This window comes from Numenius arquata, chromosome 2 (assembly GCF_964106895.1).
Source record: "Numenius arquata chromosome 2, bNumArq3.hap1.1, whole genome shotgun sequence".
NCBI lineage: Eukaryota > Metazoa > Chordata > Aves > Charadriiformes > Scolopacidae > Numenius > Numenius arquata.
This window is the reverse complement of record NC_133577.1, coordinates 80,354,427-81,318,366: the sequence shown is the minus strand read 5'-3', so window position 1 is coordinate 81,318,366 and position 963,940 is coordinate 80,354,427. Positions and strand designations below refer to the sequence as shown.

At 38.4% G+C, this 963,940-nt stretch overlaps 12 protein-coding genes, 1 long non-coding RNA gene and 4 other non-coding genes across 31 annotated transcripts; 11 read left to right on the top strand and 6 right to left on the bottom strand.

Moving 5' to 3' along the window:
- Window positions 1-100,558: 100,558 nt before the first annotated feature.
- Window positions 100,559-109,440, bottom strand: LOC141462409 (uncharacterized). The gene is made up of 4 exons (XR_012463199.1): window positions 109,337-109,440; window positions 105,491-106,098; window positions 102,806-102,899; window positions 100,559-102,225 (listed from the first exon to the last, which is right to left on the bottom strand). It is a non-coding gene; the product is annotated as an uncharacterized lncRNA (long non-coding RNA).
- An 11,494-nt stretch (window positions 109,441-120,934) lies between these two features.
- Window positions 120,935-121,006, top strand: TRNAD-GUC (transfer RNA aspartic acid (anticodon GUC)). The gene has a single exon. It is a non-coding gene; the product is annotated as a tRNA-Asp (tRNA).
- A 154-nt stretch (window positions 121,007-121,160) lies between these two features.
- TRNAD-GUC (transfer RNA aspartic acid (anticodon GUC)) lies at window positions 121,161-121,232 on the bottom strand. The gene has a single exon. It is a non-coding gene; the product is annotated as a tRNA-Asp (tRNA).
- Window positions 121,233-121,700: 468 nt separating this feature from the next.
- Window positions 121,701-121,772, top strand: TRNAW-CCA (transfer RNA tryptophan (anticodon CCA)). Its single transcript has one exon. It is a non-coding gene; the product is annotated as a tRNA-Trp (tRNA).
- A 6,391-nt stretch (window positions 121,773-128,163) lies between these two features.
- Window positions 128,164-152,174, top strand: TMPO (thymopoietin). 6 transcript variants are annotated; one of them, XM_074165782.1, is made up of 10 exons: window positions 128,337-128,586; window positions 129,006-129,022; window positions 137,774-137,900; window positions 139,396-139,554; window positions 141,352-141,452; window positions 146,272-146,391; window positions 146,496-146,591; window positions 147,148-147,258; window positions 148,556-148,650; window positions 149,938-151,808. In XM_074165782.1, the coding sequence occupies exons 1-10, from the start codon at window positions 128,337-128,339 to the stop codon at window positions 150,227-150,229; spliced, it is 1,368 nt and encodes a 455-aa protein (XP_074021883.1). In that variant the 3' UTR covers window positions 150,230-151,808. The 6 variants fall into 6 exon arrangements, with proteins under 6 accessions (XP_074021909.1, XP_074021892.1, XP_074021927.1 ...); XM_074165791.1 differs by lacking the exon at window positions 129,006-129,022 and having other exon boundaries at window positions 128,167-128,582; XM_074165801.1 differs by lacking the exon at window positions 146,272-146,391.
- A 4,267-nt stretch (window positions 152,175-156,441) lies between these two features.
- On the top strand, window positions 156,442-169,423 carry SLC25A3 (solute carrier family 25 member 3). 2 transcript variants are annotated; one of them, XM_074168901.1, is made up of 8 exons: window positions 156,442-157,003; window positions 157,163-157,316; window positions 160,856-160,977; window positions 163,884-164,063; window positions 164,181-164,362; window positions 165,098-165,270; window positions 165,903-166,013; window positions 166,127-169,423. In XM_074168901.1, exons 2-8 carry the CDS (start codon window positions 157,169-157,171, stop codon window positions 166,285-166,287), a joined length of 1,077 nt encoding a protein of 358 aa, XP_074025002.1. In that variant the 5' UTR covers window positions 156,442-157,003; window positions 157,163-157,168; the 3' UTR covers window positions 166,288-169,423. The 2 variants fall into 2 exon arrangements, with proteins under 2 accessions (XP_074025002.1, XP_074025003.1); XM_074168902.1 differs by lacking the exon at window positions 160,856-160,977 and adding an exon at window positions 161,142-161,263 and having other exon boundaries at window positions 156,905-157,003.
- Window positions 164,547-164,786, top strand: LOC141462704 (small nucleolar RNA SNORA53). The gene has a single exon (XR_012463218.1). It is a non-coding gene; the product is annotated as a small nucleolar RNA SNORA53 (small nucleolar RNA).
- Window positions 169,424-172,826: 3,403 nt separating the features above from the next.
- Window positions 172,827-182,197, bottom strand: IKBIP (IKBKB interacting protein). Of its 2 annotated transcripts, XM_074144362.1 has the most exons (4): window positions 182,011-182,197; window positions 180,177-180,405; window positions 178,407-178,524; window positions 172,827-173,883 (listed from the first exon to the last, which is right to left on the bottom strand). In XM_074144362.1, the coding sequence occupies exons 2-4, from the start codon at window positions 180,368-180,370 to the stop codon at window positions 173,128-173,130; spliced, it is 1,068 nt and encodes a 355-aa protein (XP_074000463.1). In that variant the 5' UTR covers window positions 180,371-180,405; window positions 182,011-182,197; the 3' UTR covers window positions 172,827-173,127. The 2 variants fall into 2 exon arrangements, with proteins under 2 accessions (XP_074000463.1, XP_074000462.1); XM_074144361.1 differs by lacking the exons at window positions 172,827-173,883; window positions 182,011-182,197 and adding an exon at window positions 176,643-177,473 and having other exon boundaries at window positions 180,177-180,370.
- Window positions 182,198-184,277: 2,080 nt separating this feature from the next.
- APAF1 (apoptotic peptidase activating factor 1) lies at window positions 184,278-218,773 on the top strand. 4 transcript variants are annotated; one of them, XM_074144357.1, is made up of 26 exons: window positions 184,278-184,415; window positions 184,693-184,843; window positions 186,150-186,347; window positions 187,324-187,507; window positions 191,274-191,386; window positions 191,919-192,050; window positions 192,477-192,715; window positions 193,249-193,416; window positions 194,228-194,359; window positions 196,150-196,263; window positions 196,849-197,027; window positions 198,921-199,047; window positions 201,109-201,234; window positions 201,855-201,986; window positions 203,295-203,420; window positions 204,637-204,798; window positions 205,105-205,233; window positions 205,980-206,105; window positions 207,326-207,445; window positions 209,433-209,558; window positions 210,253-210,378; window positions 212,067-212,186; window positions 212,519-212,644; window positions 213,432-213,557; window positions 213,999-214,145; window positions 217,158-218,773. In XM_074144357.1, the coding sequence occupies exons 1-26, from the start codon at window positions 184,278-184,280 to the stop codon at window positions 217,299-217,301; spliced, it is 3,711 nt and encodes a 1,236-aa protein (XP_074000458.1). In that variant the 3' UTR covers window positions 217,302-218,773. The 4 variants fall into 4 exon arrangements, with proteins under 4 accessions (XP_074000458.1, XP_074000457.1, XP_074000461.1 ...); XM_074144356.1 differs by having other exon boundaries at window positions 184,693-184,882; XM_074144360.1 differs by lacking the exon at window positions 205,105-205,233.
- A 20,301-nt stretch (window positions 218,774-239,074) lies between these two features.
- Window positions 239,075-680,670, bottom strand: ANKS1B (ankyrin repeat and sterile alpha motif domain containing 1B). Of its 2 annotated transcripts, none has more exons than XM_074144245.1 (26): window positions 680,537-680,670; window positions 631,514-631,594; window positions 627,261-627,417; window positions 615,777-616,073; window positions 608,052-608,127; window positions 605,709-605,810; window positions 597,221-597,331; window positions 593,957-594,132; window positions 572,189-572,329; window positions 549,629-549,794; window positions 522,828-522,964; window positions 507,922-508,102; window positions 462,610-463,193; window positions 460,735-460,807; window positions 436,198-436,304; window positions 411,808-411,906; window positions 398,294-398,446; window positions 293,669-293,776; window positions 287,928-288,107; window positions 274,830-274,904; window positions 269,367-269,495; window positions 265,121-265,192; window positions 255,074-255,160; window positions 249,787-249,924; window positions 242,187-242,354; window positions 239,075-240,993 (listed from the first exon to the last, which is right to left on the bottom strand). In XM_074144245.1, exons 1-26 carry the CDS (start codon window positions 680,668-680,670, stop codon window positions 240,883-240,885), a joined length of 3,843 nt encoding a protein of 1,280 aa, XP_074000346.1. In that variant the 3' UTR covers window positions 239,075-240,882. The 2 variants fall into 2 exon arrangements, with proteins under 2 accessions (XP_074000346.1, XP_074000347.1); XM_074144246.1 differs by having other exon boundaries at window positions 274,830-274,901.
- Window positions 680,671-695,344: 14,674 nt separating this feature from the next.
- On the bottom strand, window positions 695,345-737,386 carry BLTP3B (bridge-like lipid transfer protein family member 3B). The gene is made up of 21 exons (XM_074167969.1): window positions 737,319-737,386; window positions 736,295-736,457; window positions 734,980-735,018; window positions 731,857-731,948; window positions 730,147-730,336; window positions 727,708-727,848; window positions 726,952-727,134; window positions 725,502-725,682; window positions 724,019-724,102; window positions 719,098-719,280; window positions 718,877-718,995; window positions 716,859-717,000; window positions 715,939-716,132; window positions 712,689-714,187; window positions 712,099-712,274; window positions 710,541-710,677; window positions 708,805-708,955; window positions 703,646-703,902; window positions 701,008-701,116; window positions 698,153-698,322; window positions 695,345-697,405 (listed from the first exon to the last, which is right to left on the bottom strand). The coding sequence occupies exons 1-21, from the start codon at window positions 737,384-737,386 to the stop codon at window positions 697,280-697,282; spliced, it is 4,404 nt and encodes a 1,467-aa protein (XP_074024070.1). The 3' UTR covers window positions 695,345-697,279.
- A 21,833-nt stretch (window positions 737,387-759,219) lies between these two features.
- ACTR6 (actin related protein 6) lies at window positions 759,220-768,700 on the top strand. The gene is made up of 11 exons (XM_074168167.1): window positions 759,220-759,444; window positions 759,953-760,070; window positions 761,782-761,850; window positions 763,174-763,297; window positions 764,116-764,251; window positions 764,342-764,398; window positions 765,102-765,200; window positions 765,380-765,458; window positions 766,161-766,332; window positions 767,253-767,391; window positions 768,171-768,700. Exons 1-11 carry the CDS (start codon window positions 759,377-759,379, stop codon window positions 768,298-768,300), a joined length of 1,191 nt encoding a protein of 396 aa, XP_074024268.1. The 5' UTR covers window positions 759,220-759,376; the 3' UTR covers window positions 768,301-768,700.
- Window positions 768,701-771,913: 3,213 nt separating this feature from the next.
- DEPDC4 (DEP domain containing 4) lies at window positions 771,914-786,145 on the bottom strand. The gene is made up of 9 exons (XM_074168663.1): window positions 786,064-786,145; window positions 784,757-785,183; window positions 784,084-784,238; window positions 783,347-783,530; window positions 780,831-781,057; window positions 778,024-778,166; window positions 777,676-777,801; window positions 775,603-775,681; window positions 771,914-773,208 (listed from the first exon to the last, which is right to left on the bottom strand). Exons 1-9 carry the CDS (start codon window positions 786,140-786,142, stop codon window positions 772,991-772,993), a joined length of 1,638 nt encoding a protein of 545 aa, XP_074024764.1. The 5' UTR covers window positions 786,143-786,145; the 3' UTR covers window positions 771,914-772,990.
- An 82-nt stretch (window positions 786,146-786,227) lies between these two features.
- Window positions 786,228-823,502, top strand: SCYL2 (SCY1 like pseudokinase 2). Of its 2 annotated transcripts, none has more exons than XM_074168204.1 (18): window positions 786,228-786,431; window positions 791,363-791,567; window positions 799,029-799,186; window positions 803,414-803,558; window positions 804,130-804,279; window positions 804,896-805,117; window positions 805,985-806,101; window positions 808,303-808,428; window positions 809,882-810,058; window positions 813,825-813,947; window positions 814,557-814,670; window positions 815,166-815,298; window positions 817,114-817,232; window positions 817,871-817,971; window positions 818,725-818,791; window positions 818,915-819,004; window positions 820,052-820,171; window positions 820,771-823,502. In XM_074168204.1, the coding sequence occupies exons 2-18, from the start codon at window positions 791,391-791,393 to the stop codon at window positions 821,419-821,421; spliced, it is 2,790 nt and encodes a 929-aa protein (XP_074024305.1). In that variant the 5' UTR covers window positions 786,228-786,431; window positions 791,363-791,390; the 3' UTR covers window positions 821,422-823,502. The 2 variants fall into 2 exon arrangements, with proteins under 2 accessions (XP_074024305.1, XP_074024304.1); XM_074168203.1 differs by lacking the exon at window positions 786,228-786,431 and adding an exon at window positions 813,680-813,691 and having other exon boundaries at window positions 791,391-791,567; window positions 820,771-822,727.
- Window positions 823,503-839,212: 15,710 nt separating this feature from the next.
- Window positions 839,213-867,556, top strand: SLC17A8 (solute carrier family 17 member 8). The gene is made up of 12 exons (XM_074167033.1): window positions 839,213-839,355; window positions 846,599-846,851; window positions 849,529-849,647; window positions 854,838-854,952; window positions 855,425-855,512; window positions 858,211-858,297; window positions 859,205-859,344; window positions 860,947-861,096; window positions 863,362-863,494; window positions 864,783-864,893; window positions 866,471-866,598; window positions 867,218-867,556. Exons 1-12 carry the CDS (start codon window positions 839,213-839,215, stop codon window positions 867,554-867,556), a joined length of 1,806 nt encoding a protein of 601 aa, XP_074023134.1.
- Window positions 867,557-893,729: 26,173 nt separating this feature from the next.
- NR1H4 (nuclear receptor subfamily 1 group H member 4) lies at window positions 893,730-928,975 on the top strand. Of its 3 annotated transcripts, none has more exons than XM_074168541.1 (9): window positions 893,730-893,814; window positions 904,758-905,120; window positions 910,519-910,659; window positions 914,242-914,375; window positions 914,898-914,996; window positions 916,066-916,165; window positions 917,957-918,103; window positions 927,274-927,387; window positions 928,737-928,975. In XM_074168541.1, the coding sequence occupies exons 1-9, from the start codon at window positions 893,730-893,732 to the stop codon at window positions 928,973-928,975; spliced, it is 1,422 nt and encodes a 473-aa protein (XP_074024642.1). The 3 variants fall into 3 exon arrangements, with proteins under 3 accessions (XP_074024642.1, XP_074024641.1, XP_074024643.1); XM_074168540.1 differs by having other exon boundaries at window positions 910,519-910,671; XM_074168542.1 differs by lacking the exons at window positions 893,730-893,814; window positions 910,519-910,659 and having other exon boundaries at window positions 904,766-905,120.
- A 7,400-nt stretch (window positions 928,976-936,375) lies between these two features.
- GAS2L3 (growth arrest specific 2 like 3) lies at window positions 936,376-946,916 on the top strand. Its single transcript, XM_074168960.1, has 8 exons — window positions 936,376-936,405; window positions 937,377-937,545; window positions 937,927-938,045; window positions 938,962-939,103; window positions 942,664-942,727; window positions 943,418-943,556; window positions 944,810-944,917; window positions 945,528-946,916. The coding sequence occupies exons 1-8, from the start codon at window positions 936,376-936,378 to the stop codon at window positions 946,914-946,916; spliced, it is 2,160 nt and encodes a 719-aa protein (XP_074025061.1).
- The last annotated feature ends 17,024 nt before the right edge of the window (window positions 946,917-963,940 follow it).

Sequence of the window (963,940 nt, the reverse complement as noted above, 5' to 3'; positions counted from 1 at the left end):
TGACCAGCATTTACCTCATTTTTAAAATACAATTTTCATTACGTGTTAAAGCTCATACAATATTCATAAACACAAGTGTCTGCATTGCTTTCTCTCTGACCTAGCCTTCATGCTGCTGAAGTAGAAATAAGGTTTTGTTCTTGTTGCTGTTTTTAACTTGCTATAATGTTTGCAAATAATACTTGCTGACTTTGTAGAGGTGTAGGAGACTGGTTCTTCAGATCACACCTTCATTCCAGAATGGAAAGAATGGGACAGACAAAAGGGAAGAGTGGAGGGGGGGGAACCTTTGTTTCTTTGACAGAGATAATTGTCACGCCAACATGAAATTTTGGCTCATCCTGTGTTTTGAACAGGTGGACAGATTCTTTGAATCCCTACTGAGAAAAAAACTTACATGATTCTATCTCCTTACCTTGAATTAATTAAGAAGTTTTAAAAATGTTGGAACATAAGGCTTGAAATATTACACTTTTCTGCTTTGCAAATATATCTGAAAGGTTACGACCCAGTGAAACACGCAGAGTCATCTTATAAAAATCTGAAGCGCATCCATATTTTTGGCCAAATTAAGACCTGATGTTTAAGCAGGTGCAGCTTCTCCATTGTGTGGATAGAGTTTGCCATAAACTGCAGCCTAGAGTTATTGACATTAAAAAGCAGGTGGAATAAGTTTATCCTGTTTTAATTGGACTATAATAGCCTCTCATTAGAAAGCAAAGCAGTCACCTTGGCATCACAGGCACAGAAATCATAATGACTCTCTGCTGTCCAGAAAGGCTAGAAAGCTGCTGCTCTTTTCTTTTCTTGTCTTTTGATCAGGTGTTTAGAACAGAAAGCTCACATTATGCTTCTTTCTCTCACAGACCTGATGATTTTTAATATAATTTTTCCATGAGCTATGTATGAAGTCTGAGCTCTTTTCTGGAAGAAAAGAGTAACCATTGTCCCTTGGTGACTATTCAGTCATGTCTCTAGCTTCTGTTGCTCTACCCAAATTAGCTTGACCTCAGATACTGGGCAAACTCTTGAAATACCATACACTCTTTCTCTGAATTAAAAATCCACTGGTGGCATTTAATTTATGTAGGGTTTTTTCATGTACAGATATTTATACCTTTTTTATACTGATGATATCTGAAAGGTAAGAAATGGTTTGAGTGTGAAGAAGCAACTGAGACTCAGCAGATCAGTGTCCTCCTCCTCCCCCCCACCACTCATTTCTCATCTGACTTTTGAGCAAGTCATTTACATCTCTTTGCATCAATTTCCCAGTGCACATAAAGGAGATTTTACTGCTACTTCAGAATAATTCATTGATAACACTAATATTATTTCCTATCTTCACCTGTATTGTTCCGTTGGGATACAGACTCTGTGCCTAGACAGTAACTGGCAGGAGAAACCCTGTTATAATTTGGGCTCTTTAAATGTTTGTAAGTATTCAGCTAGTAAAAGCTTGTTTGTCTAAACTATCCTGCCACACACACAGATGTGGCACATGATCTGGCAATGAGACACTTCAGATAGAGGGTGATTCTCCAGCTGTCACCCATCATGTGTCTGCCTCTGTTCCACTTTCAACCTCCCTTCCAGTGGTAAGAAGACAACCACTCCCATTTATAGCAAGTACAGGCTACAGACACAGAGTGCGTAGGTTTCCAGTTTCCATGCTACAAGTGTAATGAACAACCACTTCTCCTGACCTCCTACGGTGCTGTGTGTTCTCCATTCCACATAAGGACAGAGAAAACTCAGTGTTTCTTTGGAGTCCTTCAACACCTTTCAAGTTCAGCCCCTTGGCAATTAATGGATGGCTTGAAAGCTTGCTAGAAAATGTGGTTCTTTAGCACTGCAGCACTTCTTCATTTAGTACTTTGCAAGTGAGTTGTAAAAATTTGCCCTGGAGACAGGGAAATGCAAATATAAATTAGATGGAGCACTAATAACATTACATTACAGAACAATACAAACCGTTTTGGACACCCCACAGAGAAGAAATCCATGCATGCCTTTCTGAATCATCTTTATGGAAATTTCTGTAAACGTGCTGTTATTAAAAGAGAGTAGCAATTATTTCCTTCTTTGGTTCATCAGTTGCAGGGAGGGGGAGAATCAGCAAGGGAATTAATATTGTTTTCTTCCCTCTTCTCTTTTTCTTCCATGTGCTTGTTGGAGAGCTCTCACACGACAGGAACCGACAGCGTGGAAGCCTCCGCTGCTAGAAGAGAGCAAGAAGGACAGGAGAAGTGGTCAACATCGTTACAGATGGGGCTCCGTAGGTGGAAGTAGTTAAGAGAGTAGCAGAAGCAGACAAGGTTGCAGCTAACAAGGCTACTCAGGAAGCCAAAGCTATTAAGATATGTTGACATAACATTTGCAAGCTTCACAGGGGCCATCATTATAAATTAGATTTAGTATTGATCAGACAGTTCAGCATCGGGGCTGGAGGAAAACTGGACACAGAGTTCTTTACAAAATTGGCACTTCAGATTCTGCCTTCTGATTAACACAGAAGAGCAGAAAACCCCCATCTCCGCACTGACCTCAAATGGTGTGTCTGCTGTCCTCTTCCTGGGGGCAGGCAGAAAGTTGCAGTCATTTGGAGCTGGTACAATCTTTCAAAATTGCAGTTGCAGTCATAACAAGGACATTAAAAACGTGCCTGCCTGTAAGATACAAGTTAAATCCAACACGACTGCAAATGCTAGCAACTCCTTGCTAATGAGGCCTACTGGAGATTTTGCAAGCGTATCATTCAGGATGAAAACCGGCTGGCTGCCTGTTACAAGGTGTAGCAGGGAAGGGGTCTAGTGATTTAACACACAGGGAGAAAGCAGCTTGTGAGGCTCGTGACATCAATGGGGATTCCAGCCTTATACCTCAAATTATATGCCCTCTCTTCTAATATTCACCTTTCACTGTGCAATGCCCACGCCTTCCTCCTTTTTTCTCTTTTCTCTCTCTTTTTTTTTTATTCCTTTTGTTCCAGCAGTGTATTTTCATGCCTTTCCAGTAAGCACCACCAGAGCAGAAAATACCCAAGGTTTATAAGGAAGCCACTGCAGCTGAAAGTTTCTTTGTCCAAAATGAAGCTTTCGCTGCACTATCACTGGCCAGTGTTTAAATTCCCAAAGAAAATTGCTGCCAACAGGTTGACAACCTGCTCTGCAGCAGCCTCCCACCTGGGCTCCACAGCACACAGGGACCAGGTGCTCTCACCATGCTGAACCCTACACAGAAGGGGGAGATGGTGGTGACCCACCTTACCCTGCTCCTATCACCCGGTAGCCAAATACCCCTCCTGTGGTGCTTGGGACTGGTTCAGACTTTTTCCCTTGCCCAACTGACTTGCGTTCAAGCCCTGAATCTCCACGGCGTGTGCAGGAGTGTGATGGTGCTCCCTCTGCTCGCTTCTTGCTCATGCAAGAGAACAGCAGCGTTGTCCCAGGTGTGAGCTCTGCGCTGCTTCCTTGCCCATGGCCTTTCTGGGTGGTTGGCCTTGGCGTCTCACCACATGGACTGTACGTCTTGCTGGTCCCATGTCTAACACTTCTAAAAGCACGGTTTGCTTGGGGATCCTGAACACCACACTGGCCGTGTAGGGGTTGCATGCCGTCTCCACGGTGTGCCCCTGTGTGTCCAGCCCTCTGTGGCTTGCTCTTCCCACCTCTTCCCATTCTCAGAGGTGGCACAGGTCCTCCCTGTGGTCCCCCCGGCAGGACTGGTGCTGGCCTTTCCTTCCGCCTGTCCCTTCTCTCTTCTGGACTGCTGCCTCCAAACAAACATCCCATGTTTCAAAACACTTCATGTCCACTGGCAACCAAGAGTCAATCATTGCTCTTGGGCGACTGTGAGCTGCTACCAGGTCTCTGGAAGCAGCGGCTGTTAAAATGGAGAAACCCCAGATGCCGTGTCAGCATTTAGAAATTAATACTTAATGAAGTATAACCTCCCTTTTCCTTGCCAGTGAGGAGAGATGAAGCTCCATGGACATTGTGACCCTGCAGGGCTTAGCTCTGGTTCCTGAGGATCTTGCCAGTCTATTGCCACTGCCTTCATCTGCTCCTCCAACCTCTGCCTGCAGGAGAAGCATCTTCCTGGGGTCGCTTCCCACCTCTCGGGTCTCTGATGGGGTCAGGAAAGTGGTAAATGCCCTTTGGAAGGCACACAGAGGAAACCAGGGCTGCTCCGGGGACCTAAGGGGTAGCTCGAAAGGAAATTAAACATTTTAATTAGGAGGGACTGACTCTCTGCTGATCCCTACAGCATCAGGCTTTAATAACCCTTATGGGGTATTTTTAAACATCCCCTTGGAGATCACCTCCCTCCACTGGCGAGCCGTGGTGATGAATTATTGTGGAAAGGGGTAGGGAAGCAGCAGGCGAGTGGGGGACAAAGGCTGGCAGGGGGGAGAGGGGCAGCTGGCGTCCTCCCACTGCCACATTGTGGTGGGGCGAAGGGGGGTGCTCGAGTGCCCGACCGCAGAGAGGGCCGGGAGAAAGAGGCTCTTTGAGGGAGACTATTCAAGCCTTTATGTCTCGTCTCTTCACCTGCAGTGCCCCAGTAAGGAGCGGAGACTGCCCATAAATTGCAGTTTAAATCCATAACACCCCTGCACTAAACTGTCATCAAATGTTTACAGGTAAAATAACAAGACAAAAATGAAGGCTGGAGAAGGATTTTTATTGCTTTTAAAAGGTCTCTCTTGCAAGATGCTTGCCTTTTTTTTTCAAAGATGGTGCTGAAGAGTATTAAGAAGGCGGAGGGAAATAGAGCCCCCACATTTGAAGTGGGGGAAAAAACAATACTTTAATCACCACTCCTATTTATAACGTAATCTTTCTTACATTTTGTCTCAGGGTGTTTTATTCAGTACATCTTTCACAACCGTTTCTCTTTTGACTTTCTGGAAGATTATGCTAAATGTCAAAATGTCTCTATGGGCTCATAAAATAATGCCATAATAAAGCATCATTTTAACTTAGAATGGGTAAAACAACCTATAAAATAAAATGGAACATTTTGACATTAATTGAAAAAGTTACCTGCTTTTCTAGTTTCAGCAGATTCATGTCAGCATTAAAAAAAATAAATTAGGTTACAGTTTATTACAACATGCGATGACCTTTAAGTAATTTTATAGCACTTTATGGTTCTGTTGCAGTCTTCTAATCAGCATTGTGTCTGAAGGAAATGATAAGCAGACTTTCTCCTTCCACCAAAGTTCTGTTAATTTTAGTCCTTATGCACAGAGCAGGATTCCTGCTGCAGCCAGGTGAGTCAGTTTCTTTTAGTTATTTGAGTCTTGTAATGTCCTCCTGATTATTCTTTACATTTATTAACATTTGAGAGATTCATAGCTGTTTTATTGCCAACTAAATGTGAATAAAAACTAAATGTGGCCACTGCAGCATTCAGACCTGTCCCTCTAACTTTGAACACCAGTTAGTTCTGCAAGAAACTGTGCATAATTTTCCATCAGAAGACTTTCCTGTACTAGCTGCCTTTTATACAATGAATGTACCCTCAAGGTAAATTTATACTGACACATTTACAAAATGCACAACACTGCACAAGCACTTACACGGAAACACACACTAGGAGGGTGTTTTAATAAGGCTACAAAATTATTTTAGAAAGTGTCTGCAGAAAGACACCCTGCAAGTTTTCCTAAGTGGGTTTTGCAAATTATTTTTTAGAAAAAAGGAGAGAAAAATACATTAACCAAATGCTTCTAGCTGAAATTAAAATGTCCATGATACATTGCTTGAGGATAATAAATTTACCCCTTCTGTTTTTCCTGTGATCTAGTTATAACTGTCTTAGAATATAACAGAAGATAAGTGATTTAAATTGAAAAGGTCAGAACTGAACATTTTGGATAGTTCAATAAAAAGGAAAAGAAAAAGGTGACAAAAAACAGCAAAGCAAAGAACCAAGGAACCAAAAAGCCAGCAAGGGACTGGTGCTGCTGCCTTCTTGATATGGGCTGGTAACAGTTCATAAGCCAGGGGAAACTTCAGCTGACTGCTTAGATCAGTTTTCTTCCCAGCATATATCTCACCATTTCTGTTCAGGTGTTAGATCTATTATTATAAAGCATTGTAATATCCACTGTCATACAACTAAGAGAAAATATGTCTAAAGCTTAGCAGTAAGAACACGTAATAGTTTAGATTCTATTGTCATCTTTAATCTGCTGAAGAATTTAATTCCTTTTGTTATACTGAAAATACTATATTTCTGTTATCGTGTCCAGAGAATTCTGGTGGAAATTATAAGTTTTCTCAGACAAAGTTGTGTTTGACTATTTCTCTGATGAGGTGAAAGGTCAATTTGCTTATAGTTTCCATGCTTCATTAAAATTCAGCTTCTGTGCTGTGTAATGTGGGTAATATTAATTTTCTAAACATTGATGTACAGCAGCTGCTAACTAATTTCCATAATGGTTGTTCTATTCTAAGGGCATTAAACCTGAAACAAGGTGGATCCAAATGGAAAAAAATGTAGATGATTACTGGCCATCTGCCAAAAAGACGCTTGGGGACGTGAAATTTCTGGAATCACTGAAGGTTCATTTTGATCAAATATTCATATTCTGAGCCATGTGTCAACAATTTTACTGTTTAAAGACAAGGAGGTTGTGGAGGGGAATATTGACACCATCCTTCATGTGGGAGTTTGCTTTCAGACTTCTTATATAAAGAAGAATATGTTGTTAAAGAAGAATGGAGTTAACATTAAGAACATTAAGATGTGTTCAAAGGAAGGTGCAAAAGTAATGGAGACACGAATTTCTTCCTTTGGGAAAAAAGAGTGTGAGGGAAGAGAGGTCATAGTAATGCACTCAGCTTTGAAGTCAAGCATAACCATATGCATGACCATTTGGGAAATGCTTCATGTATTTTCATTTCCACAGATTCATTATACTAATGCCAGTAGACAGGACTATGTTTTTTAACTAAGGGAGCCACAGTCCTACATTAATAGATTCACAAGCCCAGGTGGAGTCCCAGACTCGAGGACCTGAATTGGTAAACCAGGCAACACCTTCTGATTGCATCCACTCCATGACCCCTTGCTGCTCTGCTCCTGAAAGACACCTCCTTCTGGTAGAAATTGCCTGCTGCATACCGTTTGGTCCCATTTTGCTTATTGCCAAATAGTTCACCAGGATCCATCTGCGATCAGCAATGAGTCTCACTAGCAGACTATTTTTCTATTCCTGAGCACTTCACAAACCGCCCATCATTTTCTCCAGTGGATTTGATAAGCGATGTTACTCAAATACACATCAGTTCACGAGCTGTGCAGAGTGCGGTTGTGCGATTTGTCTTCATTACTGCTCCAGTTTGACTGCACGTCTTGGTTACGTGGCACCGCACATGACGGAGCGTTTTCTTCCTGGTAAGCTGAGCCAAAATGTGATAAAACAGGGAAGCTCTGTGCACAAACAAAACGGTGATGAGGGCTGTTTTGCCAGTGGAGGATTGATTAGTGCTCCACCTATGCTAGCACTGCTTTCTTATCACTTCCATTTCCTCAATGTATGTGCTATGAATATAAAAGCGTGGAAAAAAAAATTAATAAAAAGACAGTTACAGATGAAGGAATTCCTAGCGCTGGGAGGTCCCTCTGGGCTTACTAAATGCCACTCTAAGTGCTGTTTTACTCAGTAAGAGCAACAAGAAGGGAACCGAGACAGGATCGGGCATTTGGGGGCTGTCCCTAGAAGAAGGCAATATCATTCCCAGGGCTTATTAGCTTGTATTCATCCAGAGATAACTCACCTTCTGCATGAGACCATGGGCAGAAATGAGGTTTTATACCTACCTGCTCCTGACTGTGCAGAGCCATTCTAAAATGCCAGGGGTTTACATGTGGGAAATGTCAAATACAGCCTGCCAGTGGTCTAATCTATTTTTCACCTTTAATTTCCCTCCTGTCTAGGCTTCCCTGATTTCAGCCTTGTTCCCCCTCCTTTATCACTATCTCATCAATGATTAGGTCAGCCATTGGTAGAATTTGGCTGTGTATAACCCATGATGAGAAAGTTTTAATGAATATCAGGAACAACTACCCAGCCTGCCTGGGAACTGCACTTCTGAATATTTCTGTGGCCTTCTAACTCATTTGTCAAGGCCTTTCCTTGCGCATGTGCAGACCTAATTGAGAAGTTTCTCCATTGCCCATCTTTTTCTCTAACCTAGACAGAGTTGTGTGTTGCAGTGTGAAACATAGGCTTCATACTCTCTGCCCTTAACAGTGTGTCTAGCAGCAACAATCTGGCTCTTCTGATGCAATACATGCCAATGCAATCCCCATGACATACCTTAAAAAGCCTTTGTGTTCTGGTTTTATAACATTAAAATGCCAAGCTGATTGCAATGGCGCATCTAGACCAGCTCTGTCTGGTCTAAAACAAGATTAAATCAAGGTGAGAACCAACTGATATTTCAGTTTCCAGTTGTCTTAGTGACTTAGCTCAGTGGTTTCCTGAGCCAAAAACTGAGTTTGCACCTTTGTGATTAATAGTCCTTGATGGATGTTTCTTTTGTTAATTTATCTAACTGCCTTTTCAACTCTTTATACTTGAGCCCCAGTGAAATGAAATGGGAAATGAAGACTGTCTTTACTAATGAGAATCCTCAGTCTCTGATTATTTTTTAATATTGATATCATTTAAACACAAGTGTAACACTTTTTTTCTTAAGCTTTCAGAGAGCTCATTTCTGAAATTAGGAGAAACATTACAATTCCCAGCCAAAAATGTAGTATTTTAGGAAATGTAGACGTTGCTGTAAATAAGGGCTTTGAACAAGAGGAAGCTTTAAATATAGTGCTGTACTGAAAGATTATCACGTAGAAAATTAATGACTGTGTTTTAGCTAGCTGAACTGACTCTCTCCTTCTGCCCTCGGAGTGGTCACTTGATTTTAGCCCTGCTAAGAGCACCACATAAAAAATTAAAGCTACCTGTTGGGATGAGCCTGAGGAAAGGACAATGGACAGGCAGGGCTGGGGACACTGCTCCAGCCCGGCAGGGCTACATCCCCATTGCTCTCTCCAGATGCAGAAGACTTGGGGACCACTCCCCATCAGCCCTTAATCCACCTCCTCTCCCCCCAGGGCAAGACAGATCCAGAAATAATGTCGCTGTTTTATAGGTAGGCAAAACTGAGTTTTCGATGTTTATCACAGGAAAATAAGAACGAGCCATGCAGGCATTATTTCGACAGAGAATTGATGATCTTGGAATGACAGCACCCGTTGCGAAAGTTGTGCTCATGATCTACTCAAAACAGAGGTGTTATGAAAGGAGAGGGAGAACATGGTTTTGTGTTCTCCATTAAAACTGTTGTTATGGTGCTCTCTGTTCTGTTACACATTTTATTAGGATAATAATTTCAGTAAACTACATCTGGCTTTCCTGAGGGCTGTCCCCTCAGGTTAAACAGGCTGTCTAAAAATATCTCCCTGTTTTTTCAAATGTTCCTCCTTTTTATCTTCCTTTTGATGGCTTTTCATTTGAATTATTTCTCTCTTTTTTTTTAAGATTACATTAGCACGTTTTCCCCCTTAATTCTATAATCTTTTCAACTCTAGGCTCCTTTGTACTTTGTGCTTTTGTACCCTTTTCTTCTCAAGTCCTTTTCATGTTTCCTCCCTTTTGTTTTTCCCTGGGAGCCTTTATTGTCATTTTATCCTTTATTTTTAGTCTTGAGCTATACAGTAGGAAGTAATGCTAAGAAAATTGAAAAGGAAAAAGCTGCATAAGCCAATGTAGTAAAGAACAGTCATATACTGAGCCATAGGAGAACTTACAAATGAAGGCACAGTGGTGAAGCCCATATACTTTTGGTCTCTGTGGTGCAATACCCATGAAAAATAAAACAGTGACATTTCCTTTAAAAAAACAAAAAGGCAAGCCAATAAACAAATAAAAGCCCCACACCTGTGTGTGTCTATGACTTTGCTATAAAAATGGCCTGGAAATGGACCTCTTTGCAATGAGAATCTGAGCTAAATCCCTCATGCATTGAGATAAATCTATTTTTAAGGCACAGATGTGAGAGAATTTGCCCGGAGACTCCTACCAAGTGAGCAGAACCTGACAGTGACTGATTTTGGCTTGTGCTGGAAGCTGACTTACTATTTTATGAGTTAACTTATTGTTTAAATGCTTTAATGCTGATTTATGCCAAGATTGTCTGCTTTGTATAAAGAGGTATAAAACCAGCTATCTTTTATATAAATCACATTCCTGATAAAGTCTCTTTTCAACTGAGGAGACAAACATGGCCAATTAATATTGGGAATTTGACAGATTGTTGCCACCATTAAACTGAACTATCTCTGCGTGCATCAAATCCCTTCCTCCTATTTTACTTTTCTATGCTGCAACTTACATTGAAGAAAAATAGAAGTTTAAAAGGGGGAGCTCCAAGCATCAGCTCTCAGGGACGAGAGCTGCATGGTGCTGAGTGCTTGCCCAGGCTCCCAATTTCACCCACTGCACAGGTGTGAAGGCGAGCTGAGGACACCCAACACCTCCCAACATCTGAGGACACCCAACATCTAAAGCAATAGACAGGGGGCCTGGACTGGAATTCAGGTTCCAGTGTCGAGAGTGACTCACCAGCCCCAGTACCAGCGCTTGCAGGCAGCAGGGCAATGTCGAGGTAGAGCTAGTGTCCCATCCACAGGCTTGAGCTGGAGCTCAGGCTCAGGCTTGTAACCACTCCACTGCACATCCTTTTTTGCACCAGGTCACTGTGGGAGGCAGGAGGCACAAAATGTCCAAAAGAATGTCCTGTCCAAAATGTCTGCTGCTATGGATGTGGGGCTGATATGATTAGCAAGCTGCATCCAACTGTTCTACAAATATGTGCCCCCCACTCAAAAATCATAAATAACCATCTAAGTTAAATTCTTCTGTCAGAAACACTGGCAGAATTATGCTGTCATAAATTTTATGGAGACATAACCAGGGATGATGAGTTCTTGGGTTGTGATGTTTATTAAAGTGTTTATTGGAACTTCGCAGTACAGTAATAAATGATATTATAAAACAAATTGGGCTGTTTCTAATCAGCAAAACAACACAAAACTGAGATGCAGATGTATTTCTTTTTTTCTTTCAATTTCCATTCCATGAAAAATTAGGGATATCTTTCTGAAATTTTTTCAATCATGCTGAATTTAGAGCAGTGTACTAGTAAGAATGTCCTTTCTCCTGCCCTATATATTTCGCCACCTGTTCTGTAATTATTTTGGTCTGCTTCAGAGGTGACACACTGATCACTGTAGTGACTGATCACTGTAGTCAATCATTCTGTCTTTGTTCTGAAAGTCTAAAATTTTCAATAGTCATGGCTTATAAACTCAGAGGGGACCACTGTGGATATTTAATATGTCTTCGTGTTCTATTCAGACTGTAATATCCTAATTTATTTTTCATTTGAGCTAGGTGTTTAGAGGGTTAAACTCAACTTTTTGAGGACCAGATGGTCGATCATAGAATCTTGGTAACCCTGCTTTCTGTGAGTGGTGGTCCTCTTGCCTGTTCTTTGTCTCAGTGGCTTTTATGGCCAGAGCTTTTGTCAGTTTTGTACGGCTGGCATCTTGGTGCTGTGTGGCTGGTGCACAGCTGACGGCTCCAGTTTGCTCCCCATGGCCTCCCAGCAAGAGCTGGGCTTGGCAGCAGCCATGCCAGGACACTGGCAGAGATAAGACGTCAGGAGTGGGAAAAAAGGAGTACTTTGCTCAGAGGTCAGGGATGTTTATGTCAAGTGCACAGGTAGGGGCATGCAAACCCAGAGTGAAAAGGGACAACCAGGTACAGCGTAGAGATTGTTGGGAAAGATGCATTGCTTGGGGAAGAGAGGTGTCGGGGATCAGGAATGGGAAATTCCTGTGGCGAAGGGAGAGAAGGAAGAGGGCTGAGTGGTGCAAAGGGCTGGAAAGTTTCAGTGGTTTAGGGAGGTTTGGGAAGACTATGGAACACTTTTGGTAGTGCTGGGTGATGATATAGGTCTGCTCCCTCCTCTCTTCTCCCCGTGAATCTGTGCCCTCGCACAAATGGCATGGGAAAGTGAGGGAAGGCAAAGGCATGGAGATCAGCAGTGCAATGAGCCTGTCCCGCTCTTCCCACCCTGGAGAAATTTACCCCCCCCAGCACCACACCCTGACCCCAACCACAGGGCAGTGGCACATCCAGCCATGTAGGGAGAGACAGATGCCCCCTCTGAGGGTAGCTCAGATGGCTTGGGCAGCCAGTTGCCATCCCTCCCTGGAGAAAGGGCAGGCGAAGGCAGGCAAAATAGCCAAAGATGTGGCAGCCAGGACCAATCATAATTTTACAGCACTGACAGTTATCCATCCAAGGCAGCTACCTGCTCTGCCTGTGCCTCAACTTTGCCCCAGCTGATCTCAAGGTGAAAGGATGATTCTAAATGATAAACTCTGTGTGTGTATCTGCTTGTAATAAGGGATATCTTTGAGCTTTGGGGACTGGCAGGTGAGCTGTGGAAAATCACTTTAAATAACACAAGACGTGGAAGCATATTTTACCTGTTTATCACAATTTAATCTAAACCCATTTATATCTATTTCTGAATAGCTACAGATGCAGAATTGGGGATTGGAATGAGTGGTGGTTTAGGCTGAGCGTATTTGTCCTCATCTTCCCCACAAACAACCCCTTCAAAATGCAAATCTGTGGAAAGAAGGTTCATGCTCACCCCAGCATGAACAAATGTTGAAGCCGCTGTCACATGCACTGTCACATCCCCAGCCACAGTTTTGCATGGGTACACAATGCTCATTTTTCAGCCACAACTTTTACAATTTCCTACCTGACACAAGCTGTGAAAAGGAATATTCTCCTTTGGCATGCAGATTTTCTGTTTACATGGGCAACTTTTATCTGGGAGACCAGGGGGGATCCGTCCTCATCAGAATTTTATAAATCTTGCTAAGATTTTTTCATTACCATCTTAATAGTAATATGAATAATGCAATGGAGGTAACTACAAGTTTCCTTCAAACTTGTTGCAACACGTAACAGTTTACAGCACATAATAACAAATGTAACACTTAGCAAAACTTCCATAGTTTTTTCTTTTCTCTTTTTATTTTTGAGAGGCTGGAAGGCGATACGGAGTTCTTATGAGTTTGTGCACTGGCATGGTAGTCTTCAGTGGGGATTTCACTGATTAATCCTTGCAGAGATCGACATGTTGTGACAGGTGCTGAGCATGAAAAGGAGCACATTGGAGAAAGTTAAGATGCTAAGGGACTTTTTTTTTTTTTTCCCTGACATATAACAATTTAGTGTACTCATTTTGATAGTATTATCTTCACAATGAGTAACCTACAGAGAATGCCTTTTCTTGCCCTCTGTGACAGAGCTCTCTTGAACCTCCCTTGTGTCCAATATGCACACACACAAAGACACCAAATATTTTCTGTTGCAATCCCCACGAGCTAAACATTGTCCATGAGTCAGCTTTAGTGTGAATTGGAGATTTGCAAAACTCGGGCTGAAACTTGGCGGGAGGGCAGCACCTTTTAACCAAGCAGAGGTGCCAATGCCAGCAACCTCTGTGTGGAGAGAGATGTTGGATTTTTAACTTGAACAAGGTAGTCAACCAGGAGGCTCAGCTCTGGCCCAGAGATATCATGCGATTATGTCATTAAAAGGCAAACTTTTGATAATACTTATTTTTACCATTTCAGATAGAAAGACCTAGGGAATTATAGCAATATTTGAACATGATTCCCCAAATATTTTCTCTCTACCACAATACAGTCATACCCGTAATTTATTGCCCTCTCCAACAAAAGACAAAACTGGCCTTTTCTTATGAAATGAGGTCAGGGAATGGAAGGCAGGGGCATAACTGACAAAAACAGAGAGAGGACAAAGTTGTACACTGACTCTGAGATACAAGGCAAGGCCAGAGCTTGCAGAGGCAACAGAGAGCTGGGGGATGCAGCAAGGGGGCTCCCCGCGGAGGTGTGTGGGGAGAGGCATGGGTAAGCCAGACAGGACTAAACAGCTACATTTGAGATGGTCCGGAGGGGAGGGAGTGTAATCAGTGTTAATTAATTACGCTGTGTTTATTTTTACTCTGTTATTCAGTGCCCCAGGTGCTTTACTGGTGGAGAGGGAGGGCACACTAATAAATTGGTATTGCTGCTTATTATTATGTACTAATTTGTAGCAGCAGTCTGCGGGCTTTTTTTTTTAAGGCAAGTCAATAAAGATAATATTCCTCAAAGGTGATTTCCAGATAAGAAGGCAGTTTATCAGTACTCCCAAATTTCAGCCAGCTGTCATTAAGTGTGTCTCCTCGGCTTGTGAAGGGCTTTGTAGCTGGGTCAGGGCTGCTGGAGCCGGCTGCAAGGTTGCTAAGGGAACCGCTCTGTCCTGAGATTCTTCTTATGCATCAAACTTTCATCTTGCAAAATATCTGTAGGCAAATCACCGTGAGATGAATGCTAATATGCTGCACAACTGGGACAAGTGGGCTGAGGTAGCTAGAAGGACTGAGTCACATTTATTTGATTTCATTTTCGTATTAGGTGTGTGCACAAATGCATAGCTAAGAGGACATAAATATATGGTATTACACAGGCATTTGTGCTTCTGAATTGCTGTACTACAGGGACTGTCATTAATAATATTTGAGGTTTTGGGAGTGTGCTAGGTTGCTTTGGAAGGTGCTGAGAAAAAAAATCAATATACATGTTACTAGAAGGGCCTTAATTTTGATGGGCTTTGGATCAGGCTGAAGTGCAGGCAGTGTCACTGGAGCATTTCTGTCTAAAATGGGAGGCAACAGTCACTCAGACAAGTGATAGAGATTGAACTGCAGAACTCTTGGAGCTGAAAAATTTTGGCCAAGAGTTTGAAACAAACTTACCCTTAAGAAAAAGGCGATAAGCCCTTTAATGTGTGCAGAGAGTAGATCACATGTCTCTTTTTCAGGTCTCACCTTACCAGAAAGGTCCAAAGATAGTCTAGCACACTGCACACCATTTATCTACCTCAAAAAGTGGAAGGGTTGAGTCAACCCTGCTGGGATTTAAACCTTTGTTTCCAGGGTGTCTGGATATTTCAAAGCTGATACTTAGACTACTAAGACAACCCCTCTGGCTTAGTTCATTATACAGTGGAGCAGCTTATAGTGAACTCTGACCTATAGTGAAACTGATGAAAGTGAAAATCTGTAATAGTTCCAATCATGGTGCTGGCTTCCAGCAAGAGTATAATCGGTTTACAAACAACTGCAAAAGTTGTAGTTTAGTATACTTTCTTTATTGCTTGGTGCAATTCTCTTGAATGGAATATTTAAATTTTACACAAACCTTCACCTTAAATTAGTCTTACATTGAAATGGCATGTCTATGACAAGGGATACAGTCCATCAAGAGAGGACTGTGATTCCTTTTTTGGCCCAGAAGTTCCCTTGTATTTCCAGCAACTAGCTAATGGGGTGATTTAAGATCAGTAAAAAATTAAAAATTAAATGCTTGAAAAGATTCCTTGTCAACCAAGATCACTAGCCCTAAAGACTACAGGCTTGAAAGACCGTCTGACTATTATAAATTGCTCAGATTTGCAATTTCCAGGAGCACAGAAGTCTGCTACAACATAGTCTTGTTTGTGTTTGTACTGACGAGTCTGAGATTGATGCAGTTCATAAAGACAAACAGATAACTTTCAATGGCTGACTCACATGAGCCTTCAGCAGACTGTAAAAAGTAAGTTTTGACCTGTATCAGGATTAAAACCTGCAGCATTTCAAATTAGGGTAAATTAAGCTTTTGTCATATTATCTGGCCCCAGTGGAAAATTCAGTTTACAGGCAGAGTCTGGGCATGCTCATCCATGTAGGGAAATGGGTGATAGTGGAAGAGGGGATTATGCATTTTTCTTTGAAAACATGGTTCTTTGAAATGATGTAATTCAGAAAAGTGGCATTATTGTTATAGCATGATAATCTATGGATATAAATGAGGCAAGATTTGTAGGGGGAGATAATATCTTTTATTAGACCTAGCAGATTGTTGCAAAAAACCAGACAGCCTTTCAGCTATAAGAGCCATTTTTCAAGGCTGAAATAAAAGCAGCATCTTTGGTGTTAAAGGCAATTGAACAGTTGGTCTGACTTTAACTTGATTACATTAAATAGTTAGACTATTTGGGTTAGAAAGTGGTTGGTACTTGTGGAGCAGAAGAGCGGAGTGGGCAAGGAAAAAGTTGATAAGGTCATTGGCTCCGATTGGGTAAAAAGGTAAAAAGACAGGTAACTCATTGTCTGTGAAAGATGAAGGGGCTTGGGGAGGGAATTACAGTTTGCCATAAAGCCAGTCTCTCTATTTAGTCGATGATTTTTAGTTTCCAGCAGGGTTGTGTGTTTTAGTTCCCACACTCCTCTTCTAAAGGTGCTTTGTATATCTCCCTGGAGGCTTAGGCCTGAGCTGTCGCAGATGGAGTGGCTATTTTGTGAAAAAAAGACCTTCTGCTAACTGGGAGCTTCTGTCCTTTACTGACGATCTCTGTGAGTTTTTCCAGTGTGAGGTTATTGCTATTTTACTGCCATGGAAACTGCGTGGGTATCTGTCTCACTGGCCAGTGCATAGTGTGTTCTGGGATGTGCTTGTGCAGGAGCCAGAGGTTTTGATGCTTCTGGAGTGGTACGTTTACCATGGTGATCATGGAGGCCTGTTGGCAAGTCTCGCATGTGTAGCTCAGATGCAGTAAGGTGCCCAGAGCCATTGAAATTTTGATTGGAAGAGTGCTCACTTAGTCCACACTCCTGCTTAAGCAGGTCTGCTGCAAACACTAAATCAGACTTTGTGGCTCTGTCTAGCCAAGCAAGTACTGAAAACTTGCAAAGACAGAGAGTCATCACCTCTTTGGGAAGCCTGTTCCACTGTTGCCCTATTCTCCTAGTGAATAAGTCATTCATGCTGAACTTCCAAAGCTGTGATTTGCTGTCATTGCATGTTTTTGTACCATCTGCTGTCTACTAGAAGACTTGGGCTCTGTTGTCTTTGTAACTCCCCTTTCAAGCTCTTGTAGACTGCTCCTAGATTCTCCCCTTATGATTCCTCTTTAATCAGACTAAACCAACCCAGTTCCTTCAGTCCCTCTTCACTGGCCATGTGCCCCAAGCTCAAGACTTGGGGGTCATAAGTGTACTCACCAAACCTTCCACAGCTTTTTGAAGGTTCATTCTGTGTCATCACCCATGTTGCTGATGAAGATATTGGACAGCATTAGCTTGTTGTCAAACCCTTGGGCACTCTGCTGCTGGCTGCTGCCTTGACCTTGAGCCATTGATTACTATCTTTTCGGCCTGGTGGCCCAGACAATTTTCAGTTCATCTAGGAGTCCATTTGTCAAGCCCATAATTCTCCAGTTTCTAGATGAAAATGATATAACCTCACATTCACCATTCTCCCTGCATCCATGCCATCAGTCCTTTCACCACAGAAAGGAATCAGGGTTTCTGAACACAGAATCATAAAAACATTGGAGGGTTTCAGTTGGAAGTGAACTCAAGGTCACACAGTCCAAACGCCTGCTCAAAGCATGGCTAACTTCAAAACAGAGATCAGATTGGTCGGGGGCTTGTCCAACTGAGCTTTGATATTTCTGGTCATTCCATTGACCTAAATTGCCCTTGCTATATGTCTGTCTCTGCCTTCTTTATACTTTCCCATTAGGCAGTAGCTTCCCACAGTCATTCTGGGGATGCTCCCCAAGACTCACTTTAATATGTTAGCATTTTCTCTATAGGGGAGAAATGGCAGGGTCAAACTGGTGTTCCAGATGTGACCTCACAAGTGTCAAAAAGAGGGAAACAATCACCAGTCCACCTCAACCTGCTGGCTGTCATCTTGTAATGCAGCCCAGGACTCAGTCCAACTTCATCTCCATAAATACGATTTGCTTTGATAAATCTGTTGACTGCTCTGGACTAATACCTGTCCTTCACATGTTCAGAAATGGATGTGCTCTACTATTTTTCTAAGGACTGAAGTGGGACAGATCAGCTTACAGTTCCCTAAATCCTCCTGGCCTTTCTTAAAGTTGGGCATAACATCAGCCCAGTTATCAGGGACCTCCCCCAAACATGATTTTATTTTTCATGTGATTTTTCGCCTCACAAGCGTACTAGCCATATCTTTCAGCACCTGCTGAGGAGTCCCATCCAGCCCTATGGATTTCAATACACTGTTGGCTCTCCTCCTTCCCTTACAGCGCTGGTATGCGCAGAGAACTGGAAGCAGGTTTTTCCTGACACAAAAAGATATTGAGTACGTCAGCCTTTTCTGTACTGCCCATCACCAGATTTTCTCCCATTCAGAAATGGATGCACATTTTCTCTGAGCTTCTTTTCACTTCTGTCATGCCTGTAAAATCACATGTTGTTAGCTTTTATATTCCTCTCCAGTTTTAGCTCCAACTGAGCTTTGGTCTTTCTGGTTTTGTCCCAGCAAGTCTGAGCAGTACTTTTATACTTTTCCTTTGCTGTCTGCCCTTGTTTCCACTTCTTATGTGCTTTGCATTTCAGTTCATTAAGAAGCTCCTCGCTTAGCCAAGTGGGCCTCCTGCCAAAAGTCTCAGTCTTCCTGAACAATGGCCTGAACAAGTGGTGCATGTTGATCTCCAGGAAACTTGCTTTGGGCAATGAACTTGGTGAGACTGGAGGGGGATGAGGGTAGTGGTGGGAGGGAATGTGCTACCAATTTGTTTTCCAAAGAAGGAAATAAATTCCAACTTTCTTCAAGTATGGATGATAATTCTGTATTATTTTCAAGGCTGGGGTGTTAGCCAGGCAGCTGCATACAAATGATGTGACTTTTTGAATGAGGAGATTTTGTATATGGTGGTGTGGTGGTTTGATTAAAGATAGGGTCTGTTTTCACAGAATTGCCTCACAGGTGACAATACTTTTTTGGTAGCCCTGGAGAACATTTGGGCAGATGTTGTAAGATTTTCTCAAAGCTAATACACTGGTGTTTCAGGATTTGAGTGTATACCCCAAACTCTTTGTTTTGTTTTAAATAATTGATTGGTGATTAAATGATTCCAGAGCTAGGTGCACTGGTCTTTGTTCCGGATGTATTTTATCTATTCTTTATGCTGCTGGTTGTGACTAAGAAATTAGTGTTTGTACAGAAAGTGATTAATGAAGCTGTGGTAGAAATCAATAGGGATGCTAGGTTTTCAGTCCAGACAATGAAGCTTTCTTAGGTTTGATGGTAGTTATTTAGAATCTCTTTTTCATAGTGACTCCTACAGCATATTATGGGGGCACATTGTTCTTCTAGCTATGAAACTGTCTGAAGAACGTGTTTGCTATTGAAGGCAAAGTTTGGAGGACTAAGGGTAAAATGCATGAGCTGGTCTTGGTGTTGAGGTGCTCTTTCTATCCTACAGATGTTTCTCTTTTCTAGTCTGTGATTCTTCATTGGTCTGAAAATACCTGCTACCTTTTTTCACTGCTAAATATAAACATAACATTTAGAGCAATTGTTCTCTACTTGTTTTCAGCTTTGAAGAGCACCGCTTCTTTTTCAAACCTAATAAAAGATATATCTGTTTTTCTCTTCCAACTTTATCAGTTGAACTAGTAAAATGTATTACTTCTCTCTACAATCCTCTTCCTCTGTCTCAAAAAACATAGTGGAATGGATTTGAATAGCTGTTCCAATCTGTTCCTTCGTTTGTGTCTCCTCTCCTTTAGTCAAGTGCAGGGCAAGAATAATAAAATCACAGAATCACAGCATAATTTAGGTTGGGGGATTTATTGAGGTCATCTATTGCAATCAGTTACTCAAAGCAGATCTAACTCAGGTTACCTAAAGACTTTGTCCAGTTGTTTTAAATATCTCCAATTTTCTCCATTTTCCACAACTTCCTGAGCTACCTGTCCCATGTTCTGTTACTCTCACTGTAGATCTTTTTTCCTTAATATCCAGTCAGAATTTGCATCATTGCAACTTCTGTCTATTGCTTCTCTCCTGCCACCTAGCAACTCTGAGAAATCCAATCTGTCTTCTCTGTACACTTTCCCTAGGCAGATGAAGGCTGCATTAAGATCACCAGGTAGTCTTCTTGTCTTCAGACTTGACAAATGCATTTCTCTTAGCCCCTCATACATCGTGTGCTTCAGTACCCAATCATCTTGGCAGTCCTTCTCTGTCAGCATCTTTCTCATACTGGAGACTCCTAAACTGGATCCAGTAATGCAGATATGGCCTCACTTGTGCTAAGTATGGGGAGACAAGAGCTTCCCTTTCTAGTCTTGAAAGCTACACCCTTGCTAGTACAGCCTGTATGTGGTTGATCTTTGAGGGCTCACTGCTGACTCATGTTCAACTTCTGGTTCACCAAAGCCCATGAGTCCTTTCCTGCAAAGCTGCTTTCTGACCATTTGGTCCCCAGCCTGTACTGGACTTGTGCAAGGGATTATTCACTCCTAGATACATGACTTCACATTTATCTATTTTGAATTTCATGAGGTTCCCCTCAGTCCATTTCTCCGGCTTTTCCAGGTCTCTGAGAGACAAGCCCTGCTTTCTGGCATATCAACCACCTACCTGCTCCCCATTTAGTGTCACGTATATACTTTCTAAGGGTGCACTCCATCCTAGTGATCAGGTTGTTACTGAAGACTTTAAACAGTCTTGGCGTTGGTGTCAACCTCTGTGGGGTTCCGCCAGTAAGACATCATCATTTGGATTTTGTATTGTTGATCACAACTCTGTAAGCCCAGCAGTCTAGTCAAATTTTTATTCACCTTATTGTGCACTTATCCCGTTTGTCTTTCACCAGTTTGGCTGTAAGGACAATGTAAACAGCCTCCAATGCTTTCAGCTCATCCACAGATCTACTCATATCCTCATAGAAAAGAATCGGGTTCGTTAGGCACAGTTTTCCTTTGGTCAGTCTATGCTGTTCTCGGTCACCTTCTCATCTTGCCCACGCTTAGAAATGACACAATTCTTCCAGGCGAATTTGCTTCATAATCTTCCCAGGGACTGAGATAAGGCTGTATGGCGTTTAGTTACATGGATCCTCCTTGGTCTTCTTGAAGACAGGTGTGACATTGGCTTTTTTCCAGTCATTAAGAACCTCCTTTGATCACAGTCTTTTAAGGGTGATGGAGGCCTTGGAATGATATCAGACAAACCTCTTGGCACCTTCACATGCATCCCATCTGGCCACATGGGTTTGTGTGTCCAGTTAGCTGAAGTGGTCCCTGACTCGATCTTTTTCTACTGTGAGTAATGATTTGTCCACAAAGACTCTACTAGTAAGCTCAGGAACTTAGGAGGGCAAATCTTTCTGATAAAAAAATGGGTCAAAAAAAAGGAATTTAACACTTCAGTCTTTACCATGTCCTCAGTCACTAGGTTTCCTGTCCCACTGAGCCATGGGGCTCACATTTTCCTTTGCCTTTTTTTTTTTGCCACCGGTATACATTTTACTGCCCTTCACATCCCTTGCTAATTTCATCTCAATTGGACTTTCTTAACTCCATCCCTGCAGGCTCAGGCAGCATCTCCATATCACTCCTGTGTAGCTGTTCCCACTTCATCCTTCCATGCCCTAATCTGCTGCACTTGAGCTCAGTCAGGATGTCCCCGCTCATCCATGCTGGCTGCCTTCTTCATTTGCTTGACTTCCTGCACGTATAAGTGGTGATTCCTGTGCTCTAAGGATGTTGTCCTTGGAGATCAACCAGCTCCAGGTGGCCCTCCAGGACAAATAAGTAGTATTTATAAGAGCAAGTCAAATTCCTTTGTTGTAGTTTCAGTTGATTAGCATGCAAATGTAGAAAAAAAAATCAGGTCAGTAAGGCTAGAGTCAAGACAAAATGTTGGAGGGGACTTGTGTTCAAAAGAAATCTTTCTCTTGGCTTCTAAATCTGAGAACCCCAGGCATCAAGCAAGAAAAAAAATTGTATTATTTTCTTTTCAATTTACTTTGATCAAAATACTATTAATTATCTCTGCTAAAAGAAACCCTCTTTCTATAAAAATGTGCAGTAAGGAACTGACCATCAACTAAGAAGCCAAAAATGATTCTTCCAGGAGAATATTTTCCAGTTAAGACATCCTAACTTGGAAAACATCTTCTATAAAACTTTAAAAAATTGATGTGGGAGAGACAGCTATGCTAAGGTCTCTTACTTAGGCAGGCTGGTTCTGAAAAGTCTGCTGGGACCCTTTTTATTTGCCCTTGCAGTTTTCTTTCCCTTACGTTTACACATAAGTTTTACATTTTGAGTCTCAGTGACTTGTGAAGATGTTTAAAACATATTCTAGTTTCACATCTAAAATAATATTCATCCCACTATATGTAAGGCTTGATTTGGCACAGCAAAGGTCCTACAAATTAAGTAATAATATTGAAAAATTTTAAAATACCTGGAAAATCACTTCTGAGCATGTTTGTATCTTGAGCTAAATATAAGCAGAATTGAGTCAAGTCAATGAAAACAGTCCCTGAGACAATTCACAAGATGACAATGTAGGTGTCTCATTGCAGGCACACATGAAACATTGTTTTGTCTTAAAGAAGTGAGAACGGTTCTCTGTTATAAACCAAACTGCTTTTATTTATATACGTAAGCAATTTGTAAACTCTAACTGTGGCACTGGGATTTGGAGGGAGAGGGAGAAGGGGTGGTGTTGGGTTTTTTAAAAGTTAATAATTCGGTGTCTCTTCTATTTTAAAGAAAACCCTAGAGGGGAATTTCAGCTTAGGCTAAAAAAGCTAACGGCCAAACGGAGAAACCTGTGACATGGGTCTGAGGGTGACTGTAGCTCATGTTAGCATATAGAGGCCCCTGGTATAGCGAGAGCCTGGATTTTATTTAAGTCTGCATTATCAACATGTTTCTACCTCTACTGCTTTTCTGTCCTCTTGACTTGGCGATGTCCTTTCCTTACTACTAACCATCTCCTCCAGTTTGAGGGCTGCATGAATGTGCTCAGTCCAGATAGAAATGAATGTTCTCTCACTCTGTGTTAAACCACAAAGCTGCTTTCCCCCCATTGCACCTACACTGCTTAGGAATAGAGTAGAAACCTTTCATCACGCATTTCAAGGTTAAGCAAGATGTGGTCTGCTGGCAAGAAAATTAAGCTCAGATTTCAATGACCGTTTCTTGTTTGGGTTGGCTGCCAAAACTATAACAAAGCCAAAAACTTTGAAGAGAGCAGGCCAGATGGCATATCGGCTTGCAGACCTCTGTTATGATGCTGGTCATAGCTGATGCCAAACTGTTGTGCCTTAATTGTCTAATGTGGCTACCTTGCAGAGAGCATATATGCCCAGCTCCAAACCTTGATGGAAACCAGAAATTAAGGCAATATAATGTATCTCCTGAACCAGAAGCCATCTGGCTTCATTTTGCAGTCTGCAACTAACACCACAGTGTCCATCATCCCAAGTCTGGATGATGACTTGGTCCCATTAAAGGGTCTTCAAGCAGCTAGTGGCAAGATACGGCTTGCACCAGTTGAAAATTCATGGAATCAACTAATTGCTTGACTCAATGAAACATTGACCCCCTTGCTGTGAGCTCTATGGATTGTCCTGCTTCCCATCATGCATCCGCCTTTGGTCTTGCAAGCCTCAGCCTATTTATCTGCACTGACGCAGAGAGGTCAGTGTGGACACTGACAACCTCATTCAGCACCCAGCCATTCATTAAAGGCTGCATGAGAGTGTTAGAGGTGGTCATGTTGCAGACCATTTACAGAACATCCTTGCTAGCAGTGGTGTAAGAGCTTCTGGGACAGATATCAGGCTTGTTGGCAGCCCAGATGACTTACAGCAGGAATACAATGTGCCTGTAGGAAGGACATGAATGATCATCTCCAGTGCGCTGTGGTGGCCATCAAAAGCAATCTCACAGGTGCCTTGGTACCCACACACCAAAATGCCTGCCTGAAAACATCACCACCTACCCAAGTGTGCCGAAAATCTGCCAATGCCTCCATTTTAAGTCAGTTATCAGAGTGCCTAAGCAAAGACTTCCAAATGTACTAAAAAACTTCATGTGTCAAGAGAAATAAACCAGGTCCACTGGACTTCAGGTCCACTGCACTTCTGAAATAGCTCAGCCTTACTCCTCAAGAAGGCCCCAGCAGGTTAGCTGTGGTCTGAGCACTCTTGGTTCACTTGGAGTGTGATGAGCTCAATTAAATTGACAGCTGTGTTCACCTTTGGCATAGTGGTTGGTGCTGGGCAATTCCCCATCCAGAGCATGGGAATGTTCCCAGGCAAGAGCCTGGGCTGTGCACTGCTCCCCTGGAGAGATATTCTAATATCCCTTTTGGAGGATATTAGAAGCCACCTCTGTTCTCATTCAGCCCAGAAGTGCTCTCTGATAGCTTCTGTTGGGACTGGGCACTCAAGAGTTTGGTGATGCTTCTCTCTCCTTCATCCTTCTCCAACTGTCACTGCTTCTCTTTTCTTCTGCTGCTTCTCATTTGGAGACTCTCATTTAGAGACTCTCATTTAGAGACTCCTGCAGCACAGTAGGCTGCAAATACCTGTCAACGTAGACACAAAGCACATGCTTTTCTTTTGGCTGATGCCATGTGCCGGTGTTTGCAGCAGAGGCCGATGGCATTTTCAGGCCCTGGTTCTGCAGGACAGCTTAGCTATTTCTTGCAACTATCCTCCACGTCAGGACTTTCTCCGACTGTCTTTCATTGTTTGCCATGACTGACACATTACATATTGATAGAACAGTATCTCCTGGAAAATCCTACCAATTGTTCCACAGATAATGTAAACACATGCCAGATTTTGAGATCTTTTACTTGGTTTTCACTAATTTGCTTTCTTTTAAATCGGATTTTTAAGACATTCTGATGTGGGTTTTAATGAAAGAAACCCAAAACTGCTTCTCAAGCTTGTATGCTGTTCTGGGCAAGAGATAATTGCTTTCTACATATATTTTAAAGATCACTGCAAAGTGACAGTGACTGGAAGTTCAGAAAAACTGTCATCTTAAACACACATATGAAGAATCAACAAGACACCAGTGGCACTTGTAGGGACTGGGTAGTTCCTTAGTGTCCTCCAGGCCGAGCTCTCTCGGATGCTCTCAGAGAACGATGGGGAAAACACTGAACCAAAAAAGTGATTTGCAACCTCATTCTCATAAAAAGATTGCCATTGTTCTGATAGGCTAAAAAGCTGGAGCAAGCACAATGGGCCACTGAGCTAAATAAAAATGCAGTACAAATGGATTTCCACAATCACAGCCAGAAAAATCCTGCAGCTGGGAATACCTAACTTAGTCCTGCAAGGTATTAGGCTACTTTTGATATAAGTATCATGTCTCTGTTGAATGAAATGGTACTTCAAAAATATCTTTTTAATGTGGCAGGACTTGGAGATAAGAAAAAATGTTAGAATTAATTTTGTGTTCTTTCACCTTCATTTCATTTGCACCTTCTCTGCCATTCTTCTCCTTCTCAATTAGTGGGGCACTACAAGCCAGTGTAGTAATTAACACTATTTTGGTGTGGTTTGTGTAGATTACTTTTCTCCCCTCTATAATCTGCATGTCTCATAGACAGTGCCCGAATCCCAAGTATTTCCTCTCAACCGCTTAGCTTAAAAAAAACCAAAAAACCAAAAAAACCAGAACAATTTCAGTATTGCTTTATTGTATATGTCAATAGGGTTTAACCCACTTCCATCCATTGAACTGCAGAATTTGGGCTTGGAAAAAAAAATTATAAGATTATTTGGTCTAAAACATAGAAGCCAAATAGTAATGATAACAACAAAAGAGGACCAAAAAAAACCCCAAATCAAATATTTCCCTATGGTCCCTATGGAGCATCTGCTCCTCAAACTTCACCAGGTACTTTTTCTTTGAGTCATTCCTGCATCCTGCCCCAGTTTACAGATTCAGTTCTTTCCTATAACACAGCTATTCTTGTTGCTTCAAATCCTGCTGATTCCTTATTAGTGCACCTGCAGATCTTTAAATCTGCCATCACAGAGGCCCAACAAGCAACTGATTGCTTCACAGATTTGAAGATAGATTTTTATTTTAGGTACCTAAAAATGTAGGTGAGTATCTAGTGAGATTTTTCAAATGCCCATCATCACCTAGCTCCCATAGTTTTTATTTCTTCTGCGTTTTCAGAAGGTAGTTTTATCTCTTTGGCAGGCCTTCTAGGTCAAGCTGCTACAAAATTAAAAACACAGGGGGAAATTAAAATCCATTTCTGCAAAGCCGAACTTTGGAGCTTCTGTTTAGGCACAGCTAAAAATGGAAATGCCCTAATTCTATTAAGACATATTGTTTACCTAATAAATAATCTGCAACTTCTGGTTTTAGAAGAAGTTGCAATCCTCTTACCGTTTCTCATAACATCTGAGTTCCTGCAGAGCTGATGCATTGTTATTCCAAACTCAAAACCCACATAAAGCAATGAAAGAAAATATAAGTACATGACCAATCAGAACTATGCTTATTAAATCACTAGAAATTGTCCATCTGCAGATGACAAACAGTTCATGTAACTTGGAGGTCTGCACTTTGGCATATATATTATGAGAAGCCAGGATGACAGCCTACGTTCTCCAAATGCCTATATATGTAACTGGAACTTCTCACAACAATAAAAACAAATCTATGAATAATTTGTGCAAATTAGGATCATATAAAATGCACAGGTTTTTGTTAAATCTTACAAAGGGACACAACTCTACCGTGTACCACAGTGTGTCAGCAGAAGGTTGAACATGCTTTGGACCATCAGACCTTTGCAAGAAGAATCTTTTTGTAGTATGTCAGGGTGGTACCTGGCAAACCCTAGTATTTAACTAATGAATAGCAACCATCCCATTTAATTCAGTATAAAATCCTTGAAATGTTGCATTAGGTCCTGGGCATGGTTTCAGCTGACAAGTTTTTCCTTTCACATTTCTCTGTGCCAGCTCCCTTTTCCTCTCCAGCCCATCAGTGAGGAAACTCTGTTGATCTTGGTAGTAATTGAGCACTGAAGGAAAGAGATTAGTACAATTAAGCACAAAATATCAATGCAATCGAACAGAGTGGTCTAATTTCAAACATACCCAGTATATGCAGTATTTACGTCTGAAATTCTTCTTTTTAGCTTGGGTTTCTCAAGAAATGAAGCTTCTGAGAACACACTACATTTTCAGACACATTTCTTCCTCTTTCTCAACAATGAGAGAATTTATTGAATAAATATTATTATTTAATAATAATCATAATTAATAGAAAGACAATGATCGCAAAATATTCAGCTTTGATAAGAAGACTCCACTATGGACTCTTTGGGGAAGGACTGCAGTGAACTTCCTTCTTCCCATAGAGAGGCGCATTCCAATGCTTGTGACTCCTTCCCTGACCCTCTACTAGCATGCCACTGGACCAGAGCTGCTCTGGAAACTTCCCCCTTCCAATGGTCTTGGATCACCAATAGATAAGAGAAAGATTATCCTTAGACCTACCGTGGGAGTTTTCTTTTCTACTGGCAATTTCATTTTCTGGAAATTTTGAACAAGTGAAAAGATCAGTATTGGATTATTTTCTGCCAAAAGAATGCAGAGGATGTAGCAAAACAATTCAGACAGGGTAGACAATACTGCTATGTTTGGCATATTACTCTCAGCCCTCCAGGAGCATGATTTTATTTTAAACATACTATTGCAAAATAAGTATACAGGACCTCATCCCTAACGTTTCTTTTGCTTCTTGGCTTGACTGCTCCTTGCATTGTCCTTCAGTTTCCTCGCACCATCACAAGATGGAGTGCAGCAAATTACATCCACCAACAGACAGTCAACTCCAGATGCTAACAGCTACTAATTAGTAAGGGAGAAAGGGAAAACGCTGTTTTGCTACCTGTTGCCATAGCATTTAATAGACTCTGCTCCCTCAAACCCCACAGTTTTCCATCCCTTCTGCTCCCCAGGTGCCATTAGTAGAGAATAATGGTTCCCAAGCTGAGGTCTGCAGATCGCAGATGGGCTGCAAAGCCACACTTTGAAAGGTTTCCTAATTGGTAGTGCACACGTGTTTTCCTGGCTGCAGCAGAGTATTAATGCTCCCTCCCTGGCTGGGTTAAAGCCGGTGTATTCTCCAGCATGTGAAAGGCCCATGTTAAGTCCAGCTGCTACTTATTGGTCTGGGGAACCAATAGCAGAGGAGTTCAATAGATGAATTTCTTGTTGAGCAGGAATATGTTGCTTCAAAAAAAAGTATCTAGAGGCAGTACTTCAAAACTTTCCCTGTTCCTGTTATAAACTTTCGATACTATCAAACCAGGACAAAATTTTTGTGTTCTCACATACTTTTAAAACACACTCACAGTGTTTGTAAAACATACAACTACTGTTTGTTTGTGCAATTGGGTTTTGACTTTGTGTCTGTGTTTACTGAATGTCCATTTCTACCCAGGGAAAGTGATATTTATTTGCAAGAAGCTTATTGCTGAAAGTCAAGGTAAACCTGCCAGATGTTGAGACTTCAAGACAGAGGGGAAAGAGGTAGCTATTACTGCTGTGCCAGCAACACCATGAAATCTTTCTTCTACAGAATTTGTTTACATGGAAAAGATTTATTCAGTTATGTATTAGGAAATTCAAAGGCTGACCTGTTTTCTAAATTTATTCACCAACATTGGTCCCTGATACTGTTTTCTGTCCAGAAGATGGAACATACCTTTTTCAGAATGCTTATCTTAGTTGCATTTGCACAGTAGCAAGAATTTTGTGAGAAGTACCAGTCACAAAGAAATACTAAAAAAGACCAGGAAATCCTTAACAACTTTTATCACCAGCAAAAAACAGCTTGTAACTTTACCTAATAAACCTGTTTTATTATTTGGAAGACATATCTATTATAAACATAACTGCTATAAACAGAGTGCATTATATTCATCACTCTGCGTGAAGCGATTTCCTCCTCTAATTTTTCAGTGCATCAAACACCTATTTTTTCAAACTAAATTTTTATATTCCTGTGACCAGGTAAAATGTTGCACCACTTAAAAAGAACACTTTAAAGAAAAGTTGTTGAATGAAACAGTATCATCCTCTAAAATCCTGCACAAATTTTCCTTCTACATTAAATGGGAATTAGGGCAAGAAATAACCTTCTTCCTCTAGTCCCTACAACATAGTTTGGGTGAGTAGCTGCAGCTTTTTCTGTCACTGTAGACACTGCAGTGTTCTTGTAGCCCTCTGTGGCTTCTCCAGTCTCTCGGCATGTGTCCATGCAACATTGAGGGGACAAATAGTCATCACATGTTATGGGAAGCTGACGTACAAAAAGACACGAATTAACTTCGTGACATTGATCTTAAGAGTCAGCTGATAGTAACCCCTGCTTCCCTTCCCCAAATCTCAGATCCAAGTGTCAGCTATGATAAATCTGGGGTTTGAGCAGCTAATTTTGCTGAAAAGGTCAGCTGGGACCGAGACAGTTGCTCAGGAGGAAAAGACATCGATGTTACCTACCTTAATGTCTGAGCCAACAAGAAAACACTGGAGTTTCAGAAGATGCCTGAGCTATTACAAGTGAAAATAAGCCCCACTCATCACAGCAGTGAAATCCATAAAAGAAAATCTTATCCCATGGCTTTTTTCTGTGCTGAAAATCTCTTATAAACACTATGGGGTAGGCTGATGAGCTGTCAAGAAGAAGGAAACAGTGTCAAATTCAGATCATTTCTCCAAATTCCTGTCTGCCAGGAAGCTTTTCAAGATGATGACAAATGGCCACTCTGCACGGAAAACTATCCTCAGTTGGTATCCCAGACCTGAGTTTGGGACCAGGCACAAGAAGACAGGAAAGAGATCACCTCCATAAAGTTCAAAAGCCCTCTTTTACCTATCAAATGCCTGCAGTCCTGCTGAAGAGCATGGCTACAAAATGATGCTTTGGGCGTCAAAGCCCTGTGGGTTTTCATTCCTAGTGAGAAGCAATACAACACAGCTGGAAACATCTACCATTTCAGAAGACAATAGCTTTTTACCAAATCTTTTCATGTAGGTACCAGGAAGTTGATCTCTTGGAGTGTTTCCTCTCAGTGAAGCAATGCCTGCTCCCCCTCCCACCTGACGGGGCACTTCAGAAGGCCATCTCCTAAAGCCACGCTTGAACAATCGTTAGTCACCCAGTCTCACATGGCTGTGTTTCAATCAGTATAATTACCCTTCTCACGCCAGGAGCTCCCACTGCATCAAGTAGTTTAAATCCAGGGGCCAATCTCCTGCATCACAGGTGTTGTACTGCCATCCCATACCCTGTGGGTCTCTTTAATAAGAAGGTAAACATCCAAAGTTGAGAAAAAAAATTATTTCTGGATCGTTGTGACTGGATGTAATACACTGACACCAAGGAATGAAAATCAAGTCACGTTCCAACAGAAGAGGAGATAACTTTTCATCATCTGCTAATGCAAAGGAAATATCTCCTGCTCCCTATCTTTTTCTTTTTTTTTTTTTTTGTTATGCTGAATATACAGGCTCTGTTGTCAATTAAAATGTTTCACTTATTCCTGCTCACTGCTTAGAAATAAAAGCAATGCATTGTATCGATTTAAAGGGAAAAAACCCAACGCTTGACAAGCACAGGACTCGAAATTAGTTCATTAGTCTCCATTCAAATGATGTTTCTTGCTATGCTAAGCAACTAAAGTGGTTTAAGGCTTTTGAAATAAAATTGTTAATTGTTTGCTTTTTTTTTTTTCTGATACATTTTTGCTTTGATAGTTTGGGAACACGGTGCTAATTGAAAACCTTTCAGAGGAACTCAATCCTACTCTATAGTCTGTGGAGCTGAGACAGACATTTAAACAAAGTGAAATGGAACACATCCAGTTGGGGAAAGGCTGTTATTCATTACAGCAGGGATTTCAAGCACCACATGACCACCCATCTCCAAAATCCTCATTATCTGCCTGAAGTATCTGTCAAACTATGTTTTCTCTATACAAGTTACTAGGAAAGGAAATAACAGGGGCTAATCAGATACTGTTGTTGTTGCAAAATACTTGATGGAAGAAATAGAAAGGAGAAATGATCCAAGAAAGGGGTAAAAAGAAAAAAAAAGCAAAGGAATAAGTAGCGGGAGACTATTGTTTAGGAGTTATAGAAAAAGGCAGAGCAGAACACCAAAGCTGAAAGGCATAACCAGAATGGTGGTGCTGGCAACAAGGCCATGCACACAGAAAGTATAAAACATTCAGGGTTTTGTTGGGGGAGCAAAAGAGGAGAGATAATGTTTGGAAGACCATTTAAAAGTGTGATTCATAAAAAGTATCATGCATTCTTAGAGTTAAGGACTACTGACCCTTTACAGGGGCTAAAAAGTTGAGCTGTTTTTCTGCAGTGTAGGTCCAACAGTTAGATCTGGGGTACGTAAGAGACTTTCAAAGGCGAAAATTTGGAGCAATACTGAAAACTGAAAACAATACTGAAAACACAGAAAAACACTTGATTTTTTAAACTGTGTGCACCCATCATAGCACTGTGCATCTGCCTGGTATATAAAATAACTGAGTGTGTAAGGGCAGAGAGTGTCTGTGCATAATGAGGGAGCAGAGAGGGCATAGAGACAGAATATCCGTGATTCCTTCCCAGCTCTAGAAGCACAAAAATATTCTCTCCATTGCACAGCATCAGAAGCACCAAGTCTGACTATTCTGACTCTATAAGCATCTGGAATAAAAAGAAAATAAGAACACAAGAAAAAAGTAAACTACATATAGATAGGAAATTTTTAAGTTGTTTCAGTTTTAATTATTTCCAGTTGCTGTGACTAACCCAAGCAAATGCAATTTAGAAACATTTTCCCCTTTAACACAATGTTTAATGTTCATCTGCTATTCTCGTCACTATATGGTGTTAATGGATCCACCATCTAGTGTGTTTTATGGTACATTTAAACCAGACATCTGGAGAAATAGCCATCAGAGTACTTATCTCTAACACCTATTGTAAAAACAGACTTAATAAAATGAGAACAAATAACAGTGCTGGCAATTACCCTTATTGTGTGCATTCTGGCAAGAAAGGTCAAAAGGTTGTTCGTCTGTATATATATGAACTGATTTTCTCTAATACAGTTTCTCACCTGATTTCCCATAGGTTTTCAGTGGCTTTTTGTTTGAGGGGAAAGGGGGAGGGAAAGTTGAGTTAAGCTACAATATGCTAGACAATAATTATGTAACTAATATGAGAATCTGGTCCCCCTACCAAGTAGTCATTTATGTTAACAAAGAGAGAAAGAACCTGTCAGAGTCTCAGAAGATAAAAGGTTCAGCAATTTCACAGATTTTACAGATACGTACAGATGTGGACAGGGAAGTCACAAACTCAGCTGCTATGCATTACTGTCACACTAAACTTCAGCTATCATTTTAATACTTTTTGTTATAGATCAGTTCCAGGGAGCATAATTTTATTTTTTTCAGTTCTTTTTTTTTTTTTTCCAGATAGATTCAGTGAAGAGCTTATATCTGTTATATGCAGCTCCAAGCATCCTGATGCTCAATAACTCCAGAAGTATAACCAGATAGAAACTGAAGCAGTAAATACAAGGAAATAAGTGTAAATCATTACCCAGGTAATTCTTCTTTTCTCACTGTTCAGACCCAAGTTTAGAGGAACTGCTATGAAGTCCTTTTCCTAAAACTAAAAAGAATTATTTTTTTTTCCAGGATGCCTGTAAGGAAATGAATCTGGATAAAATTCAAACATGAACAGAATGTGGAACAAGTTTGCAAGACTATTTCCCTTATGTATATACTCTGATTCTGGAATGAGAATGCCCTTTTCCTGTTTGATATTAACCCAGCATCTGTGTGGAGAACTAATCCAGAATAGCTATCATAGTTAATTTCCCCTGGTAGACATGCCCCAAACAAAAGAAATTATCTTTTCTTGTAAATTCCAGGTAAAGAGATAAAGAACAGGTGCTTTTTAGATATATTTTATTTTAGAAAACTTAAGTCCTCCAACTAATTCAAGTTTATTTCTCTCTAGAAGCCATCTAGAATACAAATACTTGCCTGCATTCATGCTCATACTTTCTTACCTTTGTTTTTAAAACAATACTACAAACATCACAGGGCATCCTCATGTTGCATGGGCTAAGAAATATCTTATGGCCCCAGGAAAATAGAAACTAGTTCTTAAATATATATTCCAGCTGACTAGCCTACAGGTACACAAGGTTTAATTGCAAGTTTAATGAATACTTTGAGGAATTAAAAAACAAAACAAAGCAAAAAGCCCTTCTCAGATGAACCTTTCTACACTACTCTGCACCTAATGCCTAAAATGGTACGGAATTTCACTAATGGATTTTTGAAAGTTATAGTCTATTTTAATATCCCTTTATTCAAACCAAGCAAAACCAGGTTGTTATTACACAGCAGCCTTATTCAGATCATGTTCGTGTTTCTTGAAATAACTTTTTTATTTTCCTTGATTTTACAGAAAAGAACTAGATTAAATTTGGGGAGTATTCTCATTGTTGCGAGGAAACATCCTGGAGGACGAATGAGCTATTGACATTCTCTCCTCAAGCAAGAAGCTGTCCCAGGAGATCCATAGGAAACAAGAAATAACAACAAAGACTGAAAAACAAATTGATGAAACCAGAGATGGTTGCAGACCTGTAAATAGCTTTTCACACTGTCGCAGTTACTGTTTGAATTGAATAGTTTAGATTTGCAAATTGATGGAGAAATCCACTCATTTCTTAAAAAAAATCCTTGTGAAGAACAGATTTCACATTAAATCCAATTTTAAAATAAATACCAATGTTTATATTTAGACTGAAAAATCATACCTGGTGTAATATTAAGGAGTGTTGAGGGGAGAAACTATGGCAGAATTTGAAACATTACTTTTAATGCTTCAGCCGGAATCCTTTGTTTCAGTGCTCACAAGTTTGGTTTCCAATGTTTTGTATAGGATTAGACTGTAAATCACTCAAGCATGTTAATTAGCCTCTCCTCTAACCTGCTTTACATCAATTCCATGTATCAATACTCTTTGGCTTGGTTTATTAATCTCACATCAGTCTTATTTACAACAGTGAAAAGTCTAATTCATTACACAGAGGATCAGCGACGCTAAAGATCATTATACATACAGGTGTATTTAAACATACACACCATTATAGCAAATTTGGGAAATCAAAGAGCTTGTAACTATCGAAGCCTTTAGCAGACATAAAAATGCAAATATTTCATGAACGTTATTTAGAACTGAGTGGTGATTAAACCATATTGGGATTTGTCCTTGGTGAAAGCTGCTGTCGCAAGCACCTCCCTTTAATTCTTTCATGCTCTCTTCACTGCAGGCTGCTGTCAATGTGCAGGTTTGAGTCATAAGCTTCAGCATCACTATGAATATTTCCCTCCTCACAAAGGGCACCCTCATGTAAGAAATCTTCTCAACATCCCAAAATATTACAAAGAAACAATAATTATAGCTAATTACTCACTCCCAGTACACTTATTTGTGGTCTACAATTTCAAAAGAGTGAATAGAAGACAGGTGCATAAAATAGGCTTAATGAGAACACCAGAAAATAGTTGCTTTAGCTGTAAATTACTACTTTTACATGCTGTATTGTATTTTTAAAAGTGAATGTGTTGCTCATAAAAGATATAAAATTAGTAGGGCTAGAAACTGAGCTCTTTTATTTCACCCCAGAAAAGACATAACATACTGCCAGTGGTACTGAAAGCTTGCTAACGACATAATATTAATATTCACTAATACCTGGTGGGGTAAATTAATATTGCTTGGCATTAGCTGTAACAAGCACTGAGTCCCACTGCCTCTCTTAAAAAGTTTCGTTTACCTTCTATATTTAGTGCTTGCTGTTATGGTGCAAACTACATCATTTCTCCCACTGTGATTATTTTTCTCTCTCTAACTGAACAACTTTTTTTTTTGTCCATCTTTCCTTTTGGTCTTATCTTCTAAGCAGGGATACCACCCTCTCCTGCTTTTTCCTTCCAAGGAAATCCTTCATTCAAGAGTCATTTATGCCTTGCTCCTGGCTCAAACAGGGGGTCCCTTCATTCACTATTTCTAATTTCCCTTCCTGTTCTGTGGCACCTATAAATATTGGACTTTTTCTCAAGGCTCCCACCTTCAGGCTCTTCCTCTTTCACCTAGCAAGGGACAAAGCCTTCAGACCGCATGCCCATGACTTCCTCTCCTCCCTGGCATGAGTCACCAATGTAGAGGGAAGCGATTCCCCTCTGTCTCCTGGCTTTGTTATGACTCATTTTGCAGAGTGTCTCTGGCTGTCAGCTAGATGCCAGATCAGACAACAGAGATGAGAGACAGCAGCTGAAAGCAAAAGAGCTTTAACCTGTATTGAGAGGTTTGCCTTTTAGCTGCAGATAATTCCACCTTGCTTTCCTCATTCTCCTGTTTGAGCACTTCTGCAGCCTCAGGTCAGATCTGTAGATGCAAAAACCTAACCTTTGTCTTCAAGCAAAGGCCTGAGACAAAAGCATTCTCTTGCCTTCTGAGGATAAAAATGTATTTTGATCACTGTTAATCTGAGCCAGACTCAAAAACTCTTCCCAAAAGACAGAAGAGTCTTCAATTTTATCAGCTATACTGAAACTCCCTTAACATTTTTTTTTTTTCCTGATATAGTTACCAATAAAATAGATTAACTTTGTTTCCCTTTGGGGGAAAGTGCTAACATCTGAAATCATTGGGAAATCATTGCATAGCTGAGTGCCTAGTTAGTTTGCTGGAGGCTCTAAGGATATCCCCTGCTCTAAATTAAGGATAAAGGATCCTAAGATCTAGGAAGTACTGCCTGAAATTCCCTGCTTTATGTACTGCTGTTGGCCTGGGTGACCCGAAAAACACTAAGCTGGTCCCCAGGTTTCTGCAGGTACGCAACAGTCCTGGATGAAAAAGAAGCAATGAATTACCAGGAGAATTATGAAAGCTGCAGCCCTGGTTTAGTACCTCCAGCTGTGTCCCGTGCACTCCTGGTTACTTAGTGTGGCTGCAAGTTTCCCACATTAATGTTCAGGCTGGATTATCTTTAAATCTTCCTGTGTTTTGTGTATATATGTATACATGCACGTGTGTGTGTGTGTGTGTGTTCTTTTTTACTCTCTTCCGACTATCTGCAATCACATAACGCCTCTGAACTTCATTAGGTAACCAGTTAGACTTAAGATTCACTTTTCTCAGTCTGCCATACAGACCTGGCATTGTTTCTTCAACATTTCCATCCCTCGGCATAAGTAGCAATGAAAGATGTCCTCTTAACTATAGGTAACCTTTTATACATAATTGAAAATTCTACTCTCTTTTAAATTGTAGTCTGTCTGGATATTTAATTGGTCCTAGATTTTAAAGAGCCTACCTTCAACATCGGATATTTGATAGATCCCAAGAGTCTTGTTGCTGGCAGCAAGAACTGTCTCTTTGCCTTGTATATACTCAGGCTTAAATAATACCTTTCTAATTGCTTTTTTCCTTCAACTTAACTTTGATTGAGGAAAAAGTCTGTACCATAATTTGGAAAATAATTTCCTGTCCTAATTTCTTACAGCCAGCCTCTTACGGTTACAGAATAGTGGTTGACCAATAGGTTGAATGTGTTGGAAATTCTCAATTCAACGAATGAGACAGAAATGAATACTGTGTTCCCAGCTGTTTCCTAGATTAATCTGGAAAAAAAAGTATAATTTCAATACGTTTTACAGTCGTTGTATGAGTCTATCTGAAACAGATCATAGAGGATGAAATGCATTAGGTAGGTGCAATTACCAATAACAGTTCAGCAAAATTGTCTTACCTCAGGTACGATATAGCTGTTCTCGACCTCTAATACAATCCTTGCCATGATATCTTCTTACTAAACATATATTCTCTATCAGTTTCCTTGCAAAAGCAAGCCAAATGCAAATTCTTCTGGACATCATTTCAGGATTCATTTTCTAGATGTCATTGTCACATGCTCCTGGTTTCTTCCATCAGCTGTCACAGGTAAGGGGGAAGTCTTTCTTGCCCTGAACGTTTCTGCACACCTGGAAAAGGATATCAGTGGCCCCTGAGCTTAAAAAGGTACATATGACTAGTCTGAAGCATGGGAATTGTCCCAGTACATTCCAGAGGACCACTTCACACAGACATAAGTACTCGGGAGGGTGTATCAGGATCTCAGCCCAAGTGGCATCGCGCTTGTGCAGGGCATACTCAGATGCCCGGCAGAAGGGCGAGCCAGGTTTTGGCTTCTCTTCACACTGCTGAGGAGCAGCCAGTCAGGGCCCGATTATCTGGAACATCGTCTTTCATGGCATCCTGTTTACTGTCCAATTTACTTTACTGTGCTTAGGACATTCTTATTTCTCTCTATTTTTGGAACCGGTGTGACCATCCGTAGGGAGATTTTCCTTTATGGAAGGATAAAGGTTATAGGTTCAATAAAAATTAACACCAAATGATGCACAAGGCTCTCTGATCTGTCCTTCTGTATGTTGTAACCTATTAAATGTAACTCTAGTAGCTTGTAAAAAGCTCATAGACTCTAGCTTTACATATCCCACGGAAAGCCATACTGTGGGTCGCAGAGAGAAGTGGTTGAGATCTCCCAGCTACCCAGGACCAACAAGAGCAAGGATGGATTCAGAGAAAAGCCCTCATAGCTGTCACTGAGCCAAGCCCCAGGCTGTAAAGGGGGGTCCCCTGCTCCTCTAGCCTCCCCAAAATTCTCTTTCCCGGGTATGATCTGGCCATTGGAGCCACCAGACGAATAGGTGGGTGTCCAGAAGGAGAGTGTGCGACCCTCCATTCGAGTCCTGTCTCCGGTGCGGCAGGGTGAATAATGAGCCATGCTTCACTGCAAAAGCACACCAGAAACCAAAGAACAAAAATATTTAAAGAAATCAAATGTAGCCCAAGAGGAAAATTTCCTTATTTACCCTGCAGGTGTGCATCTGAACTCAAGCTTTTGAAAATTATTTCTGCCTGCATGTGGAGCTGTAAGCATCAGTGCCCCAGAGAGAGGTGGGAAGCAGAGGGTCATGCATCCACAGGTCCCAAGGCCAGGAATAAATACCCCAGCCCACCTCTGTTCTTTCACACACGAAAAAAATCAGAGCCAGGCACTTTAAAATTTGGGATTTTATCTGATGGTCAATTTTAAACAGCAGCTTGAGCCCGAGGTAGTCATGTACAGGAAAAAAGGGAATTAATTTCTTTCTTTCTCCTCCATGTGCCACTCAGGAGTTGTTTCAAATAGGATTATTTTGTCATTCAAGTTTCAAGGTTAAGATTTGCTCCTATTTATGACTGCAACTCTAAAATCCTTCAAACCAGTAAACTATCAGAGTAATTCCAGAAACAAAGGATGCATAATGAAAAAACTGAGCTGAGAATTGAGAATCCTGTGGGCCATGAGGAGTGGAATATATTAACATTCACCTCTAAACGCTTTCCTCAGTTGTTTATATATTAAAAATATAATAATAAAAAAAAAATCCTTGAAGCTTCTATGAGATTGCGTGTTGGTCTCCTTTTGAGAAACACAAATTACTCTTTATATTTCTTCTCTGCGAGGGTTTGCAGCAGAACAAAGGCCCAGTAAACAGTGATGAATGCCTCTTCCTTCTCACTGGGGGAGCAGCTTTAGAGAGCCCACATGCTAATCCTGCCCTTACCTGGCTGAAAGATAAATCGCGGGGTGAAATTCTCTGACTTTCAACCCTACCAACCTCCTCTGGCTGAATGAGCCACTTCTGTTCACATGTGAGTTGTTAAAGCATTTTGTTTTCCTCTTTCATTTTTTGCCTTTGAAGAGGGAGTAAATTGCAACTACCCATGCCTATTATTAAGACCTGAAGAGAAAATGTTTAAATTAAAGATTGTACAAACATTCAAGCAGCAGTGTAATAAGCTCCATTTGGGAGGCAATGTAGCAAGTTCTGTATTTTTTATTTGGTTCATTACTTAAAACTAAATAACAATTGCTAGGTTTATTGCTGCCATTTAACAATGCTGGGATTTTCTCTGCTGGTGTTGAAATGTAGTATGATTTCAATTTTTTTCTCCTTGACATTTTACTCTACTAGTTTAATATTGATCAGCAGATACATATTGTAATCCCTGCTTTCTGCAAGCTGTAACAAAGCAAGAAAACACAAAAAAAAATACCCTCTGGAGAAAGCCTAACCACACTGTTCTTTATTGTAAAATAAGGCTTACATCTGAGACTTCTATATCCCTCAGGCTTCATCTCACTTGTTACCTTGAGTGAATTACTTAATGATGGGAGGCAAACCTTTGCTAAAAGGTAATACGGTGATTAAATAGTTAGACCAAAATTCTAGCAAACTACACTTATTATTTCTGAAAAGGACTGTAAAAGGAAGTGCCATCTTCTAAAGCTGCTATTTTGAAATCTGTTAGAAACAGATCGGAGTAAAAGACCAATTTTATCATTGGCCAGTTTGTCTGTCTATACCTTTCTTTCTGCCTGTTTACTTCTCAGAGGCTCATTTCATTCTAGTCCTCAGAAAGCAAATAGTATTTGTTCACTTAGAAATGTTTTTTTGCATCAAAAAAACCATTTGCATCAAACACTTGCCATGATACCAAACTTTTAAACAGAGCTGTAGGATTACCTTAGCTCAGGTTATGAAATGGAGAGACAGAGTGCCATGATCAGCTGCCTGGAATAGCCCCTCTTTCATGCAAGACGCTGCAGGTGACCCAAGGACAATTTTTGCCTGCAGTGACTCTCTGAGACCTCCAGAGTCAGCAACAATTTTATTACTTCCATGGATGTTGTATAGACAGAAAAGTGAAACTTCAGCATGACCCGAGTTAGCTAGGGGACTGGGACAGATGAAAATATTCCTGGATCTCTTTATTGCCTTCTTTTTGGCTGGGACCACAGGCAAGACACTAGGTATGTGCAGCAAAACTGGGGAATGCTTGGGTGCAGCGCCTGGCAGGGGAGTCGGGAGGAGGGATGGTACCAGGAGGTGTGGACTGGGTGCCCAGAAGTAGTACCCATTTAAAGTAAATTACTTAGCAAGAAGGAGATGGCTCTCTCGGGGTAGTTTGTTCAGAAGTCAGACTTCCTGAAACCTTGCAACTTTGGACAAATATTCTACTAGGTTTGTGAGGTCCCTCTTACCATTTTTATCTGCTTGTCAAAATCTCACTGCTGGTAATACCAGAAATCTTGTGGAAGAGACAAAGTCGGTTTATGGTTCCAAAACTTTTGTTCAAATATAGCAGTACAAAAATTTCCCAGAACGCATTTCCTTCCTGAAGCCTTCAGTGGAAAGCACCCTAGAAAGCAGTGTTTGATGTGGTACAAGAGACTGTGGTTTGGGAACTACTAGAATATGTGATTTAATTTTAGGCAAAGAAAGAATGAATGAACAATGGCTGTAACTAAGAACTTGTTGTTCAAGTTAAAAAGAAGGCAGGCTGAGAGAAAGACCTAGTGCTCCTCTGCCATAGGAACAGCAAAATCATTCCTCACAGGACTTCTCTGGACTGTAAATCACTTTATAAATGCAAAATGCCTTGGCACAGTCCCAGAACAGAACAATTCTTGCTGTGAGGAGCTATCAACTTGCTTTGCAAAGAAGAACTTGACATCTGGGATAGTCTATAAACACCAAGAAGAACAAGCTGGGAGTGCAACCAAAAGCACAAACCCATTCTTGCAAAGTACAGATGGGGCCTACAGAAATATCAAACCAGAAGGATTGAATAAGTAAGTTACTCCACTCTCTCACCCTCTCCCCCTCTATCTGTCTCTGTTTTTAACAATCCTGAGCTTTAGAAATGCCAGCTTTTTTAATCTATAAAACCATCTGTGTAGCTTTTCTCAGTGGTATCCTTTCACTTACATCCTGTGTCATTGGTGTGTCTGTCTCTCTCGATGTTGATAATGTTGTTGGCAGCTTTGCTTGAAGTTTCCTATGAGCATACTTTGAATGACAAAGAGGTGTGTGGGGAAGGACAGGCAATGCAAAGTGAGTACAGAGCTGATTTTTACAGCCTTGTACTTATAGAATAGATTTAGTTCTGTCTTGGTCCATTTTTCTTCAGCAGCAAAATTTTTAAACCATGGAAAATTTTGCAAGAATGGGCGACCTTCCCCAAGCCACTTCCCCTCTGCCCTGCAGCAGGCTCCTCGGGGAGGACCTCAAAGGGCTGCAGAAGTCTGGCTATTGTGATACCATTGTCAGTTGTGTGATGATTTGACAAATAATCCTCATGATGCTGTCACAGGCTTCTTAAGAAGAGGGCCCTTTGGCTGACCACCTGAGGCAGGGGATGCTCTTAAAATCAGGGTGGGTTTTTTTTAAATAACAAATTAACTGTTTAGCTGTCATGTAATCCTGACATATAAATAATACTTCCTGAACTGCCCATTTATGTGAACAGTCTTTCTTTTTCCACAGCCCCAGAGGCCCAAAGCCACTTAGCTGTAGCCCAAAGTCCAAAGGACTAAAATCCCTTTATTTCCCCTGCCCTGCCAGGAATCCACACTAGCACTTTTCCTTGAAAATCACTCATTTTGCTGTTTATGTCTCTCTGGTGTAGAAACTGTACTGGTTGTATGAGGAGTGGTTAATTCCACAGTTAACCTCTCTTGCTCTTTCTGCCACAGCAGAGAAGGTTGCCTTAAGATCAGGAGGCCAGGGAATAGGATGGTGAAGCAGCTATTGGCTTTAAAAATATATTGTGTCCTGTTCTGCTCTGTTCTGTTCATGTCATGCCATTTTTATGCCATCCAGTCTGTATCATCAGCTCGGTGACTTAACTCTTCCTAATCAACCTTGCTTTAGCCCTTGTCAGGGCTGGGCAGCCTTCTCTGCAGAGAGGCAATCAAGCAGTAATAGTGAAGCTGCCCAGACAAATAGCTGTGCGCCTTCGGTACTGAGAATCCCTGCTCCAAAGGAAAATAGAGGACAAGACCCCTTTGTGGTCTCTCATCCTGGCACTGGGAGGTCTGTGCACCCCTGGAGAGGGATTGGGCTGCCGGGATCATGGCACATGTCCTGCCCAGCACCGAGCCGTCAGGCAGACCCTCCACTTACCTCCTGTCTCTGCAGCACCAGCGGCTAGGACAGATGTTCGCTGCTGGACGTGCACATTGCTCCAAGCCCATCTCCTCGCCGCTCCTGGCATGTGTGGAGTGTATCTTACTGTGTATCAGCCTGCATTTTCCCTGCCAAGAAACAGACACTTATTTGAAGAAATAGTGAACTGGCTGCTTTTTATGTCTTCAGCTGGCTACACACAGATGAAAATGTAGACAAGAAAAAATTTGGCCAATGTTTTCTCTGTCTTGGGTATATCTCCCAGTGTCCTGAGACGTCCTTGCTGGCTGCAAGGGGTCTGGGACTGGATGAATAAGCAGAAGGACTCCTCCCTCTTTCTGGATCTCTATGGCTCTCTCCCCATTTTTCCCCCGAGATTTATAATAGACTTAAGAAACCCTTTCTATCTCATTGCTAGGAAATAAGAACATTCTCATGGAAATGACCTACCACAAGATCTTCAAACTCAGCAACCCAGAGAAGTCAGGATTGGTTTTCAACAGCAGATACTCAAAAAGGGTTTCTGAGTTTCCTTCTGCAATGGCAGAAACTTGGGAAGTCACTCAGGAAGTGACTCAGAATGTGACTTGGGGGTCATCTTCCATCCCCCTGCACAACTGCTGGTGGCCAAGAGCCATAAGGAAAGGAATATCTCCCTGGGGTACCTACAATTTACAGAGAAAGTCACTTTGCTTGTCCCACATCCACAAATTCAGGAAGCTCAAGAACTCTTCTTCAGCACTCACAATGACAATGGCACTGGTGAAGGTTATTGAAAGCCACTGCACTGTCCTGAAGGATACCACAGAGATGAGTCTCCTGTTGGACAACTGCACGCTAGCCTACACCATGACAAGCAGACTGGCGGGATATGTTGTGCATATCTAAACAATGCATTGCCAAATGATCTACAAAAAGAGATGTTTAAAGTTGCAAATATTGCACACGGGCTGATGCTGTGTCTCCACAGTATTCCATAATGGGAACAAACCCTCTTTTTCTAAACCAAGGGACAAAGCTGAGACCCTGAGACCTTGCTGTCCTGGCATATTTAGAGCCTTTGCAACCCTCCACCATGAGAAGTCCATGGCCTTCTTTATCACTTCCCATCCACCCCCATACTTTACGTTATTGGAGCAAAAAGATCCAGCTCTCCTCAGAGACATCACAGAGTGCAGAATTTCAACCCTCAAGTTGCCTTCGCACTGTGTCTTCAAACACCTGTCTGATCTTTCCTGACAATGCCACTGTTACAAGTCTCCAGTTGTGTAGTTATCAGCCGTGTATTTAATTGGAACATGCTGGTTCAAATCCAGCTTCTAGCTGCATGCCTGCCATTGTACTTCCCCAACTAATTTTGAACACAAATACTGTTGCTCAGCAGTTAACAAAACTGATTGCACCGCACAAATTCATTTTAAAATTCATTAAAAATCAGAATCATTAATGCGCTACATATTTTTGCACAGCCTGGAAACCTTCTGCTGGCACAGTGTTGTGCTGGGCAAAACAAACCCCTGCAACAGCTTCTGTAACTTTGCTGTCTGGCCTTTCCCTCCCTCTGCAAAATTGTCCTCCTAGCTTTGATGTGATGTCCCTTGGCAAGAAGAGCGGACAAGATATCTTGTATTTGTGGGTGCAGAAGGGAGGGAGATGGAGCATTTTTCTGTAAAAGGTAGATATTTGCAGTTGGTTTTTGACAATTATTTCAGCAATATATTTCTGGCAATAATTTTTCTAGTCAAAAAAAGCTGAAAAATACAAGCACAGAAAAGCAAAAGGCTCTGGCCTGCCCATCTGTAGATAAGCAGCAAAACTCGTCCTGGTTTCAGCGTTGCAAACTCACCCTAATATTACTGATTGTGGGATACAGGCTCTCCTCCACTGACTGAGTCCAAACTCAGAGCACTTGCTTTCCCAAAACTGTGTTTTATCTGCTAAATTGAAATTCCTCCCATTTGAGAGAATTTCTCCAACTTAATGTGACATCGCGTGTTACTCCCACAATGCTGATAAAACCAGTTAATTCCCTTCTTCTGTGGAGCAGGATGGAGGCAGATGGACAATGAAATCCAAGGAAGCAGGGTAGGGCTGAGGTTTTCCAAAACCTGTGTTGTACCTTTTTGCTTCATGATAATCTGAGAAACAAGATGTTACACGTCATAGCAGAGGATAAATACCCTGTTCTTCAGGCAAGTAACCAAAAAGTAAAAAAGGGGGTGGAGAGATCCCCCCTTGGGCACAGTGACAGTACAGGGGATAGCCTCAGAAGCACAGGACAGAGTTAAACACAGGCCAGAGGCAACAGCTGAAAATATCTTCGACTCATCTTCTCATCATCCCCGTTTTGACCTTTCCAGAAGCCAGGGGGACTTGCCCGGGATGCTCTGGTGACACCCCAGCATGATGCCCTGACTGCTGCAGCCCCACACACCGCATCCAGACCGGACACTTCACCCCCAAGCAACCTGGTGCCTGCCGCGTCCGTCACACTTTGGTCATCTCAAGTGCAACGTCAGCCACTTGGCTGAACAAAACCCAGCTCCTTGAGCCCAGCTGGGCTCACACAGCAGAGGTGATGGCAGACACTGTGCAAACACAGGTGGCCATAAAGGAGCTGTTGGGACCCCAGAGCACTCTAAGTCCAAAGAGGTTTTTGAGGTCAGTGTTTGTGACCAAATGCCACTGTCACACTTATCAGTTAATACACTGCATGAAGGGCAAAAACGGTTAAACATTCTGCAAAAGTAAGTCTCCTAAAAAGCAACGATCACACTAGGAAGATAAGGGGATGTATTTTGTCAGGATCTGATCTTTCTGTCTTGTGTTTGCAGCCTGTGTTTCTCACCATCTTCAGACCAAAGGGTCTAGTCTGCCTTTTTAACTTGTAATTCCCAAATATACATACAGCTCATTGAATATTTGAGATCTCCTACCAGAATTTAGTAATGTTATCCTACTGATGTCTAAACGTTGCTATAACTTGTATATGTTCATCTGCAGGAGATAAAAGCATACAGGCACCTAGCAGTGAGAGACACTTGGATTTGAGAGAATCTCAACGGTTCTCTGCATTGAAATCTCAGAGCTGCAATCTGAACTAAGGTTTTAAAATACTGAACAACTTTATTATTCTTTGGTTTGTTTCATTAGCAGGAAAATGCAAGTTCTTTCATGTAGAGTTACTGATAACAAAAGCTGGCTAGTACCAAATGCCCCGCTGAATTCACAGTGGGGCTTGTGGAATGGGATTGTATAGCAACAAATGCCAACTGCTTAATGTCTCACTGAATTATAGATTTTGGAAGACTGTTTAATAAGAAGGAAAACAGTTAGGATGGTTTCCACTGAATTTTTCATGTGTATAAAAAAGATGGGACTGGCATTGACAACATATCTCAGGAGGATTAAATTATTGTTTCACACTTCTTGTAAATTCTTCTTACTGGTACATGCATTACACACACACCCACCCCTTAGATTATGTATAAAGATATAATTAATATACAAAACTTCTGGCAGGTCACTTTTTTGAAAGGCCTACCACCTTTTTTTTTTTTTTCCACAGGCAAATAATATTTTTTTCCTCCATGTCTCATGATTTTTCCTCTGAAGGTGTTACCACAATTCCAAAAGAGGAATGATGGCAGTAGGTTCCTTTGCTTTGTACTTCAGTTGTTTGCATGATTCTGTGTTTACCACTTAAATTCAATTAATTTGAATTAGGCCAGAACATGAAGCTTTAAGCAATTCTGCATTGGTGAAACATGAGGAGGTCCTAGCTCATTCAGGATCCCATCCATCAATGGGGTGGGAGTCACCTTCTGCCGCAGTAGGTATGCGCAGCACGGTGCACAATTAATGCCATGGTATTCTTCTGGATTTATTCAGCATTGCCTTCTGATGGGTTCTGCTCTCAGTGGCTGAAAACTTACACCAATTTTATACAAACTCCTGCCGTTTCCATCCACTCAGGATTAAAGCGAACTGTCTGCAAGATTAAGCTCTACAGAACAGAACAAGTAAAATATATGAGAGGGCATCCAGCGTCCTGCTAATTATTGTGCTTGTGTATGCGCATGTAGCCTGTGTGTGTGCATACGTGCGTGTATATGCCTCCTTATTAGCAGCAAGGCCACTACAAGAACTACTCAACAGTAAAGTCATCCAGGATTTCCCTGCTTCATCTGCTAACAATTTTGCTAGACTTTAACCTGTTAGGCTGAAGTCTTCCAGGCAGATTTCCCTGTATACTATATACTTAGGGAAATATCCAACTCCAGGCTGTTCATTTTTTTCTAAAAGCAAGTTTAAGGAAAATTATATACCCTGGTCTCGTTTTCTTGAAAGGTTAACAGGTCGTTTACTACTCCTGTGCAAAACAACCCAAATTTGACCATGTTACATGCCTTCCTAAGATCACAGTCTGAGCACGCTTAGCACAGAAAAGCAGTTAAATTCCTCAAATTGCCTATGCTTTCTGGGCACAGTCCCTGCTGGGGTGCCTCAGTGTCCACCCAGCAGCTGCTCCCCAAGCCTGCTGCCTCTCAGCTGGGGACAGTCACCAGGGCTGGCAGCAGACCCCCGGTTGGCTTGCTCTCAGTGGCACAGGGACAAAACTGCCCTCTGCAGCTGGGGGCAAGGACAGGGAGAGGGGGAACCTGCTGCCCACGGATCATGTGTCGTGGAGGGGATGAGCAGGCGAGCCTGTGTCTGTCTACAGTACATTTGCCTCAAAGAGTCTGGGAGGTGCTTGGGGCTCCGGTGCCTCCCCCATCAGCGACAGCCACTGGCGAGGCTTTGTTAGAACTGGGCCACATAAAGGCTATTGCTAACACTATCAGCTTTCCACAAGGGTAATTAGCAGAGATCTTTGGTGGCTGAAATTAGTGGGACCTCTGGACTTTAATCTTCCTGTGTCTTTTCATTCCACCTGAAAAATGAAGATAACAATGTCCTCTCATCTCAGACAGGCAAAACAGAATTCACAGCTATTCGCAAGCCACTTGAAAACAATAGCAGTGACTGTCACCCAAAAGCTGCTGATGAAATTAATAATTATGTATCCAGAGCACAGCTTGAATAGAGTGCAATACCCGAGACATGGGGCCACGTGCTGAACTATGAAGATAAAACAGAATATTGAAAAGCTGCCCAGAAAGTGATCCTAATCCATCCCTGGCACCTGTGGGTAAAAAACATGTAGCCGTACAATCAAGCACTCATCGTAATGCAAAAACAGAACAGACCTCAATTAAACGTGCAGAGGAAAACTTGATTCTGGCATTTCCTAAGTTTTAAGAGCTTGATTTTGTAAACAATCGTAAATCGTACCGTTTCAACATGTATTTCTGAGCATGATATATGTATAGGTTTTGTGGTTTGTACAAGTACTGGTATGTATGCACACACACTTACCTGCTTTGGCTTTCACCTCTTTCTGGAAAAAAATATTGCCTACAAGTTATTGCTACAAGACACAAACAGACAGGCAGAGAGGAAGAAAGGAAGGAAGGAAGGAAGGAAGGAAGGAAGGAAGGAAGGAAGGAAGGAAGGAAGGAAGGAAGGAAGGAAGGAAGGAAGGAAGGAAGGAAGGAAGGAAGGAAGGAAGGAAGGAAGGAGTAGAAGGTACTACTCGACCTATTAAAGTGAACAGTACAGCTAGTGATCTCCAGTGCTTTAAACAAAGTAAGGTATTAACAAGAGTGCTTATTTGCATGTTCAGCCTACTTCCAAAGCCAGACATATTACGTGCCTGAGCATATACTTACCGATCTGATTATCATAGCAATCTCAAAATCTTGATCACACACTAAATTGGTGCAACTGTCATGAATGTCCTTGGGTGTACCGTTGCTTATGCCAGTAATTTCAAAGTTCAGTAGATCTTTAATTTCAGTACACTGAATACCACCGGGACAGTCACTTTCAGCTGTAGAGACAGTACATTCTGTGCAACTGAAACAATCCCAATAGATCGTGTTTGCAACCCTCCTGAAAATTCCCCAATTTGGGGTGCTTGTTTTAGCTACTTGGAAAATCATCCTTGGGAGAAATTCAGCTCTTCTCTGGGTTTTGCTGCAGGGCAGCAGTGGCAGATTAGCCAGCTGCATCAGAAAATTGCCGGCCATTGTAGCTAAGGCAGCAGTAACACGAAGGGGGACAGTCTGAAGGAAGAGTCTAAGTGTGCCTGCAGGGGTCCTGAAATACGTAGATCCACTGATTAAAAATCAGTAAAGTATTCGCTGTTCACAGTCACTGCCACAGTGGCTTTGCTGGGTTTCACAAGTTGCAGAGGAGGGATTTATTCTTGACTTGACTCCACTTCTGTCAACTCTGCAACATCCTGGTTAGCGTCCTGCTAAACATCTCATTAGCGATCACCCCAAACACTACGGGGACATCCTTGGTCTGCTGCCCGTGGAAAACACTGCATATTCGTGGAAGAGGACACCTACAGACATACACTAACCTAAAGTACCACACCTGTGGTACTTTAACTGAGAAAATACTATCCCAACACAATTTTTTCCTCACCAGAATTCTCCAGCTGGCCGTAAATGAAATGGTATTAATGAAAATGGCCCAGAATAAAAATTCAAAGTCATTATTTTGAACATTTCAGTGATTTAGGATTACTAAGCAATTTGCACAAGTTAATTGGAGGCAGTAAGTTAAACGCAGTTTTCTACTATTAAATCAAGCCAAGCCTTTTGGTCAGGAAGAATTCACAAATACCTGTAGCAAGCACATACCTGCCTTGCAATCCTGATGTTCTCTCCAGTACTGAAATATCTAGCACTTGAAGCGGAAGTAACATGGCAGTGCTGTACTTACTGAAAATTACTGCCTAGGTAGGTTTGTCCGAAGTTTGCCAGTGAAACTGCTGATCATCCCATAATCCAAAAATGTTTGCATTAAATCCTAAAGCCGCCTTCATTATTGGAAAAAGAAGAAATCCTTCCTTTTTCTTTTGGATAGGAATTAAATCTTACCTTGTAAACACCAGCGAGGATTTATTATCTAAATTAGTCCTTCCTGTGGTGAACTTCTCAATGACCTGCCTGTCAATACTAATGAAATCAAGCCATCTTTCTAGTTTTGAGCAGTGGCTTTAAATTCCTAATTGAGTCCTTACGGCCATGTACCATGCCTGACCAGTCAAAGCTCCTATCTCTAATGAGTTTAGACCATCTCAAACTTTGAAAAAGGGTGCAGTAGCTACCTCCAAACTTGGTGAAGGCAATAAAGTTTAAAAAAAATCTAAAATAAATCTGCTTACTTTATCTGCCTGAAACAATTCTTGATATTCCTAACATGAATGTCACAGGTTTTTCAAAGGTAGAATATAGACAACTCACTGAAGATTCCATATCAGAAAGCTAATCCTCCACGCTAAAGCAACGGAGGAATTTTTACACCTGAGTAATGAAAGTGGGCAGTGAGAACACCCACAAATCAAGAATATTTTCTTAAACAGACATCTTCTGATTAAGGTAGAGATTATACTAGTTTCTGCCTTCACTTACTATACCTAAGTATAAATGTAATGTGAGGGCATCTGATTTGCAGTTATTTGGGTCTATTATTGGTACCCCCTCCAGTGAAGGGTTAATATATCAGAAGAAAATGAAAATACTCTGTTGGTGATGTAGGTTGTTTGATATATAATGATTTTTCTGAGTTGCCAAACTCCTTATTCCATATGTTGCTGCTACAAAAGCATGTATAATGTGAATTAGAGAAAGAAAACGAGGGTTGTATTCACATCCGGACTTCTAACTGTTACCATTTAAAAGGGCCATGAGGTATCTGTAGGTACACCTCATTCTTTTTCTACCAGTGCATTTAGCAGTTTATTCATCTTGGGGAGAGTTTATTTGTTATTTTTCAGGCTGGACTGCGCTGGAACTTTGCGGGTTACTGTTCTGAGCGGAGTTTGATTTCCTGCTGTCTCTCTTCATCACCTCTCTCCTTTTGTAGATTCCCCTGCCATTCTCCCGCTTGTATCTCTGAACAGTGGGCATGCTTTTCATTTTAAAAATTACTCCTGCTGTGAGCTCACTTAACGGGATTGAACGTTCGTGATTTTGCTCTTCAGCAGGTCTTTCCGCTTTTGAAGAAAGGGTTCAGGGCTAGCCACTGTGTTCTGGCCATTGCTGTTTTGCTGCAAAATGAACTTCGTTGACAGGTTTTTTCCCTGCTGCCTCCTTGTCTTATCGGTTTTGAGAAGTGCCAAAGTTTCTGGTAGGCTGGACACACATTTGTTTTGCCTTTTAATTCTGACTCTCCACCCAAAAGAGCCCCCAGTTCATGGCAGATACCTGCTGGGCCTGGCAGCCAGCAGCACTGGGGCATGACATCAGAGGTCCTGTGCTGTGGAGTCTTTCCAGGCTTAGGACTCCCATGGAGACAACCATGTCACTAGTTTTGGGTTTTCCCACCACAGTACCTAGGTGCTCCCTCGCCTGCTTCTGACAGTCCCTGTGGTGGCACTTTCTTGCCAGATGTTGCATTGTAGCCCTGCTGTACAAATGTACTTTGATGCCCTAAAAAATACAGGCACTGCTGGTCTTAAGAAGCAGTATCACTTCTCAAACGACAGTTTGTGGTCATTCCTTATTGCATTATAACAGGCAGCGAGAGCAGGCAAAATTGCTATTGTTTGCTCTACCTACTGGACTACCACTCAGTGTCATACTGGTGGTAACTACAGACTGGTAAAGCACCTTAGTCCTCAGTGACTAACTTTTCTCTTGGTCTTTTGGTCTTCCTTCGTTCACTGTAAAGTCTAGCACGTTCCATAGGGAATGCTCATATGTCCTCCTCATCTTAACATGCTTATATAGGATAAAGTGGTTTATGTGCTGCATCTCTTGAAAGAAATCTGCCTTGAAGCAGAGATATTATCCTTTCACCCGACGTTTTTGCTTATTACATGGCAATGCTATTTTCATGGGGGAATTGCAGTGTTCTTTAAAATGCAGAAATGTAAGTTTCCTTTCAGACCTTTCATAGTCAGGAACATGTTCCTGGGAAAGCAGAGTTCTCACAGGGAGTGCAAAGCACAGGGAGGACTGTGATTAGTCCAATTTCAATCCCAGGTATCAAGAGCTCTAACCTGTTATGCCCAAATCCTGAATAGGAAATTAAAATTATGGAAGCACAATGCCAAGTGGAACACTTTAATTCTCTTAAATATCCTCCTACTGTACCAGTGCACTTCCTTTCTTCAAAAAACAGAAAGCTTTTCTAACAATTAGGAAGGTGAATAAAAATTAGAATGTGGAAGATTAAGGATAACAGAAGCGATCTCAAATAGTAGTTTATCCCTTTTCATCCTCATGGAGTGATGTGTTCCCTCACGATGAACATGAGGATTTGTTAATGCCCTCATTTGCATGAACATGGGTGAAATAGCGTGGGTAAAGTCCTTTTCCACAGCCATGAGTTCAGGGCTTTCTGAACTATGCTTAAACAATACGGTTTATGGTTTCTTTATGGGAAGAGAGTTGTCAGCTACGTTACCAAGTACCACAGAGTACAGTGGAAAGAAATAAACTGGGAACTGTGAATTATATGTTACTTGCCACCTCCATGCCATGTAGTTCTTCACCTGATCCATTGGTTTCTGAAAGGTCAAAATTAAGCTGGATGTTTCCACCCCCTTTAAAGAAATATTACAAATTTTGCTGTTATTTAAGGGGATCTAGACCTGCACTCTGCAGGCTTAGGGTGCAAAATTACAGTATTTTGTCTTTTATATGCCAATTACATTAAAAGTAACATTGGTGTAGCTGCACTATTCTTGAAACCTTCTACCAGAAGGTCTCAGGACTACAGACTCAGTTATCAGTCTTCTACATTACCCAGGAGAAAGTAAGAACAAATGTAGAGGTATGAGTTGTATTAGGGACAAGATTGGAAGAAGAAAAGCCTCCACTCTCCATTGCATTCTCAGCTGCTGACTTTAAGCAGCACCCATACTAAGGGATCACTCCATGAGGCTCCACGGCGTGTGGGAGCAAGAAAGATATCTGAGGACACACACTTCAGAGAAAGAGCAAGGAGGGGTTTGGGACCACAAATATAATGAGCTGAGCTCACCTTTGTTACACCAGCACAACTTCCTTGGATCTCAACGGGTTACACAAGTGTAACAGGAAGCTGAGGTTGCACTTGGCAGATTAGCACTGAAATTTCTTACTCTGAAAGGAATCTGTAGGAAGTGACAATTAGAAGTGGTATAAAGCTTATTTTGAAAAGAGAGGGATTTTTGAAAGATAGGCTAGAGGTTATGACAAACAAGAGTGGTATTGAGATGCAACAGCTACAGAAAAATAAAGAAAAACTGAAGATGTGATAAAAGAAGATAGATGTAGAGTAGAAAGCTGGCTCCTAGCATAGTACCACATGAGGAGGCTAAGAATACTTTACTGCACAATTAAAGTTACAAAGGATAAGGCACAAGTTGCTTAGTGTGCTTCAAACTAAATCTAAAGCTGGTGTCCCTAATCACAAATGCTATAACTCCTCAATGGAAATAAGATTATGTAGAGTTTTTTAATAGGTCTGCTCTGGAGCTTTCTGCTAAAATAAGCACAGAAAAATCAGGTTGTCCTGGTTTTTTCAGAGGTGCTCTTGTCTTTTTACAGAAAAGTGCTCCTTGTCCTTCCTCAAATTGTTATTGTCTGTCATTGGCCATTGCCATTTAAAAAGCAGGGTGTTTCTCTTAAGTGCTTTTTGTTCCCAGAGCACCTTGAACCTAAAAGAAATGGAGGCCTTTAGAAAGCTAATGGAAGTTTCAGGTGCTCAACACCTGGGAAGAGAAGACTGTGGTTTTCTAGTTTCTCTCAACTCCCCTTTAAGCTATCTTTAATGAAAACATAATGTTGAATTGTTCACACTAATGTACACATACAGCACCCTGGTTCAGCCATGAACCGTCTTTTGTTTCTGACATTTGTGACACAGCCCTTTGCTTCTGTTTCAGAAAGCTTAGAGGCAAGAGCGAGACTTTCTGTAACAACACAGAAAAGACAGGAATGTTAAAAGCTGTACAACAGATTCAAAATAGACAGTCACCTGATGCCTGTTCCATTCCTGGATTTATGCTGAAATATGGGGGAGAGTGCCTATGCATTTGTTGAATGCATAAATTCTGTGAGGCTGTCTGTCAGGTGGGAATCAGTCAGGAAGCCTGGAGCAAGGATACCCATAATTATGCCGTCAAAAGGCTTGCAATAAGCAGCAGAATATTTTATTTGCCGTCAATCCTACAAAAAGCCTTTTGTAACATCTGTGTCAGCAGATTCCAGGTCCCAAGAGGTGCCACTTTTTGAAAGCAGCAGAGAACTCAGTACAGCTTTATGGTGTGTTTGCCAAGTGCATTCAGTGGAAAAAGTCACGGGTTTAATGAAGTTATAGGTGGCAGAGGACATCTCAGTTTTGCCTGCATTTGAGGCACTAATTGTTTCTCAAGGTGAGTTGGACTTTTACATTGACTGATGCTCATTAATTAATTGATTAATTAATTATTTGATTTTCATTGTTAGTGACTCCTTTTATCTATTACTTGTGCTTCAATAGCAGCTAAACCCTTTGGTCAACCCCCTCTTACCCCAATGCTCTGCAGTGTGCAAAAGCCTAAGTAAAACCACCGCCCAGCTGACACACAAAGCCTGGGAAAGGACGTGCTGGTGGGGCACTGCACCACATGGCCATTTCCCCCAGCTAGCAGAGACCCAAGTCAAAACCTCCACGCTGTAGGGATGCTGTAGGTATTTACCAGCTAAGGTTGTTCCCATGAGCTGCAGAACCATGGTGTACCTACATCACCTCCGGGTGTAAGCTGGCTCACATCTGATGAGCATGCATCCCTCTGTACATGACATACTTCTGCATGTCCAGTGGTGGAACTAGCTCAAAGAAAGCCAGTATTTCCAAATAAGTCGTGTCTCCTGAGGTGCTTTACCAGAGTGGAGCACTCTAACATAGTCACCATGAAATAGCCAGAAAGTCTAGGTATCAGCACTCTTTACTGGAACATTGCTTATGGTGCAGAAGAGAATTTGGTGGCCTTTCTTTGTCTGATGCAAGGAACATTCACATTAGTAAAAAAGGATCATTCTCTGGCTGTGAGGTCCCCTGGCACAGCACAGCCCTCATCCATATGGCTAAACTCCTTTTCAAAACAGGGGGCCACGTCTGGCCTGCAGTCAGGCAGGTCCTTAGCCTGTGCTCACACTTGGGCTGTGTCTGAAACCTGGGCTGGGGCTGGGGGGGAGGCACTAACTGCCCAAAACCATGTCAGGAACCTTGTTATGCAGCTTCCAGTACAGATGATCTCAGGCCAAGACACAGACTCATGCCCTGGCCCGGTCTACTAGTGTAGACAATGCCATATAATGTCACTTTGTGAACCTTCTGACTCTGCTGCTCTCATGCATGACAGTAGTTTGAAAGCTGGACCTTTCAATTTGGTTACTGTAAATTAAAGCATCCCACCTGATCTTGAAGATGTTGAAAAGATGGTGAAAAGCACAGTTTCCTGTTTGCATTCAGAGTACTCGTATCTCTCTTAATTTATTTCTCCTGCCTTGATAAACCACTCTGAGGTCAATAGTATCAAATTCAGCTAAACTGTGTCATAAAACGTCTCTTGTGACAGTTTGTAGTTACGATGCAATTATCATAATTTTGTCGCTGATGAGTCTGTTTCATTGATCAAGGGTTTGAGTGACTATATCTTTGCCTAAAAAAAAAATAAAAAATTGCGGCCATGCCTTGCTGAAGCTTTTTTTCACTGGCTGTTTCATATGGTGCCTGCTCAGTGGAGCTCTGTAAGTGATATGTGAAGCAAAAGATTCTGCTTGTCAGCCTGCTTCACAGATCCACTGAAAATAAACACATCAGACACCGAGCTGAGCTAATGGCACACTTGCTTCTGGTTGCTCATTTTTGTTTCGGGTTAATGTCGTGCCCCTGCATGTACCATCCGGAGAAGGGAAAGAAAGATTTAATCAAAAATAAAAATAGCCGGTTTAGGTTTAAGTTTTTCTTTTGTACTATGAAGTGCAGGAAGGGAAAATGAAAGGGTGTCATTTGCTGTGACCGTTGAATAGAATAAGAGCTGTGAATGCCAGCAGGTCTGCTTCTCACCCATGAATCCAGAGCTTCATTTGTTTGGGGGGAAAAAGCTCCGCACACCTTTCCACTGAACCTCAGCAGTGCTTCTTGGTATAAACAATAGCTCATATTGTTGAGGAGGCTTATTGAGAAAGTTATGTCAGTAATGATGGGGATTTTCAGCCGGCGTTCCCTGGGATTTGTGAAGCATTTGCTGCCCATAAGTGTGCTGATAAACTGCTCGCTGATTAGAATATTCTATCTGCAGTGCAATCGGGCTCCTGTTTCTCTGACATGTCTCCTCTGTGTCTTAAAAATACCACTAGCACATGAACAGCTTATCACAAGAAGCTATACGAATTCAGAACATGATTCTTTCGCAAGATCATTCAGGTTAGGTGTCAGCATAGACTGAAAAAAACAAGGCGCTGGCAAAAGGTGAACATAACAAGTATATCTCATAATCTTTCAGTGTTATAGGCCTCATTCTCTCATTCCTGCACTTTTTGAATATTTGTAGCCTTCACTATCCTGGTGTCTGCTTTTGACTGTAGGCTCCTCAGGGCAAGCCTGTCTTTGTGTCAGTAACAGACTCTGCCCACTAATGGCACTGCATGGACAGTTATGAGTGAGCCTGTTACAAGCAGCTGCAAATGCAAATAACAGCCATAGCCTGGATGTTCTGCTCCGTATCTAGATGCTTAAAACAAGAAATGAATCACCTGATTGCTCATCTGAATAATCACACGGGGGACCTGTATTTTTAACGAGTTTAACACAAAACCACCAGCAGTCTTGCAGGAGACTTTCCCATCCTGATGATGTGTCTAATGACAGAAGAGCCATGAGTGACTGCAGTGGTGATTCCTGGATGGAAAGCTGCCATGCCTAAAATAAGCAGCACTGCCTGGGTTCACTTGGACATTGTGGTGGACATTGCCAGGCTCTTGAAATCCTAACTGCTCCTTCTCTTAGTAAGCCTGGAGAAAGCCAAGGAGAAAAAGGGTGTGCACACCAACACACCCTCTGCACTTGTTGATGTTGTTTTCAGTTGCAAAGATAAAACATTGCCAGTGTTGAAGTCCTCATCTCAGGAGCTAATAGCTGCTTTCTATTAAGGCTTTCATTTCCTTTTTAAAAGCTTTTAAAATTGGTAGTATTTTGCTTTAGAATTGAAACAGTCATAATATCTTTGTTAAGCGACGGGCAGTGTCTAGCAACAGAGCTTTCCTGTGTTCTCTTAACAGCAAATGTCTTCTTGTACAATTTTAGTTAAAATACATTGAAAACACTCATTTTAACCACATGTATGTTTAAAAACTCTGCATCTGCTGTGTGTGTGTGCAGAAAAACAGATTGGCCCAGCCAGACATCTATGGTTCTATTCTATCTGCTGTATTTTTATTTTATATAATTCATGCAATTTTAGATATATCCAAATTCTCTGGAGCCTGGAAGGTGACGATTTACCCACCTCAGAGGGAACTGAAGTGCTAACTCTGGTATGTGGAATAGCCATGGGGTCATATTTTGACTCGGATAACTTCCGTTCAGTTCCTTCTTTGTCTTTTGCTTCAAGCAGAGAGACCTTGGGCCAGTCCTGGAAGCTGTGAAGAGGATTTCCCTTGTCAGACCAGCAGGGATAGTCACCATGTAGCAGCAATCTGGAGCAAATTCCCTTTTCTTCCTGGCCCTGATGCAGAGCTCTGATGAGTAAGCTGCCCTACCTCCCTCCTCCAGCCAGTGATATGAGGAACCCACAGAGGAAGAGACACCCTGCTACAAGGGGCCCACACAACAGAGGAAGAGAAACCCTTTTTTTTCTCCGTATAAGCTAAAATTCCTTCAATATTTTTTTTTCCTCAGACCACTCAGCACAAAGATTAAGGGCCTGTGCCATCACTATTTGTATGTCCATTAAAGTACTTACGCAGGAAAAACATTTAACGTGACATCTCAAAAACATTTTTCAATTATTGGTTCTGTTTTTGAAACACTTTTAAATAGGCTCTGTTTTAGTGTCATGAAGATAAAAACCTTTGAAGAAGTTTTTTTTCTGTGAAAAGTTTGTTTCATTTCTGCTAAGAAAACCTGAGAGCTTCATGTATTTACTAATGTATCTATTAATAGCGAGCACCCATAACCACAGCAGAGCTATCATGAACAACAGCATCGATATACCCTAAAGCAATTTAGTTCAGCCAAAGTGGGATGGGGAAGGACAAGTCATCTCTGACTGATATGGAGACTTCTTTTGTGGGAATAAAACTAGGACGCCTTGACTGCACGAGGAACTTTATGCACTCAGAGTAGCTCCCTCTGTTAAACCTTTTCACCTACTCAGTGGTGGTAAGAAGAGCTTAGGCTGTTCTCTGTGCTCTCTTCTCATCTTGCCTGAGGGTGGGAACTTCTGCTCAGAGTGGGAGTGGCCCGGGTACAAGACCCCTAACCACCAAACCCTTTCTTCTTCTCTTTGTTTTTAGTTGTAAGATCGAGGTCATCTTTCCATTAATGTTACCTCTGCATTTGAACAAAAAAATCCTTTTGTTTTCCAGAAAGCAGAGGTCTAGTTCCACACAAGCATTGAAATGCTGCTTCCAAAACTCAGGTCTTTGTAAGTACCATTCCATCTACTCCGAAAGAACCTGAAGGCTGTAGCTTCTCTGGTTTGAACAGCATCTTTTTCTAGTTCAGTATCTGACTCTGCCTCTTCCCAGAGAAGCTTCTCTTCCAGCCCTGGTGAGTGGCTCACCTCCATCTCTGACAGGGGGACAGTGGGAACACCCAGACTAGGGGCTGCGCTGTTCTGCAGGGCTTGCCATAACAGAGGTTCCCAGGGGTGCTTTTTCTACCAGCACCAGCACCCCTTTTCAGGGGTTCAGCTGGGATGTTGCCCTCACTCACCTGTATCAGCAGGGATTAACCCATCACACTGCCTGACAGCCCTGAGGCTGCCCTAACCACAGGCATTTTGATCTCCCAGGCTGGGTTTAGACTAATTCTGCTCTGGGCAAATTTTTCTCTGCACAGAATTATCAAATACTTGTTGGAAATGGGAGAGGGAAAGGCAGCACTTGATGCTCTCTTGGTGTGCTTCAGCTCTGCTTTGAAAGCAGAAAAGATGTAGTCTGAGGTCCCAGTTACTCGTGAAGTATTTAATAGTCGTTATCCAGGAAGAGCTTGGGAACAAGCTACCCAGAGCATCCTGATATTCAGAAGCCTGAATGTGGCTTTCATGAACAAGGGAGACTCAACAGCCCGTCTCCTGAAAGGAAAAGCCTTCCTGAATGCTCAGGTCCAAGGGAGGAGCAGGATTTAGACACATGCACTATTTGCTAGTGCATGCTGTTGCCTATCTGCATCTTCTCACAGCAGAGCAGCTCCTTGGACTCCCTCTCGAGGCAAGTACTTCTCTGCACGTGCTGTACAGGGAGTCTAAAGCAGATGTTGAGGATGCTACAAGGTGACTAGGAACAGGGCCAGGCTGGATGGGGCTTTGAGCAACCTGGTCTAGTGGGAGGTGTCCCTGCCTATGGCAGGACTCGATGGAACTTGCATGGAGCATGGAACTCAATGATCTTTAAGGTCCCTTCCAACTCTAACCATTCTATGATTCTAAGGCCGTGATTCTATGATTCTGCACGCTTTTTGGCACCAGAAGTACTTCCAGTGTTTTGAAAGCTTGTCAATGTTACATCCATTTTCACAGTTTTCTCAACTCCAGTAACTTCTGGATGACATTTTTGTATTTCATTTTTCCTGTCTATATGAGAAGGTGATAATTTCTAGGCCCACATGACCATCAGTATATATTGTTAGATTAATATTCATGCAATATGCATTCAACAAAGCAGTTATCTGAGCGCTGCAACATTACCATTCACACAGCAATCATTTTTAAAAGAATAGAGGGCTTTTAGCTTGAATCTCATTGAATCAAAATTACTTATCTGCAAAAATAGACACTATGTTTCAGAAAATGTAATTGCAATTGCAAAACTATTTACAAAAAATTAGAACTGGATTTATTTTTCACAATGACTACATGACTTCAGCTCTTGTTTTGTGAATTGCTGGCAAATAATACAGAAGTTTTTCACCTCAATGTAATTCACTGCTGGAATTTGTCATATAATTTAAACATACATTCTTGATTTATAGTTTTTTCAAGAGAAATTTACAGCAGCATTCAACATTCTTTTTTGAGCTGTTGGTTAATATTGATTGATAGCACATATCAGATGATAGTTTTCTGTTCCCTGATTAGATGACATTCTTATAGTAAGAGTTTTCCAATGCCAACTCTAATGTTTTTTTAATTCCAAAATTACTTTCCATGAGAATTCTCTTGTAATCATTCAAAATGCCACTTGTTTCACCTATCACTCTCGCTAGCTGATATATATCATAGAGTATTCAAACAAGGGAAATAAAAAGGGAGAAGGCACATCTGAAAGAAATGTACACTAATGGAATTTGATTAATTTTTTGCCTCTACTAACAAAACCAACATCTTTGTACACACTCATAAAGTTTCAGAATTCTGGATTTAATAAGCCTCAAAAAAATCCCTATATGGAGAGGAACAATTTCCTTTTTAACCCTTTAAGAAAGGAGTATTTATAAGGGGAGTTTTTCAAGAGCGTAAAGATAATATAAACCAGACCTACTAGCTTTCACCCAAGAGGGCAAAGAGTTAGGTGTGAAGAGTCCCTGTATTTTAAATGCCCGATCAAACCCTAAACTAGGAGGGGGAGAGAATTCTGGCTCTGGTCTGGACATAGCTGAAATACCAATAAAACGAGGGCGTTTGCGAAGTTCTAGTCCAACTTGGCAGTAATCGCAGGAGAGATGCTGATCCAACTGCAAGCTGATGCGAAGTGAAACGTCTTGCAAACCAGCCCTGTAAAAAAAAAAAAAAACAAACCTGCTTCCTAAATCCCACGCAGATCCCACCTGAGCTTCTTCCCCCCCACCTCTCCCCAGCGCCGGAGGGAGACCACGGACGCGCTAGCTTCCCCGGCCAGGATTGGGAAGGCAGCTGGGTTTCACGGGGATGCGGGCTGCCGCGTTACATTGGCATGATGTCTCATTTATGTGGGGGTTTTACTTTATTGGGTTTTTTTTTCCCTCCGTTCCGCGGGTACCGCAGGGCCGGGCAGGGCCGGGCCGGGCGGGCAGCGCCCCCTGGCGCCCGAGCGGCCCCACCGCGCCCGGCGGCGGCCACCGCCGCTCCCTCCCTCCCTCCCCGCCGCCGCCGGCTCCGGTGGTCACGACACCCGTACGGCTCAGGGACATATCGCGACCGGCTCCCTTTTTCCTTACAAACGCCCCTTCCTCGCAGGCAGGTGAGGAGGGTTGAGCTCCCACAGCTCTAGCCGAGGCTTCTCGGCTCCTCTGGGCTTTTCTTCCACTGCACAGGAACAAATTGTCTCGGATTTTTTAGGCTTCGTAGTTTTGCTTGCATTGCTGCTTCTGCTTTCTCATAATGAATGGGGTTTCAACTGCCAGCTGTGCACAGTCCCACATCGATCTCTTCTCAATGTGAGCCTCATATGGCCATCATAAACTTGCCACCAAAAGGTGATTTAATAACTAACCTGGTTTGCATGTTTGCTGGACCAGAAGGTATTTTTAAACACACAGAGTCTTTACACACAGAGTGGAGACGGTTTTGGGAAACTGTGGTCCTGTCATGCAACCTAATAACCTGATCCTATTGAGTCCTGAGCAGCTCATCCCACCTCTGGAGCTGGGATGGAAACAGATTCATAGAATCATAGAATGGTTAGAGTTGGAAGGGACCTTAAAGATCATCGAGTTCCAATCATAGATTCATAGATTCATAGATTGGTCCAGGCCAGAAGGGACCTCCAAAGGTCATCTAGTCTGACCTCCCTGCAGTCAGCAGGGACACCCCCAACTAGACAAGGTTGCCCAGGGCCTCGTCGAGCTTCACCTTGAATATCTCAAGGGAAGGGGCCTCAACCACCTCCCTGGGCAATCTGTTCCAGTGCTCCACCATCCTCAGGGGCACCTCCCACTAGACCAGGTTGCTCAAATGATGCCCATCCGGCCTGGTCTTGAACACTTCCAGGGATGGGGCATCCACAACTTCTCTGGGCAACCTGTTCCAGTGCTTCACCACCCTCACAGTAAAGAATTTCTTTCTAGCATCTAATCTAAATCTCCCCTCTTTCAATTTAAAACCATTACCCTTCATCCTATTGCTACACTTCCTGGTAAAGGGTCCCTCCCCATCTCTCCTGTAGGTCCTCCTCAGGTACTGGAGATTCAGGGCTGATGAGGGCTGTGAAGCTGCAGAAGGCAGCACTACCCTGCAGAACTGCTGTGTTTTTTTACCCTTTTTTACACCCTATGTATTGCAATCCCCATTGCTACAGGCAGCACTTGGTGTGGACCAGACTGTCAGAGGGTGGCTTCTGCAGTGACAGTCGCCTGGAAAACCACCATTCAGTCATAGGAGCCCTGTCAGAGAAACAAATATCATTTCTCCTCAGAGCTGGAGATGAGCCTGCTAAAGTCCAGATGTTGGATTTTGTCAGCTAAATGCTAGACTGAGAGTGGGGCATCAAAAAGCAAAGTGTGGGAGGAAAGCAGCCTGTGAAAGGGCAGTCATTTGTTGGTCAATCAGGCAGTTGAGAAGAGGGAGACGAAAGACTGCTGGAGGTTAGTGTGTAGGCAGATGTTTCACATGTTATTTGTAAGGCTGAACCATTGATTTGCTGCTGCTGTTGGTTTTTTTCCCCTAAATTAATGTTTCTTTCCTCCTCCTGTTACAATTGTTTTTGTTTCAAACACAGGCTCATCATCTGCAAAGGGGAAAGCATAGTTCCTCAAGGGACACCAAAGAAGATACTTCCTGTTCCCAGTGTCAGAATTTGGATGTGAGGCTGAAGGAAACTGTTAACTTTTTGAGGCCACTGCTGCTGCATGGGTTACCCTTGTCATTCAGCCAGGTCATCCTCCTAGAGGATGGACTTCTGCAGCAGATCCCTCTGAAAGGCCTGATGGGCTGTAGAAAAATTGCCAATATCCAAGGACATCCATGTGCTATGCTAGAAGCCATATGCTGTGATTGTCTCCATGCAACAGTTCACTGCCCCTTTATAGCCCTTTGTGCTTAAGAAACCTGTTGTCAGGGGCTTCCTCTCTCAACAGTCCTGCGCTTTCTGCCAAAGTTGTCCTTGTTCTTGACTCTAGGCCATGGCTTTTTGCCCATCTAGCAAACTTCTTAAACAGCTCCTGATTTTCAGACATTTTTTCCTGTCTTTTATCTACCATCTGGTCAAACTCTCTTAATATTCCTTAATGATGAGAAGTTCCATTCTGTGAAGCTCCAAATATAAATATTACTAGTTAGGAGTGTCCTTTGTTTGTTCATAATGAATGTAGCCAGACCCTATAAGCCTTAGGCAATCAACAACTTGTAGTCCTAAAATTAACCTATTATTATCAGTTAGAATGAGCCTTCAAATAGATAGCTGTCAAGTGCAATCTCCTTTTGTGGAAAAAAAAAAAAAAAGAAAAAAAAAAAGATTTAAATCGCTGAAACTCATAACGTTTTACTACCAGCTGCATGAGATCTTCCAAACTTAAGTTCCCTATAATAATGCAATTTTCACTCTACAGTGCAGACACTTTAGGTGTAGTTTATCCTACTTTCTGGTTTGATTCAGTGTTTTGTAGCAGACATCATCTCTTCATTCCCCCTCACTCCGCCAGCATCCCTTCTGGAGTTTATCGTTTGCATGTTTTCACACTCCTACAGCTACTGATCACTTTAAAGGGGGTAGTGCAGGGTGCCATCCCTCCCCCTCAGTCCTACCTATAAGAACTATACCCTGAGATTAGAAGATTTCGCTCACATGAATCACCCTGTTAATGATCTGCAATAACAGTTACATCAGACCTCCTCTCATCAACGAGAATTTCCAAGTCCTTTGCACAATAACTATCCAGCTCGTATTAACGCATGAGCTACTCAATTTCTTCCCTTCCCAGCCAGCTCCAGCACTGTTCAATACAAACGTGACTTCCTGAGTCTGAACTACATTTTCCTTCCCAGTATCCTTCATCTTTCACACCCTCCTTGTTGCTTCCCTGATTAGACTATCCCTTTCCCCTTTCTTGCTATATTTTCTTGTCCGGGGGGAAAGTAGCACTGCAGCCCTGAGGCATGATAGCTACTGAGGGAGAGCAGATCTACAGCTGGCAGGGAAGGGTTGCCCATATCCCCACTTGCAGATTTTGGGAGGTTACCTGACAGCACAGCTAGTGAAGACTCTGTTCGTCAGCGCAGGGCGAAGCCAATAGTTGTGTTTTCCTGCTGAGGCTGAATGCTGTGCATGGCACACATGGTACCCTGGGCCACTCCACTGAGAGTAAAGCAGTGGGCAGTGTGGCTGTCTATAACCTCAGGAGAGGCTCCAGTCTCAGAGGTCAGACTCGTTCCTTTCGTTAGGCAGTGCATGGGAAGAACGGGAATGTCTCAGTCAGCTGCAGCATCGTGCCTCAGGACCCTGAGTCCTGCTCTGCCACTCCGGGCTGTCAGGAGCTCCCTCTGAAACCGCCGACACCAGCTCTCTGCTCTACTTCCAGGCTTTGTAGTTTCTGCTCAGGAGACCATGGGGGAATTAATGCCATTCCTAATACAGCACTGCCTAGGGCTAGGCAGCTTCTTGCAACATGATGCAAAATTATCAATTTGCAAATATACATTCAACTATAAACCACCTGTGGTTAGAGGGGTCCCCTGAGAAACTGTGGAAAGTGTGTAATGCCTTATATCCTGCATAAGCAGGAGATGGGGGAGCTTGTAGGGACCCTCCAGGCAGCCGTGTAGAGAAGGATCAGGGCCTAATCATGAGAAGGGAAAGATGGTGGGAAGACCATGGGATTCAGCCCACCAGCCCCCTTTTGGGAGAAAAGGGCTTTCCTTTCCTCCCCTGTTTGCCACCTCTGCTGCTCCCTGTGCAGAGGAGAGAAGAAAGACTGCCTCCTAAGCAGGGGCACATTGCACCAAAGGCAGTTGGATCTTCCAGCTGGTGGATCCCAAAGGGGGAGAGACGACTCCTAAGATTTCTGAATGGATGAAAGCATGGCTTTGTATCAACAGAGACTGAGAGATGGGACTCCTGAGCTCCACTGCTTCCTGATGGAGGCAAAGCATAGGGGTTGAACAGGGAATCAACATTACGCTTTATTTTTACGGCTGACAACAGTCTGAATCTGTTGATCTGAGTGACTTTGTAGCTGGTCACCTTCCCTTTCTGGGTATCAGATAATGGCAATAATAAAGAAAATTCAGAGGACATGTTAATTAGGACCAACACATCTTCCAGCAAAGTAGCATCTTATGACTTCTGTTTTGGATGCCAAATTCTGCCCCACATCTTCATGAGATGCGGCAGCTCTCAGGATGGTCCACTTAAGCATCTGGATTTCACATTGCTTTCAGAAGTTGGCTGTTAACAGGCTACTCTCAGACTTAAGTGTGGAGCTGTTTGTTACTGCCCCGCTGCAGGACTAAAGCTTTAAATAATGAATGTACAACAAAACACACACATATCTTTGGGTATATGCAAAATAAATACAGAAAATATCTGACATTTTCACGGTAATAGGATGTATGTGAATATCGCTCCACAATAAGATGATTGCTGCTAGTTAAAACATGCATTTTTCCCCATAATATTATCCCAGTGTTTGATAATTCATTTTAAGAGAAAAATATGTCAAGTGAATTTGGATATGTTAGAAATTTGCATTTGAGCACCATTCTACATAAAAGTCCTTCCAAAGCCCTTGAATATAAATGAATCTAAGTTATTTCCATAACATGTTGAACCATTATGCCAATGAATGAAAAGCTCCTCCTAATGCTGTCAATTTATGTTCCAGGTTGTGTAACAGGAGAGTAATCATATTGCAAAGTTTCTGCATCAGGAATACTCATATACACAGTGCTGTATGTTAGCCTAGTTTAAAATGGATTTTACTTATTCTTGTGCTGAAAAAACTGCAGCTAACTGTAAATATTTCTGCAGTGATGGAGAATTTCTGTTAACCACTTTATGATCAGTCATATAAGATTCGGAAGATAGACTATTCCTGATTTTTCTCATCCAAGCCAATAATCCTATCAGACTTATCAGTAAATATTCTGAAATTTTTTTTCAGAAATTACCTGTGACACCTGCAGTATGTTCTCACACATAAGGAGCAATAACATTGTCACTAGAAGCAACTTATAAATAGTGCTTCATGTAATGTAGTTATATTTATTACAATTTTGTGATATCCTTCTATCTATTAGTCTAAAAATAAAATCAGGAAAGCTATTTAAAATACATCTCTAGCTGAAATCATCTGCATCCTGAATTATTAAATGCGGTTTTCTGAATAACAATGCTAAATCCAAGCTTGTTTTATAGCCTCTGGGGCTATTCTGTCAGAAGTTCAGCTCTGATAAATCAGCTTAGCCTACCTGTAGGTCCCAGGGATGAAGAAAATATAGAGAACTTTGTTTAAGTCTGCCAGCACAAGACCAGATATATTATCTTGTCCTGCAACCTCAGCTGTGCTATACAGCTTAAGAAGCTGGGATTAGGACTTTGTGAGTGTTAGGAGACCTGGGGAAATGGCAACTTTCTAAATGTTTATTGATCAGTTCACTTTAACCTTCCTTCCTCCAGATTCTGTTTAAGTTCCCGATAAATTTCTTTTCTCCATTAAATCTGTTTCTCTGCTGAGACATCATTTCTCTTCAAAGATTTAATTCACTTATTTTACTGTCATTTACTTTGTTATTCATTCACTTTATTACACTGTTTTCCATTTTTCTCTACTACCATTAGGTCTGCAAAGCCTAGCACTCCAAACCCATCTTCAAAGACTCATTCCTGAAGAAAATGAGAAATCCTATGGTCTGGAAAGTCATTTGATCAGGACACCACGAGCCATTCCAAACTTACCACTTGAACAAGATGTGATAAACTCTTCCACCAAGTGACTAAGGAAATATTTACCTCCATTTTGGGGGATCTGGTAGCATGGTCCAGGTTAAACATCTACCATTTACCTATTTTTTTAATTACCATAACAGGTGAGGTTATTAACTTTTTAAATAATCACTGCTGGGAGCCCAAGAGGACTTCTTGGGCAAAGCGAGGAGAGTGAGAGGCTGAAGGCTAATGAATCCAGCAAGGATTCTGCAACAGAACTTTCCCATACCAGTTTTGGAGGCAGCTGCCCATCAGCCAAAAGGCCAGTTCTTGTCTCTCATTTCTGGATGCAGGGTCAGCTGTCTCAGCAATGCTGCCCTCAGGGTTTGACCATGATTCCACTCTTCGCTGCCAGAGTGCAAGTGGGAGGCTCTGTTCAATCTCTCTCCTCACCATTCTCCAATTCCTGCCTGACCAGGAAGACACCCATCCCCAAATCTCACCTCTTTTCCCTTTAGAACAACACCAATGAATCAAGACTACAACCAGCCTGTATTCCAAAAGGGAATATGAGGAAATTCAGTTCTGCTGTCACAATAAAACCTCCAGTAGTCAATATTTTACCAAGAGTCTTCGCCGTCAGTCTCAACAATCTTCTTACTTATCTTTGTATACATAAATCTTTTGGCATAAATCTATTTGTATGGAAACTATCTTCCATGGGCCAGATGGCCTTTGTGTGTATTTTAGCACTACTGACAACAATCTGGGGGACTGGACAGAAATGAAACTCCTTTTCACAGCTACTACCGGTGCATTTTAATGATGTAAAGCTTCTAAAAAATATCTACAATCAGATGGAACAAGGCTGGCCGGAGTTTTCTGAAGAAAAAAAGAACATATTCATGAAGAGGAGAAAGGTACATGACACCCAAACTGTGCACCATCTATCATTGCTTCTGGTACGCTTTCAGAAAGGAAATTGAAAATGGCTTTACTTTTGCATAAAGATTTTTCAGCCCACATCATGCATTAGTCCCCAGGCTAGATCATCATCAAAAAGCCTGACTCTCAAGCACTATAAATGTCTTAAATTAGGACAAAAATATTGTGAAAAATATTTAGTTTTCCTAAGCTGTAACATGTCTGAAAGGGGCAAGTAGCAACTCTGACAGGTGCAGAAAAAATGATGAAATCAGAGAACAAAAGTGAATTAAATCCCTGACTACCTGAAAACCAACCCTACAGTACCCCAGGGTCTGATTTGTTAAAACCATTTCATTTTAATGCTAAATTATCTAGATTTTAAAAAGGCAATACAAATAAGATATGATCAAGAATAACAGGAAGAATATATTTGTGTAGGATATTAATGTAGACATTTCCTGCAATTCAGCAATTTGTGAGCAACAAAATAGGTCCCATTTGCATTGAGCTTCTGACCTGCAATATAGCTATAAAGGTACCTCTGAGATTTGTCTGTTCTTCTGGAGCTAATCTGCTGGCTTGGTTCCTGGAGTTTGTTGAGGAACATGATATGTATTGCATGATAAACACCACATAGAGGGTTTCCTGAGAAAGCTCTGTTTCAAAAATAAAATAGTGACATTTTAAATGCCAAGGATTATCAACAGGTGGAAAATAATATGTTAAGATACCACTCTGTTTGGATTTCTTTAATGCCTTTAATCCAGCAATGAAAATTCAGGACAGATATATATGGTTGTGTAAAAAAGGAGAAGCCTGATTCTTTAACAAAAAATCTAGGTGAATCCTTTCCACATGCCATTCTCCTTGAAGAACGTTTAATATCCATTTATTTGATGTGCACAGAAATCCTAAAGGACCTGGAAAAAAAAAAAAAAGGTTCTTATTTCTAACCTGATTGGAATTGGAATTACTAGGAATGCTATGAGAGAGCTTGTACTCGGGAGATCCGTGGACTAATGTCTTAACTGAAGAGGTCCAGAGAAAAGAATTAGTATTAGCCACGGACCTTCTTAACACCTGGCCAAATCAACCTCCAAACCTTTGGAGATTTGTCTTTTCCTATTTAAATATGACAAGATCTGCAATGGAAAGACGTGTATTAAGGAAAAGAAAAAAAAAAAAGCCCACAATTAATACTAATAAACATCATATTTAGTTATCTGAGCAGATTTATTAGAATCTGACTAATCTTGGAGAATAAATTAACTTTTCACACCAAGCAAGGCTGTCCAGTGTGGAGAAGCCCTCAGGCCCCTGCACTTCACCCATTCTTAATTTGGACTAAAGGACTTCAGAATTCAGTCTCATTCCACCAAAACTGGTGGCAAAGCTCTCACTGACTTCTGTGGAGCCAGAATTTCAGACTGGGGATCTCTATCACCATTTATGCTCAGCATAGTGCTGATAACTTACATTTACACACAATCACACATGCACGCACACATGCACACACAACTGCACTGACTTTGTACAAAGCCATACTACAAATTGGAATGTTACTGGACAGAGAGAAAAATCCTTGAGTTTCTAAGGCAGCAAATTTCCTGAAGTCCAGCAAAAACAAAACGTTGGCATCCTGAAAGTGTTGCTTTTGATTTGTGTTTCAGCCAAAGCAAGTAGCTGCCTTGTTTCCTGGTTAGTTTTTTAAATAGGAAGCTTGAAGGGCAATAGCACGTCTGCATAAGAACCCAGGGCAGGGCTTGTCACAGTAAGGATGGGAGTCCTTCTGCCCTGCGACAGTTTCCCGCATCAGTCAGTGCTCTGACTTCAGAGACCAGCCCCATTAGCATGCATACCACCTGTACAGGGTTTATTTGTAGAAGTAATGTAGAAGCAGAAAATGCATAGGTTCTCTGCTTGGGGAAAGAAGAGGGAGTGCTGTTCAATGCATTCAGATTAGACTGCCTTTATGGACAGAGTCCTACTTGTGTGATAAAAGGCAGGGCATTTATCAATGTTCCTCTTTCCTATTGCTATTCAATCCTTTATGAAACTCAGCCTGAAAACATCTGCTGAAACTTTCTTCCTCTTACAATTTACCTGTTCTAAATAAAAAGGACTTTGGATAGAGCTAAGCCATTTTCTTCTTTCATTGTTAATACTGACTTTGCTTTCCAATTGCTGAAATCTGTCTGCAGCTCACTGCTTTCCTTTCTGAACATGTAGTTCCAAGACCTCCTTTTTTAACCAAAGAAGATTCACCTGGGGACTGTCTCCTAGGAGACTTAGATGAAGATTTAAGCAGAACATCACATTTTAATCAGATTTATGCATTTCACATACAAATAAATTGTCATGTAACAATGAAGGTCTTTCTATTAATAAGAAAATGTTAAAACCAGAAAATACTAGCATAAGAGGCTGGCAGACATTTAAATCTTATTAAAAATTAATGCAATCAACAAGTTCATAGTTATTCCAGAGTAAGAATCTGATTTAAATAGAGTTTTGATCTAATGCGATACCACTAACGTCATTATCTGCAAAATTATCCAATGAGTAGTATTTATGTTATACGACAGTCCTGTATGCAACACTTTGGCCAAGTAAATACAAAATAAATTAATTGGACTAAACCTAAAATTTCTGGTTATTTAGCGGGTTTATTGCATTTGCTGGGTTTTATTTCATTTCTATTTGACAAAAATTTCTGTTAGTTAAGTACAAAGACCCTGCTGATGGAAAAAATATTAAAATAGTATATATCTGTGAAAAGAGTTTTAAAAGACACCAGAGTTTTTTGTTAGTGCAAAGGTAGTGAAGTTGCCTTATAGCTTTTACCTGGGTTTTTTTATGATGTTTGTAGTTACAACTGGATTAAAAAGGGATTTGCTTTGAATTGCCTGTTTTCCCTGTCCAAAATTGCCTCCCTATGCCTGCTGCAGTTTGAAACAAAACGCCTTCTGAACAGGAATTCCAAATCTTCCAAATCACATTAGGAAGGAAGAACTTGGTATCAAAAGGCCAAGCTGCTACTATTTCTTCCTGATGACTCTCATTTAACAGCCATTAAAATGCAAATAGAACTATGATTTTCAGATCACAAAATTAACATTAACAGCTGGAATGATTGATTAAAGGTCATGGCAACTGTATAACTTAATTTCTTATATAATTGTGTTCAGTTTTCTGCAGATTGTTTGGATTTGTGAATTAATTTTAGCTGTTGCTGAACAATGACAGGTGCATTTATTGGTCTCTCATTTTTGTTAATATCTTCCTGTGTGAATGATTCCCTTCTTTCCAGGAACCAGAAGAGTACCCAGAGGGGACACTCCAGAATTACTATCTTCAACTAACAGGTTTTGCAGCATATTAGCAGCTCTCTCAGAAGTTTTTTATTGACCCAGACAAGACCAAAATGGCAATTCATGTGTAGCTAACAAGTTAGTCCTCCAGGAGCTTTCTTATGCATGTGTTTACAGAACAGAATAAAAATGGCATATAAGTTCCCAAGAGGTTTTGAGCTAACAGCTCAGATCCTATCTGAGCGGACCATCTTAGATCTGGCTTGCTTTAATGGATGAAATAAGCCACAGGTAGACGAACTTTCATATTACTTTTGAGTCAAGACATCGATAGGATGAGAAAGGAAAGATTTCAGGCAGCACCCGCCTGTACTGTTCCTTAGATGTGCAAAAATGAAACTCAGCTGTAATTCTTATTCTACAGCAACAGTCAGAGTCATTTTTCAAAAGCTCTCAGAGCAAGATCTGCAAATGCTCACCACCCACAAATGCGGCCAGAATTCCAGAATAATTCAGCTCAAGAGTTCCAAGTTTTTTGAAATCTACCTGCTTGTTTCAGTGCTCAATTGGAGCACTGGTTCCCAGTGACAGGTGCTAAGCATTCCCAAAAATATGACCCTCGTAAATATGACTTGAGGCCAGAGAGAGTCTAAGCTGGCATGACTTGTACCTGATCTCACTCCCACACCCCAGCAAGAACACGGTATCAGCTCCAACGCCCACACCTCTCCCCAGTGAGAGCTCCATTCACCGTCTTCAGTTGCTCAGTCCTGAGTCTGCCTGCTAAGACGTGCAGTTGTTGTGTCTATTGGGAGCCAGGTGAGATTACCAAAATATTTCAGCATTTGAAAAGATCAGGGGAGTGTGTCAGTCTCAGATCAGGGTGAGACAAAGTGGTGCAGAGATAAAACATGACATATTTTATTTTTCACTTCCCTTGGTACCGCTGGGGACAGACCTCTTTCAGGACTATTGAGACATTCTCGCCTGATAAACTCCTTGGTTTTGGAAAAATCCAAGGCAGTGCTGATGCACCCACTCCTTTCCTGGGGCAAAGAGTAGCTTCTGAGGCTTCTGCTCTTTCAAACTGAAGTTTGCTCTAGAGTATTGGAGAAGGTTTTCGGAGTGCAGGGGAGGCAAAGGGCCCGGCCTGTGTGTGCCTGCAGGTGACTTCTGATCCCGTACTGGGTTCAACGTTTTCCTGACAAACTCCCTCTCACACCCTGCTCTTTCAGAAAGAGAAACAGCAGATCCAGAACAGGTGCATCAGTGCAGGCAGTGTTGTAACAGCAGTAAGATAAGCAATTCCCCACGCAGGGGAAGATGCTGGATAATTTTTATTTTTGTAGGCTTCCGCAACTCTTCAAGTATGACGGTTTAGCTGTAAAAATCCAAACCGCTTCAGGAATGCCCAAAGGTCTAATTGTTGTTAAAATCAGGAAATGGAGAGCCTGAAATTACCCTGTTCAGGCAAATGAGAGCAAACAGGAATTAGAACGGTTAGTTTTCTACAGGCAGACAAAAGAACTGAAATGAAATTAGCCTTTAAAGTTTTGTCACAGACAGCAGGATAATGAGTCCTTTTCTGTTTAAATGAACTGAGTGTTCTCACAGCAAAAGTCTCATCTCAAAGCCACATCACAGCTCTCGTAGTCATTATTCTCTGCTACCCACCTTCTGAGATGGCTCATACATGAGGGAGAACAGAGTATCTTGACACGTATGAGAAGAGGATTTTACCTTGTGGGTTTACATCTAGCACTTGTAAAAACCTGAACTTTTGCCCTTGAAATTCTTTGTTTGTCAGTCAAATACAGATTGCATGAGGAGCATGACAAAAGCAGTCCCATAGCCATTGTCCACATAGCATTATCCCAGTACAGAAGGACTATCTCTAGTGAGGAGAAGGTAATTATTTTCAGGTGCACTAAGTCTTGATTTCTATAGTAAAATTGCCAAAGGGGGGCATCAATATAGGTTATAATGGACTTGACTGCTCCCACATCCCATCTTTTACGTATGCTATTCAACAGCTGTCAGATGTGATCCTTTTGGGTTATACAACATTATCATGGATAAACCAGCCTTTCTTCACACGAAATTCAAATAAATCAGTCACATTTTTCAGGAGCTCATTAACATATAGAGAATTCAACCCATTTAAAAAATTCAGTGTTATTGTTGTATATACTTTTCATTATGTAGCTGTCAGAGAATGTTAATAAAGTACCACAGTGGCTTTTTCTCTCATCAGTATAGTTTTATAGACCTATCTCCCATTACTTTTTATATCTATATAAAAACTGTAATTTTAAAATTAAATTTAAATTAATTTTAAATATCAATTATTAATATACAGGGCAAATTGTTCTGTATTAAAAAAGCTTTGAATTTTTACAGTACTGCAGATAGTGGACAAAGGACATGTACTTGTGCCTCCATGGAAATACTTGGCAAAAATAGTCTTGTAAAAAATGTGCTTACTGGCCCAAGAATATTTTTTGTGTAGCAAACAAAAGACAGTGAGAACACCTAAAAACATGGCTAAAAAGAGATGGTTCAGGAACACAGAAAAACTTAAAGAAAACTGTTATTTCAGGATATGAGATCACTACTGGGTAACACAGAGTTTTCTCTAAGTGCAGAGAAATGTTTTTCCCAATATCAGTACGACTGGAAAATATAGTTTTAAGAATCATCCCAATTCAATGAAAATGTCCTTTTGTCTTAATTCATCTGAGTAAATGATTCCTCATTTGCAAAAATGGTAAGGCTAAAATTATGCAAAAAGGTGCACTTAGATATACATATATTTGAACAACCAGAAGGATTAATTAGATGTTAGTAGAGCACTCTTGTGGAGCCAGAAATATGGATGATTCAGACTCAGAAAGGGAAATTTTTAATATCCTAATAGTAAATCCAATAACCTTTTGATATGCATGTTGACAATGCTCCTTTTTCTTCAGTCACAATTTTGCTAAGTTGCACTAGTACTGAGCCCTTGGCAAAAATGTTTCCTTCATTATGTAAGTGATAAGTAGTCATATTATTATTCATCAAGATTCCCTGAATGGCTTTATTTTTGCAAGGACCTGCTTGCTTTGAAATACGCTTCTCCCTTTGTTTAGCCAATATATTCAGTACCTGTGGGTTTTCTGCGTATGTGGGGGAAAGTTTTCATATGGCAGGCATTTGGGTGGTTTGGATGCTTTATTGCTTTTCTTCGGTACTCTTACATATTTCATCAATTCTCCTGCAATATCCCTCTTTCTAATTTAATCTGTAAGTCCAAAGCATAAGTGCATTTATAGTACATTTTATACATATCATCATCTTGCTGCCACTTGCTTTCAATTAAGATAAAAAGCCCATATTTTTGTGTTGTTGGTATTGGTTCATATTTCTGGAATTGCTCATATTTTCATTTAAGGTTTTGACACTCTTCTGAAACACTAGCTGAAGCCTCACAACCATTCCAGAAAGAAATGAACGCTATAAAGTAGAAATAACTTGCCCAAAAGTACAGACAAAGTGAGGATCAGATTTGAGATTAGATGCCCTGGTTTCAATCCCACCACGCTGAAGCCTGCAGATGATCTGCCATTGATTTCCTTTGGCTTTTGACCAGGCTCTGGATCATCTGTCTCTTCTCACTCTGATTTCATATGGTTCACTACTGTAATCTTACTAGGGGTTATGAACTTCACTCTTTTCTAACACTGCAGTTAGTGCATGCCTGTGAGAGTCTTCAACTATGAGCTAGGGAAAAACAAAAACAAAACCAAAAAACAAACCAAAAGAATTAAAAAAAATTTAAACTGATCCTTGCATGGATAGAAACAACCCTGGCTTAAATGGAGGGTACTGCGACCACATCAGGTAATGTAGGAGCATGCATTTTACTAGCCACTGCTAGAGAAGGCTGTTGAAGCTTTCCTTCACTTCACTGGTAATTCTGAGGCTGATCCCTCCTCCGAGTGCCAAACAATTCTTGCAAGTGGAGAAGATATATGCATTTTTTTCCCTTGTCATTATTTGACTATGGATTTATTGAATGTACGCATCATTTCAAACACTATATTGAATACTTCCTCAAAAATAATTCTGTGTCTGCAGTTTGTGCTTGAGTAATCCGTAGAAGGGATTCATTGTTTGAAATGTCATGTTCTAACTCTTTGGATTGAGCACATAGTTTTCTTGGCATGTTTTTATTCCCTGATTACATATTACAACTTTTAGATTAGCATTTGTACTTTAAAGGCTCACATTTTTTAAATCCAGTATTTTTTTTTACTTATTAACTTATTAGTCAGTTTATGAAAATTGACTTAAAATACAAGGTTTCAATAAGCAATCTTGCCAGAAAGTTCAGTGGCCAGTTTCAATTTTGAATGATGATTCCAGCTGGAAGATTTTAAACCGTCTAAAGAGTTGAACTGTAAGGTTGTTAATATACATAGAAAACTTTTAAGGATATTTACCCAACCCTCTTAGCTATATAAAGTACCAAAACTACTATTAGAGATGATAGATTTCCATACTGGCTGTAAGAGAAAGGACTTTTTTTTTTCAGCAGATCGCTCTGCACAATGAATTATAGAAGCATATCAGAATTATAACTTAATCTTTTGACATCACAGTAATGTGATCAGTGTGATTTGATTCCTCTCTTCTATCTAAAACAAAGCACTTGTAGAAGCTAGAGAAACTAAAAGCTTTATGCAGCCCTATCTTGGGGAATATAAAGTGGTAACATTAAATCAATTTTTTCATAGTAGTTCTTATAATTGGGAAAAGAGTGTATTTTTGTGTGTGAGAGACAGGAGTTGGGGACAAAAGAGGGAAATTCTGCAAACATTTGTTCCAAAGCCAGTAAAGCCCCTGTGTTTTATGCTTATATTGTAATATTTTTGAAGTTCAGTCTATCACTTAGTTGTATGCTTTCACTATATTTTGAACACTGAAAGTGTGTTAAGTAATACTGTCACATAACCAGTTATTATTAACAATAAGAACAAGCAATCCCAAATTTGATTCATATGACTTGCCAATCTGACATCTTTGCTGTCAGTAAATATTCATGCAGTCAAGCTTCACTTCCACCAATGTTCAAAACATTGATTTTCACCTTTGAATTCTGAGATATTCAGGAAAAAAGAAACACATTTAAGTTTGATTGTTATAATTTTCATTGACATGGTAGATTACCTAAGTCACTCAATCAGAGAGCAGAAACAATGCATGCGACTTACATAATTAACACCAGGCTGGAAAGTAGTAAATGTTTGTGACACTTCTTTGTGACTAGTTCAATGCAGAAAAGATTTTGGGAAAAAATTCTTAACTATTAAAAACATATGAAAAGTAGACCCCACTTACTCTTTTTTGTTCACTGATCTTTCTCTGGATTAACAGAAACGCTGGTAGAGCTAGCCATGAAGCAGTCAATCACCCTTCTAATTTGCTTCAAATTTTTAAAACAACAGGGCTTCTCCATGTTGCTTAATAAAGACTCAGCTCCCAAAGGACCCTGTGTCTCAACCTTGCAATTGGCAGGGGCCAGGAGGCACGAAAGCTGTTTGAAAAGAGGCAGCTGCCGACATCACATAACCTGCCATGACCAGCTGGTCCCATTATGCAAACAAGAGTGTCCCTTGGCAAAGCAATCCAACAGGCTCCAAAGTGTATGGCAGTATTTGAGCTGGTAGCTTTGAATGAAAAAAAAAAAAAAAAAAAAAAAGTTGCTGAAAGGAAAAGGTCCTGTGATGAGTAGTTTTCACCTATCCTCACTCCAGTGTTGACGGGTGAATGTGGCTCCAACATTTTGCTGGAAAAGAGAGCTATTAATTACAGGCATCAAAGGGTTGTCCTGCAAAGCCAGCACGGACCACATGCTGGTCTGAGGAGTGAACTGTCTTTGGAGCGCCTTAGCTGTGACTATAGTCACAGTGATCTGTTAATTTTCACATGAGAAATACTTTAAAACCATTTCTCTCTCCTGTGAGGCTCTTAGGGAACTGCTAACAAGAAGTGCAAACGTGTGATGATCAACCTTCCCCAGACCCACCAAACTCCAGACAAGCTGATATAAAGGCAACATTTTAGTGGGGCAATGAGACACCCTCTGATCCCCTTTTCAGTTTCCAGAATACAAACTAAGCAAATACTAAAAGTAATGGTGGCAATAAACAGTGTAGCTTGAATGGAAAACTCAGAAATGTAGGAAAAGGAAAAGCAAGATGTAGTAGAGGTCTGGACTCACTGAACAAGATTGTCTTTTTTTTCTACCCAGAATAATCTAATTTTTTTAATGATATTTCCCTAACAATCCCATAACTCCACAAGTATGATTACCAGAGCTGCCCTAGAGAGTTATCCAGGCAATCCTCAGTGGCTCAACAGACCTGTTGGCAAATCCATCAGCAGCATAATTTTGTACAAAAAGATTGAATTGCTATCAAGAAGCAAGATGCAAATTCCTTACACGAAGTAGAACTAATCAGTAGAAGCTTTTGCCTCTTGATGCTTTGCCTCAGACCACTCCTCAGACAGGCTAATGCTGGTAATGCAAAAGAAAAATCATTCTAGCATTTCAATGTTATCAACGTGCATTTTTACCTCTCGCTGTCCTGATCAGTGAAGGCAGTTGGTTTTTTGTTTATGCACACAACTGGCACGTGGCACCTTACAGAAAAGAAAAATGGAATCTAAAGATCGAGATTGCTGCTGATGGAGCTTTCAGGAACCACTGGAACACTATTCTCTGTCTCTCACAAGGCATCAATTCAAATTCCATTTCCACTTAAGCATCCAAAACCAGGCTGTGATTGTGTACACAGTGAGTATGTCTAACACTAGGTTCTCCAAAGAGTGTATCCTTTTTGGTTTAAGAAAAAAAATTACTGACTATTCTGTTATGAAAATAACTGGGCATATTACAACAAACACATTTCTTGAACAATATACAGTAATTTTCCCTTCTTTCATATGAGAAATAGTTCCTCAGATCCAAAATAAGGCCTTCCTAAATTTATGCTTGTTCTTTCTTTTCTTATCATCATTCATAAGTCATAATGTAGCAGATGCTGTTCCCTGTAGTTCCAGACTGAGAGATGATTTTCACTTTCACAACAATTTTTTAGATTCTGAAAATGCTGAAGCTGGTGATTTTAAACCTCCTACTTACTTTCAAAGTTGCTGAGGCTGCAGAATCACTCTCTGCAATGGTTACCTTCTTTAAGTCTCTCCCATATATCAATAAAACAGGTATACGGTCTTCTCTTTATTCTGTTGAGTCTGGAATTAAGGTGGAAATTAGGCTTACTTTACAGATTTACAGCTAAAGGTTTTTTTCAAACAAAGCTAAGAAACAGTACAATTCCACTGGGTATTTAAGAGAAGCCATTTATTGGATTAAAATTTAAGGGATTGCTTTAAAAAGTATGAACTGCTATAGTATCACAGCTAGAGATTATGCCGCTGCTGGAGATATACTGTAGCAAAATAAGACAGCAACCAGTAATCTTGCCTATTCTGAAAACTGGATGCGAATCCAAAATCACAGGTATAAGGAGGAGACCAGCAGTGAGAGAGGGGACACAACCATTTAGCCATTTAGCATCTGATTCTCTCATACGTTAGAGAGAAACTGCTACAGCCACCTACTCTTTATAAACCTGACAGAGGTTTTCTGCCAAAAAAAACATTTCTGTAGGTCCATTTTGAAAAGTTGTGTGTGGACCAAAATAATGACAGCAGAAAATGGCAAAATAAAGCAGAGTTTAATGGAGATTGTTGCAAGGATCTGAAAAGAAATGGGTGAAAACATTTTGCTAGAAAATGAAGGTGCATAGAATAGCTGTGAAGGCTTTTGTTTTCTAGTAAAACACAGGTTTGCTGCTGACAAAATAACCAAATCCAAAAATATTCCCTTTCAGCCTTCAAGACACTTCGTCTTTAGCTTACAAAAACAAAAAACATCCTCTCCATTTTAAAAGTTTTCTAAGGAATCCTTCTCTTTTCTTTCTCATGGGAAAAAAAAAGCTTCTGCCAAGGCATAAAATATTTGATGTTTCCCAGGTTTAATTTGCAGTGCAACTGAGAAAACAAAAAGCCAACTTCCTTGTGAACACTTTCAAGATTCTGGCTCTCTGCCTTCCTTTCTTGGTGGAGAAGGACTGGCCTCATGGGATTTCCTGGGAAATTTGCCTCTGACCTCAGTGGGCACATAGTTTCACATTCCACCTCTTTTGCTCCTCTGTACACAAGGAGGATCCTCTGTACACAAGGAGGATCCCCATCTTCTTGCAAGGTTGTCTTTTTGTTCCAGGCAGGGAAGGGATGTATTTCTGACATGCTCTCAGTGCCTACAGCCTCCCTTTCTGGTCAAAAAGAATAAAAGCTGCAGAAACACTTATCTCTCTAAATCAGTTTGGCACTGAGTGGCGGATGGGACAGAGTGCCTCGTAGTGGGTGGCATCATGTATGGGAAGAAGGTGTGGGGCAGGCCAGGGGGGCCAGTGGAGCTGCTGCCCAGCTTTGAAGGACCATGTCTGGAGTCCTGCTGATGTGTTCCAGCCCTTGCTCAACCTCAGAACAAGGGGGCTGTGTTGGAATTTGCCAGTGACACTTCCCTTCTGTCAGCTCTTCCATTAAAATGTCTTTCTAGAAGATACTGGTGTCAACATCCCTGACACCCAGAGGTGTCACACTTTGAGGAGAGAAGTACCATTTTCCTAAAGCAGCCTGGAGGGGAAACAGCAGTCCTGCATTAAAGAGGATAGCTGTCTTCTAATCTCAATCTTTGTGCAGAGCTGATGAGCCAAAAGCTGATGAAGCAAAGGAAGACATTTGTCTAGAAGGTCAATCATTCCCCGATTATCACATTATTGAAGCTTCCCTCAAAGCCTCAGGCATGGAGTAACTGTCAGGTCCTGGAATAGTTGAGTCTCCATCCTGGCAGTCCTTCTGTCCACCCAGCTCTACAAGCACACAGCACTAAACAGTATCCTAGGTCTTATGTGTCCTCCCATTCAGCCTTGTCCTTCCTTCTCCTTTTCCCATTATTTGATGAACTCTTAGATTTGACAACTGTTATCTCTAAACAGATGTCAGTACACAGAAAATTAACAAATCCAATGTGGAGAAAGTATCAGGATATTGTCATATTCGATGTCACTCGAGTCACTTTGATGTCATTAATGTTGGCAAAAATTGTTTATAGTGTATTTTATTTTCAAATCAGTCTGTTTCCCTCACATCTAGTTGACTTCATAGCACAATAAATGTTACCACACTGAAAAATTCCAGTCTCATTTTACGTACTGTTTCACAGTGTCTCTGGACCACTTCAGTGTTTGGTGATGATGTATTACAGAAGGTTTCCCTCTAAGAAACTCTGACTTTCATTTTCTTGGTGAGACCTGATTGTGTGCTTCTGCCAGGAGGACATTTTAGAAATGTATTCTTTGATGACAGGAGAAAACTACAAGTTTGTTTGCCTTAGCAAAAATAGTGGGGAAAATCTTATATTCTTTATTCAGGAAAATTCCTGATGACTTCAGTATGAGGTTTACTAAAATGTAAAATTTAAGGTACTGTATTTTTTGAAGTCTGCCTACCCTGAGCCCACCACAATATACTGAAAAAACTCCAGTGTTGACATATAAGCTCAATGCTGAAGACTTAAATCTTCATGATTACCTTCAAGCATATGAATAGTTAATTCAGGAACTATTCAATACTTGAAAGGATACACCAGGACAACTCTCATTGTGATTTGTACCCACGTGTGTCAATATGCAGTCTGTCCTGATTTAAGGTCCCAAAATAAAATATTCCATTTTGATCCAGAGAGGCAAACTCTAATGTTTTTGAAAAAGAAAACAAGGTTCTTAAATCTTTTGTTATTTCAGTAGCACAGAGTATTCCCTTGTCCCTGCCAAAGAGGTCCTATCTGGTTTTGGGCACGGCATTTAGACTATATTGTTAATAGGTGATCACTATGCTCATGTTCCACGTATACAGAATGTGTACAGTGCATTCCTGGGGCCAGGTCTGCAGGCATAGCTGGAGCTGTATACTAGACCTATGGCTTGAACTCGCTCATTTCAATAAAATCATACACTTAAAAAAGTCAGACCCTGGGTATTATGAGCAGGTCGTGCAAACGGCTGCTGAATGCTGTTGAGACTTACCCTTTCTGTATGACTGACCTACTGCATCAGCCAAGAACTTGAGCTACTAGGCCGTCAACAGATGCTTGTTAACAAATACTCCTGTATGATATACCCTGTAAAAATATATTTAGGTAAAGTGTTCAGGGGTTTAATAATCTGCTCTAATTGCATGAACACTTGTAATTATTTTTAAAATATTTCCCCTTTTAAATAATTTACTTAAATATATGCAAACTGATGAAAGTCCTGTCAAAACAAATATTTACACTCAGATTACTAACACCTGAAGCAATAGTTCCTTAGAGAAATGGTGACCTTATAAATGAATTTCAGTGAAGCAAATGGTATCACTATGCTACTGCCAGGACTAGGTTACATCATTTTCTCAGCAAGGTCTAGGCAATTCAAGTCTAATTTATATTCTGCCTTACTGCCTGGCCGTACCTCAGTTTTGTGTTATAACAATTTCTTTACTTTTGTGGCACGTCATCGTTCATGATCAAAAAAGGTGGAAGTGCCAAGTTTGAAATGGCTTGATCAAATACAGAATTCACTTTCTGAATTCAGCTCTACACAGCAGCAAAGAAAAAGAAGTGATGTACTTCCCAGGTACAAGCTTGTGTACAGCGTGAGAGTGCCTGTCAGTATCAGAGAAGTAAAATATAAGAGCACTTTAATTCTCTAAGAGAGCCATTACAAAGTTAGGGAACACATTGTAAGACTAAACTGAGAATGCTTGAAAGTGGAAATGATCTTCAGGTGTAGTTCTAACCCTAGCTCTCTTCCACAGCAATACCAGGCTTTCAGGCTCTGTGTACCTTTTTATCTGTTACACAAAATCTGCTAGGAGCATTCTCTATGATCTTTAGAAGTAAAGCAGAGGGTTCAAAGGCTGTGCCAATATAGAAATGAGATTGAATTTTTCCCATACACAGCAATTCCGATTTCTCTGAGGGCAGATATGAAAAGCTTGTTGCTCAAAACCAGTGGCGGAATAGAAAGCGTATGCATTCCTGGATGACTGCAGCATGAAGAAATATCTCAAGAGAAAATTCTCCTCCAAAGGAGTCGGTTTCCTCAGACCCAGTAAACACCATATTACATTGGCCCAGACAGGAAGGCGTGTACTGTGAACATGATTCCCACAATTACTACCAAAACCTCCACTGAAGCAAGAAACCAAGATTTGTGAATAATTTCCTTTGAATAGTGATTTTCTGTTTTCTTGCCTGGCATATGGCATACCTGTCAGGTATGTGCTGGTCAGCAATAGATAACAAGAGCAGTTGTATGGAGAGAAAGGAGGCTTTTGGTAAGTGAAGTAAAGTAACAAATATCATCAGTGATTTTTAGTGTTTGCCTTTTTCACAATAAATACTTCTAACGATCAGGATTCTTCAACTTTCTTATTTGATATTTTCTCCCAAAGTGTTACATTCTTCTTTTTAAAAGAGAAAAAAAAAAAAAGTGGGTGGATATGCCACCTTAGTTCTCTAAACATTCTGCATTTTCTTTTTGAGCCATGTTGGTCAGCTGTAATTTGCCAACCAAGTCACCCTATTTGCGCTGTGCTTGTTTCCTAGCTGAATCCAGGTGTGAGTGCTCCCAGCATGAATACTGACAGATGAGTGGAAAAAATTGCTTCCTGAGAATACCTGCACCTGTCACTGTGTTACTTGTCACTAGGTTTTCATTTTCTGAAAATGTTCAGAAATGTTTGGTGAATTTCCACTGCAGGCAAGCATAACGAAAGAAGGGTGAATTCAGCTGGAGGAACTTCATTTCCCATTTCACCCGGTGAGCCTTTCAGCCCCAGCACATGATGTCCTTGGGGTCTTGAATTTCATCAGAAATTTCATAGAGGAGACACTGAAAAGTGTGGCAAAAAAAGTTAAAACATATTTTAACACTTGGGTGTCTGTAGACCTGAATCAACTGGATACCTTGCCTGACTTATCTGAAATGTGAACAAAACACCTCTCTTTGCTACTCATTGTGGGCCCAATATGTGAAAGAGGAATGGTCTTTATTGAGAATTTCAGAGGTGAGGCCAAGATTGAGTTTATAATGGAAAACAAGTTTCGACCTTAGCTATGCAGAGCCAGTAGCCTCTCCATAATACAACTGTCAGTTCAATTTTTGTCAGCGATATAAACATGGAATTGAAATAAGTGTTAGACTAGGATCTGGTTGAAAGTTTTAATCAGATGAGCACCTGCACTCCAAGTCTTATTAAACCGTTGAGACTGAAATTATGTGTGAAACATTGCCATCCAGTGGCTGCTTGTACAATTTCCAACCCTACCACGAAAACATTTGTGGAAGCAAAAAACATTACAGACTAGGGCATTCCTCCTCTTTTATGAAACCACAGTGGTCTCTGCATTAGCACCACAAGTCTAGACAGAAAGTTCATATACCAAGGGTCTGCGGTTCTTTCAAGCTGTGCACTTTTTAAATTTCACTTCTACTTTAAATTTCACTTCTGCACCTATGGTATATCCCTCAAAAGAGGATTTTGCAGCTGAGGGGTGAAAGCCCAAAGGAGTGAAGCGGCCAGCCAAAGGCCGTGCAGACCAGATCCTGAAATCACAATGAAACGTGATTTTTCTGGCTCAATGTCATTGCTCACTCCCCTTTACCCCATCCTGCCAGTCCTGTGCCTTGGGTGCCCTGGAGTTTCCTCCTTCCTGAAAGCTCCACCACTGTTTTTACCCTCTTATAGGGGATTGAAACTTTTGAAAACTGTACATGCTGCCCCTGGGAACTAACTCTTCTGCTTTACCAAAGGACATCTAGAGCAGGGACAGATAGTGACTTCCTTCTGCCACTTTGTAGTCCACACTCAGAACTGATCTGGAGGGACTACAGTTGGTCTTTGTTAGTACTGTCCTCTGTCCCTCTCTGGAGCTATACTGGGACTTTCAGTTGGCCAGAGGGAGTTAGAGGCACAGCTGCAGAAATTCAACCGAGGGCTTAATTTCTGTGGAGAACACTGCTGGTTGTTAATAAAAGCATCAGCAGCAGCAGTCACATCTTTGCAATGGAACTGCTAATCCACAGGAAATGAGATTGAGAATAGCTGTATTAGTTATTACTATGAGTCAGCTCCTTTGAGTCACGGCCCACACTGGGTGGAAATTAAGAAGCTCTGCTCCTCTCCCAGGTCCATAAACCACCTGGTTCTACTTTCTTCTTATCACCACATTCATCTGATCTCCACCAGGTTGTGCAGATCTGTTTTCTCATCCTATGCAGACAGTCTTCATGTTGCTATACCTGGAATCCCATGACAATGAAGTCCTGATCCCCATTAAGAGAAACTGATGCCCACAAGTACAGCCATCATCTAACCGAGCTGCAAAGCAGCCCTTGTAGCATAAGATTAAAGCTTGTTCCTCAGCTCTATAGAGTTGCAGCATTTGGACTGAATGCCACATATCCCAAAGGACACAAGACCTTTGAGGGTAAATATTTGCTCTGTCTGTGGTATCAGACTGTATATGGCACCTAAATTAAAGGTCACACATTACTAAAGATAAAAGGGTTAGTATAAAAATGTAATTTATTTTGTTAAAAATAAAAGTAACTATAGGATTGCAGTACTCAGGCAAGTAAAACAAAGAAATTAAAAGCTTTGAAATAAGCCTGTACTCCCAAATTGTTCCAAGTTTTTCCTTTCGGAGATCTGTCCTGGCTAGCCAAACTCAGGAGCAGTCTGGCAGTCCTATTAAATGTTATCTTCATGGAATAAATCAAAAGGACACTAAATAACATGTAGCTCTGGGACTGATTCATGAAGCATTATCCTGTCTTATAAGTATGCCTTATAGATTATACAGCTATGCATCTAAAGAGTCAAATTCACCAAGCAGTAACCCCCAACCATAAAGAAGAGGAATACATGAGTCTCGCTGTAAACCTGCAGAACGTCAGAGGATTATAGTATTTAAAGAAATCATCAGAGCCTTTGTAGGCCCTCTGCTTTCTTTGCTTTGCTAATTAACTTTTATGTAACTCATTGTATTACCTAGCTGCAACAGGGAGCTGGCACACTAATCCGTTTGCAAGGTGACCCCTGTTGTGTGCTATGCAGATTGGGATATTGATATGCTGTTGTGGACTGCAAGACGTATCTGTTTCTGTCCCTTGTCTGTCATTTGTAGATACAAAGGGAGGAATGGCTGAGAGTCTAACAAGAGAGCTTGATCCTACCGTATCTCAAGACTAATGCAGGGAACAATGAGACTGGGATAACCATCCTCACTTAGACATTATGGTGATTGGCTTCGTTACCCTGCCTATGATTGATCTGTGCTTTGAGAGACTTAGTCAAATCAAAGCTCTAAATAGACACAGCTTTTGTGATTGTTAATTTTAAGGCAGGATTCAGTGCTTTTTAGCTCCTGGGCTTATCTTTGCTCTCTCTGCATTTGAATCTATATAATCAAAGCCCCTTTGGGAGCTGTGACTTACTGCAGTCAGACTCACTGCAGTTATGGAGGCCCACAGAAAAGATCAACACTTTTTCTTAAGTCCTCTGGACTTACTGTAAAGGCATCTGAAATGATGATCACTATAAATATTTTTCAGCGGGATTTACTCTGCTGTGAAAAAAGGCAGGTGTTAAAGTTATTAGAAGTACGTCAAAAGTTTGCCACTTAATACCAGACCAGAGGTATGTTTACCAATGATAACACCAAAAATGAGAAAACAAGTTCTACAGGAATTAGGATTTGTCAGGTTATTTCAGAAAGTTTGGGATCATTTTGGGAAAACCAATTTTTAGAAGAGAAGGCTGTATGAAAGCAGCATTTCAGCAATCAGACTCTCTAAATCCAAAATGCAGGAAACCTTTCTTGCATGAAATAGTGTGTTTCAGTTTCTAGCATTATCTTTTAAAGAGTGAGTCAAAGATTATAGAGTTTACTTGCCCTGGGATTCCAGGTGACAGCAGAAGTGTGGACACTGACTTTTAAAAGGTCATCTTTCACTTGCACAGAGCCCCTGCAACACCAAGACCTTCCTGCCATTTCCAACACACAATTTAGAATGTGCATCTGAACCTCTTCTTTGCTTGTACAACACCCCACATGCTTTTATGCCTGTCAAAGAAACAGGAGTAATAACAGATTTGAGAGCCTGTTTGTCATTACATACAAATTATTCCCACAGAAACGATGTCCCATCAAAACAATAATGCATATTCTTCTATCCCCAGCCACAAAAAAAAAGAAAAAGAAGAAAAAGAAAAAGAAAAAGAAAAAGAAAAAGAAAAAGAAAAAGAAAAAGAAAAAGAAAAAGAAAAAGAAAAAGAAAAAGAAAAAGAAAAAGAAAAAGAAAAAGAAAAAGAAAAAGAAAAAAAGAAAAAGAAAAAAAAGAAAAAGAAAAAGAAAAAGGAGTGTATTAATTCAAAAGAGCTATGCACAGATTTCTAGTGGTGTTGAGTTTTCCTGCTGCGATTGCTACAGAAGTCTTTTGAGCAGCCCAAATTTTGTAACCACTTGCGGGGGGAGGAGGTTAAAAGCCAGAGAGATGTAAATTAATTGTCTGGAAAGTTCCTAAGTGGGTTTTTGAGTGTAGATTTCCAAGAATGTGCTCTTTTAGAGAAATAAGTGATTTTTGCTGAGAGCAGTGAGTGTTACTGATTTACTAAAGTTGATATTGGCTAGCTGCCTGGTTACAGTCCCAGGCACAGAATTATTTGCCTCCCAGGCTGCCAGCATTAAGTCCTTCAGCTCATCTCTATTTACTTCAGACACAGCCCAGGAGGTAGGAAAATAGATGCAGGCTTTCAAAAAGGAGTCAGGCCGCAGACAAACTGTGGAAACAACGGTTACATTCACTGGCAGTCCCAATTTTCACAGGTTTATTCCAGATTCCACAAGTCCATGTCCTGATCCTGTGAAAGAGGATACAGGGAATATTGCTCTGTCTCAGAGAGGAGGGAGATGTCATGCAAGCAGCTCTTTGTGCTTATCATGGGAAACTGACCCGGTAGTTTGAATAACCTTCACAACCACCAAGGTTATTAAAACTTCATAGCATGAAGGTATGCCTGCATATAGTGCAGTGGCCCATACCAAGATGAGGACTGGGTAACACCATGCACCGATACAGCTTCACAGTTTGAAGAGGCTTTTGTAGCAGAGGTAACCCTGCAGTTCTTACTGGCATTCCTACTGTAGGCTTGGAAAGGACCTGGTAACATTCAGTACAGCCTCCTGTTATGAAGAGGCATGCATTCATACAGCCTACTGTGAAAAATTTTGGTGGAAGACATAACATCGCTCCAGAGTCTATTCCAGAACATTAATACCTTTATAGCTAGATTTTTTTCCTAATACTTAGCCGCAGTAGTGTTTGCTGAAACTTGAGCTGCTAACTTCATTGGTCTCTGCTGTTAAGCAGAAGGAACGATTGATCACTATCCTCTTTATAATAATCTTTTAAATTTTACAGGGTTGAAAGGTTATCAGCATTACATCTCCTCAATCACAGTTACCTCTTTCCTGAAAGCAAAAAATCCTTTCTTCTTTCATTTTTCACAGATAATGCTTTTTACACATCTCTGACTACTCTCATTGTTCTTTTTGGGTATGTCTTCCTTTTAATGTGTGGTGCTTTGACCTCTCCAAACGATGTCACACCAGCACTGGAAAGAGTAAATTCTGCTCAGTTCAATGACACTCTAGCTAATACATCCCAGAGGGAGACTGATTTTCTATGCAACAGTATCTTACTGATTTTTTGTCAGTTTATGACCCAGTATAAGCCCGACACCCTCTTCTGCAGCTCTGCTATCTTGCCAAGCATTGGCCATTTTGTGCTTGATTTTGCCTATTATAATCTTCTGCATTTACTTCTACTATACTGCATTTTGTTGACTTTAGATCCTGAGTTTCTCCACTCAGGCTAGTTCTCCAGTTGGTGCAAAGCCACCAATTACAATTGCAGGCACTGTTTTAACCTGTAGAGACTCTGCTGGTCAGCAAGCTTCCCAGCAAAGTAGGACCAAGACTGGAGTAGAGCTTTCCAGGATTAGGGTCTCTCATTATGGAAGGCCCCCCAGAAGCGTGCAGAGGAGAAATAGCAGTAATGTTAGAGATGCAACACTTTCTATCACTGTATTAGTTTCCTTTTATTGTACCTCTAATAGCAAAAAAAGAAAAAAAACCACAAACTCCTCCTTTTTTCTGCTAGTAATGTCCCTCAAGTGCTTTGGTCTTTCAGATATTGGCATCTGCCCTCAAACAAAGGGCTGGATCCCCTGCATGCTCAGTGGGTCACAACTGAACTTGATCCCTTTCAACTGACAGCCCCCTGAAAGCAGTTCACACGCTAATGCAAGAGAATGTCATAGTCCAGGAAAGTCTTTGTAACTCAATGCACCTATCAGCTCTTGAAAGCACACTTCATTGTACTCATGAGTAGAACAGGTTGCTTTTAAAATACAATTGTTGTTAAGAAACGTAGCTACCAAATTAGAGTTAATGTACAATGCCTTTTAAAAGAAATATTAACCAGTAGATGCATAAATTAAAAATAATACCAACACCTGTATTCAGCAGATCTTTGGATTTTAGGAGAATGGAGTTTCCATCAAAGAGCAACAACAGAGAAAAGATATCCTTGGACTTTGTGAAAAGACTCAAGTTGATTAATGTTACAGTAATAGGCAGGAATCAGCCTAGATTACTGTCCCAGTAGCCAAGTGATGCTGCTTAATAAAATGCCCGCACAGATACCATCTCACAGCAGATGACACAAACATTTCACAGTGCTGAAAGGAATGTTCTCTTTCTCTACCCCATAGCATAAAAAGATACTGTATACTTAGATACTTATAATATTTGAACTATGCTCACTCTAAAGAGAAGCCTTTTTCCTCTTCTGACTCATCCTAACCTCCTTGTATTGTCTTTAATAATAGCTACCTTCAGGCATGTCCCGTACATACGTACTTGAGCCAAGTGTGTTTGACCAAGTAGGTAGAGTATTCATTTTATGACAACAATTTATAAATAAAAAGTTATACATAAGTTTCCTTTCATTTATAAAATATGCCACAATTTCGTCTTTTTTGGACTGTGTTGCACTGGCCTAAGATCCTACAGCTGAAAAACTATCCAGAACTGCATCTTACTTTGTCACAGAGAAAACTCCTGGTCTAAGTTGGGGATTTCCAACACTATCTCTGTTCCTCGTGACTTCCTTTCATTCACTGTCTAGGATAGACAGTAAAGGATCCACAGATAATACGGTTCTACTTTTAATTTTCTGTAACATGCTTTGGAGCCTGACTCTTGTTTGGATCATAGACTGAAATCTCTGCAGCTAATAGCAACTGAAATTCCAGTGCAGCCAAAGGAGAATACCTACTTTTGCACCAGCCAGGGGCTTGATATGCCCCATGAAACCAGGAATCAAACACTTGATATGCATGCTCTGCACACACACCATCATCACTGCTTCTAGTTAGAATGTGTATTAAGAATGGTATGAATTTTATTTTATGGATCAACCGTTATTAAAAATAATTACACAGCATTAGGCAGCAGCCACTTTCAAAAATGTCATTATCACAACTGCTGGATTCATCTAAAAAGGAGTACCAAAGTGATTCATTTACATTATGGGGGAATAGGCTGCAAGCTTTGATTTCAAAAATCAATTTTTTTTATACAGAGAAATAAAACAAATGTATTAAAGTGCAGTGGCTTGTTACAAAACAGTCTCAGTTCTGATGACACATCATTAACACCACCAATGGATGAGAAGAGCCTGGACAGTGGTCCACTACAGCCATCAGTACCCATGCAGGCAGTACTATGGGAACAGCAGCAGTGGCAAACATTTTCTGAAAAATCATTGTGCAGATTAAAATATATCAAAGGGCTCTGATTCACAATTTATGGGGTGTCTCAGACTCAGAGACCTCTGTCCCATAACTCTGGGAGACTCTTGCCCACAGTTGAGTGCTGGCTCTCAGCCATTGCACTTCAGACTCTGGTATAGCAGCTTAAAGTATTCCTACCATTTCACCAAAACTGTGCAAACTGATGCATCAGGTGACGAACCATGTCAGCTGGGAAACCATACCATATCCTGAGCTACACAGCGCCTACTCATGCTATGGGTACAGCAGCTCCCCCATCGGAGGGGCAAGGCAGACAGCCCCAGGTGATGCTTCTGAATCAACTGCAACAGCTACATCTACCATGGCACAGACATCACTTCATGCTTTAGACTCTTGTGCTTGGCGGTAAAGGGTGGCAAAAGCTGCAGGGTGGATATAATGAAAGTCAGATTAAAGGTGAGCTAAATTGGTCTAGTTATTTCCCTACTAGGGGGATTAGCAGTGTAGTATGAAACACTATTTTTCCTGTGAAAGCACATAGACTCAGACTACATACAATTGTACACTGCAGACATTTGAGCACTGTCTAGTTTTGATTCACAGGTTGTATATATTACAAAATACACAGAATCTGTGATACCATACTTGTGACTGAACTGTCAAATTTCACACATTCCTTTTAGTGTAAACGTGCAAGATGCAAAGAAAGCCATTCCTGAACTTAGCGGGATATCAGATGTACCTAAAGATACATTTGGGCCATGACTGTGTAAAATAAGTCTATTTTCTGTTGCAAATGTAATTAGATATGTGTTAAATACGTGGATATTGATAGATATGCTCTGTATGTTAGTAAATCGGCAATAATAGACTACCAGAGAAACTACTGTTCTCTGCAAGGGGAAAATGTTTGTTTCCTTGCAGTTTGGTTCTGCTTTCACATTTGCTTTTCTAGTTCCTACGGATTGCTCTTCTTGCCTTGGCAAAAGATCACTTGTGGATTACTCTTATTTTGTTTCATAGTGAAATATATAATATCTCACTCTGAAGAAAGTAAAGTATACAACTTGTTCTAGAAGAAAAAAAAAGCTGTGCAGGCTGAAACAAAATGGTTTAAAATAGAGACACCAGAAGAAGAAACTAAAAACAGTCCCAGGATTTAATTTTTTTCTGATCATGGAGAAAAACATGTTTTTTGGGAGCCTACTGAGTGATAAACACAGAGGACTAGAACTGAAATAAGGCCAAAGGGCTTGTTAGTGGGATAGTCCTTTTACCTGCAAAATAAGCAAAAAGACTCTAATTTTAAAAACCCAACTCAAAACTTAGTATTCAAATATCAAAGACAAACCAAGAAAATGTTGCATTTCAGTGTCATACAAGGAGTTCCAGCGATAGAAAATGGGTATAATACAAAAAAGAACTGAAACAGGAAATAGAAGAAAATGCAGCCATAAAAAAAAATTGCCCACGTTCCTGTTGGCATACTGGTATCAGAGGTAAATCTTGTTTGTCTTCCATAAGTTGGTTCTATTTACTGAAACTGAATCCTGGATAGAAGTAGGCTGAGCAAAAATTTTCTTTTCATTGGTATTATTGTGTATACTTTTCCAGACAAATTAATAACAGCTCCTACTTCTTCAGCAGCTGAGCTACATCTGTATAGAATTCTAAAGAAATGTTCAAGTTATTTTAAGCTGCAAGGATACAGATTTCAAGGTGGTCTCTTAGGCAGCAGGAATCTCCATCAGAAGACTGGCTTCCTATTTCTGCCCACAATTCTCAGCTGCACAATGCAGCAGGAGCTGGATGTGCTGCTAAGAGTACATCATGTCAGCAAAATCCATGGCTAGTGAGTATATTACTGGTGTTACTGTAAGTACTTCTGTCCTACTGTGGTAGTGCCTGTAGCCTTGGGACCTCACTGTGTTAGGTATTGCATGAGAATATGAAAATTAGATGGTCGGGTGTTTACATCATGTTAATACAGGCGGTGGCACAGGGGAGTGCAAGGAAACGGTTAGATGGTAGTGCTCACTGAAATAAAAGGTGCATACAGTACAATGGACAACTGTCCACTCTTGGGATTTGCCAACTTCAGACAGGATTGTGGTGTACAAGTTTAAACAAAATACTTTTGGACTACAAATGACCTAATGTAGCATCATCCCAACAGATTTACCTCTATTATAGTGAGCTGATATATCAAAATAAATGTTTGATCACAGTGGTTAAAACAGTAAAGTGTGCATCTGCTTATCCCATATACAGAATTAAATTGAGATAAATCACAAGGCTCTACATTTTTTCCATCTTTGTTTTTGTCAGATCCATAAAAAGCAGTCTTTATCAAATTAAGTCAGCCATGTCCTTCACGTACATGGCTGATCTCACCTTTCTACACTAGAGTGTCAAAATATGACAGCTGATCATTCTTAATCTATTTTTAGAAACAGATATAAAATAGATAAAAATCAGCCTTATTGTGGTAAACTTTGTACAAACACAGTGCAGATAGTCCTTGACCCAAAAGGGCATATGACGAATGGGGAGAAAATATACAAACAGCTAAGTGCAGGTTTGGCTAATACCTTTCGAAGAACAGAACAGGACTTTCTATTACCTGCTCCCAGAAAAGCCCAGCATACTTTTCACTGCTGTCTCTCAATTTTGCTCTTTCCCTCCATCCTTCTGTAGCCCTGATTATAACTGACAGACACCTGTGTTTCCCTAGATTCTCCTTTTCCTTCTGGACATGTTTGCCTGGTGGATTTTGAGGAACTGCAGGGATTTCCATGTGTCTGGGTAGACAGAATTGGTGGCACACTGTTGCACATGGTCCAAAAGGAAAGCTCTGAGTAGAAATCTTGGTGATTTCCCATAGTATGAGTGTACTGTGCCAGTCCCCGTGCAATGTCTGTGCAGCACAAGTTCAGCATGTCTGACATGAGCAGCAACAGTACCTGCAAACCTTTTTCTGCAGAGGACATCCCAGGCAGACACATGACAGTCCCATCCCTGATAAATTATTGCTTTTTTCTTCCTGTTGCTGCCAAGTGCCCAATGCAGGTTGGTGTGAGGACAGCAGGATGAGCGCAGAAGATTGGTGACACCACTAGCTCCGATCCCGCTTTGCAGGCAGGCAACCCTGGGGCCTCGCCGCTCAGCCCTCCTTGGGCACGCTGCATTAGCATTAGCATTAGCGTGGCCAGCAGGTGGAGGGAGGTGATTCTGCCCCTCTACGCTGCTGAGACTCCATCCGAGTACTGCGTCCAGCTCTGGAGCCCCCAACATAAGAAGGACATCGACCTGTTAGGGAGAGTCCAGAGGAGGGCCAGGAAGATGGTCAGAGGGCTGGAGCACCTCTCCTGTGAAGACAGGCTTGAGAGAGCTGGGGTTGTTCAGCCTGGAGAATAGAAGGCTCCAGGGAGACATTATAGCAGCCTTTCCATACTTAAAGGGGGCCTCCAGAAAAGGTGGAGAGGGACTCTTTAACATGCAGTGTAGCGACAGGACAAGGGGTAGCAGTTTTAAACTGAGAATTTAAACAAACTTCGGCCTGGTCCCCTGTCGGCCTGATCCCCTGTCGGCCTGGCCCACCCCATTCGGCTCAGTGCCCCGCAAGGTGCAAGGCTGGCCTGGGTAAGGCCCAGAGAACCATGCTGCTGCAGGCCCCACGCTTGGTTCAGAGTCATAATCCTGCTAATCAGACTCTGATTAACGAGTGCTAAGAGCGTCCAGCTTCAGAGGCTTTGTTGCACTCCCTGCGCTCGGTTACATTTTCAAGGCAGGTTTTTATCCCCATGTCCCGATGCGAGCTGCAGGACTGTCTGCTTCCCTGCTGACACAAAACGCCCCCCCTCCAGGACAGAGAGACTTTGTCCAGGCTGATGGCTGCGGCTCCCAAGTGTATGTTAAAAAGAGAATAAATCCCTGGCAACGATTTTCAGAAGCCCTGGGCGCCCTGCAGCTCCCCAACCTCAGCGGGGAACAGGGATTCCCAGCTTACTCCCCTGCCAGCCTTGCTTCACCAAGCGGACGCACCACCAGGTCACAGGTGGCCGCCTCTCTCCATCAAACGCGGCTGAGCACATTTGGGGGGTTCAAAAGGGCCAGGCAGGGCCCCGGAGAGTGTCCCTGGTTTCCCGGAGGCAGCTGAGGGCCGCCAGCCTGCTGGGAGAGGGCGAGTTTTCCAGGCTGACCACAAGATGTCCTCCCTACCCCGACACATGCCCTGCAATGCCACCACAAAGCGCCAGCCTGAGCTGTGGCTTTCACGCAGAGGCGGGGAGCCCTCAAAATTGTCTTACAGCTAAGCTAACTCTTCAGTTTAATATTCGTGATGACTTTTTTTCCCTCCATTGTGGTCCAGTTTGGGCTTTTGTATGCTGAAAACACGGGCAGCCTTGAGCTGCCCGGCTGCAGGCCCAGTTGCACTCCCCGGCTACCTCAGGTGCTCACCTAAACTGTGCGGCGTGGCTTTGAACATAGACTCAGATAAGAGAAAGACTTTATACTAAAAATCGTAAACAGATAGAGAGCAAATAGTGTATTTGCAGTACTAACATTTTGGCAAAATGTTCAACGTCCAATTAATGGACTCTGATTTCTATTCCATACACAGAGCTCACCAGTTGGCACCATGAGCCCCGTCTCCCCTCTCCTCCATGCTGACCGACAGCGCCGGTCCTAGCCAGAGAGATGAAAATTTCAGTATAAAACCAGAGACAGCATGTGATGGACAGGGAGGACAGCATGAAACAAAGAAATGCAGACGTTCTGTACATTGGGTCATATCACAACCACCGCGTAAGGGTGACAAGAAAAGTAATGAGAGCCTGCTGAAGGTCAGTGTCAACATAGGCCACCATCTGTTTTAAATTCCAGTTTTAAGTTAACACTGCTTGGCTTCTGTACTCAGCAACCAGACTTTTCTGTCCCCGCAGGCAGATACAAGTAGGTGGAGGAAAGTACGTCAGTTATTTTTGGATATGGTCCAGTGAGTCCAAGCCCAAAAGGGGTGACGTCCACTGACTGTGAACAGATCAATTTTATGTATTCAAATAAAAAAAAAAAGGTAGTTCTGCCTAACCTTTTTAGATGATTCTCCCACAACTGTGGAAATGCTGCCATATTAGATTTAGCTCCAGTGCAAAATTCATGTGTCTTTACATGACATTCACAGTGTTGGCTTTCTTTAAAAAATGTATTTGCATTCAAGGATAGAAAAGGGAATAGAGGCGATAGTAAAATATGAAAATATGCCCAACTGTTTTATAATTTGGGAGTCAAATATCTTTCACTATTGAGGAAAATGCAGAAACATGTGGTTTCATTTTCCCAAATTTGACACAATATTCACACAAATTTGAATATAACTGACTATATTTCAGCTGTAGAAGCCCAGTGGTAACAACACTTACATAGATGTAAGAGTATCTTGGGCAATATGAAAATGAATCATTTACTTACTAGAAAGATAGAAATGGAAGTTATAAAGTCTAAAATTCACCTTTGAACTTTAAAGAGGTTCATTCCAGCTCCTGCTATGCCAGTATTAAATTCCATATATAATTAACCTTTAAGGACCATAAGATGTTTCCTGAATAAGTGCTTCCCAAAATCCTGCTTGAGAGAAGAACCTTATGGCCTGACACAGACTATGGAAATTTTAATTCCTATTAAAGAAGCAAAATCTAGACCAAAGGTGAGGAACCCCTATATATTCTTCCACTTCTCCAAACAGGCTTCTAGGTTCATAAAAAGACAGCAATACTGCTAATTTCAAACACCAATACCACATATATATATATACCTCTGTCTTTAAACATTTACAAACTGCAGATTATCAGAAGCCAGGAGCATGTGCTGGGAACTACAGTTCTTCATGTGCACTTTTATCACATTCCTTCCCAATTTGCCACTGTACAAACCAGCATATTTTGGCCAACTGAGAATGAAAATGTGTATGTTATTTCCCAGCATACTTCAAGGAATGGCTGATAATCATGGCAGGCTTTTCAGTATGACTGTGTGGTGACTGGGAAAGCAATATGAGGTTAGAGTAAAACAATGGCCAGCAGCCTCAGGAAAGTGAGCAGCCCCCTTCTGGTACGTGTTGCTCCTCTCCTGAGGTTACTCAATGCAGTTTTCCTCCTGGCACTTTATAGGATGTTTTAGATAAACTGGAGCCAGGTCCTGAGACCTCTTGAGTATAGACACCAAGACAGAAGTCTGGGCTGAACACTATGGAAAGTACTTGTAGAGACAGGAAGACAAGTCTGAGAGGAGGCACTGATCCATCCTATATCAATCAAATTTTCATTTTTTTATGGATTAGAGTACTTAAATACTGAAAGTTTCAAGTCCTAGCAAACACAATACTGTAATCTACCCCAGACTTACATCGTCATATTGCTTTAAAAGAGATGTAGAGCTGCAGGGGAAAAAAAAGACACTCATCCTGGGTGAGTTATACAGGTATTATCTTAGCAGTATAATTATAGTAGTGTAATTATGTAGACAAGTACTTAGTTTGTCTTTGTCAGTGTCTCTTTTCTTTTATATAAATCCTCACTATAAAACACTATTCAAACCAATGCTTTATAGTTTCAGAGTACGTTGAATAGTAGGAGGTTGTGGTTTGGCTGCCAAGGAAATTAGAGAGATGAGTACTCTCCCTGGGTAAGAACAAAGGAGTCAGTTCAATAGCAAGCTTGTTCAGGGAATTGAGAGTAGTTATTTCACAGCTTCTAACCCTAGATCTTTAGACTCACTGTTGAGGGAAACAGAGCAGATGCTCTGTTTGTGCTTTGTCCAAAGGCAAATACAATGAGGTGCAACAGCAAGTCTTAAATGCAGCAACCCAGAGCTGGAGAGAGTGGGGTGTGTATCTACCCCAAAATTCCTGAGAATGGCATCTACTAATGCATGCATTCTTAGACTTGTTTCATGAAGTGGTGTAACTGCAATGTGGGATTTCTATTTGGCTAGTTCATACCATGCTGCTGTCTTAGCATTTTCCCTTGGTGACTGCTGCTGTATGTCTCAGAACCTGTATTTCTATGTTTGAAATAGGTAGGGTTTAAGAAGCCCTGTGGAGACAGCTTAGGAAATGGGAAGCTAATGCTGTATACATACATTTGCGGATATACAAATGTCTGTCTAGAGACAGGATTTTTTTCCACTGAGCGAATGTAGAAAAGCTTCTTCTCTTGCAGACTAAAAACTCAAGTTGTCACAGCAAAGAAATTTTGAAATCACAGTTTTCAAAAGTCCAGATCTCTTTGAGATTTTACCTTTCCACAAAGCTCCCTCATCTTCCCCAGGCCTTGCTACACCAACCTTTAGGGTAGCTGGGCAGTTCAGGGCTGAACACAGAGGATTTCCCCATTGCTGGCTCCTGGCAGCCCTGAAGTGAGACACTTAAAAACTGAGAACAGAGAAGCTGAGCTTGCAAGGAGCCACACGCCTGGCTCTCAACTTGCCGTTGCCCCTTGCTTAGTCAAACTAGCAGGTTCTCTCTCACACATGCCTCCTCAGCGGACAGCTCTATTCAATTTTTTCTAAAACATCTTCCCATAAAACACTTCAGTTTTGATAAATCAGCGCTTTCAGATGAAAAATAGTTCTACCTAAAAATAAACAACTAGCTTCAGCTTTGAGAGATGTAGATTAGTTAATTGTATCAGTGAGTGCTGACTTTGAAGCTTAGATATAAACACATCCTTAATACCCAACCAAGCTCTGCTAAGAAGAGAGGATGATTTATAGAGTAATGCAGAAGCTGGCAGAGCCTGGGGCTTGAGATTAAGCCCTAGCTTAATACTTGTTGATATTACTGCATCCTGTGCTTCCCGGAAGGGATGATACAATACAGCAGAGAGGGACCAGCTTTTGGCCATGCTGTTTTCCATTCCTGTTAATTATGTCCCAGGCCGAGGTGTTCATATTAGCACATGTGTTTGCTAATGTCAAAGGATCTGTTACAGTCACACTAAAAACATTTAGCAATCTGTCCTGAGTAGTAAGTTAGAACAGTGTTTTTTCTTGTTTCCCAAAGAATGTGCTTTGGCTTGGGTTCACTTCACAAATTACTTTCTAAATGCTTTTATCACAATATTTTGACCCCTAAAAGTGAACTCCAAAATTCAAAGCTGTCTTCCTCACCTGTTTCAACTAAAAAGGTTTCTTTGTATGCCTTCTTTGAGCAGTTTTCATGGGAAACAGTGACAAGCTATTTGACTTAGAAACAGTTAAAAGGACACCTGGAAGGTTTAAAGTTCATGCCACCTGACCACCATGTGGATTATATTCTTGTCATCATGAATGTAAGGCAGGGAAAATGCATCAAGAGCAGCTGAATATCTGATCCTGATTCCCCCCAGTTTTACACAGCCCTGCACAGGACAGGGAGCACAGTCAAAGCCACTGCAGCCCTTGGCTCCAACAGACACTGTTGCTGAGAGTATGTGAAACTGCACTGGCATCATATTGGCTCAAAAAGTGTAGGTTAGACTTGTATGGTCCTGTGACTGAACATAGAGAGAGCGCTACCAGGGCAGTGGCTGGAATATGGATTTATAAACTCTGACAGATTTCTGTGAACTGCTCTGATCCCATATCTGCGAGTTGTGCAGCTAATTGGCTACATGTCCAAGTGCTGGCATTTTCTGTTTGGATAATATGCAAAAGTCTACTCTTACAAAGTGCATCCTAATCATCCAACATTTTCAATTGCTTTTAATTTCAAAATAAACTCAAAGAAAATTGAATTTGGCAATATCATGAGGGGGTTTTAATCGAATGCAACACCTATTATATTCATTATTCAATGTGCATGATCTTTCAGAGCCTACAAGCAGCATACCAAAATCTCCATATTGCAGAGAGCAATCCCCATGACAGCTGAAGAGAAGGGACATCCAGCACTGGTCCACAGACGGGTGGTTACAGTAGATCCACAAGACCCCACCGCCTCCTTCTCCAGTTGAGGCTGGGTGAGAAAGACAGCTGAATCCTTCTGTGGCCCAGGATTGTCTGTCCCCACCACATTGCTCTGGTGGCTGAGGGTTTGGATCACCACACAGACTCATTGCCAGTGCCACCCCATAACTCACCACATGACATAGTACCAGCAGAGCAGCTTCACTCCAATAGCTCATGTGCTGCCCAAGGCTCAAAAATCATGTTTGGACGTTCTGGACAGAGGATATGATTTATGAGAAGTTCGGGAGCTTAAGCCACTCACTAATCAGCAATTTCCCAACTGGACACTAGGGAAAGGATGGAAGGAGAAATTTTCTGTCCCAAAGCATCCTGTAGTTTAGACAGTCCACATGCATTTGTCTAAAGGCTAAAATAGTCACTTTGGTGACATTACTTCTTTAGAAAATTCTCAAGGGCATTTGATAAGCCTCTGTGGCCCCCATCCTCAAGTTTGTCACAAAACAATCTTCTTCCAGTCCCTGTAAGCTGTGGCAAGGCAGTGTGTGCTGCTTAGGTAAGACTCATACGCCAAGACCCTTTGGGACTCGGTGCACAGTAGCCTACCTTATCCTCATTGCACAGCAAAGCTACATTACTTGCTGTACCTGCTGGAATGATAAAGAACAGATTGCCCAAAGCATACTTTGATTTCTGTTGCTATTTTTTCTTTCTTTATTCAGGGCTTTTTGTTTTGCTTTCTCCCAGCTTGCAAATCTCTCCTAAGTACTGTCTGCAAGTGTAACTACTGCATAATTTAACTATCCCTCTGCAACATTTTTGAAGCTATTAAAGCATGCAGAGATTCAAAAAAAGGGAAGAAAATCTAGTCCAAGAAATGGGAGGACTGTTGGAATTACAGTGTAATATTTTGAAATTCTCCTTGGAGAAAATACATCGTTGAGAACAGCAAATATATGTGCTAGTTATTTAAGAACTCCCCTCTTACATATCTTTGCCCTTGCCAGTTAATACACTGAAGTTTAATTAGATACTTATTAAACATTGCTACTTTCTTGCCCAAATAAACTTAAATGGGCAATGCTTCTTTCCTATATATTTTTATTCATTCTGTTTTTCTCTTCCCCCAGGCCAGCTGGGTTTAGCTATAGAGCCCTATTCCCTTAACCTTACAAGCAACCAATTCCTTTTTGCATCTTCATTTTTTCCCTGTTATCATGCATTTCTGTCCTGTTGTGTTTTTATTCCTCTCCAGCTAGTGTGTAATTTTTCCTGAGCAACAGCCTTACACAGGCTTAATTCTTGACATAAAGTAGTAACTGCACAGTTTGTACATGCAGATCTGTGTTCCGAGGCTTTAATCTAGAAATGAACACCAAATTTAGAACAAATCTCTTACACAAATCAGCCATTCATATAACTTTTTCCTAGCATTCTGAGACAGCGCTGCCATACGCAATCAAAAAAAGCCAGTTATCTCTCTGACGCTCGCTGCAGGTGAATAAAATGCAGAAGAAACACACTGAGATCTCATTTTCTCCTCCTCATCATCTATGTCAGTGGTGAAGAACTGGTTATAATTAGAACCCTTAGATCTTCTGAATGTAGGTTGGAAGGAGTTGCCTGGAAGGATTTGAGAAAGAGCTGGGGAATAGTCCTCCATCACAATAGCTTGTTAACTAGTACCACTATGGAGGGAATGTATTCCATGCCGGTAAAAATCTATATGTACCTTCTGTTCTCCCTAGACACATGGGTGAATACTGAAAACTTGACTCAGCCACACAAGGGAATGGTGAAATTCTTAAAATGTGTCTGAATCCATGGGCAGCTGATGAGTTAAAGGCTTTTTCCAAAAGGTATATAAAAATGTAATATATAAAAATATAATATAAAAAAAAATTAATTGCAAAACCTTAAAACACATTTATGATAGAAAGCAGGGACCCACATGCCTATACATATTAAGTTTCCTTGTTAAAATGCTGCAGTTTAGTTCAATCTGAGTTATTTGGGTCTTTCAGTTTACAAATCTTGACTACAAAGAGCTTTTCACCAAATAATGCTTGACAATGCTTTATCATTTATTTGCCTTCCAATAAACTTCAAGGTCAAATGAAGAGCTGTTTCCCTAAGTTAAAAAACAAAATTGTTCAGTCTTGGCTCTGAGTAGAATATTATTGATCTGTCACATCTCAAGAAAGATGCTGCATGATCTCCACCCCCTCAAACTTGGATCAGGTGAAAGGGTTTTGGAAGTTGACCACAGATCAACCAGTAAGTATTTGTAGGCTGATCATGTACTTGGATTTGTAATGGCTGAACATGGGTTGGCTTCCTTATAATTTGTCTTTCTGTCTATTGCCATACCTGTTTTTCAGGTACAGCATTAGCATATAGTGCCCTGTAACACATTTGCAACCTAATGAGGCTAATGAACACAGAAGTATTTTAGTAACTTCAGCTATTGTGCTTTCACCCTTTGATAGATAATTGCCATAATGGAGCACTTTACTATTTTGATCTTGTAAAGCATGAAGTTCCATTACAATTGTACACTAATCAGGGCAGTCCTTGCTCACATGAATAACTGTTTACAGACTCTGCTCCAAAATACTTTGCCCCATGCTTTCTCTTCCTGTAGTTTCTGCTACTTCCACTTCCCTTTTCCTAATCATAAGATCTTAATGTAATTAACGGAAGTAAAACATTAGTATGCCATACCTCTCTTCTCACCCCCATTAAACCCTCTTCAAGTCACCCAAGGAGGGAAGCGGATAGGAAAGTTTTCAGAAATAATTTCATATGGTCCGAGGATAATGCAGGATAGAAGGGACATTCAGAAGCTGTCTAGTCCAACCTCTTGATCAAACAAGGGTCAGCTATGCGATCAGACCAGGTTGTTCAGGTGTTTATTCAGTAATATCTTGAAAACCTTCAAGGATGATGATGACTACACAGCCTCTCTGGGCTCCTGTCCCACTTCTTCACTGTCTTCATGGGGAAAATGGCTTTCCTTACAACCAGTCTGAACCTCTCTTGTTTCAACTGACATCCCTTATCTCCTAGCTTCCCACCATCCACTGTTATGAAGATCCTGGCTCCACCTCCTCAATCACCTCCTTGTAGGTATAGGAAGCCTGCTTTTCGGTCCCCTGAAGCCATCTCTTCTCCAGGCTGAACAAGCCCCATTCCTTCAGCTTCCACTCACAGGGCAGGTGCTCCAGCCTCCCTACCATGGTGACATTTTGCTCAACTTGCTTGAGTTTATTGATGTCTTTTGTTTTGAGAAGCCCAAAACGTACTATCTAGGTGTGACTTAACAAATGCTGGTAGAGGGAGATAAATACTTACTTCAGTCTACAAGCTGTGCTCCTGTTAATACAACTCAGGATGCTTTCTCTGCTGCCAGGGCACACTGGCTCATGTTCAGCTTTGTGACTGCCAGTACCTTCAGGTTCTTCTGCACAGAGCTCCTCCCAGTCTGTGAGTCCCCCAGCTTGTATCATTGCCAGTGGTTTGTCCTTCCTAGGTGTAGGACTTACTACTTTTCCTTGTTGAGGTTCATAAGATTCATAAGGTTCCAGTTGGTCCGTCCCTTCAGCCTGTCAGAGGAGCAGCCCAAACCTCCAGTGTATTGAACAGTCCCCTTGATCTGGTGTGATCCACAAACTTGATGGGGAAGCTGTCTGTCTCCTCTACAACTCTAGAAACAAAATCTCAGGATGTAGCTGGAAAAAGAGTATGGAAAGATACTGCTGGAAAAGGTGTGAAGAAAAGCCATGGGACTGAGAGAAGATTTTAGACTTGCAGATATTCATATCTAATTATTACCTCTGGGACTCCTAATGCTATATTCTTCTACAGACTTAGAGCATGATACATAGGTGGAGTCCTGCACCAAGACCTACTTTGTCTCAAGAAATGAGTAAAATCACTTAAGGAAACACTGAGCTCATTGTTCTTAAGGAAACAAGCAAGACTCTGTATTTTCTGATCACTTCAGTCTTGTGATGTTTATTTCAGTATCATGGACAAGCACCAACTTTGCAGTGACCCCTGAGGAGCTCTGACTAGAGACCACTTGTCAATTATTTTTGTCAATACTCTGGTTTATACACTTCTTTCTTCTCATTAACCATCAGCTTAGCCTCTCCCAAGTATGTCAGGAAGATGATGCAAAGGTGTGGGGAGCTGAAATTCATATTTGCAAAGAACTATCTCCCTAATGTTTTCATTTCAGAAGTACTGTGGAAATACAATTAAAAATCAATGACGACCAACAGAATAAATTTCACAAAATGTACTTACCAATATTTCAGTCATGGAGAATTTTCTTATGAGGCCTCAAGGTGTCATGGTTTGTAATGAGAGATAACATCTTTTATTTTTGCAATTCATATAGCTGGAAAAAAATGAGACATTTTCTGACAATGTAAGCCTTTCATTTGGTCTAAAAGGGTCTTGGCAGAAGACCCCCTGTTATTGCCTGATGGAGGTATTCACATTTAGTATTTCATTCACATCTTTGACTTCTGGCACTTGGGCCTCAGATCTCCTCAGTCTCTGTCTCAAGTTAATATTCTGCAATAAAGCTGCTTAGAAATAATTTAAGCTTACTGACATGTTCTTAAATCATTCCTTTCTTAATCGTTCTCTCTCTCCTATGAAAAGAATGTCATCAGTTATACTTGAAGACCAAGAATCTACATCAGCAAATCATATAATCATTCAGATCCTCTGAGCAATCTGATCTAGTTAAAGATGTCCCTGCTTACTGCAGGGGGGGGTGGACTAGGTGACCTTTAAAGGTCCCTTGCAGCCAACACATTCTATGATTCTATGATCCTACAGTATTCACCAAGGGGAGTGACTGGATAGTTTAACTAGCAGCATGTGTTATTCCCCGTCCTGACGTCCTTGGTTTCTCTGAACTTTTTGCGCACTGTTAGCCATTGACTAACCCTGTCCTAGTTTCAGCAGATCTAATGATGCTGCTTCTTTTCAGTCTTGGTGTTTTCTCCTTCAGTGGCTGAAACAGGGTGTCATGGTTTCAATTGGCCTATGACGATGACAGATGGTCTCCCCCCACTTTCTCGCTCCAGGAGAAAAAAGGGGAGAGAAAAAGAGATTTACGAGTTTAGAATAAGCTAAACTACTTTAATGAAATATTAATATTAAAATTAAAAAGGAATTAATGAAATAGATACAACAGATATGAAACCATATCAAAATCCCAGGATGATGTCACTGGCAGGCACTGGGGAAGTCCCAGACGGGACTCCACGACGGATGGGAACTGGATTCCAGCTCTGGAGTCAGGAACATACGGATTGGGATCAAAGGCAGATGAACAGACAGGGTCCTCTTTGGACACTGGCCATTGAAGAAAGAGGGCTGACCCTTTCATCCCTCAGCTGTTATACTGAGCATGGGGCAGATGGGATGGAATACCCCTGTTGGTCAGGTTTGGGTCACTTGTCCTGTCAACTCCTCCCTGCAGGTGGGACCCCTCTATGCTTTTCCATTTCCAACCCTCCAATGGGGCAGAGGACAAAATTAGCTGACCCTGGCTGTTATAGCAATAAGTATAAGCAAGAGCCTCTCTGCATACCATTCCTTGGCATGAAGTACAAACATTGGTCTTATCACTCTGAGAATGAAGTTTTCTCCACAATATGCTGTTAATTTCAGAGAGTTAGAAGAGGCCTAGCTAAGATGTCAAATTACTGAACAGAACGTTGGTTCTATTTTACCTCAAAATGGGACACAGGGGTAACAGAAACTCTCCAGTTCAGATGCCTTTGCTGCAGAGAGGGAGGGAGGAGTTAGAGAGACATGCTCATGACCTGGAAGCATGTCTTTACGTTGTGCTAGAGCAATGGGCCCAGCTGTCTCCTCACCTGCTCTACAGCTCTCATACACCCTGCCAATTATTACAAATCCTGTGATAAACTGTGTGTTCCCTGCTGACACTATGTTTCCCCATTTGTTTTGTAGTGCCTTTATTGAATATATCTCTAAGGCTCCTGAGTGCATCCTCCCCTGTCCTGGGGATCTATCTGGCAGTGGGGCTCAGGGCCAAGACAGAGCCAGTGCAGCCCCTTCCCACTGGTGTCCATGGGCAGATGCCGCCAGACATGGAGAGGTCCTGGCTGGCCATCCCAGGGGTATGTCTAACCCCAGAGCTCCTCATGAAGCCTGATATTGACCCACATCAGTTGGCTGATGTCCCAGCACAGCCTTGATCCATCCCCACAGAGATGTCCAGTGCCCAGGGCTGGGGCTGTTCTAATCCCCCCCGGCTGCCCTGCTCCTGGCTGGGGTGGTGGGAGAGGCCTAGGCTGCCAAGCCCTGTCCTGCCACTCCCCCACTGCAACCCCTACAGGAACCCCTCCCCAGCCCCAGGGAGCCACCTGCCCTTGTGGAGTAAGGACAATATCCAGTGAAACACAGCTTCTTATCTATATGATCTATGTATAGATCCAGTAAATGACAGGTGCTTATCTATATTGCAGGGATGTCTTTTCCATGGAATCCACAGTCCTTCTGACTGAATGACTGAGTTCTTGTTCTGCACATTAAGTATTTGGATACAAATTTCATATTTGATGGAAGTTTCAGGTTCAATATAAGCATATATGTTCTCAGTGACTGCACACACCATGAAAAATAGTAAAATGTATTTACTGTCATCTTCTCATCTTAATTCTCCATGACAATCTCCAAATACAAAGTCAACTGCTGCTCATGCCACAGGCTACTGTAAATCCAACACTGCTGATGATCTGAGACACACCACACTCCTCTCCTGCTTTGCTCTGTTAGTAAATACTGCTTTACTGTTCTCCTTGCTGCTGGCTTCACAAGACTGAGTTCAGTCCCAGTGGTTGATGCCCTCTGTGTAAGCTAATAGTGAGGGGGGGTTGTGTCTTAAAATTAAAGGCTCTTAAAACTGAACTTATTTTTATAACTTGCTTATTTGGTAGATCTTACCTTAGCTCCTGGATTTCACTGGCAATAGAGCACTACAATTTCTTTCACCTTCTGTAGTCATGTAGGCAAATACACTTCCTTGGTCATTACAGCAATAATCTGGAGAGAGCAATAAACTAGAGAGAGTCCAGCATAGGGCAACAAAGATGATTAAGGGATTAGAGTATCTCCCTTATGAGGAAAGGCTGAGAGAGCTGGGACTCTTTATCCTGGAGAAGAGAAGGCTGAGGGGAGACCTTATTAATGCTTATAAGTATCTAAAGGGTGGGTTGAGGGAAGATGGAGCCAGACTCTTTTCAGTGGTTCCCAGCGATAGGATGAGGGGTAACAGGCACAAGTTGGAACATAGGAAGTTCCATTCAAATATGAGGAAAAACTTCTTTACGGTGAGGGTGACAGAGCACTGGAACAGGCTGCCCAGGGAGACTGTGGAGTCCCCTTCTCTGTAGATCTTCAAGACCCGCCTGGATGCAGTCCTGAGTAATGTGCTCTGGGCAATCCTGCTTTGGCAGGGGAGTTGGACTAGGTGATCTCTAGAGGTCCCTTCCAGCTCTGACAATTCCGTGATTCCGTGATCTCTGTATGAGCTGTATTTCAGGCCTGGGGTCCTGGAAAAAAAAGGATGCAATGGTCTTGAATTGTAGCCCTTTTTTGTCCCTTCATTCAAATTAGGCCCTGAAAATCAGTGGCAACTGCAGCACCTCAGATCTTCTCTGTAACATGACCAATATACCAAGCACGTGCCCCATGTGCTTACATCAGAGAGCTCTCCATCACATGCCACCTTCTGTATCCCATCCTACCCCAACATGGAGTTTAACACATTGGGTCTCCAGGAAAATGAGAAATGGTTTATAGGACAACTTAAAGAAAAGTTCTAAATGGGGTACTCTTGCAGCTGCCTGACTTTTCCATACTTTCTCCAAATCCCTCCTGCCGTAAGATGTGCTCTGAGTTCCTCATAAATGGCTATATCTAGGAAAAAATAGTGCTGTTTGCAGAACAACAGAAAAAATCTCTCCCATTGCAGGCTGTAGAAAAGCAAATAGTGGGTATATAAAAGGTCAACTATTTTAAGGCACTTCAAAAGAGGATGAAAAATCTCTCCCCTTCAAAAAAATCCAGGAGCCACAGCTATGTCAACTAAATGCATGACAGAAGAACTCTTTGCAATACAAATACTTCCAAAACCTTTTAGAATCTTTCTTATGTTATCTTCTGCTGCAAACTTTTTCTCTATTCCAATTCATCTGCATTTAGAAAGCAAGGAGTAACTAGACATGTAATGAAATTAAATCATATCACATCTTTAGTTACTTGAAAGCAGTCTCATCTATGAAAAGCAGTCTCATCTATGAAAATGTATTTGTACTCTATACGTTTATTTTTATGATTTGCAAAGATGGTACGATGCATACATCTTTCTGAGCACAATGCAGTTCAGTGACTCTTCAGTGGCTATTAGGCACCTGCTGTACAAATGACACTATCACTTGCATAAAACAATCAGTCCAGCAAGCCAGTTCATATGTCCTTTGGATAAGGCCTTTGATGAATAGAGCCTCTTATCCTTCATTTCCAATCTATTATTAATAATGTTCTCTGTGATCATCCAGACAAAAAGAATTAAGACAATAACTACTCAGTAAGTGAATACCAGAGCCTTTGCTTGCCCAGTGGAATAACAGTCATTAAGATTCTGCCAAAAGACCATTGCTTCAGACATAATGCTGAGCAATTACCATACAGGCTTGGAAGGTGTTTGTACATAGTATATTAAGTTAAAATACTCCCTTTTCTTGGGAATTGTCTTGTGGTACCACCAAAACTATCAATTACATAACCTAATGAAATACATTTCAATATAACACAATTTTCATTCCCAGTGTAACTATCTCTTTAGTAACAAAATACCAAGAATATAAATTAAAACTTTTGCGTATGACCAGCTTCCTGTAGACAAACTTAATGAAAGAAAAAAATGGATCAGGGTAGATAATATTTCTGTGTTGCTGAAATCATGAAAAGCTTTAGGAAGTAACTTCTTGCAACAAGGAGGGGTGTATGAAACAAGCAGAAATAGCAATTTCCTAGTCAAACAAGCTTACCTTTATCCCACCTGACTTCAGACATTGTAGGCAGCCCAGAATAACACTCTACTGGCCTAACACTGAAATTCTGCCTTCTGTCTCTACTGACTGTATAGGCAGGGAGTGTTCACAGTGTGCTCATTAAGAATTGCAGTTAGGAGCTAGGAGGTAAGTGATCACAATTTGGGCATCACCATTATGTGCACACAGAGTGAGAAGATGAATGTAGGCACAAGAGCCTGCCGAGCTGCTCAGATCTCTGACCAGTAAACTTTTGACAATGTGCATGGCACTCCAGCTGCTGTTGGACTGCCCTGATACCATCACCCGTGCCCATCCTTTCTTTGTACCATATCCAAGCATTTAGGATTAGCCATGAAACCGCGCTTCTTGATGAGTAACTTCAGGCTGCTTTCCCTTTCAGAAAGTGACCGGCACAGGAAGAGAGCACGCTGCACAATGACTGTCTCTTGGCCGTATCATTTGAACACATGCAGGAAATGTTGTGGTTTATGGGCTGCAGAAACTGTAGTCACAGCTTTCCAAAATGCATATCCTCTTTCCACGAGTTCTGTGCATATTTTTCTCTCTATAAACATAGCTTTCACTACCTTGTCTTTTTCAAAAGCCAGGAATTCTCTTTATTTCGCTCACCAAAATCTCAAACTAAGTTATTGTTTTACCACAGAGGAAGTTTAAATATGGAACTAGCACAAGGCAACACCCAAATTCTGAATGCATCCTGAAACACAAAGGTATTCGAATCTGAGATATGTATCTATCCACAACATCCTTCTCCCAAATATCTCAGCTGAAGTTCTGCATCCGGTCTGCAGAACTGCAGTGCTCTTCTGTCCTTCCCTAAATTGTAGGTAAACTCAGATCTAGATCTAAACTTTACACACAAGCACATCTCTATTTAGGGATATTATTAATTGGCCCTGTAGTGCCAATTTTTGAATACAGTTGTTCTTTCACTTTCAAATGTAAGTAAAACAGATTGCTACACTCTGCAGTTACAGGAGGTAGCATATGATAAGAATGCATGCTGTAACAGGATATCCACAATCCATTTACCTAAAAAAACCTGTATCGTTTTGGTTTCTTAATCTTTCATGCTAAGAAAATACACTGTTATTCTACAGGGATGGTCAGAAATTAAGAACTCTCTGCATACTGAGGATTTTTTTCTGAATAAAAGTGATGACCAGAAGATTGATCGAATGATCCATTGAGCTATCTTCTGATATATCTTCAGCCCTGAACACACATCTTTTTGGTCAGATTCCCAGACTGATCTAAATAGTCTTGTAAAGATGCATCCCATCCAGATGATTCTGAATCACAAAGTGATTCTGCACCCAGCTTTAAGGATTCACACAACCCTAAGAGTCGAATGCCTTGGTGCTTGCCAGTTATGCTGAAATTATCCTTAATATAGGACAGATTAAGACAGAAGCAAACCTAAAAAGCTTGGTTTCAGCATTTTATTGGAACTGAGCCCCTCTGAAAAGTATTTGCTTTCTTGCCTTTGTTTAAAAAAATGCCTTCAGAAAAATATACACTCTAAATGTATTCATAATTTTTTACTTAACAGGGGTTTTATTTATTATTAGTAATTATTTACTATTATAAAATACTAATTATAATTATTTGTTAGAAGTCAATTTTTAAAGCACTATGAGTCTACATTTTTACGTCTCTACAGAAAGCAGAGTTGCTTTACAAATAGCTAGAAAGCGAAAATTTTACCTACTTTAGCTCCTTTTGCCTTCGATTTTATATTTTGTGCAAGCAATTTAAACATGTTTTCCAGCTTCTAAATATTATCTTCACTCTTCATCCATTTTCTTGCACTGTACAGGCCTCGTTAACATGCACCTAATCTAGAAATGTACTAACAGTCAGGTTCTCTCATCAACACATATTGCTCTTGACAGTGCTTAGCTATAAATAGTCAAGCTCAGCTTTTAATCATATGATGCAGAGTTATGAATGACTTTACATTCTTAATGCACAGTTCAATCACTTTTGCCTTTTAAACACTGCTGAAATTTCTTATATTCTTTCTTGGCTCACAAGCTAGCTTTATTTAAAAATGGGTAACTTATTACTGGTTCAATTGATTTTAAAAACAAAAAAGCATTGTCCAAAACTAGTGGGTTTTGTAGAGGTAAACCAAACACATATTGTGGAAATGCCAGGTAAAGAACTTGCTGAATAATACAGGACTTTCTCACATGAAGGAACAAGATTTAGAAATACTAAAGTTCATATTAAATATTTTAGAATAACATGCTGACAAACGCAATATATTGCTTATCCGATGGTGTGTGTCTTACAGGTTAAAGAAATGTTCCAAGAACCTGCAGGTGTGCAGAATTATGTAAATAGACCTCAAGATTACCAAGCTATTATGCTTAAATGTACTAGTAAGTGAATCATAGAGAAGTCTTCATTCTGTGGTATACAAATAAATATATATACTATTCACAGATGTACAGTTCTTACTCATAGTATTGTTGGCTGTGGGTTTTTTGAAAACCTGAAATAACCTGTCTGAAACAATTCTAAAAAGCTGATGTTTCAGACTCAGTAGCCCAATAAGTTCATTAAAAAGTTATCTAATAAGTTTGTTTAACGTCTTTTGCTTAAGCAGAAGAGTTTGTAGGATCAGGATTTTGCCCATGTCAAACTTGGCAAAAATTTGATATCTTCAGCTGAATATTGTCAGAAATGCAAAATATTATTGGTATTTAGCACTGAAGTACTTTGAAAAAGCTGACTCTTCATGCCATTTAGAAAATAATGGTTCTAAAAAATACCTTTAAAATTTCCTTTTTCACTTTTCCTAAACTAAATCAGAAAAAATTGTGCCCCCTCATCCATTTAAACAGAAAACCTACACCGTTTTTTCCAATATGAGTAGTTAATCTACCAAAAAATTTGACTTTTTCCAGTCGTCTTCTTTTCATAGTTTCTAAAGTGATACAGTTAAAAGTATATCAGTGTACCAACCTGAGAATGTTCAGACAGGGGAGTAAAATTGACCAAAAAATATTCTCCCTCTCTGGTTCCAGGCAATAGTCCTTGAACTCTCAGTTATTATTAGCTAAAAGAAGGGGCAGGAGCATTCATTCATTTGGGAAGCCTACCAAGTTCAGTAATGAGGCCTTAATGCTGCAGAGATAGGGAACTGGGATGCAGTGATGATGCAACTTTAATAATTTTCTTCCTCTCGGTCAGTCTTGTTACACCAAGAATGGGCAACTGCAGAGTTATCCAACTCCAGGCAAAAGGATTAGGGACATCTCTTGCAAAATCCCCAAAATGTCAGTCCTTCCCACATGCATAAATAGGGGAAATTCCGTGATTCCGTGATCTAACTGCTTTCCCATTTCCTGCTCCTCTTTATCCTTTCTTTCTTCTCATTTCTGTATTTATTATTAATAACAAACGGACAAAAATGGGCCTTAGCTGCACATCTGGTTCAGCTCTGGCAAGAACTCTCAGGATGCAAGTGGCAACAGCTGCCAAGTGCCTGAATCTCAAAATGGAAATTCTCCTATTAAATCTTTCTGTAAGAGACTAATTGATTTTTGCTGCCAAGTGAAACAGGCCAGTCCCATAGTTAAGACATTGTTGTAACTCCTTTCCAAACACATACTAGCAAAATGCTGTCCATGAATTCAGTTAAGAGAATGTGAGGGAGGGGAATGATGAATGATGTTTTTCTCCAGCCATTTTGACCCAGATTACTGGAATTTCATTTTATGAGCTGATTTTGTATAAGCTGTTAAGAGAGATGATATTTTTTTCTCTTATTTTTAATATAACCGTTACATAAAGCAGTAACCTCAAATTTCTGCTGTCAAGCCAATTTTGAAACAGTGGTTTTACTGTACTATAAAGTAGAGCTTTTTAGAATGCCACCAGAGGGAGCCAATGCAATTGCAATTGCAAACTTCAAACTAGTTCTTTTATGAGAACAGAAATATCATTGTCCTGCAAAACAGCAGACAGCAAAGAAATAAAGATAATTGTTATAAAGCACAGTGTTTTGGTCTTTTGATGTAAAAATCACACATAATGAGGAACACTAATGTAAGTGGAAAAAAACCTTGCTTATATTTTTTTTCCAGGAATAGATGCATTATTCTGCATTGTGCTGCACTTAAAGAATCCTTTATTTTAATTGTTTATTGTCAGCTTGACAATATGTCCCTTCACATTTTGCCCCACACCAATTCCTCAGCCTTTTCTTCATCTCTTTCAACTGACATGTCCAAACCAGTGATTGCAGATCACCATCTCCCATCCTTACTAGCTGTGAGAAAGCTGTAAAATGTCCTGTGTTCTTTGAATCTGACTCTACCTAGCAATGCATCTGGTATTTTTACTCTTGCTGCTTTTTCTTTGATTTTACTAGAATGAAGAGTAATTTGGTGATTGCCAGGCAATGTATTGCAGATACACAGGAGTGTTAAGCTCGCTCTTCAAGCAGCTGTGCCCTAAGCACACCATTCTCAGCAGTTCCTCATTTGTGGTTTCAGCTATACAACCGACTTTAAATATTCATCTCTTGTTTCAAATTTAAAGGCACTGCGATTCATTTCTGAAGCTTTTTTTAAGTGTCAGGCTTTTACAATTGAGCAAGATGGTTAACCATCCATCACATCTTGAACAATCTCTGGTGAATGTGCACATTTGCTTTTCTCTATCATGAATAACATTGGAAATGGCAATTAATTTCTGGAAGGGCTTTTTAATGTTTTATTTTATACCATCTTCCTTCTTCCATCTGCTATATCTAAAAACCTATCCACTTCCCTTCTATTGCTTGTCCACCCACTGAAAATTGTGTCAGAGGCAAAAGAACCCAATCCCATGATCTTCTCCTGGCACACTGAACAGGACCAGCAGTTTCCTCCAGTCTTCAGGTCACTCTTTTGCACTTCTGTGACTTGGACAAGACATGGGGCATCCTGGGTTTTTTTAAGGAGAAAGAGTAAAACAAAAAAAGGGGGGAGGGAGAATAGTGAAAAGGAAGACAAAAAGAATGCAGAGTGGAGAAGCCAGAAGTAGGATTAATAGTACAACCCATGGCAAAGATAAAAATCAACTATTGAAATAAGAATTAAGCTTTACTGGTTTTTGCTAGTCATGAGGACCACTTGGGGTTTCTCAAGGTTTCCCTGTGCACGTGGACTACGGCAATCAGTGGAGTGCACCTCTGAGTAAGGAAAAGAAGAATGTGGTTTCCATGCCATGTGGCCCTTGTATCATAAGAAAAGGAGAAGGGAAGAAACTATTACCCCATCAAGCTATAGTTTTGTCTACAAAGGGAGCTATTCTTCTGTTCCCCGTGCACAACACAGTGAAGTAGTAAATGGTGGTGACTGGAGGACCAGGAAAGCGGTGAAGCCAGCACTACAACAACTTGCTAGAGCGCTGGTAGCTTTGATCTAGTGCTTGTCGATGAAAATAAATGAGTTCTCAACTTTGTCTTTTGCTGAGACTATTCTTAGCACTTTAGGTTTTTTAACATTTATCATAATTTTTTTTCAAAATATTCATCAAGCTCTGAAAGTCTTCTCTAATAGAAGTCTTAGAGAAAGATTACTAACAGAGATTATATTGTTCATATAAGCTCCATTAACTCAGATGCCATTTAGAAGATTCTAAACTGTCATTTGTTATGCTTTCTGCTTAATACCAAATGCTTTCACAGACAAAATGTACCTTGATGATGCACTATGATGTTTCAATATCTGCTCACAATGCTGCTTTATCTCTCAGCTACAGTGTTTTCTAAACTCTGGATTTTGTGACTTGTCAGTACATTTCTCAGTGATGCATATCTGTCTGTCATGCTGAAACTTCTCAAAACCTTCACAAAAGCAGCAAAACATACATAAATTTCCCTTTATACTTCCGTGACACATTCTGATAATGTTTTCAAGGTGAGTTTCCCTTGTGTTAACTACTAGATAAAAACTAAACTGACTTCTATTCATTCTTGGCTCAGCACACTGACTTTTTCTTTTTTTTACCCACTGATTTTTCAGTACTACAGCAGTACAACCTGTCAAAGTTAAAGAACAGCAAGCACTATTCAAGGTCTGGGGCTTTAGCAAGTTCTGATGTGGGAGCATACAATTTTTTTTTTCAAGTCTTCTGCGGGATCTTTTGTGTATTTCCAATTTCATACCTTAAACAAGAACAGAGGTTTTGGTTTTAATAGCACCTCTTCCCTATGCTCATCTCTGGTTTTGATGTCCAGTTTCCGCATCATAATTATTTGGCCTGCACTTATCAATGATGTCTATATTGAGTGAGCATCAGAATGCATAAAAGAAGTTTGTGATGATCAGCTTTCTAAGATAAAGTTAAATTCATCGCATTCCCTCATTTATAGTTTTGTAAAACCAATATCTTTAAATATCTCCCCATGCTCTGTACAGTATAATTAATTTCTTTGTGTGATGCCTCTAGCTCACAACATCTTTCTTTTGGATATGTAACTTCAGTCTATGTGCTTTTTCCTGTATTATTTTCTGGAGGTTTTGCTATCCCATGTTTTTCCTGTCTCTACACTTCATTTTGCTTTTTTAGGTTCATGATTCCTTTTTTTTTTTCTTTTGAATGACAGGTGTTCACTCCTAGAACTGATATCATGCGAGAGTCAGACCTGATAGTTGTATTATAGCTGTATATGGCAGTATTTGATTTTTTTCATGTTTGTCTCTAGAATTTTCCTTCTTAAGCACTACGTGATTTGTCTATTTTGAAGCTAATTATTGACAATTCCAAGACTCTAAGAAATGCCATATTTCAGACCAAGTCAGACCAATGGTGAAATTGTTTTGCAATCTTTCATCACAGCTAGAGAGTTATTACTATTCTTGTAGTCATACGGTGGGCACATTCTAGTATCCAGAACTGCATTACACAGGAATATTTACATTAGTACACAATCTGTTCGGGTTTTGCAGTGTCCTGATATGTCTCTAAAGGCTTTGCTGCATAAAAACTCCTTTGAAATTACTCTGAAACAATATATCTCATACACCAAAAGAGGTGTATTTTGCATACAAACTTGATCAGTCTTCTTCCTTTTAATTACTGAGTCCTATCCTCTGATTTCTAAGCAGGACTTCTCTCAGTTTTTGCTATTCTACAGTTGAAATTATTAATTAAAACCAGCCAGCCTCCACTTTTCCTGCTTTGAATTTTCCATTTTTTTTATGGTATCTCTTCAGTACATTTGCTTGGCAATCCCTTTTGAGGGGAAAAGTGATCAGAATGCAGATTCCCTCTGAGAAGAAGCTTATTCTTATTGGGAGTATCCATTGGATTTAAACCATGCTATAGGAATAGAAATGGCTAGATTCAACTATTCAACTTTTCTTTCAGAGTGCTTTTTACCTAAACAGAAAATGCAGTTCTGCATGGGCACTTGTTCTATTTTATTTCACAATTCTTAGGACATAAATTTTCAAGCCCTGAGAGTCCTCCAATGAGTTTTTAAAAGGCTCCATTTATTAGACAGTTCACATGATGCAACAAGGAGAGGAAGCTGCCCAGCTGTGTGGCTGCATTTAGTACTGTATAAACTATACTGGGCATGCTAATAGGGGAAAGCCCCTTAAGTCCCTCCTCCCACTAATCCAGCAGGCACTGACATGCAATGTCACAGTCCCCTTTACCTTGAATTTCTTCAGCTCTTCAGCTGTTGATTTTACATGAGATGTCTGATCACTCATTCCCTTAAGTGATGTAAATGGATTTTTCTAATAACTTTTAAAACTTCATTTTAGCTTGATGAAAATACATTAGCACGGAAATAGATCACTAAGTCCACCCAATAAAAAGATACAGACCCAACCAAAAGATACAGACCACCCAACAAACCCCTTGCACTGGACAGAAATTTTATAAGGCCAAAAACTGTACAGAAAGAGGGCCTATAATTTAATATGCTATTTGAAAACTAATGTATTCTTACTGTCCTGTGCTGTGAACTTCACAGGGTGAGGGTACAGACCAAAAATAAGTGGAAAATAGAACACAAAGAGCAGACAGAGTGTTGGGTATGTGTGAATGGGCAGCAATAAGAGCATATAAAATAGCTATGAAGAGTACTCAGAATCAAATGTATTCAATTTGCAGCAGCTCTTCTGGACTGGGGCATCCTAAAGACCACATCAGTGAAGGGCTTCACTTCTCACCTAGGGTTTGTGGTTTTGCATTGATTTAGAACCGTTAATTTCTGCAGGTATAGAAGGCTTTTCCTTTCCCCTTCCACCACCCTTACCCCCTGAATATAAAATTACACTCATTGGGCTGAAATTACTTGTGCCATTTTACAGTCTGGCAAGGAGATGAGGGCCTGACTTAATGCTCACAAAACTTAGCTGTCAGCAACTGCTGGTTCTGAGGACTGTCCTCATTTCTTTCAGGCCACCCAGATCATTGTGGCAACTACAGTGAGGAGGGAACTGCTGGTGCAAGGAGCTGCCCTAACAATATTTTGTGCTACACTTAGCACATTCCCCATGATGACACTTTCCAGATCACTCCATGAACTGCAGAAGAGGCAACAGAAGTGATTTTCTGTAGCTTTTTTTATTTTTCTCAGTTTGGACCTCTAACATTTTTCTCATGGGGTTATAGACCCCTGTACAACAAATCTAAACCAAATGACTATTAGCTTGCTTTTCCCAGCTTCCTTCATGGACTCTGGTTTGAAAAACCTGGAAGATAACTCATGTGTATCAGGGCAGTTCTCCAGAAGGCTGTAGTGCGTTAGAGGTGACACAAAGCAGCCATCACTCAGTACTCACCTTGACTAATCTGAAGCAGATATATTTTAAAGTATTAATATATTTTAAGCTAACCAAAAGGTATCTCAAGAAAATAGAAAGTAATTACAATATCAAACAGCTTCCTATTTGTATAAAATGTGGTCATCAGTCCAGTTGTTTATGTGAAAAACAAAGCTTAACATATTTAATAAGGAAGCATCATTTTCTGAGCGTGGTTCAACAAGCAGATTATACTGAGAGATGCCCTGGTGGAACAGGCTTGACCACTACATGGCCAAATTTTAAGCAGCTACTTGAAATTAGAGATAGCACCTTGACTTGGTACCAGTGTTACCCATGAGCGTGCACTGTGTCAAATCCATTGCTTCTGGACTCTGGGATGCCAGCGCAGCTGCACTATGAGGATATTTTGTGAGGATCACTTTGCAGTTTGTGTCTCAGATCTGCAAAAGGAAACTGTGGTCTCAGCGTCGCACCAGGGCAACCATAGTGCCAGAAGCAGGGGCAGTTCTATGTGGCATAAGTACAAGCAGCTGCAACAGCATGGATCCATCCCACATCACACCGCCAAGGATTGTATCAGCTGTGCTGAACCTCAGCATGCCACTAACAATATATGTTCCTTGTCAAGGCAAATAAATGCCAGCTGGTGACAGAGATGGATGACATCAAATTGAGAGGAGTGACTGACACACTCAAGGGCAGGGCTGTCATTCAGCAGGACTTTGACAGCTGGAGAAATGGGCCAACACAAATGTCTTCAAATTCAACAAAGGCAAATGTAAAGTCCTGCGTCTTGGATAGAACAACCTCACACAACAGCCAGGACTTGACTGGGTAAACAGCACCTTTGCAAAAAGTCCTGGAGATCCCAGTGAACACCAAGGATGGACATGAGTGAGCAACTGCTCTTGTGGCTATGAAAGCTAATCATATACAGGGCTGCATTAGTAACAGCACAGCCAGCAGATAAAGGGAAGTGATGCCTGCTCTCACCCCTACGTGGCACTTGCAAGACTGCCTGTGGAGTACTGTGCAGTCTGGGGCACTGCAACACAAGAAAGGTATTGAGAGACTGCAATGAGCTCAACAGAAGGTCACCAAATGAACAGGGAGCTGGAGCATGTGACAGGCAAGGAGACACTGAGAGAGCTGGGTTTGTTCAGCCTGAAGAAGAGAAAGCTACTGGATGATGTAATTGTCTTCAGCTACCCAGTGGGAGGGAATAGAGAAGATGGAGCCAGACTCTTTCTGTATGTACACAACAAAATGACAAGAGGCAACTGATCAAGTTGCAACATGGCAAATTCCAAATAGACATAAGAGGGGGGGGATACTTGTTCACAATGAGGGTGGGCAATCTGTTGTGTTCTATGTTGTGGAAACTCCCATCCATGATGGTATTCAAAACTCAACTGGACAAGTTGCAAGCTGAGCAAGCTGAAGGGGAGGTAACTAGCTTCCAGTTACAATGGGGGACTAGATCCCAGCCCTACTCCTTCCTGCTTATGGCCACAAAGGGCCTCTTGCAGATGGCTGTTGCTCCAGGGAACGGGTCTCTAGTTACTGCCAAGCACAAACCTGGTGTAATGATGAGGAAAGCATGGAATGAGCTTGTTGGACATGTAGAAGAGCTGTATTCAGGTCCTGAGGAGAAGGCAGATGCTTCACAGACCTTGGAATATCGATACTAGTTTCTAGTACCTGTTCTGCTTTGCACTTACATGTCTCTGTGACAAATCAATAGGGAATGCATTTGCTTCGTAACTGCAAGTCATTGTAGCATTGTAATAGTTCATCCACTTCAAAATAGCACTCTTGCTTTGCTGACTCATACCTCAATGGCTCTTCTTGCGCCCCTGCTTAGACAGCTGCAGACAAGTCATCTTGGTTGGAGCATGCCTTTGAAAGTCTGGTTTCAGAAGTGCATATAATGGCTTCACTGAGAAAACAAAGGTGGTTACTGTTTTCACCGTAGCTGGAGAGTTGGTTAACCCTTTTTAGGGCTATTTAATAATTGCCACCACCAGCTCAGGTCATAGTAGGTATTTTTAGGAGATATGCTTGCTCTGCCTGCCAAATGGGAGTGGTAGGAGGTTGTACAAGAGCATAAACCAGCATATTGACCAGCACTTTTGGTTCAGGGTTGCCCTGGTTGGAAGGTGTGGAGAATGTGCAAGATGGCTGATGCTGTCAGCGGTAGCTGTCCCAAAACTGGAGTGGGTGTGCAGAAGCAGAGCAGTCAGCATGACCAAGGAATCTCATTACTAATCTACATGCTTTCTGATAAAAACATCCTTAGCAATGTACTGAGCTATTGAAAAGGTGGGAAAAACATAAAAGATATATACCTGTTGGAGCGGTTCCAGTGGAGGGCCATGAGAATGATCTGAGGGATGGAGTACCTCTCCTGTGAAGACAGGCTGAGAGAGTTGGGGTTGTTCAGCCTGGAGAAGAGGAGGCTCCAGAGAGACCTTATTGCAGCCTTTCAATATATAAAAGGGGCTTATAAGAAAGATGGGGAGAGACCTTTACCAAGGCCCATAGTGACAGGACAAGAGGCAAGAGTTTAAACTGAAAGAGAGTAGATTTAAATTGGATATGGTGAGACACTGGAACAGGCTTTCCAGAGAAACTGCGGATGCCCCATCTCTGGAGGTGTTCAAAGGCAGGCTGGATGGGTCTTTGAGCAACTTCATCTAGTGGAAGATGTCCCTGCCCATGGCAAGGGGGGTGGATTAGATTATTTTCCCAAACCATTTTATGATTCCATGATTCAGAGCCTTAGCTTTGGCTCTGCAGAGTCCTCCTGTACCTTTGCTGAAGTAACTACACCGTGCTTCATGAGATTGTCACGCTATAGCCTTTCCCCATATTTCCAGCAGATCCAGAACTCCCAGTCAGATCTGGTTTTGCCCTCATTGACAAATTGAAGAACACAACAAAATGTCTACACAACTTGCTGTGAGCCTGGCTTTGGTACTCTAAAAGTGCTTAGCAATGCCAAAAATTTGCAAGAGATATTATGGAGATAGCAGAAGTCCTGTTCTAGGAGAAGACAGCCCGAGGAGAGGTCTGTGCAGGAACCTGAGGCAAAACCAGCTCTGAGGCAAAGAGCAGGAGCTAAGGAAGGTCTGACTGCAGCAAGCACGACCGTTTAAATGAGTGGTCACATCTCAGCCACCTGACCACAGGGATCAAGGAACAGAAGGAACTGAGAAGTGACTGGCAAAAAGGTCTAAACAAGTTAAGTGTGAGTGGTCCCACAAAATGCAACCAGGCACCGTTTGATCCACCGGAAAGTCTCTCACTTAAAGTTAACCATGAGCATCTTTTGAATAAAATTTGAACCCGCACAGCAAGTTCAGACCAGCCGAGCAACACTGGGAGGTGTTGATCCTGCTCTGGGAGGTTTAAAGCCTATCACCCGATCACAGCCCTACCAGTTCATCTCATTGTTATGCTACCTCTGAAGTAATGAAATTATTACGAGACTTTGGTGGTTGTTATTCACTTGTCAGGACAGAATTTGAATCTGTTGCATCCACTGAGAAACACATGTTTATATTCAAGTGCTTAAATGAGTAGGCCAATATTTAGAAATGCTTCGTTTATAGGTCAAGTATTTATATGCCTACCTATAGATTGCTGTTTGCTCTTTAGCTATGCATGTTTGACAAAGCTCAGCTGGGGTGCTTTTATCCAAAGAAAGACCTCAAAAAGAGAACACCAGTTGTTTCAATTGCCCATTTACGTCTGGTGTTAATTCTTCATCTAACAAGCCGGCAAATTAAATATAGGTTCCTGCCTAATGCCCCTGTGATGCGGACCGACAACCACGTTACTGCTGACCGAGTCAGCACCGAGCCATATGGTCCGTGCATGTCCTTCTGCCTTTTACTCTCAAATCTCAAAGTAACCGGTTTCCATTTCTCTCCTTCCCTTTTTAGGCGGGCGAGAAGCAGGTGCCGGAGTCCCCTCGCCCCGAGGACTGCTGACTCCGGGGCTTCTCGGGTTCCCGGAAAAAGAAACTGCCTGCGTGAACGAGACGCAAAGATCCCAAGACACCCGAGCTGCCGCTTTGCTCCGAGCCGGGCGCTCGCCGCGCACCGCGGTTTTTCACGCGTCGCCGCACCCGCGTCCCCAGATCGCCCCGCCGTGGGGCGGGCCGCAAAACGCTGAGCCACACGGGTCGGGGGGCCCCACGGCGCCCCTCCCTCCCCACGCCGGCACCCCAGGGCCGGAAGAATCCAGGCAAACAAGACCCCCCCGGAGGCCTCTCTCCTCCCTCCGCCCTCTCCCCCTGCTGCGGGGCGCCGGCAGCGGCCGGCACAGCCCCTTCCCCTCCGCGGGCCTGGAGCTCGCCAGGCACGGCGTTGGGCTCTTACTGGGTTCGCCCCAGCGCTCCTGCCCATCCGCAGCCTTCCCGAGGCCAGCGGGAGGCAGGGAAGGAGGGGGTGGGGGCCGCACTGCCCCCCGACGGCCTCCGGGCACCGGCTGGCGGGGGGGCCGAGACGCCCCGCGTCTCCTCGTTAGTATAGTGGTGAGTATCCCCGCCTGTCACGCGGGAGACCGGGGTTCGATTCCCCGACGGGGAGAGGCGCGCTCGCGCCGTGTTTTTTTTTGTTGTTCTTTCCTTGGCGGGGGCAGCGCGAGACCCGGCCGTTGGCCCCCGCGGCGACAAAAGGCTGCAAGGAGCGCCGCGCCCTTCCGCCGCCTTCCTGGCGGAAGTGAAAAAAACACGCTGACGGCCTCCCCGTCGGGGAATCGAACCCCGGTCTCCCGCGTGACAGGCGGGGATACTTACCACTATACTAACGAGGAGCTGCCTTAACAACGGTTTGCGCGGGCTCCCTTTATCAGGAAAATCAGGCCTCGTCGGTGGGCAGTGCTAACGGAAGACCCTCGGTAGAGGGGCAGGAGGGGCAATCTCCGGGCAGCGGGGACTGGAACGCACGGGCCTGCGTGCGGCGGCAGTGCCGGGGGAGGCGACCTTGGCACCCCCGAGGGGGGCGCGGAAGACCCCCGCTGCTGGGGACCGGTAGTGGGGATGTGGGCGGGTGAGTGTGGGAGGGAGTTAACGCAAGTACTTGCGCAGGAAGGCGGGAAAGGAAGCAGTGGCGGCGGAGAGGGGCCGCCGCGGAGGGCTGCGGTTGCCGTAGCGGGTGAGAAGGGTCCTGGCCCTGCCGGCCCCCGAGACCCAGCCGGTCTCCACCCTGGTGGACGGGGGCGGCTCGGGGCGGCGGCCAGTGGTGGGCGAGTTCTAATACCGTGCAGGGAGAGGCTTCCGAGGACCTCGTGGCGCAACGGTAGCGCGTCTGACTCCAGATCAGAAGGCTGCGTGTTCGAATCACGTCGGGGTCATTTCGGTTTTGTCTTCCAGTTCTCCCTTATTTGCCGAGGCGCTTTTTGGCGGCTTCATCTCGGAGGAAACGGAGGGACGTGAAGTTTATTTATTTATTTATTTTCCCTAAAGCTTATGACACGTAATGAAATTTCACTAGGAGGGAAACAGAACAGTTTGTCAAGGGCCCGAGTTCCTGAATTTGAGGGACAGCGAGGAGAAACATGCCAGAGATAAGATTCTAAGTTTGTGAGTATTGATTATTGTCTTGTAAACCATGGCAGAAAATGAAGAGAAAACACAAGTCTTAGAAACCAGACTCAGCAAAGTCATCAAAATATGTGGGGTTTTTTAAGATAAATACTTTTGTTTTTATGGGCTAATATTTGTTCCATATACCCTTAAAACCTTTCAAATACAGAAATTCTGCATCTTCCTTAAATGCTCTGTTCCAGTGCTTTGCTATCCTTACTGTTACAAAGTGACCATACGTAGTTTAACCCTGATGTCTCTTTTGCTGTAACTTAAATCCAGCCCTCGTTCTTCTGCACCAGAGAACAGTTTATTCCCTTCCTTTTTATAGCTACATCTTACGTATTTGAAATTCGTTATGCCTCTCCACAGCCGCTATAGAGTAATAGACTGTGTTTGCTGGGCCTCTGATTATTTGTGTCGCTTGCCTCTGGAGGCTTTCCAAATGAGTTGCGTTCTTAAGTGTCCAGAACTGGTCACAGTATTTCAGCTGACATGGATTTTACCAGGTCTGAATAGAAGGGGAGGGTGGTCTCACACGCTGTGCTGACTGAGTTTCCATTTATGTGGTTAGTCCTTTTTTTTTTCTTTTTGATGCATAATCTGTTAGATGGATACATTATTTTTTTTATTGGATGCATAAACTGTTAGATGTTTCCCTGCTCCCACAAAGTACCCTAGGTCTCTGCTTTACCATCCGTCAGAGAGCTGGATGAAGAAGTGGTGGCAATCTGCTTGCACTCCTGTCCCGCTGCCAGAGCAGGTGCGCTGCTCTAAGCATTCCGAATTGTTGCCAGATAATATCTCCGGCTGCAGTTAAACTAATGGCAAGACAAAAGATCTATTAATAGGAGTTGAAGTTTTCAGGGTGTGGTTTCACACATGACCTACTGTACTGGGATTATGGGGTGTCATACTCTGCCTTGTCCATCCCTCTCCTGTGCCTGCCTAGTTCCCCCGTTCCACTTGGATCACGTCTCGCAATTGTGCAGCAGCAGCTGCTGGCTCTGCGTGCAGACCTGGCACCACAATCCCAAGATCCAACACAAGGAAAGCGGCAGGAGCGCATGGCCTGGGATGGGATAGAGAGCAGGGTCTTCCCTTTCCAGCAACAACCACAACTACCAATGATTCGGTTAAATTTTTTGTCACTTGTGCTTTGGAGGGAGAGCCTAGATCAAGATAATCTAATGATGTTTCAAAATTTAATGAAATAATTAAACGCGCCACAAACTCGCCCTCACAATTTCCTATCAGTAAAATGGGGATAATAATTCTCTTTAATCTTGCGGATCTTTTGTTGAGTTGACTCCATTAATTGTGAGGTGCTCAAGTACGCTGGTGGGTGTTTGTTTCTCACCAGCATCTCTACAGCACGTGTGCTTCTGAGCTTTTGTCCCTTTCTAAATTCTCAGTACTTCATTTTGTAACCCGACTGATGTGTTAACACGGATTATTTTTTTTCTTGTTAAGTTATTACTAGCTAAATATAGACAATAACTTAAATCCACATAAGGTTCAAAAAATCTTGGAGCTGAAGTAATAGCTTACATATGGTAAATAGAGCTTCTGCACTATCTCTGTTCATATGTGATAAAAATAGATATCCGAATAATGCTTGTTTGGAAATGATTCAGTGCAGGAAACTGCCCTCCAAACTGTCCTTTTCGCTTCATTCCTGTCAGTGTACTTAACTAGGAGCGGATACTTCTGTTTTCAGTCCTTGTTGGTCCAGGCCTTTGTCTATGACAATGTCAGCGGTAAGAAGTTCTAAGGCAGTGACACCACTTGTCCGTACACATTTCTTTCCCTGCCTGGGGACAGTGGTACAGGCCACCCGCAGCGCTGGGCGCCCCTGTCGTCACAGCAAGGGTGACTGCCCATCCCTCCCTTTGCCACCGCGGGTGGCACCGACCTGGCAGCGTTCCCCGTTCACCTGGCCTGTCCCCCGGTAAAACTACATCCACTGGCAAATTCAGCAGGAGGTGTGACTTTTTCTACAAGAGAATCGCTCTAGAAGCGATATGCTCCAGTATAGTAAGGCATGCTTTTTTCTTATCGTTTTGCTATTTCTCCTTGGATTATGTTTAAAAAGACATTTCTGATAAGAAAGCTAGAGCTTGTTAAAAAGCCACCTAGTTTTTCTAAATTAATCAAGAACATGGAGAAAAAATGAGTGATTCTAGAAAGTATAGTTACACTGTGCCATACTGATTAGACAACTACTTATTTTATTTATAGTAACGCTTTCCAGTTTCTGTTGCCTTCCTCAGAGGGGGTATTATTTTCATTGTGAAACTTGCTGTGCACCAAGACTGAACTAATATTTCATATGGGTTTTTTACATTTCCTTTAGCTAACAAGATTTCCATATCAGCTCAGTCTAAGACAAGGGCATGTCTGTAGCACTTCCTTAAATGCCTTTGCCATGAACCACTTTATAGCCTTCACGATTTTATTATGTATTATGAGGCAAATGTTACAAGGGAATGCAAATTATACATCTATGCCTCGTTATGGATTAAATGTTATCCAAACCCTCCACTGAATTTAGGATACTTTTCTGAACACACAGATATAGAAAATTCATTTTTTCCATTAGTGCAACATAAACTACCTGTCTCATTTTTATGGGTGGCATTAGAAATTAGGGAAAGTTGGGGAAACTCAAAGCCGGAAATTTGAGATGATTTAGAAGGCATTCAGTGTTTTCATGTCAAAGACAACTATATGACTGAAAATCTCTTTCTCACACTCAGGAAAGCTAACAAATTCCAGGCATTTGGGAGGGTCCTACAAAGGAAGGATTTTTGGCTTCTACTTTCAGCATATTTCACATTTTTAGGCAAGCTGACAGCAGTTTTTCAACCACTGAAAATGGTCATATTCTCACACCATTTGCACTTTTTTCCAAAACTTCCTTTCTGTCACCATTTATACTGACAAGAGGTAAAATGTGACTACCCGTTTCTCTGGAAGAGGCAGGTATTCTGGTCTTTGAAAACCAGAACTTGCTGTTAGGGATAAATATTTAAGTACTGGAATGCTACACAAAAGGTACGGCAAAAAAATAGTTTTGTACGCCAACCTTTAAGATGCAAGTTGTCTAACAGGCATATGGACCGCGTCAAGGGTTTTTTTTCCCCTGTAAAAACATCAGAAAGATCTTTTGAGCCCATTCATAATGAACTTGTTCCCTTATCCCCTTCGACTGCTGCGTTAGGCTACAAAATGCAAGCTTGCTTTCCTTCAAACAAAACAAACAATGAAGATGCAGATCCTCAGCTGTATTAAGATCTAATTGTGGTGACAGTTGCAGGTTCCAGTGTTAATCATTATATATGTGCACATTTTGGTGCTTCCTCATACTACTTTCCTTGTGTTTACCTTGCCTAGAGAACGCCTGTTCCTCCCAAGGAGCAACCAGGAAGAGTGTAGAGCCAGGGAATAAAGGACAGTTGTGTGCCAAGGACTTTTTTATGGACTTCGCTTCCCAGGGAGGTCCACTGCCCTGAAACAGGGTGACACTAAAGTGTTATACAATGCTTTTTTAGCTCTTGTCACTTTGTAAGCAGCTAAAGGTAAGACAATAAGAGAGTCCAGTGTCCGTGCAAGGAAGTTATGTCAGTGTATGTTAATCTGAGGCTGTGGTTCCACAACCACTGTATTGGATTTTGAACAATTAGCCAAAACACACAATGCTGAGTTTCTGCTGTCTTTATGCTTCAACAACAGTTTTGCCTGACAGTAAAAAGACAAAATACACAGATCCAACATAAAGCCAATTAGCCCAACCGTTTGTTATAACCAAAGCCAAACTGAGAGTGTAACTTTGCAGTGATTTACTACCTCATACCATATTACTGTTGCATTTTTTATGCTACGCTTAATGCATTAAAACCAGATTTACCGTCAACGTACTTAGACTGAAAGGTGTAAACTGACTTCAAGCTCAACAGTTCTTGTTCCTTCCACTCCTAAGGGTCACTCACAAGAACAGTGAGGCCCAACTGTATTGCATATTCCGAACAGTACAATGAGTTGCAAATGGTGGCTGCACCCCTCTAAGAAGCAGTGTCAGAAGACAAGCTTCAGGCCTGAAGTATAGTATCATTATCGTCCATGAGGATGTTAGATCGTGTCTGCACCATTTTTTTTCATATTGCATTTCCACTGTTAACTTTGGTTAAAATTTCCCAGACCCAGTTCCCCCTTACAGTGCTCTAAAACATTTTTTACTTGATACAAATGGAGGTTGTTAGTTTTTACAGTAGTACGGCAACTGAAGCATCTCCCTGCTGCTGCCTTTCTGAAGTATGCTGTGTCTGCCTGCGACTGGCTTCATATCTGAATAAGATGCAAATTCTTAAACATGGGGGAAGGATCTATTTTCCAAGGCTCCTCCAGGCTTTTCAAGGTGAAACATCCTATCTACACTTGAAGTTATTACTATCAAATTTGGAGAGGATTCAATTTCCTTTAAGCATTTCCAAAACACTTGTCACGTGATACCCATGTTCCAGGAAGAACTTTGGGTAAGATATGCTGAAAACCAAACAGAACCATCAAATTTGTTCTGCTGGGGTTTACTAGTGGTAGTCAATCCACATTGATATATAAATAGTTGCTCTGTATGCATGTGGTATCAATGGAAGGAAGATGTTTCTACCCGCCGTCCAGCCTGTCAGGTAAACTTTAACTAAACATGTAAAATATATACAACACCAAAACCCACATACTTTCAGATATAAATTATAATGAACTGCAGATAATGACCACCTCATATCACTGCTTGCACTACAAGGTAAATTAAATTCCCCAAGCTAAGCTTCTCCCTTGTATTAATTGCTTTGTTACACCACACCAATTCCTCAGTTGGACGCATCAGGCTTCTTGTGGGTGGTTCCTTAAATTGCCTTGAAATTACCTTCCACAAAAACAACCCTCAGCACCTTCATCTAGCTGATACTGTGGTAATGGCAAGGTAAACAGGAATGACAGTCACCATATTTAGTGATGGAGCAAATCAAAACGGGGGAAATTCTTTTCCTTAACAGCAACTGAAAACTCTTTTTGGAAGGTAAAGAGGAGTGGGTGCAAACACTAACAGTCCTGTTTCATCTTTATGATTGATTGGCAAATTAAAATATTGACATTTCAGTTCTTACCTCTGATCCTGCAATATATCAAAAGCATAGGATATATGGTCAGAGCTGTATATTAAACTGTTCCCATCATAAACTACAGGAAAATTTATAGCAGTGCGTGTTCCCAGCAAGCAGTGTGTAAACAGAAAGATTTAACTTGCTTGTTTAAAGACCATGCAGTATTAAACTCAGTCCTGCTTCCCCACCAGGAATACACTTGTGAAACCTCAATAAAATAACTACACGCCCTTCAAATTTTGCAATGCTACAGAAGCTATTCAATTTTTTATTATTATTTCTTTGACGTATAAGTCATCACAACGGCAACAGTCACGCTAACAGAATCGCTACGAGTTTCCCGATGGGGTTTGTTCTCAAGCCTGTCAACGTCTTCCGTGAAGTTTAGCCCCTGGCCGGCGACAGCAGCAGGTTCGGGTACCCTGTGAGAAAACCCTCGTCTTTGGGCGGCAGCCGCCTCAGCAAACCGAAGGGAAGCCGGCGGCAAGCTCTGCCACCCGATCGCGCCAGGGCAACCGGTGCCTGAGGCTGGCAGATGTCACACCAGGTCACCGGGATCACAGCAGGTTACCGGGAGCTCCTGAACCGCCCCTCAACTCACAGGCGCGACGCCGGGCCCGAACCGCCACCCCAGCGAGGCGCTCCCGCTGCTTCTCGCCCGCCCGAGGAAAACAGCCTGCCGCTTCCTTATCGCCGGGAAGGGCGGCGGGGAGACCCCGGCGGTACCGTAACAAGGTGACGCGCTGTTGCGAGGGTGCCGCCTCACCGGGCGGGGGAGGGGGCGGCTGCCACCGCCTGAGGCAGCTCGCGCTCCCGCTCGCGAGCCCCGCCCCCCGCGCCTCTCCCGCCTGAGCCGAATTTAAACTGCGTTACTATCCCCCGCGCAAAGCACTAACGTTGCTGGGTCTCGCGCGCCTCTCTCTTCTCCTGCCCGGTAGCCAATAGTAGGGCCGCGTCGTTCCCTTCTCTGCCAATCGGGGAGCGGTTTATTGCCGGTTGGGCGAAGCGCTCGGTGTGTGCGTCCGCCCGCTGTGGAGCTGGGTCCCTGGCGCGGGGCAGGCGAGTCTTCTCCTCCTCCTCCTCCTTCCTCTCCTCCTCTCCCCCGCCCCTTCTCCCCGCGCTTTGTTGGTGCCTCTCCCGGGAGGGCGGCGGCGGCGGCCGGCGGCGATGCCCGAGTTCCTGGCCGATCCGTCGGTGCTGACCAAGGAGAAGCTGAAGAGCGAGCTGATCGCGAACAATGTGAGCCTGCCGGGCGGCGAGCAGCGCAAGGACGTGTACGTGCAGCTCTACCTGCAGCACCTCACCGCCCGCAACCCGCCCTCCGCCGCTGCCGCGCAGCCCGACTTCTCCAGCGACGAGGAGCGGGAGCCCACGCCTCTGGGCGCCAGGAACCGCGGCGCTGCCGCCGGGCGGGTGAGTACCGCCGCCCCTCTCCCGGCCGCCGCCCGCGCTCCCTCAGCTTCCCGCCGGCCTCGGGCCCGCTTTCCCGCCCGAATAGTTCCGGCCGCCCCCGCCCGCTGCTTGGAGACCGGCGTGAGGTGCCGCGGCTTCTCGCGCGTCCCCTCCCGCCTTACGTGAGCCGCGACCCGACTCGGCTGAGGGCGCGATCGTGCCCGGCGGGGACGGTCCTTCCCGCCTGGGGCGGAGGGGCCGGGGCGTGCTGCCAGGCGGCCGCCCCGCGGCGACAGGCGGACCAGGAACCGCCGGGTCGGTGGCTGGGGAGCCGCCGGCTTCGCCTTCGGGTCCCGTCCCGCGTGTGCGCTTCTCGGTGGCGGCGGCTCTCGGGCGGGTTGGCCGCCGGGCGCCCCGGGCGGGGGGGTCTTTCCAGCCGACGAGGGGCAGCGCGATCGCGCGTGGAGCGTGAGACAGCCCCCCCCACCCCCCCCGACTGTAAACTGGGAAGCCTTTTCTCTGATTTGGCGGGCGTAAGTAAAATACTTGTCTGTTGGAGGAGTAAAGCAAGTGAAACTTTGCACGAGGCTGCAACTTTGGAAAGACGACTCCTATCAGCTGTCTCGGTTGTATTGAAGCTACACTGCTCTGTGCAGATACCTCCAGATGAAAGGATGAAGCTGTGAAGGAACAGCTTGTTTTGTTAATTGAAGTGAACTGTTTAGTGTAAAGAGGGTCTGCTTAATGTAGCTGCCTTTCTCGTACCGCTGAGCGTATGTTTTATAGCAAAGTGCCTCTGCTACGTGTTCCCTTGGTCCGCTGTTACACCCTTTCTTAGATATACTTTGTTTTATCATGTGTTCTAAAAAGGGAGGAGCAGATTTGGAATTTTTCCCTTTCAGAAAATGTGATTTCCTTTTTAATTTTTAATAAGTGGTCTGTAAATTTGCATATATTGAGAAAGCAATCTTTTCATTTTTAATTTTTAGCTGTCTGGTCTCATGTAAAGGCTTGTATAATGATTGCCAGCTACTGGAGTTGTAATATGTATGACACTACAGGTATTTAATGATAGTATCTGAAAGACTGTCTTTTAAAGGTCACTTGTAGCGAGAGTGCAGAGAAACTGACTCCTTTAAAAGTCTTTCATGCTTTAAAAACCCCCAACAAAAAGTTCTTGAATTAAGAAACTGAAAGCTACAACTAAAAGAGGGAAAGATTTCTAACCAAATTATTTACCTCTTTTTAAAGTCTAATTCAAATACTTAATTAGCATTCACTGGAGAAATGTTACAGTGAACTAGACGCTTCTGTGACTTATAGTGGTCTTGCCTGTAGCATTTGTAAAGTGCTTTTGAGTAAAATAGGATAAGCTTGAATCTGATGTTTCACACTTGTAGGAGAAGGAAGGTCTTGTAACTGCTGAAGTTCCTAGGTCTCTTTTTCCTTTCCCAGTGCTTAAACAATTATGGGTGACTTTTTTTTTTAATGTTTACAGAAGGGGTGGTACTCTTATGCTTTTGTTAACAATGTCTGGAAGGCTCTGTGCTATTTCTGCTAGTCTTGTGTGTTAATATCAGAACATAACTTCTAAAACTTCAGCAAATGTTCTAGTGACAGCTGCTTGGATTTGGGTCTGTTGCACTCTTTCTCCACCCCCAAAAAAAAGCTGGGTTGATGTTTGCTTGTTTTCTGATTAGTACAACTGAGGTAGTTCTGAAAGTGCTTGTAGCTTGAGTATGTTGTCCCCGTTAATGCTTTCTGGCATAAGGGTTCTTCTCTGATCTGCTCTCCTTCCAAAAGAGTGACGTAGAGGTCTCTGGACTGACTTGACCCCAAAACAGCTGGAAGGAAGAGGCAGAGTGAAGGAAGTCTGATATCCAGGGGAGTGGGATTCTGGTGTGGAAACTAGGTGAAATATCTTGATAAGGCTAAGAGAGGACAGGAGGGAAAGCACAAAAGCCTAGAAAACTAGAAATAAGGGGCAAAGGGAGGAATTTGGGACTGCAAGGCATTATGGAAAGGAGGAACAAAATAAAGGAATCCTATATTTCCTGTAAGTTACTTTGTAGGTACTGGAAACAAAGGTGGATTCAACATCCTCTGTCTTTTACTCCTCTGTGTAACTTTACTGTTTTAAATATTCCTTTTAAGTGTATGTTTAAAAGGACTAGAAAACAATCTGCACTGGGTGCATAAAAGTACTTTATAATTTGTACTGGTATAATAACATGGTTCTTCTCTGTTTTTAGGTGGAGATCTGAGTAACAATGCTTTATTAGTTCCATTTTTATGCATATTACTGGTCTTAGAAATTGTAGTATTGGTTTATGTGCATTGGTGGGGGAATGTAAACCAGCTGTTCAAAACTTTTAGGCAATCAATTAAATACATTTCTAGAATACCAAAATGCTTTACTATATTACAAAGGTCTCTCATGTGGGATTAAAAAGTTTGGACTGCTCTATTCTGTGTTTCTTGTATCAGTCTAAAAATTTGAATACTCCTTAACTTGAAAATTGCAAAAGTCTCTTCAATCTAGATGACTCAGGCAAGGCTAGCATTAACTTGTAAAAACCTGTGGAAGAGCACTTACATAGGTTTGCATTTGGGAGGGTTCTGTGCTTTCTGGTGTTCTTTATTTTCTGGCATTTCTTTGGGTATAGCTTAATATTATACAACCCTTAAAAAAAAAAACAACAACAAAACCCCCAAACCCACCCCAAAAAAAAGTCAAAAACCCAAACAAACTGATTTGGGAGTGAAAACTCACTCCCACTGCTAGGATGGGTGAATTGAATGCTGGATGCATAGGGGGAGAGATAGAAAATGGCCAGGATTGTTCTTGTAGCAAAGAAATGGGTAGCTTTGAATAGGGAAGAGCAACACAAGTGAGAGATGTAATCTTTGTCGTCTTAAGTTGTGCTTATTCAGTAGTAATACCAACATAACAGTTGTGAGTACTGAACTTTTTGTGTGCCTGCCTGCTGAAATCCAAGTGCCTTGAGTAAGCAATCGTCTTGGATCCCAAATCTTTCAGATGACTTGAGCAACCGAGTCAGAAAGGCTATGCCTGTAAACTAGGGGCAGGCTGCTATCAAAGATGTGTAAAATATATTGTTTAATACGGCTTTTAGTGTGAAAAATTGATCGTAATTGGTATTCCATACTGGCCTGAGTAAGGGTGGTCCCGACTTGTCAGTCGCTGGAGGGATTTACTGGCCGCTGAGCCTTCCCTCCTCCTGTCCTGGGACCGAGTGCCTGGAGCTGTAACCCTCTCCCCCCGCAGCCGGTGGGAATTACGGCGATCTCCCCCGTCCGGCGGCGGCCGGGGCTCCGGGGGAGAGCGGGCAGGGCCGGCCGCCAGGGAGCGCTGCTGCCGCGGCACCCTCCGAGTGTCCGGCGTAAAGGGGGGGAGCTCCCTTTGAGGGGGAAGGAGCGGGTTCTCCTCTTCTGTTTGGATCAATACTTTAGTTGATCTGTTAGCTGACTTACGGATGCTGAAGAAGGGACTGCAGTGTTTTTCTTAAAATGGATATGAGAAGTTCAAAGGCATATATATACCCTGAATATCCATGTTGCAGTCATTGAAAAGACAGAAAAGCTAAATCAGGTCTCTTGATACTGACTGTTAATGTTTTGACATTGCTGTAGTCATTAGTAATTTTAAACTGTCTACACTGTCATTTTAGTGTTCCTTTTTCTAAGTTCTGGGCATTTGATAATAATGTTCAGGAGCACATTTCTTATGGATAAAAGCTGTGCAGCAATGAGGAAAAACCCCATAGTTTTAATTCTACTATGAATTCTGTCTTTTAAATCCATCAGTCTTCCAGCACTGCTCCAACAACACTATATTCAACCTGTACTTCTCTTGAACAAATAAAAACGTTAATATGCTAGTGATGTAAAGTTGATGTGAAACAAATGTTATGCATCCCTAGTGATTCTGCTGCCATTTCATCTGAGTTTATTTTGACCTGTTTTTTATTCTGATATAGTAGTGAACATGCAGATGATTGAATTGCATGTATGAGCAGATTGAAACTTACAGAGGTTTTGTTCTGACTGCATTGTTTTCAGACCCTGAAATCATTGCTTTGGAACAGCAAACTTTTTAGGCAGTTAGCATTTTTTTTTGGCACTTAAAGTTAAAAATTAAGCTACTTTACTGTAGTAAGATCTGACTTCCCATCAGTGAAACTCAGACAGCATTTCTATGCTTTGCAGTGTCATACACCAAACCCCCTCCTATTGCATAAAGTTCAGCCTGCTTTGTAGAAGATGACTTCAAATGCTGTCAAATACATAAAATTCACTAAAAGTAAGATTAAATGTTAGCTCAAACTTTTTTTTTTTTAAAAAGAGCTTTCCTGTGAAATATTTGAAAGTATAATTTTAAATATGGTGACTTCTCTATATGTAATACTTCTCCTATTTTGGAGCAGGAGGGAAATGGGTTCACTTTAGCTGTATACTCTTACCAGCAGAGGAAAAGCTTTTAAAATTGTGCTTATTTTGACTACAGCCTGATAATAACGTCTGGAGGAGCCAGCTTCTCCAGCTCTACTAATGTTTTTGCACAACATTTTTTTCCTAAACCTATTTAGCATAGTGGTGTGTGAGGACAGTGGCTGGTATGTGAGACACCTTTTTGCTGCAGGGGGAACCATCTGCATTTGAATGCTGCTGGTCCTGATTAGATATGGACTGAATATCAGGACAGATAGCTCAAAGGAAAAATAACTATGAAATGGCATTTTTGTCTCTTCAGGACCATTGTTTTAAAGTACATTCCAAAAATACCATCTTGACACTGTTGCCAAACTGGAGCTGTGCAGAGCTCACAATATATAGGTTTTTGACTTAACTTATTGGTGCATTTCATGTCCTGGACAAATCTCTTCTAAAACACCGAGTGATATTTTTGACCAAGTAAATTAAGAGCTAGCTTTAACTCTTTATCATCAGAATGGTGTGGTAGTGATAATGTATGTAGCTATGGTAACTGTACAGTTTCAACCCCTCTCCTATTGAAAAAGAGAAGATAATAGTAAAGCTGGTAGTTTATGAAGGTTAGGAGTGTGGAAGGTGAACCTGCACACCTGAATAGGTGAGAGAATGTAAAGCATATATGCTACCCATTGAAGGAAGAAAATCTATTCAGTGTTTCCTGTGTGGCTGTGTCTCTTAATTATGATGTGCTATACAAATATGTCCCAGAATACAGATTAACACCTTTATGGCCTTTTTAAGTGGCAGTCATCTGCTGTTTGAGTGACAGCTGTGGGCAGTAGGGGTGAGGTGACTGAGTAATTCCCGCTGCAGTGAGAAGTCCTGCCATGCTGTTCTTTCTGTAGTTCTAGACTCATGAACTAGGGAGACATGCTTGTAACAGTGGTGGTGTAATACCTGCAGTTATACTTAAATAAAATAATCCTATTGAAGTAATTTTTGTCTGGCAATACATATCAGTTGTTCAGCAGGGACCCATACACAAGCCAGGTCTCCAGGTTGGTGTTCAGTTGCTGGAGCCATGAGACCATCTGTTGGTTTGGTTCTTGATTTGTTTTTTGTTGTGAATTTTTACTCTTCCACTTAGGTTCTCTGGAAACAACTCTTCATTATGCAGCATTCATCTGTTTTCAGAGAGGATCCATTCCCTTCACTGAGTAACATGGAATTTAGTGTCTGGGGGGGGAAGAGAGACTGGAAAGGTTAAGTAGTCCCTAATCTTATAATTTAGGACTGTTACCATACATAGGCTTGGAAATTCTAAGCCTAGCACTTAATTTCCTTTCCATTGTTTATTTTGACTGTCCTGTAGCTTTTGGTAAACACTGTCTCAAGGTGTTGGAGGTTAAAAAGTTCAGTAGGACTTGATTGAAAAAAAAAATCATACTGCAGGAAATGTTTGTGTGTGATAGAATAAAAAGTGCAAGGGGAATAGAGACCTCTGTATTTCACAGTATAAGTCTATGACTGAGACTTGGCATGTACAGTCTCTTGTCTTCCCTTGCCCTAAGAGAAACACCACTATTTGTTACCAGAGAGAACACTGTACAAACTGGAAAATTAAAGAGCGTTCTGTTAGTGTGATTTGGGATTTCTTAGCCTGTCTTAACCTCATTCAGAGAAATAGTAAAGAAGCCCTGAGCCTTTCTGCTTCTAGTGATGAAGCTGCACCTGTTTGGGATTAAAGTCCTTCAATATCCTAATGTAGGTGCCATTTAACTTGAGATTTGAAAATGCTTCTTTTGGTGATGTCCAGTAGTTGTCTGCTATATGATTTAGTGGCTTCATCAGGATGTTACTTAAGCTTGTGTTTGGTGGGGTAGTGCTAGAACTAGTAAAGGTAGCTGTAAATTTTGTCTGAAACTGGTCTGTGGCTGTTGGATTTCTATTCAGCGGGAATGCCAAAGATGAGGTAAGGGATGAGAATTCAGATCTGAAAGCTATCACTTGTATTTTCTGCTCCTCTCGTCAGTGAAAGAAGGTGAAAGCTTTTTGCTGTGGAGAGATGACACTCTGAGAAGATGAACTTCTCTTATGCTCTTGCTTTCCTGTGGCTGTAGAACTGAGAATGCTGTGGAGCCTCATGCTTATAACTCATTCAGTACTTGTTTGAAGGGTTGGGTCCTAGTTAATCTGAAACTGAGTCTGATGGATAGGACTACCAAATTGGTGTCTCTTTGGTGTGAACAAATCTCCCAAATGAAATGTGCATATCCTCTTCCATCTTCCGTTTTCTAGAAAACATCAGTGACTAGAGGTATTTTTTTTTTTAATGCTGCTAGCTCTGGATGGAATTAGATCTTTAGATAAGGATTTATTGGTCTGGGTATAGCGTTGCAAGAATGCTTACATTATGTGCAAAGTGGTCAGCTGCACTGCTTTACTTTGGTAAATCCTGGTGTTCATCACAATTATATTTTAAGCACTTCATCTGTGCACCACAGCAAGACAGCTTTAATTTTACTAATGGTCACCAGATCAGGAAAATGTGGGTGTGAGCTTTTTGTTTAGTTTTAATTTGCAATGATAAATTTTAAAGCTAGCTCTCTTGATTTGTCTCACATGATAGTCCCATGAATAAGTTGAGATGATGCACAGAAAATGTAGTGGTGCTTTATAGTATAATAGTAGTAGTAATTAAAGCTAATGTAATTAAAGCTTTCTACTTGTACAAGTGAAGTCATTTGCTTCTGCTTTAAGGAGAATAGATATTGAAAAAATAAAAGTTGAAGACTGTACAGAACACAAGGTAATCAGTGCATCTGGCCATATTATTGAAGAACATAGTTTACCTGCAACTCTTCATCTCCCTGCCTGCCCTTTTTCTCTGCTGAAACTGACTGTTCTGATGATCTCCATGTGTGGTAATACTGCAGTAAAAAGTGAAATGATACTTGGAAGAAGAAAAAAATACCAAAGATACTATGAGATACATGAGTTCACTTGTGTTAGAGGACTGTATTACTCATTGGATGCAGATAGATTTCTGGTAGGTAAGATTTCTGTAAAATGTCTAGTAGAATACTGCGTAGTTCTTCTCGTGTATATTGTTCTAGTCTCTTCTGTGGCTTCAGAATGATACAAGGGCAGAGATACATTAAATTAGGTTTCTGGCTTCTTTAAAGTGCCATTGGAATGCCGATTTCCTATACCATGGTGGTAGTTTACTTCTGAAATATGGATGTAACATCTTAGTTAATTTGCTTGGTGATGTGTGCAAACACCAGAGCTGTCAAGTCTAAACAGATCCCAACAAGAAAAGGCAGCATGTGTTTTGGGACTTTTTCTGCTGTTTGGACAGTTCAGTAGTCCAGAAAAAAAATGCACTGAATAAGAAATCTTTGTTAATGTGATACTTAACTTCAGATAGTGTTGTGACCAACACATTCAAAAGTAAATACAAGTCTCCTATAGCTGAAAGCTGGTTGTTTTTTGTGTAGTAGAAAAGTAGGCTTAGTTGCTTCAAAAACTATCATTTTTTTTGTCACATAAAAATCTAAAGTGAGTTGTAAATCTGTCATTAGTCAAATCTGGCTCTATCTAATCAGGTCACTGTAGTGACCCTGTATAACAAGAAAAAAAACCTGTTAATTGTGACTGAGTGTTAGAACACATTTGTATTTGGAATTTTAGTCTTTGATAAGTACCAGAGAACTCAGGTCCTCTCAGGTCCTCAGGCAACCAAATTGAGAAAAACGTCAAGTGTAGAAGTTGTATATGTTTATATCCTACAACTTTGAGATACAAATATGTCTTATTTCAAAGCAGTATCAAGATCTTTCTTAGTTGAGAGCAAGCAGATCCTAAGCGTATTTTTTCTGTCTTACCTCCTTGCTCTCTTGCAGATCTTGGGAAGCCTTTGTTACTACAATAGTCATTTCAAACTCCAAGTTGAACAAATGTTATGATCACTCTGTTTGGATATAGTGGAAACTGCTAATTTAGGAGTAGCATCTTGGCAGATTATTTTGATAACCATCTGTATGTGGTAGTAGCATATTGCCAACTGTTCAAGTAGTGTTGCCAGAGTTGGGTTTAGGATTTGTTAGAGCTACAGTACCAGTGGCCTGAGCAAACAGGCAGGATTTTGAAAATGTAAGGATGTCTCTCTGGTTTTGCCTTTCCTGCACTCACTTTGTTACATCATGTAATTTTACAGAGAGCACCAGGGTAAGTGGGAATGGGGATTTTGGGAACTTGGTTCAGAGGGTGTAAGTACCGAAGTCCTCATTCCATATCATTAGAGGAAGAAGTATTGACCTACTGGGTAGAAGAATAATGTGAAGAAATGCCAATGGAACATCATACTTGTAGCTTAGAGTACTGATGGTGAAATGGCTAGAAGCTTACCTTTCCGGTCATAGGAAAGAAATCCTCCTCTGTTGTATACTTGACCTTCAAATTAAAACAAAGGACCAGAATAATGAGCAAGACTTTTTTTTACTATAGAGGAGGCTTGTGATGGGTATTTCCTTATAGAAGTAGGAAACTTGTGCATGTTTGTTTAGTTTAGTAGGTGTAAATGTTTGAAGTGTTCCACATAGGCTTTACTGTGGGAGGGATGGGGAGAATATAATTACTTTTCTGGTTTTGTATATTTCAAACTCTCATATCTTCTTGTTCCCTTAGAAGAAAAAGATGTGTTCTGTATTAGTGGGAAATGCTCTGTCTCTTGTTTCTCCCTTGCGCACTCACAGAAAGCCACAAAGAAAACTGACAAACCCAGACCAGAGGAGAAGGATGACCTAGATGTAACAGAGATGAGTAATGAAGATCTTCAAGACCAGCTTCTGAAGTATGGAGTAAATCCTGGCCCAATTGTAGGTAGGTCAACTGAACTAGCAAATATTCATCCATTCAACATACTTCTCACTAAACCTCAGTTCCGAGTGCTCTAAGTTTCTCTGATACAGTTGCTTATTAAGTTTAGTACCAATACTGTTGAAATCCTACTTCCCGCTTAAGATGTTTTCATTGAACCATTTACATTGAGAAGACCTGAAGCACTGCAGTGTAGGCAAGTCCACTATTTGTTCCTCTTGTGTTCTAGGCCAGCTGGAGATGTTCCAACTTCTGTTCTGAAGCTGTGCAACTATTACTTAATGTTCAGGACTGATACAGAGGTTGAGGTCTGGGGCCCGCTTAAATAGAAAATACATCTTACATAATAAGCTGATAGCACTGAGAGCAGAATGAGAACATGGAACTTCCCCTTCCCTAGAGTATTTCCTACTCACTGCATTGTGCAGTAACATTTTCCTTTGCTGTTTGGTTGCTGTTTTTTTTAATGGCAAGGGGGTTTGATTTTACAATTCTTCCAAAAAAAATTTTAAAAAATAGTTATCCATTCTATGGAATGTTCTTGAAATCCTAGGGGGGTGGAAGTGTCAGTGATGGAGCCTGGAGTCCTGTTTGTATTCAAAGTCTTATGCATAATATTTTCTGTTAGCTGTTTCTGTATGTCTTCCCATTCAAACTATTCCTCTTGGATAGCACTCAAGTCTTCTGAAAAATTCAAGTTCACTGGAAAGATGTTCAGATTTGGCCTAAGTAAAAGCCTCATTTTTTACAGGGTATGGAGTCTATTTCTTTTGAGAGTCTGCCCCTTCCTTTTAAGGGCGGTGTCCTCTTACCTGAAATCTTCTAAGGTTAAATTTTTCTGCAGCTAACAGCTTAGGCACTGGTCACCTCTATAGATTTTTGCCAACACAGTCTTGACATGGATGTGCTAAACTTAATACCTATTAGTTTTAAACAGCTGTCCTCTTAAATCAAGCAAGCCAACCTGATGGCTAGATGCAGCAAACAGGAAGTTCTGTTGTTGCTGCTTACTTGTACCACCTCTGATGCTTATTGGACTGAATTTGCCAACATGGCAAAGGTCAAACTAAAGGGGAAGGGGCATTAATTCCAGGGTAAAGGGATTAAGAGGATAATAGTGGCATCTGCATGGAAACTGTTGCCCTTGCAATATCAATTTCAATAATTTTTTTGTGAGGGTGTAAAAACTTGTGTATTTCAGCCCGTGAAACAAGACATCTGAGAAGCAGGTAAGTTCCCTTTCCATAGGTAAATGCTTGTAACTTTCAGCATACTAAGAGGTCCAAGTTAATCTTAAAAATTCTCTTAAACCAAAATTTAGAAGCTTTAGAGGTAGAGTTATAAACCTAGAGGTATATGCTTTGGGCCATAGAGATGGATTAAAAAATAAAAAACACATGTTCAGAGATTCCCAAGGAATATATATCAGCCAAGTTCTAGCAGTCAGGTCAGGGAAGATGAAAACTGTATCTTTAGCATGTATCCTTCCTTGTTATAGCTACTACTAGGAAACTTTATGAGAAAAAACTGTTGAAACTGATGGAGCAAGGTCCAGAACTGAAGGCACCGGTTCCTCTCCCAGTGATTTCTTCAACTGCTGAGAATACCAGACAGAACGGCAATAATGATTCTGACCAGTACAGTGACAATGAAGAAGGTAAGATTTAAGTGGAACTTGCGTGTGAACTTTTCTAATTATGCATCAGCATCTTCTACTTGCAGTAGAAGAAATACCTAAAGAGGGTATGATCTTGCTGTTAGGTGAGGCTTTAAGATACTGTTGTAGACCATGTGAGTCATGTACTTGATCATGCAGTACTAGCAGTGATCCAGGTGCCTGTTCTGGGAAAGGAAACTTTTTGCTACTCAACTGTTCCCTTTTGTCCATTTTCCCCAGACTGGAGCCTGTAAATCTGTTAGGAAGAGCTGTGTATGAAATGTTCCAATGTTCTTTGCACTTCACCTTTAAGTGCAAGTGTAATTTTGTCTTACGGTGCTTACAGTAGTTATTTTTTTTATGGGATAGTGTATGAATGTTTGTTAAACTTCTGTACTGTTGAAATGTTGCTTAAAGTCTCTCATGTATGACTCAATCCCTTTTATGCTCTGTTCCTTATGAACTTAGTTTGGGACAGGTTGATTGATTGGTCTTGGGTGTGGTTTTTGTGGTTTTAATAGCAAGTTTATATCAAAAAGCATAGGAGTGGGAGAAGTTTAACCTAAAACGCACCATGATACATCTTAAACTAAAAACAGCGTAGGCGTTAAAGAGTGTCTTGAATGGAATGTTAGAAAGTGTTTGATTTGTGTGGTTTGGTTTTGGGGTGGGTTTTTGTTTGTTTTTACAGGAACTTCTACGGATATAGGACAGAAAGGGTTGAAATACAATTAGAATTTCACTGAATTTTTAGAGTTGGAAGGGACCATAGAGATAATCTAGTCCAACTTGATGGATCTGCCTTGCATATTTGGGCTTAGTTTTGAACTTTAATCTTTTGCACTTTCAGGGAGAGAAGGCATGTTAGTGATTTATTTTTAGGGCAGCCAAGAGCTCAGTCACAGCTAACAACTATCTCCTTATACTTATGTATGCTTTGTCGAATTACCAAACTGTTCAAACACTGAAGTGTGGGGGGAAGCAACTAGCCAAACACTCCCCCTGGAAGAAAAAAAAAAATTCAACATATTTAGAGTGTATTTATGGGTGTAATGCTAGTAGAATTTTAGAATCTTATTAGTAAGATAACCACTAACAGAATCACAGAATCACAGAGGTTGGAAGGGACCTTTTAAGATCATCTAGTCCAACCAATGAAAAAAAAAAAACAAAACAAAAAAAACCAAAAAAAAAACCAAAAAAAAACCAAAAACCACCACACACGCAACCCACACACACACCACCACACCACCCAACACTAATCCATATTCCCAAGCACTATGTCAACTCCTCTCTTGAATACCTCCAGGGATGGTGCCTCAACCACCTCCCTGGGCAGCCCATTCCAATGCCTGATAACCACTCACCCTTCTGCAGCAAAAAGGAGTTTTGTATAAAAGGACCTTTTTTAAAGCAAGCAAAACTAACAGCCTAAGCAATGTTGAAAAGCTTTATTACCTTTTCCATAATGAGTAGTATAATGGTGCTTTGGATAAAGTAACTGCAACTTGATACCAGTTTCTAAATGAAACTGTTGGACTGGTCAAAGCTTATCTGAAACGTTGGATTTTTAGGACAAAACAGAAATCAGTGTTTTGAAATAATTTTTAAAGTTATTCTTCAACAGTCTTTATTCTTCTACATTCAGTGGAGAAATTTACCAGTATCTCACAACTTTTTAAGGAAATGGTAACTCAGAGTTATGTTGCCTCTTAAAATTATTAAAATACGATTGGTTTAAACTAGTACAATAACCAATAGTATTATAGAAACCTGTTATATTAAAACTGGTTACAGATCCGAAGACTGAGCTGAGGCTTGAGAAGAGAGAACCATTGAAAGCCAGGATGAAGACTCCAGTAGCGCTCAAACAAAGAAGAGTTGTTGAACACAACCAGGTATGTTAGTGGCATCTGGAATGGCTACTAACTGCAGGTGATGTGCTTACTAAACACCATACTACTTTTAACGTAATCACATTTGACTAAGTGAGCTATGCTGGTTTTGAAAAGTTATTTCAGAAGCCTGTTCTAATACAGCATGAAAATCTTGTGAATTAACTATAGCTGCTGTTTTTAGCCTGTCTGATAACATTCAAAATTGCGATCTGCTAAAAGCTGTTTGTCTGACTTGTCAGCTGTTTTAGCACCTCATAGAGAAAAATAATAGGCAGCCTTAACATACTTAGTTTTGGAAGTGTGACAGGTTTTTAAGTCAGATGGGTTGATGTCATCCTGTTGGATGTTTATAAACAACTTGATTCAATTAAAGGAGCTGTTTTGGTTTTTTTTTTTTAAAAAAGTTTGGAAAAAGTTTGGGGTTTGTTTTTGTTTTTTGGTTTTTTTTTTAGAAATATTTTTAAATACATAGAAGTACAATGTATGTATATCTGTTTTGATATAGATGTGTATGCATTTTAAATACATCTTTTTAATGAATGTGATTTAGATGTAATACATCAAGTAATGTACTTCTGTATATGCCTATATAGAGAGAGAAGTGTGTATATGTGTGTACACACATGCACTAGCTATCTATATAACATTTTTTCCTCAACTGTGCTTGTAGTAGCAGTAGACATTAATTTGCTGGAAAGCTTCTCCCAGGAAGAAAAAATAATAAGTAACAAGTTTAAATCTTGCTGTATGTACCACTTGTCCTTTACTTATAAATAATATTAGTTCTATTGTCATGGTGGAAGAGGGATTTTACAGAAGCACCTCAGGTTTTCAAACTGCTGACCAAATACTGGATTTGGTAATTGGTGGCTGATCTGTCCTTGGGATGTGACAGTGTCATTAAATACTCTGCTCTATATCCTAGAGTACTTAGGATCTTTACAGTGTTATTCATCTGACCAGTCAGTAGTGGAGTTGTGCTCCAGTAAAGGACTTGTATAGGAAACATGCAGTGACTCAAAATCTGACTTGTTAAAAGCTTAATGCATTTTAGCAGGTCAGTGACTTGTCTCACTGCTGTATAGTATGGTAAATGCCAGATACTTCCTATTTAGGTAGTGTGTATGTATGCATAAACATGCTTTTTCTGTGGGTATCTCTTAAAGCAGGTAACATGGCTGCTATATGAGCTTGCGTAATACAACACAGTTATGGAGATCCATAACTGGTTCTGCTTATTTTTAATTGGATTTTTAGGGTACTAAAAGGGTACCCTAAGTACCAGGGTACTAGACTGAACAGATTTCACTTCTACAAATCAGAACGTACACGTAGTTCAACACACAAAATATTTCTTCATTTATTCAGGCATCTTCTACTCATGATGGTCTTCATAATGGGAATCTGAATCTTAAGGTTCTTGTACTCTAAGGATTACTTTTTCCTAAATTGCAATTCACGCAGAAATCCTTGCTAACCTCAGTGTAACAGAGGTATATAATTCAGCTGTCAACAAACAAAGCTTCTTAGTCTTCGGGAACCCACTTACAGAATAAAAGGGAAGAGATACAGTGATGCATTTTTGTGGCATTTTCAAGTGATGAGTACTTACTCAATTTTTTTTAATCCAATTTCAGTGTAATAGCACTAAGTTATTACTGTGTTTTGTCTTGCAATCTTTTACGTGTGCAGTATAGATGCAATATTTTAGCGACTTGCATATTTTAATTAGTTAATCAAAGGAATACCACTTGATTAATCAAAAAATTATGCCCAATTTTTCAGGTACTCTAACTCTCTAGCTTGTTAAACATCTTACCTTTCAACTCCAGAATGTTGTGTTTAAAAAACAAACAAAAAACAACAACTGAAACAACCAAACAAAAAAAGAAACACTAAAAAACTTTGAAGCTGCTTGAAGCCAAGAACAGCTCAATGTTTTAGGCTAGCAAATGTGTGTAGTCATATATTTTGCTGAGAATAAAAGTAGAAGATGGAGAAGTTATCTTTTTTTTTCTTTCCTGTGAAATTGGATCTTAAGTTTGCAGGTAATGTGTCAAGTGACCATACTCATTCTGCAGAATTATATGCAACTGTCATATGCTGTGTGGTATTGGCTCAAAGATTATAAGGCTCTTAAGAGTACTGGGGCTGAATTAGTTGGTAGTGTGGGGTGAGCAGGCTTGTTAGTCGCTTCTGGTTCTGTCCAGGCATATGCAGCTGAAAGGATTGTCTGTCATTTGGCATGGATGGATGTTGCTGTTCTCTTAAGAGTGCAAATAAACGGTCTTTAAGCAGGGTGGTGCAAAAGAAACTGGGTGGGGAGGTTGAACAGGCTTGTGGATCTTACCAGTCAGTTAGCAGTGGAGGGCTAGATGAATTTGAGCTCAGCTGCTTGTGCTTAATTACCTCCTGGTAGTGAAGTGGAAAAGCTGGAAGAAAACCCTAATTTGAATGCCCCCTTCCAATTGGGTAGGTGAATATAGACTTAGAGTTCAAAATGGAGCCTGAGGCCTTGTGGTAGATGACACTGGACAGAGGCAGGCTAAGCAACTTAAATCTTAAGGAATTCTAGCAATGTAAAACTACTCTCTTTCCTTGAGACTTTATATAGTGACATTCCGTGTGTGTTCTGTTCCCCTAGTCCTCCCTGCATTTTTTTTTTACTATCTATATAGCTGGGCTTCTTAAAACATGCAGCATTGCAGCTGCTGGCATACAAATTTCATGTGACATACACCCAATAAAAACTTGGTAAGTGGTAGCTGAGGTAAACTAATAATCTGTAGCTTCACTGCTTGTGAGTAACGATGGTTAAAAGCACATGCTGAATAATACGTGTGTACCACACCACACCATTGTGACTTTCTCTGGTTATATGCAGAGTGGTGCTGCACCTAAACGTGAGTATTACAGTCTAATAGGGTTTATTTAGTTCAGATATTTGCAGGACAGACAAGCAGACAAGGCCTGCTCAATTGACAGTGAGGAATAACTACCATTTTAGACAATAATATTCTTTTTTTTTTTAAATTTTGTTTGTTGAATGTGCTCTGCTGAAGTCTGGATGGGTCTTATGCAGTAGATTTGGGTTTTTTCCTAGACTTCTTGTGCAAGAAAAAACTTGAAACTTGGTACTTAAAACACATGACTGACAAGCATCTGAAGAACTAAGGAGAAAGAAGTACTGCAATAAATAACTGCCTGACTTTTCATTAGAAGAAAACTAGTTCCTAGTCAAACAGCCTGGGCCAGGGCAGCTCTCCACTAGAGGGATGAGGGAATTGCCTTACTGCTTTCTTGAGTGGAATATGTTTGAGCAGAACCACTCTGAAATTAGTGTTCTTCTCTAAGGTTCTAAAGTAATGCCTCTCAAATAGAAAGTGTATGGGAATGAAGTGGGGAGCCATGACTGAAGGTTGCAGGTTAAACGTTTTCTTAACAGGGAAGGGAAACCAGTGTCTGGTGAATATATAAAGAGAGGTTGGGAGATCTTTCATCAGAAGTCTGTTTAAATTGAAAAGAATATTGGAGACCTAGGCTGGGATCTACAATTCTATATGAAACATCCGATTCTGTGTGGACTTGAGGTCTGTGCATAAGCATATATCATTTTGCTTTCAAAGTAGTTTGGTGACTTTGGAGTAAAGCTAAACACTTGTGCTCCCTCTGCTGGACATGTAGCAGCTGTAATACAGAGCCTACCTTAAGAATCATAAAGCTCAGCTGCTTTCCAGTTTCACTGGAGTAACTTTGAAGATACAAGTGGGAAATGGATATGGGCATTGGTAGACTTTTTTTTCCCCTTTTGATGAATAAATACTTTCTGTCCTGCTCTCTTAACACACTTTTGGGGGCTATTATTGTTCCAGTCAAGTTATTTCTGCTGTTAGACCTGTAATTGACAGTTGCACCAGTCTGTGTAACATCTGTCATCACTGAGTATAACTTCCAAAAATTTGGTAGTAAATCCATGCATGATTTGTTACTGTGCAAAGATTTCAGTATTAACAAAGTGATTATTTTTATTTTTAAACTTAACCAAATAAAAAGGAAAATCTTGTATATAATCTAGAAGAAGCAGACCCTCAAGTCCCTTTCCCTCCAGGGCTATGTTTGGAATTAGTTTTGAGGAGGATTTTTTCTTTGAGTGTAGAACTTGCAGTAAGTCATAGGGAATGATCTGTATTTGTTAATGGCAATAAAGCTTCATGTTGTTACTTAGATTTGTAAAGATCTGTCAGGCTTGATCATTTAAACCCACTGTTATGTGAAAATTTTGTGAGTTTCATATCTGTATTTGGAAGCTTTTTAGATTATAAAATATCTCCCCTTGCCCCCTGTGGCTGGAGATTAGTTCCTGTTGAAATGTAGGTGACTCTACCTAAACCATTCCCATCTTTGCTTGAGAGAGTAGATCCCTAGTTGGGTAGAGAACAAGACGATGCTTTCTGCTTATGTGCATAGATTAATTTTTTTTGTGTAGGCAGGTAATGTTATGGGCCTGAAAGCTGCTGCCTGTGACTTGATGTAAGTACTTGTAGTGTTAGTTATTTCAGTGAGCAGGGTATCAGTTTTTACTGTTGAGCATTATCTAGTTAGTTCTGTATTTGAAAAATAATGTGCTTTAATTTAAGTATTGTGGTCAACACTACTTAATCTAGCTATTCATTAATGACTGTATTAGGATCCAAAATTTTTTTTGGATTGTAGACACACTGTTTCTGGAGTATGCATGCTATTCTGGCTTTTGGTTGTGGGTATCCAATGTTGAGAGCTGGCTTTCATGTATTTGATCATGTGTTTGATGCTTGAATAGACCTATTCTCAAGATGGAGTTACTGAGACTGTCTGGACAAGTGGATCTTCAAAAAGTGGACCTCTGCAGGCATTTTCTAGGGAGTCTACAAGAGTGTCAAGAAGAACACCAAGGAAAAGGGTGATGAGAGGCTTATTATAATAGACAAGCTTTTTTTTCTCACTCTTAGGGTCCCAGTGGCTATTTTATTCAATTGTTTTCTTTTGTTTGTTTTAAACAAACAGGTGGAAGCTACAGCACAGTTGCCTGTAGATGATGCTGTAATAACAGAGAGTACTCCCATAGCTGAAACTATATTGACTGCAAGCAACGAGACCCTAGTAAATATGCTTAGTAAATATATTTAATAAATCATGCAAGTAGTATTCTTCTGTAATATATCTTTATTCAAAGAATCACTGTTTTGAACAGGTAGTCATACTTTCCTTAAAACAGTCTTCTATTCAGTAGTCTTTGAAACCACATACTCAGTATATCTATTAGTATCTAATGCTGTTCACTTTGAAACGGGACTAGGTGGACACCTAGGTCCCATCTAATGTATTTTTTGTGGGCGGGTTGAGAAGAACCACTTTAACAACTCAGATCTTTTCTTAATTAAAGTACATGCAGAATATCTGCTTTTAAGTTTGGCTTTTCTTGAAAACTAAATCGCCTTTGTGTTTCTAACTGGCTTAATAGAAACTACTTGGAATGATAAGCAATGTGTTTCTTATGCTTATTTCAGAGTATCTGTTACGTAACCTTCTTGAGTTAACTCCTCACATGCATATATGCAATGCACGTAAAGGTTTCCTTGTTTGGTTCTGCCCCCTTCTCCCTTTTATTTTTATGTTTTGGCTGATTCTGAGTTTGAACAATTTTGAATCTCGGCAGGTTGTCAATAGGGTGCCTGGAAATTTCAAGCATGCAGCTCCTACACTGTCAATCAGTGAACTCTCAGACATGCCCAGAAGAACACCAAAGAAACCATTGATGACAGCTGAAGTAAATAAATTAAAACTTAGATTGCTACTGCTTACTCTCTCTGAACAAGATTCTTGTGTGCATGTTCTTACTTATTAGTACAGAAGGGGTGGAGGATGTCACTGCCCAGGTGGCACTAGTCAAAACAGACTAGTAAAAAAAAAAGAGAATATAAACTTATTTTTATCTTCCCCTTTCAGATTTGTGTGTGTGTGGAGATACTGCTTTGCCTTAGGATTTAAAAAAAAAAAAAAAGAAAATAAGTTTTGGGTTGTTATTTCTCCTTGTGCTGCTATTTTTCTGTAACAAATGTAGATTTTTTTTTTTGAGTTCTTTGAATAACTCAAAGATGGAGCAAAATTGGGTTATCTACCCTTTATCTTGTGAATCAGCCTATCCTGAAAAACCACAATGTGCCTTAATTTAGGGAATCAAAGTATAGGATTACTTTTAGACAAAAAGTCTGAATTTAAAAAGCATCTGTAGATTCCTGTCTGTTACAAAGAAGGAAAATAATTCTTTTACTCTCAACCTATTCAAGCTGTCTAAATTATATACCTCTTGGAGAACTGTCTAAAGCACTTGCAAGTGTATGTAATGTATTAATGTAGTACTGTATTAATATAGTACTGTAATATTGTAGAAATTTACATTACAAGATAATGCTTGGCTGAATTTAAAGGGAATTCATTGCTTCATGTAGTTACTGTAGATAAAACTTGTATTAATGCTGGTGTAGCCTACTGCACCAATGGGTTTGAGATTTAACGAATGGGCTGCTTTTTTTGTTTATGATATGACTGCAGTGTAGACTTAGTTGTCAAATAGAAGGTTGAAGGAGAACTTGATGTTCTATTTCAAACTGCCTAAGCTTTTTTAAGTTAGTATTCTACTGTACTGTGGCATTGTTTATTACAGCAAGAAGAGACAGATTGCCCACATAAGTGCTTTTTTAATCATGTTGGCCACAACCAATCCTGTGATCTGCTCAACACAGCCATGATAGAGGTGATGGTTTAAGTTTTTTGTGATCATCTACATCATTGGCTGGCAGGGGTGTTGTATTTATAGAATGTATTCTTTATCTTAAAGGAAACTGAGGAGAACACTGAATGTTTTAAGACACCAAAAGTGACCAGACAGCTACCACTAACAAAGGTTCAACTAACTTCTAAAACCCAAAAAGTAAACTTCTTGAATGTCACTGGGTGACTTGTTCATTCTTACAAATTGCACATGGTTATGGTCACCGAGATAGCTATGCAGGAGCTTTTCAGTTTGTGGTCTGGTAGGCCTATAACTCTTTTTTATTTCCTAGGTGCTGGAAAGAACTCACACAGAAGAACGAAGAGTAGAAAGGGATATTCTTAAGGAAATGTTCCCTCATGAAGTATCAACGCCTACAGGAATTAGGTATTTCTAAGTTTTATTTCTAAATTTCTTTCTCAGTTCTTGTAAACCTATTTAAGCTAAGAGATATCTTTTGATTATATTGGTAGATTCTGAGGAACAGTTTTTGCACTCTATCTCAATGATAGTTGAGATGACCACCTAGTTTTTCTCTTCTATATATGTAGTTTTGTTAGCCAAAACAGCCTCTACTTAAATTGGGGGTGGGAGGAGAGGGTAGTACTATAGTAGGAATTATTACTGGAACTTCTGGATGCTGGAAGTTAAATGGGAAGGGCTTCTCTGTGGTAATGGCTCACAATATTTATGGTTTTGGCTAGATGCAACTGCTTTAGCCTACTATTAAATTAAGGAAAGATCTCCCAGCATAGATTTGAGCTTTCTTTTTGAAAGCCAAAAAGAATTTTCAAATACCTTATTTTTTCCTTTAAGTAGCAGTCCTGTTGTAGTCAAAGATTACTCTTAGCATGAATAAGGATGGCATCTAGGATGGGCTATTAATTTTTTTTTTGCAACTTTATATTTAAACAAAAATTAAAACAACCCTCTTGATAACTAAGCAGTTCACAAAATTTGTCCTCTTTAGAGAATATGAGAAAAAGTTTCCCTATGGTTAAGATATGAAATCAACTCTTATGTTTCCAACATGTTAATTACAGCTTCAATTTAACCTGCAATTGTGTAAAGCCTTACCATAAGGAGAATATATGGTACCAGTTACTACTGTGGTATATATTCTCACCACTCAGCTTTGTTCTCTCTTGTTTTGAAGTCTGTCAGTCTAGTTAAACATCTATGCTACTTTTTTTTTAAATAATGATCATGCGTGTGTACTCCTTGTATATAAAGACTTGGCAATGTGTGTAGGTTTCTTAACCCTTACTGCTTTGTCTTCTGGCTCTGTGTATTGGCTTAGCCATCAGTAGATATTTTGATGGCCAGGGACAATCTTAAGTCTAGAAATCCATTTGGGGCTGCATAAGTGATCATTAAAGATGCAGATAGAGACACTTCCTAGAGTTTTATTGACAGTTATGATCCATTGATTATGTGGGTAGGGTGAAGTAAATTGGCATTTGAGATTTTTTTAAGGTGTGCTTGTTTAAGCACTGAGTGACTAACTTTAAAAATAGTAATGATAAGACATGTTGGGGTTTGAGACAGATATTTCAGGTACTGCATTCACTAGAAATAATTTTTAGTTCTTTAATTACACTAAAATTTTCCTGTATACCTTAGATTGCTCTTTTAAATATGCAATATTTTAATTAATTTTTTTTTAATTAACAGTGCTAGCTGCCGTAGGCCAATCAAAGGAGCTGCTAGCCGGCCTATAGAGCACAGTGACTTCAGAATGGAGGAAAGTTTCGCTAAGTATGCTGCAAAATATGATACCTCAACTAACATCAAGTCAGAGAAACCACCAACAAAAAAAGAACGCTCCATTCCCCTGTGGATAAAAATTCTTTTCTTTGTTGTTGTTTTGGTCTTCTTGTTTTTGGTTTATCAGTCTATGGAAACTAATCAAGGAAATCCTTTCTCTAAATATATGAAAATTGTCTCTCCGGGTGGTGCCAAATGAGTATCTTTTTGAAAGGCACACCCGATTTGATCTCCTGTTTTTAATTGTAGAGAACTCTTCTGCCCTCTCATCGGCTCAAGGACTTCTTACAAATAATGTGATTGGAACCTGATAAATTGGATAAATGAAGCAAGATAATATTAAATGGACATTGGTAACTTTCTGGACTTTTGGACTAGTAGGAGATCACTTTGCCATAGGAGTAACATTTTTTTAGATCTTTGAACTTTTTGTAGGCTTTATTTTTTTAATGTGGACATCCTTTAAATTGATTTTTTGAGAAACTGTATATTTGTTTTTGCAAGAACTTGGAAGTAGAGAAGGGCAAAAATGTAGTAAAATGTGAAGCTGTGTTTTTAAAGCTTTTCCTTTGTACAGAAAAGAAGTTGTACTTCTGTCTCTATTGTGGAGGAGGATTTTAACACTGGTGATAAAGGGAAATGCATTTTTATATGCATTTTTTTCAGTAAATGTAATTGAATTTGATCTCTTAGGATATAGGGGGAGTACAACAACAACCTTTTCTGTAGATTACTGTAACTTTTTAGTAAATGTAACTGTAAACCTGTTTGCGTTTCTGTAAGTCTTAGTATCATATTAGTAACTGTTTAAGCGTAACATCATTTAAATGTATCTCTTCATTTTAGTGCTTACAGTGTTGTAGGAGCTGAATACAAATCTAATTGGCAAGAGATGTCTTAGAGGAACTTATTTATTAGTAATATGCGTGGAAAATAAAAATTGCATCAGTATAATTTGCTACTAAAATACTTTTTTTGGGTCAAGGTTGTTATCTGAAGTAGTCTAAATTCTGACTTTACCAGTGGTCTTTTTTCTTTTTTAAAAAAGCGAGGTCTTTCCAACACAGCTTTGTGATTATCTTGAGTACTCATTTAGAGAACTATTCTCAAAGTGTGAAAATTCCATATGAAGTTTTATTCTTGTATGAAGAGGGCATTGCTGCATTTTCTGCTACAGTTTCATCTTCTAAGGTGAGATTTACTACTTTCATGCAGTTGAATATTTTTCTCAGTGAAAGCATGCTGAAACACTCTATATTGTGTAACTTAGTTGAGCAGGCAGCTGACTTCACTACTACCAATGAAGAGTGATAAGCAACAATTTTTAAAGTGAATGTATACATTTTGGTGTGCTTTAATCTGCAGCATACAGATGTTCAGTCTCATTGCTTGGTACAAAATTGCAATAAATCATACTACTTATTCTTAAAGTGCTACTTATAAAAAGCTCAGAACATAGTTAATAGTCAATATCTTTTTACTCTAGGTACAATTATTGTGTAGACTATAGTTATGGGGAAGCTTTACTTTCTGTGAACTTTGGGACAAACATGGTAATTTGTAGCAAAGCAATAGCGGGAGGGGGTTCTGTTAAGACTAACGTTTTTTTTTCCTTTTAATCTGCTTTTTTGAGTAATCCAAATAGCTAAACTTGTGTCCATCCTATAGAGAATTGTAACATAAGACATTCACTTGGTGTCAAAATGCAGAAAAATAAAAATAATTTTAATGTGTGTGAATTTTCTGTATCAAAATAAAATGCATTGCTGAAAAGCAGCAAAAACAAGACAACTGATGTATCAGTGGTATCATTTTGTGCTGCTGCAGTCTTCCATGTTTTAAAAATTAATAATAATGTGATAGTAGACCCAGAGCAGTTCATGTCAACACTTGGTGCGAGGAATATTCATCATATTTGCACTATTATTATAGTTTTGCACATAATCCTTTAGCCTATATTAGCCCTTTTAATTTGGATGGGGGAGAAGCTAGTCTTTGCTTTTCAATGCTTAAGGAACTTCCTTTTCACTTTAAATTATCTTTCACCCTACTTTGCTATGCGTTTTAACATTAAATATATCTTTCTCTTCTAGTTACATGAAATACTTTCAGTTGACCTCCTTCAGGGATACTGTTAGCATCATAAAAAAAAACAAAAACCCAAACTGAACTGCAATGCAATTAAGTGTCGTCATTCTTTCATTTTTGCACTGTTTTGGAGAATCCTCTCAACTTCAGTGTTACTTCACAGAAGGTAAAGACTTTTCTACATAAGTCCTCGAAGTAATCTACCTGTAACTCAGTTGTAGTTGGAAGGAAGACAATGCATCTTCAAGAAATGAATAAGCTTCTTACACTTGAGGCATTTAATGGTGTGAGAGAGAGTCCTGAGAGTAATATCTTCTTTCTTTATTCCCTTTTTTCCTCCCCCAAATGTGGATTTTCCAGTGTTCCTAAGGCTATTCATGTTATTCTAAGGGTAACACATGTAGTAAGTGCTACTACCTGAAGAGTTGCATGTGCTTAAAGCCTTCTAAATATTGCTATAGAAGTTACACTGAAGTATAGTAAAGTCTTTGTATTGAAGTGCTGAAGCAATAGGAATAGGTGTTCCTCTTTTTTTTTTAAATCTTACTTTTGTTCCATTAGTTTGTCTTGGCTTCTGGACAGAGCCAGGTTAAACTTTCAGAACCGATCACGAAATAGAGCAATTTTATGGACTAGTATTAGTATCCAAATTCCAGTTGCAAAAATTAGATGAGTTCTGACGTAGTAAATATTGCCTAAGTCCCTTTTAGAGCAAGGACTACGAAAAGTCTGGAAAAAAACCTGTGTAAGTTAACAGGCATGAAAATGGAGGGGTGTGTGTTTTGGTGGGTTTTGTTCTCATGATTGGTAATACTGCTTAGAATGCTGGGCTGAAAACATGACGTATCTTGATTTGCTTGTCTGAATTAGAGCTTTGTAACATAGAGCTTGCGCTTTTCCCTTTAAACTGTGTGTTAATATTTTAACATGCATCCAGTCTCCCGGGCCTGGTATCAGGCTGCGAATTGCTAGAGGGTATCAGTTGCAGTGTCAAGACTTAATTTTATGGAGCTTGATCCATGATAAGGCAGTGAGAGCTTACCTAGTGTCTGAGAGAAGAAACTCAAGGAGGATCTTATATTTAAATTCTGTGTGTGTTTTGAAACCTTAATTTATATTTAAGTAGGAAACAGTGTGAAAGAACTTTCTCTTTTCCAAGTTTACTTGCTAGCAGTATGCTCACTACTGCCCTACGGGATGCTTTCAGGTCTCCTAGGCTTGATCTCTGTGTGTTTTGGTTGACTTCTTGTGGCACAACTAATGAAAGCCTTCATGGTATTAAAGTCCTCAGTTTCTGCTATTTACCTTCTCAGATGGTTCTGGGGACAAAATACCTCTTTAAAAAAGCATTAATTACTTTGTGTAGAGTTAAATCAGAAAAGCTGAGTACAAAAAGAATAGAGCTCTTACCTTAGAGCTATTACCTTTAAATAATAGAGCTCCAAAAGGAGGCTTTTCAGCAGAAAAAAACGTGTAATTGCAAATGAAGCTTGTAAAATTGTGTGGTATGTCTTGTGTGTGGTATTGGCTGGTTTTGATATGGCTGAAGTTGCATATTGGGCTGAAAAGCTTTTGAGAAAAATTTTTAAAACTTCATCTGACTGATCAAAATAGATACAGGGGTGGGTTGTGATGTATAATTTTAAATCTTGTTTTTACAAACTTAGGCATTTCAGCATACCTTACATTGTCTGTAATATAGCTTGTACTTTGGTAAATCTTACCTATGTTTGTCTAAAACTTTCCTATGACTTTTGCTTTTCTTTTTCCATAGGGAGTATACCAGGCTGCTTTGCACTAGTGCAACAGCAAGTTACGACAGATGTATACATATATGCATGTGTTCATACAGCATAGGGTCTACAAGTTAATTCAACTTGTAAAATAGTCCTCAGGTGGCATACACCCCTGTAAGTACTATGCATATATTGATATCTAAAAGAATAATTCCTCAGGTTTTCTGTCCCACCTAATTTTGAAATTTTGTCAGCATTGGTAGTTTGTGGCTAAAAAGTGTATCTGTACTGCCTTCTTTCTTAGGAAGAAAAGGTAGTGTTTTATGGAGGAAAAACCTGTAATGTCCGGGGGGAATTTAGATTAGAAAAGATTTTTAGATGAGGACATGTATGGCAGTGACTAGTAAGAATAGGAGAGGTTTCACTACTACCCGCTTTCAGAGGATGCGACTGCTGTAGTTCAACCTAGGTGATTTGGATCCTGTTGAAGGAGATGCTTCAGTGTTAAGGCTTCCCTTGGGCTTTGAAACCTACTTGCAGCTTGAATTGGTCTGTTACCAGAACTACTAGACCCTGATTCTAGAGAATCAGTATTGATACAATGAATCAGGGTCTAGTAGTTCTGGTATTGATGCAATGAATGAGCATGTAAAATACATGCTTACATCAGGAGCAGGTAGTACTTGTGCTGACCTGTTTAACAAAGATGTGGATGGTTGTTTTGCTATCTTGTATATTTTTGAAAATAATAAGTTGCTTGGAGAACCACCTTCTGAGAGCTTTGATTTTACTTACAGGCTTCACCAAAATGTTAGAATTGTGAAAAGTTATTGTAAAAGAGAAACTAGTCTAGAATTTTTTGATTGTATTCTGCTTGGGTCAAGGGGTGGGGAGAGGGAGTGGAAACGGAGTGTGGTGGGTTTTAATAAGAGAAGAAGAGATATAATTAGGAAAACTTTGGAGCTGCCAAGCTCAAATTTTGCTAAATTCCCCAAATCTGAAAAGCTACTGATTAAAAAGATGGATTTAACTTACAATAGCTCTTTTTATTGTGAATCTGACAGGTGGATACCAAAATATAATGCCTTTCTAGTCTTCATCTATTACTGCCTTCAGTGTCTATCAGAAATCAGATTCATTGAGATGGTTTGAATTACAGGCTATTGCTATTTTGTTCTTTCACATCTGAGAAAGGTTGAAGAAATTTTGTATGTAAAACAATATGCATTCAGCAGGAACATAAGTTACACCTGTATTTTCATGGGGATATGTTAGACTCCGCTGTTTAATAGATCTTGTTAATAGTCTAGCTGTTAGAAGTTAATTATCGGCGAAAACCAAAGAAACTGACTGTTACACAGACTGTAGCTGACCGTTGGGCACACTAATTGCCATTAGATGTATATAAATATAGTCACATGTTCATCCTTCATAATTGGAAGGAGCAGAGCTTTTCTGTATGTTAAAAACCAGTAAAGTCTGCAAGAATCGCAATCATTTATATGTAATTTCAAGGTAAGACCCAAAGTGTCAGTGATGCTTAGATGTTATTAGCTAAATTAAAAATAAGTATCAGTGTTCAGCTTTTAGATAAAACATTGCTACCAACAATTGTTTCAATGCAAGTGAATAGAGCAGAACAAGTACTGGCAAAATGAACAATTCTGACCTTTCTTCACTGCTGCCAGTGGCTGTGAAGTGAACAGCACTTCAGGCCCTCAGCTGGTTGCTAAATGAAAGTATTTAAAGAATGCAAGTTTCAGTTGATCTTTTCCTACTCGGCAGCTGGAGTCTACTCTACTCAAGAGGGACTTGGCCAAGCTAGGCTTTTGTGGCAGCGCTGTTAGGCATGTGTCATTTTTGCCTGTGTATGACAGTCTGCCTGGATAAACTTTGTTGTGAAATACAGCAAGTAGAGCCAAGTCCTAAGGTTGGTGTCGCAGGTCACCCTCTGGCGAAGTTTGACAGGAGCTGCTGAGCTGACCTAAGGAAGGGGTGTTTCTTCAGAGTGTCAGTGCCAGGGGTGCTATCGGTTGCATTATGGCTCTGTGCCTAGAAGTGACAGCTGGGACATCCAGTGCATGCTTCCTGCTTTACTGTCTTGTGTGCTTACGTTGTTACGGAGCACTATTATGGAAGGGATGTGGTCAAGATGGTGGAAGCTTGGAGTTCTTACCTCTTCAGTAACTGCAGAGCTGAACTGTGCTGTGCCAGTTTTGTACTATGGAAATCCAGGTAGTTAAGCATGGGTGCTCTGTTAAATAACATTCAACAAACCAGTAACTAGCAATTCTTCTGTAAGTGGCTGCAGCTGGTGTAGCATAGGCTGTGTCATGGTGCCGGCCTGTCTTGTGACCATGTGTGGTCTCACACCGCTCTGTGGTGGACCTTTCATTAAAGTGAGCTGTGTCTTGCAGCTTTAGCGGAGTCTGCTTAGAAAGTATTGGTAGATGCTATGGTTCAGGGTAATACCTCGGCAATACTGAGGACTTCTTTAGGCTAATCTTAGAAACTGGCTGCTGTTCAAAGTACAGCTGCTGCAGAGCACGAACTGAGGCTTGCCTGCTGGTGCCTGAGGCCGGCTGCTGCCGCGGGCGGGGGTGATGTAAGTGTAGAGCTGGTGGTGTTCGGGAGCGTCTCCGGTCTGACTCGGCCCCGGGCCCTCGCACAGGTGCCCAAAGGCTTCGGCAGCACGAAGGGAAGCCCCCGAGTTCAGGCATAGGGTGCATGCGCCCCTGACAACCGGCGGGCCCTCAGCCAGAAGCCACCGCCTTTCCCGGGCCTGTCGCAGCCGCGGGGGCAGCCTGACCTCGGCGAAGGCAGCCGACGGCCGGGCCGTGAGCCGACGGGCACTCGCGGAGGATAGACGGCCCCCTCTGGGCCTCTGCCGGCCGCGCTCCAGCCTCGCCGCCCCCCGGGACGGGCGGTAATCACCGCCCCCCGCCCCTGCCAAGGGCGTAGGCCTCGGCTGCGCGTGCGCCGTAAGTGCCGTTTCGCCGAGCGCCTCCGCCAATCGCCCGGCGCCTTCTTGGTCTGCGGCCCCGCCCCGCGCGTCGGCGAAGGACAAAGTGACGGAGCGGGGCGCGCGGTCAGCCTCTGCGCCGAGCCGCCGCCCGAGCAGCGGGTCTGCGCTGCCGCCATCTTAGGAGGTGAGTCGGGGCGGCGCGGCGGCGACCGGTCGGCGGGGGCCCGCTGCTCGCCCCGGGGGCGACGGGCCGTCTTGGCGGGTGCGGGTCTATCCCACCCGGCCCGGTTCCGCAGTGGGGCTTCCCCGTCCCACCCCGCTCTGCTTTTCTCGCCCGCCTCAGGTCGCCATGTTCTCGTCCATCGCGCCGCTCGCCCGGCTCAACCCCTTCTACGCGCCGCACTTCCAGCTGGTCCAGGATGGGGCGAGAAAGCGCGCGGGGCCGGCGGAGGCGCCCACCACGCGGCGGAGCTTGGCGGCCGCGGCCGCCGCTGAAGGTGAGAGGGGTCGTGGCGGAGGCGAGGCCTGCGGGCGGCGGTGCCCGTGCTACCGCGGGCCTGCGCCCCTCGGGGCAGCGGATGGAGGGTTAGCGCTCGGCGGGGCTCGGCCGGGCTAGGGAGGAGCCGGCGCTGGGCCTACGCGCCCGCTTGGAGGACGAGGAAGGGCACGGGTGGGGGAGGCGCTGGCAGCCTCTTCCGCTCCCCGCGCGGTGTGTGCTGAGTGGCAGCAAGGATCCGGTGTTACCGGGAAAGGACACAGGAAGGTTCTGGCTCAGGGTGATTGCAGAGATCCCCGATGGGAGTCTGTCCTGGGGATAAGAGGATGCTTTTTCTGGCTCTTCTGGGCCTGCAGCCTCGGGGTCAGGTCCAGCTTCAGGCCTGTACTTCTCTCTTCCTTGGAGAAGAACAGTATGTAAAATGTAAATCTGGATGGATTTCAAAGACCATTTTCCATCTTTTTTATTTTATTTTTTTTTATTTTACTTGTTCCCTTCCCCCTCTGTTTATTCACAGCTGGACATCTGAGTATCCAGACATATTAGAGTGCCTGTAGCTGTTCTGTTTTTTTGTGGTTTGTTTTGGTTTTTTTTTTCCCTCCTTTGTAGTTGTGGGGCATACAGCAGATAGCTGTGCTGCCTAATATACAGTGATGCATTTTAGATTTAAGTGTGATTTGTTTGTGTTTCTTGGTCACTTCTGTGACTTGCAAGGTCAGACATTGATACACCTAACAGTGGAGGTAGATGTTAAAATTCTAATTCTTTTAAGCTGTTAGTAACTTAAAAGCATCTCTGCCTTTATTTAAGAAAAAAAAAAGTGCTTTCAGCAAGATTCCTCTTCTGAACTCTTATGATAACTGAAATATGTTAGTGCCCTTGCATTAACATTCATGTAATATGTGAAAGAGAGACAGAACTGGGTGTTGGATTTTATTAAGCTTTCAAGAAAGTACTTCTGGTTTTCAGTGTAGTAATCTTGTTGCTAGCTAACTAAAGCCCTAAATAGCTCTTCAGTATCCTAAATATATTCAGTAAGTGTACTTATTTCTTGAAAGCTTTATGCTTGATCTTCATCTTCTTTGTAGGCAGATGCAGTCAAAGGTGACCAGTTTCTTAGCCTTTGTAGTCTTTTCTGCTGTGTGTGTTATTTTACATACCAGTTGGTTCTCTGGTCTTTGTATTGGGAGAGTAACATGTTGCAGAAGGTATGTGAGCTTACGCAAGGTCACACAAAGTCAGTACAAAACACAAGACCTTGTGAGTTCAGCTCAGGGCATCAGCCATAATGCAGCTCAGGGACAGTGTTTTATGATCAGCTCTTGGAATTTGTCCTTGTTAATGTATCAGATCAGAAGCAAAGAAATGAAGTAGGCGTATTTTTGTGCTGTATAATTATATTTAAGTAGCTTCAGGGTGTTTGTCCTAAGTCAGTGTCTAGGTATGTTAAAATAACTTTCTTGCCCTCTACTACATGTTTAGCCAGTTCTTTTGTCAGATAACAGTTTTTAGGAAATTTGACTCTGCTTGTAATAAGAAGTCTGGGATCTACTATGATTTTTCTTAAAACTGCTGTACCATTGCAAATTTAGGTATCCGTAAAGAGCTCAAGCCTAGTTGATACTGGCTTTGCTTTTCTTAGTTACTCTTTTTGAACACCTAGCTGACAGGTCAGCCTGAATACTATTGTAATCGAGCAGATACACGAAGCTCTACTCTTCTGTGGCTTCTATAAATATCCGTTTCTGTCAGTTGAGGAGTATGACTCCTAACAGAAATTGTTGTGAAAAAGAGTGTGAACAAACACTTCAGGTGTCTGGGCAGCACGGTAACTGCTGCAGTACAGTTATGCTGCAGGCCAAAGATAGAGCTAGGCAGAGCTGCCCCATAACGCAGACCCAGTGTCTGTTCTTTGATTACACCTGCATAGAAAGCCTTGTTTGTATTTGTTTAACCAGTCATTCTGGCAGAGTTGTAAACAGAGTATTACTTTTGTCTGCAGGTGTCCTAGTGTAATCAAGCTATTTTAGAGGAATGTGTAAGTCCCAGACCAGCATATTTACATTCTTGAACAGTATCCCAGTTACAGAAATTCTCATAAGTTTTATGCATTATTCTGACTGTTAACTGATTCCTTGCTTTAAGTGTAGTCTTAATACAGTGTCTGTGATTTGGTATTTGCTATTTTAGAATAAAGAAAAAAAAATGTTATTTTTGTTATCTTGGTGATTAATTTTGAAGAGTAAGGTAAGAAATGTGAATGTAAACTAATGTAAAATCTGGAACATTTTTGGAAAGAAGTTCCATTATAATAGCAAAGTTATAAGCTGGATAAGACTGCTAGTGTTAACTGGTGCCCTGTTGATGATGTTGAATGTAAATGTAAATTTTTGTTGATGTTCATAACAGATTTTATTTCAGAAGCAAAAAGACAGGGCAAGGAAGCTCTCAAGGTCTATTCCATTATACAGGAGTAACACCACTAGATCTAATAGCAAAAAAACACTTGATTATCCTTTTCTTCTCTGGGGAATATTTTCTGCACAGTGTATTTTTTCTATATGCTTATTCAGTATATTAATTTTGGTTTTACTTATATACTTAAAATGGTAGCCGTAGTAGGTGAACTGTGCTGCTACCTTTTTTCATACTGTTCATTGTAAACTTAAGTGTTCTGTGGTTGCACATAATCATATCCCCTGTAGCCTCTTCAAAAATGGAAGAAGGAAACTGATTCTTGTTTTTCAGCTCCAGTAACTTTGCTCTGTTGGAATTTGTGAAAATAACTTGCTCTTATAAGACTGGATGGTTTTCCACACAGTACTGTATGGAACAGTGCAAATGAAATATCCCTTGATTAAATGTGATCTGAAAGATTCTTTATGAGCATTGAATGTGATGATTAATTGAATAAAATTCTGCAATTTCATTAGACAGAAGCTGTATAAATCTGAGATTCTGTATTTGAAAGAAAATAAGAAGTAAATCTGTATAAAGAATCTGAAAAATACCTGAAAATATATCTGTATAAGGAAAAATAGAGCACTGATCTTGTAGATCTCTATGGTCACTACTGAAATACAGAAGTTGTACTATCACAGAATATTTAACAAGAGAAGCTTTGTATTGTATTTGTATTCTCCAGAATACTAGAGAAACACTCTTCTTGCTTAATTTCTTGGTGTAAGAAAATGTTGGATATTTAAACTTTACCTCATAATTTCTACTAGCAGCTTTTGGGATTAATTTCTATGATTTAAATGTGCTGTGACCTAAAACTTAACTTTCTTCCATTGCTTTTTTTAAAGAAACAAACTCAATTTGGAGGGCCTAGAATCAAATCTTGTCAGTCCCAAAGGTGTTAATTTAAAGCAAGGGAATTATTTTTGAGTATAACACTACAGTTGAAAAACATAGCATGGGAAATTATTTCAGTTTAATACTTTTAAAAAGGTTGCACTCAGTTTTGTTTCTTTTCTGATCTTTGTTACCATTTGTGATTGATCATATATATGTAATTTTTTTTTCCCAATAAACTAGAATACAGCTGTGCATATGGCTCAGGGAGATTCTTTATGCTTTGTGGCCTTGGTGGGATTATTAGCTGTGGAACAACACATACAGCACTGGTTCCTCTAGACCTGGTTAAATGCAGAATGCAGGTTGGTTCTGCACGTTGGTATGTGTTGACATTGACAAAGCATGTTTAGTGTGGTATAATTAATCTACTAATGAGTTGGAGGTATAAACTATCCCCTGGATGTCATTGTCCAACACTGCATGGAGTTTATGTAAAAGCATGGTGTGTCTTTATTTTTTGCTGCAGAATACAGTTGTGAATATGGCTCGCTCAAGTTTTACGCTCTCTGTGGCGTTGGTGGGGTCCTAAGTTGTGGCCTGACACACACTGCTGTTGTACCTCTGGATTTAGTGAAATGTCGTATGCAGGTTTGTATTAACGTTTCTTAAACTTTTTCTCTAATGTAGCCAGCCTATTAAGAGTTTACAGTAGGGACACAAGTCTCTTCTGGATGACGGGAAGTGAGTAAACTTGAATGCTACTTTTATCAAGTCTACTGCTGTAAGACTAACAAAATACCATTTTCAAGAGAAGCAGAGGCATTTAGGGTAATCTGTATTAATTGTTTTTGACTACATTTAAGGCACATATAACTGACTATATTGGCTAAAAGACACCCCCCCACAATGTTACTCTTCACTGTCCAGTAGGCTGTCTAGCGCTATTCCTGTGCTTTTGGAGGAAGGAAGTACTATCTTTGGTGTTTTGAAGATCTGGTTTTAAGCCTGGAGTGACATGCATGTATAATTTGATCCATTAACATTGTGGATATCAATGCATGGCTTATGGATTGGATACTTTCTAACAACACCACTTCGAATTGGATGAGTAAAACTTGATATGGTATTGGTAAGGCCATCAGTGCTTTCCTTGAAGTGGTTCTTGATTGGACTGAAAGGAGTTTTGTCACATTGCACTTAATTTGTAATACCAGATTAAAATCACCTAGTGAACAGCCATGGATAAAACATATTAATGGATTTATTCACGCAAATGTGTGCCTCAAGAATGAAGCAAATTAAAGCACACTTCTAAATTCCTGGAAATGAAGTAGTTAACTTACCTGTTGTCTAGGCTGATTGATTATAAAAGTGGTGATTTTTGTAATGACAGAACTTCTGAAGTTAGGAGGGAGCTACTAATTAGTCAGACCTACTAGTCATACTAGGAGTACTGCATGTGATATTCTTTAAAATTTTGTTCTTCCAGGAGGCCTTTATTTAGCATTCTTTTACATGAGCGGCTTTTTTGCGTACTTGAGAACACCTGAAATTCTGGTCTCAAACTAGTAATTCTTTAACACATCAGACAAACACAGGGTGCATCAAACGAAGGCAACATGCTGCTTTCTACAAAATTTGCATTGAGACCAGCTTAACTGTTTAGGAATTCCCTATTTCTACTACTAAGGAATATCTGTAGCTGAGTATGTGTTTTATTTCTGAAAATGTAGCTTAAGTGCGCTTTTCTGTTATGGACTTAAAAAATCCAAGATCAGTATCTTGACTACCCACACCTAAGGATAAGTTTCCTGGGAAGAGGAAATTGATGATGGGTAAAGAAGATGTAGCATCTCAAACAGTTCTTGATCTGATTGCAAATTGGGTTAATGGGCAGAAAGTCTGAGAGCTATACAGTGCTGCACCTGTAATGCTGCATATACAGCTGGGAGCAAATCCTCATACTTCCCAGGCTTCAGCTGCTTGGTAGGTATGTCAAGCTTGGGCTACCAGTTCTTGGCTTCCTTCCTGGTGATACTTCCCCTTCCTTCTCCAGCACTTAGAGGAAGGCACAAGTGGAGGGTTCTGTGTGGATTCCAGGTGTGACCTTGTAAAACCTGTCAGCATTTATCTCTTTACAGACCCAGTACAGAGCACGTTACTAATCCTTCCTAGATTCTCCAGGAAGAAACCCATTGCCTGTCCCCTCATGTCTCTTTAAGAAGAGGTCACCTTCTATGTAGAAGATAATTAAGCATGGTTCTGACATGAACATAGTCTCATTTTACAGTGACCAATTAAATACCCAATTTTCTGAAATTCTGAATCTTCTAAAATTGACACGTTTTGATGAATTAGTTCTCAAGTAGGTTGTTGCAGACTGCAAGGCAAAATATCAGTCATTGCAGGTCCCGTAGCTCTTTCTGAAAGCTTTGATTGACTAATAATTTGGTACCTTTCTTCTTATTCCTCTGAGGAAGTGTTGGATGATGTCAAATATGAAAAACAACTATGTGATGTGACTTAAAATTTGTCATAATGACCCTTTTAAGAATTTGTTAAATGGCTTCCTTTCACATGAAAAAAAAAATTCAAGTTGATCTTTTTTTATTTCTGATAAGTTATTAATGAAATCTCACTCAGTGTTTTTTGTGCAGAGAATATTTTCTATATAACCTTTATTATGAAGTCAAAGTACAAGTGTTAGAAGTTCTTGAGTACACTTTGATCTGCTTATCTGCTTTGCTCCATCTGACTATGTGGAGGAATCAAACTAACAGTGGACAAATAACCTTTTCTGATTAAGAATCAGGTGAATCGTCAGGCTTGGTTTGTGGCAAGTGTACATAAGTGTGACATAGAGAGGATGAGAATGCTGACAGAAGCTATCAAATTTATAAAGAATCTGATCTAAACATGAGTACAACAGTATACTACTGTCAGTGTTAGAATAGTGATTTTAGTAAATCTTTTTGATAGAGAAAATAATATTGTTAATTTGGAGAATGAATGTAAAGCAAAATTCAGATAGTTTTGTGGCTCCTGAGTATTGAGGAACATACTGCCTGTTAAAATAAGTTAGGGTTTGAGCCTAGCAAGTAACTATTAACAGTTATGTTAGTGTAACTTTGTGTTGAGTATAGGCTGCTGTCCAGGGAACCTTAGGAAGCCAGCTGTATGAGGAATTTAAGAATTTTATATTTTGGATGGGCAAGTGAGAAGGGAAATAGTAAGCCGTGTCAAGCAATTAACTGCCTATTCTCTTTAGGTTGATCCACAAAAATACAAGAGCATCTTCAATGGATTTTCAGTGACAGTCAAAGAAGATGGTGTTCGTGGCTTGGCTAAGGGATGGGCTCCAACTTTTATTGGATATTCCATGCAAGGGCTTTGTAAATTTGGTTTCTATGAAGTTTTCAAAATCCTATATGGCAACATGCTGGGAGAGGTAAGCCTTAAGTGGTTTATATGAGGCTATATATCTGCAAAGTAATAGTAGTAGTAATGTGGAGTAATCGCAAAAGCACGGTTCATTAATAAAAATGTGTTTTTAAATTCACTTCAGGAAAATGCATATTTGTGGCGTACTTCGCTATATTTAGCTGCATCTGCCAGTGCGGAGTTTTTTGCTGACATTGCTCTGGCTCCAATGGAAGCTGCTAAAGTTCGTATTCAGACACAGCCTGGATACGCCAACACTCTGCGGCAGGCTGTACCTAAAATGTTTGGAGAAGAAGGCATCTGGGCGTAAGTATCTTCTTGACTTTAATTTTTATTTTTATTTAGGTTCTTGATGTTGAGTATTTTTTCCCAATGAAAGACTGTTGCTAAAACTGTTGTGCCTTTAGTGTATAATATTTTTTGATCTTTGTATTTCAAGATAACAACTTAACATACTTCAGGGAATCTGTGCTGAACTGGCTGTTACTTCCACATGCTCCTTAGATCCATCTTTGTGAGTATCTTTGTGCTGAGTTCTGCTGGATAACTTCAGTTTCTAGCAGTTCCAGTCAGAGATATTCAGCAACTTTTTGGTTGTACAGTCAAAGATGCTTGAGTCATTGGCATGTAAGAGTATTATAACTGCATGCTAGCTTTCTGTTCTGATAGAAGTGGCTGTAAATATACAAGTCATTTATCGCTATCGGGACTTGGCTGGTATGCAGACATACGCCTTAACTGCACTTATAGTATGAGTACCACATTACTACAATGTGTTGTAATCTGAAAAGTGACTGCAAAAACAGCTGTGCAGTGTTCAGGCATTGGGTAAATTCTTATTTGTGCTGCTGTTTTAAGTTAGTACTCAGGAACTAATAAAACTTCCGGTTCTGTAGGTATTGAGACACTTAAGTCTTACAGTACCAGTATTTAGAAGTTATGTTTCTGATAGCAACAATAATCTAACTCTTTTTTTTAAGTTAAAAATGTACCTTAAATACTGGAGAAAATGAAACTAAGTTTTTCTCTTCTCCTGCTAAGTTTCTATAAAGGTGTTGCTCCACTATGGATGAGACAGATTCCATACACAATGATGAAATTTGCCTGCTTTGAACGTACTGTTGAAGCTCTCTACAAGTACGTTGTTCCTAAGCCACGAAGTGAATGTTCAAAAGGAGAACAGCTGGTCGTCACATTTATTGCAGGCTATATTGGTAAGGAATCTTTAAGTCCTACACCTCATTAATGGACTGCCACAACTCAAGAAGCCTTTTCAGACTATTAGATAGATGTAACTAGAATGGTAGATTTCACTTGTAACTTTAAAATGTGCAGGGGAAAAAAAACTATATTCAGTCTGTAGGTGGAAAATGAGTCTATAGTAGGACAATACTCTTAGTTGCTCCTGTGTGTTACCAATGTTGATGTCCAAGTTTAGAAACTGCAGCTGATTTAGGTGAAAAAAAACTTGCATGTTGCTAGGCTGGGAAAGGTTGAAGGAAGGGGAGGGAAATCTGGATGAAAGGGGGATTTTCAGTATACAAAGATTTAGGAGTTTTATTTTAGCAGAAGAGGTGTTGCAAGATCCGGAGGCTAGGCTCTCCAGTGGCAATGGGTAGGAGGAAGGGTTGTAGGTCAGTCCTAACTGCATGTAGGTCAGCAAAGAGCCTGTGCCGAGGGCATCCTTCTAGGCCTAGTGCAATGAAGACTCCTCAGGGCTTGACATAACTGCTGTGCAATTCATTAGCAATTTATTAGAAGGTGTGGTTGCAGTTCGTTGTGCTTAGTGTGCACAGTAATGTTACAGCTAAAACACCAGAGACCTAATGTCAAATTATTCTTTCAGCTGGTGTGTTCTGTGCAATCGTTTCCCATCCTGCTGACTCCGTGGTATCTGTGTTGAACAAAGAAAAAGGCAGTTCTGCTTCACAGGTTCTTCAGAGACTTGGATTCAAAGGTACCTTCTTACTTTCATGTATTTTGGATCAAGTGCTTGTGGTGTTTTGGGGAAGATTTTTTTTTTTTTCCTGGTTTCTGACGCTATTCCTGCTTTATGTTTTTGCTCCACAGGTGTATGGAAAGGTCTGTTTGCTCGTATCATTATGATTGGTACGCTGACTGCACTACAGTGGTTCATCTATGATTCTGTGAAGGTTTATTTCAGACTTCCTCGTCCACCTCCACCTGAAATGCCAGAATCGCTGAAGAAGAAACTTGGTCTAACTGAATAGACAGCTCATGGACTGACTATGCTGGCTGTCTCAGTGATGAGTTTCATGAAACTTTTATATATTTGACTATGTAGAAAACAAACTCTATATGATGTCATTATTGGCTCTGCCCTCATGCCACATGAGGGTTTAAATTCTGCCACTGTCATTGCCTGAAATAAATGAGAAACAGAGTGCTTAGTGTCTGTTTACTACTGCGTATGTAAGCTTCATTTCATAGCAGCAAATACCTCAAATACTCCTCCCCCCCAAAAAAAAAATAATAAATTAACCTATTCTACGCTTAAAAAATGAGAGAATATTGAAATGATTATAACAAAAATAGGCTTTCACTGTTTCCAGAGAAGTGCCAAGAACCTATCCTTGTACAACTGCAGAAACTAACTGCAATTCAGTGCACTTTGAGTCCACTGTTTTATTTGCCTTTAATAAGCTGTTACCGTAGAATAGCTCAACTCCCGAGTGGCTGAGGTGCAACTGCAGTCTAGTAGGGCATCCTGATCCTAATATTGGTGTTTTCCATGGAGATAAAAGGAACCTTATACATAATAGAGCCATTTCTGCTTTGGGGTGGTCATCCCAATGTAACTAACTGATGCTTACTTGACTAATTTCTGCTTTGACTAATTTCTGGCTTTGAACTGCACCAAAGAACTCGGTCCTTCTGATTGTACTGTGGAATTAAACAGTAGCTGCTACCATAACAAAAGAAAAGCTGGTGTTTATTATAAAGATTCTTGAGGATATCTGACCACTAAAAGCTTACTATAGCTTTACAGTAAAATAAAGATGGCTTGCCTCTTATTGTAAAGTTTGACGAACTTGTGAGCTTTTCCCTGCACTTGGTACTCCTGTAGTTAGGGGGTTGGGGTTTTTTTTCTGAATTAGTTCAGTTTTAATGCTGAGTTTTGGTTGAATCATGCAATTCTGCAGTGCAAGAAGCCATACCAATATTTTTGGACCTGGATGCGAAGAAATCTAGACTCCTAGGCATGCAAGAGGAGACATTCACAGCAATCTTTTGTTAAGGCAATGAAAGTGCTTTTTCTAGTCCTTTACAGAAAGATGAGCATGCTGCCTTCTGTGTTTTGCCTGTTCAGGAACCCACAGTTGATAAGTCTCATTGAGAAAAAGCCCGAAAATGCCTAATAGGGGAAAAGGGTTCACCGTATCCAGTACTTTGTTCACTTAGTAGAGCTGGAGCTTAAGTGTCTTTTTGTGCAAAGCTGTTTGGATACGCTGCCTTTCAGCATTGAAGCTGATGATATTGAACATAGCTTGGCATTTGCGTATGTTGTACTGCTCCTTCCTCTTTACTTATGTCCCTCAGAGTCAAAAGGACAATTAAAGCAGGCGCCCGTGGAGTGGCATAAATACACTGACGGCTGCATCTCACTCTGGAGCCTAATGTTCCTGCTAACTTTTACACAGTGTTGAGCTTCCCACGCCCCGAGAAAACCTTCTGACTTCCAAGATTCTGGATGGTTATGCCAAACAACCAAGCTGAGCCTTATTTTGAATTGTTGCCTTTCAAAATGTGGAGTAAAATCTAAATCTGCTCTATTTCCCTGTCAGCATGACACTAAACACACTCCTAGAGTGGCTGATACCAACTGCATTATACAGCGAAGTCAAATTCCCTAGATCTAAATAAAACATCTGCACGAGTACTTTGGTGTTGAATTAAATATATTTCATGATATAAGTATGTACATCTGGTTGCCCCATTGAGAGTAGGAAGCTTTGAAATTATATAACGAATCATTAAATGCTCCTAAGAGCTTCCTTGGAGAAGAGCATTAACTATGACTTGATCTTGCATCAAAACGATTGGTGTTAAATCAGCTTTTGAAGTTAACTTTTGTATGTGGTTCAACTTGTTAAAAAAAACAGTATCACTTTTCTGTACTGAATATCATAAGTTTCTTTAAAGGTGTGTTTTAACTTGGTAGACTTCTTTGCTTGCTGGAAAAACATCTCAAGTTCCTTCTAATCCTGAGAGAGGGAAGCAATTTTGTCAGCTTTTAAGGCTGGCAGAAGAGTGTGACAAACTTGGTTTATGTTGTGAGATAGTCTGATTGTCAAGTAATCCAATGATAAGCTCGATTTCTCGAGACTCTTACTTATCATTCTACATCCGGAGCAAAATCACACATTATTTTTTTTTCTCTGGAATTGGGTCATCTTTGTGTATTTGTTTTAAGTATGTGCACTAATAAGAGCATCTCAAATACATTTTCTTACTGCTCAAGGGTAGACCTGAAACTATCTTTTTACAGATGGTCAGATAATTTTATCGAGGTAAATCTGAGGTAGGACTACAAGGGGCAGCTTAGCGGTTCCCCTTTGCTTCTGTAACAGAGAAAGGGAAAATATCTCGGTGCTGCTTCAGTGTTGTATTTCAGTGGAAAACCCGAGAGGGGGGGAGAGAATTGCCTGGGAGCTGCTGCCTCCATCAGCGTTCAGCCATAGGCTCGCTCAGCTGCTTGAGGTGAAGGGGTTTAATGTATATAAAATGCTAATTGCTTAAAGGGTCACCCACTCGTATTTTAAATAAGCTTATGTGGGGAAAACCGCAGTATTGAAATGCGTTATAAAAGATCAACTTTGCCATTGATAACTGCTTTATAGCATAATGTGTGGTACGTTTTTGGAAAGTGGAGAAGATGGAGCAGGGGAGCAGTGGTGCTTTTGATGGATTTGCGCTTTCGTTGCAAGAACGGTCCTGTATCAAAAAGGAGCGCTCCCTTTTGAACCAATATAACTCGGGTAACTCCCGACCGGTCACTAAACCCAAAAGTGCTTTGTAAAACATGGATTATGTATATGCTGCTCGTGTATATTGTTTCATGAAGGAGGTAAACATCCTTTCCTGCTGTTAACTGGAGCTGAGATTGGCTTTCTGATTTAAAGCGTGCTGTCTGTATGACTCTGGAACAACCACTCCATCCACACCCTGTGTTTGTATCAGGTTGTACTACAGATCCAATGTGCTGGTACTTGCTGAAATGCTTGTTGCATATAGTTTTAAAATGGGCTGTAAGAATACAAATAGTTGTAATTTCATTGACACTTCTACAGAGAAATGATGTAGTTCACAGTGAAAACAATAAACATCCTGCTTTTTTTTATAGCGAATACGAGTACCTTGGATAGCTGAGCTTAATAGCCATGTGCCCTTGTTACAGAATGTGATTTTTGTAACTCCAAGTGATGTGGGAGGAGGATGTCGCAAGCAGAAACTCCTTGGCTGAACTGATGTTTCAGTGTGTAAAAGTAGATTTTGGCATGTTGGGGTACTTGTGTCATTTTTCAGCACTAATCACTTAATGCTGCTGCTGGTTTTTGGGGGGGGGGGGGGTTTGGTGTGGTTTTTTTTTTTCCTTGTGAGTTGCTGGCAGGAATACAATCAGCCAGTTCTATGCCTGGATTTCCTGAGTATTGCTACCAGTTGGGGTGCAGGGGATGATACAGAATCATAGAAACAAATGGAAAAGACCCTTAAAATCATTGAGTCCAACCGTAAACCTAACCTTGCCAAGCCCACCACTATACCATGTCCCTAAACGCCTTTGTCTTAAGTAGCATAGTTGCAATTTTCATTATTGCCTGAATCTCTCAATCACGTAATAAAATATTTATAGAGTATCGTTGAGTGCCCCTAGAAATCAACTAACAAAGGGGTTGTAGTTTTACTGAGCCAGTTTTACTGGTGGATTGTACTAAACTTAGGTTAGTAATGTGCTTTAAATTTATGAAAAGTACCTCACTCTGCCTCAATTTTTCCCCTGTAGAAAGAGCTTTGCCTCTGTCCTTAGGCCACTGTAATTACAAAGCAACTCTAAAAACTTTCATTTAATTTTTTAGTACAGTGGAGGTGTGTGCTTGAAGGGCACATGAAGATTTGTAATACCTGTGCAGATTATGGGAGAATTACTGATCGCTCACCTTAATTGTGAAGACAATACAGTGGGTGTGTAAATTTTAGATCCAGATTTATTTGTTTTTTAAAAGTCAATTTTACTTTTGTGACTTAAACTTTTTCTTTCTTGCTTGTAGCAACAAAGTTTCTGAAAGGATCGTAATGGTTTGGACCTGCACGTCCTGGGAAGGAAGGGCGGGTGGTCAGCATATGGATAGATAAATTGAAACTAACTGGTTCTGTAACATTTTTTGCATATTTAACTTCCCATGGAGACCGTGGAAAGGACTGTATACTCTGCTCTTCACTGGTAGATGTGTTCTGAGGTTTGGAGGTTAGTCATTTGGGGCTCAAAAGTGAATCAACAGTTGTTTATCCTGGCTTATTATCTGGTTACTCTTCCAAAAATAGCGTGTGCTCTTTTCATCCAGAAAGAACTCTTTGCTGTGTCAAGATGTCTCTGATTTAACTGCAGCTGGACCGTATTTTCCACTTCACAGAATCACAGAATGATATGGGATTGGAAGGGACCTCCGGAGATCATCTAGTCCAACCCCCCTGCCAAAGCAGGTCCACCCAGAGCAGGTTGCACAGGAACATGTGCACGCAAGTTTTGAATGTCTCCAGAGAAGGAGACTCCACCACCCCCCTGGGCAGCCTGTTCCAGTGCTCTGCCACCCTCAAAGTAAAGAAGTTCCTCCTCGTGTTTAGGTGGAACTTCTTATATTCAAGTTTGTGCCCATTTCCTCTTGTCCTATCCCTGGGCACCACTGAAAAAAAGACCGGCCCTGTCCTCTTGACACCCACCCTTTAAGTATTTATGAGCATTGATCAGATTCCCCCTCAGCCTTCTCTTCTCTAGACTAAATAGACCCAAGTCCCTCAGCCTCTCCTCGTAAGGGAGATGCTCCAGGCCCCTAATCATCTTTGTAGCCCTCTGCTGTACCCTCTCCAGCAGTTGCTTGTCCTTCTTGAACTGGGGAGCCCAGAACTGGACTAATACTTGCGTAAGTAAAATGCGTGTGGAGATTTTGCCGAAATCAAGTAAACATCACATTAGTCAGATTCTGTTATCCTTATGGTAAACTCGGATTACCTTCACTCATCTTTTCATAACTTGTGGTGATGGTTGTGTAGCTCCTTGTTTTAAATTCGAAGTCTCAGTTTCTTTCTACAGCGGAAGGCAGATTTATTTGTTGTAGGCAGTCTGTGTTTGCATGAGAAAAGCCGAGCTATTAGCACGTTTTGGGGCAAAAATATTTAGTGCTCTCCTTGATGGGACTAACATGAGCTTGCACGCATCTCAATCCCCCCCAGGATTGGTGGATTCAGTGAAATCTAGGCTTTCATATATAAATGAGAGATTATGTAATCCTCAAACTCTTAGGGAGTATGTATGTGCATGTACATATACATTTTTTCAGGTATGATACAAAACCCCTGCTTTAGCATGGGCTGATCATTCTGGACGTTCTTTAATTTTTCTGTCTCCTTCAAATGCCATTTGGTTCTTTTCAGGGGCTTGCTTAAGAATTGTGTGAAAGAGCAAAGGCCTTGTGGTCTGTCAGGTGGACTGGAAGGGGGTAGAAGAAAATTGGAGGTAGGAATGGAACCATACCAAAAAGAGAAAAACTTAAGGAAACAAAGCATTTGATGTTGACTGAGGGCAACAAAGCAAGCAAGGTATGCAGGGCCAGGAACGTGAAGCAGGCCAGAAGATAGGGAATGCTGCATGAAGATGAGAATAGTGAGGGAGGGGAATGGTTATATCTTCCGTACAATCAAGAGTCTAGTAGCTGTGAGATGTTCAGGTATGACCAACTAAACTGAAAGTTATAAACACCTTACTGTATGCTTACACTTCTTGATATAATTTCACTTACAGGGATTTTCTTAACTGCTGTATCTCTCCAAATGGGTTTTTATAGTCATTTTTATTCCTATTTAATGCACTTTTCCCTCTTTCCTCTGCCAAGCCCGTTCCTGTTATCTTGTTACTTCAGTCTACTGCCTACCACATTTTCAAATGTCTCGAATCTCTTAAACTCTTGCTCTTCACCACAGAAGTAGAGCCAGTGGCTCCTATCAGTCAAACCGTTTGCAGCCTAAATAGCTTCTCTCTGCTAATTCTGCTGCAGAATTCTATAGCGTTTTACAGGCTAAGAAACAATGAACGGATAAAGCTGTTAGGATTCCTGAACAGATACTGTGACATTGGGAGAAAGGCATCAGTAGGGTTAGTAGGTCTTTCAAAGCTTTCAGACCATAGAGTTCAGTGTTTTAAAGACTTAACACAATTACAAAGCCCCAAAGAAAACCTTTTTGCAAGGCATCAGCGCTATTTCTGAGCATTGCTTGCTTCACTGCACTTACCTCTGTAAATACTGATTACTCACAAAAAGAAAAAAAGGAGTGTGCCGTAGTTTAAAAAAATCATACAGTTAATATATTGAGACAGTATTAAATTGCTCCTGCAGTTTGATTAACCCTTGTTTAACTATCTGGAAACTACAATTTTATTCCGTCCTTTGGAGCAGGAAAGGAAAGCTGGAAATCTGTCTGTCTTGGGCCCTACTTTCTTCATAAAAGCAAGCTCCAAAGGTAAGAACAACATTTTATGCTTTAACACTTTTATTGTACAAAACAAGCAATTTATTAAATACAGCATCTGTCATCCTTCGGAAAAAACCCACACATACACAGAGACACGTTTTTTGCTCACGTTACAGCTTGTCCCTTGAAATCAGTATGACTTTTTTTTTCTGTGCTTTACAAAGGCAGAGGACAAATCTCTAGTTAAGTTTCGGTGTGCTTCTAAATGAAGCCTTTAAATGTTGTCTGTCTTCTTAGTACTACACGTGACGGAGTTAACGCTCCTCAAACACTACTGTTCTTTAGGCAGTGACTTTTCACAGCGATCAATTCATGTCCGAAATCTTGGTTATTTCATCTTTCATATCTTTGATCTCAGTTTGAACTCTTGTTAGATTGGCCAATTTCTCATTCAGTAAAGCAATTTCCTTCTCCCGTCGTAATACATCCTCCACTAATCTTCCTATTCTTAGTGTCAGGTCACTTATTAATGGCTCAAAGATGGCAAAATCCTTTTTAAGTTTGTACATCTTGGGTTTTAAATCATTTGCAAATGTAACCGTCTTCAGAACTTTTGCCCTGTCACTTTCGAGATTCAAAAGTCTATCCGAGTGCTTGTTTAAATCGCTTCTTAACTCAGACAATGCTGTCTTAATTTGTTCAATTTTTTTTGCGTTACTGGATGCCAAGCTTTGTAGGTCTGTACTTCGGTCGATGCTACTGGTAAGCAGGTCGCCTATATTTTTCACTGTCTTCTTTTCACCTTTTTCTACTTTATCTTCTAGCGTTTGCAAAGAATCTGTCAGCGCAGTCATATCTGAGACGAGGCCTGAAATGCGCCTTATGTCAGTTTTTACTGTCACAATCGTCAAAGTTACATTTTTTGCTACAGAAGCTGCATTCTCTTCCACACTTGAAACTGCATGGAAAAGAGCTGTTAAATTCTTCTGCAGTTCTTCTTGGTTTTTAATTATGCTGCTAGACCTTGTTTTCATTGTATAAAAATCTTCCTGCAGATGTTTAATGTGAGGAATTATTTGAAGATCTTCAACCTGTTCCATCAAATTCCAAGTCTTTTCACACTATAGGGATACAAATAAAAATATTTGACAAGATTTCTAGTTTATTAACTCACAACAAAATTAAAGCTATACTCTAATAAAATATCTTACTATTCTGATATTGAAATTGCAGAAATATACTTCTGTTGCAACACAACCAAAAATTTCTTTTTTTTTTTTCCCCCTTCAGAATATATAAAAAATTCAGATGTTACTACTTTTTCTATTCTGACAAAAATTACAGGAAGGTGCTATATGACTTTCCAGCATGACCTCTGAAAACACAAGTCATCAAATTCAATTTTCTTCTGATATATGGAAATTTTTGTATTAAGCATACAAAGTGCGTGATCCTGAAAGACACATCATAGAAGACACATGTTGAAGGGCATTCAGAAACATTTTAGAAAGATGCCTACTTTAAAATTCTCTTATCTAACATCATGGACCATAATTGCCTGATGTGATTTTGGTAACCAAAATATATATTTTGAACATGACATTCACAGAAGAAAAAGCCAAAGGAATTAGGCTCGGTTCTCTTTTGTATAAACAGCCACCAAAATACTTTATAAGAAAAATATTACTTAAACAGCCTGCCTCCGTAACAGCTACGTTAGTGAGGGAACCCTCATGCTACTGTTCGATTTTTTAGTAAATTTGCTATTCACTTTTTTTTTTTTTCAATGATTGGTTCTTGGTTTTCAAGTTTGAGAGGAAGAAATGAAAATACCCAAGTGATACGATCCTGTTCAATCCCCAGTCAGTGTAGAACTCGGAGAGAGAAAAACCCCACCAAATGGGCAAACACATTCTAAGAGGCTATAATAAGTTTCAAGTTACTAATCCTTTTCTTAACACTAGTAGTAAAAATATCACCAAAGAAACAAATATTTTTAACTTTGTGATAATGTTGGTCATGCCTCATCAGCACAGAACTGTTTGCTTAAAAACAGAACACTAACATTTAGGTTGTGGAGAGCTGTGCCGGTTTCCTAGTTGTTGCCCTCTAAGGACAAGGGTTTCCTGCTCAATCTCACGTACATTCAGCTTTCAATGGGGTTGGGGTTGATGAAAGACATAATGAAAGACATTAAGAAGCCACCCTTCACTGCATGAAGTAAAAACACACTTGGAAAAAGTATTTAAAACACATTTCCATACAGAATAGTATTTCTTAATGGACAACTGAACACTAAAGTATTTAATCCATACTCTCTTCTGGAAGAGCAATTTATTTTGAATTAGATTTATGCACCAGGACAGGGCAATCTACTGCAATACATCTTTATTGATCTGACTGTAAACAGCTACATAATATATGAAACTGACAGACTTCCTAACAGTAAGAAGTGCTGGTTTAATAGGCTCTTGAATGGGCAGCACTAACTGTTTACTGAAGAGTTCAGTAGAGTTCTAGATAAATGAATGTACAAACCCAGAAAAATTTAACTTAAGCCTGATTAAGTCATAAATGTTGTGGATTCATACTGTTCTCTAAGGTGTCTCCTTTCCTGAGTTCCGAAATCGGGAACCAGGAATTACCAAGACATAAGTCTGTAGACACAAATTTATGGTGGTCCTGAGATCCAAATTTCAATGAACAGCTCTCAGGCCTATGAGGTAGTGCCACATCTGCTGTAAGTAGATCCATTACATCCATAGATAAATCAGATATTCCCTGCCCCTAACTACATAACTCCATGGCTTTCGTTAATTGCTTTTGGAGCTCTTGGTTCACCAAACTTTGGGAAACAATGTCAGTAACACTGTTAAGTATTTTTTTTCCCTTTGGAATGCAAAGCAATACCAGACATATCACGTAGTGTCTAATAGAGAACATTCTACAGAAGAAAAGGTTAATACCGTTTCTAATAGCACCAAAACAAATAAAGAAACAAACAACGCCCACCTGACCAAACTAATAGTGACTGATCACACCAAACTTGCAAATTAAATGATGGAAGAGGAATCTAACAGGAATATCTGTGCATAAGAACTTCAGTCTATATGTAGTCCAAAGACTACAGTGGCAGAACAAAACTATGCCAGTGATTTTAGGAAGTTTGAAAAGGCTGGAAATAGGGTCAAAGGAGCTATTTGCATGGGGTCAAAGAAACAAAAGATAACACCAGCTGCTATGTAAGCCCCTGTCTGTATCTGACAACGTTCTCAGTAAGGGCTACTTTACTCATGTTTTCTGTAATGCTGTTATATCTAAGCTTCAGCTGTTAAAAATCTGCTTAGTGCTTTCCTGCATGTAATAAAATATGTAGATCTCAGATAACAACTCTGACATTGAGAAGTCTGTACCGTAAGCACAAAAACATTACGGTATATAACACATTAAAAGCAAGATACATGTATATCTGCCTAGAGATAACTTAATTGTTTACTGTATTACAAGTCCATGGAATATAATACAAAAAGTAAAAATAGAAAAAAACCAAAGTAGTGAGAATTAAATATAAATTTTAATCTGATAGCTCCATTTTTGACTTTTTTTTCTTAAATCTAAATACTTTGCTTCAAAATCCATTTTAATAAAAATGATCTTTTAAGAAATAAGCTGAAAATAATCCTTAATTTATTTAAGAAAATACTCCTTGCCTCCTCCAATGCAGTATTTCTCGCTCTCTATCCTCTATAAGTTTGCCTTTCAGTCTGATCCAATGCCAATTTAAATTGATGACAATACTTCAGCTACCTTTAACATATGTTAAGAGTCACATTACTTATAATAAAGTGCTCTTTTATCAATGAAAACCCTAAATCCAAATTCACTTATCCCCATTCTGATCATTTTCTAAGTTACAACTTTCTAAAGTTATTTCTTTTGCTTTTGAAGATACTTTTATGTCATGCACTACTTTCTCTAAAACCACTATTTTATTTTGGACTTTGAATGTGCTGTCATTGTACTGTATGTTTTCAAGAACCTTTTGCATTGCCATTGTATCAGAGACAGTTTTCAACATAACATTTTCCACAGTATGTAGCTGTGTCGTCAAGTCCTCTATCTTTTTCTCCATACTTAGCAATTCACTTGATAATCTAAGAATAGAGTGAACAGCATTTTCTATTGTTGGCAAATGGGTCTTGCACTCCTCAATTTTAGGTTCATAGTTCGCAAGTTTCTGATTCAGGTCTGTGTCCTTGGCTACCAGACTATTCTGTTGTTCTTCTAGTTTTTCAACTGCCTTTGCATGTAAGTCCAACTTCTGTTGAATTCTAGAGAATTCATCATCTTCTTGCCTTTTTAGTGTTTTAACATTTCTGGCTGTACTGTCTTCCAAATCTTTTACTTTTTCTGAAAGGGACTTAATTCTTTGGTCAACTTCATTAATTTGGGAAGTAACTTCTGTATGTATGAACTTCGCTTCAGATTTTAAACTACTAGTGTTTGTGTTCATTTCATCCAAGTTTCTTCTCCAGGAATTTGTAACATTTTGGAACTTCTCATTAATGCTCTGCATCTTTATAGAGAGAGTCTGTTCATTGTTCTGAATATCATTTATGGTGTTATGAAGAGAAGGTATTTCCTGCTCAAACTCAGTCATCAGAGAGACAGATGAAGCAGCTTCTCGTAGGATGCTTTCAGAAGACTCAAGCTGCATTAATAACACAAAACAATGTCCATGTCTGCTTAACGAAAACAAGACTAGAAAACCACTTGTTTTTATTTAACAGAGAATAAAGACCCTTAGAAGCTACTTTACTTGTTACAAAGCTCCTATATTTTGTCTTTTAAACATTGTTGATTAACCTAGTATGAAAAAGTCACAGAAAAGGGTATGTTTGTTGTTGAATTTCTATAGAATACATGCCGTTTTCTTTGTTGTCAATCCCTTATTTTCCACAGTGGTTTGGGGGGTTGTTTTGGTTTTAGGTTTTGGGTGTTTTTTGTAAAATATATCACACTACCTAAATCCCATGCAACGTTTTGCAATCTGGAGTAGTATATAAATATCCGAATTACATCATGTATAAATGACATCATTATGAGATCAGTGCTAAAACAACATCACTAGCATAAACCATACTGTACTCCCATCATTATCTGTAAAATATAGGGGATAATTCAGCAGCCACCCCAAGTTTTTCTACTTCAGAATGTCATGCATAGATAAGAAAATAAAATGCAATGAAAAAATATTACTATCACTTAATTATGTCTTTCATATTATTAGAAAAGGTCTACTAAATAAAAATGCCTGTAAATTTTCTTCACATCAATGTATATTAGAATTGTACACAGAGCAATAATGGTAGAATGAAGTATGTACATAAATTTAAGTTTTTAAAAATAGTTTAATATCTAAAAAATAATACTGAGATACAACCACTCTATTCACATACTTCAACAATGGCATGGATTGGCTCATTGTCGCATGAAATGTTCTCCAAAGGCCTATTCTCAGGCAAGTAGAACACATTATGAAAATTTATTTTAAAACAGTGAGTTAAATTTAACTAAATGACAACAAAGTAAAACAATTGGATAATCTCTGGTGAACATTTGACATTAAGATGTTAATTATTACCTTTTTAGAAATTAAGTTAACTTTATTTTCCACATCCAGGAATTTTTCAGCTTCTTGCTGTAAGAAATTGTACTTTTCTTCCATATTAGCAAATTGTTTTGACTGCTGAAATAAGAACCTGTAAATTGCAAGTAAATAAATAGTAAACATAACTACATAATTAGCATATATTAACTATTCCTGGACCTGATACACTGCAATCTGCAACTGTATGAATTTGTCTTCACAGAATTTGCTAGATCAATACATGAGAGAAAAAAAATAATTAGGGTTTAATGAAGGCGATCTGTCTTCATACTGGAGTTATCTTCCCATAGAAGTGGAAAAATAAGGAAACATCCATAGATGTGCTTTGTTTTTACATTGTATGCCATTCAAACAGGAAAAACATCTGATAAGACTGCTGACGTAGGGAGGCCATTATATGCTTGTAATGCACTGCCTCACAATATATTTTATTGATAAAGTATTATTTAACTGGTGGAAATAAAACACAAAAAAAATAATTTTTACTTCCTTGCAAAGCATCACAAAATCATGTATCGAAGCCTTTGGATTTAGAAAGGCTGGTTAACTCTAACGTTGTTTAACTGTAATCACCCAAGAACATATGATGCATTGTGGCAAAGCTTGTATAGCTACTGTTAGGATGATGCCAGCTTTGAACAGACCACAGAGATCTCAATCCTGTACTTCAAACACATACGAGATACATCTGCTGTGAACTTGGGAGGTTTCTGAACTGTAAGCACTTCATAAAGTTAAAAAGAAAATAAGACAACCAAGCAAGAACCCTGGATTTTGCGGATGTTTATGAATCCCTAAACAAAGTTTATTGTAGACTATGGAAGCATCCTCTCAGGAGTAAGAACAATTTTATCTAGAACTATAGATTTTATTTAAAATACTTGTGCTTTCATAAATTGGTATTTATTAGTATATTGAATAGTGATTAGAAGTTTCAAAAGATCTAAAATAGTCTATACAGATAAAGTTAGACAATAAAAGCTAAAATGCTAGCTATAGATAGATACATGCAAACAGACATAAACAGATATACTTAAAACATTAAGCAGAAGCATCAAAGTATTTTATTCTACTATGTCATTCGGTTTCTCAAAGATTTAGATAATGAGATCTGAGTGACGTTAAGAAGAAGTTTTACCTCAATTTTCAGAGTGATGCCTAGAGCGTAATAATCTGGACTAGTTTCTTGCACTAGAGTTCTGAGAATTGCATCATATAATTTCTGCAAGAAGCTCAGTTTCTGATGGAACTAAGGTATCGATGCTGCTAAGATATTCTAAAACATCTTTTACAAAGATATTTGACCTTTACTTGAAGACTCCACCTGATGAACACTTTACCACACTGCTGAGCAAATTATTTACAGAAAAGTCTACATCACTTCTACTGTTAAATTATTTATTACCTGCCAAATGAGCCTTGTTGTACTTAATTGTCAGATTAAGTTGCTCTTCACACTTAGAATGTAGTCTCCAAAGCAGGTATTTACAATTCATGAGCAAGATACCTTTTAAACTTTCAACATGATAGAAAAGATCGAGCTTCTATAATCCCCTCACTCTATACCAGTTTCCACACTTGTGAATACTGCTATTCTTTTCTTGATCCTTCTAGCTTTAACAAATTTCTACAGTCACTTAACCCAAACATTTTATTCAAATGTAACTGATCACATTGCCCGTCACTGAATATGGTATCGAATGCAAAAGAAAATAATAAAATCCACTTTAGAGGGTTACCTACCAGGTCAGCACCAAGCAAAGAGCAAGGAAAAATATGCTTAAGGTTGTCCGTGAGTCCATCCAAAAGGAACTCCGATTATTGCTGGTCCTGGAACTTGCCAGCTTCCCACAATTACTGTGCTTCTCAACTTTTTGTGAACCCTCATTGGTCTTGGATGAAGAAATATCTTTCTTCCTCTGCTTAACTTCAGGCATTTTGTGCTCTTAAAAAGTAGAAGCAAAGGAGAGAGCTAGGGGAAAAAAAAAAACACAAAACCGAAAAGTAGTTACTTCTAAGCACCCCCAAATATAACCTTTTGCCCTTTAGTTACACAAACAAAGCCCCACAAATGTTTCCTTCGGTGATTACTATGTTTGCTAGTTATGTGAACTTTTGTAAAGTGTCATAATACTTTCATAAGGCTTTGTGAACATTTCTGTTTTCTATACTATAGAGCACTGCTTTTTTTTCTCAAACTGAACTGAGTTTTTGGGCATCAGCCAATTTCACCTTTCCAGAAATATTTCATCTGTTGTACAATAAGCCATTTTGAAGATATATTTTAAATCACGAATGAAAGCACGATATTTATTTATAGAGTTGATTACTGTTGCAATTTCATCAGGAATTTCATTATGATGTTTTACTTGTAGATTTTAAAAAAATAAATACCTACTCCACATTAAAGTGGAAAATGAATTTTCTTTCTTAGAAATGGGACTGCAAATCAAGCTTTAATTTAGTAATAGTTCTGTTGTAATGATTTCATGTCATTTGTAAAACCACAGACATCAGTTAATAGAAAGCCATGAATATAAAAATACAGAAGATTAATGAAATAATGCATCTAGAGAAAAGAAAAGGTATACTTTCCTCTTTGTTAAAATGAAGGTCGGAATAGATTCGGGCAATATGAATCTCCAGTGTCGAGGAATACAAAAGCTCATGTTCTAACCAAGTGGAAGTACAGAGTGGCATTTTCAAGTCTAAGATCTTCCCCACGCTGCTCAAAATAATAGACTAGACCCTTGGTGGATTCGGTTTAGCACAATTTAAGACAAAAATGTGCTTCCTTCTGGACCATTTCCAGGATTGCTGCTTAGTCCCATGTCAAAATATAAATATTTAAATATTAAAGATACTTACATAGTCGCATACATGTGACAGATTTAGATTTTAAACAGTGCCTTTTACACAAGAGTATGAAGCTGTTTGTGAGTCACGCTACTAGGAAGTATGCTCAGAGTTTGAAGTAAAAACATCTCTTGCTCTCAAAAAAAAAAAAAAGCAATAAATGCCATTTTGTAACTTTTAAAACACCTTTGGGATTAAGAGCACGTATTATGAAGTTAAAAAAAAAAAACTGAATGGTAGTTAATGACATAGCTTAATATAGGACCAACAACTCAGCTTTAACTCCAAAGCGCAGCCCCGCGTAGGGCAGAGGAACGACCCGCAGCTCCCCACAGAGACCCTCCCAGGTCCTTCCTCGCCCCCCTTTCTCCCCACCCCAGCCCTGCCTGCGCTCGGCCCGGGGCACTGAAAGTGACCGACTGCCCCCTCCCTTCCAGCGCGCTTCCACATCCCCTCTGCCCTCGGGAAACTCCCCCAGCCCAGGAGCCCCCCGGCCGCCCCGGGAACAGGCCTGCGGGCCACCACCCGCCTTCCCCGGACACCTCCCGCGGCCCTGTCGTTCCAACGGCCACACGCGGTGCCACCGACCCGCCAGCACTTCGGGCCGCCTTTCCCCCGCCTTCAGCACCCGCTCCGGCCGCTGTCTCGCTCCTCCACCGGGGCACCCTTAGCGGCAAGGCGGGGAGGGCCGTTACCACGCTGACACGTCCCGGGGCCCCACCTCTGGCTGGGGCCAGCGCCTAGCGCCGCGCTCCGTTGGCAGCTGCTCCCTCAACCTCCGCCGCGCCGTTGCAGCCGTTGGCCGCCGCTCCCTCAGCCCCCACCGCGCCACGTCAGGCGCGCTACCGCCGCTCCGCCGAGGCGGCTGAGCCTCCGCGCCGGCGCGGGAGCGCCGGGCTTTGTTCCGCGGGGGGTCGGGCTGCCGGCGGCGGCCGGGGCGGGCAGCGGGCCGGGCCGGCCCTTCTCCCAGCCCCGGGGGCCGGAAGGAGGAAGTGCTGGCGCCGCGCTGCTTCCCCGGTGACAGGGTAGAGGCTTCTCCTCAGGGCAAGGCGAAAACTTGTTGCCGGCGGCTCCTGACGGCCCCGCGCTGCCCGGCAGGTGAGCGGCGGTGGCGGAGAGGGAGGGAGGGAGGCGGGACGGGACGGGACGGGGCGAGGAAGGACCATGCCCGGGCAGTTTCCCTGCGTGGCCCCTGAGGCTGGCTCCAGCCCGCGGCTCCGGGTCTGCCTGCTGCGGGGGCCGCTCGCCGCCCCCGCCTCGCGGGGTAATGGAGGAGGTGGCCGAGCAGAGCCCCGGCGGGGTGGGGGCGGCGGCGGCGGCGGGCGGCTGGTCTGACCGAGCGCTCCGGTTTCTGTTTCGTTCTCCCTGCGGCTGGTAGCGGCGGCTGCGGTGAGGCGTGTCTGGGTGTGAGGTAACCTTTTGTTTTGTGTGTTTGTAGGGTGCTTTCTTTTTGTACGTGCTTCACGCGTGGACTGATTATTACTGTTTTTTTCTTAACCTGGACGTTTTTCGACTGGGGAGCTTTCATGCGGTGCGGTGGGGTGAAGGAGGGGTGAAAGACTTTCCTAACCGTGTAATTTCCAGTGAAAATAGGAAATTCTGTCGGTACGGCGGAAGAGGCACTCCCATCACGGGCTTATCCATAGGTAGCTCTTCTGCATCTACCCGGCTCCTGAAGGAGGGAGTGAAGGAAAAGGTGAGAGCACTTGTGCAGGCTGCCCTGTGGAGGAGCTTGAAATTGCCTACGGAGCCTTCGGTCCTTGCGCGGGAGTGTGATCATTTTGATCATTAGGGACTCTCAGGGGCAGCTGATCAGTACTGGGAAACCTTTACATGGTGGACAATGGTTTTCACCTTCTTTTATCTTCAAGCATTTTTTTTTTTTTAATGACATACACAACTATAAATTTGCATTCTTCGTTTATCAGATGCTGATAGAGGAAGATACAGATCAGTTATTGACAGCGTGAAGCGCTTCATTTTTCATCATGTCTTAAGGTCTGGCTGTACTTGTATGGAGTCTTGGTCTTGGAGACAGCATCGAGTTTATCTCATGGGATTTGGTACACAGGGAATTTATTTTCTATTGTAGTTCTGCCCAGTGCTGTCAGCCATGAGACCAGTCCTCTTTCTTATCCTGTTGTCTCAGTCACATGATCCAAGGACTTAAAAAATTTGAGTGATGCAGTGGTAGGGGAAAAGACTTTTTCATAGAGACACTTAGCAAGTTCCTAGTGTGTGAGAAGCTTGCACAGACTGTGGTTCGTTGGTTCTGCAACTGTTCATGAACATAAATTCGTAGAAAAGTGGAAAAGGACTCAGGATTTTTTTTTCTCCACAAATTAGCAGTACATGTCTGGGTTTTTTAATGAAAACTTCCATTCGTGTAGTGGCCACAAGAGTTTTACTGTGAGTCTAGTTGTTAAAGATTGAAATTATTTTTATATCTGTTTTATATGCCTCCAATGGAGCAGTTGGAGAAATACTGTAGTCAGATTAATTCTAATAATGCCCAGCTGGATGTCTTTATTAAACATAATAGCATATGGTATCTAAATAATATTCCAAGAATACTATTCATATTCACAGTAGCTTGTGATCTATTACAACTTAAATATTAATATGCCTTTTTTTACTCTGTTGAAAAGGAATTATATTAGATTTTTCTCAGTGTTTTCTTGCTGCTACTGTACTGTCTAGCCAAGCTGGACTAGTGAGTCAAACAGTGTAATTAAATCCATATAACAATAGAATGAAAGTCTCTTATCAAGGCAGAAAATGAAAAGAAAACAAAAAACAAGCTAATTTTTTTAACTTTCTGCAGTTTGTAGTATAAGCTTGCCTGAAACTTCACTGTATTTTCTGCTAATGCAGCTGCTCTGCTTTTTCTGACTTTAAAATTCGTAAACTATTTTAAAACTCTCTTCCTTGTACTTGTAAGTTATGTTTTGATTCTGCCTTGACTTTTTTCTTAAATGCTGAAGAAATATGGATGTGAAGAGTAGAAATTATTTACTTATGAATCGCCAGGCATTGGAAAAAGACATCAAGACCTCTTATATCATGGATCGTATGATTTCTGATGAAGTACTGACATTACAGGAGGAGGAGAAAGTGAAACAACAGGTAGAATTGTCTCTCACTGTTTTTTATCTTCCTAGTCTGTTCATATGTTTTATCGTTCTTTTAAAAAATAATACTTTCTGTCTATCTCATTGCTGGATTCAGCAAATTTGTAAGCATATGCTTAACATGCAGTTTTTGTCATATTTCATAAGGTAGAGTTACGTGCTTGGTCAAGTTGAAGGCGATAAACGGTCTGTATTTGACAGAGTGATAGATAACATGATTTCTGAGGTCTCTTAGTTTTTTATAACATCTCTTTTAATGTTTTTTTTTCTAGAGTACACGGAAGGAGCGAGCAGCTATGCTAATAAACATTATTCTTACAAAAGATAATAATTCATATAGATCCTTTTATAATGCACTACTTCATGAAGGGTACAGAGATCTTGCTGCGCTTCTTCAGGATGGCATCCCTTCCATCTCCTCTGGTAATGGAAAGAGTTCAATGGATGGAATGACTTCATATGGTCAGTATAACTACAGCTATCTCTGTGCTTGAAAGTAGAGACAAGTTGTATTTTTTATTCCTTACTAATTGACTATCTATAATACCTCTTCCAATGAAAATGGAGTAGTTGGTGCATTCGCTTATTTTAGTAGTGTAGGCAGTATTTCTGTATTTCATAATTTAATACGGCAGGAGAGTTACAACAGTACTACTTTCATAGGTCATCCTGAAAATGTTCATATTTAGTAATGTTTATTTTAAAGAACAGGACACCTGAAGCTCTCACATTTTTCTCTACATTGTAACATTTTTCTTGTATGTGAAAGAAAGACTCTTATTTGTATGTATTAAAGAAGCTGTATCTAACATAAAAAAAGTTGTAGCCTCCAAAATCCTGACACTTCTTTTGAAGAGTAATCTGTAATCTCTCATCCTACATTCCAATAGTTGATCTAGTTAATAGATTTTAATTCTCTACACCAGATCTTTTAATTACCCTAAATAAGTTTCTAACTTTTACCTACATTGTCACCAGTATCGTCTTTGATTGCCATGAAATAAACTGGTAGTTTCTAATGGGAAGAACCTTTGAACTGCATATGGCTAAATGCCATATTTACTGTTACTCTGTATTTTAAGAAGTGTCATAGACATGGAATTTGATTACCTGTTCCTAGAGCTTATCAGTATAATATGGCACTGCATATGGCCACTTTGTGGCCAGCAGTGGACAGATAAAGTGCACATTTCCTTTCCTGCTATGCTTTACCTGCTCTATTGGAGGTTGTGCTATGTAAGCTCAAATCAAAGGAAGTCTTGCTTGGATCACAATGCTGTGCTGTTAACTACAAAGTAAGCGCCTTACACAGCATGTTTTTTTTTCCTGCTGTATCCGTGGGGTGGTAACTTCTGGTTGGAAAAGTGACTTGTCAGTTGGGTATAGTAATGTTGAGTACCTATGTCTGCTTGCCACAGTTTCTACTGGAGCTGTTATCTTTTCCCTTCTAGGGATTGATGTAACTAGCTTGCATGAAATGTAGTTACTAATTGTGACACTATTGCAGGTGGCAGGCTAGTTACCAGCTAAGTAACTTATTTCTAAAAAACAATATTTTTTCAGTATTTGATGTTGTGAGTCCAGTAGTTTTTAGAGCATTTGTATGGGACACAAGTTGGGGGAGGGAGGCCACTAGTTATTTGGGGTGGGGAGTTGTTTGGTTTGGTTAGAAGAAGCATCACATATATAAATTACTTCTTACTTTCATATATCTTGTTTTTAACTTTAGTTAAGACAATTCTCTGCGAAGGAGGTGTGCCACAGAGACCGGTTGTGTTTGTCACTCGGCCAAAACTGGTAGATGCTATTAAACAGAAACTGTGCTGCTTGGGAAGTGATCCAGGCTGGGTCACAGTTTATGGAATGGCAGGTTGTGGGAAGACTGTTTTAACAGCAGAAGCTTTAAGGGATCATCAGCTCTTGGAAGGTACTTTTAGAAAAAAATAAATTGATATTTTTATAAAAATTACTACAGGTGTATGCATATTGGACATATATGGCAAAGTATATAATTTGAAAGTAATTTAAGATTTAGGTTTCTAAGTTCCTTAGGTGCTTCTGAAGTATTTGCTTGCATCTTACAGCTTTCATAACCGTTTAGTGCTCTAGGACCAATAAATATTTTACTAATTAATAGAAAAAGATTCTGAATAGCTTTTCATCTTGCAATCTGCTTTGGTTTATGAGAGTAGATACATCCTTAATTAACTTGAAATTGTTATTTCTGTTTGTGCAAAATGATCATATTTAGTGTTTATTCCTTTTGGGCATTGCTTGTTAAGTCCTCAGACTCTTCCCCTTGCTATGTGAGTTAAAAAAATCTTCTTTTACATATATTTTAATAATGGCAAGCATTTGTGGAGTGTTTACACTAGTATCACTTTTAAGTTAAAGGATATCATAAATGAAACCATAAAATTATTATTTTTTTTTTCCCAGCATAGGACTTGGAGGAGAAAGTGGGACGCAGGCATTAGAAAACATGATGTAGAGATAGATACAGGATCCTCTGCTGCAGCTGACTTTTCTAGATGCTTTCATGTTCACTGTTTTGGGATAATTTTCACATTCCAGACTCTGAACTCCTGCAGTAGTACAGGGTGGAAGAAAGTAAATGCTAAGTCAGACTGTCAGGAAGATGGATGCAGAAGGCGTTGTCAAGGGACAGGCAGGACGGCATGCAGAGAGAAGGGATGACAGCATCAGTGATAGTGTGAATTCTCTGTGGGAACTTGCCCTACAGAGCCTGTTCCTTTAAAACTAAAACGTAGTGGTATTGTAGAACCATCTTTCTGTGTTAATGGTAGAGTTGCAATGGGTTAGCTTGCAATAGACTTTAAAGTTTTATATTTTAATTGAAATTGAAATTTAATTGAATTGATTAACACTGCATTTCTTGTTAGATTACTTCCCAGGAGGAGTTCACTGGATCTCTGTTGGAAAACAGGACAAAGCAGGGCTCCTAATAAAACTTCAGAATCTATGTAGCAGATTGGAACACGACTCTACTCTTTCACAAAGGCCACCACTTAACATTGAAGAGGCTAAAGATCGTCTTCGTTTGCTGATGCTACGCAAATATCCCAGGTGATGTCAGTAAAATGAAACACCATTCTTTAACTGATAAAACTTTGCAGAGTAACTTTGGTCTAATCGTCTAAGGTGTCTGTGTTGTGGTTACATGTCTCCGTGATGTGGGTTTTTGGTTTTGTTTTTTGAAAAACACAACTTCATAACTCTTCCACTTTTTGCTTTCCCTTTTTCTGTTTTACTGTAGCTAATTAGGAAGTGTTATTCAAGGTGAAACTGACAATACTTCTAGAATTTTAGTTCTCGTGTAGGGGTTCCTGTTAAAATTTTCTAAATTACTGACTTGCATGTGATAAAAGAATAAGTAAGTTCAGATAAGTGTACAAAAGCTGAAAGGTAAATAAATGCTAGTGGCAGATGTATAATATACTTAGTATAACTGTCCCTGTTTAGATGTTGGTTTGTTGTTTTTTTTTTTCAATGGGGTAACAGAAGGGTTACATTGTAGGCTTGACCTGGATATGAATATGTTTAGTAGGCTAATAAGACTTCTGCTAACAAAATATGTTAATCAGCTGTGCAGGAGTCACACTTGCTTGAAAAATTATTAGTCATTGAATAATGAAGGTTGGGAACAAACAGTTGGAAATAAGAATTGCTCTAACTTTCAGTGTTCTCATTGTGTATGTAGAGTGCTTCGCTGATGTGTGAGTATCATACAGCAGTAAAAGGGTGTGTATCACTGCCAAAAATTTTTCCTTTCCAGAACAGCTGATGTCTTTTTAAAGTGTTTGCTCTAGAGTTATCACAATGAAAGCAGGTTTTCATGATATGATCAATTATTGCCAAGAAACCAGTTGCTTTCAAACTTAAGGAAAAATGACTTAATTTAATCAAGCAGCGTCTCAGTCACTGCACAGCTTTTTTCATCTTTGAGCAGTAGTTTTTGTTATTTCTTGAGGATTTCATTACTCTCTGGGAAAATTTGCATTAAGCTAAACAAGCCTGCACCTGAGTGAGATATCTCAGTAATAATACTCCAATCTTGTGACATAAAGTAGAAGAATACTGGCATTTTTGTACAGGAAAAAAAATCTTGTGAAGAAAAGATTTGAAAAACACTGCCAGGTCCTCCACAAGGAAATCTTTCATTTTTTTGTAGGAGTCTTATATGAAAAGTACAAACAAGACACTTTCAAGGGTAGTTGTCTCCATTGACACAATTCTTGTTATTTTTTGTTCATTAACAAACCCAAAATCTTCAATGCAAAAGAATTTGGATGTTTAACTCATGCACAATATTACAGTCTCTTCTGAGTAGAAGGGAGAACTGTGTGCTGTTTTCTTTTAAGATGTATTCCTACGGCATCGTGAAATGTTCCAGAAGTTGGCAGCCACTGTACAGCCAAATAACATGACAGCCTAACATGGTTGATACTCTTTGTAGTGCACAAAGTGACTCATTTGAGAGGTACTTACTGTGTTTTGTCAAAAGAGTTCCTGTATGCTAAGGAAACTTAAGTGGAAAAGAGAAAACGCCAGCTTTGGAAACAATTAGGCAATTGGTTTTATTTGCGGGCATTTCAGTGCCAGCTGTGGCAGTGTCTTCTTTATAGACTGCCAGATATCTCATGTAGGATGCTGTTGACCTGACAATGTTCATTATCTGTTTCAAGATAGAGTAACAGATGTTAGATAGGAGTATTGCAGAGAATGACTGCACCTCAAGGAAAAAGTACAAGAGTTGATTAATAAACTTTTCTAGTCTGTCTGCTTTTCACCATTATGAAACCATGTTAATGTGATCACACTGTTCATCTTAGTCCTTTTTATCCTTTCCTTTCTCTGCCTCTATCCTAAACACTTTGATGATATTGCCAAAAATGACTCTAAAGGTAGGAACTTTGTATCTTTAAAAATTCTGTAAGTTTATGAAAAGCTGACAGTCGGATAAAGAAGAGAAATCTAAGAAGGTGCTTTCAGTGGTGAAAAGGAGTATACAGAATGAATTGATAGGAAACATATTTTGTTGCCTTGCTAACTGGCCAGCATGGATACATGAGCTGGGAACAGGCTACAACCTGTGCTGCATCTTGCCCAGTTAGGTATATGTGAGAACGCTGTAGAACAAACTGAAAGTCTTGTTGATGATGGGTTATCTGGGAAATCAGTGGGCATGGGAGGAGGCAGAGGGGAATGTAGTGGAGAGCGAGGTTCGTAGGGTGCAAATGTATTTGAAACTAAGCTTCACTAGTTCTGCGGCTTGCGGAACTTGCTCTGCACTGGATTTTTCTTTGGTGACAAAAAGTCACTTCAGCTATTCTAGATTCAGATTGTGAGTCCAGTACATTTCTTGGGATTAAAGTATTAGTCAAATGAAAACTTTCTGAGCAAAGTATCGTTATGTATTTTGTTGGATTATGGTTGAAGAGATTGAAGCTATGATATTCTTTAAAGAAAGAAATTTCAGAATTAAATCTCCTGTGATTGTTATCACAGTGTTTTGGGTGGTTTTTTTTTTTTGTTCTTTTTTGGTTTGTTTTGATTTTTTTACAATCTTAATTAGGCTTTAAGATTTGTTTGTGTGGTTGGGGAAGAAAGTCACAGATACCAAAAGACTGAGAGGATTTTGAAGTTCTCAGATTAATTAAAAGCATAAAATCAGTCTGTAATTCATGCTGCTCAGCATATTTTCAAGTGTGAAAATATCACAAAATTAGTCATTTATGGCTATGATAGCATTCTTGTCAACCCTCTGATTTATCAAAAGGGTGTTAATAGAGCAGTTGTATAAAAATGAGACATAGGTATCCGAGACTTACACACAACTTTGGAAATGTGGTATAGTGTGTGTGCACGTGTTAAGAAGGACAAAATCCTTATTTATAAGCATTGATGGCATAAGTGTCATTTAGCTAAAGAAAAATGTGGAAGTCTTGGAATGCTTCAGTGGGAATTGGGCAATTTAACCAATGACTAGTGTAGCTGAAATCTCCATCCCTTTAAAAAAAAAAAGGCAATAAATACAAACAATATGCAGGATTTGGTTTCAATAACTTTATTTCCTCCACAAAACACACAGAATATAAATAACTGGTATTTCTTTACATTAATCTACTTGCCAGCTAATCTTTTTGACTTCTTACTCCCTTGGAACCAACCTTTTAAAAACAACTTTCAGTAACTTCTTTGTCAGATATAGGCAGGTGTAGGGAAGTCTACTTTACGTCATTCTGATGAGATTCCACGTGGTAACCTACAAACGTGACTAGCCATAGGATTTGAATATGTAGTCACTATAAAATGTTGTTTATGTAAAAAGAACCTTATCATCCAAAACAATTCCTTCATGAGAGGAATTGTATCTGAAGATACAAGAACAAAACAGAAAACTCTTGAGTCAAAAGGAAACTGAAATGGTTTCTCCCACAAAGCTTATCGCTAACCTGTGTCAAGCAGAGTTTTTATCTACTCCTATAGAACTTTTTTCTTCGCTTATGGTATCTGACAACATGAAAAGCAGAGTAAACATTTCTGTTTTTACTGGCATCTACTAATGGAAATATTTCTCAAAACTTTATTGTTTACGCTTCAATTGTAGCTATAAAGCAGTAAATGGTAAAAATTCATTTTTTTAGAGAGATTTGCATTCAGCTTTCTTGCACAGTGTTTAATGCCTTCTTAAGATTTTCTGCATATTAATATAAAAGTTATGCAATGATACATTGGAAATTCTGTAAATGTCGTTTCATTATTAAAATGAAATGCTGCATTTCAGCACTAATAGTTGATCTGACATCTGCAATATTTCTTCTTGCACTAGATCTCTTTTGATCCTGGATGACATTTGGGATTCCTGGGTATTAAAAGCATTTGATAATCAATGTCAGGTTCTTATCACCAGCAGGGACAGGAGCGTAACAGATGCTGTGGCTGGTAAGGAACAGTTTCCTCTCCTGCATTACATACTGTGTGTGTATATGTATGCAATTTGTTCTTGTGAACTTTTAAAAGAATCTAATAGCATCTGTGATTATCAACTTCTGCGCAAGTAGCAAAGTTTTAGAATTCTGCTCTGTAAGACTTTGTGCTCTTTGTGAAATAAATGTTATATGTTATTCTGAAAGTTATACGTATACTTTGAAGAGTGCAATGATTCTCAACAGGATAAATTAACCTGTGTGACACTGCTGCTGTTAGACTGATTATCTCTGTGGTATTAAGCAGTCATCACAACGATGTGCCCATAATGTATTTGTAATCATTAGATTATAGTCTAATTTTTTGTCTCTCTAATGCGAACTTGATTCTGATAAGTAGAATTGATACTCTTAGTATTCAGCATTTAAAATACTATGCATAAAATTATGAGCCGGGTCCTTTGCTTCAGGTTTTGCTTGGAAAATACTCTCAATTTCCATAGGATTTGTTACATTCTTTTAATTTTTTTCCATGTTTCTATGTCTAGGCAATAAATATGAGGTTCATGTGGAAAGTGGACTAGCACATGAGAAAGGACTGGAGATTTTATCCCTATTTGTGAATACAAAAATATCAGAACTGCCAGAACAAGCTAACTGTCTTGTAAGGGAATGCAAAGGTATGCTTTTATGTAAGGGAATGCTTGCTGCCCTTTAACATACCATTTACCACTGAATGTATTTTTTTTTTCTTCTAGGTTTTGACTTACAGATAAAGGAAGGAACGTTCTTTAATATTATATGCCTTAAGTAAAACACAAGTGTTTGTTAAATGCTTTTTGTTTTGTTTTTTTTTTTTAAACTAAATAGAAGAACATCATGTTGATTTTTGAGTTTTCTTCAGCATGTCTTCCTCCCGCCCCCTGTTACACTTAAATTTGTTGAGTTTGCAAATGTCTATATGGATGACATGTTTTGTCTGTTTTCCACGCCTCAAGAATTTAATGAATGTATTGGGAAATTTACCTGATTTATTCAACCACTTGATGAAATTATTGGATTGTGTTCCTTAAAACCTCTAAGATTAAATTAATCTTTTTCTTCAGGTTCTCCTCTTGTGATATCCTTGATAGGTGCATTATTACGAGACTTCCCTAGTCGCTGGGAATACTATCTCAAACAGCTGCAGAATAAGCAGTTTAAAAGAATAAGAAAATCATCTTCTTATGATTATGAAGCCCTTGATGAAGCAATGTCCATAAGTGTTGAGCAACTGAATGACAATTATAAAGACTACTATAAAGACCTCTCTATCCTCCCAAAAGATGTTAAAGTACCTACTAAGGTAATAACAGCGATGCAGAAATCTCATCATTTTTCAGTGAGATATAAACAATAAAGAATTCATAAAATTTATAATTGTTGGATATAACTTATGCTGCATGTAACTTAATAGTAATTGCTAGATTGGGTAGGTCAGGTCCATTATTGTATAATGACTTTTATTGTCAGTAGTGAAACTAAAAAATTCTGACTATTCATAATGTTAGTTTAATGTGCATTCTGTATATAGCGCTTTAATTAGATTGTAATTGAGCTCTCTGAAAGCTTAAGAACTGTTATGTGAAATTTGTCTCCTTAAAGGAAAAGATACGATCACCATAAATCAGCACAAATAGACAAAAGATGGGCTAACTTACATTATCTGTCCTGATGTGGAAGAATCGGTAACTTACTGAATTTATTACCATTTGTAATAATTTCTATATTTGTTGGCATGTGTTTTGTTGTCAGTTAATTGGTAGCCTTTTATGATATTCATACAATTCATATTACCCCTTAGTTTTGATTCTTTTCTGTCTTAATATGCTTTTTTAGGTTCTCTGTATTCTTTGGGATATGGAAACTGAAGAAGTTGAAGATATACTACAGGAATTTGTTAACAAATCACTACTGTTCTGTGATCGTAATGGGAAGTCATTCCATTATTATTTACATGATCTTCAACTTGACTTTCTTACAGAGAAGAATCGCAACCAGCTTCAGGTAGGGTATTGACTAATCTATTTACTTTTAACTTTACTCTCCAAAGCTGAGCATTCTTCAGAAAATGTTCCTTTGTTAAATGGTATCCAGAGTAGCTTCATAGAGTAGGTCCGCAATGCAGTTAAACTTAATGCTGACTAATTAAAAATGTGTATTTTCAACTTGAAACTATGGAGTGATTTCATGATGATTCCATTTGAAGGTAAGAAACTAAACTGAGTGAAGACTCAATATCCATTATTTCTCTGTCAAAGACATTTCCAGCAGGAGATGGAATGTTCTATTGATGATTCCAAAGGTATCAAGGCCCTACTAGAATAGGAAGAGAAAGTGCTTTTTACACCTTTTTTTTTTTCCAATTTAAAGCAATACTTGAAGGGAGAGTACCTATAAGTTGCGCCCAATAAATTTATCAGTTCTGAAGGACAGGGCAGAATGAGTAAATATGAATAAAAGGCAATTTTTTAGCCATATAAAGGTCTTTTTTTTTTTTGCTACCCACACTTAATGTGAAGACTGATTTGATAGCTGTTCTCAACCTAAGAAGGAAGGTTAACAGCTTACTTTTGTGTCTTTTAATATCCAGATAATGTTTCTGGAGAAGTCTTAAGCAATAAATTAGGTTAAGTGTACAATTTTGGAAGGTAAGCTTTTCTTAATTCATTTGTTGATGTATTATGATTGAGAAATAGTAATACTTCTCAATACTATATACAATATAATATTAATAATAATTATAATTCCTCAATACTGAAACCAATCAATACTTTGGTATATATTAACTGAAAATGTATTTTGATTCACATTGCAGGAGCTACATAAAAACATAGTAAATCAGTACAAGAAATATTACAAACTTAATACGCCTGTTCCATCTCAAGAGGATTGCATGTACTGGTATAACTTTCTAGCGTATCACATGGCTGGTGCCAACATGCAGAAGGTGAGTTCTGACCAGTGTTTTGTGTTTCCCTTCTTGGTCCTCCCTTATCGCTGCCTTTCCCCCCCGGCTTTTTCCCACTCGAACCTCTCTTCTCCCAGGCTTTTGTGCAGATAGGTAAACACTCGATATAGAGTCCTTTAGGGACTCCACTGGTAATCACTGTCTGTTATGAAAACTACTTAATTTCTACCTTTTGCGTTTCGTCTTTTCAACCAATTACTGAGAAGATTTCTTTTATATCATAATGGCTTTTGTTATTCTTTTCCTTTTGAAGAAGCTTTGATAGGAAATCTTTTCTAAACCTTTTTGAAAAACCAAGCTTGTTTTATTATATAATACAAGTAAATTGATTTCCTCAGAGATTTCGATTAGATTAGTTACTTTTTTCTACAAAAAAAAAAGTCTTTTTAGTTTCTTCCTCTTATGTCCTACTGATTTGTGTGTAAGAGTCCATTCTCTGTGTTACCAGATTTCAACAGGCATAAAAAAATCTAGTAAGATTTAGATGGGCAAATCTTTTGTTCCCAGGATTGCCTTAGCACCTTAAAACAACTGCTGTTATTTTTTCCACCTACTGTTCTTTAGGCATTGAGCTAGCATAAGATGCAAATCATGCAGCGAGATTAATACTTCAGTAGTTTCAGTTTAACGTCTTTAGAATTCTTGCCTTGAATAGCGTTTGGTCCCGGTTGCTAGTTGCTTTATTTCACATGTACTCAAACCTTTTCAGTTGAACCTTTTTTGAGATGGTTCATCCATCGCATCATATAAAATACACTTTGTGTATTTTACATCCCTCACTTTGGGTACTGTGTGCAATTCTGAGCCCCACAATTTCAGAAGTATGTGGAGGTCCTTGAATGTGTCCAGGGCAGCAAAGCTGGTGAAAGGGCTGGAAGGCATGTCCTGTGAGGAGCGGCTGAGGACTTTGGGTTTTGTCTAGTTTGGAGAAAAGGAGGCTAAGGGGCGACCTCATTTGCTCTCTACAGCTTCCTGAGGAGGGGCAGTGGAGAGAGAGGTGCTGATCTCTTCTCCCTAGGATCTAGTGATAGGATGAGTGGGAATGGTGCAAAGCTGCACCAGGGGAGGTTTAGACCGGACATTAGGGAGCATGTCTTTACCGAGAGGGTCGTCAAACATTGGAACAGGCTTCTTATAGAGGTAATTGATGCCCCAAGCCTGTCAGTGTTTGAGGCATTTGAACAATGCCCTTAATGACGTGTTTTCTCTTTTGTTCAGCCCTGGAGTGGTCAGTTAGGCAGTTGGACTAGATGATTGTTGTAGGTCTCTTCCAACTGAAATACTCTAATAATTGTTTGCTGTTTCTGATTGCCTTTTAAGTAGCTTTCTCATTTTTAAGTTAAATTCAACTGTAATATTTTTTGCTTTTTTCAAATTCAGTATCTGTTAAGAAGAGCAACAGATCACTATTAGCAGAATGATCTTTGGTAAACTGGATTAGAAGGAGATTTATGAGAGTTGTATCTTAAACCAGGTCTTGCATGCTACAAAAGTCAAGATTTGCTTTGTACTCCCATCTCTTTTCTGACTAGCTGTATCAAAGAGCAGACCTTTGCATTAAAATAACAAGCTTAACCTTCTATACCCAGAACTTTCATACCTGATCAAGTAAGATGCAGGAAGCAGGAAACTACTTAAGTTTTTGACTGGAAACAATTTTACTGAAGCATATTGAACACCTAATGTATTTCCTGTGCTTTTCTTTTTTCCCCTTAAGTAGATTCTGTTGTGGAACTCACACTCTGAACTTAATTTTTTATTTCTTTTAGGAACTCTGTGACCTTATGTTTTCTCTAGATTGGATTAAAGCTAAAACAGAATTGGTAGGGCCTGCTCATCTGATTCATGAATATGTGGAATATAGTTCAATCCTGGATCAAAAGGTATGATACTAAAATATAAATAATCAGTCTGTTCCAAATATATTTTTCCATGTTTAATTGCATTTTGTTGGATGTATGTATATGTGGGAGTTATATAGAAGGCTTAAAAAATTGAAACATAAAACCGGGAGTAAGTTAAACTTTAATTTGGAGAAGAGGAAAATGAAGAAAACTAAGTTTCCAGTTTTAGTTGTAACTTCAGTGTGTGCCCAAGTAATTGACCATGGAACTCAAAAACTAAGGTGAATAACAATAATGGTGAGTATATATGGCACTCTGCTTTTGAGGAGCTGCAGAATTTTGTTGAGCACTTGGACTAGTCTTTCTGATATTTCATATTGACTGCTTATTGAGTAAATCAACTGTTGCCAATATCCTTTATTTGAAAAATAAGGGTAATATGCTTTCCTGAATAGGATAGTGAAGTATTTCAGTCTATCATGTGTACTTGCTAGTAGAACTAAATAGAAAAGTAGAACTAAGTGCTTCTGTAAGAATATTAGCTGTATAGAAAATTAAAAAAGCAAAGGACATTTAGGAAATTAATCCACATTGTATTTTATAAAATATCTGCTCTGTACAAAGGATAGCACAGTACGTGAGAACTTCCAGGAATTTCTGTCTTTAAATGGGCACCTTCTTGGACGGCAACCGTTTCCTGACATTGTGCAGTTGGGTCTTTGCCAGCCAGAGACATCAGAGGTGTATCAACAAGCAAAGCTACACGCTCAAAGAGAAAGAGGAGTATTTTATTTGGAATGGATGTAAGTAGCTGCAGTCCATCTGCTGATCCCCTGATCCAAGAAAATAATTTAATGTACAACTAAATACAATGTATGGCTAATATAAGGACCTTTTTAAGAACTGCAATTTTTTCTAGGTAAAATAAGTGAAATAATTTTCAGGAACTTGTGGGAGGAGGGCAACTCTGGATATGTAAGGCCACAAATTAGTAATAATTACATAGAAATAAATAGAGGAATATATTTACTTCTATACTCAATGATTGCTCCTTTTAAATAGCTATACAAAGATGAAAATAAGATACTTTGAAACTTTGCTAAATAATTCTTTTTTTTAAAAAAAAAAAGTTAGAATTGTAGTGCAAGTATTGGGTATGGTACAGTATGTTTTTAGGTTTTCTAGTAAAATGTACACTTTAAAAAGGACAGCATTTGTGTCAACTTGCAAAGTTTCTGAAAGTAGGAAATGGAAAATACTGAAAGGCTATATAATCTCTACCCAATCTTGAAATTTCTCCTATTTAAATAATTTTTTGCTGTTTCCATATTTTTGGAAGTTGTTTAAGGAAAAAGTATACGTGTCTAAATGTTTTTCCAGTATAGTCCAGTAGTCATCTGACCATGTAGCTCTCTCTATTAGAACAGAAACATCAAACAGAAGAATCTGATATTTGCAGTATTTGGTGGCTAAAAATCAGAATGACTTTATGTCAGGTTATTATGGTAATAACCAGGCAGGTTAATCCAGGCATACTGGAATTCAGGTCTTCTCTTTGAATACTAGGTTATTTCATTTTGCTAACAGAATTCTAACAAAAACGCTTGAAAGTTGCACAATTCAAAAGAGTCAATCTCCTGTTAGTTCAGGGCTTTCACCTTGGATGTGGGAGACATGCTGAAGAACAGGACTGAAATCAACAGAACAGAGACTGATGTTTTTGTGTCCCATCCTAGGGCAAGGTTTAAAAATGATTTGTAGGCTATGTAGGTAAATGCGCTGCTCTCTTGACCAGCAATTTTCGCTTTATTACAATATGCAAAAAAAAGAATAAAAATGTTGGCTTCGATGAGTCAGTATTTTGCAGTGAAAAATTGCTTTCATTCTGAAGTACACCTACTTTGAGATGTTTTACCCATTATTTAAATGCTAAGCTTGGAGACTGAAGCTCGTAATGATAAAAACTTAAAGTGCGTTGATTCATTTAGACTCTAGAAGAAAAATTAACCTTGTGACAATGTATTCATCACCAAAAAAACTTCTTATTACTGTGACAGCTTCCTGTATTAAGATCTGGCTAAAGAGGATGATCATGATTGCTACTAATGCTAACTTTTTGTTAAAGTGAGGCAAGAATCATTTAAGGTGTGTTAGATTCTGTACTTAATCTCTGATTGAAATGCAGTGATAATCACAGATTTTATTTAAATATTTAGTGGTAAGAGTTGAGTCATTTCTAGGAAGACTAAGTAAATTTACTAAGATCTAAACAAATTCACAAACTTTTTTTGAGTAAGCATGAAAAGGAACCTGCAGCAGGACAGGAATTCTCAGGAAGAAATTTGTATTTGGAAATGGCATGTACCGCATCATAAAAATGCTGCATCTTGCAGTGCACCACCTTTGCCCGTAAAGTAGCATGTTAATTTCTCGTGCACATATTACCTTTCTTGATCTCTAAGCTGTAACTATTGGAAGGCAGTAAAAACTCTGAGTGAATGTTGGAATTTGCGTTTCCTTTATTACTTCAGCATAAAGGCTGAGAGGTAAGGTATAGTGGGTTGGTTGGTTGGTTTGGTATAAAGCTTGCCGCTCAAGATCCATGGAAAAACCGTTGTCTTTTTATAGAGGACTTTGAACAATAAAAATGCGTTAGGAAAATCTACTCATCTAAAATCAACTATTTTACCCTGTAGAAATAAAAAATCATTGAAAAACCTCTACCGTCTGGTTGTTCGTCCACATAGAGATGCAGTTTACCATGCCTGCTTTTCTAAGGATAGACAAAGAATAGCATCATGTGGAGCTGATAAAACACTTCAGGTAAGATACCTATGCATGAGTGAAAAGATATGCGGTGTACCATTTTGATAACATTTGTTAACAGTCCTGTTGCTTTCCTTTTGCTGTTATGTGGAGATATTAGGTATCTAGAACTTATTGGAGACAAATGATTAAAAAGGACACATTATTACATAAGCGTCAAGTTGCATGTTTAGAATAGTAAGTATTATTCTCTAGTTCAAAAGCTTAACTGTGTGATTTCAGGGTTTATACCATCATGGTGTAATACGTGAACATGAGATGCCTTTAATTGATACGGAAAAGCTCACAGCCTAAGTAATGCACCCCAGCATATTTAAAATTTGCTTGCAAAAATGGTATTTCTAGTCACAGTAGATCTTCTACAGAACTTAGTAAGGCGTTTTAGTTACAGATTTACTATTTCTATGGGATGATAATGGATATTATGCTACTTGGTGCTTAATTAGTAAACTGTCTTATGCAAAAGAAATAAATCTGGGGAGAAAAATGAACCCCTGAAGTTGAGGACAGTATTAGATTGGAAATGGGCTCAAAGTGCTTAGGAAGTGGACTAGGGGAGACAGAGAGGAAAGTGACTAATATAAATTTGCCAGCAGTCTGCCGGGAGGGGAACAAGCCAGCTCTCCAGAAAACTAGCAATCAGCCAGACAATAACCTGGTAAAGTATCCATATTCCAGACAGCCAAAGGTAAGGGAAAAGAATGTTTCTGCAAGCCTTTGGTATTTTTTTGGATGCTTGATAAGTTGAGTACTAAAGTAATAACATTAGTTGTGCTTAGTTGCTGTTCATTTGGCTACTTAATGTGTTGTCACTGTGTTTTTATTTAATTATTTTATTTGCTGGCTTCTACAGTATTATGACTGTAGCATCCACTTAAGGAGATTCCTGGTGGATGTACTCATTTTATGCTGTGCTGAAGTTACTGTGCTGGGCTTCTGTACTAAATGGCGTCATTACTGAGACTGCAGATTGCTTATTTTCCTCTTCATTTTCTACCCAAAAAAGTAAAATCTGTGATTTGCGATTGCATTTAAACTAAACTTTTGTTGAAGAAGTAATAGGAAAATCAGCAATAATCCTTTTTTTTGTTAACTCTGAAATTATTAATGTTTTTTTCTAATAGTGGCCTAAGCTTTTCTGTTTTCAAGGCTACTTCTACTGTTTCTGTAAAATAAAAAAAATATTAGATTAAGAACAGATATTCTGCAGAATTTACTGCAAATGTAAATTTCCTGTTACTTCAGTAGTTATACTCTTATTTGAACAAATACCAACCATTTCATTGTCATTGATATTCCCATTCAATGAAAAAATAAAGGAAAAAAATAGGGACTTCACAACTGTAGTATCCTGAGTGCTGCTGTAAAGAGTACAATATGATTTGTTTTAATAATTAAGAATATGTAACCTAAAGAGGAAAAGGAGACCTGATCAGCCGTGCCCCCCCTTGTAAAGTTAAATCCCAGAATTTTGAGAAATTATTAATGTGTGACACTTTTCCCTAACTATCCTTTTATTGCCTATGACTAGCTCAAGACTGAGACTTGTGGCATTCTGTACAACTTTTTACTGCTACTTTTTTCTTGTTTGTTCCCCAAATGATCAATTGCTGCTGGAATTCTTACTTTCCACAGAAGGATATTATATATATTTAAACCTGGAATTTGTAGTTTTAAGAATGGTTTAGTTTTTATTGAGAGACAGTGTTTTGCAGTTACTATTTAAAAGTACTGAGAAAGGATGTGTATTTAAGCTTAAAGAATGCGAGTACAAAAAGGCATTAATGAAACGCACATTGCATACAGAAACGTTTTTTAAAATCAGTTTTTACTATTTCTCTCCCTAACAATTTCTATCATCCTTACAAAATTGAAGCTCAAATTGAATATTTTCATAATTATTATGTTAATTTCCCTGAAATTATAAAGGTTTTTTTTCAAAAGTAAACCAACTCTATGAAGAGCTTATATAAAGAGAGATCTTTGAGAGAAAACAAACTTACATTTGTGTTTTAAAATTGTATGCGAGTTAAAAGATTTTATTGTTCATTGTTTTAGGTGTTTAAAACAGAAAGTGGAGAGAGACTCCTGGAGATAAGTGCCCATGATGATGAAATACTTTGTTGCACTTTCTCTGCAGATGGTGAATTTGTAGCAACTTGTTCAGCTGATAAAAAAGTGAAGGTAAGGAAATGGAGAGCAGAGAATTTCTTTTTCAAATTAAAAATTCTAATTTCAGTCTTAACCAACTCAGGCAGAGCAGATTCTTAAGACTAAATGTTTTTTTAACTGTCTGAAATCTGATGGGGATAATTCACTACTTAACAAAGAGAAAAGCCCTACTTATTACATAATGTAAAAGATGCTTAATGTTAATGTCATACTTACGGAACGACCACTTATGATACTTGTATTATCAGATGATTCTTTTTAAGTAGAACGTAATGTGTGAGTCCAGTCCTATCCATAATACGCAATGAATGTATCGATAATTCTTTCTTTCATAGGCTTTTTTCTCTTAACGTGAATAATTTGGAGTATTAAATTCCTCAATACTGTAGCAAAACCTTGGTGAAATTCCAGTATTTATCAGATTCTAATCTGAATTATGACCTTTCCCTCATAACCTCTTGTTTCTAATTGTGTATGTATATATATATGCTTTCCCTCTATCTTAAAAAATATTTTTGAGGTGTTATAAAGAATGTTTTAGGGCTTTATCTATATTTCAGTGAAATTTACAGATTTTTTAAAATTAAGTACTTTATATTTAAAAGTTTTTTTCATCCTTCCATTCTGTCTAGGTTTGGAATTCAAGAACAGGCCAGTGTAAGTGTGTATATGAAGAACACTTGGAGCAGGTCAATTGCTGCCAGTTCAATAACGGAAGTGGTCAGTATCTTTTAGCCACCTGCTCAAATGACACTTTCATCAAAGTAAGTAGAAAAGGTTGAGATTGTTCTCATGCTGCTTATCATAACAGGATAATTATTGATGTATATTTAAATACTGTAAATTACATTTTTTTAATGACCGTAGTAGAAGAGAGATGGCAACAGATTAAGAGTACTAACTACAGCTCTGTAATCGGATTTCAACAGAGCAGAACAGTAAGAGTGTTTATGCTCAGCAAAGGAGAATAAGCAAAGTCCTATTGGCAGGGCATGAAGGTGAGGGGTTTGGCAAGACTTTTGAAAGGTGGGATGGGAATGGGAAGAGCACAGGAGTGAAATACCCGATTAAAAACAGCATAAGAAAAATGAAGGCAAAAATTTAGGATTTAAAAAGTCTGTAATGCAAAAAACTGGATGCTGAAAGGTTGAGAGGGGGAGAAAGCATTATGGAAGTGTAGTAGGTACAGTTTCTGATTAAATTGATTGGGCATGGTAAAGAAATGAAGGTGGAAGCCAAGAAAACAATAGTAATTAAAGCAAGAGGTTTGTCAGGTTAACCAGCTGGCATTGTTCACATTGGGAGGCAGTACATATACCCAGAAAGAGCAGAAACCGGGCAACTGAAGTCTGCATCTGAGGGAAAGGGGAAAATGGAAGAATCAAGTAAGACCTAGACTGTGGCAACTAAGAGTGCAATTTCATAGAATCATAGAATGGTTTAGGTTGGAACGGACATTAAAGATCATCTAGTTCAAATCCTCCTGCCATGGACAGGAACACCTCTCACTAAACCAGGTTGCTCAAAGCCCCATCCAGGTTGACCTACAGATAAGCAAATCATATAGTTAACTGGCACTGAAGATGATGGTCCTACTACCCTGGGTGTATATTCTTGCCTTTGTTGCAGTGCTTATGCTGATGTTATTCTGCAGTGGTATGGATATTCAGACTGTCCAAGACAAACAGGAGAGATTTCATTTCTTAATTATGTGTAAGGTACATAATTCTGAACTTCAAAGTTGAAAGGGAAAGAGGCAGGAGGAAGCTTCTTCCTCAGTCTGAGGAAACTTTCAGTAACTTTGTGCTGTTCAAGGGCCTTGTCTGCAGGAAAGTTTAACTAGTTTTATGTAATTCTGATGCCAATAGTTTTCATGCAAGTTAGCAGATGGAGGTAAATCGTGGGGTAGTCTGAGGCATAGCATCAAGTCCATGAGCATGGGGGCAAAAGTAAGAAAAAAAAAAAAAAAAGAGTTTTTGGTTGTCGGTGCATGATTTTGAGAAGAACATGAATAATCTGTCTTTGAACAGGTCATGAATGTGATGATATTTATATGTTTGTTTCTCATGCAGCTTTGGGATTTGAACAAAAAGTATTGTAGAAATACGATGATTGGTCATGTAAATTCCGTCAGTCACTGTAGATTTTCACCAAATGATGAATATGTTGCTAGCTGCTCAACAGATGGAACAGTAAAGGTACACAGTGTATTTTTAAATCAACTGTTTGTTTTGATGATGGATTATTTTTCTTTTGTTATAAATTGCAAAATATGTATAAAGAAGCCTTGTGTCTGTATGGTCAACTTTAATTAATTAAATCCTGAAGCGGTTGATTATTCATCCCAATTCTAATACAGGATTTTGAAATAGCTTGTCCAGTACCTGGGAAAAAAAGTTGGGTGCCTGTAATTGTAAATAAATCCTAGCTAGCCTCATTTTGAATCCTTTACTTTTGACCATCTTTTTTTTTTCTTTTTTTTTTTTGCCTAATGTACTTTAAGAAAACTTGGGGGAGTGGAGTGAAACTTGTTTAAAAAAAAATTAATAAATATTTAGACTAATTGAAAGTTCTGTCATGTCTGAAAAAGAATATCATAAAAGTTAAAAGCAATTTCTATGTGCCATTTTTCATGTAGACATAAAAGTTAAAAGCAATTTCTATGTGCCGTTTTTCATGTATGTGCTAGAAGAGAATTGAGAGATTTGTGTTTTGTTTTACCACAGAATGTAAATATTCTTTTTATTGCCTTTGGCTGCAACAGAACCATGCTATTTCAGAATTGCAGTTCTTATAACACTGTTGCCTTTCTGTAAAGTTGCTAAATCAGGAAAGAAGGGTTGCTGTAGCTGTTGTCATTCAGAAAGAAAGTTGTGGTGGAAGGAACAGAAGTATTCAATAGATTTTTGTCAGGTGCCTCAATGGCATTAGGGTGCAAAGTTAGATGTATACTAGATTTCTCAGGGTGAGTGGACTTAAATGGAGTTGCAGAGCAGGTATTAATTTTATTTTTGTTCTTCTGTTAACAGTGAGTGTTGCAGCTAGAATGATATGAGGGCGGGAAAAACCTAGGGAGTGGGTTCTGCTACAGTGTAATCCTGTCTTTTGGGTCTTTGTTTTGGGGTTTTTTCTTTGCTTTATTTTTGTTTATTTTTCTTTGTTGTTTCTGGCTTTGTGGTTTTGGGTTTTTTGTTTGGTTTTGTTTTTTTTCTTTTGGTGTAAGTTGTCTGGGCTTGTGAATATTCTAATGCTGTTTCTTGGCCTGGGAAAGTTAGCAAAGGCTTTTTTTGTATTCTATCCCCACTTCGCCTCCCTTCTTTCCTAGAAATGATTGGGAGTTAGCTCTCCCCTGTTTTATTCTGTATTGCATCAGTAAAAAGAGGTTTTGTCTGTTCCCTTTACTTTTTATTGCAGCTTTGGGAAACACGCTCAGCAAATGAACTGAAAAGTATTGAGATAAGAGATTTCTTCACAAATGCAGATGAGCAACCAGATGATGTGGAGGTCTTAGTAAAATGTTGTTCATGGTCCAAAAATGGTGACATGATTTTGGTGGTAGCCAAAAATAAGGTTTTGGTAAGTACCTCACTTTAATAATTTTCTTGAAGAATCATAGAATGGTTTGGGTTGGAAAGGATCTGAAAGATCATGTAGTTAGAAATTATGATAAAAGCTAAAATTCCAGGCCATTAAGATGTTTCAGATATAAGGTGCATGGTTTTATGTGTGTGTAAAGTAAAAATCTGTGGGCAAGAAACCTGTTAACTGAGAGAAATACCCTCTTAAATTCAAGAATATATGCTGTTGACTGAGCTTATAAGCTATTTTTCTATAGTGAAGTCATACTATTGGATGCTAACTATTGTAATTATGTGTTTGCAGCTTTTTGATGTTAAAACGTGTGATTTGTTAACACAAGTCATCATAAGTCATCACAGCACAATCCAATACTGTGACTTTTGTCCTGGTGATGAGTTAGTAGCAGTTGCTTTGTCTCACTGTTCTGTTGAGGTAAGTGATTGCTTTTGCTACAGTATGCCAGGAAGGAATATTTATAGTATAAAATATAATAGTTTGTCTTAATAGTTTCTTGTATGCAGAGATAAAACAATTGTAGCTATTTTAGCAGGCTTTCAGTGTGCTTCATTCTTTTTAATCTTCGTTCACTTCTGAAATGTAAAATATTAATTGGGAAATAACATTTTAAATGTTCACTTTGGACAACAGAGGTCTCATTTATATAAAAAGACTAGGCTACTAAATTTCTTTAAAGTTACTGTTGTCACTCTCGAGCATAGGCCTTCCCATTGCTTAACTCAACCAAAACCCTCTCTCCTTCTATATGCTGCTATGGAACGTGGCAACTCACTAAACAGGAATAAACCACCTGGCATGACTCTGGGAGTAGCACAGCTAGAGTAAGCCTGTACAAGTATCAGTTTTGGGGTTGTGGTTGTTTTTTTTTTTATTTGGGTTTGGGTTTGTTTTTGCAATCTACATGGTCAGTTGAACTTGTATTTTTCTTTTTTTTGTCCCCTCATCTTTTAAAATTATAGCAGTCAAAGAGGCTGCTGATTTGATTTTCCTGACCTTCGAAAGTGATAAGCAGGCACAATTCTTGTTACATCTGATTTCAGAATGAGAAGTAAGAAAATACTAGAAGAAATATTAATTAAGTATACTACTTGTTTTGCACTGTTTTCTCTGTAAATGCAGTCTAAATCCATTTGAGTTCTTCTTTCATATTTTTGTTGTAGTTATGGAATATTAAGTCTTTATCAAAAGTAGCGTATTGCAGGGGACACATGAGCTGGGTTCACTGTGTGACGTTTTCGCCAGATGGATCTTTATTTCTGACATCATCTGATGACCAGACAGTACGCGTAAGATGACATCTTTCTTTTTTGAAAAATGTGAATTTCATAGAACCATAGCACAGTTTGGGTTGGAAGGGACCTTTAAAGGTCCTGTCTAGTCCAACCTCCATGCAATGAGCAGGGACATCAACTAGATCAGGTTGCTCAGAGCCCAGTCCAGCCTGACCCTCAATGGTTCCAGGAATGGGGCATCTACCACCTCTCTGGGCAACCTGCTCCAGTGTTTCACCACCCTCATTGTAAAAAATGTCTTCCTTATATCTAGTCTGGATCTAACCTGTTTTGGTTTAAAACTGTTACCCCTTGTCCTACCGCTACAGGCCCTGCTAAAAAGTCTGTCCCCATCCTTCTTATAAGCCACCTTTAAATACTGATAGACCACAGTAAGATCTCTCTGGAGCCTTCTCAAATTTATATATATATTATTAAATTACTCATTTAAGGAATTTTTAATTAAAAAATTACATAATATATTCTGATTGTTATATAAGATATATATTTAGTATTTATATGTGTTGATAGCCAATATAAATTTACATATTTATTATAAAATTATTTAGCTAAACAGTAAAATGAGCGGGCTTTTTTACTTTATTTACTGTATTATCTAAGTTTACTGTATATTGATATGATTTTTTAAAGTCCACTAGCTGTTCAAGAGTGATTGTAACCTTTTTTATCTGAATCAGGAATTGTGAATTTTTTTGAGGATCCTAGCAGTCTTGATATTACTTTCGTTGTTAGATATATTTCCATGTTAATATTTAGGATAGATTTCTATAATTGTAATGCCTCATCAAAACCTGTGAAAGTAGAACTATTGTTCACTGAAGTAACCTTTCCTTTTCTCCCAAGTTAATACTTATATTATTGGAATTTTGAAAGCAGTTGAAGTATAGAAATCTGTACTTGGTATTTTTTGTAATTGGATTTTAAGAATCTTCTTTGGATGAGAAAATTGTCAACGTCATAGCTATGACTCTAAACACAGGGGAGTCTACTGGTCAGCCTGGAAAAAATTAGTTCTGTTTCATCTGTTGGAATCACTACAGTAATTTCGCAACCTTCCCTATTAGATAAAAATAGCAGAAGCATAATTTTCACTGATCTGAAAAAATCAGTGTTACTTGCAAGTTTATAAGACTTCAGTTTAATTAAAGGACAAGTTATGGCACTTGCTGAGTAAGAGTATCTGTAAACCAATGAAATGCTGTGTTCTTCAACAGATTTGGGAAACAAAGAAAGTGTGCAAGTCTTCTGATGCTGTGCTGAAAAGTGAACTGGATGTTGTATTTCACAATGGTGAAGTGATGATTTTAGCAATTTACAATCAGAAGCATTTACAGGTAAGCTGTATTTCTCAGTATGACAGTAAATTTGAATGTTATCTGCAGATCTCAGTAGAAAATGGAGGAAACACTGAAAGAATTTCTTGTTCATGGCTTTCAACAGTAGTATCATAGTAGTTGATTCTTCATGTATGATAACATTTTTGTATCTAGAAACTCTGCCTAGTTTAGTGAGCAAAAACGAAGCTTGCGGGGAAACTTCTACACTGACGTCAAAACTGAAGCTTGATGTATGGGAACAAAACTGTTTTCTCTTCATGACTGGGGAGGCTATGGGCCCTCCAAGGGGCTTAGCTATGCACAGCAATGTGTAATGTGTGCAGCACGTATAGACCAGGTGTTACACAGCACATGTATGTAATGCATCATGACTACTGAAGGAATTGTCTCAAATTGGGAGAATGAAAGGTGTAAGCCCAGGTCAGCCTATAGCTTTAGGAAAGCATGGGGTCTTTTATGTCCTAAAGAAAATATTAATACTGGATACACTCTTATTACTGTGAACACCTCCACCAAGTAGAAAGTACACCAACATCCAAAATATGTTTTTCCATTCCATGATAACAAATGCATGCGCATCTTTTTTTAATCATGATTCTCTAATACGTCAAATAAAGTCAGTCGATAGGATTTTCTTTGAAGTGAAGGCAATACAGTTCGTTCAGATTATGCTTCTACTTGATTGTAGCTGTTTAAAAGTGGAAACATTTTCATACTTGTTGCAGAATGCTGCTTACACAAACTGATTGCATTTTAACCCACAAAATGGGCTGTTGTGGTTTAACCCCAGCCTGCATCTAAGCACCACACAGCTGCTCACTCACTCTCCTCCAGTGGGATGGGGGGGAGAATGGGAAGAGTAAAAGTGAGAAAACTCATGGGATAAAGACAGTTTAATAGGTTGAGCAAAAGCCGCGCACGCAAGCAAAACAAAACAAGGAATTCATTCACTGCTTCCCATCGGCAGGGCAGGTATTTAGCCTTCTCCTGGAAAGCAGGGCTCCATCATGCCTAATGGTTACTTGGGAAGACAAATGCCATCACTCTAAACTTTTCCCCCTTCCTTCTTCTTCCCCCAGCTTTATATACTAAGTGTATGTAGATGTCATGTGGTATGGAATGTTCCTTTGGTCAGCTGGAGTCAGCTGTCCCAGGTGTGCCCCCTGCCAACTTCTTGAGTACCCCCAGCCTACTTGGTGGTGGAGAGGTGTCTTCTCATGAGAGAAGACTCCATTGTAGACAAAGAATAGTTTTTTCACCTTTGCACAAGAAGAGAAATTGACTGAAAAGACAGTTAAGCATTTGTGCTGTAATTTAACAGTATATCTATCTCTGCTGTCACATCCCTAAAAGTAGTTTTTCTGCAACCGCGATGTTTTACCCTTTGTAATTTGTGATATCTCAGAACTGGGGTTCTGGTCATCTTTTGATGTGCAGTGTTTAATTTATAAACATGTCACACTGGTAGCTTTCTAAACATAAACTTTGTTTGTAAATCATTGTATTCTAAAGATTTTTTTTTTTCCTAGGGAATTGATTTGAGGGCAAAACTGAGTTGAGATTTGGTGTATTGTGTGTGCTAATAAGTTTAAAGTCACGCTTACAGGATGCACTTAAAGTATTTTATGCTCCATTTAGCATGAGCTGTAGAATCTGTCTGGCAAGGTAAATTTGGTCATGGAGCTCCTATGTGGCTTTTGAAATTTGGGAGCGGCATTTTGAGTTACTGGTTTTTGTAGCCAGATAAACTTTAAAAAACCTTCTAATACTGAGATATGCTTCCTTCTGCAAACTTGTCCTGTTCAGAAAGCATTCTATGAAGACAGTTAGATTGGCCTTCAAAGTAATTGGTTTATAAAAGTAACTGATCTTTGTAACTGAAAGTTTGAAACTGGTACACTGTTCTCTTTAGTATTTGTAACTCTGTATTGTAATTTATTTTAAATTTTAAAACATTGCAATAACTTAACTTCCTATCTTGCAGCTTATCAATGGAAATACAGACAGTGTTATTATGCAGACAGCAGCTCAAGAATCCCCTATTTCCTGCTGTTGCTTAAGTGAAGATCTTAAATTTGCAGCTTTTGGACAGGAGAGTGGAACAATAAAGGTATTAAATACTAAATTGATTTTTAAAGCACCATTCTTGGTGCTTTTTTCTTTTTAAAGAAATGTTATTTGAATAACTTTGTACAATAATATTCTTCAAAGTTTTTACATGTGAGTGGTACCTAAATGACGATAATTTAAAGGTAGTGCTAGTAATCACAGAATCACGGAACGGTAGGGGTTGGAATGGACCTCTAGAGATCATTTAGTCCAACCCTGGTACTAAAGCAGGTTCACCTAGAGCAGGTTGGACAGGAATGCATCCAGGAGGGTTTTGAGTATCTCCAGAGAAGGAGACTCCACAACCTCTTTAGGCAGCCTGTTCAGTGCTCTGTAACCCTAAAAGTGAAGAAGTTTTTCCTCATGTTCAGATGGAACTTTCTGCATTCCAGTTTGTGCCCATTTCCCCTTATCCTGTCACTGGGCATCACTGAAAAGAGGCTGGCCCATCCTCTTGACACCTGCCCTCTAGATATTGATAAGCATCGATAAGATCCCCTCTCAGTCTTCTGAGATAATGTAGCTCTGAATTTCATTTTTCCAAGGAGTAAGCTAAGACAAATTTTCAGTTGTTGCAGTCCATTGACTGAGAATCATGTATTTACAATCTTGTATTATTTAAAAAAGAATGTGCATGTTCTTTTCTTTCTTTTTCTCAAGTGTGTAATATAATTATTGCATTCTTCATTGTAAAGGTATTGCAGGTGTTGGATGGGAAAGTTCTGAACTTCCGGGAGGCCTTCAGGACATCCGTGCAGCATTGTCGATTTACCTCTGACTGTCAGACTCTCATTTCAAGTGCTCATGATTCAGTTATACAGGTTTGGAAAACAGTTAAAAAGATTATGTTGTAACTTATTTACAATTTATTTAAAAAGATCTTTTATACTATAGATAATGTGAACTCAGTAAATGACTACTGTGTTCTGTATTGCTCCATCTTAGGGCAAAGGACTGTAGAAACTGTAGCCTCTATTTATACCTTATGTGATAATGAATATTACACAGTCTGTATTATTAATGCTGTGGATGATAGAAAGGCACCAAACCTTTACGATGGGTGAAAGGAACATTAATTTTCAAACAAGATAACTCAACAGTTCTGATTGCCTAAGTGAAGGGTTTGGTATGTGATCCAGAACTGGCTATTTACGGTAGGTCTGTCAGTGGGCTTGCTTACGCTGTGTGAAGGAATGAGGTTAAAAGTCCTGTCTCTGAGCAGGCTGATCTGTTCACCTAGTCCAGTACAGCGCTGAATACAGATGCTAGCTAGAAATAGAATGGCTGCACTAATGTAGTCTCAAATTAATAAGCTCTGCCTCTCAGCAAGGTTAGATTGCCTCCGGAGAAGCATTCTGGTGTGTGTATATTAGAATTTTAGCTCACCTCAGGGATGCGCTTTTGAAGTGAATGTCCTGGTCATTTATGCACTCTGTGCCTTAGTTTGCACTGCAGAGCAGTTGCAGGCATGCTGGCAGGATTCCTAAACATGCTCCAGCTACTAATAAGCATTCAGTCCACACAACCAAGCTTGAGCTGGTTTGAAGTAAAACCTCCAAAAAACATGTAGGTGCTGGTCCTTACGATGTTTTTGCTTGTCAGATCTGTTCCAACTTCAGTGTTCTACCTACTTGCTGAAATATACATGTACCTTATCCTACACAACGCTTTGGTGTTTGTTTTGCTCTAATCTGTACTGAACTTGTGGATCTGAAGCTAGTTTGAGTGCCATCACTGTGGCAGTAAGGACAGCTCACCACTTCAGCGGCTTTTGGATCCTTCTTTCAGGTCTAACATGGGTAGTTTTTCTTCTGGGTCCTCGGCTCCCTCTAGTGGATAGTGCCTCAGTGAAGCCACCAGGATTGTCTGTCATTTGAACGCCTCTGCTTTTTGTTCTTTCTTTGATGCTGAAAACCTATTAATTTGAAAACTATTAAATCATTGTCATTTAAATTGATGCTTAATATCTCCTGTAAAATAAAATGACCTTTTTTTAAGTTTTCAGTGATTATTTGAATTAAAAATAGAAGTGTCATTTTGTTATAAAAATGCAAACCAAAATGGCATTTCATTAAAAATACACTTTAAAAATATAAAAGAAAGTTAATTTAACTGTGGAAAATACTAGGTCTGCCAGATGACGGAAGTCTATTTGTTGCAATAATCAAAGGTTTAAAACCCCAAACTTCTGGGGTACCTAGAAAATTACTGGGTTTGCTTTTTCTTTTTAAATCACCAGGGAATTTTAAGCATCAAATTCACTTTGAAAATCAGATTATGTGTGTATTATAGGGAACTCTCTCACAGGTTGACTATTACATACTATAGCATCCTCAATCTTCAGCGTGTCTACTATGGATATCTTCATTATCTAGCCTTTTAATTAGTTGCCACCTCCACAAGAACTTTTTATTATCCCTGTGACTTAAAAATCAGTCAGTTAGTTCATTCTTCTTAACTTACGTTTGCCATTAATTTTTTTTTAAAAGTATTCCATCTTTATCATTAGGTATGGAATTGGCAGTTGAGTGAATGTGTGTTTCTAAGAGGACACAAAGAAGCAATCAAGGATTTCAGACTTATGGAAAATTCAAAACTTCTTTCTTGGTCATTTGATGGAACTGTTAAGGTAAATAAAAGGCTGTCTATTGACAAATTGCATAAAATGCATTTAATCTCTTCTAAGATTTAGTATTTCCTGCACTTTGTATTGACAAATATTTTATTGAATTGATCCTAAAGTGTAAGCTGATGTTAAAAACACAATTTTGCATTTTCTGTGTCTAGTGAGATTTACACTTTTGTTGTATTTTAACTATACCAGTAAATATAGCAAAATGTTGGCCATATGTGAAACATGTAACTGGGTTTTATCTCCTATATATCGTTCTGTAAGATGCAGGTTTTTTAACCTTTTTACAGTGTTACAAAAGTAACCTGTTTTTCCTGTATATTTGATAGGTTTGGAATGTCACTACTGGGAACACAGAAAAAGATTTTGCTTGTCATGGAGGTGCTGTTCTTTCCTGTGCTGTTTCACCTGATGGTAGTAAATTTTCATCTGCTTCTGCTGACAAAACTGCAAAGGTTGGTTACTTTTTGTACAAAGATAAAAATGATGCCTTATCTGTCCAGAAATGTATGCTGTATTTTTTTATTATGAGGTAACTAGTGATTATTTAAGTTATCCTGTTGTATTTCTAGTATTAAATTTCCTGTATTTATGAGCGTGTTTCTGAAGCTGTTATAGTCATGCATAGATGATCTTGGATATAACTTCAGGCTGTCTGGTGGCTTCTGTACAAATAAAATGCATGTTTAATGCACAAGTTTGTGCAGAACACTTTGTTTAGTTCTCTGTATTGATTTGTTAATCACCTGACATTCTTAATTTGGAAATCTAAGTTAAGAAAAATTTCTGGAACTTCAGTGAAAGTGCTGTCCATAGTTTCTGCTATTCCTGTTCAGAAGCAAGGTGCAAAAAGAAGGGAGCTCTTTAATTTTCTGGGGCTGCCCCATTAGATTTTTAAAGTGTCCCATTAGATTTTTAAAATAAGGATTAATCAATTTAAAGCTTTTTTCTGTGACGAGCTTTAAACTTAATTGTAAATTAATCAGTTTCATTAAAGAGTATATTCCAAGGAAAAAAATTTACTCTTAGTTGGTTCAGTAATTTGTAGCAAATGCATTCTTTTGTGATTCAGATAATAAAAAGAAAAACTGACTACAGTATAATACATACATAAATGCACACAAATATATGCATATATACAAAAAGCCTTACATACTTTTGAATGCTAATGCCTTTTTAGGAAGAAGTCATAATTGTTTTTGAACTTATCTTTTTCACTCTTCTATAACATTTTCCATTTAGATATGGAGCTTTGAAAGTTCATCTGTTCTTCGTGAGCTGAGAGGTCATGAAGCCTGTGTGCGATGCTGTACTTTCTCTCCTAATAACAAATTATTGGCAACTGGAGACGACAAAGGAGAAATAAGGGTACTGCTTTAACGTTGCTTTTTATTTTATAATTCAGTTGATAGTCAGTTCACAGACACGAGTTCTCGTAGTTTGTGTTCTGCATGTCTAATTCGTTAGCATTGTGGTGAACACGGGGAGTTGAAAATATCAAGGTTTGCCACATGAGACAGTAGTTTGTAACTGTATTGATAGATTTATGTTCCATGAATACTGAGGAACTGATTCACATGATTTACTAATAATTCTACTGAGAATTGCATGTGTGATTAAATCCTCCATATATGATATGGTTCTAAGAGGAGAATTCATTTTTTGGATTATTCTGTCACTTCAAGTAGAATGCTTATTTACAAGGGGGGTTTTTTCTCTAATATAGAAAAATACATTTCAGCTTTCCTTACTGGAGATTTTTTTCCCCCAATAAGTTTACTTATATACATAATCTTCTCTCTTTTTTAGATTTGGGACATTTTAACAGGTGCATTGCTTCACTTCTGCTCCCCAGTTACTGTAGACGAAGGAGAACCAACACATGGTGGCTGGGTAACAGACCTCTCATTTTCTCCTGACAGTAAGATGCTTGTGTCATCTGGAGGCTATCTTAAGGTAAGCCTTGAAATAATAAAATATCCTAACATACCTAATTAAATGGCAATACTCTGATAATTCTAAAGGAAAATGCACACTAATTGAAAGATACAAATCTGAAATGTTTTACTTAATACAAAGCCACTCCATTTTCAGGACTGTCTAGCACTTTTCACTTCTTTTCTCGAATCTGAAAGGCCCCTGGAAAGGTCTCTTAAGAATTTAATTTTGTTTTCAAACTCTATATATTCCATTTTCATTAGCTTCAGATTTTTATTAGCAACGTCCTTCATTAACATCTTTAAATATCCCAATTTTGGTAATTTTTGTCTGTTGTCATATCCACTCAATTTCAAGAGCAATTGTGTTCTTTATAATGGGCAGAAAAATGGTCTGTCAGGCTTTTTTTGTAATACTGAGTTTTAAAATTTGTCATAAATAGAAATTCAGAAGGAATTGCAAATGATAATTTTCTGCCTTGAAAGACATTCTGTAAGTAATCTTTGGAAGGGGGCATATTGAAAGTGAGGAAATCAGTCTTTTCATCAGTCTTTCCTTGGTTCAGACTGGGCATATGTTTTTTGGGAAGGGGAAGAGGTGGTCTTTCAGTCTGTGAATTGGTTCTTCATAATTGTAAATTTCTCCTGAGTTTGTTTTTTCCCTCATGCAATAGGTAATACCTGTTGGTAGAAACTGTGTGTGTGTATGTGAAATGCCAAGTTGTTGAGTTCTCATCTCACAGAGTTCTGGAGGTTAGTTGATTGCTGGTCAGTGTTTAGCTGTTGGACATGCTACCAGGCTAATTCTTTAAAGTCAGTTAGTAGCTATTTAACACAGACCATTGAATTTTCTAATTTAGCATTGAAAACATCTTCTGATGTTCATTTCTTATTAAAGAACAAGACATGCATCCTGTCTCTAGCTTCCTTCCATTTTGTCTTGCGGTTGCACAGCATGGTGTTCTGATGCTTCTTAGAGTCATAGAATGGTTTAGGATATTAGGGACTTTCGGAGCTCATCTAGTCCAACCTGTTGTTAGAGGTAGCTTGCAGAGTTAGGTGACGTTGCTTAGGGCCTTGCACCATCGAGCTGTGTCCCCGACTCCAACAGGGATGCCTCTGGGCCCTGAGAGGAGAGCGAGACTGTCACCTGTAATGCTCTTTTTGGTAGCTGAAGACAGCAGTTAGCCACCTTCTCTTCAGGCTAAACAAATTCAGTGCTTTGTCTCTTTTCTATGACATCTGTTCTAGGTGTCCAGCCATCTGGATGACTGCATGCTGGACTTGCTCCAGTTTGTCAGTGTCTTTCTTGTAGTAGAGTGAGGCTCAACACACAGTGACTGAACTGCCGACTATTACGTTTTGGATCTAGCAGTCCACCCAGTTTGTCACCTGCCTTGTATTCCGCCCATCCAGTCTTTACCTCTCCAGTTTTACTATAGGGACACTATGGGAGAACATGTTGAAGGTCTGGCTAAAGTCAAGGTTAATCCCATCCCCTGCTCTTGCCATGCTGTTCGCAGAGCCACTATAATTGTCAACAGAAGTCAATTGGGGGGTTCAGCATGATTTACCTTTGGTAAATCCATGCTAGTTGTTCATGATCACCTTCTTGTTCTTCATATGATTTAGAATGACTTCCAGGAAAGTCATCCCAGACACTAGAGTGAAGATTACTGGCCTGCAGTTTGCAGCATCTTCACCCTTTGTGAAAATGGGTTTGGCATTTGCCTTTCTCCAGCCATTGGGACAAGATTCAATCACCACGTTAAGCATCATATTTCTACTTTTCTTTCAAGATCTACAGATGGATGTGTATAATGTGCATGAAAGCACACCCACCCACCCTTTTTGGAGGGAGATATTAGTCAGTGAGAGTCTAAAACACTTAAGAAATTTGGACCTCTGTAAACTGGACTGAGTTGGATTTTGTGGAGTTACATGGAAGATACCTTTAAACAAATGAATCATCTTATTCATAGATGCATCCAGCTATGTACTGTTGAACTTGCTGTGTGAGTGGTACCTGCTGGCCCAGCACCTGATCATTTATCCACCAACAAAGGTGCAAGAGCTAATTAAGAGCCATTTTGTTGTTTGTTTGTTTTTTTCCCCGGGTTGCTATCAAATAACAGACACTTTAGGAAAGGTGTTTTTAGTCAGAACGTTATAGCTGTCTAGCGGCAAATCTGTATTATGCACACAACTATAATGTTACATATTTCATGAGATGAGTAAGCTAAAAAGTAGTAATACCACCTGCTTTTATGGATGACCAAAGCTGAAGGTAATCTGTTTCCACATTTTGTTACTGCACTCAAATGTTGCAAGAATGGAGGGTAGACTTCTTACTGGAACAATCAAGTAACAGCTTTGTGCTGGATTGCATTTGGTTCAATTTTGCATTGGTCTACAGTTTTTCTGAGAAATGTGAAATTTCAGTCTACATTCATGGAATAAACTGATGGTTGAAGGTTTCTCTGTATCTTTGTTATTAGTGTGTACCATATATTCTAAAAAAAAAAAAAATAAAATCCAATCTCACTGAAAAAAAGTGTGTCCTGCTAAGAATACTGCAAATTGTTTCAAATGTGTACATGGTTGATCCTCTTGTGAGTCCAGCTAAGTTTTCAAATACAGCAATAGTTTCAATTATACTGTCTGGCAATGCATTTCATGTGCTCATTTGGTTATATAAAAATACATCATCTTTTAAATTTTGGATATGTCACTGTTTATGTCTATTGATCACGTTTTGTGATGGGGTAAGAGGCAGTGCCTGAATTTATTATTTTGTATGTTTTCCTGACATTGAACAGCTCCAGTCTTTTTGAAGTTTTTTTTCTTCTGAAAGTCTTCCACCTCTACTAACTGGTCCTAAACATTTTCTGCTTAAGATTGCTTGTATTTTTATTTTTAATCCTACCTCTTCGGGGGCAGCAGTCAACTGGCCTTGCCATGCTACGCCTGTTTATCAAATTTATTCTAAGCTTCCTTCGACTAACTGAAAGTGTGTTGTTATTTTTTATAGTGGTGGAATGTAACTACTGGAGAATCCTTACAAACCTTCTACACAAACGGAACAAACCTCAAGTCAATACATGTGTCCCCTAATTTCAAAGTGTATGTGACTGTTGATAATCTTGGCATTCTTTATGTACTACAGAAGTTGTGATTAATGTGCTGAACACGGCAAAGACAGTTCATTTTTTTTAAGCTGGAAACAAAATTATGTTAAATATTTGTCTGACACTCATTAAGCTGTGAATTATATTTCATTGTTGTGTTCATGATGTTTTCATGTATATTTATGTACATTTATGCATGTTTTTTCAAATGAACTTGCACTTAATCTTGTTTTTAATAAGCATTATTATAATCCTTAAGTCTTGATTTGCATCTTAAGTATGTTGCTTCCAGTTTTGTAAGGCAATTATATTAAGATTTATTCAAATTAGTTGAAATCGATATTAATAGGAGTGAAGAAATAATAGGAATATAATGCTTTGAAATTGTATTTTGTGCTAAGGCTGACAGCTAAATGCTCTCTAGCCATCAACATAACTGTGAGATGCAAAAAATTCTTTTTTTACTGTGATACAAGGATTTTCATTTACTACAGAGTGGAAAAAATCAGGGACATCCTTCATTTGAAAAATGAAACTAGCTGTCTTGGTGCCTGATGTTCAAAACAAATCAAGTCGCTGTTCAGTTTACAGCAGCGCCACTTCCCACTTGTGGTAAGAACCTTCTAGCCTTGTGGAGGTTACGTGCATTGTAACACAGAGGAGCTGTTCCTTTTGAGGGGAGCATAGAATCATAGAGTCTTCAGTCTTGTTTTATCAAGGCAAAATCTGAAAGGATATCACAATTGACGTGGAAGAGACTGTGCCACGTTTCCAGTCAAAGGATGAATAGAGCTAACTAGCTAAACAGAGAGTGGAAATGCTTTAAAGAGTCTTATATTTTGCAATATATAATGTGTGAATTTTAGTTATTTTTCCTTTTGGAATTAGCATTCAGATTATACTATGGAGACATTTTGCTGTAGTCAGATTTGTTTACATGGGATTCTATGCACAGGGATCTCTTGCCTGGTAATATGTGATTCTCTTTTTTTTTTTTTTTAAATTTTTACAGTCTATTTATAGATTCAGTATAGGGTAGAAATGTCAACGTTTTGTACTAATTATACTTGACATATTTTTTGTGAATAATTAAATAACAATTTTTCTTAGGTACCTAGTAAGCCTTGTTCTAGTAAACTGCCTCTCAACTGCTCTGAGCAACAGCACAAGCATTAATATCATGGTTTTCATATTTTTGTAGTTGGCAATAGAACACTTTAAGTACTCGATTGTAAAAAGTACGTTAACAAGTGTCTCAACTAATACTGAATAATGAAAGTCTCAGTTTCAGTATTTTTTGTGTGCATTTCAGAAGATGTAATATAGATTCTGTTTTGGACAATCACCAGTTTTCCCTCTTGTTTTAACTTGAAATTCTACCATTTCTAAGGTGCTATTGAATACGGGTCAGTATAATAAAAGTACTGCTGGCAGAAATGTAAAGCGAAGAAATTCAATAGAAAAAATGTGATGTTTTGTATTCTAAGTATGTACAGCATTCAATAAAGATAATCCAGGCAATACTGGCCAAAGTTGTAATGAATTTGATTCTTGAGTGGTTTTTTTTGGTTGTTGGTTTTTTGTTTTTTTTTTTAACAAGGTAGGAGGGAGGGGGAGTACTGCCTCTTTTATTGTGGTTTTGTTTTCAATCTAGACATAGTACTGCTTTACAAACTACATCAAAAACAATTTGACAGGTAAGCAACAGTGCTAAATATGAGGATGGAGGAAAAAGTGAACAACGGGAAACTGAAGTCTTGGGACATGTCCTGAAATGTTCAGGACAGAGATGCTCCTACTGCCCAGTTTGTACAGAGCTCCGCAGTTCTCTCCCTGAAGAGATGAAGCTTCGAGGAGCGGTAAGCTTGATGGCATAGGCTGTGCTGTCCCCACTGCACAGGACCGTGCTGCTCTGAACTTAGAGACCCAACCTTGTCTTTTGTGGCAAGGCTACTGAAACTCTGTTGATAGGAAAAACAGATCATGGTTTAATGAAGAAAGTGACCTGTGAATGAGTGGAGTTCATAGACAATTTCAATTTTGGAGCAAGTAGCACAGAAGCTTGAAGAAATAGGAGATACATAGTACATTCTTGAATTATTCTGCAAGAATGACAACGCAGCAGCATTATACTTGTTGCTGGAGCTGCAGAAGCTGTGCTTCGTGGAAGGTGGTGTCAATAAAGTCAGGATGGTTGTGTTCATGTGCAAATGTATGGAGCTGGCTGTAAGTCTTTGTAGCTGAGGTGAAAGAGGAGAAATAGCGATGGAAAAGTCTGAAGAGCTAACTAATAGTTGTGATTCGCAGGAAGAGGATGACAAAATTTAAATGAAAAAGTGTTAAAATAGGGGCCAAGACAGAAACTTCAATTTAAAATATTTAAGAAGGTTAAAGCAGTTTACTGTAATAGAAAATAAAATCCTGCTGTGTCATCATATTTAGATGTTCCTTTGATGTTAGATGTATTTTAAAGGAAACAAAGTTTGGCCAGAAGCAATTTTTATGTAGATTGAACATTAGTGCTCCTGTTATCTCTTGTAATACCAGATCAAATTGAATCAGTCCGCATTCAAATTTAACTAATGAGCATTGCCAGTTTTATCTAGTTCTTTAACTGAAATTATAATACGCTCTTATGTAAACAGTTTTTAGATACATTTCCTATTAATGATGCCTATCAGCTTCTGTAGAAAGTTTGGGTCTCTTCATTTTGGCAATTCGACCTACAGCTCCTTCACAAATCTTTTTTCTCTTTCCTTTATTAACAAGGAGTTGTACCCACATGCGATACAGCTGCTCAAAAGGATGCTTTATATTGCCTTGACCTGTACCATTCCTTTAACTACAGCATTCCCCTTCCCCCTCTCTTATCTTAGTCATTTGAAATGGAACTTTGCAGTTGTTGCCTGAGGTTTTTCCATGTAAAGATTTATAGATCTCTTGTAGTGCTGGAGTGTGTGGGTAGAGCTGGAACTGGTAAACTCTTGCCAGCAGAGAAGCATCCTCCACCCCCAAAATTATTCTGCCTCTCCTAAAAAATGATGCAGTTATACTCCCTATTACAGGACGCTGTGCAAATTGCTGGGGTTTTTTCCCCAATTTTTTATTTAGTGAAGTCTCTGTAGAGGAGCCAGTTCCCCAGGTTGTATCTAGCTAGGACAGAGTGTGTGTCCTTGTCTTTGCTCTCCTGAGGTGTTATACAGGTGCTGATGCCTTTGCAGGTTTCAGGGGAATGCCCTCCTGGAACAGAACGTTGCAGTGAGGCGACTCTGCCCCGTCTTCAAGAAGCTGGTAAATCCAGAATACCAGTAGGACGCAGATTTCAGGTATGTTCTTCCAATGGCTAGTAGAACATGAACCCCTCACTGAACCATTCGGTTGCCCTTTCTCCTTCATAACAAGTACAGATGCTGTGTCAATGCCAAGGAGTGCAGAAATCAGCCTCATGGTGCTTTCTGGTGTTCCCTTCTGATAGAATCATAGAATGGTTAGAGGTGGAAGGGACCTTAAAGATCATATAGTTCCAACCCCCCTGCCCTGGGCAGGGACACCTCCCACTAGACCAGGTTGCTCAAAGCCCCATCCAGCCTGGTCTTGAGCACTTCCAGGGATGGGGCATCCACAACTTCCCTGGGAAAGCACACACTCAGATGCATTTGTCGACATGGTGCTTTCTTGCTTCTGCCTACTACAAGGACACAAATTTATTTAGGCTCACAGATGGTGATGGTGATGCCCAAGAGCTCTGAGGACTTGGGACGCTTTATTTCTGTTGTGATTTCATGAACAGCAGAAGCCAAACAAACCTTAATGTTTGGAGAGCAGGGAGTGTACCAGCTACTGAAAACACTTTCAGTGTGATTTTGGTGCCCAATTTCACTTTGCTCTTTCAAGCTGGGAATGGGACACAATCGGCTGATGTGTGATACCATGTTAAGCTGAGACCAGGCTTGTTGGTGGTATGAACTCTGCAGTAGGTTGACCTGTACTTTTCAGCACTTCCAAAGCGTGCTGCTATCTACATCTTTGCGTGTTGGCGTGAGGTTTGGGAGTGGTTGGGAGAGGTGGGTTTGGAGGAGGTGGTTTGGGTTTTGTTGGGTTTTAAGTTTTTTTTTTCCAAATTAACTTACTGCACACCTTTCTTCTAAGAGTTTTGTCCTGGTCTGAGGTAAAATAGAACCAACTTTCTGTTCAGTAATTTGACATCTTAGCTAGGCCTCTTCTAACTCTCAGAAATTAACAGCATATTGTGGAGAAAACTGTTCTTTCTCAGAGTGATAAGACCAATGTTTGTACTTCATGCCAAGGAATGGTATGCAGGGAGGCCCTTGCTTATACTTATTGCTATAGCAACCAAGGTCAGCTAATTTTGTTATTTGCCCCGTTGCAGGGTCGGAAACGGAAAAGCATAGAGGGGTCCCACCTGCAGGGAGGAGTGGACAGGACAGGTGACCCAAACCTGACCAACAGGGATATTCCATCCCATCTGCCCCATGCTCAGTAGAAAAGCTGAGGGATCAAAGGGTCAGCCCTCTTTCTTCAATGGCCGACGTCCAAGGAGGACCCTGTCTGTTCATCTGCCTTTGATCCCGATTCATGTGTTCCTGACTCCAGAGCTGGAATCCAGTTCCCATCCGTCGCGGAGTCCAGTCTGGGACTTCCCCAGTGCCTGCCAGTGACATCGTCCTGGGAGCTTGATACGGTTTTGTATTTATTGTATCTATTTCATTATTTCCTTTTTAATTTTAATATTAATATTTCTTTAGTTCATTCTGAACTCATAACTCTCTTTATCTCTCCTCCTTTTCTCCTGCACTGGAGAAGTAGGGGGGGGGGGGGGAGCATCTGTTGCTGTCGTAAGCCAGTTCAGCCTAAACCACAACAGATTTATTGGCTCCCAACGTGGGGCTCAAACAGAGCTCAACCAAAGCTCTGGTAGATTGCCTGAATAGTTTGAATTCCAGCTTGCTCAGGGAGAACAGACAGCTCACATCATGTCGTTCTTATGCAAAATGTTATATCATGCCTTTAGAGAGCCTTTTATGAAGTTAATTGATGCAGTGGTGCTTAATTTGCCATATGTGTTGTATGGTTTACTTGCTCTTTGTGTTTGGATGCGGTGGTCTAAGCGTGCTATTTTGGTGTGGATTTGCCTTCAGATGTATAATGTGATTACTTGGATAACGGTTCTACCTGCGTATCTCGGGCATCACGTGATGGATTCTGTTGCTAATTGCACTTTCGGTTTTACTTGGGGAAAGTTTACTTTGCCTTTTAATGATTATACCAAAGTGACACCAACGGAACTAGGGGATGGAAAACCTTTGGGCGGTGTAGAGAATGGTTGTTACTATCTTTCCGTCGTGATTTTGTTTTCGGTTTTCCTGAGTGTGTTGCAGGGGTGGCTTATTGTTAAAGTTCGGTGCCGGAGCGAGTGTTCTGTGACGTGTGATATTGCAACTCAGACCCCACGGGCGAAATCAAAGACAGCAGAAACTCAGACAACTGCCCGAGCCACACCGGCCCCGGCCCCTGCCCCGGCAAAAGCCCCGGCACAGACACAAACGATTGCCCCCCCACCGGCCCCGGCACCAGCCCCAGAGGCACCAGCTGCTCCCCCCCAGGCTCCGGCACAAGCCGCGCCCCGGCCCTTCCCGGCACCGGTCGCTCGGCAGCCTGCCGTAGAACTTACTCTGCCTCCTGCACCCCCCCCGCCTCTATGGCCAGCCCCCCCCCCGCCCGTAGCGACACCGGCTGCTCCGGCCCCGGCAGCGGGCGCTGCCGCTGCTCCGGCTGCCCCGACAAGGAGCGCTGCCGCCACTCCAGCGCCAGCAGAACCCCCACGAGTCGTCCCGGTGACCGGGAAGCAGAAAAGAAACTCAACTCGTTCCCCTGCCCCTTACCACAAAGACCTGCCCGAGCCAGACGGCATGGGAGAGGGTTCCTCTGACGAAGATCCGGGAGAGGGTCCTTCTCAGGCAGATCCAGGGGAGGGTCCTGCTCGGGTAGATCGAGGAGAGGGCCCTTCTCAGGCAGCGTCAACACAGGATGAGGACTCAGATGTAGAGACAGTTGTTAAATCTTTCTCTGTGGAGGATTTGCGAAATATAAGGAAGGACTTCAGTCGTCGCGACGGGGAGTCACTTCTGTCCTGGTTGCTCCGATGTTGGGACAATGGGGCTGATTGCATAGACTTAGATGGTAGAGAGGCCAAGCAGCTGGGAAAGCTGGCCAAAGAGGGAGGTATTGATAAAGCCATTGGGAGAAAGGCAGACACTCTCAGTCTCTGGAGGCGACTGCTGTCAGCTGTAAAGGGCAGGTATCCCTTTAAGGATGATATCGAATGCTGCCCAAGCAAATGGACCAGCATAGAGAAAGGTATTAAGTACCTGAGAGAACTGGCTGTGCAAGAGGTGATTTATGGCAACTGGCAAGTGATTACAGACCCCGATGAAATGCCGTGCAAACCATCTTTGTTGAAAAAGTTTGTACGGAGTGCACCGTCAGTGTATTCCCACACTTTGTCAACAATGGTCTGGGGAGGATCTGGTACGGATACACCAACTGTAAATGAGGTGGCTAACAAGGTACGGCAGTATGAAGACTGTCTCATCCCCTCAGTGTAGCAGCTGTAGAAAAACTGACTGAGAAAAGTGATAAAACAACTGAGAAAATAACTGAAAAAATAACTGAGGAAATGGCTGAACAAACTAAGACAATGAGTGAGGCAATAGAGAAAATGACCAAGACAATAGCAGAGCAAAATGAGAAAAAAGATAATTTTTCAGAAACTGCTTGAAAAACTGCAATGGGGAAAGAACCCCACTCTTCCCCTGAACAGACCCAAGTCACAGCCATTAAGAAAAAATGCCCTCCTATGAGACCAACCAAAGGGAAACAGGACTTGATCCGAGATTTCCTGTGGCTTTGCCTCTGCCATAATGGAGAGGACATGAGGAGATGGGATAAAAAACCTACTTCAGCCCTACAGGCACGGGTGCTTGAGTTGCAAGGTAAAGCAGACAGAAGAAAGGATTGTTACATGAACATGGCTGCTCCAGTTCAGAGCATGCACTACCCTGGTCCAGACAGGAACTCACCTTGCAATTGGAGATGCTGTCCTCAGCATTAGGGTTGCCCTGTCTCCAGCCAGGAGGAGGAGAGGGATAACCAAGTTTATTGGACTGTGTGGATTTGATGGCCTGGCACATCAGAGCCACGAAAATATAAAGCCCTGGTGGACACTGGTGCACTAATGCCATTGAATCATAAAGGGACAGAATCAGTCACTATTTCTAGAGTGACAGGATGACCTCAAGGACTGACTGTACTGGAGGCCGAAGTGAGCCTGAATGGGAATTAATGGAAGAAGCATCCTATTGTGACTGCCCCAGATGCTCCATGCATCCTTGGCATAGACTAACTACCTCAAGAGAGGATATTTCAAAGACCCAAAAGGGTATCCGTGGGCTTTTGGTATAGCAGCCGTAGAGACTGAGGATATTACACAGCTGTCTACCTTACCTGGTCTTTCAGATGACCCTTCTGTGGTGGGACTGCTGAAGGTTAAAGAACAGCAGGTGCCAATTGCTACTTCCATGGTGCATCTGCGATAGTATTGCACTAACCAAGATTCTTTGATTCCCATCCAGAACCTGATTCATTGGCTGGAGACCAAGGAGTGATCAGCAAGACTCGCTCACCCTTTAACAGCCCGATATGGCCAGTGCGAAAGTCTGATGGTGACTGGCGTCTAACAGTAGACTATCATGGCCTGAATGAAGTCACACCACCACCGAGTGCGGCTGTGCCAGACATGCTAGAACTGCAATATGAACTGGAGTCCAAGGCAACCAAATGGCATGCTACAAATGACATTGCTAATGCCTTTCTCTCTATTCCTTTAGCAGCAGAGTGCAGGCCACAGTTTGTTTTCACCTGGAGAGGCATCCAGTACACCTGGAATCGACTGCCCCAGGGGTGGAAACACAGTCCTACTAGTTGCCATGGACTGATCCAGACTGCACTGGAGAAGGGTGGAGCTCCAGAACACCTGCAATACATTGATGACGTCATTGTGTGGGGTAATACAGTAGAAGAAGTTTTCAAGAAAGGTAAGAAAATAATCAAGATTCTTCTGAAAGCAGGTTTTGCCATGTCAAGAGGTAAGGTCAAGGGACCTGCACGAGACATCCAGTTCTTGGGAATTAAATGGCAAGATAGTCGTTGCCAGACCCCAATGGATGTGATTAACAAAATAACATCAATGTCCCCACCAACTAACAGAAAGGAAACACAAGCCTTTTTAGGTGTTGTGGTTTTCTGGAGAATGCATGTTCCAGGTTATAGTCAGATTGTGAAACCTCTCTGTGAGGTTTTCTTTCACGTGAAAGAAAAATGATTTTACACGGGGTCCTGAGCAACGACAGGCCTTCGAGAAAATTAAACAAGAGATTGTGCATGCAGTAGCCCTTGGACCAGTCCGAACAGGATGAGATATTAAAAATGTGCTCTACACCGCAGCTGGGGACAACGGCCCTACCTTGGAGCCTATGGCAGAAAGCACCAGGGGAGACTTGAGGTCGACCCCTAGGATTCTGGAGTCAAGGCTATACCCCAACCAAGAAAGAAATCTTGGCAGCATATGAAAGAGTTAGAGCTGCTTCAGAAGTAGTTGGTACTGAAGTACAGCTCCTCCTGGCACCCCGAGTACCAGTGCTGGGCTGGATGTTCAAGGGTAAAATTCCTTCTACTTATCATGCCACTGATGCTACCTGGAGTATGAGGGTTGCACTAATCATACATTGAGCTTGAATAGGAAACCCAAATCGTCCGGGGATCATAGAAGTGATCACAAACTGGCCTGAAGGCAAAGATTCCAGAATGCCACCAGAGGAGGTGGTGACTGAGGTGCTGAGGAAGCCCCACCATATAATGAACTCTCAGATAATGAGAAACAGTATGCTCTGTTCACTGATGGATCTTGTCGTATTGTAGGAAAACATCAAAGGTGGAAAGCTGTTATATGGAATCCTACACGACAAGTCACAGAAGCTACTGAAGGACAAGGTGAATCGAGTCAATTTGCTGAGGTAAAAGCCATTCAGCTGGCTCTAGACGTTGCTGAATGAGAAAGTGGCCAGTGCTTTATCTGTACACTGACTCATGGATGGTGGCAAATGCTCTGTGGGGATGGTTAAAACAGTGGAAGCAGAGCAATTGGCAGTGCAAAGGTAAACCCATCTGGGCTGCTGAATTATGGTAAGATATTGACATAGAACTAGTCGTGAAAGTGCGTCCTGTAGATGCCCATGTACCCATGATTTGGACCACTCAGGAACATCAAAACAATCAGCAAGTGGATCGAGCTGCTAAGATTATCCAGACAGATTTAGACGGGGAACATAGAGGTGAACAGTTTTTAGCTCAGTGCGCCCATGACACTTCAGGTCATCAAGAAAGAGATGCAACATACTAATGGGCTCATGACTGAGGTGGATTTAATCATGGACGCTATTGTGCAGGTTATCCACAATTGTGAAACATGCGCCGAAATCAAGCAGCAAGATAAAAGGTTAAAACATTTGTGTCACGGAGGATGACAGTTAAAATATTAGTATGGGGAGGCTTGGCAAATTGACTACATCATAGTCCCTCAAACCCACCAGGGTAAGCGTTATGTGTTCACAATGGTGGAAAGGAGCAACGGATGTTTGGAAACCTATGCCGTACCCCATGCTACCACCCAATATACCATCCTGGGCCTTAAAAAGCAAGTCTTGTGGTGACATGGTACTCCAGAAAGAATTGAGTCAGACAATGGGACTCATTTCAAAAACAATCTTACAAGTAACTGGGCAAAAGAACATGGCATTGAGTGGGTATATCATATCCCCTATCATACACCAGCTTCTGGGAAAATTGAATGATACAATGGATTGTTAAAAACTACCCTGAAAGCAATGGGTGGTGGATCCTTTAAAAATTGGGACAAACATTTAGCACAAGCTACCTGGTTAGTTAACACCAGGGGATCCATTAATCGAGCTGGTCCTGATCAGTCAGACCTTTTACATACTGTAGAAGGGGATAAAGTCCCTGTGGTGCATGAAAGGAATATGTTGGGGAAAACTGTTTGGGTTTTTCCTGACTCAGGCAAAGGCAAACCCACTCATGGGACTGGGACTGTTTTTGCTCAAGGACCTGTATGTACTTGGGTGGTAATGCTGAAGAATGGAGAAGTTCAATGTGTACCTCAAGGAAATTTGACCCTGGGTGAGAATACCGAATTCTGAGTATGATGTTAATTGTTATATAGTACTAACCATGTCCTGTAAGTGTTTTTTAGAATAACACAGAAATGATGAAACCTCAGCCAGATTCATCAAGTGGCGTCCAGCAAAACTCCCTGAGATGGACATGCTACCCATGGGCACGAACCACAATGAATTTCACATCATCTTGCCTACCTTGAGAATCTGCTATGAAATGGACTTAACGAACTTTTGTATATAAAGATAAATCATAATTGAGTGACCTGCACGTATCTATCTATCCATATATATGTGTGTGTGTAGATTTCATAGATAAAAGTATTAGTGATCTGAGCATGATGCAAATGGTATTGAATACGGGGTGGAATGTCCCAGTTTGAGGTAAAATAGAACCAACTTTCTGTTCAGTAATTTGACATCTTAGCTAGGCCTCTTCTAACTCAGAAATTAACAGCATATTGTGGAGAAAACTGTTCTTTCTCAGAGTGATAAGACCAATGTTTGTACTTCATGCCAAGGAATGGTATGCAGGGAGGCCCTTGCTTATACTTATTGCTATAACAACTAGGGTCAGCTAATTTTGTTATTTGCCCCGTTGGAGGGTCGGAAACGGAAAAGCATAGAGGGGTCCCACCTGCAGGGAAAAGCAGCCAGGACAAGTGACCCAAACCTGACCAACAGGGGTATTCCATCCCATCTGCCCCATGCTCAGTAGAAAAGCTGAGGGATGAAAGGGTCAGCCCTCTTTCTTCAATGGCCGACGTCCAAGGAGGACCCTGTCTGTTCATCTGCCTTTGATCCCGATCCGTGTGTTCCTGACTCCAGAGCTGGAATCCAGTTCCCATCCGTCGCGGAGTCCGGTCTGGGACTTCCCCAGTGCCTGCCAGTGACATCATCCTGGGAGCTTGATACGGTTTTGTATCTATTGTATCTATTTCATTATTTCCTTTTTAATATCAATATTTCATTAAAGTAGTTTAGTTCATTCTAAACTTGTAAATCTCTTTATCTCTCCTCCTTTTCTCCTGCACCGGAGAAGTGGGGGGAGAGCATCTGTTGCCGTCGCAGGCCAATTCAGCCTAAACCACAACAGGTTTTATGAGAAACCTTGCAACTAGATCTAACAGAGGCTAAGCTGAGGCTGTTAGGGTGCATCCTAAAAGATCTGGTGAGTATAAAGGAGTAAGATTTTCTGTCAGCATGTGTTATTGACAACTTCAGCACTTCTCATCTTCTACAGTTACACTTGTAGGATATAGTACAACCATGTCAGAGTTGGACCAGTTGAACTATTTAAGTGGCGTGACTGTGTTTATTCAGAAGGATGAGAAAAATAAAGGATCTTACGAGTGTTTAATAGGCAGTTTCTCTCGTGGGGCCCGACTGTTTACAGAACAAATTAGCTTCCTGTGCTTGTTTCCATTTAAGAAACCATACATTGTACGCATAACAAGTGCTCTGAGAATGCTTAAATTCAAGTCCTTCAGGCTAGAGAGGATTCTTCTTCTGAACTCAAGAGGGATCATCTGAGTACTTACTTAGGATGCCACAATTAGACTCTGTGTGTTTATGTGTGTGGTATTTTTCATTTCTTCTATTTACTTCTTTCTGTTTATTTGTGTCCCTCTGTGGTTGGTTTTTGTTTTTTAGCTTTGTCCAGTTTCTCTAATAACATATGAACTCAGATGAATTTTGACAATCATGATGTTTAAAATGACTCAAAATGAGGCAAAGACAAACTTATGTAATCCAGCTGTGTAAAAGTAAATATGATGCTGTTTAGATAAGCATGTGTTATTTCTAATGTATAAATGCACATGAAGTATGCTTAATATTTAAAATAACTTTTAGAAAATAGTATTTTACATTACTCACATTTCTAAAGTAATAGCCTCTTTTAATTGTTCTCTACTAATTGTATAGCAAATTTAATTTCTATAGATAGCTGGTACTTTCCAGCAAATGAGAGCAGGGATTTCCTGTAGTTCTAAAAATCACATTGTTTGTCTGTAATATTCTCCAAAGACAGTAATAACTGATCCATACTCCTCGCTAGAGTCAATGTTCAGGTTTATGTGCATAAAGACTCTGTAGCCTGCTGGTTCAAACTCTTTTTCCAGAGCTATGAAGTCTTAGTCTCCTTGTGTTCTGAGAGCAAGTTTTCTGGTCCCAAAGACACAATGGCAGGGACATTTCTTTCTGCACTTGCCAGTTAGAACCATTTAATTTCATCTTTTAATACTATGATCAGGTTATACGTTCCTTGGCAGAAGTTGTGTAGAAGAAAAAGATTAAGGAAATACTGAAAAATATACTTTTGGTTTATTAGCACTGCAATAATGCATGAGAGGAATGGCATATTTTTAATGCAAGATTTGGAAATGCATAGAGTTTTGTCTTTTTAACAGTTTTTGTTTTGTGATGTGCTTTTGGGCATTTTTGTGTTTTTCTTTGGGAGGAAATCTGTCTCTAAATACAGATCAAACATTTTGCTTTAAAGAATCCAATCTGAAGCTGATAGTCACGTCTTGATGGTTGAGAACGTGGCACCTGGACAGTCATGTAAGTTATGCAAGTTGGTAGCTCCTAAATTTCTCAATGTATTTGCATAATTTCTTAAAATATGCTGTGAAGTTTATTTATATTCAGTACAGGATAGCAATTATGCATTTTATGTTTCCAGCTGTACAAATGAGATTGAAGGACGTGTGTGGAAGGGGTCTTAGCAATATGTGGCTTTAACTTCAGAACTGGGAAATGTGAGGAGGAACAGTTTCGAGGAGTTTGAACAGATTAAATGTTGGTTAAATTTTATCTCTATTTGAGTACAAGTTTAATAATAGCAAAAAATAGTGCCACCTGAGGGCATCTGAATTTTCGAAGCATTTAAAGAAAGATTTTAAATGTCTTGCAGATGTTGCATTCTCAATTTCAGTTGTGGGTTTATCCCCTCTAAATATTATAGAGCAGATAGTATATTTTTTTTTCCTTTCTACAGCATCAAGGATTCAGCTATTAAATTGCTGCTTTGACTCAGCAGCTGGGTTTTCATAGTCTGCAGCACTGGTTTGAGATAGATCTTCTGGGTACACACTCATTCAAGAAGAAGAATGGTAAGTGGCCAAACTGAACCTGTGGGAGAATAGTTTGTTTTTCACTGGAAGATTGTACCAGCGAATACCTGAGACAGGTACAATTCAATTGAACTACATGTGACCTGAAATTTTCTTCATAGCATGTCTTGAGCATTTAAATTTGGTTTAAAATATATTAAATGCATTAGATGGCAGTAAGTTAAAAGTCTACCAATTTGATTGTTTTATCTCCATTTTCCAGAAATATCTTTGCTCTGAGGGTTAAACTTTTGCTTATGGTAGACATGGAAGAAAAGTCTATTCCTTGTAGTCATAGTCTATTTTTCCTCTTAAACTTCTACTAGCTGTGGAGCTCTTTACACTTTGCAGTTTTTCAAGCTGCTTTATCCACATTACATCTCATACTTAGTCCTTAGTTACTATTGTCAACCTGCTTTCAAATGGAGGGTTCCACTGTTCAGGGTTCCCTTATTGGTAACGTTAGGGGAAGATTTGCTGGCAAAGCTGTACTTCACTACTATTTCTTTTATCACAAAATATGGAATGGAGCTTTTTCTCACTGCATGTTCTGATCTCACTGGTTCCCTCAGTGTGTATTAGTGAAAAGAAGAATGATCTTTAACAAGTTGTTAGATAAGTGTATCATGCATCATATTGCTTTTTTTGCTAAAACGTTAATCTATGAAATTAAGATCACCTTCTCCAAAAGTGATAATTCTTCCTTTTTTTTTAATTTATTTTTAGTTTGCATACAAATTACATCTCCTGCTTTTCAAAAATGAGACTACAGTGCCTCCACCTCATGCAGCTTGTACCTCCATTTTGTGTTACTTATTTTGTTCCTTATTTGAGTTCTGTTATGGGTTAGTAATTACTTTAGGATATCTATCTGTCCATATGTTTGTTTTGTTAAGCAGGAAACTATGCGGAAAATGAGAATTTGATCACAGTGAAGACTTGGAGCAGTTAGCAGCAAATACAAGAACTCTTAAATTTGATATATTATTCTTTCTCACAAAAGCAAGGTTTGGATGTCTAAATCGGGATTGATCACTATGACAAGTAGTGAGGAGCTTTGAGCTTGGGTGCATTCTACCTTGAATGTGTTTTTTGTAGTGTTTGAGTTCTAACAAAGTGGTTTTCCCTACTGAAACGACCGCATTGAGATATTTTTTGCTATTTCTAAGGTGACTGTCCGTTCATGGCTGATGAGGTTCCTTGAAGGAAAAAACTGGAAGCTCCTAAACACAGTCAAAACTTCAAAGTGAGAACAGCTGAATTAGGTATCATAACCCAAGAACTTGACCCAAACTGGAGGACTGCAAAAATTCTTTCCCAGAGGAAGTAGAGACAAAATTATAAGTGACTGCAGTCAGAGATCAGCAGCACAGATAATCCAGTGGCAGTGCCATGTTAAAGGAAAAGGTGTCACTATAATGGTGGTGTTTGTACAGCGAATGACAGAAACAGCATTTTTTTAACAGTTAAGTGCTTTTTGCTATCCGTTTGAAACACAAGTTTTGCTCTTGCAGATTCTTGGACTTTGCGTTTTCTTCCTCTAAGCCAGTTTTAGAGGCTATTTTGAATAGGATATTCAAATAATTCTGGCATTTTTCCTTAAGATCTGAGTTTGAAAACTGGTACCCAGTTTAATCTATCCTTCCCTTCTTCCCTTTCAGAGTTGTTTTTTTGCCAACAGATTCTTGCTACGTTAAACAAGTGAAGCCATATAACAAACATTTTGGTAATCAGGCCAACATAAAGTACTCATAAATTATCACCAGGCAGCTCTAAATCTGTCTTAAATTCTTACTGACTTGTTCACAGGAATGTTTATGTAATTGATAGAAAATATAGAGAGGAAGTTAAGTCTCCTTTTTGCAAGTTAAATCAACTATAGCAAGATGAAAAACACCCACACACTTGGCTTCGGAGCAGCAGAGACATTCTTGAAAAGCAAACCTTTATGAAATCTTTATTACGAAATAAAATTATGAAATCAAATTCAAGGTGTAAAAACTAGCAGTTTTCCAGGTGTCACCGATTGTACTCTGCTTGCATATTCCTTGTGTAACAGGGTATCAGCTCGGTCAGAGAGGTACAGATTTGGAATCATTCCAGCAAAAGAATTTTTGGCACAGCTGGGAACATAGATATAATGTAGGATGTGTTAAAGCTGGGAATCATTGAAAGGAGTCCAAGGAGTCACAGTTCTGCAGATGTGAAAAAAACTCAAAACCACCACAAAACCTGCTGAACGAGATGTTATCTTACTTGACATCCCTTAAAAAGAGGTGTAGAAGCTGCAGTGAAACACAGATAAATATATTCGGAGATGTTTATACTATTTTACAGTGTAAATTACAAAGAAGGGTGTGAGCAACTGATAGGGGTTTGTATACCAACGAGTGAAATACCAATAATCAAAGTAAACGAGATGTCATTAAGCCTATGCAATTAACAAAAAGCAGCTTATTCCATTGATCACAGCGACAGAGTTGTGAAGGATGATGTTGGAAAGACAATATATTTAGATTATATTAATCACAGGGATAGGAAATTTATAATCTTAACAGAACAGGTGGCAAGGATGCATTTGTTTGAACTAAAGAATTTTGAATCAGCAAGTCCAAACAATAAATAGCCAAATGTCTGAGATGGGTAAGATGAAGCATCCTTTGAATCATGCCTGGTAAAATTTATCATGTCTTGAAAAAATGAGAAACTTCAAAAGGGTTGTGAATTGTGATGATTCTGGTATTTTGAAAGAGGGGACCAAGGCAGTTATTGACCTGAAGTCAGTCCTGAGTAAAACAGCAGAATGGCAGATTTAAGGTTATGTGGAAAAGTAGAGTCTACTCTGAACATCATAGTATTTTTCTGGGTGTTGCTGATTGTTGTGCTTTTACGAGAGACTGCTTCAGCAAACTTTGCTGACAGATTTCTAGTTGTTTTTCTTGTGATTTTTTTAACCCATCAGTGTCAATACATGAACTTTGGTTTTCTTTAGGGAATTTGATTTGCTATAACACAGCATTTTGACTTAAAAGAGCTTCCATTCCATAGCACTGGTAGAGAATATGTTAGATGAATTAAAATATTGGTCCTGTCATTTTGTACAATGTTATTTAATGTTTTGGTCCATGATCTATAAAACCTTTGGTGATAAAGCTGCAGATGATATAAATTGGCTAACGAGTGAATTGCAAGAGTAAGTAGTTATCCCAATAAGATGCATGTCTGCTTTCAACATCCAACAGCATGTTTTCGTTACCTTGTGGACAAAGTATAGCTTTGTCATTCATAAAGGACTTAAGAATGCCAGTGAGACCATCTTGGAAATGGTGGTGTGGAAATGAAAGTGGATGGTATCATCCATACAAACTCTGAAGTGTCTGCAGTGATATGGCAACAGGGCCTGTGGGTACCTATAGAGGATCTACCTTGAAGGAGTGAGAAAGTGATCTATGTGCTTTGTTAATAAGACATCAGCAGTAGTGCATATAGCTCTGGTATTCACATTTCAGGGACAAAATAGATTCAACCAAAATTTAGAAGACGACTACAAAAAGTGATCCAAGGACTGGAGAAAAGGTCTTGCAGTGTAAAGTTTGAGTTGAATTTGTTTTGCTGAATTGGAGAGAAGGCTGCGGAGTCACGTTTTTGTGAGGTGCAGGAGAGAGACAGGACATTTCAGCTTTGCTGATTAAAGAATAACAAGTTCTATTGGCTGGAAGAAAAAAAAATATGTAAAAAACCCATGTAGAATCATGTAAAACAAGGGAATTAGTTCTTAATTTCTACTTCTCTATGCAAAACTGAGTCTAAACAACTCTCATTCAGTTCATACTTAAATGCTCCCAGCTGTTCTGTATGCTTCAAATGTTATGGATTATTATAAAGCTAAGATCTTTATTCCCTTCTGTTGCATGTCTCATCTAATAACAGGTACAGAAAGGAACTTAAGAGACCTGATGATAAAGTTTCTTTTCTTAGGTCTGCATCATCTGTGCTAGGAAACTGATCGTAATGAAATACTAAGATTCTGGATTTTTGTTGGTCATTTGTGGATCCATAAGAACTTCGTTCTTGCACTGCATTATTTGACCTTTAAATCCTTTCACCTTCCTTTGAGACTGGCCGCATTAGGAAGTGCAGTATTGAACAGAGGTGAGCTGTGCTTTGAGGTGTGACAGGTACTCATCTTTTTGTTTTCCTGGTGCAGTTCCCTTGCAGACTGCATCATCTGGCTGGGAAACAGGTTTCCCCAAAGTCAGATTGGCGGAGATATTCTTTTCCCATCTTTTTTCTGCAGTATAGGGGGCAGGCTGGGTGTACCACCAGGTGGAATTACTTAGGTACTTCTCACGTAAGGGCTTTCCTGCCACATCAGGGGCTGGGGATAATGATGGCACCTTAGTAGTCTCTTATTGTGGCAATCAGTTTAATTTTATAGGTTTGAGGTATTTGGCCAAGGTAGTTCTTGAAGCTTTACAAAAGTATAGCTGAGTAAAACGTAATGGCTGTGACAGAGAGGTGGCCATGGTGAATGATCTAACATCTTTTCATATTAATCCCCTCTCATGCACAGCATTCCCAGATACTTGGAGGTTTCATTACAGTCATTCAATTCTAGTGCAGAATTGTTCACCTAATCTGTCACTGATACGTTCCAGACAGTATGTAACAGTATAAGTATATAAAGGTAATTTAAAGAAAAAAATATTAATCCTTGCAACATAAACTCAAGAAATAAGTACCGCTAGCATCAATTATATACATTAGGATATTTTTGCTTAGGACATGCCCAAGCCCCTTATTCTGCAGCCTAGCAATTATCACTATCCAATAATCACAAGCGCAAGAATGAAGACTGCACTGCGTCTAACGCATCTTAAAAATTAGTGTACTCTATTTCTTTTTTCCTCATGGTGTCACTATAGGATAAAGTTAATGTTCTTTGGGTATTCTCTATACTGAAGCATATTTCTATTTCCTTTGTCTCACTCTGACTTTCTGGGTTTTCTGTTACATGTTTAGAAAAGATGAAAGCAAATATACTGCCTTCAAATTTGGACATGTTCTCTGAAGCATTGACCCATCCTCAACATTGTGTGTGAATTTTTCATTTTGTTTCTTAAAAGGATTTAATATTAGAATAAATTTAGCTTTGGATAAGGATCTGGAGAATTTGAACAGTTCTAATGACTTGAAGGTAGGAATTAGGAATTGCTGTGTTTAAAAAAATGACAAAAAGGCATGTATCTTACAATTACATCATCTTATGATGCTAAATCTGTGATATATTTTCTATGCGTGAGGAAGAAGTCTAAGGTTCTCAGTTTCTGTCTTAGCTTCACTTTTTCTCCTGTGGTTGTAAAGTGTTTTGAATTCAGCTTTCTTGATTGATAGAAAAGTAAGTTTTCTTTTCCAAGCTCTTGCTGCCAAGAGTGGAGAGATATAATCGTGTTTTGTTTACATATAGATAGCATTTTTGTCTGTCTAGTTGTTACCACTTTACCCAGACCCACATGCTCAAAGACATGTAGGTACCTGACTCCCATAGTGGAAGGGTGAAAGATGTGGCACTAGCGAATGCATATATACATGTTAAGTAGGACTGAAAAGAAATTTGCATGTACAAGAGTGGGAGCCAGGAAATGGAGAAGCCATTTCCCATTCCTGCATTTGGAGCGTATCCTTCCTGAAAGACAAGGACCATTTCCCTGATTTCCCTTTTCTGCCTCTTCAGTGAAACAGTGGTGTTTGGCTGGACGCACTTAGGATTGTAATGAGGATGAGTGTGACTGTTTAGTCAGTAGGAAGGAAACCATCCGCCAGTTCCACAAAATCTATGTCCTAGTGTAAACCCTGGCTGCAAGTGAATCTTGCATGTTTGTTTCAGTGAGCTGAGCTTGTGATCAACCTCTGTCTTGCTTGAGTTATCAGCTCACCGGTGTGAAGGTTAACTAGAACCAGTGCATTCAACGGTGGACTTGATATGGTCAGTTTGCTAGTTTAGCAAAGAAGTTGGTTCACCTAAAGAAGTTACAGAGCACTAAAGTTACAGAGCTCTTCAGTAGAAGCCTAAGTATTATCCCCCCATGCTTGCCTGTTAATATTTCCAGCAAGTTAAGAGTCCTTTTTTCTTCCACTCTGTTCAGCCGGTCTTGTCACATGAATTAATGGATACCCCTCTTCAGTGCCGACACCTAAATATTGTCTCTGATCCTTATGCCATGTCTTTCACTCACATGCTTGTTGCTGCTGCACAGTTCCTCCATAGAGTCAATTGTTCTTGGGACTGCAATTTTGGAGACAGTTGAAGCTACTATTTCTAGACTGTTGTCTTGATGATGTCTTAGACATCATCCTCCAGTGAAGTGTGAAGCAGGACAGCTGAACAGCACACATTGAAAGAAATCTAGGGCAAAATTAAATCAGAGTTCTGCACATGGCACAAGCTGCCTGTTTTAATCTAGAATGGAAGCTATAAACTATTTCACAGTTGGATGTGAAAGTTTATTAGCTGTCTAGCATACTGCTTTCTTTTCCAAAGGCCTGACAAAACCTTCTTCCTGACCTGCTACTTCTCTTCCCAATGCTCATGCCAGTTTTAGATGCTGAGATGTTGGCTTTGAACTGCAAGACTTGCGTAACACTGTGGTTCTGCAGGAGAAGCAACCTCTCATAAACTTACTGGCAGAACATCAGAACCAGAGATGCTGAGCATCTCCTCCTACCAGCTGTGAGCAGCAGCTCCTCTGGCTTTTAATAAACAGCAGTCCAGGTTGGAGGAGTCACCATGTCCAGTCTGAAATCCAACATCTGCTTTAGGAAACCCTCCCCACAACACAGAATTTCCCTGTTGTTTTCTTAGGAGTTTCTGCAGTCTTTAACCCTTCTCCCAGCAGCAGCTTTTTTACCTTGCATATTAGAGACCTCACTGCCCAAATAATTCTCAAAATACTTTGTCACCCACACTTACCTCACTTTGTTTCCAGTTTCCTTATCTTCTGTCAAATGCAATCTACTTCCATATCATCTGTCTTCTTTTGCCTGTTCTCCACCCTCCCACTGTAAGGCAGTTGTTGCAATTAACTGGTTTCGCAACATCCAAATGTTCCAGTTTCTTCACATACTCTCCTTGACTGCCTCTGCTTCCCTTGTTTCTCAAGTAGAGGTCAAGAATAGCAATTTTCCTCACTTTCTTATCTTTTGGAGGCGTCTCCCTTTTTCCCTACCTTCACTTTTAAGACTGACCATTGTCCCCTTACTGCCTATACACTTCCAGCTTACTAAGAACTTTAATGGAAAGTCACCTTGACCAGAAAGGACTAGAGATCACGTGGTAACTGCTTGGGGTTAGTGCAGGTTTGTAGAAGGCTCTCCAGGTCTGAAAAAAAGAATGCTGAACCACTGTCCCATGCCAGAGGGGACCCCATGGACTTCTCTCCAACTGGCATATGCAATTATCGGTTAGTGAGGGAAATGTTTCCTTCTAAAATGTCAGGTTCCTGCAAACGCAGAAGTGCCTTATGCCTGTTAACGCTTCTCTCTCCTTCCAGTTTCAATTGATGTCTGCTGTGGGGGCTCCAATCGTTCACTGACTCGCTGCATCCCAAAACTTTTCACACTCCCTCCCTGCCCCACCAGTCTTTCATCTGCCTCATCTTTCATTAGTCTTGCTTCCCATCATCAGTGTCTTTTGCCCCAATTATCTCTCCCAAACAAGTTCAGCAGCTTACTGTGACACCTTACCTGCTTGACATCTCTTTGATCAACCTAGATCAAATTCTTCCTGCAAGTTTTTCCCTTATGTCTGATGGGAGTTGCATTGTAGCTCCTCTCTCATCCTTATCATTTTAGGGGTCACTCAGCTACATAAGAGGTGCCCCAGTTTCATAGCCTGAAAATCTGGCCACTTTGTACTTTTGGTGCCTGAAGTGAATGTGCTTTAACATAACTCCCTGTGTGACTCTTTATGGGGTGTGATTAAATATGAGAAGTCAGCAGTTGAGTAGTGCACCGAAGAACCAGTTAATTAAGGACTTTGAAGTACGAAGTATTTACCATCTGTAAACAAAATCTATATTCTAAACAAAAACTGTCTCCACAGCAATGCCTGGATTTTTGCGGGACAAAATCGAAAGCCCAGTGAAATTGGGAAAAGGGGAAGGGAGGACATTTCACTGATTTCAGTGTCCTTTGGAACAGGAGGGTCTGCTGAGGGTCAAAAAAAAGAAAAAAAAAAAAGGTAAGAAAAGAAGTTGCTTGATGTGACAAGATAATTGTAAATTGATTTGGATTTGTAATTTGATTAGGATACATATGCAGTGATTGAGTATCAAACAAACTTGGTGCAGATTTTGTTTCTCGATTCAAGATCAAGAAAGTCCATGGAACCGCACATTATCATTTATGCAATGATAAAATGATGCACAAAGCACTGAGACTGTACAACTTCATTTTATTTTGTGTGCTTTTATAGGATATAAATAAATGACAAAATTACAAAATTTATAACTGGAAGCCCAAGCATATTTACATAAGTATTTGTTGCAGTGAGGCTACTATTTACTGTTCTCCTATACAATTTTCCTTTTGGTACCATATTTTTAGTGTTTTTTTTTTCCTGTCAGTTGACTACGTACATATCAACAGTGAATAGGCAAAATATGTACAAGGAACTATTCTGTTCAAGTAAATTGAATACTGTATTAAAAGTATGTCATCACTCAGCGCTATGATTAGGTTTAACTAAACCATATACAATTATCAGGTTTAAACCAAGTTCAATTATCCATTTTTTGGAATTTACCAACTGATGACTCTAACTGAAAACCTCAGCTGGATATGAAATAATAATTAAAAAAACATTAAGACAACCACACAATTTATCAATATCTCTATAATGAACTTCAAAATGATTCACAAGTTGACTGGATAGAACAATATACGTTAAAATGTCATTTTTCTCCTATAGTGATATTTTTACTGTTATAATTTCAGTTCTACATAAATATACATCATGGTATTATACAAATACTCCACAGACATTAAAAAAATTAAAACACTTCAAAGAAAATGTAAGTAAATCTTATTTAATCAAATATTAAGCAAATGCTTAACTATTTTGTTACATGAAAACATTTTTATTACTTTGGAATTTTTTTCTTTTTCTCACTATTTTTATTTAGAAAATGTTTTGCAGTAGAATTTTATCAATGCTCTTCCAAACAAGCTTTCTGTGAGAGAAATTTTGATAGCAAAATCCATGGTTTTGACTTTTTTTTTCAGAACCACTGAGATTATTCTTTAAAAATACTAGTAGAATTCATGGCTATAGCAATGTTGAACTGCATAATCTATATGTAGGTGTAGTACGATGACCATTCCACTTTCATTCCAGACTGATCACACGGAACATCCAGTGCACTGATGCTACAACTCTTATAATTTTCATAATGCTGCAATAGCAGTGGTTTACTTAACTTTAAAATAAACAATATTTGTCATAATTAATCTGGCTTCCTTCCATAAATATTCATATGTTTTCCTATAGTACTTCTCTTCCATAAAAATATCTAATAAATGTTTTCTGTGCATTATTAATACCTTTTTCTAACCATTCATAAAACTCTGATCCTTTGTTACAATGCAAGAGGTTCCTATTTCTGTAGAGGATCAAAGGACACCAATGATTACATATAAAACCAGCGCACACAGAAATCAGGGTGCCTAATTTCTTGTCACTTTAATGAGTTCTTTATTCAACACAGTAATTATTAATGAATTCAGTGGTTTCACAAATACTCTATTTATTAATTCTGGTTCTATTTCAATTAAAAACTGCCAAGATTTAAATAAAAAACCAATCAAATATTCTACTCATAGGCAGCAATAGTGTTAGTTTAGAGACCTTTTGTGGTTTTTTTAAAAAGTAGAATTCGAAAATAAGAAATCAAAGAAAGCACTGTGGCAGAGTCACAAGGGAGAACTGTGTGAAAAATAAGATATCTCACTCCTCTTGTGGACTGTAACTTTAAAAGTCTTCGTATAGTGTCATTCTTCTGTCAGTGCTGCAGGAAGAAGAAATCACCAGAAATGACTGTCAGCCTTTTTTTTTGTTAGTTACAAGGCCACTCATACAGTGCAGTCTTCCTCTCTGCTGGATTGAAACGTTGCCATAAAGGAAAGGCTGTGCTGTGACTGCTTGGCGTGCAAGGCACAACAAGGAACAGGGGGACAGTTTTGTATCAGAAAATTGTAGTTTCATACTTGGTATTAATGCCTCTTTTGGCTTCTTGTCCAGGTTCAACAATCCATGGTAGATTCGCAAGAGTCTTTTGTTCAGACGGATCTATCTGCTTTAAGACAAATGCAAACATACAGACGGGTTACCATCTCTGTGCAGAGCATTTCTAGCATTTTCTTTAATTAAGAGAACACAGAACAAATCCTGTGCTGACAAAGTCCTACAGCAGCGAGTGCAGTGTTCTACACTCCCACGTACCCACAGTTGCCCTCTTTATCCTGTTTAGGTCAAAGCTGTGTCTATTCCCAAGCTACAAGAGTTTGACAAAGCTATGCTTGATCCCGAAAAGTCCTTTTGCTACTGACACTGATGATGGCATCAGGAAATGTTCTTAAAATTTTGTGGATGAAGATTCTGTGGCAAGGGATGACAAAGTGTACAGTCATACGTTTTTTTCCCCCCTTCCTCTCATGTGGTAATTAAATATCACGGAGTATGGCTCTCACTTTATAGCGAGTATGATACAGTGTGCAGTCATTTTTCCTCTTTCTCTCCCAAGTCACGCTGTGCCTGTATTTTCATGTGATTTAAAATAGTTTTCATAATTTTTTTGTAAAGCTCTACCATAAAAGAATATTTGTGTGTCATCTATGCACTTCAGAAGGCACTTTAAAGACAATCAATATGTAGACTCCAATGAGCTTGGATTCCTAAGTTTGGGATTCCAAAGAAAATATTGAAAAGGTACATTGAATCCTGGTTTTGGAACAGGAGGTTGTGCCGAGGGTAAAAAAAAAAAAGAAAAAAAGGTAAGAAAAGAAGTTGCTTGCTGTGATGAGATAATTGTAAATTGATTTGGATTTGTAATTCGATTAGGATACATATGCAGTGATCGAGTACCAAACAAGGTTGGTGTGGATTTTATTTCTCAATTCAAGATCAGGAAAGTCCATGGAACCGCACAGTTTAAAGAGGTATGCATTGCCTGTGATCCTCAGCTCAATACATTAGAATTTGACCGAATCAATTAAAGGTCTGGAATTGCTATAAAAGATACATGCACAACACTGGCCAAGCAACCTCTTAAACTGGCGGAAGCTAAAACGAGCAGTTGTTCCACACGGCTGCCTGTGCTGCAGTGACACAACCCCACCAGCTGATGAGCAGAGGCGGCACGACCGAGACACGGAGCATTTCTGACCCAACAGGTACATTTACTTGTACAGTTTCTACATATATCAACTCTTAACTGTATAGATGGGGTTCGTTTTTTTTTTTTTCCATGCATGACTACTTTCTACTTACCACTGACTTCCGAATACTAACACGTGGTTTGGGAATAGGCTTGGAGGGTTTATTTTCAAAGCTTTCTGGGAGGGTTGAAGAATGGCCCCCTTTTCGTGCTTGTAGTGCAAGCTGATAGGCCACCTCAAACGCTTGTCCTAGTGTAAGAATGATTTCGTAAGCTAAATTCTGGAACAAAACAAAAACAGTTAAAATTGGAGTGAGGTTGAGTTATCATCAGATACATGAAGTGGGGTACTACTGTCTGCAGAAGTTATTTGTAATGTAAATAATTAAAATCACAGTGGTAATAGCCTCCTAAGTCTCTGCAATATTTACGCCTATCAATGACTTCTCATTGATTAAAGACAATCTAAATGTAATTACTTCCAAAAACCTTGAAAACATTGTCTCGCTAAACATGAAAACAGGAGTGGGTGAACGTGTGTCATCTCTTTACAGCACGGGAAAAGGATACAGCGCTGGTGTGATGCTTCCAAAAGGATAAAAAAGCAAATGTTGAAAGTGCCTGCTCTGCTTCACAGACACAGTGTCCCCCTATGCCTGCATGAAAGTCAGCACTCTGCTTTGGATGAGTGTTTCAAGTGCTGGGGCGACCTTCTCATGGTTTTGTTTTCTATAAGTAAAAATGTTTGAGCTTGACGGGGCATGTCAGAATACCCCTACAAGCGTGGGGGGGTTAGCGTGTATCACCAAAGAAGTCAGGCTCTTAAGACTAAGACCAGTCTGGTGGTATAGCTAGAATACTTTAAGTTCTCGTTGCTGATGTGGAAGAAAACCTGTTGAAAGGTTTATAAAGCATGAATGAGGAACCAGAGGATCAGTATAAATAATTTTTCAGTACAGTTTTACATCAACAAAAAAGCAGCTGTGAGTTTCAAATTTGAGCTTAATCTAAAAAGCAAGTAAATTTTTATGGTATTTTTTTCAGGTTTGTGGGTTTGTTTTGGTATATTTATTTCTAGGCTCTTACTAGAGCCTATTTCTAGACTACTAACTTCCCAATAATGTTTCGATCCCCTGCAGAACCAATGCAAGCCTGCAGGTTTGCATCCTTATGTCCTGCAGTCTCCTTAGAGTAATTCATAAATCTTTGATATAGTTCAGAAGTTACCCTCTCCTTCCTCAGCCTCTGTAGCTCAGAGTTGGAAGCATTGCTTTGAAACTGGGTGACCCCTTAAAATTCCCACGTTTCTGATGTAATTTTAAATGAGATATCTCTTCAGCTAGTCAAGTCTAACTGTTGAGCTTGCAATAAGCCAGAAAGCAATGCAAAAGACTTGGAAATACACTGTCTGCCCTTTAATTGTTAAAACACAATTAAAAAGTTAAACATTTTATTTCATGCCCTACACTGTAATTTCACTGTAGTCATGAAGAAATTCCACCCCTTTGTTATCACATGTGTATACTGAGATAGCATAGGCTAAATTCAGTATATTTAGCTCATTGTAAGAGCTTCTTATAAAGGTGCCAGCTCTGGTCTTTGTTAGGTCAGACAGAAAACAATTATACTCCTCCACTGGGATATGCTCTCAGCTGTTAGGACTGCAGTCACAACAGCAAGCAAGCCAAATTTTCACAGCTTCCCAAATAAAAATGTCTGCCTGATTTGATAGCAGGAGTTTCCCAGTTGTCTCCCCTTTAACTTAAGGAAACTGGCTGGGACTGAGAAACACTGAGGATGCAGTTTGCCAGTGAAGTAATAAATGAAAGACTAAAGAGACTATTATCAAGCACCCTGCCTTTTAGCAGAATGCTGGCTATGGAATTAAGACCAACAGAGTATAATTGTTAAAAATGTACAGAATAGTATTATTTGAAATGGAGTGTACCTATTAACAGGACGAGAATATTATTCTAAAGACATCTTAATCTGCTGTTGTGACAGTAAGATAGTGTACTATATCATCATGGGATTGTCTACAGCAGATAGATATTATTATTGCTGAGGAATACATCAACAGGACAGGGTGTAGTAATGGCCTGGAGAAAAAGCAGACTATAATACTAGAGGGACTGAGAAAATGCCCCATCCAGTGTGGCATACAAAAAGGTCACTGAGAGACAGGCCTGGAAAGCTCCGAGATAAGAGCAGAGACAAGCCACGAGTTTGCCATGCAGAGACATAAATCTAGTCAGGTCCTGCACCTCGTCAGAAGCCACCACGATTTGCTTTCTTTTGTAGTCTGTAAAATGAAAAAATAGGCCTGCCTGGAGCCTGAAAGCCATTGGACACATGTAACTGTTTCTATGGTTAATAAATATTTGAAATATAGCTAATAAAACAGAACATTCACTGTTCTGTTCTATATTTGAAATGTAAACTGAACTGTAGCTTGTACATACATTTCATACTGCAGTAGAGCCTCGATGAAGAGAATTCTGCAAATGGAGGCAAGGAGGGCTTTGTACCTTGTAAAATTTAAAAAAAGGTATCTGCAAAATTGTATTTGGAAAAAAAGAAAAGAAGTAAGTTTGGTTTCAGGAATTTCTCACCTCTAGTACTGGGAGAGGACTATGAGGATTAGAGTTGGTATGGATTCTCCCGTGGGTTATACTGGAGAGGTAAGAGCAGGATTGCCTTGGGGACAGGGGTGGAAAACAAAACCACAAAAGCCATCGTGGAAAATCTTCTCATGGAGTAAGGAGACTATTTGACTTTTCTTTTACATGTGGCACAAAAGGAAAGAAACAGGTCTGCCTCCCCAAAAGACGCTTAGCACAAAAGTTGTAGACCCCCTGGTCGCTGTAGAAGACATTGACCCTTACAGCACCCCATCAAGCTCATTGGAAAGAGGGCAGAACTTTTAGAACCATGGTGGTTCTGAGGCTGCTACAAGCCTGTTCTTTGCTCAGCAGAGAGCAAAGAGTAAGCTAACACCTTTAAGCAACAGTTTCTGGGAGATGAGACATTGAGGTCAGTTGCCTCGTTTGCCACGTAATGTTACAATTCAATGCCCCAGTGCCAGTCTGAGTCAGGATTCTTCAGCTGCTTTAATTCAGCCAACCTATTACAATGGCTAATTGTTCTGTTACATTTTAATTGACTTTTTTTTTTTTTAACTGCAGAAGTTGCAGCAGGCACTGCTGCTTCATTGTGTTTTCATGCTTCTACAAAGCTGTGTTGTGGCTTCAGGAATATTTTAAGAAAGAGAGTAAGATTTCTGTCTTTTGAGCTATAAAACTTAAAATGCGAAGGAATTTTTGGAAATGCTAGCATTCTGCCTTTTTGGAAAAGCACTTTTAATATAATGAGAATTTTATGGGTTTTTGCTTTTAGGTAATTTTTTTTTTTTTTCCTTCTTTAAGATCAATGTCAAATCTTGTCCTTTTTGAAGACTGAATTTATTGAAGAAGTTTCCTTTGGAGCCTCTCAGATGATTAGTGTGAGCTACCCATCACATTGAATGTGTAGGAATGTCAATTAGAACACCCTGTTTCCAAGGTACTGAACTTGAAATCGCAGCTAGCAAAAATCGAACAGAATTGGAAACTTATTTGAAAAAAAAAATAAATTGAAACAGTATATGGAAACTTGACTTAAAAAATCTGAAAAATCCCAACCCAATTTAAAATATCCATCCCCTGAGATGAAATCAGTTGCTGCCTCCTTTGTTATAAAAAAATCTCAAGGCCAAATGTTGAGGATTTCTACTATAAGAGCCTGACAACAAGAGGTTACTTGCTAGTAATGGGAGTTCTTTCAGATGCAGAGCTGACATATGTACATGTTTATACTGTTAAGCATACATATGCTTTATCCCTTCAGACCTCAAAACTTTCACTTTTGGGGGGATCAAGAAAGGACAAGGATTTGTCTGCACTTTCCAATGTGTCAGCCTCTGTGCATTCAAGGGGAAGAAAGCTGTGCTTGCTAAAGATGGTGTGATGGGACCAACATGGCTGGCACTGGCTTGTAACATCTGTGGACTCCTGGGCTGCACAAGGTTTTCATGTTCAGGCATTCCTGCAACTTAAATTCTTGATCCTGTCTCATTCTGGATTTAAAGCAGTCGTGGAAGGCAAACTCTTCTGAATCCATCCCTCTATTCTTATGTAGTACAGAAAGATATCTTGCATGCAATGGGAGGATGGTAACAAGCCTTCAAAGTGGTACTTTCAGGCTGTTGGAAAAACCATCGATATAGACAAGAGAGGAGAGACTCATTTGCTCGTGAGCTGAAAGCTCCTCGTACCTGAGTGTGCTCCATTTGCCAGGAGCAACTGAAATGATTTGACACATTCCGCCTAATATTCCCCAGAGAGGGGACTGTCTGGGAATCCTGTCTCTGGGTACTGCAAAAGGAAGAAGTTTTCTGTTCTGGAGACATGGGGATGCCACACTGATTGTACCTGGATGATCATATGAACAGAGAAAAATTTTATGAAGTCCACTAATCCCCTGGCAATGAATAGAACTTTGAGACCTGAATGTATGCTTGTTCTTCTCTGCTAAGTATGTATACTAGCAGTTTCCAATTCTTATCCAGCTTAAGTCTGTGCAATGAAGGACAAAAGAATACAGAAAAGAAGAAAAACGTCTTAGTATTATGCAGAGCATAAGTCGAATCCTTGGCACGAGAAAGAGCAGAAATTGCTCCAATTTATGACGGTTGTCTTCTATTCACAGGTGCATTGGGCAATGAAGGAATATCTAATGGAAATTACTTTGGATGTCTCCCATACATGAACCTGAATTTGGTATCGGAATTGTTACGATTCTTTGTTTCTCCAGAGAGAATCCTCCACCAGTACTTTTAGGGCAGCTTTATATGTGAATGAGAATGAAGTGGATTTCAAATATTGAGCAATAAATCCTCTTCTTCCCCTAAACCTTGTCCCCCTTCTTTAATCAAATCTGATGTTTTTGCAATTTTGATTATAGGATTTTAACTCTGAGTACAACAGTTGTATGTACAATCACTTCTAAATAGTAAGTACCAATAATGTTGGTAGTGAACATGTCACTACTCTAAAATGCTTTCCTATCTGCCAAAAAAATTGTTCTTGCCTACATTTTCTGAGGAACTGCACGACCTAAGAGAGTGAAATTTTTTTCATATCATGGCATATATTTTATTACCATATTATATATGATTTAAGATGCATCTTTTTTACACCTTATTGTGGATTTCTACCATTTTAAGCCTTATTTTTGTTAATATGATTTGACTTCTATCCATTGACAAATGAGTAAGACTGTTTCTATTAGCAAACTGGAAGTGTTAGACTTTCAGTAGAAAATGTAATTTACTGTATGCTTGTGTTCTGAATATCTAGCTATTTTTTATAGAGCTTGTAATTGCATCAGAAATCCTAGATCCTGAGAAATAAAGCAACACAAAAAGAGAATATTTCAGTAGGTAACACCCTGCTGAGGATTATGTTGCAGGAGAAAACTAAGACAGTTAGACATTAAAGTTTCCATATTGCTTAAAATAGTAATTTAAAGTGCTTGGGGTATTACATGCTCCTCCTAAGGTATGAAAAGTGAGCAAAATGTTGTAATTATTCCTGGATCACTATTCTTTCCTTGCCAAGCAAGGAGAACATGTATTTCATCTGCTGTACCTGGATCTATGTTTGTGCTTGATTGTTAAACCTATAAATGAAACTGCAGTACTTTGAAACCATTAAGAAGTATTTAAATGGATCAGAAGAAAGAATAACCTCACTCAATCAGTCTAATTTCAGCTGATTCACTTATCACTAAAATCTATATAATGTAACATCTTGTTGACCGTGGTCTATCTATTTTTAACAGAATTTGGAAGTTTTTTCTACTCCCTGTGGACACTAAAATAGCAGCAGAGAAGTTAACAAAAGGACTGAACCAAAATGCTAAAATTCTTTCTAACCTACCTTCCCGTACATCTTGTTATTTAAACTCTTCTACATGCCATCGATCTGCAATGTTGACTACTTCCCCAGTCACAAATAAAATGTCTCAGTTCAGACATTTTTTTATTTAACTTATTTATAATAGTGTAAGCGTGTTTCAAGAATTCATACACATTATACTATATTAAAATATTTTTTCTGGAATGATTTAACATTTTAATAGCATTTTAAATTTCTTTTCTGCTTAACTCAAACGGCAAGCATTCCTTAACTTTTTGGACAATAAGCCCTCTTAGTCCTGAAATTAAAGCCACTACTCATTTCATCAAATTTAGCTGAAAACAACATGACTGATTAATTCATATGCATTCATGATTTCTTGAAACACCAGTAGTCTGTGCATTACCATCTGAGAAGCATAAATATAGGAAGAACTTAGTCATTTTCCACCAAAATAACAGGAGCTGTGAGGACTTTTGCTGAAATAGTATTTTTGAGAAATTTTTTTAGGCAAGAAGGTTGGAACAATTAAGTAAGAATTAAAGTATTAATTTGTTATTTTCAAAATAAATGCATCTTTTTTGAAAAGGAAAAGGTGCTGCTAAAGTAAAATTTCCCCAAATTCCATATCTGCATTACTTGTCAAGCTAAAACTCCCACTGACATGTCAGAGAGCAGAGAACAACAGAGGAGCCATCTGATAATAACTGTTGACAATTACAGGGGCAACCTCTTACACTGGAACACAGCAAGGACAATGCTCTGCACAGACCTCTGTTATCACAGATGTTTCAAGTCTTTCAGATTCAGTGTGGTAGCCAAATATTCCTAGGACCTCTTGAGATACGTAATTAGCTATCTGTGTGGTCTCTTCTTTGTCAGTTTTATAAGTATTTTGGTTCTCTGGTTAAATGCAGAACTTTTCATACATTCTCTACACATTTGCAGAGGAAGCTTCAGTTTTTCCAGTTTAATCAATATAATGTCAAGAAGTCTAAACAATATTTAGAGAGATGTTTGAGTTATTGGGACTGATCCAGCTTAACACTGAAACATGACAAGTCATGGAACAGCAGGGTAAGAAATAAGAAGAAATCACTTACAGTGGTAACGGCTGACCTCTGGTCCAAAAAGCAGCCCACATCTGCTTCATGAAGGTGGGATGTGTCCAGGCTCAAAGGGCCCCACAAGAAAGTGTCCAACCCTCTCACCCCTTGTTGGCTGGCAAGGGACGGACCCATGAGGGTAAAAGATGTCACCAAACCTGTCCTTCCCTGACTACACAGGCAGTACAACACAGTCAAAAATGCAGGACACCCTGCAAACTTAGTTTACGGTAGTTCCTGAGCCTATCTCTTAGCAGGTCTGAGCACTGTATATAACCCACAGTGACCAGTTCTGATTTATTTGGTGTGTGCTGAGATTTCAGAATGGGTGGCCAAACCTGCTTGTTAGAAACTTCTTGGAAGGCTATAGCTTAGGTGACAAGAACTACATGTCAAGACTTGTATGAAAAGCTACTTGCTAAGTTTACGGTCAACAGCTGAGATCACAGAAGTGAGTTATTTCAGATGGGAAATGAGATAATATCCAAGAAAATCTTTGCTCTCCTCCAGAAATGTTCTTTTACTATCCCCCAGCAGATTAGCCTTTTCATGTGGTAAATGAATAATACCTTCCATTAATCACCATATACCCTGAAAATGTTTTAATTGAATTAAAGAACTATTATATGAAGTATCTTCTATAAACTGACCACATCAAACGCAGTGAATACATGGCAGTAGTGGTGATTAGTCTTCAAGTCTTTTGTGATGTACGCAAATGTAGAAAGGTCTTCAGGGTCTTGTGCAGCACAGGAAATGTTACGGATTTCATGTTCAGCAATAATATTCTGTTTAAAAAAAAAATATTTTCAATCAATTTAGGAATTAAATGTAAAAGAGCCATAAAAGGCATGTTTTTTAGATTTGCATTTATGTTCACTTGCTGTGCTGAAGTCATTCAGAAGTTTCTTAATAAGAAGAGATTTAATACACATCATGTGTGATCTTACACAGGTCATTGGAATTTTGACCCTTTCCAATGATATTTAAATCAGTAGGAAACAATTACATTCTATAGTCTTCCCTATAAGTCCACTTGGGTTTTGTAAAGTTTATTCAGTAACCTATGACAAAGAAACATCTTTCCTGGCATACAGGTGTAAATACAGTTTCAAAGCACTACATGAGCATCTTATGATGCTGCTGGTTTTCTGTATCATGATCACTACATCACGCTGTTTCAGTCTGCTGATAGACAGGAGCTGGTGAAACCCAACACGCTCAATATCCAGTTTTTGCATGTTGTTTGACACATTTCAGCTATACTTTTTCAAGAGCAAAAACCAACAAACCACTTATAATTGAAACCCTGAGCTCTTGAAATGCTTCTGTTTTGTAAAAACATAACTACAGAGGGATCTGGCAAGTTTTCTCCACTTACTGACAAGAGCATCCTGTAAGAGAGATGTAGAAAAATTAAACCATTCATGCACCGAGCAACACTACTTGCAACAGCCAATGTAAGCTATAGCATACTATTGAGACAGAGGTGGGGCATGTCTGTCCGATGAAATAAAAAAAAAAGCTGTCTTAAAGCTTTGGAGAAAAATATGAATATTCATTACATAAATTGCTGATATGTAATCATTGTGTTCAGGCCAAAGGAACCATGAAGCCAGAGAAGAAGACACTGCAGAGTGGCTTATGATTAGGCCTTGTTTCAGCAACACACGTATTTCAAATGGTTTATTTAAACAGAAGAACGATTAATTGAATATGAATTTACTTAGCGCTTAGTTTATACGCTTTTCTGAATTGTGGCCCTGCTGCCTGTAGCTCTGGATTTTCCACAGAAATACCCAAAGAGGACAAGCCTGCTGCAGCATGACATTGCTATTGCACCACAGAACATGTGACATCTGTCACCTCCCAGTCCCTCGCAGAGCCATCGTTTACTGCTGCCTCAGTGGCATCCATCCAAGTAAAAACAATCTCTGAGCATCTCTGGTTTTCTCTCACCCCTCTCCTTTCCTTTCCACCTCCTCCCCCTCTTTTTTTTTTTTTTTTTTTTTTTTTTTTTTAGAATGGCAAATATATGTAACTAAGTCACTTAAGATGCTTTGCCATATCTTCTTTCATTCGCTAAGTGGCAGCTTTCCCCTTTGCATGCAGGTGTCAAGTTTTCAAAAAGACATATTAGTATATCTAATTGAAGAGATCACGGCTTAGGAAAAATCTTAATAAAAAGCATTCTGAATTTCAAATTATGGAAAACCCAAGATAAGAAAATTGTTACTGAAGAAATGAAATAATCCTCTTAATCTTAAATTGTTGCAACATACTTGATTATTTCTGTTTAATGCATTATTCATAAAAATGACAAAACCAGTACTTATGTTTCAATATATGCCAATTTATAATGACACGTCTAATCTCGGCTTAACAATCATTGACTTTTTAGGTTACTTTAAGCATTTTACTGGCTTTGTTCTCAAATTGATAACTTTTACCCTCAATAAAGATTTTGATGAGAATTACAATTATACCAAAACCAGGGATTTAGATATCCACAGATAAAGCTGTAATATACTGTCATTGATGTTGTATTGGCAACATTGTAATTTAGAAGGCAGAAAGAATTAAAGCTTGGAAGGTCTTCAAATCATGTGAAATATTTATGCCAAATCATGAGCCACAAAGTAATCACCTGAAGTTATGCACTATATGTGAAGAGAGCTGAAACTTTTCTGAGGTGACCTGGGGTTGACGTAGGGCTTTGCACTTGAGTTAAAACTCATGCAGATTATTTTAATGTTTTACTATTCATAGAATCATAGAATGGTTAGAGGTGGAAGGGACCTTAAAGATCATCGAGTTCCAACCCCCTGCCATGGGCAGGGACACCGTCCACTAGACCAGGTTGCTCAAAGCCCCATCCAACCTGGCCTTGAACACTTCCAGGGATGGGGCTTCCACAACTTCCCTGTGCAACCTGGTCCAGTGTCTCACCACCCTCACAGTAAAGAATTTCTCCCAAATATCTAATTCAAATCTCCCCTCTTTCAACTTAAAGCCATTATCCTTCGTCCTATCGCTACACTCCCTGCTAAAGAGTCCTTCCTCATCTCTCCTGTAGGCCCCCTTTAAGTACTGGAAGGCTGCTATAAGGTCTCCCTGGAGCCTTCTCTTCTCCAGACTGAACAACCCCAACTTTCTCAGCCTATCTTCACAGGAGAGGTGCTCCAGCTCTCTGACCATCTTGTGGCCCTCCTCTGGACTCTCTCCAAAAGGTCCATGTCCATTTTATGTTGGGCGCCCCAGAGCTGGACACAGTACTCCAGGTGGGATCTCTTTAAACTAAGTGAAGATTGGAAATATCCATATCAAGTTTGTTTTGAATAAAATGAGCTACACCTTAAATAAATATTATGGATGAAAATTGGTAGTGAAATTGAGCCTCTTCCCTAGTTTCTATAGGATATCCTCTCTGATCATCTGATCACCTTTCAAAATTAAGCATGTTTTCAGTGCACAGGTTTACTGTTTCCTAGGATCACTACTCCAGTAGACCCATAGTCTTACTCTGTGGAAATGACAAGCGTAGAAAGAACCAGCTTGCTGTTCTGGGCACACTCCTCAGGTATTGACTGACACTGTTCAGTCGTCGTTCTAAAATTTGTCACTCTGTCAAGAGAAACTTCCGGTGCTTCCGAAAAAGCAGGGAAGCTGAAAATCAGTTCTGGTTCTGCCAAAGAAAGACCTTTGAGAGATCAGGTTTTTGCTAAGCAGCCTTCCTTTTGCTTGCCTACCTCGTGTCAGACAATCCCCCTCCTGGCAGAAATCATCCAGAAGTGAGGGCTAGCTGTGACCCATGAGAAAATTCTGCAAGTCTGCTTTATCCTAAGCAGCTATTTCTTTCTGGCCTCACTTGCAAAGAAATGGTGTCATGTCAAAGTGGTGTCATGCCAAGCTTCAAGGCGCCACTGAAATAGCTGTCATGGAACGAGGTCAGGGCTCCTTTGTCACCTGAAGCTTTGCTGGCTACGACTCGGAATACAAATTCTTAGCTTGGTGGCATAAAGGAAAAGGATGAACAGCCATGAGAGCTGAGTTTTCAAGCACATAACTGCTAGCTATTTTTGTCATTTAAAAGTATGCATTTATTGCTAAGTGGTGCCCAGCGCTGTCAACTAGAAGCTCATACGGAAGCAGTACAAGTCTGAATAGGATCTCACCTTAGCGCTAATCTGTTTTGGGTCTCGAAGGAATTGGGTACAGCACACTGTGGACAAGGATGATAACAACGCTCCTGGGAGAGTTGCAGGCTATTACCTGGTTTTTACAGAAGGGAAAGGCAGTGCAGATTTTGAACTGGAGAGAAAGCAATCTACCACTTGAGAAAAAACACAGGACTGTGGCATTATTTACCTCAATCAAATACATCTATTGCACTACTAGGCATAAGATTTCAGTGGGACCGGTCTACAACCACCTAATGCAATTTGCCAAACTTCTTTCAAGTTTCCTTCTTACATGAGATTACATGCACTGTGCAAAGAGATACTGGAAGCTCCTTTTGTTCTCCTGATTTTTTTTTTAAGCCTAAGGACATTGCAGTTACATCCTTTACACTGCAGAGAAGATTTAAGAGCTGAAAACAGTCTTATCCAAGTTAGAATTAATAGCGTTGCAATGTCCTGATTTATGCCCTGCACATCAGAGAACATAAAGGAAACGAGGGTTGTAGACGCTCAATTTTGAATCAATGGAAGAAAAAGGAGCTGACAGGAATCCCTGGCCTCCCTGCTCTGGCAAATATGCCAGACTTGACATAACAGTAATTTCACCTCTGTTTTTCTTTCCTGCCATCTTCTAATCCTAGATACGGCTTCCAAACTCTAGCAGAAGTTCACAAACCTGCTTTTGTTCCTTCACTTAAAACCCATTTCTAGTTAAGCACCTTTAAAAACTGACTGCTTTGGCAAGTTCGATGGATACTGTGTTAGATGTATTGTGTAGTCTGAATGTTCAGCAACACAAAGCAGTTATATACATTTTTAACCTGGTCAGGTAGCTGGGTTGTCAGATTTATTTTTTATGTTGCTTAGTGAATTTTATATAATATATTGCTTAGTGAATTTTATATAACATAACAGAAAAGATAATTTCCTTTCTATCCATGTACAAGTATCAGCATGGACTGCATTTTCTTGCTCTTTTAGACATCTGAAGAACAGAAATCCATGCATTACTTTCCTCCTGCTTACAGAGCATTTTACTTTGGCTAAGCAATAACCCATTGCTCTATCCATCACTGGGTTCTCTGATCTCTCAATTTCTGCTTTTAGTTTTGTTTTGTTTTTTAAAAGACACTGGATGTTTTTTGAAATGTAAGAAACAAAGCACAGGGGCACTGCCACGCAGGAAGATGAAAAAAATATGGAATAACAACTGTTAAGAAGCTGCTGCAGTTTAGGGAGTCAAATGGCTAGTGCCAGGAAAACAGCTCTCAGAGAGGCTCTGACATTTGAAAAGGTCATTCAAGGCTCATGTTTCTTATTCTTACAATGGCTGGCCCTGCATAAAACCTTGCATCTTTATTGTTAATTAAGACATCTTTAATTTTTTTTCCCCAAAGTTATATTAATGAACATATATATATACTGCATATTTAAGGAACTGTATAGGGAACAATATGGTAAAGAATTCCACAGAGGCTCCCTGCCAAATGTCTTTTGTGATAAGATTGCCTTTTAATGGCAGAAGGTTGGACACAATGTTCTCTAAATGAGCCATTAAAGCTGCTTCACTTGTCCTCCAGACTGAGTTTCTGGAGAATGACAATAAGATTACATCCATTTTGGAGAGAAGAGAAAAAAGAGAGGAAAACACAAAGTGCAACTCTGTCCCCTCCCTGGCCCGTGCTCTTACAGAGCCAGCCTCACAGGTATTCCTATTTGTGAGAAATAAAAGCTAATATTGAACAATTGCACATACCTTATTTGTTGCATCAATAAATTTGACTCCCTTGTAAGAGACAGACAGGACAATGGTTGGTACTTTCTTCATTTGTTCTGTAGACTTCTGAAATCAAAATGAAGATGTTGTTAGAGTTGTGTTGCATTGCAAGAAGAGCGCTCTCTCTCTTCTTCTGACAAAAAACCTTAAGTTAAATAAAAGGTACTTATCCAAATATTTGACTTTTTCTTGAGTTGACTACGCTTTGGGCTTTTGAAACAGCTGCTTTGTAGTTACAAAACTAAAAAGAGCTTTACGGTTTGCTATGAGGATGGTAAAAATTCTTCTTTTTCCTAGCACAATGGGAAGAGAATAATGTAAGTTTGCAAGGCTTAAAAAGGCCAGACATGCAATCAAGAGTTTCCCAAAACACACGTGTTTAAAACATCTATCTGATATGCCCCATTGATCTCTGCCTTGTCTCCTCTCTTCCTGCCCTTCCCAGCAGCGCGGTACTTCTCATACTATTGTTTCTTTGCTGCAATTAGTTGCTATTTAGAAATATTTCACTCTGTTGCCTTCTTGCAGTTGTGTTTGTGACATAAGGTATGGCTGCAGCCCTCTAGGCCTGCCAGTCAATCTGTCAGTCCAACGTTCTACCTTGTCACGTCTGACCGTCTGCACTTCCTCGAGTACAGCTGCCGCTGGAAGCTGCTTTACACATGAATTAGCACGGAGGCGTATTCTGCATTCCCTCAGTGCCAAGTTCTCCTGCCTACTGTTCATGTCTTCTTATAGGGCTATTTTTTCTTTTATGCTAGTCTACTTCTGCGTGCATTCAACACGATGCACACAGCAGATATTTCACGCCGGACAGACTGGGCAAATATTTGGGATAGATTTAAGTTCTCTGCAGAAAACCTGTTTATTAGTTTACACATTAAATTTACTAAAAAAGCAAAACCCCTCAAAAATATGGCACAATAGTTTATAGCTGATTTGAATTCTTTTAAGGTGGAAGGCAATGATGGACAAGACTCTTCTATACAAAGCTACTTTAGAAAAATAACGTAGGTAAAGTTCAGAGAACAGGCACTCATGGTAGTATCTGGAAACAAACATAGAGATCAAGCAAACATTTTCTTGAGAGGAAAGAGTAAGTTCAGCTACAGTTAAAAATGAAGAAATATCAGCACATGGAATGAGAGTGTAAACACATTGAAAGGTCTAGAATTGGCACCTAGAAAGATCATTAGAGCAGCTGAACAAAAATAGCAGTGGCAGATTTGTGTTCTTGAAGAAAAATAAAATAGCACAGATATAAGCTTGAAAACAGACTGTATCTGAAAAAAAAAAAAGTGTTTGAAAAATAGGTGATGGCAACACTAGAGAGCAAAACAAAGAAAAGCTGAAAAGAAAAAAACCCTGTAGTCAAGTCCCCTTATCAGATCTCCTTCCTTCCAGAATCAAATGAGACTCCATTTTTACCAGCATAAAATTCAAATCTACAGATCCAGCTATGTTCTGCAATTAGCGTCTCATGCCATGAAGACTAAAACCTCTAGATAAAGTCCCAAGGAGAGCCCCATCCATCCACGTAAGGAGAGGACTGGTGCATCTCTCCGTATCAAATGACAAGAGACTCAAGATGACAATCAAGTGTCAGTTTATCCTGGAGAAAGCTTCTTTCACCCAGAAGGTTAGGCACTTTTAAAAAATGAAAGCCTAAGTGGTAAAACATCTTGAAGAATCTTAACAAAATCTGAAGGAAGACACTAATCTGATTTGCGTGTCTCTCAACTGAGTGGAGAAACACTATCCCCGCCAAAAGCAGAGCAAGTACATACCTCTGTGTGTGTGTCTCTTTAATAGATTTCAAATGAGCCTTTTCATAAAATTCAATTTCAATGCACAGAAAGCATGACAGTGACTGTACGGAAGCAGCAGTACATACATCTATCAGAATAACAAGCAATATACCCCGCATACGCTCATATCCAGACAAAATATTCACAATATGACAACATCACTTTAATCATCCGGCAACCCAGCAATCATACAACTTTTGTCCTTTCTTTCTATCCCGTCAGCTACTCTCAGGAGCTCTTTGTCTCCCATTTTGATTATTGTAATTATCTCCTTCCTCGCCTCCTTAGCAGCAAAACTCCTCTTCTCCTCCAGCACGCTATACAAACACGGCTACTAAGTTAATTTATTTTAGCTTTTTGGTCTAATTTGCACTATCTTCCTTTTGCCATAAAGATGAAGCTTCCTGTTGGCAAGGCCACGTTGCACTAACCAACTGGGAGTCCTCTTTCTTCTAGAGCAGTAGTTTGTAATTTAATCATCATCCTTATCTGCTCCACATTCACCTGGGTTTGTCTAAAGCAGACTTGATCTTCAGTATTTAATCGAGGTCATGAACTGCCAGAGGACTGTATCTGAGTGAAATAGCTCATGAAGATACTATTAAATTATATCTGGCAAATTAGGAAATGAATCAGAGACTGATGGACATTTGTAATTTATTAAGCCAAACTGTCTCAGCTGGTAAGGAGCAGTAGATGTCCCTTATCAGCTTGCAAACCATATAAACCCTGGGATTAGTGCAAAGGCGTTCTGGAAGACTGCAGTCCAGTGTAGAAACATGATTTTGGGAAACAATTCTGCACTCGTACCCCCATTGCAACAAACAGCTGGGCAGTGTAATAACATCCTTGGTTATTCTGACAGTGCTATCATGAAAAACACACCTCTACTCCCCCCCGTGCTCGACTCCCAGTGATAGAGTAACTGAAGTCCACCATATAATTATTACTTACAAGCAATTTTCAGACTTCAACAGTTTTGAGTTGTCATGGTGAGCTCATACTATTTGCTTATTGTTCCTTTCTTTTTAATGGAGTAGGTGGCTGCCAGGATGTGTAACGTGAGTTGTCAGAGGTACAATATCAATACCACTTGCTCACACACAGTAACTGCTTTGGCTCTAAATTCAAGGATGTCAAGATGAAGTCCTGCAGCTTTCACGGTCAGACATTTCACATCTCTTTGCAGGCCAAATGGGCATCTCTGCCTATGCCTGTGACCAGAATCTGAGAAGGTGAGACACAGGAATCTGTATTCTCTTTCCTTGGGCTTTTCGGGTTCTAGCTACCGTATCCACTCTGTAAGGATATGATGAGATGACAAAATATTCTTGTCCATCTGGTGCCTCTATCGGAAGCATATGGACCTGAGCCCAAAGCTATAGGAGTCACAGCTGAAGGCTGGCATTGGATGTCATGTGCATGCTGACATACGGTCTAATGCTCCAAGACATGTTCATACCATGGTAGCAGGATTAGATTTCATCTCATGTAGAAGCAATCATAGTGACAGGACCCTGTCTTTGGGCAAGCACTCACTAGCCTGGAACTGGTCATAGTTCCTACAAACTCCATTGTTTGTGACTGCAACTTTGTTTTTTTTTTTTTTAATACACTTCTTTAGGAGAATCATCTGGATGCACAGCAAGCATATTCCAGGCTCGTTGCCACTGCCTGTCTCTGATCATCTACATAAGGACAGATGTGCATGCCCTGTCTCCTCAGGTGTGCTGCTCCTGCAGCGAGGAGTCTTAATGCTGCAGAGTCTGTGTGCCAGCGAGACTGACCTTTGGTCCCACTTCTGAAATACTTCCTACGGGACAGGTAGGTGACTACGTGGAAGTAAGCCGTATGTAGCTCAAGAACCATAAAGCAGGTTTGACTGCAGACACAGGAAGATGAATGAAAGCATCACCATCCTAAATCTTATGTGACATTTGTTCAGCTTCCCCAGACGATCCAAAAGACCCACAGCCTCTTTTTCTTCAGAATAACAGGAAGAGCAGCCTCTCCTGTATTTTGAAGCTGCTTCATCCCCCCAGCACCCAGAATGGAGATGCATGAGGTGGAAGGCATCTTCTGCATAATTGCTTAGTTATTGATGTGCTTGCTTATACAGTAAAGATCTGGATTTAAGACCCTTCTGAGTTTGCATCTGAACCCACTGCTGCCGTTAATGCAGCACAGCAACAAAACACTGAATAGCCTTGGACAGGGCTGCTCCCAATTCCTCCTTTTGAAAGGGGTGCAAGAGCAGTGGTTGCCAGAGGGAGAGAGTGAGGGAGCAAGCTTCCCTCTGATCTTGTTTATGAATTTTCTTTAATTTCACTGAAAAAACCACCATACCCACAAGCAGACTAAACAGATTTCCATAGTATAGTACTATAAATTGTCTTAAGTGGGTAAAGCATTTCCACCTGTATTTTGATTTTGAGCTAAAAGTTGTGCAGAACTGCTAGACATTGATTTAGAATATAAACTAAAATCCAACTAATTTGAGATCCACCCAGCCAGTGTACTTAACAAATCAAGATAATTAACGATGGCTTAAGAGGCAGATGACTTTGTTCTGTGAATAAAGCAATATAAACTAGCTGTTTATTTTTAAAAAGTAAATACAAAACGTATAGCCCTGAAGGGCCTTTAAAGCTTTCAAGACAGGATTGTACTGCAATACATTGTTCCGTGCAGAACAGAGAGCACTAATCCAACACTTTTGAATACTCCTGCAGCACACAAAACATGGTATCCCTGTGCACATACACACACACAAAGCAGCTGAATAAGAAATTCAGGAGCACATGTAGAATGGTCTCTGAGTAAGATGCTCCCACATTCACTTGATATACTGTAGCACATGGTGTAATCCAGCCCACTCTCAAAATGCTTTCATCTTATCTATTTATTTCCTGCCAAGAGGAAACGGGATACACTGGTACTTCTACTTTGCCACGTTGACCACTTTCATGTACTTATACATACATTTATAACTGGATTACTCATCTTTCATACAGTGGCCAAAATGAAACCATGTTCATTTTTAGGTTTTACTGCATATGTAATTATACTCCATCTTGCAAATACACAGTAAAAAGATATTATTCAACTATGCCAAGTCACTAACAATTCCATAAATAAATTTCAAGTACAAGTTTATGAGCCTGTAAAAATCTTAAGATTTCATCTTGGCTTTTTACTTCTGCAAATGAATCTGCTAATTCTGTCCTATATTGTTTTTTAATAGCTACCTGAGGACTGTAGCTGGCAATTTTACTATTCAATTAGGTACTGGAATCCAATTCACTAAGACAATCTGAACATTTTCCCATACTGGTAGCAACTATTAATTCCAAATGGCATCAAGCTGCACATTTCAAAATATGTATTGATACCACCTACTATCATACCCATAAGACTGTTACTTATTTAAGGCTTATGAAGACTTATTAAACAGTTCCTTTTGAGTTAATCACTTTGACAATATCATGCATGAGATGAAACTGAAATAAAAAGTAAAAGTTCACATTTGACCAGTTAGATCTGAAGCTAATTTTGAAACTTCAATCTGCCTTTTAACAAATATTTACTGACTTCTCTCAATCCAAAAGGCTTAAAAACGCATCACTGACATAATTTAATACCTCTTGGAATAAGATAGCATCTGTAATCCCCGTGGTACAAGGCTATTTACTTCTCTACAATTAGTGGATGCCTCCAAGCTACATCATTAATACGAACATTGCACTGGGGATGCACCTGCAACTCATCTACTTGACAATGAGAGTTTTTTGCTTTTGCAATATCTGTACACACTCATCTGCTGCTGAAAGGGCAGTACATCCCTCCTCCACCTTGGATTCCTTTCAGCCACAGAATTCAAGGACATACAATCCTCTGAAGAACATGGGATGGCATAATGTGGATTTGCATAAGGACTGAACATCTTTAAGACCTCTCACCACTTCTTTTTTCCTTTTTGAGTAATATCCGCGTGCCTGTTGCACTGCAGGCCCTCCCAAAGCAGTGGCCACATGAGAGAGACAGAGCTACAAGTCCCAAGGAACAGAGACTGAAGAAACTAAATTCTCAAATATAGTATTTGACCCTGACATGGTATTTGCCTGGCTAGTTTCACTAGGAGGCCTATGGGGGACACTTCTGCTTTTGGGGGAGAAATGACATGGAGACCGAAAAGTAGAAAGGGATTAGCAGAAATAAGGAGACTGCCATCTATATCCAGGTCCTCCGTCTTTATGTAAGAATAAATCAGGAAGGAATGCCCTGGACCCTGCCTATTTTCAGTGAAAGAGTCAACTCTGCTTCATCTTCACCTTCCTCTGCAGAGATAAGAGCTTTTGTAACAATTCTCATTTTGACATTTTGGTCTTAAGTCATCAAGACATTTAAACACCTGCTTTGTGAATAGAATTATGTTGCTGGTTCCCCAGAACTTTGACTTGAAATGTAAGAACCTCTTTTCTAACAAGAAAACTTTTAAGCAAGACACATAATATTCAGGAAGGTGGCAGGATCCAAGAACAAAATCTAAGTTCCCTACTGCTGCAGTAAATATCTGACGGGTTCAGACTGTGCAACTGGTGTATGCAACGTTAGTGATTTAACATTACTGCAAGAAAAGAGCATATCTTGTTGCTGTGCTCATGCCAGTAAGTATAAAACTGTCCCCTCCCTACCAGGTCAAGGCATTCAGAGGGGTAAATGCCAGACAGAGTCTACTGTAGAGAATAAGTCTCTTCCTAGCTCCAATTAAACTTTATTCCTTTTCGTTATTTTGATGTAAACACATGTTATTCTTGCTTCCTGTTCCTATGGTGATTTGAAGTGAAGGCAGTAATCTGATTGAAAACACAACTTGTAGTGTTTCCTATTCCACATTGAGAAAGATGAAAGCTCTTAAGTTCTTGAAGGCATCTCTCAAATATAATTAATAAATCTATTCTGGCCAGGACAGCAAGATTTAATCTTCAAGTAGCAAAGGTCAGTTTACAGCAGGTGGGGAATGGAGATAAGGAGACAGTGCTGTTGACTGCAGAGGGAGTTTGCAAGAGAAAATAGCTGGAAACAAATAGGAAACTATAAAATATAAATCCATCCTTGGAATGCAAATATGTGATGGAAAAATAAAGCATAATCCCTCTAACAGGCACAGTTCTTGCCAAATATCCATAATTTTGGATGGCTGCAAGAGTCTGCAATTTGGGTGGGAACAAAGAGCATGTATAACCTTGACCCCCGTGCTGAGCTCAGTCTAGCGCATCTGCATGATTTTCCCCAAACAAATCCATCATCTGCCCTGCTGGAGCACACTGCTGCACAATGCTGAGAAACACAGTGGATAGTCAAGAAGAGTTATTAAGACAGAGGTTCCCAGTTTTGGGTTGGGTTTTTTTTGTTTGTTTGTTTGTTTGGGGTTTTTTTGTTTTGTTTTAGTTTGGTTTTTTTTTTGTTTTTTTTTTTTTTTTTTTTTTTTACATTAGAAGAGATTTAGGATGTCCGTTCGCTCTTAAGCTACAAGAGAGAGAGGCTGCTGTAAGCCCCTCTGTGGAGAGGGGCGAGGGATATCTGCATGACACTTCCCTTGAGAACCAGAACCATCAATTGCCATAACTGAAAGCACAGGAAGCATCTACAACTAACAGGGAGGGATCTGCGGTCAGCAAACATGTCATTTTTGTTGTTTCTCTGTGTCTGTGAATGATTAAGGAAGATCAAGACATTTTTTTTCACTGATAGGCTTCTTTCATCCTTGTGCATCTGCTGACTGGAAGACATCCAGTAGATAACAACGCTTTTTTGAGCAGCATTAGGTTAAAGATGGAGAAGCTAAAACCACATTGACAGAAAAATTAGGTACCTAATTTTCAGACATTCTCCTTAAAAACCACTATGTGGCTGACTCTAGAAAGATGAAAAAATTGCGGGGAAGGACCTCCACACGGTACACGGTTATATGTGATGTACGTCTCCCCAACATATTTCAGATTACAGCACGGTATAGATTTGAAATCTATAAATGGAAAAAAATCCTTAAAATTAAAAAATGTTGCTCTATCATGTCAGTACAACCCTATGCTTACCCTGTGTAAAAATCTTAGTGACTTCGAACACACTGGACAAGTGGACAGAATTCAGTACCTGAGAAGCAGTCAAATAATAGATCTGCTTTTCACTTATTTTTTGTAAGTGAAAATGTCCCTTTCAGTACATTTAAAGTAAAATGTAACTATAAAAGAAGCAACATTTCCAATGACAACCCTGTGGTGCTTAATACAATAATGAACATCACAGCAAAACTTCAGGATGACTTAGGACAACCTGGACTCTCGAATTCATAGACACCAACTTTCAGAACAAAACCAGAGGGAGAAAATTTTGGAAAAAGATACGTTTTTCTCACTGAGAAACTTACACTAAAATAATAATCTGTTCCTATTAAGTCAATATTTTTTACTTCTGACTTGAATAGGAATATGATTAAAAGGACTACATAGAAAGAATAGATGGAATCCTGATTAAAAACTGTTTTATTCAAACCTCTTTGCAACAAAACCCCCTCAAACCAGAAAAAAAACCCCAAAACATTTTCACAGCACAATGGTTTCAAAACAGAATATAAAAAATAAATGTATATAAATCCCATCACTGTAATATATATGCCCTGTATGGCACTATAAACTACTAGTACAACTCAACTATTTTTATAGAAAACATTGTATTTTAAATTAAATTTGTTTTCAAACACTTATTTTTTCAGGTATATAATTTAAATTTGCCCAATTTATTACTTAAAAAAAATATCTTAAAATGGCTATAAATTATTTAGAGTGACTTTTTTGATGTTTCCAAGTTCAGTCAAATAACTTACTGAAGTTGTCATATGTTACTACAGTGTCAAATTCTGCCCTAAGATCTGCACAGGCATATGCCTAAAAAATTGAACTGCTAAGTCTGACAGTTTGAAAACTGGATTGGAAGATGGTATGCTTGCAGCCTCAATTAACTCCCCAGAACACGTGTGTGCGACTGTAGATCCTTCTGTGTCAAGTTGCTGGAGTTTTTTTTAGAGGAGGTTTAAGCCCAGGTAGGGACTGATTAGCATGTAATTAGCTGAAAAGCCACAGATCTTCAGGCAATCTAGTAAGCGTGAATTACTGCCAGCCCTCAGCTAAAACAGCTTGTACAAAAGTCTGTGTGCTGCAGATACGTAACCAATAGGAAATGGTTGTCTGATTGCATGAATTTTACACATATTCCAGCTTTCTAATTGATCCAAATGCTACGTCTAGTCCTCAGAGGCATCTTGCATAAAAGACGATCCACAGAATTAAGGATTTCACTCGTTCATTTATGTAATTTTACACCTTCGGTAGATCATCAATTACATTCATCATTAATTAACCATGCCAGACCACGGTATGTTTGTCATCTCTATGAACAGGTGCATTCTTATTATAACAACAATTGGGAATAAATCATGTAGCTGGCCTGTGGCTTGTTATGAGTTTCCAGCAGCGGTGTGTTTGTTGGAGATAGACTGAGCCTCATTGTAATTTTCTACAAACCAATATCAGGGCAAAGAGCCACAGGAAAACATATTCTTACCAGTTTAAAGGAAACCTAACTGCTTTTCCACCATCAGGTGAAACTGAATTAGTTTCTTTTTCATCCTTCAATCAATAAGCATGTAACTAACAATAAATGGGAATATTCATGTGAGTAAAGGCATCCATAGGATTATGTGTCAGTAGGATTAGACCATACATAAAAAACAATGGCTTTGGTAACACGTTAATATATTTACTAGTACATATTTGCAGGTAGTAAATTCAATCTAGATTATGATATATGATCTATAAATTCTGTTTATAAAAGCAAAGTGATATTGGCACATTTAAAGTGTGTGGAAAGTACTTTGAAACAGATTTGAAGATTCAAGAGAAAACATAATGCATACATTTGCTTTTTTTTTCTTAGATACAACATGCGAAATAAAATATACCTTTAAATTCTGGTATTACTTGAAATTAAAATAAAAGGTAGAACAGAATTCCTACTGAATGCCAATGTAAATGCAAGGGCAACAGAAAACATGGGTAACAGAACATTATAAAAGCAAAAAGGACACAGTAAAAGTAATCACTAGCTAATATAATTTATTATTACAATGACAGAGAAAGGAGTAGGTTTACTAACTTACCCTCATTTTTGCACATGCATCCTGTGTTGACTCTGTGCCTCTTAGCTCTTTTACCAGCATAGAACCTAAATACTAAAGTAAAAATCCATTAAACTCCATTTAACTAAAATTCCAGAACAAACATCTGCAGAAATGCACTAAAAATGCCTAAAAAAGCATAGTAGTAACAGTCAACTTAATATATGGCTTTTGAGGTTTTTTTACTCTGCAGTTCTCTGATAAATCATTTAAACCAGTGTGTTAATCAACGTATAAAACAGGAATGCACAGCAACAAGGGTAATGAAGCCCTTGAAACGGTATCTGAAAGCCTTCCAGCTTATCACCTTAGTTACTCGAACAACAAGCAAATACTACAGATTCCATCTTAAAAATGCCATTTGATAACAAAAAAATGGAGACTCTGCTATTTTTTTTTAGCTGCCATCTGCCAAACTCATATTGCTATGTGTGCAGTCACGTGGACGTGGAGGCCAGCAGCGATGTTAACCTCTGTGTACTCAATCTGTAACTAATTTACGTGCAAATAACAGAGCCCAATGTCAGCAAACAGACAAAATAAAACTGAACTGAAAACTAGTTTAAACCATTATTTCTTCCTAAGAAAAGGCTGACCCTGTACTATTATTTTGAAGCCTTTACTGATCTGGAGGAGGGCTGGGTGAGAGAAAGCAGCAGGGTGCTGGTGCTGGGTCCTGGCTCAGCTGGCTGAAAGCCACCATGCTCTCAGAGGAACCTGCTCATCTCCGAGGGTCCAGAAGGCAGCAAGTGCTCACTGACACGTCCCCTTTCCTACCCACCTCTTCCTCACTATGTCACTTGCTGGCATGTGCAATTCGAGCACTCCTGCACCCTGGCAGCATGCTCTGTTCCTCTGGATTTGTTCCTCTGGGGTCTCGGGACCTCTCTACACCATGTCTGAATGGTGCTGCTCCTCCAGAGATGGAGCTGGCAGCATCATCCCTGCTGTTCTGGCCTAGCAGCGAGCCGTCTTGTTACTGCTAACAGGACCGTGTGATAAACACTCTGCATTTCTCCTATAGATGCTACAGGTATGTGCATTTGTGGATGTGCACGTTTGTATAGCTCTCTGCAAACAGGATGTTTCTGTATTTCTATATGGTGTCACATGCAAGTCTGGCTTAACGGGGGAAAGAGGACAGCAAGCCACCCCTTGTCTTCTCCTCCCCAGGCACAGAGATGTCTCTCTTTGCATTCTCACTGCAGCACAATGCCATGCCTTCTGTTAAGTCTTCAGTCCTACGTGAGCAACACGGGAGCTGAAGAGAAGTCATGCCACCAGTGAGAATGGGGTAGGTGAGATGCAGGAGGAGAGAAAGCTCCGTGGGCAGGAGCCTCTTCCCAGAGGATGCTGCAGCAGCCCACCACCACTGCCTGACCCCTTTCATTCTACCACACTGACCCCACCTTGAAACAGCCTAAGAGACCAAAACCAGAGTGTGAACCAGCTTCATCTTACACAAGAACCTATCAAAAATAACTTCAGTTACAGCTGAACACAAGCTGGAACTGAACGGAAAGTGTACTGGTTCAACTATCTGGTTTGCTGACTGAAACAGGTATTTTCTTTAAAGCCTTCACTTCACACTGTGTACCACAGGGGCCTCTGACCTGCAAGAAAATGCATAAATATTTCAACGTAGGCAGTAGCCAACATGGTAGTTAGTGAGAAGCATTTTACAGGGCATTATAAATGGAAGGGTGAGCAACACTGACACTACCAGATAAACACAAGCAGAAAAGAACGGATGAAGGGCATTCCTGGAGGACTGCAGATGTGAAAGATTCATAAACTAAGCAGCTGTGAGTCCAGCTGGGGGTTCGATGGTGACATGAATAGGGCTTTGGGCATTAATTTGATGGGACGGGTTGATATCGCCCTTGCAGAAGAACAAATTTAAAGCAAGCTCTGAAATTAGAAAATTAAGCAAAAGTGTATTGAGTTGAACTGTATCTTTCTCTGGATTCTGCTGCCTGACACCTTTGGCATCCTTAGCCTTCTCTGGAAAGGATGTAACTCATTTCTTCATTTTTTTTTTTTATTTTATTATCTCTTTATAGACTACAGCACAACAAATTGGCATTTCCTTGAAAGCTACCAGTTGTTCAGGCATCAGGGAAAAAAAAAAGAAGTGCTTTTGAGTTCATGGCAGAACAAGAGGAAGAAAGAGACAGGCAGCTCCTGACCCAACTGCACAGCAGCAAAAAGCCTCAGCTGCAGGCATTCAGAAATGCTTCCCAGGGTGGAATCAACAAACAAATCACAGAGGTACTGTCCAATTCAGTTGTCAAAAAAATCTGAAATTCTAGAAGGGAATTTTGCTTTGACTTGCTGTACTTTTGGAAATGTTCCTTCTCATAGACCCAGAGCATGTGGGAGCAATGCAGAGGACATCCCACAGTTCAACTGTGTGACGTGGCATACAATGAAAGCTGCCCCTGTTCTAAGTTCCAAGCCACGGTTCTACTCCATAAGGCTGAGGTCATTGCAGCTCAGGAAGCTGAGACAGTGCAGTGATACATGATCCTTAGGAAGGGAAGATGCTTCCTTAATCAACAGTAACTTGGATATTTTGATTTGGTGACTCCTTAATCACCAGTAATTTGGATATTCTTGGTCATCCCAACTTCATTTCTTTAATGATCCACATGCCTTCCAATCTACTGCAAAAAATACATCTGATTATGAATTACTGCTGGATCAAGTAATGAGATGAGGCACTCTTGAGAGAAACCTGTTCGTTTTACTGAAAACTATGAAAGTATTTAAAGAACAAGAAGTCACTAAACTTCCTTTTCAATTTGAGGTGCTGCATAGGAGGAGAGCAAGACTGAGAGCAGGCGAGCTGGACCTTGACTGTGACTTGCTGAGAAAGGCAGAGGTTCTAATTACTGACAAAGGACAATCACTGCCTTCATGGCAATTTCTACCCCATGAAGGTCTGATGGAAGATACGGATGTGCTCCAGTGAGACAGGCCTGTAACACCCCTTCTGCCTCTCTTCATGGGAGCCAGGCTCTGTCTCGCCTGCATGTAGTCTCTAATTCCTGCCTTTCTGGATATGCTTTAAATCAAGTCCAGCAGCCCCCAGCTCTCCCTCAAATGCTCCAGTGTTTGGTGAACAGAGCATTATCCTAAAAAGCACTAAGCATCCAAGCTCCTTCAGGTGAAGAGGATCTAAAACCCATGTCCTGGATAAGTGCTTAACCCCCAGCTATTATGCTAAAGGCACTACAACTACTGACCCCCTTTCCTTTGTAAAATGTCAGCCTTGCCCTATTAAGTGGCCACCTTCAAGGAGGACACAGTGGTCTGGGAAGCACCTTTAGCAACTTTAACAGTGCTTTCCAGCAAAGTCAGAAGGGGAAATGTAAGAGTTTAAACAGGTGGGCTGAGGGACCTCTTCAGCTCCCCAGAAACATCAGCTCCCCTGCCCTGTTGACAGGGAACTCACAGCTTTAGAAAGGTTTTTTTCATTTAAAAAACATTTCTTCCAATATGACTTCTGTACTTCAGGAGATCTTTCTCTACTTCACAAGCATTTATAACAGCCAGAGAACACTAATTGTCTTTAGCTGTAGGGGGAAGATCCTTTTCTCCAGGGATGGGAAGTGGGAATCGGCTACAGCTATTGGGAGGTAAAAATAAATACTCCCTTCCCTGGAGGAACTGACTGCTACCAGTACCTTCAATTAGTCATCAGTTTGGGAGAGGTTTGAACGAGCTCTTGTCCCATGGACAGAAAACACGGCTTCAGGACCCTGATCTCCATCTTCCCTAGCTCCCTTCCCCAAAACCAGGTGTATAAAATTCAGGTAAGGTAATACTTGCTTTAACTACTGTGCATGCAGCATTAAGACAGGCATGAGGATCCCATATTATGTTTTATTATTTTTCTGTAAGTAGTAAACAGAGATTTGTGACAAATGCGAAGTAGGGGTGTTTGCTCTCACTGTCACTTCTACAACACTTAGCCACTTATTCATACTGTCATTTCTCTAACACTGTTGCTACATGGACTGCAATATATCACAAAATTCATAGCAAAAAGTACTGTGCATCCTTGTGTCTCAGTTATTACAATTACAGTATTTCAGAGGAAGTGGCCTGTCTCATTAAGAGTGACTGAAAATATTATAAATGAAAAAAAAACCCCAACAGTCTATCAGACTCTAAGATTAATGTATCTACCCCAAATCAAACCACTAAATTTATCAACACTTACAAATGCTTTATAATCACATGACTGGAAGATGAGTTTCTCCGGATGATGTTGCCAATATTGTACAGGTGTTGATGCTGTGGCTTCATTTGGAGGTCGCAAGGTAATTGAAGGCTCTCCCCAGTCTCCTGTCTGAAAATCACAGTTTGAGATATAAGAGAAGTTGCAGGCAAACTCACTATAAAGTAGCCCTCCATTGTTGTGCTCAATTAACAATAATTTATTTTCTACACATAGAGCCATGTTACTAAAATAAAGGAATACAACTCCTACAACATTTTTCATGATTTAATTTATAATTCAAAGTCATCTTCTGTAGTGTTTAATGAGGCCTTAATTAAATCATTTGGTTTGAGAATAAAGTCATTAGGCAGCGGAAATGTTCCTTAAAAATAACTGTTTACAATACATATATGAGGATGAGAGCACTTGAAAAAAAATCATGAGATGCACAAAAATGCCATTCACAAATTCCGCTATGTGTTTTACAAGCTTTTCTACACAGTTAATAAGTCTTCCATTATCCAGCACATATAACCTATAACTAACTTTCCTAAATGGCTAAATAACTGAGACTTGGCTTTGATCTGAAGACTTCTTATACATTCTTCAAATATGCGAGGCATTCTTTAATCTCTTTATGAATATTTACTTTGATCACCTCCTCTTGATGTCTCATTGTAGAGTTACTAACATTGCCCTTCCACATTCATCATTCTCATTGATATAGGTGATTGCTTTCCTGAGCTGTCATCTCCTCTCTTTCTTCAAAGCCCTCAGAAAACATGGATAAGACTGCAGTTTGCTGCCAAATCCCATTGCAGGATACTCTTCTCCCTTCCAAAAACAGCTAATGCAGGCATGGGTACAGGAATGCCCCCAGCACGGCAGTGCTGGTCTGGGTCTCACCTGCCATTGCATATTTTAAGACATGGCTTTATTGGACCTGGGCTGACCTCTGGGCACTTGAGGGGTCCTTCCACCTTTCAGGCCCATGCAAAAAAATCATTATTTTGAGGTTAGTTATTTTGTTAACTGTGATTTCTCCTACTTTTGGTTCACACGTGACCATGCTGCCCATCTCCACAACACCTGGGATGCTGCCAAACCAGTGTCAGCTCACTTTAACTGAAAATGACCCCATGGATGGAGTTCTCCTCTTCACAAGCTCCCTTCACTCTGTCACCAGCTCTGCTTCTCCCTTTCCCTGCCTAGTCTGGTCTGTCTCTGAATTCCCTTCTCCTGCCCACTCTGTCTTTTGGGGATCAGATTTCTCCTTCCTGATCGTCCTTCCTCCCCTATTCCCACCTTCCTCCTTCCTCCCACTATTTTACCCTCTCCTACATGATTACTTCAATTTGGATTATGCTACTTCTTTCTTTACCTACACTTCTCTCTATGTATTTTCTATGCATGTCATATTGTTAAAATATGTGTTGAAGCTGGCAAGGAATTGTCATCAGCATTTCACACAGAATATGGCTAGAAGTTAAGACTTTTAAAGCAAAAAGAAGTTAAGCATCAAAAACACATGAAAAAATTGTTATCGAAGACATTCAAAAGTCTGGCAAACTATCACATCCTACTAATTAAATCAGGACAGAGTAAACAAAACAAGTACATCATTTTCATGTGTCACAAAATAATGAAACGACACACATTTGCACAACTCTGCAATGAAAAGCAAGAGATAAAACTGGAAACATCACATTACCCTGCCAATGTGGTAACTTCAAGCAAGTGAACATCATAAAACAAGTCGAACCTAGTTGATCTTGGCACTATTAGCACATCTACAAATTTATACAGTATTGTAATTTCTTTTTTGCCTGGTTAAGTTGCCTATATGCTATGGATACGACTTCACCCTCAAAATTGGAAAGGAAAGCAGCAGGAGCAGTTGCTCCAAGTTTTGCCATTCTGTATCCACAGAAATGAATCCCTCTGACCACTAATGTGTAAAAACCTTCCATCATACTTAATCTGAAATGGGAATTCGATTTAAGAAGCAGTTCTCCTTGTGAAATAAGGCTTAAATATTACAAGGGGTGAGGATATGCATCCTTATTAGTGGAGTCTGTATTTGACTATGAGAGAAGATGGATCGCATCCATCACAAATTCTCAGTGTGCGCAGCTGGCTCTTATGAACTGTTCAAGGCCACAGCTAACAGGCTATTTGAAATAGTCTTTTTTTTTTCCAAATAAGGATACACTCCTGCATGTTCTGTGTAAAGAAGTGGTTCTCGGAAGGTACGCCCTATCCATTTAGCAAAAGGTTATTATGGTGAAACAGGAGTAAATCCAGGATAGAAAAGCTATAAAAGTACATCTTTTGACCATGGGTCTTTCCACCAAGGAAGCACAGGGATGCCCATGAGGTAGGAACAGAATTTCTATGGAATAAGTAACCCTGGGTAGTGCACCAAACCCTTCTGTTGCTCTGGTCTGCAGGTGACTTTCCTCGCACACAGAAAATGGACAGTACTGACAAATAAAACAGGGTACATAGTGAGTAAAATGAGTACGCCATTTTACAGTTTCACTCCCTTTTGCTTGAAAGATATTAAAAGCATTGTTTCTGTATGTAAATGGGGGGTGGTAACAAGAGGAACAGTGATTACCTCTCACGCTAGTTCAATTTTATCAAGCAAGAAAAAGATCTCGGAAGCAATAATCACAAGGCAATGAGAAATAATCTTCAACCAGGCTAATAAAACTAGTGTATGAGACACTTAGAGAGGGACTATGTGGAGATCATTCGTGTCCACTAATTGCTCTATAAATATATACAATTGTCCAAATACGTCCTCCTTCTAAATTAGACAAAACAGAATTGACATGATTGCTGTACATGTCTCTAGGATGATCTAAACACACAATACAGCTGTGGTTAAGGGCACACAGATACAGGATTTCTGCTGTTTCTAGCAGACCACTGCACCTGAAGGACCTTTCATGTCTTTCAGTGTGTCTTGTAGAGGGAACAGCTACTAAGAAAAGCTGCATAAAATTAAACATCGTAGGTATAGATTATTATGATGGATGAAGAAGACGTGTTATACACATTCATAAAATTTGCTTTTGTAACTGTTTCACGTTTTCTAATATTCAGCAGGAGAGGTTTCTGGTCTCCTTTTTCTTACTGAACTCCTTAGATTTTTAAACCATACTATCACTAGTACTCATTACCTATTTAGACTGAGTTATAACAGGGTAGTCTCCAAAGCCTCCAAAGCCCAGATCCATGAAGATGCTTAGAAGTGTAATTACTATTACATATTCCCCATGCAATTTTTTATTTATTTTTTTTTTTAAAGGGAACAAAGGCTTTTAAGCAAGATTTAGACAGCTCAATACTTTCATAAATCTGGGCCTAAAATCCTCCCACAGGAAAAAAAAAAGGAGCTCCTCAGTTGACTGACTAGTCAGATACTGAAATTCTGAAATTTAGGATTTGGCGATGGCAAATTACTTCAGGTAAAATACAAAGCAAGAACATCTTTGACCTAGAGAAGACTTGAAATTACATGTCTCAAGTCTGGGGTAGAAAAATATGAATTACTAGTAGTCCTAAATCTGAGGAATTGGTGTGGAACAACTCATGGATGATGTATTGAGATTCAGGACCTTCATAAGCACCTAAAACTCTTTCAAGCAGTATAGAAACGTTCGTAAATTGCTGTTCAGGACCAACTATGATGTTTGATTTAATTTTTAAAAATAGATATGATAGGATAAGGATTTTCTGGTTTGAATATTTAATTTGCAATTATAAGAAATAATCAAACATTTAAGCTTATGTATTTTTTATGACACAATATACGCATGGAGATTTTTCTCTCTCTGATGAAGTAGAAAGGCAAGAGATAATTTATTCCTCATCTAACTTTACAGCTCATCAGACAGCTGTGCAATTTATCACGTGTTCTTTGCTGTACTGCCTGTGTTTTAGTATTCTAACCTTCCCATGCCTTTAACCAGTGCCTTTCCTCTCTCTGGCCTCAGTCACCTTGAGAGAGAGGACTTTTTTACTCCACATTTTGCACATAAAGAATTTACAATCAAAAAACGGTCCCAAGTCAGGTGCCAGAGTGGTAAAAATTCAATCCTTTTACAGTGACAACTTTTAACTATAAAGGTCGTAGCCTTGAAGACCAGTATCTCATGCTCTTGCCGTGCTTCATAACCCTGAAAATGGCCAGATGTGCACTTCTCAGTGCTCTAAAAAGGGTCAGATGCTTGATGTCAAATGAGCTACGGAAGCAGATTACTGCTATTAGGTAATTTTTTACAATTGTTGCACATTTTTCTATCTCATCCCATTCTCTGAGAACTGCATTTGACTCACATTAAAGCCACCTGGAAGTAGTCATGGGTAAGAAGTAATCTCAATACAACCTCTATAAAATCTAACACCTGCCTCATCTTTTTATAAAATGTCATGTTAAAAACCCTTCACAATACAGGGAAAAAAAAAAAAAAAAGGCCTGGTTTTGAGTGGCCTAATTGTATTCATTTTTAACAAGGACCACCTCTTACAACTTTTTACCTGTTAAAGCCTCATGCCTGGTTACGGTAACATGCATTAGTCACCATGGCAACAATAAATTGGAGCACAGATAGATACAACACTTCTGGCTGAAAAATTAATAATTTTCTCCCTGTAAGAATTTTAAATGTTCTGTGGACCAGCCATTATTTACTTACATTTTAATTCCTAGAGCGAGAGAAATTTTTTTAGCTCCTTTTATCTTTGGCTTTTGAAATCATGGAAACAGGTCCACGGCACACTTACATTTGAAAAGCTTCTCAAAGCTTGGTGGCCAAAACAGCCCCTCTTTGGCAGAAATGCTCCAAGCAGGCAGTTGTATGACAGAAATTAGGAGAAATCTACAGATCCTCCGAAATACTATCCTGAACGACTGGCTGTCGTCCTTATTACGCAGCAATACGGATCACCAGGTTTGCTCTCATGTGCACAGCACATGTGACTGTCACAGAAGTGATGAAAATTCAGAGCATCATCAACGTTACCTCCAATGCCCCAAAAGAGCCTCTGCAAACACTGTGTGCTTCGCAGCGAGGCAAAGCCTATAGATTAACACAGAAAGGGCAGCACAACACATTGTGGGGGTGAAACTGTGCAAACCGAGACGTTTACACGGTTTCTCGCTTTGAAAAAGTGAGCAATGAAAACATCAGGAACAGAAGTCAAAGCTCCCCCTGAGCGAGCGAGACTGCTGCTGGCAACCCCCCCATGTCCTGTATGTACACCATACAGCCAACAGATGCCAACCACACGGCATGATACACGAATGCGCGCACACATAATCCCAAAAAGGGGGCGGACAAGTTACAAACTTTTTTTTTGTCATTTCAGTGACGTGACACCCGCAGATAACACCACGGCAACAGACTGTACATCCATAGAGTGACAACATAGCCATTTATCACTGTATCTTACATTATGAACCTGATGAATCGATGAGAAAGGATATCCTGCATTCTGGTTGGTCCAGATCTCACAGACAGAGGACTGCTAATATAAACAGAAAACTACATCTCATCTTGTAAATATTAATGCATCGCAACTGCCAAAAGGCAAGAATAATTAAGAAAAGGCTTGCAATAACATTAAAAGAAGGAAGTAAAACAGCTGTTAAAAGTAATTTTTTATTTATTCGCTGACAAAATATTTTTGGACTGACTGGAAGGAAACATAGCTTATTCAGAGACCTTAGAAGAGGTTTCAAACTGTGAGTACAAGAAAACAATTTAGTCAGAAGTGCTGGTGATGTAGAGATAAAGTTATGCAGGCATAAACAGATAATGCAGAGAGCAGAAAGAAATACTGGTTACTTTCAGTTTTTGGCAGAGAAGAAGTTTGAAGTCAACATCGCAATTAAGTTTTCAGATTTGAATCTCTCTCTGTTGGAGACTTTCACAGGGAGAGAGGAAGGGAAAAATCTGGCAATACAGTCAACAGGAAAAATCATTTTTCTTTGTAACAATTACCAGAAAAGAATGCATTGCAATTAAGTGAAGCGGTTGCCCACCATCTCCTTCCAACAGTTCCTTTGCATATGAAGATACAGATAATATTACCTTTGGTATTGACCATGACCCCGCTGTGTAAGTGAAAGGTTTCAGTCTACCTTCTATGTTATTGTACAGATACTCTGTAGTTGCAAAGCAAAGTAAGCATACTGTAGCATCTCTAGCAAAAGCAACAGAACCAGGCAAGCACAGCATTCACCAGCATCTTTTACATATTTCCTTGTTTGGACACTCATCAAGAAAGCATCTGTGACACCTCAGCAAAAGCTAAGATAACATTTTACAGTAGCCAGGCAACTAAAACAAAGCATCAGATGTAGGATCTGCCCACAGTATCTTCGGCAGGCAGCAACAAAAGGCAATAAACACGCATGAAAAATGCAACTGCAGCATCCAGAAGAGATAGCAATTAATAGATCAGTAATTCAACAACACCAACAATGTGCATTTCTGGCTCGTCAGCAGAGCAGCAGGAATTTAGCACCGATGCTCAACACAACCCAAAGAAGTGCAACTCTTCTTAGAAATATGGCTCTTGTTCTTACCTTTTGTAGCCTGAAACCTGGCTGCCTGGCTGGTGACAAACTAGGTTATCACTTCTGGTTACTGTCAGGGCAAGCTGGCATCCTCTGGACTGACTACCGAGAGCTGCCAGACAGGCTGGTGGCTGCCTAGTGTTGTTAATTGTCTCTTATTTCCTTCATGATCTGAAATGCATGCACACACAACCCTTGCCCCAGCTTCAGTAATTCTTAAACTTTCCTCTATCCAGTTAGTTTCTTCTCCCTTATCTCGTTTTCAAAGTTATTCACTTCTCCTTCTTGATGCGCAGGGCTCTACATTTTGATAGCATTAGCTAGTAAAAACTTGTTCACCGTCTTCTACCTCACCCTCTGCAACTTGCTAGAAAACAGTCTTCCTCCATGTGATGGATGCATACTCTCAGTGCAAAGCCAGTAGCAAACACTGCTCCAGCTACTTCTGTTGGACACTAGAATTAGGACATTTAACTAGTTGGCATTTGGCACTTATTGCCTTTTTTTTTTCCCTCTGTGTCAAGCAAACTGACTTCTAAATGCTCTGGCCATGCCCATCATCACTCAGGAACAGGTAATGACACCCTGCAGTAACTGTGTCTGCAAGCTTTACATAGCTCCATTTTAAAAAAGAGCAGGGAACCAATCCTTTCTTATACATCTTGATGGTACCCACCCTGCCCCTCCCTCATCTTCTCCACACAAAGACTTGAGGGGTGAGCGCACTCCCCCCAAGAGTCAGGAGCTCTTAACATGATGCCCTTCTCCGACAGAGGGAATTCACACCTGTGCATTTCACTTTCCTCTTTCACAGATTAAAGCTGCAGAAGATAGGCTGTCTTCAACTCCTTTTATGAATGAAGGGAAGCCCTTATTATTTTTAATTCTTTGGAGAAAGAAGAGCGCATAAAAGGGATGTTTGTAGCACTCACCTGTGAGAAGCAAGTTCTGGGTGCAGGTCTCTGCTCCAAGGACTGCTCAAGTGAACTGCCCCCGTCACACAGACCTACTTCCAGAATTACAGGTTTGGAAGACCTAGGATTAAGCTAAATCATCTTTAAATACAGGTGACTTGATTTATTAAGTCAATAATAAATCAAGTGGACCAGCAAAAACTGAGAATTACCCGTGACTGTATGAATGCCCAGTCAGAAGGGCAGCAGTGCAAAACTCATTACTCAGTTCTGCACTCATTAATGTTTGAATGACTAAGGTCCTGAAACGCAGTACAGAAGGAAAATTAATTTTATGGGAGGTAATGAACTCAAATTCAGAAACCAACCTTTTCCTTGCACCACTGTAAAAATATTTAGCATTTACTATATACATATTTTATGTCTTCAAAGTGCTGAAATTTTTTAATGAATTATGAAATCCCCAGGAGAAGTACTTAAAGTTGCATACCCCTGTACTGAAGAGGAAGGAACCACGGAGAGGAAAAAGGTTAAGTGAGTATCTGAGGCCAGAAAACAGGCAGTAGGAGGGAGAATTGGGATTAGGCTTCAAACACTTGTAATTTTTAGCTCCCAAAGCATATGCCCTCAAAAAGATGGAAAAGAATTCAATCTGTGCATGCACTTCCACGATAACAAACACAAATACACTTGGGCACTTAATACCACTGACACAGAGGTTCTGTGAAAAAGAGAGTTTAACGAAGAACATTTTCCTAAGTAATATGGTAAAGAAGAGCAAAAAAATAGCATCAGCTATTGCCTGATTAGTATCAAACATGTGCTTATCTTATTCTTCCAAAAAAGATAAATGCTTACGAGTAACATCGCAACAAGACTCTGCTATCGTGATACCATTTTTATGATTGCTGTAGAAGTTCCATGCATAAAAGATTTTCCCATCTAGTCACCATGGGACACAACTCTGATGGGCAGGGGGGGCAAAGGAAGGGGGAAAGGGAATGGCCTGCTCTGCACAGTTCCTGCCATCTGCTACCCATGATACAGGTGGCTGGTTCATGGTGTGAGAGGGATGGAGGGAGGTGAGGCTCCACATCACCTGCTCTCCACTCATCCATCTCCCTTCCCTTCACAGCAATAGCAGTTCTGACATGGTCTCCTAATCACTTTATGACTGTGTTTTAAAAGAACTAAGGACATTTTCACATCTCTCTTTTTTTTTTTTTTTTTTTTACCTTAACCTGCTTGATTTCAAGAAAACACATTCAAGTAAGAAATAATATTTCTTATTCTTCTTGCTACCATCATCTGTGACAGAAGACAACAGGGCATAATTACTTCAGACACCTGTTCTAAAGTCAGTAGCCAATCATGTTACAAAGTGTTTGCACACTTCCATCTGCTTCAAGTCTTTCTAATTACTCACATATTTACTGGAAAAGCTGTAGGACAGTACATATACAGGTCTTCAAAGTCATGGGCTGTGTCTGAGACAACTTTGTGTTTCATAAGGTGAACAAAATTATCTAAGGAGAACTTACTTTAGGCTTCACCCCTATAGACATGGAAGACCTGGTTGATAATCTGAAGACAGAAAGCAACTGTACTGAAAATGATCACAAACCAGTAAGATTGACCATGGAAATGATGTACTTTCTAAGGAAAGGAAAGGAAGAAAGCAACAGAAAAGAATACCTGGACAGCATACACAGAAGGAACCAGGAGCTGGGTGGAAGGCAGAACTGATATATTCAGCACAGCTCAATAAACTTCACTGGATGACACTTTAGGAGATGCCAAAGATTTACCTAAACTAGGAGCAATTATCCTCGGAAAGTCATAGAAGATACTGAAAGTACCAAAATAGTGCTAAAAGAATATTTAAGATGGGCGAAAAGGAGATTTGGAAAGTTACAGCCAGCCTAACTGCAGGGATAATCAAGTTATTAGAAATGTTGTTTACAAATCCAGTCACCATCCCCTGGTCCTCGTGGCCTATGAGACCTTCTGACATTGCTCCTGGCCGCCTGAAATAAACACCTAGGAATCTGTGAATGTATGTATGTATATCTATATCTACGTATATATTATTGAGGATAACAAAGAAAAAGCATAATATTGCCTGCCATGTGTTACGCGAGAGAGCTTCTATGAGCCAAGAAAAATTCAAGATGTTTATAATGAGGTTGTTCAGTATGAATCATCTCAGATCAAATTTCCTTCCTTTGTTGGAAAACTGGCCGACTAAATCAGCAGCAGCAAGGAGAAGCACAGCAGGACTTGGACACTGACTATGAGACTCCTGATGCGGTGACACATGATGTGCCCCATACACAAACCAGCTTAAGTCAAATTGCAGTGGTTGCACAAGAAGTTGAAATGCACAGTTAGAGAATAATTATTGGTATTTAAGCACAACTGAACCAGAACACACTACAGCAATCTGCAATGACCTGCTCCATGCAGCGGCTTGGAGGAGAGCTCAGGCTTTTTGGGAGAATCCAGGAGTCAAAGACTTTCCAGAATGGGGTAAGAACTGAAAATGGATTTGATGAACTACAGACATCTGTCAGATGAAATTCAGTAAGACGAGTATTCCTTGGGAATGCAAGATAAAATACATAAATAAAATAGCAACTAAATTAGGTGATTAATTAAGGATGGTGGGGAGAGGACACAAAAAGATCTGGAAGTTTTAGTATACTTCAAATTAAATACAGAGCTCTTGCAAAAGAACAAGCAAATAAATCACTGGATAATTCAGGGTGGAAGGGAGCTCAGGAAGTTTCCATTCCAAGCCCTGCTCAAAGCAGGAGCAGCTGTGAGATGAGACCAGGTTGCTTCATCCAGCCAGGTCTTAAAAACCTCCAAGGACAGAGACTGCACAGCCTCTCTGAGCAACCTGTCCCCTGTCTTGCCTGTCCTCTGGGCACGAAGTTTCTCTTTCCGTCCAGTCAGCACCTCTCCTCTTTCATTTCTTGAATCTAAAGTCACCCCTTTTCCAGCCAGCCCATCACCTAGCCTCTCCCCAGAGGGCAAGTGCTCCAGCCCCCAACCATCTGGTGGCCCTTTCCTCAGCTCTCCTCTCCTAAATAAAAAAATAGGAGGCATTTAATAAAAGCAGCATATTGTAACATATGGGAAGGGACTTTTGTGCCATAAGCAGCCAGCAGCGAGGTCTTATATGGGGCAGCATCCAGTTTTAGCCACTGCACTTCAAGGAGGATGGAGGCACACTGAGGGAATCCAGGAGAGAGTAACAACAAATAGAAATCTAGAAAACACCAGGGCATGGTCCTGGTTAGGTAAACGTGGGTCCCCAACAGTCTGTTCACCCCGAGCTGGTCCAAGAAGTTTGTGGTCACTGCTGATCTTCTGCTGCCTGCTCCACCTCTCCCCAGCAAGGTTCTCCCTCTCACAGTTCCATGTCACAGAGCCAGAGCATGAGGAGAAGACGAGCTGCTGAACATAAGCCTCTGGGCTTAGTCCCCCACCATATCTCTCTTTGTTTCTCACCACAGGGCCGAGCCTCAGGAAATTGCTCCCATCCCCTGGCACTACAGCCCCAGCAAGGGGCAGAGGGAAGGAGAGGAACAGCAGCAAACCCCATTCCCTCTGATGCCTGTTATCTAACTCGCTAACTGTAATTCAGCCTAGCTCCAGAAATGAGGAGAATTTTGGATCAAATCCCAGAAAAATCACTCTTGGCATGGCAAACAATCTTTAAAGGTGCAACAGCTGAAGGAAACAAATGAAAATCAGATGAATGGGGCTGTCTGGCCCCTTTTGTAATCGTCACACCAAATGTTTTAGGACCGTGGGAGAGCAGTTGTGCTGCCTCAATAGATGCTGCTTCCCCAAATGTTCCCAGAGCTCCAGGGAGAGCTTGTCTTACTGGCAGGAATAATCACAGATCCTCCTTCAAAAACAAGATCTTCAGAGATGGAGAGTGAAATTTGAAATTATTATTTCTTTTAGAGAAGCAGAAATTAGAAATAACACTTCGTATTAGAACAAGTATATATGTTTTGTACGGGTATATTTCTTTTACTTCTCCTGAAAATACTTTGCATGAAGATTTCCAGAAAATCACTGGCCATTTTGGAATGGCTTTCTTGCAGGCAGTAGGTGACGGATGTGAGCAGTGACACCATGCTCCAGGTCAGTGCACCCTGTCAGCAGCTCCCAGCAAGGTTTCACAAGAAGGTGCATGCCACGGCCAGCACATCCCAGGAAGGAAGATGGCTGGCCCAGGACCATAGGGAGCCTGCAAAGACTGCCCCCTCCACTCAGTAGCAGGACGAGAAGGAAAGCCAACCTCCCATGTCAGCATTATAGAATCATAGAACGGTTAGAGTTGGAAGCGATCTTAAAGATTATCTAGTTCCAACCTCCCTGCCATGGGCAGGGACACCTTCCACTAGAGCAGGTTCCTTAAAGCCTCATCCAACCTGGCCTTGAACACTTTCAGGGATGGGGCTTCCACAACTTCTTTGGGCAACCTGGTCCAGTGTCTCACCACCCTCACAGTGAAGAATTTCTTCCTAACATCTAATCTAAATCTACCTGCTTTCAGTTTAAAAACATTGATGGTCTAGGTCCTGTGCACCTCCACCACTTCCTCCATGCAGAGCCATACTTTGCACATTTTCCTCTGATGAGGAAAGACTAATAACACAGCTGTGCTTCTCTCTCACCTCCTTCATGCAATGGAGATCTTCTCTGATAGGTAGCCAGCTTTCATTTGATTTCGATCCCATAACCCAGGAGCTGGGTTCCTGCTGGGGAGGACTGACCGAGGGTCTTCCCAGTGGTTTGCTATGGCCGTGGTTGCCCTGCCCAGCTCCTGGAGGTGCAGCTTTACAGACACAGCTCTGGCCACGGGACCTGGGACAAGTAGCCAAGCCTCTTCTGATTGACGACACCCCTTCTGCTGGTGCTGCCAGCCACAAGTGTACCCTAGTCTTTTAGCATTGCATAGAGGATAAAAACTTCTGAATAAATACCACCAATAACGATTATGAGACTCTGGTCCCTGAACATTAGGTACAGGTATCTACATTTTAGACAACAACAACAAACCCAACAAGAAAACAGTGGGCTCTTTCAGAAAAGCACCCCAAACTCTAAGTACAACAGTATAACTTTTCTCCAGCAGGTCAAAAATGTAAATGCTAGATATTAAAATTCAGCTTTGACTCTGAAATGTTCAAGTTTTCAATAAGAATAGTTTACTTGTCACTAGAAACTACCTGTCTTCTCCATTTTTCATACAATCCTCCTCCATTTTTCATACAATCTTTCCAATATAGAGCTTCTAGCTCAGAAGACTGAGTGTGAAAAACAGTAAATTAATAAAGAACATCTGTTTCCATCTTGAAAGAACATCTGTCCCCATCTTGGTGTAGTATTTATGGCACAATATGGATCATTAATACCAAATATAGAAGCAGCTTCCTTAATTCCATATGCTGAAGCAGCATGTAGGTATGATCCACATCCCACGGCTTTATTTCTAAAATGCTAGCTTCTGTAACACTCTTGGAAAAAAATTGTATCTTTTATTCAGACAGAAATTACTTAGATTTTTCATAATGTCTTTATCAGTTTACTTGTCCATTAAATACACAATACCACAGGGATTTACAGATGAAAGTTTGTTGAAATATACAGTTCAAGATACAACCCTCTATGGCATTAATATCTGAATTAAAAAGACAACCATCGGTAACTTCTATACTATGCAACAATAATAGATCCAGTTAAGCATTTTTCTTTTGATGTTAAATTGAAGGTCTTCATAGTACAGTCATCTTTTCATATTAAAAGTAAAACGCACCTGAAAATATGAACCTTAGAGCATTTTGTTTGGATTTTGCATACTTGTCTTTAAAACGGCTGTCTGTTCGCCCCCCCATCATACACTATTTTAACCTTATGAAAAATGGAAGAAAACTTAGAAATAACAACAGAATGAAATAATCTATACAACTCTATTTTTGTACTTATTGCTTCTTAAATCCACTGGCAAAGAATTCTGATATTTCACCAGTAATTTCAACCATTCATAAAACTGATTCTTCATTGCTTCTTAGATAATCTCATTTTACACACCAATATTCTCCTGGGCATATTTTCCTTCATTCACTGTAAATCTTTAAATCCTTCCAAAGCAGAGAAGGAGACAGGAAAACAAACAGGAAACAAGCAAATAAAAAAGACGTCATACTGTGGTTAAAAGTTAAAGAACTGAAAGCTGGTCCTCTAAAACAAGAGTTCTATATTTGTCTCCTTCAAACTTTCAGTGTCATTTTAGCCATCTTGCAACATCCCTGTACCTCAATTTTCTCAGCTGTAAAATGGAAAACATAATTTTAAACCACATAGCCCCACAGTGCACTGGAAATATGAATGCATTGGTATCTGTGAAGTATTTGGAAGATATTATTGAGCTGAAGGTTTATTTCAGCAGAAATATTTTTCACGATTTTCCTATAAACTCACCTTTGCTAATTCTGTCTCTTGTTTTTATTACTTTTCCTCTATTATAGATAAAGGATCTCAGATACTAATTCCATTGAAATTACTATCTCCTGCATACCAGTGCTAGTCCTTCAATGAATTATTATATCTCACAAAATGATGTTACAACGCAGAATCCCAACAATCAGGATAGCTTTTCTTCAAGATTACTAAGCAGTCATTACAATAACCTTACATTTAAGTTACCTTGTGTTTTAGGGAAAAAAAAAAAGAAAAAAAAGAGCCCTCAGACCATGGGACCAAAGAACCCAGAAAGGCTTTCAAAATTTAGTCTGGGTTCAGCATCTCTAGGAAAGAACTCCTCCTGCCAGCCTTTGTGAATAATTTTCCCAACTCCGTAAGATCTGAAAGGATTCTCTTCCTGCCATCACAGCCCACTGGGATGCTCCCCATATGGGCCATGACTAGGTGTATCCTACCAGATAGCTTAATCTGACTCATTACCTGTTTTTTCTCCCGGAGGCAGACACAGCCTAGAGCTTTCCCGAGAGCCCTAAAGAGACACCTTCCTGCCCACCTCCTCCCACAATGGCAGATCTCTCCCATCTCCGAGTGCTCCACAGGCTCAGCCCTATGAGGAGAGTGTCCCTCATCACTGTGGCGATGCCCGACCCTCCTGCATGACCCAGCTCTGCTTCTGCAAGGAGCAGAGTGGGCAGAAGTCCTCCAGCCACAAGGAAGATGTTTTTGGCCCCTGGTCCCAACTCAGGGCAGGGTGCATCGCTCTGAACACCATGGCAAGAGGCTTTAGGGACCACTGTGGCTAAAAGTACTGTATGTCACAGGCTGGAGCAATAAATAGCAATAGCCTTAGGGCTGGCAAGTCTGGGATATGCTTGCAGCTAGAACCTAAAGCTTCTCTGCTGCCTGGAGAATTATGAATCCTAAAGACCTGACATTTTAATTGGTGTATTTTAATGAACTTAGCTATGCTTCTTTTTAACCCCCAAAGCTCTTCCCTGCAAATGTCTTTCTCCCCTTCCCCTGCCCTCCACAATTTCAGGGTTGAATGAAGAGCCTGATCCCTTTAACAGGACTCCTCCTATTGATTTTGGTTCCAAAGTCCTTAGGCTTTGCCTCTGTGATTTCAGTTCTGTTTTAAAGGATTAGGCAATCTTGAAAGCAATCTCAGCTATTTTAAACTGCATTAATTTGATCATATTAATCTACAGTTTGCAGGCTCAGAATTCAACATGCACATTTAAAGATGACTCAGACTACTCAATCCTTCCTGGATTTTTTCCCCCCCCTATTTTTTGGAAAACAAACCACCTCTCAAGTCTTCTATATTACCTTTTTGGCAGTTGTGAATTATCCAGCCAGACGTCAAAGCCTTTCAAAGTTGGACAACCAACTGGAGAGTTGGATGACCACATATATTCCAGTGGAGAACCTAAATTAGTTAGACTCATTGTTTATATTAGGATTTTCCCCTCTTAGGTCACGAACAGTCTGCTGGGGAACCGTGAATGAAGGTACATGCTGGCCTTGAGACAAAACCACCCACATTAAGTAAATTTAAATCAGTGCTTCCTCCAGGAAGCAAAGTGTTGTATTACTTACAAGCAGATTTGATTATGGTTTAGAGAATTGTTTAAACCCATTTAGCAGATCAAAAGAAAACAGATTTCAACTGATGTGCTCATTGTTTTAACAAACACCAGTTGATATCTGATGCTAAGATCAACATGCTTGATGACTCCCATGCAAAAGTTCAGTGAAAACATGAGCCATAGTAAAGATGAAAACATCAGACCTCACCATTTTCTCAAAATATCTTCCGATTTTAGATTTTAAATTGCAGCTAAAAATAGTCTTATCCTAACATTTCTGAAACAAAATCAAGTTCATGAAAGCAATACCATGAATAAGTTCTCAATACCATATTGGTTTGTCTTTTCAAGGCCATAAAAATACCCATTAATATCATCGTCAAGAACACATTGTCAAAACCCTTTCAAAGAATCACACCATCAAAGATGATTATGCACTTCTGCCTACTATAGCATCCAGTAAACATGCAGATTCATACAGCAGCATGCAAACAGCCTAGCAAAGAAAGGGTTAAGACAAAGAATCTCCTCAAAGCAATTCCAATAATCGCTCTAGATTATTCTGTTTGTGAGAAGTATTCTAGCTGGCAAGCAGGACTGGTATCAGCTCAGAAGTTGTTGTTGATCTGACAAAAGCCAAAGGAACCTGCAAACTGCAAGGAGGAAGTTGCTGGATAAAAAAAAAAAACCAACAAAAAAAACCAACATGGAGCAGAAGGCTCATGTTAAGAATCAGTTGGATTTCCTTTATTTTCAGAAACAATTATTTTACCTTTAATTTCAAAAGGGCTTTGGGGGAAAAGATTGAAGGAAATATAGTTCATTTTAGCAAAGCGCATATTGCACAAAATAAATTTAAAAATCTATTTTTGGGCTAGAATGGTGGAAGAAATCCCTGATTAGCCTCTTAATGGGGTGAGTCCAATTTAGTGAGAATGATCACCAGAGGGAGTCATTGACTTTCCCATTGAAGTCAAAGGGAATTTTACATACATCAGGAGTGCAGAATTTGGGGGCAGAGTGAGAAAGACTCCAAACAGATTGGAGTTCAGGGACTAACATAAAACACTGTTTTACAGATTTCATCTCAATCCATTTTCTCCTTTGGAGTCCCAAAGGATGACTGCTATATTTCATGGTGAAAGTTAAACAGAAGGCATTGAAGTCATTCATTCAGTGGGTGCCCACTCCCACAAAAAATAATAAAAAAGTAATCTCAGCACTTAATAGGTTTTAAAGTGGTTTGGAGTGATGTAAGTACTAACTGCTCAGTTCTCTCTTTGGATACACAACATATCACAGTCCTTCTGGAAAGGCAATTTTTAACAGCCTAAAGAAAATCTGCAGGTGCCATATATGAGAGTGTGTCATACCTCCTGGGAATATCAGGACTTCAGACAGGAAAAGAAAAGAGTGAAATGGAGAGAGGAAGAATTGCTAGCATTTTTTTTTTGTCCCTTTTTTTTTTTTTTCCTTCAATGTTAACGACCAAAAGAGGAAGTGGGAATAGGGATTTGTGAACCAAGTGATAAAATAAACTATATAGACGAACCAGTCCACTCAGCCATGAGAAAGTGGGCATTTCATGCTCAGACACCTAAATTTCATGACCGTCAAAGAAATATTTTCACATTAGGAACTGGGCTTTTTTGTACTGGACTTTAGCTCAATCCTGTTCTTGCCACAAAAGCCCAGCAGACTGGGGTTTGAAAACAAGCCCATTCACTAGGCAACTTTCCCCTTAATTCTGTGCAATAAGATTATACAGCAGAAAATTAGGAGATTAAAAAAAGGCAAGGAAACAGCCCCACCTAACCAAATGCAATTTCACTTCCCTAGAAATGTCCTCTGAACAAATGGAATTCAATTTGTTTCTGTGTTCCCAGGTAACAGCAGCACCTTGTTTGCTTGTTTATTTAATTACTCATCCTTGTTCATGCAATTAGCTGAGAGACTGCAGCCTTTTGTTCATTATATTAACTATAACACAGTTGTTTGCATAGCTGTTTCCATTTTGAGGCTGAATTTTGGATAGAGGCTCTATTTTGGGCGGTGGCAGGCAGAGAACCACTGGGAAGCCTCACACAGGGTGGCGTGCAGCAACCTGCTCCTTCGTGGAGAGAGTCGCTCCAGGAACCGCGGTGGCTGCCCATCTGCTTCTGATGGCAAATCAAAGCCCCATTGCCAACATGCGCTGCAAAGCACCACATGCTTAAGACCTGGCTGTCTTTCATCATGTATACCACCAAAAAAACAGCTGAGTTCATCTCAAGGCATTTTTGCCAAGGGGCTGTCGAAGCTTAACTTTGCTGCCCTTTAGAATGGTACTAGGCATCACTCCGGTCCATGCATGCTTGATTTAAAATTACCATATTGTGGTTGGGTGAAGAAATTTAGAAGTAGAGACTTCCTTCATGAACAGATCGATTTAACATCCAGTCAAATCTAGGGCTGCTGTGAAGCTCAAACGAGTTGCTGCACAGTTAAATCTTTTTTTTAAACACTCAAGATTTATTCCCCCAGATCAAAGTTTAGCAGAATGCTGACCCTCTCCATTAATAAATGCAGCAATCACCACCTCCCAAAGATTCCAAGTTTCTGGCAGTAAACTGATGTCAGCTTATTTTTATCTAGGTTCTCAAATTGAGGAACCTGCACCTTCTTACAGAAACAAGAGGCAGAGGCAGTGTCAGGGGGACCCTGCGTGCTCTGGTGCGCAGGAGGCATCTTCATCTCAGCCTCCAGGCACCTAAACACCCCCGAAACTCTACCTCTGGAGAAACTGCACACCAACTTACACTATTTGAAATATAGAGAGCTGCAGTAGACAGCTTGGAAAAATTGTCAGTCTCTAGTTTACTATTCAGCCTTCATGTATGACCCACAGCTATGGTTAGGATTAGTTCTGTAACCAATTGCAGCAAGGCATAGCCTTTCAATGGCATCGTTTTAACCCTACCTGTGCCATCTGCCTCTCCAGCTTTGACCGGGGAATATCATCAAAATAGTTTTCATTTCTTCTTCTCCTTGCATCGCCCTGCATGATAATGTGGGGAACGTCCAGGGAGCCACCAGTAGTGAAAGTGCTTTGGCTAAGTGATGGAGACAACTGAGGAGGAGTGTGGTTACCACTGGGTTCCTGGACAGGGAGGAGAAAAATAGAGCATAATAAGAACAGCATATTGCTGACTTCAAATCACACATTTCAAAGTGTATTTGAATTAGTCATACTTAAAAATTAAGAAACAATTCCTGAAGTAGAGGTTACTGTGGATGAACTTTTGAGATTTGCTACCTAAGGTGCAGAGCCCATGTGGAAGGAAAAACAATTCACTATTTACATGAATTAGTGGCAAATTCCCTCTCCAAAATCTCGTGTAATATATACTTCCTTCTAGGACTGCTAGGGAGATAAAACAGTGAGTTACTTCTTGCCAAGGCCCAAATAAAGACATGATTTAGGACTAGCTATTTGTAAGATGAAATACGTTCTCACCACTTCTGAGCAGCCACTCTGAACAGTGAAAGTGATTTGAAAGTGATGTGAACTCTAGCAACATCTCTTGCTGGAAAGAAGAAATGCACGAACATTTACAAAATATAGACAGTTTGTTTGCAATTTGTATAGGTCTTGCAGATCATCCGTTTAACTGGAAGTATTGGATGTCAGAAACAAGCTAAATAACAATTCCTAGAATGCATGAAAGGATCACAGAACAAATATTTTACCAGCCTTTTCTTGTAATCTGTGCTGAACTGTGACCTTGTATCAGCCAGTGTGCAAATACCACAGCGAATTGATACGTGAACTCTATCTAATTAACAGCTAAACATGTCCTCTTGATCATACATTTTACCAGGATCAGCCACCACATCGCTCACAGCCAGCCACCCTGTATATGTTTGGAAACACCTATCTATTCTCATGCACATCGCATCACTTGTTCAAACACCAGTTGCAAACATTGGTGCCCAGCTCCACTGCTCAACACTCTCTTGGAGACTGCAATCAGTGGGAGCAGAGCTAGCATGCAGTGGCCAGCCAGTCTGCACACATACCACCCCAGGGTGGACTGTAAAACACCGCCACAGGAACTGGGGAAACGTGTTCCTCTCTCATGATGTAGGTTACTGGGCTCAATTTATCCGACACAGGAGATTTCTGTGATAGTAAGCTCTTTGGAGGCAGAACTTACCCAGGAGCATGTTTGCACAGTGCAGACTTTGTCTAACTTACCTATTGCTGTAATACTGTATTTCACGGAAATCACAGAATCGTCAGAGTTGGAAGGGACCTCTAGAGATCATCTAGTCCAACTCCCCTGCTACAGAAGGATTGCCAGAGCACATTCCTCGGGACTGCATCCAGGCAGGTCTTGAAAATCTCCAGAGAAGGGGACTCCACAGCCTCCCTGGGCAGCCTGTTCCAGTGCTCTGTCACCCTCACCATAATGAAGTTTTTCCTCATATTTGAATGGAACATCCTAACTTCCAGCTTGCGCCCGTTGCCCCTCGTCCTGTCACCGGGAACCACTGAAAAGAGTCCGGCTCCATCATCCTTCAACCCACCCTTTAGATACTTGTAAGCATTAATAAGGTCTCCCCTCAGCCTTTTCAATACTGAACAACAAGAAGGGACCTGAAGATATTAGGGGAAGGAAAGACCTGCTCCAGTGTGCATGGAGGGTAAAAAACCCCGCCTTTTTATTTAAAGAAAGAATTAAAGTGGGTATGTAATGCACGATTACATTGAAGCAAACGTAATTCTGAAAAGCATCAAGGTACTTTACTCCATGCTGTTAAGAAACAAGACACTGTGTAAGAAATCAGAGCGCTGTAATCTCTTCCAAATGGAAAGCTGTGATTCTCTGTATGCATTCAAGTGATAGTAACATCTGACGTTAATATTTGAAGTGTAAGAGTCTATGCGACATTATTCCTTGCAATCACAGTAATGGATTAGTATTTTTCATGTTGGTTGACTAAAATCAGGGATATGTAGTTGTTTAGCAACTTTTAATTAACTGGATTTTTTTGTTTGTTTGTTTTTTAATTCTCTAGCTTTCCTACGATCTGAGACGAGCACTTGACATTTCCCAGGGCAAAGAAGAGAGTGTTTTCCTCTTAGGAATAGTCTTTTTTCCTCCTTCACATAAATCCACCTACATTTGGCCCAGTTAAAAGCTTCTGAAAAGCTAAAGTCTGCACATGCTCAGAAGGTTTGGTGAGGCGTCATCTCTAAAATCTACCCTCCACGGGCCCAACCCTGACTAGATGGTGCAGAGGACTCTGCCCTGAAAATAACCTGAGTACAGGGGCACTTTCTAATGACTGCTACTTGCTGCTCCAGGCAGCTAGGTAACCTCTCTCTGCTCCAAATCACGATTCACCCCCTGTTCAGTAGCCTGATAGGGCCATCAGCGCATCAAGGTGACAGATGACCACACAACGGACATACAGATTCCAGCTCTCATCGAGTTTTTCATATTTTACCAAACTGCATATAAAGAGGAAATTCACTCAAAAATCGCTATCAGAAGATTGCTGGCAAGGCAATACAGACAAGAATTACAAAGTCAAGAAATAAAAGAATTACGGTGCTTCTGCATTATGGAACAGGAGTTAATCGTATGATTTTATGCTATTTTCTCAAAGTCGTCCTTCACAGCACAGATGGATCCTCAACTGTGCAGCATGTTGTCATATACTCAGCACTGTGTTATCGTTAGTTATCGTGTAGTCAGTATTTTATTGTCACCTTGTTTCGTGGCCCCAAACCCCTCCCCTAACATCTATTCAAATCCCGCTCTGAAGATAGGATGACTAATATTGTCATTTTCATGATGCTCCTAAGTGCTTTACAAACGTCAATCAATTTATTTTCACCACACCCTTTGACTTCTGGCATTTTCTAATCACCACTTTGGTGTGTAGGACCTGAGACACCCAGACAAAGGTGAAAAAGTATCAGTCACTTTGGATGCCCAATTAAAATATCTATTGCCTGATTTTCCAAGTGCTTGTATTCAAAACTCCACTTTTACTGATCTAATTTGCAGCAGTGTGTGCTCAGCACTTGTATAAATCAGACTCCAGACTCCAGTCTGTAGAATGTCGGTAACATACAATCAGTGACTGTTTATGAGGCAATTACCTAAATAACTTACCAGGCATTATCCAAGGGCTTTGTGGCAAAAGCAGGTGTAATTCTTTATTTTCATAGCTACAGCTATTCCTTTAATCCAGAGTTTCTCTCCCATTCTTCCTTCATTCCTCTCTCTCGCTCCATACCCACTTTCCCACCTCCTTAACAAATCTGCAGACCAGGCACGGTTGCCCGTGCAGGTGCTATCATGTCCTCAGTACCATGTTGCTCTTAGTCACACAGTTCATATCATGTTACCATGCTGTTGTGAATGTATGGATACATGCCCTGCAGGGGTGCCTGGTCATATACATTTCACTATCGAACTCTGCTTCATCCCCAGCTCTCAGTCTTGCTGGTCACAAAATGCTGGAACCACACAGGTCAGGGCTGGAAGGGAGCTTAAGAGATCCTTCCCCAGGCTGCCGAGGCGCACCTCGTGCCCCAAGGATGTTTGTCAAACCAGTTCCTAAATCCAGGAATCCTCTCTAATGAATTCATTCTTGTCTTAAAACTATCATTACTGTTGTAACACCTTTTCATCAAATTTTCAGTCTAAATAGTTATTCCCTCAGTTTAAATTCTACCTTCCAGTGCCAGCTGGGAGAGGATGGGGTTCTATGAATAACATGGAAACTGGTCCTGAAATTAAAGACTATGATGCGCTCAAGAAAGGAAAGCCAGATTGCACAGGTAACTTGAGATCCAGCATTTTCTAGCTTTCAAGTATATGACTTTGAAATCAAAATAAATTTGCCTTAGTACACAGTTATTGTGGCAATAATATATTTTGTGGATATTTTTGTTTGTTGCTTTTCCTCAATATTTAACCATTTTTGAAATATTTTAAAAGCTAATAAAAAGAGAGATGAAAAAGATGCTAGCCATGCTTAGGTTGACCTTGAGACCTTAAAGGCAGACTCTTTAAACCATCTTTTCTAAAAGATATAAATTAATCTCCTAGTAGCCACAGATACTTTATTTAAATCAATTTTCAAGCTACAAATTATTGCAAACTACAGACTAAATACTATGTCCTCATTTTGTGTGAAATGGCATAGTAGGATTTGATGGGAAAGAAAACCTTAATTCAAACTCATGTCCTCCTCCTTAGGATTCCCTGTGAAGACTCCAATACCATGAGGTGATGAATGACATTTAGCACTTGCTCGCATCAGCAGCTCTAGCTGTGGAGCAGCAGACTACTTTTTATCATTTTGACTACACATGGAGGACATCCAGTTTTCTCTTCGCTATTAACTGAGAATAGACAGTCCTAACCAATAACATGGGCTGTGGAAACTTTCCCACCTGCTGAAGAGAAACTAATTCCCCAGTCCAGAGCACTGAAAATATTGAGCAAGAATGTGCGACTTTCAAAAGATTTCTCTTTCCTGGGAGTGTTTTAACACCTGACATGCATCAAGAATCATCCACATAATACATAAAAAATAAAATACAAGAAAAATATCCACACATTTCTGCAATGTGCCTTAGAGCAGGATGTTATACGCTTGTGAGACTTTTTTCAACATGGCATTAGGAATAGGCTGAATTGGGGTGGGGAGGATCTAAAATGTCTCTATGTGGCATCTGAGAACAAGCAGGGTCAAATCAGGCTGGTCACAGAGATTGTAAGTGTATGTTAAAATAAGTCCTAATTCTGTCTTTCTCTATTTCTCTTTACACCAGGAAATTCAACTTGGGAGCACGGACACCCTCTGACATTTGGAAATTTAGTCCCAAATGAGATTCGAGTCAGAAATGCAGCCCCATGAAAATAATCAGATCCAATCAAATGCAAAAGGTGTGACCTAAAATATCAAAATAAGAAGTGTTGATATGAACTCCCTTGGAGAGAACACAGTAGGAAAGGGTCATCAGACCACAACTCGATAAGGATAACAGACAGCAAGGAAGCAAAGGCATTGGATTGGTGGTGCAAGGAAAGGAGATTAAATGTGGTGAAGTGTGGAAAAACCCCAGGGACATTGCAACAAGGTTTCTAAAAGTGGGAATACAAATGAAAATTAAAAACATAAGGTAACTTTTGATACACAGAAATATCCTACTGGCATTTGTATCTCAACAATTTCAATAGGGTCTCCTTAAAGAAAGCATAAAGAATATGTCTGAAAAGTAAGTGAAAGCATCTTGAAAACATGAAAAGAAAATGGTAACTCTCCTTCTGCAGTATCGATCGGCTGGGCTGGGATTCCTGTGGGCAAATGCAGATGTGCAGCTTGTACGCACTCGCTCCTGAGCCAGTTTCTTGAGCAAAGAAGATAAGCTGGTACTTCTAAGACACTACTTATCTCATCCTAAAGTAGATGTCTGAAACAGGTCAGATGAATCACCCTGTAAAAATGTCAATTTATCTCTGCTGGCTCTATGGAGAGGAGTGACTGAGGAGGTCAGCCTAAGACATCTACACCGTAAACTTCTGAAGCCAGGTAAGCTGAATCCCACTCCAAGTGGCCCTTGTTTTCATGTGAATGTTATGAAATACTTGCTGACTTTTTGAGAAATGCAAACAAATTTTCATGGGGACTCACCCTGAGGGTTATTGACCGGGGTGGTTTCTGAGGAGGATCTTCGTGAAGCCTGTCTCCCAAAGATGCCAGAACACGCTTCCGGTGGCCAATCAAGCTAATTTTTAAGACCTGAAATAATACCGAAAATACCTCATTAAAAAGAACTCATTGCAATCATTAAATGAAGATCCATTCAGAGCGAAATCATATTCTCTTTAAACCGTTTAACACGTTAGTCTACTATACAGGCTAAGCAGACACAGCAGTGCGAGGCAAACAAGCAGAGAAAATGAGAGGCGAGATCAGCAGAAAAACCCTGTAAAATGAGGGAAGAAACCAAAGCAGGTACACATGTGGAAAACCGAAAAAAAATAGGCTCAATAATGAGTAAGGACAAAAGCAAAATGAAACAGGAAGAGAAGGCAGCGGAGAAGGAGGGAAACCAACAGAAAGAGAGGAAGAGACTGGAGAAGGAAATGTGGACGTGTGGGCAGTGAGTGATGAGGGTTAAAGGGATTCACTGGGAATAGGAGGGATGAGGAAGAGAGTGAGGAACAGCCAGCAAATGCTTAGAGAAGGCAAGAAGGGAGAAAAGGAACCACACAATGAATAGATATTATCACTTTTAAATTTATTCACCATGCCTTTCACAGGCGATCTTCAAATGACACGTACAGTTTGCATTATCGTGTAGAATCACCCTTGTGTAAGAAACACAGGACGGACAAGTTTTGTCCCGGAGGTCTATTATCAGATGCAATGAAAAAAAATCTCTATTGCACATAAACATGACCATCAGTGGATAGGTTTAAATACCTTGTGCTTGTCCAAACTCCAAGAACACTGCCAAAAAAGTGTTCCAAACTTACTGCAACTACTCCCCACTCGTACCTCTCCGTGTCCCTGTCACATACAAAACCACCACTGCTCTCAGGAAAACAGAGAGGGCAGAAGCAGCAAGTTGGAAACTTAAGCATTAGTGGAAAAAAAACAACCCACATTTCAATGCTATTCTTTAATGCTTACAATGGTTTCAAAGCGTAAAGCAGCCCTAATTGTAGAAGGAAGCCTCTGCTCTGCAAAGAGCAGTGTCCTCACGTAACTCTTCCAGACTGTATATATGGTTTCATACACCAGAGCTGCCTCCATTCCCTCTCAGAAGACAGTACTTCCCACTATATTTAGGATTGCCGTGTTTCAACACCCTTCAGTCGAGAGGAATTTCTCACTCAACCTAGAAAAAGTAATAGTCCCCAAAAAAACCTGAAAATGAGTGAACAACTACCTCAGTTTAAGCAGCACCACTAAGGGCTACCATCCACAAGAGCAAACAAAACCCAAACTCCAGCAACTCCCCTACGACACCTCTTAGATCCAGTATATCAGGAACACACCGTCATTATTCCAGTGTGTGAATTCCTGCCTATCCATGGGCATGTGAATTCTTCCACATGTCCTCTGTTGGATGTCTCTGTGCTATCTGCTATAGTTGAACCTCCAGAACACCTTGTTTGCCCACATCTACAAAGCGATGGGCTAGGACATGAAACAGATCCAGGCCTTTCTCCGAGAGGCAGCTTACAGGGTCGTTGCAGACCCCACAGCTCAACAGCAGACCCAAGCTGCAGAGTCCCACAAGCCTGCTATGTGCTCTCCTGTTAGTCTAAATCTGAAGAAGCACGCGAGAAGCTGAGATAGCACAGCACACACAAAAATGCCGGAGGCATGCAGGAGACTTAGTTAAGTATTCAGTTTACATTGAATGTTAAACAGAAGAGTGCACAGTTTATCTCCATATTTAACTATATGAAACACATGAATGAACCACAGCTGCTTTAAGCATTACTCAGGTAACGCACTTCAGTGAACTTCCTTCTTTCATAATGCTTTCCCATCATCAAGAGCGTTTACCCAGAGATTTTTAAGTCAAGCTACAGTTTTTGGGTTGTTTGGAGGTCCTCCGAGCTCTGACTCATTAGCTGTATCAAACCACACAAAGCAATTCTCTTTGACTTCACAGAGCTGTTGAACAACAGGAGAGAAAGGGACATGAGTCTTGAGGGACTTTGCACGTAAGAGATCAGTAGACAGGTCTAAATAGTTATATTATTTCAAAAACTGTGCTCAATTTGAAAGCTTTACAGATCTTTAAACACCAAAGGTGCTGCTAAGCTTATTCCGTGTTTTGTTTTTCCATTAAAATGGCGATCACCCCAACTCTGAAGTGGTAGGAATTTAAAAGATGCGACCTACAGAAACATATGGTCCTCAGCCAACAGGCAGCTGTAGCCCAGTCTCATCTGGGCATGTACTCTGTTAACTGAAGACGGCTGTATTCTTCTGGAAATGGACTCCCTAGTAATTTTCTTACTTGGAAAACCTGTTACTCAACTTACAAATATAAAATGTTGTATTCTGAAACATTTCTATATAATTTATGAGAGTTTTAACAAATGCCCTGAAACTCTGAAAACTTGTTCTGAAACTTGTTCTGTGATGGATTTTCCTTGACAGTATTTATCAAAAGTGTCAAATATCACAAATATAGGTCAACAGTGTGCAATGGTAAAGTTGCCTAAAGCAGTATCTTAGAAATATCTTAATGCTGTATATTAGATAACTACTAAAAGTCTTGCAGTTATTTAGCGCACAAGTTAGTTCTCCATGAATATTTTTTATATACCAGGTAACAGTGAACACAGTAACACTGAACTATAGGGAAAGTCAATATAATACATTTAAGCGCTATGCAGTGAAACATTTTGTCAAATGGATTGCAGCCTACATAATATACGAGAGTGAAATGAGCTTTGCAATGTAGCTGCAGGAATTAGCTACAACATGTCACAAAACTGTTCAGAGTAGCTTAAGGCCCTCCACAGCCCATTATTCCATTACTGGGACAAAAAAAAAAAAAAAAAAAAAAAGCATGTACATGACATGCCATGCCTCTTTCCACACTGACAGTAGCATACCTGGGAAAAAATAATGCAACGTGCTACACCATCTCATATATTTACTTATATTTGATCCTTTAATACAATTAAAGAATAACAAAACAGTAATTTGTCCAAAGCAATGATACATGCACACAAATTTAATCCTATTTTTACCTCCATATTCTCCAGTGATTAGCATACAAAATGAAATTCCACTAGGAGATGTAAGAAATCCACAAATGTAACCAATGCAACACTTTGCATTTAGATTTCTGACTTAGCTGACAGATGTTTTAAAAAACAAACACATGTAGCCCAGTAACTCCCCAATGACTGTATATGTGCAGATGCTCGAATTAACAAGTTATTCCATCTAAAACTGAGCATTATTTCTGCAACATTCTTCTGCTTGATCTTTTATTCTGATGGAATAATATGATCCAATAGTGTATTTTTATAGTTATTCTACATTTTTTAAAAAAGGTATTATAAAGATTACTGAAATTGAAAACATCAATCCCCTTTCTTTTGGAATAATTTGAAAAGTTACCATATGGGATAAAATTAGTAGCACAATGGCACAAATGATCTGGACTAAGCACGTAGCAGCAATCGGACACTAGGAACTAGCTACAAAGTGGAAAATTAGAGAGTGATGTGAATAGCAGTAGTGATTCTCCAGTGGCAGCATCAGACACTTCAGAATTTAAGAATCAAAAATGGTAAATACAAGGCAACAAGGTGTGATCTTCCTACTTCTGCAAGTTAACAGACCAAAATACTAGCTAAATTCAACATTATTAATTATTTTACTGCTGGTCATATTGGAATAAACTCCAGGCTATCCTGGAATCATGGCTGAACAATACATTTACTATTACCACTTTCCTGCTACAATGCTGCCCCACAGGACTGATCCTAAAACACGGCAGTGCCCAGAATATCCAGGAAGCAAGCCTAGACCAACCAGTACAGCTCACCAGTACAGCTCATGACTTGTTTAACTGAAAATTTGAGAATGGATGACATACCCTTGCTAAATTTTCAGCATGGACAACTGTTCAAAATTTTACAGAACCTATCCATAGAACTGCTGTCAGTGATTAACAGTTAAAACAACAAAACAAAAATCAAGAAACCCAAAGAACAATAACAAAAAAAAAAAAAAAAGGAAAAAAATCCATACCCCATATACTGACCAAGATTACATGGTATAATAACTGGCATATTTTGAGAGATAAATATGCCTGACTCAGCTGTGATATTGAATGCCCAGTGGCTTACCAATACCAATCACAGCCAAATCCAGTCCAAACCATATCAAACTTCTGTTGAATTTTTCACACAGGGATATTTTACGCTCCTTCTCATCCTGACTGCAACTGCTGATTCCTTCCAACCCTAAATTATCACAAACCCTTGAGATTTTTAACAGTGCATGGATTTTCCTGTAGAGCCCTGACCAGCCAGAAAAGCACAGGCATGTGAAAACAGAAAGGCTCCAAAGCAGCTGGAGATCCGAGACTTGCTGCAACTCAGCTAGAAGCAAGACTTCTCTGGCTCCCACAGTTGCAATGGAACCCATCATTTATTATGCCTATGAAGAGGCTTGCAAGAGACTTATGATTTCATATCATAATGATATGAAGTATGTGCCATTATCACCCTGAATTAATTACCCAACTGGAAACAGATGTCAGTTGTCTTGGTGACAGAATCACAAAGACAGATGGCTGCCTAGTAAGTCCCCTTTCTATATGATATCATGAAGAACTGACATTTGGGTTTTTTTGGTTTTGTTTTGTTTTTTGTTTGTTTTGTTTTTTTTCTACACCCCTTCAAAAACATAATTTAGTTGCAGGTCTCCAGTTTAATGGTACTGAGAAGTCAGAGGCCAAAAGTCTTTCCCAAGTCAAGGCAATTTTGAATCCCGGGTTGTCACATTCCTCCGAGCTGCACTGTTGCAGACGAGCTTGCTGCCAGAGCAGCAGTGGTACACCACTGTTCAGCCATTGCCATCTCAGCTCACATTCAGGCACATGAGAATTTATTATTTTTGCAGAAGTTCTGAGGACAGCCTGTGGTATGACCCAGGCCACTGGAATTTTTGTCCTGACTTGACCAGAGAAGCCATTTTTGCCATTAAACTGTTTTCCAGCTTCTCATTAGTTTAAGAACTGGCTGACTGAAAATATCAGGTGCTAGTACTTTTGGCTCCACTAAAGATAAAAAAAAAAAAGAATTGTAATTTTGTGCTTGTAATCTATAACCCTTAATATTTAAGTGGGAAATTATTAATGTAATTTTTCATTAGTAAAATTCAGGAAAATACAACGGAACAAGACCCGGCCAATACTGAGACCCAGTCACTTTACCTCCTGACAATGTATCTCAGGCTACGTGCTGAGATTTTAAAAAAATCTTTTTTAAAAATTTTTTTTAAAAATCTTGCTTTTTAAAAACAATTTTTTAATAAAACAGAAGTTAAATCCATGGCCTTTAAAAAAATAAATCACAGTTTAATGATTTTGCAAGCCTCAGATGTAATGGGAAATATTACATATGTGCATTTTTATTACATGAGGCTCAAAAACCTGTAAATCAGAAATCCTAAGTCTATTATACATACAAACACAAAGATCATTACAATAATGATTACCTATTCTATGAGACAAGGCTGAAAATAATATTATTTATGTGAAAAATAGCAAGCACTAAGCAGATCTGTACATAAAGTAAAAATGTTCCTTCTGTTTTCACATGCAGTAAGTGGAAAAAATATTGGACAGTTTGAAAGGTGGAATACATTCCCAAACTGAGTCCTAGAGGACAGATTTCTTAGACTGTTCCCTCCACTAGTGACTTGCATTTCCACCTGTTGTTGAGCTAATGACAGGTCCGGTCACTGGTTCAGATCCCATTTGGAAAATATGTGGTCACAGAGACCAGGAATATTATTCCTGGTCAACCTTCCTGAGGTTTTCAACATTAGTCATATAGCACTACAAGACAGCAATTGCAATACCAATATGTTATCCCACAATATTGTGCAGGATTACTTATGTAGCAGATAAATTATAATTAAAGTTACTGGTACTACAACACATTTCATAATTAGCTAATCATTTATTTATCTATTTTTAATATGCAATTATCAGCAAAGCACATTAATCTGTACACAAGCATGAAATACAGCAAATGTAACAAGAAATAGGAGCTAAAATACAAATCTCCATAGAAAATTTTAACAGCTTTAAAATTGATCCTTTTTCTGATCTTGATTCAATTTCATCATGGACTTAATTCCAAGCAAAAGGGGAAAAAAACCCAACAACATTCAAGCTCTTTCAAAGAATGGGCCATTTGTCTACTAAATAAATAGCTTTTTTTTAAAGCCTTCTAATAACACACAGTAATGAATGCGTTCGTAATACCAGAAGCAGCAAACAGCCAGTCATTGCTTGGAGTAAAAATGCAGATTACTCTAGCTCAGTTATAACCAACACAGTCATTAAAAGGTAAGCTCTGTAATATCAGAATAATATCCATTAATTATACAGATATTAATATATTAGAATTGAAAATTGTTTATTTCTATATCATGCATATGATAAAAATGGCAATGAAAATAATGAAAAACCTAAGACGGTGTTAAGTATCTCCTTCTAATATCAGATTTTAATGGAGGTCCTCCTATGCATTATTTTTTTTTAAAGCATCAGCATCTTTTAGATATACAACAACTGCAGAAAGAATGCCTTCAACATACAGAAAGAAAAGCCAAATACTGGACAGAAGAATCTGAACCAAGGATCAGAACAAATGCTGTTAAGATACATTATTCAGAACCCATTCAGTTTCCTAGTCTATTTGCAAGTTACCAGCCGTATGCACAAAGACCTAATTATTATTGTATTAGTATTTTCAGTTTAGTAAAATTATTTTTCTGTATTGTAAAACACTCACATTAAAAGCATAGGCTCCACCCTCGAGTATCTAGTTCATGCCAAATCGATGCACAGATGCTACCTATGGCTTGCGTTCAGGCTGTGCTATGGAGCGCAGAACACCACACACAGCAATCCAAAATACACTTATCCCCTACAGCATTAAATATCCCAGAGTTACAAACTTGATCATGCATTACTGTCCTACTACTAGCATTAATACTTATCCACTTTTTTAAGGGAAGAGCTGCAAAAGAATTGTACAGATAAACATGAGAAAAGTGTTTGTAGTCTTCGATACAAGAGCCATCACCAGCAATGTCAATACTCAACTATTACGAACTGATGGCATGACGCAAAGGACACAACCCACCCCAATTCACTGCCAAAGTACAGGTGAATTGTCCTCTAAGGCTTGTGAAAACTGCATGGAATTCACACAATCATAGAATCATTATGGTTGGAAGAGACCTTTGTGATCATTACGTCCAACTGCTAACCTAGCAGTACCAAATCCACCACCAAACCATGTCCCTCAGCACTACATCTACATGTCTTTTAAATACCTCCAGGGATGGCGACTCACGCACTTCCCTGGGCAGCCTGTTCCAGTGCTTGAAAACGCTTGAAATGCATCCTTAGAAGAAAGATCTGCAGAAGAAAATACCAGGGTTCGGTCCATGAGAAGAAGTGCTGGGCAGCAGAGCAGGAGCAGAGGCAGCAGAGTGACTTCCCAGGGATCTCACTTCAGGGATCCCATCCACCGTAAAAACGGACCCGGGAGGCAGGCAGGGAGCAGTTCTCTGTACACTCAGCTCCTCATCTGCTTCCTTACTTGACCACAGAAGAGCTAACATTGGCACAAGTAAACAGGCAGGAAAGTACAACCAAGGATGGGGAAAAGAGGAAGGGGTGGAAATCTCATTTTCAGCAGCTGCTTGTGCTTACAGTGGTGCAAGGCAAACATGAGATGTGTCCACCACCATGAAATTGCAGCTTCTTTCACAGTGGACCACCCAAAAGAAGAGGGCAGTTGGCACAATCAGTAAAGAACCCTAAAACCAATGTTTTAAGAGAAACAATGGTCTATGAGCCTATGCCTTTTAGTATTCAGCACTTACTAAGTTTAGTTTCCTAGTTTGTCTGTCAGGTGTCTGCCATTTTCTCCCTGATGACTGGGACAAACCTGTCAGAGGCAGGGTAGCCATTTCATCAAAAATTTTTTCCTTCTTATAACCATTTCTGTCCTACCAGTAATCAGTGTGGATTCACCCTACTGCGCAGTGGCTGTGTAGCCTCAGCCACACCACTTTCTTTGACAGCATTTGGCACACTGGATTAAGTAAAACACATTTTGTGATGTGCTAGTATAGGCGCCGTTGGCTCTATTTTGGGTACCACGTGTTATGCTGTCCAGGGATGTCACCTCTATCAAGATCTTCATTTCATTACTTTGCAGGAAAGATGCACCTACATATACGATGTGATGTAAAGAGGGTCCTCAGTTATTACTCTACCTGCTCTGAAAAAACAGCCACCTGACCAATTTAATCACTTTTCTTTCAGCAAGGACGCTCCCCAAAAGAATGAACTCTGAATGACCGATAACCTCAGTATAGGTTATGGCATGACATAAACCTTAGCATAAAAATAATTAAAAAATCCTCCATCAACTTATTTTTCCAATTGTCTTATACTATTCTAGTTTGCAATCTTTGCTCATTAAACAACTATTTAATTAAACTCATTAAAACAATTACTACAGGTTCTGGAAGAAAATCACGGCTTGATAAATAAATGATAAATAAATGATACCAGCCCCTCTCCCCAGGTTTCACACCTCACTTCACCTTCAGCAGTCTCATCCTTTATCACCAAATGGAAGAAGCTACTATGTATGTAGAAGCGACCAATTCATCTCAACTGCAGATACAGTAATCTACCATTTTCTTTCAGGTAGTTTAACTGATTAGCACAGTTAAATTAAGAACAATTTTGTCTAATCTACATTTGGTTTGGATTGTGATGTTGCTTGTCAGATTCTGAACCCCAAATCTCGTCCATTTTCCAACCACATGATATGGCTTCAAAAAAAACTCTTAGTTCTCCCTTATATTCTTGCATCGTTTATACCCTTTATGCTATCACAACTGTAGCAACATTACTACTATCTTAAAAAAAGGCAATGGCCACCATGGCAGAGCAGAATCACACATCATAGGCAGAGCCAGCGTCACGCTGTACTTTGACTCTTAATCTGTGAGGAGGAAGAACCGTGGGTGGGAGAGAACAGGCTCTATGAGCACAGCAGGATGGCTGGATTAACTCTGCCAGGGGCAGCAAAGGGACAGTGAAAGCATTTCTCAAAATATCTTTTTCTTTCATGCCTTGAGGTAAGAGCAGGAAGGAACACCATCAAAAAGTGGGGTTACAAAAGGATACAAATAAAGTGCAAAAATATTCATCCGTCAATAGCTCAAGTAAGTTCTTCCCTTGTGGCTCTGAGCAACACGACAAATTTCAACATAAAAGATTATTGTCTGCATGACTTGAGATAAATTGAAACCACAAGGCCGCTCAGATCATACACATCTTCTTATGCAGATTCCTTCATTAAACATTCAACATTAGTCTGGCTTAAGGAAGAAACATTTTTGTACATAACCAAATTAGAACAAAGCAAGCTGTACTGAAGAGCTCTCCAAACAGGAGGCTGATTTTGTACCACAGTTAAAAAAAAGATAAACTGAACTTCAGATGAACAGTGAAAACCAACAAAGCTTTGGTCATCTCAAAGTTGTTGTCCTTCAAGTTATTTTATAAATTAAAAAGAATATAGATATGTGTATCTTTTTGAATTCCACAGTTCAGGCAGATACATTATTAACGAAGTATTCTGGCAAAACCCACCAGTGAATGGGTTATCATGGGAAAGGCTTTCTTGCTATAAATTCTATTTGAATTTTCTCAGCAAGAAGTGCTGCACAGGACTCCTAGTACAGGGTGGTGTAGTATGTTTTCTTCACCTCTGCTCTTTCTCTCTTTTTTTCTTCGTCCTGATCAAAAGTTCCTGAAAAAGGAAAGTTCTCTTCAAAGGGACTGTCAAAAAGAGGATAAACCTCATCTCCACGGCTCAGGCTTTGCTTTCTTTACCTTGGGCCCATCCAACCCATGCAATAAAGTCAAAAGAAGGAAAGACAGTGACACGGAGTTCATTCTCTGCTCTTCCCATCAGTAGTAGTAACACCAGCAGTCCTGATTTTGCAGAGAATGTTACAAGAGGGGATTTTTGGACCTGCGTGAAACCAAAATGCCTTAGCAGACCTGTGCATGCAGCTAACGGCAGGACAGCGGCCCCACGTTGCAAGAAGTCAGAGGCCCCGTGTCACATCTATAATGATTCCCAAACTACTCTTAATGTTGCCAAGGATCTCCCCAATGTCTAGTCATGCCTTTTAATAATTCTAAATGTTGTAATTTAGCAAATCTCCTTGATCCAAGAATTAACCATTCTGATTCTTGAATTATGTTTTGGTTAATATTTAACCTAAATAGTCTCTTCTCTAGCTCTTGGTCTGTCCTCCCTGATTTATGAAAATAATTCATCATTATCTCCTTTATAACAACCCCTTACATGTTGGCAGAATGTTACATTGACCCTCAACCTCATTCCTCCTAGAAGGAACATGTTCATTACACTAGGCATCTGGTTACAAGTTTTCCAATTGAGATACAACTGTGATTTCTAACGGACAACATGAGCAGAAAAAACCCAACAATCCCTCTTCCCCTCATCAAAAATAAACCAGAAAAAAAGAAAGAACAGTTTTCCTTTCTCTTGCAAGCAATTTATCATAATATACATGCAATTTTGCAAAACTCTTCTACCAAGAATAACTCTTGCTCCGAAATTTGTTTTAACTGGACATAAAGAATCCTACTTATAAGCACACTATCAGAATTGAAACAAAGGCAACCACACCAGGGGACAGAATTCTCTACGTTTTCATACACATTCCTCTTGTTAGTATGTACTGCATTCATATATCACTGTCCTTTTTTGTGCTACGAAGTTGACTGATCAATCAAATCTCCACTAGCTTTACTCCTCCTGCCCAGATTATTCCCCCAGTACTGCTGTTCAGTAATATACTCAGAGCTCTTTATATTCTCTCATGTGATCTGTACTTCCAAAATAAATCATATTTCTTCAATTAAAACTTAACTGATTCAGCCCATTTATGTGTTAGGAAGATCATAGTCTATTTTAATCCTATTTCAGAAATGTTATTACAACATTAAATAATCATCTCTCAGATCAGAAATAATGCCATGAAAATCCACATTTGTTTGGAATGACAAGTTTGCAGGCCCTTAACTTTGCTGGAACTTGAAATGTTAAACCTGAAAGAAAAGAGATTAGTTCATATATGTATTTATGTATTAATTTATAGTATTAGGTATAATAATCAGCTGTATTATTGTGAAGCCAAGGAAGTTTCTACTTCATCTTGTCACAAAAGTACATGACAGTACCGATCACATTAACTCACTATAACGTAAGAAATCCTGTCATGAACGTTTTATACCAAATCACCACACGAACTATGATTAATAATGAATCAGAAGAGTAGATTTATATGAAAAACAAGCAAAGAGAAAAAAACCCTCTTATTATTGATAATTAGAGGATAATATAACGTATATATTTGTTATGTACTAGTATGTAGTCATTTGGGATATCTTCACATGACTGACTTAGAATTAAATGTACTTCCGAGTTGTATTACAGAATTAAGTAACATTTTCGGTTTTTCAAATGAATAAGTAAGCCTAAATTTACTCACTGTTAAGTATAGTTCTAGAAACTCTACTATTCAAGTACACATCTCATTTATGTGGGTTTTTTTTAATTCCTCCTGTATTTGTGATCTAGATCTGGATCCAGAAAAGTGCAGAGTCTCTTCTCATTTAAGAACCCACACCAGTTCAAAACCGGCACACTGGGAGTCTGCTGGATGGAGGAGTTTGAAGCTCAGCAGAATGCTTTAATGTGGATATCTCCCTGCCACCACCCTGGTGTATCCTGCTCAGGGTGACGCCAAATGCGTTGCTGTGTGCTTCATCGCCAGGACACACAGGCAGCAATGAACACCTTCAGAGAGAGCTACAACTATATAATATTACAAGTGCTACAGACTAACGTGAGTGAGACCTCACACAGGCCAGGGATTCCTCTGCATCAGTGGCCAGGGAGCAAAGGGGAAGACAAATAAATGACAAAACACCACGTGCAAATCATAAAGCAAAAGATGGCGAGAAATGGCATGAGCTACAACGAAGTCCTAACTGTACAAGGAATTGCATCTGTTGAGAACTTAAAATGCAAATGTTAAATTTTAGTAATCCACTTCTTAACTGCAGATACAACTAATGCAAGCTCCTGAAATAGTAAGGTAAAATGGGAATTTGGAACCTATGAGAGATAAAATGAGTGCCAGAAATTTTAAGAGGATGAATAACACAGGAGAAGAATAGGAAGACCAAAAAATGGGTCATTATAGTAATCAGATGAGAAATAGCTAATGGAAGGATTTACATTTTACAATGAAATTAAATGGTAACTATCTGAAGGATACCAGTAGGTGACATCTACAAGGCATTTGTGATAAACCAGAGTACATTATTTTATTTGTCTATTCTGGCTTTTCAGATAACTTTCCTATTTTCTTCTTTGCAAATTCAACTTCCTTCTCTCTCATCTGTCACTACTCCCTCTCTCTTCACAGCTTATTTTCAGCTCAACAGACCTGAAATTCCTTTTGCCCTTGCAGATTTGCTCCAGGTCCCCTTTATTTCTTTACAGCCCCCCACCCAGCTCAGCAATTTAATCTGAATATGCAGCCATATTCCCACCTTGTCCAGCTGACCACTACAGAGGTGACAGGGAGAAATGACAACAAAAGAACGAGCAAAAACTGCTGACCAATGAGTAAGGTAAAAAGCGCAGAGAAAAATGGAAAGGAAGCTGTTGGATTAATAATAAAATCAGATTTGACTTAACAGCATCTTCTCTCCTCCATAAGCAGTGAGATAACCATGTAATAAACATTTTTAATTTATGTTTAATGTCTATTATATATGTCATTTATGGGATAATCACCCAAGCTTGCAGAAAGACACCACCTCATTCTTCAGCAATCTCTGTCCTTATTTTGCACCTCTAGGATACCGTTGAAACGAAGAGAACAAACACCCACATACATTTCTATTCTTTCGTAGTCTGTACAGTAAGTCTTCTGTACAAGTGGTGCTGCTTGGAGCACTGCAAGCAGCTCCCCTTATCAGCTGTGACCTAGGACAACTTAGGATACTATCAGGCGTAGTATGATTGTTTAATTCTTTATTGAGATAAAGTGTATAAGAGAAAACAATGCTTTACCAATAGGAAGCATTTTGCAGAATGGTTATTCAATAATGTTTTAAAGAAAGATTTGATTTTGTGACCTTGGGGTCATGCTTTGGATTTTTTTTGTTTTTAAATTGTGCATCTAATTTTTAGCTATTTGAAATCTTATGAAATTTCTTCACTAGAATACATTGTCTTGCTGTCTAAACCAAAAATGATTACAGTGTTGTGATGCAAGAAGTACTTAGAAAATGTCAAATTTTTCTTCTGTGAGTTAGCATTGTATTATTTTGCTAATAAATTTTGTAAGCCCCCAGGAATTGGCATATATGTTAAAATCATGTAGGGTCAGCTTTAGCAATGTATAAGCTTCAGTGGTTCAGAATTTCATATTTTTAAGAAAACATGGCATGTGTTTGTATCAGCAAGTTTCATCCGTCATTATCCATCTCCCTCCTACACCTTTCTAGTATAAAAATCCCTTCTGCTTGCTGACAGAATACTAATTTGGCTTCATTTAAATGCTAAAGCAGCATAGTCCAGCTACCTCATTTAAAATACGTGTAAAGCCGTGAAACAATTGACAAGCACAATGAAGTGTGTCTACCATAAGATCTGCATGGAATTATTTTTCAATAGACACTAAAAAGCCAAGAGCCTACACTAGTGAATTTTTTTTCCATGTATATGTCTTAACATCAGGGAAGGGAATAGGGAAGTATTTACCTAGCAGCTCAACACTTCATATTACCTGTTAAGATTAAAGGTCAGGTGACATATAGCTGAAACATATACATATATATATATAGGCTTCTATTTGTGCAAGGGCAGTCACTCATTGTTGTAACTACAACCACATTTTTATTCTGTGTCTGTAATAAGAAAATTTGCATTAACAAAGCATCGAATGTAAATGAAGGGCAAGCGGCATTTCCATATACGAATAGTACAAAAACCTAAATATAGAGAGCTCTACAGACAAGACCTGGGCTGGTATCCCTCAGTGGTACCTTCCAGTGATCTGCGTTGACAGATGTCCCAGACTACCCTCCTCGTAAATGCATAGTTTTATGGCATAAAATGAAACTTGAAACAATTAAACTTGAATAAGCATGATTGATTCTGAATGAGTTGATTCTAAATACTTCGTGTGCGAATACGTGGAAGTGTGTAAGTGGGGTTTAAATCAACACACCTTCATGTATGATGCATGATGTGTGTACCACCTTCATATACACATATGAGAATAGAAAGAAGGAAAGAAAAATGTGCAAGCGACCCCTCCTACCACTGCAGAAGAGCTAGCCACAAAACACCTGAGAAAACAGCTGACCACCAAAGTCTGGATGTGATTAGCATCAAACTGATCCACGTCAGAGCAATCTGGGAGGTAAGCCTCTTATTTCTGGGGTGGGCAACTGATGAATGTGCTCACAGAGCCCCACACAGTCCATCTCAAGTTAAAAATCAAGGCAGTTTTGCTTCCCCCCACCCCCAAGCAAAAATGCAGACACAAGCTAGTGTGCTAAAATGTTAATTCCAAGAGTGGAGAAGGTACGTGGGCAAAACCCGATAAACTTTACAACTGAGATTAAAATGAGAAGAAAGTAACCATCTTTTCTCTTTAAACTTGCTAATTCCTGAAAGGTTAAAGAAACGCAGAGATTTATCAGCAGAAGAGTCACTAGTAAAAACAACTTGTTTCAGAGAGTAAACATAACTTTTGTTGTGTAGATTGCAAGAAGACAATAATTGTCATTGGACACATCTATATTTCTGGGTATAAACATCTCATTTACAGTTCAGTATTTTAAAGAAACAAAAACATGGAAGACTTGATCATAGTTCTAAACCTGCATTGTGCAACAAGACTAACGCAGGACTGAGCTAAGGAGCTGACCCATATACTGAAAAATAGGATCTAAAATTAAATGGGAAAATGTACATCATTATTTTAACTTAGCTCAAAGTTGCACAGCTAAATCTCTGTGCAGCAAACTGAAAACTTATCTATACACTGCAGATTATTATGCACTCAGTGAACACACAATGTTTAAATCATTTTTGCTATGTTAGTAGTATTGAATTTTTCATGCATTTTAAAGTTGGATAAATGGTTAGGAAAATAATTCAATAGGTCAGACATTTCATTAACTTAAATATTAACAACAAAATCCTCCAAGTAGAATAAAAATGCTTTTTTTTTTTTTTTTTGGCCTTGCCTGTGGACCTATGTACTTGTCCAGAACAGCAGAACCCACTGTGAATCCTTCTAAGCTTGCCAGAAGTACCAGAGTGCTAGACATCTGGGGCTGCACAACCTAAATTCCCTGTTGAAATTGTTTCTGTTGCTTCCTAGCTAAAACTTTGCCTTTTGTCTAGATTTACATGTTATTGGTCAAAGGTGCCTTGTTCCCAAAGGAACCTTTGCTTTAATTTCTGAATGTACACTGAATATCAGTTTAACACAGTATAATAACTTAACCAAGCATGCATACATTAGAACTTTGAAAGTATCTAAAATATTTTCCATAAGTTTATAAATTACCTGCCTGCAATGATCTAATGCCAGTGAAAGAGTCTCTTTCAAACACCACTTATTGTTAACAAGGATGAGATCATGGTTTTCTTGATGTCAATGGCAAAACAGCATTGACTGCAATGAAACCAGTGTCTCACTTGGACATGCTGTATTCCAATAAAATAGGGATTACACTGCATTGCAGAACTGAAAAGGATGGGTGAATGCTAGAATGAAAGCTGGCTGTGTAAAAATAGTATTTTCTTATACAGCAGACCTATGCTACAAATATATTCAATCTCATAGCTGCTTATTCTCATGGCTAGAAAAACCCCCTAAGATTACTTTTTTATTTCTACTTCACAGATGACACATTTATGGTGAGAGCAAGCAGACCCTGTTTATATTGTCTCTCGCTCTTGTGATTTCATCATGAGTGTCACCAAAGTCTATCCTCCTCCCCAAACCACAAACTTTTGAGTCTCAGTTTTCATTAGGAAGAAAAACATACAAGTCCCATGACTGTATAGAAAGCTTTGAATTATCATATCGGGGGGGCGGGAGGGGTGGGGCAGGGGAAGGCAGGAAAAGGGGGAACCCCCACATCCTAATTTTCCTATATTTGAAGTCCTGAGGTTGACTCGCTTTTCATCATCTATATAATCACTAACTAAAGGACAACTGAACTTCCAAATTCTACACACAGGAACAGCCTGCACAAGCTGGAGCAGCTCTACTGTCAATACTGCCTGCAGAATTCTTATTACCATGTAAAAGCAGAAAAGACAGCTTTTCAGACACCAAATTAGACTTAGGCAACATACATACTGTATTTAGGAGAAACCTTTTACTTCCAAATTTGACAATTTTTACCTTGTGGTCCCTAAGACAAAGTGAACATGGCACTTTGTTACCCTTCAATATAACTTCAGCTGTTGCCCTTCAATAAATCTTCTTTTCACAGCGCTGGGTTATGAAAGGTCCTAACTTTCACTTAGGTAAAATGAATTTATAATCTCTCAGGGATGCAAAGAAAAGCCTGGACACAATCCAAACATAATCAAACTACTTAAACCAAAAAACACATGCAACGACAATGAGAGAAGTTTATAGCAGTATTTCTCTCTGGCTGTGCTCTGTAAAGGACTCTGCTGAGACTCAGGTGTAATGGACACTGTTGTCAGTGTTAATCCTCTCCTTTCAACCCACTGACACAGCCTGAGGCAGATCTGAGACAAGCTGGGGACAACCTGCAGTTTTGACATGTCTCTCCTTCCTCTTGACCCTACAGGAGCCTCTCCCAGGCTGTTGGTGTCGGTGGCAAGCAAGAGCCTCAGATCAGCTCATCCCAGTCACAATGTTAGTGATACATAAGTGATATATAAGATGCAGATGATAGCATCTTTCACTAATAGCTGCTCTTGATCCTATATTGTCAACTCTCAACCTTTCTAGCCTGCTTCATAAACACCCATGCTTCACTACAGAAGAAGCTTACAAGGAGCTAAAGCAGCCCAGGACTTGAGAAGAACGATGCCCACGGTGGGACGAAAGGAACTGGATGCATCTAATTTGGTAGGATTTGTCCTCGCATCTCAGGGATCTGGGATTTCTATCATTCTATGGCAAAGTACAAGAGAAGACACAGCTCAGCACGATGAAATGAAAGAGGGCTGTAAACTGAACATCAAATGAGTTTGCTCCCTGCTCTCTCCAGTTCCCAAGTACATGTGCTCAGACATGGCCTCCTGCATCACTATACAAATAAGAATAGGGTTGAGCAATGTGATTTAAGAAGAAAATTATATGACACAGTATGTTTTACTTCACAGCATGCTAAAAAATGATTAAAGAAATGTGAAGAAGAGTGAAAGACTTTCTCTTTTAGCTTTACTTTCAAATACAGCAATATAACGCAGAACCATTCTGATATGCTGCTGCATGCATCACTTTATGCCTATTATCCAGATTCTTAGAAAAATGAAATCCAAACCTACACATTTTATCTTAGAGCAGCAGCACAGGTTTTGTAGAGCGAGAGCTTATGAATGGTAAAACAGGAATTTAGTGCAGTGAAAACACAGTCCAAGCTCAGGGGTCTATTCTCCTCTTACTGCTTTTATATACTTCCAGTATTCAGGAAAATTACGTAGAAGCATTAACAGCAGAATAGACTCCTGTGAAATGAGCTCACAAATGAAATTTAGAGAGGGAGAGAGCAGTGAATAACTGAATCCCCCAAGCTAGAAGAACGCCATGCTGGAGTGTCACAGTAGGATACACATGTGCTACTGTGCACCCACTTTTCAGTGGACCTGTGTAATTTATGAACTTGACAGCAATGCCATACGTACCCACAGGCTCTTCCTAACCTCCCTCCCGCCCATCAGCATGCTTCCACAGAGAACTGCCAAGGAGACTGACACAATGAAAATGCAGTGGTTTGGCTGCCTTTCAACCTTCTATATACCCTGGAGACAGGAGGATTACTTATTATTAGCAATTATGAAATTTAATCCGCTATACTACATTGTATATGATCAAGCTTTATTGTACTCTAGTGAGTCTTACCATAGTATAAACATCAGATTATAAACCTATTTTTTAATGCATTGACTTTAATTTTATATAGTCAGCTTTCCCTGTTGCAATGTGGTCACTTCATTCTGTACTGCTGATAGAGTGTGGCCCTTGAGTCATTGAACAATATAAGTGTATGCTTCTATTGGTGCAGAGGAGAAAAAAAAAAATCAACTTGATTTGTCTTTCCTATTTTCTTTTTAACAAATGAAAACCTGAAGCACATGTGGATTAACTGATAAACTTAAGACTGCAGATAAAACTTGGCACACTAATAGGAATGAAAACCACATCTCCTAAATCCTAATGCCATGTTTTATTCACAAAATCATCCTGGCCTTACTTGCTGTATCCACACAATCAGAATGGGTCAAATAAGAGCCATAAAAAACATCCACCCTGTGTGCAGTCTGGCCAGGCACTAAAAGAAGTGGTTCACTGTCTTCATTCTCTGCAAGCCTAAAATCAGATGTTCCACGCTGTTTTCTTATACTGCTCTTTGTTCTCATAAACTAATGATATTTATGAAAAATCACAACACACTTTCACACAGACTGCCAGCTTAAGTGAAAAATGACTACGATTACATAAGTGACATTGCATTTACTGATCACAAATATAAAAGAAAAAAAATAATAAAAATACGTACCCTTTGACCAATCAAGGATTAGCAAACAATAACCCTTGTAAAACAGCAAAATATCTGATGAACAGGAGATGAGAAAGCCGAAGTGAATTTTTAATGTAGCCATCTATCATGCCACTCCGCCACCTTCCATTCTGAGTGGAAGGCGTATTTATCTGCCTTTGCTTTCCCCACCCACTACATAGCAACATGTACAGTGAGGAATTCTTTCCCACAAACCGTAACGTTCTGCTAAATCCAGCTACTCTGTGGCACACGCTTTCCCCCTGGGCAGAAGCCGCGAGTGCTAGGTGCTGGTGGCCCTTGTTAGCCACATTGTGCTATCGGAGGGCACTTAGCACAGTGAGGAGAGTGGTACGAGAAGCTACACGCAACCCAATGAGTGCTTTTACTTAAGCCAATATGCCACTCATCACACAGTGACTTATTTTAAAGAGGCATCTCATGATTGACACGTGCCACCAGGAGCATAAGTAATGGTGCAGTTTGCTATGGATTTGCACTTCTGTCTCCATAATCCTTCCCTTGCCCCAGACCACAGCTCCTCCTTCCTCTGTACCTCCTTCTCCGTAGTGTCTCCAGCTTCCCCAATCCTCATAGTAATTTCAGCTTCCCACCGTGGCTCTACTACTCCTTATTTGCAGTTTTTCCTAGCCTTAGCACAACATTCCCACCACAATGAGGATATTAAAAGGGCTCCCTCTACTCACTTTCATGAAAGTTGTGGGAACTTAATACCTCTGAAATAAACTGTTCTTCCAGCTCAAATGCCCAATCGGTTCAAAAGTTCAAAAGACTGACAGCATAACAGCAAAAACATACTTCTTTAGGTTAAAAAGTATTCCTCAAAAGGAAAAGTTAATGGAATAAATCAGTGACCAAAAATTCTAAAACCCATGTCTTTTAAAAATAATTACAGCTCAGAGCAAGAACTTCAAATCTTGTTTCTTATGTAATTTCATAACTGCAGTTAACTGCAGTTATTTAATCATCGTTCACTTCATAAAAGGAGCGTGATACTCTTAATACTCTTTTGCTGCAAACAGAAAGTTAAAGCACCCCAAATTCATACTCAATTCTACCCTTCAGCAGCAATAAACACAACTTGGTGAAACAAACCTAGGCTGTACATTCGCATCTACATAAATGACATGACGTTCATGAAGAGTGAATGTCATTCCACACTCACGCCAGAACAGTGATTAATTAAGCAACTGTCTTCAGTGATTTCTCTCACCTGAGCATGCACATCCAGAATTTCTACTCAGAATTCTTTTGACTGAGACTGGAAAAAGAGGTTTGCTGCTTAGGACAAGCGAGCACCAGATGGATTTCTATGCTTATAACACACCAATATAACCATATTAAAGCATTTTGAAATTAGAAACAATCCAATTCTTTGATGATTTATCCACTAAGGAAGGCATTTTTATCACAATACCCATACAGATAATCTTCTGTTCAGGAAAGAACCAAGTTGTGAACCTGACTGTTCAAATCACGAAAACAGCAAGCAGACAAATGTTATCCTCTGTCAGAGTTTGATTATTACGACTGGGGAATTTTAAACAGCAGTGAAATGAATTACACAAAGCTCACTAAATCTAGGGAGGTAAGGTAGCCCTATAGTCCAGGTTAGTTGCCTCTGTGTGATGAGAATGATCCAAGGACTCTCTAGATGCTCCCACTGCCAAGATGAAGCACCCAGGGCAGCTGCGCTCCGAGCACCATGGAGCTGCAGCCACGCGCTGTTGTAAGGGGTGAAACTTCTGAAAGTGAAGGTGAGGATCAGCAGACAGGTAGTGACTGACCCTGAAACCATAAGCTTCCTTAATGCACAGCTTTCACTTGATAGCACATGAAAACATAAAAAAAAAAATTTCCCCTAACTTCAAGACAATAGAATTGTATATTCTGAAGGCCTTATCCTGCACTGGCTCCAAATACCTTCCTTTTGATGATTCACAGAAGAGTACCATTCTCATGTGTCCTTTTGACTCATGCTGAAGCATAATTGCTGCTCTTTTTTTCTTGCTGCACCATTTTCTCTCATCTGTCCTTTCTGTTTTCCTTTCATTTCTTTTAATCTCCTAAATTAGATATACAAATAGCTTTCTAACTTTTATTCTTTTTAACTCTCTTGCGCTTTGGCTCTTCTTTCTTTTCTGCGACTTTTCAGGAAGCCAGATACTGTGAGAGTGGCATTTTATCTCTTTTTATTTAATCTGCTCATTTCTTTTGCTGACATGAAAAGCCAAAGGATCAGGAATACTTTAGTTGTTAAGACACTGCCCAAGCCTGCAGCTATTTACTTATGAACCGATTATGTGAATGACTGTGTTAGAAGTCATTAGAGGTCTAACGGATAATGTCAGGTATGATTGAATATAAAAGCTACAAATAGGTTTCCAAGCAGCAACATAGTATGTTACCCACAGCTGCAAACACTTGTTAGCACAGGTGAGGCACATTGAGATCAACTTTGATATCTATACTATGCCATTTTTGCCTGCCCATCAGCTGTCACTTGTAGACTAATCTTGCTCTCCCATCACAGACTGATAAACACCACTTTAATTCTGCTTAAATAAAGCAGGATCTTGCTTTGTAAAAAACAAACAAACTGAATGACCAGCACAATAGATAATAGCCTTTCGAAAGATGAATCCACCAGGATGAGAAAATCAGTATGAGGAGTAACTCCTGAGTGGAGGTGAACTGTGGCTTTCTGGAGCAATGTGTGAATGCCTGAGAACGAACCAAGTCCAGAGTCCAACAGGTGAGCTTGCGGGTTAAAAAGATTTGAAACTGCTAAAAACTGATTGATGTGGGGAAAAGGTCAATGTTTGCTCTGAAAATAGCTGAAATACATATGCAATGTATTATTAAATTTCAGTCATTGCAAAGAGGAAAGTTGTAAAAAATTTAGGCAAGGGTGACGAATCATACGGAGAAAAATGCTCAGCAATAGCACACTCACTAATTCGGCTAATGCCGAAGACAACTTTCTTCTAAGTCAATATGGCTTCCATCATCCTGAAAGAACAACTGTTCAGCTTCAGTGCGACCACAGAAATCCTACTCCATGCACTCAAACGTAGTCTTCCTGGATCCATGAGCAGCAGAGAAATCTGGTTAATACATCTCACGTAACAGAGAGTTTCCTGGCTAAGAGCAACCTGACTTAAGAGGAGCAGCAAGACGATGTGGAACACACGCGGGCTGTATATGCTTCCCTCTCCCAAATAACCGCAAAACTGAACAAGATGAATGGTAGTGCCATTTTTGGTCATGGATACAGCATCCAGCACCACCTCCCCAGGCGTGTGCCAGGAGTGGAAGCAGGTGGCATTAGCATTTGCCCTGAAGGCAACTCTGACCATTCTGAATTTCCAGATTTGTGTGAGAAAGGAGGCGGTGGAGTGGCCTGCAGACCACCTGCTGGTCTTCTTGGAGGCAGAACTGAGATGGCAGCCTGCCACCAGGAACGAGCCAACTTCTGCCCTGGTGACTGACAGGTTTGGTCTTGATTCCTGGAGGTAAGCGTATTGCTGCTGGAAAAGCAAGCCCGTCTGTGAAAGGCCAAAAAAAAGGTATGAATGGACAATTTAGGGAAATAACTACTCCTTACAAATCCCATATTTTTCGTTAACACTTCTTGTTTTGTTTTTGAAATAACTCATTTTAAGACACTAAATAAATGATACAGATTCTGCTGCTTCACTAAATAACTGGACACTCTCAGTAATTTAGCAGTTTTTCTACACACAGCAGAAGGAATTATCCTAATGAACTGATTATATTTTTTCCACTGCATGGAGTACATGAAAATAAGCAATTTCAATAATCATTATTACTGCCATAGTATATATTAATACATTTCAGATAAATCATTGCCTCTACTATTAACTCAGCTACTGTTCCTGCAAATAAAGCAATACCTTGTTACCTAGCAACTGAGCAAGTCCCTGCTACACTAAAAAAAAAAAAAAAAAAAAAGGAAATATATGTATTTATATATCCCCTTGGTTTCACGTTGAGAGAACATCCATAAAGAACAAAGAATAATCCACTCAAATGCTCCGAAATTCAATATTTAAATAAAGTGTTTGATCCTCCACGTTTCATGAGTATCTTCAGAAGCTAGGTCTAGATTAAACATGCATTACCTCTTACTGACAATATAATGTTCTTGCTATGCGTTTCTTGGAATATTTTATTAATGTATATATAAATACACAGACATTACACATACAAGTCATGACAGGCTCTTAATGCTACATCTGATCTGTATTAGAATAGGAATAGCTATCACAGGGCTTTTTTAAAGTCCGTTTGCTTATGCTAAATCAGTTCCCTTCCCATTTAACACAGCAATGCACAGTATCACCTCTTACTGATGCAATGTCTTTTTTTAAGGTTCTGTCATTTGTACAAATTATTCCTTGTGTTGCATAAAAAAAAAAAAAAAAGAAAAAAAAGCATGTACTACAAAACCCACCACTTCGTTTATAGTTCATATAGTTCTGTAGTTCTGTTCCTGACAAATTGGCAACATTGTGAGGGTCAAAAATGAACAAGGGTAACTTAGGAGTCCTACTTGCCCTGGGCAACACACAAATTCGGCAGCAGCCTCTGAACCCTCTGGCTACCAGTGTGTGCCTGGTCCACGATCTACCCCAGTTTGGAAAAGGCAGCAGAAGGATTCATGGCTCCGTGACCACACAGTATGAAGGCATACCCTTCACTGCAACAAGGACTGCCAATAAGCCTGTGCAACAGAGAGAATATGAAGTCATGAAAAACGCTGTCCTGAAGGTCCACAGTTTCTTCTGTAGGTAACCGTTCTCATATTTGATATTGTCTAGGTCATCACTTTGCCCTCAGATCCAACATGAAATACATCTGGAAACAATGCAAATTTCACTTCAAATTTAGGGGCTAATCATAAACCACTACTGTTAATCACAAATTAGATGATCACTATACACCATGCAAAAATTTTGAAAGCTGCTCCCAGTAGCAACATCTGCAGTGAAAGTATTCCAGAAACATGCTGTTCATGTTCTCTTGAAACTTTTTAGTCACCTATCTCTTAGAATGCAGGGATATTGGCTCAGTTAATCTTAACACAAAAGCATACACAATCTATATCATGCTGCCTCAAACATCTGTTGCTGCTGTAATCCTTGACAATTCATAGCAAAAAATATTCAGAAAATGATATGCTTCCACCAAAGGCACCTCATTTCATGCAGCTCTTACCATTATCTCTTAGTGCTATATACTAGTTTGAAATCTTTTGCAGCCTGGTTTTGCCCATTTTTTCACATTCATACAGTCTTTAACAACTAGGTACCAGAGTTCACCTCCCAGAGGAATGTGTGGAGTTCAGTAAAATGCATAATGCATACAGATGGGCGAGGATGAAGTATCGGCTACTGTGGCATTCAGAAGTCTCTTGCAATAAAAATTTTAGAAGCGAGTGAAACACTACAACCTATACATCTTACAAGGATAAAGCAAACATCAGAGACCATACCCTACAGGCTTTGCATGACGAAGTCTGTGCATATTGTTTCTCCCTCTGGAACACAGTCTTCAGTGACAGATGGCACAACCACTACCTACAGATGGCTCAAATGGGGGCTCCATAGCTTTGATAAATACTGCAATCAACTCCTAGGATAGGTACAGTTCAGGCAGCACAGCAAACACAGGGAATAAATCCCTCAAAAACTTCTTAACTGTAGAATAATCACACACATAGTATTATCCTAAACAGACAGATGAAAGTCCTGGGCTCTTCCTGAGCTGACAGAAATTCAGGACTACTTAAAAGGAGGTCAGTAGTTTAGGATAAAAGTGTTTGAAATGAGCATCAGTCAATTTTTATCTACTTCATCCAGAAAACCATTTCCACTTTCATCATGGACCAAGTGCTCCTGGTGAAAGTATTCTTGCTTTCCAGTGGGATTTGTTATACTTTGGAGGAGCAATCAACCCTATCACTGACAGAGCCTTCATTTGGTTGGTAGAAAACATCCTTGCTTCAGACGGATGATTCACTACAGTGAGCAGAAGTATTTGATTCACTACTGTAAGAAAATCAAAACTCATGGACCGATACTGGGGCTATTTGTAGCAGACTAGCATAATCTTTTCTAATCTTCTATAGAAAGCTGGGAATAAGAGCAACTGGAGTGATTTCATAAAGGAGCATTTGCTTTAGCCGAGCATACATTTCGGAGACCCTGCTCTCTCCCTCACTACTGCTGAAAAAGAACATATGATTTTGCAACGTCTTTTGTGGCAACACAGGACTAGTGATGGGCCGTGTTTGTTACCTGCCTTCAGCCATTCATGCTTCGTACTATATGAACAAGAGTTTCCTACCAAATGGCATCTATCAGAACGTTCTATGCAATACAAAATACACCAGTTCAGAAATTTGTGGCCATTCAGCTAAATAATAGGAATATTGCATTTTCAAGTTGATGTCAGGACACAGAAGGGATGCTCTCTGAAAAAAACTAACATGCCCTTTGCTCTAATATGCATACTCCCTGTTACACAGAAGTATCTTACATACCAAAGATAACCATACATAGGTATAAAAATATCTCCCAGGTACATTAGGGAGGGTGGACTAAGGCTCCATTCAGAGTCCTTGCATTACACAACAAGTTCCCCAGCCCACACCCGTAGTATAATAGAAAATATCTTTGCAGAATCTTCACAAATGTAGCTCAGTAAGTCTTGTATCCCAAAAAGTAAAACAACCCCATCCCACCATAAAAAGGTAATATGATGTTTCAAGGCAGCCCTACCAAAATCTAAATTAGAATATGCCTATTTGATTCTAGTCTGTGGAAGAAGACATCAGAATACAAACAAAAACTGTAATAATTTGAATCTTGATTACAGTCCAATTACTACAGTATCTAGAATCTCTCCTGCAGACCTGAAGTTTCTATTCCCTTCTGCCATCACCACATTTTCCAGAATATGAACAGACAACACTAAAATTGCCTGTTTTCAATTACTCCTATACACAATTTAATAAGTTTACTGTCCCTAACTTCCAAATTGAAAATGTACTGTAGAGTTAGGGGGTAGTACACTTTGTAACAGCTTCAAGAAACAGAAAAAACTGTGTCAAAATTTTTTATTTAAGACAAACTACCTCAACTTTTATCCCTTTTCAGATTATAGAAAACCATGACTGACATTCTTTTCTTTGAGGAACTGCCGTGTAGAAAAGGGAGACAGAGATTGCTATAGTGTCAGTGTAATTTCTGAATGCCTCACAATCTTTTGTAATATGTCAAAAGTATAAACAAAAACACTCCATGTGTCATAGTCTACAAAAGGTATCAGGTTTTATAGCATAATAACGTATGACAGCTCTCTTAATACTTCTGATAATTCAGTAATTATGTAAATATCTTCAAATTTGATTACACAGACACACACACCATTAAAGTTTGAGCCAAATTCAGACTGCTTTATGTGTAAAAGGTGAAAACCTTTAGACTAAACTCAGTTATTTCAGTTTTCATACTGCTGGACTTGATCATCTGCTCACTGCAGCGATGTGTGATGAAATGTGACTCGAAGTTATACTTACGATTCCCTAATCGTCAGCTTGAACCTGTAGGATGTGGGGATGCCCCAAGGCTGAGCTAAATTTCAACAACCCACTCCCTCCATGGGCAGGAGATTCTGACCATATTCAGCAGGGCCCCGCATTGAGGTGGGACAGCAGGAAGGACAGGGAGCTGGATGGTGAGGTCCACCTTGGAGACCATCAGTCAAAGGGATTCTCCACACACTCTCAGTAAGACAGCTCCACCTCTGCTTTGCCCACGGAGAAGCACTAAGGCATCAGGGCAAAAGGTTAGGATTTGGGTATTGGGAATGGTAGATGTGAATAATGAAGTAGGAGATGCATAATATTAAAGTATCAATTTCAGACCAAAGAACCAAGAGGGAGGTGAGTGGCAGAAAAATGTAAGATAAACCAAACGTGCTAAATTCCACTTAATTTACATGTTTGAATCGACTGTTTTCTTGCTATTACCACCTCATTAGGAGCACCTGACTTGTAAGGATTTCCTACATTCCTAGTAAATTAAAGTAATACTTCAGGGATATTACTAGTTTTTAACTGCCCCCCTCACCCTCTTAGTTATGTCACCACTGCATTAGGATCAACACAACAGAGTTTTAACCAGAACAGGTTGTGGTGGCTGAAATAAGATATTCTAAAAATAAGATTTATTAAAATGTGACACATCAGCCCCTAGCAATAGCAACAATACCAGATATAGCTTCTGTATAATGCATGAACACAGGATTACTTCCATGAATCAACAGTTTTGCATAGAAGTATAAAATCATCATCACATAAAGATAACTAGAAGTGAAGACTGGTTAGAAAAGAAGAGATTTTATTTTACATGAGTATTTGTACCTCCAGTGATATAATGAGATTATGAAGGTCAAATAACAATCCTATTACTTAAGTTACATAACTCAAAATAGGGTCCATGACAATGTAAGAACACAGAAGACAACTGCTGTTTTGTATTTATTCACTGCTTTCAATTCGGACTGTTTCTTTTACTGTATTTCTAGTCTAAACGGCTTTTACAAAAGGAATTTTCTTAACACAAAGTCTTTAAGTTCTTATACCATAGGGCAAGAAAGACATTTTTTAAAACAAATTCTATGCTATGCTCTGCAGATAAAAAGGGATTATTCTTTTGCATAGTTCCAGCGTAGATTACCAACATCAGACACCAGAGTGCAGCAAGCTGGGGAATCTGACCAAGCTACTGTTCTCCACTGGTATGGTCTGGCTGCTACCGGACATTACCAAGTCCTCAGGTACCACACATGTACAATGCTGCACCACCCCAAGAGTCAGCAGAATTAAGTGGTAGCTTTGCTTTACTTGTGAAAATAATTATGAAATTGATTGATCAAAAACAAAGAAGCTTCTCAACTTTCTGCTGACTAGAGTGGTCTTTGGTAAACATAATAACAAAGAAAATATAATCTCGATACAGTCAATTATTTAAACAGGAAAAAATGTTATTTTGGGGATATGACTTGCTTTTTAGCTTATGCTTTAAATTGCTTTTATTTTTTAATGAACATTACCAGTAGAAGTATAGTCCTGCAGTACTATCCTTCAATACCAAGACCGAAGGATTTCAACAAAACTTTAGACCTAGGAAGGTCACTTGCTTGTATACATAGTAGAACTATATTTCATATTTAAATGAAATGTAGTTCAAAGTGAAACTTAACATTCTATAGCCAACCTTTCCAGATTAGGACTGCCTAATGTCAGCTTCCTATTTCCACAACTGGGCATTTACAGAGACTATCAACCACACTAATGCTTCCTCTAAAGGCACCTTTCCCTTTGAAAACCTAATTTTTAGGCCCCAAAGATGGAAAATATTGGTCTCGAGCTTTCCTGTTCAACATTTCGTTTTGTCTGACATTTGAGCCAATTAATCAGTCAATGCAAATGAATCAAGAAGTAAATAAAAACACATTACAAGATGGCATCTTTAGCAAGAGTCCATGAGGCTTCTATCGCTGTTAGGGCTCTTATGACAGTGATGGCAATAAGGGGAAGCTTACTACCTTCAGAGAGTTATGTCAGGAGCTGCCTGACTGTCAAATGCTGCCTCACTGCATTTATAACTGGATGTACTCTATTCCTTGTCCTTCTTTCCAGTATCCAGGAATATTACTCCTGACAAAGTACGCTGGACACGACCTTCAGCCTGTGCAGTCAATGAAATCAATGGTGCTATGACAATTTATACCAGCTGAGAACCTTGTTCTAAATCTCCGAGTGCAACCCCTCGGGGCACGTGATCCAACTCTAACCATTCTATGATTCTATGATTCTCCTGCCCTATGCTTCCTTGTGCGTATCATCACTGCAGAGCTACTGCTTAGTCCCAGACAGCCCTGTAAAGGACAACAACGGTGACAGCAAGCCTTAGAGTGGGAGCAGGAGTGGGCACAGACCAGTGCTAGAGGTGGAAAGGGCATATTTCATCCAGGTCAACCCCAAAGCTTATCCTGCGCTGGCTGGTGGATGCTTATGAAATGAACACAATACAGACAGCACTAAACAAATACTTGTTATTACTGTGCTGTGATGGCGACTAACATACACAAAGTATTTAAAGGAGAAGTGTGGAGCTGTTTGGTGATGAGCAGAGGTGGTTGGGTGCAGGCAGAGGTTTGGAAACGTTCAAGACAGCACCACATGATGACCCCCAAATCAGTATCTTGTGCTAAGGCAAAGGGCCTGTTAATTTCTCACACTGGTCATAAAGATACTCTTTCAAACAATAGAAATTAGAATCAACAGAATCCACATAGAAAATAATATTAGTGCTCTTCCCACACTTTCACGCTTAAAGAAGTGCAACTTTGCAGTATTTGGACAATATGAAAGATTTATTGCTATTTTGCATGAATACCTAAAAATCACATGGACAGTCAACCAAATAACTTAATAAGCAGTGGGGAAACACCTAGGAAAAGATTAGTGCAACAGATTTTTAAACTTGTGAACACCTGTTAAAATAAATAATTTTACTGTGAGTTTTTAAATGAAGTTTGGAAATCTTTTTGTAACATGTCTCCTGTAGACCCAATCTTTGCTTCCGAGATACCTGAGCTGGGCATAAAATGGATTAGGATTGAGAAATTCTCACAAAGGTCTATGAAAGTCCTTGAATTCTCGTTTCTTGCTACTACTAAGAGTAGGAACACCACCACATTCTGATTTTAAAGAAAAATAATAACTTGCATTTAGTTTTGTAATGGCTGCAGTAAAAATACAAATGAGTCATACAATACTTCCCTTAGGTTTTGCTCAAGTATTTTCCTGTGTGACAATTCATTCGAATATCCACTTACCTCTGTGGTGGCTTATAAATATTAGTACAGAGTGTTGAAGTTCTATGTATTTTTATCATATAATAACAATGCAGGTGTTTCACAAACCAATTGGGTACTCATTTAATAATGAGCCTTCCAGGTGACTGCACTATTAACAAAGTAACACTTTCCCTAGATTTTAGAATTACCTCTGAAAACATACCTGGAAAATAAAAGCATTAGCAAAGCACGACAATGGTACAAAACCTCTTTGATTACGGGATCCTGATGGAGATAATTAGACAGTTTTCAGTTACTTTAAATTTTAAGTGTTTTAACGATTTGCAAACTGACATTTACCCAGCATATTTATTTATGCAATAAGTGACATTATCTAAGACTTCATAAAACATTAAGAAGTTGCTAATTATTTCTACAAGCACCTTTTATGAATCTATTTAAAAAGATGAGAACCTTAATATCAATTCCAACAGGATAAAATGAAGCCTAAAACCAGTCAGATGATCACGCACTACAGCAGTAGAACTTTTATAATTAAAGTTATTCCTATTATACGTGTATAGACACATACATATACACACATTTTAGTATTATATAATAAATCTTGATGAATACTGGAATTGACTTCGCATTTTCCTACATTAGGAATAATTACATCCAACCATTTTTGTGGCTTACCAATTTACCAGTGGCTTTTACCGTCATTCACAATACTTAGAAATAAAAAGATATGTGTAATAGTGTTCTTCACTAACAAATACATGAAGAAGAAAGAAATTATCTTCAGTATACCCTTGATAAGAGAGACATATATTCTCACTGATATCTTTGCAAAAGCTAAGGCAGCATACATGCAAACACCCAGAAGCGCTGAAGGTCTGAGTCCACTCTGCAGTCTGGAAGACCAGTCAACTAAATAAAGAGTTTAGATGACCATCCACAGTCAGGCAAGCAAAACAAGTGTTTATCACCTTCATGTTTCACCATGTTTAAATGTACTGAAAATTTAAATGCTTATTCTCCACTGTAGAGAAGCATTTTCCAGAAAAAAAGTAGTTCAGAAATTAAACAATGGGCTAAAATCTGCTGTCAAACAGGCAAAACTCCCTGCTGACTTCACCTGCTATTACTGCAGCTACTATTAAAATTACCCTTTTTATAGCATCAGAACTTAAAATATTCTCAACAACAGAAAAACCTCTTTGGATATTTGCTGACTGCAGGAACCAGGGACAGAATGAACAAACCAATTACATTTAACAAAGCTCATACAAATCACTTTGGATTTCCTACATCAAAAAGCAGCAAAAACATGAAGACATGTATCTTCCCTTAACGCCTCCCAGTTTCATGTTTCCAGAAAGAGCAAACTCCAAAGGCAAAGGCCTGGGAGAAAGAACTTCCATCTCAAGCTTCCTAAGGCCTTTTTTCCCCCACTAGACACTTACTTTGGGCACTGCTAATAAGCATATAGCATGTGTGGTACATTTAGTAAAAATAGGATGGTTACAATTACTTAGTTCTGGACCAGCTGGAATTTCCAATTGGTTTTTCCAAAGGAAAACTGCCCTTCTTTTTGGCAGTCCAGGAAGGGACCATGCAAGTGTTGTAAACAAGTCAAGATATGAATATCTACAAGGGGAAAAAAAGTACAAATCCTAACTATCTGTAGAGCGAGTATGTCCCAGTGTCGAAGACCACTTTATAATGTTGAGCAAATGCTATCAAGTGATAGAACAGCCAGAGATTTTACAAGATCCTCAGATACACTGTCCTTCCTCATCACCCCTTCTCTTGACAAAGCTGCGTTTCAGCCATTTGACTTTAACCCAATCTCAGTTCCCAATGCAGAGATGTATTGGGATTTGAGACCTATCAATAAAGAGACAAATGCTGGGTATCATCAGTACACTGGTAACGCAGCAGCGTATACGTTCCTGTGGTTTCTCTATCCAACTCCACAGGAATGGGCCAAGCAAGGACTATGCAAATATCATCTGTCTTTAAGAAAGGCACTAAAAAACTTAGAGATGCTCCTCAGTCAACTAAGTTAGAAATATCCCTCTAGCAGGAGGCTGAAGGCAGTACATAACAAATGGAGGAAGACCAGAGATGGTCCTGGATTTTCTCTTTTGTGCTTCAACATTTCCACGACAATAGGAACCTGTTTCACTCTGTGATCCAAGGACAGAGATGGGTCTCCAAGAGGTCTGCCAATACTTCTTAACCCAGAATCATTATTCTTTTACCAAGAAAGAAAGGCTATGTCCCTGATGATTTTCCTTTGGTTAAGGTTTGTGCAACACTAGTATCATCCCTCCCTTATGCTGGGGATTGCTATCTGAAGCTAACATGAAGTTGGGCACAAATGCCATTTGCAATGTTTAAGATAATTCACAGAAATTCATTGGGGGGGGTGTGACAATATCAACAAGATCCTTTCATTTCTTTAACACTATGCTCAAGCTTGTTAGAGTGAATCCAGCCCAAATTTGAAGGTTTTAAAAATGAAGAATCTTTGGAGAGAGGAAGAAATGTTTCCTGGTTGACTGAAGGACCTTTAGAAAAATTCTATTGCTCCAGAGTACCTAAACAGAAAGGCAGCAAAAAACCTCCAACATCAGGCATCTCCTCCTATTTTCTCAGACTACTGAGTAGTATATAACTCCATGTCAAAAGCCATATGACCACTGAAACTCACCCCAAAATGACCCACTGGCTTTCCATGCAATCCGCAAACCAAGACTATCTCTGAGAGCAATTCAAACAAGGGAGCAGACTGATAACGTATAGAGCTAAACTGTTGGGAATAAGGCATGTGAAGACTGTACCTTTGAATCTCAGTGCTCAAAACACTCAATTTAACACGCTAAAACACTGTATTGAAATTATCACATTTCAAAGCTTTTCTCCTCAAAGGCAAAAAACACAGAAAGGCTATGGATACAGACAGCAACCAAATTATGACAACAAAATGCTTTCGCTGGCTTGATTACCTTGTCAAAGCCAGGTTTATCTAAAGCATAACCCTTTGATACTTGGAACCAAGACTACTGTCTTGTAGACAAGCTGGCATAGTTGGCACATGGACTAAAAGATCAAGTACAAGCAGCCCTCTGTTATTGCCTACACAAAGAGAAAAATTACATTGGATTGTGAAGAGTGCCAGGCTGGTACAATTTTCTGAAGGTGTTTTTCTCCAGAATTTGACTGTGATTTCTTAAAAATAAGCTTGTAGCTCATATAACTGTGAAGAAAACATTGAAAATGTGAACTAGTATAAATGAACATGTTCCCAAATGTAAAAACAATCCCAAATCATATCTCTCAGAGTAAAAACTGGCCAGTTCATCGTGACGACTGTTGATTTGGAAGACTAATATAAATTTTCAACATTTAATAAGCAAAGCATTGCGATAATAGGATCATCAGGGAAAAGGTCCAGTCTTGTAAATGTAATATAGTCGTGCTTGGTATCTGGCAAATGAATAAGATTGGACCCAGAATGATACCATTCACTCTCATCTCTGCTTTAACTTCCAGTCTGCATGCTGAGCAGGTCTCTCAGGACCAAGAGCCAAGAGAGCTTAAGTCCAAGGCTTGGCAGTTTCTCAGTCTGCCCAAAGCAAGGTGGAATTTTACTATTTGTGAAGAATATTATTCATTATGCCAATCACTAACATTTAACAAATAAATACCAAGATCCTTACCAAAATGCCAATTGTTCAATGTTAAAACAAAGCAAAATCTGCATCCTCCCAACTCATGGAAATAAATTAAAATGAGCATTTCCAACACAGAAGTCTGACTCCTCCGACATTAAAATGTCTTGCTCTTGGAATGTAAGTGAAATCATGACTGACCTGGGTCACAGATCCCTCCTCAAGTTCCTCAGTAGCAAAACTCTTACCTAGAGCTGATCTGCTTTAGTTTCTTGATTCAGCGCAGCCTTCTTTGATGTCAGCTTCATTGACAGCTCTGTTCCTAATTTTCACATCCTCTACCCTCCCTTTTTAACTCCACGTGTCCACTTCCAGTTAGAGGTGTCATTTTCTCTCCCCTCTCCCCCCCCAAGAAAAATGCTAAGAGGAAAAGCATTAGGCCCCCAGCTTTCCAAATCAATTTTGGGGTACTGCATTTAAATGCCTTCTAAGTAGAATGAATACGTATAGTATATTTTAATTAGTCTTCTTATTGGATAAAGTTACCCGTTCCTGACTATCACATCTCCTTTCTCTGGGGAAAAAAAAAAAGGTATAAAGGAGCTCACCAATATTACAGAAAGCAGAGCTTACTTTGAATACATCAGTGAGTTCTTCCGATTTTCATCTATCAACCATTTGCACAAATTCTTGAAATGGAACTTCTCAGGTGTGTAAGGTTAAGAGAGTCTGGGAGCAACTGCATGACCACAGCTTGTATGAATTATATACATGTATCAAAAAGAACAGATGTCTTAGTGAACAAGTGCCGCCAGACTAAAATTCATCAGTTAAAATCACTTACTCTCCACCCTTTCCAGAGTATCACTGAAATTTTTAGGATGCCATCAGAACAGAGTTTTAACTCATTATGGTAATTACACACAGTAAGGTCAAGGTTTTGTACCTGGCAAAAAAGCATCAACTTTACATGAATGCCTACAATCTGTATTCATATTTATCCAGGGAAAAAAGTCCCCATTATAATGCGAAAACCTTCCACTGAGGTTTGTTTTTTTTTTTATTTTGGCACATACAGAACATGACACAAATTGGTTTTTAGTGCACATTCAAATGAGAAGTTACTATCCATTACGTCAGGGTCTACTTTAACGCTAGTTTGTCTCTCATTAACAGAGTAAGTTAAAATGTTCTTTAAGGAACCATTGCGATACGTTATATCAGTAACCCTGCCATAGATGGACACTAGTTTTGCTCATTAATGCCGCTGCTGACAAGAACGGTAAGGAGCACACCTTGATTTTGTGCATGTGGGCATGCATTGCCACTGCTCACAGAAGAGAAGGAATTTTGCAAGGCACATGGCGACATGCAGCAGTCCACATGCTAAAAATCCTCAGGAAAAGCATTACTGCACGTGTGCAGCAAATCGAGTTCCAAATGAAATTCTCAGGTATCATTTTTTTTCTCTCCCAATACCAGCACTACCTTCTCGCTATAAAGGAAAATAGCTGTGCGTTAAGACGTATTTTTCAAACACGAGCCTCTTCTGAGAAACTGAAGCATAAAATCATCATTCTGGTCTCCACACACACTTCTGCTTTTCATCCCCCCCCTTTTTTTTTTCTTTTCTTTTTTTAAACAACCGTAGCACTCAGCTCAACCAGCCTTCCTTAAATAACGGAAAGGACAAACAGCGGTGCCTTGAAGCCCAGACCTCGCTCGACAAGTTTTAGACCGAGGCGCACACACCGCGGCCAAGTTCAGAGACCGAAGCAAACCGAGGGTCCGCAACGCCAGCGCTGACACGGCCCCCCCCGAAACCAGCGGCCGCAACCTCCGAGCCGCCGCTCCCCCGGCTGCAGCACAGGCGGTGGATCCCCACTTTCTCCCCCATCCCCGAGATTCATCACTGCTCGCAAACGCAGGGACACCGGGCCGGGCAGGCGGGGATGCTCGGGCCGCCTTCCTTCCCCCCTACCCCACGCCGGCCCGGTGAAAACTCACCGGCCGAGAGCACCGACTCCGTCAGGCGGCTGAAACTCCGGCCGCCCCGCTGCCCACCGCTCCACCGCCTCCCCGCCGACCCCCGCCCGCCCCGGGAGCGCGGCGCCCCGCAGCGCCGCCGGGCGGGAGACGCCGCCGCCGCCCGCCCCAGCGCCGGCGGAGGGAGCACCGGCGAGGCAAGGGCTGACATAATCCTGCGAAAGCGGCAACCGCAGGCGCCGCCGGCTCCCTCCCGCCCGCCCCCCCGGGGTCCGCTACCGGCGCTTCCCCTCATCTTGGGGGGGGGCCCACGTCCTCTCCCCGTCCCCCGCCCCCCGCTCCGGGCTGCACGGCGGGGCGGGGGCGGCGCCCGGTGGCCCCGTGCCCGGCCCCCCGTGCGCGCCCAGGGCTCGCCCAGCCCTCCCCTGCCCCCCGGTCTCACCTAGGAGCGGCGGCGGCGGCGGGCTGAGCTGCCGAGCCCGGCGGGGGCGGGGAGGGAGGGGAAGAGGGTGCAGGGGGTGGGGGGAGCCCCGGCGTCTGCTCCGCAGCCGCTACCCCTCCGCGCTGAGCATCTTCCCCGCGCCCCGCGGTGAGTCAGGCAGGGAGAGCGCCGCGGAGCCGCGCACACCGGAGCCCCCGCCGCCCTCCCCGTCCAGCCGTCGCCAAGCGCGCCCCCGGCTCCCCCCCACTCCACCTCCCCCTTCCGCGGGAGCGCGCGCGCGGCCGCGCGTCCCGCGGGGGATGGAGGGGGGGGGGGGGATGGTGAGGGGGGCGGGGAAGCGCGGAGCGGGGGCGCGCGCGCTCACCGCGGCTCGGTGCGGTGCCGGCGCCGCGCGGGCTGCGGCGGGCGGGGAGCTGCTGCGGCGCCTCCCCTCTGCCCCCGCCGTTACTATGGATATGGGGATGTGGGGATACGGGCCCGGCCTTTCTCCTCCGCGCCCACCCGCGCAGGCAGCCCGGCGCGGTGGGAGGGCCCTCCCGCAGGGCGCCGCTTGGCCCCCGGGCCTGGCGGGGGCCGCCGTGCGGGGCCGGGGCGTCTCGGGGGGCCGTGGGAGCCGCCAGCGAAACTCTGTCCCCGCAGGCGGCTGGCGAACACCTTCGCTGGCTCCCTCGGCAAAAGCACTTTTCTTTTTTCTCTTTTTTTTTTTTTAACACGAGTGTCTACATAAATCTTAGCAGAGCTCGAATTCCTGCGTTAATACGAGCAAATAAGCATCCCACGGGATTGTTTACTTCAGTAACTGCATCCCATTAAGCAGCACCCGCGCTGTCTAATAAGGGAAATAAAATACAAAAGATAACGCCCCTGTAATTTAACTTTACAAAATGTCAGAGGACAGAGTTGCACTTTCGGTCCCCCATGGCGGCTCTTATCTCTTACTCTGCTTCCCCGAGGAAGTTATACGCTTGATGGCTGAGCACATTATCTGACAAGCGCAGCCAGCGGAGGCTAGAAGAAACGTTTTACCAAGTCAAAAAATTTTTACTGTCTTACGGCAGGTAAAGTGATGGGGAGTATGCGGTTTCTAACGCAGGCTGCAACTCTCTGGCCTGCTCCCAGCAGACCTATCCAAGATACCGGCTGGTGAGGTGCCCCAGGCCCCCTGGTCCTGCCTTTGGAGCTACCAAGCCTCAAGGAGAACCGGCTTTTCCGTCTTCTGTGGAATAAAAGGCTTAATAAAAAGGGAAAGAAAAATTAAGAGTGTCACTCTCTGGGCACGGTTTTACACAGCCAATTTACAGTGCTGAAATGCACAGGGATTTTCAGCCTCTGCAAGGGGAAGAACACGGACGAATAATGCAGAAGCTGCAGACCCGGTACACTGGCAAGGCAAACTTTCCAAGCGCACATACAAGTCCATAGTCTAAATTTCTCAGAAGCCTCACAATGACTAAATGTAGAAACCTAATTCACTAGCCCTTTTGTTTGGCATGTCCTACCTCATGTGCTTACATAGAACTTCAAGCATAGATGGCTTTGTTCACCGAAATAAATCCTATTTGACGCTCTTTTGAGTGTATGCCCCTCAGAGCTTTAATTAAGCCTTAAACTAGTGCTAAGCTGCATTTTTTCAAAAGCAGATCTTTCAAGAAGTAACCAATCATAGTAATAAATGGCTCTCTTGGTTGTAAACAGGGGTTGCTAACACCCCTTCTCTCCAGCCAGCACTGATGGGGACATGCACAGGGCCACTGAGCTCAGCGATGTGTAATGGCTCAGCTGGATTGAGTCAACTCAACCCCAGTATAGCACTGGCTTTGAGCACGGTGAAACCAGTGTGAGTAAAGGCAGCGGATTAAGTTTTCCTGTGAATCACTAAGAGCAACCGTTGATTGTTTAAGAGTTGAAAGGAATGCTTAAAGTAGTGATGCCAGCTCACACAGATACAGTTTTCTATATCATAACTGATTTTAGTTAATTAGTCCTGCCAAATTAATGTCAGGGAACTCTAAGCATTAATTCAAGAGCACATCTTAGGATGAGGTTTGGATAGTTACTTTGATTTGAACCGAATACTCTCTGCTCCTTCCTACAGCTCCAGCTTTTCAATAAAATCTTACAGACGCAGTCTGGTGTTTATATAGATTTGATGTAGCCCATATGGAGAAGGACTGAACAGAATACAAAAGTTTGGTTTCATCCTGAATCAGGAGAAAACATAAACATTTTGCAGTTTTTCCTGAATAGAATTCCAAAGATTTAGACTGGAAATATGAAAATGACCATTTCAAAACATTTCCCTTGCATCTATTCGAAACATGGTAACGCAATATAAAATACTACATCTAAACTATCAGTGTCATTTTTGTTCTGACATGAACAGGTCTTTTCAAAGCAGGCTTTTTGGCAGTATTTCCTTAAAATGTCTAATGATGGTTATGGATTTGCCTACACTTTTCCAATACCTTCAATCTCCACGTCTCTATCCCTTCAGCTAAAAAGACTTTCTGTGCAATTCCAACTCACTTTGTCCTGGATTTTGTGATCTGCATTTGTAAATTGGAATCAGATCTTTACTATAGGTGGGATGTGATCCATTAACAGCTTTCTGAGTTAGGAGCAATACTTTAATGGAATTGCTAAGCCAGAGGAGGAACTAAGTTAAGGGTGTCAGCGTGAGCCCGATGAGATGATGGCAGAGCATGGTAGAAGTGCCAGCCGGTTTCTATACCTGCCATAAACTTCATTACTTCCATTGATTGTAACATATTGCAGACTATAGCAGCTCTGCATGAAGGAAGCAACCATGTAACAACCAGCAGTACCTAGGAAAGGATGACGGTTTCTAGCAAGATGGTGAAAGAAAGGGCATTTTTAGAAATTTGGAAGTTCGGTGAGGAGGCAAACATGAACCCAGATTGTTGTACTGTTTTGACAGGGAAGATCTGCATGATTTCAGCACAAGGCACATCTCCCATTCAGTCACTCTCACCTTCATCTTGCCTGGATGCCTTTCCAGCCAGCAGCTCTTTCTCTAAGGTCTGACCGCCTGTAGCTGAGTGGGTGTCACGGCTGTGTCAGCAGTGAGTGAGACATATCTGCACCTGCATGCTGTCATCAACCGAGACAGTTGTACCTGACGCTCTCACCCTGCTCTTGTTTTGGAACGGAAGGTTGGTTGCCCTGCATCCTGACAGGACCAGATAAGTAAAGATAAAAATGAATGAAGTGCTGGACCATTCACCTCTGTCATAGCAGGAATGCACATTAGGATATTTCACAGTCTGTTCTGTCAGGGAGATTTGTTACTATAAAGAGAAAAGAAATTGCCTCCCTTATGGCCATGAATGGGCATTTCATCTGTTAACTTTCTTGTGGATGTTACAGGTTGGGCAGCAATGGGATGTGAGAAGTGGCGATTGTTAACAGGCTGCAGTCCTGATTTGAGGGCTGTGTGGGCCCCTGTGTGTTTCAACCAGTGTGGTCAATGTCTTTTCCTAAAGGCAGATTAACAACTTATTTTAGTACTGGGGATCTTGTTAGCAGGGCCAGGGACCCATTTAATGAGTTCTAGCAAATATTTTTCAAAGCCTCAAAATCTTAGATGTGCATGTTGAGCCCAAACTCCATCAGTGATGGTACGGGTGGATCAGATCAGATCAGAAATAGAATTTTCTTTTCTGAAAAAATCCCTGTGGTTTTCATTGAACTGATCAGCAAAGTATGCTGATGTGCTGATCACAGTGATCAGAGCTCGGTCCAACACTTCGCTTATTTGTAGATCTGCAGTTCACTATCAGGAGCTGCTTTGATGACCGTGATTCTTCTTGTAATTAGGCAGCTTGCTTTCTCTTTTACAGCAATGGGACAACTCTGTCAAATTGTTTGTTCTTGTGAATAGCTTTAGAATTTTTTGGGTGCCATTATACATTCCTGCAAGCTTCATCCATTGCAGTTGACTTGTGGACCTGGTTCTTTTAGCTGATGTGGTGCTAGAGGGAAACTCCTAAGTCCTAAAAGCTGGGGAAGAGTAGATTCTCCTAACCTGGCAGCGGCTTAGGCTGACCAACAGTGATTCAATGAGGGTGCGCTCAGTAATTTCAGATGAGCAGGGCTAGTTGTTAAGGAGCCTCATGGGAAAAGGCTACCATTATCATATTTGTCTGAATCAAAAAAATATCCGACCAGTAGGGTAGTAAGATGAGGAAGTCCCCATTCCTAGCGAATAGCTAGGACTGGATCGGGTTTCCTATACATGTATTCATATGTACCTTAAAATCAGGCACTTTGGGGCATTTCTCATTATTGTGGAAACCACTTGTAGGCAGAAACATTCATGACCACAGACTCTAGACCTGAGTCACCTCCATGTGAAAGTAATAGAAACGTCTTATACGAATGAAATTCCAGAAATCAGAAGGTTAGATTATTTCTGTAAAAGGATCATCTTAATCTATAGCAAAAAAACCCCAACAGTTTTAAATAAAGAAACCAGTTATCACATCCACAGAGTTAATTACATCCCAGATTTCGCAGGCTCAAACCACGGGTAAGTATCACCACACTGTTCTTCGATAAACAAGTCAATATAGACAAAAAGACCCCTAACAGTTATTTTTCCTACTGACAAACTATGTTAAACATATTTTTGGGAAAAAAGAAATCTGTTGGAACAAAGGGAGGACATGTGTTTTCTACTTAAAATTCATTTTTAATAAACATTTAGTTAGCTTCATACTGGGAATTTTTAGTTGCAAAAAATTATTGTCCTTTAGCAATAAAGTTTATTTCTGAAAATAAGTGGAAGCAGCTTATTTTTAGTAAAATTTAAAAATATTATATCCTGATAATTCAAATAACTTCTGAAAAAGTTTGTGCTAATTTTTTCTTCTTTCAACAGAGCTGAAAAGCTCTGTGTTATAATTACTTGACTCTTTGCTAGAGTTAAGTATTTGCTAATTTGAACTGCTTTGCTGATATCCATTCCCTTACTGGTTGGTACTCTATCATGGGATCTAGAAAGTCAGAGCAAGATAAAATTAATTCTTGTTTGCAAGAAGGGAAGTGATCTGTAATAAAAAGCAAGATAAAATGATTTAAAATATTTAACAGGACTGCTTTTACAATCCTTTCTCAGAGCCAAATACATTGATTCTGAATCTACTGAGTAGGGACTGAGCGGGGACTGAGCAGATTGACCGTAGGTTAAGTACACATAAATATAATAACATTCAGATATTGAAGTAAAATAATTGTTTAGATATGTATACTGAGCAAGCAAAATCATATTTTGAATCCAATAGGTAAACAAATAACGTATTAGAAAGTTTTACTAGTAAATTATACTTGCTGAAATGAGATGCCAAAAGACCCTGCAGCTGGCTAAAGGTGAGTGTAGAGGTGAGATGGGACGTAGGGGACAGGGAGAGCTGCAAACAAGAGTCACAGATGTCTGTTATTGGAATTATGTGCTATGCATGGTCCTTAAAGAAAGTTAAGCATGCAATGAAGACTATGCACTTGGTAAAATATATGTACATAATTCTCATGATATGTAACTTGACAGAGACTGCAACACTTCCAACAGTGCTGTAACAAATCAAGAAAAAAGGAATACACTAACTGAAAATAGACAAAGAAGCTGTGTTGGCTTGGGTAAGAAGCAGGGACTTAAGTTTAAAGTGCGGAAGAGAAAGGAAGTTGTCATCTTTTGAACACAGAAAGCTAACAGAATGCTGTTTTAAGCAGGGAAGTCTCATGGGGAATTTACTGCCAGTCCTGCAAGCTGGCTTTATTTTCAGCTCTGGGTCAGCACTCAGAGGATGGGATCTTGCTGTATAGGACAAACACTTCTGATAGCTTAAATATCCTAGAGGAGAAAACTTAAGAACTAGAAAGAAAACTAGCTATTATACTAAAACCAGAGTTGTCTTTATAAAATTCTTTTAATTCTGATCTCAGAAGCTCAAGTGCCTATGTTTCAGAATAATTCAGAATTAGTTTTGAATTTTATTCTTAAAATTGTCCAATGTTAGAGAGAAGTCCAAAGAAGCTGATAAATTTGGGCTATACAGTCTCTTTGGAAATAGCAAGTTCAAATAAAGTTGTGTGGGCATGCTGTTATTGTGGTACCCATACCCAAAGAGATAACTGGGGCTATCATCTGAAACCACCGGAGTCTCTGCAGGGGCTAGAGCTGCAGTGTGCTGGGGTTTGGGGAAGAATTCTCAGAGTCTGGCAAACACAGACTATGCTCTTTTTTTTTTTTTTTTTTTACCCAACCTCATGGGTAAAAGAAACTAAACATCAATCAAAGAAGAGATTTAATATTTGAAGATCACCTGAATGGGCAAATAGAGATGTCTCGTTCATACAGGCTCACACAACATCTGGTTCACGCTTGCTGAGAAATAGCTAGTGCCTGATCGCCAAAGGAACAGAGTAACTACAAACCGCCTTAACCTGCCTTTGAATAAGGTGTCAGGAAATGAGCTGGGTGGGTTTACTGATGGTGGTTGGTGGTTATAAACATGGAACATTTGTAAAGACAGTTTATCTGAGAGCAGAAGATAGCACAATGGAGTTCCTGAGGTAGTACAGATTTGAGGCTTTTCGGTTTAATTTCACTAAAGGGACCCAGGAAGTGAGGAGACATTGCAACCCAAATTGATGCAAGAGAGATACAAAAATAGTTTCTAAAAGACCGTATAGAATCTAGTTTGCAGCATTTTTCATTTTCTATATAGAATATCCATATGAGTATAAAGTATAATCTGGTTTCAAGTACGTTAATGATTCTTGAAATCTTTAAAAGAAACAAAGAAATTTAGGATAAGTACATAGATACATTTTATTCTTGTGGCCACAATGGTTATTCTACCTTTGACTAACTAGAAAAGAAAATAGAGAGATGAGTGAACAGATACAATCTAATGTGTGATCAGAAAGCAAAGCAACGAAAAAGACTGAAAATCTAGTGTTAATCATAAGAAATGTATAAAGTGGAATATTACCTCAGAATTGTTGAACAGAATACTTGCTTCTTAGTAAACAGATGACTAAACAGGAACCCATGTATGTGAATGTTACTGTGCATGTTTTTATTGGGAAAAGGGAACAATAATGGAGTATTGAACTGAAGGAAGGAGATACTTGGCTCGGCTGGTTGGCAGTCTTTGTGTAGAAAAAGAAAACATAAAATTATAAAAATTGTTTTGTTCTATTTTTTTCCCTGTAAATCTCCTATTTAAAAAATATGTAAGTCACAGAGGAAGGAATAAATGGTTCACAAAGAGTTAGAGAGAGAAGGCTAGTTGAGAAAATTAATTTTGTGCTGGACAGTATAGTTAGTCTGAAAATACCATGAGATGATCAGCTTTGAAGAGAAGGAAAACTTTTCTTGACTTTAGAAATGCATGTGTGTGCATGCAGAATGTATATGAACACTAAATATATGGCTTCAAATGCATATTTAATGGCTCTGTAAGATTTTAAAAAACCTAAATACTGAATATTGGTATTGGAATCAAAGACCATGCTGCAAATAATTACTGTATTGCAATGATGGCCATAATATATTGGCGCTATTCAAATATTAGATACAAACTGTCTATTTATGAGACTCTGCAGTGTAAAATTTGTCAATATATTATTAACAGATTGATGGATTATAAAGTAGAGTGATTGGAAAAAAGTCAAAAGAGAATCAAAAGATAGACAGTATCATTACTAGGTAGCCTATTTGGATATCCTAATTTACTGATAGATGTAATTTCTTTATAATTTACATGTTCTATTAAAAATACTGACTTTTTGTTTGGAAAATCAAGTCAAAGCACTTCTTCCTGGAATGGTGTGTTTTGAGCAAGTAAAACAAAAAAAATAGTCCAATTTGACTTTTTCCAAGTCAAAAAAACCCATTCACTACCTTTCCAAATCAGTGACTTTCTCACAGGATCTATAATTAAGATTTCTATGTTTTCCCAGAAGGGTAGAGTCCCTCAAGGTCTGTCTTTCACTACAGTGAAAGATGAGATTCCTCCTGAACAAGTATCATGGTGAATCAGAGGAGTCACTAGACTACTATTATGAAATATGTCTATGAAGACTGATCCCACATGGCAATGAATGCAGTAGGCTTTTAAACTACAGCGCTACTATTTTGTTTTGACTGAAATTCAAAACAAACATCTGGCTATGTCCAAATTAATCTTTTTCAGAATATTTTCTCCATTACGTATTTTGTGATTTGCCATGAATCGGAGTTAAAAGAAATTTTAATATTATAGAATATTCACTGGATAAAAAGTCTTCATTTTTGTCATTTTAAGAAAAAAACCTATTCGAATATTAGGAAGTAATCAAAGATAAAACATAGATTGTAAAAATACAAAACCACATTAATGATGAAGAAAATGCCCGTCTTCTAGGGCCAGAAGGGATTGCTACATAATAAATGCAAAGCAAAGGTACAATGACCTTTAATTCTCTTCCCAGGATCAGATATAGATTGATCCTATGCTAATATTTCACACTGCTGCAGAAGAGAGAAACGTGTTATTTTTCTGTATTAAGATACTGGAATGTCATACCGTAAGACAATTTATGGCAAAGGGAATGATCTAAGGAACCTGCCTCCGATCATGGGAACACTTGTAGGCAAGAAGGGTGATAATATACACACTCCTCCTGGGCTCATCAGAACAACATCAGCTCTTGCTGTTCTGTGATTACACCTGACTGACATGAATAAACCAGGGGAGAGAATTTCAGGACTCCCCCGGCTGCTGCCCCTCTTAATTTTCCCCTTAAATTGGCCTTTTCCTCCTCCTTGTTTGTAGGGTTCCCTTTAGGCTCAGATGTTATTTTTCCTTCACTCTGGAAAAACACAACCCAAATACTGAGGAAGATGGCTATGCAGTGCTTGACAGTGATTAAAGATCAGAGAATTGTCTAGGGACACAGTATTTAAAAAGATGCGATTTGGCCAAGGAAGCTGGGTAGACTGCAACTGAATAGGGATGTTTGGGAAACAAGATCTGTGTGGGATTATAAAGTTAAGCAGGTGCCATCCGGCAGAAAATGACATAATAGGAACTGTCTACAAATAATTAAAGGCATGTCATAAAGTAGGCCATTTTTTTTTTTTTTTTTGATTAATCAAAGAAGACCGAGGAACTTATTTAACGCATAGAAGGGAAAATTTAGGCTACACACTAGGAAAGACTGTATGGTATCTGAACAAAAGAGAGTTCATATACAAAACAGACTGTGCCATCACTATCTTAAAGTGAAAAAGTGTTCAAGAAGCCTTTTATTTCTTGGAGTGATTTAGAAATAATTAAATAAACCATGTGCTTTATAAGAGAAAGTATCAGGTGACCCCTAGAGGTCATCTCAAGCCCAAGCAACCCCGTAGCTACAATAACCTATGGCTTTTGTTAAAAGGTAACAAAAATGTGAGACTGATTTACACCTTTGTATTGTATACAAATATACTGTATTTTAACCACCCTCCAGGTGCTTTAGACTTTTACCACTATGTATGCAAACCATTCATTTTCATAAATGTTTTGTTTCAAATAGTTACATTAAGGATGTTAGTGTAACCTTATAATATAAACAGAAGATGGTCACTTATGGGCATGAATGAATGAAAAGCAGACTGAAAAGCCGGATTATGAAAGAATATATTTGGTTTTGTAAAGAACAACTTTTTCAAGGCTGTACGAATAGAATATAAATTGCTATAATGTTGAATTGTGCATGACAGTGACCACTCAGTCCTCAGTCTTTTAATATGCAATGTGGTGAGACAATCATCCCCAGCACGCTGCAAAGTCCAGCCCTTGGCAACTGGCATTGGATGTTGCATATTTTCATCCATTAAAGCAGATTTCTAAGAAATAACTTTTTTCCCCTCTTCCATTTCACACTCTCTTCTTCGGAGAGCTTACGAATTTCTTTCCCATTTCTAATGAACTTTTGTGGACAATGGGAATACACTTTTTTCATTTTAAGTGCTGCCTGTTCCTCCCAAATATGTATTAGTCAGTGACAATTTTAGCAATCACATTTTTGTCAAGGTAGAATCTTGTAGATGCTTCAACTCATTATTTTTAAATAACATTCATAATTACCTATCCAAATTATTTCTTGAATTTGGCATAGTATTAACTACAAAGGCCAGAAGGGCTGTTAATTAGCTGTTAATTAAATCTAAGGTCTGATAGTTCTTATGAATATGGTTCCAGCATTACATCAGCATTCCACAGTGCACACAGCCATAGGAATGCAGAAAGGGCCTCAAAGACAAAAATCTATCAGGAGATGAAGATGTGACATAATTCTCTATCCATTCCTTTGTGATGGGGCGAATGGACAGATCAGAAGGTAGAGTTTTTAGAAAATGGATTTCACTGCCTGGAAGGAGACAAAAGCAAGGCAGCCAGGTCAATTCAGATTTTTGTTACCAAAATTCAGCCAGGCGATAAAGTATCCTGCCCACACTTTTAAAGAAAACAGGATTTTAGCTGGTTGCACGACTTACCTTGATTTGCCTGTTTTATGCAAGTTTTTGATGGTACTAGTATCTATATTGATATACAAGTACATAACAAACTACAAATTCCAAGTATAAGCACGGAAAAATGTAACTCTTTGGTAACCCATCTTTCTGGGCAGTTTAGTTTGAAAGATTTTTGGCCCAACAGCCTGACATCTACCCATACCTTTGCAGTCCAATCCAGTCTCACCTACAGCACTCAAAGGGGTTTAAGTTCCTTTATGTACAAGTTTTTCCCTGCCATTCTGTTGCTTTTGTGTTGTTTCAGGCAGAATGGGGCAAAATACCAGAAAGCTTGAGCCCATTCCTGAATGGATACTGTTTTTGTTGTACTCAGCTGAATCTAGATGTGCTAGAAAGAAACCCTGCTTATTTTTTTTGTTTTTCCTTCATGAGTGCATAATTTTGATAGTTATTTTTTCATTAGAATATGGGAAGATTCACTGGTTACAATTTTCAGCTTCACCTACAAATCTATAATAGCAATGGCACATGGTGATAATGAAACAAGAGCTCTCAGGGTGTCAGAAAAGGTAGCTCTGGGATAATCATAGTTTTGAAGTTCTTTTCCAATCTGGAGCATGAAACCAAGCTGCTTCTGTTTACCACTGATACAGGCAGTTTTGTTGTTGATAAATAAATACAATGCATATAACCTTTTGCAGCATTTAAATAATGGATATATCAACTGGTATTTACTCAAGTAAAGCACTGTGTCTTATCAAGTAAATGACCTCTTTTAGAGGCCAGATCACTAAAGCCAACTATAACACGAAATCAATTTTAACAATATATATAATTCTGCTAAAATAACCTAACAAAATACAACCTTAAATAGCCGTACTGAGATCAAATAGAAAATCTTAATGACATTTGTAACACTTTCAAATTTTAAACTATTTTATTCTCTTTCTTTTTTCATAATACCTTGAATTTTTGCCACTTGCACACCACTACAGATCTCCGCAAAGAAAGAATAATGTAATTACAGAACAGAATAAAATTACCCTTTACCAATCTGGAATGTAGTATAGTGATTAAAGTGGGCCATGCCACTGGAGCAACCTACCACAACTATAAAGTTATCCAAAAGCAAAACACTTCTTAAGTCTGAGCCTAGAGAGGAACCGAGCCTTCATGGATAAAAATAGAGGGGGAAATATGCTAATAGCTCAGTAAAGATGCTCAATCTGGTTTTGGTAGACAAGGTGAAGAAAACTACTTATTTTCTTTTTAGCTTCTCTTATAGAAGTTACTGCTCTCTTGGGATTTATGTAGAAATTAATTCAGCTTTACTATTTTAGTATACCATTTTATAGAAACACAAACTGTTGCATTATTTGTAATTATTTTTTTCTACCTGCTGTTGTGTAACCCATAGTGAATAAATCAACATCTCTAAATTTTCTCTCCCCTGTGTTTGCAACAGCTGAAATAGTGATTAGTGAAATTAAATATCATATATATTATTGGGTGAAAACTTACATTAAATTCTGCCACCAATATGCTCAGACCTAACTATAATAGCTGGTTTCCAGAATTACAGTTCTTATGTGAAAAACTAACTTTTGCTGATATTTTTGAAATATAAAATAAAGTATATTTCCTTACCTCTTTTAGCAGAATGGAAGCCCAGTAATCTCTCAAACTTGAAAAACTGATTTGCTGCTCCATATTTTTCATATTCCAGGACAAAAATTATGTTCCTTTTCCACCTTTCCCTGGATTCATTGTTACGTGCATTACACAACTGTCTAGTGGAGGACTTCACATATTTCTCTAGCTAGGCCTATTGCCATACATGAAAAAAAACCCCAAACCTGTAACCAAATAAAGTAGCCTTCTGGATTTCAGTGACACTACAAGCATATTTACAGTTACATGCTTATCTAATGTATTGGGTAAAAAAGAAAGAGAAAAAAGAATGGCAGCATCAGGATAAGAGTTTGTCTTAAAAATATGTGGCCAGCAAGGGATACTTTAAATTAGGTCTTAAGCAATGAAAGCAGCAGCAGCAGCGGCTAATAACATTGCCTGACTCTAAGATCTGAGCAAAGAGCTGCCAAGAGCGAGAGGTCCAGGCTGGGGCCAGGGTGGTCTTCGTGAAGCAGAAGATTGCCTTTCCAGGAAGAAAATAATTCAGTTAGAGAGAGACAGAAATTGGATTATTTTCATGGAAATACTTTGGTTTATCAGGTTTGGATAAACGAAGGCAATCACAAGAAATATTTACTTTCTCATTCTTGAGGCAAGACAGCTAAGTAAAAAATACTTCCTATCAGTTAAATAATTGCTGTTATGGTTCTCCAATGAAGGACAATTTTGAGATAAGAAAGGAAGAAAATATTCCAGCAAAAAGGAACTTGCAGTAAGAACTTTCCCTGAAATAAAAGTTCCTGATCCTGATGGAAAGACTGGATCAATAAGATAGCTTAAATGCTACTGTAAGACATTTTGGATGTGTTAAAGGACAAGGAACTCCTTACCACATCTAAATGAGTGTTGATTGAGCATCGTTTTCTTACAGTCAAGTCAGCTGTTCAACCTTTTTTTCTGCTTATGGTGAAAATATCACTTGGCTTGTAAGTATCTGAACATGGTTGGTCCTGGAAATGGTGACTCAGTCTGAGGTCACAGTCACATATTTCTTAAGGCTATGGAGCAGAGATTTAATGACACAAACCCCCACCAAAATCATGAGTGTCAAAGTAGTTAGGAAACAGCTAATGCTAACTTGATACACAACAGATTTTTTTCAATATCCTTCCCCCAATTTTTACAGGATCTTTTCTTCTGAATATCAGGGAAAAGGGTGCTAAGACTGTCCAAGCTGACAGTCTGCACACTGCTGCAGCATGCATAAGGAGATTTCACAGTTCAGAACAAAAATTTTCTTTTTTTCTTTTTTTTTTTTTTATATTATATTCCCCCCCACCACCACCACCTCAGGTCCCCTCCCTTACAGAGCAGCCATCCCTTGCTGTGCTCTGACAAAAACAAGAATCTGAGAAATGTACCGCATGTTTTCTGAGTAATATTTACCTTCTGATAGGCCTCTGAAAGCTTCTGAGGATCCACATGCATTCAAAACTGACCATACAGGATGAAAATGTTGAAGTGTTTTGTATTTTCAGAGATTATTGCAGGTTACAGTCTGCTGGAATCATAGTTAAACAGCTTTTAAATTTATCACTTGTGTGTGTAGTTGTCAGATCTTAATAATTGCAGTCCTCTTTATTGTGATAGATCTCCTGTTAGGAAAACCCATAACACTGCACAAAATGCTTTTGGTGGTTTAATGAATGGTGCTCTTTCTTGTAAGTAAATAACAAATTAGTGAACAAACCACAGGCCATATTATATAAGCATTATACCTAATTACTTGCAGTTGTAAGGGGGAAAATACTTTTTAAAAGTTTCCAAGAGAAAAGATAAATTTTGCTGACTGACTCTTATTTTGAATAATTTGCTCTGCTTTATTCAATTAATTACCTAAATTGTGTAATTCTCATACTTTTTTCATTTGATACATCACTAACTCTTTGATCATTATAAATTTTTTTCTGCTGCTTTCCCTTCTTTTTCTGCCTTTTCTCCACATTTTTTTTTGCACCTTGTATTCTCTGATCTGCCGTTAAAATTTTTTTTAAAAAGCAATTTTAATGAAAAAAATCTCTTTGGAGTGATATTAAAATACATAAGAAGTGAGTATATTCCAGATAACCAAATAGAACACTTGATCTTAATTACAAGTTAGAATTTATGAAATTTCCTAATGAGATATCAAGGAGTTTGGTGAAAATGTACTAATATTTTAGCACTTCTAATTTACTAAAATTTTAATTATTACATTTATCTAAAAGCATTTTAGTTAAGGAATGTGTACACTCACAGACAGTTATTCTATCATGTTAAAGGGTTTGAGATTAAATTTCAGTACTGCTAAAATACAAAAATACTGCTAAAAAGATCAGAGCATCTAAATAAGAAGGGTTAGAGAAGAATCAGCACCAAGAACCTACTCTACAGTTTTTCTTGGAATAACCACTGAAGTAAACAGGACTAATTCTGTGCATGGTTGTGGGACAGAAGCTTAAGGTGGTGAAAAAGTACCAACAGTAAAGGGCAAACTGGATACGTATGAAACATTGTTGGGAACTCTGTATTAGTCTGAAATGAGATTTTATGACATCTTCCAAACTATTAGAAAGTTTAACCTCTTGGGAAGTTTTCATTAGTTGTACAAAAAAATGCCATCAGCTTCTCTTTTCCAGTCAGGGATTCCTCTCAAGAAACTCTGTGTAGCTCCTGGCTTTGATCTTTGTCCCATTATTTCAGTCTCATGCTTCCTCTCAAAGAGTCTGATAATATGCACTTTATGATAAAAATAATTTAACTGCCAAATGAAAACTCCCCTGATAAATGTAGAGTATCTGGATGTTATTAAAAACATGACAGAATACAGTAAAAATTACAATAAAACACACCCTTTTAACATCTGAAATAAGCAAGACAAATTGTATTACAAAATAAAGGATTAAAAAGGGGGTCTGGGAAAAAAAGAGCAATATTGGTAAATATGAATAAGAGTTATAGTAATATCACCTTTGGAACAGTATCTCAAGATCTGGTATAAACTGGAAATGTGAAAAGGAGTTTGTTAACAGTGAGGAAGTCTGGCATCCAAGATGCTTCTACATCCAAGTTACAACCATTTTCTGTTCTAAATTTCATGGTAGGAACCATAATAAAGTGATGGTCATGGAAGCCCAAACAGCAGATATTTGAGGTGCATAAATGAGTGTCCCAAAGGAAGACTAGACTTTCAAATTAAGACATTTAAGAGACAAATTTTGCAAACTGGAATTGAACTTACTTACTTTTTTAGTATAAAAATCTCATAATAGGGAATCTTACTAATTTTTTTTTGCTAAAGAACATCAGCATAATGGTACATCCCCATAGGTAAGATTTGCTCATCTTCACAATCCTAATTTGTGTCTGTATTATAGTGCCACTGGCCAAGCAAAGTACTTTAGGGTTGTCTTACAGGATCTCTGTGTGGTAGTTTCTTCTGGTTAGTGCTCTTGTGCTCTGTTGACACATCCCTGAAATTTGTTTAATTTCCTAACCACTATGAGATATTTCATCAATGCCTTTTAGTTTCTATCTAACAGGAACTTCAGAATATTTTTTTTTTTAATCATCAGTGTCCATATATGTGACCATTTGAAGCTTAATTTCTTTTGTCATTTTCTGCCTTTGACATCAACGTTTTGGACTTTCCTCCATTAAATTGATTCACGGAAGTTAGAGCTGGAGAAAATCTTTATTAATGTCCCATTAACTCTCTGCAAATACAAAGCTATTCCCTATATTTTCTATTTTTTTTCCAGTCTGAATTAAAAAGTGCCCTAGGTTTCGTCTACTTCCACAATAGACTTATACTCAGTATCTCAATGACACTTTACCTCACTGATACTGAAATCTTGTTGGTTTTTTTTTTCTTTCACTAATCTTATGCCTTCACTGCCATATATTCTTTAGTGAATAAAATTCTTCTCCTTTGGTATTTCAATCATTTGCAGACTATTATGTTACTGCTCATGTATCAAAAGTTACAAAAATATTCCCAAAATCTGTGCCCTTAGTTGAACCAGATCTATAATCTATCTGCTTTATAATTTTTGTATTTAGTTTCTCAAGCCCAAGGTTTATTTGCTCCACTGTAGTTTTTGTTTTTTCCCTGACAATGTTGTTCTCGTAATAAAGCTTGATATTATTTTTGCATCCCATTTCCACAGAGGTGATTTAAAGTAAGACAGCGGCCATCCTAGAGTCTAATAAAATTTTCAATTTGGTTTAAATAAAGCATTTACAAAGTTGAGTGAAACCACTGTTTTATCAGATAGACTGATAAATACAACAAAGTCAGGAACAAAAGACAAAACCTAACACCTAGCCAACCACTAGAGCCATTGGGAATTACCACTGAACAAATTACAAAAGAACTATGGCAGATGATAGACTATAAAGTGAATATAACCTGACCCTTCCAATGCAAATAGGTATGTTAGATCTGGAGCAGAAAGAAAGAAAAAAAGTAGACAAGAGTCCCTAATAAGTTTGCTACACACACTAGGATCCTATAAATTCCTGATACTAATCTCTACAGTAGGAAAAGCAGACATTAGTGACTATTTGTTGAGGGTTTCTTGAACACAGAAGGCTGAACCCTGTCATGGCTGTTCTCCTCAAAGTCCCATATTCATGTTTGTGTTCCCTTCCCCGTTCTGTTCCTGTTTTCTCTTCCCTCTTTTCCTTCCCCTTCCCCACAAACATTTTGCTCTCTTTGCCCAAGTAAACTCTGGCTGCACAAAGGAAAAAGAAGAATATTTATGTCACTCTGAAATGGGGTGATCTAGTGTTTTGAAAAAGAAGGCAAAGAAGAGAATTGGCACAAATTAGCTAGCTTGGTTGATAATAATAATGAAGTTTAACAGACTAGTCCAAAACTGACAGTCATTTTTGACACGTAGTGGACAGTTGAGGAAAAGCAAATGAGGAAAGAAGTGCAGACCCAGCAATTTGCTACTTTGTGGTGCTTAATTACTATTCCCAGCTTCCTTCCTGCCAGAACAGGGAGGAATCATGCTGCTACATATAGCAGAGGCTGTTGTTTGACAACACCAAATGAAGACGCTATTGCTATCTTCATAAACCTAAAGGGAGGGTATAGAGCAGATGTTGTCTGGTCTTTTTGGAGGTACACAGTGACAGCATGAGGGGCCAACAGACACAGGTCACAGCACTGGAAATATTAGGTAACGGAAAAAGAAAATGTTCACAAGGAGAGTAGAGAAATACTGGAATGGTTACCCAGAGAAGCTGTTGAATCTCCATCCTTGGAGATATTTATACTTGACTGGAAAAAGCAAGGAGCAAGCTGATCTAACTTGGCTCTGCTTTGAGCAGGCGTTTGGCCCAGATGACTTCCAGAGCCCCCTTCCAACTTAAATTACTTGTGATCCTATGAAAGAGTCAGGGCAGCACAGGAAAACACATAAAACTTGCAGATATTTTGTTGTTAACTATACAACCAAAAATAAACTCTGGCTTCAGTGTTCACAGCTGGCATTTAGAAAAATGTCTGTATTTGAATGATGAATTTATATAAGCCAAGTTCTGCCCTCAGTTTCCCAGGTACCTTCCCACTGACTCCCTCGGACACTGGAACTTGTTTAAGCAGGATATAAATTACTTTGGTAAACATGGAGTGCCACCAGGGTATTCTGGGGTATTTATATAGTGTCTTTTAATAGGTAAATGATTTGGGGTCAGATATTGATACCTTTACTTAGAAGGATTTCAGTGACATTATTGTTTAAAGGGAAACTCAGCTCACCATAACCAAGAAAGGCAGAAGACAACTTTGAAAGTTTTTTCAAAACAGAAAAAATATGATTCAAGAAAGTAGTCGTGTTTTTAACTTCATGAAAAAATCCTATTTAACAACTAGCAATCATATTATTCTCAAATTGCTGTTCTTTGTAATATGTAGATGTGAGCATTATACAATATCTTTTTGTTTATTAAATTCTTATAATTTCTATATGAATATGTGAAGGTTTGCCTGTCAATAAGCTATACAAAATCTCAAGAAAACTGTAATGTGCAGTAACAACTATGCCAGTTAAATGACAAAATATTTGCCACATTGAATTTTTATTGCACAATAATTACCAGAAATTAATGTAACATTTAAAATATTATTCTTTCACTATAAATCACTCTTAGAATGGCTACAGCACATTTCTAATCCACTCACTTCATCTTGTGAAAAGCGTGAAATGTGTTACTTGGCCTAAGGCATTAAGGCAGGTATGCCTCAAGGACTCATGCCCAGATGGCAGGCAGGGTATCTGGATCTAAGCAGGGACCATGTCCAGGTCTGTTACAGAATGAAAACTGCCCGCATTCAACACAACAAACCCCACAAATCCAAAGGATTTGCCTTTGTTGGTGACCTTTTGCCAAATACTGGATATGTCAGAATAAATTATTAAAGGCCAAATGCTCCTATCTGAACAGATAACTATTTTTTTTTCCTCATTTCAGTAATGTATAGATTTCATATAAAATTTACTGTGATAATTCCACAGGTATGTATAATTCAAAATACTTTCATGGCAGTAAAGATATTTGGGGAAAACACCTTGACTCTTCCAGTCTCTATCGACGTGGAAATAAAGTAATATGACACTTTCAGGACAAGGTACTCTTACTTAAATTTTGATCATGCATGTTTGCTGCCCTCTGCAAATTAGCACTGGTCTACCTTTTCCCCAGTAAGGCTCAGAGGTTTGCTGGACGTTACTACATTCCTCTTGAGTGACAGTAAGAAGCAGAAGTAATTCCTAAGTCCAAATACCTGTAACCAACAATGAGCTGCCATTCAAATAAGATTTGTAACCTCCATATTGTACTACTTCGCTTCACTTTTTCTTCATCTGATGGACTTAAATACTGAGGTAAACTGCTATTCATAATTCCTAAACTTTAAAATCCAACTTGGAACTTCTTTTAAGTTCTTTGTGCAAGAGTCTATGTAGACTTCCTGCATAATTTTCCTTCTATTTGATGTATTAATTTTTTTTCCACGCAGCTTTTAGGGCTATAGCTTTTGTGAAATACAATTCAAGTTCTGGAATAGAAGAGCTGTTCAGAAGAAATACTAATTTAGCCAATGACCACAAATACCTTAAAAATAAAGCTGAAAATATCAATATATCCAGTGGCACAAACTGATAAGTTATGTGAAATGCAAATTTAAAGGAGGCTAGAAGTTATTTCTGACGTGTCCACTAGCATGCCACAATGACGGTATTTTTTAAACTACTATATGTAAAGTATTACTATTTTATCCTTCAGTGAATATAGTAGTCAATGATAACCTACATATATTCAGAAGCATCTGTCAGTTATGCTTCCAAATGCATAGGGAGTAACCAATGGCCTTTATAGCCCAAATGCATCCCATAAAAGGGAAGCAGTTGGACACATACTAAATATAAAAGGTACTAAGTAAATCAGGTTATTTCCTACAGCAGAAAGCATTATGAGTTCCTCTCCACAATCTAGCAATCACTTTTTCTTATTATCTTTTACAATCCCAGCTTCAGCAGGGGCACAGTCTCTCTCTCTGGGTTTATGCCTCTGAATATGGTGACCCAAAGCAAGACAGTGGGAGCCACAGGTACTTGGGAAATTGCTTAGCACTTTGCAGAATTGAAATCATTAAAGAGTTCCCAAGCAAGCACTCTGACAGTGTGAAGTACGGGCGATCATCCCTACAGAGCATCTCTGCGCTGTCAACAATGATACCTGGCATCGTTAGTTGAAATCAATCTGGTTTTGATCATTTGGTTTTTTGTTGTAGCTGGGTTCTGAATTGCTGCCACATTCTCTCTCTTTACTATAGGAATGTTTATTCTTACATAACTGTCAAAGGAAAACAGCAATATTTTGTGGGAAAACAGTGACTTAAAAGCCTAGGGGATCCACCTCCCATCAGGCTAGAAAACAAGGTCTGGTCCCTCTCCATCAATGTCCATGGAGAAGCCACTGACCCTGGATTCCTCCCTTTTGGACCAAATTCTAATCAGCTTAGTTTAATTGATGTACTGCTTTTAAAAAGATGGTCAGTGAGCTCTAATTCATTATGTTTTAATGGCACTTGCTCATACCTGGATTGGACATCCCAAGAGCAAGTCTCTTAGCTCTAAAATATCTTAAATTGAGCATCAGCTTTCTAAAATATAAGATCAATGGCTTTAGTTTGGTTACATTTTTGAACAAATGAAGATTTCCAAGCTACTATTTGCTTTTACTGGAAACCATGCACATGCCATTAAAAAAAGAAAAAAAGGTGACAGTTGCTCCCATGGCCCACTGATAATTACTTTCCTTGCCTTATTATGAAGAAGATTTAGCATCAACCTCATGCCCAGGTTTCTCAATTTACAGATGAATGGACCTGCGGATGCCAAATGCTTAATCCCTACAGGTGAGGAGGTGTCCATGTTGCCCAGCACTAATTCTTCCTGGTAACTACATGGTGTTAATGGGTTCTCAAGAGAATCCTGTTTTCCTAGACCAGGAGTCAGTGATCAACGTTAAAATGTTATTTAGGGTCTTATCCACAACAGCAGAAAGAGCAAAGAAAGAGTTTTAAATAGGGAACCTAAGAAGCTCTTCTGAGGCACATTTTATTACCCATATATTCTGAAAAATACTCTGCTCAAGGTTTCCTTGAACTTCAGGGGATTACAACTAAATCATGAGGAGAACACAAATGTTGCTTTAGCATTTTCAAAGAAATAAAGCATAAAAGTTCTGTCACTGGGGGAGGAGAGGAAGGGGAAGGGATGACTAAGCCCTGCAGTTCTGGCACATTAAGGGGAGGGGAGGACTGTCCTGAAGCAGGAAAACAATAACCTAAAAAATAAGAAGAAAAGAAAAGTTATTAAAGCAGGCAGAAGATTTCTTCTTTACTTGACTGTTAGTTCAGTTCATAATCATATTTTTTTTCCTATTGAATACTGATTTTTAATAAGAACTGTGTGGTTTATGGATTTAGAATAACAGTAATATTTCAGTGGGTCTTTCTCTAATTTCAAAAAGAGCTCCAGGGCACGTACTGGGCAGAATGTCACCGGAAAGGACTTCAATAGTTTCATCTGTTAGCTCAAGGTCTGGGCATGGCAGCCTTTCATAATAAAATATACACTACCATCCCTTCTTGCAAAAATTTCAGCGATAAGGAATGTCTTGAAAAAGAAACATTCAGCTGCTAGCATGGCAAGAGTTAGTTAAGAAACTAGACAGAGCATGCTAGCAGAGACTAATTTGCAAAAAAATGGATGATGTACAAAGAATAAACAGACCTTTTTTCTTCAGAATAGCTTTTCTAATTAAAAGCAAACAAACTTGCATTTGATAGAGCAGATCAGTTTCTTTAACAGCTATATTTATTATCACCCTTACTTCATGCTTGCAATAGAAAACTCGGTAGAAAGAGGTTCAGATGTCATCTCCAAGGAGACTAATTCCATAATGAGTTGATGGGTTTCAGGAAGATATCATTACTTTTCCTTCCTGTTGCCATGGGCTTTGGATGATGCTCATACTGAATTATAAAAAAAACACAACAGTGATACTTATTGCTGAAAATTTTCATATTATTTGATTAACTGTTGGAATAAAGAACTCTACTGTTCACAGTTTTGTGCTAATCAGATAGTATACCCAGTGTGAGAAAGGAGGAACTATTTTTAAGTGCTGTACAATGAAATATTATTTTCTATTTGGAGCATGGTTTGAGTTGACAGTATTATGTTTAGTGCTTTGGCTGATACTCTTTGAAAGCCAGTTCCTCCAGATTTAAGAGAGGCTTTTGAAGTTGTTGTGGAAGTGGTTTTGCTGGCTTCTGCTGAATGATTATACCAAAATGTAAAGTTTTAATGAAAACGGAAAGTCTGCTATACACAAAAATTAAATGTATATATTTGATTACATGAAACAGAGATTTTGGGTTTGTTTTCTTTTTTTTTTTCCTGAAAGTTAAAACTAAGTCTTTTGTCAAATGGAGTCTTTTCTATCAAAACACAGGTCTTGTCTATACACTGAGGATTTTCATAAAACAAAGTGTTCATTTTCACTTTATGTAAATTTATGTCCTACATGAGTCTATTTCATCCCGAGTGAGGTTGTTATAACTATTTTAATTATCTGTTCAAGTAGTCTTCACCACTATGATCACAAACTGCTTTTCTGCACACCTGGTCTGCTCTGCTAGAGAACTATGTATTCTCTTCCATTCTACAATCCCCTTCATCCTATGTCACACCCCATTTATTTAAATGTAGACGTATTCAAAACTTGGCACTTGGTAACTCCAGCTCATGACAAGGTCACCAACAGTGAATCAGCTACATGCAGGCATCCTGTGCTTCTGAACAGCCATGACACAAGATCTTGGTGTTTCATGCTTTTAAGAAGAGGCACATTTTTAACTCTGTTTCATGTTTGTCTTAGCACATTACAGCTAACGGAGCAAACATGGAAATCCAGCTTCCAAGGGGCAAATTCCTCGTTAAAGTGCTCACGGTGAATTACCAAACAGCAAAGATAAAATAACCTTTCTCAGTGTGCTAATTTATTTCCATGTGTACTGCATGAGAAGCCGGACCAGATTTTTACCTGGCAGTCACCACAGCACCGTGACGTGTGTTGAATATTTTGGGTCTGACTTGCAATACATCAAACATTTCTCTGAGACCACATAAGTCATCAGAGAATCCAGCCAAGAGAAATATCTGCTTTCATCTGTCTTCAGCCTATTATCTATCCAGTAAGAGTCCCAACATCAGATAGCCTATGAGAAAGTCAAGTAACAATACTGCAGAAAGTCTCTAATCCAATAGGTACAAAGTGATTTCAAATAATTAGATCTCCCATTAGTGCTTGTTGAGTAGGATTTGAAAACTTCTCTGTTACCCTCATGTTTTGTGAGTAATGACAGGACAGAAGACATATATTCAAGACTCCAATGCCCTTAAGTCCTCCAGCTGCTTAGTTTTTTTTTTAATGATGTAGCACATTCAGAGTATTACTCAAGCAAGAAAACAGAGCAGTAAAAATGGTGACACTTTTTCCCCCACTACATATTTTAATCCCTTATCTGTAGATCAAAATTTAGTTTTTCCTTTCCTTTTCTGATTTCCTTGACTATTTCCTATCTTATAACTGCTTCTGATCTTCATTTTTTCACTTGGCAATGGAACACGTTCAGAAATAAATATTAATGTCCTTGAATTTTCCATGACCATATATTAAAGCAAAAGAAAAAAGTCCAAGAAGTATACCAGTAGGAAATTAACATAAGGTCACAATTTGGTGCTGTCCTGAACTTTTAGAGATAATAAGATTTTCTTATACATAAAATAAAATTAAACTGCACACAAAGTTAAATTATTTTAAGCTTTCTTTTAAAAACCATATAAATGCTGTAAGATATAGCAAGGATTAGAAATGTTTTTTCAACAAACATTCATCTTTAATAACACTTAAATTTGTGCCAGGATATATACATCACGGTAGCTAAATAATTACTACAGATATTACTATTTTGCTTTGCTTTGCTTTGCAGCGGGGTTTATAAAAGAAAAGTCCAAGCAAAGAGATCTAGAGGCTTGGCTGCATGCTACATAGGTAGTATTTCCCCTACTTTATCACCATCTTGTGAAAATGGAGGTTGCTTCTGCAGTGTTAAATCAGAGTTAAGAGAAAGGCCAAAGCTTCATACCCAAGAGAACAGCTGTTGTCCGGACTCCCTTTTAACAGGCTGTGTGCCCCTATTAGCTCTTCCTTCCTAATTCATGCCTATCTTGAAAGCCAGGCCACTAAAGGAAGGCCATAGTATTTCCAATGCCTCATCTGCCAACTTGTGGACCTCTTTTGACCTTAATAACATTCTGGCCAGAATCCTTTTCTCTCCCACCCAAAAAAAGATAAGGTGAGTGGAACCTGAAAGTACACGAATATGTAACATCCATTCCTTCTTTAGGTGTCCTATTCATACACTGCCAGTCACAGTATATTTGAATCACTGTTGAACGGGTATTGAAATATGGTTCTGCCAAACTAAGCAGCTGACCTAGAAGCCAGATCTAATTAATATCATTTTGTATAGTATGAATAGAGATCCTTCAAGAACAGGAATATGTCAGAGACATGCTAACTATATGTCCACTTCTGCCGTCATCAATTTAATCCAAAGTCTCAGAGAAGGATGAAGCGATGCTGCCTTACATCCCTTTTCTATATTCTGACTAATCCACCTATATAATGACTGAGAAATAACATTTTTCTGCTGCTGTCATAAAGATAGGAGATACAACATAATCATAAGAAATACAAATCTTGCTGTTTTAGAAACTTCTCTTATTCATATTGTAAATTAACTGTTGATTAACCTGAAATGTGTATTTATATTCTCCTTTATGAATAGGTAGTCTTAGAAAGATAAATCACAAATAAATTCCTAATACTAATATGATAGTCAGAGCCTGCCTTATAGAAAGGATTCTAGGGTAGGTTAACTTTTTCAAAAAGAGCTGCTGCCACCATGGCTAGCAAATTCCTCTAGCCTTGCAGATGTCATGAGTCTTACAAAAGCTGCTGAAAAATAGATAAATGAAATAAAAAACAACCCACCATGTTTTCAAATGGATCCAGGCTATATCCTTGCCAAATTAAGTTCCCATGACAGAACTTCATCTTTTACTGGTGAGTATAAATTAACAAGACCTTTCATAAATTTTTAAACTATATCATGTGCAAAAGCAAATTTACTGTCTGCAGGGATATAATGTGCTGCAGCTGCTCAGTGATATTCTGACAGAAGACAGAAATTTGTCTAGACCTTTAAAATAGCGTAAATATGCAGAAATTCATTGTACTGGCACTCACATGGGATCAAGATGCTGGTCAGGGTCTAGTTTAAACATTTAGCTCCCATGGTATCTTCCTGGAATTAATCATCCTACATCTCAAAGAGAAAGGTTTTTCAAGGAACATTTAAATCCTTTATCCCCTGTATAATAAGAGGGCCTGGTGATAAATTTTCTTGTTCTGTTTATGAACTGCATCTGGTATCACTGGCACAACAATTCTGGAGAAATGAAGAAACTTCACGTATCTGTTTATCTTGTTTGTAGAGAATCAATTAGTAATACTTTAAGTTATATCTTAATCATGTGTTGTCTAAAAGAAAAGAGCATGTCTCCAGTGTAATGTATTTTTTCCCCAGTTCAGAAAAATCTGATAATGGCAGCTTATCTTTGGCAGTTTGGGGCTGGAGAAAAGGTTAAATATATCTCATTGAACTAGATCTCTTTGATTCTAGAAATTCAATGCCTATTAATGCATATGCGCTGTTCCCTGCTGACTTGATCCTCTGTGTCATTATCCTTGCATACAAAACCAGGAAAATATTGTTTAACACTTATTGGTCACTCTCAAGTTTTATGCCATTTGTTAAATCCTTGTTCTCAGGACACTGAGGAACTTCAAAGGAAGAGCTGGAAAGGATTCACAGGAACTAAGAGAGTAATTTTCTGATGGTGCATCCCATGATCATTATTGTGCAGAGGACACTCAAACAATACGGATGCTGTGCATCTTCCCATTTTTAGCTTTTTTGATTAAGAACATACTTCAGTTCTGGAGGTACACTGGCAGGTACTATCTTCAATATAAGAATAGTTTGTTTTGGATGGGTTAAAATGAATTTCCTAGTCTTACTACTTTTGAATCCTCTGCCTCTGCTTAGGAAGACCTGTGGTAGTCATTGAAAGGCTATTGTTAGACTGTATTGCAGGGAAAACATACTAGAATAAAAAAAACACCACCAAACCCAAACTTTAAAATCTTACTCCTCTTCCTGGAAAATACACCACAGAAAGGGAATCAAAAATGTTTCTTTTTTTTTAGCACCAATCACAGCACAACACGAAGGGAAAAAACCCTGGTATCGTAGTTAATACCTTGCTACATCTCTGAGGGATGAGAAAGGGAATAAAGGAAAAGAATTGTGTTGCTTTAACAGAACTCGGCTATGCCTCCAAGTCAGCAGTTGAACAACAGCAGAAGACTTATATTAGAAAAGAAGAACAAGGGAGAAGAACTAGAAAAATACCAGAAATAGTCAAGAAAAGGAAGACTGGACAGAAAAAGGTGTGTTCAGGAATGGATGCTGGATGTGATGCAGAAAAGGTGAGGTCACTGAAGAACAGTGATGGACAATGCATAAGTGTATTGGCCTATCTAACCCTGTCCTGAAGCCTACTGAGAACACAGATCACTGAAAGCCTTTTCATTCTTAGAGTTGCATGGGACAGAGCAACCCTCTCCATGTTAAGAATCACAAGAAGAACAGCTATGGTCCCCCCTACAAATTGTTGTGGTCCACAGTTGTACGAATATGCATTCATTCTGCACATTGACTATTTCTACGTTACTTTTCTAGTCTACTATGTTATTATACATAAAAGCTATAGTTTTATTACTTTAGAATTGCATTTAACTGAAAAATGCCATTGAGTTGCCTGTGTCTCTAATAATGTATTTTACTAAGATATCAAAGTAGATATTGTAGTGTGTAATCATTTAATACACAACATTAACCATTCACAACATAAAGTCTGCTTTACAAAAAAAGCACAGTGTTTACTTGGTTATGACTCCAAAGTCCAAGAGGACATCTGAAGAAACAGCTTCACAGCCTACTGAGAGCATTCTGAAATACTCTCTGTATCTGGTCCCCATCCATCATCTCTGTGTAAACATCTTTCTGATGTGCAAACACTACAAACATCTACCATACAAAATGAATATCACTCTGTAATTTGGATACAAGTAATGTGTTTCAGCATACTTTTTGTGAAACAGGGAAGCATGAGACCAGGTGGATCTTTTAGCATAAAGTCTGGAATTGTAGCACCATTAACATCTATATCAGGCAAGAGTTTCATTTTTCGTTGTGTGGAGGAGGGTGAAATTTCAAAATGTCATGGTACAATGGACCTTTTCAGATATTTATTAATGTTAATGGATCAATCATGCCTAATCAACTGGAACTTGCAGTGTCTTTTGCCCAGTGGCGAAAGGGCAAATATTAGCTATGTATGACTATATAATTTAGGGACTGAAACCTGTAATTCATCTTTTTTACTCCAAGTTTTATGGCTGGTGCAGACATATTTTGACTTATCATAGTACCTGCCCTTATTAAAACACTTCCGGTCATTGATTTACCAATATTAAAAAACCTGACTATAGGCTGGCAACTGGAAAAGAAGCAAGTTCCCAGATGGCAATGGCTAAACACTTTTCACACCTAAGATGACACAAAATGCACTGCTATTACAGCTCAAGCTACAGCTTCCTTTAGGTTGCCAGGCCCATGTTCTATGTTCAGCCTTCTATGTTCTGAAGTGGCCAAAAAATAGCCCTGTCCCACCAGCTGAACTGGTTCAGAAAAATATCCTGTAGAAGTAATGCCTGGTCTCACTTCCATTCTCTTCTTGATGCATGAAGGTTCTGGTGATCTTCCATGCTTTCCAAAGCCATTAGTCATCACGATTGCTAATCTATTCAGAACAACCTATTCATATGAATTGTGCTGTTAATCACCATGTTCCCACCTGCTGTTTAACATCATTTTGAAATAATGTTTTGAAATAATTTGAAAATATTGCTAGCTAGGAGGAAAAGAATGAAGGAATCAGTGAAGTTCAATTGTAATTTCAGGAATTTTATTCAGCTGATATCTCAAGATTCACCATGGCAAAATCCCTTCATGTGTCAATATCTGTCCAGAATATTATGTAATTATGTAACTTTCAAGAGATATCAGTTTCCTGACATCATAATTTCCAAAGAGAGAAGGAGAAAAACCTGCAAAAGTTGAAACCTTGTAAAATTAGTTCATTTGAAAAACAGGTAATTTTGCTGGATATCCCCTAAATAATCTATTGACGATTTAAAGTGTGAATTTCTGTACATGTGAAAATGTTTTTTTAAAATCTGAAACTTGAATGATCTTTAATAATGGAAAAAGTAATGTCCCATACTGAGATCTTATCACTACCTATCACTTCATCACTATCGCCTTATCATTAACTTCAAAAACATGTAATCAGGCTTTTGTGGCCAGAAAAGATACTTTTTTTTTTTTTTTTTTTAATTTTTGGCTGTTGAATAATAAGTGGAAACTGAAAAAACGAGCTTTGGTAGTTAAAATATACTTGAAATGGTTTTTTCCAGATACCATAAAAATGCAAAAAAGATGATCCAGGTATACTGGATGACTAGGTATAGAGTACCTCTCAGTAACTAGCTTTGAGAAAAAAATAGAGTTAAAATTTATCTTCTCTTAAGGGTGTAAAGAGCAACTAATTATATAGTAATTTTGAGATTTTCCCCTGTTTGATCCTATCATTATTCATTGTCCTGTAAATTGTTCTTTCTAATTTTCCCTATAGTGATTATTATTCAGTTTATTATTATATTTTCTTTTTTTTGTTCATGTTCACACTTAACTTAGCTTTTCTCTTTTAACTGCTTCCAACTGTCTATGTATTTCTTCAAACCTTTTTTGGTCATTTTGCTCATTCTTTCAAAATCACATTCCCCCACTGGATAAGTATATCAGTTCCCATTGCACACTTCACCACAGCCCTGCCAGCACTCTTCAAACCATTTTTGGAAGCATCAGATCCATGGACATGTGAATAATTTTGCGTTTAAGTACATATAGTCTTTAACCAACAACACTGGCGATTTGTGACAGATATAGAAGCTAGAATGGCAGCCATGAAGTACATTTCACATAGTCCACTCCAGAGTCATCAAATGGCAATATTGACAACTCGGTATTAACAGCTTGTGTCAGCTTTTAAGGACTTCAGATCCAGAAAGAAAGAACAGGCTCTGCATGATGCTCCTAATTCCCCAGCTTATCTAGCTGCAAGAAAATGTGAATGCATATATATAACCTGAAGGGAGTGCACTTTTCCTTCCTACTCAAAAAAACAATACCCTCATCAGTGTAGACATAATATCACCATATTTTACCATACTACACAACTAAAAACACTGAGATTTTAAAAGAAAGAAATACTAAACTGTACCAGAATTATTAGGCACTGATATTACTGTAGCATCATGGTCACGGCAACATAAATCTTGTTCTTGGTGCTGTACAGAACTCCCTGGTCCAATACTGTTCATCTGCTTTTGCTCCCTTGACCTCTTAATATAATTTCTCCTGAAAGCCAGGGAGATGCTACCTCCATAGTTACTCTACAGACGGGGTTGTAAAATGCCTGAAACATATCATTCTCCACAGCCTGCAATGTTCCTCCCTCTCACTCACAAGTGCTGAAGCAGATAATAGCTGTGAGCTGGTGTCATAAAGCCCCAGAAGAGAGTCAGTGAAAAACAGCTAGGAGCCCATATGCCAGGAAAGGAATCTAGAAAGACAATAAAATGACAGGATACAAACATCACTAACTTCAGCCTTCACCATATGGTGAAGTTTCCCCATGATCTTACTCCACTGAGATTGGCTGGACAGTAGAAGGAGAGAGAAAAATCCCACCTATGGCCCCTGGAGCCTTGGTGACTCTCTGTCACCAACTTAACTTAAGGCTACCATGATTCATTTTTGTTATCATCTTTATCAAGACAGCATCAAGTTATAGAGCTCATTACTAATCCAATGATGCTCTTTTAAGATATTAACGCTTATCTACTGTGCTGTTCTCCATGAACCATTTTCCACAATTGTATATCGTACCAGAATATCTTGCAACAAGTCCTAAGCATTAAAAAAGGAATGGAAACAGGAATAACATTCAAATATTAAGCAACGCTCTTTTACAAGTAGATGCAGTGTCAATGCCTCAGCAAAGGGAGAGACAGAGGTTTCACTAAGGATGTTTTGTTAGACTTCATGTTGGTTCTTACTGCCACTTCTTTCTCTCTTGAAATCTTTTTTTGCTTATCTTTATGTCTATTTTCACTTTTCACTCTAATTTCTCAGATGTTCAGCATACCACCGTTCTTCCTACAGCTTCTAGAGTCACAGGGAAAAGTAAGGCCATTTGGGCTGTGCTCCTGTACAACAGCACTTTCCCCTTGGCAAAGAGACAGCAATAAAGAAAGGCTCTTGTCAGTGTTACAGCATTGGTACTGTTTGATCAAGTGCACCTTTAAAAGTCTGAGGTGGATTATCTTACCCAAGAGAAAAAAACATGTGCCCCACTGTGTACCTGGCAGTATTTATGCTCATTTAACTGCTTCTTGGTTATTTTTTTTCCTGGTGAAATTTTACACCCCTGAAAGACAGAGAGTGATGTGATTTCTCCCATAAATGCAAAAAAGAAAAAGCCCTCTCTCCTTCCTTTCTAATGAACATTTTTAGTAAGCTTGGAGTTTTATTGAAATTTTTTTCTTTTCTTGTATGCCCCTACAATTATGCAATAGTGATTTATGATTTCTTTTCTTGCTAGTCCAGTCTCTAAGGAACAATGCCTTTCAAACTTCTCATTTTCAAAACTTTACTGTTTTCTATCAGTGTAAGGAAGTCTAAAATGTAACCTTGCAATGTGAATCCATCAAAATTACTGCCACCTCAAATAAAAGGAAATGACAGAACATTCAGAGTACTTATAAAATAATTTCAGATATATTTTTGGAGTCATCTGGGAAAAATGGCACTACGATATCTAAAAATACCAATTTTTACCCTGAGGCAGAACACCTATTGCAGATTTTACTTTGAGAATTATTTTGAATTTTTACAGTAACTGTATTGACTAATTCTGGGTCTTATTTGAAGAGAAATGGAGGGAAAAACAGGAAGGAATAACATAAACAGTCTAACTGAGTAGAAGAAATCCTAAGATGAGAAAAGGAAACGTGCACCATCTGGAAGAGAAGTTTCTAAACATAGACTATTAGGTTATATGGTTCATGATTAAGATCTGGCAAAAGCCTTCTTTCCTCTGGAAGAACAGACAGTATCTTGACTCTTGAATAATATTCATGATACTGCTGCAGAACAGAGAAGAATATTAGCTTCTAGGGATATGAAGTTCTGGATCCCCTGGGAAGAGGCCAATCTCTTGTTTGAGTTGAATACATTTCACAGATGAAGAGGAGGAAGAAGAAAGAAAAAGATCTTGCCCATTTACCCTGGATGTTATCAGTTTGGCATAGCTCCCGCAGTGAGCTGACATCTCTGGGCTAGCAAATATCAGTGATAGTTTTATTTCTTTGGTTGAAAGGACATGACTATCTGAGTCTGTCCCAGAAATTATTTGAATTTTTAATTAATCAATATCTATAGTCCAAACTGGAGCAATGAAAAGACTGCTTGAAACATATTAAAAAATATATAAACTTAGGACTAAGTTTTATAGTTGTTTTCTGTAGGCAGCTGTCCCTTATTAGTGAAATTATGCAAGATAATCTTGAAAAATCTTTTGGGTATGACAGGGGATTTGGGAGTGACGACACCTGACAAATCATTTTCCTGGGCACTACACCAGAATTTCCTCTATGCAAGGGAAAAAGGAGACTAGAATGAGGAACACATAATATCACTCAGAATAACGTATGAAAGAAGAAAATCTTTTATAATTGCCTATCTTTACCTTTTTATCCAAGAAGAAACCTTTTCGACTATGGCTATGCAACACAATTCAGCACACAGCAGATCAGTGACTAGCAGCAGCATAGTCACACCAGAGTGGGAATGTGCCTTGTCCACCACACACAACTTCTTGGCAGAACAAATTAAAGCAAGCAGAGTGCAATAATGCAGCGATATTGCTTCTTGCCAGGTAAGTTGCCACTGTCTCTTGTAAATACCCTAAAGGCTAGGGCTTCACAAAGCCATCTACATTGGGGACTGCAGCTCCCTGTAAGATTATGTTCCGTATTTAACTATTACCTTGATTAATCAAGAAACAGAAGTATTGAAGTTAGGAAAATGCACATATTTTCCTATCTAGTTATTTTAATTTTATAGACGTTTTTGCAATAATAGTGTCAATTATTTTCTTCTAGTTTTGAGATCATTTTAGTTCACAACTCTAAAGTATCAAAGATAAGATATCAACGATATCTTATCAAAGATAAGTTTTGCTAAGTTTTACATTCTTATTCTCAAATTCTAAACAAGTTAATTATGGTGGTAATATTAATTTAATATCTCATCTTCCTGAGTCAGTCTCCATATGCACAATAGAATATGAGCATAAAGTGGATAGAAAAGGTGCATATGGGATAGTTTATTCACCTTGGAGTCATTTGGACAAGATCTCTTTTAATACTTTATTTCTTTAGATTTCTCAGAGCCTGCAGGGTATTCAGGGTCACCTTGTCTTTACAAGCAGGCTAGAATCCCCTCATGTCAGGAACTATCACAAATGAAGAATCTTTTTCTAAAACTGATGTGAAAAAAAGATAAACCACAACTAATGCAACAGTGTGGTAGTTTAAAGTTCCCTCCATGCAGGAATTTTCAGATTATGTACTTGATTAAGAATTAGAGGAATTAGTTCCATGAATTATTGGATAGATTAGATAGCATAACTGTTAAGTAAAATGTGATGAAAATAATTTAGGAAGATTTTATGAAAAGATCAGTGTCAAGAATGTCAGCAATGTTTTCTTCAGACAGAGTACAGAAGCTTTTGCACATTCGAGAAGAAATGTCGGAGGATTCTGATTTACTGCAGACCAGCTGGGTGCAGGAGGCACCTTCCTCTGGAAGACTGAAAAAAACATTTTTCACTGCAGGCCTTGAGCAGCAGATTTAGCAGGGAAGTGAAGAGAAGGAAGGTAAAATAAGCTAAAATAGCTAGGAAAGTAGCTTCTAGTGTTTGAATGCAGAAATACACATACTGCAGCTGTGGCATTACAGAGGCAATTAAATGGGTGTTCCATAATCTTCGCTTGACTCACAAGCCGAATGGGACGTACCATTTTAAAAATCTGCCTTCATGCACCACACACGTGAATAAGTGCTGTACAATAATGTTTTATCTCCAGATTAGTGGATACAACATGACTAAGCGTGCTATTTTAATCACCTTTGCAATGATGATTACTCTACTGTAAGACACTTCTGAGAATCTTTAATCTAAGACTAGTCATTCATCTCCATTTCTTCCTTGTCACAATCCACCCAGATGCTGTCTAATGTGACCTTTCTGCTCTTATTTCACCATGCTGTTTGCCAGAAGATTGTTCTTAATCTGTATGGTCCTTCATAACAAATATGCCTTCTTTCTCTCTTTATATAGACTGAAAAAGAGAGCAGTTACCTTGGTATCTATGATAATTTGTTTAAAGTAGTACAGTGAAAGGGACTGCACAGGAAATACTTTTATGTCATTTAATTCTGCCTCTTCTAACTGTTCCATCTTTGTTTTTAGAAAGGGAGAAAAGAAGCAGACACAGGGTATTTTTGTGGAAGGCCAGGAATATTGGATAAAGCTGCTCTATTCATTAAAGGTTTGTCAGTGAATACTATCTCTGCAAAGCCATTCACTGAGAAAATAACCTTTATATTCCTTTTGTGCTACTGAATTTGTATAATGATAAATAACAAAGATCTTTAGCTATTGTCTGAGGATATGAAGCTCATACATGAAAAAAAATTTGCAAAATCTGCATTCATTTGGTGCCAGTCTGCTACATCTTCACTACTTCATTTTTACTTAATGTAATAAAATAACGATGATCACAAACTGGTGATCTCAGAGGGCCTCAGGTAAGCCAGCAACATCCTTGTATAAGAATTATGTTAAAGGGGCTTACCCAAAATTCAAATGGAGGGCTGTGTGTTATCTTCTGTTCTTTACAGAAAGTGTAGAAGAGATGATGGACCAAAACCTCCTATATATCTGAGAGCTCCCATTCTGCTATGCTCCAACAGATGGCAGGGCTTCCAGGAATTTCTAGGGTTTTTCCTGCTGGGATCCTATGTAAGGTATGGTTGTCCCTCTGCGTGAAAAAAAGGCAGAAGAACAAGCCATCATAAAACATAAGGGATATCCTTGTGTTTATTTTGCTAAATGAATTTACATAGTTAGAGAAGGAGAAAGCTATAATTACTCTTTTTGGTCGCTAGATAGAGTTGCTAATTTTTTAAGCATATCTATACAAAGGGCAAAATATAAAAGTTCATCTTGTTCTAAAGATAGTGTTTGTTGTCAGAGCATTACCTGTTCTAAGTGGTGGAATAGCTCTGGAAAAATAACATGCATTTAATTGTGTCTATAAGATATTCAAGACAATAATTTATTTACTGGGAACAGCTTCATAGTTTTGTGCAAGATTGCCAGAAGAAGCATCTGCTAACTACTTGAAATGAAAAACAGGTAATTAAGATATACAAATAGGAAAGGGATAGCACTTTGTGGAAACTGGCCATATTCTGCCTTCAGCTACCTCCCTGTAGTTCCAGAATAGGTCTTCAGAAAATTAACAGTTACTTTGAAATGAGAACACATAACTGAAAACAGTATTTTCTATATGTCATGGAAACACTGGTAATTTCTACCTGAGACTATAGGTGTGAATGAAAATGGAGGTTAAAGCATACCAACTTCAGTAAACCTGACTGATAGTATTTAAGATATCACTTTACTAATTGTCTTACTAATAACAAGTTGCCCTAGAAATGCTACTTTAAAAGAGTCTTTAAGATTATTAGTAATTACGATGTATGAATAAATGTTTCTGATGCAGCAAACTTACAGAATCTTGGATTGGGTTGAATGAACTCTGTGTAACACTTAAAGCTTGCCGTAAAATATGTCATTTCCTCTGGTTAGACAAGTATATGCTTGTTTTTAGTTACCACAGAGCAGGAAGAGCCATAGTGGAAATCACAGAATATTTGCAATTCTTATACGTTTCAAGTCTACAAAGAATTTAAGCGTATTCTGAATTTTTAATTAGTCCCACTGAAGTCTTTTTTATAAATTTAATTACTTACGGTTAAAGTGCATGATATCAAATGCCATTTCGGATGTGACCCTAATGACCTCAGGTGTATAAGTCTACACTAATGAATATATTCTCATGCATAACTTTCTTTTTAAATTCTAACCACTACACAACTGTGGAGCATGTAATCAATAGATTTTGTTTGTTTCTATCTCTTCCACAAATTATTAGAGGTAAAGGCAGGTCAACCAAAACGTAATGAAGTATTTCATTCCATTAGGGAGTGTGTGAATTAGGTGAGCAGGCCAAAAGTGACCGGCTTAATTCAGCATGATGTATCAGCAAAACAGAACAGCTGCCTTGGGATATTAGTGGCTCAGAGATTTAATTTTTAATCACTGCATATAATTACTCATATGTCAGGAAAACACTTTTGATTTACTTATAGACTCAGAGTAAGAGAAACATATATGGCTCTTAACCCTAGATTCAAGTATTAGTTCAAGGGCTAGTTCCCTTAGTGGTATTGGAGTAGGAAAACTGTGAATACAAAAATGAGTGTGTAGTTACATCCAGGTATTTTGGGCTAGTATTCAGTGTTGATTATATGAACTCAGACACTAAAGAACACCAATGTCTTTCCTTAACCACAGCACAAAATAGCTAAGAATTGCAAATGACCTTTTCTATCCTCCCTCCTCCCCCTAGTTTTCAAGATCTAAATACTCCAGTCATAAAGTCACTTCAAACAAAATATGTCAAAGCACATTTGAAACGGGCAGTTTATGAGAGAGATAGAGTAGAATTTCCAAAGATATTTACTCGGAAAAATGCTGACTCTACTGTGGTTGTGTTCGGACTCATTTTGAGTATAATTTTTGTGCCTATTCAGGCAAAGGAGTCAAACAGCAGAATAGTTCACGGAAAAGGACCTTTTAAAATGAGTATTAGAGAATAAGAACTTGTAAATGTGACTAGTCATAAAAATTTATAAGTTTCTTTAAACCAGTCCTGGAACAGAAAAATACTATATGACTCATACATCCAATCAAAGCTCTTTAAAACATCTTAGATGTTGAATTTCAAATATTTGCAGTTGTGAACAATATATACACTAAAACTTACTCAGAGAAGTGATCTCATGAATACATTTGAGAAAATTATAAGATGTTCATGACAAAATCACATGCAGAAACAGAACTAAAACTAATTAAATCCATTATTCACCATGGATTATTTGAAACTTCTAGTCATCACCAATATAAGATACCAAGCTTTTGAAGCAAGAGTAAAAATACTTTAAAGCTAGAATAGTATCATTCATAGTAGCCAACGTTCACACTCTTTCTCACAATTATATTATTTTTATATATATATTTCATATGACAGAATACAATCAGTCATTTTTACATAGTCTTCAATTTTTATTAAAACTTTTTTGGAAAGAGCTCAGCATTGTTACAACTGCTGGAAGCATGCTGCATGACTTACAGTACAAAAAGAAAATAATTAACTTTCTGCCTATGAGTTAATTGGAGGAATGTTTTTGCTTTAGCTTCCTGGCATTTTTTTTGTAAAAAAACCCACCCGAACCCCCAGAGTTATTGATTATTTGCATATAATCAATGTGCACTATATATTTGGATAAACAATAGGGTCACAGACTTCTATGCAAACAGATCATGAAGCAGCACAATAAAAACTTCAGTTGTTGAATTTGGTAATGTGCGGAAAAATTACTTGTAGTCTTTAAAACTGTTAATTTAGCATGAAGCCTTAAATCATAGCATAACCCCAAGCAGGTATGCTTTATCAACCCAATGGTATGGGTTTTGACCTACAATCAGTGAAGTGGTCTGGGCATGGATCACTTAACCTCCACTAAAACTGTTTCGTACTGCTGGGTAGTCACTAGAGACAGAAAGAAACCTGAGTGAGAAAAGCAACCTTTAAATTGGAGACGTTGCTTATATTTCTCCACCTCTTCAATAACAAATGGCTAATGTGATAGTGCTTTGAGAAGGAGCTGCGAATTCCCTTAAAAGAAATCTATTTAAGATGTGCTCCAGAGGAAGGAGGAAAGTTGTTCTGAGAGCCAGGACCTCAGTTTGAACTTTGGGGATGATGGCCCACAGTAGGCTTTTTGAATGTTTTCTCTCTCTACTCAAGAAACTGTGAGGAGATTGCTCTTCCTCAAGTCTACAAAACACAATTGCATACACTTGCAAGGTGGAACAGCTGGATTAGTAGTCATTAAAAACAATTTATTTGAGTAATCTTTACTTCATTGTTTGCAACTTTTAAATTCACATTCATAATTCAAGTAGTTGACTCTGAGGATGGCCTGAGAGACACAGTAATGCAGAAAGGAGACATGATATCTCATACAGGCGGAACCTTCTTGAAGTAAAAGGTAAAGAGAGAGACAGAGAGAGCAGTGCAATGTACTGCAAAGATGACACTTATTAATGGACTAAATTATTAAAATGGATGTTAATTGTTGCAAAATGTGACAACTGATTATTTCTATAATTCAGTGCTATCCTGTAACTCAGTCTCATTATTCACCTTTGGACATAAACAATAACATGAAAATTTACCAATAGGTTACTTCTTCTCATTCACCCTTAATTCTTCAAGAGAAGAGCACAAGATAATGTGAAGGGCAATCAGTCCATGGAAATAAAGAAATGGTTTCAGAGAAAAACTAGCCTTCAATCATTAGCAGCAAAACTATGATTCCCTCTTCATGTTTGTTACAGACCTGGCATAACTCAGACAAAAAGAGTGAGTCTGTGCTTACCTTTCCTATTGTCATAGGTGAATGACGTTATCAAGAACAAAAAGTTCAGGATATTCTGAAAGACTTACTTTTATTCGCTGAAGAAAGGCCAGCCACACTATGCTGGATAGATGGCAAACAGACAGGCATATGCCACTTCAGACTGGCATGTTGGCAGAAAAGCTCAGCGTGGAGAGAAACATAGATACCATTCTCTAAAGGGCAAAAAGCTAGATATAATACAGCAACTTTAATTTCTTAAAATATGGACACCTATATTTGTATGACAACAGGAAAGAAAGAAGAAATTTGTTGCTTGCATTTTTGTTTCTAATGAGAGAAGCCAATAAGGAAGTGTTATAGGAGCTTGGAGGACTTTGCCTTCTGGAGGGTACAGATTCCTCCAGAAAGTTCTCAGAGATTTTTATTCTCAAAAAGCAGAACTAGGATACTCATGGAATATCACACACTGTAGAAGAAAGGACTGTCATGCATGTCATTTCTGCTTATCTTGTTGGATAACAGGCACTTTGGTTTTAAAGAAATTTTTTGTCCACCTTTACTATTTTTTTTCCTCCTGCTTTTACAGGGGACAGAAGTGTTCTGCTTCTGTGCTAATTCAGATTTGATACACAACACACTTGACCAGGGACATTGACAATACAAGAAAATTGACAACTTGGCTAAATATTTTGCTAAGTGTCTTCATTCTTCAAACAACCAATCCTAGGAGATTATTTCCTCTTTCTACCGTATTTTCTTCTGCAGTATTTCTTTTCATTGTTATTGACCCCCCTTTTTTTCAGTACTTTTTTGATATGCTGAGCATGTATTCTCTATGGAAAGTCAAAGGGGCTCACATCCTATTTCTTCTTACTCTTTTCCCTTTCCTTACTCTCCTGGGTTTTCGCAATTCAGGCTATCTTCATGATTCCTTGCGTAAAAGGAGGAAGACATGGTCCCTCGGTCTTCTGTTCTTCCAAAAGTTCAGTTGCTATGCAGCTCACCTCTTTTTTTGCCTCTTCATGTTTTTATATGACCACATGTAATGTCTTCTCAATTTCAACTGCAACATCTTGAAAAAAAAATTAAAGGTATGAGGGGGTTAGCAGTGATATTGTGTACTGCATTTCTCATCAAGTTTTAAGGTATGTGATACGTGAAAGATAAGTTGGCAGTGGAGCAGCACTGATTCAGATCCTCTGAGGATCTCAACCTTAATATTGATAAATCACCTCTATGGAAAATCTCCCTTTTAGAGGACCAAATGCTAAATCAGAGTACAGCACTAGATACTGCAAACGTGCACACTCAGTCCTAATGCAGAAGGTCCTGTTTGCATTGGTTAGCATCAGTTATAGAAGATGTGGAAGACCTCTTGGCCTTGCAAGCTTTAGTTTTTAGTATTAGTAAATTCAGTAAACAAAAATCAAACTTACTAAACCAGCACAGTGAAAAAAGTCTTGATAATGTGAAGCAGCCAGGCAAGAAATTATAGTTTGAAAACTGGATAAGCAGCTATTCCAGTGCCATCATCTAAGCATGTTGGTCAATTCATTAATAGTAAATAGTATATAGGCCACCAATAACTAAGTAGGCTAGTTACTTTCTAGTAAATGGATTTAATGTTTTCTATTTCTTCTCTGGAATATTCACATTCTGCAATTCATGTATCTTTTACAGCAACAATGAGATTCAATTTTCACTTTGGGGGCCAGCATACTTCTTACATCAGAAGAGCATATTAAAAACCCAGCATCTTCTTAAAGTGAAATGTAAAACTAAGAAATGGTGTATAAAGGATACTGTGATTGACTTATGCAGGTAGTTGGTAGAGACAATAATGAAAAAATATATCATGTCCTGGATGCTGTCTGCTGAAGCTATAAAATATGGCATCTATTCCCACAAAAAACATACATTCATAAGAGCTGTGACATTAAAAAGCAAAATACCTTGTCTGGTGGCTTCGTTTTTTTCAATGGCTCTCTGTTTCACTTCTTATAGTAAGCTCTCCTGCAGGTCCAGAGAAGTGCTTTCCCTTCCAGAACAGGTGTGCTCTTTTTCTTGATCACCTTTTTGAATGTTTTCTGTAATACCTCCCCTCCCCTCATTATACAGTAGATTGTTCTTTGGTGCTGTTCAATAACATGGTAGGCTCTGCAAATGCAAAAAACTTCACAATCTATTCCAAGTCATTTAGGAAGAAGCAGATGTATCACCCTACCACAGAGACCCATTTATTTTCAGGACAGGGCTCAGTATCTGCTCCCATCACTCCTTGTTGCTGTGACCAACTTCTGAATGTTACCTGATAAATGCTTGGAATAATCAAAATGAGAAGTTGCAAGTGTTTCTTAATGTTTCTCCAAGATGTGAAAGCCGGTGCATCTTCTGGTTGGTTGAGGGTGTCAGTAAAACCAGCTTATATAGTCATTACTGACATGTAAATAGGTCTTTTGGTCAAAATGAAGAAATCTCACCAAAAATACTAATAATACAGGTTGCAGAAACCAGCTAAGTAATTGGAATGAATTCATTAAGCCTCAAGGGGTAAGCATTTGCCTTGTCCTGGCTCAGGAAGGACTTGTTGCTGTAAGCCATCCAGATGGAAGAATATTGTCTTGGAACTACTACTATGGCACAGGAGTATGAACTTGGACAGAGTCTGAACAAAAGCTGAAGTCTAGAACTACGGTTTCATATTTTCCTGATGTTTTCCTTTAACCTCTTCTGGGAAAATTGTCCTTCTTGTGCAGTAGGGAAAGAAAGAATTATAGTTCTCATAAAAACAAATACAGACTGCTGCAAATCTAATTCACCCATTGCACCCAAGGGAAAAAGATCAGAGATCTGGATTTGATAAGCTGCTGTATATATATTCAAAAATTTAATATTTTTTTGTTGTTGTTCCTGTAGAATGTGACTCGCAACTGTGTGCCAGGGCATTTTTTCTGTACACACAGAACCAGATTACTTGGCAAGATTGCTCAGAAGTTGTCTTTATCCTATAACAAAAATGCAGTAAGACTGCATGAAGGAGAATGAAGTATAAACTGGTCTTTTACTTGCAATCTCAGGCACAAAGTTCTGCCCGTGCTCCAACAGAGGGGCTCCTATCACTTTGTGTTACAAAGCAAAGCAAGAGAAGCAGACAAACAACCCACTGAATGAGACTAAATCACAACTTGCCTTTGGATCAATCAGCAATGCCCATTAGCGAGCCTGAAGCCTGCAGAGAAAAGCTGCTTGCTCCAGAAAGGATATCTCTCTTTATGGATAAACTGCTCAGTGGAATGGAGCCAGGGAGTGAGCCCAGGCACCACACTGCTGATCATCCACATTAATCAACTGATAGCCTTCTCCCTGGGGTGGCCAATTAGCACTCTCTGAGGCATAGTTCACAGGACAGCCTGCTCCGGGGACCTTTCTCACTAGCTATTTGAGACATGATCACCTGTTTTTTTTGGGGGTAACAATGAGATTTTTGCTGAACAGATACAAGTCAGCTCATGCCACTTCATTTCAGAGCCCACAAACATTCCCCAACCATGTTTCGTTATCAATCTAACTTCTGTATTGCTAGCCCTCTCAAAAATCTTCCTTTAAATAATCTCTAACCTTAGCAGTACCTACCTTACCCTAAGTCCATCAGCCAAGAATGGCCTTGATTGCTTTCAAATATCTATATGCTGCTGCTTCACACACAGGACCTAATTGCTATCCCTAAATCCTTAAACAGCTCATATGCTCTGACAGTTTGTCAGAGTTCGCAAGGCAGCTGAAAATAGGAAGGAAGAAAATTCAAGCTTCAAAGTTGTAAATACTACTTGATAGCAAGAAATGTCAATCAGATGATTTCCACAAACCAGTTATGTACTGTTGGCATGAAAGTTGCAGAAATATCAAGCCGTAATAAATTTTTTGGAGTATGTATCAATTTTCAAAATCAGAAATATCTCCACAACTATAGTACATATGACCTTTTCCTGACTGGATGTATTTTGCTTCAGAAATAAGATAAGTTGTTTTCAAATCTTTTTAGAAGAAACTTCCTGCCCTCTGAATTAACCCCCAAATCAAAATTCCTGGAAAACTCAACCTCAAAAAGCATACAGATTCTGACTTCTCTGGCTGTTGCCTGCTTCTGTTAGTGAGTAAGAACATTTCTTTGCTCAACACATATGATGTATTTGATGTAGTAGAAACTTGATTACAAGAAGCTCCTGGGTCACTTCAAGATGATTACAGGAATGATCAGAAACATTCTGAAATGTTTTCTGTGCTCTGGTCCAAATCAGCCCAGAGAATCTCCGCACCAGTCAGGTTTGGTGACTCACAAAGCTCAGAAGTTTTCTGGCCTATTACTCAACACTCAGTCACTGCTACGATGCAAACATTGCTCTCATCCCCAACCACTGCAGAAGAGATCACTATCCAGAGGTAATAAGGTAATTTTTCATCTGGACAGAACTCAGTAATGCAGAATCTGGATATTTTCTTAGTAAAATTTTTTAGGTCCCATCATATGGACCCTTTGAAATGTGGAGGTCAAAAGCACCATCACAAAATAAACCAACAGTTTAGCACAGGACAATTAGTCAGAGAAGGTACCTATTTCCTTCCACTGACCTTGGAGAATGCCTACAAAGTAGCAAGGATAATAAACTAATGCACTTATATCAAAGAGGGAAATTACCAAATCATCTATCTATATTTTCATGAACCTAAATATTACAACAGCTAACAAATACCTTGCTTTGTTAATAATAAACACAAAATTTCATCTAACATATCTTATTTTCTCATTCTTGAAACTGAGAAAGACTAAGGGATGTGATATTTTGTGAAGTGTCAGCAAGCATAGTCTGATCAACTTAATGTCTATAAACCTATGAGTAATTCTGAAACTAATTCAACTAATTAATTGAAATATAGACAAAACAAACAACAATGAAATCACCATGCTTCATATACATCTCAATTAAAAGAGCTAGGCTATTACACACAAAGAAAAGACAAGTCAGGTATCCTAGAAATGACTGTTGAGTAGAAACACTTAAAATTTTCCTGTATTACCTATATTGAGAATAGGAGATTCTCAATAGAAAATGGTAGCCTGCTACATCTATGTACCAGTGATCCTCAGTAAAGTGATCACAATTAGACCCAGGTTTTGTCAGGAAGGATGTAAGCAAGAACTCCACTGCATCCAAATCTATGAACTTGTAGAAAAGTCTAAACAGTCTGGAATCACCAATACAAAATGGGGTACAGAAAATTATCAATATAGTGTAAACTATGTAAACAGCAAGGTTATTATATTCCAGAGGATTTTAACTGCAGCGAGAAAAGTAGTCACCATGCCATCGTCATGTGGCATTCAGCTATCTCTGTGCTTCTAGTAATGGCCCAGAGCACATCCTCTGGTGTCTGTGGGCTCATGGAGGTCCCCAGACAGCACTGCAGAGAGGCCCTACACAACCATCCCAGAGCCATGTCTGATCCCAATCCCCCCACAACACCTGACCCCGACACCCACCTGTGGGCTGACATCCCAGCCCAGCCTCAGCCTGTCCCTGTCTCCAGGGGGGTGCCTGATGCCCTGGGCTGATCCAGTCCCCACCAGCCGCCCTGCTCCTGACTGGAGTGGTGGGATGGCCTGGGCTGCCAAGCCCTGTCCTACTGCCCTGGGGAGCCCCTGGCCTTGTGGGACAAGACCCTGACACTTCTAGACTCTTGCTAAATCCTGTTGTTCCTCTGTCTATTCTCAAAACCCATTCTTTCCTTTTCATCACTGATGCTAAAATGTTGCTTTAAATCTTCTGCAAAGTGACTCCATAAAACAGACCATGGGTCTCTGCGTCATGTATTACACGTTGGCTTAGTTCAGCTTTGAAATACTACGACTTTAAGTAACAGTGCTCAAGACTTCGGTCGGTGTCTTATAGAAAAGTTGAGTCATTTCTGGCTCAGACGCTGCCAGCAGTAGGGAAAGAGGATGCAGCCACAATGGGGGGTGCTGTCTGCACCCACACCACCCCTCCTGTGGGGCATGCATGGCTGCTGATGCAGTTGTGGCATAGTCGATGTGGCGTCAGGCTCCCCCTGCGCCGTCTCTGCCATACCACGAGATGGGCAAAGGATTCCCAACGGAAGGGAGCCACCAGCCGAGACGTACGTAAGCACCAACTGAACAGCTGCCCAGATGTGTGACCTCAGCCCGTGCTGGCATACCTGGGTAGCGCAGCTACTGACAGCGCTGCACCTGTGATACCACAGATTTGAGCAGATATCCCCCTGGATAAAACTTGGGATTGAATGATTCAGCTGTAAAGGATAAACCAGCTTCCACAGAGTAAACCAGGATGTACAAGACCTCTGAAATCACACCTTCACACTGCCATGCAGACAATCAGAGCTACCCTGTTGATGCAGGACAACAGGGAGAGTCCAGTTCACTTGCTTTTTACCTGATCAAATGGAAATAAAATTAAAATTCCACATAATAAAATACAGATATTTTTAATTTTTCTTCTACTAGAGCAGATAAAAACACTGAGCATGAGTCAGGAAGTTACTGTGCTAAATACTGCACAGACAATAGGAGATCCCTGCTCTGAGGAGTTTATAATATTAGTGTAGGAATATCTACAGAATGAGCAACAGAAGAAGTAGCAGACTAATTTATGGTTGATAGCAAGTCGAAAGCAATCCAAAAACCTGGGTATCATAGAAAGTGAACTTGCTGCAAAACAGAGCAAAAATGTTGGAAAGAAACAAGATGATAATTGAAGATGTATCACAGCCAATACCTAGATCATTCTTGTCCATATTTTTTATCAACTTTTAAAGTAATTTTTTTTAAAGTTATGTATGGTAATAAAGTAAAACACAGTAATAAGAGCAGGCTGCCAAAAAGTATTTACAACACAAATCAAAGGGGTATGCTGGAATGCACATTAAAATTTAAACCTTTCATCTGCTGCTTGTATGACAGTATTGTGAGAAAGACAGAAACGGAATACTTCTAGCACTAATTAAAACACCCCGTTGAGATACAAGTCGTTAGAATTTCATATAAAGTGTTGTTATAGCAAGACAGTAATCAAGATTAGTTTTGGTATAACTGAGACAAAGAGGACTGGGAGTTAAATATACGTTTGACATTGCAGATAGTACAGGAGATTTTTAAGGTGGTTTAATGCATGTATATACCTTATGATACCAGGGTAAAAATCATAGAATCATAGAATCATTGAATTGTCATGGTGAGGACAAAAATGCTCCTGCCTTTTCTGGAATACTAGGATAGAATGCAATGAACTGAAAAATAGAGGAAGAAGCAAAAAAGAACTTTCATTTCTTCAAGCAGCTCTTCTTAAAAAATATTCTAAGAACTGGGCTTGAGAGGACTGTAAAGAGGAAAAGTGTAATGGCTAGGTATCATTGTTGACCTTTCCTAATAAATTACTGGTACTTAGTTGTTTTTAAATGCCTACTTTATGTTAGCAATTTTATAGCTTCTCTATGTTGGTCTAAAAACATTTAGCAAACTGTTAAAAAATGAGATAGCATGAAAAAACAAAAATTACAGTCAAATTAACTAGATATTTAAAATATGTCTAAAAAAGATAGTTGAAAAATAGAATTTTCAAGTTGACAGTGTCCATGTAAGTTCATAGCAGTATCAGGGTTGAGATACTCTCCGAGTCTGAAGTGCTTATCTATAGCCATAGAAATAAATTAAACATTCCCAAGAACATTCTTGGGCATCAAGGTGAAATGGTATGATGTAGGAAATGGTCTGTACCTGTGTTAGTCAACTCTGACACTGCAAAGCCAAGAGGACAGCATGACTGCTGGAAATGGCCTCTAAAATATCCTAGCTCCGGATCCATGTCTGGGAATTGTTGGAGAGAATGCTAGTTGGTATATGCCAAAAGGGTACCTGGGTCTTTCTGAATGTGTGCTCTAGTGCCTGGAGACACTTTCTGAACACTGTTCAATTTACTAATATGGACATAGCTGGGGAGTTCATTGCCTTAAAGTCACAACTAATTTGGTAATGTACCATAAGCTAGACAGGCTATATCAGTTGCTTGCTTATTATTGCAGCTAGTACAAATCCATCAGGAATAGCAGAAGCTTACATGGAATTTAAGAAGTAATATCCTAGGTGGTCCTGATGGAAATGCATGCAATAATGGCTTTGAAAAATATGTGTGAAATCAGAATTCTAATCAAAACCATTCTTCAAAGTTTTCTGGCTCTAAGGAGTCTTGGTGTATTAAGAACCACCAAGAAAATTTAAAACCTGCCAGGCTGATCTGTGCCATTTTATGTGTTCTCCTGAGAAACAACATAAGAAGTTACTCTAGAAATAAAGTGCACCATGACAAACGCTCTTTAAGATATAATATAAATATTCTTTTGAAATACCAAGACAAAAGAAATATACTTTCAGGTTTCTGAGTTTGAGGTCAATTCTGGTAATATCAATTATGAACCATATCAAAAAGTTGTTCATGCCAACATAACTCACCTCTGTGTTCTTTATCTCGAGGAGTAAGACAAGCTTTAAATGTCCAAATGTTGGCAGAAAATTATTTTGTTTTCACACAACACATAAATTTTGTAGATCATGAATAATGGCATTCTAAAAGTATGTACTACTCCTTTGTTTAAGGTAGGGTTTGTGGACAGAACTGAAGCACAGTAGTAATGCTTCACCTGTTGTACTGCTTAGAAAAAAAATAAAAATAAAAATAATAAAAAAAAGAATGCTCCTTGCTAGTTCCTCACCCCCACAAATGCTGTAGTATTGGTTACAATGATAGTCCCTGGATAGGTCAAGCAACAGTAGTCAAAATATTTGAGAAGTAAACTTCCACTAGCTGTTAACTCGTGAGATTTTGGGGTTTAGTCAAAGATTGAGTAAGTTTCTGTATTTCAAAGGTATCTCTGTTCCAACTTCACTAACAAACCATGGCAGAAATAAACGTTGCAAATCGACGCATTCCTGCACCCAGAATTGGCTACTGAGTGCTTAATTACATTACACTAAATGCTCGGCTACAAAAAGAATTAATTCCTCTCCATATACACATTTCTGTGTTGTAGTATCTAGTTCTTAGTTGTCTTATGTCTTTCTAGAATAATAGAGGTCACAAAAGTATTTCACACATAAATCACAATCCATTGCACATTTCATCTATTTACATGGCATTTTTAGATAAGCTTTCTAGAGCTTAGAAAGCATTTACATCACAGCTTTACAATACTTCTGATATGGATGGTTGGCTATGGCAAGATGAAAGAATGAGTGTGAGTTCTAGAAAAAGTGAACCACTTTTTCTGATAAGCATTTTCCTAAGGTGCCTTCTCCCTTTGAATAGAAAGATGGAGTTTTCTATATCTGCCAGCCAAATCACAGCAATTTTAAATGTTATAACGTTTTTCAGACTGGTTTACTCTTCTCAATGAGTGTTTTTTGGATGTGTTTGCTGTTGCAATCTTTTGAGATCCTTGTGTACAGGGAAAAACCTCTAGCTCTAGTCTTGTTCAATGACTGAAGTAGATCTCCATTTTACACCTACCATGAAAAGAAGTAAGAAGGTTATTCTAGTAAAGTAGGGTACCAATCCAGTTTAAATTCCCTGCCTAGGTTGTGTGGCACAGCATCAGATCAACATGTCTGATGAGTAGAAGTTCTGCAATTTTAATAGCAAATGCACAGCCTGATTTACAGGCTTTATTAACAGCAGTTAAAGAAATAAAAACATCACCTGTAGAAAGCATCCACAAGTTTTGGAGATGGTGATCATATTAATTACAGAAGTGCTACTAAAACCCTAGATACAAGGCAGCACAAATATGAGCTCTGAAAAGCATGGCCCAAGCATGAATTAGCAGCGATTGCATAATACAAACTGTTGGTAAAACATACAATCTCTTCCAAAAGGTAGGTTCAAGAATCAGGAAGGGCAGCAAAAATGGAAGTCCTTATAAAATGTGCTTGCCTTTTGCTTCCTACTTTTTGAGAAATTTGATTCAGGGGCTTTTCAAAAGATTTATTTTTGTGAGTAGTTGTGTTTTGGGCTGGACAGGCTACTGAAATGAATGACAGACTTTCTCTGACCACTCTCCCTTTAGAGAAGGGAGAGTATCTCCCTTCCAGGAGAGGAGGAAGAGAGAGAAAGAGACTTACGAGTTTAAAAGAAACTAAGCTACTTTAATGAAAATAAAAATGAAATAATAAAAAGAAAATAAATATATACGATATATACAAAACCAGTATCAAGCTCCAAGAATGATGATCATGTCACCAGCAGGCACTGGGAAAGTCCCAGATTGGACTCAGTGCTGCATGGGAACTGGGTTCCAGATCTGAATTCAGAAGTGCACGGATTGGGATCACAGGCAGAAGAAAAGATAGAGTCCTCCTTGGACATCAGCCATTGAAGAAAGAGGGCTGACCCTTTGATCCCTCAGCTTTTATACTGATCATGATGCAGACAGGGTGGAATACCCTGTTGGTCAGTTTTGGGTCACCTTTCCTGTCTGCTCCTCTCCACAGGTGCGACCCCTATACACTTCCAACCCTTCAATGGGGAAAATTACAAAGTTAGCTGGCCTTGGTTGTTACAGCAGTAAGTATAAGCAACCCCCTCTCTGCATACCACTCCTTGGCATAAATTAGAAACAATCAGGTCTTATCAGTCTCTGGAAGCAGACAGTGTCTGAAAAATATGCTGTTAATTTCAGAGAGTTCAGTTAGTTAGAAGAGGCTTACCTGGAAAGTAAAGTTAGTGAACAGAAACCTGGTTCTGCTTTACCTCAAACCAGGACAGTAGTCAATATTTAAATTGGAAAACTAATGGCAGATGAATTGTAATTGTTGCTAGTACATTATACGAGCTCTCATTTGTGGTCTGATGGGAGTCTGTGTTATATTGTGGAGCTCTGTGGATTTATCAATTCTTTCTAATGGATCAACAGCGTTATTGTCAATAGGCTTACATTTGCTACATATGAGCCTACGCCTTAACCAGAAAAAATGCAAAGCACAAACACTGAAGTGGTTTAAAAAAAAGAAAAAAAAGATTATCAGAATCAGTTCTCTGATGTGCAGACTTGGAATTTATCATATCTGTTCTGTAGTATTCTCTGTAATATTCTTCATGAAATTCTGTAAATTTTTCCCATGAACACTCCTCACTCATTCATTAGCGCATTAGGAAAATGCAAACACAGCTGAAGCAAACTGAATTCTGTAGTCTGTTTATGGAAATATTTGGAGTAGTTACCTAGCATTAATAACATGTACTATGGTAGCAAAAATAATAAACTGTGTAACACCAGAAATGACAAAAAAGACGAAAAAATTTTCATACTTTTTTAAAGAAAAAAAACCACCACAAACTCAAACCCGTCCTTTTGTAGAACTGACACCACACTCTAGACCTACTCAATAGGGCAAGTTTTGTAGTAATGAATAATACCTTTTACTAGACCATACTGACACATTTGGGAGATACAGGTGTTTGGGCACTTTCTTCAAGTCTAAAATAGCAACAGCAGTCCTTAAAGGTGAATACAAGCCGGGAATACACAAGCTGAGTATCTCAAGTTGCATATCTCAGTCCTGAGAGAAAAAGTTGTTGGTATTTGTGAAACAGAGGAAGTGCAAAGAGAAAAGGTGATAAGTATAACCCGATTTTAATAAAAATGAGAGTGGCTGCACTGGACCATAGGAGAGCTCTAGAGCAGAGATATGTTTAAATCAGTATCCTGCCTTAAACAATGGCCCATATAAAGAGAAAGTTCCCATGATTGCACAGTTGTTCATGTTTTGCTATCACATACCACCTTAGATAATAACAACGTTTTATGTGCATTAAGCATACTAATTTAAAGTTCTACTAGACTGATGATACCTCACATAAAAAACCTAATTACAAGTCCATTGTGATTACACTTCAAGTTTACATATTCAAGAAGGTAATTTTGAAGGCTAAAGTAAAACATAGCTCTAGCAGTGTAACTGATAAATGCTAACTACCTACAAATGGAATTTCACCACATTAAAGTCTCATACCTTGATCTTATTTGACCAAAGGTATTTTATCCTTAATCAAGAAATATATTATTAATACCACAATTTAGAAAGTAACTAAAATGTTTGGATTCTGACATACTCCAAATAGTTAGGAAAACAATACAGAAAAAAACGTGAACATAGAACTGCCGTGCACTAACATTCTCAATTCTTGTTAGAAGAGCACCAGAACCACCTAGTGGAATTTTCATTTATTACAATGACTCTAAAATGACATAAGCAGGATAGCAATATATACTGCTTTATGGGAAAGTTAATACGTGCTGTCACCACTGAATCACAGAAGTTAGGGCTGGGGAGACTCCTACTAGGTTTCCAACCTGTATTCCTGTCATGCAGGGCTATTACTCTATTGTACAGTCTTTTTCACCCACTTTAAATGTATCAAAAGTTCATGTTCGCACTGCTCATTCTGACAGTTTTCTAACTTTTCATATGTCAAGAACAATTTTTTCCTTTAATTAATTTAAGACTGTCTTTTAAATGTAATCTTTTTTAAAATTTGAATACATTATTCTGACACCTGTCTGGCTTTATACTTCAAACCTATAAAGTTCCATCATGTCCCTTCTGTACTCCATAGCAGTATTGGTAACAGTATTAAATTCTTTTCTTGATATCTTCTAAACTGGCTTTTTCAACTATCTGGTGAACTTTTTATTTCTTCTCTTAATTCCAAGAAGCACATCTCAGCAACTTTCTGGTGATGTGTGCAAAACTGTGTGAAAACAATGCAAAGAAATATCAAGGACAATTTAAAATGTGTTTTGATAACATGTCTTTTTATAACTGTAACACATATTCAAAATTTTTTGTATTCTAAAGTAATCTCAGGAATACGGGCAGGAGTTGGTGATTCTGCATATCTGGCTCCTCTGTTTACAGTGAGTAGGAAAGCAAAGTCAAATTTCTTTGTGTCTTTGCCATACATGTACCCATTTTCTAAGAAACCACTAGAAATATGTTTGTAAAAGTTTTCTATGTCTCAAATATAAATCAGATATATTAGTTGAACCTGGGAGACATACAGAGCTATACTTTCAGCAAATGCTTGCTATAACAGCCAAACACAGACTTAATTTTTGTTATACTGCAATGAAGTTTACAAAGTATCATCATATATAAAACTTATCAGTAGGAAGTGCACATAGGTTCAAATCTGTAGGCACAGCTGTAAAGAGCAAAACCCTTAGAAAATCAGGATCTGTGCTGCTTGAATGGGACTTATCTTCCCTGAATAAGAAACACAGGTAGTGTTTCTGCTTTATCAGGGATTATTCAAGACTTTTTCACAAAAACGTCATGTCAGAAAAATGAGACTAAAGATGAAGTACTATTTACTTTGGCCACTCTTGAATACTACCAATGTGGGTTTAAAAATATATCGCACAAGTTGTTCTGTTTTGTGATATAACTGCCATAGAAGTAAATGAAGCCCATAGTTGCAGGACTAAAAACCCCAGATGTATGATATACAATTATGCTAAGGAGTAGGCAGAAATCAGCAGTCGGTACATCCAGTGGTTGCTAATGATAAAATGTGTTGGTATGTGATGGCGTTCTACAATAACTCTCAGAACATACCAAGACTTTCCAGTAAGTTTCCACAAATGAGAAACGGGTTTCCAGGGGAAACAGTATTCATTTCATCTCAGAATTTTTGATACTGGGACTTTTTGTTTCCCCCACTCTGCCCCCAACTATAGCTTATTATTTTTCCTGGATATCACATTTTTAGTCAATAATTTCTATTGTATTTTCTCATGTATGAAGCCACATTCAGGTTTAAAGTGAAGTTCATTTTATAGAATGCAAAATATCCAAAATAGAGAGCTCAATACTCACATAAGGGTTCCTTTAAGTTAGCAGAGAGAAATAGACATCTTTAAGACATGACTCATCTGATGTAATTTAAGCATTTGCTTTAGGATGGGATGAATCATATAAAAGAAATGACTGTATATCTTCAATGATTATAGCAAGAATCTAGACATGTATCTCCTATGACTATGTCTGAGTCGTAAGTATGAATTTCACTGATATAGCTAGCAACTGAAATTTTATCCCTTGGTAGGTCCCTCTTTTGCTAAAGTAGAATATGATCTAGCATGTTCAATACAGGCCAAAGAAAACACTAATGACTTCTTTTAATTGCCTGAAATTTCAAGTGATCACCTAGCTACATGAAATACAGTTTCAAGATTACAATTTTGTATATGTTATTTTTTACATGTAATTTTAAAAATTTTGTACATTTTCAATTTTTTAATTAAAAAAAATAGAAAAAAAGTTGAATTTCTTTTCAAAACCATGATACTGTTATGAAAAATAGTTTCTTAAGCCAATTTGTTCCTTTGCTTTAGTAGAAATAATCTGGAAAGTTTCCAGTATATCTATGATTGAGTATGTAGCACGAATTGTTGCAAGGAACTTAAAAATTAACACAGGTATATAAAAGCATAGGCTTTTCCAATGATACAATGCCTTGCTACACTTCCACTCACTAATGACTGCACTATGTAAAAAGACTAATTAATATAATGCACAGATGAAAGACACAGTTGTGAATTGTGCCCAACATTGACCTTTTTTGTCATGATTTAGTAAAGATGTGCCTTAAAACCCCTTTTGGATACTTGAAGCATTTTGGGAGTGGCTGGTTAGATGATGAACTCTAAAATACCAAACAATGTAACTGAGGTTCCATCTGTTTTTCCATGAGAAGAAGAGATTGATTGGGTTAAAACACTGTCTTGTTTTTTATTGCTAATGCTGTAATACCATATGCAGGCTGGCAAAGGAAAAGACTTAAAAAATAAGAGCCAGGGGAGGGAGGACATCAGCAAGTTAAACATAACATAAGAAGCAGATTGGGTAAGTATATATTAAATTACATTACCCTATTCAATGACTGTGTAATGTTTCTTTTTTATGTTACTATGTATACAGCTTTACTTATCACCTATAAACCTCAAGGTACCTTTAATGCAACAGTCACTTCAGTTCGTACGTTTAAAACATTCTCGAGAGCCTAATGGCAAACAATACACTGAATAAGCATTCTGGGTTACTAAAATATCAATAAAATTTATGAGGAGATACAGAAGATCTCCAGAACTTTACACACTCACATGCACACACACTGATATCTGTATTACCAAGCCAAGTTTTCAGCTGCTTGCAAGACTTCTTTGGTGAGAACACTGAAGATACAAAACTTCTGGAAAGGTCCTAGAATGTACATTGTACTGACCAGGGTTTGTTTTTTTATGAACCATTACAACTTACTTTCAGCATGTCAGGTAAACAGGATTAGGAACTCGGGAAACTCACAGTGAGAGCAAACAGACCTCTGAAACATTTTCACGGAAACTGCTTTTGACATAAAAAGGATGAAACAGAAAACAAAATTAACAATAAAAAGAATTGATTCCACATGATATTTCTCAAAACGAAGTGTCACCTAGCTTCTGAAATAAATAAAGCATGCTACATTCCTATTGTTATTTTACTAGTTCCATGTAAAAACTAACCATGGGTATTATTGGTAATACTAATGTCTTTTACAATTCAGTAAAAGGATTTGTTGTACAGAGATATGTCCTTTACCACATCATCCTACACTCACTTTGACAGATAACAGGGACAAGTATTTGGGCTTTTTGTTTTTGTCTTTTTAAAAATAATTTTCTCATTTTCAAGACATCTGTAGGATGTGACAAAGATTGAATCCGAGTACAAGATTTCAGATATTCAGGATTATGTCTGCTGTGATTCTGATGACAGATTTCTGCAGTATCAGTAAACACATTTCTGACTCTTATTCATTTAAACTTACCTTGACATTTTCCTATCAGAGGTTTTAAATTTCAGACCCTCTAAGTATGCTTACTGTCTTGATAACTGCTTCATGCACAGTCAAACCAAATAAGTGAGTTTCAGGACCAAATAAAATTCTTCACTGCCCTATTAATGGGTCTGTACTGAATTACAAGCAGTATCTTATTTGATTCTCATAAAAAAAAATAAAGTAGCTCATTGCACACTTAACAGAAAAAAACACTTATGAGAACAAACCCAAATTGAATGCTAAAATGCTGTTGCTTATGGAAATATAACAAATTGTCAGCAATAAACACAAAATCTCAGCCATTTTGCTTAACAGCACCTCCCGCAAAACAGTGAGGGGGTTTTATCCTTGACACATTGGAATAATCTGTGTTAAATCCCTGGGGAAATGCAGAGAAAATAGCAGCCAGTTTGCTTCTCTTCCTTATCTGAATTCCAGAGACCATTAGAAAGCTGATGGTGAAAAGCTGAAGTACAATATAGCAAAATCCCCAGGAAAATATTTTGCCCAGAACCTAAGCATAAATGAAACATCTTCAAAGAATCTTTTTTAAACACTTTGTCACATCAAGGTATTCTCGACACAAATCTCCTTACCTGAAACACTAGCAAATGTTTTATTTCTTCTATAATATATGTCATGTGGTCATCTTTCACATTTTCTGTAAATCATCATTTTGATATCCTGTAATTGTTTATTAATAACAGCAGTAAAAATACCAAGAGAAACTGTAATTTTAGATCACATTTTAGAGAGCATTCTAGGAGCTCTCTATCAATCCATGAAGATGATACCCTGCCGCAAAGAGCCAGCAAGCTAATTTGAAGACTAAAGGAAAACAGAGAAAAGCTAATTGTGAAAATAATTTTGAATACTTGAAATGCTCTGTATAGCTCTGTAGTCATTTTTTTACATTTTGGAGAGACATAAAATAAGGACTTCGAGTCAACCTTTTTCTGTTTTATATGATACTTATATACTCTGTGTATGTTAATTCATTGTATATTTCTAGTCTTTCTTACTAAGCCCATTAGCATCTAATGGCAGTTGTTTCCCACTCTTGACATCTCATCCTTGCATATAACTCCCTCATTTACTACTAACTCTCCTCAGTTCTCAGTTTCCTCTTTCCCACGCTTCAGTTCTAGCGCATTTCCAAAGCCAACCACTCCATATGCTTAGAGGCATATTAAACTTCTGTCATTTTTTTTCCCTCTCACATTGTCACATCTTATGCTTCTGTTTCTCAGGGAGCCACAAATTAACAAAAAAAAATGTTCACAGATCAGAGCAGATAACCCAAAATAAGAACTTACTTTCTGGATGGCATATACTAGTGCTACTGTATACTTTGCTATTAAAAGCAGGTAAGAAGAATTACTTCTGCCTGCAAATTGCTGCTCAGCTTCAACAAAAGCAGCAGTGCAGATCTATCACTACTCTTTAATAATGTAAATTTATGAACTAGCCCAGTGTTTTGCCATCCATCCTCCTCAGCTATGGCTTTGATGTTTATCTATTGCTTATATAAATCTTACATAAAATTAACTCATAAGACAGGAAGCACAAACTACCTTGTGTTTGATTATGTTCACTGAAAACACAGTAGAACCATATTGCATGCGGGAACACAAATGTTTAAAATACTTAGCTCCGCATAATTCTTGTTCTATTGCTTTATGTGTGCATGTGAGTTCATATGCATTTCTCTGTGGCTTACTGGAGGAATAAGTATTTTAAAAGAAGACACTATGACTGTGTTTTCCTTCTTTAAGTAGATCATGCATGTGGAAGAGGGGATGATGAGAAAACTTTTTTGATGATAGAGATTACCAGACAGTCATTAGCAGCTCACCTGCAACTACCCAATATGTTTCTTATTCAATTTGTTGTTTTAAATGGTAGCATGGAGTCTAGACCCTGAAAAAATCAGGATGGCTGGGAGCTTGAGCTGACTCCTCCAGAATGATAAAAATTGCTAACTGGAAAATAGTTGTATGTCCTTTCCTGATAAGTGTGTTCGTGTAACCTGATTCTGGCTCAGACAAGTTCTCATTCAGCTTTCAATACCTAACAAAAATAAAGGTCTAACTATATTTTTTCCAGTAGCTTTCATCATTACAGCATCTGATTCAGGTGTGATGAAAAAACACAGATAAAACCCTGTAAGAGACTTTGAAACTGACTTTCTGTTTTGAACCCCATAAAACTAGAAAGATCTCTCAGCAAAAGCTACATTCTAATTCATTATCTGAATACCATTTTGAATATCACTGCACAGAGAAATGTCTAACTTCATTTTTGCAATTTTTTTTTTTTTTTTTAAAATTATGGTAGTGAATTAAAATCCATACAACATACTACTTTGGGATGAATACTGCATTTTTAAGATATCTACATGATATGGAGAACATTCTTTAAAATAAACAATGAATAAGAAAAAGTACAAACTGAGGTAGGAATATCAATAAGGAATTAAAGGTACATAACCTTGCAATGACTTGATCATTATGAAAGGGATCACAAATACCTGCCAATAACTATTTGGGGCTGCCAACGTGTTATTTACACCCGTAGAAAATTGATAACGGGAGATAATGGTATGTAATTTTGAAATAATACAGACTGAATATGAAAGGTCTCTTGGCACCACCAGCTATTAGATTTTTTGAATTGCCCTTTATGGAAACTGATTGAAACCTTATTCCTTTAAAAGTTAAAAACAACGAAGGACAAAATCCTTGAAGATGGCTTTAAGGACTCAAGCCCTGATGGCTGTAGGTTGCAATAGAGCCTTTTATAGCTAAGTGAATACTTCCCTTCCCTTCATCTTTATTGTGTTGAAAAATTCTGACCTCTCAGTATACTTTTCACTCCTTTTTGAAATTGTATCATGTGTTTGAAATTGTATCACTGCGTCTGTAAGATAGAAATGCAGTGGATTGCAGGAATATCTGAGCTAGCTCTGAACAACGTGAGAGGGGAGAATCAGGTAGAAGACCCAGGACAATGCTGCTGTCCTATTTCTGGCACATTAATCACTCTGATAGGTCTATATGGCACAGCACTGCATTTCCTCTTACACCTGAGAATGGTAACAAAATCTGCTGTACAAGAAAAATGTTTCTAAAACGTTTCTGATTTTCAACATCCTTATACCTAAAATGACTGCTGTTCAAACCTCTTTACCTTTAACTATTAAAACCAGTCATGAATAGAATACAAATTATGCTAGTCAAGATCTGATACGCTCTTGGGAATTTTTATTGGAAATATCAACTCCTTACCATATCCTATAAAGCAATGAAGAAGCAGGAAAAAAAAGAGATTTTAAAACATTTTAAAGAGGAATGATTTCTCCTTTGCACACTGCTGAATGGGAGAGTTAGTTGAAAACCACAGTATTCTTTTAAATGCATCAAAATAGTACTGCAGTCCTTGAAAACGTTATGTAATAAACTCTGCAGCTTTATTTCTTTGCAAACAGGGGACACTCCTTTATGATTTTTATTACTACAAATTTTCTCCAAAGCAAAGGCAGAAGTATTGCTTTACAACATTAACATCACTGTTCGTTTGCTTCTATCTACCATGAATTTCAAGTATTTTACGTTGACCTTTAATTAACATAATCTGTTTTAAAATGCCATAAGCTAGATCTATGGGAGGTAGGGTTTGGGGACAGCAAATGCAAATATTCAAAAAGATCCATTTGTTCCAGCAAACCAAGCACAAATATTTTCTAGAAAGCAAAATTTAAATACTCATAATGAAATTATTTTAGAGGAACTACCTTTACTACAAACTATAATTTTATCGCAATGAAGGATGCTATCCTAAGATTGCATGTTTAGGAGGCCAAATTCAAAATAGGATGTGTCTAAAATTTATAAATGAATATAAAATTAAAGGATCTGAAAAAGGACATTATTTTAAAATAGAAATCCAGTCATCTTGCAGGCTCACCAACACTGTAAAGGTTGAACTGGAAAAATATATCTCTTTCTCTTCTAAGCTGCTGAATGCAGAACAAGCTGTTGCCTAGGACAACAAAATATTTGGTGACTATTTATTTTGTCTGGTTTTGCAGAGAGCTTGTGGGTTGGTAAGAGAGGTTATTCTTTTAGCTTTTTTAAAGAGAATAAGAAGTCTTGGGTTGGGCTGCTTCTGCTCTACTCCCTGAAAAGGAGATCACATTCTGAAACTTGAAATATGAACCTTTTTATAGAACACTAAGATTTTAGACAGAAAATCAGATGATAAGGCAATTTATTTGCTGCCTGAATGGAGGGAGATTTTGTTAGGCTACTTCAGAGACAATACCCGCTCTGGCACTAGGCAGAGTAGGTTGCTTTAATAAAAAAATTATCTTGCATTATAAATCAATCATTTGTGCTACCTAGTGTGTTACAGGACAAGAAAATGATCCTGCAGGTGGAATACAATAGGTGCTAAAATCACTCAGCTTTGATTATTAGTGCTAAAAATTGCTGCCAATCACTATCTGATTATAATTTGTTTTGAAGAGAGCGTGGGGCAGAGGGAAAGAAAAAAGAGAAAAAGAGAGAGGGGGGAAAAAACTCTGGTTTTAAGAATTCTAATATAAGAACAAAGATTTACCTCAGAAAAGAGGTAAAAGTGATTGTTAAAAAATTATATCATTTTGATATGACTAAAATCCTAACATTTAAAAATAAATGCAGGCAATGGGAAACATTAAAAGAAATCTGCGTGTTTCAATGGCTAGATTTACTGATCAAATATGATTATTTTACTATCACTTTTTAATCAAAAAACAATATTTTTTTTAATTATTTCCACAATATAAGGAAATATAAATATAGAATTAGGGAAATGATTTCAAAGTACTTACATAATCTCTTCTATTTAAATAACCTCTAGTGCAAAACCACACCAGATGGATTACAAAAGTATCGTTATACTACCAAAAAATAAATGCTGTGAAAATGTCCACAGTGCAAATACTTTCTCTTTCTTTCTTTACCATGTTGTATTGCAAACTGAATAAAGCAATGTATTTGAACTAAAAGAAGTGTTTTTCCTCCCACTTCTCCTGAGTCTGAGCACTGCCATGATCCAGTGTGGGAGTAGGAAGAGGTAAACAGTAGATGGTTTGCAGAAATTGCCATGGCTTATGTCATCTCCTGATCTTTTGCAAGCAGCAATATAGAGGAAAGAGGATGATGTATTTAAAAGGTATTTTGCATTACCGTGAGGAACAGATGGAATTTTGCACATCAAATCACTCAAAGGCTAGGAGATCGCTACCTATGCGAAATGTTATATGCAGAAACTGTACACGAGTTAAACATTCTATGAATTTAAAATACCGGCACATGGATTTGTTGAGAATAAAGAGCTTCCAATAAGGTTTCTAGAAACATCCACTGCAATACTACAACATAATAACAGTTTCTAAATGATCAGTAACACCCACAATCATTTGTGAACTGAGTGACTGATGGGGATGCTACCAGCACTCAAAGCAGGAAGAATCGTTTTCAAATGACAGATCCAATGGAACAAATTTACTGTATGATTGCAACTGGTAAGTATTTCATTCTTGCAAAAGAAACAAAGATGTGCATTATTAAAACCCTTTTAAGACCTCTGTGGGCACCCTGGATGAACAAAATCTACACAATTATTGTGTATGGGAAAAAAAAATTCACTATTTGTATTATAGATCATAACTTTTTTTTGTACGTGCAATGAACCTACTGATCGCCTTTCAAAGGGAAATAGAGTACTTTAGAGAGTTATCCTTTCTATTTATGACTGTAGCAGCTAACACATATTAATGTAATCTCATTTGCAGCATTGTTCTACTAATGTAGAAGCAACTGAGCAAATCCATATACACATCTTACCTCATGAAGAAATAATAGATCATGATGAAAACTATTCAATTCCAGACCCATCTTCAGAGTATTTGATTTGAAAAATATAAATAACTATCCTGTTGTCAAAAAACTGCTTAGTATGTGGTCCTATTATTTATGTTAATTAGGATAATTTTGCAAACAGATGAACCAGAGAATTTGGATGGATATTGAAAGTTTCCTTCATATTTCCCCAAACCAATCAAGGTTGTGCATTAACCATTTCAAAATTGTAGTTATTTAACATAAAAAACCCACCACAAATGTAGTAGAAATGATTTTGTTAAATAGCTTAATGAATCCTATACATAGATTACTATTTTACTAATGAATAAGAAGACCTAAAGTACATTTTGCCTGGCAGAGGACTTTAAAGATTCCCATAAAACTTTAAAAGGCCAGAAATAACTGTTCCTCAGTAAAACAGGCACGTTTGTGTTCGTAGAATGTCAGGCATTTTATGCTACCTAGAAACTTTGAAACACAAGACTTCTGGTCTTGCACCAGTACATTTCCACAGAAGTGGCATTTGCATTTGAAGTGTGATAGTCTGTCATTTAGTGTGCTGGAGAATTCTTTACTTTCAATTATATACATTAATATATAAATACATACATACGCACATATGTGCATGTGTACATGTTTATATATGTAGCTGTTTTAAAAGCATTGGTTCACAAAATTAACTTCAAGTACTTTCTTAATCAAGTACATTAGTTATAAGCTCCTCAATGTTTGGAAAGAGTGAACAAAGAAAAAGTCTCTGTATGAGTTTTCTAAACTCAACAACTATAGAAGCTATTTTTAATAACGTAATACCTAATAAGTTGAGATCCCACAGCCTGTTGCTAGTGCAGACTCACACTCTTGAAAGCTCTTCTGATTATCAAAATTGTTGGAGCCATTTAGAAAGCAACTACAGGAAGAGTGATGGGCATCATTATTAGTCAGCAATCTCTGGGAGATCAGAAGGGCCTGTAGCTCCAAGCACTCTTAAATCTTTTCAGTGATCTGAACTCTAGCACAGGGCTCTGAGGCAGCAAGGAAAAGGAACAGGAATTGTAGATCTGCAGTCGCAATCATAGAATCATAGAATGGTTAGAGTTGGAAGGGACCTTAAAGATCATTGAATTCCAACCCCCGATAGGCAGGGACAACTCCCACTAGGCCAGGTTGCAATGTTTGAGAAAATATTTTTGAGAGGTAATGTTTCGTTCCTCTTGAAAACCTGCCTCTGCAGAGTGGCACACTTGGGAAATTAAGTTAACAACAAGAGAAGAGTCGTCACAGAGTAACTTGTCAAACAGAATCTGAAGGACAGCCTTCCTAAGAAAAAGGTATATTTTCATGCTATAGGGCATGGGAAATTCAGCTGTCAAGTGAACACTGGACAAAATCCATCCATTTGGTGTGTATCACCCAATCAAGCTGTGGAGTTGCTATCTTGTTTTGCTGGAGTAGATGGGGAGGCTGCTAAGTGAGAGACTAACCTGGTCAAGGAATCTGAATGCTGTATGTGGTCCATTTTAAAGTTCTTTAAGCAGAGACTATAAGTTATACTGAGATTGTAGGTGCATTAGTTGACTGAGGCCTCATGAGAGCTTTGAGAGAAAAGTTCAATACAGTGGTTGCTATTACTTAGAGCTATAGGCTCAAACTAAATATGTATAAAGCAATTCTGACTTTGAAATTAAACATGTATAGCTGACACTCTGTGTATTGGAGCTGTACAGGGAAGGACTAGAAAGATAGAGAGTAAGGATTTCTGGAAGTATGGAATGGCTAAATGGACTAAGATTCTTCAGTTTGCAAATGAGATGACTGAATGGAGATAGAAATGTGCAAAATGAACCACAGCATAGAAAAGATAAAGAGAGAAGGAATTCAAGGATCAACTTGCTGATTGCTAGCAATGATGTGTAACTTTCCCCTTAAAACCTTAGGGTTTTCTGAGGACTGCAGGGTAAAAAAATTGATGACAATTTTTGAAAAAAGTTCATGGAAGATTCATGGAAATATCAGCCTTTAAGCCTGTCCCGGGAAAATTAGTAGGAATTCAATAATGCGTGCTAGTAGTGGACACAGATAAATACAACCAGGAAGAGTTAAAGTGAATGCATGTAAAGACACTTCATATCTCAAAAGCCTACTGGAGTTCTTTGAAGCAGTTAAAAAATATGTTGATGGTCTGTTGATCTGCTTCTTTGTCTGGATTTCTAAAGTCTTTTGATGAAGCCACCCTTGAAAGGCTTTTAAGAAAAAAACACCGTCATGGCATTAAGCTATAAGAAGAGGTTCTTTCATGGTTAAACAGCTGGTTAAACCAGGAAACTGTGGGAGAAAATGCAGTTTTCACAGTGGAAGAAGGTTCTTAGTGAATTTCTGAAGAGATGTGTGGATGGACCTCTTCTGTTCAATATGTTTATAAACTCCATAGGAAAGAGGACTAACAGTAAGATCACAAAACTTGATTATGATAATAACTCATTCAAGGTAAGAAAGACAAGAACCACTTGGGAAGAATTTGCCCAATTCCAGAAGCCCCTGAGCTGAAAATTATTAATGACTAGAAGAATGCTATGCAGATAGTTCATAATATGCTTGTCCTGTCTATGTAACCTTCTGTGGTCATCTGTTTAAGGCCATTTTTATAGACAGCACAGTGGGTTAGGTAGAGCCTCTGATCTGTTTCAGTATGGCCATTTTCATGATCTTTCATTCCTACAATTTGTGAGAGACAGTATCAAGAGCTTCCCCAAAAACTCAAAATCTGGACAGTAATTGAGTTTAAGAAACCATTTGGTAAACATGGATTTTGCAAGACACAAAGACTGAATCATACATGTGAAAGATGGATGTATAAAAATAGAAGAAGCTCACAGTGCAGGATGAACTAATTGAGAAGAAATATAAACCAGGCCACTTAACATGTAACCCTCCTCCTAGGAGTTCAGCTATCTGCGATTCGAGGCCTACTTTCAGTTCAGAGCAGCTGTGCAACCGTTCCCAGCTTTCTTCTAAGAAAAGTGCTAGGGTGTGAGCAGGAGCTGTGAGAGAGTGCACAGGCTGGAAGCATGTGAGATAAGAAAGGTAAAGTTGCAGACGTAAGTAAGGTTGTTGAGACAGGGGAAACTGGCACCTCGAGGATTCAAGGATAACAACAATCCCATGAAAAGGTATAAAATGCCAAGGAAAACAAAGGAAATGAGAAGACAGCAACTCAGCAACATCATAGATCAGCCTGTTCCAGAGAGCAACAAAGGCCAGCCCTCCCCTACCTGAGTGATGACTACTTGCCCAGTAGACTTAATGACTCATTTGGTGGGGGTTGATTTAATGCCTAGTTCATTAGTCCTACAATGTACTGTGTGTGTTAGAGGATAAATAACTTGCTTTGTGCTTTTAAGCTGTTTATATCTTGCCTGAAGAATCTTTTTGGTAAAAGTTCCCTGAAGAGAGAGACTTCCCGAGGGGGAGGGTTACGTAAGTAATCCAGAATAACAGACAAGAATAATATGATTAGTCATGTAGAAGAGCATTTATACTTTAAAGCACAGGTGCACACTTTAGATGGGTTAGGGGATTTCAGAACATAGTGGACTTTTTTCCAGCAGATGATATATATTTCAGAAAAGTTCCACGTAGCTACAGCATTATATAAATGGTGTCTGATTCTGGGTACAGAATCTGACCTCTCTAATGAGCCAAGAAACTGGGAGACAAACCCAGAAGTGCTAGGAGAAGGCATTCTGAATACTTAGAATCCCAGGGTAAGGAAATTAGAATGATACTTTCCAGGAAGAACATACCTGAGAAAATAATGAAGAAAATAGACCTGGGAAAATTTGTGATCTAAATGACAAATGAATTAGTGAAACAGAATTTAAATTTCAAAGTCCAGCTTGTTGAAAAAGACTGAGAATGCTGGTGGTAGCTTGTAAGAAATAGAAATGAATAACTTAAAATGACTCTTCTGATTCAAATGCTTTAAGTAAATGCTGCTTGATAGTGCTTGAAGAAACACACACACACTATATACGTACACATAAAAGTCTGAAAGAAACCAGCATGTAAGTTAGAGCAGACATTACCTTGTGGAACAATTTGCAATAAATTGCAGGAAGCTGCATATTAAATTTGTTTCTTAATGCCAGTGAGGCAGCTGGAGGACCAGAGAAGCTGAGGGAAGATGGCATTTACCACAAATGTCTCAGACCTTCTCCCTCTCTCATATGCCTGGTATTCTCCTTGCAGTTTTTTTGAAAATGTCTTGCCTAGATAGTAACTTCCAAGGATGATAAAACAATGTTGGAAACAGAGTAAGAACTGTTCTTTTTAGGAAGATTAGAAGATTCAAAGCTCTGATAATGGGAGTAAGGGGTAACTCACAAAGGTTAACTTTAATCATAGAATGATTTAGGTTGGAAAAGACCTTTAAGATCATTAAATCCAACCCCAAACCTAACATCACAAAGTCTACCACTAAACCATATCCCTAAGCACAACATCTACATATCTTCTAAATCCCACCAGTGATGGTGACCCAACCACTTCCCTGGGCAGCCTGTTCCAATGCTTGACAACCCTTTCAGTGGAGAAATATTTCCCAATATCCAATCTGAACCTCCCCTGGCACAACTTGAGGCCATTTCCTCTTGTCCTATCACGTGCTACTTGGGAAAAGAGACAGACACTCACCTCGCTACAACCTCCTTTCAGGTAGTTGCAGAGAGCAATAAGGTCTCCCCTCAGCCTCCTTTTCTCCAGATTAAACAACCCCACTTCCCTCAACTGGTCCTTATAAGACATGTTCTCCAAACAGCTCACCAGTTTTGTTATTCTTCTTTGGATGTGCTCCGGTACCTCAACGTCGCTCCTGTAGTGAGGGGTCCAAAACTAGACAGAGTACTCGAGGTTTGGCCTCACCAGTGCCACGTACAGGGGGACCATCACTTCCCTAGTCCTGCTGGCCACACTATTTCTGCTAAAAGCCAGGATGCTGTTGGCCTTCTTGGCCACCTGGGCACACTGCTGGCTCATCTTCAGCTGGCTGTTGACACCCCCAGGTCCTTTTCCACCCAGCAGCTTTCTAGCCACTTTTCCCCAAGCTTGTAATGCTGCATGGGGTTGTTGTGACCCAGGTGCAGGACCCAGCACTTGGCCTTGTTGAACCTCATACCACTGGCCTCAGCCCATTAATCCAGCCTGTCCAGGTCCCTCTGCAGAGCCTTCCTACTCTGAAGCAGATCAACATTCATACTAAACAGGCTGAGAGAGCTGGGGTTGTTCAGCCTGGAGAAGAGAAGGCTCTGGGGAGACCTTATAGCAGCCTACCAATATCTGAAGGGAGCCTACAGGAGAGCCGGAGAGGGACTCTCTGTCAGGAAGTATAGTGACAGGACAAGGGGTAATGGTTTTAAATTGGAAGAGGGGAGATTTAGATTAGATACCAGAAAGAAATTCTTCACTGTGAGGGTGGTGAGACATTGGAACAGGTTGCCCAGGGAAGTTGTGCATGCCCCATCCCTGGAAGTGTTTAAGGCCAGGCTGGATGGGGCTTTGAGCAACCTGCTCTAATGGAGGTGTCCCTGCCTATGGCAGGGGCGTTGAAACTCAATGATCTTTAAGGTCCCTTCCAACTCTAACCATTCTATGGTTCTAAAGCTAATCTTAGTATCTATCTATGTCAGTGGGAGAGAAAAATAAACAATCCAGATAATTAACCATAATTTAACAAGCCTGAATCAACAAGCCTCTAGATGATCCTTTCTTTCGCCATCCTTTATAGTTTATAAAGGGAATTTAGGGAGGCCAGCTTCATTCAGCTGCAGGGAGACTTTCAGAATATCCTTTCTTATTTCTGTCTTTCAAAAAAAAAATGATCTGTTTGCTTTAAAAACTTAATTGAATAGATTTATGCCCTGAAGTAGAAGAAATGTATCTTGGTCAGCATCACACATGGAAATTCAGAGCCATGTGATAAGTAAAACTCACATTAGTATATTGAGATGCATTATGATAAAGCATTACCTTATTACTAGTTTAGATCTAGGAAAAAAATAAATCTAAAACTTCACAAACTTCATCCACAGACATATAAGTTGATGATCACAGAAAGTGTAGAAAGGTAATAAAAAAATTTCATTTTTTAAGATATAAAGAAGGGCTTGTGAAAAATTAAATGTCCCCTTCTCTTCCCTGTCCTTTTAGCTATGCTAGTTTACCTAATGGAAGATAGTATTTCTATTCAAATCTGTTTCTACCCCTCAGAAGCCATGGAAGATTTGATTTCCCAATGCCTTAATGAAAAGAAACACCAAATAGGAACTATGGGATTCCTTGCACCAAAGCAGGAATGGCTTTTATGTTGAATTCAATGGCTGCAACTGTTTAAACTAATGGCTAAAATGAAAAAGTTATTATCTCTATAGCTCTTGATACATTTTTATTGCATATTTGGTATAAGTGCAAATGAAACTTCTTGCTCCATCTACAACTTAAGCAACAAGAACCACCAAACTGAGGGTACTCTGAATTCTTTTCAGGGTGTTGAGTCCGTTTTTTTTCTCTCATTTTTCAAGTGCCTGGATTCTGACCTACTCAAGTCAGAAGTCCTATTCCAGAGTTAGTGGTTTTGACCTTTATGCATTCCTTTATGAAAAACTTTCTGTAATAAGCTCTTGTTTGCCATCGCCTGAATGGGAAGTGAGACCTTTGAAATCAATTTCAGACAGCAGCCTGCTCGTGAGAGATAAGTATCTTGTTCTGTCAGACTGCACAATGCTTCAAACCAATTTCTGGTCCATTTCTGAAAGATTCTGCTCAATTGAAACAGAAAAATAACAGTAAATGCTTTTCTAAGCTACAGATTTACTCAGTGAACGTTATTTCATTACACTTAGCTACTATCAATTGGTGGGAATTAAATATATACTGACTGAACTAAAATAGAAATTCTGATAATGTAGAACTTTTTATTTACTATGCTCTTGAACAACATAATTCAATAATATATCAGGTGTGAGAAATATTTATCTCTATAGGTATCTATGTCTATACAAATATTTGAACAACTGTTTAACAGCTTCCTTCTGCAGCTCATGGCAAAAGGGAGTGTGTTCCCAAGAAATACAGACCTTAAAGGGGAAAATTATGTAAGCTGTAAAGTTAGAGGGATATATACTGGTCTGGTTTATACTAATTTTACAGAAGTGTATTCCTGTTAACTTCAGTGCAGATACTTCCCTTTTCATAAGCTTTAGCAACTCTGGAATCAAACCACAACCCTTTAATGAGGTTTTAATGATCCACTTGGGGGAGCTAAAGGGTAATTTGTTTCTGAATTGATTATGGCAAAATGTTTGGGATGCAAAATTAAGTTACAGAAGACTGTGTGAGCAGAGACTTCCACTTTTTTCAACTCAGTGCTGGTTGTTAATTTATATTACCTTCTGGAGGAAAGGGTCCCCAGTTCTTATGAAAATTCCAGCAACTTATAGAAAAAAGACTCACAGTTATTAATAGCTTAACAGCAGACATCTATGACAGCATCAAACATATCGTTACTTCAATTATACACCTGCAACACACGTTGAAGGCAACACACCTAAGACAAAAGGCACAGTTTGGTTCTTACTCTACATTATTGTGCTAGTTAACATTACCTGTAATGTGATAGCAAGAAAAGAAATACTAACATGCAATGGTTTTGTCTTTCAGTTAATATGAAATACCTTCTTTTTTTTCTTTTCTTTAGATGCTCACCTTGAGCTATACCTCATGCACCAGTTACTACATTGAAACACAGCTTCACACCATCATTATGTTCACCATTTCTCTAGCTGGGGACACACCAGGAACTGTTTCCCAGTATAAAGCCATATCAGCTGCTTTATCTTATGCTTGATTGGCCGTGGTTACTGGTAGCCTTTTGTTCTGGGAGTTAGGCTCTAATTAGAGGCAATATTTCCTCTGCCTCTCATCTATGAAGAGCCAATAAAATATGACATTGGGGTTTTCTCCATGTAGGGATTGTCCTAAAGTTCAGATAAACTGGCAATACAGTAGATTTCAAAAGCCATAGTAGATCTAAAGCTATAATCATCTATCTTTTATAAAAGGAAACAACTCAGTTTCAGACACATAACCTACATGAAAATTCCATTGGCAAAGCTGTACTGTCAATGTCTTCAATGTAACAGTACAAAATTAATCTCATTCCAAATTACTCTGCAGTGCAGTCCACACTAAAGCTTATGGTTGCCCATATGTGGGCATCTGATTTAACTGACTCATGTAAATAAAGTTTGAAGCAAAAGTGATAATTTAATAAAATATATTGTTCCTTTAACATAACTCATTAACTATATTTAAGGTTCCCCTATTTTATGCTTGATTTAGCCAAAGCATGTGGAAAAAGAAAAATGTAAGTATCTTTACAAGAAGTACTGTTGTTAGGCACTTTAAAAGCAAAGACTTATTCTTTGTAGCTATAAGCTATGAAAATATATTTTTAAATGTCATTCAGCATCCTGAAGTGGTGTTACAATCATGCTGATTAAATACCATGCTAAAGACAATGGTAAAGCAAATGAAAGCAAAGGGTACAGTCAACCAGGTATAGGCATGAGAGCTGTAATCATTAGCAGTACTTGATGACAGTATTTGTAGTGCAATTTGCTTTTGTGCTTTCTCTTTGATATGTAAGGGCAAGTACTATAATGTATTTAGGAGAAACTACAGCTATAAATTGCTCAACTTACATTAATTAATTCAATCTCCCAGATTTTTTTCACAAGGTCCATCGATGTATAGCCATTAATTAGAAAGGATTTGGTATAGTCACCCAGTTCTATGGAATCCAGCCATTCAGCTACAGAGGTGGGGTTGTAGCCATCGTGACCGATTTGCTTCATCTGAAAAACAAGAGTAAGAATTACTGATAATATTAATTTAATATCTTTCAGAACAGCAGTTATTTGTATTATTTTCTTTGGATCGGAGTTATGTTATTCTCTGATCAACATTCTTTTATTGATTAGCACAACATGAAACAGTTTTGTGAGCAAAAGCACTAAAAAAACTTAGTTTTCAATGGATCTTTTTCTTACGTCTGCTTGCTTTTTAAACCAGGGTATACTAAGACTGCAGCATGAGTTCAATTCTTACTAGATATCAGAGAATCTGTAAGTGAGGGAAGGCAAAAGAGTGAGAAAGAGACATTATTAATATCCTGACTGTACAGAAATGTCAGATTTGCACCTAAGATTTCATAGAAGGGGAAGAAATTAGACTGAGGAATGGATCTTTTTATATCAAACTGCAAGTGAAACATACTGCCTTGGTTATATTATTCCTAATATATCTCTCCTAGTAGGTTATCTGATATTTTATAATGGTTGAAGATATATTTTTTTACCTATATTGCACTATATTTTTCTACCCCTAGTGGAGGCTTAAAAAAGTCTCTTTCCTCTACCCGGTCACATTTTTCAAGGAACTCCTACAAATTTAATATAATTTAGATTCCTCTCTGTCTGTAAAGTTGCTTAAGATTGGACAATCGAACCAAATAGTTTTGGAATAGAATTGACAGAATGACGTACACAGAAGCACTCCACCTGCATTCATATAGCAACACAGGCACAGAAAGCATATTCACATACATCTCGTTTTCAGAATAAACTAAGAAACACCACTGGCAACTTATTTTTCTGAATTTTGTTAAGCTACTAAGAAGTAAAGAGCTGCAATTTCTCTTTCACAATTGCCTCTCAGTGACACAAGTGAAAATTTTCAAGCTAGCCATTAAAGATAAAAATGTATAAAGCCTGTACCTGTGCAGCTTGATACGCCATACTGGTTTTATGAATTTTAAAGTAATTTACAATAGTGGCAGAAGTAGAAATATAACGAAGTAGAAAAAATTATGCAATAGCCTCAATTTTCAACAGTATTATATGCATATCATCTTTCTATAGAAGTGTAGCTATTGCTAACTTAATACACTGAACTGGTAAACTCTTAAGAAGATTTAGACGTTTAGAAACCTTATGTTTTGCATAGGATCTCCCAACTGTGCAAGAGTGACACTGCGCATGGTGAAAGCCAGTCTCCCATTTCTGCCTGCTTATGTACATTCTTACTTTCTGAGAAACAAGGGAAGTGTGACAGTAACATAATGCTTTGAGCTTAAGTTTGAAGTAGAGTCACAAAGTAATTTAAGGAGAGAATTCTGATCTTAATATCTTGCCTGAACCAATTTATTTTTCACAGTTTATTTGAAACACAATTTGAATTCAAAGCAGAGAAAAAAATTAAAGTCTGCATTTGAAAGCCGCAGTAGTGTTCGTTGATCTGTTTGTTCAAATGCAGAAAGCCAGCATGTCATGATGTTGATCTTGGTTTCCTGCACTATCAGAGAGGACTGATGCAGGAACACTGCATCATTGATATGACAGTTTACGCTTTGGTCTTTTGCTGCAAATGTTGGACATAAAATGTTAATGGAAATATTTAAATGATGTAGTGAAATCATTATCTTAAATCATAAAAGAGACATGAAAAATCACATAAATAACAATGGGAATTGTAGCCTTTCAGGTCACTTCTGTAACAAAGGAGCCATATTAGAAAGTGATAATTCAGTTTTGTTGTCGAACTTGACATTTTAGAATTTAGTTTCATCCTAATTTAGAATGAAATTCTTAGATGTAAAATGCATGGCAAAGTCTTCTTTCATTGTTGTTCAAACTTACTTCAAATCCCAGACTGACAGTAGCCTGTCCAGCAGACCGCAAAAGTGTTGGAGGACCCTGGTAGCTCTGACTCCTGGGAAGCTTATTTCAAGAGCTGATTTGAAATGAGGTATGCTTAAACAACTGACACTTGAAAAGATAGGACCCGATAAACTGAAGAAGAAAAATATAATACAGAAAAAACATGAAGATGTACAGGGCCCACAGGGAGCGCATGACTTTTGAAAAATATAAGGCATTTTTGTTTTATTTCTCTAACAAAGAAAAGTGAAGCACCTTTGAAACAATTTTCAACTTATCCATATGGGGCATGTTATGCAAATTATTTTTGTTTATTACTATTTGATCTTTATGTTTAATAAAACCTGATTTTAACATGATTTTTTTTTGGACTTGCTGATCGAGAAATCTCATGCATTCTGGTCCACAATTCTGGTAACCCATCAGCCTCTATAAAAAGCAAACACAGTATGGAATGTTTCTGAATTCTCAATTCCCACTGGAGATTTCCATCAGAAAGGTTGTTAAATTAGATACACACTCTACTACAGTGTGTTGCAAAGGGCTGCAGGCAAGCAAACACAGGCAAACAATCCAATAAGCAAAAGACCAGGCACAACTGAAGTGTATGTGACAATTTTATTCTTTGGATTTGCTGCCAATAGTCAAAATTGTCACTGGGTCACTCAATAGCCTGCGCGAAAATACACTGCTCTGTTGTTGGGCAGCAGCAGGCTCTGCAAGCATCTTCCCTCTCCCTGCCCCAGAAATTTGGCTGCGTGTGTTCAAGGCTATGTCAGGGATGGCGCAGCTGCATGGCCCTGGATCAGACCCGTGTGAACAAGAGCAGTGAGAAGCCAGGTTGAGGCCACCCCAACTTCTGCAGGAGCTGCATGTGAGTTCAGGTCCATGTCCCTGACACTCACCTGAGTGATGCTGCCTGTGCCCAGACATGCACCTTGCTGATCCTCACCCACCAACTCGCCCTACTGAATCAACCTTGTCCCATGCTTGTCCCTGTGGATCTGGCCTGGGATGTGGCTGTCTGCAGTCACTGCCACTGTCCCTGACCCGCTTGTCTTGGGTGGGTGCTCACTGCCTGCCCCACTGTCCACCCTCTCCTCCCAGTCTACCTGCCCTGACAGGGCAGCCCTCTCTGGCTGCTCCTATTGCAGAAAATTAATCTCAGAACTAGAATATTTGCCAACGGTTTCAACACAAAAGCAGTATTTTGTTTTGTCATGAACCAAGAACCAATCTCTTATCCAAAACAGATTTTCTAAAATGTGTCTAATATGTGAAAATTAATAAACTTTCAGTACCCATCCTCTTGTGTGGAAAGTTTTGTTCTGTCTGTTAGTAACATCAGCTAGCTTATTAACTGTCATTCATAGCTGGCTGAATGATTTCCTTTCAAATATTTATTGATGGACAGATTGGTTGTCTAGGTGTGACAGTACTGTTACTAGTATCTCTTTTTCATATAAAATGTTATGGAGTTTTTAAATTAAAAAAAACCAACTCTTTGAAATATCTGTCTCGAAGTGCTGCCCCTTTACTGTAGTAGAGCTCCAGTTTAGTTGCATCTTATCCCAGTCCTCATTAATAGGTCATGGCTTTTGGACCGTTAGTATTTTTTTTCATACTGCACCACGATCTTAGACTCTGCTCACAGATCATTTACACCCTGTAGGCTCCCTTGCTGATGTTAGCTGCTGTTTGATTTTTTTTTTTCTGAAAGAAAAAATCCTCCTATCTACTGACTGCATTTCCATGTATAATATTTCAATCATTTTGCACCAGCTACAACACATGCACCAGTGGTGTCAAACATCTGAGCAGCTACGTGCATACTCTTTGACTCAGAGCAGTATAAAATCTCTAAGCTTCAACTCATGACAGCCTTTCAAATATTAACTGCTTATAAATAGGGGCAGTATTGTTCTTCTGCAGAGACTGCTACTAGTTCATTTGGTTGTTATCTTTGAACAACAGTATCAGTGTGAGCTGTTTCATTGCAGATTATTTTAGCATGCCAACTATGGAAAAGGTTAGGAATGAAGCCCATGGGATTTAGAGAAAAATAAATATTTAAGAAAATATGATAGAAACAAAGCATGGAAGAAGACACAAAGCATAGGAGATTTCTCTCCTAGGTCCTATTGATCTATCACTAGTATCGTTTCCTTTGAAATGAATAGAAAGCAGAAGCCAGAAAGAGCTATTTCTCATAATAAGATAGTAATGTCAAGTAGCATCCTAATGGGTTGAGAAATCCTTTACAAGAAGGTGTCTGTACATCAGTCTCTTTACAGCTGCATCACTACTATACCTATATAGCTTTTTACATTAGGATAGAAGGTACTTGAGTTTTTGTCTCTGAAAGCTAGCCAAACAAATACGAATGGAGCTTCAAAGTAATCACATATGCACCAGAAGCATCAAGGTGAATTCAGTAACGTGGACTATTACCAGTTTTCTCTGATCTTCTCAGACAGATGGGGAACTAATGCTATTTTCTCCACAGGTAATATCACTATCTGGTGGATCTCAGCACTGTGTGTATTAAAATCAAGCTTTTTATCAGCGGTATAAGGAGAAAGAGACGACTTGACTTTTACAGCTTTTAAAATGATGGCTATGACCACAGTGAATTTAAGCTTTGTTGGTTTGCAAGAAAAATCTTTTTAGCAAGCCCAGAAGACTTTCTTTTAAACTGCTGGTGTAGCTGAGAGATGTAAGAGGCACTTTTGGGAACTTGTATCAAACTACCAACTACCAATCTGGATGACTGTAATCGGGGAGGTATCAGTTCTTTTTTTCCTGTCTTTGTGAGTTATATATTATGTGCTATAACATAATATATGTTGTATATTATGTACTTTACAAATGTGATCAGTTTGACTCATGTTGTTGGAAGAGGAGACCATTCCTCCTCTGGATCGGTGAAAGAAAAGGCTCAGAAGAGTGATACTTCCGAAGACCACAGGGCCTGGCTGGCTCGGGGCACCAGGTGGAGCTGCTGCCTGTAGCGCCTGCAGAGAAATTGAGCCTTTGGTCAGGGGCAGAGAGGCAGCTGTCATGGGCACAGCTCCCTAAGGACCTGAGAAGTCTTTGCATTTGCTGCTGTTGAGAAAGCCACTGAGTGAAACCAGGGACCTGCCTGCAATTACACAGTGGGTGAGGAAGAGCTGTATATAAACCTTTTGGTTTTCTATTCTGTCTACCTTGTCACATATTTAAAAAGTTAACTATTCTAGCTCGTGTTCTAATAATGTTTGACTTTTCTTTCTGCTAATCAAAATCCTTCTGTCTTTTTCCATGATTCCATGATTTTTGCGGAGCTTACTATAAAAAGATAGTATAGGCACACTGACTTCACAATACCACCTGGTTCAGGATCCTGCCTCAATGGTAAATCCAGAATACCATGAACCGAGTTCAGAGTTTCTTACCTAAGATTGCAGCATTGCAATAGGTGTCCTTTCTATGATTTTTGCAATTGGAATTGGAAAGAAATTGGAAATTGAAGGAAAATAGATGCACACAATTTTTTATTTTTTTTTTTTTTTTTTTCTGGAAAAATTTAAACAACCACATCCAGAAGACTGAAAAGATCTCCTAGTTCATCATCAGACACAATGTCTGGGACAAGGGAAGAACAGGTTTCATTCATTATTACTGAGGATGATGTATGCAACACCTCAGGACAATTCAATTGCATATAATGTAATCGTAAGAAGACCTAAATCTGGAATTTTCGGACTAAGTGAAAGCTATGCCCTTTGATCTCAAGAATTTCTATGAGTATCATTTCTAAAAGCAGTCTTGTGGATATTTGTTGGTACTTCAAGGCAAAAAGCTAGAGCTTTACAGGCACGCTTTCAAAAAATTAGCACAGACTGATATCTCCAAAGTAAATTTTTCATCCTTTGCTGGATCCTGAACAGCTCTGCCTGTTTTACTTTAGATAGTATGCTATCAACTGCATCTTTAGTTTTTTTATCCCACTCAGGGGTTGAACTAGTGGTGATCTTTTTGGCCCAACAGGACTATGGTTTGGTGTCACAGTATGATTTAAAAGTAACCTACTTTGCATTTGTTTTCTTTGCAGAATAGACTGGGTATACACTATCCAGCTTTCTTTTTGGAGCAAAGTGAAGATCATCACCAGTCATGCACCAAATGCATTTCAACCCCTAATAGGAACATAAAGATCTGAAGCAAGTGGTTGAAAGGTTGAAAGGTTGAAAACCTTATCACCTTCAATGGGAGAAAACACACATGCACACATGGACCAAATGGGGGACATACCTTCATATTTGCTGTCAACTGCCTTTAACTCTTTATGACTCATACAATTTCCTTCCTTGATGCTTTTTCTGATTTAATTGCCTCACTTTCTCTTGCCTAGCTCAGAACTGTTCACTGAATTTATTTTTGCTTCTGTAACGATTATATTATCATCCACCTATTTTTTGTGATGTCAGAAAATCCATCAATCTCCCCAGCTTCACAGAAGATCCCACAGGGTACTAACTAGAACCCCAAGGAAATGATGCTGTTCATCAACCTGCACTGTAAGAAAGTTGAAAGCTTCCTGATAGTAGTATAACTTGGTGTCAGTACGAGGAGGGTGCTGACCTTGTTACTGCTGTGAAGAGTCTAGAGATGTCTAATTATGCTTCTGTGCAGTGACCAGTGGGCCAGCTGCAGAAGCAATGAGAGACATGAAAAAGGAGGCAGGGCCAGTCCTGAGGAAGAAACACTGCTCCCATGGATAGGCATTGTTATGTATCTCATTCTTGCAGACCCTTTCTAGGTGTTCAAGTTGCAACAGACTGTCGTGACTGCTGGAACCTCTTCTGTTTTTCCCACAACTGGAAGTGCTGCTCCTGCCTGTTTTCTTAGGCCACACTGGCCAGTTTCTGTCATTGCTAGTCCACTGTGGGCTGTGCCAGCCCTCAGGAAAATGTTTGTGTCACTACGACTTTTAGGTTTTTTTTTTAATGCTGGATGTCTTCCTAGCAAGTGTGTTTCTAGGGCACTCTGGAGACCTTTGAACCTCTGCATGTGAGACAGCTACAGAGAACTTGGCATCTTGCCATGCTGTGCAGGCAAAGATCATTTGTGAGACTAAAGAGGTACAGCTGGGGATGCTCTGGGGCACAATGCCTTGAATACAATGTACTAACAGACCATCATAAGACTGAAAGGGGAGAGTCATTCTCTGAATGGAGTGTTTCAACCAAAGGCATAGGCACAGGGGAGATGAATCATTTCTCTTGATGAAAAGTGGGAGGGGATGGGACAAAAGCTCTTATCATGCTGGAGGAGGGGGAGGACGACATAGACAAGGGTTTCTTGGTGAGAGGGAACATAGAAAAGTACCCTCTGACCTAGTTAGCCCTGAATCTCTAGTTGTCTTCAAGTCTTACTCCTCCTCCCTCCCCAAGTCATGGCAGTTGCTCACATAGGCCTTGTTAGCTGTTCATTCCTCCCACCTGAACATTTCCTAGCAGCCACTTCTCTATAGTGAAATGGGCTGCATAGTTTCCAGATGGCACTGGAGACATAATTTAACAGCCACACACCAGTGGGTAGGCAAAGGCAGAATAAACATATACATAAAAAATAAACATATACATCAGCCCAGTGCTATTGAGGAGGGAACGGATGAAGCAAGTAAGCCTCAGAGGCCATAAAGACATCTCTGTTCCCTTTGTGTGGAGGTGGGAGTGAGTATACAAATTTGTTGACACAAGGAGAGACAGATCAATTTCTTTGTAATCTACCCCTTATATTTGAAACACTGCAAAAGACATTTAGTGTTAATCGCATTTTCCTTGTCTTACTCTAGTCAATTCTGGTTGGTCTTTCCATCGCCTGGGAGGGTGCAGCAGCCTGGACACAAATGCCATCCTTGATGCTCTGAGCAGATTCAAAGAGAACGAGAGGGCCGTGCTTATGGATATTGAACAAACTTGCCTTTGCTTTTTCAGTCTGTTAAAAAGTTTAAAAGTCTTAACTGTGTTCTTGCAGGGGCTGCGCAGAACACAGCCCAGACCTATAACTTGGGAAACATTGGAAATGTTTGTGTCCAGTCTGTCATGCAGCCTGCTATCTTGCATGTAGATGGCCAAAGCCATAGCCTACTTTCTCACAGTATGTGATAGAGCCACGGTGAAACTGGGTACTTGCTCCATTTCTGCGTATGTATGGTCTCATGCCCTGCTGATGCAGAGGGTGGATAGCATTTCCCATGAGGCAGACACTATCCAGATGCTGCTAACACTATTGCTGCCCATAGAGAAAATGCTAGTGTTCCCTCTGTATCCAGCACTGGAATTATGGACCATATGGGTATCAGAAGTCCTTTTGGTGACCTGAAAATGTGTTCATAAATATGCCTCAATGAGTAAAGGTGTGGGACAACTGAGTGGTATTCTTTGTGGTTTATAGGTGCCTGAGGACAGGTTGCAGATTGGAATGTGGATCCCATCAGTAGCCCTTATGGAGCTCATGAACACGAGGGGTGAAGACCTGGGACAAGACAGCCACACCAGCAAAGACTCTCAGAAAACAACTATCCATGTCTTCTTTCTTGGACAAAGGATGTAAAGAAAGTCCAAGTCAGCTCAGTCAGGTTGTCATCCTAGTCTTGTTGTCATAGAAAGAGAATAGCACTTCCTCTCATATAGCATATTTCCTCGCTTGCTGACTATTCTCAGAGTAGGCAGTAGGCAATACAGAGCCAACCACAAATAAGAAAGTATAAAAGAAGCAGGAAGAAAAGACTTACTGTATGGGCAATGGTGGCAGGACCAGTGACCTACTACTGTAATCTACATGATACAGATAAGTGACAGCATGTCATGTCTAGAGTGGCTCATAGATAGGCAGATAGGCTCAGTTAAGAAGGAAAATGGTTGTGCAACAGCACTCATCAGACAGTCTTAAAGCACACACATGGAGGGGACATTTGGTCTATGGGATCAGTCTAAAACCAGTCTGAAGTAAACACTCTGAACTATAACGTGGATGTAGCCAACTGCAATGTTTTACTGATCCACTCCTTTTGTGCTGCTTTACTTAAACAATGTAGACTACACATTAGTGTTTCAGAGTTGAACAATTCGTGTGTTATGCTGGATTCTAAGACTTATTCTATCCTTATGGTTAAAGGTCTTATAAGCAGTGTAATGAGGAGGTAAGTGGCCACCTTCCAAACCAGGAAAGTAATTATCAGAGGCATTAAAAGGAAGAAAAACAGGAGGGTAGAAAGCACTTCCTTTGAATTCTGTTTTTCACCTTCTCTTCCAGCAGACCAGAACCAAGGAGTTGTATCCAGAAAGGGTCACAAATGTTATGATACCAGTTTGCAGCATCTCCTAGTTTGAACACTGTCTTTAGGAATGCAGGTTGGAATGATATAATTTTTAGCAGTGCTGAACGGGAGAGGATTAAACACCAGGATTCAAATCAGCTTGCTAAGCTCTGGGATGTCTAAGCCAATAGCAATATAGCAATAGCAAACATATGACGTGGTCTTTCTCTGTTATACATACACAGCATAGTTAATGTGCACACGCACAGTAGTTCTGTTTTCCTAAATGCCAGACTTACTGTGCTTGTACAACAGAGTGTTACATCTGAGTAATAGATCCAGCACTTTTTGGAAGCACAGCTTTCCTGCTCATATAACACTGCTCACAGAGAGCATGTGCTCATATCCTACTCCGTGTCTGGTTCTGAAAAGCACCCAGGAAAGAGGCTGGCTGCCTGCACACCACTGCTACAAGATTCCCAAATTTGCTTTATGCTGAGACCTGTCTGTGCAGGAAGGAACAAGCTGCATACTTTAAGAATAGCTCTGAAGCCAAGAGAAAGCTGCTTTCAGCTAACATCTTTCTTCCATCTGTCAAATGAGAGAATGTGTTCCCATTATGCGCTGTGAGAAGGAGCCATACACTGAGCATCCCACACAAAAACAATCCTTTTTCTTATCTAAGTTCTCATATAAACTGGGATAATTCTTATTTTAAAAAAAATTTAGCTTTTGAGAAACTCATTGAGAAGTCACTTGCACAGAGGTTTGGGATGCCAAAAAAGCTTGTCAATGTTCCTTAGGATTCCTATGTCACTTAAATGTGGCTAAAATGTTAGGTCATGACTGCTATTACTTTTTCAGTCAATTACACACACCCTGCACACAATTCCTTTCTCAATATTTTTTTTTTCTCAAGTCCTTGTACTTGCAACGCCAGTATCTTTTTTTGACATTGTCTCTGGTCTCGACACATCTGAACTTCCTTTTAATAAAATATATAAAATCCTTCTCCAAACATTTATTGATTTCATTCTTTTCACACAAAAAATCTTAAATGCAATATCAAACTCTGCTAAGAAATTTGCTGTAAGACTGATGTCATGTATAAAATATTTCCATTCCAAAAATTAACTTCACAAATTATATTTCTACTGGAGTGTCTTAACCTTATCTAATAATAATAAGCCATAAAGTGGTCGAGTTAATATTAATGTGAAACTTGAATAACTTAAATTACATTAGTGTGAGATAAGAATTTGGACTACTAGCTCTAATCCAACAAAAAGAAAGGGTATTTTGAAAAGCAGAAATCTAACTGAAAGATTCCAACACTATCTCTTACAAACAGACCAGTTTACCCTCTCATGAAATGTTCTCAAATAGAGAATCATTGGGGAAAAATATTTTGAGAAATCTGGGTAAACATACCTTTTCATACTGGTTAAACACTGCATAAGAAACTACAGTGATCAGTTCATCTACATTTTGACAGCTATGTGAAGTTTTTTTCCTATTTAAAACTACTTTAAGCTCTGGAAAGTGGTTCCTTAAAGATGCTATTGGTGTTCGAAATACAGAAATTCATCACTCTTAAGGAAGCCAGCAATTATGAGTGAAAAAAGACAGTCTTTCTTTTCAGCCACTAAATGCCTGTTGCATTTTCAGGCTGCAGAGATGAATATTGATGAGATTAACAAAAAGAGCTTTTAAAAAAGAGTATTTTAAAACCTTGACAATAGATACTTTGCCTGATTTTTACCCTGGAAGCTTATTCAATGCTGCCTAAGTATTTGGCTCTAAGGATGTGTTGTTGCATAGATGTTTTTTAAAGTACTAAACTTCCACCTCAAAATGTGAGTTTAAAAGTATCACAAGACAGGAAACATTAATAGTAAAACTAAAAATAACATCATCAGCAATGTTATTAAGCACTAAAACACAAGGAGTCATCAAGTTTTAAATTAAATGAGGCACAGAAAAGAGGTACATATTCAAAACAAACAAATGAAAAGAATTTTTATCTAATGAGATTCAAATTAGTGAGACTCCAATTATGGTTTGAGATCTTAAAATATTTAGACGATATGCACTATTTTGAATGCATGATGACAGAGCTGAACTTATCAACAAACAAATAGATATACAGAAATGTTTCATGGTTCCTTGCAGGATGTAAAAGGTTTTTAGATTTTCAGCAAGCGGTTATGAATACAGCAAGGATGCATTACATTAGGTAAAACCTACTATGATCCCAATTTGTGGGCCCTGTAACTATTCTGACAGCAGTGCCTTCAAAAGATCTGGGTTTGAATAGGAATTATGTATGTTTACTACGCAAGCTCTCTTGTGTTGCTGAGCCATTTAAGTGAAGAAATGTGATGTGCAGCTTCAGCTTTTGACTGCCTTTGATTTGATGCATTCTTACATCAAAGACACGTAAAGAACTTGCTCCTTAAACACTTTTTCCTAGCTCAACAGGAAAATGCTAAAGACTACCTCAGTGTTATTCAGCCCATGCTTCAAGCCATTCTGTGTTACTTTATTATCTTTGGTTCAGAAGATGTTGATTCTTCCAAGTAACTGCAAAACCAGCTTGTTCTCAACTGGTTTCAAGAGTATCTGTAGATCTTAGTTATGCCCTCCTTTCTCATAGTAAGCACATTTTAAAAAGGCCTCAGTTGGAGTTTTATGACAGAACCTTGCTCTCAGCATTAGTATACTCTCCAAAAGCAGATTTTATTAACAAGGTTTTCATAAACACCAGTTACTGAGTGCAAATAGCACTAAAATTATGATATAGTAAAAATCCATTCATTAATTTTGAACAATTTAAACAAGAATACAAAAAAAGCTGATCTTTAAGAAGTATGAAAAACAGAAAAAATATTTCATCAGCTAAGAGCAGGGACTAAGATTACAAAATTTTGTTTGAATTACAGCATTGCTGGAAAAGTATAAATTCACAGTTAAACCCAAAACATCTACTGTAATTCATCACATGCTACTTTTATATACCCTACTACTTGTACCATTTATCTCTCTTGTCTAAATAGTATGTGGAATATTATTGTCTTCAATAATTTTTCGTGTTTCAGTGCAGATATATTGTAGTATATTGGGACTGGTTAGCACATCCACATGCAGAAATTGTTCACAACTACTTATTTTTCACAAAATAAATCCTTGTTCTCTCTTAGAAGTGACTCAGAGAACTTATCTGGTAATCCATGATGCATCAAAAAGCCTCTTCAAGCAATATCAGCCTCATACTCTGGACTGAAAAGTCCTTTAATAACTCTTCTCATTCTCCAGTATTATCAAATGCAAGCAGACTAATCTCTATTTACATCAATTATTCCACACATACTTCCCCCAGATCACTCCACGCACGTTACACCAGGTTTTATTCCTGCCTTAGTACCTTGCACTAAATATCTGCAGCCTTCTGGGCCTTACTGGTGTCTACTTCTCCTCATTCACTCTCCTTACACAGCTTCCCAAAACCACATAGTAAGTTTTCATGCTAGGCCTACTATCTCGTTTGGAATGCCAGTAGAAGCCTTTACTGATATATTCTGGTATACAAAATACAAGAACTATCCTTTTCTGTCACTGATTTTAAAATCTATGGTTTAATCAGCTAGCACAAAAAGTGATTGGAAAAATGACTGCAAGTTATTCTGCCCACAGCTGAGAAGCAAAATTCATGTACAAGGCAGCAAATCAAATATGAAGCCTGCAGGAGATCTCCACATCTTACATGAAAGGAAGGTATTAGGAAAATAATGTTTCATCCAAGGCTTTTAAGAATACTTATATAAGGGGCAAAGGATTTCCAGGCCAACTGCTATATAAAGACAAACATCTGGGATTCATTGACAGCCTAATTTATACTTATGTAACAACAGTCTATAAAAAGGTTGAAAAGCCAAAAATAATTAAAATAAATTCTAAAAAGCCATCACGTTAAATTGCAGATTTATTCTCCTTTACTTTGTTTGTCAATTACACCTATACAAAGTGGGTCCAATGCAATGATACTACTTTATGCCACATATGCATATGCAAAAAAAACCATGTCTAGAAAAACATTAGAGAGTTATGTTTATCTCCATTCAAAAAAGTATCTTAAACAATGTGAAAGCTGTAGGTGTTGGTTCCCTCACTTTGATAATAACAGAAACTATACCTTTGGGAGAAGCTGGATTGCTTGGAGTATTCTCTGTCTGTGTCCAGAGTTAAGGATTCCTATTTCCAAGAGGTCCTGGTCCTCCATTACGTTGCTTCCCTAAAAATGGGGAAAAAAAAGGTAGAATAAAAATGAAAAAATAGCAGATGCCTTCAATAGCCTGAAACAAACCCTTCTATTGTGTTTAAAAGAGAACACTTAACTTATAGTGTCTGACAAGAATCATAAAATACTGATGATTGCATTCATTTTCATGATGACAAAATACAGTGGAAGGTGCCTAAGCTCATGGGCAATTACTACACTGCTGGCAGCACTGCCAGTGGAGAAAGTGTAGCTCCCACTGAAGCCAAATACCAGATGTGAACCTTCTTTCATTTGGCTGGAACCAAGGACATGACTACAGAAATGTTCAGAAACTCTTCATTTTTTTCATTCCCCTCCTACCTCACCCAGTTCTACATTATGTTCATTTTTTTCCAGACTGGAAATTACTTACCACAGAATAAGATGAGAGGAGTAAACGAGGATAAAATTAGTTTGTTCCTTATTAGTAAAATGGTGAAGAAACTAAAGAGGGGGCGTCATATCAATAACCCCCATACAGTCCCCATCCCCCTGAAATTAACCATAACCAGCCCAGTCCTAACTTTACCCATCACTGAGCTCTTATTTCCCTTCTTGCAGGCAGGTCAAGTAACTCCTAGCATGCAAAAAGCTGAAAAAAGACCATCTGTTCAAACAATACATGAAATAAGTTCCCACAAAAGTCCATAAAATAAGCCTCCACAATTCAATTCCTCTATTATTAGGAGTTGCCAGGAGTAGGACAGGACCGATAGCTACACAAATAAGAGGATAATATGACAACTAAAAGATGATCCTAGAATTCATCAAAAGAGTGGGCAATACAGGGTGAAGTTGAAGGAGTTTGACACCACCTACATAGTTATGTTCAGCAGTTGAAGGTTAAGGCACTTGATTAACTGGCAGTGACTATTGGGAATCACAGGAGGCACAACGGTAGCTTAAAAAGGGAATTGCAGCCAGGGATCAAATCAAGATGGTTCTAAGTAGCCTGGCAATCTTGCATTGCTTTTTCAGACTACTTCATTTCAGACAAAAACTCAGCACTATTTTTTTTTTTTTTTAAAAAAGCTTCTAACTATTACAGTTGCGAACAAAACTTGGAAAAAACAGATGACCTTTCTTGAACTCTTACCCTGTTAGAGTCTCATGACACTAATTTCCTAGATGCAAGAATTCTTATTTTTTGTACTCATTTAACACCATAATGAAATAGGTTTTTATGTGAGCAAATCCATGAAAAGCTGCATCTCCACCTTTCAATTTAGTTTGTTGCTTCTGACTCAGTAGAGCTCTTAAGCAGCAAAAAATCAAATGCTAATAGGTGCATAAAGGAACATGCTTAAATACTTTGCTGAATCAGGGCTTAATAATGGATATGAATTATTTCTGAATATCAAATCTCCTGTCCCACAGCAACATAGCTTTCTTTCAAAAAACACACTGGAATAAGCAATACTTCACCCTGTTCAGCTGCTAAATCTTCAGTCTTTTCAGATGGCCTGATTAGTTTACAGATGTACTCTTGAGGACTCCCAAGTGCTACTCTGCAAGTATCCTGCAAAATCTAGGGGAGGTCTTTTTAAGGCAATCATGGAAACTTTGCAGAGCTATTACATTTAAAATTATATTTCACAGTAAGTGGTATGATTTAAGACTACAAGTCTGCAAATCATATCCTGAAAGAATTTGTGTGCAGCATTCAGAACAGAAGCAGGCAGAGACCTGCTCTAAAGGGAGAAGCTGTGCAATCACGCCAATTTAAGCAGATCGCAGGGTGTAAGAATGAATGCAGCACAGGCTGTGCAAACAGCGATAGTGATGATGTGGGGTTAATGCCCCCTTCATCTCCCTGGTAAACACATACAAAATATTATTTCCCATTCTTCCTTTCTCCTTTAAATAACCTAAAGGAGGCTGGAAACTTACAGGAAGGACTGGGGAAAAAAAAACCTTCCATTTTTGGGCTGGATTCTCCAGCTGCTGGAAATAGCTAGCATAAATGGATTTAAGGAAACTGAGCCAACTGAAGTTCCAGTCCAAAACAAAGGCTATACATTTTCATTCATTTTGATAAATGCAGCTATTTTGTTTACAGCTATTGCTTTCAGTTCATTTCACTGTTTTTCAGATTTCACCTTTCATCGCTGCATGATGTTTATGCATAATCATGGTATACTCATCATTGAGTTACTACACAATGTTTACTGGTGACAGTAACCTTGGCATCCAGCTTCAAATATTACAATGTTTAAAAACCAATTCAACTAACACTTCGGCACAGGAAAAATCCTGTCTATTTGCACATAGTTGCAGCATAAAAGTTGCAGAGAAAGCACTATTTTATTAATTCTTCACTATTGTTTTTTCCTTATATATAACTTCATATATTTCGTTTCTTTGCAGTTAGTATTACATATTCTTTAAAGTGTGTCAAGGCTACAAAATCAAATATTTAAAATTCAGGAAACCCTGGAATTCATGTTGCCTCCTTGCCCCCAGTCTAAGAAGGCAGCAACCTGGTCTTTCAAAGTGCTCAGGTTTTGGAGCTTTTGGTGTGTGTTACCATCAGTGTCAACAGTAGCAGACAATTCTCTCTCCTGTAAAACAGACTTCTTTGTCTCCTGCCATGGAGCTAAACCAGCTCTTCCACAAGAGCAAGTCAGGAAACTTTAGATATTCAGTATAATCCACGACTGCTTAACATAGAGGAGTAAACTGGTAGTAGTAGAAAGCTGCTATCTGCTTTGCAGACATACATAAAGAGAACGAAACAGTCCCCTGTATTCTTATCTCTCTGGTGTCTGTTCCCATTCTCCCCTTAATCCCAGTCCTCGATTCTTTTTTTACCTGATTACTCTTCTTGTGCTCCTCCGGTATCCTTCCATACGCTCCTACATTGAGAGTGAGGAAAACCTAACTTCCTTCTGTGGCAGATCAGAGACAAGAGGAGAAATTCTCTCCCTGCTCTTAGCTGCCATGCAAACATTTATTATAAGCTGGGCCAAATTTAACCTCAATAAACTTTACAGAGGTGACATGATAAATGTAATTAAAATGAATATGAATGCAAGATTGTCTTTTCACATTATTTCAGCCTTAGAAATAGCTGAGCTATACTAGCTGAAACATCCACCAAGAAGAAATTATTCTAGTACACACCTAGAGAATTTGAGTCAAAAGATATAACTTTGATATGCTTATACACAAAACAGGTTCTTATAAGAGGAAATATGGAACAGCAATCTCTAGTGGGGTCTTATTATGGTCTTATTATGTAATAAAAACATAAGAGACTGTGATAGTGTAGTTTCTTAAGTCTATAGGAAAACTTAGTTGAAAGGAAAACTTACTTCTCAAAATTTAAAGCAGTAAGGAATTTATCAAAATTGCTTATACTAGGACAGATTCAGATCTTGCTCACTTCAGCTTACACTGTTGAAATTCCTGTCTTGCTAATGAATAAGAAATAGTCTTACTTATGAATTAGAAAGATCCTGCTTCTGAGATTCCAGTTAGGAAAGAGTGTAGCTGACCCTCGCCCCCCAGGATTTGTGGTTCTGCACAGCTCTCAGGAATATCATCTTTTTCCCTGTAAGAAACGCACAGGAAGCCAATCTCCTGAGTAAGAAGGCAGTAGTTTCACAGAACAGTTGGGCTCAAGAAGGAAGGAAAAACGACTCTGCATGTGGGAGACTGGAGGCATATGAAAAACAACATAATTTAAAACCCCAGAAATTTTGCCAAAATGTGAGATAGTTCCTATAAATAAGTTCAGAACATAATGCATAATGGTACACTATGAGATAAAGATTTTACTGGCATTTGTTCTGGTTCCTCCACACAAAATCACCACTGGCACTCTCCACCTGAAGTTAATACAGTCTTTCCCAAAAATGCTGGATTAGACCTTTATACCAGATTCCAAGCTTATGTAAGTACAGATATATGTATATGGAATCTTTAGAAAACAATTCAGTCTGGAATATCTCAGATTTATAGAAAAAAAGTGACTCTATTAAAAATAGCCTAATTTTAACACATTAAACAGCTCAAAGAACCTCTACAATCCAATCAAAGCAAAAGATTCATAAACTTGTAGACAACTTCATTTACTATGAAAAGAGAAAAACTTTCAAGATTCTTAAAATTAAAAAGACCAATATGCATTCTACATCCTGCAGGAACAAAAGTACTTTGAAAATTTGTCCCCGAAGATAAAAAAATATAGTGATTAGAAAAACATTTTAGAATTTAGATTAGATATTAGGAAGAAACTCTTTACTGTGAGGGTGGTGAGGCATTGGAACAGGTTGCCCAAAAAAGTTGTGGATGCCCCATCCCTGGAAGTGTTCAAGGCCAGGCTGGATGGGGCTTTGAGCAACATGATCTAGTGGGAGGTGTTCCTGCCCATGGCAGGGGAGGGTGGAACTAGATGATTTTAAGGTCCCTTCCGACTCTGACCATTCCATGATTCTACGGTATGATTCTATGGCAGGAAGGACCGTATGTTTCTCATTGCCCCAATTTTGTACCTATGTTTTTAATCTTCCTTCATATATTTTCTGTGCTGAAAACCTATGGTGAAAAATTCCAGTGTCTGGTTCTGTCACTGAAGTAAAATAGTGCAGAAGCTTTAAAACAGCTGGCAGATACATCACTAGTCTTATCCAAAAACTCAACCACTGAAGTTGGAAGAGATGGCTTGTGGGGAACAAACCACCTGCATATGCTTTTGATCTTATTCCTGTTCTTCACTTTGGCTGATGAATTGAAAACCTGATAGAGGTCGGAGAGAGGTTTCAGAGATTTTCATTGCAAAGTTCTGAGAAAAGAAACCTCAATGGGGAGGTAAATGCATATGCATCACTTCATGTAAACAGAGCAAAAACTGACTGAAAGAGAAAGAAAAATTACTTTTGCATTTAAAGCTTTTTTCTCCCTTACAAAAGAAAAGACAGTTATGTAAGAAATTGAAGATTTGGGAGAGTTCTGGCTACAGGCTGGCAATGGCAGCTAAACCAGCTTTTTCTATGCTCAGCTTTATCAGCTAGCAGAGGAGAAGTAGTAAATCTGGTGCCTAAAGCTGTGTAAGAGCTGCTACTCACCAGGTTGAGTTGAATTCATTTGCTGTGCAGCCATTCCTGACACCAAGTTTAGCTGGAGATGCCAAGTGCTACTGGAAGTGGCAACAACTTCGGGTAACTTTTTTATGCTTCTGGTGTATTGGAAATTGGTTTGCCCAAGAGCAGGGTTGGTGTGGGCAAGGGAAGGATGACTTCTGAGGTGAGTACAGTGATGATGTGGCAGCACTGGTGATTGTATCACTGTCATTGCATGGGGAGTGCTTTATGCTCTTCTTTGCCCTCTTCTAGCCACCCATATAGTGGGTGATGCACCATCAACATAATGAGATCAGTAGGGACTCTAAAAAGCTGGTACAGGTGGCACCTAACACATAGCAATAAGTAGGATCATGGTGTATGCATATCACAGACAAAGCCTGATAGGTGTTCAAAGTGCCTTGCCAATGTCTCTATCAATGTGTATTGCACTGAATTTCACCGACTGACTGAAACTGGACACCGCAGGAGCACAGCTGGGGGGGCTTGAATGGAGTTCGGGCAACAGACGTCATACTTGGGCTTACAGGGCTGCTGGAAATATGACCTGACACAGATAGGAAAAAAGAGAATATAAAGGTGGTACACTTAGCTGGAGTACCTGAGAACACCATCGTTCCTGCGACTCAGATAAGAGAGGTGGGACCAGGGAAGGAGCAGATGGGACTGTTCTTCCATTATGCATGCTTGGAGACTGAAGTGAGACCTACAGCACCAAAGAGCTTATTCTTTCTTATCCCTTTCACTCCAAATGTATAACTAGGAAGGGAGCAGGCATCTGGTACCAGTGGGAACAAGGACTGTTATAAAGCAGATCCTCAACAGCTCACTTAAAACTGCCTCCTCCTCAGTCTGAATTGCTTTGCTTCTCACCCACCTAATCCTAATATCCTTCCAAACCGCATCCCCTGGAAAAAGTTGACATCTAGACTGTCCTCTGGCTGGGAAAAAATTAGAGACATCTCACAATGTGGTTAAAGACCCATTGAATAACCAGGACTTTTCATTTTCATTATCTAAATAATATGCCAGAAGGTTTACAAATTTTCACCACAACATAGCTTTTCCACAAGGTAAAAGAGAATATTTCTTAGAGACTTGCAAGAAATGACTAGAGAAATGTAGCTTTCAATAATGAACACTGCCTCTTATTACTGCAAAAATTTCAGGCAGTGTCACGTGTTTCATTTCCAAACAAGAACTGGCAAACGACCAGAATTTAGCAAGCTTCAGTATGAGTGAAAAGGTTGCCTCTCACTAGTATTGCCACTGTTAACATGAAAACAAGATCTGTAAGAATCATTATTGAGTGAAATGCCTAACTTGTACTTTCAGGTCAGAAAGATTTATCGGATTCCTGGAGATACTGCAGAAATTGTTATTTCACCTACAAATCTGACAAGAGTATCTCAGAAAAATCCCCTGCAGAAGCATGAAATTTGCCTTAAGGGAAAGAGATTGATTATAAAATATGTTTGGAAAAAAGAAGCGAGCATGTTGCAAAATAATCATTTGATAACATTCTTCTAAAACTATTTTGCTTTTAAACTACTAATACTGATACTCATTCTCAATTCTCACCTTGCTCTCTTGTCAGTCTTTACATTTATGTCTTTCTTAGCAATTAAAAACCCCACAAAACCGAAGAGAAAACTGGAAGAAAGTTTTGCATGTTACTGTCATTTCATCAGGAAGTAATAATAAACTACTATTGAAATGTTAACTAAAAAAGGCCATTTAACTCATAGATAAGAGAGGGGTGATAGCAATTCAGAGCCCTAATTTTCGAACTATGCATAAAGACAGAAGGTGATGTAAGTAGGATCAGTTTAAAAAGGAGTCCAAGAGACCCCGAGTCCTGATCTACGTACGATCATTTTAACAATCTCTCTCTGGTTCATATTCGGCTCTTCCAGAAGTGATCCTGAAGTACCCAGTGCCATCAAAAGCTTTTCAAGTATTAATATTCAAATGAACATATATTCTCAGACCTTTCACACAACAGTAATAGTTAATTAAAATATAGTGATAATTAAACAATGCTGATAGCTGGGACAAGGATCATTGTAGGAAGAATTTCTGCTATTTTTATCCCCTCTCCCTTGTAGCACTGATTCATTACAACTAACACAATTGTCACATGCAAATTAGCTGTACAGATAAGGTGGCAATTGAAAAAATTACCTCTGATGTCGCACTTGGCCCACTTAATTACTAATGCTGTTGACCCAACTCTGTCTGCCTATTTAGTCATAACAATTCAATATAATAATTATTAATACTTACCTAAATTACATCTTAATGTCTTGAATGTATATTGTGAAGATAATTTCACTTCATTTGAGTTATGAAAATTCCAGAGAGTCTATATTGTACCGTTATTCAGATTACTTGAGATAAATGCTAGTTAGCCTAGATGCTAAATTTCTCAAAGGACCCACTTTAAAATCAATATTATTGTGAGCTAATTAACAGACTTCTAAATTCTCAGAAAAATATTCCTTTCTCCAGTAAGCGTTTAAGTTTGGGAAGTGCAGAAGGAGCAAACATGGTATTTTCAGACATAACAGAAATGCTGAATACCTGCTCTGCACGTAACATGGAGATCTGTTTAACCTTGGAGTTAACGCTGGTGGTTTTGTAATAAATGTGAAAACTCTATTCACCTTCCAGAATGTCTCACAGAATTATTGCCTTCCTCACATTTTTATAAACCCTAGCCATGCTGTTTTGAATGTGAGCCACCCAAATCAGCCCGGAGAGTACAAAATGCAGAGTCAAAGACTGTAAAATTCTGGGCACGATCCATGTCTTAAAAGCAGATTATTTACAGAAAGGGTCTGTGAAATAGAAGCAAGGAAAACGTATGCTCAAGAAAATACTTAAGTCTTCACACATATGGCCTAAAGTTACAACTGAGGTCTTGGAAGCGCTTGTTCATCTCCTGCCTGCAGCTGAACCCCGGTCAAACTGGCAGCTTTACCTTTGGGCTGCTCGGTGTTTGAGTCCTCTGTTCTGAGCAGACAGAGCAGCTTGGAAACCACATGAGACCTTGGAGTGAGTTTAGAAAGTAGGCCCTCTTCTTAGATGCCATCAGAGCTTGATCTGGTAGGAAGTCTCAGAGCATGCCCAAGGCAGAAACACAGGAGCAAGGCATGAACTGGCACCTGCTCTCGCAAAAATGTGATGGAAGGAGAAAGAACGGCTTTATCTTTCTTCCTCATAGCACAACCCAGCTGTTAGAGGATTCATGCAGAAGGCAGGAGATCAGGTTCATGTCTTTCTCAAACTCTTATTTCCTAAAAAGAGAGCAAGCTATGCAACAACTGATATGAAAGTGCACTCTGGGGTTGAGGACGAATTGTTCACTGGTCCTGCTGAAACTTAATTGCTGTGAAGTTTAGTCAGTAAGCCAGAAAGGAATATTATCCTTTTCACCAGTGACAGCTGGCTGTGGTAAATCAATCTTCTTGTGCTAGAAACGTTTCTGGTTTACATCCAGTGACTGCCAAATACCAAAAGCAGAGAAAAAGCTAAAAATTCAGGACTTTCTATTTCTTTCAACCAAGTATCCTAACTTTTGAGATACAGACGCGTGCTTATGGTGCATACTGTAACTTGAAAGAAAACAGTGAGCCAGCTGTCTTCATCAAAAGGGACCACTTCTATGTCAAGACCCAGGAAACAGCACAGGAAATCCGGCCTCCAAATGGCATTGCATGCAGGGCTGCAAGGGGAGGCAAAACTTTCAGATATAACTCCTGCTCTGGAGCATCTTATGGCTTCCTCTGCTTAGCATTGCAAACCTCTTTCTTAATCGCTTTTCTCTTCCGATTAAGTTATGCAGGGTCTTGTGTGCCTAATTCAGTTGTAGGGATCCTGCTCCCAGAGACAAGAACTGTAGAGGCAAGTGTGGCAATGCTCACTATTGCTGCAGCTAACAGTGTTTTTAATATGGTCTTGGAGGCCTCACCTTGCTGTTTGGAGTCCACTCCGTGCACTGCAAAATGAAGGCACTGTCTTACTTGCGGATGTCCAAATAATTTTCAGACCTAGCTGCTAGTAATTGGAGGCTGCTAGGTGAACTGAACTTGCTGCTATGTTCAATATTACTAAATGTAATAAAATATGAAGCAGCTCCCAAAAATGAGAAAGAGTGGAAAATTAATGGTGTTTCCTATGAGTCACTGATTTGCTATGTTTAAATGTGTTTCATGTTCCACCATTTTGCTTTTAATCTGCAGTGGTGAAGCAAGGGTAAAAGGTAAGAGAGCTGGTAAGCTAATAAGGAACTGGAATATACTAACTTTCTCTAGGTGAAAATTAAAAGGGTGCAGGGAAAGCATGCAGTCAGGCTTGCCTGTGAAATGCAGTCGTTATGTTGAGACCCACTTTGACATATTCCTACAGGTTTTGCTTGCTAAGGCAGGCACAATGAATAGCAGGATTGAATAAGGTATTGTCATCTCCCACTGCACACAGATGAGATTTCTGTTACACGTGATTTTTCTTATACAAACCGTTGTGATTTATTTCTATGGTATGTAGAAGATATTACTAGCCAGGTCCCTGAAGCCCAATAGGTATGCGGAGATGGCCTCCATTTTCTTCAAACCCTTTCTAAAAATAAGAGAACATTTGATTAAGGGTTGACAATTTTCTTTTCTTCCTTTGCTTGTTCTTGTAATTCATTTCACATGGGAAGTGGGCTGTGTTTTTCTTATCCCTTCCAATTCAGCAGCCGGGCGGCTGGCTTTGTGGGCCCACTCCCGTCACCACGGCAACCAGTAGATCGCTGTGATGTGATCCCATGCGCTTTATGTCACTACACGGTACTATTGTTCTCCAGCAACAATTTGGGAGATGCATTTCCCTATTCTCATGCAGGAGGATTAATTATCATTCCACTGGTCATCTTGCATGTCACGCATGGACTACAGCATCATATTAGGATGCGATTTTCTTCACATGTAGTGACTTCAAGAATGATTGCTTTGCACCATGTAGCCTATGTTCAGCAACAAGCAGACACTGGTCCTCAGAAACATGCTAGAGGATCTGAATCGAGGCTGTAGTTCTCAAGAATCATCAGTATGACCATACTAGCTGAGATCAAAAGTCTCTCTAACTCATTGGCTCAGTGTCTCTGCTAGTGGCCAAAACTGCCCAGAAAAGCAAAATATATAAATAATTTGTCTTATATAATGTTTTTTTTCCCACTCTCATCTTTGGGCTAATTTAAAGTTAAGCATATGGGCATTTAGCTACACTAAAGACTGAGTGCTGATACATAGCAGGCAGAAAACCTGATTTTGCTAAATACAAATCCACCATAGATTTCAACAGATACATAAGACTCAGCTACTCTTTCGCATTTGGAGGAAGCTGATTTACCATCCCTTTTCTAGATCACAGCAAATCACCCAGTGCAAAGCACTGCAAAGCTTATTTCTTTTTATGTGTTGCAGAGATGGCAGCAGCCCTGGACTAGTCTTCTTACAAATTAACTTTGGGATGATTTTTTCCACAACAATCAAAATAAGAGCAGCCTCTTCAAAACTGTGTTATAATGACAGGCCCAAACTTGTACAGTACATGGAAGAAAGGATACTTAGAATCAGAATTAGAAGGGTCAGAAAGGATCTTCAAAGATCATCTAGTTGCCCTGCCATAGGTAGGGACATCTTTCGTGTTGCTCAAAACCCCATCCAACCTGATCTTGAATACTTGCAGGGATGAGTCATACACCACTTCTCTGGGCAATCTGTTCCAGTGTCCCATGACCCTCACTGTAAAAAAAGTTCTTCCTTATGTCTAATCTGAATCTACCCTCTTTCAGTTTAAAGCCATTGCCCCTTGTCCTGTCACAACAGGCCTCGGTAAAACGTCTGTCTCCATTTTTCCTATAAGCCTTTTTATATATTGGAAGGCTACAAAAAGGTATCCTTGCAGCCTTCTTTTCTCCAGGTTGAACAGCCCCAACTCTCAGCCTGTCCTCAGAGAAGAGGTGTTCCAGCCCTCTGATCATTTTCATGGCCCTCCTCTGGACCTGCTCTAACAGGTTCATGTCTTTCCTGTGCTGAGGACCCCAGAACTGGATGTACTACTCCAGGTGGGGTCCTACCAGAGTGGAGTAGAGGGGGAGAATCACCTTCCTTGACCTGCTGGCCACACTTCTTTTGATGCAGCCCAGGGTACGATTGGCTTTCTGGCCTGCAAGCACACATTGCCAGTTCATATCCAATTTTTCATCCACCAGTATCCCCAAGTCCTTCTCTGCAGTGCTGCTCTTAATCAATCCCTCCCCTGGTCTGTACTGATATTGGGGATTGCCCTTACCCAGGTGCAGGAACCTGCACTTGGCTTTGTTGAACTGCATCAGGTTCACATTGGCCTACCTCTCAAGCCTGTCAAGGTCCTTCTGGATGGCATCCCTTCTATGCATAAAGGAGATATTTCACTCTCTGCCCTTTACTGATCCCTAAAACACTTGAACAAGGTGTAAGTGGACAACGAGTCCAATGAATGAGGGAAAGACATTACATTTATGCTAACTTTATCTAAAAATTAAAGGTTCCATTTTTGAAAACAACTGGGGAGCCACTGATACATATGAAGTGAACTCTGGAGTGACTCACTGATCATTGCATTTCTTAATATTTCTGTGTCACTGATCACTGCATTTCTTAATGTTTTTGTGTCAACCCATGACAATGTATTTTTAATATTAAACAGTAGCATTTCATGTAGCATGGTCTGGCTATGTCAACAATAATACAGCAACTGTCACCCAGGACCTATTAAAAAACCTGTGTAGCTATTGACTGGATTTGATATAAAATATTAATTACCACAGGCATCAAAATAGTTTGCCCACAATTGTTAAGTATTTTGCCATTGAACAATAACATTTATAATTCTGAAATGTAAAAAAACCCAAACACACTGAATAAATAAACAAACAAATGCAAAATCAGATTTCAGGCTTTGTGAGCCAGACACTAAACTGTCTACTTTCTGCTCCCTTCCTCCCTTCTTAGCTCTTTCTTCTCCCTGTGTAACTTATTCCCAGTCCACATATTGTATTCAGACATAGTTCTAATAGTGTGACCTTTTTTCTGTTCACATTCTCTGCTTTACTTACACATTTTTCACTCTTTTGCAAGTATTCTTGTATTGTTTATATCAGATACAACACTAAAGCAGTAATTAGAACACCATAGTTCTGTGTTTTCTGCCCATAACTGAGCAGTTACATGGTACAAATACTCACACAACATGACATTTTTATACCTATCCATAAATTACTTGCATATATAATGCCAGGCATAATCTTTTATTACCAGTGAATGTAAGAAAAAAATCCACACATTTGAAGAAGTATGTTCTCAGAAATAGAGCTATGTAACTTGTCTCCAGCCAAAGCAATTACTAGCTATGAAACTTATAGTCACATATTGGTCTTATACAGACAGTCCTACCATGTTGATATAGCGCTTTGAACTATCCCTCCTGTCTAGCAAATAGTATTTGGTTTCAAGAATCATCTATATAAAGGTAAACTTGTTCATTTTTTTTGTCTGAGGAGCTGATTATTCTTCCCATAGACATGCTGTGTTTTCTTAAAAATATGAATTAACATGTTCAAAACCAATGAGAAGACAGCTTGGTATATTCTTACGGTAGTATTACATTTATGCACACTGATCCAGTCCCAAAACACTATGGAAGGTTTCTGCAATGTTGCTACACATCTGATTTTCCAAGTATGCATGCTAGGATATCTACTGTCAGAGTCAGTAACCTGATTCTCTAATATTTTATTTCCCTCAGTCATAAGGAAACCTTCATGAAAGTCAGTCCACTCTTCTTCCTGATGCTACTGTGATGAGTGTCTCCACCAATCCCTTCTCTGTCAAAGGGCACTGCATTCGACAACTAACATTTGAGAGTCTTTGGGGCCTCCCTGTATCCAAATTCAGGCAGTTCTTTTATTGAAGCTTTGAAGATTTCTTTGTAGGCAACTTTCTTCTAATTTAACTTTTCTTTGTGATAAAAAAATGCTACCAATGGTCCTGGTGAACACTTGGGAGTCTCACTGACCCCTTCTGCATCTAATATTGGGTCCAAAACAGACCAGCACTACCAACAAACAGGTTAATAAACTGTAGGCTCCTGATCTAGTAACACAAGATTGTGGGAGAGTGTAACTTCACTTGATATAATTTCTGTATTTCAGTAAAACTTCTTAAATGGAAAGGTTACTTCAATGAATAAAATGGACAAAATAAGAACTGCTGATCCCCATTACACATTAAAGGAATGTCGCAAAGTCTCAAAGCTACAAAACACCAGAATGAAGACTGTTCAACACTGGCTTACCACCCTTAGCCCCTATATGGCACCGTGCACATAGTGTAATTATATTTCTGAATTATCTGTTAATTCAGTGCAGGGAGATGCATGGTACTTAGTAAATAAGACAGCTACTATTTCTTTTTTTAGCCTTTATCCTTCTCTGTGTGGGTCTATGTCTTATATATAGTCTTCCATTGAAGACTTCACCAGTAGAGAATGACTCACTTCTGACTTTTTTTAGACATTCATTGAAATAATATTAGACAGCTCCAAAAGAGGAGCTAATACATTTTATAAGACTCCTTCAAGGCAAGGTGGCATTTTAATACACATTATACAGAGAAAGAATGAAAGTAGAAATAATTAGGGCCAGATTTTATTTAAAAAAAAGAAATCTATTAGTTGTCAGTACCTAAATGCAGGGATTGTTTTCTTCCATTTCAATGAGTACTTAGTTAGTATCTACATATGTATTCAAAGGACAACTGTAGTCAAATGCAGTTTTAGTTGTGAGCACTCACATTTCAGCAAATCCAAATTCCGCTCCTTCCTTTCCACTTGTATACCAAAGGATTTGCAGTGCAACAGCTTTATCAGAAAAGCTTGTCACAATTTGTAGCTAGCTGTCCAGATAAATCAGAAGGCTGAGACACCTTGGAAAACAGAAAAATCTGAATAATAAGGTACTACAAGTCATGCTGGAGAGCATGGTCAACTTTCTGCAAGGAGTCAGCTTAAGCCCAGCCAAGAAAACTAGCTCTCACTCAGCATCAGCTCTATTGGACCAGAGCTGCATCCCAAAGAGTGACAAGAATGTCTCTCTGAGAAACATCCAGGTAAATGTCCTTCTGCTTTTGTTCAAGGCTCCTTAAAATGTTTTAAGTCAGTAAAAGAATGTAGATGTGAAGCAGATTACCTCTGTTCCCCTCTGTTTTCTTTTATTCCTCCCCTTCCTTCCTCCCTCCCTCTCTTCCTTCTTCCCTTCCTTCCTCCCTCCCTCCCCCCTCCCTTCCTTCCTTCTTTCCACTCTTCCTTCCTTCCTTCCTTCCATTTGGACACAAAAAAGACACACAGAAATTTCTACTGAAGAAAGAGGAAATGGAGACAAGGAGTCCAGCCCACAGGGGTAGTGTGGGAGGGAGAGAACTCAGAAACACAGACCCTCTCCTCTTTTTGGGAGAGGGTCAGATACAATCTCAGAAATAAAAAGAAAGGAAGAGTGGTACCCAAAGAGCTTCAGGAGAGACAAGAGGAATGCTAAGAAACAGTTTCTTCCATGAGTTTGGGCTACAGAAGCAATAAAATGCAGGAATTCAAGATTAAAGTAATGACAAATTACATATAACTAGCTCATACACAGAAAGTATTCCTGATTAATTTTGTTTGGGGCATAAAAATATTAATAAGTATTAAATACTTGTTTTGTTTCCCTGCATTATTTTTAGCTTGAGTCCAATCATTGATGCTGAATTTATTCAGAACTTAACTGAAAGTACTCAGTGAGATTCCTCAGGCGATCTGGTTACCTCTGAGAAACTGTGCTTTCCAACTGCAGGTAGTTAGAAACCTGTACTATCAAAGGACAGACATAAGCAGATAACTGGCCACAAGATAGCTCTTAATATACAGGTATTTATGTATCAGGATCCTCTCTTGATTTCTTGTATTTGGGCCAGCAATATTACATAATTTCCTAGCCAGATAATTAAGGAAATAGAGGAGCATCTTCCCCAAACTCATAATCCAAATCAAAGGCTGATCTCAGAAAAGACCCTTAGATATAGTGTCCTATGCATTCTCCATGGACCAGGCTTCTTCTGCATGTGCTAGCAAGTGTTGTCTTTATTCTCTTTCCCTTGAGTTTCTCTTTCCCCTTACTGTTCAAGAAGGATGGAAATCAGCATGCATTTTAAACAAATGCATATATGAAGCTATTATACGCACAGCAGAGCTAGGAGACAGAAAGAAATCAAACCATACAAGCAGGGACAGCAGAATTTGCTGACAAAAAGCCTGATATTACAAGGAATCAAAGATTTGTCTGTATCTGGGTTCTTTGGCATAAAATTCCACTCTTGCTGCATAAAGTTATTTTTCTGGGCAGATCTACTATTTCTACAGGCAATAAAACAAGTACTTAAAAAATCAGAACGTCAGGAAATAAAAAGTTCATGGACAGAATAGACACATTTCCAAATTCCAAGAGAAATGGAAAATGAAATAAAATAACTTGCATTGTCAATTTATAATTCCTTTCTGGCAACAAGAGGGATGTCTAGGGAATTCAGAGAAGCTAACAGAACTATAATATTCATACTATATTTAAAAATGGATCAAGGCTAAAAACCAACTCAGTATTGTGCAATCTTTTATCCTAATGCAGCATAGCAGCCAAGAACTATTATTGCTTTATAAACGCCATCTTAACTTACTTCAAGAAGTGGGCTTTCTATGTGATTTAAAGGGGAGCTGTTTGGAGAGAGCATACCTGAAGCAGTGAAAAAGCTGTTAAATAGTGTGGCTACTGAAGAATAAAAGTTGTCAATCATTTCAGATGATGCAGATATATTTATTTTTAGTGTAAGCTGTAAGATTCCAGTGAATAAGATGCAGATATTTATCCCCTTCTGGAACAGGTTGCCCAGGGAAGTTGTGGATGCCCCATCCCTGGAAGTGTTTAAGGCCAGGCTGGATGGGGTTTTGAGCAACCTGCTCTAGTGGGAGGTGTCCCTGCCCATGGAGGGGTGTTGGAACTAGATGATCTTTATGGTCCCTTCCAACTCTAAAAATTCAGTGAAATTCAGTGAAAACAGGAATATACACAACTGTGTGCTGTGTTCCTTTTAAATTCCTTTTATTCTATTTTTTTTTTAAATAATTTTATTAAGAAGTATTCCTGTATGAAAGAAATAAGAATAAGCTGTAAATTTCTATAACATATAGGCCACTGTTTTTATTCTATTAAGTCTATTATTGCCTTCCACTGCAAAGCTTTCCATGATTTACCTACATTGCAAATACATTTATAAACTGATTGTCCTTTGAATCTTTAGTTTTTCACTCTTAAGAGTAAAAATTTTTAGACTTTCCGTCTCTCTTAACCTTTAAACTTTCTGTTGCTTTTTATGAACTTTACATGTTGTCATGTTTTCCATATTTTTCATTAGTTATGAAGAATAGCGTTATAGACATCATTCTATACACAAACATTTCCAATGCTTGAAGATTTATCATTGCTCTGTTTGGTAAAAAAGTCATCTAGAAGGTTTTGGCCTTAAATAAATACATAGCAAGAACATTGTATCAGTGTTACATCCCTTATGAGTTATTAAAATGTCACGCTTTATTCTGATTATTAGAAATTTCATCTACTTTATCAATCTAACTTCCAGATGAAATAATTGCTACTAGTTTCTCATAAACTTGTATTTAGGAATAGACAACTCCTTACATATGTAGTCTCAGAATACAGTTCACCGGTGCTTGTACACCAAGATGAAGGCCAGTGTCTGCACTAGGCAGGCTTTTAGCTCAAGCACAACATTTCATATTAACATTTAACATATTGCTAGAACAGATGGGACTAATTCCAGTCCTCAAGTACCGTACTCACAAATATGTACCATGAAAAAGTTTCACTTTTAGTGGTGACTGTACATGCAATGGCTCTCAATGGCTGGATTCGGTGCTTTGGGTAAGACTGAGCCCAAGAAACCGATATGTACATTGGACAAGCTCTTTTCTCTCAGACTGCCGTAGAATGAACTTCCCAAAGGGGCACATATACACCAGATGTCACTAACCTGAATGGCAGAGGTGAGTGGAAGGACATTCCAAGGCATATATGGGTGTGTGGATTGTTTACCAAGTATACAGCCTGAAGTCCTGTCTGTGTGCCTTGTATGCACAACCTTATGTGGAATAACATTTAAATACAGACAGCCAAATATTCCAGAATAACCAGAGAAACCCTCACCTTAACTTAGCAGAACCTAGCAGACAGGCAAATGGACCCATCCCTGATTATAACTTCAAGATAGAACTGTTGAGATAATTTTAGATGAAAACATACTTCCGACTCTCAAGGTATCCACCATACCCAGGATATCGTAATGAAGTCAATAGTCTGTTTGGAGATGGCTTCTTTATGAATCAATTGTTCAAGTGATATACACAAAAATTGTCTTGTTTTTTTTTTTTTTTTTTTTCCCCTCTGTTGGGCAATCATTACTGCCAAAATTCTCATAAAGTCCTTTGTCAAGTACAGGATCACACATTACATATATAGATACATAAACATGAAGCAGATTTCTCTAAAATCCCTTTCCACTGGGGAATAAGCATTGCCTCTCTGGACCTGCATGCGCTCACACAGGATGATGAAGAATGGTCTGAGACTTCAAGATAGAAGGACAGTGAAAACTATTATTTACACATGTGATATTGAGGAGTACATTAATAAGTCCTTCTGTCTCTCAACCAGCTTGAGAAACACCATGACAGAAGTATTAACTGGAGCATGTGGAATGGGATTATTTTTTAGACCTGCTGCTGTTGCAGGATGACAGGCACAATCTTCATTTCTGGCACCCACCTGAGCTCTACTTTGCAGGTTTTATAGTAAGAATCCCTACCAGCATGAAAAAGAAGATCTTGAAGCTTCAGGGCTGGATATCCTGAGAGAGGAGAAAAAGCTTTAATAAAAAAACCTGTGTGTTTCATTTTCGGTGAACCCTGGATGGATTTTAGCCCAAATTGAGCCATTTAAATTTTTGTGTCTACATGATAGTTTACAGAAATCTAGTAAACAAAACAATACTGCCTAGACAGTGATTCAGCTGACCAGATGAATCTGCTTTAATTTATTCTAAAATAAATACCGTAATATTTAGTCAGCCAGTAAGCTAAATTGCATTCTATGTTCCATTAGCTTTAATGGCTGATTAGGTGCTTCACCTAGTTGTCCACAGGAGTCATTTGAGGTGCTGCAAATGTGCATTGCCCAGAATCCAACTGAAGATCCAGATGGGTATGGGTTTTCCATAGATCCTGTATCATATATTCCAGGCCTACACAGATGTCTTAGACATCTCAAGTGATTTCAATACCTGGTCAACTGAACTGAGTCCTAAACAGCTGCTGACTAGTACACATGTAGATGACTATATTTCAACTTTAACTATGCCCCACTCTATGTTTGGCTAACAGGTTGGACTAAGGGAAGAGTTGTAAGGAGCCACAGTTGTAAAGGGTCACTGAAGTGGAGAAGAAGACTCAGAAGAGAGCAGACTGACAAAGAGCTACATTGCTCAGGGAAGAAGCCAGGGCCACACTCACACTGAGAGCAGCTCCACAGTTTTAGTGTCAAGTTCTGTAGATCTGCCATGAAACTAAAAGCAAGTCATGTGGTTTGCAAGTGAGGTCCAGACGAGGGGATTGAAACTCATGGTTCTAGGCATATATTCTAAGATTTTACTAGATAAACAGAAAATCTTAAACTGCAGCTTATTTCAGCATCAGTGGGACTCATATTCCTTCTACTCTGCTAAAAATGTGGTTTGCTGCATATCACTGACTTCCAGTTTTAAGGATGCCTTAAACAGTTCCTCATTTCTGGGCAAACTACACACAGACGATGCTCTCTAAATCTTCATACGCTTCAGACGATGCATGAGGGCCCTGATGAGTCCCTGCAGTGGTCATTATGGGCCTAGAGAGCTCAGAGCCTGGGTGTTACAAAGGCTGATCTGCTCTCCTGAGCATGTTAGGAGTTGGCTTCTGAAAGTCACTGAAGTCCCTACACGCTAGAACCTTTGTCAAAGATTGGCCTCTTTTTCATCATCTGCAGCATGGCTAATTTAAGAAAGGTGTTGGCAGACTGACTCACTCTTTCAAGCTTTCATCTAATGCCCAAATCATCAATCTCAGTACCAGATATTTTTGGATAAAAGCTGTGGTGGTCTCTACAACTGTAGGACTTGGAGCCAATGCACATAGAAAATTTCTTTCAAGTGCATTTCATTCTATAGAAATAAGATTACTTCTGTCCTTTATACTTGATACAGAGTTTAACATCCTCCAGAGAGATTAAAGGCAAGAAGAATTACTGAGTATTCCAGAACAGCAAATCCCAGGAATGACACCTGAGAGACGATAGTCTCCAGATAACTTCAGCTGACTAATAAACCTCCAGACCTAGTAAAAAAATGAAAGAAAAGAAACAAAGAAAGAAAGAGAGAGGAAGGGAGAAAGAAAAGTCTTAACTCAAAACTAAATCCAAAACAGGCAACTAAGGGGAATTGAGAAGGTAGACCATGCCTAGCACTGTGAAACCAGTTAAATACTTGTGCAAGTAAGTTCACAGGATGAATACAAATACAGAAAATTATTCAAAGGAAAAGAAATGCATATGCAACTAAGATACCAGGTGGAAACTCAAGACATCTATATTCAGTTCCTAGACGTGTCACAAGCTCTGTGTGACCTACAACATTTAAGATTCATTTCAGCTTCATAAGTATCAAGACTCTAGAGTCATCTGAGATACTCGGTGGTATCCCACCTGGACTCCGGCTGCTAATCATGAAGGGTCTGGCTGTCTCTGGTCCTCAGTAATACCTGTCAGCCCTGTCTGGATCTCCTGGATTCCCTACAGTATCTCAGTTGGTACCAGATATCTATGTTTAAGCAACTGAATTAATCTGCTAAACATTATGTCAGTAGCTATTTTAAGAACTAGTGCCTCTTATCTCAAATGTATAAGCAGTTTTAAATTCCACCCTTCAGTTGCCCTATGCCTCAGTTTCCCAACAGTGAAAAAGAGAGAATAAAAAAAACATAGTTAGGCAATACTTAGATCTTCAGGCACTGCAAGCCACTTAAGTACTTGAAGGGGTAGAGGTGCATGTCTGTAAGTTCACAACAGCAATGAAAGTCTAATGTCAATTCAGGTCATTAACTCTTACCAATGAACAATATTTTGGAATGTCAAAAACCATAATAAAATGCTTCCTATTTTTCTGTTAACTCATTTTGGCTGCCTGGTGTCCCTATTTCTCTCATATAGTGTTTTATAAATCTTTTAAAGAGACATCATCTTCATCAATTTGCAATATTAAGCAAGTGATAAAATTTCAGAGTATCTTAAATGATTAGAACAACCTATAAATAGATAGTCATATGCAGTCCTTAATCAGAACTAGTCCCCACTGGGCAGTGATTTGATTGAACTGCTTTTATCTTTGTGAATCCAGAATGGAATCTTTGATGAGCTCCAGAGTTGTAGAAAGCTGCATGCAAGGATCTAGTGACCTCGCACAGTTGTGTATTTTCATCTGTTTCTCTGCAATTTAACTTTTCTTTCTCAGCATACTGAGTTACGTAGGCCTGCAAGATTATAGCTTGTCCCAGGGATATCCATGGGACCTATGCCTCAAAAAGATGTTCACCGGTTCATTAGATTTCCCTATTGATAATATATGGTTTATATGCTGCAATTTATGACAGATCTAATTGGGTTTTTGTGCTTTAGAATTGCTTTAACTGCAAAACAGCCTTCACATTATGAAGCTGTAGTATCATCTGCATCTTCAAATATAGAGTATCTCTGCACAAAGTCACTACAAATTTTTATAGCTGAACGACACCGCAGCCCATTACACAACAAATTATAAAAATTAATAGTGATTGCATATAAATATATATATACACACACATATTCAGGTATAATTCTACTCCTACAAGCACACATGAATCAAATCTTGGGACTGATTCTGCCTTGGGCCTACTAAATAATATCCAAGTGGCATTCCTGCATGACACTAATAGTAAGTAGGAATTGCACTTGCTACGTGCGCAAATACACTGGAAGTAGAAATAAAGAAGTTCATGAAAACACAACTAATTTTTTAACACTATGTTTCAACTTATTTTTAAAACATATATTGATGAACTATGAAAAAATATCCATACTGTGAAGTTAATAGGAAACAGGCTGTTTCTTACTATAAAGTCCACACACTTCAGGTAACATGAACAAATATTCCTAATTATAAGCACAGTCTATTGAATAACTTTCCTAATTCCCAAGGGGGACTAAACACAAGGAGTTAATTTCTATGATTTAATGAATGATTAACCATGAAATCTTTTTATCTGAAAAACACCTTTTTATTAGAATGTTAATTTAATTAATAGAATTTTGCTGTTGACAATAGTATAAATAGAATATATTTGTTCTCAGATGTATATTATTCCATGGACATTAGTTATATCATTGTGATACTCCCTCTCCTGTTCTGAACAGCTAGTAAGACCTGTACTACTAAATCATACTTAATAAGAGTGTGATGGTTGTTGCTTAGGCAACAGAATGAATAAATGCAGGTCAGAATGTGCTTCCAGAAAAACAAAAGCAGGAATATGGTACAGAATAAAGAACAAATATGTCTAACTGATTTTTACTGCATTGAAGTATTAGAGTTCTTCAATGTAAAGTAGCTAACCTATCTGAAACACTTAATTTAGTAAGATTGTAAAATATAGCTTAATATGTAAACCACTTTAATAAAGGTAAAGCAGTTCTCTCATCTTAAAGGAAGATTACAACATATTTAAGTTTGGAATAATTTGAATTATTTTTGTAGCAAAGCAGGTCTTTCTTCTCGCATTTTCCTATATAGTTTCCAAGTTTAATTTTCTTTTTTTAGCATTTTGGCTAGAATGGAAAATATTTTAAAAAACACTCATTTAAATTTTCAGGAGAGGTTTTCTTTACATAATGTTGATATATTCAAAAGAATAATATATAAAGAAATTGATGTTTTCTGATCATTTTTGTTTCAGTACAATATGGGAACTATTCAGTTTCTGGTACAAATAAAAAGTGAAATATGTAACAGCATGATGAACAGTGTGAAATCAACAAATTAGGAATTATTAAATTACTGAAATGATACATTTTTTATTACTAGGCAATTTTCCATCTTTTTGCTTAATCACTGGATTTAAGAGTCTAATCTTCCATTCACATATGCATGCTACCCCAATTAATATTATGAGTAATTATGTATTTTACCTGCGATATATTTTTAAAACCAAACCACTTCAGAAAAGGCTTAAATTAAAATGACCAGAAAACATTAGGTAACACACAAGTATGCAGGCATAACTTAATCTTCCCTATACCTGAAAAGTTTGATTTGTGTATTGAATAATAGAATCTTGTATACAATTTGTATGCTTACATAAGTATACTAATAAGAGACGTGGGAAATGAAAGTCTTATACATTCCCCCAGAATGTGGTTCAGGCCCCTCCACAGCCAGGGGACGAGTGGAAAGCCCTCCAGGGCAGTTTCTGAGGCTGCTCTTGTGCTCATCATTTACCTGTGGTAGGTGTACCCCTCTGCATTTGTTATGCCACCTACAGCCTCTTGTGAACAATTTCCTTCTGTAATCTCTTTAAGACTAAAACATCATCTACTTATGTAACTAACACTACAACATATATAAGAATATGTAGTTACATTCTGGGGAACTGTAGCCTGAAATCCATTTTGAATTTTTTTTGCTGGGCTGACAGCACACCCTTACAGCTTTGTTTTCAAGAATATTTAAAGGTAAAGATTCTAATGATTTTTTTTTACTTATATAAGCAAAAGATCACATGGCAGCCATGTAAAAACAGAAAGAAATCCCTACACTATTATAATGTGGAAATGGCACAGATCTGTGCCTTAATTTTCTGATCAGTAACCCAAAAGCATATAATGATGTTAGCAAAAGGAATTAAATAGGAAAAACACGACTCGTGATGATTTTACAGTCATAATATTCATGCTGTTCCACTTCTGTTTCTTATATGCCATGTGTAAGTTATGAAAAGTTAGAACTGGTCCGAGATATTCATGGTTACTATGAATATCTTAAAAAGGGGTGATTAATAGTATTTTAAGCTCTGATATTTTATAAGAAATGTAGTCAGGATTTTTGTAAGAGGTTCAAGTAACGGGAATAGTGAAGCAGGTAGAAAAGTGATTATATAAAAAGCTTACAAATAAGCTTCTCTCTTTACTGTCAATATTCATTTCCACAGAAAGTTTGTGCATGACAGGTCTCTGTTACTTTACACCACATGGTAATACTGTAAATCCTGAAGTACATAAAATATTATTTCATTCATACATCCCTGATAAATGCCTAGAGTTAAAACATAAAAATGGAACTATTAAAAGGAATGTGTTACTTTTCGACACAGGGCATAAGATTCAACAAGTGAATCCCACAGCCTGGCTATCTAAGATGCAAAAATGTTTAACTGAGACAGCCAGAATCACTCGCATAGAGAGCACATTTCATTAACAAATTTTCTGTTATTAAAATACCTCTCAATGCAAGAATGGCATTTCATGTTATTTAAGTATAATTACAATGATGTTAATGTTTAAATAAAAGTAATAATGTAATGTATTACAGATAGGGATGTTTACAGCTTTTACATACTGTGAAAATCCTGCAATGGATTAAAAGAACTGTGCATTTTTCTTTTTAAATCTGAAGATTGATGAGGGGGAGAAAGAACCTTAATATTCAGTTTTTCTCTTACTATATTTCTGGCTAGAATATTTTGTAATGTGTTCAGCTTGGAAGTTTATACAAGGACAGCTTACATATTAATCTAGCTAGACATAGAAAAGTGAAACACTAAACAGATCTTCCTAGTGCAATGCAGAACAGCTTTAAGGTTTTTATGAGCACACAAGAGACAGACAAAAAAGGCAGCTACAGTGTATATACACAGCTATACGCAGAAGATTTCTTACCATAAATTGCACATTGTCAAATCCATTAGCCAGCAAGTGGTTTTCATACTGAGGTAGCCCAATATTTTCCAACCATTGTCCCACTGTCTGGACAGGGCATCGGGGTCCTGTAGGAGGGTGAAGAGGGAGGCGTTTAAGCAACGAATAACCATCCACTGGATAATAACGGTAGTCCTGGGCTGAGAGGTGGCATTGCCACATCGTGTTCCTGGGAAAGTTGGTATCAAAGGAGCCCGCCAGCTTGACAGATTAATGTTTTCAGCAAGCAGAAAAGTCAGAAGTAAAACATAGTTTACAGGGCAGTATATAGCGTAAGATCTGATCCTAGCTCTACATTTCTTAGTTATTAATCTTTACTACAGACCAGTACGTCATACAGCAGGAAAAAAAAAAAAAAAGCATATCAAGCTGTCAGCTAAGCTGTTCTCCGTTATATGTGATTGTTGGAATACTCCACAATGAGCAATGCACTGCCAGCAGCAAGAATTCTTTTTATCAAGTACTCCTACACTCATCAGTATGCAGCTCCATGCTTCTTGCTCCCCCTCGCTCGCTCCCCTTCATTACCCAGCCTAGGCTACACCTCGCATTTTCAATAATAGCCATCAGATAAGGCAGATTTTTTTTTTGTCTGCAAGCTGTAAGCCTGCTGCTGCTGCTTCCTCCTACACACCCATCCAAGCGTCAATCTTGAATGATGAGAGCAGTCAAAACAAATGCAGAAAATAGCAAGATTCAAAAGCAACCTAGAGCACTTAAATCTGAATAGAATCTTCAGACCAGTTATGCTTTACATATCTGTTTGTTGTAGATTTTTACGTTTCACAAGACATTAAGACATGCAATACATAATCCATAGCCTATGGCATGGTTTACTATGCCCACCCCTTTCCCCTTTTAATACAAGATAGGTAGTGGTCTGCATCTCTGCTTATATAATAGCAAAACCCTTTAATGAATCGATAATGAATACATTTCACAGTTTCTTTCCTGTAGTACAGCAAAAGACATAAACGGCACAACAATTTTAGTCAAAGTAATTAGATTATCTGCATGATTTCTTCAACCGTAAAATATTATAAGACACAAGAAAACCTTCATGCCAACATATAATAATTCAACTTGAAAAGGTCACCGTTTCAAATGAATAATTAAAAGAATATTTTTATGAAGTAAAATTTGAAGTTTATATTCTTTTCTTACAAAAATGTGAATGATAGCTGGCAGACATATAAGATTTCCATGATTTCTGAAGAGGATGTAGATTTTATCAACTATAATTGGAAAAAAATAATAAAATATGATTAATTTAAAATGAAAGCAAAGTTCATTTTCTGCACAAAAAACTAAATAGCTTACGATGTATTTTCCATCAGTGTTCCATTTTTTGAGACAGTTTCCCTCAAGATGGACATATTTTACACCCTTGTTCTGAGAGAAATGTTTACTAAACTTTTTGCTTTTTATAACAGGATCAAAGGACTTAGCAAAAAAGGGGTATATTCAGGGTACAATCCTAAGAAAAATCCAGTCCAGCAGAACTTCATTTACTGAACACATTAATTACTTCTCTTTGGTTTTTCGTCCACTGTGAATTTTCAGCAATGTACGTCTCTAAGGAGGAATTTCTTTCCAAGCATAAGGAAATTATAGATATCTGTCAAGGGCATCATTTGAGATTGATGATACTATGGCAGAAAACTGTTTCATAGAAATCCAAACCTACAGTCTGACCAACATGTTATAATACAAAGTCTCTGCAAGTGACATGCAGAAGGTCCTTGTGCAGTCACAGAACAGACTCTAAACTTAGCTGTATATTTAAAATTAACAATACTGTAAGAGTTTCAGCTCCAACCTGACTAGTCCTTGAACTAAACCAGGATGACCTATCACTCTGATATTGCTGCTTGGATTTGTGGAACACCTCATGCAAACTGAAGTCCATAATGATTTTGTAGAATAATTTTAGTTGAGCCATAGAAGATATTTCACGAGGTTGGAAAGTTGCCTAAGACAGCTCTGTTATGAGATCTTACATTACTCAGCTCTTACTGATTTGATACACTACTACAGAAAGCATAAAAGGTTCATTAGGGCTCTCAAAAAAGTACTGAAGGCTTAGCAGGCAATGGTAAATCTGTAATTGCTGAAGAAACTTTTAGGAGTTTTCTCAAGTGTTTAATAACAATAGCATGTGAATATATGCAATATAGAGCATATGTTTTTGGGAAGAGCACAGTGTGCACAAATAGATAAATGTACTTCAAGCAGATTAATGGATAATTTATTTTTTCTCAGAGAAAGTAGATATATCAAACTGATAGGAATATAGGTCTCATGAGATACAAGTGCATTTGTTCACACCTGTCTGTAAATCTTCCCTATTTTCCAGAGTTTTTCTACTGTGAATCAACATCTTTGTACATAGAGCATAATCCCTTCAGGGTTGGGCCCAGCCAGTAGCAAGGTTGTAAGGAGGAGGGTAAGCTATGTTGAGTTGAAATATAGTGGACTTCCCTTGGGTAAGGAAATTTAAAAGGCTGGGCAAGCTCTTCAAAGAACAAATTCACAACAAAATTATCTTAAACAAGATAAGAATGAAATCCTTGCTGAGTTTTTCTTATTTGACTGAGAAATCATGAATTCCTTAGAAAAGGATTCCTGACTTTGTCTTCTTTCCCCCATAAGCAGAAAAATTTATATCAGAAAGAGACCTAGTGAAGCGCAATCCCACTCTTTGAAAGGATTATGCATGATTGACTACTGTTTTTCCCATAAACACATAGACACAAATGTCTCCGCATCTGGTGTCCCCCACCAAAGAAATGTTCTGCCCACAATAAGGCACAGCCAGTAATCAATATACCAGTTTCATGGTCAAACTGCTTCTTCCTTACCTTACTATAAACAGCATGGAAGTTAAGCTGCCAGTGATGAGAAGTGCTTGGCTCAATGCCTAGCAACAGTGTAGGCAAAATTCAGTTTTTGAGTGGCTCCCTAGACACATTTCCTCATGTAGTTGTTGGTACTGTGTCTAACTATCTCCATGGCCCCGGCACTGGATGATTATAGCACTGCTGGTCCCACTGCACACTCTCCTCCAACTCTGTCCCCTGCCAGCATAACTACGTGTCTGAGCCCACCACCACAATATAAGGTTGCTCAGCAAGGGAAAAGAAAATAAGGAGAAACAAAGTCAGCTTGCTGCCTTGTCCTCATCCCTGATTATTGTCTCATGGCTAAAGTATCTTTTTATCTGCAAGGATTTTTTCCCCTCCTTCTTCTGCCAAAGGTAGTGGTAAGGCAAAGGCAGGCACAGAGCAGAGCCAGGATTGTGGGGGTGAAGCCTTTCGTAATGGGAACTTGCAGCTCTTTAGATCTCCTTGTTCTTTGCAAGCCCAGGAGACTTATCTTGGGGGGGCAGCTTGGAATGTTTTTCCGAGCCAGTGCAAGTGGGACCTGGAGCAGGTGCTATTGTTTTGAGACTAGACGGCTATCTCTTCATTTTGCTTGTCTATGATTCAGTGCCAGCCCCACCAGTGTGCTGCAGCAGGCAGTGCCTACTTTGCCTATGCCTAAAGCCGGTCCAGATCTTGAAAGATGTCATGCAGACTGTATGAGATGGTCTCACCTGCAACAAGTTTACATACTACTGTGCTTTCCTATGATTTCAAAGAACATAAATCCCATGATAATCCTTCTGTGTTACCACAATCAAGAAAGATGTACCTATTCCTGAATGGGAAAATCGATGCATTAGTCTCTTACAGGGATAGCAATACTTGGTTCTTTCTTCTCCAAGGCAAGAGAAGCAGCACACTGAAGTGATGTCTGTAAGAAAGATACCATCTGGTATGCTATACGATAATTTCTACAAGACGTCTCGTTCCCAATGAGACTCAGAATATCTTTATTGTGGGGTTTGGAATTGACTGAATGTGATATCAGAGTGCACATGATTTCAAACATGTTGTAAGGCAGATTTGCTCTAAATACAAAGGAATTTAAGGTCTCCTCTATTTAATTGTCGTTACTGTTAACAATGTGGATTTTTCTTTCTTCATTTTTCTTTCTTTATTTTTCCAATGAGGAAAAGAAAGAAATGCAGTGCTTATTTGTAGAGGAAGTGCTCCCCCAGTTATCACAAATAGATTATTATAAAACATTTTCTTTAGTAGGTTGATAGCTGTCAAATATTGATAAACACTTCTAGTGTTAAGGAATCAAAATCTGGAGAATTTTAGTAGCTACTGACCAAGAAATTTCTAAGCACAGGCTATATCACCATATGAAAGGACAAATCTTTTAAGTAAGCTGGCAGCCAGTTTAGCAGAACTGGGGAACAAATTGATGTTAAAGTACTGTAAACTTTTTTCTTTAATAAAAGCTTTCAGCCTTTTCCAACACTAAATGGGATATCATTTTCCCATTTGTATTTAAGATTTCAGCTGGATAAAAAAGTTCTCTCTCGACATTGCAACTTGTGCTAGAGCAAAGTTACTGTAACTGGGTGTTCTAGTGAATAAACTAAACTAATGGCATGTATTCCTGGAGACGAGATAAGAATAGCTAGGAACAGAATATTGTATGGGAAAGACTATGCCTAACATCGAGCAGACCAATATAACTAAAGAGTTTATTATGGGAGAAGTATAGCAGGTTCCTAGAAGTGTATGCAAGGTTCTGCTTTATTTTATGCATTTCGGTTATGTTATTAGGCTACTCAAAATTCATAGATTTTAAATGATCTTTTTCATAAAACTGAAAAACCTGGATGCCCTACATAAAATCTGTAACTTCTGCCAGCAGCCTACCTCTTTGGATGATGATGCCACTTTGGATGATCATGTTTGGTGATGCTGAATATTTTCCTGAAAGTACTTTTAGAGATATTTTTCATGGCATATACAGAAACAAAACAAAATCAGTAGAAACAGCTTGATTTTAAATAACACTATCTAGTATTTATAATCTAAAGGTTACCTTCCATCGCTTATGCTTGTGCTCAGAATGCACAAAAATAATTCTCAAACCACAGCTAATGCAAGCTACTGGAACAACCCTCATTGACTAGCAAAATCATCCTCACAGTCCTTTTCTGATTTTTATACCAATATTTATTATAACTCTACATTACCACTACATAAGTACAATAACTGTATCTATAATAACTATAACTACAAAGTCAGCAAAGACAATTCATTTTACTTGACAGATGATTTGTCAACTGTACTTTGTGAACTGTACTTTGTGAACCTCAATGGCCTTTCTACGAGTTTGTGTTTCTGACTGTTGATGTATTATCAGCAACAGCTCCGTTGAAGTACTCCACTCCATCATGAAACATATATTTCTTACAGACACTTCAATGTTAGGATATTTTTCATGTTCAGTTGATTGCTTTGGCAACTTCAATTTAGTCTCCTTCAGAACCCATCCTGTTCAGTGAATGAGGGACAGAACTTATTGGAAAATTAAAAGATCTGTTTTCTAGAGCACGGCCACTGGACTAGGACTCAGGGCAGCTTGATCTATTGAAGACTGTCATGACTATGATGCTGAGCAATATATATATATGGTATATGGCAACATATGGATGCTTCACTGTGATACCACAGGATCAACTGCATTGGATCACACCACAGCTTCATCTAGCTTCAGCCATTCACCAGCTTCATTCACAGCCACTACTATTAGATGTCTACAGAAAAACATAAGAATAAGATGGACATGCAGCGATCCTTTCCCAGCACTGTCCCGGTTCCAGCAATCTACAGCTAAAAGCTTTCCTCAAAGAGAAATGCCATTATGCTTGAAAGTCCTTCATGGATTTTTTTGGCCATAGTTTTGTCTAATTTAGAGAAAACCTACACATTTTGGTGGTTGATGAAATATGCTGGAAGAAAGTGGACTGCAGGGAAAGCTGGATTCATCTTCCACCCTTCCTCTGTTGAATGGGACATGGAGAAGATAGAAGGAATGTGATTCTGCCTTTTGGATGCCACCACAAGGGTAATAGGTTACTGTAACCTTGTACTGCTCTTATTAAAGACATAGTTAAGATGCAGTTAGAATTTAGCTGCTTTTTTTCCCGCTTCATGAGCACTGAAGGAGCTCCTACTGCTGGAGGCAGTGGTGATCAAGTGATATGAAGCCAAATTTCAGTGAATCCCCACTATACTATGAAATTATTCTATCTAATACAAACTCCTTTGGCAGGACAACGTGCTTTCAATTGCCTGTCATTTTTTAAGGAATCGTATTTATAACCAAGGTGTAAATGTACATCCTTATGCTGGCTTCAATGAAAGTTAAGAGCATTTTCTGAAAAAAGGAGTTAGTTTCTTCGAGCAATTTCTGTGCTTGCCTGAGGAACTTTTACACGATAGTAGTAACACTACATTCACCACCTATGAGTAATCATTTTCACTGTTTTTGTCTAGCAAGAAAAAAAAACTTGAAAATTTGCATGATACCATGACCAATCAAAATATTTTGTTTAGTTCAGTAAAGATTTTAGACTAACATTAAAAACTAGTACACGGACTGTATATATATAAATGTATACTACGTAGTCTTGCTAAAAATACCTTACATGCCCAACCTTTTATGCTATAATTCCTGGCACCATAAAAACAAATTTATGTAATTTCAAATTTGAGCAAATCTTTGTACAGCTCTGTGCTAAGCAACACTGGACTAGCAAAAAAGCAGAATTGGTTAACAGCGAAATATTTGAAGAAACTGTTCAAAAAAGGTTTGACAGAACACACTACACAGAGATATCTCAAGAAGTTAAATACAGCCATGAAATAAATGGCAGCCATAGTTTCATAGATTTGGTAACAGCTGCAAGGTCCTGTGGAGAGCTGTGGAAACAAGAGACCTGTACTGACACTTCAGTAAACTATCATATCTTTGAAATTATGAATCTTGAAAGTATACAAGATGGAAAGTTAAGGATCTCTCCTGGAGTTATTTTACAAATCAGATTCTACCTGAGACAGTGTGGCACTTTGTCTTCTGTTTTCTTTTGTCTACTTGGGCTCAGAGGTTCCCTTGCCCCCGATGCACCGTATTTTAGAGTGACCGCCTCTGAACTGATCAGGTGAATTCCCTTTTCTCCTTCCTGTTCTTTCTAGCTTCACTTTATAATTCCTTTTCTACACTCCCTATTTATCTTACTTCTACTTAGTCTCCTTGTAAGTTATGATCATTTGCTCTTTTGTCATCCTTCATGTGCAGCAGCAACATGTTGTTTTGTTTCACATCTACCTCTTTCCTTTTACTTATTTTTCTCCCACTTTCCCTGTCAAGCCTTTTAGAACAGGTAAAACATATTCCTTTTAAAATTAAATTACTTATCTGAGATTAAATTATCCCCTGAGATTTGTCTAGAGTTGACACTAAGTTGGATTTAGATATTTGAAATAATTCAAACTTCAACAGTTTTCTAGATTACATACAAGACAACATCTGCTACATGCATTAGCTCTTCAACATTAACCAGCAGCTAATTGTAAAGACAATACTCTAAATCTGTACTGGAAAAAATATGTTTAAATGGGAGCCAACTTAACTTGAAGCTCTTTAGTAAAGAATAGCACTGAACTACCCCTTACCTATTTCTTTCCTAGAACATTCAAAATCTCAGAAAATAATACATAAATCAGACACAATTTACCACATTTCACTGACACGATAAGACAAAATCATAAAATGAGTAAAAACCAGAGGAGTCAGGGCCTTAAGGGCACCAATGGGGCCTTGCTGTCCATGCCCAACATCTTCTCAGATCTTCCCCCACCCTGCCTAAGGCCCAGGACCCCATTTCAGTTCAGCCTGAGTTCATCAGTCCCTATCCCAGCTATGCCACAGCAGTGCCAGTCTCTGGTCCTACCTAATGGATGGATGCTGGACCTGCACTGTAGGTAGTTCGTTTCCTGAACGGACCTCTCAGACATACACAGTGGTTTTTTTCCAGTCCTATCTTCAGCCCTGACTCCTGCATGGACTATGAACCCTTGTTACAGCCTTGTCTCCATTTCTGTCTCTGACCCAATCTCCTTTTACTCCTGGCTGGGCTCCCTTAATGGACCCTGAACCTAAGTCATCTCTCAGGGGCCTGTTACCAGTACCTGGCTCTGCTCACTGGCCCCCATGGGACTGCACCCCATGTGTGAGGGCACAGGTCACTGCCATTAGGGAATATCTGGTCCTCTCTGTTCCCTGACAAAAAGTCAGGTTCTCAATAGGAACTTGCTTTATTACGTAAAAACTCTAAATCTAACCACCTTCTGTATATATTTCTCCCCTGCTAACACAGGCTCTGCAACACCAGAAGAAAACTGCAGCATCTTTCAATGAATAATAAAGATGTTACTTGAGTGGGTGGCATGCTGGCACAGCTCTGGCAACTCACTGGACTGTTTGCATATGGATGAGGTTATATAAACCCTGTTCATCCTCTCTGTGAGCTCCCTCGTGCCGACTGCTTGACTCTCACTTTCCCACCTATGGAGCAGGAACTCTGAACTGGCCTCCCTTACCCACAGACAGAGACTACAATCCTGTTTCAGGAATCTGTGTTGATGCCTCTAGACAGTGCAAGCACGTCCCATGGCATTGTACTTAGTCTTACATGGCTTTTTGTCTTAAAATTGGAAAGATAGAAATGCAACCTTCCAGACAAGTTTAAGAAACTGTACTTCAGGCATTATTCCTTCCATCATTCTTTTGTCAAGGCTAATGGATCTCAGCAAGAGCTCAAGTGGTCCTACAGGTACAGGTTATCTGAAAATGTACTCGTCAGACTGGTTTCGCTAATGTTTTGTAACATCTTACTGATCATTTCCTCTGCTACAAACAAGTTCAAAAACTAGAGGTGGTTTAATAATCAAAATCAACACCTACGGTTATTCTCTTAAATGCTGGTCTAGAGCTGTTTAGCTACATTCCCTGCTATTCGCTGTTTGAAAACTTCCATGAACACAGATTTTTGCTTGCATAAATTTGAGAAGAATGGCTGGTCTCTATATGAGTGCCATATTCATATGCAAATAGGGGGATTTGTGTACTGACAAGATAATTTATTCTTTGGAATTATGCTCTATAAAATATCTCAAATAGTCTACCAGAAAACAAAAGTAGCACTAGCTAACTGAGCTGGTCCATCATATCCCATAAATAGAAAACCAGTCAAATCGCACAATTCATAAAAAATATTTATCTAAACTCATATGTGGAGTCATGAATAGTAAATATACTTTAGAAATAGATACCAGAACAATTCGTCACCTTACACTAAATGCTATTATTAGCATTTAATGCAAATTCATGTTAGCAATCAATATTTTAACCGCAAACATCTTAGATTTGTAATAATGCAATAACCTAAAATAAAGAGCTAAAGGCAGCATTGAATAAAAGTAGAAAAATAATTTTGGGAAGTTCCTGGTATCATGGATTATGAAGTAGGGGTGGTAAGTAGTAAATAGCAAATAATTTTTGAAGGATTTGAAGGCATTCAAATACAACATCTTCCTGAATAGAGGGCAATGAAAATAAAATACTGATTCTAGTGTTACAATCATGAACTCAGGTTAACAGTCTAGCTTAGAAAGCAAGTGAATACACTTTAGTTAGTTCAATATTCTAAATTATTTAATTTTCTGTAGGTGGAACTAAAACTAGAAACAATTCTGTGCACTGCAAATTCTATAATAAGCCAAAGATTTTTAACTAGCACGTGAAGTTCTTGTGATTACTAGAAATGTGAGCTTCCAAGGATTCATATCTATTTAAATCTAAAGACTACTAGATTAAGAAGGAAACATGAGTGAATCAACTGAACTTTCAAGAAACCATTATTAATTCAGTTTTAGTAGACATAGATCACTATATAATTTATAAAAGACAAATTTCATTACATTCTCACTTGCCACAACATCTCTAACCCTAACACAATTGTGAGAGTAATACCTGTATCTCATACAAAAGACCATCAAAGATGTTGAACAAAGTTTTAGATACCTGCCCTCAGTAATCACTTTATAGTTTTCATACAGTCTATATTAGAAGTAAGGAATATTCTGTTCTCTTTAAAGTATTTCCTGGCCACAGGTTGTGAAAGCCTCATTTTTCATCAGATACTTTGAACTCCACTGAGGTGTTAATTCTTATTCTGCATATATTTTTTAACTTAGTGTTGAACTTGATTCTGCTTTAAGGAATAAATGCTGTTCAATTTAGTGACACCAATTGAATTAAATATTGATATACATGGATGTAAATGATTACATAGTTGCAAGGTTCAGATTAAACTGCAAGGAAAAAACTGAACCAAAGCAAGTGACTTCTAAAACTCTCAAGTAATCTGATCATTACTTTCATGTCATTTATTATGGCTTGAAAAAAATATTTCTTAACCTCTGGATTACAGTAGAATGATTACGAGAGCATTATAGACTGAGGGCACCATTAGCCTGTCACTTTTTAGGCACACAGACAAACTCTCTGGCATTAACTTTGTGAAATCCAGCCAAACTGTCCTTGTGGAGGTGACATAGATTATTAGTGCTCCCCTGGACTGTCATGGTTCAGTGGAGAAACAGGCAAGATCTCAGTCCTACTGGAAATAACTTTGGAAAATGTTGTAATCCATTTCTTCAAGTTCTGCGGTCTGCAATCTAGCTTTGTTGATCCTTTTATCTCCTATCTAGATGGGCATAGCTCAGCAATATTCAACCCTATGGTGCAAAAAGATACAGTATGTACAGCTCAGTGACTTCAGGGATAGGTCTGACAGAGGAGAGAATTGACCAGGAAGAGGAGATTGGAGCATTAACATTATCATCCTCAGAAATGTTTTCAAATCCTCTTAAGAGTTAGAGACCAATTTACTACCAATAGAATCCAGGAAGTAATGTGAGTAATATTATTTTTAAGCAGTTTCACAACCAATTAATTTGACATCTGACTGGTTTTGTTTGTATCAGTGCAATTTTGTAAGGCCAGGCCATAGACAGGTATATCCAAACTTTTAAAGTGAGAAAAATTTTTATTCACTTAAGAGTGATTTCCTCAGTAATACAGTAATGTATACAGTTCTTAGCATTGTCCCTAAACGTGCTTAAATATCATACTACTTCACTCTCCATTTTACTATTATTTGACAATATTTCTGAACTTCACATACTTGGAAGTCAATGAAAATGATTTTCTGAGATTTGCACTCTGTGTGTTTATGAATATGATATAGGTCTACCTCATGCCATATGTACTTATTAACATGCATGTCTTCTTTATAAATCAATATCTCTCACTCCTTCTAATGGGAAATTATTTAATGTGAGAGTATTTAAAAAATACTAAAACAAGGCTCTAAAAAACAGTCATTAAGTATACTATTTGAATTTTCATAGATTTAACTAGCATATTCAATTGCACTGAAATCATGTCTGTGGTCATATAGATTTCTATTCTAACTGTATTTAACAGTAGGATGTAAGGATCAGATATCAGGTTAATAACTAAATGAAAGAAGAGATTGTGAGATTCAGTATGCATTACCCCTATTTCTGAGATTTTTTTCTGAGATTTCTTTCTACAAAATAAGCAAAAAGTATCTTTAGGTCTGACAAACATTTTACTATATGCTCTCTAGGGAAGAATACATCTTTTGTATTAATTCTCTGATTAAAAAATACAGTTTGGTTACTCAGAAATAACAGTACAACTGACCAGACTGACAAGGATTAAACTTTTTCCAAAGAAGAAAATTTCAGTACCAGAATGGGGTCTGAATCTCCTATGCTATTTCACTAGAACGTTACATCTTATGTGACATTACCTCTAAAAAGTCTCAGTGTATTAAATCAGTCAAAATTATATGTTAATCCTCCAATTAAAACAGAGTTTGTAGAAGATTCCTTTGCTCAAGCAATCCTATTGCAGAGTATCTAAATTTAGCATGACAAGATCTGATGGTCACAAGTAGCCTACATAAAAAATTGACAAGAATTAGGTTATACATTTGCTCACTGATGAATGTCAATATTTATAATATTATAGTTCCATTTTCTTAAGTTTCTCTGTTTGCTGTCAATCTTCTCTATTCCTTCTAGAAGACATATGCCAGAAATCATTTATTTAAATCTGTGAATATAATGATTGAATTGCTTTGCAAACAATTTTGGAAAAAGAAGCCTAACTTTGAACAGGAAAACCAGGGACAGAGATAAAACGTATATGTTTATAGGCACTTACAGGAGAGTGGAAATGTAAAAAGAAAATGCATCAGAGTTGGAGACTACATGGGTAAATATGGTCTGATGAATTACATTTTTATTGTATTTTCAGTTTAGCCTGTGTCTTCATTTGTAGTAGGCTGTTTCAAAAACAGCTCTGATTAATTGGTGTATGAAGAGTGTATAGCTGAATATTACATTTATGACACTACAGGGTAAAATTTCCCATATAATAGGAACACATGAATAACAGAAAATAAAAGAAATGCTTGCAGCTTTTTGCATCCAACTCACATTGCGTTTATTATAAAATATAGCTAAAAGCTCTACAATTATCCTGCAGTTTGCCCAGTCTTCTGTAAAGTTTGTTTTGGGACTCAATGGATCATTAAAACTAACATATCCTTATGTCTTATTTAGGTTTTTACAATGTAGAAGTCAACAAAACATTAATCCAATTATTTGTGATTTTTTCTGTAGAATTAATATGATCTTTGGGTAAGTTCAGTAGCATGCAATGCATTATGACTATCATGTTCTCAGCAAATAAATGCCCCAAATATTTCTTCTACGTAGTTTACAGCTATATGGCTTCTGTTGTCCACTATTTTATAATCTAGTCGCTTACATACACTTACATTACCATTCAAATAACTCAAGATGTTGAGATTTGTAAAAGAAATATGAAGATTGGTATGAATATTGCATGAATAGAAAACGCATGTGCGAAAATACCAGAAGAAACAGGCTACAAAGGGTTAAAGATATGGTCTGTATTGATAACCAAGGACACAGCTGACAGTGCTACAACTCTAAGGAATGTGTTTCTGTCAAGACAAGGAGGAGTGTGCTCTGATAAAACAACAGCACAGATGATTTATTGGCAGCAGACCCTACACTATTCAGGAGGACAGCAGCAACATTACCTCATGTGATACTCATCTACCTGTTATTCCAAAAGGAAGACAGACTTTAGCCCTAAAAGATCCGAGATAAGGAAACAAAGCACCACTGAAGTAAACAAAAATTTGGATCAAAAGGACCATACCATAGCAACTGCTGATTCCTAAAGATCTATCCCAAACCAAGTTTGCTATTGCTAAGCAAAAGGACCCAAACAGATGCAAATGAAAATGCAATAGTCAGCCTTCCATGTCACACACAAATCACCACGGACAAGCAACTTGTGTCCACAAATGCCTGGATACCTTGGTGCTTTTGGGTATTGAGTGTGAGAGTGAGTGACATGCATAAGAGAACATCAGTGACTGAAAACAGTTTTGCGAAACAAGAATCACCTTCGCCTTCTGTAACATCTCATGTCGACTTCTGTTGCACGAATCCCCCCCCCAGCAATTCTGCTATTGCAGCCTAAAAGTCCATGTTCACTTTGCAGTTGTTAATAATATACAAGGAAGTGCAGAATCAAACCCAAATATAAGGCTGTGTTCCCTACTCTGCAGTCCTATAATTGATGGTAGAGTTCATAGACTTGCAGTTTAAAAATTTCAAACTGCACATGCATTTCCAATTGAGGAGGCATCAAACAACACTGGGAGCAGAGACCAGCTGCTGGAGCTGTCTCCTCTCATCAGGTCCCTCTTCTATCAGCTATAGAGTCAGGTTCCCTCTGCCTTTTCTTTTTTTTCCTCTTTATGATGCTACAGATACTTTGGTCTTTCTGCACAGCATATCAGCTTCAATGGGAAGGTGGGAGTTGTGAGGGAAGTGATGTTGTCTTTATTTTACAGTCTGGCTGTTGTGGTTGGCTATCGCAAAATTAGAGTTGTGGGTTCAAATTGTAAACTTAAGAGGTCTCCCACCTTGTGAGAGAATACACAGCTCATTTTATTAAAGCCTATGAATTAAATCCACTTTATCAAAGTGCTCAGTTTAATCACGTGGAGATTTAAAAAGGGGAAGTAACTGCTGCAAAACAGACACTAAATTACAATTAAAAGATATACTTTCAAGTATATAACTTGCCGCTGAAAACTGCCTTATGCCAACATGCCTACACATATCTAATTAAAATTCTGCCTTAATTAAGTACTTATATTTTATCTGTTTTCTGCCCTTGGAGAGGCAGGATATTAGCAGCTTTGGAGGAAGACCACTTTGCCAAAACTGCAACCATATGGCAGCAAACAGAAAAGGGCCAGCCTAACAAGGCTTCATTTGTTAAAAGAAAGTTTGACTTCTGAGTGAAATTTTAGCTTTTATAGACAGAATCATACCAGGGAAGATGAAGGCTTCATGTCTGAGTTGTGGCAGTGGAACAGACGGAAGAAAGAGAGGAAACCGAGCATGTCACCTCTGGCAGTCAAGGGTCTGCACAATTTCCTTTACATGTTACAGTTGAACAGGGCATAACATGAACCCTTACTCCTCTCATTCAGCTTTTCTGGATGTGGCACCACCTGACTCCATCTTTTCTTAGTCTGCTGAAGTTGTATCTGTTTTACTTTCCCATTCTTTATGTTCAAACTCACGTCCTTCACAAATCTGAACAGTAAAATTTCTTGCAATTTTCCTCACACTGTGAAGGAGTCATTGATAACAATAACCTTGGTCATATCAGTGGAGAAGACAAAATAAACAAATAAAATAACTTTTGCATGATGATTGACTACAACTTTCATCCTAATATGAAAGCACTACAAAATGTGTCCTAATACAGTGCTCCATGACTTACTGTTGATCCCTGGCATTAAATATCTACCACATGACACAGAAACACGCATATGTAGTGGGCACATCCAGAAGCAATAATGTCTTGTTTGTGGAAAAACTTGATGTAAATGGAGTTGTAGGGCTTATTCTGAATACAGCAATACCCACTGCAACTCTGCTACTTTCAAATGAGATATGCCTCATGTGGAGGCTAGTCAGGCATAGCTGTCATCATTCCAGAGTCCTGGTTTCAAAGTAGCTATAGAAGAGCCAATTCATGGGTCTCTCTGAAGTTGTAGACATGATAATACATACTGCTAACATAAATATTTCAGAAGATTGCTAGCTCCCTTGAAAGGGATTTTTTATTTAATACGGTATAATTCTGTCGCATACACCTCTACCAGCAATAAGTAGTTTTAATCTTTGAAAGGCACTCACTTAGGTACCCTCAGTGAGCAAAGTTTGGAGCCTTGATATTGATATTTAGACATAGATGCTGATTATCACCAAGCATAGGAAAAGGCACTGTTCCCACAAAAGGGCAATAAATAAAATTTGTAAAACCCAAACTTGCTAAATGTAATAAGAAATTTCCTTATTTCAGCTGTAAGAAAAAGGCTTGCCAGTATATTACATACCATGCCAAAAATGGAGATAAAGAAAGTGAAGGATAATTCAGGAAGCTGTACCCTGTATTCCTCTAGGTGGAACAGTGAAGGCACACTGTAGAGAATAGGTACATGCTCAGCTGACCAAAGAAATCCTGGCTGTACACCTATATACACACAGCAACTGAATAGCGCTTTTATGGACAGCATCAAAAAAGAATTAATGATTAGCAGAATTATAAAATTGTAAACCACCCTTCATGTGCTAGAACATATTTGACACAAGTGGTTCTCTCAAAAGGCCAGCATAGTCCTAAACTGATTGTAGATCAGTAGGTTAATATTAAAACAAAGGTTTTAGATTTTAGAAGAGCAACCTTCAGCTCACTCAGAGCTCAGCTGGGAAGGATTCCATGGGAAGGATAAAGGAGGATAAAGGAGGCAGCAAGTGCTGGGAGCTTTTCAAGAATGCTGTCCTGGAAGCACAAAAACAGGTAAGGGAAGTAGGTGGAGCAAGAGACTCCCTTGGCTTAACTATGAGAAGTGTACCAGAGATGGAAAAGCAGACGCATACCCATTGAGAATTCCAAGGGCATTGCCAGGGTGTGCAGAGATGCGGTTAGAAAAGCAAAAGATCAGCTTGAATTGAAATTGGCCGGAGATGTCAAAAAATACAAGAAAAGGTTCTTTAGGTAATTAATGACAGAACGAGAGGGAATGGCTTCAAGCTCCAGCAGGGTAGGTTTAGACTCAACATTAGGAAAGAATTTTTCGCAGAAAGAGTGGTCGGGCATTGGAATAGGCTGCCCAGGGAGGTGGTTGAGTCACCATCCCTGGATGTGTTTAAGAGCCGTTTAGATGTGGTGTTGGGGGATATGGTGTAGGGGAGAACTTTGTAGAGTAGGGTAGATGGTTGGACTCGATGATCCCAAGGGTCTCTTCCAACCTGGATGATTCTATGATTCTATGATAGGTACATAACAAGCAGAAACAGAAGGAAAATACTAGTCCACTGTTAAAATGGAGAGATGAATTAGTCACCAACAACACTGAAAAGGCAGAGGTTCTCAACACTTTCTTCACTTCTGTCTATACCAGCACAGTTGGGCCTCAGGCCTTGGGAATAAAAATCCAGGTTGAAGCAAACACAGATCCACTGTCAGTGAAAGAAGAGTTGGTATGTGAACCCTTACAGGACCTTGACCCCTACAAATCAATAGAACCTGACAATATTCACCTGAGCGTGTTAAGAGAGCTGGCTGACATTGTTGCGAGGCCACTCTCCATAATCTTTGAGAAGTCATGGAGATCGGGGGATGTCCCAAAATATTGGAAGAAGACTAATGTCACCCCCATCTACAAGAAGGGCTTAAAGGAGGATCCAGGAAATTATAGGCCTGTCTGTCTTACTTTAGTCCCTGGGGAAGTTATGGAATGAATCTTCTCAGGGGTCATCACAAGTCCAATGAATCATGTGATTGGGAAAAGCCAGCACGGATTCACTAAGGGCAAACCATGCTTGACAAATCGCCTTCTACAACAAAGGAAGCTACTAGGTTGATGGAGCGAGTGGTGGGCATTGTCTACCTGGATTTCTCCAAAGTTTTCAGTAAGACTCCTCACAGCCTCCTCCTAGAGAAACCGATGTGTTACAGTCTAGACAAGTCATCTGTGTGATGGGTGGGGAACTGGCTGACAGGCTGCACCCAGAGGGTGGTGGTAAATAGCTCCTTTTCAAACTGGCAACCTGTCACAAGTGGCGTCCCCCAGGGATAGATATTGGGGCCACTGCTGTTTAATATCTTTGTAAGTGATCTGGATGATGGGATCAAATGTACCCTGATGAAGTTTGCTGATGACACCAAACTGACTGGCGAACTGGACACTTCAGAAGGGAGAGCCACCGTGCAGGAAGACCTGGATAGGCTGGAAGAGTGGGCTAAGAACCTTATGAAGTTCAACAAGGACAAGTGTAAGGTCTTGCACCTGGGGAAACATAATCTAGGAGTGCAGCACAGGCTGGTATCTACCCGGCTGGGGAGCAGCTCTGTGGAAAGGGACCTGTCCTGGTGGACAACAAGCTCAACATGAGCGAACAGTGTGCTGCTGTGGCAAAGAAAGCCAACAGGATGCTGGGTTGCATCAACAAGGGCATCACCAGCAGAGATAAAGAAGTCATTATGCCATTCTACTCGGCGCTTGTCAGGCCGCACCTGCAATAGAGTGTTCAGTATTTGTCCATGTCATACAAAAAAGACGTGGACAGACTGGAGAGGGTCCAAAGAAAGGCCACAAAGATGATCAAAGGACTAGGAAGGCTGCCGTATGAGGAAAGGGTAAGAGAACTGGGTTTGTTCAGCCTTGAGAAAAGAAGGCTTAGGGGAGACCTTATCACCATGTTCCTATATTAAAAGGGTGGCTACAAAGAAGACGGAGACTCTCTTTTTACAAGGAGTCAAATGGAAAAGATAAGAGGTAATGGGTACAAGTACTCCAGGGAAGATTCCAATTGGACACAAAAAGAACATATTTCACAATGAGAATAATCAGCCATTGGAATAGTCTCCCCAGTGAATTGATGGCTTCCCCAACATTGGACGCTTTTAAGATTCAGCTGGACAGGGTGCTGGGCCATCTTGTCTAGACTGTGCTTTTGCCAAGAAAGTTTGGACCAGATGATCCTTGACATCCCTTCCAACCTGGTATTCTATGATTCTATGATAGATTATTTTGATATGGAATGACCTTCAACAATTATTTTCCTTGTCATTATTTTAATTGCTCTGACTTGAAACAATTCTTGCTTTAATCTTGATGATGATATGATACCCATTACCCATGTTAAAAAAAAATTCTCTCTGAAGTAGATTATTTCTTGATTATTCCCTTTCAAGTGACTTGCAAGTGTAAGTAAACTCTGAATCACACATCTCTGAACAGCTACTCGGCTCCAACTAACACAGAAATTCTGCTATGCGTGCCTTGAAAGACTTTTTTATTGTAGAAAAAATTGTTTATAATTAGGCAAAGAAAATATGAAATTGAAGTGTTTCTTCTTTTTACCAGAGAAGTGCAGATGGCTGATATTTAAACATATTAGCTTTTCTAAGTCCTTTGCAAAATGTATGTTACTAATCAGGGTAAGTATCTACTATGCCAAAAAAAAGACAGCTGTTCCATTTATTAAACTCTACCTTGTAGACAGGTTCCATCTAAATCATGTTATTACAGTAATCACAGAATCATTACAAAATAGACTTAAAGTGACTTAAAACAGTGACCTAATCCATTCCAACTGTTTCAAGCCAAGGTCATTTATACCCCAACCATTATTTTTTTAATTTTGCCAAATATCCAAAAGTCTATAAGACGCTGCTGAATGTAACAGAGTTTATAATCTCCCTAATAGTCTGTTGGAATGCTTCACTCTATTGCCTTAATAATTTTGTCCTGGGGAGAAGAGGGTGAGTTTTAGCTAGTTTTAGACAGGTACATCTGAAGAGCTACTCTAGTCCTCTTTATTGATACTTTTAGCGCCATTTGCCATGCTTCAGACATTCAGGTATGACGAATGATACTAAAGAAACACCTGCTTATCTAACTTGGTATTAGTGGCTCAGAGGTACTCAATGCAGTCTATGCTGTGGAAGTCTGAAATTAGACATTAGGAATAAGATTCAGCTGTCTGACCTACCATTATTTTCATCAAGCCCATGTTTCCTTAATTTGCTTACAAGAAAAACACACGAGACAATGTTAAAACCTTAACTGAATTCCATCAACTGCTCTTTCCTTACCTACAAAATCTAGTATCTGCTCCTAGCAGGAATTAGATTGCTTTAATAGGTTTGCTTTTGGAAAATCTATGTTGTCTCTTACTGATTTCTTTGCTATTTTCTAGCTACTTTAAGTAGTTTATCTGCTCAGCAACTTTCAGCAAATTTAAAAGAATTCCCCACATTCTCCTTCCTTTCCCCTTTTAAAGATAAGCTCTACATCATTCCCTTTTAGTCTATTGGTGCCTTAGCTATCCTCCAAAAATTCTCACAGAAACCCACTAACAGGTCTAAGTTTATTTCAGACAGTTATGTAACACAAAATGAAGTTCATTAAATCAATTTTAAGATACCTAGCCTATATAACCTGTTCTTTCCTTATCTACAATTGAGGTTCTAGCCCTAGGATTAGCTGTGCATGTCATATGCTCACCGATGACCTTTTCAGTAAACATGTGTGATAAAAAGTCATTGCACGTTTTTGCCTTCTCTGCACCTACTATGAGCAGCTTTTCCTTTCCTGTAGTTCCTCTTTTAGGTGACAAAGATTTCTTCATTCTTCTTCTCCCTATTAACATACTAATAATTCTGTTATATTAAATCTTCATTTCTTTTGCTAGTTGCATCTCACTGAGTGCTTTGGCACTGCTTACTTGCCTGGACATGCGTGCGTTATTCTACCGTGCTTAGTAAATAGACAAATTTTCCTCATTATGTCTAAGGTGAAAGAAAATATGACAATTTACCCAAGCTGGTCTTTTACACTTTCTTTTCTTCATATTGCTGAAGCATGTATTATGGTTTTTAGTAGCGTTCTGTTGAAGAACCCACAGATTTTTTAACTTGCACACTAGATATTTTTAAATAAATTCTCTGAATTTATTGACGTTTACCTTTCTTGAGACCTTTTTTCCTGGCCAGTCCGCCAATGTAATTTATTTTCCAAGTGCTGTGGTAGCTAAAATCTTCCATTACTATCAAGTCCAATGGCTTTGGATATGTACCAATAACAAACATGTTCTTGTTTGCTTTCATGGATACCAACCGACATTTAACAGCTCTAACTAATCCTATTTTTGAGATTTCAAAGCAACCATCATAATTTTGAAATGCAAGCCAACATTTCCTCTCTTCTCTTTCCCCTTCTTACTGAAGAAGTTATATCCTCTACAAGACTGGACTACTAGTGTAACACTTACGATAAATTCTCTACAGTGCCAACTTTATCATAATATTCAATTAAGTCTATTCCTCATTAATTCTTCTCTGTTCCTCTTTCTTCTACCATTAGTATACAAACAGCTAAGATACCTGGCAAACTGACCCATCACTCTTTGTTTAGTCACTTCTTTAATCTTGTCTTTCTCAGGGGTTAGACCTATGTCTGATTTGCATTATTTAAGATGAAAATTTTTGTCCTTGCCACATGATTTTTAATTGAAATTTTTCTTATCTCAGAATAGAAGCAATGTAGTTACATTTAGGGTGTATCTGAGGCTTAACTTGGACGTGAAAGGGGAGACAATAATATCTCCTGAATCTTCAACCTCTTTATCCGTTGCAACAGAACCTTATAAGAACTTTTGATTTGCTTAGGATCGATCTTGGCAGTATCATTAGTATTCTTTATCATGTGCTAGTGATTGGTAGAACCCTTTGCAACTTGGGAGATTTGGACTTTTGTGAAGAAACACACCAGCCATAATGAAAGTGCCAGGTGGTGCAGATGTCTCCACATCACCTTGAGTAGAAGGTTACTAGCCAGCACCATCTTTTATTTCCTCTTGGTAATAGAGGCTTTTTATTCCTTGGGGTAGTGGGTTTTTTTGTCTTTTATTGTTGAGATTAGTTCTTACTTGCTCCCTGGTCAGCACCCCTGCTTTGGATTTGGTAAGCTACTCAGATGTTGAACACTACATGCCCTCAGAGGACATCAGCAGCCATCTTCCTCTCTGTAGTTTCAATTTTACTCCTCCAGTACCCTGTACTGCTGTGAAACTGAAAGCTCTGCTTTAAATTTTTTTTTATTTCTGAATGCATGCTGTGGATGAAGTCCTCATGACCATACTCAGCAACTTTTGATTCTACCCTTTCACTGCTCTTCTAATCACTTCTTAAGAGATTCTCCTGGAGACCTAAAAGAAGTCGTTCCAGATTTCACCAGTAGGAAAATATAGGCTAAAGTTCCTGTAAATCCATTTAAGGATTTAATCACAAGATGTCATCATTGTCTAATTTTAAATATAGCTATTGAATTATCAGTGTATGACATATTTCCTCTCAAATGTTTTTCACTGAGAATGAGATACTATGTAGTACAGAGAGCTCTTCATGCCTGGTAGATTAAGAATAGTTGTACATTAATTGAATATATTTTTGTTTTTACTAAGAGTCCATAAAAACCCTGAAGTATAATATGGAGTACAGGACTAAGTGAATATTAAAATGAAGGATTCCATATCAAGCTACATTTGCTCTTCAGTATTACCAGAAATTGCACTGTTTGCTAAAATATTATTAGACAAGAAAAGTGAAGTTTCCTGAATATAGTGCTCAGTAACATAGATGCTTTCAGTTCAGCACTAAGAGAAATCTCTATGTACATTCTGAACATTTAATACATTATTTTTAATCTCTACTGGATAATCTTTTTACACATATATTCAAGTAAAATTAACAAAACTCATATATTTATATATAAACTGATGAAGTATTTCAAAATTCTATTACCTGATACCATACCACTTAATTTTTATTCTTAAGCAGAGGCCAGATCTTTATATTTGGCTGTATTATACTTAGCAGAGAGCCAGGAAGGAGAAGAGAGACGGCGAAAGAGAAGTTCTGAGATGGAATTTAGGTCCTCAGTACTACAATACTTGGGCAGATAAAACTGTAACTAAAACACATAGGGATCTAGGCAGTGCCAGCTTCTGTAAGTAATTAGACAGGGGCTATGTGAGGCACCTCTGAGGAACACTGAGGCACCCGAGACATCTCTTGACAATGAATTATAGGAGCTTAAATAGAAGTAGCACACTCAAAAACCCATTGATTTGCTGCAGAAAACTTTTAACAACCCCTTCACTGGGGCCAAAGACCTATGAAAAAATCTCTTAGGTTGTATTACCAGCAAGAAAAACCTGTATATTGCCTTGTTGTAGTTAATAAATGGTAAATAACACAACCTAAAACCTTAAGTAAATCACAAGTAAAATCTGTTGTTAAATATAAAAATGTCACTGTAATAAGGCTCAACTTGATTGGTTACTCCAGTCTACTAACTGTGAGAAATAGACTCCTAATTTTCTGCCAGATAACCCTATTATTTTAATAAAAAATAAGAACGTACTTGACGTATAACACGTTTGATATAATGCATTTGATATTACAATAGTTCCCTTTGCTTTGGTGCCTAAACTGTGACCAGACCTGGTAAAGGCATGAATTCCTGGAAAAGGAATGAAAGAAAAGTGAAAAACATACCTGTGAAGCTGCATATAGCCAGCTCCATAGCAGAAAAAAATGTCTTTATTTCAGTCTGCATGTACAGCAAAATTAATTAAATGTAAAGAAAAGTAGTTTTATTTTGATTGAGTACATTTCTTCCTTAACAGCAAAATCAGATCATTGTTCTAAACTAGCTAAAGAACATTGAAGAGTTGATAGAAAAGAAAAAAAGTTGGTTTGCAGGAAGCTGCACATTGAACAGAAAAGTTGGGACTCAGAGTCCCCTCTGGGAGAAGAAGAAGCAAAGAAAGAGTAGATCTCCTGCCAACCAAAAGAGCTGAAGAACCAAATGCCACATTTGAATGCCAAGAAAAATAATGCATGCAGTAAAAGCCACAAAATGACAAGATTTGTGAGATATTTTCTGATCTTAAAAGAAAAAAGAAGAAAAAGAAAAGCAGTGGTCAGTCATAGGAAGGGGCAGAGTAGTATTTACACATCACTAAGTTATGTGGATTTGCATATGCATACTGTTGCTCTAATCTCCGTTTCATAGCTCTTACTTGCTGTGCAACTGCTTAATGGTACCCTGATTTAGCATTTGATGCCTATGTACTACCATGATAAAAAATAAGCAGGAAATTCTGAATTACTTATAATATCTTCAGAAATTACCAAATATCTCCTAACATAGAGTTTCCCTATGAATAATTCTCCCTTTCAACACTGCAAGTTTCAGAAACAAAAGATAGCCTGCCAGGCCAACATGTCTAGAACTTGTCATGATATTGCCACCCCTTACTCTTTCAGAAAAGAATAATCTGAATCTGCTCTTTTTATCTGCAATTATATTTGGATTCAAACCAGTTATTTTCTCTTTTTCCTAGATTCCCTTCTCACTGTCCAGCTACTGTTAAAATAGCTCTATGCCAAGTCTATTTAATTGATAAGACACAGTTTTGTCTTATACAGATATAATACTCCATGAAATGGACGGTTGTTAAAATGGTTTAAAAAAAAAAAAAGTGAGCAATAAGGTATGTAGTCTCCTGCCTAATACATAAACCCAAATAATTGCATGCAATTGCTAGCAGGGATATACCAGTACAGGTGAGTTAACATAGCTTTGCCTCAAGACCAAATTATTCAGACATACAAGTCAGTTTTCTTTCCATGAGGTAGGAACAAGACATAGTAAAATATTTTCAAAATTCTTATCAGCACAGTTGCACCGGTTTATGCTGACACAACAGACAGACTAGTCATGACTTAGAGTTCTTAGAATTCACTGTGGTAGGGAAGGTTTGCAAATTTTTCTGTCATTGCTAACACCAGTCACTGGCTGTCAGCAACATTTTCAGCCCTGTGCCAAATATTTGCTCAAAGCAGCATTAGATAATATAATGCTATAAAAAGTGTCAGCAGCTATTGGATTATATATACTCAGGGTCCCATCATTCCAAACAAAAACTCAGCTGAAAAAGATTGGAAAATATCCCCCTAGTAGAAAGGCTTCAGGATGAAGACATTAATGGAATATTTTTTCTGGTAAGATTTCAAAACAACATTAATGACTCCAATATGCTATTTAAAGTAACAGCTCCAGGATACTGGGCCTAATGCATCTCTAGCAGTAAACAACATTGATTCTGTTCATGGTTATTCAAATACCTACAAATTATTTCAACACAGTGGGTTACTTAGCAATATCTTATCCACAGTTTTTCTGTGGACAGTTAAATCAAAATTAAACAATAGTTACTTGTTTTTACTTACTTGCAGTGTGATCATTCATCTCCCCCAGTCCAGTATTAATTCCTGCATCTATTGAACTCATGATTTTATCAATCTACAAGAGAGAGAGCAGTGAAACAATTGATTGGCCCTATCTTTCTTATTTTATTTTAGTTTTCATGCATAAATTTATGGCATTATTACTCTTATGAGGAAGAAACCAAACAAGATTTCAAAATGCAAAAATCAAAGGTAGACACCTAATTTCTCCACTTTTATTTTTATTTTGCAACACTTGTACACTAGCAAAAGCTAAAGCTTGAGACTAGTATTCCTTTTTCTACAGTACAGTTCCTTTCATACTGACAACTGGTCATCTAGGCATATCTCATTCTTTGGAACTACTTTGTCATATTTCAGTATATAAATAGAAAGGAGAAAAAAATACATATATTAAAATATATGACAATGGATTTTAATTTTATAGGTTTGTGCCATTTGATGATAACTGTGAACCACTTGAGATCTATTTGAGCAGTAATATTAATGCGTAAGAATATTGTTTTGTGTGTTATAAAGTACTAAAGCTATCGTTCAATTACGATTTCCAGAGAATTTCCTAGCTCCCTTCTTTCCATCTGCCCCAAGGCCACTGAATTTGTATGAAACGTAGCTGTGTCCCCACATACCACAGAATGATATTGTTTATGAAACAGCACTACATTGATCCCAAAACTCATTTGCACATTTCTAAATTACATTGAACTTGCTATCTCAAAACTATTATACCTATTTTCTTTTCTGTTAGAACAGGACAAACAAAAAATGAATCAAAAGGGTGAATCAAAAGGCTGATGTTGTCTAAAAAGGCAGACACACAGAACCAGTTCTACTGAGCTTAATAATAGGACTATTAGGAAAACTGTCTCCTTTCCAAAAACTATGTATTAGTCACCAGTGACAGAAGAAAAACTGGGAATTATGTCAGAATCTGCAGATTCAGACTTCATTCCTAATTTTTTTTATAAACTACATTTTTCATAGCATTTTCATCCCCATAGCAGTCATTTTAAAGAGAAATGCTTGCTTCTCTGTAATATCAGTAAAAATCTAAACATTTCCCACTTTTAATTTACCTCAGTAAGATGGGAACTTTTCTGTCTATGAAAAATTATTTACATTCTTGAAATTTAGCACAGGACAAAAAAACCCCAAAAAAACAACAACAACAACAACAACAAAAAACCAAAATAACCCAATGTGTCTAAAAATTATTTTAAATCTAACTCCAAAAATTAAAATAAAGTCTCTTTATGAGCAGACGTGCACTACAAATTCATTGTGGAAATTTCTTTTAATAGTCCTGAATTCATTGTAGCTATAAGTGTATTCCCACTTCACATAAGAGTCAGGTGTCTTGTGTACAGAGGCTATATACCAGTTAGAGCATATGTTACATAGGGAGGGTTTGTGGAATCCATAATCAACCTAAAAAACTTAGACTCTCCATTCCTGTCATTTTCTCTTGCCTTTTGCTGGCGGGCATTGCCATGTTAGGAAATAATTAGCAAATAAGTAAATAATGGGCATAAGCTACAATGAATTTTACCAATTTTATTAGTGTCAGTGGTGAGGGCTTTAGTAGAAAATAATTTCAATGTCACAACAAATTGTTGAATTACTTCTAGTTAACTTCATTCACTATGGAAACAATAGACTTAATTAAGTGTGCAGCGTTTTGAACAGAAGTGCATTGCATTTTGCGCCAGCTGTCAAACTACAATGCTCCGTGACACACTCTCCGAGGATTTGCAATGTGGACAATGCACTTTTTACTTCATCTCTGAAACTGCAAACAGTAACAGCATTTTCACAATACCATATAGTTGCTTGTACTTAAAAATAAACAAAACTTACTTCTTCCCATTCTGATGTGAATGAAGGTGTCCTCTCTGAATTCCCTTTGGAGCACTGTTGGTTTGGTGTGGGTTCACTCCAGTTGCTTCTTGCTTTTTTGTCATTTGGTGGATGGGTGATAAGATTAGAATCGGATTTTGAAACATTTTTGCACAAATGCATTTCAAGCAAAGTCTTTGGCAAAGATCGTATTCTTCCAAGTGTGCATGCTCGCTCCACAAATCCCCCAGTGGTAATAACCCATTGTTCACTTATCCTTGTTGATGTGCCAACCAACGTATGATTTTCTACTGGTTTAGTTTTAGTATGAAATATGGTTCTGTTTACAACTGGTGGTTTTTTTTTCTTCACAGGAGGATCAGTGTTGCTCTCTTTCCGTAGCTGTATCTGCTGCACTGTGCTCTTGCTCAAAATGCTTTTCTCTAGCGGACCACTGCACTGGTTGACTTTGCTGTACAGCTGGAGTGGATTATCAGGTGGCTCACATGCAGGTGATGATCCATGAAGTAAACCTGCAAACTGTTCAGCGGGGTGTCCTTCAGGAGGCTCACTTTCAGTGGATGTTTCTCCCTGGCAAAGACGCTCTGAAATGAGAAAGTACCTTGTGAGAAACCAGGATGATAAAATACTGCAAAGAACAAACCCCTTACTCTCTGCAAAATGACTTTTGTGTGCTGCTTGGTTCTTCCTTATGTACAGAAACAAAGGATACTTATGCCATGAATTAATTTAGTTGTCTCTTAAAAAACAATTCTCTCCTTAAACTTGACAATTTTATCCTGACTGGTTGAAAAACAGCCAAAACCACTCAGTGCTACACATAAATTCCAGGAAAAAACAAATTTATAAAATAGGTCATTTCTATTCCATCAACTTGATGGTGTCTCTTTTAATTTGTTATTGAGTTGAAATGTGCTCAAATTATACAGTTTATTAAGATGAATTAGATAGTTTGCAGGTAGCAAAACACATGAAGAACCGGTATTGTCAGGAGTATTGTTAGTGATTTTTATTTTTATAGTCATTACAATAATCGTGAATTTACACTATGATGCCTTTTTACTGATAGCCTCTAAAGAATAGATCTGAGTGTTTTATTTCTGGGAACTTGTGAGAATAGATTCAGAGTAATAGTAATAATTGAAAAAAAAAGAATAGGAAATCAAGTCCTTCTGAAACAAGTTTTATATGCAATTTAGCGCACACAAAAAAAGGAACTAAAGAAAAACACACTTTTGGCACAGTTCAGAGCGGATTATTAAAAATGTATAGGTCTTTTTATGTCTATTGTTGTAAGGACTAGGAGAAAAAAATAAGAGACTTTTTTCTACCTGTGCTGTCTCATTTAAAGTGTTGGTGTTGGTAACATCACTCTATCCATGTGGCATTAAGTTAGCATATTCTAGTCAAAATAACTGTGTCCCTACTAACAGTCGCATCTTTATAACTAATTCATTATTCATTAAAGATAAATACATTCATCTCATTCCTGCTAGAATTTTTATGTTCATGTGTAGAAGGTAACTGTAGGACTGTATGCACAGTGATAGCTACTAGAAGGAATTAAACACAGCATCATGTAATATTTTGCAAAGAAATTGAGCATTTTCCTCTTATTTGCTAAAATATCTGCTTGTAAAAAAACCCACAAATCTCAAAAGATCACTTCTAAAATAAGGCAGTATTTGATTACATAAATGTTAGAAGAAACATTTTGGTGTGTATTTAAAAACACCGTCAGCTCCTTTACTAGTCAGCAGTTTAAAAGTGTAAAGTTACATGTTTTTCTTATTTGTTAAAATATCACGATAAAATTCTCATCAAGAATAGAAATGCAACCTAAGAAAATCTACTTCTTTGGGAAACAACTGACTAGAATATACACTTAAGACATTTTGCAACTAAAAAGATGTGGGGTGTTATGGCAAAAGGTTGAATGTGGGGCATGGCAGAGTTTAAGGAATCAATAACACCAGAAAAGTTGGTTTGGGGTAAAAAAGCAGAGGAAAAGGAGGACATGGAACATTTACACTTTCTTTGATTTCTGAAAGTTGCTGAATTAATTGTATGTCTGTAATTTTGAAGGTGACTTAAAATGAAAAATAAGTGATGTAAATACTGATTGACTTCGGTGTTTTCCCCCTATACGAAAAACTAAGTAGCTGGGATTCTGCTCCAGATTAAGGCATCTCATTTTACATTTCTACATGAGTAAGAAGTATGTAATCTCCCATCACAGTCAGAGGTCAGGTTGATAAAGTCAGTGGATCCTAAAGAGTGATGCCATTTACTGTATGTTGTGGCTGCTCAGCTGAATCACTTCTTGTACTCTGTTAACGGTATTGACTAGACTACCAATGACTATAATGGGAGACAACACCCAGTTTGCGTTCAGATACCTACATTTAGATGTCTTAATCATGAACTGAGTCCTATTCTGCTGTTCCAGAGATGAATCTTACAGCTGTCTATGGAACTTATTTAAGAGATAAATGTTTTTGTCAGGACAAAGTAAGAAAGAAGAATAAATCATGAAAAAGAAATGCTTAGAGACACCTGGATTGCAAGGATTTCACTAATATCCACATTATCTTCACTAATACCTTTGCTACATCTATACTATTAAATAAAGTTGTCCAACAACTGTTAGGACCTAAAGGAATTACTAGGCTAATGTCCCTTAAACTAAACTCTCCTCCTTCTCAAGACAGAGCTGGCCCATCCAAACAATTACTGGGAATGGTCTCTAGCCTCAGCTAAAACTTGTGCTATGTCTGGATACTGTCTGGGTGACTAGTATTTGGTATTGGCAAAACCTTGCTGAAACTCACACAACAGTTTAACCGTACAGACTGCCAAGCACCAATGTCGTCTCAGGCCCTAATTTTGTTCAGTTTACTACAGTAGACAAAAGATGTTGTTTCTGAGAATTCCCATATGTCTGTGATCAGTAAATATACGTAATGACCACTAGAAAGTGTATTTGTGTGTGTGTGTCACTTTCTAGCAGTGGAGCAGTGACAGAACATCAAAACACTGGTTTTGGTTATATTGTTAGTTGAAGTAGCAGAAGTTTGCAAGGGATTCAAAGATTCAAGGTATATTGTATGAACCTTTTCAGCTTGATCTTTCAGTACAGTTATTGTATTGTGCATATATAACCTTCCTCTTTAAAATACCCAGGGCATCAAGACGTGCACATAAACAATTTGAGGAAGCCAGGGAAGATGAAAATGAGGGTTGCCTGTGTAACCTCTAGTCTTCTTACGTGTTAGCAGTGCTATATTTCACTTTTTATATGACCAACTACTATTTTTCAAAAAACCCCTTCCTGTTTTATTTAGTGTTCAGAATGAAGTTTGCTCAGTGAAGGAGAAGCTCTTCAACATTTTATCTTCCCCTTGTTGAAAGAGTGGTCCTATTACGTACTTGCTGCACAGCATTCAAATTCTTGTTTGAATATCAAATTTTTCAGAATCTCTGCAGGCTTTTTATGACTTATCTAAGGGGTTCACAAATATATATTCATTTATCTTTACAAGGTGAGGCTGTAATGTTATAACATCCTAATTAGATAAATGGAACATAAGACACAAGGAGATAACGCCGAAAATGTTCACAAATTTTGAGCATCTGATTTGAAATTCTTTAAGATTTGCTTTCCTTTTTTTTTTCTTCTGTCATATAACACAGAATATTTTCAAGGCACAGCACTATTGACTTCTATAAGCTAGGCCCCTAACGTCTCAAATTCAGCATTCAAAAAAAAAAAAAAAAGAACGCTCTTAATGACTACTTGGATAAAGTTTTGTCTGTCTTGATGAGCATAACAAAAGCTCTGGCAGAGATAGACTGTTCTCTGTGTGGTGTTCAGCTGCCTCAGCTGTCAGTTCTTTTCTTTGATACTTTTTGCTTTAACTAAGAGCTTTGTTAATTATATGACAAAGGAAGCAAAGATATCACAGCTATGCCTTCTTCACGCCATGATCCTGAGCAATGTAAACCACATCTATATTGGGCAATGCAAAAGACTGGGGTTGTCAGGATAAAGTAGTATATGGCCATGATAAAGGTTAAGAAGCAAGCAGCATTGCAACCTACAATGCCAAGCCCTAGAACAGGTTATCCAGAGAGGTGGCATCTCCACCCTTGGAAGTTTTCAAGACCTGTCTAGGAAAAGTCATGTCTGATCTGATAGTCCTGCTCCAAACAGGAGGATGGACTAGATGACCTCCAGACATCCCTTCCAACCAACACTTTAATAATCCAATTATAATTCTGAATATTTTGACTTTTAGATTGATAACTGTTAAGTCTAATGTTCTTTTAATACAGATATATATTATTATTTTAGTTTCCTAATGCAGTTAATGCTTAATACTTTTGTGTTCAGAGATTAATGAGAGTACAGAGATGGACTTTACCACTGCTCTAAACAGTATAGTAGCCTACCACTCACTGTATTGTTCTAAAGAAATCATAGAAGGAAAAAAATAATCCCTGCAATAGATATTAATAAACTAATTTGCCAGAGTATGCTTTTCTTTCTTATTCCATGGCAGTATTTTTTGGCGTAAGACCTGAAGCATGAGATATTAAATAACTTCTTCAAACTGCACCATATCTAAAACTGCAACTACCTGTCTTCATTGCTCATGTCAATGATCAAGATCTCAGTCTCAAGAATTTAAAGTATGAAAACTTCTAAACAGGATAATATAATGCTTCTTCTGTATCCTTGTTAAAATAAGCAACTTTACTTAAAAATATAAAATCCTTCCTTAGTTTTCAATAACTTTCAATAACTACCCCTATGTCAGATTGGTCTCTTTTTATTGTTGTATATTCCTGCCATAAATTTTAAGACAACTGATACTGAAATGGATATTTCTTCTGAGGCACATCTTATTCTAGTGATGCACAAAACGTGATTTTTTATGTATTACCTTCTGTCTGTTTTATAACATATCAAAATTGTTCTTTTGAATATTGCTGTGCATTGAAAAAAATTCTTTCATTAAGTTGTCTACACTGATGATCAATGTGTGTAGACAGTCAATGTGTGGTTAGAATGAATCTTAAATCTACTGATACATCATTAGAGGCTTTGTTTTTATTTGTTTCAATGAGCTGCCACTAAGAAATTATATGTATGCAATTATATTACATAGGTCTATACTCAGTGAACAGTAAGATAATGATACTAGTTTTGCTTTCTCATGGGTTTTGCATAAGTCTTCTGAGAATGGACTTGACAAAGAGCGTGGAGACACCAGCGAGAGACAATAGATGGAGAAGTTCAAGCTCTTGGATTGAATTACAACAGAGAGAAGCTTTGTGGTTATGATTTTTTTTTTTTTTTTTTAACTTTTGCAAGAACATTTAGTTTTGTAATCCTAAAAAAAAGCCAACAGAAAGTGACCTTGCTCCCTCACCAAATACTGCTTTTCTTGCCACCTTATTTTTTCACTTGTAAATAGTATCCCAAATATCAAAACATAAACAGATGTAATTTCTACAGATCTTTAGTGTTATTACAAGTGCATGTACAGCTTATCCATCTAAGTGGATTACTTCTGAAAATCACTGTGATATTGCCATATCTGCATTGCATGGAAAACATTTACACTCGGAACTACAAATAAATTCAGTTCTGCCATAATCTCAAAGTCACAGATACATATTGCTATTATCACCAGTTGAGATACAACCAAACTGGCATTAGGAAGCAGAAAGTAACTCAGTCAGCTATTTATTTACACACTGGTGCACCCCAGCACAGTTGCTTGTGGTACTTATATAGAACTCTGTGGAATACCATTTCTCACTTTCAGTATTTGAGAGTTACAATTCACAGATGCTTCATCAAACTCATATATCTATTTTCTGGATCTGACTCCAAGACTGCAGAACACATTAAGAAAATCAGGGGCATACTAAATACTGTGAATTTTACATTCATGTAAAGTTGGAAATCAGCTTATTCACATTTGTATCTCAAGAGATTCCATGTTCAAAACTAAAGTACATTCAGGAGAATAACAGTTGTTAATAATAGTAATGAAAAGAGCTGTAATAAATTATAATGACAGAATTACATCTTTAATAGGCATTGCTGTTGCCATGGCACAAGTTTCTAATGTAAAATAAAAATCCACTAGAAAGTTTTTCTATAGCTATGGTAACAACTGTATTGTGACACCTGCACTATTAATCTATTCAAGTTCTGTTTTCATTTGATCCAGAAATATGTTTTTAGCAGCACAATCTGCACATGTGTAATATATGCCCAAAAATGTATTTTCAACTCCCTTTTCCACGCACACAGTTGATTGATAAAACTAACAGCCACAGCTGAGTAATATCTGGAGAGCATCCTTTCACAGAAGGATGGTAAGCAAAGAAATCATCTTATTTGCATGTCAAAGATTGCTTTGCACACACTAGAATACCTCCAGTAGTGATAATATTGGTTGTATTGTCAAAGTGATATCATAAGATGGCATAATCAGCAAGAAAAGGTCCTTTAACCATTCATTCTCTGAATCAAGTGTAAGACAAAATTAGAAGTATTTCAGAACTGAAGGAGCAATATTCAGGAAGGCATCATTTCACACAGCAAACAATATAGTGCTTTAACCAAGCTCCAGCTCTTTGATGGCAGTATGTTGGCTGCAGATATCTTTGATGAGGCAGTGCAATGTTTTCTCACTCTAGTAAATGTTACAGCAAGGTATCATGGACCTGTGTGGGAGATATAACAACACAATTACTAAGCAACTAATGGAGAATGCGGGCTTCTACTGTCACCAGCAACAACACAGAAAGGAGCAACAGTGTCCAGCCAGATTGCTGTTTCTCCTTCTGCTTCCTCCTAAATCTAAAGAAACCACCAGAAGGTGGTTTGCAAGGTTGGTGTTGGCGGTCTCCAGGCTCTGTGCCCAGGTTCCGACATTACCAGCTTCTCAAAGCCATGCAGTCTCTTAGAAATCACCATAAAATTCTCTGTGGATTATATGTTTATTCTTACTAGCTTCATAACTGCCAATTCAATCCCTTAACCCCGCAGTCTGTTCTTGACTGTGTTCCGAAGGATTTTACTGCCGCCTTATCAGCTACCTTTGTGGTAGTTTCACCGTCCACATTTTGCTTATCTGTTTCACAATGACCCATCAGGAACTGCAAAAAACAAGAGAGACTTCAGGGTAAAGATAGTTCTATATGGAGTTTTCTGAACATTGCTTGCCAACCTCTAATGAAGAAAAAAGCTTTCAGTGAGGAAGGATATTAGTTAGTAATTACTGCTAATTCTAAGCACATTATAATATCCAAATACAGTTCTTGCCCAAAATCTCAGCAATAGGATTGTAATTTGGTGCAAATAGGGTTAATTTTAACTTTCATAGAGATGTATTGACTCTCCTGTACATTTTCAGAAATTTTTTTTGATACTTGTAGAGTATATTCTGTATTTGAGGGGGACACAATGTTATTTTTACATAGATCACATAAAGGGTTAATTTTTAAGTGCAAAATTCAACCTAGACAAAAATATAGAGCTGCAGCTGCCACCTCCATAATGCCGTTTCCATGAGAATTACTTTCTATGTGACTATATAAGGCATGATTCCTAGACGTCTTAATGACAGAGAGCCTCTCATGAACTATCACATTTTACAGCACAAGAATTTGCCTAATACCTGCTCATCAAAATAAGAATGCTTCAGAAAACCAGCATGTTAACATGTTTATGGACTAAAAATTTCAGGCAGATAAAATAACATGAAACACTGGACATTTAATTCAACATCTGCGTTCAAGCTAAAATTCTACATGAATATTTCAACTCTACCATGCAGCAAAAAGGAAAAAAACCAAACAAACCAGTATTTCTTTGTAACACTCAAGTAATCTTTCACAAGAAATTCTGAGAAATAAATGGAAATTGATGCAAAATGTAATTTTGCAGAAAGATCACATATAATTGCACTGAGAAATTCTGTGGCAATCTCTTCTTGCAAGAGAAAGCTAGCAGTTGAGTGGGCTGTGGCTGTGCTCAGAAAGTACATGTTAATTCGACAATGAAGTACAGCAGGGAAGAGTAACAGAAGAGGAAAATTTGGTTACTCTTAATAACCAAAATAAGTGCAAAGCAATATGAATGTGACAGATGAGCTCTTGAAGGCATATCCTTCTGTTGAAGACTCTAATGAAACCTCATTAATTGTCCCGCTCCTGATATTTCACACATCAAATACAAAGAAGGAGTGACAAAGTCCACCAACTGGGAACAAGACTTACTAACTGTCAAGGCAAAAGAGACTGGAAAAACAATGAATGATTTTTAGAATGCCTTTTCTAAAAGGAGATATTGCTCAACAATTTCATCACTTGTATTTGGAAGGAAGAATTTGCCATGTAACAATTCCATTTCCCCAAGCATGAGACAGAAGTAGAAAGAATACAAAATACATGTTCTGGCACTTGAACTGATCATACACTTCTGTCTCTCCTAACCTTGATAAAGAATGTATTTCTGATCTGAGCAGTATTTTCAAGATACTTAACGTGATAGAAAGTAGTTTGTCTCTCATGTCCTTATTCCCCACACAAGCTCATCTATACTCTGTTCCATCTTATAATTATGTTTCAAAGCCAGCAAGAATGAAATCAGTGCTTTCATAAGAAATAATGTTAAATAAAGACACACACACACACACCTCAAATGGCCTCATTAAATTTTTGCAAAATTTCCTGTTAGGCAGTAAAACAAAGCTGTAAGGACAGACAGTGTATAAATATTAAAACTGTCTAGAAAGTATCTCTGCCTCTAGAATTACAGTCCAATTTTAGATATAGATACATGCAGTCATGGAAGATTACATTCAAAACTGCAAAGTTTTTCAACTCTACGTGGAACATTTACTGAAATTTTATATAATTACTTACATGTAACTGTTTTGAAACTAATCACTAAAAATCATGGTCTTTTAGCAAGCTTGCAACTTACTACATCTTTTTTGCTATTAATACTGAGTGGGAAAAGTGAAGGAATAAAAAATGGATTCTCTATATTAATTTTCCCCTAGTGATTTATTTAGGGGTTGCAAATATGAAAGGATAACCATATAAATGCTTTTGAAAAGTATTCACAAATCACAAACGGTCTTAAAACAAAATAAATCTAAATTATTATGTGCAAAAGAATTTAGCTAAGATTTTTAACTTTCTAGGCAGATTGGCAATATCTAAAAGATATTTGCTTTTCACAAATAACTGTAGTTACTTTAAAAATAATGGCACACCCAGGGTGCTTAAAGGCAGATTCTGTGAAAAGAAGGGAAGAGATTCAGGTGACACATATGGCCATTTTAGACACAGTAGACTATCCAAGGTGACTGCAAGAGCTGACAGATATGATACACAACTTACTGGAATCCTGTGTCTTTCTGGGAGAGTAGCAAGAGGTCAGAAAGGGTATTTAGAGTGTTCAAATTGGTCTAGACATCTCTGTTTAGGCACTTGAATTGTTTCTTAGAGGTCAAATGGTAGCAGGCAAGGAGTACTGATAGTGATACCCATGTAGACAATACATCTAAAAGAATCCATTACTGTAGAATAAATGCTTGAAGCGATTCTGTGCATACACCCCACTTTAGGTGACTCAGATACCTTTGATAGGAACTGAAAACTTGTCATCATTTTAAGTAATGATTGTTGAATACTTCTACCAAACTAGTCGTCAAGTTAAGAAGGCAGATCACCTAAGTGGCACAGAGAATGAAACGCTGGCTGAACACAGATATCAGCTCAGGACATTTTGGAAACATATATGCATTTGGAACATGGAATTAATGTGCTATGAATTGGCAATGACTGCTAGGAAATTCAACAAGTAGCTTTTTTAAGCTACTAGGATGCAGAAAAGCACTAGTTTAATTTCAGATTTAGTTATAGGAAAAACAAGCATTAGACTACAACAGTTCAGACATGGAAGAGCAGCGGATGAACTTGGAAGACAATTATCAACTTTCAGGGTCCATCACAAATGACAGTTTACTAAGCTCTCTTACTAACATGGAGCAAAAAGCTCCTAAGGAGCTAAAAGGACAAGTTGAGAAAAGGAAAGAGAAATGATGCATCTGCAGTTGCTTGAAGCAAAAGTTGCAAACCAGTCTCTTTCAGGCTATTTGTAGGAGTATCTAAGTTAACTGGATTTTACCAAAACTTAAAGAAACTTTCTCCTCGCCTTAAAAGAGCAGATATAAGTAAGAAATTTTTAATACTTTTCTCTGATTGCTTTGCATACTTATGAGAATAAAAATACGATCATGAAAAACTGTACAAATCAACAACTAGTTGCCGGTCAGAAGCTCCCACACAGATATTACCTTGATATTTCCAAATATAGGTCAGTTCTCCGGGTTAGAAACCAAGGGTCTGCCATCAGTATTTCTGAACTACAGAGTTTGATACAGAGAGGCAGAGTTTAATTCAGTCAAAACCCCACTTTCATAACTGATTGAAAAGTTACACAATGTAAGTGCTACACATAGAAATCCTGAATGATTTATATTTTGTTAGCATCACCTGAAAGTTAGAGGACAGAATTTCACTTAGTGAATAGTGTGGCAACAGAAAACATTACCACCCACCTTGCTGCTCTTCAGCCAGAAGGTATCATTCAACAGCTCCACTGCCAGAGCTGTTTGTAAGAATGACCTCTGATCTGCTTAGGGAAATCAGCTGTGCCAGTTTGGGTAGAGTAGTTGAGTTTATCTGGTTTATGTTGCTTGAGATCAATTTGAAAGTTCTCACAGAAAGTCTTCTGCTGAAGCCAGATCTGGGGGTAGCCACCTATGAAAGGTGTGCAATGACAAGGAGGTGCTGGCAACATCTTCAGTTGCTTCCACAGAATTCTGCTATTCACAAAAGGATGATACTTCCCTGCAACGTAAGCGTCACCTTCCACTCTGAAACACACCAGGTGGATACTCCCCTAAGGCACCAAATAACTCTGCTTTTCAAATGTGTTATACTACTGAGAATAACATTTTCTTAGGCAGGTGGAATAATGTGCATAATGACAATAAACATTAGCGTGGTCTAAACAATTTTTAATTTTACTTAATCTCTTGTTTCTGTTTTGGAAAGGGACTTACTCTCAGCAGGTATATATTAATCTTGGTGTGAGTGGCCTGCTTCAAAATGTCCCTTCTGGAATACTTGTTTTCAGCCACTACAGAAAAATGGTCTGAGCTCTCGGGCTCAGCTTCCTTGCACACACTTCCTCTCCACTCTCTCCTCCTTTCCCCCTCTTGCCCCCAAAGAAAAGTGATTAAAAACGACAGAGTAGGTAAGTTCATCAGTCAGACATATGAACACAGTAGGAAAGAACAGACCTACTGTTTTCTCACATGCACTGTTCTGTAATTTGGGTGCTAAATTGTCTGGTACTCCCATAGATTAACACATTTGTACTGTATTTAAGCCTCAACACACCTTCCTGCAGAGCATTTCTAAAATGTGGCCCCTAAGAATTGCTAATTGACCCAGCTAAGAATTGCTACCCAAACCACTGTCTTGTATCTATTAAACTTCAGGGCCCCTGATCTTGACCCATTCAAGAATTCTTCTACAAAAGTCACCTTCTTGGTCCATTGCACTGAGCATGTTATGTGCTTTGGCTCTCATTGGCAATTTGTGGCATACAAATTCTTTCTTAATAAATCTGCAAAGTCACCAAATAATCGATCTCTGTCTTTAATCTGCTGGCAATACCCCATTATTACTGTTTTGCTATTTTTAATTCTGCTAAGAAGTCATGTAGCAGAATTGAATTGTTTCAATATTTCATGAAGGGATTGTAAAATAACTGTATATTTCAACTAAATTGAGAGCTGTAGAAAAATTAACATTGGTATACATTATTTTGCTGAAAAAGACAATTCCTTTCATTTTCTCAAGCCCACTGTTGCTGCTATACAGATCTGTGAAGGTTCAGGATCAACTTGCTTTGAAGTAACATTGATTCTTCCAGTGTCGTCTTTGATGAAGTTCTGCTCCGGCAAATTGTGTAAGCTACCAAACACACTCAGGAGAGCTAAGTATGCAGAAGTAGTTCATTAACTCAATCATAATTAACAAATAATTGCACAAACAATATTACAATTGTTTTAATTAGTATGTTCTTCATTTGGAATAAATTGGAAATCAAACGATCCCAGTCTCCTGAGAAAATTACACAAGTCACTTTTCCTTCTCTTTAAAAAAGCAAACAAGCATCACTAGCAGCTCAACATACCAGACAGCACCATAACAGATACCAGACCAAAACCTGGCAGGTGTTTACTTTTTTTTTTCTTTTTAATTTTTTTAAAGGCTTTTATTGTTAAAATAACGAGAAATTACTATGAAAACATTTTAATCAGTTTTCTGATTAAAAGTGGGAAAATGTCATATTGCTTTCCTTTTGTCATACGAAAAAATGTAAAGAATGTAAAGAAGCAGTCAAAAAAAGTTGAGGTGGTCACTCCCAGAATAGGTTACCTTGAAAATTATAGTATTATTAGGACTTCAGCTTGTGTTATTTAATTATCCTGCCTATCTGCACCAACATAAATGAAAGAAGGCCAATGAGGGTGGTGGGAATAAGTGACACGCATTAGGTATTTCCAAGGAGAGTGACAGGAGTTGTTAAATGAACAAGGAATGAACTACCAACTGGGACATGTATAGTGGCCTCTTTCTAGCCCAGTTAACAGGTAATTGAATTTTCTTCAAGTCTTTAGATGGAAAATAAGATATTAAGCTATTAAAATCTTCTCTGCTCAGAGAATAAAGGGTAAACCAACATTTAAAGTAATTGGGATAGCTACAGTACTGGTAAACAAAGGACAAATCTGCAGAGAGAAAAGAGGCATATAGACTTTTTTTTGAAAGCAACTTCCTTTCTTTCAACCTCCTCTGTGGATATTTATTATAAGTTAGACAAGATTTAAAAAAACCCCACACATCTACAAATATATGAGGAAATATGCCATGTGTTTCCAAACCAAAATTAACTCCACAGATATGACAATTGATAGTGAAGCTTAAAAGCAAATTTTAAGTGAAACTTAAGTTCACCTAACCTCGCAGTTTGTTTGCATAAAGTCTAAAAGCCTGTAATTTGCAAGTGCCTTCAAAATATCTCTAATCAATCTGAACTTTAATTTTTTTTATCATTTTATAGCAGTTCAAGACATGCAGTAATCACCATAGAGAAGTACAGAAGTCTGAATCAAAGTGACTGCCTGCTTCTTAAAATTGGCATCTTTCTTCTACTTCAACTAAACCATACTTTCTAACAAAGCAAATGCAGCAATGTTTTTAACGCATAAAAGACAAAGACTCAGCCTAAGTCAGTCGTTTCCAAGGTCTGATACTTTTTGCCAGTTTTTGAAGTCAATTAATTGATAACGCCTATTAAAAGAGAAAGACCATCACATTTGTAGAAATTTACTTCGCAGCTCTCAGGTGAAGAGTTGCGGAGCAATATGATTTTTTCCCTACATGGCTAACCCTCCAAGAATTCCTGTTGAAAAGTAAGAACTCTAAGCCTTTTTGTGGTATGAGTTCTCCTCAATTTGTCTTAACACTTAGAGAGCCTGACTCAGACTGACTCTTCATTGTGGGTGTGGAAGTAACACTACACACCAAGACGTGAGAAGTGTATAGTGAGGAGGTGATTTTGTCCCCTCTACTCCACTCTGCTGAGACCCCACTTAGAATATTGTGCCCCACTCTGGAGCCCTCAGCTCTGGAAAGACATGGTCTTCTCGCAGTGTGCCCAGAGGAGAGCCACAAAAATGGTCAGAGGGCTAGGACACCTCTCCCATAAGGACAGGCTGAGAGAGAGAAGGCCTGGAGAAGCCTCATCCTGGAGAAGAGAAGGCTCCAGGGAGACCTTATTGCAGCCTTTCAGGACTTAAAGGAGGCTTACAAGAAAGATGGGAACAAACTTTTTAGCAGGGCCTGTTGCCAAGAAGACAAGGGTTAATGGATTTAAACTAAAAGAAGGTAGATTTAAACTAAATATAAGGAAGAAATTTTTTACAATAAGGGTGATGAAACGCTGGAACAGGTTTCCCAGAGAGGCTGTAGATGACCTATGCCTGGAAACATTCAAGGTCAGGTTAGATGGGCCTTTGAGCAACCTGATCTAGTTGACGATACTCATTGGAGGGGGATTGGGACCTTTAAAGGTCCCTTCCAACCCAAACCATTCTATGATTCTATGAATTTTAAAGGTAGGCATCAGACAAAGGCTCTCAGCTGGTTAAATTGGACTAGAGCTTAAGGCAATGCTAGCCTGTCTTCTACTGAAGCTGGCATGTATGGTGCCTTTAAAAAGAATACACACACAACAGCTGGTAACTCAAATTCACAAAATTAAGGTCAGAAAGTGTCATTTGTACCTGTCCTGCATATAAGTGCATCCAATGATATTTGTCTCCCTGAGCAATAGCAGACCCAAAGGAGTTAAAAAAGAAGATGAACTGAGTTCTTAGGCATAATACAGATCAGGTAGTGTTCCCACTCAAAGGACACTAAATATGAAAATCAGTTTTCAGTTTTAATCACGGGATCGTTCTTTCATGAAATAATGTTTATTGAAGTATTTGTAAAAGGCAAAGACCCTATGACCTCGCTTAATTTCCATTTCACACTGCATTCTAAATGGAATATACCAAAAAGCTGCTTGAAGGTTTGAGAAAAAAAGAAAAAAGAAAGAAAAAAAAGAGAGCACTTTAAAGAAGAACTAAAATGCCTGAGAAATAAAAAGGATTCAAGAATAGTGAAGTAGAAAAGGAGAGTGGGAAAACACAGAAGCCAAAGCTAAGGGGGAATCTGAGTTCTACACCCAGGGGGTGTAGAACATGTATAGCATGTTACCAGAAATGTGCTGCTCAACAAGTGCCTTCAGTCTTCTTGCTACATCTGTATCTCCTGTTGAGAACCTCATTTGATCAAGATACTGAAATTAGATGTCTCCGACTTTCATTTCTGCCATGTTCCTCTCCCATATTATCACAGCCGCTTCAAATCAAAATTACTCTCCAGGTGCAAGCTGAGGTTTTCAAATACTTGCTGAATGAACACTGCTCAGTTTATTGTCTCTCTATAGCTGAAGTGAACTGAATGGAGTTTTTAGTTTTACTGTGTACCTTGCCTGAGGTCAATCATGTTTAAATGCAATTTTTCTTACACAAATAACAATGACATTATTTTTGGTATTACGTTTGATTTTGATGCTTTAATTAGACTTAAAGAGTTGTCATAGGCAATTTCTGGAATAAGTCATAATAATGTTGTCAGTATCACAATCATGATAGTCATGGGAAAACTTATGAAAAAAATCAATGACAAGTTTACAGTAGCTGACTCAATTAAAAATAATAGAATAACCCCAAATACTTTTTAGTTGTTCTATGGTAGGTAGTTTTTCTTTGCTATCAAAATTACATGACAGATGTCTTTTTATGTTAAAGCTTTATCTTTCACAGATGTTTAAATGTGTCAACAATGAGTTTTCTTAACCTGTTCCATATTCATTCACTAATCCTTTCAGCTATGCTATGTGGGAAGCCCAGCCAATCTGTTCTGAGTTGTAAATCAGGTTGTAAAGACAACTGATATTTAAGCCAAGATAACCTTCAGTCATGAAGCCAGAATTTTTTCACAGTCATCAGAGACACCTTCTCAGTCCTTATACACTTATTCCTTTGCTAGGCAACCTTACATACAGCCTGAACAAAGATTACTGTACTCATGGGCCTCAGACCAAAATCCTCAGTCCCAAGTGCTTTCTTCTCTTTCAGTCATTGTAAGTCTCCAGAACCATATGAAAACAAAGAAAGAAACAACATCTCAAATTCAAAGCTCAGGTAGTAAAAGTCTGGAAGCCAAGCTTCCAGCATCACTGGAAGTGGACACTAAGACCATAGCTGATCTCTCCTAAAAGAAGGAAAAGTCACCACTTTAGGGACTTGAAGACATATCTTCAAGAATTCTAATAATATCTGAAAAACTGAGGCCAAGAGAGGCAAAGCTCAAGCAAGCAATAGTTTGAAAAGAAGCCAGAAGGGTCAAGGTGAAGGAACAGAATACCAAAGGTATTTTTGACCTGTTTCATGAACTCTTGCCTTTCTTGTGAATTGGAAGATAATCATGCGTACATTTACAGAATCTACTTTTCCTTATGCTAACTTTACAGAGAGAACTTAAACCTTAAAATGTAAAGTTTCTTTCTACATCCTCACAAGACTCCAAAAGAATTCATGGAGGTTACACCAAAGAAACAGATGGGGTTGGAGGAAAAAAGGGAAAATAGTTTAAACAGGTAAAGAAGTCATTGGGTTGTACCACTCTAAAGACTATTACAACATGTAAGGATTCATTTTAGCCTTCTCACAATGCCCTTCAGCCTTTTGGCAAGAAGGTTATTTGATGAGCTACAAAATTACACACCCTATCTGCTGCATTCTTCAGAAAACGGAAACATTGACAATACGCAGATCAAATGTTTGTGATGGAGTACAAGAAATTTCCCTGAAATTGTTATCTTTCTGCTTCCTCTACAACTTCAAAGACTGTTAATACAATTAGGCTCCCACATATTCTTAAAATAAACTGTTGAATTAGGCAGACTTCTTTTTTAATTTCATGTACAATTGTATGATTGATTTGAAAGCATCAGCTCTAACTGAGTGCTAGAGGTAGCGATCATCCCTTGCACACCCTCTATGTGACTAAACAACGCTAACACAGGGACATCATGTAGAGCCTTTAGCGTAGCAAAAGTACGAAGAGCACTTATTTGACAGCTGGGATCTCAGAGACACCAACAATCATTTTTTAGATGTAGTTCACCTTCTCTCATAACCCACTTCAATGACACATCTGGCATAAAAGGCAAAACTCTCTACAGTGGCCTCCAAGCAGTTGGTTCTAATAATCCTGTCTTCAGCTTGAAGATTTCTATCTTCTTACAAAAAAATTCCCTTCCTGTAATTTCAGTGGGAATACTGCAAATCTGTCAGTAAGTACATTTTAAATGTTTCTCTCATAAATCTGTCATCATGTCAAATCTCCACTATCCTAATTTAAGAATATTTTCAAGGTAGCAAGTGCTTTTGATTGAGAATTTGGGAATGCAAAATTGCTTTTGTGGAAGATATGCACATGTGACACAGATTAGCTGAATAATAATAATGATTCAACTACATTCGCCAATACGAAGCCATTTTGCATTGGAATAAAAATGTAATTCAGTTGACTTTTTCAGAGTAGAACATTCAAAACCTACCAAATCAATACCTGAATGTTTAGAAAGGCACATAGTTTTTACGTATTCCACTGGAGAGAAATCAATCGTCTTGAAAGAGAGCAATTATTTATTAGAATTTTACACATTGTCAAGAATTATGTAAATCAAGAGATTAAGATATAGGTCATTTATTTCTGAAGAAAACCTTTTTTGAAGTATGAAGGGAGAAAAATTGAATATAATTTAAGCTTCTAGTCTTGGTATCAAACTAAGACTGAGTCATAAAATCACTCTGAAGACAGCTGTAATGATGAAAAATGTTACTGTGTACCAGCTGTTCACTGAGAGTATTCTGTTAAGAGATTGCCCCTTCCAAATATAAATTGTGGTATCCAGTGAAAAATCTGAACTACTTGAAGTGGTAATTTCCCTTCCACTAAGGGAAAATAAGGTTTTACATGACCCCTTCTAGATACAAAAAGGATACATAGACCTTGTTTATGAAACATAGACAATGTTTTCATTACTTAGTTTAATGGCAAATTTTCTTCTTGTCAGGAAGACTCTAGATGACGGAAAAAGTGTAAGAAATGAGAACTAATTTGACTGAAAATAAGAGTATGTATTGAAATTCTGTAAAATATTCCTCTGCTCTAAGTATTAATACAAGTGCACACTACAAATAATCTCTGCAGGCACAAATACTTCAACACTATCTTGTTTAATGGCTGCATATCTGCATGCCTACAGAAAATCCACACAAATCACTTTATATTGTAACTTAAAACATATAAAATACTTTTGTTTGCATCAAGTTCTCTCATTAGTATTTAACACTGCAGATGAATCATGACAAGAGGAGAAAAGGAACAGGTGATCTGAACGGTCAGCAGAAAGGAATAAAAAAAATATTTAAAAAGACATGACGTGACCACAGTGAAGCTACAGTACAGACCACAATAGCTTTAAAAAAACACTACAGTTACAGAAATCTTGCAATATCATTGCATTGCATAGAATAGGCTGTGAAACTTGCTCCAAACCCCAGAGTGAATCAGCCCATGCTATGCTGTATTTTAATACCAGTTTTCAAGCAAGAGGCAATTTAAATATGGCACAATTGCCAGTTTTGTAGAAACATTCTCTGCAATTTAAGTAAAATACTAGGGTTTCCAAGAAAGACTAAGAGAGTTAGTTTTTGCCTCAACTTGCCTAGCTTGCTCAGATACCTTTAAAAATACCAACTATTATATTTTTTAATTTAAAAATCTACAATAATAATGTTACAAATCATTAAAAGCAACCTATTTCTCATAATGGAAGACTGACTGTCACACTAAAGCAAATCAGAATGCCGAAACTGTAGTCTGAAGTAAAAGCTGCTATACTGTGACTCATGAGTTACTCCTAGCCTTTTCAGTAGTTTACTAGGAGACTTTGGAAAATCAGTGTAGCATTAGTTTGCCTGAATTACCTTGGCTGCGATAATACCAATCCTGCCAATGAAAACAGCAATATATGAGAGCTAAGTATTATCAGCACCTTTTAAGATGCTTATCAGACTTCACCATAAATCCTGAATTTTTCAGAAGTCCTTTAAAAATGCTTACATTGTGCTTTTATACTTGTCTGCTAATGTTTGTAGGAATCTTTTTAACATGAAAGGAACTGTTTGCAGGAATATTTTTAACATGAGAAAACAAATTAAACTACAGAGTATAAAAAGTGTAATTATATATATAGTAAATTGAAAAATTAGAGAATGCTTTATAAAGCCCTTTGGCTATAATAATAATGCGTTACTTCTAGGCACTTCTATACTTCAAAAGAAAATATGAAGCTTCATGATTATAGTTTAACTCTAATGGAATGAATTTAAAAGATTTAAAAGATTTAAATGATTAAATATTATTTTGCAAGACATGACTTCTCACACAGTATGATACAATGTATTTAAATCAGAGGCAGATGGTACCTAGTATTCTTACAACTGAGAAGACTGGTATGTCAGACAATCTACTGTTTTGTTCTGTTTAAGATGAATGGGCTCTCTAGGGTCCTTGAAAGCCATTTTATACTGGAAGGGCAGCTAGAAATAAAGTAAAATTCATGTAAAAGTTTATTTATTGTGCTTGCAGCAGCCGCACATAAAAAAGCATTGAGAAAAATTATATCAGGAGTCTGCAATGTTGTCATGATTGCCAAGTTCAGTTAAATACCTGACCCTTTTATCTTTCCCACAGCAACCCGTTTAGCTCTTAGACATCTATTCATCATGAAATTTTTGTAATAAAATCTGTATTCATCTTCTTAAATGCTGGCAACCAACTCTTCCTGAAAATCCTCAAATTACCTCAGTAGATATGACCTTATTTCAGAAGCTGTGGCTGGCTTGGTAACGAGCTATGACAAAGCTGACCACTGACAAAACAGCTTTCTAAAAAACAAAGCAGTATTTATTTAGATGAGGCATTTTGATGAAACTATCTTATAACATTACAGATTCCTTATATACATGCCTAGATAACTAGGCAGTCAATGAGCTTATTGCCTAGAGCCCAATATGATTTAAGGTCACCTGAGTGACCTAAAGAATTAAATCCCATGCGAAAAGTCACATCACTTGAGATTTTATACCTGCCTCTATTACGAGAGCTAACCTTAGAAAATTTGAGTCACGACACTACCAATGCTTCTGTGAAGCTTCCATCTAAAACCCTGTGTGTATCAACCCTGTGCCATGCAGTCTTCCCTCATCACTTCAAATCATGATCCTGATCCATATCATAGAATCATAGAATCATAGAATCATAGAATCATCCAGGTTGGAAGAGACCCTTGGGATCATCAAGTCCAACTATCTACCCTACACTACAAAGTTGTTCCCTATATCATATCCCCCAACACCACATCTAAACGTCTCTTAAACACATCCAGGGATGGTGACTCAACCACCTCCCTGGGCAGCCTATTCCAATGCCCGACCACTCTTTCTGTGAAAAATTCTTTCCTAATGTTGAGTCTAAACCTACCCTGTTGGAGCTTGAAGCCATTCCCTCTCGTTCTGTCATTAGTTACCTGTGCGAAGAGACCAGCACCAACCTCTCTACAGTGTCCTTTCAAGTAGTTGTAGAGAGTGATGAGGTCTCCCCTCAGCCTTCTCTTCCTCATACTAAACAGTCCCAGCTCCTTCCACTGTTCTTTATATGATTTGTTTTCCAGGCCCTTCACCAGCTTCGTTGCCCTCCTCTGCACTCGCTCCAGCACCTCGATATCTCTCTTGTATTGAGGTGCCCAAAACTGGACACAATACTTGAGGTGTGGCCTCACCAGTGCTGAGTACAGGGGCACAATCACCTCTACCTCACCTGGTAGAGTAATATCATCTGCCTCCTCCTCCTCTCTCCTACACATTTCATCTTCCCAGAAAATAACTCAATCCCTATGCTTCTATGCTTTCTAACACTTCTTATCTAACATCCCCACCAATGAAAGCACACTAAGCACCAATGCTGCACAGCTGTGTAATGTGCTTCACCTAACCCTGAATGCAATTGTAAGCCTAATATCACAGTGCAATGTCATGCAAAACTAGAAGTTCAGGTCTGAGATACAGTCTTGTCAATATAACTTTTTGTCTATTTAGTGCATTTTGTCTATTTAGCGTGCTCTCTCAAGACAAACTAATCCTCACACAGGTCTACAGATTAATTGCTTCTAGTTCCTGGTTTTATCTTCACATGTTCATTGTACAGTACAGAAATATTGTAAAATGGGCACAATACTGACCTTCATGTCACATACAAATACATGTTTAAGAACTATATATTGTTATGCTACCACTACCACTATCATTAGTGTTAAACAATACCAAACTATCTTACAAGCTCTTTCTTTACTGAGCACCATCTGTTTGTGTTTGGATTGAAAGAAAAAGGACATTTATATTAACTCAGAAGCATTACTTTTTTATTTCCATGTCTTTGTCTTCTGGGTTTCCTGGATATATTTTTTCTTATTCCAATAGTGGCTAAAACTTCACAGAGAAGATGCTTGTGTTGTACCGAAACATGTCATTTGTATTAACTACCCTCATTAACTTCAGTTCCAAGAGGAGAACGTGACACAGATGGAGGAACACCATTATTAAAGGCTGCACAAAGGAACCCAGGATGGGGTCACTGCATCTAGTCCTTCACAGGTACAGGCACTAGTGTTGCAGAACATCAGTACTGAAGAGTTCAGAGACCACACGCAGACATGCCATGAACTGCAGGTCCCAAAACAGCTCCTCAAAACAATTTAAGACACACAGCACAAAACCCAGAGCTTATGCTGCAGTAAATTGGCAAGAGAGATCAAGAGTACTTCAGATGTCTTTGGTTCTTTCATCCCCACAAAATTCTTTGGTTGAAAATAGCCAGAGGATCCTCTGTTATACCTAACATTCATGAAGCTGTTACAATAGTTCCTGGCTACTCCATATGGTGCTAACATCTGCCACTTTTCAATATCATATTCATTACTTCCAGAGTGTCACGTTTCTCACAGATAGCATGAATGACAACAAAAAACTGATTTTGTTATAATTCTGCTTCTGAGAAAATATAAAATGGTGATAAACTGCCATTAACTTTGGCATGTGAAGCCTTGTGCAAAGCCTATCGAAGCCAATGAATATATGATACTGCCTCAGAACAAATTTCAGGAGTGTATTTCTTAACATGACAATTTGCTTTACGGGTTTTTTTTTATGTTTTAGTGTTAATATTTTTTATTACAATTAAAATTTGTGGCTTTAATGAGCAGCTAGTAAATAAAATAGATTGTCAAAGTATTTTTAGAGGCAACTCTTTTTTCCTAGCAATACACAATTATAACTGCCAGAATTCTCTGGCATTTTTCAGCAACAGATATGTAGTAGTTTAACTCTTTATTTTCTAAGCCTAGTATTATATTAAGCTACATTTTTTTATTCTGTTCACACTACTAATTTGTGGAGTTTTAACAGGATGCAATGCCTTCTGTTGTTTTATTATATTTACTTGTGTCACATTTGAAGACACATAAGTCTTGAAAAAGCAAACTGTATAATGAAACTGTTCAGAAACAGAATGCATACCTATACATGGTTTAAATACAGTTACTTAAGCTTTCAAATATTGAAAACTAAATAAAGCCATAAATCCAATTTTATTTGGTATTTACATTTAAGTACAGATCTTTTTTCGCTGTGGTCTGCAGGTGATTAGTCAGTGTTTTCCCCAGCAGTAAGTGTATTAATATTTCTCATTAGCAATCAGGAGCATAAACCAGATTTGTTCAGAAGGGGCTAATAATATGAAAAAAAATGAAGAGCACTAATTTTACTGTCAATTCTACATCCTGGCAATTACCTCTTAAATACCTCTGGACTTTTCTTCTGTTAATTAGCGGTGTTTAAAAAAACTTAAATTGAGAAACTTTTTTTCTTTTTTTTTTCAAAAAAAAGCAATGTATTTTGACATTTTTTTCTATAAAAAGACCACATTTATACCTAATTATGTATATGGGTAACTTAATTCATTTGAGCTGACCAGTTAATTTCAGTTTAAGCGTGCGTAATCAAAGCCACCAGTATATGGACTTGTTACATGGATTGGTATCTCTCTAAAGACTGTCTTCTCCTGATACTAAAATCGCCACAGGTCTGGATTATCAGTTTAGCTTTAAGTATTTTAGAAGACACATGATTGGCGCCCCAACTCCCATAAAGAAGAGTCAATTTATTCAAGCAAGAAGCAAAAAGGTCACTTTCAAATAATAAATTGCCTCTGTACACAGTTCTTTGGTAGCAGAGACATGTTGAACAGAGACATGGCTTTTTCGTACTCCCACCCAGCCTGGCTATGTAAGAAAAACTTGTAGAGAGCCCCTGTCACAGTGTTTTAATGTTTTGGGGACTGCAAAATGCTCTCTGTTACACCACGGACCACTGGAGTTCAAAGCTGATAGAAGACAAGGAAAGGAAAAATGGAACCCTCAAGCCCATCATCTCTCCCTGCAGGTACCAGAACTGTGCACTCAAACAAGTGAGCTAAAAGCTGTGCACTTAAACAACTGAGCGAAGAGCTCCTGCACATGTGCAAGAAAGTTATGCTCCACTAATTTATGCTAAATTCACATTTTATTTTCTTCTCCACTAAAAAGAATAAAAGTTTCCATTTTTCCTTTCACCGTATGTATCTTCTTAAAACACCTTCTTATTGCCTCAATTTTCACGGAAATGAAGTAAATAAGATGTGCCATTACAGCCCTGTGGAAAATATTCGTAAAAAAATTAAAAAACAGAATTGCATGACAAAAATTGCTTCAAAAATTAATGTGAGATATCAAGTACATAAAGCCAGGAAAGGCAATGTTAGTGTAAGAATTTCAACTTTTCTCATTGTATAAACTCCAAAAAACCAAATCTTTTTACTATATAATTTTTCTGTTTTTCATATTATAGCATCTGAAGAGTATTTAATCTAATTAACACATTTAAGAACAAGTTAAGAATGTAACATGGTTATTTCTGATCTTCCACATATTTCAACATACTCTACCATTGGAATTTCACTGTAGATTAAACAGAGGTAGGAGATTTACTTCAACAATTCGATATTTTCGAGTTGCAGTAAAAAAAAATTAGACCAATAAATTTTGTTGACTTATTTGGCCTACCACCCACTTTCTGTTTTAATTAAAAAGGAGGAGCAGTTAAATACCTCTTTGTCTAACAATAGTTGAAATACAAAAACCACCAACAGGTCTCCTGAAAAATATCCTGCCCAGGAGCAGTGCTTCACAGAGCTACAGATCTTTGGGCAACACTTGATTTTCACGCAGAGAAAGTGAAGCTCTAACAAGAATCTGTGATTGTCTGCACATCTCTACATTATGCATATTCTATGTGTGTCCCCCACCAAGTCACACCACTTCTCGGTGCTTCAGCTTTCTCCCTGATAAGCCCCTCCATGATAACAGAGCTACTGAAGACCCACATCCTCAGACATGAACTCTTGGTTCTCTGACCTAATCCAATGCAACAGCTCCAGATCCATATTTCCTGGGAGACCCCTCAACACGAAACAGGACAGGTTTTGTCTAGTCCAGGAGAGTTTATTCACTTTATGCTTTGTAAAGTGGGATGGGCAATGCTCTTCGTACATGGGCACTTGAGATTGGGAGCTCTGTACAGAACTGATTGCATTCAGGCTAGAGGAAAGAGAGGAAGAGAGCAGCAGCAACATACCAGTCCTGGAATTTTACTGGTTGCTTAGGCAACCCAGCTCCACTGCAATGAAACAAAACATGGAAAAAGAAATCTCACTGAATGGGAATCCACTTAATTCAGAATCAGCAACCAGCTTATGAAATAGTACATTTTTACATAAGATCAGAAAAATTGACTAGTTTTGATGTGTATTTTACACCAACAAAATCAGAAAGAACTGATATCAATAACTTCTATTATTTCCAAAATGCATTGAATAATTAAGGAAGTTGAATTTTAAATTCATTGTTCAGATAAAAATACTCATTGATATGTCACATCTTCATAATAAGCAAAGTATTAAAATATTTTGGACTAATTTCTGTGATACATATGCAAGATCTATGGAAGCCATTCTCTTATTAATTTCACAGGAAGTTTTATGCCAGTAAAACATAATGGAAAAGCTGTTCTTGAGCTGAATTACTCAACTGATGCCCTGAGCAGCAAAGCACAGGCTTTATAAAATCTCTGCAATCTAAACACTAGTAGTATTGTACCAAAACAATGTAGTCATAGCACAGTTCTGGTACAAACTTTCATTTTGCTGATGTGGTTCTGGTGATGTCTCACCAAAAAAAAATAATCCATTACTCTATTCCTGCACATTTAAATATGCATTAGTAATGGAATAGAGAATATTAATGGTACCATTGGTACCATTAATACCATTAATATTATTTCCCCCATAGTATTTTAAAAGTAGTATTTACAGTAAAACTAGCTGTAATTTTAGCAATCATTCTATGGCAGTATTTTAAAGAGTGGAGTCTTCCTAGACACTCTGAATTTCATTTGAACAAATGAATATCATTTGATTGATAGAGAAGGAAATATAGTCAGTGTATGTTAAGCTAGAAGGACAACACAAGCAATTGAAGAATCAACATGGGTTCTCAGCCATGAGCTCAGTATTTAGCATATTCAACTGAATTAGAAAAAGAGCAGATGTATGGTCATTCCTTGTGTTTTTGAAAGGGAGGGGCTCCATCTAAAGACCAGAAGATTAGTGATAAAGACGTTAGGAAAACAGTGACTAATTCCCAGCAACTATTTCTTAGAATAAGTCATTTTCAAAACATCAAACACAGAAGAATAATCTAAATCACAGCAATGAGGCAAACATTAAAGTATATACTGAAGCTGCTAACACCTCTTCTTTATATAGCTTAGTTTAAATGTAAAAGTCTAAGAATCGGCATTTAACCCAATTTCTCAACTACATGCTAAAAATACATACTTGATTTTTTAAGTATGATTTCCACTAATAAGAAATCTGAAAATAAACGTCACCTACTATAGTGGCTGAATTTTATATTTTATGCTTAATGTCTCATTAAAGATAAAACAATTACTAGTTTACTGGTGTGACAAAGGTTAGCCTACAGTCAGACATATTCCTTTACTGTTGGATTATGCCTTTCTTGCTCTCCTTATTTGATATAAATGCTCAAGAAGTCTGGATCCATATTTCAGCTTTTAAGAGAAATGGAAATTAATAGTTCTGTATTATATTTTTTATTTTAAAATATGGTTGCTGTGAGATCGTCATCGTTGGCTGCTTTATAAAATGAATTGGGATTCATCTCAATTTTTCAGGTTTTCCTCAAGTATTTTACTCTCAGCTTTAAAAAAACAAAACCAGAACAATCATCATCTTTAAACAACACCTTCATTTATCAGTATCACAAACCAAAAGGCTTATATTGCTTGTTTTCACAGTGCTGTATACCTGTATACAGAAATGTACGCAATAATTCTCCTTGCAAAAGGCACATAATAAATTAATAATTAGAAGCACAGTCATTCATACAACTGCTTTGATCTAAATATCATGAAAAGCATTTTAACTACCACTAATGGGCAGCTACCTCTGAAAAGCACAATGGAAACTATTCAGCAGACTATGAGCAGCATTACATATGCATATATGCATATGTGCATATATATTTCTGGCACGGAAATTAAACAATATACTTCCCTTGTTTAGCATTTTAGATAGACAAACTATAGTGACCTATATGGGTCAAACTGTGACCAGCTTCTGAATGATGCATGAGCAAGGAGAGAATTAGGCTCAGTCACAGCTGAAGTCCTTTTGCTCTTGTTTGTTTTTCATAAAACACTGAAGTTCTGTGTTGGAAATCCTGGGGAAATGGGGCATGTCTATGCAGGAACTTGTACAAGTACTCGCTTAACTAAGAAAAATCTTTCTCTGCGTTGAATTTATAGTTCTTTTAATTATGGAGGTACTTAATTTTTTTTTTTTAAATGTAAGTCACATTTGACAAAGAATCTGCTATTTATTATATTAATTATTTCTGATTATTGTGCTGATAATACCAAACTAAATCTGTATGTTTCTGTTCATTAATCAAGTAAGCATTACTTGCACTGCCTCAGTTTGCATAAAGCACATATCAAATGTTAGATAACAAAATGTCATGGAAAATTTGGGGAAAAAAAAGTCCAGTGGTAACCCTCAATTGAGTACTTTAGACAGCAAAAAATTTAAGCCAGTAAATTTATTGCAATGTTAAGAAATTTAAAGCAAGATTTATATTAGATTGTTATCCTAAATGGACTCAAATATTTCAAATACAATAATGAATCCTTTGATTAAAAATATTTTTTAGAAACTAATACTTAACATCAAGAGACTATAAGAGATCTTGCTTACACTGAAAGAAATGTCTCTGTAACTAAATTAACACTGACAGTTGTTTCGTAAGGGCATGATGTTTCACTGATATTTCCCTGAAGAAAGCTCAGTTTCATGATAATATAGCAGAAATAGGTCAAAACTCAAAAGATGAGGATATTATACTGCAAGTTTTTAATGCAGGCAGAGATCAAATTTCCACTTGCAATTTTTGTGTTCATTTAATCTTCCCTGTAATAAATTACAGTACAATTGGCAGTGATTAGAATACATTGCAATTTTCTTTTTAAAGATGCAAAAGAAGCTTCATGAACACAGCAACATTTTGAGTATCAATTTAAATTCCTTGGAGTGAATTTTTACCATCTGGGAAATGCTTCACACTTAACTTATTTTCAGTAGCTCTTTGCAAAATACCAGGGCAGCACAGTTTTCACCGAATCTTTCTTTATCACAATTCTAGAATTCCAATATGCTATCTAATTATAAAAAAAATATGCAGAATCACACTTGAACCATAACTGGGACAACTTTTGCGTCTGTTTTGCTTATTCAGGCTTTGAGCTTCAAACAGCTTTAGTAAATACCTCGTTGGAAAGGCAAATTTCTATTGTTAACCACATTTTTCAAAAGAGCCTTCACATTTACTGTGCACTTCTGGGTTCAGACAGAGGTTCAAAGTCACCAAAAGATAATCTCATAAGTGAATATTCTATATCCTTTCATTTCCCAAGCATTACACCACATACAATTAAATGATGCAAACATATTTCAATTTTGGATAAGCATCTTCTAGTCTATTATACTTTCTCATACACGGTATTCTAAAGCATTTATCAGTACATCCCCTTTACTCACTACAGAGATCTGGATGCTCAGAAAAGAATGTCGGATTAATTTCTGCATGTTTAATATATTCTCAGCTGTACTTCAGATTTTGTATCATCAACCAAATTCACTAATGTTTTATGCAGACAAAAGCTCCAATGGTGGGTCATTAAAAGCACATTGAAGGTGTCCTCCCACCTTCAAAACAGGAAGGGATTGTGGGATTTGTACTAAATCTGGGAAGGTTGTGAACAAAAGGGTGGCAAAGCAAATAGCTTTAAAGATCCACTTTAGCCACTGATGAAACACTTTTTGTATCCTGGACAACTCTAAAACTGTTTCCAGCATGATCCAGAGATCCCATCTTTAGTGATAACATGTCCTGCCTTAACTTTATATGAAATCTCCTTATAATCTGTACTAACATAGGAAGATGCAATTGACCCTCAGTGCATCAGTGATAAAGATGGTGACATAATGCTTCATTGCAATGATCTGATATTATTTCAGAATTCAGAGTTATGCAGAAAACTGGTAATAAATTGTTCTGAAAACCAGATAGTAGTAATGTGACTATAGCTGTGATGGTCTGAACTAAATGTCTCTTTCAAATACAAACATAATTTTACATTTTCTATTTATATACTGCTCTGAATCTACACAGGGCCAGACTGTGTACTGCTCCTGATCACTGTGTATTTGTGAAAGCCTGCCACAAGACCTTACACCAGCTAGCAAGACAGCTGTTCAAGAACAGAAGACAGCAACTCTCCCTGAACTCTTTTCATGCTAGGGACTGAAGCATAGATAAACTAATCCTCTTTTCTTTTGGCATGTTATACATTACATATCTGAGAATACCAGGCAAGGAGGTAACAAGCTCAAATTATTTTGCATGAATTTGCACTATTAAGAAAGGGTACAAAAATACTGGAAATAGAACAAAGTTTTCAAACACCCCCATGCATTTCTAATAACCACCTATCCAGCAGGATTCAAGTAAACTTCTTCATTGGCATAACAAACAATGGTCAATAGACCCTCCTCTTTCTCCTGTTTCCAAGAGCAGATTGTGCCCAACTGAGACAGACTGACCATCTTTGATGTGCCTCTGTCAGAAGAGCTTGTGACTATGTGCCACATTTTAGCCCATGATGTTTCCTGAATGCTAAGTGCTAAACTTAAAATTAGGAGTTTTATATTATTCTATTTTTAAAAATGTTATTTTTCCTGAGCAGAGATTGACTCCACATCTAAGGAAGCCAGAGAATGAGTTATTTCATCTATGGGCAGAAATAATTTTGCTTCTGGCACATACTTCAAAGCAATTTTTAGAATCTGAAACAGAAATAAGTGATGTACTGTGCTAAAATGCCCCAAATTGATCTCTAGCCCTACAAAAACAGGAAGCATGCAGATTTAAATGTTTTTTAGAACACAGAATAATCCCAAGTCTTGTCAGTTAAGTGTGCCAGTCCAATTGAAATCTGTTTTAAATCACTGTTAAGACCTATCATGCACATGTTCTACTCTAGAATTATAGATTTAGTTCAGAATGATATCCCACTGGTTTTCAGCTAATGTATTTGCCTCCAGTGTTTTTAGCAAGAAAAAGCTCTTCTACACTAGTAATTTTTAATGTGTTGAAGTCTGATTCTATCTGAAATCTGCTAAACTCAGGATGAATATTTCCACTGATACCAGTAAGCTTTGGATCAGGGCCCTAGAGAATTTTAACTGGTAATCAGCATTTTAAACACATTTTCTTACTGAATTGTATATATTGTCAGTATTAAGTGTTCTACGAAGTGTTCTGTCTTCTTCTGAAGACAGTCATAACCATAGATATCTTACCAAATATTTTATTTTGCAAAATATATTTGCAAATTTTGGTCTATACAGCGACTTCAAAAAAATAATATAGAATATGTAACTAAAGCATGCAATTAAAATTCCTTTATAAAAAGGCTAATTAATTTTTCAGATTATGAATGAATGAGTGGTAGCATGTAGAACAATTTACTATATCCTTTAAAAACCAGTAGCAATTTATTTTACCTCTTGTGAGATATTGTAACTGCATTTAGTGGATTTTAAAGAAAAGGATAATTTAGGACCTTTTCACATAATTTTCTGCCCTTTTTGGTGGAAAATGTTAATTCATCTAACAAAAGATTCATGAGATATAGTTGTTGGTTTCTGTAACGCTTTAGTATATTATCTCCAGAAAAGAATTTATGGATGAAACTAGAGAACATGTGAACCTAAAAGACTAGTTGAGATATTCATTGGTGATGTGGAAAAACAAAGGTTTAAATCCCTGTTCATCCCAGGTGCTTTAAAGAAGTATTTTATAGCATAGATAAGTATCCTAACCACCAAGCTGTTGACTATTTGTTTTCGCTTTCTCTTCTCTCCTGGTTTTGACCTATTTATCTCATTTTTCTTCTCTTTCTCACACAGTTTTGACAAGTGACAGTATACAAAATACTTTTAAATTTCTCATCAGATTCAGTGTAATCATATCTTTGACATTTACTTACAAAATACACTGGACCTACTGCCATATCTTTATTTCAAACTTAGTTCTCACATTTCCAGGGAATAAATGAGGGAGGAGTATAATGAGTGCTAAGAAATACATTTCTATTAGATAAAAACTTGTTTGCTCAGCAACTTTTTTTTTTTTCCCTGTATCATCAGTGTTGTTATCTTTGGGTTATCAGATTCAGGACTAAAACCACTAATAGCTGTGAAATGTAGTTAACATCCTTTTACTATTTTGTGTATTTCTTTCCTAAAACTACTTTAATGACAGTACTTACTTAGTAATCAATTCTTTAAGCTTAATTTTCTTACAAATAGGATGCTAATCATAGAAGATCTGTTGTCTGTGGTGTTGAAGCAGAACTTAATTATACCCAGACAGATGGGTGAGGTTTTTTTTAGTTGAAATTTTTGTAGCTCAGTATCAGTATATGAATATGGTGTTTAGTAGCATGAGTGGTCTTATTTGTTGCGACGCAAAAGAACAGAACAGAAGGAAAACGCGTATCCAATAACCAAGCTGGGTTTGTAAAGTCCTAAAAGAGCACATATAGCTCCCATAAAAATAAACTGTCATAAGGAAAACACGATACAATATCTAATTATAAGAAGTTAAAAAAATGAATCAAGATATAATAATCTGTGATTATTTAAATCCCAATAGGTGAAGAAAGGAAACAACCATATGATACAAATGATATGATACTTTTCTAAAGTAATTTTGCTGATTATTTACGTAGCTGATAAAAGTATTTAAAGCAACCCAATATCATCCATGGAGTAATAAGAGGCAGAATAGTCTAGACCAAAATATATGACATAAATAAACTCAAAAAGTGTCATTTAAAAATCTAAAACCCTAAAATATTCATTAAGAGATTCCAGATAAACACCTTCATGAGATATTTTTGCTTTGATATAACGGTATGTACTACATTTTGTGATGGTGGTTTGCTTTCACTGCTGGAGAAAAAACATTTCCCCATGGCTACTGTTGCTATAGGTGATGTTTCCATTGCTGCTATACTGTGGAAGAATGTTCTTGAGAGAAAGAATATATCCGTTCAGAATTTTCTGAAATCCTGAAATAATCATAAGTCTGATTATTTCCTGAAATAATCATAAGCGTGATTATGACACTTGATTGGAACTTGAAAACAGTCTGTTCCAAAATTTTTATTCAAAATTAAGCAAGTCACTTAGAACTTTGGTGCTGCTCACCTTATCTTTAAGTGAGATTAGTGATATTTCCATTAGCCCATCCTTTTTCAAAGTATACCTACATGATAAGGGTCAACATGTCGCTTGAGCATCAATGCTTTTATAGTAACTGGCCATGAGTATACTCTTAGTACTTATACATGGATGGTAAGGAACAGTACTCCAGCTCTATTTCACTGTGAAGCAGATTAATTCAACATTTGCTGTAGAGTAAAATCATGAACATACAGCAGATGAGGTCAGGACCAGCTACACCAAAACGTAGCTGCTTGGCTAAATTCTCTGAGTACTTCTGAGTAAATCTAAGGACAACTTCCCCTGACAACATGTAGACACACCATGTAGGCAGGTATGGGCTGTCAGTTCCACTGACTTGGAATGACATCACCAGGGTTTTTTAGCCTATAAGAATTATTAGAGCACAGTAAACTCTGAAGGTGAATACATCACTCAGAAGGGGAAAGAAAAGATGGACAGTCCATATATCATTTTACAATATGAAAAAAAAATTGATGAATGTTTATTATTCAGTGGTCATGCTATAAAACTACCACCTAAACTACAAAAAAGCTTGGGCTAGTATAGTCCAGGCAGTCCATGTTGCTCAAGAGAAATAACGTATGCTTTTACCTTTGTGAAAAATGCCCAGTAATAAAGGGGAAAACAGTCCTCCCTGTTCCCCAATCCTGTATTTTTAACAGTATTTTTCTTTTTTGTTATCCAATTTCTTTCTTTTTCAGTGTCATCTTTCTTTTGCTTATGAAGATGGCATAGGAGGCATTTCACAGGAGAAAAGAGGACAATTATGAGTATCATCTCACTTTTTCAGAGAGATTGCAGTGAGCTAGCAAGCAGGTAGAGTTATCCTAACTGCTTGAATAAACAGCAAGCGATTCAAATAATTGAATATTTATGGTTTTAACTGGCTTTCCTGGAATTTATCTCAAAAAAGAAAAGCAAAACAATGAGCTTGGTTTTCACAAAACCTGTATCTCATAGTCACGCTTTCTGATATTTGACATGGTAAAAGGGACAAATAGAGCTTTTTCTATACCTGAAATATTCAGAATCTCTCCTTTCTCATTGTTTTCATTCTTCTGATTCTTTTGTGGTACTGATAAGAATTGATTTATACTGAAGGCTTACAGGTGCATCTACATGAATGTTTTAGTTTGAATGGGAAATCTCCTGACAGTTCCCATTTATTGTGCTTTGGTTCACATCCTGGAGCAATCTCAGAGTGCATGAACTGTATTCCTTCTGGGTGAAATTAAATGGGAAGATGGGCACTTCAATGTGAGCACTGTACCTTTGTTGACTCTTTTTTGCAGAAATACACATGATTTGTTCTTCCACATCAAACATTCTAAGACACTATTTTAAGATACAGCAAGTATACGGTATATAGGATTCATTTGAAGGATACCTGGTTTTTACTTTTGCCTTAGTAATTACAATATTAAACTGCCTCTTAGTGGCCTGTTGCATAGGTAAATATAGAATTTGCATCATTTAAACCCATTTATCGGAAACAAAAATCCCCAACAACCACCCCACTGTCCTGCTATGGGAAAAACTAGTAACAAAAAAGTGAATTAACTTTTATTCATTTTTTGTTGAATTATTTGTCCTGAAATATTGAATTGTTATTGAATTATAGTATTGCTTTATACTATTCTATGAAATCCAGTGAATAGTGAATATTAAAACTGAATAATTCTACATCTACCTTTCTCCTGATTATAGCTCATGTAAACTAAGCATAACAGCAACAAGACAGCTCTCAAGCATGAAAATATATATATATATATATGATACCTTGATAGCTTCATAAACGAAAAGCTGCTAGGGGAGCATTATATTTGAAGAAAAACTTAAATTTAAATTTGAAAAAGCAAGCATAGTGGGCCCCAGAGAATTCAACTAAGTTGAATTTAAACTAAACTAGATTTTAATTAAAGTGGTACTCAAAACGCTATGAGGAAATTATTTTTTGTATGTGTTTGGGTTTTCACATATTTTGCATGGAGATTCTTCTTTCTTGACAAATAAGCATCTTGCAAACATTTGTGCAAGGATGTACTTCTCTGCAGCCACTTAAAGCCTGACCGATACCAGAAGTACAGATCTTATTATCAAAGCTACAAGCTATCTGATACATTAAAAAAGAGACTGCAGATAGCATTACAAATTATTGATCATCAGAAGTGTAACACGAACTCCTTGGTAAAACTTTGTAGAAGTCTATGTTTGATTTTTTCGATGACACGAGATGTGTGTTGCCTCTACTGTTGCCAATGGATTCTGGGGAGGGAGGGCTATAGAGAATCCTGACATGCCTATGAGATACGTCTGGAGACAGTAATTCTTAAATATTTTCTTAAAAAAAATATAAAATCCTTAATAGATGAGTAATACTATTCCTTGTGATCTGTACAAGATTGACCCAGACTTCATTCTTAACAGGGTACTTCAGCATAACTTAAATATTAAGAAATAACACACATAAATAATGTTGCTACAGAGTAAGTCTTCAATATTTTCATTCTTGTACATATACAAACAGTAAATAGCCACTAATGAGCTCTACAAAACATCAACAAAAGTGGGAATGAGACTTTTCTTTCAAATGATTTAACAAAAGGCTTCTCTTGATACAAGAAAAATATTCATAACTAGGAAAAAAAGCCTCACGATCCAAAAGAAAATGTTCTATATCTCAGGAATTAAGAATCTTGGTTCTATGAACAGTGCTGCTGAAATGCAGAAAATTGGCATCAGCTGGTGACACAATCTGCTAGGTGCAGGTGACACAAATGAAAACAGTAGAACATAAACAATGAACCCACTTTTCAGTCTTCTGAATTTTTAAATGATTGGAGACAAAAGGTGCAAATCCTTCATGGGGATTAGATGGTTAAGTGGGGAACTCCTTGCAATAATATCTGGTGGGTACAAAAATTATACATGGGTTCAATGGAGAATGGATAAATCCATAGAACACAAATCTACTAAGGTTACATAATACACAGGAAACATCCAGAAGGACCTTGGGCTTGGGAGGACCATGGGCTGCAAACAGTTGAAGGCTGTAACGATGTTCTTAAGTGTCAGTATGCAACTTTTTTGCAATTACGCATTTCCCAAAGGCATTCATATTTGGTCATTGTCAAATATGATACAGGGTAGATAAGTCTTTACTCTTACTCGGGCCAACCTTTCTAATGCTTTTTATTTTATGTCCTTCTGGTTTTGTCAAACTTATGAGAATTTATTCATTCAGGGCTCTGATAGTTCTGACATATTTTCAGAGTATAGCTTTGTATCTTTCCCAGACATGGCCACCTGCCCCTAATCTTATTCATCTGAATCAGTTCAAACTCTCAGTGAGATTTATTACAGCACATGATAGGAGCATTAAAATTGGATAGCAAACAGAAAAAGATGTAGTTGAGTTAGATGCACAGAGAGTAAGAAAGAGAAATAAAAATTGTCTTTTATTTCAGAATGGTCTTAGGAGGAAAGAAAACATAAAATTCTTTTTTAGTGGTTGATATGTAATACAGAGAGTTGTGTGGGTTTTTTTAAACAGGAGGTCACTAAATATGCTCAGAAGGTTAAAAGTTATTTTAAAAAAACAGGCACATTTTTGCCATTTTCCTCAGTTCCAAACATCTTACATAGGCCTCAGAAATACAGCTGATGAGCAGAAAGCTTTCTAAAAGATATAAACATTCTGGTAAGGAGAAAGAAGTAGAAAAGCAATTAAATATGAATAAGAGGATGTGATAATAAGAAAAGAAAAATAGATTGAAATGTAAGATAGAATATTCTAAATAACGCCATAATCAGTTTAAATGCATTCACAGAGTGAAAGAAAACTGTATCACAAACAATACTGTGGGGAACCAAAGACTAAAGCATCCTAGTCCTGTTTTCTCATAGCCTTCATCTTGCAATGGCAATTCTTCTGACTGATGAAGTTTTCATGAGCATGCCTCCAGAGCTTGGTCAAGCTTATTTACAAAATGTCCAAAGGAAAGACAAGGGAACAATACAAGACATGCTGACAGCCTAAAGACTAAAATGATCTATCTCTGCAAATGGTCCCACTACAAGTTAAGGAGTTATTTTGCTTCAAGCTTAGTAAAAATATCCAAAACAACAAAGCAAAGAGTTGACTAAGATGACAATCAGATAAATATGAGCATTGTCCATAGTTACCGGGCTTCTAGAAATGGCTAAGAATTGTAAATGAAACACTACATAAAATATTTTTTCTTTGACCATATATGTCAGGATAATTATTATAACTGGAAAAATGCACATCAGATATATATAATCAAAAATGTAAAATATATTGCTTCTAATAATTGCATTCTTAACATGTTCCTCCAAAGAAGCTCTTTAAAAATTCTTTACAGGATTACTGTTGTAAAATCTGATGTTCTTTCAGGAAAACATTTTATGATGTGATGAACCACTGTTACATGTCTGTTCTGTCGTTTCACAAGACGAGGATGCGTGCAACTAAATGAAGTGTAATAGATTTTAATAGTGAAAATAGACATGTACACAAACACGCATACATTACTTTATGTTTACTTTAGGAGCAAAAAAAGAGTTGAAGAAATAGCTAATACCTGAAACCAACAGTAGTGTAACATCCTTAGTGTTCCTAAGGATCCTGAAGGAAACCTCCAATTTCAGGACATTCTCTAAGAAATTCTCATCTCCAGCATCATCACAGCATTGCTCTATTTCCTACCTTCCTGCTTGCCAGACTGAGGCCTAACAATTTAGGTTTTCAAAATTAGTAAACGTATTTTACATATTACATGGGATTTCCCCCCCCCTGTATTGTCAACAAATGTTAATTGGCCTTATTCATAGTAAGCAAATAACGTGGGGGAAAAGAGCTAATCCTCAGAAGAGTAGCCATTTGAATGAAAGATAGGCAAGCACATTGCTCAACACGTGCCTATCCACATGTGGTCAGATGGTTCAGAATTTAATTTGAAAAGAGATTAGCTGTTCGTGTCATTTCTTGTTTTATTAGCACATCCAATGCTATATCTGACAACAGGACTTAGAGACTCATCTGCAGTTTTATTCCTTCAATATGCCTGCTTCAAACTGTTTTATTTTCATATTAGTTTACTTATGACTTTGGAATCAGAATATTCACATACTTAGTGACACGTGAGACAGTATGTTTGGAAAGCAGGTTCACATTATGTGGGTTTAGCCCAGATAATTTATTTAAGCCTGAGAAAAGACAGAAGGATAACACTGCACAGGCATGACTGAAGAGCTAGGTAACATTGTCATGAAGTTTAAGGTGGAAAAATATAACTATCTCCAATAAGACTGCTTTTAAGTTCAAGGGGCATGGGATTTAGGGGCTTATTGAATGTAACATTTCTCGGAAGCGCTAGTACAGAAGATCAGCGTCTTACACAAAAAAATAAATTGCTTTTGAATGGAACTATAGGAGTTAGTTTCAGCTACAGCTTTCCAGGCATTGCCTTACTTGATTTTTCTGCTATCAGATTTTTGGACATTATACAGCTCATGTTGACATATTGTTAACAGTGAGATATAATTACAATGAGCTTCATGAAGTATGTTGTTTTGAAACTGGAAGGTGTAAAGGCAATAACAGTTGACAAATAGAAGTTTATAATATTAATTAACTCTACAGTCTGTTCCTGTGGGACAGACTGTATCTTTGCCTTGGATAACTGTGCAAAGGCTGAAATTAGAAGCAGCAAAAAGAAGGGCAACATAAGGAGACCCTAACATGCTATATCTGCCGGACAACTTAATTAGAACAAAAAAGAAATTGTTTGAGACAGTACCAAGTATGATTCCCAGCAGCAGTTCCTGGAATAGCTCTACTACATCTTACTAACTGCACTCAGTTGAACTTGGCTATAAAACAGATAATCTTCACAGACAAAAAGGCTCAAATCGACCTGGTTTGAAGAATACCTTGGCAAATTTTGGTGTATTGTAACCAAGAAGACGATAAAGAAAATGAAAAACCAGAGAAAAGAGGGCTTGAATTTGACCTTCTCAGACATTTCATTGGGAAGAGCATTCTCAGTCAATGATAGGTTGGTACAGGTGCATAATACCACTTTTTTTGAGATGTTCCCTCACAGGAGGAGGAGGTGTCCATATACAGGATACGGGAATGTTTTATTTACCAGCATTTGTTGATTATGCTTATTTCACTACATGCCAATATTTTCCCCTTCTTCTGTCACTGGAAAACCATGTGTTATCTTGATAATTAGTAAAGTATAGTAAGGTATAGACAAACACAGTGTACTGGGAACTTACTTATAGCACACCTAAAAATACGCTCCAGCAATAAAAGGTATTTTCTTTTTTCTTTGCATTTCTTTCATCTTGTATTTCACTTCTAGTAATTCCAAAACTTTTTATAATTGAAGAAACAAGGCTTGAAGAGTCTACATAAACATTACAGTTTGATCTTTTCATATCAGATCTTAATATATGAGATATTTGAACAAGAAAGTAATGTTGACAAATATGTGACCTACTTCAAATAGCAGCTTTGCTAATGTCACATAAAGGAACATTCCTGCAGCAGTTTTGACTGTAAGTTTTGACTGTATCTAGGAATGCAGTATAGCCAGGAATTTTAGATCAGACCTCTGAACCAAGTTTCTAATACTTTCTAACAGCCACATTTATATGTAGAATATCTTGATTCTCTCAAAAGAGAAAGATAAACCTGCCAGCTTATCTTTAGGCATAGGGCTGCCTTTTCTTTAGAAAAAACAGGCTATGAGACAAAACAATGTGATCAGCTATTTTCTTTAAAAAAGATCTGAAGGCACTTCTAGAAAAAAACCTAAGGTGTGACTCAAATACTACTTTTTCATTGTAGAAGAGAAAAAAAATTATAGTCCACTTATTAAAGACTGAATTCTTGAATTGTACATTCTGGATTGTTCTAAGGACCAATGTAGCCTTCTTAGATGAACGAAATAACATTACTCATAGTCAGAAAACAAGACATAGAAAAAGTGAGAGTTACATTAGGGTCCTACAGCAGAGACAGACTTTGAAACTAAGAGATAAACTCAGTAAATACGTTTAGGTGCCACAACAAGATGAGAGAAAAACTGTATCCTCTTTTACAATGAATTGTATACAGAATTTATTGAAAATTTGAAGATTTTCATGGACTGAAAATAAAGATTGCAATGAGACAACTGCTGACATTTTTGCTGCACACATGCATCTGAGTACAGATCTATTTTCGGATCTGAAACAGAACAAGAATATCTGCAGAAATGTCTTTTTAATTTCACAGCCCAATTATACTGAGTACAAGAAGACATAATGAAGTTAATATGGGTTAGAGAAAAATCCATAATTCTAACTGATAAAGCAGAAATGAAAAATAAAATAATCCAGAGCGACAGTTTCAGCTGCAAACGCTGATTGTGCCAAGCTGATGTTACCAAGATGGCCACGATTTTGTTGCCTTCTATCTTTAAGATTTACAGTTTCAAAAGAATTTCAGGAATGTATAGAACTAGGCATAGAGCTAAATTAGAGAGGCATCTCCCTGAAAGCCCAGACTGCCCTCTCCTGGAGTGAATGATCTTGCACATCTAGTGGTTTGACACAGCCAAAATTATACGAGGAACATCTCACAAAAACCTCCTCACCTGATTATCAGGTCTTTAATTTTTCATGTGTGTTGTTGCACATAACCTACTAAACATGTATTCAGATGATCAAAAAAATGACTAGCATCTTGCCATAACAGAGTTACATACAATCATGACTTCCTTGTGCAATGGAATAGACTCACTTTTTATATAGAAAGTTTAATGATAGCAGCTGACATTATTTGGATCCACTGATCTCCAATTTGAGGTGGAATGCAATGCTATGAAAGCAAGATCATTCACTCTGAATTCAAGAACACTTCTATGAAGTCAGTGTTCTTGCTGCAAATAAAGTTGTCAAAATAGGCCACAGCAAAACTGCATTCACAGACTGCCCTACGTATACTGGAGTGAGAGAAGAGTTTCCATCAACTTGTTGCAGCTTCTTGCACAAGTTAAAGTTCAAAACAAATAACAGAATCTTAATCCTTGCATTTTAGTTGCAGGCAACCTCATATTAAGATATCTTCTGCCATCCATGCAGGCAACATACAGGATTTAGTTTATAGCCAAGGCCATCTGATCCCAAAGCTAAAGCACATACTTACCATTATATGTGGACTGATCTCCAGCTAATTAATCAGAAAATGTTTTCATACGCTGTCAGTCAGATAATATAGTGCAGTAGAGTTCAGTGGTTTTCTACTTGGTAGAAATACATTTCTTGAAAATCAGGATCCCTGTTTCAAATCAGGGGATGTAGGGAATTAGCAAACACCAAGGGTAAAACTGATATCCCCAAATACAAAAAGGATTTTTTTCTAATCCACCAGAAGTTACAAGAGATTGGTTCTTCTCTGGTAACAGACTATTGAGTAGAGGTAAAGTGTTGAAGATTTTAGAATTAGAATAATTATTTTTTTGTGTTCGTCTCCTGCTCTCATCTGAATGATAATGAATCATTGCAAGTTTCCTGAAGAAAACATGAAAAGCACTGAAATTGAGTAGGGAAATACTAATGCCTTATTTAGATGGTAGTTCCTAATTTAGAAATCCTGCAAAAAGCATTTTGATTGTTTCAAGGAAGGCAACAGAAAACTACTAGCTGCAGTTACTATGAAAATGGGTTCCTTCCTTATATTATTTCTTTCTGGTCAGCCAGAAGACACTTGAACTTGATAAGCCTGAAAAAGTAATTTGTTGCTTTTTGCTGATGAGGATTTTTAAAAAAACATGAGAGACGTAAATGCCCAAGAATATAATATAGAAGGAAACACTCAAATGCACATAAATCCTCAGTTATTATTGAACTAAACATTCTTTTAAGGTGCAGATCTTCCATGAATTTTCAGAACAAATTGGCAATTCAGAGGATTATAATCAAGACATACGATGAATTATAATTGTTGTCACTGTAGATCTGGAAAAGGAACAAGGAGCCTTTCAGTGAAATAACAGCTAGCTAAAGCAGACAAAAAGCTGTAGGAGAACACTGCTTCTGCTGCTCCTTGCTGACAATTATTATTCAAGGTTCAGCTTTTAACAATCTAGGTAAGAGACAAGCCTCAGAGACTTCTTCAAGAAAGACAACTTTGATGTGTTCTTTCTGGATTTTGGTATTCTCTTTACACATTAGTACTCCTTGTCTCTTGTATAATTACAGCGCACACAGTCTAGGAGGTTCCTGGAGTGTGTGGAAGATAACTTCCTGACACAGCTGGTGATTGAACTAACTAGAGAAGGTGCCCCGCTGGACCTGTTGTTTGTGAACAGAGAAGGTTGTGGATGAAGTGATGTTTGGAGGCCATCTTGGGAACAGCAATCACAAAATGATAGTTTTCAGCTCTTGGAGAAGTAAGAAGAGGGGTTGGCAGAACCGTTCCTGGAACTTCTGGAGGGCAGACTTTGGCCTGTTTAGGAGCCTGGCTGACAGAGTCCCTTGGGAGGAAGCCCTGAAGGGCAAAGGAGTCCAGGAAGTCTGGACATTCTTCAAAATGGAAATCTTAAATGTGCAGGAGCAGGCCGTCCCCATGTGCCAAAAGACAAGCCGGCAGGGAAGAAGACTGGCCTGGCAGCACAGAGAGCTCTGGTTGGAACTCAGGAAAAAAAAAAAGAGAGTTTATGACCTTTCGAAGAAGGGGCAGGCAACTCAGGAGAACTACAAGGAGGTCATGAGGTTATGCAGGTAGAAAATTAGAAGGGCCAAAGCCCAACTGATGCTGGTTACTGCCGTAGAAGACAATAAAAATAGTTCTATAACTACATTAGCAACAAAAAGAGGGCTAAGGAGAATCTCCATCCTCTAGTGGATGCAGGGGGGTAACAAAGGGTAAGGAAAAGGCTGATGAACTTAATGCCTTTTTTGCCTCAGTCTTTAATAGTAAGACCAGTTGTTCTCTGGCTTCCCAGCCCTCCGAGCTGGAAGACAGGAATAGGGAGTAGAATGAACCCCCTCTAATCCAAGAGGAAATGGTTAGCGACCTGCTACACCGCTTAGACATACACAATTCTATGGGGCCAGGTGGCATCCACCCAAGGGTACTGAAAGAACTGGCAGAAGTGCTCACCAAGCCACTTTCCATCATTTACCAGCAATCCTGGCTAACCAGGAGGTCCCAGTTGACTGGAGGTTAGCAAATGTGATGCTGATCTACAAGAATGGCCAGAAGGAGGGGCTGAAGAACTACAAGCCTGCCAGTCTGACATTGGTGCCAGGGAAGGTTAGGGACCAGATCATATTGATCGTATTGAGTGCCATCACAAAGCACATACAAGACAACCCAGTGATCAGGCCCAGTCAGCATGGGTTTATGAAAGGCAGGTACTGCTTGACTAACCTGATCTCCTTCTATGACAAGGTGACCCACTTAGTGGACATAGGAAAGGCTGTGGATGTTGTCTACCTAAACTTTAGTAAAGCCTTTGACACCACAGCATTTCCCACAGCATTCTCCTGGAGAAAATGGCTGCTCATGGCTTGGAGGGGGGCACGCTTGGCTGAGTGAAAAACTGGCTGGGTGGCCAGCCCAAAAAGTTGTGAATGGAGTTAAATCCAGTTGGTCGCTGGTCATGAGTGGTGTTCCCCAGGGCTCAGTTTTGGGGCTGGTTCTCTTTAATATCTTTACCAAATAATCTGGACAAGGGGATCGAGTAACTTTCAGTTACCTTCAGTAACTTTGCAGATGACACCAAGCTGGGTGGGAGTGTTGATCTGTTTGAGGGTAGGAAGGCTCTACAGAAGCATCTGGACAGGCTGGATCAATGGGCTGAGGCCAATGGTATGAGGTTCATCATGGCCAAGTGCTGGGTCCTGCACTTGGGTCACACCAACCATGCAGTGCTACAGGCTTAGGGAAGAGTGGTTGGAAAGCTGACTTGCAGAAAGGAATCTGGGGGCACTGGTTGACAGGTGGCTGAATACAAACCAGCATTGTGCCCAGGTAGCCAAGAAGGCCAATAGCATCCTGGTTTATATCAGGAATAGTGTGGCCAGCAGGACTAGGGAAGTGATTGTCCCCCTGTACTCAGCACTGGTGAGGCCGCACCTCCAGTACTGTGTTCAGTTTTGGGCCCCTCATGACAAAAGAAAAAGACTCTGAGGTGCTAGAGCATGTTCAAAGAGCAACAAAACTGGTGAGGAATCTGGAGAACAAGTCTTATGAGGAGCAGCTAAGGAAACAGGGCTTGTTTAGTCTAGAGAAAAGGAGGCTGAGGGGAGACCTTATTGCTCTCTACAACTACCTGAAAGGAGGTTATAGCAAGGTGGGTGTGGGTCTTTTCTCCCAAATAACAAGTGGTAGGACAAGAGGAAAGGGCCTGAAGTTGCGAGGGGAGGTTTGGATTGGATATTAGGAAAGATTTCTTCACCAAAAGGGTTGTCAAGCATTGGAACAGCCTGCCCAAGGAAGTGGTGGAATCACCATCCCTGGAGGTATTTAAAAGATGTGTAGGAGTGGTGCTTAGGGACATGGTTTAGTGGTGGACTTGGCAGTGCTAGGCTAATGGTTTTCATTCAGACTGAGATTGTCTGTCTAATCTGTGACCTTATATATTACTTAATTCTAGGATAGAAACCATCTGAGAAGGGGTGAGATAATCACACTTTTACTATAATTATTTCATTTACTGATGGTAAATTAATTATTTACTTATGGTAAAATGTACTCTTGAAAAACTTGCAGAAGATGCCCAGAACTTCAGAACCAGTCATTTTACTTTTGCTGGTTTTGCTTAGCTTTCTAGGCAGAGGCAAGACAAAAATTCGGCTTCCACTCAATCCATAAATCAAATAATCCACAAATTAGAAATGTAGAGTTCTAATTTCAGACCAAATGAAATTCAGTGATTAAAAGTTACCGAGCGCAGTCTATTGTAAATTTAACCAAAGACAAAAGTAAAGCAAATCCAGATATTATGAACTTAACCAGAACTGTGCAACAGCAGAAATCAGAAGTTAATTATCTAACTCCAATAAATGTTGTTTTCTTATTTTTGCTTTTAAACATCAAGACATATTTAATATCATTCAATTACCAGAATAAAGTTATGATCACTGAAGAGAATTTACAGTAGAAAAAACAGTAACAAGAATAAGCCACCCCAAAACCTAAAGAATCAAATGACCCCAGACCTAGGAATGAAAGATACCATTCAAATTCATTATGTCCAGTTAGGCTTGAGAAGATTTGCCATATCCATGAATACAAGCACATTCTTTTAGTTTCAAAGATAATGACACAGTCAGTCCAAGAAAACCAATATGAATAATTTCTGATAATTTTAACTCTTCTTTCATCACAACAGATAGAATTTCTCACTCATTTCATGACAAGTCTTTAACAATATAGTTTTTCTTTGATCTAACTATGAATTTTTTATTTTTTTTTTATCATTTAAAAGCAACAGTTTTCAGAATTTTCAAACCCTACCAACCAGAAATGTACAGGATTCATCTCATTTGCATACTAATGCTACAGAAGCCAGTTGATAAGTTTGTACTGAATTTCAACATTTGTATTATTTTTTTATAGTAATCTTCATCTATTTAGATCTTAAATACAGTATCCCTTTAAAAGAAATAACTCCATCTGCAGATGCGTTTCAACACATCAGCTTTCCCAAATATTATACCTTTCTGTTACATGTTTAGCCTAAATAAGGCCCCTTGCATGTGACATTTGAAGGGACAGAAGTAGCTAAATGCATGGTTTAGTGAGACTTCCGTGCTCCTGAAGTTTTGATCCCTGAAGAAGAAAACATTTTAATCCTTTTTAAAACATTTCCATTATGTAAACTTCTATATAGACATAAAACTTTCACAGCTACAATCACACTATCACTCTATTCAATACTTACCATCAGAGAAAATATATTGAAGTTTTGCTTTAATGAATGCCATTACTGCTGCAGAAACAGTATCAGGTTACTTAGAAATCTTCCCTTCCTTGTCTTTACTGACGGTCATATTAGAGTCTGCTGACCACACAATGATGCAAGTACATGTGTACCTGAATCAGTCATTTCAAAAACTACAATATCTAAATTCTAGGCATTTCTGTAAAATAAAGCTCACTTTACTCAAAATATAATACTCAGGAAAAAGTATATTTTAATATTAGTGATGAAATATGAGAAACCTTTTTTGAGCAGCAGAAAAAAAAAATCAGGAATAATTTTGTGTATTTATGATAAATGTATTTCACTTCCAAAGACCGTAGTAATTCCAGCTTAACCCACAGACACATAGTTTTATAAAATTTGTTGATAGGCAAAGTAAGCTTTTTTTCTATACCTGGAAGTTCTCTCTCTTCAACACTGTATTCCAGAGATCCAAAGGAATAATTGGCTGGACTAATTGCAGGAGTAGAAATAAAACTTGCACAGCCAATGGATGAGTTGATTTCAAAATAATTGTGGCTGTGATTCATTCGGTGAAATTCCAGAGAAGACACTATTGATGTGCGCTGCTTGGGCTACAAGAAAAATAGAAGTTTGGAGTGAAAAATACAGACTTTTTGTATAGTTTTCATTACTTGACATTTCATGAATTTACCTAGGGTTTCTCTCTTTTTACTGTTTTTATTTGGCTCAAAAGTTATACTAGTAAAAATCATTTCATATGACAAGCTGTGGTGATGTAGAGATAATTTCCTTCCAAAATCTGGATTAATGTTTATTAGAAAAAATGCATGTCTTCATTCTAATCAATTTAATTCAAAATAAAATATGGTTTTACAGCCTTGTGTATAATAATTGCAATCATCTTTTGATAAGAAATGGAGCTCTCCAACAGCTGCATTGCAGGGTACATCTTGCAAAACAATTAGACCGCTGATGCTTGTATAATGAAATTTACAAAATAATACCAAGCACTCATCACTCGAAAGCAACCCTCTGCTGTTTATTCAATTTATTAAGGGCTCCCTTAAATATTCAAAGACTGAAATGTCTAAAAGCTTCAAGGAAAAGTGTCAGCTTAAAAAACCTACATGAAAAATAAACTTTCTTCATGAGTTTTCACGGAATAGTGAAAAACTTGATACTGGTTGGTATCAAACATTTTCTTTTGAAGTGAACCTCTGCATTGACCCCACTTAATGGTTGTGCTTTGGATTGCAGAGCAGCTTCAGAGCATGAGAATGTCATTCCTTTTGGGTGGATCTACACCATAAGGTACATTGCAGGACTGTACAAAACGTGCTCCAATTCCTTATGGCCTTTTGACCATAGAATCACACTAAAGCTAGCCTAAATTAAAACCACTGAAATCTGTATTAGTGTGATCATCAGGTCAGCAACAACTTTTTCACTACGCAGATCTGTTCCCATTGCACTAAACTACTTATTAGTATAGACATAAACGTAGTGCTCGATGTCATGGACAATAAGCCATGGACCGCTGACGGTTTGCAATGTCATGCTAAATAGTCTGTTGCAGCACTTATCTGGCTCCATACTCAAAATACCCTAACCCCATGATGCTCCTTGATGCTTCAAGCACAATGACCTGAAACATTAAATGCCTCCTCCAAAACAGATGAGGTCCTGCATCCAGGTGCATAGCTGCCTCTATATTTGTTTCAGAACAGTGAAAAACATCTCAGGAACAGTTTTCTTGGATAACTAAAGCTGGGAAAAGTAAATAGAGAAAGAGAGTAAAGGGTGCTTTAATTCTTCTTGTTTTAGCAAGTCAGGCTTAAGAGGTCAGAATATTTGTAAAGGTCAAGAATTCGCTACTTATTAGTGTCAAGACCAAACTATTGCCTTGGGAGCAATAAGATCTTCCTCAGACCATGAAACTATTTACCATCCCTCACTTAGAACTACCTGTTAAAATACAATCTATCCCAGTGGAGTAATTTTCAATTTTGTTTGTGGTCTATTTCATTTTTAGGTTACAAGCCCTGCAATGTTTGTGTTACAAATACAGAACTACACTGTTTTCACCAAAAATTCACTCTTTCCATTGGAATGTCAGATAAAAACTTAAAAATAGACTTAGGTTTGCATAACGTTGGTTGTTTGTTAAAGTTGTGTTGAGCACCATGGGAATTAACAGTGTCCTGTTAAAACTGAGAAAAATAGCAAAGGGTAAATTTGGGCATTCATCTGGAACTCATGTGCAGTCGATTGAGGTGATTTACTTTCTTTAATAATTAAAAACAGCTTCTGTTTTGAAAGGCTGACTCCTAGGGCTAATAATTTCGTAGGAGAGTTCAATGAACAGGGACAGACTCTAACATCAGTCTGCTTAAAAGTCATTTTTTGGGACCTGAGCCGAAATTAGTCTCTGATCAGACCAAAAATATTCATGTGTACTAATTAAACATAAAATGCACACTTTTGCTAGACAACAAATTCATCAATGACCTAATTATTTCTAAAACTGAAAAATATCTCTGGTCATTTAGAAATATGTTCCTGGCCCTTTCCCAAGCAATGGTGTGTTTGTGGTTTTGCAGGAATTCAGCTTCTGAGTTGAAAAGATGACATGTCAAGTAACACGATGTGCAGGAACTATGATTATTCAAAACCTGAGAGAGTTCCTACATAAAAAGGCAGCTGGGATGATCTAGTTCAGTCTTCCTCAGCAGCCTCAAAAAACTGCCCTGACTTTGTCCAGTCAGGTCTCCAGCCACTGCTTCAACTGTGTACCCTTTTCTTGGGGTTAGAATAGCAGCATCTGATTCATCATATGGCCTTTTACTAACTTATGGATGATCAGCTGTTTCATTTCATCTTAGTGTAGTATTACAAGCTACTGTAACACCTTTTAAAAGTGTCACAAGACCACCTGCGAGGTCTTGGGGAGATAGAGGGTGGAAACAAACCAAACACCTATCCCCCATCCCCACCCCACCCCCCAAAAACTGTTCTGAAACATTTTTAAAGATCAGATTAATTTGCAAATGATTGCAGATCCTGAAAACGTGTCCATCAATAAATGGCTATGATTTGCTCTGGAGACATGAGTTAATGATATAAAATAAGTCTAGAGTGATTTTCAAAGGTGGTTATGGAAGTTATAAACATGTTTTCTGTTTGTTCATGCTAACATGCAACCATCTGCTGACCTGGGTGATACAAAATATCTCCAATACTATTTTGGGCTTTGACATTATTATTTTTATTAATTCAGACAAACATATCTCAGTTTAATGCGTCTTCCATTCTAAGGATTCTGTACAGAACCTCACACAGCCTCTAGTGCTCTACAGCATAACACTTCTGCTATATTGTCTGGAGTTAACAAGGTCCATCTGTCAACATGCCAATAATTTTTCTACATAATTGCATAAGAATTTAGCATCTGAGCTTCTGTAGCTAACTAGAGGAGCCTTTTGCACCTTTTCTGCCACCTTTAAAATGTTATGTTGTTAAAGTATGCTAATTGTTCATTAATATATGAAAACACACATGCAGTAAACCAGTCTGTGTTTATTGCATCTCTCTAAAGTACAGTTTGCACAAAAACTGTAGAAAAAAAAAATGTTGTTTTTTTTTTTCTACAGTTAGGATTAAATTCAGTTCCAGATTTAGGTAACTAAATTTCTAGCATAGCTATTTACATCTACACTGGGTATCTAAGCTCCCATTACAGTCAATTGAGATCTAGTCAATAAAATCAATAGAGTCCAGAGAACAATTCATTTGACTGTCACCTTGGTATTAGTTCACTTGCCTTAACACAGGCATCCGCCATCACTGAAGATTCCCTGGGGCATCCCACATGGCCCCCAAGCTGCCATCCAGAAGAGTGCAAGTCTCCCCTACATTTTTCCTATATCTTACCTGAAAGCCTCCATGTTCATGTCAAAGACACAATTATGGCACTTCAAATGATATTGGATGCCTGTTTTTAGGCAACTGAATTGAATCCTACATCTCTACTGATCACGATGGGAGATTAGATATCCAAACCAGACAGCGATTCTTATATACAGAGATGAAAGTATAGGTGTTTTAGTTCCAAACTGAATCCCACCTCTAGCTCACATGTATACACTCTGCAGACCTTACTTCATTTGCTGGAATCTGAAGCCAAATTCCAGCCTCACTGGCAGAATATGTGGCCAGTGATAAACAAGTCACTTACTGGAGTCCTGTACCTTGGTTTCCTGGACTGCATCTTTCAAAGCTACTCCTTGAGATCTCTCCAGATAGGTTCTGAATAATTCTAAGAATACTATTTGCTATATGCAATACCATAATATCTAGGAAATGTACTGAGGTGTCCAGGTTTTATAGCTGTGGAGATTGTACAAACATAAAACTGTCCCAAAGAGATGATGCTTCCTTCATTCTTTGTACTAAAGCCAGCTTTGTCAGTCATTAAATTACAGGTCTACCTCATACTACTCAGAAGCTCTGCACACACTTCAGTAAACCTTGTGAAAGCATTAACTTCACCCTGGTATGTATACTACATAACCACATGCAGATTTGTCCTTAAATAGATTTTATTTATCCATTACATTCATGTATTTAATTTACTTGTTATGTGTATGTAATCTCTTTAATGACTGTTTACTTTAAAATGTTTCTTCTTGACTATAATTTCAGTTATCGTAATACAGACCTAGAAAACCTTAGACTATCCTGAAACAGCATACCAAATCAGGCTAATAAAGAAACCTTATCATCAGTGTAAAAGCAAAAATATATCAATGAAAATATTTAAAGATAATGCAGTAAGAAGATTTAAATAACTTTCAAAACAGATCTAATAATAAGTATGTTATGCCAGTAGTGAACATATATCAATGAAAGATTCCACTTTGAACACTGCAAACAGGAAGGGCAACAAAACACACATACTGAATTGCCTTTCTGTTAAAAAGACAAGGAAGGACTTACTTAATGCTCCTATGAATGGAAGTTGCATGCAAATTCTGTAATGCAATCATGACTTGCATGTAACACTAAGAGCATGCAAAGGATCATTCAAATATTTTGCACACTTAGCAGAGGGATTAGGGCAAAATTCCTTTCTCAATTTAATGTCGAAATATTTCTCCAGCATTGAAGTGCTCTGCAATATAAGCTTGTGACTCTGCCTCCTTTTATCTTTGGGATTTGTGTACATAGCACCATCACAGTTTGTAAAGAAGTAATTCTCACAACACTACTCTGCACTATGGCAGAGCTATTAGCCCTATTTTAGAGATGCTGAACTAAGGTATAGAGCTCTCCCAAGGGAGAGATGTGTGGTTCATTAAATCACTGAGCACCAATGAGCCGGAGGAAATTCTGTATTTGGCAGATTCTGCCAAATTCCAGCTGCCCTACATAACGTAAAAACTGGTTTCAGTTGTGTAATACCATGCAGAAAATGTATGATAGAATAAAGACTTGAACTCACTTTCTCAAATTCTGGCTAGCAGACAAAATACAGACTTAGCAAAGAAAGTAAGAGGCTGTACCCCCTTCGCCCTCGCACATCTCACATACATATCACAGTATGAGTGTAGCCATGTGGCTCCATAAATCCCTCATTTTGGTACCTGCTCAGACGATTTCATTCTTCTCATTCTCTGATCATCTCACTCCCACTTCAGAAATTTTCCTTTCTCCAACTTCCTTCTTTCTTAAGATCCCAATCTCTTTCTACTCACTCATCTTCCATTTCACCCCTTTCTTCTTCGCAGTTTTCTTCTATCTATTGCTATATTCCCTCCAAAACTACTTATTTTACTCTAAAACACCCTTCATGGTATCCTAGATGATTCCAGTTCTTCCTAGCTGGTTCTTCTTGGTGTTCCAAAACTTGCTTCTCTGCTTTCACTGTGGTTTTGTCATCAAGGTCTCTCAAACAACCTCCCTAATGGTCCTATCTCCCACTGACTTTATCAGTCACAACCATTCTTCTCATTGTCCTTCAATGCAACTTTCACATCACTTTTACGGTTTCTTAGTCTCTGTCCTCTGCTTCAACATTCCAACATACCATCTCTGTTTCTATCTTTGTCTCTCTTGCTCATGTACGCTTACATAAAATCCCGTAACATTCATCATTTTCTTGGTAAAATACAGCCTATGAGAGGACAGGCTTCTTCACTTACTGCTGTCCGCAGTACCTCAGTTTTGATTTGTGGAAATCAACAGGCCTGACACATTCTCATCAGTCAATGCTGCTGCCAAGAGTGATTTATAGGATCTGAACTAAGGTGATCAAGTAGCCATGAAATTGCAAAAACTGGAGGTTAAAAATGTCCTGGTTTGCTGTAGAAAAGAACTAATTTTGGTTTCAGTAATTTCACTTCCTTCTTTTCTGGGAAGGGAGGGAGAGAGATTAAGAGAGATCATCTGTCTCTTTAGTTTAGTGTTTACCACAACAACGATGGATCTAGGTTTGATTCATTTATGTCACCTAGAAGTGAAAGACTGCACTGAATTATTACTAGACTCCTGAATCAATTATCCTGTCAAGCCTCAAAATACCATGTTAAACAAGCTAAAGACATTAATAGGGTAATATAATTTCCTCTTTTTTCATTTCATAGAACCTTAACTTAAATTATAACTACAATTAAAAATAAAACATAGTCGGTTTCAGCAACCATCTTGACATTCTTGATTTTACTTCTCAGCATCTCAATTTATTTTAAGAGCAGAACGTAGAAATTACATAGTGGCTGGCAACAAATATATCCCAAGCAGCCACAACAGGGAGCTTACAAGCTCATGGGAATTTGAAAAAGAAAAAAAAAATAAAGAGATAAATGGTTTCACTCGTTCCTTTTCATTACTAAAAGTATAACGCATTTTAAAACTAAATACATTTTTAATGGCATCATAGTGCCAAAGTCCCAGAAATTTCTGTTTGACTGATTTTTAATTTAGAGAAAGGCACCTCTCGCATCCTGCATCAGCAGCAAGTGCATACTTTTTTACAGTAATCTCACAGCCCATCAGCATACTTTGATCATTTCACCGTAGTGACACACTCAAGGATGGCACAGACACATAGCTCTTTCGTGTAGCCTGTGCTTAGGAAGTCGTGCAATGTTACTCTAGGTACCAAATATCCACAGCGCTTTCTGCTCTTGTGGTTCTGTTCTCCTCTGTGCATGTTACAGTATCTCCTCCTTTAGGAGTCTTCCACTGGAGCATGTAACCAATGGTCCGAGGGTTGCTGCCCCCTTCCATCTTCCACCTCTGCTCTTACCTCAGATGACAAATCAGACTGGGAATAAATAAAGGAAAGAATGGATCTTCTCCCAGTTTCTATTTTCCTTGGCTTCTACTTTTATTTTAATTGCAATCATGTTGCAGCTGTGGGTTGTGAGGTGTAGCAGTCCTGAATGCTAAAATCTGTAATGCTTTTGGAGTGGTTTCCCTATTTGGTAGATGTGATCAGATTTTGAAGACACACCATTATCCTACCCTGAGAAAACATTGTTTGAAATGAGACCCAAATTGTGGGAGACAAATTTGGTAAATAAGAGGAACGTCTTATTCGTCAGCTATAAAAGTTTCCAACTTTCAAAGATTTAAAAAAAAAAAAAAAAAGTGTTATTTTCACGGAAAAAAGTTGAAAAATGTACATAAGGCCATTTTCTTCCAAAAAAAAAAAAAAAGCGCAGCTTCCAGTTCCAGCTGTTAGCAGCTTCCCATTTTGACCTACAGATTGTGAAAATTGCTTAAATCATTACACTTGGGTATTAAAAAGGGTCAATGTGATGGCTTATTTTTAAAGTTTAAAGTTATTTTTAAAGTTGTTTGCTACAGTTGTTTGCATGAGTGAAGATATGATGCATTTTCAGATGATGATAAAGGATTACTCAATAACTAAGGTGCTCAAACCTGCCCAGTACTACACAGAAACAAAGGAAAATGCTATGAATCTGGTGAGATACCCATCAAAGCACAATAGATAATGCTTTAATCTTCCAGATTTTGAGTGTGTTACTGTTTCCAAGAATTACACATACTAGGGCAGGGTCACTGGCATGAATTGGTTCACGTCCCTACTATCAAACTTCATTTTCTTTCAGAATAGAGTCTTCAAAGCAGAACCGCCTACCAGGAATAGTCCTTGGCCCATTCAAATTCCTAGTCAGGCCTGACAGTGGATACTTTTGGACAGAGAGAATTGTACAGAACCAAACCTATATCCAGGACTGTGTTAACAATTCAACAGCATAGATGACAACCTTCCAGAGCTCAGAAGCTTATTTTACTAGTGTAGATGTACATACCTATCTTTCAGTATCTGAATTATCTTTATGCTCAGTATTTCACCAATTTGGTCCCTCACAAGTTCAGATATGAAAAATTTTCGATACTTCTGTGTGATTTATGTTTGTATTGAATCAGGAAACACAACGTAGAAAATGTCTCCAGGTAAGAAACAATTTCAACCAGGAAAATATATGCATGTAGAAGTGATATTCTAAAAACATAAAACCTCCTGACAATAGAGAATGTTCTGCTGCTTTAATTTACACTTATGTTTTAGTATCCTGTTGAACTGCAATTAAATGCACTCACACATACTGTTTGCTATTTTCATTAGTACTGTGTATTGGGTAGATGTGTTTATGTTTTCACATTATGTCAGCTCTAATTAAAATAATCTAAATAGAATTATGTTTTATAGCTACTTGTCAAAGGAGATGTTTTACAGTGCATCTCTTTAATAATATTTTGGTTAATGTTGCTATTAAATAGTCACAGAATATCCATTATGCTCTAAGGAATTTAAAAAAAAAAATCCTCCTCTGGAGCTGTTGCATGTCTTCTACCCATTAATTCTGCAGTAATATAGGGGGGAAAAAATCAGTCCTGTGAGAAAATTCCAATCATAAACTTTTTTTTATAATTGATGGTCAGTATTTCAGAAAAGCAGAATTTCATGTCTGTCCTATTTTTAGTCACACATAGATGAATTGCTAACCACATCTTAATGACATCGACAGTATATTTTTCACTTCTTTGTTTTCTTTTCTTTTTTTTTCTTTCACTTCTTTTTCTTTTTTTTTTTTATTTTTAAGGGCTATTTAGAAGCCTTATTTATCTATTGGTTGGTTGTTTATTCATTTCAAAATCATTAGAATGAGAAGGTATCAAACTGTGCAGTAGATTTGCATAGACACTTTATAGGTGTCTATGCAAACAAACAAAAATATGTAGAGAGAGAATTTTCTGAAATGTATCTCCATACCTAAAATCAATGTCACTGACTGCGTCAAATACCTTAAAGTGCTTGCAGCCTTAATGGATATAGGCAACCTTGGAAAGACTACACAATGTAGGAAAAATCTCCAGACCAGGCACACTAACAACAAGAGCTAAATCTGCCCATCTGTGGACCATAGAATACATTTTTATTTTAGTGGGTTTTGGGAATGCTCAGTACCTTTAAGAACTTCATAAAATCATGTACACAGGGGTGGCTTTTACCTTGGAGATGATGGGTTTGATCCCCCACAAAATCACAACTCTCAGTAAAGTCTTTTTAAGTCTTATTTGCCTTTTCTGCTAAGCATGGACACTGCACGTCATTGCACAAAAGTCCAGCACCAAAATATACCAGAAAAAGAAGTGTGCATGAAGCAGAGCATGCATGCACAGTATTTCTCCACGGTGATTTTCCCGGTTATTCCCTGCGTGGCTGAGCATGCCGTAACTTGGGCTGAGCACAGAAAGCAGCTCATAGGAAAAAGAAAGTCCTTACACCCCAGCTGTCCTGTGATCTCATTACAGAAGTGAGTGGTGAGAACTTATTACATAAGTGCGTTCTCCAGCCCTTCTTTCATAATGAAACGTAACAAAGCAGATTTTCTTCTGTGTTGCAAACCAAGCGCAATAGAGGCATCACAGCGTTCTTATGCATTTGTGCACTGGTGCAACAGCCTGCAGTGGGGATTTCACTGGTGTTCCCTAAGTTTGCAGACACAAGCATGTGCCAACTCAAGTGAAGTGTGACGAGGGATGCATTTCATTTGGGAAGAACAAAGGGTACTGCAGTAGGGTGCTGGCATAGGGGAGGAACCAGGGTTATTTCACCATGGGGAAACAGCACTACTAATCCACTTGAAAATGAATTTACAGAACTAATAGGATTTTCTGGAACTGTGATCTTCCAGAGCTGCCTCTAAGATCGTTTTTGTTTGTTTGCTTTCGTTCGAAGTAATTCCTGCACCTAACTGCAAAAAGTATGAGATATAATTTCCTTGAATGTAAATTACTGTCACATTTTAGGTCAACCAGACAGGTTCTGGAGCAGGTATCTCGTATGGCTGGTCTGTCCATTCATGTCCAGACTGCTACAGGGGGTGGAACATCATGGTCCCTGTCTTTCCCTGTGCCTAGATGAACTACATCTACATAGTTACGCCAGGCTCGCTGTGCATGCACTAAACGGTGGTACATTAGGCAAGGCAAACCTGGTAGCCCAAGCAAGTGGGGTAGGTCTGTCAGAGGCTACAGGATCCTGCAGGATTCTATTATTGTTTGCAGAAAAATTAGACAATTTCCTTTGTCTAACTTTTTCTTTTGTCTCTAACTTTTAAACTACTGTCTTATATTGCTAAATATCTTAGACAAAGGAATGATGAACCATAGATGGAATGGTAACTTTGTTTAAAGGGGTTAAAAAAGACAGATAGAAAAAATAATGACTAATGTAAAGACAGCACATCCAAACCCACAAGAAAAAAACTCCATATTATAACGGATAGATTATTGCAGATCTTAGCAGTAAAACCAGCAAGAATGAGATGATGAAATTCCATTACACCAGAAACACTGAAATTCTCTGTTCCTTTGTCTTTCTACCAGAAGCCCTCTTTAAATCACTGAAGCAACAGTCTTAGGGAGTTTGCTTATTCACATAAAATGGGGAAAATACTAATTTATGATAGTTAAAATCCAAGATACTTTTAAAAAAATCCACATCTAGACATCAAAAGCTATAGCTACATTTAGCCATTTGAAACATATCTTAGAAAGACAAGAAGAGAGCATGTGAATTCTGGATTACATTTAATAAGAAATGTAAAAGGTGAGAAATTCATTTTTATGTGAATTGGCCAATGATCCACTGGCAAAAGAAACAGTCTCTTAGGAAAAAAGGTGCCCTTTATCTCTCTGTGTTTATAGTTTATTTGTTCAAATAGAGCTGGAAAAATAAAGAAAGTAAGGAAAATCTTCTTAAATTGAGTGGCTAATATGAAAAATACATGAAACATCACACACAGCCCAACTTTGTTCATGCTTCAACCAGTCCAAGAGCTATAGGAATTGTGGTAGAGCAAGCTCAATTTTTCTATCACTTTCTAAAATTCCAGTCTGATAAGGTAAGCTATATTTTATTATACACACTAATGTAACTAAGTTAAAATTGGAAGAGAGCCTAAAATTTCAGAGGACTTTAGTTAACATATTAACCTACTTGGTCTCCTACCACATGTCATTTTTTCCTCCCACGTGCTGTTAGTATACCTCACAGAGGCCTATATCTTTAACTTGAAACTGTATTACTTTCTCAAAGTCATCACCAATCAGCAATTCATGAGCTAAAAATTTAATAAGACTTGTCTAGACGATCTGGAAAAAAATAATCAAATGATTCAAAATCTGAACTAAATTCTCTTTCTTATCTGCATATATGTAACTTTTCAACATATCTTCTTTTTCAGATTCTGACCCTGTGAAAATCTGAAAACAAGACATGTATTTGCAGAATGCTAGATCACAGGTACAAGCAATAGCTAAGGTGCACAGATAAAAGAGCACACAGATCCCTGAATTACTGTTAAGTGTGCTAGCATCAGGACTGGAAGCAGTAAAGGTGGGTGGCACTGAACTTAATACTGCTTCTGACATCTGAGTTAGTATCTCTTCAGAGTGCTGCACTGTGCCAGGGAGATAGATACACCATTTCAGTTAAAACAAGCTTCAGCTGTAGTAATAGTACACTGAGTTGAATAGTTGAGACATATCCAGTGAGAGTTTTAAATAGGTTTTAGAGAGCAATGGGATCTCATAAGGGACGAGTGGTAGGGTGACAACAAACTGCAGGTTTCTCACCTCAAAGTTCATCATAATTAATTGAAGATAGGATAAATTTCCAGAAAATTTCCAAAACAATTTTGAGGGAAAATAGAAATTCACAGCCAGGTTTTATGATGGGATATTTTTAATAGAAGAAGAGGAATAATTAGGGCCAGATCAAGAGACAACTAGAAGGAAAAAGACAAGTTCTGAATGCGCTCTGAGGAATTCCTTAACTGTCCATGACCCATACCCCTCGGATTTATACTTTCTGTATGAGATTGTTCCTGTCTCACACTTCCCAGATGTGGTACTTTCACCCCATGGGCTGCCAGTGCAGCATCACAGCCTCCCTCCTCTTCAGGGACCCCACATAGCAGGTGCAGCTGACAGGGTTCCCCACCAGCTGCATCTGGAACAGGAGAGAAGAGAGGCCACTATGCTGTGCTAAACCTCACATTCACACAAATATCTTCCAAATCTGTCATGTGCTGAGGCATCCATATGCACTGCCATCACGTGACCTGACACATAGTCTTAGAAAGAAAAGGCCAAAGAAAACAGGAGGCAGAATGACCCCCACCTCTGCCTTCAAACCCAGCTCACTAGGTTTCTCTTCTTCCACTCTCTGCCACCACTTGCCCTCACCAGATCGGTGGGAGGAAGGAATCTTTGGTCCCCTCTGCTGCTGCTTACGCAGAAACACAGTATTTTTCTTCACTGTGGGTAAACTGTCATATGCACAACCCTCCAGGAAAGATAAGGAAGTCTATAAATGAAAATAAAAATATGAGTTGAAAGGCCAGACTTCCCTGGCAGCTTATTCCATGCTACCAAAGCCTGCCTAGTGCAAAACTAGCTGCTGAAGAACTTCGCATTCTCCCTTTCACTGGCACTTTCCTGTGCGGGACGCCCAAGACATATAAAAAGGGGAAAGGAGTGAAAGTTGTTTTGGAAATTTATATGATCTCTGTTTTAGATCTGTTTAAAATCTGTTTATTTGTTAGAAAAGTGCAAAGGGGCCCGGCAGGTGACAGAAAATTAATTATTTTTCATGCATTGTGTAACACTAGTCATTAGTTTTACATGAGTGGTGAGAGGTCAGTCAAGAATAGAATCCCATTGTGTTAACCTTCAAAGAGCTTGCCGTGTAATTGAATGCAGCAGGCATGGAATAAAGGAATTAAATATGCAGGCAGAACTAACACTAATGGTTTGCAAACATCACATTGCAAATATCTAAAACTTCTTTGTCTAAATTCTTGGGTTGAGATCTTGGGGGAAAGTGATTATGTAAGCAACAAAAACAAAGAAAAGGAAGAATACTGAAGAAATGTGCATAAAACACATGGAGAAAGGAGAAGCATATTGGGATCTGAATGCTATAGTGTAACGAACTTCTTGTGTATTAGCACACAGATTTACAACATACGTTAAGCACAAGCCTACATGTGCCTTTCTGCTGTTGTTTTCTGTGTAGGAAGTATGCCACATGTAGGGCCACGTGAGAGACATTTTAGCAAACGTGGTAAAGTTCTGACTATATACGTTGCACAGCTAACTTTTGTTCTACAGAATGATGAGAGTACTGGGAGTCAGTAAATGGTATGATTTAAATTTGAAAATAGCTCCCCAGAATCTGCTGAATCCATTCAGAGCTAACTAGCAGGAGAACACCACCATTCAGTGTTCTGGGTCCATCTGTTGGCAATATCATGATGGAAACAGCTCTTTAAATGCTATTTGCAATAAGCTATCACACAACAGCTTGTTCCAACAATATTCCAATACCTTTCTGTTTGCTTGCCGCCTACTATAAAAAACAGCTTAGAGGGAAGGAGGCATTTCAGTACTATACCGATGTAAGGTGGGAGGGACAGAGAGACTACAGGAACAAGAAAAAAAGAAAAATAACTATAAAAAGAGAAAAGGAGAAGAAGCTGTTATTTTAGACCCCCTGCAATCTAGATTTAAACCAGGACGTGGAACCCAAATTACTGTAGTGTCAAAAAGAGATGGTCTGCACCAGCTAGTCATTAGAATTTTTGTACATGACAGTGTCAGCCATAGGAAACCAATGGCTCCTAAAGAGAAATGGCATGTGCTCCTAGTAATTACCTTTAATTCTGCAAGGCCTTCTGTACTGTGTGCTGCAATGAGTACTGAAAGGAAGATCCACCTCCATCACTGTAACACGCTCACTTGTGTGACACCAAAACGACCTGTTCTATATAATTCTTACCAAAATATAATATATCCATCAGCTTACTTCTCAAGTAAAACAAATACCAGCAACATACAAATGATACAAAGCCTGCATCCACTAGCATCAAAGTGCTCACTTTGATGAGATCAGCTCAGCAGAGAAGAACAGATGGCTGCATTTGAACCCAATAATTGGCAGGGGAGGAAGAGAAGTTCTTTTGGTTCACACCAAAAAAGTTTCACAATTTGTCAATTCAGTGTGTAGTGTCACAGCTAGCTTTGACACACCTAATGTCACACCTTTTTAAGCGGGGAACTAGATAATCCCTTGAGGTATCTTCTGACCTATGTTATACTATGATCCTATGATTCTAAATAAACTCCTCTATACTGATTACCTCTATACTACAAGATTTATTTAGTTAAAATATTTTATTTTAAAGGGCCACACTCCTTAAAGAATTTATAAGGGGCACTCAAGTTTTCCACATGTTAAGCATCTTGTTTACCAAACACTATTAGAAATACATTTCGTTAGGAAGGATGAAAGTCAAGATGCAGTACTATATGAGAAGGTAAACTAAAGGAGGTGTGACACATTATGGGACCATGTAAATGGAGATACAGAAAGAGGAAGGAAAAGCTGAAAAAAGCAACAAGGAATTAATACTGATAAAAGCAGAACATAAACCAGAAAAAAAGTAGCAGTAAATAAAATTTTAAAATATTACATTCATCATTAAAATCATTAATGCTATAAGAAAAATGTACTGATATCTCTCTGTACATTGTTGGGTTCTTTCATAAAATATTCTTTCTTCTCCTGCTACCAAGATTGCTTCCTAAGTACAGGAAATACTTTATGTTCTGTTTATCTGTCTTTGACCTATTCATATGTGTATAGTGACACATACCCTTAGAATAAATGCATCATAGCCTTCTTTTAAAATGAAAAGTACAATTAACAAGAGGATGCTTATAGTGATCACCTACCTGAGGTCGTATAACTTTCACTATGTTTTTAAGTGCAGTGTCTGGTGATGGAGGAGAACAGTCAGGTGTTGGGCCTGTAGAACTGTTTCTATGGTTACCAGATCCTGGTGCGGTAATTGCTACCTGAGGTGCATTATCTGTGAATAAAAATAGCGTTTATGTGAACTTACAAATACTTCATACATTTTAAAATTAAAAAAAATTATTTTGAAAACAGAATGCTGCTCAGAACACTATTTCAATTTACAAAACCTGTTATAATTTAAATGTATTTGGTAAGGAACATATTGCATATCTACACTTATTTTGTCAGCTCATACATTCATTCTAAGTCAAGGAAGGATACAGCACTCTCTTAATACCTAAATAAAATAAGGCACAAATCAAACACAAATATTTTACTTTTGCTCCCATCAATTACCAATTGTGAATTCACGTACTATCACTATAACAGAGGTGACTTAAAAGGGAGCTTTCCAATGCAATTCATATCATCCTAGAAAATTCTAGCACGTAAACCCCAGTTCAACTAGATATATAAACAGATACTCGATTTAGAGCACGCTATTATGCACCAGTGACAACTCTCCTGGACACTGTGAGCGATGTAATGGATCAGTGAGGATTAATTGCATGAAAAGGTACTCAGTTCCTCTGATGAAATTTCCATCCTCCATAGAGCCCTCCACTGCAGTAGCTACCCTTCCAGCAGTATCTCACCTAGATAACCTACAGCTGGCTTAAAAATGTCTCCATACCTGAAGGTACATGGGAAACTGCTGTTTGGACATATTTTGTGATGCTGTTACCATTTTATGGCACTGTGAAGGACCATCAAAGAGACTTAAAATATCATTCTTACCTTCTATAAATGCTCTTAACGCTGTTTGAACAATGCGGAGTAAAGTCAGTGAAAATCAGGTCAGAGGATAGAGAGGACTATGAAATAAGGCACAGCTTCCCAGCTGTGATGGTAATCAAGCACCAGAATGACTTAGCAGGAGGCCAAAAGCTCCACATTATTTCATGTCTTTAGAACTGTATTATTAAAGAAACGCTTTAGTTCAGATTCTGGGGAAAATGGCATTGCCTGTGCATGGTTATGATGGTCTTTACAGTGTCTGCAAATTTACAGAGTACCTTTCTTTGTGGATCACAAAGATGTGTGCTCCATGTTCCTAAATGTGCTATAACACCTGCAGCTCTGCATTAAGACAATGATTACATTCAAATCTCATGTCTGTGGGCCTCAACTGACAGCCTGCAGAGTTCACAGGAGAAAGCCTATTTGTTTGTAATTGAGGTAGATCTCCAATATGTGCTTTCATTCTGTGGGGAAATTCACTCCAGAAAACAACCAAACTCCAAATAAATAAAAACAGCTCCAGCGCTGTAAGATGGAGAATTTTTGCCTAACCAGCTTCTGCAGGAACACGCATAAGCTCCTCCATCTGCAAAAGTGGCAAATGCCTCGGTGAAAGCAATAACAGAAGCTTCTCCCTCTCAGTCCTACTGACCTGAAAGAATTCTTGGAAGTGTAACAGAGATATCAAAGGGAAAGAAATACCCGGTTACATTAACATAGGTAACATAGGATAAATAGGAACAGTTGCAAGAATGTAAACTTCATGGCCTTTCCGATTTACAGATACTTTCACAGCATGGATGTTTCTAAGAGATACTCCCTGCAGAAACACTACATATCTGGATGAGGACTTAAAGTTTCTAGTCAAATATAGACCAAAACCTGTCCTTCTACAGCAAACAGGAAAAGCCTGGAACGTTTCAGCAATACTGTTGCATTTAATGAAAATGTAAACAAAAGCTCATGTGTCAGTTTGACAGACATCCAAAATGGAGACCACCTGTAGGTAACCTCAGATGTTACCTGACGTCTGACAGAGTGAACCCTGCCTGTCACAGAAACAGACAATTCCGACTTTGTTGAAAAGTATCTCATCAGAACTCTGTTAGGAGCATCTTAATTGACCTGAAAGTCTCATCCTCTTTTGCTCCAGAATATCATCTTCTTTCACTCTATGGATAGACTCACCAATAAATAATTATCAATGAACCTCCCTGCGTGAGGAATTGGAGACTCGCCTTGAAAGAGCCCTGCTCTGTGTTTGTGGAGATACCAAACAGGGGACTATACTGCTGCCAGGACATGTGGCACCAGCTAGGAAGGTAAGAAGTACCTTCTAGAGTGAGAAATGTTCCACATGAGTCTAGTTAAGTGTACTTAGTGCACTCATTTACTTACTGGTGTGAGAAACACAGAATCACAGAATCTTCATGGCTGGAAAGAACCTCTGAGATCACTGAGTCCAACCATACACACACAAAAGACCCCCACAATCTCGGCCACTAGAGCATGTCCTGAAGTGCCAGATCTACATCTAAGTGCCGCATCTACACATATGTCTCTGACAAACAGGTAAACCTATAAAGAACACAAACTCCAATACTTCAGCAGTCCCTGAGTTTCTGTCACACTTCTTTTGCTGTGAAGCCTGTGTGGCTGTGCTTAAGCACAGCTGCCCTTTAGCTCTTCAGAACACAAAAGCCTTACAAGTGAAATCAGGAAGTCTTGCAGATGTGGAAGTATCTCAAAGATGCATGACTCAAAGGACAGATAATTAGAAATACAGATTGGTGCTGATGGTAATGAATACAGCTTTCTGCCCACCTTTTCATCCTGTTTCAAGGCCTTGTCGTAACATACATAATAGGCAGCAATCTCAAAAAAGAGTAGTTACAGTCTTTCTTTCCCAGCAAAATAAAGTGGTAACACAAAAAAGGATCATGCTTTTAGAATCTAAAAATAAAGCTTTGCAATAAAAATCAAAATAATTTTCTTTGAAACAAACATCCCAGAAAAAAATCCACTGCTCAATATTTCATGCCTTCACTGCTTTCTCAAGCAAATGAAGTGTCTGACATGTAATGGTTTCTTGTAAACAATTTCTTTATTGTGGACAGCTGTTTATTTTCACAGTAGGATCTTTCCATTAGGCAACCAATAATGATTTACTACCTGGGTCTGCTCCATCAGAGAGAGAATATCACCATCAAATTAGTTCCTGCAAGCAATTTGGGCAACTTCTCTGTTTATATATACAGTATTTGTAGTTTCATGAAGAACAGATGTGAATATATTTTCTTTTGTAATTAAATGATATAATAATTATGTTTTCATTTTCTTTTCTCTCTCTTTGTTAACAAACCTAAAGCAAAAATTATTTTTTTTCCCATATAGGTAACCATAATGGTAATATTGTAAGTTTCAATTAAACATTTCATAGCAAAAATAGCTTGGAAATTTAAGAACCCACCAAATTCACCTACAAAAATTAGTTCCTGTGCTGAGTTTCTGATAGGTGCTATAGACGGGGCCAACAGGGGAGTATTTACAGCTGTCATTCTCTTCTAGATCCTGGCTTAGGTTGCAATAAGCTAAGAGATGCTTCTCTACAATTCAGATAACATGGGGCTCCTGGGATTTTGTGTGTGTGTGTGTAATTTTCAGTAAAAATTACTGAACTGCAGCATGCTTTAATAACATTTCTTCCTGTCTCCATCATACATGAGAAACTGTCACAAGGATTATGTAACTGAAGCTTATTCTGATTCTTAAAACTGGTTACAGAGGACTTACCATCCCCCATTTCCTCTGTTTCAGGGCAAATGAAATAGAATAGGACAGGATAAATAAAATATACTATGTTATGTCTTCTATGTCCAGAATAACCAAAATGATGTTTTTAAAGGTTAGATAAACTCAGGTTTTGGATTAACTGAATTCTTCTAGTGTGGGCTATAAAAATAGCTATGCTGATTTACCTCCTGGCAAATCTTACTAGTTTACTTTGTTGGTTGGTTGATTGATTGACTTAGCATACAAGGTTTTAAAGGACAGAAAGTGTTATGATGCCATCATGATCACACTTATCATTAACTATCTTATGGACACATGAAAAAAGATGGTGATCCTTAAATTTCTCACAGGATTAGACAGGTTTCCCCATCTCAAATCTTAATACCTCTTAAAATTCTATTTGTTACTTTTCCCAGTTTTTGAAGTATTTACAGAATCAGTATTTACAGCAATGGTTACACTAGTGCTTCATAAAGCTTGCCTCTGCCTATTAGTCTTCCTTATGCATCAAAAGACTGTAATTACAAATGATTACATCATTGCTTGGAAGTTGAAGCTCAGGTTGTTCCTACCACCATTTAAAAACATCTTTTTACTCTCAAGTCACACAAGCATTGTTTGAATTAGAGCTACAGGCTTTGATTATGGACAGGTAGCTTGATTTCAGTTACACTAAAACTATTGGTATTGAATCAAATCCAGAAATCCAGATTAGCTTTTTACTGGGCTATTCCAATTATTCCATATTTCACCAACAGTTATTTCATATATCCCTACAAGAAAATGATAAAAAGAAAGTTGAATGCCATTAAACAAGAACTAATTCACGTAATTGCTTTTTTGAAATTTATGAATTTAAAAGTTTTAAGTCATTTAATATGCAGGATGTTTAATTTTTACAGCACCTTTTTATAAGAAGATTAATGGAGGAAAGAAGAAGCAAGATAAACATCTCAAAATTTATTTTTCGCCACATTGTCATATATAATACAATTGTGATAAAAGATGCGCTTGGTGTTCAGCTTTATTTATTATCCAGTTCAATATCACTGAAGCCTAATTAATATAAGCATGCAATTACCTTGTTCATAAAAATGTTTAACTATGAATGTAGACTAACCTCATGTTTCACACAAAAGATATTACATAAAAATTAACATCATAACCAAACCTTTCACAGGAAGAAAAGTTGGTCTACTATCACTGACATTATAAGTACTCAGTGATTCATTTGCAATGCAGTCTTTCAGTACAAAAAATTTCTGAATAAAATGGAAACTGCACTAGGTAATGTGTTATATATGCCTATCTAACAGGATCGATTTTTGGAACCAAAATTCAGGGCCTAAAGTTAAACTTCTGTATTCATATGCTAGTAACTAAATTGCCTTCCAAAGAAATGGGATTAATTTGTTCTCAATGTCTTGGGTGATTCAGAAACTGATCTTCAGACTTGCAAGCTAGGTTTCTTGAAATATAGCTACATTTCAGTGAGCATGTTAAACTCTTCTTTGAGTCAATGAAAGCCAGTAAAAACAGTATTAATTAGAATTTATAAGATATTCTATATTTAGATGTATTATATTGAAGAAATAGTAGGCCAGAGGAACAAGCCCTAAACTTAATCGATTATACTAACATATGCATTACCTTTAAACAAAATCTATATAGCTAGTTCAGACACTTCTATTGCAGACAAATAGGGCAAGATTCAACTGCCAAAGCATGGATACCTAATGCCATCTCAGGGGTCTCAGGGAATTCAAGGCATCTGCAAGAGGTTTGCAGGAACTGTGGAATTTCAATGTCCGAACATCAGCTTGGGACACCCAAAAGCATTTCAAATGTCAATAGACATCTATGTATGGGCAACTGAATCAAGGTCCTAAAATTATAAGGAACAAATGCTGCTCTTAAAACCTGTAACCCTTGTTTCCTAAAAATCTTTGTGAAAATGCTACTTAATTTGTTTCTACCATTATGGTAAAAAAATATAGTAAGCTTTTTTCCTGAAGTTTACAGGATAACAGGAGGTCAACAAAAGAGGGGAGTGCAAGGAGCTCCTATTCATGCATACGGTGACTGCTTTACACTTCTAAGGATCACTCAGATTTGAGTCTGGAGAGAGCAAAATGAAAGTGAATATTGCCTTCTTTTTGTATATTATAAGAGCAAATTATGATGTTACTTTGCTGTTATCATATACTAAGATGTCAAACAAAAACATAAAAATGTTAACTGTTTAACTGGAACTATAAAAAAAAAATCATGCACTGGGAACTCTGCCTTTTACTGTGCTGTGTGACATCAGTGGTCAGTTAGTGGATGATTGTCTTCTTTCATATGGTACATTGCATAGAGAAAAATGCCCTTGTGGATAGTAATACACCATATGACCACATACCACATCTAATGGTATGTATAAATATATATACTAAATTCTAAAACTTCTGAAAATATAATACTAGACATGAACAAAATACTTAAAGCACAAAGCCTACTCATTATTACCTTGTAGAGCTTTGTACTATAACCTCAGGGGCTGGATAGATTTCTACACTGCAACTCTGGGAGAAAGAAAAAGGGTGGAAAATGAATGTGCACATAGATACATATGCATAAATATATACAGATACACCTGCATACATATATAGACAACAACTTCAAAGGCACCCTGTTAGGGGTAAATAACTTCCTTTTATTCCTTAAGCTCTGCTCAGCATGGAAGATTTCTTGCAGTTTCAAACTACTTGAAGGTAAGCCCAAAACCTGCATCTGTTTTGGACACTGCAGCATCAGGATAATGCAAAATGTGAACAGAGCTCCAGATGGTTTGGGGTTGTCTGGTATCAAATGCTTTCTAGTGTGGTATCAAGACAGACCTGAGTTTGATCGGTTACAGCAGACTCAATTTGCTAGACTAGTAGAAAACTACTACAGAAACATGGATCCAGGCTGGCCATTTCTATGGGTTTGGATCTGTGTGATAAAAATGTGGTGTGTCCTGTAAGTGGTGGACCCATTGCAAACATTCACAGCAATTGCATACAGTAAATTGTCAGGCTGCAGTTCATTCAGAAATCCAGGTAAAAATTATAAAATCTCCTATTTTGTCAGGCAGATAACAAAAACATTCATGTTATATAGTAGCCCCAGTTGAGAGACTAGAAAATTTCCCATAGTATAGAACTCAGCTTTAAAATTGTTCTAACTTGACTAAATCCCCAAAGCAAATCTTCTCTCCTACATGACTATTCAACATGGTACAAATCTAGGAACTACAGACAAGGACAATCAAGTATTTCAGGATTTCAAGGAATGAATATTGCAACAGATATTTCAAAAGAGCAGATGGAATAGTGAATAATGGAATCAGTAGGTAGCTACACTGGATACATAGAGAGAACGGTTGGACTAAACTGTTTGAATTTGCTCTTTTGAATTTGTTTTGTTTCCCACACACTTAAACCTGAATAACCATTGTTCTGAGTAGGATTGTAAATATATATCTGCAACTGTCTTGTTGAAAGCACTTGAAGCTGTAACTGGCCCAATCTTGGATGTGGCAGCTATTTCAGGATTGTGTTTGGAATTAATTACCAGTGAAGTGCATTCCAGTAGCAGCAGGGGGTCTGCTTAGTTGTTTCTGCATCATCCACGAGAGTTGGGTATGACTATTATCAACTTTTTATTTCCTCTAATCACCCACCTGCACAAATAGACTTTGGAACTGCTTCAAGCTTGCATAACCCTTGTAATACCAGGCAACTGTCTGCAAAAACATCTCTCATTAAGTACTAATGAGAGATGATGGGTGATTTCCACCATTTCCTGAGTAACCTTTTGAGACTGCTTCTGCAAGCTGTTGATGTCTAATTGAGCATTCAAAAACAATGCCATATAGTTATTTTTTGTGAAATGGGCTTTTTGTTGGCTTTTCCATGTTTAAAGGGTTTGTAGTGAAATCACTGTACTTGCTTATGACAGATATTTCATAGATTTCAACATCTGCGTTGTCTCAGCATGTAGTCATCATGTTTCTGGGAGTGCAATGAAAAGCACAGGGTGTAGTTACAGGTGCCAAAATATTTTTGTTTATTTCAGTCATTCACTAAAAACTGAAATGCCTAGTAATCTTATGAAACAAAACATTCTCCAAAAAAAATGATACATATTGGGGGTGTTTGTGCTTATTTTTAAATTTAATTCATCAGTGAGAGGCTACTGAATGCTATCATATGCGTGCCTCAGTATTTCACAAGGCTTCTCCTGTAATCCAAGAGAATAACCAAACTGCTGGGCAGAGAAAATATTGCAAATGAAATAGATGATTAGGTTACATTTTCAAATTATCTCAGAATATAAACTGCAAAAGGTGATGACAGTAAGTGCTCTCAAACCATTTAAATAATACTGATGATAGCCAGACTCCCTGGGGTTCAAACTCAGTGAATAAATAATTTACGCAGCCTTGAACCTCCAAAGATACATCTATCTTTAGTTGCAATGAATGCAATTTATGGACAAAAACTATATTTTCATGAGCTTCAGTTCTTCTGAAGTATCAATTAGTTAAGGAAGCTGTTTTATCAGAACACTGCAGTCAAAAAGCTAGCCAAAACATTTTAAGGCCAGAGAGCTAGAAAATGTCTCAATAGCCAGTTATTTTTATTTAAGGTAATGTTTGAGCAACTTCAGAGAGCTCAACTGTTACTCTGAAAATTGACATTTTTGTATGTAACATATCTTCATGGAAAAAAATATTTTGTTCCAAACTAGAAATGTATATTTTTTACAGTGTAACAGTATACTCATTAAGCATAACTTGTCTAGCAGATAGTGTGCACTACTAATACAAAGGCAGAATTCAGGGAATCTTAAAAGTCTCTGCTGTTAATTTTGAAAGCAATATGGAAACATCTGTACCAGAGTAGACCAGCTATCTTGTCTAATATATTGCCCTGATAACGTCCAAATGATTCAAGAAAGATAAAGGAAATACTGTGGATAATTTTGGAACAACACAATCCAGTTTGCACCCATTAATAGCTAAGTTGTGGCACTACACCACTAGAGCCTTTAGTAACTAAAACAAAATAACTTGATTGTATTTTTTCAATTCTGAAAAATCTCATTTGATAATTAACACCCCATATATTGCTTTGCATGTTTTTATTTAAACTTTGTATTTTCTTCTGAAAATACTCAAATTCTACCCTTTTTATTAATATTCCTGCATTAATTTATTTTCTATCTGCTGAAATTTAGATGAAATTATATGTTACAACAGTATTATGTATTTATGCATTATTAAGCTTACCTTCTGACTGACAAAGCAGGATTTACATTACTTCTGCTATGAGTGTTTAGAATCTTCTATACACTTCAGCATATTTTATTTAGTTACTGTCAAAGTGTGCAGCTTGCCTCAGTGGTTTTCTCTTCTTCTTTGAGTTTTAGATTCCCTAAGATCCACAAGCTAGCTTTGCAGATTTCTTAAAATTCTTCCTATTAAATGTTCCCACTAAAGCAATGTGCTACATTTCTTATAGAATCCACAGATACAGAGTTCAGATAGATCCTTGGAGTTTTTGAGAGCCGCAGTTAACTATCTAAAGGAATGATAAAGAGTGCACAAAACTTTACATATGTTAAAGAGGTATGCTATTTGTATTTGCTACTGATAGCAAACGAATAAATCAAAATTTCTAGACCATGCAGCTTTGGCCCGTTTGTTTGATGTAGAGCCAAATCAGTACATTCAGACAAGAAGGGATGTTGCAACACTGGGGCAGAAATGAAGTAGCTGATCCCACCCAACCACTAATACCAAAAGAGAGATCGTAATTAAGTGAAAGTATGCATTTTTGCCAAGTTTTATGGCTTAAAACTATTCAACATTCCTTAACTTCAACTCTTAAACTGCATTAAAGAATTACAATTAAATTACAATGGAATACAGGTAAGTATTTAGCCAAAACAAAAGGCAGGATCCACAGAATTTCTGTCACACTTACTGCTAGAACTCCTAACCACCAACAACTTTGTATTGCAAATGTCATTATTCCATTAGAATATGAGTCACAAATTTATTCCACATTGTGTTTATCAGGCTGATATCTAGTGTTGGACAAGCAATTTTTACAATATATTGTTTTTTGTTTGCAATGGCTTCACAAGATATTTAACACTTCTATTAAATTTATCACGGGCAAATCCTTGTTTAAGTTATTACAGGTTGCATAAGAAAAACTCTGAAAGACAACCTATATAACTGATCAGAAAAGAATATTTTTTTGCAAATGTTACTTACATGATATTCACAGAAAGCTTTTGTATTTTTTCATCATGATGTAAGACAGAAATAGATATCAAAATAATGGAAATGTTCTCAGAGAAAAATTTAGTTTCAATACTAGCACTATTGATAAGAAACTGGTATTAATTGTGCTATACTATTTAAGTGTCTTGCAGCAGGGAGGAAACAATATCTGAAAGAAAAAGGGCATGGAGTGAACAGCTGGAGCAAGAGTGGAAAGAATATTTTTACTAACAGCTGTTTTTAATATCCTTATCCAGAACAGATACTACTGCATGCAATGATATTTTAGAAAGATATTATAGAAAGAATATAGAAAGAATAATATACCCTGCCCTAGAGCAAAAAATATGAAGTGGTCCTTCTGAAGACTTTTCTTGCTTTCTGAAAACAATAAAACAACTGAGTGTGAAAATATTCTTTCATATGGGTTTTTCCAAATCTGCAGTATTTGAAGGCATATCAGAAAAAAAGGAAACAACTAGTCTGATATCCTGTCGCAGTAGAAAATTATTCTATCATTAGCTGCTAGTAAGAATGTGCTGCATCTATTTGTTTGTGGATTGGCAATACAAACCCATTCCCATCCTATTTTGGCATATAGCAACATCCTACATCTCTTGCACACTTCAAATTTCCTTTTGAGGTGGCATAAAAATGAAAATGGTATAAAAAGAACAAAACCGAAATCTCTGTAAAGTAATAGAAGGAAATTTTTTTGGCAGCAAGCTACATACTGCCATCAGGACTAGCAGATGCAGAAAGGGAGACAGAAGCAGAGAAAATGGAAGTAAAAGAGTGTCTTTTATTTAACTTAAAATAGAACAGGAGGGAAAAATCTTTTTTTTTTTACAGAATGCAACACTGATTACCTTCACTAGGAATCAATGTTTTTGTATTTTTTAATCATCTCTGATACTGAACAAAACAAATAAATCTGTTCATTATGTACAAAAATGTTTTATTTTAGCAATTGCTTAATATTTTCACAAATATTTTGATTTTAGCAAAATTTAGCAAGCCGTGCCAAGATCTCTGCTTTCCAAATGTACTAAAGTAGAAAAGTTTATTTTAAAAACCCATACAAAATATCATATTCTCATGAAAAATTTCTCAAAATTAGAAAACACAGTAGAACACAAATAAAAGTATTGAAATATTGAATACAATAACTTAAATTTTTCACAAAATTACCACATTTAAGTTGTTACTTACTCGAGAAGTAAAGACAGTAGAAATAGAATATTATTTCTTTTTATCCTAAAAGATAAAAAAAATCAGATCTGATTCAGGTCAATGCTGAAGTAAAATTATTAGTATACATATTGAGTTGATTTTGATATAAGCTAAATCATAGCCAAATTTTGATGCAGTCAGCCACAAAAAACCCTTCTGAAGACTGTCAGTCAGAAGGACCAGCAAAAATTTTTCAGTTTGTTTGGGAGTGGGTAGCTGGGTCTACTAGAAATGTAGAAAAGAGAGCAATGTTACTAATTGTATTCATATCAAAGCCAGTGACTTTTCACTACAATATCTGAAAAAGCACAGTAACTGTGTGGCAGTAGATGATCCCTACAGAGAAGAAACAATTGAGCAGGGAGAGGGGAGCAGGTAAAGCTATAATCCAGAGACCTCAGCATCTGCCTGTTAGCAGAGCCACCAAATCAACGTATAAATGCAGTGTATAGCTGGTCGTGAATCTTTTGACAAATTATTTTCTATGTATAAAAACCAATTTAAGTTAAATTAAAACTGATTTAAGTTTAATTAAAACTGATTAAGCCAAACTGATTTTCTTAGGGAAATGTATCATTTTCAGGATATTTCAATCAGAAATAATTCTTGGAGCAGGTTGGAAGTCCTGGTGTGTGTTTGCAAGAAAGACTAATGGGAAAAAAAAAAAGACAAAGGCTGCAGGGCAGGTATCCCACAAAGCTGATCTTTTGATCACTTACTTCATGGGTTTCTGCTGGAGCTTAATGGAGCAGCGCAGGGATTAAGTTCATATTTCTTGATCTGACATGGAACTAGGATGTAGATAGGATGTGAAACATGGTACCAGCACCAAATAGCATTCTCATGTCCTGTGATACAGATATAGCCAGTCACTCACATTATAGCCTGGTCCTTAGGTTCTCAGCTTGATCCCTCACATCCCCGATAAGTGCCCTGATATGAGATGCAGAAATAGAAGGGATTGCCCAAGTCATCAAAACTAATACCTAAATCAAAGGCAACCACATAATAATAACAACTGTGCTACAAGGCACCTGTAGACTACGCATGTATTCACCATCTTCAGCAAGTCAAAAAACACTCCCTAATAAACTGTATTAAACTTGCAATCTTTAATAAAAAATATCCAACAAACCCTGAAAAACTACACAAGGAGCAGGAGAAATCAGGAGCATTGTTAATGTCATAACTTTCTGGAACAGCTGAGAATGCCCAGATGACCCTAAGATACATATATTGCAGTGTCTAATGATTAATCATTCAGGGTCAAGCCGCTTTATCATCTGAAAGAGATAAAGAGAGACCAAACAATGGAGAAATTCATCTTCTACAAAAGACAGCTGAGTTTGTGATTCAAGACTTATCTCTATTGCATTTCCAGTGTTTCTGAAAACCGGTTTAGCTTTTTTTACAGTACTTGTTGTATAGACATAAGTCAAGTGAAGCACTAACTCCTGAGCACTCGATCTCTCAAGTTTTAGGACTCCGTTTCATCTTAATGCAAAATAGCACAATATGCAAAATCTTGAGTATAAGAGAATAAAAAGTATGAAGTCAAGACAACTGGTTCCTCCCAACTTCTAACATGGAGTAAGATTCAACCTGAAAAGCTTTGTAGAAGATTCAATTTAAGGTTTGTAGAAAATTCACAGGTGCATCAGGAGACATATAATATTAACTAAATGACTACTGAAGATTTCCATGCAGTGCTATACCCATTACACAAGCTTATGTTCCTCTAGAACATACCAGATGCAGGTAAAATGTAAACAAATTTATGGTAAGATGAAGCATTACTACTACCACTAATAGCAGCAATTTGACAGGCTTTACAGCAATATTATTCCTCATATATCTAGTAAATTATTGCCACTTATAAAAGATACTATAACTTGCATCTGCTCAATTATAAAACAATCTCAGCAGCATTTTGAAGTGTAGGATTACCTACTGAAATGGAATATGTTGTCTATGGTCTATGTATATTTCATCCCTGTCTCAAAAGTACCTGCAAAGGGTGCTGCAACTAATAGTCATTTAACAAAGAAAAACTCAAATCCTGCTAAATAATATTTGCATATGGACTTTAAAATGCAAAATACCTCAAAATAATTATCTTCCATTGAATTATTGTCTTGATTTGAAAAAGGGGTTTTGTCTGACAGCATGCAGTCAAGTGTATAATGAGATGATTCTAGATGGTAATCACACCGGGATGGATGAAACTGTGTGTTGGTCAGAATGCATGCACTTTGATGAGCACTCATTTGCAAAAATTGCCCCAAACTCCTGTGAAAGCTAATTTTTTTCAACATTCTTTAATGAATAATAATAATAAAAAGTAATGAATCATCAGAAAGTGTTTAAAATATGTCAAGGAATTTCACTGAATTTTTTTAGAGTTGGAAGGGACCATATAGATCATCTAGTCCAACTCCCCTGCTGAAGCAGGATTGCTTAGAGAATGCTACTCAGGACTGCATCCAGGCGGGTCTTGAAAATCTCCAAAGAAGGGGACTCCACAACCTCCCTGGGCAGCCTGTTCCAGGGCTCTGTCACCCTCACCGTGAAGAAATTCTTTCTCATATTCGAGTGGAACCTCCTATGTTCCAACTTGTGCCCGTTGCCCCTTATCCTGTCACTGGGAACCACTGAAAAGAGTCTGGCTCCCTCCTCCTTCAACCCACCCTTGAGATACTTATAGGCATTAATAAGGTCTCCCCTCAGCCTTCTCTTCTCCAGACTAAAGAGTCCCAGCTCTCTTAGCCTTTCTTCATAAGGGAGATGCTCCAATCCCTTAATCATCAAGGAACAGCCTTTTTCTCTCATTTTTGCAGAGAAAATGTAAGCTACTCCTTTGGAAAGTGGAATTACTTGAACAACATAAACAAATTTACTGGAACATACTGGATGGGTAGAGACCTGCATGTATTTTGATAACGAATTGGTGACGTGGTATCAGTCATTCCCATGTGCTTTAACTTCAGAAATGACAGAGTATTTTTAAGAATAACATTTCATTGTTAAGGATGTTATCAGGGATGTTATCCAGAGGAGCAAATGATGGGGAGTAATTATCTTAATTATATACTAAAAACCTCTTAGAGGAATGATAAGGTTGTAAAGGAAAGTACATTAGAGCTGTGATATGTAAGAACTGACGTGGCTTTTGCAACCTCAATTCAGCCTTCTGTGCATATGCATTCTGAAGACTTTAATTATGATTAAAATGCCTTTTCTCCACAAGACCTCTACTGCATCAAGGACATAAAGGAGTGGGGGAAATGGACATTGGAACAAACCAAATCACAGCACATTACTCTAGAAAAGTGGCAGGAGAAAAAAACCTTATAAAACAACATAGATGTGAAATATTTTCCCTAAATATCAAACAGAAACTCATATGAAAATATGCTCATATGAAAATATCCAAAAAGAATGTTAAATGTTAGTTACTAAAACTAGAAATTTTTAAGTAACAGGTATATCTAATTTATATCCAAGAGTTTAAAAAGATCTGTCAAGAAGTTATCTCAAAAAATATTGTTGTTTCTTAATAGCCCTTGGAATATTGATAAGATTTGAGAAGACTAAAAGGAAGCTAATGGAATAACCTTAGTAGTTATAGGGTTTCAGCCTGACTTCAGGAATAATGGAATAGATGATATGAATCACCATTAATAATAAATAAAAGGGGCATAGGTCATGCAAATTAGCATTGCTTCAGAGAAACTGGATGTTATTATTTAACTTGGTTTTTAAGTTAAAAGTTTGTTCAGTACAAGTAGGTAATTTGACATTCACTTTTATAATACATTTGGGTTTATATTACAAATGCATTAATACAATTTATTAAAGTGATCTATGTTTGCAACTGAGGTAATTTTAAAAAGTTAATAATGAATGGTTCCAGATGTATGTGCATGAGAAGTATCCTCTGTATATATCACTCACTTGCTCTTTACAGACTACCCAAATGAAAAAGAAGGTAACAGTTTTATCCATCTTTTCCTAAAAATGCCATTGGGGGTGGGAAGAGGGTCAAAAAGCCTGTATAAACCTTGTTTCTCTAAATTCCAAATGCTCTAAATTCTCTAAATGCACTTTGTTGGGATTCTGAAAGGTCCCAGTTAAATGGGCAAGAATCACTCAAGAAAGCACAGCAATAGAAACAGTGATCACTGAATACTTCTGCCTGCTTCTCAGTTTGTGATACTGAAGTTATGTTTTCTGCTTTGCTGGATAAATTCTGGTTTTGTCAAAAGGCAAGAAATGAAATGAAACAAAAAAGCAGGACTTTTCTTGTTCCCAACACAGCAAAGAATCCATTTTTAACATAGTGTTTGCAAGGTAGGGTCTGCCACTCAAGTGATGGCAAAATTTGAGGATTTCAATTTTCTAGTTATTGTTTAATATGAGAATTTTATGATAACAGAAGTTTCTCCAAATACAAACTTGTTCTGTTTAAAATATAGAATAAGTAAGGGAACAGCTGTGTTAGGGCAACCTATGCCTTTATTTCACATTGCGCAGGACTGCTTGAGTGGATGAACTATTATTGAAATTTTTTATCATTCACCTTCTCTAATTTATTCATTTGTTCTGTTATCACATTTATAATTTGAGTGACACCCTAATGAAAATGGTGCTTATTTTGCACAACAGGAGTTAAATTTTATTTTTTATCTCCCTTTGTAACTTCTATCAAAAAAAGCTTATTCCCTCATTGTACAAGGAACTGAAATAAAGAGTGAATATATTTTCTTCTTTAAGCATTAGATAGGGGATATATGCACTGTTGGCATAACTCTGCTGATAGCAGGCTACAGCCATATCAAGAAAGAGTATGGAACAGAACCTGTATACATAAAGTGCATATTGATCACTTGGATCTGTTTCTTAGGTGATAGCAGAAACCTGTCTTACCTGAACTACTTAGGAATGGACTTCACTGTAGAAAAATCTGAAATTTCTGTCTGAAATTTACCCAAGATTATTTTCACTTTCTGAAATGTACCCAACATAATTAAAATGGGTCATATCTTTCACATGCTGTCAGAATGTGATTCTAGGGAGGTAGCTAATTGGGCAGAAATCAGAGATGCACACTGCACTGACCCACCCACAGCCACTTCCAACTACAACACTGTTATAGTAACTTAAAAGGTATCCTCTCCTGATTTCAGATGAAATCAGAGAAAAAAAAAGAAAAAATATTCTCACAGACAGTACCTCATTTTTCATCTTACACTACAAGACACACATTTTTCCTGATCTCATATCAATACTTAATTGACTAATTTCTAATTTTAGTAAAGAACGCTCTTTTTGAAGAAGATATATATGGTGAAAATCTAACCCAACTGAAATTAACAGCCAAACATGCCCTAACATCAGTGAGGTTAGGAATATATGCCAGCCTCTGAGATTCAGATCACTTGAAGACCTACTGGTCAAAACCAGTAGGTTAATAATACCTGCCAACAAAATAGTAATCAACATAGGACCAGAAACACAGTTGAGCTGTGCTCCTCTATGATATATAGTACTAAATAAGGTAATATAAAGCATCCTAATTGTACTCCAAGAACTATGATAATAACATCAGAAATACAGAAATGGGTATGAAAATGTCATTATGATAAAATAGAACTCCCAAGCTGCCCATATTTTGGAGATTTGTACTTAGATAAAATACAAAGAACTATAAAATTCCAGAAAATACTTCAAAGTAGAAAATAAATTATAAATTTATAATTCATACTATAGGAACAACTATATCAACAAACAATCTCCAGGCATAATTTTCAGAAATCTATTCTTTTACATTTTTGAAAGGCGCTCAAAACAAGTACTAGCTGTACTAAAGAAAAAAACAACAAATGCATGATAGAAGAGCTATTGTATATTTTATTCTTCCATCAGCACTCCCTTCACCTTTATTAAAATGCCATGTGAAATTAAAAAATCCAAACCGCAACCATATGCTAGTGCATTAGACAAAATTGCTTCTGATAAGAAGTGTGCACTCTATACTGTGGCAGTAGGAATGACAAATATGAAATGCGTCATCACTGAAACTCAGTCAGAAGGTTAGTTTGGTTTCCAATACCTCGTGTTCTGGCTAAGATTTGTATCCTGAAGCTCTGAATGTGATCCTTACATCTTTATAAATTAACCTGTTAAAACAAGTAAATTGAGAAATACTGTACCATAGCCAAATTCTCTCCATATGGCTCAGACACAGGTTAAAGGAAGACAGAGCAGAGAAGAAGTATGTATAGGTCTTACAGCTAAGGCTAGACATCATATTTCACTATAATTTATTGACTGAAAAATACAGTTGAAAATTGTTTGATAATTTTCTATTTTCACTTTAGAGTAAATTTCGCTAAAAAGCAGGTAAATACCCAGCAAAACCAAAAATATCTTCACCTGTACTAAATAACATTTAATTGAAAAAATATATCTTACTATAATCCTCATAACTTCACTTTCTCTTCTTACACAGAAAAAGGGAAGGATATTAGGGCACAGTATGCAGATAGTATCATCCAGATTTCTATAGAGGCCAATACCTTAAATGAATGCATACGTACAGAAATAAGACAAAATAACTTGAAGATACTATGATAAAGAATAAACACTTTTGGAAGACTTTTGTGCAACACTTTACCACTCTTTGGAGTCATCTAGCCACGATGACAAGGCAGTACATATAGACATGCTTAAGGGCAATAAGTGATTTGCAGAATCACGCAGGAGCTGCCCAGAATTGCTTTTTGAAGAGTTGCTGGAGAGCTCTGACTTAGCCAAAGACAGTATGTTAGACTCCTCTGTGTTGACTTCAGTTGGCCATGAAGACACTGAGGTTGGAAATTAGAAGCTTCTTAATCACTGGCACAGAACTCAGTGGTTCTGAAATAGAATTCTATTCAGAGTAACAGCCATAAAACCCCAGCTATTTTTAAGATGTATCTTAAGATGTTTATTAAAAGAACTACACAAAGGCTAGAGCCTAAGTTTTCTCCCTTGAAGGGGAGTGTCCTCATCATGTCAGGGCACTGTGATTCTTCTCATGGCTTAGGAGTCTTTTTCTGTGCTAAAGGTAAAGGGGAATTAGACTGTATAAAACACTCTGAGAACTGGGAAGCTTTACTTAATACCAGGAGTATTTCTCTAAGGCCAAAAATCGCTTAAAAGAGAAACCACTTGCTGCCTAAGAAAGACTTCAGCTATTAGGTTGTTATGGAAACACAAGCCTCTTTTGTCAGTTATCTACTCCACCAAACTGATGCATGGCTCACATTATGATACACACCTATGCTTTATGTTCCTTATTGACAAGCTCTGAGTGGCTCTTCACTTCTCACTCAACATACAGATAAATTATACTCTTTGGAGATAGTCTCCTTGACTGACAGACGGAAGAATAAAGGACACTGATTATCATTCATACATCACATCACGCTGCGAGGCACTAAAAAGCTCTAATGGCCCTGACCAGCCTTGTAAGGTTCTCAGTTCACATCCCACCTCCTGGAGACACCATTTCAGCTCAGTCTGGGGCCTTTAGTTCCTGTCTGAGCTATGCTGAATGAGTGCCCACCTTGTGCTGATGCCTGTGCCCTGTGCATCCAGACCCCAACTCATGGGCTGGCTTCCCATCTTGACCTCAGACCTGCTCTTGTCATGAACCCTCCTGCCCATCACTGGACCTGATCCCGACCTACATATTGATTTGAAGACTACAAAGACGTTGTAAGGCTATGTAGGGAGAAAATTAGAAGGGCCAAAGCCCAGCTAGAATTTAATCTGGCTTTGTTGTTAAGAACAATAAAAAGAGTTTCTATAAATATATTAGTAACAAAAGGAGGACTAAGGAGAATCACCATCCTTTATCAGATGAAGGCGGTAAAATAGTGACAAAGGATGAGGACAAGGATGAGGAGAAGGATGAGGTACTTAATGCCTCCTTTGCCTCAGTCTTTAGTAGTAGAGACGGTTGTTCCTGAGTATGCAGAACCCTGAGCTAGTACATAGGGGTGGGGAGCAGAGTAACGCCCCTGTAATACAAAGGAAGATGGTGAGGGACCTGCTCCAACATCTGGACATACACAAGTCTATGGGATTGGACGGGATCCACCCAAGGGTACTGAGGGAGATGGCAGAAGTGCTCACTGAGCCACTTTCCATCATTTACCAGCAGTCCTGGCTAACCAGGAGGTCCCAGTTGACTGGAATCTAGCAAATGTGATGCTCATCCACAAGAAGAGCTGGAAGGATGACCCAGGGAACTAAAGACCTGTCTGTCTCACCTCAGTGCCTGGAAAGGTCATGGAGCAGATCATCCTGAGTGCCATTATGTGGCACATGAAGGACAACCAGGCAATCAGGCCCGGTCAGCATGGGTTCATGAAAGGCAGGTCCTGCTTGACTAACCTGATCTCCTTTTGTGACAAAGTGACCCGCTTGGTGGATGAGGCAAAGGCAATGGATATTGTTTACCTGGACTTTAGAAAGGCCTTTGACACTGTTTCACGCACCATTCTCCTGGAGAAACTGCTGCTGATGGCCTGGATGGGTGCATTCTTCACTGGGTAAGACTGGGTGTACCCTTCACTGGAGGGCTGGGCCCAGAGAGTGGTGGTGAATGGAGTTAAATCCAGTTGGAGGCTGGTCTTGAGTGGTGTTCCCCAGGGCTTGGTATTGGGGCCAGTTCTCTTTAATATCTTTATCAATGATCTGGACGAGGGGATCAAGTGCACACTCAGGAACTTTGCAGGTGACACCAAGTTAGGTGGGAATGTCAACCTGCTTGAGGGTAGGAAGGCTCTGCAGAGGGACCTGGACAGGCTGGATCAATGGGCCAAGGCCAATGGTATGAGGTTCAACAAGGCCAAGTGCTGGGCCCTGCACTTGGGTCACACCAGCCCCATGCAGCATTACAAGCTTGGGGAAGAGTGGCTGGAAAGCTGTCCAGCAGAAAAGGACCTGGGGGTGTTGGTCAACAACCAGCTGAATATGAGCCAGCATTGTGCCCAGGTGGCCAAGAAGGCCAACAGCATCCTGGCCTGTATCAGGAACAGCATGGTGAGTAGGACTAGGGAAGTATTGTCCCCCTGTACTTGGCACTGGTGTGGCCCCACCTTGAGTACTGTGTCTACTTTTGGGCCCTTCACTACAAAAAAGACTCTGAGGTGTTGGAGCATGTCCAGAGAAGGCCAACGAAGCCGGTGAGGGGTCTGGAGCACAAGTCTTATGAGGAGCAGCTGAGGAACCTGGGGTTGTTTAGTCTGGAGAAAAGGAGGCTGAGAGGAGACCTTATCTCCCTCTACGACTACCTGAGAGGAGGTTGTAAAGAGGTGGGGGTCAGTCTCTTCTCCCGAGTAACAGACAATAGGACAAGAGGAAACAGCCTCAAGTTGCACCAGAGGAGGTTTAGACTGGATATTGGGAAAAATTTTTACGCTAAAAGGGTTACCAAGCACTGGAAGAGGCTGCCCAGGGAAGTGGTTGAGTCACTATCCCTGGCAGTACGTAAAAGACAGGTAGACATAATGCTTAGAGGTATGGTTTAGTGACGGTTTTTGTCAGTGTTAGGTTGATGGTTGGACTAGATGATCTGAAAGGTCCCTTCCATCCTAGGCAATTCTATGACTTTCTAGCTTGACTTTAGATCTACTTCATCAGCACAAACTTGCTTGATGATCTGGGCTCTTGAATCTGCCCACAATCTCTAGCTCTGTCCTGCTCACAGGTGGTGAGACAGGGCCCTGACTTGCGAGGCCCCAGCCCTGTAAGCCATGGTAGTCCCCTTCACTCCTGCCTCCCCACCCCTGAAGGAGCAGCTTGCCCTTGCTGCTCCCTGACACAACAGGCCTGTGACTTAGTACGTAGGAAATTCAACACTCATGGCAGCTAGGTAGTAATGATTTTGAATATGCACCACAATATCAAACACTTTCACGGACAAAGAGTTGCTTCAGAAACATTGGTGTCAAATTAGGCTAAATTTCATAGACTTTAGCTATTTTCAGATTATTCTAGACCAACTGTTATATATTGCAATCACTCCACTTGATAACAGACTCTCTCCTTTATTATGATCTTTTCTCTACACAGCTAAAATGATCTTTCTTGATCACTGAAAGTATTTAATCCTGGGGAATTAGACTGTAGGTCATGTGTTTAAGTGCACTATATCCTGCTATCTCTGGTTTAAAAGGCATGCTTAAATGAAATACAGCTCTACTAGCAGTCCTTCTGTTTGAAGCAATTTGGGTGAGTGGACTTCAGAAAGGTTAGTGCATGATCCTTCAGATCAATTATAGTTTCATAATGATGAAGCATGGGTGACTAAGGCAAGGCTCTTGAATTTCCATTCATCCATGCAATTTTGTATATCTGGCAGTGTGATGGTTCCTTCTTGTGGTCACTTTGCACTGGTTTGCTTATACCTAGAAAATAACTGCACATAAGTGAAGGTATAAATTCATTAAACATGAAAAGATGTATTTGTTACCTTAGCCTCAATCTGGAGAATTGAAATGTCCAAATATTCACGATAAGTGCTGTGAAGATTTGTTGCTGAAGTCAATCAGAAACTGATGACCTGACAAATAGCACTTTATTTACCAAGCTAAGTATTTAATGGCTTCGGAAACTATGTAGAAGATTCATACTTTAATTTTGATAAAAATGTTATCACACCTAGGCCATTTTTCAATTCAGGTTTCTAAAGAACTGTCTCCAAGATATCTGTATGAGACTGCTGACATAGTGTTATACAGTAGACACAAGAATGCAAGCAGAGGTGAGCTGACACACTGACTACAAATTTTCAGCTTTATTTTCACTATAATAACAGGAGAGGGATGCCAGACTGAGAAAGCAAAAAAAAAAACCAAACCCTAATGTTGCAGTAGATAGGCCAGCTTGGGGGCAGTTTGATATGTTGTAATAATGCAGCGACAAACATTTTTGTTAGTTTCCCTGCTGTGATTATGAAGCTATAAGAAAAAGGTATCATTAATTACAGATTTATTATCTTGTATGGTCCTCCTTAGAAGTTACTGGCATTTAAGTGCAAATTGAGTAATTATTCTAAATGACAAAAACATCATGACTGACAACAGCAAGATTTCTCCAAAGTACATTTAGCTGGGTAGATGACCAGAACAGCTGCTAAGATATCTCTTCCTTTATGTTTCAATTCCTTGCCTTGTGTTTGGCTGCTACAGGCTAGTGGCAACACATAGCTAAGGACATTTTTATCGCCTTGACAGAAGCCATATCTTACATGTAACTGGGTACAGCAGTTGTACCAGAGCTATCTTTAAAATTGCTGACTTGGGAATTGCTGACTGTGTGGTGACTGAGAGCTCAGCATAAGTAAAGCCCTTAAGTATTTGCCTTATTTCTGAGCTGGATTTTGCAGCCCACACTGAGTTCTGCATTGCTACACTTGAGCTGTTTCCAGAGTTGAAGGTGGCTCACTAAGGTCTTCTCAACCTGCAGCCACAGTACAGCAGCATAACTGGAAAAAATAGATCCTTGAACCAGAAATCCCTTACTCGAGGATGATTTTCATGCAGTTTACAGATGGCAATCTCTCTTCTTGTTATTGAGATGCTGTATTAAAACCTTCGTTAATCTACATGGACAGATCAACTTTGCCAAAAGAGGATTTTTTTTTTTCTACCAAGTAATTAATGAAAAATAACGTTTGAAAAGTCCCCTTTAATTCCTAATGATACTCAACAAGACCTAAAAATATTTTAAGTAGTACTGGTCATCATTCACTATTATTAAAAATTTAGCATGTAAACTGCCACCTGGTCTCACTTCTAGGGAGTTCTGCAGTAGAAACTATAGGGGCATACCGAAAGAGATATGATCTCTGTATTGGTTGTGGACACACACAACACCAATGAAAAAAATGTATTTATTAACATTTCTTCTGTAATGTAGCTCAGATTTCATTCGGTATTTCTGCCAAGTAAAGGGTATGACATTATCAGGTGCAAGGATAGAGTATGGTACAAAATGTCCAAGCTATTAAGGATGCAAGTTACATCTGTAAGGGTCTCCAAAAGCACAGGCCAAAATGCACCATGGTGCTTGCACCTAAACTTCTGCTGCCGGTATTCTAGACAATAGATAACTGATCAAAAACCCACTAACTTCATAAAGATACTTGACAATGCCTACTTTAGCATTAGAATTATCCAGTGCCTTGAGCTTTAGCCATTTATTAAAACTTTACACCTTTATCGAGATGATTTGCTGCTATAGTTCAAAAAATTTAATTATATTCTTAAGATTAAAAGGGCAATACTAATGCGTGCATTATGAACGAATAAAATTTTATGGTTATTTTTCAAGGTTAAATATGTCATGTGATTTCTTTCTTTAGTGGAGGGGCAGTCTAAAAATTAAAATGACTAGTAGAAATGTCTAGTTTGAGGAATAAAGATACTGTTTTGGAATAGCTCAACAGAAAGATTAGGAAGATTGATTCATGAATCAATCTTCTATTACAAAATTAATTTTATGAGATTGATTTATGAAATTTTAAATCCAAATTTATATTTTAATTAGTAGAAAAAATTGTCTCAAAGAGTGCAGTATTTCAGAATATTCCTATCAAGTCTTAGCTGTTAGTTTAAAAGCAGAGATTACTGAGACAGAGATGGTAACACACTCTGCCAACATTGTTCTGTCAATCTACTGCAGAAACAAAATGCAGCTTAACTTGAACTCAGACACACATACAGTCTTTTTAAATCTTAGGTCAGTCGTAATTAGGAGCAATTGTTTTAATTGCCAAGAAAAACCAATAATGTAACTGTTCTTCTTCCTATATAAACGTAATTTCTTGCAAACAGACATAAAACACACAACATAGGATTTCAGAAGTGGAAGTAACAAACTTTATGACTACTTTTGTTTCCTTTCTGTTCAGGTTTTCTCTCTTATATCTAGCAATCCTTTACCATTTGGTGCATGCAGTTCTCATCCTCTGCTATTCCCTACCAGTTCAAGAATAAGATTCGGGAAATTAAAAATAGCATGGAGAACTACAGAGCAGTCTGGATTTTACCCCAGTAGATCAGAGAATTATGTCTGACAAGGTGACCATTCCCAACCTGTTAGTTTACTGGCAGGGCAGATAATAGTTACATGCAGCTCTAAAGCATGAAAGGCCGGCCAGAATGACCTTTCCTCTCAATATAGGAAAGGAGAATTTTCCATCACTGAGTACAGTCAGTCTCACTTCTACTACCAAGAAGCAGTAATGTCAAGACAGTCAGGAGAGTTATCAATGTCCTACCACCTAGGGAAAGGAGACTGACAGATGCAATTTTATGTTCAAAGTGCTGCCTCCTGCTCTAAAATGAACTCTACACATGGCATAGTACAGAACTTTGAAATAGTATTCCCCAAATCATCATGTCTCAGTGATACAAAAACAGTGAAATTCAGGAAAAAAGGCATGCAAGTTAGATATCTGTTTTAAATAAATTATTTCTGTAATCATACATAGCTTATTCAAGCAATAAATCTGTATGAACTGAAGTGACAGGCTGACATACACATACAATTATGCATAGTGTTAAGTACCTTAAAACTGGGAGTGACACGGTTGATTTCATTTGGGCCATTTGTAGTATAAGATAACAGCCAACATGATTACAGATATGGCTTACAAACCAGGCCAAGTTAGATAACAACTACATTTATAGCTAAAAATAAAATCACATTTTGGAATCCGCTTATCTATACAGCCAAATGTTCTTCCCATTAAAATGTCAAGGAAAAGATCATAGTGGTATATGGAAAACTAAGACAGAAGAAATTACAGCACATTTGTATTTTCAACTCATTGACCTTGTTAGATCTTATAAAGATGATGGGTGCCCTCATGAATGTCCTGCAGCTTCCTTTGTTCTCTGGGCCTCTGATACACACCATATTTAACTACACACAAAACATATTTCCAGATTAAGACCTAAAAATGTCCCTTTTTTTCTGTTTTTCGTACTGATCTTAATGGACTTACTACAACTAAGAAAAATGCCTATGTTCAGCAGACAACACTCTTCCAAAACCTGGTATTTTAACTAGTGAAAAGTCTATCCCTTTTTTTAAATACTAATTACAATGGAAAGCTTTGTAGTCGAGTCCCATTACTACGGAGGCAGATAATGAACTCCCTCAGCCAATTTATGGGGTAGGGATATGGCAGTTTTCCCATTGCAATAAGTATGTTTATGGTGATTAACCAAGTAGAAGTCTGAAAAACAAGGATAATTTGGCATTTTCTTCCTTTACTGAAGGACAACCCATAATATTGTCCTTCACAGTCTGCTAATTTTCTAGATTATCAGAGCCAAAAAACCATCAACAAGGCAAACAACCTGTTACGCAAGTAGTCATGCTGATGTTCAAGTCAGACTCTGGTCCACTCTGTGCAACAATGCTATGAAGATACTATCTAATTTTGTGCCACCTCTTAGACCACTGCTCATAATGCAGGTTTCCTCAAGCCTTCGTTAGTCCAAAATTTATGGAAAGGTAAGAATTATGATCCACTCCACCTCACCCTGCAGACTCTAAAGCTGTATCTTGCTATCTGTCCCTCATATACTATGCTTGATATAGCTCTGGCACTCTTCCAATACTAGTTCAGCTGCGAAATCGAGAAGGTGCTTCCTTTTACATAGACTAGATAGGTAACATGATGTTAGTCAACAATCATCTATCATTCTTGTGCATTTCCCAAATCATGATTCATAATCAAGATAGCACAGGTCGAAAAGTCAATTGCCTGTTTCAAATAGGTCTGTGCCGCTGAGAACTGTCATTTGTCAAAGAAGACTCTCAGTCCAATTACTTATTGCAAAATGATTTTATTCTGAAATTCCTGTACCAGGTGGTGACTAATGAAGAGTTCAAACAAGGGTAATGGAATAGAGCATATAAATTTGGAGAACATAAACAGAGTCCTTACAGTCATCTGACTCAGCATAATACTATTGTTTTTTAACTATTGTAACTCATTGCTGTTCAAACCTGTATACCACAAACAACAGTCTGCCAAACTGTCATTTAATAATTCTGTCAATTCTCATTCACTGTTTCATTTTAAAAAATGGAACAGATCTTCCTTTACATAACATTTAAATACAGAGTACTTTAAATTTTGAATTAGTTGTATAATGTTCTTGCTAAGCACTTCATTGAAAAACAGAAACAGGTTGTTAAATAGATTACTGCAAAAGGCTGGGCTTAAAGAAATTCAATTTCTAATTTTTTGTATATTTTTTGTTTCAATCCTATATTTATCTAGGAAATTATTTAAACCTCTGGTTTGTTTTCCCTTCTACAACATTTTGCTATTAATCTTCATTCTGATATTAAGCTCTTATGGTAGCCAACAGAAGACTATAATGACTCTGTGATAAGTAAACAGAGCACTGTATTCTTAAAAATACAAACCTATACTTTCTATATAAAATTCTGTACCTTCTGTAACATTACTCTTACACCAAAGACTATATAAAGGATTATTTGGTGATTTACCTGGTCTTGAGGAAGGAACTCTTGCTATCTCTAGGGAACAAGGTTTTTTGGTCACTGCTACATCTATGGAATCGCAAAGACTGCTGTCATTTTCTGAAGGAACTGCATCCAGAGGTACAGAGGGTATTGCTTCCAATGCATAACCTCTCTTCTTTGAATAAGATTCCTGAAATGCAAAAATTTAAGTAGGTAAGAGAGATATTTCTCAGATGACAGAGGAGAAGAACAACGTTCACTAACTGTGGCTAGCAGGGTTTAAAACTCAGGAAATTAAATACCACATTCAGCTGAAATCCAAATTGTATCAGACTGCAAGCATGCTAGAAGATAACATTTCTTGTTTCTTTAAATTTTTTGTGTAATATAGTTCTTGTTTAGTTACAGAAATGTCTCTATTCATCAAACTTTGTATTTAGCAAAAGCTCCAACATAACTGGTCTTGCCATACCTGCTTTGCTAGATTCTAATTCAGGGGATGTCTCTTATTCAGTTTTTTAAATTATATCTCATGAAAGTGATAATTACATTAACTACTGCAATTACTTTCTCTTTGTGGATGGTTTTACAATATGTTTATATTATATATAAGAAAGCTAAAGATATGCCATTTACATCTTGATGGCAGAATCCCAGTTTATGAATGAAGATGAATTGCTGCTCTGTATTTGAGTGAACAGCAACAATGGGGCAACGTCCCTTAAGAGTGATACATACAGTGAATTCCCGTCATTAGCAAATGTGGAGGGAGGAAAAAAACAAATTAGTCAAAAGTTTTGCTGGTACACTAAAATGTCCAGTCAAACAGACTGTCTCTGCTTTAGAACATGAATAAGAAGACATCATACAGTTTCACCACAGTTTCTTGATTTGTGATTTATTTTTTTAATCCCGGCAGAAAGGAATTGAATGGACAAAGACACATTTCCACATCTTTCTTACATTGGACATACGGATGCCTGGGAAAGTCAAGCACTCCACATAAATCAAATAAGATATAATAAAATGCAAAGGGCCAGAAAGCACTCTGACAGATATTATCACAGCACTACTCAGAAAATGATTGAAGAACGGGATGACCAGAATAGGTTATGGAATAACAATTTCTTCAACAAGAAGAACTCATACTGCCTAAGGTAAACTATGGCTGTAGACAACAGTCCCTTTTTTAGGTAAATGATTTATACTGTTAGTGGATCATTATGCTACCGAACTTTTTGCAGTTTTTCCTGCTCATTGTGTCGTGACCTTATTTTTATGAGAGTTCATAATCTGGTAATAATTCAAGGCCTCTCAAAGCAGAGGGCTGAGATGGCAGCAACAGGAGCTCCACTTCAAAATTCTACCTGATGACTTCAACAAAATTGAGTTTTAAATCCTAGGTTAAACAACCAGTGAATAAAGAACTTGAAAATGAATACTGGAAACAGGTAATGGGAAAAAAATATACAAAATAAAATAAACAGAATACTAACAAGAATTAGTAACAAAAAAATGAGTATGTACTAGCAAACAATACAAGATTAGTGGTTATTGTTCAAAATATATGCCTAAAAGAGGAATGTGATTGTGTCTCTACCTCTTTTACCCTTTCCTGTTTATGTCTAGTCAGAGAACAAGCCGTCTGCATTAGCAATCTTGCCCATATATACTAACTACTCTTAGCTAGTGGTCTCTAAAGACATAACAAGGAATTGGAGTTTGTAAGTGGGCTTGCTGCAGCTCCAAATACAATTTTCAAATTTAAACCATCTCATTTCTTAAATGAAGTTAATAGAAAATTATTCCTGCAGCCAACATCCTGTAGGAGAAAAAAAAAAAAAAAGGGTTGGGTTTTTTTTTTAAATTCTGCAAATCACACTTGCATAAGTGTGCATGCATGAAGCATGGATATTAGGAAGAGTACAACAAAAACAAGCTTACAAATACACAGTTTTATTACTGGAATAAATGTGTATAAGTTGAAAGCCTAGGTTTAAATTAAAGAAGACTTTAAATATAATGTAATTTAGAAATAACAGCACTTTTAACTCTGTATTATATTCCTGCCTTTTTATCACAATAGAGACAGAAAATATTCCTCCCCAAAATACACTGTGTAATGTGGAGGCATCAATGCAGCTGAAGTGCAATTGCAGGACAAGCGGATTCCTTCCTATCTTGAAAAAAAAAGGAATTTCTACCTTGTGCGTTTAACTCTGCTGTTAAAAGACAGAGGCAAAAATTTATTTACCAAAGCAATGACTGAAATAGCAGACTTCAATTTAACTCTTGTAAATGCAAGTTTCTATAAGAGTAAGTCAGAATGCCAAAACCTTAGTAATAGTAAATCTGCATAGAGAAGCCCATGAATCACAGAATCACCTAGGTTGGAAGGGACCCTTTAAGATCATCTAGTCCAACCAAAAAAAAAAAAACCAAACCACAAACAAACAAACAAACAAAACAAAAAACAAACAAACAAACAAAAAAACCACACACACACAACACACCACGCACAACCCACACACACACCACCACACCACCCAACACTAATCCATATCCCCGAGCACCATGTCAACTCTTCTCTTGAATACCTCCAGGGATGGTGCCTCAACCATCTCCCTGGGCAGCCCATTCCAATGCCTGATAACCCTTTCAGTAAAGAAATATTTCCTAATATCTAACCTGAACTTCCCCTGGTGTAACTTGAGGCCATTACCCCTTGTCCTGTCATCTGTAACTTGGGAGAAGAGACCGACCCCCACCTCTCTACAGCCTCCTTTCAGGTAGTTGTAGAGAGCGATAAGGTCTCCCCTCAGTCTCCTCTTCCCCAGACTGAACAACCCCAGCTCCCTCAGCCTCTCTTTGTAAGACTTGTGCTCCAGCCCCCTCATCAGCTTCGTTGCCCTTCTCTGGACCTGCTCCAGCACCTCAATGTCTTTCCTGTGGTAGGGGACCCAAAACTGGACACAGTACTCGAGGTGGGGTCTCACCAGTGCCGAGTACAGGGGGCCGATCACCTCTTGGGTCCTACTCACCACACTGTTCTTGATACAGGCCAGGATGCTGTTGGCCTTTTTGGCCACCTGGGCACACTGCTGGCTCATGTTCAGCCGACAGTCGACCAACACCCCCAGGTCCTTTTCTGCCAGGCAGCTCTCCAGCCACTCTGCCCCAAGCCTGTAGCGCTGCCTGGGGTTGTTGTGACCCAAGTGCAGGACCCGGCACTTGGCCTTATTGAACCTCATCCCGTTGGTCTCAGCCCATCCAGCCAGCCTGTCTAGATCCCTCTGCAAAGCCTCTCTACCCTCCAGCAGATCAACACTCCCACCCACCCTTGCTGAGGGTGCATTCGATCCCCTCGTCCAGATCATTGATAAAGATGTTGAAGAGAACCGGCCCCAGTACCGAGCCCTGTGGGACACCACTCGTGACCGGTCACCAACTGGACTTCACTCCATTCACCACCACTCTCTGGGCCTGGCCCTCCAGCCAGTTTTTAACCCAGTGGAGAGTATACCCATCTAAGCCATGAGCATCCAGTTTCTCCAGGAGAATACAGTGGGACACTGTATCAGTATTCTTCTGGAGAAAGAAGAAATACTGCAGCCTTAAAACTGTCACCAACCACCAAAACGAACCCCTGCTCAGCTCTTGAATTCAGCTACAGAAAAAAAACCCCACATTAAAAATTGATATATGAAATATAAGAATAGACATTGGATCAGAATTTATGTCTACGTCACCCAATATTCTGTCTACAAAGGCAGCCAACAGCGCGGGCCTAGAGAACAGTGAGACCAGCACAAGGCCAGGACAAACATGTAGCAGTACATTGTCTCTTACTACCCTTTGAGGATCCTACACTTCATAATCAAAAGGTGTTGACTTTGTTTTGCATTTCCACCAATCAAACTTTCGAAAATTACCTTCTCAAGTTGCCTTGGGAGCACGTCACTTTTTACAGTTTGCACCACATTTTGTTTCCTCTGTCTCACCAAGTCTGACATCCCTAATTCTTGTACTTCAGAAGGCAATGAATACTTGTTCTTTACATATCCTCTGCTTGTGATTTCACAGAACCTCTATCACATTTCCCTTGTCCTCTCCTTTAAGGAATAAGTTCTAATCTACTCACCCAACTGTTCTGGGCTTTTGACCATGCCTGACACACCTCACACCCTCAGTCTTCAGTGATGTGACAGGGATTAGATTATCACATGGCATTCAAGATGAGGGCTCACCAAGTATTCACACTGACATAACGATGCTCCCTCTTTTGTACTCTACTCCTTTCCTAATTGCTCTTAACATTCAATTTGATTTACTGAATGTTATTCAACATTCTGTAATTAACATCGCAACAATATAAATGTCAGAGAAGAATAAATAAAAATGACGGGGTTACTGAGAAAATGGTTGGAATGTAAATTACTGACAAGTAAATTCTTCCTAAACTTCTCCCTAATAAAGCAAATATGATAATAGCATGCCAAGCAGAACTCAAATAACTTAGAGTCAAAAAAGAATTGTTAATACTTTAAAAAGTCTGGAACTCTATCAACTGATTAACTGACGATGATAAATCTGAATTTAAAAAGTGCATATGTAGCAAAAAAAAAAAAAAAGGACAAACTTCACATTGCTGGAGGAAAGCAATGTAAAGTCTTCTGGTTGCTGCAATATGTTCTCCATTTTGCAGGTACTGAGCATATTGTAGACATTTTTGAGCTCTAAACTAATTCAAGTGAGATGTAAGCAGATGACATAAAATTGTCTTCAAGTATCAGGCATCAAGCTGTGTGGTTCTGTTTTTCACTAAGACTAAAAGCTCTTCAGCATTCTTCCCTACAATATCTGTTCTGTTGTCTCACCTCACCCACTGCAACGAGCAGTGCAATGAGCACTGCAATCTACAATAATACTGTGTCCTAGATATTTTCATCTATATAATAAAACCTTCTAAAGAAATGCTCTTCCATTATAACTGAATAATTTTTAGTCCTGAAATCAAAATAATAAGTTTAATGTTTTTCAGTTATAGATTATTCAACCTTGAATGTCTGTAAACTGTTCCAAGATGTTGAAGATGACACATGTAACTGACCACCACTATCAAGTCAGAGTTAGTTCTTATTTGAAATCGCAACTTCATAGAAGTAATGTGCTGGGCTGCAAGTACATTAAAATAAGAATTTTTGTGGAAAGGATAAAAATACATACACAATAGAAGTGAGAGAAAAAGAGAAAAACGAGAGTGGGTGAGTCACTGCGAAAGCATTAGAGAGCAGTTGCCTGTACTGATAAAATACAAATTAGATTTTTGCCTTGTAGAAAGAAACAGCAACGTGAGATTGAAGTTGCAGAGCACATGCCAGTGATGTATCATGGCCCTTACTCAGCAGCCTTCGGCCAGTTGGATCTCTTCTGAGTATATGTTTGATGGTATAATACCTATCATATGTAATCTGAAACCTGAACAGGACTAGAAAATAGAAAGGGGAGGGTGGAAGACTGTTCATCAGTGGGCATGAGTTTGCTTCTAAAATTCTATACGGCAATTGCACATGGTTATATACAAGTGTGAAACAATGTTTTGTAACATGAGTAAATCTTCAAAACCTACATGCTGTTGAGTTAGGCCTTTTTCCCATGTTCCTGCAAAGCTTCTACTACTCTTGCTTCTTCTGCCTTCTAGATACTCTTGCATTCCTTATAAGAATCAATCTGAACAATGTATGCTCAAGTACTAACATATAAACAGTATATATAAATTTGTGTTTTTATGACCTAAAAATAAAATGATAGAGGCTCAGTAGGCATCAAACCTGAACTGACATTCTGACAAGACAGAATTTGTATTTAACTGAAAATGTATCCTACCATCCACCTCCTTTCCTATAGAAATCAAGTCAGTTGAAGTTTTTTTTACTTCCCTGGAACATTGGACAAGGCATCAGTCAGACATGACCTCCAGATGAGCAACAGCAGAAAAACTGTTCTTGAAAGATGCACTGTTACATCTCATTCATCACACTGATAATTCATGTAGGTATGTTGTGTCTCACCAGGAAATTACTAATTTATCTATAAATCCTAAATTTATGAACAGTTGCCATGACCTCCTAGAGTCTAGGCTATTCACAGTTGAAGGCCGCACCATATCCCATTATTAGAAAACTTACCAGATCTGGATTTGCTTAAGTCTCTCTTTTGATATATGACTGTCTTGTCATTAAAAACTAACTGTCCTCACAATTTATCTAAGACACCTAAAAACAATCAAAAAGGTTATAAGAAATAGTTATTTTAGTTCTAAGGCACTTTTTTAGAAAGTATGCAGAGAAAGAACGCCCCTATGCATATTCATGCTTGAAAATATAAGTTAAGGGCACTGGTTTAGAAAGAGAATTATTAGGGGGCAGTTTCAATTATATTTTCAGATAATTAAGACTTTTAAAGAAAAACTTATGGCTCTAAATATTATCTACAAACATATAAGAACAAGAAGTGGAACTAAAACCAGAGTTTTTCTTCTGAATAATAAACCTTAAAGGAAGAATGCAATATGTCTGCCATCTTTAGAAAATTTCTTTTTCATTGTATAGATAATGAAGAACTGCTATTAAACTCTGACATATCCCTTGAGATCCACCAGGGTATTGTATCTTCTTCCCTGGCTTGCTGCATGCCAGAGGACCAGCATGAAGAATCCAGGTGGCTCCTCTTCCATCACAGCAGGATAAATCCTGCTTGTTTGTTTTTTAGGAGACTCCAATGATACTTTAATTAATAAAACTTTGGAGAGTTATTGATCCTAAACACTCCATAGACCCAAAGCTGATAATTACAAGACTGAGCAATGACTATTGCATTTATGCCATTTGTGCAACAGAATCATAGAATTACAGAATAGTTTGGGTTGGAAGATACCTTTAAATGTCATCTAGTGCAAGATAAATGCAATTAGCAGGGACATCTTCAACTAGATCAGGCTGCTCAGAGCCCTGTCCAACCTGAACTTGAATGTTTCCAAGGATGGGGCATCTACCACCTCTCTATGCAACCTGTGCCAGTGTCTCACCACCCTAATTGTAAAAAACTTTTTCCTTATATCTAGTCCAAAAGTGTTTGCATCTTTTCTAATGTTTGTAAACAGACTGATGTATAACATTGTTGGATTGGGACACTTCACACTGAAATGTTCATGATAAGTAATCAAAGGTTGCAAGAGGAATCAAGAATTCAAGCAAGAAGCCCTGACCAGTTACTGAAGATAATTAAGATAGGTTTTTGACACACAACAAGGTAGTGAGGAGAATGCCTGAACTTGAAGCATATTGTGTGTTTGTCACAAGAAGGCACTGAGCAAACCAATTGAAAGTATTTCCTATTTCATCATAACCCGAAACCACAAATTAGATGGTGAAATATTTATTTTGACTGCCTCTCCATTGAAAGAAATCAGGAACATTACTATAATGTTATGGCTAGTAAAAACACTTTTATCTATTGTTAATAACTTAACAAAAGTAATTTTTGTAGTATCATGTAATTAGAATCATTTTCATGAGTCAAACGAGGATAAATGTTCATTGTTATGACAGCTAGAGACATTTGAATATGTAATTTGCCATAGAACAGGTAATAAGGTTCACTTCATGATATTACAAAATCTGGAAAATCCCCAGTAATCTCATTTAAGGTTAATGACACTGGAGGATCTTCCCTGGTCTCCACAAAGTATTTATAACATGTATTTTAAAAGGGTATTCTCTTTTACCCTCTTACCAAGCATCTGAAACATCGGGTTTCCTCTTGTAGGAATAATACATGTACAGAGTTATCCAACATAATTCTTTCCCTCAACCACCTGAAATAGCCTTTGTGAGGAAGTTTCAGTAAGCCTTCCACAGAGCCGAGAAAAATGTTCATTTTAAAAAACATGCTAGATTTGTTGTCCTATATATTTATATTGTTAGAAACATAAAGGTGATGCATAATTTTTCAGAAACCATTCAAAAAAGTTAGATTTGCTTTCAAACTTTGTGTTTTAGGAAAAATGAGCATTATTTACATAGCACCCCAAATTTAGATTTATCCTCTGCTTTTCACATGCATATTTTCACATACCTTGTTTAGAATCTAAAATTTCACATGAAAACTCTACAGATGTCAGTCCCTGAAAGCTAAAGGTTCCTACAGAGCTTTACAATACAGAAGTCACTAATGTAGCCTAAACTATAAATGTCTGAAAATATGGGTAAATTGTGAGCATAATGAATGCAGTGTTAACCTCAGCAGAAGAAACATATCACTGTATTTTATGCAGAGTTTTCATAATCCTATCTGGCAGATATTCAGAATTTCAAATGAAGTTAGGTTGTTGTAGTCATGTTACAGGCTTTCCCAGGCATACGACATTCAGGCCATGAAAAAGAGCAGATGCTTCCTCTAATAAATAACTGACTGTGACAAAGAATATACTGCAAGTCTACATAATCTGGTTTATGCAAATGCTAATGGTTGTGTGGGGCAATGTAGCAAAATACAGTAACTATTTTAATAAATGATTCTTAGTTTAGCTGAACAAAATGTAATTACAAACTAGAAAGTAATTTCCAGGTTAAATATCCTCCCATATTTCCACTGTTTCATGAACAACATTAAACAAAAAAAAATATGTCTTGTTTGAATATCAAGCTATAGGAAAATGCCTATTTAAAATAAAGGCTATTATATTAAAAAAAAAAAAAAAAAAGAGCTGAAACCTTAGCTCCATGGAAACAATACTTCTTTGCAAGTTGTTTATGCTCTAATGCCTAGGTTTTAAACACACACGCACACAAAAGCAGTTAGTTCAATGCATGGGGCAAATTTTGGTAAACTAAAAAAACCACAACGAAAAAATTAAGAATACAATATTATGCATTACTAAGTATCATAATAAACCCACTAATTAATCTTTGTCAAAGTACTCAGATATCATTTCATAGCCAGAACTTCAAACATGAAGGAGGGCCCATACAAACATTTATTTTCATACAACACTTTCTCTAGTACGAGATAAAATAACTCATTGGGAAGTGAGAAGTTTGGACCAGAAGATGTCTCAGAAGGTGAATGAGGAGGCTCAGAACAGTGTCACAGTTTCAAGGGTGTCAGCTTCAAAGTTCAAAGCACAAAGAACAACAAGAGAAAGGCTCTTCTGATACATACTGTGGTCAGAAGAAAGAAACTGCTTTCCACTTTCCCAGAGACCAATAAATACATGTGTACTTTGTCAGGCTCTGGACTTTATTTGGTAACAGCCCAAAGACTTGAAGGTAGTTATGAAGGGACATTTTACACAGTATCAGTTTGTTACATGATCAGACCTCTTCACTAGAAAACGAGAGGGTTTTCTTATTTGTAAGAAAATGATCACAACAGTTTAATAGAATGAGTAGATCTCCTGATTTACAGGGATCCCAATCGTATGTGACCAACAAGTGACAGATTCATTTTGAGCATCACAAAAAAATTTTTTAAAGTCTGCACTAAATCAGTTTCCCCTAAGCCAATAAAAAAATATTTTCTTCTTTGGGCTAATGTTTTTGTATGTGCCTGAGAGAGGTGTGAAACATGCACAGAAAGAGTGAATGAGAACTTATAGTTCTGCCTTTGGGCCATAAGGTGATGAACCATTCATGCTGCTTCTCCCCAGCTGAAAGAACGGTAGGTTTGGTCCAGCTCTTAAATGAGTTTTGTCTCCTACTGTACTAAAACTTACCATCTTAGGTTTCCAATAGAAGCAGTGAACATGAAGTAAAAATAATCCCTCATATTATGAGGGCCAAAACCATAGAAAATGTTAGATATTGAGAAACCTTGAAGTGGAGTCAGTATTTACTAGACAGCAAAGGCAGAAAAAAATGAACACATTACTCTATGTTAAGCAGACAGGCTGAAATTTTCTCACATTTTATAGCTTCATTCCTATCAATTACTGTGCCAGTAAGTGGAAAATATAGGGGTTGCTATGGAGGGGAGAGAGAAATTGAATATACCTAAGTAGATCTGGAAGCAAAACACATCATCTGTGTGAACAGTAATTTTTACTATTAACATAAAGCAGAAAAAAAACCCCTAGAACTGCAAACTGACTTGATTGGAGGACAAAATGTCTCACTAAAATGAGACATTTACTTTGAAAAGAAAGCTTTACTTTTAGTTATTACTTAACAGATAATGTTAAGTATAAAATATATACATGGAAATATATAATGCTATAAATAATCTGTGCATTTTATAAAATATTCTGTATCTGCCCATGCATCTTGTTCCGAAGTCATGTAAATCCTTTCACAAATTTGCACAATAGAAACCAATTACTTGATGCCATACACAATGGATTTAATAGAAGCTACAAACAAACATTTGCTATTTCAGGAAATGGAATCTCCCATGTTTAAAAGTTTTCCGGATTGATACCGAAGAAATAAATATTTAATTACGTTTGGTAAAAAAGTTATTATTGCAACAGTGTAAGCCAAGACTCTCTTAAAAGAAACCCCTCCTACACATGCTCCCACAGTAAAACATAAAGAACAAGAAAATGTTTTTCCAAATATTAAAGTTATGGAAAGCCATATTATCAAAAATGAACAACTTTGTTGTGACTCATACCTTTATCTGTTACACAACTGAAGTGAAAATGAGATACAAAATCAACAGAAGAAGAACATTCTGAAATTGTCTTTAAGGCCCCAGGATTCATGCAAAGTTTGAAAAAGTTAGTACTTTCTAATTAAATAGGACAAAATAACCTTTGTTTACATTAAGCATGGTATTTCAGCAATGTGAAAACTGATCCTAACAGTAAGAGAAAATCAGAGGGAAAGTAATTTCATACTGTAAGTTAGAATCAGTATTTAAAAATGGTAAAGCAAATTATTCCATTATAACAAGAGAAATATGCACAATAGTAGTAGAAAAATGTTAACACAATTTTCTCCTGATCTCCTATGATCTTCAAGAACCCAGTAATTTCCTATTTCAAACCATAGTTCAGAAACACAGGTCTGAACTGGACCCTATGAACTCTGTGGTTTCCTGGCCAACAATGTGCCAAACCCCAGTAACATTCATAATACGGATATTTAGTTTTACGGATACAAAAAGTTCCATTACCCAGTGCTATCTTACCATACTGCCTACATACTCAGCAATTTTTTGAGGACTGACTTGGCCATGTTGAACTCAATTAGCTAAGGACATGTAAGGACAATACATCAGCATAGTTACCTAATTCACTACTCATCACTGAAGGAGAAACATTCCATTAATAATGTAATTATATGTAATAATAAATAAATTTGATTTATTTATCAAATATCAAATCAAATTTGATAAATTTGATTTTATAATAATAAATAAATAAAAAAAATATGTAATAATAATAAACATGCTACTTCCTTATGGCTCTTTAAATAAGGAATCCCACTATTTTATGTCTAAGCTCTAATGTTTTAATTGTTACTACAATGATTTCTGTGGTAAAATAATCTACTTATTTATTGCTTGTACTCAGCCTTAGTTATTGCATAATGGAAACTGAAAATGTGGAGATTACATAAAATGAAGCGAATAAGGATTATAAATGAAACAAAGTCACATTTTCAATGAAATTTGAACTTAGAAAACTTTTTATAGGTTCACTACAAGATTCCAGTTTCAGAACGGCTACCATAGTCATATGTCTATTTGGCCAGAATTCAGGTAGCTTGCCCCAGATTTGAAGTCACGTTAGCTGTATGTAATACTTTTAATACAGATATTCTCTATTAATGCTCTGTGACCTTCCTTCCTATGCAAACAAACTACTATGTCAGTGTTTCACACAAACAAGATGGTAAAAAGTACACAGAACTCTTTTTGACTACTGATTCTATTGCTCTGGGTTCCTATTCAACTAATTTCTTACATTTCAACAAATGAGTAGCTCAGCTTCAAAATAGCAATGTAAATGCTTAGTTAGCATACACTCAAGTAATTTGCAAACTCAAGATCCTTTCACAATTTCACGAAGAGGAAAAATAGTTGATCAGAAAAAGAAATCTGCTACTCAAGAAAGCCTGCATGTCATGTGGCACCAACTAAAGCTGGACAAAAGGAGACACTTGGCAGTGGATCTTTCTTTCTGGGTCGAAAATGGGATTCTAGCTACTTACAATCCAAACTGTGAACTGTCAGCAGTTCTTTGGTCATACAGTCCTGATGAGAAATAATTGTCCTTAGGAGAAAGACGTTAAGATAGCTATCCTTAAGAGGCAGCTCAGAAATTGTTCATGCACTTTACAATAGAACATTATTACACTCAAAAGAAACAAAAAAAGATACACTCAATCTGTCCACTTTGGAAGTGAGCAGAAAGGAGTGAAGGAAAACCTTCTGCTTTGTCAGTTGTATACCCTCTGTAAGTGCCCTGGTGTTTAATTTACAACAAATTCAGCTCAGAAGCTAGGCATGTAGTCAAACACATCCCTCTACTTCATGTCTCATGCTGGCTGCCTTCCAATGGTTTTCTGTTCAACATAAAAGACCAGCCAATTGAACATCAGAGATGTCCACTCTTTCTCATTGATACAGGGAACCCAGATGGGTTTCTGAATGAACTTTCTGCTGTCCGTATTTATTCCACACAATGCAAAAACAGTAACTCTATAAAACCAACCTGAATAAGGCAGAATTTACGCACCTGTCCACGTACAAATGGATTACAACAGTTTGCTCAAAAAGCTTTATGTGTATGTAGAACTTGAGTCTCTGCTAAATATAAAGTCTGATTACGGAGGAAGCTAGTGGGTTGTAAGTACTTAGACAATTAGGTAGGTTAAAACACTGTCTGAGAGTTAACGACAATTTTGCTAAATTCAAAATTAGGTAGTATTAAATGGGACTTAATATTGCCTAAAGATTTCATTTTCTCTCTTCTTTTTCACAGTCTAAAATGATGTGAATAAAAACTTAGGATGCTATAAAGTTATAGCACCTTCAAAAATAATATAGTCAACTTGATACTGTGAATTTATTAATTTATCTCAGTGTCTTCACGCTTACAACCTTTACGTTGCAAAACTCTGCAAAATGCCTGGTGGACTGTTCTGGTTACACAGAGAGACATTTATAACATGTTTTTGAAAAAGCTATCTCACTCTTTTTCCAAAGTAACACAACTATTTGCTATATCATTAGTAGTATTACTGTTATTTCTATTTATTACAGTAAGATTTCATGGATCAGGACTGCTTATTGCTTCTGGAAAGTGAATAGAGCATTTGCATTTTACAGTAATACAGATGATTAATACCATTCTAGGTAGAAAAACATAAACCACAATGTTGCTCATTTCCTAGCTGAATTGCCTTTCTGAGAGGCCTTAAAGGGAAAAGAGTATGTAGTCTTACACATTTCCCTTCAATATCTCAAATATGGACTCTCCTTAACTTCAGTTTCATTTTATTTGACTTCCAATTCATGAGTTAATCTTAATTATGAATTATTAATACTGTAAAAGACATAACAATCAATTTCAGATTTTAAGAAACTCAGCCTTAGACTGGGTTTGGATTTTTGTGAACATATAAGTGTCTTGTAATAAAGTTTGTATGTATGGAAGCCCAAATGGGATTAAGCACATTAATGCCTATGCTTAAGTAGGCTTAAGTAATTTGTTGAATCAGGGTTTATTTCATTTTCAGACTCAGTATAATGGGCACTGTTAATAAAAGTTTTCAGTGAAATACAACAGCCAGACATGACATTAAACCCAAGGCACACAATTTCTTTTGTACAGCAAGAGAGGATTCACAGTTACAGACTACAAAGTTGTTCTTTTTAAATGCTCAGTTGTCAGGTCTTTTCTTCAGAAAGAAATCAGATTCTATCAATTTTACAGACTTCTCCAGGGACTTACTCTATGAAGCCATGAATTTCCCTACTACTAAAAACTGAAGTAAAAAGAAAAAAAAAAAAATCCCTCACAGCTTCAAGTATTGGCTTGTCAGTGGTTCTCAAATACATTTCTACCACCATCAAAAAAAAAAAAAAAAAAGGATCCCAAACCTAAAACAGAAAAAAAGTTTCTAGGCTCAAAAAATGTCCCAAAATGTCAAGTGCCTTTAAACAGTCCTTCATAGAACTGCAACCTACCACAGCATGTCTTAACAACTAATCTGTGTAGTAAATCCATGTAGTAATCACTGCCCAGGTATCACCACGCAAAAGATCTCTTAACTCCAGACACCCCAAATACCTGTTTTTGTGTCTATAAACTCTTTTCCTCCTGTTACTATTATAGAAACAACAAATATAAAGTATCTTATGATGGATTTTTTCCCACAAAATATAATATTGAACAATAAACCAAATTTGGTCAGACTAAACAGGAACTTCATATGTTTTCAAGTTTCAACATAATGCTTTAATATTCCTGCTATGAAGCAGCTAAGATTCAAACATGAAGTTTTCAATACAAAGTTGAAATTCTTTAATGTACAAACTATTTGCTATGCATTATTGCTATCCATTTGCTATGCGATTCAATTTTTTTATTTATTTATTTTTTTCCATTTTCCCATAATTCATCAGGCAGTACTGAAAGCACAGACACTCCCTGAAAGCATGTCTTCTGGTTACCACTAAATTGCAAACCACAAAATAATAAAACCTAACAATACTTACACTATTTAAGATCTTCCTAGTTGACACTGCCATATTTCAGTTAGGAATGTGACAGTGTTCAATTCAACATTAATTTCTACATAAATTTGAGTATCTTTAGTAGTAATTAAAGTCCATCTTGAAAACCGGTATGGTCATCAATACTTCAGATAATTTCTGACACATATCAACAATTCCAGTGTTGTTTGATGCCTCTCTTCTTTCTCTATCTTATCCGATTTAATTTTGCTGTTTCATGATCACACCAAGAGACAACACAGACCAGTGGTACCCAGATTTACACAGTGCTGGACAGGGACAGCCATACTTTCACAAACAGTAATTTACAAATTTAAGAAAATGGAGTCAGACCAAATTTCTTAAAGAAATTAGCTCATCTGAGGTCACATATCTATAATTATAGAATGTAGACATTTGTAATTATATGAAAGAGATCTCTGGAAGTCATCTCATCCAAACTTTCAGTCAAAGAAAAGCTATCTTAACCACTAGGTTACTCTAGGCCTTGTCCAGTCAATTCTGAAAATACCCGAAGATAAATAGATTACAACATCTCTGGTTACATGACATACCTGTGTAGTGGTGTCTGGATTGTACAACTAGTACAGTAAAAATGCATTTGCCACAAGCCATCTGAAGTCATGGGCAACTGGAAATTTACATTGGAAATTAAGAAGCTACATACTATACACAAGAACAAAACACTCAGCTTCTTTCCTTAAAACACAATCAGAAAATGTAGCATAGCACTAAAATAAGCCACAATTTTTTTTTTCGAATATACTTATTTCCCATCGCTGTTCAGCAGGGTATAATCATCACCTGCTGATTCTTTCTAGGCAGAATACATATTGCACTTTTCAGTAGCCGCTTCAGTGTGTGGGTAGCATGTTCCTGAAATTACCAATAAAATTTCAGCTTACTGCAGAAGAGGCAACACTGCAAATCAAGAGTTTAACAGAAATATGTCAACTTCATTTAAATAAACTCATCATTTAATCCACGAAATTAGGAAGAGGAAAAAAAATCATATTTTTCACTGAAGATTAGAAATTATAGGAAAATATTATAGATAATATAACAATCCTACTCTGGCTATTCATGTTCCAGGTATACTGTATGACATAGTTTTCCTGCTTAATAGTGGTTCTCCCTGAAAAATAATTCTGTGTCTACCATGTCTATATCATAGAATCATACAATCGTCTAGGCTGGAAGGGACCTTTAAGATCACCACCTATCAAATTAGCACATCACCAAACAAGATAGCAGGTTTCCTTCCCTGTAACATATAAATTAGATAATGTCACAAGGCTTTCTGTTTCTAATTTCGGTGAACTTCAACACCAAGCAATATTAGCCATATTTGTTTATTTACCAGTCTAATTTGAAATGTACTTCCACTGAATGCCCTGAGAGGTAAAGCTGTTAGTGAAGGATGACACCACTTCTTGGGTCCAAGATGTTAAAATACTTTAGCCAATAGTATTTAGTTAAAAATAGACTCCTTGTTTTTCTCTGTTTTTATTAAAGAGCAAAGAAGAAATACTCCCTCTTTTATACTCCCTCTTCTGCACCTCAGGAGTTCAAAAAAATTACTTTAACACTCACATTAAGCTTAAAATCTAAGAAAATATTGAGAAGCAACTGAAAATAGAAAGAGTTCAAACTAGAAGAATATGTTAAAATGAAAATAGACAATGGCCAATAAATTTCCCAGTATTAAAATTCTCCAGAAAGAGACAACATAGGGTCATGCTGTCTCTCTCCAGAGAGTAACAGTACAGAGATTTTTTAGGAATAGACTTTATGTCTATGTGAAAACGAGTTAGCTCCTTACTTAATTTCCTCATTTGTCTCTAATGTATCAAGAGCTATCTTTGCAATTGTAAACATAATTGCAACATAATAATTTTCAATGTCAGGCTTTGTATAGAATAACCTTAACCTGCTTCTACAATACAAACACAATACAAAATTCCTTCCCATTAAAAATCACTTCTTAAAAATATATAAAAAGAAGTACAGACAGACATGATGATTTTCAGGAAGTCATACATGAAATACATAACACTATTAACTGACACATCCAACTCCAAACTTTAAATATTCCTATCACAGCCTATACCGCTAAAGAAACAGTGTTGTATACAGTTTATCTCCTAAAAAATGTAGTCAGGAATCCACTTTCTATTCCCTCCCTCTAAATAAAAGACTTCTTTTTTGCAAAATTCTCTTCCACAGGAGAACCTGTGACAAAATTTCTACAGTTCCTACCTCTAGGAATCCTGGAGATGTATACACAGAATATAGATCAGTCTTAAAAGTAAATGTGAAGGTCTCCCAGAAGTTCTTTGTTTCTTAAAAGATGAAAATTTGACATTAAGCTAGAAACGTAGTGCTTCTTTAAATATTTAAGTAAACTTTCCACATCTGTCTATATTTTTGCAAATACCCATGCTTCCTGGCAACTGGCAATATGAAGATGTATACTTAAAGCTTTTAAATCGAAGTTCAGTTTTTCCATAACAAGTGAACTGTTCTCTTTACAGATATTACTTTCATTTTGTAACAGACAAATGTGGTGTTCCTGGTCGACCATCATATCAAACAGAGGGAATAACTGTCAGGATTTTTAAGTTATGCATATAACACAAGAGACAGTGCAGTCAAGCTGCTCCAGCAACTTCCTAAATGGGACATAGCTAAATCTACCTTATCTCACAAATATTTTTAATCACAATTAGGAAAATATGCTGGCATGGCTGTCAAGATTAAGGTGTGCAGGCTGCTTGCTTTAAACTGATAATATTGCTATGATCGCACAGGAGTCTGCACCCATCTCTCTGACATCGCAGACAGCCCTGAATTTATTTCTGTACATCAGGCCCTGTTTGCCCCTTATCAGAGACATATTCAAAGCACACTATGCATGAAAAAGAAAATGGAATTAAAACTACAGTTTCGTACATTTGGACTATGCTGCTTTATTCCAAAGAAAATGTGAGTATGTACCTATGTGGGTACTGATAAACTTTGTAAAATAAATACATTTGGAGCTGAATAGTAAATTAACCTACACTGCAAAAGATTAAGACCAAGAAACAATTCTATTACTCATATACAAAAGCACTCTACACTTACTTATCATATTCCTTATCCCTTCATTTCCTATCCTCCTTTCTACCCTTTTTAAAAATGGGTGCAATGTTTCCCTTTTTCTGGTCACCAGGGACTTTGCCTGACTGCCATGACTTCTCAAATATCATGGAACGTGGCTTGACAACTACATCAGCCAACTCCCTCAGGACTCTGTCTCATCAGGTCCCATAGACCTCTGTATGTTCAGGTTCCTCAGGTGGTCATGAACCTGATCTTCTCTTACAGTGGGAGGGACTTTGCTCCCCCAGTCCCCGTGGTCGATCCATTTGAGAGGTGTGGGAAGAGAGATCACCTATACATATACAAGAAATCGCAGGCTACTTGCTTGTGCTAGGGGAACTTGAGATCGGCGTTTTCCATCTCACCACCTCCCTAAGTTGTCTTAATGACTTTGTCTCAATGTTGTTTGCATTAAAACAAGATAGACCAAAATGTCCTTGAACCTTTGTGAGATCTCTCCAGCTAAATGTTATACTTTGTCACTTAATTCCTATTTTTGTGGCTAATCTAAGAAACAACTATATATGAAATATCATATTCTTTTATTCCAGCTCTTGGACAGGAATAATGTTCCTTAGTTTCATATTTTTATGATGGCCAGAAATGCAACCATTGATAGTTACTGTAGGAAGAGTTTATAAGAACAAGATCCACGGAAGAGGGTCTAATGCTATCATATCATTTATAAATGCTTTGTTTCAGTTTAACAGAGATACCATTGCAGAGTAAACTGTTTCCAATTAAGCTTGCAATGCCAGAATTTGAGACTGCTGCAGAAGCACTTTTGGTGTTTTACATCTTTGAGAGTTTTCAAAACTGTTTTTACTGTGCTGATATTTAAAATTATTAAAAATTTTGGAATCTGTAGAAGAGAGTTATTCAGTTATACATGTTAAAAAGGGGGCTTTTCTTTTGTACTGACTGGCAGCCAGAAAATATAGAATCTGGAATTTCCTAAGAAAGGTTTTTTCAGATATAAAATACTCATTTGCAGAAGTCAGCATTTTTCACAAAAACGTGCATGTTTTACAAAGGGTTGAATTTCTGCCCCAAAGAAAGATTAACTTCAGAAAAAAGCAATAGCCCCACGTTAACCATAAACCATAACCTACAAATGGAATTCACTCTCTGCCAAAATAAGAAGAGGTATTTAAATCCCTGTCTTCCAAAATCCAGCTGAGTATCCTTGCTCTCTGGCTTTTAAAATTTATTTTGGGAGCGGATGAAGCTGGTTGTTAGCTCCATTCTAATGTAGAATTGGGCACTTGCTAAAATCCTGAAATTTTTACAAGACTCGTAAAGCTCTTCCAGGACTTCACCAATTGTGAGACTGTAAAACACAGTTACTTATTTGAGAATAGCTGTATTACTGCTATGTTAGGTTTTAAATGATATCTGCAGAACAATTTACACAGAACTTTCTATAACAGTCCTTTCTAAAATAACACTTCCCAGTACAGTACAGGCAGAAATGCCATCCTGCACGTCAGAAGTATCTCCAGTCAAGCCTTTCCCCATAACTGCAATCAAGAAATCAAGTTTGTCAAGGAAATAACTGCTCTTTACTTTGGCATATTGAAAACTTAGCTCATTAGGTCACAGATGGACACTGTTATAATCTCACCTAAAATTCACTCTCATTTTACCTTTGTACCTCTGACTGTGTGTATAAACCAAGAATCAATCTTTATGTTTGTTCTCCTTTGATGTGTAAACACAGTATATTTATATAACTGTAAAATCTATTTTTCACTAGATGAGAACTGGAAAAATGAACTTGTCATTTGTGTTTAAGAGTATTGATAGACCCTTTTCCCTATTTTGGGGAGTTTTTAGTAGAGTATGAGTTTTAAGACGTGTCAAGTACCCTTATCTCATTGTTTCCTCACGATGAAGTCTGGATTTTCTGATATGTTAGTGAACTGATGTATCAGAAACACTTTTTTCTACTTTTACATAAAACATGCTGTTGAAGATTATATCTATCATAATTTTTAGAGCAATTCAAGACATTGGTTTTGCTCTAAAAATTGAAATAAATAATTTATGTTCTCGATTCCCTAGTACAAGATGTTCTCTGCTGCATTCTGAAGTAAATGTGAAAGATCCAACAGATTAGCTAACAGCTTGAAAGATTGATACAGTGATGGCAACACTTTATAAATTGAATTCACTGGTTTGTAATTTGGCGATTTTTCACTAACTTCTTTCCTTTCTTCCATAAAAACAAAACCAACAACAAACCAAAACTATCTCTGTCTTCAATTTTTATGGAGACAAACAATGTAGAAAGGTGATCTTTCACTTCATGAATGAAAACACAATAAATATACTCTTTTTTGTACCCATAATTAAAAATCTTATGTCCCGGTTTGAAGTAAAACCGAATCAATTTTCTGTTCTGTAACTTTACATCCTAGCTAGGCCTCCTCTAACTGTCTGAAATTAACGGCATATTCTTATCATTCTCAGAATGATAAGACCAATGTTTGTGCTCCATGCCAAGGAATGGTATGCAGGGAGGCCCTTGCTTATACTTACTGCCATAACAACCAAGGTCAGCCAATTTCATTATTTGCCCCCTTAGGGGGTCGGAAACGGAAAAAACGTAGAGGGGTCACATCAGTGGGGAGGAGTGGACAGGACAGGTGACCCAAACCTGACCAACTGGAGTATTCCATCCCATCTGCCCCACGCTCAGTATAACAGCTGAGGGATCAAAGGGTCAACCCCCTTCCTGCGATGGCCAACGTCCAGAGAGGACTCTGTCTGTTCATCTGCCTTTGATCCCGATCCGTGTGTTCCTGACTCCAGAGCTGGAATCCAGTTCCTATTCATCGCTGAGTCCAGTCTGGGACTTCCCCAGTGCCTGCCGGTGATGTGACTGTCATCCTGGGAGCTTGATACGGTTTTGTACATATTGTATCTATTTCATTATTTTCTTCTTTATTTTTATTTTAATATTAATTCTTCATTAAAGTAGTTTAGTTCATTCTAAACTTCTAAATCTCCTTATCTCTTTCTCCTCCTCTCTCCTCTTTTGGGGGGGGAGAGGGAGGGAAGGGCCATCTGTCGGTCTGGTTTTAGTAAATTTGGCTGAAACCACGACATCTTATTAGTTCTCAGAGCAAGAAAGATGAGATATTATAAGGCTGAGTTTAAAATACAAGTACAAAAAATAAAACTAATTCAGGAGTCATTATCTTAAAACTTAACATCATTCTTGAAACAGATCTCTCTTTTTAAAAAGGAAAGAGATACCAACCAACAAAGCTAACTTTATTCTATTTTTCAAATGCATTCCTCAGTATGATAACACACTTTACATATACCTTACATTAAAAATAAACAAGGAAAACAGAAATGTTTTTTAAAATTAGGAAATCACTCCAAAATGGCATATGTGTTCATCATAGGAAAGCTTAACAATTATTAACTCATAGGTGATGCATATTTAGATAAGAAAAGTTCCATTGAAGAAATATTTTTTGAAATAAATTCTTAAAAAGGAGGAATTAGTAACTACAGCGCTCCCACTGGAAAACGGGATAATTCCGACAGCTCTGCATCTTGCCAAGCGTCTAAAATGATAGATAGTATGAAGTAGAAAACAGCTACTGAAAGGGGAAAGGAATATAAAAGCTCCTTATAAAAAGATAGGGCAGTGCTCATTGTTATTCAAGCACATTAGTTGCCATATCCTGTTTCCATTGACTGCAGTGGAAGCTTTAGCATTGACTTCAAACAGGTGCAAGTCCCATGAGACTCAATGGAATAAAACGTACAGTCACGGTATGAAAGCAACAGTGTATAAAGTGTGGTGAGACAGGATATGTAATTCCAATCTGGTACACAAAATCTGACAAAGCTATTTAAACGCAGTGCCAAGTGAGGATGTAACTGAAAAAACAGACATTTCTAAACAGAAATTTGGCAGGCCTACATTCAACGCTACAAGAAAAGTACAGGAAAAATGTTACAGAAATGAGAGTGCTAAACTATAGCGGGGGGAGAGAACAAGGGAGACCCAGAAGCAGCAATAAACATCATCCTGTTCTGTAGCAATACAATATCACTTGTTCAGGACACAGCTGTTGGCATGCCTTGATGGATACTGCAGACTGGGCTTCTCTGAGAATTGTTGGGACTTAGACCCAAGTATATTATCCATTTTTATTTATTCTCCTCTGTATTATCATCAGCATTTGAAAATGTTTGGGGACTTTTTTTTTTTAAACTTACATAATCTTCAAAGGGAAGTCTTAGGCTATATTCTTACATCAGTTGACTTATGCATGATGTCCTCAATTAATTCTATAAAGAAAATAGCTGAGATATCATTATATTAATTAGAAGCTGGTCAAAAATAGAGTACTTATCCCAAAGGAAACTATGTGACTTCAAAATTTCTTTCCAGACGGAATCAGAAGAGAAAACTATGCAACATAAAAACTATCTCTCTAAAATGGGGGGAATAAATATCAAACAGTCTCAATATTAAACTCATCTGGATGAGTGTTACAGCAGGATGACCAAATCTTGATATTTAATTTTAGAACAAGATTTTGAGGTTAAAATGAAGGCTGAAGGTAACAATTATGAAGGGAATAAGGCAAAACTAGAAATTACTGTAAGAGGCAAGACAGAGAAGCTCTTCTATAGTTAACATTTTATGATGAAAAGGTGAACACATACCTGTGCAAGCATGGGAAATCCGAGGTTCCTGCATCCATTACAAGGTGTCAACGCTTCCCATAAACCTGAAGGACCACAAGTATTTTCACCTGCATCATCATCTTCTTCCTCCCTTGGTGATAGACACATTGAAGAAGGCCTCTGTGCATAAAGAAACAGTACTTTCAAATTAAACACAGTGATATATTTTAAAGAAACATTTTACTTATTGAAAAGTAAAACTTAAAACATTCCCATTTATAAATTCCAAAAGATAAACTGCTATTTTAATACAAAGTAACTACTCAACTGTCAATCTGCTGCATGAAAATCACACTTTCTAAGGAAGATACATCTTGACCTATCTGCAATTCTACTTTAAATATGAGGGAATATAATATCATACATTAAAAATATGTATTATTTTCTTCATTATCGGGTAATTGGCAATTTCTATTTTGTTTTACTTTAAATTTTGCTTTAATATCCTTAAGTTTAGGATTACCTACAAAGAATAAAAACTAAAATTTATATCTAAAAAAATACTATCCCCAAGAAGGAAATTATATAAGCTAAGGGGATTTTGCTTCAATAGTCATCTAGGTGTGTTCAGAAAAAAAAGTACAGCTGTACTACGTTTGACTGATCAGTCCTAGATTTTTGCAGAAAAAAAGATAAATTTAATCAAAATACGAGGTTTCAGTTTTTATTTTATATTTACCAATAATAAACTTCTTAGCTTATTTTGTAGGCAAAAAAAAAAATATTTAAAAATGACCTGTCTTTGTTTCATCAGCTAGAACAGAAGAAAGATATGGGAAAAAGTAGTTCAATTGTGAGCTTTAAGGCCTCCGTATCGGTCTCAGTGACAAGGGAATAATGCTGATTTTTGCTTAAACCATGATCCTAATTTTTTATGGCATCCAGAAACAGGAAGAGTGGACAGTTCTAGTTTATTGATGTTATTTTGCTACAGAGGATAGTCCATCCTGACTGAATGAATTGCAGCGGCAACTTTTACTGATTTCAGGAGAAAGAGGAAAGTTAAGCCAGTAATGAATGTTTTTTAAAATCTTATGTTAAAAAACATTATGACAACAAAAAAATGTAAATTTTATGCACATCTTAATCCTTTCTCTGTATTTAAATTGGAATATGTAATAGCTGTTCTGGTCTGCTTGACATTTGTTTGTGCAGCATACCGTATATTCAGATACTAAATGCTGTCTTTAGGACTGCTTGTTTATTTTAAACAATCTTTCAGAAGTTGCTGGATTTTTGCCTGACCAACATAATGCCGTTTGAGAAATGGCTGACAACATCTATTAATCTGGTGGTAACATTAGCTCTAAAAAAATGCTATGAGGCCTATATAAAAATAATAATGAAAAAAATCCACTTAACTGCAAATTATTTTAGCCAATACAATAAAGAAATGTGTGGAATCTGCTGTAAGAAAGGGAATGCAGAGGTGAAGGAAAATTAGGTGGGGGAAAGAAGTGAAGAAACGGTCGCAGTTCTGAAGATGAACACAAGCTCATGGAAACTGTAAGAGAAGCAAAGGCACTGCACAGACAGGTACTAACTCAAATTGTGTAACATCTGAGGATCATTTAACCTTTTGCCCTTGTGCTAATTTCTTATACATAGATGTGGTTGGTATACCATTAATTTAAGCAGAAAAAATATTTCTAAATTCTATGTCAGCTCACTCACCAAAGAGGAGAAACACGATATATCCATCACTACTAGTCCGATTCCCCTCAGTTAGAAAATGGTTGTTCCCTCGTTGTAGACTTCATGAATCTAGCCATATCCTATAATGTTAGGTGGATTTATTTACTTTTTATTTTAAAAGTCAATTTCTAAAACATTCTTAGCATGATATTTCATGAGGTTATTGTGACAGTCAAGTGGTACCACAGAATGTGTTGCCATAGCAACCAATATTTCTACACAGATTATTATAAAGATTAAGTTAACTCTGCAGAGTGTGGGTCGTGAAGGACTATTATTGTTATGCATTTGCATAGACAAAGGAAGCGACTACAGGACTTTCCCTTCTATATATGATGCCATCTTCCATGGTGGTTGCCCTAAGTTTGTATTTTAAATCTCAGAATTGTTGTGCCAGAGAATAAAGTGCTTCTTGCCCCCTGGAGCAAAAAGGAAAGAATTGCAGCAGTGCTAAGTACAGGAAAGCAGGTAACACATGAGCTGTCACCTTACAAGCCAATGTAAATGAATGAAGACAAAAGTCACCCAAAAAAGTATAGTCAATGCTCCTTCTAAAGGTTAAAAATACACACACATAATATCAGAGAGAATTTTTTAACTACAGGAAGATAAATAATGAAATTCAATACATTTGAATCATTCAAGGGAGAACATGTGAGTATTAGCCATTACAGGAACAGAGTAGAAAAAAATCAGAGCAAAAATATTATTGAACAATAGAAAAATACACAAATAGAATGAGAGTTGTATTATTTCCATGAGATTTATTTTATACAAATAGCCTAAGATAGTGTGGGGATCACACAAATTTAAAGTAATGCTGTCAATATGAATGAGAAGAAGTGGGGGATATTATGTAGGCATCATTCTATATAGGCATCATGCCTATATTATATAGGCATCGTTCAAAAAGGACCAGTTGATGTCACAGTTCATTAGACACACTGTTGGAGTAAATTGACTAGTACTCTTATGCAACTAGACAATCCAGGTATGAATTACATGATACAGGCTAATTTACAGACTACTGCAGATTGGGGTTGGCTCTTTTTATACTTAATGACCAACTTCCGTCTTCTTGCCCAGATTTCTGCTACTGATAAAGCACTAAAAAGGAAGCATTAGGAGAAATGTACATGAAGGGTCAAGAAACAGTTATCACTACTGCCTTTTTCAATAATTTCTGCTGCCAGAAGCCCAGTTCTTCCCTGACAACCGGTGGAAAGGGGTAAGTGGGAGTTGCTGCAGGGACAGAGCTGCATTTGCAAAGAGGAATGAGAGAGTTAATAGTTGCATGAGAGAAAGGGGAGTCAGAAGTCCCCTAAATGGGGTAAACCGGGTTTGCATACCCTGGGGAGAGGGATGCACCTGGAAGAGACAGGTGAGATACAGAAAGATCTACCATCAATCCACAGACCTCAGACACACAAGCCCATAAAACTCCTGACCCAGACCACCCAGTTTCCTGCTATTCTCTCCCTGCCTTCATTCCTTTTCCAGAACTCCCTAATTTTTCTGTTCTGTTGGATAATTTAATTTTGCCTCCTCAGAGATCCTTTGGACATGAAAATCTAATTCTGTGTATGCTGCTGGGAAGCCTTGAAATAGCCCCGTGGGAAGAGTTTTAGTGAAACCAAAGTTATTTATGCCCAATTCTCAGAAAAAAAAAAATAAAATAAAGAGAGAGGAAGAGATTTCTGTCACATAAAGAAAAACAGACACAATTGAGAACCTTTTATTCATGCCTGTTTTGACTCCAAAAAGAAAATGTAGTTAGGAAATGCCACCTAGCTCATAACTAATTGAATTTGACATTATGAAATGGTGAAGTCAACATAAACTGTAATATTAAGCTTCAAAAAGGCCAACTCTGCTAAGCTTGAAGAGGCATGAGCATAAGCATCATACATCCTCAAACAAAACAGACAGAAAACCTTTAACGATATTAGATACAATATATAAAAAGGAAAAATTGGTAGGGAAACCACAAGACATTGATACAGAATAAAAGATTTAATAAAAGCTCTGTTTTTTACCGGAACACTGAATTAAGTACTAAAAATTGCTTATAGCAGTGAGACTAAATATAATTTCTCTATACATAAAAAAAAAAAGATAATAATAATATAGCAGTAAGGGAGTAGTAAGATCCAGCATAAGGGCATTGGACCATTACAATTAGTGGTGGGTTTTCCTTGGACTCTATTGGGCCTGACACATCAGCTCTGATTGTGATATCTGATGAGCATTTAGATTATGCCTTCAAAAATTTAGGTATATAAGTCTTCCACTTCATGTCTCCATCTACACAAAAGGCAAAATTTGCCCAGTAGGATATGTTAGACTGAAGGATACTTTATTCCGTAAATAAGCTATTTGTTCTCCTGGTACATGTATGTACAACAGACTGGCTATCACAATAACTTGACATCTCTCTCCTGATCTAAGAGATCAAGCCAATATTTAGCAACAGACAGAATGATAAGTCTAGACAAAAAAAAAAAGCAGAGAAAGTCTGTTCCACTCTTAAAAGTCAACAGGAAAAGAAAAAGAGAGCACCTTTACTCTTAACTATTACTTAAAGCTACCAAGTTCACAGCTCAAGAAGCTTTATGCCATGTATAAAACATACATAAAGTTTGGGCTTTCCTTTTTACAGATGTTAATGATTTCCTGACCACCATATGACCTCATTATCTAGTCAAGTTTTCTCTATGAATACAGTAAGTCATACAAAACCTCTTATTTCCTTTTATTCCCTCTTTTTCTCAGTTTTTAAACGAAAACTGGTCTGCTTTCTGCTTTGACATTTGTAAGCAGCCATTGCTAGGCAAAAATGTGATCTAATTCCTTGTTTCAGGATACAAAGGAGAGTTTCCTGTAGTAGTCCAGTGAAATTTAAACCCAAAAATAAAAATCTTTCTTTACTTCTCGTATCTCTGTTTTTGCATAACTATAATCCATTTGCAGAAGCATTGCAAATACCCTTTCAGACAGTATCCACGAGAGCAAGATAGCACCAGAAAAACTGTAAAAGATACGAAATAATAGGACCTTTACCATTTGCTATTGCATCATATTTCTGGACAGTGATGTTAACTATTCGTTTATCTTGCAGCATATCACATATTAAGAAAATAAGCTTTTTGAAATGGAGCAGCAAAGACGAAATCCGGAAGGCAATCTCCTGATCATGGAAGGCAGAAAGCAACCAGACATTTAATAAGCTAAATGCTACCACTCAGTCTGGAACAATGAAGTCAGTAGGAGCTTTCTTCTGAAGAAACAGTTTGTCAGACATTGAACCATGCAAATATTTCATATGATCTGAACCACTGGATTACAAAGTCATGCCTCTACCTCTCCTTTGTCTGGCCCAAAGGATATGTAATTATGTTATGAAATACAAGTGAAAAAATACAGTTCTATATTCTAATAACTCTAATTCTATTTTATACTAAGAACTAATAAAGATGGAAACTATTCCTGAATATCCTCTATAGATTAGGCTGAGCAGGTTGTTCTCTACTGCTGCTGTTGCCAGCAGCTGTGGCAGCCAAGCCAGTGAGAGCAGAGCTGGGATAGTGTTCCTGTGCTCTCAGTGCTCCCCCTGCTGCTGCCCAGGCTGCTCCCAGGGGAAAATGCCTGATGGATGCAGAGGAGAAAAAAAAGCAGCATTTGGGCTTGAAATGTAACACCATCAGTTACTATTTTTCCACAGCAGGATCCCTACATTAACCAAACGTACCCTTCTGGGATTCAGTAAGGACCCTGACAAGGAAGAGCCTCCTTTACAAGACGCATGCTATCTCTTACAGATGAAATGTTTTGGTGGCTTGTGCACCTTTCCCACATCCCTCAAGGTGGCCTTCTCCCTCCTTGCTGTTTTTCCATTTCTTATCCTTGTTACCTCATCCTTCACCTTACACTGCACATCTACAGCTATTCTTTCACAAATACGTTGCCAGTTTACATTTCTTTTATCATTTCATTCACTATAAGTCTGGTTAGAGTTCATTTGCACCTCCTGTATTCAGTAAGGGAATACCAGGAGAACAAGGATGGTCTTGTACCTAATGCAGCTGAAGGGTGGAGAAGTGCACTCTGTACCTGCCTCTGCTGTAATCCCAGTGAGATGCTGGGAACATCATTTGAATTTTCTCTGAGTAGGTCACTTAAGTTTGTGTGCCTTATTTCCTGCTTATGTTGAAATTGTGAAGGCAAGTTTGTAGAAGTGCAGGGCTACACCAGGAATCAGCATGAGATATTCTGTGACCATTTTCAGTGGTATGTGAGACTAAGTGCTCTGAAAATCCAAACTCTAGCAGACCCAGACAGGGACAATCTTGACCACTACACCACCGCACATCAGCCCAGCTGCATGTGATAGTATTTTCTGACTGGGGCTCCATAAAAACCCCGCTTTGTCTGAAGCAGTCACATGTTTTGAACTCAAGAACAGTAATGTCTGAAGCCAGGAAGAAATTCTTGTAACTTGAAGTCAGCAGAGTCCTGGTAACTGACGACATGTGACAACAGTAAAACATATTAACTTTAGGCAAACATGATTAATTTACATACATAATGAAGAGTACATGAATGTGTAGTTACTGCCCCTCAGTGGGCAAGTGCCATTGACACCTGTCATGATGCACACCCCAGAAATTAATCATTCTGTCTTCAGAGAAGGATTTGCCAGTAAGTAGGAAATACACCCTGGAATACACCTAGTTGGCAAGTACAATGCACACTGAATAAGGTCAAAATTATAAGTAAAAATGAGATTATAAAATTAATTAGTACCTCAATGTGTATTGAAAGTAGAGTCATACATTTCAATTTTTTAAGTCATCCTTGCATGTAACCTAAATAATGGCAATCAAGACAATTCTGAATCTTTGCACTACTCTCATAAAAGGACACATACATATATGATATGACAAAAGCTTTAGGATTTAAAACCTAAGAAGCTATTAATTAATCAGAAAATACCAGATATAAATTAAACAAGATACCTTCCATTGATAAACTAATTTGTATTTTTCAAGACTTAAGATAGCTTTTCATTTGCTAAAAAATAACCATTAAAGAAAAAAATAGCCCATCAACAGACTGTCATTTATTAATAAAAAGGTTGATCTTGACTAATTGATTTTTCACTAAGTATAAAACTTTTGAACTGAGTGTGGTAATCTTCATATGAACAGTATTTCATCTATATATAAAAATCAGTACTAGGATGCTCATATTTAGTGATCTGATATTTTGTGTGTATATCTCAAATCCAAAGCAAAAGACACTTCAATGTATTTCAATAAGAATCTTCACTCTTCTCTAACTCCTGTTTAATTTTGCCATGTCGGTGAAGATTTTCAAATGACAGAAAATTCAAGAATTCAATAAATCAAAAAATTACGGAGAATAGAACACACTAAGTGCTTTTTGTAATTATAATCTAACCATAATAAGAAGGTATTTTTAAAGAATGATGCAGCCTATAGAATTTTCATTTTGAAGTATCTTGGGAAGTATATACTGCATTTGTTTTTCAGTGTGAAATAAACGGGATGAAGTATTAGGTACCTGAAGCTGCAATGTGCACTGTGCTGATTGAAAAAAAAAAAAAAAAAAACAAAAAACTTAGAACATCATTCTCTTAAACTAGTTTGAATTGTTTGAAAGCTAAGCATTTAATATGAACTATTTTTTTAATCTATTGATTAAACTAACTTTGGGATCGTTTAATCTATGGATTAAACTAGTTGTCTTTAAAGCATGGGAATAAAGGCACTTCCACAACTTATTTACTCCATCCTATTATACATGTTTGCGACAGGACTGAATTGCCTTCTAAATTAATTTCTCCCTCTTAACATTAGATAAAATAAAGTGAACCTGTGCTTTAAGCACTTGCCTAACTTTGAGCATGTACCTAATACTCATAAATTAGACTATTTGCACATTTAGTATCAATTTCAAATACTTAATATCAAAGCACTTCAAGTGCTATTCTTGACCAAGGAAGAAGAACTTCAGCACATTGAAGCATAAAGCCCCAAGACAGAATTCAAACCAACAAGCCATGTAGACTGCAAGGACACTTTATGCTACAGAAATGTATTTCTAAGGGTGCTTTTCCATCCCACAGGCATAGTAGATTTGACCAAGGAAGGGTATACACAAATGCAGGCTGTGCAAAAATGCAGGAATAGGGTAACTTCTTTTTGAGCCTTGAAGTTTAAGCACATGAATAGTTCCAATTAAGTTAATGGGATTTCTCATGTTAATGACAGGCTTATGTGTCTCCCTGAATCAATATGCACATGACTCATTCCAAAATGTGACTCACTGTGAAAAACTCATGTACCAGTTGAAAAAGAGGAGACTGATAATGAAGGGTATAGTGGCCTGCAGAAAAGCAAAATCAAGTGTTAATATTTTTAGAAAGATTAAATAGAATTAAAAGATTAAGCATATTTACCTTTGCATAAAGGAAAAAAAATATAATTCAAAGTCAAGACCAGCAATTTTGGCTTTAAATGTCACAGAAAGAAAATACTGCTTGGAGAATAACTACAGAGGCATCTCTGTATTTAAGATCCCTATACTATCTGAATGTTATCATATAACACTTTAAAATCTCAGTGCAATGTAATTGCAAAGCAAATCAGCTGTAAAACATGTATTTTTCTTTTTTTAAAGTTGTGAAAGAGAGGGTGGATAAGTGGGAGGCAGAATGATTAAACTTATAGAAAATGCATTATTTGTCATGAAATAGAGCAGAAGGAACAGAAATTAAAGTAGGGAAAAAATCAGGTGGTGAGTGAGTAGGAAGAAGTCACCACTTTATTACTCCTCCAGTGCACAGTTTTTCATTTAGCATACATAATCTCAGTAAAAGTGTGTTACTGAAAATGCAGTTATTATCCCATTAAGATGCTGTTGGCTTAATGAAGGACATAAGAGAAAAATCATACCTGAATAGACAAAGCCAACCTAAAGAGGAACTAAATACAGCACTGAGTTAGTCATCTGAAGATGAATGCTGGTTAAGAGTGGATAATCACAAAGGCCTTGAAGAACGTTTGTACTAGATTATCTACAGATCCATCAGCAACACGTCACCACTAGTTTACCATATTGTCACCTAGGCACTAAATATTAAAAAAACAAAACAAAACAAAACAAAACCCACAGTGCAGTAGAATAGCTGACAATCAGTTGAAAAGTCTTGACAGCCAAGACAGCGTGCTATAGAAGCTAAAGGCCTAACTGGAAAAGATCAGTCAAATAGTAATCTACCTTTTGATCTCAGTAAAACATGCAAGAGTTCAGACTCTTCTAGAGGTATTAGAAAGAAGGATCACACACACACACTCTGTAAGAGATACAGAATACTATCAACTGGACAACAGCTCTCAATGCAGCCTGATTTACACGGCAAGTGGAAATAAAATTCAAAATAATCTTCACTAGGAAGGCAAAGATTTTGCTATGGCTGGTAGGAAAACCCACCAGTCTGAAGCTCACATACTGCAAGCTACTGGTTTTTTCTGTCTTATACAATTAAAATAGTGATTTCACTGCAGTCATCTCAATAACCAGTACTACCAAAAGATGTAGGACAGTGCTTGCTCTTTTGTGCTAGCTCATCTGTACTGTTCTTTTTGCTTGTGGTAGATTCAACATAGTAGGTCAAGCACATGTTTATGTTGTTTTCCAGACATACTCATAGCTGAAGAGCTAATAAACTCTTTCTTCAGCCAGTCATTCTATAATGTTTTAAAGGTCCTGTAAAATACAGACAAACAAGTGTGTAACATGCCTTTATCTGTAACTCCTGTGTAACACTCTATTACTTACAAAGTATCTATGGCTAAATAAGTCATCTGTTAAAAGTATTTAGATTCATGAAAGCAAACATCGTTTTCAACAGAGACAAGGGCCAGGTAGTAAATATTCCAATACCCATAAGGAATCAACTATTAATAATTAAAAGAAAGATTAGCATAGAAATAAAACGTTTTTATATTTGAGTATTATTTTTGTCTAAGATTGACAGGCAGTGCTGAGGCTGCTTCTTTGCAGGCTGTGAACAGTTCATATTCTAGATATATTGGGCAGAGCACCAATATCCACAGAAATAATAGAAGTAGTATTAATAGAAACTGCTCAATCTCAAATAACTACTGAAGCAATTAAAATTGAAGAGCTTCTGAGGTTTTCCCTCATGGCACTAAACTGAAACTTTTAAGTTTACGAAGGACAGATGCCAAGAGAAAAGAAAATAGATGATCAAAAATGGTGTATATCATTCAACTCTTACATCCCTCTGGAAAAGAAAAGAAAGCGGTATAAAAACAGATACATGCATGGTCAAGTAACCGTGGCTTCTGCTTCTAATTTCAATTTAAAAACTTCTACCACTGAACTCAGTCAAGTGTTTCAGTATACTTTGAAATTACAGAAAAACTAAAGGGTGCATTTACAGCACACTGTTGAACTTTATTAATTCCTTGGGCAAACATTTCTAATGCACACTAAATATTAGGCAGTTGTCCCTTAATTCTGAGTTACTCCTGATCTTATATTTTATAGAGGTATAAGAATCTGGTCCAATATATTTTCTACTTGCTGAGCTTATACACAGGAACTGAAAAAATCTGCCAAAAGAATGCAATGAAACTCTATGTCATGAGTGGTCAACTATTTCAAGACTTACGGACAAAAATACTTAATCTTTTTTATATGTTAATTATAAAAGAAACGTGCCTGTTGCCATTAGGATAGAATAAAAATGCAATTAAGGAAGTTGTCCATACAACTTGCCCAATGTCCTAATTTCAGCTACTAAACAATTTTTAAGAAAAGCATTCTTTTGTATTAGCTTATCATGGGTGGTCATTTTTCCCTGTGAAACACAGCAGAATATTTACCACTAGCATTACTTGTATACCTCTTATTAAGAAGCAGCAAAGAAGGGAAACTGGGATTACTGCTGCTAAGAGAGTACCTACTTACTAAACTTCAAAAGAATCATAGAATATGATACAGTGAAACCATACCTTTACACTTATTTCCACACCGTAATGGATCCTGTAAGGGTTCACATAGATCTAATGGATTAGTAGGCTCCATCTTCTCTTTACACCATAGGGACAAAACTATGCTGTTCCCCTCACTGCAGAAAAAAACTGAGAGCCATACCCACATGGCTCTCACTCTTCTCATGCATTTCCTATCAGATGGTGATCACCAGGCCTTACTGTCAACTCCAAGCTTAATGATTTTATTCTTATACTAATAGAGTAGACATGAAATCAGTGCCGACTTCAGGTATATACAAAAGATATTTGGGTTTTTTTCCTCTACTGTTTATATCCTGTTGGCTAGGTAGAACACTCATTTACTCTATGGTCACTATGTATTAAAAAACACAATCAAACCTGCATTGGTACCTGCTGACAACAGTGATAGAGTTCTAGAAATATTACAGAAATACCTGCCTCTGTCACATGCAGAAGCATCAAGAGCTAAAAAGTTCTAGAATTATGTATTCCTTATTTAAGATTGAGGGATAGAAAAGAGTACATTTTAAAGCATTCTTTCTCCTTCTTTCCTTACTAACTCAGTTACACTTCCCCTAGGGTAAACATCTGCATATGACTGTGAAAAATAAATCTCCCACATATTCAAGCTCAGGCTTTTTACCAACTATCAAAACTAATTTTTCAAGAAAGTAAAAATATGTTTTCAGAAATTCAAATCTAACTGTACTTAAATGTTAGAGAAGTGCTTTGTATTCCTTGTAGATCTCATACACTGTTACATATTCTATTGCTCAAATGCGATAAATCAAATAGATCACTAAAAATTCACAAACATTTCTCAATCCTTAATGTTAACACTGCCAACCTACTGGAGGGAGATTGGATCTTGATTAAGTTACGTCTACACTGAGGTCCAGTGTCTATCTTCAGGCACTCTGCCACTCCAGAACATTGTGACTTTCCAAGTCCTTTGTCACATTTGCCAGCCCCATATCTCAGCTACTGACCAGAACAGCACTAGATGCCTATGTTTGTGCAACTGACTTAAGGGCTTATGGTGGGATTTAGCTGCTCAGCAAAGGCATCCAGTGTCATTTTAGATACTACAAGGTAGCTGATGACACTTAGTCACTGCTCTTGAAGGCGTGACTGAGCCCATGTTAGCCCCATGCAAAAGGCACCTTGCACATCCACAGAGATATTTAACATTAAGGCAGCTGGATCCCACCTTTGGAATTTCAGCATCCACTCGTGATACTCTGATCAAATAGGGAAAAAGTGAATTTTAAGAGAATCAAGGAAGATCATAATGAAAAGAACTTGTTCTTTTGCAAGGGAGAAGTTGAAAACCTGATTCTGGTTGAAACACTGGAGAAAAGTGTAAGGAGAGGAGAAACCAGAGGGAAATGCAGGGCAGGAATCCATGACAGATTTTTGGTAGACCTCTAGGGAAGGTCAGGGCTTGAGGGAAACATCTGTGCTCACTGATAACCTAGTAATATCAAAAGTCATCAGTCTTCCTGATGATTTGGTTTTGTAATAATATGACAGACTAATATTGACAGTTAATATTGCAAAATAACCTGTCTGGGTGGTAATCTCATGGTACCATCTTCTCTTTCCATTCTTCAGAAGTGACTGAAATTCTCTCAGAAGATCCCAAATGAAGTTGAAGACTATAGCTTAGAAATGGACAACATGTTGTACACTATTGCATACTCATGGGATGATGGACACTGAGGGTATGGAAGAAATGGAAGAGAAGTGTTCTGCTATGCAAGCCTGGCAACAGTGTCCACAATGGCACAGGCAGCTCAGGGATGTTTAAAAAAAAAAAAAAAAAAAAAGGCACAAACAGGAATGAAAAAGAAAGTTCTCTAAAGCACTGAATAACACACAAGAAAAGATATTTAATTAAAGCAGATATACTTCATATTGGGAAGATGATCTCAAGATCAGAGTAGAGTCCTCAGATCCTGGCTAATCCTGTTGAGATTAGTAGATTTCTTTGGTATTCATCTAAGTATAATGAAACAGAGGTTAGTCTTCAAATTACATATGTGCTCAGTACTACAACATATGACAGTCTCTGAACTAATGTGGTCCCCGTAAAAAAAGATATAAATATGCAAAAATCTACTGTTGTTAATTTAATAAAATATAGCTGTCCAACAGGATTCTTGACTAGATAAACTATTACTAATCATTTCAAGAGCACTCCAAATTTACATACAGCTTCGTAGCCATAACGACAAATGAGCTCTTTGATCTGCAAAGCTTATATTATAATGACTTTATATGGAAGAAATGTTACACCCATATCTGAGATCCTTATGTAAAAGAGATTTAGCTAAGATGAAAGGGTCCACAGCATGGCAAGTGAAGTGGTTGGTAGCATGGCAAGATTTACATACAAAATAAACTTGAAAATGCTAGGATTACTTAGTCGGGAAAAAGCAAGCTTTAAGAACAATCCTGTGGTATGACAAGTTATGGTGCATGTGCACAAATTATTTTATATTTGCTCTTTTCTACTCTGTCAGGCTGTGCTATGTAAGAATAAATAGAAGCATATATTCAACATACAAAAGAAAACGCCTGTACATACAGCACATGTTTCTGCAAAACAGTAATACAGGGTCATTGCAGTAAACAATGTGACAGATTGGAGCAAAAGGATTAAATACATTTAGGATTCACCAGTGCAAGCTAAACACATAACAGCATACAGAAAGATTCATTTGTCTGTAAGCAATTTTCCTGCAAGTATCTGATAGTCAAGGAATTTACCACACTCATATATCATTGGACAGACTGGTTAAATATTCCAGAAAAAAAAAAAAAAAAAAAAAAATCAATCATTCTAGTGGAAAAGGAGTAGGTACTTTTTAATTCAGATTAGATGAACTGGTGACTTTGACAGTTATACTTTACTCCGTGTAGTTTAAATCATGCTAAGTGTTGTCATGTTTTGGGATTTTATATTCTTAAATAAGTGCTGACTATCTCACAGGGTATGTCTATGCAGCACACTGGAGGATTGTCTAGCAATACTTCTACCAGAAATCGCAGCAGCAGGGAGCTGCAGGCTAATTTAGCTGGCTGTGAAGCATGCCACCGGGCAAGTTATTCCATGTAGAGTTCCACACAGCTGCTGTTAGGATCCCTCTAACACAGAAATTTTTACAACACTGTACTGATGCATAGCATAACCTATAGATACAAAAAAAAAAGAACCTATTTTAATAACTACAGAACACAGGCTAGGAAAGCATACATTAAAAATGTCTGAACTTCCCTTGGCTAGGTAAACTACCTAACAGAAGGGACAAAATTTTGTATGAAGTTAGTATGTTTCACTCTGCTTCTTTGAAATGACCAGCTCATGTTTAAATAGAACTTAGAAATCTTTTTGTAAAGTAGCTTATAGCAAGTATATCATTCTATATTGACCAAGTGGATGCTTGGTACTGAATGTCACATTAAAAACATCTAATGAAAAAAATACCAGCTACAACAGTTCTTCTCAGTGGGAAATACCACCATGTGCATTAGAAACTGGGACTAACAGATGGGTTTTAGTTGGGTGGTAGCTTTTAAAAACAATTTTTAAAGTTATATAATCTTATCTTCAGAGAGTGGGTAGACCTTCGCAACAAGGGAATCTTAAAAAGTAAGGTTTACATATTCTAGGAGAGATGGTCTTCATATTTTTATTTCCCACAGAAATAAGAGTCAGTATATGCTTGTAAAATGAGATTCATAACTGAATTAGGTCTAAGAGTTAAAGAGCAATTTAATACAAAATTCTTACAATGCCAAAATTTGGTAATACATAAGTTACCTATCACTATTGTAAAAAGGGAATTGAGTAAATCAACAATATTCCAAACACTGACACTGAGTACAATTCTTTTCTTTTTTTAAAAAGCATCATAAATACCTGCAAAATACAGTGAAGCTGTATTACCAAATTCAATTTAAAATTTATCTGCTTCTCTCCATGGAGTCCCAAACAATCAGACCTGATTGTCTTACTATTCCCTAATGAACAAGTAGCCAAAATTGTTCTTGAATGTGTTTTTAATCTAGCCTCATTAGTTAGTTGTTGTACATAGTTATGGCTTGCTCATCAGCATTGACATGTAGAATTTTGTCTCGCTCTCAATAATGCCTATATGCAAGTGTATATTTTTAAAGGCTACCACTTTTGATCCAAGACAGTCATAATTTTTTTTCTAGCATATTTGGTCACTCTTAACCATTATAATATTTCACCCCTGCCATTATTTATTTAAATGTTATGTTAAAAAACATAAATCAGATTTACTGAATGATGCCACTAAATTGTTTACCTCAATATTCTTCAACAAATTCCAGTGAATATTACTTTGTAAAATAATAATAAAAAAATTTTATGTGTGTTTTTAATGAAGAATACTTGTTCTTTGACTTGGAGAAAAAAATTAATAACTGACTTCTAAGGTATCATGAATAAATTTTATTACCTCTAATATATTCATTCTTAGCCATCTTCTTTCAAAAACACATAATTCTATCCTTTCACATCTCCCCTTAAATACAAACCAAACATGATCATAGTTTTATTGCCTTTATATACACTAATCTTTTTTTATTTTCTGACATGAGTGAGTAAAAAGTGAATCTTCCCCTTGAATATGTATCACCATTGTTTTCAACAGCATTAATATAAGATGTTTTTAAGTATATTTTTTTCCCCCTCTTTCTTTATGTACATTAGTATCAGCTTTCCCTTCTGGATGACAGAAGTAAGCAGAAGTTGACATTTATATGGCTGTGATGAAATCCAAATCTTTTTCTTGAGACTACACAGAACATTTCTCCATGTTTAAATTTAAATTACTGCTGCCAGCCTTTATTATCTATTCCATAACCACATTAAATTTAATCAGATATACTGCTGCCACTTCTGTGAAATCCCTCTGTAGTGCAGTCACTATAATCCTACGTGTTTTCACTATCTTCAGTTTTATTCTGTAAGCAAAAAAATCAGGGGCACGTTATAACTTAATTACCTGGAATACATACTGAGAAACATAGGTAAAATCCTTTAACATAACTCTGCTGTTAAGAGCACAAAAGCACTTTCTGGAACTGTGTCTTCTTTAATATAAATTCATGTCACATATCCAAAGACATTAAGACACTGGATTTGCACTTGCAAATCAATAATGTAAGTTTATGGATTATGCTTCTGAACACAATAGCATAAATGTGAAAGTAAACATTGCAAGAAACCACCTACCTCACAAGGTTAAAGGGACTGATCTGAAGAAAATACTTCAATTTGGACCTTCAGTTTTATTAAGTGTATATGGCAGATTTTTATTATTTTAAAAGTAGTTTTAGTTCAAAATTTCTCATGACCTCAAAAAATGTGGAGAATAGTCATTGTTACTAAGTGAAAGGAAAGGAACACTCTTCAAACTCATTCTTAAGTCAGGACTGGAAATATAAACTTTACGGCACAGAATAAGAGGAACCTCTTTTAAAAGTCAATTTTAGGAAAAAAAAAATCATTAAAATAAAATATCAAATTTATGAAATGAAAAAAAAATTGATATGTATTGTATCCAACATGTACATCTTGCAAATATGTATATTCTCATACACACACAATTATGGAAGTGTAGAAGCTCTTAATATCCTATTTGTTATTTTGCGACCACAGGCTGTCCAAAGCAAATAAAAAGTAATATATCATTCTCTGGTATCCCCAGGAATTTTTTCTTACATGGACATAAATCCTATACTTCTCTTTTCTGATTTCTTTTAAATTAAGAAAAACATTGAGCAAATACTTTGCAATTTATTATTGCAATAAGTACAGTGTATTTCTGTTTTTAATATGACATTTAGAATAATTTGTTCTCACATGAATACATACACAGGAGCCTCAAACCTGACAAGAAACTGTTAATGATGTTAGTACTCCAAGGACAGAGTATTCTAAATTAAAGCAATTTACTTGGAGGAGCTCAGACAGATTCCTTACAATATACACTTTGAGGTTCTTCTATTCATTTTTCTGACACAGTTTTTCAGGATCTCAACTTTGCAAGTTATACCTATTTAAATTTTCTTACTTGCTCTTGAATTCACAGAGATTGTTTGAATACACGTGATGCGTAACCTCTGCGTTATAATACACTTCTAAATTTAGCCCTGATATTTTAGTTTGTAGTTTAAATGTATACCATGATGTCCATCAAATTATCCTCTTATAAGAATTACAGGTGTTTGTTTTTAAACAGTCTGTATTATCAACTGTGTAAAAAATGCATGATTTTAACATAGAAATGAAAAAAGTTTGAAAACTCATATAAGATGGCTGCTTTTGTTCTTGAAATTACTGAGCCAGACTGCCATCTATTGGAAAATATTTTTTAAATTATACTCTTTTTAAAAAAAAAAAACCCTGAAAATACTATAAGCTATTGTCAAAAGCTGAATTTGCTAGCAATCATACTTAAGACAGCTTAATTTTTTAAACGAAAATGCCAAAGTTAACTAAACTGTGATACAACCAAGGATTTTCCTACATATTTTTCCACCTCATGTTTTCTGGAACATGTTTTGAAGCACAGCACCTTTCCTGACTTGCTGAACAATCAAATCCTAGTTATTTGGAGTGAAAGTTTTGTATTTAGCAAACATAGAAAATCTGTAGTATGCCAGTACTGAACAATGCACAAGTATAAAGCTTTCCTGTGCAGCAGCTATCAGGGCTTTCCATGTCTGCATACACAGGGGAACTAAAGAATGTATTCAAGTCACAATGACCAAAATGGGAAAAAAAGGCAGAAAGGAACTGGGAGTAAAAAAAAAAAAAAAAATAATCCATGAATTCCCCATCAACCCCACGCAGTGTACAAGCCTTTGAGAAAAATGGGCAGTTCCAACTGAAATGATGCCTAAGTATATGAATGCCTTTTTGGATCTCTCTCTGAAGTAGCATAATACCCCATATTTCCAGTTGCAAAATTATGTTCAATCTGGCCTTTAATTTTGTGGAGACAATGAACAGGGAGCTGCTGTCCAATATCTCGTAATATACACATTTTAATGACTGGTGAGGACAGACTAAGAAACTTAGAAATAATATTTTACATGACAGGACATCAAAAGCACTGAAACACAGCCAGAGTTGCAAAATCAAGCACTGAAATGATATAGTTTCCAGTGTAGCTTTAATTAGTCTTTCTTTAGTTTATTCTATATATATAAATACACAAACAAAAAATCACGTTAACTTATTCTCATCTGACTTTGTACTATTCAGCAAACAAGAAACACTGTTTTCATCCTCTTCATTAATTGCTCTCCTCATTCAGGAAGCTAACACAGTCTGCTTTTCCAGAACCCCAAACTTTTTACAGCTTCCCTTTAAGCTTTTGGAACGCAAGTGTCCTGTGCGGACATTTTTACTCATCTCCAGATCTGTTCCTATTCACATCTACACTGTGGTGTCTATTCTTATTCTCCTTACTTTTACTTACTGCTCCATTTTACCCTTCCTCTCCCAGATGTTCATTCACACCTTTCAGTTCTCAAGATCCTGCCTTTCAGTTTTGCTATTCAGCTCTTCCAAGTCTTGAGGAAACTTAAGTCAATACAGAGATGACTAGTAATTTGGAATTAATGTCTCAACACCCAAAATTTTCATCCAGAAAGCTCTTTTTCAGTTTCACCTAACCTCGAAGTTGTGCAAACTCTGCTTCCTATTTGACTTTAAAATACTATAAGCACATAAAACTCTGGTTTTGTTAATGCCTTACATCACATGCCTGGTCAACATAAACATATTAAATAATAAGATGTGTAGTGTCTTCAATGCAAAATTTTATGAAAAGAAGTAGATCAGTTAGCCTGAACATACCAGAACAACTTGCTAACTGGCTGGATGACTAATTGTCCAATAATTCAGCAAACAGAATGGATTCAATTCTGTCCTTGGCCTAAGAGAGTTCCAACCCACAACTTCTTCAAAAGAAAATGTAGTATTCTACAAGTGCTGTATCAATCAGCAACAAACAATGCAAGACATCTGAGGCCAGAAAAGGAACATAATTTGCTCGTTAATAGGGAGTCCTAAGTCCTACTCTCAGGATTCCACTGGTATTTTTCCAGTGGTTATAAAATCTAGAAAGAATACTGGAGGGGATCAACAGGCTGATGCTCAGTCTTTTTATTTGGGAAACTATAAATATGACGTTAAAACCCACCCTTATGCCATAGAGAGAACTGAATGCCTCTCTTCCCCTTTCCAGATGAAGTCTTTTATTGTTAAGTTATTGCATTAAAAAGCAAGCACCCCCACTACCCTGACACTAAACAAAAACAGTGACCCCTGCTCTTTCAAATAAAAGAGGTTGGCACTTAGATTCAGGAGAGAATTCCAGGATGTGGATCGTAGATAGACAGACACTCCTTTCTGCAGTCCTGAATCAATCTAAACCTTATTTAGCTAGAGCAGTACCACAGGTGATTTGACTCTCTTCAAAAGAGCCAGTTGTTAAAAAAAAAAATAAAAAAAAATGCACTTTGAAACACACTCTGCTTCCTGATGCTTTCTCTTTCACATGCCCATGTTAGCCTCCGAAGGTGGCTCCTGCTACTTGCTCCTGGAGCTACTTGCTCCAGCTTACTAAGTTTTTGACCCACAAGCTACTGTTCCAAAATAGTAACTTCCCAGTCTTAGCGTCCTATTTCTCTGAACAATAGAGTGATGCAAAGAATGCAGATGTGTCCTAGCAGCCGGTTCCTTTGCTGATTCTCCCCAACAGACACAAAGTGTCATGACTTGGGTTTTGGAACCTGTTCATATCACTGGACTACAGGGGAAGTTGAAAAGCCTGCACCAGTCATTGTCTCTGGAAACAGCATTTGTCCAGGAAATGGCTTCATTTGATGCATTAACAGAGACGGGATTTCTGCAACTTTTCAGAGCTGATACTGGCACAGTCAACAACGAATAACAGTGAAGTCCTCACTTACTCTACTGAGATTTTTACAGAAGCTTCCCAGGGAGGAGAAAACTAAAGTCAGAAAAAGCTCTAAGAATCTTTCTCTTCTTTAATACACATCCAAGGAAACTATTTCTGACTTTCCATGTCTATATATGTCTCCACTCTTTCTTCCTCTCTGTATCTCCACATTCTCATACATAAATATTCATTAAGTTTCTTCAATCATCACGCTACTGTCACACTTCTTCCACCACCATGCTGGCTGGTCCTGCCTCCAGACTAGTTTGGCAGTATTCACCTATTCAACTATTTTCAGAGCTAAACATACCTCTTCATCTTAGTGCTTCTTCCTGATTACTCTTTGATGGCTCTTTAGAGTGTGTGTGGGTTTTTATATCACCCGTGCACTATACAGGGCATCTACACACCAAGATAAGGCAGCATGACCCCAAAACTAAAAGACAGTGTGTCAAAACTGGGAGCAACTTCCTTTTTTTGATGCAAGGCAGCTGGGTAGCAACTGAACAGACTGACTGAGCTTAAAATACTTGAAATGGATGTTTTGGATCAAACAGGAAAATCCCGCACCACAGCCGAGTCCTCTCCATATCGGCCTGTATAGTCGGGTTTACTCTAGGGAAAATGTGCTGTGCTCTGCCCTGCATCCTGACTTCATGTTCGGAGTGTGCACCCATCATCCTGATCCTTGTTTTCTTTGAAAGAAAAGCTGGGTGCACCAGGAGAGAGCCACAACATGGTTTAAAGAGTCCCCTTTTTTTGAAGATTTGTTTTCACATCTAGTTCAATATACAATAAATGGAATCTCAAGACAACGTATTGCCTAATTTACCTTTGTATTTTCTTGCTGTATGTAAATTACAGATTTACAATATGAATAAGAAGTATTCAGACACTATTTCATTTAGGTCTGTAAAAATTTCAGAGTAGACAGAATTATATGGATCAAAATTTCTGCAAAACAGCAGCTGAACAGATTTAAATAGCAGTTAGCACCTAAATAGAGAGAGACGCTAGAAAGATGTATAATAATGCTTAAATGGGATCAGTACTATGTTCAGACTGGCTTCAGTATGGGTAACATATCTAATCATTCAAACATCTAGAAGGGCTTTACAAAAGTATCTACTGCATTTCAGGGCAGCTAACCATCTTTTTAAATCTCAGTCTGTCTACATATATTGTAATAAATCCTCTAGAATATAGAAGTCCTTAACTTGTCATGTTTTTCCCCACATATGAGAGCATAATTTTTCTTAACTTACATTAACATTAATTGAAATTTAGGACTTGGCATTTTCCCCTCTGTTCTGTGCTTTATTCCCTGGGCAATTCCATTTACTTACTGAGGAAGAGAATCCAATTAAAATAAAAAAAATAAGCCTTGTTACACTGTAAAGAAAAAAAGTTAATCCTAAAGCACTTCATTCACAGGATTAGTAGTAATGAAGTTGTATTTTTAACTGTGGTTGGAAATCACTGAAGTATCACAACCACGATTTTCAGTATCAGAGACTCAGTCTTTAATACAATTAGGCTACTGGGAAAGCTATATAATGATAAAATGTATAAGAATCATACCTGAAGACGCTTAGCTGCTTCTTTTAGGGGGCACTTCTGATCAGATTCTGCAAGTATTTGATCTTTGGTATAGTACTGAGCACACTGATTTCAATTGATTTTTCAAAAAACTCTTCCTTGCATTCCCCATGCTCAAAAGAATAAGTAACCTGAACTTCTGGTCATATCAGTGGTATCATAAAAAGCCATTCTGAGGTGTGGTAAGCAATATCTTTGTAAAATAAGGGGAACATTAAATCATAAATCAGTAAGGAGTGCATGCTATATTATTTTTTTCTATTATAATGTTAGACTTGTACTACTCTCACTCTTGTACCTTTTTCTTTCTTGAATGTGCCATAAGTAAAGCAGATATAACTGAATGTATTGTCTTTGTATCCCATCTTACTTACTACATTAAGCTTGGTTTGGCTTCCACTGGTCATAAGTTCTTCCTCTGATACTTTACTAAAATTGTCCAGATAATGTTCTGATATTGTATGAGACAGATCTTCAAAAGAGTATTCCTTTTCTTGGCACAATTTGATTTCATCTAAGAGCTTTGATAATTCTCCAGTCACAGCTTCACCTTTAAAAACAGACACACCATTAGTCAATAATTGGAACACCAGTTGTAATTTATGACTAAAAGGAAATGCACATTTTTTTAAATTTTATTGAGTATCTGTTATATTCCATGCCTTATCATCCAAACAGCAATCTTCATGCACAATTTTCCCCTCAAAAATAATGGCATCTCATTCCATGGGAATCACAGTAGGTAATCTATGCACTTCTGCATTCCCCTATAGCTTGCATTTAATTAGGATGAATTACAATATATACTTTTATATACACTTTCTCTGTTCTCTAATCCTGAAAATAGCTAGAAATAGCAAGTATTCAAGAATGTAAAATTAATCCCAGAAAGGAAAATTTCTACAAACATACAAAATCAGTGTCCCATACTCTGCATTGGGTTCATGTTTGCTGCTGTGATAATACACTGCATAGGTTCCATAAACTGTAAGGAGGTTGGAACCGTGTTTCTGAGAATGCACATCTGTTCCATCAGAGTAGCTACGTTTTATAAAAAATTCTTGCTCACTTTCCCAGGGTTAAATGGAATGGAGGAAGGATATACTGGGCAAAACTCACAAGTTTCAAACATGCCTCCCTACAGCAGTCAATCAGAAACCCATGTTTAGTGCATTCTGCATTGTGTTTTGTGTTTTCTCCTTAATTTATCAGATAACTTTATTTAAGAAATCTACCAAAACAGTAAGAAAATGGACTTCATATATCTATACTAAGTTGAGGGCAACTATTAGTAACGCTACTAGTCATAAGTATTAGAATCACACTGAGTGCTAACTTTTCTGCAAATAGCCCACTGGCAGCAGCAAGACCTCCAAGAGTAAAAAGCTACTTGTTATGAACAGTTGTGTTAGGTTCTGATAATCTAGTGCATACACATTACACAGCTACCTTTAGCAATAAAAATGTGAGTGAAAGCCAAGTTTTTCCAGGGGCAGATAAGAAACCCCTTCTCTTGACTAAGTTTACAAGAGTTATATTGCTGGAAACAGTCCTTAAACTTGATAAATACAGAGATAACTCCATTTTACTTCATCTTTCAGAATAAAATGCTGAAAAGGAAAAACAGAGTGAGTATATTAAGCTCAGCATAAATACAACATACGTAAGTACATTCATGTAACTAAAGAAGCTCCTGAGAAGATTATATCTGCTAGGTTTAGAGTTGGTTTTGTGTTATTGTCCTTCATAGTCAGTATTTGTTATGCTACATAAATGTAATTTAAAAAATATTTCAAAATATCTACAACTATGGCCAGTTATGACTGAAATTTTCAGAGCCAAGAACAGAAGTTGTTAATTAAAAAAATCTAATTGCCTTTTAATATCTAAGTAACAAGAAATTTTGCATTCAAAACTCTTGTTATTCTTAGTCAATAGAAATTTTGCAGGAAACTTCTAAATTAAACAAAGATATCATTTAGTTTATTTATATTCTCCTTTTTAATTAGAAAATTGATATTATTCCAGATTAATATTAGAATAAATGAAAATTGGAAGTAAAAATACCTAAATATTAAGAACTATTCTAAAACCATGATTCAGTGCCCTAAAAAGAAACAGGACTACTGTTTCCTACAGAATTATGTTCACGTACCCAGCCCCATGTTCTCCGACCTGTAGTATTTCTTACTGGGAAAGAATGAATTCTGTGTGACAAAACTGGAACTACAAGGGTGCTGACTGACCTGTGAGTAGGTGTACACTTACACACTGCCAGAATAAATACATAAAAGACAATTTTTGCCTATTTCTTTCAGTGCAGGTACTAATTAAGGTCACTCCTATCTATCTACCTATTTTCATGGAAGTTACAGAAAAATAATTGATACTGCTATCTCTCTTCCAAATTTTGTTTAAACTATTTGAAATTAGATTGTCAACAAACAGCAGACAGATGGATGGGAAGCACAATCAAGTACAATTTCTTTCCTTTAGAATCACATTACACAATAGACAAGCAAAAGCCAACTAGCATGTTTTACAAGTATTTATACCTTGAAAGTGAACGTGAGATCATGACCGTATCATTAAGAAGTAAAACACATTTTAAAAACATTTACTACTTAATTTCAGGACAGACATTTCTATTGCATAGGGTAGTTGACTTCATGTTTCTACTAATCTCAAGGGAACTACTTATCGTCATACACCATATGTCTGTTAAGTATCCCAGTGGGAAACATGAATGGAACTAGAGCATTTGTTTACTATCACCATGAAGATCATAATCTGGCATACAGCAGTAAACTTAGTTTTCTCATGAATGAAAACTGTCCCTGTAAAGATGTTTAAAAAAAAAAAACAACAACAAACCACACAAACAAAAAACCACAATCGAAGAAGATCCCCACAAAACCAAAACCACACACACACAACAAAAACAAAGAGAGGCTTAGGTATTTGCCAGCAGTCAACTACATTTACTTTGGATGACTGCAGAAGTCAGGTTTGGTTCTACAGGTGGATGATTTTCATGGAAGAGCAGGATGACACCACGCTCAGGAAATGCCCTATTTAAGTGGCTGTGGTGTGTAAAGGTGAATCAAAACATAAGGGGAAAGCACATGCACGCAACAGTGATAGTCATGGTATGTGAAAGATATGGTAGAAGATAAATGGAAAAGCAGTACACACATGATCTTTGAAAGAGCCATCCAAACGTAACACAATTGGAAGAGCTACTCACTGGGAAAGATCAACTAAATTCAGTCTTTAACTGGAACGAGAACAATGCCAGCAGAGTATTTCGACAGATCTAGTACCCTTTTGCTTTACTTGATTATGAAATGTGTAAGGTCAGGTAAAGAGATCTAAGATCAAATAGTTGTAATATGTTGTAATCCATTAGTGACTTGTCCTTTCTGAGAATACAATTCTTTGCTTTCCTATATGACATGGATTACAGTGTACATAGTCAAGATAGGCAATTCATGGTGGAAAAAAGTTTCTCAATATCAACAACTTTCTTAATTTTTCTTTTTCATTTTCTATATTTGTATTGCTGTATTAGTAACATAATTTTAATATTAAAGAAAAATTTTTTACAGCTTCTGTATTCACAGAGTACATGTATTTACTTTTAGCCTTTGGAGACGGAGGAGCTTCTGGGGACAAAACGCAAGACTGGTGTTCTGCACATTCCAGTGGGCGTTCCTCCGAAATACTTGCGTTTCCTGTTCCCATGTATTCTGCAATTTAGAAGACACAAATACACTTAAACTCCTGAATTAAGGGTGTTTATTCCAATCAGAAGTATATTTGCTACTTCATTTTTCATTAAAACCTTTCTAATTTTTCATATTACGACCTTGTAATTATTTATAAACACTGCTGCAAGGCAATCATTTATTGAAAGCATTTAAAATACTATAATGGCCAGTTCTGCTTTAATCTGCTGAAACTATTACAATCTCATTGTAAGAGTAATGAGTTGCGACTACCCCTGTGTTTTTCCCTGTCTCCTTGAAATATCTCTGTAACTGTTCCATTATATTATTAGTGTTGAAAGAGTATTCTTTTGTTCTGAATTTGTTAAATGTTTTTAGTCATGACATTCAGGATGTTAACAATAAGTAGGTATATTGATACTGTTAAGAAAACCAAACATTCTGCTTGTGGCACAGAGATAGTACATGAGAAAAAAAGAATGCAATCTCAAAAATGTAGTTAAAACTAGCAGTCTAAAAAGCAGTGTTCTAACATATTTGTGCTTTTCCTCCTTAAGATTTCCCTTGTCCTACCTTCATGACTATGTTTATAAAAACCAGAAAAAGGTGGAATGATGAATGTGCTAAACTTCAGTTTCATTACTATTATTTTTGTGTAAATATATACATTATTTTCGTGTGCTTTTGTACACAGGCTAGCTCAATGGAACACCAAGACCTTAATGAATGTTATTCTAGGACAAATAATAAGTTAGAAATTAATTTATGCAATAGTGGTGCTTTTTTCCCCCAGCAGAGTGCCTGGTTCTTGGTTCAGACAATTATTCTGCATCTGCATTTTCTTGATTTTTCTAAAGTTGCTTAAAGTAGGCAGTTGCTTAAACAATAAGATAGTAACCACAACAGTACATGTTGCAACACACACAAAAGCAAACTACAATAACAGTTTTCATCGATGTCACACTGAAGAACTACAGAGTTTCTGGGAAGTAAAATCTCCCTGATTTAATTTCTACAGTCTACAATGCACTTGTTTAGCTTGCTGTTATTCCTGATTAAATAACAAATCCCCAAACCCAAATACAATCTGTGATAAAATAGACATCCGAGAAAATGAAATTGGAAATGGCAGAGAACAGCATGCAGTTTCAGAATGCTTTGCAGGTTGCCATTTGTTTTGTTTTGTTTTTTTAAAAAAAAATGTATGATTTGAAAATGTCATATATTAAGTTTGATGGCTGGCAATGGTCCCCTGGATAATCTGTCGTGTATTTCTTCATATGAAAATGGCACTACTATTTTTTTGTGTAGTGCTGAAAGCAAAGAAGGAAAGATGAGCTGAAAGAGATCATGAGTAAACCAGCACCGTGACAAAATGTTCTGGAATGTTTTCCAGCTCTGTCAACTATATTATTTGTCAAGTTCACATACAAGATAAAGAAATAAAAAGGAAGCTGGACCCAAATAAAAATAAAAGGAAAATAAAAGGAATTCACGACTGAAAATATTGGCTTGATAACTGTGCAACTGCCCAAAACAAACCTAAAATGAAGTTCTACTAGGTGGGAGTATTAAAATTATTGGATGAATACAGATATTATTAGGAGAGGAAATGCAGGTGAGATACTGAAGGACTTCTAAGATTGCTGTCCAATATTCATATGACTATTTATTTATTCATATGACTTTTTTTATTCTTTCTCAGGCCCCACTTTCAGGCCAATACACTTACCTGCTGAAGGCTAGTTCCGAGGAGGAAATCCCAAGTTCAAAATAAGTCTCATAAATACTTACTTTAAAAACTGCAGAGTTCCTTCGAGAAAACCTCTACAAAAGGCTCAGCACAATGCATGGTGTAAAGGTTTAGAACGGGCCAACAGTGTATCATCCGTGTAAGAGTTCAACCCTTAAAACACTAGGCTTCTGTGGGTCTTTTACTCCTAACTTGGATTTATACTATTGAAAATTCTACCACATATGTATGAAACAAGTACAGACTTGGACTCAGTTGTGAGAGGCTTATCGCCTAGGTAAATGTATACTTACCCATAATATTATCAAAGAACTGAAACAGGTAATCTGCGTCAAGAGCCAAAGATTAAGTACACACAAGCAGTGGATGCTTTCACCAGGAACCAAATTCTATTCACCTGCAGCTAGCTAGAAATTAATCTTCAAAGCCTGTCCAAACTTATTGGAAAAGATGATAATGTTGCCATCATCTACTCTGACTACAATGTACTTGGGAGACTGCTCTGTATTCTATCACTTTCCTCAAAAAGAGAAAGATAATTCAGAACAAAGCCAAGCTTAGTCAATTATGTAACTTAATGACCAGAACAGTTTCCCCAGCTGTGGTCTCACAGAGTTTAGAGAAAAGCCTGTCATTCTTACGATAGGGAAGCGTACGGGCTGTTTGGGACACAACCTGTCAGATTCATAACATTGTTGCTAAGCAGGCAAACTTTTTGAGATTCTTAGTATTAATCCTCACTGAAACATAGGCTACCATTTGAGTCAACAGAAGTAAAATAATACATTCTTCCCAAAGCAGTACTATGAGGAAACATCTCTGAAGTGTGTATTAATATATGCCTCCTTCACTCCATATATGCTAGTCATGCCAACTGTCTTTGAAACAGAGCAAGATGACAGTAAGCTGGTGAAGGCATTCTTTTCTACAGTTATCCGATTTTAACATAGCCCCACTTCATCAAAATAGGGCCACGTGCACAAAAAGGAATAGCATAAAAATGATCACACAGCAGTGGAGAATATGAATTCAAGAAGACAACAAGCACAGGAAAGTTCAAACTGCTGGAACACCAGCTTTCTCAGTTTCTGTAACACTAGTTAGGTCAAAGCCAAGCAGAAGGGAAAGGGTTAACACATAAGCAGGGAAACACAGCTGCCTCTCCAAAGAGCAGCCAGAGCCAGGAAGATCAGCCATGAAGAGAGCATGGCTCAGCTCAGCAGGAGCTTCTGCTTAACATCCAGGGGCAGTAAAAGCTCAGGCTCTAGAGCAAAGCTTGCTTTAGCTTCAGCTCTTCTAGGTCCTAACTCCTCAGTGAGGTGAGAGGGTCAAGATTTTTGCTTTAAGAGTAATGACTACATTAGCCTCAGAGAACTTCTTACTTTTCCTTTTAATGGTAAAAAACCAGCCAAACAAACAACTTTTTTTTTTTTTCATTTTTATTTTAAATGAAGTATGAATTTCTTTCCCTTTTGTTTTGAGGCTCTGCTTTGGTTGTGCTATGGGGTGGATTCTCATAGAGTTCCTCCCTAGAGTGACTTCCCCTAAAGAAACCAAAAGGCTTTTTAAACTCTAAAAAACCCAAATTTGATTAGACTAAAAATCTGAACACTTACCTTTTCAAACAGAAGACTCTCCAAATAACTAGATCAGAGGAATAAAACTGGTTTAGAAACAACTCCCCTCCATAGACCACACCCCTGCAGGGGAATCTTTACTCTTCCTTCCTTCTGTGTCTTCCTGAAGGGCAGCAATCTTCAGAACACTCTCTGTCCTCCCTGGGGCTCTCCCAGCATCTAGCTGAGGATCCTGCAGCTCCATTAAGTCCCACTCCAGCCCATGAACTCTCTAAAATCTCCTCCCAAACCAGCTCACTTGCTCCCTTAGGAAGGAGCCCACCTGAGGCATCGTGACCCAGTTCCTCTTCTTTTTACAGCAGCAACACTTGCAGATAACCAACTGGTAACTGCTGCCTTCAGGTGTGCTAAGGTGACAGATTGAGCTGAGATGGAGGCTGGGCTGACTTCAGTCTCCTAAATTGCAGAGGAAAATTCTGAATGACTTAAGTTTGACTTAATCGCAGAGAAACCTGAAATCAGTACATGTTTAAGTTACAGGCACATAGGGAGACTTTTCTGCATGTGTTCAGGGAAGATAAACATAAACAAGCACTCAAGTACTGCTATGATTCTGAGATAGGTAAGGGAACAGCTAAACTATCAGTCCCCAAAACAACAGCAAATAAATTAATTCATAAACATAGTTAATACTCTACAGCTTTTGCACAATAGCCTATAAAAGTAGTCCCCAGGAAAAAAAACACAACTCTTTTCATCCCACATGGCTGTTGTTAAATCCTTGACTGGAAACTTATTCCATCCTTCCAGTGAGGCTGGCTTCCTGCACTCAAGGGAATGGTAGATGTGGTTGTCCTCAGAAAGAGAGGAAGAGATAGAGAGAGGGACAACACATAAAAGAAAGCCTGTGCTAATGACACCAAAGCTATTTAGGCAGAGGGGAGAAGAAAGGAGTCCTGGTTCTGCAGCTGCTTATGCATTTTCAATTTATGAATAATTCGGTAATATGTACAAACAATGTTGGGTTTTTAAGCAGCTTCAGCAGAAGAGAAAGGAAACAGCTTTCATTACCATTTCCCTCCATACTGTCTGTACAGCAGAGCTTATTGTGCCTTGCCGGGGCTCGTGTCAGTTTTCATCTGTTTATCTATCTGCCTTTTTTTCATAATAACAAGAATTCTTCTTCCAGAAATAGTAATAGAGCAAGATTCTAATAGAGAGCATAGTCAACTGTGAAGAAAGAGTTGAAAGATGGTATAGCATGCACCTGCGTCACGTTCACATGTGCTAAAACTAAAACACAGCTGGTCGTTTTAATTTTAGGCCTACTAGCTTTGGCAACATCCCTTTTATCTTCAATGCCTAATTATAAAGCCCTAAGTGCCAATACTGTTAACTGCTTCATCACTGAATGCTGTTGTTTCACTACATCCATGAAATGCATCCAGTAGACTGGCCTCACTTGGCATGGTATTCTAATTCTTTGTTCTTTGAGTACAGCTATTTCTTTATTACCACATAAAGAATCTAAACTGTAATAAGTATTTTGCAACCCAGACCCAAGCAAGACACAGAAAATGTTGGGACATATATGAATGACAAAGAATTAAAACTTGACAAGTCATTTCTAATAATTCCATCTATAATTAACAAGTAGTTAAAAAAACCCATTCAGATGGTGTATAGTTTACTCAACCTTTTTCATGTTGCTCTTTAAATTGATTTTGTTACTTATTTTTCTACTATCTGATAATGCACCAAAATCTCCAAAATGATGGAAGATTTTGCAAAATACAAAAAAAAAATTTTTGCAGAAACTTCAATTACTGTTTGCTCAGCATAGCGAGAAAAGACATAAAGATCATAAAAACAGTAGGATCACTTCTAAAACCTCACTGGCAAAAGGTTTTGTTTCTTTTAAACTTATAATCTATGAAAAGTAGGTTTGTAAATATTCTTTAAAAAAAGGGAGAACACCAATAGAAACATCTATCCACAGTGTTTAAATTCTGGAGGCTCATGCACAGGAGGCTACCAGTGCCATAGGTTTTAGTATCAGCTGAATGGATTTAGTATTAGTGCCTACATGAATTGCTTCTAAAGACATAAACGACTTTTTTCTCCTTCAAAGTTTCTCATAAATATCCTCAAAACTAACTAATTTTCTTTCAAAACTTTTCTTACAACTCTGTTACCCCTCTGCATATAGGACAGAACACTACCTATCAGGCCAACCAGTAGTACTAGTCACATTATTTCCTGGTCTGTTTCGGCCAGTCTGTTTATATGCATCTGTCAGTCTTTGGTTTATATTTTGAAAGCTAATGTCTTGTTACGAGGACAAATATGAATAATACTTTACAGTAACACTCATAACAATGCAAGGGGGAAATGGTAAAAATGAGAACGCTAGGTGATAAAATCTTACTCTGTCCTGGCAACAAGGTGAAAGAATCAATTTAATGTCATTGTGTCTGCATAAAGAAAAAAATGAGGAAAAAACTTCCAAAATCTGGTCAGTAATTGTCTGACGCCATTAATTCAATTTCTATTTCCTGTAAGTCTATATGAAGGAGACACGTAACCTTCCATAGACAATGATCTGAAGATGGAATCTTTAACAGGAATCTATTTGCAAGCCATTAACTCTCTCTCAACAATTGCCCTTTCATTGCATGGAATTTGTTACCCACTGAAGTTGAACTCAGTTACAGTACATTCATGTTTCCCAAAATCTCGGCGCTTCACTAATTTTTCAGCTACAACAGGATAAATGCCCACACTACAGTGAAAAGTATACTCGACTGGCTTTTTAGAGAAGAGTAGGCCTACAGTATCATCAGGAGAGCTGGTACTGAACCCTTCCACTCCTGATTCTATTTTTGAACTTCAGCTCACAGTTCAAACTTTATCATTGATGATTAAAGCTTCAGTGAACCCTTTCTTGATGAAAAAGAATCTCAGTAGGTTCCACAAGGGAGTTCTGAATGGGGTCCTCAGGTTTTCTTAAGACTTAGAATGGCATCTTTGTAAACATTTTTCATCCTTGTACATCAGTTCTGACTATAAAGCAGACAGAGCAAAGCTAAACAGCTGCTTGTTACAAGCACAGTTTCACCATACTAATACCAGCTGAAACTACTAAGCAGTCTTCCTTATATTTACAAGGCACACGTGAAAAAGATTGCTTGTCAAAGCACCAAAAAACCTTGAATTTGATGTATTTCCTTTTTGTGGCAAAAACTAAGGGCAGATACTGATCCATCAATGTGACAATGCCTTGAGAGGGGTTTGGGTGCTGTATTTTTCATAGAGAAAGGGTACTTTGAAGAAACTTCGTTCATGAGACTGCAAAGTTATCACACTAAGGAGAAAATAGAACAATGCAGAGATACTAAAATGGAAATTGTTGTAGTTGGTGATGGGACATTATAATGAATCTTAGATTAATATCTGAAGGATGATTGATTTGGATGTCTAAGAAAGTGGAAGCTCTGACTGGCCCTTTTCTTGCCGCTGAAGAAGTTTCAGTGATACTAACCCCCTTTTCCTCTACATAGTGGTATGTTCATACTGCAGCTCAGTGAGGCCATAAAGGCTGAAGTTTCACTATACAGTCTGAGTCAAATTAGGAACTCCCTTCCACTGACAGGGGGGGAGTCACCCTTCCCTCACCCATATCTTCCTCCCCATTTTTTTCTGCCAGTTACCTGGGACAGAGCTAACTCTGGGATCTGAATCACATAGGAGGCAAGTTCATTAAAACAAAGAAACGTATATTTATATAATTATAATCTTATTTTTTATTATTGTTACATACTATTAAATCTAGGTAATATAATAAATTATATATTTTATATATTACTGGTTCATGAACTGAACTAGATCACTTTGCAATTTCCTGTAAGCAGGGAATATGGAAAGGAACTGTGTAGCTGCAAGTACGGGAGGAGGAAGGGGGGAGTAGGGGAAGGGGAAGAAGAAAATAGGAAGGAGGGAGAGAGGGAGACCTCAAAGCAAGCTCTTAATTCAGTTCACCTATAACATGAATCTCCTCCTTAAAAGAAGACCTGTCCTCGAGCTTGAGAAATTTTCATTATAGTCATAGGAGCTTGGTATCTTCAGCCCATCATCTCACTGGAAAACTTGACTGAAGCTGGCTAACAAGTATGGAAGTTATTCAGAAACGAAAACCTGAAGGACACAGCGTGGCCACATGACCTCATTTCCTCTAGGAAATGTTCTTATGAAATACAGTTATGCGGGAGACTGAAGCGTGAGCTAGTTCATTTGTAGAACCAACACTGAAGTGATTAAAATGGCTTATTTAAAGATGGGAATAATCAATACAGGTGGAGATGCAGCAATGATACCTGCAGAGAACTCCTCTGTCAAACACAGTTAATGAAAGACTAATCTGAAAATGCAGGGAACAAATTCCCTAGAAGAGAAGGAATGATGTTTAACACTGAGTTATGTACTAGCTCATGTTTCATCACTTTACTGTCATCTTCTAGAGTAAAAAGTTGAAGTAAACAATGAAGCTCCATCAGTTTTACACCATGAAACTAACATGAAGAATGAGAACAAACGCATGTACAACAAAATTATATTATTTCTGCTATAATGACAAGAGCTGCCTGGTTGATTTTTTTTTTTTTTAAATTTAAGGAAAATCAGAAAAATGTAATTAAATGTTTTGAAAATTTGTCACCATCTTTCAGTCATAGTTGTTATTTATGAATGAATCAAGCATTTCAATGTAGTTTGCCATCACAATTTAATGGAACTGCAGTGAAATATTACAATATGGTATTTTGTAAGGAAGAATGCATAAAAAGTAGCTATAAGTGACATACCATGCTAATGTCTATTGTCAGAAAAAAATAAATGTTTTCGTCTGAAGTTCAAATGTCCGATCACTTATTTTTGTGTATCTAGCAAACAAGAATTTTGCCTTTTTAATTAAAAAAATTACTCTTTTGTATAATGAGTAGAAATTACTATAAAACTTAATATTCCCCAAATATATTTGTGCCTAACAAGTGTATAACTGAATATGACTTACCTTGAAGGAGAGCTGCAATTTGGAGTGACTGCTGAGATGGATGTTCTTTAAGAATATCTAAAACCGTTCTACCCAAACTGTCCTTTATGTTGGTATCAATTCCTGAAAAAGAAAATGAACTGTGGTGGAATTTTTAATCCCAAGTACTTCTGATTATAAAAGTGGTATATCAGACTCAATTATCTGGCAAATTGAATGCAAGCGGTTTTACAACTGTAGCAGATTAACAGCTGTGTTATAGTTGAAGTACAGCATCCATTTCTGTTTAAAGCTTGAGTAGCCTAAAATTCACATGCTGACGTGGATTGTTTTTATGTTTCTGTAACTCATGGAGATATAAAGTAAGCTTCTTAAACCAAACTGAATTATTTTAACAGACTGTTCCTAAGAAACGGCCATCCTGAAAATAATATTTTATAAAATCAAGAACTTCACTGAATGTCTTTACTTCATTCCTGGATTCTAATTCTTCCCAAACAGCTTTGATTCATTGGGGATTTTCTAGTCCATAGTATCAGTACGTGTTTTGGGAGCAATACTGAAAAAGTTATTAACCTTAAAAGTTTTGTACTTCACGGCAACATGTTTGAAAGTCATATTTTGAGTAGACTTAAACACCCGTATGTAGTATAAGGGCTGCGTGAACAGCCAGAGCATTTCCTCACAGACTATTCAGACTACTAACAAATTGTCTGGCTCAAACTGAATGTAACCATAAATAAGTTTGAGGCTTATCCTGGATAGGTCTCAGAGAACCCATCAGAGTCATCAGTACATGATACCGCATGACTCCCCACCTTTGTTTTGTAGGGGCTACTTTGGAAATGTTTGAATTACGGTAGAAGACTGAAACTGTTTTTTAGTTTAGATGTACTTTCATAAAAAGCAGAGGCTAATAAACAGAATGAGACTTGTTTGGGACACTGGAGGAAATCAGAGGAAACAGGATTTATAGGGACATTCTGGAAGCGTGGAAGGATTTGTCTGCTCACCAGAAAAGGCTGCAGTTCTTGTCATTTCCTGACCTGATAGAGTTTCTTGATTTGTTGTGTGAGAAAAAGATATTTGTTTTCTCACTGAAAGTAAAGCCAAAATATTGCTGGGTTAATTAGCAGTGGCAGCTGATTTTCAAAGGCCCGAGACACCAACTTACACCTTTTTTTTTTCAGTAGCTACTTATAACATCTTTTTTGAAGCAGAACTAGAGAAAAGGGGATTGTTAGATAAACAAGGCAGAAGGTGGAGAGTGCTGCAGAAGTGCAGAGCACTTGGAGTTGAAGAACTTCACAGTGAAGATTCTACTCCAGTGTCTTGTATAATTGTACTCTGGCAGAGACTATAATGTTTACTGATCAATAAGAAGTATTCTGTGGTCTAAGGGCTTCCTATGTTTGTATGATGTTCTCCAGTCCTTCCGCTTTTAGGTGAATTAATATAAAAAGGCCCTGCCTTTTATATTAATTCACGGCAGGTGAATATCCCTTTCTCCCCCCTTATGCATCCAGACAGGAAAGCATCTTGGAAGGAACTTTTTCTCTGAAAACGGATCTCAGATCAGGTATGCACTAGCTGAGATCCTGATAAGGAGCTTCTTTTGCAATATATACATTCTTTTGCAACATATACATTCTTTTGCAATATATAACCCCACAAGAAATGATAATAAAGATCAATGAGATCCCTCAGTGTAATGGAAGTTCACGTATCTCAGAGAAGTAATTTCTAGATATTTTAACTTTCATTGGTCTTCTCATTTATCTGAGAAGATAGTTGTTTAGATGAGTAATTTACCTGCAGCAATTCTGAAACTCTTATTCTATGATTATGTAGTGGATGGGTTTGTTGGGACTTTATACCCTTGTTCTCCTGTTCTTTCAGGACAAATGCAATTCTTGGAGACACAGTGCCTTCCCCTTTCTTCACAGGCACTCAAAGTTTATCCAGGGAATGAAGAAGCAAGCAGGATAGTGTGTTTGTTAGGAATAGCTAAGTGACAAAAATAAATGTGAACATGAGTCTTCTTGCCTCTAGATCAAAGAATATTCTTGGCTGTCTTTCAGAATGAATAACAAAATTTTATGTAGCCATATTGTTCTCAGAATACAGTGGCATACACTGAGTCATATATGGAATTTCTGAGTCTTGGTGAAAACATTCCTTTTGTTCTCTGTGTATAGTAATTTCTTATTCTAAAAGAACACTGTTTTAAGGAGAGGTACATGTGATTAGATTTGCAAAGGCTGAGAAAGATAACAGTAATTTGTATAACCAAAACTTGGAGGCATATACCAGATTAGGTATATCAAGGATATTTGTTCAGTGTTTCCTGTAAATTAAATTTACCTGTTTCAAGCAAAATGCGTACTACCTCCACCTTTCCAAATAGGGCTGCTTCATGTAGTGCACTCCCTTTTTCTGTCTAGAAAAAAAAAATATTGTGATATTTAAAAAGCCAATTAAAATACCAATAAATCCTTTCAAAAAGAATACATTTAGAAAAGAAGTATTTTTCCCCTCTATTTTATCTACACATAAAAAACATTGAATGGGCAAGAACAAATACTACCATAATTTTTTTTTATTATTATTCAAGTTAACAACATAAATGCTGTCAGTTCTACTATAAAAGTTAATAACTATACAAGAAAATATAGTAGGGATGTAATATAACTCCCTTTTAACAAGTTTGCATTTGTGTAAAATTTCTAAACTCCTATTATAGGCAGTGAAAATCTAGTCAATACCGTCAGTGGAACACAGCTGTTAAGCAGAGCCAGCCAGTTTACATCTGGACAGCTACATTTAGGTGTTTTAATCTGAAACTGGATCACACCCTAGAAGGTCAATTCAGTTGTGTAGTGAGAGATGCCCTAGGATATTCCACCTGGCCTCCAGCTGATGTTCCAGTTGATGCTCACATTTCATCTGCATCATAGTTGCCCCATACAGATGTCTTAGATACCCTAAGGCACCTCCAAGAGCATTAAATGTCTATGTTTAGATCATTTAAATTCTACCTTAGATAACTGTGAACCTGATTTTGTGGGTTTCTTCAACACAAAATTCTTTGAGAATGGACTGCTGCTCACATAAAATTTACAGTACTGAAAAACAAACTACCTCTCTTAAAAAGCTACTTTTCTTAGTATTTTATAGTGCTGACACTGAAAAATCTGAACAGAAAGCTTTTCCATACAATAGCATTAGCACTAGCTACAGCACTACTAGATCTCCCTGAATCTCTGGCTCATTGCCTTTTTTTTTTTTGATAGTAAATTAGATTTTAAGTGTTTTTTATTTGTGGGCAAATGTTAAAGGTTTTACTGCTTGAATTTTTTTTTATATATATTTTATCCATATGCACCATTGTCATGCTTGCTATGTTGGAAAGACTTTAAAGACAGAAAAAAATTAACTCTGAAATAAAATAGTGATTCATTATTTATTAGCTCTATCAGTATGCACCAGTGTTACAGTGATGCAATGGCGAGATATTTAGAAGTAATCAGAGATCCTGAGATGGATTGTGGTCATACAGTAAGTGTACATGTCCTAACAATTGAGCCTGAAACCTCTTTGTTACGTCCATAATAAGAAGACTCACTTTTTATCTTTCTTTATACTTAATATATGGATATATAAAGTAGAGCATGCCCAATGTCATTTACATCCAGCACATCAGGTATACTAACCTTATAATGGAGAAGAGAAGTCAGTAAGAGAATATATATATGAAATACATATCTCAAAATGATTTCTAATCTTTCATTTTTCAGAAGCAATCCAGAGGAATGTTCACAGACTTGTTCTGAACAAGAAGACTAAATATTCAGATTTACTTAGAAATGGTTTCAGAATCCTTTACTTAAACAGTATCTACAGGAGTTTTTCAGTAACTGCAATTGACTTTAACACTGAAACTCTGCAATGACTTAGTGCAACAACAAAGGTACATGCAGAACTTATGGTGCAGCTCAGAAATTTCTGGGAATGAGAAAAGTTCTCAGAAAAGACACTGATAGCTATAGTTCTGATTACTGGACAAGGCTTGACATCAGCAATCTTGAAAAAGGCTTTAACACAGCCCATTATCCTCTTTGGTATCTGTGTGAATATGGCATTTCCTTTGGATTCATCACTTACTGACATGAATAAACCTCAAGACTATTAGGTGGACCTGGTACTATTAACATAGTGTTCCCTGTCATCAGGAATGTGAAGTACAGCTCTGACTCCCAAAATATTTGACTTTGGAAAGACAGGTGGTAGAATTCAAAAGCCACAATGGGAAGAAGTTTGGCATGGTAACCTGCCAGAGAGCACCAAAACAGGGGCGCAATCACAATTGATCACTCACTGGTTTGAGAAAAGAGGAGTATCTGTCTCATACTGACCATATTCAATGCAGTTGAACATATTCTATCATATTTGAACATGCACCAGCAATGTGTCCTTGCAGCAAAAAAGCTAACAGTATCCTCGGCTGCACTAGGAGGAGTGTTACTGGCAGGTCAAGGGAGGTGACCATCCCTTCTATTCACCACTGGTGAGGCCACACCTAGAGGACCCTGTACAATTCTGGGCTCCCCGGTACAAGAGCTAGTACAAGGCTACTGGAAAGGGTCACTAAGATGATTAAAAGACTGGAGCATGTCTCCTATGAAGAAAGGCTGAGAAAGCTGGGACTGTTTAGCCTACACAAGAGAAGGTTCATGGGGGATCTCATCAATGTGTACAAATATCTGAAGGGAAGGTGTAAAGAAGACTGAGCCAGGCTCAGTCATAACCAGTGACAGAAGAGGTAATGGGGAGAACCTGAAACACAGGAGGTTCTGTTTGAACATAAGGAAACAGGTGACTGAGCCCAGGAATGTTGCAGAGTCAATCCTTGGAAATATTTAACAGCTATCTGGACACGGTCCTGGACAACCTGTTCTAGATGATTCCGCTTTAACAGCAGAGTTGGACGAGATGACCTCCAGAGTTCCCTTCCAACCTCAACCATTCTGTGATTCCAGGGGTATCACCAACAATGCAATCTACAGGGGTTCAAATGTTATGGGAGGCCTGAGAACTAAATTTTCGTGCTACTGAACGTGAACTTCAGATGCACCTTGAATAAAATTGCAAAGATATTCTGTATTAATATTAATAAGGAATCTTCATTAATGGAAAAAATGGACATATGTTAGTGGCAACAGCTATCTAGAATCCATTGCTGTGGTGTGATCTGAGATTGAGAAAGACTAATGTTCCAGCATGCTGAATCAACAGCTTTGAAGACAAGAAAGAGGATCTATCCTCAGACTCCTCAGTTAAGGGGTGGAAAAAATCTTGATATGATAATTGTCAGAACTGGCAGGAGTCCTTTCTATTGATCAAAATTCCCCACCGGAGGAAAGGCAAGTAATATTTTCCTTGATGAAAGCATACATCTCATAAGAAATGGGATGAAAACTCACATGAGAAAAGGAAATTTCCTGTAGATGCCTAAGGCAAACAAATCTATCTGGGGGCAACTTGAGAGCCAGAAGATAGCTCTGTATCAATGAACCAAAGCCCTGCTATGCATAAAGGGAGTAGAGAAACTTAAGCCACCTACATATGTAATTCATAGTGTTGGGAGAGGAATACAAAGCCAAATGCCATTATTTTTTCATTTTATACTCTCTCGCTTCTTGGTCTATTCTACTGTGATATTTCCTGTCATATCTGAACATGATCCTGAAATGCTTTACAGGCATTCTGCACTGCCTTGAATTCTGAGGCAGCCTTTGCGTTACAACTCCAAGCTATCAGACAATGCTAATTAATGCCATATCCCAGAAATTAGGTATATATTGCAGTTGGTTTCAAAGAGGAGTTTGAAAGACACACCATATAAAGTGGACTGGTCTGTCCACCAAATAGTTGATTTTCTGAGCAAGAGGGGAAATATTACCACAAAACTGAAAGAAAATCAGTCTGGGAATATGGAAATTAAAAAAAAACTTGTAAGATGCAGATGTGTAATCCTGCATGAGATGTCATAAAGATAAATGCTGACGTAAATCTTAAAGCTCTGGGCAGGATTTCATGGTAACAGTGAATAATTAACAAGTGAATCAGATCCCTCGACCCAAAAACTGTCCAGAAGGCAGAAATGTCCTTGTTACGAGAGAGTTACCAAACTCCATTTTAATGTAAGGAAAATGCTGAGCCTCAGGATGAACAGGGCCAAGAGAAACTCAGAGGACTGGCTGAGTAGATATATCTCTCTTTGTAAATGTACATGAGGACTTGAAGATAGAAATAATGTTGTGGGGTTTTTTTCTGGTGCTGTAGAACATGTTAGACAAATTGGAAGGATTAAAAAATATAGTTGCAAATAATTTCTACATATTCTTTAACATATGCTACAGTTTTTAGGTAGATCTTTTTCACTTATAATGGTATACTTATATGCTAATATACTAAGCAAGCAAACTTAAGATTTGTAGACAATTTTCACTGCTTTACTTCCTGAAGCATTCATTGCCTTTGATCATATTTTCCTGGGAAGTGAACACCACTATTTTGAAATTCTTTGACAGTGGTATTTAATGCAAAAAAATGTTGGTATTTTTTCATTAACACAGTACACGATAGTCTGCTTGAGTTTGCATCAATGGATTAGAAATCAATTCCCTGGCATAAGTTTTCTGTATATCAAGTATAGAAAATTATAGCACAAATTGTGCTAAGCATATATTAAAACAGTCCCTGCCCCAAGTAGCTCACAGCTAAATACAGATACAATGTCACAGCTGGACACACAAAGCAAGAAAGGATAGAAAGACATTGTCAAGGTACACCAGGATAAACAAATCAACTTGGTGTACAATTTGCAGGCTCACAAAGAAGCATCAAGGGTTTTATTAATTAGATGGTTTTTTAATCATGTAAATATGCAGGAGCTTGTAATTAGGTCACTTGTCTAGTCCTTATTCATGGGCAGTTTAGTTTTGATATGGATTTCAGACATAATCTGGGAGACAGAATGGTAGCTTTGCAAATTGATTCACAGAATATCCTCCATACATAGTGACAGCAAAAAGGAAGGGGCATAGCTCTTTGCAGAAGAACTACACTGATAAGCAATGGAAATTGCTATCATTACTGGAACAGACAGGGAAGGCAAATAGGGATAGATGAAAGTTGGATAAGCAGAAGGGGCCAAGTTTTTAAGGTATTGACAATTATAAAATTACTGCTTACATGAAACACACTGAACTGTGCAGTATCTTATTTTACTGAGGACCCAAAATCTATCACTCACCCAAAACCTGTGTATTTTTCATATGTTTCAATTTAAATGAAAACTTCAAAGCATAAAGAGATGAAGCAGATTTGTATTGCCCACTTCTAAATAATTTCAGATTGAAGGATATTGGATAGACCTGGGAAATGAATAAAATGTGTGATTAATTCAATCAAAAATTAAAAGCTGTCTATTATTAGTCCAAATATTTGCTATGATTAAAAGTGCTCAGGGAGTACAGAAGAGAAAGATAACATGGCTAAAGTAAACTTCCCATTTAAACAAATAAATATTTACAATTACAGAGTGATGGCAGATAGGCTACTTCTGTAATTGTCTCTCAACATTCTGAGAGCTCTTTACTGCTGATAAGCTGAATTTATTTAACGTGTATGAATGTGTACAATTTTATTTACCACATGGGATTATATTTTGTATATTGTTCTTTCCCAATCAGTGATGCAGAGCAATTTAATTAATACTAAAAGAGCTGAGTTCAGTTTAAGTAACAGGCTGATATTGTATGCTCTGCTCAGTTTAATAAGCTGCCAGTAATCATCAACAAAGAATTTTTCAGAGGTTATAGAAATAAAAAGTGAATAATATGTACCGAGCCAACTTGCCAATATGCTAAGATGCTGAATGAAAAGGAACATATTGATGGAGAATATGTATACTGGTGAGAAAATAAATACATGATATTTCCTTATGGCAAGAAGGACAAATGCAGAAGAAACAAGATTGCCCAGTGCAAAAAATAAAATTCCTTCTGCCTAAGAATAACTAAGAAAAATAAGAATATAAATTACTTAAAATTCATTGGAATTTTTTTAAAAAAGAGAAAAACATCCTACAATTTTAGTGTAGACGGCAAACAGATCACTATTACTAAAAGAATCTCTCATTTCTTAAATGAAGATTGTACAAAATTTACAGCCACTATATTTTTTAAAGACAAGCAAAAAACTTTTGGCTTAACTATAGATAGAAATGGCTAAGGAAAATTCACAGTAGTGCTAAAATTATCTAGATTACATAAGATGAAGAACACATTTCATAAAAGCATTGTGTAATATTCAACCCTCATGTAACCATCAGTTTGTAAGTTGTCATGACAGAGATTATTTTTCTTCAATTATTCTATTTCTTAAGCATCAATTCAGGCATCAGTTCAGTTTTTTTCTGACTTTTTCCTCATTCATTTGCTAGAGATACAAGAGAATATATACATTCAGAAACATGTAATTGAGGGCTCCATTATAGCATTAAAGTTTTCGAAATTACTGAAGATGTAGTAATAGTAAAGGAGCTGCTTGGATTAACCTTTGCAAGGGTATCACTTTCTAGTAAAGAAAATCAAAAGCAAATTAAATTAGAAGTATAATGGTAGGCAAATACTCAAGTAAGCAAACCACAAAAAAAAAAAAAAGTGTTTGTCTGAAATAGTTTGAAGCAATACCAATACTAACTCAAAAGATACTACAGCTAATAAAAGTAGCAAAACGATTTTACCACATTTTCATTTTGAAGGCATTTGAGAATATTCATTTTTAATCTTAAAATATGTTAATACGTTCTGGTTTGCTTTGCTGTGGTTTTTTTTTTTTTTAATCTATCTTTTCTTTCCCATTTCACATTCTTTTCCTCAAGAGTTGAAAAACATGTCCTTGATGGAAGAATCCAGAAATAACAAAAGTGCATGGAATCCAGGTGCAATCCTTCATGTAAAAGAGAATTATGTATACAAAGGTGTTTGATTAAATGCACCTCAAGATTAAAATGGTTATAAAACTTAGTCAAAGCTTAGGCAAAGTTCACAAGTTTTATTAAATCACCTATTGGTAATGAATGGATGGATGTGACTCTAAAATAGATGTAATTATGTTTGTTTGGTTGGTTATCTGAAAAATAGATATAAAGCTGAAAAAACCTTAATTTGAAGCATATTATATATACTCAGACAGCAAGAAGGCTACTCTAAATCTAAAGATAAAATACACTTTAAACTCAAATACAGTTTGAGTCAATCAATTCAAGAGAAATCATAAAACTGAGGCAAGACTTTACACATAACAGAATCGTAGTTAAAAGGTTTGGACATTTTCCACTACAAAGAATTGGACATAAAATTTTCTGCTGTTGTACCTTGTATCTGTTCACAGCTTTGTTTCTTTTATTTAAAATTACCCATTTTACACCACTATAATTTACCGTGCATAGAACTAGATGCACCAAACAGCTAACAGGTTGGAGTTGTAGCTGCAAGACTGTATTGCTATAGAATTTTCTTTTAGATTCATACAAGTGTTTAGAAAAGTAGAAAAACCAAATTATTATTACTTAGTAACTTTGGGTTTAAAATGAGATAACCCTGGGAAATGAGTCAAATATTGTTTCAGGTTGCTATGAACATTAAGGACCATAGATTTAGCAAGTCAGCTTAGTATCATTAAAACCAATGTTGCAAATATATATATATACACACATGAATGGTTGATATGATTTATGTATCTACATGTCTCAAGACAAAATTAAAATATACACTCAGCTTTGAAGACACTTATCGTTCTTGAGTTATCCCTTTGAACACATCATTAGGGTTATAAGAAATAAATCTGTATTATCTATCACCTTGCAGCACTTCTAACAAAGTAAATGCAAGTGTATTTTTAAAAGAAAAAATGTAAGAAGTTATTTAATTTGGATCATATTCTAACGATAAAGGAAGGTAAGAAAAGAAAGGAAGAAAGGAGAAAAAGAAGAAGGGAAGAAAGAAATTACACACTAACTTGGCAGCTGACATCCATTCCAGCCTCCAGAAGCACCTGTACAACAGCTTTGTGTCCATTACGTGCAGCAAGATGCAAAGGAGTGTGTTTTCTTGTATTACAGTTCATCAGGTTTGGATATGCTTTGATGATCATTTTTACAACACGCAGACGTCCATAAAGTGCTGCCAGATCCAGAGGTGTTTCTAGTTTGTTGTTCCTTATTGTAGGGTCTGTTAGCTCTTCTAACAGAACAGCAACTACTTCTGAATGACCATATTGAGCTGCACAATGCAGTGCTGTTTCATTTTCATTGTTCTGTTAAAACAAAACAAAAGCTTCAGAAATTCATGTTTAATCACACGATAGAACTACTCAGCTTCTATAAATTTCTCCATGAGATCACTACACAGGCAGGGTTTACAATGTAATGTATGGTAATGTATGTTAAATGCTTCAGAATAACTCCACTAAAATTTTGCTAATAATACATTAATGCTTCAGCTTTGTGGCTCTCAAACAGATCAGGTCCGTATGTGTCCATGTTGTTTCCAAACCATCTTTAGTAACATGCCCTAAAAACCCTTACTGCTCATGATATGTGATATGCCAAAATATATAATCCTTCTTGATTCAACTGCCCCTGAAATCATAGTCCTTCTCTTAGAAATACTCTGACACTTAAGTCTCTCTTCTCAGTATAACTGGTTTTAAATCATAGCAGTTTGTTACTAGAGGAGTGAAACTACAGTGAAAAACTGTGTAATTAAAAGGTATCAGGCGCTAGTTTCATATATCACTATAGAAGTTACTTAAAGACAACAAAGTTTGGAAGAAAGCAAAACAGTAACTGTAGCTAATTGCCAGAAAATCTGAGCATATCACATAAGCCGCTGGTCTTCTCAGGGCTCCAGGAAGATGTACATGTGCATTTTAAGGCATACGAGCATTTGTATGCTGTGGATTGAATAAGTTTTTGCTTTATAAAGCAATGACCCACAAGTCTTTCCGCAAACACAATTTAATAATTTTAATAATAAATAAATACTGAGAAAAAGCAGTATCTTCTTTAATTGTTTTCTTCCGGTTCTGCGTGTACACTTGCAATCCCAAACAGACAATAACTTTGGGCAGAGAGGAAGAAAATAATTTATAGAGCTCTCTGAATTGTATATGCCATCTATATTATTAATATATGTTAGGTAGTCTCTATGAAGCCTTAAAATAGACCAGACACTATAAATTTAAAAGTACGTACATTGAATGCCTCTTCTGATATATGATGTATGAAATTTTGTGACAGTTTTGAAAATGTTGTAAAAGTAGAAAGCCAATAAGCTAATGTGTCACATAAAGAAATAAAATTAATAATAATAATAATAATTAAAAAAAAGTAAATTCAGAAAAGATACTAGAGAAGGGTAGAAATATAATTCTAAAGAAAGGAGAAGAGATAAACCTGAATCCATAGGCTTTATTTCTCAAAGAATCAAGTGAAGAAAGTTCTGGGGATAGAGAACTTGAAACAGAAACAAAAGATTTGTCTTTTGAAAGACAGAAATGGTGAGAGAATGAGAGAAATGAGGCTTTGGCCAAATACTCAAAAGTTAGCTAGGATAAGAAAATCCATGTTGCACAGTAATATCTAGAAAGGGGGGAAACTTTTTTTTTCTTTTTAGTAACAGTGTTTCTAATTCTATAATCAAGAACTTAAATCTCAGGTTTTTGGTTTTAACAATATTGCTGTCATTTTTATTTCATCTCGTAGTTTAAAACAACACAGATGAACCTGGGAGACAGAGGAGACAGAAGAGACAGATCAATACATTCAGACAAATTAATGTTGCAGATAAACTCTTCAGGTGTCTGAAACACCACGCAAGGTCCCAAAGACCAGAATGTGTTTCCTGCTAAAGTGCAAGACAGAAGCTGAAAAGCAGGAACAGCCAGGTAGAAAGTGAAAAGTTCCCATTGGCAGACAGGGCTTGATGAATGATAAACACTCGAATCATTCTGCATTATTCAGACCACCACGTGGTCTTTCTCTATTACAAAGACCATAAATTCATGTTAAAATACATACTATCACAATACTATATGGCTGCAATGATCTATCCAATACCTGCGATAAGCCTTTTGTGCTCTAGTGATTTCTAACATATCCTTTATAAAGGACTGGGCAAAGCAATTTTTTTATGTACAGTGGTATACCCACAAATCACAAGCATATTTTATTAGAATTTATTTTTAGATTTTCAGTATTTCATGGACAGAACTGCAGAGATGAATTGGCAATTGCAGTCTAATTTTGTGCACACTTACCACAAGTATGAAAATCAGATAATTGCCTATAAAATGACCAATTATGGTAATTTGTGCCTACAGTTACTGTATTTACATCTCAAATGGAAATACACAAAGAAATTTGATTTATAACTATATCCACATTCTGTGAGGTAAATAGCAAAAAAGACTTTTACTATACTATTGTCAAACAGATATATCTATCTATCTAATACCTATGTACGTTCGAATTTTTCTCAGGCATTTCTGGAGAATATATAAAGTATCTTAAATCCGGTGCCAATAGTCTAATATTGCAGTTTAAAAGTATTCTGATTAATTTTTCAGAGAGACATAAAAGTTATATTGGCTATGGCCTTTTTCTCAAAACTTGGTGGCTGGCCAAAATTTCAGCCTCAGATATAGGCACACAGAGACCAACCAGTCCAAATCACTGCTGCTGCCCAGCAAACTGAAATTTTCTCCCTCTAAATAAAGAATATCCAGCTGCATTTTCATGAAAGGGCATATTTACAAAAAAGTATGTTTTAAAAAAGAATGGTGCATAAAAGCATCTGTAAATCTTAAGAAAATGTTATTATTTTCAAATGAACATTGTTGAACATTTTTGTATAGTTTGTTTCTTTGCATTTGCTGAATTAAAGCTATATTTCAGTTAATGATAAACCAAACTGATTCAAAATTAAAAAGAACTAGGTATCACTGAAATAAAACAGAAGAATCCAACCTGGACAAACATGATAATTAAATTACCTACACATATGCAGTCAGAACAGGCATTGTATGTATTGTATAATCAGAGCTGAGAGGTACTACCTAATTAAAACTTAATAATACAACATCCTTCCCTCTTTAAAATGTAAATTAATCAACTCAATTCAGGTATACAAGACAGAACAATTATTAACTTTCAAAGAGAGAATTACAACTTGTTTAAATGCCCTCTAAATTTATCTGCTTTGACAATTTGCTACTACTTACATAAAATAAATCACCTTGGAAGCAAGAGTTTTTACTGAGAAGACGGAATAGAGTTTTTAAGTAGGTTTTGACAGTCTGTCATCTTCAAATATAGGAAAGGAGGAAATGCCAACTGGATAGACACAGTTGGTTCAGCATTCCCAGAGAGACCCCTAAGGTGGAGCAGGCTATAATAATGTATTTCCTTGACTGGAAGAAACGTTATCTTCCTCTTCTTACCCTTCATGGAAAGATGGATATGGATATCTCAGTCAGTGTTACAAACTTCCTCCTTAACGCATTTGTTTATAGAAGACATACAGTAAATATAAAAAACCCAACCCAACACATGACGATATTTTAAGAGTTGAAGTTATGTGATTTCCTTGGTCCCAAAAATGCTGTTGCTTCTGACTTGTCTTTTGTGTGGGCAAAGTTAACCCAGATGTAACTGTTGATTTTAAGGTACCATTTGTCCTCATATCTCTAAAATAGCTTACTATTTCAAAGAAATATTTGAAAGACATGAAAAATTATTCTTGAAGAAATTAATAATAATAGTTTAGTATTATTGTCTACACTTTCAGTCCCAAACGTAAACAGTAGTTTCTGGGGTACAGAAAGTTTATGCGCTAACACTCATTTTCATGAGCAGTTAACCTTCTACGAAAATACAATTGTCTGCACGCAAGTTACCACTGTGTGATTAGATCTCCAAATCTGATATCCAAGGGCTAAATAATGCATCTACTGCTGAAGTAACAGACTAGAATGCTTTTAGAAATTTCAGATACTTCATTACGTTAGAAGCTACAAGATAGACTCTAAGACTGAATAAGTCAAGAAAAAGAAAGATCTAGAAAGCAGAACCTAGTAAAACGTACAAAATGTAAGACAAAAAGAGTAGACAAGTATTATGCAAAAATAGTATAAAACAGAAGTCCGTAATATTCATAATTAATAATATTTTAAACAAGAAGTCATTCATATGGCCCGATGGACCTCTTTCAAAAATAAGAAAGGCATCTCATGATTCTGCTTTTAACCTTTTGTAATTTTTTTCATTGTTACACTGGTCTCTTCATGAGCATTTTCTAGCCTTTCTCTGAATCTGTTCTCTTCCATGTACAGCCAGAACTCAGACTTCTGTTGCTGCAAACTGAATTGTGCCTTCACAGCATTGCATCTGGTCAGTACTGCAGGCTGCACTACACCATTTAGCTACTGAGAATGTGCACCACCACGAAATCTAGAACATCTCCTAAGGTTTATTCATCAGAGGACAGATTAGCAGATATGTTATAGAGACAATTATTGTAGCTTGGCCGCCTGATAGTGAAGAGGTGCAGGAAATATGAAGAGAATGAACGGTCTCATGAATATTACATAGGTCCTTGTAAAGCCGCTATTAAACAGTGGTTATATTTAGGACTTTTACTACATAGTTGTGTAGTTTAAAGCTCCTAAAGTTCATGCAAGTACTGTACACGCAACAATGACTAGCAAGTAGTGATTTTACAGATCTTTCCAAAGAATGCTCAACTCCTTTATTATCTAAGCATTTTTATGATGAACTTGAAAAGGAAGACTTCATAAATCACTCAGCCATTTCTTTGTCACATAATCCCAATGTCAAGTAAGTGAACAAGACAATATATCCAAGACAGAGAAAGGAATGATCTCAGGATAGTCTTACTTCATCTATTAGAACAGGAAGGTAGTTTCCTGAGAAGTTCCACGGATATAAGTTAATCATTCCGAAAAAAATAAGGAAGTTTACCCGATTGATTCAGCAAGTAGCATGTCACTGTATTTAACTACAATGGGAATTAAAGTGCTTTCCTGGATGTCTAGGGCAAAGGCTGAACAACATTACAACACAAACTCTAAACATAGCCAAGAATGAGGAGAGCTTTTGGGAACAACATTGTGACTTTATTGTCCCTTTTCTTTGAGGAAGGGAATGTTTTCACACGGTGCACAGATTTTTACAGTTTATGTGGAAAAATAGCTAATGACATCCTTCTTCTTATCATATCACCCATGAACCTGTCTAATTTGATAGTCATTAAAGAAATAAAAAGCCCATAAATTTCCTTATCAAGTACTCTCTTAAACACAAACCAAAGCATGAGAATTTAGGCATCCCTAATATTTCCAGATATATTTTCAAAAATTATTTAAAAATCAAAGCATTTAAGACAGGACTAAATATTTTCCTTTTTCTTTCTGCAACAACTGTACTTGTGCACAGACAAAAAATTATTCACTACTTTGCTTACATTCAAAAATTTAGAAACCTGAGAGTTCATACCTATTAGGCATTTAAAAGAAGCTATATATCGTATCACTGGATGTGCTTTTCTAACTTTGTTGGTGTTTTTTTAAGACCTACCATTCCTGATTGAATTTTTCTTTTACTGAATGCTACCCTGATCCATTTCTACTTTTTATTTCTTGGCACAGTTTAAGCCTCTGTATTCTAATCCCTAATGAAAATTCCAGTAATGAGTTATGACCCCCTAGTGTCATCGATTATGTAGGTAGTGGGACTGAGTGTGCCCTCAGCAAGGTTGTGGATGACACCAAGCTGAGTGGTGCAGCTGATACACTAGAGTGAAGGGATGCCATCCAGAGGGACCTTGACAGGCTTAAGAAATGGGTCCATGTGAACCTCATGAAGTTCAACATGGCCAAGCACAAAATCCTGCACCTGGGTCAGGGCAATCTCCCATATCACTACAGATGTAGTAATGAAATTATTAGGAATAGCCCTGCAGAGAAGGACTTGGAGATACTGGTGGATGAAAAACTGGATATGAGCCAGCAATGTGTGCTTGCAGGCCAGAAAGCCAATCCTATCCTAGGCTGCATCAAAAGAAGCGTGGCCAGCAGGTCAAGGGGGGTGATTCTCTCCCTTTACTCTGCTCTGGTAAGACCCCACCTGGAGTAGTACATCCAGTTCTGGGGTCCTCAGCACAGGAAAGACATGGACCTGTTAGAGCAGGTCCAGAGGAGGGCCATGAAAATGATCAGAGGGCTGGAACACCTCTCCTGTGAAGAGCAACTGAGAAAGTTGGGTTTGTTCAGCCTGGAGAAGAGAAGGTTCTGGGGAGACCTTTTTGCAGCCTTTCAACATAGAAAGGGGGCTTGTAAGAAAGATATAGAGAGACTTTTTACCAGGGCCTGTAGTGACAAGACAAGGAGCATAGGTTTTAAACTGAAAGAGGGTAGATTTAGATTGGATATAAGGAAGATATTTTTTTATGATGAGGGTGGTGAGACTTTGGAACAGGATGTCCAGAGAACTTGTGGATGTTCCATCATTGGAAGTGTTCAAGATCAGGTTGGACAGCACTTTGAGCAACCTGATCTGGTAAAAGATGTCCCTGTGTATGATTAGGGGGCTGAACTAGTTCTTTGATGGTCCCTTCTGACCCAAACCATTCTATGATTCTATGAGCATGTTATAATAAATATCTTTATTGTATAAGAACAATATGATGAAAAATAAAGATGCCACTGTCCTATAATTTAGGGAACACTTGAATTTAGACAGCAACATTTTTTCAAAAAGACAGTTTTTGTAAAAGTTATAGGAAAAAATCTGCTGGAAATTACCCAGTGTGAACCAAAATCAACCTTACTGAATTCCCATTGAAATTCACCTTTACTTATGTGGAAACAAAACAAAAAAGTAATTTTGAAACTTAGTTAGCTACTTTCCTCAAATTTATTGCTGCAATCTGCTCAAAACAAAAAGATTGCCTCTGCAAATTTTTTTCTTCTAAAAAGGGTATAATAAGAGTTGCAAGGGAAATTTGGAAATTCATCCCTAAGGGGAGAGGGAGGGACATCAAATGTAGAACATGAAAATTATTTTTGCAGGCTACTTTGGAACCGAGTTGTACTTCTGGAAGTCCCTGAGGTGTCACTGAGAGAAGCATATAATGTCTGTGCTTCATTTTGATGATTTGGGGAAGACAGTAATATGTTAGATGTTAGGTATTTACATATTATGAGTGCATCCTCAACTCTTTTCTGTTGCATTTCAGAAGAAGTGTCAAACAGCATTAAGGAAATGTGAGTGGTTTTTATGACAATTAAAATATGACGCACAGAAAAATTCTACAGTGCATTAAATATATAAATGTAAGGAAAAAGACATGGTAGGGGCATAAATAAAAACAGGCAGAATCACAAAACAGAGAACAGCACTGAGGAATTTCAGAACTGTTCACATGTTTTCCTGTAATAGTTTTACTGTTCATACTCTGTCAATATATATTAAAAATATTATTTTGAACTTGATATTTATTCCTGATGTCATTCACCTTTTTTGCATGTGATTTCCTGCATTAGTACCAAACACTACGTATTGAAATATATAGGGCTGTTATTTGTTATTAATTTTTTCATAAATTAGGATCTCTTATCAATTATGTAATTTTATGATGAGAGTTGCCATAATAAATGTTTGTGCTACCAATATGTCTCTACATAAAGAAACATGTAAGTAGTCTGTTAACAGCACACCTTTTTATTATATTTGGTATGACTTACTAAAACATCTTGATCTCATACTACCTACCTGATCTTCATTTGATTTATAATTTGCGTATTTTCAAATCTTCATCAATGAAGTTTCAACACTTACGTATTTTGTAACTTCACCATATTTTGTAATTTAAAACACACATCACGCAGGTCAACTAAAACATCTGTATTAAACACTGACAGAATTATTCCTACATAGTCATTATGCCTTAACCATTTTCTGTATGTAGAGTTGCCAGTCTACGTTCCACCACCCCCATAAAATAACTGTCATTTAACTGCCTCTTTACCGTTTTTTTTTCAATTTTATGTAATAGGAACAGTAGGGGGCATTCAGAGCTTTAGATGCTGGATATGGCTGGATATGATCCTATGATGCTAGTTAACTGCATTTTAAACATGGAGTGCAGTTCAATTAATTTACAGTATACTATATTAAATCCGTTAATTCATGTAATATATATTTATGCATCATGAGCTTCTCATTTACTTCTTTGTTGTGTTGTTCATTACTTTCACTTAGGTTTTTAGAAGTATTTCCATCTTTTACATAGAATTTCAATAAAACAGATGAAAACTAAAGATGTATTACACATTAATTGCAACAGTTTTTAAATTGAAAACAAAATTATTTTCTTACACTGAAAGCACATACATTCTTAATGTGATCCTTACAAAAAAAAAAAAACAAAAAAAAAACAAACAAACAAAAAAAAAAAAAAAAACAAACAAAAAAAAACCAGGAAAAAAAGTCTGACAAGTATATTATTTGCTGTGCTGAAAAGGTGTCAGGAAAAATGGGTATGCTTCTCCCCAACTCTCAGTAGAAAAAAGAAGGAAGAAAAATTACCCAGGATTTCTTATAAGCTGTTGCTTCAGCTCCACAAATCTGAAAGAAGCTCCGAGAGCTATGAGGAGCCACCTGCCTTGTACAGCCTATCAGCAAATAAGCAAAAGCCTCAGAAACCTACAGACTCATAAGAATGTACAATAGGTATTAGGGTGAGGATGCCACTCTGGTGTTATTTGAAGATATGTGGGTGGAGATGGCTTTACATCAACATGGCATTTCTCTCATTCCATGATATGGATAATATTCTCCTGTGTAGAGTGCTAATTAATATGGTAAAGGTGGTGCCAGTGAAGTGGTCCACCTACTAAAGCTGGTCACTGTCTAGAGTGGAACATCAGGGGATTTACAAGGTCAGAAAAACTGTGTTGTATGAGATTAATTTCAAAGTTTAATATGATCAAGACTCCCTTGAGAGATCTAAGGTCCAACATTTCTTACGAGGATTGCTCACATATTTTCCATTATAAAGTTTTTGGGTAAAATGCATAAACAGCAGGAGATCTAATGACAAGACCTTTTTTTGGGTCAATGGGGCATAGAATCAGATGCATCCCTGCTTATTTGCTCCAGCAATCAAGCCAGAGAGACTGGACAGCACACCTAATCAAGACTGAGAATAATCTAGAAGTTTGGAAGTATATATGGGAATGGAAAAAAGTAGGTTTGAATTTACATTTCTCTTTCTGGTCTTCCTGAAATATCTTTTTCACTATCCCTCTCTCTGAAGTTCCTGCCAGTTTTCTGTCAGTAGAGCACAATGAATCTCTTCAAGCAAATAGTTAACATGCAATCAGTAAGTTGCTTTTTAATTTTGTTGCAGAAATAAAACAAAAAAACCCAAAAAAAACCCCAACATTCTCCTTGACAAAAGGTAACCCGACAATTCAACTGGTTTCAACTTACATGCAACAGCTGATGGGAATAAGAAACTCAGAGAAACTCCTTATCTGCAACTCAAACCACAGAATGACAAGTTTTGGTTTTTGTATTTTTTCTTGCATGAGCCAGGGTATTACAGGATTTCCCAGAAGACTGTCACATGGGCATATTTTATTACTTTATTTTCCTAGATTTCCTGTGCTAATACTTGATATTCAGATCATAGTTATTGTATGGATTCAAATGGCTAGGAGTATAATGTCAAATATCAAATAGATTATTCAAAGAATAGCATCTCACATTTCTTATTTTCTCGTAGTTTGCCTTCTGGCCACACTAACATAGACACTCAGTGTGATTCATTTGTTAGATTGTACTTTGCATTTGAGGTGCTGTAGGGCACCCTACCTGGAGTCCATCAGCCACCCCACAAGGACATGGAAATTCTGAGCATCCTCTTTCATACCTTCAGGCCTGCACAGATGTCTCAGTTCCTGTAGGGCGCCTTAGAAGGTACCGGATTTCAGTGTTTCGGCAAATGAATCCTGTCTTACTTTTGGTCACCTGACTAACCCTGTTGGCTCCTGTGATTACACTGACTAGGCCTCTGGAGAATAAAATCATAGAATCATAGAATCATAGAATAGTTAGAGTTGGAAGGGACCTTAAAGATCATTGAATTCCAACCCTCCTGCCATGGGCAGGGACACCTCCACTACATCAGGTTGCTCAAAGCCCCATCCAGCCGGGCCTTAAACACTTCCAGGGATGGGGCATCCACAACTTCCCTGGGCAACCTGTTCCAGTGCTTCACTACCCTCACAGGAAAGAATTTCCTCCTAATATCTAAATCTCCCCTCTTCCAATTTAAAACCATTACCCCTTGTCTTGTCACTACATTTCCTGACAAAGAGTCCCTCTCCGCCTCTTCTGTAGGTCCCCTTCAGATATTGGAAGGCTGCTACGAGGTCTCCCCAGAGCCTTTTCTTCTCCAGGCTGGACAACCCCAGCTCTCTCAGCCTGTCTTCATAGGGGAGGTGCTCCATCCCTCTGATCATCTTTGTGGCCCTCCGCTGGACCCATTCCAACAGGTCCATGTCCTTCCTGTGTTGAGGACTCCAAAGCTGGTGCATATACAAAATGGTGCATACACAGGCAATGTAGACATTAAAATTTAGATCCGAGTCTGGACCTGACTCCCACCTTTACATTCAAATAACTTCCTGATTACCCTGGCACATCCAATCGCTTATTGTTACTACTCATATTTCACAGCCTACTTCCAGTCCTCAAGCAGTTCAGCTGACTATAGATGGTGTCTGATTTTAATTGCCTTTTCTCTTTCTATTTCTAAATATAAACCCTACAAATGGGCTATATAAGAACATAGAGAATGAAAACAGAAGGTGTGCCATATGTTTGATAACAGAATGCAACATATTTATCCACTTACCCACTGTAATACTCTCATCATTTTTTCCTAGTATGTATGTGTCCTTCCTGCTGCACATGCATACATGCAGTCCATCTGGTTTGTCATTTATCTCTGCTTATCAGTTCATTTACACTTACATTTACACTCAAAATATACCAAGAATATTAATTTTATCTCAAAGGTTTTCAGGATTTTAATATCTAATAAAGTTAAAAAGACACAGAGTTTATGCAAATTTACATCAATATATATATAAGATGTACAGTTAGAGTATGTCTTCATATGATTTTTCAGAAACAAGCAGAAGGTTTTTTCATGCTTTTTAAATCAAATATCCTTTAGGTCAGTGTCCATAGAGAAGAAAAATATCTGGTATGCTTATACTGGAAGATTGTATCAGTCTTGGAGAAGAAATTACCGAAACAATGGAAAATAGATTGGCTCTAAATTTGCCAGACCTAAAGAATATGTGCTGCTCTTTTCTCATGATATACACAAATATTTTTTATCACCTCACCTGTTCATTCACTCTGGAGTGTGATGGCCCATGATGGATGAGAATCTTCACGATGTCTACATCTCCTCTCCAAGCAGCCAAGTGAATAGGAAAATAACCTTTATTATCTGCCACATTAGTTGATGCTTCATACTGAAGTAGTTTGAGAACTATATCCCTGAAAAACAGGACATAAATCTAAACATTGACAGAAAGCCTATTTTATTAAGTTTTTACATGCACATACATATTAACAAATTTTTTGCCCTGAATAACCTGTATTTCAAGTGAAACTGCTACAAAAATGAAGACCAATCATTTCTAAGGATGAAATAGATAGCAGAACACAGCTAAAATGCTATTCGCTCTAATTCTTACTTCTTAAGAATACCCATCAACAATATTATCATCAGTTCCCTGGATCTGTTTCTTTCAATAGGATCACCTGGCCATGGAATCAGTTTTAGAATTTGCCAGTCAAGGCCACATGCATGCCTTTCAAGATAAACCTTCCAGGCACTCAAGGCAGAGAAGTACTCCTATCCCCATCATTGCTGAGTTCTGGAGGCAGGGAGACAAAAGAGTAGCTTTATGGACATGGTTCTTGCAGTAAGGCTTAAAAGTAACAAGTTTTCTTGTCCTTTAAGGTATTATCTCAAAGAGTTCTTTTGGAGGAAACAACGTAATGATGATCTAGTTAGATATATAATATCTTCTATGGAGTAACTGCTTCTATTTTCGTTTCCCACACCCACCTTCCTGCTAGCTATGAAGAAAACAAGAGACTTTTATTATTTTAATTCTTTTTATATTCCTCTCAGTATTTTCAGTGTGGCTTATGACACATTAAATGAAAGATTAGTATAAGCTGGTATACTGCATCACTGATTTTTAAGCAGTTTCCTGTACTTAACTTCAAAGGTTAAACTTAAAAAACAGTTGTGTTGAATAATCATTGGTTATCAATTCTGTCTTATATCTCCATTTGTCTTCTCATAGTTTGACACAGTCAGGCCATATTAGTTATTAAGGTAATAGCATCTATGATCCAGTGTGGGCAGTTCTACACATGATTCTGCTGAATGTGGAAACACTGCCTCTTACTAATTTTGCTCAAAAAATTGGGGAGGGCGAGTGTGGAAGAAGCTACATGCAGCCCATGTTATGACTATAAATGAAGGCTTTGACTACAAAATGAGGCAGAAAGTAAATCCCGAGGCAATTGTTCTCCTAGCCTTGATGGAACCTTATTTAATTTCCTATTGAGGAAAAAATGTGGCAAGTAAGAGTGAATATATCCAGGTCAAAAGGAACTCCCAATTGTCTCCAAAAGAAACCATAGAAATAATGGAGTCATCACGTCTAATTCTTGAGGGAGACTTTAAGCTGAATTTTGTTTACTCCTGACAAGGTCAAATAACATGAAAACCACCAAGAAAGAACAGCTACACTACAGAATGACTTTTGCTACACCAAAAGTTCCAGAAAAGTGACTCCTGAGACTTTTTAGTACAAATAAGGTTTGAGAGACTTCTCATGTCATAATAGTTAGTCTTGCAGTAGATAGTTAATGAAGGCTAGAGATACAGTGTAGTTTGAAAAGGACACAAGTAAAAGGAAACATAAATTTAAACATGTGAGGAAAAAGAGCAAAAAAACCCTCCACAACTGAAATAATATATAGGTAATGATATACAGCCACTATTGGAAAAAGTCTGTTGCAAGATTCAAGCTACAAAATAGAACCTAGGTCTTTCATCCTTCAAGAATGCCCTGACCCATCACATTTCTCTAGGGTGAGTCTTTTTTAGTGCTCTGTCAGAAGTTTTCCATTTTGTAGAAATAAATTTCAGGAGGAGAAGACTGAGAGTCCTTAGCCCAGTAACATTACTGGGCTAAGTAAAATTACTTAGGAAGACTGAGATTCAAGTTCGTGCCCCAGATATGATTTAATTACTTATATAAAGCAGAATAGTTTCAAAAGGAAAGAGAACTATCTCAGAATAACTAAGGAGGAGAGAATTCATCAGATATGATGATCAAGCAGGGATTTGAACACTGGTGTCCAACAAGTGTTCCAGCCACAAATCATTGGTTGGGTCATTAAGTCTTAAGTTCTCACTTTTCCTGAAAAACTTTGAAATCTCTCAAGTTCATCCTAATGTAAAGTGTGAAAAATTAAAACTCCAGAAGTTTTCAAAGGACAAAAAGTTCTCTTAAGTGGGAAGGCTCTCCTGCCAACAGATTGTACCCAATATTGATTTTGAATATCGAGTTTCAAATCTGAAACAGTGTAAACCTATTTGTTTGATATTTGCGGTCACTAACAAAATTGCAACCACTAAGTATCTGTCCAATTCTCTTGCTGATAGTGCTACCACTGTAGGATGATCAGTATGATGGTTGGATAGCACGTCCCGAACGATCATGATTTATCATTAAATACCTCATGATGTATTTCAGCTTACTTTACTATAACAAGCTATAAATATGATGTCAAGATCTGCTACTTAACCTGCTGTGAGGGTAAGGGGTCATAGCCGCCAGTGGTGATTACGACCTTTTCAAAAGCAGCAGTTGTATCTGCAGCTGTACATAAGTCCATATCTTGAAGTTCTCTCTGACTTCAGCAGAAGTTTGGCCAATGCTGTATCTGAAAATGCAGTTTGGCTTTTGTATGTTTTGGGATTTTATAGTTTATATTGCTATTTATACAGTTTTCACCTATTTAAAACCAGCAATCTTTGCAAGCTCAGGATTGGACTTTTGTCAGTCAAAAATGTGCAATGGCACAAGAAACACTGCCAATGGCACAGAAACAATCCATAAACTATAACCAAGAGAAACCTTTTTAAAAAAGGCTGAGTTTAATAGACCGTATTAGGGACTTTTAGACCTAATTTCTGGAGGTAAAATATATTAATGGATTATTCTGAATCTTCCTACAGAACTGAAATTTTGGAAAACGCACAATATCTAGTTTAACAGTATTTTAACTACTTTTTTTTTTTTTTTTTTTTTTTCAGAAACAGAATATCCTATATTCACCAAAAGATTAATCTCATCTAAAGAAGATATGCAGGCTTCTAGAATACAATTAAAGACACATCCTAAAGTTTTATTCCTAAAGTTTTGTTTTTTCCAAGAAAGAGTGCAAAAATTGTGAAATGAGTAAACTAAACATGTAATTGTTATGGATTCGTATGTTATCTTACGGACAGTTCAAAATCACATTAAAGTTAGTGCAAATCACTCTCAGATTCAGTTGGGGTTAGATCAGTTCCTTATCTCCCACAGAGGAATAACCCAAAGCCTTACGTAAGCCTTTCCTTAGTGAAAATCCAGACAGTGTTAACACCATCAGTTTACAAACAAGATAGGTGGACTGCATTAAGTGGGGCAGTTTTACCTTGCTTACAGTTGGGCCCATCCCACTAGAACTTTATAGACCTCATTAAATCTTCCTTTCTTGTTCTGCCTTAGTAACAACTGCAATTGGCAGCATAATACAATGGAGGTAACATGTAGCAAGGGGCAACTTGTAATAACAGAGGTAACACAGAACAAATTACAAGGTGTAATAAAAAAATACGTAGCAAGTTAAGTTTCCAGTTTTTTACTGATATGTCAATGCCTTAAAGAATTCTGCTGCAGTGGTATGTCTGTGCAGTACCCCTCAGTGGGGATTTCACAGGCTTTCCCCAAGCTTGTTGAGACATGCACTTGGTAACTTGGATGGACAGCAGGAAGGGAAAAGCTACAAGGTCCCATACAAGGTAATAGCCAGTTTTTTTCCGCTTTCAAGTGTATAACTACTGAATATTCTTTTCATGCTTTTACTTTGATAATGATTAATCTATACCGTACTTTTGTTCCACAACATTGTTTCCTTAAAAATTCAATGTGCTATACATTTGTACATACACACACAAGTATATTACAAAATTTTCTGTTGTAACTTCCCACTAGCTAAAAAGCATTAGAGCCCCCACTAGCAATAACAATTATAAATTCACTCAAAATCAAGGAAGAATTTGGAATAACCAGTATAGAATCAATAAATTCTAAAGTGTTTTTCCTATTTTTTATTACTACATGCTAATATTACTGACAGTGTCAAAAATTCTTACATTAACGTATCCCATGGGAAATAAGATGATTTTAGTAAGACAGGGTTTGTCAACTTTCTGTGAAAATCTCTGCACTATGCTACATATTTTTAAGTTACACAGTTAAATGCCATTCTACATAAAAACTAAACATGAGGCACTTACTTGTGTCCATTTAAAGCTGCATGATGTAAAGCAGTATAACCTGAACTGTCTGTGCAGTTTATATTTGGTCCTCGCCAGATGCTGCAAATAAAGCACAATTGTAAAGTTATTTTTTTGGTTTGGCAAGTACAGAAATGTCAGAAATTTGATGTATAAATAATGTAAAGATCACTGCAACAAGTGTGATTAAACTTTAAGAGGCAAACTACCTTGAAAAGAACTTAAAATGTCATGTTGATATCAATATAATTTATTATAATAATTTAAACATTCATCTTTATAGCAGTTATGAACTTTATGTAGGGCAGTCACAAAGACTAATAACTGTTCTGTCATTTCAATTAGATCTGTTCTTCCAGTATGACTGTGGTAATTACACCGAGGTCATAATCTGATTTTGCATTACTTTTTTCACAAGTATATATTCATTGACTTTAGGTCAGTTAGTCCAGATTCATACAAACATAAGATTAGTGAAATCAAATCATCCTCTAGAGAGATGGTTAATTTATTCTTTTACTTGGCCTGATATTTTAGCTCCCATTTTAACCAATTACATTTTTAAATAAATTACATATATATATATTAAAAAAATTAATAAATGGTGTTTCCTTTTTTTTGTTATCTTGCTGTATTTTCCAGATCTTATTTTACAGTCAGCTTTATTATATGTCCCATGTAACCAGTTTCACAATCTGTTATGCACCATTCACAAAACAGTAGAGGAGATTTTTTATTTCAAAGTAGAAAAAATGTGACTGCTACTCGAACAAAAATAAAAAAAAAAACAAATAAAACCCAAACAAACAAACGAAAACCCCAAAACAAAACAACGCACCAAAGCCTAGAAACTGGGTACCAGATGCGTATTGACTACCTGCAGGTTTTTTACCTGCTAACTGACTACCTGCTACTGACTTACCTGCTAACTGACTACATTTGAAGCTGACTGTATCCTTTTTGGAAGCAATTTTCTACCTATTTTTCTTATTCTGTAACACAGTTTTCAGTCATTAGTATTACAACTTCTAGGACACAAGAGTATGAGTCCTGAATTACAGTCTGTTTTCTTCAGCTTCTCATACAGGGTTAAACAGTCGTTGACAAGTAATATTTTCCCTTCACTTCATACCTTGGAATCAAGTGCTGCAGTTTAAAGAAAATAATCTGAAGCTAATAGTAAAAAGAGTTTTTCATACTTACATTTTTCATGATCTACATCAATAAAATGACAAGTTATGATTAACATATGCTTTTGAAGAATTCTTTACCACTGAATCTGTTTTTATTACCAATGGAATACTGGTGTTTCAGACTGGTCTTTTTTACATTGTGTGTGTTTGAATGATTAATTAGCTCATAAATTTAAACAGTTGTTTTTCCATAAGTAATACTGCATGCATACAGAATTATTTCTGTGACACATTGTGTTCTGCAGTGTGCGTGATTCTACGTAGTGCTGGGTACCTCACCTCTCCCTGCAATTTAATTTCTTGGAAGAACAGGACTGAAATATTTTCTTGGGTGCAAAGAAGCAAAAAATTAAGTTTGTGGGTTTTTTTTAATCTGCTCAGAAGTCTACAGATGTTCTTTTCTACAGATGGCAACTTCCAGCTGTGAAAGTCACTCTAATCTTTCCAATTAAAAGAAATTCTTTTAACTTCGTGAATGACAGGTTTTCCATAATAAACAGATGTTATTTATATGGCAAAGACAGGCTGTCCTTATCTATTGGAAAGAAAGTCCTTATCTATCTATATTTTATAAACTCTTTTGTACTTTTGCATAATACTTTATTAGTCATTTTCTTATTTATTTGGTTCTACTTTCTTTTGATTTGTACCAGCTTACAGGAGAATGAAGCAGAAAAAATGAAAGTGGTATAGAAAGTCATATTTTAAATATTAAAATAAATATATAAATGACCAGAGTATTAATATACTTGGTTTTGCTTGCTTTGGTTTACAGTTGATAGGATTTGCCTTTTGGTTGTTTTTTCAAATTGCAAGGGATCCATGAATTCATGTATTATTCATGATGCACTAGGCTTTTAAAAAAACAAAACAAAACAAAACAAAACAAAAACCAACAAGCCCACTCGCCTCCCCCCCCCCAAAAAAAAATAATCCAAAAAACTAGTTCTTTCCTCCCCTAATTTTCTCCTTTAATACAAACACTCTTTAATGCATTGTTGTACTTCCTGACTCTGGTCTTAGGAAATATTTTTCAACTGAAACTATACTGAATTATTTAATTTTTTTTGAAAACTGAAAGTTTATTAATGAGGATATAAATGCACCTGTGTGAAGCTTCAGGTTGGGAGACAAAGAGCGATTGATGACTCAGATGAGTCAGGATGGAGAGACTAATCACTCTCAGCTCCCAAACAGTACAGAAAGACATGCTCAAAATCAGAACTTGGTTATCAAACTAAAGAACACAGGATACATGAGCAGGACTTGGCTGCAGGCATCTTTTTTCCCTTGGGCCAGTGCAGAAATTCCTTCCTAGGAGGTCTTGCATTGCTACAGTATTGCAACATTATTTTCTACAAAATGAATGCAGGTTCATTATATACACTGGCTGTTTATGCTTTAATAACGGACAACCAAATTTAAATTGGGTACTCTGCAAATAGATATTCCTATGTTCTAAAACTCCCAGCTGTGGTCAACAGTTCATCTAAAGCTCTTCTCTTGTAATCAGAATACACAAATGCAAAAGTATAGTGGTATATCAGCACCGTAAAAAAAGCATCTAATTTCATGGAAAAGTAGGGTGGGGAAAAAGAAAAAGCCTAGGTAGCCCTTCTTTGGCATCATAAACACATACAATATATAAGCAATTATCAAACATATTTATTTATCTGCATCCTAAAATACTTTAATAGTTACTGTGAAAGCAACACTAAGGAGAATTTGGAACAAAACAAATTACCATTCAAACTCCAGAAAAGATTTTGAAAAAAGATCAGAAGCTCTTTAGATTACTGTTAATGTCGACCTGTTAATATTGACATGTTATCAAAAACATGTTTCTGCTAATTCTTCAATGAAGCCAATAATCACGTTTCTTAATTTTACGTACATAAGTAGGTTAGGATTTTTTTTCCTATATACATCAGTAAATTAGGAAAATCTATCACTTAATTAATTATAAGAAAGTAACTGAATCTAATTTTTGTGCAAAAAAACAGTTTTCAGTCAATGATGAATTAAAACTCAAAATTACGACATGATCATCAATTAGTTTTTTCCATTATCACTCAGCAAAGTGAAGCACAAAGAAATTGTTCTTTTATGTTATTTAAGATATTGCCAAAAGCAGAAAGACCTTCTTATTACAGTTTGCTCTCACTGTGGACAAAGGATATTGACCTTTTGAACTCATGTCAAATACTAATTGGAAATACACTTTACTTGGTAATAAAATTAACAATTTTCTTTTTTATGAGCTGAAGATAATTACATATAAAGAATAGCATTTCAAAAGTGATATGAAAATGACAGACTAAAAAAAAGGATGGTTAGTTGATTGATTTATTTTGCTATGCTTTTTGCTATATGCAAAAAAATAATTGTGAAGTGGCTGTTGTTATACACATATGAACACAAAAGCAAGGAAATTAGAAGTTAAGTAAGCCAATCTTCATCACACTGGCACACTCCCTGTCAACAGTACAACAACCATGCATACATGCACAGAATGTCCATCACAACTTTAAATGTTTCCACTGTGTTTCCCATCTCTACATAAATTTTCATTATATTAATTCATTATTTAATTATTTTTTCATTATTATTTAATTATCCATGCTCTAATATTTATGCTTTTTATATGGTAGTTTTGCCACAGGGAAAAGAAAATATTGTGGTAAAACAATGATAAGAGTCTTTAAAAGCCATAGAAATCTGCCTGATGACATCAGTCTGTCTGCCCATTGGTTTCACTTAAACCTTATCTGACAACTGACTGGTAACTCTCTTTGGAATTTATTTCTTCTCTGAAAAGAAGCAGCAAGGAAGAGGACAACACTGTCTGGATGGAATCAGTTCCTCCAGAGGAGATGGACAGAGCATGGTGTTTATGCCTGCATATTTTAGGGTGTAAACCCTATTGAAGGCTGAGAGGTTTAGCATGTGACTAGTTCTCACCCCTCCCACTCTTCTCCCCACCTTCATTCCCAGGTCTTCAATATCTTTGGAAGCTCTTTCTAGAGACCCCCTGGCTCTTCAGGACTATAGAAGCAGTGAATCTCATCTTGCAGGTTAGTTTTAATAGTGGGAAATCCTAAACTGCATCCTGCTCCTATTGATATTAGTGGCAAACACAAAGCAGCTCAGATAAATCTGGTTTCCTAATTGTTCCTGTGTTCCATATAATAAATATGTATTACAGGAATTTCTGTTGTTCTGAGCCAAAATCTTCCAAAATTTCCACATTTATTGTTGTTAACCTGACAGGAACACATTGCATAAAGTTATTAGAGCACATACCCAGGTTCCTATATTCATTAGTCCCTGCCTACATTCATTCACATTTTCAGTCATGTAAATTGAGCTTATACAAAATATATGGACAATTTTACAGAGCATTTTTGAAAATGCAAACTTTTACACAATAATATGTATCATCAGTTATTCAGACAAAAAATAATAATGTTAGTTATTGTGAACAGCAGCAAAATATCTCCCATTCTCTATTTTATGCACAAATAAATCAAATTGACAACAATGTTGCTCTAACCCGTTAAAATTAATGTTACTTATCAAATATAGAAGTGTTTCATTTTAGTAAATGTGGTATTTTTTTCTTTCTACAGAGTCCTCTGATGGATTCCAGTATTACATAAGATATCCTGTAAAAAGAATTTATGTCTTTTTCATGTATGGTTTTACCTATTATTTACACTACTTTGCTGAACTTGAGATACATTTTCAAATTACTTCAAGGAAAGTAATTTCAAATATTTGCCTTTAGTGACAGTGGGAAAAAACCTTTTTAGAAAGTCACATTTTAAAGCACAATAAATAATTAATAGATAATAAGGTACTTAAAAGTTGTACATGGAAAAACAACATAAAGAAATGCACTCTTTTTGAGCAAGTGCAGCTATAGGTCTTAAATTGACAAAAATAGATGATGTCTTGAGTAAGGCTATGAGATCTTTTCAGTATTAAAACAGCTGTTGCACGTAGCAACTGAGACTTAAAAATTCAAAATGAAAATAATCACAATAAAACAGAATATTTTTCTCTTTAAATTTAAAAAGGAGTAGGACAGAGGAATTATCCATTCAATTAAAAGTAACTATATTTTTAAAGCTTATTGTATATATAATTCCAACTATTTATTTAAGTGCTTTTGTTCTATCAGTGTGAAATGTGACTCAAAAACATTTCATTTTTGAATGTGTGGAATGTTCTTATCTTGTTTTGATTCCTGCTGTTTAGTTGTCTCAGTATAAATAATACAACAAAATTTGTGGTCCACCAATTCATGTGATGAGGTATGTTATTCAAGTTTAGGCTCTAAAGCAGTTTATTCCACTTGTCTTCTTTAACCTTGATTTGTTCACAGTCTTGGCCATAAATACTGTAGGTCTGGAAAATGGGGAAACTTCACCAAATTGTGATTTTACTTCCATGTTGATTCTGTTCAATTGGTAACTGATTTCTATTTAATATGAAATATTGAATATGGAAAATATTATGAGTTTGATTATAGATTATACAACATTTACTTACCACTATACTTAGAGTGGCTCTTATACAAGGAGGAGACAAGTCTACACAGTGGTCTGATAATGAGGTAGAGTTATGTACAATAAACTACTTTCTCCTTCAACAGCTTATGCAAAATTTTATCTATCTCATTGAGAAACTGAGAGTCCACATATCTAGGGACTGTTACCTTGAAGTCTCCTAATAGCTGGATCTCATGAATGAATTTCATTGCAAGTATGCACTGCCCGTGATTAAAACAGAGAAGATAACAACCATAGGCTGTTGTTCCTCTTTATAGGTGTATGATAAGGTTAATCCAACAAATCTTATTTCAGCAAAAGGCCAGGGTTTTACAAGATTGTTACTTGTACAAGATCTACAGGTGTGACCTTCATTCCATAAGTCTAAGATTTATCATGGAACATGAAATTACTATTGGAATGGAGTGCAGACAATAATTAAAGGTAGATCCAGCCTCCACCTTTCTTTGGCAGTGAAGATTTCCAGAAGTAAAGAAAATTCTCCCCTGCAGCATATGTGTAAATGCAAAGATTCTGCCCAGATATCTACATTCCCTTCCTGCAAGGAATTATGCACTTCAAGTTAGAAACTTGGAGAACAAGTTGGGATAAGCTAAGAAAGGAGCATATAGAGAGCCATTTGATTCTTTTTTAGGGAGATATAGTAGACATCCATAAAAAATATTACTGGGATGCCTTTCTGTGATTCCATGTCTCAGAGGAAGGTGGAGAAGGGTTTCTTCATCCCAGATGTTGTAGAAGCCTCCAGCATACATATAACCCCTTTTGAATGTTAACTGGGAACAGAAATGTGAAGACAAATTAGAAAAAGAAGACGCATTCAGTCCCATCTAGCCTAAGGCATGAGCATTGATAGCTACTTAATAATGCTCAACGTCACAGAACATTCCCCCTGTATCTGTTGTGACTGAATTCAGAATTTGGTTTTACTTTTGAAATCCTGTCTAAGGAATGATATGTGCAGTAACTGTAATATTCATAAAGATGGATATCAAGCAGTACAAAAGGAGAAAAAATTCATCATCTCACATTATTATGAATTTAGCACTACTGTTATGTTTATCTTCTATGGATCATGCTTCTTTCCTCCATGAAAAGCTACAACAGTTGGTTAGGAAAAGATCTTTTTCCAAATATACAAACAGCAGGATCAGCACCTAAAGTGTATGGAAGTGAAAAGGGTAATTTAAAAAAGCATGTAAAACAAAGGTATCGTGTCCAACAATGTAAGACTCAAAACCCAGTATCTTACCTGTAATCACTGTTTTTCAAATTTTGTGAAATATCACTGCTAAATGAACACTGATAGACCAAACAATACATCTGCCCAGACTAAAATTTGGAGTAGGGTGGCAGCATTTAAAAGTATATAAATAACCTTAATGCCAAATAGATAATCTAGGATACTTGCCCATTACCATTCTTGCTGATACTAACTATATTTCTGATTGGAGAAGTATGAGGCTAGTACGGTCATTAATCCAATCTGGCATCCACACTGTCTCCAGTGGAAAGAACTAAAAGGCCGATTATAAATGATAGAAGTTCAGTCTGTGGCTAAGGAAAGGCAGAATCCCAGACACAGACACACAAAAGTCTTGGATATCCAGAATCCATGATGAGTCTCACAGAGTCAATGTGGCCTTATCCTTTGAATAACCTTAGGACAACAGAAGAATAGCAATTGGAGGAAATAGAAAAGGTCTTATAAATAAATGCATATTTTTATAGAGTTAGGACTTGAGAAGCAACTCTGAAGAAACTTCTGAGGTTAGAAATTACAGAACCTGTATATGAGGACATCGTGATTGTGAAGTACCCAAAACCAGGCCAAAACAGTACGGAGAAAGATAGAAACTATACGAAATTTCATACATGTGAGTGTTAGGTTATGTGGATAAACAGCTTCCGTGTACATCCACAAAGGGTCTGAAAGAGACAACACGAGGTGGGAGAACTGAGTAAAACCCTGGCCCAGCTGCTCGCAAGCTCATCACAGAAGAGCCATCAGTGCATTAAAGGCCCATCTCTACAAATCCAGCAGAGCACAGCAGCACAACAGCAGGCAGTAATCCAAACTATGGACTCAGAGAAAGGGCACCCTGTTGGGCCCCTCCCAGGGCTGTCCTCAGAGAGTCTCCACCCCATTGTCCAGGGGTGACACTCATCAAGATGAGGAAATGGAGCACATTTCAGACTAAGAGAGGTTTCTGTCTAGGGGCATGGGACACATGGGATTGAGCAAGACTTCTTATGGGATGTTTAGTGGAGGAATGAAAGGCAGGGAAAAAGATGGATTCAGGTGATTTGAGGAGGAACAAGTGTGAGAAAATAGAGGGGTAGGGGGAAAAAAAGGGACAATCACATGTATATATTTGGCTCTACAGTATAGTTGTCTGGCCATGCCCTGCATTCAATCTCATTAAATTCCATTTCTATTTCCCTGGGTGAGGGACTCTATTCTGTATTCTGTGTCCATGTGTGTATATGAGGTTCCAACTGCCAGCAACAGGGTCAGATGATGGGTTAGTGAGCCCATGTTTGTGTTGCCCAAAAGTGGAGCAAATGAGAGTTTGGGTACCGGAAACTGGAGTGGGACCAAGGATTAGAGAGCCTGTGTCCCTACGGAGCCTGCAACTGTAGGGAGTGTGAGTATGCAAGAGTGTGTGATTGCTAGTGAAGATCAGGCATGACAAGTCAGCAAGGAGGTGAATTAGCCTGGAATCCAGTTGTGTGTCTGCATGTCTCCGAGGTTGAGACAATGCAAGGAGCTGGCTGTCAGATGAGACCAGGCTGAAAGTTAAATTTTACAGACCAAAAGATGAGCAGTAGGCTTCTGTGGAAGCCACAAAAAGTATTTTTGAGGTTTTTTTGCCAACTTTAAACATCTGTATTAAAAATACTAGAGAAATAAGTGGTCTTGTACAGCAGACTTAGGCCACTGGGAATTGTGTTCTAGGAGTGCAGATTAGACAGTCTGTGCATGTGTAAGTACATGCAAATTTAGATACATTCAGTTTGGGAAAAAATCTACCTAGAAAAAAGTGTTGGGGATAAGTCAGTCTCTCCAGTTAAGTACTAAGTATAGTAAAAACTAAATAAACTAAACCTGAACAGAAGTCATGTGAACTAGTTTAACTGAACTAGAACTCATCTTACTTGAAGTTGGAATCAATTTCATTTGAAGGTATATAATTTTATTCTGATAGAGTTAACAGTTATAGCAATTTAAATGTTATAAAAATCAGGTAATATGTAAAAACATAAAGGAGAAATACTTTGACTTCTTGTTAATGTCACGCAAAGGAACATGCAATAAATTAGTCATGTTTTATTAAAAGAAGGTCATATATAAAAGGTGACACTGCATTTGACCTTTATCTAACCAGCTTGGCTCCATCATTCTTTATGGACTACTCATCTGGAAGTACACTCGCTGGGTATACTGCATAATACTGTGGCTATATTCAGAGAGCAGTATGTTCCTGACTGATACTGGTTAGTTTTGCCTTATCCTTGCAGTCAAGACCAATTTGCCTGGAGTGACTATAAGAGAGAAAGCCTTCATCAGTTATGACAGCAGGGTTCCTCTGTATTCCAGTTGTCTATAGGGACAAACTGGGATTTTGCTTAGTTCATAGTGAACCTTAGTAACTCCAGCTTGTCAATGATGAGTCAGATCCTTGGATCCACTCCAGAGTTCTGTCCTTGAGAATCCAGTCATCCTGATAGGAAAAAATGTTAACTTTTATTTGGCATCATCCTGCACAAGAACACTGTGCAAACAGCTACTAACTAAATTATGAGAATACTCAGTCCAAAACCAGATCAGCAGACAGTATCTTTAATAAGTAAAATTTAAGCAATGTGAACCATGTTTTAAAACTGCTGTAAATGATATCTCCTGCTATGATCTTATGTGATCCGAGCAATCTCAAGGGATGCCGTATGACTAATGCTGGCAACTCCACACCCTGTGTATCACGAGTTTGGGCTCCCTACATATGTGAGGTAGATGGCTTCTACACATTTATTATGAATCACACCTATAGGCTTTGCATAAGATATATAGATCGATCAAGATCAACCAGAAACACGGCTCCACAGTGTTGGATAAAACTAGGTCATACAACAGAGAAAGAAAAACAATCAGATATACTTGACTATATCTTTTTTCAGGATATTTATAATACTTATATACATATGTATATACACGTGTATATACACATATTCAACTCCCCTTATAAATAAATGTTGGGTTCTTTCAACTCTTCCCAGACAACAGCTATTTAGAGAAATTATACAAACAATCATTATTTTTCTGTAAGCACAACAATGAAAGTGGATCTTCTGAGGGGTTTTGAAAGCCCTTGCATACCTCGTGATTGTAAGATACACTTACATGAATATTCCTATGAACACTGAATTATAGTATATATCATCGGTATTTTGTTTGGAAGAACAGAACACATTCTCAGATAGCAGATAGACCACTCCGACTTCCTCTTTTGTAAAAATCAGATGACACTAAAATCCAAGAAAACACTAATACTTCTCATCTCAGAAACAAAATTAATCAAATTCCCTTAGCTATTCTTCTTCTTAATGCAACTGACCTTGAATCTTTAGTAAGAAAAGTTATAAAGGTTTTTCCCAGAATATATTTTTGGAGGTCCAACATAGTATTCCCATCCATCATAAATTCCTCATGGTTGCAATTTTAAACACATTCTTATCAGGGACAGGCAAAGTCAATATTTATTATAAAAGGAGATTTAAAAACTTCTAAATGATTAATTATGCATCCTGGAACACTTAATGATACTTGTTTAAGTGGAATAAAAATTTCTGAAGCTCTGGCACTGGAAGCAGCACTGGGAAGAGTGACAATATATAACAAGAATTCTTGAAATACGGATGCTGTTAGAACTATGACCTCATTCCAGAATTTAAGATTGTTCATCCTAGAAATCAACCAGAGATGAGATTCTTTGTTATAGATGTAGGACAGACAGAACAGAACTTGCTATCTATAGAGTTTGCAATTCAGCTAGCTTTAATACCTTTTTCTTCCTAATCTGGGTTTCCTCAAATGTAGAGTAATTCCATCAAACACCAGCAAAACAAATGTCAGAAAAAATACATAATTCCATTTCCTCTTGATTCTTGAAGGCCATCCCACACCTCATACTCAGTTTATGCTGAGATTTGCAATGGAGGTTCAGAAACCAACCTACAGTAGAGTCTCAATTCCTGCATCAGTGAAATCAATCACTAGCTATTTTGACACAAGAACGTAACAGACGTAAGAGTCTCACATCTTGTGTTTACACTCACATGGTACTACATCAACTATCCATATGATTTCCCATATTCTCAATCTGAAGCTTCCATATGTTAATCTCATAACAGCAGCAACATTGTCCAACCCTTTGGGACAACCTACTATAAATTTGACCTAAACTCAGAATAGTGAAAAAGTGCAGCTCCAGCAACTAACTTCCAAAATATGAATCCTGAGATATTAAGGCTCCTGGAGTCTATCAACAACCTATAACATACATACAACATATAGGCAATACTTGTGCTTTCTAGTAGAATACTTCCTCCATTACTCAGACTCCATAGCACTAAGCAGACAATGAGCAGGGCGAGAATATCAGAAGAATATCAGTACATTTTTGCAAGATACAAGGTAATTGAAAGGAACCTTGATAAAAATTAATTCAAAATAGTACTATAAACCCTTCTTATCCATACATAAAATATTAAACAATTTGAGTCTGTTCTCTGGAGTAACATAGTTTCAAAACAGAGGTCTTCGCTAGAATGCTAGCATTGAGTATCTGCTCTACCAAAGTGCTAACACTCATTCTTTCCAATAGCATTATATTAACATTGTTAACAAGAACATAACCTAGGAAAGATAAAGATAGATATGACAAATATATGATAGAAATAATAGTTACTGCACAGAAGAAAAAATAGCACCTGTTCAGATTACATCAATATTTCTTTTCTTTACTTCTTTTAACTGGATGAGCACAAATAAATAAGAAACTTGATTAGTGTGCAATTAGCTATTGCAGTAAGTACAACTGAGCAAAACCAATCCACTGATCACATTTTCTCAGAGGCTTAAACATTGCATTATAGAATGGTGGCTATATCAGACATACTGCATAACCTAAAATGCATTTGCCATATCCAATCTTTAACACATAGAGCTATTATAATGTGACATGTGTAAATGTTGTTAGCATAGTATAGAAAAACTGGTTAAGAAAAATATTGGATGAAACTGTGTTCTCCAATACAAAAACTACTAAACCAGGAAATGTTATTAACTAAGGACAGTTTGAGCATAAGTCCTCTATCCTATGCTCAAGGTAATCAGAATGGTAGGACAAAAAAAAGCTGTCCAACAATAAAAACACAGAATTAATGCCTTAATTTCTCCTCTCAGGAACATGTCCTGTCTGAAATAAATAATATCAAAGCAGAAGTGTGCTACTGAGCATGCATTTCATTTGCTGTGCTTTGCCAACAGAGGTCAGAATTACCTCAGGAGCATCCAAAGCATTAGTATGATCATGACTGGAATTACTTTATCAGCACAAATTTACTTTTGCAAAGACAAATAACATACTTTAAGTAGAGAGGCTAAAGTTTCACAATTTTACATATTACAAAGGTCTTTCAAAGCTTTTGGGTATGTAACCAGAATATCACCACTTAAAATTTCATGAATGTTGTTACTGAAATAATTACAAAGGTCATATCTATCACATCACCAACAAAATATTTGGTAAGACGTACTAGTAATCACTTGGATCAAAAAAATAATTCATCCAACATGATGCCTTTTATTGAACAAAATCATTTATGACACATAGCTTAGAAGGCAAAATGTAATTACAGTAAAAATATTCACTAAATCTGCAGTCTATTTGTGTTAGAATTCCCTATTCAAATACATTAGGAGTTATTGTTTTCTATTCCATTTAAAAGCCTTATGAAATGTAGAAATGAAATCCAAGACTAAGAGATCTAAATGACACAGAAGCTTCTACTATAAAGGAAGATCTGGCTGATGTTTGATGCTTCGAACAGCTTAAAAAGAACGAAGAACCTCATTTATGTCTAGATGTATCTAAAGTGAATGCTATGTTTCTTAATTCTACAAAAACAATTAAATACTAACAAAGAAACTAAACATTCTTTGTACCTCAAATAGTTCTACTGCGGCATGTTTTCTAGAAAATGAAGCAGCCATCTACTCTTAAGTATTGCAAGTGCACTGTTCAATTGCAGCCCTGTGGATCATGAACTTTTCAGCAATCTTAAAATAAAAATGCTAAATTTAGGGAAAAATATTTCAAGAATGTTAACTGAATAATCTTGTTATCTTTCTGCTCCTTAAAATAGAACTGATAGGATAATCCACAAAATCTGTTTTGGCAGATATCTTTATGTAAAATATATTATAAGACTTAACTATTACAAGATTAATATAATGTTCTTTCTGAACTTCCTCTTTGGTAAGAGATATCTGGAGAACCCAAATTTGGGTGTGAATATTCTTCCCAATACCACAGATTTTGAGAAACATCAGAGAAGTGATCCCAGTTGTACCATAAGACACCATGCAAAATTATTCATGCCAACTCTCTCTCCCTGTAATTTACTATTAGCACCATGGTACATGCAGGGCTCATGAAACAATTGCTATGATTTGTTGAGCTGTGTTTAAGGCAAATAGAGTTCCTAGCTCTTTATATAATACAGAAATAAAAGAACAATCCCAGACTAAATATCTTAGGTACTAACCTAAACGTAACATGTAAGGATATACTGGCCTACAACATAAAAAGGAAGTGATACAAAAAAAAAAGTGTTATGAAATGCACTTGTGAGATGACAGATTCCATCTTGCTTTCCTTTATGATATGTATAAACCATAGTTATTTTGTTGGTTTACATTAAAGGTCATTAAAGTTAGATTTGCAGAGAGGAAAGGATCCTTGTTTGTGAAATCTCTAGAAAGGTGCAGATTTTTAGAGAACGATGGAAATGGAAAGCCTGTGACATACATATGGGCTAGGTTCTCTTGAAGCTGTGTAGTAGTAACTGTTAAAAGAACCCAGATCCAAAAGCCCCTCAAAAACAGGCCCCTATTGAATTTACCTTATACTGCATTTATTTGAAATTTCAATTATCTTAAATCTTGGAAAGAAAGATCTTTTTCTATGTCTCATTTTAAGGGCACTTTCAACAAGTAGATTTGATTGTAGGTTCAATCTTGACAGTATAATTATTCTGTTAAATGAAGAAATAATCATTTCACCAGAGGGTGCACAATCTGATTTGAAGTAGTAACGAGAGGGACGTTTTCCTCCAAGTGCTGAAGCCTGACCAAAAAAATACTTGTAATACTTGGAATTATATGCAAAAACGTAAATATATATATATCTATCTCCTTCTAGTGGAATTAAATTTAAAAAGTGGCTGAGGCTTCACCCAGCAAAGTATTAAATTAAACCAAAACTTTGTTTGGTAAGCTTTCCTGAGTAGCTGGATACAGAGCACACAGCACGAACAACTATAGAAAAAGTGATTCATTCCTTAAATTGCCCTGCTCATGTAAGGCTTGACTATTTGCTGGTTCATGGCTGGTCTCCCTTGGTCCCACTATCGAGGCAAAGAACCTCATATAGGTGTGTCTGACATAGCTTAAGTTAGTGCAATTCCAGGAACATTTCTTTCCCAGGGGAGAGGCGGGAGGGTAATAAAGGGTAAATGTAGTCATTAGAATATCCATCTCTTCTGGATTTTCCAGGAGCTACCTGAAAAAAGAGCAAACTGATCTGAAAGAACTTGCTATCTTGAAAGGCATGAAAGGTCATCCCAGATTTATATGAAATACCTGCACTGATAATGCACTTACGATTCGAAAACAGATTGTACCAAAGCAGTACTCCTTTAATACTGGCAACTGAGACACTGAACTAATTGGGGTGCATTACCAGCATAAAGAATTGCCAGCCATGATCAAAATAATTCCATACAGACTTTGATCATGCCAGTTCGGAGTAGTCTGAATGCAAAGACAACGTGCAAACATTTTCAATAAACGAGTAATCAAACAAAGCTGAAAGGTTAATTTCTCCTTGAGCACAGAAACAGAATACTAGGATGCAGCTTATGACTGTAGAAATTTTAAAACTATACCAAATCTACAGCAAACAAAAACAGAAACAAAACTTTTGACCTATTTGTAGAACATAAAACTTTAACAGTTCAATAGCTGATGAAGGAATAGATTCTCATTACAGCGAAATACAAATTTTAGCCTGGTTGATCATAGAGTTCTGCCACATAGGAGACAAAAAATTAGTAACAAATCCAGGGCATGAAATCATTTCAGAATGTCTTTGGAGGCTTGTTTAAATGGCAAGATGAATTGTAGCCACCATGGTTACAAAATTCTTCACCTAAAGGTGAACTGATATTGGATTGTCTCTTTATGTTTGCAAACAGAAACTGTTCTTCTGATAGGCTTTCATATACCACCCAGTCGCTCTGAACAATCTAAAATCCATAAGAAATTTTCCAGACAATTAAAATGTACTTGGAAATGTACTTGTCATCCATGCAACAGAGATACAATTGTTTTAGTCCTTGGTGTACATTTTGATTTACAAAATGGTAGTAGGAAATCTGGGATGTAGAATTTTATTATATACGGTTGAGATTGAAGTATAGTCTGGATCATTAAAACTACCTGGCTCTGCTTAGCTCCCAGAAGTTATGTCATGGGTTGTATGCAGGCTGGGACTCTCCATTATGCCAGACTCTGACTGTCATGTCAGTTTGTTGTTACTTCCAGTTGGAACCATATAGGAACTTGGGCTGCACCAGCAATAGTAAATCAAATATGTTTGGAAGTATTTTCTGGCATTGCGGTCATACTGGCATAGAATGCTCCACACCTATACTACTCAAACCTTCCAAACAGGATAGTTGCATCCAGACTGTCTATCAGGCTCTAGGCCCATACTAATTCTTCAGCTGTGCCTGGTAGCTCATTCCTTGGAAGAATGCCACATGGCACACGTTCCAGGACCCAGAAATGTTCCCTGGCATGTTAAAGTTATATGTGGCCTCACATTCCTGTCATAGGTTTGGCAGAAGCCTGTCTCCCAAGAACAGCACTTCTCAGCTTAGAAGATGCAAGAGTAATACTGTCTGAGTTGGGATCCAGATAGATCTGATGAGCATCTGTCCACAGTTCATGCTTGTGCTTTATGCCTTTGATCCTCCCAGCAGTGGGCATAGAACGGAGGAGGAAGGAGTGGTAAACTGACCCCATCACCTTTTTTAGCCCTTTCCTGACTCCAGGATAGAGGGTAAGGGGAAGAAAAGTTATATACGTGAATATCCCAAACAATATACTGTTGATGGTAAGTCAACTTCTTTACTTATTTTCTCCTTCTTCACATGCACACTCATATTGATGGAAATTCCTAGCAGTGCATCCATAATTGCACAGTTTACCTGCAAGGTAGTCTAGCAGTCTCATTCTGGTATCAAGTTAAGAAAGGAATCTACCATGGACTCAGAGTGACCTTATTGCAGGAAAGGATTGTTAATGGCTACAGCAGCATGAATATCCTCAGCTTCTTAGGAGAAATAATACTTACACACACAAAAATCCCAAAAACAGTCTTTAGAAAACGGTTCAGGAAAGACAAGGTAGGCATAGACCTGAAAAATTCACTCATGAAAAATACCCAAATTTATATTCTATAGAGGAACAGGAGCTCTTGGAAAAAACTCTCATCCAAATTGTATGGGAGGAATCCAGAAGTGACTGGGTAGGAAAAAAGTCTAACTCCCACCAGCAGCAAATGAGTTGAAATTAAGGACAGCAAAGGCTTTACTAAACTGTCAGATTTATCACTTCTACTTTCCCAGTCATCACAAATCAAGGAGAAAGAAGCCTTCTTAGGGGAGAGGGACCTAGTTAAACACTGGAAATTTGGCCTACTTATCAGAGATAGTATTTCCTGTAATTAATTAGATGGTCCCTCCAGAAGGGAGAACAAGTCTGCGTCTTGTGAGAACAGGTCAAGGATGAAAGTGAGAGTTGGATATTCACACCCATGATGAAGGAGGTCCTGGAACTAGGCACTTCCGCAGTGCCAGCCTGTAATACTGTGTCTGAGAATCCCTGGAAGAAAAGGAAATGAAAGGAAAGTATACATCAGGGAATTTAATCAGAGGAATCAGAGACAGACATCCCAATGACTGACTACAGTTGAAGCAGGGCAGGGTACACTTTCTATTGATCTCTGAGACAAAAAGATTCACTTCTGGAAGGCTCAGGTCATAAGATTAAATTTTAGAATGTTGTCCTAAATCATCCACTCACAGTTCACAAGCCTAAAATAGGTCAAATTGTCTGATACTGTATTCAGAGCTTCTATGAATTCATAAGGCAAATATTACACTGGATGTACCAATCTGAAAGATTAACCAGCTCCTAATACAGGAGAAAGAATTTTAGATCTTCTTGTTTATGTATCACATTGTGGCAGTTCCACATGGAAGCTCCTGTATCTTTTGATTTGACAAACAAATATTTGGCATATACTTTGCATAGGATATTTGTATAGACATGAGTCTACCATGAATTCTACCATGAATACTAGGGAGTCTTTACTGCGAAGCTTAGTGGCATATCTAGGGAAGGAGAGAGACACAGGCAGAAATTGGGAATAAAAGAGCATCCTTTTATAGCCACTGAATGGGACATGCCACCATTATGGAAAATTTAAATCTTGCAGGAAAAATTATGGTCTAAATAGTCTTAAAGTGTTTTTCAGGGCCACAAGCAACCAAAGATCAAGTTTATAAAGTCTATGGATTCTGACAGGAAAGGTCATTAGATGACACCAGGTAGTTCAGCACAACCTGACAGAAATTTGAAGAGCTGTTGGAAGCTTTCTCTTTTTTGAAATTATGAGGAATGTAATGTTTAGGAACTCTTATAAGATTTCTGCATAGCCAGTCCAGTAAACTCTACTCAATAGGGTAGAGGAGATGCACACGAAGACTTATTACCTGTTCAAGAGAGCTACCTTTCCACGTCTAATCATCATAGTGAAGATAAAAAGACACTCCAGTCAACCTGAGAATGGGAAACTGTCACTGAGGACACTTGGAGTCATGAAGAGTCCAAACTGCAGGATTCTATACTGGAATTGATCATAATCAATTTTAAGTAAAAGGTATTTTCCACAGATAAATCACACTATGAAAAAAGGGATCTTACAAACCAAGAGATACAAACCACTCCTGTTGCTATAAACATAAAAGATCTTTGTATTTTATCATTTGAACTCTTCTTGAAGTTCAAAGTGGATCTTTTTTTTTTTTTTAAACTTGAAAGTAGCTGGTTTACTATTGGTTTCCTATGCAACAAAACGGGATTGATTTCTTGGCCACTTTTACCCAAAGCTGAAAGAAAATGGGAATGGTTCTGTACAATAATGGGTCTAGGTGGAGACACATAAGTGGATGTTTTAACCAATGCCAGTGATGTCCAGTACAAAGATATACAACAAAGTGCAGTCTCCCTATTCTAAACATAACTTCAATGAACTCAAAGTGAATTATATTATTATTTCTCCCTGTTTCTGGGGGAAAAAAAAAAAAAGTATTATAGCCTCTTAGTATGTTAGACATATAGCAGTATGTTATGCTTCAAACATTGTTGGCAGCTTGGCTATGCACAGAACCACAAGGGAATCCTATTCTGCAGTGAGCTTCCTCATGAAGCCAAACCACCAGGAAAGTTTGTAGCACAGGACAGCAGAGCAGTATTTTCCTGGAAAGGTGAGACAGAACCCTGACCACATGCACGAAAGAGCAACATTACAGAGATGAGCTCTCCTTGATATGGCGTTTTCCTTCTCCTGATACTGTTTAGATTGTGAGCTTTGTAATTAATGAGAGTTATCATTTATACAATCTAGGGGATCATCTAGTTAATATTATAATTCCCTGAAAAACTCCAATGTTAACATTTCTGGCATCAATAACTAGAAACTGGAAGTACTTGTACCTCTTTTTTTGCACACAGATGAGTGCTGTGACAGCACCATCAGGCTTAGCATTAAGAATGACTATGGGAAGTCCAGGATTCTTACTGCTTTTCTCCAGTATCCTCTACATGCTGCAACAACTCAGAATATCTGATAAGAGAAGATGAGTTCACTGCCCTGACCACCATGCACACTGGAAATATGTTCCTAAAGACCCCTGATTTCTTCTTCCCAGGCTGTGAAGAGTTCACAAAAGTGGTGTCACTACCTGGTTCCAATGAAAGGGATCTAGCAGAGAAAAAGGGTGGAAGCTTTTACAGTTCTTCCTTCTCTTCTGATGACTTGAAGCCCTAAGTACATAATGGTACAAACTAAAACACCTATAAAAAAACGAAATGCAATTAATGCTGTGTATTAGAAATTAAATATAATACAACAAAAAGGAAGAAAGAAATCAGATGTTCAAATGTTTAGAACTGAGCTCCTACTAGTTCAATCCTATAACTACAAGCATTAAAAGAACACGAAGACTTGCTAGCTGGCTGCACCATCTTCTTTACACATAGTGGATGTAATGAATTACAGACACTGCTGCTGAACGAGTTCTGATTTCAGCTGCATGGTCTTATGTGTGCAGAAATCAAGCATGGAGCAAAATTTAAGAATAATAATATTTTCAAGTGCTTAAGGGATGAGACAATGGAATACAAGTTAAGCCCTCATAGATGGGATTGGGTGTTGTCTGTGTAAGGAGAAAAGAGAAAGAAAAAGGATGCTAAGAAGAAAAGAATAATGATTCAAACCAACAGAAGGGAAAGAGGAGAAAAAGAAATTGCACAGGTCCTAATCAGTTACATAGAGTAACTGGTCAACCATATAATTACAAATAACAATAACTAAAGTTAATTATAGTATATAAAAGTCATATTCTTTTATTACCCTTTGTTTACACTTACTAGTGATGTGGTTCACTGTGAATTAAAAGAAGCACATAGTTGTGAACTTAGATGCTAACCCATGGATTTCAAATGAAATATAAAAGAAAAAAAATAATCCATATACATGCAATCCACAGTCAGAAACTACGTATCTCTTGGCACACTGTATAATGTAACGTTATTTAAAATTGAAATAATTTTAAATATAGTTATTGCTATAAGCAAAGACAGACGTCTACAAACACAGGATAAAATAATCTTCTAAATGCTACATACTGTGGAAGGTTTTGTAAATAAGAAGTATAGGCATATAGTATGATTATTCACTTCTTCCCAAGGCCATTTTCCTTCTTTGGAAATCATTTCCATACTCAGATATTGAGCTACATCAAGTAGAACTCATATTTGTAACATATCTGAGAAAAAAAGTTTCATATTCTCCAGAAGAAAACATGTGGATGTTATCCATATAAAGGTGCCATTTAAAATCTTACTATACTGAACTCAAACTAAGCTTTGAATGAATAAGATATACAAAAGTCAACACAGTTACTGTACAAATCATCATCAATATTTCAGCATTGTAAAGACAGCAATATAAAATTATTTTTTACTACAACATTTGGTACTATCCTATCAAACATAAATTATGCATAAAATATTTTGAAGTTGAATGAGTGAAGCTGCTTTGTCAATAATTTAGGCAATACAAGAACAGTAATTCCCCATGTATCAGTGCTTCCAACAGCACTTGGTTCTATTTTTATTGGTTCTACCGTTATTTCTTTTTTCTTGTAGTTAAGGTGAAAACATAAAATTATAAAATTTTTATATATATAAAAATTTATATATATATAAAAAAATAAAACAGTAAATTATAGTTGTGTAATTCATAAATAAAATGGTGAGGTTTTTTTTCCTGATAATTATTTTTATGTGAAGGGATAAAGTTTCTTGAAATAAAGGCATCTTCTCAGGACAAAAGAAATTAAAAGAAGAAGACTTTACAAAGTCCAAACCATTAGCATAATTATTTCCCAATCGTTACTGAGAGAAAAAAATTTGTTTGACTTCCAAAACTAAGGACTGGACTATCTTTCATAAGAGTAGAGGTTGAGACTGCTGGGACTGTTTAGGCTGGAGAAGGCTTGGGGAGGTCTTATCAATAAGTATCTGATAGAAGGGTGTAAAGAAGACAAAGCCAGACTCTGCTCAATGGAGCCCAGTGACAGGACAAGAGGCAATAGGCACAAACTTCAACACATGAAATTCCATCTGAAAATAAGAAAACACTTTTTTACTGTAAGGGTGGTTGAACACTAAAGTGGGAAGCCCCAAGAGGTTGTGGAGTCTCCGTCCCTGGAGATACTCAAAATCTCACTGGGCACGGCCCTGGGCAACCTGTTCTAGCTGACCACTGCAGATATCTCCAAAGCTGCCTTCCAACATTGACTGTTCTGTGATTCTATAAATTAATTTTACATGAAGATGTATTTTATACTTTTTTTATTACTAAGACATCTACCTCTTGATGTCGTGTATAAAAGTACACATAATAGAAAAAGCATCTGTAATCTTTGTTCTTCAAATCCAGAGAATTCAAATTCTCATCTTCAACTATACTGAATTTCATCTGAAAAATAAAGCTAGACACTAGTAAGCAGATTACATCAAGATTAACTCTCATATTATAAAGATGGAGTAAATACGCCCAGTCGTTAGAAACCATGGAGGTTTTTCCCCTTCTAACACATGTAAGGCAGATGCACATGTCCCATCCTACATTCACTTTCTATGAAACTTGGAGCTTGGATACATGATGCATTAGTAACATCTAGGCTGTTTTGGCTGTTCTAGAGAGAAATGTGGGAGATACATTGAATTGCATTCAGTACTGCCATAAAGTTCTCCCATTAATCACTGGGACAAGAATTATGAGACTGGTCAAAAACTGGTCAAATGACTTGTACCAAAAGTGAGACCACAATACATGACACTATCTAAGCAAACCTGCAAACACGCTTATTTCATTTCTCCTGAAAAAGCATGAGCATCAAAAGACCTTGTCAGTTGTAGAAATTGTTGCCAGAAAAGACAGAATGGTCACAGTCAGAAAGCACATTTTGGAAATAACATGCACAGAATGTAACTGTGAAGACTCATAGAATATATGAAATGGACCTTTGGAATCATCTGATTCAACCACTTTCTCTGAGATGGGAAACCTTCAAAGTTGGAGCTAATTTTGAGGTTAGGTCAATTTCCTTGGGAAACTGTGCAGTCAAGTTTTAAATATCTTCAGCAATGGAGATTTCACTGACTCTTCTGCAAATCTTTTCCAGTGCTTGATTACCCTCACTGTGATTTTTATCCCTAATACCTAATCACAATTTTCCTTGTTGCAGTTTGTATCTGTCCCCTTCTTCCCTTTGCTGTACACACCTGAGAAAGCCTTGCTCTTCTCAGCACCAAATGAAGTTGTTGAGGACACCATAATGAGATCGCGTTTAGTCATCTTTTCTTCAGACTGAAGAAACAGCTCTTTCAACTTCTTGTATGTCAGTGCTCCAGCCTCCTAATGATCTTGGTGTCTCTCTGCTGGATTTGCTTCAGTTTGCCCCTGTCTTCTATTGTAGAGTCCAAAACTGTACAAATATCTGAATAGTGGTGAATACATACTTCCCTCAACTTGCTAGCCACGTTGGCCTTCTCTGCTGTGATGGCACACTGTTGATTCATGTTGTCATCACAGATGGCAATCAGGTTAGCCAAGTACAATCTAGTCTTGGTAAATCCATGCTAATTCCTTCATTCACCCTCTTGTCCTTCACATACTTGGACATGGTCTCCTGAAGAAAATACAGATACACTGATGGGGCTGAAGATATTAAAAAAACTGAAGGTTATTCAAGAAAGGAATAATCATTTTACATTCTTCATTCTATAGATGGTTTAATAGAAGTCCATTATTACAATGATTTGCTTTCAAATTGTGATCTTACTTCCTTATTGATAGACTGAAGCGTAGATATCATCCTTTTATTTTTACGCAAAGCCCTTTTATTTTCAAGATTTCTTCTAAAAAGAAGGGCATACCAAATTGTAAGCAAATATTATCTGGCTGAAGGATGAAAGGCTTCTACATTCTGTGCTTTGTATTCCGGTTCCCATGACCTGAAATTATTTTTCATTCATTTTAAAGTAGAGTTTTGCTATTTCTTAAGGCCTGGAATTATGAAAAGGACAGCATATATGAGATAGGTAATACATAGACTTTAGATATCTGTCTTCCCAGGATGAATCCTGAGTTAAATTCCTATGTCACCCACACATACATTGCATTGCCAGAATTAGGCACCTCAGCTCACACTGCAGCAGAGAATCATCTAGAATGAGAATACTTGGTGCACAGTTCCTTAAAACTAGTCAAGAAGAAACATTGAAGACCTGCATGTTTCTGAAAATCCCTCATGTTTCAAGGATGAGGCATCTCAAGACTAAAGAAAAATGTCCTCCATTTAAGACCTATAGTTCAGAGGGCCTTTCATGAAGCTAAGCAGCCATCTCTGCTTCCCCAAAGAATTGAGAAAAGCTGATTTCTTTTTTTTGAAGGTGCTAAGTGATGGTGGCAAATCCTTAAAAAGGGAGATTAGAGCACACACCTGGGAAAGAAATATTCTAGCCTTCGGTCCCTTAACTAGTGAATGGCTCTATATTATATCTTTGGATAATGCTAGATAAAATACAGAAATAATCATAAGAATAATAACTCAGTTTACATTGGCTTTGCAATAGAACATTTCAACCGTAAAGAAGAGAAAGGATATTCTCTCAGTAACTATGGCTAGTCTTTATGAGGAGGCCTACATGGAATCTCTGAACGTAGGCTAATATCCTGCAGAAGATGCTGCAAATGGCTTACGTTTTTAATGACAACTAGTTTGATTAAAATCAGTCAAACAAAAACAACAAATACATAATTTGTGGAAAAATATCTGTTAAAAAACTATCTGTGGAGTCATACCAAAAGAAAATTATAACATCTCAATTTTGCCTGTAGTAGTTGTTGGAAGTTAATCCTGAAATGCACTGTACTTTCATGATTGACTTGTTTCCTGGATTTAAGACTGATAGATTACTACGTATCAGAAAGGATGAAATAAATATGATCCGAAATCCTTCCAGACCCAAGTAACAACTAATTCCAGGTTCTACTACTGCTAACCCTCCTTGCAGGAAGCAGGAAAGGATGCACATCTCTCAGAGCCAGCTCAGAAGGCAAGAGAGGAGAACAGTCAAATGCTCCAGAATGCTTCAGCATGAGAGTGCTTGCTTACCAAGTGAGTAGAAAAATCAAATGGAGGTAAACTTCATTTAGTTGTGTAGATTTTATCTGGAAAAAGAGCAGTAGGCATCTCTCAGAAGGAAAGAAGATTAAGAGAAGAGTAAGATTATGCTTTGAGAGCATATGAGAGAAAGCTGGGAAAAGGTGTGGAAGCTGTATTAACTTACAATTCTAAGGACTGAGACATTTGTCTTATGGGATTAAAGGGTTAAAGCAACAGATATTCTCATTGCTGTCAGCCTGGTCTGTCAGAGTTCAAATTTACCAATTATCCTGAAGCCAGCTGTCCCTACTATTCCATTCTAAATTTAATAGTCTTGGGAAAATGTTATCTTTCTAAATTAAAATGATTTGCAAACGACAGGGTAAACCACTGCCAAGTAAGATATCCACTTAGCCACACACATGCACACTCTCACTAAACACTGTCTCTCTGCTTTTACTATCTCACACTTTACACTTGTTCCTGAAAAGCATCTATAGTTTATACATTTCAGTATTTTTATCCTTCCCACCTTTACTCACTTCCTCCTACTTTATTTCTCCTCATGGTAAATCAATTTTAACAGAAGCTTCCATTTTCCAGATGCTTATGCATATACTTAGTTCCATGACTTTGGATGCCTACAGAAATAAGAAATTTCTTCAGGTTTAACTGAATTCTTGCTTTCTCAGTTTATCTTGAATTTTGCAATTGCCAATCAACTAATATATCGCTAATGCTGTGCTCGTAAATTAGTGGATAGTCCTACCTTTTTGTCCTTAAAACTGACTGAAATTGAAGTTCAGTTGAAAACACTGCCATTAAAAATGTGATTTTAGGGCAAAGGATCAAGATAAATAGAGAATAATTTGATAATAAAACTTGGTATAATATATTAATAACGCGAACTAGAAAAAAAGCACTAATAATTATTATCCTTATAGGCACTACTCTAATTATATTAAGATGTATTCCTAAATAAAAATATTTGAAAAGCTGATCTATTTATAAAAGAGATATTAATAACCATTTCAAACTGTCTTCTGAATTTTGTTCATTTTCAAGCCTGACAAAGAATGAGAGCTTTGCTTTACTTTGACCATAACTGCCACAAAACCACTTTAGAAGGTAAACTACATGCATAGATTTTGGAGGGGTGAGTAATGCTAGATCTGTTTAAATTAAGTCTTAATGTATTTGATTAATCTGATATCAGTCAACCATATGATGTTTTGCTGACATTAGTTGTCATTTCTAATTCACTGTCTATTACGCTTTCCATGAATTTTCAATCCTGCACTTCACTAAACATATTCATAAACACCTGAATAGGAAGTAATCTAATACACCTGAAATGGAATAATGTAATACAAACTAATACATGATGCACCCATTCCAACTGTTAAAATACAATACTCAGAATGTTAGCACGATACTCTCAAGATGTGCTGAAGATGCTGTTGTCTTCAATAGCCTTGGTAATGTACTGAAAGTGAAACATAAATCTCCTGAATTTCATAGAAGCATTTCAGATCTCAGATTCAGCCTCAAACACCACCAGCTGACAGTGGTGGTAACTTCATTGCAAATTGCATCTTCAGTGTGGAAAGAAGGGGAGGATAGTTGTCACAGATCCAGTATAAAACATAAGGATCCAAACGTGGGCACCGAGATATCAAGCTTAAGTTATAAATAAACAAGTCAGGTGCTTCCTATAGTCACTAACTTTCACTATAGTGAAAGTCAGACTATCATTAGGTTTGACACAGTTTCTGAAAAAAAAAAAAAGGCAAACCTGTAGATGCAGGGCATAATTTTATTGAAGTGAAAGTAGCACAGATTAGATCAGCAGTCCGCTATCGTGAGAAAATTTTCATGCATTTGAGGATCTGTTTTAACCTCAAATTATTCAACAATTTATTGAAAAGATGTCACAGTTTATTGCTAGTGATAATATGCTAGTCTTCATACACCATTTAAGTTAAAAAATGTCCATTATTTGAGATTTCAAGAATAAGTCCTGGGGTATCATGCCAGATCAGGTACAGAAGTAAGTAACAGATTTTGCCCCAACTACCTGCAGGAACTGCCAAATATGAATTCCTCTGAGTGTTTCAACACGTAATGAACTAGGCACCAGAATGTCTCCCAGGCACCAACTATATAAGTGACATCAAAGAAGAGAAAAACAAATACCAATATGCAACAACTCCTACAGGGGAGTTTGAGGGGGAAGACTGAAAGTAGACAATCTAAAGTTGAAAGGAACTTAATACCCAAACGTAGACATCTGAGGAACTTCAGACAGACTCTAAAAAGACAAGAACCCCTTGCCCATACTAAAAGATGTGAAAACAAAACACAGCTCTGGCACACCCTTCTTTTGTAGCCTTGAGGAAAAATTGAGATAAAATGTTGGGGGTTCTTCTATTATTTCTGTTTGCCTACGTTTTTGTATTGTAAACTCTTTGGGACTAGGAGTATTCTTACTATATGTTACTAGAGAATTTAGGTACCCTGAACTTTTTTAAGATCTCTCAATTCTTTTGATAGTATAAACAGAAGTATCTGTATGGAGTGGTTATCTAAAGTATCTGATAACTTCTGCATACTCATTATTCTTTATATAATCTGTCCTTACAATTTTATTTGTATTCTTATAAATATTCTTGAATTATCAAATTGTTTATTGAGCTCAAACCGTTCCTGCAGATTATCAAGGTTTTGCTATAGTCTACTCCTGTACTATGAAGTATTTCGCAATCATTTCCAGTTTTTCAGCATCTGTCAATTTGACTAATGTAGTTTTGGTTTCTTTCTCCAAAATGAAAAGACTCAGCAGAATAAAACTTTGGCATGTCCCCAAGTGACAACTTATTTCAAGACACTGAACAAAGGACATAAACAGGTTGGAGGAACATGACAGCTTTCATACCAGACTTTTTTGAGACTGGCCTGGGTCAGCCACATCTAAATGCATCTTCTTCTCTATTTTACTGTTAGAGTAACCCTCTAGTTACTAACCTTAAAATTTGGTAGAATAAACTATCATTTATAGTCTCTATTGTTAAAGTCTCTTATCTTATAAAACTTTAATCCATTACATCCTTCGTATTCAAGATAATGCAATAGGGGTTTTTTCCATAATTAAGGTTTTAAGATTCAGAGTATGATTCTGTTTACTTAAATCCAATTATATATTTGAAATAAAAATGTTGCATATTTTGTATTCTTTTCATTATATAATTTTATAATTCTATTTTTAAATGGAACTGAATTTTTCATAAATTATGATTCATGAATCATTAATGCTTTCTGTCCAGGTTCTAGATAATTAATGATACTTTTCTTCATATTAAAAATAAAATGATAGTAAAATATTACATGAGACTTACAGAAAGCAGTATTTATCGCCATGCTTTCCCTTTTTGAATACTATAAACCATACTGTGTGATTATTTCAGTTCTTCATAATTTTCTTTAAAAAAGAATTCTCAGATGTGGAGTACATTTTCAAGCTCATGTCCTTAATAAAATAAAACATCCAGCCTATATAACAAAAAAGTACTTAAGTATCATGAATTCTGAAATTTGCATTTTGTGGGTTTTTTTGAGAAATTTTACAAAGTCTTCTCCCATTACTTATCAGTCAAATACTTTTCATACTCAAGACTGTTTATGAAGGTGTTCAATGTACTGGCATTCTGAACCTAGTTCTCCACTTGGAACATGTTACCAGTATAGCAGTACTACTGCATGCGTGTGTGCTGGATGTGAGCAAAATAGTGCTTTTACTGGCACAAAGGACTTCTCCCATTCACTCTCCAGAGTAACTAGTTAAAGCAGTAAAATTAACTTCATTTACTGAGGGATTTAATTCTTCCTTTGAGATATATATTTATATACACATATATAAATAAATGTCCTTTCTTACTCTTTCAACCAGCAGTTTTTTAAGTCACAAATTTTCGTGCACTTTCATGCATGATTTTTTGAAAAGTCTCTTAAACCTTAATATTATTTTATGATTTTTCAAACTATTTTCATACTACTTGATTACAGTATTCCCTCATTCTACTATAATAATCAGATTGTCTTTTATAAACATTAAGTTCCTTGAGTGTACCATTCATGCACTAATGCATTCTATGAATCTGCTCATTCTACCATGCAGAATTAAATAAATCATGGTCTCCTGTACAAACCATGCTAAAAAGTTACTGCCCATCAGTAAAAAACAAATCCAGTAATGTTCTTTCTCTAGAAAGTACCCTAGCAACACGGTCTATTCTTAAGCCTTACCTTCACTCCCTAGTGTAAAATCACATTTAACTTTGTGACTACAACTGCTTTATTTGAATTGGAATTTCATATGTCAGAGATCTACCTCAGACTAAAGAGTTCTAAGAAAGGAGATCTAGAGTAATAGGAGAAAATAGGGGATTTCTGAGGGCAGCAAATGTGAGTGAGCAGATGAAGGGAAATTCACAGGATATTAAAATAAAATTAAATGAGAAGACAGAAAAGAGGACTGAATTAGTACAGGCAAGACCAGAAATTTGGAGAAGGGGAGTTGAAAGAATTAAAACAGCTGATTAAATATACTGGAAGCATCAGCCTCCAGGGTAAGACCAAGAGCTGTGAAAGGACACAAAGACTCTCAAGATATTTGGAATAAAGGCTGAAGCTAAGAAGACAGTTGAACAGATTAAAAGAGTTGAACTTCCATTAAGTGAGAAGAAAGACTTCTTAGACACTCTGCTAGAACACATTTTCCTAAACTGAATCCCATGATAACTAAGCAAATGTCAGCAATAGTTTTGACAAAATAGTAATGCATATGACCACTGGCTAGTCCAACCAAGCATTCCATTGAAGCACATAGAGTTCTGTGCAGCACATCGTAAAGTGCAATCTCTGCTATTAACCCACAGCAGGTCCATTTAGTAAGTGGCTTGCAAGCTTTATCAGGCCTAAAAGATCACTTCTTTGGCCCTAAATACTCCAGTTTTTAGCCCCATGAACTGTTACCATGCAGCTGGTCAGCTGTGATGCAAAAATTGTACGTCTAATGCACGTGAGAATTGATATCACAAACGTATTGGAATTTCTAATTTATCAGGGCTTTTTTACCAAAAAAAAAAGGGAAATAACATAGATACAATTATGTCAAAGTATTATAAAAGTCACACTGAAAAGTCAAGAAATAGCACAAATAAGACTTTATGATCTTAATTCAATTCCTGCTTATGGATGCATAATCTTTAATTCCATGATCTATTAAACACATGCTTTTTTTTCCTCAGTAAACCTGCCTCAGCCTGTCTATGTAACCTACTCTAAAGGTAGGTCATGATTCTGTATCAAAAGAACCCGTTGAATGTAAAGTTAAACAGAGAGGGGGATATATTCTGAATGAAATAGAGGACTGCAAGGGGAAGAAGAAATTTGTATGCAGGGTAGTGCAATGCTGCCCTAGAGATGTAGGCTTTTTCTACCACAGAGGGTGTTTTGATAGTAGGAAAGTCTCTTAAATCCAACTCTGCAAGAATGACCTTAAGCATGAAACTTTCAGGATGCCCAACTTCATATCCTGACTTTTGACTGTAAAAGCACTGTTGGCAGTTGCCCTGGTAGTCAGAGGAAATTGTGTTTTGCACTTTTAAATGGTATGTGATGACAACTATTCTGCAAAATCAGAAATCAGGTTTTAGGTGTTCCAAACTATGCATCTAAAATTACCCAATAATGTCGACCTTAATGTCTCAGAGCTTCACAGATCCGTTTGTAAAATGGAGTAATAATAGCCTGTCATGAAACAAGGTTGTTTTGAAAATAAATGCGTTACGTTTGCAAAACTCTACTGAGAAGCATGTGAGGAAATTAATTCTCTTTGTAGAAACATCTGCATAATGTGCACTAAAGGCATAAGACCACACTAACAATGAGGAAATAAAATACTAAATAGGAACTAACCAAGGGGGAGCCATCCATCTTGTATGATGAAAGGGGAGTGAATTTTATCTGAAGAATACCATGCGATAATGTACAACGTTCAGTGGTACATACAACATGCCATCAACATACAGTCCATGTGCCACAGTTCATGGGCAGACCATCTGCAGACAAACATGGGTACAGAGACACAGGAACTGTCTGCGTAGAGCCAGTTTGGATCTAATAGCGCTTCTTAGCAGCTATTAGATGCTAATAATGCTTCCAAAGCAGCAAAGTTCTCGAAGAATTGTAGTCACATTTGCATTCTGCTGAATCTGAGGTAAGAAGTCCTCCTAGACCCAAGCTTGCTCTGTGTATATTTAGGCTGGGTGTCATTCCTCTATATATGTGAATCTAAGCAGAGCCATATATAGATTCTTAACTGGCTCTGTTGACCCTGACACAGATAATGTCTTCCACAGATGATACAGATGATACAGGTGGGTGTTATTTCACCATGCTTCCCAGTGCTTCTGTGTCTGAGACCCTAAATGTGCCCTCTCCACTGCTACAGCTCTGTGCCTAGACTTAGGATCTTTCAGGAGTGAGGCTTAGGAAGTGGAGTGCAGAAGTACATGACCTTGATCTTTGCAAGGCAGCTTTTTTACCCATTACACGAATTACTTCTTTCTCAAGACAATCACAAAGTGATTGTAAAGAACTACCCTTCCATATCTTCTCTTCATATCTCTTCTAAATAGAATACGCTCATCTGCACTTATGTTTTAACTAACAATATCATCTCCCCAGGTTTGTTATAAACCACTAAATTAGCTAGTCACTGTACTTTTTCACATTTTCTTTTGCTTTTCTATGCAAATCATTACTTTAATTATCTTATTCTCAGGCTTATTCCAAAGCAGCTCCATTATGAATCTGAAGCACTTGAGTGTTAAATTTTTTTGTTTACAATGTATTAAAAAGAAAGGCATTTCTGAACATGTGACACCCATCCAACACAATCTAGTAACATCACCAAAGTCAATCAAATGCTTATGAATCTAAAACTTTTCTCTCTTTACTGCCAGTAATCCCCAGTCACACTTTTTTTTTCTTTTCACTTTTAGCTGTCATCTAAATTATCTCTGAAAGTATATCAGACATTCTCATCTTAAGCTCTTTTCTTCAATGTCTGAAGTACTTCATGTTCCTATCAGGTATTTCTCCACAGGCTTTTATTCCTTCATAAACTTAAGTATAATCAGTCAAATACTCCAGCAATTCTTTAGGATATTTGCTATCCTTATTACGGTAAATCTCAGTTCATAGAAAAGAGTATACAACACAAGCAAATTTCCATATTCTAAGTAAAATATGTCTTCTCTATTTCACTCCTTCCAATTTTAAAGTTGGATGGGATGATGGGTGACTTGTCCTGTTTTAATCTAATGATACTTGTCATTGGCTCATCCTCAAGAAGGAACACCATTTTTTTTTCTAAACAATTCTAGACATTAACTTCTCTCTTTTCAGACTAATTCTTTTTGTCACTATATCCTTCCATCTAACTATTTCCAGCTCAATAGGCAACAATTCCTGATTTGTGTTCTTGTATTTTTTTGTTTCAGGTGATTCTCTTTATGAAACTGGTAGAGAGTTAGAAAAAGAGTAAGGTAGAGAGAAATGTGGATGGAGAGAGAGGGGAGAGAGAGATGGGGGAGGAGAGAGGTAGAGAGAAAGAGAGGTGCATGGAAAGATAGATTAATGGAGAGAGAGAGGCAGAGAGAGGGAACAGGGAAGGGAGAGAGAGGTGCATAGAGAAAGAGAGATACAAGGGAAAGGGAGAGAAAGAAAAGGAGATACTTAAGAGAGACCTCTATGCTCTAAATTTACGTATTTCAGTAATGTAATATTTTAATGAACATATTTTTCCCCAAACAGTTCAGATAGAAGTCATATATGAACAGAAATTACTTCAGCAGGTAAAAATTATTGTACAAATATAAAACTTCCATGGACAAGAATGGACTGATCATACCCATCTGAAAATGGAACAGTTTTAAATCTTGTTCAGTGCTTAAACAAATCAAACCTACAACTTGTTGTTGTGTAGTTCTTGCTAAGTCTATAAAAATATAGTCACAATACTTGGAGAAGTTCAGAGTTCTGGACTTTGAAGTCCATGCCACAAAGAAAACTGCAAGTCCACTTCAAGCAGTGCTAATATTTCTCATGCTACCATCAAAGCTCTAATGCATTTCTTACTCATCGAAAGAGGTCATCACACAAAAATAATGGAGTTGAGAAGTGTAGTTTAGAAAGAATTCGATATAGTACAAACAGAACAATCCCTTACTTTGCAACTTATTGCCTTTACAATCCAGTAAACTGTTTGACTTCTACTCTTTGAGTTTTTGATAGTTCTACTTTTCTATGTGAAACTTAAAACTAAGATAATTTTTGTTTGTTTGTTTCTACTTTTTTAAAAAAGAAAGAACAGAATGTGAAACTCAAGACTGTTGGATTATGATGGGAAGATTAAAGTCCCCCTTTACCATTGTTCTGTTTTCTGAGCAAGTTTCCTGACCAATAATGCTTGTAAGTTTTGTTTTTAAGTCTTTTTGAAAGTACTTCAATATGTTTATATAACTATATATAATCTTTGGATGAGGGAAAAAGTGTGTGTCGGGTAAATCAGTGGGTAGAGAACACCTGGGATAATCACAGACCAGAGACTTGAACCTGAGTATCTACATCAGAGGTGAGTTATATGATTATCAGTTTAACTACTGTTTTGAATTCTCTTATGCTCCATGTCATTTCTATGCCGAGAAACATATATCACAAGTATCATACAAACTAGTGCAGTTCAAGGGAAAAAGTTGGTGTTTCTTCATTAAAGTTGGCTTTAGGAAAAAAAAAAAAGAGAAAAAGAAATCTTTATCCGCTTTAATTTTACTACCTGTTTCAGTAGCATTAGCTGCCCTTCATGGCTATGTCACACATCCATACACACCTACAGATATACAGACAGACATTTCTAACTTCTTTAAAAAAGATAGGGGTGGAGGGAAAAGGACATGTACCTTCAAAGTCATCATATCATTTGAGTAATGCGTGCTTCTAGGGAGAGGAACTTGCTCTTTCCACTGAAGCACAGATGTACAAAATGGACACATAGCTACCTAACTGTGACTGCACTCATTTCCAGATTTTTCAAGGTTTCCTCTGTAGACAAGACACCACTCAAATTTATTTACAAAAATTCGTCAGTACGTTTTCTCCTACTTGTAGTATTTTCTGGAGGATGGTGATACCAAGCTCTGTATCATTAGCATTTAAGTAACATCCCTAAGCAGAAAAAAAGTATGAAGAAAGAGTGAACAGTTATTTACATTTAAGTTTTTAAGCTGCAGTGGAAAATACTGACCTATTGAGAAATTGATAGGTTAGCTCACTATTGATTAATAGTGAAATACATAAACACAACTTGATAGTGTTTCAATTGGAAAAGAGAATCTAATGATTAAAGCACTAACAGAATTTAAGATGCGTAATATTTAGCATAAATGGTATCAGTAACACTCAGTTACACAGTATCATTAATATGTTCAGTGTCTAGTTAGAGAATATATTGGTGTTAGCCAAAATACATTTTGTTCACTCGGAATGTGAATTAAAGTTTAGGTGTGTAAGTCTTAGCTGTTACGCTAAAGATAAACGATCACAGCTTAAGCCTGAGAATCAGAAATGCATGGCAAACTTCTCTTTGGGTACAGTAATTGCTACTCAGAGCATATATTCTTACTGACCAAAAAATTTTTTCAAAAATCAAACAATCACTTCAATATGATGGAAAAAAAAAATCGGATACTATATAACATACTTCAGCACAGCAACATACCAAATCAAGAGACAGATTACGTTTCAAGTGAGAAGTTAAAGTCAGGACATTATTTCCCTTTCTCACAAATTTTAAGGTGGGTTACAAATCACTAATCTTAGTCTAATGTGTTTCTTTACTGTTTTTTCAGCATTTTCAAATCTAGTTAAATCCCTTTGCATGATTCCCTTCAAAACTAAACTGAAAAAAAATTTAGAAATAAAATAATTCTTCGTAAATTAACCAAGAGTGTTTTAAATACCAACTTTAAATGAAAAACAAGGATTTTATTAATCTATATTATTGTCAAGTTCTGCATGCTTAGATGTACAATAATGAGCCCTAATAGAGTTGTAAAGGGAAAGAGATTTGTCATCAAAACTATAGTGCATCTGCCTGTGGTGATCTGAATGTTAGGCTGTGTGACTAAAGTTGCATATATTTAGAAGAATCCACTGAGTGGTGCTAACACAGACAGGACAGCCCCCTTTGCTGCTCTGATAAAACTGCACTCATTGAAATAGTTCCTGACAACCTCCTGCGTGAGCATCAGTCCAACTGCTTTGAAAGCATCTGGTTTTTAGCCACAGTGACAATAAAGCAATTCTTTCCAGAGTTTCATATGCTTTATAGGAGACTCAAACGATGCCCAATAAGAGTGGTAGTGCAATAATCTGAAATTAATCTGGTATATAGATTGCTTTCTATGGAGCTGAGAAAGGAAATCCCCAGGAAATTGTCAGTTTTACCAAAAAGTTCATTCTTTCCAGGAAGATCTCAGCTGTATTCTGCATTTTTCCAAGAATCTCAGAAGACTGTAACAATGCATGCTGCATGACCGTTGTTGAAAGTACTGACAATGCCACAACATCTCACAAGTCAAGTGAAACTTGGACAGAGATGTGTACTATGAGCTGACCTCCTGGAGTAATTGTTTTTACTTCCTCTTTAGAGTTTATTTGGAATTTCCCCAGAAATGGTGACATCTTGTGTCATTTTAGAAAGTCATATTTTCAGAGGAGATTTGAGTAATGAGCTACTATGAATTGAAGACTAGCCAAAGTAGTATACTTCCTTCCAAAGAGGTCTAGACACTCTGGCTCCATCCTTTAAACGGTAATCCTGAAGCCTGCTGTCTCATTCTCTCCTGAGGTTTTTTTTTACCCCAAGAACACATTTAAACAGGAATACCACTACCTTCCTTCTGGCTTTTTTTAGAGCTGGTGGTTTTGGTTTTGGCATTTTCCCAAGTAGTTAGGCAGATCTATTCACATATGCTGCAGGTCTGTTGGGCAAAGACCAGACAACATCCAACCACTCCTGTGTATTTTTTTGTCGCTCTCTAAATAAATTTATTTGCCACTTCTTAGTTTTCACCAGTCTTTGAGGAAGGTTCTGAAAGTGGATCTCTTCCTCTCTCTCCAGGAAGTTGTCATTCCCAACTTCCCAAATCAATCCTGTATCCCTGGTCTTACCACTTTTGCCCAGCACTGTGTCTGTTCTTTCAAGTTTCCCAATGAATTTTGCCCTGATTATGTTGTACTTTCCCATGCCATTGTCAAATTTAGTGCCTTCCACATTCTCCAAAAGCACTAACTTAGATCTTAATTTTTTTCATACCGGACTCCCTGGCCTTGGGGTGAGTATCTGCAGAAAGGTCATCTTTTAAAAGGTTGGCATAAGGAACTTCAGGATTCTTCATTTCCTAACATTTCCTCTCTTTTTCAAGCTGGGTGTCACAGTGGGAGAAAGGAAGGGGAGGAAAACAGTTATCCTGGGAAAAGGAGGGATGATGAGGAGAAAAAATTCTATGAGAACAGTACTTGGCCACCAAGGGAAGGGAAAGAAAGCTCTGATTGTCTCTTACAACTATCATAATTAGCTGGTTTATTCCCTAGAGGTTGTCTACTGAAGTAGGCTGCCTAACAGAGAGGATGCTCCCTCGGCTGTTTAAAAGGCAGACATTTCTTAGCAACATCACTTGCTTTTCTGAAAATTTATTTCCTGAGTCTGTGTCCTGTTACAACCAGGTGAACTTTAAAGCAAGAGGAGGAGAAGCAAATGTTGCAACAGTTCATTTAATGGCAAAAACTATTGTCATGGTTTAACCCCAGCCAGCAAATAGGACCATGCAGCCATTCACTCATTCCTGCCTTAGCCCCCACCTCCAGTAGGATAGGGAGAAGCCAGAGAAAAAGGAGGGAAAAAAGGGAAAAAACTCATGGGTTGAGAGAACGACAGTTTAACAGAACAGTAACAGGAGAGGAAAATACTACTACTAATAATAATGGTAAAATATACAAAATAAACTGATGCAATAAAATTGCTCTCACCACCCAATGATCAATTGCCCAGCTCACCCTGAGCAGCGATCGTGGATTCCTGCCCTGATAGGAAGAAAACTAATTCTATCCCAGCTCAAACCAGGACAACTATTTATGCATTGGAAACACATCACAAGATTTCTGTTGCTGTTACTTCTTTTCTGATATTTATACCTGTATAACTCTCACAATACAGCTTTGAAGCACTTAAATTATTCCTGTGGTGAGGATATCTTGTCATAACTGCTGGTAAGGGTCAGCTCTCGGAGTTCTTGTATATCCTCAAGTTTGACCAAAAGAGTGAAGAGACCATGTGATTAAAGTCATCTCCAAGCATGTTTTGAAAACAACAAAAAAAGTGTATTTTTCATTATATACCCCTCACCAACAGAAAAACTGTTTGAGTATCTATCATTGTTAAAACAGTCACATCACAAACTGACTCAATTTTATTTAGTCGTAAGATGAGTATCTAGTATTTTGTGCGAAACAGTATTAAAAATTTCAACAACATAAAACTTATTCCTAAACACTAACTGAAGAAATCACTGGCCTACATGCAGCCACGCTGCTGTTTCATTTCCATCTTCACAAACTATTTACAACAATTAAAGTTTGATTTTCCTTGCCTCACCTTTGCTGTTTCAGGCAATACAATGAAAATCCTGTCCAAATGCATATAATTACTTTGCCAGAAAGTAAAAAGGAAAAAAAAAAAAAAAGAAAAAAATGAGAAATATATTCCAGCGCCCCTAATCCCCCTAATCCCTAATAATTTTTAAAAGGATAGGGGATACACATTAGGAGTTGTAGTTTTGGTAAGTTAATAGAGGCATCTCCAAATTCAGTATGTTCTGTTCACCACCACACAAGTATTCTATATGTACATTCTCAAAAGAAACACATTTTTCTATTGAAAAAATATATATCTTTCTGTGGAAATATATGTAGAAATATATACAGAAAAGTGCATTAAAAATTATTGAGGTGGTAAAGGCAAGGATTAAAGTCCTGGTGCTAAGTCATCCCACTTATGCATATCTATTAGCCTTAATAATTACATGATTCCATATTATTTTTCCCTGATCTTGGAGCAGTTGAACATCTATCCCCTATAATGTGGATGACTGAATAAGAACTCTTTTCTATTTGAAAATCAAAGCTATTAAAAGGTGTGTTGGTATTTACTAAATCAAGTATTTACTGAAACAAGTTAAGAACAGGAACAGCAGTTTAATGATGCACCACAGATCCACGTCTGTACTCCAGAAATAAACCTCTGACCATCTGAGCAGATCTTTATACCTTTGAACATATAAAATGCTACTTAATTTATAGAGAATGTTCTTCACATAATACTTCATTAAGATGTGAAACCCTTGCTGTGAGATGCTATGAATGCTAAAAATTTGCATTGCTTCAAAGACAAATTGAACAAATGCGTGAAAGAAAAATCCACTGGAGCTATTAAATACAAAGACAATACATTTGACTTGGAAAGCTGCTGTAAATTGTTGAATGCTGTGAGAGTACACTGGAGAAAGTATTACTCACTATATGCTTGCTTTGTTATACTCTTCTGAGACCAGCCTCTTAACTCCCAGTCACTACTGGAGAAGAGTACTTGGCTAGATGGACCTTCATTCTGACCAAGAAGAGCCATTCCTGTTTTACACTAGCTATATTAATACTGTGAAAAATGAGCTCTTTGTATTCACCATTTAGAAACACCAAGTTAGTGGATACATCTCACCATAATCTAACTGTGCTTCAGTTAGCATTTGTGAACTGCAGATATTAACACTCTTAGGCAGTCACAGTAGGACTGTGACAGTAAACTCATTAATGTTGTGAAGCAGTCAGATACTATAGTGACAAACACCACTGAAAAGCCCAGGAGAAAAATTAATCATTCTTTTTCTAGAGAAGAGTTTGAATTGTGTGCAGTAAATAAGGCTCAGGGCTAAACACTGAATAGTAAGGATAAAAAATATTGAATAACTGCTTGTTCAGTGAGCACTGTCTGTCCTGGACAGCAACCGAGGTAAGGACCTTGTGAAAGAAAAGACTACAGGATTGTGTCATTAAAAAATATATAATGCCTACATTCAGGGGGCTAAATAAAAACTCCACCAGCAACCTTATTTTACTATTAATAAAAAAGCAAACTAAAACTCCTGAAATTTCACCATGTGGTGTCACCTTGGCAAAACTTTACCGGATGATTTAGGATCTCTATATCCATCACAACAATCTCTTCCGTTTAAACTAATGGAATGACTGATGGCACTTTATTAACCTCTGTCTATTTTAGCACTAAAAGAAAATGAGACAGTTTGCAAATGCATTTCACAATTTTTTTTATAGCAAGGAAATATGGAAATGTCAGGCTTTGAATGAAAATATATTTCAGTGGATATACGTTCTTTCTTTATTCTGCTGAATGTAATCCCTTTTTCCCTGTTCCTTGTATCTTGTCTCCTAAACTTACTTCTTCCTCTCTTCACCAGCGCTAACCTATAGGCTGCCCAGGGAGGTGGTGGAGTCTCCTTCTCTGGAGACATTCAAAACCTGTCTGGACAAGTTCCTGTGCAACCTGCTCTAGGTGGACCTGCTTTGGCAGGGGGGTTGGACTAGATGATCTCCAGAAGTCCGTTCCAACCCCATGTGATTCTGTGATTCTGTAACCTCCATGGTCAACCAGTCTCAGTTCTTATTCCCAGTCTCAATTTTTATACCCATTTCCTTTACCAAACTTTTCTAGCATTCCAGCCTTTTCAGATTTTTATATACAGCTTGCTTGCCAAAACACTCCAAATACTCATATTCAAGTCTCTCTTCCTCCACCTGTCTTCTATCCATATCTCACCCAGAACACATACAGAGCCATTCTTTTAGAGGCCTCATTTTCTGCTTATGTCATGACTCCTGTCTTTATGAAATCAACTTACATAGTCTACATGAAAGTAAAAATAGAGGGGATAGATTTAACTCTAGTGACAGGAAAACAACAGATTTGTAACATATACATATACTATACACCTTATGCTTTATTTCTACATTTAGTACATTTGGTTTGCTGAAATGTTACTGGTGCACATTATGTGAGAGGGTCCCTGGCAGATCACTAGACCACTTGGTTATGCAAGATGTTGCTCTGCAATAAATGTGCACAAAACAGGAAGAGGAGTGATTGCAAAACACTTATGAGCATAATCTGACAAATTAGCTATACAGATGACAAGGAGGATATGGAAGTGGATAAATAATTACTCAAGAAAATTGAAAACCAAAAATAAGGGTAAATTATGTTTTTTAGGAAACTGTACGAATGACTTAATTGAGATTCTGGGGTCAAACTGCTAATATTGATGCGTTGAGGGGTATAAACTGCACAAATAACTTAGACACACAGATTCAATACTTATATCTAGTGGCATTTAAAAATAGGAAACAACGACCCTGGCAACTCAGCAAGTAAGCATAGAAGACATTAAATTCATGGGTAAATCTCAGAAATAACAGTAACAAACACACTAGAAAATTACATCACAAAGGTTTGAAATTCAGGGAATGTGCAGAGGGGAAATATCTATTCCAGAAGATATTACCAAATCTGTTTTATAAAACTCTTTTCATTTTTACTTTTTCTAAAAGGCATCTAGATCCTGCATGCTTCTCATACTGTGACAATATGACTATTTCAGCACTTGTCTGGGTTATGAAGGGTTAGGAAAAAAATCCATACACCAATGACACAATTCTTACAGGAGAAGTTACTAATGTGTAAGCTCAAAGACTAAATGTGATATTTTGTAATGACTGATATGACAGAAATAGAAGAAAAACACAAAAATATTGTCCAACTCCAGCATAAGAGTCTGCAGTGGTGCAAGAGGTCCTCCCAGCTGCAGGACTTCACAATGGCTTTGGCTAAATTTCATGAGGCTCCAATCAGCCCATTTCTCCAGCCTGTCCAGGTCCCCCCTAAGCACAATTCTTACGAATCGTTTCTCCCCAATTTGGTATCATCTACAAAACTGCTATACTTGATACCTTGCAATCAATATTGGCCCTTGAATCCTGAGGAAACCTCCTAGTAGACACCGATAGTTGGATCTGTTGTACTGTCATTAGTATTGCTGATCACAACACTCGGAGCCATGCAGTCCAGCCAAGTTTCCACCCATCTTATCATCCTCTTATTCAGTCCATAGGTCACCATTTTGACTGAAAGAGACTGCTCTAAAGAAAAGTTAAACATCATTCATGGTTCTACCCTTGTCCACAGAGGCAGTTATCTCATTGTAGAAAGCAATTAATGTTGGTCTGGCATGATTTGAGCTTGGTAAATCCATGCTGGCTGTTCTCAATCATCTTCTTGTCCTTTATATGCCTGGAAACTACTGCCATGAGGATATGCTCTGTAACTTTCCCTAGGACTTAGGTTAGACTGATGAGCCTGATGACCCCAGAACCTTTGTCTTGCCCTTTCTGGAGAAGGGTGTGACATTTTCCTTTTCCAGTCATCAGAAACTTCCTACGCTTGACAAAACCTTCCAAAGATAACATTGGCCTTGCAGTAACATTGGTATCTTGGATTTAAGTGTTCCCCTGATCTTCCTCCACTGCGAGGACTGCTTCATTGGCACACAAACTTTGCTAGTAGGCTCAGGAACCTGGGAAGTCAAACTTTACCACCAAAAAAACCAAGGCAGAAAAGGCAACGAGTGCCTTGCCTTTTCCATGTGTTTTTCCCTAGGTCTCCTGTCTCACTGAGCAGTGGGTCAACATTTTCTTTTGCTGTCAACATATTTACTTTTGCCTTTCCCATCACTCACTAGTTTCAACTCCAGCTAAGGTTTTTCTAATTCCATTCTTGCACACTTGGCACATTTGTAACAAACCTCGTGATACAGCATCATGCATTTTACGTATTTTTCGTCTGTCTCTAACTTCAAACCATCTAGCATTTGGTTCTGCCTCTCGACAAGATAATCATCTGATTGGTACTACTTCTGAATTCATCCAAATTAGCTATAAATTAGGAGAGGTATTCTACACAATATTTGTTTTAACCTAGCTATTCAAGTGGTCATTTATATATAAAATATATATATACAGCTTCAATTAGAATTTTTCTTTTCCTGTTCTTCACTGAAATATTTTCACCTACAAAAATATTTAAATTAGGGATGTGGTTCAGTTTGAAACAAAACCATTCAATATCTACTTTAGGGTAAGCTGAATCACTCTTTATGCTCCCTAACTGTATTGATTAGATCTCCAGTGGCTATAATGGGAACTTAGACACCTGGTGCAGACATCACCACCTATAGAAACATAGCTACCACCGGGTGTTTTAAATTGGAACCAAATTGCACTAAAGATGTCATTTTTAGCATTTCTTCTTTCTTTAGAAAATGTATGTGCAACAAATGAAAAATGGTGTAAAATGATTTTAATAAAAGCACAACCTCATGCAATTAAATCTCACAGAACCCTTCTTATATTAGATACATGTACATATTAGAAATTAATAGATGTTAAATTAGGTACAGAAGAGTAGATATATCACTTCTTAAAAGCAAAATGAACATACTGAAAATACTATCATGAAAAAGTAATTAAAAAGTCATAAAGTCTTCCCATGAAGGCTATAAAGTTCAAACAAAATGTATTCCCTACTTCCCAAAAGGATCCATGTGCATGAAAATGTCATATCAGTAGGCAGGAATTAACACTGGTTATTATGCCTTACACATCTAACATTAAAAGTTGTCAAAATATTTTACCTTGAAGCAATAAAAAGGATTAGGATGTGCACCCTGATTGGAAGAGGCCAGCAGAAAAATTCCATGGTAGAAGGGAATTCCAGCTATGGAACTCTTGTATATGCCACTTCCCCAAGCGAGAAGGCTAAGCTTGCTGAAGGAAAGGGAGTGTAACTGCACTCTACACTGTATTGTCCCTTAGGGATTATACACCAGTTGCATAAATTAAAGCAGTTTATAGGACGCTTCAAATAGTGCCTATGAGGGTAATAAAAAAATGGCCTAGAGCTATAAGCAGCTCCTTCATAGCTCATTCATGAATACCCATACAAACTGCAACTGAGGCAAATAAAAGAATATAGCTGTAGATTTTTAGAAAGATGGTTATGTTCTCCTTGATCACTAGTGCAGGGACTGTGAAAATGCTTGTCTTAAAAGCATCTGTATTTGCTCATCATAAAACATTTCCAAACTTGACAAGTCACAAGATAGCAGACCTTTCAGATTACATCATTCTTCATTTTATTTCATTTATTTCCCGTCTTAGTTCTGCTATAACACTACCACTTAAAAGCAGCAATGCCATATATCAATTTTAAAAATGTATAAAGCAGCATTAATTCTACTGAATTACCAAACTACTAAAATCATCAATGATGTCAGACAAGAGGGAAAATAAGATGGTGATCAAAATGCACTTAGATATGGTCTTCTGCAGAGTTAGACACTAGCCATCTAGTGGCTAAAAATTCTAGAAGAATTCTAAAAGAATTCTTTTAGGTTACAGACACTTCAGCTTTCTGGGGTTTTTCCTTACCTTCTCCTTAACATGTTTGTAAAATTTATTAGTCTCCCTGACTCCATCATAAACTCCATCAGTCCTCCCAGCACTAATACATCCCACATTGATCCTATCTAGGGGCAGATAGTATGACCTTGGTAGATTTTACACTAGATCTAGAGGTCTTGCTGGTCATTTTTTGTAACTGGTCTAACATTTTAGAAAACTAATAGAACGTAGGCTTGAACAATACTCAGAAAACAAGATCTAGAGTAAGGAGAAGTGAGAAGTTTATCCATAGAGATGAACTAAAGAGCTGTGAATACAGGATCATGCTGAGCTCCTAGGGAAAATTTATTACACAAAATTTGTGAATTGCCTTGCCCTTAACGATGAAATTTCTACCAGATGTCCTGGATACTGCCCATATCATTACCTTTGCATATGGTAATTGTTTCAAACTTGGGAAGAAATCTAAGGAAATCCAAGAATAAAATTTTGTCTAAACTTTGATTGAAAGCATTTATCAGAAATAAGAATAAAAATAAGTCTAAGAAAGGCAGAAAACAACAAAATGAAGGTTAAGTTTCAAGAGAGGCTCATACGTTTGAAACATCAAACATGCAGAATCAAGGCAACAATCAACTATCCCTAATACCGAACAGCATCAACTAAGAGTTGTAGTGGTCATTAATTTGCATTTCATACTGAAAGACACAAGGAAGAAAAATTAAATATGTCCCTGAAAGACTTACATTTCCTACTCTAACAGGATAAAGAAGGTAATTGTGGGATCTGGGAATGCTGGTCTCTGCTTAGGACATCAGTACAAAAACCTCCATATGTTAATTAAAAGCAGTGTAACTGAAATTAGAAATAAGTATAGACTAATTGGATGCCCCATTGACCTATACGTAACAAATACGTACGATTTCATTATCTGCATTGGTTGTCAGAAATAAATACTTTCTAACATAGAAACAAGTGACCTCAGAAGTATGTGATCCCAGAACTCTACTAGTGCAAGCCTCATAAAATACAATCTCTATATAATCAACCTAAGAAAGTTTCTCTTACTTTAAACAACACTATTTGTAATGAAGAACAGAACTAGTGCCTTTATATTTATTGATAATGTGATCCATTTGTTATTTAAATTATAATGGGAAAACAACTTTGTTAAAATTCTAACTAAAGCTTCATAAAGTATTTCAATATTTTAAATACTTTCTCCTCTACAAGCAATATCTAAGTGTGATCTGATTTTCCATAGGAAGCTGAATGAATCACGGGGCTCTGCACAAGGATAGAAGATTTGTGTGGCTCTCAGTGTGCACTGAGGCCATCAGGCTAAACTGTGGCTTTGCTGCGAGCAAGACACTGCTCTGAGAAACAGATGAAGAAACAGATTGCAACTCACAGACTGACAATCTGCTTGCTGGGTTTCTTATACTTTAGAGGAGAAATATCTTGGGCCAGGCCTATACATGGTGTAGCTGAGCTAAGTAAGGATAAGCAAAGAACAGAGCCATTCCCTGCCACAGTCTGCCAAGCGTAGAAGGGGGAAAAAAAAGCTCCATGCAGGCTGCTCCGCCCTCTCATGCTGTGTAATGGCAGTAGCCAACAAAGAGCAAGAAGAGGCCAACTCATCCTTCCCTACTACTCTGTGCCAGTTCACACTAATTCATACTCTATCCCAGAGTCCTGTTAAAAATCCAAAACTCTTTTAACATGTAAAGTTTAAAAAGACCAAAAATTAGCATTTAATCAAGAACAACCCATTTTTCTTTAGGTTGTAATACATTAGTAGGGCAAAAAGGCATGTACGTGACCACATGTGGCAAAACGATATAAGGCCTCTGAGATATAGGAAGACCTTCAAAGTTATTCTCCCTAAAACACTTTGAAAGCAATGAAGCCTGTCTTTATCAAATAATGAAAAACTGGTTGGTCAATAAAAACATGTTCTGTATATGCAGATAATGATATTAAGCAAATTGAAAATACCGGTTTTGTTAGAAACACTTTACTCTTCTTATGTGTTAAATCATTTAACGCACATTCAAGGATTTGAGATACAGGAACTGAATTATACATTCTGTTAGGACTGTGGGATTTCACTCGCAAGTTTTCATGTTATACTGGAATAATATAAAAGCCAATGAAATAATTTAAAAATCTGAAAATTCTCTTTGCAATCTATTACACACCTAAAAAAATATTAGTGTATTAACTATATTTCATACTAATGTGTGACAATTCCAGGAAGTGGAATCCCAGAAGAAACAGAGAAAAGAAACTTCCCTTACAGTTCGGTCTTCTAAACTCTGAATGTTTTCTGAAGTGTCTCAAAATATCCTTGTTTCGTAGTAAAAGAACAGATCCAAGCACTGCTCTACTGTTTTGGGTTGGAGACTGTAGCCTATACATACATGTAACACATTTTTAGATGTCCTAGTGTATCGCACCTGGAATATAGTTCTATCTCCACAGGGCACGATTCTTTTTTAAAGTCCATCAACCCATGCAGATGCCTCAGAAACTCATGGGCATCTAGAATGCTAATAAATACCCAGGTTTAAGCAACTAAATTACTCTATGCCAGGTGTTTACTGAGGATAATATTTGCTCTAGTATGTTGCAATGCCTTATGCTAACTTTTGCATCTCAGGAATTCACCCTCTGAATATTCACCTACAATCTTTGTATTCCAGAGCAAAGCACGGAGATTTGAGGTAGGGGACCACAAACTGACCCAGAACCTTTCAATGCTTCTCCTGAACTGAAACAACTTCTACAGTCCACACAGTCAAACATCAGTGCTTTGTTATCATTGCTTTAGATAAATTAATTTGGGCATAAGGTCTTACATAGCATCTATTACAGATACCTAGGTACATATGACCTCTTAATTAAGCATATATAATTTTTATGCACTTCACACATACTCTAAGCATATGTTTAAATCCTCACAAGAATTCATTCATATATTTATATGTGTGCTTAAATAGCCTTCTGGAACAGTGTTGTTTTCCTGAACTGTTGTCATAATTTAATATAATGACTTATAAGTTAGAAGTCAGCCCTCTAAAAATTAGATAGTTTACTCTGCAATTAACATCGGTGAATAGGTTCAACTGTAAAACAACCATACAAGTTTGCCATATTTTTCCCCCAAGTACCATAAAATACACCGAGTCAGAAAAAAAGTGTTATAAAAATGTAAATAGGAGATCAGAGCTCAGATAGTTTGTTCCTTGGTTCAGATACCAATCGATGTGTATTTTTCAATTCATGAATATTAAATTTCATTCACAAGGTACATAATTACTGCAAAGCAAATTTCCACAAAAAAGGCATCAAGCCATGGAGAGTTCAGCCACATTAACTGAGTTGTCTCCAGCACTTAAAAGAAATCCAAAGGGAAAGCATACTGCTAGTTAGACCAACTTATCAGGCACAGTATTAGTCCATTTGTATGCTGAAAGACTCGGGCTTTTCCAACCTAATGCTAGAAACAGCGTTGCCAAAAGGAGAAAGAAAAAGCAACATGGACCTTCCTCATCACAACAGAACACATACAGTTTTGGGGCACCATTTTAGAAACTAAGCAATAATTATGATCAATAAAACACCAGGAGCTACTGTCAAATATGATGTCTCCTAAAGATTCTATAAAAAGAAGAAAAATACATCCCTATGGGTTTTTTTATTCCTTTTGCTTTGTTATAACTTTCAAAAGCAGTTTTAGTCTAATAAACTGTATGCAAAAAATACTAGTACAGCTCTACTAGTAAGCTACTTCAATTGGTTTTCTATTAAAAAACTCTTCAGATCCCCCTAACTTCAAATTCCAAGTTTTATATTGTAACTCTACAATCATGTCTCTTCTACAACTTTCCTATTTTCAGTAAGTGTTGATTTCCTAAACAGGATAAAGATGGTAGTATGACTTACTTTCGGTACCTTCTTTTGTTTCCATGTGTTCTGTACCAAGATAAATCCAACCTTAATCTTGCATATCATTCTGGAACTTAATCCATAATTGCTGGGATCAGTTAGATCATGCAACATCTCCAAAAAAAGGTATGGTAAAATACCTAGCATATATAATTCTGTCTTGAAAATACTCTTTATAATGTATAGTAGTTTCTACTTTGAGCATTCCTGGTAAAATCAATGAAATTATTAAGATTCCCTCTAAAAAAGCATTATGTTGAACAGCGTGTTAGATTGTGAATGTTTATGCATCAATTCATTACTGAATTCTTTTTAGATGTATTCAAATATCTTATTTAAAATAAGAAATATTTTAGCAGCTGTATGCTAAATTTTTACTTTTAATTTTTCAAGTTTACAGAAGCTATAGACGTTCTAAATAAGATTAGTAAGAAATATCATAAATAAAACAGTACACGTTTTACTTTGCTTTACTTCTCTTTAAGCTAAGTGCACTTCCAGAAAAAAAAGAAAAAAAAAAGACTACAGTTGAGTTTACAACCTAAAATACTTACATTCTGAATAACAAACAATGACTCTCATGACCCACCTGTATATACAAAACACATGGTTAATGTGTTCCGTATATACAAAGTAAAACACTGATGTTTAATTAAAAAAGAAAAACACAAGCAAATACACTCCCTCTGGGTATACAGAACTTACCATATACAACATGAAAGTAACAGTGTTAAGAATATAGCACAGGCACTTGCCCTGAAGAAAGTCACTATACAAATCATGTAGTAGAACTGGATTATAAATGGCTAGTCATTGTACTGAAGTGAACTTACTTCTGCACTTATAAAAAATGGGTATCACATTTTAAGACTCATATTTCAAAATCAACCAATTACCTGGCATACTCCTTGCTAAGCAGTGTATTCAAGTGCAGTACAAAAAGAAATCACATGGTGTGATTTTGGTCAATGGGCTAGCAATTAAACAATAGTGCAATAACTAATTGAACTGGGCACCACCAAACTTTGGCAAACTGTGAATATCTGAATTGTTTTGTTTACAGCACTAAAACCAGCTTTAAAATACCAAGACTTCATAATAGAGTTTAAACAGGTATAATTTGGACTGTCACTAAATTTCCTCTGATAGGGAACATTGAAATAATATAAATATATTGATGAGGTGGTACTGGCCATAGAATCACAAATATGTTTTAATTTAAGTAATTTCCATTTCTCTAGGCCTTTCTTTCCAGAAAAAAAAAAAAAAAAAAACCAACACCAAAAAAACCCAAAACAAAACAAAAAAACAACAAACCAAAACCAACCAAACCAAACACCAACCAAAAAACCCAGTTTATTCAAAGTTCTAGGTCAACAGTGTTTAAGTTCATTTTGTCTTCTTTTGCTATGCCTAGTGTAGTATTGAACACTAGCACTGGACTGTGTGTTGCAGACCTCTTGTTTGAATACTGTCAAATGTCATAAACGCTTGTGATAATGCTCTTACTTAAGAGCATGATAAAATTTAACATCAAAGCCATGCTGTAGATTGCCTGAGATATGACTAATGACTAAAGTTAAGTCCTTTCACCCAACATGGCCAGTAACCCAGTTTCACTCCACTAAAACCAGGTATCTTGAAAGTCATGCTGCTCTTACCTAACCTGCTCCGTAAGTTTTACATCTCCTCTGCCTCAATGATCTCTCATAAAAAAGATGCCTTTTCTTTGTTTTGTAGGCTCATTACTACAGCATGCCTAATTTCTTCTGCAAGTGAGGGTAGCAACTATGAGTGAAGGCATGGTGTGAAGCTATGGCTTTTTACACAGAATTCCACAATGCAATGCCTTGTCTGTGATTAACGCTTCTATCTGTCATTAAAAGTAGCAATTTGAAGATGAGATATCAAAGGAAGGGTAATTAGTATATTGTGCATATTAGCCCAGCAATAAAAATCTAAGTTCTGCACCACAGCTAGTAACAGAATGAACAAGTACCTTACAGACGCATTGAAGGGAAGAAATTCAGTATCACTATATTAATAAAATGACTGCCTGTGACTTTAAACACAGGCACACTTGTACTTGGCTAGAGAGTGAACGATTTATTGTTACTATGACGGATGCAGGAATGGAAATGGAGATCAGAGGGGCGATGATGATGATGATAGGGAAGAAGAGATTAATATCCCCAGCATCTGATGGGGAACGATGTCCCTACCTCAGTAAGCTGGATAAGGGAATAGCTCCAGATCCACTGCCCAGGATCCCTCCTTTCCTCCCAGAGAGGAGTTTCTCCACCAGAGCCACATTCCCAGTGCGAGCAGCTTCCAGCAGTTCCTGGTCTTTCCCCATGGTCAGGAACCAAGCAGCCCCCCACGCACCCCACCGCGCACTGGGAGAGCTGCACCCCGGACCCCCGCGGCCCCTTCTCTCCACAGAGCGGTCTCCCCTCCCCAGACCCTGCCTCAGAGCAGAGCAGAGCAGAGATTCCTGCAGTCCCTTCCAGACCAGCAGGAGCAGCAGCAGGAGGGAGGAGAATCACCTCCTCCTAGTTTCACTGGATCATTTCTGGGTGGAGTGTGGAAGAGAAGGGGGAAGGGGGGGGGGGGGGAGAGAACGAGGCCAATAAAGAACCTCCCCCCCCAGTACACACTCCGATGCACACACCCTCAGCCCCGGCCCGGCCGGGGGGAGCGGGCAGCCTCAGCCCCCGTGCCCGTGGGCCGGCCGGGCTAAGGGGGATAACGACCCTCACAGACAGACGGACGGAAGAAGGGAGGGACGGAGGGAGGAGGCGCAGCCCTGACTTGCCAGGCCCGTTGCTGGGGAGACGCGGCTGGCGCGCTCTCAATGGCTGCCCGGGCTGGCTGCCCCCTCCGCCTGCCCCAGCCCTTCGCCGCCGCGGAGGGCTCCGTTGCCTCCGCCTTCCCGGTCCCGCCCTGCCCCGCCCCTCGCCAACGGCAGCGCCTCGCGCTCCACTGCGGTGCCGCGCGCCGGCCGTTGCTGCGGTGTAGGGCCGTGCGCGCGCGCGCGCCGGCAGTTGGCCCTCCTTCCTCCCCCCCTCCCCAGGTGTGGCGACCGGGGACCCCAGCGGCCGGAGCGCTCCGCGGGGCGGCCGCGGCAGCGGGACCGGGCAGGGGAGGTGGCGCCCGGGGAAGGGAGGGGCCGACCCGGGTGCTGGGGCCAAGGTGTGCGTGCGGTTCTGCCGCCGCTGAGGAGGCCGCGGCGCGCCCCTGGGTGCGGCAAGGGGCGAGGCTGCGCTGCCCCGCGGAGGGCTGGTTCCTGAGGGGGGGCGGCAGCGCGGAGGTGGGTGCTGAGACGCACCCGTCCCCAGGGGAATTAGCAGCAGGTGCAGGTGGGGTGGGGTGGACCGTGGCGTTATGCGTGTGTGTGATGAGATTCCCCCGAGCGGGGGTTTAACCCCATCCGGGGACGCGGCAGGACGCTCCAGCGCAGATGCCAGCCTGCTTCGTTGAGCAAACCAGTGTAGACAAAAAGGAAAATCCGGGGCCCGCCGAGGTCAGGAGGGAAACTGAGTTGCTGGCTCGGCGAATCGGGCGGAGGGGACTGCTCACGCCCATCGCGCGCCAGGACCGTGCCTGTTTCATGTTTCAAAGGAGGAGAGGTGTAACTGAGTGTGTTTGGTGTCAGATCCAGGCATCCCTTGTTCTGCTACTCCTGGCTCCGTTACAGGTTTCAAACACGTAACATTTTGAATTGTGTGACTTTGCCGGGCACAAAAATTAATCATTCTTTATGGCTTTTGAGTTCTTGCAAGCCATGCTGTAAATACTCAATGCTGACACATGGGCACATCCTTGTTTAATGCACCGTTTGATACCGTGCGTACGAGGAAAGCCAAATTACAGACCCGCGTTCCTGTGTCAGTTTAGTAATTTGTGTAGGTAGAACCATAGGTACAACAGGCAAATAAGTTAAGACCCCTTTCTGTTCCCCCACTGAGATCAGTGGCTTTCTACCATGAACTGTGCTTACAAGATGTAAATAAAGAACAGCAATGGCAAAATAACATTGTGGCAGGCAGGACTTTAATGTTATGTTTTCAAACAGAGTGTTAATTACTCCAGCCCTGTGGTACATTCAAGTCAATGGAAAGATTCTTGTTGATTTCACAAATGATTGCATTTAGTCCCTGTCAGTAACAATTTTACAGGTGTTTTCACATTTTTATTAGGTAATAAACAATTTTAATCTCTTGAAAATCAACAGAAATTTCTTTCTGGGGTCAGATTTTCTCTTACACAGGAAAAAAAAAACATTATGAAGACTTACTGTTCCAATATACTCGTCCACAGCAACAAAACCATATCTTTTTTAGCTAGAAAATTTCATTTACATAGTTTGGCATTTTCAGGATGTGAAATGATGTCTTCTCCAATGTTGTCAATAGGACACAGAATTAAGAACTGGCATAAAATTATTAGGTGGAGAGACTCTTTAACTACGGCCTTACTGAGAGAGTCTGATATAAATAATAATTTTTAAGTCTGATTCTGTGATTACAAGTGTTTCATTATAGTTTAAATAAATAAATGTATAATCACATGAATTAGGATTTACAATTTAAGTCCTTAGTCACAGCAGAGTCACAGTGGAAAACAGTAATTTAAAGCTGGAGTAAAAAGTTATGTTACTAGCCACTTGAGCATTAGCTAGCTCCAAAGAAGTTAGCTATATACTAAGAATACCCCTGCCTGGAGCTTCTTGATGTCCTCTGTTAAGGTAGCCATATTTTCCCTTTATTTCTGCCTTGCATTTGATTTTGTATGCAATCACATGCATTTCCTGATAAATACCTTCTCACATGTATCCTCTGCATGAATAGATTTCTTCAAGTTTGCTGAGAGCCTCTGAAGAGGTGCCAGAATTCTGTGAAGAGCTAATCATAAGGCAGGGGTATGTGCATAAACCTGCACATTTGTGAAAAATTAGATTAGAAGCAGATACTAACGAAAACTCAGGTTTTTAAGAATTTGGATTGTTTATGTGGTTGGACCAGCAGATGGCAAATATGACTCAGTATAAACGTTACATAATTCTTCTTGGGAAAATAAAATCTCAAGACTGTGCTCTAATTGAAAAGATCATCCAGAAAGCTGTTGAAGAACAGTATGGAGAATTGGGATAGAAATATCAATGGAGCAGATGCATGCAGTAGCCAGCAAATTCAGGAAGATTTTATGAATGCAGCGAGGCCCAAAACAAACCCCAGCAAACCCATCAGCCTAGCGCCCAACAAAATGGCAAAGGCCAAACAGGGGATTTAGTTTCATTAGCAAATAGAGCAGAAAACACTTACTCTATCCGTTTGAAAAATAAAAAGGAATTTCAGCAGCAGTATTTAATGGAAGGGTTAAACATAGATAAATTCAAATGGCTAGTGAAGGAAAGAATTCAGAACATGGGTTGGTCTGGTTTTAGAGATGAAATCAATAGCGGACTGTAGTAAGGAAAAAAAAACCCGAACCATGACTGAGTTGAATGTAAATGGTCAAACATATTAGATGAAGTGGACTTCTTTGTGTTTTCAAATGTCTTACGTTCTTTGTTTCTGGTAATATCAGGACAACACTATGGAATGTTAAAAATTATATGTACAATAAATATGTTAACTAGACATAGAAAGTAGTTATAATTTGCAGCAGTTACAGGTAAGAAAAATAATTTGTAAAACAGCCAAGAGATCTTTCAAAACATGATATGCTTTTTGAGCAGTGCTGTTCCATACCACAGTAGAATTTTGATTATATGATTTTAGTATTTGTGAAGACATTTTAAGTTATGACCACTGCAGCTGTCAGTGTCTTAAGTGGCATCACACCTTCCATCTCGAAATTTCTCTTAACACAACATATGCCTTACCTTCTGTTTTCTTCCATTTTCTAAAATACCAGAGAAAGCAATTAGCCTACCTAGAAATTCTTTAACTGGTTTATCATTTGAAAGGACTGGGATTGACTGTAATAAGCACGGACTTTCCTTAATGTTTTTACAATGCAACTATAACTTGGCTTTGTTCTCAGTTCAGGGTGACAACTACTTGATTTCCTCCTCCTGCAGCCTCCCTTACTTAAAGGCAAATTAAATGGGTGCTTTCTAACATTCTGTGACTTTTCCCTCTCTCTTTTTAAGCAGGAGCATGGAAGAGGTATGAAAAACTGAGTTGCAAGTATTGAAAAAAATGAAATCTGTGTTATGAAGAATAGTTGTGTAGAATAGCAAACCTATTAACATCATATTTCAGGACTGTATTATTAATTCTCTCATGTAAAGATATAAGGAAGGTCTAAGATCCCTATTACAAATTCTGGCAGATATTCTGAGAGCTCAAAATGCTGGAATAAACCATCAGATCAGTTTGGTAGCAGAAAATATATTAGCATTAAATAAACCTAATTATTATTCTCGTTTTTGTACACCCATGGTAAGTCGGGGCAAAGGTAGCAAAGTGCCCGAAAGTGCTATTTCTCATGGACCTGGTTGGCAAGAGTTTTTCAGGCCTGATACTGTCTTTCGCTCTTTACGGTATTTACAGAGTGTAAAAAAGATACAGTGAACTTCAAACAACCATGACTACCTTTGTGTGCACACTGCTCATCTAGAGATATCTAAACATCAGGCTCAGAGGCTAAGTCCAAAGTGGAAGTTCCAGGAGTACGTCAGAGCTCTTGAGGCCATGCACCGCTGCCCATCATGTCCTGGTTCCCTTTCGGGCTGAAACCAAGAAGAACATCAGTCTTCCTCTGAAGGCCTTCCTCAGTGATCAGCATGAATACTTGGACTCATCAGATTAAGTAGAAGCTGAAGCCACATTTAAGGAAAAAGCCATTTTTGATGACTTACCCACAACAATCTCTGACTATACAATTCTGACTAGATCACATTTTCTGTAAATGCTTACTTGCTTTCAGGCATGTTGTCATGGCATAAATTTGTAATGGAAAAGAACATGCAAGAAAATGGTCCCTTAGTGATGTTGCACAGCAGCAAGACGCTGTCTCAGCATTTGCACTGACTGACCCCACTACATCATTCTCATGGAACTCTGAATACACTGAAGAAGAGCAAAAAATTAAACTCTTATTCTGTCACCCAGACACTACAGTCATCTGAACATACCATGGGAAGCGTGCTACGTTCCCCAGAGGGCTGTCATGTCCCACAGCTCAGAAGTCTCAAACGTGTATAGGCTGCAGGTTGCGTCTGTGCTGGAGAGCTGAGGCTCCAGAAAACAGTGATGGCATAGTACTGACGGTAAGTCAAATCTGTCTGCCGTGCCATTTCCAGAGTAATTGCAATTTTGCTCTGATGGCAGATGCTAAGATTAACTGGTATATCTGTACGTTTCTTTACATGTATTTCTTGTGTGACAGCAGGTGGGATTAGCAGTATAATTATTCATCCAATCCTTCTGCTCTGCCATAGGTTTACATCAGTTTGCTATCAAAATATGCCTAAGACTATTTTTCATGCATTAGAGAGAAATGCAGAATGAAAAGTGAATACAAGTGGGTAAGAGCAGCATGCTGATTAGATGCTCCAACCCAGTATGTGCTGACAGCTACAATACAGTATTAAAGCTTTGCCTGTACTGCTCAATGCACAGCTTGTTGCAATAAAAAAACCACCTTGTTTCTACCTTTGATACATTGCAGCCTCTTCCAGACTTTAAAATACTTTCCCCTTCTTTTCTTACCTTTAAGATACGTACAACATTCCTACACATCAGATATTGACTGCCTAAAAGAAGGATCATAGAGAAATCACAGCTGAAACATGCTAGTGATGAGGGACTGAGACTGAAAGTACAGACAGCTGTTAAAATTGTGCACAAATGTTATCCTTGGTTCTTGAACAGTAGCATACAGGAATGCCACCACAGGGAAACTGGTGCCTGTAAGGCAATAGCGTGGCTGGAGGTATTCTAGCAATGGTTTCCATTCTGTTTCTGTCTCTACTAATAGTAACTATTATATAGGAATATATAGTGGTAAATTACTTCTCAGGATTAACAGAAATGGTTGAGCAAACCCTTGCGCATCAACATCCTTCAGGTGTGTTTATGCTTGTGGATGTGCATTATGATGACCAGTATGGCAGAATGTATTTGAAATTCCGACTGTGCTGCTCTGCAACACACAGCTTCAGACTTCATTAGGTCCAAAAGAGAGAATGGTTACTGGAAATGAATCACGCACACAGAAGGAAATAGAATATATTTAGGTAATGATCTGGTAAGGCTAGGAACTGTCTATATGTATTTAAAAGGTATAAATCTGAGACTGAGATCTGGAGGGTAAGAGGTTGATACAACTAGGAATCATAGAAAGACATTTGAAAGGAGAAATAAAATGACAAAGAAATTTATGATTAATTTTTCAGTTGGAATTAACATGTAATCAAATGGACACAATACTGGAGTTTTTTTCCTCAAAAACAAAATGGGTATAGTCCTGTCAAATATACAATGAGGAACAATCTTCCACTGATTCTCTTACTAGCTGTAATTTACTAAATCTTTGCAATTTCTAATTTTGATAGTTATCTTGAAACAAATGATGCAGCTAGCTAACTTAGCACTGGATTCTTGGGTCTAGCCAGTTCTTTTTGAGTGAACAGAACTATTTGAGGTGAAAAAGCGGTTGTAATTTCAACTACCAGGCTCTTTCTTTACAGGTCAGGTTCAAGGGGCTAATTCAAGTTACAGCCCCATAAGAAAGAATTTTTTGAAACACATCAGTAAATAAAAACAACTTGCCTGAACTGGATTAAATTCCTCAAAGAGTCTGAAGGAACCTCAGATATGAAATTAAAATGGTGAGGTGTGAGCTGTTGTTTATTGGCCTTGGTACTAGATGAGTGGAAGATTGCAAACATGATGCTAATAACTTTTAAGGCTTTGAAGGGGGATTTGGAGAACTGCTGAGTCTGATTGGTAGACATCTGGTTACATACAGTAGTGAAGATTCAGGACAGCTTTTGGAGAAGCAAATTGTGTCTTGTATATCTGGAGATTTTGGATTCACCTTTTACAATTCCGAAACTGCTGTTACTTCTCCATAATCTCAAGTCATTGGGGATATTTCTATGAAAATGTCATTTAATGCTATCTGGTAATCAAAATGACAAATAAAACCATTGGAAATTACTAGGAAAGGAAGTGAGCATCATTATATCAATGTATAAAACCATTGTGTTTGTCCTGTCTCAAAAAGATTACATCAGAACTAATCAAGATATGGTAAAGGAGAACAGGTACAACCAGATGTATAGTGCGGCCTTTGTATAGCCTAAATAGACTAGGCCACTTCAGCTTTAAAAAAATTATAACCATAGGGAGATATACTAGAAGCATATAAAATCATAAGTGATATGAAAAAAGGTAAATATAAAACCATTATTTATTATTTTCTCCTAAACAAGAACTAGGGAAACACTATGAAATTGTCAGGGGACAGGCTTACAATACACTAATGTATTTTTTGATTCAAAAATTTTAATTCAGAAAAGCCTTAGCGTTACTTTGTATTATGCTTGGTTGCATGTGCTCTTATTCCGATAAACTACCTTTTAGCACAGAGACTGCTACCTATGGGTGCACACCAATAGGCATGTAAGCTTTGCTTATCGTCTTGCTAATCTATTTTGGCTCAGGATGCTGCCTTCTGTAAGAATGTAGTTTAACATAGTCTTTGTATGTAAATTTAAATACACAGAGTATTGCTTACTATGTTTTTGTACAGTACATATACAACCACACAGTGATTCTGATGTTAAGGGTACTTCTGTCTGCCAAGAGGAACAATTAATACCAAATTTGTCAGAGAGTGATTTTGTGAAGCTGATACTTTGCTCCCAGCACAAGATTAGGACCCCTGACATATTTTATTCAGTTAACCCAACAGTAAAAAGGTTCTTCATTCTTAATTACTTCTCCAAGCCCCACAAAACAACATTCTAGAGGGTTTATTAACATTTGAAAGCTAGTCCTGTACTGCCTAGGGAAGAAAGTTATTGCTTTTTGCATGAGAGGATGTGGTTATGCAGCAAATTTCTAAATCTCATTTATCTCTTGTGTAACTGGATTACAGGGGAAAATATTAGCATGAGTGATTTGTTTGCTAATGTGACAAATCTCTCATTTTCAGCCTTCAGACAACACAATAGATTTGGGTCAAAAATAATAATTGGTGAAGTCTATGGCTAAACCAGCCAACTCATTTGATTTACGTTCATTAATTATCTGACTTAAAGGTGACTATTTATCCCAGGGAAAAAGCCCTACTAATTTTAATTCAGTAGCTAAGTTAAAGCTAAGAGCAAAACATACACAAAAAATACTATAAGTAAGATAAATGTTTAAAGAACACAATAGCACATTGACCTACACCAGAGCATCAGTAGCAAAGGTAGCAGAGAGGATTACAGGAATACCAGCATATCCATGACACTCTTCTAACTGGAGCTGATTCAGCAAAACACATTTAGGAATTAATTTTTGGATTCTTTTCCATAGAAAGAGAAACGGTACAGCTATTTTGTGATAGATGTTCTATTTACGTATTCTATTAAGAAGATAGAGAGTACAGAGACATACTCTGCTATGGATATGCAAATAGACTGGCATCATCCTAGAAATATATGCAATAATTAATGCAAAGTAATCTTTAATCAAATAATTAAGTATACCACAAATTGGAGCTAAAAAGATCCCCCTCCAATGAAGAATGCAGTGTAAGAAAAGTGTAGGAAACTGTATTAAAGCAGAGTGACTGACTAAAATAGGATGAATAATTCAAGTAGGAAAATACTTAAGTTGCATAAATCTGATGACTGCTGTGATGAATTTTTTTTACATTTGTTTCTCCTTTCACACCTCTGAACTTGCCAAGCACTGTAGTTTCTTGAAAAGAGGTTTTTTAATGGCAGATTAGTGAGCATCTGTGACACCATTGTTTCATCACATCATTCCTTTTTATGGTGAAGATCCCATAAAACATTTTTAAATTGAAACAGCAAAATATGCAACTGCCTATTTTTATTTTGATGGTAGCATTTCATCAAACTATTGCTTCTCTGAGCGATATCCCAGTGAAGGTACTACCCTAACGTTAGCCTAATACTTTTCTACTTCCTCCTCATCTTTAGTGTCACTCCATATTTCTCACAGGGAATATTACCCTGCTAGGTGGCTATATTGAAAAGGTACATCGTGCTTAGAACATGTTTGGCTTACAGCTCTGCCTTATCATTTTTTAAGTACATGTGGCTTCAGTTAACTTCAGCCAGTAACTTCACCTCCAGTTCTTCAGGGTCTGAGATTCTTCTGGCAGGTCTGTTTCTGATGCATCTCAGGAACGGTGCTATGGGTGAGATCTCTTATAACTAAGTCTTACTTGATGTAGTTTTTCCCGATTAAGAAGTTTCCAAGTGTTCTTAAAATGAAGGGACATCAGCAAAGTGGGAGATTATGGCAGTGATACTCTAATGGCAGTGTTTGTCAGTTAATGGCCAGCTACTCCATACAGTGTGGCCTTGCTCCATGTACAAGTTTCTATCACCAGATGAGGAAGAAAAAAAAGACATAATGTTACTGCTGATAAATCACGAACTGCTGCTCGGTAAAAACCTTAGACTCCAGCAGCTGTAGATCTAAAGGCAGCCACAATGACATTAAGGATGACAGCATTCAGCCAGATAGGAACAAGTTTTCTTTAATAAGGTGCCCAGAATTTGTTCTAGTGTATTGTTTTCCCTACATTTATTTCAAATACTCTCCCTTTTTCCTCTTTCCCAACAGCAGTGACTAACAGTAATATCCCAGCTAAATAAGGAATGTATTTTGCATAATGAAAGGCAAAAGAGATTAATTCTACGTTGTCTTTGCCTGTTGAAATATTTTGTCAAGTCCCATTTCAAGGAGTCTTTTTAAATCTTCTTAACGTTATGACTTTGAAGAAATACTTTCCTGTTGCATAAGCTGAAAATGCTTCCGATAATTGCAAAGGAAGGTTTAAGAACCTCACCATTCAGGTCATGACCACTCTCAGATATATCTTCAGATGCATATGAGTTGGAAACTCAATGTGTAGTTTTCCAGGAGAGTTACAAGTCGCCAGCTGTTAGTGATTTGGAAGGATTTAGGATCCATTTAAAGCAAATAGCTCTGAGACTGCTTTAAAGACTTTTTCAATGACTTTTTGCAACTTACCATATTTCTCACATTACTCCTAGATAAGAAATGAAATGCTGGAGATGAAGTGTTTTTTATAGTTTTCAAGAAAGCTGCTGTATTTTCAAGTACTCAAGAAGTCTGTATATAGATTTTTATATTTTTTTTTTTGGTGAATATTGCAGAAATACTGAATCTTATGTTTTAGATTCAAATGATTTTTCAGCACTCTTCCTGCTAAGTTTGACCAGGGAAGCTTCCTTTCTACATCAAATTCAGTTTAGGTAAGTGGCTGTGATTGTGTTGGGTGTCCAGTATATTGTCATATTCTGCAACATATTCTAGTACATGGCATTGCAGGACAACGCTTTAAAAAAACAACCCTCTCCATTGTACCTATCCCAAGTTGCAGTCTATTAGAAATAAAATTTAAAAATAAGTGGAAGGGAACAAGCCACATTAAGATTCCAGACAAATGAAAAGACATCTGCTTTCTATGCTATTTTCTCTTAACTATTTGACAAAAATAAAGCGACCCCGATTCCTACAGTAAATTTTATATAGATTGCTCTTCTCTCTGCTTAGTCATTCTGCCTGTAAGTTTTTGAATAACCAAACAGGATATAAAAAGAAATGTCTTCATATCCCTTACCACACACTATAGTGTTAATATAAACTATCTTGTTAGGTTACCATCTGGTGAAGGTGGGTAAGGTAAGCATTTGTAAAGGATTACACTTGGTTGTTGCCAAAGAAACATAGGAAACATCTATATATGCTCCTTGTATTAAAAATGAGTAGAATAAAATCAGAGCTTTTTCTAGTTAGCAAGGAAATTGAACAAATCAATTGATGATATCAAGGTGGAGTTGTTAATCTATGCAATGATAGGAAAACCAGAATAATTTCCTAAACTTTTTATTTTAACAGAAAATGATGAAGCACTGCAAATATTGTCCCTGTTATAGGGAAATGTCTATGTACATAAATATGTTTTTAGAATGTATTTAAGCCTAAAAGGAGGAAGAAAACCTTCTAACAATGTTCAGGCAGTTTATGATTTATTTAAAGAGGAAAAAGTTAAAATGCCATAAAGAAGGCAGGAGAAACACAGATAAGCTCTCCAAATTAAATGTGAAAAAAGCCTGATTTGAAATCATGTTATGAAATTAATCATCAAAAGTTATAAAAACTCCGAATTATATCCTGACATTTTCTAGTTTAATGAGACTGTTCATGAGTCAAGGAACCCACGAGAAAATGAAGCCACAAGTGACTTCTTGGGCTGCCATCTAGCGGTGGCCTGGTGAGGAGAGTCCTGCTCACCATGTTTGATTCGAGTTTAAAAAGAGAATGACTGAAAAATTTATAATTCTGAGAACTAGTTAACCATTGTTATTTCTAATTAGTAAATAATTAATCATCATAGATTTCAATATGAAAATTTGCACGGCAAAAATATTTTCCAGTGCGCAGAAACTAGTACAATGTAATTGCACTGTGGTCAAAGTATTTCTGACAGATGCACCTTCTATCATAATGGTGTATTGAGGTTTGCAGACAATGTGAAGACATCCAGATTTGTTCCACAGATAAGTTTAGAAGCTTATTCTTTATTCAGCACGTATTGTCTCAGACTACTACTTCTGACGTGCTCATTTCTTCATGTTTCTCTGATAAATGTTTAAAATACTTGCTAATTATCTAACTCAAATCAAATCATGGTGGTTTCGAACATACTCTGACCTAGAAGAACTGTATTAACCAGTTAATGCATTATGCTCCCCACACTACCAGCTTAGCCTCACAGAAGATACAGCATCAGTCCTTATCTCACACACCTTACAAAGCAATCAGCATTTTCAACAGTTTCTTACCTAGTTGTGATGCATCTTATTTTTACTTCCAAAATGATCCCCTCAGAATTTCTTAGACAACAAAAATTTTAATACTGAGATGACACGGGGAAGGATTTAGGAAATACATATACACCACTGCTGCTCATATTAAAATGAGTGATCACAACAAAAAGAAAGGCAGGATAGTGAAGAAATAAAATACAGATACATTAATGTAACTGGTTAGGTATGGCTTGGGCAATGACAAATAAAACCAAAATGATCTTTTAACAAAATTAATATTTATCCATTTAAGTAGCTGGCAATGTGAGAGATTTACCTCTTTGGGATGCAGAAGTTTCCCCTAATTTTGGGAGACAACACAAGCTATGAAGAGTTTAGTTGTTTTTCAAAGATTCACTTCCTGCAACTTGTTTCAGCTAGCAAGTAGCATGATACATATTTGTAAGACATCCTATAGTATTTGAAAAGCTGAAAGTTGCAAAAATCTTCTTTAATATTAATTTTAAAGTGTTCCAAAAATACCTGTCATTATTAAAATCGCTCTGATTTTTTATATCCAAAATACATAATAGACAATAAGCAGATTTGAATTAGTAACCAGGCAACTCAAAGATACAATGTCTAACTCCTGTGTACACTCATGAAGCAGTTTAAACTTGTATAAATCCGTAATTGCTTCCATGAAGTGACAGCAGGTTTGGCCCTCTACATGCAATGAGACCATCGAATTTAAGTAATTCGCTAAAACAAATTTCCAAGAGAAAAATAATTTTAGAAATTTAAGGTTTTAAAATTTAAGTTTTTATAGAAGAATGCTAAAAAAATGCTAAAAGAGCGAACTGTAACTATGCAGTTTCTATTTACTATTTAGATTTATGCATTTCCTTAATTTGATTGAGAAACAGAGCTTTGTTCCTCCAGCATATGACCACTATGCCTAACCTTACACTATCCATTTTTTGCATCCCCTTGGTACTGATTAACAGGATCTTTGTGCTGCTCATGCTTTCAGATTCCATGTTGTTAATAAGTAATACAAGATCGGGAGATACACTACACCACCACAATACGGAATAGAGCGCAGCTTCAGTGCGGATTGCCTGCACCATTCCAAGCCACGTGTTTGCCTCAATGCCTGAGAGATGTGCTTCAGCGCTACAAAGCCTGCTATGAGGTTCACAAGCGACAGGTACCTTCACTGAGGCAGAGGAAACGGGACTGCTTTCAAAAGATAGTCAGCAAAAGTGACGTGGCACATTTGGAAGGAAAAAGAAAAAAAAAAAAACAAACCAACCAACAGGTAAGTTTGTGTTGCAGGGCTGTCAAAAAACTCATTTCCCTACCGAGAGGGATGAATTAGTGGATTTCACAGCAAGTGCCCACAACTCCATTGCTACTTAATGTATTAGCAAGGTCGTTCTCTGTTCCTACAACAGATAAAAAGACACTGATTTATATCAACAGCTGAAACAGGATCTGGAGTACTCTCCAAAATTTGCAGATAGCAACAATGAGCTGAAAAATCTACTTCATGCATTTTGTGATGAATGTTTTAAGAACTAGACCAATACGAGCACATTTTTTGTATAGAAACTATTTTCTCCATCATTACTTACCTGAAATGCCGTCACTGCAAGGAGCTGGCTTCTGCAATACATTCGCACATTTTGTACTTTTGGAATTCTAGATGCTTGATGAAGTCTTTACCTTTATTATCACATTCCCCTTACATTTATTATGAATAAAGGTAACCATTACCATGTCAGACTTAGGAAGTGCTCTGTAGCTAGCAATTATCCTTTAGAGATTAATTATGATCCCAGTTTAAGACTCCAAGTCAATTCCTAGAGGAGACAGTGTACAAACAGACATGGCTAATGGGACCAGGAGAAAAAAGGACTTTGGCAGAAAAAAAAGAAAAGAAAAAAAGAAAGGCAGTTCCCTCCCAGCCAGTACCATGGTCCCCAGAGCCAGCAGCCATGGTGGGTTTAATATCCAGGGACTGGAATAGCTGATGTCATGAAGCTGGAGCAGGGACATGACAGAACAGGCATGATCTCTGTGAAGCTGCCACTCCAACAGGCCTTTCATATGTAATTCTGGAAGGCCATGTAATTTTGATTTAAAATTGGTGCTTACCAACAATGTTAGAGTTACTGGGAGAACTGGAACAGTGCATGCCAGAATGATTCAATCACCAAGCCTGGGAAAGGGAACAGCCTCTCCAAGGTGAGCTAAATGGAAAGCTTTGTTAGATGTTAAAACAGTATTTGTAAATAAACTGAATGAGTGTTAAGCTAATCTGTAGACCAGTTTAAATTTCCACAGAAAATGTGAAATAAAACTTGGTAATAGTTCGCCTGCAAGACTTCTGGAGTCAATTTTCTGTATACGTTGAAGGTCTCCAAACTTTGTTCCATTTAATTCTTTGCAGAATAAAAGCAGTGATTCATTTAAGAGGCTCCACTGATGGTACACATTTCATATCTAGGATTTAAGGAGGTTATGAGCACTAGCAGAGCCCCGAGAATGAATTAAGCCTTTTTATTTAATATGAGGCCTTTAATTGCTATTTTTAGTATAACCTATTAAGGATTAGTTTAACTTTGTACTTTCAAACTTTAATAAACTACCTCTCCCTCTGCATTTTTTCAATAGCAAAACTCATTTCAGTGACACAGTACTCTCTCAGTAATGTCAAGTCCACAACCAAGCACACCCATCTCTTCTAAACTGTCCACAGATGATGCTCATCACTGCAAAACTGCCATGGATGATGCTCATCACTGCAAAACTGCCACGAAGTAGACATGTATTCCGTTATAAAGAAGTGCAAGAAAGTGATACCCTGAATTTCAACATCTGTACTGAGAATAGCTGGTTGGGGTTGTTTTGGGTTTGGTTTGTGTTTGGTTTGTGTTTGTTTTTGCCAAAAGTAGCAGGTATTAGCTTGTGCAGAGTAATAAGGACAGGCATTTGATATTACTGTTTATTTCTTTTTAAAAATTAGACAATTCTCAATGTATTATTCTAGTAACACACTACTAAGCAGTCTATACAGTCCTTTCTTCAGAATAATTCTAACTAGATCTTGGCAGGGATAAACTGAGTAAGAATTACTGACTTTAATAGTACCAATGAGAATTAAACCAGTTGAGAACTCTTCCCCTGAATCTGATACGATACTCATGTGAAATTGGACTACTCATATATATAATACTGTGGTTTTTAAATACCTTCTGAAATAGAAATATTTCGTGTCTCTGTTAGAAACATTTTTGTGTACATTTTTTCATCTTATTCAGAATAACAAGATAAATTTCCATGGGCATTAAAGGGAGTTTCAACTACGGTTTCATAAGACAGGCTTTAAAATAGTGCCTGAACCATTTCTACCATAGAGCTCTTGATTAAAATCTACATACTTTCAATAACTATTTTCAGCAGTGTAAATTATGTGTCCTCCAAAGAGTTTTAATGAAAACCATTTTAATTAAAACTAGTTTGACAGCCTGAATATGCAAAGTCAAACCACAGGATACTAAATACTTTTTGAGATTTGTCTGCGTTACCTACAAACCAAACTTCCCTCAAACATCCCATGGAGCAGAAACAATTGTGGTAGCAATTAAAAGATTTTCAGTTGTCAGATTCAAGGTCACTAGTTAAATTATTCAGTCATTTTTACTTCTAGCAAAAACAATCTCTTACAGGCCTGTATGTTTTTGTACGTTGTTTCCTAAATTGTTTAAAAGCACACTCTTATGTTCTCTATTTTACAGTGCTGTGCTTTTTTATTTATTCAACTGTACCAGGTTTTAGCTGAAAATTATCGTTCCATTTGTACAAATCACCCATGATTTAAACTGTATAATTACATTTCATGTAATCTCACAATTTCATTGGGTAATTAAATGATTCTCTACAGCTTTTTTATCAAAAAAAGCAATATACAATTAATGAATCCCTGTAGGATTTCTCCCCCTCCCTCTTCCCCCCATCTCACAAGCATTGACATTACACATTTAAATACACTGGACCAAATCCTTGGGCATGTCTGATGAGAAATCAGACACGCAAAATGGCTCAAAGCTCACCTTTCACAAAGGGCTGGATTCTATTGCAGGGCTATAACCTCATCACAGAGAGAGGAAAAAAACCAAACAAACTGTGAATGTCTAAATTACATCAGCTGTACAGATACAGTGCACCTTCATGCAGAAGGGAAGCCCAGTAGTATGCCCTCTTACTTAAATTCCCCAGCATTAACTGTGGTATTTTAGGAGTGAGTATGAAAAGGGTATGTGGAACTGTATAGCACCGGAGGATTATTTTTAAACTCCTCTCTGGGCAAATTACACTGAATTTAGGGCCAGTTTAGTATAGCTACTGAAAATTAAAATACCAGCCCTATTCTAGAGGATCTAGCCCATATCATCATAGTGCAAATGTAGCCTCCTGTATAGATACCTTCTGGTAATAATAAAACAAAACCTTAACAAACAGAGGTACAGTTTGTTAATGAGGTGTGGTACATTTTACTGTTATGCACCTAGGCACATTCTTTCATTGCTGAGCCATCCACTTTTCTGAAAACATAAAAATAACATCTCCTTTGATAATATTAAAAGTAGATGATATGATTTTTTCTTCAGTAAATTAATAAAGTACAGTATAAACTGATTTTTCCAAAGTCATTTCAGTTTAAAATGGGCTGAAAAAAGTTACAATGTTTAACGATAATTTCAGAATAGTAACTAGCTTACAAACATTTTGTTCGCAATGAGTAAACTTTGTGACAAAAAAAAAAAAAAACTGTGTCTTCCAGCGATTCACAAACAGTATCTTAGATGTCACCATCACCTGAAGTTCTGTTGATAATGCCTTGCACCAACAGAACACTGTCCTACTGATGATCAACATTCATCTTCTTTATACGATGAAGCAGGGCATCTTTTTCCATTTGGACCTCAGCAAGAGCCATTTTGGCTTTGGCTAGTTCCTGTTTGAGACATTCATTTTCTTCAATAAGCTGAAATGATCGAGTTAGAAAAGAGGGTTATTAGTATTCCTGCATGCTCTCAACTTTTTCCACTACAGTAACTTTTAAAATACCATATGTTCACATTCATTGCTGAGTGCAGGTTTGTTGGGGCTGAGTCAGTTGCAACTGATTCCCAGTCAGAAAGTGTAGAAGATGGAGAAAGATGATGCAGTCAGCTCAAAAGGCAAGATACCCAATGTTTTCTGGAGTGGAGTAGAAATGACACCAGGTTCGAAGCTCTAGGAATGGATTCTTACCCAATGGAAAAAACAGCCAAGTTAATGTGTGGGTTCTGCCACCATCAATTCAAAATCCAGGTATGATTGACAGATTAGTAAAGGTCTAACTTAACAGTCTAGTCCTTTGTCTTTGGCAGTTGTGTTGTACAGGGATGAGGGAGACACAGAGAAGAAGGGAGTTGCTCCCTCATAAAAATCCCTCTTATGTAAAGGAGACTAATTAGTCTGCAGTATATTATTATCCTATTTAGAAATTAAGTAACTAGTATTAAATTTATTTTCCATGCCTAATTACTGAACCACACTATCGTTCAGTATGAACGTTCAGTATGAAAATATGAATCCATAATTCGTATTTTCAATCTCGATTTCTAAAGAGATGTAATTCCAAAGCCCACCCCTAGATAAACTAACAATTATGATTGTTAATGATTGTAACATAATTATTTTTTTGGGGGGTGGAGGGGGAGGAGGAGTCAAAAGAAATTCTTAATACCTCATTTTTAATGAAGTCAGCTGAATCCCCGCTTGATTTAGGTGGTCTGGGAATTTCACAAGCAGTCTGCGTGGCTTGATCCTGTGTTTTATGTCCAGCAGGTCCAGTTGCTTGCTGCAATGCACTACTTGAATTCTTCCTCTTTGACACATCATTTACTCTTTGATTGTCTGTATCACAGAAAGATACTTAAGAATAGTGCTTAAGGTTTTTTGTTCTCTTTTTTTTTTTAAAGTTTGATTCTCATCAGCGCAAAATCAAAACCACATAAACAAACATACCTGTAATATTGTGTACGTTTATATTTACCTCCCAAAATCAAATTTAAGAATAAAAAAAAAATTAATTAGAAGTCATATACCATTTTGGAGGGAGAGAGAAAGGAAAGGAGGCATAAGAAGCAATATGTAGCTTCCAGCTTGAAGAAAAGTACCACATTTTTATACTGACCAATATCATCAACAGAGAATATGCATTCTGAATAATTAGAAGTTTGAGAACTATTAACATTGCTATTAATATACTGTCTCCAGATCAAAATCAGATCTGAAGACTACATTTACATTTGAAGACACAGTGAGACAAGCCTGCAGGATCAAGTTTTTAAATTAAAAAATAACTTAAATGACTTGGCATTAAAGAAACTTTCTAACATTAGTAACTGAAGTGCACTGTAACATCTATTAAAATATACTGCTGTGCACCAAGGGAAAAAAACGAGGATCATGGTTCTTAGTAGTCTAAAAAATACTCTGGGTTTTGGGTTTTTTTCTTTTTTTAACACCTCCTTCTACGCAAGAGTTTTTTGTTCGTTACCCCATCCTCCCACCACACACACACAGACGAGGTCTCAAAAATGTAGCACTGCAAATACATAAATCACTGCACTGCAGATAGCATTTGACCTATGCCTTTGAAGTCACTGTACCTGAGCAGTCCATGCCAAGAACAGCGATTAGAGCACTTCAGCAAAAAGGGGAAAAAATATGAGTTGAAAGAAACCTTAAAACTATGTATTTCCTCACTAAATTACTATTTCTTCCAATGTTTAGTATCAAAAGATGACCAAAATCCATTGAACATCTTTAAATACTTGAACAGTGTGAAGAACTTTAATACTTTAAATACTTGAACATCTTTAAATACTTGAAAGATTTAACATCTTTGAATACTTGCTATACCTTCCCATTAGACAGGTGAAGTGGGCATTAAGATCACCCTGCAGCCTCCTCTTCCTGGAGTCATACAATGCATTGCATATTTTTGGATTGATATATTCAGGACCTGGACAAAAGGATGGGTGCGCTCTGCTATTTTGTGAACAATACCGATTGAAGGGTGGCTGACACACTGACGGGCAAGGCTGTTTTTCAGAGGAACCTGGACAGGCTGGAGAAATGGACCGACTGGAGCCTCATGAAGTTCAGCTGAAGCCAGTGTGAAGACCTGCAGCTGGAAGTAAACAACCTCTTGCTCCACCACAGGCTGGAGACCAACTGGACAGAAAGCAACATTGCAGGGAATGACCTGTAGGCCTTGGTCAACAAGAATATTTGTCATGAGCCAGCAGTGAGCTCTGACAGTAAAGACCAGGCACATACAGGCTGTACTAGCAAGAGTACAGCTAGCAAGATGAGGGAAGTTATCACTCGGCACCAGTGATAAAACACCTGGAATACTGAATCCAGTTTTGGATTCCCTAGTGTGAGAAAGATACTGACAGCAGAGGACCACCAAGATAATAGCGGCCAGGAGCACAAGATGTGCAAATGAGGGGCTCAGGGAGATGCACTTGTCAAATCTGAAGATGAGAAAGCTATGGGATGATCTTAATGCCGCCTTTGCCAACCTAGTGGAAGGGTATAGAGAAGATGGACCAGACTTCCCTGAGGTGCTTGGCAAGTGCTCAAGCACTTCTGTCTTGAGGTGGCAGGATGGGAGGCAACAGACACAAGCTGCAATGAAGGAAATTCCAATTAGACATTACCAAAAAATTTAACCATAAGGGTGGTCAAACACTGGGACTGATTATTTTGGGCAGATTGTGATACTGACTTTTTGATGCTAGAAACTTGACTGGGCAGGGCATTGAGCAAGTTGATCTAATCTGCCCCTGCTTTGAGAAGGAGCAAGACCACATGACCTCTACAGGCTTCTTCCAATGTAAATTACTCTACGATTCTTCAACATATTTGTGAAAGACAACCGTAAAGCTCCAGCTCTAAATGTATTGCCTTGTTATGAGTATTTAGTATTTCCCATACATGTAGAAAAAAAGTTTTAACTGTATAGATGTTTCATGAAAAGTACAAAGTTAAATCACTGTTTGAAGTACAAGTCTCAGTACAATCCCAGCCATGAGCTGCCCAGACACCACCGTAATACACAGAACTGAAAACTGCTACTTGTACTTCTCAAATAGTCTTTTGTTTTACAGTATTCTCTATTACTACCTGTAACACAAAACCACAAAGACAATAGGTAATCACCTTGCTAATCTGTAAAGAAAGGCAATTTTTTTTCTTTGGTTTGTAATCAATTAAAGGAACCTTGGACTTATCATGATGAAGTGATGTGCACTGGTGAAGCATATCCTAATTAAGTTATATGCATATTTTTATTTCTCTCAGATTGATTCGGCTGTGGGTTATCATCTTCGCCAATACACTATTCAAAAAGGTAGTTTTCCTCTATGTGACTACTGTTTGAATTAAGGTACACAGCAACACAACTTGCACAAATTATCATTGGTTATCTTTTCATTATTAGCCACATGTCTGCACAAAGGAAAAAAAACAGTATTAACAATAATTAGATTATAATATTGAGATATCAAGGTGCAGGAACATACAAACCTCTAATGAGAAAAGTGCCATCATCATTTCTTTCTATCCAAAGTATGTCAATATGCAGTTTTATGGGTACCAGCTCAGATGCTTTGAGATTTTCACGTGGACTGTCATCCTAAAAAATACAAGTATTCAAAATTGAGTTTACCAGGAAATCAAAATAGTTAATTAATATGTTCAATTAAACATATGCAGATTTAATGAAACTTGAAAGGGAACACTTCAGAGCAGAATTTTCTAATGGGATCTCCACTAAACTTTTGCTCAATTTTCTTTCCTGGGGATCATATTAAAGGCCTGAATTTATCTCTGGAGTAAGTCTGCTGAACTCAGTATATACAGTCTGACTAAAATACTTCAAAGTATTTTTACAGCCATCTCAATAAGATTATATCCCAACTCAAGACATTCTTTAGCTCAGGAGCTCACAGAGTCAGAGATAAGAAACCTGCACTATATAGTATCTGATTTTCCCTTGAACTATTTAAAAGATTGAATGAGTACAGCTATCATTCTCGAGCGGACTTTGTCTTTTTAGAATTTAGTTTGGGATGACACCAGCTGCAGTTCAGTTATATTACTGTATTCAACAGAAGAGGAACTTCACAAATTACTTCTTTTGGGGTCTCTTCAGGAAGTGTTTATAGTTCATTATTCCTGTCAAGCAGAATAACACTACCAGTATAATTAAGCACATAGCATGAATGCTGTTGAGATATAACTGCCAACGTTTCTTGAAACAGCACTGGGATTGCAGTAGGAAATGCAAAAAAGAAAGTCACCTTTCTTAAATTCTTCCCCCCACTCCCCATGAAACACACTGAATCGTTTCATGCAGAAGAAATAGAAGAATATACTGCATTGAACAGGCAATGCAGCATATTAATTTGAACCATATCCTCTCACTCTTTATTACCCAAGAATTCATCCATATGTGAAATTTGCAGTGTATCAACCATGATGACTAACTTCAGTGCAACTTGTGTGCACTGCTGAGTGAGCACTCCAGTGCTTTTGCTGTCAAGACAACTCTTATTACTAGTTTAATAAAGTATATCCTATGAAGATGGGCTGAGAGAGTTTGGGTTGTTCAACTTGGAGAAGAGAAGGCTCTGGGGAGACCTTATAGCAGCCTTCCAGCACCCAGAGGGGGCCTACAGGAGAGATGGGGAGGGGTCTTTATGAGGGAGTGTACTGATAGGACGAGGGGTAATGATTTTAAACTGAAAGAGAGGAGATTCAGATTAGATATTAGGAAGAAATTCTTTACTGTGAGGATGGTGAGACACTGGAACAGGTTGCCCAGGGAAGTTGTGGATGTCCCATCCCTGGAGGTGCTCAAGGCCAGGTTGGATGGGGCTTTGAGCAACCTGGTCTAGTGGGAGGTATCCCTGCCCATGGCAGGGGGTTGGAACTTGATGATCTTTAAGGTCCCTTCCAATTCTAACCATTCTATGATTCTATGATTCCCCATGTCAAACAGCTGCTCTCTCAAGAACATTTGGCAAATAAACCAGCACAATCCCATTTTTAAATTTAAATGACTGTATTTTAAGACTTTTCTTTCTGCACTCGGACATCCACATTTGTGATATGTTGAAATCTGAGGAATAGATCCACAGCTCCTATAGAAGTGCTTGTGCTACTCCTGTAGTAGAAACAGCCCTAAAGAAGTCCCTAAGGATCCTCGGGGGATGGAAAAGCTGCATAATGGAGGGAGGGAACACCAATGCACTTTGAGTAGAACACCATAGAGATAGCAATTGCCCTTCCAGTCAAGAATGATCTTAGAAGAATCAAGACCTCAGCCCCAGATGCAGAACTGGAGCTGCTGTTATTCCAGTCCTCACTTTGTTCAAAGTTTATATGGGCAATTATTAATTTCTAAAGCAATGTTATAATTATCTTTACGTTTGGGTTGGTTTTTTTTCCCTCGTCCCCCCACTTCCAAAAAAGTGTCCTTATGTTTATATTCAATGGTTGTGCAGCACAGAACACACCATCTCCTTTAAATGCCTTAAAGAAAATCCCCTAGGAGACTTTAGCAGGAGCGTCCTCTTAATGTTACTATCTTAAGCTATGATGGTGAGAAAAGTTTGCATTATTTAGTATCTGTTTCTAGGTAGGGCAGAACATGAAATCTGGGTTCTAAGAAACAGTATTCAAGTGGCTTGAACTGGAATTCCCATTACCTTTTCCCTTCTTCTGTACTGAACTTTCATTGCAAGAACTATCCTCTATGTAGGAGAATATTAACCTCTAAAATCTATGTTTTGTAATTAGAAAACCGTTACTATGCTAAGCAAAAAAGCCCAAACAGAAAAACCCATATTGTACCTCTTGGCATACCTAACCTGTAAAACTCCCAGACACTGTCATTCTACAAAAGAGACTGGGAGAAGAGGAAAAAGTATAAAATATTAATTCATATAAATAGCTTAGTCATGCAGAGAATTCCCCTCTAAGCATACCACACAGCTAACCAAATCTATGGATTTTTAAATTGTTTTATTGTTATCTAAAGGCCTTCCAGAGTATGATAGCAGTGTCTTTGAAGTTAACTGCATCCAGATTAGTAGTTTATCATCAAAGAAACAAGAACACAATTTCTTTAGAGCAACGACATAACTCACTGTTAACATACTTTTAAATTAATCCTTGCATTAGAAACTTTTATCTTCATAGGCATCACTTCTGCAACAGTTTCATCTTCCAGAAAATGCTGAATGTTTGTGAGGGAAGATGTTAGAAATTCAGCACTGAAATTCTCTACATGACACTGAAGAAAACCATTTTTCACAGCCAGCAGAGAATGTATGACAGCACTAGGCCCACTTTCCCATCTCAAACTAATCTCAGGTGATGAACTAACTGTTCCAGCCACAGATTTACAGTCGGAACCTGTTGGAAAATGAAAAAAATTTGCATTAAAATTTTGCAATGTACAAAAAAAGCAATTATGATGCAATTACTTCTACCTCTATTATCCAAGTGATTTTCCTAAAGTATTTAGAAGTAATAGTCACAAATTATGGCATTACAAATACAGAACTTCAGAGCAAATTTCTAAGTATGTGACTTCAAATTACTGCAGGGAAATAAACAGTACATACAAGGACTAGTACCTCACTGTGACAACAGAAAAGGACAATACAGAACTATGGCTGTGCAAAAAAAAAAGTGTATTTGCTCAATGTCTTGATGATGGAAAAACAATTATTTGCATACTTTCCTGTTAACTCCTTCAATTTTAATTCAGAAAAACATTTAAGTCTGTTCATCCTCTCAGGAGAGCAGCTACTCTCTTGGAACGGCAGAATTTCCTGACTCAGGAACTTATTTGCTAACACAAAGGAACACAAACAGCAATGCAGTAAGATGGAGAACACAACCACATAGTGCTTCCATTATTTGGGTGACAGCAGATTTGAACCTTAAAAGAACCTCTACCAGTTCCTTGTTAGTTTCAGTATCTTTAACCAGTAAGGACAATAGCAACATTCAACTAAAGAGTTCCAAAATAAAATTTTAAAAATATGAGTAAAATAAAAAAAATTAAATAAAATAATATAAAATAAAATATTTATGGTAACCACATATGGGGAGGTAGGGGATAGCCAGTATCCATTTGTTGTACAAAAAAGAGGGTTCACCATCAGAAATAATTACACCATGGGATTCTCACATCGTTTGGTCACTGTGATGGCTGACCCACAGAAATTATCTATATTACAAAATGAGCATCCACAATAATTATATTAAGAAGCAAACATTGAAAGATAGCTGAAATCAAAGTAACTCATGTAAAATCAAAGTAATTATGTCAATTTGTATTAGTAGAGCATCTAACTGTTAAACAAATTTGAGAGAATTAAAACAAAAAAAACCGCTTCTTGCTTTAAACTCTGGCTCCCTCAGGGAACTCCAATGTTTACAAGCTTAGAAATTGGAAAAAAGACATGGATAAAGTTTAAATTTAGATATGAAGTAAGATTGCCTTTTTCTATTTTCGTTTCTTTAATGCTATTCTTTCTCCTCTCCTCATATTATTGAGTGCAGTTTATTGTAATCTCTCCTCTTGATTTCTGCTTGTGTATATATGAGCAACTACCAGAAAGTTGAAGAGAAGGCGTACAGGAAGTTTACCAGCAGCCTTCCGATACCTATGATGAGGTTATAAAGCTAGAGCCGGGCTCTTCACAGTGGTGCTTGTCAGAAGGTTTAGAGGCAACAGCTCAAATCACAAGAGAAGTTCAAGTTGGATGTAAGGAATGAGGACAATTAAGCAGTGGCGCAGGCTTCCTAGAGAGGTTGTGCAGTTTCTGCCCTTGGAGGTCCTTTCCAAGACCTCGTGGGATAAAGCACTGAGCAACCTGGCCTCATCTCAGAGCTGACCCTGCTCTGAGAGCAGCACTGGATTAGAGACATCTTGACATCGCCCCTGCTCCTCTATGCTCAGTTATCCTGTGATCCTGTGAAGTGCAGGTTTCCTCTGTGGTGGCTTCTTTGCTGTCTACTATCTAATGTTAAATAATAATGCATACTGTAACAAATGCAGCGTACTTTACCCCTCCATTTCAGAGATACCCTACTGCGAATAATCTGACATGTACTGCAACAGAAAAAAGTTATGCTGGTGGGTTGCACGTTACATTGCTTCTCTTCAGTAAAGCTTATCCTGGATGCCTGTATATAAAGGACACCCATACTTCACAGAAATAGTGTTCCTTCTGAAATTACACATCTGGTTTACAAGGCACTTGGTTAAAAGTCCAAGGCGCCACTGCTGATCACATTACATTTGTGAGACACAGGCTTTTTGATATATCAAGTCTCTATAGATATACTCGGGTATCCTGTTAAAGAAAAGACATTTGCAGCATGTGAACATATAGTTCAGTATATTACTGAAAACTGTAATTTCAACATGCAACAGACATTGCCTGGAGCTCCAGCAGTTCAGAGTAATTAATTTGATTTCCTATCTGTAGATTAATTGGGTTCCTCTTTCTGTATGGTGCTCCTTTCTCATGGATGACCTAGCACAGCAGTAAAGTCACGGCATATGCACATATCTGGAGTCAGGGTAGGTGAACATATCATTCATCTGGGTTAACAAAGACCAATGGGAAGAACTGTAAAGGAACATAAGAGTCTTCAGCCTCTGCCAGAACCTCCCCTTTTGCTACCTCTGTGAATAGAGGTTTCCACAACACTTAACAGCTGTTACTCCATCATTCAATCTTTTCAATGTGTAAGTGAAGAATTGCTAAATTGCACATTTCCTTCACCAGGGAAAAAAAAAAAAAAAAAAAAGGCACACTGCAAGTATCAGGTACCTTTTATGGATACAGTCCAGACAGAAAAGAATTAGGTACTAATAGTCCTTGGGAAGAAGGGCAACTCTCCAGATGGGAGACCAATGACCACTCTGTCCAATGAGTCCCTGGAATTGGATTTGAGAACTTTATTTCCCTCAAGGATTTATATTCTTCCCACAAATACAGAGAAAGAAATAAGTAGTATGTGCTGCAAGTATTTCCAGACCAGAAAAGAGTGCCTGCGTCGTTGCTGGAAGAATCCACCAAAGTATAGAGAAACAGCAGAACAAAAGACCACACATTCAGTCTCAGCCATGAAGTCAATCTTGGTTATCTTGCAGATACCTGAAAGGGGCACAGTCAAGAAATGGAGTAAAAATTACATTAAACAATTTGGAAGCTGCTATGAACTGCTGCTCCCTTCTCCTCCAAGCATGAGAGGGTCTCAGTAGAAGCACTGTCCTTCCTAGAGTACCTCTACCATACTCCATCCCCCTTTCTTTTGTTACTGCTGCCAGACAAGAGCTGCTAAAGGCATCGTCCTGCAGCCAGCCCTGCAGGGAAGCACACAGCTGCTACATGGCCCTCAAACTTATTTAAAAGCTATTAGGCACGCTTTTCCCTTTCTGTACCTACTGCATTAACAATCTAGAAGGTTTTAAATGGTTACTTTTACCCAGAACACCTTCGTAGACTGTAATTATGACTTGATTATTCATTGCTTTGCATGGATCCTCAGTTTACTGGTTACAATTATTAATTCAGCCCTTGAATAAGTTTTATTAAAGGTCTTGAGGGGGGGGTTGCTTTTATTGGGATATTTTCTTACACTTCTGTTCACTGGTTCTTTTGGTTGTATTTTATTACCGTTAACTCATTTCAATTGTTTCTTTTGATCTAATTCTCAAGCTTTTTCCCAACCTTGATCCTCCTGAATGCCTTTTTTTTTTTTTTAAACTGTTTTTTCTCTTAGTTCTTTTATTAGAACAAATGCGGGAGATGGGGAGCAGCAGCGGCTGCACAAGATTCCTGACTGAGTACAGAAAGCACAGCCCTACAGTGGAGTAAAGAAAATACCAATGGAGAGAAGAAAAGAAAAATGGGAGTGACCAGCAGTGTTCAAAAAACCAAAAAGGTGTTGTTGGCCCACCCACCTAGACACCCACCAGAAAAAGAAAGGAAGAGATATGAAGTGGAAGCGTTTGGAGATTCCATTCACGTTTATAACCTTTTGTCTATAGAATAATCAGCCAGCGCACAAGCCTCTCAATCAGCCGAACCAGAGGAAGCAGGTTCTAGTTTTAGATCCACATGACAGCAGGGAGGTGGCATGTTCTTACTATTTACTCCCTCCTGCTTTTACATAAGATATGACAGATAGCCAGAAATCAGTTTGCCTGCTGTATAAACTGCAAGGCAGCCATGAGTCTTCCCTGCTGGACCTCCCTCTTGCCTTCAGATGCCTGAACACAACTGCAACATCTTGCCACAGCTGCTCAGGCAGCAGCTGCTGGCAACTGCTCAGTTTACCAGAATAAATGGGCTCTTTAGCTAAGGCATCAGAGGCTGTACCACCAAGCACAACTTCCTGAAGAAAATCCATGCTGCTGGAAGGTCTGAGAATAAATGGCAGCCAACAGCTGCCATAGCCGTTTCCTGGGAAAGGAGATTAAGCAGAAGCAGGAAGCAGGTGCATCAGGGATCTGCCCCAAAAACCCTATAGCGCAAGAGAGCTGGCATCCAGCAATCCGTGTGGAAGGCTGGCAGAGGGGAGCAAAGCAAACTGTGTCATGAGGTGGCACGCCAAAACATCATGCCAAGGAAAAAATCCTCACAGTATGTGAACTAGGTTTTCTGGCAGAGAATATATATGTACTCATGGCCAAGAACAGCTCTGACAATACACTGGTTGCTCTCGTTATGCAAATATCTGGCATGAAACTATACCCGGTGTTCCTATCAAGCTTTAAAAAGAAAAGAAGAGGGGGGAAAAAAAAAAAGCTGTCCTTGCAGCTCATCTTTCCTGACACAGACTCAATTTTTAGCTTTTCTTAAACCACAGATTATAAATCTGTTTAAACTGTGGGTGTTAATTTAACCTAGAGAAATAGATCTTGAAGAAAAGAAACAGCCCTTCGAACTAAGGTACATTTAAGCAATGTATCATTAGAGACTAAGGGAGTTCCATCTTCATAAAACAATAACGTAACGTAATGAATTCTGATTAAAATCAAGTTACAATGCAATACATTTTTTTACCCACACTATCACAAATAGTTCAATTTTTATTTCTTTCCCTTTTAACGTATGGCAATTAGGAAAGAAATCAGAGTAAATATTCTAAACCAGCATAAAAAGGATGCTGTTGTACTAACATAAAACTGGTTCTGTGCTTTTAGGCTAATACAGTGTTTTTATTTACTTAGAACAAATGTTTCCAACTCCAGTTTCACAATACTGAGATCTCATTGTTAGCTCTTACCAACAGTTCTGTTGCAAAGATAGTGTCGAACACTGATGTTTCCCAGTTGATTTGGTATCACTTGGTTGACCTGTAGGCATATTTCTGTGTCATCACCTCTGATGTCAATTTCACCATTAACACCAAATATTTGGAAAACCACAACAGACATCTGTCAACAAAATCAAGATAAAACAATATGAGATTATAAATTGAATTTACAGTGATTATTGATTGTCTAAACTTTCCCCCCCAACAAAAAGAAAAGAATCTTTGTATCCATAACCCTCGCTCACAGAAAAGAACAAAGTTTTCTCATTTCTTCTTCTTTTCTTTTTGTTTCCATTGGCTTGACAATGGGGTTGGTTTCTCGATTGTCTGTCCAAAGACAGACACTTGTATTTATAAACCACGAATACCAACTCAGAATTGGCCAGAAAAGCTGTGAAAGTGAGACAGACATTCCCCACTCTAAGAAGGATGTGACCTACATGACACTTGAAATATTCTAAGGCTGCATTTAACTTCATGCATATTATAAGCACAACGAAGCATTTGTGGTGCTGAATCAGATCTGCTTTAAGAACCAGGATAGGCTACTAAACTTTGGCTAGCTGCATAGTAGTCAGCCCTTTTTTTCTATTGGATTGCAGTATCTTTCCAAAAAAAGTAGCAGTCAGTTTCAAAAATCAGCTTTGGTATCAGAAGATAGATGTCCATCATTATTACTACTGTTTTGGGGTCATTTTTCTAATGACTTTTTAGTTATATTCTATTCTACGAGTAGAAAAAAAATATGCTAACGTTCATTTACATAATCTGCATGAATTCTGTTTTTTCCCATACTACCTATATGCACAGATAATTGAAAACTTATTTAAAAGGAAACAATCATTTCAGTGAGCTGCTTTTTTTCATTTTTTTTTTTTAAGTGAAAGTGATCCACAAATACTTAAAACAAAGGTAGGATTACATGACTAACATTACTAAAAAGTAAAATATGTCAGCAAGCACACAACAGATTTCAGTAAATTCACTTTCTTTGGGCCCACGTACTCTTAGAGTTCCAGTTCATGACCTTAACTGATACAAGAAAGTAATTTAAGAAGCATTGATTAGGTCAGGGATCAGCAAGGAATAAGTAGATAGGCAGATGGAAAAAACTGGCCCCTGAATGGTGTTCTCTGGGAGGAAATCTCTCTCTACATGCACTATTCTTACAATCTTCTTTAAATACTGGGCATTGTCCTGCCATAATCCTGGACAAACAGCATCTGTGATCTGATCCAATAGGGCAGTTGTTACACCCCTATTTGCAAATACTACAGAATGCTACCAGTGCTACGGAAGCATCTCCATGTAAGAGATGTCAGTTATGGTGCTTTCTTTTATCTATACTTGATGATGTTAAAAAGCCCATTTTAAATATCATATTCAACAGAGCGTAGAAGAACATCATGATATTATAAAATATTCCTATGTACTGAAGCAGAAATATTTCATTTTTAAGTGGCTACTGCCATTTATCAACAGTGGCTATAGAGCAGATAACCAGGACAGAGAATGCTCAGTGTAACTTGGATTATAATCTTCATTTGCACTTAACACAAGTGCACTAGATCTATAGGCTTACATAATGCACTAACAAAAGCTCCCAAAACTACTTGAAAAAATCACCTCTGAAAGCATTCATTTTAGCTCTATTTTAAGGTTTAATTTACTGAAGCATGTATTCTAATGGAATTCAATAATATTACCATTTCTTCACTAGTCTCATGGGCATTCTCTGAAGCAGCGCTCATGGCATCTGGAGATGACCCATCACAATTTTCAATCACTGTGCCTCCTTCATGGGCATTTTCTGATGGGCTTTGATAGTTTGTGGCTGTAATACCTTCCATATATACATCAGAAAAAACGCAAGGTTAGCATAGCATAACCTGAATCACTCCTACATTAAGAATAAAGTCAGTGTCCGTTATCGTATGCATACATTAACTCATTTTTTAAGATGAGTTGAATGGTTTATTAAACAAATATTTACGATTGAACTGCCAAATCCATTCCTCTTACAGAGAGTTCAAAGTTCTAGATGCTACGCAAATAAGGCAGTGCATAGTGACAAACTCAAAACGGCACTCTACATGCATTGTTTAAAAAATTGTGAAGGGCCTTTTTTAGTCTTCCAAATCAAATACAAAACCAATCCAGCAGAAAAATGGTTAAAGATTGCAAGTCACGTATCTAAAACACTTTTAGAGCAAAAGTTTGCAGTTTTATATATATAGAAATAAGCTATATATATTTTCATTAGAGTGAACATGGTAGTGTTTCCTTGACAACTAGAAAGCATGTAGACTTAACCTGCAGTTAAATATTGTTTAACAAGCTAAAAAGACATATAAAGATTATTTAAAATGGAAAATGTATTTTATGGCATACTCCCACATAAGCCCATGCAGGAATACTCCTATAATCCAAATACATAGCAGGCTTGCAAGTGAAGCATTCTTCCCATTGTTGCTCTAGACTGACGAGAAATCCCAGAGAAAAATGGTCACTCTTCATTCAAAGTAGAATTTATCAGAAAAGAGGTATCAATAAAGTCTTACCATATTTTCTGACATTAGAAAATTATTTAATCAGTTTTGCCAGAGAGCTACTAGATCATTACAATTGCATAATCCACAATACTACAGACTATATAGACATAATTACCATACGCCTGAATTCCTCCCTCAGATCAAGAGCAAACACTCGTGCACAGATGAGCAAAAATTGGACAAATACCTGCTGTTAGAAAGTCAATAGGCAGGAACTGCTCCATAAGGAACAAGCTGCAAGGAGACTACCAAATCTATCTGGCTGGTAATTAGACATGGTGAATATTAGTGAAAATCCATTTCTTTTTCATCTACATTTAAAATTAAAGCTTCTTTACCACTTCAAGCATAACACCAATTCGGGGTACGAACCTGTAAACACTTAAAGCCAAAGCAACAGCTTTTAAGCAAAGCAGGGAACACTTCTGCTTAATTCAGAGTTGCAACATAGCACTGCAATGTTTTTACCTTCCTCAAGAGAGGAAAATTAAATAGTGTTTAATTAAGAAGCATTACTTAAGCAGTACACCTTACTGTTTTCCCTTGAAATGATGTGCTGTGAAGATACTTGATATTACTGACTGGAGAAGCTAACAGAAACAGTGTAGTGAAGTACCCAGGATTTGCTGCACTACAATTCTTCTGAGTATTATTTTAGTAATAAACAATGTTTTCATGTATTGCTTAAAAATATTTTGTTAAACCTACTTACCTTTCTCCAGAAAGCTTTGGCTGTCACTTCCATCACTCTCTATCAAATGATCCTCTAGCATCATACTATCAATAGAGATGGTATCCAGAGAGACTTGTGATGGACTTCTCTTCATGTTCTTGTATGAAACAGAGAACGTAGGGAGGTTGGACGGGCAGCGTTCCTTAGGCTTTGCACTTGTAAAATATAATGATATTAGGAAATTATTATTTCAAAGTAAAGGAATTACATAGAATTTACTTGAAAAAAATTCTTGTACACCAGGTAAAATATAAAAGAAAAAAATCTGATTATTCAATAATCCTTTGGCAAGAAAAAGAGATAAGCATTCCTGTAGATATTTAGGTCAATGTTTTTCTCAATACATATTTCGTAACACTTAAACTGAAAGTAAATAGTTTAAGTCAATTAAGAGTTTATTTTAGCTTTCACTGAATGCTGGATATTGCATATCTTATATCTTTATATACTTTTAAAATTTTCATCTACTAGATGCTCACTTCTGTTGACCATTACTAAAAGTACGTGGCCAAGACTGATAAATATTTTCAGAAAGTAAGAAAATTGATTTAATATTAAACTTTCTATACCTTGATGCAGACTGGGATGCAAACATTCTAACTGAAGTCACTTTCTCTTTGTTGATTTCAAGCTCTTCAGGTTCTAAGGCAGCTTCTGTTTCCAAGTCAGTGGCTTGGGTAGGACAGCCTTCAGTTGTGCTTTCCTGCTCATTTAACTTATTCGAGAATATGTTTCTGTCAACCTCTTTATCAATGAAAAATTCAGTAGAATCTTCTCTCTTATTTAAATTAGATGCTGAATCCCTAGGCTGCAAGCTACTTTTCTCACTTTGAGGTCCACAGACCTCCTCTGAATCACTTCTACTAAAAAGTCCACTGCTTCCTCCTTCACTTGTATCTCCCAAACCTTTATCTGATGCATCATCTGAAAATGACGTTCCTTTCTGAAAATCCGTATTACTGTCCGATTTACTCAAAAGAGGATCTATTAAAATTCCTTTATTAACTTCAGCATTCAGAGGCTTGCAGTCATTTACATAATCAAAATTAGTAATACCAGCTTGCACTACCTTATTGCCAACTACTTTACTATCTGAAGTAAGAGCTTCCCCATTTCCCAATGGTGAGAGTTCTGATGCCACGGGACTTCCTTCTTCCACAACTGGAGACTTACAAGGGTTTCCCTGAGTCACTGGATGGAGTAGTAAGGCTAGTTCTGCACTTTTCAGTAGGATCCCAATGCAGACATTCGTTTGCTTTGCAGGTTTTCCTGTCACTGCTTCTACATCATTCCTTAAGTTTTCCAGGAGCAATACAAGAGATTCATGAAGAAACAGCAAAAAAAGATACTGGTAATGATTGATCTGCACGCTTACGTGTTTTTGAACGTGGACAAGAACATTTACATCTGCATCAGAGGAAGAGCTTTCAGCAAGCACTCCTGAAGTGTCTGACATTTGAATGCCATTGGTCAAGGGCTCTGTCTCAGTGCTGTAATATTCTTTTAGAAGTTTTTTACGTTGCAGTCTATTAGCAAGATCACTAGATTCACTTTTTGGAATGTTCAAAGCTGTCTGATTATGCGATAAAAGCTCTTTTTGTGACTTGGCAAATCTTACTGGCTGGCAAATCCAAAGTGAAAGTGGGAATGAATCCACAAAGCTTATTGGTCGGCCTTTCCCACTTTTTGTTCCTTCGTAATCTATCCAAAACTGGGAAAAATGCAAGGCCCAAACATCAGTAGCTGCAGATGTCTTTAATGCGTATTTATTTAATTTTGGGATGATGTAACCTTTATAAACATCATGCATTTTAGTATCTTGTTCATGAGCATGTCTCTGGAAGATTGCATGCAAAAGATTAAAATTCCTCTGGGACTTAGGAAAAGTAGTGAAAGTTCTACTGAAAAATTCACAGTCTTTGAAGTTCTGAAACAAAGCTTCCAGATCAGAATGTCTGCAGTTTGGCGAGTATCTTGTATTCGTAGCAATCATCTCTGAACTTTGAATGGAAAGTGCACGAGGTTGATCTCTATGAATTTCAGGTTTGTTTTCAGCAGGGACGATGAACTGCAAGAAAGAAATATATTTTGTCTGCTTAGAAATATGTAGACTAAGACGACATACAATTCAAGAAACAAAATAACCACGACAGCTAAAATAAAGGAATATGATTAGAATTTTATGAGAACTGAAGTACATTAACACAGAACAGGGATAAGTCAGGCTCACAGATTATCATTTGTGTTTCCTCTCATTTTTAAGAATGATGCTGTGGCATCTGAAACTCAGCGTTTGTACAAAAACATAAGGGTCTCAGGGCTTTTCTTGTCTGAAGGATTTAGATTTAGGTCAGCTATGTTAGGCTGAAGTTTCTAACTTCTTCAATTCAGAAACAACTTGGCAGAAAGTTTCTTCAAGTGTTCCAAGTATTTACAGCTTTGAACTCAAGTTACAATTCTCTGTTCTTCGATCTGATTTGTCAAATAGGGTTGTTCACTACACTGAGTACTACAGTATACTATTTCTATGTTAAGATAGAAGAAAACAATTAAATGTGCTAACACTGCCAATATTCTTAACATTGCAGAATACAGAATAGGTGACCACTATCTGATAATCATCATAAATTTTTTTCATCATAAAAAATCAAAATATACTCCAAATCCTAAAAAAAAAAACCAAAATAGTTCAGTATACTGGATTTAATTTAACTTCCATATCTTTAGTGCAAGTTTTAAAGGAAATACATATTTTATGCCAAATCCTGTACTTGATGTTGTTAACATAGACCTTGGTCACACTAGTTTTGCTAGTATCAGTGACACTATCTTCTGCCATAACATTTCCATGCAGAATCTAGAAAGATCAGAGTGAAAAAGTCATCCTAGAGACACTTAAAAGACAGGAGTGATGAAGCTTCTTCATGGCAATAAAAGGACTCAGAACAAAATAATCAAATATGTAACTATATCATTAACTGTATGATATGTAAGTATCAAGCACATCAATAATACAAGACTCATAATGTGCTAGAATAGAAATAATGCAGTTAATAGAGGGATGAAATAATTAATAAGAATCAAAGTTTGAGGGATTTAATAATACTTTCACCTCTGAACCTTGGAAATGAATGCCAAATGCAAATCAGGGAGGAGGTGGTGGTGGTAGAATTGACTGTTCTATAACCTTTCTCCTCCACAAAAGGGGAAGACAAGGAAAGCAAAAATTTGATGTTCAGCTGCGTTAACAAGCACCTCTCCTCTGGAATAAACACATAGAGAACACATGTACCTGAACTACAGGCCAAGGGCCAGCATGAAACAGTAAACAGTGAGAATGGGTTTTGAAAAAAGAAATAAACCTTCAGATGAACTGCTTTCTTTACTCCAGGCATTCACTAACAAGACAAAAGAGTTTTGATGTACTACAAGCAGAGGAACAAGGGAGGGCTCTTGCATTAATACAGAGTGCAAATATGAATTTTTTGCTAGTTGCTTTTACTTCAGTGCTCAATTCTTTTTTTTCTTCTGCTATGTCAGCTTCAAGGAACACAGTGAAATAATTTGTTAATATTCCCATTCAGGTCTTCACTACAAAACCAAAATACCCATAGGACACAGATGAAGCAGTATGGAATGGTATGTTTGTCTTCAAACCATCATATTCTGCACAGTTTCCTAGAGCAGCATTGCTTATTGCGTGGGTGGTTTGTTCATTTATTTGTCCATTTATTCCTTAGGCTGCTTTTCTAACAGTTTTTCAGAATAAAAGTATTTTCTTCGAAGGAACCACAAAACCCCTCCTCAGTGACAGCATACCTTTAACATTAGTCCATCAACTCTAACATCAACATGTTCATCTGATTTTGAATTGTCATTTAGCTTGTACATGGCCATGAACTGAATAAGACTCTGTTTCAAATCCAACACAAACTGATTTAGCCAAAGAATACTTCTCTCATCCAGGGTGAACTGTAAAGCATTCAGCTGGCCATACAAATTTGGACATGGAACTAAAAGAGAAAACAAAACAAAATCATGAGAATAAGTAAAGTATTTAGGGGTTGGTTTTTGACTTTTGGTTTTTGTTGGTTTTGTTTTTTTTTAAAAACAAGTGCAGACTTACATTTTTACCAGTATTTTACATCAGAGAATAAATTGTTAGGGGACACCTAAAGTGATGCTTCTTTCTCTCACTCCAAGCAAGTAACTGAATTTTTGAATGTAAAAGTTAATATTAGAATAAAATGAAGTCTGAAGAAAGGTGGAGAATGTCCTCATTACAGAGGAAGGGCAGGACCAAGGAGATATGCTGTCCTCAAGTCCCATCCTCAAGAAATCCCCTGACATTTCTGTATATAAAACAGGGCCAGCTCCATAACACATTAATAAATATAACTCCAGCAGATCTTTGTTGCATCTTACATATCACTAGTTTCTTTTCTGTAGCCAGACAGTAGAACCGCAGAAACAATACATGCATGCTAGAGAATGAATAATTTATGTGTCAGTAAAAATGCTAGGAGTGTTTTCAGACCTAAAAACCATGTTTATACCTAAAAACCATGTTTATACGAATTTGCCAGGAGCAAGTACTGCAAAAATGGAACAGTGTCGTGTTCTTCCACTGTAAAAAGCCATCACCTATTTCCAACTGCCAACCTGGAATTGGTACTAAGCTTAATAAAGGTGAAAGTAACACATAAAATTTATGGTTCAGTACCAAAAAAAAGTCTTACTAGGAAAGTCCTTTCCATCGGGGTAGTAATATTCAGTGAATTCAATATGAATTGCTGGCATTTCTGGTGGAAGATAAAGTGACTTTTTATTGCAAGAGATCAGAGCTTTAGGGGAAGAACGACACTGGTCTGCTGTTGAAACCTGTAAAAGATAAAAGATTATTTTCATTAATACATTACATTTTTATGAATCATTAAGCATTTGCAGTTGCAAGGCACTGCCCCTACTAGGGTAACGTTCCACTGCTCTCAGATGTAGATGCCCAACTACACAAAGTGCTGACAAAGAGAAACACCTTGTTCCCTTGTAGTAAAAGCAATCTGCATAGAACAGTTTAATGAGAAAACTACATACTATTAACAGTACCACATCCCCTTCCTTCATGCGAGGCAGGAGGCAGCAGGTCATTTTCAAAGGCGTTCAGTAGAAGCCTAGAATGATCTGATATCTTTACTGCAAACACTACAGCTCCTGTATAAGCAGCTATGGTAGGACGTGGTATATTTTCATACCGTCTGTCCAAAAGGATCCCATATCTAGATGATAAGGGATAGATAAGCTAGAGAAGTTTATTACAGAAATGTTAGGAAGTCCTTGTATTGTCATAAAGACAGGTTCCAGTACATGGGCCAACTCTTGACTGTTCCCTGCTAAGCATGGTGTTCAGCATGCACCTGGCAGAGCTATGTATGCTTGGCTATCCCCGAAGGTCTACTTCATAGGAGAATCAAGACACTATAGAACAGCAATCCTCCCATTTCTGTTTCCTTCCAATGTAAATTACAAAACAAGAAAGAGATCACCTTTTGATACATATTTCACCTTAGGTTTCTTGGAATGTACCCTATTTTAAAAGTATGTTGTCAAACCAAAGCTCTTTCATCCAACACAGTAGGTGAGACTGCTAGTTTAAAACTAGCCAACATATTAATATTGAATATATGATGATGTCTACTTGCATTAGTTTCACTGGAAATAATGAATATATAACCTTTATAAGCCTGCTTCACTCTGTAGCTGTTTTCAAGCTGCAAACATCTCTGTATTAACACACAAAAATTCAAGTAATAACAGATCTATTTAAAAAAATAGCTTTTTATAAATTGTATAGAAGTAATGACAATTTAAAAAATTGAAAATGTATTTGTGTAGGGAGGAGGAGGAGACAAGCATCTGAAGAGCAGAATGCAAATGAAAACACTAATAGTACACAAAACGATATTATAAAACCACTTCAAATCCAGATGAAGGCTCCTGGTAGCAAGCTCCAACCTCCCACTCTACCAGAAGCAATATGGCAAAAAAACACTGACAACTGGAACAAGAGCAAGTAGAGGTCACAATGACTAAGGGCACACACTAAGTATTTTTGTTAGGACCTGAAATTTAGAGTAGATACCCCTATACCACTCTCATTCTGCCTTTGAGATATACTCCTTCTCTATTCCAGTTGCCTCCTATCTGCACCAAAGACTGAATCTGAAGAACAGCCAGCAACTAAAACTACTTACTCAAACAAATTGAGCTGGGGGGAAGGGAAGGAGAAAAGAAAAGGGAAAAAAAAAAAAAAAGAACAGTTAAAGTGTCTACTCAGAATATCACTGGGGGAGGGAGGGGCTAGCGAAAAAAATTTAGAACTCTTAATGTTTAAAGAAAGATTCCATATACTTTGAAATAGATAACAGTAAGAAAAGCATAAAATACAAACAACATATTAAAATACTGGGTACCTACCATAGTACAATGAAAAGATGAAATTCCAAATGTCAGGATTTGGGGAACAGTAGAACTCAGATGCAAAACATAATTGTGGTAGGGTATCATCTAATATAAAGTCAGTAAGAAAATATCCACCAATTTTAACAAAGCAGAAGCAGGCCCATAAAGGTCTAATCCAATAATGAATGGAAGGACGTCTATTAATTTCAATGGGCTTTGGAATTGTTGCTTAAAAAACATAGTTAAGTAACAGTAAAGGGCAAAGTAGCCCCAGTTTTACTAACTTCAAGAAATGTACCTGATATATATTGAAATCTGCAAGTCTAACCACAATAGGACTAGACATCAGTTTGCCCTTTGGTTGTTGGGAAGATACAGAGGAAGCCCTAGATGTTCCTTTCGGTATCTGTTCCTTGCCTGTAGGAAAGAATAGTGATGGAATCATTGAAAAGCACAGTCTTTTTTCAAATAGTTTTAACATTTCATGGAAGTAGAGCATTAGTGATGCAAACAAAGTACCTGTTTGTAGATTCTGAGGAGATACAGCAGGTGGTGATTTGGGAGGAGAATCTATGACCTGGTCCTTCACAGCCTGCTTAAGCAATTCAACATTGCTTTTGAATTCATTTAATAATTCTTTGGCCCATCCACTTCTGGTTTTAGTGGCATCACTGTAATGCATCCAGTGATCGCAGCTGTCTCCTGCAAGAGGAATGGGAGAAATGTTAACTCATTTCAAAGTTTGCTTCGAACTGGATAACAAGATTCCACTACTTCACAATTCTTCTTCAAAATATAATCTCACTGCATGCTGTAATTATAGAACAACAGAAGTTATAAGAGATGTTAAAACAGGAGTTATATATTACATAAAATCAAGTCTCACTGCTTCACAAAATCACTCAGAAAACAATATACTGCCACCTGCCTTTTAACACCACTAATGCTCAAAACATCATTGAATATTTCTAGTTCAGAGAAATTTGATGACACATGAATGTCGTATGTGATAGCATGCAAAAATAATGTTTCACTGAAAAAAAAAAAGTGAGAGCAAGTATCAGAACAACATTCTCATGCTCACTTTTTCCAAGCTTATCTTTCCTGGCAGAACTGTGTTCTAAGAAGTTTCTGGTCCCTTTCCAAAAATTAATTCTTTTTGTCCTGGCTCTCTAGCACCTTTATGGCACACAAACAAGAAAGTAAGTTCAATCAGTGCTGCAGCTCACCCAGCCTTAAAAATCGAGCCCAGTGGAAATTTTTTTATTCATAACATGTCCCTGTTGGTCAAGTACTTAAACCTCTGAAAGAAACCAAGATCTCTTCCCAACAGCCCCTGTAAAAACAGTCCACTAACCTGTTCGATAATAAGGATGCAATACATGTAAGTTCTATCAAGTGGTACATAACTCTCTAAATACCGCATGTGAAAACTTACTTTATTCGAGACTTAATGAGGTTTTCAACACTTACACTGGGGATGAGTAGATATAGTTGCTATTAAAATAGGAAAATGCTTTGGTAAAAAAAATGTGATTTCAAGTCTAAACGTGAAGATTTCAGTGTGGAAGAAACTTTAAGGGAGGGGCCTATCACAAGAGATGGTATTTTTCCCGATGCTCCTGCCTAACAACCTTTTGATGGTTATTCACATCTTTCTAGCTAAGGAAGAAGAGAAAACAACAGGGAAGAAAACAGAAAGAGAGCAAGAGGACAAAGATAACATTCAAGTCCATGAAGCTGGGATTCTCCAAAACAGGGCTGAAGTGGGGTTACCCCAAGCATACGTACACAAATTCTGAAGTATCTACAGGACAGCAGCATTATAGGGAAAGCTCTTGTACCCCTTCTGGGAACTTAGTATAGGTAGGTGACTCTCTGAAATGCTTGCACACTAACACCTTACTAAATTCAAAGATAAAAAGAAAGTGTACAAGATGTGGAAAAAGCATCAGGTTACCCAAAAGAATATGGATGATGATGTTAGGAATGCCGAAGTCTAACTGGAGTTGAATATAATGAGGAGCTTTAAGGACAACAAGAAAGGCTTCTACAGGTGTATCACTAGCAAAAGGAAGAGTAGGAAAAGCTTGGGCTTGCTGCTGAATGGGACAGGGGACTTGGTGGCAAATGACATGGAGAAGGCTGAGGTACTCAATGCCTTCTTTGCCTCAGTCTTCACTGGTAACACTTGCCTTCAGAATTCCCAGGTCCTTGAGACCTTTGGGTAAGTCTAGAGCAAGGAAACCTTCGTCTCAGCAGAGGAGCATTAACTCAGAAAACAGTTAAACAGATCAGACATGCACCAGGCCAGGAATCCTGAGGAGATGCAAACAAGTGCTTGAGAGAGCTGGCCAATGTGATGGGAAGGCCACTCTACTACTGAGACTACATCTGGAGTGCTGGGTCCAGTTCTGGGCTCCCCAGTACAAGGTGGCCATGGACTTACTGGAATGAGGCCAACAAATGGTCACAAAAATACTTAAGGGACTGGAACACCTTTCAAGGGAAATCTGAGATAACTGGGATCATTTAGCCTGGAGAAGGAAAGTCTCAGAGGGAAGTTATCAATGTGTATAAATGACTGATGGGCAAATAAATATTAGGGGGCCAGATTCTTCTCAGTAGTGCCCAGTGACAGGACAAGAGGCAATAAGCACAAAGTGAAATATAAGAAATTCCACTTAAACATTTGGAAAAAAAAAAACCAAACCCAAAACTTTTCTACTGTGAGGGCAGTTAAACACCGGACTAGGTTGCCCTGGGAGGCTGTAGTCCCTCCACCCTTGGACTTACTCAAAACCTAACTGGGCACAACACTGGGAAGCTAACTTTGATATCACTTTAATCAAAGGGGTTGGACTAGACAATCTCCAGAGGTGACTTCCATCCTCAACTACTCTATATTCTATATATGGAGATGTCATTGCCACGTTTATCTGTGAAAAGTGAAGAGCAGGCCAGATTGCAACAAGAAAACAACATTTTAGTGGAGCTGACACTCATGTTTCTACCATCAGAATTTATTGCAGGTTGTCCAGGAAGAAAATGCTCTCCAATTTCTCGTATTGTCTCAATATATCAGCTTGACCAAGAATTTCCTGTGCTGCAAAATATCCTGCAAGATGGCAAAGCAGCAGCTTTCTCTGATCACCATCCAGCAACACATCAGCTGCACAGATAATGGATCTGGATAAAAGCCTCTATGAGAGCAGGTCTAGGAGGACCATCACAAAAGTGATGGACTACTGTACAGACAGGTTTACAACATCCAATAAGTCTGTCTTATTGTTAGGGTTATCATAGTCAATGGACACACAACCTGTTTCATTTTTCCCAAGTACTATAAAAGGCTGTTGTTGGAAGGCTTGATTTTCAATGGGTTAGAAATTACCCTACAGCAATTATGCCTCACACTCCCTTTAGAGTCTTTTTGGGTTTAGTCTGTTACAAAAACAAATTAATTAACCCCTCTCACAAGAACCCAAACTGCAAAATAATTAATTGTTGAGGGCTTTCTCCTGAAGGGTTAATCACAATTTCCAAGAAGACTATACCAAAAGAGCTATTTCTAAATATTCCATAGGCCAGAGAGCTACAAAACGAGAAAACAGTCTGGCAACAGTCACAGAAATATACAGCTGTTTCCTTCTTGCCCACTGTTACAGAGTATTAATACAGTGCTGTCCTTCAGTATGCAACATTGCAGAGCCTTGACTTCAGGGCAGAAATCCTCTGCATATCAGGGGATCGCCTGATAAGCAGCATATAGAGGCATGATAGCTATGTGACTAGAGAACTCCCTTTGAACTTTCAAGATTAACATGTGCTCCTTTTACTTTGAGTAAAGGGACTCTCCACTCTATCCATGATAGTTTGCCCATAGAATTGCCACACTCTTCTAAAGCAGTGAGATGATGACCTCTTAAAGTGGAAAAGGAAACTTTCTGGCATGTTCCCTTCCTCTCCACACATACACCCTATTGGATCAAACACCACCACCTTTGGCAGTTTTTTGTCATGGTTTATTAGCGAGATCTAGATTTCTGTTACTTAAACATACTTGCACAAACCACAATTTAAGACAGCAGGAGAACACTACCTTTAGAGGCACCACATCTGCTCTGCAGATGATCCTTTCCATCTCTGGTTTCCTGTAGTGGGCGTTATGTCCTCTGTAGCCATTACTTAAACACATTCTCAGGGAGCTTCTAACACGCCCATCCAAGAGCCTACAGTGCATGATTCAACCTGGCTAAGCATCTTTCCAAAAGAAACAATCTATTTCCCTGGTCCTCTGTATTTTCTCTGAGGAGAGCACACAGAAATCATAGCTAGATCAGACCCTCGCTTAGACACAGAAGGAATCAGAAGTGACAATAAATGAGAAACATAGCTGGCTCACAAGACAGGCGTATGCTAAACCTCTGTAACTTAAGGTCCCATTTTTATAGGACAGGAAACCAATATCACAAATTTCAAACCATATTAGGCCAATCTATAGGAAAGAAAGACTACTGTTTTTCTTAAGCATATTCTTTTCTGTGGCTGTGTATGTTTATTTGACCTACGCTGAATTACATTTTTAAGGTGCAAAAACTATACTTGCTACTTATGAATTGAATAGATTGACATTACAGGATTCCATCTGCAACCATGAGTGACAAGAAGGACATGAGGCTCATGAGGACAGTTAACTCAAATCTTTAATGTATGCAGATAATCACTGCAAAATGACTGGTGTGTGTTAGTAAAAAGCAACAGAAAGCACTACCAACTCCTCCACCAACTAAAAGCCCCTCTAATGTACTGAATTGTCTTTGATCTCAAATTCAACTGCAAACTGATTTTGTCTCTTCTAAATATTGCAGATTTCCAAAAAACATATTTAATAGAAATGATTTGTAAGAAGTGCTTCTTTGGAAATTGCTGACATCTGTTTAATAACAATTCCTTGACAAAAGGCTATATAATTGAACCTCTACACACTGGGATTCTTGTTAAGCAAAATAAAATAAAAAGCATTGCTTGGGAATGGACACAAAATGATAGACTTCTATATGGAAAACAGAAAGATCTAGCAGATTGACTTTTGCAAATATCCAATTAGTGAATTCTCAATCTGCCATACTACTGCCTTCCTCTGTCAATACACAATTCTTTTCATGTCAGAAATGTGTAAACACCATTTTGTTGACCAAACAGAACAACGAAAAGGAAAAGTGTTTGGCCTGAAATAGCTCATTCATAGAAATTAGATCGGTTCCAGAGTTGTTGCCTTTGTTGTTTGGTTTTGCATATAGAAGGAAATAAAAAGGTGTGTGTTTCAAATGCTTAGAACATTATTATCCAAGCTGTATACATACACACAAACAAATTTTTAATATTCAAGCAAGAGAGTTATATTCACAGGTAATTCACAAAATGCTCACTTTCATACCTGCTTTGTGAAACGGGTAATAGTCCACTGTCAAATAGCTAAAGGAAAGCTGCATCGCCCCTCCTGTAACACGTCTATTGGAGTCTGTAAAATAAAACAATGCTCAGTTCCACAGATACTGTATTTAGCATCTTCATTCTCATGTTGCTGCATTCCTTTAAACACCTAACAGCTACTTCTTCCTCCCCTTTACTGGCTCTCCTTACAATCTCATTATCTTCCATCAAAATTTTCATTCAGGTAGTCTTCACTGGTTTCTAAAGATCAGCTTGTAGAATTCTGTAATCTGTACTCAGTCACTACTAATAAATTGAATATTGTTTTAAATGCTATTAAAAAGACAACTAACTCTTTGAACACATTACTGCAGTTTTCCTGAAACAAAACTTTTCATACTGAAAATATAATTATGAACAGTCATTCAAAGTCAACAGTTACTTTCAAGAATAGTGTAAATATAATTTGTTTTATTTTATTTGACAAATATTATTACAGTGAAGAGATCTTCAGAGCCCTCTGTTCTGATTTTTTCCACTGCTAAATTTAAACTTCATGGCCAAAAATAAAGGACCAATAAAGGAATCTCATTAAGAATGATAAATCCCAACTGCAGTAGATACACTGCATGTACAGAAATATGTCTTTAGCCAGTGAACCTTACACTCTGCTGCTCTGCAAGTGTCTTCTTTAATCAAGGAAATACATTTGGTAAACCCTATGTTTTTCAATATTCTTTTCTTCAGCAGACCTTGTATGCCTCTATAAATTCTTCAGTGACTAGCCAGCTCCTTGGATATACACTGATATGCCATTCTCTTCTGATCACTTTTTAAAAGGCATTAAAAAAGCATAATTTGTCTTTTTTTTCTGGTTCTAAATATGGCTATATGCAATAGTCTTTCTTTAAAAAGAAACCAAAACCAAACAACAACACACAAGTATTACACACAAAATTATAAGGCCACAGAACACTTGTTCCATTCTTTCTATGTGATGCAGAGCATAACAAATTCTCTAAATTAGTAACACAAAGAGGACTGCTCTTTTACTAGTCTGTATTTTATAGGAGTATTACAGAAGAAGATTGTATAGTGACCCTTTCAAGCCACAGTAATGTTGCCACTGCATTCTTCATAACCCAGTTAACTTATAATATAAAAGAAAAAAGAAAAAACAAACCAGCAGTAACAACCAGACTGGACAGAATCAGTTTCTAGAAGACAGGAAAAGGACTGAAGCTACTAGCACTCTTAGCAGTTTTTATTGAGTTTATTTTAAAATAATTACATTTAATAATGAAATGATGCCCTGATGGAGGCACCTAGCTCATTTTAAATGTGTCCACAGACACTGAAGACAATCCTGAATATTCCTTTGAGAAAGACTCCTTTAATAAAGGCTCTTGATTAGCATTATTGTACTCCTCAAGGTTTTCTAAAGATTATTATGGTTCACAGGCATGTTACTTTAAAAAAAAAGTTACCTTTTTCTTTAGAATGGATATCATCACATATATGTAGGTCCAAATGGGAAATTACTAAGTGATGAGAAGTTTCCTTAACATCAAAATCATTAAACAATTTTACTATTGCGTCATTTTGATCAGGTGCTGCTGTTGTCTGGTGCGCTTTCACCTGCTGGGAGCTGGGTGCTGGGGCAGAGCTCTGAAAAAAAATTTAGTCACATCAATTTGTAAAGTTTATCCTTCCTTTCAAGCATAAGTATCCTTTCACTTACTCAAAACAGGCCTTTGAAATAAGGAAAAAATCTGCACCACATGCATTCACTTTGGATTGTTACTGAGGTTTAAGTGTGCTGTTTTAGAATAAAGTTGAGCTAATGGCTAGGTGTCTCAAAAAGGCAATGCCAGTACATTCCCCATTCTCTCCTTCCCCCCCAGCACTTCTTTAGACCCCTGTCACTTGCAACGCTGGTATTTTTCTAACTTTTGTTGGAGGCTGTTCAGAGACCTAAACCAGCAGCAAACTATCAATTTTTTGCTGGGTTCATTTCTGCTAGTTTAGTTCCCCAAACTACATCACATTAGGGTCAAACATGAGCTGGTGCCAGTACCAGGGGACTGAAGAATCAGGACCTCCTGCTCAGTACCAGCCAAACATTAGATTGCTGTAGCTGAAACATTAAATCACATTGGAAGTCATCAGGACCACCACAAGAACTGAACTCTCCATTACTAATACACTAGCTTTATTGTAAGAGGTTCCATACAAATGACTTTGTCTTAGTAATAAATTATGTTTTATTTTTATGGTACTGTCTTTCATCAGTGCATCGGTGCTGCTTCTTCACAGACAAGCAGAGGTCCCTCCCTCAACACACACAAAACCTAACTGGTCTAGTCTGCTGTATGGGCTGCAAGACGACCAAGATTTATGTAAGATTATCCTACATGCAGCATCAATATCACACCTATGTCAGCAGAAATATGTTAAAAGTAGAATTATTTTTCACTATATATTCTAACAAGAGAGCTGCATGAAGCTCATTTTTCAGTACCATGAAAACAAACTGGATAGGCACTTTAAATCATTAGTACGCATATCTATCCACACATTAAGGTTACCTTAGTGTGTATTAATTTTTTTTTTTAATTCATAACCAGAAAATATTTGGAGAGCAAATTTACTAAACAGTTAATCAACTGTTAAGTAAATACAGAAGTCTAAATACTCTGTACATGGATAAAGAAATACAAACTTTTTCTTTCCTGCAAATTAACATCAATATACAAAATCTTGTAAAATAAAGTCTATTTTATACTACTGTGATTTATTCCCAGTGTGATTTAATATATACAGCTGAATGAAAATGAGTAACTGAACATTCTCTAAAATAAATTAACACAACTAACTGCAGTGAGTTGTATTTTAGAACACCTGATAATGATACAGTGAGAGAATCAGTTATCGTACCTGTGCTGTTTCAGAAGCTGTTTCAGAAGCCAAGCTTTTTCTCTGTTCTGTTGATTTCTCTATGGCTTCACTAAGAGATTTGGCATACTGTACCATGGCTTTCAACTGGGAATCAGTCAACACCCATAGCAAATCATCCAGAATCAGAACCAGTTTTGATGCCACTACATTACAATCCTTTAACTGTAGAATAAAAATGTAAACAAGTCAAATTGGTCCATGAAATACTTCCATTTCTTATATCAAATATAAGGAAAAAACCCATTGAATGCAGAACCACGCTTCCCAAAAAGCAGATTTCTTCCAAATAAATAACAGACAATATAAAATTAATTCAAATTGTATTCCTCTCATGAACTAAAAAGTACATAAAAATAGTATATTTATGCCTCACTTTTTATTTGTTTGGCATGCATTGGATATTGAACTGATGCATTTCTCTAAGTGTAATTAATGTAAATATTGCCTGAATGTAGAGAGGTAAGACAACATGCATCATCATAAACAAAGCTCTGCAGATGAAACGTTTTCATTAGTAGGACCATTGCAAGGTCCCCATCTTCAAATACTGCCGTAATATTTCTTGTAAACTCTACAGTCTTACCAATTAGATGTTATCACAAATTTAGCTCAGGGAATTCTATGTTTTATACGGCACAAATTTGAAACCTTTACTATGTGCATGCATGCATTAAGAGCACGAGTTAGAAATGAATTCATAAAATAATAAAAATATTTCAAATTTTTCAAGTTTACCCTTCTTTTGAGCGTGACCCTAATTTTTGATTGGTTAGTAATCAGTCGAACTGGAGCACTCATGATTTCATGCTTAGAACTCTGGATTGCATCTGCTTCTATTCTGATCATCTGCCAGTTGATTTCTTTAAAAGTCAAGACCTTTAAAGAGAGAGAGAAAAAGAGAAAAACACCTTCATGCAGTAAGACAGTTTACTTGCACCTAAGCATGTGCACGTGTATGTATATATCTGCACATATACACACACACACACGTATCCTTCATGCAGAGCCATATGAACAGAACAAATACAATTCTTATTCCACTTACAGGTGTCAGGAAGTAAAGCCCTGAGCCTTCTCCCTACCTCCAGAATGTCACAGAAATGTTAAGCTAGTTCCAAGCAGGCAGAGATAACAAACAGCATTTAAAATATTCAGAAGAAAATAAAGGTTAGAATTGTTGCACACTATGTTGCTTTTCATAGAGGGAAAAAAAAAGATTATGTAGTTTACTTTCAAAATGTTAAATCCTAGTATATAGGAAAGAGTGGGGAGAGAATCAAAGCTATAGGATGGGAGAGGTTGTTGGGATTATTTCACTTAAAAGAGAAAGGTAAACATTGTATGCCATATAGACCCCACAAGGATTGAATCCATTATGTGGATTTCTAGAAGACACAGCAAGCAAATGCTAGAGTAATGACACAAGAGCAGCAAGTACAGCTGGATACTGAAAACCAAATATGGGAAAATAAGTGTTTGTCCAGCAGCAACATCACAGAGAACATCAAATGAACAGGACATCAAGAGGAAAAAAAACCTTAATTCTGGTTTCCCTAAAATTCCTTCCTACATCACCCTGAAGAAAAAAAGATCAGCCACAGGGAAAGTGAAAGAGGGAAGAGTTTGTTTGGTATGTGTCTTATTTTTCAGCTGCCATTCTCCTCTTGTCAATTTGAAAACTGTGCAGCTTATGTCCTGTGAATATAAGCAGAGACTTCAGTAAAACACAGCCAGTGTGTTTGGGAAGGAGGCACACCAGTAAAGTCAATAAGATGGAAAGGCACAGTGCAAAGTGGCCCGAAAAATAGTATTTGCAGAAAAGCAGAGTACCTACCCTCCTCACCCAGGAGATACAGCATGAATGGAAGCTTCTAAAGAAATTCAACAGAGATTCCTTATCACATCAAGAGCGTAGCTACAGCGCAAAGCTAAAAGCTCACTCCCTTAAAATGCAGTTTAGAACAAGTTATCTTCATACTACAATGTCGGTTTTGTTTTTTCACCTTTTCATGCAATTTACTTCTAATAAATCATTCGCTACAGTTTCTAGAAATTTGTGTTTCCAGAATTCATTGCACTAAAAGGAACACTCCCCAAGGAAAGCTCTATTGTGTATGGGGCAACTATTCAGAATCAAATTCTTTCTAAAAAGCACAAAATCAAAAAATATGACTACAAAATCCCATCTAGTCAAACTTTAATTCTTGCTCTTTAGACTTCACTAACACATGACCACTAGCACACAGATAAGCTACAGGAAAGAAAAACTATCAGAAAAATAGTTTAACATATTTTTTGCAGAGCTTTTAACTAACATTCTCCTGGGGCTTCTTTCCCTACAGAAAAAGCAACTATTGGACTCCTTTAACTCTGAGTAAACTTGCTTGTTCCAGAATAATTGTCTCTAAAGGGGCAAATACGGGCAAAATTTGAAACCCCTTTTTAACTGAGGCCAGAGGCATGCTCAAATAAGTCTCTCAATACAACATACAAGATTTAGAATATTTAGAAAACTTGCGCTCAGTATACATTTTACTTTGGCTACGTAGGAGAAAGTAAAAGAATGGTGTACAGCAATCTAGGATTTACTTATTAAGTTCTCCCAGACAGCAGAACAGTATACACTTTACTGCTATTACTTTTTATATACATATGATTTAGTTATTCGAAGAAATAGGGACTAAAATTCAGTTAAAAACTTCTGAAAGAAAAAAAAATCCTTATTAGGCAAATCCTCACAAGCAAATAAATAACCAGTTAAAGCTTTAAAAATAATAACAATAATAATAATAAAAAACTAGCACAACCTCTTATCCTTCTACTTTAATATAACTTTTTTTCTTTCAGTACTCTTCAAGTCTGTTCTAGTTTGCATTTTAAAATGGTCACAAGCTTATAGAACGTAGAGGGGAACAGTACATATGCTTGTCCTGGTCTTCGCTCTTCCCTAAGCATCCACTTTGGCCACTAGACTCAAGACACGACGTTTGATCTGAGTCACACCGACCTTTTATACACCCTTTACTTCCCAGAGGACAGCTGAAGTTACTGACCACAGAACGTCTCTGTTCCCAGCAGTGGCACGTTTCCTAGACTGTGTAAGGTTGCACTTCAACTTCCTCCTCTTTTACCACAAAACCCAAAGAAAACAAGTTAGCAAAAGATAGTATTTACCTCTCCACGTTGAGCTTCTTGTATTCTTGTAAATCTGAGGTCAGCATGTTCCCAGTTTGCATTTACACTATATATTCTCAGCTGGGAAAGTTCAAATGAAGCATTAAAGGCTTTTGCACCAATCCTTATTATAATGGAGTTCACAGAAACCGAAATGCCTTCAACCACTTTTTCAGCAAAGCCATATTCACTAAAAAGTGAAATGCCAATATATTAAATACACACCTAATGAAATGGCATAAAATCAAACTTATTAAACAGCTGAAATACAACAGGAAACAAACCATAAAATAAGTTCCTAATGTATTCTCCAGTTATGAATTTCTGTTAAATATACTTGATCTAGTTAACAATAATTTACACCCTATGATTCTAATCTCAAATTAAAGAACATATTTTGGACCAAGATCAATCTCCATGAAGTATAACAACTAATGTAATTTTTCCATGATAAATATTTTATACAAACCTACATAAGAATAACAGTCTACAGCATTACACAGAAATCTAACTCTTCTTTATCCATACTAATAATTCATGTCAAATGAAAATTATTTGACAATTCCAACCTGGTTAGTATTTTTCTCTATAAGGTAAATTATTCCACCCATTATAAATATTATCTTTCATATATGCAAAACAGTATGAAGTATTGTTTTCATTCTATAAAAGGAAGACATCCTAAATGGTAGCTACATTTCTACACCAAATGAACATGCATTCCAGTATTAAAAAAGAAAGCAGTTACAATTAATTTTTTTAATAAAAATCTTACATGTTCTGAATGTCTTAGATTAGTGAATCAGAAATTTTATTTTTAATATTCTTTTAGCATTTAAAATTTTTTGCCTTTGGGATATTTTTCTGCTTGTTTTAAAAGCACAGTTTATGTGGTTTGTCATTCCTTTTCCTTTTTATAAATTTCATCCTACACAGAATCTCTATGGCAATTATTTTCAAGCTGTACCCTAGGAGAAATAGAGGCCCATAGACGACTACTACATATTACACAGAAGTTAAAATAAGAAAAGCAATTGTATCATCAAATTCGTTTCTCTGTCGTTCGACACTATGCCTACAGAAAAATGTTTTGTGTCCGTAAAAAAGAAATTATTGCAATGATTGTGGGGGTGGAGGAGGATTAAGATCCCTGATGTAATGCCATATTGTCCCACCAAATTGCTTGACTTTTAGGCTACATAGTGTGCATGAAATCTTTCAGTAAGATTTGGCTGATACAATAAAGGAAATAGAACTTTAACACACAACACTAACAAATACTGTTATATATTATTAAGTATACTTAATACTGTTTTTAGAAAACCAAAATAAAAATAAAAGTGTAATTAAAAAAACAACCACTCCAACATTATATATATTTTCCAAATAGGATGAAGGTAAGCTATCTTTAATTTTCAAAACACTTATTAGCAATTAAACTTGGTAATTTTTTGATGCAGTAGTTGCACCCATATGAAACATGCCTAGGAAGCTCCACACATAGTTCAGACATTCTTTCTAGGCTTGGGTCTGGACAGTTTCATTATCACTATACACATGTAACTCCAATGACAATAATAACAAAATTTTTGAGAGATGAAAATGGCAAGCTGCAAGCCTATATACTTCTGGAAATTCGCAGGGGATCTAACTGTTTCATAGTAATTCAAAACAAGTAATGATCAATTACATGTAAGTATCATCACTGACCTTTGTCCAGATGCAGTTGCTATAGGAGAGGGTCCATTAGGGGCACGTGGCTCTTCACATGTGCTCATTTCCATGACAACTTTATCCAAGGACTTGAAAAACAAGAAAACAAAGAAATTGGAGACCTAAGAGCTAACAAAGTAAATAGATGACATACGAACAACAAAAAAAAAACCCCAACCAAAACCAAATCACTTGATACATTTTTCTGAAATATATATAAAACATTTCTTACCATGTCAATTTTCCCATAAACTTCTGTAATGTACCAATTTTTTTAATTTGTTCATGTAAACTTTTTAATTTTTTGAATTCTAACAGACCTTCCCAGTCAAATATTGAATTACAGAATTCTTGATCCCTGATTATCATTTATCCATCACACACATTTTCAAAAAATGTGTGCTGTTTCGAAAACAGCATGATTTAATGCGTTTTAGAACAAAAACTGATTGGGTTTTCTTCCTACATGGTTGTTCTCTCAGTGAAATACTTAATACCTCCTGAGTTTTTTAAATAGTTCAGTAAGTTGAGAAAATTTTAATGGAAAATATTTGAAACTAGTCCACTAAAATTTGTGGTAGTAGATGAAGTTTTATCCTACATCTTAAAACAAAATCTGAATATATATAATATATACACACATAAGCATGTATACACTCTGTGCATGTATATGAATCTTCAGTAGATCTAGTAAAACAAGTAATTTCTGAAAAGATATATTCTAGTATAACTTGCAAAACATATTACAGTAAAATTGTATGCTATTATTGTATTCTTTGTACTTGACGTGGGACCCTTATGAAAAGAAGCCGGGAATTAAGGGAACGAGACACTTCAATTCTATTTTAACTGAAGGTTACATTTAAATAAATAAAGCATACTAACAGGGGGGTGAACAGAATGGGAACAAACCAAATGCAAAACACTATTCCCAGCAACTGAATAAATCCAACAATCTCCTAATTTGCAGTACAACGATTGTGACCTATATTTATCATACAGCCTGAGAAGGCTCTTAAATTAAGGCTTATAGTTCTGAAATCTTGTCCCATTGGAAGCTCATTCAAAACACAACAGCTAATACTACATCCCTGTGTAGTTCTGACTTTATACCACCTCTTCTGAATTCCTCCATTTACCCTCTCTTGGGTCACACAAACAACACTAAAAAGCTTTGTCCTCAATTTTATATTTTTCATGATTCAACTTTCCCCACCTACTGGACTTTATTATGGTATTTATTGTGCCTGTCTTCATAATCCACTTGCTCCACAAACATTTTTCTGAGCTACTCTTATGCATGAAATGCCCTGACTACTACCTAGAAACTCATGAACTCTCTACTCTGGATTTATTTATACTTCACTGTGTTTTGATGCTTAATGGGAAGCGTTAGCTGTAACAGTAAATTTGGAGATTTTAGAATTATTTTCTCAGCTGTCTCTATGAGTTACTTGCCTTGCAAAACAACAACAGAGGAAAAAACAACAAGGAAAAAACCACAATCCCTTATTTGGAGGATCGGGAGTGGGGGGTGGGGGGCGGGGGAGGGAGCAGAGGAGAGAGCGCCAAGATTTCTCCTTGTTACCCTAATGTTTTTGGATGTTTGACCACTCTTTTAAGGTTTCTTAAATTAAGGCCTTTGGAACAATTTCCTTCACTACATGTCTAGTGCAAAGAACATTATGGCAGTGATTTAATGAGTTCATATAATATAAAAACGAGTTAACAAAGACGACCTGGATGTAGATTATCTGTCTACTCTTTTCTCACTGGCAACTACTGTACTTTGACAAAGTAAATCTGCTGCATAGCACCCTTGGGTCTCCAAAGCACTCCTCAAAATTGTTTATCATATAGAAACAGAAATGGATTATGAGCAAAGATAACCTAGTATTTACCAGTATGTTAACAGATGGATTTTCACAAAGGGCAAGTCAGATCAATGAAAGTACCTTTGGCTAGGCAAGTGGATTCTAGTTACCTCCTAAACTTTATGCCATTGAGTTCACCTTTCTTTAGAAGTCAAAGAGGCTGTTGTACAACCCACCACTGAAAATTGACCTTTTGTTATCAATTTAATGCACTTGTTTAAGGAAAGCTGTATGTAAAAAAGGTGACCTTGAAAGTTACCTTAGCCTCAAAGATTGCTAATCTAAGTTCAATAGGAGCAAAGCAAACAATCAGGCCTTGCTACCGTAGGTCAGAGTACGTAATCTTTCAGAATAGCACGGCTTAAACTGATTTCCTAATTTGGCAGTTGCATCTTGCAGTCAGGAGGTTGAATCATCCCACCTCAGCATTACCACGCTTTAAGCTCTGTGTGTCAGGAAGAAGCAGTACAGACGTTAGTACGCTACAACTGGGTCACTAGCAAATGCATCAAGTATTAGAAATAACATGTCCTTCCCAAGTCTGATTCAGAACTAAGGAATTACAAGGCACATACAGGAACTCACTGCAAGACTGGGAAGCATGACAGTTAAAGGAATATTCATTCCTAAGCAAACACAATTAAGAAAGTTTAGCCATCATCAAGCAAATCATTTCTGGTGACTTTCTTAGTATACTTCAAAATAAGGAACAAAACTAAACAAATGCAAGAATTAGCATTACTTCTAATTCTTGCCGAGTCATATTTACACATTTCACATCCTGTTTATAGCCAGGCTGAATATTAGGCTGTTACAGAAACCCTGTTAATGTTATGTATATCAAACCTGTTATAACTGAGATCACTGAGGAGAGTGCGAATGTAGAACAGAAAAATCCTTAGAAAAGATAGCTCCAAAAGACAGGCAGGAACTTCTAAAAGGGTTAGTTGGACAAATAATTTGGGTTCCTCTGAAGGGTAGTTAAGATGTAATGACTGAAGAACTTAACAGAAATTACCTAACAGTCAAAAATTATAGTTGATGCCCAAAGCCACAGATTAAGAAAACAAACATACCAATAAAAACATTAAGGCATTTTGTCTTGATCTGCCGCTACCCAGAGGACACTTAGTAAAGGCCTGTTAATGTTTCAGCTATTTCTAGAGTCAAGTCAAGAGAAATACATAAATATTTGAAATAAATTCTACTGCACAGAATATATTTAGGAGTTGATCACAGAACTCACCAAACAGATGGGATGTGTTTTCAATTTTGTCCATGGTATCTGCAAGGGAAAACATTATTCTAAAGCAAAATCGGTAATAAATATACAGTAAAATAAAGCATTTGTTTAGAATGTGTTTTATGTAAACAAATTAAATTTGTAACTCATGAACTCAGATTAAAATTACTTTCAAAATATCATGCTTATCTGAAAATACTGTAAATTGATGCACACACATAAACTTATTTTAGGTGTTAAAAACAGAAATTCAAAATTTACTTATTACTGAGCAGCAAACAGAAGAACAAACTAGAATCTGTCTCTTTAATACCAAGTTGTCAAGCATCAGAAAAAACAACACCGTCTTCCACATTCCTTTAAAAAGAAAGAAAATCCACAATTGTTGACCTAAAAATAATTGGATGCCTGTCCAATAATTGGAAGCATCAAGTTTGCTGCATTCAGGGAAATCAGAATGATCTCCCATTAGAAAAACAAAAACAACAAAAAACACACAAAAAAACCCCCAAAAAACCCCAAAACAAAACCACAAAACCCCAAAAGACTGAAGAGGTGCCAAGGTTTGACCAGATCATAATTTCTGTCAAAAACAAGCCATATCTACATTTCTTACTCTTATATTAGTATAATCTAGGAGAAATTATATACATTGCTTCAATTCTTAGCAGCCATAAGGAGCAAAAAAGCAACGTCTACTAGATTTAGAGTGTTTCCACATTTCGCACAGAGACCACAATCCCCAAGAAAGATATTTCTGGAAATAGGGAAGGAATATAAAAAATACACATATAATATATAAATATATATATAAAATGCAAAATAAATATATAAAAAATTATATATAATATATAAATTATATATTTTATATAAAAATTATAGTTTTATATATATTATATATATATATAAATATATATAAAATGAAAGCAATAGAAAGAGAGGGGTAAAGAGAAGAAATAACAGAAAAAAAGAGAACAAAACCTAATTATAGTAGACTAATTACCATGGGCAAATACAAGCTTTCATCTCTACCCCTATTTCAGAACATGCAGGAATAAACTCTATTCAGGAAAAAAAAAAAAATATTTTCTACTATCACTACTTATTTTTCTTGTTTCTATATGTATTTCATGTCATCACATGAGAAACAAAAATTAGTAAGAAATTATCCTGGTAGCACCTTTGTTTTTCTCTAAAATTTTTTCAAGCACTCATCACAATTTTCTATTAATACTAAGTTGCTTGAAAGTGTACAGAGACAGAAGGAAAAAACAGAAAGATCTGGGTAATTACCATTCTGGCACAATAAAATACTCACCCTAATGGATGCTTTATTGCAAAAGACCTTGTTTATAGCAAGCCATGTTGGAAGATCCAGCATGTTCTGAAGCACCTCTTGATCCAGCTCTAAATTGGTCAGCTGACCTTCCCCCTTTAACGTACTCAGGTTGATCTTGTCAGGTGACAGATTTTTGGTGAACCTAAAACCAAACATACACCTTAAGTAAATGCATATAAAGCAATCAGAGCTGTCCCATGTGTAGCTGATAATTTAATTTAAAGCAATGGTCTGGGGGTGGGGAAATCATCTTGGGTTCTTAGGTACAATTTTACCCTGAAAAGAAATGGTGCTGTGGAATTGCTTTGTCCATCTAAATTTTCGTATCTCCTTAACTCCATTTACAAATACATAAACAAAATCAAATATATGATGAAGTAAATACATTATGAAGTTATTTGTTCATCACCCAGATGTTCATCACCCAAAATCCTTGATTCAAAATATTTAACTATTTATTTTAAACTATATAAAGGTAGAAATGAATCTATTTCACTCTTCTTTAGTTTTTCAAAAGAAGAAAAAAAAAAATAAATCCAAAACCTCTACAACTTAAATTGTCATTCTTAGAGTAAGCAGGTGTGGCTTAGAATTCACTTAGGAGCAGTAACAAAGAGCTAATCCTTATAAATAGTACCTTTCTGTGTATATTTACAGTTAAAATCTTGAAATGAGAAGTTTTATTTACAATATTCATTAGGTTTAATCGTAGAATTTAATAACATAAATTAGAAAGATGCATACACATATATAGCAGCATGGTGTATATAAAACATTGGGTGAAAACTTGAAAGGTCAATCTGATATACAAGGAGTAAAAAATTTAACTATTTAAAGGAGTACATATGCAATAAATTTCACTATACTTCAAAGGCGCTATGATTTGCTGACACAATAGAACAATCTATGTGACTGTGTCAAACGGTTCACATCCTTGTGAGATAACATGACAAAAATCATGGGTTCTCTACCCTCAAATCAACAGCTGTAGCATTCTACCTACCACAAGCTGAAGAATAGGCTATATTTAACCACATTTGCATTCTGCCATGCAAAATTGTTTCTGCTCATGAATTGGGTCTACTTTTACAAGATCGTGTAGGAGAAAATACTACTGTTTGCTTTACACTTTGTGACTTTTCCCACCGAAATCTCCCCATGCCAACATTCTGCAGGCAAAGAGCAAAGGGGTTGGTTTGTCTGCCCACAAGGATGGAACGTCACCCTGAAGCAACGCCCCAGATGGTGCAACTCCAACATCTCCTTCCTGTTCAAGAGATCAATTTCTAAACAAACTACTACTACTATGAGGTCCTTATTAAGTCAAGAAGGGACAAATGGTGGAAGACGGTGAGGAAGGCTGGCAAGCTTTTTCCTCTTTAACACTTTCCAAGTGTGGCTTGAAACATGGCAGGCAGTTTCTCAGTCCAACTGCTTTACTGCGTTCTTGCGATGGTAAGCTTTGGAAATGCATTTACCAAGCCTGACAAAATGCAAACATCCAGTTTCCTACTCCTATGAAACATTCAGCCAGACTTCATGAACTTACAGAGCTTCATCACAAAGAGGAACTCTCAAAGACCAAGACATCTGGGGATGGAGGTATACAGGGGAAGAAGCTTGTTCAGAATTAAAAGTTCAGTTGTCTGGTGGTTTGGGTTTTTTTACTATACCAAGTCTGAAATTATTCAGCATGTATTTGCAAATAATACTACACATGCTTATGACAGAAGTGTTGCAGCTGTTTCTGTATTGTTTACAAGGCATAAATTATCCAGAAGGAATGAACTTTGATTCGTGAATAATATATTTTAACAACTTCAGTATTAAGAGTATGTTAAGATAAGGCTACTGACATATATTTTCCTTGACAATGAATGTACTTCTAAATGCTCCATTTAGAAACATCATGAGGGGAATAAAGGACTTAAAGTTATTGAACTTTCTGGTTACACTTCTTTGTTCCTTTTAACAGGAAAGAGTAATGAGAAGAGCTGGATAACCTGCCTCAGCAAAACATCCCTTCAGTAACCACAAAATATAATGCCTCCTGTCTCAGAAATCATACTGACAGGTCTCATCTGACTCGGCTAATTTAAATTCCTAGAAGAAAAACAGCAGGCATTGAATGTTTTCAGTCACATCACAGTATCTCATACTCTTGACTTTCTAGATGAGGGTCAACATAAGAATGACAAAATGGTGTTTAAAGTCACATTTATACAGTGAATGCCAAAACACTCTGCCATTACACACACACACACAGCCTCCTGAGACCCATGCTTTGTGGAAGAAGTCCACCCCAGGGTTCCCTGTTGCTATGCCACACCAGAAATGCCACTCAACTTGGAGACAGATCTAACCATCATCTTGGTCTCAACTGCAGACGCATCAAAATGAAACCCGGAGTATCTACGGGAACGGGTTTCCAAACTTCACAGCAAGAAAGACACCAAAATACCATTAAGGAGGAGAATAGAGACAGCAAAGCCAATCTTGAGTTACTTCTGACATCCTTCAAACAGACAAAATAGGAGCCAGTCCTTCCTAACTAGGAGCAGGACAGGAAAAGCAATCTCAACAAGGAGCATCATTCCCCCCCATTTTTTTTAATTTTTTTTTTAATTCTTCTGAGAGTGTTGCTTTGAGTTTGTTACTTCTTCTGCAGTCAGTGAAAGGAAAAATGCTCTGTGTGCTGCTTCATTCAGTACAGACCGACACAAGAGGATCTCCACCTGTCAAACCGCACCCTTCATTTTGAGAGTCCCAGAAAGGAACTCTTAACAGGCGAGTTGTGAGAAGGTACTTCAGGTGTAGGCACCTCTGGCAGCAGATCTCTTCACTCCACTTCCATGGCTGGAATGCGACTGATGCTGAGGAGACTGGAGTGCTTCCCGAAAACCTATAGTAACTTCATAATATACAACAACCACATCTGCTTTGTCCATCTCCTTAGTCCAGAGCCAATTTTCCACTGAGGATGCCAACACTTCACTTTTGTGTGCCAGTTCCGTGCTCCTTCTAAACTCAGTTGTTCCACAAAATATACTTTTGTTTGCTTGCTGAATATTTTCAGCACTTTAGAACTATTTCATACTATTTGATATAACAGGAAAAAGTTTTAGTTTTATACCATAACCCTTACCTAAAGAAAAAAAAAAAAAAAAAAAAGTTGACCTCTTTGGGCAGCTAGGCCTGCAAAACACAATGTAATCGTACCCATTAGTTAGAATTTAGAAGAATACAGATTGTCATGCATAAAATTAAAAGAAGAGCCAAACAACAAAAACAGCAGCATTTTGAATTAAAAATATTTTAAAAAGCCTTAGGGCAACCACAGCTCTCCAAACAGTATTGTTCTAGGATCCCACAGTACATCAAACCAGGACATGCTCCACTGAGCCAGAGAGCTTTGACTTTTCTTTCTCATGTGCTTCACATTCACTCAACGGAGAATCAAGGAGACGATTTACCACAGACACACTGATGTGTGTCTAGAGCAAGTTCTAGTGAACTTGCCAGGAGTTGGTATGATCATCACTGACAAAACTATTACCCAGATAATACCTGCAATTTAGTATTTTACTGCGATTAACTTTTAATTTTATTATTAAGTGTTAATATTATTCTAAATATTCTGGTGTTGGAGAAGTTTTCTAACATTTATTGACAGGCAAAATCTAAGGAGGAGGCAGCACGGCTTCGGAAGTTGGCAAGTTATCTCTACGTCTAAGGAACTACTGTGTCTCTTAGTACTGTAACGTAGAATGCTTAATTGCTTGAACTTTGAGAAATTATTACGCGATTGTATTTATGATACGATTTTTATGTAAAGCAGAGACATACTTCCCATAAAGTTAGGGTTGAATCATGTAATTCTGAATATGTAATTAGAAATCTTTAATCATGTCATGATATTTCATGGATTAGAAATCTTTGATAGGGGAAAACCATTAAAAAATTCTCTATGAGCTTTTCATATAACTACTTAGAACTAACAATGTCACCAACTTCATGATATGCACACTTTCTTCTCTCTGACTTGGAACAAGCAAACAGCTCCCTCCCAGCCTGCCTTTTGTTTTTCACAGTGGTGCTCATTCCTTAGAATGAGTTAATTACTCCTTAAAACCTGGGTTAAACTGGGAGCAGAGGTCTTGACAACAAGGCCATTTCCCTGCACAACATCCCATGAACTCCTGACTGATGTTCCTTTTCTAGGGAACAGGCCGACTGCTCATACCCACTAGTTGGTACTGAATAAAGAGGAACAGAGAAAAGTAAAAGGCAAAGACAAAAGGAATGCAAATAAAAGACATAGTTGAGTTCACCAAAGCTTTCTGTTACACCGTTTGGCTGCAGCAGTAAGACATCACTGTTATTGAGACAATACATACTTGGTTTGCTAATACCGCAAGATATTCTTAGCAAAACTGTTTTCATAGATTTAGTTTCAATTTCACAAATTACCACTCCTTTCTCAAAACATATGATTTGAGGTTTGAAATACTATATCCAATAGCATTTCAATTCAGTTGAATATTCAATTCTGTAAGGTAGATTGATGCTATAAAATATTTCACACTTTAAATGCAAGAAGCCAGAAATATGAAGTTATCAATCCCACAAGCAGGCTGACATAGGTTGGATACATATATATATATATATATATACACACAAACATACATGCACAAAGTATTACTATGCAGTTATACAGATGGTTCAATTTTAATTTACAGAGCACAGAATAAGAGTTTAGTGAATAGTGTAAAAGACTGCACAGTAACAATCATATATAGACTAGTAAGTTACAATCACTGTATTTTGTCAGAACCACAACAGTTCTTTTAGTTCTTTTCTCTCTAAAACAACTAAAAATCTGCACATGCATTTTCTTCCTTGCCCAAAATATTTATTTTCTAAAGTTTTGCTTTTGACAACACAGGCTTGGAGCTCTGAATGGAGTACTCCACCATGCTTGCAGAGAAGATAGCCAAGAAGTGAAACTAGACAAAAAAAAAACCAACCAGAAAAACAGTAGAGAACACAGGCGAAAACACTTCTCTGAAAGCACAAGCTTATGGTTGTACAATGAAGGCCACAGACCACACGAGGCTTAGAGCAGTGCTCCACAAAGGTTTGGAGAGAATGCCAGATGCCTTGACAAGTTTGTCAACAGAAACTCCAACCTCTGGATTTAACAGAGAAGTAATGAAGTCTGGATTTCATCTGAACACAGGATTCTCAGCTGTTTTGCACATCTGCTGAATATGCAATCTCTTCCACCTGGCTCTACCATATGCTTCCCCTGCTTTTTAAATAAAATTCCTTTAGCATTTTGATCCTACATGTATGTTCTAATCGTGACAGACTACTAAATCAGAATATTTGCCATGTTGCTTATTTCTTTGTTATGAACTACAACTCCTTAAACAGATATATGGTTCAAAACTGGCCCTCAAAAAGGGAAGCATGAACTACCAAGCAGTGGCAACTGTATCAATAACAAAACAGCAGAAATGGAACAGAAGGATAATGTGGATTTTAACTGTTTCACCTGGCTGAACCATGTTATTAGACCACTAAGGAACTAAGTTTCTGAAGCAAGAAAAAGTCTTTTTTCAACTGAGTTTCTGAGGAAGATACTGGCTTCCCATGACTCTAGGTAACACTGAGAAGGAGGTCTACTATCATTCTGCTCACCGTACTACTTAAAATTTTAAGACTTTGTGTTTAAAGAGAAGAGGAACAGCACTAACTCTTTGTCAAATCTGCTACAGAAACAAAGCACTGGTATCACCAGAGTGTTTATTACCATTATGAGTTCCACCCATCCGGTGTAATACCACAAATCAAAGCTGATTTTCAATAACTGAAAAACAATCTAAATCCCTCCCACCTTTAAATAAGAAAAAAAAAAAGCCACAGCAAATAGCATGATGCAGGCAACATAACCATTTCCTCTCGTATTTTCTTTCCTGTAGTCAGAAGAAACATCAGTGTCTCAGGAACAAAACGTCACCTGCAAATAATGAGTTCAGGAGCATTGCTATACATTTTACCCATGGCAGCACATCATTAGTTAAGTCGTCCAAAGTACCAAGATGCTTAGGTCTATTTAGATGGCAGCAAGTCCTAGATGAGAAAAAGACAGACTCCCTAGATTAAAAAAAATGAGTCTACATACCAGTAACATTAAGCACAGTGACAGAAGAGTTCTTAGTAGCATTCCCTTCTTGATCCAGGTATGACAGGAGAGAAAAAAGGTGAGAGAGACTACAGTCATAGAGGATTAAAGATTTAGCTGCCGTTAAGTGAAGAGCAGACAGAATAAAGAGAGGCTTTCCAAACGCAACAATTGATTGACCTCTGTTGAAAGAGTAAGGCATTAATGAAAATTTTGCATGGATATGATAGACCAGGGAAAAAATCCAAATACAAATCCCAAAGTTCTGCAAAATACGTCTATTTTAATCCTTCAGACCTATGAAACAAGATTAGAATCAAGCAACTTTTACCTTCTCTTGGTACTTTAAAAAACTTCAACCAAAAATCATCACAAAAGCTGCTACAAAAATTAACTGTACAGTAAAGGCTTAAGGTTAGTAGAAATTGGTCAGAAGACCGCAAGAGCAACAATATCTATCGAATATGTCCAAAGGATATGCAGAAATCCAGAAGCACTGAATGTATTTAGTAATGCCCTAGAAAAAGCTGATGAACCGCAAAGTAACAAACCTTATGAGTGATTCCTGGCTGTCCTAGAGATGTTCTAATTTTAATGCAGTGTATTAAAGCAGTATTTCAACCAGCAAGAAACCATTAACTATGGTTTATGTGAGATTTGGAGTAAATTAGTTTTAGCTCCACAGGCTGAGTTAAAACGTGTAAAAGTTGACAGGTAACATTAAAGTCACATTCATCAAGTCCACAGAAAACTGACCTTTTGAGGAACTCAAGACATCAGCAAATGGCTTTGCAGCAACACTGACTCATTGATATGAAAGATACTGAACATGTGAAGATATAATTCATGGAAACTACTGGGTTCTAAGTGAAAGATACATTTTTAGAAAATAAAGCTGGAAGGTAAGAGCCAATTGATGAAAAACTGCCTGGGATACATGAACATTAAAGTACTTCTATGTAAAAAAAAACAAATAGTAAGTAATACTAAATATCACCAAAATATCACCACAAGATATGATGGCTTTCCCTCATCTTGGACACTACATCCATTTCTGAAAAAAAAAAAAAAAAAAAAAAAAAAAAAAAAAAAAAACACAGTAAAAGGAAACACTCATTGCAGAACATTTTAATGCCCATGAAAACATCAGGTTAGAACACAGTATCAAAATCAAAAGCTTGAAAGACTTTAAAAAGAAAAAAATCAAGCATTTGTGGTAGGGTTTGTAATACGTGCTATGCTTACAACATAGTAGGATTAACCAAACACACTCTGACACATAAACACTTAAGTTCTTTACTTCAAAATACTTACAGTACATTCAGTTGAAAATAAAAATTTGTGAGTATAAATTTTAATATTTCTGGTCAAAAAAACTCCCACAAACAATGGCACTCTGGCAGTCTGCACCAGGAAGGGAGCATTGCCATAGGACTATAAAATCCCACCACCACTGGGTAACCAGTAGGCAAGTCTATGGCGAACATAACTTTGGTGGTCTGAGAAGCTACCCTCAGCCCTTATCCAGAAGTCTTCTGTATCAGTAATGTTGTGTCCTGCACGGATTGCCAAATACCATGCAGTTTCCTCCCAAGAAAACCCTATCAGTAGATGAACTGCAAGGGTTACCATCCCCTCATTCTGCAAGCTACAGGGAATCACAGGGGACTCCTAAATGGCAATACCAACTACAGCAGCTACACCTTTACCCACGGGTAACGTGGCCACCTCACATGATTGTCTGCATGCTCTATTTAATCACACCTTGAACTTCTGTAGAGTTGCCAGGTGTATATTTGGTGGCTGAGGGCAACATGGAGAACCCTGCATGGCCTGCATGGAGAGGATCTGCATGATCTGTTGAGCACCATCTTGTGAAGGTGCTCACAGGCTAACCCTCTGGAGCAGGACAGGGCATTCCCCTGTTTGCACACCCAGCCCAGACCTACTGCTCTCAGCTGGCCATGAGTTATAGCACACTAGACAAGTCCAAAACACTACCTACAACCCTACAGCTTCAGGTGGAACTTTTCAGCCTGCAATACAGGACCTGAACCATCTAACATTCATCAGGCCTTTTAAGCTATCATAGTCTAAAGACAGATCTTCCTTTCCAGGCAAATCACTGATTAGGACCCTGACTCAACACCAGCCCATACTTGTATAACACGTCTGGTGCTGTGCCACACCATCCCCCTTATCTCTCCTATCCTAGGAAGTGGAGCACTGAATAGTACATCTGCTTTGCTGATGCGTTCCAAATAATTGCTTCCATTTCATCATGACACAGAAGGACTTCAGCGTGGACTCCTACTCTAGCTGAGCTCCTGAAGACAGCTTTGTACGCTCATCCATTCACTCTAAGACCCATTCCATACTGTCTCAAATACTGACATCCCCACCAACTCTCTTGACAGTATATAAAGCTTCTCCTAGTTAATTCTCTAATAATATATACAGGAAATTATTTTCTTTCTATTTGGAAAAACTGTGTTGGTTGCTCGTTGGGTACAGGCAGAACTGAAACAGCTGCTGTCATCAGTGGCTATTATCTAATTATGTGTCGTGCAGCAGATCTGCACAGACATAGCCAAGCACTGTGCATAAATGAGGAGCTTACACTGCATGAATGATAATCATCTTGCAAGCAAAATATTGCTCAAGCAATTTCTCTTTCATTTATGATACATCCTCACACAGACCATTATTAGCTGCTCTATCCCATGAGGCTTTTCACATAGCATTTACACAAGCATAACAAAAAATCCTTACTATACTAAACCATATGCAGCAAGGTATATGCAACTTCCACACTGCAGGCAGCAAAAATAACATTTTGAGAATTTGCTTATACTTGATAACTATTAAATTCCACTCAAAATACAGCATTCTGTACTCAACACAAAAAAAAGCCGCTTGATGAAAAATCATTTTGTAAATTTAAAATCAAGAAACATTGGTGCAGTGTAAAAGCATGACAACATCTGCCTTCTGGAAACTGCATTATTTATTTATGTGACATTAGCAGACATCTTTTTGTGAGAACTGATCAGTTAGCATTACAAAAATAGTATTTTTCTATTTTAATTATAAAAAAAAAAAAAATCAGCTATGCTTTTATGTACACTATGTAAAAAGCTGACCGATCCCTCAAATGTCTATCAATACAGAGGTGATAACCATCAAGTTACAAAAAGGAATTAAGTAGATGTAAATGATAAACAGCAAATGTCAAATAGCTTAAAGATATTGAGAAACATCTAGAAATTACACATAAAGGTATGTTTATAATGGCATTGCTGACCTACTTCATGAACCAGTTTTACAAATTCAGTTTAGGTCTTTTAAAAAAAACCAAAACACATAGCTGCATAGCAAACAATTATTTTTTGCAGAATTATAAGTTACAAAAACAAAGAGGAGAGAAAACCCAATTAACATTTCACAGAGCTCATTTCCTCCTGAATTTATATAAACGCATACCAGCTCTTACATTTAACTCTACAAAGGTGGGAGAGGGGAAGTTACCTGAGGGCAAGGTATTCAGACAAAAGGCCCCTATTCCTGGTGAAAGCAAGTGGTCAGTTGCCACGGCTTCCGAGAAGCTTCTGGTACTCATTTTGGTAGTAAGGATATTCGCAGCAAACCAATCTCCACCAGAGCCAGCTGGGATCGCTGCAGGGAATGGGACACAGGGGACACACAAGGGATCAAGTGCAAAGGGAAAAAGGAGTGATACAATAATGTAAGAGAGTTTTAGCTAAAAAAGATAACCGCAGTTGCAACAGTTTGTTACACATCACGACATTATAGAACTAAAAAGGAAGTAGACCTGTGTAAAATGCAAGATTCCCATGAGAATACCCCTTGTTATCTCATACTACAATACCGCAGCCATGTTTAAATGAACATCTTGTGGATAAAATTTTAATCATGCAGAAAAGGTCTATATAATACAGCCAAATCAGAGATACTCAGTAGGTATATTAGGAATGCAGGAAGAAAAATAGCCCGGAGATGTAGCATAAGAGGTTTTTATTTTCAAATGGGAAGTAACTTTTCAATTTTGTTTTGCTTAGCCTGAGACTTCTCAGCCCACACTATTTGTTCCTATTCACAGTGTCTCCACCTATTCAAAATTCACACCAAAGAAACGTAACTCTACAGACATAACGGAACAGGACTTCTTGGATTTGTTTTTGTGTTTGGGGTGGTACTAGAGACCTGCACACATTTGACATTATGATTTTGCAGGCTATGAAATTTTAGTACGTTAAGCTTCTCAAAAATTAAAAATCTGAATCTTTAATTTGGCAAACCATGTGGTAATTTAAAAAAAAAAATTTTGTTAACTGTCTTCATCTTGAAAAGATGCCTCAGCCTAAATATAATTAATTCCTACACTTTTACCCTTTGGGGTACAATAAAATCTAAGCATTTGGAGAGTGCCCTTGGTAGGTGGTATGTTGGGATATTTGAACAGAGTTTAAGAGATTTATCATTCTAGTGAATTACAGATGCCTATTTACCAATGATTATTTTTCTCAGGTGTCTACATCCCCAGCCAAGTAAGCAACCCTGTAACTTCCAGATTGCTGGGTAGCTGAATCCCAAGGTTGCAAGGTAACAGAAGCAGCCAACTTCTCTGACAAAATAAAAGCTCTGGTATTCTCAAGCTATATGGTGAGCTGCATGGCAGAGCTGCCACAAAATCTGTGCTGAGGGCATGCTCTGAACAGAGCAAGGCTCCTACATCCATGCAGGGGAGCCTGAAAGTACTAAAAGCCAGTTGAATTGTGAGTTCTTTTCTTACTTTCCTCTCCTGTTTCTTCTCACGAAAAGAGGAGAGAAAGAAGAGATCTGAACCGCAGTAAGCGCCAGCTCCACAAAGGCGTACAGAAGAACTCCTGCGGGAGCTACCAAATTGAGAAACCCAGGTTCCCCCAGAAGCAAATACATTATTGCTAGGTTATCTCCAAAACACCTTTATAATTTCATAAAACACTTCAGCAATTTCAGTTTGGCCTTTTGGAAGATATTCTGTTACAGAAGCTTAAAATGCAACATGACGCATGAAGCTACTAACAGAAATAGAAGAAAGTGAGTTTTTCATTTTTGTTGAAAAAAGCATTTATTGATTCCTTTTTGCTCATCAGAACACTTCCAACACATTCACACAGACAAAGCTCTTGGCATGAAGTCTCCACTTAAATACAAAGAGTACAAAGAGTACTGAATTACAAACATAGAGCAATTTAAAGTTTCATTATAATCCTGTATTTCTTAAATTCCCTCTTCTCCTCATTCTTTTCTGCTGTCTTAAGCAGCTCTGCTTTACTACCTGTCCTTTTTCAGACTTGTTTTTCTACTAGGTGCAGCAGCAGTTGTTTACGACAGGCATTATGCTCACACTTTCTATAAGCATTCAGATTCAACATAGATTAATCCAGAACAACGCAGATTGTTATGTCTACATTGCATTTTGCAATTTTCCCACATACTACACAAGCCAATAAAGTCAGTGACATAGAATACACTCTGTAAAATCTTCAGTACCGGCAGAGAGAGACAAGCTGTTTTACACTTACTCTAAGAAAAGTATACACTTTGTGCTCTTTGGCCGGCTAAAATAATTGGATAACTTTCACAAAACTGGAAGTGACATAGAAGTAGAATACAAAAAACTGTAAACAAGCAAAAATTCTACTTCTTTCACTACTAGCAAAAGTTTCAGTATTCATCCAAACAACGTGGGTCATTTGGTTACAGGAAGGAACGTGACCATTCTGGCCAAATAAAGGAGTTATATTGGTAGATCCTAAAAAGGAGTCAGCTCACATCTCTTGAGATGGCAACATCTCACCAAACAGGCACGTCTTACTGGTATAAAAGCAGGGTGATAGGCAGGTCAAATATTTAGGTAGGACACGTATCAATGAAGTTGTACTAGATCATATAGGATATCACTGTTTATAGCAGGATCAGCTGACTCCTCATATCCATACAAATAGCACGCTACTCCTTGTGAAACTAACCTTCATATGTGTTTCAGAATGATTTCCAAGGTATGAGGTGAAAAATATTGTCACAAAATTTACTGCAATTTTCTTTTATGGAAATCGTAGTATTTTTTCATCTATTGCCTCAGGTGAGCAAAAGAAAGGAAGGTCTAAGTTCAGGCAGAACATTAATGACACACACTGAAAACAATTTGGGTTTCTGCCGTACCAAACACTTTTATACCTCTTACTGTTTTCTTTGTGAAAATAGCAAGTAAGATTCAAACAAAGAGTGGGATTTTTAAAGTTGAAGTATGTGTTATCATTGGTAACTTAAGGAGTTAATATCTAATTGAGATGAAGAATGTCATATTCAGTGGGCCTAGTTAACTCAAGGGAGAGGCAAAGTTTGTGAGCTTTTCTTCACGTTTCTTAGGCATATTTTGATGAACAAAACTATTTTCCACAGAAAGGTGGGGATATTGCAGATACTTACACAGAAGATCCATTTAGACCGCTCATAAGCTAGAAAAGGAATTTCAATGATACTAAAAGCCAAAAATGAAAACAACCTGAAAAAGCCCTTATATGAGTCTGTGTAAGTAATACCTAATCTCTGTCGATACCTTGGATCCAAACAACTTAAGATTCAAATTCCTACGGTGGATGGTTATACAGAGTATAACAGGAACACTACTGTGAACTTGGGTTGTGCAATCTACAGTCCTGCTGAAAAATGTTCTATACACTTGTCTACAAAGTCTGAGGAAAAAGAAGTAACACTGAAGGGTATCTGCTATTATCATAGCAGAGCAATACACAGAAAATCTTGCAATAAAAGGTGCTCTTCAACAAGAAATCTCTCACTCCTGAACATGTAAGAGAACATATGAAGATTCAACACAAGTTTCAGTTCACCAGGGAAGACCTGGACAGTAAGAGCAAGTGATCCCAACACTACACAGAAGACTCCAATGCAGTGTCTCATTCCTACCTTTGTAAATGAAAATGCCAGTATCCAGATACTTGTTTCATTTTAGGGCATGTATATTATGAAATAGACACTCCACCATCCACATTCACAAAAAACACACTTAACACAAATACGGAGCTGACAAAAATTCAAGTCTCCAAATGACAAGCTCATCTCTTCAGCTTAGCAGTTAATATTTAGTTTCATATCCTACGCCAAGCACCACATAATCTGAACAACAACAAAAAAACCATATTTTTGTTCTGCCTCCCCCCGTCCCCTTCCCTCCTCATTTTCTTCCACAGCCTTGGAGAAGAGCAATGCATGTTGAAGACAGAGGACATAGCTTTAAGAGTTTTTAAAAGACTGAGAAAGTTTAAACCTCATCACCAGATGCTGACATGAGATACAGGTTTGTTACAAGCTGAGTAAGTAAACTCTGCTACCTTCACTGTTCTTAGCTGTAACACAGCAATAAGGAAAGCCTTTTACAAAGGTAAAAAGTCATTTAGATACCAAAACCGTTCCACAACGCAGCTTGGGTCATCTTCTTGTTCTCAGACCTTAAAGACTCATATTTCACTGAATTTCACTGAATTTTTTTAGAGTTGGAAGGGACCGTATAGATCATCTAGTCCAACTCCCCTGCTGAAGCAGGATTGCTTAGAGAATGCTACTCAGGACTGCATCCAGGCGGGTCTTGAAAATCTCCAAAGAAGGGGACTCCACAACGTCCCTGGGCAGCCTGTTCCAGGGCTCTGTCACCCTCACCGTGAAGAAATTCTTTCTCCTATTCGAGTGGAACCTCTTATGTTCCAACTTGTGCCCGTTGCCCCTTGTCCTGTCACTGGGAACCACTGAAAAGGGTCTGGCTCCCTCCTCCTTCAACCCACCCTTGAGATACTTAGAGGCATTAATAAGGTCTCCCCTCAGCCTTCTCTTCTCCAGACTAAAGAGTCCCAGCTCTCTTAGCCTTTCTTCATAAGGGAGATGCTCCAATCCCTTAATCATCTTTGTTGCCCTTCGCTGGACTCTTTCCAGTAGTTCCCTATCCCTGTTGAATTGGGGAGCCCAGAACTGGATGCAATACTCCAGTTGTGGCCTCACCAGTGCAGAGTAGAGGGGGAGAATGACTTCCCTCGACCTACTAGCCACACTCTTCCCTATGCAGCCCAGGATTCTGTTGGCCTTCCTGGCCACAAGAGCACATTGCTTGCTCATTGTCATTTTCATATCTATGTAAATATCATCATTGTCATATCTATGTAAAGATTTTCCTAAGGCTTCTTCACAACACCAGTGTCCATATCAGTTCATCATCTAAAAGCACTGTAAATTGCTAAATGGAAACTATACTGCTGAATGACACAACACTTTTACATTTGCATATACAGTATCTAGATAGTAAGAAAGCTGAAAATTGCTAACATGCAAGTAACAGATATTGCAACCATTTTCATAGCAAATATTGCTAAATCAACAATGATTTGGGGGAGCTGCACAAGATGACCTCCAGAGATCCCTTTCAACCTCAACCATTCAGCAATTCTGTGATCTGTGGCAAAAAAGTACTCTTCTGTAACTGAAGGTAATAGTTCATCTCTTCTATTTGTTCTTTGAATTACATATTAGACTTGGCTTTGTTGAAATATACAGAGAAATACAATAATCAAAACTGAAAGTATATTGAGATTACAGGATAATTCTTTCCATTTTTCCTTTATTACATATGGGCTTCTTCCAGTACATTTTAATCCTGCCTTTTACATCTGCTTTGTTGAAGATGGCAAACAGGCATCAGTTTTGAGGAACTATGAAAACTGTAGAAGAGGAACCAATATAGTAACAACAGTACAAAGTGAAAGTGGCTTTTGGCACCCTCTGTATTACAGGAAATTCCTCATGTATTTGGCTCCAGACTGAAATAGAACAGTGTGTGAAGCCTACCCTAATCACATTCTTATAAAACATATTAAAGAAAATCCTGAAATAAAGAAAAACATTATCGCTTTTGTTGAAAAAACAAGTTCCTGAAATGTAAAAAGCCACCAGATTTACAGGTGCTCGTCACCTGAACTCTATTGCCTTGTGTAACAAACTTCTGTAATCACTGAAGCACCAGTTCTGCAAGGAGAAAAGATACTATCTGATCATGTGATTAAGAACACCCATAATAAGGGGCTTAATAATAACATTGTCTATATTTTAGGTAGCAAACATGCTCTTTTAATGTCAACAGTGCGGATCATGAGACTCAACCTGAACTTGCAAACCTCTGAATGTTAGGCGTATCCCATAAGCTTTTTAAGAATGGCAAAACTTGTCACAATCAATTGACATAGTCTTGTTGAATAAGCATTATCACATCACACGCGAAAGCAAACATAGATTTATCAACATTAAAAATTACTTAATTATAACCTAGGTTTATTTGAAAAAACTAGACAAAAAAACAGGTCACGTCACTCATGCCCAGTTCTGAGACACATTTTAGACTTTAACCTGTAGCAGAGATTAGAGTTCACTTCTCTTTTCACACAGCTTGCTAAATAGCACTATAAGAAGTGAGCTGTGTCAGTCATTTAAGCCCAGTGATTTCATGCCAGTTTCTGTTTAGAAAACTGACTCTAGGCTGATGTCATCTTCCTACTGCATTTCCACTCTCACAGTGCTCAGTTACTTTCACGTGAAGACAAGATTTCTTTGCCAGCATTCCCAGCTACAAAACTCATGAGTAGGAAGGGGGAAAAAAATTATTCTATTACTGCTTCATACATCATCTTCAGTGGACAGATAAACAAAATTCTCATTCCAACTCCTTTGCTTTCTTGTGCATTATTAACAGATTAGTCAAATGACAATCTGTCCTTTCATTTGATTTTCTCTATCTATTAGCACTGATGAAAATAAACACCTTTCAGAAATACCACACAAAATTAGAATAAATGATTTTGAAAAAAACGAGCAAATAAGGGACCAATATTTCAGGTTATATGTTTTAATTTATAAAAGTAAGCTCTGAAGAATTACAACACTGTGACATCATGACAGATCAAGTACCTAACAGATTTTCATCTCTCTTCAGAAAATGGGAGAAATGCAACGTGGCTTTTTAAAACGGTGTCCATCGGATTGTGTACTTTTCTGCAGTTTTTCCATCTTTGAAGCATACAATGCTGACAGATACAGGATTTTACAGTGGTGGTGGTGGGGTTTCGTTGGTTTTTTTAACCCACAAGGCACCTTAGATACGATTTCAGTCACCCAGAAGACGCCGAAGTTACTTCATCCCTCGGCGAGCACCGGAACGCATCTCTTTTGTTACCCGGCCTCACCTGCGGCTGCCGGAGCTCAGATGTCTGCCAGGGCACAGGCCGGGCTCCCGCGCCCCCAGCCACCACCAAGCCAGCCGGGTCGGCTTGTGTAAACCCCACCACCACCACCCGTTCCCGAATCACCACGGGGTTTGGGATTTTCCCCCCTTTCTTTTCCGCCCTCCCCCTCACACACCTTCTCGGCGTCCCCCTGCCGAGGGGCTGGGCCGCCGCCTCCCGGGGAAGGCGGGGGGACGCGGGCCCACTGCCGCGGTAGCCCCCGCCCGGCTCCGCTCGGCTGCGCGGCGGGCCGCGGGGGCGGCCACCGTCTGCCCGGCGGGGAGGCGACCGGAGCCCGGCAGTGACTCACTCCGTGACTCCCGTCTGCGCCAGGCAAGACCGAGCCGCCGGCACGCCGCTTGGCACCGAGCGACGGGACTAGTGGCCGCTGAGGTGGCTGTCACCGCCGGCCGCCCCCTCCACCTCCAGCAGTCACCCCGAGGACGCGGCTCCAGCTCCCCCCTCCGCGGGCTGAAGGAAGCCCAGTACCCCCAGCCCCGCGGCAGGCCCCGGGGGCCGCTCTCCGCCTGGAGGCGCGGGACCGGGAGCTGCCGCCGCCCCCCGCCACAGCCCACCGTCTACCCGGGGCACGACGCCTCACTGACCTGGAGAGATGCTTCAGGATCTGCTTCTTGATAATCCCCGCCATGGTGTATGCCGGCCCGCGCCTCTCACGACGACCCGCCGGGACCGGGGACGCGCCTCATCCCTCCGCTTCTCCCTGCCCGAGGCGGGGAGACCTCCGGGAGCGGAGCTGCTGCCTCCGCTCACCCACACTCGGCGCCCGCCGCCATCTTGGCTGCAGCATCGCCTAGTGACGGGGGGCGGGGGCGGCGGCGGGGAGGGCCAGACCCGGAGCCACCGCCCCGAGCGGGAAGCAGCAGCCTCTGGCAAGGCGGATGCAGGCGGGGGAGAGCGTCTCCTCCCCTCAGCCCGCAGACCCCCGGGAAGGAGCCGCCCCCGGTGCCCGCCGCAGTCGGGGTCCGCCTGTTAGCGCCGCCGGCCCCCCGAGCCCCCTCAGCGTCAGCAGCCTCTGCCCGTCCCGGGCCGCACCGCCCTCCTGTTCTCCGCGCTCCGCCGCCTGCTGCTTCTTTCCTCCCTCTTCAGCCTTTCCATCTCCAAAACTCTTTGACAGCGTCCCTGTCCCCGCCGGTGGCTCCATCCCTCTTCCCCCCCCCCGCGGGGAACGACAACATCAACAAAATGGATCTAGTATGTAGCAAGAATTCCTCTTGATAAAACGCGTATTACCCACGTGTGTTTTAATACCAGCACCTCACGCTCTTCCCCAGCGTCGGAGCTGGCAGAGCTCATTCACAGAAGCAGTATTTTAAGTTACTCTAAATTTTTCAGATAAACTCTGCTAGTCTAGCTCTTTCATAATAAAATCACCTTGCTTAGCCAAGTGAGACATTTATAAAAAAGTGATCACTCTTTTATAAGTTATACTCATTCCCAGCTACAAAAAGCAATTCTCAAATTTGTTTCCATCTGGGAACCCCCAAATCACTCCAGGTGTTCTCCGGGTGTTTACATTTCACTGGGTATCTGTGACAAGTATAAAGCCTATAGATTACTTTAATTTTGAGAGAATGGTTTCTCATGCTGTAGCAAAAATTCCAAGTCAGTTAAAAAAATAAATGTCTGGCAATAATCTTGTTCCTCTTCTCTGGGGCTCCCTCATTCAGAAATGGTATCTTGACAAATTTCAGTGGTAGGCCACCAAGTACCCTAAATGGTAGTATTAACTGGAAAAAGAAAAAAATTAACAGTTGTAAGACTAACAAGATTTTCAGATGTGACCTCTGCATGAAGGCTCACTGGCTCTAAAATACAGTCTAGAGCTGCAGAGGAAAGACATCAGATATTATTTTCTTTGCTTCTCATATACATAACAGATTAATAATTTACATGCAATGAACCAAAACCCTAAGGACCTTTAAGTCAGAACTATGAAGCAATAACAGATGAAAGGTCAGGAGATGAACATTTTCAATTGATTTTTCCAGGCATTTAAAAATCAGCCAGTTGTGTAATACTGACCTCATTATATTCTTTAAAGAGACGTATAAAGTGGAATGAGCTGTGTATGAAGCTAACACTTCTATTCCTGTTTTAAGATCAATTTTCTCAACCAGAAAAAAAATATACCAGTATTTTTGAGAAACAGCGTTCACCATAATGATGGATCAGCTTTTCATCAAGAAAGAAAATACAAGGGGCAGGAAAAGCAGGATGCATGCTGTGTGTTCCCCTTCAAATGCCCTGCAAGCATAGCTCTGGCAGAAAACGGAAAGTCCAGAGGCTCTTCATTGATGTCAGAATTGGACACCAGAAATATTCCTGTCCAGCAGGGTTGATCTGAATCGTGACCTCATGTTCTCCCCCATCTGATGCACATTGAATGGAGGAACAGAGAAAAATGCATAGATCAGTCCCCCACCCCAGGAAATTAGAAGGGCATGTGATAAGGAGCTCAGATTATCCCTTGGTTTGAGCAGAGTATCTGACACTTCATTTTATAGCCTGATGCAAATCAATATCAGGATATCCCCAGACTATGTTTATTAAGACTTTGGACTGATTCTCCACATCACAGTCCCATGTTTGCAGGCAGATGAATTTCTGCTATTATGTTCATGATAATTAGACTACTGCTATGTGAAAATGGCGCTCGATACAAAGTCCCAAAGACTGACTCCTGCTTTGAACGGAGCAAGGGAACCATTTATGAAGAAAATAGTGTGTGTCATCAGCTGTCACCCTAGTATGATAACCACAAAGAGGAAAAAGTGGCTTAGCCTTCCTGACTACTTTCCATTTATAAACATTGCTATGTAGGATTTCTTCATCTAGCAACCAAGGCTTTTTGCTCTTGATTTACCAAAATTACTCCTCATCCAGTGAAGAGAAACTGTGTCATAGGAGAAGAAGGGGTGGCTGCAGTGGCAGATCACCATATGTATTTCCCTGGGTCCTGCTGATCTGGACCCTGACCCACCGACTTTTCACCTTGATTTCAGATCTGCCTGGTCACCATGGACCTCCCTGGTGATCCCTGGGCTATTTCTGGCCCTGGTTCACCCCACCAGACCTGATCCTGACCCTGACCTGAAGATTGACTTCTATGCTTTACCTCAGACCTGCTTCATCTTCAGACACTTGCCTGATGACCCGGGCTCTGGGCTGTCCTCCCATTCCTGCCTGCCCTGCTCCCTGGCTGGGGGTGGTGGGACCTGGTATTCTCCTCAGCTCCTGGCTTCCCTCCCTTACAGAGCAGCTAGCACTCATGTCACCAAGAAAGAACCCCTCTTGTGAGTTTACCTAGGATGCTAAAATGATCTCAAAGAAGAATTTTAACTTATATGTACCACAGGTAATTTCTAGGGCCTATTTGTGAACTCCTTCCATGCAACAGATGACCCAAGAACCCAAGGATGTACAGAGTTTCCCATCAGGCAGTCATCTCATTCACCCAGCCTGCCCTTCACCATCACCTAGATAAAGAAAGGTGTGTGGGGTTCCATTTATGGATGCTAAATCCAGGAAAATGCTCCCCTGTGTCCGGGTCAAAGCATGCAATAACCTCTTCCTCAAGCGTAATTTTCTTTGGATGCTCTAAACAACCTGCAAATTCTGTAGTTGGCACTGTTTGGTTGTTCTGAGGCTGCAAGTGCCCACAAAGCAGAGCAAATAAGCAGCTGTGTGCTTTGGGTGTGCAGATTTAGTTTGACTTTTCATGTGGTCATGTGGATTCCTTGAACTGTAAGAACAGAAAAAAAAAACCCTAAAAACATAACTAGAACCCAAGCAACTTCAGAAACATGGAAGTCACAGAATTAACAAAAATATTCTTTGTTTTTCCCATTAAGTAAAGCAGTAGAAAATGTGGGAAAAGAACAAATAAAATGTGACCTAAGAAGTTCTGTTTTGGTTTCAGCGAGTGTTTTGTTTCACACTGCAGAATGAGAAATTTGGAATGGCTTCATATGAATAATGAAAAAGATAATGAAGGATTTGTCTTAAAATGTGGATGTGCAAGGCTTAAGTAGCCTGACGGACCATTACTCAAAGATCATCACAAAATATCAATTCTAAGCTATTGTAAGGGGCACTGCACAAGGTTTGTTACCATATGGACATTTAAAAGTCATGTTTAGGTGTCCTTGCTATGTTACTGACTTTGTCTTTGTTAGGTACTCTGTCAACAACAAAAAAAGTATTATCAGAAACGTCACTGCAATATATGGGTGAATATGTAAACAAACTCAATAAATATGTATGCGAATTGGCCTCAGTGAGCAATGACAGTAAATATACCAGCATTAGTTCTGAGAGATTTTAAATATTTATGTGTATTAACCACTACACATAAATCTAAGTGAACTGTTAAGAGCCTGGCACTTGCCCTGTAGGTAATAAAAAAAAAAGCAAAAGGAAACTCTGAATTCAATACAAGTCATTAAACGAAAACAGATGAAATCTCACAGAGCTGGAACTAGTATCTAGAAGAGAAAAAGTAATTAATTAAATTCTGGCTTTCACCTTTAATTTCACAAGACAAAAGTTAGTAATAGCTATAATGATTTTTTGTGTCTAAATTATTCTTCGAAGAACTTTATATTATTAATAAAAGGACAAAGCAACAATTACATGATTTTAAGAGTAACATTTTATGTTTCGCTGTAATGCTGTGAGTACCTAAAGCATTTGTCACAATTGTATGTTTTGTGTATTTTGGGTTTAGAGTTCTGATCACAAAACCAAAATTTACTATTCCTATACCTGTTGGTGAGCAAAGAAAGAGACCAACCAACTGTGTTCTTTAAAAGAATCCAGAAACCTCTGAACTGGAAAAACAGGCTTTTGATAATTCCTGTGACCTCTCCTCAAGAACCAAAGAATAGTATCTGCTAAAGTGGAGATTAAGGATGCTGTCCTTAAGAAACTGGTAAGCACGTAAAGAGGATTGGTCTAAAATCAGATTGTCGTGCATTTTGCTGAACATCCTGGCTCATGGAAAGACATTTGATAATTGTTAGTGTAAAGAGTAATCATGTAGAGTAGCAGTTATTTTTAAGGTTTGGTATTTCCAGGAAAGCCAACTGCACACAGACACAAAACTGTAATTCACTTCCTGTTTTATTGGATAACAACAAAGATACCAGTGATGGTAAGTAAAACAAAATTAATCATAAAGACAAGTGCAAGATCCTGCACCTGGGATGACATAACCAAAGAGCCCAGTGCAGGCTATGATCTGTGTGTCAGGGGAGCAGCCTTGCTGAAAGGGACCTGGGGGTGCTGGTGGACCATGAGCTGAGCAGGAGTCAGCAGTGTGCTGCTGCAATGAAGGCAAATCTGCAGGGGCATTACTAGCAGGGACAGAGACGTGATGATCCCTCCCTGCTCAGCGCTTGTCAGGCCACACACCCGGAGTACTGTGGCCAGTTCTGGTCCCCACAATTCAAAAAAGCAGTGGACAGACTGGAAAGGGTCCAAACGAAGACCATGAAGATGACCAAAGGGCTGAAAAAGCTGCCTTATGAGGAAGGACTGAAAGAGTTAAGTCTTTTTTCCCTGGAGAAAAAGAGGCTCAGGAGGGACCTTATCACAGTATTCCAGTACTTAAAGCCTGACTGCAAAGAGGATGGAGGCTCTCTCGTCACAAGAAGACAAGGGGCAACAGGGAGAGGTTTCATCTTGATATAAGGAATTTTATAGCGGCAAAAACTAATTACTGGAACAACCTCCCTAGAGATGTGGTGGAGCCCCCATCGCTGGAAGTTTTCAAGATGCGGTTGGACAGGGCGCTAGGTCATCTCATCTTGGCTCCATTCCCACCAGGCGGCCTTGCGAGGTCCCTTCCAGCCCGGGCTGTTCTGCGGCTCTGTGATTCCATAAAAGAGCCGGCTATTCAACACGGACTTAAGTAAACAACAGCTGGTCAGTGACAGCGAATACCAACAGCACTGGTTTTTATGCTATTTATAATAAGAAAGTGTTAATTACAGCACGTTTAGAACAACGGTAAAATAACGATACACACCAGAGAAGGGCTCGCACCCACCGGGCTCTGGCGGTAACGGCCCGGTGCCCGCTGTGCCCCTGTCGGGAGGGCGCGACCCGCCCGGCCCCCACCGCTGTCGCTAAAGGGCTGGGGCTGCCTGTCGGCCGCCCAAAAGGGACCGGGCTACCCGCGCAGGTGCACCGCACCCACAGGGAACGACGCCAGCGCCAGACGACGCGACGCCATGTCGTCTCCACCGCCCCTCTCGTTTGCGAGCGCTTCCGGGTCGCGCCTGACCAATAGCCTCCGCAGCGTCTCTAGCGTCACCGGTGGCACGTGAGCGGCCGGCGCCTGGCTGTAGGGGCGGGCGCGCTGCCGGAGGCGGTTCTAGCGGCACTCTTGCGTCCCGTCAGACCACGCGCGGGCGCCGCTCCTCCGCTCTATGGTAACCATAGAGATCCACGGCGGTGGCGGATCAATACTGGGACGGCGGCGGCGGCCGTGGCGCCGTGGGGAACATGGCGACGCTGGTGCTGGATAACGGCGCCTACAACGCCAAGATCGGCTACAGCCACGCGAACGTCAGGTGAGCGGCCGGGGAGAGGGCGGGGAGGGACGGGGCAGGACGGGACGGGCGTCCCCTCATCGCTCCGCCGGTGCCCGAGAACACGGAAGGCTGGCCCTTTGCTCCCTCAGCCCCTCACCGGGACTCGGCGCCGTTAGCGCGCCTGCGCCGGCCGGGGAGAGGCCTGGCGTCTGGCTCCGCCCCTGCGGCGCGTGCTGGGCCCCGCCCCTGCGGCGCGCGCCGGCGGGACCGTTAAGCCGTCAGTCCCGGGGGGTCGCGGGGCCTGGGCAGGGGGACACCTCGGTGCAGTGCGCAGGAGGGCTTGGGTTGGTTTTCCCAAAGGTGCCTCCTCTGCACCGGAGGCGTCAGAAAGTAGAGATTTCCCCTCGTACTTCTCTCCAATTAATGGATTAGAATCAAAGCGCAGCAGCAAAAATATTATTGAAAGTGCATTATCTACTAAAGTAGGACAAAGACAAGGAATGTGTCTCGTACCGTGATGAATAGGAAGCTTCCCGATCTTTTCCAGCGTTATCCCCAACTGTCAGTTCAGATCAAAGACTGCACGCTTGAAAACCTTCACGGCAAATCAACTGGATGAAATTAAAGATCCCTCTGGGCTTTTTTATATTCTCCCTTTTCAGAAAGTAAGTAAGATATCCTGAGTTTTACATTGTAAATTGGTGCTTTAAGGAATAGTTTTCATACATTATGACCCAGCTGCAGGGTTATATGTAGTATCATACAAGAAGCAAATTCACCGGTGTGAAGTTTTAACAATCATAGAATCATTTAGGTTGGAAAAGACCCTTAAGATCATCAAGTCTGATCATACAGCTAGCACTGTGAAGTCCACCACTAAATCACCTCCCTAAGTGCCAGCTGTACTCATCTTCAAAATACCACTTCCCTGGGCAGCCTGTTCCAGTGCTTGATAACCCTTTCAGTGAAGAAATTTTTCCTAATATCGATCCTAAACATCCCCTGGTGCAACTGGAAGCTGTTTGCTCTTATCACATGTTATTTGGGAAAAGAGACCCACACTCATGTAGCTACAGCCTCCTTTCAGATAGTTGTAGAGAGCGATAAGGTCTCCCCTCAGCTTCCTTTTCTCCAGGCTCAACAACCCCAGCTCCCTCAGCCGCTCATCACAGGACTTGTTCTCTAGACCCTTCACCAGCTTCGTTGCCCGTCTCTGGACACACTCCAGCACCTCAATGGCTTTCTTGTAGTGAGGGGCCCAAAACTGAACACAGTACTCAAGGTTGGGCCTCACCAGTGCTGAGTACAGGGGGACGATCACTTGCCTAGTCCTGCTGGCCGCACTATTTCTGATATAAACCAGGATGCTGTTGGCCACCTGGGCACACTGCTGGCTCATATTCAGTTGGCTGTTGACCAACACCCCCAGGTCCGTTACCACCCAGCAGCTTTCCAGCCACTCTTCCCTAAGCCTGTAGCACTGCATGGGGTTGTTGTGACCCAGGTGCAGGACCTGGCCCTTAGTGTTGCTGAACCTCATACCATTGGCCTCAGCCCATTGCTCCAGCCTGTTCAGATCCCTCTGTAGAGCTATCCCACCCTCAAGCAGGCCAACACTCCTGCCTAACTTGGTGTCATCTGCAAAATTCCTGAGTGTGCACTCGATCTCCTCGTTCAGATCATTGATAAAGATATTAAAACTGGTCCCAATACTGGGGGGCCACTTGCGATGGGCCGCCAATTGGATTTAACTCCATTCACCACGACTCTCTGGGCCCAGCCCGCCAGCCAGTTTTTTACTCAGCAAAGAGTACGCCCTTCCAGGTTGTCAGCAGCCAGTTTCTCCAGGAGAATGCTGTGGAAAATGGTGTCAGAGGCTTTACTAAAGTCCAGGTAGACAACATCCACAGCCGCTAAGCGGTTCACCTTGTCCTAGAAGGAGGTCAGGTTGATCAAGGTTTCATAAACTCAGCCATGCTGACTGGGCTTGATCACCAGTTTGTCCTGTCCATGCTGTGTGATGGCATGCAAGATGATCTGCTCCATAGCCTTCCCTGGCATCGAGGTCAGACTGACAGGCTTCTGTTAAAGGGAATAAGGTAGATAGGAAACACAACTTACATTGGTTTTGTAGTGTAGTAATCGACAGATTGATAGGGGAATATTTGCAACATTCTTTATCCTATGTAATACTCATCCCTTAGCATAGAAATGTGAATTTAGACATTTTTACTCTCAGATTTCTTTATGTTACCAGTCTATCAATCACATGACTTTTGTATCTTTGGTAATTTTTTTGTTGTTGTTGTTTGGGTTTTTTTTTAAAGTATGATTTTATTTTCTAAATATTGTAATTTTTTTTCTAAACTCCTACAGGGTTACTTGGTGAACTGGGATGTCCAGAGACAGGTTTGGGATTATCTTTTTGGAAAAGAAATGTACCAAGTAAGAGCTTTTTTTTTTAATTACAGTTTTTGTGTAGGTTAAATACTGACTAATGGAATTAACATAATGCATCAAATATTAATATTAGAACTGTTGAGCTTACTATTCTCTTTGAAAGTGCCTTCAATTAGAAATCACAGGGATTTATTTTTTTGCAAACTGAAGAAAATTTTTACCTTGAACTCCTGTGTAAGAATTAAAAAAACATTTAAATTTTTCAATCTTGCGTGTATTCATACTGAGTTAGTTCATGTATGTTAAGAAATTCACATCAGTATAATCAAGAGTTCAAGTTAGTAAAAAATAATAACAATTATAGACAGATACATTGTGGTTGAGATCAAGAAATTGTTGATGTGAAAGAGAGTGATGAGCTAGGTCTGTATGCCAAAAGACATACATTTGGCTAACCATTTTCTGCCTGTGGGTAAGTTAAATGTATGAACTATAAATGTCTGGTACTTAATTCTTCTTATTTATGACACAAACTGGATTTAGCACAAGAAGTGTAGCAAGGCTTCCATTTTAATTTTTCTTAAAAGAAATTTATTGTTATGTACTCTGAAAGTTTTTTGGTTTTTGTAACACCTAGGAGGCAGAATGGTCCTGAGAAAGAAATTAACGCCTCAAAATATCTTAGTCGCCATATGTAAAAATATTCAGTGCTGGCTTTTGATACTTAGCTTTCTTTTTAGTTTTGGAATTAGATTCAGTTTAGTCATGGTTGCAAAGAGAATTTGTTTTAAATTCTTTTTCATAAGTGAAAACTATAGAGAAATGCAGCTGGTAATACACTTAGGGCCGTATCCAGTTATGATTGAAGTAACCCTCTGAAGTCCTCTCTAAAAGAGTTTGAAATATTAGTAAATACGGAAAGTCCAGGATCTTTTGCTGGCCTCATTAGATGTCACTGGGAGTTTTATTATTGATTCTACATTGCATGGGACTGTGATCAAGTGCTGAGCTGTTGAAGAGACTTACCTTTCTGTAGTTGACAGGATTAGTGTAAAGTATCTTAGGTTAGTATGTCGTGTTCCTCTATGGGTGTCTCTTTGAAATGTTGGATACAGTTCTGCAGGAGGAGAACTTGTATGAAGGTATTCCCTTCTATTATGTTTTTACCCATTAATTTGATAAAGTTGTATCACTGCTTGTGAAGTCTTCAACAAAACTAAAACTTTCTAAGCCTATTTTCTACAAACAGATGCAGCAAGTGATAATCATGTCTTGAGATTTACATGATCTTCAACGGCTGCAAAATATGGTAACAGAGTACTAATTTCTAAGTTTTGTGTAATGACAATCTTAATGTGTTTTTCATAGGTGGATTTTGTAGATACCAATATTATTATTACTGAACCTTATTTTAACTTCAGTTCAATACAAGAATCCATGAATGAAATTCTATTTGAAGAATATCAATTTCAAGCAGTTCTTAGAGTAAATGGTGAGTCTGTTTTCTTCTAGTTCACATTTATATATTTTGAAGGTTAACCTTGTAAATAAATAAATAAATATGCATGCATGCATATGCACACGTTTATATATAAAGATAGTAAAGAAATGACTTTCCTTCCTTCCTGGGTCTTGAGTAATGTGCTCCTACATGTACTCTAACTGGATTAAACATATTTTTTTTTATTTTTTTTTTTTTAGAAATTCCAGTTATACTCTTATACTACTTTTAATCTTAAGAGTATCATGGTATATAATTAAAGGAAATCTGAGGAGAGTCAGGATGACAGAGATAACGGATGGATTTTGAAACATGATAGCATTTAAGAAAGTCCACCAAAGATTTGCATGAAGACTTTGATATCTTTCCTTTTTTGGGGGGGATGGTGGTGGGGTTTTGTTTGGTTTTGTTTTGTATTAGCAAATAAAATGCAGCGTTAAAATCATGAAATATATCGCCTCTTACTGGGAAGGTGGAAGTAACATCGCAACCTTTTTGAAAGATGGTTGGACATAGGATACTCCTTTAGATAGGTTTGATAAATTGTGGCGTGATCAGTCTGCTTGGACTTTAGGAGAGGAAAATGACCGTGGGCTGGAATTCCTGAAAAAGACTAAATGGGGGCATATATGATACTTAATTTTATCTACTGTCAAAATTAATGTATGTGTTGGCTGTAGTATTATGTTGTGAGGTCTTGGAAGTTTGTCAAAGGCATTTAAAATACAAAGCAAGTACGCTTTCATATCAGTGTAAATGCTAAAAGTGTATATTCATATAAAAATTGAATGAAATCTTCTGTATTTCAGCTGGAGCTCTTAGTGCGCATCGGTATTTCCGGGATAATCCATCTGAGCTGTGTTGTATCATTGTGGATAGTGGATACTCTTTTACACACATTGTACCCTATTGTAGAAGTAAGAAGAAGAAAGAGGCAATCATCAGGTAAACTGCAGTATATATTTTCTAGAGGAATTGTTTACTATGCCTGAAGTTAATAATGACAGAATTCCATGTGTTACTCTTTTTCTGTAGGATTAATGTTGGAGGAAAACTCTTAACCAACCATCTAAAGGAGATCATCTCTTACAGGTAAAGCATGCTGATCGTCGTCTTCTGACCTGATATGAAATATGCTAGATGTTTGTGGGGGTATTCATACTGTTTCTGTGAACTTTAGATTAAATGCTGTTTAAAGGAGAAGGGAATTTTTGGCTGTTATAAGCTGGCTGTTATAAGGTGCCATTTTGAGCTTAAGCTGAAGATGAATTAAGATGAGTTAAAGCTCTTTGAGGAATTAGGCTGTTAGTTTTTAAAGTGCCAGTGCTTTTCAAGTTGCTGAGGCTACCTGTGTGTTCATGATTATCCGAGTCCTTACATGTTTTCTGAGATGTCTCAGTAGATCATCAGTCAGTTGGCTAACTGATTCTATCAATACCACAAATAAAATTCAATAGGATCAACTTTTCATTAGGATCCCTTAGCTTGGAACTTTAGGTAAAGGTCTTTGCTAGTAGAACTAATTGCAGGATTATGGCTATGCTTTTTATGAAGACTTTGGGCAAATGCAGGTAGATGTTTGCATTTATTGAACTGTGAAATAGGAAAATGTTAAACAGTAGGCCAGGAATGCTTTTGTAAATTGAATACAAGTTGTAGATATTGAGACAGTAGCTTTCTGTGATTTGAAAGCTATGGTTGTTCATGTCCAGTGGAAAACTGGAAAGGTTTCTGGACAGATGCTAAGACTTAATTATTCTCAAACTTCTGTGTGTTTTGTTTTTGTTTTTTCCAGGCAGCTACATGTTATGGATGAAACGCATGTAATCAATCAAGTGAAAGAAGATGTGTGTTATGTTTCTCAAGACTTTTACAAGGACATGGACATTGCCAAGTACGTATACAATGGTAATACATGTAAAAGTTGGTAATTCTGAATAATCTGTTGTACAAACAAATAAAACTATAGTCTTAATCAGAAAATTTTCCAGTTAGGTCAAGGGAAGTCTTGTTGGGATTTTGAACTTGTGACTTGTGACTTACTCGGTTTTGTTTTACGTTCTTCTCTTTCAGATTGAAAGGAGAGGAGAATACTGTAATGGTAGATTATGTTTTGCCAGATTTCAGCACAATCAAAAAGGGATTTTGTAAGGTAATGATAGTATGTTTTTTGAAGTATTTTTTTGACTGTTCACCTGCACAAGTCTATTAGGTTAGAAAGACTTTCTTTCTTTTTTCTATTGCCGTATTGTAACTTCTTTCTTTGCTGTGCATTAATTGGTAAAGTTTTCCTTAGGAAGTTGAGATAAAAATTAGATACTATTTTTCTAGCATAGCATTTTATGTTCTGTTGTTTAATACTTGTAGCTTTCTATGCTTGTGCTCTGTCATACAACCTAACCACATCATTATTGTTGGGCTCTTTTTAAAGTTAAGTTGGAAAATGTTTTCTCTGCTTTGATGCCTTTTTGTAAGACTCTCTGAATTTCATTTAAATACCCTAATGGGTAGAAGGTTCAAAGTCATGTTATAGAAGAGCCCGAAAAGTCTTCATACCAATGAGGACAATTTAACAATTTTATCTCATTTACTGAGTTAGCCACAGGCCTGATATTTTAAGGCCGCTCTTGTGCATATTTATTTTATTTTGTTTAGGCAAAACTGCAGTTGATAAGAGCAAAGTCACTTCAGATTTAATACCAGGACATCTATTATTCTTAAAAGATTTGTTGATAATACCATTTAATGTACAATATATTGTCTGCTTCTGCAGTAAATGAAAAAGATTAACTGAATACTCTAGGATGTAATTTCTTTTCTTAAGCAGTGGCTACTATTCATGTCTTTAATTTAGCCAAGGGAAGAGATGGTGTTAAGTGGAAAATACAAGACTGGTGAGCAAATACTTCGTCTAGCAAATGAAAGATTTGCAGTTCCAGAAATACTCTTCCATCCTTCGGATATTGGTATTCAAGAGATGGGAATTCCTGAAGCCATTGTTTACTCTATTCAGAATTTACCTGAAGGTATGACCTAAAAGTATTTTGAAAAGTGTGTGTGTGTTTTGTTTTGCGGGTTTTTTTTGTTTTGGTTTTGGGGTTTTTTTTAAGCAGCATCTATAGTGTTCTTAAAATACTATAGATGTACTCTCAACATGCCGGCTACTAAGTTGTCATGAACTGTTCTGTCTTCTGGTGTCTGTCATATATTCTAGAACTGATTGTCTACAAGATTCTCTGTTAGGCAAACACAGTTTTGTGGTGATTCATTGATTGGTTTCTACTCTTGTTTTAGTTAATTGCTGTAGACTTAATTCTTCTCAACATCCTTTTCTAATGTGACCTATCCGTCTTTGATGCTGATGATGGAATATACTTGAAATTAGTTTTAGTTGTATTTTAAACTAACTTTCTTCACTGGAAGAAGAGAAAAATCAAACTGACGAGAAAAATCAAACTGACCAAACTCAGTAATTTAAGCATCGAATTTGAAAACCTTTCTGACTGCTGTGTTTGTCAAAAGTAACACTAAAACTTTCATTCTGTAGATGATGTACATGGAGTTAGTGTTATTATTACAAAGAAGACTTTCATAGGTTTTATGATACCACATAAGTATTGCAGCATTGAGGCTATTTTTTGTACTCTTAAAAAAATCATTTACAATCCCTTTTGAAAGGGGAATTGTGTTGGTAGACATGGAATTTAATAGACAATATAAGAAAACAGTAGTTATCAAAGCCAAATTCTAAAAATCATGAAGAACAGAGGGTGATAGATCGCTTTCATGTATTTCTCAGTAAAAATATTTAACTGATGTGGCCATTAGATGATCATAAAATTCTTCTATGCATATTTCTTACTTTTGTTCCAATTCATAACAAAATTGGGCAAAACCCCTTTAAATATATATTCTGTAACTACAGATTTACTTCTTTATTTTACAGAAATGCAGCCTCATTTCTTCAAGAACATAGTTCTGACTGGGGGAAACACCCTTTTTCCAGGCTTCAGAGATCGGGTTTATTCTGAAGTTCGCTGTCTTACTCCAACTGATTATGATGTTTCCGTTGTTCTTCCTGAAAAGTAAGTTCTAAATTGTACAGAACAAGCTTTGTCTTGCTAGCAGAACAAACTCTAAAGTAGGATTTCTTTTGCTGATTGAAAAGATAGTAAAGGGGTTAATTTAAATATTAAGTGAACCAAAATTGTAAAAGAAGAATGCTTTAAATCAGCGTATTTTCAGACAAAATAAATTAGAGACTACCTGTTTGCCCTGTACTTTGGGTAATAAAGTTAAGCGCATAAGTAAGTATCTTCAGGTTTGGTCTTTTTATTGTAAACAGATAAATAAGATTATTGTCATTAAATGGATGCATAAGTATGCAAGATTAGGGTTTAGGCTTTTACTTAGAAGAATTTTCAGCATCTGAATGCTGCCATGTCATTATTAATGTAGCCACTTCAGGGATTTGGAAGAAGTAACATTTTGCAGAGAGAGAGTGTATACAGCTGAGACAAAACAAGTGTTATCTTGAAAGTACAAAAAATCCTCACTTTTCAAAAAGTATTATTAAAGAGTATTTTTAAATATTAATGAATCATTATCTCTGCAAAGTAAATACAAAGACATCTCTACTTCCTGACCTCCAAAGAGGCACTTTTTGTAAAAAGCAAAGTCAATTAGTCCTGCAAAAATTTCAAACTTTGTCTCATAACTTGTCTGGAGCTGAATGGTTTGATTTAGCAGTCAAAAATAATTTTTTTAATAGGTATGGCTAAGTAAAGTCTTTGAAATCATTGCTGCATACTTGTATTTCGAGTGAACGTACAGATGAATAACGATGACTTTGTTAATTTTTCAGCCCTATTACTTATTCTTGGGAAGGTGGGAAGCTCATTTCTGAAAATGATGATTTTGAAGACATGGTAGTAACTAGAGAAGATTATGAAGAACATGGACACAATATCTGTGAAGAGAAATTTGATATATAGGTAGCATAGTTGGTATATTGTTATTCCTTTGTTTTACCCAGAATGGAATTCTTTGAATTACAACCTGTTTTCTGTCAGTTAGGATTGTGTTTTAGCTTTCCTGTATTTAAGTGGGTTGGGAAAGAATCGCTTTCAGAGTTTAAAAATAAATTTTTGCAAGCCTAATATATTCATTGTCATTTCATTATGTTCTCATGTTTTACTCATAGCTTCATTGTATTCTTATCGCAGGAAACCTCAATGCATGAAGCAATAAAAATATTGAATGCTTGTACTGGTGGGGCACTAACACATGGTGAGAAGAAATCAAGATTTTTTTTTTATTATCTTTTTTTACAAAATGAATATTATTCTAACTCGTGCTTGCAAATGAACGGCCATTAAACACATCTCAAAAGGTCTCTTTGAGATTGCTTATCCTGAAAAGGAATATATGAGTTTTGGTTATTTTAGTGAATAGCCATGAGAGGAATATAATTGACATGTGACCACTGTTGTTGAAAGTACACTTAGGCTTTGAGAAAAGAGTAATTTGAACAATTCCTTTTTAAAAATGGGGTTTGGGTTAGTAGGTTGTGGGGTTTTTTGTTTGGTTTTAGTTTTAAGCAATGTCTTAGCAAATAAGTTTCCTGCCACTTCTCTCACCTTTCCGACAAAAGGTGACATCAGAAGCTGCCTGAGGTGAACAAATCTTGCAGCTGTGGCCTGGGTCATCCCATCTGTGTCCTATCCATGTGTTCTAGATAAACACAAATACCCCAGCCTATACCTGTTTGTTATTTCTGTTTTCAGAGCAAAGGTGGTAGCAGAAGCTCTGTTATCATGGCATCAGTGTGTGCTGCACTGCATGCAGGAGGGGAAAGAGCAACAGTACAGGGTAGTAGCCACGTAGAAGCCTCGGAGGGCGCCACCTGGCTTGCTTGGTTGCCAGGACAGAGTTTTTTGTTATGATCTGTGACCCAAGGGTAATTGATGTACTTGAATGGTCAGAGCTGTGAACACCCCAACAAAGGTGTATACCACCAGCCCCTGGGATCACCATCACATTAAGGTAGAGATATCCTCATCTCTGGCTTCCGTTTCTTTTCTACTTCAGATAAGCACATGGAGTTAGGGTGACATTGTTCTGATCAATGTTCCAGATAATCACGAGCTGCTCCTGTGGCTAACCAGAGGTCTCAGCATAAGGCCAATTTGGAAGAGAAGCCAACACTCCATGGAATGGGACATCTTGATGATGAGCTGCCCCAATTAAATAGTTTTCTTAGAGGATCTTTCTTCTTGAATATGATCTTTTTTACTTCAGACTGCAAGCTTATGGTGGCTTTCCTCCAGTCTAACCTGGTCAGAAGAATGGAAGAGGTACCCTCCTCTTCCTGTTAATAGCTACATGAGCCACACAGGAGGCAGCAAGGGTATTAATGCAGGAGAACACTACCTGCAAATTCTGGGATACAGCTCTTGTATTACACTGTAAGAAACTACAGGACATAATAAGTCTAGTGCACTTATTTTGATAGCCACATGTAGAGGCCCTTGTGTCCAACCGCCTTTTTTTTTTAATAACTGCTTCACAAAATTATCAGTATGCTTCAGCTGGGACTTAAAATAAGGATATATGTATGTTGTTCCCATAAAAGCAACAATGAATCTTTTCCTCGGTAGAAGTAAACAGGAATGCTCTATGAATAGAAACAAGCCTGCTTACTTTGAAGATGGTGTCGCTTGTTCTTACAGAATCATAGAATGGTTTAGGTCAGAAGGGACCTTAAAGATCATCGAGTTCCAACCCCCCTGCCCTGGGCAGGGACACCTCCCACTAGAGCAGGTTGCTCAAAGCCCCATCCAGCCTGGCCTTGAACACCTCCAGGGATGGGGCACCCACAGTTTCCCTGGGCAACCTGTTCCAGTGTCTCACCACCCTCACAGCGAAAAATTTCTTCCCAATATCTAATCTAGATCTACCCTTTGATAAGACTGCACTGGAAAGCACCTCAAGACTAAACTCTTTACTCCGGAAATTCTATACTTCAAATAGAAATTCATATTGGCAATTAATTTGATAGCTCTACCCTAGAAATCATAAATAAAAATGAGAGATCAACATTTCCCTACCAGATGATTGTGTCAAATATTGTTAAAAATAAGTGACAGAACTTTCTGAAGTCCAATAAGGTTTTCCTAATTTTGGAATGTAAGTGTAACTGAAAAACAGTAATTTGTAGTTCACCAAACTTGTTCTGTTCAGCAGGCTTTTATACTTAAGTGTAAAATATCACATTTCTTTCAACAGAAGATGAAAAATTAGTAGATCCTCCAGTCAGGGTAGGTGAATAAAATAGGGCGCTCAAGAGCTCTTCCTTTCCTTTGCAGGATTAGATCAATCTTGACTTGTCCCATGGGCTGAAGGAAAGCGGCTGGCACCTATAAATTCCTGCTGTCCACTTGAAGCATTTCCTTGCCTTTTGATACCTGGTCCTACACACGCTGAGCTGCCTCTACCTTATGAAAGCAATATTAAATGATAGACTGATACAGTGGTTTTTATGCAATATTTTATTATCATCTTTAAATTAGCACAAGAAAATTCTAATCAAGTCACAAAGTGCAAGGATTTGTTTTTTGTTTGTTTGGGTTTTTTTTTTTTTTAAAAGCACAGTTTTTCCCCAAACAATTCCCAGTTCGTCTAGCTTACAAATTACCATGTTGTCACCCCTCCCTGTTACCAGCTTCAGTATTTTGAGTGAGAGCCAGTGAAGTGACTTGAGAGAGAGAGAGAATCCCCTTCTCCCACTACTCAACACCAAAAGCACTTAATCAGGAAATACTTTACAGTTCTCAATATCCTACTTCTGTACATGCTCCCTTTTCTGGGAGAATGACCAAGACCCCAACACAGGGCTAGAGAAAGAATATGTGCCCCTGTAGTCTAGTAATTAGGGAATTTACCTCTGAAAGGTGAAACTTGGTCTTTTTTCCCTCCTCCAAAAATTAGTTATTTTACACTAGACAGTCACTGTTAAATAACAACTGCAGCAACAGGGACACATGGATAGATTTCAACTACATTCCCTGACTTCTGATAGGGCCAGGTCATTTAAATAGGGCCACCTGAAATATGCAAGTTAACACAACCTATCACTTGTACACATAGTTGGTTATATCTAACAGTGTAACCATTTCAATTTATAAAAGAAAAGAAAACAACACTTGTTTTCAGAAAACTTTGGTATCCTGGTAACTGTGACCACACTTTTTAAGAGCAGTTGAAGATGTAGATACCTAAAGAAGCATAATTCACAATAAAAAAAAAAAATCATGGTGAGAGCAAAGCTAGTCCAGCAGAGGGGCCACGGAAATGATAAAAGATTGGAGCATCTCTCATACAAGGAAGAGGCTGAGATCGCAATCGTTTAGCTTTGAGAAGGCTTTAGGAGTAAAGACAACTGAGCCAGACACTGCCCAGTGAAAGGACAGGAGGCAAGAAACACAAGAAATTCTACCTAAACATAAGGTGGGGTTTGTTTTTGTTTGTTTCTTTTGGTTCTTGTTTGTTTGGGGTTTGTTTTGTTGCATTGTTTTGGTTTTTTTTTTTTTTTTTTTTTTTAAAACACTGTGAGGCTGGTCAAAGTCTGGACCAGACTCACCTGAGAGGTTGTGGCATCTCCAACCTTGGACATATTCGAAACTCAACTGGAAAAGACCCTGAGCAGGCTCCACTAATTGACTCCACTGTGAGCTGGGTGGTGGGACTAGACCAGAGGTCCCTTCCAATCTCAATTCTATTTTTCTATGTCCAATACATGATCAAAAAGCTCTCATGAAGATGGAAGTAATTTAACCCCTATAACATCACATTTATTTAATGATTTGAATCCACATTTCCTTGTCAATGTACAGTTAACCATCAACGTGTGAAGGCAGGCCAACACGCTTTCTAGCTCTGCCCTATAAATCCATAAACACTATCAAAGCATTTATAACAAACACCTGGACGCTATCAAAGTATCCTCATGTTAAAATAAATCAGTGAAGTACACTGAGAGATCTAAAACAGGATTATCATTCCTCAAGTTTTATCAAAATTTAATTTTTTACTTGCTTTTACATAATTACCAGATTAGCAGCACCTCACTCGGTCTGCAAGAGTGGGGAAGGAGTAAGAGGCTGTAATTACTGACTGCGAGCACGACAGCTCCTCGGCCTAATCAATCATTCCTGCCACAGACTCAACACCTACTGACCTGCTCCTAACGTTTTTGACGTAATTTGTACACTTTTACAATACTCACAGGAGTCATAATCTGCAGTTTAAGATTAGATTTCAGTTAAATTAGGAACTATAGATAGAAAAGATTAAAAATCTTACTGGTTATGAACACCAGCACGGCTCCGAATGCAGACATGGCTCAGCTAGAAAGCCATGGGGTTGTAGGACACAAGGAAAAAAGTGACAATCCCCAAACTCAAAGCAGCACAAGCACTGTGCCATTATCACTAACTTAAAAGTTATTAAGTATATTTTCTTAGAAGAGACGTTAATTACAATTAATGCTTTTTAGCAGCATAGTAATTTTGATACTTTCCTGTAACTGAAGATGTAAGGACATAAGAAGAAATTTGTTTGTATCATCGACAATTTTCATATGCATCTCCCTTAAAAAAAAAATAAAAGTGGCTGTATTGATGTCTAACCATTTAGAGTACAAACTTCACATGTAGTTTTACAACCAGCACAATAGATGAGAGAATGGTGTTTTCGGAATTCTTTAATTAATTTCTTCTTCTGCTTCAAAGGAATAGTGGAGTCATTGTCTATCTCTTGAACCAATGCAAGAAGATATTGACTTGTTTGTTGCTTTTGTTCTTCATATTCTTTAGTTGTTACACGCTGACAGAAGGTGAAGCCTTTGTAAGAAATCAGAGATTCAGATTAAGCTTAATGCATCATGCAAGAGCCTGATTTAAAAATATGATCAGAAACATAGGTATATCGATATTCCAGTTCAGATGTGAATTCTCTACAAACAATGTGAAACACATAGCCCTCCATGGGCTGAGCATGGATGAACATCTAAACATTAATTGCAAAAATAAAATTGAAAAGCAGTGGCACAATCACAATATCACAGATTATTTTGTATTACAATCAGGCCTGCGAGACAAAGAGCCAATACAGTTCTTGCAAACAGAAGAGATAATGAAGAACGCTACATGACAAGAACAGCACCTCGCAGTTGTCATGATGCAGTGATTCCCAGCAAGTGAATCAGATCCATAGCAAGGTCCAGTAGGTAATGCAAGTGAATAAATACTTCGGAGAAACAGTTGCCTCTGAACCACGCCTCTGAATTCGGGAACTTTTAGGTGACTATACTGCTCAGCATGTTTGGGGCACCAAAAGCAGAGATGACAGAACAGGCAGCAGTTCACGGTGAGGGCAGAGCAAGGAACTGCAGCCCAAGAGTTACGCAACTTCACCACTATTTAGCTATAAAAATGTTTTGAACCTATGCAGTAGAGCACTGCCCTGCAAGGATTCAAACCCCATCATTGGACAAGTGAGTTCTGGCCTGAGGAAAGGCTGGCATTCAGCTATTCCACACATTAGTGAGCAACTAGGTTGAACAAATGTCAGTTGCCAAAACGGGAAAAAGTTCTTACTACTCCTTCTGTACAAACACCATCTTTTTATGGCTCATAGAGAGTGGTAGGAACCCGAGCTGCCAGAATTTTCACATGGACCTGTCCTTCCCTTCCTTTACCATGACTCCATCAAATGTCAAATGTGAAATACTTTTTATGGTTTAGTAGAGTCAGATCAAGAAAAGATAGCTCTTTCAAAAGGGAAAGCTTAACAACTTCCAGTAGAGAGATTAACTCCTGAAACTTCAGGGTGCGTCCTTTAGGCCAGTGCTTTCAAGTGGCTTACTAGATTAAAACCAACCCCAGAGCTCCCTCAGTGTTTTTAGTGTTTTATATTTCCGGAAAACCTAAGGATTACTTGCATACAACAAACAGTCCCCTTTTCTTATCAGGGTCCCCTCCTGCTCCCACCTGCCCTTCAGAAGCTCACCAGCTAATAAAGCTCAGTAGCTCCCAGGAAAGATTTTCCTGCTGTCTCCTCCATGAGAAAAGGGAAAATGACACCAGAATATGAGGCACACTCTCCTGTGCTGGAGCGCTTACAGTCAGAACAAACTAGTTATTTCAACAAGTACATCGAATCTATATGCATTTACAGATCGAAACTCCAAAACTTAGTAGGGAGAATATAGCATGAGGTTCATACTTCAATCATCTGCTCAGTGTGCTGATGGAGATCACACAGGCTCCAAGAATACTGCAGACAGGCAACTCCTTCCTCTGTTGCTCATCCCTGTGTTCTTTGGCTGCACAATATGCGATACTCAGAACACTGAACCGGAAGCAATTTGGAGAGATTCCAGAACCCAACACAGATGGTAAAGGATTCTGTACCAAATCTACTTCCCAGGCAGCTGCTGTATTAAATATAGTATTAAACAGCACAATAAGTTACAGTGTTATTCAGTGCTCTAATGGCTTCTCTTCAACATTTAAGCACATAATGCACTGGCAATAGAGAAGTCAAAAGGATGAAGGTGAAGAGTCAGAGAAAAATTAAATTATTTAAGCCAACTCTTTTAATCCCTGTGCTGAAAGATGTTTTTTGGCATCAAGGCCAGATGGAATATTAGCTTGTAAAAGAAACGAGCTGGAAAACACATACACGTCATCAAGCATCAAATGCCTTCCTTTCAGGCTACACTACCGTTCTGTAAGTCTTAAGCTCTTAGTAAACTTTTTTTCCTTTTCTGGGTGAGCACAGAGTTCTTCAAAACACTAAACAATCAAAGGTCTGTGCTCAAGACATCTACTAGAACCCCAAACTACTGAACTCTATGAGAATTTTTAGGTGTCTTGTGGCAGAAATAAGAATGCTGTTCCTAAATATAAAATCATATCAAATTCACAAATCAAATTATAAGCATGTCACTTCAGGAAGCATGTTTTGCATTAATTTCTCCAGAAGCAGTTATTTGGTAAAAAAGTTTTGTAATGTGTTCGAAGTAGATAATTAATAGAATCCTTGTTCTCTAATATTCAGAGGTCAGTGTTTTGATTATAGCAGAAAATTTAATTATTTGGTGAGTTAGCCATTAGTCACTTTAATGCCTCACTTCCAATAAAAGAATGCAGTCTATGCAAAATTACAGTCAACTGATGATAAATTGATTTGTATAGAACGTTTTATATAAAAATGCATATCACATCATCTACCTGAATCAATATCTGGATCTTGTCCTTTCAGCAAATTCTCAAGTCTTCTACTAGTTAGTTCCAGAAGAGTTAAAGGAGTCTGAAAATACAATCCGACAGAGAAAAACGTTACAAATACAATACTTCTGTATTTTTGAAAATCTAAAGCACTCAGATGATTTAAAAATAACATCATTAACTGCTAAAGAATCTATGCCTACATTTATTCAGGTACACATTCAAAATCTCTCAAAAAATTGCACTAATACACATACACACGTTTATTTCTGACCAAAGAAATAGGAGGCAAGATGTTCTAGATATTGTTTTCCATTGAAGTACAGCAAAAAAAAAAAAAAGTAGTGTAGACCTTGAACTGATTTCAGCTTATATAATACACAAGGCTCTCAACTGCAGTTGTGAAAGAGCAAGCCACCATCCACTCTGCTGTCACTGCTATGAAGCAGTGGACGCTTCATTTGTCAGATCTGGCTCCATCTCCAATCATGAATAAAAGCCCTAATGCTCATGTCAGAACCTTTAATAACAAAAAACAAACCAAAACCATTTGGTTTTGGCTGCATATTAACACATACAAAACTCACAGTAACCACTTGATACTTTCAAACTAAACTGGAGCTAATTAGAAAAAATAAAGATCTCGCATATCTCTTTAGCTGAAGTCAGAAGTGGAAATCAATGTGTTGTATAAGAACTAAAAATAATATTTTACTGAAACCAAATCAACATTTCTGTGAGGCTTATTTGTAACTGGACAATAAATGTCTAGAGAATTTTACAGCTATCTTGCAACAGCTGAGACAATTAGTTCATCTTTCTCTAGTTTTAGTGAGAAATTTTATAGTCGGGGAAAACAGTAGCAAGGCATCACGACTGTAATGCACCAGTTGAATTCAGAAAGTCAATTTAGGGTCCGAGAAGGTTGCATCTTTTAATGTGTGACAATATGATGGTACGTAAATAAAGGAGACTATAAAATATATCTGTATTTTTAGATAACTGATCAAGTTAAATAGAAAGGCCATTACATTTTGTGGTTCTATTTATTTTCTTTAATTTAGAAGTTACATTTCAAAATACCAAAAGGAACTCTTAAGAGTTGTCAGAGTTGTACATGTACACTGGGGCACCAGAGCATGCCATCTTATTTATCACTCAGAGTACATCAGCTGACTTCTAAAAGAGAAAGACACTGAGAAACCTGAAAGTTTAGTAGACAGCCATCAGAAACAAGGTGCCAAAAAGCCTCAATAAAAATTTCTTAATAGTTCAAATATTTTCTTAACAGAAATGATGCAAATAAAGAGAGAGGATATTACATATAAAGGATTGAAAAGCTCCCAGAAAGCTGTCCTTAATAGTCTGAAATAGATTCTCACCCTACTTGACTGTACTATTAAACTGTACGTTGTGGTTTCAGTTGGGATAGAGTTAACTTTTTTAATAGCAGCTGGTATAGTGCTACTTTCTGGATTTGGGATGAGAAATACTTTTGATGGCACACTGGTGTTTTAGTTGTTGCTAGGCAGCCTAGGCCTTTTCTGCTCCTCATACTGCCCTGCCAGCAAGTAGGCTGGGAGGGTACAGGAAGATGGAAGGGGACACAGCCAGGACAGCTGACCCCAACTGACCAAAGGGCTACTCCGTACCATAGTATGTCATGCTCAGCATGTAAAGCTGGGGCAGGAGAAAGGTGGAAGACGTTCAGAGTGATTGTGTTTGTCTTCCCAAGTAACCGTTAGGCGTGATGGAGCCCTGCTTTCCTGGAGACGGCTGAACACCTGCCTGCCTATGGGAAGCAATGGATGAATTCCTTGTTTTGCTTTGCATGTGCAGCTTTTGCTTTACCTGTTAAAACTGCCTTATCTCAACCCACAAGTTTTTCCTCACTTTTACTCTTCCGATTCTCTCCCCCAATGCTGCGTGGTGCCCGGTTGCCGGCTGGTGTTAAACCACGACATTGTAACAGATGGAACGTTAAACTCTGCTCCTCAGAACTCTCATCTCCAAAAAGGCAGTTCATGGCATTTAACATTTAAAATGACAAGGCCAATAAAGAAAGGAAAATACTACCTTGAAAAGCTCAGAGTGATTCTCCATCAGAAACTGAGTCAGCAGTTCTGCTTGTGGTTTTGACAACGTCTTATTTTGTAAGATGAACTTTGTGCAAGTCTTGACAATCACCGATCTGTTATCAAACTAGAAAAAGAAGAACTCAGATTTGGCACTAGATTTACTTGCAATGTGTTAGCAAAGACTAAGTATAACAGGATGCTATCAGTGGGATGAACATCTTGATACTTGTTTTAAAACATATCACACTGGAAGGCAGGAAACAGAATACTTTAACTCTGGAGAAAAAAAACTTAGCTTTACTATAGGAAAGTGCTATTTCCCACACTAAACATAACAGATACTTACTTGTTTTTGTAATTTGTAGCCCTCTGAATCAGATGCAATGGCTATGAATGTCAGGAGTCTATGCAGTTCTTCTCGTATATTTGGTGCTAATAATTTTAAATAAAGTTGTGATGCCTCTAGAGCTTGATCTGTTTTTCCTTTTTCTGCAATGGAGTAAAACAGTGTATCCAGTGCAACTGTTCATTTTCAGAGCCAAGAATACATATTTAAATTCCAATATTAATCCAATTTTGGTTTTGGTTTTTTTTTTCCCTCTCCAAACAAAGCAGGTTATCAGGGACTTCTAAAACCTTTTGACAAGGCTCAATACAGAATTTAATCAATATAGAATTTAATCAATATAAGCTGAAAAGCTTTGTCCCATACCTAGTCAGGAAACAGATGTAGCTGGACAATATATACAGGACTTTACTATGTTCTGTGTACAATGTGCAAACACTGAAGTGATGTTTACACTGTTTGTGTTTACACACCTTTGTATTATATTCTAGGATTCACCTCAAAGTAATTAATGAGCACAACAATTCTAGCTTTCTCATTGCTCTAAAGGTTGGTTGGTTTGTTTGTTGTTGGTTGGTGTCCATCCACCCTCATCCCTCCTTTTAAGCCATTAGGTTTTAAGTTTCTCAAGGAAATGTGCTGAAGTAGAAATACTCTCCTATAAAAACCCCTTTAGATGATAATTCTAGTTATCTTCACTTTGAAAGTGAGGAACTATCAAAAAGTCAAGTAATTTTTTAAGGCAAGAGCAAGATGAGGGCAGATACAGGAATAGAACCTACACATGATTTTCTGGCCTCTGTCCTATTACTGGGACAGAGGTTATATTTTACAAGAAACAATCCAGGACTTTCAGGGGTGTACCACAAGCCATTTGAAACCATCTTTGTTAAAAAAGAACACGGAAAGAGCAAGTAAGTGACCCTTTTGCAAAAGAAGGGCAGATATAAAAGCAGGAAAGAATTGCCAAAGGACATGATCAAGACAGGTAAAAGTGTAGATAGGAAGACAGAAAGTAAAATAATTTCTAGAGAAATGTGTAAGAGTTTCTCTGATCCGTGATTAAAGCTTTACTGAGTTACTTTAAAAGACTGTAAAAAAAAAAAAAGTTCCAACATAAAAAGTTTCAATAAACCACATGGACTAGGTTTGACCAACTGCATTCATCTGTAACATAACTGAAGTACTCTAAATCTGTTTATTTTAAAGCCGACAAGCACAGCAACATTTGCTTTCACAACAGACCTGTATTATCAGTCATCTTAAATCAAAATAACAACTGAAGAAAATACAGTTATAATTGTATCTACGTTGATAACAAAATGAAGTTGTACTTGAGCTAACTGCAGCACTTCTCAAATTAATTTTGAAAGTGTTTTAAATATGTAGATGTTCATAGCTAGTTTGAGCTCTCTTGCACTATAGTCAGAGCAACAGCACTTTATCAAGGTAAGGTTAACTGCACTGGATTCTACTCGAAAATTATTATTAGAATCCAAGTTTTTATGCACTGAGGATCATAGCACTGAGAGGGGAAAACGAGTTGTGAAACAGTTAAGCACAACCTCTTAACAGTGATCTAGTATGAACTAGAACACAGCTGAGGACCCAAAACCACAGACTTAAGTTGCAAAGATGACAAAACAAAAGCAAGAATAAGAAAGTAGAATAGCCCTCAAGGTTCATGAGTCACGTAGTTTAGATCAAGCAGATAATAAGGAAAAAGATCTACAGGCAACTAAAGCATTAGATTAATTCAGCAGAATTAGACACCGTCTTTTCCCTTGCCTACAGGTTTAGCTGGTTTGATTCTCTTTAGTAATATTCTTTAATATTGGTTTATATCAGTTTTGTATTTAAAGTGCGTATACGAACTATAACATCTTTAACATAAGTGAACATTCAGCAGAAGTCACTAGTAGCTAAATCAGTTATTTCGAACAAGCATTTTTTTTTTTTTTGTGGATGGGTTATATACTTTTGCAATAGTTTCCCTTTCATGACTTCCATTATAATCTGATTTTTTTTTTTCTCCTTAGCAAAACGCCACTGATAAAATACTGCCTGTTGTATTTCCTTGAGCTTTTAGCAACAGGATCCACCACTGCTGCAATTTTTACACAGGTCAGCTGTGCTGCTATGCCAGAGAGCTTACCATAGTCTCTAAGAACTGAAACTCTTGATAACATTCCATAAAACCCACAGAACTGAAGACATAAGGGGACCTTTTTAGGGTAGGATTATTCTTAAACTAGTATTTAAATTAAAGCCTTCTCTTTTACTTGTGATCATATGTAGGGAGGGTTTTTTTTGTAGGGGGAAATCACAATCTGAACAGCCCCTTTTATAATTTTTAAAAAACTTTTTTTTACCAAAAAAATCCTAGATTCAGAACTTACAAAACCTTTTTTTGGTAAACAAGAAAAAAGTAAAATCATTGCTATAAAGTTATGTTATTAGTCACAAGTAGCAATAAAGCAAATTCTGACTAGAGGCAAGACATTTTCACAATGAGAGGAGTTATATATTGAAACAAGTTACCCACAGAGGTTGGTGAATCTCTGTTCTTGCAGATTTTCAAAATTCAGCTGGATCAGGCCTTAAGCAACTTAATTTAACTTTGAAATTTGTCCTTGCCTTGAGGAGAGGTTATGACTAGCAACCTTGAGCGTTCCCTTCCAACCTATAAATTAAAGTGCATCTGCAATAGCATTGCAAATGGTGTTATGATTCAATAAATTAATGCTTAGTAAGTTCCATCCTTTATACAGCTTTCACTTGCACTTTTTGTTCCAGGTTGCTCTTACCTATAAGTTCTATAATTCCTGAATGAATATCGAGATCCTGAGTGGCAAGAAGGGAGTCCTTCTTTTGACTATAATACTTTATTATAACGTCAAAAAGAATCTTCTTGTATGTACTCAGACTGCTCGGTTTGTTAGTGCTTTGAGGTAGCTGCTGACTAACCATCACTATGAATTGGTCTGGGAAATACTCCAAGCATTCAATTGCAGCATAGAGCCACTTGTCAAGCCTGTAGAAGGAAAAGTTAGTTTTAGTGCTTACTTCAAAGGATTAAATAAGAACATACTTTAAAGAAAATTAGATAGAAATAGCCATGCAGGTATAGTCACATATTTGAACCACAGCATTAAACTTGTTGCTTATTGAGCACTTTATGTAATTTATTTCACCGTATTAGTTCAAGAACCTGCTCAACATAAACAACTTCCATAGTTCTCTTGTGCTACAGACAATACATCTGAGGTATGTGCCGACCAAAACAAGCTGTAATCATGCCAGACTGTCACTGACCCCAGGACACTTGTCTGATTCAGCTGGGTATTTAAAACCAAACACCACTCCACTATTACTTCAACACAAACAACGACAACCCACCAGGGCTAACCAGAGTGAAAAAGCAAGGGGCTGAACCTTCAGAGAAAAGACACAAGACAATTAGTTCGAAAACAGAAAAAAATAAAAATAGTTTAAATCCCAGAAGACTGCGGAAGCAGCTTATTATGCAACCTGCTATAAAGGCATGAGTATTCTTAATTGTTTGTTGCTTGTATGACTTAACTAAGGGAGAGAAAACATAAGGCCAATCTAAAATTCAGGTAGACCATTCACTGTTCAAAGAGGCTGGAAAGTCAGAGGAAAAAGACACTGACTTAACCATTTTGTCCAGAAGAAATCTAAAAATCATAGACCTGTGGGAGGCGGAGGAAGAATTATTTTTGGCTGACTCTGGATAGAAAATAATTTGAACTGAATCAATAACTCATGTGAAGATGTAAACATTATTTAAGATCCACAGAATCTTATTTTTATCGTGGAGAACAGAAACAAAGATATTGAACTTGCTGCTGGACATCTAGCTAAACATGAACTTGTTAGAACTGCTGCGGCCAACAAGGACTGTATAACTCTGGGATGCATAAATGGGGTAATACAGTAAAGCAGAAATAGGATCATGACCTCCCTTTAGTTATGATCCCATGACCAGAGCAATCACTGCAAGCAGAATTTGATTTACAGTGTGTAAGTACATACATGGAGAGCAGGTATTTGAATATTTCAAGGATAACATGACGCTAGTTGAAAACTGGAGACAGAAAATTTGAGATACAAATTATGCTTACTCCCTTCATACTGGGGGCATTTAATCCTACAACTACTTGTAATACTGGTCGCTATTATTCATACATGGAATTTTCCATTTCTCATGCATGTTATAAGCCAGACCTAAATAATAAACTGTCTACAAAGATGCTGCTCCAGCCCCCACCCCCTGCTTAAGTAATTGTAAAGTAATGAAGTAAGCATTTAATTTTATTAACACTCATCTGACATATTAGCAATGTTAGAGGTACTTAACACAGAATAATACAGAGTAATAACTACATTTGAGATATTTTAAGAGACATAAACCCATCAATCACCCAAGAATCAAGTAACAGAAGTATAAAGCTCAAGACAAAGTGTTCATTAAGCCATTCTGGGAGGAAAAACCTGTGGAGTTAACATACTACTCAGCCATAAACCTAGTTTGGAATCAGGAGTTTGATTAGCTTATATAAAACTCCAACTATATTAATATTTTCTCCCTAAAGCAAGAATAGATAAAAACTGTAATAAAGAGTCTCTTTAGGTACACAGATTGACCTCAGTATCACCAACAGATAGAAATTGTATTGATTTGACAGAAATAAGCATTACTAAGATATATACACACAAGGAGACATGCCTTGACATATTCATTGAAGTACATGTTAAGATGGAGATCAGCCCAAGTGCAATCAACAGGAACACTACAAAAATAAGAACTTTTAAGGAAAAGAGCACTGACGATGTGCAGCCACTTTCACTTTTATGTTCTCATGATATAAGAATTCTTCAGCACTACAGCTTAGCTTCTACTTTTCTGTTGCTAACAATAGATGCCTTACTGACTATATCTTCACAGCACCACCATCAGGCACTATGACAAACAAAAAACCTCACCATAATTTTTTTTCAAGTTCTAATATCTGTTGAAGAGAGCTATAAGTGAAGTGTCTCATCTCAACACTCCCTAGTTTCTTCAACACTTGAGGTTAAAGTTTTAATTTATACTTAAAATCCTCAAGTGTCCAATCCTAAACATAAACTTTCCATGAATTCCCTTACCACTTCTGAAAAGAAGTCAAAGAAAGGTATGTTAATGCCACCCCTGTCTACAAGTGTAACAATGTCTATTTTGTTCACTTAACACAAATCTTTGATCAAGAGTAAAATCAAGCATTTATTAACAAATCCATTTTATAGATGTATAACTTACTCAGGCAAGTTTAAGCTACATGTAACCTCTCTGTCCAGAAAAGTATTTGAGATAATCAGGTCTTCTTTACCAAAACAGTCTGGTTTTGTCTTCACTGAAGACACCAAGATATCTTCTAGAAGCGGAACATCAATTAGCTGCAGCAGTCGTAGCAGAGTTTGCTGTTTCCAGACATCATCTATTACTGATACCACAAATGAACAAAAAATAAACCACCTTCAGAAATAATATCTTATGTAAAACACTAACTAACCTCTGTTTTTACTCACTCAAGAATGTTTTAAGTGTTCAAAGAAAACAAGGTAACAGCATAGTGTGAAGTTTCTGTGTTGGGGAAGAAGGGATCAAAATTGGAATGCCAAGAAAGAAGGCTTAAAAGGAAACACCTCTCTCCCCCGTCATATTAGAATTAGTAATAACCTACTCTAATCAGTAATACGTACAAGAAAAGACATATAATCATATAATACAGATGTACTTACCCTTAAAACCTATTTCCTTCTGAAGTAGTAGTTGCATAAATAGAATAGCAACATCCTGCAAAAATTTAATCCAGTTGTTTTCTTTAGTTTACTTACTATGAGCACTTACCCATTTAGCACTCATTTAGCTGTTTTGTCATTAATGATGTTAAATTCAGGACTCTATGGGGCACTGTTTAACAGAAATGAGGTACTCACTCCAAGTACATGTGGTGAAGAACAATCAAGTTTTAAGAAGAAAAATTCAATCCTCACCTCTTTTTGAAAGCAGATGAGCCGATTCATTAACCATGATCTTTGGAGGTAAAGATGCATGAACATTTATTGATTGAAGAAGCTCCTCTACCCTCTTTTTATTGGCTGCTTCTAATGCTAAGGGGTTAGAAAGTGTTGTTTCACACTTTCTTCTGCTTAGGGGGGAAAAAAAAAAAAGAATTATATGTATAACAAATATGATCAGGACACATTTATCTTCCTGTCACTTCCTGAATTGCTGTTAAATTAGGACTTAGGACTTCACTGCATCTGGTGTCTATCCTGCTGCTAGAAAACCAATCATTCACATCTGCTTTGCAGAAAGGGCAAGGATATTGATTCCAAATACTGTTTATTAGTTCCATTTCTTTTACCAGCTTCCAGCAAGTAGCTCGTTCACGCTAATTCTCAGATTTCAGCACAACTGATTGCAAAACAAAATGATTCCTGGGCTTATGCTACTTTGCCAGCCTTTATTCTAAATGACAAAAGGCAGATCAAAGCATTACCAAGAAATATTAGGTAGCATCTTCTATTTAAGCTTGACATTTCTCAAAACTAGCACATAGTTTTCAAAAGTCTCTAATACCTGGGTCAGACAGACATAACTTCATCTACAGCTAACCCACCTTAACTTAAAAAAAAATAATCAGGGTAGTTCAGAATAACTCACTTTGAACATCTTTTTGTCTTCTGTTTGCAGATTTGCTCAGGAGACAAGCTCTCATTGTCTTCATGCTTTCTTGGAAGAAGAGGAGTAAGATTGCTATTTACAAATTTGTAGAGACTAGTGTTTGTGTCTTCAAACTCCGTTTCTTTCTCATTCTTGAATAAGTAAAGCTTTGCTCCAACTGGCTCAAACACCTTGTGATCCATCAACGCTTGGCACACACGGACTCCCTTCTGCCGAGAAATATCATTACAGCTTAGGTACATGCTTTGCATAAGATGGGCCAGTACCACATCAACAGCATTTGAGCCGGTGAAACAGTTTTTATAGGTTTTCAGATGTTGTCTACGTCTTTTGATTTCCACCTGACTGTGGAGAGCATGAATAATACTGTTCCACAGCTGAGTTGCTTGAAAAGGACCATCACAATCTGCAAAATATTTATATGGAAGTTTACAGATGTTTACAAAGTTTAACATTTTAAAACATATTTTTACTCTGTGAAATTAGTTATATATATATATATATGTATATACATACAAATTTAAACTTCCTCCAGAAATCAGCTTAAATACTTCATGAATCAGTCCTCATTGTAAGCTGACTCACACCCACTAAGGTGGAGTCTACAGAAGGGAACAAAAACAGGCGAAGAAGGTTTTTTGGTATTGTTATTACCACACATACTGTATGTATATACACATACACATTAATTCATTATAGAATCACAGAATGGCTAAGGCTCACAGGGACCTTCTAGTCCAACCTTCCCTGCACAAGCAGGGCCACACAAGACCATGTCCAGACAACTTTTGAAGGTGGAGAGTCCACAACCTCCCCAGGAATCAGCGAGAAGAGCCTGGCTCCATCCTCTTTGCACCCTCCCTTCAGGTACTTGTAGATGTTGATGAGGACCCCCTGAGCCTTATCTCCTCCAGGCTGAGCAGTCCCAGCTCTCCCAGCCTCAACTAGGGGAGATGCTCCACCAGTCCCCAGCTCCTTTTCCACGTACTACTCTCACCTCAGCAGACAAACCAACGTTTGCAACACATTAAACCTGCCACCCCCCCTTAACCACGACTTTGGGGGTGGGTGAGGGACGCTACAGACAGAGGAGACCCCTCTCTCCTCTGTCCAGCACCTGCCCCCCACTCTCGCCCCTCCAGAGGCACCCTAAGGCCCCTCCGGAGCCACCCTAAAGGCCCGTCCAACGGACCCCTCAGAGCCCCCTCCCCTCTTCTCCCCTCCCCTCCCCTCCCCTCCCCTCCCCATCCAGGCGAGAAACGCACGACCCTCTGTCCCCCCCCCACCTCGCCGCCGCAGCGGCGGCGGCTCGAGCTCGCTCTGACTCCGCAGCCTCCGGAACCGCGGAGTCAAATAAACCGCCATAACGGCGGCGGGCGGAAGCCGGCGACCTGCATCACTTCCCGCCCCCCACCGCCTCCCCCGGCCGCCGCCCCAGCACCGCCCCTCCGGGGCGGAAGTGAGGCGCTCTCCGGCCGCCCCCCCTGCCCTCCCCCGGTGCTGTGGCTGTCGCCGTCGCTATGGAGTAGCCGGAGCGGGACGGGGCCGAGCTGGGGCCGGAGCGAGAGACGGAGCCGGCGTGACAGGCGGCCCGCCGGGGCCCACAGGGCGACGGACAGCCGGGCGGTGTGCCGGCAGCTTCCCGCGGGCTCAGGTGAGAGGCCTGTCCCCTGCGCCCTGGGGCAGCAGCGGCTTCCCGTGGCCTAGTGGCATTACGCGGGGGGGGGCAGGGCCCGCTGGGAGCCCGGCGCTGAGGGGCGGAAGGGAAAAAGGGGCCGCCCCGGAGGGCGTGAGCGGGGCCTGGCGGGGACCGCGGAGGTGCCGGAGCCGGCGGATCGCGGGTCACCCGCTCGCAAACGCCGCCGCAGGCAGGCTCCCTCCCGGCTGCCCCGCCGCGGTTACCGGCCCTCCGGGCAGCGGGGAGGAGGGAGCTCCCTGCGCCGTGCGAGTCCCGCCTCACTGTAAACAACAGTAAATATTCGCGGGTGGTGGTGGTGGTGATGGTGGTGGTGGTGGTGGTTGAACTGGCCCGTGAGAGACAGCCCAGAGGTTTGTGCAGCCTTGTAGTTTGGGTTTCGCTTGTCAGCAGGCGGCAAAGAGATGCCCCTGCTCGGGTCTCGTTCCGGGAGTTTTTAGTAGGGTTTTGGTTGCAGCTTGGAATCGAAATACTGAAAAGAAAAGAAAAAAAAATAATATCATTATCATGAAGGTGACTTGCAGTGAGGGCAGCTACACCGTGCACAGCAGCGCATCATTGCGTTTGATCACCCTGTTGTTTTTGTAACGGATGCAAAAGCTTTATTGTGCCTGAATTTTTTTTTTTTAATTTTTTTATTTTTATTTTTTCTGTAAGACTCAGTTGTTCTAGCACCTATTTCTTATGTCAGTTCATCGTTGTTTGCATCACATCGGTGGGATAGGAGTTTGGGTCGGGTGGCATGAAGTACTCGTGGCACCTGCCTGCTGCCTTGGTTCACAAAGCAGAATCCCAGCCTGTTACAGGTCAGACTACGGGCAGAGTGTATGGTGAACTGCTGTACGGTGTGCACCCGTATCCATACATCAGATAAAGCTATGAATTAGCTCAAGGATAAATTAATAGTTTTAAATCACACCATTGTTTTTCATGAGTGAGAATTACAGAGCGGTGAGGAATCTTTGTTTTGGATTTACCTTTATTTCAATATTTTGAATGTTTTGCCTTGTTTCTTTTTGCTGCGTTGGCTGTTCCTTGCTACCTTGCCAGGTGAATTGGTTGTCATCATGCTATCTTATTGCTGCTGATCTACTTCAGCACAAAGACCATTATCGATTGTGAGGGAAATTCGTGAAAACAACACACTGACCATCCCTATTTCTTTTTAGGATTAGTTCCAGGTTTCATGGACTTAGTATCAGTAGCATTAATATTATCCATGAAATTCAAACAGGAAGATATCAAGGTTCTTACATGTTTATTGCCTGTCCTGTGTTGCTTGTTTGAACACAGTTACTTGTAAGATCTCGGATTTTTCTCATTTATTATCTTTTAATGTGAAATGAAAGTTTCATTGTGGGTGACTGACTTTATTGTCCCGTGGTTGTTAATTTTTCTATAAAGAGTAGTTCAGTCTTAAAAGAACTGAACAAACCTGTTTTCATACAGGTGAGAACTAAAGTTGCATATTTCAGATATGGTTAAATCATCATGATTTGTGGTATTATAGAAACTACCCAAAATAGATTTTTTTTTTTTTGTTTTTTTTTGGCATGGATTTTCTAGGTACATTGTTTCTGTTGATATATATGGAGTCTAACCATAACTAAAGTTGTTAATAACAATTGTTTTTATAAAGCAAAATAGCTATTTTAGATTACAGTCCAAATGTCGACCTGAGGGTTTCTACAAATTTAAAGTTAGATGGATGTAAACTTAAAACCAGTCTGCTTATTGAGAAGTAAGTTTCTCAGTACTCCTTGCTCAGTAGTTTAATTAAACAGTAGTTTGCATACTGTCAGGATGGAGAAGAACAGGTTGGACAGGGTCTACCAGGCTTGATGTTTAAATCCTAATCCTTCAGACAATGGAATGCTGGTAACATTCTCGCCTAGTGGCTTTTCCAGGCTTCTCACTGCAGTTAGTCTGTCACCCACAGCAGAGGGCACTTCTGATTTATTCAGTACTACACCATTTTTTCCACCACATGTATAGAGAATCCCCCTTTCAAATTTATACAAAGGAATTTGAACACATACGTGCATGCATTTTCTTCATAGTATCTCAGCGATTAATTTTGCAAAGCATCTCTTTAGTTTTGGGAATTCTAACACAACAGTGTGTTGCATTGATATTAGAGAAGGTCTGATGGCTGAGAGCAAATGAAACAATGCAAAAAGCAAAAGATTTAAAACCAACTAATTAGATTTTTTGTTATCTTAAACTCATTAGGATCGATTTTATAATCCTTTAGCATATAGAGTTTGTCCCATGGAACAGCTGCAGAATAAAATCTCTGAGAGCTGGAAATACCTATGGCTCCTATTTAGAATACTCCATGATCCTTGTTTCTACCTGTTTATCAGGTTAATGAAAAGTTCCATTATATAGGGATACTAGCCAATGTCTAATAGCTGTTTGGTCGTGGGCTGCACAGCTAGGAATTGCATGCATTTTTCCATAGCACAATTCATAAAGTAAAATTAATATATTGTAATAAAATGTAACCTACTGTAATGAAATTACTTAATAAAGGAATTCTATGTTTCCATAATTTATTTCCAGCTGTATTCTCAACAAAACACTTAATACAGCCCAAGCAAGTACATAATTATTCTTAAGATTATGTCATTGTATTAGGACTTTGCTTCTCATATCTAAAACTCACAGTCCCCACAATTAAGACCAACTCCACCTTCAACGGGCTTGTAGTCATATCTGGGTCTGCTTCTGAGTCATCCCATTGAAGCCGTAGCTACTATTTCTGATTTCAAAGTTGAATATTTGCAAGATCAAGATCTGTGCAGCTGTATACTTTTCTTGTTTATAATATATTTTCTTAAAGCTTGTAGTCTGATTCTTCATTTAGTAGCACAAAGTTGTGTCACTCAGCTGACATGGGAATTGGAGAAATGTCTGTGGAGCCACAGGATTAGTGTATTTCTAGATTTCTAGATTTCTAGCCAAGACAGAGCAGCATAGATGTCCTGCTTCCAGCACTGTGATAGAGTCTGATTAGGACTAGGTTAATACTGTTACATACATTTATACTGGAGCGAATTGTTCAGTAACTCATATAACTTTTTTAGAAGTTTTGTTTAGTATGTTTATTACCTCTTTTAGAAATCAAGTCTATCTTTCCAATTTAATACTAATCAGATTATTTGTCCCGATTTCTAATGGAATCAGATCTATAGTACCAGCGGGGAGAAGGTGTGCACGTCCAAATAACTTTAGTGTGGTTGATTTCAGTCAAGTTTGACTGAGGTATACAAGTGTCAAAAATAAGTTGCTACAGGTTTTGTGAGGCTAAGGAGCTGTGGAGAGGAAACAAACTCCATCTTTGTCTTGAATGTAGAAAAAGCTGTGGCATAAATGTATATATTAATAGATACCAGATAAACTGTGTAGACCAGAACATTGCCTTATAAATGTATATAATACAGTGGGAAGAAATTTAATTTATACAAGCAAGCACCTCACATCAGATCAGAAGGATATTGGGGCTGATTAGTCTCAGTGCTCACTGGATTATTTGTTAGTGCCTTCTGCTTCTTTTGTCTTTCTTACCATGACTTGGTAAACATCTTCTTCATCGTTACAGAATCTTGTCTCCCATTTGAATAGGAATGACATTCTCTATTTTTCAAAGAAGTAATTGTATGCAAATTATATGCCAATGAGTTGAGGCAAATAAGGTCATAAATGAAAATAGTATTTCTGCAAATTTCACTATGTATTCTGCTGTCTTAGGTTTATTTTACTATAGGTTGGAGAAATTTGTACTCTTCACACCGAATTTGAAAGAGCATTTAAAGAAATATCCTTAAATGTTGCTTTTGAATATACCACATAATACTGATTCCAGGAAATCATTTCTTCTTGCATTCTCTCTCCATCTTTGCTCACACTGATACGGAAGATTAACGTTTATCTCTTTTTTTCACTGTTCTTTCCTATCTTCGTTTTTCTTGCGTATCCATTATCAGAGAGACAATTGTATAAATGGGACGCAGGCTTCAGAACTTCCATCTTGCAGAATAAGCAAGTCAGATTTTTTGGCACTAATTGTGACAACACAGGAAACTGTGGAAGTACACACTACAGAGGAAGATGAACTAAATTTTACGTTGCCACAGTCTTTTAGCTCCTAAATTTGGAAGGTGATGTAAAAAACTTCCTTGTCCAATTTTGTTAAAATAAAGCATAAAAAGATGGTTTCTTGTGTCCTTTCTCTGCAGCAGCTGATCAGTTCATTAATACTTAGGTCATACAAATAGTAAAGGCAGCAATCTGCTGGGTAAAATACTGAATTTTGAGCTTGTATTTTGACAGGCATAGTCTAGGGAAGAACACATTTTAAAGTTGTCTTCTGTATTATACACATATATTCTTTTGCTTGTCTGGGATCTTAAGTAATCCTTCCCCTCAGAAAATATGTAGTTCCATAAGCACTGGAATCAAAAGAGCCCGATTTCCTTCAGATTTGGTTTTCTTTGTTGACTGATACTGATATAAAAGGTGTGAACCTTTCCCTTTATGGGAGTAGTTTATAGATTCTCTGCTTTATTCAGTCACCCGTTTTCAAAAGACGTTGAATTTCCCAGTTCTTAATTGCTTTGTTAGATCTAAGGAAGTATGATCAACAGATTCAAAAGTTTTGGAGGAGGAGTAGAAGCAATGACATAGAATCTCCAGGTGTATGTGCACAGATATGTGTATAACTACAAAGCCTCAGAAGTTATATATCAGTATCCTTTTTGTGGGTTACTCTTATATCCTATTGCATCCTTGGTTAGATGTCCTTTAATATTATTGTTTTCAACATATGTCTTACGTTAATAGAAATTGTGAAAGGACTGTGAAGCTTTTTATTCCTGTCTTTGTAGGATAATACGTTGGTGTACAGTTGAGACAATGGAGTCCATGCTGAATAAGTTGAAGAGCACCGTTACAAAGGTAACGGCTGATGTCACCAGTGCAGTCATGGGAAATCCTGTTACCAGAGAATTTGATGTTGGCCGACATATTGCCAGTGGTGGTAATGGTCTTGCTTGGAAGATATTTAACGGAACTAAAAAATCAACAAAACAGGTGGGTTATCAAGTAAGAACCTAAGTTTATAAGCATTAGATAACAGACTGATAGGTAGCGGTTGGTAAGTGGCATTTAAAAATGAAATCCAACCGGGCAGTCTAGTGCTAAGGGTAAGTAAAATGAAACAAAGAACTCAACGTTATTTAAATGTAATGTTCTCAGCTACATAGATGATAATTGCTTTAAGCCTTCACTGCTGGAGAAAGAAGTGGTTCTGCATTCATAGCATACAATTTGAGACCAAGATCAAGAATTAATCTGAGTTAAAAGTGATCTGACAAGAAGGAAGAAGTTTGTTTTAACACGGATTGCTTCCCCAATTTATTTTATCTTGCAGCTTTTTTGGCAGCAGTACTGTCATTTTACAGTATAAAATAATCATGAAGTATGCCCTTGTTTGTTCGCAGCAAAAAGACTGTAGTTTTCTGCTCAGCTGTCATACAGAAATTGAGGGGTTAGAACTGTTAAGTCATGAGATACAGTGACTGGAAGGCATGGAATAGAGGAGGCGGCTGTGGAGGAAGTGAGTTGTGCCTTCCCTGTGCTGCTTTCAGATCATTATTGTTCCCTTTTAGTTTCTTTAAAGTATTAGGGTTTAGAGCACTACAATATAAACTTTTGACTCACTGGAAGTCACATATGTAAATGAAAGTGAGATTGTGACTTGGGAAGAAGGTTTGCCAGAAACAGAGTTTAAGAACTGTTATTACAGAAAATTATTTTGTTGTGCTGGAGAAATGTGGAAAGCTTTTTTTTCAGACTTGGAAAGGAAATAGAATTTTCAACGAGTAAATAGAAGTGTTAATAAGCTATGGCTTTCAGTTAAACTTGATGCAGACGTGATGTGAAGTCACTTAGACAATGAATCAGCTTGCTACAGATGTACCAAAAAGAAATGGACACAAAGGAATAACTTTGGAAAACATGTATGCAATCTGTTAGACGCTAGAAAAATAAACTGTAACAAATAGAGAAGAAATATACTATGCAGAATAAATAATATGTGGAGAATGTGTGACCTGATTGTGAAAGAATCTGAGTAATGTTAAGCAGGTACTTTTGCCATATTCTCAAGCATCTGTCTAGCTGTTGCAGAACTCTATACATCTAGTGTTAACGGAATTTACCCAATGTACCAATTGGGGTTTGTTTTAGTTCTTTTGGTCTTATTCAACTATACAAAGAACTCATAACATTGAAAGTATAGTAGTTTTGATAGGTTTTATACAGTCTCTGTGCCCAGTAAGCATTTGACCTGTAGCAGGTGTAGCTTTAATGTCTGGGGAGTTGTAGCAAGTTTCTTTCACTGACTAATTGACAGTGTATATAACTTGGTTCCTGTCGATCATGCTCTTCAAGCTTTGAGTAGGTGTTCTGACCACTGATTTTGCAGAGTTTTAGTTCAGGTTTTACCACACCTGCAGTATCTCTGTAAACCTTGGCTAACAGCTGTACGTTTGTGTGCCATCATTAGTCATTAAAAATACAGCAGGAGTTGTACTGCAGGGAATTTTAGATGGATGGTGATTTCACATGCGATTACCATTCATTATTAATACTGCCAGTTAGGTAACATCATGTCAACATTCAGTTTGACATTGCAAAATAAAACTACGCAGCAATACAAACAGTTTGTGTTGTGTTGCAATATATTTGTTCTTTAACATTATTTTTTGTTTCTTTTGCGTGTACCTCTTGAATGTTGGCTGGGCAATATGGAAGTGGCTGGCTGTCATTTTCCAAGTGGTAGCAGTCACTTGTGAAGTGATGCACATACTGGCTATATTGCAAGTGCATATATCTAATTTGAAGCTACAAGCACTTAGCTTTTCTACAGTAATGTGTATTGTAATCAGACAAGCAGGATGTAAGGGCTTAATTGCCCGTGTTGTCACTTTACAACAACACAAGTAATAATTTAAGTCACTGTAGCCAGATAAAATAGCTAAATTTGGAGTTTTAGCATTGCAGCATTAGATCTGATCAGAAATTTTTGTTCTTGGGGCAAACGAAAGTCAGCAGTCTTATAGAAGTTGGTCAGTTGAAGTTAAGATTTCAAATATGGATTCATTTGGTTTTTATTTTAAGTCAGTGGACAGTTACAAATATTCCATCTCTGGTGACAGTAGATATGTATGATTTTATTCTTCTTTTCAGAGTTCTGCCTGGTTCTTGCCTTGCTGGTTTTCCTGGATTTCTGAGTGTTTCTGTATTTTTTTATTATTTTTTTAAAATGTGTCTTGTCTTTTCTTGCTTGCTTTATAGCTGACTGAATAACAAGCTAACAGAATGTAAGGAAGTTACTTACCTGTGTGCGTATGTTTGTGTGGTGCTATTTGATAGCTGATTTGCTGTTGTTTGTTTGAAAGATTTATGAGTCTTTCTGGTCATACGTGTGGGCGTGAAGTAACGTGTTGCTAATTTTACAATATGTGTTTCTGCTCAACTTGGATTTTTTAACTTAGTCTTTATGCACTTATATTTTTTTTTTCTGGTGAAATATGGCACTTGGCTTTTTTTCTTTTTGGAAAGTGTGATCATAAATAGATAGGGTAAGGTCACTTAATGTCCTTTTTGGCAGCTCAGTCATAAAAATAGCAGAATTAAGGATATAATGGTTTTCACTTCAAGACTACTGTAGTTGTATTTAACTTTTATTGTAGGATTACTAAATGTATTAATGGTAGGTAAGTCAGCTTTCTGTTGTTTTGGCTCTGCATACAGTAGCTTTGAAATGAAAGCTTCCTACTCTTCAAGCTTTAAAGGCTAATTAATTTTAAAACTGAAATAGTTGTATTGTATACCTTGTGACTGAAACAAACTGATGGGAATGTAGGGTTATAAAAAAAACATTGGCAAGCTTCTAAAAATACCCCCCTCCCCCAAAAGATGGAGGAAAATCTTTTTCTGGCAAAAGAGCAGAGTAATACTGGAATGCTTTCCAGTATTTTAGTTCAGAGACTATTTTGCTTTGCACAGTGGGAGGTTTTGGTAAAACATCATGTGTTTTCATATTGAGTTACATTTGATTATTCATTTAAAAAATGTGTGAGTGCATATGGGTAAAATAGAGAACAAAAATGAAAGGGAAAACAAAGTTTCTAAAATCAAGCACTCTGACAACTACCTTAAAATTTCCTTTGCTTTTACGTTCATGACTTAGTCTTTAACAAGATCACATTTATTTTTTTTCGAGAGCACTGCATCATGCAGTTCACAGGATAGATGGTGAACTGTAGTTATTAAATATTTTGTGGCTTTTTTTTTTTATTCCTTGTTCTGTGCTTAGTCTCTCTGGCATTATTACTCCACACTATTCAAAATGTAATTGAAAATAGAAGGATTTGAGTTTCTGTAGCATTCATCACTGTAGTGCTTGAATGTTTTACAGGTATTGTTGACATGTTTTCTAAGTATGCAATGAGATGAATAGGAATAGGTGTTGCTATTGCATTATCATCATCCACAGTTTTTAGAGTCTTTAAATTAGAAATACTTTCTAGTTTTATTTGCATCTTTTTTGACACACAAACCCACTGTGTTTCCGAATTTTTACCTTCCTCTTGGGGGCAGGAGAGAAAGCGGGTTGGCTTCTTCTGGTTAGGGAGAATCATTTTTATCTCTCTCTCTCTTTCCCCTTCCCCGCCCCCTCCGCTTTTTTTTTCCTTTTAGCAGTTGTGTTGGCTAAGATAGGAGCAGGATTTTGCATTCTCTTTGGTTTATAAGGTGTTTATATGGGTAAATAAGGACATGTTTTAAACTGTCATTGTGTTTCAAACTGGTGTGTGTTTCATAAGGAATGCAGGATTGCAAATGGACTTGGAGGGGTGGTGGGTGGGTTGACCCCAAGCAGCAACCAGGCACCCACACAGCTACTCACTCAATTCCCCAGCCCCAGCAGGCTGGAGGCAGAAAATAGGAAGAAAAGCATGAAAACTCATAGGTCAGGATTCAGACAGTTTAATAGGTGAAGGAAGGGAGGTGCGGGGGAAATAAGCAAAGCAAAGGAAATTGCTCACCACATCCCATAGGTAGAATGATGCTTGTGCCAGTCTCCAAACAAGAGCCGCTTTGGATGCCAAAACCCCCTTCTTCTATCACTGGGCATGATGTGGAGTAGCCCTTTGGCCAGATTGGGTTAGCTGTCCTGGCAATGTCCTGTCCCAATCTCCTGCCACAGCCTACTCAGCCTACCCACAGCCTACTCACTGTCAGGGCAGAGTGGAAAAAAGAGAAAGCCTTGACCCTGTGCAAGGATTGTTCAGCATTAGCCAAAACACTGGTGTGTTATCAACACTGTTTTAGCCACAAATCCAAAACACAGCACCATATGGGATGCTACGAAGAAAGTTAACTCTATCTCAGCCAGACCCAGTGCAAAGGAAAGCTGTACAAAGAAGCTGGGAAAAGGAAATTGGGGCATTTAGTGATTAAAACTACAAGGATAAAAAAACATTATGAAGGAGTATATTAGTGGATACCAGTTTTTTAGGGCAATGGTCAACACAACCACAGTCAAAGAGAACTTATTTACATTTTTCTATTCAGTGTCTAAAAGCTTTCTAGATGAGTTAATATGATTATAGCCCAATTAAACCATGTCCTGTGTCTTGCATATTGTGGACAATGCTTATTCCTGTTTGCACAGGTGACATTTAATTTCCTGGCTAAGGCATTATAGAACTAAACCACTGATCTTTGCAGTGATTCATGTTAAAAATTCTAAATTCTTGGCAGTAACAACAGATATTTTCTTGAAAGTCTTCATCCAGGCAAGTATTTACAGAGTACACATCATAACATACAGCTGGCTCGATGTCATCACTGAGCTTTACCTAACTCCATTTTGAAGTGAAGCGCTTGGCTTAAACATGTGTAAGGTGAGACAGGTGGTGTGGACTATCTCGTGTTTGTGTATAGAACTGAGATTCCAATTTAGAGTGGCCAATCTTGTCCCCTACATACTTGTCCATACTTCCTAACCCAGGTAGTAGCATTACCAGTATACTGTGTTGAGACAAAAGCATGCTGAGCCAGGTGTGTATACTTCCTATCACATAATGAATGAAAATTTGTGTTGTTAAAGATAAGGGTTGTTTTGTCTCTACTTTTTCACTTTGTTTTTGGAGAGCAGTCATATTTTTTAATATAGTTTAGTGTTTTTATGTTAAATTTATTTTTATATCACAAAGTTGGAATTACAACACAACTGCAGAATTAAATAACGAGTAGTCATCTGCAGGAGGAAGCTACTCTTCCTTCAAACCTATGAAATGAAAAAAAGCAAAGTAGAAGCTCCTCTAGAGCTTTCTGTGGAAAGAAGTAACTATGTAAAGCCTTTGCAGGCTTTCATCTCAGGAAGTTTCCATGAGAGTAATTCCAGGCAATGGAATGCCTGTCAGCTACAGTCAGTAGCCTGCCTTTTTGGTGTTGAATATCAGTTCTTGTAAAACAGAAAAGGAAAAATAGAAACAACGTGTTCATAGTCAAAATTTGACTGGGTTATTGGTTCATGCAACATAAAACCCTGAACACTTTTCAGTGTTTCCAAGCATACTATATGGTTTCAGTAATTTTTGTGCATTGGGTGTGTTTTCTATGGCCCATGACTTGGCTCTCTCTTCATTCTTCTGTACAGTAATATCTAGTGACTTATGAGGGTTAAGATACTAAATTGTTGATATGGCATTCTGCATATCAAAATCAATGCTGATTATGAAATTGAATTTCAGAATAGCCTATTGAATTATTAATATCAGAACATTTTAGTGTCCATGAGCAGACAGAGAAGGCTGTATGCTTTCTTCTTGTATCGGATGTGTTTCATGAAAATAAAGGCATTGAAAGGAAGTTGTCAGCTCAAATTATTTTGGTTCTTGACAGTCCACAATGACTAAGTCTACAAAATCAATGTGATAGCAATCATTTTCGTACCTAGAATACTACAATTTTATATATGTACCAGTAAGTGAGCAGATTTTGGATATGTAAAAGTTCTGTCAAACTTCACACAAACAATGCAAGCACCAATAAAACTTATTTATAGCCATCGTAAAATAGTCAAACCGTAGTGATGACCCATACTATGTGATTTAAGTATTCACTTTCTGATTCTTTTGACTAGTCATTAAACAGAAGTGCTTTCAGAAGTGCTGTGTTAGTTTGACATGTTGTTACTGGTCACATACTGCTCAATACATTCACACTTTGTACTGGAAAATATGTATTTTTTAAATAGTAGGTATAAGTATAAGTCTTCCTATCATGGGTTACTTCCTGTCTTGTGTCTATGTTAATGTTTGATCCATCACACTTAAGAGTTGGAGCAGGGAGCTGGTAGGAATAGAAGCAGGAAAAGTGTAGTTAGTCGAGTTAGTTATATGTGTTCACCTGCTAATGGCTTAACGAAACAGGTACCAGCTAAAAAATATAAACCAACTTTTTGTGTATTGGACTAAATTTCTTTTTTTATGTAGACTATTTCTAGAATTCTTTTTTAAAAAATCAATAATATAACTGTTCTGTGAGATTTTAATTAGAATAATGGTTATAAAATGTGCAGTACAAGAGCATAGACTTCCTCTTGGGACTGAAAACTGTATTTTTATATTATTTTCTACTGGTTTCTAACCTTTATTATTATTCATAATGCTTTTGCAGGAGTATGAGAAAGTCTTTCTGTTTCATGGTAAAGATTTAAATTCTTTTTTTCTTCAATTGATTTATTTCTCTTTACTGGCTTCCAAGGCGGTGATGTAATCTAATTTCAAAGTTTTATATAAATGTCTCCATTTTCTCCCACTCCATTTGCAGAGGTTGGTTGGAAGGTTGATTGGTTTCTCTGTTTTTAGCATCTACCGCATTTCTGGGAATTCTTTTTAGACATGTTTAAGCATTTAAAAATTCTTAATGTTTTATCATGTGAATGGTCTGATTAGATTAATTGATTACTGTGACTATAAATTCTCTTTCATGAATGTCTAGTTTTATATAGATTGTACTGGTTTGGAGCAGAATGCTGAGATGGGGTCTGGTTTAATAAAGTGCCACTTGATACATTTAATGACAAATTAATGCATATATGCTCAGAATATTTTAATTGTTCATAGTTGATATAAATGCTTTCATCTACTTAAAATCAAGCTGATTTCTGTCCTGTGGATCCACTGCTTTGTCACTGTGGAGATAGTGGTTGTAGTTTACATATTACTGTTTGTAAACTAAGGAGCAGTAGTACATTAACTCTTAAAATATATATTCCAGAGTTTACATACAGTAACCTGTGTGATTATGACTGGGACAAAGTAAGGACAATATGTATATACACACATACATTGAAATACTTACTGCATTAGTGGGATTGTACTCTTGATTAAAAAAAGTGTGTGTATGTAATTGTGTATAGGCTTGTTTTTTGGCTGTGTAATATATGAAGTGAATTTTGTTGCTTGTTTCTAGGAAGTGGCTGTTTTTGTCTTTGATAAGAAGCTAATTGACAAGTATCAAAAATTTGAAAAGGATCAGATTATTGATTCTTTAAAACGAGGTGTTCAACAGCTAACCAGGCTTCGACACCCTCGACTACTTACAGTTCAACATCCATTGGAAGAATCCAGGTAAGCTGTAGTAAAGTTGAGAGCAGACTTTCTTAGCCATCGTTTTATTATTGAATAAAAAATATCTGGAACATTCAACACATACATCTGATGAGATTTGAATTTACTGTATTTACTCGTGTGAGAATAGTATTCACCCCACTCTCAGGTTATTTTTTTTTTTCCCCAAGCCATAGCATGCATTTCTGGTGTGAATCTAGTGAATTGAATTAACAATATATTGCATTATCTTAGTCCAGTTGTAGCTATAAGGATACACATGACCCTTAGAGCATGAAAATGTTGTAGTTCAATTAATTTTGCTTTTCATAGAATGGCTCGGGTTGGAAGGAGCCTTAAAGATCATTTATTTCCAACCCCCCTGCTCTGGGCAGGGACACCTCCCACTAGACCAGGTTGCTCAAAGCCCCATCCAGCCTGGCCGTGAACACTTCCAGAGATGGGGCATCCACAGCTTCCCTGGGCAACCTGTTCCAGTGTCTCACCACCCTCACAGTGAAAAATTTCTTCCTGATAGTTAATCTAAATCTCCCCTCTTTTCAGTTTAAAAGAACTCTTTTCAGTTTGAAAGAAATCTCTTAAAAATTATTTTATTTCAAATGGTTGTTCAATACATTTGTTCCATTTATTAGATGTATGTACTTACTGCATGTGAGATCGGAGATTTTTAGTATATGTTTTTTGGCCATGTATGTCTTTAAGAGGTCCTCAAATGCCAATTGAGGGAGACAAAATTCAGTGTGTTTTGGGAGTGCTTATTTGATTTACATAAGGTTGGTCACGAGGCACAATAATGATTAGTCTTACACATTTATTGTTCAACTGTAGTGATAACAGCACACTAAAATCTAACAAATAAAATGAAGTTTCATGTTAAAATAGAAAGCTGATCCTACTGAGGAAGATCGTGAGGGTTTTAGAGATTTTTTTCCAAAGTAGTTTTTCTAAATGGTAGCCTAATAAAGATTCATGTACGTTACCTTTCAAACGTCTACATTCTTGATTGTGTCTGTTAACCTGCATTTTTCCAAATGTAGTGGCTTTTTGAGCGGAGAATACTGTAGGAATGCTTCTCTGTCTTTGTGATGGCTACTTAGGGAAAGATCTCTTGGATTAAATGACACTTGCATATTCATATATATCTTTCTTCCAGTACACATTTTGCAATAGCAAGGGTTCAGAGCTGTCACTGCCCCTGTGGTTCAGTGTGCCCGTCACAAAAGCCTAAGGAAGATTTAATTAGGTAATTGAAGGCAGCTCTCAGTACTCTACAACCGTAAATAAACTATTACACGCTAAAGGGCCTAGGGTCATCTCAGTCATAGCATTTGCAAGTGAATCCCAGAGTATATCCCAGACTTCTTTCTAAAATTGTCACAGTATTTTGATTGACTCAGCAACTGCATCTGTAATTATTTTTCCCTGAACTCTCCACTTCAGAAGAAAAGGCTAAGATTCATACCTTGGAGTTTTAAGAAAGCTTTGGTGTTCTTGTGAAGAATTTAAGCCTTTTGGGTAAAATTAATAGTGTAGTTATGTCAGAGTTCTTGTTTGTGAGTTTTTAGTGATGCGTTATGCTTTGCTCCAGTTTTTCTTTTTCTTTCCATACTCAGCACACTCAGCTACTGGTAGAAACAGCAGTAGCACAAAACCTGTCCAGTTGCTTGATGTGCCAGAAACTGATGTAACGGTTTTTGGCAGGGGTTCATAAAAGAAAAATTTGCTTATAATATTTGTGTGTGTAACCTCGTACAAGCAGCCTGTAAGATTTCTTTAGAATTGCAGGTCTTTCCAGAGGGCTTATTCTTGAAGAAATCTGTCATGGGCTCCTTCTGGCTAGACTGTACCTTGCCTTTTTTTGTGCCTCCAAAGTAACATACATTTGTGCTGAACTGCTTGTAAGTCACCCTTTATTCCTCCTTTGGGGGGCAAAGGGATACTTGGTGTACCTGCACAGCTGAAGTAGATACAGAAAGAAAGGCCATACCTTTCTGACCCTACTATGTAGGTAGCTTTTCCACTCTTAATAGAGGAAAGCTCTTTTACTACTCCAAATTACTGGTATTCAATATAATTATATTTAATAGAAATATAGATATTAAGATGTACACATTTTTACATGCATTTATATAATGAAAAGCTATTTATTTATACTTAATATTTAATACAAATACAATATATTTACTTACAACTGATCTTGAATTCCAGTAACAGATGAGCACTGTAATTATATATTTAACTTGTTATTGGAGAGAAGGATAAAAAAGTGAAACTATAAGTTCACTCATAATGTCATTAATACCCATTAAAAATAGTAGTAGTGTGAAGAGTCCCAGATACTTAATTTACTAGATATTTTATCTGTTGCGGTTTTTCCCAAAGCGTATCTGGTTTTGGCCATCACTTTTTTTTTTGTAACTTGTTTTCTTTTTACTGTGTTACTCTGAATGTCATTTTGATATTATTCAGGAAACTGTTAAAGAAGCTGCACTGTATGGCAAACATCAGCTTCTGCAATATTCAATTGCTTTAATTAGATGTCCCATCCTTCCTTTACTCTGGATTTGGTCCTTATTTAATTAGCTCCTACAGTGAAAAATAGACAGCCATCTTTTTAGTCCTTCAAAACAACAGCATTTTGTTGAGTTTATGTTATGAAAACCACTGAATAACTATTCCCTAGGTTATATTCTGTTATCTGTGCCTAAACTGTAACTAAATTTATAAGCTCTATGGTAAAGTTGAAGTCAGATTGAAAATGAAGGACTTTCTCGTTCCATGCTCTGTTTCTTCCTTGTGATTACTACAGAAACAAGTTTTATAGCCCACGTTGTGTTAATAGAAACATGAAAGGGGTGGCATTAACAGAGTGGTAGGGAGGAAACTAAGCAAAGAAGTTATGTCAGGTTTGCTGACACTTATGATTCAATGTATTTTAGTTTTCAATTTTAATTTTTGATTTTAGTTTTCAGCTGTTTTTCCTTCAGAAAGGCAATAGACAAAACTAAAGTAAAACTAAAATTTGGATGAGTAATAAGGGGTTTTCATGTTTCATCAGCCTTATTTCACTTCAGAAAGCAAGCTTGTTAATTACTGAGATACATAAAAACAATGTGGTAGATTCATGCTGAGGTGTTGTGTCTTCTGTGATATTTTTATGGAATGAACAAAAAGTTAGGCTTCTGCCGCCTTGCCTATAACTTTCTATTCAAAAATATATATTTATGCATATAAAGATATTTTTATCTTTATAAAGATTCATATATAATATACCCAAACTATTCTATGATTCTGTCATTAGTGTTACTCAGTCTCAGTTTTCTATGTTCACACTGATACAGTATTTAGTGGTCTCATGAATTACTTGTCCTTAAACTAGGTATGTGTGCTACCAAACATGTAATGCTTTCTCCAGAAAAGCTGTGCAGACCAGTATAAAGCATGTAGATACAAAGAATGACTATGCCTATGAAGTTTATGAAACTGAGACTTACATTCTTTTCAGGACTTCAAAATTTGAAATTTTGAAGCCCAGTGTTACAATCGGTCCACTTTATGTGTGGACGTTTGCTTCATCTGTGCTTTTCAAACGCTGCTAACACAAAAATGCATTAAAAAAATCTGTATTTTTTAATGATGAAAACAATACATAACATAGTTTAGAAAACAGTTGCTTCACATGCGAACTGCAGTTCATACAACGAGCGTATTTGTGTTTGCACCTTTTCTATTCGTTTGCAGAAGAAAAGACTCTTCAGGTGCTACCTTACATTTTATTAATTTTGTTTCTGATCGTTGTCTGACCACATTAAGTGTTGCTTCAGTCAGGGATGTGTCAGTTTTAGGCACAGCTAAAAGCCTGATGTAACAAGTTTTAGTAATAGTAAGAGTTATTTGTTTGATTTCCTGGACAAGAAAAGCATTGTTTTGTTAAAACTTTTTATGAAGCATTGTATGAATCATTAGTGATGTATGTGAATGTTAGAGAATAAAATAACTTAAGGCTGATTTCTACATTCTAATATTTTTGAGTACTTCAGATATTTATATATTTCTGTCTAGTTTAATATTACTTACAACGATTCAAAATCTGAAATATAACATGTTTTTAAGTAGCACCAAGTGCTCTGATAATGTATAATATAATGTTTGTATGGTTCTTTGTTCACAGTCAAGAGATTTATTACATTAATTTACAAGGAACGTTTTTATGTATTTCCTCTATAGGGATTGCTTGGCATTTTGTACAGAACCAGTGTGTGCAAGTTTAGCTAATGTTCTTGGCAGCTGGGACAACCTACCTTCTCCTTTACCATCTGACATCAAAGAATACAAACTTTATGATGTGGAGACCAAATATGGTTTGCTTCAGGTATGACACAGATTTTTTTCTTATGCTTTTAGTATTAATCATTGTTTTATAGATTTGTAAACTGCCAAAGTTTTGTCTGCCTATGGTAAATGAGATAATTGGGAAGTGAGAGATGATAGTGCCCTGATCACTGTAAGTATAAGAGGCTGGAGGCTCTAAGTTGCTACTCTTTTTGCTTATTCTGACATGGAAAATATGAAATCAAATTAAATTTAATTTTCCATGTAAATATCTGTGCTACAGTTGTCTCTCCCATACGTCAATCTTTTCTTTACCTTCTGTGGAGGAACAGTAGCTCCCAGGTTTTACTTGGTGAATATGTTGATCAACTTTCAAAATAATTTTTGTTCCTGTGCTCTAATGGTTAATCAGCATTATTAATCTCATCTGCTGATGAGATGTTTAATGTCCTTCATATATAATATTTAAGACATAGCCTAAAATAGAGGTGAAAAATGGTTTCTTAGTTAACTTACCAATTTAACTGTGACCACAGAAACAGAATTTTTGGAAATGTCTTACAGGATATTTGGGGAAATATTTAACCTGAAATAATAATCTTTTATTACAGGTTTCTGAAGGCTTGTCATTTTTGCATAGCAGTGTGAAAATGGTCCATGGAAATATTACTCCTGAAAATATTATTTTGAATAAGAGTGGAGCATGGAAAATCATGGGCTTTGATTTTTGTATCCAGTCAACAAATCCATCTGAACAGGAGGTAACAGATCTTTATACTTATCACCATTAAATTTTGAATTCAGATCTTTGTCTGAAACCAGTTTCATGACCTTGTATTTCAGTACAGAATCTTTTATTTAATATTCACATCTATATTTTATTGGCAGGAAGTGTGAACGTATGGCACAGGTCTGGATTGAAGTGCTGCCTTTGGTCATCACAGAAAAAGAGTTTGAGTTGGCTTAGTGGAGTCAAAATAGACTAGTGATGGTTTCAGACAGAGGCTGAAGCCTGGGCCACTTACGCTCACCTGCATGCTAGATGACATGCAAAGCTACCTAATTTAGTCCCTTGCATTCGCTTAGTGTCTGGTTGCTGCCTCCTAAAATGAATTCACGTTATAGCTCATGTTTCCCTCTTACAGCAGTGCTTTGATTTTACATTACACTTCCCAGCTCTTAATATTCAGACTTAACTGCATCAGCTAATCACTCTAAGCTACAGACACAGATTCTTAACAGTTTTGCCTTACTCCATTTCTGTTTCATTCATAATTGAATTTGAGTGGATTAATTATTTTTCACTGCTGGAATTTAATATTTAAAATGTTCTTTAAAAATCTCTAATAAATGTACTTTCTTTTACTTCTCTTGCAGCCAAAGTTCCCTTGTAAGGAATGGGATCCAAACTTGCCATCCTTGTGTCTTCCAAATCCTGAATATCTGGCACCAGAATATATTCTCTCTGTGAGCTGTGAGACAGCCAGTGATATGTACTCTCTAGGAGCTGTTATGTATGCAGTATTTAATAAAGGGAAACCAATTTTTGAGGTCAACAAGCAGGATATTTATAAAAGCTTTAGTAGACAGCTGGATCAGGTATTTGTTCTATTTGTGACTATTATTCATTGATTTTCATATTTGAAAAGTTACTGTTTTAAAATAGATTTAAATATTTAGAACACAATACCAGTGCTCCAACATAAACAATCCACTAATGGTCTCTTTTACCTTGCATGCTATCTTTATAACAAGAAAAAAGAATCCCAGCAAAATACAGGAAATAAATATATGTGTAGAGAAGGTTACTTTATAAACTACAAATTTCATTTTTCACATGATTTCTCTGTAAACCTGTTGAATGCTGGTCTTGTGAAATAAGTACTTTACCTGTTGGGATGAACAGTGTGAAACACAAGACAGTGAATGACTTATGAAGGACCATTGAAGGTGGCTGAGTTTAGAGTGATTGATCACTTTACATAGCAATTGGTATCCACTTAACTATCAGCTATTTCACGTTCTTTGTGGACTTATGAATATTAACAGAAGAGCATTAATCAGATCAGCTGACATAATGTATATATGCAAGTTTTCTGGTAATAACTTTTTTGGGTGCCCATTGCCTTAGCTGTTTGTACTATATTTTAATGTGTGTAGACAACACCTCAGGTAATAACTTTTACCTGTTTAAAAATATTGGGTTTGTGTTCTCTGATAACCTGAATGCAATGAGAAGCTGGAAATAGGGAAATGTGACCTGAAGCAGGTAGACTGTTGGGAGACAGCAAGAGGACTATGAGGGATCAGAAGCAAATGGGTTACAAAAGGGGTGAAGGGAGGGATATCAAAGGTGTGGGTAGAGAAACCATCAAAAGGTTGAAGTATAGTCCTAATGTATATTGGAAATAGTTATGTACAGGATTTTCTGACTTCATGGTACATGTGCTTAAATTACTTACGCAGCTGAGCCGTTTAAGCTCCAGTACTCTTCAGAATATACCAGAGGAGGTGCGTGAACATGTAAAGCTACTCTTAAATGTAGCTCCAGCAGTCAGACCAGACGCAGATCAAATGACTAAGGTCAGTTCATGGAAAATACAGTAGCCACAGGAAAGAGGGAAAATAGTATTTGATTTGTAGAAACAATAGAGCTATTTTAAAGCATTTTCCTGGTGAACATTTTAGTTGAAATGTTAAATATTTTTAAACTGTTTCGGAAATAATGATGTTGATGGCAAAAATTGTCCTTATGCTGACCTGTATTAATATGGATGAAGTGGGTGCTGAGACAGAATTTAGAATAATCATGCAATGCAGCACTATTTTTTTGCTTTCCAATACAGTTGGAAGTATTTTCTATGTTATGTTTTTATACAATTCAGTCTTTAAAACTGTATTGGAAGGATTATAAAGCTGTAAAATTATAAAGGGCAATAAATGTAAGGATTAACTTTGGGCTTATGATTTTCAGTGTATTATTAAATATGCAGAAGAATAGCTTAAAATATATTCAGAGCTTACTTGCCATAATAAATCAAAAATTAATCGCAAGTAGAATAATTTAAGTTTTAATTTGACAAACTCTTCCTCTGCTTTTCTATCTGAAAGTAGAACTTAAAAGCATGATTCTTCCTTTGTCTTATACACTATTTTCTCGTATGTGATAGCCTTTCAAGTTCCTGCTTATAGATTTGCTTAGCGAAACAATCTTCCTCTTTTCCTGTCATATAAAAAGATTGTATGCGGAGAGAGAAATCAGTATCTTAACAGTTGGAAGAAATAGTGAGTGAAGAAGGGAGGGGGAACAGGTAATGGTTCTGCCAACATATATGCTGAAAGATAAGTGAGGAAATTGGCGAATATTACTCAGGCTTTGACTCACTTGTCTGAAGCCATATGGTTTTGTGAAGATGTTAAGTCTCTTTTACTACATCTGCACTGCAGACTGAATTGTTGGGTAGAGATATTAGAGCTTTAGTTCTAAAATTAGTTTGTTACAGCCAGCATGACATGAGCTAACATGGAGCTTGACATGGGCAAGTTTACCTTGCTAGCTTTAACTGGTTTGTGCTAATCTGTGTAGAATTCCATGATCGCGTACCTTTTGGTGTGCAATCTAGAAGACAGAATTTAAGTCCACAGTGCAGACTAGCTTCAGTTCTCTGCTGATAGATTCTTTTTTTTTTCCTGTATTGCCCTTCTCTGGTCTGCTTTTCTGATTCTTTTCCTCTTCATTGACCTGCTCTTATCAGCTTCTCTTTCTGCCTTACAGCAGAGCTTCTTTAAATGCTTTTATATCCTTTCTTTTTGCACAAATTTTTCAAATGAAAACAAGTTTCTAAATAGCCTGAGAAATCATGCTTTGTCTTTAACTGTTGCAAGCCCATGAGTTTCAATATATCCCTCCCTAAAAATGAGAATTAACAGGAAGGAGGAATCTTACCCATGCAAGTTTTTGGATGTAGAACTTTTCATTCCAGTCTTTGTAGGTCTAGCATAGCCACTCTTCTACTCTTTTTATTAAGCTGCTAACTGAAAGCTGAATATTTGGGGATGGATTTTTATATAAACAATCTTGTTACCATCATGCATTTTTATCAATCTTTCATTAGCAATGAAGCAGCTCTATTAGTATTAATATGATATCCCACAGCTATAGATGAAACCCCCTGGTGTTTTTATGGTGCCATCTTTATAAGCCTGGTCTATCTATGGACATTGTTCCACAATGCTTCAGAAGACCTGTGCCCTCTTTGCTGAATAATTATAGTGAACAGGATATACAAATGGGTCTGAACATTGGAAAGAAATTTATATAATTACACATTTATTGCATAAATGCTTATTGATTCATTATAAGTTTCCAGGGGTGGTAGCCAGATCTGGATGATGTAGTAGGTAATTCTTTGTTGTAATATTAAATACTAATATCAAATATTGAATTATTCCTAGGAGAACTTTTAATCAAGGTTTTTACTTTTCATTCTATTTTTTTTGTAGACAAAAATTATTTCATCTAAAATAAGTTAATTTAGGCATAACATGCATGTGTTTCCTTAAAATGCTAGGAAAATTCTGTCTTAATAATCAACCTTCATCTGTGAATATTTTACTACTTAGAGAAGTACATTTTTACATACTAATTGTTAGTTGTAGACATGTCATTGTAAAGGTTTACTATAGTGCATTGAGAAGGTAAATAGATGATTATATTATGGAATCTTTGTAACAGTGTCAATGTTGTCTCCCTCCAGATCACAAGCTTTTAATCTTATTTTTAGATACCATTCTTCGATGACGTAGGAGCAATGACGCTTCAGTATTTTGATTCATTATTTCAAAGGGATAACCTTCAGAAATCACAGTTTTTTAAAGGTCTACCAAAGGTTCTGCCAAAACTACCTAAGGTATGTCTGTATGATGTCTTGAAGTAGTGAGTTTAACACTATGGGAACATCTGTTTTTAACATCCTGAATCTGGGAACGCTGGACTTTGTGTAGTGTTGTACCGTAATAAACTGCCATGAGACTGTTTACAATAGAGTAGTAGGAAGGAAGGGGAGATTAGAAAATAATTGGTGTGGAAATACTCCTCAGCTGTCAATAATTCTTTAAACAGAAAATGGCAAATTGTGCTATCAGTATGTGTAAGGAGCCATCATTTGCATGTCCTCTTGTAGTTCATCCCACTTTGAAAGGGAGTTTTCTTCTCTGCACTTACAAGGCTTTCCCTTTGTTTCCAGTTATCACAGCTCTTTGAAGTCATCTTGCCACCTTTTCTTCCAATCAGATTGCTTAGAGTTTTTTTCATAACAAGGCAGTACTTTAATGTTGAATGATGCAAAACTTCCTTCCCTCAACAGACTCGGAGTTTTCTTTGCTAACAGTGCCCAGAAACCTCAAAGGCAAACGTCTGTCATTACACATTTCTTCTGTGTAGTGTTAGACATTATGTCCAGACAGACTCCTTTTCGTAGCTCAGAGCTTCTCAACCATTGCATTAAATTTCTTTATTTTTTAATTCTATTTTGAACTACACAGTGCAAAATTCAGATTTCATGTTTAATAGTCTCTTCTTTTTAATTTAGCAATTTTTTCCTTTGATCAGAAATTATTAATGCTTTGAATTTGGAAGTAGGTGGGATGTATTTCACCTAACTTTAGACAGCCACTGAGTGACCTAATAATCTTTAGGGCACTCTTTTTTGGTTTTTTTTTGTCTGTCTTGAAAGTATATTGTATGAGGAAAGAGACTGTGCCCGTGAACTGTATATTTCTCTTTATTGACTTTTAAAAGCATTTAGGGATTTCTAACTCTAAAGTAGTTCATCCACAGTGTAAATACCTATTTTGTCAGCAGAATCCCATTTAGGGAATGTACCTGGAGTTTTACAGGGAGGTGTAGTAGGATTATGTGTTTGTTCAGTGAGTGATGGGGTACTGAAAAACTGATTATTTGGGGGGGGTGGGGTGGGATGTCTTTTTTAAGGGTCTTTTTAGGGTCTTTTTTAAGAAAGCATATGGAATAATGTTTTCAAAATTCATGTATGTGACTGAAAGTCCTATTTTCTGTACAGTTAATTGCTTTCTGTTGATTTTCACAGTTGTTATAGTCTCCACTTAGGTTTTCAGTGCAAAGTAAGCAAAGCAGCACAGTGTGAATTAGCTAAAGTATACTGTTCACATATATAAGAGTTATAAGAGTTCATATATGAGAGTTCAAAATTGAAAATTGTCTATCTGCTTTTCTGTAAATACCAATACGAAAGCTGTTGAGCTGGCACAATAGTAACTTATTGCAATTGTAACTTAGTACAATGTGATGCATGTGTGTGGTTTGTTTTTTTTTTTTCCTTTTAGCGTGTTATAATTCAGCGAATTTTGCCTTGCTTGACTTCTGAATTTGTAAATCCTGATATGGTACCCTTTGTCTTGCCTAATGTTCTCTTAATTGCTGAGGAATGCACCAAAGAAGAATATATCAGGCTCATTCTGCCTGATCTTGGTCCTGTTTTTAAGCAGCAAGAACCAATCCAGGTATGTTAATATAGTTCAGATTACAATTTTTCTCTTTGGTGTTTTTTCCTTGAAAAATGACTAATTGTTCTATTTCCCTTTTCCAGCTTCACACAGATTTCCCAGCCTGCTCTGTAGTTGTCCAAGCAGTCTTGATTCATACAAAATCGATTTTTTCCAGGAAATTCAAAAAACTTCTACCCCTGCTTTTTTAGATGAGTTTTGTGAGGGTATATTTGCATTTAGAGATGAGATAAGATTAGCAAAAAAAAAAAAAAAAAGACATTTAATTTACCACTCAATTCTTACTGTTGGTTGATTTTAGAAGGTGTATTTGTAAGCATTTTATCACTTATCTAGCCAATCTGAGGAGGGTTGTACAGTACAATATTTGCACATATTCTACCAGTAACTGAACATATAATTTTTTTTTTTCTTGTATCCAGATTGCTGATACTGGTATCATGGGGTGGAAAAGTTTTAGCCTTGACACTCATAAAAGTGCTCTTTATTGATGATAATAAAATAGTATTTATTTGAGGGCTGTGCATGGATTTGTGAAATTTCTTAAATTTTTTTGGACAAATGTATTGTGTAAGTAAAATACACTTTTTTTTTTTTCTGTTGTTCACATGCATAAAAGTAGTAAGACATTATCATTACTGTAAAGGAACAAAACGTTTGCCTCCTTTTGTCAACACCATGTACATGATGATTCCTGAGACTTCTGTCACTAAGTTAGGCATTGTGCCTCCACAGGTAAAAGGCAGCTATGTGTTTCTTCTAGCTCACCTGGTTTTACCTGGATGCTGCTGTTTCTCTGCAGAGCGCTTAAGGGGCAGGATAAACATAGGAATTAACAAGCAGACCTTTAATTTCTGGGTTTCAAAAACTGGACCGGAGAACTCTCATTATACCGGGGAGGGGGGAAAAGGGGCAATTGTGCAACTGAGAATACCTCCAAAAATTAGAACTACTTAATGTTCTTTACTTTTGGTACACTGGGGTTTTGTTGGCTATGTTGTTGTCTTGAAAAAATTAAACGTCTCACTGACCGAAAGCCAGTGAACATCTTATTTGTGCTGTTTCCTCCTAAAACGTAACATTGTGTTTTGGTACCTTTAACATCATATTCGTGAGACAATCCTCACAGCAAAAAGTTTGTCTCAAAGGTATATCTGGAGCTTAAGGGGCGGAAAAGCTGTTTTATTTCCTGAGAAATGAGGCAAGCAAAATAGAGACTTGGGGTCAGCTCGTAAAGAGCAAGCTTTGTGAAGTTTTTCTGTAGCTTTCTAGATACAGTATATTAAATTCATATGTTGACATTTTTAACGCACACTAAGTACCAGATGGCTTATTCAACTCTTATTTCTATGGTCTTTTTAGTATCACAAAGTTTAAGTAATCCAGGACAGGTTTTGAAAGTTAATATACCAGCAATTCAGGGAAAAAAATATAAAGGTTCATAGTGCCAGAGGACAGAATTCCAGGTCTGACTGTCTTTGTACAAGACAAAAACATCCAGTTTCTGTGTGTTTGTTACTCATGGAGAGGGGCACATGGGGAAGGTATCAGTGTTTCTTCCTAACACTGATGTCCCAAGATGTTTTAGATTTGTATGAGGCCTGTTACTTGGCTTTTATAGGGTACTTGAGTTAGGAAGTGAATGTATCATAGGGATACATTGTACTGTACTGCAATTCAGCACGAAGAAATTGTTATCCAGTGTTAACTATGTCTTTGTACGTGGGAATTTATCATATGAAAATGGAATATGTAGTTAACTTACTTACTCTTACTGTACTCTTGGGGTTAGCATGGAGTAACTGGTATGCTGTAAATTACCATCCTACCTTACTCTGACATGGCTTCCCAGCGTAGAGAAACCCTTAATTTATATCTAGGGGAACTCATAGAGAGTTAGCGTGTGAAGTACTGTAAATTCATATTCTAACACAGTACACCAAAGTGTACCCTGGCAAGTACTGGGTTCTGTATTAATGAATGAAGCACATCTTTAGCGTTATTGTTTAGAGTGCAACTGCTGCTGCTTGCTTACTAGATGGTGTGTTTGAATCTGTGACTGTGGCATCTTAGTTCCTACTGAAATAGATAAAATGTATCAAATATGATCTTAGAAAGCTAAAAATAAAAAGGGGTTCATTGGAACAGCATGAACTACATTCAAGTTAAAGACAGGGAGAGAGAGAGATCAAAAACTTCGTAGTTGAAAAGCTTTGACAGCCAATGGAAAACAGCTGAACTGCTTCAGTGAAATCTAAATGACTATATAGTACAATTTTTAACTTAAAAGCAGTCAGTTATAAGTTCAGACATCTGGTTCTTATTTTAAAGAAGCTATTCTAGTTGTTAAATAACAGGTTTCATTCATGTCCTTTTCAAATTTGCAAAAACAATCAAATAATCCTTCTCCAAAAATATGTATTTAGCTAACATAGAAGCTGTCATGCCACAGTATTACAGGGTTGCTAGACAAGTGAACATTACAAGCACGTGGATGTTTCAAAAAGCCAATTTTAGGACAGATAAAAATTCTTTATTCAAGAATAAGTACCAAATCTAACTTTAAAACTGATCTGGTCCATCTCGCTCTAATCCTCCCAGATTTGGGGATATTGCATCAGAATCTGTGTTCGTGGAATGAATGAATGAATGAGTCTGCGTGTGTGTGTACAGTTTAGGTAATTATAAAATAAGAAAGCACACATTAGCTGCAGTTTAAAGGAATTCCGTTTTCTTCTCTGTAAAGGAATCAAATGAAAAGGGAAACTTATATGCAGTTTTGGTGCATCCGTATTTCTACACTCTGGTTCTGTTTATTTTACATGGAAGCACTGATTGCTACATATTGTTAGACTTAAAAATTGAAACATTTTCCTTCTATGAAATACTTGGCTTTTTGTTATGAATGTGATACCATTCACCACAATTTATCCATCTAGTCTAATGTATTTTCTAAAAGGAGTTCAGATATCAGTGGATAGTCAGTGTCACCTGTAGCAAGTTGTCTCACCTAACTGAGATGAGACATGAGTCTTACGAGTTAACGTAGCTCTCTGTATTGGAGACAGAGCCTGGATGAGTAATTTAGAATAGAAGCTAACTTTTAGGTGGCTAAGCCTAAGGAAGGTGAATCCCACTATGTGAATGTGCTATTCTAGTGTTGCTTTTTAGGTTATTGTGATGAGGTATTTTTGTTTGTTTGTTTGTTTGAGATCTTTCATTTTATGATCTATTATTTCCATGTGAATTAGAATAAAGCTATTTTGTGTCTATTTTGTGTAGCTGTAATATTCTTTTCGCTGTGTCCCGATTTTGATTCTAAATACAGATGGAATGCAGCTTTCATATGTGGAGTTATGATCAAATGCTTTAAGGGCAGCAATTGAGCCATAGGTTTTTGAAAGGTCAGCTTTTTCAATAGTGATGTGTCTATAAAGATTTTCTGTGGGTGGATTTTAACAAAAGACTGTGTTGAAAATAGAAACAAGAACTCCCTCCTTAGCCATTATGACTTATTTCAGAAAGATTAGTCTAGAACACACATTTTGTTTGATTTGTATTTGCTGTTTTTGAAATGCAATAATATGTCAAAGTGTTTTTTGTCTTCCATGCCTTCAGGCAAGCAACATGGTAAGTGATCACATTTACTGAGTTACAAGAAAACTTCTGAAGTTTTTATGATATGATACAACAGACTTTAAATCATAAATATGTGTTTCTGGAGTTAAAACTTTTGGCTTCTGAATTGTCCTTCTTTTAATAGATCTTGTTGATCTTCCTGCAAAAAATGGACTTGCTTCTAACCAAAACTCCACCAGATGAAATAAAGAACAGTGTCCTACCAATGGTTTATAGAGCCTTGGAAGCACCTTCAATTCAGATCCAGGTATAGTAACTGCAGCCTTTATGCAATTTTTTTCTCTTTTCTTTAACTTGATGTGCCAGCTTTTTGTATACCCCTGCGTTTGTTTACTTGAAAAAAAAAATTTCAGCCCCTTTGAGATAGGGCTGAAATTGGATATTTTTTTCTCTGTTGCTTAAGTATTTTTAATCTTGATATGCTCTTTTATCTTTCAGTCTATCGTTGTACTGATGCAGTGTTGTTGATAGTACTCATTCGGACTTGCTTGATTTATGTAGGAAAATGTTACAGTTTGATGTAATAAAAGTTTTTTTTTAATATAAAGGTGTTTTGTGAAAATGCAAGGTATTCTTGCTATTCAAATATTTTATTATAAATTTATGAATACTGTTTTTGAAATCCGTTTTCCAGGGTTCTATCTGCATATCATTATGCTTTGTTATTCCAGCTATTTTTAAGTAAGTCTGATAGATTAAGGTCAGCTTAGTTGATCATGATATTCCCTTAAATATTTCCCTAAAAAGAAAGCTTAAGCAGACATTTTAAACTAATTTTGATCTTGAATAATATTAGCAGTAATTTTATAATAAACATGCATGTTTCTTTTTAAACTTATGCACTTTTTTTTCATAGGAGCTTTGCCTAAACATAATTCCCACGTTTGCCAATTTAATAGATTACCCATCAATGAAAAATTCATTAATTCCAAGAATTAAAAATGCATGTTTGCAAACTTCTTCTCTTGCTGTAAGTATCCTAATAATTTTATCTATTTCTCAGTCCTCAGAAGATGATGTTTCCCTTAATTACTTTGGCTTTTCTGCTGTTGTGTCCTTAAAGAAAAGGCCATCAATGTGCCTTGATTTCTTTTTGAGCCTTTTTTTTTAACTTTTTACAAATACAAAACCACCGTTTTCTTTTTTACTCTTAACAATTTTTAAAGTTATTAGCAAGTTATTGTTGTTAACAATACTGTAAAAATTTTTGAAGTCTGTTCCAGAATAACAGTGTTTGTCCTGCAGAAAAGCCAAGGTTTTGTGAGCTGTGTAATTATATATATTTTCCTTTCATGACACAAAAGGGTTTTTTTACCTTGTCTTGAATTTTCAAATATGAAGGTCATAGTTTCAGCAGCACCTGTTTTCTTCTAAGTGTGAGTTTTGTATGGGGTTTTTTTTTTTTTTTTTTTTCTTGGGCAAATATATAGTAAGGAGTTTGTTTAATTCTTTTCATACTTCATAGGTCCGGGTAAACTCACTAGTGTGCTTAGGCAAGATTTTGGAGTACTTGGATAAATGGTTTGTGCTTGATGATATTTTACCTTTTCTACAACAAATTCCATCCAAGGAACCCGCAGTGCTAATGGGAATTTTAGGTAATTAATTTTTTCAACTTTCAGCTCTTTTGTGCTTCAATGTTGTAAATCTGAGAGCTTTCTGTATTATCATTGATAATGTTTACATAGTGTATCACTAAAATGACAATGAAAAAGTTCCTGTTTCTGGTTCTTGAGTATACCCCTGTTCAGCTACCTTATGTATTGCTGGGACTGCCAACCACTAGCATATATATTTTTAGTTTTCAAGGCCCAGTGCAGTTCTGAGTGCTCATTGCAGTTCCTGGGCTGTGACGCTTCCATGGACTGTACGGTCCACACAGCCAGAGAGGCTGTTTTCCTCAGAAGAGTATAGGATCTGTCTTCTTTCAGATGCCGCTGGAGCTTTTAAGATGTTACTGTTGCCTTCTCTTAGCTCTCTTGCGTGTCAAATGCTATAAATGACTGTCTACAAATCTGCTGCTCTTCACTGCAGGTTTTGTTAGGCTCATTTTGTTGGACATTTAAGCAACCATGGCTGCCTTTGCACTGAGGTGGAGCATAGTCTGGGTGAGGTTTCACAAAACAGCTAACAAAACCTTACGGCTTGGTACTTTTGGAAGGGGCGGCCGCACTCCCAGTTGTGCTTTCCTAGTGGCACACTGTCGCTTGCCTAACTCGGGATGTTTGATTTTGACAACTTGAATGGGCTTAAGGAGACCAGATGACCAGAGTCACTGCCAAGAAAAATGTGTGACTGCGTGGCCAAGTCTGGAAGACGGTGACCGTTTCTCTTACTGGCAGCAAAGTAGTAGACAGAAGACCATTTGTAACAAGCTGAGCCGTACCTGCAGCAGCTGTCATTAAACACTGTAATAATATGCGGTGGTAGCATTGTTTTGATTTCCTCAAAAGCAGCAAGAAGGTATCTGTCAACACTAATTTAAAGCTGCCTGTTTCCCTTAATCCTTGCAGTTTTGCCTTGTATTTGCTGTCTGAGAAGGAGGGACAGCGTATTTTTTACTTTAGTTGTATTACTTCTGAATTCTACTTGGATACAGTGCCTAAGTGAATCCTAGTTTGGAAATGATAAGCTGAAATCAATTTTATGGACTTGGGCTCTCCTTTTTTCTGGAATCATACTATCCTCCATCTTGTGTGTGATAGGTTCTTTGGCGAGCTGACAGCTCTGTTCTAATACTAACCACAGAAAGTGAGGAAAGCTGCTGCTTCTTTTGTGCTAATATATTCAGTGTTTGCCACCAGACTGTCTCCTATTTAGGCAGAGAAATTCTCCTGTCAGAAATACTATAGAACTTGTAGCCTTAACACTGGATCCCTCGTGCCTGCCAGTATTTTCTTTTTTTCAGTGAATTTAGAATAGATAAAGACTATGTATGATTTCCAATCCTGTGTAACAAAACCCCAAACATTTGGGTAAGAATCTTTGTAAAATGTGATCAGAGAGCAGTGTGATAGTTACTCCTAGACACGTCCATATACCAGGAGAGAACACATTCTTAGTTAATGCAGCTTAATTTCTCAGTGGCAATTTGTCAGTTTGCGATAATTCAGTTGCTCGTGATCAAAGATGCGTATTCTCAGATAATTGACCAGGACAATACATTGCCTAATACCAGGTTTCATAGCTGCAAAGTATTACTTTGGACCTCCTCTTTTTCTGAACTTTAGCAAAGCCTCTTGTTATAATATGCTTGTGTTGTGGATGAGTACTTAGCTTTTATGATTCTGTTTGTTCCGGCTTGCACACAGAGCCAGTGTATGTTCAGATGACTGATACATATAGAGTGCACTACTTTGTTCACATTGTTTACTAAACTTAACAATTTTTGCTGTTTTGATGTTGTATATCAGGTATTTACAAATGTACATTTACTCATAAGAAGTTGGGAATTACCAAAGAACAGCTTGCAGGAAGAGTATTGCCCCATCTGATTCCTCTTAGTATTGAGAACAATCTTAATCTCAATCAGGTAGGAACCTGACTACGTTCTGTGCTTTTTCCTGATAAATTGGCAGAAAATAGGTTTAAACTGTTGTCAGAGAAAAATTCATACATTACTTCATGCCTGTTCTTTTTAAAAGCAAACAAACAAAACTAAAAAACCTTCCAGTATTACTCTATTTGCATGTTTAAAGCTTGTTATTTTTCAGTGGATTTAACTGATCTGGTATAAAATTTCAAAATGAATATTATCACTTTCTGAATAAGCTGCAAAAAATGCTAGCTACTAACATAATTACAGTTCAAATTAAAAGCTGACGTACCATCTTAATGTTTCTTCCCTTGCTCTTGTTTTTAAATGTTGCAGATAATGTAGAAGTGCAATCACAGGGTTTATTTTTTGGAAATTAATCTGGTAGTATTCATTTGTAGTTTTTTGTCTGGGTTGCCCCACTTTTTTTTGTAGTGATATATATTTTTCACTGTTTCAGTATACACTCTGCTTGTAGTTAGGTATCTAATGGAAGGTAGATTATAAATTATTTAAAAATCTGCAGTTTATCTGACATCGTGTATTGTAAGTTTTATGAGATACTACCTTTTAAGTAATACATGTCTGAATTCGATCACTGCAAAATCCAAACTTCTTGTGTATTTCTTTTACAGTTCAATTCTTTCATTTGTGTTATAAAAGATATGCTTAATAGATTGGAGGCAGAGCATAAAACAAAACTTGAGCAACTTCATGTCATGCAAGAGCAACAGAAGTAAGTGTTTATTTATGTGTCTATTAGAGAAATAACAAGTGAGCAGAGGTAAATTTCAGTTAATTTTTTAGCAAATGTGAGAAAACTCCCACCATAGCAATAAAAAATCGAGGTAATTCGTACTTCAGTAGTGGAGAATTACCTCAAATAACCACAGTTACCAGCAAAGATTTATTAGTCCTAGAATGATAATAGTATTGTGATGCCAATGGCTTTATCAAGTAAAATCTTTTCTACAGTTCAGTCACAGTTTATTATTTTGAGTCAATAAATTTTAATTAATGCATTAAATGTAAAAGTTCATACTGAACTCCACTAATATGGTTTATATCTTTCTTCTATGTGCTAAGTTGCTTTTCTGTACTTGTTGAGAACATAAACTATACTGGAGAAACATAAACATTGCAGCCTTTTAGAAGGCACTGATATTTGAAGATATTTAGAGCTATTTTATGGAGTCTGATATGAGGTGAGATTTCTGAGTCAAATTAACTTGGGCTACACGAAGTCTGTGTTGCCCCATTCAAGAAGAGGAACTAAGACCATGTGAAGTGATCATTAGGAAACCTTTACCATTTAGAATATTAACATTTTCCAGTCTCCTACAGGCATGCTGTAAAAATGGCAGTGCTATCATAATGCATTTTTTTTTTACTATTTAAATGCAGAAGAATAATCTGCATTCCTGAATTAGTGTTGTGGGTGTAACTGTAAAGTTATCTTTTCATAACATGTATACTCTATGCTATATAGATCTTTGGATATAGCTAACCAAATGAGCGTGTCTGAAGAGGCAAAATCTGGTAGTACAAGTAATCAGGTAAGTGGCAATATTTTATTGTTACATATAGAATTTGAAATTTAAAATTTAAAATTACGTACTCCATATTTATGTTACCTTAAATTTCAAATTACTGAGTTTTGTTTCCTTGAACTTAAACAGATTGACAAGGTATTTAGTACTAGTGGAACTGACCTTCTTACTAGTGGATCTGAGAGTAAAGAGAATGAGATGTCATCCACACAGAAAAAGGTATGTTTTACTTTGTTTTGGAATCGTGTCTAATAGAAGGCTGATATGGTTGCATAAAAAGAGTATGTGTAGATAGTTATCTTATTTAAAGCTTTAGAAGAAAAACTAACTGCTGCTGTATAGCACAGCCACATGTGAAGGTCCACTGAAAGATGATAAAATATTTCTTTGAATTTCTTTCAAAGCCTTTCCTTGGACATAACTTTGTACAAAGTAGGCAGCAATTATGATTATAAATTTTTTGTCATTTTCTTTCTCCTTAATTATAGATTTCAATGAAACTGAAACTTCAGCAGTGGATTTAGATAGGAAAGTCAAAATAGGCAACTTTATGATAAAATTACAAACAGAGATGAAGATAAAATGTTGAATTGCATGTAGTATCAGACACATTTGCTGTACAATTCAAAGTGAAAATGAACAGTTAATATGGGGATAAATACAAGAAGCAAAGAGAAAGCGTGACATGACATAGAATTTTAAACATAAGCATAAACTATTGTAAAATTCTTTTCATGCTATTAATTATGTAAATGGATTCCCAGAATCTATATGTTTTATCATTTCCATTTCTAGTTGTCTGAACCCTCTCACTAATTTTAGACTAAGGGGGAATAATCATCATTAACAAAAGTAGAGTTAACATCCTGAAAAGCCTCTTAAGCAATCTTAAAATAAAATTCCCTTTCCAACTCTATGGTGAGTTGCAATTCTGTGTCAAGTGCCAGTTGGTAACCATATGAAAACAAGAACTCCAAAGGACATTTTTTCTTATGCCCAACATTAAAAAGACAAAGCTAAAATGATTTGGTTGTGATATCTCTTTATTTGAGATCTGCTCAGATTTCTCCTTATGCTACTTTTAAGTACTTCTTAGCAATATGATAAATATTATATAGATTTTGTGCTTATCCATTTTCTCTTTTATATAAATAACGTGTATTGTTCTAACACATATTGAAATGACAGTGCTATTTATGAAATAAAAATACCAGTGTAAGAATAAACATTCTGTGCAACTGAGTGTCAGTGCTTTTCCTTTTAAAGGCATCACTTACACTTGAAGAGAAGCAAAAGTTAGCTAAAGAACAAGAACAGGCACAGAAACTGAAAAGCCAGCAACCTCTTAAGCCGCAGGCAACTGTAATAACACCTCCAGTGAAGCAGGTGAGAAAGAACAAACTACTGCGCTGTTTCCATTGGAGCTGTGATGCTTTTTCTTTTCAAGTGTCGTATGCATTTAGCATTTTTTTCTCCTGTGAGTCACCTTTGCTTTCACTGATAGTACAATGGTACAGCTGAGAGAAACTAAAATAAATTTTAATCTGCTTTCCATTTACATAATTAGCAATATTTCCCACTTTTTAAATTACAGGAGTTTCCAAAAGAATAATTATTGTTGGAAGGCCACTGTTCTAGACAAGGAAAAAGCACATACTAAAAAGGATTTTGCTCTGAAGAGTTTATTAACTAAATATATAAAGGGCTTGGGAATAGGAATGGGGCATGTAAGCAAATGTCACAGTAGTACTTTGTGTATAGTCTTAGTTGTCAAATTAAAGCTGCGTAACAATTAGTTCTAAGTAGCAAAGAATGTAAATAACCTAATTGCTTTTGTGTACGATTACATTTCATGCCCAATTCCATGCAGTAAATTCTAATTTCTGAAAAATGAATGCCACTTCTGCAGGAGCAATGATAAAAACTATTGCTGCTAGAGTGTTTGTACAAGAGTAGCATTTAACTGCATTTTCTGTATTTTGCAGACTAAAGACTTGACAGATACCTTGATAGATAATATGTCATCTTTGACTAGCCATTCCATCAACAAAGCTAAAGTTCCATCTTCAAACAGCTTCTCTTCTGTCCCTCCTATGGGCATTGGAATGGGATTTTCATCACCTATTGACAACACAAAGAGAAATATAACAAATGGACTAAATACTAATATGGGGTTTCAGACTGCTGGATTCAGTATGGGAGCTGGTCCCACCCCTCAGAATTTCTTCGGTGGTCCAAGTGCAACAGCAACAACCAAGATGAACATTGTACCGACTGCCAGTATGCCAAATTACAGTCCTATGAATGCTGCATCTGCAATCTCTCCACTGACGCAACAAAACAGACCCCCAGATATGTCGGCTTTAGATAATCTTTTTGGTCCTCAAAAACCCAAAGTTAGCATGAAGCAGTTGGCTCAACAGAAATCAAGCCAGTGGGTCAATCAGTTCGTACCGCCACAAGGGTCTCCAAGTGCGAGCACTTCAGTCTTGGGACCTCAGATGAACATGATAGGACAGCCTGGCTTTGGTATACAGGGTAATCCTTTCTTTGCTCCTCAGAACTTTGCACAATCAGCAAACACAATGACAAACAGCAGCTCAGCTAGTAATGACTTAAAAGATCTTTTTGGGTAAAACATTTTGTTTTCTTCTTTCAAAGATCGATGAAATTTGGATCATGGGTAAGCTGATCAACATCTTTTTTTTGATTAGTAAAAGCATGACTTGGGGAAACGTTCAGCCCAGCAAAGTAAAGACATTTGCGCTGGAAAAAAGACTTGATTTTGCATTCACTTGGTACTGCAGTGGAGTTGCGTAAGTGCAAAGTCATCTTACATGCTAGAGATTTCCTGTCTCTTTACTGAGCATCGGAGCACTGAAAGTAGGATGCATATGTTCAATCGAAAAAGAAGCAGCTAAGTATTTCAAAATTATTCAGAAGCGTACTCAATCAACTTTTATGAGATTTCCTACAAAATTCTGGTTTTTAAATTCAACAAAAATGCTTAGGGGGTAATAACACCAGTGAATGCAATCCTGCAGCCCAGTCCTTTCAGTGTCTGCCAAATTCTTATTGATGATTTGTGTTGCTTGAATTTGGTACAAACTGTCATTTTGTCATATGACAGTTTGCAAAAAGTAAGTTCTTACGCTGCCTTGAGAAGTTTTGACAGCCAAACTACATAGGAAGATCTCTAACCAGTAACTGTGTAAGAGGCAAGAAGAGAAAATATTTTGTATTTCTTCTTTTACAAGATAATTAAAATTAATGTGGTAGTAAACTACAATAACAGGATTCAAGAGGCATAAGAAGTTGTTTTAAAATTTTGTGGAAGTTTGGGACAGAGTTAGGACACCGTTCCAATGGTCATGTTTTTTTTTAAAGCCTGTTTTATAATGCCAGATCCTTTTTACCAGCCCCATAGCAAAAGCAGCATCCCACATAAGCAGCCTTTTAAAATACATGTGGTGACATGATCACATTTATTATATGTTCCAGTGTTTTCGCTAATTTGATACTGCTTCTAACAGGTATGAAAAAAGAATAGTTATGGAACCTCCTAAAAAGAACGTTCACTGTAAAATTCAGATTTTGACTTCCCCAAGTGTGTAACTAAACAGTTCTGTGTAACTAAACACACACTGTTTAGTTACACAGAAATGTCTTGAACTACTTCATAGATTTTTGGCTCTGTTGGGAAGATGGAAAAGGATTGCCTTGTACAAGTTGCACATGGTTGTGTGAAAAAGCAGTGTGCCATAAATTGCCTTGACTAGAATAAACTATTTCATTTTAATTTTGTTTTAACTCAAGTCTTTATGAAGGATAAATGAATATGAAGCGAGTTCTCAAATACAGATTTGTAAGCTCTAGAATATATGGTAAATACATAAATATTTCAGATCCTTTTTATTGTATTACTCCAAATTTAATAAAGCTCTCCAGAAAACCAAACAGTAGTTTCTTCTACTTCCCAGAAGGTGTATGCTCAGCTTGCCCATGATAGAATCTCTGCTCTGTCAGATACTACTGTTGGATTTTAACTTCTTCTTTCCTAGGAATTTCAGGAGCTTTCTTACATAATATTTTGAAGACTATAGCTGGCTATTTTGAGAAGGAAAGAACTAGTTACCTTTTTTACGGAAAGCCTACATGCTTTATTTTTCAAAGCCTTTCACTGAAGAAATTGTTCTTTCATTTGCTGCTTAAGAAACCAAAGGGCCTTATGCTGTAAATGTGACTTGTATTTTGTTATATTTCCACGGTTCTAAGCGGTAATAGCATTAAGCATATTTCTTAAAGAATTGTTTATGTATTATAGCTGCTGCCTTAGTCCTGTTGTTTTAAAATACCTGGGACCAGTGAAATTGTGGTTTAGAAAACAATACCTAACACGTTGTGATGCTTATGTGCTGTTAATATTCATGGTAAACATTGTAGGTTATGTTAAGATATCTGTGTAAACTTAAGTACAATACTAGAACTGTTAAATTATTTAAGTTCATTTACGGTTACTAGTACTCTATACTCTCAATCACACTAATGTCTTCTTTTATGTCAACTTTTGAAAGCTACATTTTGTTAGGGTAACTTAAGGCAAGCCTTTGAAGAATTACTTGAATCTGTATTCCTCTAAATTATTTGGAAAGTAAGTTTATATTAAAAATAACATCTATTAGGACTCTACAATGTATTAAATTAATACGTCCATGGTAAAAGCAGTCTTAAATGTCAGTGTCCTGATCTGGGTATTCAGTCACTGATCCCCCTGTACCGGGGGCTTTTTGGAACTGGATTTTAATTTAACCTGTTGGAGGGAAAATTAACTGAAAAAAATTGATCTGATTTTATATACTAGAGCTCCTAAACTCTGGGATTTGGGGTATGTGATTTTGGTATGGGCTATCTGAGAATACAGTCTGTTTTGTAAGAACAAAGTCAAAAAAATCCTACAAGTTCAAATTAAGAGATGCTCTTCTATGCAGTGGTAATGTGATGTAGTAAGATCTTTATCTGCCTGGAGTAAAAGGATTTTTTTTCTACTGATATTTGAAAATATAATTTTGATTTCTCTTGTTTGCTGCAATTTTTGGAATGACTAGAGTAGAAGAATAACAACAAAGAAAACTGGAAAGGATGCTTATGAAAGTTACAGCAAAATTTTCCAGTTATTTAAAAATAAAAAAGAAAAAAATAACTTCAGTTAAATTGAGAGGGCCAAACCCTCTTCCTGCTTAGCGTGTCGGGAAACTGGGGGTATATGAAGTTCTGTAATTGTTTCTTCTTAACTTAAAGGAAGGAGGAATTGCAAGAGGTAAGTCACCAAGGCCATGTGCCACTTGGCTCCTGCTGCAATAATTTTTCTTTAGGAAGCCTTGTCCAGTTGATCTCTCCTTTTAGAAGCTGTCATTCTGAGGCCCTGCAAGAGGCTGGAAGACTCATGTTGTGGCCAGAGCGAATACCATTGTTTGAGAGCAACAGTTGTACTTTACATCCAGGTTGTGGTTTACGAAAGAGTAGGAGGAAGGGACAATGTCACATAACGTGGGCATTCCAGGGGCCTTCTCTTTCTGGATGTGGATGGAAAGCAGTGTTGCATCTGGCTTGGCCTGAAGCAGCGGGACTGTCTAGCCCTCATGCAAAACAAAATGGAGAACACAGGTATTGAAATTGGTTATCTGATGAAGAAATTGCAAATTTTGTTGCTGAAAAAGTAGCCTGATACAAAATAAGCTCTTATTGCAATGCCTTAAACAATACTGTAAATTACACAAAATTTCTGCCCTTTGTATTCAACCTAATTAAAGGATAAAATGTGGGAGCCTGGCAGATTATATCATCACCTTCTAGCCTTCACCCTGTGCACCCACTGTACTCGCCCGTTGCGAGCAGATCTTCATTCCACTGTGGAAATTAGAGCAGAATCTGAGCTAAACTGCCCCTGGTTTACTTTGCGTTTGTTCATAAAGGAGAGGAAAAGAGTAACTTCCTATTCTTTAATTGATTTATCTCTATTATGTTTACTGCAAAAGGAGAAAAGAAGTGGAGGTAGCTGCACATCTGAAGTATAAGCATCAGTTGTGCTTTGGCTTCTCTAGTGTTTGCTAAATGAACATGACTGCACCAAGACAGCAGCTTGTTCCATATTACAACTGTTGGTTCCGTTTGGTTTTAAGTATGAAAGTCTCTGAGGCATCCTCTGAAAACTCGGTCGTAGAAAACAAACTAATCCTGCTAGATGGAAGAATTGTATTAAAGAATCTTGAAAAACCTTCTCTGCTGGGGCTGGTGGAGAGAACCCTTGAAACTACTGAGTTACAAATTAGCTTAGAAGCCCCTAGGTCTGCCTCTCTCAAGAGGAGAGAAACGGGGAGTGAAATGGCACAAGTGTCATTTAAGGATGTAGGAGGTAGCAGATTTTTTTTTTTTGTTGTTCTTTTCACACAAATGGTGTGACTGAGGCACAGAACAGCCTGTGGAACCTGCTTATGCGGGAGGACAGTAGAACCAGAGGAGTCTTTTGAAAGGTAAAGGAGTCCACCGATTATTTGGGAGACGGGGAGAGAAATTTTACTGGGAACATGGGTAGAATGCCCTAGGTTATTTTTAAATGAAGATGCTATGTCTTTCTCTCTCAATGGTGATGTGAATTAGAAATGTCGTGGCGAGGTTGTGCCCTTAAAGGTCTGCACAGATGCTGAGTACCCCAAGTAAAAGGCCTACTTTTTGGATGTGTAGGTGCAGAACATTTCAAGCCTTATTATTTAAAACTTTCCTTTTCTGTTAAGTTTTGTCTTTTTATCAACACCTGTTTCACATTTATGTAGAACTTTGACAAATACCCCAATGGCCTTTTAAAGTAAGTAAAATGTGTGTTAACTTTTGTATTATAACCCCTGTTATAATGTAGTCTATGTCTGTAGATAGATAGGTGTGTGTATAGATAGATTACAGGATTTTAGATTTTTCAGTTCAGTTGCACCAAAAGAGAAGATAAAATTAAATGAAAGATTAAATTTGAATGAAATTCCACAAGGCTTCCATGAAGGCTAACAATTATATGATACTTTTGTTGTCTGTTACAAATTCACGTGCTTAGTCTGCCTACATCTACATGCCTTGAGCAGAAAAGGAAAGGTTTTAAAATAAAAATTTATGAACACTGGATCTCTCATTGCAGATGAAGTTTTTGGACTTTAGAGTGACCTTTGCTTATTGAGTAGGAGTTTTTTATTGGGGGTGGGTGAGATATCGCTGATTTGTGCCATTTCCAATGTAAGAAATGGGAGGAGGGAGTACAGAAAAAATACCCTGTTGTATATGTGACCCTTTTTTGTTCTTTGTTAAGAGATATGCTGCATTTTATATACTCATTGTGAACTTTTACTCTGAAATAGCTGTGAGGAAACATATCTGGAGAATTTCAGGTGAGTTAGCTGATTTTCAAGTGAGGTCCTTCCTTGTACCTGACTTTCCATTAGGTTTTGACTGCTTTACAAGGAAATTACTCAAGGCAGTAAAACCTTGGATTCATACACCAAATCCTCTTGCCTTCCAGGCCTCACACTTATATCGCCAGAACAAATAAGACCCTGAAGTTGTGTTGTCTTTTAAGTTCTTGAAACAGTTCTAACTGCTGTATAGATTTCTGAGATGAAGTTGTAAATCAAAATGTGTTATAGTGAACTCAGGCCTTGTGCAAAATATTTAATACTTGTTTATTTGTCTAATCGTACAGTCTCTGTACTAGTGGCAGTTTTATGTTTTGATTGTAAAACATTAAAATTCTCATGAGATTTATAAAGTGATGTTACTGTAGTGTCAGCTGTGATTCATAATTAGAACTGTCATAGCATGGCATTAGTGTATACCCGGTTTATTGGACAGCTCTTCAAAAACAAATTTATTCTTGTATCAACTTTTAGATCAGCTACTTAAAAGATATGTAAAAGGTACAGTGACAATTTCAAGAAATTCATATCACTTTGTACTGTGAATGAAGTTGCCTATGGAAATAAATGAACTTTTCATATTTTCGTGTTGGAAGATATTTTCATTTAAAATTTCCATAAAATTAACTAATAGTAACTTACCCAGAAAACTTCATCACTTTGTATTTTGTTTGAAATGCATTTTATCCCATGTAATTTTGAGTTTCTTTCTTAGAGCAGTGGTGAGGAATGCAGCTCAGTAGGAAACAAGCTGTTTGTGAGGAGTTACACAAAGAGAAATGGTTCATTCGATGTTCTCTTCCTATTGCAGGACACAAGTGGCCTTTTGTCCTGCATCTGCAGAAGCTCCCTGCACTCGTGTCACCAGCTGGAAACCACTGCCATTGCTCAGTAGACTGGAAAACTGGCTTGTAGGGTGGCAAGGTGGATTCCAGTTTGTTGTGCCATGCTTACCCCAAACCTATAAACCAGGAATTCGGAAATAAGCTGCTACCTATGCACCAAGAGCAGTTAACATGTAGTAGCTTTTCAAGCTCTAAAATAATTTATTAAGTTTTCTAGGCATAAATTTTAGAATTAAACTGTAAACTTTAAAAGTCTTTCCTTTTTTTCCTCTGTAGGACATTCTCTATGAGCTCTATGAACTCTCTATTCTCTCTATGAACTATACTATTACAGCTCTAGTGCAGAGTAAGGAAGTCGTGGATGTGGAGCTACATGGAACTTAAAAAATTATAGAGATTTAATGGCCTGCCTATATCTACTTACCAATTTTTGAAGGGTTTTTTTGGTCAGGCTTTTGGCTTGTGCCTTAATCATTTGGCCATTTTTAATGGAATTTCTTAAAATGCATCACCTTTTGCACAACATTCAAAAAAACTAGGTTTTACACTGATGGCACAGAAGTGATTTCAAGTAAGTGCAAATAAGCAAAGATGCTAATAAAGCAATCTGTAAATAGAACAATAAATTTTATCTGAAGAATCTATCCTAATGTGGCACCAGATAGAGTTTTTTTTTATTAATAATAAATTATTATTATTTCTTAAAGAATTTATAAAAATAGTTGTATCTTACAGCAATTGTATCTTACAAAATCAGAGCAGGAAAATCCTGTGTAAGATTATATTCCTGATTAATCTGTTCTTTTTTATTATTTGACAAGCAAGAAATTCATTAAAATTAGTTGAGATTTTTGTAGTTTGATTGTGCATATATGCTCTATATTTCCTAAAGAATTCCTTTCTTGATTCTTACTGATTGACAACCATTACAAGAAAATGATTTCCAGTGAAATACCACCTTTGCATTATACTCACTGTCACATTTTGCAAAGCAGAGCCGTACAGTTGAAGCTCTTTGATCAAACAAGCACTATACATATTACTTAAGCTAATCAGATCATCAACTGGCTGCTGGGTAGGTGTTTCCTTATTCTTTTCGTGACATAGAGTACAAAGCCTTGGATTTTCTGCACGCGGAAGAAATTAAAGAAGTGGAAGACTCTTCACACATAATTTCCAGTATAACTGAGCTCAGTCCCATGTATAGCATTTCTTTTGTCAGAATTTTTCTTAAGACTGTGCCTGCTCCTTTTCCAGGCCCTTTCTGGTGCAGCCATCTCCTGCAGGTCCCCTCCTCGATTTTCTTTCCTACATCAGTGCTCACAGGCAGCGCATGGCCGTGTAAAGTGATAGAAGGGCAACAAAAATCGGAGGGCTCTGACAATTTTTTTTCTGGTGATGCTTGGTAGAAGAATGCTGACGGTGGCAGCCTGAACATTGTGCCTGTTGCTCTTCACCTGGAGATGGGCGTCAGGGGCTGCAAAAGGGAACCTAACCTGAGGCACTGCATCTCTGCTTGATGGTCCAGCTGTGGCAAGCTGCCAGGCTGTGGGATGGAGGCAGCTGATGAGTGGTTTGTGTTTCCTTTGCTACCTGTTCTATGGGCAGCATGAGACTGAAGGAGAAATGTTAAAAGCAGCTGCAGGTAAGTGATCAAGAGGATTACTGAATCATAGAGTGATCATAGAACTATAGAATGGTTAGAGTTGGAAAGGACCCTAAAGATCATTGAGTTCCAACCCCCCTGCCATGGGCAAGGACACCTTCCACCAGACCAGGTTGCTCAAAGCCCCATCCAGCCTGGCCTTGAACACCTCCAGGGGTGGGACATCCACAACTTCTCTGGGCAACCTGTTCCAGTGTCTCACCACCCTCACAGTAAAGAATTTCTTCCTGATATCTAATCTAAATCTCCCCTCTTTCAGTTTAAAACCAGTACCCCTCATCCTATTGCTCTACTCCCTGACAAAGAGTCCTTCCTCATCTCTCCTGTAGGCCCCCTTTAAGTACTGAAAAGCTGCTATATGATTTCCCTGGAGCCTTCTCTTCTCCAGGCTGAAAAATCACAGAATCGCAGAATCCCAACTCTCTCAGCCTGTCTTCTCATAGGAGAGGTGCTCCAGCTCTCTGACCATCTTCATGGCCCTCCACTGGACTTGCTCCAACAGGTCCATGTCCTTCTTATGTTGGGGGCCCCAGAGCTGGATGCAGTACTCCAGGTGGGGTCTCACCAGAGCGGAGTAGAGGGGGAGAATCACCTCCCTCCACCTGCTGGCCACGCTTCTTTTGATGTAGCCCAGGACGTGGTTGATGCAGCAACCGTGCAGAGCAAGGAGGCAGGTTTCAGGGAAGGGCTGGAAAAAAAAAAAGAAGAAGAAGAAAGGCAAGTGGGAACTGTCGTCTGCCAAAATGGCAGACTATCCAGTGCCAGCCCCATAGGCATGGACCTGTTTTCTTTGAGATAATGTCCTCTGCCCACCTGCTCTGTTCTAATTCCTGAGTTGCCTGTACAGAGGGTGCTGGCTGCTGCTGTCTCATGAAAGAGCTTAACTGGTCCTGACAACTGTTGCTGACAGGCAGCTGCTGGAGCTCAGATTTAATTTAGCCACAACGCACTTACTGGAACATTTCATTTCTGTGTCTTTTTTTGGGGGGTTGGAAAAAACAACTACTTTGTTAGATTGAATGATTGCGATTAGAAAGGTGAATAAATTACTCTTTTTTTCTCCTGTTTTTCTGTAGCAGATATTTTCTGGTGAAAGGTAGGTAAAATATTCAGTATATAAAACTACATAGAGATTAGATTGATAAAAAAGAAACATTATTAGAACTGTGTATTTTAAAACAAATTTATTTGAATAAAAGTATTACTACTAGTAATTACAAGCACTGTCCTGAACTGTGCGTTACTGGTCACCGTATCCTTCAAGATGCCACAGCTGAAGTATTGCATTTTCTTCAGTCCTTTTTTATGCATGCATTGTAAGGTAAGAGAAGGTTTTGCTTCTTCAGTGTTGCGCAGTTTTTTAACTTTGAAAAACTAGTGCTTTTACATGGAAATAGAACTGATAGCCTTTCCACTCTTTCAAAAAACTGCAGCTAGTCCTAGGTGCTTAGCCAGGGATTTCAGCTACCTTAGCAATATTGTTAGAAGTCCTGCAAAAACGTGGTTTTTTGAATTTTCTAATTTATATATTGTAAGAGATGCCATTATATTTGGGCACTAACAGAGATTGCCAGCAATTAAAATATCAGTTTTAAAGAGAATTATTTTGCTCAGTGAAACAAAAAGTTGACTTGCCATTTTAAGCTGTGTCTCTATGCCATAATGAATTTTTTAATCAACAGGGGCTATATAAAATTTATTCTGGAGTTAATTTTATTCTAATATAAATAAGCCTTCCTGCAGTTCAGCATAAACACAACTCCTTCCAAGGAAATTGTAGCATATGTAGATTTTAAACTCTGCTTTTAAGACCAATGTGACTGCTCAGTCATCCTTCTCCCTCATTCCTCTCAGCCCTTTGCAACTTTAAACCTATTGCCCACTTTCAACCCTTGTTTGATTACAGGGTGATTAAAATACTAAAGGTAAGGAATGCATATAAGTTTTATGGAAATCATTGGCTCGTTAGAAGGACCAGCTTCGCACTTCAAGTGAGGGAAGGGCTGTAAGAGTGAGATTGCTCCTATTAGACACTAGAAAATTAATGCAAAGCAGAGCCCCAGGAAGGTAGGTTTTATAAATTCTCATCTTCACATAGGAGCTGGTTCAGATACTTACTTACATATTGGAAAGGTTTGGGTTTTGACAGTATTTAAAATAAAAGATTTTTTTTAACTTCTTTCATGATGTTTTCCTTAAAACAGTTCAGAGCTGGGATTAGAGGGACACAATGAACTATACGATATAATTTGGTGGATCAAGCCAGTAAGACCCTGTATTCACAAGTCAGGTATTACCACAGACAGTTTTGAATAGCATGTTATGGATGTACTGCCTGGCATAGATTATCTGTTACACGTGGAGTGAAGACAGTACCAAAGACTATTCCCGTTTAAAATCTATTTTCCTAATAAGGGCAAATGGGAAAATAGACAGATTGAAGGGATGAAATGAGTTTTTGAGTAACTTGTTGCAAAAAGCTTTCTAGAAACATTAAAGCAGCTCGTTGCTGATAGTGGCAGGCTTTAACAGGCTATAAGAGGTCTTAATTTTTAAAATGATCTGTAAAATATAATCAAACTACCATAAGGTGTCACTATAACCCAAGCAACTTGCAAATAAATTGCATTATAGAAATGTTCTTATCCAGCTACAAGGCTTTTGTTTTACTCCTTTCTGAAAGTAAAAAAGGACCTATTTTTAAATAGCATAGATAATTCCTATATGCACAGAAATCACCATATTCAATACATTGGCTTTAGTTTTTCTTTTTTTCTTTCTTTTTTTTTTTTTTTTTTTTTTTTTTTTCCTGGTAGGTGTACCGTCACCCTTTCTTAGCATTTAGACACTTTCACTTTTGGGAGAGCAGTGAAGAGTGTTTGCAAAGTTAGCCACAAAAATATCAGATTTAGAAAACTACTTTGTACACAGTGGTTATTGGCTGTATATATGGAGCATTTTTTTTTACCTTAGAGAGGGCTTCTATTGAAGAGGTTCATGCTTAACATATGAAAACTTAAAATGTGAAATTGTATGAAATTTAAAATTAAAAAATGTTTTCTAGCATTAAATATATCTATAGTAGTTAGTGCAATAATAGGGAAGTTTTATCCTTTTGAGGGGAAACAGATCTACTCCACGTAATAGCTTTCCACACAGAAATGCCCTCCTACTTACTGTGTAAGGTGTAATAAATTACTTTTTAATTAGCAGTTTCCATTAAGGGAAAACTATAAATCAGAATTCCCGTTTCCATTATTGTTTTATTTGTTGTTAGCAACACAGGAACGTCTATTTTTATTTGTTGCCCAACTGTGATCAAATTTCTGTCCCATCAGCTACCTGATCAGGAAGCAGAAGCTAGAAATTAAAAATTATTTTTTTAACCATTTGAAATTAATGCTGGTTTTGCCACACATCAGGGAAACAAATTTATAACCTGAAAATTTGATTTGAGCTGAACCAATGCAAAGTGTTTTGACACAGCTGGAAAGGGCTCAGTTCTTATATATGGTAAAATATAAATCAGAATCCTGAAGTCTTTGAATCCATCTTAATTCATGGAGGAAAAGTGCAGACGTTGTAAAGCCATAGATTTCAAAACCTGAAGGACCATTTTGATCATTTAATCCAAACCCTTGCATAACATGAGATCCCGGGTTACCCCTTTTATCTTTGACATCAGGCGCTGTAGATCTTGAAGGCTGGATTCCTGTAGTACGCTTCTTTTATGTAGTGTAACAATGACTCTTACAGACGCCAATAGAAATAGGGTCTCCAGTACACCAGGCACTATACAAATACAAAGGGAGAAATAATTTCACCCCAAAGTTTTACATCTAATAATTAAATATGCTTGTCATCTGAGTGGACCTTTGCACGTGCAAAGTGTTGAAAGAAACTCCTTTGAGAAGACAGTATGGAAACTCACCTAGGAACCCTGATCTCACCCTTGGAAACCTGAACTCATACCCCAGTGCTGACAATCTCCTGTTTCTAGGGAGCAGATAGGTGACGCAGGCTCCAGGTGATGGTGAGGTTTGTGATTTGAAAAGTGTTACTGCTTAGGTTAGCTTTTAAACTCTGCTTGATACTCAGTTTCATGGTGAATGAAACAATCTCACTCACGCTTAGCTTTACGTGGCCACTTCCGTGACATGTCTAAACGTGTGTTCTTTTTATTATGTCCAGACAATTTTTTTTTTTTTCCTTTTATTTACTGTATCTATGGTTGTGATTTTTGTTGGAAGTATAGTGAAAGATGAAAGAGACTCTCATATGAAAACCACATTTAATATTTTTTCTTTGGAAATAATTGGTTTCAGGAGAAAGCTAAGGCTGCTGCTGTCCCCTCCCCTGAAGAAGCTGACCATGGGCAAGAATCACATGAGCATTTTTATTCCCCGAGTGCTGTGCCCCAGTCTCAGGAGAAGTGCAGTATTACAACTCTTGTCTCCTGCTGGAGGATTTTTATTTGCCTGATTTAATGCTCTGCTTCCTGAGGTGAAGTGACAATTTCAGCTTTGAGTGACTTCAATGCTCCCTGAAACTTCAGAAAGGAAAAAGGTAAAATAAACCCATTTAGAGAAGAACTTTTCTGCCTTTTAAGCTATAATCTTGTGATTTCTTAGGGCCCCGAATGTGACTTTTGTCTTTGTGTCCTGCTGATACAAAACTTACGTGGTCATCCTGTCTCTTCCTCTGTATCCTCTCATAACTTTTGAGCCAATTTCAATCCTTTTTACAGGAGTAAAAATTTCTAGGGTCCTAAGTTGCTACATTTTATAAAAAATAAGCAGCAGGGTAGCACACATTTGGCAAGATACCAAAAAATCTACAAGACAGCTTTTACAAAGATCATGTCCATGGTAAAAGCATTGTTAAACTCACACTGCTGTAGACTTCAAAGTCTACCAATCATATGGCCTACATGCAGATGAAACTGGTATTCATCACTTCTACTTCATTATTTTGCTCCTTTTGGAAGAAAAAGTAGGTATTTAAAACTTCCAAAACCACTTCATTTTGAAATATTGAAATGTTTTAATTCAATTTCATGTTAAGAAATCTTAAGTTAGGGAGACAGGGCACCCAGGATTTTCTAGCGTTTGAGCTGTTGATAAGAGCTAGAACACAGTCACCTGGGAAGCCCAGAGCCACAGATAAGTAACTTGCTTTACCAAAGAAGAGTTTCTCCAAAGGAATAACAAGAGCAAACTGTGATCCAACAAGCAGCTACGAGCACCAGGGATGCGATCACATGGCCTTGAACTGAAAAGAAACTGGTTAAAAATTAACAAGGTTATTCTAGTCTGACCTCAGCTGCCCAGGCTGTGATGCTTTGCACTTGCGCGTGTTTCCACTGGAGGACCCCAGCAGTCTTTGGTTATCCTTAAGGCTGACCACACAGCATGAAGTGAAACATCTTTATGTTAGTTCAGCAGAGACACCAAATGGTTACATTGACTTTCCCGGGATGTTAGTGTCAGGGGGTAAATCATGGAATTTTCAGAATTAGAAAGGATCTCTAGAGATCATCTAGTCCAACTCCCCTGCTAAAGCAGGATTGCCCAGAGCACATTACTCAGGACTGCATCAAGGCGGGTCTTGAAAATCTCCAGAGAAGGGGACTCCATGACCTCCCTGGGCAGCCTGTTCCAGGGCTCTGTCACCCTCACCCTAAAGAAGTTTTTCCTCATATTTAAATGGAACTTCCTATGTTCCAACTTGTGCCCGTTGCCCCTCGTCCTATCGCTGGAAACCACTGAAAAGAGTCCGGCTCCATCATCCTTCAACCCACCCTTTAGGTACTTGTAAACATAGATAAGGTCTCCCCTCAGCCTTCTCTTCTCCAGGCTAAAGAGCCCCAGCTCTTTGAGCCTTTCCTAGTAAGGGAGGTGCTCCAATCCCTTAATCATCTTAGTTGCCCTACATTGGACTCTCTCTCTGGAACTGGGGAGCCCAGAACTGGATGCAGTATTCCAGTTGTGGCCTCACCAGTGCAGAGTAGAGGGGGAGAATGACCTCCCATGACCTACTGGTCACACTCTTCCCTATGCAGCCCAGGATTCCATTGGCCCTCTTGGCAACAAGGGCACATTGCTGGCTCATGGAAAGTTTGCTGTCCACCAGGACTCCCAGATCCGTCTCCTCAGTAGCGCTTTCTATCATCATGAATGACCATGACGATTTAATGTTTGTAAAGAGTTCAAAATTTTGTATTTTACAAACATTGGGAGAAGTGACTGCTTGCAAGGCGTATGAGGAATTGTAGTTACCAGAAGCACACTGTCTGAATGATACCTGCATATGAAATGTGTGTGCTATCCAGTCTGCACTGAAACCAGTAGCAAAATTCTCCCGTTAAATGTGGCAAAGACTTTACCTCAACCATTATTTTGAGGAATCGATAGTAGAAGTAGCATAAAGGTGATTTTTTACTTGTCCATGTACAAACTATTCTTCCAGTTGTGTTTATTGCTAGCTCTGACATTTTCATGCTTAGTTTTCCTAAGGGGATGCTGCAATCCTGAATCTAGCCCTGTGTCTGCAAGGCACAGCTATTGTTAGAATGGCACATCTATATGCACATTTGACCAGTTTCCAAATTTTTTTACAACTCATTTTATTCTTGAGCACCCGAGGTAATGATAGTATATGAGCCCACAGCAGTGGCTGTCTGCATGCTGGTTTTATGTCCGTAACTGCTCTAAAATACAGTTTTAATACAGCCTTACCAGAGGTCTTTGGGGGCAAGAGTCTGTAGTTTCAGCCAGCAGTAGCTACAAGTTGTATGAGCCAGGAGTAGTTTTAATTTTGCAAAACACTTCTTTGCAAGTGCAGGCCCAAATCATGCTGTGCCTTGGACTTAGATTCCAACTTGCAAGCAGCAGACTTACAATGATATGATACGTTACAATGTGTTTTAAGAAGGCCTGAGATATCAGAAGGAGAATCACAACAGGGCAATTCAATTTCTGCAAAAGAAAATTAAAGCATAGGGTTAAAACAGGAATGAAAAAAGTAGGAACAATGACAGCTGGGTCCATAAGGGCTATCATGTTAGCAATTGCTGAAGAGAAGAGGTTTTCCTCAGCAGACGCTCCAAAACATATATGGGGCTTAGTCACATAGGGATTGCCATGGCCTTATCCAACGCATCCTTGTTGGGAATTGGGTGGTGCCCCTGTAGACAGTGCCCCAACAGGAGCAGAGCACTGCAAAGCTGCTGTGACACTCTCTGCCACAGTTTTGGAGTCTGGGTGTTTTACTACTCTGTGAACCTGGGGAGGAGGAAGCAGAGAAGCAGCGCTGCTCCTATTGACCAGCCTCCCAGCAGAGAAGCAAGAGTAACACCCTTTCTTTAAGCCTTAGGGAAAGGGTTGGTGAATTTCAAAAAGGGCCACCACTGCAGCACTGTGGAGCTGTACACAGTGGAACGATTGCAAAGCATAAAGAGAAGGGAGAGGTGAAACCTGCTGTGAGAAACACACAATTCTACTAGTGGTGAGGTGGGCAATATTGCTAACGAGAACCCCTCTCTCCACGAGCGGGATGTACCCTGACAGATGCCAGCCAGAACAGAGGGAACTGCTTGAAGCATTCCCAGATGCATGAAGGACAGACTTAAGACTTCCATGCTAAATGCAATTAGAGGATGTGTGTATAATTGAACAAAACACTAAATTTCAAACATAGCTCCTTTCTTGGGTCTGTTATGTGTTCTCTTTAACTGAAGCAGGACCAGAAGTCCAGGAAGAAGGGCAAACTGAAAAACTTCTGTTCCACAGCTGCTGGGAGATACAGGTTTTGAACACCGCTTTCTAACCTGAGCCTCAGTCTTCCAAGGTGAATTCCTTGCACTGGAATATGCATTGTTTCCAGTTTGGACCTGGATTCTTACATGGTTTCAAGTGTTCAGCTGCCTTAAGAGCATGCAGGAAACTCCCAAATGCTAGCAAATGGTTGTTTGTTTAAATGGAAGACAATTTCACAATTTACTTCTATTTCTATATATCCCTAAAAGCATATATGCTCCTGATGTCTCCAGTTAGCCTGCTAGTGTTCATTTTCTGTGAGCCCTCTGAAATTGGAGACCCTGTTTTAATGTGTGTATGTGATTGTGTTGGGCCTGTGCTCCTTTCCACAATGGTGACCTTGCTGCTTGGGCTGTCAGCATGTCCTGGTGAGCCAGGATGCACCAGGGCCAGGGGACTGGAATGAGAAACCAGGAAGAATTTCCTCCTCTGGCTCAGCTGCGGAGATGGCCAGATTCAAGCCTGAGCAGTGTGAGGAGGAGGAGGTTCAGCTTCTCCCAGGGCAGCAAGAGATGCTGCAGGGAGAGTTTACCAGGGGGTTCTTGAGTTGGCAGTGAGAGCAGTTGCTGTTCAACCCAACTAGACAGAAACACATCCAGAGAAGTCCTGCTACAGGCATACGGGTAGGTAGTGCTGGGAGCTGGCTGGCCCCAGGGCACTAGCTGCACTTACTGCTCGCTATGTGAGGACTGTCTGCTAGGACAAGTGTGTGAGTTACCTGGGCTGAGCCTGGAGTTTTCCAACACGGCTTTACAGCACATGAATTATTCAAAAGGAAGAAAGAAAGTGTAACCAGTTCTGCAACAAAAGAGACTCTGGCCAAGCACCACTTCCTTAGCTCTCAAGTACTGCCCTCTCCCTCTCCTCCCCTTCTCTTCATGTTTATACTAGGAATAAAGGATTTCAGTGCAGGCTGCTCTCCTGCCTCACCTAACCAAGAAGAAGTGTTTTTTTCCCGATATTCCCTTCCTTGTAGGGGAGTTGGGACAATCCAGACATTTGGTATTAGTATTATGGAGACATCTAAAACCCAGAGACAGGTGGCCCATGCAAGGAGCCAGGGGAGGAATGGAGGGGGGGTTGTCCAGTCCTTGCAATGCTTTGGCTCAGGTTCACATCCCAATCACTCAGTTCAAGCACCCAAATGAGGAGTCTGCAAGTGAAAACAACTCAGATCTGGTTTGTTTCTCTGGAGGAACTGATTTTTCACTTTCTTTTTCCTTCCTTCTCTCTGTAGAGACTGAGTAGACCAAGTTCTGTACAGAAGTTAGGGGGAAAGTGTGGCCTGGAAGGATGACCTCAAGGGAGCAGAGCCACAACAGCTAGCCTGGGGGCACCACACGGGTGGTGGCAGAGCAGTGGCCGGGGTTCGTGGGTGGGCAGCTGCCTGCTTACCTGTCCTCCACACGGCAACTTGCAGCTGGGGTCTTCCAGGGGAAATCAGTTCTTCTCCTGCTGTTGGCCTGATGAGGCACAAGACAGGCTCTTAATTTAACTTTCCTTGGGAAAGCAAGGAGAACATGGAAAACACAAAGCTTTCCATTTTTCGAACAACCTGGAAGGTTTCTGCCTTTCCCTCCACCCAGGGAGCAGGGAAGGGCTGACAGTAGCCCAAAACCAATCTGAAATGGGTTGGTTTTTCTTTTTTTTTCCTTTTCATAACCATAACTCAGACCTTGCCAAAAGCAGAATTTTTTTTCATTTGACTCCAGCTAAAGCGCAGGCTGGATGAGCATACTGGCCAGCTGCGTTTCCGCAAATATTTTCATTAAATACTTTCCTCCATGCTAGGAAAAGTGTATTGTCATCAGGAAGTCACGTTGAGTTGGACAGGTTCACCTCTTTCAGCCAATTTGAGTTTCAAAAATGTAATGCATTTGATTTAAAACCTGTCTTTCGTTGCTTAGTCAAACAGCATTGCACCAATGCACTTCTGCGTCTGTCTGCCCAAGGGCCCAGGAACATCAATAATAAATGACGAGGCTGGGGAAGGTGGCTCTGGGTTCAAACCAGCAGCTGCATTGGGGGGCACAGAGCGAATAGGAACTGTAGCTTGCAGTAATCCCCTCCCTACAGAAAGGCCTCGTAAATGTTTAATAAACTTCTTTCCCTTGCCATAGATGAGGTCTTATTAACGAACTGGAGTGGCTTGAGGACAGGTATTGTGTCCGTTACTATAGCACCACCTTGCACAGGATCTCAACGTGAAAGAAGCAGGGGAGGGAGGGAAGGAGGGAAGGAGGCACCGAGGATGAGCCTCAGCCAGCCAGCCTGAGTGAGGTTCGCCCGTGGAGCCGGCAGCCGCGTCCTGGCCAGACAGGGACACCGGCCCTCGGCAGCACCTCCAGCTCCTCAGCTGCAGCCTCCGGACTCGCTGCCCCCATACAGGTACCCAACCCCTCACAGATGCACAGTGGAGCTGCTGCAAGTGCACCACACAGTCCCTGAGTGCTTCCGAGGGGGTCTTGCTCCAGAGATTTCTCTCGACTGACTTTCTGGCTTTGGAAGATTTGGTTTGATTTTTTTTTTTTTTTTCTTTTCTTCCATGTTCCTTTCTTGAGCAACTGGTTGTTATTGCAGAGGTCACCGAGGGGACTGGTGGAGGTTCCCGAGTCTGGCATCCGGAAAGATGACAGCAGAAGTGAATGCTTGTTAACATAAAGGATTTACTGAAGAAGAAAGACAAAATGCCTTTCAAAGTGTTCGGTTCCCTGAAGGAAAGATTTTTTAACCCGGGAAAGGAGGAGGTGAAGAACACCCTTAGTGACTCACTGGGGAACCTGAGAAGGTAAAATCCTACAAAAAATTCCCAGACAGGTCCATTGGTTCAATTTATTAAAGAGAAATGAAGGACAGAAAAATGTAGAAACATAAAATTAGAAGAAAATTAGAAATTAGAGTTGCAAAATTAATATCTGAGTTCAGGTAGTGAGGGACACCTTGCTGCAAGAGAGAAGATGTAAAAGGAGCACTGTTAAACAGTATATGACTATAGATAATGGAATATTTATATTAAGGAAAAAAAAAAGGGTGAAAATAAGTTATAAAATAGTGTTCTAATATTACAAAGAGCATGAAAAAGTGTTTTAATTAAAAAACTTTTAAATAATTAAACATGAATAATTCTGTGGTTTAGCTTGCATGCAAAAAACTGATGATTTAATGGGAATTAACAGTCCCAAATGATGCCACTCTTGAAATTAGACCTAGTGTTCCTGAATTACAGAGGCTTTTATGAAAATCTTGTTCCAAATCAATAAGAGAAAATGTATTAAGTATAGATGTGTATGTGTGTGTTTACTGACTAACAAAGTAGAAACAGGGGAAGCAGCTGTTTGCTAGCAAAACCAGAAAAAAGATTAAAGATTTTTATCTTAATCTGACAGTTTATGAAGCAGCAAACGGAGAGATTTTTTTTTTTTTTTTGATAAATGAAAATACAATGTAACAAATGGCCAGTTTCATAAAGGGGGAAGAGATTTCTTATTTAAATGGAAGATTATTTCTATTAGTAATGGCCACTGACAATCTTTGTTTGTGTAATCAATAGATGAGAGCCAGAGGGTTTAATGGCATTTCTTGCGTTCTTGATACTAAGTGTTTCAAATCTTTGTATGGATCAGGCCAACATTTTAACTGAATGTATTTTTAGTGATTGAATTGTATTTGCGTTTATATCTGTCCCGTTGCCTTCTTTTGGGAATGTTATTTTGAGTCGAGTTGCAGTTCTTGGCACATCTGAACATGCCTTTGATCACAAGAAAATGTATAATATTTTATATGTATTATACTACAGCATGTATATGCAAGAAAATAGGCACATATTCTTTTAAAGAGGTTACTAATATACACTGGCAGATTGCCAGTTACACTATTTCTATACCGTGTGAACAGAGTATCTGTGTTCCCCACAGTTTCAACTTAACTTTTCTTCATTTACAGTATTATAGATAAAGTCTGATATTTTGCTTGCTTTTTTTTTTTCACTTTAGAATACTCTACAGTAATTCCAGTGATTCAGTTTTTCTTTTAGAATATCAAGTTAAGTCATTTATTCAATCATAAATTCTCTTTGCTGTGGGCTCTGCTGGCCAATTTGACCAAATACATGTAGGGTTTGTATTTAATGAGTATACGATGTGGCAGTACGCTGGGTTTGAGATGTGGAAATGATATGCACACTTTAAATTATCCAGATTACTCTCCTCTTGTAGCCAGGTATCAAGGATGTCGTGCCGGTTCTTATGCAGTTGATAGTCTGGCATCCAACTTCAGTAACATTGCTACTGAATCAAACCAAACCAAATCTGAGTTGAGATAAAAGAAAATTTTCTGGACTTAATTATTTTCTGTTTTAAACATATGTATACCAGTGTCTGTCTTAGATGTAGTAACCAGTGGAGGAAATAATCCAAACAACAGAAGTTTTTCTACTATGCGTGCAATCAGATCTAAGTAAGAACTGCTGCAAGTTGAGCAGTCTCTTCAGAAGTATGAAGTCATATTTGAAGGTTTCTGTAAAGAATGAAACATGCGTATTTTTAACTTCATTCTCTACAGCTTAGCCTACCAACAGGAGCATACACTTTTATTTCTACATGATGGTACATTTGTATACATGCCAGTTGCAGCCCCAACTTTACTCTTGATCTAATCCAATTGGCTTTAATATGGTGTAAATCAGCAAAGAATTTGGTTTCTCTTCTAGCATTTGACAGGTGATTAACTATATTGATGCACATTCTTGATTGGGTCTCCAACTGTGATTTCACTGGCTGCCGTGTGGGATCAAAACTAGCAAAGTGGATAGAAAAATACTTTTTAGCTGTGGTAAATATGACGAGTCTATGACTTCCTACCACATTTCCTCTGTCTGGAAAACAGCAGAGCAGATCCAGAAGCCAGTGTCTGCAAGACCAGCTGCCAGATACCGGCTGGTCCACAGCGATTGTCCATGGACAAGTTCAATTGCTAAAGCACAGGCAGCATAAAGCAACTCAGTGCCTCCTCACAGCTGTGTAACAACCTCATGTTATTTTGTGGGTGCTGCAAAACAAGAATCTGCCCACAGGAGGTTACTTTAGGGTTGCTGAATCATGGAAAGCAGGCAAGAGGGACTGAACCAGCAGGACTGGAGAGGTGTCCTCTCTCTAGGCTGTTGCCAACAGTTTCATTTGTGAGATCCTAGAATGTTTTAGATATTTTGTACAAAATAATTCTGTATGCAAAATTGGGTTTGTTCTTGTTTAGTTAAATACAGTGGGGCAGGAAAAAAAAAGTTAGAGGATTCAAGGTTTGGATGAATGGATATCAGAGCCAGGGCTCTGCAAGCCTTCTAAGTTTCCCAGAAAAGAAAGCTTTTCCTGCAGAGCTTCTTGTCATGCACAAACTTTGGGCCTTTTGTGAACTTAGTGTAGTCAAAGAAAAATTCATGAACTAAAGCAAAATCTCAGGCTCTGCCTACTCGCCTACTCTGAGGATTTTGGGAGTCTTGGACCAGCTAATGGCAACTGTGGGCTTATTGATGAAGCGGGAAGTGACTCAGTGGGTTTACAACTCAAATAATGTCACTGTTAATGTGAAAAGTCATATGGGCCATGTCACTCAGCTGCTGTATGTAGCCTGGGCCCTGATGGGTGCAGCTCTGACTGCTGCAGATGTCCCTTGATGAATTAGACAGCCTAAACTGCTAAAAACTGCAACTTGAAGCTGGGCCATATACCCGTGCATTGGCCAGGGCCCCTCCCCCTGAGCTGGATCATAGCCTTAGTCCTCTCAAATTTTTCCTTTGCACACAAGTACAGAGAGTTTAGTGCACTGCAGCCCATGTGCACTGTGAACACACTGCGGGGTGCCCAGATTAAACTGGTTTGAGAGTCCTGCGAGGCCTTTCATACAACGGTGTTAGTGCAAGGGCACAATACACATGTGCAGGGCTGGGCTGCAGCACCCAAGGGACATCCCTCCAGCAGATTGAGGCGATGCTGAGGAGAAACTGCAAGGCTGCCCTGCAGCCTGGGAGTGCAGCACCTATGAGATGCAGTCCCACAGGGCACACGCTGGAGACAAGCCATGAGTTTCATGCAAATACCATGCAGAAACCAGCCAGAGAGTTACCACACACTGAGTGACTCAAGAAGGTTTGCCTGTCTGTACTGGGATTTTGTACCAATGTATCAATTGCAGGATATGGTATGGAAAATTATCACCTGGGAATATCCCTAGAGAGTAAATGAGATCTCAAAAGATTGTATCTGCTTTCAGATAAATGCTATTTTTTGATAGTCAGGGTGTAGTTTCTGAAGTTAGGCCAGGATCATCAGTAATTGTTGCATCACATGTTGCATGTGATGATTGATGGCGTGTGATTTGTTGGCGTGAGATTTGAACATTGCGTATGATCGTGCTACAGCTGCCTGTGAAAGACTGTAATATCTGGTAAAAGTCATTATAGAATGTGTTCTAACACGTGGCAAGTATTAATATTTGCCCATTATTGTAGAATCTATGTGTTTTTAATCAAATGAAATTAAGTAATATGATTCTAGTCCACCTACTTTATGATTTTAAGAAATAACTAATTCCTATGCTAAAATCCCATAAACAGAGATTGCTGAATGTATATATGTTCTAGGGATTTTACTTATTATTGATAGGAATTTTTGAAATTTCTTTCATTCTTCCAAAATTCTGTATATACCAGAGTAATGTCATTCAATAAAGAAGAGAAATTTTGCATACAGTTATTACGATATTTAGGCACAGAACATGGATGCAGATATCTTCAAACAGCTTAGCTCTCCTTACGTGCCAAGTGTTGTGTGTTTGCTGAAAAAAGGAAACTGACTGATGTAAGGACTGAATATTTCCTGTGCAGCTAAATGCTCTTGTATGTTAGTCAGACAATTAGAGGAGAGCCCTAGCTCTGAAGCATTTTTCTTTGAAATCATTGATGTACAAGAAGTGAAAATTTTCAGTGGCACTGCCAAAATACATGGATCAATTGGAAGATGTATTTCTCATCTTTTCATGGAGTTGTCATACTTTCATTATATACATATTCAATAAAATAAAGCCAAAAAAAAGCTAGTCAGACATTGGTTCTGTGAATGTCTGCACTGCTAATGCTGCATCCTGGCTCCATTTGGACTGCTATTGCAAAATAGTTCTCCAAGACAAATTTGCTATGGAGTGGTTAACCTTAAGCTTTGGGGGTATGGAATATACTGTGTGGATTTGGGGCCACAGACCAGTCCTCAACTTGTTTTTTTTAATGAGTAGTTGAATACAATAGCAAAACCATTAATTTCTTTGCAGAGGCAATGTTGGCCCATAGCACTAGTCCTGGCTCACCACTTTTAACAGTGAATTTAGAGCAGAAGGATGTTTTCATGCCTATCTGAACTGACAGCCAGCTGAAAATGTCCAGATCGGTACAGATGTTTTGGCTTTGCATAATGTGTCTAATCCTTGCCAGCTGTCCAAAATAATGCACCAATTAAAGTCTAATGTCTCTCTTATAAATAGAGAGCCTGGTAAAGGTATAAAAAATTGAGAAATTGTGCTTTGATTTAATTCAATCAGTATCTTATATTATGTTAGAGGAAGACAAATTACTTCTTTTGGTTTGTTAATAACTCTTTAGAGATGACAACAGTTCTAAAAAATAATTATTCTTTTCATTTCCTGAATTTTTGATATTTTATTCAGTTTACACCTACCTATATTAGCACACAGAGCATGGAATATATGGTGTCTTCTTTTTAAAGTGCCTGACTGCATTACTCTCTGTACTTTCATTTCACTAACAAATGCTGTTTCCCTGCCAGTGAATCATAAGATCTCAATCACCTTCAATAACACCACAGTAATATCACATTTCCTGTGTTACCTTGCTTTAATGCAAAGTCTTCCCTCCAGCCTGACAATGAGCTAATGATCTAACTTTGCAGTTAGCACTGCTTTGAGCAAGGGATTAAATCAAATAATCCTGGAAGTTCCCTTCTGGTCCCAAACACTCTGATTCTAGTGTTTCTTGGAAATGTGAGCTGATGGACATTTTTCTTTTTGCTAAGGCTAGAGCTGAATTAATGGTTTTATGATATGATGTATAAAGGAATAATATAGTAAATGATGTACAAATTAGCCTGTAGCTCTAAAGCCTAGAAATGCTGAGATTTTTAAGTGAAACTTCATGTTGGAAAGGTATATTTAAGTCCACAGGAAGCAACCCAGGAAGCCATACTTACCACCTATATTTGCAAACCCTTTAGTATACAGTAATATCCATTTGATTATGGGGAGTACATTAGACTTACAGCAACTGGAGAAAGCTGCGATTAAATCAACACTGTTCTCCCAAAGACCCAACCGGCTACTGGGTAGATCAGCCAGGTGTAGCCCATCCATATATGTTCTGTCAACATTTCTTTATAGCTGATTTTTATATGGAAAACCAAAGTGCATTGGATTTCAAATACACTCAGCCAGATGCGTGAAAGAGGGAAATAAGTTACTCCTTATCAGAAAAGAGTGGATGAAATAATTTCATCATCTTCTACAGCAAGCTGGGCTTCCTTTAGATTAAGTAACCGTTCATATTTTCACAGTACTGGGAGTAACTCCATGGCAGACACAAAAGGGGCTGGATCCTGAGCTCACTGCTTCAGAGCAATGCCAAAACTGAAAGGCTTTGTAATGCAGCTGCTGACCGAGGCCTCCTTTTAGTAAACACTTAACCTTAAGCTCATGGATAGTATCCAGTGGCGTAGTCATGTATTCACAGCTAATCGTGTGCTTAAGCGTTTCAGCATGTCAGAAAACCCATATTCTGCATTTAAAACAAATGCATGGAAGGCTAATGTTAGGGAAGGAAGCATTTAGCTCCTGTCCAGGGGTACGTATTCGGTTCTTTCTCTCCTCACCTTTTTTACCAGAGACATTCCCTGGTCCTGCAGCATGGGATGTTAATAGCTCCAATCAGATTGGGAGAGCAAATTAATTTTTAATTGCACTATCTTGCAATTCCAGATTACATGGAAGTGTTATTTTGTTTAATATGAATCTCTCAGCTGGGCTGCTTGTAGGAAAAGGAAAGTCTGGATACACAAAGCTGGAGGAGCTGCACTCCCATGTTAGTTGGTAGCCTGTGGGCAACCTCTTGCAGGCTGAAATGGCTGGGTATTATTTGCTCCTATCTCCTATCTTCCCTCCCAACTGCACTGCAGTTGCCACACCAAATTTGATCCCAGGCAAAGCCCTTTTTAGCCTCCACTACTGAGGAGTGGCGAATCAACAGCCCAGAAAGTCACTGTCCTCCTTCAGATCTCATTTAATATTAAGCATTTTACACAAAAGGCAACAAGTTCAACAACAGGAGTTGCAGGGGTTCACCTTGCAATGACATAAGTTCTTGGAGCAAAAGGATGTTTCAGAGAAGGGGGGGACATGTGGCTTCAAATCCCTTCAGGCAGAGAAAGTTTGGTCCTGGCTCTTTTACATCTTAGATAGGGGCTCTGATGTCAGAGCCTTTTCTCCTGTTCGGTATAGTCCTGATTTTTGTCTCAGAGGTGAAAACAGATTCAGAGGGAGTTTTGGGCTAAGCAAACCCATGTTTTTTGCTGTATTTGCCCTTTTCTTGAAACCAACTGCCAGCTCTGGTAAGTGGATCTAGTTAGAAATTATGATTAATTTTTTCATATGTATATTTTCCTAACAACCAGCAGAATTTATCACAACAGAGCTCCATTTAGCACCCATAATTATGCTCATGAATAGCTTGTGAGCATTTTTCCAGCTAGCTATCTGGCTAGGCGGCTCGAATTTACAAACTTCAGAGGTTGTTCATAAAAAAGTGTAGTCTATGCTGCCCTTTCACAGGCTGCCCAGCACTAATTCATCACACCACCAAGAGACAAATGCCCCACAAGGACATGATTTAGTGGCTGACTGGAGAACTGCCCATCTACATTTCAGCAAATTTTACTGAGACACTAAGGCATCTTCATTTTCTCTTTTTTTTTCCTGTTTAGGAAAATCGATGGCACCAACATAGAGGAGGACCACATTGAGCTGACAGAAGAGGGGCGGCCCGTGCAGGCAAGCACCCGCAAGCCAGCACCCTGCGACTGCTACTGCTGCGGGCTGCCCAAGCGCTACATCATCGCCATAATGAGTGGCCTGGGCTTTTGCATCTCCTTCGGGATTAGGTGCAACCTGGGTGTTGCCATTGTGGAAATGGTGAACAATAACACTGTCTACGTTAATGGGAAACCAGAGCTGCAGGTGAGTAAACATCTTCCTTTCACTGTTCTGAGCAGACCCTACTGCAAAATCATCCGAGTGCCACGTATCTAAGTGATGTGTATACATAGATCAAATCCAGAGATGTGAATTTGGATGCACATCGATGTGTAGCTGCTTAATTCCTATTTAAGTCTCAAAGTCACATTAAAAATCTGTAAGACCTGAGGGTCTGCAGTATCACAGAGCATGTAAGTAGCAGAAACAAGAACTGAATTGACTTGCATGTCTATCAGGTCCCTGATCATTCAGTCGTAGACAGATTTTGTTGTAGTGGCAGAAGCTTTAACTATTTACTATCTCTCAAGGAAGCGCTCTCTGATGCTGCTACAGAAGGAATGATTAATTGCTCTATATAGCACTGCACTCACTCTGTTCAGACCAATAGGTGACTTAAAGTAGTCTGGCAATAAGGCAAGAGGTTTTTACAGCTTATTGATAATGTGGATTGCTGTCTAGAGGTGTTCAGATCTAGGTGTGAAGCTATTTTCATATTTGCAGTAGATGGCATGTGCTTCTCCACAGATGCCGACAAACCTTTAACAATGCACCCAAGGAACTGCAGGCTCAATGCATTTCTTAGTTTCCCCAGTCCTGCTTTTGTACATGACTGTGATATCATGAGTCCCTTTATGGACTTTATGAACTTGAACCTCATTTACATTTGCTCTACTTGTTGATTTATTTTTGCATACTGTCATAACAAATTCACAGGAATATTGACTCTTACCTGAAGATTCTTCATGGGCTGAGGTCTAGCAAGAAAGCCACTACAGAAGGACAAAGCATAATCAGACCATCCCAGGGAACGGAGGCTTCTCCCAGCCCATGGATACCCTTTGTTTGTCAGTACATTCTCTAAAACAAAACACATCTCCCAGAGAGGCAGATGCCTTCTCTCGTGTTGCTAGAGGTGAATGAAAAGCTGTAAAATTATTCATCGTCTTTTGTCCCAAATATTTTAACTTTTGGTACAAGAAAACTGCAGAACAGATCTATAGTAAATTTCCAAAGTTAAAAGAGTATTTCTGATCAGACTCACTAAACTCTAGAAAGATTTACCAAAGTTAATGAAGAGTTTTCCAGTTCTTCATCATCTGCAATCTCCTCTGACCAGCTTCTGCTGCTTAGACTTGCTGCTGAATTCATATTTATTCAGTCTAATTCCTGGTCCCTGGGGTCCCACTGTGACCTTCTGGTTCTATATTTCACCCTGGAGCAAGAGAAAGGCCTGCATAGGCTGGAAAGCTCAGAAGAGGCATTTTGAGGAAATTTGGACAAACTCATCTCACAAATCTCAAATATTCTATTTGGGCATGAGCACCTCCTGATACAGGAAGTTTTTCCATGTCTCACGGTGTTCCTGCCATCTTTCTCCCTGCAGGTCAAATAAGGAGCTGCTTTTGGTTGGTTGGGAAAAAAAATCAACCTACTGGGGAAAACTGCTTCTTCTTTATACACATAGAAAGTAATATAGAAAAAAGAGATCTTCAGGTTTATCATTCTAGTTTTCATTTTTCTGTAGTGTTCTAGTCGCAATTTTAATTCAGAATCTAAAAGACATCTGTGCTGCTTCCTCACATAATGCTTAGCCCTGCTGTGTGATTAGCATAAAAACAATCATGAAGCAAGACATCATGGTTTCTCTTGGCTCCAAAACAGTTCTTCTGAACTGAGGGTTCAAGAAGGAAAAGTTGGCAGTGACCTTACATTAGTGTAATTATACTAAGCCAGGCCCTATATGATGTCCTTGAATGGAGGGCAGGAGAGGACCTTGGATCCACCTTTCTTTTCTTCACTTCCTCTACATTTTCCCCTGGGCTTTGGCTATCCCTTCTCTGAACAAAGTATGTCAACCATAGTCATCAGAGAACAGGAATGTCCATATTCAGGTAGAGCCTCGAGAAGACTGAAACTGCTTGGTATCCAAGGATGAGGTGTATGGTGAAAGCATTTCTCTTGGCTGCAGGCATTTTTGACCAGGAACCATCTATGATCAGCCTGTGGGTGGCCTTCTCTACCCAAATCCAGCCCTACAACTGGCTTTTAATAAAATATAAACTGGTCAGATAGCTAGTGTTACCTAGTTTCATCTCCAGACTGCCTTGTCTTCAAATGTTATGCCTCCCCGTAACCCTCCTCCTGCTTTTTCTGCTCCCATGCCACTTACTGCAGATGGTGGATGGTCAGAGTTTGGCCCTGACAAGGAGAACCATAGATAAGCCTGACCAGGAAGCTGATCAGCCCAAAGGACCTAAGTAACCTTGATAATCTTGGGGAAATGGATATGTCCATTGAAAGGCATCAGGTCCTTCTTGTAATGCTGAGCAGGCTTGGAAACAGAGGTTTGAGGACTAAGCAGCCTAGGGGGAAGCAGTGACAAGCGGCAAAGAGGAACGTCCAGCGTTAGCTGCCTTCTGTCTGAATCATTTCCCCCTCCTATCTACCCTACTGAAAGTTAAGAGTAAAGCAGTAATCTCACATGGGAGTCTGACATCCCTTGGCCTTAACTGGGGGGTTTCAGGCTCAGCGACACCAGCCTGCGTAAAGAGGCTGCCTTGATCTGGAGGATGGGATGACCTCTGTGTGACTCCCAAACGGTGGTTATCTTACAATGAATATGCTTCATCTTACAGCTTTTTTTCTGTTTCCTTTACAGAAAGCCCAGTTCAACTGGGATCCAGAGACGGTGGGACTCATTCATGGCTCTTTTTTCTGGGGTTACATTGTGACACAAATTCCAGGAGGGTTCATCTCAAACAAGTTGGCTGCTAACAGGTAAGAAAATAATCAAAAGAATTAAGCTTTGCAGCCTCACGACTGTTTTACACTGTTTAAATGATGATTACCAAAATAGTGAATTAATGTGTTTCAGAAATACACATCTGAAACTGAGTATGCAGTATTTATGTCTATAACCAAAAATGGAACTAGATTTCCATTATGGATCTATTGCTGACTCTCCCAATTTTCTTTGTTCATCCCAAATATTTACACATTTCTTCTCTAAACAATAGTGCTTTCTTAGGAAAATCACACATAATGCTTCAGACAATGATTGTAGCATTTGTCTTTCAGAAGTTGCCTTAGTGCTTTTTAGCTCAATTTAACACCAAACAAGAATTTGCCAACAAAATTTGACCTTTCTCCTTTAAAAATTCCCTGTGTACTGAAGCTGGGCATGTAGGAATTATAGAATGATTTATGTTCTGAAGACACAAATCCATCCTTTTGCACACAAATACCCTTGTCATGGCTGATACAGTACTGGCTGTAAGTAGGATTGCCTAGAACTTCTAATAGAGCCTCATGATTTCCGTTTGGTGGACTCTGAGCATCTATAAAGACTTTTTCTGTGCTTATTGTGTTTGTGGGCTGATTTTTTTTTTAATTCGACTGCTTTTGAAAATGAGAGTAAGAAAAGTAGCTAATTTTGCCAAAGCTAACTTTGTTTTTGGGCTTTACTTCAAAAAGTCTTTAGAACTTGGAACATGATCACTAGAGAGAAGGAGACTTTCTGAAGACAGCTGGTTGTGAATGAGCTCATGAGATGTGCATGTTAAGAGCATTTGGGATCTTCAGATAAAAAAGATGGTTGGTACTCATGCCGTTCTCTACAAACAAGACACGACATCTACAAATGCTTTCAGAATTTGAAAAGGTCTTTAAGACCAGTTATATATTGTTTTCTCCCAAATCTAAATACTTTCCTCTTTGCATTCTGCAAAGACCTATATGGGTTACAAGGCTGCCTGGGTGTTTTTCCCACCCATATGCCCTTATGGAAATGACTCCAGGACAGAGAATTGCCCAGAACTTCAGTCCCAACTCCCCTCTGTCCATAACCAAAAGCTATACAGAGTTCAGTTTGCACTGCTTCTTCAATGCTACTAACATCCTCAATTATTCCTTTCACAAAAGTGCCTAAGCTGAGTATTTTTCCCATCTGCCAAATAAGCCAAACAAATTAGCTAAGCTTAATCATTTTCCCTGCATTTCTAGTCTTGCCACCAGCTTTTGCAGCAGAAGGGCCCCAGAACACAGATGTGCACACTGTTGGCTGAATAATTCAGCATATTATTAGTTTGGCTTTTGTTTCCTTAATTTTCTTGCAAACAGTAAAATCAGCCATGTTTACAATGTAACTCAATGCTTTCTGTCAGCGGACTACTTCCTTAGGTACGTGTTGTGCATATGCACAGAAAGCTGTATTTCTGTCCCTGTGAGAGTTTCAGACTCAATCTAATGCTATACTACAAAATCATGTTATGGATTTGACTATCATAACTGGGTTTAAGAGTAGAATTTGCTGAGGAACAGCAATATCCCAAAAGCTGACCTCAAAAAGAATTTCTGTTGCAGTAATAGGATTCACAGGTCTGGCTAACTCCATGTTTTTCTTTTATTCCCTGTTTACTCAACTGATTTCAGCTTGGGTAGATTCACCAGTGGTGCTGAGTTTCTGTTTGAGAGGGGTTACTTGCTAAGACACAGATCTGGGGCCAGCCTGTGAACCCACCACCCCTAGATAAAAAAATGCTTTCTTTTGTCCCAGCTGCACTCTGGCAGTGAGATGTATTATTCTATCCTATTACTGACATTACAGATCTACATACAGGCTTTTTTGTCACCTGCTAATTCCTACTGAACACTGTGCAAACTCACATATACATGGATGCCCCCACCCCAGGCACTTCTCTAATGCAAATAGGTATCTGTAGTAATGTGGGATTCAAATGAATCTCAGAACAGCTGAAAATATTGAGTTCTTTATGGTTTTGCACTAAAGCCATCTAACACCATGTCATTTTCTTTATCCTTTCGTTCAAATTTGTGTAGGTCTGCATTCCACCAAAACGTTCATGAACCATTTAGTGGTATTATCCTTTTAACTTGCTGCTTATGCTCAAACATGCATCTAAAAGTAATTTCCTCATTGTTTGGTGGTGACAGGGATACATGAAACATAAGGCACCTCCTGATACTGGTTTTCAGTAACAGCACCCTGCTGGGCAGAGGAGTCTGTTGCTGAAGAAGTCTGGTTTGATCCCAAAGTGGCAGCTGGCTGGGGATCATGGCAGTGAGAAGAGAAAAACACGTGAATGAACTGAAAAGAACTAGGATATTTTTACTCATGGTGGGGACCAACTTCTTTGGGATAAATGGCAGTAAACTGCTGGAAAGGTGCTGCCTCTTTGTGAAAACACTACTCAATCTCTCAAATAGTAGCAGAAGAGTGACTGGTTCTGATTCAGTATAAATGATGCATTTACAGCCTAGGCATATTAAGAATTGGCGCTAAATGAAGAAGCAGAGATTGGAAACTCAGTCTTTAGAGCTAGCTGTTTGGCTAATTAAACATGTTCTCTTTCTTACAGCTTATTCTTTCACATGCCTATTAATATTAATTTACATAATTTCTGGTAGTTCCCTGAGACTGACGATAACAGACCTGATATTTGTATTAGTGGCAAGGAGGCAAGGTGCAAAACTTTTCTTCACTGATCATAATAGAGAGCTAAGTAATACTTATTTCTCAGTTAAATGTTTACTTGGCTTTGAAAGCAGTCTCTTAAATGTCAAGATATGATCATAGGCTTTGTATTCTAGCTCAGATTTTCAGACTGCTTTCTACATAAATCTGTTCCTTTGTCGTGTCTCTCCATCAGTCTACCCACCCTCTTTGCTTCTGTGTTCATCTGTTGAGAGCTTTTTTGTCATTCATATTATGAGCATGGACTGTTGTTTTTGTCAATAGGTGCAGAGAATTCAGATAAAACAGTGTTCGTCTCTGACTGTAGATTCTTCACTCTGTGCTGCTGCTGTTAATCCTACTTGTGAATAATATGACCAGATTCAAAAAACAAAGTGACATTATTTCCTATGAATAAGTTTTAAAAAAGAAACCGAAATGTAAACAACTGAAATCCTTAAAAAAAATAGAAGAAGAAAAGAATGGTAACAAATGTTTTAAAAGTTTATAAATATTTTGAAGTGGAGCATGATAAACAGCTATGCATAATAAGATCTGTGTATGTCTGGCAGAAAAATAAAAAGGGAGAGAAATCTGCTGTTGTCCAAATCATATGATTTCTGATCAAATATTTGTCTAATACCATATATTTATCAGAAGGAAGCTTAATGTACCTTTCTGAAATGCCACTCACACAACAAGACAATTCAAAGCTTGTTAAATGTCACGGAATTTGGGTAGTTTGAAAAAGGAACATAAATTATGGTCCACAAACAGCAGCATGCTGCTAGCTAACATCAGTGTAGCTAGGAGTTGAGGGCCTTGAACAAAAGAGGCTGCTTTATTCTCAGGTTGTCACCTTGAGTCCTGGAGCAAGAGAGGGCAGCTTTGGGCTGACCTCCCATATCCTAAGTGCTGTGGTCCCCAAGGCCACCAACTGCTGCAGCTTTCTATCTGCAGAATGAAACATCTGCCTCACAATGGCAGTCCACGGGGAGCCAGACGTGGTTGCTTTGAATTGCAGACAACACAAAGAAGACAGTTAACTACTGAGGATTAGCAGTAATCCATTCAATTTAATGGTGCTTAGCCGTTGTGGAGAACTCTTACTGCCAGTTCTAATATTTTTCAGTGCTGTAACAGGATCTTAGAGGGGATCCTCATGTATATCAGCTTCCACAGATGCTGGAGTAATGAAGCCTTGATATTCAGAGAGCACATGACGCAGCTATTGAACCCCATTCATTGCACAGAAAGGAAACCTGAGGCTACAGTCAGCCAAATGTGAAGATATATGAAATCTAATCAATCAAGTACAGCTCATTCCTATGAATGGTAGTAATTTAAGTGATTGTTCCAGCTGGCTGTCCCCAGTCTCTTTCTTGGTTTCCAGTAGTGCGTTTTGTGGTGCAGCAGCCTCAGTTTTCAAACGAGCTCCCCAGATGTCCTTTCACAAGCTGTGCAGACAGAGATGCTTTTCCCTTGCACTGCAGCATCAGTGCCTGGCAAACCTGCAGCCTATGGCATACTGAAATGACTGCCCCTGTAGCCCAGCTTTCTTTCATGTCTGGTGTCACTATTTTTTATTATTGACATGGGGCAGAAAGTGTGCACCACTCTTCAGTTAAACATAGGAAAGCCCATGTCCATGCTGCAAAAAGCTCCCACAGACTGTGGTGAGTGAGGCAGACATGGCTTTGAATGCTACCCCAGGGCCTCTGAGTGGCCTGGTCTTTCAGGGATGCTGCTTGGATCCGTTTTCACTACAAGGAGGTTTCTGCTGTCTGTTTCTCTAATGGGTGCTAACATTTGGGAGGCTGCAAATGATTTCCCAAATGCACTGGGCTCCAGATGCATTTAGAGCCTCAATTGATTTGTTCCCAGCTGCAGCAAGTGGTCTTCCCAAGCAGGGTAACATGATGTTTGTATCGTGTTTTTCACAGAAGTTGTCTCATAGAAATGCCCCTTCCATGTCATAGTCACAAAGGACACTTGTAGCTGTTATTTAGAGAAATGACGTTGGAAAGGAGTTGATCTCAAGCAGCCCTGTTGCATATTATAGCACCAGCAAGTGGAACTAACCAGCACACACCCATGTTCAGAGAGACATTTCAACCAAACTTTACCTGATTTAAGTTAAACCCTATTGATATAACAGAATTTAAGTACTTCCCATGATTTGAATGCTTGTCTCAGTTCAGGACTCTATATATAAACAGCTTAGCTTTCAGTACCAGCACCCATATCTATTCCTCTGATACAAAGAAAAATCCAGCAGATTTAAGTATGTATAAAACCTCTGTTCCATTCAGAGAAGAAAATGTATTGACCGTATGGGGATTTATTCCCTTTTGCCAATAAGGGGACTTTACAAGTATTTGGGTTGGTGAGATCGTGGTATGTGAGATTGTCTCTGCGACTGTACCCAAGAATACCATTGCTTCTGAAAAGTAAATGATAACTATATTCCCTTTCGTGTTACTTTTTTTCTACAGGGTATTTGGAGCAGCTATCTTTCTAACATCTACACTGAACATGTTCATCCCTTCTGCAGCAAGAGTTCATTATGGCTGTGTGATGTTTGTAAGGATTCTGCAAGGTCTGGTGGAGGTAGGAGCACTCACTATTTTGGTCCTTTCATACATCATTTGGTTTTGCAGATTTGATTCTAAAAAATCGTAAGATCTTTTGGTCAAGTTTTCTGATAAATCTACATTTTTACTCGTTACTTATATAGGATGACAATTCTTTTAATTATACCAATTTATATTTCTCAGGTTTACTTAAAAAGAAAGGAAAAGTTTAGGTTTTGGTGCTGTAGTTCGATCTATTGTAGTTTACTTTTGCCGTCCAGTGCGTGTACCAAACAGCATTGTTACCCTAGAACACATTACCGTTTAAGTGGTTATCCAAACTAGTTTGACATCTTCATACCCAAACAACAGAGCTCTTCCAGGCTTACCTAACACTTCTCACATCATTCCACGGTGACAAACAGCTAGACAGGTTGGACAGTATCAGCATTTGCTTGATGTAGGAATGTAGCGAAAGCAAATTATATGATGTGTGAAATGTTTGACAGGGGGTCACCTACCCAGCTTGCCACGGGATGTGGAGTAAGTGGGCTCCTCCGCTGGAGAGAAGCAGGTTGGCCACCACATCGTTCTGTGGTAAGTTGGTAGGCTTATATGGTTTAGGTAAGTACATATTCATATTAGACGTATTTTATTAATTTCACTATTTTGAAGAGAAATGAAAACCCTCTGCCCTTTGTTGCATTCAGCTTGTAACTGTGAGCTCAGGAACCTGAGAGCCTTTTTGTTTAGTGGTTTAGTACCTTCACCATTTTATCATTTAAATCCAGCTCGCAGAATTACTCTCATAGTAAACTAAGAGGGGTCTAGAGGTGCCACATGAGAAATCACTTCTTTTTTTCTTTTTTTCTTTTTTTTCTCATTTGCTCTGTCTTTTGGGATTCCATTTATTATACATATTGAACTGACCCTCCTAAACAAGCATGCACTTAAAAGATTATATTAAAAAGACTTGAATACTTTACGTTGACTGCTCAATATTCTGCAGTGGAGGTGATGTAACTTGTTGCCACTGGCTCTTCTGCTTTACTTTGTTTCGAATTATGACCAGGCTTGTACTTTGTTCTCTTCTCTGGGTCCCTTTCCAATGCTGACAGCTGGCCTTCTGGAAGATGGCTTATGGGAAATTTCAGAAGACTTTGAGGAGAGGAACCCAGTGGAAAGATGGGAGAAATCAAACTCTCTTGTTCCTCTTGGAATGTTTCTAGCCCCTGGAAAGAGTCTCAAACCTTGTTATGAAGCAGGGAGTGGGAAAAATACTGAGGTTTTACACCTTTTTCTTCAAGGAAATACCTTATTTTTGTTTACAGCCACACTAATTAAAAAAATACATATATTTTGCCAGAAAAGAGTACTGTGAGTGTAGACCTGTCTGGTCCTTTCCCAGGTCTAGTTTGAGCTGTCCCCTCCTCATACACTAATGTCTTCACATTCTTTTGGTAACCCTGCAATCTTCAATTAGCTGCTAATTCCAGGGAAAACATTGAATGTTAGTATCATCTCCTTACCAGCTCCAGACTGGGTTTGAGTAGATGGCTAAATGTAAGGATGGTAAGGCATAATCCAAATGTACTCCCTTTGCTTTTTTACGCTAAAAAGTCCAGATATGCAGATATGCAGAATACAGGGCAGGAATGGTTCTGCTGTAATTTCAAATGCACTGTGTTGGCAGTGAAGGAAAAGGCACTGCTAGTTACTTCACTCTGTCATTTCCCTCTAAGACATCCTCATCATCTGTATTTGGTGTGTCCCTTCCTGTTTGTAAAAGAGAAATTGGAACAGTGAGTGGATGTCTAATAATACTGGAGAAAAATAAGAAATAGTAGGACTTCAAAGAGTAAGCAGTTGGGAAAGGTGGACGAGAAAACAATGAAAATAAATGCAGGTGGTGGGGTAAAGCCAGCTGAAGATGAATGTTTATTCAATAGAAAATGTAAAAGGAAAAAACAGGCTGCCCATTGGCAGTGGAACTGAAAGACTGGGGAAAATACAGAACTAAAATACAGGAGAAAAGGTAAAAGGAGAAATGGAATGAGAAAAAAACCAGCTTTTCGTATTATGGGAATTTTATTTTTACTACAGATGACTCCAGGATTTAGTGATTATTTAGGTGTTTCCATTTTCAGAACAGACTGAAAGAGAAGCCCCTCCACCCTCAATGCTCTCTCCTTGAAATCCTAGCACTGGGTAGAGAAAGATCCATCCTGCAGCCCAGCACCCATTTTAGTGGCTACAGGTCGCTGACTCTTGCACTCAAAACGTGCACAGGAACAGTGGAATTAGAAAACCCCATGTTAACCAGGATCCTGGCTTCTCTGACTATATTCTTGTCTGGGGTTTTGCTATTGCTGTAGGAAAAATAAATTACACAGAGAGGAGAGAGAAGGGTTGCTGTGAACCACTGCAGAGAAGTATTTGCTAATGAGTAGAGCATTAACAAATGTTCATTAACAAAGTATGTTATACCTCAAAACTACAAGTATCTCATTTCCCAGACTAATTCAAAACAATGCTTCTCACATGTGAAGCCATTGGCACCGTCCTGTATTAAACCCAAATGTCCATATTACATGAATTCTCCCTAAGGTCTTCATGGAAATTCCTTCCAAGCACTTAAATACTCATCTTTTTCTACAAGTCACTTGGAAATATATTTCACCAGTATTATCTATTTCCCAATCAGAAACCTTGGTGCAGACCACTTTTTAATCCTTTTTTTTTCCCTGCCAACTTTTGCCTATTTATTCCAGCTGTTTGTTCATGCTGCTGACATGAACTAAACAGGGTTAAACAGACTCAGGGTTCTTCTGAACACCCCTTCCACCAGTAGCGCTGAGTTAGAGGGATGATGAGGGCCTCCCAGCATATCTGCAACCACCAGGATTTCTGGACACTAAGGTTTCTGAAGTTTGGGCCATTAGCTTCTCTGGAGCTCACCTCATATGCCACAGGGTTAGGAGGGATTCCCCACTTCAGTGCATACAGTTTATAATGGTTTACCATTAGTTTCTACTTTGCAAATCCCATTTACCTACAGGGCACAGCACTTCTAGCTGCTGAATGAAATTGGTGACCCCACACCAGTGAGGGCCAGTCCTTCCCACCACCACAAGCTAAATTTTACAGTTGCCATCCCGTTCCCCACGTTCACAAGAAAGCATGGTGCCAATCAGCCAGAGGTGTCCCTCCAGTTCTGCCCCCGTGAGCATCTACACTGGAGGCTGGGCTCACCTATTATAGCTGACATGTTTTCTTAATCCTTTTTTCTCCTCAGGGTCTTATGCCGGTGCGGTGGTCGCCATGCCACTGGCAGGTGTGCTGGTACAGTATATAGGATGGTCATCAGTCTTTTATATTTATGGTGAGTTGCTTAACATAAAGGATCTCTGCGACTAGACTGGTACTGCCAGCAGTTTTGTTAAACCTGTATAACAAATATGGATCAAAGTTGTTTTGGGGATTGAAGATGTTGCAAATGGGTATTCCAATTTATTCCCTCCTTATTGCAACTTCTGAAAGCTTTTATTTTGAAATCATCTGTTGTAAAATGTTTTAAAATTGTAATGACCAGGCTACAGTCCATGGTCACCCAGTGATAGGGTTGTGTGCAGTTGCAAAGGTTGTTCTGTAGCACAAACACTCGCATGGTAGGTGTTCTGGAGCACACACTAACAGTGAATACTGCAATATATGCTGCTGATGGGGAGCTGAATGCCTCTGAAACCTTCTGCCCTGAGACATCTACCCCATGCTGCCCACCGTGGGTAAAGCAATGCCACCTTTACATGAGGTACAGCATCTCGACTGATCCGTGGTGCCTCGTGCTTCCCCCCGTGGTACATAGCAGAGCTGGCTCAAACCTGGCCTTGAATATCAGCAACCCAGTTAAGAAGGGTTTTTTCTGGAGACGCAGAATGCACCGTAAGATTTGCTGTCATAATCTGATCATGAAGTTCTTTTATGCAGATTGTGACCATCTTATGACCAGTCTGCTTTTTTTCTTCCCCAGGTCCCACATAAAGCTGTGCTTCTCCCTGCTCTCTTGCCCATGCATATCACATAATACAAGTGAAAAAATGCTCAAGCACGTTGCAAGCAGGCATACAATACACACAGAGTTAGTTATCATAGTTTCTTCCTTCCCTGGGCATATTTTCTACACAGATTTGGTTTAATTGACTCTTGAAAAAAAACTTCAAGGCCTGCAGGTACTGAAGTGTGGCTTCATTGGTTTTTAAAACTGAGCTTTGCTTTTCCTGCCTCTCCAGGAATGTTTGGGATTGTTTGGTACATGTTCTGGTTGCTTCATGCCTATGAGAGCCCTGCTGCACATCCAACAATAACCAACGAAGAAAGGATATATATAGAAACAAGTATTGGAGAAGGATCCAGCCTAGCCAGTACAAGTGTAAGTAAAAAAGGCTTTTCTGGTTATAATTTGTGAGCACTTTATACAAGATGAATGTATGACTGGATGGATACCATTAGCTGCATAAGAGCAGCAGAATATTTGCTGTTGGTGTTTAGGGGCTTTTCCTTTCATGAAAATAACAGGATAAGGCTCATGCAGCTGGAGAGGAGAAGTTCAGCAACAGGCAAAACACATAGTGCTGTTTCAGCTCCCAATTTATGGGACCTCCCTAATCTAGGGAGGGGAGGGGGGTGGGGACAGAGGGAGAACTACACACTGATCTCCTGCTCTTGAGTAACTATCGTGTTTGTTCTAAAAAATGTTAATGGAAGTAGCTAAATCAGAAACTGGCTGCAGATGTTAACTTATCCAGCTGCCTTTTGAGCACTTATTAAGGATGATTGAAATTCTGAAAACTTGAGGATAGGGTAAGAGTAAGCTCTAAGAGTAGCTCAGCTCATTGTTTTAAGAATTCTCTCCTCTCTCTCAGGGGATCCTGGAAGATCCTGGGAACTTAAAACTAAAACCATTTTGTCACATCAAACTTCTCTCCATTTCCTTAGATAACTCATTTTTGGTAGTGGTAAAAAAAAAAAAAAAAAGCTGTTTCTTGATAAACTGTTCCTTCTTGGCTTTTACTCTAGAATATTCTGAAGCAGAATAACTCCAAACTCTTTCCTCTACATGTTTTGTGTAATAGACTTGCTGAGAGTATAAAGAACCAGACTCTCCTTTTGGGTGTGCTCCTAAAGCTTGGCTGAAGTTACTCAGGTCTTGGCTGGATACGCACACACTCATTCCAGGTCATGGCTTTCCCCTTGCTGTACAGTGGTTTTACTGCAGAGGACCCTCGTACCATCGCCATGTGTTCACACATGATCACAGGCATATGGTTGCCTGTAGAACACAACTACTATTAAAAAAAAAAAGGAGAATGTCAATGTATATTGCCATAGTTATATATTTCAGCTTCTGATTTGAATTCTAAGTGAATAGGGCTCTGAAGTGGTTTTTGTTCCTGCCGTTTGGAGTATTGAGGCATAAATAGAAACTGGAAATGCCAAAAGCAAGTTATAGAGATTAAATCCTATACCATAGACTTTTTTTTGTGAGTGAAATGAATTGGGTTGAAGCAGGTACCTGCCTGTTGCCGTGCTACCACATATTTCTTAGCCTGGATAATCCTTTTTTTCTACAATCCTTTCAGTGGAATGTCTCAAACTACATCATGCCACTTTTACATCATTCTCCACTTTTTAAGTGGAGAACGGCACAAGGTTTTCTCTAGTTTTCTTTGATTCTGTTATTGATCCTGTTATCCCAATAGCAGGATTCCAGAAGACCTTGTGTAATTTCAGTTAAGTAGAGCAATAATAGTACAGTGGCCATCTTAAAAATGCTAACTATTCTAAGACAGTTTCTCTGCTTGTCTTTTGCTACTAATCCAGGAGATGTCTTTCACTTGCATTGTGAGTGATTTGCAGTGTAAATTGGATGCAATGTACTGGATAGTCCTGATACTGAAAGATACTGGGCTCTTTATTCTCCCTCCTGCCTACTCAAAAATGCATTCATTTTTTTCTTATGTTTTTTTCCTAGAAATTTAGTACTCCCTGGAAGAGATTTTTCACTTCAATGCCAGTTTATGCAATCATTGTGGCAAACTTTTGCAGAAGCTGGACCTTCTATTTGCTCCTTATAAGTCAGCCCGCTTACTTTGAAGAAGTCTTTGGGTTTGCAATAAGCAAGGTAAATGTCTGAGATGAAGCAGTGACCTTCAGACCTCACCCTAGGAGATGCAGAGTGCTTGAAGATCCCTAGATCTCTCTGGAGGTTATTCACAGTAGCTGGGATGATATACTTCTGGTCATCTGATAGAAATAAAAGCTTGCTAGCATCAGATTATTAGCAAAAGGAAAGAATTGAAAAGTTGGTTTTGGGAAAGAGTTGATTAAGAAAAGCATATATCATGAAAACCACAAGGTAAGTAAACAGAAATACACTTTTTTTTTTTTTTTTTTTTTTTTTTTAGTGCTGGCAGTTTAGCATTACTTGCCAGGCAATTTTTATAATTTTTTTTTCATTTCTTTACTTTTCATTGACAACGAAGGGTCAAATTCTGTATGGATTGATATTCCCTGCCACTGCCACTTCATTAAAGCCAGTATGGTTACACTCTCTCTTCAGAGCATGAATGAGAACTTCAGAATACTTGTTCCAGAAAAGTTTTCCCAACATGCCTTTAAAAAACCTACTTGCTATATTGTAAATTATTTTCAAACAAGTGTAATCCTGCAAACTCATAACAAAAACCATAATTATTCTGTGTGTTCTGGGAGCACCAGAGTGCTCAGGTTCTGCAGTGCTGTCATGGTAGCAATTACACTCTGAATGGCCAAGCACAGCATGGAAATGAAGAACAGGAGTATTAAGACAAAATAGGTTTGTTTATTCTGAATTGCCTTTTATAAATGCTAGAGTTGCACCTCTGTGTACCTCACTAATTAAAAACTAATGTAAAACTGACTCAGTGACAATGTAAGGTGGTTGCACAGCCTAAAAAATAAACTCAAACTTCTTACTAGTTATTTCTTTAAAGAAAAGCTTCTAGAATGATGATCACTAAAACTGCACAAAATAGTCTTTTCCCATATCTGGGATAAGTACCAGAGCTAACAGTAATAACCCTTTGGCAGAAAATTCAGCCGGGGAAGTCACACTCGATAAACCAACTAGATGAACTTCTATGATTAAATGACTGGCCTGGCAGACAAGGGAAGAGCAGTGGATATTGTCTACCTAGACTTCAGTAGGGTATTTGATGCCATCTCCCATAAAGATCCTCATAGACAAGCTGTTGATATATGGGCTGGTTGAGCAGACACTAAGGTGGACAGAAAACTGGCCGAATGGCTGGGTCCAGAGGGTACTGATCAGTGGAGGCCTCAGCTGGAGGCCAATAACTAGCAGTTTAGTACCAAGGGGTCAATACTGGGTCTGATCCTTTTGACATCTTCATTAACGATTTGGATGATGGGGCAGAGTGTACCCTCAGCAAGTTTGCAGATGACACTGAACTGGGAGGAGAGGCTGATACACCAGAGGGTTGTACTGCCATCCATAGGGACCTCAACAAGCTGGAGAAATGTGCTGACAGGAACCTTGTGAAGTTCAACAGGGGGGAGTGCAAAGTCCTGCACCTGAGGAGGAACAAGTCCATGCACCAGTACTTCCTGGGGGACCACCCAGCTAGAAAGCAGCTTTGCAGAAAAGGGCCTGGGGTTCTTGGTGGACACCAGGTTGAAAATGAGCCAGTAATGTGTCCTTGCGGTAAAGAAGCCAAATGGTACCCTGTGCTGCACTAGACAAAGTATTGCCAGCAGGTAGAGAAAGGTGATCTTTCCCTTCTGCACAGCACTGATGAGGCCATATCTGGAGTTCTGGGGTCCCTAGTACAAGAGAGACATGGACATATTGGAGAGAGCCCAATGAAGGTCCTCTAAGATGATTAAGGAACTGGAGCCTCTCCAATTCCTATGAGGAAAGGCTGAGTTTAGCCTGGAGAAGAGAAGGCTCAGGGGATCTCATCAATGTATGCAAATACTTGATGGGAAGGTGCAAAGAAGACAGAGACAGGTTCTTCTCAGTAGTGCCCAGTGACAGGACCAGAGGCAATGGGCACATTCTGAAACACAGGAGGTCCCATCTGAACATCAGGAAACACTTTTTTACTCTGAGGGTGGCTGAGCACTTCCACAGGCTGCCAAGAGAGGTTGTAGAGTCTCCATCCTAAGGTCACTCCATCCTAAGGTCACCCAGGTCTTGGTTGCAGGTTCTATTGGAAGAAAAGTCTGCTATCATCCCACACAAGGATCCAGTATAAAAATGTGTCCAGTGGGGGGGGGGGGGGGGGGGGCAGTGGGGAGGAGTGAAGAAGAGATATGGTTCCTATTCTCCTGTCCCTAAATCCTAAGGAAGGACATAAGCAGTAAGCACTCCTTTGTCTAATTGCAGGTTGGCCTTTTGTCTGCAGTTCCTCACATGGTCATGACAATCATCGTACCCATTGGAGGGCAGCTGGCTGACTTCTTACGGAGCAGGAAGATTTTAACCACTACCACTGTAAGGAAGGTCATGAACTGTGGAGGTACTGTTGGATTCTGAAAATACGATATCTCAATTGAGTGCTGCAACTGATGCAAATATTGTACTTCGGGCCATGGTAACAGGAGACTAGATTGCATCGGCAGCTGGTTAATCTGAAGCATTTAATGAAGAGCTGATGTTAGATGTCCTCATGGTATAAAACCTTACTCATACGAGCACACTTTTAAAAAGGGAGGAGGCAAGAAGCCTGGTTAATAATTAAAAGGTCAATAGGGACTGGCCCAGAAGATGAATGTGATCAAATAGGGCACATCCTGCAAACTTGTACAGACAAAGTTAACCGCATACTGTGGTGCTAGAGAGATCCTTTCTCAGTGGATACAAGCCTGTAATAACTGGCCTGCAACAGCATGTTCCCATGTGCTGCTCCAGCAGGACCCACTGCAAGTTTAGGCTGGAAGGGTTGGGGTTAAAAAAAAGATGAGCAACGAACAGACTTGTTTTCACTCTGCACAAAATAATTTATTTCCAGTTCAGTCACTGAGCTGAAAGATCAATGACATCTACACGTAAGGAAGATACTAAATTGGAGCAAAAATTTCAAGCCAGATAGCCTGTGGAGCTGCTCTCCTCTGCCAGTTCCTCGCTTACATTATTTACGGATGGCACAGGCTGCCTGAAATAGTGATGACTGCAGTCAGAGATGCCACGCAGCTTGGCTACGCATCATCACAAAGGGTTCTCAGAGTCATTGAGTTTTCAGAGCGTATTTTCAGTGCCATTCAAAAAAAAAAACAAACCACAAAACCCAACCCAAAACAAAGGATTGTAATGTTAGATACTAGAAAATGTTAATTTGCAGTAATGGCAGAGACTGGAAGCTCCCTGTGATACTCAGGGCTGTTCTCCTGTGTTGACGGCACACGTCTGAAAAATGCTCTTTTGCTCCATTTGCCAAAAATGTCTCAAATAATGAGAAATTGAAGACAAGAAGTATTTTTTTCCTTTCCATGTTTGTGTGTTTGTGAATTTTTCAGTGCTTTGCAGAGAGTCACTTTCTCATTGTTTCCCTGTACTGCTCAGTAAGTTAATGTCAGCAATTGTTTGGGTCATTTGTACAGCAATGAGGAGAAAAAAGTAAATTCTCAAACAATAAATATTCAAATAATTCTGTGAACATACAAAGTTGCCAGGTAAGTTCAAGAATAGCTGTGAGATATGAAAGAATTTTGTCTCCTTTTAAATTGCTATTCTGGCTAGAACTTATTGGTATCTCTGCGACCAATAGTAATTCAAATGTAATTTATTCCCATGTGTTTCATTTGAAGGCTTTGGGATGGAAGCAACCTTGCTTTTGGTGGTTGGTTATTCTCATACAAAAGGTGTGGCTATTTCCTTTCTGGTGTTAGCAGTAGGCTTCAGTGGCTTTGCAATTTCAGGTAAAAATTAATCTTATTATTGGTTTTACTATTAGTGATAAAAGTGATGTTATTATCCTCACTGTTGTTACTGTCATAATTTCTATTACTCTGCTCTTAATGTGGCTGCTTATGGGGTATTCCCTATTCCTTCCTATATCAGAAATAATTTACTTCAGTATCTATGAAACGTTGGACTTAGGATATGAAGCTTTGAAAGAACCTGCTCTTTGTTGATTCCAGTTTATATCACCTTTGTGCTGTTATTTTCTAATATACTTTTACAGCATCAGCCACTTTTTCTTCATGCATAAACAGTATCCCTAAAAGTAGAGAGAGGGAATTACTCTGGAATGAACAGTTGCTTGAAGGTTATCAGTTGCAGCCCCGCTCCCAGCCCTAGCTGCCAGTTTCTGCTTTCTAGGTCAGTCCTCTCTCTGTTGTGTTCTGCAACCATCCCTTCTCCAGAACAGCTGTTTCTAACAGTTTCATGGGTCCCACCAGTCTCAGACTGACTTTTGTAGCTCCACCAGTACAATCGTTATCAAAAAAAACCCCTTTTGTTATGATGATGGAAGGCCAACAACTAGCAGACTGCCAAGAAGATGGGTCTATTGAGCAAAATTGACTGGCAAAGTAACTGCTGGTCTTCGGTTGTTTCAGGATTATGCAGATGGGAAGTAGTTTTGCTACTCAGTTATGAGGTGCTTGCATAGCAGGCTGTTTCAATACATCAATTTTTATTGCAAGATTTTCCCAATACTCAACTTTTTACTGTGTTTAATCCCATGGACTTGAGATTCATCATCCTTTCTTGTGATCATCCATAGCTCATATGACTAATTTTCATCATCTAAAGCAAGAAAATTATCTGAGCTTGTTTTTACTATTTGTTTTTATTTCTTAATAAAAGTTCTTAATTTCTTAATAAAATATTATATTATACATCTTAATAAATATTATATTAATTATATTAATATGTTATATCTTAATAAATATTATTATATCTTAATAAAATTAATTTCTTAATTTCTTAATAAAATATGTACCCAGAAGATATGCTACAGTAAGGGTAATTATTTTTCCTACTGGTTTATATTCTGTTTTTTATCATGTTGTTAAACTGCTACTTAAAGTGCCAGAAAACATATAAAAGAGATGAGACATTTGAAAAACATGAGGGATTCATTCCTTAATTAAAAATGTTTGCTGAGTGCATTTTTCCAGAATGAGAAGATGGGAAGCACAGATACTTTAAGCGAGGCCAGAGCAAAACTGTGTTTTCCATACAACATGATCCCATTAGGTGGAGAAAAAAGGGGTTTTGAAAAAGAATAAAGAGTTGCAACATATCTTCCATCTTTATCACCAAGAAAACACTACCTTTCTTTCTCATATATATGGTAATGGGGTTTCCCACCCTTTTCAGGCTTCTTCAGCCAGAATGGCTGTAGAAAGCCCTGTTGGCCCGTTAATTAGAAGAGGGTTAGCTGCAAAGCAAAATTACTGAACAGAAAATGGGTTCTGTTTTACCTCAAACCAGGACAGCCTGGTAGCGCAAAGCTGTATAGTTGACCATTCTCTCTCATACGTTGTAGGATTCAACGTGAATCACTTGGACATAGCCCCACGTTATGCCAGCATTCTGATGGGGATCTCCAACGGTGTGGGGACACTGTCGGGCATGGTTTGCCCACTCATTGTTGGTGCAATGACAAAACATAAGGTAACATTTGTCCATGTTTTCTAGGAAAAGGATTAGCTAATGCAACAAAAGTTAAGACGTTTCGAAGCTTCCTGGGAACTCCATTTCATCATCGATCTCTGCAGCTGTTTTCTGTTGTTTGTTTTAAACATTCACTTCTATAATATCATGGGGGGCCAAATTCTTGGCTATTACAAAATAATTATCTGTGTAGGGAGATATTATTTTATACCACCTAAGGTTTGGTCTTTGCAATAACTCCATACTACTGGGTAATGCTTATAGGATTTAGGAAACTCCTCTACAATGCATCCCTGGTAGGGTTCCTAGGCAACCACTGATCTACAATAAGATTAAGTTAGTTGTTAGAGAAATCCCTGCATTTCCAACTCCATGAATATTTCACATGCAAGAGAGAAACTTCACTGTGAGAAAAAAAAATTCACATTTTATTTTATTAACTGTTGTTATGAAAAAAACCCCCAAAACTTCCCAATGACTCATAAATTATTCTATCTGTAACATCAGGAAACAAACAGTGGTCATGGTCATTGTTCAATATGTGCTAATTCATGATCTAATTCAGAGAATAATATTTCTTTTTACTGCAAACTTAATCAGACCTGCCCTGTTCTTTCAGACCCGGGAAGAGTGGCAAAATGTCTTTCTGATTGCAGCCCTGGTGCATTACAGTGGAGTGATATTCTACGCTATCTTTGCTTCTGGGGAGAAGCAGGAATGGGCTGACCCTGAAAACCTCAATGAAGAGAAATGTGGCATAATTGATCAGGACGAACTTGCTGAAGAAACAGAGATGAACAATGAAACTTTCGTAAGTCCAAAGAAAATGTATGGTGCTACCAGTCAAAACAGTGAAGTACAGAGAAGGGAATGGAGAAAGCAAAAGCAAGTAACTCAAGACATGGAAGAACAGACTTCTTACCATTTTGAAAATGGAAATTTTCAAGATTTGTCATAATACTTGAAATTGTAAGGTTTGTATAGCAGCTACTCCCATCCCCCCTTCAGCCTAGCTGCCCCAAATCATCTGGTATCCATATTTATTTTCTTATTCAATTGTGTAACATCTAGCCATGTGGCTAGATACAAGGGGTGGTAGTTCCCTTCTAATAGTAGGGAAGAGGTCTAACAACAATGGGACTGGGAGAAGTAATACTAAGTCCTTGCTCAGCCATCGTATCCCCTTGGGAGGAGCTCCTGCACCCATTAGGAGTGCATCCTTGCACCATACTCCTGCCTGGTGCAAGCCTATGACTTTGGGAGCAAAGAGTGCCCTCATCGTCTTGACTGAAGAGAGAAAGGACAAGGTTGCATCAGGCGGTGGATCCACAGGGATATTTGTAATTACCTGGGCTTCAGTAGCATGGAAGTCTGCCTTGAGTAGCCCTGCTTGCCTCTTTAGGATTCCTGTAGGTTGGCATTTGAGCTGCTTAACCCATGTCAAACTGCAAGGTCATGCTGAAAGAAAAGCAGTTTTATGGCAATAGGCTGTAATTAATTGCTAATCGTCACTCAGCAACAGGAAGAGGAATGTGTAGCAGAGATGGCACAGAGATGCTTCAACAGTTCCTTCAAATTGATTGACAGTCTGCTTTTATATGCATAGCCCACAGAGTCTGGATAAGGCAATAAAATGGATACTTGTGAGATTTCTCCCCCTCCAAAGATTTTGTGCTGGCATGAAATAATTTTGAATACAAAATCATCGTTAGTGATGCAATATTATTAATCCTTATGAAAGGAAATCTTAGTCCTATTTGGATTAGGTTTCTCACTCAATTCATTATTGTGAAGTAATTTAAATATATTTTTCTAGTATTATACTGATAGAGTTCCTGGCCTCAATCCCAACAGTCTTCATTTAGGTGAATGAGCTTACTTACACAAGTAAAGTCTTTAGTTCTCAGTCTGTAACTTTTCAATGCCTCAGTCTTGCTGTTGCTACAAATGAAGTATTGTACCATTTGAGAGTTAACGGAGTGTACATGTCTGAAAGTATAAAGTGGCTTTAGCCTTTTTCTACCATTTTTAGAATCAACCAGTGGAGCATGCTGTATCATCTCAAGCAGTTAGCAGCAACTCAGAGACTCAATGTGGCATTAACACTCTTTTCAGAATGGAGAATTTCAGCAAGCTGTGATTTAATTTGTCTTTCATTATGATTACTGCCTCATTAAATTCAAGTGAAAGCTAACCTGTCTAGCCTACGATGTGCTTTGTGATGTTTCAGTATTATTTTTCTCATGCACCATATATAGCCACTGTGATGCACACAAGATTTGAACATTTCTAACATGCATTTTGCTATTTTGCTGAAGTGCAATTGAATACCATGAGTGGAATTACACTTGTACGTTCATTTGAATCCATGGATGATTTATCGTCCCTACAAATGTAATTAAACAGGGAGACCAGGAAGTTAGCTGATTCTCTTTTCATGCCTCTGGTTCCTTTTCTACCCAGCAAAATCCAATCTACAATTACATACAAATGAGAAATAAAATAAGGTGAATAGATGCATACCTAATTTGACTCCAATAAGGATTTTTTTAATTGGTATCAGCAGATAATTTAATGATATGGGTATTGTTATGTTACAGCTCAATCCTACCTTGACACAATGCAGCTTATTAATAAGCCACTCAAAAAGAAACTATAACTTTATTCTGTTTGGACAGAAAAGAATGTTTTTTCAAAATTCTAAAATTTAGTTTACAGTAGAGTTGCTTATTTCACTACTGATGTTTAGAACAGGCATAAGAAAAAAATCTCCTTTTGTGCAGGTTATAGTCAGCATTTGGTGATTTAAGTGGCAGGAGCTCGAGTCAAATATTCTCACCAGTCTATCAGAAAAGCTGGACCAGCTGTCAAACTATTTTGCAACATCCACCACATCTCATGAAAGAGAGAGGGCCACTTCTTTGCATATGCACAAACCAAACATCTTCTTCCTCCCTCTCCAACCACGCAGCCATGCATGTAGTTGCTACAGGACCTCTTAATAGGGTAAATAGTATTATGAAAGGATTTAATGTAAGAATCTGTGTAAGTATAATTTGGAAGAGATGGAAGAGTAGGAGAATCAGCTGGCCTTAGTAACGAGAAGACCAAACAATGGACTATTCTAGAAAGAGTAATGTTTTCTGAGAAGGAGCATAATTTTTCCAGCAATGACAAAAGGGTAACTTTCCTGTCTCACTAAGAGGAACACAAAGGGAGTGAATGTCATTGTTATGACAAAGAATTACAAACATCCTGAAAGTCTGGGAAATGGCCAGCTGGCACATGAGAGCTCTGTTGCCTCTGTGTTGAATGTAGCTGATATTTCTTACTGCTACAGATATGTGCCACAGCTGTCACAAGTGACACATGATACAGTGAGGAGTTCAGTTTAGCAGGATCACTTCGTATCTGCAAATAGACTGCACTGATTTAGTTCAGTGGAAGTTTGACTTCAATGGACATCTGAGCATTAGTTAATGCCCTGAAAGAAATTGTTTAAAAACATTTGGACAAGCTTTTGCATTTAAATAAGCACTTTCTTCCTTTCTAAATTTAACTGCTTCCAGAGGAAGAGTGTCATCTCTGACCAGTTCAAGTCATGCAGCCTTTTTCCCTTTCCTTTTCATCTGTTTGAATTGTTCGGGTGCATTGCATGAAGTGTAAACATCAGCACTGGATGAAAGTTAGTTTTCTTTCCTGGAAATCTGTTACTTAATCAACTCTTTGATCTACACAGTGGCTTCCACAATACTGCATGATGAAGAATAAAGCCAACTTACTTGGATCAAACAGGATTTGTAACTCCAGTTTTGCTGGATGTCTGTATCCACAATCTGCTCCAACAGCCTTTCCTTGTGGGACCTGAGAAAGTGCAAATACCAAGGGTGTTTCTGCTAAAACTGTCTTCTTAAAAGATGTGAAAATTTGGAACTTTTAAACAATCAGGCAAACAGCTGGCATATCTCAACCTGACTCCAAAAAAGTCACAACTAATGCTAGTGGATGTGAATAACTCCAATGATATTTTCTAAGGAGAAATATTAGCTTGATTAAAGTTAACTTATTACATTACGTGCGTATTTTTCTGTTCCCATGTCCAAAATAACTTTTGCATATTTTCAAATATAAGACAGTGCTCATACTCTCAGAGTTTGATTTGAAGATAGCTTTCTGATGGCAGAAGGAAGCAAAGTTTGGTTTATATTGGAAAAGAGATCTTAAGGAAGCTAGAATAACAGTCAGGTCTCCATAATGTGAAATGGTATAATAGATAGGCCACAAAATATTAATTTAAGTCTGAGGAGAGAAAAAGTAGGATGGTAAGTCCTAGCTATATGCTGTTCAGTGGTGTTATCCACTGATCTTTCTTAAAAAAGAAAGCTGCAGCTTTTGTTTCCTTGACACTTGATATTTTCTAGGAACTACTAGCAGAAGTTTAATGGTAATTAATACTCCTCTTATATTCATGTAAGAGTTAAACAAAATGTTCTGTGTAGTGAGAAGGGAAAAAATAATGATGAAAATGATGAAAATGCACCTGAGTAGAAACTTATCCAGGGAAATAATCACTTGGTCCAAAAGAGTATACAGATTTTTGGGTAAAAAATATAACAAGGGCATCCAGATGTTAACCAAGTGCCAGGAGGAGTCTCATGTGTGTAACATAATTAATTTGAAAGTAGCAAGGCAAAAATTAATTCAAGGTCACGCAAAATGTGTCGTGGTTTCACATGAATGTTTTCAACTGACTCCTGTTGTCAGATAGTTACAGAGATCTTTAAGGTTTGTGATTATTTTAAGGACTTTTTTAATGGAAAATTTTGTGAAAAAACCAGATATCTTATTTTATTTTTTTCTCATCTTCCACTAAAGACCTTAATTTGAGAGTGCAGGAACAGCTTTAGGTCTCCCTCTGTCCGGAAATAGAGGCACCAGCCCAGGTCAAGGATAAAGTAATGCAAGGTCAGGGACAGCACATGGATCTGAAGAGATGTCTTTGGTGAACCTGCATGGGTCAGAGGCCAGGGGCCATCCAAAAGAGCAACATAACCCGATTATTATTCATATTTTAAGAGAGAGGAGTGAGTATTTCTTGTGGTTAAAAGAACAGAAAGGAGAAAAAGAGAAAGCAAGTTGCAGCTAAGAGCCAATGCAGACAGAGGGCTGAGGATGGATCAAAAATCAGCTTCCAAATCCTGGAAACAGAACTTGGAGTTCTCTAGACTTTTGAGTTAAAAACCTACCGGATGGTAGGATATTCTGCATCATCCCAAGGTTCAGGGAGTTCACTCATGTCTCATTTCAAACCTTAACTTTCATGAAATCAGGAATAAATAAATGGAGAGATTAAAAACTCCTCGTTCTTATGCCATCCAAATGCTTATGTCGGATTAGATAACTCTACTGGTAAGATCACACTATGAACACTACTGCAGCTCTATATGTACATGCAGAAGACAGTCTGGCAGGCTTCTTTATAAAAATGCTTTTAATTGCTCACATACTGATATCAGTTATTTCTTAACTCCCATTTGATAACAATGTTTAGCTGTGACAGGAAAAATTGTCCCTTTTTTATCTCAACCCTTTTTGGTTTTAGTGTTTATACTGCTTGTCATTTTTACAGCTCTTCTATATGCAAAATTACATAAGTAAAGAAAGAAATTTATGTGCATATATATGAAAGAATAATATGAATAAATATGAAAGAAATGTAGTAAGATGATACTTCTTTGTGCTGACCTATCTTTAAAAATAACATAATAAAAGCCCACACATTTTTCCCCAAAAGCATACCATTTGGATATTTTAAGTCTCTATCATAAAAAAAGCTTGACTCATTTAAGTTGTTTCTCCCCCTCATTTAATTAGTGTATTGGATAGCAGCAATCAGACTATATTTGTTTATATATAACCATATTTATCTGCTCAATAAAGTCAGTGCTCAGACTTTTGGTGTACAAACTTTTGGCACCTCCTTTGCTCCTTTTTTTAGGCTTAGTTCTTCCTGCATGACAAATTCAGAGCTCCTTTGAGCAGGTCATGGCTGTTTTGTTAAATATGTGTTATGCGAACACTGGAAGTCATGAAAAATAAATCTCTGTTGACTCAGAGTTGTTGTTGGCCAGAGGTGTCTCACAAACTAACGTCAGGTAGACAAAAACTTTTGTAAACCAGGAAATATTTAAGGTACCCGACAAAGATAGCTCCATCTCAGGAGCTGGCAGTCATCACCAGAAGCACCATGCCAGGTGCTTTCTCTCTGCTGGCCATAGCTGTAACGAACAGCAAGGGAATTAGTCAGAGAAACTTGCTGATGTCATGATCAAGATAAGTTGAATGGGACTTTCCCTTGTTTTAAGGAGGGCACTTTGATCCCATCTGCTTGTTCCCTGCCCCCTTCTGCGTGTAATCAGAAGAAAGACACCTGTATGTCCTGAGAGACCCAACCTATTTCCTGACAGTGATCAATTCTGTAGTTTGCGCTGGTAGAAATCTGCAGGGGGATGGAAGCAGCTGGAAGTCCCTGCTGATTCATGGTGGGCAAAGGGAAAATCTTAATACAAATGTGAAACTTGAATTTAGACATGAGAGATGGTAAGGACAGAAACCAGTGAAGGACAGTCAGCATGCATGGGTGTAATGTTTCTCCTGTAAAATAACACTGCTGTATGGGACAGGCAGAGGCAGCTGGGCATAACCCCAGCAGGTAGGTTTTCCTCAGCAAGGGAATGCAATATCCTCTGTCCTACAATTTCCCATTGCTCTGTACTGGCTGCAGGTTTACCTGTTACAAGGCTTTGGGCATAGTACAAAAAGGAGCTACAGTTGCACTGGACCCTTATCTTTACTGTGTATTTTCTTGTTTCCATGCGTGGCTTCTCTGGACTCATGGAAGAGTACACAAGACCCCAGGGCAACACAGAGTCAATAATAACAAGGGTTTGCTTTTTAGCAAATTCTCTATTTTCTAATTTTTTTTAATTTTTTTTTTTTTTCTAGAAATAGGGACAATTTGTGACGAGGTCTCTGCTTACAGCAGCAGCTGGAGTGTCTAGGCCATGGCGGGTAGCTGAGGAGCTTCCCTGGCTGGCCAAAGGTCAAGGCCGTGGTAGCTGGCTCTGCACCCTCTGCCCTGCCAGGACACAAAGGGAAACGTCACACTTGGAGAGAGCTGGAGGGCAAAGTCACTGACGAAGCTGTGAGGAAAACCGCAGAAACTGCAGGGATCTCTGTCCCCTGCCCTTGCTGGCTGCATTGCTTACAGGAACTGTCAGAGCATGAGAAGCAGCTGGTTTCCAAGTCTTTTTCTGCATCCCTCATCCACATTTTTACTATTTCATAGAATCATAGAATGGTTTGGGTTGGAAGGGACCATAAAGATCATCGAGTTCCAACCCCCCTGCTGTGGACAGGGACACCTCCCACTAGAGCAGGTTGCTCAAAGCCCCATCCAGCCTGGCCTTGAACACTTCCGGGGATGGAGCCTCTACGATTTCTCTGGAAAACCTGTTCCAGTGTCTCACCACCCTCACAGTAAAGAATTTCTTCCTGATATCTAATCTAAATCTCCCCCCTTCCAGTTTAAAACCATTACTCCTTGTCCTATCACTACACTCTCCCTCCCCATCTCAGTAAAGGATTTCTTCCTGATATCTAATCTAAATCTCCCCTCTTCCAGTTTAAAACCATTACTCTCCCTCCCCATCTCTTCTGTAGGCCCCCTTCAGGCACTGGAAGGCTGCTATAAGATCTCCCTCCTCCAAGCAACCACCTCTACCCCAATTTCATTAAAAGCTGTGAGCTGCTAAAAATGCCCCTTGCTGAGGGGCACACTGCTGTGATATTTGCTTATAACAAGGAGCAGCCCACAGATAACTCCTTCCATCTCTTAAGCTGCATGCAGAGCCGAGCACCCATTCTCTGCAGTGCTCCCAGTCTATCCATCCTTCAGTGCTCTTGAGCTGTACCTTTGGCCCATGCACCCCTCCACACATGGAGCCAGGGGACATACTTTTTATCCCTTCTATGCAGGAGCTTGAATTCAGCTGGGTCTGGTGTCTCTTCTCCTACTTAACACTGTAGGGTCCCTACAAATTGGAGCATGCATAAGGCAAGGATAAGGGCAGGCCCAAAACCCACTAACCTGCTGGCTCTCTCATGCCATGGCTCAGGCAGAAGGATTAGCTAGTAGTTTTCTTTGGCAATTTTATGTCTTTCAGAGAAGATGTGTTCTGACTCGTGCCAATTATTGGGAAAGACTTCCCCAAAGCTTAACAAAAGAATCTGCCTCTTCAAAAAAATCACGTAGGAGAAGTTGGCTAACTGGTTGTTCTCTGGTTTGTGTCAATGGTTGGGATTGGTTTTAGAGGACACAGGCACATGTTAGTTTGAAAAAAAAGTCACAGGTTGTTTCCTTGAGCTATCAAATAACTGCAACAGCTGAAGGTCAGGAAACCCTCTAACCAACACACCACACATGCAAATTTCCTCATCAAGAACAGTTGATACAAATCCTTCTAGGGAGCATAGTGTTTCCTTCAGTAATATTTTCATTAGTGCTTCCCCCCAAAGAAACTATGAAATAGCTAAGGATGAGCAACTGAAATCTGCCAAACTTGTGGAGAGCTTGTTTCCACAGCTGGTATGCTCTCCAAAGTGTGAGTAGGCTTAATATTTTAATTTATTTAGTGATGCTACATTTTCTTTTGGCTAGATTTCTTCAGCTAGTGTTTTAGTGAAAGTTGCCCAGGTTAATTTGGTTATTCCACAACACATCACTTCTTACATCATCACAGAATAGCTGACGGTGGAAGGGACCTCTGGAGATCATGTAGTTCACCCCCCCACTGCTCAAAGCAAGGTCAGCTAGAGCCAGTTGTCCAGGACTATGTACAGCTGAGTTTTGATTATCTCCAAACGGGAAGACTCCACAGCCTCTCTGGGCAACCTAGTCCAGTGTTTGACCACTCTCCCAGTGGAAAAAGTTTTTTCATACGTTTAAATGCTTTTTCCTGTATTTCAATTAATGCCTTCCGCATCTTGTCCTGTCACTGGATATCACTGAGAAGAGTCTAGCTCCATGATTTTTTTACTTCCCCTCATAAGGTATTCATATGCATTGATAAGATCCCCCTTGAGCTTTCTCCAGATCGAACAGTTCCAGCTCTCTCAGCCTCTCCTCATATGTCAGATGCTTCCACCCCTTAAACATCTTTGTGGCTCTTTGCTGGATGCACTCCAGTAAGTCTACATCCTACTTGCACTGGGGAGCCCAGAATTGGACCCAGCAGCCCAGATGCATCTCACCAGGGCTGAGCAAGGGGGAAGGATCACCTCCCTTGACCTGTTGGCAATGTTCTTCCTAATACAGCCCAAGGAGCCATTGGCCTTTTTTAGCCATGAAGGCAGATTGCTCATTGTCCAAGGCCTTCTCTGCTAAGCTGCTTTCCAGCCCACCAGTGTCTACTGGTGCGCGATGTTATTCCTTCCCAGGTGCAGGACTTGAATTTCCCTTTGTTGAAGTTCATGAGATTCCTGTTGGGCCGTTTCTTCAACCTGTCAAGGCCACTCTGAATGGCAGGACAATGAGCTGGTGTACCAATAACCACTCCTCCCAGTTTTGTGTCATCTGCAAAGCTGTTGAAGGTGTGCTCTGTCACATCATGCAGGTTATTAATGAAAGTATATTAGTACCAGTATTGATCCCAAGGGTATACCACAGATTACTGCCTCTAGCTGGGCTTCGTGCTGCTGATCCCAAACCTTTAAGACCAGCAGTTTAGCCAGTTTTAAATCCAGCTCACTGTGTACTTATCTAATATGTAGTTCATTGTTTTGTCAATGAAGTTGTTATGGTAGACAGCGCTGAAAGCCTTGCTAAAGTCAAGCTCTCCCCTTGTTCACTGAGCCAGCCTTCTTATTGTAGAAGGCTATCAGGTTCATTGTCTCCTTCTTAAAGATAGGGTGGCATTTGCTTTTTTTTTTTCTAATCATCAGAACCACTCCCAGTCAGTATGACCCTTCAAAGACAACTGCAAGTGGCCTCACAGTGACATTTGCAATTCCTTCAGCACTCGTGGTACATCCCATCAGGGCCCATAGACCTGTGCACATCCAATCTGTTTAGATGTTCCCTAAGTCAATTCTCCTCCGTGGAGGGTAAGTCTTTCTTGCTCTGGACTTTCACATTGGTCTCAGGGACCTGGGATTCCTGGAGTCTGGTCTTACCAGTGAAGACTGAGGCAAAGAAGGCATTGAACACCTTGGCTTTCTCTATGTCCTTCGTTACCCAGTGTCCTGCCCCATTCAGCAGCAAGCCCAAATTTTCCCAAGGTCTCCTTTTGCTGCTGATACACCTGTAGAAGCCTTTCTTGTTGCCCTTCTCATCTCTCAGCAGATGCAATGTCAGGTGGGCTTTGGCTTTGTTAACACCATCTCTGCATGCTTTGCATGCTCTATATTCCTCCTGGATCACATAACGCTGCTTGCACCACTTGTATTGTTCTTTTCTATGTTTGATTTTAGTTAGGAGCTCCTTGTTCATCCATGCAGGCCTCTTGATGCCTTTGCTTGATTTCCTGCTTTCCAGGATGGACTGTTCTTCAGTTTGGAGGAGGTGATTTTTGAATGCTAACCAGCTCTTCTGGACCTCCAGGGCTACATTCCATGAGATTCTCCCAAGCAAGTCCTCAACAGATCAAAGCATACTCTCCTGGTGCAGGGTTCTGATCTTGATTTTTGCCTTGTTTCTGCCTCTTCAGATCTTAAACTTCACTATCCATTGTCATTGCAACCAAAGCTGCCTATGACCTTAATGCTCCCAAGCAGTTCTTCCTTGTTCTAAAGAATCAGGTCCAGCAGAGCATGTGCTCTCTTCAACTCCTCAATCGCTTGTTGTCAGTTATAATCAGTTACCAGTTATCAACAATGTACTCCAGAAACTACCTGGATTGTTTGTCCCTGCTGTGTTGTCCCTCCAAATGATATTGGGGTGGTTAAAGACCCTCATGAGAACCATGCACTGCACACATGAGACTTCACGGTTTCCAAAGAAGGTCTCATCTACTTCTTCCTCTTCAGACAGCCTGTAAAAAGACACCCACCACAACATTGCCCTCATTGATCTGCCTCTAATTCTGACCTGTAAATTCTCAGCTGGCTCAACCTCCATCCCAAGGCATTGCTTTATGCATGCTTGCTGCTGTCATGTACAGGGCACTTCCACCTCCTTGCTGACCCGGTCTGTCCTTCCTAAAGAGCCTATATCCATCCAAGGCAGCACTCCAGTAATATGAGCTATGTCTCCATGATCCCAATGAGATCAGAGCCCTGCAATTGCACACCTACCTCTAATGACTTTTATCTTCCCCTCGCCCCCCTCGCCCCCACTGCATTAGGGAGCAGCTAATTTTTTGGCAGGAAGTGCACGAATATCCACCATCTGAAGGCACAAAATAGAGCCACCCTGAATTTTTAATTAATTTCTAAAACTCTGGACTAGGAAGTAGAGTGCTAAAATACTGTTCAATTGTGATTATCAAGTGGAGCGATCAAGGGTGGGTACAGGAAAACAGTGCTTTTTCACACCTCAATTATTGCCTTGAAGTAATCCAAGGTCAGGTGTAAAGGCAGTCAAGGACTCATTTCATTTTAGCACCTGTTGGCTGACATTCCCATTACAGAAAACATCATGTCTCTGCCCACTTTTACTGACAATCTCAAAAAAGAGAAAGGGCTGTATCCAGTGCATTATAGACCAAGCTTTTCCAGTTGAAGAAATGAGGAGTAGTAGATTTACAGAATAGATATTTATTACATTCAAGAAGCCTAAAGTATCTGGTTAATTACAGTTAAATTCCTGGAATAAACTGACAATATTCCAAACAAGACTTTATCAGCTTCTTTGCAATACAGTCTATTTTACTGGCATGCTGTTCAAAGGTCTCTGTTGCAACTCATACTTAGGAGAGTTACGTAAAACTTGATGTAGGAATGAGTGACAAAGGTTTTATTTATTTCATATTATTATCTGTTGACTTTTAAAGACCTAAGTAACAAGACAGGTTAAGCAACAAGTCAATGATTAAACTGATAAAATGAGTATCAACTATGCCAGTTTTAAAAGAGATTTAGAAAGTATGAAGTATAAAAATATAGTTCTTTGAGTTGTAAGTTGAAATACGAACATTTTCAGCTTCAGTTATATTTTTCTGTTCTACTGCTTATTTACAGTCTCTGATATTTATTACTTATCTTCCTTCTCAGGCAATTTATTTTTGTATAATCTTTAATGTCAGAGGAGAGGCATATGTTTGGTAAATTTCAGTTTTAGATCAACTTTACAACATGACTAGGTTATGCTTTGTCAAATTTTCATAAAAGATCAAAAAATTGATGTTTCTTCAAGTAAACATTTTTTAATATAGAGAGAATCATGCTATAGCAGTGACATTGAGGTCTTGCATAGTTCAAGGTTACAGTTCATCACCTACTTGAATAGCAATTCTGTCACTGGGAAAACAGCAGCTCCCTCACATTTTCTAATTTTGAGTTATCTTTCTTGGACTAAATTCCAAACAGTAAGAGCTATGTATACCCTTGCTTGGCCCTCTCTGGAATGAATTGGATATGCAGAAAAAAAGAATGCAGTTCCAGGGTTTATGTACATTTCCAGGATGATATCGCATATCCAGGAAATAAATATTTTCTTTTTTTTTAAATCTGATGTTGCTACACACTTTTTTTTTCCTCTCTATCAATCTTTTATTTGGCAAGATGTACATTTATTGGCTGCATATTAATAAGAAACAGTCTGAAATACAGAACCATCTGCTAGTTTCTGGGTAATTTTCATGCATCCAGGAAGGAATCCCTTTTGTTGTGTTTACATGAGGATGACTTTCTGACAGCATGCATTACATGTGGGAAGTCATCAGTTTCATAATTTTAGAACAGCATCAGTTGTACCTACCAATCATACTATTTCTTCAGTATTTGGTGCCTTTGATGTTCCCATCAAATTCTACTTCTGTGTTTATCATCAGCAGATATTAAGGGGGAAAGACTACTGGAAAAAGAATAGGGCACAAATTTTGCCTCTCAGTTGTGAGTGACACTAATTTCTTTGGTAATCCCATGTACAGATTCTGTTTCCTTTGAGTAGAAGTAGCAACACTTGCACATAGGCACACGCAGCTGCTTCAGCTAGAAAAAATTTCATGTGTAAGTTTGCTGCAGCTAAGACTCAGCTGTAGTCCACATGACAACCAGAACAGCAGCTTCCTGGTTATTAACCATTTGTGCTGCCTAGTTTTAACTTTTCATTTAAATTTAAGAGATCGGAACTGGAACTTCATTCTCCATGCTACATTGTGGCTGGTTCTCATGGGCTGGGGATGTTATTGCTAAGTAGTTCTGTATATCAAAGTGGTTGGTAGGAGGGCTCCTGGTTCCTTCTGGAGCCCATTTCTTTGCTAGTTCCTGCCAGTCAAAAGAGTTAACACCATGGCTGGCTGCTCAGTCCAGCCTTTGCTCCGAAGAACTTCCTAGACAGTATTTCTGTAACAGTAACACCTTCCTTTCCCCATTTGCCACTGTGGTAATCAGTTTTTATGTCCAAGAAATGCAAATATGGCTAAAATGGGCTAGTGAAACTTAAGGGCAGATCCCCCAGGTTCTTGAGAACTTATTCCACCATGGGTCAGCAGATGAGAAATGGCTGTCTCCTGTATGAACATGGCTCATCCTTGGGGTGAGCAACTCCACTGCTCGGGGTAAATAACAGTTTTAGGGGAAGGCTTGTAAATTCAGAGAGTTATAGCCACCATCCCCCACTAACCTGATGCAATTTTGAGGAAACCTTGATGGAAAGGATAGAAACCTCTAATTAGGCTCCATATTTGTGAGGAGCCAGGACAGAGGGAGGAACAATGGTTTATCCTGCTGAGTAGGTGAATGGCCATGCTTTGAACTGATTTTTGTCCTTTTCCACGTAAATTATCTCATCCTACACACCTATTTAGAGGAACAATTAAAGCCTAAAATTAATGGATTTGTAAGATTCCCTTCCTTGTGGAGGTTTGGTAGGAGGTGTCACTATAGACAAGAAACAGAACTAGACAAATTTCCCATGCATGTAATCTATCACTATTCTCTAGGTAAGATGGTTTTGTTTATACATTTTATGTTGTGGGATGAGCTGGAAACATGAAATGTATCTGCCAAGTGAGATTTGAGATAAATGAGGGATCTGCCAATGCAAATTATTCTTATTTTGGGATATGACCCAATGGATATTCAGAATAGGCTTTGATAAATTAAGCTCTTCTTCAGAGTGAGGCCAACAATACTTCTAGGAGATAAGTAACCTCTGCATTTCCTGATTTGTGTTATTTAAATTTAATAAACTTTATATTGCATTTTATTTCTTTCTTCCAAAACAGGAAGTAATTTGTTTTCAGAATGCAATGATGTAAACTGAAGTTTAGGAAAGAAAGGAAAGGAAAATAAACTAAATCTTTTAATTCTCCCAAGATCTATTGTTTAACAACCCCTCAACTTCCTCTTTAACTACCCCACTTTTCTTTCAGGCCTTCAGATCTCTTTCTCTCCTCTGTTTTCTTTTTCTCTCCTCTCTGTTTTCTAGGTGGAAACCAAGAGGATGATCTGACTGACCTCAGCCCTGGTACATGAAATAAGGATCCTCTGCCCAGTTGTCTGTCTGTCTGTCTTGCTCTCCTCTATTTGACCCCTGTGTATCTTAGCCGCAACTACATGGGCACTGCCTGCTTGCTTGCTTGTTACTGCTAATCATGGCAGTTAGTACATTGTGCTTTGTTTGCACCTCCATGGCTAAGAGGCCTGAACATAAGGAAAAACTTTTTTACTTTGAGGGTGACAGAGCACTGGAACAGGCTGCCCAGAGAGGTTGTGGAGTCTCATTCTCTGGAGAGACTGAAAACCTTCCTGGATGCATTTCTGTCCAACCTGCTCCAGGAGAACCTGCATTGGCAGGGGGGTTGGACTATATGATCTCCAAAAGTCCCTTCCAACCCCTCTGTGGTGAATACTCTTCAGCTGAACTTGTGACATCAACTTTTTAATATCTCAGTTTTTCCAGTGCAAGTTGGACATTAGGGGGCTAGTTCTGCTGCTGTTCCTCTTGCCTGCCACAATTGACCATGACCGTGTTCACCATGTGTCCAAATTACCCGGTAGGGAACAAGGAAGAGCCAAAAAATGTTTTGAGAGCAGCTCTACGTCAGTTCACTAATAGGCTTTAACAGCCCTGACCAGCCTCACATGGGGCCTCCCACACACCCTGCCCATGGGCTCAGGATGCTATTTAAGATCAAGCTGGGGCTCCTGGTCCTGGCTTGTGCTTAGAGGTGTGCTTGGTGCTACCTTCCTATGTCCTGGCTCACTGGTGGATTTTTTTCCCAGGTGCACTGCTGTAGCCTGCTTTATCTTCAGTCCTACTTCTGCTCTGCCTTCTGAGTGAACCTCAAGCTGATGCTGCAGGTAGTGTGTCTTCGGTCCTGTATCTGGCCCTATCTCTTCCTGCTGCTCTTGGCTGATCCCTCGATGGCCCCTGGTCCTGACTGATCACCTTGCCTTCTCTGGGCCTGTTGCTACCAGCACCCTGGCCCCATTCAGGTACTGTGGGACTGATAGCCCCTGTCAGTGGGGCTATCCCCAGCTTCCAGCTCGTCTTCCTCATGGAGCAGTCCTGCTCCATCCTGATGTACAAGTGTCCTTCTTGCAGAAGGAAGAAGGCAGCTTCTTCCAAACTGAGTTCTGCATGATTCCTCATAGCCAACTCTGACGTTCTCTCTGCTTCTGGATTGTATAGGCAGGTGTAATGAGCTTTCCATCAGCTACTGAGTGCTTGATGTCCCCCTGTTCCCTGGGTGGTCATGGACCTCTTGGGGCAGGATGGTGCGGTTCACCTTGACTTTGCTCTGGGTACTTGTCTGGGGTCCTGTGCACATTCTGTAGCTCCCCCTCAACAAGCAATGAGAGCAGTCATTTGTCTGCAGTGCTTCAGAGCACAGTAGGGTCTCCTCTAGAATAAGAAAGTACAGAACTGAGGGTTTAAAAGCCTAACAGTGACTCTTGCTTGCCAAATAGCATTAGCAGAGGCTCCTTCTGCACCCCCAATAGCTTACACTGTCTATTCATGTGATGCCTAGACTACATTTCCTCTCCCATCCTGAGAGAAATGATTTCTTGTAAGTGATTGAATAAGACCTTTTAAATCTCTTTCTTTTTCTTTGACACCAGACACAGTATGAAAAACAAGCAGATATTTAAATGTTTGCAGAATTAATTTACTCACTGTGGATATTTTAGGAATTCAAAAGCCCATATAAAAATATCCCAATATTTATTTATTAATAATACTTCACTCATCACCTTTGACATCTAGTTTAAAAGAACTACGTATTAATGAAAGGACAGTGCATTCATTTACTGGAATAGATCAACATTTCATAATATTTTTATCTCTCCAAATATTTATATAAACGAAAGCTAACTCTTATTAACTCAATCAGTATCATGCTGTATAACATCAAAATGTCAAGAGGAAAAAATGGAAAGAATAAAGTATCTATTTACTCTGAGGCCTCTAGGAGAACTTCTTATCAGCTAATACTGTACTAACATATTTAATTTAAAGCTATGATTCCTCTAAGAACTTTTAAACTTGTAACCCCTAGCAGGAGGGGGGAAAAAAGAGCATGTAATATCAGTGCCTTAATTAAAATTTAAAATAATGAGAGAGAATCTAATGTGGAATAACCAGAATTTATTTATAGAAAAATACTTTTTTAATTTCAGTTGAAGTCAGCTAGAGGGAGGTAGACCAAGTTCCCCATGCTGAAGTTTAGTATCTGATATTGTAGCTGATTCCACATAAGCTCAGCTCTCCTTTTGCACCCAGACAGCTGTAAGATGGTAACTTGTTAATAACATATATGCTTTTGCTAGAGCATCTTGGCTAACTATTAACTGCCTGCCATCAGGGAGGAATTCCCCCTCTTAGGACAGATTGTTCCATGGTCATTTTACCCTTTCATGACACTCAACTTTAAATATGTGAGTGATAAAGGCAGAATATTGGATTTCATCAGGGGACAACATAGGATTGTTGAACAAATTTTATCCTGTTCAGAAACTGAGTGATCAGAGAGCAACTTAAAATGAAGTGGCTCTGATTAATGAAAGACTTATTAAATAACTTAAAATAATCATAAAAGTGGGGATATACCTGCACTTCTGAAATGCCGGAGGAAAAAGGTGAATAGCTACTGAAGTTAACTCACTGAAACTTTGCACCCCATTCCTTTCCTGTTTTTTAGCCTGTACAGAAGCAGCCTTATCTATTAATATTACTTAATTATCTTCATATGATAAAGTTTATTGTAAGCTGGTGGTAATTTTGGCCATCCTTCAAGAAATGAAAAGCTTCCTTTATTCATTGTAGTGGTGAATAGTGCTATTTCTGAGAATGCCTAAAAGTAAGGAATGGCTGGTCTGAGGAGACAGACCGTGACCCAAAGTAGGGTAGATGCTATGTGTCTTCTGTGTAGCAATCATAAATAAGGGGTGCTACAGGTGACTCTCTTGTTTAGCATCAACTGTTTATAATCAAAGCAGGAACACTTTCCAAGCTGCAATTGGTGGCTTGTGCTGAGACATGATGAGCCCTCAGGTGTCTGCAGAACCATTCATGCTGGGAGCTGTCAGCACAGGGGAAAGAGGTTCTTTAACACAAGCAGATCTCAGCCAAGGCACGTGTCCCTTGGCCTATCAAACAAACACAGACCCGAGGTCTCTTACTGGTTGTGACTGATTGGCATCGGTACAGTGCTGCTGGAGCACCAAACAACTGGCTGTGAGTTGGCAAAAAGTTGTACGGCTGTTGACAAGACTTTTCTATGCAAAAAGGAGAAGGTACTGGTAATTTGTGCGTGTATTATTTTCATATTTTTTTAAAGTGTGGTGATGCATTCATAGGTGTGTGAAGAGAAGGAAATGTTGAAGATGAATGCACAACATACCATCTCTTCCTTTCCCCCTATATCTCTCTGTGCTAGATTTTCCAATTCACACTTTTGATGACAAACTACTTTGTTGCCAGGATTTGTCTTGCCTTTCAGTGTCTGAGGCCATGGAGCTACCTTGACAGTGCAAGTGTGGGATGGCAATTATTTCAGTGGAGAAAAGGCAGAGTAGCAGGAGGAGGATCAAGCAGGAGCTACGACAAAACTTCCAAGTCTTTCATGGAGTGTGGATTTTCTGAAGTAGTATTTTCTAGGCAGACAGATTTCGAGCTCTGAATTTTGTATATATCCCTATTTTTTGTAGCTGAACATATATTTGCACTGATGATAGCATGGATAGATTTTAGAACATGTGTTCTTTGTCAGTTACAGAAGTAACTAGTATTGTCTAGAGAAGTTTTTGGATATCAATTTTCTGAAATTTAAAAAATTATAGCATGTAATGCTATTTCAGAAAAGATACTCTATAGGTAACTGGATTTGCATCTTTTCTCTTCCCCTCTTCTCCCTTGATTCTGTGTAGGCAGTCTCACATAATACTACAGAAGATATATTTGATTTGCTCTAATTCCTTTCTGTTCAATTTTCATTTGCACATCAGCCACAATAAAATATGAACACCTGGCTTGAACTAGTAATGCCACGTGTCGTTGCTACAGGCAACATCTCCTCTTCTGATCACATGGATTCTTTCTTCGCTTTTTCCAATAATGTCTTGAAAGTATTGATTAGTAGACAAAGCACCGCTTTGCCACTTGCCTCTTTATTATTGTAGGGAAAGGAAAAATGTTTTAATGCAACAAATTCATTAGTGAATAAGGGTATTAAATACTGCTTTCTTTGTGGTGAGCTCTTCACGGTCTAACAAACAGCATCCACACAGAAGGAAATGCTTTTTGAGGAAGAACCTTTATTGAAGGTTGGTCTCTAGGGACTTCTAAACAGTAAATGCTCTGTTCCAACTGCTATCTAGGACCAATGATGCAGGAGGCTGAAAGCTGAAAAAGGGATTTAAGGTCCTCAGAACTAGCTGAGAGATGGAAAACTCCATGAGATATAATACAACATTTGTTGGACTTCTTGGCCCAGCCTCCACTTCTTCACCTGGTAAGGGACAAATCCCATCACTGGCCTCAGGATGACCAAAGAGAGAGGGGTTGGGGTTTTTTTTTTGACACTTGTTTCCTCGGCATCACTGGAGTGGGCATTTACTGGGAAGTGTCAGATGGGATGTTGGCATCTTTGGAGTTGTGGAGACCAACTGTCTCCTATGGATAGGGTTGCTTTGGAAGAGTTCTCTTATTTGAAAGTACTTTGTCAATGTTGCTAAACATGAATTTGTAAAACAGAAATCCCATTGTTTATGGTAGTGATGGCTTTCAGAGAGTCAGAAAGGAGAACTGAGAGAACCTTAGTCTTAAATGTACTTATCATATGGTCAGTGCCTGCTGGAATGAACTGTATGTATAAATCACTGAAAACAGTACCCCCTTGGGAGGGCTAGTATCCAGTGATAGCCTTATGGCATCATTCTCCCATTGATCTCTTCAGAAACCTGTCATATCACATGTGTTTGGCTGGCTACCAGGTGAATTTGCAAAAGACAGAAAACATGAAAAAGACCCTTTATTAATTACATTTTAAAGAGAAAACTAGATAACTTCAGTTCCCTTTATATCAAGTTGAGGACCAATATACCCTTTTAAATGGTATTTTTCTCTTAAACTGGTGGAAAGAGAGGTAATTGAACTCTTGGTAATTTCAGGGCTAGCAGCTGTCACCTTTCTCCTAGAGAGGACTTTGTTTGCTGCCCATTGCCTCTCTTCTGGAGTAGGAAGTACAGCTTTTGTCTCTGTGTATTCACTCTTGATCAGACAGTGCAAATATGTAGAGAAGGACAGAGAGCATATACTCCTGTGGCAGACTTGAACTCACTTACTATGAGTGATGCTGCCAGCTGTCCCCTCTGGCTGAAATTTGCCTCAATACCACTGCCAGATCAGCCCGTCTTCACTGGATATGTTTAGCAATGGAAAACAGGGAGTTATTACCCTAGCTGTGTAGGTGGGATGTTGAAACAGAAGGCTGGATTCATTCCAACTTTCTTTAAATTCCTCTGCTGGGTAAGTGGGGATGTAGTCGTTCAAGGCTCCCCTTCTGTCAGTAGCAAGAGATCAGCATTTGCAGATGCAGTACAGCCCACCCAGGATGTAATTCACCCTCTACAGGTACCAATTTCTTCCCCTTGTGCACAAAAGGTGCATGAGTCTACTAGGTTTAAAGTTAAGGGCCTTAGTTTAATGCCTAAAATCTTATGAGATGAGCCCAAATCAAAATGAAGCCTTTTTTCAGAGAGTGTGGCAGATGCAGGAATAAAACTCTCATGTCCCCATATCCCTGTAATTTATAGCCCATTCTGCTGCTTGAGTACTCAGTGTAATACTCAGTTGCCCTAAAAAGTGTGAAGAGTAACAGAAATACTTAAAAGTCAAGTATATGTCTTGGAATGATATCTGGGCTCCTTGGGTGGGAAAGAAAAGGAGGCTGAGAGTGTCATAAAAATGTATACGTGCAAGAAAAGTGGTACTATCAGCAGCAAGGTACTATCCCCTCACTTTTTAAGCCAATTTACCCCCTGCACCCAGCTAGAGTGTTAATGAGCATCTCAAATATCTGTGCTGATAGACAAGCTGGGATTCACAATGTTTTAATGCAGACTGTGTTTGGAGAGTTTCGCAAAGAAAGAATTGTTAATGAGTAATCCTTGTCCATTAGGGCACTGAGCCAATGAGCCCAAGCTTTGATTCATTGTGTTATCACTACAGGCTTCTGCTAAACCTAAAAAAAAAAAAAAAAAAGGCAAAACAAAAATGTTCCTGTGTGAGAATCGTTAGGATACCGAACTGAGCGCAGAACTGTCTTACATCCTGCCATCCGCAGTCTTCCAGAAAAGAAAAGTAAGTAATAATTCCTTAGAGTGATAGCTCTTGTTGTGTAGTATAAAAGTAATTTTCTCACCTGAATTATTTAGTGGATGTTAATGGATTTTTGACCAGGAAAAAAAAAAGATTTTTTTTTTTTTTAAAGCTAGTATTTTATTGAAAAATAATATAAGGAGAAGTAATTTCATCTATAAAACTGGTGCAACAGAAGGAATTCCCCTTGGGAAAAACATTAAGGTCATGAAAAATAATGACAGTGTTGGAATTTGTCTTTAGAAAGCTGGTTTCTGTATCTCTGTGTCACTGGAAGAGAAAGCATAACATTGATACTGAGTCTTTCCTGCAATAACACTAATTATGCGCATCAGCTTTAAAAATGTACTGGTTTGTTAATTTTTTAATGTTTTAGGAACAAATGTTTTAAATCTGATTAATAGGAGAACAATCCAGAAATGGAATAGTTATATTTGCTTTATGTAATTTCTTTGTTTGACAGTTTTGTGTACAGATTCCAGGTGCATCTTGCGAAGTCCAGGACTTTAGCACTTATTTCACATAACTAGCACAAGCAAAAGGGGTTTTCACATTTCAAGTGATTGATTACTCTTTGAATCCATTGCCAGGTTTTAAGAAAATGTCAGTTTGCTCCGAGTTTTCCTGCTAGCCATTTATCTTCAGAAAACTGTAATAGTGGTGGGATACATTTGGCTTTTGTTACTTTTATTCCTATTGCTTGTGTAACAGAGAATCTAGAGATCCCATACTAGATTGAGATCCCACTAGGCTAGAAGGGAGTCCAAAAACAAGTTAAGAAAGGAGATTTTGCAGTTTTATCAGGTGAGACATGACGCTGGAGAAAGGAAGACACAGAGAAATGAGGTTCAGCAGGTCATCCAAGGGACAGCCAGAAGCTTACCCCACTCTTGGAAGTTCCTTGCCTACCTGCAGAAATGCCATTGAGACTTCCGGTAGAGTTTTCAGTTGTCCTTGTGACTGGCTTAAAGATATTTATTTTTGCTTCAGAATTAACCTGTAAGAATATCCTGTATTTTTTTTGTGTCCTGTATCTCTTTGCTGCTCTGATGTAAAATGTCATATTAAAGAATCTAATCAGTAAATTTCAAACACACACAGTAACACACAGTCCCACCTCTGGTTCTCAAACTTGCTCATGCTGTTGCTTGTATTTTGCACCCGCTGCTGTGTAGCTGCCCATGGTGCCATGCATCGTGCCAAAACCATCTGGCAGCAAAAGGCTAGAAACAAGGAGCACAAATCTTCCTAATGCTTTCATGTCTCTTTGACACACTTTAAAACAAACAAGCAAGCAAATAAAAAAGACTCTCAAATAGGTGAGGCACTGCATTAAATATTCTACAAAAAAAAACTACGAGGCCAGATCAAAAGCCTGTGAACTAGATAGGAGTCTTCCCATTGATGTTAACAGTGCTTGGATTGGGCCATAGATTAATGATGTTACTGAAATTTCTCTTTGAGCAATTGGCAGCCAGATGTGTAAAGAATAGGACAATATTATGGGACAGAAGGAGGGAAATGTACCTCACTAATATTTGTGAAAAAACTTGCCCATGCTTTGATATATCTTCCTTTACTGGGTAATTTAAACAGATTCAATCATTATTCTTCTGAAGGTAAAACCCAATTAGACTATCATGGAGCTTTCCTGATGATCAAGCGTATTTTTACTTTACCTGAAAGCATGGGGCTATGATACTTTTGTCTTTCAGTGAACCAAGTTGATTTAAACTTCAATTATTTCATTAAGAGGCTTGGCTTTGCTTACACAGAAGCCAGGGGAAGCTTTACTATTGACCATAGTGGGGTCAGAGGTAGTCCACTGATAAGAGTCCACAATAAATCCAAAACCTACACCCACATGAATATGTGTATATACATATATTTGTATACTCCCATGAATATATATCCCACAAGAAAGCTGCATAAACATGCAACACATGAGTACGGTGAAAGAACAAGCCACATACATAACAATATACATCTTAATTTTCTCAGTTAAACACAATACATAAATATGCATTGATTGACTGTTCTGAAGTATGCTAAAGGATACATGTAATAATTTTATGTAATTCAGAGCTTTTAATATGCAATTGATGAAAATTATCTCAAGCAACTGGGCACGTATTTTACTTAATACGTATTGATTTCTGTTTTCTTTGCTGTATATTTTTTAGCCTATGAAAGTAATCTCAAAAGGGGGTGGAGTAATTAGGTTTATTAACAATTTAACTAAAATAATTATTTGGAAAACAGAAAGCTTTGTAACTTATCCTATGCCTCTTAATTTCTCTTGAAGGGATCTTATTTTGCAGAGCAATATTGATTTCCTGTGTACCTATAGGTAAAAGCTGAAATAAAAGCTATCTGATGCATTTTTTTGCTTCAGTAAGGAGTATCAGTCATTTGGCTAAGTTAGTCTGGATTCATCTTGATAGCAGTAGCTAAGAGATACATAGGTATTTCTACCTTATGCTTGCTTCCTTATATGAAGTGTAAGTTCAGTCATACCAAAGATGCCTGCGAAAACCAAGAAGCATTCCACTTATTATGTGGGTTTGGTGGATAAAGAAATCTGAATTAAGAGAGTAGTTACTGATCCCAGTTCCTGTAGGTGAACTTATTCTGGAGGCTGAGATGACACAGCTATGTTACCAGCCAAAAAAAACACCTCAGATCCCTTATCTTTAGAAGGAATATTTCTGCCAAGAGCTTCACCTGTGCATAGGTGCTACACATGGCACCCTTTGTCACCCAGCCATGTTGCTAGCAATTTGGGTGCCTCTATATGTCTGCTGGGTGTGACTATCCCACTGGCCAGAGCAATGCTTCTGGAGTTGCTCCATGGGAATTGCAGCCAGCTGGGACCACAGTTGTTTAACTGCACTGACAGCCTGGGAGGATTAGGCTGAGAAGAGGCTAATGGTGGGATGTGTGTTGTGGCTCTTTGAAAGTGGAGTCCACCCCTGGGTCTGTGACGCCTTGTGACACTGACCTATACTATTTCTCAGAACTGAACAATGTGTGGAATAAGTGATGCTTAAATGCTCTATATTGTGTACCTGGTATAGGTCTGAAAGCTGGAAATCAGTAGCTGCTGCTTTTAAATACTGGTGAAATTAATAGGATAAATCTAATATAGGCTAGATGGCTCACAGCAGGCTGGATTCAGAGGCAAATCAAAGCAAAATGTCAATCAGTATTTAATGAAGATCTTGATGTGCAGGCAAATTTACAGTAGCAAAGCTATATGTAATGGAAAACATATTTCCAGTCTTTTTAATGGTAATCATGTCTTGTGCGTTGCAGAAATCCCCAGAAGATAGGATTAATTTCTTTCATGAAATGCAGTAAATGATCTACATCAGTTGAATATATTAAAGAAAATGAAGTATTAAAAAAGATGGGAACTGTAAAACCATCATGAACGTTTATCTTGAACTGAATCCATCCAGATCAAAATTAATGTGGCAGGAGGGGTAGAGTTACAAACCTGTAACATCCTATAGTATTGGGAGGTTATAACAAATAGATCCTCAAGTTTCTTACTATAAACAAGGTATTATTAACACCATGTTTTTTGATTTGGGTGGGGTTTTTTTTGTGTGTGTATGAAGAATAATAGATTTTAAGAGGTCTGTCTTGAGGTTAAAGAGGGAAATTATCTAATGACATGTTTAAAAATGGAATGGCCTCAAAGAAACAAGAAAGTGTATGGACATTTTACAGAGACTGTGAAAACACAGACACTATATTAACATTTAAAAATATAGCTTGCTTGCTTTGTCCTTTATTTGCAGCACTGACTAGAGAGATGCAGGGTATATACCTTACAAACTAAGAAGGTATGCATTGAAAGTCTGACCATATACTGACAGTCTAAAAAATACTTTAAAATTAATGGCATTTTGGGACTGTCTTTAAAGTATTTTGATATAACATCCAACATTCCCTAAGATAAGTTCTAGGCTCTATATGAACATATAGAAATTCACAATCCCAACTCTTATGTGTTAGCTCCTCATATAGGGTCTGAGGAGGAAACGTGAGAAGTAGTAGTAGTGGTGGAATATAATCTTCAAGTCTGGCTGCAGGGAGAGCTAATCCTGCAAGGAACTGCAAGACTTGCATACCCGTGGGTTGTAAGAAAGGTATTGAAGGGCTTGAACATGAGAAGAGGTTGGAGATAGCCTCTCTCCTCTCATCTTCAGCAAGAAAACCCAGAGAAATATTCAGAAGCCCTCTGATGATGCCTCATTTTGATGGTTCTCTTACTCCCTTACTAACCATTTTAAGGGTCCGGACTGTGTTGCTGTCTTTTCCTGTCATAGAACCCTTGTAACAGGCTGTAAGAGGAATCCCCTCCCAAGGCTCTGTCATGGGCAGTTCATGAGAAAACTGACTGTCAGGAAGTGTAAGACCTTTGCAGCCATGTGGGCAGCCCCACCTCTTGTGTCCAGCAGATACCTTCTCCAGCACACGTGCTGGCGAGACATTAAAATGGTTGGGAGTAGATGTGGGCCTACTGGGGTGACTGGGCTGGTTGCCAACTCCTCTCCCAAGATACATGGAGTTTTTTGTTGTTGCAAAACTGTGTTTTTGTGCTAGATTTGAGACTGTATGTTTACATGTCATTTGCCACAAGAACCCTATCCGGGCTGTGATACAAGTAGCTTTTGACATTTCTGAGTAAACTGTTTAAAATATCTGGGGGCAGACATTTAAAATGCATCTGTCTAATTAGAGGGCCTTTGTTTATGTTAAGAAAGAACTTAATGAATCCTTACGGACAAATCTGAATATAGTTACACAGTGTGCTTGCCACTCTCATAAGTTACTTGCTAGTCTGCTCAGCACTGGGGCCTCCTGCTGCATTCACATTTTTGTCAGATGACTTCATTTCTGCTCAAGAACCATGCTGAGCTCTCACTGGGAAGCAGACTGGGCTATAACTCTCAAATGCCACCAGTGAGTGGAAACACAGGCCCAGGGACAGTCCCATGGGAATAAAACTGAATAAAGAATTAAGACTATAAAACAAAGCAAAACACATTTGTCAACTTTATGCAGAATCCTTTTGGTGTCTGCATAAATGCTTGAGACATCTCCTTGTTGGAGCCATATGTTCTCCTCTTGCTGATGGCCCTGCCTCAAATGTGATCTTGAGTTGCCTCCTCCCACCCACATGATCCAGACCTGGGCAAGGGGCCCTCTTGCACGCCTTCCTCCTGGATGAGGCCCTGCTCTAGCGATAGCCCCTGCTCGAGTAGGAGGCAGTGGCAGGTCTCTTGCCTTAATAACCTAGTGGTTGAACTGAGAAGGAGAAGACCTGGGTACAGTGCCACTGTCAAGCTTAGGAGATGAAAGCTGCTCCATCTGACCTGCTAGGAAAGTACACTATTGAGTGGGCACAAGCATCTCCCAGCCTACCCGAGTGAGAGTTATATGGCTGCTTGAGACCACAAAGGGAACGCGTGGGCGAGCCTGGTTATTAAACCAAGGCCTTGTTTTCTGGTTTTTCCACCGTTTATCTTGTTCAGACGGTAATTACTGAAGGGAAGATAAAGAGCCAGTTGCTGGAAATCAAACTTGAGTTTCCTGCCTTGATTCTTCTGACCTCACCGTAAAGTTACCCTTTTTCAGTAAGTGAAAACAATGAAATGATGAAAGGGTGATGAAAAAAATAATGCAAACAACTGGTATTCCCTTGAAGGGGGGCTGGGCAGTATGCCCTCATCAGGTCAGGCCAGTACTTCAGTCTATGAATATTTGAATAAGGTTGAGCATAAACTGCATTAGTTTTAAATGAACAGCAGAAGGATGGCAAATAAAATATACCACAGCAAGGAAAAACCAAACAAACTAGATGCAGCATTTTATTTAAAGGCTGAATTAGGTACTGTAACTTCAAGCCAATGTTTGTTACAGCAAATATTGAAATAACCTCCTGAATCCTGCTTTACAATAGGTACACAAAAATTAGTTCTCTTGGTTTAAATATTCTTTTTGCTTTATATCTTTCAGGGTCTTCTTTCAAGTTATTTCTTAATTCACATATTCCTCCTGAACTGAAGAATAAATGGGATCTGAAATGAATTTAATAGGACATCACCAGCTAGCCACTGCTGATGGATTTTCTCTTGCTGAAGGTCCTCATTTGTTTGGTAAGTCACCAAACTAGGTTAAAACAGAAAGCTACCCTTGACTCAAAAACCTAGAAGAAAATGCACTGAAATCTTGAGTCAAGGACATGTGGTTGACATGTACCAACCTTCTTGAATCTTCAATACCTACAGAAGGAATAGCAAATTATGGGTCTGTGGTGTTAACGTAATCCTGCACATTATTGCTCTCATCACTGCTCATAGCAGAGCTTGTAGGTTGTTTTCATAACATTATTCTAATACCTGAAACCATTCAGCAAAGACAAACCTTTGCATGTAGGCTGGATGCTATCTTCATGTGAGTCATTTAAATCAAGCTGAGCAGATATATTTTCAGTTAATTTGCAATAAAATTATACTGCAATGTATTTGCATTGTCATATTATGCAAATTTATGAAAGTAATTTCACCTAAATTAAAACTATTGTCTTACTGAGACCATTAAAAACTTATGCTATTAACATCAATGCACAAGGAAATTTATAATGCAGGCTGGAAAATTCTCCTTTCTCCAGTTCCACTGAATTTTTCAAGGCTAATCATGCTTTTGTTAATGAATGAAGAACTCTTGGTCAGTATTTTATAAGCATGGGGAAACTATTTTCTGTTATATGTACTGCTAAGAAAAAAAGATAATACATTTTTTAGCCTTTCTTTTGGCAGCAGAGGGGGACCTTCATTGAGTAACATGACACATTCAGAGCCTCACACACAATACAGACTCCCACAGAAAGCTGCAACACTTCTGAAATTTCCAGCCCAAATAAGACCAGAATTCTGTCTTTTTGAGTGCTGGAAAAATTGAAAACAGTTCAGTTTCATCTATTTGAAACAAGAATAGTGGCTTGGGCATGGAGGACTGATGACATGCAGAGCCACTCCTGCTGCAGAGCTCTTAGACGTCGGGAGCATCTCTCCAAATCAGATCAATTCCAGTGTCCTGGCTTCATAGAGATAAACTAAATTACTATCACTAATGATAAGAAAAACCCACTGAATTACTGTGTGTTTTTTTGTTTTCCCTAAACGTGTTGGGTTTTGGAGGGAGACATGTTTTTGCAGTTGTTAAAAAAGTATATGTAAATAGCTGAACCACTTCCTTGCTACCTGTTAATTCCAATGTCAGGCCATGATATAAAAAGAGAATGATGTTCAAATCTAGGGTGCCAAATTTTACATCCAGTTATCCCTTTAAAAGTCCTACATAACCGAACTACTTCAGATTTTTGTCAACAAGATTTTCCCCCCGATGTCTACTTTTTCACTAATTATTTCTTTATTTTTAAAGAGTTACAATCAGGTAGCTTCAAAATACATGTTGTGGTTTCGGCCGAATTTACCAAAACCACACTGACAGATGGCCCTTCCCCCCACCCCTTGCCCCCCCAAAAGAGAGAGGAGAGAAAGAGACAATGAGATTTAGAAGTTTAGAATGACCTAAACTACTTTAATGAAGAATTAATATTAAAACAAAACAAAGAAAAAGAAAATAATGAAATAGATACAATATATACAAAACTGTGTCAAGCTCCCAGGATGACAGTCACGTCACCTGTCACCGGCAGGCACTGGGGAAGTCCTAGAGCTGGAATCCAGTTCCCATCCGTCGCCGAGTCCAGTCTGGGACTTCCCCAGTGCCTGCCGGTGACAGGTGACGTGACTGTCATCCTGGGAGCTTGACACAGTTTTGTATATATTGTATCTATTTCATTATTTTCTTCTTTATTTTTATTTTAATGTTAATTCTTCATTAAAGTAGTTTAGTTCATTCTAAACTTCTAAATCTCCATATCTCTTTCTCTCCTCTCTCTTTTGGGGGGGGGAGGGAGGAGAGGGAAAGGGCCATCTGTCAGTCTGGTTTTGGTAAATTCAGCTGAAACCACGACAGATTTATTGGCACCCAACGTGGGGCAGATGGGATAGAATACCCCAGTTGGTCAGGTTTGGGTCACCTGTCCTGTCCACTCCTCCCCACCGATGTGACCCCTCTATGTTTTTTCTGTTTCCGACCCTCTGAGGGGCAAATAACGAAAATGGGCTGACCTTGGTTGTTATAGCAATAAGTATAAGCAAGGGCCTCCCTGCATACCATTCCTTGGCATGGAGCACAAACATTGGGCTTATCATTCTGAAAACGAGCAGTTTTCTCCACAATATACCGTTAATTTCAGACAGAGGAGGCCTAGCTAACATGTAAAATTACAGAACAAAATTGGTTCAGTTTTACTTTGAACCGGGACAATACAAGAAAGCACGTTAAACATAGAATCATAGAATGGTTAGAGTTGGAAGGGACCTTAAAATACTTTCCTTCCACATTGAAATCTTACTCAGAAATTGTGAGGTCTTCAGAAGAGGGATTGTGTCTCCTATTATAGGTATTCAGAGCTTAGCACAATGGAGATTTAATTCATACTGACGTTTCTGTAGCAGAAAGAAATAATGTATTAAGGGGTTGAATCAGTGGTCCCATTAGGAAGGAGACTTAGTACTCCTGCTGTGTTTCACTTAAGCTGACTTCTGTTTTGTATGGTCACTCGGTCCTAGTTTGCGGGATGTCATTCAAGTCTCAGAAGCGAATTCTTTACAAATTTGGTGTCTTGCTTTTATAGCTGGAAAAAACATCAGAAACAATATGCAACTGAGTCCACAGAGAAGGTTACTCGTTGTGAAAATATGACTCCGTCTCTTCAGAATGCTTGTAGGAAATGGTTTTGCCTCTTAATTTTATTTTTGTAAACTACTTGCATTTTTTGACATTCAGTTTTGGCCGGTAGAGAAGTGTGAATCCAAGGAAACAGGAAGAGAGCTTTACTTTTAAATGACCCATAGTATATACATTTCTCCCAGGGCTCCTCACGCATTACAGCTCTGATGTAATATAAGTGAGAAATTGCTGGCTTACAAACATCAGCCTTTATACAAAACAGTCTCCTTTTTTCAAAGATGCATACTCACATTCTGTAAAAAGCCCTGGAAATATATTAACTTTTCATTATGCTTCCCTCAGTCTGTGGAGAGAGCGTTCTTAGACCTTAGAAAACAAATCTAAGTGCATCTCCAAACATTAGCAGCAGGTCCAGGTCTCTCAAAAGAAATGCTGTCAATTGTGAGTTGCTTGTGCTGTGAGCATTATCACCATGGTAATTCCAGGGCACTTCTTACCCTTAAGATTTTTAGTTGCAGCAGGTTTCAAAAGAGCTTAAAGGAAAAAAAGGTTTTCTACCTTTCAGTACTTGGAAACTGTACATTGCTGTTTTAACAGTATATATCTACTGTAAAGTATCTCTTTATGTCTTTGGAGTTAGTGAGTTTTAAGTGCAGTTTTTCACTTCTGTTATGAGTCCCTGGAAAAAGGGGATCAAAATGCAAGTGAGGAAGGATCTTTAACCCAGCAGAAGTGGGGGTCCTTCCCTCCCACCTTGTCTTCCTGAAAAAATGGTTTTATTTTTCTACCTTACTACTCAGGCGATTTAGAAACATCCTAGATCTCTTTGCAGAAAATATCTTTTTGAAGAAATGGCCACCACCAGGTACATAAAACGATACATCCTCTATAGCATCTGCATGCAAGATCAACTTTTTTCTTCCTTGCAGCTGTGGTTTTCCTAGTGAGGGAAAGGGAGTCTTGATGACAAGAAATCCCGGAGATGCATGGGTCTCCGTAGGACTTGTCCTGTTAAGACACTTTTCTTCCTCAGTCAAACCCTGATTTTATTTCACAAGCCCCATTGAATTGAACAGGGCCAGCTAGGTGAAGACTGGTCCAATTTCATATCCTGAACTAAAAGAAATCTGCTTTTTTGAACTCCTGTAATTTAGGACTGAATTCCAGATCTCCTTGAAAACCTTCGGGAGCTTCATAGTTCACTTTACAGTCATGAATTTTTCCTGCAGACACTTCCACCATGGTAGACACAGACTGATCTGAGCTCCTCTGCTTTGCTCCAAATTGGCTGGAAGCAAGCTGTAACCTAGAAGACACTGAGGTGCATTAGCAGAGCACAGTGCTGAAGATGACAAGCCTTGTTCTAAGACAATAAGGCAACTCAACTGGGACAGCAAGACTGTTGCAAAAATGTATTTGATAACATCTTTCAATTGCCTTTGAAAGTTTTTCATATTAGGGCCAATACCTGTGTTAAATACCCATAGCTCCATTATCTTATTTCCTCCAGTGGTTATCACTTGCCCTTTTTTACAAGGGACTGAACTAATTTTCAGATACCAAAAACGTCTCCTTTGTATTTTATGTATGGAGGATAAGCTTTTATATTTGTATCGTATCTGATATATAGATAGCATTTGACTGTTGTTTATATGATAAGTAAGTAGTGGGCCTCTAAAGTAATAGCCCCATTCTATTTTCTGTGAAAGCACCTTATATAGGATTTATTAATATGCAAGATATTAGGTGTCAAACTTCAGTTATCAGACATGGAATTATTTCTAAGAACTTGGAAAGATAATTCAGTACTATTATATGTTTACTTTGTATAAAGGCCTATTGTAAGTATTTTTTTGATGGCCTGACAATGTTTTCTTGTAATGTGACACCAAAATATAATCAGACAAGAAATGATACTCTCATTTTACATGTCCCTAGTGGAGAAAGAAGTTTTTTTGAGGTGAATGAGCACTCTTAAAATGTATTGAAATGGACAAGGAAGAATGAACAAAAAATGAAACCTAACAAACAGGAAAAGAAAGCGACACATCTAAACTTATCTTAAATATTTGACAATGTAAGGACAACAAAATGCCATTGAAGATTCTAGTAGGCATAGAACAGTCCATAAGATGAACTTAATAGGCTGACTTCTTTTAGATAAATTTGTATTTGTTCTGGTTATGCTTTTTTTTTTTTTTTGAAAAAAAAAAAAAAGGCAGTAGGATGAAGTGTCCAAACTGATTAAACAGCTTCAAGATCATAAGATATGTTAAATAACTACTTGTCTTAAGCACCACCTGGCAGATGATGTAACATCTGGCTTCATCCCTGCAGAGAAGATAATTAGCCCTGTAACAGACCCCCAAATCAAAAGGAAACAAGCCAACACAAATTAAAACACAAAATTGTTTATGTATAATAATTATGAAGAGAGCCAAACCAAACAGAGTGGCAATCCGAGGAAAAAAAAAAAAAATTAATGAGAAGGAATGCAGATGAACAGGGCTCTGAGGGTGAAGGTTGCACCACTGAGTAAGGAAAAACAAAAAAATAGCATTCGTATGATGTTTTCTTTTGTGCATGTGAGTCATTCGTGGATCTTAGCCTGGAAAAGAGACTTTCATTAAATAAGGGGAATCTTGCAGTGTGGGGCTTGATTCTCTGCCTATTTACTTCCAGGTGTGATCCTCAGACATACCTCTGGTCACAAAGTCTTAGCATCTCATCTCGGTGCTAGATGAAAGAGGCACAACACCCTTGACTGTCCATCTTGATACTACTCAACTCTTATCTTGCTCTGGGCCTCTGTTTCAGTTTGTTTTAGTAGGTGTCTTTAAGTCATGGGCTTACTCCAGGGACTGTCCCCAAATAGGCAGCATGACAAGACTGCAATTGGTTTGTCTTCTTTTATGCTGCACTGTCTTCTAACACTGTCTCAGTGGGGTTTGTACCTTCATGCCTTAGCTGCCATCAAACCAAAGCATGCCACACAATCTTCTGACTTCGTGCTGTCCCAGTATGGCTGTGGTGGCATCCAACACAGCCCTTACAACATTACAGATGCTTTGAACTGAAATTATATGTATTAAACAATAAAAATCTGAGTGCCACAGGGAAGCTACGTGGGCCTGAAAGAGTAAGGTCAGCAACAAAGGCTACATAGTCCTGTCCCCTCTAGAGAGAGTTAGAGTTACCCCTAAGCTACACAGGTGAGAAACAATCTTTGACATTTGGCTGTGGGGACAGGACATCTCTCTGGCACTCTTCTATCTTGTCGTACAGATGTGTCCAGTATGGCCTGAGCACTTTAGCCTTTTTTTTGACAATACAACATATCTGTGCTTAAAAAACATGCGTTAATCCAGTCAGCTAAAACCTGCTTCTTGTGATATTGAAGTGGTTAATTTACTGCACAGAATCACCTGACATTACTATATATTTATTGGTAAAAATTTTGTTGTAAATAAACCACAGTAGGTACAAAATTACAACGGCTAGGCTACTTGGAGGCATCCCCTTGAATTGTAACCATATTTTAGCCAGGTAAATCCACACTGGGAAAGGACATTGCTATTGTTTCAGACATTCAGAAACAAGTTTCTCTGTAATGAAGTTAATCAGTAAACTATATAACCTCTGGCCTGTGTCACTCCTTTGCTAGTCTTAAAGAAAGTTCTCACAGTAAAGAAGTCTAAAGGATATGGACAAAGTGGAAATAGGAAGTTTTATTTATATGTAGTCTTTAGGGGGAAAAAAAAAAAAAGAAAAAGAGAGGGGGGAAAAAGGGCTGAATACCTTAAGGAGAGTATTTTTCTTCAAGAAATGGTCAGACTGAAGACAGACTAAGGTAGGATACTGTCGTGTTCTTGCTTGGACATGTTTGTCACCTGATCTTGCATTCTTCCTTGAAACTGTAGGATAGTAGAAGATTGTTTAAACTAAACGATCTTTAAAGATCTACAAATAATTTGTTCAGAGTTAAATCAGAATTTCATTAATGGTTATGTTAAGATTTCTGAATTACTTAATCCTGAATCTTGTTCTAATATCTTTAAGTTCATTCATGAATATCCTACCGAGAGCTAGAGGTTCGTATTTTAAACCTGCTTTGAATTCTTTTCCCTTTAATTAGCTTTATACTAATGGAACAATACTGTTTACATTGAAATGTGTTCTCTTTGTAATTTCTGTAATATTTTGAAAAAAATGTTATTCTTCAATCTACATGTAACCTCAGTGTAATTCTGCAAATTGAAAGCACTTTCTTTAGTTCCTACAAAGAAAATTCCCTTTTACTTCTATAAGTGGTTAAGTCTAGGTCAAATATTTTTTCAAGTCTTGTGTAAAATATCCTGTGTAAAATTTAAAAGAACAAAAGGAAAACTCTCCAATGAGTTTCAGTTGCAAGTGGTGGTGTGGAAAAGTACTTGTACAATATGACCATATCCATGTGCAGGTTTCACTTTGGTATTGGTAAGCTTTCCAGATTTCTGTGAAATGTCTTTCATTGAAAAACATGTATTTGCAAAACATAATCTAAAAGATCTACAGCTATAAGTAACATCACGTTTGTGTGGGTTTAAGTAGTCTTTCTTTAAAGATGTAAAAGGTGTGCTTCCAAAAGGAAAAACAGACAAAAGTTTCAAAATAGTTAAGGCCACACAAATATAAAAGATATCTGTATTCCAGTGAGCTCATTTCTGATTTCACTTTCACTGCTTTATACTAACTGCAACTCCAGCAATTTCAGTGGGCTGGCTTATGCCTTACACTGGCAGGAGACCAGCCCCTCTCAGACTTCTACAAATATCTGGATAAAAGCATATGTACATTCTGGTTGGCAAGATAAGATTAGTTATCATTTGCAATAAGAAACTATTTGTTCTAGACTACCGTGTACTTTGCAAAGCAGAATTCAAAAAAATGAGTGTGGTTTTCAAATATCAGGCAGGACAGAGCAGTGCACTGTATGCTTCTGAAAGCAGAATCCCTTCAGCTTTTGTTGGAAGCCCCGTGAACACATGGGGAACACACCTTAGACCACCCTTTTTAGATCAGGTCGTAGAAATAGTTCGTCACAGTAATTTCAAGGCATCTAGTTTCTATATCAACCTCATAATTTCTTTCAATTTTTTAAGATAATATTTCAGAGTAAAAGGGCGTTTCAACTGAAAAAATGAAACAGTTCCATTTTGAAATCATCTTTATTGAACACCTCCCCAGTTCTAAATAATTATTTTTAGGAATGATTTTAGATCACTAGTGCTTTGGAGCATACCATTTTTTGCAATATTTAATTCTAGGCTCATTGAAAATTTTGTGGGGAAAAAAAAATTAAATTTTACAACTGTTTTTGATCTGCTCTGGGTAGAGAATGGTGTCTCACTGAGTCAGCCACAGTTGGCTGATTTCTAAGGATGAAATACAGATACCCACTACGCCCTTCAAACAGGTCTACTTAAAAAAAAAGAAAAAAAAAGAAAAAAAAACCCCTTAAGCAGGAAAACCTACATAGTTACAACCTAATTATCTTTAAAAATCAGTCTGGTCTCCATAACTGTAGTATTCAAGCACTTTCCAGAGTTTTTGCTGTAAACCTGTTTTACATCAAACAAGACCATGTTCTCTCAGTCTCTCTCAACCCTGCCTGTTCTTCCTTTTCCCTTCCAGTGCTCTGAGCATGGACTCAAATCAGCTGAATTGTTAAACTATGTGCCTGACACAGAAGGAAAAAGAAGGAAGCTGGTTGTTTGGGGTTTTTTTTCCCCATATTTAACTTTATACATCATAACATATACATTTTGTTTCCTCCAGAAGCAGAGTAGAATTAATGATTGTGAAGATTTTTCTAAACATATCTGTAACCCAGAAGGATCTACAGTGGTTTAAATAAACATCCAATATTGTCTCAGCATGTGCTGCAGTTCTTTAGCAGTCCTGAGTTTTTTTAACAAGCCCTGAGAGTATTTTTTTGCTGTGGAAGGAGTGTTGCTTTCTCCTCTTGCTCTTTCAGAGGCCCAAGCACTTCAGGTGGTATAGAGCTTTTGTGGAATTTCCTGTGGATGGCATAAAGTTAAAAATCAACAATATCTTCCTTATCATTTTGGGATCTTCCCACTTTCCTTTAGCAGACTCAATCAACTAAGTAAATACTAACTAGCAAATGAAAATTTAGGTCTCCATGGTGAACAAATTCCTTTCCAAAGAGACACTGAATGATTTGTATGATTGTGTACCTCACAATTAACACCAGTTTTTGAACCTGGACTACCTTGACCAGTCTTAATGAGCAGCAGTCTCAACAAACAGTAAACACAAAGAAAGACCACCCACTCATTAAGCCTCTACTGAACAATAAAGGTCAGCATCAAACCATTGCTGTTCTCACCTTTCACGTGATTTGTCACCACTGCGGCTGGCAGGTATCAGTAACAGTTTGCATTTGATGCATGAGCTATAACTGCACTTCCAGGCTCTTCCATAAAGTCCCCTGTATTTTGTCTCAGGTCTTCGTATGTCTATGCTGTTTATTTAAAGGGCATAAACTTGGGTTTGCGGAGTGCCTTCTGCTTCTGCTACTGTAGTGGTCGAGGCCCTGGCCTCTTCTGGAGACACTAAATGCAACCATAATTAAACTAATTGTTAATAATAAATGGCACCGTTATTCTCATGCGGTTTTGCATCATGTTTTTCCAGAGGTGCATCTTTCTGCTTATTCTTAAACTGGGACCTCAGCATTTGCTATTGGCAAAGATGTGCTGTGGACAATACAGCAATCACACAAATCCAAAACGCTTGTATGGCTTCTGCAGCATGGTAAAGTAGGAAGGGCAGAAGGCTGCAGAGCAAGAGGGTTAGACCTTGAAAGTGAAAGGCATGTGAAATGAAAAGGTTAGTTTCTGGCACTAATTGAAGTGAGACAAAGGGGAGGGAAGAATCCCCTGCTACACATTTTAATTATTGTTGTCATTACAGATGTTCCCTCTTCTTAACTGTGAGCATTTCTTCATTGTTTCTGATTCCTCAGAAGTGAAGGAGACTTGCCAGGGAACTGATTTTCTGTCAGCAAAAATGCTTTTGGAGTGCTTCTGAAGCACTGTTAAGTAATGGTCACCAATGAACATTAATCTATGATTTCCTTGTAAATACTTCTGTTGATTCCAAAAAAAGTGGGACTCAGCATCTTCCTGGAAATATGCACTATTTTTCTCAGATTCTCTTCTTGGAACTAATGAAGGAATTGTGTCAGTGTTTTCATGAACCAGCAAGATGTGTCTTTCTCCAACAGAAAATATGAAGTAATTTGTAAATAACTTTTAAATTATTCTTTTCAGCTGTTTGACATGGCTTGATTTTAAGTACACTACCCAAGGACTGCTAGATGTTGTTGTACTTGTAGTACAGGAAAAAAAAAAAAAAGACTTAAGTTGTTTGCATATTTAAACCTGCTATTTACCGGCCAAAGTTAAGGTAGCCTCCAGATACTGTGTTGATCCCGACAGGAAAGATTGCCATTCCTGTTACTGCTGCCAGGTTTGTTGTTGGCTAAGAGATGAAGAGTGCTGGCTCACAGAGGTGCTTCATATGAGAACCACACACCTGCACTGAAGGGCATAGAGTTGTACAGGCTGGGAACCAGGCTGCAGAGGCTGGGTGGCAAGAAGGTTGCATCTCACCACTTATCCCTCTTCCTTCATGGTAACCTCACCTTTCCCTTTCAGGCTCTTCTTGAAGGTTTATTTCATGTTCTTAGTCTTCTAATTAAGCCTCGCTCTTGTCATCTTTCCCCAGTGCAGTTTTTCCCTGTCATGGCTTATTCATTCAGAATTAAATAGAAATTAACATGATGTTTGAGTCTTGATCTACCTTTCACCAATGCCGCAGGATTTTTGACTTTTGCTTGTATTTCTCTTATTCTTCTGTGAAACCTAATCTGGGTTGCCAGCTTCTCTATGGCATGGATTGCTCGCTCTTGTAAACTGAACATTTATACGATTAGCTGCTTGCTATCTTTCACGATTTTTTTAATGTAAGTTCCAGTGCTGGACATTTCCACCAATAATAAAGAAGTGGCTGAGAATGGCTAAGTTACTTTTAAAATATCTTGCAATGTATTTGCATGGAACCAGGACCAAAGCAAATCTGAGCTCAGATAATGCAATCTTTATGATTATGCCTTGTTTTTGAGATGGATGTCTGGAAGTGGAAATTTCTCTGATAACTGCAGTTTCATGGTGGTAATAGAAATTGGTTTTGCATTATTATTTTCCAGGTATCCTTTCAGAGCCAATGAGTTCTCCAGTGCAAGAGGCAGATGTGTCACCTTACACACAGTACAACAGCGTGCCATTTCCCCAAGTTCAGCCTCAGATTTCATCACCCCCATATTACTCCAACCTAGGCTTCTACCCTCCGCAGCATGAGGAATGGTATTCCCCCGGGATGTACGAGCTCAGGAGAATGCCCTCAGAGAACTTTTTCACAAGGGAGACAGAGATAATAGATATCCCTGCAGCCAAAAAGCCTAGACTGGGTCACTCCACGGGAAGAGTGAAAGGAGAAGAGCTCTGTGTGGTCTGCGGTGACAAAGCCTCTGGGTACCACTACAACGCTCTTACTTGTGAAGGATGCAAAGGTAGGATGAAATAAATTACAGAATACAATTGAGCTAATAAGCACAGCAGTTTCTGAATATATTTTTCTTTCTTGTTAATTTTATCTGAGTCATTAAGCATTTTAGAGATTTACGTTTGCATCTGGTGTGCACTGTTACCTATTTTCCCCAAGACAGATTGGCAGTGTCTTCCACCATTGTCCTGTGCTTACAGAGCACAGTTGGCCAACCTACAGCTCCTAAAGATGGTTGGCCAACCTACGGCTATCTAAAGATGGTTACTCTGTGACACAGCTGAGGTACCTCATAGAAAGAAAAATAATGCCTCAGTTCTTCATTCGATTTTGAGAATAAATATTTCATTATTATTTCTGTTGTATGGATAAAGGCTAAAGCTATGGCCATTACTGAAGCACTAAAATGTCTTAATGTGGAGCTCACTGTCACTGAGAGTGGACTTAGAATTAATTTGGGAGGTTTGCTTTATCTATTACAAATTCATTTCTGAGGGTATAATAGACCACACTGGTCAATCACTCAAAACTGGAATACAGTCAAGGGTCATATACTTTATCTCAAGAATTCCAATAAATAAGAGATTTTTTTTCTTTCTGCTGTCCATGTTAATAGTCTCAAAGTCAAAAAATATGAATTAACTCATATGAATGCTGTCATTATAAACCAGATTAAACTCAGTTTTAATGTGCAGATTCCAAGTAATATTACATTTACTCTTAGTAAGCTGTTCCTACTGTTTCTTAACTTCACTGTTAAATGTCTTAGTAACTTTTCAAAGACTTACAATTACAAACTATGGAATTTGTAATGACTAGGAGAGAGGTCAAAATCACCAGGTAAATACTCAGACTGAAACCCATGATGAAAGGAAATATGTGTTCATCTCTCTACTGATTCAGTTTGAATCACTCTATGTAACAGTAATTTTACTGCTTTATTGGGATAATTTGTTTTATGTTTTCGCTCTGTTTCATGACTGCAACATCAATTACAAAGAATAGTAACCTTGATCAAACATAGTAAAAGTTGAATTATTTAAAGATAATGCATTCTGTTTCTACAATAAACTTTAGAGGTGATTAAAGTACCAGCTGATTCAGTAAAAAGATGTGCTGAGGACAGTAATTCTGTTTGGCAAGGTGGAAGGGATACTATGTTTTCTAGATATCTGATCATTCTCGTGTGTCTGTGGAATTTTTCACATGGGTATACATTACCCTCAAAGCATCATGACCAAAATCGGGCTTGGTACTTCAGTTGTGCTCTTATCAGTGCAGTAGAAGAACTACCTTATGTGTCTCACATCCAAATTTGAGACTAGCCCTTCTTTTTGGCAATATGACTGTTCACGTTCAATGTGTGTCCAAAATAATATGCAGATCTCTTTCTGCAGGACTAGTGCTCACCTTGCAGCACTCTCCCTCCATTGATGTTGTGGATATTCTTATTCAAAGGGGGAGACTTTGCACATATTTTTATGAGATTCAATCTTCTGTTATGAATATATTAAATATTTTTAAGTTTTTTTCTTTGGTAATGCATTCAGCAACACCCTCTGTTCTTTTTGTTTTTCTTTCTTGGGCAGAAGGAACAATATTAAGATCTTATTTATCATCCCTCATGACAATATTTATCTAAAGATATGGGCAGCAGTATATACTTCTATATATTTTTTAATACATTACCATTCATTAAAAACTTAGCTTGTTAATATTTTACATATTATGCAAAAGCAGATTAAAATGAACACTTGCTCTCATGCAACATTTGCCTGTGGTACTATAAAAAAAAAGGCTTCCTTGGGGTTTCTCTCACCTCTAATATATCTCTTTAGAAAATGCTGCCTTGACTAACAATAATAGCACAGTTGTGGTTCATAAAGAATGAGGCAGTTCAGGAATTGTTACAGTATAAGGAGCAATATACTGTGCTTTAAAGCCTGCTGCCGTAGAGAGCATTTCTGAGACAACCTTTGCAAACAGGCATCAAAGACTTTTTGGTATAGCCTCAGCCTGTATAGTGATACTGGGTGTTAAAGGGCCAAAAATGATCAGAGGGCTGGAGCACCTATCCTATGAGGACAGGCTGAGAGAGCTGGGGCTATTCAGCCTGGAGAAGAGAAGGGTCCAGGGAGACCTTATTGCAGCCTTCTAATATCTAAAGGGGACCTACAGGAAAGACGGGGACAAATATTTTAGCAGGGCCTGCTGTGGCAGCACAAGGGGTAATGGTGTTAAACTGAGAGAAGGTAGATTTAGACTAAATATAAGGAAGAAGTTTTTTACAATATGGATGGTTAAACACTAGAACAGGTTGCCCAGAGAGGTGGTAGATGCCCCATCCCTGGAAACATTCAAAGTCAGGTTGGATGGGGCTCTGAGCAACCTGATCTAGCAGAAGGTGTCCCTGGCCCTGGCAGGGTGGTTGGACTAGATGACCTTTAAAGATCCCTTCTAACCCAAATTATTCTATGATTCTATGATTTTCAGGTGTTACAGAACAAGTGTAACATAGTATTGTGCTTGTTCAATAATGCCAGAGTAAGTTCTGCTGAGAGAAAAGCTAGTTGTGAATTCCCCCTGCACAGGCTGGTGGTATGAGTTTTTGCAATCTTCATACCACTCCTGATTGATAGTGCTTGATGTCTCTCACACCAGACTGAGACTACTTCTTGCCAAGAAGGTCCTGCTTTAATCTTTTCCTCACACTAGCACCCACAACGTGGGCATGGGGTGAAGGAAGGCTGTAGCATTTCTTGATAGTCTGATAGAGCAGAGCAGGTGCTCTGTTAGCAATTGTGAATGTCAAAAACTTTTACATTGAAAAAGCCAAAGCAGTTGACCGTCAGGATGGGAAATGGAGATATTTACCAATCTTTCATCTACACTTTTAACAGCTGCCCTCCATCAACTTTCATAATTTCCATAAGAAAAATCAGCATCAGTAACATTGGAGCAGCTCTAGCCATAATTAAACATATTCATGACTAGCTAAGAGAACAAAGCAAAGTCAACATTTCCAGCCAACAAGAGCTTTTTGTAATTTGGCAAGATCAGATAAAAGCTAGACTGTGCCAGAAAAAAATTCAGCTTTTAGGGCTTACTCCTTCATTAACAGATGGCATTTCTGATATATCTCTGAATTTTTGTAAAACTCCTTCTGGTATAGAAGTTCACATATAAAATATTTCAGGCAGTTTAAGTTCATTTTTAATTATTAGGGAATAATATATATATAGAAATCCCATTCATACCAAAAAGCTAATTATGAAGAAGTCTGTTCAAGAAGACAATGATTCAGGAGTCACTTCATGATAAAACTGAAGCAGGAGTAGGTTTAAAACTACTTTTTGCCAAAGAAATTATTTCACTTTTCATTTCATATAATTTCACTTTTTCAAAAACTTTGTATTCAAGAGAAAATATTTGACTGCTTGGATTTTGTTGGTTCCTAGCTTTTGCATCCATATTTTTTCATTCTTCTTTCACATTCTTACATACTTAAAAACATTAATTTACTAAAGCTCTTTTTCTTTGCTCATCCATGAATAAGCAACTGCACAACTTGTGGGTAGGATGAGTGATACAGTCTTCAGTCGGACTTAGAATGTCATAAATATTTGTACAGGGCTTTTCAACATTTACTACTAATTAATGTGTCATAAATTACAGGATTTAAATTTAACAAATAAAATTCATAAATGATGTAAAGCAGATGCAGTTGCCTTTAGCTGACATTGAGAACCTACAGCTTAAATCCAGCTCTTTTTCTCTCTCCCTGACCAGCAAATGGTAATGTATTAAACACCACGTGAATGATGAATAAAAATAATGCCTGGGGCTGCTGGAGGTTCTAAGCAATCTGCATTTCAAAAGCGACTGCTGCCAGTCAACTGTATTTATCTGAAAAGCAGCCAATAAAAGAGACAGCATGGAAGAGATTTCAAGCAGGAGTTAGAGCAGATTCAGAGAAATGTCAGGGGGTTTTTTGTGACCAAATAGTGGAATTGTTTTACTGGTAGCTACACACTGGTGCTTGGAAGAGATTATGCAACTATAAAAACATGGACCAAAATTGGGAAATTGTCATCTGCCAATGGCAAAATCATCACGTCATCTGTTATCTCGCCTGGATTCAGTGGGGCAGTACCTTAGCTTAACGCATTCTGAAAACACACAGACAAATCCTGCAATGGACAAAAATTCAGATCCCTGTCTGAATTCACCCTACGATTTTAGTATGAGAGACTGGGTCTTATCTGGTGCCTTAGTACATCAAAGTGCCAGGTTGGAAAACGGTGGTGATTTTATTGTGCCAGCCAGTGGCAACATGAAAGCAAAAGGTTTGTTAATAGCTCCGGCTAATGTAAATTTACACAGAACTCTAGTTTGAAGGGCACTGTAAATCAGTGATGTGCCAGCAGAAACTCCCAGGAGCCTATTTCAGAAACCTGCCCTCAGATGAGAAGAACTGATCAGAAGAACATCAGAAAAACTGATTTCCTCTGTAGTTGATGCTAAATAGTCTCTGCCATATGAAGGGCAACGTAAAAAGATTGTAACGGCACACTGAGTCACACTAAAAATTCAGAAAATGTTCAAGTCATCACTGGCAGCAAAGACTCCGTTATTTTGTGATGACTCTTTTATTCAATTACATTTAGTATCTTTAGCACTCCACATTTTACCTACAGCGCCAATCTTGGAAGTGTGCTAAGCCTCTCAATTTCTTCGATCAGTTCCTGTTTGCAGTTACCACTGTGCAATTTTGGAGTGAATCCAGTGACGATACCAGTAGAATTGCCTGTGCAGGGGAAATTAAGTGACTGCTTAACTCATCAGGTAGAAAATATTTAGTGAATGAGGCTGGAGTATCTTGTAAACAGGGGAGTATGCCACATGTACAATAGGCAGATATGACGCAGCTTCCTTATTAAACTTGGGGGTGGGCAAGCAGACCAGTATGTGGAGCTTCTGCAGATCCCAGGAGCTGAGGGAACGGTGATGAGTTACTCAACTCTCTGTACATCTTGTATCTCAACAGACTTTTTTTCACTGTCTATTTGCATGGTATCAACCTACAGCTCTACTGCTGGTGCTCAACCTGCTCCTGGCAGGTTTCAGATTTAGGTCTGAATTTTCCCAACATTCACAGTTCCGGGGCCTTACTTTGAGTCTAATGTTTGGGCCCGTGATTTATCATGTTGATTTATTAAATTATATGACTTTGATACTGTTGCCAAAATATATATAAAGAACATAGTCATCCAGGCACTGAAAGAAACTCACAGTGCAGCAGAATGTGTGTCATTCAGAAAACCCAATGGAGATGGAGGTGCTCTTCAACTTGATTACTTTCTTCGAGTGTTTTCTTTTATCTATGTCATTTCTGTTTTGTGCAGGGTTCTTCAGAAGAAGCATCACAAAAAATGCAGTATACAAGTGTAAAAATGGAGGCAACTGCGAGATGGACATGTACATGAGGAGAAAATGCCAGGAGTGTCGTCTAAGGAAATGCAAGCAAATGGGCATGTTGGCTGAATGTATGTATACAGGTATTTGCATCATATAGTCAGAGTGTGCATCAAATACTGTATTTGTTTGATTAGGCTGGGTTTAATAATAAAGCTATAAAAGATGTCTTCTAGCAGGTGGAAGGTGCGTTAAAGATGATGCCGTGCCTGTGCATCAAATCCTGTAGAAAAAGACAAACGAACTTATAAGCAATGGGATTTAGTTGGTGGTCAGGGATACAAGAGTGTAAGAGCCGAGCGAATGGTGAAGGAAGGGCTGTCCTGCACTAGATGACAGCCATTAGTCTGCTTGAGCGGGAAGGAAAAGCAGTCAGGGGAAGTGAGTCTACAGGAGACTCCCCAGGAGCGAGGATTTTGTAGTGTTGTGGAAGCCAGAGCAGGAAAGTCCTGGTGCTTCCCTTTACCACTCTTTCTGGGGCTCTCCCTGTCAAGTTCTTGCTGGCCAAGTCCAAATTTTGGCTTTCAAACAATGCCATATTCAAGAAAAGCGGAGGACTGTTGCTAGCAGGAAGTTTCTGTGGATTTGCCAAGTGTATGTTCCCAGACCTCACCCAGCAATCAGGCAAAGACTGCTAAGGGCTAGCCCTTTTTTATAGTCTCATTAGCTCTTCTCGTGGCACTACAGATTTTCCTGCCTTGTATATAGGCACGTAGGTAGAATCGTGTCCAGAAATGAAGCTGATGGACTTTAAAAATGTTTCATATTAAAGTGAATATTCTATTCCGACTGACAGCTTATAAACTGAATTGAGCTTCACAGTGGCTAACTTAGAACAACTGGGATACTGGAGTGCAACTTTAAACATGTTTTAAACCCCATTTTGCGTAAAATATTGGCCAATCCATTATTTTTGCAAGCTTGTTCCTGAAAACAGTATGTAAACATCTGCTCTTCTGCCTTCCGTGATCAGGGCTGCAATTTATTTTTCTTGATGGCTCCAATCATTTTAGCATACACATATGTGTGAAACCAATTTAGGTTCATACAGGAAATTAATCTACTTGGAATTTTTAATATACTTCTATCCCTCAATCTGATCAGAAGATGCTATATTAACTGTTGGTTTTGTGAGAAACAATAAGCTCCATCAATACTTGGAATGCATTGCCAGCATAATGTAATTAATCTTTCATTCTGCAAATTGAACAGGCTACAAAGATCCCAAGATATGACATATTCTTGTGCAATTCGTAAATATATGAGTAGACACCACCACTCTGATGACAGCACTCAATGTGTCCCTAAGTGTCAGAGGAAAATAACTCCCCTATGGTGCTAATCCCAGATCCATTGTTCCAAAATTTTGAGGGTTCAAAATAGCCTGAGTGACTCAGGACAACAAAAAAACAACCCATCACTGAAAAAAATAGGTCAGCGTAAATAATACTAACTGGGCCCACATGAAATTTTTAAACTGGCCTATCATTTTCACCAACTGGCATATGTGAAATAAAAGCCAGCGAGTGCTGCTGCCATCTGACTCTCTCTCTGCAATGGAAACACTGGGTATCTTGTGTTGCTCATGACTTAACCATAAGCATGCTCTAATGCACTGCAATAGGATGTTTGGCAAGGTACTATTTAATGGCTTTTAAGTTGGAGTGTGTTATATAATTGCTTTTAGTTCAAGGCAATCCAGGACAGTAAAACACGAAGCTTCTAGTAGTATAGAGCGTTTATTTGAAAAAAAAAAAAAAAAAAAGACTGGGAAATAAAAGGTTACCTTGAACTTCGTTTCACTTACTCATTTTGTAGGATTGTAATTGCAAGCTCTGTGGATTCTTTTTTCCCTCTGAACAAGGAGGTAAAGTCTTATAAATATTTATGGCACGGCTACTCAACAATCCTACTTCTGCCCTTTATACACAAGCCACAGACAGATCAAAATTACTAACCATCAATTCCAGTCACTTGCTGTCATTTTGATATAAACTACAAGTTTCCCCTTCTGCCTAGGGAAGACCCGGGTTCTGCCACGCTTCCTGGAAGGTAATACCCATTGAAACCTAACTATCTCTGAGGTAAAAAGTAAAGTCCTGTCTCTTACATGAGTTTCCCAGCTAACTTAAATGGAGTCAGAATAAGATGTCAAGGTACTAGTCAGTAGCATGAAGCATGAGACAAATCTGTTTTATTGCTTAAGGCAAGCATAAACCAAATTTTCCCTTGGAAGGTAGTAGACCAGATCCTAAGCTGGTGGAAAACAGTACAAGCCCATTAACACTGCCAAAGGATGCACTGAATAATTTAGAAAAAGAAATCTACGATGCTGTGTGGCAGCACAAATTACATGGCTCGATACCAATTATTATCTCCATCATTCCTATTCCCCCCCTTTCAAGGTATTATTTGCAGGTCTTATTTTAATCATGTAAATTTCCTCTTTTCTCAGCGGTTCAGGTAGGTTATTTTATATAGTGCTTAAACAGGAAATTAAAAACATTCACAACGAAATTCACTGTTTTCATGGTATCTTCCTCCATCATCATACATTCACTGAATGAGCCTCTTTTCCAGCTCTGCATTTTCAAAGGTGAAGAATGGGAAGGATACTTGAAAGAAGCTCAAAAAAAAAAAAAAAAAAGTCCTGTGCTGATAGGTTTATTTTTAGATGAATACTTAGCTGTTTACTTTTTCATTTATGCTTTCTGGCTGTCTTCCACAGGTTATGTAGGGTATCTATTGTCCCTTTCTTTTGTTAGCACAAGCACATTGCTAGTTTTTATAACATCCACACAGGGATGCTCCCTGATTCAAGGTACTGAAATGTATTCTAGACACAATCCACAAATGCAAAAATCCTTTTATTAGGGCAAGTGAAACTCTATAGTAAAACCAGGGCTTTATTCAGCCCTCTAATACAATGAAGTTCAAAATAGCAAGACCAACCGGATAACATTTTAAATAAATATATTTTAAAGCTACATTTGCCAGCCTGAGTTACATCTGAGTCTATGTTTTCAACTGTTAGTCTATCTGCATAGTGACACTGTAATGGCTAAAGCCCTGGAGTCCTCTCTTCTGAGTGGGCTTTCTGTGCAAAGATTCTGCACTACAGCCATAACATGACTGAAAGATTACGGAAAACATCCAGTGCCATTTGTGTAAGAACAGCTGCACCTCGATTACTGTTTTGGATCTGATGAGGAGCACACTTTTGATGACAGTCTTCCAATTGTTCCTATTTTGCTGTGCTTTGTTGGAGCATATGCAAGGGTTTTCTTTCCATGAAACTAAACCAAAGGCACACTCCAGCACACTCCCATCACTAATGGGTTTTCTGTCTGTAAAATGAGATTAGAGCTGGTCCAAAGCAAGATCCCTGACATGTACACTGTGTGGATGCTGGGTCACCAGAACCAAGTGTTTTGATCTGCAGATGGGCTCCTGCTGGGCCAGACTTCTCATTAGTGTGTGCCTAGTATGTCTCATTAGACTCACATCCAAAGATAATGACACATTGAAGAAACGATCTGCACAGGTAAGTGGGTTTGTTAGTGTAAAGGGCATTCATGGGCATGTTTATGTACCTATTCAGTGCCTGAGGCATATATAAATCCAATTGCTATCTGTTGTATTATGTGTTCAAGGTCTGTTAACAGAAATACAATGCAAGTCAAAAAGGCTACGGAAAAATGTGAAACAGCCTCCAGATCAGACCACCAATGAAGATAACGAAGGCCAAGACATGAAACAAGTGACGTCTACAACTAAAATTTATAGGGTAAGAAAATTCTTGTAATAGTTCATACAGTAGTGGTGATGCTTGAGCTAAGTGTGGCTAGTACAGTGAGTATAGAGTACTTGCAAACTCTCTGGAGCTGTCTGTATTAATTAAAACTCCATCTCCCACCAAGCCAAGGAAATACCTTGCGTATAGAAGCAGTTCTGATAATTTTAGTCAAAACTCAGTAAAGCATCTATAAAATGCATAAAGTATGTTTTCTGTGAGACATATTCAAGCATATATCACATATGGTGAGGTGTGATATTAAGTGTGAGTATACCTAGTTATTTGCTAAACATCTCCTTATTTCTAATAATAAACCACACAAACTCATGCAGTTTAGAAGCATTATATACCTCTCTTCTGCACGCTTCTGTAGAAATCTCAGTGACAAGCAAACCTCTTCTCTGCTTGTTCTCCAAGCGTGAGAAATAGATGTATAGCTTTTTCCTAATGCAAGAGATGTTAGATCATTTCTATGACTGCATTTCATGATGGGCTTTTTTTTTGCCAGTATAGGAGAAAGTAGAATTTACCCCAGAACAGCAGAACCTTCTTGATTACATCATGGATTCATATAGTAAACAACAAATACCACAGGAGGTGTCAAAAAAACTAGTAAGTATGTTGATGAATTAATTTTTGAGATGCAGATATGGAAGCTGAGGATTACATGGCAGAAAATATTTGTACTTAGTATAAGTAGGTGTAGTAAGTAGTAGAGCAAACTATGGATAAAAGCTTGCAGTTCATTCTCCCATTCAGTCAACAGTTAGATCACTTTTGTTTATCAAACTTAAATGCTAAGAAAAAGCTTTCAACTCTGGAAATACATTTTAATGCTCAAATCCAGCCTTTGCTGATTGGAGCTTTGTTTTTTGCATTGTCAGTATAGGCAGTGATTTGAGTTCGACTTGCAGCCAAGCTTTCTTTCTATAAAGACACCCGGAAGCTTGAAAATATTTCATTTTTTTGAACCCAAATTCCCAATATTTTCCAGGTTTTGATTTTTGTTTAATCCCCTCTTCTTTCCTTTTCCTCTTTACTTTCTAGAAATTCTATATTAGCTTTAAGAGCTCCCAGTTTTCATGGTAGGATGGAAAAAGATTGGGAAACAGGGAGAAGAGGGGAAAAGGGTTTAAAAGAGATGTATTTTTTTTTACAAAACTATCGTGTTCAAACTTAAAAAAAAAAACAACAAACAAACCAAAATGACTGTAGGAAATTAATTCCTGTGTCAGCAGCTTTGAAAACTAAAAGGAAGACACTTGCAGGAGGAAGGCTGAATAACCCATAACTACCTTGTGTCACTTATTTCCATGGGAGGCTGAGGAGGTTAAAACCAAAATATATTAAAAAAAGAAATAGACAAATTCATAGTGAACAAGGCTTTTGGTTAAATATTATGGTACACATAGAACTTCTAGCTCAGGAAGTGCCTGAATAAATCGATTGCTAGACATGGCACTGAAAGTACGACAAATACTCCAGGTGAAAGGACACTGTCAACTTCTTACACTTTTTATATTGCCTTCCAAAATACCTGGTTTTGGCAACCATTGGAGGCAATTTACAGTATTAGATGGACCTCTTGCCTGATCCAGTCTAATAATTCTTGTATTTTATGTTCTTAAATGTGAAATGACAATGAATATTAACCAATTTTGTTTGGTTTGACTTTTAACAGTTACACGAGGAATTCAGTGCTGAAGGAAATTTTCTGATTTTAACAGAAATGGCTACCAGTCACGTGCAGGTTCTTGTGGAATTCACAAAAAAACTACCAGGTATATCCAATGTCACAGAATCACAGAATATTTTTGGTTGGATGGGACCTTTGAGATCATCGAGTCCAACCAACAACAAAATAAAACAAAAAAAAAACCCCGACAAAAATAAACCACCCAAAAAATCCCAGAACACCAACACCAAAACCAAACCAAAACAAATGCCCACAAACAGACACAAACCAACAATCTCAGGCACTACAGCATGCCCTGAAGTGCCATGACTACACGTTTCTTAAATACCTCCAGGGATGGCGACTCCACCACCTCCCTGGGCAGGCTGTTCCAGTGTCTGACCACTCTCTCAGTGTTGGGGCAAATTTTGTTATTGCAAAGTTTACATGCCTTTCAGTTGCCATTTAGTGATTGTTGTGTGTATTTTGAAGACTATAAAAATGTATCCTCGTCTGACACGCATTCTTTAGACACTGCCTATGAAAAGGAGCTTTGTGCTCAGAGGAATAATACATTGAATAATTCAAACTCTGCCACTCTGAGATGTGGCTCTTTTTACTTAGTGACAAACAAAATGCTCAGGGAAGAGGTCGTATCTCTAGAGAGATTTTATTTTCATATATCATTGCAATGCCAAATAGCCTGCCTCTATATTACCACTAACATTTGCCAGACTCTGCTTCACTAGCTTTGCTGCCTTTCTAGCAAAGCCTCTAGGTCATGAAATCCACTGAATTGTGAGTCCTAAACAAGAACTTCCCCTTGTGTGTGACACCAATATTTATGGTCGTTGCATGGTGTGTTATGGACAAGCACTGAAAACCTGAGTTTATCATTAGTATTTTTTTGACTCCCAAGTTAATGTTACCTTAAGAGTTAACACCGGGCATGGTACAGGTTCCTTGTAATTAAGGAAGATGCATTGTAACACTTAGCTGTATGAAAACATTATTTTCCTGGCACTCCCATAATATTGACCCTTCCTCTGTGTGTTACAGGCTTGCTTCAAAGCCTAGCACTGCAGCTGTAACTATATTTTTTTACGCTAACTGGGACACTGGCTGGCAGCAAATGGAGAAGGGAGGAGCTTTGCAATTGAATAATCTACTATTTTCAGTGTTGACTTAGAGTACATTTGACAGGATTTATCACCTTTTTGTTTCATTCTCTTTTTCTGTGCTTCCTCACAGAATCAGGGGGTACTTATAATGTGGGTACTCGGAATGGCAAGTATGAGCAGAGTTTCCATGATCTTCAGCTCCCCATTCCTCTTTGGAGGAGCAGCTGTGTGTTCACACAAGTTACCAGATTTGTCCTGATTTCTTCAGTGGATTTTAGAGTCTTTCCCCTCCAAAAAGAGAAATGCATATTTAAAACACAGCAGGAAGCCTCTATGTAAAATAGTATATTAGTCCAAAGGCAAGGTGAAATATTTAAAATTACATGCTTCAAATGCTGGTTTGGCCACCAGAGCACAGAAAGGGCTGAAAGCAGCGTGGCTGTGGGAGAGTTATATAGAGAGCCCTAGTGGAAAAATGGCAGATGTTAGGGAGCAGCAGCAGGCTAGTGGTAATGCTATGCCACTAGATTTTACTTATCGTGTTCCTCTTAAAGTACCATGAACAGTGAAACACAAATCTAATTCTCGTAAATGTTGGTGAGGTCCAAATCTGTGTCATGTTCTGGAATCTGGGTTTCAATTTGCACAGCACTTGGCAACCCTACTGACATCAACATCAAGGTTACTCAGATGTGTAGCACCTCACGTGCAAGAACTTCAGGACAGAAAGCAGCAGGGACTTTTCTGTTGCTGTCTTACCTCTAATATCTCCCCAGGCTTCCAAACCCTTGATCATGAAGATCAGATTGCTTTGCTGAAGGGCTCAGCAGTAGAAGCCATGTTCCTACGCTCAGCTGAGATCTTCAGCAGGAAACTTCCTACAGGACACACTGTCCTTTTAGAAGAAAGAATTCGCAATAGTGGTAAGTATCTTGTTTAACAAGGGAAAAACAAACACCACTTCTGTGTCAGTATTTTGCCCTTGGAAAGTTAGTAAAATTGTTTATTAGCACTGAAACAGGTTATCTGAATGTTGTTCTTTATATTAACCAGAACAAGTCTAACTCAGCCTGGAGTTGAAAGGTCATAAGGTAGAGGTTTATTTATAAATACATTGCAAGTATTATGAATAACACTACATCAAATAAACCCAGTGCAAGTCTCCAATGATAAGCATGAAAGAGCGATGAAGAAGAAATACCACCATTTCAAATTATTCACATAAAATATCAATATTTATGCTTTCAAAGGCAATCATTACAAGATAGAAAGAAAAAAAAAAGATTTTAAGATGTTACTGGAGATGACTAAGGGAAACCACCTATTCTTAGGGTCAGTTTGGTAAAATTGAGTCACAAGGTGCATAGAAGAATTATAAACATGGCATGTTCTCAGTATATTTTCTGCTTCTTAAGGTCCATCAAAGGCTCAGTGGCTGTGATAAATTCTACTGTTTCTAGACATAAATCTTAATAAATATGAAAAGCCAAACAGGACTGGATATTGTTTGTTCCTTAAAGCAGGCAAAGTCATGTTTTGCATTGTTATGTATTCTTTGTGCTCCACTGATGCAATACTGAATGTTTTGCCTTTTTCTGTATAGAGCAGAAAACTTTATCCAACCCTCAGCGACCTATCATGCAAAATTCAAATGTAAAACCAATTCTGAATCAGAGAGTCTGTCTATAGATTCTGGCTTCTGGCCTTCCTTTTTAATGGTCGGAAGGAGAAAAGACAGGAGAATGTTTAACCTCAATACTAGTCATAGAAATGGGCTTGAACTCAGTTCTGAAACTCTTTTAAAATCAGTAATGTGAAGGTGCTACTAATGTGTGCAAAAATTAGGCCAATGCTTATATCTTTGAAACTATGAAAAGGAGTTAGGAAACTTCAGAATAGCTCACTTGCTGAAGGTATTTATTTAGTTTGACTTAGCATGCTCATTTCTAGATTTATATTTTGTAGTTTTTTATATTTCTTTCATTTTGGTTTATTATAAGAGGCTATTGTTTGATGGACTGGAAATGGTGACTCCTAGAGTGATACGAATGGCTTCTGGTCTAGATTCTGCAGGCAGAGTAGTATGCCAAGAAGCCCAGAGATAGTTCCTGGAAACTTTAATTGAGTTGTCATGGATCCAAATGTCTTCATTAAGAGATTTTTTTATTGGATTATAACCTAAATTTTTGGTAAAAGTAGGTCTTAGAGAAATGATTCCATATGAACACATGATTACTGAAAAGCTTCTCTCCTCTAATCTGTAAAGTAAGTATCAACCTTCATGTTCAAGGTGTCAACTGTTCATAAAAAATAGAAGCAGGAAATACTTTGATCCAGGACATTACATAAGCCATTATATCATACCAATAATTTTTCCTTACTCATAATTTTAAAATAGCCTGTTAATTCTCTGCAACTATGGAGTCTAGATGAGATGCAATATTATTTTTTGCAAATTTGTTCTAGACTTAAACATAGCATTTCATAAAATAACATGAATAGCTGGAATATGGCATCATATCCTGCCATAATGTTATTTACCTGTCATGAAACAGATTTAAAAAATAGGATTTTGTGTAGAAGAAAATGTCAAGACAAGTAATGATTTCAAATGTGGCATTATTTATTCCAAAGGAAGATTTCCCGTAATACTTCTTTTCTGTGGGGAAAAACCCCTTCAAGATAAATTGAAAATTCTGTATCAGAAGAAAACCTGAATAGCTCCAAAGAAATGAAACACAGTAACTTTTTTTTTTTAGTGTCCACATATACACATATATATCTTATTGCTCTTGGAAAAGGCCCTCTGAAACATCTTCTCTCAAGGTCCCCAGGAACAAGCTGAGGACATAAAGCGAAATTTCTCCCTCCCTGTATTACAGGAGGATAATATATTAACCAGCTTACTTGCTGCTGCTTGCATTCTTTCCTCCCACTAATAGCCAGAATACAGGAGAAAATACCCCTTTACATGTATTTTATTTCTCCACTCTGTGCAAATTCAAGCCTACTTAAAAATGTTTTCCTTGGCTGCACTTAATGGGGCTGTGACAATAAATAACAAAAGCAGCTTGTAACTCTTTGCATTTGTAGCAGTGTTAACTGAAGTGCAGCTACCGATGCTATTTAACAAAATTTCCAGTCTTTCTTTTTGGACTCACATTGCCGCATACTGGAGCGTATCTATCTGTCAACTTGGCAATGTCCCTTTGATGAAAAGGCTGAAATGTGGTTTTTTTAGTTGCCTCTCTGCCCATGTTTTCAGTACTGGTAGCTGCCTGTCAGTTAGTGGCATCACTCCTTTGCACCAAAAATGCAAGCAGATTGGTTTATAAGAGGAAGGATTTTTACTAGGTAGATTTAGTGCTTTCATGCTTCCCAAGTGTATTTCTCAGTCTTCACTGAACTTTCATAGGAATCCTGTTTGTCACACAAGCTACAAGAGTTTTTTCTGCAATTTTTCTGCGTGTTTTGTCTTAGTTTATGATAAATGCCAGAATTAAGCGTTTAGGCAAATTGAGGAATTGCTGGAAAATATCTGCTAGAGAAACATCTTATTTTTGTGGTTTAAATCATGGTCATTTTCAGGTGTCCTGAGTTTAAACAAAGTGAAAGAAAGGCATCCAAATTCTTCTGTTATCATTGCTACACATGCAGCTTTCATGTATATTAAATGTGCATTTCACACCCCTGCATGTCTTAGGACTCAACACCAGGGCTCTAGGCCGACTAATACCCTGTACTAAATGTGGTATTAGGATAGAAACTTAAGCAGCCTCTTCCAGCCTTAACTGGTAAGAACACATGCTACTAGAAACTGCAGCTGGCCATTATCATGTTATAGATTGGTCCAAGAGATAAAATAGCTAGAAGAGACTAAATCCAAGTCAAATAAAAAAACCAGGAGAATTACACATAAATTTGGAAATAGGGACTTTTTTTTCTTTTTTGCATACACCTCACTGGAAAAAAAAAAAAGACTAAATGCAGCAAGCTGAAACACTCTGCAAAGACAACAGAGAGCAGTAGACGGAATGCAGTAATAGCTGAGTAAGAGTTTAGAAATTAAATGTATATGTATTTAATGAAGAAGCAGCATCAGGATTCTTCATGGCTCCTAGTGAGATCCTAAACAGTGTCAGGCCATCAGCCATAAATTATTGCTGTTAGTCAGAACTTCTGTCCACATATTTTTAGGTGCAGACAATTGTCTGAATATCACATAAGTCCTATTGTCAAGCCTTGATGTTCTGTATCCATAAAATCCGGGCTAGCCATTCTGCCTAAAAGTCACAAGCTGTCCAGATTTCTGTCACCTGCCACCATGTCCACTTGGAAGCTGCTCTCATCTATTAATATTTATGCCTTTCCAGTCCGATTGTATGGAACAGATTTATTTTTTTTTTCTGATAAAAAAGCCAGAGATCTGGTGGTGATGACCTTTGAGCATCAGCAGCCTTCGTTTTTATTCTCATGCTGATGAGGTGTATTTTTATTTCTTAGCTTAGTCCTGGTACATCTCAGTGACTGCCTTTGTTTGTGCCCTTATGATCTTTTGCCATAAGGTGTTATGGAAATTCTTTCATTAGCTGTTCCTGAGACTGAAATCCTCTTCTACTCACTCCAATATTGAGACTTAATGAGAAATACAGACATTTTATTTGATGTTAATGAGAGCTTGTGCTACTTGCTCATCTTATTCGATGCTTCACTATGCATACACCAAGTTGTGACTGATTGATTCATTCTGTGAAAGGCTGACTTCCTAGCAATTTAATGCTTAGTTTCTTTGTGTTATTTTGAAAGCAAACTCTCCCCATTTTCTAGCAGTACAGCATTTTTAAAAACCGTGCTTGAAATACTGAATGTTTTCTCAGTGAACATTTATAGCCTGTTTTCCCAAGGACACCTGCTTTAAGCAGTCATGAAGAGCCACAGATCTTTATTTCATCATTTCACTCTAACAGAGCAGTTCTACTAATTTCAGTATCGGGGAATAAGATACTAACTGATATGGGCTAAAACAGAAGAATCTGGACCCAAATTTTTGGTTGGCAGCAGGACACCTGACATTGTGAAATATACTGTTGCCTTCCTGGATGGGTTACAGGTGCTGAAGTACAGGGAGATCCAAGGAAAAAAGAAATAGCCATAATTTCAAAGCATTGGCAAGAGGCCACCTTTTGCCCTTGAGTGTGGGATACAAAGTTCCTGTTGATTTGGACAAGAGACTCCCGCAACCAAGGCCAAAATTTGGCACCGGAACAATGGATTGCTAATCACTTCCACTACCTTTGGCTTTTATTATTTGATTATTAGTACTGAGTAGCGGTAGCGCTTCAAAACCCCATTATGCTGGGGTTTGTGCAGGGAAACCAAATGAAATGATCTTCACTTGTGAATCCAAATAACCTAATCTAAGGGAGAGCAACCTGGTCAGTATCTAGCACCTTGTTTCTAAACATACCTGCAAATGATGGTCAGATGCATCCACACAGAAGACACCATTCTATGACTCCATCTGAAACTGGCACGCTGCCCAAAATATTTAGAAATTAGGGCCACTTTACATTCACAGAGTGTAGGAAAGAGCTTTTCTGTTTGTACACGGTACTGCACAATCTACCGCACTGAGTAAGCCAGTGCTGTGTTCCTGAATGTCAAATAAAATTGATAAAAGTGTTTAAGTCATGTCTACAGAGTTAATCTACACCCATGAAAACAAGGACAGATGTCAGAGGACCCAATCTCTTCTGCGTAAGTGTGCTTCTCCAGGCCAAAAACTTATTTAAATAGACTCAACGTATGAAGACTAGCTCAAGGCAGTGCAGATGCTGCTGCAGTGTGCCAGACCATACTTCCCTCCTGCCTGCAGGCACTCAGGCCACTGCCAAAGGATGGTGTGTGGCAATGTCATTTGCATCCTCCTTGCAGGTTTGGTTTGTTTGCTGTTTTGTGTAGGTTTTTTAAACTAAGATTTCTTTACTTGTAATGGTGGCTTCACAGTGGTCCTGTTGATTGCTTTTGAGAAGATGGGATTTTGCTATTCTCCTTGGCACATGCTAACCTCTCACTTAAGTTGGCCATTTAACCTCCACAAGATGATGATAGAGGAGAAGTCACGTGAACATGCACTGGTGTGTTTTCTCTACTGGTTGGATTTTCCCCTTTTCGGCTCTTAGCATAAACACGGTGAATTTGGTCAGTGTTTAAAGGGCCACTGATGCATTTGAACAAGTTAGAAGGCAGAGCTCATAAGCAGCATGGAAAGCAGTTCTGGTAGATGAAACACTGTGAAAGATAAGATGTAATTTTGCCAGTAATTAATATATTTTATTTTCATTAAACAGCTACTAATATACTCTTGGTCTAATATCCACTGGCACCTTCATGTTTATCAAGAAAAAAAGATCTCTTCATCCATATTAATCACACAGTGCTAGTTACTGTTAATTAGTACTTACTCTCAAGCTTTCCTCTTGGAATAGATTAATCTATTCAGTTTTAATCAACAGACATAATAGAAGAGAGAATACTGGTCTCAAAAGCTGGCAATACTGACTCAATATCACAGTAAAAAAATCTATTCCAGGATCATGCTAACCAATTATTTATGGCCTGAAACTGCAAACGTTATAGAAGCAACAGTCCTTTTACCTTGAGAGAGAAATCGTAGGAAAAATCCCTAAAAAAGGCAAGGTCTGAAACAATGCTGTGTCTTAAGCTACAGATAGGAGTGAAATTCTGCAAGAAGTAAGGGGTGCTGAATGAATAATGCTCAGGGGTTTAATTCTGCTCCAGTCTAACTCTGCAAGTCTGTACTCAGTAAAGGTAGTATTTCCCATTGGCTTCTGGGGGGTTTACAGCCCGTCACGCATTAACATAGTGAAATCGATCAAATGAATTCCAGTATCTCCCACAGATGATAGGGTTGGGCTGGTGGTTAGGTAGAAATCTGTGTAATTCAGAATGATGCACAATGCAACATGAAGGAGGGGCATGTTCTCGTTGCCGTAATGCTGCATGAAACAAAGATTTTGAAACCTTTTGGAAAAAAAGTTAAGAAGGTGGCACCAGTAATGCTGCCCTGGAAGCTCTGCCTATCTGACCCAGTACTGTGCATGGCTCTTGTCTGATCTAAATAAAGAGGGTTAGACAGAGCTAACTTTTCCGTTCCCACTGATGGCAGAAATATAACTTTATCTATTTGATTTTTTTTCAATTTTGGAGTATGATTTATAACAATGACATTTGAAAAGTCATATAATTCACTTCTCCTCTAGCTTTTTCAGTTACAAGCGCCAAATCGCTTTTAATTCTTTTTCTGATAACCTGAATGGAAGTGATAACATCTTGTACAGTAGATAAGGAAAAAAAAAAAAAAAGGAAAGAACTATAAACATCTGTTTCCTGCTTTTTTGCTTTCCGGTGGAGCTTATTAAATCCAAAGTGAAGCGTTTTCAATCACATTAGAAAACAGCCCCCTCTTGTGATGGAACAGCGGTTTGTGTAATGTGCATACAGGATGATGACATATCAGGGAAACCACCACAGATAGGATGAAGGCAAAAGTAGTAACCAAGAAAAAAATTCCATTATCCTAGTCTCAAAATTGCTCATTTTGCATGGTTTCATTCATAATTGTCTGGTGATGTATATCTATTTAAAGATTTCAAGGTTCTGTTCTTTTTAGTAAAAGTAGTACATCAGTTGCATTGCTAAAACATCCCTTTTTACTCCCTTTCACCTCTTCTATTTTGTTTTCTTTCTCTGTTTCAGGTACAGTAGTGCAGAGAAGCTTTCTGCCATAATTTCATTTACTTCCACATCTATACTGATTTTTTGCTTTAGTTTCTTAATGTTGGATTATAAGCTTTCTGGGGCAAGGATTGTTTATGCTTATACAGTGACTGGACCAGTGAGGACCTGAATTAGTTATTCCGCACCCTGTTCACCAGCATCATTTTCATCTCACTTCTCTATACTGACAGTAGGACTTGAGGAGCTTTGTGGGCAGCAAAACAATGAATTCATCCAGCTGAAAACTAACCTGACCCAAAAAAAAGAAAGAAAAAAAAAAATAATCAAATGATGAATATGAGAAACAAATGGTGGGAGTCTTAGTCACAGCCCACTTCCTCCCATTTCCTGTCTGCTGCCAAGACAATCATGCCCAGCGGCACGATACCTTGCACAGAGACTTCTAAAAATATTCAGTTGGTCTTGGACTTTTCTCATGTCATTACTAAGCTATTTATTCCCACAAAAGGAGTTCATTTGCTCTGCTTTAGGGCTCAGCTAGACTCACTTTTTCTCCTGTTTCCAGATTCATGTGAACTTTAAGACTTTGGCGTGTCACATGTATGTGTTCTTTACATATGTCATATTGCAAGGAACTTTGGCATTTAAAACTGCCCAGCACAGAGACAGGCGGTTCCCCAAAGTTAGCAATAACAAGTGTTCAAACTTTTAAATAGTTAGTGCTGATGACTAATGACATAAACCTCGCAGAACATTGGGTGCTATGACTATTGTTTCCTCTGTAGAAGCTCCAGCTGTGTTACTAACTGCCACAGGACAAGTTGACCCACATCATATATATCTGCTTAATTCACTTAGACTCTTCTTAATAGTGTTGAACTTGTTACCAAAACAAGATTTGTGGCTTGTAATCTGAAGTGAACATAGGTTGCTCATGTCACATGCTTTAACACATCATCCAGCCACAAAATAAACCACACCCAGCAAGACCATACTTTCACTGTTGGGACACATAATTATTCCATTGATTGAAGTAAGTTCTCACTGTCGCAGCAAAATGTGACTTGTTTGTAGTTAGGTCAAGTGACTTCATGTTTCCTTTCTTTGAGTTCCACCTGCTGAGTTTCATTTTGAATTTCCCCTATTGGAGGCACTCCAAACCTTACGAGTCCTGGATTGCAGCTTTTTGTTGTATACAACACTCAAAATCACATTATTTCATGCGGTTTCCACACCAAGTTATAAAGTCTTCTCCCATAAAGGCTCAAAATTAAAAGTAAAATGACAAGAAATCTTATGGCCCTTGTTTGTGGGAACTGAGGAGGTTTCCATCCTTCCAGCCAAGGAAGACCAAAAAGGCTTCTTGCTGCGGAACCGCTGGTTCAGATCTCTACATCTCGTCCATGCCACTGCTTCAGAGTTGCAAGCAGCCATTGTCAACAGTCTAGTGGCTGCTCCGAGTGACTCACACACCAGTTTAAAAAAAAATATATATTTTTTGTCACAGGACCTACTTCTTTTTTACACCAGAAAGCAGAATGAAGTACATCTGTAATTTAAGGCTAAGTAAGAACGTTGTGACCTGATGACAAAGTCAGTAAGAGGAAGCTCAGCCGGCATGCCCCAGTTTGGTAACCCTAAAGGGTTTCGCTGATGGCAAGAGAATCGCATGATCCCATCCTTAAACTGGGCTGGATTTTAATTATTTATGGCTCTGTACTTTATAATACACTAGTTTATGCTGGAAGGTAGTAGTAGTTGCAAGCAAGTTGATCTTGGACTACAGGTAATCCTAGACTTAGCTAAAGTTTCAGGCTACATAAAAGGAGCAATTAAAACTCTTTATGGAGACAACTGAAGCAAATGCCCAAGGCAGTTAGTTGTAGAGTAGAGTTGGGCTGGAATTAAACCATACACCCTGAGAGGTTTCCATATAACTAATGTGAAGATAGGGAACATGGGGACTGTTTCGCAAACTGTGCATATTGGAAACAAGACTGCTAGAATATCAGTAGACAGCGAGAGAAAAGCGTATGAGACTTGTCCTGAAGAGCTAGACAGACAAATCTGTAGAGGAAAAGGACTTGCTTGAAAGAAAGACTTTGAAACCACGTGAAAAGAAATTCCAGAGCTTGCCTGTTTCTACGCTCATCTGGAAAACAAGGATGTGCTTGCACTTTTGTAACTAATTGTCTTGCATCAGGCCTGATTTGTGTAGTAAATTTCTCCCACCTAGACAGTCGAGGCTTCAAACACTAAATAATTTCTCTATGGCAATAAACTAGATTATTTCAGTAGTTAAAAAATATTATAACTTTTTTTTCTTACACAGGTATCTCAGATGAATTCATAACTCCCATGTTTAATTTTTATAAAAGCATTGGAGAGCTGAAGATGACACAGGAAGAATACGCACTGCTCACAGCCATAGTTATCCTGTCTCCAGGTAACTTCTAATCCAGAAATAAATATTAGTGGTTTTGGAAAGAAAGTATGAGGAGTGGGACCTGAGACTTGTAAAAACTTACATTCTAGATAGACTAAGTGAGCATACATGCTTATTCAGTATATTCAGTTGTTAAATCAGAAAACAAGCACACAAATCCAAACTCCAAATGTCCTGCTACACCATCTGGTTTTGTGTGCAAGGAAAAAAAGTGCCTAAGCACCCTGCTTAAAAAAAATTACTGGTATCTATCCACTGCTAAGCAGGACAGGCTTCTTTCTTCAGAAAATACTAGATGTGGTATGTGTACATCACTAGAGACCATTGCGGAATGTCACATTTTTTAGAGGGGAAACTGGGAAACCCTATAACTTAGAATAGAGAATGGCGATGAAGGTCTTCAGCCTTTACTGAATGAGCACCAGCTGGCAAGAGCAGAAGGATGGTAGGAAGTTGCCCTCTCGACTATGAAGTGTTGGAAACTGACCTTTCAGAAGTATCGGCATAATAGTGTCTCAGGCCTGATGATGGGCTTTGCTGTAGAAACTAGTTCTTTGACAACACAGAACTAACCAGCTCTGCTTACAACATACGGGGAAAATGTATTGCCTCAAACAAACTGTCATAGGAATGGGAGAAGAGAAGGCTGATGCTTCAGGACAAAAGACAGACACTGAGGTTTCCAAATCAGGTTTCATGGAAGATGGGAAGGTGAAGCAATTCCATTGCTCTTTGTCTCAGAGTGGCTTAGGAAATTTTTTTACACTAAAAATTCCAGTGACAAAAACTCCCCATCCTCCTCTTTTCCTCCCTCTCCAAATACCCAAACACATAATTCCATATGAACAACAACAAAAAAAAAGGCAAGTATTTTCTAACAAAGAATTTTCCTCTGAAGATGAGGACGTTTGATTTCTCCCTGGTGACCTGCATGTCCACTCTTCTCTACTGGCCAAATTCCTCACTTGTACTACACCTCCAAGAACTCATGCCATGCTGCTCAGCTGTTGCAATGCATCACAGGATGTATTCAGGTGCAGAACTGCACTGGGAGATGATGATAGAACCCCAGAGAAACATTTCCAAGTTAAAACTCTTCAGTTTTTGAAAAAGTTGAAAGTTTCCCTTAGCTAGAAGTGGGAAGCTTACATTAAAACCCCAAAGCAAAAATACTATGTTAAACATTTTTATTGCCTCTTAACTTGAAAATAAATATTTTTGGTAGGTGTGAGCATCAGTGCCCAGTGTAAATATTTGAATATTTTATACTCTTTTATCAGTGTAAATATTTACATTATATCAGAGCATATATTTGCTAATTGCTTCTTTTCTTTTAAAACCATAACCAGATCGACAATACATAAAGGACAGAGAGTCCGTGGAAAGGCTTCAAGAACCCCTGCTGGATATTCTACAAAAATTCTGCAAACTTCACCACCCAGATAACCCTCAACACTTTGCATGTCTTCTGGGCCGTCTTACAGAATTACGGACATTTAATCATCATCACGCAGAGATGCTGATGTCATGGAGAGTGAATGATCACAAATTCACACCTCTTCTCTGTGAGATCTGGGATGTGCAGTGATGGATACCTTTTGTTTTATTTTAGAAGAAATATCTTTTTAAAGGACCACATAGCATTTATTTTAATAGAAAAATATCCCACACTACATTCAATTTTCATTACTGCATTTTTATAGAAACATGCCATGGATTCAAAAAAGTCATTTTGTTCACTGTACACAGAATATTGTATAGCTATCAGATTGTCACACGTGAGTATAACTTTCTCTGTATTTATATTCTATGATCAGAAAGAGTCCACCAGCTCCTCAGAAGAACCCTGTTAATTGCTGCTGCAATTAAACTGACTGCAGTTATGGCTCCTCTTGACAAATTGGGAAATGCAGGTTTCCATTCATATTTTTTCATTGCAGTGTTTTTGTGCTTGGCCTCCATTAAAGAATATATTCCAGATATTTACGGTAATAAACCAGCTGAAATGGTTAATCCCACAGTCATTTGCTGTTCAACTGTGAAATGTGTTCACGTAAGACGTGCAAGATGTTATTTCTTCAGGAGATGAAAAATTATGTAATGGAGAAAAGGCACACACACACACAAAACCCCCAGCCCTTCTCATGATATAAACATGTAGCTTCATTTGCATTATTGTTTCAAAGTGAAAATAATACAGTATCTATACTTTGTGAAAGTGCATCGCAGGTTATTTTGTGTTATGACTTTTGACTGCTGGTGCTTAGTGGCTCTGAAAAATATTGTAAGCGTGTTTGACTGCTGTGCGAGGCGGTGCGGGCTCCCTGATGCTAACAGGGGCTGTAGGCAGGGTGGGTGGTTTCCTTGTGCCGGGATCTGCTCCCAGTGACATGAAACCAGGTGGCTGGGACACCCACATGCGACCACACTGTCCTGCAGATGGTGACTCTGCACTGCTGGCAGTGTGAGAAAGGCACTGGGCACAGAAACGGCTCTATGCCTTGCTGCAGAAAGGTCTGTTTGGGTGTCAGCTCCTTCATGGGTAGGCATGCAGCCCTGCTATGGTTTGAAGAACGCACAATAATTTGTTGTTGTTTAGACAATTATTCTCTCACCTGATGACCCCTCCCAACCCAGGAAGGGGAATCTGGAAAAATAAGGAAACCCAAAGGTTGAAATGTAAAAATTATTAACATTAATAATACTAAAGAACAAATACTGATCTTGATACCAACATAAAATACACAAGGATTATCCTCAGCCCATTCTACCAGCAGGAACCTGTGCACCCCCAGCAGTGGACAGCAAGTGTCGGACACCACAAGCACTACAGTTTGGGGAGGAAGGGCTCAGGGGTCCCACGAAGTTCTTAGGACCACAGCCATCATGGGAGAGACTCCTCAGCAAACTTTCTAATTTATATTGAACGTTTATTTCATGGTATGAAATAATTCTGTTGGCCAGCTTGGGTCAAGTGCCAGGGTCTTGCTCCTCCTCATCTCCACACCTGGCACAGCTTGAAAACACCAAGACCTTGAAACCCACGTAGCCTAACTGGCTAGAAAGTATTTTCACAAATTCAGACACTAGAGCCTTCTAAAAGCGCAGTTTTCCCCAGCATTAGAAGAGGCCTTACTGAAAAGTAAAATTGCTGAAAGAGAAATTATCCCTGTGTCGCTCAATCCCGGACAACCCGGCACGCTGGCTCCCACCGGCGACGACCGAATTCCCAACCACCGCTCCAGGGAAGCGGAGCTGCTTCCCCAGGCAGCTGGTGACACAAGGAGGAGGAGACGTCCAGGCCCCTGCTTTCGTGACAGCCCAACCGCCCGGCCATCTGCCGCAGCCCCCGAGCAGCCCTCTGGCCGTGTCGCCGAAGCGGGTGGGGGGCTGAGGCCTAACCCGGCCTCCGTGGGACTGACCCGGCTGCCAGCGGGGCTGCCGCTCCCCTGCACCGCCTCAAAGCGGGAGGCGGGCGGGGCGGCTCCGCTGCGCAGCCCCCTAACCCAAACCGGCGGGGGCTCCGGTGGAGACCCCCCGGAGAGAGACGGACGCCGGGAGGACGGCGCGCGGCCGCGGGGGCTGAGGGCCGGCCGGTGCCGCGGCACCGGACCAGGTGCGGAGGGCACGGCCCCGCCCCGCCCCGGCCCCGCCCCGCGGGCGCTGATTGGCCCTTTCGAACGGAGCGCTCGGCGCGGGGCGGGCGGGGGCGCTCTGGTGCGCGGTGCGGGGGGAGAGTGGCGCGGCGGCGGCTGCCGGTGAGTACCGTGGGGTCTGGCTTGCCGGCATGGGCATGGGCATGGGCATGGGCATGGGCATGGGCATGGGCATGGGCAGCAGAAGCTGCGGCAGCAGCAGCAGCAGCAGCAGCAGCAGCAGCGGCGGCGGCGGCGGCGGGGGGGGTAGGAAGGCGGTGGTAATGGCAGCACGGCGGTGGGACGGCTCCCCCTCGCACCGGGGTGTGGCGGCCCCCCGGACCCGACCCGCGGCGGCCCGTCCGGAGCCTCTGCGAGGGTCCCGCTTGCGGCGGTGCATGGGGCGCGCCGCTCCGGAGCGGTGGCGCTCGGTCAGTGACGCCTGTCTTATAGGGGCGGCGCTGGAAAGGTGCTGAGCATCGCAGGGAGCCCCGTGCAGCGGGGACAGACCCCGGTGCTGGGCTAAGCCGGTTACCGGGCTGGGCTCGGTCACTCTTCCAGGGGCGAGTTAGCCTCACTGGCATCGATGCTGGAAGTGAAGTGCCGCGAAGCTTACCCAGGGGAAGGGAGGGAGAGGGGAGAGTTTTTGCATAACGCTCTTCAAACCAGTCTCTCCTGTGCCTCGCGCAAGCGTTTGAGGATGCGGCGCTGTTTTTATAGGAAATTTGCCCTAGTGCTGTCGGCTAAAATGCTCATTCATATTGCTTAGTAAGCCGAAAACTGTCTGGCTCCTTTCTTTGCCCCAAAAGCTGGCTGTATGCCAGGGATGCTGTGTGTCACCTTTGGCATAGTATCAGATAAAGACATGGGAAAAAGTGCATGTATACCTTTAGGACCTATAAGGCATAGCTGGCCTATTGCATTTGTAATTCTAAATGTACTGGGTGGATCTTTCATAATAAGACAGGATTTTATATTTAAGTCATAATGAAAGCCTCCTGACTGTGACTAGCCAGCAGCCTGCTTCTTGGCCATCAAGCGATGCTCCCCTCAGTGTTGCTTTGCTGGAAGAAGTGTGGGGTGGAAAGGGAGGGAGAGAAGAGTTTGTGATTGAGAGCGAGTGGCAGGGATAGTGTGTCTCCTCTTATCCGGGCTCTACCCAAACTGAATGCTCCTGTGGTAAAGGAGCCGTCTGCCCGTCTTCTGCGGAGATGCCGGCTATTGAGATGAAGTGCTCCTCCCTGATTTCAAGTGGGTTTCTCTGGCCTGGCAGGTGAATCCAGGGCCTTTGCTGCCCTTTGGAGGGGGAGAGCGGACTCACTGCCATGTGCTGTGTGCACTGTCATGGAGAGGTGCAGAAAGGCAGTCCCCGAGGAGAGCAGTGAGCGTGCCTTAATGTAAGGAGTTGGTTGCCACCTTAAAGCCCTTCACCTTGGACCGACTAGTCTGGTTCTCTCTCTTTTATGCCTCTGAGGCCTCCCCAGGGAAGCAGAGCTCCTGCTGACTCAGTATTGCAACAAAAGGGCTCTGTAATTGCTGTAGTGATGGGAGAGAGTAGCGCTCTGCTCCTTGGATGTCTCTTGTTGTGCCTACCTCTTTTCTTCTGCACGTTAGCAAAAAAAATCTTGGCTGTCTTGTAGTTGGTTTCAACAGACACTGACTTGATAGCTTCTTTCATTTCAGAGTGTTTAAAAATGTGGGTTTTGGTAGGTACTGTCAACACTAATCTACAGTTTCTAGCTGCTCTGGGTTAGTCTGTTGTGATTGCCTTTGGGTGTTGATGGAATAGAAGATGATGTGTTATATATCTTAAATACAGGGTGAAGATGTAAAAGTGTTTCTACCCAAGGTATTTTTAATAAGTCTGTGAACTCAAGGCTTTTTAATAGGTCTGTGAATCCTTTTAGGTTCCAGTTAAGCTAGGTCAATGGCAGCTTCATTGATCTTTTGGGTATCTATGGAGTTGTGCATTTTTGTTTTGTTTGGTTTCTTTGTAAACTGTGCAGTCAAGTAAAATGGGGCTTGGACTCGGTTCATCTTGTGCTATAGATGGCTTCTAATTAGTGTAGCGTGTCTTGCTGGTTGGGCCCCAGTGAATGATCTATAAAACCTGATACAACTGATAGTAAGCAGACTATCTTGTGTAGCATCTAAGAGCATGTGTTCAGCACCCTGAAGTATTTGCGTAAAGTGCTTTAGTATTTGCTGACTTTGCTGTTTCTCAGATTGCCTGGGGGCAAAGTGGTGGGCACCTCTGGAGAGCAGAGGCAGACTATGGTCTTGCGAGGCTGTCCTTTGTGGGTCATGTCTGGGGTGTGTCTGCATCCCCTTTCCTGAGGAATTCCTGTCCCTACACCATGTGTCAGTAGATAGGTACGCTTTTCTCACCTCTCTTTCCTAATGTTAATCCATAGCTCTAGCCCTTTATTGGAGGTTTGGCAGTCGGCCAGCCAAAGACAACTCCTGCCTTCCCCAATATATCATTTGAGGCCAACCGCCCATCTCGCAGTAAATCAGTGTCGCTGTATTGACCCAGCTGTAAGATGTTACTAGGCGGCGTTTCTCCTCTCCTTCCATTCCATAGAGCCTGTTGGCAGCAGAAGCGCCAGCAGAAATCAGGTATTTTCCGGGAGCACTGCTGGAGGTGGGGGATCTCTACGTTTGTTGAGCTTGGAGCTGGGCTGGTTGCCTCTTTGGTTGGCAAGCACTTGCAGGTTTCTGGTGCTTCCCCTGTTTTAAAAGGTGAAGCAGGTAGAGAGCCCTCCTTGGGGGTATCAGCTGGCCTGGAAATGGGAATGGCATAGTCTAAGGATGTGGGTGGGACACGATACAGTGCATTTTCATTCTGGGGTCTTTTCTCTCACATCTGTGATCCCTGAGCACCAGATGCTTGTTGAATGAAGGCGAGTCAATAAACTGACATATATAGAAACTGATACAGTTCTAGCTGGAGCTGCTTGAATTCAATATCAAATACTTGTTTCGTTCATTATGTACTGCTTTTTCATGCAGGGAACCCAACTGGTTTTAGAAGAAGTCAGATTTGGTTATGACTTTACCTGGTACTGCATTATTCACCTTACCACAGCACCTTCTGCACCTTTGCAGGCTGACTACTTGAAGGTGTCAGACTTCTGGGTCTTCTCATCCCATGCCTCTCCCTGTAAGTGATAAGGCTACGTTAATCTGTATTCCCTGCAATCTCAGAGCTGGACTGTTTGGGATCTGAAAATGGGTAATTGTTATTATATTAATTTTTCAACTCGGAATTTGCGCAAGGTAGCCTCTATCATCAGAGGGTTATTTTTTTAAGTGTTATTTGGATGGCCTGATATTAAGTGAAGCCGTTTTGACTTCTGAGAGAGCCCTTTGGCATATGGGTTTACAAAATAACGTGTTTTAAAAGAGCAGGTCCTTGAAGTTCAAGTGTCAGAATTTTCCTTTTTCTGTTCTTTTTTTTTTCTAGACTAGTTTTTGTTACACATGCCACAAAACTGCAGATGCTGAGCATTCTTGTGATAGCTGCTGTGTGAATATTTTGCTTTGTTCGTGTTTTCGGTGCTCCCTGTGAATCAGGCTGCCTTTTGTTTTCCCTTGGCAGTTAGTATGCTAGAGCTCTTGTTAGCCTATATGGAGCTCCTTATTTTAATGAGACCAACTTCTCTACTGGCTGTTCTGCTGTTGTTTTATTTATTTTTTTAATCAATGAAGCCTCTTACTGCAACTCTCTTGGGACAATAGCTTTCTTATGCTAAAGGAAAATGTATTCCCCTGGACAAAGCTGTGGGAAGCATAACATGCTCATTAGTAATGCTTGGTATATACACTGCCCTTCTCTTGTTCATTCATAGAAGGAAGAATGACATCAAGGCGAGGATGTCTTTTTTTTTTTTTTTTTTTTCTTCCCTAGAAATAAAAGGAGGGGGAAAGATATCACTTGAAGCGTCTCTGATAAAGTTTGAGAAGTGCTGATACAAGGAAGTGGATTCAGTCTGAAAACAAGCTGGTTCCTTATTTGCTGGTCGTGGAGGTAAGTTGTTTGAAGTGCCTGACGTTTGGCCTTATGTGGTGTGGGAGGGAAAAATGGGGAGGAAGCGGCATCGTTCTGCTTTCTGGGTAAGAGGAAGGGGGAGAATTTTTATGAGAATCAGGTCTTCTGTGGTGGACTATTTGGCCTTTTGCTGTAGGAAGGCCAGGTTGTGCAACAGATGGAGAAGAGAAGAATACTGTCTATGCATAAAGCTTAAACATCTGGGACAGGAGAGAGGAGTTATTCATTTTTAAAGGAAAAGAGATGAGTTAAAATTGTCTGGCTGTGGTCTGCAATCTGGTTTCCAGCCTAATCAGTAAGATGAAGTTTTATCGCAGCTATTAAGTAATGGAGCAAGAAAGCTGCTTTTTAACTGCTTTCAAGACTCGGATAGATACGTTTTGAGGTTGTAATGCCTTCCACTACCACTGTGGAGAATTATACTGAGGAAATTCCCTCTGATGGGTGTGTGTGTAAGGCTAACCTGGTAACACTGCACATGTCTCAACCTGGAGCCTGTGGAGAGACTTAGTGATCCCCAGCCCAGTGTAGACTTTGTGCTGGGTTTTCCCATGATTGAAAGCGTTGCTAGAAAATATTGTGTTGGCTTCAGGAGAGAAGTTGTTGACCAGATTGCCTTTAAAACATTCCTTAAGGATTGTTTTGCTAGGGAATTGTCCCGATAACCATATTGCTGCAATAGTTTGCAGCATTCTGTTGAAAACCTGGGCATGTGCTAGCTGCCTGGAATCTAAGTGAAAATCCCAATAGAAATTAATAAAAACATTGATTTCTCTCATGTATCTATACAAGAAGAACTCTTATTCTTCAAAATTATTTTCTTGCTTTAAGATTTTCATAATCTTCAAAGTATTTAATGTAAATTCAGGATGCTCACATGTGTATGCAAGCATGTACAAGATACACTTGTGATAGCTGAGAAGGAAGGAGTGAATGCCAATTTTGTTAAATCCAAGAATGGTTTGAAGTATTTATAGTATTTATATTTCTCTTTGGCAAAGTAAATGCCTTACAGCTCTTCAAAGTCATGCAAACCTTTGAGTATTATTTATGCATATGAAGTTAGTTGTTACTTTGTGCTGTAATAATTGCTGCTTTATTTAAGGGCAGAGAACCGAAGAGAACTGAATACTGTATCAAAACCTTAGCTGCTAAGAAACTTCCCTCTTTTCCCCCTCCATTCCTGATTAGTCTCGCTCATATTTTGCCAAAAGCACTGGTGTGTTTTTCTTGGGATTTTCATGAAAGAGGGACTGTATTAAAAATTCTCTTCTCTTTCCCCAGGGGGAGAAACTAATGTAAATGCAGATGACCATGCAGAATGCAGTTCAGGTAAATGCCTTTTGTAATGTTTGAATTCTGTATAATACTTTTTTTTATTCAAAGGTCTACCATGAAGCAGATGAAATGCTAGAATCCCCAGAGTTATCTCTAGGTTTTTTGGTTTTTTCTGAAAGAGTAATAATTTTCTTATTTTACAAATGGAGCAGGGTGACAAGATAGATAATCCAGTGTTATATCAGATAGGTGATCCTTTCTCTTCCAAGGTGCTGTTACCTAAGAAGGTTTTGAAGTCAAAGGCTGAGGTTATTTAAAAACTTTCTTGATGATTAAGAGGTGTTTTTAAAACTACTATATTCTAGTTACTCACTTAAGTATAAATAAATAAATAGTTTTTATATACACACTGAACTGAAGGAAAGTAGTTAAGAATACAAGGAGTCTTTGTCTTTGGGAATTTTGTACATGAAATTTCAGCGTGGTCCTTTTCTTGAAACTGCCTCTCAGTTTGAAAATATGCAATTCTTCAGAGAAATGCTAAGGATTTATGTTCAAGAAGTGTGTTACGTTCTTACATGGGAATATGTTTCCTCCTTCAACATCATCATCTTAATGATTTAAAAACAAAATGCCCCTGAAATGTTTGATCAGAGAAATCAGTCTGTAGTAAATTACATGATAAACTGCAGATTTCATTACTTAAAATGCACTAGGGGGAAAAAAAACCAACCCAAACACAAATTTAATGCATGTTTTCTCTATTCAATATTCAGGAAAGTATGTAATTTTAAATCCAAAGAAGTCATGAGAATGAATGTAGTAGTACTTTTGATGCAGCAGTTACTAATGAGAGCTGCACTGTTGGTGATTACTGTTGTGTTGGTTTGGTGATCTGTCTGAAGGGGAATGAACACTTATTCTTTAAATAATAGACCTTTAGCGTAATTCAGAACTGCAAATTTTCATCATCTGACTGCAAATGTTAGAGCTTGTTGTCTTCAGCTTACTGAAATCTTCTGCAGGTGTGGTTTGGAGATGACCTTCCCTTAAGTCCCCGAAGTCCTCTGACTCCCAGACATGGGCCAGGTTTGGCAGATGTGTGCCTGTATGACCAGTGGATATCCGTGCGGCACGAAGCAACTTTGGTGCCTATGCAAGAAGATCTGTCGATCTGGCTGTCTGGCTTGCTGGGTGCGGTTAAAAATAAATCACTGTCTAATAAATTTCAAAGCGCTTTCCAATATTCCAGTCAATGCTGATGCTTAATATCTGTAGTACTATTAAGATCTGGTGTAATTGAGCCTGAATGGCATTAAAATGCATACTTCGGTTTTGGATTTTATTAGCTGCCACCTCTTAGAGGTAGGATGATTAATTGTTCTAATTTATATTTCTGAATCTGGTTAGTCTAATTAAAATCAAATTAAGTGGATATTTTATTTTAGTTTACTTATATATTCCTACTAATTTTCAGTCTTTAACACTGGAATGCTGTTTGAGTTGCCTCTAAGTTCATATGAAACTTCTTTACCTTCTGCGGAGTAACTCTAATATCGACGTTCTTTTTTTTAGGAATAGAAGTCAAAGCAGAACAACTGCTTGAAGAACTTGATAATGGGGTTCTACTCTGCCAATTGGTTGGTGTTCTTCAAAACACAATTAAAAAATGTTGTAGCTCAAATAACTTAAGGGTGAGTCATACTGTGATTTTTTTAATACATATATAAATTCTTTAATTGTAATTAGTGATAAAAGGAAAGCAGGTGAGCGAGGCTTCCCAAAGTGGCATTCTGTGTGCTGTGTATCCGGAGACTGATTAACAATAGTGGGGCATTATACGTGGATAAACTGTTCTTATGCAACAAGTGACTTACTTTCTTAGTCAATTCCTAAGGTACTAGTTTTTTAGTTTGATTTCAGTAGGAAGTCTTGCCAGAGGAAGATCTGGTCCCAGTCTGGAGTTTGTTTTCCAATAACATCAGTGTGGGTTGGTAATAAGATATCCATTGGCACTTGGTGTAATGTTTTATTCTGGAAACTGGTGGCTAAACTCTAGTATATATGTTAGCCATGAAAATATCCCTATTGAGATATACCTGGAGATGGGCTTCAGCATTTTTGTTAAGAACCAAGGCTGAGTTGAAACGAATCTCAAGCAACTTCCAGTCTGTGTTTGTACAATGAAAAATGTTGATCTGTCCTTTTTTGAGTACAAAACCATGTAACACTGGTGCAAGTTGAATATGTTCAAAGTACCCTGAATAGCTACAGAAATGCTTGCATTTGTCTAATAGTAGATCACCAGCTGATGTGCTCTGATTGGTAGTGTTTCCCTTGGGGGTAGGAGGAACTGTTTCACCATATCCAGACCAATTTTTTTTCATGTTTATCTTTTACTGTTTTATTTAGTAAAAGTGGTAAGGGGGAATACCCTCTACGGTAGCCTAGCTTTTTTAGAAGAATACGTGGTGGTTTGAACACAAAATAGTTACTAACCGCTGTTTCTGTATTTGGAATTTAGGGTTTATTTTCCTTTGAAAATATGCTTTGAAATCTGTTGGCAATGTTGATGTGCACAATGTACTTTTTGTTTTCTTCCCTCACCAGAATTTTCCTATGAGAAAAGTTCCATGTAAGAAGGATGCTCCATCAGGATCTTTTTTTGCCAGAGATAATACAGCCAACTTTCTTAACTGGTGTAGGGCCATTGGAGTTGATGAGACTTATCTCTTTGAATCTGAAGGTTTAGGTAAATCTATCTTTTTGTAAGACTTGCTTTGATCTGTATGTGGATAACTACCTGGACAGGGAGATTTTTTTGTGTAGTCTTTTGAAGCCTTTGTCACAACTGTACCTGTCTTCTGCAAGCTATTAATGCTTTTATTTATTTTAAGGCAGTGTTCACATAAAAGCCTTGAAAAATTAGTTCAGTGACTGCTCTAACTTGCATGATGCTTTTCCAAACTTCTAAAAGTTGCTGTGTGGGAGGAAGGGAGGAGTGAGAACTGTGCAGCAAACTCCCATGTTTTCCTTCAGTAAAAAGGCCCACTGAGAAACAGCGGAGAAAAGTGTGGTTTCCTTTTCCCTACGCAGGAAGACCACAGGGCCATGGAGTCAACTCACAATAAGATTCTTTATTTGGTATTGGAGCTCATTCTTGTTGCAAAAAGCCCTCAGAATAATGCATTCATGACAGCTAAATTTGGTAGCTACATCAGGGCGCTGTGCCTGAAGTGGCAACAGTCTGTTGGTAATTAACATTTATTGCGGGACCTACTTGACATGACTCTAAACCATTTTTATTTTCCAATTAATTAAGATAGTTATAAAAATAAATATTGCAAACTGTGCGTATTCCTGCTGCAATGCACAGTCTGTCCCTTATAACAAACAGCTTCTAGAAGGATACTTCCAGATGGAATAAATTTTTTTTGACTGTTAATTAAGAGGAACTGTGCTTTCATCACGTGGCAAATAATGAAATGCTCTTCTACCTGCTATTATGTCAGTAAAAATTAATTAATACAAAACTTTCTGTGGCAAGCCAAATACTGTTGGGTTCTTTTGTTGTTTTGCTTTTTTTTTTCCTTAAAAAAAGGCAAAATATCTGCCTGTTAAGCAGAACAGCAAAAAAATTGCAAAGTACTTTTGTTTTCAGTAATCAAATGAATTTGTCACAATATTTACTAAATTTTCTTGAAGTCTTTGTACCATTTAATGCTATTTAAATGGGAGGCACTGTTTTCATTAACTGCTTTTCTGTTAAGATCTCCTCCCTGCCTGTTGGACTGGCTGTGCCTTCTCTACTGGATAAGTCATCTTTTAAAATAGTTGAGAAAATTTGCATCTGTCTCATTCCAATTTAATTAGGGAGTGTATCTTTTCTTCAGTGTCATGAAATACAGATGAGTGGGAGAACTGAGCTATAAGAAAATTAGTTTTAATATTTTTTTCAGTTCAACTGGTATGAATTGCATTGCTTAAACATCTTAGTTCCTGTAAGTGGATGGGTAACTAGAACCTGTTTAGCCTCCCCGAGATAAGCAAACAAGATTTCCTAATGCTGTGGCTTTCGCTCATAGACAAGAAGTGTTTTGAAGTCTGATTGTAACTCTTGACACAAGCTCATTGTGGCATAAATGTCTTCTGTGAGCCTTTTTGGCAGTTGGAATGAGCCAACTTGCAGCCTCCTTGATGAAACATTCTTTCCACTGATGTTCTCCATCAAACTTTCAAGCTATTCTTTATGAATAAAATGGGGGAAAGACAATTTGACAATTATTCTTTTTTGATTAGATACATGTAGCAACACCTCCTGAAAAGTGTGGACGGCTGTGATGGAACTAAATTAAGTGGGTCCTGAGACAGCAGAAAGGGAGAGTAGCCATCATGGGATGCCCTTTGACATCAAGCCAAATGTCTTGATCTCTGCTAGGGATTTTTCTCTTCTGGGTTCAGGCAAATTATGCCTCTTCTGTTTACAGCTGACAAAAACACTTTTTAAAAAAAAAAATAAAAAAATTAAATGACCGCTAGTACTTTTTAGATTATAGCTGTGCCAACTTTCTTTTCCGGATTTACCCTTCAGAATCAGATCTCTTAAAAAGTAGACTGAGAAGCTGCAGTAGATGATGTAAACATACTCATACTTCATACTCAGTTTACACTTTAGGAAACACTTCAGTCTTATTTAAAGCAAAGTCATTTTAAATATCAAATTTAACATCAGAAAGATTTCATCTGTAAATATAGAGCTGGCTCGTTAGGCTTCTCTTTGGAGTGAATTTCCAGTTTCTGCTAAATAATGTTACTGCAGAGTATGAAGATAGTCAGACTTGTTTATACAATTTTCATATGGTGTAACATTTATATCTCTACGGCTTTTCACATTTCTTATACTTGATGGTGGTGAGGGAATGAATGGCATTGTGTGTTTGTGTGTGTGCAGAGGGGAGTTGAACAACCTTTCTCCCAGCCTTTGGTTTCTGAATTATTAGGCAGTATACATAGTTGGCCTTGTTTCTTTTTTCTTTTTCTTTCATACCTAAAGATGGAATTTGCAAGAATCCAAAACAGACATTGCTTTCCTCCTGCCTCTTCTATTCTACAGTGCAGCAGTAAAAATAATTGAATGTTTTAATTTCAAAGCTGTCGAGAAAACCCAGAACAACTGCCACGGTGACCTACACACTGTTTGGCTACCACTCCACTCTTCCATCTCATTCTTCAGCTCTCCAGATTGTGATTTAGTGTGTCTGTGGAGTCAAGTGCATGTAGCTGTTAAAGCTGCTCTGAACTGAGGGGTGCAAAGCAGCCTCTGCGTTGGGCACTTGCTGGGATAATGTGCGTACAGTCCTTGAAAAGTGAAGCCTAGTGAAACACTCTTGTGCTACTAACATGTCTGAAATGGTGTTGCACCTTTTCTGTATCGCAGCCAGTATCTGTTTGCAGCTGAGAGTTTGCCGCTTAAACAAATGTCATTCTTACCTCCTCCTTGCATACAGGAATTTTGACCCTCTTCCTCAGATAGACGCTCACAAAGATACCAAATTCTGAAGAAAGTCTTTGGGTGAATGGGGCATGAGGGGGGGGCTGATAACAAAGGTTGAAATGAGGGTATAGCATAAGGTAGGGGAGCTGCCACTGGCAAAGTGGTATCTTCTAGTACAACTGGGTGAATCTGCTATATGGATGGACCCTGCTGGTGCCCAGAACTTTAAAAGTGATAATAAAAAGGATCTGTTGCTTACTGAAATGGTAGAAAATCACCCCCATTATTGTTTCGCAGCGAGGGGTTTAAACCACCTAGGCTGGCTGGCTGCATAGCCATCCACTTGTCAGCTAGATCCTTTGCAGTTTATTCTCCTATGGTTGTTCACCTGTAGAGTGTGTGCCTGTCTGTCTGTATGCACAAGCACAAACAGATGGAGTATGTTTTCCTATTTGCAGTTGTTGAATGCTTTTCATCTTTAAAACTACTATAATATATTTAGGGATAGGGAGGGGAAAGCTCTCTGATCTCTTTCTTTGCAGATCACATCAAGAACGAACAGTGTAAAATCAAATGAAGTGGTGGAGAAAAGTGACTTCAGGAGTCCCAGGATGGGTTTAAACACCTTATAGAATAGAAAATTAGAGTTGGAAAACGTACAGTGCTTTATCCATGATAATGTAGCTTGCCGCTGGATAGAATGATGGCAAAGTTATAGTCAACCTGTTCCTTATCTTCCTTATCTTCTGTACCCAGTTGCACAGGCCTGCCCACAATAAACATGAGCTGTAACTCCCTTTTATTCTCTTCCCTTTTAGTTTTGCACAAGGATCCAAGACAAGTGTATCTTTGTTTGTTGGAAATTGGACGCATTGTATCCAGGTATGTCATCCATAAACACTCTTAACAAAAAACTGAAGAACATGTTCTATTAAGTAAAAGCTAACACAAAGCTAAGACAATCTGCAGTCATTAACATCTACTGCATTGCGCTTAATTCCGCGCAGAAAGTAATGAATAGCTTTTCTAGGACCACCGTACAAAACGAGTATTTTTTTTCAAATATTTATCAGACTCTTTTCACAGAGAACTGACCAGATCCACACTGTTTTTTATACTTCTATGTTTAAACACTTTGTATTCACCTAATAGATAAGAGTACATCTTGGGAGAACTCACTGAACATCAAATACAGTTTTAAGGTCTTAATTTTCTAAGCTTTTTGGCAGATAACTCTTTATCATTCTCTAAATCTAGATTTCTAATTTATTTCTAGTGCAGAGCTGGAAGCTTTAAGATTGCTGATCTGAATTGGATGTGACCTAAATTGTGTAGTTTTGACAGTATTTTTACTGCCTTCTCTGGTAGCTCCAAGACCACCTTTGGGGACGACTTCTGCTAGAAACTCAGGACTTGCTCCTTCTTTTTGTGTTACCCAGGCCGTTATTCCTCTGACTGATGTAGTGCTGTTCTCTGTCAGTCAAACTACTCAGAATTTTGCATGTTTGTTATCATCAATTTCTTTTTGTTTTCTTTAGTAATTAAACTCTCTACTTTTGTATTTGTGTTGAGGTATGGAGTTGAACCTCCTGTACTAGTAAAACTAGAGAAGGAAATTGAGCTAGAAGAAACACTGCTGATGACCTCTGGACCACCATCACCTATTAGTACAGCAAAGTCATGTTGTCACCATGGGGAGCTACATGAGGCAGTAAGTACTACTTAGTTATTGTCATCTGGGCTTTAAATCAAACTCCAAGTTTAGTATGTCTATGATCTGGCTCAGTAAGGCTGTTTTTCATCTAATATTTGTGAGCCTTCTTAAATAGAAAATTGAAGGGTATGCACCTCTTACGAACAACTATTTTTATTTTTTTTTTTAAATGTAAGCAAAATGCTGTCTTAGATAAACATATTGGAGTTAATGCATCAGTGCATATAACTTGCCTTGATTTCTTAGAGTCACAGAAGCAATGAAAGGTGAAGGGTGGGTAGAAATACTCTCATTCAATTTTTCAGGTGTGTCAATATTCGATGACTATAGCGCATGCTTCTCTTCAATTTGATCTTTTCATAAAACATCAAATATTAAAGTAGACTTTGATGAAACTCTTTTGAAAAAGACTTTAAGTAAAATGTCTGTAGCTGTACCAATTAGAAATTAATAGGTATGCAGAAAAGGAAATGATTTGTGCGTCTTGTGAATTGGTCCAAAAGGAATGATTAACAACTTTACTCTTTTGCTTAAAAATGTGTGTTGAGACTTTAAAATTCATTTATTTTAAGGTCCTCTATGTTGTAATGTAAAACTTCTGTTTCTTCTTCTGACATTCTGGGAATGTCAGCCACCAGATTCTCGCGCTGTCTGAAAAGTCTTACAATTTCTCCTGCGTGGCAATAGTCTTGACCTTCCAATTTGTTCAGTTTCTAAGTGGCTGTAAGGAGCACATCTTCTGTAACCCTGGACTTATTTGGGGACTACCTTTTTTTTTTTCAGTGGTTACCTTCTTGGGTGTCACGTAGAAAGTTGACTTATAAAAGCCTTACAAAAAGTTGAGGAGAATATTGAGATGGGTTCGGTCACAGGAGAGACCCAGGCACTTGTTTCAATTTCTAGAGACTGTAACAGTTTCTTACAAGGTCATGGTTGGAATTCCATGCTACTATGCAGTGTTACAGACAGTGTTACATACAAATCTTAAAAAAGAAAGTAGAAATAACATAAAATTGGATTAGAACGACTTGAAATATTTGTCTGTACATACAGTTTGTTCTTTCTTCTAATCTATTCTACATTTTGAAGCTTGATGTAGTGGAGATTTTCTTGTGAGGGAATAGAATTCTAGTGTCTCAGAGTATGAGATGAAGATATCAGTATCTTTTCTTGTATTAAATATCTCAATAAACTGTTAAACACATGCTCCTGTCAAAATACTAACAAATGTTTTGAATTTTAATAACTAGGTTAAACATATAGCAGAAGATCCTCCCTGCAGTTGTTCCCATCGATTTTCAATTGAATACTTATCGGAGGGACGTTATAGATTGGGAGATAAAATACTCTTCATACGAGTAAGTCGCTCAGAATTCCAATGTATATTCATAATGGAGAAAGAAATGTTTTTAAGGGGAATACCTAATTTTATGGTATTGTTTTAGAATTTCAGAATTACTTAGGTTAGGACATAAACTGCAACATAAATTAAGGTAACACAATAGAATATCCTGAGAACACTGCTTGTTTGCAATCTGGATGCTTGGGGTTTATAATTTCTAGGATAGTTGAGCACTGCCCATCTTCAGCAGTCGTAAGAGTTTCTGGGATTAAAATGTTACAAGGCCATCCATAATTTGAATCATACCTGTATCCAAAACTCTGTATACTAAATAAAGATGCTGACAGAATGGTTAAAATGTCTTCTGTATATATGCTTTCATTATTTCCTGATGCATAAGGGCTGTTGCTGCAGGAGAAACTATCTAACAAAATAATTGGGAAGTATAAACCTTATTTATTACATAATTTTTCTTTTTTAAAATGTTTCTCTGTAAGAAAGGAGGTCCTATTTTTAGTCGATATCAACAGATTTTAATGTAAGATGAAGACATAATGCTGCATAAAACAAGATAGAAGTTTCTCTTGTTTTTCTGTTGTTCCCACCCCCTCTTCCCTCACCCTCAGATGCTACATGGCAAACATGTGATGGTACGTGTTGGTGGAGGCTGGGACACTCTTCAAGGTTTTCTTCTTAAATATGATCCTTGCCGAGTACTTCAATTTGCAACTCTGGAACAAAAAATCCTGGCGTTTCAGAAAGGGGTCACAGGTGACAATGTCCCCAACTCATCAGCTAGAATTCAGGAGCCTCCTGTCATGAATCCAATGTCAGCTGTCAATATGTTCCAAAAGCAGCCATCAAAACCCTCTACTCCTGTTTCAGTTCTTGGGGCCAGTTCCAAGAAGGCTTTATCTAAACGTCCTCAGTCCCCTGCCCTGGCATCACCAAAAGTGCCAGTGCCCCCATCCTCTACAGCCAAGTCATTGACAGTCAGGTCCAAATTACAAGGGTCCTCAGGGACAGGCGTGCAATCTCCTTTCAGACCATTAGCTGGCACCTCAAAGAAACTGGAGTCTCCTGCACACAACTCGCCAGCTTCTGCTCCTTCGCAGCCTGTAAGCAAAAGCTCTTCATCTGCAGGAACAAGGATGGGTCTTGTTCATGCTGAAACATTGCGCAAACGAATTCGGTCCCCTGATGCTCCCAAGGTGAAGTTTGCCCTGGCTCAGAGTTCCTCAGCAGCAGCACCGCATCCTGCCCTCTCGTCCTCCAAAGAACAGCCGTCTCACTTGTCTGGGACAGCTGAAACGAAGGCTTCAAAGCAGAAGCGTGTCGCTGCTAAATGCAAACCCGTCGCTGTCACTAAAACCAAAGCGAATTCAGTTGCTCCGAGGGCTGCCCCGCCGCCTGTTACAAACCTACATGCTGTTGCCAAGTTTGCACATTCTCAGCAGCTCCTTGCAAAAACTCCTTCTGAAAATGCTATCCAGACCTCAGGAACTGGGTCTCAGCATCCTCAGAAAGCTCCACAAACAGCTTCTGACCTGGCAAGGAACCTGAAAGTGGCTTCAGTCCTGAAACACTCGGCTTCTGCACCTTCCCTTGCAGTTAGCAAAGCATCAAAGTCACCACCTACGCTGGTATCTACAAGCAAAAACGTATCGTCAGCTGTCAATAAGCAGCCAAATGTCAGTAAACCCCCTCAGGTTGGACCCACTTCATCCAAACCTCCCGAACGCACTCCCTTATCTGTTGTACGGCTTCCTCAAACTTCAGCCAAAGCAGCAGTGACCAAAAAGCCAGCGCAGCCTTCCACAAAAAGTCAGCCTTCAAGCAGAACCTTGCAAGCAAATGAAAGCTTGGCCTTGGCAGCCAAGAAGCCTCTCCCTAAGGGAAAATCAGCAACGGTGTGTAACAAAGGAACGCCTGGTGTGTCAAAAGGTCCTCTGATGAAGGGCAGGCAAGATGATCACTATTTTGTTATGACAGGGAGTAAAAAACCCAGAAAGTAAATTAACTTGTTACTTTCTGTGGAAGTTTTAATTCCATTCAAATGGGCCTTTAGTATCTGCTACACTGAGGACAAAGGAAGTTAAATAACACTACATTTACCATGAAATATTAGGTATAACCTACATTTTTCTGCATAACTTACAGTAAGAACTGTATTTATTTTGCCGTTTAGAAATTTCTATTGGGCTATATTTAGAAGAGAGCTTGCTTGCTGTGTAGCACCATGGAACAGAGAATCTCCCTGTTTGCTGCTAGCCTGCCCTGCTGCCAGGAAGGCGGGAGAGAGGGAAGGGGAGCTAGGGCTGCTGCTTTTGCTGCTGCTCGTTTCCAAGAGAGTGAAGCCTGCACGAGAAACGTCTACCCAGGGCAGAGCCTGAGCAATTCTGGTGGTTCTGGCACATCTGCATCGAGGCCCATGGCAAGCGATAGAGCTGTGCACAAGCTGTAAAAGTTCTGATGCCTCAAACGAAGCTATTTTGGTGGGTTTTTTTAGTTCACCAGTGTCTCAGAACACAAATTTGGGTCACCTGCATGTATTAACAAGAAAGAAATCTCTAGTCATGTTTAGCTTTGACAGCTGCCGTTATCAGTGTTCACTGTGCCCCTCGTATGCCTTAAAGTGGCTTCAGCTCACTTGGAAGCGGAGCTTTCCTGATTTGTGTTAAGATGGACATCGGAAGATCACGGCCTTGATCACTCTCACTTGTTGTGCCTTAGCCTCTCAAATTCATGACAGATCTCTTCAGTGAGCAATGCTGCTTTTAAAACCCTGGGCGGATAATCTTGCTTAGTTTGCGTTCAAATCTGACTATGAGCGAGCCCAATCTTTCCTAGAAAGCTCTTGCTGCATGGAGACAAGCTCTTGAATTGCTGGGGTGGTGTTTTCCCCTGGGGTGGAGCCCCAGAGCGGCTCCTGCTCTTGGGATGCAGAGCTGCGAGTACTGACCTGCACAGCCTTACCACTCTGCAGGAGTGGCCTTTACAGGGAAAACTGAATCGCTAAATACTTCTCAGCGCTACAGGTTCATTTTTGTGAGCAGTCTTAGCCTGCAGTGGCCTTTTTTCTGTTTTATTTATGGAGACCTTCCTACTGGCTCTCCTGTATTACTTTTTGGAGGTGTGGAATAGTTTCCCGAAGGGGTAATGAGGGACTACATTTGCCTCTAAACATCTGGAAGTGCCAGAAAGCTATGCACTGTTTACACTCTTAACTCCTGAAGGCTTTCAGTGGGTTAAACATCTGTGGTGCTCAACACCTTTACCCTTAACAGAAGTGAGTTTCATGGTAGATGAATAAAAACTACTGTCTTTGGGGGCGGATTTGTTTGAGAGCTCTGTGAAGAGACGGTGCTGACTTCCAGAGACCATCATTTCTGCTCTTCACTCCTAGAATATTTACTTATGGGCAGGAGAAGAGATGCATGGAAACTGCAGCTTCTGATTTGTGTATTTAACTTATTATTATTTTTTCCCCTGGAACTAGAGTAAGCAAGCATCGTAAACTAATGATGAGTTCTCATGCCTAGTGGCAAAGTCATTGAGCTGCCTTTCTGAGCACCTTGTTAGCTTTTTTATTTATGATTCTATTTATGCATATCTACTGTACAATACTGCTTACAACCTGCTGGGAGTAAACAGTAAATACCAATATCCAAACTGTAGGAGGAAAACAGATCAGTTTTAGTGACATGGACACAAGTCCCACAAGATCACATACAAAGTTGTATGTTTGGGGAAGGCCTTAGGCTTACTTGTTTTATAAATACAGTGATCAAAGCCGCTACTGCAAATGTTAAAAACCGTATTGACTGTAGTGGACTGCTTTCATGTTTTAGAAATTTGACACACAGTTTAATATGCTGAAAGCATTTTACAGTAGATGACTTGCTTTTTATTTTGGGCTTCCAAATAGTGAGTTACGATGTGATGTATCTCATGCAGATTAGTAGCTGAATATCTGGGGTTTCTTTCAGTACCAGGTCAGGCTGAGATGGAATTAACATTCTTCATAGTATCCCATATGGTGCTGAGTTTCAGATTTGTGCCTCAACCAATGTTGATAACACACCAGTGTTTTGGGTGTTACTGAACAGTCCTTACACAGGGACAAGTCTTTCTTTTGTTCCTGCTCTGCCCCCACAGCAAGTAAGCTGAGGATAGGCATGAGATGAGAAGGGACACAGCTGGGACAGCCAACCTGAACTGGCCAAAGGGCTCTTCCATATCATGTATTGTCACCCTCAGTAATAAAAATGGGGCAGAGGAAGGAGGGGGGTGAGGGGCTTCCAAGGCGGCTGTTTGCAGACTGGCTGGGCATCAGTCTGCCTGCGGGAGGTAGTGAGTGATTGCCTTTGCATCATTTGGTGGTTTGTTTTTTTCCTCTTTACTTATTAAACTGTTTTTATCTCAACCTGTAAGTTTTCTTGCTTTTGCTGTTCTTTTTCTCTCCTTCATCTTGCTGGGGATGGAGGGCAGAGAGAATGAGCGAGCAGCTGGTAGGTGCTTGGCTGATGGCTGGGGTCAACCCACAACACCTTTTGAACCATTTACAAGGTTTTTAGTAGTAACGTCACAAATGCTGAGACTCTTGGATCTCAGTGTAAAGCTATCCCGATAGAGAATCATAGAATGGTTTGGGTTGGAAGGGACCTTAAAGGTCACCTAGTTCCAACTCCCCTGCCGTGGGCAGGGATACCCTGAGACCAGGTTTCTCAAAGCCCCATCCAGCCTGGCCTTGAACGCTTACAGGCATGGGGCATCCACAACTTCCCTGGGCAACCTGTTCCAGTGTCTCACCATCCTCACAGTAAAGAATTTCTCCCTAATATCTAATCTAAATCTCCTCTCTTTCAGTTTAAAACTCTTACCCCTTGTCCTATCACTACATTCCCTGACAGAGTCCCTCCCCATCTCTCCTGTAGGCCCCCTTCAGGTACTGGAAGGCTGCTATAAGGTCTCCCTGGAGCCTTCTCTTCTCCGGGCTGAACAACGTTTTTAAACTATAACTTGAGAGAAAATTAAGCAGTTGGCTTCATCTTTGTGATCCATTATCTCATGTAACAGACTGCATTCTGTGGTTCAAAATTAAATAAGAAGTGTAAGCTTTTACAGTTGAAACCTTAATCAGCTAATCTAAAGATGGTTCACTTGTTACATGTGGGTAGGCTTGGATTGTTTTTATTACAAAAATAGTATATTTGAGCATGGTGCAACTTCTGTGAATATTGCAGTCTTCAACTTTATAGTCATATTCTAACTACAGGTGCCATGTAACATGAGGTAAGCCAAGAATAAGATGTAACAAAGTACCTCATAATGGAAATGCATACTGGTTTTGCAATGTTTACATTGCCGCATAGCAAGTCTAATCTTCAGCTTGTATTACTTTTTGTGAGGGAAACATAATTTGCAGCAAGAATCTGACTGAATTCTCCATGTGTTATCAATGTCATTCTGTACGAGAACTTATTTTAAATAAACGTATACTGCACTTTTTTCTTATGCACACATTTTTTTTCTACTGTCATCTTCTTGAGGGGAGGGAAAGAGAATGTATTTCAGAAGGCTATGTTTTCCCTCTACCACCACATAAATGGTAGCTTCCGTCTCAGGCTATTAGGAAGATATAAATAGCTACTTCTAATCCATTGCTTTGTTTAGAGTTCAAGACCTCTTTACTCTGATCCTGGTTTCAGTACAACTAATGGAGTAGAAGAAGCTTTCTCCTCTTTCCTACCTGACAAAGTGCCTGAGTAGTTTCAGATATACCTCAGAGTTTCATTCTTTGCAGCTCTAATTGAAATATAAAGCACTCATATGCCAATATTTTCCATGCTTACATCTTGTCAAGAAACTTTAGACCCATCTCTGTGTCTGTTGCCAACAAAAACAGAAACTTCATTGCTTCTACTGAGAGGAAAATTAGGTATTCTCTCTGGAGTCACATAATTAACTTTTTTTTCCTCCCAATTTGATTTTTAAACAGTGTTTTAATACCGGCAGTTCTCTGCCTGTTCCTAAGTGGCTTCAGTTCCTGCCAGTCTGATGCTCATGCCTAATAATATAGATACGTTTATTCTTCCCCTCCAGCTTTGTCTAGTAAGTGCATTCTTTTGGCATGTACCACACCTGTTCCTATAGGACCCAGCTCTGCAGAGACATTGGTTACAGCTTTCTTTTAAGAATAGTGGCATTACAGCTGGCCAATAAAATACAGACAGCCCAAGATTCTTGGGTAAGTATCCTAACGACCCAACTACACTGTCATGCCTCCTTGTCCCAGGGAATCTTAAATCACTTACTGTCTACCAGTAAAGCTTTAAAAAGGAGATATGGAAGATGGTTTTTCCTCCTACTGCAAAACAGCCTTCATTGCTGGTAAGTATTACACATTCTGCGAAATTGCGTGGTTGATCCTGAATGAGGATAAAGTGAGGTCTCCTTCCTGGCTTAGCTTTTCTAGCCTTTGATTTTGAAAAGATGGGATCATTCACACTTTTTTACAGGTAGGTATGTAGGACTGGTACTTACTTTTTTTTTTTTTTTTTCAAAAAAAAAAAAGGGGCTTGCTTCTAGTATCCACAGTCCAAAGCCATTCTCCTATCTCAATGGAGAGGCATCCCTGAAGTCTTAAACTCTTGCTTCTCAAACTCCATTGAAGAGTGTAACTTCAGGTTCTGGCCCTGCTCACAAGTAGGCAATGGGAAATGCTAGTTCCTCACTAAACTTATAAGTGCATCACAATCAGAATAACCTCACTGGTGCATTCTTGGTGCTTAATTTAGGACTCCAGCTACTCGTCCAGCATGGAGTTCCTAATCTGGGGAAGCCAGGCACTCTACCTTGTGCTGACAGTGTGGAGCTCCCCAAAAAAATGTCCTGAAACCACATTTCCATTTTCTTTGCCAGAAGTATATTGCCCAGTGCAACTGTTGTGCTCCTCACACAGTTATCCATACTTTTCTAGTAATTGTGTGGCTGTTACATTGTCTTGTACTTAACAAATCTCCTACATTAGTCACCAAAAATGCTCTGTTCCTCATTAAGATACTGTAAGTCTGGCTGTCAGAAAAGCACAATTTTTTGTATTGTGACAAATTGCTGTATGTACTCAACAAAAGTTCAGCTGTTCATCAACAGAATGCCTTTCTTTTCTCATCATGATCCTTCTGTGTCCAAAATAAGTCTGGATCCCTTATGCCCTATGGGTTTTGTACATCTAACTGCAGACCTTAAATCTCTTTTTGGATCTGCTATTCTGAAGAGAAGGAAGGGCATTTAAGCTGGAGAAGTGATGCCTAGAGTGATCCTGCTTGTCAGTACTACATGATAGTGTAAGTTAGGTAAATAAAGTTTATGATAAGCTTTAGTTAGACCAGATTCGCTTTGGTACAAGGAGAAATCCTTGCAATACTGTTAATATTTGCTTCTGGAATGACAAGCTGGTTTAGATTCTGTTCTTTATGTTGATCAAAGTGTAGCTAGCAGTAATTTTTACTGTACTAAAACTTGAGGGAGTCTAAGCATACTCGTTCTAAAGGTTTCCACCTAGTTACCTTAGTCTAGTCCTTTCAACTTGTGTAAGACCCTCATTTGAACCAGAAGAATTGCTTTTGTTGATGACATTGCTATCGAAGTCCTTTGGTAGCCCATGGTCTATGACCCATTACAAACGTCTGAACTGGATCAAGTACCCTGAGGACATATTCCAAAGCCTTACTGAAGTGTGCAAAAGCATTCATGTGAAGCTGCCTAGCAATTTTTCTGTTGTTTGTTTGTTTGTTTGTTTTTTTCATAAAGCCCTACATGTTTCACATAGTGAAATCTGGCTGTGCTACTAACAGGTGTTTTACTTACACTAGACAAAGCCAGCTGGACCATCCTGTAGACAAATCCTGTTCAGAACAAAATGAGCAAAAGGCGAAGACCATCCAAATGGATTTTGGGCCCCATAGGAAGATGCCTTGAGATGGCTAAAATGCACCTCACTTATGACTGACAGCAAAAAGCTCAAGAAATAGGAAAGTCACTGGTAACAGTAGTCTTCTTAGACTTTGCTGCTGCAAGGGCCCTGCAGAACTGGGCTGCTCTGTGACACCTCAAAACTTCATTCTCTTTTCTATGCCAGTATCTGACATAAAACAAACCCCAAAACATGAGTACTGTATACCTAGTAGCATATGGAAAACTCCTGAGTTTGGATTTGTGAGGTACGTATACATGAATGCACAGTAAAATATGTATGTGGATTAAAGAACTTCAGTTATGGCTCAGCAATTTCATATATGTATATATACGCACACACATATATGTAAATCTGATAAAACTCAAGGCAGTTTTCCTTTTAAAACTTCAAGTAGCCATAGCTTCGAACATCAAACTATACAGCTCCTTCTCTATTTCCCTACAGGGAAACTGAAATCTGTTTGTTAGATGAGTGAGTGCTCTGGGGCCATCTGGTGTCTATGAATTTAATAGAGGCTACTCCGACAATGTCAGACCTTTAACTTCTCTTAAAATCCACAGGCAAAACCTTGCTCTTTAATTCAAATTAAACCTTTTAGCTAGCAAAATCCAGACGTGGCATGCAATAAATAATGCAAGAGATGTTTCATTTTGTAAGACCCTTTCATTTCATGCAAATACATTTTTGAAAACCTCCTTTTCATTATTTTCTTTTTTTAAGAGCCAAGATTGAAGATCACTTCCTTACTGAAAGTTTTGAAAAATAAATTATGTGAAATGTAAATAAGCTCAAAACTTTTATACATTTCAGACATCTTAAGAAAAAGTAAAACATTAAAATATTTGAGAGGTGAGATCTGCTCACAGCACAGATCTAGCTAGCCAGTAATCCCCATTAACTCAGAAATGAACTTTCAGATGTGTCACCTGGTGGGAATGCCAGCAGTGGATAGCTTTCTAGTTGGGGAGGGGAACTGATGTCTAAATCAGCACTGTTATGGCACTTTGTGCAAAGTATTGTGTTCCAGATGGAAGAAAAACCTTACAGGACAGGAGCAGCTGGCCGTTTCTCTGAGGAATGTAGCTAGGCAGAAAATATTGACAGGATTCGTCTTAGTTGTGCTAAGAGTTTTTAGGAGGTAGGATTACAGCATAGAATTTAGATATCATATTGGCCTTTAGTGCTGAGTCAGAAAGCACTGTGCAAAGTCCTACAAAACAAAGCCAAACTTGCATGTTTCCTTAAAAAAAGACCATGTTTGGATATTCACACAGGAAAATGATGAGCATGTATTAGTGCTTGTCAAAGTACTCAAACATGGCATCTCATAAGAACCATATTAAGATCAGTTACGTGCATATTTACGTGTGAAAGCATATGCTTTACCTCTCTTGCATTTGAAAAGAAAAGCAATTGCTGAAATTCAGGTTTAGAATCTTGTAATTTGCTGATCTTTTATATAAGAGTTATTATTTTTCTACTTTCCTGAAGCAAGGATGCTGTAACAAAGAGTTCCTTGTACTGGAACTTATATTCCCAAAAGAACATAAATAATTACCATGGTGTGTCATTCTGATGAACGGTATGCTTCTTCACAGCTTTTTTTTTTTTTTTTTTTTTGCTGAATATACTATTCTATAGATACCTGTGAAGCAAGAACATAATAAATTACATTTATTGCATACACACTGCAGCGTTGACCCTTGCGGTGCCTTGGCCTTATTTATTTCTGCACCCAAAGAAAAGAGCAGAAGAATGAGTTTATTTAAAAAATCAGACTCAATAGACATGCTTTGGGTCTATAGTCCTGGAATTAGGCTCCTGTATAATACATTAGATATGGGAGATTTTTGTGAATACACAGTTGTATGGTCTGGATTTTAATATGTCCTCAGTTATAACAGGATATTCAGCTGTGTGAAATTCTTTACAAATATATACATGAAGAAGCATTTTTGGTATGCAGTGATCGATATGAAAATGGTCATAGGAACATCTACGCTAGTTTATGGGTGGTTTTGATTGTGTAAAGAAAAATGTTGGGAAGATTTTTTTGTGATTTCCTGCTTAAAAACCCACTAGTTTCCTTCAACACTTGGGTCCTTAAATCACAATCCATTTACATTGCAATGTAAAAGCAACATATTAGGACTGTAAAGTCAAACATTCAGAGTTTAGAAAATGTTAAAATTTAGATGGTAAGTGCAACTGTTTCATTTGCATGCATGCAAGCACGCATTTTGACACGCACTTTCATTATAATTTCTTTGGGGTACTGTTTCACTCAGCCCGTAGAAGAGACAACTCTGACTGCGTAAGTAGTTGTTCAGTATTGGGGCTGAACTCTGTACTTCAGTGTGTGGCCCCTTGCCGAATTCTCTACCCTGTGCTGAAGACAGTGATTCATTGTCACATGAGTCCTTCCAGGATCTCATCTCCAGCACCTGAGTGTTTCTTGAGGCATAAAGTCGAACAGGCTTATCTCCTTAAATAGAAGGAAAATCAAGGCTGAAAGTCACTGAGATTAAAGCATCCACTCAGCTGAGTTAATTAACTCGAGATGTCTTGCACTTCACCATTCAAAGTAGTTAGTGTGCGACAGGACTGAATAACTGAAAAACTTCAGGTGACTTTACTTACAACTGTGAGTGCTTAGCAGTGTTGTAAATTTGACTAATGGGCTTAAGTCAGACACTCCTATAATGAGGAAGAGTAGTGGCTCCTCATGAAAGGGTAAGCTTAATTTATTTGTCTGCTATCATGCAGGGAGGGAGACAGAAAAAAAGGAAAGAACATTTAAATCTTGTTCCTAGAGGTTCAAATTAGTTGCCTGAAGCAAGAGAGGAGAGAATTGTCCAGTTTTTCTGTACTACCTAAGTGTGTTCATCTCCATCATCAATCCCATGGAAGCAGAACCAGTCTTCAGGAAGTTACAACTCATCTCATCTTAAATGTATGTAAGAGATCTGGGTTCAGGAGCTGCAAGCAATTCTGACCAATTTAGTTTTGTTATCTCCCAGACTTATGATGTCTGACTCCTCAACATTATTCATATTTTTTAATATGGTTTTGGATGTTGCTCTGTAGAATGCAATCTGAAGTATCTCTGTTCCACAAGCTCTGGATCACAGTGTAAATACTGTTGGACTAGATGATTGTTGTAGGTCCCTTCCACCTGAGCTATTCTACTCCATATGTCACTACCACAAGTGTTCCTGTTCAAATCAAGCAAAAGTAGGCACTTGTGTTTGTGAAAGATTAAGCTAGATTCAGGCAGAGTTCGAGTTACTTTGATGGGTTTGGGCTATAAGAGGACAGTATGGTCTCTGTGCCAAAGGTGAAAGAAGGAAAATAATTAAGAAAGTAACTGCATACCACATAAAGCTGATGCTTTATTATTTACCTTTTTTTGATTACTTATCTTCTTAGTAGATTACCAGCTTAGTCAACAAACTTCTTGTGGGGGGTTGACCCTGGCTGGATGCCAGGTGCCCAAAGCTGCTCTATCGCTCCCCCTCCTCAGCTGGACCTGGGAGAGAAAATATAATGAAAAGCTCATAGGTTGAGATAAGGACAGGGAGAGGTCATTCAGCAGTTACCATCATGGGCAAAATAGACTTGACTTAGGGAAAATTAATTTGATTTATTACCAATCAAATCAGAGGAGGCTAAAGAGAAATAAGAAATAAACCTTAAAATACCTTACTCAAAATACCTTACTCCACCCCTCCCTTCTTACCGGGCTCAACTTTACTTCCAGTTTCTCCACCTCCTTTCCCCAAGCAGTGCAGAGGGATGGGGAATGGGGATTGCTGTTGGTTCATTACACATTGTCTCTGCCATGCCCTCCTCCTCGGGGGAGGACTCCTCACACTCTTTTCCTGCTCCAGTGTGGGGTCCCTCCCATGGAGCCAGTTCTCCATTAACTTCTGCAACATGGGCCTTTCCCACAGCCTGCAATTTTTCATTAACTGCTCCAGTGTGGGTCCCTTCTGCAGTGTGCAATCCTTCAGGAATAGAATACTCCAGCATGGGTCCCCCACAGGGTCACAAGTCCTGCCAGAAAATCTGCCCCAGTGTGGGCTCCTCTCTCCATGGGTCCACAGGTCCTGCCAGGAGCCTGCTCCTGCATGGGTTTCCCACAGCCTCCTTTGGGCACATACACCTGCTTTGGTGTGGGGTCCCCACAGGCTGCAGGTGGACTTCCGCTCCACAATTAACCTCCATGGGCAGCAGGGGGACAGCCTGTCTCACCATGGTCTTCACCACGGGCTGCAGGGGAATATCTGCTCCAGTGCCTGGAGCATCTCCTCTCCCTCCTTCTTCACTGACCTTGCTGTCTGCAGAGTTGTTTCCCTCACATATTTTCACTCCTCTCTCTGGCTGCTGTTCCACAACAGTTTTTTGCCATTCTTGAACATGTTATCACAGAGGTGCTACCACTGTTGCCGACTGGCTCAGCCTTGACCAGCAGAGGGTCCAACTTGGAGCCAGCTGGCATTGGCTCTATCAGATATAGGGGAAGGTTCTAGCAGCTTCTCACAGAAGCCACCCCTGTAGCCCTCCCACTATCAAAACCTTGCTATGCAAGTACACTTCTTGTGAACATTCTAATTGAAATAGGTACCTGGAAAACTGTAATTAATGAGAATATTGCTCCTACTGTGCCTGTGCAAAAAGGCATTGCATGATAGATTTTCCAAGAACTGGGTTTTAGAGTGATTTATAAAGCTTAAAAAAAACATGTAAACTTATTTTAGGTCTTTTACTGCTTTCTCTCCCCCCTGCCCCTTCCCCAACAAGGCAATTATATTAATCAGTCACAGATTCATACCTATGGTCTCAAAACACTATGTTGAGGTTTCTACAAAAACATTGTTCAGACCTTCCCTTCTCCCTCTTCATCCCCAGAATAAGTCGCAACCTACAACTAAGTCACACCTGGAAGATTAAAAAGCTGTATCTCTGTAGCAACTCTCAAACCCCCAAAATAATAAACTAAGAAATTTTAACCAAGAACAACCTGGTGACTAAGTGACTGCCAATGTGTTGAATTAGAGGGGTGTTGCTGGTGCTGGATGACTAACATCTCTGTAAAGCAAAGGCATGCAGTTTGCAGGTGAGCTCGTTCCTGGTCTCAGCTCAGCTTTTTACTTCTCTGGGAAGACTCTTCTTTGGAAATGCTCATCACCAAATGTTAGAGTAGGTAATGAATTAAGGTAGCATTTGGCTTAGCTTGCTTTTCACTTGATACACAGATAAACACAAAGGAATTTTTAAAAACAAAGTAGAAATCTGGGGTTTGGAAAACATTGCAGCATCTCTAAAAACAAATGAAGCAGAATTGTGACAATAAAGCATTTGGTTTTAGCTGAACAAGTACTGCCCTCTGTAAAATCTGATTCTGCACAGACGGACTAATAAAAATTTAAGGGCATGTGATGTTACGCTGCCTGAATTTTCACAAATTTCTGCAATTCAGAAAGTGTAAGGCAAACATGACATATAATGAAGTCTCTTGATGCTGGGTCAACCCAGTGTTTTAACTGGAGCTGGATACATAGTGGTGGTTTGATAGGCTCTTTGGAAACAAGGCTTAGGCTCTTTGTCCTGCATGCTTTATTCCTATACAGCAGGAATTCTCCAGCTGTACTCAGGCCAATGGGACCTTTTCGTGCATAAAGCTACACTCATGCTCAAAAGGTTGCAAAAATGTACTTTAATGAGCAATCTGCCAAGTGAGTCAGCCTGTCCTTTCATCTTTTTACTGTGCTATAAAATGTAGTGAAAATTTAGGCTTGCCATTAAATTCACCAGGTGCAAGTCAGTAATAACAAATGAGAGTTTTTTAAGCTGAAAACAGCAATTGTCTATACCTGTTCTTTTGCCCATAATCCTACACTGAGAACTAGAAAACAATCCCTTGATTTTTTTTTCAACAATTAAAACTACCTAAGAGTAATTTAGGGCTAAAAGATGGTATAACAGGACAGAAATATGTGTTTTGGGATAGAAGTAAAAACACTAGGAATCTGTGTGGGAGTGTGTAGTGAGGTCAGGAGAGGGTTCAGAAAAGCAGAACAATCATTCAAATTTGGATAACATTTCCAGTAAGACTACGTTACCCAATGACAAAGAAAAACAAATTTCTCCATTTGCCACCTCTCAAATTGTTTATTGTACCTTGACAAACCTGTGTGGTACCTTATGGAGCCTGCTACATGCAGATGATGCTCCTCTTGTGGGGGAGCAAGAAAGATTGTCCTACATCCAAATGGCAGGGTCTGCAATGTGGAGCAGGCATACCTGAGCCTTTGGATGCAACAGAAACTTTTAGGAGCTTGTAGAGAGCTGTGTGCCATCTGTTGCAAACCAAGAAATTGGTAAAAGTTGATGAGCTAAGCCACACTGGGCAACAGGAAGGCTTTATTTAGTCTGTCTCACTGGCAGAGCAAAGTGGTGTCCCTTTGAAGGCTTGGCTTCAGTCCCTTGTATCTTCTACAAGGAAACGTCGCTGTGCAATTCAGAGCCCCTCCATGTCTCTGGGTGTTCTCACTTTCGGGCAAAGGTAAGACCTATAATGCTAAGGCTCTTGGGGCAGGACCCATGTTGGGAAAATGACTCTGAGACACTGTAAGGGATATGGAAGAGCCTGAAGTGTAGAGTAAGTGAAAGGAAAGGGGGGAAAGAGGATGATGCATAGGCAGCTGACTGTATTTCAGGAGCTGAGGAAGAAAAAAGAGGACTCTCCCTTTCAAGTAGGAGATAAGGAGACTTGCCTATTTGTATATGCAGATAAATTTAGCATTTGAATCTAGTATTGATATTGTACCTTTAGCCTCCTCTTAAAGGTACAACAATAGGAAAGCTACTTTAAAAAAAAAAAAAAAAAGTGTCCCAACACACTTTTCCAGAGGGGAAAAACATTGCAGAAGATAATTGCTCAAAGTACGCAAGAATTTATGCCAAGGTAGAATTTGTTTTTCTTCTCTTTAAGGAAAAAGTTAACTTTAAACTTATATTTAAATAATGTATAATGATGTTAGGTCGTATATTTCAGGCAGCTGGCACTCTGGATCTAACTCTTCATTCCTGTTGACTGACTGCTTGAATTAGGGAGGTGCATTCATAACTTTCATCTAATCCAGTGTGAGATTTCCCAAATAGATTGTGATTGATGTTCTCATTTATTTTTTGTCAAGGTCTAGAGCAAAACCTGTGTTATCCATTTGTCAGCACTTGCAACAAGGCTGTTTTCTGAACACATTTCTCCTTTTTCTAGTTATGAAAACAGTTAGAGAGGCCTGCATAAATTTGATGCTGCTGTGAAGTCTGATCTTTTATTCTCCACTTCCATAGTAAAAAGTTAAGCTTCTAGGATTTATTTAACTTTTATTCAGATAGAATATCACAGTTACTGATGGGAAGAAAGGCTGTTAGGCTTCTGCGTTTTGGTACTGTTAGAGGTCGAAGCATTTAAAGGTTTCTTCCTGTCTAGGCTACAGAACACAGTAGGCCACTCTCTTCTTGAACGACTTGTCTTTTCATTAAAATGCTAACATGTATTACCAATAAAGTATTTTTTAACATTAATACAAATTACTTAAACCTTTATAACCTGCTACTGGGAAAGAGGACAACTAATAACTCCCCATCTTGAGTCATCTAGGTTCCAGACACTCTAAATACTTCCTGCTAGAGCCTGTCTTTCAGTGCGTTGGCCTTACTTGAATGTGCCTAGAAAACATATGCCACATGTAAAAATATGAACAAGAGAGAATTATAATAGAATTAGCAGAATGTTTTTTCCTGTTAAATGCTTGAAAAAGCCATTGAACCATAGCTGGAATGATGACCAGACAAAGAGTTCAAGAGCTCAGTTCCTGCCTGGGCTGTAGTGAAATGACTGGGTTTGTACTTGGGACTACAGGTCAGTGAGGGGAAAAGTACTTGGGAGAAAGCAGGAGTCAGAGAATATTTCATACTGCCTGCAGTGCTGAAGACTTAAGTGGATATTTAGCTCTGGCATCAGGAAGGGGTAAATGGCTTTTAGAGACTCTCTTAGGCAGTGATTTTGCTATCTCAGTGAGATATGAAGGATGTGAGTAAGAACTCCATTAGGCTGTGCATTAAGCATTTTCAGGAAAGATGTTTGTAATGATTGTTCTCCTGGGCTTTTTCTGCAGCGGGGATTTTTAATGAAGATGCAGTCCCTAGCGTAGATATAGATTATTGTTGTAAATTAAATCTTTTCCCCATGCAGTATGCGCAAACTCTCCCCTGTCACTCTACCATGGCATGTCCACAGCAGCGATTTTTGTGCTCCTACTGCATCTTGTGTAGCTAAACAGACTATCAAAAAAAATCCATCCTGTCAACCCCACCACTGATAAAGTGGACATCCATAGCAGTCTACTCTATTGCACTAACTTGAAAAGGCTCACCAAGGACTCTCAATCCAGTTGAAGTCATCTGACAGATAAACAGTCTGAGTTGACCAGCTGAAGACCAAGGTATTTGTTACTGACGTAGATCCTCCTGTGTGTAAGCAGAGCAAAAGTTTTCCTTGGGTTTTTTTTTTGTTGTTGTTGTTGTTGTTTTGTTTTCCAGATGTTTCCAAAACTGCTACTTACACTCTCTCCTCCCACAGGAAGCAGTTTTAAAATCCTTAGGTAAGACGATGAGGAATTCTTTTGTAGTTTTTGAACCTTTTGGCTGTTCTGACTCTGCCAGCTGTTCTGCCCAATGCTCTGCAGTGAGACTTGTGGAAACAGCCCTTCTCCATACTGTATTTTGTCTTGAGCTGTACAGATGGCCAACGTGATCTCCACCATCTGCTTATGATTTTCACTCTGTCCTGATCTTCGTGCATCCTCTGCGTAGAGGAGGACAAGCTGCAATGGTGGAAGTTGGTGCTGCTCTTTCCCACAGACATAGGAAATGCACTTGTGGAGTCGCCTCTTCACAACAAGCTCTTCAGTGCTTATTGAATCCAGCAAAAATTGGAAGGAGACTGAATCACAAAATTTATACTTGGGGTCATTGTTTACTTTTCCCATCTTTAGGAAACTAATTTAGCCAGCTAAATTAGGCAGCTAGTTCCTTTGTGCTGTATCTGTACTTAATGGAGACAGAGAAAAGCTCTTATCAAGAATGATTCACAGACCACAGTTATGATCTTACTACGAATTACTCTTGAGTTGATCCTTGCTCTCTCCATTTGTTAGAGAAACTTATGGAGACCAGCCAACTGAAGTCAGGCAGTGAGAATATGCCATTCTGCTGTAGGCCATACAGTCTGGTGTGTGTCTCTTCTGTGACTGAGCCCAAAACTCTGTCCTTGGATGTGCATGTGTAGTCTTGACATGAACCATAGGAACTTACTCATATGTCAGCAGGTGCAGTGTGGCCAGGGTATACTTTTCTATTTGTTTCTTAAATGTATGCATAAAAGGCACTTATATCTTTAGTAGATGAAATGCAAATTGCTGTGTTTATTTTTTACCAAAAGTTTGCATAAATTTCAGTTTTTGTCCAGCCTAGATGTGAAGAAATTAATAACAACCATGGGGAATTTGCCTTTCTGTTGAGTATGTTTTCAAATGAGAGGCACCTAAACAATAGTTCCCTTTCCATAAAGGGGAAAAGAGAGAGTGATTGCCAAGATGGAAAAGAAATTAGCCACTTCATATCCTTGTTAACATAACATGGTCTATTTGCTCTTTGTATCTGGTTAGGTAGTCTACCAGTTAACATCAGTATTTGGAAGCTGAGCAAGGAGATGTTAAGCTTAAAGGCTTGAACTGGGCTATATATGGATAGTTTAAGGCTAAAAGCTGCTTTTCTGCCAAACCCAAACTTTGAAAAAAGTCCCACGTATGCACTTTCAGTTTTATGCTGTGTGCAAATATCAAATATGCTTAGCTGGAAGAGAATTTCTTGAAAGTAATTATTGTCATCCCATTTGGCTAAATATATCTATATACATACCAGAAATATACAAGACTAAAAAATGCTGATTTTTTTTTTATTTAAAGCCTGGTACTGTTGGTCTGTTATTGTGATTTCTGTTGTCATGTTACCTAAATGTCACTTATTCCCAAAACGTATCATTCCAGTGGAAAGAAATGCAAAAGTTTATTCAGAACAAATTATTTTGAAGAAATTTGGAAATGAGGCGTCTCAACCCCTGCTTACAAGGGTCAGAGAATATAGAGAACATTTTCTGGAGTAGGTACCCCTAGAAAGTGTTTCTGGTTAGCTTTGTAAGCAAGCTGAGCAGGCAACAAGGCAAGCTCTGATCCCAAGCATGGTCCTTCTCCTGTTCTGCCCTCCCTCCCTGCATTTCAGAACTTTTAATTAGCCTCCTGGGACACACCCAGAGCTGTTACTGGGGGAATTTTATCCCAGGAGGCAAGGAGTGTCCTGCCTTGCTTGATTCAGCTGTGACCAAGAGTGGCAGGTCCTCCCCAGCCTGTTGAGGCTTTTCAGAAGGTTACTCTGTTAGAGGGGTTCAGTGGGATGGTCTGGGAAGGGGTTTTAGGAGCTTCCAGAAAGCTGGGCACCCACAGCCAGTTTTAAGCTTTGGGAGGAAAGAGGCAGGGTATGTGACTCAAGTGGCCGCAGTCTTCCTCCTGTGGCCTTGGTGGAGCAGAGGAGCTTGCTGGGTCCTGACCCTGACTAAACGTCAGGCCCAGCTAATCTGTTGGGCTTTCTGCCTCCTGCTCTGAACAGGGGGCAGGTGAGGTGGGAGAGCATCACAGGTGGTAAAGTAGCAGTGAAACTTGTCACCCAAGTCTCTTGGACTCAGCTTCTTTGTTTTTAGTATGTACTATGTGGAGGCTTTCTCCCCATATATACACTTCTTTTTAACGTACAATCTTTTGTGCAGATGCATTTGGCCCATCCTGCAGCACCCTCATGTCCCCATGCAAGGTGGCTGTATCTGCTTATTCTGTACCACCATGGCTCAAGGGAGGGTTTTGCACTGAGGTGTTAGGTGAATAAACACACCTGTGTCTGCAAATCCTCCCACGTGTGTTGGTGCCTTTTTCTGCC

Coding starts and splice junctions, on each gene's coding strand:
- TMPO (XM_074165782.1), top strand. CDS start 128,337: ATGCCCGAGTTCCTGGCCGATCCGTCGGTGCTGACCAAGGAGAAGCTG. Junction 137,901..139,395: donor AAATCCTGGCCCAATTGTAG/GTAGGTCAACTG, acceptor TCCTTGTTATAG/CTACTACTAGGAAACTTTAT. Junction 147,259..148,555: donor AACCATTGATGACAGCTGAA/GTAAATAAATTA, acceptor TTTATTTCCTAG/GTGCTGGAAAGAACTCACAC.
- SLC25A3 (XM_074168901.1), top strand. CDS start 157,169: ATGTTCTCGTCCATCGCGCCGCTCGCCCGGCTCAACCCCTTCTACGCG. Junction 164,064..164,180: donor ATGGCAACATGCTGGGAGAG/GTAAGCCTTAAG, acceptor AATTCACTTCAG/GAAAATGCATATTTGTGGCG. Junction 164,363..165,097: donor GGAGAAGAAGGCATCTGGGC/GTAAGTATCTTC, acceptor TCTCCTGCTAAG/TTTCTATAAAGGTGTTGCTC.
- IKBIP (XM_074144361.1), bottom strand. CDS start 180,370: ATGCCTGAAGTTAAGCAGAGGAAGAAAGATATTTCTTCATCCAAGACC. Junction 178,525..180,176: donor CTTTGCTTGGTGCTGACCTG/GTAGGTAACCCT, acceptor TGCAATTTACAG/GTTCTTATTTCAGCAGTCAA. Junction 177,474..178,406: donor TTAACTTAATTTCTAAAAAG/GTAATAATTAAC, acceptor TTATTAATGCAG/CTTGAGTCTTCTGAAAGCAT.
- APAF1 (XM_074144356.1), top strand. CDS start 184,278: ATGGATGTGAAGAGTAGAAATTATTTACTTATGAATCGCCAGGCATTG. Junction 205,234..205,979: donor TGTCTCACTGTTCTGTTGAG/GTAAGTGATTGC, acceptor TTTTTGTTGTAG/TTATGGAATATTAAGTCTTT. Junction 207,446..209,432: donor ACAATCAGAAGCATTTACAG/GTAAGCTGTATT, acceptor CCTATCTTGCAG/CTTATCAATGGAAATACAGA.
- ANKS1B (XM_074144245.1), bottom strand. CDS start 680,670: ATGGGGAAAGACCAGGAACTGCTGGAAGCTGCTCGCACTGGGAATGTG. Junction 288,108..293,668: donor CCCGGTCAATAACCCTCAGG/GTGAGTCCCCAT, acceptor CTCCCTGTCCAG/GAACCCAGTGGTAACCACAC. Junction 265,193..269,366: donor CATGTGATTATAAAGCATTT/GTAAGTGTTGAT, acceptor TTTTTACTTTAG/TATTTAGGTTCTATGCTGGT.
- BLTP3B (XM_074167969.1), bottom strand. CDS start 737,386: ATGAGCAGAAACAATTTTGCATGGCAGAATGCAAATGTGGTTAAATAT. Junction 716,133..716,858: donor CGATGGAAAGGACTTTCCTA/GTAAGACTTTTT, acceptor TTTCTCTTTTAG/TTCCATGTCCAAATTTGTAT. Junction 710,678..712,098: donor CCAAAGCTTTCTGGAGAAAG/GTAAGTAGGTTT, acceptor TATATATGGAAG/GTATTACAGCCACAAACTAT.
- ACTR6 (XM_074168167.1), top strand. CDS start 759,377: ATGGCGACGCTGGTGCTGGATAACGGCGCCTACAACGCCAAGATCGGC. Junction 763,298..764,115: donor AGCAGTTCTTAGAGTAAATG/GTGAGTCTGTTT, acceptor TCTGTATTTCAG/CTGGAGCTCTTAGTGCGCAT. Junction 765,459..766,160: donor TCAAAAAGGGATTTTGTAAG/GTAATGATAGTA, acceptor TCTTTAATTTAG/CCAAGGGAAGAGATGGTGTT.
- DEPDC4 (XM_074168663.1), bottom strand. CDS start 786,142: ATGGCGGTTTATTTGACTCCGCGGTTCCGGAGGCTGCGGAGTCAGAGC. Junction 785,184..786,063: donor GCCGCCGCTGCGGCGGCGAG/GTGGGGGGGGGA, acceptor AATATTTTGCAG/ATTGTGATGGTCCTTTTCAA. Junction 778,167..780,830: donor AGGAATTATAGAACTTATAG/GTAAGAGCAACC, acceptor ACTCCATTGCAG/AAAAAGGAAAAACAGATCAA.
- SCYL2 (XM_074168203.1), top strand. CDS start 791,391: ATGGAGTCCATGCTGAATAAGTTGAAGAGCACCGTTACAAAGGTAACG. Junction 817,972..818,724: donor GTCATGCAAGAGCAACAGAA/GTAAGTGTTTAT, acceptor TATGCTATATAG/ATCTTTGGATATAGCTAACC. Junction 820,172..820,770: donor TAACACCTCCAGTGAAGCAG/GTGAGAAAGAAC, acceptor TGTATTTTGCAG/ACTAAAGACTTGACAGATAC.
- SLC17A8 (XM_074167033.1), top strand. CDS start 839,213: ATGCTTGTTAACATAAAGGATTTACTGAAGAAGAAAGACAAAATGCCT. Junction 855,513..858,210: donor GGCCACCACATCGTTCTGTG/GTAAGTTGGTAG, acceptor TTTTCTCCTCAG/GGTCTTATGCCGGTGCGGTG. Junction 863,495..864,782: donor GAAGGTCATGAACTGTGGAG/GTACTGTTGGAT, acceptor TTTCATTTGAAG/GCTTTGGGATGGAAGCAACC.
- NR1H4 (XM_074168540.1), top strand. CDS start 893,730: ATGGGATCTGAAATGAATTTAATAGGACATCACCAGCTAGCCACTGCT. Junction 893,815..904,757: donor TGAAGGTCCTCATTTGTTTG/GTAAGTCACCAA, acceptor ATTATTTTCCAG/GTATCCTTTCAGAGCCAATG. Junction 916,166..917,956: donor ATTCACAAAAAAACTACCAG/GTATATCCAATG, acceptor ATATCTCCCCAG/GCTTCCAAACCCTTGATCAT.
- GAS2L3 (XM_074168960.1), top strand. CDS start 936,376: ATGCAGATGACCATGCAGAATGCAGTTCAG. Junction 937,546..937,926: donor CTGGCTGTCTGGCTTGCTGG/GTGCGGTTAAAA, acceptor TCTTTTTTTTAG/GAATAGAAGTCAAAGCAGAA. Junction 942,728..943,417: donor ATTGGACGCATTGTATCCAG/GTATGTCATCCA, acceptor ATTTGTGTTGAG/GTATGGAGTTGAACCTCCTG.